Below are 988,666 nucleotides of genomic sequence, written 5' to 3' on the forward strand. Positions count from 1 at the left end.
GTCCTCCACCTCCATCTGCTTTTGGTCATAGGGGCCCCAGTTTTATAGTACTACGTAGGCCCCATAAATACTATGGACAGCCCTGATTATTAGTAACTAGAAAAAAACCAATCAGTTTGTTTATTTAACAGATCTCATGATCCAACCTAATGAGCGGATCTGTTGAACAAGGCTACAGCTACACTTACCACAGTGTGCAGAGTACAGATACTGCAGACACAGCTCGCCTGGGCAACAGTGCAAACGAGGAGAAAGATGGAGGCAATTTGAGTAGAGTGCCCTAACTCCTGAACTTCCCATGGTATGTACCCCACGTGGTATATCTGCGTGCCAGAGCAGTACCCCCCACTTCTACTCTACTAGGCCATGCCTACACTGCTGGCGGTTTTGGCAGAATATATGTAACTTACGCTCTCATGTCCATATCTTCTGCTGATCCTTTTTGAGGAAGAGGTTTTGCTGCTAAAAAAAGCCTCGTGTAGATGGGGTCATTTGTTGGGGAAAAAACCCTTTTTTGCAAGATTTATTCCTCAAAAAATTAGGTTTATAGGATCTTAGGAAAAAAAACCCTTTTTCACAACAAATGACCCCGTCTACATGGGCCTTTTAGCGGTAAAACCACTTCTGCAAAAAGGCTCTGCAGAAGATTTGCAAATGAGAGCATGATTTGCATATTTTCTGCCAGAAAAACCCAGCAGTGTAGACATAGCCCTATTGGCTTGCTGGCTCCCTGTTTCCCCACCATACGGAAAGGCTCCAGCAGTGAGGAAAGGCTCTGATCCAAAGAGGCAACAGGCAAAGCCTCCAGCAGCACCCTTTTGCCAGAGTCTTCCCCTACTGCCTCTCCCCACCAGAACCTTTCCTCGCTCATGCTGGTGCCTTTCACTGCAGTGTATAGCGCCTGCACTTTACATATCAACATAGCCATGGTCATAGACAATGTATGTTTATTCAGTAGATGTTAGAGTAGAATGGTGCTACAAGAGATTTTTCCCAGAGGCACCCAGAAAGTTCACTAAGGTTAGAAGTCAAATCACAAAGGGCACGTCTACACTGCCAGGCAAAAGACAAATTAAGATACACAGCTTCAGCTACATCAATTGTGTAGCTGAAGTCGAAATAGCTTCACTTGGCTCCTGGAGCTATTTACGCTGCAGGAAGTCAAAGGGAGAATATTTTTCCTTCAACTTCCTTACTCCTTGTGAAATGAGTTACAGGAGTCAGAGTAAGAAGTCCTCCATCTCTACATTATTTCAAAATAACATCAGTTACTCCGAAATAATGCTGCTCTTTCATTCAGATGAAATAAGTCTAGTAGTTGTACATCTATCTATCTATCTATCTATCTATCTATCTATCTATCTATCTATCTATCTATCTATCTATCTACTAAATGCTTGTGATGACTTTTTCTTCTTTCAGACTTTTAGCTGTGTATGTTGTTCTGAAAGGTTCAGGTGGCCCAGGGTGCACTGAATATAGCAGGAAAGCCAACTGTATAAGCAAAAAAGAATGTAACAGGAAAGTGGAAAGACTACCAAAGACCGAGGACTCACAGCTTTTTACATTTGTTGATTCTTTTGATCCCTATAGGTAGCTTAACCCATCAACTATTTATATGGATAAAAGAAGACAAGCCTACCATGCTCGTGTTTCTATCTTCTCACAAGTGAAAATATTCCAAAGATATTCACTAATGACATAGTCGAAATGAAAGGATGAGATAAGCAGGACATAGTGATTGTCCTTGAACACTAGCCATGAGATTTTGCATGTAAGCTGTCTGTTGTGCCTTATGTTACACCCACCTGGGTTATTGTCTTTTCTGTCCTAAATTCTTTCAGGCTTGGTTCCATCTTGTTTAAAATAAATCAGGAAAAATGAGCAGTGTTAGAGTATTCTACTTAGTATTGTGAAGTACAGAGCAGAAAGTGAGATAAAATTGAACATGACTAAGGATCTGTATTGGCTAAATACATTTGATTTTTTCATAAATACAGGAAAGTATTTTGGCTTGTATACCAGGCACAGACCAGATAGTTTTCCCTCTAGCAGTTGTAACATTTTTTTAAATGCTCTTTAACATTCTTAATAGGAAAATTTTCAGTAAAGCAGCACTCTTGGTCTTCTCAAAACTATAGTAAAATAAATAAAAAGTCATTTAATGGTGATTCTTACCATCTGTTATCACAGTAGGTAAATGGCTCATCAACATTAAGGAGCTAATGAAAATCCAAGTGAGGGTGATACATGATGTGAAAAGTTCACCTTTTGACTTTCTACAGTATAACCTGGTATCATAAAATCTTGAGACATTCTTATCTCCCTACATATTTTAAATTAACAAGAATTGTTTCAGCTTCTGCACTTTATTGTTTATCTTTATGTTTCATTTATACTGAGCCAGAAAACCATTTGATCTCATGCTTAACTTTAACATAAACTTGAGATTTAAGCACAAGTCCTTGGGACTTTAATAAATGTTTGAAGATCAGCCTATGATTTAGCATCTTGTTGAATTGCCAAGTGGAGGTAAGATGGTGAATATGAACTATAAGGAAGCTACAAAATAGCTGTCTGGGCAGGATTATGGCAGCATGAGCTATCCACAACTTCTGTGCCACAACATGAACATCTGGTTATCATAGCTTCCAAAAAGACCCTGCTCATGGCTGGCAGAATAACTTGAAGCTACACTCATTTGACAGAAATGCCAATAGAAGTCAGGAGTGCAAATTGGCTACCATTTAAAAGCAAATTCTTCCCCCCCGGGAAACAGCAAACTGTGGAAATAGGTCCAGCAGCATGAGGCAAGTTTATATATTTTACAAGTGGAAAGAGTAGAAGCAACTGGAGAGAATTAGTCAATAAACTGCTTTTTAGCAGGCAACAAAACAAATCAGTTGTAACAACAAAAGTGAGGTTCAAGATAAAGGTGGTTTTTTGTAAGCCTAGATCTAGAGCCCTTTTTGTGTGAGTAACTATCACTAAAGTCATTGAGAGTCCTGTGTTCAAGCACAACACAATCAAGCCAATCCCTTTGAATAATATCACTCTTCATGAATTCATTGCCAAAGTCATATATGTAAGCGGGGGAATGGTCCCGCTATTGTGGGGAACTTTCCTGGCTTCTATACCACCCCGGTGAAATGGACCAGCGAAAGGATCTGAGTCCCCACTCCCACTTCCTTTACCCCACGGCTTCCTGATCCTGAGGGCTCCCCCTCCACTGTCCTGAGTAGCAGAGTCCTCAAAACCCCAGCAAGGCTGGGCCCAGGTTTCCTGGGGCTTAATCCCCGACCCTGTAGTCACCAGGGGCAGGAGTTAGGGTGTCCCCACTCCGAGGTGCTCTCTTTACACTGCAGGCCTTCTTGGCCCAGTGATCACTTCATAAGGTTCAAAGCAAATACAATTTATTAAACATCAACTGATTAAAGAGAAAAGAATAAGAAAAAATGAGAATGGTTAAATGAGAACACACAGCCCTGCTCTGTAGCACAGGGACATCAAAACAGCAGTCTGCAGAGTGTAAGGACAGTCCACAGTCTCTTCCTTATAGGCCCCTTAGAGGGCCAGGGGGCTGCAGGCAGGGCACGCTTGCTCTGGCAGTGACCACACAGCCTCAAGCTCTAAGTGGCAAGACCCCTCTCCCCACACTTTGCAGGTCCCAGCTGCTCACCACATCCAGCTGCAGAGTGTGTTGCTTGGCCAGTCTCCAGCTCCTTGCGTTGCTTCTCTGTCCCTTTTGGCTCTCTGAGCACTGCCAGTCTGCTGCTCAACACATGGTCTGCATTCCTTGAGCTGTGTGTCTGGCTCTGCTGCTGAAAAAACTGTCCCTCCACACAGCTTGCACTCCTTGGGCTGTCTGTGTCTGGCTCTGTTGCTGCAGGACTCCTTCTGCACACAGCTTGCACTGCTCTTAGCTGTCTCTCAGCTCTCTCCTTGCTCAGAGAGACCCTGAACAATCCCAGCTCACAGGGAGGACAGGTCCTGGCCTCTTGCTTTTCTCACTGGCCTGTTCAACTTGGCTGCTTTCCATTGTCTCTGGGGTCTGTCAGTCTCATGGACCCTTCCCCTTTTGATACTGGGAGTTGGCAAACCAAAAAACTCCCACAGAGTTCTAGTAAGGGGCTAACAGTCCCCTTACATATGGTTATGACATCCAGAGACCTGTGTGACATTTTCTGCTTCAGCCCTGTGGCCATGAACCTGGAGCTGTCAGCCAGTTGGAGTGCTGGAGCTCTCTGTTGGCAGGGCCCTGTGGTAGGGACTCCCTCAACCGCTGTGAGTGGTTGTGGGCCCTGCAGATTCCAGGGACCTCCAAGGCCCCAGAGCTCTAAGCCACAGCAGAGCCCACACAGGTCCAAGCTAACATGGGTGTTCTCTGAGCTCCCAGCTGCCACAGATGGCAGGTAGCCCCCTTGGAGCTCCCAGCTGTGATGGGCAGCTCCCTGCCCCCTCTGCTTGCACCTGTGGGCAACTCCCAAATGCCAGTCATGGAGCTCCAAGCCTCCATGGGCGGTGGGGACCCACAGCTCTAAGCCTCGTTCCTCATTTTGTTAGGGTTATTTTCAATAAAATCATGAATTTTCTTTTATTATCCATGACTGGTTAGTGACTTTTACTAAAAATTACCATGACTTCTCTTAGCCTTTGTCATAAGGAAGCATGTTTTAAAGTTGATTTGGTTTCTCTTTTAGGGCATATCAACACTCGGAAACTATTTCAAAATAACTAAATTTGAAATAACTCTTGAAATAACAAAATAAGTCCAAGACAGGCTCCATTATCATGTATGCACTACCTTGACTTAGTGCCCCAGGAAGCAGTGGGGAGTAATTACTTCAAATTACTCTGGGGAGTAGTTATTTCAAAATAGCGGCATTGAATCATCCACACTATCACTGTTTCAAAGTATTTGTTTCAAAATAAGCTTTATTCTTTGAGGAAAGCAGGAGTACAGATTTTGAAATAACCAGCCTGTTCTTTCAAAATAATGGGCTTGGTAGTATGGACACTCTGCTTATTATTTTGAAATAAGGGGGGTTATTTCAAAATAACTCCCTAGTGTAGACTAGGGCTTAATGACCACTCAGGGCATACTATTTGGCTATGTCTACAATATAGGGATTTTGTGCAAAACAGCCGTTTTTGCACAAAAATCTGCAGAGCATCCACACTTCAAGCGCGTTTTTGTGCAAGAAAATCTACAGTCAATCAACAGAACAGAGGGCGTTTTGTGGTATAGGTGTACCTCCTCCTATAAGGCATAACTGCTTTTTGCGCAAGAGTTCTTGCACAAAAAGGTGTGTGTGGACACTCAATGGGGATTTCTTGTGCAAAAAGAGCCTAGCACAAAAAGTACGGGTGTGGACGCGCTTTTGTGCAAGAAGTTTTTATGGAAGATCTCTTCCATAAAAAGCTTCTTGTGCAAAAGCCCTGCAGTGTAGACAAAGCCCAACTCTATATCTCTGGTGCCAGAAACAAAAATAAACTTTTTATCTTTTTTCTCTCTCTAAAATTGCTTGGCATTTTTTGCATGGTCTCTCTTCTGATGCTCCAGAGCATCTGTCCCAGATCTAAAAATCAAAGAATGCTCACAGCAGGTCTACACTTTAGATACTGCAGTGGTATAGCTGTACCAGTGCTATTGTGCCACAGTAGTACTTCAGTGATGACTCCCCTATGCCAACAGGAGAGCTTCTGTTGCCAGTGTCTCTGCAAGCTATGTCAACGAGAGAAGCTCTACTGCCAGCATAGCACTGTTTGCCCTGGTGGCTAGGCCTGGTGGTATAACAGTGTCTTTCAGTAGTGTGGATTTTTTTTATACTCCTGAGTGACATCAATATACCCATGTGAGTTTATAATACAGCCCTGGCTTAAATTTTCTTGTAAAATGAACAAATTCAACATGTTCTTTCCAAATTGTGAACACAAGCAGAACAGCCTCGTGTTGCTTCATGAAACATGGAAGAGAAATTGGCTGGACACATGCAGTAAAACTAGTGAAATATCACTAAGGAAGGCCTGGCCCTGCACTGAGAGCTGCAGTTCCCAATTCTTGGGTTTCCAGGCATCCTGGTTTTGAATAGAATACCCAGTCAAAAAGGGACCGTGGTGGCTCGAGTCAGCATGGTGGACTGGGACATTAAATGTCCAGTCAGTGGTGCCTTGGTTCCATGTGGCTCCACAAAGAGGCCAGTATCTCCCTGAAGTCCCTAGAGGCAGGTGTGGTCAGAGAGGCCCGGTGCATTGCCCCCCACCCCAAAGTGACAGTGGAGTTGTGGGGCAGTGCCTGAGGGCAAGGACAGCACGTAGAGCTGCCTGGACCCTCTGTGTAGGGGCTGGACATGCTGGCCACTTCTGGGAGTCACTTGAAGTAATCACTGCAGGCTGAAGCCCATATCCCAAACCCTTCCAACACCTTGCCCCAAGTCGGAACCCCGCCTGCACCCCACATCTCCTTCCATCCTGTAATTCTCTGCCAGATTGGAGACCCTTTTCACACCCTAACTCCCTCCTTGAGGTTGCATCCCATCCCTCTTCCCCATCCCTTAGCTAACTCCTACACCCCACCCCCCTTTCCCAGGTCAGAGTCCTCTCCCACACACACATTCCCTCTCACAGCCTGCATACTCTCCCATACTCTTCATCCATGGCCCCTCCACAGAGCTTGCATCCCCAACATAAGCAAAGGTGGTGAAGAGCAAGCAACAGAGGGAAAGGGTATGAAGTGGGGGGCATGGCCTTGAAGAAAGGGTAGGACCTCTGGGAAGGGGTGGGGCAGACAGCAGGGGACAGGACTAAGGTTTTCAGTTTTCTGCAATCAGAATGTTGGCAAACCTATCGAACTACTGAACATGTACAGAGCCCCATTGAAATTGGGGCTTCATGCATTTGCAGAGGTCTGTCATAGTTCTCCATGGAGAATGGTGGTCTAAGTCAATACAACCTGTTCTCAATGGATGGCTGAAATTCACTTGGATTAAACCATGGTGGTGTTATTGAGATTAAGGAACATGTTCATGAAAATTGAATGCTGTGCAATATAGCTCATCTTCTGTTCAGGAGTTAACTTATTATTAAAAAATGGCTATAAATAGTTTGCTCATCTCCACTTACCACCTTAAAAACATAGGTCATTCTTAGAAACACTAACTACCATATTATTGCATTGGTCCGCATAGGTTCCTTGCCTTGTGATTGTCACCTGAGAGTCTTTCTTCTGAGGAATGTTACAGTACCTGCTCCTCAGGCAGCAAAAATTCTTTGTTCAAGTTTCAGCATGCCTCTTTAAGCGGTTGTACTTACTGGGCATGCTGAAACTATAACAAAGCTGATAAAGCAACTGTAGGGGGTTTCTCCTTTCAAAAAGACAATGCAAAATTGGCGACATTGACTCAACAAAATCCTGCAGTTTGTGACTTGCAACCTCCTCTCTCTATCTTGGTGTTATATATTAGAAGTCCACTGCAGAATATAAAGCTCTAATAAAATTATTTTTAAACAGGACAATATGCCCACATAAATAACTGATACATCTGGAAAACAGCAATAAAATTGCTCAACAACCACTCTTTAATTACATTGCCTTCCCCTCAAAAATTAAACATTTCTCAATGCATGAAATAATTTCAAAATTAGATCAAAACCATAACTACATCCAGGACAAGAGATTATCAGAGGTAAAGATCCAAAACAGCAAAGTTGCTGCATGCTGGCAATAATAATTATTTTATTGATTAATAAATCAATAATTATTTCACTGAAAAGTGACATGTTCCAGTCCTGCTAATCTGAGATGCCAAAAGGAGATAATAGTAAATCTTTCAGTGAAATGGATCCAGTATTTTTTACCACTTTGATATGCCAAAAGGGTGAAAATGGGGTCAGCTGTATCAGACTTCTGACATAGTCTGGTGCATGTGACATTCTAGTATGGTGCTTTGGTGGTGATTTAAAGAGTCAGGGGACTCCATCTACTGCTACAGTAGAGACAGCAGTGGCTGAGGAAGAATCTGGGGACCCCAGCTCTTTTTGTCCCTGCCTCCTCTCCTCCCATCGGTGGCTTGAATGTGTGATAGGTACTTTATGGAGAATATTGGCTTCAGTGAGAGTTTAGAGCTCTGAGCACCTCTTTGACGCTTGCAGTATTTCTCAGGTTTGGGCGCGCGCACGTGTGTGTGTGTGTGTGTGTGTGTGTGTGTGTGTGTGTGTGTGTGTTAATCCATTTGTGACCCTGAGGTGAAAAGCTGCTATTTAAATTCAAATTGTAATCATTACTGATGTAGGTGCTGTACAAATCCTTAGCTATTACAGCTGCATACATGTCAGTTTTTTCTCTTCTTCAAGCAAAATAAAAATCAGCTTGACTCTTCATTTCAGTCATGTTGCATTTAGCAGTGGAATTTCTCAGTTTCCTTTGTTTTCATTATAAATAAAAATTGAAATCTGGTACAAATCAATTGTCTTGAGGAATGTTTGCTGGTAAATGAAGAAAGTTATATTTCATATTGCAACAATATGAAATATAGAATCTTAATGTTCTGATAGTTTACCCAGAAAGGTTAGACTAGATTAAACATATCTAGTGTTGAATAACTGTTAACCCAATAGGGATTTTTTTATATTATATTACAATTATATTTCAAAGTTAATATTGAAATAGTCTTCCAATAATGTTCTTGACAGATGTTATGGGACACGTCTGTAATTTTTCTCATGGTCATACAGGCTATGTCTAGAGTACAGACATACTTCCACTTCCAGGGAACGCGTCTACTCTTCTGCAAAAAAAAGCGGAAGAGTAGACACATTCTTTTGGAAGCCGTGTCTTCCTCCTTCCATGAGGAAGAAGGGCTCTTCCAAAAGAGGAGGTTTTTCCAAAATTTGGCCCAGTATAGATGGGCCAAATTTCAGAAACACTTCTTCTGACAAAACTATCGGAAAAAGGTATGCAAATTGTGGAGCACAAGTTGCATACCTTTTTCTGATAAAACATTGTAGTTTAGACATAGCCATACTGAAAGATATTATTATGTATGTATTTGTTTGTTTTATCCTACCAGCTAGGTACATATCACATGCATCATTCCAACACTGATATTCATTTTTCTGAATGACTATGTGTTTATAATTCTGCGAGAGTAGGCGGTATGCAAGATCAAGTATCAAATAATAACATTTTATGATAACAAACAATATAACTGTAGAGATGCCAATATATTTTATCATAATACACTTCTTCCAACCACTGATAGCAGAAATCCTGGTTCCACTGAAGTCAATGGGAGATTTGCCATTGCCTTCACTACGGTTAGGATTTTACCCAGTGTCTTTGGCCAAAATAGGTCAGTAGCCATCTTCTATTTTATCTCGATTTTTACTCTTTACCATTGTCCTAATTAAATACTGGAATAAATCCAAGTATGTACCAAAAATGATGGAGCTGTAATTTGCTCATATTATATAACATTCTGAAGCAGGATGTGGCCAAAAATTTTAGGATATTTGCAACATAATGTTTGATCTAAGAATTTATCCCTCTAAACAGTAAATGTCCATATTTTGGTTGGGTGGGACTTACAAATTCTAATAGCAAGGATATTGGATTAGAATTGCTGTAACAGTAGAAACGGGCTCACCTTGTAAATGCAATGTTCTCTCACAGATATCAAAAAGGAGTAAAAAAAGAGAATAGTATAGTTTACACAGACAGAAACCTAGAAAGGTGAATGGCCAGATCCTTCAGAGTCATGTGACTACATCACCTCAGGATTCTGGTCAGAATGCGAGTGGAACCAATTCTGAATCAGCCCAGTTCAAGGGTATCCTCTGATGTAGTTTGGGCTAAAGGTACCATGTAGATGCACCCTACTTTTCAGCTGCATGCTTCTAAGCTGTAACTAAGGATCTGGGTTAAAGAATCTAGGTAGGTGATACATTATGGATCCATTCCCACAAGATTTCGTTCAGCTAAATTCCCATAATTGCTAGAAAAGCCTGTTAGACAAGTTTGTGAGGTAATATCTTTTACTGGGCCAGCTTCCGTTAGTGTGAGAGAGAAGTTTTCTGGGACCTCAAGAAGTGCTCTGGACACCTTGAAAATGTGTCTGTCTCACCAACAGAAGTTGGCCCATTAAGAGATTTAGCTACCCACCTCGTCTCTCTGATATTCTGGGACTGACATCAACAATGCATAGAATAACCTGTCTCAGCCCCCGTGTTTTCTGTTTATTTGATCACTTTTCTGATTTTTTCCTACTTTACAATTCCACAGTCAAAGTAATTTAATTGAATGAATTATATTTTTCTTTAACCTTCTTGATAGTGCTAGCAATATTTTAAATTGTTTATTATATAGACCTGAAACAATGCAATTGATTTGCATCAATGTTACAATAAAATTAATCCAAAGCAGAAGATAAATAAAGCTTTTCTGTTTGCTATACTGTATATTGTTCAAGGTTCTATACATATTTGGGTGTGTGTCTGCTTTTGAATAAGTTTTTGCTTTCAATCATGTTTGAGTTGTTATTATAAAGACAAAGAAATCTCTATACATACACAATATACATGATTCTTTGCCAACCCGGCATTTAAGTAATGTATTTTCAAGTAGTTCATTATTTGCCCTGGCAATGATTCTCCTTTTGATGCTATTCCATTGCTTGTTGAACTTATCTTCTTTTTGGCAGCTAACATAATTCACTCAAACAGCAAAATGGCTACTCTGGCTTTGAAGTGTAGAAGGGCTAAGAAGAGGGCCTGCATTTAATCATAATTCACTGACTTTTCCAATTGCTGTTAATAATTATTCCATACCTGACTACAGTATAAAAGAATACTGTACCAGTATTTAAATATTCCACAATTTCTACCCACCATTATCTATCTTAAGGTTTTGTGTTTCCACTTATCACTATGTCTTCTACATAAACTCAGTAACACTAGCAAAATCCTTAATGGATTTCATGCTTCTCTCACAAAGTTTAATGAACTGTGGCTGTATAGAGAAACCATGGTTGTCAACAGGGATTGAACTTAGGACCTTCAGGGCCAAGAAAACACAAGGCCATACCATTTGAGCCAAAGAAACAATTTTACTAGCTGTAATGTGAGCAAGTCACAGGACAAACTACTAGTATGGGGGTACAGGATTACTTTCCATTTGAGAAAGAGTATTATGTAAGCATCTACACATGATTAGAAAGGGACAGGGCCTGCAAAGTTCAGCTATAAGGGTATGTCTACACTACCCCCCTAGTTCGAACTAGGGGGGGTAATGTAGTCATACGGAGTTGTAAATGAAGTTGTAAATGTGGAACGAGGTGTACAGCTAGTTCGGATTAGGAAGCCTAATCCGAACTAGCTAGTCCGTGCCGCGTGTAGACGCGCGGCACGGGGTCCGACCTAGCCGGCATTTAAAAATGGCGCCGGCCGGCTTTATGCAAATGAAGCCCAGGAAATTCAAATCCCGGGCTTCATTTGCAACTCTGTATGACTACATTACCCCCCCTAGTTCGAACTAGGGGGGTAGTGTAGACATACCCTAACTCTGCAGTCAGACAACCCAGCTCTTCTAAACTTTTGAACGTGTTCAGATTTTGTGATCAGATTGGTGGATTTGAATTGCAGGGTTTAGCAGAGAGCGTCTCTTTTTTTTTTTATTTACATTGTGTTATTTTGTTATTTGGAAAGGGTGAAACATAATTCAGAAAGCAATATTACTTAGATACTGTATTGTGCTATGGTTCCTTCTGTTGATGAATAGAAATCTTTTGCCTAAAAAATTGCATTTGTGAGTCTTTGTCTAAAACTCCTTAATGTTTTCAACTGTGAGGTGGTTTGTTGAAAAAAAAAAGTTTTTGTTTCTTACATTTTCTGTAAATTCACATAAAGTGTATTAAATTGGAGAGGCTGCACTGCTATTAGTACATAGCAAACAGTTTAATCCCTGCGTTAAGTGCAAAACTCACCTTAATTTTAACTACAGAGTCACAACTAGCTCCTCCATACAAACAATAAGAGAGCATCGTGCGATCTGCCTTTTGATCTGCGCTTTGGTCTGCATTAACTCCATGATATGTGCTTTCCTGCCATACCTCGCAAGCCTTAATGGGTTCTGCAACAGTAATATTTCACCTCTAGGGTATTATTCATAATGAAATTATAGTACAGTAGTCTTAAAACAAAGACACATGAACATTTAATGAACTGTACTTAGTACATTTAAGAAATGCTAATGCAACAATATGATTAGGATTTTACAAGTATAAAAGTCAAGATATTCAGAATGATGGTTCCTATAGCAATTGTAACAGCCCTGGAATGCATATATAGCACTTCAGAATTATTGAATGTGATGTTAGCTTTAATATACACAGACAATGTGGAGATGGGAAGTATAATTTAGAATTTGAAGTCTATTGTCTTGGTAATCCTCACCCATAATGTGGCCTTAACAGGTTGTTTGTGTTTTTTTTCTTTCAAGGGGGAAAAAATATTTAAAATGCACATTTGAATGTGTGCTTATTTGTTTCCTTTCCTGGCTCTAGAGTTGCGTTTGGTCAGTCAAGTACTAAACAGTTGTAGTAACTACTACAGATTTTGCACAGGATTTCGGAGGACCACTTGTGGAGGCTATTTTGGAACTAGGAGAGGTTTTGAGACTTCAGTCATTTTTTCATCTTTTTTTTAATTTAAAAAACCCTATCCATTTACCAGAAACAGGTGAGGTAAGACTAATTGGTATCTTTTTTGGCACTGTTGATAAGTTTTTTGCTAAGCAGATCTTTAACTAATTGTCATGCATATAGAAGTGGAACCTTGGCTTCCATATGGTTCTCTTTTTCTGACTGTGGCAACACAAAGTATATGTCTAGACTACATAGTTCCGTCGACGGAGCCATGTAAACTAGTTTACCCGCCATAGTCAATGAAGCAGGGATTTAAATAATCCCCGCTTCGTTAAAATAAAAATGGCCGCTGCGCTGTGCCGACGATCAGCTGATCTGGCACTGCGCGGCAGTCTAGATGCGACACGGTTGACAAGGGAAGCCTTTGTCGACTGCTCCGGTATACCTCGTAAGTGGCTTGCTTTGTCGACAGAACTGGATGTAGTCTAGATGCTCTTTGTTTACAGAAGACTGTAGTCTAGATGTACCCTTAGGCAACCAAGGATTCTCTCTAGTTCACTAGTGTGTCACACACTAATGGTTCACCTGGATTCTGCTAGCACTCACTAAAAGTTCCCTAGCATGTTCTTATCTATACTTTCAAAAAATGAGTCACTGTTTTGCAAGCAATAATGGAGCCATCTAGTGACAATAGCTAAAGGTTTTGTTAAATTTTCTATTGAAGGAATATTCTTTTGGCAAATACATGATCACCCTAGTTGAAAATTAGCATTTAAGGTTTAGCTGTTAGGAAATTTCAGACAAACAAACTGAACAGCTGTATGATAAAATGTCTGATATTAGGACAGTCACATTTATCAACCGAAGTTGAAGAATGCTTTCTGTGATCTTAATATAGAACATACTATATCATATGTCAGTTTTACAAGGTTTGTTTGCAGATTATACATGTACTCTAAACCACAAAAACAAAGAAATGGAAAATAAAATTAAGGTGTCTAACATTACATACTGTCTCTCTTCCATCCAAGGGCATCTCACATCACTAGTACAACCAGCGTGTCTGACAGATAATACTCTAACACAGGGGTTCTCAAACTTTGTGATACTGTGACCCCCCTCTAAGTTGCTCACAACCCCCCGGGGGTCAGAACCCATAGTTTGAGAAATGTGGCACTAACACAATGACTCTTCCTCAGTAGTAATACCCACTCCAAATTACTACCACCACCAACAGACCAGATATCTCCCCTAGTATCCCTTTTAGTACAATGCTGGAAAATCAAACTCAACCATCCTGACAGGAAGATCTGCTGTCTTAGGCTGTGAAATAATCTCCCAAAGGAAGAGTCAAGAGTCCACTCTGTTTGTGGGAGAGGTCATTTAAAATAAAATTATTCTGTTGGAATTAATCCTTCTCTGTCAGGGGAGCAGAGGGTTTGTGGCTTAACAGGATCTTTTAGTATCTAATTCATAAGATTCTTTATGTAAACTTTCAATACTTTAAAAAAAGTACCAGCCCACCAGAAAAGAGTCATTGGTTTATGCTAACATAATTCAGTAATATTGTATAATGATTTAAATATAGCTCCTTTGTAAACAAAATGTCTTCTGTTCCTGGCATCACAATTAATAGAAATTCCAAAAACCTACAGGATGTCCACTGGCAGAATGTTTGTTACAGACATTTCAGTTAGGGTTGAGAAGGTTTAGATGTATTAAACCATAACTTTGGCTGTTCAGTGAAACTTTGGCAAATACATAGAATTGACTTACACAGATGAACTCTATTCAGTTTTATTTAGGTTTGCATACTGTTGTTGTCACCATAGCATCTGAGCACCTTCCACTAGTGACTTAAACAACATGATTAACTGGAGGTTTTGTGATGGCTCTTTGTACCTGGCTTGTTCTACAGTCTCAGAGCAGCCCCAGAGAAACCTCTTTCCCCTGAAGAAGATGAGCTTTGCCCTTGTGATAAAAAGTTCCATTCTGTCTGATGAATGGAGTCTTTAGCTACTACCATTTAGTGCTTGTCATGGTGATTCTTGAAGAAAAGGAGAAAGACCTTGAACTTGACTCAATGTTCTCTGGGAAGACAGTGTAAACAGTAGAGGACAGGCTTAATTCATGCTGTTGAAGATATGCACTGTGTCACTCAGCTGTAACTGACATTTTCTAAGTGTGTGCTTTATGTGCTGTGTGCTTTATGTTCAGGTTATATTTATATCATATCCATTGTGATGCAAACAGAATTACTGTTTTCTGGCCAGCCCTACTAATCTCCTTATTCCATTGCTACTTTCTATGGAACATAAGTTGCTAAAGTCATGCAAGCATTTCTGAGCTTTTATCCTATAAAACTCATTTCACCAAAAATGAAATATGATTCTAAATTGATTTGACAGTATCCACTTACTGTAGGCATGCTCTTATGAGTTTCTGTGCCCAGTACATATTTAAGTGGGAGATGGTTTCTAATGTATGTCAGAGGCTAATGTGAAATATTAGCATTTTTAGTATACAGTAGTGTAAAGATAGAAATAAATAGCACATCACTAAGTACTGTAATAATTTAAATATACTGTAAAGAATTCATGATTTGGGCATTGACTATTTTCACTATACAATGTACAGTCTATGTATTACTTTATATAATGCATGTGTTTCATTTAAAATGTATACGATTTCAGTACTTGTGTTCCAGAACACAAATTATATCCCCAACAGCACTTCATAAATTTGGGAACTAGAAATTGTTACACAAACCCAGATGCTTTTTGGGAAAATATAAGAACTCCGTTAACAAAACCCATTCCCACAGAAGAGGGAATTCTCTACTGATATAAAGCCTTTAGACTTCAATAAGAGGGGCAGGTGCTAATTGAAAATTGGTGAACCAAAACTCACTCCCTGAATGCTCCATGCCTAGGACTGCCAACTTTCTGTTTACATAAAACTGAACATCCCAGCCCCTTCCCTGAGGCCCTGCCCATGTGCCACCCTCATCTCTTGGGATCATTCATGTGCACTTCCTCCTCCCTCCTCATTGCTTATTCTCTCCCACCATCACTCACTTTGACCTGGCTGGGGCAGGAGGTTAGGGTATGAAAGAGGGTGAGGGCTTTGACTGTGGGTGCAGACTCTGGGGTGGAGCCAGGGATATAGGGTTTGGGGTGGAGGTGAGAGTTCTGGGCTACGGTACAAGTAGAGGGGATTCAGGGTCTGGAAGGGAGTTGGGTTCAGGAGGGAATTTCAGGATGGTGTGGAGCAGGGGTGGCAACCAAAACCTGAGAAGGAGCCAGAATTTATCAATGCACATTGACAAAGAGCCACAGTTATAAGTCACCACCCCTGCTCATCTACCCACCACCACTCTTAGCACACCCTGCCCACTGGCAGCCCCACTGATCAGTGCCTCCTTCTCCTTTCCTCCTGCTCACTGTGGTAAGCTCTTTCTCAGTGGGACACACCAGAGGGGGAAGCATGGGTGTGACAGGCTCAGTGGAGAGGGTAGGAAGTGGCAGGATCCTAGAGGGAAAGGGTGGAGGGGGACAGAGCTGGGGGTTGAACAGTGAGCACCCTCCGGCCTAGTGGAAAGTTGGCACCTGTAGCTCCAGCCCTGGATTCAGTACTTATTCAAGGAGCTGCATATTAACTTCTGAAGAGCCTCATGTGGCTCTGGAGCCACAGGTTGGCCACCCCTGGTGTGGAGGGTTGAGGTGCAAGAAGAGGTGTGGGATCACAGTGGCACTTTCCATGGCTCCCAGGAAGCAGCTGCCAGGTCTCTGCAGCCCCTAAGCAAATGTGTGGCCAGGAATGGGCCACACATTTCCTTTGCACCCACAGGAGCTGCCCACACTGTTCCTATTGGATGCAGTTCCTGGCCAATAGGAACTTGGGAGCCAGCACTCAGGGTTGTGCATGGAGACTTCCTGTATTTAGGGGCTTCAGGGACCTTGTAGCTACTTCCAGAAATGGTGCAGAGCCATGGCATATAGAGAACTTGCCTTAGCTCCGGACCCCCATTGTACTATGGACTGAAGGCCTGACAATCCTACCCAGGCCTCTCTCCTATCCAGAGTTTATCTTTAGGAGGGAATGTGATCCAATGTATGTGTTCAAAGACAAAGGACCTAGTGAGACTGCATATGCAAATAGGCAGGGGTGGTAGAATTTCGGGGGAAATCTCAGTGCTAAAAACAAGTATGCTGCACCTTCTTCTTACAAACAATAGCAGAAAGTGGTTTAAGGTTAAGTCAGATTAAAATTCTTATAAGAGAGAAGGTCTTGGGGGTTGGCTTGCAGAACCAGAGACAGCTCAGAGAGAGAGAGAGAGAGCTGTTTAGGACATTATCTCTAGAAGGAGAAGCCCTGGAGGCACCACTCTTCTACTGAGTGGGGAAACAGATTCAGAGAATGGACTGGTCTCTGAGATACTCTATAGTGGGCACCACGATGGGCCTCTGTTAGAGGTGTATTCTGGAAAGGGTTTGTGATTGCATAAGGAGTATGTCTCAGACACAGGGCTGAGTAGCTGCAAGGCTTTTAATGCTGAGGCAGTGCAGGAACCTGCACTCGGCCAAACAGGGTGACTTGCGTGAAGTGAGTGCTAAGCTGGTTATAGGCCTGAATAAGATAAAGGCATTTGTCAAATATGGGCTTGTGTACAGAGAAGTAAATAATTTTGGAGAAGACAAAAGATGGTTAAAGAAGAGGACTAGAGAGGCTTCAAAGAGAGGAAAGGAGAAGAAAGTGTTTACTGGAGTAGAAAAATGCATGATGGAAAATGGGTGAGGCAGCAAAACTTAGCAGTAAAGGCCTAAAAACTCAAATAATTGGGTAGCGCAAGTAGACCTAGAAAGATATTGACTGGTCTTGGGAATTAGAGAATCCCTCAGTTAGAGGTCAGAGGTCAAGAATATATTTCCAAGAGACAAACATAGAATCATAGAATCATAGAATCATAGGACTGGAAGGGACCTCAAGAGGTCATCGAGTCCAGCCCCCCGCCCTCAAGGCAGGACCAAGCTCCACCTACAACATCCCCTGGGAGCTATTCAGCCAAACAAAGTTTGCAACTGTGGCTAGGTCTAAACTGCATCCCTCTGTTGACAGAGGGAAGCAGATTAGGCACATCAAAATTGCTAATGAAGCAGGGATTTAAATATCCCATGCTTCATTAGCATACACATGGCTGCTGCTTTTTTTCGACAAGGAGCTTTTTAAAAAAAAAGTGGCAGTCTAGACGCGGATCTGTTGAAAAATAAACCCTTTTTCAAAAGATCCTGTAAACCTCATTTTTTGAGGCATGCAGAATCTTTCGAAAAAGGATTTATTTTTCGACAGATCTGTATCTAGACTGCCGCTTTTTTTCAAAAAATCTCCATGTTGTAAAAAAGCAGTGGTCATGTTTATGCTAATGAAGCATGGGATATTTAAATCCCCACTTCATTAGCAATTTCAACGTGCCTAATCTACATCTCTCTGTTGAGAGCGAGGTGTAGTCTAGACACACCCTGTGTGTGGTTTTTATATATCACAAAAGATACCAACAAACATGAAAGGGGCTTTAACCAAAATCAACTTCTGAACTTTAAACACTCTCAGAATCTGGGAAAGTTTAAATCAGGATCCAGGTCTACATTTTGTAATCACAGTTTTACCTCCACATAAGACTGATCCTAATACATCTGAGTCTGGAAATGTTTGAATATGAAGCTGAACTTTAGTGTGTGCCACTCTGTAAAATCTCCTTATTTTATTATATTCTTGGTTATATTTTGCTGAAAGAACTAGTAGCCCCTATTACTTAGAAGGAAACGTGCTCACACATATTTAGTCAAGGGGTTGCACAAAAGTGTGCAAATTCCCCAACTCTTGCCCCTCTCCCCAAAAACCATGAGAATAAATTAAAAATAAAAATACTCAAATAATTCAAAACTAGCTATGATGTGAAGTTATGATATTTGGATCCTGATTCAGACTTCTGCAGGATTTGATGTAGAGAGGAGACTGTATCCATATGGCAGAGGGCATATTCAGAAGGTTTTTTTTCAAATGCAGTTCTAGACAAAGGTTTGAGGAGGAAGGGATCTTAATATTGCTGAGCATTTCTCCCATCCTTGGAAAGATGGATGGTTTCCAAAATAGGAATCCTACAGGAAATACTGTTTGAATAATATGATGATTAAAGAATAGTCCCTTTCAAGTAGCTGGCATATTCTCATTTATTCCTTCTTAAAGCGGACATGATTACTATAGTAGAGGTCAAATTGTACATGCAGAAAACATGTGGATATGAAGAGGAGTATGACTCGAAAAAGTTTCAGTTGACAGTTTGGCATTAGAATTGTTTCTCTTAGATAGACAGTGTCCAAGAGTAAAATATTTAAAAGTCCCCAAGTCCTATTTTTAAAAGATTCATCAGCACTTAAGCTCCTAAATCATTTAGGCACTAAACTTTTGCATCTCATATTTTATGTGGGTTGATGGGGAAGGAGACAGTAAACTCATCTTCCCACAGCTGTGGACTTTACACTTTTCTGATGGTCAGAACTGCTCTTAGCTTGAGTACAATATCCGTGGCACCTACTAAAAGGGTGGCACAGTCCGGGGGAAGCCCTGAGAGCCATTTGGTCTACGTGAAGCCTCCTGGAGTTTCCATAGATATAGTGTGACTAAGTACCACCCTCAGCTGGAGGGTTTCCCTTGAACACAAAAATAAGCCATATCTGATTATTTGACAAATTAAAAACATGAAAAAATGCATATGATTAAACAATGGTAGCTACTTGTGGTGGTGGTGTGTGTATATTAAAGACACAACATCTCTGTCTAAAATTACTTTATTAAGGTGGCAAAAGTTGGAAATGCCAGAAAAAAGATTTCCAGAACAACCTTAATTTGAGCCCCTTGCATATGTATATGTATTATGATACCGTTTTTAATTATTTGATCGCATACCGTTTTTCCATAGGACTCCTGTTTCATTAACTGCTTCAGACTGTATGTCTGAACTGCATTTTTTCTGAGGCTTATAAATTGATCAAATTTGTCTGGATATTCACAGGAAGCAGGAAAAGGACACCTCCCTGACACAAAAGCCACTCTCTTGCTAAATTTCAAATACTTGCTCCAAAGTATGAGGCACTACAGATTTAAAGAAAAATCAACAAGAACTTTTTTTAACATGGGCAGAAACCATATTTTTCTCCAGCCTCAGTCTCAGAAATGGTTTAAATCATCCAAAAAAATTAAAATATCAGCTTGAGGCAGACACTGGGCATGGAAAACTTCAACCCAAATGGTTAGAGTTTGGCAAAGTTATAAGCAACTGAGAACAGTGTCTTATTATGAGATGCTGGGCAGCCTTAATAGGCAGTGCTACCAGCATATCTATACATATGCTGAAGATATAATTTGGTGGTGTGCTCCCCTCGAAGCTGCCTTTAAGTTAATTAATTTATGCCATTTCAGCACAGTCCACATCTGACATTCTTGGTAGAATTCTACTTCATATACTTCTTTTTCACCTGCCTTCCGAAACCACACTAACTTTACTGCCAGAACTTATGGCCACACACAAGAGTTGAGATTTATAGCTACAAGAAGTTGATGCCAAAATCTGGAATGTATTTTTCCACAAGCAACAGTGCTTTGGTATGTGATGAGCTTCCTGTCTGGTCTCGCTGCTTTGGCCATCTTGGAATGCATGAGAGGTTACTGTAGGAGGGCTTTGTTCATGAGCAGTCTTCTCCCCTGCTGCCATTTTCCTTTTACTTGCTTTGGAATCTGAGAAACTTGTTCCATTTTGGATGCTGTATTAGCAAGCTGGGCTTACACAATTACTATGAAAAGCTATTTTTGCTCCTGGAAAACATATCGTTCATCCATCGTGTCAATGCACTTACTGTGTATGTAAGTACACTGGTTGTGAAACTGTGTGTAACATAATGCTTGCTTCATTTACATACTGAACAATCTCATGCTTTTTATATCACAACTTCATCAGCCACCTTATTAGAGAACAGATTCCTCCCCATAGAATTTACAGTTGTGAGCTTGAGTGTCCATTGCAGGGCAGAGCACTGGTGTAGGACGCAAGAGACAGGTTAAATTTACAGATCTCCCGCTAGATTCTTGGGGAAACTTGTGAATTCATTTCATAGCCCTGTGCCTCAATTACTCCACCTTTAAAATTGCTATTATGAGGTTTTTCCTGATATCTACAAATGAAAACTACTATATAAGAGCTAGATTATTATTATCATTATTATTATATATTATCTATGTTCTCCATCTGATAACTTTTTTATTATTATTATTAAGTTACCACATTATTACAAGGATCAACTTAGACAATTTTTTTGGAGCTTTGAATTTAAATGTAAAAATTTGAAAATGCTCTGGATACTTTCCTTTAGCTCAGTGGTAGAGGACTGTGTTTCAAGTGCTGATGAATACAAGAGACCCTCCAAGGCAAAATCACTTTTTAATATTGCAAGCTGTCTGCAGAAATAGAATCTAGGACTATCCGCATTAAAAGCACATGACTCTACCACATTTTTTGACTGGATACTACATGTACATACTTTATAATATTTGAGTATGGCTATCCCTTTAGCTTGCAACAATGCACGGCTTTTATTCATATAAGTGACCCAAGAGAAGAAAGCTTATTATTTATTCTTACTTTTTCTTTTATTTGTATTATAGTGATGTCTCCAACCAAAATTAGGGCTCCATTGCGTTAGGTCAAGGGTTCTCAAACTTTTTTTATTTATTTTATTTTATTGCTGGGACCTCTCTGAGAAAAGTCTATCACAAATCTTCATACTATGCCTCCCTTACTTCTGCACTACTGATGGTGGCAACACTGCCTTCAGAGCTGGGCATCCAGCCATCAGCCTCTATTCTTAACCCCCCCACACTATAGTCTTGCGACCTCCCCCACTTTGGGTCATGTCCCCTAGTTTGAGAAACACAGTGCTATCTGTGAAAACACTTAGTAAAACATCATCCCTGACCTGAAGAATTTATAATATAAATAGACTAGTTTAAGGATTGGGATGGAAGAAGTATTATGGTCCCCCTTATACAGATAGACTAAGAGACATGCTTGAGATCCCCACAAGAAATTTGGTGCAAAATCAAATAATGGAGTCCTGAGACCTAGTCTAGTTCTTTAACCACAAAACATCAATGTTACATTGGCGCGTCTGAGTGCCAGTTGGGCCTGAAACAACAACAAAAATTGGAGAACAGGAAGAAGCCTGCAAAATTATTTTCATTCCTGTTGGATCTAGAAGGAACCAAAGTCTTATGGAAGATCCTGATTTCCTAACCAATGTTGCAGATTCAGGATATTTGGCTGGTTCACATAAGCATCCAGGTTTTGATGTAAAGTGCAAGCCTTTGGAAGTCTGCCTGTTTGCCATCACTATTCATTACTATTAACATGGTGGTATTGCAGACAACATTTGGGGCAATGTTTTTTGAAGAGACTATAATTAGACCTAATAAACTAACTTGTGGACAGGGGAAAAAATGTCAGCAATGCATCAGCATCTTTCATTAAAGCAGCTGTTCTCCTTTAGTATGATCGCTGTGGCTTTTAGATTGCTACTCCCACCTGTCTTGTGTTTTTTGATTTGTGGCAAGCTGAGCTTTCTAAATCACCCATCAGAATGCGGCATGGCAGAGATGGTGCAGAAACTGGGATGTTTTAAAATCTATCATGACACCAGCACAATCATTTATAAATCTCCTTCTCTTTTAAACACAACTCCAGCGGCTTGGATTAAAAAAGGGCAGGTCAGTGAGGGTTGACTGTTGTTTTCTGTAATATGTATCTATGAGCTTTGAGTTTCAAAAGTTTTTTTTAATCATCAAAATATAACAAGCCTCCTTTTGATGGAAGCAAGTTTATAACTGCAATAGCTATTATTCTTTCCTCACAAAAGGTTTAGTGCCTCTCAGTAAAAACACAGCAGCCAGGTCCTGCTTGTGCACAATAAAATAAAATAAAATAAAATAAAATGCATTAAATTTCATACTGGTAAAATCTCAGGGCCACTTTCCACTGGACAGGGTGCTAGGGTTGTATGAAACTGTAGCAGCACAATAGAAAGAACCCACTCAGAAGCACTATGTATTGGTGGTTTCAAAAGGTGCCTCATGCTACCTGTAAAGCCTGCCATCTATCTTAAGTCATGTCCCCTTCGGATTTGTTTATGTCAGTGTGTCCAAAAGCAGAACTTGCTCCAATATTAATTAGAGTATCTCTCCACTTTCAAGGCTTTTCACAGCTTATCCTTACCTTACTTATCACGTCTCATAGACTATCATAATCTCAACTCCTTCGTCTCATCAGCCTTCACCTCTCACTTGTTAATTTTTCAGACATCACCTTCATTCTTTTTCTTTTCCGCCTTTCAGGGTTGGGGGATATTCCCCATAAACTTCTCCAAAACTATCTCATTATCCTCTTTCAAAACCCTCCTTAAAAGTACTCCTTTGCCAGAGTGCTTACAGAAAACTTGACAATGGTTAGGCTGCTGGCATTCTGATATTACTGCAGATCATATAGTCTCCTTGCCTCCTTGTGCTCCCTCCATCCATCTGCCAGCACCCACCACTTGTATCGTTTCTTAAACTTAAATTTCAAACTCTTTGGGGCAGGGATAGTCTTTTTTTTGTTTTGTGTTTTATAGCGCCATGTGCAACAGGGGCCTGATCCAAGATGAGCTTCTTTGTCACAGTACTAATATAAAGAAATATCCAGTCTCATCAGGCAGCGGGTGCACTCTCAAATTCATCTTGCTCTATATATACTTTAGGGATGCCAAAAAAAATATATAAAAAATCCATCCCTCCCCAACTTAGCAATATGTGATGGCGTACCTAACTTAATAGGAAACCACTTACGGGCATATAATTCATTGTTCTATTCAATGTGGAGCTCTTGGAAGATATATTCTGAAATATAAATACCTTTTCCTTTCTTTTGCAGGTTATATTTATGTGGTTGGAATGGGGACTGTAAATTCATCACAGCTTCCACCAGAAGAATTCCACATCAGTTCCCTATTTATAGGTAGATATTAAAGTTAAAATTGCATCCTTTAATACAAAGAAAAATGCTGCTAGTGTATCCTTTATTTTAAAATGATTGTAAACAGAAGATCTAGGTCCCAATGGATTCTGCGATTTAGAAAAAAACCCAGTACGTTTTATTAACATTTTAAGTATTTGTAGTTCTTTGCATATAGAATACAATCATTCTTTTACAAAACCTTCTTACTGTGTTTAATTGGAATCAGTTGAGACAACATAAATCTCGTATTACAAGGCAGTTATAAGAACCTCTATTAGGTTATAATCCTTTTTTTTTCAAATGACTCATGGCAATGGCTGCCCACGCTCCAGGAATTAAATATTAATCTTTAATTAAAAATTATGTCAATGTGATGAAACCATCAGGAAATATGTCTGACCAAAACAATTCTAGTTGTTGCTTCTACTTATATAAGTCTCGGCTTGACAAAGCCCTGGCCGGGTTGATTTAGTTGGAATTGGTCCTGCCTAGAGCAGGGGGCTGGACTTGATGACCTTCTGAGGTCTCTTACAGTTCTATGATTCTATGATATGCCATACTGATATTTCTAGAGTATATTTAAAAAAAAACAGTTGAAATAGTGCCTGAGAAATATGGAGTTGAGTTTCTTTGAGAAACACAGCTTCTGATTTTGGGAATCTTGAATTCTGGGTGACCAGTTTAAGGCATTTAGGTCTTGATTTTCAGAGATGTCGAAGGTACAGCACACACAATTTGAGATAAAGGCTTTTATAATTTTCAACTATATATACTTCTATAGTGAAGTTGCATATTTCCCCACATGTCAACAGAGTGGTCCCAATTCAGTGTAAATATGGAGTAAAGGTCAGTGATACAGGACATTCAAATGATGGGTTGAGATAATTATTACTATCTGTGGGTGGATACTGTATCTATTAATGAATATCATTCTGTCACAATGTACTGTGAGCAGGATTTTCAAGAACACCTGATTTGTGCTCTTAAGCCATTTAGGCACTTCAGAAAACTACCGTGAGACTTTAAAATACCTTGTTGGGGCACACATCAAAATTTAGAATCCTGTTAGAATATGGTTTAGTAAGGTTACAAAGTGTCTGTTTTTTGACTGAAATGCCGGGTCAAAAAGGAGCCCTTGTGGTCAGCACAACTGACTGGGCTGTTAAGTCTGGTTGTCAATGCAGTGGGACTAAGGTAGCCTCCGAGACACAATAGCATTGTCCCTACTCTGGCTCCTATGTGTGTGGGAAACCAGGGGGTTTATTTCAGAAGGCTGAGAAAGCTACTGGGGGGAAGATGTTATAGATGAATTTTAACTAATAGGGCAGAACTGGTTGAAAATTTGAAAGTGGAAGGCAGCTTGGTTGAAAGTGGTCATGAAATCATAGAATTCATGGTTCTAAGGAATGATAGAAGGGAGAACAGCAAAATAAAGGCAATGGATTTCAGGAAGGCAGATTTTAGTCTTCTCAGAGAGCTGGTAGGTAAGGTCCCATGGGAAACAACTGAAGAGAGTTGGCTGTTTTTCAAAGGAACATTATGAAAGGCCCAAAAGCAAACTATAACACTGCACAGGAAAGATAGAAAGTATAGTAAAGCCAAGGTGGTCTCTAACCAGGAGATCTTACATGATCTAAAAATCAAGAAGGAATTGTATAAAATGTGGAAAATAGGTCAAATTACTAAGGATGAATATAAGCAAGCCACACAAGTATGCAGGGGCAAGATTAAAAAAGACGAAGGCACAAAGTGAGCTCAATCTAGCTAGAGACATAAAAAGTAATAAGAAGACATTACACAGATATATTAGAAGCAAGAAGAAGACTGAGGATACGGTAGGCCAACTGCTCAGTGAAGAGGGAGAAACAATAACAGGAAACTTGGAAATGACAGAGGTACTTAACGACAAGTTAAAAATTACTTAGAAAAGTTAGATGTCTTCAAGTCACCAGGGTCTTATAAAATGTATCCTAAAATGTTCAAGGAGCTGATAGAGGAGGTATCTGAGCCTTTAGCTCTCATCTTTGAAAAGTCATGGAAGTCGGGACAGATCCCAGAAGATGGGAAAAGGGGAAATATAGTTCCAATCTATAAAAAGAGAAATAAGAACAACCCAGGAAAGCACAGACAAGTCAGTTTAACTTCTGTGCTAAGGAATATAATGGAGCAAGTAATTAAGGAATTCATCTGGAAATATCTGGAATTTAATAAGGTGATAGGTTACAGCCAGCATGGATTTATAAAGAACAAATCATGTCAAACGTATCCAATATCTTTCTTTGATAGAATAACAAGCCTTGTGGATAAGGGAGAAGCAATAGATGTCGTATATCTAAATATTAGTAAAGCATATGATACAGTATCACGTGACATTCTTATCAATAAACTAGGGAAATACAACCTAGATGGGCTACTATAAGGTGGGCGCATAACTGGCAGGATAACCATTCTCAGAGAGTAGTTTTAACAGTTCACAATCAGGCTTGAAGGGCATAACGAGTGGGATTCCACATGGGTTTGTTTTGGGACTGGTTCTGTTCAATATCTTCATCAACAATTCAGATGATACCAAACTGGGAGGCATTGCAAATGATTTGGAGAATAGGGTCATAATTCAAAATGATCTGGACAAACTAGAGAGATGGTCTGAGGTAAATAGGATGAAGTTTAATAAGAACACACGCGAAGTACTCCACTTCTGAAGGAGCAATCAGTTTCACACATACAGAATGGGAAGTGTCTGTCTAGGAAGGAGTACTGCAGAAAGGGATCTTGGGGTCATAGTGGACCACAAGCTAAATATCAGTCAACAGTGTGACACTGTTGCAAAAAAAGCAAACATGATTCTGGGATGCATTAACAGGAGTGTTGTAAGCAAGACACAAGAAGTCATTCTTCTGCTCTACTCTGCACTGATTAGACCTCAGTTGGAGTACCGTGTTCCGTTCTGGGCACCACATTTCAAGGAAGAGGTGGAGAAATTGGAGACAGTCCAGAGACAAGCAAGAAAAATGATTAAAGGCCCAGAAAGCATGAGTTATGAGGGAGGACTGAAAGAATTGGGCTTGTTTAATTTAGAAAAGAGAAGACTAAGAGGGGACATGATAGTATTCAAGTACCAAAAAGTGTGTTACAGGGAGGAGGGAGAAAAATTGTCCTCCTTGGCCTCTGAGGATAGGACAAGAAGCAATGGTCTTAAATTGCAGGAAGGGAGGTTTAGGTTGGACATTAGGGCTGTGTCTAGACTACATGCCTCTGTCGGCAGAGGCATGTAGATTAGACAGATCAGCAAAGGCAAATGAAGCCGCGATTTAAATGATCGTGGCTTCATTTACATTTACATGGCTGCCACGCTGAGCCGACAAACAGCTGATCAGCTGTTTGTCGGCTCGCCGCTAGTCTGGACGTTCCCCCTGTCGACATCAAAGCCCTTTGTCGGCAGCCCCGGTAAACCTCATTCCACGAGGAATAACGGGGCTGCCGACAAAGGGCTTTGATGTTGACAGGGGGAACGTCCAGACTAGCGGCGAGCCGACAAACAGCTGATCAGCTGTTTGTCGGCTCAGCGCGGCAGCCATGTAAATGTAAATGAAGCCGCGATCATTTAAATCGCGGCTTCATTTACCTTTGCTGAACAAACAAATCTACATACCTCTGCCGACAGAGGCATGTAGTTTAGACGTACCCTAGGAAAAACTTCCTAACTGTCAGGATGGTTAAACACTGGAATAAATTGCCTAGATAGGTATGGAATCATCATCACTGGAGATATTTAAGAGCAGGTTGGAGAGACATCTATCGGGGTGATGTAGACGTTGCTTGGTTAGGGAACTGGACTTGATGATCTCTCAAGGTTCCTTCCTGTTCAAATATTCTATCATTCTAAGATCCTACAAATACAGTATTTATGGCACATGCATTATATTCCATGAGCTTTACATGAGTGTATAAACTTTATATTCAGTGACAAATCCCTCTAAAATCAGTTCACATTTGTTTTCAGTACACACTTGTGCTCTTACCACTGTAACAGATTATATGGGGTTTGATTGCAGTTTGTATGTTTTGCAGTCAGCAAAAAATACAATGTATTTCAATGTGTAAAAGAAGAGACTGAAATGCCTTCAATTACATCTGCATGACCCGGTGACTCATTCTCTATTTTAGGAATAGTCCCAATTCCCAATTGTGATAATTAAGCTTTCAACTCAGAATTATGCAAATGCCCAACAAATGCCGGAAGTTCTTAAGGTGCTGAGCTATGCATCCAGTAATATGATGACAGTCAAACCATAAATACAAGGGGACAACCTCTGCTTTCTCTTAGAATGGTGTAAGCCAAGAGCAGATGCATTGGATTTACTTGGTAGACTATATGGATTTGCAGAGAAGTGCATATATAAGCAGTTGGAGTTCTATTCTACTTTGATCTGAGCATACATGGACTGTGGGTCTAATCCTGTTCCATTAAAGTTACAGGGAGTTTTGCAATTAACTCCAGTGAGATTAGAACTGAGTCATACTTAAAGTCTAATTCTTTGCTGCCTTGCACCATGCAAAGTAACTTGTACTAGTGCAAACAGACTGAAAAATGCTATTATTCTATCTGACTCAGTAGCATTTTACTCCCATTCTGCATTGATAGAAATTCATGCACAAGATGCAAAGCAGTGAAGAACCAGGTTCATAAAATCCTCTTCCTCTATTTTGCCTTTATGGGCAACATGGATGGCAGCATGTATAACTCAGCATGTGCTTTCTCCCCGGGGTTAGCTTTTCCTGAGGGTTACCTATTTTTTTCTAGCTCCCTCAGCCTCTGAAAGAGTGACTCCAACCCCCGTATGCTCCCACAGTAGAGCTCATTAGATACCTGATCTAGATACTCAGTGACTCATCAGTGATCACTTTGCGCCACTGTGGAGTTGGAAGGATGCTTAGTGAGTTGCTGATTAGCAAGGCTGACTCTTAGGAATTGCAGGGGAGAATCGTACCCTACAGTTAAAAAGAACCTGAATACTGAAGGTATGTGGTATTTTTTACCTTGTTTCATTGGAGAGATGCCTTGAAAATGTAAATTGATACAAAAAATGTAAGCTATTATAGGGTTAAAGGCAATATTTGGCTAGGTTCTCCTTCTGAAGCAGGAAATGTGGCAGAGAGCTATAAAGAGACATGTTCACATTTTTTGGAAAAATAATCTATAAAGGAATGGATTGAGGTTATAGGAATCATCTTAGCGCTATCCCTTAAATCCATATGTTGGCCTACATGTAGAACAGAGTTTCCCAATTTCATTTGGCCAAGGAACCCTTTTCAGCTTCTTAGAATTTAAAGGAACCCCTAGGTTTGTCAAGGAAAAGAAAAAAAAGGGGGGGAAGAGACCCACCAACTCATGAAAATCCCCACAAATGTTCCCCTCCTCTCCATCAGTTGCTATCCCCACCCCTTATACACTCTCACTAGGTTGAGACAGGAGGTGTGGGGTGGGAATGAGGGATTTGGGTGTCGGAAGGGGTGAGAAGTACAAGCTCTGGGAGGGAATTTGGATGCAGGAGAAGGGGATGTTGGCTCGGGGAGGGGGCTCCAGGCTCGGGAGTGCTGGGTTCAGGTGGAAGGTTGGGGTGCTGAGCAAGCCATGGGCTTGTGGATGTGAGGATGCTGGAGTTTGGGCTGGATATGTGAGGGACTCAGAGCAAGAAGGTTGTGAGTATGACGGGCTCAGGACACAGATTTGTGATGTGTGGATGGTGCAGGAGTGTGGTGGCAGTAGACTGAGGATGTGAGGATGCGGAGTTTGGGGATGTAAGAGGCTCAGGACAGGGGGTTCCAGTGTATGATAGGCTCAGATTTGGGGTCAGGTGGTGCAGGAGTGTTATGATGCTGCAGTGAGATGGGGGTTTGGCCCCAATTAGGGGCTTGTTGACCAGGCTTCATTTTTAAATAAAATATTATTTCAAACTCAAAGTTTTAGCATTGTCTCTATTTATGAGATGGCTGAGGAACCTGTTTTGAGTCAAGGGTCACTGACCCACAGAAAAGTCTGTTGGGGCCACACAAGTGAGATGCAAAAAAAACCCAACAACCCTCCAAAGACCCCCAGGCCTCACTAATGTGGTCCCAAATGTGCTGGTGGGAGCAAGGGACAGAGTGAAAGTGGGTGCTGGGGCTAGGGAGAGGGTGCTGCTGGGTGGAAGGATGCTGGCTCAGATGGCTGGGTACTGGGGCAAGGTGCTGGAGCAGGCAGGTGGCAGGGTGCTAGGGTCAGGGACATGGTCCTGCTGGGCACTAGGGTGACTTGCAGAGTGCTGGGACAAAGACGAGGGTGCTGCTGGGTGCTAGCGTGGATAGCAGGGTGCTGGGGCCGGGGCCAGGGACAGAGTGGTGCTGAGTCCTGGGGTGTGAGGCAGGGTGCTCGGGCCAGAGACAGGGTGGTGCCGAGTCCTGGGGTGTGAGGCAGGGTGTTGGAGCCAGGGACAGGGTGGTGCTAGGTGCTAGGGTGGATGGCAGGGCTGCCAAGGAGCGGGATAGGGATGGGGTGCAGGATCTGGGAGGGAGGTTGGAGGCGGAAGGGGGCAAGGTCTGGGTGGTAGGTAGGGTGCAAAAGCAGTCTGGATGTAGGGTATCTGGCCAGCGGGAGGAAGCAGGAGCAGATTGGGGGGTAGGGTGTCTTGCAAGGAGGGGATTTGGGTAGGAGTTTGGACCTCTCTGAACTGGCACCTTCTGGACTTGACTGGTCCCAGATGTGGGATTTTTGGACCAGGGGAGGTCATTTCAGGGCTCCTGGTTCCCCTCCCCAGGCTTCTTTGCACCTCTATCCCCTACAACCCAACTGATCTGCCCACCCCTGCTGGTTCCCTGCACCTCCCCCAAAACCATCCCCCACAATTCAAGGGAGTGCAGCACCAGTTCCCTGCAGCCCCTCACAGCCCAGCTGAGCTGCCCATCTGTTCCGTATGCCTTCCCCCATTCACCTCAGCCCAGCTGAGCCCTACACTGGTTCCCTACATGCCTCCCCCACAGGACTGCTGAGCCCTGTTTCCCTGCACCTCCCCCAAGCCCCGCAGAACTGCTGAGCGAAGCACCGATTCCTTGCCCCTCCCTCCCCTTGAGTCTAGCCCTGGCACCTCCTTCCTCCTGCAGCCAAACTGAGCTCTGAGCTACACACGCACACACCAGCTCCCCAGACCTCCCCACTCTGCAACCTAGCTGAGCTCAATTTCCCTGCACCTTACCCCAAATCATGCAGACCTGCTGAGCCAGCACTGATTCCCTGCCCCTGCCTCCCTCCCTCCCTCTCCTTGGCTATGTCTACACTGGCGCGATCTTGTGCCAAAGCAGCCGCTCTTGCGCAAAAACTTGCTTCCTGTCTACACTGGCCGTGTGTTCTTGCGCAAGTATGCTGACATTCTCATGTATGAAATCAGGGCTTCTTGTGCAAGAACTATGATGCTCCTGCTCAGGAATAAGCCCTTTTGTGCAACTGTTCTTGCGCAAGAGGCCAGTGTAGACAGGCAACATGAATTTCTTGCGCAAGAAAGCCCTATGGCTAAAATGGCCATCAGCACTTTCTTGAGCAAGAGAGCGTCCACACTGCCATAGATGCTCTTGTGCAAAAGCACAGCTCGCACATGTCAGTGTGGACGTGTTCTTGCACAAGAACTCTTGCGCAAGATGTTCTTACGCAAGAAACCGCCAGTGTAGACATAGCCTAAGAGTTTCCTCGCATGAGCAAAATGAATTTTGTGTTGTGCACCAGTACTGAGTTCATATGGCTTGTTTGGATGTGCCACTGTGGCACCCAAATTATTAATAAATATTTTTAAACCTTTATCTTTTCTCTCTGCTGCCATGTCTCCGCCCCTCACTCCATCAGCTTCCCTGCCTGCTGCCTCCCAACTCCTCACCCTTCTCTGCTGTCCTGACTCCTGCCCTTCTCACGGCTCTCAGCCCTCCTGTGACCTGTCCCCCCTCCACCAGCCCTTCTCTCCTCCCTGTGCCCACTCCTCCAGTAGCCCCACTCTGATCATGTGAGCTACCCCTCCTCATCCCCTCTTCTAACACCTCCTTCTACACACCTGCTCTACGTCTCTCCTCTGGTGGTGGTCCCTCCCCTGCAGGTATCTGCCCTTCTGCTTCACCACTAGAATCCCCTGGCACTTGCACATTCTCTTACTCCTGCACCCTCCTGTTGCCTCCCCCTTCCCTCACTGCCCCTACCTCCCTTGCCCTCTTTTTCCCTGATGCCCACCCCCTCACCACCCTCTACTCCCATTCCCCTCATGCCCCTGTGGCCTCACACATGACTTGCTCCATTCCCACCTTCCTCATGCCCACCCCTTCTTTCAAGCCTTCTCCCAGCACCTCCCCATCCCCCTCTAGCTCCCAATGCCCTTACCCTCTCCCCTCCCAGCATCACCCTGTTCCCCTCCCACTGACACCTCCCCTCCTGCCTTTTTCCTCATTGTCTGAACTTGGCCCCCTGGCATTTGTCTCTCCTCTTCCCCCTCTCCTCTCCCCGTCCACACAAGCCGCTTCCTCTCCCAGCCCTTCCCCTTCTTCTACCTTCTGCCTTCCACTTTGTGGGGCTGGAATCTGCACTCCGTCCCCGGACTCTGAACCCGCAACTCAGCCATACGGTGCAACGCAGTGCTCAACAGTTTTAAAATCCCGGGCCGTGATGTTATGTCACGTCCGGGCATCTCCCCGCCTACTGGTTTGAGCACACCAGCAAGGGGGATCTCAGTAAAGGTTGCACACGGACGGGGACGGGGGAGAGATGCTCTGGGACCATAGTGGGAGGATGCGTAGGGGGGCCGGGGCCGCTCCAGTTCCAAATATTGGTGGAGCATGGGCACCATGAGCCCATACAACTTGCTGCCTATGGCTCTGCTGGCTAGCCAGCTCTCTCTCTTTCAGAGGGGGCGGGGGAGTGCCAGCTCCTCACAGAACCCCTAGTTTTGCACCAAATGGGAAACACTGATGTAGAAGCATGAGCATAGTGGACAAAAGTGAGGTGGGAGGTAGGGAAGCATCAGGAAAAAAAATCCTCATCTCTGCTTATTAACATTCATAGCCCTCCCAGAGGCTGGGAATGAATTAGCTAGATCTCCATTAGGTTGCTACACTGATATTTGCATCCATTATTGCAGCAACAATTATAGCAGGGTGAGTTTCCATCCCTAATTGTGGGGAGAGTGGTTTGTTACATTCGTTGGAACATACTCCTGCCTATGCCCATTCTCCAGGGGTATGTCTACACTACCCCGCTAGTTCGAACTAGCGGGGTAATGTATGCATACCGCACTTGCTAATGAAGCCCGGGATTTGAATTTCCCGGGCTTCATTAGCATAAGCGGGGAGCCGCCATTTTTAAATCCCCGCTGCTTCGAACCCCGTGTAGCGCGGCTACACGGGGCTCGAACTAGGTAGTTCGGACTAGGGTCCTATTCCGAACTACCGTTACGCCTCGTAATGGTAGTTCGGAATAGGCACCCTAGTCCGAACTACCTAGTTCGAGCCCCGTGTAGCCGCGCTACACGGGGTTCGAAGCAGCGGGGATTTAAAAATGGCGGCTCCCCGCTTATGCTAATGAAGCCCGGGAAATTCAAATCCCGGGCTTCATTAGCAAGTGCGGTATGCATACATTACCCTCCTAGTTCAAACTAGGAGGGTAGTGTAGACATACCCCAGAGGAGTAGAAACCAGTCCTGTGGTATAATATTCAGCCACATGCCCTTTGATCTACTCGTATGCCAGGACACTAACAAATATAGGCTCCAGTCTTGCTCGGAGTTCTGTTTGGACCCTTCTTTACTTCATTGGGATTCTATGGGAATGCAGAGGTCTGGCCTGTACAAAGAAAATTCCAGGATCAAGGTTATAGGCTGATGAGAGAAGATAAATAACTTTTTCCTGTTAGAGAGACTGCACATAACTTCTTTTGATGCCACAAAAACTAAACTCCAGGCAAACCAATTCTAAACGTCACCTCTTCCTTTTAATTACAAAGCCAAAGATTGAACTGTGCTGAGCAATATGTAAAAATAGACTGTGATGTTGACAAGATATCATTATCCGATGCCTTGCAACTAATTCATTTGTTTTAAAAGGAATTGCCTGGAACAAACTGATGTTAATTGCATAGCAGGTTACATTTACTTTGCACAAGAGCATCAGATGGAACTGTGTTCCCTGAAACTTCTTTACGAGTGACTCTCAGACTCTCAGGCACCTATTAGTTGTCCTTATTCAGCAAAATCCTTCCAGTTCCATCAACTGAGTCTTATTTTATTGCAAATTTTCTACAGTCCCCTGCTATAGAAAGTAAATTTATTGGAGCATTTACAAAGGAAAAGCTATTAAGCACGTCAAAATCTTAAGACATATTAAAGGTATAATAACATCTTACATTTTTAAGTAGCATCCTCCTTCTCCAAGGATGAAAGTGCTTTACAAATGTAGAATCCCACTGGTTTCTGTACAATTTGGCTCTTAAATGGATGCACAAAATGTGTGAGAGGCAGTCAGGTAGATTTAAGGCTACTCTTCTGGGATAGGATGGGAAAATTCCTGCCAAATCTACCACTTCATGGAACTTCTTCTTGAACCTATAGTGACAGTATAATTCCTTTCCATATCATGTCTGCCAAAATGTATCTCCCTTTTCAGGAATGTGGGGACGTTCTAATCACAGGGTTGAAAAACATTATGGACACAATATGGAAAAGAAGGAAAAAGTTTCACCTATTGAATCCCCAAATACAGGCTTGAATATCTGCAATTTTTTCTAATACAGTATATAATTTCAAATGATCAGACTCATATTTTTTTTTACTGTTGAATGCATCATTGGAGTGATTTTTATATCTAATATTTCCACTTCCTTTATATAGATACTGATAACAGAAAGATGGGTTTGTCCACCTTTCAGATTATCACCTTTAAGTGTGTTATTGAGGAAAATACTTTAGACACATAATTGCTTTTCTGTCTCTTATTTAGTGGCTTATTATTTATGTAGCAAAAGTACCAGAATTTAAATTCTTGTAAAACCTAGCTGGCTTCTGAAATTAATGATCAAATCAATGCTTGTTCAGTTCAAATGATTGGATGTCAATAAGTAGCTCTCTCAATATCTAGTGATCTGAATATAATAATAATAATAATAATTAATAATAAATAACACTGGGCTCAAATATACAACTTTTCATCCATAGACATCAAATTGCCATACAAAAGAATTCAGTACTGTATTATCCTCATTTTACAGATGGGGAAACTGAGGCACAGAGAATCGAAGTGACTAGCCCATGGTCACTCTGTTAGTATTAGAGTTGTGAATAGAAGCCAGATCCCCTGAGTTCAATATTGTATTCACTAGTCCCTATTGCCTCTTAAAACAGTATCTTCCAGTAAGGCATATAGCCTACTATAAATTATTATTTGTATCATGGCAGTGCCCAGGAGACTCAACCATAGCCAACACCCAATTGCACTGGAAACTGTACAAATTCAGAACAGAATAATATGGAATACTGAAACTTGAAAATACCGAAAAAACAGATGCATATTTGTAACATACTTTTAGCTTACTTGTTTATTGATTAAAATGACATTCCATATATGTAATTTTTCCCCTAGCAGAGCCCAAAGATGTATTCTCTAAAGAGAACCTCACACATTTAATATTTGCAGTGCATATTTCTATATATCATTGTACAACTATTTTGAGTGCAAACCTCAGGCTACAATGTTAAAAGCATTGTACTGTACTGTAAACTATGTATGTATTTGTGCTTCATTTGTTTAATATGAATACAGTCTAGCTTCTACAGGTTGTACCTCCCAAAACAGGTACTCTCTGGTCCGTCAACATCCGTCATCTGGCAGGACCACCAGCTGCTTCTTGGAGCGCAGAGGCCAGGGACAGAGCCCCACCGTAATTCCCTGAGCATGGGGCTGGGCCATCAAGGCAGCCCCCAGGAGTGTGGGGCTGGAGTCAAGCCCCTCAGCAGCACAGGGCTACAGCCCCAGAGCAGCCCATTGGAGCACAGGGCCGGTGTTGGAGCCCTGCAGCAGGACTCAGAGCCTCTGCTGCCCAGGGAGCCAACAGCAGCTGGGCAAGCAGCCCAGCAAGGTTGGGTTTGTGGGGGAAAGTGAGGCAGGGTACCTGCTGGGGCAGCTTTGGGGGCCAGTAGCAGGAGACCTCCCATGGTCTGGCAAATTCTCTTCTTTGAGATCAGTCAGGTCCTGACAGTGCCAAACCAATGAGGTCCAACCTATGTTAAAAACAATCTCTCCACTGTTTAATTGAGAAATGAATCAGGCCCTATTTTCCTGCAGTACCAGAAGAAACTAGCCCTGCTAATTTTACCTTCTTTTTGATAGCATACTAGCTCAGTCTTTTAATCTTAGCTGTGTAATTTTCAAACAATTGCCTGTCATATTGACAATATTGTGTCATTGGTTCCTTGTACTTCCTGATCTATTTATATTCTTCTTACACTTACGTTGTAAGGTTTTAAGGCTTGGGAATTTCTCTTTCATCATTATTTGTACAGTGCCTAGCACAGTGGGGTCATGATCCATGACTAGGGTTCTTACGAACTAAAATCCTGATCCTAAACAGTATTTAGGCACTTAATTCCCTTTGAATTCAGTGGACACTATGGCCATATCTACATTGCTAAGTTTGAATTTACTAAGAATTTACTAAGTTTGACTTCTGGGCACCCTCTTTTACAAATTCAAAATCTCATGTCCTCACTAAGGGGAGGAATTGAATGTAATCTGAGGCAGGCTCCATTAATGTGGACACGCTACCTCAGACTCACAGCCCCAGGAAGCACTCTGGGGATTTGTGGGAGGCCTGCCGGAGGCCAATTACCTTGAATTCGTGGCACCGGAGCATCCATACTAACATTATTTCAGACTTACAAGTTCAGGAATAGTGTTATTCCTCATGAAAAGCAGGACTACAGAGTTTGAATTCCACAGCCCCTTCTTCCAGAATGACGGGCTTGTTAGTGTGGACGTATCTCTTAGAAAATCGACCTTGGGAGGTGAATTTTGGACTAAGGTCCTACTGTAGGCTATGCCTAGAAAATGAAATACGTTGTCGCTCTGGGATTATGGTAATATAAATAATAAGAACTTGTTGGTTTTTGTGATGGATAGGAGGAGCACTGGCCAGCATCTGGTGACTAAGGGGTTAAACTCAGGTAGCTAGCAAGGGTTTTGGCAGGGAGGCAGAAAAAGCAATGGGGACACAGTGCTGAAATGTTAATGGGATTTAGATACTTGGTCTGCTCTTCCATTGTGAATTCTAAGAAAGACTGGAGGGAGCAGATGCAGTAATCAGAATTACCATGCTTATAAGCAATATTGGACATGAAGTGAACAGATCAGCCCGGATCATGAAAAAAAAAGTATATTTAGTTTTAAGCAGGGTATTTTTCTTTGTTTTGGTTGTTTAGTTAAACTTCTCTGTGTGAACCTATGCCTTCTCTCCTCCATTCACTATCTAAAGGGTACGTCTACACTGCAACACTATTTTGAAAAAACTAGTGCTACACAGCAGACAGTTATTTTGAAGTAGTGTCAAAATACTGTCAAGCTGGAAGACTTTTTACTCCAACTCCTGTAACCCTCATTGTACAAGAAATAAGGGAAGTTGAAGGAAGAGTGCTCTATTTCAAAGTAAATGCTCTGTAGACACTCTCTATTTTTTTGAAATAAGGCACACAATTGATGTAGATCAATTTGCGTAGGTTATTTTAAATTAAGCCCTGCAGTGTAGATGCACCCTTAATAAAAGATGTTCTCTGTGTTTTCATTTGTTTCACTCAGTTTCTCTAAAACACCTAGCAACTAAGTGTGCTTTAGCAAGTATATATTTTTGTTTTGTTAATAAAATCATCCTTTTTAAGGCAGTGATTCAAGTCTTGTGTCCTGGAAAGAAACAGGAGGTCTATCTGTAATGTGTATTCATGCCTCAGACTCAGAGGTCAGCTACCAGAGACTGCAGTTTTTGTTCTGTTTTTTTCAAGCTCTCTTGTGGTAAAGGAGCTTGAAGGTACCCTTCTGGAAGAAGTCCAAGTGCTTCCTTCCTGGGTTCAAGAAGAAAGGGGTGTTTCTTTTATTTCACTTGGTGGTGCCAGCTACCCCTGCAAAAAGTCAGCAAATCTGTGACTCTAGGGAGTTTTTGTAAGTGGAGCCAATAGAGACAAGGTATTTAAGGTCTCTTGCAGGCCCCATCTTCAGAGGCCAGAGTGGGGAACAGCCCTGACAGTTTCTATTTCATTTCTTCTTACCTTACATATGAGGATTTCATTTATTTCAGGATTTATTTCCCAATTGACTTCTTATTCCTCTTTATTAATTCCAGTATAATAAAGTTCATGAGAAACTCATATTTCACTTTCTATTCATTTTTCTAGTGGTGGTTGTTCTAGTGGGTGATTAAGAATTGGACTGAGAGTCAAAAGACCAGTTTTCAGTTCTATGGAAAACTTCCTCTTTGAATCAAGCCATTTAATCTTTCTGTGCCTCAGATCCCCATCTATAAAGAGGAGATATTAGTATTACATGACTTGTTTCTCTAGATGGTAAACTCTTAGGGTGTGTCTACATTGAATCGTTATTTCAGTATAACTAGTGTTATTTTGAAATAACAATGCGAGCGTCTACAGAGCCATTCCGTTATTTCAAATTAATTTTAAAATAGCAGACGGCTTATTCCAAAATCTGTAAACCTCATTCTATGAAGAATAATGACTATTCCAAAATAGCTATTTCAAAATAAGACGTGTGTAGATGCTCCACTGCTGCTATTTTAAAATAGTCCCTCACAAGGGCCATTCTAAGTTATTCCTACCCAGTGCCTCCTGGGCCTCTAAATCGAGATAGTACATCTACATTAGGGAAGTCTTCCTTAGACTAATTTTGAGGCTTCCCTGCAGTGTAGATGTGCTATTTCAAAATAAGCTTTTTAGGATTAACTATTCCAGAATAGCTTATTTCAAAATAAGCATTCAGTGTAGACATACCCTTAGTGGCAGAGACTGCCTTTTACTATATATTAGTAAAGTGATTATCACAACTGGTGTCTCTTGGTTCTTCTATACTACCAGTAAAATTTCCTCTAGGAGCCACCATAATACCAATATGGTAACTAATACTAAAAGTTATAATTTGATAGTAATATGAGGCTCAGTAGGAGTAAATGATGAAATGATAATGATAAACCGTGATCATGCTTACATTAGTCAATTCCGTACAAGACTCTAATACAGAAGTCTATGATAATTTTGCCTAATGATTTGGTCCAGTAATAATGGCTAGTATTTGTAGAGTACTGCATATGTCTAAAAAGCAAAGCATTAACTAACTTATCCCTGTAGCAATCTTTCAAAGTGGACAATATTATTCCTTGCATTTACATAAAGAGAAAACTGAAGCAGAGAAGTTATGATTTTTTTTTCTCCCAAGGCCACACAGCAAATAAATCAATGGCAAAGCCAGGATTAGCACTGAGGATTTCCTGACTTCAAGAACTCTGCTCAGTTCCTCAGGACATGCTGCCACTTAATTAACAAATATGAAATATATGTCCTCAGGAGGTTAACTTTTCCATTTAGTGTATTTTCTCTATGTTTAAAAATATGTGTTACTAACATCATCCACTTTGTTCCCCTTCCCCTATTATGCTAGCAGACTTACAGTAATGTTAATGGCATAGCTGAAGTTGAAGTACCTTAACTTGACTTTTGGTGCTGTCCACACCACAGGAAATCAGAGAAAGAACACTCTTCCTTTGACTTCCACTACTCCTCATGGAAGCAGGACTACCAGCATCAACTACAGTTCCCCTCTCAGTTCGAATTAGCTGTCATAACTAGACCCACTAATTTGAACCCTGGAAGATCGACAGTGACAGATTTGATCTCTGTAGTATAGACATACATTAACACTTTTGAATGATCACAGCTGTGGTTTTTGGTGCTATCTCAGTTGATCCATTCTCCATGTTGATTATCCCCTTCCCTTTGCCTGATTGCCATAGAGCCTGGACTTTTTTTTTTGACCTTGTTAATTTCTCTTCATGTCTTCTGTAGCCCTCAGAATTTTATGTAACTCCTATTCCCTTTTAAATCCCCTTTTTGCCTTCTTATTACTATTTATATTATGGTATCACCCTATGGAATTGTGCTATATTCTGTATCTACACACGTAGGCTGTTCCTGCTCTCAAATACTTACAAGCTAAGAAACGGGTTTTAATTTTAAAAAACACACAGTTGCTTTTTTACATCTTTCTGTCATTCATGCCCCCTTAATACCTACCCATTTTTTTTTGTATTTTCAGCAGATTAGTAATTTGTAGTGTGAATTAGTATAATTGTGCTGTAATACTATAACAGCAGTCCTTTAGACGTATATATGGTGTTCTTGACAATCTTGTTTAATTGGTGCTCAGATCCTTTTGGGCAGGGGGCTGGGAGTGTGGGAGGTGCAGGAGTCAGGGCAGGGGCTTGGGAATATGGGGTACTCAGGGCACAGAGCTGGGGGTGTGTAGCAGTGAAGATTGGGGTGAGGAGAGGCTCAGGGCAGGGGGCTGTGAGTGCAGGAGTCAGGGCAGGAGATGGGGGCTCATGGCCAGGGGTTGGGATGTGTGTGGGGCTCAGCAGAGAGCAGAGAGGGTGGGGGCAGGAGTCAGGCAGAATTTTGGGTGGGGGGGCTCAGGGCAAGAAGTGGGCTGTGGGCATGCAGGAGTCAGGGTTGGGATGAGGGGCTCAGAGCAGGGGATAGGGAGTGCAGGAGTCAGGGCAGGGTTGGGAGCTCTGAACAAGGGGAGATACCAGAAGTCAGAGCAGGGCATTTGGGGGACTCCAGGCAAGGGGTGGGGAGTTCAGAAGTAATTGAAGGATATTGGGTGTGAAGGGGACTACGGTCAGGGGTAGGGATATGGGAGATTCAGGAGTCATGGCAGGGGATTGGGTGTGGGGAGGGAGCTCAGGGCAGGGTGCAGGAGGTGTACAAGTCAGAACAGGGGATTGGAAGGTATGGGAGGCTTAAGAGAAGGGGTGGGAGGATGCAGAGAGTAGGGGTAGCTGATGGCTGCTCCCTGGAGCTGGTGCAGGGTAATGGGAGCCATACTGTCCATCCTGACAGCTGCCACTATCCAAGGGTGGGGTGCTTGCTGCTCCCCTTTTGGTCATTCTGGGGTATAACTGTCCCCACACTTGTGGCCCTCTGTGGTCATTCTGGAGTATAACTATCCCTGGTAGCAGAGATCCCTTTCTGTTGATGAGTAACAATCCATTTCCAAGCACATCCCATTGTCCTGGCACAAACAGGTCCTGATCTTGCTTTACGTTATGATAAGAGGAAGCTGCATACAAAATTTGATGAGCCTATCTCTTACCATTTAGGAGACTCAGAGATGGATGCACATACAGACAAATATAGAGACAGACACACACAAAAACTTTCACAAATATACAGTAGACAATCTACAACAGGGTTTCCCAACCTATGGATCGGGACCCAAATATGGGTCACCATTACATTTCAAAAGGGTTGCCAAGTGTCTCCACAGGTGGCTCTGCCCCCACACCTCCCCCCATTTTTGAATTGCCTTGGGTCACCAAGTCTTCCTGAATTGTCAAAATGGGTCCCCATCTAGAAAAGTTTGGGAACCGCTGGTCTAAAACCTTGTACTTGTTTTCTTTCTAACTATGTCTAAATTGTACGTTGAGTTAATTTATGGTATAACCTCCTTCCCATCTTTCATTTGAATACTACTCCCTGGCAGGCTTGTATATGGTGGTTAAATATTTACTTGCAAATACTCCATATATTTGCTTAGAAAGAGCTGTGTAGTCAGTTGTGACTGCTGGCGAGACACTGTTCTTAGCCTTTGGAGATAAAAGCACAAGCACAGGTACTGGCCTTTAGACGGATTAGCTTGTTGGGGCTATTAGTGTGAGGCTGGGAGCTGTGCAGCCTTAAAACCCCGGTTGGGAGGGAAACAAATGTGGGTCCCTACCCTACAGAGGTAATGGTTGGGAACTGGAATGCTTAAGTGGGTGCTTTTGAGAGCCTAGAGAGGGAAAAATAGATGCAGTTATCTTGAAACTGTGGCAATCTGGCAGCTACATGGCTGAGATCTAGGTCACTGGGTAATTACCAGTAAAGTACTAATAACAGTAAAAACACGTATTTTAGAAGGAAAAAAAGAGAGAGAGGAGTACGAATTAGGAACCATGGAGAAATCTTCATGTTGGGGAGTCTTCATAATTGTACAGAATTTCTACAGTAGCATACAGAAGAGCTTTGACTGAGGATAAGAAATGCAGTGGCCACTGTCAAATTGACATCCTGAGGGCTGTTTAGTAGCACTCTTTTGGGTAGGTCTGGTTAATCTGGACTCCTTTTCCCCATTTATGGTTACTTTGATCATCATCAGACATGTATGTTGTTGATCTCCTTGGAACTTCTGACTGTGTGATTTCTGTTGGATCTTGTATTTGGTTGGATTCCACTTGGTCTCCAGTCAAGATCTGTGTGGTCTTGAGAGTTCTTTGTGACCTGTTACCTACTGTTTTGGCCCTTGTCCATCCCGAGTGCTTTAAAGTTAGTAATGAAGCTGTGATGACATACTCAGGCATTACTAACTGCTAACTCAGCAAAGGTAAGATAATGGCTACTGTTAAGTATGCGGAGATTCCTACCGTCCTCAGAAAATCATCTCCTATTATTGGTGTATTTGCAAGGCTAAAATCATTTCTTTTTGGAGAGTATAGTTAGATAGCTATTCAATTAAACTTATGTTTGGACACCAGTAACATCATAGAAAGATTCCAGCTTCCCTCAAATTTAGATCATGCTTTTAAGGGTCACATGAATATACCCTATAGATTTCAGTTTGGAGTCACCTGTTACTTTGGTCATTTTCTCAGTCTCTGGCAAATAATGAATACGATGGGCCCCTCACCAGCTTCTGAGATGACAGAGTACTTCTCTGAGGGTGTGTCTAGACTACAGGGTTTTGTCGACAGAAGTGGACTTTTGTCGACAAAACTATACCTGCATCCACACTGCCTTTGAGTTATGTCTACATAACGTCGACAAAACTCAGCAGTTTTGTTGATGTATGTATACCTCATTCTACGAGGAATAACGCCTTTTGTTGACAGAGTTCTGTCGATAGAAGGCATTATTGCATCTATACTGTCCTTTGCGTCCACACTGTCATGTCGACAAAGTGGCTTGCTTTGTCGACAGAACTGGATGCAGTCTAGACGCTCTTTGTCGACAGAAGCTTTGTCAACAATATCTGTCGACAAAACTTCTGTTGACAAAACCCTGTAGTCTAGACATACCCTGAGTGAGGGATTCTATAAGTGTGTCTGAAACTGACCAGATTCTAGTCATAGCCAGAAAACAGTAGTCCATTAGTGGTGATGGTTAATTGTGTATCACTACTGACAGGTTTGATATTGTATCCCTTTGGCATCTCTACTGTCTCCCACTGTTCAGTGTACATACAAGGTCACTTGGGCTGTGTCGAGACTACAACTCTCTGTCGACAGAGAGATGTAGATTAGGCACGTCAAAATTGCTAATAAAGCAGGAATTTAAATATCCCATGCTTCATTAGTATAAACATTGCTGCCACTTATTTCTTAAACAGAGCTTTTTCAAAAAAACCAGCAGTCTAGACATGGATCTGTCAAAAATAAACTCTTTTTCGACAGATCCTGTAAACCTCATTTTTTGAGGAATACAGGATCTGTTGGAAAAGGGTTTATTTTTGATAGATTAGCATCTAGACTGCTGTTTTTTTCGAAAAAGTTCCATTCTGAAAAAAAGTGGCGGCTATGTTTATGCTAATGAAGCGTGGGATATTTAAATCCCTGCTTCATTAGCAATTTCGACGTGCCTAATCTACATCTCTCTATCGACAGAGACGTGTAGTCTAGACACAGCCTTGGTGAGATCATTTCTAAATGTAGGGTAGAGTAGAGCTCTGAAAGTTAAGTCTGTGTCCTCAGTGGTGAGAGGTATCTGCAAGTCTGGGAACAGAAAAGCCTATCTGTCTCACAGAGTTCATGTCTGGAGAGGCCCATGCTTCCTTCTGATCCTTAGCTGGGATTTATTTAGAGACACTAAACAATCAGACTGAGGACGCTGTGAGAACAGTTTACCTGCTCCTCCCCAGGGGGCCTCTTTGCGATATAATGCAATGTACCAATTTGTGTGTATTGTTTTCTATTTTACAATATGCATGCAGTTCTTTTTCTCAGTCTTTGTTGCCCTTATGTTTCCTGAGTATGTGTCTCAGTTTCTGCATAAATGTTACTCCTTCAGGCTGTAAACCTGCTGTCTGAGAATTCAAAATTGAGTCAAGCTGAGATGAAGGTTACTGTAGGTGATGTAAATATGTTGGACTTGGCAATACAATATTACCCTTTCATTTTCCATAAATGTGTGGGATTTTAAGCATGGAGTCTGGCAGAAAGTATGCAGTGTTCACAACTAACAAATCAGGCTTGAATTGAGTCTTAATAATTCATGTGGGTACAAGTAGATGCCTGTAAGCGAGATGAAATGATTTAGTTTAATGACTCTACAACTCATGTACTAGACGACTTTAAGACTCATGTTTCTAACCACTGAAATTTAAAGTAACAGATGCTTCAGTAATGGAAAGGCTTATAAATTAAACTAAGTCTTATGGTTGAATGCCGTCAGTGTTCTAGAAATATACCTAGTCCTAGAAATATTCACTCAGATATTCTCTTTTATAGTTATTAGTTTTCCTTTACTAAACCAAAACTAAGAGTCAAAAAGTAAAATAAGTTCTATGAAATTTTAAAATATTCTTAAATATTTAATGTAATAATATAATGTAGTGAATTTTTTACACACAAGTTATTGGACTCAATGCAAAAGTAGAATCATTTGGCTTGTATTTTACACAAAGTCATAATTGATACAATGGATTCTTTTGGCTTGGAATTCTATGAATATGCGTCTCCTCTTAGACCATATACTGTACATAATAAATCAAATGTTAAAGGTTGGAATATTTCAGCGAAGAATGACAACAACTTTCTAAAAAGAAAAGTGGATGGGATGAATAAAATACAAAAAGTAAAGACAACAAAAGGAAAACAAACAAACTAAACGATAAGCAGGGATAAGGAGTTTTCTGTCTGTTGCATTTCAGATGAGCATAAAAGCTGAAATACCAGAACATGGCAGGAGACAGATCTCAATCTCACCCCAAGGTACTTTAACAACCATAACAGTGTAGCTCTTTGCAAACATCTCTCTGTTCCTTAATGCACTTCCTCATCAGCTTAACCCCCATGTGATTCTGGTCACTTCAAAGCAAAGCAGTTTTCTGGCCAGCAAAAGAAGCGAGATACTAAAACTATATACACCATTGGTGGGCAACCTGCTGCCCAAGGGCCGCACGTGGCTCATTGGGATGTGTGGTTCACAAGATACTTCGTTTATTGTTGCCCATGTACAGGGTTGCCAGATAATATATATTTTTTTTCCTACTGGTATTACAAAAGTGACACTTTCCTAAAGAAAGGACATGCAAAGTGAGATGCATGGTGATTGTTGTGAGAGCCAAGTGTTCCTTCTGCATCCAGTCAAAGTGCTGCTATGGATCAATTGGCACACCCCGCAAATTCTAGGTACACAAGCACAATTAGCAAAACTACCCTATGCCAGGAGACCATCTTGGTTATGACAATCTTGTGGCCCACTGAGATAAAGGAAGGTTTCTCATGTGGCCCACTCACTAGCCTAGGTTGTCCATCCCTGATATAGAACGATTCAATCTGATGCATCTCCCAGACACACTGCCAGTTGCCTGTTTTTGTTGTCCTATACATCTCTGATGACTTTTCTGTGTGGCGATTGTGCTCCCTTTTAACTCTCATTAAATATTGCCTGGCAAGCTAATTGTGTATCACAGGTAAGATAAAGGTAGCGAGACTTTCCTTCAGGAATAAAAAGGGTAAGTGCTGTAGGAGGCATGTTATAATGATGACAGGCACAGCATATCTTATCCAAAGATCTCATAGCACTCAGAGGCTTTTACAAACTACTCTTCAGAACATTGCTGAAATATAGGCACCTCTTAGGATGATGGCAGATGATGGAGGATGCCAGATATGGAAGTGTAAATCAAGATTATGTGAGAGATCAGGACAGGAAGTGAGGAATATTTGAATCAATGGATGCTACGTGAGAAATGTAGGGCATGCAGAAAGGAATAAACCTAGTGGAATTTAGTCATGATACAGGGAATAAAGTTCTTACGAGAAATGTCATTAAGTCAGAACCACAACTGTATATCTCATCTTAATGATAACTCCCTCATGAATGCACTAGATCCTACAATAATACATTATATTAACTTTTTTATTATGAAATATAACCTGTTTCTTTGAAGGAAACTATGGCTGAATTTCTGGTCATTACTCTTTATGAATGTGACTAGGATTTTACTCCACCTATATGGATTTGGGACAAATGTTTGTTTGTTTGTTTAGTTTTTCATTTTTGTTTTGGTAATGTCCTCAGGAGCACTGAGGCAGATCTCATCATTTTCCATGGTTGCTGAGGTGAATCCATGTAGCCTCCTATAATATACAGTATTTAAAAAGGTGATGAATGAGACTCTTATTCTGTTTAAACAGGATTCTTAATTCTGAAATAGCTGTTATAACATAACATCATAAAGTTTCTTGTTGAGTCATTTTCTATAAAATACAAAATGGGTTTTATACAACTGTTTTTTTCCTTGAGTGCTTAGGGAAAATTCTTGACACAAAGCTTTCATTGGCAATCACCATCTGTCTTTGTGTGGCTGGCAGGTGCTAATTGGCAAAAGTGAAGAGAGCCTGGAATAAACACATAATTCAATATAGCCAGTGCTGTTCAGCTGCAAAAAGAAAGTTCTTTGAACTTTTACTGGCTGTTCATCAAATTAAGCTTTTCAGGGCAACAAATGCTGAGCTTTGTAGCAGTGTTAAGAGTACAATATTTGTAGCATGGAGTTTTGACAAAGTGTGCTGGCTTAGTTTCCTGATAGTTTTTATTGCAAAAGAAATTAATTTAATCAGTGGTACTGTTTAAACTGTTTAATGTAGCTTTTGTTTTAACACTTACTATTTCATGGGAACTGCTTTGGTCCCTAAGACTTAGAAATAGTGTTTTTGATTTAGGACAGTGAGGCAAAAGTGTACTGTGTATGCTTTTTACAAGGCTCTAATTTCACTGAGGGTTTCTTTGATGTCATAAAGTATATGACTAAGTAAATTCACTATTTAAAAGCTTGAAGCTGAAATCACAATGCTGTTGTTGTGTATGTATTTTTGGCTGAATGGCCAAATTCTGGTGGCTTTACCTTCGTTGAATAGCATCTTACTGTCTCATAATCTTCATGTAGTCCAACTCAGTTTAATAATGACAGAAACATACCCGTGTGGTTTTCAGCCTATAGTAAACATTTTAAAGATGTTTAAACATTAAGGTGCTATTTTGTTTTGTTTTTTTAAACAGACTCTAATTTTTCATTTGTACTGAGGGCATGGCCATAGTATTTAGATGGTATAGCTAATGCACTGTTCCTGCAAATCATATAGATATAGATCTTATCTACAGTCATGATCATCTAATGTGAGAGATGTCAAGGCCCGTCTACACTGCATGGAAGATCTATGCTGCTGTGGTTGATCTTCCACAGTTCGATTTAGCGGGTCTAGTATAGAGCCGCTAGATCAAATTAAAAGGGCACCCCCATTGACCTTGTTACTTCTACACCTCATGAGGAGTAAGGAAAGCTAATGGGAGTGTGTGGACAGGAATTTAAGATACGTCAACTCCAGCTAAGTAATTTACGTAGCTTGAGTTGAGTGTCTTTCTCCGACCTTCCCATGTAGTGTAGACCAGGGTTCACTGACCTGCAGAAAAAATTGCCTTTATTTATGTTGAGTTTTTGAAAAAAAAGTTGCATTTTTACCACTCAAATAACATGACTATACTTAATTTATATTGCCAGTGTGTTTTCTTATACAGAAACTTTTCTTGTATTAGTTGAAAATCTGAGGCAGGAATTTATAATAAAACTGTGAGGCCCATTGCTAGAATGTTAGTTAGAGCTTCCCTTCTTGTTTCTGAAAAACTAAGAGTTCAACTGCACCAGCCAGAAAAGGCATAAGGTCTTTCCTGCTTTTGCCCCAGCATGAGGCCGTGCACAGTGACAGTGCTTATATAATCGTTACCATCTAGGCTGACACAATGGATTTGAAACAGGGATCTTTATATCCAAAAATATGAGATAAATCTAAAGCTATGATAATACAGGCTCTGTAGATAGACTGTAATAGATATGTATATGGAAGCCATTACTCTGCAATAAGAGAGGGAGACCCTTTACATGCCTACTCATTAAAGTGTATGAAAATTGGTGTTGCATGGCATGCCAAAGATGACAGAACAGAGCCCTTTAAATGTAATCTGTGAAATTTCTTGCTGTATCTCTGTGAAATGCTTATGAGAAAGAACATCTGTTATTTCTTCTCCAAGCATGTCTCTTCTCAACTTCTTTGGATGAATACATTGAATCAATCCAATTGTTTGATAGCAATTGAGGGAGAAGTTTAATCAAATGGCTTTTAAGGTAGGAACAATCATGGATTAACACTGACAAGCAAGAATCATTGCCTAAAAACATGAAGGGAGGCAAGATTATGTAGAAACAAAGGGGCGAGTTCTTTGTCTGATATAATGTAGCATTTCAGCCCCAGATCAAAGGCTTACATTTTGTAATAGTTTTAGAGAACATAAATGAACAGGAGTTTGTAGAGATCTTGGCTATCTACTCTCCCTTCATTGAGAGTATTTTCTCTTTGCGGACTCAGTAAATATCATCACGCGTCAAGAACTTTGCCATATTACTAATGAATTCTGAGTTCTATTAGACAAGAATAACTAGTATGCCTGCCCCAATCAGTAATATACATTTTAAGCTCTAAGTTGAATCTGAGGGACCTGAAAACTTACATTATTTGTAGATGATCTGGATGTTCTTGGCTGTCTGCTAGCACAAGTAGTTTGGGTATAAATATCATATTGAAATATGGACAGCTATTTAATCAATAGTTTGGCCTTGGTCTGTAAGCAGTACATCAAAATTCTACAAATGTCTATGAAGAAAAGGTAGTTTATCTATATCTATATCTATATCTATGTCTATGTCTATGTCTATATCTATATCTATATCTATCTGAAATATAAATTATTTCAGGATGGAAACAGGGCACCTAAATAAAAATAAATAAATAAATAAATAAATAAAACTGCTTTATCTGCTATATTACGGTTCTGCTAGAACCTCTGCTCAGGACTAATGAATCTAATGATGCTGAACAGTTTTTTAAAAGGGGGGGGGGACTCTATGAAAAGTGTGAAATGTCACCTGTCACCACAATTAATAGGGAATGAACTATTGGTTCTCAGTAGCAGCAGCGCAGGTAACACTGGAATTTGTTTAACATTTGGTTTACCTAGTCCTAAAAATAAATAAGTCTTGAAACATTCTCTGTGCAATGTGATCCATGCTTATTGTTTAGGTCCTGAAGAGTGCTCTTATTTTTAACAGTTCAGTGATTATCACAGACATTTAAGCCAGCAGATTTAGTGGTGACTGAGGATTTGTGTTCTGAAATGATTTGCCTTAGTATATTGGTCCAGAGCAGACATGTGCCTAGGATGTGTACTCAAATCAGTGATTTTTCCTTATGACTTGGTCTATTTCATGTTGCTGGTAGTAACCTTGAAATGAAAGAATGGCTTTGTTGAGTTGCACAATCCCTATGGAAGCTAAGCTTTTAAGAAGGGTGGCTGTTATGAAAATAAGATTTTGTTAGTACGTGATGGGCATATTAAAGGGAACTGTTATAATTCCAGATTTGTTTGAGGTCTGTTACCATAAGGGTCTCATTTTGTTCCTGGTCACCATCTACAAGAAAGAGTCAACCTGTTCTGTAGTGCCTTCACAACTGTCTGTGGGTAGGTCACATAATTCAGCATAGGATGCTTGCCAAGTGCATCCACATTTTTTTGAGAATTAACTATAGCAATGACAACAGGCATCTGCTAAGTCAATTCCCATCCATACAAACACTGGGAACTTTAGAGGCTGTGGATACTGTGCAACATCTGTGGAAAATGTCTGTAAATTGACCTCATCTAGTGACGATTATGAAACATAGTAGCAAGTCTGAACTGGTTGGATTATCTTCTTCTATTATCATGAAGACACACATTTTGCATGCTCAAAAAGACCAGAATAGAGGGTGGCTGATCAACTTATATGGCTAATGTTTTATTTCCAATTTGGAAAATATGGAGATGCAGCTGAAAGAAGAAACAAAACTTGTTGTACTGTGCTGTCCAAATACCCTTTTTACATGCCTATGATTCATAGATTTTAAGACCAGAAGGGACCATCTACTCTGATTTCCTGTGTAACACAAAATACAGAATTTTATCCAACTACTCCTGTATTAAACTTGTGTTTCACTAAAGCACATCTTGGGGAAAACAACTTGTCCTCATTTGAAGATTTCAAGGGTTTGAACATCTCTTGGATGTTGATTCTGATGATTAATCATCCTCATTGTTAAAAACGTGAGTTTCATTTCAAATTGGAATCTGACTTCAGCTTACAGCTACTGGTTCTTGTTGTACTTTTTGCTGGGTGATTAAAGGGACCCTTAGCATTTGGTATTTTCTACCATTACAGATAATGTCTAGCATTTCTGGGCATTTAATTGGAAACAACCAAGATGCCCTTTTAGGCTACATATACACTGCAGTGCTATTTCGGGATACTGGAGGTTCTGTTTTCAAAGACTACAGTCCTATTACAGAAGTAAGGGTGAAAGTTAATTTTTTTATTCCAAAGAAATCCTTGTTTTCATTATAAAAAGTACACTATTAGAGGTGGCAATCATTTACGTGTGGGCGTGTCATTGATTTCAGGGGAACTAATTACCACATTTCACCTATTGTATATTCATTATAATTTATTCTCATCCCCATTCATACAGAGTTTTAAATGTGGGGAAATTTATAAGTAAATAACATGCAATGTGACGTTGATAAATTATAATAATTATGTATGCAGCCCTGGTGTGTATTTAATTTATTTATTTTTTAATATTTTGTTTCTGAATATTCCATTACTTTTACATCAGTGTAAAACTCACCAAACCAAATAGATTTATAGTGAAGGCTGGATTACACCCAGTTCTGTATAGACGAAAAGAAGAAAAAAGAGGGGGGAAGAGTCTTGCCTCCTGTGAGTATCAAATTGCTGGTTCTGATCTATTAGCAAGAGAACTCTGCAAGGCTAGCAAAGTGGAATTAGCCTTACTGAAGTAGGAGGAGAGGGGTGGTTGTCCTACCTCCCCTTCTTACCAGTTTGTAGAGCTGGCCTCACATTCAGGAGATCTGATAGCATCTTTGGCAAATAGTTACACAGAAGCCATGCTCCATAGAGCACCAGCAAGTATTGTGCCTCCACACCACCACCTAAGGCAAAGCCATTAAACACTTGACTCTTAAGATCACATATGCACCTCTGGACCCTATTCAGATGCCAGTCTGGATGACTGAGTTGTTGTCTCCATATAGATGCCCAAGAGGAGGGCAGGTGCATGGAGTCAAGGCAAAAGGCTAATGGAGTCTGCACAATTGCCAAAGATCCATGTGGCCCTCACTGTGCGGGTTTGAACCTGGGACCTCTGGAGCCTCTACAGCTTGAGCTATAAAGCCAGCAGTCTCTCAGCTTATGCTGTAGAGCTCCCTTGTTCTTATCTCTCACTGTAATTGATCTAAGTGCCACTACATGGGACAATGAACCACACTAGATGTGTGGGTTACACTTGCACCTTCCTGCACTTTCTCATTAGGACTGGTCTGATAAATGGTAGGAACCCCTCTCTGAGGAAAGCCTTATGCAGAGGGGTCGTACTGCTGTCCCCTCTCGGTGAGACTTTGTATCCAACACCAATCAGTGGTCTGAGTCCACAGTTACACAGAGGGCAAATGCAAGGAACAGAACTCAAGTTTCCTGAGTCCCAATCCAATGTAATCCTGTTAATGGTTCACCATGGGCTATCCAGTTAAGTCTAGGATAAATTGCACACACTTTGTATCATTGCAGGTGCAATAAAAAACAATACAACAGAAAACCCTTGAAGATCAACAGCACTGATAGATTTAGAAACATGCAGATTTCCTCCTGTAACATCTGTTTTAAATTACATGGAAACATTCTTCATTCTAGAATATCACTGTCGTTTTACCACCTCTTGCAAAAATAACACATTATAATTTTATGGTTCACTTAAAAATGCTACTATTCAACTTCTTTTTATGCTTTCATGTGGTAAAAGCATACTATGCATTTTCCTAATCCATAACATCTGAGTCCCTTAAATGGCATGTGATGTCTTCTATGTAAAAGAAGACTTATGTCTAATGTTTTTATATGGCGTTGTTAAGGTAATGTTAAAGAACACCTTAGTTTTTTGCAGCAACATAAATGAGGCCAAATATCTGTGAATTAAGCCTACCTTGAGACTGTTAGATCTACAGCACTGTTGTGTGTCTGAACCATGCCCTGACATCACAAGTATCATTAACCAATCAGTACTTGGAAAGGAATAATTAGTTTGATTAACTGGAAAGGATTCTCAAATTACCAATGGGATTAGTCAGGTGATTAAAATTAAACATGCTTGTAAGTGATGGCATGATGATTGTCGATCTAGTAGGTATTTACATACCACTCCCAACACCTCAATATTTGAGCATCTCACAATCATATCCTTCATATGCCTCTCTGACGTAGAGGAGTATTATCCTTATGTCATAAATGCAGAATCTGAGGTCCACAATGAAGAAACCTGGAACTGAATCTATATCTTCTGAATCATACTCTAGGGCAGGGCTACTCAATAGAAGGACTGCGGGCCGCATGCGGCCCGCAGCCCGTTTGTTTGCAGCCCATGTGAGGTTTGGGTTTACCTTTGAACATGGCCTCCACTGGGAACATGCTCCACAACGGCAAATCAATATAATGGTCTTCTGTTGATATAGAACATAAGAACGGCCGTACTGGGTCAGACCAAAGGTCCATCTAGCCCAGTATCCTGTCTGCCGACAGTGGCCAGCACCAGGTGCCCCAGAGAGGGTGGACCGAAGACAATGATCAAGCGATTTGTCTCCTGCCATCCCTCTCCAGCCTATGACAAACAGAGGCCAATGACACCATTTTATCTCCTGGCTAATAGCCTTTTATGGACCTAACCTCCATGAAATTATCTAGCTTCTCTTTAAACTCTATTATAGTCCTAGCCTTCACAGCCTCCTCTGGCAAGGAGTTCCACAGGTTGACTACATGCTGTGTGAAGAAGAACTTTCTTTTATTAGTTTCAAACCTGCTACCCACATGTGTTTTAGTAGTTAAATTCCTGGACTGTCATTGTTCATTGAAAGTGCTGTCATATGAGTGAAAATTGGGTAAATATTGCATTTTATTAATATCAGCAGAACAGACTTAAATGGGGCCTGCGTGTTGCGTAGTCTTGCCTCAATCTTTGAATCCATGCCCATCAGTGTGAAAAAAGCTATTTGCATATATTTGCATGTATATGCAACAACACTTAAGTTGTGGCCCTCCGCATTTGGTGGGAATATCATTGTGGCCCCCGGGGCTTCCAAAATTGAGTAGCCCTGGTCTAGTGTTTGACCTGTAAGATCATCCCTCCATCCCCAGACATCTGCATCTTTGTTCCACATGTTTCATTTGACATTTTGCTGTCATTGTGGTGGCTCATTGTAGGGTAAACTGAGGCAGTCCATGGTTTCTTGCTGAGAACTGACAACTCAAATCCTAAATCATTAGGCCAGGCCTGGGAAGCACACAGACAGCAATTAACTTGGCCCTGGTTGTCCTGGCAACTACATTCCAAAGGTTCCTCACTCTGATAAGGCCTGGCTGGTATCAGCCAGCCTGCGCAGTTTTTCTTACTGTCTCCTGTGATTTCAGATCAATCAGCTTGGATCCCAAGGACTGTGCCAACACAAGGAAGGTGTCATCTCACAGTAGCCATCACAATTTCAGAAAAACAAGTTAACATCAACATGTCCATTTTGGGGCTTCCATCCTGTTATGTTGGCTCATTTAGCTTGTTAGGAATAACTACCTGTATTATTGATAACATGTTTAATTGGCAATGAGCGGAGATACTGTGTAACCTTTATATTTCATTGGCTTATGTGCTTATCTCATTTCCACTGCTAGACCCATCAAATCACTTCCCCTCCGTCCATCTGCTATCTATATAATCTAATGTATGTTTTGGTTAAGTCAGTGCTCACCAGGTTAACTCCTGATGGGTACCCCACCAGCTGTGTGAACCAATAAATCCTCTGCTTGTTTTCACCTGCACCCAGTGTGTCCGGAAATTATTCTCTACACTCATCAGTAGGCAGCAAGTGGTGTGAGTACATATTGGAATAGTCTGGAGGAGCAGGGGACAGGTGGGCAGCCAGCAGCTGGAGAGAAGCAGTGGTTTCCCCTTCAAAGCACTGCTTCTCTCTAACTGCTGGCTGCATGACCATCCCCTGCTCCTCATGAGTCTTCTGGCCATCACTTGTGCTGCTTGCCACCAACAGTGCCTCTTGCCTTCTCCTCATCGATGCTGCAGGAGAAGTTTTGTTTGCATGTGCGGATGTTCATAAGTTGGACGTTTGTAACTCAGGGAGTGCCTGTATCCTTAAATCAAACACTAATAAATCCTCAAGCAGCTTTTAAAAAAAATTCTATTTCTAGATGTCAATCATTGGTATAGCTGGAAACAGTTTATTCACCATTTGTGTGCATAGTGGCATTGATGTTCACTAAGGTTTTCTAATAAAAAATGCATCTTCCCAAGCCTAAATATGTGGAACAGAGAGATCTTCATCACAAGACTAACCTCTAAGGCTGCATCTAGACTGCTTTCTTCTTCCGAAAGGGGAAATGCAAATGAGGAAAAAGGAAATGCAAATGAAGTGCTGATTAGCATGTTCACATGCTTCATTTGCATATCTTCTTCTGATTGCTTTTTCAAAACAGGTTTTTTCGAAAAAAATAAACAGTCTAGAAGCGATTCTTTCGAAAAAACTGTTTTTGAAAGAACGCAGTAAACCTCATTTTTAGAGGAAAAAGGGTTCCTTTAAAAAAGGGTGTTTTTTTCGAAAGAACCACATCTAGATTGCTTTTTTTTTTTAAAAAAAAAAACTCTTTCGAAAAAGCAATCGGAAGAGAATATGCAAAGGAAGTATGCAAACATGCTAATCAGCACTTCATTTGCATTTCCATTTTTCTCATTTGCATTTCCCCTTTCGGAATTGGAAAGCCATCTAGATGCAGCCTAAAAGTATCAGTGGAAGAAATCAGTTTGGTAAATTTAACATAGTCAGCAATTTTTCAAAAAATTAATACGTGAAGGAAAGGCAGGTGTGACTACTTAATTTTATTTGTAGGAAAACCTTTTAAAAGTACGTTTTAACCCAGCCAAGATATTCACTGTGGAAAATCACTGGCTCTTGAGCTGGAAAAAAATTATCTTCAGTAAGACATAATTCCTCCCAATCAAGCCATAGCTATTTAAGCACTAAAGACTACTAATGTAGTAAAGGCCGCTGGTCAGCTGTTGGTGTTATTTGTGTATACATTTCTAAATGCTTATAGGAGCATCAGATTCACTGTAAACCAAGGGTGGGCAAACTACAACCCATGGGCTGCAACCTCGAGTTACCACAGGAAGCAGGGTCAGAGACACTTGCCCCACCACACACTGTGGCTCCACCTTGTTAACGGAAGATGCTGCCATGCCCCCCACCCTGGCTCCTACATGTAGGAACAGCCAGGAGGTGTCATATATTTCCCGTGCTCCAAGTGTCAGCTCTGCAGCTCCCATTGGCTGGGAATCATGAACAATGGGAACAGTGGGGGTAGCGCCTGTGGATGAGGCAGCATGCAGATCTGCCTGGCCATGCCTCCACTGCCTCCAGGACCTGCTTGAGGTAAATGCTTCATGCCCTGATCCCTCTCCCACCATTGGAACCCCATGGTAAATCCTGCTAAATCCCATACTAGGGATGTTAAATATCGAATAATTGACTAATCGAATAGTCGATGCATTTTGCATCGACTATTCAATTAGTTGATAAGGCACCTCCACTTTTGAAGTGGAGCACAGCCTTAGGGCTGTTGCTACATTTCAAAGGTGAAAGCACTGCGCGGAGCCCAGGGGACCAGGGGGAGCCCAGCGTCAGGCTGCATGCGGTGTTTGAAAGCGGCAGCGCAGTATGGAGCCTACGCCAGAGTGAGTGAGGGGTCCCTAGCTGATCCCGGGCTCCTCACGGTGCTGACGCTTTGAAGTACCCTCTTTTCTTCCCTCTCCTTGCTGCCTCTTTCTGATAGAGGCAGCAAGGAGAGGGGAGGGACTAGTTGACTACCCTGTAGACCAGTGGTCCCCAACCTTTTGAGGTTGTCGGGCGCCAGGGGGCGTGGCCGTTCGCCAGCCGGGCACCAAGGGGCGGGGACAATTGCGTGCCCGGGGACGGCCCCCCCCATAACCGCATGCCCGGGGGTGGGGCCCCCCCATAGCCATGCGCCCAGGGCCGGTGCCCCCTCCAAGGGTTGCGCGCCCGGGGCCGGCGCCCCCACCCTCAAGCGTCGCGTGCCCGGGGCCAGCGCTCCACCCGCCAAGCGCACCATGTTGGGGACCACGGCTGTAGACTATCCAATAAGCATTAGCTTATCGGATAGTCAACCAGTCATTCACATCCCTATCCCATACCTCTATTTCTGGCCCTACCACGGAGCTCTCACCCACAGGCAGAGCATTTACCCCATTCCACATTCCAACCTCCTACCCCAACCTCCGTACTCCTAGGCATTATTTCTGGCCCTACTCCAGAGCTCATATCCCCAATTGCCTCCCCCCCCCCCCGCTTTCCACACTGAAGCCCTCAATTTCATGAGCTTTCATGGCTCTCTATACAGTTGTTTCCATACTGACATGGGGCCTTCAGGCCAAAACATTTTCCCACCCCACCATTAACTACATCTCTCGTCTTGCAAGGATGTTCCCAAAATGTCAGTGAATATGACAAGAAATATTCATCTTTCAAAAAGGCCATCCATTCTGCTGAGCACTTTTGTTAAATAGTCTGAGTGCAGGATAGAGCCAAAAACTCATGAGTCCTAATGAATATTGGAACATAGAAATTCTCATACAATAACATACTAATGGTCCACTGAGTGGATCCAATCAGGGAACATAAACAGTACCAAGATGTGACATAAATGACTTCTCAAGTCTCTTGAATACTGAATACTTGCACCACAACAAGCAGTCTGCAGATAAGCTATCAATTAAAATTTGTTCTCAAGAAATAATTAAACATTTTTAGTTGTACATACACTAGTAAAAATTTCAGTCTGTTTATGGACAATTTGTGAGAAGGAATAATGTGATAGACTGGAATAATAATCTGTTAAATGTGAAATGCCTGGTCAGGAAAGAAAGATTGTTTCTTAGATTTCAGTGATTAGAACTCAGGACTTTGGCCTTGATCCAGGAAAACTCTTAAGCATTCCTGTATTTAAAACTAAACACTTGAAGTCAGTGGGATTACTTGCATGCTTAAAGATAAGCATGTTCTCAAGTGTTTTGCTGGGTCAGACTGTTGGTATATACAAAGGAAAAGTATTGTAATTCAGTTGCTGTTTATAGGCTATGTTATGTTTTTTAATATTTGTAAAGCCACATACAACTCTATGTCTAACTAAGGCATTTTATCTAGCCTGGAAAATAATCTGTAACGAATACATAGATTGAATATATTCTGAATTATTATCAGTATTTTAATGGTGAATAAAATTCACTGTAGCTGAAGTGAGCTCTCTGGGACAAATTATGTGCCAGTATAAATTGGAGAGTCAAGATAGGTCAAATAATATCTTTATTGGACTAACTTTTACTGGTACCAGAATCAATTCCCTCATATTTCCCAGATCTGAAGGACAGCTCTGTGTAAGCTCAAAGCTTGTCTCTCTCAAACTAGAAGTTGGTCCAATAAGAGATGTTACCTCACCCAACTTTTTTTTTAATATTCTGAGAGCAACACAGCTATATTAATATTGCATTCATGTTATTAATTGGCACAGCTCTGCTAATTTCAAGGCAGCTGTATCAGTTTACTTCAGCAGAGAACATGGCCCATTGCCTTTTGTTTCTGTATTATGTAGTAATTAAGTATTTTGGGGAAGGGATAGCTCAGTGGTTTGGGCATTAGCTTGCTAAACCTGGGTTGGTGAGCTCAGTCCTTGAGGGGACCATTTAGAGATCTGGGGCAAATCTGTTGGGGATGGTACTTGGTCAGTCCTCCTGTGAGGGCAGGGGACTGGACTTGATGACCTCTGGAAGTCCATTCTAGCTCTATGAGGGTATGTCTACACTACCACCCTAGTTCAAACTAGGGTGGTTAATGTAGTCAAGCGAAGTTGCAAATGAAGCCCGGGATTTAAATATCCTGGGCTTCATTTGCATCTTGCCGGGCGCCACCATTTTTAAATCCCCGGTAGTTCGGACTCCGTGCCCGTGGCTACACGTTCCACGAAGAGTAACGGTAGTTCGAATTAGAAAGCCTCCATATATGTTTTGTTTTATAAAATATGAGGGAAAACAAAACCAAAGGTATGAGAATAGCTAAGACTACTAATCTGCTATACAGCAACCAAAACATGAAGGTATGGATATTTTTGAACCTGCCAAATGCATTAACATCTAGTGAACATTTTCATTATAATTCTTTTATAGGGTTGCCAGATACTTTCACAAAAAATCCCGTACATGGCAGAGGAAAAAAAAAACATGCTCCCCGCTCCCCGCACCAGACGTGGCAGGGAAAGAACATCTCTGCTGGCCTTTCGTCTGAGAAAAAACAGAAAATACCAGACATTTTACGTGTCTGGTATTTTCTGGGTTTTTTTACCAGACAGGAACCACAAATACTGGACTGTTCAGGTGAAAACTGGACACCTGGCAACCCTATTCTTTTAAACTTTTATCATAACCACTGTTAGGGTAGTTACACTGAATATTAAAGTGTAGTTTGAAGCAAAACCACATAACTTGATGTAGTGTAAATCAGGTTTTCCTTAGGCAACCATAATTTGTGCATCCCTCTGGTTTTGCATACTTTAATGTTACTATTTAAGTCAATACACATGTGCTTTCTGTTAGCATGGGGAAACTGTAGCAGACTAAACTGTGGACTGGGCTGCTTTTGGGGAGAGTCATGCCCTCCTTTGGTGTTGGAGGAAGATGGTCACTTATACAAAAACAATACATGATTCAGAGAATCCCTGCAAAGAAGTGTGGTTTTCAGTGGCTGCTCACACAGAACACAATCTCCTATATAAAGAGTGTTGTATTTGTCTAATTGATCAAACTTTTAATTGCTGATTTCCCCATTAAACACATGGTGGTTTTGTTCAATTCAAAATAGACATGAGTCAGAACCACAAATGTTACAGGATCATGGAAGTTATAAAGTCTTTTCCTATTTCACACAGTACATGTGTCTTCCAGAGCAGGATTGTCTATTTATAAATGATGGGGCTTCCACCGCATCCCTGGAGAGACTATTCCACATCCTAATGCATCTCACTGCCAAGAGGTTTTTTTTCCACAACAGTCAGCCTAAATATTATTTTTCTTGGTTTTATTTTGTTACTCCAAATTTTATCTCCAAGTATTACATTGAAATCAGCTCACTCTCTTGTGGGTTTCAGATCTGCATAGATGGTTAATGCCTCTACTCTTAGCCTTAGATTCTACAAGTTACTCTGTGTGGGCACAGGAGTCCAAATGGACTGAAGTAACTTTCAGGATGTGGCCCACAGTCTTATTAGCAAATCTGCACGTACTTTTAGATCCCAATTTCAAAGGAGTTTTCAGTCAGGTGTTTGATTTTTTTCATGATAGGGAAGACTAGCTGCAAAAATCAGATTTGGATTCAAGGCTGGATTCCAAATACAACATCCAAGGGTTTGAATTTAAAAAGAAATCTATGGCTACATCTAGACTGGCATGATTTTCCACAAATGCTTTTAACGGAAAAGTTTTTCTGTTAAAGGCATTTGCGGAAAAGAGCATCTAGATTGGCACGGATGCTTTTCTGCAAAAGCACTTTTTGAGGAAAAGCGTCCGTGCCAATCTAGATGCGGTTTTGCGCAAGAAAGCCCCGATCGCCATTTTCGCCATCGGGGCTTTTTTGCGCAAAACAGTTTTTAGCTGTCTACATTGGCCCTCTTGCGCAAAAACATTTCCGGAAAAGGGCTTTTGCCTGAACGGGAACGTCAAAGCATTTGCGCAAGAAGCACTGATTTCGGACAGTAGAATATCAGTGCTTTTGCACAAAATCAAGTGGCCAGTGTAGACAGCTGGCAAGTTTTTGCGCAAAAGCATTGGCTTTTGCGGAAAAACTTGCCAGTCTAGACGCAGCCTATTAGTATAGAAAAGTAACATTTTTATTGACATTTGGTCTATTTCTCACATAAACTGAGACGTTTTCTCTTCCACAAAGTCCTGCTAAAGGTATATTATGTTACCAGTGACAAAGTCCTCTAATTTTTACCAGGACATAAATTTATCATCGTACTGTTTTAAAAAATGAAAACAATTATACATAGCACTTACATGGTTCACTTCATCCAAAGAATCAAAAAGAAGCAAAACTTTATTATACAAAGTTTAGCTATGGAGAAACAGTGGTACAATACATGTAGATTTGGGACAGAACTTTCAAAAGCTGATATAGGATGCTTTGTGTCTTGTGTGCACAGTTTACGAGCCTTAAGCACATACTTTTCAGAGGTGCTGAGAACCTCATGTTCTTAATTGACTTTAATTGAGCTATATGGTCAGTACCACTGAAAACAGGCGTCCAACTACATGTATCTCAATCTTCCCACTGAAAAATTAAGGCATCCAAAATGAGTCAACACTTTGGGGATAAATATCACAGCAAGTGAAGCAAAGAAAAATGAAATCTAAGTCTCTTGTCTCCCATTTGAGCTGCTATCAATTAAGCAATTAATTATTCCCACAAATCTCTGAACACATCCATGTATAGAACAGCTGCACCAGCTAAAACAATAGGATTAAATATCTGTAAATAAATTACACCTGAAAGTGCTACTGAACTTTGGCATTACCGAGCTGTAAAACTGGATTCCTTAAGTCTAATGACCATTATCTCTGAGGTTATTACTGGAACGCTGTGAAATGACTGGAGAGATGAAAATATCAGAGAGACGTAGGTACCTGAGTAGATGCAGCTATGGGAAAATGCAATACCCATCCATCCTTACTAATGATATGTGTGGTCTCAGCAGGGAGGAAACATATTTCTTTGGGATAAAAGTGTTCAAATATCTAGCACTAAAACAGGACTGCCACTCCAATTGCATCTCCACAGAGTCGTAATTTAAAGGATTACCTTAATACTTTCTGATGCCTTGTCATCCATCTTGATAAATACAAAGCTGCTGAATCTTCCCTAATGAGAGTGCATTAGAATCACAGAATTTTCAGTTGGTCCCATCTGATTGCTGGTGTCCCAAAGAAATCTAATGTGTAAAATAATGGCAATGAGTGCCTCCATTATACTTCCAGGACAGATGGTAAAAATTATCATTCATTGTTCATGGTGTAAGGAAAACCCAAATTCCGAGTGTAAATCTGGAATGTTCTTGTTTCAAGTAGTACATGATAAAGAGCAGTGATGAGGTGTTCTATTTAAAACAAATAATTTGCCTGTGCTAAGGAGGACATGATGGGTTTTTAAAGGTGTTTTAATTCAGAGAAAAATGTGGCCTGGAAATTCTGGGTTTGATGGTAGAGCAATGGCATGGTTAAGACTGGGATTTCAGAAGAGCTTACAGAATTTTAGTGCCTAATTCCCTTAAGGTTCTGTATCCTCATGTACTCCCTGAAACTGCTATAGGACTTGGCTATATAGATTTGCAGCCAGCACTGGCCAGCCACCAGTGTAACTGCTGAGGCGAGGCCACGGGAGGGCCTGAGTGGGCCCTGACCTATCCATCCATTTAGTATCCAGGCCTACCCAAATCAGGGCTGGAGCCCCCTGAATCCATAGCCTGGCTGCACTGCTCTCCTGCTGGAGCCACGTGCTGCTGCCCTCTCAGATCCCAGTGCTATCCCCATGGAAGATGTGTGTCATGGAGGGAGGTCTGGGTGGAGGTAGCACTGGGTCTGGAAACTGGGGCAGCCATGCACAGCACCAGCAAGAGAGCAATGCAGCCAAGCTGCCTGCTGAGCAGTAAGATGAGGTGAGGGGAAGCAAATCCACAGTTTTTCTGCCCCTCGTACCAGGGCCCTGGATCCCTTGTCCCCCTCCCCTTCCTGCCCCTTTATCCAGGACATTGAATCTCTTTAGCCCCGCTCCTCTTCCTGCCCCCTTCTCCAGGGCTTCAGATCCCTCCTGCTCTCCCACCCCTTTCTGCCCCTCCCAAAGCACCTGATTCCCCTTGCCTCCTCCCCACGACACTGCCTGCCTCACTTCCCACTATCCTGCTTCCCCCATCATTGCTCACCTACCTGAAAGCTGGGTCCATCCACTTGCCATGTCTTAATTACACCAGTGGTAGCTGTACTAATATAAATCCTCTAGTATGAATATGTAAAATTCACCCATGCTTAAAGAAAGGATTGGTTGCACTGGTGCAAATCACAGCATCAGTGCTGGTGCAGTTGCACTAGAAATTGTTCACTTACGGCTTTAAATGGGGGCAAACCCAGAGTGCAAGGCAAGGATTAAGGTCTGATGCCATCAACTTGTTGCAGGGGAACATGGAATCTGTTACCTGACCATAAAAATGGAACTGATTTTCAATTGGATTGTGTTAGAGCGCATAGGCAGTTTTAAAGCCTCCAATTCATTTGTAGTTAAACCAGCTTATTTATACCGGCTTTTTTTATTTCACCTTTAGTATGATGATCCAAATGAAATATGTCCTGAGGTTTCAAAGAGAATATGTGTCAGTTAAGGTTGTATGTGTCTAAACAACCAACGTTAATTTTGTTAATAGGTATCTCTGACACCCAAATGATTGCATTTCGTGTGTAGAGAAAGACTAATAACCAGAATGAAAAGAATAAACGTACATTTAAGGAAAATAACATTATTACATATAACCAATTATTTCCTAAATACAGTGCCATTGAAGAACCAAGGAACAATCAACTGGCAATAAAATCATTAGATAGTTTAAAGGGACATCCACATATCAATTTGATTGCTCATTTGGGCCAAAAAAAAGCATCATTAGCTTTGACTGGGTTTTTAATGTATATTCCTCCTACTAAGTTACCGGTAATAGGAAATAGCTGGTACACATAAACACTTACCACTGAACTTTTAACCACCCTGCTATTATTTCCTGTCCTGTGATCAGAAGAAAAATATGACACTTCATTTTTTTTGATCTTCAACAGATAAGTTACTGTTGTTATTTTTCTATTTAGAGACCATAGAATGTTTGCTAACAACAATCAAAAATCATCAAACCCTATATTCCACTAGAAAAATCAGTAATTTGATTTTTGTCAAGACCATACAATTCCTGTGACCCATGTATTAATCATGAGACAGGCACATACAGCTGATTTCAGGAAAAAAGATGTTCTGATTTGCCTTTTTTTTTTTTGACTGTGAGTGATTACAATGTTCATGAAAACAACAGTATTTGAAGGAGATTCATTTATTTTATATTGTTCCCTCCCCAAAAGGCGTACAAAAATAAGCGGTCTATCTCAAGAATATTAGGTGGCTTATTGACATTCACCTGCAATTAATTTTAGAAATAACATTACTGCAAACAGCAAATTACAATAAATTCCAATACCTACCTATCAAAACCCAGGTTTATTTGGAATTAAACAGAGCATAATTTCATTGATGCTGTTTTTAATTCATAGCACTGGCTGTCAATGCAATTTTGTGGTAAGCTTAAAGTATAATCAAACTCTTTTGTTTATTTCCCCTTGACTTAATGAGATCCTAAATCACAGAGAGAATGCAAGCATTAGGGTCTGACTTCAGCAGACAAAAATCAAAGACCTGCTGCACCACCGTTTAGCTGATGTCCAGATGAAAAGCACTATACATGAGCTAGGTATTGATCTTCTGTTGTTCCTCTGTATTGACAGCCTCTGAGAACACTGTTTCACCATCAGTTAACACATCATCATAGGGGTCGATGGGGTTATCCAAGTGGATCTGTGCCTTTCTTTCTGAGACATCCCAGAGGGTAGTATTGGGCAATTGCTTACCTGCTATGAAGGCTCTGTCATGTGCACGTTCTATCTTGCCAACCCTATTGTTTAGCGCATATGTGTGGGCTGGTATAGGGTCAGTGAGGAATTTTGGGTTGTGGTACTTGCAGTATGTTAATGAAATACAGATTTATGTTGCTACTTCTTCTGACCCTACCAATGAAGTGGAGCCATTTACCAGTGCTTAACAGAGGATGAGGAATGTGTATGAATGCTAACTGGCTGAAATAAGAGATATAATAAAAATAAAATAGATACATTTCCCTTTTATTTAATTTGCCTGTTGTAGATATTTCTTTATAATAATATCAAAAAGCTGAAATTGAAGAAATAACATCAGCACCGGAGGGATATGAATTTATTCATATACACCAGCTGATAATCTGATCCAGTAAATATAAAAGTGGTGTGCTTTTTATTCTCATAGTATCATATAAGAAAGAGAAAGAGGATTCCCACGAAAGTAAAGTGTTGCATGTTCAAAATGGGATTAGGAGCAGAACTCCCGCCTGGTTTTTAAAATCTGTTAAAGCCATACTTGGACCACCCTCATTTAAATGCTCTAAACACTTCACTTTGTTTTATTGTTAGAACATTTAGAATTTGTTACTGTTGCTGGTAGCTGAGAGTCTACTTATTTATATCAAGCCATGTTTACTTTTCACAGTACACAGTGCACTTAAATCAGTTTGTATAATATGTTGGAAGTGTCTTGTTAGGAATGTTTAGATTTACACGCTTGGTTATTTCATTGGAGTTACTCTGGATTTACAATTGTGCAAATGAGATCAGAACCTGGCTACAGTATTTAACTATGCAATGCACAATATAATTCAAAGTTCAATATATTGAGTTTTAAATTATAACTACAGAAATATTACTCAGCCATTATGTAACAATTTGTTGAGCTTTCTTTTCTTGTAGACTTACTAAAGAAAATGTGCATTCTTGTTTTTAGGATAGTGGTAGAGATGTAGCCGTGTTAGTCTGGGGTAGCTGAAGCAAAATGCAGGACAATGTAGCACTTTAAAGACTAACAAGATGGTTTATTAGATGATGAGCTTTCGTGGGCCAGACCCACTTCCTCAGATCAAATAATGGAAGAAAACAGTCACAACCATATATACCAAAGGATACAATTTAAAAAAATGAACACACATGAAAAGGACAAATCACAGTACAGAACAGAAGGGGGATGTGGGGGGGGGGGGGGAGGAAGGTGAATGCAAGTGAACACCACTTGTCATCACCTACAACCCCCAACTTAAACCTGTCCAACACATTATCAATAAACTACAGCCTATATTGGAACAGGATACCATACTCAAAGAGGCTCTGGGAGACAGACCCATAGTCTCCTATAGACAACCACCTAACCTCAAGATGATTCTTACCAACCACCACAGGACATACCACACTAATACCAACCCTGGTACCTTCCCTTGCAACAAACCCCGTTGCCAGCTTTGTCCACATATTCATTCTGCTGATACCATTATTGGACCTAACCAAGTGAGTTATAAGATCAAGAACACATATTCCTGCGCATCCAGAAATATAATCTATGCTATCATGTGCCGAAAGTGTCCGTCTGCTATGTACATTGGACAAACATCTCAGACACTTTGCCAAAGGATTAATGCCCACAAAACAGATATCAGACAAGATCACAAAGAGAAAACAGTTTCTTGTCATTTCAACCAGAAAGGACACAGTCTCAATGACCTGCTAACCTGCATCCTACTTCAGAAGACATTCAAATCTGCACTTGAAAGGGAATCCTCTGAACTGGCATTCATGCTAAAATTCGACACCCTCCGCACCGGACTTAACAAAGCCCCCAACTATCTTACACATTACAAAGATAGCTTCCCCATTTATCACCTCTAATACTATTAACTCACAGACATTTCCCCTTCCCCACCTCTAATATCATTAACTCACTGGCATTCACCTTCCTTCCCCCCCCCCCCACATCCCCCTTCTGTTCTGTACTGTGATTTGTCCTTTTCATGTGTGTTCATTTTTTTAAATTGTATCCTTTGGTATATATGGTTGTGACTGTTTTCTTCCATTATTTGATCTGAGGAAGTGGGTCTGGCCCACGAAAGCTCATCATCTAATAAACCATCTTGTTAGTCTTTAAAGTGCTACATTGTCCTGCATTTTGCTTGTTTTTAGGAGGATGTTATCTCAGAACTGTTCTGCCATCTGGAGTATATACCTTATGTATTTTATTACATGAGTTTAAATCCAGAGCAAATCCTCTGAAGACAATGGCGGTTACTTTGGATTTATATCCACTGAATGCAGTGTTTGTCCCTGTGTTCTTAAAGAATCTGCATTTTCCAAACATGAAATTACTTTTTCCCCTGCCAGTATCTACTCTACTGGGAAAAGGTTTCTAAGATTCATTCAGAATTAACAGAGATGAACCATTGCATTTGGTATAATAACCAAAAATATAAGAGCTAAATTCCCTTGGTTATAGATAGTAGGCTTTCAGGGTTACAGTACGACTGGTATATCCATTGTACACTTCACAGATTGTACAAGCCAGGTACTCACACTCATCTGAGATTAATTCCTAATGTTGAATGTTTATACAGTTTTTCTTCTAGCCAAAGAGCTCAGAACAATTTACAAACATGTCTTACCACACCTCTGTGGCATAGATATGCCCATTCACCGGAGGGGACACAGATTCACAAGGAGATTATCTGTCTTGCCTCTGGTGGCCAGACTTCCAGACCTGTAGCTTTCCCCCATGACTCTCATTGCACTTTCTGTGCTCTCAAGTTTGTAAGAGAAAAACAGATTCAGTGCGACCCAGACCTTCCTTCACTAAGATAGCAAAAAGCCTGGAAAAAGATGCAAAATAGGAATTCTTCTCCACAACTCTACCAATCCCCTTGGACTCTCTACAAATTAATCAATCACCACATATGAATGTGATTATTCCTGTTCTTGTGGTCCATCAGTCCCTCTTCTACTCCATGCATCCCCCACTCCAATCCCTCAGTTATCCACTTTTTTGCCACTGTTCCTCACCTAAAGGCTAAGCTTTTCTCCTCAGCAGTAGCTACCACTTCTGATGCTAAGGAGATTAAGGCTGTGATTCCTTCACTTGCTCGGGGCCCAATCTTCTGAAAGCTCCCCCTTCCTGACACATTCCATATCTCCCCTGAGTATCTCGTGCAGTTCTGCTATAGAGTTGCCAAGTGTCCAATTTTCAACCAGAACTTCTGGTCAAAAAGGGCAATTAGTGGCTCTAGTTAGCTTTGGCAGGGCTGGCAGGCTCTCTGTCCTGCTCTGGGTGGCTCCTGGAAGCAGCAGCATGTTTATCCATTTGCAAGACACAGAGGTGTCCAGGGAGGCTTTGCATACTGTCCCTGCCCTGAGTGCTGGCTCCGTAGCTCCCATTGGCTGGGAACTGTAGCCTGTGGGAGCTGCAGAGGGTAATGTCTCTTCCGGAAGGCAGCACACACTACCGGGCCACCCCTAACCCTAAGACCTGAGGGACATGTCACTGCTTCCAGGGAGCCCCTGAGGTAAGAACGACCTGGAGCCTGCACCCCACACTTCAGCCACTTGCCCCAGTTCAGAATCCCCTCCTGCACCCAAACACTCTCCTGGTTCTCACACCCAAACCCCCTCCTAAGCCCCCTCTCACATCCAAAACACCCTTTTTGGAGACTGCACCCTGCACTCTCTCCCACACCCATGCCCCAGCCTTCAGCCCCTTCCTACACCCTCAGCCCAGAGCCCATCCCCCCTCCCACACTCAACCTCCCTAACTCAGCTTGGAGCCCTCTCCCATGCTCTCAACTCCTCAGCTCCACTCCCCCGCTCCTGCATTCCAAATCCCTCACCCAACTGAAGCTCTCACCCCCTCTCAAACCCCACACCACTGCCTCAGCCTGGAGCCCCCTCCTACACTCAAAACTCCTCCTTTATGGCCCCACCCTAGAGCCCATACCCTCAGCCAGTGCCCTCACCTCCTCCCATAACTCAAATCCCTTTGGTGAAAATTGGTGACTGAGAGTGGGGGAGTGACAGAGGGAAGAAAGGATGGAGTGAGTGAGGGGTGGGGCTCTGGAGAAGGGATGGAGCAGAGGATGGGGGTTCAGAGAAGGGATGCATCAAGTGTGTTCAGTTTTGTGCAAGTAGAAAGTTGGCAACTCTACTTAAAGAGAGTAATAGGAAGGGAAGGTGGGTCAAGGCCTCAAGGAATCAAAGAGTCTCATTTCCAACCAAAGAGTCTCATCTTGTAGCCAAAAGGTGAAAATTAGGCTGGGCAGGTCTTGTTGATTCTATCTGAACCAAAACTCTGATCCTTACTTGCCATTTTATGTTTAGTGTTACATGCTGTAGGTACAGAAATACAATACTAACAGTTTGGGGTGGCAAGAGAGTTGCCACTTCCTCGGTACACAGCTTATCTTTACACAAATGTGCATCTCTCTCCATTTGGAGCAGAATTTGGCCCATAGTTTTTAGCCAGGTACCGAAGTTTCCTAAAGTATACATAATTACGTGCATTAAGTTTTGTCTGTGTGGGTTGAACCTAATGCAGCACGCTAGAGATCTGACCAGTGCCAAACCAGATAATTTGCTAAACCACATGAGATCAATATTATCTAGCTACGTTATTAACATTTCCACTGATTACTGGGCTCCTAGAAAGCATTTACGAATAAATTAGAGCTAAATAACAGCACAGAACACTGAGAGCCTGTAAACAAACTTTGAGACCATGGGAAACTTGGCCACACCTATGACGAGCAGACATCCAGCTATCTAAAATCATGCTGGACTGCAGATGTTGCCAGACCAGAGAGTGCCAGACTAGAGAGAGTCAATCTGTAATGGACTCCTGAGGCCCAAGTGTTTCAGAGGTGCTGAGCAGGTGCAGTAATTCAAACGATATAAGGATCTGAAGAACAGAACAGAATATTGGAAGACAATTTGGAGATTTTGAGGCTCATACTATGTGGATTTGTTTTTCATATACTGTAGTACACTTGCATTCAGAACTTTGCCACCTACATGGGGATCCTCAAAAGCCTCAGAGAAAAAACGCTGTTTTGATCATCCCAAATTTGCAGTGTTCCAATTTTAGGCTTAACTTTATACATGAGAGAAAAACAAATCCTCTAGTATTTTAAACTCCGTCAAAAATATTCTTTTATTTAGAAAATAAGCACATGCAGTTACTACAAGTGCATAGAATCTCAGACAAAACTCATTGATATTAACTGGAATCTCTCCATTAATCTTAATACACTTAATACACCAGCTTTTTCGTTAAAATTTACAGCACATTGACTGAGCCTTGTAATATTTCTGTGAGGTAGGTCTTTTAATACCCATCTTGCAAATGGTAAACTCATGCACACTGAGGTCAGTGTTCTGCTCTAAGGCACACTCTAGGCACACTCCCTCATAAATGTATTCCAGATGTAAATGAACACATTTTAGTTATCAAAGCTTTGTTTTTGAAACAGGTATCTTTTCTAATTATAGACTGTGAACATTTTCTCTGTTTTCTCAGTTACAGTTTAAAAGATGGTGGATGGGCATTTTAAGATCTGATATTGCTTTATCATAACATCGGAACAATACATTCCCTTTGTTTATACATCTCATGTACGTGTCTGATCATGCCAACACTTATTTGCATAAGCAGTTTTACTCACCTGTTTAAATATCTTTGGGATCAGATCCACAGATCATATGAAAAGGAAATATAATGGAAGGACTTTTCAATACAGAAATTGTAATTCAAAGGGTAATTGAACTCATCAAAGTATCTTTCAGATAATATGAATAAAAAATAAATTAAATAAAACAATAAGGCAGTAAAACCTGGTATTTATATATGTTCTAGTCTATGCCATAACATGCTGTTTAATTAGGATAAATGATAATACCTTTAAACACTTAATTATAGGGTTAATCCTGCTCTTTAACTGTTCTGGAAACAACAACTAAAATGACTTTCTAAAACATATTTTCCAAAGGGAAGGGAAGAGGGAATCCTGGACCCTATTCTGGTGCCTGAGAATGTGAGATCATTCAGCAACTGGAAGGATTAGTGCACAGCACAGGATCCAAAACACTTTGCAGAAGCGGCAAGTATTGCATATTGCCTCAACCCTTGCTGAACTTTCCCAGTAAATACAGCATGCTGACAGCCTGGCATCCCTGCTGGGTGGATCCTACAACTCCAGGAGGGAATGGCACTTCTTGTTTTTAATTAGCAAAGGTGAAAGGTGAATTAAAACTAGCTGCTTGGCAAGTCGGAGCAAGGGGCTGAGTTCTGAAGAGCACCAAGGAGGAGCCCCCCCTAGACCCCCCTCCCCGAATGAATTGCCGAGCAGGAGGGACTGAAAATACAGCTTCTTCCTGAATTCACTGGCAGAGTTACTGAAGAGAGCTCAAGACACAACACTGCAGGGTAACGTCTTGGAATGTCCTCTCAGTTTATAAACAATTGTGTCAGGGAGAGAATATTTTTACATGACATTTGCACAGCCTGACAAATGACAATGTGGGGCTGTGTGCTGTTCTGAGGAGAACTGAATTTCCCACAGAGATCCCCACAAACTGAACAGAAAAAGAGCAAGCTGCACTGGAAAAGTCAAAAGTGGAACTTGAAGCTTTTCAAAAACAACAACAAAGTGAATAAGCACAAGAATTTGATCTTGGGCAGCATGGCATCTACTAAGGACCTTTTAATCCTGGCATTATATGGCTTGTTACTAGAGTTACGGACCGGATGTCATGCAACAGATACCAGGCAGCCAAGGTTACGTTTGTCACATAAAGGTAGGTCAGTATGTCAGCTAAGATTTTTGTGACAAATTCAATCTTGCTGTAATTCCACCACTTCAGTGGAATTACTACGCCATGGGTGAATTTGGACCCATTGCAGAATGAATTATTCCTATTCAGAAATATATGAATGTTTTTTTTCCTTTGATTAATAAAAGATGATAATTGTAGGTAGCAAGATTTGTTGTAAAGCATTTCTACTGATTCATGCTGGCTACTGCAATAGACTTTTACACCTGAGATTGCATTAAACAAGCTAGCTAGTCATTCTGTCATTATTCTCCATATTCTGTAAAGATAGTTTTCTTAACAAGGATGAAATGCAATACTATCACCGAATAATTTATGATATGCCGTCTTCCACTAGGTAAGTCCTAAACATTTAAATGTCTGTTTTATACATTTTGCTGTGGGTTCAATTTACATTGTGTATATTGTGGGGGGAGACTGAATGCCCATACAGCTTGATGAATCATCTTCTAAACTAGCGCATGTCATCACACTATAATTAAAATGACAAACTGCCAATATACGTCTGCTTCCAGTTTGACTTAATTGCCCAAAGAAAAATGCTGTTTTACTATGTAAAGGAGTATGCATATAACACTCTAAACTCTTGCTTTTAGTTGCAGTTTACCTGAAGTTTTAACCCCTTCTCCTTAACTCCAAATATAATCCTCTGGGTCAAATTATGCCCTCATTTGCACCTGAGGAATAGAGTCACACAGGTTTAAATTTGTTCCCAGGTTAAACACTTGTGCAATTCCATGCAAGTGTAGTTCTCAGAAGCAGCATACACAGATGACATAACTAGAAAATATGCAGCAGATTGTTGTTGCAGAAGAAGTTAAAAGGATAAAGCGTGCAACATATTCCCTTGGTCTGTCACTTAGAAATGTTTTTATATTACCTCTTGCACAAAGATTAAAAGAGAGCAACTCTCTGCTTTGCTGACCTAATAAGAACTGGGATGTGGAAGAGGAGAAAGAGAAATACTGTACTTACTAGATAAAATTACTATAGTTATTAAAACAGATCACCAAGCTTTATCAGTCTGAAATATGTTATAATAGCTATTTAAAAACATGTATTAGCATCAGACTATGAGTGCACATTTTACAGTGTCTAAACTACCATGAGACTAAACAGGATTTTATTGTCTTTTACATTGCAAGCTGAATTACCAGTTATGGGAGAAAGAAAGAAAAATCTGAATAGGATAATTGGTTTGAATGGCTTGCTAGAAGGCTAATAGACATGGGTTCTGCTTTTATAGACCCATGGAACACTGTTTAGTGGAAGAGAGTCTTGCTTAAGGAGTTATTTGTAATTGAACCAGTGACTACCATCAATGAATGAAATTAATTGATCCTAGTTTTACACAGGAAACCGTATTTTTTTTTTACATATGATTTTCAAAATATAGTAGCAACTATTGAGAAGCGTTGATTTTATCCTTTTTTATGGATGCAACCTATTCTAGTGTCAATTTCTTGTTAGGTGTAATCAGAAAAACTGTAAGTATGGCTATTATAGATATTACTTGATGGTGGATGGGATGGGGAAGAGGAAAAAGGCCACATGAATGAGATAAATAGTTCTACTGTTGTGCTAATACAGGGCTTAGTTGCCATTTTTGGCAAGCTCCCTATGACGACTCTGTAGCTATTGAATATTTACACTCTCAGTGAGGCAACTTGTTTTTCCACTGGTTAGAATCAGTGTGCATTTTTCAGTGTTTGCTGCTTTCATTTTCAGGGAGCTAATAATTTGTTTATAACACCTCCTAATTCCGTAATGCTTTTATATAGATACAAATGCCAGTTTCTTACTCAAGGCCAAATTTTGACCCCACTGAAGCCATTTGTGACTGATTCCAATGAATTTATTGTGAAGAAGATTTGGCCCTAATTTATTGATTTTGCTTTCTGATATGAGCGCACTTATCACCACCCTATACTGTGTCTTGTATTATAAGCTATCGCCTTTGCTGTGTATACATATTGTGACTGATTTTACAAGTTACATTGTGCATATTTAAAGTCAAAGGTTAGAAGTGGCATACCTGTTTTCATCCTGGGAACAGCTGTTGTAATTCTCCCAGCCAAAAAAATGTAGCATTCAAGAGCAATACAATGACTAAATACCCATGCTCTGTTCACTAACCAAATATGAATAGCCGCGGGGGTCTCCCATCTTAATTGTTAAGTTACAGAGGTCTGTTGCTCTGGGTACCAAACAGGGAATAGGGTCATTCTAAAGAATCTATAACTAGTCCTCTTTACAAAGTTAACCTTTGCTTTGGAGTCAGTTGCCATGTTCAGATAGATGACAAAATTCATATGGGTAGTTACAGTACGTGCTAGCCTTAAAATCTGAGCAGAAACAAATTTATAACAGATACCGATTTATGGCACTGAATTTGATATTGACATTCCCCCTGTTCTTACAGTATACAGTAGTGACTAATCAGGATTTGGGGGACTATATGATAGACAGTAAAACTGAGTAATATGGCCAAGAGTCAAACACTTTTAACTCATCTGTTTAAAACGATCTAAAAAATTCCCACAAGCTAAAAATTAAGAAAGGAGTTTAACTTCTTAATATCTAGTTTAATTTTAAAAATGTCTTATTAGAAATAGCTATGAGGCAGGAGATCCTTAATCTACAGAGCAGGTAAGGACTTGTCAATGGCAGTGCAAACTTTTCATACCCCTGAGCAATAATATCAAGTTCCTGATGCAGCAGGGTCACCTTAATGGATGAGAATAGCAGTCACTACGCTAAGAAAGGGACAGATTTTGTACACCTTACTTGTGTATAAGCACCTACTCACATAATTAGCTTTAGTAGCAATTCATGAGCAGCAGTACATTCCTGAGCCTAATGAAAACTGTATTGGTGATTTTTAGGAAAGGATGTCTGTCTGTAAGAAACTGGGGCTACTATTTGTTTACCCAAATCCTATTGTCGCTCCCACTAAAGGCAATGAGAGTTTCACCACTGACTTAAGTGGGACCTAGTGAGCTCATCAGCCATGGGACAGTTGAACTTGCAGCTTTCTTTACTAATTGTCTGAACCAATTTGAACCAGTGATAACATAACATATGTTCTCTATTTCATTATGATTTCCCCAAGCCATCCATTCACCTTTCAATTATCAGGAGATTAATACCAGGATTTAGAAAAATTATGTTGTTGCCTATGTTTTATTAACGCTACAGTCTTGCTTAAAGGTCAGTGTCCAATGATAAACAATAAATATTATTACATCAAACTATTGATTCGTGCTGATTTGTAGAGTTATAAATGTATTACTGCTGTGTTCACTATTACAGCATTAATTGCATTTCTACATCATTATATTACATGTTGACAGCTACATTTACAATTATATAAAAATCATTAGCTCATTTTATGTACAATACAGACTCTGCCTAATGAAGTGTTTATGGATGCCAAGTTTCAGCTAATAGTCTTTATAGGCTAATGGTAAAATTCTTTCCCAGTATCTCACAGTTAGTATGCTCAGCACTAGGAAACACATAATTAAGGCAGAATAAACAGACACTGTATGTTAAACAGAAACTATTTACATTATAGGTTGAAGAAGGACTGGTTTGCAGAGGACAGTAGGTCCTATATTTAAAATCTAGCACAGTTGTGATAACAGGATCTGTATCTAAAGCTTACATAAATATGTTTGATACAAGTACAAATTCAATTTACAATTTAAATTCAATTTAAACTGTGCTTTGTGGTAGGGAATTTTTTGTATTGGGCAAAGAGAAAAAGTACAGAAGTCCACTAATGTTTATTAGTCAAAGTAAACCTTTGCATTAAAAAGAGGGTTTAGTATAATAATGTGTCTGACTTTGACTTTAGTGTATGAATCCATCCAATCACTTATTTTCATTTGCTAACATAAGAAATCACAGTAATTAGAGATGAGCAGTGAAAAAAAGATATTATCTCATTAGTCATTTTCCCTGGAAATGTATGTTTCCTCCTTACATTATTAACATATTGTCCAGTTGGGTATACGTACCGAGTGATGAATCTTTCATCTTTTCCCTCCAGAAACTGTTTGACAACCCCTGCATCTCTAATGGGACACTTTGCTGATGTTCAAATTTTCTCACAGTTTCATATTGTTGTATCTGTTCATATCACTTAACTCCTCTCAGATATTTGTATTTATGTTGTTCCTTTGCCGCTCTTTAGACAAGCCACACAGCTTTACTATTTAAATCTTTCCTCATTATTACACTCTCAATCCCCTGATCTCTTTCTTGCTTTTCTCTAAGTTCATCCATTGTCTGTTTTTTACCCTTCTCATAAATCTTATCTGTACGGCTACGTCTAGACTGGCCCCTTCTTCGGAAGAGGCATGCTAATTTCGAACTTTGGAATAGGGAAATCCGCGGGGGATTTAAATAAACATGGCCTCCGCTTTTTTCCGGCTTGGGGAAAAGCCGGAAAAGAACGTCCAGACTGGCGCGATCCTCCGGAATAAAGTCCTATTCCGGAGGATCTCTTATTCCTACTTCAAATAGGGCTTTATTCCGGAGGATCGCGCCAGTCTGGATGCTCTTTTCCGGCTTTTCCCCAAGCCGGAAAAAAAGCGGCGGCCATGTTTATTTAAATCCCGCGGGGGATATTTAAATCCCCCACGGATTTCCCTATTCCAAAGTTTGAAATTAGCATGCCTCTTCTGAAGAAGGGGCCAGTCTAGACGTAGGTATATGTGAAGATAATGGCATCCTTCTCCACAGCTCATCTTCTTTTTCTAATTTCTATTTTTTTCCTATTTATGTTCCCAATTGTCCGTGCAGTTTAGTGAAGTTGTAGCCCAGCACAAGAAAATTGGACTAAAAAAAAAGTTGCCAATTCTCCCAGACTGAACACCGTTTTCGCAAATGGCATCTTGTCCATCCTGTTGAAAGAGTTGGCAATCCTAAACTCTTCTGGAAGGATAAACAGTTTTAAATAAAGATAGGAGAGACTGAAAGCAAGAATGTCATCCCTATGTGGATGTGAATTTTAATGTATATGATTAATTGCTGATTTTTAGATCTGTTTAATTATCATTGAGGGCTGTTGCAATTTGTTAACAAATTTTGTTCCTTGTTATACTGAGGCAACCTTGCGACTGCCACTGTTTTCAATTATAACTTTCTAGGGGACCTAATCTTTTCATATTGTTTTTCTAATGTGATCAAATTCTTAACTTTAACATTGCACCAAGCTAGCACAATTAAAACTACTCATTTCAAATCTCGTTGGTTATTTTTGTGGATATTTTTTTGAATTATCATAGAGTCTAGGAACCCCATTCATGGATCAAGACACTGATGCTTGCTGCTGCACAAACACAGGCCAAAAAGATAGCTTCTGCCTCAAAGAATAGCATGCCTCTTTTTATTAGAGATTCACTTGAAAACAACAATCCAGATTTCTGAGAATGGAGTTGCAAGCATTTACCAAATTAGTCTGATGAATAGGTTGCTCATAAACTGTTAAGCTGTGTCTACACTGGCATGAATTTCCGGAACTGCTTAAAATGGAATCCTATTCCGTTTTCAGTTTTTCCGGAAAAGGAGTGTCTACATTGGCAGGCTGCTTTTCCAGAAAAGCCCTTTTTCCAGAAAAGCGTCTGTGGCCAATGTAGACGCGCTTTTCTGGAAAAGAACCCCGATCGCCATTTTCGCGATCGGGGCTTTTTTCCGGAAAATACTACTGGGCTGTCTACACTGGCCCTTTTCTGGAACAGTGTTCCGGAATAAGGACTTATGCCCAAGCAGGAGCAGAATAGTTTTTCTGGAATAGCGGCAGATTTTGTACAGTAGAGCGTTGTTGCTTTTCCGGAAATTCAAGGGCCAGTGTAGACATCTCGCAGCTTATTCCGGAAAAGCGGCTGATTTTCCGGAATAAGTGGCCCAGTGTAGACACAGCCCCCATGTTGTCTCTTTGCTATTCATGTTGTATGTATGCGAACATGTGAATCACGTCATACTGGTTCTGGTTCCTGAATGGATGGATGCAACTCTTCAGTTGTAGAATAATTAATACAGCATCACGAACAACACATTCCCGGTAGGGAATTGTTAGATACATAAACATTTAAGTATGATTCTAAGTATGCCAATTGCTTTATGAATGCACAGCAGTCAGCTCAATATTTCAAATAAATGATTGTATGGCCACATGAATCCTAACCGACCGAGTTTGATTCATAAAAATATTTGCAATATTTCCTATTCAAACAGCTGTCATGCTAACAGACTTTTTTCTTACAGTCTGCTATGGATGCCTATTCTCTCCTTAATTTCACAGAAAATGGAAATTACTTAGAGCACTCAAGGACAGAATTACCTATTCAGACTATGGACTACACAGGAGCTATATCTGGATGAGGATCTGTTTCTTTAGGTGTGCATCTATGCATCATCCAGAGACACAAATACAATGTGAATTGGTATACATTAGGGTTTTTTTGTAATGGATTCTTCACCACACATGCAATATGTAGGGCACTGCAATTCCAAGTGTTTGGGAAATTAAGCTGTATATTATGGCTATGAAATGTGGCTTTGACTAAGGACTAATAACCAAAATTATTGGTGTTTAGAAAAATTAACCTGAAAATTAACCTGCTCTCTTTCTCTTTACCCGAATTCTTGAGGCTAGATAGAACTCAATGTCAGCAGATTTTACAGATAGAAATGGGGAGGGAAAGGACAGAAAGAGATATTAGTACTTTTGTCTTGGTTTCATTTCTTTTTTCCCTTCTCTCTCTTTTTTTCTTGTCTCCCTACTGATCAGACAACTGATTCCTTACAGTTGAAACTATGGCAAGTTTTAGGCTTTTCCAACTGAGCCTAAAGGGCCTTGTTCACCAGCTCTGGAATTTCTGGCAAAAAACTTACCAGTTCCTCTCATAATTGCATCTTATTAGCAAAGGCTTTTGTGCGTTTTGTTGCAGTAAAATTCTAAAAGGACACACTGTCTCTATTGGCATTTGTCTTGAAGCAGACAGCTTGCAGTGTAACCAATTGGCTTGTTGATTTTTGTTTTAGGGAACTGGGTGTCATCTGAAGTTTTTAATCAGTTATCTAGCTGCTTTCAAAGAGCCATCACCATCTGTTATAAACTTTTTTAAACACATTGCATGAATTATTATTCCAATGGAAATGAAAGCTGTATTACAGTTAAATACATGCAGGATTAATATTATTTATGTGATTTACAGTAGACTGTGCAAGGTCACGTATCAGTTTCAAGCCTTGTGAGAAACTTTTGGGTCAATAAATATTGTAAAACTGTGCAATGGGAATACTAAATATTATTAAAGCTGGTGTACTGGCTTTCTTCATGTAGTGAGTCAAAGATGATGAAACCACAAAGTGCTTCCATCATTAATTAGGAAATATTCATTTAAAAAAACTCCACACATATCCTATAAGAAAAAAAGATGTAAATCTTTATTTTACAGCTGAAAGCCTTCTAACCTGAATATATTACTCTTAATGTTGTGTTTATTAGAAAATCTGTTCTGCACTTGAAATATCCAGTTAAGGATCCAAGATGGCAACATGAAAGAAAATGTTGAGGAAGAAAGCTGGTAAAAAAATTATGCTGCCATGGAAAAACACTAATTACATTACAAGCTTGATTTCAGTTTGAAGCTTCTGTAAAAAGAAATAAACAGCTTTGGAGAAAAAGAATCTGGTTTGTTTTAAAGAAATGGAAATTTAAGTTACCAGAATAAATATTTGAGTTTGGGGAATTGAGTAGATTTTCTATATAAGTCAACTTATTACAATATTTCCTTTTTTTGAAAATGAATAATACACTCAATGTAGAGTTTGTGACAGAAATGTTAGCAGCCCATCCTGTCCATACCTTTGGCAATTAATACTGCATAATGCCTTTCTCTTTCCTCCCGGCACCCTAGCCTCTCGTTTCAATCTGCCTTGGTGTTACCTCCTCCACCATGAGAATTTGTAAGTTACGAGCAGTTCACCTTGTTAACCAACTCAGTTGTGGGATTACATAATTGATCTTTTCTCCCTCAGGATCTTCTGAAGTTAAAATAAAACTCTAAAGTAAATTATATTTCACAATAATGGATCTCTGTAGTACTCACAGTGAATTTTTCCATTACAGAAAGAAATGGCACAGAACTATACCACCAGATGTTTGTTTTCCAGGAAAATTGTTAATGATTTTTGTTACCATCATCAAATATCATCTGAACAAATGTACTTGACATAAAATTGATCATTTCTTGTAATGGTCTTAGTTAAGAAAGGAGAAAAGCAGCTCTCTCTTTGTGCTCTTCAGGAATCCTCCTGCCCTAAGATCCTTTGCTACTAAATTCTTAACAGGTTATTTAAATTACACCATATCAGTATGGCATGTGGGTATAATGCTTTACCTCACTACACAGAGTGAGCAAATCTCCTCAACATGCTTCACCCATCCTGATGTTTCTTTTACTGTATGTACAGTCTTCCAGAGATTTGTGGGGACTTTTTTTTAATAATGGGTTATTTACAGGTCCTCACAATATGATTATATGTGGAAAGTCTGTTTACAATTCCTGTACAGGTATACGCAGGTGGTCTGTAACATCAGATGTGACAACTTTGAATTCCTTGCAAACCTCTTCTAGAGCTAGCATAATGCACTCCCTATGAATAGGAGCCAATAGCTGTAAAGTTTGGATGGTCTGTACAGCTAAAAGAGAAATCTAAATAGACTGAAAACTTTAATTCATCCTTAAATTACTTTTTATTAGTTTCAGGTGAAAATAGATAGGTACTTGTTGGAGATATAGTTAATCCACCTCACTGCCTATCTGAACAGGTACAACACAGAACATGTTTTGCTACCTCTTAAGTCAATTAGGACTCTGATCCAAAGCCCATTTAAAATCAATAGGTGTCTTTGTGTAAACTTTAATGGATTTTGGATTAGGCCTGTAGTGCCGTGGAGCTGTTTTTCAAACTGAAATGTCAGTCACTGTGTAGGAATGTCACTAGCTTGTTTCCCATATGTTTTGGAACTGCCATGCAAAACTGTCAGTGGGAAACAAAATCTTACACAGTACTGTATTATCAAAAAACCTTGTATTCGGATACTAAAGTTGTTTGCAAGTTACCTCCCAAGAACTGCATGATTAGCACATGTGACTACCATTGGTGATTGGGTAGATTGCATGGATCTCCAGTATCAAGGAAAATATTCAAGACATCTATCACAGGCTACACAGGTATTTGGGAAACCACTTTCAAAGCTTCTAGAGGATGAGATAAAGCCTGAATCAGCCTATTAACCATTAAACATGGACAGAACACTGGATTATCCTAAGTGCCAAAAAGCCTATTTTTCACAGGCACGTTATGCTAGTACAGTTTTAAACTCACATTGTAAGTATATTTTGTTAATATTCACACCAAAAACCTAATTATGAGTTGCATGCTTTCAGCCAGGGGACTTGAAATGGTATCATATGACTTATGTGACCAATTGTAAATCAGCGTAATTGGAATTATTAGACTAAGTATTGAATAGCAAAACATGGAGTAAAAGCAAGTTCAGAAAATTGAAATATTCAAGAAAATCATGATCTGTCAGCAGATAATGGGGCATACGTAGTGAAATAAAGTATTCTATGAGACTTCTTCACTCCACTATCATAATGTGTTGATTATATGCCAGTATCCTGAGAAGGGCAATATGTGGCTCTTTTTGGACTCTGATCTGATTGCAGATGTTAAGAAAAAAATATATAAAGTATATTCTTATGAAATTATATTTCTGACATTTCAATTTAATCAGCACTGAAATGTTTCAGTTTTCAGGCAGTATTCTCCCTCAGTGAAGCATCTGAGTCCTATCTTTTGCCTCCGTTTCTGTATCCAGAAACAGACTATTTACTAGCAGATTTAGGAGGGGCATAATTAGAACTCTCTGGTATGCTAATGATTTTTTTGGCAAGCTGCTAACATAACAGTTCTCTGAGCCAAATAATTAGTATGTAGAAGAAAGTCATATAAGTGTAGGAAGACTGGGAAGACTTAGGATTCTATATGAATCAACTCTATATTTACCTATTTTGTCTTTATTTTTATCTAAAGAACTATTGACTTCAAACACTGAAGGGATTTAAGCTTCCCTAAGAAGTTGAATAATAGGCTTCTTACAGGTGCTAAATTTGTTTTATATGGGAGGTGGTTGAAGAGATATAGCTTGTAGCCTGTAACATGCAACAGATTTTTTTAATAGGCATAATAAAAAAAAGTGAGAGCAACTGTAAACATATTTGACTTCTTGATGTGCAATAAATGCCACAGGAAGATTGACCATTTTGTACTCTGATCTTGTAAAGCATGTGTTTTCAGGGTCAGAGAGTAAGGCACAGGCATGATGATCCCTGAATGACCCATGCATTTCTTAATATTCTTAAAATTCAAACACTAGCATAAGCGAAGTTGTTAAATAGAATTTTTATTTTGCCAAAACCCCATTAATGGTCCTCACAAAGCACCAGGGGTTTTTATGAAGGATTCCATATGGTACTATAAAGGCCCTTTTTATGATGCACTCTTTGGTTAAACTTAACTACAGAAAGGCCATAAGAACTACATTTCTCCATGCTCCCCATGTGTCTATATCATGTGAAAGGCAGACATAACAGAAAATGCTTCTTAGATTTTAGAGTGTTTAAAGTCTGTGGATAGCAGCTGATAGACTTGTGATTTATTATTTTATTATGGAGTTTTTTAAACATATCCTTTACTTTTCTAGCACTGGAAAAGGCTCTGTGAACTAAATTGGAATATCTGTTTTCAGTGTTGCCAAAATGCAGCAAATAATAACAAAAGAAGCACTGGGGTTATTGCTGGAAGGTACATAGTGGGGTAAAACATATCAGCTGTAAGATCATGCCTTTCTGTTCTTAGGAGTGTAGGATATGCTTGGTTAATAAACATATTTCCCTGAAAGCACATCTGAGGCCTAATGAGAATTTGAAAGTAATAACTGATAGTCTTGCAAGCTCATAGGCTACATCTACACTGGCATGAATTTCCGAAAATGCTTTTAACGGAAAACTTTTCCATTAAAAGCATTTTCGGAAAAGTGCATCTAGATTGTCAGGATGCTTTTCTGCAAAAGCACTTTTTGCGGAAAAGCGTCCGTGGCCAATCTAGACGTGCTTTTCCGCAAAAAAGCCCCGATGGCCATTTTCGCGATTGGGGCTTTTTGCAGAAAACAGTACTATGCTGTCTACACTGGCCCTTTTGGGCAAAAGTCTTTCGGAAAAAGACTTTTGCCCGAACGGGAGCAGCATAGTTTTTCCGGAAAAGCACTGATGATTTTACATGAGATCGTCAGTGCTTTTCTGGAAATTCAAGTGGCCAGTGTAGCCAGCTGGCAAGTTTTTCTGGAAAAGCTGCTGATTTTCTGGAAAAACTTGCCAGTCTAGACACAATAGAGTATAACAAGAATTTTATAATGATGTAAAAATACTGTGTAAATTAGATCAGTTGAGGGATAATGGGCCAATTGGCATATATTGGTGTCCCACAATGATGACTGGGTATGTTGCAGGATCCAACAGGAATACCAAAAGTTTATCTGAAGACATTATGTCTCAGCATATTTTGTGTCCAGGGTGGCATAAACACAACTATGAAGTAACATAGAGAAATTAGATATTAAGCTTATAATGAAAGTTTGGAGTTTGTTTACCAAGTAAGTAATAAATTATACTGATGACCGTAGTCCCACTATGGCTTGGTTGAGGTGTTTTGATGGGGCATGTGACTTTTTAGTTTACAGAATGATGGCAAGTTCCTACAGACTCACAACCACATCAATGGTTAAACTGCTTTTGCATAGCCACACTATACACCCTATGTCAGTGGTGTGCAGCCTCACCAGGGGTATTAGCACTAATTTAATGGTCAGAGTGGGGCATTGTATGATGGCTTCTAAAAGGCAGCAAAAGTTGATGTAAGCAATTCAGTGGCTATACTGATTCTTTGTCTGCCTAACTCTATCAACTTAAGTGCTATGTCCGTCATGGAGGTAGAGTTATTAAGTTGGTATATTGGATAGTTTTATTGGTGGGAGCTGCTTTTAGTGTGTAGCCACTTACAGAATGAGGTTGAGGTAAGTTGCCTTCTGTTGCCCTAACTTGCTAGTATAGACCAGGGCTTCGATTCTCATATGCACTTTGTCCCAGAAGTTTTGTTTTTATTAGAATATAAGGTCTGGTGTCACCAGACATTGTGATTTGGATGAGAGAGATTAGTTGTTGCCATGTTCAGAAGAGGTTCCGTAGTTGTGATTGTAAGTTCATTACAACAACATGGGATAACAACCTGTTTCTTTTTGCATCTTGGAATTTTGCAATTGCTTCACTGGAGATCAGACTTGTACCTCTCTGTTTTACTTATTTTCTCTGCATTGAAAAAGATACTGAATTTAGTAACGAGAGTGTGGTAGTTGGTGAGCACTGAGTTTTGTCTCAACATTGTTGATTGAATGCCTCTTCTACACAACTGTTTAAATCCTAATCTGAACACCTCTCTGCTTTGCTTTTAAAGAGCAACCCCTTATAGTAATGTGTATGCATGGTGGAGTGGAGGGTGAACACCAGAGAACTAACAGTCCCTGAAGTTGGGATACCACTGTAACACTGCTGAGTTCTAAACAAATTACTTGCATCAAGGTATTATTTGCAAGGAGTGAAATCCTGGCCTTGTTGAAATCAGTGGGAGATTCGCCACTGATTTCAATAGGGGCAGGATTTCACTGACAACGTTTTCCCATATGCAGACATAACTGGATATTTGGGAAATCTAAGTTTGATTCCTGGCTAAACAGAAAACTTCCAGTATGACTGGTATTTTCACAGGGGCAGCTTACTTAATTTTGATACTAAGTGATTAATTATGTACTTAAATGGTAAGGAAGATATCTGTGTATTTAACTAGTATCATTTATGAATATGCAGCAGTATAAACATTATCAAACATGTGCAACCCCAAGATGTCAGTATCTGCCTCCTGCTTATCATGCTTACTGAAGGACTCGCTGAATATGGAACTTGTAGTATTTCTGATCTTCATTTTACAGCCACTAAAATCCATGAAAATGTTACAAGGACGCTTTGAATCTTAGGCTTACATTCAGAGACAAAATCCTCCAATGATCTCAGTGGGATTAAGAGTGAGAGTGGGCTCCTTTTGGGCCAATATGACTTCATTCTTATCCAATCTCTAACACTCTTCCCAGCTCCACCCATGGGAATGTCCATTTGGGTGCTAATCAGGCCTATGGTAAAGCAAGGCCTATTTAGTAGGGTACAATTGGATGCATGGCCTGCCTAGCCACTGCTAGAATTTGAACAAATATGTTCAGTACCTCTATGCTATTGTATACCTTCTTCAATGTACTGGTGGATTGATCCAATCCTGCTTGTACAGGTGAGGCAGTGGAACAGGGACCTGGGAGTTGGGGTGGTCCAGTGGTTAGGATGCTAGCCTGGGACTTGAGACCTCATTCATTTCTTTATTGTGCTAAAGACTTCCTGTGTATGACAGTGGGCAAGTTACTCAGGCCAGGTTTACACTCAAAAGTGAACCCATCTCCATTGCTCAGTCATGTGAAAAATCTACACTCCCCGATCAAGGCTGTTAAGATGACCAGGCTCCCAGTACATGCAGCACCAGGGTGATGGAATAATTGTTCTGTGGACCTAGTTAGTGTCTCTCAGGAAGCTGGATTAACTACACTGATGGACAAAACCCTCCCGCCAGTGTAGTAAGTGTGTGCACTGAAGTGGTATGGCAGCGTAGCTGTGGCTATAATGTTTCAAGTATAGACTAGCTCTCAGAGCTTTCCTACTTCCCAGGAGGCATTCTGAGGTTACGTACATTTAAAAATTGTGAGGTGGAAGCTATTGATATATCTTAGGAAGTTTGTCAGGAATTGATTTGGTGTTCCATTCTCAGCTCTGCTACAAACTAGCTATTAAAATTCACTCAAAATTATTTCCTTGGGCCAAGTCTACACTAAAAAGTTAGGTTGACCCACATCCCTGACTGAGTGATGTAGTTAAACTGATCTCTCCAAAGTAGACTTGCGCTAGGTCAATGGGAAAATTATTCTGTTGACCCTAGCTACAGCCTCTTGGCGAAGTGGCTTCCTTCCTAAGCCCCATTTTAAGTGTAGAAACATAAATTGCTTAGTTTATTAATTTGTAAAATAGGTCTGACATCTCATAGGGATCTCTTGAAGCTTAAACATATCAATTGCTTTGACCTCCTTGGCTGAAAAATGCCATGTTAAGGGTAAAGTGTTGTTATTAATACCTCTAGACTCTTCTCTGGGATGTTAGCTGTTTCAGAAAGCCATGGGAGAATCCTGTAACACATTCACATCTTTCAGCCAAGGATGTCAAAGCAATTTAAAAATTTAAACATGAAGGTACTGCCTAAAGTCACCCTGAATCAATGAGGCACAGCAAATGGAACAAATAGGCATCAAGAGAAATTAACAAGGCACCTATAGGGAACAGTGATTTAAAATTAAATAAATAAGATCCGAGCTTCCTTTGGCTCACAAAAGAACCAATCCACCTTTATTTTTGGCAGGTATTCATCCTCTCCAGTCCTGTTCTCCTTGCTTCTCCCCTATGCACTGTGAGTGAAACTTACTCTGGTGAATATATTTTATCTAACTTCTAACTGCTGTGGTAGGAGCCAGATGGATGATCTGTCATTGGTGCTCTCACAGTGTTTTCACCTCTGCCCAAGTTCCCATGTAAATCACAAACCATTTCATGGTTTCTGTTACACAGGTAGGATATAATGCAGCAGACATACATAGTGAATCCAGTTTATCACTGACTAATATGTATTAGGATGAAGAAAATTTCTTATGTATTAGTTTTAAGCATAATGTCTATTTTGTGAAAACCAAAAATGAATCTCCATGGATATTTTTTTTGTATCATTACATTAATGTAATGGTCACAGACAATACAGAAAATGACTAAAACCCTGCAGAGAGGGATTTTCTCGAGCAAACAGATTTTTCCTAGTAGACATTTGCTTTTTTCAGATGGTCTGAAATTATGTTGCCAGCCTTCCCCACAGCATTTTGGCACTTTCCATGCCAATCATGGAGATATACATTGAAGAAGGGACCCAAGGAATAAAGAAGGGCATCCAGATGGACCAGTGAAGTAGAAAGCAAGTGTTAAGAAAAAAGGGAATTTGAAAGGGGAGATTATATGTGATCTGGGCCAATGATGAAAAAGATCTCGCTAGAACACATGCATTAGAGGCTGTCAATTTCGGAGGAACAAAGGTAGCTAAACTATTTGACATGAGGCTTAGTAAGAAGATGATCTTACAGGTTGGACCTCCCTGGTCTGGCACCCTCAGATCATAAGCGGTCCAGGACTAGCAACTTTTCCAGACCAGAGGAGGTCAATGCTCCCCTGTTGGCCCTGCTCCTGGGTTCCTCTCCGGACTGTGAGGCTCCGCCTCCCCACCCTGCTGCAAACCTGGCCTGGCCACCCTGGAACTTAGGCTTCCTGCCTTTCTGCCAGCTGAAGCTGCCTAGCCACTGCCAGCCCCTCTGCTGCTGGGGGTTCCCAGCTGTGGCTAGGGCCGTCTGGCCACCTGATTGGGGCTCCAAAGCTGCCACTAGCTTCACTGCCTCTGGGGCTTCCCAGACAGGGCTGGAGTTCCCTGACCACTGCTGGGGCTTACCAGGCAGGGTTCACCAGGATTAGGTTCTCCAGCTGCTGCCAGCCCAGCTGGGGCTTCCCAGGCCCTATGGGACTCCTGACTGACTCCTGCTGCTGGACCACAAACATTCCCGGACTAGAGAGTTTGAGGTTTGAGAGGTTCAACCTGCAGAGCCAAACCTAAACCAAAACCATGATAGTGGTATCAGTCAAACTTAATCAAGAAGTGTAGTAATTTGAACCAATGCATAACAGCAGCTGATGAACCAAGGACAAGGAGCAAGAACAAAATGTCTTTTCTTGGGATTACCACTATAGTCTAATTTCACTTGGGCCATGTCTAGACTACGGAGTTTTTTCAGGGTACCAGAGCTATATGAGTAAAAGGGAAAGCTGAAGTATGTTTGTTAGGAACCATGGGTTGTCATACTTTTGAAGCTCCCCCTTTAAATATTGAGTTTCTTCTCTTTTCTGCATTACTGCAACCCATACCCCATGCCAAACATTCTATTTTTAAATGACCTTGGATATTTCAGGTCCATTTATTAAATGTGCTATACCACATTGTAAAGTTGTATAGCTGAATGAAGGTTAAAATGAACAAACTAATTTCAATTTCAGCACAGAATTGGTAGCAATATCACATTTTGTGACCTAATTACTTATGGGATTAATCAGAAGAACATAAGAATGGACATACTGTGACAAACCAAAGGTCCATCTAGCCCACAATCCTGTCTTACAACAATGGCCAATGCCAGATGACCTGTAGGAAGTAAATAGAACAGGGAATCTTCAAGCAATCCCTCTCCTACCACCCATTCCCAGCCTCTGACACAATTCCTACCCATCCTGGCTAATAGACATTGATGGACCTAACCTTCATGAATTTATCTAGCTCTTTTTTGAGCCCTGTTAACGTTCTGGTCTTCACAACATCCTCTAGCAAGGAATTCCACAGGTTTACTGTGCGCTGTGTGAAGAAAAGCTTCTTTTTTTTTTAAACCTGCTACCTATTAATGTCATTTGGTGACATCTAGTTATTATGGAAACAAGTAAATAACTTTTCCTTATTCACTTTTTCCATGCCAGTCGTAATTTTATAGACCTCTATCATATCCCCCCTTAGTCTCCTCTTTTGTAAGTTGAAAAGTCCCAGTCTTTTTAATCTCTCTTTATATGGGACCCGTTCCAAACTCCTAATAATTTTTGTTCCCCTTTTCTGAAACTTTTCCAGTGCCAATATATATATATTTTTGAGATAAGGTGACCACATCTGTATGCATTATTCAAGGTGTGGGCATTCCATGGGTTTCTATAGAGGCAATAAGATGTTCTCTATCCCTTTTTTAAATGATTTCTAACATTGTTTGCTTTTTGGACTGTCACTGAACATTGAGTGGATGTTTTCAGAGAACTATCCATAATGATTCCAAAATAAATCTCTTGTGTAGTTATAGATAAATAAGTCCCCATCATATTACATGTATAGTTGGGATTATTTTTTCAATGTGCATTACTTTACATTTATCAACATTAAATTTCATTTGCCATTTTTTGTTGCCCAGTCACTTAGTTTGGTGAGATCTTTTTGAAGCTCTTCACAGTCTGATTTATATTATCTATCTGGAGCAGTTTAATATCATCTGCAAATTTTGCCACTTCACTATTTACCCCTTTCTCCAGATTATTTATAAATAGGTTTAATAGGATTGGTCCCAGTACGGACCCTTGGGGGACACTACTAGTTACCTCTCTCCACTCTGAAAAATGACCATTTATTCCTACCCGTTGTTTCCTGTCTTTTAACCAGTTATCAATCCACCAGAGAACCTTCTGTATCCCATGACCACTTACTATATTTAAGAGCCTTTGGGTGAGGGACCTTGTCAAAAGCTTTCTGGAAATCTAAGTACACCGTATCCACTGAATCCCCCTTCTCCACATATTTGTTGACCCCCCTCAAAGAACTCTAGATTAGTAAGACTGTTGTTAGACTTACCAGTCTGTAACTGCCAGGATCATCTCTAAAGTCTTTTTAAATATTGGTGTTACATTAGCTATCTTCCAGTCATTAGGTAGAGAAGCTGATTTATATGATAGGTTATAAAACACAGTTAATAGTTCCGCAATTTCACATTTGAGTTCTTTCAGGACTCTTGGTTGAATGCCATCTGGTCCCACAGACTAAACTTGTGAAGTTTATCCATTTGTTCCAAAACCTTCTCTAATGACACCTCAATCTGGGACAATTCCTCATATTTGTCACATAAAAAGCATTAAAAGCGTTTTTTCTATTACTTTTTCTTTTTTTTCCCTTTTTTTTTGGCTCGCTGCTCTTCAAACTCCTTTTTGGCTTTTCTTATTGTATTTTTACACTTAATTTGACAGAATTTATGTTACTTTCTATTATCCTCACTAGGATTTAACTTCCAGTTTTTTAATGATGCCTTTTTATCTCTCGGTGTTTCTTTTACTTGGTTGCTAAGCCATGGTGGAACTTTTTTGTTTTTTCTACTTTATTTTTTAATTTGGGGTATACATGTAAGTTGGACCTCTATTATGGTGTCTTTGAAAAGTTTTCATGCAGCTTGCAGAGATTTTTCTTTTGTTGCTGTACTTTTTAATTTCTGTGTAACTAACTGTCTCATTTTTGTGTCGTTCCTCTTTCTGAAATTTAATGCCACAGTGTTTGGCTGCTGAGGTGTTTTTTTTCCCACCACAGGGATGTTAAATTTTATTACATTCTTGTCATTATTTCCAAGCGGTCCAGTTATATTTACCTCTTGAACCAGATACTGTGCTCCACTTAGGACTAAATCAAGAATTGCCTCTCCCCTTGTGGGTTCCAGAACCAGCTGCTCCAAGAAGCAGTCATTTAAGGTATCAAGAAATTTTATCTCTGCATCCTGTCCTGAGGTGACGTGTACCCAGTCAATATGGGGATAGCTGAAATCCCCCACTGTTGTTGAGTTCTTTATTTTGATAGCCTCTGTAATATCCCTTAGCATTTCACAGTCACTATCAGTATCATGGTCATGTGGTCAATAATAAATCCCTGCTTCTATAGTCTTCTTATTGGAGCTTAGAATTACTACCCTCAAAAATTCTATGGAACATTTTGGTTCATTTAAGTTTTTTACTTCATTTGATTATACATTTTCTTTTACATTTAGTACCACTCCCACACCAACATGACCTGTTCTGTCCTTCCGGTATATTTTGTACTCTGGTATGACTGTGTCCCATTGATTATCCTCATTCCCCTAAGTTTTAGTGATGCCTATTATATCATCCTCCTTTAATGCGAGACACTCTAGTTCACCCATTGTATTATTTAGACTTCTAGTGTTCATGTATAAACACTTTAAAAATGTGTTACTATTTATCTGTCTGCCATTTCTTGATGTGTTAGACTTTTTCATTTGATTGTTTCTCATCTGATCTTACCCATACTTTATCATCTTTCATCCACTCCTCTTTACTAGAACATAGCAAATCTTTATTAATAGACCCTCCTCTAAGGGATGTCTCCATCCAATCCATGTGCTCCTCCACACCCATCAGCTTTCTCCAAGCCCTTAGTTTAAAATCTGCTCTACAATCTTTTTAATGTTAAGTGCCAGCAATCTGGTTCCATTTTGGGTTAGGTGGAGCCCATCCTTACTATGTTGGCTCCTACTTTCCCAAAAGTTTCCCCAGTTCCTAATAAATCTAAACCCCTCCTCTCTACACCATTGTCTCATGCACACATTGAGACTCTGAAGTTCTGCCTACCTACCTGGCCCTGCATATGGAACCGGAAGCATTTCAGAGAATGCTACCATAGAGGTCCTGGATTTCAATCTCTTTCCTAGCAACCTAAATTTGGCCCCCAGAAGCTCTCTCCTACTCTTCCCTATGTCATTGCTACCTATGTGTATCATAACCACCAGCTTCTCCACAGCATTACACATAAGTCTATCTAGATGTCTCGAGATATCCACAACCTTTGCACCAGGCAGGCAAGTCACTATACAGTTCTCCTGGTCATCACAAACCCAGTGTGACACTATTGCATTTCAACCATTATAAAGCAATATATTTTAGTTAGAATAAAACATTAAAAACACAATTACATGAAGGTCAAATTTACAGAGAGCAGAGTCATGAACTGACCTGACCCATCAACCAAACACCTAATTTGGAATCAGAAATATGCAGTCAGGCAGCAGCAGAGATAGGGTTGCTTTATTTTTAAAGCATATTCAACAGTATGATGTTAAAATTAAACTATAAGAAAGGGAAAGTTTTTAAAAAAGATTTGAGAAGGTAATGAAACTGTTTCTGTGCTTGTTTCATTTAAATAAAGCTGGTAAAAAGCAACATTTTTTTTGTCACAGCAAAGTTTCAAAGCTGCATTAAGTCAATGTTCAATTGTGAACTTTTGAAAGAACAGCCGTAATGTTTTGTTGAGTTACAAACATTTCAGAGCTATGAACAACCACCATTCCTGAGGCTTTCATAACTCTGAGATTTTACTGTAAAATTGTTCATTATTAGAATAGCTGTTAAATCATTTTCTTCTTACTCTTTATGGCTAAAAAAGTCTTCCATGGGTCACTAAAATCTAACTGGAGAAGCAAGTCACACTCAATTGACATTGATGTCAAATTTTTCAGCCTTAGCTGATCCATACTTGACCTGAATCAATGTTTGAGTAGGACCAATTTTGTAAATAAGCCTTTGCCACCAGCATTAGTTACTGACAGTGTCCAAAAAAATCATAATGCATACTTCACTATCAGTTGTCATAAAAGTTGAAACAAGTTATATGGAAATTTCTTATTCTCCTCTCTTTTCGGCAGTCTAAATTGGGCCAGTTCATCTGCAGAATCCTCCTGTAAATTCACAGGAATTTCTTTTGTAGTTTAGCAGCAGAGGCGAATATATTGCACGCAGACAGTCTATTAAAATTAGTAAAAAAACCCTCAAACTGGTCACAAACTTCATATATGTTTCATTGCCCGGGCAAGTCTCGTCACTGGAGTGAGTATGCTGAAGACATACTAGGTTGACAGGAGCACTCTCCCATTCATATAGTTACTCCATCACCACGAGAGGCTGAAGCTATGTTGTCAGGAAAGCATCACCTGCTGATATTGCATGGTGCCAGCATTTAAGTCGATGTAATTTTCGTTGTTCAGGGATGACTTTTTCACACCCTTGAGTGAGGTAAGTTACATTGGCTTAAAAGGCAGTGCAGACCAGCCCTATGTTGCAGCTCTGTGGTAAATTTTTCATTCATAATGTTGGAAACCTCATTTCAAAATTTATCTTGCCCTGCCAACCTGTAAGGTCCGCTCCTCAGATTCACTGTACTACATTTTCTTTCTGCTTTAGGCATTTTTACTCTTACATTATTGAGAAACTCATATTTTTTATTACTTTAGCTGCTGTTTTACAGCTGTCAAATTGTTCCTGTAGGTCTACCACAAATTCCTTCAGCAAGCCCACCAGTTTTACAAGCAGTAATGAGTCTAGCTCAGCAGCCAGAAGAACATTACCTGTTGACTGAAATACCAGTACAAATGTGTTCCAAGAGTTGTGAAAAAAAGCAGCTTTGGGCTTGTTCATTTTACTTTTGCCAAGATTGAGCATCACTGTGCGTGCTCGGTTTGTTTTAAAACATCAGCTAGCCTTTTCAGCAAATCCTGGTTTTTACCATAATTAAGACAAAATGCTTTTGTAGCCTGGCTTTTGGAAGACTATTTAGGACCTGTCAATCCTTCAGTGTTTTAGCTCATTATTGTCACTTGGATTTAAACCTGCTGTAACTACATGCCAGAAATGGGCTGTTTCATAGATTCCAAAGCCAGATGTGACCATAGTGATCAACTGGTCTGACCTCCTGTATAAAAGAGGCCTTAGAACTTCCCCAGAATTTTTTGTAGGGTATATCTTAAAAAAAATACAATCTTGACTTCAAAATTGTCAGTCATGGCAAATCAACCATGACTCTTGGTCAGATGTTCCCATGGAGCAGAAATTAAAAAGAGATTGACGACCAGCCCCCCCCCCCCCCCAAAAAAAAAAAGTATTTGTCTTCCCTAAGAAGTTTATCCGACAAGTGCCAACTAAACTGAGAGCATGACTCATACACAGAATCCAATACTACCAGATGAATCTCCTGAATTCATACTTAGAAACCTCTATATGTCCCAGACATGTTACGGGTATTATCCTAACATTGACCTCTCCTGTTAGATATGTCAATGTTCATCGCCTGTAAAAGTGTACAAATGGAAGGGAAAAGCAGTTCACCAGTGACTCATAGGCAGAAATTTCAGAAATTGCTCTGGAATCTGCCTGCTTTGTGCAATGGTGCTAACAGACTTGCTGGGTCCATTGGAAAGGCAAGGAATCATCTGGATCCAAAACCTGGAAGTGGAGGGAACCTTGGATGGAAGGGGCAAGGCTAGAGCTAGCCTCCCACAGGCAGCCGTCATCGCTACCTAGAAGGTGCTGCGCTTTCCCTGGGCAGCCCTCAGTGCCGCCAGAGCACACTGCACAGGGCTCCAACAGTAATTTAAAGCAGTAGAAGTGTCCAGGAATCCCCAGGCCCCAGGGCAGGTACCCCCTTTGCCACCCTGTCAGTGGGCCTGGCCTTGTGATATGTAGTGCACAGTGAATGTAAGCTGATCAACATAAAATGTGTGTGGAGTGGAATCTAATATGGAAAATGTACTTCCCTATATGCAACTGACTGATTGTTTCAAAAGTACTTTTTAATCCCAATACATATATCAGTTCTCTGCAACGCTCATTTTTTTTAAAAATAAATTGTTTTAATGCATAGGTGGGAGGGATAGCTCAGTGGTTTGCACATTGGCCTGCTAAACCCAGGGTTGAGAGTTCAATTCCTGTGGAGGCCATTTGGGGGAAAAATTTGTCAGGGATGGGTACTTGGTCCTGCTGTGAAGGCAGGGGACTGGACTTGATGATCTTTCAAGGTCCCTTCTAGTTCTAGGAGATAGGCAATCTCCATTAATTATTGTGTGTAACTTAAGAGGGAAGAGAAGACTAACACACAGCCAAAGAAATGTATTGAGCTTCAAAGGACTCTCTTAAAACAATACACTGAGTCTGAACTTCTGAAATTGTGCTTTGAGGAGAAACCCATTGCTTGGCTTTTTACCTATTCACAGTTTCTACAGATCAGACACACGGCAGGATAAAAGAGGGACTCTCAGGGTATGTCTAATACTGCAGAGTTTTTCCAGGAAAAGGGTAGTTTTTCTGGAAAAACTACACTTATACCCACACTGCAATTGTGTTCTTTCAACAGAAATTTGAAATAATGCAGGGGGTTTTCCAACAGTGGTAAACTTCTTTCTATGAGGAAGAAGCCTTTTCCCAAAAGACCTCTTTCGGAAAAAGGCGTGTGTGGATGGGAAAGAGGGTTTTTTTTTTTTTAAAGAAGAGGCCTCCAGGAAAAAGCACAGGTGCCCTGTTGGCAACTCCATCCACAGCAATCAGAACTTAAATGCGAGATAGTGTTTAATGAATGGGGACACTATCTTTTGAAATAGTACATTGCTTTTTCATTGTGCTTTTGCTGTGTAGATGCTTTCTTTTGAAAGATGTTTTTCTGGAAGATCTCTTCCAGAAAAGCTTCTTCTGAAAGAAACCTGCAGTCTAGACATAGCTTCAGATTCATGGGCATGTTTGTTCTGAGGTAACATCTGCTATGACCTTGTAACCACAGAAAAGCTCATTTGTGAGGTTTGAAGGACTGATCCCCTGCCAGAGCCCAGGTTAATGTCAGGTGATGGTCTCTAATAAAATTACTGACATATGTGTAGATTCTTGTATTGTCTTATTGGGTTTTCTGTGTAATGTTTTTATCTTAAAAATAAATAAGCTTGCTTAGAAAGAGCTGAGTGACAACTTCACTTAGTAGGTATGTTGTTTATAGCCACTGAGGAGAAGGTAAAGCAGGTCTGATGTCTGACTTGCTGGGTAATTGTCAATGTGGTCTGGGAATGGTACAGACTGGGAAAAAACTCAATCAGAAGAAATAAAGATGCAATTCTCCTCATAAGACAGATGAAGACTGGGGAGCCAGAAGCCTGATAGTTGGTGCCTTTGTTTGTCCACAAGGCAAGAACACAAGTGTAGTTGTCCTAAATTCTGACAGTTATATTACTATATACTACTAGATGCTTGTTTAATTTAAACTTCACTGGAAGCCATTTAACTGAACAAGAAAAATTTAGCAGATGAGAGTTTGAGGTACAAGAAGATTATATCTCTACCTTTGAAAATCTAAATTAATCCCTGACTTGTTAAAATATCTTGATTTTAAGTAGAGGGAATTATATTTTTAAGTACATATTGTTATCTTTGGGAGAAAATGGTGTGTTGATTTTTAACACGCCAAATTGTTGCACCTCTCTCATGCTTCTATTTTTGGGGGGGGTCTGGTTGAAGACAAGCTTCCATCTCTCTCTCTCTCTTCCTTTTCAAACAAAGAACTACTTAAGAAAGACCTCTTATTTCAAATGGTCTCAATTGGATCTATTCTCTGTTCTATCTAAATTTGGTATAGACAATATCCAGATTTAGGCTACACGCTGAATTGCTTCCATATAAGCCAGTGCTGAGCAAGTTAGACTAGTGTGTGGCCCTCTTTCATCTTAGAGGGCATCAAGATTGTTGTAAGCAAGACAGTTTCCTGCGATAGGGTGCACCTAGAATTTGTGAGGTGTGTTGACTGAACCATTGCAGTGCTTTGATTGGATGCAGAGGGAGCACACGGCTCTCACAGTCAGCACACACATCACTTCACATGCTCTTGCTTTAAGTGCATGTAGCTAAGTCAACACTGGGAATTAAGTCTGTTCAGTTAGATCACTCATGTGGATTTTTCACACAGCTGAGCAACAAAGTTGGACTGACCTAATTTTTAGTGTAGATGTGGCTTTAGGCCTCCTTCTCCACTTTACCTTGTTGATATAATCATTGATCTCCATGACAATGTTTTAGTTGCTCAGTACATTAGAAATCTAGTTTTAGGCAGCAAGTTTTTAACAATGTTAACATTTGTGTTCATGAAAAATGTTGGATATTGACTGTGCTGAAGACTGAAGGTCTTTATTCATCTACACTATAGGGATAATGTGTTATGGAAAGTCTTACATCATTATACCTCAATCCTGACTTAGAAGGACCTCTAGTGTTGACAAGATTTATCATTCTATTTAACTTATAAATCCTTTGTCTACCTGCATTATCTATCAACATGGTTACTGAAGTATTGTCAATTCTAAAAGTTTGTCCTTAGGCACTAAGCCATCAGATCGTAGCAACTACTTATCAATACATAAGGGCTGTGTCTAGACTGGCAAGTTTTTCCGCAAAAGCACTTGCTTTTGCGGAAAAACTTGCCAGCTGTCTACACAGGCCACTTAAATTTCCGCAAGATCTCCTGTAAGAAATCAGTGCTTCTTGCGGAAATACTGTGCTGCTCCCTTTCGGGCAAAAGTCCTTTTGCACAAAAGGGCCAGTGTAGACAGCTCAGATTTGTTTTGCGCAAAAAAGCCCCGATCGCGAAAATGGAGATCGGGGCTTTCTTGCGCAAAAGCGCGTCTAGGTTGGCATGGACGCTTTTCCGCAAAAAGTGCTTTTGCAGAAAAGCGTCCGTGCCAATCTAGATGCTCTTTTCTGCAAATGCTTTTAACAGAAAACTTTTCCGTTAAAAGCATTTGCAGAAAATCATGCCAGTCTAGACAGAGCCAAGTGGTCCAGCTTAAAAACAGAAGTGACCTAAATGGGAAAGACATTCTAGTCCACTACCATTCTCTTGAATAATCAAGTCCAATAAGAAAGTATATTCTGAAATAGAGGAAAAGTTGATCTTTCAGTCTGGTTTTATATCTGCTTTCAGTCTCAATGAGAATCAGCTTTGTTTTCTCTCAACTCCTTTACCGTCTAGAACATTTAGTTAAAGAATATCCAGCTGCACAAGTTGGGTGGTAATTCTGTGATGTCAATAAATGTCTACTGGAGTCTAGGTTAACCCCACTAAACTTATGACCTAAGACAATTAGGGACTTTCAACCTGCAAAAGGTCTGTGGATGAACATATGCGGGTTAATTTGACACTATAAAATGTCAGTGGTCTTTGATTTATTGTCTATAGTATTCTGCACACAATAGCAGATAATTTTTTCCCCTATGAAAACTATGAATGACATCATAACACATAGAACTATAACTAAGCCATGGCCACAGAATAAGTGCTGGCTGAGCTAGACCTCTCTTTTTCCAGAGCAAAGCATTACTTAAAATAATATCTTCCATGTTAGCCACATTAACTCTTGAGCCCAAAGTAATAAAAATGACAGATAGCATATGACTATATGGAATACGCTCTGAGTTGTTAAGTAATGTGCATAATGCAGTTGGGTATAAATATCTGCTGAATAATGCATAGTGCTCCCTATATCTTCAGGATTTGCTTCAAGAAGATTAACTCATTGTTAAGCTGCAGATTGGTACCAGGTAACTTCAGAAGAACAGATTACACTGAAAATACAGTCATTTCCATATTATTATTTATAATATTTCCATATTATAAACATTATAATATTTGAGCATTTTATTAATTATTTATCTTTTGCTTTGACTTTTGCTAAATAGGGTTGGCCCAGGTTAGTATCTTGAAGGGAGACATTGAGAGGAAATTCAAAGTGTTGCAGAAGGTGGAAAAGATGATTTAGTGTCTGCACCCCTGGTCTTCTCGTTATCATGGCTAGAACAATGGCCTGTGTTTTATCAATTTTCTCTCTTTCCAACCTCTGATCATCTTGTTATTTTTGCTTCCAAATTATTTTCTTTCTCCCTCTCTTACTTTTTGAGCTGCCTTGATGTAGATTTATTTAATTGGGAGAGGATTTATGACTGTATCACAGATAATTGGAAGAAGAACGTACATAAAATGGAGAGGGTACACAGAATAGCTGGGACAATGATTAAAAGACTGGAAAACAAGCCTTATAATGATGGACACAAAGAGCTTGATCTAGTTAGGTTAACAAAAATAAGATTAACTGGTGACAGTCTATAAGCATGCACATGGGGAGCAAAAAAATAATAATGAGTCTTCAATCAAGTGCAGAAAGGCATAACAAAATCTAGTAGCTGGAAATTGATGCTAGAGAAATTCAGCCTGGAAACACATCTTCAACTGTGAGAGTAAATGACAATTGGAATAACTTAGGAAGGGTTGTGGTAGATTCTTCATCACTGACCATTTTTAAATCAAGATTGTATGCTTTTCTACAATATATGCTGTAGGAATTGGGGGATATTCTATGGCCCATATTATACAGATGATCAGGCTTGGTGATTACAAAGGTTTTCTCTGGCCTTAGAATGTATGAAAAAGTTTTCAGCCCCAGGTTAGGGGGGCTTACTAGATCGGGGACTCATACTTTGGGTAGCTGCTTGTAAAGATAAGATACTAACGGTCACAAGATGCTTTGTTTACCTGAGCATCTATAGGCATGGCCGCCACAGCTCCCAGTGGCTGTGATTTGTCATTCCTGGCCAATGGGAGCTGCAGGAAGTGGTGGCCTAGCCCACCATGCTTCTCACTATTCCATTGGCTGGAAATGGTGTACCTTGGCCACTGGGAACTACAAGCAGCCATGCATGTGGACTGTCAGGTAAACAAACCATCTCATTGTCAGCAAGCCATGATGCATAGTTTGAAAACTTCGTTCCTAGATCATTTGTGTTCATTAAAGATCCCTTTTCCCAAGAGAAAAACATGCCTTTCGAGTGCTCTAGCTAAGTTCCACTTTGAGTATTTGCATTTAGCTCATTTAAGTTCTGCTCACTGACTGTAGATTAAAGTGTTCATTATTTTTGTCTTAAGCTCTTAAGTAGTGTTGATACACAGATAGACAATTATCATTTACCCCAAAGGTGAATACTGTACTGTAGTATGTTGAAAAGTGTGATAAACATGTAATATTTCACTTTTTCTGAGTACCTTTGCTTAATTAAAAAAATATATTTTTATTTTTTCCAAATGCAACAAGTATACCTAAATATCAGATTTAACATAATACACAAAATAAATGAAGAGCATTAGCATAAAGTGAGAGGAGAGGAACAAGTCTATATTAGGGTTTATATTAATCATAGACCTCTAAAAAGACCACTCAATTTGCTTTGAATTTTTCAGGCATTCCCTTCTTCTTTGGAATGCCAGTCATTCATTAGCTCTGAGGTTAGTCTGGCCAGGTATCAATGTTTGGTGGGAATTTACTTTTCCACTTTTGAAAAATTAGTTTTTTAGCACAACCAAAGCTGCACACTGGAACCATGCTGTTTTGTTACCAGGTAACCTCCTGTTGTCAGGAATATATCCAAGAATGAAACTTAAGGAGGAGAGCTCCAACATAGCATCCAATATCATATTGGCCCTTTGATCTATCACATACCAGAAATTCTTGATACAGAGGCACTCCTAAAAATTATGAGCTAGTATAGCACCAGAAGTTACATTTCCAATAGTGATCTACATTTGAGGCCCATTACTATTAACTTATGTGGGAACAAATATATTTAAAAAATATGTCTTTTGTTGACTAGGTCTATAGTTGTTTCTTAATGTTTGTACAATTATAGGCATTTGGGTGGGAGACAGTTATGTATCCAAATCCCTATTTTAAGCACTGATTGTATCATTCATCTTGGGCAAAGTTTTTGGGCATGAAAACCACAAAAGGATATTGCTGGTCAAGTAATTTCAGAATGTTTACTCAAAATAATAAAAGTTCTGGAACTCCCAATGCATTCAATACATTTATATGTAAATTCTTTAACTGGAGATATTGCCATGCTCCAGATCAGGACAAAGCAAATTGTACTTGATGACCTACAATTAGTTTAAATGTATCTCATTGTCAATTAACTGTAACAGTCATGATTTCCCCTCTTTATCTAATCTCTGCATCAAACTTTAGCCACCAATTTTAAGGATAGGATTGTTCCATAGGACCACCTCCACATGGAAAAATGGATTGAAGCAGAATTTTCTAGCCAAGTTTGACCAAGCTTGCTCTCCCAACCATTATTGTGGCATTTCTGGAGCTATTCAGTCTATAATAGTTTGGTCCTACAGTATGTGAAAAGAAGAGAGGGTAAATTAATTCTTTTTCTACCTTCACTCAAGATGGGATTGATGTAGGCATATCTAGCCATAAGGATGCCTGACTTAACAAAAAGGAAATATATTTTTTCAAGTTGTGAAAAGAAAATCCACTCCCCACCCCAGAGACAAAGGGATATGTAATTTATTCAGAGCCAAACTACTTTTCTTACTTGCCCCCTGAAAGAACATTCTGAAATATTGATTTTCATAAAATAAGTGTTGAATAGAAATACGGACACTCCCTCAAGACATGCAACATTTTGGGAATAACCTTCATTTTCAGTATATTAATTTTACTCACAAACTGAGTCTTAACTCTCTCTGGGTATGTCTACACTACCCTCCTAATTCGAACTAGGATGGTAATGTAGGCATACCGCACTTGCAAATGAAGCCTGGGATTTGAATTTCCCGGGCTTCATTTGCATAAACCGGGCGCCGCCATTTTTAAGTCCCGGCTAGTTTGAACCCCGTGCCACGCGGCACGGAGTAGCTAGTTCGAATTAGGCTTCTAATCCAAACTAGCTGTACTCCTCGTGGAATGAGGAGTACAGCTAGTTCGGATTAGGAAGCCTAATCTGAACTAGCTACTCTGTGCTGCGTGTAGCCGCACGGCACGGGGTTCAAACTAGCCGGGATTTAAAAATGGCAGCGCCCCGCTTATGCAAATGAAGCCCGGGAAATTCAAATCCTGGGCTTCATTTGCAAGTGCGGTATGCCTACATTACCCCGCTAGTTCGAACTAGTGGGGTAGTGTAGACATACTCTCCATCTCCCCAAATCGTTAGCCATTTGGGAAATAATTGGTTTCATATCTATTTTATGGATATCTTGGATGCTATTGGGAATCTCTGTTCCTAAATATTTAATATAAGATGATTGCTTTGGGGTAGAAGCAATTATGGGCAAATTTTTAATTCATAAGATTTCTGACTTACCCCCAATACAGTTTATGTCCTGGGAAGTGTTCAAATTTATTAACAGTGATTAGAAAGTTAGGAATGCCAGAGGTAAAACTATGTTTACATTCATCTTACATGTTTGTATATCAGTGCCCTTCACTTCAGAATTAAAGCAGCAGAAACTCAGATCTATCCATTCTTTATTCAATTTGAGCTTCATATTATGTTAGATGTTTCTCCTGGAGCATGGCAATGTTAACATTCTCTTTTAAAGAGTGTGTGTGCATGTGCGCCTGTTTTAATAGGGTTATTATATTTAAACTTGTTATATTCCATGGCACATTCAAATATTGCAGGCATTGTTGTTAAAATATACTGAATAAAATATAAACTTGTTTTGTGAATAAATGAGAAATTGCAATTTTTCCTCATCAGCAAACAGTTTGTGCATAGTTAAGGGACAAAAGTTATATAATCCAGGGGTAAGTGGTTATTTCCCTGTTCATATTCTATATGAATGTGAAGGAAATTCCTGGTATTGGATAACACTGGAAGAGAAGCAGAAAGAGGAATTAAATAAATAAAAAAACAAAACAGAAAAGATAGTGGAGCTATAAATACACAGTGATACCATGCAAAGAATAAGAAGAATCTGTTTAAAACCAGAGTCAGGTAAGACCGTGAGCTGGATCCAACCTGCCAAATCTTTTAATCCGGCCCACGGCCCCCTCCTTCATCTGGGAGCAGGGCCTGTCACTGCATTGCAGTGAGGGAGGAGGCTTTGTGCGTTGCTGTGCCCCCAACAAATTCTTTCCACTCATATTGGCCACAAACTGTCCAATCGAAGCTGAGAGATTTTACTGGGGGTGCAGAGAGTGACATAGAGCAGTGCAGTTTAGGGATGCTGGTAGGCAGGGAAGCCTGCCTGAGAGTGCTGCTGAGAGAAGCGCTTTCTTCCTCCCAGAAACCTGTATCCCCTCCTACATCCTTCCCTCAGGCCAGAATCCTCTCCTGAACCTGTAGCTCCTCCTGTACCCTGCACCCCAATCTCCTGCCCCAGGTCTCAACCCTCGCCTTCACCCAAACTCCCTCTGAGACCCACACTTTGTCCTGCACCCCTAGTCCTCTACCCCAAGCTCCCTTTTGCACCCTGCCTCCATGCCAAATCCAGCACCCCCTCCATAGAAAAATGCCCCCCATCAAAAATTATTGCCCACCCTGGTTTAAACTGTCCAGAAATACACACTTGACACCCAGGAAGACCAGGTAAACATAAGAGATCCTTGTGGTCCCTAGGATTCCAAACATTACAACTATAGAAATCACCTATTTCCTGCAAAGCCTTGATAATCTATCACTTAAAATTATCAGGGTCTTTTCTTTCCTGGTCTTGCTTGCAGCTATGGGACTCTGTAGTGAAGCTTATCATTTGGGTCTAGTAGCCATCAGTGTGCACTAACCAGCCTACAGTTAGGTGGTGAGAGCTGTCTATTTTAGGGAGAAGTCTTTGCTTCTATCCATTATCATTCAGACTCTTCAGAAAAAAATTACAATTATTTTGTAACCTTTCAGAAGGAGTATTTTATGTTTGCATCTAACTTCTCAGTGTGTAGGCTAGGAACATAACAGTCACAGTGGTGCATGAGATGATCCCTGTATATTGTTTGTATGAGTTTTTCAAGTGTTCAATTGTCATATGGATGAAAGGCACTAAATCAGCATAAAAACATTTGCATTTGATTTTACAAATCCCCTATATAATGATACACCGCTCAGGTGCATGTGTGACCGCTGGCTTTAATACATTTTTCTTCCCCCAACACTGAATCTAATTCAAAAACTGCTGTGAAGAAGGAAGGGAAGAAAGGAATGCATGTCAACTTTCCAGATATGCAAATCTAAAATATTTAGGCGCACATCATCTTTATGAATGTATCTCTCATTTATCCATGCATGTACAGTACTCTGAACACCCTAAGGCTGGTCTACACTACCAGGTTATTTCGAAATAAGTTATTTTGAAATGAAATAAGGAGTTACACCATCAGGAGTTATTTCGAAATAAGATGCCCGTTATTTCAAAATAACAGGCTTGGTAGTGTGGAAATTCACCTTGCTATTTCAAAATAACTCCCCCATATACACATGCCCATAGATAGATAGCTGTCACAAAAACAGGGCTTTTTTCACTTGAGTGTTAGTGTAGCCACCTGCAGGTGAATTTGAACCTGGGACATCTGGAACTAAGTGTAGGAGCCATTACAGCTTGAGCTTATAAAGTCAGGTGTGTCTCTGCTTATGCTATAGATCTCACTCAGCGTGCATCTAGACAGCACCCATCTCAGAATAAGCTGCGCAATTTGTGCTATGCAAATTGCGTAGTTTATTCCGAGTCTCAGTTGAAAGAGCTTATTTTGAAATTTGGCACTGTCTACACAGCTCCAAATTTCAAAATAAGGCACTATTCCGACAAATCCCTTAACCCTCATGGAATGAGGGTGACAGGGATGCTGGAAGAGTGTGCCTGCTATTTTGGAAAATAGTGAGTGCTTTTAAAGATGCGGCATTGCTATTTTAGGGTACTTCCAGTGTCCCAAAAGAGCAACGCAGTCTAGATGTACCCTCATTCTTATCTCTCATTGTTAGTGGTCTAAGTGCCACTATATGAGATAGTGAATCACACCCACTAGATGTGAGGATTATACTAATACTTTCTGGAACTAGACCAATCTTTGCCCTTTGCTGCTTATGTTCATACTGTAAGGTCAAGTCTGGTTCCTACAAACATTTCACTTGTTTCATTTAACATTTTGCAGCCACATTCTGATTAAAGCTTAAGTTTAGCTGGTACTGACATAAGCCTAACTTAGGGCTGTTGGTCAAAGACATATTTTGACTGATAAATAAAATGTTTCCAGAAATGAACTCAGGTAAATGAATAAAGAATTCAGATTTCCTCAGATTCTCTTCACTCTTTTAGGTAATATTTACATGGCAATCCTGGAAGCCTTCACAGAATATTTATTGCTGTTGTTTAATTAACTTTAATTGACTTTTGAAGTTCTGATAGCTTTGATGTCAGATTTATATTGTGCATATATTGTGTGTCAATGAGATTTTCTTATGGAATTTTTCAATAAGAAAAATTGTGAGAAATCCAGATGAATGAATGGAAAGCAGCTTAAGCTAGACTGTGGTTAGTATAAACAGGTATTGTTTTATTAAAGCCTGTTAAGCAGAGGAGCCAACAGACTTGCCAGGTCCTGGCCAAGCTGTGGAGGTTGTGGGCGGTTCTGTGCTCCCAGAAGGGGTGGCTGAGGACAGCGAACCTTCTGTGCCAGGCTCCTGCACCCCTAACCAGCCCTGAGAGCTGCCTGGATAGTGCCTCACCATGTTCTGGCAGCAATTTAAAGGGCCCAGGGCTCTGGCTGCTGCCAGTCCTTGGTAGTGACACTGGCATTCAGGAGCCCTGGATCCTTTTGAGTTGCCAGGTCCTTAAGCAACTGCCTCCTTTACATTCCCCCTTGTCGGCGGGCCTGCTATTAAGTCATGATCAGTTAGTGCACAAATGTTCAAATTATTCTAAAGATTATGAGAGTTGATAGCAACTGCATCTGAACCATCATGGGTCCAGATATTGTTGGGGTTGGTGTCCTTACAGAGAGTTTTATAATTTGACATTATCTCTGTAATAATGACAAGCCTTGCATCTGAAAACCTCTAAATGTTGGGCCTTTAAAAATCCAGATTTGAATTTAGAACAGAATTTGCAGATTGGTCCCATCTCTGCTCTTGAGTCAGCAAAATTGTAAAGGGAAATCAAATCAAAACAGCATTTCCAATTAATATTTTGGCACATCATATATTTCAGCTAAAGGAGATCTGGTTTTTGCAGAACCCATAAGGGCAGAACCTCCCAGAAAAAGACAGCAGAGGGGAAAAAATGTTAGCCAAATGATTTATTTTATTGCTTTAGTGGCCACTCAAGTTAGCTGTCCCAAGCACAATTCTGCCTGATCCCTGGGCTTCTTATATGGGGGGTCTGACCATGCTGTTGTCCATGCTGCAGCAGACACCCTGATGTTTTTAGTGCTAGCTGGAACAGAGTAGCATAGATATGTCTAAATGCTTCAGCGGGATGGTCGAGTTAATCTGTAACAGGAAAAATGTTAAAAAACAACAAGTGGTCTAATAGCACCTTAAAGACTAATAAAACATGTAGATGGAAACATAAGTTTTTGTGGGCACAGCCTACTTCTTCAGATGACAGCAAGTGGGTTGTGCCCACGAAAACTCATGATACCATCTACATATTTTGTTGTTTTTTATAGATAAGTCTATGAGCTGACATCACAGACTGGGGCTGTAGAGCTATCCAATTGCAATATGGATGTTTGTATTTGTACTAGAGCCTACACTATGGGACCCTCTTCCCTCATGGGCTCCCAGAATCTGGTCTCCAACCTGAGCCTGAATGTCTACTCTGCAGTTTTATAGCCTCAAAGTCTGAGACCTATAGGCCTGTGTCAGTTGACACTGGCTTGTCCAATATATTTTCCATCTACTATTGGCATTAACATCTCTATTAAACAGTGATTTAATCTCAGCATATGCTGTATTATATCCCATCATGCATGTCTTCTTGTCTTGATGTTTTGTAATATAGCCCTGAATGCTGTGGCATAACTTGAAGATCACTCAGGTTTCAAACCAAACTTTATTCCAGGGGACTTACCGGTCTGCCGGCTAAGTTTTTCTTCCACAGGCCCTCATCACGGCCTCACCTCTTTCTCTTTCTGGCTCCACTTCTAAGGTTCTTAAAGGAGATGGGCCTCAGAAGCAGCTGTTCCCAAATACTATATTTTCCCTTTCCAACTTCTTTCATTTTTACAGCCATACAATAACAAATTATACTATTCAAGCCTTTTGGATTCCAGTAATTCCTTTAGATGTTACACCACAAAGTCCTCCAGGCAATGATGGCCTCAGGAGCATGAAAGTCTATTTGTCACTTTTAGGACAGCAGAGGCAGAGGCAAGGTTAGAAGTGAAATCAGAGCCACTGTTTGAACAAGCAAAATCTGTGTTGGAGCAGGCCTTACCTCTCTAGCTGCTGAGGGTGCAGTGGAAATTTCCACATCTACTTCACCTGTGATGGGCTCCTGCACTTGGACTAAATTATTGATGTACCAATGTGACCCATCATACAATTCATATGTTACTACTCCTAGATGCGGTATAGCCTACAGTGGAAATGATGCTGTGACTCAAATTTGGATCCACTCCATGACATGAATACCTGTACCCATAGTTCCACCTCCACCTAGCTCTCTGTTTGTCATCAGTATAAGCATTCAGTATGCCTGATACTTCTGTACATGGTTGTGAACCTGTTGAAGACCTATATTTCTGTGATCTTCATAAAAGGCATATATGTCTTATGATACGCAAAATTTGTATTCCAGCATCAGCAAAGCCAGGTGTGACACGTACTTCTCTGGTGAACTGCCAAGTAATGATGTGGTACTGAGTGAAGAGCTTACTAAACAGGAAAAAACCCTAGGACAAAGCCTGAAGTCTGTTTTTCAGTGTGAGATTAAATCTCTCTACATCCCCATTAGCCTGAGGGCGGTATCTTGAAGTACAGCAGTCCAAATCCCTTTATCTGCTAGGAATTGGGTAAAACAAGTAGAAACAAACTGCAGACCATTATCAGTAATTATTGTGTGTGGATAACCCCACCAAGAGAACCATTCCTTTAGCTGATCACAGATAACTTGTACTGTTATTAAGCTGCTAGCTGCTACTTGAGGCCATTTGGAGAAAAAGGTCATAGGCTATGAACAGCAACTGCTGAGGAGCAGGGGTTAAATGTCCACATATTGGCTGTGTGAACTGCCATGGCCTGACAGCAGCAGGGTAGGTATCATGGGTATGCTAGTTGGCTTATCAGATTTATCACTAAGGAAACATGATTTACAAGTTCTGGTCCACTCTTCTATATGACTATCAATTCCTGGCAACCATGCGCCTCTGCTTCATACACACCCCACTCCAAGGTGATCTTTGTGGATGGTGGACTGCACCTCTGGGCTCATGGATTCTAGTTCTACCACCTGAGAGCCCTGAAATAGACCATGAACACCCTATAGTGACAATTCATGTCTCACATGAAAATCAGCCCCCAAATAGTATGGAACAGGTTTTGGCCAACCCTGAGGGTTGACAGCAGGGCTTGACTCAAAATAAGCTATTCAAATTGAGCTATATGAACTGTGTAGCTTACTTTGAAATAGCTTATTTCAAAATTGGGAACGTCTACACAACACTTATTTTGAAATAGAGCACTCTTCCTCTGATTTCCCTTACTTCTTGAACAATGAAGGTTACAGGAGTCAGAGTAGGAAGTCCTCCAGCTTGACAGTATTTTGACATTATTTCGAAATGACTGCCTGCTGTGTAGACACAGGCTAAATTATTTCAAAATAATAATAGTTATTTTGAAATAATGTTGCTGTGTAGACATACCCCTTGAAAAAGAACTTCTTGTATCACTATATCCTGGGGCACTGCTTCTAACAAAGATGTGGCAGTAGCAAGCGATAAGGAAGTCAAGGTACTTTTATCCTCTTTCTGTGGGTTTGTCAAATAAATCCTAGTCAGTGTACTCAGCAGTGTACCCTGTAAGCTGAGAGCTTGGTTGGCTACCCAGGAGATATTCAAATGCCGCCTACTTGACTAGCAGAGTGATAACAATGCCCACAGCCAACAGCATGGGTGCGTCTAGACTGACAAGATTTTGCGCAAAAGCACCTGCTTTTGCACAAAATCTTCCCGCCTGTCTACACTGGCCGCGAGTATTTGCGCAAGAACACTGACTTTGTACTGTACAAAATCAGTGGTTCTTGTGCAAATACTCCGATGCTCCCGCTCAGGGAGAAGCCCTCTTGCGCAAGTATTCTTGTGCAAGAGGGCCAGTGTAGACAGCCAAGTTAATTTCTTGCGCAAGAAAGCCCTATGGCTAAAATGACCATCAGAGCTTTCTTGCGCAAGAGAGCGTCTACACTGGCACGGATGCTTTTGCGCAAAAGCAAATCTTTTGCGCAAAGGCACATGCCAGTATAGATGCTCTCTTGCGCAAATACTTTTAACGGAAATTTTTTTCCGTTTAAAGTATTTGCGCAAAATCATGCCAGTCTAGATGCAGCCCATGTGTTTCTATGATGGTGCACATGTCTCTCTGTGCACAACAAAATTTATTCCACACACAGAGATGGAAAAAAATTATAGGGAACATTGGTAATCAGCCACCAGATTGAGTTTACTCAGATAGTACTGTACTGAGAAGTTGTAGTGGTGTAGGCAGTCAGCCTATCTGTGAATATGAAGGGGTCAGTGCCCTGACCTGATGTTCATTAACAGTGTGGTTAACTCCTTGTAGTGAATGAGTAGCATGAAATTACGGCTGTATAATACCTTTCCTATGCTGATAGGCATGCTAGGGCTACCTAATGCTCTGCTGATTACTTCTGCCCAGCTGAGGCGCGAGCTTGGGAGGCAACTAACATTAGCTGTTCCATTCCATGGTGGATCTGTGAGATAACAGCATCCAAGGCTGGCTTGAGCCATTCCTGCACCCCGGTCAACGGGCACATGACGCATATGCGGCTCTGCCCCCGGGTGCAGGGCGCATTCGTGGCCCTGCCCCCAGGCGTGCTGCGCACCTTACAGCTGCAATTGGGTGCACAGTGCCTGATTGCAGCTCTAAGGGGCGCCGTACGGCCCCCGGCCCCAGGCACGTGGCGCCTGATGGCAGCTCTAAGGGGCGCCATGCAGCCACGCGCACGACACCCCTTACAGCTGCCATCAGGCGTCCCCCATAAATTGGTGCCCTGGGCAGCTGCCTGGCTAACCCTCCCCTTAATCTGGCCCTGACAGCATCAACGGACTACAGTTGAGGCATCACATGTGACAAAGTTAGGGGTTTGTCAGTGTGCCAATGTGGTAGCTGATGTAATACATTGTTTGAGCTAGCATGCTGGCTGTGAACACTCCAAAACCTGTTGTAGATTTCTTTTTTTCCTAAATATTCTTATAGTAATAGAAAAAATTATTATTTCAAATGGGAAGAATATCCATAAAAGCTTTCTAGTCTGGCCTCATTTTGGTTGGAAATACATAAATGGCATAATGTAAGCTAAGCAGACTTTGTATATATAACATACAATTAATAGACAACTTCACCTAGCAACCACAAGCATTTCAACTTCATCACTTTTCTACCAACAATCGTGCAATTACATATGTACTCACCTTTATGCATGTGAATAGTCCCATTTTACTCAGTTTATGTGTTTACATTTAAAAATATGTATATAGGCTTGACTCCACCACCACTTAGGCTACGTTTAGACTACATAGCTCTGTCTACGGAGCCATGTAAAATAGTTTATTCGGAATAGTCAAAGAAGCGGGGATTTAAATAATCCCCGCTTTATTAAAATAAAAATGGCCACCGTGCTGTGCCGACGATCAGCTGATCCGGCACAGCGCAGCAGTCTAGACGCGGTGCGGTCAACAAGGGAAGCCTTTGTCGACCACTCTGGTATGCCTCGTGAAACCTCGTTAAATCCCCGCTGCTTTGACTATGTCGAATAAACTATTTTACATGGCTCCATCGATGGAGCTAATCTAGACGTAGTCTAGACGTAGCCTTAGATTGTGGCAAGGTCGGGTATAAATCTGTCCCACCATGCTGTAAGACCAACATGTGGACCCTTCTGTTGCACCCCAAATGTTCCTGGGCTTTCAAAGCAGGGTAGATCATAGTGTTCTACAGAATTTTTATTCTCAGCATCAGGGTCCACAGAGACACTTACTGCATGGCACAATGTGGGGTAGATCTACACTCCAGCTTGACATGAACCGAGTACTTGTGAAGACAATCCATAAGTCCTTGCAAAATGTAGTAATGAGACATATAGATATGATGTGATGTTTTCTGTAGGACTACTGATATATTTCAAGTTACATGTATGAATTTCTGCAGGATTAGAACCAAAGTTTTCCCATTGTGTAAGTCCCAACTTCAACTATGCAATTAGTAACCATTATAATTCAATTATTTAGGTTATTATTTTATTAATGTCCTGTATTATCTATCAGGGTATGTCTACACTACCCCGCTAGTTCGAACTAGCGGGGTAATGTAGGCATACCGCAATTGCAAATGAAGCCCAGGATTTGAATTTCCCGGGCTTCATTTGCATAAGCGGGGCGCCGCCATTTTTAAATCCCCGCTCGTTCGAACCCCGTGCCGCGCGGCTACACGCGGCACGAACTAGGTAGTTCGAACGAGGCTTCCTAGTTCGAACTACCGTTACTCCTCGTGGAATGAGGAGTAACGGTAGTTCGAACTAGGAAGCCTAGTTCGAACTACCTAGTTCGTGCCGCGTGTAGCCGCGCGGCACGCGGTTCGAACGAGCGGGGATTTAAAAATGGCGGCGCCCAGCTTATGCAAATGAAGCCCGGGAAATTCAAATCCCGGGCTTCATTTGCAATTGCGGTAAGCCTATATTACCCCGCTAGTTCGAACTAGCAGGGTAGTGTAGACATACCCTCATTTAATTAAACTAGCTTATTTTATGTCTAAATATTTAATTAATAGTTAACCTACAGCATGCAGTAAGAAAGGGAGCAGAGAGAATGGAATATCTTTACAAGTGTCTCTTATAAAATCAGAAAAGGCACTAATAGCTTTCCTAACTCCACCAAAGGAACAGATTCATCAAATTTAGATACAGTATGTTGATTTCACTAGTGTATCAACGTATACATATGCCGCACATTTTTTCCTTAAATGTTGATTATTGTCTCTTTTGTGCTGTAATCCATACTTTGACCAAACCCCTCCAAATTTCAGCAGACAATCTTGTTACTTAAAGAAGGCTTTTTAATCATTTTAATAGCACTTGATGCTCCCAAAGCCTGTTGCTTTAATCCTCTGGGAGTGTCCAGAAAATGGATGGACTGCTGTAATATTAAGGCTAACAAATCTTCGTTTGAATAGCCTTTGTAGTTTACCATGACAGGAAGACTCATTAACCACTTTGTACTCCCCCCTCAGTAAATCTAGACTTTCAAAAGATGGTGTAACCTACACTGCCACCCAACCAGCAGGTTTCATGTTTTCAATTTTTGCATCAAGGCTTCATCTCTGAGTTGCCTGCAGAACACTGAAGATTTGCACATCCTGTAACAATTGTTGTTCACTGAGGGGTAATTGAATAGCTGGAATTCCCAGTGCTTCAGCTTACAAGGGAACAGTACTGTGCGGTACACACCGGTTTCCTGGCCTATTAATTAAATGAAGGATTGTGTTCTTTATTTCATTATAGGCTCATAAGAGAACTTTCATTTATTCCATATGTCAAAAGATCATTTGTCAGCATCTCTGGGACAAGCATAATAATAGATCAACCTGTATGTAAGAGAGTGAGTCTGTGACCAATTCATTTGCAATGATAGGCAGTTTGAATTGGAAAAGATGCTTGGGTAAAAAATAAGTTAACAAAACAAGGATACCTGTTCCCCCTCTTTCCTACTCATATTCTCTATGGGTACATCTACACTGCATGCTTATTTTGAAATAAGCTATTCCAGAAGAAATACTCCAAAATAGTTTATTTCAAAATAGCATGTCTACACCACAGGGAAGCCTCAAAATTAGTTCTAGGCAAGCTTCCCTGATATGGACATGCTACCTCAGTTTAGAGCCCCAGAAGGCACTGGAGAGTAACAAATTTGAATGGCCCTGGGGAGGAGCTATTTCAAAATAGCAGCAGCAGAGCATCCACACTACAGTTATTCTGAAATAAGTATTTCGGAATAGTGTTATTCTTCATGGAATGAGGTTTACAGAAGTTAGAATAAGCCATCCATTATTTTGAAATAACACTGCTGTGTAGACTCACCCTAAATGATTAAAGATTTATCCACAGTTCAACAGTCAATTGATAAGAGAGAGAGACTGACTCTGTAGTCTACGTGTTAGGGGAACCCAATTGAGATGTGGGGAACCCAAAGTCTAGTCCCCTTGCTCCAGTCACTGTCATTATTTCTCAACAGTGAAAGAGCTTTACTGGGGAAGATGTGAGTGATTAGAGCACTCTCCTTAGAGATAGAAGACCTCTGTTCAAATCTTTTCTCTCCTCAGCCTGTGCTCTTATTTTTAGCACATTAGCTAAAGCAAAGCTATGTATATATTTTTCAGCACATTAGCTGAAGCAAAGCTATGAAAGCTAGTATGGTTATTTCTACCAAAGCTGGAAATTCCAGTTGCAATGTACAGATTTCCTGATGTATGCCAACTGACACTCAGGATCTCTAAAGCTGCTGCTTCCATACTTTTTCTATGCAAAATTTCTTTGCATCTGTGTAGCTAAGCTTCTAGGCTAGGCCCATTTTGAACTGGCATAAATTATGGGCATTAGGGATTTGTATGAGTATGGCTACAAAAATATGAATTAGATTGTTCCAAAGTTTCATAATCTAGACAATTCCCAAATAGTTTAATTAAAACAGGTCTTCAGTACATAGTCATCTGTGAAGTAGCATGGTATATATTTTTCTCTTCAAAAGAAAATGTAGAGCTAAAAAAAAATGCCGGATTGACACCCTGGAAGAGTCTATTTAACTTCTGAGTGGGAATAAGAAGATCACTTTACAGGAAGTCAAGTTTCTCCATGCTATTATGCCACTCTTGTCATAAACCTTATGGTAGTGGTTAACTATAGCTTCATCAAGATTTAATCTTTCTCCTGTCTGACGAGGTTGACAAGGTACTAATTAGATGATAATTATTTTGCAGTAGCAGTCCAAGGCAGCAATCAGGGCTCCATTGTCTAAGGTGATGTAGACATATGGGCTGCGTCTAGACTGGCATGATTTTTTGGAAATACTTTTAACGGAAAAGTTTTTCCATTAAAAGTATTTCCGCAAAAGAGTGTCTAGATTGGCACGGATGCTTTTGCACAAAAAGTGCTTTTGTGCAAAAGCATCCGTGCCTAGTATAGACGCGCTTTTGCACAAGAAAGCTCCGATGACCATTTTACCCATCGGGCTTTCTTGAGCAAAAAATTAAGGTGCCTGTCTACACTGGCAAGTATTCTTGCGCAAGAGGGCTTATCCCTGAGCAGGACCGTCAAAGTATTTGCGCAAGAAGCACTGAATTCTTACATTAGAACGTCAGTGCTCTTGCGCAAATTCAAGCTGCCAGTGTAGACAGCTGGCAAGTTTTTGCGCAAAAGCGGCTGCTTTTGTGCAAAATCTTGCCAGTCTAGATGCACCCATGGAGTCAAAGGAGTTCTTGTCCCAAACAGCTAACAATTCACAGTGGTTTTATTTGGGATGCAGATGCTGGTTCTTCAGTCTAAGGCTGATCTACGTGATTGGCTCAATCCAGAAACACTATCCAAGAGTGAAAAATCTAGACCCCTGAGCAGTGTAGTTATGTGGACCTAAGGCCCCACATAGATAGTATTTCCATAAGCCTCGCTATTCTCTCTCAAGGAGCTGGATTACTTATTCTGTGGGGAAAATCTCTCCGTCAGCCTACATAGCCTCTATACTGAAGCTGTACAGCCCCATAGGTACAGTGGTGCAGTTGTTCTGCTGTAGTATTTCAAGTGTGGGGAAGCCCTCAGATGGTACTAATGTTACCAACTCATTTTACGTAGGGCAGTAATATGGGTCAGAGATATTTAAAGAGAAGGGATTTTGTCATGATAATGTAATATGATATCTTACATATTATAGGTCAATACTATAAAGAAGCAAAACAGCCCTTATTTTTGTGAGACATAGACTGAATGGAAATTTTATCCTCTAGGTACTTTTAGAAACATGAAAAACATTGAGCAGTCCTGTGGCACCTCAGAGATGAACAAATATATGATATCATGAGCTTTCATGGGTAAAACCCACTATTTGTTAGTTTCTAAGGTGCCACAGGACTGCTCATTGTTTTTAAAGTTACAGATTAACACAGCTACCCCACTGAGACATTTTAGATACATGGGTATTTAGATGTTCATATATGCAGCTAAGTTTGACATAAGGGAGGTCACTGTATTCTACTGAAATAAGTACTCTTTGGGAACCCTAAGATACATAGGACAGAATGATGTCATAAGTCCATCTAATGGGTTTGGCTAATTATGTGATATATGGCATAGAATTTGCCTTCTCTACTGCAGTAATGCAACAACCTAGCAGGCCTCTGCTTATAAAACATACCAGTTTACATGAGTGTTATTGGCCAACAATTAGGCCACATATTAAATATTAATGTTTACAAGGACAGCTGCTTGACTCAAGAGTTAGTCAATAGGAGACTGAGCTTTTAATTTTCAGCTGCTAATTTGGTTATAGGTAATTGTGAAAGTCAATGAAAGCTGGTGTAAATCCTCAACTTTGACTGAAGCCTGTGAACCTATACTCATTTCTACCATCTTCAAATCCAAACTAAGGAATCTATGGAATTGGTACTAGGCATATGTAAAAAATTGGTTAAAAATGTAACCATATAAATGTTAAAAATCCTAGTGGTTACACAGTTACACATGCTGAAGGCTCTACAGGATAAATCTTATATCTAAGCTCATATATAAAATTTATACTGCAGATCTTGCAGCGTAGCCAGCTCCCTGAGAGTGGAGCTGGCAATCGTGAACAGGTACATGCTGAGAGCTGGTTTATAAGCACTGGCTACCAGTCCTGCTTCCTGGGAGTTGGTTTTCACCACAGGCTCTGCAGTATAACTTTGCCAACTCCCCGAGAGCAAGAGTTGGCATGTAACCCTAATGGAAACTGATATTCTAATGCTTGTTGGTTAATTGTTTAAACAGTTACACTTTTAAATCGCTAATTGGTACAATTTCATTGTTAGAAGATACCTGTGTTATAAAGAAAGTTCTGAAATCCTCTCATTAATATTTTCAAATCAAATATTAAAGTTTGGTTTGTTTGAATTTGAGCAAATGAATGCAGAACTTTAGCATATTTTTGGTCACCACTGCCTCCATGAATCAGAAGAAAAAAAATCTCATAGGAAGTTTTATATTGCTTAACCGCAGCATATTTTCCATCCTCTGGGGAAAAATAATTTTGGTTGAAAGGGATGCTGTGTTATGTATAACCTAAAGTTTTCTCTCATTTTAATAGACTTTTCTAAAATACTAAATGCTGGATGTGGAAAATTTTAAACACTAACTAAATTACCTCACATTGCTTTCATTAAATGCTACCTTTAAGCATTAGGGGGAAAAAGAAGCAGAGATAAAGTGGCACATAGTTTCAACATTGTCCTTCAGTTTTAAAAAAAAGATAATTTAAAAGTATAAACTCTTTCTAAGAAATTAAATAAATATAGATACCCAGTGACTTCATATTTTCAGAAATAGTCATTATTCTGCGATTTAAATAAATAGTTATCAATTTGATATTTTGGGCACATATGAAGAATCTTCATACAATCACCTTTCAGAAAAATACCAGTATGGCTTGATATGCATAGAGCAACTAAACATTTTTATCATCCTTTGAAAATATGTCTTAATTTACATCCTGCACATATGGGCACTTAAGTGCAATATGAGTGTTTAAATACCTCTGTATAAATCCATGGTACATCCACATCTTGAATATTTTGTGCAGATGTGGTCACCTCATCTTAAAAAACGTATCTTGGCATTGGAAAAAGTTCAGAAAAGTGCAACAAAAATGAATAGGAGTATGGAACAGCTGCATATAAGGAAAGACTAATAAAAATGGGACTTTTGAGCTTGGAACAGAGATAATTAAGGGTGGATAATACAGAGGTCTATAAAATCAGGACTGGTGAGGAAAAAGAAAATAAAGAAAAGATATGTACTTCTTCCCATAACACAATAACCAGGGATCACCAAATTAAATTAAAAGATAGTAGGTTTAAAATAAAAGGAAGTACTTCACACAACACAGTCAATCTTTGGAATTCCTTGCCAGAGGATGTTGTGGAGTCCAAAATTATAAAAATATTCAAAAAAGAGCTAGATAAATTTATAGAGAATAGGTCCAGGATGGGGAGGAATGGTGTCCCTAGCCCTTGTTTGTCAGAAACTGGGAATGAGCAACAATGTATGGATTACTTGATGATTTCCTGTTCTGTTGATTGGTCACTGTCAGCAGACGGTTACTGGGCTAGATGGACCTTTGTCCGACCCATTATGGCCATTCTTATGTTCTTATGTAAAATATAGACAGAAGGCTAATGTGATTGTGAAATGTCTGGAATCCCATAGACATATCAGTGAATATATATATGCACTGCATACAACTAAATTGTTCATGCTTTAGGAAACTTGCATGTTTTTAAATGCTATTTTGTAATAACTGAATGTATACTAATTAGAACCAGTTGGGAATCACATGTCAAAATTATTTTTTGATAGAGAATGCAGTTTCTACAAAATCAAAATTATCCATGCATGCACAAAAAAGTCATTTAATGAGTACATTAAGAGGTATCTTTGGGTGATCAAGGCAAAAATACACCACAAAGAGTACAAAGAAAATATATTTAAATAATCACAAGTTGGCAAAGCACAAATGAGGAGTTTTTTTACAAAGGCCTCATTCATCTATATGTGCATATCTAAGCACAACATTTTCATTATGGTCTCTATTCACATTAGGTTACTTGCAAGAAGCTTTTACTGTGTCTGTCCTCACATATAGGAGAAACAAAAAACAGGATTATGTAAGACTAACAAGATGGTTTATTAGGTGATGAGCTTTCGTGGGCCAGACCCACTTCCTCCGATCAAAAATTTGATTTGTCCTTTTCATATGTGTTCATTTTTTATTGTATCCTTTGGTATATATGGTTGAGACAATTTTCTTCCTCTATTTGATCTGAGGAAGTGGGTCTGGCCCACGAAAGCTCATCACCTAATAAACCATCTTGTTAGTCTTTAAAGTGCTACATAGTCCTGTTTTTTGTTTCACTATCTTATGCACCAGTGTACACCTGTTTTGCTCTCTGTTTTTGCTGGGCTCAGATTGTCCTGCCCTTCTGGGTGAGCCCAGCATGCTGTGATTGGAGGAGCAGGGAGCAAGACAGAGGGTGGTGGACAGACTGCAGGAATGTGGAATCGTTCTCCAGGGAGCCAGAGAGAAGACTGGACCTGAAAGCGGACCACAAAGAGGTAAGGCCCACATTCAGAGCCTTCACTAACCATCACCCCTTTGAGAGCCAGCAGGTCCTGTTCCTGTAGAAATTTTTTTAAGAACGAGAAAGACTTATTATTTGGACTGGGGGGAAGATACTGAGGGGACCTACTGGTAGGACATATCTGAAGAGAGTGTAATTTGACTTACTACAAGGAGCACCCTGCTGGTGTTGCTTCCCACCAAGTTGGGCTGAAACCCTGTGGAACAAAGACTCAAAATCAAGATTGTGACTACCACATTGTTTGGTAAAGTACTGAGCAAATGTATAATAAATAATTGTTTTAAAATATTCTGACATATATCCTTTAAACCAAATTTTGATGTCATTTGCACCAATGTAAATGTAGAGATACTTCATTAAACTCAGTGGTGTTACTCTGGACATACGGTGCTGTCAGTAGTATTACTCTGGATTTATACATGTGTAACAGAGATCAAAATCTGGTACATTAATTTAAAATTAGAGCAAATCATGTCTAATAGCTGACATGCTTGGTCCACAAGTTACAGGAAACATACAGATGATATCAAATCATTAGGTAGGCAAACCATATATTTTGAAACAAAATAGGTCATTTTGTTTTCGGTCTTGGGGCCAAAATCTATAAGGCTTTTATTAAAATTCCTTTTTTATTTGATTAAAAAGTGACTAAGAGCACCATACTCAATCAAGGGCAAATTTCCCCTTAGATTTCTTTGGCAACCAACGAACATAATCTAGCATTAGATACGTCTAACCATGGTTAGGATTGGTTGGCTATTAAGAACCTAGTGTATTGGTATTTCCTGGATCATCCTTAATTCTGAGAATTTGACTGGCTACTTTTCAGTACTTTTCAGAGCTGGACTGATATAGAAGCAATGCGTACAAGTTATTCATTCTCTTGCAGTCTTAGTTGCACTGTACCGCTGATAACATCAGTAAAAGCTGTTTGTTCTCCTGGTGTTCATGGCCAACTCTCATTTGCATTAATAGGTAGCACTTACTTTTATGACTTATTTTATTTTTCCAGTACCCTAGGGCTGTCTCTCACCCTGGTTTTAAGATTTGGGCAGGAGTCTGGGCCTGATGATCTCCTAAGGTCTCTTCCAGACCTATGATTCTATGATTCTAGATGTAGCCTCCCAATTTAATGGGTGCACTCTGCTAAACCAGCAAGGGTGAACCAACTACTCTTCATCCCAGCACTTTAACCCTAATCCCAGCAAGGGGGATGGAAAACCACTCTCACCCAACAGTGTAACTCTAGCCCCAGCAGGTTAGGCCTGGTTTCTTGCTTTATATATTGCAGCCTGGCATGTTGGGTTACAATACCATCCTCTTTCATGGAGGGGCAGAAAGGCCAGACCCAAGTGGGGAGCCAGGCCCAACTCTATGAAACAGGAGTTGCGACTGTAGTGTGAATGAGGGGCTGGCTTGCTTTTCAAACAGTCTCCCCTCCACTGGAGCTGAAGTTATGGAAGCTTGCTTTTGGACCCTTGATTTCATGAGGTCTGTGGTACAGCTGAATCCATGAACTCATGCAAAATCTACCATAGTGAGTGAATGAACGTGCATGTCTGTTCAAATGAAAGAAAAATAAAACAGATTAAACTTATTCTGCAGAGGGAAAGAAAGATTCCATCTGCATAATGTCCATTTTTGCTTGTTTGTTTCATCTGCTTTTTTTCTTATTCAGATCTTAGACAGATATGTAAACAGCAGTATCCACTCCATCACTTGGGGAAAAGAGAATTTGATCTGCATGTTGACTTAGTCCTAAACTTTCCCTGAGGTTTTGTAATCACAACCTAAGGCCCTTAACAATATGTTAACAGGCTTGGTGAGCTGTGCATTTACCTCGAGGGCCAGCCTTAAGACATATGCAAAGTGTTGAACTGCACAAGACCTCAGACTTTTAGGTTCTCCTTTTTGTCCAGAACTCCTTACTCCCTTGCTTACTTTCCCAAGCCACCAAACCTCCAGGTGTTGTCTGGGTCCCTCCCAATTTGCAGGATTCTAGAGCCTGAGCTCCATCCCAAGCCCTATGTGTACACTGCAGAGAAACACTCCCTTCTCCTGTGTCTGAGTCAGTTAGCATGGGCCAGCTGCAGAATTTTATTGGCAGTGTAGACATATCCTATGGGGTTTAAAGGGTGACTACATTAGGGCTCACACATCTCACTTTGGGGTCAACTCAGTGCTCAACCATGTGAAAATCAGGCCAATAATTTATCTTCCCCAATATGGACTGCCAATTTTTGGAAGTCTTAGCCTAAACAATTAGATGAGAATGAGGTTGTTCTTAAGCATTGATTACTGCATGGTGTTCATTAGGGAAAGACCAGTATTAAATTAAAACCAGCACACTCTATGCATGGCTTACTGCAACTCCTTCTGTTACCTTCCCTTGCATAAACATGTAATTTCCGAGGGGGTTTCTTAGATGATATGTATACGGTATGTTTGATTGTTATGAGTTCTAAGCTGAGAGTTTCCTGGCAGTTAATGAACATCAGAGTTTAAAGTCTCAGAGGGGTAGCCGTGTTAATCTGTATCTGTAAAAATGAGTAGTCCTATGGCAAGTTAGAAATATATTAGATCATGAGCTTTCATGAATAAAACCCACTTCATCAGATGAATTGCTCTGCTGAGCTTTTCATTGGGCCCTCAACTTCTCTAGATGACCATTGGCTCCAAAGAAGGGCATTACCAAGAGGTAATCAGTGCTGAATTCTTCATCAGGGAAGAGTTAGGACCACTAGGTTGAATATGAGAAGCAAGGTTCAAGATAGACAATGATCAAAATGGGTGAAAAGACAAAAAGGGCAGGAAATTAAATACATTCATACATTTAGCAGCACCTACAAAACATAGGTTGCTGAATCGAGCACACCCATTTTGTGGATTGTCCTGATTGGGAAATATGTATGGTAGCTAACAGATCTTCCCTCTAATCTTTTCCATCCATGTATGAAATAAATTTTATGTGCAATGAAACATGTGTGAATGTACTCCTCCACTAGAAATTTAAAAAAGCTAGCTGTGGGCATTCTGCTAATCAGCTGAGCAGCATTTGAGTCCCTCCTGAGTGGCCACACAAGCATGCAGTTTGAAGGGATCACTGTAGCTAACCTAATAGGATTAGTACTGGTGCTGACTTTTAGTTTTCTCCAGGGGGTCTGCACCTTGAGGCCCCATCCACACTCTGCCCCTTCTCCTGAGCCCACTCCTTATTCCACCACTTTCTGCACCTGCTTCAACTCCTCCCCTGAGGTCCCTACTGGCCCAACCACTCCTTGCTGATTTCCACCCTCCTCCAAGCCCCTCCCTCTGGCTGCCCAATAGCTGATCAGTGGCATAGAAGAACAGCTGTGGCTTGTGGGTGCTTGAGCCCCAGAGCTCCCATGGAGTTGTTGCCTATTATTAGAAATATTAATTATTTAGATTATCCTGATGCCTGCTAGCCCAGTCATGAAGCAAGACTCCATAGTGTCAGGCGCTGTACAAATATGGAACAAGAAGATGATGTGTTCCCAATGAGTTTACAGACTAAGTATAAGGTCAGAGATAACAGATAGAGACAGACGAAAAGCCTGTGTCAAAGATACTGCCCAAGTTAATTAAAATAGCCATAAAACACACAACAGTCTTTAGTGTTAAGAATTTTTAAAGGTTAAAATAGGCTCTGTTCTTCAATCCATTTTATTTATTTCACAAGTAAAAATTTATTTATGCTGGAACGCAGTTAAAAATATAAAACAATCCTGGAGGAGGTAAAAATTCAGTTGAGACTGTTTTCAAGCCCTTTAGCTCCTCTCTGGAAGGAAATGATCTTATTAAAAAGCAAATTGGGGGTAAAAGATTTAAAGGTTGAAGGGAGCAGTAATGTTTGCTGAGGTAACAAGGTGCTTTTCATAATGGAAATGTAGTTGTAGTATGACAAGTGAAGATATAAAGAGAAAGAATACGATTATAAATAATGAATAAGTCTTTGAGCAGGAGTCAAAAATTGGGAAGTCACTTCAAAGTTCTCAGGAATGACAAAGATGCTTCTGGCTTGAGGATTGTTGTATCCCCATTTCAGAATGTGTTATAGATATAGAAGTAGGTTACATCAACTTGTTTTATCTTCAAGTGACATGATGCTTTTGGGTGGGTGGGCAGGCATCAATTGAGATTGATTGTGAATGCATTAAAGAGCAAGATACCAGATAGCAAAGATTTGGCAAAATCATCAATCTCTGTGGTCTGCTTTTCCTCCTGGATGTAACGTTTTGGTTGTATCATGCTGGAAGATTTATTATTTTTAGAGAAGGCTGCCTGATTTTAGACTTTAACTTCTGAACAATAATGCTTTGCACTTAAGACATTTACTTTTCTTCTGAGTCTTTCAGAGCACTTTGCATGCCCTTCCACTTATTCATGAGAGATGATACCATTTTAATGATGGGCATAATGAGGCGCAATAAAATAAAAGCCTCAACATGTCATCTGTTTTTGAAAGCCTTGTGTTTTTGGGTGCCCAAGTCAAGAACATGGGGACTATTTTTTTTTTCCAGAGGCACTTACTGCCCATTGCTGGAGTTAACAGCTGCAAAATATTTCTGAAGAATCAGGCCTTATGTGTTTCAAGTTTGACATTCACAAATTAGAAAGTTTTAAAGTTATTAAGACTTACCTAAATCATGGATAGACTTGTGACTCACACCCAGAAATCTTGCCTCACAGTCCTCATCTCTTAGGCTATGTCTATACTATGGAGTTTTTCCAGGATACTGGAGGTATCCCGGAAAAACTCTGCCACATCCAGGGAATGAATCTGCTCTTCTGAAATTTTTTTCGGAAGAGCAGACACGCACTTTCGGAAGCCCTGTATTCCTCATTTTATGAGGAATAAGGGCTCTTATGAAAGAGGAGGTTTTTCAAACATTTGGCCCCATGTAGATGGAACAAATGTTGGAAAAGCCTCTTCCAAAAAAAGAATCAGAAAAAGGTATGCAAATTGCAGTTTGCAATTTGCGTGCCTTTTTCTGAAAAAAAAAACCACACCAGCAATGTACACATAGCCTTTCTTGCCAAAGCACTTTAGCAGAAGCCCTGTACTTGGCCTGTCCTAAAAGCTCCTGTGCCAGAACAAATGTTTCCCCTGTGGAGTCATCTATGCTCCAGTGACTCTGGAACATCCTTAGCTATGCTTAGACGTTTCTTATTATAGAATTTTTCACTAACAGAACTTGTAAATTCATTGAGCCACAGCTTATTTTCACTTTCCAGAGCTCAGAAATTCTGCCAATGAATGTGTCCTTAACAAACTCATTTCAAATATTGAACAGAAAGGCAGTGTCTACACGGGCCACATAACCTGAAATAGCTATGGAAATGAGAGAAGTCAGAATAGGGAAATGCGCGGGGGATTTAAATATCCCCCGTGGGATTTAAATAAACATGGCCGCCGCTTTTTTCCGGCTTGGGGAAAAGCCAGAAAAGAGCATCCAGACTGGCGCGATCCTCCGGAATAAAGCCCTATTCCGGAGGATCGCGCCAGTCTGGACGCTCTTTTCCGGCTTTTCCCCAAGCTGGAAAAAAGCAGCGGCCATGTTTATTTAAATCCCACAGGGGATATTTAAATCTCCCGCGCATTTCCCTATTCTGACTTCTCTCATTTTCATAGCTATTACGGGTTATGTGGCCAGTGTAGACACAGCCAAACAGTTTAGTGTGCCGGTGGCTTGTGCCAATATTTATGGTTTTAAAACTATTCAACTGATATTCCTCAGTTTTATTTTGATCCATAAATCTCAATGTAACATACAAAAATAAATAAAAGTATCTTTTGAAGTTTATCACATCAGATTTTTTTTTTTTAGTATGAAATTGCTGGTTGGAACAAGTGGAGAAAATATATCCCGCCTTCAACTTCCCATCCCATCAGTTTAGTGCAAACTTTCAAAAACAATTCACAGTTGGGGTGAGATCAAATGGAGAAAATGTAATTCAAAAAACAAATCCAGCAAAGCTATTAGGCACATAGTACAAGAGATTAGGCTGGCAGTTAACTTTAATGAGGGCACATGCACACTATAATAAATTGCAGATTAATTTCCACTTTTAAAAACTTTTCCTCTACCTCTTGACAAGACAGATTAGCAATACCGGCTTTTATTTTGCCTCCAATAATTAGGGGCCCAATTCTTAAAGGTATTTTGGTGCCTGAAGATACACATAGCTACCTAGTAGGATATCAAAAAGCATCTAGATGCCCAACTACCATTCAGATCAGTCAGTCAATGTCAATATGTGAACTCAACGACCAATAGACACTTAGGCACTTGTGATAATCCCAGCAGGCAACTCTCTGCATCTTTAGATGCCTAAATACCTTTAAAGGTCTTGTTCAAAGTCCTTGACTTCAAGTCAATAGCAGTATAAGGTCAAAGTTTCAGAAATGGCTATTGATTTTTTTGTGCCTCAGATGGTGGGTGTTTATCCAGAAACTGACATGTTCAAAAGTATTAGTCAGACTTAAAAAATCTCAACAATAATTTGTTCAAATGTAAAGGAGTATTTTCAGTGGCATTGCCTTTACTGAAATGTAGTGAGGAGCTAGAAAAGCTGCACAGAGTAAGCTAAGGACTTGACTATTCTACAGAGTTTTGTCAGCAAAAGTCACTTTCTGATGGCAAAACAGTAGAGGTGTACACACAAAACTCTTCAGTTTTGACAAATAAAACAGCCTTGATGAGAGACATAAGGTTTTCTGTGGAAAAGTTAAAGTGACAAAGCATCAGTATAGATGCTGTTGATCATTATACTGCCAGAACTGGCCCTCCCCGCATCTTCAGTATCCCACACTGCCCATTGTGACCACTCTGCTTATTGTTTTGAACTTGTCTGCCCTGCAGTGAAGTTCTCACAGCAGAGTATGCGGCTCTCCCCTGGGAAAAAAAGACAAATCAGTAACATGGAATGCTGCTATCTCTGGCTTTATGAACATAGAGGCAGGAATGGGTAGAAATGTATGTGCGTGTGTGTGTGTGTGTGTGTGTGTGCGTGTGTACACATGAGACAGACAGAGACTACTATGCTTTTTAGAGCAAGTGAAAGTGAGGCTGATGTTGGGAGTGTCCCTCTCCCTTCTGGTGGCATTTTGAACTTACAAACAGCATGCCAATACACTCACTTCCCCCACCACACTGTCTCTCCCATACCCTCACAGCATACACACTGACTCTGTTTCTCCCCACCCCACACATACACAAACACAAACACCCTGTTATATGCACAAACACCCTGTTATAAGTGATTAACAATCGACTTGGAATGATGGGAAAAAACACTTAAAAACACAGAAATGTGGCTTGTTTTAGGATCACGACTTCAGGTTGGTTTTAAAGTAGCTTGTTGTAACTTGTGGGTTGTTAGGTTGTTTTGTCCTTGTTTTTGTTTTGTTTTTGTTTTTGATTGGCTCCCTGCTTGCCTCTGGGCCCTCTCAATCAGAAACTTTGATAGGTGATTGGCATTTGACTGCTGGTCTTCTCCCTGTGTGCCTCCTTATGTATGATGGTGACCTGTAGGTGGGAGGTCAAGTGACATGCATATGGACTCACTGTGTGGGTTGCAGAACAGCTGGGCAGGATGGTGTGAGCAAAGAGGAAGGGCCAAGGAAAGGGAATGAGTTCAGGTATGCCCATGGTCCCAGACTGCAAGCCAGGGGTCCAGTCACATTAAGGATTGGCTTGTTTTAGCCTTGTTTCAAAAATTGGAGCGTTTCTTATTGTGAAAGCTGGGGGGCAATTATTTACAGCATGAAAGTTGGCAACACTCCTTCTGAAATCACCCTGTGGCCAGTTTCACAGTGGGATAGCTACCCACAATGCACTGCTCTCTGTGTTGATTCAAGTGCTGCATAACTTCGACATAACTTTTGGCATCAAAACAATGCAGTCTAGACATAGTCTAAGGCGTAGCAAACATTTAACACACCTCAGCTGAAAAGTGTTTAACTTCCTTTAATCTGTGTTTTTTCTTTGCTTTCTGTATAAGTCTTTGTTTAAATCCTGATCAAGAGCCTCATTGCTTAAATGTATATTAGGAACCTGTCAGACAAACAAGAACATTTACAAATTGTGCAAGTCACTCCCATGGGCCTCAATAAATAAATAAAACTACATTTGTAATGAAAAGAGGAAATAACAAATCCAGGGGAAGTAATTAATTGCCTGCTAATTGATTCAAATCAGAGATTCACGCTTCATAGGGTCAGTTTTAATTGCTTTGAAAACACATCAACTCTCAGAGGCCTTTTAGAAAAATAAATGTTTGCTTTTACTGGCAAGAGAGAAAATTCAGTACTATATAGATAGCGGTGTAATGAAAGGTCAGGATTTTTTTTAATGATTCAGTTTTTCTTTTATCTTTATTTCCACTGGCACATAACAGACCCTGCAAGTTCTATTGCCAGTAGCTAATTATTCTCATTTATTTATATAATTCAGTAATATTTTTCTTCTTGATGTTCATTGAAAACTTAGAATTTCCCCATGGTTCTTTAAATAGGGTTTCATCTAAAATAAGTAGGTTCTAGCTTGGGCTACATCTCCACACAGGGGAGTAAGAATCCTAATGAGACTCTTGGTGCCACTTCCGCACTTGCTGGCTGGAGGAGCTGAGCTGGCATATGGGTGGGTTAGTAATTTGTTTCTGGTGTAGGCTGTTTGGTAAATTATTTCCTCACCCTGGGAGCAAGTAGGGAGGGACAGTGACTCAGATGTCTCTGAGTCAATGTTTCTTTGGGCTGTTCCTGGAGTGGTGCAGTTTACCATCATCTCCTGCTCAAGGGTGCATCCAAAGGCATAATCTGTTCTGACTAAAAATAAACAATGAAAACATTTTTGGTTGAAAAATGTTGGTTTGCAGAGAGTGACTTAAAAATGGACTTTGTCCTCAGGGTTGTTTTTTCTCTCTCTCTATTTCTCTTTTTCAACTGCAGTCCACTGGCATAAATCAAGAGTAACTCTGTGGAAGTCACCAGGGTAGCTCTGACCCAGAATTTGGTCCACTTCTTCCATTACATTTATATTATGCTGTGGGAATTCAAAATGCTGTGCATCTCACAGTACAAAGTACGTATGTTGTACGCCTCACTGTACAAACAGATAAATGTGGTCCTTTTTATGAGGGGATACAGTCTAAATCAGGGGTGAGGAACCTCAGACCCAGGGGCCAGATGTGGCCCCTGACTTGCTTTGATCCAGCCATGGAGACTTATGCCCCGCCTCCCCAGTACTGGAGAACCTGCATTGGCATTCCAGCCTCCCCACTATCCCACAATAGGGCTGGAGCACACAAAATCTATTAGCCTGAGCCTCCCTAGGTTCTGGTGTGCAAGGAGTATATGAGGAGTGTTTTTCTCATTCACTTTCAGGGTCCACACCTGTTTTGTTTTTTTTTTGGGGGGGGGGTTGCTTCTCACTTGGCCCCCGACTGATTTTTCTGTGGGTCAGTGGCCCCGACCCAAAAGAGGTTCCCCACCTCTGATCTAAATGATATACCAATATAAAATGAGATAAATCAAAATGGGTGCATACATTTACTACAAAGTATAACATGGTACTGGGGGGTAAGGGTGGGAAGGAAAGAAGCCTGAAGGGAGTACCTTTCTGTAGTGTTTCAGTGTACGTTATTAGATCAACCTTTTAAGAATACCAAATCAAATATGCCGATATTTATTGTATTCTTTTCCTTTCTCAGTTAATAAAATACATTTGGATAATATTTCTCTCTGAAAATACTCATGGGTGGGACCTATAATTTTCTATATAGACCCTGAATTGCAAAAGCATTTGAGCACATCATAAAGTCCATCGCTGCTCAGGAGAGCGCTTAAGTATGTGTCCAGATACTATTCTAAATAGAAATATGTATGAATTAAAATCTTTGATTTTAATTAATGTATTCTAACCTTACAGTCTGCCCTTACTATGGTGTGTAGGGATCACATCCCAGGAGTAAGCAGAGAAAAAATATGATGTTATGTCAGAATTCCTCCCCTGATTCACCCTTGCTCTGGTAGAGGCGTAAATTGTTTCACCCCATTCTTGCAGGCCTGGTCAGCTATTCTAGCCAACATGGTGGGGGAAAGGTAGGTGAATAGACCTGGCTCTCTTCCCCACAGCTAGTAAGAATCTGAGCAGGGTGAAGTAAAAGCTATAATTCTCCAGCCATTGAGCATTAATCTGGATAAACCCATGCAAAGCTCCTTCAAACTTTTATTATCTTATGTCTTTTCCACTAAACATTGAGACTCTGGTAAGGAGGAAAACCCACAAAATCAATTAATTGCTACCATCCAGAAATTGATGATAATCCTGTGCCTGCTGATGTCAAATGGAACTTTACTAGTAATGGTTTAGCCCTTGGTCCAAGGTATGCTTTGTTACTTAGCATCTAGTAAAGGAGAAGCAAGTAGCTTAATTTCAATCTCATATTTTTATGACAAACTTTTGTGCAGACTAAAGTGTGTGTGTGCGCAAATAAAATAAAATGAACCAAAAAAACACATCCCCAGATGCCCTAGATTTGGTATATTTAGCTCTAATAGCTTTTAAACATCATTCTTCCATAGCACACTTTCAATAATTGCTCATGTGCAGAATGCATGCTGTGTACGGCATGTAGCACATCATCATACTCCTTATTCACACAGCCTCAGGGACTTTTCCACCAATGGAGCAGTACATAGCAAGTGTTACACTTTCAGCAGACTCTTGTTTCTTGTGAGCTCTTTTCAGCGCAGTTGCTCCTTTTTAAAATAAAGGTAGTTTAATTGTTGGAATGTCGGTACCAAAACAGATAAGTAATTATGGCAGTAAAGTTTTCAACTAGAGAAAATGATTCAGGAACCAGAGTCAAAAATAGAGCAGGGCAAATAATTGAATTGATTTTCTTTTTTGGTTCAGAGACTGTGTCACAAAATAAATAAATAAATAAATAAATCAGTTAGAACCAAATATGACTTTTTTCCAAATTTTTGGTGACCATATATAAATTCACTTCATTTACTCCAGGTTGGCCCCCCGAAAACCGGGACTCCCTCATCCAGAAACATCCGTGGTTCCTGGATTAGGCAGTCTTGGCTGGAAGCCCCAGTGGCAGCAGGAAGGCCGGGGACATGGCAGTCGTGGCAGCCACAGTAGCGGGCTAAGGCTGGAGACGCAGCAGCTGCAGCAGCCAGGGCCAGGGTCAGGCATCGGGGCAGTCTGGGCTGCCAGGGTCGCAGCAGCATGGCAGCCTGGTGGAAAAGCGGCAGCTGAGGCTGGCAGCAGGGACAGAAAGTGGTCTGAGGAGCTGGTAGCAAGGGACCTTCTCTGGTCTGGCAAATTCCCTCATTCAGGATTGGGGTCAGGTCCCGAGTGTGCTGGACCAGAAAGGTCCAACCTGTATTTCCAAATGTATGGGCTCATTACACAATTTAATGTTACAAAAGTAGTAACAAAGAAGTATCATTATCCCTGTTTTACCTATGGATGTACAACAAATTAGATGAATTCTTCAAGCACATGTTGTGAACTGGAATGTAGTGGGAGCGGGTAAGAGAAATAGTAATAATGCAGTAGATTTCCTAGGTCCCAGATCTGTGCCTTAATCTCTCTTACTCTCACATATACACAAACCTGTATAGATATTTAGATAGAAAGATAATTGTGTGTGTGAAATATTGCAGATTAAAATACAGATTATCATTTCCTAGCATCTTCTCAGTTTTGTGCATGGCTATCAGCGATGTCAAAATCCAGCTTTCCTGAAGTACTAGATGATCCTTTGAGTCTATGGTTTAAGTATAAAAATTGTTCCAGTCACTCAGGGCTTTTCATCTTATATGAAATTGTTTCAAGTATTGCTGCCACCATTTAGTCTCATCATTTCTTGTTTACTTGAGCAAAATTTCCTGGGCCCAATTCTCAGCTGTATGTCTTCTTAAAGTGGAATTGTATTTATATTACACTTTATTGCTCTTTGCACTGTTTGGTATGGGTTGGCATTATTGCAAATGAGGAGTACAGGCCATAAGACAAAGGGCAGCAGGCCTGGTCTATGCTACAAAATGAGATTGATGTAAATTTCTTTGTGGTGACCTGTCTGCTCACATATCTACACTTAAGTTTGTCTCTGGCTGACCTAAGCATCCCGTAACAGTGACAAAGTAAAGCCACCTCTCTGAATGGCACAGAGCCATAATGGAGCTACTGACGTCAATAAAGAGTGAGTGAAGACAATGCATGATCTGTGTCCACCCTGAGTCCTCTAACAGCTGATCCACAAAGTTCCATTCCCTCCAACAATGACTGTTTTGGTCACTAATTTAAATTCCATTGCCTGGGGGTCACAGAAGGTGGCCATGCTGGCTCCACATAGTAGACACGCTTCTGTTGGAATAAACTGGAAGTGCTGTATCTCTTGGGCCAGTGGAGAGAAGAGGCTATGCAAGCATGGCTATGACGCAGTCATAGAAATATGGATATATATGAACAGATTACATTGGAGATGCAGGCAGGGATACCTTAAGGCCAGAGAGCACAACAATAAATTCAGTGGTGTGCCACCGGCCTGCCACTTCTATAAGTGACAGCATATCATATACATCGGTGATCCAACCAGCACCTTGAAGAAGTGGATACCCCCAAGAAGTTTGAGACAGACCCCTACCATGAAGGGCAAAGGAGGAGAAGAGACACTCCAGCCATACTGCAAGAAAGGACCTGTTTGAAAGTCCTCCATATCCTATCCTGTCCTGCCAGGCAGTATGGATAAAGAGGAGGGAAATTTGTGAAAGCAGGTATGCATGCATTTTTCCTTGCAATCTTTTCATTTAATCTGTATCAATGTTCATTGTTTTTCTTCTATGGGAAGAGGTGGAGGTACAAAACACAGAGGTGAGGTTTTCCAGAGCTTTTTCATTCTCCTGTTGGGTTAGGTGGGGGGCCATGCAGAGCACTCTGTTCATAGAGGTATTCTACAGTCTGCTTCCAAAGGCTATGTCTAGACTGCAGGCTTCTTTCGGAAGAAGCTTTTCTGAAAGACTTCTTCTGGAAAAACTTCTTCCGAAATAGCGTGTCTACAGTGCCAAAGCACATCAAAAAAGTGATCTGGACACTCGCATTTCATCTATGATTACTATGGATGGAGTGGCCACCAAGGGCACCTGGCCTTTTTCCTCTTTCCTCTTCTTTTGAAAAATCTCCTTTTTCTCTGTCCACACATTCCTTTTTGCAAAAGAGCTTTTTTGCAAAAAGGCTTCTTCCTCATAGAATGAGGATTACCAATGCCAGAAAAAGCCCTCTGTTCTTTTGATTTTCTTTCGGAAGAACATAATTGCAGTGTGGATGTTCCTCAAGTTTTGTCAAAAAAAAAGCCGTTTTTTGGACAAAACTCTGTAATGTAGACATACCCATAGCTTTCAATGTAAAAATGCAGTGTTAAAGGCAAGTGAGGCAGGCATTATAATGCAACACCCAGTTAATGTCTTTGTTCAAGCCCAAGGAGACAGTGTCAGATCTGCAGATGAATACCAATTCTACACACTCTCTCTTTCTCTCTTTAATTGATTGGTTGAAATTACTTTGTAGAAGAATAGCTACTTTTAAACCCATGACTGAGTGCCCAGGCTGGTTAAAATGCTCCCCCTTTAGGTTTATGTGTGTTGCTACTCTATGATAAGTTCTGGTGGCACCATTTCAGTAAACTGCCTAGAGGCTGAAAGGCCTGGATGGCAGTAATAGCTATGTTCTCAGTATTTTTGTGTCCCTTGGGATGAGATATCAGCTAAAGCCACCATCATCTGTGGAAAATAGTGTCCAAAACATACTCATGGAAAAGGTAACAAAATTGTATAGCTACATGTCACAGACTATCCCTACGCTGTCCATCTGTAGAGCTATACTAGGCAGAAGCGGAAGCGGAAGTCTCAATAAGTCTCTCTCTGTGAGGATTAAGAAAGGGACTTGTGAAACTTATCTTTCCTCCTCCACTATGACTGTAAATTCAGTGGTTATCAGCAATGTCTGGTGTAATGCCCCCTCCTACAGCTCATGCTAGGAGGCAGCAAGGAATCCCACAGCTTCACATACACATATATTTGAGAAGCACGGTTTATCTATGTATACCACAACAGACTACATTTGTACACTCAAATGGACATAAATGATCCTTCCTAATTTAAAACTTGTACCCTATTATGTTGCTTTTTTTAATAACATATCCTATGGTTTTGTTTAACGAAGTCTGTGGGTGTTTTTGCACACTGATTTTCTGTACTGTTTTTCCCCATTCAATAAAGTTTGGTCTTGGAGCAGCAAATTATCTTTTTTTTTTCACAACTACTGTAGTGTTTGGCTCATAAACTAGCCCTTGTGTCAGCCCTTGTGTCTGGATGCCTCTAGTCAGCAGAGGTCCACTGCTTTCTCCACCCTGGCATCAGCTTTTCTTCTTTTGTCTCACAGATATTAGTCAGAACATGACAGGTATGACCAGTGAGGTATTTTTCTCACTGAGGTCTAGTCCAGTGAGCACTGCCAACATCCTTTCAAAACACACTGAACAGCTAGCTATTCTGCACATGCTGACCTAGTAGGTGAATATTTCTTTGGTGTTGTTCATGTGCCCCATGGGTTCATAAGCCAGTGAACAGAGGGTAGGCTTGATTCCCCCTGAATTACTATTGTGCAAATCTGTCTGTTATTTCCTGCATGTTGCCATAGTCCTGCAGGATATGAATAATGGCCCTATTCATTTGCATGACAAAAGCTTCCACCATGGATTTTCCAACTCCAAAATGATTTCCCACTGACCTGTGGCAATCCAGAATTGCAACAGTCCAAAGTGTGATCACCAATTGCATCTCTACTGTCAATGCAGTTATAATTCTCATGTCCATGAGCTGTAGAGCTGGGACGAGTTTGACACACAGATCCAGGAAAGCTGCCTTTCGCATCTGAATGCTCTGCAGCCATGGCCCATCATCCCAAACCTGCATTATGATGCAATTACATTAGTTGGTGCTTGTTTCTCAGGTCCAGAAGCAGCAGTCCACCATCTGCAGCTGCTCCATAAATTCCACCAACAACTTTTAATTGTTTTTTCATTGTGTCCCTCAGCAAACTGTTCTTGAAGAAATTATCATGCCCCTTATTGCTGTGCTACTTCCAGAGAATCTGCAAATACTGGCAAGTCATGCATAATATATTTCTGAAGTTCAAAATAACAATGCCTATCTCTGCAGATTCCATGCTTCTGTCAGAGCTGGCAGACCCTGAAAGTGCCGGGCAATTGTGTGAGTTGAAATTTTTAAAAAAGGTGCATTTTGGATGGAGAAAGTTGCATACTGGGAACTTGGGGGAGTCATTTTTATCCCACAGCATATTGCAAAAATTTCCTCACCAGCATTGCATAAGATGGTGGCATGTAGTACACCGGTATAATTATTTGTGGTACACCACACTTAACATCAACAAAAGCACCCCTAGTAAATATGTGCAGCACTGAGACCAGCATCCAAGTATGTGCTCATCTGAACAACATACAGTCTTTCTTGGCTGTATGCTGACATAACTTCTGACAGTCACAGTCTGTAGTATAGACATTGCTCTACTAAGCTGCTGCACAGTGTCTCCATCTGATCCTCGTCTTATTACAAGAAAATTTGCATTGAATGAAAAAGTACTGCAACCTAACAGCACATGCTAATAGATTTCCTAGTGCAGTGCTGCAAGCTATTAAAGATTTCAAAAACCTTTCCTGCTAGGAATTTTAATTATATCAGCCAGGGTCATTCATGTTGAGAGTTTTAAATCACGGGCACAAACTTTAGATCTTGGTGAATGAGGCAAGAGGTTATGGTGTGAAACTTTATCCCCATTGTAAATTTCATATGCTGCTGATTATAAGCTTGCAAACAGAGCTCTCATTTCTTCTTGCTAAACAGCTTTATAAAGAGTTATATTTGAGTGAAATAAGAATAGATGACAGGGACAAATTGCCATGAAATATGTGCAAGTCTAGTTCTAAGTGTCTACTTTGAAATTTAAGAAGGTATTAGTGAGATGTTAATAGTAATATTCATTAAAAATGTTTGTTTCTTCGTTAGCCAATACTGAGTATAGGTATAGGCTATTTCCCAATTCTGCTGCCATTGAAGTGAATAACATTCCTCCTGTTGAATGAACTGGGAATAAGATAAGTCCCCTTTTCAACTTTTCTTATTATTTCCCTCTGCTTTTTACACAGCTGACTTGAGGTGACACGTGTGGGCTCTTGCTTCCTCAATTTACACTCTGTGCAATATCATATAGGGATGTAAATCAGAGAAGAATTTGATTCACTGTATTTAGATATGAGTTCTGACACCTTAGATGATAATCTCTAAAAGGACATTGTGATATGTTATTTACATTTTCTGATTATTAATTTAATAATACTTTTTTTAAGCGTATATATTCCCAAACTTCATTTGGCTATATACCCTTCATATATTTAATACATCCCAGAACATATTCAGTCAAACTCTGCTTGGTACATGGTATCTGAGGAGTGTCTCTGTTGAAATATAGCACTCTGAGAACACTCTACATGCACACAAAGAATTAATGTGTTCCAGACTTCTAATATCACCTTTTCATAGAACACTTGTGTGTTTCACTGAGAATGCATTCTATTCATCTGTAAAATATCTAATTGCATTATGCCCATCATTGTGCTTGAGTGAACAAGGTTGCCTCTCTTTAATTCCTTATATTATCTTTCCAAAATATTAGCATTTAGCAATTCATCTTTTAGCCACCAATAATCTGGAAAACTAAGGCATAGAAAGATGAAATGGATGGAAGGCCAAGGTAGACAAATTCAGACTGGAAACAGGTGCAGATTTTTACTATTGGAGCTAATTAATATTTGGAACAGATAACCAAGAGAAATGGAAAAATCTCCAATAAGTCTTTTAATCAAGGTTAGATAGCATTTTAGGTCATATATACTCTACCTCATTAGGAATAACCTTTATACTAGAAATACTGGGTAAAATTCTACAGTCGGGAATATGCAACAGGTCAGACAAGAGGATCATAATGGTCCCTGCTAGCCTTAATATCTGTGGTTTAATTCATGACCAATTTAAGTCAGTTGCAAAACTCCCACTGATTTAAATAGAGACAAGATTTCATTTTTGAATCTACTAACACATTTTCTAGTCATATTAGAGGGAAACATGGAAAACACTTTTGGTACATTTATTTTAGGTCTCTTATAAGTATTGGTTTCAAAATGAGTACAAGGTCTGAATATATTGGTATAGAATTTATTGGCTGGTTTTGTACTGCGGCAATAATAACTTATTATCCCAACAGATTGCAAAGTGCTTTAAAAACTGATAATGAAAATGTATCATTTCATTCAGCACTGAAATAATGCTGCTCCTGTTTTTTTTCTACTAGTTTTGTATATTGCTGGTTTTGTTGTATGTCGAGGCTTGTGTGCGAAGAATAATTGGAAAGTGGATCATTGCCTGGATGTTGAAAAAAAAATAATTTCCACCCATAAAATACAAGAAGTATTTTATTAGCCATTTTAAAAATGAATGGTAAGAATCGCTATCATATGAAAATCTTCCACTATAAACAGTGGAGCTCATCTGCAACAATTATGAAACACGTCACAAAAGTCTAGCATTATGTGTAAATTACGTGTAATATTCTACTTTTGCCTTCTATTGCCTTTTGGCAATACATTCTATACATTCTATAGCTGAATTTCTGTTTAAGTCCACAAGGGATGGTGACTTGTGTTTCCTAGTTTAAAGGAAAAATCATAACTTCAGTGAAAACTCAATGGAGCTGAAATATCTGCAAGCATCTTTCTTGTATTTTCTTCTTCTAATCCTGTGAAGTAGCCGTTATATTCCTAGCATAAAAGCAATCATGCAACTGAGATGATGTAATACTAGTATGGAAGATATTATGCCAATGCCTGTATTAAATTTCTAAGTCTGTGTAAACTAGATAATGAAAGTGCTGAGCTATCATGCTTTCCAGTAAGTATTCTATTTCTAGTTACCTAAGGTGCTAATGAATTAAATGTTCAGTGATAATTATTGAATTTTGAATGCCTTACTGTTTGGGTGCCCAACATGAGTCATCTCAAGGGTAGCCTGATTTTTTGAGGGCCAAAATTCACAATTTCAAGTCTTCACAAACTGGGCATCCATAATCACTAGATATTTTTCAGAACGGTAAGCCATCAGGGCTAATATTTGGCAAAATATTGAATATATAAACAAATTTCACAATTGCAATATATTTAGGGATACTCTGAAGATGAGGGGTTCATTTTACTGATCCTGAATAGAATAGTTGTGGGTGAATATGATACTGTGTCAAAGACCTGAACACAACAACTATAACTATCTTCAGAAATAATTCTTCATTCATCTCTAAGGAAAAGGACTAGATGATCTAATAAGTCTTTTATCTCTAATCTTAATGAATATGTGTTTATGGGGACAAAGCTAGTAGCAGACTTCAAGTCTATAAACAAGTAATCACTCTGGGTCCCTAAAAATAGTTATGTAGACATTCAGGTGCAGGCTCTGAGATGCCCAAGGAAGAGGGTGTGTTTCAAAGCCCAAGCTTCAGCATGAGCCTCTGCACAGCTGTTTTTAGTGCCACAGAGTGAGCGTTGTGAGCCTGAGTGTGTAAACCCAGGCTCAGAAACTTACTGCTGTAGTGTTTCTGGTCTGGTCTATACTACAGAGTTAGGTCAATGTGAGGTAACTATCTACTCTGAAATATAGCTCCCACCAATGTAACTCACACACGATACCAAGTTCCATGAGAGACGTAGGGCTTAGATTGATGGCAGCTAGGTTGACGCAGTGTCGGTGTGCAGACACTGTATTACTTACATCGCCTGTTGCTGCCTTTCAGAAGCTGTCCCGCAATGCCCCACACTGACAGATGAATCAATGTAATCGCTCCTGATAGGGCATACACTACCAACACAAAGAACATAGTGTAGAAGGACAACCAAAGTGATTTCATTATTTTGATGGCAGTACGTTGATGGAACTTATGTCAGTTTAATTTTGTAGTGTAGCCCTGCCCTCTGACTTAGATCACAGAGACAGCATAAATCTAAATATCTCATCTGTAACATAAATCCACACTGAACTTTAACTATCTGTGCTTTTCACGCCTCATCAAAACCCCAGCTCTACCAAAGAAATCTATTTGAATCTCTCCATTGACTCCAGTGGAGTTGCAATACTCATTGTTATCAGTAACAGCTACAGTGACCAGATCTTGATCCTCATAACTTCAGGGGGACAAAGGTTTGGTCCCTGTAACTTTATTCTGCATGCAAGTATCGTGTACATTTTCAGCTTCTTCCAAAAAATGAAGTATTGTGTGTTATGTGGTTATGATCCCTAATTTTTCCTGTCTTAAAACATTTCAGTATTTCTAAGAGGTGTAATTCTTTTTCTTTTCAAGACACATGAAAAGGGATAATGTTAGCATTTTGCAGTTAATTCAATTACTTTGCACTTGTGAAAATGTTGACAGGATTTCCTATCCCTGCAAAAACAGTCCTGATTATTAGTTATGATTGGCAGTCCAGACGTAATGGCTGAACTGCAACTAAAATTAAACCATCTTATCATGACTTGCTACAATATCCTTTATGACAAACCATTCAGTAAAACATTTAAACCATTATTCCAGTGAATTGATTTTCAACAGCAATTAAAGGCCAATTTGTTAAATAATAGTCTCAGTCAAAGCAGTGACTGGTGAGTATTTGTTGCAGTTATAGAGAGCAAAAGATATAGTATTTGTCACCCTAAACCACAGTAGTTCTTAAGTATGATGGATCAAATTCTTGTTTCATTTACCTCCTTATATTGATTCACAGTAGTCAAAGAACTTGGCTCTACATATTTAAAATAGTTAAAAAATAACGAAAGAAGAGAGACACTTTACTGGAAACGGGATCTTTGCCTGCAAGAGGAATACTATACTTTTTCACTCACAAAAAACAGGATGTATTTTATTAATCATATTTAAAGCAAACCATACGAATTTTGTAATAATATAACAGGAAAGGCTTTGACTTTGAAAAGCTGAACATGTTTTTGACAGCCAGTAATATGCCTAAGAAAAGAGATGGCATTACAATATGATGATGAGTGTATAGATCGCATAGGAGAGAGAGGGAGAAGGAATTATGGTAATAGGTCCAGCATGTATATGATTAATCCTGGTGAGGGTTTTTTTCAGACAGCTAGATGAATCTTGGCTGGAAATCCATAATGCAGAGACGATGACCAGGGTGCTAAAGATGTATCTGAGACTTACAGAGGACAAAAACTGTAGATCAGTATGAAGTCTAATAGGAATCTGAAGGTACTAATCAGGCTGGGCACACCTAATGCTGCTGTCAAGACTGTGAGCAAAGAGATTCCTTTTAATTCTCTTTGCTTTATTTGTACATTTTCATTATGCTAGAGAAATGTCTAGCCAAGTCTCATAGCAGTTTGAAAGCCAATAAAGGGACTCTCTTATCTAAGGAAATGGTTATGTTTGAATGAGTAGCTGATGGAAAATGTTCTGACAGACTTTAGGCTTCTTTTTTTTATACAACAGAACAGCATATAGCCATTTTACTTGAACTAGCGGACAGGGCATGTACACAAGGTCCATGATGGGTGTGTACTACCACACTGCACTGTCTTCTTAACTCCTATTAATACCCACATGAGTTGTATACCAGTCAGCTTGGGTAGGCTAGCTTGTACACTGCTTTTGCATAGGGTAGAAATATCATTTGACTGAATTCAGCATAAGCTCCCCTGGATGGGTTGTCAGAAGAGGTTTATAGGGCCATGTATGCATTACATTGAAACTCTTGGCTGGAGAAGATCAGTTCATCATCGTGAGGGAACAAGAAGAGATGGCTGCCTACCCCTAAAGAAGAAAAAGGTGAGGGATGAGGTTTCAAGTCAGCATCCTTTGTGGCCTTCAGGAAAAGTTAATGGGTAGTGAGGATGGGAGGTATCTTTTGGTCTCCGGAAGAAGGAGCAGATTATGTGATAAACATTAGAAACCAACAATCAGTCTTGTTTTTTCATAATAAACAAGCAAAATACTGTAGTTCCCATTGAAATTTGAGTACCCAAACGTCTGCACTGGTGTGCCATTAGAGAAGGCATAATATATATGGTTATTCTCAGCATGCTCCTGAAATCACGCTCCTCTAAGGTTATTTTAATCAGGGGGGCCCATAGACTTGGTGGGCCCCTGGGCAATGTGTGTGTGTGGGGGGGTAGCTCCACAATACTGGAAGAGACAGGACTGGGGACAAACAGCCCTCAGAGCAGCCCTGAGCACACCACACCATAACCTCTCCTCCCTACTCCCCAGGAAGCCCTGAGAGCCACCCAGGCCACACCGTGTGGCACTCCAGCAATGTTTTAAAGGGTCCAGGGCTCCAGTCATGCAGTAGTGGTGGCAGCAGCAGTGGCTGGGAACCCCAAACCCAGGCCTGGGGACAACTGTCCTCTTTGCCTTCCCCGCACCTCCCAGGGGAAGGCCTGATTTTAATAGAACTTCATTATTTCCAAATAGAAGCAAATAAAGAGAATTTAACATTGGCTAGTAGAAATTTTGAAAAGGAGTATGTTCACATGGAATTTAAACCATCTTCAGTACAATATTCTTTTTATTCCATGGACATTTCCAGTAAGATTCTGTTACAATTAAACTTTGTACTCCAACATACCAAATAAGCAATTTTTCTTAGTTGTGTGACTTCTGGGTAGATAAATACATTTAAAATAGATAACATTTGCTAAATTACATTAGGAGATATGGGAAATTTTAGATCTCTTTCAGAGAATTCTTTCCTTAATCATAGTTCAGCTAGCCACACATGGTCTTGTTGGTGTGCTAAAGTTTTTAATATGGCACTTGTTGCATAACTCACATTTTTCTACACAAATTCAATTGAGAGTAGCAAAGAATTGATGTATATTCAACATAACTGCTTCTGTCATTTTAGTACCTGCAAATCTGGAAGCCAAAGAAAGCAAATATTGTTATAAACTCTCCTTTTCTATGTCTCTATTTAATTTAATTTGGGCATATAATTTCCCGCCCTGTAGCCATCTGCTTTTTATTACAGTAATACCTACCTTTCCTACATGTGTAGGCAGTTTCAAAGATGAATAGGCACCATCTATTAATAAAGAGGAATTATCTCACTCTGCAGTTCAGAACAGATACAGAAGAATTGGAATCAAAAGGAAAGACTATTTATTTAATTATTTATTTCACCAAAAAGGAATTCTTCCAGTTAGGAATGGTGATTCCACTGATATGTTTTCTGGATGAGTGCACATTTTTATTGAGCTGTTACTTAATCCATCAAAGGCGTTGATTATATCTTTTAATAACTTGACCAGTCAAGAAAAAGATTGATTTAATGTCATGTCAGTTTTAGTACAAAGCAGGCATTTTAAATCAGAGATGCATGACAGGAAGGAAAGAAATTGCCTTAGGGAGGAGAAAAAAGTATTATAATATTTCAATGAAATACTTCTTTGCCACTGGTGCAGCTACTCCAGGGAGGATGTGTCTGTTAAAATCATTCACAATTGTAAAGCCTTCCAAGAAAGACGTAGAGAATCTGCTCATCTAAGCTAGTCATTTCATGTAACAATGTTTAGATATCATTTTAACTCTTGGAATGATGTAGTTTATTCAGCGTTGCTCAGAGTTGATGCATCTCAGTAAAATGTCATGTTTTGACACTTCCCTTTCATAAAAGTAAGGAAAAATAAATGTACACTTCTTTATCCCTCTCATCCAAGGATTTCAAAAGCACTTGACTATCAACTGATTAAGCATTATAGTAGCGAATGTGTGCTAGAGAAGCAATAAATGGGGATAACTTCACCACTACCACTTGATTCACTGCAAAAACAGGTATATTTTTACACTATGAAAGCTAACTCAAGATAGCCCTCTTATTGTAAAATCCAAGTAGAGAAAAGGCACATATGGGTTTTACCTTCATTTAGTTAGCTGAGATCAGCACTCTTTCTCCACCTGGAGTTGACCTAAATACTCTAAATTGAGTTGAAAATCATATGTACCTCTGCCCAATATGATTTTTCATTGTGCTAGTTATCTCATGTAGGAACACATCTATTTTTTTCAGGGAAGAAAAAAAGCACGCAACATCTTGTCTACATGCAATATTTGTACCATGATAATTATATTGATTTACTGATAAAAGCACCTTTATACTCCTAAAACTGCATTCACGCTAGGGAATTACACCACTTTAACAACAATGGATATAACTATTGTGATATAAAATCTGTATGTAGACTAATCCTAAGGCAATACTCTTAAGGATAGGATGCAGCCCTTGCTTCGACATTATTTTATGTAAAAATTTTAAAATGGGAAATATGTTAATGTGTCTAATTGAATTTGGGAGGGGAAATTTAGGGAGATAGACTATAGTCAGGAGTCTGTATCAGCTTTTTTTGATCTAACCAGGAAGATCTACCCTCCTTTTGGAGATCTTCTCTACTCTTATTAATATAAGATAGCTGTTCAGTGGGTGCCAGCCCCATCCTTCCCACAGGCCTTCTGGAGAGTACTCCATGGTTACAGAACATAGGCTGGGAGAGGCTGGAAGATTGGGCCAAGTAGTTGACAAGCCAAGGGGATACATATTGTTTCCCAACCATCCAAAACTTATGCCACTCTTTGGCCATAAAAATGCCCCACTTATCCTGATAGTTCCAGGACAGGTGCAGACAGCTGGAATTCCTAATAACATTACTCGAATCATAATATGTGGGGTGGGGAGCATTAAAAGCCAGTGGTGGTGCACAGAGGGAATCTATTGGATAATGAGATCTTTTTTTCTGGCCACTAATGCAAGCTCTAGTAGGGTTACTGGAGCACTATACAGGTTTCATTGTAGTAAATGTAAAATCATATCTGTTTTATTGGGACACTGCTGAGAGATCCTGTTTGATTACAGGAGTGACTGGAAGCTGATGTTTTCATTTTCTGTGTACTACTTAAGTGGGCTTTCAAGAAACTGATATTAAAGAGGTCATGGCATTGTTGATTGCAAATATTTTTGTTTAAGATTCTACATGTAGTAATTTTCTTCTTCCAATACAGGTTTCACTAATTTAAAATGTACCCAGGTATATGTGGTCCAACTGTGTAGAATGTAAGATAATAATCTGGACACATTTCCTTGTCAGTTTTACCATGGCCTTAGTAATATGACTTACTTTGTGAAATCCATGAGGTGTTCTGGCTGAAATTGAATGTCTCTCAGAACAATTTTTTTTAAAATTTCTATAGCTTTGTAGTCTTTAGGATGCTCTGTCATAATTCAGTCCATATGCAGACGCCCTCAGACCAAGTTAGATGAGGGGCAAAATTAAAACTATGTAATGCCCTTGATTTAGCTGTGAAGCTCCCATTGATAGCAACAGAATTCCAGCTTTCAGAATGGTGAAATAGCATGGCTGTGACATTTCTGGGGCAAAATTTCTCCTGGTAATTGTTAAAGCAACAGAATTTTCTCTTATTTATGATGGTAGTATCTGAGAAGCCAAAGTTGATCTGAAGAGGCAGTAAAGATTTTAGATTTAAGATTACTATGCAAGGTTACAGGAAAGCATTCAAACTTTCTCCTGCTCTCACTTGCTTAATTTAGCAACACCTGAATAACTAGATGTTTCCACAAATTCCCTTGTGTTGATGGAAAGCTATCTAACTTCAGGCTAGCAAACGTTCTGACAAGCATTAAATATATCCTTCCAGACTACCCTCTGGAAAACAAAAGTCCAATTTGATAATGGTTTACAGTTACAATAAGACCTAGAAGTATTTGAAACAATGCCAGGATGTTTTAGAAAATTAAAATTATGAATCTCCAGGGCTCTGAGTTAAGAAAGTGAAGTGTTGAAGGAGAAAAATTCAGACAATTGAATACTATCAAGCATCAGAGACCAAGTCAAGATTTATTTGCAAATGGCTATCTGTCTTCCAGTGATCCAACTTGAAGTCATTTTGTAAACAGCCTGGCCAGTAAGTATGAAGTGACAAGAGTCAGAATCCCATTAATAAATATTCAGTGCCTGTAAAATTCTTATTCAGACAACACAGATTCCTACTTGAAAACAGGGCAAATAGATTTTGGTATAGAAAGAAACTCCTTGCAGCATCCACGTCCCTCATTTCAATCCTGAGGCGTTAATTGTCAGAGCCTAACATAGCTGCACTGGAGAGTAAGGCAGAATGAGCCCCTGTTACTGCCCTTCTTAGGCCAGATCTACACTAGATCTGGAAGGTCGGCTTACGATATGCAGCTTCAGCTACATACAATACATAGCTGGAGTCTGCTTACCTTAAAGCCAAGGTTGGTGGTGTCCATGCAGTAGGAGACTGCTTCTCTTACTCCTCGCAACTGTGAGGAGTACAGCGCCAGCTGCAGCTACCCTCAGCATTTGATTACAGGTCTATATTAGACCCACTAAATCAAATGCCAGAACATCAATCTCTGGCACAGCAAGTGAAGATGTACCCTTAGATTGTCATTTAAACTGTGAGGAGAGCAGAGGCTGACAAATCTATGAGCAATGTGTGGGAAAGGAGCAGAGAGATGTAGAGAATGGTAAAAGCCCTGGCATAGCCCCTCTCTCTCTCAGAGATAATAGCTGGCTGCATGCCCTGGGAGTGAAAACTGATTCATTCAAAGAGGTAAATTAAATCAAATCCTATCCGGTATAAGGATATGGAACAGAGTGGGAGGGTGTCTCTCTACATCACTGCTTGTTCTCTACTAGTCTACTCCAGTCCTAACTTAATAAGGACAGATGGTAAAGTTACAATAGAGAGCAATAGTGAATAATAATATCAAGCTCTCTATAAAACACATCTGTAGCTCTTGAAGTATGTAACAAAATAAGTCATTATTACTGTCCCCATTTTACATCTGGGTAAACTAAGGCACAGAGCAAGGATAAGACTTACTCAACATCACCCAGCAGGCTAATGGGGGGCCAGGAATAGAACCAGTTTTGAGTCTTTGTCCAATGCTTTTAATGGGGGGGGGGGGGCAGGAAGAAGTGGAGAACTAAACCAGGATGGAAATGAGAGAGAAAATCTAAAATTGCATCCCCAAAGGCCTGTTTCTTGCACCACAATTTTCTGGAGTATTGCAAATCTCTCCCAGACTTCCAGATCTTTTAATCTACTATGACTTGATAATCCATCAAACCTAAACTACCTCTTTATGATGACATGAAAGCAAAAGAATATTCTGATAGACAGGAACTGTGCTAAGTATTGTAACAATCTTACTGAAAGGGTCTGGAAGCCTACTACTCAGTGCACGTCTTGTAGCATCAATAGCTAACACTGCAGAGCACTTATGCTTTGATCAACTGAAAATGCAACCTTAACCCTGGAAGGTTATAGATGATGTTACAATTTTATCTGGTTTTGTTAACCTGAAATTCTTTATCTCTGTCAAGTTTTTAAGGTAGAAGTGAGTCAGAAAGCCTTTTTCTGTTATTTGAGATTAAGAAACACAATGGAAATTCAGTTAGAGGGCTAGGAAGGGTGTGTCTACACTGATTTAGCTACATGCCACAATGATAAGAAGGCTGCATGTATACTGAGGTGTTTCACCTGGCAGTGAAAGGTTCATGTAGAGGGGAGGCAAGAGGGAAAGGCTGTGGCAGCTGGCCACAGATTTAGCCAAAGAAAAACCAAGGTACTCTGTTAACAGACAGGCTATGTCTACATTACAGAGTTTTTTTTTTCAGAAAAGTCAATTTTTCTGAAAAAACCCTTCACTTACATCCACACTACAATTGCATTCTTTCAAAGGAAAAATCAAAAGAACAGAGGGGGTTTTCTGACATTGGTAAACCTCTTTCTATGAGGAAGTCTTTTTCCAAAAGAGCTCTTTCGGAAAAAGGAGTGTGTGGACAGGGAAGAGAGAGTTCTTTTGAAAGAAGAGGAAAGAGGAAAAAGCACAGGTGCCCTGGTGGCCACTTGGTCCATAGTAATCACAGCCTAAATGCATGTTAGTGCCCATTCGGTGTGGACGCTGTCTTTCGAAAAAACAGATTGCTTTTTCGATAAGCTTTGGGAGTGTGTATGCTCTCTTTCAGAAGAAGTTTTTTTCAGACAATCTCTTCCGGAAAAGTTTCTTCCGAAAGAAGCCTGTAGTCTAGATGTATCCAGAGTCAAAATCACTAGATGTTTATATGTTCGCTTGCATTTGGGGATGATAAATGATGCACGAATGGGTGGTGAATGGACTGTGAACTGCATATATATTAGAAGCTGATGAGCTTAGTACCCTTAGAGCTATAAGTGGATTAGAGGATTCCCTTAATCAGCAAGATGCTGGAAACAGTCATATGGGTTGCTTGGGAACACTAAAGTATTACAGAATTCCTTATTAGACATAAGACTTGAACCCTAATGGCTGGTTCTGATACTAACTTATTTTGTGACCTGAGGCAAGTCTTTGAGGGCCATACACTTAGGAACCTCAAGATGTACATAAGTGCCTAGTGAGATTTTCAGAATCACCTGACACCTCATTGCCATTGACTTTACTGGTGATTCACTCTACTGAAAATCTCACAGAGCATGTCTCTTCATCTTATGGTACCTAATAACCTATAAAGATACCGGCCACTATTGTCTTTCAGCTTACTTTGCTCTAATTCTTAAGTGGGGACAATGACCTTTACATATCCACTAAAGAGGTTATGAGGGCCTGTTAAGTGATGGTTGTGAAGTGCAACATGTGTACAAAAGTACTATGAAAATTGGTCTGTTGGGAGTAGAATTCAGGCCACATGGGTACCTATTGCTTTATTAGCACTACTCAACTATCACTGCACCACCATCCACCAACATCGTTTGCAGATGCACATCTTTCTACAAAAGCGACTTTATGAATTTTTCTTTGTTGAAAATAAATAGGATTTTAGGGAAAACAAATTTGATGGGAAACAAAATGACGAAATGCTTTGCAATATTTGTGTGTCTGTTAAAAGTCTTGCAGCTTTTTCACCAAACTCTAATGCAAGGGATGGAGGAGACATTCTATGCCTGCTAGTGGCTCAAAGGTAAAAAAAAAAGCATGCATCTAACAGTGCAAATTTTGCTTGTGATTTCTTTGGCACTCAGTGAGGGTTTGAAAAGTACTTTTCCTGCAATTAGTAGAAATAATAGGGGTGCTTATAATCTCCTTTGGCCCATGACCAAGCAGTTTTATATTGATTGTCATATAAATTAGAAAGTTAAGTACAAGAGCTTTAATTTTTTAACTAAATTAAGTGAGTGTAGCTGTTAACACAACAAATGGAGCATCGAATTATTAGTTAGCTTGTAATTAGCAATTGGCAAACCTTAGGTTTCGAGCTTTCTGAAGATAAACAATCAGCTGTTCAGTTATTTGGATCCTTCTTGGTTGTTTCAGCAGTTACAGAGACACTTGAATGGAGTAGTAGGGACTCGGCTATTCTTTCAGCTTTATGGATGGTTTCCTCCAGGCCAGGATTAAGGCAAACTGGGGGAGATGGCAGAAGAAATGTTAATTCTTGCTACTCATATTTGTACCTATTTTTGTGGTTAAGTAGAAGTTTTCTGTCTTCAAGACTTTGGCACCAGCATGTTTTACGCAAACCGCAATTCGTGTATCTTTTTTCCACTTTTCTTTCAAATGAGGCTTTTCCGAAATTTGGTGCCTCTACACAATGCCAAATCTCGGAAAAACCTTCTCTTTCGAAACATAACTTCTTCCTCATACAATGACGTGGAAGAAGAATGCGTCTGCTTTTCTGATTTTTTTTTTTTTTGAAAAGGACGTGTTCCTTGGATTCAGCATTGCTTTTCCGGGATACCGTATCCCGGAAAAGCACGGTAGTCGAGATGTAGCCACAGTGTGAGATAGTTTGTAAAAAAATCAATGTAACTTTGGGGCTTCATATCAAAAGATATGATCTAAGATCATAACATGTAGGTCATTGCATACAATTATGGATACCACATAAATAGATAATTATTGATAGGAGCTCAAAGGAAAAGAACAAAAATAAGCAGGGTGCTGGGGACTGAACTGCGGCTTGATCATGCAAATTACTGAAGGCAGACAAGAAAAAGGATTCCAATTTCTACACCACACCTCCTTTTCTTTCAAAAATTGAAATTGCTGCAAGATCTTGTAATTCAAAAAACTAGCTCTAATCCAGTAAATTATATAAACCTGTGTTTAAGGGTATGTCTAAATGCTGTCAAAAGAGGGATGTAAATTAGGCAAATTGAAAGTGCAAATGAAGTGGGGATTTAAATATCCTGTGCTTCATTTGCATAATTGCATCACAGCGGTCTTTCGAAAAATGGTATTTCGAAAGTGAAACCACTGTCTGGAAGTGGTTTAAAAAAAAAACCTTTTAGAAAGATCCTGTACTCCTCAAAAAAATGATACCTATATATTTCATTTGGTGATGCCTAGTTCCTAGTTCTACTTTTCCCCTCATAGTGGTTTGTAAAAGCCTGATCCACAGACATTTCAAAATGATTGTCTTTCCATTGATGTCAGTGGTTTCTTTTATATAGACCTTTATAAATAAGCCAACAATGAGAAGTAGCCAAAAGTCTCTCCCTTCTGTTAGAAGGGAGAACCAATAGCCTCATATTTCCAGCATTTTTAGGAATAGGAAGGATGCTCACCTATCTGGCAGCATCCTAATATTGGAAACAGGTTCTGTTTTGTTTGATTGTCTGTGTCAGACGGCGACAAAATGTAAAGGGGCCATGTGGTCTGAAATGCCCCTGAGGTTAGCAATAAAGGAGACTTCGTAAATTTTTGTTTCAGTGTGAGACAGAAAGTTCACCCAGTATTTCCTTTTCCCTCCCAGATAAGTTGTCCCCTCTCTGCCACAGCCCACACTGTGGAGTCATAAGAGCCTGAGATCTGTAGTAATTCTCATGTCATATGATGAGACTTTTGTCATGGATTTCAGAGAGGTCACAGATTCCGCTTCACCCCCATGTCCTGGGACAAGGAGGCCAAATCTGTTAGCTGTCACAGGTGGCATGAGCTCTGTATCTTACAGGGGCCCTGGAGCTCTGAGTCACTGGCCCCAAAGCTCTGAGCAACCATAAGTGTTCTCCAGAACTCTGAGCTACTGCATGCAGGAGGCGTCAAAGCTCTGAGCCGCCGTGTGTAGTGGGGGCACCAGAACTGTGAGTCTGTCCCACCCATCAGCCTCTTCCCCAGAAGTCCCCCTCTCTCATTGTTATTTTTAATACAAATTACAGGTCACGGGCTTCCATGAAATTTGTTTATTGCCCACAACCTGTACCTGAGTTTAAAATAAAATAATTCTGACAAATCTTAATCTTAGTCATAAACAAAGAAGTATCTCTTCAGCTGAGGAATAAACAGCAGGAGTGTGAACTGTGAGGAAACAAAAAGCCTATTTTCATACAAATGTCTTCAGTAATGAAAAAAGGAAGAAAATAAAACAGGACATATGGGAGATAGCAGCAGAGATTGCTCTAAATAGACCATTTTTCAAAGTCATGTATGTAGGATCAGTGGGTCTTGAAACTGTAACAGAATGAGCATACCACTATGATATGATCAAAATGAAATAGAGTAGTGTTCCTGCTGTTATGTCACATTTTCATGTAAATAATGGTTAGTCATAAACAGTAGGGAGCCCGTTTATATGTTTATCTAGGCTGTGAGCTGTGTTTTAATACATGCTATTGAGCAGAGGCGTTAGATCCTTTGTTTATTTTTCTTTGTATTTTCATATTTAGTATCCTTAACCCCTAGAGATATTTTCCTAGCGTCTGACTGATTTTAAATGTAACAGGTTCCTTAGGAAATTCTTTTTTTGAATTGACTGCATTTTTCCTTTCTAACTCATGGAATCATATTTATGTGGTCTCTAGGGGAAGGAATAATATGCTCTAGAAGAATATGTGCTATACTTTAAGACACGATGTATTTCATATTCCCTCATTCTGTACACTTGGAACAGGTTTGGAAATTAATACAAAGAAAAGTCTCTGAAGAAGACAAATGGTGGATGGTAGACTGCCACAGAGCTATGTGATTTCCATTTGAAGTGTACAATTACTGTACTGAATTTCACGTTGACCATTTTCTTAAAAAAACAGTTTTCAAAGATATTAAATAAATTAGAATAACATCAATTCAAAATATCTGCAAATCTCACTAATATACAAAGCTAAGTTTTGCTATACAAAGTAATTTCTGTTACAAGATAGGTCTACTGGAACATGTGCAGACCTTTTTAATTATAGGCCACTAATAAATGTATTTAATGTTATAGTGTACTAAAGCAAGTACCGAGAGCACTATAGAGTATGTCTACACTGCTCACTTCTTTTAGCAGCTTGTAAAATATGTACTCGGATAGGCCCCAAAGCACTCGGATAGGCCCCAGAGTTTAAGGAGTTTAAGTAGTATTATAGAAAGTGAGGTATAGTTTAGGTTACTGAAGTACAGACATGTCTGAAGGGTATGAGTATGTATCCAGTACATAGCCTGAATGTCTCTCTACTTGTGCCTGTCTTACTATACTGCTATTTTTCACCATAAAGTGTCCTGTCTCTACCAGCAACCAGAGCCATTCCCGACCACAGGAAAAGACTCTGGAAGTATGAAAAGACTGTGGGTATGGGGGGGAAGGGAAGGCAACATGGAAGAGTTCTGTCAGGTACTGCCACCCCACTTCTGGAGCCATTCATTGACCGATTTAGCTGAACACCACAGCATGGAACAAACTTGCTATAACTCCAATTGCAGCATGTAACTACACATACAGTACACACTGCCAAAAGGGGTATGTGCTATAGACACAGCAAGAGGACAAAGGATAATAGAGCAATTCAATTAAAATCCCATCAATACATTACATCTTTAAAATTCACAAGTGATTTTGAATTTTGAACATGCAAAGAAGGAAAATCCTATACAATGCTACTGAAAAGCATGGCAGAAAATGAGACCTCTTTTTGTGTGTGTGTGTGTGTTTGTCTGAGAATGAATTTGGATAGAGTGGATCTTGTTGATTTAATCAACAATGTAAATCATAATTTGGATCAGAAATCAAGAAATCCTGAATGAAATAATTGATTTTAATCTTGTTTTGCATTCGTACTTCTCAGTTATTTTCCTAAAGAGATGTTGATTCTCATTGTTGGTTACCATTAAAGCATATTGATTTTCACCCCAAAAACAAAAGGTGTGAATTAAAAGACTAATTTTTTGTAGCAAATCTCTCTGAGTACATCCACACAGCAGGGCTAAAGTTGAATTAAGCTACACAACTTCATCAACGTCAATTCTGTAGCTGAAGTCGAAATAGCTTAATTTGGCTTTTGTCACTGTCTACACAGCAGGACGTCAAAGGAAGAACACTCTTGCTTCAACTTCCCTTACTCCTCGTGAAATGAGGGTTACAGGAGTCAGATTAAGTAATCCTCCAGTTTGCCATTATTTTGAAATAGGGTATGTCTACACTACCACCCTAGTTCAAACTAGGGTGGTAATGTAGGCAACCGGAGTTGCAAATGAAGCCCGGGATTTGAATTTCCCGGGCTTCATTTGCATCTCGCCGGGCGCCACCATTTTTAAATGTCCGCTAGTGCGGACTCCGTGCCGCGCGGCTACACGTGGCACAGACTAGGTAGTTCGGACTAGGCTTCCTATTCACAAGGAGCAACGGTAGTTTGGACTAGGAAGCCTAGTCCGAACTACCTAGTCCAGCGCCCAGTGAGATGCAAATGAAGCCCAGGAAATTCAAATCCCAGGCTTCATTTGAAACTCCGGTTGCCTACATTAACAACCTAGTTCGAACCAGGGTGGTAGTGTAGACATACCCTAAGACTGTCACACAGGATTGTGATGTGTCATTAGTAAAGACTTTACGTATCAGTAGGATTCTTCAGAACTATAATTCTTGGGGGAGGGGAGGAGTGAGGGTATATTAACTTTACACATATGTAATCCTCTAGGGCCAGAGTAATTTACAGTGCAGTTACTTGACAGCAATAACTCTCCTGGCTTAACATAATGTGAAAAGGTAGCAGTATGTAGCCAGTGGTGAGCAATCAAAGTTTGCATGGCCCATGGGGACTGCTTTTGCACAGGTTGGAACTCCCTGGTCTGGCACCCTCAGGTGAGGGATTTTGCAGGACCAGGGGAGGTCATTTTTGGACTCCAGCCACTGGCCCCCCGATCCCAGCCAACTCCCCATCTCCTGCTGTCTGCACTGCCCTGCCGACCCGGTGGGAAGCCATCTCTGCCATGACTCTGCCAAGCAGCCTGGTGCTGGGACTCCAGGCAGCTGCATGTACTGTGCCAGGGCTCACTGGGCAGCCCCACATGCTGCTGGGGCTCCTCAGGCAGTTACACACTGGATCTCCCAGCCCCACTGGGCAGCCCCGCCATCAGTGCCTTGCAGGCAGTCAATAGCAATCCTTACTGCTGGCCCTCCACTGGGACTCTCTGGTCTGGTAGCATCCATGCCGGACCGTGGATGTTGCTGGACCAGAGAATACCAGTTAAGGGTTTCAACCTGTACTACTATGTGTAGACAGAGCTAAAATACATAGAAGTCTACTACAGAACTGAGCCCCACAGATTAATGCATACCTCATTCTCTAGTCCTGAGGGCAGGAGGGAATCTGCAACAAAATGTATGGTAAATGGAATAGCTACGAGCCACTACGGAAGAGAACTAAAATGTTTGAACATGTTGTTGGAGGAAAACGTCAACACCACAGTGCTGCATACGTGGGATTAGAAGATGACAAGGTGTCTGTAAGGATGGAATGAGTTAATTCATGCCCCTTGCAGCCTGAGATGAAGCCCATTTGCAGGTGGGCCCCTGTATTGCTTAGGAATCCCTTGAAGCATATGTCATCCTCTACAGAAGTGTGGATGTCTGCCAATAATAAGTAATTGCTGCTCAGAGCAGTAATTATTTAGGCTTTTGGACTAGTAAGATACATGTCTCATACATTTTAGTCCCGTTCTTCTCTTATTCTTCCTGCATTCAGGTAGGCCCCATCACCACAGGAACATATAAATTATCAAGTTCTTATCTTTTGAACATCTTCTTGGTGAGAATATTTTTGTGCTGCAAAATAGTCTGACGCCCACCAAAAGTCACTCATGGCTTGTGCTCAAGATTTCATGGCAGATTTTCAGTAAATTGCTATGCTTTACAACACACAGGATATGGGCCCTGTGTGTGTATGTAGTGGAAGCATTAGAAGAAATACATAAATTCTGAATTGCCCTGTGAATCCATAGACGCTACTGCCATATAATTAAATGTTGCTACAGGCAACTTTTCAGACAATTTCTGCTTGTTGCTATTTTAACAATAAACAAAATTCAGATTTTTTTTCTTTTTACATCTTTTTTGTTCTTTATCTCTCTTTTTTCCCTTTAAATTCCCATAAGAATATAAGAATGGCCATACTGGGTCAGACTAAAGATCTATCTGGCCCACTATCCTGTCTTCCAATAGTGGCCAATGCCAGGTGCCCTGGAAGGAGTGAACAGAATAGGTAATCATCAAGTGATCTCTCTCCTGTCATTCATTTCTAGCCTCTGACAAACAGAGGCTAGGGACACCATTCCTATCCATCCTGGCTTGCAATCATTGATGGACTAATCCTCCATGAATTTATCTAATTAGTTTTTGAATCCTGTTAAAGTCCTGCTCTTCACAACATGCCCTGGCAAGGATTTCCACAGGTTGACTCTGCACTGCATGATGAAATACTTCTTTTTGTTTGTTTTAAACCTGCTACCTATTCATTTCATTTGGTGACCCCTAGTTCTTATGTATGGGAAAAAGTAAATAACTTTTTTTTATTCACTGTCTCCATACCTGTCATGATTTTATAGACCTCTATTATATCTCTGCTTAGTCTCCTCTTTTCTAAGCTGATAAGTCAAGTCTTTTTAATCTCTCTTCATATGTCACCTGTTTCAAACCTTGTTGCTCTTTTCTGAACTTTTTCCAGTTCCAAGGTATCTTTTTTGAAATGAGGTGACCACATCTAAATGCAGTATTCAAGATGTAGGTGTGCCATGGTTTTATTCAGAGGCAGTAAGATGTTCTCTGTCTTATTCTCTATCCCTTTTTAAATGATTCACAGGACTCTATTTCCTTTTTTGACTGCTGCTGCACATTGAGTGGATGTTTTCAGAGAACTATCCACAATGACTCCAAGACCTCTCTCACAATAAAGTCAGTGAAATCTGGGAGTTGTCAGCATCTCTGAAAATGGGGCACTTAATTAGGTACAAATTAATTGGAGCATGTTGTTCAAGGGCCACTATCAACATTATTAGTAACTAAATCATTGTCTACGCATTTATACAAGTAATGAAGTAGAGCTAATTCAGAGTCTGTATACAATAGAGACAGAGATGTTAGAATTTCCAGCATGAGAAATACCAGGCAGTCCCCGGGTTACATGGATCCGACTTACGTCGGATCCCTATTTACGAACGGGGTGAGGGAACCCTGCACTAGCTGCGCCCCCCTCCCCAGCAGACTGCCGAGACGCGCCGCGGCGGTCCTGCCACCCGCGTCCTCCGTGGCAAGAAAAGCTGCTCCGCGTCTCCCTGGTCTGCTTGGGTGGGTGCAGCTAGTGTGCCCCCCCCCCAGCAGACCAGGCTTTTCTCGCTGCGGAGGGTGTGGGCGGTGGGACCGCAGTGACACGCCACGGTCCTGCTGCCCCCGTCCTCCACGGCAAGAAAAGCCTGGTCTGCTGGGGGGGGGGGGAGGCGCAGCTAGCTGAATCAGGACGCCTGGGGTAGAGCAGCTGGGGCGCTGCCAGGTTGGTCCCCACAGCGCTGAGGTGCGGCGCTGCGGGGACCAACCTGGCAGCGCCCCAGCTGCTCTGCCCCAGGCATTCCCAAGTCAGCCACTGCTGAAACTGACCAGCAGCTGACTACAGGAAGCCTGAGGCAGAGCTGCTCTGCCCTGGGCTTCCTGGAATCAGCCACTGATCAGTTTCAGCAACGGCAGACTTGGGATCACCTGGGGTAAAGCAGCTGGGGTGCTGCCGGGTTGGTCCCGCCGCGCCAAGGGTCGGCACTACCAGACCAACCCAGCAGCATTCCAGCTGCTCTGCCCCAGGCATGTCCGATTCAGCTGCTGCTGGTCAGTTTACATACAAATTCAACTTAAGATCCAACCTACAGTCCCTATCTTGTACGTAACCCGGGGACTGCCTGTACCAACACTCGCTCTGACTGAACTAGGTTTGGTTCTAGGACCGGTTTTGTTCAATATCTTTATTAATGACCTGGATGAGGGGATAGATTGCACCCTCAGCAAGTTTGCAGATGACACTAAGCTGGGGGGAGAGGTAGATACGCTTAAGGGCAGAGATAGGATCCAGGGTGACTTAGACAAATTGGAGGATTGGGCCACTAGAAATCTCATGAGATTCAACAAAGACAAGTGTAGAGTCCTGCACTTGGGACGGAAGAATCCCAAGCATAGTTACAGGCTGGGAACCAACCAGTTAAGTTGCAGTTCTGCAGAAAAGGACCTGGGGGTTACAGTGGATGAGAAGCTAGATATGAGTCAACAGTGTGCCCTTGTAGCCAAGAAGGCTAATGGCATATTAGGATGCATTAAGAGGAGCATTGCCAGCAGATCCAGAGATGTCATTATTCCCCTTTATTTGGCTTTGGTGAGTCCACATCTGGAGTATTGTGTCCAGTTCTGGGCCCCCCACTACAAAAAGGATGCGGAAGCATTGGAGAGGGTCCAGCGGAGGGCAACCAAAATGATTAGGGGGCTGGAGCATATGACCTACGAGGAGAGGCTGAGGGACTTGGGTCTGTTTAGTCTGGAGAAGCGAAGAGTGAGGGGGGATTTGATAGCAGCCTTCAACTTCCTGAAGGGAGGTTCCAAAGAGGATGGAGAGAGGCTGTTCTCAGTAGTGACAGATGACAGAACAAGGAGCAATGGTCTCAAGTTATGGTGGGAGAGGTCCAGGTTCGATATTAGGAAAAACTATTTTACTAGAAGGGTAGTGAAGCATTGGAATGGGTTACCTAGGGAAGTAGTGGAGTCTCCATCCCTAGAGGTATTTAAGTCTCGGCTTGACAAAGCCCTGGCCGGATTGATATAGATGGGATTGGTCCTGCCTAGAGCGGGGGGCTGGACTTGACAACCTTCTGGGGTCTCTTCCAGTTCTATGATTCTATGATAAGGGGATGGTTGGATGAAATAACATGATCTTGGTAACTAATTGACCATTCATTATCAGTTGGAAATAGGTCAATGGAGGGATGATAGGAGTTGCTATAGGGAACTTTCTGGGAGTCTGGCTGGTGAGTCTTGCCCACATGCAATACAAAAAATACAATACAATTGGGGTTCTTTGTATTTGATTTCTGTCATTTAAACCTTTTGATTTCCCTTGTCTCAAATTTTTCAAGTTTTTGTGTGCAGTTAGGAGGGACAGAATATTACTTTTTTAAAGAAAGCTCACATTCTAATAGTAGATCACGCCACAAACTCAGGCTTGAGAGAATCACAGAAAAAAATAGTCTCCGTGTTAATTTTAATGGACATAACTTGTTGGAAGCTAAAGTTTCCATTCCCTAGGAAAATCCAAAATTTCAGGGAAAAACATAATTTTGAATTAGGAGAAACTGAATTAGAACCATCCAAATATTTCTTTCCAATTGTGTTTAAATAGTTAATTTTTGCGCTAATTTTGCTCTTACCCTGAACACTTATTTCGGAATAAGCTATTCCGGAAGAAATACTCTGAAATAGCTTATTGTGAAGTATTGCATCTACATTACAGAGAAAGCTCAAAATTAGTCTGAGGCAGGCTCCCCTAATGTGTGCTTCCTTGATTTAGAACCCCAGGAAGCACTAGGGAGTAATTACTTTGAATGGCTCTGAGGAGGAGCTATTTCAAAATAGCAACAGTGAAGCATCCAAACTACAGCTATTTTGAAATAGCTTTTTCAGAATAGGTGTTATTCCTCATGGAATGAAGTTTACAGAAGACAGAATAAGCCATACATTATTTTGAAATGACAGAATTGCTGTGTAGACACTCGCATTATTTTAGAATAACATCAGTTACTCTGAAATAATGCTGCTGTGTAGACAAATAATGCTGCTGTGTAGAAATATATAGTATCTATCAGATACTATATATTTTATAGAGTATGTGCATCTGTCTGTTTTTGTCTGTCCATCCACCTGTGAATTCATATGTTCAAGAACTCCTCCTAAATGACAAGAACTAGGATCACCAAATTTGATATGCAGTCTCATCTTAACATAACTTAAAGCAAGATCAGGAGTTGGTTGCATCAGGACAATCCGCTTTGCATGGAATTTGATTATTTTGAATCTACTTTGTTTTCTACAAAATGTGAACAAAGATGACACACTTTTCACAACTTTCCTGCTATTGTATTGCATGGTACTTTATTTCCAGCATAAATATTATTTATAATAAAAAAGTAACCCAATCACAATTTATTCAAATTTCATATCAATAATCTTATCAGAATAATAGTAATAAAAAGTAATACTATGTGATAAAAATTGCCACAGTGACAAACGTTTTTTGTTAATGCCACATTTAAATTTAATGATGTATATAGGCAAGGTATTGTTCCTAATTTATAATAAAACATTATAAAGTCTACTGTAAGAGAACTTCCACTTAACAAGGAAGACAAAAAGCAGACATTTTCTTTCTGTTAACTCTGTATAACATATCTTATAAATATACAGTAATAAAGTCTCATGGAAGACACTGATCCTTTCTTTACATTAAGAAGACTGAATGAAAGAAAATTTTATAAGCCTCTTGGCCTGGTTATTTTTCACTCAAAGGGTATATCAATTACTCCACACAACAGCAACATTCCAAGCATTAAATTAAATTATGGACATGTGAAGCAAGCACAGTTTACATCTGTGCAAGATTTAAAACTGAGGCACATCTGATGATTTCTCTAGTTCTAGTAGAAATAGTACTGCAGAAATAATGCTCTTTGAACTCTCAATTTTAAAATACTTTATTCTTTCAAGCCATAGAAGATTAGGGGTAGAAGTGACCTCTGGAGGTCATCTAGTCCAGCCCTCTGCTCAAGCAAGAACGGCCCTGCCTGAATGCCCATTTGCCTTGTTCCTATTTGATTTTTTTTAATGTGACACGTAAAAACAACAGCCTTGATTTCCTCAAATATTTTTTTTTCCTTTTTTAAATTGCTCTGATTTGGATAGTGTTATTCCTTTAAGGTTTTATTCTGCTATGGTATCCATGTGGGCAAAGTTCTGTGCTTGTATGGAACACATTGAGTTCAGTGGTGTTTAACACAAGTCCAGGTTTGCCTATGTAGATGTTTTTGTAGGTTTGAGGCCTTGGAACAGATATAATGTGGCCTAATTCTCCAATTGCTGATTTAACATATGATTCTCTTTATATGCTCTGCAATTAAAAGAAAAGAAAAAAATGCTTTAGCACACTCATAATTCCCATTTTGGTCATGCCAAATTGGGTAAGATTGGATTATGCATAAACAATATTTTAATTTATTACAAAATTGTTTGATTAGCTCTAATGGCTTCATCAGATGCTGGAATAGCTTTTGGCATTGTATCCTCTGGTTCCTGAAGCTGGAGAGCACTTTATGTAATTTGTGCTTCAAAGATCATAAAAACATAACAAAATTGACAGTGAATCAGGGGTTAGGTTCTCAGCTGGTACAAATCAGTGTAACTGCCTTAGTGCCAATAGAGCCATGACAATTCACACCAGATCAGGATCTGGTCCTTTTTTTTTTTAATTTAGCAGATTACACAGAGGTGCAATTTATGCTATATACTGCAGCCATACAATCTTCATGCCACCATCCTCAGCAAATATGATCTCATCCCTACAAAAGGGGAAGTAGAACTGTATGAAAAATTAAAAATGAATCACAGCCACCAGGCAGACAAACTGACCTGTTTTTCTGGACTTGGCATAGAACCTAAAACATGATCATGTATCTTCCCCCACACCCCTAAAGACCCATCAAGATTCAAGGAAATACAGGCAAAGGTTCAAGAGTACCTGGTGTAATGGATTATTTTGCATCAGAAATGAAATCTTACAAAATGTGTGGCTTGAGGGTGAAATTCAGTGATTACTGTGTTTCACCTGGAGTGGTGGGAGATGGATGAGAATGACTCCACAAGAATCACCCTTAAAGAAAATACTCACAAGAGCCCTTGTGTGGTAAAGCTTTTGAGTTCTTTACAGCACTAATCTGGAGATATGATCCTCTTATTTTTTGAATGCTACTTAAAGTCTTTAAACAAACCCACTCTGACATCAGAATGTAAAAAGGGAGATAAAGTAAATATTTAACAAAAAAGAGATTCCTTGCGTGTCTTTGCTGAAACTCGCTTGACATAGAGGATGGGTATTTCAAGAGGCACAATTTGCTTTAAAGGGCTCTTGCTTATATTGCAGTATGTGGATTTATAAATGCTTGTCACTGGAATGTGAAATAGCAGAGGAGGAAGGGTGGGAAATGGCATAATGGCAGGTAGAATTACTTGAAACTTTAGCTGCATTGATAATTTCAAAGCACTATCCAAAACTCTATGTGCTATAATCCGAGACAACAAATCAATCCACAACATTGCTGCCCCGCAGTAAGCCACCTCCTGAACAATATGAACCTGCCAAAAATATATATACAAAAAAAACCCTACCCAATCCTCTCAAAGGACATCTCTTTTCACATTCCCCTAACCATCCTCAAAAGTATAGGATAGAAGCAATTTAGCAACTTGTCCAAGATGTTGACATATTTTGGCTATATGGAGATATTTTGCAAATGTCAAAATATTAGATGTTGCAAGATAGTTGCATTATTGATGCAGAAGAAACTAATATCTGTAATTGAATCAATTAATATATCCCTACCTGCTGCCAGAGAAGAGCAAGAGAGATGGATATAACTGGCTCTTTTTCTTTCTAGAGAGATGTTCAGATAGTAATGAAGGCCATGTAAGAACAAGATGTTAATTGCCAAGGATGGAGTGAAAAGGTAACTATCAGATAGAGAAGAGATGGCACACTTGTGCAGCACAATAGGTAGTTATTCATGGTAACACCTACACTGCGGCTGACGTCACACAGAAAATGTGACAACTTTTTAAAATGACCTTTTTTCCCGCAACATAGAGCCACTGGGGCTGCTTTTCTGGCAAAACTCAGCTCTGGTGTGTTTAGAGTCAATCGAACAGAAGCTACTTTCCCCAGATTGAAATTTGTCCCATGATCCTTTGAAAGACTGGACCCTTTTTGCTGGTCCTATATTTATATTCTCGTTAATTTGCTTTTTGTTTTTGATAATGTTGTTTGAGGTGGCAAGTTGCCCTGTTCATAAAACAGAATATTATTGTAAAATAGCTCATATTGGTAGTTATAATATGCATAACAAATTACAATATTAATCTACATATTCTGTGGGCTCCACAGTGTTTTCCTCAGAACTCTGTTAGAACTGCCTTGGGAAATGGACAGTGTGTAGTTTGTAGATATCACTCTGGTCTCATCATTGTTTGACATGAAGGAGATAAGTCCAGCCAGTGATGCAAAATCAATACCCTAAATGCCACTTTCAGATAACCATATTAGAGAACACAAGTAACACAAGCGGCACACTGATCGAATTATCACCCCTGTCCCCGAAAACTAAACATAATAAATGAGCATACCCCCCCCAAACAGGCAAATCTGGCAATGCCAATTAGCTACAATTGTATAGACCTTATAGTCCTTAGGTGACAAGTAATAGCAGTCATGTGGCTGATGACTGCACCTAGATTGTTAAACCATTTTACCAGAGCAGAAGGTAACTCTTTTGCTTTAGAAAAGTATGTTGAACTTCCCCAATCCTGACACTACCTTACCAGCACTCATTCATATATCAAGTAGGGGGTGGGGGGAATGGACTCGCCCCATCAAAGGGAGATGAAACACTGATAGCAGCATGAATTCTGCCACCTCTTATAATTCTTAGCAGTTAAAACAAATTTTACCTGCCTCCCGCAGAAGAACATACCCAGGCAAATCATCTTATGGAAGTCAGCAACAGTTTACACACCAGTGTGAATAGTAGTTGCACAAATAGGACCAAATGCATTGGGAAAATTATTTAAAGTCAAAGACATTTAGCCTGTGTTTTTACTGTTTTTTATTCACCTCCCTAGTGAAATTATTTCAAGCTCCTTTCACACTATACTTCATTCTGCAGAATATTACCAGCAACCCCATGCCCAAAAACATAACAATGTTCCCAACTCCTAACATCTTAAATAAAGGGAAAATCTCCCCTAACAAATGGCAGAACTACTTGAATGTAACATTGTCATCTAAAATATTAATGGAGTACAACATAAACAATTAAATAGCTTTCTGTTAAATAATGCATGTGTATGAACTGTTCATCCCCAAGTTAAGGATTCTTACTTGTGACAGTTTAGATAAATATATTATTCAATGTCAAGCTAATTCATACAATACATGAAGTATATTTTACATCTGTTTCATAACATAAGAGATGAATAATTGCATCTCACAGTATAAAATACCGGAGCAATATTTATCATGAATTATAAACTTAATAGACCCTCATATCATCCAGTGGTTATAAATCTGTGCAAAATATGAGTTTCAGTTTACCTCTTATGTCAAATGTTGCTAGATCAGTGTATAACTGCATTTGGCAAATATAAGCTTAAAACAATTAACTCTAATTTCACTGTGGAACTGTTTTCTATTCACCCTGAAGCTAGTGAGGAGATACTCAAGCACTTTGCAGTTTTAGTGAGCATACTTGACAGGAATCATACACTATCCAATTTATAATAATGAGGAAAAAAAACCCACTAGTTTTTACAAGTTATTTTTCCATAGTGTGTTCCATTTTTCTCATTCTTAGCATAATATTACTTTTAACAAGACATGCATATTAGCTAAATGTATAGTGGTGACACCTCAAAAGTTGATTCTGGCTTTAGGGATAATTAAGCTTTCAGATATATTCCCTGTTTCTACCATAGGAGAATAATACTAGAAATAATAATCTCTAGCGCTGTAAAGGATGTTTTTAATTTACTGACAGTATATTAAGTTGGGAGTGTTTACTTAAAAGCAAGATCAAAGAGCAACAAGCTGGTCTTGTTGTTAAGACTCTGAACAGGGACTCAGCACAGGAGGGTTCCAATTTCCTGCCCTTCCATAGGTTTACAGAATGACCTTGGGCAAGTTACTTTTGGCCTAATCCATAGCCCATTGAAGATAATGGAAAGACTCCATTAACTTCAGAGAGCTTTGCATAAGACCCCTTTTCTCTCTAGCTTCGTCTACACTGTAGGGTTTTTGCAGAAGAAGCCAAAACACGTCCACACCTCAAAGCGCATCGCAAAAGTGATGTGCTTTTGCACAAGAGAGCATCCACACTGCATGGACACTCTTGCACAAGAAAGCTCTCAGAGCACCTGTGCTTTTTCCGATAGGGATTTCTTTCACAAAACTCCCTCTGGAGCATCCACACCTGCCTTTTTCCACAAGAGCTATAGCGCAAAAAGGAATTATTCCTCGTGGAGAGAGGAATCCTCTACCAGCAAAAGCCCTCTGTTCTGTTGATTTTCTTGCTTGAGGTGTGGACGATCTGCCGGGTTTTGCGCAAAAACCTTGTAGTGTAGATGTAGTCTCTGTGTTTCACTGTCCCAGCTATATAATGGAGATAACACTTCTTTTTGCCCACTTTTTTCCCCATCTCCTCTCTTCAGATTGTAAACTCTCCAAGACAGGGATTGTCCCTTGTTATAATTGTGCAGCACCTTGAAGATGGAATGTGACCAGACCTTAATTTAGGGCCTCTAAGCATTACTACAATATAAAATATAATAATAAAGTTGCAATGCTGCTGCTCTGTTCCTGTAGCCACTGTGGGTTGTAAAACAGAAGCCCTTAAGAAAAATGATTATTTTAAAGGCCACCCAGGTACATATTTTATGCTCTACCTAGCATAAAATCATCTGTAACAACAGAGGGCACTGACACAATAATATCATTGCAATTCTGCTCTTAACATAAAACACAAATATTTTAAAACAATGATTTCTTTGTATACAGACGCAGCGAAGATTGAAGTGTGAAGGAACACTGAAAGTGCACTTTTAATTTTATATACAGATTATAAAATTAAACAGGATAGGGTAATTCTGAAACTGTGTTTCTCTTACTTTCTTTCTGGTTGCTACTAGGTGGGATGAGGGCATACAAATATGTAGTATTAATTTAGAAAGGCTCTCCATTTCTACTCCAGACATTTCATTTTATTCGTCTTGGGGCAAGGGTGAATTCATAAGAACACAAATTCAAGTGAAATGCAATTGGACTTGTACTGTTAAATGTCTTAGATGTTTTAGAAAATTCTTACCCCACATTTATTACACTGAAGACTAGTGGTGGAAACCTAGATTATTTCAAACATATGCCCAGTTTGGAACAAACCTTTAAAAATTGTGTAAGGGAGCCCAAACTGTTTTTAACTGGAGCTGACCTTTCAGCAAGTAAAGCATGGGTAGGTATACTTTGGACATATTGTAGCTTTTGTTCCCTGCTTTTCCATGCATACCAGAAGTAGAAGAACAGAAAATGTGTAAATAAAAATGTGTGTAATCATTTGTGAAGGCTTTAGGGAACCTGTATAGTGCTTTATATAATTCATAATTGTTATATGGCCACTAATAGCTGCCTAATGTTGACATACCTTTTCCAGTTAGTTTAGCTAACATTAACTTTGTCACGATCTGCAGTGTCAAAGTCAAATAGCAGAAGTATTTTAAAAGTCTCCGTTGTCTTGACTCTAATATTTGCATAGTATTATCGACATATAGAAAGGTTTCAAGGTTATCCCTAGTTATTCACAAAAAAGTTTTGCCCACTTTTCTCTCTCTCAAGATTTTTAACTTTTGTAGTACTTTGCAGATAATTAGGTACATGTGAGGAAAATCTGGGAAAACAAATCAGAGAAGAAAGAGTTTCTTAAGGAAAGTTTTTGTTGTATAATGCTTTTCTTATGATTTAAAAAGACCTTTATGATTACAAACATGTATCACGCAAAGGGGTTTACATTTAGCTTGTATTTAAATGTACATTGGTATAGATTCATCCTTTTAAAAATGTATGATGTAAGCGTCTTCATCTGCCTTTATTCAACAAAGAAAACTATCTAATTAAATTGAACCTAAAAACAGGCCTTGATGTATGTATTTCTTGTGCATTCAGATTCCCATTAAAAGCCATAGGGGGTTCTGGACATTTCAGGAAGGCAGGATCAAGACAGAAAGTGTAGCCAAAGAGATAAAAACATGGCACCAAACTAGAGTTGGTGAAAATCAGTCTCACTCCATTGAAGTCAATTATTTGCAACAGCTATGATTTTAGCCTATTTCATAGTACTCTAAACTGGATCATCTGAACATGATTATTTTGTTGAATTTGGAAGAGCAGATGCCAGGGGAATCAAAATATTGATGGCACATGGTGCCGGTTATTTACTTTATATTTATAGATATTATGTCCACTAAAACACTTAGCCTTATTCTAGGGTCTGTGGCATCGAACTTTTTTTTAATCTCACCTATAGAATATTATATTGGACATTGCATCTGCCACGGATAATTGATTTGGCACAGAAGCTAAGCTGAAAATCTCTTTTCGTCTTTCATTTCTTTACTTCTCAGTTTGCCCACTTTTTTTGCTTTCCTCACAATGCCTCTTTTCTCTTCCCTTCTGTTTTTTATCATGTTGATGGTTCCAGATATCATTGCTTATGCTGTCAATCACATGCCATCCCGTCCAAGAGTGTATGCCCCCATGAAAATCACTTGGGATAGATTATTTTTATCCATCCTTTCAAAGGAAATTCAATTTAACAGTAGTTTTGACGAGTATAAAACACTGACTTATTTGGCATCTTTATTTTAAATGAAAGCACCAGATATTCTTCCTGTCAAAACATTGGATTTCTCCATAGGAAGAATTCTACAACTGCTAGACTGGTAATAAGCATGTAGTGAGAAGTGCACCTTAATAAATCAAGACCTCAAGAGGCCGATCTGTCTGTGTTTGATCAGAAAAGTGCTGTACTTATTTGAACCATATGTAGCTTCTAAAACAGAGAGATATTTATAAATCTTCTCTTTCAACTGTTAAACTATTACAAAATTAAATATAATTAAAGACATTTTAACTTATTTTTATTAGATTCACTCAATTAAAATGGTGCCATAAAATTTTATAATTTTTTTTAAAAAAGGCTTTGCTTGATAGAATAATGTTCTACAGGACTATTTCAGATGGTTCTCCACCACAGTGGAACAATAAAATACAAAGATTTTCACTTTATATTTGCATTTAAACTCCTTTTTACGAATAACCCTGAGGAATTAATGGTATGGCGATCCCTACTCTGCATAGGAAAAACTTCTATTACTACTACTATGGACAGGCATACACTAAAGGGGAAGGTCATATCAAGATATGCAACTCCAGCAATGTTAATTACATAGCTGGAATCACTTATCTTGATTTGAGTTTCCTAGCCATCCCCACTGTGGGAGGCCAAAAGGAGCAAAAGCAGGAGCAGGAGTTCCGGCTGCCAACAGGAGCAATCTCTGAATTCGATTTACCAGGTCTTTATTATATTCACTAAATCAAACTCCAGAAGAGTGATTGCAGCAGTGTCAATCTTCCCTGGAGAGAAAACATGGACTAAATAATAATAAATGCCTAGATCATATGTAATGTTGATCATTTATACATCTGAAAGTGCTTCACAAAATAGGTAACTGTCATTAACTGTTGAAGTCAGTGAGGAATTTTCCTGAGTAAGGAGAGAAAAACCCATGTGGAAAAGCATGTCTGCCTAGGCAAGGAAGTGACAGTTTGCTCTGGACTGTTCTTTGAGAATGCACCCAAGTCATAGCCTGGCATGAGAGATCACAGGGACACTCAGGTTTGGTCCAATGGCCCCTACTCCATAGCAGAGGAGTGACCAGACCAAACATGAGGAGCCTGTGACCCCACACACCAAGTGGCATTGTTGGGAACAGGGCCCAGTCCCATGGGACAGGAGCTGAGTTACTACTGTGTGGTGGGTGCAGTACAGGATCACTCGCTAAACACACATGTGGAGGGTTGGGGGGAATGCCATTTCCAGATTTCACTGCTGGTCCCCCAAAAACTTTGTGCAATTCTGCTGAATAGGAGACCAAAGTCCTATTGAAGTTAAGGATTGCTCCCAAGAGAACATCTGGATCTTGGACTAGGACCAAATACCCTGAATCAGTATCTCTGCTGGTGTACGGTAAATGATTGTATTCAGATTTACACCAGCTAAGAGTCTGCCCATATTCTCCTTCAATACTTAAATATTTCATTCCACAGCCATATGTTTAAAATACAACGATAACCAACATGGGGATTGGTTGGAGGCGGGAAGAGGTACATGTTTTGTGAGAAGAGGTACTTTGTGCAGTCCCAAAATATCTTTGGAGGATATATTCCTGGATGATCAATGTAGATGTTGTAGTTATAGAGTGTTGGTTTGATCGCTTGCCAGCATTTACACTGAAATTAGTCCACACTGAAATTAGTCCAAAAATGGAGTGAGATATTGTGGACTAATAATCTGTCACTGCACAGGAAACATCCAGCTAATTGGAAGAAAGCATGGAATCACTACAGGAATCTTGATTTTAAAACCACACTAACAAAGAGGTAAAGCTGGCTGGCCAATCCGATGCTGGCTTTGAATGCCAATAGCATGTTCTGGGGGGAAAAAATCACACTTTAAAAACAATCTATTGATTCGAATTGTGAAGATTCCCTCCCTATTTTATTTTAAGAAATAGAACCTCTCCTATTCCTCCAGTCTGGAGGACACACAGGAGTCACGGATAAAGATTATTATTATTATTATTGTTATATCTGATTCTTTTCCACTGTCCGTTGATTCATGGGTCAGTTCCAAAGCCCACTGAAGTCAATGGAAAGACTCCATTGTCTGTCTGTCAGAAGGCAGGAATGAACTGTAAGTTATAGTGGTTTAATACCAATGTGAACAATGTCAGAAACAGCATTCAAATGCCTGAGAGGCAGTTCTGTGGCATGTAGGAAGACAGGCTGATGTTCCAAAGAGATTACAGTCTGCAAGCAGGTAATGACTGTGTCACAAGGTAGCAGCATTTGATGTGATTGCATGAAAGGTGCACACATCTTCGTGGCATAAAGGCCAGTAGTATAGGGATTCTTTGGGTACTGATGTACAGGGAACATGTGGGGCAACTGAGGACATGGAGTTAGAGCTGTAATACAAGGTGTGGAGAGACTTCTCTGCCTCTTCACTGCATGAGGATGAGGATTCCTCCCCCTGGATAGTTCACAAGCATTCAGCCTAAAGAACTGCTAGCTGGGCATAGGATTTTAGCCTAATTTAAAACAAGCAGTGAGTTCTGGAAAACAAAATATGAAATTGCAGGGCTAGCTTTAGAGCTGGTGAGTTCAATGGACATGCAGCGATTTACACAAGCACTGGTCTTATGGTCAAACTGTTGCATATAAAATGTGGTTTATCTTGTTACACTGTGCACAACTGACATTTTTCTTTCTCTGAAATTACCAAGATCTGGGGGTGGGGGGATAATTCTGGCCCCACTGTAATCAGCAGCAACACTCCCAATTCTGTGGACCACCATTTCTCCCATGATTATTTTTTTTGTTTGATCTTACACCTTTTCATCTGCTTATCTATCCACCTCCTCAGTTAGGGACCCAATTTACAAGTTTTTGCATTTTCACAAACATTGACAATGTCAGATTGGAACATGGGATTTCCTTCCAAGTTGTACAAATAGTTTGACAAAACATACTTTTGCTTCTGATTTTCTCTGTTTTTTTAAGATCATGGCATGTCTCTTTACCTCACTTACACCAGTTCTGCACCACTGTACCTCAGTTTACTTCAGTAAATTATTCCTGATTTGCAATAGAACCAAAGAGATCAGAATCAGATATATGCCTTTTCATTATGTGGATTTCAAAAGAACATATCTGATCTTTTTTTCCCCGTCATCATAGTTTTATTATTCTAAAGATGTCAATATAGTCACACAAGATAATCTCACTTTAACACTGAATAGAATGAATAGGAACATGGGTGCTCATCAAAAATTTATTACAAATGTGTTATACTGTCCCTTATTTAAAATATGCATTACTTCAACATCTTTATCATCCATTGAAAAAACAAATACTGAAAATGCTTTCATCTGGCTTGAAAAGAATCCGTTAGCCCCATTTTTTCCGTTAAGTTTTCATCATCATAGTGAATTGATGTTAAGTAACAAAATAGCAATATTTAATTTCTTTTAGAAAAAGACTGAAATATAACTGAAGACTAGAAAATATTTCTTGGACCATCATCTATATTAGACTAAATTATAAAACCTTTGTGTGCTAAAGCCCATTTAATGGTTCTATGTTTTTATTTTTAATGGGACATATACTTTAGAGTAAAGCTATGAAGGGGGGACTTTATTCCACAGTTCTGTGTCGGCATACACTTTGTTCCTCTAGGAGTATATGTAATAGTCATTCTATATAGAATGGGCTTGCAAGTAATGTTTTATATTTTCATTGCATAAGACAAAGAAAAAATAGATCAGTGAAAGTGTCACCAGCTGAATATGATCTAGGATAACTAAGGAACACAAATTAAACACTTAGAAGAAAAAAGGTGAAAGAACATTTTTTAAGCATGAACAGTTACTTAATAAAATCAGGACACATTCTAATAAGTTTAATGATGTAATTGCATCTTGTGTTTTTAAAGGCTTTTGAATTCTATTGAATATTTGCAAACAACCAAATTGCCAGCAATCTGTTACATGAATAGGATCACTCCAGCAATAATTTTGTCCAATATTATAAAAAGTTAAGGAAAGAAGTCTGTACTCCATAAGGCACTTAGGCCATCCAAAAGTACAATAATCACATTATTTAATTTCAGAAATTTTTATGAAGCACAGTTTGTACAGACAAATAAAGACAGATCAGTATTTAGAGTTGTGGGTGTTTGTAGGATTATTTTTCCCTATGATGTTTGCTGTACTCTGACTGGAAGCTTCATGTTCAAATCCACAAATCCCAAAGAAGTGTCTAGAAGAAAGTTGATTCCACCAAGGGAAGGATAATCCATGGACACTAACGATCTATCCCTTTTGACTGGACAAATAGTCTCCAAAGAGAGATTCTTAGCCAGGATCAGTTGCTGTTGAAAAGAAGAGATTGAGTCATGTGTCTCCTTTTAGTCTATACACATTGTAGGTTCACAAGTATCTGAGGTTACAACTAATGTAGTGACCGTTTCTACCAGTAACGTTCAATGTTGTAACTCTATGATAACCAAGAAGAGTTACATATTGTGAATGGTCACAGTTGACTGAGTTCTTTTAGTTTGTTACTATCCTTTCCTTATTGGTCATAATAGAGCTAGAGAAAATTCTAGCTACATTGAAGTCATAGACAAAACACACAGAGACATCAATCAGGCCAGGATTTCAATCCTCCTCCCCCAGGTTCAGTAAAAGGTAACTGAAAGGTGAAGTATCTTCTCAAATTTACATATTACCTGACCATTAACTTCTGAGTCGCATTCATGAATAGGAAGAGTTAAATCCTGGATGCCAAGAAAGTGAGCTTATATTATCCCAGTTACGGAGTGTATCTGAAAAGGACATATCTTGTAGCACTTAGGAAATTGTTTTCTGTTTATTACTCTATCAAATTCCTGAGGAGTCTGGTGGCCATATTGTGGATTAAAATGGCTGCATATTATAATATAACTCTGCACTTCACTCTCTGACAATGATTTACTTCTATTTTCCCTTTTTTCATGTTAGCTGAAAATTTAAGCATCACAGACTAAAAAATATATAGGTTCATTTTATCTGTGGAAAAATAGTGATAACTTTCAGCGGGAACTTCATAAGTGATTTCTTTTTTCTCTGTGTGTGATTCATTCTGCCTTTTTTAGTACATTGGTTGAGGTGACAGTGTAGGGGTTGGGGAAGAAAATGACCAAACTTTTCCTCCTTTGATATGCTTTTTAGGCAACAGGATAGCTATTCTGAGTCCAATAAATACCATTGTGCTGCCGCTTCAAGTGTTCATCTGCAGTGTTTGAAAGCAGGATCTCTTTGAAGATTATGGATAGGTCAGGGAGGCAGAATGACATTAGTAGCATACTAACTCATGGTCAGTGGCCAAGATTCTGTATTTCCCAGAAAGAAAAAACTGTGCCTCCTGTTATCAATTTTATATGGAATATTGCCAGTTAAGGGTCTCAACCTTGTCAGACTGATCCAAGCACTTGTAAGCTGATATTTTTATTTTGGTGATGGATTACTATTTATGGTTGCTGTGTATAATCATCTACTCTGAAGTCCTGGTGGTTTCAGGATGAAGGGCAGGAATGCTGGCTGATTTTACTGTTACCATCCAATTGAGAAGAATGACATGTCCAGCAAAACTAGCTGACTTTTATTGGCTTGAGGACTAGATGCACTTTATTATTAAAACCACTCATAGTTGCTGCCCTAAAATTTGAAGGGTGTCTTATGAGTCTTATCCAGAAGGAATTTTTGATTCATCCTATAATCATTTGTGTTGCAAGTCTCTCTCTCACTCACTTGCTCGCTCCCCTTTTCATATGTTTCTTTTTGGCAGGAGGAGTAAGCAAATTTTGGAATTCACTTGTGCAGCAGGTAGCAAAAATTTAAATGAATAAATATGTGTTGGTGTTTTGCCAGGTTCCTGCCAAAGCTGGCTAGCTATATTATTTGTAGTCTATAGCTAAACTAATAGTTAAACAAATAAAATGTCCTTCAGATTCTCTGCTCACATTACATGGCCATCACAGCTTACATTATAGAATCTATTACATTATTGTTTAAGACACATGGGCAACCCTAAGTGCTACCTCTAGTTATGAAGCAGGGCTGAGAGCATCACCTTGCATACTCATCTTGTTCAGCATGTCAGAATCATTTGTCAATGTCTCACATCTGGAAAGCATCTTCACCAGAAGAATGTGCTGCAGAGTTAAGTAATGAGGGAGGTAAGATTGTATTTCTACAAAAATTTCAAGAAGGGACTGAAGATTTTTTGGGAAGGGAAAAGAAGTGAGCCCTAGACTTGTGGGGTTGTGATATAATGCTATACAAAGCAATGAACCTGTGTAGTTTTGTCACCCTCCTTTACAAAGTACAGACTGGAACAAGGAATGAGCAGTTTTTATGGTTAACAACAGAAGCCTTCTTAGAGGATCTGCACTGGGAGGATTGAGTATAATACCAATTATTAGGTTGAAGTGGCAGTTGGCTGTGCACTTAAAAAAAGACCACCTTTAAGAAGCATTCTGTATTTAGAACATCAAGCATATTTTGCTGAAAGAAAAAAAAAAGCGTTTTCATTTAAAAATTGTGGAATGCCATAATCAAATACTTTCCAAATTCATTCTTCTAATGGGTGGAAATATTTGTTCTAGCACAATCCCTGGAAATGTGGAAGAATAAACACTATTTGGGAAATGAGCAGTAAAACAAAGCCGAAATTAACCATAGGGTATACAGCCTGGAATGGCTCACAAAAAAAGATGAGAAGGAGGCCCAGCACCATATCTATCATTTATCATTATCTTCCCATAGAAGAGAGCATAATCGGAATCAGTTAATAGAAGTGTGTTTGTTATAAGAAGGAACTTGGCAAGCGAGATTGAGTTGAATATCTGCCAATGTGTTTCTGGATGGCAAAGGATAGACGCACAGAATTGGACAGGGCATGGAAACAATGAGCAGGGAATTGGCACATTTTGTTCAGTTTCAGATACTGTAGGCCTTTTATGAAATATATTCTAAGAGCCTATAGTTGTTCTAAGCCTTTGGTTGGTAGGTGAACTGACAGAGTTAATTTAGGAATGTGCAAATATTGAAACAATCATTTCTTTGTCTGCCCTGAGGAAGCAGCGAACTACTGTTCCTTCAGTAATGATGCATTTATATGATACTTTTGATCTAAAGCTGTCAATGAGCTAATGACACTGCCTGAAATAGCTAAACAGCATTCTACTAATCTTAGCGCGAGGAAAGCTGAGACACATTGAGGTTCTGACTCGCCTAAGGGTGGGATTGGAAGCTAACAGGCTTTATTTCCAGTCCTCTGTATTAAACAATAGAGTCTCTTGAAACTGTCTTTCCCCTCCAAATGGGGTATCTTTTAAATTTCTATAGACCTGTGTGAGGTACAGGTTATGGGGAGAAGGGAAGCAGTTTTACTCTGGCATCTGTGCTGTCTGATCAAGGGTAGTGGGCTCCTCTCAGAACCTCACATGGTATGTACCTGTAGTAGCTTCTGTGAAAACAACAGAAGGATCCTAATTGAATTCTCATATTGAGCAGATCCAGCCACCAAGTGGGAGGCTCTGCTGATTGCCTAAGGATTTCTTGTGCTGAGCTACCAGTGTGTGGTCCATCTTATAACCTTATAGATGAAATTCTTGCTGTCATTGACACTCCTGAAGTACCTATTGACTTCACACAAGTTTCCTCCAGCATGTTTCACAAATATTTTGCACCTCACCTTTTTTATTTTTGGAGTCCATCCATTATTTCTTTAGGGCTGTTTTCATTCATGAGAGTGGGATCTGGAAGGGTATACATGTCTTCTGGACGTCCACAATAGACACATTTAGACATTGGGAACAAATTTAAATTAAAAAAGTTACACCAGGGGTGAATTTGGCCCCAGAGGTCCTAATCTTTACATATGGATGCCTATAAATATGGATGTCTATGAAGCAGTCTCAGCCTCCCTCCCACCCAAGAGGTCAACTGACCATGGGACAGAAACTGAAAATCTCTAGTTGTCTTTGTGAAGGTAGACATACAGGATGCTGGATGTGTCTTGCTCTTGTTGATTTCAGTTGCAAAATCCCCGTTGAATGCAATGAAGAATGAATTGGACCTTCAGTAGGAAAAAACAAACAAACAAGAAATGACTCATAATAGACTTACTTGTCATTGTGGGTTCAACAGACATGCAGCATTGTGCAGGTTGGGAGTAAAGGCTGGAAGAATTTATCCACCAGAGTCTGATTTTGTGCCAAATGACTTTCCATTGATTCATGCCCCTTTTGTCATCTGTAGTTTATGTTCTAAAGGGTTGTTTCCCTTTTCTGAAATGCTGAAGAGTATTTTTTTTTCTGTCTCATGAGTGAGCACAAATTTTGCAATGTAAAAACACACTTCCAGGTCTTCAGGAAATTGGGAGAGATCTGAAATTTTCCCCAGGTTTTCTGAGACTCTTTCTTATTAGGAGTTTACAAGATTAAGAATATCACAATGTCCCAAAAAAGCTTTTACCTTTTTCCATACAAAAACATGAAAACAAGGTTTTGAAACTATCCTGTTGGTATTTATTATGCCCACTGATTGTATTTCAGAGCTCTGGGATTTAAACAGGACATCAGTCTTTCATAGCCCATCTGGATACCTTGGTCTTCACACAATGCTACTAGATGAATACCAAGAGCGACTGTTTGTGGGAGGAAGGAACCTTGTGTATTCCCTCAGCTTGGACCAAGTCAGCGAGAACTACAGAGAGGTGAAGTAACATAAAATAGCATATGCCATGTGATTCTGCATGTCAATAACTTTCAAGGGCGGGGGGTTTTGGGATGGCTCAAGTGATAGGAAATGGGATAGAGGATGTTTTCATATTTAAAGGAACACCAACTTAAAAATGAAATTTCTCTTAATTTTTTAATGAAATTAATATCCAAGATAATTTGAATGGAAAGAGATTGGTGGAAATAAATATTTCTCACTCTGTTTCAGCTTGTTTATTTCATGCATTTGACAGCATTTGGTTTACAGTTGATATAACTATTTCCCTCACGTGGTTATCTTTTCCCTCTTTCTTGTGTGTATCTTTCCCACAGCAACAGGGAAAGGGAAAGCATTTAAAAAACCACAAAAGTACATAAATTATCAGGGTATTTGTGACAACTTACTTCCAACTGACTGCCCGCGGCTACACGCGGCAGTCAGAAGTTAATCAGAATGAAGTCCTTTGTTCGTATTGACTGTTACTCTTCCTGCAATGAGGTGTAGCCGCGGGCAGTCAGTTCAAACTAAGGGGATTTAAAAATGGCACCCATCTGGGAACATGCAAATGAAGCCCAGGATATTTAAATCCCGGGCTTCATTTGCAAGTTCGAATGCCAACATTAGCCACCCTAGTTTGAACTAGGGGGCTAGTGTAGAAATACCCTCAGGGACCTGAAAGAATATTAATTCATGTCTACTGCCTACATTTCAAATTGCCCCTGTCCTTTTAAGTCACTGGCTCAAAACCAATCCAAGTGAGAAGTGGCTGAATGTTAATATCATTTGTTCAATGGTATATGGGAGAAAACATGGTGGTCTCTATTGGAAAGGTTTGCAAGTTACAAAATCATTGCTGATAGTAACACTGGCATTCTACATGGAGAAGCCTGCCAATGAACGGGTCTGGAGACTTACTCCTTTCTGCACCCTGAGGCTCAGACTGGAAGAACATTGACAGAGTAGTGTAAGGACAAGTCTCCAGTCCCTACCTCACTCAGTTGGTCTGTGGATATAAGATTTTTGCCATTTTCACTACCATCAAATTATCTTCAAAATAAATAAATAAAACCCATTAGGAAAATATCTTTAACTTATTTCCATAGTATACTGTCCCATAAGCAGTCAACAGCTGATGATAATACTCAAGAGGCTGTGTATTATCTTGAATGTTGGGATTCCACAAAGCACAGATCCTGACTCTTCCACTGTAAGACAGGCATTAATTATCCTTTTATTTGGTAGAAATTCCTTAAATCCTGTGACGAAAGTAGGTTCAAGGTTCTAATTCCAGTGACTTTAAAAGAAAGTTCAGCCATTTACTCTCCACCCTCTGTCGAGAGGCCTGTGCGCAGAGTATATCAACTTAGTAGCAACTTTTTAAATGATATGTGAAGGATCAAAAATTGAAATAAGTGGAGCCTGACTGAATTTGGAAACACGGTTTCACTGGGCTTGGCCTCTCAGAAATCAATTTTCATGAGCTCTTTGGATTCTCCTCTTGCTTATCCTAGCAGGTGTTGCAAAAATCCAGTCCGAAATAGAATCGAGAGCAGTGAGCAGAGTAGAGAAACTTTGACTAAGTCCAAAAATTTTATCAGCAAAAATATAGACGGAAAGCATTTCATTAGACCTTTTCATATTTGAAATGTAGGCTGTCTACATGGCACATTTATTTCAAAATAAACTATTCTGGAAGAAATACTCCTAAATAGCTTATTTCAAAATAGCATGTCTACACTACACGGAAGCCTCATAATTAGCCCCAGGAGCCTCTAGGGAGTAATTACTTTTGAATGGTCCTGGAGAGGAGCTATTTTGAAATAGCAGCAGTGGAGTATCTACAATACTGCTATTCTGAACTAACTATTTCAGAATAGTCATTATTTCTCATGGAATGAGGTTTACAGAAGTCAAAATAAGCCGTCCATTATTTTGGATTAATTTCAAAATAAGAGAATTGCTGTGTAGACACTCACATTGTTTTTTTGGAATAATACCTATTGTTTTGAAATAATGCTGCTGTGTAGACACACCCTTAGAGTGAAGTTTGCATGTTCTGTTTCATGCATTTCTACAAAGGGATATCATCAAGCTGTAATTAATGGTACATTAATTAACCATTTGAACTTTTCTTTCATATTGCAAACACTCATTGAGTTAATCTGAGACACGGTTATAAACCAGAGTATAATTACTATTCCAAACTGATACCATGAGGGGAAAAAGAGGAAACACAAATGTATGTATTTCAGTTCTACCTTCAGTAACAGAGACACATTTCCAGAAGCAGCACAGAGGTGTTGTAAAGCTAGTAATTAAGGATCACATTTCATAAATATCCTTTTGCCTTTGGTAGCCTTACAAATTTGTGGAAGAACTTTGTTACAGTGCTCCCCATGTCTCCACATCTTGGAATATAAAGAGAGTTTTTATTGCCTCTGACCTTAAATCTGAGACATGGGATTATGTAGACATAGTTTAAAACGCAAAACAAAAACCCTTTTCATTACAGATGTATCCCATCTGTCAGAAAATAATAAAGAATTCCATAGAATATTCAGCTATGATGAGACCATTAGGAGCTCCTTTGAGAAAATCAATAAAATATTGGGTGGATGTAAATTTAATTTTGTGTTTGTTTACTGCCAAAATAATCCAGCAAATCTAAAATAACTCAGTTGATGGAGAATTTGAGGTATGTACTCTGCATTTGAAAGACATCTATTTTGTTTGAGTTTGAATTCGTCACACCACCAAATTTCAAACAAAAGGCTGCAGTACAGAGCACTTTTGTATTGGTAGATGATTATGTATGAATTTCTGTTTCTTATATCATTAAAAATATCTTCATTTATTGTCCTGGGCATCTTTTACATCAGGAGTGGGAAACCTCCAGCCAATAGGATAGACAAGATTCACCAAGGTTAGCCTCTGGTGGGCCACCAGATGCTTTGTTTACCCAAGCATCCACAGCTATGGCCACTCACAGCTCTTAAGTGTCAGTGATTCAACATTCCCAACCAATGGGAGCTGCAGGAAGTGATGAAGGCTGGGCCACCACTTCCTTCCGCTCCTATTGGCCAGGAACAACAAACAGCAGCCACTGGGAGCTGCAAGTAGCCGTGCCAGTGAACGCTCAGGTAAACAAAAAGTGTCTGGTGGCTTTCCAAGGACTAATCCTGTCAAACTGCATCCAGCTGGCATGCCACAGGTTATCCCCACCCCTGTTTTACAGCATTTAAAGAATCAATACAATTAAAATCAATGGCAAGCTCTCAGGAAGCAGTCCTGTGACTAAAGTATAAGAGACCTTGATTCTGCCCCAGCAAACTGTAGACTTCCCATGTGACCTTAGGCAAGTCATTTAATCTCTCTGTACTTCAATTCTCCATCTATAAAATAGGGATGATACTTCCTTTCTCCCATCCTTTCTCTGTTTTACCTATTTGGATTAGAAACTCACTGTAACTGGTGTTTCTCTTCTAATGGGTATGTGCAATAGCTAGCATAAAGAGGCCTTGGTTTCAGGAGTGAGTTCTACTTACAGATCACACACTATAGTTTTCTCACTTATAAACTTGTAAAAATGGTTTTTGTATTCTACAGACATAATCTGGAATACTAAAGATTGCAGTGGTGCTACTGTAGTGTGCTGGACCTGGTTGGGAGAATGTTGTGGTATTCTGTGGGGTGGGGAGGAAGAGAATGTGAGTGGGGGGAGGTTGGACGCAATGATCTGAGAAGTGGGAAAGTTCATGTCAATAAGTTCACAGGACTAATTAGTAAACCAATACATAGATTCGGATGCCTCTCTATACCTTCTGAGGCCTTCCGCATATGACCCTAAGGCCATGTCTACACAAGGAAAGTATTTCGGAATTACTAAATTTGACTTAATAACTCTTGATTTAAAAAATTTGAACTAGAGTGTCCACACTATGGGGAAGACTTGAAATTAGTCCGAGGCAGGCTCAATTAATGTGGATGTGCTATCTCGGACTTAGAAGCCCAGAAATCACTGGGGAGTAATTAGTTCAAATTACTCTGGGGAGTAATTATTTTGAAATAGTGGCACCAGAGTGTCCACACTACTGTTATTTTGAAGCAACAATTTCTGAATTAGCATTACTCCTGATGAAGAGCAGGAATACAGATTTAAAATAATGGGCTTGGTAGTATGGGCAGCCTGCTTATAAATTCAACTTCGGGGGGGGGGGGAGGGAGGAAGGGATTATTTTGAAAAAAGTCCTAGTGTAGACCAGGGCTAACTGACCTTAAACTGCATGAATCTTTCCCCAAACTGACCTAACCTAGAAATACAACCTTCCCTTTTGGAAGAAGTGAGGGAGATATTCTGAGGCACTAAGTTTGGTTTCAACTCTAATTAAAAATATTCCCTCTGCTTGAACTTGCTCAGAATCATTCCTTTAGTTACATCAGGTGTGAATTTAGCCCAGCTATCCATGAAACTTTACCATTCCAAGTACTTATTCCTATATTTAAAGTAGGCTTTTCCTACCTTTTCAGCTCACTTTTAGTAGACAGAATCATGCACCTAGGGCTCCTTAGAGATGAAAAATAATGTGCTAGAAGTAAAACATTACTGAAGATGCAATGTACAAATATGCTTCAGATGGTGACTCATAGTAGTGAAGGTTTATTGACTAATTCTGTCCAAACAAAAGGTCAAGCATGAAGCCCAATAAAGTGTGTGTTAGTATAATGTTATTCCAGCTTAGATGCTCTGGAGAAAATTCCCAAATACAGCTATTGCCAGCATGCCAAGTGATTTCTATCCTGGCATAGACCCAATTCAGAGTTAAGGCTGCCATCATCGTATATAAAGTTAAAAATGTTAACACCCAGAAAAATAACATGCACAGGGATAAAGGCTACTATTTCCAACCAATTAGTTTCTGGCTTAGCATGCAGTGCAAATGCAACCTCCATTAGCAATATTAAATAAAATAATTCAACATGTGCATAGGAATATACAATGTTAAAATTATTCCTATTTGTTGTATCTACTTATGATCATTCTAACAATGCCTAGAATCTGGCTCTCCTACATTCCAGGTGAGTGCCCTAAACGTTGGGTATAGAATCAGTCTCTCGTTTGCCAGACAACTATTTAATATTCCATATCCTGATAGTTAGGACACTCACCAGGTAGGCTAGAGAACCTGCATTGAAATCACAGCTGTAAGTCAGGCAGAGCAGGAATTGAATTGATCACCAACACCAATATTTAAAAAGGACTCTAGAGGCAATCCGGGCAGTTATAGACTGGTAAGTCTAACTTCTGTACCGGGCAAATTAGTCGAAACAATAGTAAAGAATAAAGTTGTGAAGCATGTAGAAGAACATAATTTGTTGGACAAAAGTCAACATGGTTTCTGTAAAGGGAAATCCTGTCTTACTAATCTAGTAGGCTGTGTCTACACTGGCACCCTTTTCCGTAAAAGGGATGCTAATGAGACACTTTGGAATTGCAAATTCTGCGGGGGATTTAAATATCCCCCACAGCATTTGCATGAACATGGCTGCTGCTTTTTTCCAGCTTGGGGTTTTGCCGGAGAAAAGCGCCAGTCTAGACGGGATCTTGCGAAAAATAAGCCCTTTTCCGCAAGATCCCTTATTCCTACTTTCAATAAGGGATCTTCCGGAAAAGGGCTTATTTTCCGCAAGATCCTGTCTAGTCTAGCGCTTTTCTCCGGCAAAACCCCGAGCCGGAAAAAAGCGGCAGCCATGTTCATGCAAATGCTGTGGGGGATATTTAAATCCCCCGCGGAATTTGCAATTCCGACTGGTCTCATTAGCATCCCTTTTCCGGAAAGGGGTGCCAATGTAGACACAGCCTTAGAATTCTTTGAAGGGGTTAACAAACATGTGGACAAGGGGGATCCAGTAGATATAATATACTTAGATTTTCAGAAAGCCTTTGACAAGGTCCTTCACCAAAGGCTCTTGTATAAATTACATGACCATGGGATAAGAGGTAAGGTCCTTTCTTGGACTGAGAACTGGTTAAAAGACAGGAAACAAAGGGTAGGAATAAATGGCAAATTTTCAGAATGGAGAGGGGTAACTAGTGGTGTCCCCCAAGGGTCAGTCCTGGGACCAGTTCTGTTCAACTTATTCATAAATGATCTGGAGAAAGGGGTAAGCAGTGAGGTGGTAAAGTTTGCAGATGATACCAAACTGTTTAGGATAGTCAAGACTGAAGCAGACTGTGAGGGACTCCAAGAAGATCTCACCAAACTGAGTGATTGGGCAACAAAATGGCAAATGAAATGTAATGTGGATAAGTGTAAAGTAATGCACATCAGGAAAAATAACCCCAACTATACATACAGTATGATGGGGGCTAATTTGGCTACGACAAACCAGGAAAGAGATCTTGGAGTTATTGTGGACAGTTCTCTGAAAACTTCCACACAGTGTGCAGCAGCGGTCAAAACGGCAAATAGGATGCTAGGAATTATTAAGAAAGGGATAGAAAATAAGACCCAGAATATCTTACTGCCCCTGTATAAAACTATGGTATGCCCACATCTTGAATACTGTGTACAGATGTGGTCTCCTCACTTCAAAAAAGATATTTTGGCCTTGGAAAGGGTTCAGAAAAGGGCAACTAAAATGATTATGGGTTTGGAACAGGTCCCATATGAGGAGCGGTTAAAGAGACTGGGACTTTTCAGTTTAGAAAAGAGGAGACTGAGGTGGGATATGATAGAGGTATATAAAGTCATGAGTGGTGTGTAGAGGGCGGATAAAGAAAAGTTATTTATTAGTTCCCTAATTGGAAGAACTAGAGGACACCAAAAGGAAATTGATGGGTAGCAGGTTTAAAACTAATAAAAGAAAGTTCTTTTTCACACAGCGTGTAGTCAATCTGTGGAACTTCTTGCCAGAGGAGGCTGTGAAGGCTAGGACTATAATAGAGTTTAAAGAGAAGCTAGATAATTTCAAGGAGGTTAGGTCCATAAAAGGCTATTAGCCAGGGTATAAAATGGTGTCCTTGACCTCTGTCTGTTAGAGGCTGGAAAGGGATGGCAGGAGACAAGTTGCTTGATCATTGTCTTCGGTCCACCCTCTCTGGGGCACCTGGTGCTGGCCACTGTTGGCAGACAGGATACTGGGCTAGATGGACCTTTGGTCTGACCCAGTACGGCTGTTCTTATGTTCTTATCTACATCCTAGGTGAAAGTGAATGATCTTTGGGTTTAAGAATGCTACCTCGTTTGGCTTTGTTTTGTTTAAAAATACCTCCTCCCTTGGGTCCTACATTCTAGATAGGCTCGGGAATGTCTATTTGAGGGATCCAATCAGGAGTTAATTCTGATTAAATGTGGGTATCAGAATTTCTGCAGCTTTGCACATTCCTGTCAGCAGATATTGGAAGTTTTGCTGGTGGAAACTGAGGTATCTTAGAAGTTCCTGAGAAGGGATTCTTAGGGCTTATCTTTTGGATGTAGGTATTTAAAGTGACAGGACTATATCCACAAAGGAATTTAGGCATCTAATGGTATGTCTACACTAGCCACCCTAGTTCAGACTAGGGTGGCTAATGAAGTCATTCGAACTTGCAAATGAAGCCCGGGATTTAAATATCCCAGGCTTCATTTGCATGTTCCTGGGTGCCGCCATTTTTAAATGCCCGGTAGTTCGAACTACCTGCAATGAGGAGTAATAGTTGTTCAAATTAGGAGCTTTATTTCAAACTACCTAGCCCATGCCGCATTTAGCCGCGGACAGATAGTTCGAACTATCGGGCATTTAAAAATGGCGGCGCCTGGGAACATGCATATGAAGCCCAAAATATTTAAATCCCAGGCTTCATTTTCAAGTTTGAATGACTACATTAGCCACCCTAGTCCAAACTAGGGTGGCTAGTGTAGACATACCCTAAGTTACAAAACATTAATTTAAAAGATTTTGCAGATAAAATAATCTCTGAGTGGAATATTGACAAACCTTAATGTTAACAAGCTTCAAAGGGGTAACTGAGTTAGTCTATAACAGGAAAAAAATTAAAAAACTACAAATAGTCTAGTAGCACCTTAAAGACTAACAAAACATGTAGATGATATCATGAGCTTTCGTGGGTGCAACACACTTCTTCAGATGACTGGAGTATTAGAATTCCAGATCCAAGAATAAATAAGGGAAAAGGCGGAAGTGGGGGGAGGAGGAAAAAAAAAGAAAGTGAGTAGATTGTTCAAGTAGTTACAAGAGGCTGATAAGAACAATTGGTACCTCCATTGTTTGTTTGGTTGGTTAAGTCATTAGGATGTGGAAGGTAGTATGCGAGCCAGCCGACGTCCCTGCTCATACCATTTGCATAAGAATTAAACTTGTAAGTGAAGTTAAGTTCCAATCCTTCCCTGTATAACTGGGTTGTGGAATTGGCCTGGAACAACATGGTAACTCGGAGATACATTAATGAGTATCTAGGCATATTAAAGTGTTCTCCAACAGGTTTTTGTGTATTGCCTTTTCGGATATTTGATTTGTGTCCATTACTCTTTCCCGTAGAAACTATCCAGTTTGGCCAATATACATTGCAGTGGAGCACTGTTGGCATTTGATGACATTGATCACATTAGTGGATGTGCAGTTAAATGAGCCTCTGATTTGGTGGCTGATGTGGTTGCGTCCAGTCATGAAATCGGTTGTGTAGATGTGTGGGCTTAATGTTAACAGTCACTTCCCACTCATCTTTTTTTTATTATCGGTGAATTTCCAAGCAGAAATCTTATTTTTCTTGAGCTGGAAAGTGGTATCACCCTAAGTGGAGACTTTTTTTTTCAGTTCTTGGAGTGCCTAGAGGTTAAATCATCAGGCTAATCCACCCTATTAATTTTTTCTCGTATTTTTTCATCAATACATAGTAGAATGAAACAAAATTCCATAACATAGGTTGGCTGAAAAGCCACTTGTGATATTTGGCCTTGCTGACAATAAGTGACACTAAATAGCTCATTGTGCCTCCAGTGAGATTAATAGCTACATTTTCATATACTTAAGTGGGAGCAAATTGGTGTTCAGTGGGAAAGTGTTTAAAATATTTATATATTAAGTGGGTACAGTTGTATTCAATTAATACAAAATGCTTTGGCAAATAGATTTTCCTTCAATTCGGAGGACAAATATTGAATTTCTTTCACTATCTGATGGAGAAAACCACCAGTTCTACTGCAGGAGAAATTAAATGTGTAGTCAGGAACTTTTTGGCAAAAATTGGAGTATTTAGCTTAATAACTGTTTTGAAAATTGGAATACTAGAAAACACTATAAAATATTACTGTATAGATTGTAGCAACCAAAACTGTACATTCAAAGGGGTGAATCTTTTAACTGACCTTGTTTGGGTCGGGGGCCACTAACTCACTGAAAAATCAATCAAGGCCCTCACGCAAGTGAGAAATGGGGGGACTGGAGCACCATTATAGGCTCCCCAGTGCTGGAGCAGGGACCCTGAACCCTGGGGGGCCACAACCAGGCAGGCCAGGGGCCGCATCTGGCCCTTAGGTTCCTCACCCATGTTTTAACCCAATCCAACAGGGAAAAACTGGAATGTCTGTGAATTAAACACATAAATATCCCCACCTGAGTGATCTTTTGGTGTTTCAGATACATTGGCCCAGTACACCACTGCAGACAGAAGAATGCACAATTAAAGGAAGAGATGCTGTAAGTATAATTATTTGCAAATTAATTACCTTTTAATTAGAGATAAGGTTGAAGCAAAAACTTGGATTCAAGCATTGTTCAATTTTTGAGCGTTCAAAATCCAGATTCATTTCTGAATTCTGAATTTTGCAGTGTGAATCTACAGCATGACTATTGTTAGTACATCCACTTACTTGTTTTAATATATTTCAAGACCAAACGGTAACTTAGCAATGAACACACTGACTCCCACCATCACACATGGGTTTTCTTTGAAGGTTTCACACCTGATAATGGCCATGCCTACCATATCTTAGCTTATGAGATGTGACAGGACTGACAACAGAGTGAAAGCCATTTGCTAACAGATATTGGTCAGTTCCATTTCTTGAGGATATCAAAACTTTCTTATTCTCACAAAACCATTCCAATCAAATCACACCATTTTCCTATCACAAGAATCCATTCCTTACTTTCTGTCCCACAAGCAGAAACACTCAGACAATTCCATATTAACATCTGTCTTGAGTACTACAACCTCTTAATTTTAGGCATCTCTGATGCAGATTGAATCTCTCTAGTCTTGCACTCTCTGCTCTGGCAACATCCGGGGTCTGGAGTTATTTTAGTTAGTTGGATGTCCACTTATTTCTGGGTGTGGCCAAGTTTTCTACAGTCCTGTAAAATTTGTTTACAGACAGCAGTCCTGGTTTTCACTGTTCTGTACTGTTACTTAGCTCTAATTTATGCTTAGATATTTTCTAAATGCCCAATAAGTAGTGGAAGTGTTGGTAATGCTGCTAGACAATATTGATCTCCTGTGGTTCAGCAAATTCTCTGGTTTGGCACTTGTCAGGTCCCAGGGTGCCAGATTAGAGAGGTTCAACCTATACCAACATGTCCATTGCCACTCCATGCACAATGTCTCTGCTAAAATTATCTCCCTCATCTCATTTGCTATTCTTAACATGTTATTTCTAGCCTTCACTTCAGGTTCTGGACAGGCTTGAACAACAGTGTTATCTCCTATCACATCTGCCCTCTTCACCTACTGTTGGTTGCCTGTAATGCCAGTTTAGATGGCCTACTGATTTTTCTTTTTCCATGTCTATCTTTCTGCCTTTGTGCATATTGTCACATGCATGGAATGTCTTCCTATCTTAGGTCACTAGGCTGTAGTCTCTCTTGTTTTGTAATCTCTCTTGAAGGCTACTTTTTACAGTATATCGGCAAGAAGCAAGTTAAATTAATAGAAATATATAAAATACATATTAAGTTCTTCCACCCCTGTAGCCAGCTATCCCCATGCCTGTTGGACTTTAACTGGGATCAGTGCAAGGATGCTGGACCTCATGTCACTATAGAGTAGCCATTTGGCACCATTGACTGGAATTTCTTTAGGGCAGGAATTATTTTTATTTTTATACATTATTAAGTTTATTGTCAGCACTTAATAAATGCACTCGGGGCAGATGACAATTTTGCGGGGCACAGGGCAGCACAATTTTGTGCCCCCCTCCTCCTTTGACACAGCACATGTGCGGGGCTTCTTGAAGCGTGGGCCCGGGGCAGCCGCCCCGCTCGCCCTGCCCTATATCCGCCCCTGAATGCACTTGCCACTGAGATAGTTAACACTGAAGAAAGTCAGAGATACTTTTGAGTTGTGAAAATAAATCAAATAGTCAAGTGCAAACACAGCCACAACAAATAATATCAGTACCATGTAGGAAGCTATAAAATATCAATGGTCAGCTCTAACATGAAAAACATAGTGCTCATCCACCTTGAGAGTCTGGACACATCATTTGGAGAAATGAACAATCAAGCTACCTCACTAAGGGTATGTCTACACTACCCTCCTAGTTCGAACTAGCGGGGTAATGTAGGCATACCGCACTTGCAAATGAAGCCCGGGATTTGAATTTCCCGGGCTTCATTTGCATAAGCGGGGAGCCGCCATTTTGAAAACCCCGCAGGTTCGAACCCCGTGCAGCGCGGCTACACGGGGCATGAACTAGGTAGTTCGAACTAGGCTTCCTAGTTCGAACTACCGTTACTCCTCATTTCACGAGGATAGTACTGGATTCAAAGCTCCATTTCCCTTCTCCATCTCCCAATGCTTTTGTAGATTACAGATGCTGATACAGTAAACTTCCGATAATCCGGCACCTTTAGGACCCAGGGGATGCCGGATTATCAGATATGCCGGACTATCAGAAGGGGGGGCTATGAGGGGTCTGGAGTGGGATGGGAGGGGATGCCACCCCAGACCCCTCATAGCCCCCCCTTATGATAGTCCAGCTCTGCCCCAGGCGTCCCTGATTCAGCTGCTGCTGGTCAGTTTCAGCAGCAGCTGAATCGGGGATGCCTGCAATAGAGCAGCTGGGGTGCTGCCGGGTTGGTCCCGCAGCGCGGAGGGGCGGCGCTACGGCACCAACCCAGCAGCACTCCAGCTGCTCTTGGGGACGCCTGGGACAGAGCAGCTGGAGTGCTGCCGGGTTGGTCCCGCAGTGCCAAAGGACGGCGCATCGGGACCAACCCGGCAGGACCCCAGCTGCTCTGCTCCAGGGGTCCCCGATTCAGCCGCTGCTGAAACAGATCAGCGGCTGGTTCCAGGAAGCCCGGGGCAGAGCTGCTCTGCCCTGGGCTTCCTGGAATCAGCCGCTGATCTGTTTCAGCAGTGGCTGACTTGGGGACCCCTGGGGCAGAGCAGCTGGGGTCCTGCTGGGTTGGTCCCGCAGCACCGAGGGGCGGTGCTACGAGACCAACCCCGCAGCACCCCAGCTGCTCTGCCCCAGGCGTCCGGATTCAGCCGCTGCTGAAACTGACCAGCAGAGTCAGTTTCAGCAGCAGCTGAATCCCGACTCCTGGGGCAAAGCAGCTGGGGTGCTGCCGGTTGGTCCCGCAGCGCCGCCCCTAGGCACTGCGGGACCAACCCAGCAGCACCCCAGCTGCTCTGCCCCAGGGGTCCCCAAGTCAGCCGGTGCTGAAACAGATCAGCGGCCGATTCCAGGAAGCTCCAGGGCAGAACAGCTCTGCCCCGGGCTTCCTGGAACCAGCCGCTGATCTGTTTCAGCATTGGCTGAATCGGGGATCCCTGGGGCAGAGCAGGTGGGGTCCTGCCGGGTTGGTCCCGCAGCCCCGAGGGGCAGCGCTACGAGACCAACCCAGCAGCACCCCAGTTGCTCTGCTGCCGGCTTCCCCGATTCAGCTGCTGGTCAGTTTCAGCAGCAGCTGAATGGGGGAAGCCTGTCCAGCTGCCCCAGCACTTCCGGGTTCCTGATGGTGCCAGACCATCAGGAGTCCCGGAGCATTGTATGCCAGACTAATGGAGTTTTACTGTATTTTGTCTCCAGGTACAGTGTGACAAGTTCCTAGTAAAGTTAAATCCTCATTCTCTTAAAAAATAGACTATAATATTTCAAACTCCTCCTAAGTTTACAAAAATATTACTAACAATGTCAGAAGCCATTACCGTGGAAGACTGCAATGTTTTTCCTCACAGGAATCTATGATTGATTATGAAATGCTCTATCATGAGTATTGCCAATCCCCTCTCCCCCAAAAAAACCCAGTCAAAATGAATGAGCCTGTCCTCTCCAAAATCATGGGATTGACTTAAAATTCCATATTTTTTTTTTAAAAAGTAAGTCATGGGTCTTTTTGTATGAATGGTGGTGTTTGAGTCTTTAGCATTCAGTTTCTAGGTGTTCTTTGCAAACATGAGAGCTAGAAACTTACAGGGTTTTTTTAATGAAAGCTTAAGATTCTAACCTAATTACATTACTCAAGGATCAGTGACTTTAAGGGTAAGACTAAACTGCAGCTTGGCACATGCCTTCCAGCCCAGACAGACAGGCATAAGCTAGCATGCTAAAAAAGCAATGTGGACATTGTGGGATGACCAAATGAGTACAAGCCCACCCGACCTCTGGGATTCATACACAAGTGGCTAGCGATGCCACTGTCTGTGTCACAATGTCCTTAATTCTCTTTTTTAGCCTGAGCAGTGCTAGTGCATATCTCTTTATCTGGGCTGCCTGGTGTCATGGGTAGAGTGTGGAGGTCTGGCAGCTCTGATCTTGGAGCTGTGTGCTGGAGTTGGTTCCCAAAGAATTTTCTTTTGGAGCCCCATTTTTATAGTGAAACTAGAGCCCTGCTAGCTATACTTAACCAATTATTTTATTACAATTTTACTAACCAGTTTTAATATACTGTAACAAATATCAAACCAACTATATCCCACCTTAATAGACTTACACCTAGAAAATTAAGTATACAGCCAACAGAAACAATTAAAAAATCAGACAGATTATACAGTCAAACAACAGGGAAGTGGGGACCACAATGACAGATCAATAAAGGAATGATGATTTCACAACCCCAACAGAATGCTATCAAATTAAATGTTCTTTAAACATGTTAAAATCTTCGTATTTATCTGGATATTGGGTCACATGAAGTCAGGGTCTCCTTCATAAAAGCCTGATATTACTCTATTTTAATGGAATTCAGATGAAAAGTGAGATGAGGAAGTGACTTCCTTAGCTAATGGCTCCTGATCTTTCATTCTGATTGCAAACAAAGGCCATAAACTTTGTGACTTCCAATATGGCTACCGAAAAATGCCTGATATGTACACTTATACCTTGGATCACAGGAATAGATAATGCTAGTAATTGGAGGGAATTCTTAGAACTAAAATACTGGTTTGTTCAATTTTCAACAGCTGAAGATGCTCAACTATCAACTTCTAATGTGATCACAGAGCCTAGATTGGGACAGAACAGACTCAAAACACATTTTACATTTTATCCTCATTATTTCGTAACCAGTTCAAATGATCACATTATTCTATTGCTTATTTTTGACCTTCACTAAGCCCCCTTCTTTGCCATCATTTTGTTTTGTTTCTAATATAATATTCTGCCCTGGAAAAATGTTCTGAAAAATACTTTTGGCCCTTTGCCTTTCACTACCTCTGCTTTTAGTCTTTGCTGCCATTATTTTCACTTTCCGTAAATGAAGCATATTTCACATGATTTGATGTGTAAAAAGTTTTAATAACCATCTCATTAGTTAGGTATTCAAAACTTTGCTTTGCCACCTCTTACACTATAACACTACAGGCCCCTTCTACAAGCTCTTAAGAGGTTATCAGTTCATCGCATAGCAATAAAACTTTAAGTATTGAAGTCATAAACACTACTGCGAAAAGTTTGTAAGAGACTAAGTGGGGCTAAGTAATTGAATTAGGAGACCTCCATCTCGACAACATGTGCATAGCCTTTAACATTTTTGACTTGGCTCAAGTCAAATTAAAACAATTGGTTTAAATCTTGTGTGCCGACTGTCCTGTGGTAGGGGGAATTTAGTTCCCCTCTGCATTGTTATCAGTCAGACTTCCTTTACAGGTAAGAACTATATTCTGGGGCAGCAGTTCTCCAACTGTGGGTTGTGACCCCAAAATAGGTCATAACACCATTTTAATGAGGCTGTCAGGGCTGGCTTAGACTTTTTGAGACCCAGGGTTGAAGCCTAAGCCCACTACTCAGGACCAAAGCCAAAGCTGGAGGGCTGTAGCCCTGGGCAACAGGGCTCAGTTTACTTGGGGCATTTGCACCGCCACTTGGGGTGGTGGGGCTAAGGCTTTATCTTGGGCCCTGCTGGCAGGGAAGCTCAGTTCTGGTGGGCTCTGTCTTCAGTTTCTCTTCCTGGGTCTGTGTAGTAATTTTTGCTGTCAGAATGGGATTGCAGTGCAGTGAAGTTTGAGAACATCTGCTTTGCAGCTTGAACCTCACAAATCCAGGATACTCTCACCCAGCAACACTGTGATCCGGCAAGACCATGAATGTTCCTGGATGAGAGAATTCCAGGGCAGGAGAGCCAGTAGCTGGGAGCCCAGTGTAACCCTACAAGTCTTCTGGCAGCGGGGCTGCAGCAAGCTAGGCAGTATGTGATTGGGACTATCTGCCACCCTGCATGGGTTCAGGACCACAGCAGCCCAAAAGGGGAAGCCTGTCCGGGCCACATCAGTGGGGCAGTGGGGTTGCAGCAGTGGTAGTGGTAGTGGTAGTGGTGGTGGCAGCATGATTGGGGCTTCCTGCTGCCTGGCAGCAGGGCTGGGGCTGTGGCCGCAGCAGCCTGGGAGGGAAAGCCAGCCACAACAGCCTGGCAGAATCAGTGCAGCTATGGCCATGTGCCACCTGGCAGTGGGATTGGGGCTTTGGCAGCCCGATCAGGCGACATGTCTTTCAGCAGTGGGTCTGGAGCTGCCAGGCCGGCTGGCAGCAGAGCCAGGGTTGGGGTTGGCCCACAGACAGTCCAGTTGGGCTGAAGGAATCAGCAGAGGGGAGGGGCAGCAGGCTGTGGGGCTGGTGTCAGGGGATCTTCCATTGTATGAAAAATTCCCTCATCAGGGGATTGGTTAGGTCCTGAGGATGCTGTACAAGAGAGGTCCAACCTGTACAACAACAACTCCAGCTCCTTAACATAGTAGAGTATCAGATGAGTAAAACATCTACAGATGTATTAAATTATCTGCTGAGTATGTTAAAGATAACCTTGTATTTAATTATTCTGTGTATTCCAATTTGTTTTAATGCTATGTGCTAATCTTCCCCACCCATATATATTATTGTTATAGACAAGGTTGTTAGCACCTCCAATGATTAAGATTATCCAACACTTCCCATTATAAGACCCTGTTTTCTGTTTCTGATAACGTTGCTAACATTTAACCATTTTGGATGAAATTTTGCATGAAATTTTGCCTCATGATGAATTTTTAAACGCCATTTCAATCAAAATGATCTAGCCATGTCTGAGAACAAGGCCAGAGAGAATATATTGTTCTGTGCAGTTTAAAAATTCTGGTTACTCTTTCTTGGAAAAGCTATGACACTCCCATTCTTTGGAGCAGGTATTTGAAATTTGGCAGGGGCTGGCTTTTGTTTCAGGCAAAGGCTTTTGTTTATCCCCATGAAAATCCCCTCAAATTTGGGCATGTACTAAAGCCTTTGAAAACTTTAGTTCTCACACTATGAGTAGAGACTTCTTAGATCTAGATCTCAGCAGCTAAATTGTCTGATGAATCAGTCTTCTCTGAGCAGGATTTTCCCCATATTTTCAGCTCTGGACTGCTGTAGGTCATGTCTTGCCTGTGTCTGTCCACCACAATTGAGAGTAGGGAACCTGTGTCTCCACTTCTTTCAAGTGGAGGGCTAGCCAGTGTGGAGGAGGGAAGCAATCTGGTTTGATTGCTGAGGGGATAAGAACCAGACCTGCATTCCGTGTGTGGCCCATGTTTTATTTACTGCATACTATTCAAACCCTTCTCTGGAGACAGACTATAAAATGTGTGTGTGAGATCTTTAACCCCACTCCTGCATGAACATTACAAATAAGGTGTGATATGTTTATGGGGAAGCACATATAGCAAAGTTTATTTTTTTTAATTTGCAGGATCTGCCTTTTCCTCCCAGCCCATAGGCAAATTCTGGTCTCTGCTGCATCAATATAAATACAGAGCAAACACCGTAGTCAGTTGAATGACTCTGAAATTACACAGATGTAAATAAGCATAAATTTTGGACAACATATATCAAGGGAAGGAAGGATGAGCTTCATTGTGAGACCCTGAAAATAAGCAGAGCTAAATTCTATTCCATGGGGTCTGCAGATTAATCCTGTCACATTGGGCAGGTCACTTAATCTCCCTGTTTTCTGTAAAAAAAAAAGGGGGGGGGGGTTTCCTATCTCACAGAGATTCATTCATGGTTGTGATTTGTACTCAAGTACTGCACTGATAAGAGCTATAGAACCATAGGAGTATAGGGCTGGAAGGGACTTCAAGAGGTCTTGTCATCCACATGCTGCCTCCTCTCTCCCCCGTGCATAGGAAGGATTAAGTATACCTAGACTATCCACATAAGGGCTTAGATGAGGGAAGCAGAGAGATTCCCATGGCTCAGAGGAAGTGGGGTTTTCATTTACCTTAATGCTGAGTTTCTCTTTTTCTTTTAAAAATAGGATGAATGTGCGAATTATATCCGTGTCCTCCACCGGTACAACAGAACACACCTCCTGGCTTGTGGTACAGGAGCTTTTGATCCCCTCTGCACTTTTATCAGAGTCGGACATCAGTCAGAGGTAAGAAATATATACTAGAGGAAGGACTACTGTTCTCTGTAGCAACCTCCTCTTCTGGTTATGTATAAGTATACATATTAAAGCACAGTGGCACATTAAGGTTGTTCAAATGGAGGGATAGCAGGTCACATAGCAGTTTGTGCAAAAGAACTGATGTCCCCTATACCATGCCTCACTCAAAGACCACTCACGATTGCAGTTCTGGCACTTTCAAAAATGCAAGAACTGGTCTCTAATAATGGCTCTGTAGATATCCCACCCCTTATTGAAGAAGTCCTGCAGAATTCTAAGTCTTATAGAATTTTATAGGAGTTATAACCTTGCTATAGGTTTCTTTTTTAAATCATCCAACTGAATTAGAGAATGATCTTTCTATAGGGTAGCTTAAAAAAAACAGGTAAAAAATTCTGTGTTGTATCTGATCAGGCTTGCAAGAATTATTATCAAATCATATTGATTTCTATAGAACCCTGTTAAATTGTATAGGATCCTTCCATAAAAGTGAGTGCTGGGACTGAGACTTAACAGGTTACAGAGGGGAGCACACATTGATTTCTGTGGGACTGCTCATATACGTCAAGTGAGCAGGATTTGGTCACCAGATGTCACTGTTATTAAGCAGTTACCAAGCAGTAATTAAGCAGTTATAAAAGAACCATTTCATTAAGTAATTGTGGCCAAATGCCTCAGTGACTAAGTGTCTTACTGATGTCAAAAATGAGCAATGGATTGTTGAGACATTTCCAGCCTTATATAATGATGTAAATAGTTAGCCTAACTGAAAACATATTTTGGAAAATTACTCATAAAATTGGACATAACTGTCATCTTGGAATTTGTTTTTAGCTGAATTATGTAGCACTTTTGAGATAAAGGTGTATCAAAGTTTGCATCCTAACTCTTTTCTCCCCAGGCATCTATAAACTGAATAATAATAGGCTTTTTGATGTGATGGGAAATGCAAGCTCTAATCCCAAGATTGATATAATTTTTTTGTTTCTTTGATCAAACACAGCTGGAGCACTTAAGCATCTTAATTCCTTTTGTAAGATTTCATCTTTCGGCGGACTGCTGTGGTTGTATTCTATGCTTGTTTCCAGCCCTTGCTACCACACTGAAGGAAGTAGCATTGATTCTGATCTCTGTTACGCTAGTGTATCTACAAGGAGTTCAGTGGAGCTACTCACTGTTTACACAGGTGCGAGTGGGAGCATAGTCAGGCCTAGTGGGATGACAGAGTATGTCAGTCAATGCAGAGTTCGCTCTTACGTCTATAATGTCAACATAATTCTCATGCAAGAACAAGAGTTCCTTGCAGTCTGCATGAATCTAGAACCCTGCAATTTTGAGTGGTTTAACTCAGAGTTAAAGTGAGTTTAAGGAGTTTACCAGGATGGATAACAATCCATTTTATGTAGTATTTAGCAGCTGAACTGAGAGCAGATTGACCTCAATGGGCTTTGAATTTGTAACCTGCATCTACATGTGACCAGGGTCCCTTTTTGACTGAATGTTCTGGTTTAAAACCTGGAAACCGTTGCTCCAGCTCCCCCTTGCTGCTGTGAAAAGCTTGCCCAGTACATGCAAGCTCCATGAGGGGGCTCAGAAGTGGGGTGCAGAAGGGATGGGAGGGATGCTATGTCTCAGTGGTATTTACCTCAGGTGGTTCCTAGAAGTAGCAGATAAGTCCTTGTATATCCTATGGGGAAAGGTGAGCAGGAGGTTCTGTGCACTGCCCTCATCACAGGCATCACCCCTGCATGTCAATTTGGCCACAGTTCCCAGCCAATGGAAGCAGGGGAGCTGGTGCTCAGGGTGGGGGCAACACCTGGAGCTTCCTGGCCACAATTGCACTTAGGGGCCACAGGGATTTACCTGGTGCTTTAAATGGAGCCAGCCTTAGCCCTGCTGCACACCTGACCAGACTTTTAATGGCCGAGACAGAAATTTTGATCAGAGCCACCAGGGTCCCTTTTTGATTGAATGTTCTGGTTTAAAACTAGATACCTGAAAATTGTTGCTCCAGCTCCCCCTTGCTGCCGTGCAAAGCTTGCCCAGTACATGGAGCAAAGCTGCCAGGTGGAAGATGGCTCCCAGCTGCCGCAATGCTGGGGGTCATTCCTTCCCCTAGCCATGCTGAACTGGGAGCTCTGTGACTCACCCTCCTTTCAGGGCAACTACTCCATTCCCTGTCTCTTGCTCCTGGACTCTCCTTTCCTCCTTGGGGCTGCATATGTGAGGCGGTGTGAATACCTGAAGAGCTCTGATTAGAGAGCTGGTAGACAATTCCCCTGTGCTTCTGGCTGCCAGTTCTGCTGGGACTGGAGAAAGAGTTTCATGGGCTGCTGGAGAGCGAATGGGGCTGCTACAAGGACCATAAATGACTGTGAGTCTGAACTCCAGGCTCAGGAGCAGGAACAATCTGAACACATGGCCCCTTTAAGCTGGCCCTTGACAACTGGCCAGATCCCATAGGTATGAAGGGCCCTTAACAATGACTGAGGGACTGATGCTGGTACCCTTTGTTGTTGATCAAGGTGACTGATGCTGATCAAGTTGAATGTTTGTTACTGATAACAATGTTGGAGGAATTTCTAGCTGAATTACTGCCTTCTCAGAGGCTATTATAGGAGTCTCTACTCCAAGGCTAGGGTGGGAGTTTGGAACATACTACCAGAAAAGGAAGTCCTCAAAATACTTGAAATGGTCAAATTTAATTTAGCATCTTTATTGCATATACTGAGCCACAGAGATCAAACTTAGCTATTAATATTCTTTTACCCAGCAGGGAGAGAAAAGCTGAGAAATGAAGTTACAAGTGCTTTAAAAAAAATCCAAGTGCTGTCCAATCATTTCAGGATGTTTGCCAAAGTGACTCAAGATCTGCTATAAACAATCAGTGTTTATATTTTAAAATTGTAACCATAATTCCAAAAAAAAAATACTGAATGTTTTCTGGGGTTGGATTTAAATAAACTGAAAAGGCGCTGCTGTTTCCTAATGTCACTATTGGGTGGATTGGGGTTCACTTCACTGCCCTTCTTCTAGTACCTAAGAACAGCTTCCATAGCAAAGCATATGAAGACCTAGAATTCAGCCAGTGTGGATTGCACATGGTCAACTTCGCCACACTCAAGTCTAAAAAGAAAAAAAGAAATTAACTTAGTTCTTAAATTACAACTTCATAAAATCTTATGATAAATAACAAATTTCTATAACATAACATGCCTAACTGCATGAGTGATAAACCATCTTGTTAGTCTTTAAAGTGCTACATTGTCCTGCATTTTGCTTTAACTGCATGAGGGCAGAGGCTGTACAAAAGGCCATGTAGTTGTGAGGCTTGAGAGAAGTTGAGCCACAGAAGCAGGAAGCAGGTTGTTTCCCCTCTAACTCTGAAGCATTTTGCATCAGGGTTTTTAAATCTGTATACTTAATGAGTGTTGGTTACTAATTAGTTAGCTGACTAGCTAATTACGAGTGTTCTCACCGGAGGAGGCGGATGAAGGCTGTATGGATTCCAGCAGAAGATTTCTACCAGCCAGAGGAGGAAAGATGTAATGCTTTGGACTCAGCAGATTGATCAACAAAATCTATACAAAGACTGTAAATGAGACTCAACCTAAGTTTTTAGAACTCTTCAGTTGGAACTGGAAAGAAAGAAGGAAATTAAATAGGTAAACTAAGTAGGTTAGTTCCCACAGAAGCAACAGTGAGGTTGTGGAGTGCTAACAACAATGAAACAGACAAAATGCATTCCTATCTCCCACCTTTATCCCTCCCCATCTTCTCTATACAATTGAATCCCCAGAGTTATAAATGCCTTGGGAATGGAAGTTGTTCATAACTCTGAGATGTTTGAAACCCTGAACAAAACATTGTGGTTGTTCTTTCAAAAGTTTACAACTTAACATTGTGTTAATAATCTTTGAAACGTTACAATTTAGCTTAACAATTCTGTTTCCCTTCTATTTTTAGTAGTTTATGTTTAACAAGTACTGTATTATATTTGCTTTTTGTTTTTGTGTTGTTTCTGTTGCTTCCTGATTGTGTAATTCTGGTTCCAAATGAGGTGTGCAATTGGCTGGTCATTTCTTTACTCTGAGGTTCTATTATAGATCACTTAAAAAGCTGTCTTGCTGTTAGGCAAGTGGGTTATACTAGAAAATTGAAATTAGCCTTTCTAATTGTTTTAAACAAAAATTGAGGGATATATTTACATTGGTGTAAGAAATATTATGCCTATTCCAGATATTTTTCACAAAATGTTACTCTTGTTTTGAAAGTTTGTTTTTAGTTAGAAATGTGACTACAAAAATAACATCCATATTTATTCTCTCTCAATTACTCAATATCACATTTTCTGTTTACCAGGCAGAAACAGATTATTTTTTTCTAACACCTTACTTTGCAGTCTCAATTTAGGAACTGCAACATCAAGCTGTTTTTCTGTGTCATACATTAGCACAAATTATTAAGATTTTTTTCAGTCAAAATTTAGCTGGTGGTTTTGTTCATGATGACTGAGGCAGTGAGAATTCACCACACATTAACTCAATGGTGGGAACAAAAGCAAAATGTGGGGGTGTTTTTGTTTAATCTTTAAGCAGTTGGCTCATATAAATCTAAAGAGCAGAACTAGAGCCAACCCTATAAAATGTATTCCCAGAAATTGATGGGACTACTCACCTGCATAAGATTTTGTTGAATCAAGTCTGTGTTAAGAAGGCATTACTTTGACATAGTCAGTGTTCTGACAAGAAACACAAAACAAGGAACTATTTTCAAGGACAATGATACCTGAAGACAATGATAGTTACGGGTTCTAAACACCTTAGGAGTTAAGGCCCTAAAAGAGTATGAACGCTGCTATATGAATTACAGTCATTTGTCTTCTAACACAGAACAAGAAATGTCATTGGAAAGTGGAAAATGTCATTCTAAAGCCATTCCTGTGTCTACATTGGCAAGATTTTGCACAAAAGCAGCTGCTTTTGCGCAAAATCTTGCCGCCTGTCTACACTGGCCGTGAGTATTTGCACAAGAACACTGATGTTCTACTGTATGAAATCAGTGCTTCTTGTGCAAATACTCTGACGCTCCTGCTCAGGGATAAGTCCTCTTGCGCAAGTGTTCTTGCACAAGAGGCCAGTGTAGACAGGCAACATCAATCTCTTGTGCAAGAAAGCCCAATGGCTAAAATGTCCATCAGAGCTTTCTTGCACAAGAGTGCATCTACACTGGCACGAATGCTTTTGCGCAAAAGCAAATCTTTTGCGCAAAGGCACATGCCTGTATAGACGCTCTCTTGCGCAAATACTTTTAACAGAAAAACTCTTCCGTTAAAAGCATTTGCGCAAAATCATGCCAGTGTTGATGCAGCCATTGTGTTTACCTCTTACTCATTTCTTCTCTTACAAGCCTTTTCCCACTCCTTCCGCATAGCACTTCCCGCTACAAATGCAAAGAACCAGTGACCATCTCCTTAGAAGCTCTGTTTAGGAAAAAAAAAAAGCAATCAGCTGATAAATCAGCTTGGTTAGCTTAAACACAAAAGGGAAGCTTACAAGAAGTGGAAACTTGGACCAATGACCAGAGAGGAGTATAAATATATTGCTTGAGAATGCAGGGGAGTAATCAGGAAGGTGAAAGTGCAATTGGAATTGCAGCTAGCAAGGGACATGAAGGGTAACAAGAAAGGTTTCTTTAGGCATGTTAGCAAGAAGAGGACAATCAGGGAGCGTGTGGGGCCCTTACTGGATGAGGGAGGTAACCTAGTGGCAGACGTGGGAAAAGCTGAAGTACTCAATGCTTTTTTTGCCTCTGTCTTCACAGAGAAGGTCAGCTTCCAGACTACTACACTAGACAATGCAGTATGGGAAGGAGGTGGGCAGACCTCAGTGGGGAAAGAACAGGTTAAGACCTATTTCGAAAAGCTAGACATACACAAATCCATGGGTCCAGATTTAATGCATCTGAAGGTAATGAGGGAGTTGGCAGATATCATTGCAGAGCCTTTGGCCCTTATCTCTGAAAACTCACAGAGATCAAGAGAGGTTCCAGATGACTGGAAAATGTAGTGCCCATCTTTAAAAAAGGGAAGAAGGACAATCCAGATACAATCCACACCTCAGTCCCTGGAAAAATCATGGTGGGGATTCTCAAGGAATCAATTTTGAAGCACTTGGAAGAGGGGAAAGTGATCAGTAATAGTCAACATGGATTCATGAAGGGCAAGTTATGCCTGCCCTACCTGTTTAGCTTCTACGATGAGATAACTGGCTCTGTGAACATGGGGAAATCGGTGGATGTGTTATACCTTGATATTAGAAAAGCTTTTGATATGGTCTCCCATAATATTCTTGCCATCAAGTTAAGGAAGCCCCAGGAATAAGGTGGGGACTAAATTGTGGCTCTGAACATCACAGTTTGGACCCAGCATACCTATTTCCTCTTTGGAGTTGTGTTCTGCATCAGTCTGGTACCTGGAAAAGCTTTATTTCCTCCTCCACATCTGCTTACCTGTGTTGGAGAAAGAATAGCAGACCTGGCAAATGATCTCCCCATTGCATAGGGTCTGGCAAAGCAAATAGCAGGGAGGCTTGGTGACTTTGTTCACCTTTCAGCTGGCTCAGACCTAGGCTCTTGATTAAGCCTACTGGCTGAATTGTTTTCTCTGTATTTTTTGTTTGTTTGTTTTGTTATTAAGTAAACTTGTATGAAACCAGGATCTTTGTTTCTTGAAAACAATTATATATTAATTCTGTTTATTTCCTACTGTTGTGTCTTCCACACACATGCCCTCAACCACCTGTCACATCACTACAGCAGAATAAGCTATAGTCAATTGCACTCCCCAAACTCAGCTTCTCAACATCATTTGCATAAAGCTTAAGCTACGTGTAGGGATTTGAAAAATTCTTTTGTTCATGAATATTTGCACACTCTTTGAGGGAAAAAATTACATAGACATTCAACAGGAATTTCTGATCTATTACAGCATTTAATACAATGATTATAAGCAACTGAAGCATCCAAGAACAATAAACCAGTTGGATACATTTTGGAATGTAACATTGAACTGAAACTGTATCATCTCCCTTTGCACTGAGTAATTACAGAGAATGTTGGTCATAACATCATTTTTCAAAGCTCCATTTAAATTGCATTCAGTAAAGGATTCAGCATTTCTTTATAATAGGCAGTTATGGTCAGTGATTGTTGTTATACTGCCTGTAGACACTTTACCTCTGCTATCTATTTTTCCTGCTCAGATGCAGAGGCTATTAGGAGACATACTACAATTAGAACCGAAACAGCTTTCTTCCTGGGGAGCTAAGATAAAACCCTTTATTAATTGCCCTTGTAAGCAAGACTGTATTGTACTGTGCTACTCTTCATAGCTGAACAAGGAAAAGGGAGGTAGATAGCAATAAATGACAACAAGGACTGAGGGTATGTCTACACAGCAAAGTTATTTCGAAATAATAGCCCTTGTTTCGAAATAACTTTACTAGTGTCTACACAGCCAAAAAGCTATTTCAAAATTAATTCAAAATAGTGGAGTGCTTATTTCAAATTTGGTAAACCTCATTCCACGAGGAATAGCACCAAATTTGAAATAGCTATTTCAAAATTAGTGCTGTCTAGACACACATGTCAAAATGGGGGCCTCCAGCCTTCTCAGGGTGCTCTGGTGGACACTTCAGCCTCAGCCAAAAACACTCCACTCCCTCCCCATCTCCCTTAAAGGGGTTGATTCTGGCCATAGTGCCTGTGCCAGCTCCAAGCCTGCCAGCCCATAGCCAGCAGTCACTGCCCCTGACCCAGTGGCCCCAAAACATGAGCCAGCAAGCCACTGGCAGTCAGCCCTTCACTGCTCCCCAGGAGCAGTCTGCCAGCCCCCAGGAGCCTGCCAGGGCCCGGAGAAGGCAGGCACCTTCCTGGTCCATGGTGGAGATCATGGACCTTATTCAGGTTTGGGGGGGATGCCCCCAACATCCATGATCTCCGCACTAGATGGAGGAATGCAGCCGTCTATGGAAGGATAGCTTCCAGCCTGGCCACCAAAGGCCACATGTGAACCCAGGAGCAGGTCTGCATGAAAATCAAGATGGTCCGGTGAGACCCCCCAATCCTGAGCTCTGAGCTTCCCCTTCCCCTTCTTGCCCTTGCTTCCCCCTTCCAGCTCCCTCCTCCCAGGTTTCCCCCTCCGACTTCTCTTCTCCCTTCTCCCCAGTATCACCAGAGTTTCATCCCTTCCCCCCCCATACAGTTTTGTTAACTAAAGAGTTTGTGTTCATGAAAATACATGTATTTTATTTGACATCAGAAAGGGGGGTTAAGGAAGGGTAAGTGGAAGGATGTGAGGGAAGAATGAGGCACAAGCCCCCAGTGGGGCAGACCAGGGAGTCTCTTAGTGCTCCTCAGGGTGGAAGCTCTCCCACAGGGCCTCCTGGATACTGACAGCCCCCCGATGGACCTCCCGGATGGCAGCCTGCAGAAAGTGCAGCCAGGCTCACAGCAACATGTCCACGAGAAGCACCAGAGTGCCCAGGGGCAGCTCTGGCTCCATGTTGCAGAGTGCTGTGATGTCCTGAGTGAGGGCAACCAGAGCACACAGAGACAAAATGCTTTGCTGTCCCTCATCGAAGTAGGCAAGCAAGCAAGGAAAGCTGAGAACTGGCTGTCTGGGGTAGGGGGAGGTCTCCTTTAAGCACAGGCATCAGATAGCCTCAGGCAGCAGCCACACAAAGTCCTGACCTGATGCTCTGCCAGACCTGGTTCCGGCCAGCCTTAAATGCGATTTAGCATCCACTCAGTGTGGACACGCGATTTCGAAATAGCAAAATGCTATTTTGAAATGCATTTTGTGTGTGGATGTGTTATTTCAAAATATCTTATTTTGAATTAACGATTTTGAAATAAGATATTTTGAAATAACACTCTAGTGTAGATAAACCCTCAGTTAATGTGTCACTAGACTACACCACATTTACATGATGTCAGATTTTTTTCCAAAAATGTTTTGGCCCTTGAATTCTTAAATAAATATCTAGTTATGGGGGGAAAGAACATTCTATAAAGTTGCCGATACTTTGCTTTAAATATGTTGACATTTTAATTTTTTTAAAAAAAATTGTGGTTTGAGACACATCTGATAAAAAACTCCTCAAGGGAGATTAGGATCTAGCAGAACTCATGTATCTCATTTGGTTGGAAGCATATGATAATTTATTGTGTTATTGGTGGCATCAGAGAGAATAAGAACAAATAGTGATGAAGCAGAATTATTCATGTCTGGATAATGCGGGGACAGGCGGATGATATAATGATAGATTAGATTGTTCATAAAGCATTATATGGAATTATCAGTAGAAAGTGTGCTCAGGGCCAGCACAGGAACCCTGCATGACTTTTGACCCCAGTTAAATTCTCAGCACCATATCCTCAATAGTCTCATCAAAGTCAATGGTGTTGTGACAATTTACACCAGCCAAGCTTTTGACCCTCAGAATAAGATCTAAATGAATACACATGCTGCTCTGATACCTCACTACTGACAGTACCCATGGCAAGAAGGCCTTGGCTTTTGATACAAACTTCACAATTCTGTATTGAAATGATGCAGATTGGAGCCTCATCCCTTGATAATATGTACAGGAGAGAAGCTTCAGACACAGATCTCATATCACAATCACAGTTCACCCAAAGCTCTCCGAGGGTATGTCTACACTGCATCCCTAGTTCGAACTAGGGATGCAAATGGAGACAATCGAAGTAGTTAATGAAGCGGGGATTTAAATATCCCGCGCTCTATTAACATGATCTCGCCGGCACGCTAGTTCAAATCACAGCGGATTCGAACCAGGAAGTGCGTGCCGGGATGCGTTAGTTCGGACTAAAGCCCTTAGTCCGAACTAATGTTACTCCTCAAAAAATGAGGTACATTATTTGTACCAAAACCTCCTGATTTTATTCAGGGCACATTTGTGTCTTTCCTACTTCATCTTATACTGATAAAAATTAGCAAAATTCTGCCTCTGCAGCAAAATTCTGAATGTTTACCCAAAGATAAATTCATAATTTTCCCAATAAAAATCAGCTGCATTCTGTGGAGCTTTGAATTCAGAAGCAATTTTCCATATACAAAAATATCAGTAATTGAATTGTCCAACTTGAAAAACTGTAAATGGGTCTACTTTTCAGAGGATGTCTTTTCATCACTTTTTGATAATTGAGACCCTTTAAGTTTCTCAGTCTGGACATCCAAAACTTTAGGCACTATAGAAAATCTTGGTAATAACTTATAATAAATCATAGAATCATAGAATAATAGGACTGGAAGGGACCTCAAGAGGTCATCGAGTCCAGCCCCCCACCCTCAAGGCAGGACCAAGCTCCACCTACACCATCCCTGACAGATGTCTATCTAACCTGTTCTTAAATATCTCCAGAGAGGGAGATTCCACCACCTCCCTTGGCAATTTATTCCAATATTTGACCACCCTGACAGTTAGGAATTTTTTCCTAATGTCCAATCTAAACCTCCCCTGCTGCACTTTAAGCCCATTACTCCTTGTCCTGTCCTCAGAAACCAAGAGGAACAAATTTTCTCCTTCCTCCTTGTGACACCCTTTTAGATATTTGAAAACCGCTATCATGTCCTCCCTTAATCTTCTTATAAAAGTATAAAAAGTAATAATTGCAAGATGCTTTGGATGCTTAGGAGGAAATCTGTGGTGATGTAATGCATCTGTTCTAATGTTTCTTTCTTTAAAGTTTTGACAATTTTATAAAAATAGTACACCATGATACTGCTATGTTGGTTTTAATACAAAGTAATTATCTTCAAACACATAGAAACATATTAGTTAATAGACACCATTTATTCGATTTTGCCTCTAGCTTGGGTTATACCATCAAAGTCAAACCAACTGCATTTATTTCTAAATCAAATTAATTATAAATTCAATAACCAGCCATATTCCCAACTCAAAGATGAAATGCATAATAGATGAATGTAGTGATCTAATGATAATACTGGTTTAATTGACAGTGCTTTATAATTTCAGGCTCCTTAGTAAAGCTGGTACCAGCAATTACCTTTCCAAAAACATAGAATTACATTCATTAATAGGAACATACAGCCCTGGGTATGTCTAGACTACAGGTATTTTTTTTTAAGTGGACTTTTTTTGAAAAAGCTTCCCCTGTGTCTAGACTGCTGCCGTGTTCTTTCAAAATTAAATCAAAAGAATGCGGCAGTTTTTTTAACCGTGGTAAACCTCATTTTATGAGGAAGAACGCCTTTTTTTGAAAGAGCACTTACAAAAAAAAGGCACTCTTGAATGCAAACAGGGCTTTTTCGAAAGAGAGCATCCAGACTGTCTGGGTGCTCTCTTTTGAAAAAGTGGTTTGCTTTTTCAAAAGAAGTGGTTGCAGTCTAGACACTCTTTTCGAAAAAGGCTTTTTCGAAAGATTCTTTCAAAAAAGCCTCTTTCAACAGAGCCTTGTAGTCTAGACATAGCCTCTTTCCCCCATCTTTAGAATACTTTATTCCTTTGGCTCTGATGCATGTTGGTTTTCCCAAATATAAACATTTAGGCAAATTGCCTTAAAAATATCCTCTTGGATTAGTAAAAGAAAAGATGGAATACTAAATCACTGATCCCTTTCAAGAGATACAATAGATAAAATGATGTCTACAAAGGAAGATCCTACTAGCTGTCTTCCAACAAATATTCCACAAAATAAGAAAGATGATTATTTCTGACTTTGTTAAATGCTTCTGAATGCCAAAAGGGCCACACAAATCAAATAAGCAGCTACACTGCTTCTTTTGGTGCAAAAACCCCTTGCACAAAAAGAATAGTCAGAAAATATGCTAATGATGTCATGACTCATACTAATGAGTCCCTCATTAGCATATTTTCTGCCACAAAAACTTGCAGTGTGAACAAAGCCTGCAGCTATGTCTACGCTACAGGGTTTTTGAGCAAAAACCCATGGAGCACCCACACCTCAAGTGCGTTTTTGCACAAGAAAATTTACAGTAAAACTGCAGAACAGAGGGCTTTTTGCAGTATCAGTATACCTCTTTCTAGAAGGAATAACTCCTGTTTGTGCAAGAGTTCTTGCACAAAAAGGTGTGTGTGGACACTCAACTGGGGTTTCTTGTGCAAAAAGAACCTATCAGGAAAAGCACAGGTGCTCTGATGGCCATTCTGTGAATGGCAATCAGAACTTTCTTGCGCAAGAGTGTCAATGAAGCGTGCATGCACTTTTTTGCAAGACATTTTTGTGGAAGATTTCTTCCACAAAAAGCTTCTTGCGCAAAAACCCTGCAGTGTAGACAAAGCCTGAGTAAACAGAAAACCTCAATTTTAAATGCCTCCTATAAAAGAGACCCCCATACAGTAAGCTATGGAACTTCAGATATCAACCTCAGAGGACTGAAAGGCTAAGTCCTTCCTTCCAGGATATGAACTGTGGTTCTAGTGAGTTTACTTTTAGGTACTTCAGATCTGATGCATAGATTACTAAGCTATTAGCCTCAAGGGACTCTCCCTGTCAGAATTATAGAGAAGAAAGAACAATTCCAAAGCATGAATCTTCTGGGCTTGTTGGAAGGAATGAGCATTACAAATGTGGAAAGACTTAGCAGTGGGTCAGTGAAGTCATGCAGAAGTCTGTCGGAATTTGGTTTTGCCCACTTGTTGCTCTATATTTCACCTGATGTTTTCATTGGATTACTTCCTCTGCCCCTTTCTTTTTTCCTTTTTTTTCAACATTTTCTCCTAAGTAGATCATGAACACAGTACCATTCAACCATGTACTCTGCTTTTGAGCCAACATAGTTAGCATGGTTTCAGAATTAATCCAAAAGACTTCACCTACTCCCTCATGAATGAACTGAATTGATGAGAGAGCTGTGAAAACAGATTTAAACATATCTGTTTTAATGTTAAATGGATTGTGTTTGCATTCCTGATCAGTAGTTCACATTATTGTCATCATCCTTCAACCTGATCTGTTTGTTGGTTTTTTAAAAGTATAGAAGTGTATAAATATTTATTTTTATTACTCAGATATCATTTTGGCATATCATTTTTCAATCTAAACAAACATAGCTCTGCTCAGTTATTTCTTCTGCATACCTTTTTCCTATTACTTCATCTCCACTATCAATATGCAGGGATTAAGGAGCTAAAACATCTGGTTTCACTGATCAAACAGAAGTGGGTGGTGGTCAGCCCTTCACTAGATAGAATGTGTGACAAATTCTTACCCTGGAAATATTTGCTCAGAGATATCACATCCCTCATTGCCTGGATAACTAGCCAGCCAGTCACAGAGCCTCACTTAAGCCTCTGTTTATTAAGCAAATTCAGTTATGGAATCAAATCTGCATCCCTAAATACTATGAAATTGTTTATTTTCTCTAATCTTTCCCATTTATAGTTGACGTGAACCCAGTCATTATATTTATGGATGTTTTAATCTGATGTCATAAATTCATGTATGTAAATTGATGCCAGGTAAGCCTCATCATCATGCATTGTTCAAATGCCACCACATTCTAAGTTTAAAGTTAATCAAGCTACTTAAGTGAGGAGTATGAATTGACTGGCCATATGTACTTTAGGTTTGCCCTTTGCATGATTAAAGATAGGGTGTCGATAAAGAACAAATCAATACGGGGAAACAATGACATTATGTCAAAAAGTAAGGAGGATTCCACCCATGATGTAATTTGATATCAAATACTATACAAAACGCGAGTTTATAATATGTTCGGCTGTATTCTGCCACCATTACTTAGGGTGAATAGTGCCATTCTCTGAGAGGAATAGTAATAGAGATGTAGCCATGTTAGTCTGGTCTAGCTGAAACAAAAGACAGGATTAAGCAGCACTTTAAAGACTAACAAGATGGTTTACTAGGTGATGAGCTTTCGTGGGCCAGACCCACTTCCTCAGATCAAATACACATTAAAAAGATAGCTTCCCCAATTATCACCTCTAATCATTAGCTCACGGACATTAACCTCCACCCCCAAGCTCCCTCTGTTCTGAAATTTGATTTGTCATTTTTATATGTGTTCACTTTTTTGGATTGTATCCCTTTGGTATATATGGTCATGCCAATTTTCTTCCACTATTTGATCTGAGGAAGTGGATCTGTCCCACGAAAGCTCATCACCTAATAAACCATCTTGTTAGTCTTTAAAGTGCTGCATAATCCTGTCTTTTGTTTCTCTGAGAGGACTGCCATATGAGTCAATGAGATTGGTTGTGGAATAAAGTTGCTACACAACAGGGATAAGAGTGGCAGTACCTCAGCTCTGATAATTAAAAACAGCAAGCACTGTTAATTTTAGGTGATCAATTTTTGCAATTTTATAAAGTAACCTCTTTGTTTCTCCCACTGAAAATGTCAGTGTTTAGGGGCATGAATTTTTAATTCTGCTCTTATTCAGCAGCCATGGGTTTGAAAAATAGACTAGAACAAAATTAATTGTGGGCACTGGATCATTACTTTTCATTTCATATACACACTTCCTTCCCTCCCTCCCTGCCAAACACTACCATTGTGGCTTGTTACCTTTCTCCAGATATAGCACCTGCTTCAGATGCAGTCCTCAGTAACCAGAACAAGAGAGTTGGGGCTCTGAGATTGTCATCGTCTGTTTCCGTCTCACTCAAAATGGGATTTTATTTCATGGAAATGGTTCATGCTATCAGAGGGCATCATCCTGGGAGCTTTATGATTGGCTTCAATGGAAGCAGGAATGCATCATATCCCAGTGAGGTTTGATCTCAGTCACTTACATTGACATTTTCTCTTACGTAGAGGACACCCACAAGGCCCACGTAAGCATTAAAGTGGTGCAGGTGGGTCTTATGCTGGACCTCCACACCGGATGAATTTTCACCTTAACACTTATTTCCAATAATGCCTATAGTCACGGTGTCCTGGTTATTGATCTATTTTGATAGCCCTCTTCTGCTTCAGCTGGTACCACTACTTTTTCTATGTACTCAAGTTATGTTTCCTGTATTTCTTTTGCTGGTGATTATTTTCTATTATTATTCTCTAAGGAGAATAATATTATTTGTTTTTATTCTTCTCTTTGGGCACATCTACACAGCAGGGCTAAAAGCCGAAATAAGCTATGCAACTTGAGGTATGTCAGTTGCATACCTTAAGTCGAAATAGCTTATTTTGGCCTTTGGCGCTGACTACACAGCAGTAAGTCTGAGAAAGAGGACTCTTCCTTCAACTTCCCTTACACCTCGTAAAATTAGAGTTATAGAACTCGGAGTAAGAAATCTTCCAGCTCAACATTATTTTGACATTATGTTGAAATAATGGCTTGCTGTGTAGACTCGGACTATGTTATTTTGGAATAACTGGCATCAGTTATTCCGAAATAACACTGCTGTGTAGACGTACCCGACGGAGGCTTCTCTAGCTTAATGAGTGAAGTAGTTTCTGCAGCCTCCATGTATCTCATTAGATCTACTCTGCATCCTTTCTCCAGACCTCCCCACTTCTAGGTGCCTTCTGTATGCTTCTGCAACTACAAAAACAGCCCTCAGGTGTCTGGGTCCTACTCTAGGGATCAGAAGAGCACTCCCCCCTCAAATTCTTCCCCTCCTTGTGTAACCACTGATTACTATGTATTTAGCTTTCCCCCTAAAAGCCTGATCCACAGAAGGCACGAGTCTGTTACTACTAGGGAACCTGGCTCTGTAGCTCTAGCCATAAAGACCATTTAGCTTTGTAGGTTTCTGTTATTAGCTAATATGGTGTCCATCACATTTGTGCTCTTTAAGTGCACAATTTCAATTACAAGGGGCCCTCCACACTATTGCTCCCTGCAGAGGATATGTTCAAATATTGGCCACACCTGTGTTCCTCCTAGAAGTCTGGACTGGAGCCACCATTGTCTAATGAAGGGTTTGAAATCCCCAGATCATCTCTGCACTCTCTCTGTGTGCAATTGTTACTATTGCCATAGTTTTCCTTGTGGAATAAATCATGGAATCCTATTTCTAGCTATGTTAGGGCTCTCATTTTGACAGAAGTGACAAATTTCTAATCCTTTGGAAAAACCAACCAACAGCCTGACCCAGCTCCCGATTTCAAACATGCTTTTCCATTGGTGCCCAATATGTCTTCACAATTTAAAATAAATGGACATGAAAATTGCACCTCAGTTTTCAAAGAGAATTTTAATGTCTATTATATTCAATGCACTTTCATCCCAGAGCACTGTCCCGGAATTGCAAAGAGGATTGAAAACAGATCTCAGAAACAATTACTACTCCAAAAACAATCTTCATCATGCTGGACAAGGGAGGAACAGAAAATATCAGCTGGCTTTATGTGGACTTTGCTTCTTATTTTGAATTTATAACTAGTCTGAGAAAATAAAGTTGTGTGAACAGGGAAGGTAGAATTTTCCAAAGTGCTCAGCATTGGCCAACTTTGCAGCCAGTGATGTGCATGGTAAATCTCCCATCAATTTCAGAGAGAGTAGAGCTTGGCCAGCATTTAGCTCTTTTGAATCAGAATGGCTACGTCTACACTGGCCCCTTTTCCGGAAGGGGCATGTAAATTTCACTAGTCGTCGTAGGGAAATCCGCGGGGGATTTAAATATCCCCCGCGGCATTTAAATAAAAATGTCCGCCGCTTTTTTCCGGCTTTTAAAAAAGCCGGAAAAGAGCGTCTAGACTGGCCCCGATCCTCCGGAAAAAGTGCCCTTTTCCGGAGGCTCTTATTCTTACTTCAAAGTACTTCAAAGTAAGAATAAGAGCCTCCGGAAAAGGGCACTTTTTCCGGAGAATCGGGGCCAGTCTAGACGCTCTTTTCCGGCTTTTTTAAAAGCCGGAAAAAAGCGGCGGACATTTTTATTTAAATGCCGCGGGGGATATTTAAATCCCCCGCGGATTTCCCTACGATGACTAGTGAAATTTACATGCCCCTTCCGGAAAAGGGGCCAGTGTAGACGTAGCCAATATGTTTACAGCTAATATTCTTTGAGCATTTTCTATAGAAGGCCACATTTTAGAAGGAATGCTCTTATTAAGATACCAAGAAATAATTAACAGCAGTTCAGAGAGTCGTTCAAGTCATAATTAGCACTTAGTTGGTGCACAGTCCTTTGCATAGGGATTAACTTCACCAGAAGACTGTTACCACAGGTTTTCCCTTAAATCTGAAGTATTAAAGTAGATGCTGGAAAGCAGAAAAAGAAGGCACCCAAGAGCTTAAACAAGAATGAGAGAGAGAGCACTTGACTAGAAGCAGAGGAAGAGTTCTCTGCTGCATTACAGAGGCATGCCCACCTTAACAGAATGATTTCCTTATATTGTGGAAGGGAAATAATGTGGAACTAATAAGTCAGGGCTACAGTGCTGTATGTCCTATGACCTTATTGTCTCCCAAGGTTCTTTCTTGCAGACTGGAGGGCTACAAGAGAACACTACAGCAGATGGAAGTGTCTTGCTTTAATTTAAATGGAAAACTCACATTATTACCTATGATTGGCTGATAGGGTAGCAGCAAAAATAATTTTACATTTCAGATCTTGCCATTCCATTGACACCTGGACAAATCAACCAGCTGGATATTTTTCCCTTTCAATAAGCCGATGATACAATTTGAAATTCAAACATTTCTGTAACTAAAACTATTAAAGCTTTCCTTGTATGCAGGTGTACATAAGGTTGCTCACCACCATGCTGTCTGAGAACCTCCATTGCTTGCTACACATTAGATTATTGTTTTGCTCATGTGAGTAGTAATTGTGCAAGCCTCAATGACTGTGTCCAGACTCAAGGGTTTTTTCGAAAAAAGTAGCCTTTTTTTGAAAAAACTTCACCTGTGTCTAGACTACAGCCGCGTTCTTTCAAAATTAAATCGAAAGAACGCGGCTTTTCTTTCGACGGCAGTAAACCTCATTGCACAAGGAAGAACGCCTTTTTCGACGGAGATCCGTCGAAAATAAGTGTGTGTGGATGCGGGGAGGTGATTTTTTCGAAAATAATGGCCTCCAGGAAGAAGCCCTGGTGGACAATCTGGGGCATGCCTTGCATGTCTCTGGTTCCTGTCTGCAGCCATTTGTTAAAGGGACAGGCACCCTCACAGCCACTTGTGGAAGCAAAGCAGCCAGAGCACACGGCTGGTTAAGTGCAGCATGTCCCAGCCCAAGACCCTCCTGGCCCTTCTAGAGACCCTTCTGGGGACCCAACCAGGGGCTCCAAACGTCGGGCACCATCATGGTCTGGGCCAGAGCTCAAGACCCTTCTCGAGCTCTGGGGAGAGGAGGAGGCCTTACAAGCCCTAAAAAGCAGGTGGCGAAATGCGGACATTTATGGCCACATGGCAGAGGCCCTGGCCCAGAAAGGACACTACCCCCGCACTCAGGACAAGGTGCGCTCCAAAGTTAAGGAGCTGCCACAAGGATATGTGAAGGCCAGGGAGGATAGCTCCCGTTCTGGGGCAGCCCCCCACTCCTGCCCCTATTGTACTGAGCTGGACCAGATCCTGGGTGGTGGTGAAGCACGCACACCACGGCGTCTCGTGCAGTCAGGCTTGGCGGACCCTGTGGTGGACGCGCCAGAGCAGGACCCAGAGCAGTCTGGAGACGGGGACATGGTGCCATAGGAGGACAGTGAAGAGACGGTGACCGTCCCCCTGGAGGCTGTCACACAGACCCCAGAGGACTCCTAGATGTCATCTGACGCCGGAGATGAAGCAGCAGGTGAGTGCAGTGAGTTTGTGTAATACCCGGGAGAGGAGGGGGGGAGGTGGGTGCACAGTGGGTGATGCACAAGGGAAACCTGTAATGCTCAGGCTGATGCCCAGGTCACACACGGTGTTACCTTCAGAATGTCTGATTCCCGTGTCTCAAGGAGAGGGCATGCCCTTTTGGACAGCTGTTGCACACATGACTGATTGTGACAGAAATGTAGCCGTGTTACTCTGATCTGAGGAAGTGGGTCTGGAACCATCCCCTAATAAACTATCCTGTTAGTATTTTATGTGCTACATAGTCCAGTTTTTTATGATTGATTGTGTCTTCCTCTTTTCCTCCACAGCCGGACCAGCCGTGCAAGAGAGCCGCAGTACCCCAGCCCCACCTCCATCTCGGGGACATGGGAGCCGCAGACACAGGCGTATGTATGTGGACATCCTGAGACAGCATGTGGAGGCCGTGCAGGAGCTCAACTCCATCCTGAGAGAGAGGGCGGAGGCAGAGGATCGGTGGCATGACCGGCTGATGGAGGAGCTGGTCCAGCAGCGCATGTCCCTGTGTGCCACTCTCAGGGAGGTCTGCAGCTTGCCTGCTCCTGTGCCTGGTCCTGCTCCTCCACCACCAAACCCCCCTCCACAGCAGCATCCCTTTCTCCCCTTGGACCTCCCTCTTCCCTAGCCCCCTCCCCCAGTTCCCAAGCCCCTCTCTCCCTCTGGCCCTCCTCTCCCCTAGGCCTCCCAGTCCCAAGAGCACCTACCCGCTGTTATCCAGCCAACCGACAGGCCCACCACACGATCCCGTGGCCATGGTGGACCCTGAACACGAGGGCCAAGCAGGAGACTGAGATCAGGCAAGCACCGTGCAACCTGATCCCCTTCCCCCCTCCAGGTGTCAAGTCCCCTTCCCCCCTCCAGGTTTCAAGCACCCCCATCACCCCAGTTAAATGACAAAGAACGTGTTAAACAAAATGTTTATTGTACATAGTTTAGCATGAAAGTATATTTTCTACATCAAAAATAAACAAAAGCTTTTTTATGTTTGCAACAGTTATACTATTTTCCAGTGAGTGATATTTAAAAAAATAAAACAGAACTTATTCTTTTGAGACAAACCTTGGTGTTTATTATTTCTCCAAACAGGGTCAGGAGATGGGTTGTGGAGGGAAGCTTCTATTGGGCCAGGGCCCAGTCCCCAGGCAGAAGCCCCTCAGTAGAGTCAGTGGCCTCCAATTGAGAATTGCTCCCGTAGGGCCTCCCGTATGCCAACAGCAGACCGGTGAGCCTGGCGGATAGCAGCTGTCCGGGGCTGGGCAAAGTGCCTCTCCTGACCATCAGCACCTGTACCCCACTCTGGTAGGAAGGCCTCCCCTTTCCTCTCCACCAGGTTATGGAGAACGCAACACGCGGCCACCACCTCAGGGATGTTGCGCTCCCCCATGTCTAGCCATGTGAGCAAGCACCGGAATCTCCCTTTTAAACGTCCGAACGCACATTCCACCTGATTGCGAGCCCAGTTAAGGTGAGCATTAAACTGCTCCTTGCTCGCATCCAGGTGGCCGGTATAGGGCTTCATCAGCCACGGCATCAGGGGGTAGGTGGCATCAGCCACTATGCACACCGGCATGTGCACATCCCCAACCACAAAGTCGTGATGCGGGAAAAATGTTCCTGCCTGAAGCCTCCGGTAGAGGTACGAGTTCCTGAAGATGCGGGCATCATGTGCCCGCTCTGACCACCCAACACAAATGTCAGAAAACTGGCCACGATGGTCGACCAGGGCCTGGAGGACCATAGAAAAGTAGCCATTTCTGTTAATGAATTGGGCTGCTCGATGGGGCGGTGCACTGATTGGAATGTGTGTCCCATCAAGCGCTCCTCCACAATTCGGGAAGCCAAGGGCAGCAAAGCTGGCCATGACGCTGTCCAGATATGCTAGACAGACGAGCCTGTTCAGCAGCTCTGAATTGATGGCCCTCACCACCTGCAGAAAGAGACAGACAACAAAATGTTAGAAGGGGTGCCTTATCTCTTAGGAGGAGAACCCACCACCCACCTTCCCTCTCAAACACCCCGGGAATTCCCTCCTCAGAACTCCCCCCCAACAATTCAGGGTGAGTGAAGGAACTCCCTCCCACTCACACTCCACTTTGCCCTTCCTGACAGTCTCCCTTCTCCCCACCCCAAACTGTGACTGTCCCCAGACTTACCTCCATCAGGATGGATCCAACAGTAGACCTGCCCACTCCAAATTGGTGTCCCACGGAGCGGTAGCTGTCGGGGGTTGCCAGCTTCCAGAGGGCAATGGCGACCCTCTTTTCCACGGGGATAGCAGGCCGCAGGTGGGTGTCTTGCTGTTGCAGAGTAGGGGCGAGCCAGGTACACAGCTCCTAGAAAATGGTCTTTCGCATCCAGAAGTTGCGTAGCCACTCTTGGTCATCCCAGAGCTCCATAACGAGCCGGTCCCACCAGTCAGAGCTGGTGTCAAGCCTCCAAAAACGCCTGTCCACAAAGAAGTTTGGAGGCAAGGGCAGTGGGGCTGCATGACGGACGATCCCTTCGTACCTCTGGTCTGGGTCCAGATGGGGAAGTAGCCTCATGACTGTGTCATGCAGATGCAGCAACACTTGCAGTATGATGGCGTGGGGCCATCGCCTGCCCAGGGGCAGCTCTGGCTCCATGCCGAAAAAAATGGGTCTAAAACAGAAAAACCTCCAAACAAAAAACCTGCTGGGGTGTCCCAGGAAGCTGAGCACTCCAAACCAGCACTGCAATGCCTTGCTTACCTCCTAGATGGACAGCAAAGGCAGCTGCAGAAGCAGAGCAATGCGTGTTCAGGGGCTTCCCTTTAACCACGCGTCTCTGCAAAGGGCAGGCAGCAGCACCCGGAAGGAAATGCTGCCCCCATGCCCTGGCAGAAGCGGTTCCGGGTGGCTTTTAATTTCGAAAGAGCGTCCAGCAGTCAGGACGCTCTTTTTCGAAAAAGCGGATCGATTTTCCGATCTGCGTATTGTAGTCTAGATGCGCTTTTTCGACAGATACTTTCGAAAAAGCCTCTTTCGAAAGAGGCTTGCAGTCTAGACATAGCCAATGGGAGTGAGTGAAATTATACACATGCTTAAGTGCCTTCAGGGTAAGAAACTGTATGAGCTCTCTCTGGGCCTATTTTTCTTTTAACATCAGCTCATTCTCTATTGGTCTCAGCTTAACCATCATAAATGGTTAGGTTCTTTGGTTTTCTAATGAAGGGCAGTGACAATGAACCCTGATTTTAACATTTTAACTCATTGTACAGATTTATTCATTTGTTTTTAATGATCTATACAAAAAGGATACTTATCCAGTATTCTGGTATAGTACAATAGTTGTATATATGGAAACTGTTTAATCTAAAGTGTTATGCACATTGCCGTAGGCTAGATGATTTGAAGTGTCTTTTCAGACTTGATCCTGTGTGTTTTCAACTTTCAGTTCTGGTACCCAAAGTATAAATTTCTCTGTCCCCGCGTCTAGTACAGTATATCTCTTTTCCCAGGTGCTTTCTTGATGAGGTGGAATGTACAGCTTAAGAAAGGTCACAGAGTTGTAGGTTCATTTCAGAGCTTTGTATTTGAATTTAAACACCGACTCCACGTGATGCTGATATACAGATGGGCTCTGTAAGTTTTCAGGGTCTTTTTTAGAAAATGTGGGAGTCAAAGTTCACTTATTACACCCATCCTGGATGAATTCACTGCATATAGTGTATTTAACATCTCTATATATTAGGATGAAGGGTTAAAAAAAGCAGGTAGAAAATTTTGTAACATAAAGGGTGCATATTTGCAAGAAGGACAATTTAGGGATCAGCATGGCATGTGGGTGCTGATGGTGCACTAACAATTTTGTCAACCCCAAGATAAAATAAAAAGAAAACACAGAAGAGATGGGTTCCATCAAAAACAAACTCCATCTGCTGTGGTTACCAGTTTTGATTGGATCTCACTTGCTTCTAATTTTTCCTGTCAGTCTATTTGCAACAAGGAAAGGTCTTTCCAGTTGCCATGTATGATAAAGTAAAAATTATATATGTCAGCAGAAGTTCCTTGGTGCTTTAGGTCACGCTGTTTTTGTAACATCCCAGCCTCTTCAAGGTGCAACTGTCATCTCATATAAATCTGAGTATTATTCACATATGCATCCATTCAGAGACAGATATGCCTACTTTCTATATAAATTATTTAAAAGTATAATGTCTCTCTGTCAACACAAAATTATATTCTCTCCATGGAAATTGCTCTAAAATTACTTTATATATATTAATTACATGTGAATATATTAAAATATTAATTTAAATATAATATAAATTGAAAATTCATATAAAGAGGGATTTCAACCTTTATATTTATCCTCACTGTTCAGTGAATGAACCCATCATTCCCTGTGCAATCTCCAGTCTTTGTGTGAAATAAGAAGACCGGTGGAAGGACAAGTGTAGAGTCCTGCACTTGGGATAGAAGAATCCCAAGTATTGTTACAGGCTGGGGATGGACTAGCTAAAAAAAGGACCTGGGGATTACAGTCGATGAGAAGCTAGATATGAGTCAACAGTGTGCTCTTGTAGCCAAGAAGGTGAATGGCACATTAGGTTGCATTAGGAGGAGCATTGCCAGCCGACCTAGAGAAGTGATTATTCCCCTTTATTTGGCTCTGGTGAGTCCACATCTGGAGTATTGTGTCCAGTTCTGGGACCCCCACTATAAAAAGGATGTGGATGCATTGAAGAGGATCCAGTGGAGGGCAACCAAAATAATTAGGGGGCTGGAGCACATGACCTATGAGGAGAGGTTGAGGGATTTAGGTTTATTTAGTCTGCAAAAGAGAAGACTGAGGGGGGATTTGATAGCAGCCTTCAACTTCCTGAAGGGAGGTTCCAGAGAGGATGGAGAGAGGCTGCTCTCAGTAGTGATAGATGGCAGATCAAGGAGCAAAGGTCTCAAGTTACAGTGGAGGAGGTCTAGGTTGGATATTAGGAAAAACTATTTCATTAGGCCTGTGGTGAAGTACTGGAATGAGTTACCTAGGGAGGTGGTGGAATCTCCATTCCTAGACATTTTTAAGTCTCGGCTTGACAAAGCCCTGGCTGGGTTGATTTAGTTAGGATTGGTCCCGCCATGGGCGGGGGGCTGGACTTGATGACATCCTGAGGTCTTTTCCAGCCCTAGGATTCTATGAAATAACAGCCAACAATCATGTTATTAAGTTAGTATGGTAGTGCATACTTACAAGAGGGGCATTTGGCATTTCCTGACTTGTAAGTGCTTATCTTTGCAATGTCAGTGTTCTTTTAACACACTTTCTAATGTTTTATCTTGTTTTTTGTTTAAAGATAAATTTTAGAGAAAAAGGAATCCAATATGTGAAACTGCTTGCTCCATGTTAGTTTAGCATTTTTCTCATGTGAGTAGTAAGGGTGTGTCTAAACTACACCCCTCTGCTGACAGAGGGATGTAGAATAGGCACATCGCTATTGCAGATAAAGTGGGGATTTAAATATCCTGCGCTTCATTTGAATAGAAATAGCCGCCGCTTTTCGCCAACGTGGCAATTTGCCGCCAAAAAGCAGTATTCTAGACGGGGATCGGTCAACAAAGAAAGCCTTTTCCAACTGATTCCATAAACCTCGTTGCATGAGGCATAAGGGATCGGTAGGAAAAGGCTTTCCTTGTCGACCGATCCCCGTCTAGACTGCCGCTTTTTGGCAGCAAAGTGCCGCATCGGCAAAAAGCTGTGGCCATTTCTATTCAAATGAAGCGTGGGATATTTAAATCCCTGCTTCATTTGCAATAGCGATGTGCCTAATCTACATCCCTCTGTCGGCAGAGGGGTGTAGTTTAGACACACCCTAATTGTGCAGAGGAGTGGGTGAAATTATGCAGCCTAAAATGCTGTGTCCTGCATAGTGGGCCCAATACAAGTTCCATTGCATTGGAAGAATCCCTATTGACTTCAGTGCAAGATGAACTGGTGCACACCTTATGCCATGAATCAAGGAATTTTGCAAGAGCGTTCTCCAGTCAATACAAACTGTAAAGACAAATAAGACCATAAAGAGAATATAAGGGGTAGGAGCTTGCTTCCCAGCATTCACAGGCAGAAATGAGCTAGCTCTCTTTGAGCTAGTAAGCAAAAAATAGCAGGAGGGCCTTTTGGCCCTAACTTTTAGTTAGTTTAGCTCCACCCCAAGAACCCACTTCCCTGCTCCAGCCCTTTCCCTGAGGTCCCACCCTCTCTCCCCTCTTCCTGTCACTGCTCTAACCTCTTCCCTGAGTTCAATGATGCCTGCAACTCTCCACCCTCCACCTGCCTCCAATGGTGGTGCCACTGAAGAGCAGATTGGTTCTCAGGTGCTGTCGAATACGTTGCTGCTTGAGTGCCAGAGCACCTACAGAATTGGTGGCTATGGCATAGCTACTACAACACAGCCAGTCTCCTAAATATAAACCTGCCTGGCTCCCGGATACCTACTCAGGTGGCTCGCCGGAACTGCTGCCAGTGCCGCAATGCCTGCACTGTTATTTTTAGTGCACTAGCTCTGTACAGAATGATATCTGAGGCCAAAAGCCTTCTACATTTTGACCTTGAGCAAAGTGTAAATGAAGATCTTTCCATTGATGTCAGTGAGCTTTGGATCAATTGTGTATGAAGGTCTTAGAGAAAGAAGCAGCATGAGAGTCATTTGAGGAGTTAAGCAGAAGACACTGCTTTCTCCAGGCCATCATAGAATACAATTTCCCATGATTTACCTGGTTACTCAAACAGAAAATTATCAAGCCTGCTTAAGCAGTGTGTCAGCTTTCACCATCATCCCATCCATTGCTTGTTCCCTCACAGAGTTTCTACATGCTTTTTTACAATCAAATATGTGAATGTCTCTCACCTCAGCATCCCTAGTTCAGCATTTTTGAACTTCAACTGATTTTGCAACTGAAAATGATTTGAATATTTTTAACACTACAGTACTTTTTAAATATGTCCCCCAATATGTAAACTTTAATACAAGGAAGCCTGTGGACCCAAAAGTCCCTTGTATATGATTTCATTTACTAATTAAAGACAATTAAAAGTTGTGATCACTCATGCTAGAAGTGAACTGTGCCCATTCTGTCAGATTGAATATGAACTGGTTTAGCGAGTTTCAAGAACCATAGATGCAGATTTCTCCTTCCAGTCTTAAGAAGCCTTATTTAAAAGTATAACTTGCCCCAAGGATGAATTACTGATCTGCAATCCACATTATCTTGAGGTTTTTTGAAGACAGAGGCATAATTTCCTGTAAGTTACTAACTTGTTAAGTGACTTCAGCTGTACTCTTTTATACACATTTATAGATATATTTTAAACTAGAAGTGCTAAAATCTGTATCTTTCCCAGTCTGTCTCATGGCTCAAACTCTTTTTCAAATGAACGTCAGCCCCTTTCCTATTCCTTTTCATGAACATTTTGCAGGTCCTGTATTATATGGGAGTGCAGAATACACTACCCCAAATTTTCCTGATAATTACCAGTTATTCATTTTAGTCCCAGACTCATTCACAGTGGAATCAATAAGGGTACATCTAAACTACATGGCTCCGTTAACGGAGCCATGTAGATTTGTTGTTTTGTCAAAGTCAAATGAAGCCGCGATTTAAATGAGCTTAAGCTTCATTTAAATTTACATGGCTGCCGCGCTGAACCGATCAGCTGTTTGTCCGCTCAGTGCGCTAGTCTGGACGCTCCCCTGCCGACATCAAAGCCCTTTGTCGGCAGCCCCGTTATTCCTCGTGGGATGAGGTTTACCGGGGCTGCCGACAAAGGGCTTTGATGTCGGCAGGGGAGCTTCCAGACTAGCGCGCTGAGTGGACAAACAGCTGATCAGCTGTTTGTCGGCTCAGCGCGGCAGCCATGTAAATGTAAATGAAGCCGCGATCATTTAAATCACGGCTTCATTTGCCTTTGCCTATGTGTCTAATCTACATGCCTCTGCCGACAGAGTCTCTCCATTGACTTCTGTGAGAAAGGAGTTGGGTCATTTTTCTGTATCTGCAAGGAGTCCACATAGCGGTATCTGTGGGAGTGGCGTAAGTGGAGGTTGCTATACTTTTTATTTACATGGAAAACACGTGTGGAGTCTTAAAACTGAAAAACAAGCAAACAAGGAAAGTCAAATTATTTTGCCTCATAGATATACTTTCATAGGGACATCCATAGCCCTTTTAATAAGCCAGTGATTAAAGCTGAACGTGTTATATAATGTGCTTTCCTGAAAGGGACTGGACTTAAGTATATGCTTTACATTAAGCACAACCTGAGATTCTTTGTTGAATCAGAACAAAGGGCAAGTGAAAAAGCAAAACTCTATTTTGCAATTTAATGTAGCCATTCAATTATAATAGTTCTGATTTTCCTTTTCTTACTTTATTATTTTATAATTTACATTATTTTTTATTCTCTAACATTATTAATTCCTATGGATTTAGTTAAGGATAAAATGGCTGCAGTTCTTGAGTATATTTTTTTAAATATGATCATTTTCATAATATCTGAGTATGTTTGGGGTTTCTTTAGTCATGCTTGAAATTTTAGATCTCTGGTTTTTTTCCAGCCCTGCTTAGATGTAAGTCACTCCACCCACCCATCTGTGTTGTTGCATGACTTTTACCTAGCCACTGGAAAATGCCTGTAAAGTAAATGACAAAGTTGAATAGCTATGCAATATCCTGTAGTGTGTGAGATTTCTTCTGATATTCTCAAAAAGATTGCTGTGTTTCTCACACACACAGCAAGATGGGCTAGAATTATAATATTAGTCCTTGATGTTATTAATGCATCACACTTATTTAAATTGGCATCCAGTGGAAGCTGACACATAGTCATCTTCAATGACTAACCTCCACTGATTGAAATCCTATATTTGTTTATTTGTTGTGCTGTCCCAAAAGGCTAAGGTGGAAAAAAGTTGAAAACCTTTTTCCCTTGAAAAAAGTTACCGTTTACATTTTGCAGACCCTTTTCGTGATGAGTTTGTGCATCTGCTAGTATTTATGAGGTATATGTCCTGCTTTCTATCAAAACTAGTAAGGCCCACTGAAAAATGTCTCCACATTATGTTGAAATACAATTTTTGTCTCCTTGACTGATAGTGATGTCTTATAAATTTAAACCATATTGCTTAGTCAAAAATTCCAGCTGTTAAAACACAGATAATGACAGGACAATATAAATGCTGCCTACCATTCTCACTGCAGTTAAACTTGTACACTGCACATTCCATGAACCAGAAAAGAGGTGGGTTTTGGCTTACAGATTGTATCATCATGGCTCACTGAGCCTGTTTATCTTGGTGTTAGCTCTTTTTTTTATTGGTTGACTGTGATGATAATAAGAACCCAGTGAACTAAGTTGTCTTGTGTGCAAAAACAGCTACACTATCCATAAAGTTCACTGTACTCTCTTGAAACCTTCAGACAGGTAGCTGAGCTAGTCTGTAACTTAAAACTTAAAAAACAACAAATAGTCTAGTAGCACTTAAAGACTAATAAAACATGTAGATGGTATCGTGCGCTTTCATGGGCAACTGTCATCTGAAGAAGTAGGCTGTGCCCATGAAAGCGCATGATACCATCTACATGTTTTGTTAGTCTTCAAGATGCTACTAAACTATTTGTTATTTAAGTTTTTCTCTTAAAACTATTAACTGATTTTAAGTAAAAGGGCCTATAATGTGCACCATGTGGATTATGAGCTTATTTCTATAATGAGATCCGTGCAGGCACTATTTGCATAGGTTTCATTGGTGAATACAGGCCTAAGTGACTCTAGAAAGTGCAAGGAAAAATGAATGGTTTCTGTTTTCAGTGTTTTGCGTGAACCTATTTTGTTGGTTTGGGTCACATGAGTTTCACATTGAGGCTTGGGTTTAAACAAGTCCAGGGAAGCAGCAAATGAAATGTAGCCGAAACCACTGAGTTTGTCTTGTTTCACTTTGAAATAATAATTTGTCTCAGGTTCATTCAGAATCCCTCCAAAATTGCTACAAGTGTCATAAACCCAATTTTTTAAAGAAAGTAACTCAAATTTAAGGTTTGCAAGGTGAATTTTTCCCAATGGAAACTGTAAATGTTCTAATAGATTATCTAAACAAACAAATGGACTAACATAGCAGATATATCACTCTTTATTAATTTCTTTTGGCTGCTTGAAAAATGACATAAAAGATTATTAATGGCTACCTATTTTAAGAATAATTTCTATAGGATCCTTCTACATTTCTATAGGACAAAACTTGAGTATGCTGCCCCATCCTCATAGGTGTAGGCTGACAGATTTGGTGTGGATGCCCCTCTTTCAATGGAAGAACAGCCGAGTCAAATTTAAGTGAAAGGCAGTATGCCCTGAACAATATGGCAACACCACTCCAATTTGGGCCAGTTGTCCTTCCATCAAGCAGCTACTTTAGGCAACTGCCCAAAAATCTACTGCCCTTAGTGAACTGCCTAGTTGATCAATACTTAGTAACCCCTGTCTAGACGATGTTGCCGTAAGACTAGCTGGTTTGGGATTACTTATGAAATTTCTCAAATCCCTAATGATAGAGCAATGGCCTATATTATATCCTTGCCTGACATAAGATTTTTCTCTGCTAAGTTTTACTATCCCAAGTTGATCAGAAGCTATTACTTTTTAATGGCCTTTACCTAAGAAAAATTTAAGTAAGAATGACAGTTTATAGTTTGTAAATAGGGCCATGGAAACACACAGGCTACATCTACACTACATGCTTCTTGAGCAAGAAGCCTTTTGTGCAAGAGTTTTTGCACAAAAACTTCTTGCACAAGAGCACGTCCACACCTCAAAGCACATCGTAAAAGCAATGTGGTTTTGCGCAAGTGAGCGTCCACACTGCATGGATGCTCTTGTGCAAGAAAGCTCTGATGGCCATTCATAGAATGGCCATCAGAGCACATGTGCTTTTTCCCATAGGGGTTTCTTGTGCAAGAAACCCCCCTGGAGCATCCACATCCTTCTTGTGCGATAGCTGTAGTGCTAAAAGCAGTTATGCCTCAGAAAAGGAGGTTTATCTAGGGCAGAAAAAGCTCTCTGTTCTGCCATTTAAATTCTCATTTAATTGCACAAGAGCTCATTTAAGGTGTGGATGCTCCGCAGGTTTTTGCATAAAAACAGCTGGTTTTGCACAAAAACCTTGTAGTGTAGACATAGCCACACTCTCTCCATTCTGCCTATGTTGCAGTTCTGTGTGCAAATAATGGCAGAACAGGAGTTATGACCCCTACCACATCAGTTGCAGAAAACAGTAGTGCTACGCAAATAGCATAAGCCTCATTTCTACAACTGTTAGTGTGAAATGTGTGTTCATTTGCTTCAACTCTGGCTTCTTTCGGAACACACTTTTCTGGAAGAGATCTTCCAAAAAAACTTCTTCCGAAAGAGCATCTACACAACAAAAGCACATTAAAAAGCTATCTGCTTTTTTGAAAGATAGCATCCACACTTAATGGATGCTATCTCACATTTAAGCTGTGATTACTCTGGATGGAGTGGCCTCGAGAACACCACTGCTTTTTCCTCTTTCCTCTTGTTTCGAAAGAACTCCGTCTTCCCTGTCTTTTTCCAAAAGAGCTCTTTCAGAAAAAAGCATCTTCCTAGAAGAAAGAGGATTACCAATGTTGGAAATCCCCCTCTGTTCTTTCGATTTTTTTCAAAAGAATGTGATTGCAGTGTGGACATAAATGAATTTTTTTTGGGAAAACAGCCGTTTTTCAATAAACTCTGTAGTGTAGACATACCCTCTGTGTCCAATCTTATTTTTCTGTTCACCTTATTTAGAGTACATCTACACATAATTCACTTCAACACTACAAGCAGTTATTTTGATGTAATGTCAAAATAATGTTGAGATGGAGGACTTTTTACTCCTGTAACCCTCATTTCACGGGAAGTAAGGGAAGTTGAAGGAAGAATGTTCTTCCTTCAACTTCCTGCTGTGTAGACAGAACCAAAAGCTGAACAAAGCTATTCTGAATTAAGCTACACAGTTGATATGGCTGAAGTTGTGTAGCTTATTTTGGCTTTAGCCCTGCCATGTAAAGGTGCCCTTTCTGAATAATGTTCCTTTTATCAGTTTCAAATTTACAGTAGTTGCTTCCAGCGAATATCCCACTGGTTTGTTTTTTTTTCATGCTAGGGTAACTGGACAGCACAAATATTAGGAAATCCTGTATAATTTTTGAACTCACAAGTTATTTCTAATTACTTTTTGCCTTCCTCTTTAAACATTTTTCACATTCTTTAGTAATAGAAATGTAGCCGTGTTAGTCTGGTGTAGCTGAAGCAAAAGGCAGAACTATGTAGCACTTTAAAGACTAACAAGATGGTTTATTAGATGATGAGCTTTCGTGGGCCAGACCCACTTCCTCAGATCAAATAGTGAAAGAAAATAGTCACAACCATATATACCAAAGGATACAATTAAAAAAAATGAAAACATATGAAAAGGACAAATCACATTTCAGAACAAAAGAGGGATGCAGCGGGGGTGGGGGGGGGGAAGGAAGGTAAACTCACAGACATTTACCTCCCGCCCCCCCCCCCCCCCGAATTCCCCTTCTGTTCTGAAATGTGATTTGTCCTTTTCATATGTGTTCATTTTTTTTAATTGTATCCTTTGGTATATATGGCTGTGACTATTTTCTTCCACTACTTGATCTGAGGAAGTGGGTCTGGCCCACGAAAGCTCATCATCTAATAAACCATCTTGTTAGTCTTTAAAGTGCTACATAGTCCTGCATTTTGCTTCACATTCTTTGTTTTTTATATTACTGATTTACTGACAAATACTTCAGATGGAAGATATGATATTTTCACTACTACCTTTATTCTTACTAGCTGGTTAGGATAAAGATAATAGAAAGTAGTCACATTCTCTAAAGAAGAATTTCCTTTGCATCACATTTTTAGATAGTAATAACTCTCTAGTGCATTTGTCATGGTTTTCAGTAGTATTTTTCCCCTTCATTTAGTTCTCTTTATTGTTTTTGTCTACTGTAGACCCAAAACATCTTGATTTTTTTTAACCCAAAGTAGTGTGTGATGTTTACGAAATTTGGAAAGAAATTTAGCTTTCTACAAAAATCTTATTCCCTAGTGGTTTTAAATATTGACCAGCAGCAAGATGGAATAACCAGAGCTGCAGATGAGGTACTAAAGTCTCCCTCTGTCATTTCTTCACATCTCCTTCCTGTGTTTTCCTCGTTTTTTCTATGTTAACAATGGACTATCAATATTATAAATGTATTAGCAGCATTACTGTAAGCTAAGGAGTTCTCACTCCCCATGTTGCACATGCACATCTCTACTCAAATAACTTTTTAGCATATCCAAGTGTAGAAGGAATAAGATGCACACGAAAATGGAAGAACTTGCACTGTGCAGCAACTATAATTACAGCTTCAAAGAGCCAATGTGTCTGGAGATTTGGAAAAACAACACTCTTCAAAACTGGTGACAGAGCAAGCAGCAGGAAAGAGGGAATAAAGAGGTGCCAAGTTACCATTCACTTCAAACCACATCCAGCAGCAAGAGGACATTTCAAAACAGCACCAGGAAGGAACCAACAAGAGCTCATGTTTCAAAGCAGAAATGCTAGTCTTTCACTTCCCTCCAAGTATCAGTGGTGTGTGTGTGGAGTGGGGTAATTAAATGGTGTATAGGTTTTTGCTCAGTCTCTTATGTATCTAAAACATACCAGTTAAGAAAGCAAGCACTCATCAATAGTTATATTAAAACAAAGTTTGTTTCAAGGACTCCAGCTTCACTAGTTTACTAATCATTAGATGAATTAATGTATTTAAAGTGTCCCTAAATGGGCATCCCTAAATGTAATTTCTCCCCACAGATGAATACATATAGTTGTATGGAAGACCGTCCATGGTCAGACTCAATGGTCAAGGGCCTACGCTCTCACTGGAGAAACTGAGTCAATGCCAAGTGTGCATGTGGTACAGGTAAAACATAGCCAGGATCTACTTGCAGTGTTAGACTCTGGCACAGTTAAGAAAGCTATGGGCCACCACTACACTGGGATCAGTGAAACTGAGGCACAGCTGGATGTTATGGAGCCAAAAACTATTGGGAGCAGCAAGACATCGGTACAGCTAGGAAAATAGCGGTGGGCCAGTAATCTGCTGAGAGCAGGACAAACTGTTAGGAACAGGAGCTTCAGGGGTAGCCGAGTTAGTCTGTTACAGAAAAAACAAATGGTCTCGTAGCACTTTACAGACTAACGAAACATGTAGATGGTATCATGAGCTTTTGTGGGCACAGCACACTTCTTCATATGACCGGAGTTACGAGTTCGGAATATGAAAATAAATAGGAGAGGGAAGAGAAAGAAAAAAGGGAAGGGGAGTGGAGACAGAGAATCATTAAGTATCTGGAGAATGGGTGCTTAAACCTAAGCACATAAAAATCAGTCAATAGATTCCTAAAACAGGAAGGATACCACTTAGGGAGCTGCTAGCACCTTCAGTGGTTAAGTAGGTAGAGTCCCCACCAGCCCATATCACGACTGAGTCCATTAGCATGAATTGAATTTGTGGATTCCAGGGCTTCTCTGTGTATTTGGCTTGTAGCTGGTTTGTGATAAGCCAGCTACTTGCAGGTCTGTCAGACTGTTATTAGGCAAGCTGAAATGCTCACTGACAGGCTTCTGTATATTCCCTTTACATATATCCAATTTGTGTCCATTGATTCTTTCCCGCAGAGACCATCCCATTTGTCCAATATATATAGCACTGTGGCACTGCTGGCATTTGATGGCATAGATCAAATTACTGGATGTACAGTCAAATGATCCTTTGATTTTGTGACTTATGTTGTTTGCTCCAGTGATGAATTCGTCAGTATAGATATGTGGGCAGAGTTGGCATCCTTTTTGGTTGCAGGGCTGGGTTCCTGGAGGTTTATGATGTGGTTGTGTGGCATGGTTATCAGAAATAATATGTTTCTGGTTAGCGGGTTGGAACAGGGAAGACTCGGAGATCTGGTTTCACACCTTCAGGGGTAACAGAACCAGATAAATGTGAATCAACTACTTGGTTATGTATGTATGTTAATCTATGGATTCAGGGGGACTTTGAACTGAAACCTGCAGAGTAGCCAGAGGCTAATCCTACTGCATCAATGTTAGGAGAAGTGTGATACAGAGGCCCATTGAAGGTTTACTATTCTGTGTCAGCAACTTTTGTCACACCTGACATACTCACCAAAACTAATGTACTCTTGTCAGAATCTGTGTCTACAGGTTGTCCTGTAAGGCATATTTGCTTGTCTGACCAGGCTGGTCTTCAGGCTGGAACAATAAAGGTATCATTTACAAGTCAGTTAAACAAAGCTATCAAGTTAGCAAGAGGGAGAGAAAACAGCACCCCAGGAGAAGGGAGAAAAATACATGTTGAAGATTTACTGGACTAAAAGGAAAGGAGCAAAAATCTCTAACTTTTCCTTCTCCTGAGGAGTCAAAGATGCCCAATTCCTTGACCTATATGTGTTGGTTCCTGCTTAAATATCCAGTCAGCCATGGTGAGAAAAAGTGTATGATAAGAAAAATAATTGTACGAAAGATTGTGTTTTGTTAAGTTTTGGTGGAGGGTTTTAAGTGGGGGGTTTGTATGATTCAGTTAAGTTAATGAGCAGCTGTGGATTGTCTCTTTAAAGCAGCAGGGGACTAATTTTTGTGAGTTCAGTTAAGAGGACTGGACTCTGAAGAGGCATTGGGAGTACCAAAAACTCCAGAGCATTTGGGTTCACTGGTTGGTATCTGTACAGTAAAACTTGAATGACAAAATTTTGAAAAGTTTGTTGACAAAGCAGACAGGATGCTATGTCAAGGAACTGACAAAGCAGACAGGATGCTATGTCAAGGAACTCGACAGCAGCATCGCTGTCGAGTTGTTGAAACAGAGATGGGTAATAGTGATTAACATTTCCAGGGCTACGTCTAGATTGCATCCCTTTTTCGTAAAAGGGATGCAAATTAGACGTATCGCAATTGCTAATAAAGCGGAGATTTAAATCTCCCCCACTTCATTAGCATAAAAATGGCTGCCGCTTTTTTTCGGCACGGAGCATTGCCGGAAAAAAGCACCAGTCTTGACGTGGATCTTTCGGAAAAGGCTTTATTTTCTGAAAAATCCACATCTAGACTGGTGCTTTTTTCTTGCAAAGCTCCGTGCCGAAAAAAAGCAGCAGCCATTTTTATGCTAATGAAGTGGGGGAGATTTAAATCCCCGCTTCATTAGCAATTGCGATACGTCTAATTTGCATCCCTTTTACGAAAAAGGGATGCAATCTAGACGTAGCCCAGGTGTCTTCAGCAGTGGTCACACTGGTGTATTAGGAACTGAGGGTACGTCTAGACTACAGGCTTTTGTCGACAGAAGTTTTGTCGACAGATACTGTCGACAAAACTTCTGTCGACAAAGAGCGTCTACACTACATTCAGTTCTGTCAACAAAGCAAGCTGCTTTGTTGACATAGTAGTGTAGACGCAAAGGACAGTTTACATGCAATAACACCTTCTGTCGACAGAAACTCTGTCGACAGAAGGCGTTATGCCTCATAAAATGAGGTTTACCAGCGTCGACAAAACTGCTGAGTTCTGTCGACGTTATGTCAACAGAACTCAGCGGTAGTGTAGACACAGGTATAGTTTTGTCGAAAAAAGTCCACTTTTGTCGACAAAACTCTGTAGTCTAGACACACCCTGACTGACTCAACTTTTAAGTATTCTTAAGTGGACTGGTTTGTAATTTTTCCCACATCTATATAAATCTAAGTTGATGGGGGATGTTCAGTGGTTAGTTTTTCCCCAATATAATATATGAGAACTGCTGGAAAAGAAGAAATGTTAGGGGTCTTGGTTGACTTCAGAGAATCAATTCCTTCTATTGCAAAAACGTCAACCTACTAGCTGTTGTCTGCAGCTTAAACATCATTTGAAGGACATATTTAATCAAGAGGCATCGGGACTACCAGAAACTCCAGTGTTGTTGTTGTGAAGAGAGTTCCATATGTTTGCCAGATCAGCTGTAGGCTTTCCTGGTCCAAATGACTCTCCTTAATATTGTAGGCTTGGAACAAAGATTTGTATATAAACCTTCACCCTATCCAATGGGGAAATTCCTTGCCATACATTAAAAACTCTTATTGTTGAGCTATGATTAATTCTGATCCAGCAAAAAATTATATTTAATTTGCACTGGTCTCCACATAGGTTACAGTGCTTGGGTTTTCCCATACAGACTGCTTCTGGAAATGTGGGTTTCCTGGAGCCATACTGTCTCATGTGTTTTGGGACAGTCCCAAGATCCAGTCCTTTACACTAGAAATAGGAGAATAAATATGATGATCCATATAGAAATTATTTTCCAGAACTGTGCTTTGGGATACATCCCAACATCTTGGAAACTCTCCAGCTCATGGAAAGCTTGGTTCTATAGAGCAGTGTTTGTAGCAAAATGGTTTATATTGCTTCGATAGACGAGCAACTGCTTTCAGGGATAGAAGCTTGGCAGAGAGAGATGGCTGGCAGTCAACTACAGAGTAACATTTTGGAGAACACAGGCTTTAGACAAATTTATAAGGGTTTAGTCTAACTTTGTTCAGGCCTTGAGTGGATGGGAACTAAAACATCACTCTCATTATCTTTCCTCTCCTCACCCACCACTCTGTTTCATGTCCTTCTATTCTTTTATCTTGGTATCCCTTTTTAAAGTCTGTACATCTTTAGCTCCCTTTTTTGTGTGGTTGTATTCTGCCCAAGATTTGGAATCCATGGATACCACCAACCTAAAACTGTGATCACCTCTCTGATAAGTAACTCTGTGAGATAGAACAGGCATTGCTGAAATATATGGTATCATACATGTTAATAATGCAAACTCTTAATTCTTTTGCTTTGTTTATTTTGGCAATGCAAATGTTATCACCCCCTCCTTATTTTTGGAGGGGAACTGTTTAATAATGTGCACATTAAAAAAAAAAAGCTTCCAATGAACTCACTAATCACATACCCAGTAAAATAGACAGAGGTCAACCTGATACTCACATATTTATGTGCAATTTGTTGAAAATTCAGACAAAATACACTTCCTTCCCCCCTCCCAAAAAAAACCAGAACACCTGTCTAATTATTTTAAACATTAACATTTGATAGACATTCATAGTTTGTTAGATATGTATAATCAGAAATTTCACACAATTTAATAAAATTACCAGAAAGATGCTCACTCTGATAAAGATAACATCCTGTTTAACAGAGTTGATGATTAGATTACTATTTAATGTTTCTTTAACAAAAAGCTCATTATTTTAATGAACATTGCGTTGGCTCTGATAGTTCCATGGTAAGGATTCATAAACCTGTAAGAACTTCATAAATAACTTAATAGTTTAAGAAATATTCTTCCCACCTGACATTTTAGTTAAATAAAGCTGTTTTGGAAACCCAGCAAAATATAGGTGATAAAAGAAGGAACATTGCAGTAGCAAGAGTTCAGGTTAGGCTTTATATAAAGAAAGTTAAATTAGCTTGCTCATCTTCTTCCAACACTAATTTTGGAGTGCATCCACAGTATAAATCATATGCTCTGAATGTTTTAATTAAATAAAAGATTCATTCCTAAAAGTTTTTAGCACATAAAAGACACTTAGAGCCAGAAAGCTTCTATACACTACATATATTGTTCCATCTTATCAAGAGAGGACAAAAACTTTTCTTTTCAAGTTAGTCATTGAATATTTAGGTAATTTATGAAGAGATAGGGAAACTTTCCCTCGCTACCCATAAAAATAAATAACTAATTCTATTACTTTCATACTTCAGTAAATAATAAAGAGTAGAGGGTATGCAAATATGTTCTGTGGAAAGCAAAGACTCTTTATAACACTTTTATTAGTGAACAATGATAATATTATTTTTCTTACACAGGAAAAGAATCAATTCAGTTCCTAGACATCAAATAAGTTAAGGGTTTTTTTTTTAGTTTAAGGTCCTATTTATAATGTTTTCTTTTTCTTTCTTTAAAGGATCATCTATTTCACCTGGACTGGAACAAATTTGAGAGAGGACGAGGCAGGTGCCCTTTTGACCCCAGCTCCTCCTTCATCTCTACTTTAATTGGTAATGAACTTTATGTCTCAATCTTCAAGGTGCTGTCAAACTGTCTGTCTTAGTATCTTTCATCAGCTCTGCAAGGTATTGTCAGTATTTCCTTACAGCCATAACTTGTAATGGTGGTACCCACATTAATATTACATTCCAGACAGTGTAAATATGAGCAAGTGTATCTCAGATGAGCAAGCAGATGTAGTATTATATGTGCCTTTATACAAAGATAATTGACTACTACTTAATATTAATGGCAACAACAGTTTTCCTTTCCTTGATAGCAAAACAATATATTCAGTTCAAAATATTTACACAAATGAAACATGCATCCAACAATGCCAGTTTGCAAGATGAGCTACAAAACTTAATTTTGATAAAAGAAATCCGAGTGAGAAAAATGCTGTTAGGTCAAATGGTTTCTATAAGTGAGGACTTTTGTTGTCATCGCAACCTATGACATTTCTTAAAATGCCAAGTGTCCAGGGTTTGCAATTGACTTGTAAGCCAAACAAGGATGCTTACAGGGAGAAGAGTGTATTTCAGCAATAGACTATAGCCCCAATCTTACAAAATAATTCATAGTGATAGAAATGTAGCCGTGTTAGTCTGGGGTAGTTGAAGCAAAATGCAGGACAATGTAGCACTTTAAAGACTAACAAGATGGTTTATTAGATGATGAGCTTTCGTGGGCCAGACCCACTTCCTCAGATCAAATAGTGGAAGAAAGTAGTCACAACCATATATACCAAAGGATACAATTTAAAAAAAAATGAACAAATATGAAAAGGACAAATCACATTGCAGAACAGAAGGGGGATGCGGGGGGGTGGGAAGGGGGAGGAAGGAAGGTAAGTGTCTGTGAATTGCTGATATTAAAGGTAGGGAGAGTGGGATGTTTGTGAGTTAATGGTATTACAGGTGATAATTGGGGAAACTGTCTTGGTAATGGGTGAGAAAGTTCAAAGACTTGTTAAGTCCTTGTTGGTAAGTGTCGAATTTTAACATGAATGACAGTTCAGAGGATTCCCTTTCAAGTGCAGATGTAAAAGGTCTTTGTAGCAGAATGCAGGTGGCTAAGTCATTTCTTTATGGCTGACCTAGAACAACGTTTCCTCAACTCCCGTCCCCTTTCACCCCTCCTCTACCTACGGTACATCGATGACATCTTTATGATCTGGACACATGGCCAAGAAACACTGGAGATATTCCACAGAGATTTCAACAACCTACACCCCACCATCAACCTCAGCCTGGACCATTCTACACGAGAGATCCACTTCCTGGACACCACCGTACAAATCAACAATGGAAAATTAGACACCACTCTCTACAGAAAACCCACTGACTCATACAGTTACCTACATGCATCCAGCTCCCATCCAGAACACACCACACGATCCATCGTCTATAGCCAAGCCCTTCGATACAACCGCATCTGCTCTAACCCCACTGACAGAGACCAGAAGCTTCAGGATCTCTACCAAGCATTTATAAATCTCAACTACCCACCCAGAGAAACAAAAAAGCAAATTGAAAGAGCCAGACGAATACCTAGAAACCATCTACTTCAAGACAGACCCAAGAAAACCAACAATAGAACACCACTTGTCATCACCTACAACCCCCAACTTAAACCTGTCCAACACATTATCAATAAACTACAGCCTATATTGGAACAGGATACCATACTCAAAAAGGCTCTGGGAGACAGACCCATAGTCTCCTATAGACAACCACCTAACCTCAAGATGATTCTTACCAACCACCACAGGACATACCACACTAATACCAACCCTGGTACCTTCCCTTGCAACAAACCCCGTTGCCAGCTTTGTCCACATATTCATTCTGCTGATACCATTATTGGACCTAACCAAGTGAGTTATAAGATCAAGAACACATATTCCTGCGCATCCAGAAATATAATCTACGCTATCATGTGCCGAAAGTGTCCGTCTGCTATGTACATTGGACAAACATCTCAGACACTTCACCAAAGGATTAATGCCCACAAAACAGATATCAGACAAGATCACAAAGAGAAAACAGTTTCTTGCCACTTTAACCAGAAAGGACACTCTCTAAATGACTTAGCCACCTGCATTCTGCTACAAAGACCTTTTACATCTGCACTTGAAAGGGAATCCTCTGAACTGTCATTCATGTTAAAATTCGACACTTACCAACAAGGACTTAACAAGTCTTTGAACTTTCTCACCCATTACCAAGACAGTTTCCCCAATTATCACCTGTAATACCATTAACTCACAAACATCCCACTCTCCCTACCTTTAATATCAGCAATTCACAGACACTTACCTTCCTTCCTCCCCCTTCCCACCCCCCCGCATCCCCCTTCTGTTCTGCAATGTGATTTGTCCTTTTCATATTTGTTCATTTTTTTTAAATTGTATCCTTTGGTATATATGGTTGTGACTACTTTCTTCCACTATTTGATCTGAGGAAGTGGGTCTGGCCCACGAAAGCTCATCATCTAATAAACCATCTTGTTAGTCTTTAAAGTGCTACATTGTCCTGCATTTTGCTTCAAAATAATTCATGTGGACACATCGCCAGGCCACCACAGAACAACACTGAGTTCTGCCCAAGAAGATCTCATTGCAGGATCAAGACATTTGAAACTACAATACAATGCAATCCAATACATATTTATTTTATAATCTGGTGGTGTTGGACAAAGTGTAGGATATCATAGCTTGCCAACTTTATAATACAAAGATGTTAGACTAGTAGGGGACAGTAGATAAGGAGAGGTGTTGATCAGAGTACAAGCAGTCCCCGGGTTACGTACAAGATAGGGACTGTAGGTTTGTTCTTAAGTTGAATCTGTATGTAAGTCGGAACTGGCGTCAGCCGCTGCTGAAACTGATCAGTTTCAACCGCGGCTGAATCTGGATGCCAGTTCTGACTTACATACATATTCAACTTAAGAAACCCAGGCGTCCCCAAGTCAGCTGCTGCTGAAACTGATCAGCGGCTGATTCCAGGAAGCCTGGGGAAGAGCAACTCTGCCTCGGGCTTCCTGTAGTCAGCCGCTGGTCAGTTTCAGCAGCGGCTGACTTGGGGATGCCTGGGGCAGAGCAGCTCGGGTGCTGCTGGGTTGCTCCAGTAGCGCAGCTCCTCGGCGCTACTAGAGCAACCCAGCAGCACCCCAGCTGCTCTGCCCCAGGCGTCCTGATTCAGCCGCTGCTGAAACTGACCAGCAGCGGCTGAATCAGGACGCCTGGGGCAGAGCAGCTAGGGTGCTGCCGGGTTGGTCCGGAGCGGCGCTGCGGGACCAACCCGGCAACCCCCAGCTGCTCTATCCCAGGGGTAGGCAAGAAAACCCTGGTCTGCTGGGGGGGGCACTAGCTGCACCCCCCCCCCCAGCAGACCAGGGGGACAGGAGCAAAGCCGCTGAGCACGCCCGCAGCGGGACAGCCCGGGCGCACTTGGGCTGTCCCGCTGCGGGCTGTCCCGCTGCGGGCGTGCTCCGTGGCTTTGCTCCTATTCCCCTGTCTGCTGGGGGGGTCCAGCAAAGCCGCTGGACCCCCCCTGCAGACCAGGGACACCAGAGCAAAGCCGCCCAGGAGCCACCCGTGAGCTCCGGGGCGAGAAAAGCCCCCTTCGTAAGTGCGGATCCGCCGTAAGTCGGGGACTGCCTGTAATAGGTACAAGAAACAGGCCAGCAACTAGTGGTTCTGAGAAATGCAAATGTGATTATTTTTGAGGGTTTTTTTAAGGGATAGTCAGTGAGAGAGACATAGATCACTTGATGATTACCTGTTCTGTTCATTCCCTTTGGGGCACGTGCAATTGGCCACTCTTGGAAGATAGGACCCAGTATGACCATTCTTATGTTATTGTCTGAAATTGGAATTGAGTTGTGTTCTGAGTGAATATACCTAGCCATTAGGTACTTGTACTTCAGACCTTGACATTAAGGAATTTCATGTCTGGATCTCAGAAAAAGCAGTTTGGGGTATGTCTACATAGCGTTTTAAAACCCATGCATCTCAGAGTTAGGATCTACATGCACTCAGGCTCAGCCTGGAGCTTAGGTTCTGAAACGGCAACTCAAAGAACCTTGAGCATAGTGAAGTATCTGGAGAACAATGAGAAGCATAGAAACAAGAATTGTAGCCATTAATAAATAACCATTTTTGTGGATGACACCAAAGCAGCATAAGTGAAAGGATGAACTACTGGCTCTCTCCAAGCATAACAAATGAAGGCTAATCATTGGATCAGGTAAGGCAACAGGAAGATCAGTAATATAATAGAAAACAGGCAAAGACTGAGGCAGACTAAGAAGACTTTAGCCATTTAGCTGTACACGGATCATGCAGCCATAAAAGGAGATAAGAAATTAAGAAAATAGTATGAGTGAGGGTGTAGCCCCAAGTTGGTGAATAATGCATTTGTATTCTGGCACCTGGCTTTGACAAAACGTATGTCAAATAGACTTGTGCACCTGTAAGCCATGATCAAGGGATTCTGGTTTACTCCTTCTTGCTTAGCCTGTTTAATATTGGACTTGGCAGCTCACTAGACAAGCAAGCATGTGCTTGAAGAACAAACTGCCTAGCACTGGCAGGCAAGATTGCAAACTCGGGGAGCTGGCGGGGGAGGGGGGGGTTGGAGGAAAGGGGAGAGAAGGGGTGTTATTCATCCCAGATGAAGAACAAATATATTTGTTTTGTATCAAGAGAAAAGAAGTTGTAAAGAGAGAAACAAGAACATTTGTCAAAATTCCTAAATGATTTAGATGCCTCGTTAAAAGTCACAGGGAGTTAGGCTCTTAAATGACTAGGGCCTAGGCTTCCCAGCTGGTTTCAACAAAAATACCAGACATACTTGACATTATATCACAATCTACATTACATCTTATTTAGAAAATACCAGACATTTATATTTTCTCATATTTTCTCAATTTGTTTCCCAAACACAAAGCTCAAATACTGGACTGTCTAATTCAAAACTGGACATCTGGCAACCCTACTAGGGCCCGTATCCTCAATGGTGTTTAGGAATCAAACTCCTTTTGATTTCAATGGAAGTTAGGCAGCTAACATTGTGATGAAGATGGTCCTAAGTCACTTATAAAAGTGTGACTTAGGTTCTTTTAATCAGTTTCCTAAGGGCCTTTAATAAATCGTCAGTTTAGCCCAATTACTATTACATTTCTTTTGAAGGATTTGAAGTCTGTTTCCAACTTTATAAACTAGGGTTTTCCTGCAACTACCAAATCCTCCATTCTTTTGAGGCCTCCCTCTAAGGATACAGCTCGACTGCGGGAGGCGGGAGGAGGGGAAGGGGGGGGCGCAGAGGGATACCAGAAGTATCCTCAAAAACTCTGCTGCATCCAGGCAATGCATTTGCTCTTCCACTTTTTTTTTGCGAAAGAGCAAACACGCTCTTTCGGAAGCCCCATATTCCACATTGTACGAGGAAGAAGAGGGCATCCGAAAGAGGGTTTTTGTTTTCAACATTTGGCCCAGTCCAACAAAAGAATTGGAAAAAGGTACTCAAAATGCAGAGCGCATTTTGCATACGTTTTTCTGCCATAATCTTGTAGTCTAGCCGTGCCCTAAATTTCATGTTACTCCCGTTCTTGTTTAATTTATTATCTTCTTTCTGATTATAATTTGATTTTAATCAGGGATCCAGCATCCTTTCCACTAAGGTGAACAAAATGACTTTTAACAGTGGCATGATTGGTTTATTTGTTTGTTTGTTTGAATTTACCTGGGCTATTACATAAATAAACAAAGCTACTCTTATAAAGCCAGAGGGACTGTTACCAGAATGGATTTTCCTAGACAAAAAATAGACATTAAAACCGGGTATAAATTTGTAAGAGCTTACTAATAAAATATTAAATATATCAGAAGTTATAGACTTGAAGTGTTTTATTCACTGCTGTGGTCTTACACAATTAGCCTATGTGATTTATTACAGAGCTGCTTTTGACTATTGAAAGCATATACAATTATAAGGATATCTTTGTTTTGTTTTTTAGAAAATAGGTCCAAACAATAGGTCCAATTTATTACAAGGTAAATTTTGTGTGTAACTTATCTAAACATTTACATTTTATGCAACAGCTCTGTAGTTGAACATATATTCTGTTTCCTTATGCTGACAAATTATGACAAGTTTGATATAATTGTTTTTACTGATATTTTACCATCAGGTCAAACGGCCTATCATAAAACTAATTAAATCATAGGATATTCCATTTTAAAACCAACTCAGAAACTATCATTGTGTTGAACTGAGCTTTTAAATTGAAGTGTGAAAATAAACACAATTTTCTTCTGATCAAAGTAAAACTATTTAAATCTGATTTTAATCATACATACTGAAAATGACCTTCCAGATTCAAACAATTCTAAACTTTAATCACAGATAAAAGTGATTCCTCTATTTTGTTGCTGGGAGCTATTTCTGGGCTGAGTATTTCCACAGAGATATTTGAGCATTTTACTCCCATTAATTGTAATGGGCATTTCAATGGGAATCAGATACCTAAATACTTGAAATCAATGGGAATTCAGTGTGTAAGTTTCATTGAGGATCTAGGCCTGAATTACACCGGTGTAGAGCGTGGGACCCACCCCCCCCCCAGCACTGGGGAGCCCACTCTGGCACTCCAGCCCCCCTGCTGCTTCACTGCAGGGGCTGGAGCACACATAATCTACTAGGCTGGGCAGCCTGGCTCTGGTGTGCAAGGGGAATGTGGGGAGTATCTTTCTCCTTTGTTGAGGGCCACTTGTGTTCAGCCCCTGACATATGTCTGTGGGTCAGTGGCCCCCAACTCCCCCAAAAAATTCCCCACTTATGCTTTAAACCTTGGGTTACTGTTAGGAAAATTGTCATGGGATATGGCCATGTGTTTTCAGTCACATCAAAGATGACATCTTCATCAAGACATGTCCCCACTATTAATAACTGTGAGGATGCCTGTTGTTTTTTTTTAATGAAGGAGAGGGAGAGTGGGTTCCTGAAATCTAATAACGTTTCTTGCTCAGTCTTAGAAGAAGAAAAGGACTTTGTGTTTCTTGACCATTGCCACTTCAAGGAAAATTAGTTCTGCATTTTCCTCTGCTCTGCACATTTTTGCTTTTCACACTTTTTGGGTTAAAAATAAAATCCTGTTGTTATAGCTTGTCAGACAGAGCTCTAGTTACATTCCTGGACTGTAGAAATCATCATTTAATTTGTTATTCCTAATTAAAAGCACTCCAGAGCAAAGCCTGGCTTGAGCTTTAAAAGATAAAAACCAGAAGATAGCATTAGACTGATTAGATAGTGTACTATGCATGTGTCTTCACCAAAGATTTTAAATTACACTTTCTCAGCTGGGACCACCTCAAAATCAGGTTAAGATATTTGTTACACAGTCTACTAAACTAGAGTCTGTATGCTGTCAACTCCTTATTCTGCTAATTAAAAACAGATAAATGTGAATATTTTAGAAAGACAGGCAAGAACATTCCTTATATCCCAATGCACTCTACAACATTCTACAAGTATTTATGTTAATTTTGTGTACAGATTGCTTTGGTGCATCCTAAAAAGTTTACAGTAATGGGCTCTAATATTTATATAACTTTAAAGAAATGAGACTCTCATTGTTGAAGTTTAAACAATCTTTATGCTATATCCAGTGCTTTTGTTGTATTAATAAAAAAAAAAAAAAAAAAAAAAAAAGGTGCCGGTACTCCAAGGGAAAAATTGTTGAGATCTGACTGGAGGTGCTGGTACTGCGTCTGGAGGTGCCGGTACTGTGTACCAGGCAGTACCATAACAAAAAAAGCACTGGCTATATCTATTTGTTCCTTATTAATTTACATTCATACAGAAGGGACCAATTTTGGCTTTACCCTGCCTTCCTCCAGCATCTAAAATTCCCAAGAATTGTGAGTGCACGAAGAATGCAAAATTCAGCCGTTTTTTTTTTTTTTCAAATACCAGAATTTGTTTTTCCATATATGTAAAGCCCTTCTGCCAGCTGGAGCCAGCAGCAGTCAGGGCAAGATTAAATATTTAAGGTTTCCGCTCCATCCATTCAACACAGAACAGGCTTCAGCCGCAACCCAGTAATCTGGGAAATTCACACACCACCCCTGGGCACCTCTGGGAGGCAATGCTTCCCCAGTCACAAGCACAGAGTCTGAATGCAAAAAAAGAAACGTTTAATAACAAGGAAGGAAGTAATTTGGGAAACAGCAAAAAGTTCATAAACATTAGCCATGAGTAAAAGTCCCACCCTAAGTAGGTTGAGGAGTGGCCTTTTCTACACAGGTTCTTAAGTCCAGCAACCAAATGTCCCCTTCAAATGCCAAAACCTTCTCTGCACTCCACTCTCAGTTACTGATCTTGGTCAGCGCTGACCCAAAGTTCAGAAGTGCATCCATAGATTTCATTTCCCATGCAAGGTGAGGGAGGTAAAGAGACATCTTACTCACTCCACTGGTCACTTGCCATCAACCTGATCCCTTCTCTTCACTGCCACTATGTTGTACCTATCCCCCGCCTGCCATGCCTCTCCACTACGACCCTGCTGGCCTCTCATCACAGCTCCTCACTACCACCCTGGTCACCATCCACTGCCATCTGCCTCTTGGTTGTGACTTCTGCCCATCAGTGTCAAATGCTTTAATTTCCCAGTGATTTCACTCCTACCAAGCAATATAGAAGAAACACAGCTCTACCACAATTAACATAAGAAAAGAGGCTCTTAATGATGCCTGTTTGACTCTGTTCTTTAAACAGTGTAGGAGGGAAGAAGGGGGGAAAGAGGACAAACCAGTCCAAGCAAGGGATGGTATGTAGCTTGTGATTTTGGTTATTAAAAAATTGGATCCAAGATAAAACAGCATGGCACAGATACAAAGGCAGAAACAGAAACTCTACTGCAAACAAAGGCACAAAATAAAACAGAATGCCTTTGCAAATGTAAAACAAGTAAGAAATGCAAACGCAAACAATACTCCAGTTCCAAGCCACAAAACACAAGTGCAACATCTCTCAGTTGCCCACGTAAATCCTCTCCCCTTCCCTTACAGCAACACACCCAGGGTATGTCTACACTACAGCGTTAATTTGAGTTAACTTAATTCAAAATAGTTAATTTGAATTAAGCTAATTCGAATTAATGCATCTACAGAAAAACCTATTTTGAAATAGTATTTTCCTATTTCGAAATCGCATGTCCACACTGAGTGGATCCTGAACCGAAGTTAAGGCTGGCCGGAAACAGTCTTAAAATCATGCAGGCTTGGAGCTTGCACGGGCACTGTGGCCAGGGTCTATCCCTTTATGGCTCTGGGGCTGGGGGAGAGGATAGTTTTCCTGGTTAGGCCCAGAGTGCCCACAAGGGCTCCCTGGGAAGGGCTGGAGGCCCCCTATTTCAAATTAAGTGTCTACACAGCACTTAATTCGAAATAGCTATTTTGAATTTGGCATTACTCCTCGTAGAATGAGGTTTGCCAAATTCAAATTAAGCACTCCGCTATTTCGAATCAATTCAGAAATAGTGGTTTGTATGTATAGACTCTATTAAAGTTAACTCAGAATAACGGCTGTTATTTCAAATTAACTTTGCAGCATAGACATACCCCCAGAGTCCCAGCTAGCTGTAAGAGAAAAATTCCTGCTTACATATATGAAACTCTTAATTAAAAATCATTGCACCATTGGAGCAACTTAGTCTGTGGATTCTCCATCACTTGCAATTTTTAAATCAACCTTGGATTTTTTTTCTAAAAGATATGCTCTGGTTTAAATAGTAGTTAATTCAGCAGATCCAGGGAACTCAGACTGGTATGATCACAAAGATTCTTCTGGCCTTATAATCTATGAATGTATGAGCTCCTCAGATCTTGAAATACTTTCCTTGTGGAATCAGCGATCACAGCCCACTAGATCAAATTCCAGTTACTTATCCCTTATTTTCCTCTCTTCTTACTATCAGATCAATAGTTTGGGCTATGAGACAAGCAAATTGACAAGAAGAGAAAGAGAGATGTGGTTAAGCTGTTCCCTACTTTACATAATTCACTTGCTTTCAAAAACACTATGTTTGTGCACATTTATGAAAAGACAGTGGACTGAGCACTGACCTGGAAGTCAGAAGTTCTATTTTGAGTTCTGTCTTGATTTAGAGGCAACTATGAACAAGTAACTGTCCTTCAGTTTGAAATGGGATGCCTGATGATGATTTCCTTCTTTGTAAAATTCTTTGAGAGCTACAGAAGAAAAACTCTCTATAGGCCTTACCAAAACACAATGCGAAGTCTGTCAACGACTTCAGTGGCCTTTACATCAAGTGCTAAAAAGCTAAATGTTGTCATTAACCAAGATAGAAAGCAAAATTAGGAAAAAATCATAAGAAACTTATAAGTTAAGATTACAGAAGGTACAGCTATCCTGTATGTCCTGTATCTTTTATTATATGAATCCTATAACATAAATAGGGACTATATTAATCTTCCTTAATTACCAAGTCTTGTGGATAAGGGAGAAGCGGTGGATGTGGTATACCTAGACTTTAGTAAGGCGTTTGATACGGTCTCGCATGATATTCTTATCAATAAACTAGGTAAATACAACTTAGATGGGGCTACTATAAGGTGGATGCATAACTGGCTGGATAACCGTACTCAGAGAGTAGTTATTAATGGTTCACAATCCTGCTGGAAAGGCATGACAAGTGGGGTTGCGCAGGAGTCTGTTTTGGGACTGGCTCTGTTCAATATCTTCATCAACGATTTACATATTGGTATAGAAAGTACGCTTTATTAAGTTTGCAGATGATACCAAGCTGGGAGGGATTGTGACTAATCGGGAGGATAAGGTCATAATTCAAAATGACCTGGACAAATTGGAGAAATGGTCTGAGATAAATAGAAAGAAGTTTAATAAAGACAAATGCAAAGTGCTCCACTTGGGAAGGAACAATCAGTTTCACACATACAGAATGGGAAGCGACGGTCTGGGAAGGAGTATGGCATAAAGGGATCTAGGGATTATAGTGGACCACAAGTTAAATATGAGTCAGCAGTATGATGCTGTTGCAAAGAAAGCAAACATGATTTTGGGATGTATTAACAGCTGTGTTGTGAGCAAGACATGAGAAATCATTCTTCCGCTCTACTCTGTGCTGGTTAGGCCTCAATTGGAGTATTGTGTCCAGTTCTGGGCACCGCATTTCAAGAAAGATGTGAAAAAATTGGAGAGGGTCCAGAGAAGAGCAACGAGAATGATTAAAGGTCCAGAGAACATGACCTATGAGGGAAGGCTGAAGGAATTGGGTTTGTTTAGTTTGGAAAAGAGAAGATTGAGGGGGGACATGATAGCAGTTTTCAGATATCTAAAAGGGTGTCACAAGGAGGAAGGAGAAAACTTGTTCATCTTGGCCTCTGAGGATAGAACAAGAAGCAATGGGCTTAAACTGCAGCAAGGGAGGTTTAGGTTGGACATTAGGAAAAAGTTCCTAACTGTCAGGGTGGTCAAAAACTGGAATAAATTGCCCAGGGAGGTTGTGGAATCCCCATCTCTGGATATATTTAAGAGCAGGTTAGATAAATGTCTATCAGAGATGGTCTAGACAGTATTTGGTCCTGCTATGAGGGCAGGGGACTGGACTCGATGACCTCTCGAGGTCCCTTCCAGTCCTAGTATTCTATTATTCTATGATTCTTAACTGAAAAAGAATAAGTGTATTGCCTAGTATAATTGTAAAAAGACAGCAGAGATTAACAACTTTGGAAATGTATTAGCATTTTCAAACATTTGTGATTCAGTCTATCTATATAACTTTAAAGTTGCATTTGGGTAAATTTTTTGTTTGTTTTTGGAGGCTCAGATTTTTAAGAAAATGAAAAAATAGAATTGTGCTTCCACTGAACCTTTGACATTTACATTTTTTTGAGTTTAATGGGCCATGGTAGGGATGCTGTAACCTATTCAATAAAATCTGCCAAACTGATTTCAGTGGAAATTTTAGATATGTAAAGGCTTCAGCTTGGATCCTTTTTTTGTTGTTGTTGTTCTGGAGAAGGCAGGCTGTGTTTAAGTAATGAAACCTCTCTCTCATTCTTTCTCTCTCTCTCTCTTTCTCTCTGTCTCTCTCTCAACAGAAATCCTATTTCAAGCAGCGATTTTATCCCACTAAGGGAAAAGTGCAAGTTTGACTTGGTACCACACACATTTCTGATTAACAAACTAGAACTATAGAAAACTGACATGTCACAATGAAATCAATTAAAGGCTGAATCTGCTAAGGAGTGTCAAAATATAATTGGAAATCATTAAGCAGATGTGTTTCTAGTGGGATACTGCATGGATTTGTTCTTAGCCGTACGCTATTTAATACTTATATCTATGACCTGATCCTAGAAGAAAAAAAAAACTAATCACCGATTAAGTTATAGGCAACTTAAAAATTGGGAGATTGGTAAATAATGAAGAGGATGAGTCATTGGTACTGAGAGAGCTGGATCACTTGGCAAGCTGGGTGCAATAAAACAAGAAGGGTATGTCTACACTACAACACTAATTCGAACTAACTTAATTCAAATTAGTTAATTCGAACTAAGCTAATTCGAATTAGTGCATCTAGACCTAAAAACTAATTCAAATTAGCATTTTGCTAATTCAAACTAGCATGTCCACATTGAGTGGACCCTGAACCGAAGTCAAGGATGGCCGGAACCAGTGCCGGCAGGGCATCAGGTTAGGACTTAGAGCGTGGAGTTGCTGCCTCAGGCTTGCCGAGGGCTGTGCTTAAAGGGACCCAACCCCCACTCCGGACAGACAGTTCTCAGGGTTCCCCACTTGCTTGTCTAACTCGATGACGAATGGCAAAGCAGTCCTGTCTTGGAGTGCCCTGAGTGCCCTCACTCGGTACATCACAGCACTCGGCCATCAGTCTGGCTGCACTTGTTGCAGGCTGCCATCCCGGAGGGGAGAGGGGTTAGTCGGGGGCTGTCAGGATCCAGGAGGTCCTGCAGGAGAGCTTCCACCCCGAGGAGCCCACAGAGCCACCCCAGTCCTTCCCATCGGTGACTCGTGCCCCATTCCTCCCTTACCTCCTTCCACTTACCCCTCCCTAGCCCCCCTTCCTGATGTAAAAAATAAAGGACACGTGTGTTCAAAAATACAAACTCTTTATTTAACAAAACTCGGTGGGAGGGGGGATTAACCTCTGGCGAGACTGGGAAAAGGAGGTGGGAGAGGGGAAGAGAGAGGGTGGAAGAGGGGAGGGAAAACCTGGGAGGAGGGAGCTGGAAGGGCGAAGCCATGGGAAGAAGGAGGAGGGGAAGTATAAAACTATGGTATGCCATATCTTCAGTACTGTGTACAGATGTGGTCTTCTGAACTCAAAAAAGATATTTTGGCCTTGGAAAGGGTTCAGAAAAGGGCAACTACAATGATTAGGGGTTTGGAACAGGTCCCATATGAAGAGAGGCTAAAGAGATTGGGACTTTTCAGCTTAGAAAAGAGGAGACTGATGGGGGATATGACAGAGGTCTATAAAAGCATGAGTGGTGTTGAGAGGGTGAATAAAGAAAAGTTCTTCATTAGTTCCTATAATAGAAGGACTAGAGGACACCAAATGAAATGAATGGACAGCAAGTTTAAAACTAATAAGCGAAAGTTCTTCACACGGCACATAGTCAACTTGTGGAACTCCTTGCCACAGGAGGCTGTGAAGGCTAGAACTATAACAGAGTTTAAAGAGAAGTTAGATAAATTCACGGACGTTGGGTCCATGGAGTGCTATTAGCCAGGGGGTAGGAACGGTGTCCCTGGCCTCTATTTGTGGAAGGCTGGAGCTGGATGGCATGAGACAAATCGCTTGGTCATTGTCTTTGGTCCATCCCCTCTGGGGTACCTGGTGCTGGCCGCTGTCAGCAGACAGGCTAATGGGCTAGATTGGTCTGACCCAGTATGGCCATTCTTATGTTCTAAGCTCAGGGTCAGGGGTCTCACCGGACCAACTTGATTTTCATGCAGACCTGCTCCTGGGTTCGCATGTGGCCTTTGGTGGCCAGGCTGGCAGCTATCCTGCCCTAGACGGCTGCATTCCTGTGGCAGTACAGAGGTCGTGGACGTTGGAGGCCTCCCCCCAAACCTCGATGAGGTCCACGATCTCCGCACTAGACCAGGCAGGCACCCACCTCTTGCAGCCCCGAGCAGGCTCCTGGGAGCTGCCAGCCTGGTCCTTGGAAGAGGAGGAGGGCTGGGTGGCAGCGGGTGGCTGGCTCATGCCATGCCAAGTGCAGGGTCTGCTGGCTGGGTGCTGGTAGGCTTGAACTGGCACGAGCACTGTAGCCAGACTATGCTCCTTTAAGGGCTTCGGGGCTGGGAGGGGGGCAGAAGAGTTTCCCTGGCTTGGCCCAGAGTGGCCACCAGGGCAAGCTGGGGAGGGCTAGCCTCCCACTAGTTCGAATTAAGTGGCTACACAGCCCTTAATTCGAACTGCTTAATTCAAACTAGGCGTTAGTCCTCGTAGAATGAGGTTTACCTAGTTCGAATTAAGCGCTCCACTACTTTGAATTACATTCAAACTAGCCATTTGTATGTATAGACACTATTAAAGTTAATTCGAACTAATGGCTGTTAGTTCGAATTAACTTTGTAGTGTAGACATACCCGAAGTGTTTTAATATGGCTACATAGATGCATGTAGGAAATATGAACTTAGGCCATACTTATAGGACGGGGGGCTCTCTGCTGGGAAGCAGAGACTCTGAAAAAGGTGTAGGCAGCATAGTGGATAATCATCTGAACATGAGCTCCCAGTGCAGCACTGTAGCCAAAAGCACTAATGGAATCCTAGGGTACATAAACAGGGGAATCTTGACTAGGAACTAGAGAGATTATTTTACCTGCATATTGGCCCTGGTGCAATCACTGCTGAGTCCTGCCCACAATTCAAGAAGGATGTTTATCAACTGGAGAGGGTTCAGAGAACAGCCACGGATATTACAGGGATAAAACTAGGAGCTCAACCTATTTAGTCTATAAGTAGCTGCATGAGGAACAAATATTTCATAGTCTGCCCTTCAGTCTAACAAAAAAACAGTATAACGTGAGTCAGTGTCTGGAAGTGGAAGCAAGACAAATTGAGATAGGACATTTTTAATAGAGAGGGAAATTAATATTGGAATAATTTAACAAATTTATCAGCTTTTCATCACTGATAGATTTATATCACGACCGGAAGTTTTTCTAAAAGACATGATCTGGAAATTGTTTTGGGGAAGTCATACAAGAGGTCAGACCAGATTATGATAACCATCTCTTCTGGCCTTGGAATCTATGAGTCTAAATCCAATAGAGACTTTTCAATTGATTTCACATGCAAGGTGCTGCGGTGTTGGGTGGCAGTATAAAACCCTGAGGTAGAGCTAGGAGAGCACTTCACTCACATGCACTGTAAATAGCTGAATCTTCACAGCAGAGGAATAAAAAAAGTAGAAATTTACACCACAATTTTCAAACTTGGAGATCTCAGGTCCATACCTAAATCGGTTTTCTGAGCATTGTTTGTACATATGAAAATGTGGCCATTTATTTTGATGCCATAACACGATTTTTAAGGCTGAATCCAAAGTCTGTTGAAGTCAGTGAGACAGGAGAGAAAACAAAAAATCCCTAACTACCAAAAAGACAAAACATTTGCAGAATCAAGTTAAAGTTCTTGTGCTGAGACCACTCCTGCTATGGTGACCATATTATAATTTTATTGCTTCTTTGTACGTCCCCTTTCATCAATTGTCTTATACTTAGATCGGGGTGGGGAACCTAAGGCCCAAGAGCTGGATGTGGCCCCTGGGTTGCCTGTGTAAGCGGGGGAATGGTCCCGCTATTGTGGGGAACTTTCCTGGCTTCTATACCACCCCAGTGAAATGGACCAGCGAAAGGATCTGAGTCCCCGCTCCCACTTCCTTTACCCCACGGCTCCCCTGGTCCTGAGGGCTCCCCCTCCACTCTCCTGAGTAGCAGAGTCCTCAAAACCCCAACAAGGCTGGGCCCAGGTTTCCTGGGGCTTATTCCCTGACCTTGTAGTCACTAGGGGCAGGAGTTAGGGTGTCCCCACTCCGAGGTGCTCTCTTCACACTGCAGGCTTTCTTGGCCCAGTGATCATTTCATAAGGTTCAAAGCAAATACAATTTATTAAACATCAACTGATTAAAGAGAAAAGAATAAGAAAAAATGAGAATGGTTAAATGAGAACACACAGCCCTGCTCTGTAGCACAGGGACATCAAAACAGCAGTCTGCAGAGTGTAAGGACAGTCCACAGTCTCTTCCTTATAGTCCCCTTAGAGGCCCTGGATGTGCTGCAGGGGAGGAGGGGGGGGCTGCAGGCTGGACATGCCTGCTCTGGCAGTGACCACACAGCCTCAAGCTCTAAGTGGCCAGACCCCTCTCCCAGTCTGGCCTGCTGGGCCTCTTGGCTGGTGATATCTCCCTGCCCAGAGCCTCTCCCCACATTTTGCTGGTCGCAGCTGCTCACCACACCCAGCTGCAGGCTGTGCTGCTTTGCCAGTCTCCAGCTCCTTGCGTTGCTTCTCTGTCCCTTTTGGCTCTCTGAGCACTGCCAGTCTGCTGCTCAACACAGGGTCTGCACTCCTTGGGCTGTGTGTGCCTGGCTCTGTTGCTGCAGGACTTCTCCTCACAGCTTGCTCCTCTTAGCAGTCTCTCAGCTCTCTCCTTGCTCAGAGAGACCCAGAACAATGCCAGCTCACAGGGAGGATGGGGCCTGGCCTCTCACTTTCCTCACTGGCCTGTCCAACCTGTCAATCAGGCCGAGCTGGAGTGTTGGCTGCTTTCCATTGTCTCTGGGGTCTGTCAGTCTCAGGGCCCTGATTTCTCATGGACCCCCTTTTGACACTGGGAGCTGGCGAACCAAAAACAGAGTTTTAGTAAGGGGCTAACAGTCCTCTTACACCTGGATCTGGCGCCTGAGGCTTAGGGCCTCCTTCAGCATTAGGTAACTCACATTGGCACTCCAGCTGCCCTCCCCTCCCTCACCCCCACCCCCTCCAGAGCCTTCCCACAGCCTCTGGCACCAAGCTGATTTTTCTGCGGGTCAGCGGTTCTCAACCCCAAAAGGGTTTTCCACCCTTGACTTAGATGGTTAATTTTTTAGGCCAGTGAATTAGATGGTTAATTTTTTAGGCCAGTGACTATACAGGCAGTCCCCGGGTTACGTACAAGATAGGGACTATAGATTTGTTCTTAAGTTGAATTTGTATGTAAGTCGGAACTGGCTCCAGATTCAGCTGCTGCCACTGAAACTGACCAGGGGCTGACTACAGGAAGCCGGAGGCAGAGTTGCTCAGCAAACTCAGAGTTGCTCAGAGTTGCTCAGCAAAGCCACTGGACCCCCCCCCAGCAGACCAGGGGGACAGGAGCAAAGCCGCCCAGGCAGCGGGAGTCCCGCTGCCTGGGTGGCTTTGCTCCAGGGCAAACGGCTCCAGGAGGCGGCTTTGCTCGGGTGTCCCTGGTCTGCTGGGGGGGGGGGGGGTCCAGCGGCTTTGCTGGACCCCCCCCCCAGCAGACCAGGAAGACAGGGAGAAGCTTTTCTCGCCCCGGAGGACACATAAGTCGGATCCGCATAAGTCGGGGACTGCCTGTATATGATTTCTGTCTGTGTACAGCACCAAGCAGAATGGGGGGTTGGTCCATTTTTACTGCAATACAAATAATTAAATAGTAAAAATAAGTACAGTAAATGGTCATTTACACCAGTCTTGCAGCTACTGGCATTTCCCATATTTTGACTGTCTTGCTCATCAGCTTGTGCAAAGGAGAATAGTGTCATGTCTTGACTTATAAATTTTCAGAGTTTTATTGCTATAAAGCAGTCTGTAATTTGTCGAACAGAATTTTTGAATGATGGATTTATACCTTGTGTTCATTAATCAATATTGCAAAGAATGTTGTGAATTTTATTCAGACATTGGCAAGCTCTCTTGTCTGAGCACCTCTGAGATGCTGGTGTATGTGTGTGTGTTGTTGCTGTTGTTGTTGTAGTATTTAATTTCATTTGCTAATATGTTACATGGTGCTGACTCAGTGTATGTTATAAGGCAATATCATGAGGAGAAGCTTAGGGGGAAAGTTCCCTAGTTCTGAATCAACAAAGATCCCTGAACCAGCCCCAGCTGCCAAACTTCTGAAATTTTTTCAGAATCATTATTTCTTATGGTACCATTAAGTTCTCATATAACTCTTAACAGAAACAAAATCCCCATCTGTAAGGAGATGTGCAAGGAAAATTTGTGCTTTCATTAAAGTCCATAAGCATTAGCAAATGTTATTGATCAGTCAGGTTTATTTTCATTAGGGAGCGAGAAATGGTGTTACTGAAATCTCCACACAGATTAGTTTGGAACTGGAAATAATTTACTTCCGTCCATTTCTATAGTTTGTGCCAGCTGTTTTATTGTCTAATGTCAGGCTGCCATCTAGTGGTCATAGCAAGCTACCTTTAAATGGAATCTAACCAAAAACTAGTGTAATCTCAGATTCATAAGTGGTGAATTCAGACAACCTACAACAGGCATTTTATGCAACTTGAGCATTTCCATATGCACTATCTACATCTCATCTGTAATAGCAAATGATCGGAAAGGATATCAAACAGTAAAGTCCAGTGCAGTGCTTCATGACTAATCCCTAGAGGCACCATTCAGCCATAACTTCTCTTGACTGGTCACTTCATATATATATAGATGCTATGTGACTCCCCAAAGCCATGTTTTATGGACAGTTGAAAATGTGAGCACATATGCTAGCAGGCCAATGAAAATGATAAAATGACACTCTCAAAGTCCACCTAAAAGATAGCCAACTTGACACAAATGCAAGAGATGCTGATGGTGCTGCTTGTGGTAGATCAGGATTGTGTCAGACATGTTGGTCTGAGGATAAAACCATTAAAAAGAGCTGAACTGAAAAAGTCAAAAAGAAGCGTGAGCAAAGAAAGCAGGCTGTGTTAAAAACTTGTGGCCAGTCTGCCTGATGTGCAGATGCATCTGTGAATCCCTCATTGTTTTTCCTTTGCGTAAGAAAATGTACTGAAACAACTTAGATCTCTAATGTTGACTATGACTATTATTTATTTATTAAGAGGTGGATATTGCCTTTGTGTAAAATTCTGAATTTAAATTTATGTTTGTATATGAGTTTTTTTAGAAAAAGACAATGTGCTTCATTTTAACACAGTTTTTAAATAGAAATATATGGGCTATAAACAGAAGGGGATGGTCTACTCATTCCTGCAGCACCCATTACCAGGAATGATGAACCAAGGGAACTTCTGGGCTCCTTGCCTGCAGATGCTCACCTAAACAAACTGTCTGGCAGCCTACCAGGTGCTAACTCTGACAAACCGCATGCAGTCAGCATGCCAGAGGTTCCCCACCCCTGCTCTAAATGGAAAAGATACTCAGTGGTGGGAGAAACATTACTATCTTCATTGCATAACAGAGGAACTGAGGCAGAGGCAATGTAGAGTGAATGCCAAAGATCACACCTGAAGGCTGTGGAATTAAATCCAGATCTCCCCATATCAGTCCAGTGTCATGATTGCAAGAAGATTATTCTTTTTATTGAGCATGATAAAATTATCACAGAAATCACTTCATTAAGGCACGAATGAGGCCCTAGCCCCATTAAGTGTTGGCACCTTATGAGGAGTACAAATTGTTTTTGGAAAGTAAATCATACCTTATAAAAAGTATTACCTATTCTCTCTTATTATTTATCACTTGTATTGCCAGACTTCCTCTAAGGTCCAGTCTCAGACCAGGTCCCCAATGTGTTAGGTGCTGTACAAACACAAAAACATAGTTCCTATCTCAACTACCTTACATGGTTCCTATTCCATATTTATTGTAGCTTAAGAGTTCTGTGTAGTGAGGAAGGGTGAATCTGGTGGGACCTTTGATTTTTCAGATCTTACGAATGGATGTATTGGACACACAGTATTAACATAAACACAGCATGGAAACTTTCTCCTTTAAATTAAAGCCATCGGGTCTTTTTCATCCTAGTGCTGTTTCAGTTTTCAACAAAATGTTTTGTTTTTCACAAAAGAGAATCCTGCACTATGTTGGAGAAAGCAAAATTCCTCACTACCTTCCAAAAGCTAGGCTGGCTTCCAGCAGGCTGCTAACACCACAGTCTTGTCCAATGTGTTAACTACAACTTTCCTACTTCTAGCAATTATGGGCTTTGGGATAAAATTTGTGCCACAGACCAGCATCCATTAAACATTCCCATGGGTTGGCTTCTTTCCTAATGTGCTCAGTTCATACACAACCTCACATATTCAATGGCTGACTCAATCTCTTGGCTAAAGTCATAGAAAATATTAACAAGTTGCATCTTCATGGACTTTTTTTGTCACCATCACTTCCAGAATAACTACTAAATACAGTATTGTCCTAACTTATTTAATAATATATCTGGTCTGCAGGGGGTGAACTGTTTTCTGGGCTCTACAACGACTATTGGGGGAGAGATGCTGCCATCTTGCGTACTATGGGTCGTATGCCACATATTCGAACTGAACCTGATGATGAGCGTCTTCTGAAAGGTACAGGAAGTGAAAGGATGCAGACCCCTTCCTCTTCATAAAGTTAGGAAATCTTTGGAGAGCGTTGTTCATTAAAAATGGGAACAACAACATCATGAGCCACCTTGGATCCGCCATGGAATGATAGAGAAGATTCTGGTCAGCAAAAAGTCCTCACAAGGGTTTGAAGGGTTGTAACAAAACAATGAACAACGTGATTCCACAATTGGGACGTTACCTATGAAGAGTGCATGCTTAGGGAGGCTAGAGGTTCTAATTCAATGCATCAACAGAGAAGCCTCCACTTAAGCCCAAGAGAAGATAGATAACAGCCCTGTTGCTTACCTTTGTCAGTGGGCCTCAGCCCTGGGGAACAAAGAGCAGGCTGATGCAAGAAATTGTAATTTAGAGTTATTTGCATCAATGCAAGTGAATTTAACTCATTGGCTCAGATTGTAGATTGGAGGTATCTCAAAAAAGTGTTGATTTTTTTCAGATGCTAATCCCACTGAAATCAATGGGAGCTCTGCCATTGACTTAGTTGGGATTTCAACCTAGATAAAAGGCCACCAAAGCACTTAAATACATAGTTAACTTTGAACATGTGTTTCAATCTCGACTCCATTGAGTCTAAATTCATGCTTGAGTAGTTTGCTGAATCAGGGAGTTGGGTTCTACAGTGGTAAGTACTATGTACATGGTGACAGAGATCATTAAAAAGGTAGATAGATGTACTTGATATATAGGCAAAGTTGATCTTATCTTTAAGAGCTGTTCTCTGTTTAAAGTTAGATTTCAGGGTGGTGGGGTTACAGTTTTATTTTCTAATTTCCTCTGTTTTTACACTGTGATTTTGAAAGGGGGAACTATTTTAAAATGTATATTTAATGTATTTATATTTTATTGAAGCAGAGTAAAATCCCCAACTTAGTCCCTAATGACATCTTAAAACGTCATTATGGCTTCAATATCAGAGCAGGAGTCCATGAAATATTTATATTAAAAAGCATCCTATAATGATATCTTGTCAAGTACTAGGCTTCTTAAAAGGTCATGCCAATGGAATAAATGCTATTTCTGCTTTTGAAGAAAGCTGTAAATGCTTTCCCAGAATGACTTGAGACGATAAGGACTCACTCAGTACTCTGCCCAGGTTTGTTTTAAAGGTTCACAGCATGGGCAAACCCATATTTCAACTTAATACGGAAAGCCCTAGCAAGGAAAGTTTCATGTGGTTACCGTTTCCTAACAAAGGTGCTCCCAGTTCCTTCTAGCTACAGGCACACCTCTGTTAGCTGGACAGAGCTGGTCCTGTATCTCACTGAGTAAACAGCACTTTATCTGAAGCCAATGTTGGTATTCCTGTGTTTTATACATGGCCAGAGATTGCTACATAAACTCAATGCCAAGTTTCAGCCTAATTTAAACTAAAATGTTAAAGCCCCCAGAGAACATGATGGGGGAAAGAGATCTTTTCCTTGAACGTATACAAAACAGTTTTGATATGTGAATTGGAGCTACAAAAATATTTTGGAAGCTAATGTTTTCCACATGTTCTGTAGATACTCACCCAAATAAAATAGGTTTCTACTTTATTTCCTCCCCCCAAATGGTAGCTCTTTCCCTGGAAAATCTTTGCTTCCTTCATTATATTTTCCTGTTGTCCATTAGAATGGTTAATTGTGGGTTTTTTAAAAAATATTTATGTTGTTTTAATAAACATGAGAGCCAACTCCTTTCTTTTTTTATTCCTTTTTAAAGAACCAAAGTTTGTTGGCTCGTACATGATTCCCGACAATGAAGACCGGGACGATAACAAAGTGTATTTCTTCTTTACTGAAAAAGCATTAGAGGCAGAGACAGGCGCTCATGCCATTTATGCCAGAGTTGGACGAGTGTGTGCGGTGAGATTCTTTTGTCCTGATCCTCTAGTAGAACAACATACAGTGTGCTCACTTTGTTCATTCATTCTTCCACCTTCAAATGTATCATCAGTTAGAATTTGCGGGGTGGAGAGGAAGGAAGGGTGTCAGATGGATCTGAGCAAAAATCCCACATCTAACCATCCTCCAATTTGGGGAAATTTAAAATCTTAACCCATATTTGTGCAAGAAACTCAACCTCCACATCCAAAATCTGATAAACTCTGGAGTGAGGAGGTTCAAAATGTGGACATGGATCCAAGTTTTGTGGTTTTTAAGCCCATCTCTAGTTCTTTTTCAAATAAGCGACACAGCTTGGTAATAATAATACTGATACTTAGCACTCCTTGTTCACGCACCAGTTCCCCAGACACATTCTCTCTCTTGCATCAGAACTGTGCCTGGAACCAGGGATGGAGGATTAATAACTGGCTGGGGAAGTGGGGGTTTTGGCTCCCACCCCAAAGCCACTTACTCCAGCTGCCAGGGCATTCTAAGTAACTCCTTGCTTAATGGCCCCTACATTCATTGGAGGTTATGGGAGCTTAGCCACATGCTCTTCCTTCTCTCAGCACATCTCTTCATGACTCCAGTGTGCATCAGGGGTTGGAGGAAAAATATTCACAGGGCTCCCATACTCTGTGCCCACAAGGGAGTGCTCCATGGATTGCAGCTCATTTGCAGCCAGTTTCTAGCCTCTTTGCATGACTATTGAAAATTATCCAGATTGCAACAGATCCTGTCTGACATGTGCTAAGAGGCTTTCAGACATGAATTAATCCGCGCAATAATGTTATGAGCTAGGAAGCAGCGTAAGCCCCATTTCACAGATGAGGAAAATGATGAAAAGAGGTGAAAGGATTTGCCAGGGTCACCCAGCAAGTAAGAAAGGGCACATCTAGACAGCAGAGTTATTTTGGGAAACCGTAGGTATCCCGAAACAGCTACCCCATGTCTTTTAAACGCACCCATTATTTCAAGGTATTTTTCTAAAAATAGCACGTTATTTCAAAACACAATTGAAATAAGATATTTAATTTGCATAGAGCAAATTGTGTATCTTATTTTGAGTTTGGGTGCTATGAAGAAACACCCTAACAGAGCTAGGAATAGACTGCAGATTTCTCAGCTTTCAATCTGCCTTTGGAGGCAGTCATATTCATTCTTCCTAACTAAAGGAAGACTCATCAATATACAGAGAGTAGCATACAAACAGACCAACATGCAAAACTGCTGTATTAGCAGGATATACAGGATGTTACACAGTCTCCAGCAGAAATTTTTGGGGACACTCCTGATATCAGTCGTGGGATATGTCTGCTGGGCACTGTGTGCACTAATCCTGTTCCATACACAGAGTTAGAGTTTCTGTTTCCAAGTCTGTTGATCCAGCACTGCACTCAGTTCATATAAATATATAAAGGTAGCCAAAATATTTGGCCTATGGTGCTAACAAATGTAGAAATAAGTATTAAGGATTTACAAGACCTGGGGAGCTAAAGCTAGCTTCAGCCTTAGCATTTAATTAAAAATTCTTACAAACTCACAGCTTCTAATAAGAAATTGGATCTGTTTCTACAGTTGTATTAGAGATATACACAAAGTAATGCCACAAATGGAATAATAGAAATGTGGTTTGAAATTGTATGCTTCAGACATTTCAAATTATGATGAGAATGCAACTCAGAGTATTGTTCTTCTAGACACATTCCTCTAAATTACATTTATTATTTGTTTTTCTCTTCACATAGAATGATATGGGAGGACAGCGAATGTTGGTGAATAAATGGAGCACCTTCCTCAAAACCAGACTGATCTGCTCTGTGCCAGGAATGAATGGAATTGATACACATTTTGATGAATTAGGTTAATATTAATATATATAGATATGGATACAATTGATTTATAGAGAAGTCTATCTTCCATTTCACTTTTATTTATTCATATCATGTTTATAAAAGTTGTGTGAAATTCAGTAGTAAGTATTGAAAAGTAACTTTATGCCATTTACAAGCATTCAACTCTCTCTCCCATAGGACTGGGAAAAGTAAGTGAGCTATAAATAACATTGTATTTTCATTTTACAGAGGATGTGTTTTTGCTACAAACTCGGGATAACAAAAATCCAGTGATATTTGGACTCTTTAACACTACAAGGTAACCATCTAGGGAAGATGATAATAATAGAGGTATATTTGACCAGTGTATTACAGCCGGTCCCCGAGTTGCAAACGGTCGACTTATGACCGTTCGCAGTTATGACCGAAACAGTTGTAAATGGCGGACCCCGAGTTAAAAACACGATCTGCGCTTATGAACAGCACAGTCGCATGTAACCCTATGGGGTCCGACTTATGAACAAACCGCGTTATGACCAATTACTTGGTCCGTAACCAGTTCGTAAGTTGGAGAGAGGCTGTATTAAGGAAGATGTCAGTTGTGTGCTAAATATACAATTGATAGACATGTGTGCAACTCATCAACATAATATTATGCTGTGCATGCCCTTTCTCTTCCCCCTCAAAAATGCAACTTTATAAAGTGAAATTGTTTATAAAGTGAAATACATAACTTCATTTAAAACCTAAACTCAACAGATGGACTGATTGACTTTAGGTATTGGTGTTTCATTCTCATGGGTACTGATACACCAAGAACTCACAGAAGTGAGCAGGAAAAAAGCAATGAGCAGAAGGATGATGTGGCACTTAGGGGGTGAGAGACTTGAGTTCAGTTGCTTGCTCTTTTATGGATTTCTTGTGTGACCCTGGGCAAGCTGCTGACCTCCGTGATTTAGCTATGTATCTCTCAAATAGAGATCATAGCTCTTCCCAACCTTAAAGGGGAAGATTGGGAAATAAAACACATTAAAATTGTAAAGCATTCAGAAACTCTGGTAATGACTGAGGCCATGTTAGTGCCTGAGATAAGGTAATCAGTCCCATTAAACTTAATAGGACTAATCATAAGTTTAAACTTGGACATATTTTTAAAATGCCTTACTGAATCTAGACATTATGAGTACTCATTAAAAATGCATTCACAGTGTACTACATGTATGTAATAAGTTCTGTTAGCATGATCAATTCAACCATTAAGCTGCAGCTACAAACTTTGCTTTAACATCTTTGTTTTTATTTTATAGCAATATTTTTAGAGGATATGCCATATGTGTATACCATATTGCTAGCATCCGAGCAGCCTTCAATGGACCTTATGCTCATAAAGAAGGACCTGAATACCACTGGTCTCTGTATGAAGGAAAAGTACCGTATCCCAGGCCTGGCTCGGTAGGTACAAGAAAAAACATTTGTTGTTGTTGTTATGCTGACAGTCTAATTCAAGTTGGGAAGCAAAAAAAGTAAACAGGTCATTATGGGCAAATATAATAATGTCCAGAATTGTGATGAATATTTGGTATCAATATGACACTACTGAAAACAGATGTAATGACTCCAGGAATAAGCTATTAATGCTATATATTTTATTCAAAGTAAATCGGGGTATGTCTACACTACAGCACTAATTCGAACTAACTTAATTCTAATTAGTTAATTTGAACTAAACTAATTCGAATTAGTGCATCTAGACCTAAAAACCCAGAGCTGCCAGCCTGGTCCCGGGAAGAGGCGGAGGGCTGGGTGGCAGCGGGTGGCAGGCTCGTGCCGTGCCAGGTACAGGGTCTGATGGCTGGGTGCTGGCAGGCTTGCACCTGGCATAGGCACTGTAGCCAGACCGTGGCCCTTTAAGGGCTCTGGGGCCGGGAGGGGGCAGAAGAGTTTCCCTGGCTTGGCCCAGAGTGGCCACCAGGGCAAGCTGGGAAGGGCTAGCCTCCAACTAGTTTGAATTAAGTGGCTACACAGCCCTTTATTCGAACTACTTAATTCGAACTAGGTGTTAGTCCTCGTAGAATGAGGTTTACCTAGTTCGAATTAAGCACTCCGCTAGTTCGAATTAAGTTTGAACTAGCGGTTTGCCTGTGTAGCGCCTATTAAAGTTAATTTGAACTAACGACTGTTAGTTCAAATTAACTTTGTAGTGTAGACATACCCTCAGTGAGAGTTAGATCCCTAGGGGCTCAAAGAAATTTGTATTAGAGTCTAGTTACCACCTTATCACTCTGTCTACAAAGATTGCATGCTTTGGGGCATTTGTAGGGCAAAAAATAAATTAAATTGGTAATTGATTTTTTTTTTTGCAATATCTCCAATGTTTGTTGGGTTTAGTAGTCTGGGAATAGCATAAAACAGGGCTTTCTGAAGGTATTTCACTACCTTTTTTATGATCCCTGCCAGAACAAGGACATGCAATGGAACAGGGAAATGTCAGAGTTAAAAAATAATATAAACATAGGATGGCAAAAGACTTTGCTATGGTATCTAATTTAGTGCTCTGCACTGAAGCAGATCTAAGTATTTTTTAGACAATCCTTGAGAGTTATTTCTCTAATTTGTTCTTGAAAACATCCAATGATAGAGATTCTTGTATGTCCCAAATAATTTGTTCCAGTGCTTAGCTACCCTAACAATTAAGATTTTTTTTTTGTAATGTGGAACCTAACTCTCTCTTGCTGCAATTTAAGCCCATCTCTTGAAAAGTGTTATCCTTTCCCTCTCAGTCTGCACTTCTTCAGATTAAACAAACCCAGTTGTTTCAATCCTTCCTTACAGGCCATGTTTTCTAGACCTTTAATCATTTCTATTGCTCTCCTCTACTTTCTCCTTTTTTGTCCACATCTCTCCTGAAGCATGGTACTCAGAACTGGACACAGTACGCCAACTGAGACCTGAGTGAAACAGAAGAATTAGTTCTTGTATCTTGCTTAAAACCCACATGCTAATACATCCCAGTATGATGTCTTCTTTTTTTACAGCAATTTGACTCTGTTGACTCATATGTCCACTATAATCCTCAAATCCCTTTCCACAATTCTTCTTCCTCAGCAGTCATTTCTGTTTTTGTATTTGTACAACTTATTCTTTCCTATGTGTACTCTGCATTTGCCCTTATTGAATTTCATCCTATTTAATTCAGAACATTTCTCTAGTTTGTCAAGATAATTTTGAATTCTAGTCTTGTTTTTCAAACCACTTGCAACCTGTCCTGGCTTGGTACCATCCACGCTTGATCATTGTCTTCGGTCCACCTTCTCTGGGGCACCTGGTGCTGGCTACTGTTGGCAGACTGGCTACTGGGCCAGATGGACCTTTGTTCTGACCCAGTATGGCTGTTCTTATGTTCTTAAGGTTACATAAGGACATACCAAAAAGGGCCCTGCCTCTGGTTCTATTCAATATTTCTTAAAAGATTTGGACACTGGCAAAGATAGTACACTTAGTAAATGTGTGGATGGTACCATTACTCGTAGTTACAGCCTTTCTAATCTCCCTCAGCATTTCAATGTCAGTATCGCTGTCCTGGTCAGGTGGTCGATAATATATCCCTCCTGCTACTTTCTTATTGTTGGATCATGGAATTACTATCCATAGCGATTCTATTGAACATGTTGATTCATTTAATATTTTTATTTCATTTGATTCTACATTATCTTTCACATATGGTGCCACTCTGCCACCCACCCGGCCTATCCTTCCAATATATTTTATATCCCGGTATGATTGTGTCCCACAGATTTTCTTCATTCCACCAGGTTTAAGTGATGCCTATTATGTCAGTCTCCTCCTTTAATACGAGGTACTGGTATATATGGTTGTAACTATTTTCTTCCACTATTTGATCTGAGGAAGTGGGTCTGGCCCACGAAAGCTCATCATCTAATAAAACATCTTGTTAGTCTTTAAAGTGCCACGTAGTCCTGTATTTTGTTCCAACTATCTATGGATATGTCTACACTACCCTCCTAGTTCGAAGTAGGAGGGTAATGTAGGCATACTGCATTTGCAAATGAAGCCCGGGATTTTCCCGGGCTTCATTTGCATAAACTGGGCGCCGCCATTTTTAAATCCCTGCTTGTTCGAACCCCGTGCCGCGCGGCTACACGCGGCACGAACTAGGTAGTTCGGACAAGGTTTCCTAGGTTACTCCTCATTCCACTAGGAAGCCTAGTCCGAACTGCCTAGTTCGTGCCGCGTGTAGCCGCGCGGCACGGGGTTCAAACGAGCAGGGATTTAAAAATGGCGGCGCCCAGTTTATGCAAATGAAGCCCGGGAAATTCAAATCCCGGGCTTCATTTGCAAGTGCGGTATGCCTACATTACCCCGCTAGTTCGAACTAGCGGGGTAGTGTAGACATACCCTTTGTTTCTAATGATCGAATCACCCACTATTAACACCTGCCTCTTCCTAACAACTGGCATTCCCTCCCCCTCAGAGGTATCCTCAGAGGTATCCTCAGTGCGAGAGGATACCACAGCATCCTCTGGAAGGAGGGTCCCAACCTTGGGTGGCTAGACTTCACTGCCCTTCTCCAATGTCTAAAGAAATCCCCACTTCCATAGCAATACTGAAGACCCAGAGTTCAATCTGTAAGGAATTTCAGCAAAGATTGGCCAGTGTCAGCCTCCCTACATTCAAGTTCCAAAAGAAACTAAAAGAATGAATTTAATTAAATAACTTCATAGAAACAAATAATCTAATTCTTACAGCAGAACACAGCTATTTTATAACCCACAAATAATATCTATAATTACAATAAACATAAGTAAAAAGAAAACTAAAAGTGAAATTTGAACAGTTCAGTCCACACAAACACAGTAAGAAAAGACTAAGAGGTCCCAAGAGCTTAGATTTGGTTCACCAAAGTCTCAGTTTGTGCCTTTGATATCAAATCTGCACCATATGCTGAGTCTGAAGTCTCTCTCCATTTGCTTGTAGAGAATCTTCAGTTGGAGTCCAGGCAGACTCTTCCTCTGCAATGGTCACTGCTAGGCAGCCAGCTCACTGATTAACTAGTTAGTTAGCTCACAAGTGAACAGACTTAAAGAAACCCTGCTGCAAAGTGCTGCAGAGTGAGGAACAGCAGCCAGTTCTCTGCTCCGGGCTTAGCTTCTTCCGGCTCACACAGGTCTTAGAAAAGCATCTGCCCTGCCTGCTTTCTCATGAAGTCTGACCCCAAACTATTGGACCCAACTCCAGAAGCTTCTGGGTGGAGTGCTGAATGTGCCCAGCAACAGTAATAATCAACTCAGTCCTCCCTGCCTCCACAGGGGTCTCTTAAAGAAATACCTCCCAATTAAGTGCATGGGTTACATTTCCATCTTGACAGTGAAACACTGATCATTACTCTATTTAGTTTTCCAACCAGTTGAGCACCCATTTTACAAAAGAATTATCTAAACTATATAAAATATTAAACCAAGAAAAGTTCATTTACTGCTTTGAACCTTACTTCAAAGTTTTCATTCAATTTGATGCATGTTTTGCACAAAGGATTAAGAGATTCTTAATTCCAGTAATCTCAGTCAATCCTCAGATTAGAAATAAGATGCAATTTTTTTAACAGTGAGGCTAACTAATCAGCGGAGCAATTTACCTTGGGATGTGATAGATTCTTTATCAATTGACAGCTTTAAATCAGGATTGGATGTCTTTCCAGAAGATATTCTCTAGCTCAACCATAATTTATTTTTTATGCAGGGATTATTAGGGAAAATCTCACTGTCTTTCTTATACAGAAGGTCAAACCAGACAACCACAATGGTCCCTTCTGGCCTCAATATGTGTAAAAGACGACAGAGCCTGGTCATTGGCAGGAGGGACTGAATCTGCAACTGTATGGGCTAAAGCCATGTGCTTCTGCAGCATGATCTAAAAGTCAACTGACTCTTAGCTGAGGCTGTCGAGGAGACTTCACTCTCCCCTGTCAGTGGTCTCAGTACCTCTGGGTTACATAATTCCCAAAGCTGAGGAAGTTTCTAAGGCAGGGATGGGCAATAAAAAAGGTAAATTGCCAGCGTTAATCCCTGGCGGGCCGCTGCCACTATGTCTACCTGTGCCTCTGCGGGTGTTGGATGATTGCAGCTCTTGTTGGCCTCGGATCATCATTCGTAGTCAATGGAAGCAGTGGGGAGTGGCACAGACTGGGACACTGCTTTCCACCGGTCACACTGGCCACAAGTGGCGATCCACGGGCAACGAGAGTTGCGATTGTATAAATCCTGCAGAGGTGCAGACAAACATAGAGGGTTAGGCCCGCCAGGTATTAACTCTGCAGACTGGATCCGGCCTTTTAGGCTATTCCTCAATGTCTAAGTCATGTTTAGTGACCCACACTACCCCTTTGGAGTCTTTGTGTACATGCCATTTCCCTCTGATTATTCCTTAACTCAGTAGTTGATGAGTTTCTTCATCCCTTTCCTGTAGGGCTTGTTCCCTAGCTGCCCAAATGGGTAGTCATGTTACTACTGTTCTGCACACCCAGTCTGAATCAGTAAATATTGCCAGAGTGCCTTCCTGACACTCCTCCTGTAATACCTTTAGCACTGCCACCACTTCTGTAGCTTGGCTTTAGTGTGGGCCTTACAGGCAGGTAACAGGCTGGAATATGCCCACCCCTATTTTAAGACCTCTCAGCAGTTTATCCCAGATGAGTCTCCGCTTGTAAAGCTGATAGCCCTGCCCTTTGAGAGTAGGGTTTGAACCTGTGACCTTAGGGGCTAAAGCCATGTGTCTCTAGAGCATGAGCTAAAGTTAATAGCTAATGCTATAGAGCACAGTTTACTCCCCCTTATCAGAGGGTCTCACTGCCACTGGGTTACATATGTATGACACTGCAGATGGATGGATAGATTTGTTTTGAACCAGTTTCCACTTCCTATCCTTTGTTCTGAGCATTCCATTTCCAATTCCATTTTTTAAAAGATTTTCCAAGTTTACAAACATGGCAAAAGGAAATAAAGATTTTTGTACAGATTTACAAAGAATGGGGCTGCAATAAGGATATAAGTGTGCTTTTTTCTCAGCTTTGCTGTGACTTTTCCCAGAAGTTGATCTTAGTCCCAATGCACCTTAAGTGAAAAGGAAATGTGGGTCATACTCTGCAGATACAACAGAGCTGGTCTTTCCCCCACAGCTTATTCTGCCAATATACAGGAGTTGGTATCCGCACAGTTGTTAGTGCCTGGCATATAAATTTGGATTTGGAGTATTACTAGATTTCTTGCATAGAAAACGGTGAAGTATTTCTATGATGACACTTCTTCACAGGCATAAACCTGCACCCCAGACTGTTTGTCTCTCATTTTTCATGTCTCTAAGGTTCCCATCATCAAGGGATCTAAACACCATTATTCACACATGCCATGTGGGTTTTTAAAAAGGTTCTCAGCACATTCACATTCTATGGATCTTAGCCGTACCAGAGGGTGCACAGTATTTTCCAAGAGGCAGTCAGAACCTCACACGATGAGGCCCAAAGTCACAACACCCTGATTCATCTCTCACTTCTTCTGATGTAAATAAGGAGTAACTCTGTTGAAGTCAATGGATATGAATCATGTAAAGCTGATGTGAATGAGAGGAGAATCAGACCTGAGGTTTTTTCCTTCTTCCTATATGAATCCTTCCCCACAATTGTTTCTGTATAGCTAATTAGCTGTACAAAGAATTATTGTGTGCTGCAAGTTTGTTATGTTCAATGAGCCTTTTCCCTAAAATGTCAGCTTCATGCAGATTTTTGGCTGTGTGATGCCATTAGCATATGTAACATGTTTAGCTAAAACACACATGCTGGTTTGAATTTTCACCTGTTTATCTTCTAATTGGCTATGGATTTACTCTCCTGAGTTTACCAGTGGAATAAACAGTTTTCTGGTTCATTATTCATCGTGTTGCTTTCACTTTGATATCTTAATCAATATTAGTCTTTATGATGAACACAATCATATGTATACATAAACCTGGTGAACAGACCATTTATCACAGAAATGAGAGGTAGAAAGACCAGTTACCTTATCTATTCCTTACAAAAGCAGCTTCATTACTACAGTATAATCTCAAATTCACCATCCTGGTCTCATTTAAAATGACTATTGGCTTTTGCGGATTCTTTTGGGATAGGAGTTACAAGCCAAGATATAATAAAAAGGGTTATCCAATGAAATTATATGAGAGTTGAACATTGTCAACGAGACTTATACCACCTTGATGTTCCAGACTTTTTGTTCATTTGTTGATGTGAGGACAAGCTATAGCTATTGGTATGAGTCAGTATAAAAAGTCTGGCAAGTGAAACTTAGTTTTCAGTCAGGAGGTGGAAGGACATAGAGGTAATCAGCTCCCATTTTAATACTTTCTGTGAGACTATTATGCCACTTATCATATTTGACAAAATAAGATGAAGTGAGGATACTCCATAAACAGATGGCAGAATGAAACAAAAGACAGGACTATGTAGCACTTTAAAGACTAAGAAGGTGGTTTATTAGGTGATGAGCTTTCGTGGGCCAGACCCACTTCCTCAGATCAATTTGTGGAAGAAAAATTGGCACGACCATATATACCAAAGTGATACAATCAAAAAAATTTGAACACATATAAAATTGACAATCAGATTTTAGAACAGAGGGGGAATGAGGGGGAAAGATTAGTGCCTGTGAGGTAATGACATTAGGGGTGATAATTGAGGAAGCTATCTTTGTAATGGGTGAAATAATTAGCATCTTTGTTAAGACCCATACGTAAAGTGTCAAATTTAAGCATGAATGACAGTTCTGAGGCTTCTCTTTGAAGTTAAAATCTCAAAAATACATATTCCTGTTCATCCAGGAATATAATTTATGCCATCATGTGCCTAAAGTGTCTGTCTGCTATGTATATTGGACAAACTTCTCAGACACTTCGTCAAAGAATGCACATAAAACAGACATCAGGCTCTCTCACAGAGAGAAAACTGTTGCTTGCTATTTTAACCAGACTGACCATTCTCTCAATGACCTTAAAACATGAATATTGCTTCAAAGAGACTTTAACTCCAGACTTCAAAGAGAAGCCTCTGAACTGTCATTCATGCTTAAATTTGACACTTTACATATGGGTCTTAACAAAGATGCTAATTATCTCACCCATTACAAAGATAGCTTCCCCAATTATCACCCCACTGTCATTACCTCACAGACACTAATCTTCCCCCTTCATTCGCCCCCTGTTCTAAAATCTGATTTGTCAATTTTATGTGTTCACATTTTTTTGATTGTATCACTTTGGTATATATGGTCATGCCAATTTTCTTCCACAAATTGGTCTGAGGAAGTGGGTCTGGCCCATGAAATCTCATCACCTAATAAACCATCTTGTTAGTCTTTAAAGTGCTGCATAGTCCTGTCTTTGGTTTCAGCTAGACCAGACTAACATGGCTACATCTCTATCACTATTCTAGATGGCAGAATGGTTATTTTACAAAGACTAGATTATTCTGAACTATTCTGAAAGGTCCATATCTTGAAGTCTATACATTCCATTTTCAGACAGCAAACCCCTCATATCCCAAGGACAGACTGAGTGAAATGGAATGAGGATTTCTACATTAGTTCCTACATTTCTCTTAGGAAATCATTTAAAGCAAATCTGAAGCTCTGTTTTTTCTTATTTTGAAGCAAGTCTTTAGCACTGAGCCATTATATTGAACTCCATGGTTAGAAGGATAAAATGCTATACTCCATCCTCAGTTACATGGGACTTGAATTCAGCCCAGGTGATGAGGAGATAGGCAAAGGAGCTATGTGCATCCAAATTGATGCCCATGCCATGCCCCTATTCTTGGCAATGTTATTCCAGTAGCACCTAGCAGCCCCACTCAAGATCAGGACCACATTGTGCCCCATCATTCACCAAAGATAGGTTGCCAGTTTGAAAATTCAGTGCCACCTGTCTCAATCTCTAGCAAGTTTCAGAAGGGAAGCTATGTTAGTCTGATTCAGCAAAAACAAAGAGTAATCCTGTGGCACCTTACAGACTAACAAATTTATTTGGGCATCAGCATGGGCAGTTGGTGAAAGTAGAGCTGGGGGAGGCAAGCCCCACCCCAAGCCCCACCCCTTCTACTGAGGTCCTACCCCTTCCCTTTACCCTCATAGGGAGGCAGAGTAGTACAATGAGTGCCCCCCCAGCCACGGGGAGGGGAGGGGAGGGGAGGGCAGTGGGCAGGTTCACACTCACCCCAGCCTCCCCATCCCCAGGGCACAGGGGAGAAAGGAGGTGCATGGTGTGGACACAGACTCGGAGCACCAGTAGTGCGAGAACTGGGGGCAGCAACACTCCTCCCCAAGAATGCCTACAGCAGGCATTCTGGGGGCGGAATGTGGGAGGGGCCATGCCAGGTGGTTTGGGAAGGCAAAACCTTCCTCTGCCTATGCTACCAGATGCCCATGGACATCAGCTTTCATAGGCTGGAGCCCACTTCAACTGATGCATGACAAAGAGCTTAAGGTGATCCAACTATATATTCAATATATGTCTATCACTGGCAATCTTATTGCACCACCAAAGCTTTTGGTACCCATGAGATTGTTGGATATGTAGCAGTGTTTCTTGGTACACAAATGTCAGGATTTGTGGGTCTTCCATTCTAACAATATGCCTATTTTAAGATAGTGGCCAAACTAGTGCTAAGGGGTTTGGCTTTGAATATCCTAATTTCTAATCATCCTTTGCCACTTGATATGGAGCATCAGACAAAGATGATGACTCAATAATATCAATCCAGTGTTCTTCAGCCTTCCTCAGTTCCCTTGTTTCACTACCATACAGTGAAGCTGATATAACTGTGGTTCCATATAGCCTCACCTTTCCAGCAAGCTTGATGTCACAAAATCCCCACAGAGGAGGAAAGGCCTGAAACATGCCAACAATTGCTGTTATATGAATTTCCACATTTTTGAGCCATCACCAGCACAGCCTATGACTCTGTCCACATATTGGACAATTGCCCCCTGCTCAGTGTCCCATCTAAACAGGAGAATACCAAAATGGATATGATGTGGAGGCTGCAGGGACTTAGTTTTATCTGGATGAATAACCAGAGCAATGTGTGGCTCAGATAGCTATGCTAGCTTTATGCTAGCTGAAGACTCAGCCTTCCTTAACTGCTCATTTAGGGCAGCTTTATGGTCATTTAGGATACGGCTAAACTACAGTTTACGTATCATTTAGGATACGGCTAAACTAAAGTTTTTGTCGGAAAAAGGTATGCAAAATGTTCTCTGCATTTTGCGTACCTTTTTCTGATTCTTTTGTTGGAAGAGGCTTTGCCAACATTTTGCCCATGTAGACTGGGCCAAATGGAAAAAAACCTCTCTTTCGGAAGCCCCCTTCTTCCTCATAGAATGAAGAATACAGGGACTTCTGAAAGAGCACATTTGCTCTTCCACAAAAAAAAAAGCGGAAGAGCAAACATGTTCCCTGGACGCGGCAGAGTTTTTTCGGGATACCTCTAATAGGGCTAGCCGTATCCTATTAATGTTGATTCAGCAGCAAAAAGGGACCTTGTGTGGGTTAGGCACTGGCTCTCTGAGGTTGGGTGTAGGGACCAGAGTCCTAGGATTGAGTTGGTCTGTTGGTGGTGTTGATTGCAATAATCCCAGTGCCTTCCCCATCTTTAGTTAATTCTGAGAGCAACAGTGGCAAAAATAATCTTCCTAGCTTGGTTCCCCCTGTGAATTAATTTCTGTCAATGTTGGATAAGACTAGGCAGGGTAGATAAAGACAGGGAGAAGAACAGTTTTAAATCCCACAAACCCAGATCTCACATATCTGATAGAGCTAGATTGGTGTTGGAAGACGCTACAGTCTGTTAGTCTGTAATGTCTGCTGGAAGTATTGCTTTGGTCGCACGTGTAATCAAGCTACTAGTCTGTTGTCTCATCTACTGTGTTTATACTGTGGTGCTTCTGAAAACAATGCCAGCTTCCTCATAAATTGTTTTGATGGGCTTTGGAAGCAGCTGCATTTACAGATTCCTTTCTAGAGGGCTTTATTGTTTTTAATTTAAAAATAAAACCTGAAATGATTATTTTTATCAAATCTCTCTTGAGTTGGAACTTTGCAACGGAACTTGGCATGCTGATTCACTCAATATGCTGTGCGGTCCAGGGAAAGCAGAGGTTCAGCTGGTCTGAAAACCCCAAACCCTTTCCCTTTATTATAAACAGCTGGTGAAACTCCGTTGCTAGGCTGATTAGACAATTACTTCAAAGTCAACACTGAGCAAAGACTTTCATGGAGCCAACTACTGAAAGTGGAAACAAACATCTCCCCCTTTGACAAGTGCAGGAGCTTGTTATTGTCAATTATAGTTGGCTGCAAGTTTAAAATGACTGTTTCCAGTAAACATTAAGAGGATTTTATTTCGTTTTATTGATTGAAAATCCAATTTAAATAGGGAGCTGGCTACTGTGGCTTTGCTTGAAATCTTTCTTAAAACCACACTGTCATATGGAGATTGAGAGGAAGTGAATGTTACTGAAATATTTCCAGCTTTCTTATAAATGGTTTCAATTAGTGATCATCAGGCAAATTTGAAATGAAGAATCTATGTTAAGTTGGGGGACATTATCCTAGTCTTGACAAACTATTTAAAATTAACTTTTATAGATAATGCCACAGTTTAACCCTATAAGTAAATTTAACCCAAACAGTACATTATTTCAATCGCTGATCTATTTTGTATCTGCTTTGCAAAATGATCAAGGCAAACATTGGTAGTTCAGGTTAACCTGTGATACATAATACTGTCATTATGAGGTAGAAATGAGCATTAAGTGTAATACCATGAAGCACCTTGAGATAAAAATGTGGGGGTTTGGGGATTCATTTTTAAATGTCCTTAATTTCCTATTATGGTACATTTTGCAATCAGAGGAAATTAAACTATAGATTGATACCAAATGTTATTGGTTTTTTTACGTGGCTGGCTGTATTGAGTAGTAAACATCTTTCTCCCTACTTTCTTATGATTAATGAAAAATGCCAAGAGCCATTGTGAAAACATTCTCAATAAAAACTTGAGGGGGAAAGAGGCACTACAATTTTTTGTGAAAAAATAAGGATGTTGATAATATACGTCTTTTAACCAGAAATGTGCCATTTTTCCAATGAAAAAATAGGTATGCCCAAGCACTTATAGACTGCCCAGGACTAGCATGAATTCATCCTGGGTACGTCTAGACTGCAGAGCTTTTCAGGGATACCCCCCAGAAAACGCATCCAGGGAACGCGTCCACTTTTCTGAAAATTGTCGGAAAAGCGGACACGTTTTGTTGGCATCCCTGTAAACTGTTTTACGAGGAAGAAGGGATGTTCCAAAAGAGGGTTTTTTCCAAAATTTGGTCCCATGTAGACAGGCCATGTCAGAAAAGCCTCTTTCATTAGAAAAGCAGAAAAAGATACACAAATTGCGCTTCACAATTTGCATATCTTTTTCTGACTTTTAATTGTAGTGTAGACACAGCCTCAGTAGCAACAGCAATGAAAGCATTTCAGCACAATCAATAGAAGCCCTGTGTGGATCCTGGGTATATATTCAGATCACTAGTCTGTTCTGAGCCTCACATTGTATTGTTTTCAATGCTGTTGTCATCCATGCTAGCTGGATTCAAGCTTGCCCAAGTAGGCTAGCTTGTGCCCAGCTTTTGTTTTGCAGATGTATCCTATGTCTAACAACATAATCTGTATTGCTAATGTGTGAGAGAGAATGAGTTAATTTATTTCTGCAATATGTTACAAGAGGACTTCACAATGGTTTAAAAAGTCTCTTTATGTAACTGTATGTCAACAGTGTGCCCTTGTAACCAAGTAGGCTAATGGCATATTGGGGTATATTAGTAGGAGTATTGCTAGCAGATCTATGGAAGAAATTACTCTCCTTTTTTGGCACTGGTGAGGCCACATCTTGGGTATTGCATCCAATTCTGGGGCCCCTATTACAGAAAGGGTATGAACGTACTGGAGAGAGTCCAGCAGAGAGCAACAAAAATTGTTAGGGGGCTGAAGCACATGACTTATGAGGAGAGGCTGAGGGATTTGATCTTATTTAGTCTACAGAAGAGAAGAGAAAAGGGGGATTTGATAGCAGCCTTCAACTACTTGAAGGGGGATCTCTTCCAGCCCTATGTTCTAAGTATACATACACATTTGTGGTCGAATTGAAGCTCTTACTGTATCTAAAATAAAAACCTGCCCTCGGTATGCATTTGGGACCAAAGCAGAATGCCTTTTCCTTCATAAAATACAGGACTATGTAGCACTTTAAAGACTAACAAGATGGTTTATTAGATGATGAGCTTTCGTGGGCCAGACCCACTTCCTCAGATCAAGATTTTGATCTGAGGAAGTGGGTCTGGCCCACGAAAGCTCATCATCTAATAAACCATCTTGTTAGTCTTTAAAGTGCTACATAGTCCTGTATTTTGTTTCAGCTACACCAGACTAACACGGCTACATCTCTATCACTTTTCCTTCATAAGAACTTAATAAACTTTTGTTGACTTCAACCAGGGTTCTATATGAGCAAAACCTAAGCCCTTTTGCAGATCCTCTCATTACTAGTCACCCACTGCTCTACTGCTTGGGTTTGCCCTTGAGCAGTTCCATCTTCATTCATGCCCTCTTTTTTTCCTACTCCCTTAAGCGCTTCCTTGCCTTCCTCCTGTTGGGAGCTGGGGATAGTCATCATTCTTTAGAATGAGGTGTATTCCATGTATCATCAATGCCAGTATTTAAAAAAAATCCATGTGTATAACCAGCTGATCACATGTTTTTCAGTGCGCCAGCAAAGTGAATGGCGGTCTGTTCAGCACCACCAAAGACTATCCCGACGAAGCTGTGCGTTTTGCAAGGAGCCACCCACTGATGTATCAGCCCATCAAACCTGTTCACAAAAGACCAATACTTGTGAAAACTGATGGCAGGTACAAACTAAACCAAATAGCAGTGGACCGAGTGGAAGCTGGAGATGGGCAATATGATGTCTTGTTTATTGGCACAGGTAAATATAAAAGATGGCATATTATCTTTTTTCCTCCCAATTTCAACAAACCTATGACACCTCTCTAAAATTAAGCTATTTTTGTTTGATAGGCATCAAAATGAGACCATAATCCTAATAAAGAAGCATATTCCTTATTCCTGTAGCCCATTTTTATCCATAGAGAATCAAATACAAGGAGAGATTATAAATCCCTATTTCACCACTGGGACATCTGAATCAGTGATATATACAAAGTCATAGAGCAGATTGGTAACAGAAAAAAAATAAGGAGGGTTTTTATGAACCAGAGCTTAAAATAGAGCTCCTACAAAGGAACCTGATTTTTCAAAAGTGTTGAGTGCACAGTAACTCCCACTGATTACAATTTAGTGCCACACCTGAGACCCAGATTTTCAAAAAAGTCAGTACAAGCTGCTGGCTTTATTACTGGCTCTGAGGACCACAAGTCTAAGTGGTTGGTATTAAATAGAAACAGACATTTTTTTTAGACCTACACTGTGATGCAACACCAAGAATTTGACATTGGAAGAAGGGGTTGCCCATCATGAAATTCAAAAATAAGCTGTCAAAAGTTTGAGAGTTTTGCCAAGTTCTCGGAAAATGTTCTTAATACAGTGAGATTTTTAAAAATAAATTTTTAGTACCCATAAAGCAACTTTGGAAAAGGTCAGATATGTCACAAGCTTACATATTTCTAAGTCTGGGCAGGCACACAGAATAGCAACATCCTTTAATGCCTGACAGTGCTTTGGAATATAAGAAAATGTAAGAAAGGCATGGAAACAGTCTTGAATTGTTGCAATATCGAACTTGTCTGGAAATGATTAAAAGATTCATACCTCTAAATTTTATCATAGCAACTGGGATTACTTGACACACGCACTGGTAGCCAGTTTGCCAAAAAAAGCATTTAGTGCAGGCTATCTTTTAACTCATGAAACTTAGATGGAAACCACATTTCTCTGTTCAAAGGAAACAAAAGAAGTTTACTTGTGGAATAGCAGGCTTGCTTTAAATTATTGCTGTTTTCTAAACTTTTAAATTTTGGTTCCAATATGTGGTGAAATTAATCACATGCCATGTTCCTTGTCATGTATGCTTCTATACCGGATTTCATAATGTTAGCTGTATATTTTTACACTGTATAAATAGTAAAACTTGCTTGGTTGGAAAAGTAAATAGGTCCTTGATCAAGCAAAGCAAATCTGTAGCCAGCAGAGCCACTTGCTATAGATTAAATACATGCTTAAATGCTCTCCTGGACTGGTGCCTAACTGCTGCTTATTTCTCTCATTATAATTTGTACTTAGGCTACAAGACATTCCAGCATTGCGATCTTGGGTCCAGCAGCTTTGAGCCCAGTCTTTACACAGACAAAAATTCAGGGGTATCCTTGGCATTATTTTACAGGAATGGCTCAATCTTCCATTATCTGGATCCAACACCTGTAGTGTTCATGTGATCATACTCTGAATGGAGTAGTTTGAACGGCTTATCAAAGAGGAAGTTGAAATGTGAGGGCTAACGTTCTCCAACATGCCTGTCAGCAGGATTCTCAAAGGGACATAGTTATAAAAATCTGAGCTCCAGATTGTAATTTCTTTAAACTGTTCATTTAAAAAACTAGATGACTTTATACATTTTTTTTCTTTAAGGAGAGGCATTGGTGCTCACTTGAATGGTTCCTTTTTATGTCCATCTCTTTTCTTTCTCCCTGAACTATTTTTCCCCCTGGTGCCTCACTGGTTAATTTTTTTTTCCTTCTGTAAATCAGGGATTAGTGACAATAACAGGAGATAGGAAGCAACAATTGCCACCGCTGATGACAAACTTGCAGCCCCAGGAATATAAGGGATCTTTAATAATAAGCAGCAGATGAAAATGAAGCAGAGGGAGAGCAACAGTTATTCCAGTGTGTTAATTTATTGTAACAGAACTTCAGTGAAAAGCAATATTGTCTAATGGATTGACCATGGAACTGAGAGATAGGGCAACTTCAAGTAACTTAACCCTTAAAGATCCCAGGTCCAGATCCTCAAAGATATTTAGGCACTTAATTCCCAATGAAGTCTATGGGAGTTGGGTACCTGACTGCCTTTGACGATTTGGACTTCCATTTCCTGATTTGATGTTATATGTATTTTTGTGTACAAGATTCAGAACTAAGGCGGATAATGAAAGAATGTGTAAAATGCAGTACATTTAAAAGCTTGTTAGTTTTTATTCAATATCAGTTTAAAGAAGTTATTTTGATTTTCGTCAACTGACAAATTAATATTACCACCAGTTACAACTTCAAGGGTGTTTTCTATTTGCTTCCAGATAATGGTATTGTGCTGAAAGTTATTACAATTTACAACCAGGAGAAAGAATCAATGGAAGAGGTGATTCTTGAAGAGATGCAGGTATTCAAGGTATGATGTCCTGTGTAAGAAACATATACTGAATTGTCATAAATCTACTCATAATTAAAACACCTATTGTATATCAATGAGTGAAAATACAATATCTTTGTGCACTGAAAACCTGTGATGAGATTCTAGATTTCTCACAGGAAATCTTCATCACAAACAGATATATATTTGAACTAGAGTTGCACACTGAATACAGAAGGAGCTGAAACAAGTCAGGAATTTCACTCTATGGTTTAAATCACAGAAATATGGAGTTGCAACATAGTTCTCGAGAAGTAATTTAGCCCAGCCTCTCATGCAAAGACACGCCCAAGTAAAACTAGAAGAACCCCAAGAAATATCTGTCCAACTTGTTCTTTATTGATGGGATTCCAGTCTCCCTTGATTCCTCTTCCAGCCCTTATAGTCAGAGAGGTTATTTCCCCCCTAATGTCTAACCTAAATTTCCCTTGCTACAAATTAAGTCCCTTGCTTCTTCTCCTACCTTCAGTGAACCTGGAGAACAATAGATCAAGGCCTCTTTATAAAAGCACTTAATATATTTGAAGATTATCATCAGATTCTCTTTCAGTCTTCTTTTCTCAAGACTAAAGATACACAGGATACCTTTCCTTATAGGTCAGATTTTCTAAATCTCTTATAATTTTTATTGTTCTTTTTGGAACTCTCTCCTGTTTGTCCATATCTTTCTTACACTGAGATGCCTGAAACTGGACACCATACTCCATCTTAGGCATCATCAAAGCAAAGCAGAGAAGGCAATTACCTCCTGTGTCTTATATTTGATACTTGTATTAAAATACCCCAGGATCATATTAGCATTTTCTGCAGCTGCATCACATTATTGGCTCATTCAGTGTGTGATCTGTGATAGCCCCCAGATCTTTCTGTGCTTTACTACTGCTTAGCCAGATATTACTCATTTTGTATTCGTGCTTTTGAAGTGCAGTACTTTCAACTTGTCTTTACTGAATTTTGTCAACTCTACACATTGTCAAGGTCATTTGGAATTCTAATCCAGCCCTCCAAAATACTTGCAACACCTATCAGCTTGGTGCCATATACAAAATTTATAAGCACACTCTCTGTTCCATTATCCAAACTATTAAGGACGTAGGACAGACCCCTGTGTGACCCCAATAGAGAAGTTCTTCCATTTTGACAGAAAACTATTTAAGCAAGATTTCCCAATAAGTTCTGTTGTTAATTCTAAAACACATTTCCCTAATTTGCTTTTGAGAATGTCTGGTGTTCAAACAAAACCTGCGAGAATTCATGCTAACTTATAAGTAGAAGACTAACTACTTGATTTTTTTTTCTTCTCCAAAATAATCAGTTAAGCATCTAAATGGGTTAAACTGCAAGCACACGACTGCACCCAATTTGTTGGAGATTTAGTGACGATCCAGCTAAAAACCAGGGTCCAGAATAAGGATTCAGTATATGGTGTGAGCCAAATCTCGAGACCCTGTTTAGAAAATTTCTTATTACACCCAATAAGAATTTTTCCTGAATACAAATAACAGCTTTGGTATGTGGTAGGGATGTTAGATATTGAGTAATTGAATAGTTATGTAACCTCATAAATTCTTATCAATTACATGACTATTTGATAGTCTCCGGTGACAGGACTGGCAGCCAGTGTCTCTGGCCGCACTGTCAGGCAGTCCCCTGCCACTCTATATAGGTGCCTCTGTATCAGAGACAGCAGTGCAACGTGCCAGGCAGGAGCCAGTCCACAATGGAAGCCAGTTTAAAAACCAGCTACCCATGCAGACCGGCTGCCTGCCACCCCACACTGCTGCCTCTGTCTGCAGGAGTCCCAGTTCCCCATGGACAGAGGCTGCTGCAGGGGGAGGGAGTGGGGTAGGCTGCTGTAACATCCCCACGGACAAAGGCTGGTCCAGCAGCAGCCCCTATCTGCAGGGGGGTCCGAGCTCCCCATGGACAGAGACTGCTCCATGGGTTGCTGAGCAGCCTCTCCTCCCCTCCCCCGCTCCACTGCTGCCTCTGATAGAGGCAGCAGCATGGGGGTGGGACAGGCAGCACTGCACAGGTTTTCCACAATTGAAAAAATTGCTGCATTCTTTCGATTTACTGTCAACAGAACGTGGCAGCAGTCTAGACACAAGTAAAGATTTTTTGAAAAAAGGTCACTTTTTTTGAAAAATCCCTGCAGTCTAGACATACCCTTAGAGAAAATGAGGGTACTTCATATGGTTTAGAGAGGAGAGCCACATACCAGAAAGAAATACTAATACCTTTTCAATTAACTGTACAGTTTTCGTAAACAAGTCATTTCTTTTGATTTCCATGTAGGACAAGGACCAATCTCTTTTTCTTTTTCAGGTGCCAGATCCTATTATTTTTATGGAAATATCTTCAAAGAGGGCAAGTATTTTCTTGTGTTTAAAATAGCCTCTTTATAAATGAAATGTGGCAAAGATCTAAACTGTATAGTACCATATATAAAGAGATCAGCTCAAGTACTATTTTATAATGTGTTAATAGAAACTCATAGTTAATTATGCTCTGCTTTTTTATGGAAGATTTAGATGTCTTATTGCTGTTGAAATCTGTGGGATTCACATTATCATCCATTTCAAAGAAATGAATATCAACCTAATTGATGAGTTGATGGCATAGGAATCACAGCAGGGAAGAGCTTGAGGGAGACTGGGCCGCTGTTGCTGACAAATGTAAAATGATTGAGTAAGCGAGCATGGAGATTTCAATGTAAGGGTCCTTGTACCCCCACTTTCATATTCAGTGACTTCAGAGAGTGCTGGGCATGATTTAATTCCCAGTTTTGGGGTGTCCACCTAAGAGAGTTTGACTCAAGTAGTTTCCTTGTTGCTCAAAGCTCTTTCTCTCAGAGAGAGCAAAAGACCCAATCTCGGAATCTTCATGTTAGTCCAAGCTAGCCCCAGATCTTCATTTTAACAGTGGATTGCTGAATCTACCTCAAAGGGCTGGTGTCAGCTTCGTCTACTGCAGGAATCCTAAAGTGAGTCCAGGGATTTCTGGGTCAGAAGGGACTGAGTACTACAACGTCTTAGGGGAGACCCCTCTCTCACTGATAAACAGAAATCTGGTGGGTCTGAATTGTATCAGGCCAACCCTTCTGCCCATGGGGCCACTGAATGTGGAGTAAAGGCAGTACAAAGGAGGCTCTCCATGCCCAGAAATCTGCATGCTTCTGTAGCCAGTCATTTTACACTGATCAGCAACAGATTTTTCCTTAATCTCTGTTTCCCTCAAGTTATTCCCTGCTGCAATTATTGTGCCAGCAATTCATGACTCAGACTCAGACAGATCTTTCACTTGCTTTGATAATATGTGCCCCACACATCATAATGAAAACCTGAATGTTTCACAATGAACCAGAGTGTGATTAACTAGGAGTTTACAAATATCATAAACTGTTAGATGATCTCTCTCTGTGTGTCTCTATGGTATACACTTCTCTGCATTTTACATTTTTGTCACATTGCATACATTCAGATGTATATATATATATGTCGTGCTTATATATTATATATATATATATAAACAATGCCTACAGCTGCCCAGTGCACCCCAGTAAAACCCCGTGTTCACTTGCTTATAGTTCTGCCAAACTTTAACTGCTTAGGCTGAAATTTTCTATGCCAGGGTGTTTGCCTCAGGATGACTTCAGAGTTTCAGCAAAATGATTTTGCCACTTCTGAGTGTGAAATAAGTGGGGGTGGGAATGCGGGGCATTTTAAATTGGTTTAAAATTCTTTTTTAAGAAGCTTTTTTATCTTCATGTTTTAGAGTAGGGCCTTGGAATTGAGCAGAAACCACTGACACATCAGGGATATGCCTTTTGTAGATCCCTTGAAAAACAGGACCTTTAAAATCAGTGTCAGTTCATACAATCTGAGTGGCGACTTGTCAGAATTTGACATTCTCTGAAAATTTCACAGCACTGAGAATGATCCAGCCTCATACATCTCCTGCATGCTGCCACATTGCATGGTCATTGCACAGAGCAAGAGAACATGCTCCACCAATGCTGCTGGAGCTGAGTAGGTGTTTCCCTGATATTGCTCCTCCCAGCATCTATGATCTACTGCCATGCTGGGCACCGCAACTTAGAACAGGAAGATTATTTGTGAGTGTATGTGTGTTCACAATGCTACTCTCTACACTCACCTTGTTGACACCTCTCAGCAAGAAGAAGGAAGCAGCTTGACTTGAGTGCTGAGAGATGAAGTGCAAGGGGAGAGAAGGATGAGGGGTTGCGGTACAGTGACCAGATAGAAAGTGTGAAAAATCAAAACAGGGATAAGGGGCAATAGGTGTTTATATAAGAAAAATCCCCAAATATCAGGGCTATCACAATAAACGCTGGACATCTGTTCACCCTAGTTGCAGGGAGGGGAAATAGGAGCCTATGTGCAGACAGGTGCAGAGGGAAGGAGTAAATTAGGAGCATGAGGCAAAAAGGTTAAGAGCTGGGCCTGGGATAAGAGCAAAGGAGTGGGATTAAGGTAGGGGCTTAGACCAGAGAAGGGAGTGAGGCAAGAGGAAGTGGAGGCAGGACCAAGGGGGGAAAGAAAATATAAGAACAGAGAAGGGGGAAATGGAGCAGAGTGGGGAGACAGGGACAGAAACTGAAGAAGAAGAAGTGGGTAGAAACTGAGTGAGGCAAGTATAGTGAGGAGAGAGACAGAAAGCTTTATAACCATTAGTATACTCTTTCCTAAAGAGTCCAGAATTGAGGCCAGGAACCCTGACTCCCAGAATTCCTCTGTTGTCCCTCAAAAACTGTGAAACGTCTGGCAAAGTTTGTCTCATCCCCATCTTGTGGTGGTCCAAAAGATAACAGTGTATATCTGCTGCCAGTTTTTTGATAAGCTCAAATAGCTGAGTTTTGTGCTAGGAATCTATAGATCCTTGTCCTCCTGATAACCCACAAAGGGATTATTATGGCTCCTGTTTTTCACTTTGCTTCATTAAATGCTTACAAATATTACACCCAGAAAAAACTACATTAAAACAATGTTAATGTTCCAAAGTCAACTACTCAAAAGTTATGAAATGTCAGGACTAAGTTTACCTGTGCAATCTCAATTATTCCCTTTTGTGCAAATACATTATATGCTTCCTTTAATTATATGACCGTATACTATTTTCTCCACCTGCATCCTGTCTCATATGGTGCACAAGATAGATCTCCGAGGGGATAGAAGGGAATTAAGCTTGCATGAGCAACTGTAAAGCTGGCATTTTTCAAGTGGCAAATGACCTTGTCTTTTTCGACAAGGTGCTCTGTCATAATAGTGTGTGCTCTGTCCATAACAGTGTGTGCTACATTTTCTACAGCAACAACTGTATGTTGGATCTGAGTCTGCCGTAGCACAAGTGAAGTTCCATCAGTGTGACATGTATGGCACAGCCTGTGCTGACTGCTGCCTAGCAAGAGATCCTTACTGTGCTTGGGATGGGATAGCCTGCTCTAGATACTATCCCACAGGAATGCATGCAAAGAGGTGAGAACTATATTTTGCGGCAAAATCCTCTTTGCGTAATAATTATCTAAGTAGTTTCTACTGCAACAGAAATGGTTTCATTTCTCTCCCTAGTATAAATAACTGAACAATAATACACTTTAGCTAATGATTTATCAACCCAGCCTTAGGGAATACTGAAGGAAATAAATGAACATGCTGACATGACAGATGTTAAGTGCACACACTTCTTAGGAACTAGACACACTGAATGTTAAACAGTGTTAAACAAATGTCTGACGTTCCCAATGCCACAGCTTGAAGTTAGCACTTCATTCTCTATTCTGTGTAATGATTTATTTGGATTGTATTAGATGATGAACTATATAATGCAATAGCCTATAAAAAGAAAGAAAGAAAATATATTAACATCCTAATACCATTGTAAGACCTATTCAAACAGCGCCTAACTCTCTATCAATATGTAGTAATGGTTATTAAATAAGTCAGCAAAAGTGCATATTATGTATGGTACAGTCCTTTCCATGATTTACTTTTCATTGCTACTCCTGCAAAGATGTGGCCATATTTATTAGAACTGCAACATGGACATTTCCAGCAAGGTTACATTGAATTAATGCAAAGATGTCTTCCTTTTGTTCTGAGATGCTGCTGAAAGACAGTGATGATAGTTACTCTGGATGCAGTTCAGAATCTCTCCAAAGCTACCAATGCTCTCTTTAAAAAAACAGGTCTATAGTGATTTCTTCATCCACCATACCTCATGCTTGTCTTCCTGGGATTCTGGAAACTTAGTAGTCTCATTGCTCTCTGTAGCTAGACAAAATGAATGCTTCTACGGGCTTTGACAAAGCAATGGGAAGATAATTTGGTAACACAGTCTTTTGGAAAGAAAGCCTCACAGAAGCCACACATGAGCAAAACAGCCAAAAATTCAGCTAATGAAAGAACATTAAAGAGCATTATACATTGCAAGATCCAAGTTGAGCAAAGAACAAATTCTGTGGCATTTCTACACATTGGATCAGATCCTTCTTGCCTAACTGCTGGAAGCAGTTCCAGTGGAGTAAGTGGAGACCACTCACTTGCCTAAAATGAGAAGAATCTGGCTCAGATTGACACAGTCCTGGGAAGTACTGATGGAAAAGATACATCATCCATTATATTTTGGGAAAGTGAGCATTATTCACCACAGAATAAGCAGGAATTGGATGATCATAAATATAAATTAGACACTTGTGTAATGTTGTAAATTCCCTGAAGATTCCTGATGTATCTATTTAACTAGGAATTGTGTGACGCCCATAGCCTCATGCTGCTTTGCCAACAAGATTCTGGAGCGTCTGTCCATAGGGAGAAGTGAGTAGTGTAATCTACGTCCATCTTCTCCTTAACTTCTCTGCTATAGCAAAGTAGGCTTTGTGATGTCCCCTATTAACTGGACTTGAGACCACAAACTTACTTCACACAGGGGAAGTCGCTGAACAGACAGTAACAACTCTGGGTCACTCTCCATCTGGTTCAGGGTGGAGCGATTGTGCCTGCTGAAAAAAGTAGGTCTCTGTAGAGAGTATGGAGCTTCCCCCCCCCCCCCCCCACATACACACAAACACACATCCTCTACTGCTGCCACCACTACTACAACCTTCAAATGCTTCTGGGTAAGACACAGGTCTGTCATGGTTGCCTGCATTCTGGACTCATGCAGAGGTATTGACCAGCTCAGCACTCAGCACCAATGTGTGTCTGAATTAGGACTGGCCATGTGTCTGTACCCCAGCTTCCCAATGGCTTGTGGCTGGAGGGCTGCCTTAGGGCATAACCAAAGGCACAGCACAACCTAGTAAATTCTCATGTCCTAACATGTCTGGAAGGGACTGAGTGTTTCCAACAGTCCCCATGACATCACGCTCTCTCCACCATTTTCACGCAGCACTCTCTTGCCTTGGTTTGGTCTTGATACTTGCCTAGCAGAACCATGTCTGGGTATCTAATTCCACCCCTCCTTTGGATCAGCTGCTGCCTCCTTTAAAACCTAATGAGAAGTATGGTGTGAAATGAGTTGAGATGAACATGAAAAGAAAACCTGCAGACTTGTCCCTATTGTTAAGTGTGTTGCTGAAGAAATGTTGTTACTGCTGCCAGGTTGTTACGGCTGCTCCGTGCTTCTGTTCTTGAAGCTCTGGTGTTATCAGCACTAGCAGAGAGTTCAGCCTACTAAGTCAGCAGACCTCAGTATATTATAAAAAATGGAAGATCACAGGCACTGTTTAGTAACAAAGGCATTTGGCCAGCTTTATTGTCCGTGAGACTTATCGCTAGCATCTCATAGGAACTAAAAGCACACTAACATATGAGTGCCCAGTGACAAGGAATGGCTGCCAGCAGCAGGAATTTATTTTTTTAGGACACACAAAGGGTTAATGTGAGGTGCCCTGTCAGTTATAGACTGAGACAAACAACTTATTTACCACCTTATGTGTTTCATGACATCTGCATGCTACCTCCCCTTGTACCTTGCTCCAGATGTCTCAGGCAAAATATTGCTACTCATCACTTCTGTCAAACCCTCTTATTTTGTATTAAGTCAGGATGGACCTGTGTTAATCATGTGTGAAATGTGTTCACACTCATACCATATCTGTTACTTCTTAGGAGTGCCTGTGTTGTAGCAATGCTAGCAGTACCCTTGCCAAATTCACATACCAGATAGTGAATTTGTACGCCTCTGCTTTAGTACTTTGGTTCAGAGGATGGCCTGAGTTTGCTGACTCTGGATCAGGACACAGGTCTAATACTAGGCTCAGTACTCCACACTCTTTGGGTATGTCTACACTACAAAGTTAATTTGAACTAACGGACGTTAGTTTGAATTAACTTTAATAGGCGCTACACTAGCGCTCCACTAGTTCGAATTTAAATCGAACTAGCGGAGCGCTTAGTTCGAACAAGGAAAACCTCATTTTATGAGGATTAAGCCTAGTTCGAACTAGCTAGTTCGAATTAAGGGGTGTGTAGCCCCTTAATTCGAACTAGTGGGAGGCTAGCCCTCCCCAGGTTTCCCTGGTGGCCACTCTGGCCAACACCAGGGAATCTATTGCCCCCCTCCCGGCCCCGGACCCCTTAAAGGGGCACGGGCTGGCTACGGTGCCTGTGCCAGGTGCAACCCTGCCAGCACCCAGCCAGCAGACCCTGCACCTGGCACGGATCGAGCCACCCACCCGATGCCCCCCAGCTCTCCCCCTCTTCCCGGGACCAGGCTGGCAGCTCCCGGGAGCTTGCCCGGGACCGCAAGAGGCGGGCACCTGCCTGGGCTAGTGCAGACATCGTGGACCTTGTCCACGATCTCCGCACTAGGCACAGGAAAGTGGCCATCTAGGGCAGGAAAGCTGCCAGCCTGGCCACCCAGGAGCAGGTGTGCAAGAGAATCAAGGGGGTCCACTGAGACCCCCAGCCCTGAGCTTACAATGGCCCTCCTGGGTCAGACCAAAGGTCCATCTAGCCCAGTAGCCTGTCTGCCGACAGTGGCCAACCCTAGGGACCCTGGAGGGGATGGACCGGAGACAGTGACCAAGCCATTTGTCTCGTGCCATCCTTCTCCAGCCTTCCACAAACCTTGGGCAGGGACACCACTCCTACCTCCTGGCTAATACCACTCCATGGACCCAACCTCCATGACTTGATCTCACTTCCCTTTACACTCTGTTCTAGTTCTAGCCTTCACAGCCTCCTGCAGCAAGGAGTTCCACAGGTTGACTCTTTGCTTTGTGAAGAACAACTTTCTGTTACTAGTTTGAAGCCTGCTACCCATTCCTTTCCTTTGGTGTCCTCTAGTCCTTCTTTATGGGATCTAATGAAGAACTTTTCTGTATGCACCCTCTCCACCCAACTCCTGCTTTTAGAGACCTCTATCCTGTCCCCCCGCCATCTCCTCTTTTCTAAGCTGAAAAGTCCCAGTCTCTTTAGCCTCTCTTCATATGGGACCTGTTCCCAGACCCTGATCATTTTAGTTGCCCTCCCCTCTCCCAGCCTCTCTCTTCCCCTCTCCCACCTCCTTTTCCCAGTCTCCCCCAGTTTTGTTCAATAAAGACAGATTCCATTTTGGAAGACACGTTATCTTTATTTTGTACATCAAGAAGAGGGGCTAGGGAAGGGTAAGTGGAAGGAGGTGAGGGAGGAATGGAGCACGAGCCCCCGATGGGGAGGACTGGGCTGGCTCTGCGGGCTTCTGGGGGTGGAAGCTCTCCTGCAGCCCCCCAATTGCCCCCTCTCCCCAGATGGCAGCCTGCGGCAAGTGCAGCCGGGCTGATGGCTGAGTGGTGTGATGTGCCCAGTGTGGGTACTCCGGGCACTCCAAGCCAGGACTGCTTTGCAAGCGGGGCACCCCTGAGAACTGTCTGTCCGGGGTGGGGGTAGGGACCCTTTAAGCACAGCCCTCGGCTAGCCTGAGACAGCATCTCCACGCTCTAAGTCCTCCTCTGATGCCCTGCCGGCACTGCTTCTGGCCATCCTTAAGCCTGGTTCAGAGTCCACTTAATGTGGACATGCTAGTTCGAATTAGCAAAACGCTAATTCAAACTAGTTTTTTAGTCTGGATCCGTTAGTTCGAATTAGCTTAGTTCGAATTAACTAATTCGAATTAAATTAGTTCGAATTAACGTTGTAGTGTAGACATACCCTCTCTTTCTCTCACCTGCACTATATGTGCAGAATGTAGAGAGGGAAGCACCACATATGTTCACTCAGAGCACTCTTTGACAACGAGGTAGTTTAGTTTTGAAAGCCTATTTTTTCATTCTTAAGTAAGTGAAAGGCCTGGATAATTAATTAAATATGAGATTTAACTCGAGACACCAAAAAGGACAGCCAGCATTCCCAAATGAAGCATTGTACATTGTCATGGCTTTTAGCTGCAAAATGTCCACATCCCCAGAATTCTACAGGGGGCCGAAGGAGACGACATTGCTTTCAAGTTCTGTGCTGTGTTCATGAAGCAGCAGGGAGTTTCGGGTGTTGATGAAATGCATTTATTGTACCACAGCAATATAATGTCTGAAGCCAGATTGAATGGTTTACCCAAGAAATCCCTAACCTCAGTGGGTGAAATTCTTTGCCAAGTCTCTCAGCAGGCAATGGGGATTAAGGTGGCTTTAACCCATCTTTATGCCTTACCAATCTGGGGCAGCTCCAAGGACTGGAGAGGCCCCTAGAATAACTTAGATGTCTCGGAGGGCCTGTCTAAATTGTAGCAGCCACCCAGGCTGCCCTCTAAACTGCATCACTGACTGGGATGTCTGCTCCCTGCATGCTGTGACCTAGCTCTCAGTGCACTCCTTCTGTCCCTTCTCCCCTCCTCCAGAATGTCCCTTATGCCTAGGGTTGCAAGAGAACCCTTGACAGGTAGTCTTACAGTAGTCTTCTACAGTATCTGCATGGGAGAGAATACTTCCCAGCTGGAAGCAGGACTTTCAGGGCCTCTTTACGCTACTTCAGACATTTTACCTAGTGCAAAGGGGCTATAATGCAGATAAGTCTCTCACTCTGTACATTTCCGTGTCTCTTCAATATACTTCCCCCTCCACTGACCTTTCTGGTTAGATACATGCCATATCTCCAAGATGCCACTTTGGCACATTCACATCTGCTCAAACCTTTGACAAAGAAATCACAAATTTTATGGTTCTTTCAAAAAAAAAAAAAAAAAAAAGGCCCCAACCAAACCCTTTTTTGAAAGATCCTGTACTTCTCAATTTTTGAGGAGTACAGGATCTTTCGAAAAAGAGGTTTTTTTTTCTCAAAAGAACCACATCTAGACAGCAGTTTTACTTTCAAAATACCCATTTTTGAAAGAACACGCGGCCACCATTATGCACATGAAGCATGGGAAATTCAAATCCCGACTTCATTTGCAATTTCAATATGTCTAATTTACATCCCTCTTTCGAAAGATATAGTCTAGACATGCCCTTAGTACATAGTTGTTTTTGGGCACATATATAAGTCAATGGCTGTGGGAAATACTTAAGCATGAGAAACTATAAGTATGTGTTTATTCCCACTGAAGTCCTAAAATGGGATTAAACATATGTTTCAATTTAAATTGATATTTAAGTGGTTTGTAAGAACCTAAGTGCTAACCCAAAAGTCAACATGATATTAAATACTAGAATGGGTGAACATGAGTACCTGGTACTAAATAAGAATATTGATAAAGAGAAACTTCATGGAATGAGAAAAATCAATGGGGTGCAGTAATACAAATATATATCAGAAGAACAGAACAGGTCATACATAGTGTCAGGGAAGTGGCACTATATGTGAAAGAAAGCATAGACTCAAATTAAGTAAAAATCTTGAGCCGGGTCTACACTACAGGGGGAGGTCAAATTAAGATATGCAACTCCAGCTACATTAATTATATAGCTGAATTTGACATACCTTAATTAGAATTTCCACAAAATCTCCATGGTGGGAGACTTCCCTTATTCCTCACAAGGAGCAGGAGCACTGGTACCAACAAGGGTGCCCTCAGAGTTTGATTTAACAGGTCTTTACTAGACCCACTCAATTGAACTCCAGAAGGTCAATTCCAGTAGTGTCAATATTCCGTGTAGTGAAATTATGGCCTTAAATGAACCAAAGATTACCACAAAATCTCTATGGATATAAATATCATGCTTCAATAATAATATAGAAGTAGAAATATACTACAAACCCTGATGATGATGGTGCTAGTAATTATGTGATGGTCAGGGAAATTAAAGAGGCATAGAAATGTTAAAAAGCCTCAGTAATAATGAGGGATTTCAGCTAGCCCCATATTCACTTCATTCATGCAAAACTGTTGCTTACAATATGTTATCCAGATCATCGTGTGGTAAATGGATAGTGTATTATATATGGAATGTTGAATGACTATGACTCAGCTGGAAAGAACAGGATAGGGCAAGCCACCTTCGGTGCCTCAGTTTTCCCTTTGGTCAAATGGGAATGATAATACCAGTTATGTAGAAGCACTGGGAGGATGCTAAAGTAACGTTTGTAGACGGTTTTAAGTTCTTCAGATGAGAGAAGTTATATGAGAGCTAAGAATAAAGAAAAAACACTCTGCACTGATTCTAAACTGTGAAAGACTTCAAAACGAAAACCAAAACATTTCTGTTAAATAATGTGTTTGTGTGTGTCTATGTAAAAGTTCAAACAACCTTGCAGTCAGTAACTGCAACCACGTAAGAATTTGCCTGTCTCTGAGAATGTTCAGTTACTGTAGGAGTTACTATAGCAGCTTTTACCACAGTTCCTCAGGTGCTGTGGGATACAGGGCATAGTTACAGGAAGAGAATCTTTACAAGATACAGCAGCTTTCATGCTGTTCCAGATTTTGTCAGGGACCAGAATGGTGAACAAAAAGCAAGTTTATAGCTGTCTCTGGTCTCCTTTCTTCTAAACCAGCACCTAATTGGTCTACAGAATCTGGTTTCAGTGTCTCTGAATTCAGACAAACGTACATACCTGAGACTTTCCTTTAGGCACGCCCAACTTCTACAGAAAATCTCTTTCTTCAGGCATATGAGAACATTCAGTTTAAGTGGACAAAAACAATAGGAATCTATCAACTCCATGCAATGGTAGTGTTGGCCAGTGTTTCAGGAGTAAGATCTAGTGCCCTGGATTTCGAATAGTCAACAAGTTAAATGTATTTCTGAAAACAATTTCATTTTTTCCCCCAGACGTTTCCGAAGACAAGATGTTCGACATGGAAATGCAGCTCAGCAGTGCTTTGGCCAGCAGTTCATTGGTAAACCACATACAGTACAACAGAACACTAGTGAATGCCTAGAGTAAATGGCACAGATTTTACGTGTGAGGCTGATTGTTACTGCAGTTACACAGTTTTTATGCTGATGTAACTCTACCTATTTCAGTGGAATTACTTCTGATTTACACCACTGAGATTAGAAGCACACTGTAAGGACCAAGACTACAGTGCAGGAAAACTTCACTGCTCAAGACAGTGCTTAACCATGTATGCCCTAATGGAATTCATTAGAATTAGGAGCATGCTTAATCAATGTCCTAAATAGGATTGGACTTGCGTGAATGCCTAAGTGTTCTTCTGACCCATAGCCCAAATCCTGCAAAGTGCTGACTGCCCTCACATTCCACGAGTATTGTATGAAATATAAAAGTTAAGATAGATAGTAGCTGCCAAGAGACACTGAGATCCTCCAAGATCAGATCTAATAAATCTAAAGAAAAAGAATCAAAGATAAGGGGTTTCTCTGTAACAGATGTTTCTCCAGATATATTTTGCTGAAATTGTAATTTTTTGAAGGATGGATTAGACTATGAAAGGGAAATATTTCAGGATGAAATATTTGTTAAATTTGCCCTGGAACATTTCATACCATCCATTTTCAGCAAGATACCATAATATGTTCCTTGGAGAACTCTACTGGAAAAATATACAGAGCATCTATGGCCCACTGTGACAAAACTGAATGCAATGAAGATTGTAGATATGATTGCAAACTGCACTGAGAACCTCACAAAAGAGCACAGCAAATTTAAAATGAGAGAAATCATAATGGTTATTAATCCCCAGGCGTTTGGGCCAGAAACTGATCATGAACTGGTGTCAGGAAAATAGTCTGTCTACTCTCCACCCTTCTTATTGTTCTAGAAGAAAACGATTTAGAAAGACTAGCCTGTTCCATTATAGAATCTCCTTTGTCTGTTTCATTATGAATTTTGCCATATATAGCAGCCTCTCAAATTGAAATGAAATTTTTACTAACATTTGGGTGGCAAAGATATAAACTTATTCTTTCTGTGCATATGTACAGAGCTTTTCTGTGCATATGTGCAGAGCTCTTTACTACTGTACCTTAGGGCTGGAGCCTGTGAGAGCCTGAGGTGAGGTATGAATTCTTGACTCTTTTGAAAGAGAGGGAGCAGAGGACGTGCCACAGTTCATGAGTTTAGGCCATTAGTAGGTATCAAATTTCAATCCCTACCTGGAAAGCTATGGGTCAAATTCCATTTGAAATGTGAATATCGAAGGAGTCCTTAAAAAGCCTAAAGGAAACATTCATATATTAAAAGGGTGGTATTTATTTTAGTTACACAACTGGCAAATAAGTAAGAATCTTACTTTACTTCACAGGAGAAGCCCTGGGGAAGACTGAAGAACGGCTGGTGTATGGAATAGAGTACAACAGCACTCTTCTGGAATGTACCCCTAGAACTTTACAAGCTAAAGTGATCTGGTTTGTACAGCGAGCCCATGAAGCCAGAAAGGAGGAGGTAATTTTCCATGTAATTATAGAATAGCATTTTTATTGAAAGTGGCTGCCGTATTAGGAATCAGATAGGAAAATGAGCCTTTGGTGAGATAGTGGGTACCAATTGATACAAAAAACAGGACTATGTAGCTCTTTAAAGACTAACAAGATGGTTTATTAGGTGATGAGCTTTCGTGGGCCAGACCCACTTCCTCAGATCAAATAGTGGAAGAAAATTGGCACAACCATATATACCAAATTGATGTAATTTGTATGGACCAATACAAACCATATATACCAATTAATGTAATTTGTATGGAGCAATAGTGGGCAACCTGCAGCTAGGATTCTATGTGTGGCTCACGAGACATTTTGTTTATCATTGCCCAAGTGTAGGGTTGCCAGATTCTGCTGGATTCAACTGGCATAGTTTTTTCCTGCCAGTGGGTATGTCTACACTACCAACCTAGTTCGAACTAGGGTGGTAATGTAGGCAACCGGAGTTGCAAATGAAGCCCGGGATTCGAATTTCCCGGGCTTCATTTGCATAAAGCCAGGTGCCGCCATTTTTAAATGTCCGCTAGTGCGGACTCCGTGCCGCGCGGCTACACGCGGCATGGACTAGGTAGTTCGGACTAGGCTTCCTAGTCCGAACTACCCTTACTCCTCGAGGAGAAACGAGGAGTAATGGTAGTTCGGACTAGGAAGCCTAGTCTGAACTACCTAGTCTGTGCCACATGTAGCACACATTAAAGTAAAGGCAAGCGACGTGACGTGCATGCTGATTGCACACAACACTGACAGTGAGAGATGTGTGCTCCCTCTGCAACTAATCAAAGCACTGCAATGGTTCAGCTGGTGCACACTGCTAATTCTAGGCATGGAAATGCAGTTTGCAAAACTACCATATTCCGGAAAACCATCTTAGTTATGACAATCTTATGGCCCACTAACACGAAGGAGAGCCATTATGCAGCCCACTCACTAGCCTAGGTTGCCCATTGCTGGTATAGAATCATAGATTTTAAAGTCAACTGTAAACATTATGATTATCTAGGCTGACTTCCTACAGAAACAGACTGTGAAATTTTAGTCAATAATTCCTGTACCAATCCCAATATTGAAAGGTCATAAGAAAATATATGTTTTAGAAGTACACCGTTTTCTTTTAAAACTTTAAAGCAATAGAGAATCAACCACATGCCTTGGCAAATTATTCCAACAATTAATATCTATCACTGTTAAAAATATACCTTACTTCCTGTTTGAATGTATCTGGTTTCAACTTCTAACTACAGATTGCACCTCCCAAAACTGGAATTCTCTGGTCCAGCAATATCCCTGGTCCGGCAGGGCCACGGATGTTCCTTGATCAGAAAACCCTGGTAGCCTAATGGCAAGAGGGCAATCCAGGAGGGGCCAGGCAAAAGCAACAGGTAGGGCCTAAGGCTGGCAGCAGACCCCAGCTGCCCAGAGTAGTGGGGCTGGAGCCAGCAGTAGCCCCTGGCAACTCCCAACAGCCTGTGGCAGGGTAGGTCAGGGTAGCCCCTGGCAGTGCAGGATCAGGCCAGCAACAGCCCAGGGCAGTGAAGGACTGGGGCCAGAGCCTTGGCTAGCCTGTGGAAATGGGGCCAAAGGCTGCGGGCTGCCATGGGGCAGATGCTTGCACTCTGGAGTGTTGCTGGTGGCAGCCTCAGCTAAACACAGCAGTGCAGGACCAGAGCCCCGGATAGCCCGTGGAAGCTTGGCCAGAGCCTGCAGATTGCCCTGGAGCTGGGACCAGAGCCCAAGCCCTCGGCAGTCCCTGGCAGCCTGATCAGGGACAGAGCCAGCCCCTGGCAGCCTGCGGCAGCGTGCGTTGATGAAGTCTGGCAGGCAGTCCGGAAGGGGCAGCAGCAGCGGGGCCAGCAACCCAGCAGGCAGCCCAGCAGGGGCTGGAGGTAGTCCCTTTGTTTCTCCCCTCCCCACAGCTGTCAGGGTCAGCAGCTGGGGGCTGTGGCAAGGAATCTTCACTTGTCCAGCAAATACCCTGGTTTGCGAGGTGCTGGAAAAGAGATGTCCAACCTGTATTAGTTCTTGTATTCTTTTGTACACTACAGGTTGAACCTCTCTAGTCTGGTACTCTTGGGATTTGACTGGTGCTGAACCAGAAAATTTGCCAAACTGCAGGTGATCAATATTATTGTGATCAATATCTAGAGTATTACCAATACTTCTACTGATTATTGGGCTCCTAGAAGACATTTAGGTGTAAATTAGATCTAAATAATATCATAGAATGCCAAACGTCAGGACTGGTGGCAGTAAATAAACTTTGTGGGACCACAGGAAACTTGGGCATATCTGTGATAAGTGGTCATGTAGCACTTTAAAGACTAACAAAATAGTCTATTAGGTGATAAGCTTTCATGGGGCAGACCCACTTCTTTAGATCATATTCTGAAAATGAAATGGTGTGACCATTATATAGCAGAGGGATACTATGAAGAAGTAAACAAATCAGCTACATAAAATAGAAGGTAGGGGCAAAGGGATGAGGAAGAGACAAGGAAGGAGGAAATTGCTTATTGTAAGAGTCAGTTAAGTGGCTAATACAAATATCAAAAGGTGGGGAGGCTGTCTTTGTAATGTGTAAGGTAATTATCATCAGATGTTTCCAGACCAGAGAATCCCAGATTTGGGAGGTTCAACCTCTACTGCAATCTTGTACTGACTGTGACTTCATTGATCATACAGTGTATCATTGGCTTGTTTCTCAGGTGAAGACAGATGACAGAACAGTCAAAATGGATCTTGGCCTCTTATTCTTAAGGCTACACAGGCTGGATGCAGGGACCTATTTTTGTCAGACTGTGGAACACAGCATTGTTCATACAGTCCGAAAAATCACCTTGGAGGTGGTAGAGGAAGAGCGTGTTGATGAAATGTTCAACAAAGACTATGAGGAGGACGTACCACACAAAATGCCATGCCCAGTGCAGAGCAGCATTCCTCAGGGATCCAGGCCATGGTACAAGGAATTTCTGCAGCTAATAGGGTACAGCAATTTCCAGAGGGTTGAGGAGTACTGCGAAAAGGTATGGTGCACGGATAAGAGGAGGAAAAAGCTGAAAATGTCCCCATCCAAATGGAAGTATGCCAACCCACAGGAGAAGAAGGCACGCATCAGGCCTGAGCATTATCGCCTTCCCAGGAATGTAGCTGACTCTTGATGGACAAAATCCATCCATACTTTGTGGGAGAATATTTTTTGGACCCAAGGAATAGGGAGAAATCAGTCTTGGATATGGTAACAGACACAGGTTTCTCTCACCCTCTCTCTCTATATATATATATTAAATAATGGGACTGAAAACAGAAGTGTTCTGTTAAGTTACAGCTTATAATCATGACGATTGTTTAGAGGTAATTTTTTTAACAAATCTGTTTCACTAGTTCTTTCTAAATAGGTCATTGCATTCACTTTTCCATTTGAAAAATATGACAATCATACTTTGAGTGCTTTAGTCAATTTCCCATATGCACCATGCTTCCACTGTATATTCCGGCATGTTAAGGGAATATTAAAGTAAATTCAGATAGCAAAATAAGGACAAGCAGAAAAAAAGGTGATGTATAATTTCTGTTAGTTTCACAAATGCATTGCTTCTAAAACAGCACGTTGCAAGATCTTAGCTTTCATGTGTGGCCTTTTTTGTCTGTATTCTTAACAGCCACAAGTTGCGGTATACCCTTATCTCTAAAGATATTGAAGGGGAATCTTATTTACTTCCCATTGCTGCTTGTCTTTACCAGTATTTTATGATGCACAGTGTACTACTATCCCAGCTAAATAGTATTTCCTTGTAACTTGATATAAGTCAAATGCATGCAGAGAACAAAAAAACAGAATTAAGTTCTTCAGTATAACTTTCTGTAAGACATTGGAGTAATAGTTTGATGAGAATATAAATCGTGGCTATGAAAATGGACAGTTAGCTCAGTATACATTTCAGAGGGGTAGCAGTGTTAGTCTGTAACTGGAAATTTGTAGGTATACAATTTATAAGAATGCCCTCTTGTGGCAGAAGAGAGCATTTCTTTATATAAGTGTACATTTTCTCCAGAAATTTACATACTTGAGTGTTATCTATATTCTGCTGATTTGCAGCCTCTTTTCAGCATGCAGTTCCACAGTCTTTCTAATGCATGTACTGAAATTTCAAACACAGGGTTAGAAATCACTTGTACTGTGGAAAAGATCTTAAAATAAGCAACATTTTAAGGCATTCAATGTAATATGCTTTTGATATAGTAAGCACTTGTGAAAGAGTCTGGTATTGAAAACAACTTGTATTCTATAGTTGCATGATCTGATCCAGGGAAATATTTACCTGATATGGAAATTTTTCACAGCACAAATATTTTTGCTGAACTTGGGAATACTAAAGATGTGTTTTTATATATATATATATATATATATATATATGAACACAGCTTTAATTTTAAGTTTAATTTGAATATTTTTCCAAAAAGCATAAACACATTTTAGCATGAAAAGTCACATGAGAAATCTGATGTGAACATATGAATCGACACTATAAAATTTGAAACTAAAAGCCACAGTTGTGATATAAAAATACAAATCATAAATAGTATAGTTGGAAAAACTGTCTGAATGTGAGTTCTACAGGATCATTTCCCATCAGAGATGTGTTCTAGTGTGTGAATGACTCCACCTTTAGATAAATCAACTGCTTCAGTCAGAACATAATAAGTAACCTAGACTATAAAATTGGTCTGTCTCTCAATTTTGAGGTAACCAATGGCATATTTCAGGGAAGTTCCAGTTAACACATTCAGGGCATGTCTACATAGTAAGGCTAAAGCCTAAATAAGATACGCAACTTGAGCTACATCAATTGCATAGCTTAAGTCGATATAGCTTATTTCAGCTTTTGGCACTCTCTACTCAGTAGGAAGTCCAAGTTAGAACACTCTTCCTCTGACTTCCCTTACTCCTCGGAAAATGAGGGTTACAGTAGACGGAGTAAGAAGTCCTCTAGTTTCATATTATTTTAACATTACGTCAGAATAACTGCTGTGTAGACATAGCCTGATATATAATTCTCATTCTACTTTCAACTCCTAATCCAGAAATAGTCTCTGGGATTCATGCTCTGGGGCACAGATATTTGTTATTAACCTAGCAATTCTCTTATTAACCTAACACTGGAGTGGAGGTCATTGCTGTGCACTTCAGTGTCTCTAAGGGTGCATCTACACAGCACAACTTAACTCGAAATAAGCTATGCAAATTGAGCTACGCCAGTTGCATAACTTATTTCAAAATAGCTTATTTCAAAATTGGAAGCATCTACACAGCACTTATTTTGAAATAGAGCACTCTTCCTCTGACTTCCCTTTACTCCCCATACAATGAGGGTTACAGGAGTCAGAGTAAGAAGTCCTCCAGCTTGAAAGTATTTCGAAGTTATTTCAAAATAATTGCCAGCTCTGTAGACACGGGATAAGTTATTTTGAAATAATGTTGCTGTGTAGACATACCCTGACACTCTGTATGTGGAACAAACAAAACAGTGTGTCCAAAAAAAGGCTGTTGCTGGGATCAGAGTTTAAAGTGAGCTCCACTAGGATCTTATCTCTTCAAAAGCATCATTTGCTGAGAGCAGAGTGTCTTGGTATTCAGAGGGGTACCGTGTGCAATTTGCTAGTGAACAGAAATGAAAGGAGATGCAGGATTTCATGTTATATCAGTCACACAGATAGACAAACCTCTCTAGCTTCTAGTTATTCTAAGCTGGCTGCACTTTTATCTGAGGGTTTGCATAGCTTTTAGTCAGAGGGGCAGGCACAGCGATCCAGTGGCAAAGGTAATGAGGAGATTAGAGCTCTCTGTTCCCTTGACCAGGAGAAGCAGAGTGCATTATGGAAAGAACATAGACAGGCACTTTGGAGAAGAAACATCTTGTACAGATTGGACATCTCTTACCTGGCACCCTTGGGACCTGACTAGTCCCAAACCAGGGAATTTGCCGGACCAGAGAAGGTTCCCTGCCACAGCCCATAGCCGCCGTCTCTGCCAGCTCCGGAGAGGGGGAGGGAAGGGGAGAGAGATGGGGAGCTAACTCCAGTCCCTGCCATGCTGCCTGTGTTGTTGCTTTCCCTGCCTCTGATGGACTGCAAAGTAGGTAAGTCAGCATAGGGAATTCCGCGGGGGATTTAAATATCCCCCGCGGATTTAAATAAACATGTCCGCCGCTTTTTTTCTGGCTTGGGGAAAAGCCGGAAAAAAAGCGTCTAGACTGGCGCGATCCTCTGGAATAAAGCCCTTTTCCGGAGGAGCTCTTATTCCTACTTTCAAGTATTTTGTATGCGCCAGTCTAGACGCATTTTTTCCGGCTTGGGGAAAAGCCGGAAAAAAAGCATCTAGACTGGCGTGATCCTCCGGAATAAAGCCCTTTTCCGGAGGAGCTCTTATTCCTACTTTCAAGTAGGAATAAGAGCTCCTCCGGAAAAGGGGTTTATTCCGGAGGATCGCGCCAGTCTAGACGCTTTTTTTCCGGCTTTTCCCCAAGCCGGAAAAAAAGCAGCGGACATGTTTATTTAAATCCGCGGGGGATATTTAAATCCCCCGCGGAATTCCCTATGCTGACTTACCTGCTTTGCATCCCTTTTCCGGAATTTGGGGCCAGTCTAGACGTAGCCATAGTGTTTGTGGCTATTTGAGGGTTGGTGTTACCTTTTTAATTAATTTATTGTCAAGCAGTTCAGTGCTAATGACTCGTGACAGATGGAAACCCATGTAGCAACAGAAGTAACCCATCCTCTGTCAGTCTGAGGGAACTAACACTGGTCTGTGTATATGTAATCCTCTGAAATTATAAATAGAAATCAGGTGATCCACAAAACAGAATGTCTGATTCAAAACAATATATTTTTGAGAGTTTCCTTTCCCAATGTTATTTAAATGTGGAGAATTATCATAAACTCTTGGCTTGTTCAGGGCCAGTTTGAGGCCTTTTAAACCTTCATAATTAATAATGACCATAACACTCCTAAAACTGGTGTTAAAAACAAGATCTCCTTTAACATTATGATGACAACTGCGGAAGAAGTGCAAGCATGACAATAATGTATGAATAATGTATTAGAGTCAGATATGTATTTTTCTGCACTGAGGTGCTTTTATAGTAGGCAATATTATTTAAAATGCTCCTTTATGTATATACGGGGTGGTGTTGTTTCTTTTCATTATGGAGTCAATGTATTTTGTATGTGCATGAAGTGGCCTAATTATATAATGAAGTACAGTATTTGGGTGATCTGTATGGCCTCTTGTTGTTTATTTTGGAGCACAAGGTGCAATATTGACTATCATTGAGTATTTTATTTCCTAACAACGCCTGGTGTGGACTGCACATATCTGAAGGCAGAATTTCTTGACAAAAGACTGGCAGATTATACCCTATAGCATGAGTTAGCAGATAAGGAACTGGAGGGCTAGTTTACACTAGAATTGCTGCTATGGTGCAGTTGTACCAATGGAGCTGTGCCACTGCAATGCTGCTAATGCAGATACTCTCTGCTGACTGGAGAGAGCTCTCCCATAAGCATAATTACTCAACCTCCCTGAGCAGCAGTAGCTACAGTAAATTGGTAGGAGAGTGTCTCCCGCTGACATTGACATAGCGCTGTCCACACTGGCACTTAGGTCACTGTAATTTACATCCGTTGTGGGACTCTGTGGCTTTTACACCTGAGTAAATTAAGTTGTACGGAAGTAAGCACCAGTGTATTCAAGCCCTGAGGATTCAGTACATCAGGGCTCTGACACTGATCTACTGTGTTACCTGGACAGCTCACCTCACAGCTCACCTCACAGCCCTGTGTTGTCAATTTAGCCCCTAGTCCAGTAATTTGTTGCAAGAGGCATTTAGAATCTCTTTAGACAAGAGCCAGGGATAGCACTATACCTACCTTTGCCTCTGCAGGTACAAGCAATTTCAGATCCCATTAGCCATGAATCACTGTTCACGGCCAATGGGCACTGCGGGAAGTGGCATAAACCGGGACACAGCTTCCCACAGCTCCCATTGGCCAGGAATAGTGATCTGCGGCCAGTGGGATCAGCAATCACCTTACCTGCAGAGGTGTGGGTAAATATAGCAGTAGTAGCCTGCCAGAGGCTAAATCTGGCAAACTGCTGCCACTTTGTCCACCTCTGACCTAGCATGTTGTGGCCGTCCTCAGCGCTTCTAGGCACTACTCTAATACAAATAATAATTACTATTATTGCTGCAAAACTTTTTTTGGTATGGGACGTCTGTCATGTGTACTTCAACATGGGCCTTAAGACTCTGCCTAGCCTTCTGTAACAAAGAAATGTCTTTTATGTAGCCCAAATTTGTGAAAGAAACAATATGCAAACACACACAAATGCACTGTCCTTCATTTGTTTGAACAGATGAGTCAATTATCATATTTTGAAATGAGATACAGATTATCTTCCAGCATAACTGATATACTGGTAGAGTGACATTATTATCAATAATATTAATAATATTATTTTGGAGAATAAAATCAATTTTCTGTCCTTGAAAAAGTAGTGAACCTGTTTCCTCTGGGAAAATATTCATTAGTATTTTCATTTTACCTAGGGGCAATGAAGTTGGTTATTTATGCCACCTCATGTCTCTAGGTTCAGAAGTTACACATGCTCCTGAAAGCTGCACTGTCCAGATAAGAAGGCTGTAATTGAGCTTTTTTACATTTGTGACCTAGCAAGGTGTTTGTTATTCCCATCAGCCCTGCAAATCCCTTTTAGTTCACCAAACTGCTGTTTTCTTTTGAGACTTTAAAGAGCCAGAAGGAGGTTTCCTGTTCATTTACCTTGAGTAGTTGGTACAAATCATGCCATGACTGGCAAGTCTTGTTTTTTAAGTGTTTTTTCCCCTTTACAGTATTATTCAGGTAAAGTACTTTATTAATCTTGCAAAACTGGAACAGCTGACAGGATCATGATGCATCAAATACAATTACTACTTGCTATGTTTATTTAAAACAGTGTTTCTCAGTGACTCAGTCTCCAATCCTTCTACTAGACTCCTTCCCCCACCCCACATACAAACCCTGGTGTCCCACACAGATCACAGTGGCAGTCTGTGACCTGCAAAGACAAGACTGCCCCTCCAGGCCAGTGCAGCCTGTATTACCATTGCTGAGATTGCAAAACACTGTCTGCTATACAAGAGTTGACAGAACATTAACCTTCTGTTTCTGTGTGATCAGAAGTCTCTGAAATCAATGAGGGTATGTCTACACTACCCTCCTAGTTTGAACTAGGAGGGTAATGTAGGCATACCGCACTTGCAAATGAAGCCCGGGATTTGAATTTCCCGGGCTTCATTTGCATAAGCGGGGAGCCGCCATTTTTAAATCCCCACTGGTTCGAACCCCATGCAGTGTGGCTACACGGGGCTCGAACTAGGTAGTTTGGACTAGGGTGCCTATTCCGAACTACCGGTAAACCTCGTTTCACGAGGAGTAACGGTAGTTCGGAATAGGAACCTAGTCCGAACTACATAGTTCGTGCCCCGTGTAGCCGTGCTGCACGGGGTTCGAACCAGCGGGGATTTAAAAATGGCGGCTCCCCGCTTATGCAAATGAAGCCCGGGAAATTCAAATCCTGGGCTTCATTTGCAAGTGCGGTATGCCTACATTATCCCACTAGTTCGAACTAGCGGGGTAGTGTAGACATACCCTGAGGGTGTTCACGGGTGCAGGAGGCAGCCAACATGAACCCATTGGGACCTTAAAGCCCGGTGTTTGAAAGCAGGGCTCCTTTTTACCTACAGGGAGCCCTGCTTATTTCAATGGAGAGTTTTGCATAGTAGCAAAGGTAACCTGTTTGGAGTAGCTTTTGAGATTAGGGTGAATATTAATAAGGTATTTAGGCAAATATTCCTATTTCCAGCACTCAGCAAGTTATGGCAAAACAAAACATTCCTTTCACTACAAAGTCTGGTGGCTTCAAATGGAGACTTTGCACCCATTGATAGCATTGTTGAACATATTTCAAATACTGCAAATGAACAAGGGCTGTATTTGCTAACTGTTATATTTAATTTCTTTCCATTTATATATACCCAGTGCATCCAACAAAATGGCCTCAGAGTTATTCCTTGTGGCTGTAGACTAAGAAAACTCTCCATTAATTCATATTCTGAATTTTTTCTTCACACCTGAAAGTACAACAAATTCCTCCTCAAACCCGTTTTTAACAATGAGAGCTCAATTCCACCTGGAAACTTACTGTAATCAATATGGGAAATGTCGCATTAATTGTATTTTGGGGCAGATGAGAGTTTTAAGGGGCCTAGGGCAGCACAATTTTGCAGGGCCCCCCCTTTGGAGAAAAAATAGAAAAAAGCGTCAAATGCGCAGATTGAAGGCTATTTTCATATAAATGTGAATTGGGTAAATTTGATAGAAACTTAATTTAGTTGGATAATTTTCATTTTAATGATATTGTAATTCATTCTTAAACAAAATTCTGCATTTATAATTACAAATTTTCATTTGTATTTAATTATATTGTAATTTTGGCTGAAACAGACTAGCCAGGCTGCCATTTTGACCCTCATACCTTGTGATCCTAGGTGGGCTTGGACAAGCATCCGCCCCTGGAGCAGGGAAGGAAACCCTTGCTAGAGCACAGCTAACCTGAGAGGGGCTCTCGGCAGGCCTGCCCCAGAACAGGCCCTCTCTCCAGGTTGCCCATTAGCCCAGCGAGGTTAGAGTGCGGCGGAGGAATACCATCCGCCTGCCTTTTTTGGGGGCAAAGTAGGGCCGGGAGAAGTGGAGTTGGGAGAAGTTTGCCCGTCGGAGCAGAGGGGAAAGGGCCGCCGTAAGGGGGTCTCGCTCAGCAGGCTCAGCCCTGGCCGGGCTATGTCAGTGCTGCGTGGCTGCAGCCGCTTGGCTGCTGGCTGCCTGCTGCTGGGGCTATGAGGGCTGAGCGTAGATGCTGCGGTAAGTGCCACTGGCCACCCCCCCATCTCCCGGGGCTCTGCTCCAGGCACCGGGGGCTCCTTCCCCCCTCAGCGGTGTCTCGTATTTATAACCCGGGTTACCCAAAACCGCCGGGATGGGCGCTTTGGGGAGCTTTCGGCTGCTTAAAAATAGGCGCGTTGCTGCTCCTTGGCCCCCTGCCCTCCTGGCCATGGTGATGAGCTACATCGCAACACCCCCTCCAGCGCTCGCCGCTCTCCGAAAGGCGCAACGCGCAGGGCAGTGGCGGGGCGCGACAGAGCGAACTGAGGAGGGGTGATATCCCTGCATTCGGGTGTCTTCAGGTGGCCTGATTGTATGTGTGTGTATAAGGGAGCAGGTCATTCTAGATCCCAGGGCTAGCTGTGATGAGCCACACGCAGGCAGGCGATGTGTTTTCTCTCGTGGTCCACATGAGACTCCTTGCTCCCCTCGTGCTCTCTTGTGAGTTGAACTGGCAACTTGGGAGGGGAGCCTGAAGTTGCAAGAGAGAAAGAGGTGGCTGACTACAGAGGACTGTGTCTGCGCTTCAGCTTTGCTCTTAACCTAGCACAAACATGGCGGGAGGCTAGTTCCCCAGGGAAGTGGGTGAGAGATGTGATCTAATCTAAAAACACCGGTGCTGGCACGGAGCCTATTGAAGCGTGGGGTCCAGGGCAGCCGCCCCGCTCGCCCTACCCTATATTCGCCACTGATTGTATTTAATAATCTAATGAAGTGGATGCTATATTTATAGAGTGCCTGGAATGGGATATATCAAAAAACCAGGGTTAACATGTATTTGGGCTCAATTGGCCCTGCTTTTCTGCACCAGAAAGAGATGATAGATTTGGAGGGAGGAGCTTAAAAGGGAGAAACCCAGCTCAGTTGTTGGCAGACTAGTAAGGTGAACTATCCTGTCCTGAGCTCCTAGAGAAAATGTTGGCTAAAGTATGGTCAAAAAGAGACTTTGATGGCTCCAGTCGGCATCATGGACTGGGCCATTAGAAGTCCAATTTGTGGCATGGGGAGGGCAGGGCTAAGGCAGGGTCCCTTCCTGTCCTGGGTATGTGCAGCTTCTACATGCAGGGCCATTCTGCATGCTGTCTTCACCCTGAGTGCCAATTCATCAGCTCTCATTGCCTGGTAACTGTGACCAATAGGACCTGCAGGGTGGCAGCTGTGGGTGTAAAAGCAGTTTGCCGAGGCGCTCTGTCTGACAATGGGCCTAACAACTGCTGGGACTTGGTGGCCGCTTGCTGGGAGCTGCAGTAAGCACTGCTGGGACCCCACATCCTGAAACCCCTGCTTCTTATGCCATAGCCAGGGGCCCCCTCTAGCACCTCAAACTCCTAATTGTCAGCTCCACTCCATAGTCCCCATCCCTCTCGCATGCCAAACTCCTTGGCCCTAGCTCAGATCCCCTCCTGCACCAACCCCCACATCCCAGTCCCTACCCAGAGTCCACCACTTCCTTAGCTAGAGCCCTCAGCCCTTCCTCCATCCCAACTGCTTACCTATCCCAGAGTCCTCTTTTGTTCCTACCCTAAGTCTTGCCCCCCATCCCAAAGCTCATACCCCCCAACTTCTGCCTCAGCCCTCAGCCCCCACACCCGTGCACTTCTTGAACCCCAGTGATTCCAGCAGGGAGGACCTGCTGCAGATCCACTTGTGATGGGTCTGTACCTTCACACTAGCCAGTGAGCCTAGAGGTACCCACAGCTTTACAGAAGTCCTGAGGGAAGACAGCTTGACTCCATTCCTGGAATGGTTTGTATTTGTTTATGGAAAACCCTGGGGCAGAGCAGAGTCTCTTAAGATTAGATTGATGTACACTGCTGAAACACCAGAGTATTTCAGAGCAGAGACTCATGTGAGTTACAGAGCCAGTCCAGGGTGAGGTATGCCACCAGTGCCCTAACACTGTGGTGTACACATACTACTTGCCATACACCTATCCACTCATTAGATCGTAACTTTCCGTTCATTTTCTAGGTGCATCTACCTGATTTTCATAACCTCCATGGCTACTGTTTAACTGTTTCACTCCACTCTTATGATTCTTATGTTGCAAAAAAAGCAAATATGATTCTGGGATGCATTAACAGGTGTGTTGTGAGCAAGACACGAGAAGTCATTCTTCCACTCTACTTTGCGCTGATTAGGCCTCAGTTGGAGTATTGTGTCTAGTTCTGGGCACCGCATTTCAAGAAAGATGTGGAGAAATTGGAGAGGGTCCAGAAGAGCAACAAGAATGATTAAAGGTCTAGAGAAGATGAACTATGAAGGAAGACTGAAAGAATTAGGTTTGTTTAGTTTAGAAAAGAGAAGATTGAGGGGGGACATGATAGCCGTTTTCAGGTATTTAAAAGGGTGTCATAAGGAGGAGGGAGAAAACTTGTTCATCTTGGCCTCTGAGGATAGAACAAGAAGCAATGGGCTTAAATTGCAGCAAGAGAGGTTTAGGTTGGACATTAGGAAAAACTTACTAACTGTCAGGGTAGTTAAACACTGGAATAAATTTCCCAGGGAGGTTGTGGAATCCCCATCTCTGGAGGTATTTAAGAATAGGTTAGATAAATGTCTATCAGGGATGGTACAGACGGTTTTTGGTCCTGCCATAGGGGCAGGGGACTGGACTCGATGACCTCTCGAGGTCCCTTCCAGTCCTAGTATTCTATGATTCTATGATTCTGGCTGTGAATCCATATGAATGGCCATACTGAGTTAGACCAAAGATCCATCAAGCCTAGTATCTTATGTTCCGACAGGGGCCAAAACCAGATGCCCCAGTGGGAGTGAACAGACACAGGTAATATTCAAATGATCTCTCTCTTGTCATCCATTTCCAGCCCATGACAAAGAGAGTCTCGGGGTACCATTCCTACCCAATAAGTATTGATGGACCTAACCTCCATAAATGTATCTAATTTGAACGCTGTTAAAGTCCTGGTCTTCACAACATCCTTGTGCTTGCATCCATCCATGTGCTGGTGTGGAACACGAAGCCACAACCCACTTACCCCTGAGCTATCAGGGGAATCTCCTGTGACCAGTCACTAATTAAAGAGATAGGAAATTGTGTGTGTTAGAAGGAGAGTGTTCTACATGAAATACATAACTGTGGAAGATCATCTCTTTAAAAGAGGGCAGCAGCCAAAATGTAAAAAATGCCTTGGGCATTTTGAGGACATGCTTGGCTTTGCCAGTGCCGGAGGAAGATTTTTAATATGCAAATTATTATTGTGGTGATTTTCATGGTGGCTAAGGGAGTTAGGTTGATTTAGGTACCTAATGCCCTTCAGCATCTTTGAAAATCCCAGCCTATGTGACTTTTAGAAAGCTAAACTGTAATTTCACAGTTATCCAAAGAATTTCTCTCTTCCTGTCTTTTTTATTTTTAAGATCTGGGAGTTGCATTTTCTTGCTTCATCTAAAAAGCAAACAGGTCCCGCCTCTGAAATAATTTTAATACATTGATTGTAAAGTGCCATTTACAATCATTTCCTATAAAGCACAGGTTTCACTGTTGCAGAGGGAAGAGAGAGTGAGTGTTCATTAATGAATATCTGTACTTGGACTGTTCTGTTTGGAGAGCTTGCTGCTGAGAGACGGGGAAATAAAGTGGAGCCCATTATATCACTTGGCCAGCAGATGGCTTATACATTTTTGCAGTTCAGCGCCTACCTCGTTTTGGGATCCCAGAGGATGGTCTGCCTCTGTAGCAAATGCCCTCACCTCAAATACCTCTCCCCACAGGCCACCCCCATAAGAGCTTACTCACTTATCCAGCCAAAAAACAAGTGTGCGAATTCCCTTCTCTGTGCTATACCTACAGATAACAGCTACTTTGTGCACTAGCTAAAACTGCACTCTTATAATCAAGGCAGTGAAGTCTGCTCAGATTACAGACAATAAACAGGCTTCAGGTCTGATTAGTGACAGACTTAGTATCTGGCAGTAAAGGATGGAATGGAGGGGTTTTCTTGTGGTGCATGAGGGACTATCACCTCATTAGAAAAAGTGTGGCAAGTGAGCCAGGGCCTTCTCCATTTGGACTTCAAAAAGAGCAGGGTTAGGCACCATGCCTCTGTTTTCACTGGAGACATAAACTCCTGCTGCTTTCAAGCTGAGAGCTGGCTGGCTGCCCACATGCATGTACTGGGGACACACAATAACAGTCAGTGGTGTGGATCGTAGCATGGTGAGCAATGGAAGGCTGATCTCTGAGCCATTTACTGTTTTCTGGCATCTCGCCTGACTGCTGTAAAAACTGAAACAAATCCTCTTTATGCTCATGTGCTTATAATAAGAGGTAAAGGTCTCACTACCTATTACAGCCAGTATTTAGAGAGGAGAACATACCAGGTGTGCACATCTCCATTTCCAGCCCAAGTAATGGGATGCCCATAAGTTAATAATGCTGTATACCCTTCTGTAGTGTGTGTGGGGGGAGGAGGGGAGAGAGAGAGAGGGATCCATGAAATAGAAGATTTTCCAGCTCTTACATAGGAGTATGCCTGTGGGATAGAGCTATCACAGTGCTGAGTTCTTCACCATAGAGAGGTTCTTCACCACATTTTGACACACTGGCCTTGGTGCATAAGAACATTATAGGATGAGAGGACTTAGCGTGGCTGTCAAGGCTGGAGCAGGATTTGATCCATACTGAATGCCTTAATATTACAAAGTAAGTTATTGTTCCCTATATGCTCTCTAAAGCTGTGCCCAGCCTTGTCTCCTTATGTTTGTTCATGGCACACACAGTATCTCTCAGTGACTGAAAATAAGGATGTCAATATGTGGTTTATCTTGTAGACATGGATCTACTGAAAGCACCAAACTTATTGCACATGGATTACTGAATAGCTGGCAACTGGCATTTCCACTTATTGGTCTTTTCTGATCTGGGCTAGGTTTGAAATAGCAATGTAGGTGTACCCTGACCATTCTCATATCCTTCATCCATCAGTTGCCCCCAAAACATATTTGAACAACAAAGCTTTGTATCTTTAGAATCCTAGGGGTGGAAGAGACCTCAGGAGGTCATCGAGTCCAGCCCCCTGCCCAAAGCAGGACCAACCCTAACTAAATCATCCAGCCAGGGATTTATCAAGCTCAGACGTAATAACTTCTAGGGATGGAGATTCCACCACTTCCCTATTTAACCCATTCCAGTGCTTTACCATCCTCCTAGTAAAACAGTTTTTTTCCTAATATCCAACCTAGAACTCCCCCACTGCAACTTGAGACAATTGCTCCCCGTTCTGTCACTTATCACTACTAAGAACAGTCTCTCTCCATCCTCTTTGGAACCCCCCTTCACTTAGTTAAAGTCTGTTATCAGATTGCTCCTTCCCCATCTCTTCTGTACACTGAATAAGCCCCAAGTCCCCAGCCTCTCCTTGCAGGTCATGTGCTCCAGCCCCCTAATCATTTTGTTGCCCTCCACTGGACTTTCTCCAATACATCCAAATCCTTTCTGTAAATGGAGGCGCAGAATTGGACACAATATTCCAGATGTGGCTTCACCAGTGCCAAATAAAGGAGAATAATCACATCTGTAGATCATCTGGATCTTTGTCCCATCTGAAAGAAGTAGCTAAAAGGACATGCTAAGTTATACTAAATCCTTCCTCAGCTCAGGGATATAGAATTAAACATAGCTTGAGGTACCTTTGGTGCTATATTTCTATGATTTTAGGGTAGTCTCTGTTCTTTGACATCCAAGTTAAGATACAATGGGGATCAGCACCTTCTGCCAATGTGTGCTGTTGTTTGGTCATTTATTTCTACAGTGACTTAATATTGGAATTGGGCATTTTTTGTCATTTAACTGTGGGCTGGAAGAAATAGGACATAAAATTTTGCTTGGTGACTTTGAATGATGGTGCTAAGCTTTTATAAGTGGATCTATAAACAAATTATTTCTCAAAAGTTAATGAAAATAATCGTGCCCCGAAGGAGCTCCACCACAATTAGTCAGCAAAGGCTGAGTCATGAACGACACAGTCTTGTTTGCCCTTTCTTGGGGGCTCTTTGAAGAGTTGCTGCTGGGTTGTTAGTTTTAACATGGATTCCTGTAACTCCAAAAGTTACTATAACAAACCTCATTCTAGGCCTGAGCAGTGCCACAAGGAAATCTGATAGCCCTAATTATTACACTATCATCCTCCAGGACAAGCACCTTTGACACTCCAGTTATCAGAGCCCCTGAGACATCTAATGCTTGGTGACTTTGCTCAAGAATAACACTCCCATGTAAGGGTGAAGTAAATTAGAGGAACAGTTCTGGAATACATGTTGTTTAACATGAAATGTAATTCAGAGTAAGTTCACTCAACAGCATTTAGTATAATGTAAATGGCTACTACAATTATATCAGTTCTGATAAATTAACCACAGTTGACCCTTTGATCTGGATTAACTAGAATGGAACACCGACGCCAATACTAAAAGTTCTTTTTAAACAGACAGCTGAGATCTAAGTGTTCTATGCTTATGTGTTTCATTTTTCTGCTTCAGTGAGATTGTTAGACCTTTCTGCTAACACATATTATGGCAGGTAAATTAACAACTGTCTGAGTTTTCTATGCCATAGTGTTACCCTCAGTCTCCTCCCATTACTAGATTCTGAATGGCCATTGTAAATATATAGCCCACTGTCCAGTGTGTATTACAGGCTATTTTTCTAGTGTGTGATCCACAGAGCTTATAAATCTATAACTATCAACTCTGATGATACTGACTCAGGCTTTTAGTACCAGAGATCCTGAATTCAATCCCTAGTGACAGTCCATAATGGTGATTTCTACAAATGCACTTTTGAATGGACCAATTATGTGCCAATTACATGGTCTCAGAGGGAACAGCATTATGCAGGGCTTAAAATAGCTTCTATGACCCCTAATGGCTGCCTTCTAGAACTTACATAACCGTGTTCCCTTTAGGTTCATAGTCTTCACAATGTCTTTCTATAGTAACAACGTGTAGCACTTAATTATACCATCAGACAAATCTCTAATTTGGATGCTAATGAAATCCTGGCTCCATGGAAGTCAATGTCACAGGTCCCATTGGCTTTAAAAAAAATAGGATTTTACCCTACGTGTTTCTGATGTTTTTATTTTGGTAGTGGTTGTTTTTTTCATGTTTCCCTCCCTCCCTGGAATTTTAGCATGCCAAAATGTCTTACTATCCTAATGAAGTGTTTTTAGTAGTTGCAGAATTCCTGGATTCCCTTCATTTCTAGCATAAAGTTAGTTATTTGAAGGGGTTGTGTTGAATAAATAACATTAAGGGGGAACCACACATACAAAGGCACTATGTGAAACAGACTGGGGACTTTGCTTCTTAGCAAGCCTACTAACTCTTTCTTCAGATCAGGAGTTAAGCACTAGCAACCTGAAACAATCCTTTAATACATGACAGAGCTTAATATTCTTAAGAGACATATCTGCCTTTGATTGGATTAAGCAGCAAGATGGCTGAAAATATACTTTTATACAAACTCAACCTGTGAACCAAATTCCAGTTAAGCTGCTGTTGTGAATTAACAAGGTGAAATCATAGATCCTTTTTAAAATACACATAAGAGATTATATTAATTCGCCATTTTGTATTTAACTGTATTTCTGGGCAAAGAATGGGGTTCCTTTAGGCCTCTCTTGAAAATACTGAGGATAAGAATGCAAAAATCCCCATATGTGGGGAAGAATTCATTTACTTCCTAGGTTTCATTTTTATACGAATTTGTAATTCTGTTGGGTATTCATGATCTAGCATTGCAGAAGAATTCATGCTGCTCACTGAATGAGCACCATATGTCCTACCTGCTTATGGTAACTAATAAATGTCTTGTTTTGTATGTGTGATATTGGGTACACATTGTAGACAATGTGACAGGGTCTTAACACCTACTGCAGCAAGATGTGGGAATCTTGGAGCAGCATGAGCCTAGAACTAAATCCCTCCCCCACTTTTTTTCCCCCCTTTGAAAATACATCTATTGCAAGTCTTTCCCTTTCCAAAACTCTCCACATTGGGTTTTAGCAACCAACCACATTTTGATTTCATATGTACTAGCTACTTTGTCAAGCCAGATGATCTGGGCACGACTCTCCACTGCTTTGCAATCAGGTGTTTCTGTGCACAGGTGTAATATGCTATCAGTACAGAATGGCAGTGGGTTACATCCACTTTCCAGATCTAAATGACTTCATGTGGTGCAAGAAAGCGGGGAATCCATACCCCTTCTGTCCCTATATTTAGGACCAGTATTACATCAATAGTGTTAGGCACTGTACTAAGCAAGTCCTATGATACCTCAGGCACAGTCTACTAATATGTATTATTTATGTAATGGAATGGGAATATCCAGCAGTTGGTTGGGTTGGACTGGACTGGGAGGTCTATCTGGTACATGTACAGAATGGTACTGGCCTCACTAGGGAAAAGAAGAAAAGTGTTGACATCTGGGGAAATGGGCCAAGAAGCTAGTCTGCTATTTAATTTATATAATATTTAAGCCTTATTTGTACTATCAGAGTGGTGCAAAGGGGCTTTAGTAAGTAATCTAATTCAGGGGTCCCAAACTCACTTTACCCTTGGGGTCAGTGCCAGTCCTCAGCTCTTCCTAGTGGGCCACTGCCAGTAGACACCCTCCTCTAGCAGGGCTCTGGGGGGCAGGGGTCTCTATGCATTTCCACTAGCATGTTCTCCTGGCACCACCTGCCTCCACTGGGGGGTTAAAACCCCATTGACAGCCTCTGCCACCACCACCAATAGTGCAGCAGGGCTAGAATGGCTTCCTGCTGCTAGCTCCATGCCACAGACAGTTCATCCCTGTGGCCCAAGGGAAGTGTGTGCAGAGCCGTACTGTCCATAGGCATAAGCTGTGAAACTATTAACTTGTTTTGTGAAACTGACTAAGTATCAATGATGTCAACTCTCCTGATATGATCACAAACCTCCTGATAACGGGGTCTTTTTTCTTTCCTGCAATGAGACTTGTGCGCCTCTTGAGAAATGGGCTTAGAGTTCGAAAGGCTGGACAGGGGAGCATTTCTATACATATTAGCCTCACATTAAAGTGTAAGGAGCAGTTCAGGCAAGGAGGACTGGACCAATTTGTATAGTGAGAGTGTTGAAAGAGGGTGCAGTAGGTCATGATGCATTCAAATTTAACTTACCTGCCCCTCTGAATCTACGGAGAGCTGGACATATTTTTTTTATTTCAGAAGGCAGAAAAAACTACTAGGAGAGAGGCTATTCTATATTTGCTTTTGACAAATAGGGAGGAACTGGCTGAGAATTTGAAAGTGGAAAGCAGCTTAGATGAGACTGATCACGAAATGATAGAGTTCATGATTCTAAGAAATGACAGGAGGGAAAACAGTGCAATAAAGAATGGATTTCAAGAAGGCAGCCTTGAGCAAACACAGGTAGGTAAGATACCACATGAAGCAATCTAAGGGGAAAAACAATTCAAGGGAGTTGGCAGTTTTTCAAAGAGATGTTAAGATCACAAGAGCAAACTAACCCACCCTGTAGAAACTCAAGAGTACTACAAAAAGTGAAAACTAGGTCAAATTACAAAGGATGAATATAAACAAATAACACAAGTATATAGGGATACATTTAAAAAGGTCAAGGCTCAAATGAGATTGAGATAGCTGCAGACAAAAGGGGTAACAAGCTTACATTCTACAAATACATTAGAAGCAATATCAAGACTAAGGATGGGTCAGACTATTACTGTATGTGGAAATGGCAGAAGTGTTGAAAGATTTTTGTTGTCAGTTTTCACCAAAAAGTTTTGTGGAAATTGAATGTCGAACATAATGAATGCTAGTGAAAATGCTAGTGGCTAAAATAGGGAAAAAACAAGTTAAAAGTTACATAGACAAGTTAGCTGTTGTCAACAAACTAGGACCTGATGAAATATATCAGGGTATGTCTACACTACAGCGCTAATTCGAACTAACGCGTCTAACTAAGCTAATTCGAACTAACGCGTCTAGAACTAAAAACTAGTTCGAATTAGCATTTTGCTAATTTGAACTAGCGCGTCCACACTGATTGGACGCAGGGGGGCATTTAAGGGCGGCTGAAACCGGTTCTGGCAGGGCATCAGGTCAGTAGTTGCTTTGTGTGGCTGCTATCTGAGGCTATCTGAGGCTCGTGCTTAAAGGGACCCGCCCGGACAGCCGGTTCTCAGCTTTTCCTGCTTCCTTGCCAACCTCGCCGAGAGACAGCAAAGCGTTGGTCTCTGTGCCCGTCTGTGTCGGTGCTTCCCTTCGGGGGGGCCGCCGCAGGTGGCAACATGGAGCCACAGCTCGCCCTGCACCTTCTGGTGCATTTTCTGGACTTGCTGCTGCAAGCCTGCCACCAATGGCTCGAGGCTGCCTGGCACCTCCTGGTGCACGTCAGCCCCCTGTCTCTCCACCTGGCCGCCCTGGGGGCCGTGGAGGAGCCGCGGCGGCGCCCCGGCACCGGCGTGCCCCACCACGTCTGGCGTCTGGACACCAGCAGCGACTGGTGGGACCGCATCGTCCTGGAGCGCTGGGAGGACCGACAGTGGACCCAGAACTTCAGGATGAGGAGGGACACCTTCCTGGAGCTCTGCGAGTGGCTCGCCCCTGCCCTGCGCAGAAGGGACACTTGCATGAGGCCCACCATCCCCCTCCAGAAGCGGGTGGCCATCGCTCTCTGGAAGCTCTCCACGCTGGACAGCTACCGATCCGTCGGGAACCAGTTCGGCGTGGGGAGATCCACCGTCGGAGCGGTGCTCATGCAGGTATGGCACTCGTCGGCCACCGAGCCGGGGAGGAGGAGGGCTGCGAGGAGGGGATGGGCTGCCCCAGGGACAAAGGGGGGGCGGGAGGAGGCAAAAGCGCCCCGCACCGGAGGGGTCAGTCTGTCCCAGCCGTAATACACGCCGCCAGGGGGGTTCCTTCCGGGAGTGGGGCGCGGGGCACTGCCAGGGCACGAACGCTCCCAGCCACCCGGGCGCCCCACTGATTGGCGCTTTGCTGTGTCTCTCTCCGCAGGTGGTCAAGGCTATCAACCGGGTGCTGCTCCGCAGGGTGGTCTGCCTTGCCGACCCGGACGCCGTCATCCGGGGGTTCGGCGCCCTCGGCTTCCCCAACTGCGGGGGGGCCATCGACGGGACGCACATCCCCATCCGTGCCCCAGAACACCAGGCGTCCCGGTACGTCAACCGCAAGGGATACTTCTCCATCCTCCTGCAGGCCGTGTGTGACCACCGGGGACAGTTCACGGACATTAATGTGGGCTGGTCCGGCAAAGCACACGACGCCCAGGTGTACCGCAACTCCTCCGTGTGCCAGCGGCTGCAGGCCGGGACCTTCTTCCCCGACCACCACATCAGGGTCTGGGAGGTGGACATGCCCGTGTGCCTGGTGGGGGATGCCGCTTACCCACTGCAGCCGTGGCTGATGAAACCCTTCACGGGGCACCTCAATCCCTCCCGCCAGGCCTTCAATGCCAGGCAGACCAGGGCCCGCATCGTGATGGAGGGGGCCTTCGGGCGACTGAAAGCCCGCTTTCGATGCCTCCTCACCCGTCTGGACCTGGCCGAGCACAACATCCCTCCCGTGGTGGCAGCATGTTGTGAGCTCCACAATTTGTGTGAGCGAAAAGGGGAGGCTTTCCTGCCAGCCTGGATGGCTGAGGCTGACCGCATGGCTGGATACTACGGTCAGCCCCACACCGTCACCATCCGGGAAGCCCTGCGGGAGACATTCCAGGTGGAGGAGGAGGACTGACCTCTCCCTTGCATGCCCCACTGGGGCCTTCTTCCACCCTACCCCCCTTCCCCTTTACCCTCCCTACCTACTGTCAAATAAAGGCACCTGTTTTTCAAACAAAAATGTATGTTTATTTCACATAACTGGGGTGGGGGAAGGGAGTAATGAGGGTGGGAGAGGGGAGGGGGAAACCTGGGGCGAGGGACCTGGAAGGGGAGGGAAGGGAGGAAGGGAAAGGAAAGCTCAGGGGTGGGAGTCCGGCTGCCTCTCCCGTCTCGCCACACTGCGGGTCCGGGGGCATCAGTGGGAAATGGTTGTGGGGGGGGGGGGGCAAGAGGGACGGGGGTGTGTGCAGGAGCGGGAGCAGGAGGGGGAGCGGGGGGAGCAGGGGGAGCAGCAGGGGGAGCAGGAGCAGGAGGAATTGGGAAGCAGTCGAGCAGGCTCTGGAGGTGGCCTCGCAGGGCACGGCCCTGCTCCTCCAGGGCCTCCAGACTCCTCCGGCGCAGCCTCAGGTCCTCCTGGACCCAGTGGTCCTGGGTGCGGAGCTGGTGATCCATGAACCGGAGGTGCCGCCTCTGGTAGTCCTCCTCATTCCTGGCTCTCCTGCTTGCCCAGGCACGGGCAGCTGCTGCAGGCGGTGTGGTGCGCCCTGCAGGCCCAGGTGCTGCGGCTGTGGTGCAACAAGACCAGCGGTCAATTACCCCAGGGGCCCAGGTGTGTGAAACCCAGCTCCCCTCTGCAAGGCCAGGGCCCCTGCAGGATCCCCAGCTGCTGCTCCGTGGTGGGCAAGGCCCAGGCGCACGGTCCCGGGGCTCTCTCTCGCTCCAGCCCCCCGTACACATAAGGGGAGCACGATGGTACTCACAGGTGGATGCCTCCCTGGCCTCGGACGACACAGGCGAGCGGCTGTGTGGGGTGCCTCGGGGGTTCCGGGTCCTGGGCAGGCTGCCGGCAGGCTCCTGGCTCTCGGAGCCCTCCTCCTCCGTTTCCTGGAGCGGTCCCTCTGCCCCGGGGTCTATCACATCCCGGGGGGCAGGGACGGCATGAGCCCCCAGGAGGCGGTCCAGGGCGTGGAAGTGGGGGCAGGCCTCCGGGTCGGCCCCTGGCTGGCAGGCCCGGGAGTAGGACTGCCGCAGGTCTTTAATCTTGCAGCGCACCTGCTCCCGTCTGCGCTGGTGGCCCCTGGCGGCCAGGCTGGCAGCCATGCGGCCGTAGACTGCCGTGTTCCTGTGGTTAGTGCGGAGATCGTGGACATTGGAGGCTTCCCCCCAAACCTCGATGAGGTCCACGATCTCCGCACTTGACCAAGCGGGCGCCCGCCTCTTGCGTCCCTGGGCAGGCTCCTGGGAGCCGCCAGACTGGTCCTGGGGAGCAGTGGAGGGCTGGGTGTCCTCGGGTGGCTGGCTCATGGTGTGGCAGGTGCAGGGTCTGCTGGCACGGGTGCTGGCAGCCTTGCAACTGGCACAAACTGTGTAGCCAGCCCGTGGCCCTTTAAGGGCTCCGGGGCTGGGAGGGGGGCAATAGAGTTTCCCTGGTGTTGGCCAGAGTGGCCACCAGGGCAAGCTGGGAAGGGCTAGCCTCCCACTAGTTCAAATTAAGGGTCTACACAGCCCTTAATTCGAACTAGCTAGTTCGAACTAGGCTTAATCCTCGTAAAATGAGGTTTACCTAGTTCGAACTAAGCGCTCCGTTAGTTCGAATTAAGTTCGAACTAATGGAGCGCTAGTGTAGCGCCTAGGAAAGTTAGTTCGAACTAACGTCTGTTAGTTCGAACTAACTTTGTAGTGTAGACATACCCTCAGAGAGGTGATTAAGAAAAAGCAGAAAGCATATAAGGAGTGGAAAATGGGAGGGATCAGTAAAGAAAGCTACCTTATTGAGGTTAGAGCATGTAGGGACAAAGTGAAAAAGGCTAAAAGTCAGGTAGAGTTGGACCTTGCAAAGGGAATTAAAACCAACAGTAAAAGCTTTTATAGCCATATAAATAGGAAAAAAATAAAAAAAGAAGAAGCAGGACTGCTAATTACTAAGGATGGAGTGGAGGTTAAGGATAATCTAGGAATAGCCCAATATTTGAACAAATACTTTGCTTTAGTTTTTAATAAGGCTAATGAAGAGCTTAGGGATAATGGTAACATAACAAATGGGACTTAGGATATGGAGGTAGATATTACCATATCCGAGGTAAAAGCCAAACTTGAACAGCTTAATGGGAGTAAATCGGGGGGCCCAGATAATCTTCATCCAAGAATATTAAAGGAACTGGCACATGAACTTGCAAGTCCATTAGCACAAATTTTTAATAAATCTCTAAACTCAGGGGTTGTACCATTTGACTGGAGAATTGCTAATATAGTTCCGATTTTTAAGGAAGAGGAAAAAAATGACCTGGGTAACTATAGGCCTGTTAGTTTGACATCTGTAGTATTTAAGATCCTGGAAAAAATTTTGAAGGAGAAAGTAGTTAGAGACAATTGGGACAAATTACAATATGGTTTTACAAAAGGTAGATTGTGCCAAACCAACCTGATCTCCTTTTTTGAGAAAGTAACAGATTTTTTAGATAAAGGAAATGCAGTGGATCTAATCTACCTCAACTTTAGTAAGGCATTGGATAGACTACCACATGGGGAATTATTGGTTAAATTGGAAATGATAGGGATTAATATGAAAGTTGAGAGGTGGATAAGCAACTGGTTAAAAGGGAGACTTCAGCGGGTCATATGGAAAGGTGAACTGTCAGGTTGGAGGAAGGTTACTAGCGGAGTTCCTCAGGGATCAGTTTTGGGGCCAATTTTATTTAATCTTTTTATTGCTGATCTTGGCACCAAAAGTGGAAGTGTCCTAATAAAATTTGCGGATGACACAAAGTTGGGAGCTATTGCCAATTCAGAAAAGGATCGGGATATCATACAGGAAGATCTGGATGATCTTGTAAATTGGAGTGATAGCAATAGGATGAAATTTAATAGTGAGAAGTGTAAGGTTATGCATTTAGGGATTAATAACAAGAATTTTAGTTATAAGCTGGGGACACATCAGTTGGAAGTAACGGAGGAGGAGAAGGACCTCGGAGTCCTGGTTGATTATAGAATGACTATGAGCCACCATTGTGACATGGCCATGAAAAAGGCAAATACGATCCTGGGATGTATTAGGCGAGGTATTTCCAGTAGGGATAAGGAGGTGTTAGTGCCATTATACAAGGCACTGGTGAGACCCCATTTGGAATACTGTGTGCAGTTCTGGTCTCCCATGTTTAAGAAGGATGAATTCAAACTGAAACAGGTACAAAGAAGGGCCACTAGGATGATCCGAGGAATGGAAAACCTGTCTTATGAAAGTAGACTCAAGGAGCGTGGCTTGTTTACCTTAACCAAAAGAAGGCTGAGGGGGGACATGATTGCACTTTTTAAATACCAGGGAGGGAGAGGAATTATTTAAGCTTAATACCAATGTGGATACAAGAACAAATGGATATAAGCTGGCTAGTAGGAAGTTTAGACTTGAAATTAGACGAAGGTTTCTAACCATTAGAGGAGTGAGGTTCTGGAACGGCCTTCCAAGGGAAGTAGTGGGGGCAAAAGATCTATCTGGCTTCAAGATTAAACTAGATGGGTTTATGAAGGGGATAGTTTGATGAGATAACATGATCTTGGTAACTAATTGACCATTCATTATCAGTGGGAAATAGCTCACTGGAGGGATGTTAGGAGTTACTAGAGAACTTTCTGGGTGTCTGGCTGATGAGTCTTGCCCACATGCTCAGGGTTTAGTTGATCACCATATTTGGGGTCGGGAAGGAATTTTCCTCCAGGGTAGATTGGCAGAGGCCCTGGAGGTTTTTCGCCTTCCTCTGTAGCATGGGGTACAGATCACAACTAGAGGATTCTCTGCATCTTGGGGTCTTCAAAGTATTTGAAGGCTTCAATATCTGAGATATAGGTGAGAGGATTATTCTGGGAGGGGTGGGTGAGATTCTGTGGCCTGCACTGTGCAGGGGCTCAGACTAGATGATCATAATAGTTCCTTCTGACCTTAAAGTCTATGAGTCTATGAGTAAGTGTCACTGTCAGAAGTAGAGAGAATGGGATCTGTGATACTGAGGTGACACTAGAACAGTGAGACATGCTCACAATCAGAGTATGGTTACAGATGGAGGGTGCAATTTTATTAAACTACTGCAGGTTGGACCTCCCTGATCTGGCTCTCTTGTGACCTGACCAGTCCCAGATGAGGGATTTTACTGGACCAACGGAGGTAAATTCTGGACCCTTTGCTGCCGCCCTGCCTGGCCTGCTGGCCTTCAGGCCGGCTCCTCAAGGCTGGCTGGCCCTGATGCCCCCGCGGCTCTGGTATTTGTAGGGCAGCTGCACACGCCACGCTGGGGCTTCAGGTCCTGCAGGACAGCCGTGCTGGGGATCTGGGACCCACAGGGCTGCCTCATGCTGTGGCTCCCTGCCCCACCAAGCTATCAGGGCTCTCAGCCCTACCGGGCAGCCAAACACTTGTCTCCCATTCCTGCTGGGCTCCCATTCCTCCATCAGCTCACTGAGAGCAGCCCACTGTCCTGCCTGCCCTGCAGGGATCCTTCCTGCTGGCCTTCTACCGGGACTCTCTGGTCCTGCAACACCCATGCTAGACCATGACCAGAAAATCCTGGTGAAGAGAGTTTCAATCTCTAGAAGATTTATCCAGCAATTCTTCATTTTTCTTCATTTAAATCACGTGTGGGAAACCTCAAGTCCAGGGTCCAGATGTAGCCCCCGCCTTGCCTGGATCTGGCCCCCAAGGCTTAGCATTGGAGAGCCCGCGCTGGTACTCCAGAGCTGGAGCACACAAAATCTACTAGCCTGGCCCTTCCGAGGCTCTGGTGCACAAGGAGAATGTGTGGAGGGCCTTTCTCCTTCTCAGTCAGGGTCTTCACACATGAGTGTGGCCCCAGACTGATTTTTCTGTGGGCCAGCAGCCCCTGATCCAAAAAAGGTTCTCCACCCCTGATTTAAATCATTGCTCTGGGGTGTGCTGGGGATGAAGGGCTCAGTATGCAGGCTGCCCTGGGGATGGAGAATTACCCCAGCCCTCTCTCACTGTAGCATCTTAGGGACAGGTGAGAGGTTCCTCTCGGTGGCCACTGCAGCTCCAGAGAGCAGAGCCAAGAGAGGGGTGCATGTTCCCTGGCTGGAGCAGGTCCTGGTTCATCTGCCCCCTGCATACCACACCCCGAGTGAGGAATGCAGTAAATTGTGCACTTTCCTGTCACTCCCTGATGAAGCGGAACAGCTGTAATGTTTCTGTATGAACCGGGGGCAGCAAGGGCAGCTGGGGGGTGGGCGGCTTGGGGGATGAGGCAGTCCACATGTCTTGTGATTCTGTTTCTTTCCTGTCTGGTTTTATGAGAAACAATCCCATTCCAGGCACACCCTATTTTTCTGGCACAACCAAACCCTTGCTTTAAACTATGATAAGAGAAGCTGTACGCTGAATTTGGTGGTCCTAGCTCTTACTATTTAGTAGTTCCTGAATAAAAAGACAGAAATATACACAGGCAGACCCTCTCAATATATAGTAAATTAACTAATACAAAACCACACTCTGAGCTATCCAGAAGGGCTGGCCGAGTACAGAATTCAGCTGAGTTTTAACAGACCTGGGATGTACAAACCTGGGAACAGGACTGAAGGCAATACCCCCTGAATATCCCAGGGCTCTACAAGGAAACTAAGGACCCAGTGCATTCTCCTCTTCCATGCTGGAGGGAAGGAAGCAAACCTTACAGAAGCAAGAAGGTAAGAAGAAACTCAGATGGTGTGTGGCCAGCAATGCCTCTTGTACCAGAGCATAAGTATGTGGCTCCAGAGGGTGCTAGAGCCTGCTGGACAGATACCACTAAGAGAAAAAAGTCTCTGGCAGTGGCACACAGTGTGCACACATCGAACATGGAATGGACTCAAAGGTGAACTTGCCTCTTCAAAAAAGCCTTTATATCGAAAGAAGGACACTCAGGTCACTGGACACACTTTCTAGCTATAAGCCTCTACTAAAACAACAATTACAAAAACTAAAAAGGGGAATCAACAAGATGAAATTCAGGAAAGAGAAGTGCAAAGCTACACAATGGGAGGTTCCTGGCTAGATTACAGTACTGCTGAAGGGGGTCTGAGGGTTACAGTGGATCACAAATTGAAAGTGAACCAGCTATGTGTTGTACACTGATCCTTCCTGTTAGCACAAGATTCTCTCACATACCTGTATAGTGATTGCCCATATCTTTTGAAATTGAAATGCCCTTACACTGCCATGAATTAAAAAATAAATAAAAAAGTTAATTTGGTAATACCTTTCTGGTGGTTAAGGCAGTTGAAGGCTTCCCTAGAGAACTTGGTAGGAAGCAAACTTTTCTTAACTAGTCAGTAATCACATGTTTCTCATTTTCTGGGTTCCTGACTTGAGACTCTGGGTTCTAATGGGCTGGAAAAATGAATGTTCACAGCTGCCACTGAAATCAACAGGAACTGTGCTTTGAACATATGATATGCCATAGACTGTTAAATATTTTAGGCATCGTAAATTGGGCAACCAAATTTAGTTAACATTCCTGACCATAATCTCTTTGTACTTCAGTTCCCCATCTGTAAATTGGGGATAACAACACACCCTCATTTACTGGGGATTGAATAGTATGCAATAAAAAAGGTCTTGACCCATACACTGAAGAGAAGGGAACATCAAAATATTGAATTATTGCTCATTAGACAAGCATCATCCATTCTGTGCACTGAATGAGGTGGGGTCCTGCAGAAAAAATAGTAAAATAATTAAAGACAGTATTAGGAGCATATTTACAAGGCATCCTTTATTCTGGAATTTACTTGCTTTTGAGTGCCTAACCTTGCAATCCTGCTAATGGTTTTAATATAGATTATGTGTATTTTTATATGATTTATTCCAAGACCCTCTCTGCCGACATGAACAGAGGTGCCATCTTTCAGAGACAGGTAAAACAGCAGCTTTTTCTACTCGTGCCTTTCAGAAGCTTTCCCATCAGAAGTGTGTAAAGATCTTGACCACTTGTAATACCAATAGGTCAGGTCACTTTGTACAGATGTAGATGACTACACAAGCTGAAAGACAGTGGGGAAGCAAGCCTTAAAGGTCAAATACATCATGGGGTAAATAGCTGCAGTTAGTGTGAAGTCAGTGGAATTATAAAGGGACTGGATTTAGCTCCAAATGTTAATTATGTACTTTAACAGAGTGGTGTACATTCAACTGCAAAAATGTGAGTTTTATCCACATCTTGTAGAGCATCTGTATGCACAGAAACAAAAACACATTCAACTTGTACGATTTAAATAATCACGGCTTCATTTAAAGTTAAATGGCTGCCGCGCTGAGCCGACAAACAGCGGATCAGTTGTTTGTCGGCTCAGTGCGCTAGTCTGGATGCTCCCGTGCCGACCTGAAAGCCCTTTATCAACCTCCCGGTTATGCCTCATAGGATGAGGTTTACCGGGGAGGTCAATAAAGGGCTTTCATGTCGGCAGGGGAGCATCTAGAATAGCGCGCTGAGCCGACAAACAGCTGATCAGCTGTTTGTCAGCTCAAAGCGGCAGCCATTTAAATTTAAATGAAGCCGCAATTATTTAAATCGTGGCTTCATTTCCCTTTGCTGAACAAACAAATCTACATGGCTCCGTCGATGGAGCCATGAAGTTTAGACGTACCCTTATAGCTGTGTTGGCCCTGAGATATGAAAGAAGCAAAGTATGTGAGGTAATAGAATTGCGGGGAAAGTAACTTGAGAGCCATGAAATGGTATTTTGTCATAGTTTATGATGTCCTTATCTGAATGATTTCATTACACATAGTGATTTTGCAGGAGACTTTTGTCTTTTCATGCCTGCTTCCATCTGCACTGAAAGTTTGATAAACCTTAAAAAAAAGTAACTTCATGCACACAAACTGCTGATCATTTAGCATAGATAATTATATAAAAATAGTGCTAATTATAATGCCACAGAATATTTTTATATTTATAATCAGCAGGTGCTAAGATATTTGTGTGTTTGAATTGTTGCATTTGTAGATGTAGAAAATGAGTATGGTGCTACATTTTAATTAATCATTAATCATGTTCAGGCCCCTGCCTGCTCTCTAAAAAGGAACTGGAAATCCAGCTTAACCTGCTGTTTGTGAATTCCCATTGCACAGAGAGGATCATGGGTGGCATGCTGATAGTTCCTTTTCTAGATCCTAATTTAGAGTTTGTGGGTAAGAAAAAAATAGGTGTGGCCTATTTGTGAATTCCCATTTCACTGAGAGAATGGCATGCTGACAAGATCTAGAAAAGGAATGGATTTAAATTTTGTGTGTAAGAAAAAAAATAGTTGTGAGCTATGACGTATCTGCACTTCAGAACTTCCTAATTTCTGGAATAGCTCCTGAGGGCTCAAGCGTGGCATACAAAAATAAGAGCAGAGTTTGTTGTAACTTATAGTGGAAACCTGGCCAGACTCCAGAATTCGAAGGCCACAAGTGTTTAAATCTGCCTTTTGTTTTTGATGGGGTTTGCTAAGATGATTGTTTTTGAGCTTTTAAGATGTTTTCATGTAATGGCGTACACCATCCTTTGTAGCTGCATCATCTTTTGGTTTCAGCTGGCAAAACCAGAACTTTCCTATGCTGTAAATGTTAAACAAACAGAAATCTTAGATGTGTCAGTCTATTGCCTTCATTCTGTCATTATACTGAACTCATCCTCATGATGCCAGAGTGAATAAGAGCATTTCAATTTAAGAAGAAATGTGTTTTACCTTCATTTAAATTGAGAGTGGGGTTTTGATTTAAATTTCTTTGTTTTTCTTTATGGGTTTTCGTGTATCTCTGCAGTGTATTTTAGCAGATCTCTTTTGTTGTTATTTTTATTTCCTATAGTAGCCAGTCAATCACTGACTCTACCTAGAGAAGCAGTAACTACTTATGAATATCCAAAACATAACCTGGAACTCTTTCACATGACTACAAGATAGAGTAAATAGAATGTCTGGATGCCTTTAATAAGGTCTGAGGACAAGTACAGATATCAAGGAATCCTATCAAATGGGCCATGGTCATAGAAGAAATGTAAATGGGCATCCATTCAGAAAAGTGAACTATATAAAAAATATATGAGCACTAGAATAAATGGTCCCGTATACAAAAGAAGAATTCAAATAATAAAATCAAATGAAAAATCAAAATAAATATACTAATATTTCTTCTCCTTTATTGTGCTCACTTTTTAAATGGTTATCAGATGAAGTAAATTCAACCACAGCAATAAAAGAAACACCTGTATTGCACAACCTTGTTGTCTATCGGTCAGAGAAAAAAAAAGAGAAGCGTTCATAAATTCATAAAGTTTAAGGCCAGAGAGGCCCATAAGGCAGGAGCACATAAAATCTATTAGGCTTGGCCCCCCCTTAGGCTCTGGTGTGTGAAGAGAATCATAGAATCATAGAACACTAGAACTGGAAGGGATCTCGAGAGGTCATCGAGTCCAGTCCCCTGCCCTCATGGCAGGACCCAGTACTATTTAGACCATCCCTGATAGACGTCTGTCTAACTTGCTCTTGAATATCTCCGGAGATGGAGATTCCACCACCTCCCTGGGCAACTTATTCCAGTGTTTCACCACCCTGACAGTTAGGAAGTTTTTCCTAATGTTCAACCTAAACCTCCCTTGCTGCAGTTTAAGCCCATTGCTTCTTGTTCTATCCTCAGAGGCCAAGGAGAACAATTTTTCTCCCTCTACCTTGTGACACCCTTTTAGATACAGGCAGTCCCCGGGTTACGTACAAGATAGGGACTGTAGGTTTGTTCTTAAGTTGAATCTGTATGGGTATGTCTACACTACCCTCCTATTTCGAAATAGGAGGGTAATGTAGGCATACCGCACTTGCAAATGAAGCCCGGGATTTGAATTTCCCGGGCTTCATTTGCATAAACTGGGCACCGCCATTTTTAAATCCCGGCTGGTTCGAACCCCGTGCCGCGTGGCTACACGCGGCATGAACTAGGTAGTTCGAACTAGGCTTCGTGGAATGAGGAGTAACGGTAGTTCGAACTAGGAAGCCTAGTTCGAACTACCTAGTTCGTACCGCGTGTAGCCGTGCGGCACGGGGTTCGAACCAGCCGGGATTTAAAAATGGCGGCGCCCGGCTTATGCAAATGAAGCCCGGGAAATTCAAATCCCGGGCTTCATTTGCAATTGCAGTATGCCTACATTACCCCGCTAGTTCGAACTAGCGGGGTAGTGTAGACATACCCTATGTAAGAACTGGCGTCCAGATTCAGCCTCTGCTGAAACTGACCAGCGGCTGACTACAGGAAGCCGGAGACAGTATTGCTCTGCCCGGGGCTTACTGGAATCAGCTGCTGATCAGTTTCAACAGGCTGAATCTGGACGCCAGTTCTTACATACAGATTCAACTTAATAACCCCAGGCCTCCCCAAGTCAGCTGCTGCTGAAACTGATCAGCGGCTGATTCCAGGAAGCCCGGGGCAGAGCAACTCTGCCTCGGGCTTCCTGTAGTCAGCGCTGGTCAGTTTCAGCAGCGGCTGACTTGGGGATGCCTGGGGCAGAGCAGCTGGGGTGCTGCTGGGTTGCTCCAGTAGCGCCGCTCCTCGAAACTGACCAGCAGCGGTCATCTGATTTTGCGGAAAAACTTGCCAGCTGTCTACATTGGCTGCTTGAATTTTCGGAAAAGCACTGACGATCTCATGTAAGATCGTCAGTGATTTTCCGGAAATACTATGCTGCTCGCGTTTGGGCAAAAGTCTTTTTCCGAAAAACTTTTGTGCAAAAGGGCCAGTGTAAACAGCACAGTAGTGTTTTCCACAAGAAAGCCCCGATCGCGAAAATGGCGATCGGGGCTTTTTTGCGGAAAACCGTGTCTAGATTGGACACAGACGCTTTTCTGCAAAAAGTGTTTTTGCGGAAAAGCATCCTGCTAATCTAGACGCGCTTTTTCAAAAATGCTTTTAACGGAAAACTTTTCCGTTAAAAGCATTTTCGGAAAATCATGCCAGTGTAGACGTAGCCTGAGTGTGAGACTGATTGTTCCTTCCTAAGTGGAGAGAGGAGTATCTTGCTCCTTCTCAGTCAGAGTGCCAGGGGCCACATCACTGAGGGTGTGGAGTTTTATTATTTTTTTACTTCACTTGTGCGTGGCCCCTGACTGATTTTTCTGTGGGTCAGTGGCCCCTAATCTCAAAAATGTTCCCCACCCCCTGTCCTAGGGTAAGTCCACTCTAAAGCTGAAGGTGTAATTTCCAGCTTGAGTGATATTCCTGTGCAAGTATGTGCGTATAGTCTTGGTTGGGATCATACTTGAGACAGCTAGCTCCTTCCCACCACTCGCACGGTCACTCCTACATTTCTGTTTATAATGTGGTCACCAATCAGACCCAGTGCAAATTTGTCTACCTAAACTGGCAATTATCTCTCCAGATCCAATGTAGACATACTCTAAGCCCTTGTTAGAGTCCCATCTTGATCATCTCTGGGGGAGAATGTGCTGGAGTTCAGACTAGCATGGCTGTTGGTGTGCTTTTTATTATAGAAGTAAAGAGAAAAGAAATGCAGTTCATGTTGGAGGGGATTTTAGTGGTAGCCCACACTAATGCACAATCAGGGTAACAAAGTAAGCGCAAATGAATTTTCAATTGATTCTTCACGTCTATAGCTCCTCCTCACAAAAAATGAGTGTGCTGGTCTTAGAGAAGGGCATGAAGTACAATGTACAATCTTCCATTTTCATTCTACTCCTTTAACTATCATGAGACTTTTCACATATTTTTAGCCTCATTCTACCCTTCATAATATTGACACAATTGGAAGGTTTTCTATGTTTTTCTGTTCATGGGCACATGCTTGCAGTGCAAAAGGATTAATATTACAGCACTCTCAGCTCCCGGTACAGTCTCTCTTAGAGAAACAGTAAAATAGAAAAATATACCAGCCATGTAAACAGTCTGTGACAATTCACTGTAGTGGAGAAAGGTGCTAAAATACAAGAAGCAGCACACAAGTGTCCATTTTTGGGGAAAGGAGTGATGGCAAGAACTGGAGGGAATAAACACTGAATACTCTTTTTTTGCAACAGCCCTAAGCTTTCCCATTCTCACAGTCTCCTTCACTCACAGTCAGAAGATAAATGATGGGGCAGGGCAGAAACTGAACACATCAAGAGATTTTTTTTTCTCTTGTAACATAACAGCCCATTAGACAGAGTCTTGTTGCCTATGGTAACAGGAAAACTGCAATCCAGCTGTATGACTATGTATTTTAGGTTTATCTATTTCTTTCTAAATTATAAATAAAAACAGCAGCAAAAGAGAGGTAATTAAGGTTATGCATTGGTTGGTACTGTAATTAGATGGAGATTTGGTAACAGAACAGATTTGTTAAGAGAGTACTATAAAATCTATTAGTTACACAGATAGTATTTGCTTTCAGAATTTAATTCATCTAATTGTATTTACAACAATATCCTGGAGGGCAGTCTCTCTCTCCATTGCCAGACAGCTTGGAAGAAGGAGTGTGAGCTTCTTTACACTGTTTGTTAGAGGTGGAAGTTCTTTTTGGCTTTGTTTGCATATGCAAAATATATTGTGCATGTTTTTGCCTGAATATGAAAAATATGTTCACTTTCACATTTTAGAGTACTTGCAGGCTTACCCAGCATTGCATGGGTCCTTCTGGACAGCGGGCTGGCAGTGTGGTGGGTGCAGAACTCAGGGTAGGGCCTTGGAGATGTGTGGTCTAGGGGCGGAGTGGGAAGGGGGTGAGAGTGAAGGTTGGGGTATGAAGCACAACCAGCAGGGGCCTTTTCTCTCCTCCAGTCCCTTCCTTAGTCACCAGGGTCCTGTTTTCTCTTCTCCCACCCTTCTTGGTGGCCAGGGGCCTGTTTTCTTTTTTTCCCTCCTACTCCTGCTTCCCAGCGCTCTGGCCAAGGGCTGGGAGGGGGCAAAGGGTTTGGGGTTGAGGAGCTACTTACTGGTGTGAAGCAAGCAAGATGGCAGAACTCTAGCAACTCCCTTGTTGGTGCAACTGCCCCCAATGGACACTCTCATATCACATCTCCCTGTATAGAAGCCCTCTCTTTGCAAGTTATAGAAAACTGCCATTTTCCTGGGGCTTCTGATTGTCCCGGCCAACCAAACCCTGACCTTGCCTTAAGCTGTGATAAGAGGAAGTGGCATGCCAAGTTTGGTGGCCCAAAACAGACACACAGGCAGACATACTCATCTAATCTAATCTAATCTAATCTAATCTAATCTAATCTATCTGTCTTTATATTAGAGTCACCTAGCATTGCTCAAGTCCTTAACACAATGTTTGTTTGTTTGTTTGTTTGTTTGAAAATAAAAATGTTCATGTTTCATTTAAATTATTGCTCTGGATTGGAGCTGGGGACGAGCGGGTCAGTATTTAGGCTGTCCTGGGGAAAGAGAACTATCCCAGCCCTCTCTTACTACTATAGCTTGGAGCCAGGTGAGGGGTTCCTCTTCATGGTTGCTGCAGTGGAACAGGCACAGCTAAGGAAGGGGTGCAAGTCTATTGGCTGGGCAGGTCCAGGTTCATCTGCCCCCTGTGCTACCCAGCCAAAGTGAAGAATGCCCCATACAAATATAAATTGAAGGGGGGGAGCTTCAGCTCCCCCTGACCTCCCTTCAGGGCAGCTGTGGGTATGAGGCTCAGGGCTGAGCCAGTCTCGGATGGGGGGCACACACAGCCAGCCCCTTTTTCCTGCCTGGCGATTGTCTCTTTTCTTTATGGTTTTATGAGAAGCAACCCCATTCCAGATGTAACACACTCCTAGTGGGTGAGCTTCAACAGCCCATGCAGTGGCACTTAGACCACTTACAATTAGAGCTAAAAGAAAGTGAGCTGGGTGGCCTAAGCTGAGACCCAGCTGGCTCTATAGCTGAAGCTCCTACACTGAGATGCCAGGTTTGAATCTTCCTGCAGGTGGTTACACAGGCACACCCCATTTTCCTGGCAAAAAGCTCTTATCTTTCTCTAAGCTACAATAAGAGGGAGCTATATGCTGAATGTGGTGGTCCTAGTTCTTACCATTTAGGAGGAGTTCTAGAACAGACAGACAGCCTCTCTCAAATATATAGTAGATGGAAGCTTGTGTACACACCCAAGCTTGGGCAGTGACTCCCCTGCACTAACCTTACATGGTCTAACTGTCCACATACACTCTGATGACATTTCTGAAAGCTTTGGTATAGCACTTTGCTCTATTCATCTTTGAAACACAACTACTTCAGAGCCCATTAACAAACTGCTAACTTGCATCAGTAGGGTACACACAGACTGGCTACGGCTACACTGGCATGATTTTCCGGAAATGCTTTTAACGGAAAAGTTTTCCGTTAAAAGCATTTTCGGAAAAGCTTGTCTAGATTGGCAGGGTGCTTTTCTGGAAAAGCACTTTTTCCAGAAAAGCGTCAGTGGCCAATCTAGATGTGCTTTTCCGCAAAAAAACCCCGATTGTCATTTTCGCAATCGGGGCTTTTTGCGGAAAACACTACTGTGCTGTCTACACTGGCCCTTTTCCGGAACAGTTTTCTGGAAAAAGACTTTTACCTGAACGGGAGCAGCATAGTTTTTTCCAGAAAAGCACTGATGATTTTACAGTAGATCGTCAGTGCTTTTCCAGAAATTCAAGTGGCCACTGTAGACAGCTGGCAAGTTTTTCCGGAAAAGCAGATGATTTTCCGGAAAAACCTTGCCAGTGCAGACACAGCCACTGTGTCTAGAATGGCAATTTTTCCACAAAATCACGTGCTTTTGCAGAAAAACTTGCCAGCTGTCTACACTGGCCACTTGAATTTCCGGAAAAGCACTGACGATCTCATATAAGATCGTCAGTTCATTTCCAGAAATACTATGCTGCTCCCGTTCAGGCAAAAGTCTTTTTCCGAAAGACTTTTGTGCAAAAGGGCCAGTGTAGACAGCACAGTACTGTTTTCCGCAAAAAAGCCCCAATCGCGAAAATGGCGATCGGGGCTTTTTTGCGGAAAAGCGCATCTAGACTTGCCACGGACGCTTTTCTGCAAAAAGTGCTTTTGCGGAAAAGCATCCTGCCAATCTAGACGTGCTTTTCCGAAAATGCTTTTAACGGAAAACTTTTCCGTTAAAAGCATTTTCGGAAAATCATGCCAGTGTAGACGTAGCCACAGAGAGCTAGACAATGGTAGGCTAGTGCATGTTAGATTCACACATGTCACAAACACGGATATGGGTGGTTGTGCCTAGTGGTCAGAGCAGTGGCATCAGGAACCAGGAGTTGGAGCCTAGTGGGAAAAGCCATAGTCAGAAACCAGGGGTCAGTACCAGAGTCAAGAACCAGGCCAAGAAGCAGGGCTAGAGCAAACCAGGAAAAAGACAGTCGCAGGCGGCTGCTGGCATAATCATTTCACTTGTTTCTGGGCTTATGAACATGCCTGTTGGTTCCCCTCAGCCAGTCAGAGGGATTGGCCAGTCAACCAGTTCTTCTGCTCACCTGTGTTCACTAGACTGCCTGGAGTTTGAGCTAGCTAGTCCCAGACTCAGCTGCATAGGTACCTACTCTGTGGGTGCTCTAGGGTGTGAGTGCTCCGTTAAAAGCATTTGCGGAAAAGAGTGTCTAGATTGGCATGGACGCTTTTCCGCAAAAGCACTTTTTTTGCACAAAACAAATCTGAGCTCTCTACTCTGGCCTTTTTGCGCAAAAGGACTTTTGCCCGAACGGGAGCAGCAAAGTATTTCCGCAAGAAGCACTGATTTCAGACAGTAGGCTGTGTCTACACTGCACCCCTTTTCCGGAAAAGGGATGCAGATTAGACACATCGTTATTGCAAATGAAGCGGGGATTTAAATATCCCCCGCTTCATTTGTATAAACATGGTTTCCGCTTTTTCCGGCTCGGGGCTTTGCCAGGAAAAAGCGCCAGTCTAGACAGGAATCTTTCGGAAAATAAAGCCTTTTCCGAAAGATCCCTTATTCCTGATTTTAAGAGGAATAAGGGGTCTTTTGGAAAAGGCTTTATTTTCAGAAAGATCCCCGTCTAGACTGGCGTTTTTTTCCAGCAAAGCCCCGAGCCAGAAAAAAGCGGCAGCCATGTTTATACAAATGAAGCGGGGGATATTTAAATCCCTGCTTCATTTGCAATAACGATGTGTCTAATCTGCATCCCTTTTCCGGAAAAGGGGTGCAGTGTAGACACAGCCTAGGAAGTCAGTGTTCTTGTGGAAATTCAAGCAGCCAGTGTAGACAGCTGGCAAGTTTTGCGGAAAAACTTGCCAGTCTAGACACAGCCAAGGTGGGAAGATGGAGCTCTAGGCTTTTATTCTTCCTCTTACTGCATCTGGTATGGACCGGGAGTATAAGGAGTGCACCCAGGACACTTTACTCTGTGTTCCTTGTTCTCCTTTTTTTGTTCCTGTGCTCCCACCCTTATTTCTTTCTTGATCTTTTTTTTTTAACCATAACCAAATACAGACAATATTGTCTGAAAAGTAACTAAGAGAAAATATTGTGTTGACTCAGGGATAATATGAAATTTCATCTGGAATTGGGGATATTTTGTAATCATCTGACTGGCTCCAGTGTTTGTTCTGGCTGAGGTAGAAGGCTGGACTTCACTGTGTAGAATAAGTATGATGATATAATTTAAAAAAAATCCTCTATAACGTTTTATTTATATATAATTTATATGGATGATAGATTAAGGCTCAAATTGAGATATACTGATCTGAACAGAGAGAGAGTGCAATAATTCTCAAGTCATGGGGGAGTTAGATATATTTATTTACAAGAAGCTCAACATCATTTTAATACACAGTCAAAGACCTAAAAACTCTTGGTTAGTTTGCACTGTGAATCTATTCACAGCTCTGTGAGTAATTTGTAGCAACAAAGTATTTGAATTTTAGTTATTTTCTATTCATGAATAAACCACTATTTTGAATTTAGTCATTTTTCTGAATGATTTAGTGAATAAATTCTGTCTGTAGAATTTTATTTGGGAGAAGTTCATTGTAAGCATTTCACATTCATAGTGCATATACAGATTAAATTGCAGTATTGCTAACTCTCAAAGTATTTGGTGTTTTTCTTAAAGTCCCAGCTCTCAGATGATGTATGTAAACAGGGGCTGAACTGCTGCTTGCTATCAGCCAGCTAAAAGGAGGGGTGGGTGTGCCCACTACAATTGTTTAGATCTGCAAGGCAATTAACTGTTAACTATTGATATGTATGTAAATACAGTTTAGGAGAGAATACGAGGTGTTGGTATGTAAATCCCATTCAGCCAGGGCTGATGGAGGGTCAGTGTTGGAATGGAATGTGGAGAATTGTAAATAATTTGGGACTGTTGTGGGGGTCACTAATCATGCTACCCCTAAATGTGGGAACTGTAAAACATGCCACCAGTGCTTTCAGGAGAGACACCACCATCATGGTAAGAGGCCTCAGAGGAACAAGCCTTCCCCCTTCCAGAGTTGAGTGAACTAAGCTGGGGGGGAAGAGTTAAAGGGTTTGAGTCAGCCTGCTTCACACCTGCTAGGTGTGAGCTATAAGACTGGCCCAACCTGCCCCTTTGTTTTAAGGGCAGACCTAAACTAGGAGTCTTTTCTTTTGCTAGTCCAGTGGAAGCTGGATTCCTTTGCCAGTCTAGCTGGTAGCTAAAGAGTTGAAATTACTGGTTTGGCTGAGAGCCAGACCCATTGCAGCCAGTGGAGTGGCAGTGACCAGCAGAGTGGCTGGTGGGAATCACTGGCTGGTGGCATAATGTGGCTGGTAGGGGTAGCAGCAGGCAAGGACCGGTGACCAGCGGCGTGGGGCAGAGCGGTGGCAGGTGAGGAATGATGACCAGCGGTGTGGCATGGTGACCAGTGGTGTGGCGCGGTGTCAGGTGAGGAGTGGCGACCAGCGACGGCAGCAGGCGAGGAGTGGCGGCAGGCAACCAGCGGAGCGTCCAGTGGCGTGGGACAAGACAGCTGGTGCAGCATGACGGAGTGTCGTAAGGTGCCTCCTATCTATTCCCCCACCCCCATTTCTACCCAGGTTGGGAGGTGAAACCCTGCGAGTGAACTTTGGGACTCTGGGTGGCACGGACCAGGGGACAGAGACTTTTGGGGTGTTGGACTCTTTGGACTTCAGGTGATTTTTGGCTGGGGCGGGGCTTAGCTCATGGTTGGATTATGAATTCTGTTTGTGGTGTTTCCCCCAAGTTAATGCCATGTGACTTCTTTCTCTGTTTCATTAAGGCTGTGTCTACACTGGCATGAATTTCTGGAACTGCTTAAAATGGAATACTATTCCGTTTTCAGTTTTTCCGGAAAAGGAGCGTCTATATTGGCAGGCTGCTTTTCCGGAAAAGCCCTTTTTCCGGAAAAGCATCTGTGGCCAATGTAGACGCGCTTTTCCGGAAAAGAGCCCCGATTGCCATTTTCGCGATCGGGGCTTTTTTCTGGAAAAGTCTACTGGGCTGTCTACACTGGCCCTTTTCCAGAACAGTGTTCCGGAATAAGGACTTATGCCCGAGCGGGAGCAGAATATTTTTTCCAGAATAGCGGCTGATTTTGTACAGTTGAGCGTTGTGGCTTTTCCGGAAATTCAAGGGCCAGTGTAGACAGCTCGCAGCTTATTCCAGAAAAGTGGCTGATTTTCCGGAATAAGTGGCCCAGTGTAGACACAGCCTAAATGTTTCTTTCCTACACTCAGACTCAGTGCTTACAAGTGAGGAAGCATTGCCTCTCAGAGGCACCTAGGGGTGTGTGAATTTCCCAGATTACTGGGTGGGGGCTCGAGCCGGTTCTGAGATGGACCCCAAGATATTGAACCCAGCCCTGTTTACTGCCAGACCTACCCGGCAGAAGGGTTACATGTATAATTACGTGTAGCACCTGGTTACCTTCTTTAAAGCCAATCTCCTTACAGGTTTGGATGGATGGGTCTGGGTTCTTCTGGATCCCGCCACCCATTCAATTTTATTCTTTCTGATTGATTTATTTGGCGGTGCCTCGCCCCCCCCCCCTCACTCCTTCCTGGCAGGGTCACCAGGGCAGCTTGGGAGGAAAATTCTAGCCCAGGGTAATCCCCACGTATTTGCCAGATAGTTGGAGACTCCCAGAAAATAGCACAAACACATACACTATAATAAACACAATTATATTAAACAGGAGACAAATATAACAGAACAGGGTAAAACACTATTTTTAGGGTCACCGGTGCCCAGCAACTGTAAGATCAGTGTCCCGTTGATACGCGTACTTTGTTGGGGTCCTTGATGACTGTTGACCACAAAATCCTTCTCTGCAGAGGTTTAGCAGTGGAGCTGACTAGGTCCAGTACAGCCCAAAGGACTCACAAATGGGAGAAGGCAGTAAATTCCTCCACAGGTTTAATGTGCTTCAGGTAATAAAATCCCCAAATTCCCTGACTTACTAACTAAAAATTGGTGCACTCACACACTCCATGAATGAGCCTCAGGTTGAGAGATGACTCAGTCACTGCAGAGGGGCTGGTCTCTTCTAGCAGGGATCCTCTTCAGCCAGGAATCAGGCTGCTTCGGTCCCAGAATTTCCCCTCACCACGAAGGGGTGCAGGGCTCAAGGTGCAGGCCACACAACTGCACCAAAATTCAACTATAACCTCCTAGCCCAGCGTTCAGACTCACACAGCAGCCCTGAACTTGCTGCTAGAGCCGAGCTGACCATGCTGTGACTCCTCTCACCAAGGGAGCTGGAGAGCCAACTTCACCCGGCTGGGGAAGCCTCCCAGCAAACTCCACAAACTGGGAATCAACAGTGGAGACATAAAACCCAGCTGAGGGATCCTGCCTTCAGGTCCCTAGAGGCTAGTCCTCAGAACACTGCATGCAGGCCTGGGGCTCACTGGCTCCCACACAGCCAGTCCTCCCCTTGCCCTGCTGGCTCCAGACTCCCCCAACAATGGTCTCTCCTTCCCCCTGGGTGGGGCATCTCACTCCCTATGGGTTGCTGGGCAGACTCTGGCCCTGGTAGGGAGGGGGAGCCAAGGCAAACTCAGAGTGCCTCTCCCTGAGCTGCCAGCAGACAAGGCCCCGGGAATCTAAGTAATCTCCTTGGGGGTTACACATGTAACTCCTAGCTTTTTTTATTTTTAAAGAAAATTTCTGGCCCTTAGGCTTCAGAGAAACTTGAAATCTGACCCATAAGACTCAAACAATGGGGCATGTAAAATTACTCTGTTTTTAAACTCTTCATGCTTTGGGATGGGACTTGACTAATGATTTTTCAATCACTGTGAATAGTGTAGGGGGAAATGGAAAGTGAAATTAGCTAGTAACTGATGAGACTGTTCTAAACTGAGGGAATGCCAAAAGTAAATAGCATAAATAGAAAATTAAAGCCCCAAATGCTGTAATTAGTTTTATATTTACAGTCTTGTAAATCAGTGGTTATCTGGTTATCTGGTTTATATCCACAGATATCTGCATCTGCCGACTGTTTTTGTGATCATGGGTGGATGCAGGTTCAAATGTTAAATCTGAAGCTCTGTGGATATCTCCTTTATCTACAGACATTTTGCAGATCATGGATCAGATACAAATTGTGTGTTCACTCAGGACTCTGTCTCTATGGAGAGACTCTTGTGTCCCAGAAAGTTCCATTGACTTCATTGGATTTTGGCACCCAAACATGCATCCGCTTTCAGAATCAGTATTTACTGCATCCCCTCACCCTCAAAAAATCTGTTTTGACATTTTGAGGAGTTTAAAATAATGTACATGAAGAAATATACATAGCAAAAAGTTATTTGGTAGAGGGGGAGGAGGTCCTCAACCTGATATTCTCTTCACAAATCCATTATTTTTAATGGTGATGAAACCACTACATGTTTCATGTCACTGCGGATAATCATCCAAACTTCATAGCATATCTAGATGATCCACGCTGGTTTGGTCTTGAATTCAGATAGAATGTCTGCTTTAACAAGGTCACCTATCATTTCTAGTACTGTCTGATTTTTATTTGACTAAAAATACTGAAGAACCAGACTCTTGCAGCTTTTCAGTATTTCCACCTGTCATGCTGTTTGTAGTGACTCACAACTGTGAGTGCTGACCTTGGGGCTCACTATCAAAGAACAAGGTCACCTCCTCCCCCCAAACTGCTGGTATGCTCCATGAATCATTTTACCAGTCTCACTGTATAGTCACAGACATTTCTTTTAGGCTCTCCAGCCTATCTTGCTATCCAGACAAACTGGATTTACTGGTAATGGTCACATAAACCCCAAATCACACCACATCAGGTTGTTCCCAGTCCCAAAGGACTAGCCACTTACCCTAGATCAATTGGTGTGCAAGCTCTTACACCAAACACAGTGCTGGAAGCCAATTCTGTAGTAAACAAACTATAAGTTTGTTAGCTAAGAAAAAGAAATGTGCGATTGAGAGGTTAAAGCAGATAAAATATTTTAATGGTTCAGTCACAGTTCATAGTTCCAAGTGATGGCAGTGATGTAATAAACTGCTGGTATCTCAATGCCTTTGAGCAGGCTACCTGGAATACTCCTGGGCTGTGACTAGACTGCATCCCTTTTCCGTAAAAGGGATGCAAATTAGACACATTGCAATTGCAAATGAAGTGGGGATTTAAATCCCCCCACTTCATTTGCATAAACATGGCTGCCGCTTTTTTCCGGCTCAGAGCTTTGCTGGAATAAGGGATCTTATTTCACTTGTTTTGAAATTAGCATTTTCTGTTAAGATCCCTAAGTGTTTTATTAGCATTTCATAAGATTTCTTTGATGGAAAATTTGGCTACAGGAGAATACACAATGTGAATGTTTGCTTTTGCATTATACAGATAAGTGAGAACACAAGTTCATTAGTTTTCATGAAGTTAAACATCCAATACACTTCTATGTTGGATAACTACTTTGATCTAACCTAATAGGAAATAAAATGGCCTGTGGCTCTGGTCTAACATGAAAAAATGGCAGCATGATCTGATCAGACAGCATCGCTCCACCCATTATCCTGGCTGGAATTGCAGTGGTACCTGAATAACTTTTCCTTTTAAAATTAAATAAACTTTACATTTTTGAAAATCAAAGTCAGTGCAACTGAATATTCAGGCTGGTGTATATTTTATCTAAATCTGTTAGTATATTGCTACATATTAAACAAATAACAACCTCAGCTACATCTCAAACAAATAACATCAGCTTTTACAGAAGAGTTTTCCTGTTCAAAGCCTTTTGAAGATTAATTGCTAAATAATTAATCTTCACAGTTCTTAGTTGACTTTAACTGGTGATATGAATGCACAGCACTTTTTAAATTAGTGTCTATTTTTAATAATTGGGACCTAAATGACTCGTCCATTGGTAGTCGGAACCAAAAATGGATTTCAGGAATTTCTGGTTTCTTTGCTCAGATTTTCATATTATGCTGGTCTCTGTTACTGATCCAAATAATATGTGGTGCCTTTCAGTTTAAAACTAAGGGTGAATTTTGCTTTCACGCTGCTAAATCCAGATTTATTCCATGAACTTCAGTAGAGTGAGTTCATTTACACTGGTATATTTAGGCAAATCCACTCCTTATATAAGTAAGGCCACATTTATACAAGAGCAGAATTTAAATGTATAATGTTAATGATAAAGATTCATTTCAAATACTACTCACTAGAGCTGATCAAAAGGTTCCAAAATGTGCAACTGAAAACTGAATATGCTTAGGCTGTTTGCACCTCTTTTGTGTACTCTTTGCACATGGATTCCATAGATCAGCAGGAATTTGTGTTCCATGCAGATAGTGACAGGACAAAATCCTTACACATCAACAGTCAGAGTCTTTCTGAGGGTTGCAGACACAGCAACTGGACTAGAGCCACTCTGGACAAGCAATAAACAAAAAGCTCTTATCAGCTCTTATCAGACACAGCTGCTGGACTGATATGCTGTATGTTAAAATGACAAGGCTTCCTCTGTGTTGAGGGCAAGCAATGAAGGTTGAAATGGAACCACATATTATATAAAGTAATAAACGGATTTTCAGAAGGTTGAAAAGAACAGATAAATTAGGGAGAAGGGAGACAACCAATCACCCTGACCATTCAATATGAAAAACCATCAGGGAAAAACAATTCTCTACAATCAGTGTTTCTTTCTCTGGTACTTCTCTCTAATCATCACAATATATTTTGATTCAGTTATCAACATGGCTTTGACCTAAGAAGGTCATTGTTCATATGAGTGACAGGACATTAGCATCGATGTTGGACAGCAATTAGTGCAGATGACAGTCAGGAATGACCAGGCAAACCCTGCAAAATGAAGACCAGATGCAGATCTAATCTTGATTTATTATAATGCTTGGATGATGCGCAGAACCTGTCATCTAGAGGTAGACAGTTAGCAGTCTGATGGGAAGTGACTGGTGCATTTAATTTGAGTGATGAATTAGAACACTATATTTCAGTCTTCAAATGGAGTCCTCTGCAGTGAGATGAATGGACTTAGCTAAAGTTAGTGCTATCTATTCTAGTTAAATACCCTTTTATCCATCTTGGGTGTTCATGTTTTAATATTTCTAAGTGTTCCTTTCTCAGGGTTCTTTGGTACAAACTGTGCATATTCCTTTTTAAAGAGAAAGCTATAAATAGGGAAATGTGCATGTTTAGCTTGGCCTACTCAAATTGTATTATACTGTTCTGATGCTGTATCCCCTCACTTAGTAAATCCAACCCAATGTTTGAATCACAATATGTCTGACCCAGACCTCACTGGAGTCAGTAGAAGTCTTTCCATAGATCTTAGTGAGCTTTGAGCTGACCAAGATGCATTTGCTTGAATGTGCCTACCTCTGAACTGCTGGCGGAGCTTTCCTAATGTGGATGAGGTGCTGGCATTAGTGTGTGCTTTTTATCTACAGCACATAGAGCTACACTAATGGCTGGAACTCCTTCAGACAACTGTGCATCAAGCAGGCAGCCCATTCAATAAAAACAGCTCAAGTGCAGACCAGAGAACAAAGTACTCTCTCTATTTCAGTTCAGCCAAGGTTTCTGTCTGTTCTGTGGTTTGTTGGGTTATTTTTCTGACTCACAAGTTGGTGCCAAAATGTCCTGATATAGGTTTCCAATGCAGAACTATTTAGAATCACTCGATGACATAAAAGATTTTCAAGCATTACTGTATCAGCTGTGCAAAGCTGTACACTGTAAACCAAATGCATAACATTGCACCCCAATAAAATATAATGGGCTGGTTTCCTTTTAAAAGTAAGGTTTTTTTTGTGCTGTCAATCAGTTAATCTTTTTTTTTTCTTTACTCACCCTACTTTACTACTTCTCTCGGATTTTAAAGAGTTTTTTATGTTGGTAGCTCTGTATGTATATTTGTGATTGAAAAAACTGTTAAGCAGAAATCATTTTATTTTAAAATGCCCTCATTACTTACAAATAAATGTTGAGGAAAAAAGAGGCAATTTTTCTTGGGTGTGTTGCAAATCCAGAAATTGCATTTGAAATTTGAATGCGAAAACCTGTTACAAAGGGAGACAGCTGAACTGGAATCATTTGCAAATTGAACTCTCTCAACTTAGCACTGAATAAGGATCTCAACTGGTTAATATATTACAAAGGAAGTTTTCCCCTTTCTGAATATCCACATCTCCACACTAAATGTCATACCACACTTCCATTCTGTCTTGATTAGCTTCATTAACACAAGCAACTTCCCCTTTATATATATATATATATATATGCTCCTGCTTCTGTAACTTTCACTACAATTCATCTGATGAAGTGGGTTTTACCCATGACAGCTTATGCCCTAATAAATCTGTTAGGGTATGTCTACACTACAGCGCTAATTCGAACGAACTTAGTTTGAATTAGTTAATTCGAACTAAGCTAATTCGAACTAACGCGTCTAGAACTAAAAACTAGTTCGAATTAGTGTTTTGCTAATTCGAACTAGCAAGTCCACATTGAGTGGACCCTGAACAGGGCTTAAGGATGGCCGGAAGCAGTGCCGGCAGGGCATCAGAGGAGGACTTAGAGCGTGGAGATGCTGTCTCAGGCTAGCCGAGGGCTGCGCTTAAAGGGTCCCGACCCCCACCCCGGACAGACAGTTCTAAGGGGTGCCCCGCTTGCAAAGCAGTCCTGGCTTGGATTGCCCGGAGTACCCACACTGGGCACATCACACCACTCGGCCATCAGCCCGGCTGCACTTGCCGCAGGCTGCCATCTGGGGAGAAGGGGCAATCGGGGGGCTGCAGGAGAGCTTCCACCCCCAGAAGCCCGCAGAGCCAGCCCAGTCCTCCCCATCGGGGGCTCGTACCCCATTCCTCCCTCACCTCCTTCCACTTACCCTTCCCTAGCCCCCCTTCTTATTGATGTACAAAATAAAGATAACGTTTCTTCCAACATTGACTCTGTCTTTATTGAACAAAACTGGGGGAGACTGGGAAAAGGAGGTGGGAGAGGGGAAGAGAAAGTCTGGGAGAGGGGAGGGCAACTAACATGATCAGGGGTTGGGAACAGGTCCCAACTGCCTCTCTCGCCTTGCCCAAAGGCCAGGCCTGGCTTCAGCAATTCTACCTTGCAAAATGGCAGCAGGCTTTGCAGACAGCAAATTTCTAGAGAAAAGTCCACAGTAAATCCAAAACAAAATAAGAAGTTACATACTGTAATTACTCATGCCACTACAGGTTTTACCCTTTTTCAAAAGACATTCTCACCACTTCTGCCATGCTTGTTTTCTGTTTTTTTTTTTTTTTTTTGAGAAATTCTGTATGGTCAGGCCTGTACACAGGAGAGTGGGGATGCAAAGGGTGTGAACCCATCCCCTCATGGTCCTCCATGCAAGTGAGAGGCTGGGACAGCGTGTTGCCCTAGCCTCCCTCCACTGTGCTCCAGCTGACCGGTGGAAGGCTGAGGCTGATTTTCCCCCTGCCGCGAGTGAGACCAGAGGAGGGGCTGGGCTGCGGGGATGGGGCAGTCACCAGCACCTTCCACAGCTTGCACCCTCACAGAAATTCGTGTTGCTAGTGCTCTCAGTCTCAGGCTTTAGACTGTGAGAAGGCAAACGAAGTGTGAATGCAAGACTTGTGTTCCTGCAGGCCAACTTTAAGGGACAGAGATGACCTTGAATATTTTGGTGGGATATGCAATTAAGACTGCAGAATATAGGAGGCATATGCTGCTGAGGTTAGTCTGCAAGTAAGTCATGTAAAGTGTTTGAGAAGGATGCCAGCTAGGCGAGCCAGAAACAGTTCATCAAGAAACTTGAACACATGTATTTATAGCTTCCTGATTAGCACATGTCAAAATAAAGATAATGGGTACTAAGGGGTGGTGCCCCCTGCTCGCTACACTCACCAGACCCCCTCCCTGGGAACAGGCAGCAGCACTGGCTTCCCCTTCTCCCCTAGCCACCAGGGAGGGACAGGCCAAAGCATGGCAATCCTGGTCTGGCCCAGCCCTCTTCCCTCCTGCTGAAGTAACCCTCCTCCACCCCGAGGCCAGGCCAACTCCAGTTCCCGTTCCCCCCAGCTGGTGGGGGTTGGACCAGGCTGAGACTGGCCCGGATTACTCCCTCTGGCTGCTGAGGGGTTGAGCCAAAGCTGGGCTGGGCCCAGCTCTGCTCCCAGCTGCCAAGGAGGGCCCAGGGTTGAGGCTACCCTGGCCCTGGCTCTCTCCACCACCAACTGCTGGTGAGAGTCTGAGGCCACTCCAGACTTTCCTTCCCCCCTCCAGAGGCTGAAAGTGCCCAGGCCCTTGCCCCTTCCCCCCTGCCCATGTTTCTTTGCAGGGTCCCCCCCCCCCGCCAACCTGAGGGTATGTCTACACTACCCCGCTACTTCGAACTAGCGGGGTAATGTATGCATACCGAACTTGCTAATGAAGCCCGGGATTTGAATTTCCCGGACTTCATTAGCATAAAGCCGGTGCCGCCATTTTTAAAAGCCGGCTAGTGTGAACCCCGTGCCGCGCGGCTACACGCGGCACGGGCTAGATAGTTCGAACTACGTAGCCATTCCGAACTATCTGTACTCCTCGTTCCTCGTTCCACGAGGAGTACAGATAGTTCGGAATGGCTACGTAGTCAAACTATCTAGCCCGTGCCGCGTGTAGCCGCGCGGCACGGGGTTCGCACTAGCCGGCTTTTAAAAATGGCGGCGCCGGCTTTATGCTAATGAAGCCCGGGAAATTCAAATCCCGGGCTTCATTAGCAAGTTCGGTATGCATACATTACCCCGCTAGTTCGAACTAGCGGGGTAGTGTAGACATACCCTGACTGCCAGGGAGGAAGGCTGAGGCCTGACCACGCCTTCAGCTGCAAGGGTGAAGGCCTCATGGCTACCGACCCCTTCCTAGAACACCAGGGAAGCCGTGAGGCTGCCACCCCACACCCTGGAGCTCTGGGGAAACCAGGGAAGTCGTGTGGCTACTGCCACACCTCCTGGAACTCTGAGGTGGCTGCCACCCACCCCAGCACCAAGGAATTTGGGGCTCTGAGCATCGGTGGAGGGGGACAGGGAGGGAGAAGGCCGGTGACTGAAGGGGAGAGGGGCTACATCACACGGAGTGATGTGATGTGATGTCACTCTGTTATCCCATAGGAAAAAAAAATTATATATAGGAAGATGATACCACAGTTAGGCCAAACCACCCTTTTGGCATATTAGGCTGTAAAACAAATGCTTAGTTTAGACACTTCAGGTAGATGAGGGAATTCCATGAAACACAGAAGGAACTGCCACTAATGCAGATTTATATGTGCTTTTGATCTTCCCATAGCCTTTGTGCTGGCTGCCTGTGAAGTCCTTCCTGTGACCTGCTCTGAGACAGTCTTCTCAGTATATTTTGTTTCAAAGGTGAATGCAAAGAATGACCTAGTCTAGGGACGTATAAGTCTTGCTTCTTCATAATCACAGTCCTGAGACTGGGAGCAGTAGCAAAATAGCATATTTTTCTTTTATTAAATAGAAAAAGGGTGAGTGTAAAAGAAATGAATAGGATTGGTTGTCCTGCTAGGTCAAGATGTTTGAAGGAAGAGGTATCTCTCTAGCAGTTTTCTCAGAATTCATGTATAATTGTGCAAGACCAGTACTATCTATAGATTCTAATAAAGCAGTTATATCCTTCCAGTTATTAGCACACCAAATAAAAAGCAACCTACAAGTGGAAAATACATCTCTTTGGCATTCATTTTATTATGCTGCACAAACTTGTTTGATCCCTTTATATTTTGCCTACTTACATTTTCAATCCTACGTAGCCTGAACAGTGCCAGGTGCAGAATCTGGGTTCCACTGTTACTTGAGCATTATTCTGGTAATCAAAGTAGAACTATAAATAATCAAGCCCATGAGTTTATATTCAGAAATATTTATCTCTTTTGTTCCTATCATTGCACCAGTCAAAATTTATTGGTGGGTAGGTGGAATATATGGACAAAATATCTTAGTTTTCACAATTTATACTTAAAATAAACACAATCAGCTTGATTCAAGAAAAATTATACCTTCTGAATTTCATTACATGCTGTCGAAAGAATTTCCACTTTACAGATTAATGTCACTCAAACAAAGTAAAGTTTACATAATCTTGTTGGAAAAGAGTTGAGATGCACAAAAAAGTGAGTATTGCAAAGCTAAAGCTGAAATAGGAATTTTTCTAATAGTTCTGATCGTAACTTTGTGTTTGTACTATTATGAAATAGTTTTACAGTTAGAATTGTAAGATGTTCCCTAAATAGTTAATGATTTTGCTTCTGTTGATACTTTGAGACAGTCCCTTGAGGGCAGACTGGTTGTGCTTCTTTTTTCTTGTCTATATAATTTAGCCCTGTGTGATACAGTGAAATTCTGTAGACTGTTCTGGATGCTCAGAAATAGTCTGAGATGAAGCCGAGGTATGTGTAGTTAACTTTTTACAGTATTACTTATGCAAAGTGTAATCCCCCCCTCCCTCCCCAACCAAACAATGGAGATTTTTAACTGGCCTTGCATATTTTTTCTTTCTGAGCTATTTGTTTCAACTCTGCAAGCTTTTCTTCATTGTATGAAGACTAGAAACATTTTTAAAGGACTCTTATCTTGACTCCAGGTGCTGGGTGTTTAAGAAATATTACATCTCTAGTGATAAAACTGCAAGAGTTGGCAACAGTGTCTTAAGTGACTTTAAAAGATTCTATGTCTACATGGTTATGCACAAATTGCAGTGAAGTTGGCAGAGGTGGGAAAAATCCAGAATGAGTAAAACGTGCATATTTTCCCTTGAGAAACTCGCCAATGGGGATTATTTCTCCCATCTCTCTTGCACCGCAAATATTAACCATGCAGCTTTTGAGGCTTCAAGAAAAACAGGCACATCTTACCAAGACAACATAAATGTATCATCATAAATCTATGACAACCTAGGACATCGTTGTGGCAGCCATAGGTGCCAACACTGTGGGTGCTCCAGGGCTGTAGCACCCATGGGAAAAATGATGAGAGCTTAGCACCCACTAATAGCTTCCCCACCAGCTCCTTCCCTGCAGTGCCTCCTGCCCAGTGGCAACCCTGCTGGTCAGTGTCTCTGCCCTCCCCTCCCATCTGGCATGGATCAGCTGTTCTGTGGTGCACAAGAGGTGCTGGGGAGGAGTGAGGGCAGGGCACACTCAGGGGAGGGGGAGAATAGAGTGGGAAGAGTCAGGATGGTTGTGTAGCAGAGGGTGGGTGGGAAGAGGAAGGGTGGAGTGGAGCCTTAGGGAAAGGAGTGGATTGGGGAGGGGCAAAGCCAGGGGCACCCCTCCTAGCACATTAGAAATTCAAGGTATGTGAGGGCAGCAAGGAAAGAATTCAGATCCTCCTGTTCAAAAAGCCTGACAAATATGCTAATGAAGAGTCTCATTTAGCTCTCTTGCAAAGTAAGGACTATACCACCATTCACATTGCATGTCTTCATCCAATGAAATTGGTTTAAACAAATTATACATAGGAAATAATTGTTAGGTTAATTGGTCAATTACTGTCAGTGACAAGTTGTTTTCTTTGGTATATCTTCCTATCCTGTCTAGTTCAGTAACATGGCTTCACCATATTTGTTTATTTTCCTGGTCACAGTTTTCCTAGTGTACAAGCAAGTAATTGTGGTAACCAACTACTTTGATCAGTCTTAATCTTAAAACCAACAATAGAACACCACTTGTCATCACCTACAACCCCCAACTTAAACCTGTCCAACACATTATCAATAAACTACAGCCTATATTGGAACAGGATACCATACTCAAAGAGGCTCTGGGAGACAGACCCATAGTCTCCTATAGACAACCACCTAACCTCAAGATGATTCTTACCAACCACCACAGGACATACCACACTAATACCAACCCTGGTACCTTCCCTTGCAACAAACCCCGTTGCCAGCTTTGTCCACATATTCATTCTGCTGATACGAGGAGTAACGGTAGTTCGGAATAGGACCCTAGTCCGAACTACCTAGTTCGAGCCCCGTGTAGCCGCGCTACACGGGGTTCGAAGCAGCGGGGATTTAAAAATGGCGGCTCCCCGCTTATGCTAATGAAGCCCGGGAAATTCAAATCCCGGGCTTCATTAGCAAGTGCGGTATGCATACATTACCCCGCTAGTTCGAGCGGGGTAGTGTAGACATACCCCAAGTGAGTTATAAGATCAAGAACATATTCCTGCGCATCCAGAAATATAATCTATGCTATCATGTGCCGAAAGTGTCCGTCTGCTATGTACATTGGACAAACATCTCAGACACTTCGCCAAAGGATTAATGCCCACAAAACAGATATCAGACAAGATCACAAAGAGAAAACAGTTTCTTGCCACTTTAACCAGAAAGGACACTCTCTAAATGACTTAGCCACCTGCATTCTGCTACAAAGACCTTTTACATCTGCACTTGAAAGGGAATCCTCTGAACTATCATTCATGTTAAAATTCGACACTTGCCAACGAGGACTTAACAAGACTTTGAACTTTCTCACCCATTACCAAGACAGTTTCCCCAATTATCACCTGTAATACCATTAACTCACAAACATATCAGCAATTCACAGACACTTACCTTCCTTCCTCCCCCTTCCCACCCCCCCGCATCCCCCTTCTGTTCTGCAATGTGATTTGTCCTTTTCATATTTGTTCATTTTTTTTAATTGTATTCTTTGGTATATATGGTTGTGACTACTTTCTTCCACTATTTGATCTGAGGAAGTGGGTCTGGCCCACGAAAGCTCATCATCTAATAAACCATCTTGTTAGTCTTTAAAGTGCTACATTGTCCTGCATTTTTCTTAATCTTACGGCATTTCTGAATTTCCCCTTTCTCACCAAATGAATGCATGGAAATTTTGTTCTATGCAGAGAGGCTATCTTGAAGTAGGTGTCCTTGCAGGGATATTTTCTCATCAAGAATCTGCTTGGACAACTATTTTTTCTCTTGCACCTTTTCTCACATCTCTACTATCCCCAGTGTACTCTTCTCTCTTGTTTTCATGCTATGTTCCTGGGTTCATGTGACTCATGGATGTAGGCAAGAGTTACACCAACAGTGACTCAGGAGCAGCATGGGGACGTTTTTAAAATCTCCAAAAGTTAGGCGGCTGTGTGGGATAATGACAAAGAAAACTGATGCTTTTTTCATGTTGTCAGAGCTCAGGAAATCGTAACTCCACCTGACACGGAAAGGTTTCTGTGTAAATTGTTCATGATTGCATTTTAATTTAGCCACTGGCTGTAAGATGGGGGCTGAAGCAGGAGTGTGAGTGTGGTACCAGTGATCTGACATGGACAGCTGGATTATTTCTGGTGCCATCCATTTCCAGCAGAGAAATCACTCAAGCTGGCCGTGCCAAGTGGTCAAAAGAATTTCTTACTGGTTGTATTTCACAGTTAATATGAGGCTTTATTTATTTGATGTCATGTATTAGAATCACCTAGCAAGTCACTAAAGAACCATGGCTTTAACCACTAGCTTTACTGTGACTTTGGGCAAGTCAGTTCACACCATCATCCTTTCTTTCATGTCAGTGGCAGAACTGTCCTTTAACTTGGTTGCTTGATTTAATATGTGAGTATGGAGTCACTGGTGTTCTGTGATACACAGCAGTGAGACTGGAAGTTCTGGTGGGTCCTTTTGGCTTTAAAATCTATGTATCTGTGCAGCACCTTGCATAAATGGGGCCTTGACTTCATTTGCAGCCTTTAATCATTATTCTAATATAAATCATTAGAAGACTGACTTGACATTACAAAGATCCAGGGCAAGTCCAGGGCAGCAGGGACCCTTCTGGATGCCTGAGGTCTTCTCCCCGGGACCAGCCCAGGGTGACTGGGCTTGCAACCTGACCACAGGATTCTCCCCAGGGCTGGGTAGTCTGCCTGCTGACCTCATCCTGAGTTTGGCCCTGGGCAGTAATGGGGGACTGTGCAGGCTGCCGGCTTCTCCCTGGGCTAACAGGAGCCATGCAGGCCACCCACCAGCTTCTCCCCAGTACTGGCCCAGGGTTGGGGGGGAGCACCATGCAGGCTGCCTGCCAGCTACTCCCCAGGGTCGGACTGGCCAGAGTAGTGGGGGCCAGATGGCACAGTGGGCAGCTGCTCCCCAGGGCAGCCTGGGGTAGCAGGGGCTGAGATGTTGGATAAAGGCTATTTGCTGGTGCACTTGCTGCCCCCATCATCATTCATCAAGTATAATTGTCCCGCTGCTTCCCCTGTGGCGATTTGTGAATCTAACTGTCCCTCCCTTTCTGTTTGATGAAAAATAATCACATTTCACGCACATCCCATTATCCTGGCAGAACCAAATCCTGACCTTACTTTAAGTTATTACCTGAAATCGATCTCATGAGGGGAAGGATCCTTTTTGGTTACAATCAGTATACCATAGTGCCACTTTTTACCTCTTTTGCCTTGTCATTGTATTGGGGGTCTTTTTAGTATAGCTGGTCTATCTTCATGTTTATCTGCATTTTGCACCTACAGTCCCTGGTCAGTCTTCTGTTGAGAGGGGACACAAACTTAATCCCGATGACAGATGTGGATAAGACGACAAATCTCTTGACTGGTCCCTGATCAACATAATTCCAGTCAATAATACTGGAAACTCAAGCTTGATACTTCATTCACTATCTTTAGTAGAGATTAAAATAAACTCCTTGCTTTCTCTAACAGACCTATCCTTGTGCTACTGCCATTATTGATTCCATTTTAGTCAATTGTTTTTCACTCCACTAAAACTGTATTTACCCAGTGTTAACATGCATAATTAAGGCTTTTTTCTCTTTTACTAAGAATGGCAATTTTTTTCATATTTTGGCATTTATTTACTGATCACAGTCATATATGTGACACACTAATATTTGACTCCATCATTACTATTGGTATCAGACATAAAAGCACATTTATTTTTGTATGATTTTTGAGCAACAAAATGATTAGGGGGCTGGAGAACAAGACCTACGGGGAGAGGCTGAGGAACTTGGGTTTGTTTAGTCTGAAGAAGAGAATAAGGGGGGATTTGATAGCAGCCTTTAACTACTTGAAGAGGGATTCGAAAGAAGATGGAGGCTGTTCTCAGTAGTGACAGATAGCAGGAGGAGCAATGGTCTCAAGTTGCAGTGAGAGAGGGATTGGTTGAATATTAGGAAAAACTATTTCACTAAGAGGGTGGTGAAGCATTGAAATGGGTTACCTAAAGAGGTGGTGGAATCTCCATGCCTAAATGTTTTTAAGTCCCCATTTGCCAAAGCTCTGGCTGGGACGATTTAATTGGGGTTGGTCTTCATGACCTCCTGAGGTCTCTTCCAACCCTCTGATTCTAAGTTATTTTACAGATATAATTAAAATACAATCTGAAAATAAGAGACTTATCTGCACAGTGACTAAAGATATGTATTTAGCCAATGGCCTTTTTTTTAACTGGCTCTGCTAAAATGAGTGCAAGCTGAATTTATATTCTGGGAGGACACTATTATTTTGCCATTTTAAGTAATGAATGACAAAGCACAAAATGGTAATAAAAGTAATAATGATAATTACTCCCACCAGAACAGCTTAGGCATTTTAGATCATGCTACTCAAAGAATTAAATTTAAGTATAACAGAGAAATAAAAGTGTGTAATTCACAGACTAGTCAAAAACCCCATGTAGCAATACTGTAATCTTTAACAAACGTTGAAAGAATAAAATCATAGAGAATATATGTGCATTGTGTGTTTTTTCCAAGAAGTAGCAAGAAATAAAAACAACACTAATAAAAGTGTGTGTGTGTGTGAGAGAGAGAGAGAGAGAGAGAGAGAGAGAGAGAGAGAGGCTTTGTCCAGACTGCAGGCTTCTTTTGGAAGAAGCTTTTCCAGAGGAGCTCTTCTGGAAAAGCTTCTTCCGAAAGAGAGTGACCACACTGAAAAAGTGCATTGAAAAAGCTATCTGCTTTTTCAAAAGATAGCATACACACGGAATGGATGCTATCTCGCATTTAAGTTGTGATTGCTATGGAGGGAGTGGCCACCAGTACACCTGTGTTTTTTCCTCTTTCCTCCTCTTTTGAAAGAACTTCCTCTTCCCCGTCCACACATGTTTTTGCAAAAGAGCTCTTTCTGAAAAAGTCATCTTCCTCGTAGAATGAGAATTACCAATGTTGGAAAAACCCATCTGTTCTTTCAATTTTCTTTTGGAAGAACACAATTGCAGTGTGAATGCAATTGCAGTGTGGACGTAATTGAAGTTTTTTCAGAAAAAAAAACTCTGTAGTGTAGACACACCCCGAGAGGGAGGGGGAAGGGGACGGAGAAAAAATTAGGGGGAGTGTCTGCAAGATTCTGTCCCTGAGTGAGTGTGTCTTTTTAAGCCAAGTACTGAGGAGCCTGAATACTTGCTCAGTACAACAGCAGTTGCAATTCTCATTTCTGAGCAGAGACACCAGCACAGACTCCCTGCCCTCACAACCCAGCTCAACAGAGACCTGGGCATAGCCACTTTTATGATCAGGCAAGCTCACCTGAAGCACATCTATACTCTCAGAAGGCTGATCTTCTGGCATTCGATTTAGCAGGTTTAGAATATACCCCTAAATCGAACACTAAGGGCAGCTCCTGCCAGCATCCGGTACTCCTATTTTTAAAAGGAGTAAGGGAGAGTGATGGGAGCATTTGCTCCCATTGGCCTCCTGCAGTGTGGAGGCCTCCAAGGCTCAGCTTAAGGAAAACAGACTCCAGTTACACATTTTGCATAGCTGGAGTTGCGTACCTTAAGCCAACTTTCCTGGTCTAGTGAAGACCAAGCCCTGGTGCACCACCCAGGGCTGACCTTAGAGAATGTGGGGTCCGGGAAAACACCGCCTCCACTCCACGCCCCAGTCATGCTCCACTCTATTGCCCAAACTCCTGTCCCCGTCTCTCCCTAGCAACACTGGGAGTCAGAGTGTAGCAAATCGAGACTGGTTGCACTGCTGCCAGGCTGCCAGGCCCCCCACTGCTCAGGCCCTGTTTCCCCCTGAGGTGGAGGGGAGCACAATGGGGCTGAAAGCTCTGCCGCTGGCCTCTGTACCACTCAGACCCTGAATCCCCCCACAAAGTACAGGGCCTGAGGCAATTGCTTTGAAATGTAGGGAACAGCTCTGGTTCCACTAGCCATGGATCTGCTTCCCAAAAGAGAGGAGACTGACACAGTGATGGCAGCTGGAGAGTGGCAGTGTCTGGATGGACACCCAGCTCCAGGAGGGGTGGATATATTAGGGATGTCAACCCTCCTGGACTGTCCAGGGGTCTCATGGTATTGGCTTACCTCTCTAGATGACTATTAAAGGCAATCCAGGAGATTTTAATAGGCTAAACTCTGGTTTGTGGTGCAGTGGGGTAAAGGTAGGTTCCCTAAGTGCCTGGCTCTGTGCAGGTCCTGGACATGACTGGCAGGTTTGGACTTCCAGGGAGGTCAGTGATGCCTGGAGCCCTCACCCCTTCCCCCACCCCAAGCTCACTCCTGGAACCCTTGACCCCTGCCTGAATCCTCTGCCCCAGCCCTCAGGCCCCTCCCACATCCAAATTCCCTACCAGAGCCAACACCCTCCTTGCACTGAAAATCCCTCCTGGTTCCCACACCGTTCCATACCCTAGCTTGGAGCCCCCCTCATACTCTGAACCTCTCAGTTCCAATCTGGAGCCCCCTCTTATAGCCCAAGCTCCTCATCTCCAGCCTTTGCACTCCAAACATCTTGGTCCCCTCCTGCACTCCAAGCTCTCCGGCTCCAGGCCCACCACAGAGTGCACACCCCAGCTGGAGCCCTCACCTCCTCCAGTCCTTCCATCCTAACCCAGCGAAGATGAACAAGTGAACAAGGGTGGGTGGGAGGTAGGAGGTGGAGTCCATGCAGCCTCAGAGAAGAGAGTGGGGCAGGGCCTTGGGATGTGGGAATGGGAGGGGGGCAAGAGTATTTGTTTTTCTGCAGTTAGAAAGTTGGTGACCTATCATTCTGTGATCCAAGTGCAAATGTTTTTATTAAAGATGCTAAAATCTCCCTCTGGCTCTTATTTCTAGGGTGCTAATCACCACAGCCTCTATCTGAAGTGTTTGGATATGTTGGCCTACATTTCTAAAATGACTAATAAGTCTGGGTGATTCTGAATTCAAAAAGCACCCACTTTTTACAGATCAGGTCCATTTTGAAGTATATCAAATTGATCACCCCCAAATTGAGTCTTCTAAAATTAGTAAGGGCTTTCAACTGCCTTCCTTCTCCTCTTCCCCATTTTCTGCAGTTTTGGAAGCTTTTACTATCCAGCCACAAATTTGCCGTTCTCTAGTGTTAGACCCTGAGGTGTCTCGTCCTGTCCTAGTTTCTAATCCACACTTCCACTTTCCTTTGTTCACATTTCATTACTGTCTATAGTAATCACAGTTACCATATCTGACTTACATAACATCAATTTACATTTTGTATAAGTACTATCATACAAAAGATGAAAATGTCCTGAAAGCCGATCAAAGCTCACTCTTACATTGAAAAACTAACCATACAAAAATTATTTGCATATTACAGAGTCTCAGGCAAACCCACAAACACAAAGAAAAAATTCAGAGTTGACATTTTCCATCTGTTATTAAATCACTGAGAAGCAATGCAAGGTGACTTAAGGTCAGCATTTCCAACTGAATACTAACTTTACTGGCTGGCATGTGTGGACTTAGAAGACTGTCAGTTAAAGCAGTGAGTCTATTTACACAACTTTGTATATATATACAGTTGAAAAGCTGTCGTTGTGCCAGTGTACTGCTTCAGGGTAGAGGTTGAGTATGATAATGGGAGGGGTTCTTCCATTAGTGTAAGTAATCCACCTCCCCAAGAGGCTGTTGACTGAGGAGTTAGGTCAGCATAGCTGTATCTGTGAAGGGAATGGATATTTCATACCTTGAGAGACATAGCAATATTGATTTAAGTTGCTAGTGTAGACCATTTCTTAGAGTTTCAAGTTAAATGTATTTTTGCCAGACTTTGTTGTTATGGCCACTCAGCCTATCAGTTACATTAGCTTAGACACATCACACTTCCATAGTTTTTTTTTAAAGCATAAACAGTATGCTTGGCACTATTCATTATACCAAAGACTGAGTCCTTGTTCAGATAGCTTGTGATTAGCAAAACAGACACATTCACAACGACATGGAGGGGTGACTTAAATGATTTTGTTTTGGAATTGTTCTGAATTGTGAACTCCTTTCTTCTTGGCAAGGTGAAATAAGTGGTTGTAATTGTAGGGGGCATTAGACTTCCTTAGTCTCAGTGGGACAGATTTGGAAAGTGAAGTGTAAGAGAGGGACATATTACATTTTGGTGAGTTGGTGAAAGTCTAAAGAAGACTAATGAGGGTTTCAAGGTCGGTATAATAGGCATGCTGAGGGAACTGGAGAAAGGGGTATGTCATACTGATGTAGACTCCTTTAGACACTTGTAAAGCTGACCTTTAATTGACCTTTTTATCTTATGATAAAAGAATAAGGTAAAGAACAAATGTTTGTAGCCTTGATCTAAGAGGTTTCATACTGGCATTTAATTAAGTCGTTAATTGATTAACTCAGTACAAACGTTTAAAGTAGGTATAATCAAACTGATCTCTGAATTTGGCTTCTTGGGGTTTGAAAGAAAGTTAAGTTGCATCAATTTCCTTTTGATTTTATCCCTCCCTTATGGGTGAATTGAAGCGGGGTAACTGTTTGTAACAGAGATTACTTCTTGTCAACATGAAGAATGAAATACAGTAAAACTCCAATAGTCCAGCATCCAATTGTATGGCACTCCTGACAGTCTGGCATCAAAATGGCTAGAGCCTAGTGAGTGAGCTTTGGCAAAAAACGAGTTACAAGGCAACAGCGGCAGCTGAACTGAGCGAAAAGGGTAAAAAAGGGTTAAAAAAATGAAAACATCACAGTATACTGTGTACAGTATGTACAATAAAAATGGTTAAGAACACTTTATATACAGCATATAATGTATACAGTATATATATAACCATCTTATTGTACCTCCTGATAGTCCGGCATATCCGATAATCCTGCACCACCTAGGTCCCAAAGGTTCCAGATTATCAGAAGTCTACTGTATATGCCAATAAGTGTGAAGCATTCCAAAGGACAGGTAGACCAATGAGGAAAATTCCAGAGCTTTTTCCTAAAGTGCAATTCTCAATTTAGGAATGTTTTACGTCAATTAGAAGGCGCTGAATATTAACATGTGGGCTACGTCTACATTGGCCCCTTTTCCGAAAGGGGCATGCTAATTTTACATGTCGTAATAGGGAAATCCGCGGGGGATTTAAATATCCCCCGCGGCATTTAAATAAAAATGTCCGCCGCTTTTTTCCGGCTTTTAGAAAAGCCGGAAAAGAGCGCCTACACTGGCCCCGATCCTCCGGAAAAAAGCCCTTTTCCGGAGGATCTCTTATTCCTACTTTGAAGTGTAGGATTTCCCTATTACGACCTGTAAAATTAGCATGCCCCTTTCGGAAAAGGGGCCAATGTAGACGTAGCCGTGGAGATTAGGAAACATGATCAAAGGAAGAAGAGAAATTAAGATAAAAGCAAAAGAAATTAATAGTATTCTCTCCTTGGTGTATTGGGCTTAGTTTTCTGGATTGCTCCTCTCACTGTTTCATCCCTGCATTACAGATAACTTCTGTTCTGTGCCTGGGTTCAATTGCATTGGCAGGAAACAGAAGACTTGCGTCTGTTCTCTGTATTTTACATGGATTTTCCAGTATTGTAATAAGAAAGCCTCTTGGCCTGAGATTAAAACTGAGTATCTGACTGTTTTGTTTCTGATAGAGAAGGGACCAAAGAACAACTGTAGAGCATCCAGTATCAGAGGGCAACTGTAGAGCAACCAGTTAGTCTGGCTCTGAAAAAGAGACAAGGAGTCCTGTGGCACCTTATAGACTAACAGATGTATTGGAGCATAAGCTTTTATAGGCAAAGACCCACTTCATCAGATGCATGTAGTGGAAATTTCAAGAGGCAGGTATAAATATGCAGGCCAGAATAAGGCTAGAGATAATGAGGTTAATTTAGTCAAGGAAGGTGAGGCCCACTTCTAACAGCATATGTGGAGGTGTGAACACCAAGAGAAGAGAAACTGCTTTTGTACTTGGCTACCCATTCACAGTCTTTGTTTAATCCTAAACTGATGGTGTCAAATTTGCAGATGAACTGTAGCTCAGCAGTTTCTCTTTGAAGTCTGGTCTTGAAGTTTTTTGGCTGCAGGATGGCTGTCTTTAAATCTGCTACCGTGTGTCCAGGGAGATTGAAGTTTTCTCCTATTGGTTTCTGTATATTGCCATTCCTAATATCTGATTGTGTCCATTTATTCTTTTACGTAGGGACTTCAGTTTGGCCAATGTATGTAGCAGAGGGGCGTATATTATATTGATAGATGTGCAGGTGAATGAACCAGTGATGGTGTGGCTGATCTGCTTAGGTCCTGTGATGGTGTCGCTGGTGTAGATATGAGGGCAGAGTTGGCACTGATGTTTGTTGCACGGATTGGTTCCTAAATTAGAGTTATTGTGGTGCGGTGTATAGTTGCTGATGAGAATTTGGTTCAGGTTGGCGGGTTATCTGTGGGCGAGGACTGGCCTGCCTCCCAAGGCCTGTGAAAGTGAGGGATCATTGTCCAGGATGGGTTGTAGATCTCTGATGATGCGTTGGAGAGGTTTTAGCTAAAGACTGTAGGTGATGGCCAGTGGTGTTCTGTTGGTTTCTTTCTTGGGCTTAGAGCATCCAGGCACTCGGCAGTTTTTAAAAACTAGATGGGGTTCATCTACAACTTCTGGCTATTTCAAAGTTCAATTCATGTTGCCTCTGATCTGGAAGCTGCTGTACTCTTGGATCTGGTCTACATTAGGGAATTATTTCAAATCTCCCCTCGCCCCCTCATTTTGAAATAAAAGTGGAGTGTCTATGCTACCAATTTGAAAATCCATTCTTTCAAAATAATGGACTGGTTATTTCAAAATCTGTATTCCTGCTTTCCTTGGGGAATAACGCTTATTTCAAAATTGTTATTTTGAAATAGCATTAGTGTGGATGCTGTGGTGCTGCTAATTCAAAACAATTGGCCTCCAGGGACCTCGTATAGCTGTACTTCTGACCATTCTGGCATGATTTGGTGATAGTCCTACAATCACTAATTTGTGCGCCTAACTTTAAGAGCATGATTACAATAGTATAATTCTTGTGTCCAAAATTCAGTATGTACAGGATATTTTCAGGGCCTAAGAATAATATATGTGTATAAGGCAACTACGTGACTTTCAAATGTTAGGTAAGTTCTGCTGGGCTACCGAATTATTTCTAATGAACACAAAGCTGACAACAAGCTTCATTCGACTGTAGTAGATGTTTCAGTTTTTCAGACAGTTGGGATTTTATTGTCATCTCCTTCTGTGAGTCCCACCATCACCATGACTTCTCAGGCAAATGAACAATTGTGCAGATAGACAGCTCATGACAGACATGTCCTCATTGGAACCTAATCCTTTGTCTGTATAATGTGAGTTTTGTAGTAACGTTCCTTAAATTCACAGTCTGATTCATGAAGCCTCAGGAAGAGACTTCGAAATGTTATTAAAAGCTTGGACATACAAGGTATAATATTGTTTCATCATCATATTTCATCTTTCTGTCGAGTCAATAGAAAATGCCAAACCTGTTTGCAATATTCCTCGAGCTATGGCTGTACAGCAACTATGGTTGGATCAATTTACCTAAACAAAAATCCAATTAGTTTGTTCTAGAACAGGAAAAATGTGTATCTGAAAGGTTTATAACAAACAAATTGTTTTTAAACATGTTTTAATTTTAATAATATACCTGCTAAATGTGTGGGAAGGGTATCTTTTGTAGCAATTACACAAACAGTCTATTTGTTCCCAGTTCTGTATCTAATATTAATTATAATAGTATGAATTCACAGAGTGGGATATGAATAAATATTGACATATCTGGCTATGTGCCAGGGTAGGCAGCATCTAAACAAAAATGGGCACAATTACAAACAGATAACCCAGCATTTGACATTTTAGTATAGAAAATGAATCAATTTTAAGATGACTTGAACTACCAGTAAGCAGTGCACTACTGCATATGATGAAAAATTAGTTCTCTCCAAAAGAATAGGACTCTTGTGATTTTTATCCAGTAGATGCTACATCCACTTCTTCGTGCTTGATTATAACTTGTCACAAAGTACTAGATAAAATCTGTATAAGCATTTTCATTTTGTGGAAATTAAACAGCTTTTTAATGAATCATGGTCAAATGTCATGGGGGATTTCAAAAAAATTAAGTACACCTGTATGAAGATTATTCATTTTTGCATTTAGGATTTACGTATCCTATATTGGCACAAAATACCTATTTGCACTACTTTGCAGAGTATAGTATACACAATATCCCTTGATTATGGAACTGGGGAAAATATAGCAGCTACATTATTTCTTGGCAGCTGACAAAGAAACAAGTCTAATTTGGGCATCAAGAGGTCAATGCCAAGAACACAGGCTAATTTTCTTAAGTGTGGAGATTGCACTCCCATTGAAATTTCTACTCAAATGAGAATATTTGTATCTGTATAGTTCAAGAACTAGGGTGGGAGTCATATGACTGATGGTAACAAAAGTCATAGAATTCAGCAAATGAATTTGCCTAGGAAACTATTTGGTCTGTGGAACTCTTCTGGTTTTCTGCACAGAGGTGATTGGTCATTACTGAATGGCTCCTTCTCCTCCTCCTGGTTTGTAGTTGATAAGCTGCATTAAAGAAGTTAACATACATTAAATATTTTGGTAATTACTTTTCAGCATAAACAATTGCTACAGGGTTGTTACTGGAAGATACGGGAGTGGAGGGTATATACATGAATGTTATGTGGAAGCAGGAAAAGGAAAAAGGGAATTTGTGTGCAGCCATCTCTTATTTGTTAGCAATAAGGCAAGACTCAGGCTAACCCTGAGGCCTTGCAATGCGAGAACGAGAATTGCAAGAGACGCTTTCTTCGCCTCGCTCTAAAAGATTAGGATGGAATGCTGATTCCAGTGGGAACCCTGAGATAAAGTAGGATCTCAAGGGAATTGTGTGGGCAGACAGATTATTTCTGGCCATGGTTGTATGTAACAGGAAGGTGTATATATTGCCCTTTATACTGTTTGTATTTGAAGATCTGCTTAGGAAGGGCTACTCCCCCTGCCCTCACTCCGGACTGGCCGCAGTCTTCCCTTGCAATTGCTTGAAAAATAAACTGTCTCTGACTTGTTGCTTACTAAACACAGAGTGAAGACTTTGTTTTCTTCCACAGTTACCAAGAAGGGAGATGCTTTGATAAGTGAGTCGTCTTGACCGCAGACCCAGACTTGTGCAGACTTTTCCAACACAACACAGAATCATGAAAATATAGGGCAAGAAGACATTTGAAGTGGTCATCCAGTCCGCTCCCCTGCACTGAGGTAGGACCAAGTAAGTCTGTCCAACATGTTCTTAAAAACTTCCAATGACTGGGATTTTGTAACTTCCCTAGGTAACCAGTTTCAGTGCTTAACTATATTGATAATCAGAAGACATTTCCTAATAGCTAACCTGATTCTCCCTTACTTCAGACTAAGTTGATTTCTTCTTATCCTACACTCAGTTGCCATGAAAAACAATAACAACTATTTACATTTTTGAAGATTATTTTATGTTCCTCGCCTCAGCCTTCTCTTCCCTAGATTATGTTGTGTTTTCTAAACCTTTTAATATTTGTTCAAATTTTTGAAGTTTGATTCCTAAACCTGGACATAATACACCAGACGCAGTCTTGTCTTAGTGTCACATAAAGTGAAACGGTTACCTGCAGTGTCTTACATAGAACACTTCCGTTAATACATGACAGAATGAGTCCTGGAGTTTAAGGCCTGAAGAGACCCTCATGTTAATCTACTCTGTCACTTGCCTTTTGTGCTGCAACATCACTTTGTTGATTCATTATGTTTGCCATCCATTGTAATCCCTAGATCTTTTTCAGCAGTACTACCGCCTCGCTAGTTTTCCACATTTTGTAGCTGAATATTTGATTTTCCATTCTAAATGTAGTCTTACATTAGTTTTTATTCGATTTAATCTCTTTGATTTTTAACCATCATTCAATGTTAATGAAAATTATAGCATAATACTGGACCCAAGATAAACTCCCTACAAAACCATCTACTTGATATGTCTTCTCATTTTGACAATAAACTGTTGGTTATTATCTTTGAATATGCTCTTTCAACTAGTTTGGCACAGCAATTTCATGTAGACCATATTTCCTCAATTTGATTATGAGAAGGTAATTTGGGAAAGCGTCAAACCCCTTCGTTAAATTAAGATATATTACACTTACTCCTCCCATTTCCTCTCTCCCAATTTTAGCTTATTGTACATGATTAAATAGGTGCCATTCAAATAATTCACTGTCTCATTATATTTCCCACTATTATTTGTTTTTTTGTTGTTTTTTTTTGGTTTTCCTAAACGTCAGTGGAACTGATGCCTATGAAGAAATATCACTAGGTATTATAAGCAACTGCAACCTCCAATGAGGCTCTAATCCAAAGTCCGGTGAATTTGATGTCAGTCTTTTCTTTGATTTCAGTGGACTCTGGATCAAGACATAATTGCATGCAAATTTGCACATCATAATGCACCAGGCAAATGACTACCATCTGTTATCATTATACATGTGTCCAGTTGCGGGTGGCACATTTACAGAAAGAAAAACCAGAAATGCATTTAGCTAACCTATTCATTATATATTTATATATATATATATAAATATATATATATATATAATAAAAATCCTATATTAGAAACGTTAATTAGGTTGCAAAGCACACAACATTTAGGAAATGTTTGATTTGTTTTCTTTCTCTTGTGAATACACATTGTGATTCTGTTTTTAATTCCATGATCACATGTTATTTTTTCCCCCAGGATCCTTTACTTATATTTGCTTTTGTAACGTGTGGCTCAAGGTTTGCCTCTTGAACTGGATCTTCACCTTCTAACAAGTTTGGATGGTGTTTGCATCCAGGGTTTTGCTTGAGCACAATTTGCAGAGGGGAATCCATAGTTATGTTCATATTAGATTTCAGGAGTGTTCAGAGCTGAGGTTTGTAGTTTGCATCTCTGTTGCTCACATCTCATGGTTTTATTAAAGGTGGCTTCCTTTCCCCACATTGCTGCTGGTATATGAAGATCACATACTTTTACTCCCTGTAGGCTGTAAGTGGAAGCAAGAAATACTTTCTGCTTCTTACATGTAGGAAGTAGGCAATAACATTCAATATAACACTAGCACCATTCGGTATTTCATCCAGTTAGAAGTAAACAGTGCAAAAGTGGCCTTTTGCATGGAATTACTTGATTATATTTTTGGAAAAAAAAACCACCCTAAAATAGCCTTCTTACTTTTGTGCCACTCCAACAACTCCCAGTGGAAGTGCAGAAAAAGATCAGCTCTAAATAGTGAAAAGCATCTAAAAGTGCATCTTAAGAAATGCTTAGGAAACAGTTTTAGTTAAAAAATTATAGGTTATTTATACAAGTTCAACAGCATGTTACTCTACCCTGTTGCCTCTTTTCAAGCACCGTTTCTAAGTGTCCATGTCTGGTTTTGGCACAGGAGCTGTTACTTTTTCAAGATTTCTGATGACCTGCTTGGAACAGTTATCAAAATTCACCCTTGTAGGTGAACTAAGACAGAGCCAGTGATGGCAGTGATTTCAAGGAACTGGGTGGGTTCGGGGTATGTTATTGAAGAGATTTGCCTTTGAGCTCCTTCACTGAGATGTGAGGAGTCATTGGGCCCTGCTCTCCCATCCACAGCCAGATGCAGTTCTCAGCCAGCAGATAGAACAGAAGGTTTAGTAGTTCCCAGGGATACAGCATAGCACAAGAACCAGAAGCAGCCAGTGCAATCCATCTTGCGGAAAGGGGGGCCCAGAGCCAGAGCACCTTTCCTGTATCCTAAGCCAGCCAAGAATAACTCACAACCTTAGCAACTGGACCGAGCCTTACAGACAGCCCCACCTCCTCCTTTGTCTAGGTTCCTGGGTAAAAAGTGTCACCTGTTTGCACCCCCTTCCCAGACTCGTGATACAGAGTGCCTGGAAAATTGTGAATGTGCTGGCCTGGGCGGCCTCCCTTCAATGAGACACATACCCAAAATTGCCATCCCCATCCAGGCACCAGTGCAATGTCAGGGAAACTGAGGTGCACACACACAGAGTTACTAGAGAACAGTACCGGACAGTAGAAATCACATGCAATATAACAGAAAGAACGGAGCGAACACAGTCTTCCACTTCATAACAGTTCTATGTTTACTGAGACAAAGTTTGCATTATTAGAGCTGGTCACAGAAACAAAGGGCTGACAGTAATAGTGGGAGGGAACTGCAAAATTTTGATTGTTGGCATTTAAAAATGCGTTTCTTTTTCTGATTAATTTTAGAGTATTTCAACTTGCTCTTGTTGGCAATGATATAGGTCGACAGTTCTCAAACAGTCCCATGTGGTTGATTACTTCTTGAAATGGAGATTTTTTTTCTTGACCAGTTTCCCATCTGTAACTGTCTTGGTTATGTGAAAACATAGCTAAATCAGGGTATGTCTACACTATCCTCCTAGTTCGAACTAGGAGGGTAATGTAGGCATACCACACTTGCAAATGAAGCCCGGGATTTGAATTTCCCGGGCTTCATTTGCATAAGCGGGGAGCCGCCATTTTTAAAACCCCGCTGGTTCAAACCCGGTGCAGCGCGGCTACACGGGGCACGAACTAGGTAGGAAGCCTAGTTCGAACTACCTAGTTCATGCCCCATGTAGCCGCGCTGCACGGGGTTCGAACCAGCGGGGTTTTAAAAATGGCGGCTCCCCGCTTATGCAAATGAAGTCCGGGAAATTCAAATCCCGGGCTTCATTTGCAAGTGCGGTATGCCTACATTACCCCGCTAGTTCGAACTAGCGGGGTAGTGTAGACATACTCTCAGTGTTTTGAAAATAAATGTTCTTTACTCTAATGACATAAGCTGCTTAGTAACATTCCCTTGTACTGTTTGTTCCGTTCATCTTGGTGCTGTTTGTCTCCATGCTGTTCAAACGAGAAAATGTATAAAATGGATCTTGAACAGCCAGCATTGAAACCTGGATTTGAGTTACAGCAGTACATCTTAGACCTTAGTCCATCCCATACTTTTCAGCACATTGAGCTGCCATGTGGCCTAAGTCCACCTATTTCAAATACGATTTCTCTATGTTGTTGATAATAATACACTTCCAAGTCATCCTAGATCTACCCTCTTTTTTATTGGATTTTCTGGCTTTCACTTGAGAGCCATAATTTGTAGTCAAGTATCAGAGGGGTAGCTGTGTTAGTCTGGCTCTGCAAAAGCGACAAGGAGTCCTGTGGCACCTTATAGTCTAACAGATGTATTGGAGCATAAGCTTTCGTGGGCAAAGACCCACTTTGTCAGATGCATGTCGAATTAGTAATCAGTTATGATCCACTCATACAGATGCCCTAGCCATTGATATCTTCTCTTACAAATTATTTGTGATAGAGATAATCACAATAGCTCGCTTCTGACTTCATTACTCATTTTTCTTTCCTCATGGCTCACTCCTAATATTCTCCACAAGCTCTTATGATGAAACACATCTAATGTCTGAGCAGCCGTTTTCTTCAGTTGCCAGGTTTACTGCCGTAGGTTGCTATGGCTACAACGATGGCTGAGTAAACGCTTAATTTTTTATGGAAGGATACAGTATTAAGTTTCCAAATGTTCCTAAGTTTACCGGAGGCTGGTTCACTTAGCTGATCCTTATTCTTATATCCTTGGTGTCATCTTTGGCTTATTGTACTTCCAAATATTTGAATCTTTAACTTAATTTACACATGCTTGAAGTCCTTCAGCATTTTCATGTAGAAGAGCGATATCGATAGCGAAATCTAGATTGAATAATCTTGAATGAGTCCACCTTCAACCATATTGATTATTTTTACATCACACGAGGCCATTGATTATAATCCATGATGAGCAAGAACAAGAATAAATACAGGATGCACCTTTGCCTTATAATTGTCTTAATTTCAAATGACATAGTTACTCCTCAGTGTACCTGTATTTGTGTATCTGTGCTGAGATTTTTACACAGAGATGTTTATAACTAAAAAATATTCTTTCCCTTAAAATCTATTGACATTGCCTACCTTTATATGTAAAAACTGTCCTGATAAATTCAATACAGTAAGGAAGTGAATCTGGATCATTTGCCTTTTTAGTCAAGCCTAAAATGGGAAACAAGGTGGGATGTCTGAGTGGGTTGGCAAAAGACAGATGGCTTTGCAATCTAATGCTTTTATTGCAATATAGCAAGCTGACTTCTCAACTTTGTTCACTGAAGCTAGATATTCTCCTGCCCATCCTACAAAATGATAAACAATATCTCCATTAATGTCATTCTTGGAAAATCATGCTTTACCTTTGCAGGTCCAGTTGTTATTACTGTTGTAAAAAACTTAAGCTCAAGCACTCCATTGATACACATGTTTGTAAAGTGGTGGTGTAGCAGTGTTGGGCCCAGTGTTGAGGAGAGAAAGAGAGGGTATGTCTACACTACCCCCCTAGTTCAAACTAGGGGGGTAATGTATGCATACCGAACTTGCTAATGAAGCCCGGGATTTGAATTTCCCGGGCTTCATTAGCATAAAGCCGGCGCCGCCATTTTTAAAAGCCAGCTAGCGCGAACCCCGTGCCGCGCGGCTACACGCGGCACGGACTAGATAGTTCGGATTAGGCTTCTAATCCGAACTATCTGTACGCCTCGTGGAACGTGGTGTACAGATAGTTCGGATTAGGATGCCTAATCCAAACTATCTAGTCCGTGCCGCGTGTAGCCGCGCGGCACGGGGTTCGCACTAGCCGGCTTTTAAAAATGGCGGCGCCGGCTTTATGCTAATGAAGCCCGGGAAATTCAAATCCCAGGCTTCATTAGCAAGTTCGGTATGCATACATTACCCCCCTAGTTCGAACTAGGGGGGTAGTGTAGACATACCCAGAGTGAGGTAATATATTTTATTAGAACAACATCTGTTGATGAAAAAGACAAGCTTTCAAGCTCCAGGAAGCTCTTCTTCAGGTTGTGATGGGGGGGAAGATGCAGGAAACCACAGACTGAATGTTCTAGTTTTTATCTATCATTCCATACCAGATATCATCCAACAATTACACCCCATAGTTGATGGGGACCACCTCCTGAAATAAATCTTTCCTGAGACTTCTCTTGTGGCCTACAAACAGCCTTCTAACCTCTCCAAGCTCATCATCAGAAGAAAGCTCCCAGACACTAGGGTACCAACTCAAAGTAACACTAGCCCCTGCCAAAACCACAGATGGAAAAACCTGCAGCGATATCTCCACTATGCCTCACAATACACCTTTCAAAATCTATTGGTCCTATACATACCAAGGAAGGAGTACTGTAGAACAGGATCTGGGAGTCATAATGAACCACAAGGTAAATGTGAGTCAAAGGTGTAGTACAGTTGCACAAAAAGGCTACGTCTACACTGGCCCCTTTTCCGGAAGGGGCATGTAAATTTCACTAGTCGTCGTAGGGAAATCCGCGGGGGATTTAAATATCCCCCGCGGCATTTAAATAAAAATGTCCGCCGCTTTTTTCCGGCTTTTAAAAAAGCCGGAAAAGAGCGTCTAGACTGGCCCCGATCCTCCGGGAAAAGTGCCCTTTTCCGGAGGCTCTTATTCTTCAAAGTAAGAATTTACATGCCCCTTCCGGAAAAGGGGCCAGTGTAGACGTAGCCCTGGAGTACAAAAAAGCTTGTTACAAAATTGTCCTCCTTAACCTATGATGACAGGTCAAGAGGCAATGGGCTTAAATTTCAGCAAGGGAGATTGAGGCTGGACATTAGACAAAGCTTCTTCACTGTCAAAGTAGCTAAGCACTACAATTAATTGCCTAGGGATGTTGTGGAAATCTCCCTCATTGGAGATCTATAAGAGCAAGTTAGACAAACACCTTTCAGGGATGGCCTAGATCACCTGTTTTCTAACATGGGTCGCGGGCCTGTCAGCAATTTACCCTGACAACAGACACTTGAATAAACAAAGCATCACGAGGCTGCCAGCAGCTTACCTGGATGGACCCACAACCCAAATTTGGAAATCGGCTATCTAGATAATGTTTAGTCTTGCCTTCAGTGCAAGGGACTGGACTAGATGACCTTGTGAAGTTACTTCTAGTCCTGTGATTCTGTCCCAACATATACATCAAATTCCCAATAACTATGGGTAAAATTAGTACTCTTTCACACCCTGGGTAAATATGTTTTACAAAAGAAACACTTCATATCAGACCTCTCAGTTCTTCTCTCCAAAGAAATCTGCACCACAACTTCAAAAGATGGATCTGGGAGGTCAAATTCGTAACTCTGATAAATACCAAATCTCGTGGCATTGATAGAGACATCGTTTTTATGTTTTATTTCATCAATTTGTAACCCACTTTTTGTTCAGTGGCTGCAGGAGTGTTAACTGCCCACTTCATTCTGAATGGTTTCTTGTAGTATGTGTTAACTCCTCATGTTTACCAATCTCTTCCCCCCTTCCTTTAGATCAGGGTTCAGCAACCTTTTCAAACCAAAGAGCCAAACTACATTCAGAACAAATGGTTCACAAAGAACCAGTACAAGAATGCCCATTTGCATGACTGAAAATATACAACTTAATATTATTCATAATCTACATGATGATTAATAATAGAATCATAGAATACTAGGACTGGAAGGGACCTCGAGAGGTCATCGAGTCCAGTCTCCTGCCCTCATGGCAGGACCCAGTACTGTCAACACCATCCCTGATAGACATTTATCTAACCTACTCTTAAATATCTCCAGAGATGGAGATTCCACAACCTCCCTGGGCAATTTATTCCAGTGTTTGACTACCCGGACAGTTAGGAACTTTTTCGTAATGTCCAACCTAAACCCCACATGCATGCCCATTGCTTCTTGTTCTAGCCTCAGAGGCCAAGATGAACACGTTTTCTCCCTCCTCCTTATGACAGCCTTTTAGAGATCTGAAAACTGTTACTGCTACTCACAGACTTTATTTAATGGGACTTCTGCTGCTGCATCTTTTCACACATTTCTTTGACATATTTACATCATAACTGGTAAAATTCAGATTCATGATGAATTCAAGCTACGTGAGTAATTATGCATTTTTAAAAGGTTGATTTTTTTCCATTATAATTTAGAAAGTTGCATATATTTTTAGAATTACAAAAGAGCCATATTTGGTTCTATACTTAGCCATATTTGGCTCGAGAGCCATAGGTTGCAGACCCCTGCTTTAGATGGAACATTCTGATTATCTTACCCAGACCCAAAGAAGAGATCTGTGAAGCTCCAAAGCTTTTCTTTTTCTCCAGAGAAGCTGATCCAATGAAAGATATTACCTCACCTGCCTTGTGTCTTTCATATGCTTAAAGTTATGCATGTGTTTAGGTGTTTTGCTTGATGAAGGCCAGATTACTCAGTACCTCCTTGTGGTATCAAATCCTCAAGTTACCAAAGGCCTTAGCAAGAAATTGCAAGATAACATCTATGCTCTCTCAGACATTGCCACTTTTTTCAGCTTCCCTTGTCTGGGTAAATTTTTCAAGCAGGAAATGTCCAGGGCTTTGGCAGAGCAGATAATCTACTGCTCAGAGTCCTGACTGGTTCTTCCCCTACACATAGACATGAGAAGTAAGCCATACACATAGACATGAGAAGTAAGTGTGCGGAAGGTGCTGTAGCACCACCAGGTTTTTGTGTTCCCCGACTCCATGCTCCTGCCACGTCTGGAGGACCTGTGGCTGGGGGCTCTGACTGCTGGGCTTGCCACTGCCTGGAGACTCCAATGCTGGCCTCAGGTCCTGATCAGTTTCAGACCTAGGGGCTCAGCTGCCAGCCCAGTCTCCACTTGGCTTCTGGCCTCAGAGGCTTCACTGCTGCCACCAAGGTTCCTTCTGGCCCTGCACACCAGGTCCTGGCCACTGGCTCGCGGTGCTGCCAACTCCAGGATCCCAACTGCTAGCTTGGGGTACTGACCACCAACCCAGAATGCGGGATCTGGGCTGTTAGTCCTGGCTCTAGGGAATGTTGAGGAACATGGACAGAGGTAACGGGGGTGTAGCTGAGCATCTTCACTTACAAAATTGTTCTATTGCCACTGCCCACAGCTGTTGGATTCCACTCACTATGGCCCCAGTTCTCAGCCTGGAGTAGGGAGATCAAGGCTGTTTCTCGACTCTGGTATGTTGAGTGCAGAAGGTGCAGGCCCACAAGAGACTTTAAAAATACCTTGCCTCTATAGGCTTCTGCTTAAAAACTCCACAAGGTCATAGATTTCCCGAGTATGTTGCCACCAACCACATGCAAAAAAACTTTTTACAAACCCAGGAAGACTCAGGAGATTCTTCCTGAAGAGTATCCCACACTCTTTATCCTCCCTCAGGAGAGATCTTGAAAACAAACTATACTTTCTAATACCTGACCTCTCAGTCTCAGGCATGTGCGCACAGACCCTCCTGCCTTGTAGGTCACAGGAATCAGAGTATAGTCTAAAAAAGGTGATTATATTAACAAAACAAAACTAAAAAAGGCATATTTGGGAAAGCATACTTGGTTCCCAAGTGTTACAGAACTACTGAAAAAAACATTAAAACACAGAAAATTCCTTCTTTGGGATTCAGCTTCAGTTACAGTACATGGGGGAAGGTAGCACAAGGTCTCAGCATAGAGTTCACAAACCAGAAATTTAAAAAAAAAAAACGATTGCATCTAACTACACATTCCCTGTCTACTTACCTTTGTTATTCCAAGATTTTTAGACATGAATATTGCTGGAAATTCCATGTCTAGCTCCCAAGATTTACTTTATCTCTTTTCCCAGCCCTTGCTTTTAAAACACACGAAGAAGTACAGAAGGCACATCACTGCTTTCAATTCAAATCTCACACTTTGTTCTCATTGGCTCTCCTAGCTCCCTGCCAATACTTCCTAGATACTCACCTATCTCGCTCCGGAGTATGCATTTACCACTTACCAAAGAAAGTGTGGAGTGTAGAACTGGTCTTAGTCTTGTTTAGAATAGATCAAATTATTTGATGAGGAAAAAAATAATTATTAGATATAGTTCCTGTTAGTGAATTCTGTGAACAAATTACATGTGTATTATTTACATTACCATAGTGCATTGGAGCCTTAGTCTTGATCTTTATTCACAATTGTTGGAATAATTTTTGTGGATAAGTTTCACCCTAGGTAATTGTTCATAAGCTATCAGTAGTTAGCATTGCTGCATATGTTTGCTATTTGTTATTCAAGCTGTGTGACTGGCCATCAGTCACATTGTGGTGTTCTATTTCTCTGATTAGAAGACATAAGCTAAAAACAGTCAGATACCCTGTTTGGGATCACAAAAACATTAGCCTAAATAGAATGAATGCCATTAACTACATCCACCCTGAATTTAATGTTTCATCACATAATGAATTTCTTCTCCTTGGTTTGCTGCTCTTTTCTCGATTTGCTTGTAGTGGACATTCTTCTAAACCAGCATTGCTCATATGAATATTCATGACAAGATTGCCCATGTTTACAACCTTATGTGCTGATATAAATGTGAGTCAGAATTCCCAAAGAAATATGCATATGTCCTGCCCCGCAACCACCACTATTCACCCACCTCTAGTCATGATTAACGGCCACTGGTAAGCAGCACTGTTTAAAAGAACGGATGCAGCTCTCTCTTTGCATTATAGCTCAGATAATGTTATAAATATCTTGTTTTCTTAAGCACTAGATTCATGCAATTAAAGTGAAATCCTTTCTTCTCTGCCACACAAAATATTCTCCAACTATCTTTATCTCTTATTTATGTATTTATTACAAATACCTGATTTTAAGTGACCCTTGGAACTATCATTTTAATACATCACTATTTTGCCACTATACTTTTCTGTCTGTTGAAAACTCTTTTTAAGGCAAATGTATGCTGTTACTATTTAAATAGGATAAATATTACACAGTAGGTTTGGGGATTAAACATAACCTCTACTCCACTTTCCTTGGAGCTTATTATCTCATTCCTGAAAAGCTGGCTCCCACTAAATAGCATTAATATGAAGTCTGTATTTAGCCCATGGTCTCCTTTTTAAAAAAAATAGTACATAAATCCAGGCTGATTGTTCTCATCTTAACCTGACAATCCTGGCTAGAAATTCCTCTTGAATGGCTGAGGAAGCCTGACATAAATCATCTTACAGAAAACTTGTTATTCATTCTTTACAGTTTTCTCTATAAAGGAGACTGCAGAACCTGCATCTTATCACAATTGCATGAATGTGTGTGGTTTTAAAAACTGGAGGGCTTTGCTGATTTTTATTTTACACTGCACAAATTACAGTATTCACCAAAAAGTCCAGTTCCCTCAGCACTCGTGACTCCTATTGAACATGACATCTTTCAGAAATGGACTATGCTGGTTGTACATAGAGTTGTAGAAATGAGAGAAAGATTCACTGCTGAGAAAATGTGGGCTTCCACCGTGCTCACCAGCAGAGGGAGGCAGAACAAGGTGCCAGTCTGTCAGCACTGAGCTGGATAAAAGCACATACAATAATGCATCCTTCCTGCCCCTTTTCTTCTTCCTGCCATCAGGATGCATGAAGCCAGTATACCACATTCTGTCTGTGGTAGGCTGCTGGTTTCTTTGTGCCGCTCTCCCTTCTGAAGGCATTCCCTCTCTGCTTTAGAATTGAGTGGAGGCAGCAGAGAAAGTAGGGAAGACATAGGTGCCTAGCGTAGGGCATGCACTTTCACTAGTTCTTCAGAAAGTGGGGAAGTGATTCAGAATGGGAAGAGGAGCTCATTTTGGGGAGTTAGTGGATGCTGGGTTGAAAGAGGGGAATGAAGGAGAACTGGAGCCAAAGGGGATTGTGTGTCATAGTGGGCTTATAATTAAAGGGCTGGTTATGTAAAATCATTTACTGTTTAAAAATGAGTGATTTTTCAAAGTTAAAGTTAAAAACCATTAATTCTGCAATCAACTGGCTGTGTATATAGATTACTGTCTTCTACTGGATAGACTAAGAACTGCTGGACTGTGTGTCATGGGTCCTATTGTGCTAGAAGTTAAGCTAGTCACTGTTAGTTCAGCCAGCTCCCGTCCTTCTGGAGTCAAAGATCTGAGTTCTGTCTCCAGTTTTGGGTGTGCAGCATAGTAGCAAATGTGCAGTCTTAGGTGGCCCTGGGTTTGTGACCTTATCAGAAGGAATAGAAAGTATGCTTATTAAGTTTGCAGATGATACCAAGCTGGGAGGGGTTACGACTGCTCTTGAGGATAAGGTCATAATTCAAAATGATCTGGACAAATTGGAGAAATGGTCTGAGGTAAACAGGATGAAGTTTAATAAAGACAAATGTAAAGTGCTCCACTTAGGAAGGAACAATCAGTTTCACACATACAGAATGAGAAGTGACTGTCTAGGAAGGAGTATGGCAGAAAGGGATCTAGGGGTTATAGTGGACCATAAGCTGAATATGAGTCAGCAGTGTGATGTGTTGCAAAAAAAGCAAACATGTTTCTGGGATGCATTAACAGGTGTGTTCTGAGCAAGACACGAGAAGTCATTCTTCCACTCTACTCTGCGCTGGTTAGGCCTCAGTTGGAATATTGTGTCCAATTCTGGCCACCGCATTTCAGGAAAGATGTGGAGAAACTGGAGAGGGTCCACAGAAGAGCAACGAGAATGATTAAAGGTCTAGAGAAGATGACCTATGAAGGAAGGCTGAAAGAATTGGGTTTGTTTAGTTTAGAAAAGGGAAGACTGAGGGGGGACATGATAGCTGTTTTCAGGTATCTAAAAGGGTGTCATAAGGAGGAGGGAGAAAACTTGTTTGTCTTGACCTCTGAGGATAGAACAAGAAGCAATGGGCTTAAACTGCAGCAAGGGAGGTTTAGGTTGGACATTACGACAAAGTTCCTAACTGTCAGGGTGGTTAAACACTGGAATAAATTGCCCAGGGAGGTTGTGGAATCTCCATCTCTGGAGATATTTAAGAGTAGGTTAGATAAATGTATATCAGGAATGGTTTAGACCAGGGGTCTCCAAACTTTTCAGCCCGAGGGCCGCATTAACTATCAAACAGCAGTTCGGGGGCCGACTACACACTTGAGGTCCAAATAAAAAACAATCAAAACATGGATGTTGTTTTTAATTATTTATTTAATATTATTTTATTCAGTTATTATTTAATAACACATTGATACACTACACATGAACACCTGTATTAGTGTGAATGGTGAAATTGTTTCCTGGATGCCAAAATAGCAGACATTTCTGGCTTTAGATTTGTTGTCCCTAACATCAACAGTGACCTGAGATTATCATCGGACAAGTTTGTTCTCAAATTGTTCTTCACGTATTTCATTCTTGAAAATGTTTGTTCACACAGGTATGTTGTTCCAAAGATTGAAAGGTACCTTGATGCAAAAGTTTTGACATTAGGAAAGTCTTCCTTGGGCAAAAACTGGTAAAAACCCACCAGTCCTATTTTGAACTTGTCCCTAAGGAGGTCATTTGCTTGCAACTCAATGACTTCCAGCTGCAGTTCATCTGGGCAACTGGCCACATCTGCTTCAAATGGGTTTTGAAACAATCTCACTTCTTCTGCCTTTGAATCCAAAAAGGTCTCCACGGGCCGGATGAGAAGGCCTCGCGGGCCGCATCCGGCCCCCGGGCCGTGGTTTGGAGACCCCTGGTTTAGACAGTATTTGGTCCTGTTATGGGGGTAGGAGCCTGGACTAGATGACCTCTCAAGGTCCCTTCCAGTCCGAGTATTCTATGATTCTATGAATGTTGCTAGTCATGACTGACGGGAATGCATAAACCAGCTTTGTGAATAAAGCTGTAGTGTTTAAGAACTGTAGTGCAGGCTAATACAGAAAATTGGGCAGTATATATCGCTATTACTGTATTAAAATGATGGGCCAGTATATCTGAATTTCCTTTTCCAATTTCCATTATTCCATTGAAAAAACAAATGTAATAATGGTTGAATTTAAGAATTTAAAAAAAATTTGTTAACAAAGTTATGTTATTTGTAGTTCTGTATCATTCAAAATCCAAAGCAGCCGAGGGTCCAGTGTGCTAGGTGCTGTATAAAAACATAAAAAGAGAGAGACACCCCTTGTCCCAAAGAGCTTTAAAAAAACCCAGAGTGTGGATATTGACCAATACATGCTGGGCTAAATATATATATATATATATATATAATTAATCACATTATATATATTAATATTTATTAAGCACACAATACCAACACATACACCAATATATATAATTGGTTTCAGGACCTAAATTGCTTGTCTTTTTATAAGTCTGTCCACCATTAAGTGTCTGTGAAACTCTGCAAAACTCACATTAATTTTGCCATTAAAAATAGCAAACTTGTCAAATGTAAAAAAAATAAATAATGTTTGACCATGTTACAAGATTAAGTACCTTCACGAACTAGTACTGGAATACTAGTGTGAAAAGCAAAGTTAAGTAAGACACAGAACAATAAGCTAAAAAATTGGTACAAACTGATGAGTTGTATTTTAGTGACATATGCAAAGTTTTATAACTTTAAACCCATCCTGTAAATATTCCTAGCTTAAAACCTACAAAGAAAGAGTGCTTTCAAAAGTGAATTTAATGTGCTGCATGAGATGGCTTCTCAGAAACTGATACTATATTGAAACATTTTTCAGTAATATACTACTATTGACTTTTAGCAATAAAACTGATTAATATTGGTTATTTGGTCTCGGGTATATTTCATAATGAACCAAAGTGTGGTCAAACAGTTGATTATACAATTTATCAATGGGGGAATGAAATATAACATATATGAAAACCAGTCAGTTTTCTCATTTGTATAATTTTGTGCAGTTTTTTCTTTTTCTTTTTTATGTTTAACCTAATCTCACTTTTAAAATAACCCTACTTTTCCCTATGTATTAATTTGTTCATCCTTAGACTTTTTCTACTTTGGGGTGACACCTATTAAGGTACTTTTATAGTTAATAAATTAATGACTGATTAATACAGGTTTTAAGCATGTTACTGACATCAGTAATATAGTTATAAATCATTGATGCAAGCAACCTACTGAATTGTGTTGGACACTAATTGATTAACCATTTATTGAAATATTTATGATAATTCATTAACCCTCCATTAGCACTACATAAAATTTTACTGTGACTTGTGATTTGTTTTGTTTGATAGTTCACACATCCTGCCTGCTTTAGTATTTAATCATAGTCTCCAGATAATAATTATTTTAATCCAGGCTGTAACTGGAATCTTTTCACTTTCTAAAATGTTATTTAAACCCATTCCTATATATCATTCTGTCATAAATCTAATGAACAGCAGGTGGACAACAGAAGTTTGCAGCATGTGGCTGTGGTGTGATGCTTGATAGAATGTAACTAGTGTGGTTGGAAGTGCAGATTTGCAGGGCACTATTAAGTATAGGAAGGTGTTTGGCCCAGCCTTGAGTTTCCCACAGGGACTTAACAGTCATTTTTCAGTGTGATTTGTGCAAGGCTTTCTTGTGAGATGCTTCTCAAAATGTACAGGGAGTGATACATATTTTTAGAGTTCTGCTTAATGTGCTAGGAAGCTCATCTTGGGTTCTGTTCCCTAGTGCACTGTTGATTTGTTTTATAGCTTTTGTACAAATCAATTTACCACTCAGTAAAATGGGGATCTGACACTTTGGGATCTATGGGTCAAAAGCAAAATCTAAATGAGGAGTATTATTTATTTACTAGTAAACTGTTTTTTTGGTTTCCTGCTGGCAGTGACTGACTGAAAAAAAAAGTCATTTATGCCATTCATTCAATGGCAGCTCGGTTTTAAAACCTTGTAAACCAGTACCAATTAGCATTGTGAATTAATTTTAATTTCTTAAAGAAATAAGAATTTCAGTACAAAGACTGTCTATCCCTCTGTGCTTGGACAGTACCTACCACAATGAGACACTCCTAGGGTATGTCTACACTACCCTCCTAGTTCGAACTAGGAGGGTAATGTAGGCATACCGCACTTGCAAATGAAGCCCGGGATTTGAAGCCTCGTGGAACGAGGTGTACCGGTAGTTCGGAATAGGAAGCCTAGTCCGAACTACCTAGTTCGAGACCCGTGTAGCCGCGCTGCACGGGGTTCGAACCAGCAGGGTTTTAAAAATGGCGGCTCCCCGCTTATGCAAATGAAGCCCGGGAAATTCAAATCCCGGGCTTCATTTGCAAGTGCGGTATGCCTACATTACCCTCCTAGTTCGAACTAGGAGGGTAGTGTAGACATACCCTCAGTTACTCTTTAGGCATAATTGTAATAAACATGATTAACAAGTGTTTAGAAGAAATGTTTCATCATTTATTATTTTATTACACATTTTATAATAATAGTCCTATATTAACACAAAGATGACACGTATGGTCCCAAGATACTCAGAGATAGGTAAGTAATGTAGCTTTTCCTAAATATTACTACATTAAACTGCAAAATCTAATTATCCATTTTTGGATGCATATCACCTCATCAACACTTATAGATGCAATTAAGCCATTAGAACCTTGCAAGAAAATCATGGGCAGTTAGGAATAGCAGTTGGCTCATGTTAGATCAAGACAGAATACTTTCATATATCCTGTAAACACTTTGAGGGCCACATCACTGTCAGAACACAAGTTGGCTTACTCATTATCCCAAACAAGAACATATGTCTGAGAGGAGAGGAGATGCACATCCTCCAAGAAGTGACTTAGAACAAGAGAACTACTCCTAGTAGAGTCATAGTCTTTTAAATGCTCTTAAATTCATTCTTCAGTGGGACTTGGGTGATCTCCAAACAGTGCTTGTGGGTTGAAGATAGCAAATGTTATTTTCAGCTCATTCATCTTTCACTTATCTTCTCCACTCTGAAAAAGAAGAAAAGCGTGGGTTCAGTACAACATCTGAATGTGCAGGTGCCATGTCTGGGGATGCTGACGGCAGTTCCTTCCATACTCACTAGATGGTGCTGTGTACAGGTCTATAATTGGCAGTCTTAAGAGATGCATCCCCAGCAGAACTCAAGAGGTACCTTTTCAATTTCAGTTTCCCCCAGGGGATATTGAAAGGATGGGTTCACCAGTCCTATTTAATAAATTATGTGCCCCCTTCAGGACAAATAGTCAACATATGTCTCACCGATCAATTTTGATTAATGAAAAAACTTTTCACCCCACTAATTGGGTTTGTCTACTCATTTCATTATTCTGTCTCTTCCCTTACTGTCTTACTTTTATATTCTGTCTCATGCTGTTTTAGTCTCTTCTCATTCCACTTCACTGCCAATAGCATGTCTTTCTTGTCCATTTCAACTGTAAGAACTTGGAGCAGGACCCCTCTCTTACTGCATGTTTGAACAATGTCTACCACAATGGAGCTCTAAATGTAAATAAATAACAGTTCCCTTAAAAGTGATCTGTCTGTGGATCCCCTAAAGCAGATTGATGCTTTGTAGCAAATACAGCATACCCTGTATATGCCTCAGTCTATGCAAACAGTTTTTGGCATGTTGTATTGGATGGATCTTCAAAGGAAACTAGATTTCTCTATATAAACAACCACACAAAACAACCGCACAAAATAATAGTAATAACAGTGTAATAACTGTTGCTTTACACAGATAACTGCATAGCTTGGTTTGTGTGATTTGACAGCGTTGCAGCACAACGTGAATGGATCACAGTCTCTAGTGTTGTTCTCCCTTTCACCAATCTTATTAATAACATGATTGTCTTTATACATGTGGTTGGTTAGAATTTTAGCCTCCTTAATAAAAGAAAAATGAGTTAAAAGACAGGAAAATAGAAAATCAGATACAATAAAGACAGAGGAGACTAAGAACAGAAGGCAGGAAAGAGAGCCATTAACATGAATCCAGGCGATCCCATTTTTCCTGATTGTAGTATAATTTGTATGAGATGCTTGATTGTAGCCAGTTTCCATTAGTGATCTGTTTTCTTTCTGCTTGAACAGCCTCTTCTTTCTGAAATTTGGCATGGGCTAAAATCCTAGGTCTGAATTCCTGCAGACTTTAGTAAAATTCAGGTTTGAATCTCTGAGCTTTGCAGACCAACTCTACTGATTTCAGGGTGTTAGGTTCCCTTCTTTGGAAAGGATTAAATATCAAGACTTCATCATGTTGTCACAGCTCCCTAAATCTCCTTTGTCTAGTGACAGATTTTAGTGTCCCCTGGCCAAATATATAGTTTGTAATAGTGATGGGCTGCAAGGTTGACCTGCTCTGCATTGCTTAAAAACTCCATTTCTGAAACAGCACGAGAAGTTCACATCTTTCTTCATCTCTAGTTATTTTCCTGTGGTGTTTAAAGCACCCCAGATTTTCAGAGAACTATATCTGTCCCTAAGATAACAAAAAGCTGTACTTGTTGATATTTGGATGATTGCAGTTTGACATCACTTACACATAGCCAATCTGCTAACTGCGGCAGTCTGATTTTTTTCTGCCCTAGGTCCCATCTGACTTTGGGGATAGCAAACCACAGCCCTGCTCTTGGTTTAGTAGCAGCCATTTTGCTTCCCTCTTAGTAAACCACAAGCTTAGCTCAAGCTTCATTCTTACTCTATATAATGAAATGTGGTGAAATGTGGCAATTCTGAGCTCATTGGCAGACACTGAAAATTCACTAGTGGAAGGTGCTGCATAGTGGTTCCATATCAGACAATGAGTATTCAGGAGGGATCAGGATTTACTGCTGTGGCATCTGGACAGATCTCTGGCTCTGTCGATGATGATAACCAGAAGACTGCTTGTGTGTGTGCTCGATGATATGGGCCTAATAACCACCACAGACCACAAGAGAGCCTCCCAAAGACCACAAATCGGATAAGGATCAAAGGTGACCAGCCAGGTTTATTGTTAAGTGAAGTACAGTAATGTTGTCAGTAGACTCTACCGAATCACTACACACATGTACTTACAACAGTGGCCTCAGCTCAACTAGTGGGAATCTTCCACTGCCCCCTGGCTAGACAAAGATTGTCCCCCCAAGACACCACTTTATATACAGAGTACAAACAAATTACACATCACTGCTGATGTGTCAGGTTATCACACTTTGATAATCCTCATACCATCCGTTGCCCTATACCTTGTAATTTGATTAGATCATCTCTATCCATCATGCTGTTATTTTAGACCCTTTCTTGAACCTGGGTTGGTGTCTGTGAGAGTAGATACCAAGGTCTTTTTTAATGAGCTGGTGGTACCAAGTGCTTTCAATCTATGACCAGTATCAGTTACTGTTCTATACCTGAGCCTATTACCAATTAGTGTTTTGCACTCTCATCCCTGTTCATGCCAAGTTCTGTGAGCAGGGGCCTGCCTCTTGCTCACAACTTAGCTTGCTTTCTGATAGCCATGTTTTGTCCATTGTTAGCTAGGCCTTAGTCCTCAAACGAGGCCTGTGCTATATGGGCTTTTGTTTTAGGCCTTCATCTTACTACAGCCTCCAAATCTGCATTTGTCTGACCACTGTGTGTGGGGAAAGAAAGGGCCCCTGGCGGCTGGGGGAGGTGAGGGGAGTGGGCTAGAAGAGAGAAAAGATTGCTGGTGACAGGAGGTGCCTGGGGGAAAAGCAAAGGTGAAAAGCCTGCCCTGAGCCCCTTCTTACCTCCAACCCTCATTCACCCCCTCCACCTACAGCTTTCTGCACTGCCTCCCTCCATCCCCAAGGCCCTGCCCTGAATCCTGCATCCCAGACCTCCAGCTCTCTGCCCTGAAGGACCTGGGCAATGCTGGGTAAATCTTCCAGTACTCTGTCTGTCTGTCTGTCTCACACACACACACACACACACATCTTCCAGTACTCTGTCTGTCTGTCTGTCTCTCACACACACACACACACACACATCTTCCAGTACTCTGTCTGTCTGTCTGTCTGTCTCTCACACACACACACATACACCTTCCAGTACTCTGTCTGTCTCTCTCTCTCTCACACACACACATACCTTCCAGTACTCTGTCTGTCTCTCTCTCTCTCTCTCTCACACACACACACACACCTTCCAGTACTCTCTCTCTCTCTCACACACACACACACACACCTTCCAGTACTCTGTCTGTCTCTCCCTCTCTCACACACACACACAGCTTCCAGTATTCTGTCATTCTGTCTGTCTCTCTCTCTCTCTCACACACACACACAGAGTATTCATTCAATTGGCAGATTTGGAGGCATGCTGATTGTCTGGTGTAGAACTCAATATGTGCCAATGAGTCCAGAATTGTCTCTGTAGATATATACAGACACACATACAAGTATTACTTTATTTATCTCTAAAATACAGCCATAGCCATCTATTCTGTAATAATGCATTTTATATTCATGCTGTCTGGACCAAAACTACCACTGTTTCTTACACTACACATTGACATTGTTTCTATTACTGATCTTTCCTTCACATTGGATAGATAAACAGATGAACACTGAATCAAGGGTAGAACTATAAATCTGTAAGGTACTGTAAAAATCTATAGCACATTTCTGGCTGCTTCCTCAACTGATTAAATTGGGGTAGTCCCATTGATTTTCATGGAGCTATGCCCATTTATGCTGTTGAGATCATTCCTTTTATCATTCTTCTTATTATTATTATTGTAACTATCTGACTTACATATTGCACTGCATTCACCTATTATGGTTTAGTTTAGGTTTGTATCTTCTGGCAATATAGAACCTCTCTTCCCCTCCATAGTATTTTAATTAAAAATGAACTAAACCATGTTTTGGGGCAAAATGAAAATAAGAGATTATAAATAGCTCAGAAAAACACCTTAGAAAACAATGTGTTATTTTTCAGGATCTATAATTGTAAATGATAAAACTGTTCAAATAAAGTGATAATTAAATGTATAGTGAGGTGGAAATTCCCCGTGGAAACATAAAACCTGAAATACTTTTGTATTTAAAACTACTATGAAACTAATTTAAAAGGGAAGGGGAATAATGTTTAAATGAATACTGAGCAAAATATTTTCTGCTGAGAGTGTAAACCAAACCTAGGGATGGTTTGTGTACATTACAAATGAAATTATTCTGGGGTGTATCTGCCTTAGTTTTATATGCTGTTCATCCCCATAGCCTCCAGGTGCTTTGCAGACAAATGAAATGGCAATAGTGAAGTCCTCAGTAGACTGCATGAAGTCTCTGGCACATCAACTTTTTGGGGATGAACCCTGTGCTGGGGTTGAATTATTTATTTTTGGTTGGTATTGTCTTAGTAGTAAAAGGAATGTGAATTTTGTGTGTGTCCTTCCTATGATGGATTTTTTTTTCTAATGCAGTGTCAAACTGAGATTGCCTTACTCTGGGTACAGTGTACTTCAGCAACAAAAATGCTTTAAAGTCATGGGGTTAAACATGTATTTATAGTAACATCTCAGTCCTGACCCTTTTAGGTTAGTGAGAGTGATCCAGAACTCTACTTGGACTCTGAGGGCTGGCCTTGAATTATACTATGCAAGCAGGCAGCAAAGCTTGCCTGAACCTCAGAATGGAGTATGATGTGGCGGTGGCGACAATGACTGGCCCTCTGGATAATGATGAAAGGATGAGGTAGTCATGCTCCAATGTTTAACTGAGTAAAATCATAGATATACTGGACATAGAGGTGTCCTTAGTTGATGGCTCCGAAAGGGAGATTTGCTCCCATGATAAATGAGAACAAGCGGGCATAGACCCACTCCCATTCGTCAGATAGCTCTTTAAAAGGTAAATGTTCAGGATTCCAATCCTTCTTCACTTTTTCCTACTCCAGCCCACCTACTGCAGACCCTAAGGTTAGGCCAACACTGCAATATTAAATCGGAAAAAGAAACACAATTTGCAGCATGCAAATTGCGTTTCTTTTTATGATTTACTTTCATAAAAGAGGCTCTTTTGAAATTTGGCACATCTACAAGGCACCAAATATTGAAAGAAAATGCTCTTTCAACACATCCCTTATTACTTGTAGAACAAGGTTTACAGGGATGGCAAAAGAGCGCATCTGCTTTTTTGAAATTTTTTTTGGAAAAGCGGATATGTTCCTTGGACATGGCGTTGCTTTTCTGGGATACCTCTGGTTTCCCAAAAAAGCAATGCAGTCTAGACATAGCCTAAATGTTTTACCGTAACTTTGTGTTCTAAGCCTGTGCAAAGGGGGGAGTCAGAATCTGTGGAGAGCTTCTTGGGGAACAGGAATTTCATGAAATCATATAACTAGAGAATTAGAAACAAGTATCACTTAGTCTAACCCTGTAACCCTCTGCGACTTGTTGTCTCTAAAACATCCAAGACAGATGGCTACTCCCAGCCTCTTTTTGAAAACCTCGACTGAAGAAGTTTCCATGACTTCCCTAAGTAGCCTGTTCCATTATCCTACTGTTCTTAAATTTACAAAGTTTTTTTTTCTCCTGAGACTTAATCTAAATCTGCTCTGTTGTAGCTTGGACCCATTGCCTCTTATTCTGCCCTCTTTGCGTACGTCTAGATTACATCCCTTTTCTCCAAAAAAGCGATGTAAATTAGACACTTCAAAATGGCAAATGATGCCGGGATTTAAATTTCCTACGCTTCATTTGCATAATGGCGGCCATGGTTTTTATTTTGAAAAGGGGCTTTTCGAAAGAAAAATGGCTATTTAGCTGGGGAACATTCAAAAATAAAACCATTTTTCGAAAGATCCCATACTCCTCATTTTCTTTCCATTTTCTCTATCTTTTCTATACATTGGAGAACAAAATTAGATATTCTACTCCAGTTAAGGTCTAACCAGTGCTGAATAGAGCAGTACTATATCCTTCCATCATGTGCATGCTCTGCTTCTATTAATGCAATCCACAACAGAATTACATTGAGATTTGTGTACATAGGGCACCTGCTCCAACTGCATCTGCTCAGAGTCTTTCACACATGTTTTCCACTGCATGCCAGATAGGTACCTTATTAAAATCACTAATTTTGGTAATAGAAAATGTCAGTCGCAGATTTTTTGATCTACTTGAAGTCTGTCAGATTTATTTTCAAAAACTTTGTAGTAAGAGCAAGTCAGTTCTGATGAATACAACATTAAATATTATGGAACACTTGATGCAACCCTTCTCTGTCTCACATTTTCTTCATCAGTATTTCTAAGATGACTTTATATTTTAAATATACTCTTAAGCCTTCATAAAGTAATCACTTCTGACTACTACATATTTAAATTCACTGAAACAAAGATATTATTTTAAATGAATCAGTCAGAACCGTTTAGCGTGTTCATAACAAAGTTCATTGCTATTAGAAAAAGGGAACACTAATTTATCCTGTGTAATTTGCATAACAAGATATGTTTATGTAATTTCACTATAGGTTGAACCTCTCTAGTGTGGCACCCTTGGGCTCCAACTGGTTCCAAAGAAAATTTACCAAACCATGGGAAGTTAATATTATCTAGCAGTATTACCAACACTTACTGCTTACTGGGCTCCTAGAAAACATTTAGGAGTAAATTAGAGCTAAATAACAGCACAGAACACTGAGAGCCAGGGCTGGTGGCTGTAAATTGAGAAACTTGGCCTCACCTATGGTAAGTGGACATCTAGCTAACTAAAATCATGCTGGACATGGATGTTGCTGGACTGGAGAATGCCAGACTAGAAAGTTCAACATATATATATGATGATTTTATATATATATAAAATTGTTAAAAATACATTTTCAAAGATTTTAAGCATAACAAAGGATTTTATATCTTAGTAAGGTACCTATTTGGGGGAAGGAGTCTCTTAAAACTAGTTCCCCAAATAGTCAGAAGTAAAAGAGAAACTCATTTGTCCAGGTTTCTGGAAGAAAAGAAATGTTGTCCCTTTAAGGGCTCTCTTCAACAGAGGGAGGGTGAAAGGAGAGTAAGGATGGATAGAAAGGACAGGAAGACTTTGGAAGCAAGTTTTTGAACGATAGTAATTACAATTAAAATGTGAATTTTAGATAAGGGCTGTCTGTTGAAGAATGTATTAAAAATCTCTCTGAAGATATAAGCACTTCAAGCTAAAACTGAATGCTCAGATTGCGCATCTAAATATCTATGCAAGGATTTTTAGAGATGTGATTTTTATAATCTTCGGCCACAAAACGATGAAATATTTAAAGTAAATTTTAAACTAAGGTCCTGCACAACTGTTTTTGTAAGAAAATTCAGGATTGGCATATGCCTGTTAAATGGTTTAATGGCTCTTTCACAGGGTCAGTGTTATGCTACTCCATCTGGCAAGCTGGAATGCTTTTCACTTTTAAGTTAACAGATCCACTGGAGAGGCAAAATCATCAGTCTGCAAGAGCCTGGAGGAGCCATCCAAATAAGGGGTAGGAAGAGAGTCAGGTTGAACACGAAGACCCAGGGGAAGCATTGCCTCTTATACCTGCTGCCCATGCTAGCAATAATTAAAGATTGCATGATTATTTATTTAGTTATTAGCATTTACATTGGGGTAGCTTCTAGAGCAGTGGTTTTCAAACTTTTTTCTCATGACACAGTTGAAGAAGATTGTTGGTGCCCATGTTCCAAATAATTATACTTTTTACTGGGGTATAGGCTTCAGGATGGGGCCAGGAATGAAGAGTTTGGGGTGTGGGAAGATGACAGGGGTGAAGGGTCTTCCCTCTGTCACCCTCTGTCTGGGGGTGACAGCTCCTATTAACTGGGAGCAAGCCAATGGGAGGGCAGAGTACTTGGGGAGGGAGCAGTGCATGGCCCCCACCTAGGAGCTGGAGCTGCTGCTAGCCACTTCCAGGGTGCATTGCAGTCTACGGTGTCAGGACAGGTAGGAAGCCTGCCTTAGCACCCTCCCTGGTGATCTGGTCACCCTACAGCAGTAGGTCTCAAACTTTTTGGCACACGATCCACCCCGCTCAGTGCGAACCTTTCTGCAGCCCACTAGCCAACCACCTATGATGACAAAATGGGTTCAGGAGGGACTAGGGGTACTAGATCTGGGTGGGAATTAGGGTGCAGGAGCAGATTTGGGCGCGGGTCTGGATGAGAGAGAGATGGGGGGCTCACCTGGCTATGTGCCCCCCACTGCTCCAAGGACCCATCTCCCCCCCCCCACTGTTCCCATTGACCAGGATTCCAGCCAACAGGAATAGTGGGGAAAGCCTCCTGGTGAATGGTTTCTTGTAGTGCTGTTCCTCCAGCCAGGGGAGAGGTGGAGCAGCAGCACACACAGCCACTTCCTCTCCTCACAAGCCAGTTTTGGCCTGTAGGGCCTAGGGCTCCTTCTTCCCCTGAAGCTGATGCTGGCAGTCCAACCTTGCGGGGAAGCAGGGCTGGATCACCAGCCCAAGTTCCCTGCTGGGGGAAGATTGCTGAACCCTGAGGCTGCAGCTCACCTACAAGATGGTCACAGACCATTAGTGGTACATGGACAATAGTTTGAAAACCACTGCCCTACAGCAAGGCAACCCAGTGCCTGACATTCCATAAACCAATATGGCATCACGACTTGTCATCTCAAAAACACTGTTCTAGAGGCTCCAGGGAAGCACCCAGGTCTCCTTTGGCTAGACTCTTAAGACACACAATAAAAAGACAGTACCGTAAAGAGAGGTCTAAGTAATTGCATAGTGGCTTTCATGACAAAGCAATTCAAAGTTGCACAAAGCATTTAATAATATTCTCTGTATCTTTCACACTTACACACATCAGTTCATCCCCTGCTAAAATGTATTTACTCCCTGGAATGGAAAACAGCATCTATTAATATCATGCAGCAGTTTAGAATGCAAAGTGAATTCTGTATACTGTTGAAACGGCAGGGGGATTTAGGCATGAGGAATGTTATAGGCATACTGCATAAGCTTTGCAGGAATGTATCCCTGTAAATGCCTTCTCCTGAAGCCCACTATCTGGATAACATCAATTAAAAAATAGAAACACGCACTTCAGAATGAAAAAAATTAGCCTCATGTGCTTTTTAGCGATGTCTAACCAAAGTCTGATATTTCTGCAGTCAGTTACATATCCAAGCATAACCATCATTCAAAGGCATTGCAGAATCCTCTAATTTCAGTGCTTAAATCCCTCATTAATTACAAGCAGGGCATGCATATAGCAATGGTACAGCAACCACTGATGAAATAGGTTACCATCAATTCTCCATTTTGTGCAATACAAAACATAATGTACATTAACACAGGAAAGCAGTGTTACAATAAAACCTGTGTACCCAGAGGGTAGTGCCATAAAATCAACACTCAATATCTGTAAATTATATACAGTCTATCAACTTCAAGCATAGTGTGCTACACATAATAAAAATCAGTCTGAGTTCAGAGGATTTGGCTAGCTAGTAAGGAAGCTTTATTTGAGTGCAATGTGACCCTCAAGCTGCTTATTCCAACTGGCAAAGGGATTACAAGAAAATCTTGATTCTGGTGTATACATTCTGGTTCACCAAAGCATGTAATTTGAAATCTTAAATGAAAGATGGGGCCATATTGGTCATACATATTATTGTAAAACATATGTGTAGATGTGTAAATCATGCTTTTCAACCTTTTTCCATTTTTGGACTCCTACAAATTTTCAAATGGAGGTGCACATCTGTTTGGAAATCTTAGAGAGAGTCTGAAGACACCCTCTCGGAAGGGGTGTCCATGGACAAGAGGTTGAAAACCACTGTTCTGTGTTAACAAAAAATCTTTGCAGATCCCTTTGATGTAGTCTGTGGATCTCCAAGGGTCTACAGACTACATGTTCAGAAGCATTGTTGTGAGGGATTGTTTGTGTAAAAACATTGAAAATATATTCTTAGATTCCATATCAAAGTATGAGTCATCAACAGAGGCGAAGAACCAGATTTTCTGTAACACAAAGTTGTGAAAACAAGATCTCGACCAACTTTGGTTGAAAAACTACAGAGCACTCTGGGAGCAAGATAAACTTCTTTAGACAGAAGCTTAGTCTGTTGGTTAACTTTAGTCTCTAGAAAGCATGTTATGAATGTGTTTAGTATGTTGTTGCCACTTGTTTCTGATATACTTACTCATCACTTCAATATTTGGTGATAGACTTATCTGCATTTTCACTGTAAATATATCTAAGTGCTGTGATGTTAAACAACATGCTGAGCCTGAGCTGAAATCATACTAGCTGTTTTGTAGTCACTTTCCCTGAGGAAGGGAGGCAGGAAGGGGAAATATGTTAAGAAATAGGAAGTTGAGAATAGAACTCAAGTCTCCAGAGTCCCAGACAAGTCTCTGCTTGGGCAAAGCTTCTGCTCCAAACCTTCCAGTTACAAATATGTGATCACTAGTTTAGAAAGCATAATTATAGTGCAGATACACCATAATGGGAATGTAACTATAGTTTACTGGCAGTCAGTATTATAAAGCAAAATAACTAGCACTAGTTGTGTCTAAGGACTAATTTTTAGTTGTTTTCGACTATTTTACTTTTCCAGCCAACTGTGTTATTGGTGTAATTTTGCACTAAAAGGCCAACTTCTGTTCTCTTACAATTCTGTAAACGTAGAGTAATTACAAAATAAGGATTGAAGCAGAAGGCTTTTTAAGAAATGACCCATACCGATTTGAGTTTTATACTTGTGCGTATTTTTTTTCATTTGATAAATATTTCCATTTTGTCTTCATTATAAATATATAATGTGTTCATCACCCTGTTGATGTGCATGTCATTTTAGACACCTTGTCTTTCTATTTGCCTGCTTTATGGTAATGCACACTCCATGTCAATTGCTATATCCTGTGACTTTAATTTATTTGGCTCTGATTTACCCAGTCGTCTCTCAGAATAACTGTTGTTTTTTCATGGAAATGGGAGTGCTTTATTACTTGACTTTCTTTGCTCCTGAGCTATTATTATCCCAAAGCATTTTTTCCTCATTGATATAAAATTCTGTACAAGTTCTTATAATTAATAAACCTTTGGAGATTTTCTTGTAGATCTCATTATAAAAATTCTGTCTAGACATAACTGAATTATTTAAAGAATATGGAACTAGGTTAAATTCAGGTGAAAACAAAACTACATTCAAGGTGGTCTGTGGGGAAAGCAGGTATTACTTGGGCAATAGGAATGTAACCTTCTCTACAATACCCAATGTGCACCATCCCTGAACTACAGCTACCATTTTGAAGGTCATTCATTCACTATCATTCGTTCAGTTCTGGTCTTCTCTTCTGAGGCTAATAAGAAGGATACCATATGACGTCTTTTGTATAATAAAAAAAAGCTCTGTCACTTATGCCTTTGCACAGCCATCAAATGCTAAACCATTAATCTGAGCTAGATTTGAACTGGTAGCCTAACACTGAAAGGCAATTGCCAATCTCCTGAACAATCCAGTCTTCTGTAATTTGCCTTTAAACATTGTTTAGGTTCTGACAGAAAAGTTAATTAACTGTTGGAGCAGATTGGCAAGGTATGTGGCAAATTCTCCACTCTCTGTAGTCTATAAATCAAGGCTGGATATCTTTCTAAAATATACTCTCTAGTTCAGTCAGATATTGTTGAGATAGATACAGGAATAACTGAGTGAAAATCTGGTGCCTGTGTTAACCAAGAGTTCAGTTAAGATTATTACAATGGTTCTTTTTGGCCTTTAACGCTATGACTCTTCCAAAGTTTCAGGTCAAATGCAGGCAACGTTAGATAAATAGGATGACATAATGAATACACAGGGAATCCTCAGACTTATGATAAAATCTGTTCCTAAATACTGTGCTGTAAATCAAAATATAACTTGGAACTGCAATCCTGTTCACTGTGGGACTGAGCATCATAAAGTTGAAAACAATGCCATAAATTGAATCAGGCTGTCAGTTAATAAACATGGCAAGTGCTGTTCATCTTAAGCTGAACATCATAAAGTCGAAAACTATCTGTATACTACACAACTCATGCTTATGGAAATGCATACATTTATTTTAAAAATAAAATAGGACAATTTAATATAAAGCATAAGATATTACAAGGAAGGGTCTTTGTAAATGGCAAGATTTCTCAGAAACTTTCAGCATCAGTGTAACTCTTATTTCATTAAAGTAATCAGAAAAATTCCTGTCAAACTTAAACGGGAGGAGAGTAAGGCCAATGTAAACATAAAAAAATCCAGTAGGTTATCGTTAGGGCCCTATCACATGCACAGCCATGAAAAGCCCATCACAGACCATGTAATCTGGTTACCCCTATGAAATCTGGTCTTTTTTGTGAGCCTCTATACAGTACAGATTTCACTAGGGAGACCAGCATTTCTCAAATTGGGGATTCTGACCCAAAAGGGATTTGCAGAGGGTTGCAAAGCTATTTTGGGGGGTCTTGTGGTATTGGCATCTTTACTTCTGCTCTCCCTTTGGAACTGGGTTACCAGAGAATAGCAGCTGTTAACTGGGCACCAACCTCTGAAGGCAGTGCCTGCCTGCAGCAGCACCAAAGTAATGATGGCCATACCATCTCACCCTTACTTCTGCACTGCTGCCTTTGGAGCTCTTCAGCCAGAGAGCTGTTGACTGTTGACTGAGGGCTCAGCTCTGAAGCCAGCAGCTCAGAATTAGGGGTGGTAATACTCTACAAAGCCATCTTTACTTCTGAGCTGCTGCTGGTGGCGGCAGCTCTACCTTCACAACTGGGTTCCTGGCCACCAGTTGCTGCTCTCTGCTATAAAGGCAGTGCCGCTGCCAACTGCAATGCAGAAATTAGAGTAGCAGTACTGCAATCCCACTCAGCACAACAACCTTTTGACCCTCCTCATTTCTTTTTTTCCCTTTTGGGGTCACAGCCCTGGCAATTACAACTCTGTGAAATTTCAGATTTAAATATCTGAAATACTGAAATTTACAGGCAGTCCCCGGGTTACATGGATCCGACTTACATCGGATCCCTACTTACAAATGGGGTGAGGCAACCCCGGACTAGCTGCTTTTCCCCCTAGCAGACCAGGGAGACGCGAAGCTGGCGCCCCACCCAGCAGACTAGGGAGATGCGGAGCGGCTTTTCTCAGCAGACACCTCAGCTTGAGAATAAAGGACTGAGGGAAGTGAGGTGTGGGAGAATAAAACTGAGCTGTGGAGAAATGTTTGGCTAGAGTTTCCCCTACAATATGTACCAGTTCCGACTTACATACAAATTCAACTTAAGAACAAACCTACAGTCCCTATCTTGTACGTAACCCGGGGACTGCCTGTATTAATTAAAAATTCTATGGTCATGGAATTGACCAAAAGGGACCGTGAATTGGGTAGGACCCTAGTTATTGTATAAGCATTCTGAACCATTGTTTGCTATTGTAGGGTTACTAAGGATTCTGGCATCAATTTTTTATTTCCTTAAATAAAATAGTACTGAAATATTTTGAAAAACAAATAACACAATCAATTTGCAGATGAATTACTTGGACTGTGCAAACAGGTTTAAAAAAGCAATTAAAACAATTTTCTTAGCCCACCATATTCGGCTTTGAGTCTTCCTTTTGGCTCCCAGTTGTCTGCTTCAGCAATCAGAAATTTAAGTAATCATTTCCAAAGGCCTTCACAATTTACCTCATTCTGCCTAGTCATCATATTATCTTATTGCAGGGTCAGCTTCCCAACCTCACTGTGACTCAGTGAAGCCAGGCTCCATTGTCTGTTTCTTCTATTCATATTGTCATGTCTTCTATCATCCTATTCAATGCCGGTAGGAAAACCTATTTTTCAAAATTCACAAAGCCATCACATTACCAACCTTCAAAATCCTCTTTAAAAGCAATTTGTACTGTGATCACTGCAGACAACTGACATCTAATAACAGCTGATAGACATACAGGGACTCTTGACTGCTGCTACCAGCTGAATTACTAAGTCCATAAATTGCACACCCAGCTGGTTTATACATAAAGATCCCGTTGTTGTACTGCCACCTCCTCTTCCTCCTGCTTTCTTGTTTGTCTCATCCACCTATGAAATTGTAAGATCCTTGGGACAGTGACTGTCATTTACCATATGCCTGTGTTAGGCATTGTTCCATGTGCTCCTGACCTGATTTATTTGGGTACCTAAGCAATTTATTGTAAATCCAGTAGGTGCCTATCTGCATCTGAATACACTTGTCACTCTGCCCTACGCCTATAGGTGCTGCCATAATATAAGTATTTTAATAACACCCATTTGTTTGTTATGACTCCATGCTATTTGAGCCTATTTGTTTCATGTATAATTGATCCTTTCTAATCCAGTAAATTTGGGAAACAGGCTATGCTGGATTAAGGAAGTCTTGTGGACCATTGAGAGTGCTGAGGAATGATATGGGAGGGAGGGATGGTGCATGAGGGTACTGGAGTTGGGACACTTACCTGGTACCCCGCTCCTGGGGACACGCATGGTTCTGCACTCCCTGCCACTCCCAAGCATCACATCCCGCTGCTGTGGTCTCCTGGGAAGCACTTCGCTGCACTGCTGTTCCCCCAGCTGGAGGGGGGAGAGGGAGCAGCAGTGTACAGAACTACTTCCCTTCCCACTGCGAGGGGCCATACCACAGGTTCTCCCGGATTAGGGAAATCTGGAATATGGAGGTTCAAGTTTATAATAGATGGTGTGATAGTGTCAGTTATAGCAGCAGTTGTCACAGTGTGCCTATTGTAAACCTGTTTAAAATCTACCATAACTTTCTGAAATATTTCCTATAAGGCTAAAATTTTACCAGGGTTGAAGGTGAATTTGCTTGGCCAATTTGATTAGCCATTTTTGAATGAGAGGATTGTGAAACTATAGTTGGAGATACTCCCTCATTCTCTAGGTAAGTCCTTTGTATATAAAAATTACCATATGGATTTTATTTCTGTACCTTACAGAGGGTAGGACACAGCAGGAAAAGACACTAGTTTGTGTGTCTTTAAAAAATTTGCATGAAGTTCTAGCCTATTGTTTGAGAGAGAAAGTGAACATGGAACTAGAATGCATTGCACTACATAAGAACTGAATGAGGAATGAACACTTTTTCATCTCATTATTTAGTTCCAAAGATGATTTTTGTTTTTTCTGTTTAATAGAATTAAATGATTGTCCCATTGAGTCTGTTTTCTCGAGTCTGATCTAAACCAAGATGAAGTGTCTGGCCTGTGTGCTGTTATCCATGCCTTCATTCACAAAGCCAAAAAATTGTGAGAGTCTGATAACATATGAGAGCAGTATAAATTAATCCAAGATGTATTCTGTTCTTCCACTCAGATGGAAATATAAACCCTGGGCAAACAGATGGCTGAGGACTTCTCTGACAGATTAAATGCTCTGAGGTATTAAACGCTTCAATCTTAACATTTCTCAAACTGTAATTTAACATGCTACTTAGAGCCAGTTTTTGTAAACACTAAAGTGTAAAGGGACAGAAGCCAAAACATTGTGGTGTTGTATTAAAGTCCAAATTATTAATATTTCAAATGGAAACTATTTACCCTGAAAAATGGTTTTACATGTAGTTAGTTTTTACACCTGCTATTTACTAAATTGCCTGATAAAACATGTTGCCTGTTTCTTGGCAGCTATCAAAAGGAAATGGCTCACTAGGGTGATGTAGTTCCTTTTAAAATTAGGTATGTACACAAGTATTGGGGTAGATTGAGAAGTGTAATTATATGCCATAGAAATGAATGTATAAAATGTTTATTCTCCATACAAGGTGAGGTGTCTGACTCCCATGAATAGTGACATGGAGATTTTTCCACACATCTTAGGTTAATAGACATAAATGACGATGGATACTTCAAATGGAATATATTTGCCTTTCTCTGGATCTTGCCATCTCTCAGGGTTTGAGTTGTATCACAGGTGACCTGTGGGACAAAAATGTGATTTACTGCTATAGGTACATATGGCTTCCATTACTGAGAGTCTCGTAATCATACATGCGGATTCCAGAAAAAAAGAATTAGTATGTGTTTAGCACCCACAGTCAACCAACTATCCTCTACAACTTCTTCTCCAAGGGTTGTCTATACGTAGACATGGGGTTTGGGGCAACACCCCTCAGTTCCCTGAGTGTGGGGCCCAGGGCAACTCCCCTCCTGGTCCTATTAATGGTATGGATTTAGTTTATAGGATATTCCTTTGTTCTGAAACCTCTGTTTGGTATATCAGACTATATTTTTCCTAGTTGAATGAAAAAGGCAAAAGCAGGACATATGCAGAAGCCCTTACTCTCTTGTTTCTTTGTAGCCCTGTCCTCTGGCAAGAGAGGAAGTCAGAGCCAGCCATGAAGCCTGGACCACTGTGGGAAGCCCTGGGCCCTCCATTTGGCTAGGGCAGAGGTCTTGGGTTCCCTATAGCAGCCCCTGGCCTGATCACAGCCTCCAAGAAAGCACCCACAAGGGAAATGGAGGGTCTGGGACTTCAGGGTTCTCCATAGTATCTCAGGTTCCAGGTCTTCCCACTTCCCAGGTCTGGCTTCCTGCTTTGCTGGAGGGAGGCTCTGAGGGGAAGAGAAGAAGCAGGGGCCACATGGAGGAGGGACCTGAGGCCCATCTTGCCCCACACCAGGAGAAGACTGGCATTGCCTTGATCTTCAACGCTGCCTGGGAGTCATTCACTTCAGGACCAGACCTTAAATGCTACAATTTGGGACTGGCCTCTCCAGTGCCAGCTTGAGACATTCTTGCATCCTGGGCAGTGGGCGCACGGTGCATCCACGGCCCCTGCCCCCCAAGCTTTAAGCTGCAATCAGGCGCCACGTGGCTTCCGCTCCCAAGCTTTAAGGGGCGCCATGCGCCCAGGGGCGGGGGCCATGCAGTGCCTGATTGTAGCTGTAAGGAGTGCCACGCACCCGAGGGCAGAGGCCACGCGGTGCCCCTTACAGCTGCAATCAGGCGCCCCCCCCATAGGTTGGCACCCCAGGCAGCTGCCCAGATAGCCCCCCCCCCCTTAATCCGGCCCTGGTCCTATCCAATTTGGGTCAGGTGCTCACCCCACGCTTCCTAGTGTAAACTAGGAAGAATAATGCTTTTGTAAACCGAGTTTGGGGACCTGGTTTAAAACATCCCATAGGCAATGTTTACACAGCAGTGTTATTTCGGAATAACTGACATTATTCCAAAATAACATCGTCAGCATCTACACTACAAGTTGTTATTTTGACATAACGTCAAAATAATGTCGAGCTGGAGGTCTTCTTACTCCAACTCATGTAACCCTCATTTTATGAGGAGTAAGGGAAGTTGGAGGAAGAGTGCTCTTTCTCAGACTTCCTGCTGTGTAGACTTCAACAAAAGCCAAAATAAGCTACAGCCGGTCCCCGAGTTGCGAACGTTCGACATACGACCGTTCGCATTTATGACCAAAACTGTTGTAAATGGCAGATCCCAAGTTACAAATGCGATCTGTGCTTACGAACAGTGCGGTTGCGTGTAACTCTATGGGGTCTGACTTACGAACAAACCAAGTTACGATCAATTGCTTGGTCTGTAACCGCTTTGTAAGTTGGGGAGAGGCTGTATTTTGACTTAAGCTACTAAGCTGATATAGCTCAAGTTGCATAGCTGATTTTGGCTTTAGCCCAGTTTTGTAGACATACTCTTAGGGTGTTGTCAGCCGACGGTCAGGGCAATGTGTGTGTGTGTGTTTCCGAGAAAAGGTTTAACGTCCGTGTCTTTACTGCTAGGACCGGGGTCCCATCGCAGAGGGTGGCCAGCAGGCCAACAGACGCCCCGTTATATAGGAAGAGCTTATTACACCTTAGATTTTAACTGCTAGAACACAAAGTTCCTTCGCAGCGGGCAGCCTGGGAAAGGCTGGAAAGGTGCCCCAACGGATCTTGTCACCTGGGAGTGACACAGATCCAAACGCCCAAGCTCTCCCTATGTCTGTCCCTTTATGACCGGCTGAAGTTCTTTTAAATTGTGCTTGGTTCTGTTACAGCAACTGAAGGAGTCAGGTTAAAGCTTAAACAGTTACAGGGTTATTAAAAGACTTATAAAAGCATAAGGTTACAATGGCTATTGCTCTATTTCTTAAATGCTAACAAATACAGATTTTAAAAATGGTTACAAAGAAAATAAAGATAGAAAATAGAAATAATGGTACCAAGTGACAGCTTAATCTTTAAAGAGCTCTAAGTCTATGTATATATATACTTAAGCAAAGGACCACATCCAGGTACAATTTTTACCCCTTTCTGTGCCTCTCGACTCTAGCTTGTCAGGCCAGGGCCGGTCTCTCAATTCCTAGGAAAGACGAATACGAGGTGGGCGTCCCCTTGGAACCTCGGGAGATCAAACACCTAACCCGACCAGCAGATAGATGGTAGATTGACACTCAGAGAAAATGCGCTGCTGGACCTATCTTTATACCCCTGGGGGCCCGTATTCTCTTTCTTATCTAAGATGCCGAATTGTACTGGTCCATTTTGTGGCGCCAGTTCTTACAAGCAAGTTTCAAGTTAATTTACACTTGCAAGAGAGATAACTAAATTGTGAATACTAGACATTTTTTTACTGGGCGAGAGATTCCTCCCCCCGCGGATGGATGTGTGTTCGTATCAATATGGGTTTGAGTCAAGGGCACTCCTTGGCAGCCTCTTGATCAGCAATTGGCATATCTCTGTTTACAGCCATTCACGGTCACACAGCCTGGGCCTTCTGCTCTGTGTGCCCTGTATGCTCCAGGCAAGCAAAAATGGATGTTACAAGGGGGGTTCCTGTCTGGCTACAGGTATGTCTAGACTGGCAAGATTTTGCGCAAAAGCAGTCACTTTTGCACAAAAACTTTCCAGCTGTCTACACTGGCTGCTTGAATTTGCGCAAGAGCACTGACTTTGTAATGTACAAAATCAGTGCTTCTTGTGTAAATACTTTCACGCTCCCACTCGGGAAAAAGCCCTCTTGTGCACGAATACTTGCGCAAGAGGGCCAGTGTAGACAGGGAAGAAGTGTTTTGCGCAAAAAAGCCCCGATGGCTAAAATGGCGATTGGGGCTTTCTTGCACAAAATCGTGTCTAGACTGGCCACGGATGCTTTTGCGCAAAAGCAGTTTTTGCGCAAAAGCATCCCTGCCATTCTAGACGCGCTTTTGCGGAAATACTTTTAACGGAAAAACTTTTCCGTTAAAAGTATTTCTGCAAAATCATGCCAGTCTAGATGCAGCCTTAGTGTCTAGTGTAGGCACAATTTAGCTTTTTAAAAATTATATTAATGGGCTGTGTGTGGGGAAGAGCCTAGCTTATGTTTCAATAGCAGAGGAGTGCAATAATTGTTCTGTGGCCAATAATTCTAAAACTGGATCTGTCATCCTTTTTCCTGCTTTGCTCTGCCCTTCCACTAAAATCCTTTTTCCCTAAGAAATTTACCATGATCCACAACTTCTTTATCATCTGCTACCTCTGCTTAAGACCATAGGTTATAACGCGGCTGCGGCTTCAGTCCGGGAGCCTGTGGTCTGCTGGGGACCGTCCCCAGCAGACCACAGGCACCCAGACTGAAGCGGCAGCAGCGGCGGGGTCCCTCGCCTCTGAGGCTTTGCCAGAGCAAAGCCTCATAGGCGCGGCACTCCTCTGCCGCTGCGGCTCTGCTCCCCGTGTCCCTGGTCTGCTGGGGGGGGGGGGCGCAGCTAGTGTGCTCCCCCCCCGGCAGACCAGGCTTTTGTTTTGGACTCTGGGGCAGAGCATCTGGGGTGCTGCCGATTGGTCCTGCAGCGCCCGCTCTGGGCACTGCTGGACCAACCCGGCAGCACCCCAGCTGCTCTGCCCCAGGTCCTGATTCAGCCGCTGCTGGTCAGTTTCAGCAGTGGCTGAATCAGGACGCCTGGGGCAGAGCAGATGGGGTGCTGCTGGGTTGGTCCAGTAGCACCGAGGAGGGCGCTACTGGAGCAACCCAGCAGCACCCCAGCTGCTCTGCCCCAGGCATCCCCAAGTCAGCTTCTGCTGAAACTGACCAGCGCTGACTACAGGAAGCCCCAGGCAGAGTTGCTCTGCCCCGGGCTTCCTGGAATCAGCTGCTGATCAGTTTCAGCAGCAGCTGACTTGGGGATGCCTGGGGTTCTTAAGTTGATTCTGTATGTAAGTCAGAACTGGCGGTCAGTTTCAGCAGTGTCTGAATCTGGACGCCAGTTCCGACTTACATACAGATTCAACTTAAGAACAAACCTACAGTCCCTATCTTGTACGTAACCCGGGGACTGCCTGTAATAAGGGCATTTTAAAGCTAATGTTGATCAGTGAGAGAGGCATTGCTGTACTTCTCCAGCCCAGAGTCTGACACAGATGATTCTTTATTTAAAAAGAAATCGTATCCTAAGTACTACTAGATTTGCTTGGAGCAAGAGACATACCATGCTCAATTTAAAAAAAGAAGACTTAGTGTCACGAGAACTTAACACTTTCCTTCCTTCAGAGATGTGCTGCCTTGTGAAAAGGCAAGAAAGAAAGGAGCAGAAATGAAGGCCTTTAAAGATCAACGGGAAAGTATTTGATTTTGTTTTCACTGGTGGAATGTCTTTCCAGTCATTTATTTTTTCCCTCTTATACAAAATAATATTCCTTGTCCATTACTGGCATTTTATTCTATTTGGTCACTTATGTTGCTGCTTTGTCAGGAAGGAAATCTTTGTGATTTTTAGTTATTCAGTGTCGTTCTGATAACTTCAGCATTTTTAGTCATTCAATATAATATATATATTATTGATTATAATGAACAGTACAAGACTTAACCCAGCGTTGCTCAGGCCCTTCAGGGCAGGGGGCTGAGGATGTGAGGTGCTGTGAGAGTGAGGGCTGGGGGTGAGAAGGGGCTCAGGGCAGGCCGTCCCATCTGGTGGGGGCTTCTCTACCCCCTCCTTCCCCCTGTGGCTGGCAGGTCCTTCTTTCCCCTCCCAGCTACCCCAGCTAGTGGGGGGGGGGGGTTCTTTCTCCCCCCCACTCCCGTAGCTGGCAGGGGTCTTCCCCCTTCCTCACCAGTGCTACAGCCAAGGGCAGGGAGGTTACTTACCTGGTCTGGTAGCTGGCAAGTTGGTGAGCCCCAGCTGGCCACTCCATTGGTGGCATGACTTCCCCCACTAGCCATTCTGCATATAGCTCTCCCCTGCGCTTGCTGCCCCCAGTGTTCACTCATGGAGTCTTGTGCGTCCTGTCTGTGCCCAGTCCTATTCCTGGCATTGCCCTTTTCGTGGCATAACCAAGCCCTGCCCTTGCTTTAGGATAAGATAAGAGGACACTGCATACTAAATTTGGTTGTCCTAGCTTTTACTGTTTAGGAGGAGGAGTTGAACAAACAGACTCACAGGCAGATAGATAGATGCACATTTCTAAAACATATAGATAGATCTAGGCACACATTTAAAATTGTCAATAATACTGCAGGACAGTAATTAAAATCTTATCCAAAACTGAAGTTCTATCATCCCAAACAGGAAAAGAGGTAGTGAGTCCAGGAAGTGCACTAGAGACCTCATTATTACTAAGAGGGGTTAGATTCCGCACTTAAAACTAAGTAAGTGGTTTGATTTTTTTAAGGAGTACTGAACAGCTGGAGCTCCCATTAACTTTAATTGCAATTGATTCTCTGAACATCAGGCCACTTTATATTTGTACCTAAATATGTGTGTAGGTATCAAACTAGGAGTATTAAAAATGATGACCTTAGAGAGTGATTGATGCTAAGTTAGGAGGTAATTGGCCTGATGAGATTACTCCTGATGTAAATGAGATCAGAATCTAGCCCATTCAGTGCGGCATTCCTTAACATAACAGAAAATCATTTCCTAAATGCAAAAGTGTTGTGTTAACACAGGGTGGGGGGGAGAGAATTCTATTTTGGACCTTATTAACTTATAAAGCAGAACTAATCGCATAACTAAACATTAACAGTAGCTTAGGTACAAGTGAACATGACTAGATCAAATTTATAATGTGCAAGCAGAATAAAGTCCAGACCATAACTGATATGTTTGATATGCACAAAGCTGAAACACAAGTATTCATATCAGCTAGAAGGAAAAATTCCATAAAAATTTTGAATGAAAATTGGGAATGATTTAACAATATCTTATGCCCCAAAGCCACAATCCCACAATTAAAAAAGAAGTATGTATCAGTTAGAGGGAGGAACAAGAGTGGCTATAAAAATAACAATAAATGAAAATGGAAGAAAGGAAAAGTTGATAGCAAAATATAAACCAGGAATTAAGAATTGTAGAAAATTCATAAGTGAATCCAAGGAACACAAGGAGAAATCTATGACCAGCAAAGGAAAGCACAATAAGAAGGTTTTTAAAAAATGGAACAAAAAGAATTCTGATAATGCTATTGGTCCTTTATTGGACAGAAATGCAGGAAACTTGGCTACGTCAATGATAAATGGACATCCAGCCAATGGAAATCATTCTGGACCACAAATATTGCTGGACCAGAGAGAGCTGGACTAGAGAGGTTCAACCTGTAATATCTCTGAAGGCTTTTGTAGCAACTAAATCTAGGTATTTTTAAATCAGCAGGACCAGATAACTTGCATTCCAAAAAGCTGGGTGAAGAATTCAGTGGACCATTAATGTTGATTTTTTTCAATAAAAGTCCGTGTGTTCAAATAGTTCCAAAAAACTGAAAGAAAAATAATGTCAAAGTGACTGATGCGGGACAAAATGAATAAAGAACTAAAGGAGGACAGTGTAAAATTAACACATGTTTATCGAAAATAAATCCTGACAAACAAACTTGATATCTTTTTATGATTAAAGCTTGGTTGATAAATGTTATAATGTCAATGTAATCTACTTAGAGTTCCTAAAGCATTTGACTTGGTGTCACAGGATGTTCTGATTAAAATATTAGAACAATTTAATATTAACATGGCACACATTACATGAATAAAATACTGGCAAATAGATAAGGTGTCAGAATGTAAGGCTGCATCTACACTGCACCGTCATTTCGAGATAACTAGCGTTATTTCAAAATAACAATGCAAGGCTTCCCTGTAGTGTAGACATGCAATTTTGGAATAACTGTTCAAGAATAGCTTATTTTTAAATAAGTGGGAAGTGTAGACGTGCCCTAACTGTAAGCAGGGAATTGTCATCCTGTGAGGTTCTGCAGTCAGTGGTTTATGACCATACACAATTTAACATAGGTTGGACCTCTGTGGTCTGGCACCCTTGGGACCTGAGATTTCCCAAACAAGGGAGTTTCCCAGAGCAGGGGAAGTCAATTTTGTTCCTCCACTAATGGAATCCAGGTTCCCTTCAGGTCCATCAGGGCTCCCCTCCTGGCCACTTGGTTCCACTGCTAGATGGGGCCACCTGGATCCCTGCCCCCGGGCCACTGGCCTGGATCCACTAGCATCCTGAGCCACTGAGCTCCATGTCCCTGGGCACTGGACAGGCCCTCCTGGCCACCAGCCGGGCTCTGCTGCTGGCACTGGCCACCAGCCTGGCTCCATTGCCAGCTCCAGCCACCACCCCAGGCCACCAGACTCCCTGCTCCCGGCCAACTTGTGGCTTTCGGCAACCTGGTTCCCTGCCCCCAGCCACCAAACTCTCTGCCCCCTGGCCAGCTTGCCACTCCCGACCACCAGGCTTCACTGCCAGCCTAGCCACCAGGCTCCATTCCCTGGCCTAGCTCTACTGCCAGCCCCAGCTGCTGGGCTTTCTGCTGTCAGGTCGCCAGCCAGGCTCCCCTCCTGGCCATCAATCGAGCTCTACTGCCAGCCCTGCCTGTGGGCTCAGCTACGTTGCCAGCTACACTGTGCCCACTGGTGCTCCCAGTCACTGGGTTTCTGCCTCTGAGCCCCCAGCCCTGGCTACCAGACTCCACTGCTGGCCCCAGCTGACAGGCTCCCCCCCCCCGCTAGCTGGGCTCCATCATGGACTCCCTGGCCACCAGGTTCTCTGCACCCAGGCTGCTGGCTTCATAGCTGCTGGGGTTCTCTGGTGTGTGCAGGGGTTTTCGGGTCCAGCAACATCTGTGGTCCTACCCATTGCTGGATGTTGCTGGACCAGAGATTTCTGGACCGGAAAGATTCAACCTTTATTTTCATCAATGACCTGAAAGGAAAGAAAAAATAATTATGAGTGATGAAGTTGACAGATGACACAAATTGTGGGAGTGGTAAATATGAAGAGGACAAGTCAATTTTATTCAGAACAGTTTGTATTGCTGGGAACAAGGAAACAATTAGTGTTTTAATACTGTACACTAGATTTAATTGTAGACATCTGGGAATTAGGAACACGGGTCATTTTTACAAGATGGGTGGGATTCTATCCTGGAAAACCCTGAGTCTGAAAAATATTCCGGGGTGTTGGTGGGTAATTAACTAAACATGAGCTAAGGTGCTAATGTGAACTTGTTGTTATACTTTTGCATTTGGCATTAGTACTACTACTCCTGGAATATAATGTCCAGTACTGGTGTTGGTAATTCAGAAAGGATTTTGATTAATTGGTGAGAGTGTAGAGGAGAGCCATAAGAATCACTAGAGGATTAGAATACATGACTTAGGGATAGATTCAAGCAGCTCAATCTATTTAGCTAAAGAATGAGTCACTTTAGGATTTACTTTGTTACAGTTGAAAAAAATAAATAAATAATAGGCTTTTAATCTAGTAGAAAAGATATAAGAGGATATAATGGCTGAAAGGTGGAAAACAAGGTTTACAGTTTTAACAGGGTAATTAACCAACTATCCCCCTCCCCCATGAATGCCAGAAGCGTGTACTTTACTTCATATTTTAAGAAAAACATAAAAATTTGCTTTAAACATTACCAGTGATGGAGATTTCATCACCACCTTTAGTAAACTGAAGGGTTAATCAAATGTGTTGGTTATTCAAGCTTTTTTTACCGAACGCAAAAATATTTAAGAAATAAAATAACCTTACTTAACACTACACCTTTCATCACTGTTACTGTACCCAGTACTGTAATTTACTGCTTCTCCACTGCCTCAGGGTCATCGATATCAATAACTTCTGCTGTTGATGGTGCTGAGCCAGTGGCACACTCTGCAGAAGCTATTTGAAGCATCTTGCAGATGTCTGCCTGCCTGCAAGTCAGTTGCCTTTTCTTGAGGAAATTGTTGTGGATAATGTGCAGCCGCATGACTTTCTGAGTAGAATGAGAAGATCACAGTTCGGCAAATTTAACCAAAGTTTCCAGACACTGTGCAGCAGTAGCCAAGAGTTTCTTCATTAGGGTCGTCTTCTTCTGAATTTATTTCATCTGCAGTACAGGTACTTTTCTCCAGATGGACAACCATTTCTATAATTTCATTCAGGGATTTTGTGACATCTAGATTGGGGGTGGGGAATCTTTTTTGGGTCAGGGCCGCTGACCCCTAGGCTAGTAGATTTTGTGGGCTCCAACCCCATAGAGGGATGTGTGAGGGCTGGAGTGTCAGCACAGGCTCCCCAATGCTGGGGGACAGAGGCCCAAGCCTCAAGGATCAGATCCAGGCAAGCCGGGGGCCGCAGGTTCCCCACCCCGATCTAGCTCATGATCAATGTTTAACCACTCTTTAGCTTAATTACACTTCAGTTTAGTGATTAGGGTGTGAGGTTGCCATTTTGAAGGACATCAAGTATTTCCTGTAATGTTCTCCTTTTTGGTCTTACCTTGAAATTCTTCTTCATCAGAGGACTCCTCCACATATATCGCTTCCACCCACAATTTTCTCCATGTTGTCTTTAAAGTTGTAGGTGTAGGAGAAAAAAAGAGCCTAAAGCATGGACCTGGTGCTTGAATCAAAGCAAGCAAGAGTAATACTAGGAGTAATAGACAGGCGTGTCAAAAGCAGATATTAGCCTGCAAGTCAGTGTCTCTTGACACTAGAACTGCTAGCACTGATAAAAGCATGTGAAGTACGTAAATACATTCTATCAAGACAGTACAGGGCCACCCAGCTGAGTACACGATGAAATAGTTGGAAACAACAAGAGTGTAAACATAACAATGGGCAGTGAAAGCTTTGGAGGAAACTACAAGGGGAGGTAGCAAACGTGTCATTAGTGCGTACGATGATATGTATGGTGTGTATCATAGATTGTTCAATTCTGTCTATAAATATTGGGGTAATTTGACTTAATTCTTTGGCTGGCCTAGGGGATGATATTGAAATCCATACTATCAAATGAGCCGTGTCCATTGTTTTGGGTACAAATACGTAGGGACCCAAAGCCATCTGGCTACTGGTACCTATTAACAGGGCTTGACAAATCAGTGTATCTATTCACCCGGGGCGAGTAGATTCCAGCCGGTCACCCTGTTCACCGACGGCACGCACATGCGCAATGTGGGTCTGGCGCAAGCGTGTTGCAGAACTGGTGAGTGGATTTCGCTGTGGTTTTTCATCCCCTGCCTATATATGTTCTTCATTCAACAATAAACCTGACTTGGGCGCTTCGTATCTTATCCGAATCTTTCATCTTTGGGGGCTCTCGTGGAGTCTATTATGCTAGCTATCTGTGCAGAGCTGGCATATATACTGAGGGAGTGTATGAAAACGCATGCAGCCAAATGTGCATCATCACTGACAGAGCAGAAGACCTGACAGGACGCCAAACCAGTGAATCTTGCATTTATTGTATCGCTGTCCTGAACTACTACATTGGTGACCTCGACTGCTGATCTGGTAAGAAAGCCAGCTGTCCACTGTAGGAATCATGATCTAACATGGCAGAAAAACATGAGTTAGGGAACCATCTTTTTCTTCCCTGAAAATCCCCACAGAGTTTGATAAAGCATGGACCCACTGGATTGCCAGTAAAGGGGGTCCATTTGAATTTTAAAAAGTGGGGGAATGGACTGGCATTTGTAAAGCAATGGTAGAAACTGAAGCTCTAAAAAAATAGTAATAAAAGTAAAAGAGCTAAAACTTTGCAAATATCTATGGAAGTAAAATGGCTTAAACAGCTTTCCACTATACTAGCTTCCCAAATAAATTAAAAAAGAAATAGAGGAAGCAACACAGGCCGTTGAGCACTGGAAAGCTGCTCTGCTGGCAGGGCAACAGGCCGTCCTGGCATATAATTTGTTCAAACAAGCAAGGGTGCCATTTCAGGCGTGTGGGGCGAGGGCAGCAGCCGGGTACTCCAGGATGCAGCTTCCTTTTCATCCTGTTCCCCAGACGCCAAGGGAGTGAGGGGAAAGTAAGTGCATTCCATGCATTCCTCTCACACCTAGCCGGTGAGCTTCCTTCACCAGCCAGGTCTGAGAGGCATGCACAGAATGCAAGTACTTTCCCCTCACTCCCTTAGCGTCCAGGGAATGGGATGAAAAATAAGTCGTGTCCCAGAGCGCACGGCTGCTGCCCCCTCTACATGCCCAAAATGGCGCCCTTGAAAACAAGTAAAGCAAGAAAATAAGAAATTAGAAAAAGTGGTTAAAAAACATTTTTTTTAAAGTGCACCATCCCCTGTAGTTAAACAACAGACTGCTACCACTTTCACAGTGCCTGAAAAAGGGAAACAAACATGTAAAAAAGTGGCCCTGGCAAATTTAAAAGATGAGACAGGGTCCACTGCACTGCATTGCAGCCACAATTGTATGAGGGTCAAGGCCAAAGAAATGAAGTTTAGCATCTTCGTTTGTCCCTTGTATAGTGTCTTAAGAGTACAAGACAAATAAGAGTAAATAAATTAAAAAAAAAAAAAAAACAGAGGAAGCAACACAGGGGGCTCGTCTACACTGGCCCCTTTTCCGGAAGGGGCATGGTAATTTTTGAGATCGTAGTAGGGAAATCCGTGGGGGATTTAAATATCCCCCGCGGCATTTAAATAAAAATGTCCGCCGCTTTTTTCCGGCTTTTAGAAAAGCCGGAAAAGAGCGTCTACACTGGCCAGATCCTCCGGAAAAAATCCAGATCCCCCGCGGATTTCCCTATTACGATCTCAAAAATTACCATGCCCCTTCCGGAAAAGGGGCCAGTGTAGACGTAGCCAGGTTGTTGAGCACTTGGAAGCTGCTCTGCAGATTTTTAACAGTTTTTTCCAGTTTCTTATTTTCCTGCTTTACTTATTTAAAATACTTTACAAATGGCTGTTTAAATATTGTGTTATATTAAGCCTTTTATTTAGAAATTTTATTTTTGAAGTTTGGGAGGGTGTGTGAATTTTTAAAACATATTTTAATTTAATTATATTTTTGGGGCTTGGATGAATTAAAAGTATTATGCATATAAGCAGACTCCATTTTGTATTTGCTTTTAGATTTTAATACTGTGCATACATAGTTTTTTAAATTTAGGCTTACCCTTTTATTTTTAGGTTTGGTTTGTTTATTTATGTATGTATTTATTTTATTTATTTTTGGAGAATTCTGTGATCTTTGGGGGCTCTTGTGAATTCTATTATGCTATCTATCTGCACAGAGCTGGCATAATATACTGAGGGAGCATATAAAAATACACACAGCCAAATGTGTATCATCACTGACAGAGCAGGAGACCTGCCAGGATGCCACACCAGTGAATCCTGAATTTACTGTATCACTGTCCTGAACTACTACAGTAGGCTTGACAGCAGGCCAGGCATGTTTCATTGGAGACTGCAACCTTGATGCTTGGATTGTTCCTTTGAAGTTGATGAGCTTCCTCATAAAATCTGCTCTGTAGATGACTTTTAGGCTTTGAATAGTGCCCTGATCCATTGGCTGAAGGCATCTGCAGGCAAGAAGATAGTGAACATATTGCCGGACATAAGCTGTACTTCAGAATAATGAGCTCAAAAGTTATCTAAAACCAGAATAACCTTTGTGTCTTCTCGCAATCCACGGATGTGTCTACACAGCACCTTTACCTCGAAATAAGCTATGCAATTTGCACTACACAAATTGCGTAGCTTATTTTGAGGTAATTTTGAAGTAAAGCATCTAAAACATCCCTTAACCCTCATGCAATGAGGTTTACAGGGACATCAGAATATCAAAATATAACGGGCTTGCTCTTAAGATGCAGAATAACTATTTTGGGATACTGAAGGTATCCCAAAATAGCTCTATAGTGCGGATGTAGCCCAAGTTCTTTCTCTTGGTCTTTTACAAAAAGAACAAAGATATGGTGGAACCAATACAAAAATATTTCCTTGTTCATCAACATATTACCCTGAGCCTTTTACTCCATTGGCAGATGGATAATACAGTACCCTTGAATGTTATTGGCCGCTTAATTTTTGATACCATTAGCAACTTGATTTTTTTTTATGTGCTAGCAGCATTTGTGCACACATGCAAAGTGATGTGGTCCTTGTTCCTTTTGATTCCAGGTGCACCAACCTCATCTGCGCCAGCAAGGGTTGAAGATGGCAAACAATGCCAAAAGAATCCCATTTCATCAGCATTATAGATGATCTCTGGTGTTATGCCATGCTCCCCAATCAACCTCTTAAAATGTACAATATCTTTCTGTGGCCTCATGATCAGCAGACTTTTTCTCTCCAGAGACATCAAGCCTTTTGATAACATGTCACATGTTAAAGAATGCCAGTCAACTATCAGAAAAAATGCAAGTCTCGATCATTTCCATCCGCCGATGAAAGTCCTTGGATTTTTTTGATCAACATTGGGCCAGAAATTAAAGCTCTCTCAGAATGCTTTAAAGAAAACAATTCATAGAGCACATTGTCTAGTTGCTCCAATTTTGATTTATTCAAAATATGGCATTTCTCAATTGCTTTGCTTGTCTCCTCATTTGACACAAATTTCTTCAGATCTGCCTTCTGCACCCTAATATCGTAGATCAATGAGCCAATGCTAAACTTATGCATCCATTGGCGTCTCTTTTCTCCTCTTTCAAGGTGCTTAATTTGGTCCAACTTCCTGGTTATCATCAGGACAACATGTCGTCTTTTCTGTTCTTTTCCTGTTGATGGTGTATTGTTTGCTATAGCTGCAGGATGGGTTGGACCCAATGATGGTACTGTATTATGCTCTGAGGCATGACAAGAACTGTCTTTACTGCCGCAAGTTTACCAATGCAACTTCCGCAAGCCCCAGCAAATGACGCTGGATGGCTATGAGAATTTTTCCTGTTAACTGAAGGAGGAATTGTATTGCTGTCTATGACAGATCCTAGTTAACCACGTTTTCTGGATAATAAAGTGCCGGATAACAAGGCTAGTACTGTAGTTCAAAAGGAACTGTTCTGGGGAAATTTTCTTTACTGAATTATACGGGAGGTTACACTAGATCAGGGGTAAGGAACCTTTTTTGAATCTGGGGCCACTAAACCATAGAAAAATAATTTGCAGTCAGGGGCTGCAGAGAGGCAGCAGTGGGGCTGGAGCATCAGCACGGGTTCCCCAATGCTGAGGGAGTCCCTAAACCTCGGGGTCCAGATCCAGGCAACACAGAGGCCTCATCCGGCTCCCAGACCTTATGTTCTCCTCCCCTGCACTAGATGATCAGTGGTTCCTTCTGACCTTGGAATCTATAAAAGTATGGTATTTTCACATAACAAATAACATAACACAGGGGTGGGGGGGAATAGGCATTCCTGAAAACATGAGGTGTACAGGGTTCTTTCAAAAAAGGATTTTGTTTTCAAAAGAACTGTGTCTAGACTGCTTTTTTTCAAGAAAACTCTTCCGAAAATGGGATTGGAAGAAGATATGCAAATTTGCGGCGGATTTGCATATCTTCTTTTGAAAGCCGTGGGCAGTCTAGACGTGCCCAGAGTGGAGAGGAGGGGGGTTGTTTTGCCTCTTTTTCTGTCATAAACCTTTTTTATTTTGACCCATGGATTTGTGTTACCTGCAAGAAGAGATCTTATCAATGTATACACAATTATTTATAACAAGTCTGAGTCATGTTAGTGTTTGCAGGGATTGAGAGGGTTTTGGATAAAAGAAAAATGTCACCTCTAGCAATATTTTGATTATTATTATCCTGGAAACTTTTTTTCCACTGTTTATCCATAGCAAGTGCAGTCTTGTCACCCAGACTCTTGACATTGTGTTCCATTTTACAGCCCATTCAATCTTTTGTCTTTCTGCTAGGGTATTTTTTTCTAATGTGATTATTCATCACTAGCAGCATTTCAAAAAGTTATTTCTTTTTCTGCAGTAATTTACCTCCTCAGTCATCTAGTGCCAAGCCAGCAGCTGCTACTTTCTGACCGCCCAGCTCTTAAGGATGTGCCATCACCAGCATCAGCACAGAAGTATGGTATGTCACTCTTACCCATCCATTGTTTTTGATGGCAGTACTACCTTCAAAGATATCCCAACAGAAAGCAGTGATGTTGAGCTTCCTTTCCTTTCTGTCCCAATTGAGATTTTAAACTCTGACATGTAGGTCATAATGAACCATAGCAACAACAGATCATTAATCTTACTTAACAGTGGATATTCTTTCAAAACATGTATCAAACCTGTGCCAAATTTAATGACTTGTGGTGTACTTTCTTCGAGTGTGCTGTCAAAAGTGAGTTGCAGCAGCTTTTTCTTCTTCGGGCATCAAGTTTAGCTCCATTATTGATTCAGGATTTTTGAAAGCTAAAGGATCTTTCACCCAAAGCTTTTCCTTCAAATTTTAAAACTGATCTGTAGCAACTAAAAGGGTCAGGCAAAGCAGCAAGATGTAACTTTGTGACACCTCCCATTTCATTCACTTTTTCTTCACTGATGCTTTTCCCCTCAATGTGTCAGAACAGTGTTGGGAAAACGTAGCTTGGATGATTACTTTTCAGTTGTGCTTACACAGCGCTAATGAGTTTTGGAATGCTTGTATCTGTTCACTGTGTCGAAACAAATCAGTGTCTCTTCTTTGTAACTTCAAATTCAGTTTGTTTAAAATTGAGAAAATGTCACCTAGATATGACAAATTTATTAACCATCATCTTCAAACAAATTTTCCAAATTAGACTGTTTCTTGCCAGAAAAATGTGAATCTCATTCCTGAATTCATACACCCTAGTAAGAATCCTGCTCCATTACAATCACAGTACTTCACTGTGGAATGATTATGCTCCACTTCAAAAAGCATGCTGTTCAATGAGCTTCCTTTAATGATATTAATAATTTTTATTCCTTCCTTCAGTTCTGTCATAAGATCAGGGTAAATGATTTCACATCCAAGAGTTTCATGGTGAGTGAAACAGTGATTCCAAACAACATAATTACTGGTAGCCTGAGATATTTTTTCACACCTCCGCTATTTCTACCTCTCATATTTGCTACACCAACACCTACAATTCCTTTGTAATTAGATCAGTCTAATTTGTGTTTTCCAATACACAGTGCTTAAATTATCTGTGCTCCTGTTGTATTTATTTGTTAACTCAAACAGCCATAAATATCCTACATAACTTAACAGTGTTGCATAATTTGAACTGTCAGTACTCTTGTCAAATTGATAGCAAAATCCCCAACTGACTGTAACCACATAAAAGCTAGTCTTCCAAACGCTCTGTAATGTCATATATTCACCAAGATATTGTGTTATACAGAGGGATTTTTACACACACACACACAAAGGTAAACTGAAGGAAGTAATGAAAAGTATTAATTTTGTTAAAGGTAAACAAGCCTTATCCTAAAAAAGATGATTGCTTTAGAATCATAAAAAGCAGTTCAGAAACCATCATCAAATGTATCTACATCTGAAAATGAAAAGACAAATGTAAGTGCATCACCTGCAACAGAAAGTTCTAGTTGACAGACTTCGGCAATATCAACCTCTACTTGACAACTTATTAAAGAGAAAACCAAACTATGGATGAGGCAGTGTAGAGGTAATCTTCTCAATTTTTCAGTAGATATCATGTTGAAAATTGTATGTACTGTATATAGAGATACCTGAAGGATGTTTTCAACAATTGTATGGCCATTTTCTCTTTACCACTTGATTTTCAATGAAATCATTGTTGTGCCTTATTTGAAGTATTTGATTGATGAAGAACTCATGCTGAAAACTAATTCCCATTGCTTCCTTTGAAAATATTTAAAAAGTCTTATCAACAAGGTCCCCATGTTTTGTTTGTAGATGTCTTTTTTAACTTTGATGGTTTTAAACTCATGTTTACAAGCACATGGCTGCAAATAACACATTGCAGCTCTGGATCTTGGCTTGCATTAGCACGACTGATAAAAGCATCACTATACTGCATCATCCATAGTTTGGTTTTCTATTTAGTAAGTTGTCGAGTAGAGGTTGACATTGCCGAAGTCTGTCAACTAGAACTTTCTGTTGCAGGTGATGTGCTTACATTTGTCTCTTCATTTTCAGATGTAGATACATTTGATGATAGTTTCTAAATTGCTTTTTATGATTATAAAACAATCATCTTTTTTAGGATAAGGCTTGTTGATTAAGCCTCAGGCAAGCAGTCTCATTTGATGATTACATTCAAAACAGCTATGCTGTGTACACATGTAGGCTGTGTCTACACTGGGCCACTTATTCCAGAAAATCAGCCGCTTTTCCGGAATAAGCTGCGAGCTGTCTACACTGGCACTTGAATTTCCGGAAAAGCAACGATGCTCTACTGTACAAAATCAGCCGCTATTCCAGAACAACTATTCTGCTCCCGCTTGGGCATAAGTCCTTATTCCGGAACACTGTTCCGGAAAAGGGCCAGTGTAGACAGGGGCAATCGGGGCTCTTTTCCGGAAAAGCGCGTCTACATTGGCCACAGACGCTTTTCCGGAAAAAGGGCTTTTCCGGAAAAGCAGCCTGCCAATGTAGACGCTCCTTTTCCGGAAAAATTGAAAACGGAATAGTATTCCGTTTTAAGCAGTTCCGGAAATTCATGCCAGTGTAGACACAGCCGTAGTGTTTAACAAACTCCCTGTAAACAAATAGTCTTACCAGAAATAAATAAAACAGACAATATTTTAATGATTGTGATGTTATTTTAAAACTCAAATAAAGGACATTCTAAAAGATCATGACATTTTAAATTTGCAAGAGACCCAGTTCCTTATATTCCTCAATCTAGTACCTGATCACCACCCATATTTGGAAAACCAGTGCACTTGCACCTGCACTTAACATAAGATGGCATTAAATGGTAGTAACTCAGAGCCTGGTATAGTTTTGAACTCGTGACACAGAGTTGATAATATCTAACACATATGTAATTCCTTAAGCCACCCAGTACCTGCTACCATCATTCTTTTTGACAAAATATGTCACATTAACAAGTTTTTTTTCAGATGTTATAGTTCCAGAGACACATACTGCATTTGCATACATTATGCCTGATGAATTTGATGTGTTGCTTGTAAATTTCTATTTTTGCTGGTAGCTGCATCTCCTCTTCTTCATCATGATTCCTAATGAATGGTATTCAGCTCTTCATCTCCAGAAATTATGAAGTCTGTGTCAACATTCTCAGTGCATAAAAGGTTCAAAGGTGCTTCAATTCATGCCAGATGCATCAGTGAGTCATTACCAAAGCTGGAGAAATGTTTGGGAGTTTAACAAGATATTCTTTCTTCTTGCTGGAAACATCTTTACACAAAGGAATTTTTCTGTTAAGAGCTATCACTGATCACAGTTCTTCAGTACACAGAATCAACACTAGCTGAACAGGCAGTTTATAAATCAAGGCAATTTGCCTTTACTATCTGCATCAATATTGTAATTTTGGAAAGTCAGATTTCTTTGGGAACTTTAAATAGGATGCTTTTAAGAAAAACTTTCTGGAGCAAAATACTTAATGTTTTATTAGCTGAAAAGTCTATTTTTGGGACAAGGAAACTGCAAACTCAGAAATCAATTTTAATGTATATTATTCCTTTAACCAATCCATTCTCTTATTTTCCTTTTAGATTAATAAACCTTTAGTTTTCAGTTACTAAAGGATTGTCTGCAGATGTGATTTTTGGGGTAAAACCTGAATTATATATTGACCGGGCGAAGTGACTAATCCTTTGGGATTAGAAGAATTTTATATATGATGCATCTGGTTTTCAGTAACCTCTCCTCATAAAGACTGAATATCTGAGTCATGTTAGAGGCTGAATTGCCTAAGAAGATTGTATTTTGGCTTCTTGTTAACCAATGTGATGATCAAGGAGGTCACTTTTGTTACTAGGTGAACTCTAATGTTATAGTAGCCACCCTTTTGGGTGGTGACTTCCCTAGTTTTCATCTGTCTGTCCTTAATTTGACATTCACTGCTGTGACCAAGACCAGGCACCACAATGATATAAGAAGAGAGGACAATGATAATCCAGAAGATAAGCACAAAAAGAACATAAGATAAAGAAAATTAAGCATGCACACACATATAAATATGGGATAAAGAGACCTATCCAAAACTGGTGAAACTGCACACAAAAAAGATCATCAAAATAGTAGATATGATACACTCATAATAGTTTCATTTTCTCTCTAGTCTTATTTATCTGATACAATACGTACATAAGAGTTTCACATTGATTTTGTAAGAGCTGGATGACTAATTTGCCCTTGTGTCCTTCAACATTTTCCATGTATCTTCATCAAATGATGTTTAGAAGACCAATTTCTAGGATAACTCTTAGTATGTTAAGCTCATTTTCACACACCTGTGCATGACTTAGCATATAGATGTCTGTGTAGATACATATATGAGGAAGTTATTTTCTCACAGTAAACTTCTGGCTTCAGTCATTTGTCTGGAAAATTCTGCCTATTTAGAGCTTGGATTGATGTTAAAGGAACAAAATATATATATATAAATTTTGTAATTCACTTAGACCCATGAACAAGTGCAACATTTGATTTTTCTTTGGCATCTAATGCATTGTATACAGCTGAGCTTTCAAAAGCAGGTTCAAGAGGTCCCAAGGATTTCAGACTGAGGCATAAATCAATATGCTTAGTATAATTTAGCTAAACTACTGCCACCACTTTAAGGTTCAAATCCCTTTGTCAGTGCCTTGACAAATCACCACACAGATGATTCATTGTGGAAGGAATGGCGGAACCCAAATGAGAAGGCAATTATATTCTGTTTCAGTTCTTTGTCCTCCGCCCCTTGAAGCAAATGCAAAACATTTATTTAATGTAATAAGAACAGGTGTGCAGTGTTCTAGGTTAAATAAGAAAAAAGAAACCAAATCAGACAAATGTCAGTCCTACTTACATTTGAGACCAGAATCATACATTAAATCCTAGGTCAATCTTGAGGTTGATCTTGCCTTCATCTTTACTCAGAGAAAACTTCCTTTATATTTGGTCCAAAGTAAGTAGTGGAAAACTGATATGAAATGTAAATGAGATTTCCAAAATGTACCTAAGATTGTATGCTACTTACATGCTATGGTTGGCCATGGGATTTTGCCTTTTAATGTGGTAATTTGTGTGGAGCAAATTTCTAAAAAAAAGTACAATTCCTTGTAAACAGTCATCATTTGCTTCTTTAGTAAGTTGGAATATGGAAAAACATAAAAGTAAAGTTTCCAGTTTTCATTTTATTATTACTTGCTTTTGGAAGTTCTCAAAGCCTGAATCAGTATCCTGACCTTACTGAGCCAGGACAAATTCTATGTTACTATGTATGATCAGTGGACAATGTTCATATATTTAGGACTCCATCTTCCCATCAAGCCGTCATTGATCTCCTGATAATGGTAAGGGCATATTTGCATAAAGAACAAGGGTAGGACCTATGCTTACTTTTTTGTAACTAAACTGTTAGGGTATGTATATACTAGCCCCCTAGTTCGAACTAGGGAGGCTAATGTAGGCATTCGAAGTTGCAAATGAAACCCGGGATTTAAATATCCAGGGCTTCGTTTGCCTCTTCCCGGGCGCCGCCATTTTTAAATATCCCTTAGTCCGAACTCCGTGCCCGCGGCTACACGCAGCACGGAGTAAGTAGTTCAAATTAGGATCTCTAATTCGAACTACTGGTAAATCTCATTCCATGAGAAGTAACGGTAGTTTGAATTAGAGATCCTAATTCGAACTACCTACTCCGTGCCACGTGTAGCCGTGGGCACGGAGTTCGGACTAAGGGACATTTAAAAATGGCGGCGCCCGGGAAGATGCAAATGAAGCCCAGGATATTTAAATCCCGGGCTTCATTTGCAACTTCGAATGCCTACATTAGCCTTCCTAGTTCGAACTAGGGGGATAGTGTAGACATACCCTTAGTTATAACTTTTGATTACTCATTCAGTTCCTTATCACATCCAGTGTCTTTTGGACCAACAATGTTTCTCTTTCTCTTTCCTGTATATCTCTCTTGTTCTGTTTCTCTGATATGTGGTTGCCTCATCACAAAAAATATATTTTGGTAACAAAAATTATTAGGGATATGGAACAGCTGACATATGAGGAAAGATGAATAAGACTAGAACTATTCAGCTGGAAAAGAGACAACTAAATGACAGACGTCTATACAATTATGCCTGGTAAGGAAAAAGCAAATAAAGAAGAGATATTTACATGTTCCCATAACATAAAAACTAAGGGTCACCAAATGAAATTAATAGGCAGTGGCAGATATAGGGCAGGTTGAGCGGGGCGGCTGCTCGTGCCCCGTGCTTCAATAGGCCCTGCGCATGCGCTACTTCCTGTCGGCTGTGGCCATGGTGTATGTGTGAAATTGTGCTGCCCCGAGCCCCGCACTTCAACAGGCCCCATGCCCTGGGCCTCGCAAAACTCTCATCCACCCCTGTTAATATATTTAACACAAGCAAAAGGAAGTTCTTCTTCACACAGTGCACAATCAACTGTGGAACTCCCTGCCAAAGGATGTTGTGAATTCCAAGACTATACTGGGGTTAAAAAAAGAGCTAGATATATTCCTAGCCTCTGTTTACCAGAAGGAATAGGCAAGAAGGAATGGATGACTTGATGATAACCTGTTTTTTTTTTTCTTTCCCTCTGGGGCACTTGGCATTGGTCACTGTCAGAAGACTGAATACTGGACTAGATGCACCTTATTTCTGACCCAATATGTCCGTTCTTATATTCTGCAACTTCCCTGTCTCTGTCTCCCTTCTGTATTTCCTTCTGCATTTCGTCTCATGCAGCAACTCCTAATTTACAGCCATTACAGCTATACTTCCACCCTTTCCCTATTCTAACCACTGAAATGATCAATGTTGAAATATAACTTCATAAAATTGTTATGCTTGTGAGTTACACTCCAATAAGATTAATTATGGAGGGGCATTAACATGTCTTTAAGTTCCTCCCAGATTCAGGAAGACATCACCACATCCTTTTACACTTCAATCAGTTTTGAATAGGTGTTTTTTGTGACCCTGGGAGCTTAAAGCACATCCTGAATATCTAATGCTGTCTACCAAAAGAGATAAGTGGGATAGATTTATCCTATGAGCCAAGGTTTGACATTAAGCTAGGTCCTGTATAAATACATGCAAAAGAACCAATTCTTAGTGCACTTGAAGTTAGTGGTCAAGCTGCATGGATCCTGTTGCAGGCCTGGGGCTTAATTTATTATAAAGACTCTCCAGATCTGCTTCAGTTAGTAGTAAAGGCCAACACCAACAAGAAAATAAAAAGGGAAGCATCAAAGCAACTGAATAATGGTGGAGCTTCACTTTAATGTAGACACCAAAGTGCATATGCCATTTTGGAGAGTAATAAGATATGAACTGATCATTAAACAGTATTTGCTAGTTGTTTCTCTCTTATGAACTGTTCTTTTACTGTAGCATAATCTGATTTTCTTAATTGTTTCTTTTCATTTTATACCATTTCACTGTACTATCATAGTTTCTGTAAAAAGAGTAATTAAAAATAGTGGTGAAACCTTGATAGTTGAGCAGATACCCTAGAAAACTGCCTTCCCTGAAAGCTGACATTTAATAGTGACGTGAATACAAGAATACAATAAAGCCTCAAATAGTAAATGTAGCAATCAATTGCACATTGGTTTTGTTCAGAAGATTCTGAGCAGCTACAGGGGCTCCATCACTTTAGCTGTACCGTTCATTTTGGTTAGCTCTCTTGCACGTCTTACTCTGCGCAAACAGTTCTTCTCTCTGACTGCTAACTCAGCCATAACTCTGATCCCATAAATGTCACATTAATTTTGACGCTATATTGAAAAATATTCCCAAATATCATAATAATGATTCTGCAGTTGCAGTCAACATCTCTGTGCCATTTACTTAGGGAAAAAACAAGGATACTTTATCTCAGGGTTCCATCCATTGTTCTCTTCTGCAATTTAAGGCTGTGTATCTTAGGGAATTTGTATGTACTATGCGCAGAGACCTATCCTTGGGTGGTGTGAATCTACATTGGCTTTGGCTCTGAGAAACACTGTGCTTCAGACAACATCTCCCAGACTTCCTAGGGATGCCAGGTGCTGCCCCAGGTGCAGAAGTTAGTGCAACATAAAATGTTCTCCATTGTCAACCAGCTAGCCAGCTCTTCTGGGCCAGCATAGTGGGGTATGCATGTAGGTAACTAAGTGCAAATGTGGCCATTAATTTGAAAAAAGACTAAACAAAAAATCTCAGAAGAGTATCTGTGTTAGTCTGTAACTGAAAAAAAACACATAAATAGTGAATGGTCCTGCACTACCTTAGAGACTAACAAAAATATAGATAGTATTATGAGCTTTCGTGGGCACAACCCACTTCAGATGAATGGAGTAAGGTGTCCGGGGTACCCTTGCTCCATTCATCTGAAGAAGTGAGTTGTGCCCATGAAAGCTCATGATACCAACCACATTTCTGGTAGATTCTAAGGTGCTGCAGGACCATTCATTGCTCACATTTTTTAAACAAATATGTGAAGCTAAGTCATGCTATTCTGCAGAATACAGGAAGGAGCAAATCAATCCTGAAGCCCTTGAATAAGAACAAGTCCCTTTGACTTCAGAGAGTTATGTTGGGAACACGAGAGAGGCACAAAATGCTTATCTGATGCCAGGCCCGCTGACAAGGAGGGCAAATGGGGCAACTTCCCTGGGGCTTGGTGATTCTAAAGGATCTAGGACTCCAAGCCACTGCCGCTGCTACCACAGGCTGTAATTTCAAAGAAGAGAAAAAGAAAAATGGCTCTGTAAAAAAAGTAAATAATAAAAAAAATTGTGAACTTACAAAAACTGAGGTTCTTTTTAAATTTTATTAAATAAGTTGAATTTTACTTAATCATCTAAATTTTGGATTGAAGATTTTAATTGGTTCTTACTCTGGATTTGGTGGTGGTGCTGTAATAGCCTGCCTATTATCCCCACCTCCAAGGTATAAGTTTCCAGAGCTATTAAGCATTAAAGGACATGGATATAACATTCAAAGAAAGGAATTGTTATAGGCAGTATAATTTTCCAAAACAAAGTGTATTTTTATAAATCCCCCAGGGTATGTCTACACTACAGAGTTAGTTCGAACTAACAGAGGTTAGTTCGAACTAACTTTGATAGGCGCTACACTAGCGCTCCACTAGTTCGAACTTAATTCGAACTAGCGGAGCGCTTAGTTCAAACTAGGTAAACCTCATTTTACGAGGATTAAGCCTAGTTCGAACTAGCTAGTTTGAATTAAGGGCTGTGTAGACCCTTAATTCAAACTAGTGGGAGGCTAGCCCTCCCCAGGTTTCCCTGGTGGCCACTCTGGCCAACACCAGGGAAACTCTATGCCCCCCTCCTGGCCCCGGACCCCTTAAAGGGGCACGGGCTGGCTACGGTGCCCGTGCCAGGTGCAAGCCTGCCAGCACCCAGCCAGCAGACCCTTCACCTGGCATGGATCGAGCCAGCCACCCGATGCCCCCCAGCCCTCCCCCTCTTCCCGGGACCAGGCTGGCGGCTCCCGGGAGCTTGCCTGGGACCGCAAGAGGCGGGCACCCGCCTGGGCTAGTGCGGACATCGTGGACCTTGTCCACGATCTCCGCACTACGCACAGGAAAGTGGCCGTCTAGGGCAGGAGAGCTGCCAGCCTGGCCACCCAGGAACAGATGTGTATGAAAATCAAGGGGGTCCAGTGAGACCCCCGACCCTGAGCCCTGAGCTTACAATGGCCGTCCTGTGTCAGATCAAAGGTCCATCTAGCCCAGTAGCCTGTCTGCCGACAGCGGCCAACCCTAGGGACCCTGGAGGGAATGGACCAAAGACAGTGACCAAGCCATTTGTCTCGTGCCATCCCTCTCCAGCCTTCCACAAACCTTGGGCAGGGACACCACTCCTACCCCCTGGCTAATACCATTCCATGGACCCAACCTCCATGACTTGATCTCACTTCCCTTTAAACTCTGTTCCAGTTCTAGCCTTCAGAGCCTTCTGCAGCAAGGAGTTCCACAGGTTGACTCTTTGCTTTGTGAAGAAGAACTTTCTGTTACTAGTTTGAAGCCTGCTACCCATTCCTTTCCTTTGGTGTCCTCTAGTCCTTCTTTATAGGAACTAATGAAGAACTTTTCTGTATGCACCCTCTCCACCCAACTCCTGCTTTTAGAGACCTCTATCCTGTCCCCTCTCCGTCTCCTCTTTTCTAAGCTGAGAAATCCCAGTCTCTTTAGCCTCTCTTCATATGGGACCTGTTCCCAACCCCTGATCATTGTAGTTGCCCTCCCCTCTCCCAGCCTCTCTCTTCCCCTCTCCCACCTCCTTTTCCCAGTCTCCCCCAGTTTTGTTCAATAAAGACAGATTCCATTTTTGACCACAATTGTCCTTTATTTTGTACATCAAGAAAAGGGGCTAGGGAAGGGTAAGTGGAAGGAGGTGAGGGAGGAATGGGGTATGAGCCCCCAATGGGGAGGACTGGGCTGGCTCTGCGGGCTTCTGGGGGTGGAAGCTCTCCTGCAGCCCCCCAATTGCCCCCTCTCCCCAGATGGCAGCCTGCGGCAAGTGCAGCCGGGCTGATTGCCGAGTGCTGTGATGTGCCCAGTGTGGGCACTCGGGGCACTCCAAGCCAGGACTGGTTTTCAAGCGGGGCACCCCTGAGAACTGTCTGTCCGGGGTGGGGGTCGGGTCCCTTTAAGCGCAGCCCTCAGCTAGCCTGAGACAGCATCTCCACGCTCTAAGTCCTCCTCTGATGCCCTGCCGGCACTGCTTCCGGCCATCCTTAACCCCTGTTCAGGGTCCACTTAATGTGGACATGCTAGTTCGAATTAGCAAAACGCTAATTCGAACTAGTTTTTAGTTTTAGACACGTTAGTTCGAATTAGCTTAGTTTGAATTAACTAATTCGAACTAAGTTAGTTCGAACTAACTCTGTAGTGTAGACGTACCCCCATATAGTACCCTGCATTCTGAAACAAACCATACAATGTACTACAATGGCATATAGTTCCAATGGTTCTGAGCAAAGCAATGTGTTACAAGTGGCCAGTGTGCAATAAGTTGCTGACAGCAGATAAGTTTGTGTGAACACACACATTTCAGACATACACATATTAAGTAATTATGCTAAATATGACTAGACTAAAATCATATTAAAAGCTGGCAAGCTTTAGAAATGAATTGGTATCCTTTTAAAATCACTGCTGCTGCTTTGTAAATCTTTAATCGCTCTGGCTGTTTAGCTCATTGATAGTCAGTTTTGCTCCACTTCAGTTTTCAGTTTTGTAGCTTTTCTTTGGCTTTCCTTGCTGGCTCGCAATTCTTCAGTCTTTTCCAGATTGAATCTATGTCTGTCTCTTTTTGCCACTCAGACTTTGCTTCTGAAACTACCCACTGGCAACGGATCTTTTAAGCTGCATTGTGGCTCTTTCCTTATATATCTTTCTATTCTTAGAGGCAAAATTGACAGCTCTGACATTTGAAACAATTTATTACTGGTATGAGTGGGCTACTCAGTTAACTTATCTTGCTGTCATGTCGTATTGCACATGCTCACTAGCCATTTATCCTGCACATGCTCACTGTTGTCATTTACTTCAGAGCTGTGATTCTGTCAGTCCTTCACCCCCACCCCCAAAACATGCTTGGATCATTACCAGGGCACCATTTTAGAAATTCTGGTCTTGCTACTGAGCATGCATAAGGTCCTCAGATTAATCTCAGAGTGCTTATTCAGAATAAAGATCAAGCAAGGAAAGTGAAGACTGGAGAATTCCTCTGGTAATAAGCTAAGTATCTCATCACCAGTTCTATTTCCAAATTACTATATTATAACTGGGTGTGCATTTGTAATATAGCCTTCCCTTTCTGTGATTGCTACCAAAAACAAGTATCTATATTTGAAAGACATTACTAATAAATATTAACTAAAACAATCAAATTATTATCCTTTTACAAATATTGCTTTATTCATTTAAAAATCAAAAGCCATAGCATAAGAGGAACACTAAAGACCCACCAGCAAACAACCATTTGCTGTACTGATATTTACTCTCCATACTATATGCCTTTGCAGCTATCGTTGTTTTCTGAATTCTTACATTCAAGTAACAAACATCTAGTAGCCTCAGGCTTAGTTAGTAACTGAGCCCATAAGATCACTGAGAGAAGTTCTACTTCATTTTGACCTGTTTGAAGCAATAGTGGGCCAATAAATAGGGTGGCAGCCAATTGATGTGGTGGGAGCTATAAAACGTTGGTTCTGTTTCTGGCTCTGCAACTGAGCTTGTGTAGCAAGTCATTTCACTTTTGCATTTCACTTCTATCTGTCTCAATTAGTTATCTTTGTAATGTCTTTGAGGCAAAGACCATTCTGTTTGAACAGTACCTAGCATCATGGACCTCTAATATCGTTGCAGGCCTTTACTATAATGTACATAATGAAGAACAGTAATCTGAAGCTGCATGTTTATCTACCAAAAATTAAGTGCCTTTTCTTTCCTGCTGCTTCCCCAAATTCAGTAGGCATTACATAGGGGTTCAGATACCATATTAGACCTTTTGTCTATTCGGTCTAGTTTCCTATTGTTTGGTATTTTCATTTACTCTGTTTCAAAAGAAGGCAAAGCCCACAATAATACAGTTGGGCCAATAAATCCATAAAATACATAAAATAAATAAAGTGAGCCAACTAGATCCATAGTTAGGCACCTGTCTAATAATGGCCCACTTTTCAGACATGCTGATCACCTGTTACTATCCAAAAAGTTAATCATTTTAACATCTTCTCATATACTATCCTTAGAAGCAAACTAGGAAAATGTGATCTAGTTAAAATGATAGTAAGATGGGTGCACAATTGTTTTGAAAGACCATAGTCAAAGAGTAGTTATCAGTAGTTCACTGTCAAACTGGAAAGACATATCTAGTGGAGTAACACAGGGTTCGGCCGGAATCTGGTATTATTCAATATCTTTATTAACTGTTTGGATAAAGGAGTGGATAAAAGATTATGCTTATAAACTTGCGGGACAACACCATGGTATGAGGTTGGGGTGGGGGGATGGGTTATAAACACTTTGGAAGATAGGATTAGTATTCATTAAACGTTGATGAATCAGAGAATTGGTATGAAACCAACAAAATGAAATTCAGTAACTGCAAGTGTGAAGTACTACACTTAGTACACTCCTCCACAAAAAAGTGACTAATTGGCTACACTGTAATACCTCTGAAAGGGATCTGGAGGTTATAATGAATTGCAAACTGAATGATTAAAGAACGTGATGCATAAGCCAAAAAGGGCTAATGTACTGAGATGGGATAACAGGAGTATCATCTGTAACACAAGGGTGGTAATTGTCTCACTTTACTTGGAGCTGATTGTACTCTGTCCGATTCTGAATGTCTCACTTTTGAAGAAATGAAAATCTGACCTATAGGAAAGGTTTAAAACACCAGGCATGTTAAATCTTGAGAAAAGAAGACTATAGAGTAGGTTGATAATCTGAAAGTGTGTTGAGAGCTGCTGTAAAGAAGATGGTGAAGGTGCACTGGAAGTAAGACCAGAAGTAATAGACTTAATCTGCTGCCATGGTGATATAGATTAGATCAGTGGTTGGCAACCTGTGGCCTGAATGTCACACATGGCCCACAAGAAATTTTGCTTACCAGTGCCCACTCACAAGATTGCCAGATTAGGCTGGTTTTCATCTGCATAGGGTGTTTTTCTACCAGTATTAAAAAAGCGATACTAACTTAAATCAAGGGTATATGAAGTGAGGTGCATGAGATTGCATACAAGAGCCATGTGTTTCCTCGACTTCCAATCTAAGTGCTGCTATGGTTCAATCTGCACACTCCACAAATTCTAGGCATACAAGCTAAATTAGCAAAACTATCCTATCCAGGGATACTGTCTTGGTGATGATAATCTTGCGTCCCACTGAGATGAAAGGGGGCTATTCACATTGCCAATTCATTAGCCTAGGTTGCCCCTCACTGAGTTAGGGTATGTCTACACTACCCTCCTATTTCGAAATAGGAGGGTAATGTAGGCATACCGCAATTGCAAATGAAGCCCGGGATTTGAATTTCCCGGGCTTCATTTGCATAAGCGGGGCACCGCCATTTTTAAATCCCTGCTGGTTCGAACCCTGTGCCGCACGGCTACATGCGGCACGAACTAGGTAGTTCGAACTAGGCTTCCTAGTTCGAACTGCCGTTACTCCTCATTCCATGAGGCACGCGGCATGGGGTTCGAACCAGCCGGGATTTAAAAATGGCGGTGCCCGGCTTATGCAAATGAAGCCCGGGAAATTCAAATCCCGGGCTTCATTTGCAATTGCGGTATGCCTACATTACCCTCCTATTCGAAATAGGAGGGTAGTGTAGACATACCCTGAGATACTAGGAAGGGCTTATAAACTTGGAATAGGCTTCCAAAGGAAGTGGTTGAATCTTCATCAGTGGGAGTATTTCAGAACAGGATGGACAAGGGATAGTCTAGGTTTACTTGGCCCTACCTCAGTGTAGCAGCCTGGACTTGGCCTCTAGAGGTCCTTTTCTTGTCTGCATTTCCAGGCATAAAATATTGCATGTCCAATATAGTATTTGATGCTCTGATATTTGTGTCTGAGACTTGCTAGAGCTGACAGAATGCATGTGAAGAAGTGTTTAATTGTTGTTTTCTTTTTCTATCATGTTTATAGGATGCATCTCTGCTTCACTCTTCAGAAGGTGTGCTGCTAAAAAGTATATCCAAAGAATAAATGAAATCCAAGTCCCTTTTTACCTACAAGTTTCATTCAGAGTTCACCATAGCTCCCACTCTTTCATCTCTACAAGTCTATAGCCCATTAATTTTTTTAATACTGTCTGGACTTCTTGCCACATTATTCTTTAAGTAATTCATAGTATCTTGGTATCAATTTCTCAGGACCCATGGAAATTAGAATCCCTTTCAATTTTGAGGCAATAATAGTTTAAAAGCTTTTTGTTTCCCTTCATTCGTAAAATTATTATTAAAGAAAAAATACATGTTGAAATTATTCCCAAACCAGTCAGAATTTAGTTTTTGTGGTTCAGAACTCATTTTGGCAGTCCTAGATATGACTGTACCTAAAATTAGGGTTGCCACCTTCATGGCTCAGAAAACCTAGCCACTGCATCTCTGTACCAGCCTAATACACCTTGTCTCCTTTCAAACATTCCCTCCTTCACTATTCTGATCCTCTACTTCCCCTCTCAAGTGCACCTTTACCAGCCTGGCCCTTGAACAGCTATACACACTTCCTCCCGGGAGCTTTAGCCCCCCCACAAGGTCCTCTCTTCTACTGTCTCCGCCTCCCGCCCCCCCCAGAGTATCTCCTTCCCTCACTCTGCTCCTCACTCCCTAGGCCCTCTTGCTGCTATGATTTGGGTCCATGGATCCCACTGCCCAGTTCCCAGTGCTGAGGGGAGCAAGAACCCCAGGCACAACAGTTTCAGCACATTGAGGGCCTAGTACACAGAGCAAGACACACAGGTTCACAACCACAGTGCTCTCAGCCTTGGGACCTGCACGTGGGTACATAGAAGGCTGTTATATAGACATCAGTGTTAATGCTATGTGTGAGAGGAACTTATAAGTGTCAGGGAGGAGGCAAAGCAGTAAAACTTCCCAGGCGAGTTAAATAAACAGGTAGGTGGCAACCCAACCTAACATGGATATTGTAAATATCATCTATATAGGGGTATGTCTACACTACCACCCTAGTTCGATCTAGGGTGGTTAATGTAGGCAACCGAAGTTGCAAATGAAGCCCGGGATTTGAATTTCCCGGGCTTCATTTGCATCTTGCCGGGCGCCGCCATTTTTAAATGTCCGCTAGTTCGGACTCCGTGCCCGTGGCTACACGTGGCACGGGCTAGGTAGTTCGGATTAGGCTTCCTAATTGAGGAGTAATGGTAGTTCGGAATAGGAAGCCTAGTCTGTGCCGCGTGTAGCCGCGGGCAGGGAGTCCGAACTAGCGGACATTTAAAAATGACGGCGCCCGGCAAGATGCAAATGAAGCCCGGGAAATTCAAATCCCGGGCTTCATTTGCAACTTCTGTTGCCTACATTAACCACCCTAGTTCGAACTAGGGTGGTAGTGTAGACATATCCCAGTAGCCCAATGTCTGTGACCCTGTAATGCTGAAACGCTGGCTGTTCCCTCTGGGCGACGCTGTTGCCTCCCGCTGTGGTGCTAGGCTGACTTCTGCACTGCTCATCCGGACCGCTGTGTGGGAGGAAGCAGCGCAAGTGACTGTTTGGGGTCTGTGCTCCCCATGCAGCATGGGGGTGCTGCATGGGGAGTGTGGGGTCCAAACAGCCCCTTGCGCTGCTTGCTCCCACGCGGCAGCCCGGCTCAGCAGCGCAGAAGTCAGCTGAGCGCCACGGCGGGAGACAACAGCGCCGCCCAGAGGAAACAGCCAGGGGGTGGGGCCTGGACGAGTGTGCATCCCCAACGGAGACAGAGAGCGGAGAGACAATGAGAGGCAGGAGGGGGAGAAGAGAAAGAGAGAGATGGAGAGAGAGGCAGAAGGCGGAGGAGAGCTGAGAGAGAGAGGGGGAAGGCAGTAGGAGGAGGAGAGAGAGAGAGACGGAGCGAGAGACTGGAGGCTCAGGAGAGAAGACTGACGTGGAGGAAAGACCTGAAAATCCCATCTTATGACAAGCAAATTGGCTAGTTATAGATAAAAGCCAAATACATTAAACCGGAATGTACTTCATCAAAAGACTTAAAATCAATTAATAATAATACCCTTTATTTTCATATAGGGCTGCCAACCCTTCAGGATTGACCTGGAGTCTCCCAGAATAGGTAGGCATCAATCTCCTGGTGACTCCAGAAAGCAATTCTGGAGATTGTAATAGGATATTTTTTAAGAAAGTGACACTATGTCATGTTGCGGGTAGGTGGGGGGGAATCTCCTGGAATAGCTTCAGAGTTGGCAACTCTATTTTCATGCAAGGAAAATGCTCCAGTCTTAATCTAATGGCTAGAGTGGGAATAATTCCTTCTGATTTGTACATAATGCTGAAAACTGAAAGTTAAGAGACCTGGTTTTGTAACAGGCCTTATTCCTTATTCTGCACAATGACTGTGCGCCCAGAAAAATACACATGTTGCGTGAACTGTCTGTACTGATACACACTTTATTGCCTGCAATTTTTGTGGCACTCTTCAATCTACAAGGTAGTCATGATTCATCATGATTCATCCTGATGTGTAAAAGGGAAGTCAAATCCCCCGGAGCTATTGATTCCCCTATGAGGGGCACGTACAATATACATACATTGCTAATGCTTAGATATATTTGCTATTTGTATAGGAGTAAGACATGACAAAGGTCAAGGCCTGTCACAGGTAATAACTTATAATAAGGAGACGAGGGGAGGTGAAACCAGTCTTCTGTTAAGTAGAGATATGGATAGATTCCACATCCTTTAAACTTGTGACCGGCTCAAGCAGGAAAGGGAAAAGGGAAGTATGGCTTGCCCATTGTTCAGCAAGAGTGAATGAATGTAATACAGCTGTAACCGCAAAGTCAGCAAGTAGGCACTGTATTTAACCTCGTTTGGAAAATTAACCTGACCTATAGGAATGCTAAACGTCAAAAATGAAGTAACCTATCATGTTAAGGCACCTAAACCAGGAAGGATGTTAACCCTATAAAAACCCCTGCATATGAGATGTTGGGGGTCGGCTCTGATTTGAACATTGAGTTCCTTAGCCTACCGTGGTTGCAACCAATAAACTTGAGTTGGACCCAGCCTGAAAGTGTGACTCTCTTCTTGGGGTAAATCAGACTAGCCTCCAAGGGGACGAAACCTTGCAATTTATGCAACAAATTGGCACCCCAGATGGGACATCCCTTGGACTACTCCGGAGTCGGACGACAAGATTCGCCGTAGGTGACCGTGAAGTGCGCACCGGACTGTTTGAGTCCGTCACGGCACCGAAAGCGTGAGTCGGGACATCCGGAAAGTTAAAGGAGTCTCTATTGAATGAGTCAACTAGGCTGTAAGGTCCGAAGAGAAGGCGCCGGGGCAGAGACAGAGTGAGTATACCGATAATTCCCTGTGTTTTGGGTAGTGTTGGTAATTCGAGAACTGTCCTTCGAGGACAGTAGGAACTTCGAATAAACACGGTGTATCCGGTAGGAAAACACGTATAGGGTAGGCGGGTCGCACCCGAATGGTAAAAGCCTCTGTAAGCCCCAGAAGGAACACCATGAACCCGTGGGTTGTGTGGGGAAGTTATGAGGAGTTAGGAAAACTCCAGTGGATTGCTTTTGTTTTTAGTAGGAGTACTCTTGTTCTTTGTTTTAAATGATTTGTTGGAAACCTAAATTGTGAAACCACAGGTTTGTGTGTAAGCATAACTGTCGCTGACCAGGTCTGAGACTTAAGCTGACTCCAGCCGCCCCAAGAATCCTGCAAGGGGAAACCCGATGACCAGGATTTCTTGATTGCAAGGGGGGTCAGCCGAACCTCGTGACCCAGCGAGTCTCCAAGCCCCCTGTTTGTCTATATTTGTTGCTGTCTAATAGGCCCGTCTTAAGTGTCACGGCTCCACAAGGGCACACCGGTGTCTCTAGTGAGGCAGCCAAGCGCTGGACCCTCTCTGAGTTCGGACGCTAAAAGCTGGTGTGGTGTCATTCCATCGACACACGGAGCCGCGATAAAAGCTTGTTGACTGTGTGTGTGTGTGTGTGCGCGCAATATATATAAATAGATAGATATGGGTTCGGGAAGTTCCCGGATAGAAAACTCCGCAACCCCATTGGGGATGCATGTTACAGAATTTTAGTAATTTTAAAAGTGACTATAGAGTAAAAATGGCAAAAGATGAGTTAATTAAATTTTGTCAACTTGAGTGGCCTACTTTTGGTGTCGGATGGCCAGATACGGGCTCCTTTGATGTAAACCTGGTATCCCTAACACATAGCGTTGTGACGCGGGACGGACAGTGGGATCACTTCCCATATATTGATTGTTGGTTATTCCACGTCCAGATCGACCAAAATGGATATTAAAATGTAGTATGGGTGTGTGTAAGGTCATGGCTGAAAAGGCAAAGACCTTGGGAGGTAAAAGCCCTGAAATACTGGCTCCCTCTAGTGATGAGGAATTTGAGTCCTATGGAAAAAAGAGGAAACCCCCTTCTTCTTCAGGAGGGTCTGGCCCTATTAGAGAGAATGAGAATTGTTCCTCTCCTGCCACTTCAGGAGGAAACAGTAACTCTGAAATCATAAGTGAACTTACATCTGAAAAGTTACCCCCCCCCCTTATCAGACTCCTGCTGGTCCTGGATTCACTACAGCCCCCCCTGCAGAGGCTGAAGTGAGGGGGGCTGAGCCAACAGGGTGGACTACTCAATTCGGGCAAAAAAATACTTCTTGTGAAAAGGCCCATCAGATCCGGGATCATCATACCATCAGTACCCCCTTAGAGAAGTAATAGAGGAGGGAAGATAAGAGAGCGCAGAAGCAGATGGCAGTGCTGGCTGCAGCACTCTCCAGCAACCAGAGGCCGGACCATAAGGGGCCCCCTCAGAAAGGAAAGGGATGGGTAGCAGTTGATGAATGTGTGCACTGATGGGAAAAAGGACATTGGAAGAGAGACTGCCCAAAAATTGAAGGCAAAGGGGAAGAAAAGACAACCGGAGAACCGCCAGATGCGGGCAGAATCCTCCGGAGAAGAATCTAGTTGAAGGGGACGGGAATCTAAGGCCACCACCCTACGAGCTAAAGCTCGAAAGGATCCCATGGTAAAAATAAGGGTGGGTGGCAGGGACTATGAGGCTCTGGTGGATATTGGAGCCACGTTCTCTATGATCCCCATAAAACCCCCTTCAGCTAAAGAAAGTGGAAAGCATGTGACGATAGAAGGAATTGAGGGAAAGAGAAGCAGGCTACCCGTATGTAGACCCCTCCTCACGAAGATTAGAAAAAAAAAATTATGCTAGAGCATGCCTTTGTTGTTTCATCTGCATGCCCAGTTGCCCTGCTAGGGTGAGATATGCTAATTAAGCTGCAAGCTAAAATTTTCTTCCGTAGTGATCAGAATGTAGTGCAGCTGCCGGTGAAACAGGGCTCAAATTACCAGATGGCTCTCTGTGCAGCTGAGATGCTGTTAGAGACAAAAGGGACTGAGGTCTTAGAAGGAGTCAATCCATGTGTATGGGCAGATGAGACCCCTGCCCGAGCAAAGTTTGTGACTCCAGTAAGAATTCCTCTCATTGAAGGAAAAGGCTCTGTGGGTGTAAAGCCATATCCCCTGAGAGAGAAAAAAAGAGCCACCTGGATAGGCTTAAAGCCATTAATCGAACAATTCAAAAGATATGGCTAGGTAGTAGAAAGTTCCTCTCCCTTCAACACCCCTATTTTAGGGATGCCAAAACTGGATAGCGTCTCTTATAGACTCGTGCAAGACTTACGGGCAATAAATAAGAAAGTTCTTGTAGACCATCCTATGGTCCCCAACCCACACACTATCTTAACACAAATTCCAGCAGACACAACAGTGTTTACGGTATTAGACTTGAAAGATGCTTTCTTTTCTATACCTTTACACAAAAATAGTTGGAAATTATTTGCTTTTGAATGGGAAGACCCGGACACCCATCACAAAACCCAGCTGTTGTGGACTGTGTTGCCCCAGGGTTTTGTGTCATCCCCCCATATTTTTGGGACGACATTGCAAAAAGACTTAGAAGACTGGAGGGGGCAGCACCCTGAGGTAGCTCTCCTCCAGTATATTGATGATTTGTTGATTACCAGTCCTGATATGCAAAAGGGAAAAAGGGCAACGGAGCCCCTGTTGAATGCCCTAGGGAAGAAGGGATATAAAGTTTCACAAGAGAAGGCCCAAATATGCACCTTCCTAAGCTTTGAGATTGAAAAGGGAATGCGGGCTTTGAGCAAGGATCGAATCCAAGCAACTTCAGGAAATTCTCGAGCCCTTCTTAGCAAATAGATAATGACAGCCTCTACGGCTAGAAACGCAGGCAACCCAAAGATGTTTCACAACATATGAGTGGGGGGCCACATCCAGAGGAAAAAACATAACAAACAGTTAAAACCTTTCCCTCACACGCTGTTATAATTGGCTTGAGGGCGTGGGGGAAGGTAACTTAAAAGCCAGCCAGATGTCAACCAGTAGAAATTGAATGTGAAGATGTAATCACTAAAAACTAAATCTGCCCTAACAAGGAGACACATTCTGCAACATAAATCTCCTTACAGAACATGAGCAAGTGATTCACCCCAGAGCCAGCAGCATAACTCAACTGCTGCAGCCTGGATTTTATGAAAATCATATACTGAAAAGAATTAGGAAGTGTGGGGGCTAATTAGAAAGCCCACTCTCCTTACCAAATTAATGCTAGACAAATCTGTGTAATTAAGAAAAGCAATTTAGCAGGATCAAGACAGATCATAAGAGGAAAAAAAAAGAGCCCGGTCTGCAATACAAGAGGGAAACTGAACCATGCCACTGTTGGGGAGGGCTAGCAACTCTAAGGTAATTCAAGGGAGTGGAAGGTCACGAGTACCGATGAAGCGCTCTTGTTCTCAGAAAGTTGCAGCTCACTCGCACATGAAAATGGTAAGGAACTAGCTGTAACCTGTTCCCCTTGCAGATCTTAGGCAGTATTTTAAGTTATAATAGGCCACCCCGATGGGGGGGGAGAAATGTTTTCTTGTCTTTCAGATCATCAGAAAGCGCTGGCGCCAGTTGAAGAAAAACAACAACAAAATGCCATGGTTCTGTGTCATGACATGTGTTTGTGTTCTGTCCAAGTTTGTCTTGTGTGTCTTAATTGTAATACGTATTGCAAATGTTGTGAATAGAAAATTGTTTAGGCTAGGAGAATGTTAACAATGTCTCCACAGGTGAACAAAAAGAACTGGAAGGAAGCAAGGAGTACATTACGTGAACAGAAGGATGGGAGACAGTACTAGCTCCTTCCCACCAGACTAGTTTTGTTTTAATGGCCATTGCTAACTTGCCCTCATTTGGATATCATCAACCAGGACTTTAAGGACAAAATGGAGCCTCCCAGTTGTGCACCATGCCCTGAACAGGCCCCTGTTCCAGAACCAGGACAACTGTCACTGATCCTTACCTTGATGATGTTCCACACTGGTACAGACCAGCTGTGTGCTAGACTGGTTAATCAAATTAGCAAATGCCTGATTAGGCAATGACAAGGCTTAGCAGATACCATCGCAGATTGGTTTGAGCCTGGTAACCCTATCAGCAACACTTATGTCATAGCCCAGAAATTGTATGAGAATCCAGACTTGTAAATGCAGTAATATCCAGTGCCCGTAAAGGCCTACACACCAGCCAAGCTAATCAATTGATCCTAAATAGTTTGAAGAATCTGTCCAGCTCTGTAGACCTAACCTGATGTTTGGACCAGGAGCTAATTGGATTGGAAGTAAAATAAAGAAATTAGAAGGCCAGTATTGAAGAATAAGGTAAGCTTTAGCCACTACCACTTAGTTCTTATGGTGGTGAGTCCCCAATCTCCCCTGTGCCTACCCATGGGAGTAGGGAAAGAGAGAATCCATGAGGACCCAAAGGCCCACCTGGACAGGGCATAGTACAACCATTTGTTTTTGGTCCCTCTGAGGATTCCTCACTCAGATCAGATCAGAATGGTAACCTCCCTGCTTGTACCAAAGCAAGGGCATATAGATAGAATAGAAGGCATTGCTTATTCTGAAGGTGTGGGAGCCTCCCTATACCCAGGGATTGTTGTACCCACTTTGATAAGGAAATTTTATGTACCTGCCCATTTAACATCATGACGAATCTGCCTAGGCTTGATGTGGTTGTCATAGAAAAACAAATGAACATCGAGCTGGTCCAAATGAACGGTACCTACTGGTGTTTGACTACCCAGACAGATCACTCCATCCTGCCCCTCTGTATATCCGTCTGTGTGCATAACGGTCCCTCATCAAGCGGCCTAACCGTCAATAGAATGTGGCTCTATCGCACTTTGGTAGTGGAGATAACTACACATGAGATGCTGAGTGGCACGGCGGAAGTAAGTACCAAGAGGAGGGTTTACTGGCCCTGCAGGCAAAGATCAAGAAGTTGGTGGCCAATGATATATTGGGGCTAGCCGTCTGAGGTACACACAGATAGGGAAACACCGTGGACCATGCCAAACACCTATCTCCGCAGCACTCAACCAGGCAGTAGAGGTCAAACCTATAATCATGGGCAGTGTCAGTAAGGCGACGAAATATCTTGGGGATGGATTTGAATAGTGTTTGCCAAATTATGTAGAGAGTTTAAATGTTAACATTTATAATAATGATAGTGCTGTACCAGCACTTCCAGAGTAAATTAAAATCCCTTAAATTGTTGTATTTAACCTAGTAGATTAAGAAGAACCCCAAAGTCAAGAGAAAAGAACTATAGGAGTAAACTGAGGCAGTCCATGGTATCTTGCTAAGGACTGACAAACTCAAATAATTAAGTCAGCCTGAGAAGCGTATGCTACAGCAGTAACTGCGACCCTGGTTCCCCTGGCAACCACATGCCAAAAAGGCCTCACTTTGATAAGGCCGGTATCAAGCAACCGCGTGGGATTGTTTTTATGGTTTGCTTTATTCCTAGGAAATAACCTTGGTTCCAAAAGAGCTAGCTGGCTTTTGGCTCAGAGAATAAAGACTCTTATGTCCATCAGCGCTGTGAAGTGCCAAGAACTGACTGTTAGCCAATGCTTCCCATTGCAAAATGATCCTACCCCGACTGCTGATAAGCCTCTCTCTTCTGGTCCTGCTTTCCCACCTGTTGGACACCAGAAGAATCGAAATATTACAGGGTGATGTGCTAGTAACCTCTCCCCTGCATGATGCTGAACCACGACTGTTTCAAAGAAAAAGAGGAAAACTCTTGTTGTGCTATGTTGGTACACATTCCTGTTTAGTTTTGTTTTGTTGTGATTATATTATGCTTAATGCCCTGTTTTATACCTTGTATAATTGCCTTTATATGTCGCACTGTATTGACTACTGTCAACCGTGAAATGCTTGTACATTACCAAAGATTAGCCAAAGAAGAAACTGATGAGGTATAAGAAAGAGAAAGCCTCTTGAGGGGGGAATTGATGTGTAAAAGGGAAGTCAAATCCCCCGGAGCTATTGATTCCCCTATGAGGGGCACGTACAATATACATACATTGCTAATGCTTAGATATATTTGCTATTTGTATAGGAGTAAGACATGACAAAGGTCAAGGCCTGTCACAGGTAATAACTTATAATAAGGAGACGAGGGGAGGTGAAACCAGTCTTCTGTTAAGTAGAGATATGGATAGATTCCACATCCTTTAAACTTGTGACCGGCTCAAGCAGGAAAGGGAAAAGGGAAGTATGGCTTGCCCATTGTTCAGCAAGAGTGAATGAATGTAATACAGCTGTAACCGCAAAGTCAGCAAGTAGGCACTGTATTTAACCTCGTTTGGAAAATTAACCTGACCTATAGGAATGCTAAACGTCAAAAATGAAGTAACCTATCATGTTAAGGCACCTAAACCAGGAAGGATGTTAACCCTATAAAAACCCCTGCATATGAGATGTTGGGGGTCGGCTCTGATTTGAACATTGAGTTCCTTAGCCTACCGTGGTTGCAACCAATAAACTTGAGTTGGACCCAGCCTGAAAGTGTGACTCTCTTCTTGGGGTAAATCAGACTAGCCTCCAAGGGGACGAAACCTTGCAATTTATGCAACAATCCTGTCTGATTAAGTACCTTACTGCAGAGGGTGTGTCTTTTCAAACTTTTATCTTAAACTTTGTTCCACAACATGTTTTCTTGCTATTCCTTTCTTCTATTTAAGTGACCATGAAGAGGTTAAGTGGGATATTCAGAGTGAAAGTCTTATACTCCATCCTTCCCTTACTTCCAATTTAGTATGTGGGAGCTTTTATTCTCCTAGGGTATGTCTACACTACCACCCTAGTTCGAACTAGGGTGGTTAATGTAGGCAATCGAAGTTGCAAATGAAGCCCGGGATTTAAATATCCCGGGCTTCATTTGCATCTTGCAGGGTGCCGCCATTTTTAAAACCCCGTTAGTTCGGACTCCGTGCCCGCAGCTACACGCGGCACAGAGTAGGTAGTTCGAATTACGCTTTCTAATTCGAACTACCGTTACACCTCGTTCCACTTCCTTAATAGGACCAGATTTTAATAGGTTCCACGAGGAGTAATGGTAGTTCGAATTAGCCTAATTCGAATTACCTACTCCGTGCCGCGTGTAGCCGCGGGCACAGAGTACGAACTACCGGGGCTTTAAAAATGGCAGCGCCCGGCAAGATGCAAATGAAGCCCGGGATATTTAAATCCTGGGCTTCATTTGCAACTTCGATTGCCTACATTAACCACCCTAGTTCGAACTAGGGTGGTAGTGTAGACATACCCCTCTTGTGATGTAATTAAATAAAGTAGAAAGTTCCTAGCCTACAAATGTGTGAGCAGACTTATTATTGTTGCATTGAGCAAGATCTAAGAATGATTAAAGGTTTAGAGAACATGACCTATGAAGCCAGGCTTCATGAACTGGGCTTGTTTAGTTTGGAAAAAAGAAGATTAAGGGGGGACATGATAGCAATTTTCAAATATCTAAAAGGGTGTCACAAGGAGGAAGGAGAAAATTTGTTCCTCTTGGTTTCTGAGGACAGGACAAGGAGTAATGGGCTTAAAGTGCAGCAGGGGAGGTTTAGATTGGATATTAGGAAAAAATTCCTAACTGTCAGGGTGGTCAAATATTGGAATAAATTGCCAAGGGAGGTGGTGGAATCTCCCTCTCTGGAGATATTTAAGAACAGGTTAGATAGACATCTGTCAGGGATGGTGTAGACAGAGCTTGGTCCTGCCTTGAGGGCGGGGGGCTGGACTCGATGACCTCTTGAGGTCCCTTCCAGTCCTATTATTCTATGATTCTATGATCTATAGAAAAACCATATTTGCTGTTTGTCTCAGTGCTTCCTCTGATGCAACAGCCATAGTAAAAAGCACAGAGGTAAAATCTGGCCCTGTTAAGGAAGGGGGAATTTTGCCATTGACTTCAGCTGGGCCAGGATTTAACCCCAGGATTGTAAAACATGAATCAAAAGTTTGTAAAAGTTTACATAATGGTTCCCCCTCTACAGCCTCCTGATTCCTTGTGATACCTTATGATTGTTTGATTAATTGAAGTCTTTCTACTAACTTTGGTTAAAACTGAGGTCCTTCCCATCCCTCACTGCTTGAACAATGAAAGGTTCTTTTTTAGAAAAAGGTTCAATGGACATAGACTGCTGTGTAGCAGTCTTTCTTTTCTGAACTCCAGCTGTCTAGCCTCTCTCATGTTTCAGTTTCCAGATGGAAGCCAAACCTGTTTTGTAAATAACAAATGTAAACTTCCCCACCCCTCTAATTTGTTTGTAATTGAGGGATCCAACTCAGCAGGTTCTGCCATATGTGGCCATGTTCTACCTCTTGGGGTAATTGATGTTTTACTGTTGTTTGATATTTCCTAAAGGATATCACTCAGCAAGAAACTATCTAGGATTAAACCTTTGGCACAAAATAAGAATATTGCTTCACACACAAAAATTCCATGTCTTTGTCAGTGACATAGTACCTAGCCAGTCCATTACAAATACAGTATCAATCTGAAGATTCTATTATTCCATTCTCTTTTCAGGTTTCTTACCAACTCCAATAAATCAAGGATTTACTTATATGAATAACTGACATCCTCTAGTGAATACTTATGTCAGTTTCACATAAAAGGTTAGCTATTTCAGCTGTGTAATTATTTTCTCAACACACAGGTGTGTAAAGCTTCTGAAGCGAAATGTCAGATTGTATAGTTCTGAAGAAGTGCTGAGTAACTGCACCCAGACTGATTGTGATGAACTACTGATACAAGAATTGCATCTAAAGTACCTTCCAAAGTAGTAAGCCTAGAGTTAAAAATTCAGTGTGAGCCAAAGCAGTTTGAGAAACAGATCTTATCCCTAATTAGAGCTGGTCAAAACTTGCAAATAATATTCACTGTGAATTAAGCCCCTTTCCTGGTTCATGAATTATTTGTGAGCCAATCCCTCTTTGCAAACTGCTCTGCAGCCACAATTATTGCAAGTATATTTGTTACCAGCAGTTGTTAGTAGGTAGCTTACTTTAATCTGGTAATTAATGTAAATTGCATTAGCAAAGAGTTCAGTTACGTGATTTGATTTCAGTTACTGTGTGCTATTTCTTATTAGTTTTCAGTTCTTTCTCACCTAAATCAAAGAGGGTAAAATCCTGGTCCCAAAGAAGTCAGTGGGAAACCTTCCATTTACTTCATTGAGACAAGGATTTCGCTCATGTTCAGTCTGTTCGTATTGGCTTTGTCAAGCCTTAGGCTCATTTTTAAATACATATATACATTGCAGAGTGCCCCAAAAATCAGTTCTAGGGAGAATTTTGTTCAACGTTTTTATTAATGACTTGTATGAAGGGATAAATTGCACCCTCAGCAAGTTTGTGGGTGACAGTAAACTAGGAGGAGAGGTAGAGACATTGGAGGGCAGGAATAGGTTCCAGAGTGACCTAGACAAATTGGAGGATTGGGCCAAAAGAAATCTGATGAGGTTTAACAAGGACAATTGCAGAGTCCTGCACTTGGGACAGAAAACTTCCAAGCATTATTACAGACTGGGGTCCAACTGGCTAAGTAGCATTTCAGCAGAAAAGGACCTGGGGATTACAGTAGGTGAGAAGCTGGATATGAGTCAACAGTGTGTCCTTGTAACCAAGAAGGCTAGTGGCATATTAGGGTGCATTAGGGGGAGCATTGCCAGCAGATCTAGAGAAGTGATTATTCCCCTTTATTCGGCTCCAGTGAGGCCACTTCTGGAGTATTGTGTCTAATTCTGAACCCCTCTATATGTGGATGCATTGGAGAGGGTCCAGCAGAGAGCAACCAAAATGATTAGGGGGCTGGAGCACATGATCTACAAGGAAAGGCTGAGGGATTTGGGCTTATTTAGTCTGCAGAAGAGAGAGAGGGGGGATTTGATATCGGACTTCAACTTCCTGAAGGGAGGTTCCAAAGAGGATGGAGAGAACCTGTTCTCAGTAGTGACGGATGGCAGAACAAGGGGCAATGATCTCAAGTTGCAGTGGGGGAGGTCTAGGGTGGATATTAGGAAAAACTATTTCACTAGGAGGGTGGTGAAGTACTGGAATGGGTTACGTAGAGAGGTGGTGAAATCTCCATCCCTAGAAGTTTTTAAGTCCTGGCTTGATAAAGCTCTGGCTGGAATGATTTAGTTAGGGCTGGTCCTGTTTTGTTGGGCAGGAAGCTAGACTCGATGACCTCCTGAGTCTCTTCCAGCCCTAGCATTCTATGTTTCTATGAGGGCCCAGTTTGCTTAAGGAAGAAATATATGAATATTCTGACTGCGGAGTTACTGGTTTAAGTCTGGCCCAAGGATGGCAGTGACCAAAAGTCATCTTCCATCTTTTTGCTGGGCTATGTGAAATGTGTTTGTATCCCATGCAGGATCTCATTTACCAAATCTATCATTATGGTCAGAGCTGTCCCATCCACAGGAGAAATTGGGGAAGCTGTCCAGAGTCACATGCTTTGGGAGGCCCCACAGAAACCTTCCCAACTATTCTATGGATGGGAGAGACCCGACGGATTATAGGGGCCTGGCATGGGGTGACAGAAGGGATTACTACTCCCACACTTGCTACACAGGTCTGGGGAGCCAGAGCAGTCCAGCAACTGCACTCTAATGGCTAGTTGAGCTTGGCTCCTCCACAGCGACTGGAAGTGGAGTTCCTCAGCCCCAGAGTGCTCCACTTACTGCTGCTGCAGAGAAGTTGGGCACAGCAGGCTGGGAGGGTGGTGTGGCAGGGCAGAGCAGGCTGCTGAGCTGCTCCAGCTCCCACCACTTGCATGGCGATTTGGATGGGGGGCCACTCCTGCTGCCACCATGCCATGCCTCCCCATAATCTCCTGGGCCACATTGCTTAGGAAAACGGGCAAGGAGGTGGAGCGGGGGTGAGGCTTGGGAAAGGGGTGGAGCAGGGGCAGGATTGTGGCAGGGGGGTGCCCTGGACCGCAGCCTCTATGCCTGGGGCACTGGTGAGGTGTTTCCCCAGACCCCACATCCCCCTGAGGAAGACTTGGACTCCTGAATCAGCAGTTCTCAGTTTCCTAGCTGGTAGGTAGCCATGTGAGGCTGTGTCTAGACTACATGGCTCCATCGACGGAGCCATGTAGATTAGGGTTATAGGCAAAGGGAAATGAAGCGGCGATTTAAATAATCGCTGCTTCATTTAAATTTACATGGCTGCCGCGCTGAGCCGACAAACAGCTGATCAGCTGTTTGTCGGCTCAGCGCGCTAGTCTGGATGCTCCCCTGCCGACATCAAAGCCCTTTGTCAGCAGCCCCGTTATTCCTCGTGGGATGACGTTTACCGGGGCTACCAACAAATGGCTTTGATGTCGGCAGGGGAGCGTCCAGACTAGCGCGCTGAGCCGACAAACAGCTGATCAGCTGTTTGTCGGCTCAGCGCGGCAGCCATGTAAATTTAAATGAAGCGGCGATTATTTAAATCGCTGCTTCATTTCCCTTTGCCCAATAAACAAATCTACATAGCTCCGTCGACGGAGCCATGTAGTGTAGACGTACCCTTACAGATTTTTCCTCCATCACTGTAACCGGTGTCTGCATTGTTAGTCTCTGGTGAGTGATAGAGAACCTGCTGAACCTTTCAAGAGAGGACATCACATTCCTCTACTTTACCTTAAAAAATTCTCCAACTATGCACAATCATTTCCACATTCAACATCAAACACTATATAATCTAACTCAGGGGTTTTAAACTTGGATCACAGACCCACCAGAGAGAGCCCCGGATGGGCCTGTGAGTCCTAGGTTCACTCTAAGGGTGTATCTAGACTACATGGCTCCGTTGACGGAGCCGTGTAAAGTAGTTTATTCAACATAGTCAATGAAGCTTACAGAAGTAGTCAACAAAGGCTTCCCTTGTCGACCGATCTGCGTCTAGACTGCCTCACTGTGCCAAATCAACTGATTGTTGGCACAGAGCGGTGGCCATTTTTATTTTAATGAAGCGGGGATTATTTAAATCCCCGCATCACTGACTATGTCGAGTAAACTACTTTACATGGCTCCGTCAACGGAGCTATATAGTTTAGACACACCCTAAAGCACCACAGCCGCAGGATGCCCATCAGCTGTGGTTTGCCATTTGCAGACAAAGGAGAGCTGCAGGAAGTGGCATCCTCACGGGAACTGATGGACTCACAACTATCTGCTTTGGTCATTTTATTGTTCTGGCTCCAAAATTGCAACTAACAGGAAAGTGAGGCTATGCACTGAGGAGAGGGGAGAATACAGAGCCCCTTGAATATTTAACATTGACAGATCTTGATGTAGTGATGTGATAGGTCAGATTCATTTACTGGAAACAAATTTTATGTATCTTTTTTGTTTGTTTGTTTGTTTGTTTGTTTGTTTGTTTGTTTGTTTGTTTCTCAACCAGAACAAAATCTGGACCTCGTTGATTTAGTAAACTTTCAGGTAAACTCTGGGAGTTAAAAAGTGCAGCATGCTTCTTTTCACAAGGATAAAATGCTGTGACAAATCATCCTGAGAGAAATAATACAGCAGGGCAGAATCCAATAACATGGGCAAGTGATTCAAGGATGGATATATTCCAAGATGGGTGGGTGTTTACCTCATTTAGTCACATTCAGTATGTATATCCTGCCTTACTGCTCAAAGAACTTCACAATGAGTATAACATAGATGCTATGCCTATATTCTTCTGTACACTAAACTCATAAAGTGCATCAATTATGTCAGAATTGACTTCCTTAAAAGAAGAGATACCCCATGCAAAATGTAAATATATGATTGGAAATAATCTTCCCCTAGATAATGAAAATCTTTATAGAACTATTTTTCTGTACTCTAAAGTAGTAGATAAATAGTTTGTTATGGTTGGAACATAGCTTTAAAAAATCTCCTTTGTAAAGATGAAAAAACTCCTATTGTTTCTGGTAGTTCATACTTATGAAATTCCTGCTTCTTCTTAATGTTCATTTCATCTTATGCCTTTAAGACCACAGAGATTAATTTAGCTAAATGGATATGACCTTTCAAAGAGGTTTTAAAAGAAAGATTATGTCTCATTTTAGAATAACCTTCATTTTTCAGTGCTTCCCGCGGACTTCATTTTCTCTGTCTAGAGCACTATAACATTTTTCAAGTTATTGTGCCTGGATTCTTGCAGAAGTAAGAGCACATTAAGGCTGTGTCCAGACTCAGGGGTTTTTTCGAAAAAACTTCACCTGCGTCTAGACTGCAGCCGCGTTCTTTCGAAATTAAATCGAAAGAATGCGGCTTTTCTTTCGACGGTGGTAAACCTAATTCCACGAGGAAGAACACCTTCTTTCGAAAGTGCTCTTTTGAAAGAAGGCGTTCTTGAAAGCAAACAGGCTTTTTAGAAAGAGAGCATCCAGACTCACTGGGTGCTTTCTTTCGAAAAAGCGGCTTGCTTTTTCGAAATTCCGCGTGCAGTCTAGACGCTCTCTTTCGAAAGAGGCTTGCAGTCTAGACATAGCCTAGGTGACTATCTATATCATTACCTAACTATCACCAATTCCTGTGCCAGTATATTGCATTCAGCAATTACACTTTAATTTGATGAAGGGTATTGAAATACTGTGAAACTGTGTATAGAGAAATGAGAACAAAAATTGTATCAATACAGACATGCTTCAAGACAGTGTCTGAGATCCACACTGCTGTTTTCTTCAGAATGTAGATTCATTTTCTCTACACTTTCCCTTAATGCTTCTCTCTTTTGTACTAAGGAACTGAACACAGTGTTCTAGAGAGTGACCCTACTGCCCTAGAATTTGAATTGCTTTTTCTGTCATTTGGAACTATAAGCCAATTAACTGCGCTGAGTTTGGAAATGGCTAAGTCTCTGTGTGTAGAGGTAGTAATATGTTTTCTGGAACAGTGCTGGCATTCATTTTTTTTTATAACAAGTTAATCTTTCTCTGTTTGGGGTGAACAAACCCTTTGACGCCTTGCAGAATGATTTTAGAGTAACATGGGAAAAACATGCAATATACAGATCTTCCCCTGCTTGGTCCATTAGTGTGATAATTTCCCATTGATCTACTTAAAATGTTCAGGAAAGATTATTGACTGTGACAGCCAGCAACAAAAGGATTTGCACAAAGCAAGGACAGGAAATACATTATTTGCCACTACTGGACAGATATACTCATATTTATGTCCAGGAAATTGGAAAGCAGAAGAGAGGAGAAAATCCTTTTGCCAAACTCAATAATCACATAGTAGGAGAGAAGCATTTGAAGGAACAGCATTTGTACCAACTGCCTAAGCACTCATCTCAGTCTGACTCTGTTCATATTTTTGGAAACCTCTAGTTCAATGGTGCACAATCTTTTTTGATCTGTGACCCCCATGCCGTGGGGGCCACCAACTGCTGGGCTCAGCCCCTGGCCAGCTGGATCTAAGTGCCGCGACCCCCTCCTTCCCAGGAAGACATCTGCGACCCCCTTTGGGGTCGCGACCCACAGGTTGCGCACCACTGCTCTAGTTCATACATGATATGTGTTAAGGCAGTGAAGAAGCCCCATGATTCATCAATCCGTGGATGTAAAAATAAAGTCCCAGCTCCAACTCTGAGGGGTGCAAATAGAAATGAGATGAATACTCGTTTCCAGCTGTGCAACTCCGTTGGCTTCAGTAGGGTTGCACAGCTGTAAGTAAGGGCAAAAGTTGATCTAGATCTGGATATCTCGCTGAGCATCTCCTGCGAGTTGTTAAGCATCCTGAATTCTCACGGGAGCGAAGGGTGTGGAGCAACTATCAGGCTCTGGGCCTTGATGCCTTTTTGAGGTGATAGAATTTTTTTTTTCTTACCTGGAACTGTTTGACACTGATTCTGTAATTTATTGTAATTACTGATGTAAGCAGAGACTGAACCACTTCTTCTAATACAGCAAGCTGAAAAGGGGAAGGAGTCCTGGGTATGGTTATTCTCACTCAGGCTACATCTACACTGCACAGTTATTTTGGAATGAACTATTCCAGAATAGTGATAGAGATGCAGCTGTGTTAGTCTGGTCTAGATGAAACAAAAGACAGAACTATGTAGCACTTTAAAGACTAACAAGATGGTTTAATAGGTGATGAGCTTTTGTGGGTCAGATCCACTTCCTCAGATCAATTTGTGGAAGAAAATATATATATAGTCACGCCAAGCTCATCACCTAATAAACCATCTTGTTAGTCTTTAAAGTGATATAGTTCTATTATTCCGGAATAATTATTCTCAAATAATTTATTCCAAAATAGCACGTTTACACTGCAGGGAAGCCTCAAAATTAGTCTGAGGCAGGTTTCCCTAATGTAGACGTGCTATCTTGACTTAGAGCCCCAGGAAGAATAACTGAGAATGGGCCTAGTGAGGGGTTTTTTTGAAATAGCAGAAGTGGAGTGTCTACATATGCCTTATTTCAAAATAGCTATTTTGGAATTGGCGTTATTCTTCATAGAATGAGGTTCATAGATTTAGGAATAAGCCGTCTGCTAATTTCAAATTATTTCAAAATAATGGAATGGCTGTGTAGACATTTGCGTAGTTATTTTGGATTAACGGCCATTATACCAAAATAACTTTGCTGTGTAGACATACCATCAGTAGTTTAGCCCTGCAAAGTATTCAGTTGTTGATATATAAATACTGCTCATGCTGGAATGGGAAAGAAATCCTGGGTGTGGTTATGTAAATGTAGTTCAGTCAGTGCTACAGGCCTGATGCATGTTCAGTTGTTAGAATGGAATTTTGCCTATTTTAACTAATTTGGCTGTTGTGGGGTCACAAACCATGTTAAGCTTAAATGTGGGAATGGTAAAATATGACCACCAGTGCTTGCAGGGGAGACACTGTCATTGTAAAGTCTCAGATGGACAAGACTTCCTCTTCCAGACTTAAGTGGATTGAATTGGGAGGAAGGAGCTTGAACCAGCAGGCTACATGACCCCTGGGCGTGAGCTGTAAGACTGGTTTAACCTGTCTCTCTTCCCCCCCTCTCCCACTGCCCGTTCTAAGGATAGACCTAAAACAGACTCCATAAGGAGTCCCTTTATTATTTTGAAATGTTATTCCAGTGGAAGCTGGAATCTTTTGGCCAGCTATGTGGTGGGCCAAGAGCTGAAATCACTGAGAAGCTGACAGATATGAAATCACTAGGTTTGTCCCAGAGCCAGATCCATTGCAGAAGCAGCAACAGGCAGCCAGTAGGGCATCTGGCAGGAGCAAGGGGCCATCAGGGAGGCTGGCAGGAGTGGCTGGCAGGTGGCCAGTAGGAGCAGTGGTAGGCAGTCAGCAGGGCAGCTGGCAGGAGCAGCTGGCAGTTGGCCGGTAGGAGCAGCAGCAAGCGGCCAGTGGGGCAGCTGGTGGGAGCAGGCGGCCGGCGTGTTGGCTGGCAGGAGCGGCCGGCAGGTGGCCAGTAGGAGCAGCAGCAGGCAGCCAGCGGGGCAGCTACTGAGAGCGGCCAGTGGGAGGCCAGTAGGAGCAGCAGCAGGAGGCCAGTGGGGGCAGCTGGCTGGAGCAAGTGGCCAACAGAAGCAGCACATAGGTGGCATTGCCACATGCTCAGTGAGTGGCAACATCAGGGTGATATGTCTGGGTCTGCACTGACAGGACAAAGCTTTAAGTGGGGTGTTTGAAGTGGGGTTGGTCTAAAGACCTTTAAGCGAAAAAGTCTGCCCTGCAGACTCTGGGGATAGTACCTTGCTTACAGGTTTCATTCATGTTATGGGTTTCATTTGTTTGTGTGATCCTGGGGTTGATGCTAGTTTACTGTTATTAAACAGACTGTTTCTATCTCTGACTCAGTGCTTACGAGAAGAGAAGAATTGCCTCTAAAGGCACCCAGGGGGTAGGTTGGAATTTTCCAAGTTTACTGGTTGGGGCTCAAGACAGTTTTAGTCACCTTGTTCAAAGAACCTCCCTAGATATTGAACCCAGAACTTCTGGCTGCCGACTGCTACTGGCAAAAAGGTTACACTATGATTGCTGTCATAGGCATGTGCAGAGGGTGTGCCAGGTTTGTCCAGGAACACCCTAATGTCTAAAAAAAAGTGGCTTTGTGTTTTAATTTAATCGCATGATACGCTCTTTTAGTTTTAAAGTATGGATTGTTGTATTATGCAATAAACGCCAAATTGCGTAATATAGATGTTGTAGAAATGGATAGAAAGCCCATGTTTGCTCACAGCATGTCCTTTATGATTGAGTATTCAATAAATGTTCGCCTTTAAAAAAAATAAAAAATTAAATTCCCTGGGTGCACACCCTAATGAAATGTGCTGCGCACGCCAATAATTCCTATATTGGGAACTCCATGAACACCAAGATAGCTGCATGAAACAGCTGACTAAATGTTCTCATATTACTTTGATAATGCCTGGCCTGAGAATTGTACCACTGATTTCAGTGGGCACTGAGTCAGGCCTGAGATGAATAGGCTGTCTCTGCTGTAGTAGATAAATGCTAAAGTCAGATGTGCCCACGCAATGTATCTTTTAAAATGATGTCAGTCCAATTAGCATGTAAGAAGCTCACCGCTTTTACTTGAGCTGTCAGTATCTTTAGTAAATCGTCTTATGTTACTACAGATCCCCTTGCTACATATTCCCTTTTTCATAGTTCACTGGATGCCTTCTTAAAGGTAGGAGGTAGTGCATGTATATATACAAACAATCTACACATTCTGGAGCACTGGAAGCTCCCTAGAAGCACCCTCAGTCCTCCACTCCCACAATGCCCCACCCAGACTCAACCGCCACTCTGTTCCCAAGTCTTGCCCCACTACATCTCTTCTTGTGCTCATTCTGCCTTTTTCCCTGAGGCCCATCCCTTGCGCGATCTCTTCTTGCTCCTACTGTTCCCCTGAGCCTTTGCCCACCATTCACTTTGTTCCTTCTTCCTTCCCCCCACCACTTGCCCTTAAGGCAGGAGAAAAGTAGGGGGTCTAAAAAAAATGATGGGGTCATGGTCCCCTCTCCTCCTGTTCCAGCAACCCTGCACCCATTCATATGCCTGTATACAATCTGGTACCTTTCTTATTTGGAAACTTATTGCACTGCATGTCATACATGTTAAAATAAAGAACTAATTACAGATGGCTATTTAAAAATAGAGTAAGGGAAACTTTTAATAGTGTCATAATATTTGCCAATTAAATATATACACTGAGACAGATAACCATGATGTAGGAAGAGAAGATTCATACAGCTGAGACTATAGCACTTTGTTTGCCATCAGACATCAACCATTGAGACTTTGTCTACTGTAGTGGGGGCATGAAGGATACATATTGCTGCATGCTGCAGTGAAAGTCAGTCTTTCTTTTGCAGGCCACACATGTATGTCTTACACATACCCTAGACATAGAAAATAAAGCAAGGGAAAGGGCTACATGGAGTTACTGGATTGAATACTTTTCTAGTGGAAGTAAATGACAGAACTACACTTGATGTTAGTAATACCAGGATCTCATCCATTATCTAATCTGTATAGTCATACATTTAAAAGACAGTATACAACACAACAGTGAATGTAAAGTGCCTATCTCAATGAGCTTTTAGATACCATATAACTGATAAATTATTTAGTAGTAGAACATCTATAACACAGCTGAGTATTTCCCTTCTATTCAGTAGACAGTGTTCCCTCTAAGATTTTCCATCCATGAGCGGAGTGAGTTTTGTCTCGTGCAGCAATATTGAGGTCATGTGTGCTTGTTCGGATGTGTGCCACCATTGCACCTACCAGTTACTAATATCATATATATATATATATATATATATATATATATATATATATATATATATATATATATAATAGAAGAAAGAATACTAATGTAGCCCTTTCCCAGTCATGAAGGGTATGTCTAGACTACATGCCCCATTCCATGAGGCATAAGGGAGCAGTTGACAAAGGCTTCCCCTGTCAGCTGATCCACATCTTGACTTGTGCGCTGTGCCAGCACAGCGCGGCGGACATTTTTATTTTAATGAAGCCAGAGATATTTAAATCCCTTCTTCATTGACTATGTCGGGTAGCCTATTTTACATGCCTCTTTTGGCAGAGGCATGTAGTCTAGACATACCCAAAGAATAAAAAGAGCTATTAAATCAGCACTTTCACCCAAGCATTCTTATTATTAAGGCTGACCCTAATTCTGTATCATACCATCAGTTACAGATAAGGTAAAAAGACATCATCCCCCACCCTCACTATTGTACCTGCAAAGTTTGAACAATAAGCTGTTTGTCTTTAAAGACCAGTGCTGCGCTGCTACACAACACCAGTAATAAATTATGTCCCCTGACTCCTCCACCTAAAATCCACTGCCAGAGGGTGTGTCAATTGCTTTTGGAAGCCACCCATCAACCACCACACCCTACCCCTCGGGCATTCAGCCCACAGCCTGCATGCCCCCACCTTGTGTACCTGAACTCCCTCCCAGAACCTGCACCTCACACCAGCCTGGTGAAAATGAGTGAGGATGCGGAAGAGCAAGAATGAAGTTGGAGGGGGATGGAGTGGGTGGAGGCCTCAGAGAATGGGTGGGACAGGGGAGTGGCCTCAGGGAAGGGGCAGGGCGAGGGTCTTTGGATTTGCCCAATTAGACAGTTGGCAACTCTACCAGGTGAGCATGAGGAAGCCCTGTCTGTGCCAGAAAAGTGTGCCCAACACCGCAGCTGGTAGCTTGCTGGGCACCAGCCAGCCTACCCAAGTATCAAGAGGCCTACCTCTATACTTGTGTGGCTTGTGTTTATGTGTGTGGTGGCTCTTAGACTGTCCTGGGTCCAGAATTGCTGTCAGCAGGCCTCCCTGTGATTGGCACACATAATGGGGATACCAGAGTTCATTAGACACCTTTTTTTTTTTTACACTCAGATTTCCTCCACTTCAGCTGGACTTTTGGACAGAGCACAGGGCAGACTTACATACTCTCTGAGGGTATGTCTACACTACAGCACTAATTCGAACTAACTTAATTCGAATTAGTTAATTCGAACTAAGCTAATTCGAACTAGTGCATCTAGACTTAAAAACTAGTTCAAATTAGCGTTTTGCTAATTCGAACTAGCATGTCCACACTGAATGGACCCTGAACTGAGGTTAAGGATGGCCGGAAGCAGTGCCGGCAGGGCATCAGATTGGGACTTAGAGCGTGGAGCTCCTGTCTCAGGATAGCCGAGGGCTGTGCTTAAAGGGTCCCGACCCCCACCCCGGACAGACAGTTCTCAGGGGTTCCCCACTTGCAAAGCAGTCCTGGCTTGGAGTGCCCTGAGTTCCCACAGTCAGCACATCACAGCACTCGGCCATCAGCCCAGCTGCACTTGCCGCAGGCTGCCATCCGGAGGGGGGGTCAATCGAGGGGCTTCAGGAGAGCTTCCACCCCGAGGAGCCCGCAGAGCCAGCCCAGTCCTCCCCATCGGGGGCTTGTACCCCATTCCTCCCTCACCTCCTTCCACTTATCCCTCCCTAGGACCCCTTCCTGATGTACAACATAAAGGACACGTGTGTTCAAAAATAGAAACTCTCTTTATTGAACAAAACTGGGGGAGACTGGGAAAAGGAGGTGGGAGAGGGGAAGAGAGAGGGTGGGAGAGGGGAGGGCAACTAAAATGATCAGGGGTTTGGAACAGGTCCCATATGAAGAGAGGCTAAAGAGACTGGGACTTAGCTTAGAAAAGAGGAGACTGAGGGGGGATATGATAGAGATCTAGAAAAGCATGAGTGGTGTGAAGAGGGTGCATAAAGAAAAGTTCTTCATTAGTTCCCATAATAGAAGGACTAGAGGACACCAAATGAAATGATTGTTCAGAAAGTTCTTCTTCACAAAGCAAATAGTCAACCTGTGGAACTCCGTGCTGCAGGAGGCTGTGAAGGCTAGAACTAGAACAGAGTTTAAAGAGAAGTTAGATAAAGTCATGGAGGTTGGGTCCATGGAGTGCCAGGGGGTAGGAATGGTGTCCCTGGCCTCTGTTTGTGGAAGGCTGGAGATGGATGGCACGAGACAAATGGCTTGGTCATTGTTTTGGTCCATCCCCTCCAGGGTCCCTAGTGTTGGCCGCTGTCGGCAGACAGGCTACTGGGCTAGATGGACCTTTGGTCTGACCCAGTACGGCCATTCTAAGCTCAGGGCTCAGGGTCGGGGGTCTCAGTGGACCACCCTGATTTTCATACACACCTGCTCGTGGGTGGCCAGGCTGGCAGCTATCCTGCCCTAGACGGCCACTGGATGAGGTCCACAATCTCTGCACTAGACCAGGCGGGCGCCCGCCTCTTGCGGACCTGGGCAGGCTCCTGGGAGACGCCAGCCTGGTCCCGGGAAGAGGCGGAGGGCTGTGTGACAGTGGGTGGCTGGCTCGAGCCTGCCAGGTGTAGGGTCTGCTGGCTGGGTGCTGGCAGGCTTGCACCTGGCACGGGCACCGTAGCCAGCCTGTGCCCCTTTAAGGGCTCCGGGGCCAGGAGGGGGGCAGAAGAGTTTCCCTGGTGGTGCCTAGTTCGAATTAAGCGCACCGCTAGTTCGAAGTAAGTTCGAACTAGCGGTTCGCATGTGTAGCGCCTATCAAAGTTAATTTAAACTAACGTCTGTTAGTTCGAATTAACTTTGTAGTGTAGACATACCCTGAGGGATTATGCAGCATCAAGCCAAAGTCCTTTGTCTTAAAACCCTGAATTCAAGGCTCATTAATGTTAGCAGAGGGCAACAGCACACAACTACCTCATGGCAAAGTTCACATGGAAATATGTGGCGTCGGCCACGGCTAGGGCCGCCAGAACAGCCACCACCCGCCATGCGGCTCCACCCCCAGCTGAAGCAGCAGAAGCTAGGATCAGGGCTTTGTTGTGGCTGTCCTGCTGCTTCTGGGCTGGGGCAGTTGCCTGCCTTGCAGCTCCGCCCCAAGCAGTTGAGCAGCCACTGCACAGCTCTGCTGAGGAGGTGGACAGGAGGCAAATTCTTGGTGCACACCCGCTGGTAGACTGAGTGTTGCACAAGCTTTCTTGCTGATTCATACTAATGTTAATAATTAGATTTTGTTGAACTATGATTGCTTTTAACATGGGAAAATTTTACTACTTTTTAAAAAATTGATAAATTTTCATCTAATTGTGTTGAATTTGATATTTTGAGTAACTTGTTTGCAAAATCAAAATTTGAAAAATGACAGCCTGCTCTGTTAACACAATTTGCAAGGAGAAGACACACTTTAAATGGAAGGGCCAAGCTAGTAGCAAGGATGGCATTTTGAAGCAAAATTGTCCATCAGTTTTGCAAAGTCATAAAGTATTTACAGCCTGATGGAGAGAGCCTTCTGGAAAATAAATATATATGGTGTTAGAAAACCTGTCTTTCCATCAATTATGTGGAACTAGAACAAAAGAAATGCCACTGTTATTGTGAAGCCTGCAAAACGGGATTTGTGTTCCCTCGTCTCGATCTTCCACAGAAGTAATACATTTCCAGAAGCAATGATTAAGTATAAAACAATAGTACATTTCTGGCTAGAAGCTCCCTGCTTTTCCTGTGGGAGCCATGCATAATACAGCTCTGTAGGCTTCAGCTAGGATGGATCTTTTATTAATAAAACACAAGACTAGGAAAAGGAAGTTTAAGAATGTCTGAGGTAGGTCTAGAGAAGAGGGGCTGAGGCAGCAGCTGCTGCAATAGACTCAATTTGAAAAGGAAGGCTAAGCAGCCAGTGGCCCATGAGAAACTGAAAGAGGCTTTACTTTGAATGGAAGGTTCTAAACATAAGAGGAATTCAGAGGCAGTAATATTGGAATTACCATACTAGCTCATTTGTGGTGCATCTAATCTAATGATCTGTTTATGAAAATAGCCCAGTAATAACTGATTCATAGTGAAGGTGCGGTTATGGGGGACCATGCACATAAGGGCAGTTTTTCTCTTACTGTCCATTAATTAGTGGGTGACTTATGCCAAGAGAGTAGTAGAGCATGTACTCCTTCCAAAATGTTTGTTTATTATTACTGTAATTAATAGTATAACACAAGATGATTCTCAAAGAGAAGAAAAAAAGATATAAAAATGGGGAAAAGATGCCCAAGAGCATCGCTCCCTTAATTTCTACATATAGCATCAAAGACACCTACATGACAGCAAAAATAACACTGAAAAGTTTCCAGCCAGTAAAACTGGTAAGAGAATGTGGTGTTAGAAACTTTGCTTTGAATTCACTTAGCTTGTTATGTGGGATATTAGATATGTTTTACCTTTTATTTACTTTGTAACCACTTTCAACTTTCATGCCTCCTCATTACAAACAAACATTTACAATCTTTGTTTTGTAATTAATAAACTTGCTTTATTGTTTTATGTAAACCTGGGAGAGTGAAGGAGGGAGAGAGAGAGTGAGAGAGTGAGAGATTGAAGTGTCTGGGAAACTCTTTTTGAGATAACAAGGTTTGTGCCTATAATTTTCTATTAATGAAATGATTAATTTTATATGAACTGGAATTTATTGTTCAGGAGAGTGCTGGAAAATACTAGATGCACATTTCTGTGAAAATCGGGGACTGCGAAATTTACTAGTGTTAACCTGTAATATAATTCATGAGTAGTTTGCTTTAGTACTCATAAAGTATGGCTGGGAGGAGTTTACATGCTTGAGGGCATGTGAGATCATACCAGGAATGGTTTCCGTGACAGCAAAGTGGTATAAAAGGCACTCCATGAAGGTGAATTGATGGCACACAGGTGTCCATCAATCCAAATTGTACTCAGGGTAATATCACAGAGATTTAATGCATATCATATCAAAGTGAAGATAAATGAAAGGATTTTATTTTTCTATTAAATTAAGGTTGCTGGAAGACAGGCTAAAATTTTGATGCTAATTTATGGAACAAGTTTGAAAGTTACAGTGTTGAGGCTAAGCATGTGATGGTGTTTGTTTACTCGGGTGTCTATATTAGGCCAATAGAATAGGTACCAATCATTCTCTATTTATATAATGTGCTACATATATTTACCATGAAATTATAAATTTATATGCTTTTTTGGACATTATCAGGGAGCGGGAACTTTCATAGAATCATAGAAACATAGAATCCTAGGGCTGGAAGAGACCTCAGGAGGTAATTGAGTCTAGCCCCCGACCCAAATCAGGACCAATCACAACTAAATTATCCCAGCCAGGGCTTTGACAAGCTGAGACTGTTAGAAACCTCTGGGGATGGAAATTCCACAACCTCCCTAGGTGAAATAGTTTTTCCTAATATCCAACACTGTAACTTGAAACCACTGCTCCTTGTTCTGCCATACATCATTACTGAGAACAGCCTCTCTCCATCCTCTTTGGAACCTCCCTTCAGGAAGTTGAAAGCTGCTATCAAATCCCCCCTCACTCTTCTGTTCTGCAGACTAAATAATCCCAAATCCCTCAGCCTCTCCTAATAAGTCATGTGCTCCAACCCCCTAATCATTTTGGTTGCCCTCCGCTGGATCCTCTCCAATGCATCCACATCCTTCCTGTGGAGGGGGGTGGGGTTGGGAGAATTGGATGCAGTACTCCAGATGTGGCCTCACCAGTGCTGAATAAAGGGAAATAATAACTTCTCTAGATCTGCTGGCAATGCTCCCCCTAATGCACCCTAATATGCCATTAGCCTTCTTGGCTACAAGGGCACACTGTTGACTCATATCCCGCTTCTCATCCACTGTAATCCCCAAGTCCTTTTCTGCTGAACTGCTACTTAGCTAGTTGGTCCCCAGCCTGTAACAATGCTTTGGATTTTTCTGTTCCAAGTGCAGGACTCTGAACTTGTTCTTGTTAAACCTTATCAGATTTCTTTTGGCCCAATCCTCTCCAATTTGTCTAGGTCACTCCGGACCCTATCCCTGCCCTCCAATGTATCTACCTCTCCCCCAGCTTAGTGTCATCTGCAAACTTGCTGAGGGCGCAATCCATGCCCTCATCCAAGTCATTAATAAAGATAGGCCTATGCAGCACTTTAAAGACTAACAAGATGGTTTATTAGGTGATGAGTTTTCATGAGTCAGACCCACTTCCTTAGATAAATATCTGGCCCACGAAAGCTCATCACCTAATAAACCATCTTGTTAGTCTTTAAAGTGCTGCATAGTCCTGTCTTTTTTTTCAGCTAGACCAGACTAACACGGCTACATCTCTATCACTATTAATAAAGATGTTGAACAAATTCAGCCCTAGAACCGATGCTTGGAGCACGCCACTTGAAACTGACTGCCAGCCGGACATGTAGACTTTCATCACTACCCATTGGGCCCAACAATCCAGCCAGCTTTCTATCCACCTTACAGTCCATTTATCCAATCCATACTTCTTTAACTTGCTGGTAAGAATATTGTGAGACACTGTATCAAAAGCTTCAATAAAGTCAAGTTATATTACATCCACTGACTTCCCCATGTCCACAGAGCAAGTTTCCTCATCATAGAAGCCACGCAGATTGGTCAGACATGACTTCCCTTGGTGAATCCATGTTGACTATTCCTGATCACTTTCCCCTCTTCTAAGTGCTTCAAAATGGATTCCTTGAGGATCCCCTCCATGATTTTTTCTGGGGACTGACCTAAGGCTGACTGGTCTGTAGTTCCCTGGATTGTCCTTCTTCCCCTTTTTTAAAGATGGGAACTACATTTGCCTTTTTCCAAACATCCAGGACCTCTCCCAGTCTCCACGAGTTTTCAAAGATAAGGCCCAAAGCTCTGCATTGCCATTTGCCAACTCCTTCAGTACCCTCGGATGCATTAAATCTGGACCAATGAAGTTGTGTATGTCTAGCTTCTCTAAATAGTTCTTAACCTGTTATTTCTCTACGACGGGCTGCTTTCCATACTGCATTGTCTAGTGCAGTTCAGCTACATTAGTTATGTATTCTACTTGAGCTTGAAAAGATGGTATCCACTGTGTCTGTTATCTCAGTAAGATGGGTGGCTGCTTCTATTACGTGAATGTGATGAAACTTAGATCATTCTCGAAACAAAAAATACTGACATTAGTAAAGAAGCTTCTTGGTCTGAAAAGGGAAAATGCTTCAGTGTGCATTTTTCTGTGTGTTCTTGCAATCAAAGGGTACGTCTACACAAAAATGAGGAGTAATGTTAGTTCGGACTAAGGGCTTTAATCTGAACTAACGCGTCCCGGCGCGAACTTCCTGGTTCGAATCAGTTGTGATTTGAACTAGCGTGCCAGCAAGATCATGTTAATGAAGTGCGGGATATTTAAATCCCTGCTTCATTAACTACTTCGGTTGTCTCCATTTGCATCCCTAGTCCGAACTAGGGATGCAGTGTAGACGTACCCAAAGAGCTTCAGTCATGTAAATGTACTGTCACTGCTATTGCAGTCAGGAGATAGAAAGACCTAAGGCAAACTGCCTATACTCTGCAAATTGTGACAGTAAACATGATAGCTTACCAAAACCAATTTGAGCATGCCAAGATGACTGCCCTTTCACTTGAGCTACAGTATTAATCCAAAACCTGAAGCCAGGAAAATACATAGAAAAAGACTCTTAGAAGTCTGTAAAAATTGCAGGAGAACTGGGAAAAATGATTTCCAAGTTACCATTTCCAACATAAAATTAGATATAACAAATTGGGATTGAAAAGTGTGGTCCAAAGATCCAGCTTTCTGACTCAAACAATGTTGATTATACCACTATGTTGACCTGTATCCAGCAGCTATGAATCACCTATCCAGTATAATAATGACCTTTCCATGACATTTCCCAAACAATTGCTCTGCTTCTGAAGAGTGTTGAGACATGGCATTGCTAAGAAACCCAGAGGGAAAGATTTGGCAGCTTGTTGAAAACATTGCCTTTCCTCCCAGTCTTTCAGATGTGTGCCCAGCCTACCTCTGACCATAGCAAGTGCTGAAAGATCATTGTCAACATTTAAAATGATAAAATGCTATCTTCATGCTGCAAGATTAGAAAGTGTCTCATCTGAATCCTAATCCACTGTTTTAATCACAGCACCACCTTACTCTGCATATGTTAGGTGCCATCAGTGTTGAAAGTAACTACAAAATTCTTATGAGTACTGTCCTATTGCAACCCGGGTCCCTGCCAACTCTTTAAATAGCTCCCTGCTGGATTTTGCCGCAGCTCAGCCAGCTCTTGCCAGTGCTGCACACCAGAGAGCACTCGCTTATTTTCACTGCTGGTTGCCACGCTGTCTGGACTGGCTCACAATCATAAGTGCCTACCTCAGGGCAGACTGTCAGAAAACAAGGGCAGAGACCCTAAGCTGGTGGTATGCTCTACAATTAAATTTCACCCACCCAGTAACAAATGTAAACTCCTGGATCACTATAACAAACTTACCGTTGAGTCAGAGTCCCCTGAGGCTTTCCAGTCTATCTTGTCATCCAGACAAACTGGATTTAGAGATAAAAAGTCATTGACATAAAAAATCTCACAATATCCTGGTTGCTCCCACTCTGAGGAGAGCAGTTACTTACCTAAAATCGATTTGTACCTTATATATCACAGCAAAGATAATACATATAGCCAACCTTGTAATAAACTAAGTAAAGGCTTATTAATGACAAAAAATAAATAAGAGTTATTTACAGGTTAACAGGAGTAAACACATATACACTGTGACTCATAGATCCTAAAAGCACAGAATTGTAGTATTCTATGCTGGGGTGTTGTGTGTGTGTTGGGGGGGGAGGGGAGGATGGAGGGAGGGGAATAAGGGGAACTGTTCTTCCCAAGTGAGTTCACAAGTTCAGAGCAGGCATTTTTAAAATGACAGAAAACCCTTATATTTTATTTTGTAGCATTGATTACACTCATTACAAGAAAGATTAATGCAGATAGCAACTTACACGTATTTCACAGAGCCTGAACACTCACTACAGTCTTATAAGATAATACAAATTTTAAATAATACTAACATAGAGATGAACTGATTTGGTTTCCAGCTATGAGTTTGTCAGTTTTTAACTAACACCAATGGCCTAGGTCAGAGCTAGTAGATGGTTACAGGAATGGTTACATTTTTTGTTTGTTTATCTGCCTCTTAATTTATCTTATTTTGGATATGGGTTTGGCACTCATCAGAGGGCACTTCAAAGATCTGTATCTCACTCCAAGGCTTTGCTTTGGGCCCCATTCAAAAATCATGATGCCCATTATGACTTTGCAAGAGGAGGTTAAATGTGAGTCACTAAAATAAAAGCAGAGATGTTAAATTCTGTTCTACTGAAAACACAGGATAACTTCAATGCTTCAAAAATGGACAGAGCAAAATAAACATAGAAACAAAGTATTAGTAAGGCTATAAAGAAGTGTTACTGATAATGGGAAGGAGGGAAAGGGGACAGAGTTAGAGGGAGAATTTGAGATCCTAACTTTTAAAATGTGTAAGATCCTTTTAATATGACAGTGAAGTCTATATATATAGAGAGAGAGAGAGAGAGGATCATATGATCCTCAATAGATGTACATAGGCCTGGCTTTGCTCAAGTTAATGGAGTGATGTCGATTTACATCATTTGAAGATTTGTCCTTAGATTTAATTCCTTTGTTTGCTTTCTATGCAACAAAACTCCCAGGATAATTAGTGACCTATTAAAATGCCTCCCTCCTAAGTGAATTTCAAAATGTGCAGATATCAGCACCCATAATAGGGAAAATTATTGTGACACGTTATTTTGCTCATTGCCAAATACAATTTGCAAACTCACTTCAAAAAGTGTCACTGCCTATGTATGGAGCAGGCAAGAGAGGGGACAAAAATTGTGTATGAATAATTTTTTGACCAATTCTTAGAAAAACATTAGTTTAAATGAAACTTTGAAGCCTTTTCCCTGTACACTTTATTTCACTTGAGTGGTGACAGTAAGCCATGACAGGAAAGTGGTAAGTGCTGGCAGCCATCCAGAAACATGCTTGTGTGTATCAGGGTAGGTCATGTGCTTAAGTTTTTTGAATCTGGGTCAAGTACGGTCTTAATCTCTATGTGTATGCCTGTGTGTGCATATATGTATATTAAGTATATTGCTGATGCTTTTCCAGATTAAACTAAAATGGATTTTGAGAGCGTTAGATAATAAAACAACCAAGGAAGCCATCAAAGTGAATAAATCTACAGTGCACTCTTGCACTAAAAGTAATTGCTTGCTTTTGTAAAATGCAGCTTGAATTGCATGAACCTTACATAAGAGGGTTATATTATAAAGCACTGTGTGGATTCAATAGTTTTTTCTTGATACTTTAAATTGGGATCACTAATGTCACAATCCCTATTCAGTATTAAGAGTTACACAAAGCACTCAGTTGTTCCAAGGAGGATATGAAGAGATTAGAGAGACCAATATATCTCAGACTAACCTCTTTGCACTGGACATTCACAGCAAGACAGACACTTCTTATTCTTCCTACTGCTCCTCAGAACAGGTAGCTACTATGACAAAACCATCAAGATTGCAAGGATAGCTGTAATCTAAGGTATGCATTTCTGTTTTATTAGTCACAATTTTATATGTTGTTGGACCTTTTCTGTTTGAAGTTACAAATGCAGGCATAATGTATTAGAAATATTAAATCTCAGTAGTCCAATAGTTCTGAAATAACAGCATTTTGGCTCCAGAGGTTCTTCCAATCTGTAGTAAGAAGCAGACCCACCAATGGGGGCCCAAAGAGGACATTTGCCCTGGGGCCTGGTGATTCAAAGGGGCCCAAGGCTCCCGGTAGCCACTGCTCCTACTGTTGCAGCGGCTGTGGCCGGAGCCCTGGGCACTTAAAATCTCTGCCATCATGCAGCACTGGTTGCTCCATGCAGCTCTAAGGTCTGGGTGAGAGAAGGGAGCACCAACGAGCTCTAGGCAGCTCTGAAGGATGGCTCCCCCCAGCCCCTTCCCATCCATCTGAGGCCCTACCCCTTCTGGCAGCACAGAGCCAGCCCCTCCCCCACACACATTGCTGTAGAAGCTGTCAGCCCTCTTAGGAATTAGAACTATTAAAATGTTTTTTCACCAAATAACACACTGAAAATAATGTACGTTTAGCAAAAGCATGTTCCTTGGAAACTTAAACAATGATAGGAAGAGTATCAGGCATCTAGGATGTTGCAATAAAGATTATAAGTATTTTGGATCCTTTTCTTTTCTGTAACAATATGTAATTCACCTAATGTAAGCATGAGTGGATGTACTACATTTTCTTTCTCGATAGATGGTGAATTATAAACTAAGTTAATAGTAACAGGTAATAGTAATTGATAAATTACTAAATTGCAGCAAGGGAGGTTTAGGTTGGACATCAGGAAAAACTTCCTAACTGTCAGGGTGGTTAAACACTGGAATAAATTGCCTAGGATGGTTGTGGAATCTCCATTACTGGAGATATTTCAGACCAGGTTAGTCAGGGAAGATCTAGACAGTGTTTGGTCTTGCTGTAAGGGCAGGGGACTGGACTCAAAGACATCTCGAGATCCCTTCCATTTCTAGTATTTTATGATTATATAATGAAATATTTCATTTATATACCATTTTGAATTAGTCCTATCCAAATCACTAGTTAATAAATGGATACCCTCATCTGTCTGATACCCAAAGACAAGTATCTGAGTAGCTAGTATGCGAGGAATTTAACTGCATGATGAGTTTCTGGGATCGCTTCCAGTTTTGCCTTACTAGTCGTAAATAGGATCCCCTGTGGGGCTGCACCTGCAGATTCTGTGCCCTGCCCTCAGAGAGGTCAGCAGCTCTGTGGCAAATTGGAGAACATCAGGCCTGCATGGATACCTGCCCACATATACACCGAGATGACATACAGTTTTGCACTTTGTGGAGACTGGTTCAGGGTAGCTTTGCTATGTGCAGAAACAATGCTTTCTGGTTAAGGAAACTTTAGGGGAACGGGTTGTTTTGGATGTCCAACCAGAGACCCCTGTAATGGGCTTGATTTTGAGAATGCTTATCACCCACTTTTTGGTACCCAAAGCACCTAAAAAATACTAAATACTTTTCAAAATCTTATCACCCTTGTCAGGAGAGGTAATAATTCTAGTGTGCTTGGTGGGACCATGAGTGGCATGCAATGTGGTATGCAAGTGGATCAGTGAAGATCTCAGAAGGCAGATCAGCAAACAGCACAATTTTATAGTGCCAATATGGTGCCGTTGGGAGATTTTTTTTAAGCTGCTCTTTAAAAACAAAACAAAACAAAAAAAGCCAAGTTTATCTATTGTATTCAGCTCTGTGAGGGGTGGGAAGTACATCATGTGTCATTGCTTGAAATTTATTTATTAAACTGATATAAAAACATCGCTGGCGACTTCAAAATGGCTAGAAAATAAGCACTACTGTTAGCCTTGGCTATGTCAATTAAATAACAAGGTTCTTCTGTAAACTAAAAATTGTTCAGAGTTCATACGTCACACTTCAAATCTTAAGCTACTTACAATATTTTATTTAATTATTTTATAGGAAGGATTTTCTAAGGCGCAAATGGGAGCTAGGCAGTGAAATTTGGGAACTGACTGGCCTTTCTGCCTTCGAAAATTCTCCTCAATTGCAAATGACCCATTGGCTTCAGTCTGGGTAAAAGTTGGTACCATTTTGTTCCAGGGGATTATTACCAAGGTTTCCATTGCCATTTTTGATTCTCAGTGTTGTCTGCTCCAGTCTGGTCTGAATTTTGCTTGTTTCAGTTGCCTGGTAGAGATTTGGAAATGGTAACTGCTTAATAAACTGGGGATGTGTTTGGTTTAGTCTTATGTGCTAACTAGCAGCACAGTGCAAAGATGTGAGAAAGACATCAGGGGTTTAGTGTTCTAGATTAGAAAAGGTGTCTTTGGAAGGAGATTAACAGACATAGTCACTAATAAATCTGATATCATTGGTGCATGTCTCTATTATCTCCAGTTTAGATTATTGTGATACTCAGATATCCAGAATATGACCATTGACTATAGTTTATAGGAAACTCTGTAGTTACATTGCTGACTAATACCACCCTAGAGAGTTGTCTGCAATTTTTCACACACAAAATGAAACGTGGTGAGATTTGCCTTCGCACTGGGAAGAAAGATAGTTCTCTAACAGTTCTGTCCAATGGTATTTTTTTTCCTGTAGGCAAAGAGAAAAACAGTATCACAATGGAGGAGAGGGCAGAATAGAGGGCCTAAGGGAAACTATTTCTTGATATTGCATATTTTATCAATCTCGGTATTAAACTCAAGACCAATGCTGCAACTCACAATAATGAAGAACTTGTAAATGGAGGGAAAGATTATGGTTGTACAGGGAGGAACAATAGAGAACACATTGTCTTCTAGCATCTGATTTTGGCCTTACTTTTGTGCTAAGGTTTGAAAAGTAATGTATAAATTTAATCTGGCCTATCCATTTATTAACAAAAAATAGTCAAAGAAGCAGGGACTAAATCGTTTTAGGGTGAAACTTGAAAATGAAATCAGATACTACACTGGTGGATATAGCATGAAAATAACAATGAGTTTTCTGTGAAACTTTTGATTGGACTCACAGCTCTTCTATTTGAAGTCCCAGGTGAAATACTTGGCTATTGTTGGATCTTTTTATTGTATCAGCACTTGAAGCTATATCAGTCAGTCTTATTTTTTGCCTTAGATTTTACAATCTAAAAGCCAGGTAGAGAAAGGGAAATGTAGAAAATGGATAAAGGAAGCAAAAGGACAAAAAGAGAAATCTCTGGCCAGCAAAGTAAAGGACAATAGGGAGTTTTAAAATGTATTAAGAACAGGGGGGCAAAAAACCCTTGGAAATGGTATTAGTCATTTACTAGATTGAAATGGCAGAATTATGAGTAATAATGCAGAGAAGACAGACATATTTAAACTATTTATATTTGGTATTTTGGGAGAAACCGATGATGTAGGGTCATCATGTGGTGATAACACACTTTGCATCACACTAATGGCTTGTGTTTAGCATCTTTTAGAAACACTCAAGTCAGACATTTTTAAGTCAGCATGTCTGGATATCTAGCATAATACCACTCTATTCAACACTGGCTAGGCCTAGTTAAAGTACAAATTGAAACTTCATAATCTGGACTTCTATGATCTGGCAACAGCCCTGGCCCAACATCCTCAGGTGATCCTGTAAGAGCACTCATGGGATTAGCCTTGAGGTTGGGGCCAGGAGCATTTTGCCAAACTATGAAGCTGAGATGGAGTATCAGGGGCAGCAGAGCTGCCAGGAGGAACACAAAGCCCACGGTCTCTGGATGCAGATGAGAGGTGGGGGGAAGCGGAGCATGACTTCAAGAGGGGAGCACAGAGCCCCTGGGCCATATTGAGAGTGCTGGGATGGGGGAGCACAGAGCTGCAGGGAGGAGCACAGGACCCTCAAAGTGTTGATTTGACTAGATTTTAAAAATTTCCTCATCAGAAAATCCAGTGCTGCTGGGGGGAGTGCGGAGCCCCGGGTGGAATGTGGAGCCCCAGGTGGAATGAAGGTGCGGAGCCATGGCCAGAATTTAGAGCCCCCGGTGGCAGTGGAGCTGCTTGGCAAAGTGCCGAGCCCCCCTGGCATCAGCAAAATTGCTAGGGGGAGCACAAAGCCCCAGGTGGCAGCAGGACACTGGGGGGAGCACGGAGCCTCCAGGAATTAGCGGAGCTCTGGACAGCAGCAGAGCCACTGGGGAGAAAGAGGCACTCCTGGAGACCAGCAGGAGCACAAAGCCCTGGACATCAGTGAGCCATTGGGGAGAGAGTGGAGCCTCCACCAGAGAGAGAGAGTAGAGCTCCAGACAACAGTGGAGTCCTGGGCCATTTTAGGGAGAGTGGAGCTCAGAGCTGCAGATTTGACCTCCCCTGGTCTGGCAAATTTTCTGGTCTGGAACCAGTCAGGTCTTGAGAGTGCTGTACCAGGGAGGTACAGCCTGTACTATGTCCCATTCTAGTTATGAATGTATAGAAAGGATGTACCGAAACTGGAAAGCAGCAAAGATGATCCAGAGAAAAACAACAAATATGATCAAAAGTATGGAAAGCAAGCCATACGAGGAAAGGCTGAAGGGACTGGGTATGTATAGTTTGGAAAAGAGGAGATTAAAGAGGGATATAATAGTGGTTTTCAGATACTTTAAAATCTGATATAAGAATAATGTAGAAGAATTTTTATCTTTTGACACAGAGGACAGGGCAAAAGGCAATGGGTTTAAACTACAGCATGGCAGATTTAGATTAAATCTCAGGAAATGTTTCCTAACTAAGAAGAGGACAATGGAACTGGCTGCCTTGGGAGTTTATGGGACCTTCTTAGCTGGAGATGTTGAAAAGAAGAACCATTTGTCTTGGATGGTTTAGACAAAACAAATCCTACATTATGGCAGGGGAATAGACTAGATCACTGTTGCAGACTTTTTTAATCCTATAATTTTATGATTCTGTAATTCTATACACGGTTTTTTAGTGTAACATAGCTCATTGGACTGTGGTGAGAATTCTGTCTTTGTCATGTTGGGAATGAACCCCAAGTCTTACAATGAAATGTAAAGGATGCACACTAAAATGGAAGAAAAAGGTTGATGGACCCAAGCAGGTGAGTTGTATGTGGAACTGGAATAGTTCACAGTGTCTGTTGTGGAAACTTTTGGTGGCCTATGTGAACATAAATCAGCAAGTTTAGCAGTTTTTTTCTGTCCTAGCTATTGAAGTGCAGTCTGAGTGTGAGTGTATGTGTAGTTAAAGAACTGCAATGCATATTCAATAAATTCTCTGGTTAAAATCCTTCCATGTTTAAATAAATGGGAATTATACTGAGTCCAGAAAATACCAGGATACAGTGGGTGACACCTAATTAATAGTAATGTATTGCACGAAAGTTCATGATGTTACTTTACATACATTTCCCAGAAATTCTTTTTCTGGGGAGGAGACTGTATGATACACAAACACATTGCTACATCAGTTAGATGAGACTACTGTATAACGAATCATCTGGGCAAGGTGCTGATGATGATACAGACAGAGAGATTGAGATCGCAGATAGACGAACATCTAGCAGATGAGCAAGCGGGATTCAGGAAAGATAGAAGTACCATACAGCAGATATTGGCATTAAGATTGATAGCGGAGAAAGCTCGGTGAACGAACAAGAACATCTACAACTGTTTGTTGATTTTCAGAAGGCATTTGACAGTATAGATCAAAAAGTGACTTGGGCGATGTTGGAGTCATACAGAGTGGATAGCAGACTGATATGGTTGTTGAAGGATATCAACAATAATGCGGAGGCAGCAGTGAGAACATGCAGAGAGTTGGGAAGTTGGTTTAGAATGAGTAAGATATGAGACAAGGAGATCTGATATTGCCAAGTATCTTCATCACACACCTAGAGAGACTGATGGACAAGATCAAGGAAGAAATAGAAGGGATATCAGTGCACGGGATGAGAATTAACAACTTGAGGTTCGCGAATGATATAGTTATCGAGGAAGATGAAGAGAAGTTAGCGAGAATGGTGCAGCTACCAAATGAGGAAGGGAAGAGGGATGGACTGTTTATGAATATCGATACAATGAAGACAATGGTATTTGGAGATAAGGAAATAGGAAGGAAGATCAGTGTAGGATCGAACTAGAGAATGTAGAGAAGTTTGCATATTTGGGGAGCAACATGATGTATGATCTAGATTGTAAGAAGGAAATAGCAACTAGAATAGCAAAAGCAAGAGCAAGTTTGAAGGTAATGGATAGGATCTGGAAAAGTAAAGCGATTAGCTTAGGAACGAAGCTGAGCATCTTGAAAACATGTATATTTAGCAGCATGTTGTACGGATGTGAGACATGGGTGATAACGAAAGATTCGAAGAGAAGGATATTGGTAATTGAGAGGAGTTGTTATAGAAAGATGCTGAGAATAGGATGGAAGCAAAAGGTCACCAACGAGGAATTATTTAGGAAGATACCGCCGAAAGGCAACCTACTGCAGAAGGTTATACAGCGGAAGCATCAGCTATTTGAGCATATCTGCAGAATGAATGATGAGCAAAAAGCCAAGACCTTGATATTCAGCATAAAGGATGGTTCGAATTGGAGAGGCAGACCCACAGAGAATGAATAGATGATATAAGTAGATTGGGGTGTGTCTAGACTACATGCCTCCGTCGACGGAGGCATGTAGATTAGCCAGATCGGCAGAGGGAAATGAAGCCGCGATTAAAATAATCGCGGCTTCATTTAAATTTAAATGGCTGCCCCGCTCTGCCGATCAGCTGTTTGTCGGCAGATCGGGGCAGTCTGGACGCGACGCGCCGACAAAGAAGCCTTTCTTGATCGGCACAGGTAAACCTGGTTTCACGAGGCATACCTGTGCCGATCAAGAAAGGCTTTTTTGTCGGCGCGGCGCGTCCAGACTGCCCCGATCTGCCGACAAACAGCTGATCGGCAGAGCGGGGCAGCCATTTAAATTTAAATGAAGCCGCGATTATTTTAATCACGGCTTCATTTCCCTCTGCCGATCTGGCTAATCTACATGCCTCCGTCGACGGAGGCATGTAGTTTAGACGTACCCTTGGTGTGGAGCTAGTCTACAGAAACTATGCCACTCCGCATTGGACAGGGAGGGAGGAATCAGACACCAATGGGCGCTGAGCCCATGGTTATTGATGATAATGAACTACATACAGCACTTGTGATTCAATATTGTTTAGTAGACTGTCACCATATTTTAAATATACTACGATTAGATACTGTACATGATAATAAAAGAAAAGAGAAAGCAAAATGCATTTTTATTATTTGGAACAGGGGATTGAAAGTCAAGGCTCCTGGGTTCTAGTCAAGTTAACATGTTGCTGTGTGCCCTGGACAATAATAGCAATAGGCTCTGATTTGGGAAAGTGTTTAAGCACAAGGATGGGCTTAAGCAGACTTTCTAAATAAAGATTTCCTGACCAAAGACCATCATCTGTGCTTGTTACAGTATCACATAAGCAGAGAATCAACCCTCACGAAGCTAGGATCCAAATTATTTAGGGCTTTATTGAGCAAAATGACTACCTTAAATTTCACCAACAAATCAATTGGCAGCCAGTGCAGAACTAATGTAGTGTGGTTACTATGTGCCGTATCCACAATGCACTACTTAACAAGTGGACATCTATGGTAATTTCCAAATAGCTAGCCCTTGGAGAGAACAGTGTGGGGCTGTGTGACTTCTCAACCACTGAGGTAGATAGATTATTTTTCTATGTGCGTGGGGGAAGCAATCATTTTCGCCAAAAGCTCTGTACAGAGCATTATTACATGCAGTTATCCTATTGTATGTAATAATAATTAATTAATACATGATATAATATAAATAAGATTTGTTATTAAAATAACACTTGCTCAGTCAAGACAGAGACCATGTTGTTCTATGTGCTTAATTTTTGTATAGAGGGTAAAGGTTGATTTGTGTTAAACATATGTAGAAATGACAAATTGGAGGAAGAAAAATTATCCCCATTGTTCAAATGGGAAAATGGAACACAGAAACAACTAGGACCATATTTTCCAAAAGAGCTTAGGACCCATGATGGAGATAACATTTTTCAAAAGCTCCATTCCAGTTAGCAATGTACAAATGTGACTAGATTTTCAAGGGTGCCACTTGGTTGCTTATGGCCAGGTTTTTAAAAGTGCTCTCCACCACTCCATGCACTGAACACTTCCCAAAATCTTGTCATTTACTTGAAGGGACTTGGGCAGTCTTGAATATCTGGCCTTGTTAGAGGGGACTTGGAATAATATGAAAATTCAACTATAACACACAGATCTCCTAAATGCCAGTTCTGTGCCATAACCACAAGACCTATCCTCCTGTTTCTTCTATTTACATTATGGCTGTGTCTACACTGCACCCCTTTCCGGAAAAGGGATGCAGATGAGACAAGTCAGAATTGCAGATGAAGCGGGGGATTTAAATATCCCCCGCTTCATTTGTATAAACATGGCTGCCGCTTTTTTCCGGCTCGGGGCTTTGCCGGAGAAAAGCACCAGTCTAGATGGGGATCTTTCGGAAAATAAAGCCTTTTCCGAAAGATCCCTTATTCCTGATTTGAAGAGGAATAAGGGATCTGTCGGAAAAGGCTTTATTTTCTGAAAGATCCCATCTAGACTGACGCTTTTCTCTGGCAAAGCCCCGAGCCGGAAAAAAGCGGCAGCCATGTTTATACAAATGAAGCGGGGGATATTTAAATCCCCCGCTGCATTTGCAATTCCGACTTGTTTCATCTGCATCCCTTTTCCGGAAAAGGGGTGCAGTGTAGACACAGCCCATATGCTTCTAATTGGGGAGATTTTATGTTCTCATTTCTCTGTAAAGCACCTACTACATTCTGAATGCTGAAGGTGATTTTTAAAAGCACCCAATGGGAAAATAGAAGAGCTGAAATTCCCCCATGTAAACAATAATAATCCCTAGAGAGACATTCCTTGGTTCTCGAGGTTCCCCTCCCCCCCCCCACACACACACACTGAGGCAAACTTCTGTTGATTTAGTGTTAAAAAGGGGAACTTAGAATTTGGCCTGTTTGTTTGTTGTGATGTATCAGACTTGGCCCTCTAAAATGGTAACAGATATTCCAACCCTCCTGTCAGCTTGTTCTGAACTGATTGCTGTTGCTGCTGTTTAGCTGGAATCTCAACTGTGATTGCTTAGCAGAGAAGCCAATTGTCAGAGAACACTCAGTAATGATGGCAGAAGCAGTCCCTGGATTGTACCAAGTTGAGACAATTGGATAAGTTTAGCAATAGGAGAACAGGGAGTTTATTACATACAAGTATTTCCATTGACAGAGGCTCAGAATGGATGTTGGAAGATAAGCAATTTTGCACCCTGAGTGGAAGAATACAAAAAGACAATAAGGGTGTCCATACTGTGGACAGGTACATTGTTACTGCTGTACTGTAGGCAACTGACAAGCTATTGGGATGGGATTGTTGGAAATTTGACTCGCATAGCCTCTATAGCTGTGGGGGAAAAAACCAATGACTTAGCTCAAAAGAGTGTGATGATGTGAATAGGACTGTGGTAAATTCACTACTCTCTTGATTATCTCTACATGGTGCTTATGTAGCTGGATCTGGCCAAAGAAAACTGTATCAGCACTCTGCTTGAATGTATATTAATTGGCACAGATATTCGAGGGTCTTATTTTCACTGTGCTAAGTTATCAACCCATTTCACCTAAATTTGGGTAGAATAGAACTTTGCAGGAACCTCCAGACAGAGGAGCAATGGCTTAGCATCCCTGCAGCTTCTCAGCCCGTGCTCACAAAGGGCTAGAAGGTGCATATTATGCACAGCTCTGATAATGCATAACTGCTTTGCCCCAGGAGGAATAACCTGGGGCATGGTATTTCATAGTAGGGAGGTTGTAACTCCACAAGTTGCAACTTACTCCCATCACATGGTTTCCTAGTATATAGGTAGGCGGTAACCACAGCTCGTTCTGCTTCTGAAGGGCACTTTTTGTTTAACCCCTATGCTCTCCTTGACATCCACAGCTGAGATTTGAGTATCCCTAACACTGGACTCTCATTCATGGGAGGAATTCTAATTCCCTTATACTGTCCTGTGAGCCTGTTTTAGAGCAAGCAATAAGTTAGCCAAAATAGGAGTGTATGTTCATTTGAACTCATTTAACTGACAAGCAAGTATATGACTATGGTTTGGGCATTCACCACGTTCTTTCCAATGACTTCGGTACATAAGTGACTTATCCGTGGATGCACATGCAAGCCTTGGTATATAAGTGCATGGGAGCTTCAATGTATATTATAGCCCCAATTTATGTGTCAGGTTTAAAAGTGTCTCTTCCTAAGGTGTTATCTATTATTTTTTCAGATGATTGAATCATCATTATTTTATTTTATCCATTAGAAATTTCATGAATTAATAACTTTGGAAAGACTCTGTTCAGTTTGCTTTGGCTTATATAGGGTTTGACATTTTTCCAGTTCCAGGCTAACATATAAATGTGTGCAAGTCATTGTTCCTTTAGAAGCACTCAAGATGTTGAAGCTTGTAGTGGGTTTTTTTCTAAATTTTTCCATGCCATCTTTCCATATCTCCAGATAGATAACTAAAAAATTAACAGGTTTGATACAGCATGATCCATTTTATTTTGTGGGGTCCAGTGAATTGCTCACAAAACAGGGAGGGAGTCGTATTTACTTGTGTGAATTAAAACACTTGGAACATTTGGGCAATTGATTTATCCTTCCTATTTCGTATTTTTCCAATTTGGAAAATAATGGGACAATAACACAAACCAACTTCTATAAAGCACTTTGGCTGCTTCTCGACTGGCAAGTTTTTCTGTAAAAGCAGCTGCTTTTACGGAAAAACTTGCCAGCTGTCTTCACTGGCCGCTTGAATTTCCGCAAGAACACTGACGATCTCATGTAAGATTGTCAGTGTTCTTGCGGAAATAGTATGCTGCTCCCATTTGGGCAAAAGCCATCTTGCGCAAATACTTTTGTGCAAGAGGGACAGTGTAGACAACACTGTATTGTTTTGCGCAAAAATCCCCGATGGCAAAAATGGCGATGGGGCTTTTTTGCGAAAAACCGCGTCTAGATTGGCCACGGATGCTTTTCCGCAAAAAGTGTTTTTGCGGAAAAGCGTCCGTGCCAATCTAGATGCTCTTTTCCACAAATGCCTTTAACGGAAAAGTTTTTCCGTTAAAAGCATTTGCGGAAAATCATGCCAGTCTAGACGTAGCCTTTGAGCTGTGGCTGGAAAATACTCCCACATGTTGCTCCCAAGGAAAATTTTGCAACATGTTACAAGAAACAACTCAGATGGACATAGATTATTTTAGCTGCACCTTTCAGACTCCAGATTCTCTGCATAGATGGTGACCATCAACCTTTCAGCTTCAGTGCCTCCTGAAAAAAGTACCATCATGTGAATAGCTTGATCATCCACTTGCTGAGATTTGGAACTGTTTGGATCATACAAGTTTATACTAGGGAAATGAAGGATACTCTGCAAAGCAATGTCAGGCACTTATTTTTTCACTTTTCATGGACTCAGTCTTGCAGATTTACCTGAGTGACAACTGCTTAATTGCATCAGATGCTAATACACAACTTTTAGAGTAAATGGTTCTGTAAAGACTTCCTCCAGGTTCAGATGTTCCAGGCTAACACAGATGTCTGCAAATCATTGTTTCTTTAGAAGCAGTCAAAATGTTGGAGTTTGTAGTCTTTTTCTTTCTAAATTTTTCTATGCCATCTTTCCATATTTCCAGACAGATAACACTAAAATGGTGTGACAAAGGAAGAATCAGAATTGTAGGAGGATGTAATGTGCACGCTGGTTGTTTGAGAAACAAAATATAGGGAGGCAACATGCCTTAGAACATGGAACCAAAGCCAGAAATTCCTGGATTTTCACCTGGATACTGACACTTACTGAATGGCATTGGGGAATGCCACTTAATTTTTTGCCACAATTACTGTACTTATAAAATGGGGGGTACAAATGCTGATAAATCCATTGTGACATTTAATTAGGGATTGGTACAGCATTTTGAAGATTCAAATAATGTGAATGCTAAGTAGGAAGTAATCTGGATGTTCTTTTAACTTCATATCTTTCATCTTAGCCTTCACTTCTGGTGCCAGCTTCCAAGTGTCCAACTGACTAACATACTGACACTTCTTCTCCTTTGCTTTTTATCTTTGCATATAGCCAGGCTTATTACCAAGCCATGAGAGTGCTGTTTTTTTCTCTTCACCACGTGTCCTGGTTTTGCTATGCTCTCCTGCTCCCCCCTCCTTTTTTTGTGATGATCTTAATGTTATCCCTTCCCACTCTGCCCAGCAATATGATATAGTTCTTTAATTAAAATTAGCAGGTTATTTTTATATTAATAGGCCTCTATAATAGTAGTAAATGAATTAATTTTGAATATCAATTTTAGTGCTCAGGATATTATCTTTATTCATAACTAACCTTTAGATAGTACTTTGGGAAGAGGGGATAGGACATTTCCCTGGGGAGCATAGGGTGGTGGATACAAGTCCTGGCCTCAGCAGTTCAAGTCCCACCCCACCCTAGGAGTGACCAGACAACTAACACAGGCTGCCCCAGGGGGATGAAGCTGGCTTCTGCATTAGGATGGCAGGATAAGGGATGACCTGAAGGTAGGGAGATGGGGTGCAATGGGGATCTTGGGGTCATCAATCTATTGAGCTGAGGATGGGTTGGATCCCATCCCCCTCCAACCACCCTTGGGAGCAGTCAAACAGCCAATATGGTTTCCCTGGGGAATGGAGCTGGCTCCTGCATTAGGAAGGCAGGATAAGGGAGCTGGTAACTTGTTTTTATTTTTCTGGTTGTAAATAGCCATACACACTTAGGGAACCATATAAACAAATAATAATATATTGTATTATTTTTTTAAATTCTAGTTTTTTCTGTAGCTGGTAAAGGTACCAATTAGCATTCAACCATGATGGAGTTTTTCAAGCTGTGGCTATGTGTCCAGTAGAGATTTAATCAAACACTCATTCATGTCAGTGACAAGGCTCCTTTTGCTTTTGACAAGAGTTGTATTTAGCTGAGGACCACCCACTTGTTTCATATCAGCCACTGAGTAACAATGATGGAAATGATAACTTCTTTCTGATAAAAAAGCTGATTCGTTTAATAGCTGTTCTATATTTGCAACAACAGAGTGCTGTGCCTCATTACCTTGTGATATTGTTAGCAACAGCAAAATCAGTAGCATAAGAAGCAGTTGGAGCAAAAAAAAGATGTGGTGAAAATTATGGGACAAAGTATAGGAGAAAGCAGACATACCATGGGACTTCTAGGACAGATTTCTGTTCACAAGGAAAGTTAGGTCAGGCACATGAGGCCTCTACTGGTGTCACCAGGTAACCCAGTACAACCTACCATGGGTCGAGTGTTTGGCAGCTAATCCAAAAACCCCACCATTTAGACTGAAAAAAAACCCCAACCCTATATCCATAAAGGCACTGCTGCCTTGCAGTTAGCTAGTTCTCAGTTAACAAACCATAGGGGAGGAACTGCTGAATTAACCTTCAGTGGAGAAAATGTTAGGCTGTTGACAGCAACTTAGCTTTGCCCTCCTTTTCCTTTCCTGCAGATGTATGATCTTCTGAATATGTCGGTCTTCAAGTCTTCAGGGTTAGGACCATCAGGAGCGCAGGCTTTGGTCCTAAAGCAAGCTTCTGCCTCCTTATATTTTTTTTCTGCCTAAGTGTACACACTGAACTTTCAGGTACAATGGTTGTTCTCTTCAATCTTTGTTTGTTAGAAAGGGTGGACGATGTGCATTAATGTATCACTCTAGAGGTCAATCACCATAGAAAGTCCACCATTATTGACCAAGAGTTGGAGATTTTTAATATTGATGTAGCCACTATCTCTGAATCAGACTAACTGGCACGCAGTCTTTAAATGTGATGGATGCATTACACTTTTTTCTGGCATGCATATAGTAAGCAAGACCACTGTGAACACAGGATGGGTTTCCCAATCAAAAGCTCATTAGCACATATGGTTAAATATCCAACTGCAATATCAGAATATATTATTAATAAAATATAGCACAAGAGGCTTTGCTAACATTATCAGTATATATGGCCTAAAATTTGTTCTGTCTCTGAAGAGAAGGACTTTGTCAGCAACTTAACCATGTTGTTGGTAAGATACCACTGGGTATATGACTGAGTTTACTGGAAGGCGGCAAGCTAGAATTACCTCAGATTACTAGATCTGGCCATTATGCATAGGCCACCATGGAGAAAGAAAACTGAATGACAATGGAGAAAGATTGTTGGAGTTCTGCACTCATCAATGAGTGTATGTCTACACTACAGCACTAATTCGAACTAACTTAATTCGAATTAGTTAATTCAAACTAAGCTAATTTGAACTACTGCATCTAGACCTAAAAACTAATTCTAATTAGCGTTTTGCTAATTCGAACTAACATGCCCACACTGAGAGGACCCTGAACCGAAGTTAAGGCTGGCTGGAAGCAGTGCCAGCAGGGCATCAGGTTAGGACTTAGAGTATGGAGCTGCTGCCTCAGGCTATATGAGGGATGTGCTTAAAGGGACTCGACCCCCGACAGACAGTTCTCAGGGTTCCCCGCTTGCTTGTCTACCTCGATGAGGGACAGCAAAGCAGTCCTGTCTTGGAGTGCTCTGAGTGCCCACACTCGGCACATAACAGCACTCGGCCATCAGCCCAGCTGCACTTGCTGCAGGCTGCCATCCGGGGAGGTCATTCGGGGGGCTCTCAGGATCCAGGAGGCCTGCAGGAGAGCTTCCACCCCGAGGAGCCCACAGAGCCACCCCAGTCCTCCCCATCGGGGGCTTGTGCCCCATTCCTCCCTCACCTCCTTCCACTTACCCCTCCTTAGCCCCCCTTCCTGATGTATAAAATAAAGGATACGTGTGTTCAAAAATAGAAACTCTCTTTATTTAACAAAACTAGGAGAGGGGGGATTAACCTCTGGGGAGACTGGGGAAAGGAGGTGGGAGAGGGGAAGAGAGAGGGTGGGAGAGGGGAGGGGGAAACCCGGGAGGAGGGAGCTGGAAGGGGGAAGCCCGGGGAAGAAGGAGGAGGGGAAGTATAAATCTATGGTACGCCATATCTTCAGTATTGTGTACAGATGTGGTCTCCTTACCTCAAAAAAGATATTTTGGTATTGGAAAGCGTTCAGAAAAGGGCAACTAAAATGATTAGTGGTTTGTAACAGGGGCCATATGAAGAGAGGCTAAAGAGACTGGCACTTTTCAGCTTAGAAAAGAGGAGTCTGAGGGGGGATATGATAGAGGTCTATAAAAGCATGAGTGGTGTGGAGAGGAAGCATAAAGAAAATTTCTTCATTAGTTCCCATAATATAAGGACTAGAGGACACCAAATGAAATGAATGGGTAGCAGGCTTTAAATTAAGAAAAGAAAGTTCTTCTTCACAAAGCAAATAGACAACCTGTGGAACTCCTTGCCACAGGAGGCTGTGAAGGCTAGAACTAGAACAGAGTTTAAAGAGAAGTTAGATGAAGTCATGGAGGTTGGGTACATGGAGTGCCATTAGCCAGGGGGTAGGAATGGTGTCCCTGCCCTCTGTTTGTGGAAGACTGGAGATGGATGGCACGAGACAAATGGCTTGGTCATTGTCTTTGGTCCACCCCCTCCAGGGTAGTTGATGTTGGCTGCTGTCAGCAGACAGGCTACTGGGCTAGCTGGACTCAGGGCTCAGGGTCAGGGGTCTCACCGGACCAACTTGATTTTCATGCAAACTTGCTCCTGGGTTCATATGTGGCCTTCGGTGGCCAGACTGGCAGTTATCCTGCCCTAGACGGCCACTTTCCTGTGCCTAGTGCGGTGATTGTGGATGTTGGAGGCCTCCCCCCAAACCTGGATGAGGTCCACGATCTCTGCATTAGACCACGTGGGCGCCCACGTCTTACGGCCCCGGGCAGGCTCCTGGGAGCTGCCATCCTGGTCCTGGGAAGAGGTGGAGGCCTGGGTGGCAGCGCGTGGCTGACTCGTGCTGTGCCAGGTGCAGGGTCTGCTGGCTGGGTGCTGGCAGGCTTGCACCTGGCACGGGCACCGTAGCTAGACCGTGGCCCTTTAAGGGCTCCGGGGCTGGGAGGGGGGCAGAAGAGTTTCCCTGGCTTGGCCCAGAGTAGCTACCAGGGTAGGCTGGAAAGGGCTAGCCTCCAACTAGTTTGAATTAAGTGGCTACACAGCCCTTAATTCAAACTACTTAATTCGAACTAGGCGTTAGTCTTCGTAGAATGAGGTTTACCTAGTTCGAATTAAGTGCTCCGCTACTTCGAATTAAGTTCAAACTAGCGGCTTGTATGTGTAGCACCTATGAAAGTTAATTCAAACTAATGGCTGTTAGTTCGAATTAACTTTGTAGTGTAGACATACCCTAACTGTGCATTATCAACATCTATTTCCAAGGCAGTCACTGCCAAAAGGTTTAGTGGAGACATGTGAGATCTGGTAACAACTGGATTTAATTGTAACCTATTAATCCCTCTATGAGATGTTCTCCATATTAGCAGTTTTCAGATTATAGACTGTAACACAAACTATGTAACTGTATGCTGCCAAGTAAGACTTCCTCTATGGAAATTCCATTGTATAAAAAAAAAAGTTGCCCTCACATTAACCACACAAAAGACCAAGGAAACAGAAAACTTTTGAAGAAGACAATGATTATAATATAAGGTGTGTCAGCTGCACCTGAAGTTTAATAGCTAGAAGCTGTGCACAAGTTCAATTATCTAGGATCAGAGGTACCAGATTACCTTTCTATATGATGAACTTAATTCTTGAGCTAGAAATTCAGTGACTGTATTTGGCTAATTGCCCAAATGTGTGTGGATAACAGGTAATTGACATTGAACAACAAGATAGAGGTATACCAGATATAATTTGAGCATGTTGATGTATGGTGGCAAGACCTGGATTATCTACAGGAATGAGAGAAGGCTAAATATCTTCCACATATATTGTCTCTGTCATATTCTAAACATCAATGGTGCATCTACACAGCAGGGCTAAACTTGAAATAAGCTAGGCAAATTGAGCAATATCAATTGTGTAGTTTATTTCAACATAGCTAATTTCAAAATTGGGAGCATCTACACAGTACTTAGGGTTACAGGAATCGGAGTAAGAAGTCCTTCAGCTTGACCAAATTTCAACATTATTTCAAATAACTGCCTGCTGTGTAGATGCAGACTAAGTTATTTTGAAATAACATTTTATTTTGAAATAATGTTGCTGTCTAGATGCGCCCCAAGTGAAAGACAAAGGTCCGGACACCAATGTATTTAAGAAGGAGTAATTACCCTGTTCAATCACTGTTCTCAGACACAGAAGTGTCCATTGGGCTTATCTGTACCAGGAGGAAGATGGATATATTCCACAGGATCTCCTACAGAGAGTACTTGTGGATGTCCTAAGGCCACTGGAACAATCTAGGCTCAGATTTAAGAACATTTACAAAAATGACTTGAAAACTTTCAACATCAACACCACAAGCTGGGAAGGTGTGTCTAGTAACAGGTTGCACTGGAGAGCTGTGCTGCATAAGTGAGTCGAAGTCCGTGAAAAGAGGTTGTTGAGAGAGAAGACAGTGAAGAGTATGAAAGGAAAATACAGCAGGCCTCAGGGGCTAGTTGTGTGTTGGCTTCATCCTCTGGTCCTGAACTTTTACCCCTACATTATCCACTTCAAGGACTGTTGCACTGGACTTCCTAGCCATTTGTGATGCTGCATTATAACACACACTAAGGCTATATCTACACTCGTGGCTTCTTGCGCAAGTAGTATGCAAATGAGGCTAAGTGTGGAATATCGTTGAGCCTCATTTGCATACCTAATAAGCCACCATTTTTTTCAGAAGAGGCTCTTGTGCAAGAAGGAGCATCTACACTGCCCCTTCTTGTGCAAGAAAAACCCTCTTGCACAATGCCGTTACACCTATTACTTTTCAGGAAGAATGGAATTGCACAAGAGGGTTTTCTTCCGCAAGAAGGGGCAATGTAGATGCTCCTTCTTGCGCAAGAGCCTCTTCTGAAAAAAATGGTGGCTCATTAGGTATGCAAGTGAGGCTCGGTGATATTCCACGCTTAGCCTCATTTGCATATTACTCGTGCAAGAAGCTGCGAATATAGACATAGCCTAAGGGTATGTCTACACTTGCAGCCTATTTCGGAATAGGGCTGCAAATATAGGCATTCGGAATTGCAAATCAAGACCAGGATTTAAATATCCCGCGCTTGATTTGCATCTTCCTGGCCGGGAGCCATTTTTAAAATTTACAAGCCCAGAATAACCGCCCGTGTCTAGACGCGGCAGTGAAACGGATGTTCGAAATAAAGCCCTATTTTGAACTACCTGTTATTCCTCCTGCAATTAAGTTTAACAGGTAGTTTGAAATAGGGCTTTATTTCAAATGCCTGTTTCACTGCCGCGTGTAGACGCGGGCAATTATTCCGGGCTTGTCAATTAAAAAAAAATGGCGTCCGGCCGGGAAGATGCAAATCAAGTGCGGGATATTTAAATCCTGGGCTTGATTTGCAATTTTGAATGCCTACATTTGCAGCCCTATTCCGAAATAGGCTGCAAGTGTAGATATCCCCTAACTGAACTGCTTTGGTGCTTACACCATCTTATAGGATGGATAGCTGCTATTCATAAGTGAAGGGACGTGTCACAAAATTTTGAAGAAAGTCAGTTTCCACAAACATGTCTGTAATTGTTTTAAGATTCACGAATACATAGTGTGAAATCATGGCCCCACTGAAGTCAGCAGCAAAACTCTCATTGGATTCAATGGGGCAAGAAGGTATTTCACTCTCTCCTATCAGTTATATTTGCTTTTGTATGCAACCATGCATGGATTCACACCCCTCATTCAGACAGCCCCACAGCATCAGAGATAGACCGGCAACTCTTGCGCTTGTGGACCACCTTTCCTCTTCCCTTTGATGGTCTTTTCTCTGCTTCATGTGATGTTTTGCACTGAGCTATTTTTAAAGTGCAATGTTCAAACCGTCTGCTTTGGAGATGAAATTTGAAAGCTAGATTCTACCTTTTGAGGGTGTCCAGACCCTAAAATGTCATAAGGCTGATCAACCGTAACTGACCCATTGCATCAAGATAAGGCAAAATAAACCCATACTCTAATTCATCATGCAAAAGCGCCATGCTAATCTAGAGCCAGCAGCTGCATCCATCCAATTTTTGGCCTTTGCCCTCCAAAGTCTTCAGAGAAAGAGAGTAGACTGAACTAGATTCTGATGTAATCCAACATAAAGCTCTGTAAAAAAACCAAAAAACTGGGGTGCTGTAGGGCCTAGGTGTATAAGGTACAGTTAGACTGCAAAATTTGATCCCTTGCTCAATTTTGGCTGAGGTGTGTCAAAACCCACAGGGTGGCTCTGAGATTTTGAGTTGCTGCTGCTCTCGGTTACTGGACCCATGTTTATGATGGGATGTTATGAACCAGAACCATTGAACCAAACTGTAAATCCTGTACAAGATGGAAATCACTTCAAGCCAGTGGGTGCCCAACACCTCCAGCAGTGCCAATTCCAGCACTGGTGTAACTCCAGGTCTATGGCTTGGGATGTATTTGGAGCAGCTACACTTGTCTGTCTAGGGCTCTGTGTGTGTCTGTCCGTGTGTTTTGGCCGGGGGAGTCTTAGGAGCCCCAAACTGGTCGGAGGCAGCTTCTCTTCGCGGCGCTCGTGTCTGCTAAGGAGCTGGGAGGGTCTCGCTTTTGGGGGGAGGGTGCCCTGGGATCGGGGGACTCCGCGTCTCCTTTAAGCGCCCGTCGGAGGAGGGGGCCGCCGCTGTGTGCGCGGGGAGGGAGGAAGCCACCTGCCCTGTGCTGGGAGCATGCGCTCCGCCGGAGGAGGAGCGACATTGGCAGCGCTCGGCGGGCATCGCTCGGCTGCCTGCTCTCTCTGTCTCCCCGGCAGCGGCCGAAGCCAGCGCCCCAGAGCCATGGAGGCAGCGGCGGGCGCTGCCGAGGACTAGCCGCCCGACTCCCCAACGTGAACGAGGCCGGGGCCGGAGCCGCCCACCAGCCCATCCCGCCTCGCCTGCGCCTGGAGCTCGCCTGTGAGGAGCCAGCCCTCCAGCCATGGGCAACGAAGCGAGCCTGGAAGGAGGAGACGCTCTGGCCGGGCTCCCCGAAGGGCTGGCGGCTGCGGCAGCGGCCGGGGATGGCGGAGGGCGAGGGCTGGCCGCCGGCGTGGAGGCGGATCTGAGCCAGCTGAGCGAGGAGGAGAGGAGACAGATCGCCGCTGTCATGTCAAGGGCGCAGGGGCTGCCCAAAGGAAACCTCCCCGGCACCACCGGCGCGGAGCCGCCTCCCCTGCACAGGCATGCACAGCCATCTCCCTTCCCCGCCGGCCCACGTCCCTGCCCGCCCGGTGGGGGGCTGCCGGGTGCATTGCAGGCGGCTGGGGAGGGAGCGTGAGTACGGACCCTGGGATGCAGCGTCTGCTCTCCCTAGTCACCAATAACCCTCCTCCGGGCTAGGGGGCTGCTTCCCCTGCCCCTTCCCGGGCCGGACCCAAGGGCTGGGTCGCTTCGGTGTCAAGGGAGCGGGAGGGCGGCAGACGCAACAATTGTGGTGCTTTTTTCTGCATGGAGGTGCTGGCTGGGGGTGCCCCTCTCCCAAGCTAGAATAGCAGCCGGCAGCGCTTTGCCCACGCCGAGGCGTTCTGTGGCGGCTGCTACTGGAGCGATGGAGTCTCGCTGAATCTTCCCAAACTCCAGGGCATTATTGTATTGGAGGGTCTTTAATCCGCCTCTGCAAGTAACAGTGGATTAGTTTAGATAGTCAAGGACCAAAGGATCTGTGTTTTCCCCGTGTGCTTTCCCCTTATGTCTTCTCTTATTCTGTGTTTTAAATCTTCGGGGGCAGACGACTAGTACTTCTGTAGCTTGTGTGGTGCTGTCTGCTCCTACTAATGCAGCTAAAACAGTTCACTTCTTTATTCTCCCTCGAACCCCTAATGTATTGCTTGCCCAAAGAGGGAATTTGTGTGCTGGTAAAAGTATTGTTAACTCACATGATGATCATGGGAAGATAGAGGATTCCCTTTTCCTTGTCCAGGGTCCTGAAAGTGCCCGTTTCTCAATCCAGGTACGGCTAGTTTGCAGTTTACACTTTCCAGGGGCTAGATGTGTTGTTTGTCTTGAAGTAGGATTCAAAAAGGAACCTCCTTTAATTACCTGTTTCACTGGTTCTTGGGGCCTATTGACCTCACCCGAGATAAATGCCAATTCATTTTATATAATGTCAGGCATATATAAGTGAATGCTAGAGAACACACTCACACAAAGAAGGATTGGACCAAATCCACCCTACAGGGACTCTACAGAGGTCAGTGGAATTACACCTAAAATGACTGTGTCCATTTTTCTTGAAACTGAGGTTTCATTGTGTATCTCTGACATGTTTGTTCAGAATGGACAAATAATGAAAGTTTGTGAAGGACAGAATTTTATAGCCAATAGCCCCTAGCTCCCACTGAAAACAGTGGTGCATAATTAAGCTCAAAATCCCTATTTATGTAGCAGTTTGTGATATCACAAAACCAGGCAGGTTTTAAAAGTTTATTGTTTTCAGGTTAATCTACCAGTTTGGAGGAAGATGTCTGCATGCTTATTGGTATTACCAAGTATCCATTCTTGCTCGGTGGCTTTACTCGCTCTTTGCTGTTGCTGGCAGGATTTGTGGGGAAGGAGACTGCCTTTTGAGGGCCCTAATCCAAAGTTCATGGGTCTCAGTAGGAGTCCTTCAATTGACTTCCATAGCCTTTAGACCAGTCACACAATGACTTTGACATAAACAACTGGCTAGCTTGGTGGTGCTGAAATTCCTTAAATTCAAACTTTTTTTTTCTTTTGGGAGGCTGTTGCTTTGAAGAGTAACCCTACACGAGCAAATACATTTGTGATAGGAAAGATCTTTTAAATCATCTACTCTGTCTGCTTGCCAGTGCAGGGTTGTTCCCAATACTACATTCATAGCCTGCATATTCTAATTTCATTTTAGTATGATTCAAATAGTGACACCAAAGTTCAAGCTCGGAATCTGTGTAGTATGATGTTATGGTGCCCTTACTGCACTGCCTTTCAGGGTTTTTTTTTATATTAATGAATTTTGTTTTCAGTGTAGAGTGGTAGCCATCATATCCGAAGTGTTATACAGTATATCTGAAATTCTGAGCTACCATTGCTATTTCCTATTCTAAATATAACAGGAAATTGATATTCTATATACCATTGTGTGACACATCTCGACAACTACTGACTTTTTAATAGCAAGCAATATAAGTAATAAGATACAGAGTTGCCCCTTCACCTGTATAAAATTAGCACCATAGTTATATATATTTTTAGAGGGCTAGTGCTTTCAAGTCTTTGGAAATGCAGCAGCTGGTCTGATATAAGAGCAAGTAAATCATATTATGACACTTTAACCCTTTAATTATAAGCTCCAATACTTTTCCCTAAAAATCTGAGAGCTTTAAATGAACCACCTATATAAAACTGACCTGATTTTTCAGTGGTGTTGAACAACTGTAGCACCTATTAGCTTCAGTGGGAGATTTGGGTGCTCAGCACCTCTGAAGGTAATGAGACAACTTTCAGTTAGTAGACTGTACAATAACTGAATCGCATAGAGCCACATCCTCAGCTCATGGAAATCAGTTTAGCTCTCTAGAAAGTCAGTGGCACAATGCCAGTTTGTTTACACTAGTGGAAGATTAGTTCCATACTGTAAGAACTCATTAGATGACTAGGACACTTTCTAGTAAAGCCCCTTCATTTTCAGGTAAATTTTAAATGATTAAATAGATTAGCAACTGTCTGTCACTGCTGAAAGAAAATGATCTTGTATTTTGAGAATAAGTGTTGTGAAAGTAGCCTATCCTGAGCACTAATGCTTCCTATGTACTGTATTTATTCTTCCAGAATAGAGTCTTTTATTAGTACAAAAATGTACTGTATCTAGGAAAGTAAACACTTCCCAGCAGGAAATATCTGTTTTCATATATATGTATTTTCTGTAAATATGAAGGATCATTTAATTAGCATTCAATATTAATACTTTATTTTGGCTTTAAAAGAATTTATTTTAGTGGATGGTGTAAACAGTCTCATTTAATCAAGAAAGTTTTCAAGCTATTCAGGACCCGAACCAAAACATGATGATATGAAAGTTCAATTGATTTTCATGGGCTTTGAATCAAGCCTTAATAATGATAGAACTGAAATTGAGTGCTTGGTTGAATCAGGGCCTAAATGAGAAAGAGAGAGAAAATAATTAAGGTATTGGGATTCAAAGAAAGGACTTCCCCCCAAGAACTCAAAAACAGCTTCCCTTTTAAAATTATGGAGTCCTCTCCATTTAAAAATGTTTGGCAACAGGAAATTCCCTGCTAGAAAAAAAATGAAAATTAAGTACTGTATTATACATGAGTATCAAAAACTATAAAAGCAGTGAATCACTACAATGAATGGTGGTTCTTAAAATTGCATTGTCACATGGATGTAGAACAGATTAGAAAAACTGTACTCCCACATTCCTCTGCCCAAAACTAAAGGACTAAATCTAGTTTTATTATTGCAAAGATAAAAGGCTTCAATACATTTGTCCTCTAAGCCATTTTCCTCCACAGTTTAGGTACAGTATGTTTCCTTGTTCATTCATTTATGAGGAACAGCAAAACAAACATGGTCTCCACTGTAAACATGAAGCCCGGTAACATCAAGCAGTAATTGTTCAATTCAAGTTTTTTGTTTTTATTATTAATTCAACAAAACAGTAATAATCTGGGTAACAAGATATTGGTATACTAAAAACTGAGTAGGGCATTGGAAATTGGTGCCAATTTTGTCATGATATTCCTTTTTCTAAGGGATACATATTCACAGATAATATTGGCAGAGACTGACTGCTTCTTTCATGAGTATTTTTAAAAGTTCACAATTAATTAGACCTGGAAAGTCATCATTAGTTGATTTTTCATCTTAATTTCTATTGGCTTCATGCATGAGGAATTGCAATTAACCTCATAGTTCCTGACATGAACTTAAAATTCTGTTTCTCAAAGCATTGGTATTCACTATTCTCAGTTACACTACGGTTAGGCTGTTTGATCATGCCTCCATTTTTTCTCTGAGTCTTGCTGTTTTGAACCTAAGTTTTCAAACTTCTAAAACAGTTACAAGCAGTCATTCCAGAACCATACGCAGCCTTTACTAGTACAATAGCTGATAAATTCTCAGGCAAGCATACACTATATAATATAATAATAACATAATAATTACACCTTTCGATTCATCCAATATGTACCTCACAGTGGCATGGAACTAAAAACAGATAGGCTTGCCTGGCAGCTAGAAAGCTTTGTAGTAAATATGCAAACATTTTATGGACTCAGTTCATGGTTGGACCATACTGGGCATAACTTTATTATTTGTAAGGGCCCAATTCAATACTCATTGAAGTCAATAAAACAATTCTTCAATGGGTTATGTATTCATGTAATAAATCTCCCAGGAATCCATGTATCTAACCTGGGGGAAGAGGGAGGAGGGAATAAAAGTGTAGCATTGAAAGAATCCTGATAGGTAGAGCTAACACGATGATAATAAAAGTCTTGAAAGTTGCCATACTTTAGCAAAAAAGCTTCAAAAACAAACTTCAGTGTGAAACTGCCGAGTTGGAATTCATATTCAAACTTATCACTCTCAGACTGGTTCTGAGTAGAGACTGGCTAGCTCATTACCAATATAATTTCCTCTATTTTTGGTATTCATACCTTCTCATCAGCTATTGGGAATGAGCCATATTCATTATGATTAAATGGCCTCATTAGCACTGGTTCTCCATATAGCAACACAGCCATTTTTGCATAAGTATATATACCTGCACAACTGACATTTCCATTTCATGCACCTGACACAGTAGGTTCCAGGCGATGAAAGCTTAGGCCCAGATAAATTTTGCTAGCCTTTAAGGTGCCACGGGTCTCCTCATTGTTTTTCCTGAAACAGACTAACATGGCTACCCCTCTGAAACTAGCCATCCATGGGAGTTTTTATTCCTCACAACTTTGTTTTGGATAACTGCAATTAACTTTTTTAAAAAAGCAAGTAAGGATTGATGTGAAATTGTGAGTTGCTAGAATCTTAAGAATAAAAAATGGCTATGATATAGCTTTTCTTAGGGTAGTTCATCAGGGATTTATGAAAGCTCAAATAATTCACCAATTAAAGTAGTGTGTTTATGGTAACATGAGCTGTTTGAAATCCGGTTTAGCATGTTACTACTATTTATAACTGACAGTGTTCTGTCAAACTTAATAAAAAATTAAGTACTGCAAGTTTGTTTTTATTGTAGTCATGGATCTCAGATTATATAATAGATTCACCATAATGAGTGACTGCCTGTTTTTCATGACTGTATATAAGGAAATAACATATTTGAAAATGTTGGATTATATTTAATTTGAGATATGACAATTAATCGTATACCTGCAACATAATGGTGGCACAGGGGAAAATATATCCTCTAGCAAAGACTCAATGATAGCACAAAACTGAACATCATGACACACCCTTTAACTTAGCTACGAGAGGACTGAATAGAATATCTTCCCCTCCAGGTACAAAACAATAGAGCAACAATTAAAACACCATACTGCACTTATTTTCTTTACTTGGCTTCTTTTTTTTCTAGCTTGGCATTCTATTATAAAATAAAGGAAAATAAGACTAGGCAGAAGGAAAAACCCCAGCAGAATAAGACAGATAGCATTTTGTTGTCAGATAAAATTTGTTTTTTGAGGTAGGGGGAGGGATAATTTAAGTGCTATTAATCATGAAGCAAAAGCATTATTCTGTTAGGTAGTCTGTGCTTCATCCACATGAAGAGATGTTTTTCTTGTATTATTCATGAATGCCAGTGTAAATACTATAATAAAAGACACCTCGACTTCTTGATCTACTAGGATTTTAGGTTCAGAGCACTGATGCATACTCAGTTGTAAATACACCACTACAAGTAGGCTTAAATAGCCAAAGCACAATTATGTCAACATTTTGTATCATTAGTATTTCTCCTGAATGGCCATTCTTTGACCTGCTAATCATGGAACACCTCTCTCTTTTTCTGTTCTTTTTGTGTCCATGTTTGAAGTATATACCCCAAAAGATACTGTGAAGAGTTAGCCATCTAGGTATAGAGGAAATGGAAAATCACAGATTAATTTTGAAGCACTTCAGACTTTTGAAAGAAAATGCACCTGAGTAATTTTACTCATATGAGTAGTCCTACTGAGGAATATTTCAATGCAATAAGCAGTTGCAGATGCAGGAGCCCAAATGTTTAACTTTCTTACCTTATTTTTATTTACATTTAAAATAATTATTACAAAAAGTTCAATAATTGCAACTAATTTATAGTTAATTTCTTACTTTTTTCATTTTACCATATTTTTCTCTCCACAGACATCCTGAGTTTGATACCAATCACTATGCAAGACAGCCAGGTAAGCCTCCATCCAGTTTAAGCAAAAGCAGAACAGTAGATGTGTTGAAGACAGAACAACGATCTCCTGGAAGGAGCCCTTCTTCCACTAGTCTACGAGAATCTAAATCCAGGACTGATTTTAAAGAAGATCAGAAGCCAAGTATGATGCCTAGCTTCCTCTCTGAGGCCAATCCATTAAGTGCAGTCACTTCAGTTGTAAACAAGTTCAATCCTTTTGATTTGATATCGGACTCAGATGCAGCCAAGGAAGATGACAATAGGAAACAAAAAGCAGTTCAGAAAGACCAGGGAAAGCCTGAGGAGCAAAAAGGACAAGCAAAGCATCCAACTCAGCAACAATCTCCAAAGCCAACAAGTCAGCAAAAAGAGCCCATCAAACCTGTACCCCAGCAAACAGGGCCTTCCAAACTGCCACCCCAACAGCAGCAGGTTGGGGCAGCTAAACAAGCTCAGAAACCAGGGCCTGGTCAGCCAGTAGGCCCTCCCTCAGAACAAGCCAAGCAACCATCTCAACAACGAGGGGCACAGAGAACTCAGCCCCAGCAATCTGAACCCACAAAGCAGGTACCTCACCAACAGAGTCCTGCAAAACCTTCACCACAGCAACCAGGTCCTACCAAAACATTACCCCAGCTACCAGATGTTGCTAGAATGCCATCCCAGGCACCAGCTTCCACAAAGCCATCAGCACAGCCCCCAGGCCCTACAAAACAACTATCTCAGCAACCAGGACAGCAAGCAGGTCCTGCAAAGCCATCCCCTCAACAAGCTGGACCTAGTAAACAACCCTCTCAGCAGCCTGGTCCTGTAAAGTCATCTCCTCAGCAAATGGGGCCGGTTAAACAACCAACTCAGCAGCTAGGGCCTGGAAAGCCATCCCCTCAGCAAGTAGGAGCTGGTAAACAGCCATCCCAGCAGCCAGGGCCTGCAAAACCATCTCCTCAGCCAGCAGGGCCTGCAAAGCTACCATCACAGCAACCAGGACCTACAAAACCATCAGGCCAGCAACCAGGGCCTGGTAAGCCTTCACAGAAACAAATAATTACAGCTGCACACGGTGAATCAGCCCCAAAGAAAACTTTCTGTCCTCTTTGCACTAGCACTGAACTGCTGCTGCATACTCCAGAACAGGCCAATTACAATACTTGCACACAGTGTCAAACCGTGGTCTGCAGCCAGTGTGGCTTTAATCCCAATCCACATATAACAGAGGTGAGTGGCATCTAACACTGATTTTCATGCTAAGCCTAAAACTGAATTAAAATTCACTATGGCTAAATTCAGAAGCTTTTATGGTTTGTGGTAGATCACACAGGCCCATTATAGCAAGTTAAGAGGAGAAGGTCGGGTTGTTTAAGCGAACAATTCACATCTCTTTTGGAGGAAAATGACAGTTCTGTGTTTATACTTAGTCTAATACCATAGGGTCCTGGTTTCTGATAGGGGCTCATAATAGGGATGTAAAACCCCAATTAATCAATTAACTGGTTAAATGGTAGGCTACTCTAATGCTTAAACAGTTAACTGACTAAGTGAGATTCTAGATTGTAGACTGCTTGTGCCTGACTGGAGCAGCCACCATCCTGTGGAGCTCCCACTCCTACCCTTACTCAGAGCTATCTCCCAGCCCCAGCTGTTGGATCTGGTTCCTGGCCCCAGCTGCACAGGCATCTGGGGCCAAGTGGGGCTTCTCCTGGGGAATTGGTTCCCGTCCACATCCCCAGCTCATAAACATGACTACAATAGAAACAATAAGTAAGATGAAATGGAATATGAAACTTTTTTTTAACAAAGTATTACTTTTTTTTGGATTTAAATGCTCCCCTGCTGTATTTGTAACCCACATGCCATAGTCTTGTGCTCATATAGGTGAATCAGAAAGATGAACTGATCTAGCAATGACTAAGCAATGAAAGTGACACTGACTAGCTTGTTTGCTGAGTGAGGTGTAAAAGTAAACAAGCAGTCCAGATGGTACAAAATAAATAAGACATTTAAAAGTTCTTTCTATTTTAATATCTGGAACATTTAATCTAACAAATGTGGACATTTGTGTTTGAAATAGATATAGGTTCAGAGCTTCAGGTGGTCTAGATTGGCAGAGTTTTGGAGCTACATAGGTGTATATCACTTAAAAATCTGGCTGGTGAATTGTAATTTGATGGGTTTCAACTTTTTTTCAACAAAGTAGACCATTCCTTAAAATTGAGAGATCTTTCTGTTCATTATCTCCACTCCCAACCCTGATCTCCACCTTTGTAACTGTAATAATAGGTCCATAAAAATAATATAACTATATTGTGTTTTTAAATGAACTTTTTAATTTGATGTGTGGATTAGCTCAGTTAGTTACCTCTATACTACATTTGTGCTGTTTACATCCTCTCCATGGGAATTCACATTCATATCTGGAGCCTTCTTGTTGTTTTGAAACCCCCACTACTCTAATTTACCTAAGATGCTTGCATTTTGGGTTTGTATGTTTTCAATGTCTGTGTTTGTGGCATTACCCACATATTTGAGCGCAGTAGAACTGGTACACCAAGAAAGAAAAACACAATAAATCAGTCATGAAGCAACCAGAAAGAGGTCTGGTTTTCTCTCTCTCTCTCTCTCCCTCTGTTTTAGTTTAAATGGTTAGGATAGCTAATGGAAAGAAGCCTGAGCTGGGCAATAACTAATGCTTGAAAATGAATTTTGAGAAAGTCACCAGTTGTGCTTAGCTTTGGTATGGTATATTGATAATTGATACATCTCATTGACAGGCATATACCATTTTTGGATGGTTCCTGGTGACAAATGACCTGTCTGCTTCTGGCAAACTTGATTTATTTATTGTTTTGCAGGTTTTTAATAAATAAATGAAATTTAAAAGGTTTGTTGTAGCTGTCCAGTAGTAACTCTCTGCTCCTCTGGATACAATGAGTTCAGACTCATTTGAGTCCATTCCTAGGATATCAAAAGTTGCACTGGAGTTGATGCTTGTAAATTCTAAGATTAGGGGAGGAGTGAATTGTGTTTTACTGTCTGTGGGTTCTGGAATAAATTGCAGGACACGATAAAGTGGTATGACCAGAGAATATTGCTGCTGGAGAATGTTACATGTGACTTTTTATGCAGGAGTGTTCTTTAATGAGAGTTAAAGGGAAACATTGGTACACTGAACTCTGCTGTGACTCCCATGTCCTGAATCTGGCTAGCTCAGTGGCACTTAGTGCTGGATCAAATTACAGGAAAATAATTGGATGATTATCTAGGCTTGGAATAATTGATCTCAAGAGAACAGTCCAGAAACGGTGTTTAGAAACAAAAATCATTAAGCAACCATAGGAAATATTATAGTATTATCATAATACTATAATAGAAAATAGTATTATCATAGTGATGTGACATGCAGTGTTGTAGCCTTGTTGGTCCAAGAATTTTAGAAAGATGAAGTGGGTGAAGAAATATTTTTATTGGCCCAAATTCATCTTTTAATTGGCCACTTCCCCTTGAATGGTCACTTGAAATATGTGTTAGCTACTTATAGCCAAATACAAGCTGAAAAAGTTTGTTGAGCAGGATACCCTGAACAAGTTTCCAAGACACGAAGAAGAGCTCTATGTAAGGTCAAAAGTTAATTTCTCTCACCAACAGAAGTTGATCAAATAAAATATATTACTTTACCCACCTTGTCTCTGTAGTAGCGATGTTAGTTATATTCAAAGATGAAGTTCTTATAACCTTTAGGCTAGGTATACACTATACCTTTTTCCATTTTTTTCAAAGAAGTTTTTCTACACTGGGCCAAATTTTGGAAGATCCCTTATTCCTCATAGAATGAGGAAGACAAGGCTTCCGAAAGGGCATGTTTGCTCTTCCACAAAAGGAAGTGGAAGAGCAAACGTGTTTTCTGGATGCAGCAGAGTTTTTTTGTGATACCTCTTGTATCCCGGAAACCCCCCGCAGAATTTTTCCTGTTTGTGCAGTGGTTTGAATTGATAAAATTTCTGTGGCCCATTTTGTATTCAGTTATTGAAGCATGGTTCAAAGTTTCTTTCTTTCTTTCTTTCTTTCTTTCTTTCTTTCTTTCTTTCTTTCTTTCTTTCTTTCTTTCTTTCTTTCTTTCTTTCTTTCTTTCTTTCTTTCTTTCTTTCTTTCTTTCTTTCTTTCTTTCTTTCTTTCTTCAAAACTTATGTTTAAAATATCAGATTTCCTTGGAAATAGTCAAGAGCCTTTATTGTATTTGAACCAAACTGGTTTAGAGAGAGCTGTAAGTATTTGAAAAAATCTTTGATTTTCCACTAACTCTTTAAGTTAGGCACTATGCCTGGGTATGAAATTCAATACATTGAGACAATAAATACAGCTGCCTTTAAGACCATCTGATTGCATACATATGTAAAAGAAAATTTGAATTTCATACCATACTTTGAAATAAACATGGGTAAGGCACTTATTTCACAGTGCAATCATTTCAATAAATGAAGGAGCAGTGCTTCTAATCTAGTCAACTGCTAGCTCTATGTTGATGACTCCCATATTTACTTCTCCCCTTCTTCTCAGCCTCTAATATCCAATCTCACTGAAATCTCATTCTGGATGTTCTGTGACACTCTTCAAAGGAACAGAACAAAAACTGAATTCCTGATCTTTTCTCTCTGAGCTCTTCTCTCCTTTTTTAAGCTCAAGATTACCTTCTTATCCCCTTTTTCATCTAATGCCCTGACTGTTGCCAAATCTTGATGCTTCTTTCTATACAACATCTTATACATTCTTTTCACAAGCGATGAGGAGTCCTGTGGCACCTTATAGACAAACAAATTTATTGGAGCCTAAGCTTACATGGGCAAAGACCAACTTTGTCAAATGCATGTAGTGGAAATTCCAGAAGCAGGGGCAGGTATTCTTTTCACTATCGTGCTTGAAAGCAATACTTTATTCTTCCATTATCTGTCACTTTGACTACTGCAAAATCTTTTCCCCTGGTTTGTCCTTATTCCTCTCCAGTCCATCCAAAATGCTGCTAAAATAATCTTCCCTTTTCACCACAGTGATCACAACATTTACCTTTTGAAATCACTTCACTGAATTTTTCTCATCTGCTGCTGAACATTTAAGTTTCTAATAAAATACAGGACTATGTAGCTACACCAGACTAACACGGCTTCATTTCTATCACTAAGTTTCTAATGTTCCCTTTCAGTTTTCCTTGCCTAAACTCTCATTTCCTCATCCTCATTCTTTCATATCAATATTCCTACTATATTGCTCTGTAGCCCATTTTATATCATTCCTTCATGTCTATATGCTTTCCATTTATTCCCCTTATGTTTGGAAATCTCTCTTTTTCAGGCACAGTCTCTGTCCACAAAAAAGACAATTCTAAATGAAAAAATAAATAGATAAACCTAGAGTAGAGAGAAGAGCTGCAGCATGTAACAGAGGATCTTCATTGTTTAGTTCCATGATTATTCCTGTGTAAAGTACTATAACTGCCTTCTGCAGGAATCTTTTCACCTTCCTCTGCAGCATCAGATGCTGGGCGATATCTGTGATGGGATATTGAACCACTAGTTCGCTCCAGCATGGCAATTCCTACACACATATTACCAGTTGGCAGATTTCTTACAGGCATCATAATAGAATTGGCTCTTGAAGAGCAGGGTTGAATAAGGACAGGATAGTGGCCATGCAGACTAACTTCAGAAGTGCACGCTTGCATCAGGACAGCACAGAAGAAAGTACAAAGTAACACCAGACAGTCACCCTCATCATTTAAAACCCTAGTTAAAATTCATGTTCTATATGAAGCCTAGCCACTCTAATTCATTATAACCCAGACCCAAAAGTGATAACTGTACTGCTAGATTAGATCATTTGCACCATGTCACTGAAATAACTTACACTGCAAATGTCTTTGGATAAGGTATTATCTGTCTTCTGTTTTGTGCAGCATATTCCAGACTGAAAGCACACCATAAATAGAATGTGTCTGGCAACATATGTCTCTCTAATCTGTCTAGGTATTTATACTCCATTCATCACTGTGCTATATGAGAGCCTAGCAATATTTACATAAGGTAAAAAAAATCTCAATACAGTTGATGTTTTGTCCCCCATTCTCTTTTCATATACACACACGAATATGTATATGTTTTGTTATGTAATCATTTTGGGTTTTTTTTTTCCTTCATTTTATTTTCATACTTACATTTTCTGTTTTAACAGCCAACAACATAGGTCATGAATCAAGACTGAACATAGGGCCTCCAGACCTTTAAGCATATGAGTAGTCCGATTGACACGGGCAAAGAAGGTGGTGAGAATACTCTTAAACTCTTGCTTTGCTGGAACCACAGTCAAAAAGCAGGAACATCTCTACTTGGTCTCCTTTAGCTAGTAGAGTGTCACCAAAGAAGATGCATAACACATGCTCAGCCATGAATTGTACTGAGATAATGCACCTGTTTGTTCATTACATTAAATGTCTATAAAGAGTCAGATTCACTCAAGTTCAAAAGCTCTTAATGTTATATATATCCTGGTTCTATTTTGCAGATCTCCTCAGTAGGTTTCTCTTTGATACCACATGCCATTAGAGATCTTACTGCTTTCAAAAAATTCATTCTACCTTTATCTCAGTCCTTCTCTTCTGACATTCAGATAACTCATTGAACACTTTTAGTGATGTAAAGTAGTTACTCTTTCCTTCTATTTCCCTGTTACCATCTACTTCCATTTTATTACCATGTTGGAATGTTCTTTATTATCAATAATAATTATATACCAATACTTGTCATTATATATTTTATTATGCTCTGTCTTTGTGGAGGAGATGTTTTCATAGAATCATAGAATCATAGAATACTAGGACTGGAAGGCACCTCGAGAGGTCATCAAGTCCAGTCCCCTGCCCTCATGGCAAGACCAAATACTGTCTAGACCATCTCTGATAGACATTTATCTAACCTACTCTTAAATATCTCCAGAGATGGAGATTCCACAATCTCCCTGGGCAATGTATTCCAGTTTTTGACCACCCTGACAGTTAGGAACTTTTTCCTAATGTCCAACCTAAACCTCCCTTGCTGCAGTTTAAGCCCATTGCTTCTTGTTCTATCCTCAGAGGCCAAGGTGAACAAGTTTTCTCCCTCCTCCTTATGACACCCTTTTAGTTTTGGTAAGATTCATGTTAAATGCATATTATTAAGCATTTAAATAGAGAAACTGAGGAAACTCATTTATGATTTCCACTGCAATTATAACTCAACATCTTTCTATATTTATGTTAAGAAGATTGTTAAAAATTATATACAATAGTTCAAAATACTGTTTTTAGTATCTTGGGAGTATCTTGTTACTAAGAAGCACGTAAGAGCATAGAATAAAGGTCTGAAATGGAACCTTTTTGGTCATGTAATCCAATTCCCTGCTATCATAGGGAACCTCATTATATAGTCCCATTCATTAATTTATCAAGCTACATCCTGATAAATATATTGCATACCTGGGGGAACCCTCATTATGACTTTTGTGAATTTGAATTCCCAGACATAATGTTGCATTAAAGGTGCACAATGTTGTGTAAACCTAATACAGTATTGAGTCTTTTAATTATTTTCTTTTCGAAAAATGCTAAAAGAGACAGACTTTTATTGAATTTAAACATTATCTATAATGCATACAGTTCAAAAATTGCAGCATTGTGCTAGTGTACAAGAACTAGAAAGTGGCATGGGCTAGAAACTCTCTGTAAATAAAGATACAGCTACAAACCTAGATTCCATGTCTAGACTTTATTATAGCAGTAGAAAAAGCTGTGATGCAGCAATTCCTCTATAAAACTTTCATCTTGAAGAGTATTTATTACTGATTACAACATGAAGAACATGATGCAAAATAAAAAAGTGGAAGGTGTTTAAATCCTTCCATAAACTATTGTAAGTATGAGATGCGGACAGAATAAAAGTTTTAAAAAAAATCAGATCAAGATTATTTATGTATGTACTACTTTTATTTATTAGTATCTAAATATATCAGATTCAACTCTTAATATGATTGGAGTTCTACTGTTACTAAATTACACTTTACACATTGCTATGTACTGAAATAATGTGGGATTTTGGATCAAATTAATCTCTACTGTAACTCCTTTAAGTCTACTTTGCTATAAGAAAGATCCATTTAAAGTAGAATAAAATGTATATTTTTACACTAAGTAGAATTTGTTGGAAGAATTGATGAGCTCCTCATATGAAAATGCTAAGTATGTACACAATATTATTATTCCATTCTGAATCATGCCCATTTAAGAACCCAATACATTTTCCATTATTCTTTATCAGGGGAAAACTGAATGCCTATGTTAGCACTCTTTAATTCAGGGTATCATAGGAAGATTGAATGCCTACTTTACTACTCTTATCATTTTAAAAGTATTGTTATCCTGTGGCTTCAAGTGTCTTTAATGCAAGAAAAAAAATCAACAACAAAACTAAGAGGTGAACGATTCTCAGTGTACGGCAAGAAACCTCTGAACTTCCAACACCTAAATTGACCATTTTAAGTAGAAAATACTCTAACAGGCTTTTAAGCAAGTTAGCACTAGCCCAGAAACCTCTCTTGTCCAGTTTTTAACACAAGTAAATTATACATTAATCTGCATAGCTAAGATGTCAACTACAGTGAGCCATCTGCACCGGTATTACTGTTGCCCAGCAACTGTAATTTACTACTGCATCAGGTCATGTGATTTGGGATGCCGTTTTCTGGGTAATCACTGGGCAGGAAGTGTGGATGATTTTGTCTTTGAACAGACGGGATAATCTGTTGTCAAATCCCAGTGAGATTCACTTGGTTGAATGCTTTTTACAGAACAGATAATATATACTGGTTAACTATTTGTTGGCTGTTGCTTTGCATCTCTTATTAATCATTCATATTTTGGCAATAAATTAAATCTTGAAACAGTAATGAAACCAGTCATAATGTAGCATGAAAAATTGTGGGCTGTAATGTTTTTTTTACACATAGCATAAAACATATATGCTGTTTTGAAAATTTGCTTTCATAGTCCCTCAAAAATGGAGTTGAAAAAATAAAGGTATCAAATGATTATGTTAATTATTTTGTTATATAAGAACTTTTATATAAGTACTATGATAGTAATCCCATTTTTTTCTGAAAACCCTACCGTTGTTAATTACAGTAGCATTTTGTGGTATTTTTTATGTTTGTGATAAGTGAAGGAGTTAAAATGAATTTCTGTACATTAATGCATTTTAATTTTTTAAAATTACTTTAGTTTTAATTAAAATATTTAAAATATCCATATTAAAATGCTACAGTATTCGTTGGTGATTGCATTAGCATTATTATGTAAGATGTACCGAGAGTACCAAATGATCATTCCTGCAGTTTGGGGCTGATTATTTGGGAGACATTCTGTAGTCTGCCGACTACCTGAGAAGAACATAACACCCCACTTATTTGGATGACCTGATTCAATATTTTGGGTTGATCTTATTTGTCTATTTTTGATATGTGTTGTTGAAAGGAATCACATTGAGTTGCGGAGTTTTTAAGGCCAGAAGGAAGAATTAGATCACCTACTCTCACCTTCTGCACACTACAGATCATTCAACATCTCCCAACACCCACACAGTAAGCTCAATACCCAGAATTAGACCAAAGCATTCTAGCCCTCAGGAGACTCAACTATGTGTGCCACAGGCAAAGTACAGGAAGGATCAAGGTGCACCAAGACTACTATGATGGCAAGGAATGAATTAAGTGAGAGATACCCAGAAAGAATGTATTTTTGTTCAGTGCTAAATGATTCTCGGATGAGACATTTAGACCCTTTCTATGCTGATGAGACCTCGAAACATTGGTTGTAATTATTGTCCAGAATTCTTCACACATACAGAATGGGAAGCGACTGTCTAGGAAGAAGTATGACAGAAAGGGATCTAGGGGTTATAGTAGACCACAAGCTGAATATGAGATAGCAGTGTGATACTGTTGCAAAAAAAGCAAACATGATTCTGGGATGCATTAACAGGTGTGTTGTGAGCAAGACACGAGAAGTCATTCTTCCGCTCTACTCTCCGCTAGTTAGGCCTCAGTTGGAGTATTGTGTCCAGTTCTGGGCTCCACATTTCAAGAAGGAGGTGGAGAAATTGGAAAGGGTCCAGAGAAGAGCAGCAAGAATGATTAAAGGTCTAGACCTATGAAGGAAGGCTGAAAGAACTGGGTTTGTTTAGTTTAGAAAAGAGAAGATTGAGGGGGGACATGATAGCAGTTTTCAGGTATCTAAAAGGATATCATAAGAAGGAGGGAGAAAACTTGTTCATCTTGGCCTCTGAGGATAGAACAAGAAGCATTGGGCTTAAACTGCAGCAAGGGAAGTTTAGGTTGGACATTAGGAAAAAGTTCCTAACTGTCAGGGTAGTCAAAACCTGGAATAAATTGCCCAGAGAGGTTGTGGAATCTCTATCTCTGGAGATATTTAAGAGCAGGTTAGATAAATGTCTATCAGGGATGGTCTAGACAGTATTTGGTCCTGCTATGAGGGCAGGGGACTGGACTCGATGACCTCTCAAGGTCCCTTCCAGTCCTAGTATTCTATGATTCTGTAGAGAAATGCTAAATGACAAGCATATCTTCAAAGAGCATAAGAATGGCTGTCCTGGGTCAAACAAATGGTTCACTTATCCTGTCTTCTGACAGTGACCAGTACCAGACCTTCTGAGAGAAGGAACAAAAGGGGTCAATTTTGAGTCATCCAGTCCCTTTCATCCAGTCCCAGCTTGTGGCAGTTGGAGGATTAGGAACAACCAAAGGACAGCATTGTATGCCTGAAAATCTTGGTTAATAGCCATTCATGGACCTATCTAATTCTCTTTTGAACCTAATTATACTTTTGGGCTTCAGAACATCCCATGGAAATGAGTTCTATTCATTGATTGCATTGCATGAAGTAGTACTTCCTTCTGTTTGCCTGAATCCTTGTGCCTATTAATTTTATTGCATGATCCTTGGTTCTTGTATTAAGTGGAGGGCTAAATAACATTTTCCTATTCCCTTTCTTTACACCTTTCATGATTTTATAGATCTCTATCATACCCTTTGCTGTCTCCTTTCTAAGGTGAATAGTCCCAGTCTTTTTAATCTCTCATGTGGAAGCTGTTCCGTGTTCCTAATCAGTTTTGTTGCCTTTCTCTGTACCTTTTACAGTTCTACTATATAATTTTTTTGAGATGAGGCAAGGAGAGCTGCATGCAGTAATCAAAGTGTGTACATACCATGATTATGTCCAAGTGTCCCAGTCCGGGGGGCGGTAATGCTCCATTAAATGCTCACTCAGGCACACAGAGACCTCATCATCGTGAGCTAGTGGATGGCAGTCCTGACTCTATTCCAACTGTGTTCCCTTCACCCCAGGTCCTTATCAACTCTGTATCAAGTTATTTGCCAATACAGCTAGCCCTTTGGCCCTGGCTTGGATTAACAGTTCTCAATTTTTGCATCTGAAGTTCACAGAGGGTAGGAGGACCAGGGCCCTCCCCCACTTCAGGTCCCAACCCAGGACCCTAAGAGCCTCTGCTTGGTTGGTGGGGACATGCCACACAACTCACTAACCCACGGGTTCCAGCAAGGCCCTCAACACAGCCCACTTTCTACCCTCAGCTCTCATCCTCTCTAGGCTGGTGTAGGTGGTTGCCCTCTGGAACATGGGCAAGCAATTTGTATCTGGCTCCCCTCCTGAACCCCATGGGCCGGCCAACACTGGCAAGTCTCCTGCTCTGGGAGGGGTAGGTCTCCACCAAGCCTGCACCTGCTCCAGCTCCAGGGACCCTGTCCCCCCATCAAACTCTCCCCCCTTATCTCTGCCAGCACGGACTTTTGAAACCTGGTGCTCTGCTGCCAGAACATCCATGCAGGCACAGTCTTCCCAGCCGGCACGCCGCCCCCACACGCTTCTGTGTATGTGCCAGTAGTGGCTTGGGAACAGCTCTGGCACTGCCACAGGGGAGTCGCTTCATGGGCCCATAGCATCTCCGCTCCCCTCCCCCTAGTTCAGGGTTGGGGGGTGCTGATCCTCAGGGTCCCGACACCCCATCACACCAAGCATCAGATGCAGAATCTGATTTAACATATATGTTACATTTCAGAGTTTAGAATGTCCTTTCATTCCCATTGTATTTTGGGCTGTAGTGCAACCTACTCTTCTGTCCACTCCAGGATTCTGTAACTTAGATTCTTATATGTTTTGCTGTTTTAACTGTATAATTGATACTGCATAGAATTCTTGCTGATTGAATTGAAAGGGACTAACATTATGAAGGGGCCTAAAATCAAATTCAGAATCCTGTGTCAGGCTCCTATAGGAGGCCTTGGGAGCCATACACGTTTGTTCCCAAGTGGGGAACTGAATTCATGGTCATGCTTTGGTGCAGAGTTGTGTGTTTTAAATACATTGAACCTGATTCTCATTTACACTGAGGCTCCTTTACACTTCTCCAGAAGTGTGAAAAGTTCATAAAGCTTTACACTGTTCTGAAAATATATAGAATCTTTGTTTTATATACACTTTAAGGCTCCTGTACACTGCCAGGAGATTTAATGTAAATGATAATTAGTTTAATTATCTTAAAATGTAGCTTTGCTCCATTTTTATTGTGTCTCAGTGAATATCAAATGTGCACAATTTGAAATTTACTGAAGAGCTTTTTTCCTCTTGCAGCCATACTGGAAGTTTAGAATCACACAGGATTATCCACAGTAATTAAAAGCCTGGAGTTCAGCTAAAACTTTCTGTGCCACCTGTTCAAAATGACTTCTTTAAATGAGTTTGCATTTAAAGGATAACAATTCTATTGATCATACACAAGAAAGAGTAGAATCCAGATCATCCTAATATGTGTTGTCTGTGTAGGGCTAAGAAAAGTTACATATGAAAGCAATAAATATGTATTTTTGTCACTGGAGTCCATATTTATGACTCTGAATGGACAGAGAAAGAAGAGCTGTCCAATAAGATGGTACAGGATTTTCTTTCATGGTCACTGTTCATAGATGTTATTGCTAGAAAACAGAAAATAAACTTTCTTTTGGAACTCCTGTTTTTAACTAGTACAGTTATTAGAAAACTCTTATTATTTCTCTGAATATAAGGCTAATTTGTCTGTGAAATATATTTGAGTGTTTGCTTTTCTCTCTCTCTTTATATATATATAGAAAAGTTTTTCCTACTGCACGACAGAATGACCTCAGGTTCTCTCTCCACAAAAGCAGCCAGAGATGGGGGTGCTGGCGAGTGCAGCAAGCAGGGGCTTTTCACGGACAGGGAGTGGGGGATTGTCGAGCATAGGAAACAGGGGGCGATCCAGTAGTTATTTTGAAATGACATAATATTCACATCACAGAGCTAGGAGATAAGGATATTGGTTTCCATATCACAATACTGAATTTGTATCAAATGTTACTAGGGAAATACACAGCATGAAATCTGTTAAATTTTAACAGGGGTGAGGGGCAAAAGAGAGGGGGAAAAAACCCTTTCTATTCTGTGACAAAAATTCATAGAAATTGTATTAGATGTTTGGAAGTGCATGAAGGATTCTCATCAAATTAAGGATACTGAATTATCGAAAGTAAGTACAAGAATAATCTTATGCTACTGTCCTTATGCCCATGAGGTTTCAGTACAGGTTATGCCAATGCTTCTTTCTTTATAAGAATCTGTTTTCATTGATTTTAGAAAAACTCTGTTTGGGATGAACTTGGTGTAAAAAGCTTTGGCTTGGAAGATTTTTTTTAAAAATTTTAAATGGTTGTGAAGCAGAGAAAAGGTTGTTGTTTTTTCCTGTGGAGGGGAGGTAGAGGTAACTGTAGTTACCATTAGGGTTTAGGTTTGGCATTAGGAAAAACTTCCTAACTGTCAGGGTGGTTAAACACTGGAATAAATTGCCTGTGGAGGTTGTGCAATTTCCATCACTGGAGATATTTAAGAGCAGATTGGATAGACATCTATCAGAGATGATCTAGATGGTGCTTGGTTCTGCCATGAGGTCAGGGGACAGGATTTAGTAATCCCTTGAGGTCCCTTTCAGTTCTAATATTCTATGAATCTATGTTCAGTTTCCTTATAGATGTGTGCAGCTATCTTGGATTTCTGTGGAAACCTCTCTCTGAGGTTTTGGATACTTATTCTATACCTTTTATTAGTCCTTTAAAAAAAATGCCAATTTTTCTCACATTTATATTGCCATGTATGATACATAGAATCTGTATATATTAAACATTCTGGAGCCTGGTTGATGCTGGCTGGTTGGAGGGAGACATTAAGGGCTGTATAAAGGTTATCTTTACTTTCTCCTGGTCTTTCTATACTCTGAGCATTGCTGGTCCTGCCTTCCAGGTTAGAGTCACCCCAGGAAGTGTCAGATGGTCCCAAATGGCTAAAATTTCAGCCACAAGATTAATACGATATTGAGGTGGTCTAGCAATGTCCTGGGGTTTTGTTTTGTGTTTTTGTTATACTGTCAGGATGGAGGAAGAGGTGGAGCATAGGATCCTCTTCTGCCCCCAATGAATCCACTGGGATGATTGTTCCTGGGTCAATTACACTAGCTCTAGTGCCTGTTTACATAAGATCAGTGGTGAGGCCACTGAAGATTAGGTCTGTTTTGGGCTCTAGTCACAAATAAATATAATGTAAAGTTTGAGATTTGAGTGAGGACATTGTTGTCCATGACACATTGATCTGACTGCTCACTCTTTCTCCTTTTGTGATGATGATCTTTGAATAGAGGGGGAAATGGAGAATGGGGTGTGCACCCTCCAACCAGGCAAATTTTACATTGTCTGTAAAAATATAGAAGAGCAGCATTTGATACTACCCAAGCCTACTGAAGTCAGCAGCAAATTCTTTGATGGCAGCAGACAGATGATCAGGCCCATACTTCAGTGTGTTTTAGTTGATAATAGCATCATTTTGCATAGTTTATTTTACAGCTTCTACAGTTAAACTCAGAACTGGAGTGTGCATGTATTTTAAGATAAAATGTAGTGGTTACAATGGCTTTTGTGTTTGGGCACTTCATTCCTCCCCCTGAAATGCCTGGGAGGAATTTATGGCTGAAACAGAGAGTATGTCTACACTGCAGGCTGGATCAATGAGCAGCGATCGCTCCGCCAGCGGTCGATTTATCACGTATCTCCCAGTGAGTCTGGTACTCCACCAGAACAAAAAGTACAGGGGGGAGTTGATGGGGGAACATCTACTTTTGACTCTCCTTAGTGAATACACCACAGCACGTGCATCTAAATACTTTGACTTGAGCTACGCTATTCACATAGCTGAGGTTGCATAACTTAGATCACTTTCTCACGGTAATGTATGCCAGACCAAAGGAATTTTAAAAAGAAATAAAACCTCTGTTTTTCTTTCTTAATTTCTGTTGTCGGGTTTATCCATTAACTTTACTTTAAAAGTTTTGTTTTGATTAAGAAAGGAGAAGATGAAAATCCAGGCTATTGAGGCAGTTAACACTGTTGGTGCTCAAGTTCTAATATATTGCAAACTGCAGTACATAGTAAACTCAAATTTATCTATTTAGACTCTGATTGGACACTATAATCTGGTAGGTTTTACCCAGGTGCTGTATTTACCATTCATCATATCATATGGTGAGGAAAGCATTTGACAAAATTAAAAGGCCATCATTAATTTAAGTGCCTTTATTGGTGGTAAGAGAGACGAGGTAGGTGAGATAATATCTTTTATTGGATCAACTTCTGTTGGAGAGAGAGACAAGCTTTCAAACCTGCATACACTTCTTCTTCAGGTCTAAGAAATTAACTCATTGTCATTTGTAAACACAAAGTGGAACAAATTGTTTTCCATAAATATTAATACATATTTCAATGGACTATACAAGGTTAAGTGGTCTATTAACATGCCCCCTTCCCCTCCAGTCATAAGGAGGAAATGAAGAGGACAGGAAGAAGAAACAACTGGATGAGGTTGAAATGGTGAAAGAGAAAATAGGGAAAAATAGTAAAGCCTTTTTTCCCATTGAGGTTACTTTAATTATGCACCATTTAAGCCATCAAAATAGGACTTATTAGCCTTGGCCTGTGTACAGAAGTAAATTTAATTATTTGTTGTCAGTTAGCTGAAATGAAACTGGCCTGTCTTAGTTTTGCTTTTAGTCAGTTACACTTTTTGGTTTCCAAGAGCTTATATTTGAGTTACAAACAGGGCAGAGGAGTGTTTAAACCGGACCAAAACCCATCTTCATTGAAAATGAAAGATAGAAGACTGTCAGAATGCTAACATTCATATTAATATAGTTTTGGTTACTGTTAAACCTACATCTGGGATCGTTTTCCATAGCTTATGTATGTTGTATCTAAGGGTACGTCTACACTACATGCCTCTGTCGGCAGAGGCATGTAGATTTCTTTATTCAGCAAAGGTAAATGAAGCCGCAATTTAAATGATCGCGGCTTCATTTACATTTACATGGCTGCCGCGCTGAGCCGACAAACAGCTGATCAGCTGTTTGTCGGCTCGCCACTAGTTTGGACGTTCCCCCTGTCGACATCAAAGCCCTTTGTCAGCAGCCCCGGTAAACCTCATTCCACGAGGAATAACGGGGCTGCCGACAAAGGGCTTTGATGTCGACAGGGGGAACGTCCAGACTAGCGGCGAGCCGACAAACAGCTGATCAGCTGTTTGTTGGCTCAGCGCGGCAGCCATGTAAATGTAAATGAAGCCACGATCATTTAAATTGCAGCTTCATTTACCTTTGCCTACAACCCTAATCTACATGCCTCTGCCGACAGAGGCATGTAGTCTAGACACAGCCTAAGTGATGTTCTAAGATATTGTGTATAAATGTTAAAAGCTTTTTTCTGATCATGATTGAAAATGTATTGTGGGTAAGTACAGAGGGAAATGGAATAATTAAAAAGCAGTCTGGGTCAATTTAGTTTTCATTTCCATTGGTGCAACTTCCAGGGGTGAGAGAGTATGGAGAAACGGGAGACAATACTGTAGTGAGCAGCAGCATCTCCCTTGCTTGCAGTCATTGCCTTGAAGGAGATCATGCCAAACTGAGTGGCTCTCTCTCCATTTTTCTCCCCTTTTCCCCCAACATTTTATTTTATTTTCCTCCCCCCACTTTTCCATTGGTAGCATGGAAAAAATGAGGATTGGCATGTGGCACAGATTCATCTAGCTTCATCTTCCTCTGACCTGACATGTTTTCTGAAATCTTCTGGTGCCCCAACCACAATTGTGTAAATGATCTTCGGGGGAAATAATGCTGTAGTTGTTCTGCTCTCTTCTCTTAAAATAGTTATGGAGGCATTTAGCTGAGAGCAACAATGGTCCAGTGGTTAGGCTTTGGGCTAGTTATCTTGTCTGTTTTCGAGTAGTAAAATAGCATTTCTTTCCCTCACAAGACTGTTGTGAGGATAAAAACATTGCAAATTATGAGGTTCTTGGATACTACAGTAAAAGAGGCGTAGAGGTACAGAAAATAGATGAACTATTTCCTTTATTCCTCCCCTTTGTGCTGAATAATGAATAGTACAATGGGGCTTATGATAATTACTCTTGGCTCTTCTAAGCCTAATAACAATGTGATTACAGGAACACCTTATTATGTGTCATGTAGTGCCCTTATTTTGTAAGCAGAGCTGCACATTCATTTCTTAGGAGACTTGCACTCAGAAGCTGATCATATGAAATGATTCTACACCTCTATTGTTAAATGAATATATGTATATTGTGCACCACTGTGACTTTTTTCCCCATTTATATAAAGCATAACCAAAATTACAAACTAAGCCAGAGACCTGATAGTTGCAGAGTTAAGAATAATAATGCATTTGCTTCTGTTCTAATCATTATAATTATGGCCTTCTATTGAAAGCATTAATTTGCTAAACTATTTTTGAATATTATTATGTTGTTAATTATTAATATTTTATTTCTTTAAAAAAATCATTATTGCCGGTGAATTAAAGCTGGCAAATCAGTGCTGCCCCCATGAATTTCCATGGTGTCTGAAATGCAGAGTTGTTCTGGTAGGCTGGAGTGCAGGAATCAGAAGTGAAATGAAAAATTCTGTTGCATTTTTTAATTTTAAAGTAATCCTTAGGAGCATTATATTCCCCTTTTTGATGACCTTTTATCTGAACTTTTAATTCTAGCCAAAAGTATATTTACTAATATTAGCATTGCTTTACCCTAATGTTAATAATTTTTTTTAAAAAATCTTCTTTTCTGCAGGTTAAAGAATGGCTCTGTTTAAACTGCCAGATGCAAAGAGCATTAGGTGGTGATTTAGCTCCAGTCCATGGTCCTGTGCCACAGCCTTCTCCACCCAAACAGAAAACAACTTTTCCATCTTCAGCAACCAAACCGCCCTCCCATCCCCAGCAGCCTACTCAAAAGAAAGATACTGCTCAAAGACCTGATCCTTCCCAGTCCTCAGAACCTAAAAAAACCCCACATCTGACAAAGCAACCATCCATGCCTGACTCTCCCCCTGTGAAAACAAAGCAACCGCCCATTGAACCCGTTATCCCGCAGATCTCCCAGAAAATTGAACCCACTCCAAAATTTGACCAGGTCAAGCCAACATTGGTTGAAGATAAGCAAAAGAAGCCTACCACTGACAGTGCACCTACCTCTTCAGCATCTGGACTGAAACAGGATTCACAAGGTCCCAAAGTTCCATCAACTCAACAGAAAACAATGGAACCCCAGAGATCAGAATCTGCCAAGCTATTGCAGGACACCCATCTGGCTGGGGAGAAAGCTATCCTGCCAGAGTCCAAAACCTTACCACAAGTGTCACAGAAAAAGTCAGAGCCTAAATTTGTTTCTCAGCCTGGATCAGACACTAAAGGTCCCAAACTTGTAGAGCCAGCACCAATGAAGGAAGACCCTAAAAAAACACAAACAAAAATAACTCCAAAACCTGATGCCAAGCAGATTCCAAAAGGACAACAAGGAGCTGTAGGCCCCAAGACTACCCCAGTGCAACTGACACCACAGCCTCAACATCCGCCAAGAGCTCAAGAACAACCAAGGCGTTTCAGTTTAAATCTGGGAAGTATCACAGATACCCCTAAACCGCAGCCTACAACTCCACAAGAAACAGTTACTGGGAAACTTTTTGGATTTGGTGCTTCAATCTTTAGCCAGGCTTCAAATTTAATCTCCACATCCAGCCAACCAGCAGCTCCATCCTCAGGCCCTCTACTGGGGCCTGCTACTAAGCAGCCCCCTCCACCATCTCAGGTACCACACAAAGAAGCCGGTCAGGCTCAACCACCTCCAAAAGCAGCACCTGTGAAAAAAGAAGCCAAGCTTCCTGTGGTAGAAAAATCAGACACACCCAAGGCAGAGCACATTGTAACCAGTAAAGGATCTGAATTAGAAAAGAAAGCTATTGCAGCTAAAGACGGCAAGCCTCAAATTACTGAATCTAAAAAAATTGCTGGGCCACCTGATCTGGAAAAAACTACCCTGCCTAAATCAACGTGTCCGCTTTGTAAAATTGGACTAAACATTGGTTCGAAGGATCCGCCCAACTTTAATACATGTACAGAATGCAAGAATACTGTGTGCAATCTCTGTGGATTTAACCCGATGCCACACATAGTTGAGGTAGGAAGTGACATTTATATTTACTCTATATACATTAGTGACTGTTTCTCTAGATTGTGAATGTCAAAGCACAATTTTTAGTTAACAAGTTGTGCTGTACACTTCTATTGTTTCATTTGAGAGCTTGTATTTTTTAATTAAATATTTCTGAAATTTGGAGGGTAATCAAAAGATACTTCAGATGAATTTCTTTTATTTTAAATGTGGCTACTATAGGAGCTCTCCTAGCTTTTGAGGAAAAGGCAAGCTAATAATAATGATGATTAATGAATCCTTTTAAATTAGTAGTATTATATCATGGCAGATTATTATACTCCTACTTTAGAGCTCACCCGGGGGAAAAAGTTCCTTTTTATGTTGGTTGGTATAGCAACATTAGCATAGTTTATTTCCCTCTTCCTCTACCTTTGATCAGTGAGCACTATTGAATGAAGGGCTTTATTAATTGTTAGTCCCTTTTCCCCAGCAGAATCTTTTAACTTCTCCCTAAATCTTTTAGGCAACGTTGTACCTATATCCTCAGGTCCCATTAATTCTATTCTGACTCTTAACTGTATGTGGCTCATTTTGATGTGTCCAAATCAAATCCTGAAGTTCATGGGATATGTGTGTGCAAAGTGGGGCAGGATTTAAAGAGGAAAAGATCAGAAAGCCAATTAACTGGTAAAAGAGCTGAAGTTTAAATGGGGCATTTTATTGTAAAAATACAACAATATTGGTGGTTTCTTTCTTGTGAATATGCAGTAGAATGGTTCCATGAAAGACGTTTATTGGAACAGGATCAGCTTAACTTTTGTAACTATGATACTTTCCAAAAGATGACATTTTATCATTTTATGTATTTATTGTTCTTTCTTGCAATGGATTTTTAAAAAGGGGGAAAGGGGCAAGAAACAGTATGTCAACTTATAAGAGAGGCAAAAAAATGGCATACTTTTCTCATTGTGTAAGCAAGACCTTACTCAGACCACCAGCAAATTACATGCAGGTAATTCAAGTGTGTAATTCAATCTAATTAGTATCTGAGAAAAGAAACTGTTAGTTAACGGTGTTTGGTATCCAAGTAAATGAACTAGAAATGGCTATCTGTCTTAGATCTGTGTCACAACACTGCCATAGCTGACGTAGAAGCATAGAAGGAAGAGTGAAAAGAAAAGAGCATTCATTATTTGTTGTTGTTATCATTTGGATCTCTTCCTAGCCATCACACTCATAGGCTGTGTCCAGACTCCATGCCTCCGTCGACGGAGGCATGTAGATTAGCCAGCTCGGAAGAGGGAAATGAAGCCGCGATTAAAATAATCGCGGCTTCATTTAAATTTAAATGGCTGCCCCGATCTGCTGATCAGCTGTTTGTCGGCAGATCGGGAGAGTCTGGACGCGATGCCCCGACAAAGAAGCCTTTCTTCATCGACACAGGTAAACCTGGTTTCACGAGGCTTACCTGTGTCGATGAAGAAAGGCTTCTTTGTCGGGGCATCGCGTCCAGACTCTCCCGATCTGCCGACAAACAGCTGATCGGCAGATCGGGGCAGCCATTTAAATTTAAATGAAGCCGCGATTATTTTAATCGCGGCTTCATTTCCCTCTTCCGAGCTGGCTGATCTACATGCCTCCGTCGACGGAGGCATGGAGTCTGGACACAGCCATAGGGTTTTTCACACTCATAGGGTTACGTCAGATCCCCTCTCCCTACTAAAAAACAAAAAAAATGCAAACAAATAAAACCAAAATCCAAACCAAACAACAAATCCTCATGTTTTTTGTTTCTGTCTTCTGAATTTTTCACTATTTAGGGCAGAAATACTGCATCTCCACAAAGTGAGGTTACTTGGGTTTTACACTTAGGAAGAGATTTTTCAAAAGTGATGAAGTGAATCAAATGTCCCAGGATTTTTAATGGCCTGTATTCCATCATCACTTTTGAAAGCCCTACATTTAGCTGTTAAATAAATACATTCACAAAAATGTCAGCCCTTTCTGCGACTTCCTTCTGGTTCCACATGCCTTTTCCTTATACCTCATCTGGGAAAATGAAATGCTATGTCCTTTTCCCCTTCCTTATCACTGTCCAGCCTTCCTTCCTGGGTTTTTCCTGTCAGCCTCCCAGTATTCCTCTTACCCTTGTTTCCCTTTCTATTACCACTAAGACTTATCCCCACATACTCTTACCTTCAGTTATTGGGCAACAAAATGGCAAATGAAATTTAATGTTGATAAATGTAAACTAATGTACATTGGAAAAAATAATCCCAACAGTATGATGGGGACTAATTTAGCTACAACTACTCAAGAGAGTGATCCTGGAGTCGTTGTGGATAGTTCTCTGAAAATATCCACGCAATGTGAAGCGGCAGTCAAAAATGCAAACAGAATATTCAGAATTATTAAAAAAGGGATAGAAAATAAGACAGAGAATATCTTATTGCTTCTATATAAAATCATCGTATACCCACATCTTGAATGCTACGTACAGATGTGGTCACCTCATCTCAAAAAAGAGACATTGACATTTTAAAAGGTTTAGAGAAGGGTAACAAAAATGATTAGGGGTTTGGGAATGATTCCCATATGAAGAACTTTTCAGCTTAGAAAAGAAGAGACTAAGGGGGGATATGATAGAGGTCTATAAGGTCATGACTGGTATGGAAAAAATGAATAAGGAAAATTATTTACTTTTCCCCATAATATAAGAACTAGAGGTCACCAAATGAAATGAAAGGTTTTTCAAACAAAAGGTTTTTCTTCACACAGCTCACAGTCAACCTGTGGAACTCCTTGTTGTGAAGACTAGCACTTTAACAGAGTTCAAAAAAAGAACTAGATACATTCATGGCTATTAGCCAGGATGGGTAGGAATGGTGTCCTTAGCTTCTGTTTGTTTGGAAATGGATGATAGGAGAGAGATCATGCAACAATTACCTGTTGTGTTCACTCCTTCTGAGGCATCTGCCATTGTCCACTGTTGGCAGACAGGATACTGGGCTAGATGGACCTTTGGTCTGACTCAGTATGGTCGTTCTTATGTTCAAAGTCTCCCTGGGTATGTCTACACTACAGAGTTAGTTCCACTAACGGACGTTAGTTCGAACTAACTTTGATAGGCGCTACACTAGCGCTCCGCTAGTTCGAACTTAATTCGAACTAGTGGAGCGCTTAGTTCGAACTAGGTAATCCTCATTTTACGAGGATTAAGCCTAGTTCGAACTAGCTAGTTCGAATTAAGGGCTGTGTAGCCCCTTAATTCAAACTAGTGGGAGGCTAGCCCTCCCCAGGTTTCCCTGGTGGCCACTCTGGCCAACACCAGGGAAACTCTTGCCCCCCTCCCGGCCCCGGACCTCTTAAAGGGGCACGGGCTGGCTACGGTGCCCGTGCCAGGTGCAAGCCTGCCAGCACCCAGCTAGCAGCATGGCTCGAGCCAGCCACCCGATGCCCCCCAGCCCTCCCCCTCTTCCCGGGACCAGGCTGGCGGCTCCCGGGAGCTTGCCCGGGACCGCAAGAGGCGGGCACCCGCCTGGGCTAGTGCAGACATCATGGACTTCGTCCATGATCTCCGCACTAGGCACAGGAAAGTGGCCGTCTGGGGCAGGATAGCTGCCAGCCTGGCCACCCAGGAGCAGGTGTGCATGAAAATCAAGGGGGTCCAGTGAGACCCCCGGCCCTGAGCTTACAATGGCCGTCCTGGGTCAGACCAAAGGTCCATCTAGCCCAGTAGCCTGTCTGCCGACAGTGGCCAACCCTAGGGACCCTGGAGGGGATGGTCCGAAGACAGTGACCAAGCCATTTGTCTCGTGCCATCCCTCTCCAGCCTTCCACAAACCTTGGGCAGGGACACCACTCCTACCCCCTAGCTAATACCACTCCATGGACCCAACCTCCATGACTTCCCTTTAAACTCTGTTCTAGTTCTAGCCTTCACAGCCTCCTGCAGCAAGGAGTTCCACAGGTTGACTCTTTGCTTTGTGAAGAACAACTTTCTGTTATTAGTTAGAAGCCTGCTACCCATTCCTTTCCTTTGGTGTCCTCTAGTCCTTCTTTATGGGAACTAATGAAGAACTTTTCTGTATGCACCCTCTCCACCCAACTCCTGCTTTTAGAGACCTCTATCCTGTCCCCCCTCCGTCTCCTCTTTTCTAAGCTGAAAAGTCCCAGTCTCTTTAGCCTCTCTTCATATGGGACCTGTTCCCAACCCCTGATCATTGTAGTTGCCCTCCCCTCTCCCAGCCTCTCTCTTCCCCTCTCCCACCTCCTTTTCCCAGTCTCCCCCAGTTTTGTTCAATAAAGACAGATTCCATTTTTGAACACAATTGTCCTTTATTTTGTACATCAAGAAAAGGGGCTAGGGAAGGGTAAGTGGAAGGAGGTGAGGGAGGAATGGGGTACCAGCCCCCGATGGGGAGGACTGGGCTGGCTCTGCGGGCTTCTGGGGGTGGAAGCTCTCCTGCAGCCCCCCAATTGCTCCCTTTCCCCAGATGGCAGCCTGCAGCAAGTGCAGCCGGGCTGATGGCTGAGTGGTGTGATGTGCTCAGTGTGGGTAGTCCGGGCAATCCAAGCCAGGACTGCTTTGCAAGCGGGGCACCCCTGAGAACTGTCTGTCCGGGATGGGGGTCGGGACCCTTTAAGCGCAGCTCTCGGCTAGCCTGAGACAGCATCTCCACGCTCTAAGTCCTCCTCTGATGCCCTGCCGGCACTGCTTCCGGCCATCCTTAAGCCCGGTTCAGGGTCCACTTAATGTGGACATGCTAGTTCGAATTAGCAAAACGCTAATTCGAACTAGTTTTTAGTTCTAGATGCGTAAATTTGAATTAGCTTAGTTCGAATTAACTAATTCGAACTAAGATAGTTCGAATTAGCGCTGTAGTGCAGACATACCCCCTCTCTTTTCTTGGTTTCCTACCTGTTTGAATCTTTCTTCCTCCCTCTCACAGTATCCATCATCTCACATTCTAATTTCCTTCCCTTATAATCTATCTGCATCCATATCTCTCCTTCCCACCTAGTTTGTTTTCTTCCTCCCCACATTCTGTTCTCTGTTGTCCTTCCTTAACCACAAACATACATACCTGCCATTCCTGTGTTAGCCCCAGTCCCTTTTCTGTTACCCATAATATGTGGTTTTCATCTTACTTGCTTCTTTCCTCCACTTCCCTCCCTCATTTAGCAAGCACTCTAGCTAAATGTCTTAATCTCCTCCCTGGCCATATATTTTAGAAAGGATTCAGGCTTTATGCCCACTGAGAAAAATGAGAAGTGGTAATCTTTATTACTAAGGGCAAAAACTCACGAAATAATCAAGACATAAAACCAGTTGGCAGTCATGAAAATTGCAAGTATAACCTCTTCTTTCCTCTCTGAGCTATTCGGGAGCAGGCAATATTCACCTGTGTGCCTGGGAGCTTGATGTTGTTGATGTTAAATGAGATCCTGAATATCCCAGGAGTGATGTTGGATACGTGGGAATCCATTCTCCATAACTCTCCTGCAGTCCCGTTACTCCTAAAGGAGTTTAAAACTGGTGGTGCCTTCACCTGTCTTGCCCTTGTTCAAATTTAAAGGTATGCCTTGGGAACTTCTAGGAATAAACCTATTATTATTATTATTGCTATTGTTAATAATAACAACAATAACAACCCATCACATGGATCTAACCCAAAATACCAATTATAAATAATATATATTCAATGTACTTAAAATAGAGTTAACACACCTTTACTTAACAACTTCAACAGGGCATAGCACACTAAGATTATATTCCATTAATAATTAATTTAAATCCACATATACTATGCGAAATATAGCATACAGTAATAAATGAAACTTATTTGCACTGCCACTATTTATATCACCCAAAGGTCTCTGAATCCATTGAAAACAATCCCTGTACGGATGAGTTCCAGTGAACCTACAGGGTAAGACTCACAGCTGTTGTAAATGGACAAAGTTCTATTGCTAGCTATGTAGCTGCATGGATTTTCACATATTGAGAATACAGCCCAGATTACCTTTTTATAAAAAAGAAACAATTGCTCTTTTTTTTCTGATTTGTTGATTTAGCAGTCAAATATGTATTTACCTACAGGGTAATTTATCTGTGAAGTAAACAACGAAGAACAATTAAACAAATGCCACTTGATAGATTTCAGAGACTCGCAGGGGAACATAAACCTGGTGCATTAGCACAGATCTGAGCCAGTGTTTTTATCCTACCATTTATACAATGGGGAGGAGTATTGTTTACCAATTGTTTAATTAGCTTTCCTATGGGTTTCCAGCTCAGGTAGTTGGAAGCAGTTCTATATTTAGTAACAGAATACGGGAAAATTGCAACTGTAAAAGCTCAGAAATGAATGTTGGCAACGACCATTTTGTGCATTTAAAGCTCAGAGTAGATTTTTGAGAGAATATTGAATAGAATCAGAGCTGGACAACTAATGTAATTGTTTAATATGCTAGGGGCCCGTGTGGTGGGGGGATGGCAGGAGGGAGGCATTGTGCTGTGAAATAGCATAGCAATCAACTACAAAGAGGATTTTCAAAAAAGAAAGGTTAGTTAAAAACATCCAGACAGAAAAGCAAGGAAATTAAAATAATAGAATCAGCATGGATGCTCTATAAATATAACATCTTAATATAATCACATAGCTTTTGAACAGAAAAGGAAGCAAAATGATATATGTGGTGTGCAGATAATGTTACCATATGCAGTATATGTAATCTAATGGAAATGCCACCGGAACAACAGACCTAGAGTTCTTTAATCTATTGAGAGCTGCAAAATTATCCACAGATATTGAAAGGAAAAAAAAGTTCCATCTGTGAATGAATATATTAGTGACATGATAAGAAGAATATTTTTGGAATGGAAATTAAATTGGGGAAATCTGGAGGGGGAAATGGATGTAATATCAAAAACCTGTAAAGGAACTATAATTCTAAGAAAGGGATGTGTTCATGAAGACATAGTTTTCATATGACAATCTTAAATAGGGGAAAGGAATATTTATTTTTAGGCTTATTTGATGGAGATGCCTTCTATATAAAATTCTACAGCTTGACTTTACTGTTAATATTTTTGCTGTCTTGGGCCCCCACTAGTATTTACTAGACTTAATTAACATTAACACATAAATGATATTCATCCCCAATATAAACCAGTAGTGAAGGATGTGGGGAAAGTGATTACTGTACATTGTGAAGTTCTTCCTCAGGCAAAAATGATGGTATCATAAAAGTCAAGCGCATAACAGGATTCAAAGGTCAGCCAAATTAGACAAAATATAAAAACAGTGCTTTTTTGCAATGGATATAAACCTTCATGCTTTAAGACTTAAATAACCTTCAGACTTTGGGAAGTAGCAGGACATGATCCATGATCCTATAACTGCTTACTGCACGATCTCTTGTACCATTCTGTGAAGCAGTTGGCACTAGCTACTGTCAGGGAAGTGATACAGGTATAGATGCACCCAGCCTGATCTAACCCACTATGGCAATTCCTATTGTCCATGTCCCCAATGACGACTGAGGGAAAATGGAGCATCAGCATCAGCTAGTGACCCATTGTGTTTAAATGGTTCAGGAGTTTATTCAAGTACAAACATTAAGCTTTAAAATGAATGGAAACCCAGCCCAGTTGAAATGAGTCCTGTAATTAAGTATCCAAATGTGGCAGGAGTTCTTTGGAACCCTTTAAAGTAATGAACCATTCAAGATCATAGTAAAAATGTCCAAAAAGATGTGGTCTGTCTGAGATGATATCCATTATTTCTATTTTTAATTTAGTAACAATTGTGCACTGCACTCTCTGCCCTTAAGAGAAAGTATGGACTGTTCTGCTAGATTAACTTCTATTAGAGCTTTATAAACATAGTTGTTGTATTGTGTTCAGGATTTGTTTATATAATAAACCTTTAAAAAACAACAAACCTAGAATACAATTGAGAAAAATCTGTTGATTGGAATTCATAAAGATGAATACCAACCATCTCTTACAGCTGAGGAGTTTATCTATTTTCAGCAGCAATATTGTTTGCCTTTGACATTTAAAACCTTTCTCTAAACTCTAGTTATAAAAAAGGTGCATGCTAGGAATTTTTTGTTTCATAGCAGTACCTTTAATATGCAAAGTGGACAGGATAATACAATGTATAGGAATTTACCACGGTTCATAGAAGTTGTATCTATTAATTGATAACAACCACTGTAATCAAGAGTAATGTAAAATTCCTTTAACAAAAGTCTGTACCTTGCATTTGTGCCGGACAGAAAATAACCAATCAAACAGTATGCAGAATTAATGAAAAAAGTGTTTCTCCCTTATAATCAGAAAATGAAATTAATTTTACACCAGTTCAAGAATTACACATTTTGCAGTGACCTTTGATTCCACTTGTGTAGTTTGTCAGAAATACTTGTGAGCAATTACTGTTTGTCCACATTTTATAAAACCTATATACCACTGAAATAAATAATTCATAGATTCTAAGGCCAGAAAGAACAACTGTGAACATCTTGTCTGACTTCCTGTATAACACAAGCCATAAAACTTCCCTAAAATAATTCCAACACATTTATTAGGAAAACCATCCGATCTTGATGGTCTAGACATAGCCTTTCTGTGCTAGACTGAAAAAGGTACTTATGGACTGTAATCAAGTCACCCCTTAACCTTTTCTTGGTAGGAGGAATGGATTGAGCTGTTTGAAGGCTTTCTCTATAAGTAGGGCCCTACCAAATTTCATAATCTGTTACAGTCAACTTCATGGTCATAGGATTTGAAAACTGGTAAATTTCATGTTCTCAGATGTTTAAACCTGAAATTTCACAGTGTTATAACCGTGGGGATCCCTGTCCAAAAGGGAAATGTGGGGAATACACCAACCTGTTGTAGGAGAGCCATGGGATAACCACTCTCACTTATGTGCTAGCTTCAGAGTGGGACACGGAGGCCTGCAACTTCAGAGGTTTCTGCAGCTACAGAACGTTCCAGGAGGTGGAGATGGATCTGATCTATTCCCTTTGCCACATCCAACTGTTCAGGGTATGGACGTGTCCTGTCCTTTCATAGCCCAGCTAGAGCTAAGAGCGCTCTTTGCTGGGGGTCTCCTAGGAGAAAGTAGACCTCACACTTCACAGCAAGGGCTTATTTCATGGTCTGTGACACATTTTTCATAGCCATGAAATGTTTTCTAATCCTATAATCATTCTAGCAGCTCTTCTCTGAATCATTTTCAATTTCTCACATCTTTCTTGACTTGTGCACACCAAAATTGGACAGAGTATTCCAAAAGTGATCACAACATTGTCAAGTACAGAGTATTTAAAATAAGCATATTTACTCCTATTTGAGATTCCCCTGTATATGCCTCTCAGGATCACATTATCTCTTTCAGTGTTGCACTGAAAACTCACATTCAGCTGATTGTCCACAGTGATGCCAAATCTTTTCTCAGATCACCGCTTTCCAAGATAGAGTCCCCCAACCTGTATCTATGGCCTACATTCTTTGTTCCTAGATGTTTATCATTATATTTAACCATATTAAAAAAATACTGTTTGTCTGAACCCATCTTACCTAGTGATTCAGATCACTCTGTATCAGCAGCTGTAAAAATCAGTTAATTATTCACTCCCCTTTTTATCATCTCCAAACTATATCAGTGATAACTGTATGTTTTCTTCCTAGTCATTAATACAAATTTTAAATATAGCCTAGTGACAATAACTGAACCCTGCAAGATCCCAGTAGAAACATATCCATTTAATGTGATTTACCATTTCATTTACATTTTGAGACCTGTCATTTAGCTAACTTTTAATCCATTTAATTTGTGCCATGTTAATTTTATATCCTTCTTGTTTTTAATCAAAACATCATGCAGTACCAAGACAGATGACTTACAGCAGTCTAAGTATATTGTGTCAACACTATACCTTTATCAACCAAACTTGTAATCTCATCAAAAAAAGATATCAAGTTACTTGACAGAATCTGTTTTCCATAAACTCCTGTTGATCACTTTAATTCTTCATTAATTGAGTCCCATATCAGCTGCTACATTATTTGCTCAGGATTGATGTCAGGCCTATAATTGCCAAAATTATTATTTTTTTCTCTTTTAAAATATTGGCACAATAGCTTTCTTTCAGTCACCTGAAACTTCCCTAGTGTCCCAATCCTCGCTGAAAATCAACATTAATGGTCCAATGAGCAACTCAGCCAAACCTTTTAAAATTCTTGAATGCAAGTAATCCAGATCTTCTGATTTAAAAAATTCTAACTTTAGTAGCTGCTGTTTAACATCCTCCTGAGAGACTAGGAGAATGGAAAGAGTCTTACCATATGATGTGACTATATCATCTTTATTTTCCAAAATACAGAACAGAAATATTGTATCCTTTTGCTTCCATTATAAGTGTCTACAATTTGGAGTCTCTAGTTTATATTTATTATCATGAATGTCCATTTTCTTCCATTTTTGTATAGCTTTTAATTTTTATGGCTGCCTTTACTTCTCTAAATCAGGATTTTTTTAAAACAAATATTGCTTTCCCCCTCGATTGTGGCATTTCAGGTATCTAGTAAAATATTCTTATTGTTCCAATTATCATTCACATTTTTATGATTAAATTCTTCTTCCCAGCTGATTGGGCTCCCAGTTGTTTTTTGCTTTCTGAAAATAGCCTTTTGAAACCATCTAGTAGTTGCACATTATCAATGTGATCGAGCGATGATCACTTTTATCTAACTTATCATTCATTTTTTTTCTCTGATCAGTTCCTCTCTCTGTTAAGATGTGGTCTAAAAGAGAAGTCCCTTTTGATTCATGCAATAACTTTTGAATTAGGGAATTGTCATCTATAAGATTTAAAAATTCCAAGCATGTTTTAATATTGACAGTCTGAAACCTCCTGCATTGACTTTCAAATTGAAGTCCCTCATAATCACACAGTTCTTTTACCCTACCTACACTTTGTAAATAAAGTGCATAAGGAGTCATTGATCTTGATCTCTAGTGTGACTTGGTTTCTAGAAGACATCAGTTAATACTCCCATCTTGTGCTTTATCTGTTAGAACATTGATGCCTAATGTGGGATGCTCCTGTAGATGACAAAGTTAAAAACTTAATTTTTCAAATGCACCAGGCGTCCCAGTTTCAGAAGTGGCATAGACACTTAGGGCTAAATTCACAAAGGGGACTTAGGAATTGCAAAGCTGAGTATGGAATTCATTACACTATGGCTACACTGCCATAGTTTTTTGAGGAAGCGAATATGCAAATCATGCACTCATTTGCATATCTTCTTCCGATTCTTTTTGCTGAAGAGGTATTGCCACTAAAAAGCCCTGTGTAGATGGGGCCATTTGTTGGAAAAAAAACCTTTTTCGCAAGATCCCTTTTTCCTCGTAAATCGTGGTTTACAGGATCTTACAAAAAAGGTTTTTTTCCCAACAAATGGCCCCATGTACACAAGGCTTTTTAGCGGCAAAACCTCTTCTGCAAAATAAATCGGCAGAACATATGCAAATGAGAGCATGATTTGCATATATTCTGCCGCAAAAAAACGGCAGTGTAGACATAGCCTCAGGCTGCGTTTACACTGCAGGCTTCTTGCAGAAGAGAGCATCCAGACTGCATGGATTCTCTCTTGAAAGAAAGCTTGCTATTCACATCAGGGCCAACTTATCTATTAGGCACAGTAGGCACAGTGCCTAAGGCCCATGATACTTTTAGGGGCCCACAAAAATGTTTTAATTTCTTTTAAAATCAGAAGAAAAAAATGAACTTTTAAGGTCGAAGAAAATGTTTTAATTTTTTTCTCACATCAGAAAAAAATGAAACTTTCAGGGCCCACGAAAATCTATTAAATTTTGCCTAAAACAGAAACAAAATAAAATGCTGAAGTATTTAAAGTTATATCAAAAATAATTTTTAATATTTTTTTATGGAGGAAGGGGCCCACGAAGGCAAAAGTGCCTAGGGCCCACGAAAGTCATAATGCAGTCCTGATTCACAGAATAGCCACCAGAGCATCGGTGTTTTTTTCAATTGGCTCTTTTTACGCAAAAAAACACTGTTCTCTCTCCACACACCTTTTTGTGCAAGAACTCTTGTGCAAAAATGAGTTATTCCTTGTAGAAAGAGGAATACCTACACCACAAAAACCCCTCTGTTCTTTTGATTTACTGTAAATTTACTTGCATAAAAATGCAGGTAGTGTAGACGTAGCCCCAGGCACCTAAGAATGGTATTTAGAAATGCCAGCACACTGAGGAGCAAGCTGCCTAAGCTAGCCAATCACAAATTCTGTTGAGGGCGGTGAGTTGTAAGGCCCACCCCTCAAACAGAGTTAGAGGAGCCTACCCCCCAGATTTCTGTGGAATTGGGCAGGAAAGATAGATGGAGAAATGCCTAGTTTAAGTATCCTGCTGAGACTTGGGTAAGAGAGAGGCTTCCTGCATCTGCATGAGTCATCACTGCTCATGTCCGGCAGCAGAATCTTAGGGAACTTTTGCTCCTCTGGAGTTAGGTGACATATGAGTGTGTGGTTTTGGGAGTGCAAGTAACCCCTAGAAATTGGACTTAGGTCCCTATAGCATGTTATGCACATAAATTTCTTTGTGAATCTGGCCCTTAGGTCACTATATCCCATTGATTTTTAGTGAAACTTAGACTTCTAAGGGTTAGATTTGCACAGCTATTTGGGAGTTTAAAGATGCACATAGTCACTAAGTAGGACTTTCAAAAGCACCTAAGAGAATTAGGAACTTAGGTCCTGTTGCAATCATTGGGATTTAGATATTTAACCCTCTTAGGCACCCTTCAAAATCCCACCAGATGTTATCGTTTACAATCTGGCCTCAAGTGCCTAAGGGTATGTCTACACTACCACCGTAGTTCGAACTAGGGTGGTAATGTAGGCAACTGGAGTTGCAAATGAAGCCCGTGATTTGAAATTTCCCGGGCTTCATTTGCATATTGCTGGGCACCGCCATTTTTAAATGTCCGCTAGTTCGGACTCCCTGCCCGCAGCTACACGCGGCACGGACTAGGTAGTTCGGATTAGGCTTCCTATTCCGAACTACCGTTACTCCTCGTTCTGGAATGAGGAGTAATGGTAGTTCGGAATAGGAAGTCTAATCCAAACACCTAGTCCTTGCCGCGTGTAGCTGCGGGGCACGGAGTCCGCACTAGTGGTAGTGTAGACATACCCTTAGGCACTTGACTTTTAGTTGGAGCTGGGCACTAGAACTGGATGCGGATTTTTTGATGAAGTATATTTTCAGCAAAAAATGTGATTACTCAAACCTAAAATTGTGGGACAGGGTCATTTTCAAAGAATTTCCCAATGAAAAAATATTGGAGAAAAACTTTTTGAAATTGTTTTGTTTCATCATTTTCAAGATGAAAAGTTTCATTTTTTCAGAAAAATTATCCTGGTGAAATGTTTTGATTGACCCAAACAGAATTTGTCAGTGAAAATTAAAAGAATTTAGAATTTTTGTCCCAGTTCAAAACAAGAAAAAAATTGAAATATTGAAAATTCTCATGGGACAGGATACTGTTTCACGTATAGCTCTTTTAAACACTTCATAGCTCTTTGTGTCTTTGAAAATTTCTCTCATAGTACTGAAGTAAAAATATCTTAATATTTATATTTTGTCTGATTGATAGATGCACACTATATTACTGAAATTTAGCCTTCAACCAGCACAAAGTTGAGAGAGAAAATTTGACCTAGGAGAATGGGGGTGGGAAGAATAAAATGTGCAGGAAAGTGGGGGTGTTTTACATGCATTCAGGAAAAAAACATAACTTTGGATGTCAGTATTTCATAAATAAACATCTCTATGCTCCACACAATAAGCTGTATTGTACTCCACTTCCTATTTCAGAAATCAGCATTGTGAGAATCTTGAAGCAGTCATTCCAGAAAGTCTAATGATATGTCTACACTAAAGCTGGGAAGTGGCATTCCCAGGTGTACACAGCTAGTACACTAAAAAAGCAGTGTTGTATTACAGTACAGGTGGTGGTTTATGCTAGACATCCAATCATAGACCCCAAGGGTTCAGCAGGATTGGACTCAGGTGGCTAGCTTGAGCTTCTAGCTGTGCCACAACATCCGTACTGCAATTTTGGCAAATTAGCTCAAGAAAAAAGAGTTCCATTTTTCTGTCTACCTGTGCTGGAAATCACACCTCACAGCTGCAATGTAGACATACTCTTAATAGTGTAAACCATTTTGCCCTCCAGTACCCAGAACTGCAGGGATGACTAAATATTGTAGATACAAACAGTGAGGTTGAGAAGTAAAGCTACACATGGCCAGATGGCTTTCATTAGTGCTGTAATGATTGTTGTTAGTATGAACTCCGAAGAGATGACTACTGCAGTAGTACATTTCATATATGAACTGCTCCATCTAGTTAGCAATTCTACTTACTCAGAATAGGATACACTGAATTCTTCATCTGTAGCTCTTTTCTATTTCTCAGTACCTTTCAAGATGAAAAGCTCTTGATAGTCGTAATTGGCATAAGGCTTTGAATGTTGATCTTGCAGTCTAGTTTTCACTCTGCTGTTTGGACATCTAACAGTCCATAGACTAGAGCAGTGTTTCTGAAAGTGTACTGAGGAAACACTTTCAGAAACACTGGACTATAGCATTAGTGAGGCTCAAGATGAAGTCTGAAACCTGAAGTAGATAATCTGAAGAATTACTAATTTAGCTTTAAAACAGGTGATTTTTCTCCGTTTTATTTCATCAGGAATTTGCATCGTGCTGTCATTATTTTCTAAAGTCTTAGCTTAGTTTAGTTGTATCTACGTTTGACATTACTCAGTGAACTTTTTATATTAACATTTCAAGGTATTTTTTTTCTCTGCTGTATTTATTTTGTTACAGGATCTCTCCTCAAATGATTGCATAAGTTTATTTCATGTTGTCTTAGGCACTTTGAAAACTGGGCTAGGCTTGATGCACGGTGATGATCAAAAGAGAAAAGCCTGTATGTGTCTTATTTTTTCTAAATGACTTCTGATTTTGGGAGCCCCAATTTTGGGGTGTCTGAATTAAGATACTTTTTATTTTTCAAAGGGTCTGGGTACCTTTAAACATCCAACCGTGTCAATAATAATATACATGCACAGTGCCAGGCTATCTTTCTCACATAACCAGAAAAATAAATAGTACAAAATCTTTTCCAGTACCACAGGACTGAGAGAAGATTTGGTTACTTCTGGTCTTATCATAGACACATCATGGAGTGTCTTATAGATGTTGTAACCTCCCCATAAGCAAAATGAACAGCTTGCACTGTTTCTGGGAAGAAGTACAGAGGACATGAATGGGGCATAGATTAAATCAAGCTATTCCAGGACTTTGCTGCAAAAATTGATTGTTGATGAGGTTTTGTTTTCTACTTAATTGAAAGGAATTAAAGATTTTGGCATAAATTGCTATGGAAAAAGTGACTAATGATTTTTGATGTCTCCATTTTTAGCTACACAGCTTGACATAATTTAAACTCCCAAACCTGAAAAATAATTATTTTAAAGTAATTGTTGTAACTGAGTTGGTCCCAACAAGGTGGGTGGGGAAATATCTTTTGTTGGACTAACTTTTATTGATCTTTTTCCAAGACCGGACGAAGATCTCTGTGCAAGCTCAAAGGCTTCTCTCCCCCATCAACAATGGAAGTTGGTCCAATAAAAGATATTCAGAGACTTGCAAATCTGCAGATACAAATTTTGTATCTAGAGCCCTGCAAATTTGAGGTCATTTTTGCAGATGTGAACATAGATTCCAATTTTATATCCATAAAGGGCTCTAAAGATATCTCATTCACCTTGTCTTTCTGATGAACCTGTTTATGATTGTCAAGTCTGGACATCCAAAATCATTGCTCATATTGAAATTGTGGGCCTTTTTGTGCATTACGGAAAAGGTTGACCAGCTCTATCAAGTCCTGGTAGTTTCTTTGCAAGCTTCTGCTAACACATTTTGGTGCTGACCTATAGCATATTGCTGTTCCAATCTTGAGTCACATTTAAGCATAGCATATTTATATTATTCTGTGTAGTGGAGTTTTAGATTGCTATTTGGCCAGCATACTTGTGACTCAATTGCAATTTAACCCAGCTACATACAGAGGCCGAGCCCTGGCATTTATCTTTTATATCATCTATTTCCACAGGGGTCTTCTAAAAAAAATGTAACTTCTCATACAAGTGGAAATCATGTTTAATGTTTTGCTTTAGAATGAAACAATAACTAATACTGTTTTCCCAGATTTGTATGAAAAGTATTCAGGGTTTCTTTGGGTCCACCAAATGCCAGGTCTTTGCAGCACTTTTTATTCATGGTAATTTCTGTTGAAATAAATGGAAGTTATTTATTTTATAATGTAGAGGTCCCAGTCAATGTCTCATTGTTTTATGTGTAAAGCAGTGGCTGTTGGCCAGGTGCCTAGTTCTAAAATCAGTATCCCACCAACATTGGGGCAATACCATACCACACTACCCTTAGCACAGAATAAGGGTAGCAGTAGCACAACCCTACGATATCCGTGTAGCCTCCCCCCCCCAATCCTTTTTATCCCTACAACTACAAAACCATGAAATTTCAGATTTAAATATTTGAAATTGTGATGTTTATGACTTTGAAATCCTGTGAGCATGAAATTGACCAAAATGGACCATGAGTTTGGTAGGCCCCTACTTATGAGAGAGTTTATTTAAATGTATAATATTCTGCAAATATATCTCTACATCTCACCGCTTAAAAAATTATATATATACACACACACCTCAATCTGGCCTGTATATGTCCTGATATATATATTTATAATATAATTATACATACACACACATTGGTTTTTTAAAAGGTAAAATGTAGAGATATGTTTGTAGAAGATTATAAATTGTATGTGTGTGTGTGTGTGTGTGTGTGTGTGTGTATATATATATATATATAATTTATAAAATACTTTATATATATATATATATATATATATATAATTTATAAAATAATTTATAAAACACTCACAGGGTCACCCTAGTTCGAACTAGGGTGGTTAATGTAGGCATCCGAAGTTGCAAATGAAGCCCGGGATTTAAATATCCTGGGCTTCATTTGCATCTTGCCGGGTGCTGCCATTTTTAAATGCCCGTTAGTGCGGACTCCGTGCCCGCGGCTACATGCGGCACGGAGTAGGTAGTTCGGATTAGGTTCTCTATTCCGAGCTACCGTTAGTCCTCGTGGAGTGTTTAGCCAGCCTTTGCTAATCTTCCATAGCTGGCTCTCCATACAGTTTCCAAACCCGATGTGACTCTCAGCCAAAGAGTTCAACAATGCCTGCTATGCATGATGTTTTTATGGTTAATGCTAGTAGTGCACCTCCCCTTCACTGGTATATTTTTTCCACAATAACCAGATACTGTTGTGATGGGGTGAGGTCACAGGTGACCCTGGAGTGCTGACAGGGCCACTTCCTCTTGTCTTCCTGCTTTCTGGGGGTATGTCTACACAGCAGTATTATTTCGGAATAGTATCCATTGTTCTTAAATAACCATGTGAGCATCTACACAGCGGCTTATTTCAGCATTTCTAAACCTCATTCAACGAGGAACAATGCCTCTTCCGATATAGTTATTTTGGAATAGCAGTAGTGTGGATGCTCCACTGCTGCTATTTTGAAATAACTCCTCGCCCAGGCCATTCAGAGTACAGTAAAACTCCAATAGTCCGGCATCCAATAGTCCAGCACTCCTGATAGTCTGGCATCAAAATGGCAAGAGCCTAGTGAGTGAGCTTCAGCAAAAAAAGAGTCACAAGGTAACAGCGGCAGCAGCTGAACTGAGCAAAAAGGGTAAAAGAGGCTTAAAAAAACTAAAACGTTACAGTATACTGTATACAGTATGTACAATAAAAAGGGTTAAGAACACTTTATGTACAGTATATAATGTATACAGTATATATATATAACCTGCTTATAGTACCTCCTGATAGTCCAGCATATTTGATAATCCGGCACCACCTAAATCCCATAGGTTCCGGATTATCGGAAGTCTACTGTAATTACTCCCCAGGACTTCCTGGGGCTCTAAATCAAAGTAGTACATCCACATTATGGGAGCCTGCCTCAGACTAATTTCCAGGCTTCCTGTAGTGTAGACATGCTATTTCAAACTAAGTTATTTGGAGTATTTCTTCTGGAATAATTTATTCCAAAAAAATCGTGCAGTGTAGCTGTAGCCTGGGGTTTCTCACTACTATGTCCACCAGGCCAGCTCCCTGGTCTCCCCCAGCCAAGGTACAGGGCTGAGATCATTCTGCCCCCCCACCCCCTGCAGTACAGACACTAAAACTCTCCAGGTCTCAGGAAAATGCAGTTTTGGGCCCATGTTCCTGGGATGCCACTCCCCAGATGGGATCAGAACCCCAAATGAATTATTTAGGTAAGCCCCCTTTAACAATGAAAAGAGGATGTACACACTGATTACTCCCCCAGGTAACAATTATTTACACAGGGCTTGATAGTAAATAAAAGTGATTTTATTAAGTACAAGCAGTGGGATTTAAGAGATTGTAAATGAAAACAGGCAGAGAAAAGTATATTATAAACTTAAACTAACAGAAAATGCACAGCTAATTCTAATGCTAAAACCTCAGTACAACTCACCTAAATCTGTTCTTGTTCCAGATAAACCTTCAAAGCCAGGGAACTCTCCTTGTCCTTGGGAGAACTCTCCTTGGAACTCTCCTTTTACTTATCCTCCTGGGTGCACCATGCCAGCTAAACACAAAGAAAATCCTAGCTTCCTACTGTTTTATAGATACCACCTTTCCATGGACAATTACTTGGTCAGCCCTTACCAGTTGGCTTTAAGTGCTGTCTACATAGCAGGAAGAACACTCTTCCTTTGACTTCCCTTACTTCTTGTGAAATGAGGGTTACAGGAGTCGGAGTAAGAAGTCTTCCAGCTCAACAATATTTCGAATTGAAAGCTTGTAGCGTAGATACACTCCTCAATCTAGGCCCCTCTCTCAATACTGTAGAATTGTGCTATTTAGGTAAGAGCTCTTTCGGAAAAAGGCTTTTTCCTCATAGAAAGAAGTATATCAATGTCGGAAAAACCCCTCTGTTCTTTTGATTTTTGTTATTGAAAGAACGTGATTGCAGTGTGGACGTAAGTGAAGTTTTTTCGAAAATATGGCTGTTTGCCGAAAAAAATCTTTGTAATGTAGAGGAAAAAAGACAGCAAGCAAATGGTTTGGTAGCACTTTATAGACTAACAAAACATGTAGATGGTATCATGAGCTTTCGTGGGCACAGCCCACTTCTTCAGATGACAGGGGTTATGATTAGAGTATAAGGAAATTCGAAATAAAAAGTAGTAGTAACTGAATGGTATCCTTCCTGCCTTATCCATCCACTGACTTTGATTTTTATCTACTCAGGTTTAGTACCCTTTCTCCTGATACTTTATGCATAACGGTAAGGGGGTGGGTGACAGAACATCTTCCCCCCCCCCTTCCCCTTCTACTATTTATTTCGAGTTTTCTTATCCTCTAATCATAACTCCGGTCATCTGAACAAGTGGGCTGTGCCCACGAAAGCTCATGATATCATCTACATGTTTTGTTAGTCTATAAAGTGCTACCAGACCATTTGCTTGCTGTTTTTTTTCTGTAACAGACTAATTTGGCTACCCCCTGAAGCTCCTGAATACCCATAGAGAGATACTGATAGCTAAAAACAATCTTTCTACTGGTACACTTTTCCAGTTTTGTCACATCTTTAAGTGTGTTTTTCATGTGCTATTTACATTCAGATAAAAATTCTTGCCTGTTGTTGACAGATCTATTCTGCTGTTGCTTTCCTTTTTGTTTCTCTCTCTTTGACCTTTTTGTGAAGTGTGGCATATTAAGACACTCTGGAATGAAATGCATTTCTGCATTTTGTACAAAAGCAAAATCGACACAAGCCTTTTTCCTGCTCCTGTGCATCATTTTCTCTTCTCCTATTTGCAGCCATACCATAGCAATTATTCTCATTGCTTATTTTCCACTTCATAGGAAAGTTAAATGTGTGAACATTTCACTTTATTTAATTATGGAAAACTAAGATCCATTTTTTAAAACTTACTAGAAATGAAATTAGACAAGTGGAAAAGAGAAGGTGCTGATGTGAAGCTGATGATTTGCAGGTTACTATAATAAAAAAAGTAATAAAACCAGTTGTTAACATAAGTATATTTCTGTTCAATTATATTCTGTTCATACATTGAACTAAAAGAGAGTATGCCATACCTGAAGTGAGCCTTCCAGCCCAGCCCAATACATGGAGTAATTTCTAGACAATCATTGACATTTGAGGACTCTGGGTATGTCTACACTACCCCGCTAGTTCGAACTAGCGGGGTAATGTATGCATACCGAACGTGCAAATGAATCCCGGGATTTGAATTTCCCGGGCTTCATTTGCATAAGCCGGCCGGCGCCATTTTTAAATGACGGCTTGTTCGAACCCCGTGCCGCGCGGCCACGCGCGGCACGGGCTAGATAGTTCGAACTAGCAAGCCATTCCGAACTATCTGTACACCTCGTGTAGACATACCCTCTGATATTTGTGTAATAATCTGTTTATGTAGCTTCCATCACTATAGTATTAAAGTTTCTACAGGATCAAAGCAAAAACTTGAATTTCAAGTTTGCAGGTCTGCATCTCACAGCATCATCTTGAAAGACTGGCCACAGTGCCAAGCTACATTATACAGATATGAAATTTCCCAAAGCTTATCAGATTAGCCAGTATGAGATTTTAGGCATCTGTACTGGGTCTGAGTGACTTGCTGAATCTGGACTGTTGCTGTGACTTCTCAGGCTTTTATGTACATTTTGTAATCCTCATGTTTTATTTTCATTGCATTGTTTATTGTTTATTCATTTTAATTTTTGTTTTGTTGTTCTCTTCTTTTGCTGATTTGTCCATTAAAGAGCTCCATGGGCCTGATGACAGGCATTCAGATACTGCAGCCTTGAGGGCCATATATGTACCTAGATAAATAGATCTATAGTTCAGTAAAGTCAATGGATATATCTCCATTGACTTCATTGGGCTTTGGATCAGGCCATATATCTGGAGATACAGTGTAATATAATTTTTAAGTGGGGGAAATTTATTTGAAACAATTTGTGTAAACATTCTACACAATATAATGTATGAGCTACAAGTAAGGACAGCATATCAATTGGGAGATGGTTTTTTAAAAATATGACAAATTGCGTTAAAATTCTTAGTGGAAAAATAATTTGGAAAATATGAAGAATTTTCTTGATTGCAGATGTTTCTCCCATGCTTATTTCTTAAGTAGTATTTTAGTAAACAAATATTCTCACTGAAATTGAATAGTAAGTTGCTACTAAAAGTAAATATGCCATCCAAACAGAAAATAGGAGCACCTTTCTAGTGCCTCAGCTACCAAAGTCAATGGCTCGCCCTTATTTGCAGGGCAGTGCGGTCCAATGGCCAGAGTCAGTAAATTCACTCCTATTCATAGGGCAGTCTGGCCTCATGGTCCAACTCATTAAGTTCATTCTGGTTCATGGGGCTGTGTAGATAGCTCCCTGGTAAGGGACAGGGGCTGGGGGAAAGGGGTTACATCCCTCGGCAGGGTGTCCAGGCCATCCCTCTCCTGGACCCAGTCCAGGGCCCTGTTAGAGGCTATAGTTCTAGCCACTGAGTCACTGGGGAAAAGCTTTGACTGAAACATGCTGACTCCCTTGCTTTGGCTCACTCACTGGAATGCTGTCTCCTTCCTCTGGATACTTCCTGCTGTGGTTGCCTCAGCTCTAGTGTGGATCTCCATCTCCCTTCTCTGGTCTGGAGTTTGTCTGCTCTTGTCTGAGTCCAGATCCTGTGAAGCCTCTGGGAGCAGAAGGCCTTCAACCTGGGTTGCAGTGCTTTGGCAGCTGGGTTGCCACTGCTGCTTGGAATGGGTGATGCACATGTTCTCCCTCCTGCCACCAGCCCCAACTGAGTTGAGCTGCTTTCTTTTATCTCTGTGCAGCTGGAGTTCTCTCAGTAAGGCAGAAGGAGTAAGGCTTTCTCATCCCTCAGAGCTGGGTTAACGCTCTCCCTCCAAGTGTGGGGTGAATGTGCCCTGTCACCTCTCCTTGGGTATGTGTACACTACCACCCTAGTTCGAACTAGGGTGGTAATGTAGGCATACCGCACTTGCAAATGAAGCCCGGGATTTGAATTTCCCGGGCTTCATTTGCATAAGCCGGCCGGCGCCATTTTTAAATGCTGGCTTGTTCGAACCCCGTGCCGCGTGGCTACACGCGGCACGGGCTAGATAGTTCGAACTAACGGGGTAGTGTAGACATAACCCTTTATAGTTCCTACTGAAAAAAATTCCTACTGATTTTAGTGGACTCTGAATATGAATAAAAGTGGCCTAAACTCTAAAAACCCTTTGAAACTTAGTTTAAAGTATTTACCATATGACTACCATGATATATTTTTAAAGTGAAGTTTGGCACTTTAGGATATATCTCAAGGATATATCTCAAGTAATGTTAGTCTAGTTACTCACATATGTAATCCACAGAAATATTCTGCTAGAATCCTTACGGGAAAACTTGTAATACAGTAAAATCTGTCAAGTATCAGAGGGGTAGCCGTGTTAGTCTGAATCTGCAAAAGCGACGAGGAGTCCTGTGGCACCTTATAGACTAACTGAAGTGTAGGAGCATAAGCTTTCGTGGGCAAAGACCCACTTCATCAGATGCATGCATCTGACGAAGTGGGTCTTTGCCCACGAAAGCTTATGCTCCTACACTTCAGTTAGTCTATAAGGTGCCACAGGACTCCTCGTCGCTTTTAGTAAAATCTGTGTTATCCAGCATGCTCGGGGATTATGGCATTCCGGTTATCTAAAAATTCCGGTTATCTGAGGGTCCCCATCAGCCTAGAAAAAACCAATGGACAATAATAGTACAACTCAAGTTTTTAATATTGGTAGTTTTGTAGTGTGAGGCAGTCGGTCTCACATTTCTATTTTGAGTTAAAGATGATTAGTACTTCTTAAATAAAAAATAAGCCAATCATGGTAAACCAAGCCATGCCTGTACGCCTGAAGATGTGACAGTATTGTGGCTCAGGGAAATGCTGATTAACAAAGTTTTCTGGTTAACAGAGTGCCGGATAACAAAGGTTTCACTGTACATGAGAATTTTCAAAATAGCTTACACTTGGAGAGGGCTAACAACTCCATCTTGCAAATATTCATAGGAGCAATCTTTATTCTTGTGAGCAATCAGTGGAGCTGCTTGTATACTAGATTCCTCTATCCAAAATTATGTCACTCTGAGAAGCATTTTTTTCTGGGAGTGGCCCAAAGGGTGTGAGCGGGGCTAATCACTAAGTAGGTGGTAATCATTATAATTTATAAGCATGACAAAATGTGGTTCTGTCTAAAGTACCAGCATGAGTAAGATTCTGTAGGATAGTGAACAATGCTAGACAGTCCCTTAAAATAATATCTTAATGCACTGCTATATTCCTACATACAACTATTTAATGCATATGGAGCAAACTCTTGAAAATATATCAAGTTAAAATACAGAGATTTTATTCACATAGGCATAATTAGGAAAAATATACAATGCCAAAAAATATTTTGGATGACTGCTTAATATTGTTTTGATCATCTCTCAAACCTGAACTGCAATTGAATGTATTTTTGGCTCATGTTGGAAAGATGTCACAGCAAGTTTCATATAAGCAAAGGCATTTATTATTAGAAAATGGCATATTTATGTAGCTGCCAATATTATGGCAAGGAGAAGTATTTAAATTTGAGAAATGGTTGAGAGGGTTGGCACTGAGTATGCAGTGGAAATGAATACTGTGCTGAAGATCCAAAATTGGAGGGAACCCCAGAACTACTGGAGTTCAAGAGATCACTCAGGGCATGTCAGTACACAGCAAGCCTGCTATTTCAAAATAAAATTGAAATAGCGGGCATCTTGTTCCAGATTCTGTCACTCTCGTTCTACAAGGAATAACACCTATTCCGAGAGAGCTATTTCGGAGTAGGATGGGCGTCAAGGGTTATTGTGAAATAAGTGGCCTCCAGGAAATCCTACAGGTGCCCTGCTGGCTGCTCTGTCCACACTCATCAGAACTCTATAGCTTCCCTTCCCCTGCAGCCCTTAAGGCTGCAGGCAGAAGGGAAAGGGCTTATGGCATGAAGCAGGCCCTGCTCACATTGTGCCACATAGCAGGACCCAGCACAGACTTTCCTGCTGCCATAGCTGAGCCCACTGCTCCAGCTGAATCCCCCACAGCTGCCTGCACTGCCTCAGGCAGGTCCCAGGACCCTGCCTGAAGCTGAAAGAGGAAGGCTCCATCATGTCTCATGCAGAGATCCTGGATCTCCTTGAGATTTGGGGTGAGGTGGAAATACAGTGAGATCTCTGCACCAGACACAGGAATGTGGCCATTTATAACTGAATGGCCAAAAGCCTGGGCCACATGTGCACCTAGGAATAGGTGCGCATGAAGGTCAGAGAACTGTGCCAGGTCTACACGAAGGACAGGGAGTGTAGCTCCTGCTCAGGGGCGGCACTGCAGACCTGCCCCTACTACAAACATCTCCATCGCATCCTAGGAGGGGCGACAGTTCCATCCGCCCCCCTCATTGTGGCCTCTGAGCTGGAGACATCTGTTGTTACCCTCCTGGGGGGGCAGAGCCAGTGCAGAGAAGGAGAAGGAGGAGGAGCCAGATGAGGCCAGCACCAGCTCCATGCTTGCAAGCCAGGACGTCATGCTTGTCCTGCAGCTAGCACCCCCCTCCCAGGATGTCCTTCGGGCATCATCCAAAACTGGGGAAGGCCCCTCAGGTGAGTGTCTTTACTTTCCCTAGACATGAATGGGTGGAGGTGGCAGGTGGGGAGGGGCTGCTGCATGCTCCTTGCTCAGCCTCACTTCTGGAAAGAGATAGCAGGTCTCATGTGGGTGTTCCATTGCTGGAGGGCAGGAGTGAACCACTCAAAGGTGTCCTTCTGTATATGGAAATTCTGGAACCACTACTGGTTGTCCCAATTCTTCAGGACAATCCGGTCTCACCAGTTGGAGCTGGTGTCCAGTCACCAGAAGCAGCAGTGCATGATGTACAGTGGAGACTGGATGGGGTCAAGCTACATTAGCAGAGCCTGGAGAGAGGTGAAGAATTGCCCCACAGGGAGCTGTGGGTTCTGTTCCTGCAGGGCTGGGAAGGCAGCCCACGGAAACTGCAGCAGGAGGTGCAAAAAACGTAGGAGCCATCGACTGCTGGGAGGCAGGTCTGGCTCCTTGGCTAGAGCGTTGAGGTGTTCACAAGGGTAACCACAGCAGGCAAAGGAAAGGCTTTGCTGTCCCTCAGGGAGGTAGGCAAAGGAGAAGAGCCTGAGATAATTCTGTATAGGGGCCCCTTGAAACTCAAGCCTCAGATAGTCTAAGGTAGCAGTTCCAGAAAGAGAGTGTTGTCCTGATGTCCTGCCTGACGTGCTTCCGGGTGGCTTTAAATGCAATTGAGCATCCAATGAGTCTGGACACTCTATTTTGAAATAGCTCAGCACTATTTCAATTGGCATTTGAAATAGCTGATTCTGAAATAAGTATGCAGCGTAGACATGCCCTGAGATTGCAAGACATTTTGTTGGAAAGGTGATGACTGTTGTTTATTTTATTTTAGTGCCTGTTCTTACAAGAGGTTGAGAACTGCTACCTCTCAGTGGTTTCCGTGGTAACTGAAGGTGCCCAGAATCATGGATGATAGTGAGTAGGATGACTAGCAGTTGATCCAGATAGGCAGTTATGAGCCTGGTTAGGGTCATTTTCTATAAGGAATGTAAAGAGACAATGGGAAAATAAGTTTGTTCTTGAATGGAGAAACCTTCTCTTAGAACCACAACTGGTGAATACTTCTGTAATGCCTTTGGATCGGGCTCAGGGTGAAGTAAGAACCTATATGCAGATGCACAGGGTCCAAAAGGGGGGAGAAAAGCATCGTGCAAACTTTGCTAGCATAAGACAGACGAGTGTGGCAAGTTTGGTCAAATAAGATGGAATAAGAATTTCCCATTTTGAGGCAAAGAAGCATGTCGTGTCAGAAGCACCTCTGCCCCTCTTCTGTCTGAGGGTGCCCCCTCAGGTGTCAGACCACATGCTTTTAGCTTTCCTGCAGTAGAATTCCACAATTCTCCAGTTCTTAAGGTATGTCTGCTCTTGAAGCGGAGATGCAGTTCCCAATTTGAGGAGATATACTTGCACTCATGCTAATCAAGCTAGCATGTTAAAAATAGAGTGGTTCCGTGGTGGGACAGGCTACATCCAAGGCTACAGGCACATATTTGGGGCGACATGCACCACTTTCTCTATACTGCATTTTTTGGCAAGCTAGCTCAAGCAGAGATTGTGCAAATATATGTCCTAATGCCAGGAAGCACACACACACCAGCTCCAACAGTAGACATACTAATAGACTGAGCTAGGGCTCAGGTACCCAGGGTATCAACTATGATTATTTGGCAGGTCCCTGCAGTTCTTCCCTTTGGTATCGTGATCAGTGGCATTCAATATCAAAACAGCTTTCTTCAGACCAAAATATCATTTGGTTTGCATAGAGCAGGGGAGGGTAAATGAGCAAACTGTTTTCAAGCATATGTCTCTGACCTAAAAGCTTATCATCCCTAATGTTGGCGTAGGCAGGCCTAACTTCTTCACATGCGCTTAATGGTGTATGTCTTAGCCTATATTCCCCCAAACAACTCCTCTGAATTAGTTGTCTCTCTTGAGAGAGAAACCCCTTTAAAATTGCCAGCGTTCCTTTTTTCTTCTTTATTCTCAGGCTTTGGCCCTTCTGACTAGAACTAGTTTTGCAGGTTTTCTTGGAGGAGGTAAAAATTGTCAAAGCTAATGGTTTGGGCATTGTCTCATAACAAGTGTTTACTGAAGGGGAGCCTATCTTGAGCCATTCTTTAGCTTCTGTTTGCTTTACATTAAAGTTCTCTGTAAAGATAAAAATACGGTCATACAGTAAAATATTTAAATACATCAGGTAAATATGCAATATTAACAAATTATTACAAAGCAACTCCAGTTCTGTCATGAGCAAAACCAGATATCTGAGGAGAAACACAGGAATTGTATTCTCTGATTAGTTGTCCATGTGGTCTGGTATCCCATCTCCAACAGTGGTCAATGCCATGTGCTTCCATAGAAAGTGCTTTGTAACTCATCACAGACAATTATGAAGTAGTGTATCCATAAAGGAAATTTCTTTCTCACTCTGGTTTGCATATGTCGGAAAAGTTTATACATATATCCTGTCAAATACAATTATAAATCCTTTAGGATATGTCTACACAGAAGCGATATTTTGGAATAACATTAGTTATTCCGAAATAACATAGTGTGTGTCTACACCTCAAGTCTTTATTTTGAAATATAATGTCAAGCTGGAGGACTTCTTACTCTGATTCATGGTAACCCTCATTTCATGAGGAGTAAGGAAAGTCAAAGGAAGACAGTTCTTCCTTCGACTTCCTGCTGTGTAGACATCGCCAAAAGCCAAATTAAGCTATTTCAACCTAAACCACACAATTGACGTAGCCAAAGTTGCATAGCTTAATTTCACATTAGCCCTGCTGTGTAGAAGTACCCTTCGTTTTTTTATTGTAACTTAGTCCATGGCAACTTGAACATATATAGAGAGTCTGGATGAGAAGACAGGAGAAAGGTATTATGTGTAGTGACACAAGATCATGAAAGTAAAGCAAAACCCAAGTTCACCACTCTTGCTTAAGGAGAGGGCTGCACAGAACATTAAATTGTGAATAACCTACATGCTAAACTGGTTGACATCTTATTCAAAGGTTTCACAATTAATGCAGTTCCTAAGTAAGATGCATCATATTTCAAGATCCGATTATTTCAGCAGTTTACAGTAACAGGGCTTAGTAAAGTATTGTGGTTTCTTGGCTATCATTCTTAGAAATCTAACACTTTTCTGATACCTTTCTTCCAATTTAAAGAAAATCAGTTTACATAAAGGTACTGTTAGGTGACAGTTTTTGTTAAGGACATAATAAGGCAAGTGGATATGCAGCTGAAACAGAATGAAGAGTTTTGAAGTCTACACTAACTCAAAAATCAAGCTCACATTTGTTCTTTAAATGCACAATCAACTGGACATTTATTTGATGATACAAAATTTATTTACAGAAGAACTTAAAATAAACACTGGAAACTCCAGGAAAGTTATTTTCTGGATGTGCTTAATGTAATATATGGAATCATAGAAATGCAGGTCTGGAAATGACCTTATGCTATTTTCTAATCCATTCCACTGTGCAGTATATACCTGACCATTCCTGACAGGCAGGCCAGCTGAAGGGTAGAACAAAGGGGGCAATTGTCCCAGGCCCGAGACCTGGGCCCTTTAAATTGCTGCTCTAACACTGTGCCAGACTGCAGCATTGTGTACTCCGAGTAGCGCTGAGGTCTGTAGAGGGGTGTGCTATGTGTCTCTGGTAGTGCTGAGGTACAACTGCCGTCAGCCCCATCCCTTCTACCTTTGGCTTCACCCCTTCCAGAAGCATGGAGCCGGGTCTCCCCATCCCCACATACACACGTTCCCCAGGGGCCCATGGAGGCTGTTGGCTTCTCTGCTGACAGGTCTCTGTCTATCCTATTCTTAAAAATCCTCCAAAGACAGGGATTCTACAGCCAGCCTGTCCCAGTGCTTATCTATCCTTTTAATTAGAAAGTTTTTCTTAATATCTACTCTGAATCAGCCTTGATGCAAACTAAGCCAAACACCATTTGCCCTAATCATAGTGGAAGTGGAGAACAACCTCTTACATGTCCGAAGGCCATTACATCTCCCCTCAGCCTTCTCTCTTGAGACTAAACATTTCTAGTGATAGAGATGTAGCCGTGTTAGTCTGGGGTAGCTGAAGCAAAATGCAGGACAATGTAGCACTTTAAAGACTAACAAGATGGTTTATTAGATGATGAGCTTTCGTGGGCCAGACCCACTTCCTCAGATCAAATAGTGGAAGAAAGTAGTCACAACCATATATACCAAAGGATACAATTAAAAAAAATACTTTGGTATATATGGTTGTGACTACTTTCTTCCACTATTTGATCTGAGGAAGTGGGTCTGGCCCACGAAAGCTCATCATCTAATAAACCATCTTGTTAGTCTTTCAAGTGCTACATTGTCCTGCATTTTGCTTAAACATTTCTAGTTCTTTCAACCTTTTCTCATAGACCATGTTTTTTTAAACATCTTATAATTAGTTTTGTTGCTCTCTACTGAACTCACTCCAGTTTGCTCACATCTCCTTTAACATATGATGTCCAAAGTTGGACACAAGAGAGGCCTTATCAGTGGTGAGTACAGAAGAACAACTATCTCCCCTGTCTTAAATATGACAGTCCTGTAAATGCATAAACATCTACAGCTTTAACTTTGGTAATTACAGCAGCCTTTGATTTTAAGTTTACATTGTTCTCATTCAGTGACTCTGAAACAAGAGAGGAGGCTCCCACTGTCTCCCATCTAGTGTATCAGGAAGATTACTCAATTGGTGGAAAGTTTCATTTGCTGGTTGCCATAAATATAGATTGCTAAATGAGTCCCATCAACAGTGTCAAACTATGTACAGTGAAAAAGCCGGTATTCTGTTTGTGAATCAAAGAGATTTTGCTCAGACAGGTCATTGAATTGATAAGTGGCTGAAGATGTTTCTTTGCTGCTTACTCTGTTCTATTCCAAGAAAAGTGAAATTACCTGATACTTTGCATTCACAGTTGTGTATTGAATTGGTAATTGGCAAACCTCCATTTATTTAATCTGTAAAAGTACATTGAACATCTGTAGCACATTCTGTTCACTATCTAGCATAAAGGAAACAATAAACACATAGATGAAAACAATGCAAGATGGCAAAGGAGTAGAGAGACTGATTGTGTTAATTGGAGTATATAGCAGGGGCTATTTCAGTACATTTCATTTAGTTTCTTTCTTTGAACAGATGAGTTAAAAGTAATAAGGGTTTAAATATATATATATATATTGCATCCTGAACTGGTTCACAGCACACAATGAAATATGTAATATTGTTAATATAAATAATGTTAAAAACCAGGCTGTAAATAATAATAAGTTCCACAAAGTTCGTGTATTTCGGTCAGAGAGTCTTTTTGGACCATTATTAAAAGGGCAGAAGGGAATTGTGCATCATGTAATGGGCTGAACCAGATTTCAGTTTATGGCTCTGCCAGACTTTTTATATGACTTTGGGCCAAAAACACTTTATTTCTCTACTTCAGTTTACCATCTTTACAGTGGAAATAATAATTCTTTTTTCTCCCATTCTTTGTCTGTTTTGTACAATTAGTTTGTTACTAGATAAGGAGGTGTTAGTGCCATTATACAAGGCACTGGTGAGACCCCATTTGGAGTACTGTGTACAGTTCTGGTCTCCCATGTTTAAGAAGGATGAATTCAAACTGGAACAGGTACAAAGAAGGGCCACTAGGATGATCCGAGGAATGGAAAACCTGTCTTATGAAAAGAGACTCAAGGAGCTTGGCTTATTTACCTTAACCAAAAGAAGGCTGAGGGGGACATTATTGCACTCTTTAAATATATTAGAGGGATAAATACCAGGGAGGGAGAGGAATTATTTAAGCTTAATACCAATGTGGACACAAGAACAAATGGATATAAGCTGGCTAGTAGGAAGCTTAGACTTGAGATTAGATGAAGGTTTCTAACCATTAAAAGAGTGAGGTTCTGGAACGGCCTTCCAAGGGAAGTAGTGGGGGCAAAAGATCTATCTAGCTTCAAGATTAAACTAGATGGGTTTATGAAGGGGATGGTTTGATGAGATAACATGATCTTGGTAACTAATTGACCATTCATTATTAGAGGGAAATAGGTCAATAGAGGGATGATAGGAGTTACTATAGAGAACTTTCTGGGTGTCTGGCTGGTGAGTCTTGCCCACATGCTCAGGGTTTAGCTGGAGTCGGGAAGGAATTTTCCTCCAGGGTAGATTGGCAGACGCCCTGGAGGTTTTTTGCCTTCCTTTGTAGCATGGGGTACACATCACAGCTGGAGGATTCTCTGCATCTTGGGATCTTCAAAGTATTTGAAGGCTTCAATATCTGAGATATAGGTGAGAGGATTATTCTAGGAGGGGTGGGTGAGATTCTGTGGCCTGCACTGTGCAGGGGATCAGACTAGATGATCATAATGTTCCCTTCTGACCTTAAAGTCTATGAGTCTATGAGATAATAGGAACCTGAGGGCTACGTCTAGATGGGCATGATTTTCCGCAAAAGCTTTTAACGGAAACGTTTTTCTGTTAAAAGCATTTGTGGAAAAGAGCGTCTAGATTGGCACAGACGCTTTTGCGCAAAAGCACTTTTTGCGGAAAAGCATCCATGCCAATCTTGACGCGGTTTTGCACAAGAAAACCCCGATCGCCATTTTCACCATCGGGGCTTTTTTGTGCAAAATGATTCTCAGCTGTCTACACTGGCCCTCTTGCGCTAAAGCATTTGAGCAAGAGGGCTTTTTCCCGAATGGGAGAGTCATTGTATTTGCAGAAGAACACTGAAAATCTTACATTAGATCATCAGTGTTCTTGCACAAATTCAAAGCAGCCAGTGTAGACAGCTGGCAAGTTTTTCCATTAAAAGCATTTGTGGAATCTTGGCCAGTCTAGATACAGCCGAGATGTGTATTAATAAACGTGTGTTCAGATACACACATATGATTTTTCCTATTTAACGTTTGGTTTTCACTGCTGTACCCATTAGTTTCAACTTTTTTTTTTTTTGTGAAGTGTAAGCATAGGTTGTACTACTTGTGATGGAACATTAAAATTTAGATAGAATCCATTTCAGTTCCCCAGAGCTCAGCAAGCTATTGCCACTCAGTCAAACTTCCTTGAATATTAATGCAATTGTCCATGTAAGTATTATGATGATGTCTTGTTTTTCTGCGTGGAACTACTTGACACTATTATAGCTGTCACATTTGATAAAAGTACCCTCCGCAACTTTATTATATGTAGAAATTGTCAGATTTAGCATATCTTCACATCATGTGGTAACATTGTCAGACCCGCTGATAGGAGACTGGGGGAAGCAAAGGAGCAGTTGTACCGAGCAGTGATTCCAAGAGGCCGAAGCTCTCAGCTGCTACCATGGCTACTGCAGTAGCAATGTCAGGCAGAGTTCTGGGCCATGTCTGGGCGGCACTGAAAGCTGGCAACTTCTAGCCCCTCCTCTTCCCTCGATGCCCTGTCCATTTTTGAGCCTCCTCACACCTTGCCTGGGGCCCCACAGAAGCTGTTGGCTCTCCTGGTCATTGTTTATCTGAGACCACATTGGTTTCCCAGACAAGGAGTTTGTCCTTCAAGCTGTAAAAAAATTAGTCAATGTGTTTATTACTCTTGGCAATATGTATTATAGTGTTAATAATCTCTAATTGAAATTTCTGTCAAATGATCTGGGGTTGCCTGAGAAATGCATTACTACGCCTTACTGCCTCAAGTGACTATTTATTTGCATCTGTTCTTTCATTACCGCTAACCAAAGCTGACACTGTATAATGGGAATATCTCAGGTTTAACTGGACTAGCAAACAGACTGAGATATATTGTCATCTAGTGCTCTAAATACACAATTATCCCAATAATTAGAGTAGAGACATGATGATTTTGAACTGTGAATTAATTTTATTTGTCAGCTGTGACAAATTTATGAATTAACTATTTCTTACCTAAAACCAATATGTAGGAAATCAGTGGGGATTTAATTACTATTTATAGTATGAGGATAATTTAATGTACCTAGTTAGTCATAACATATAATTACAACTGTGGTGAAGATGTGCTGTTCCCGTCTGGATCAAGTTTAGGCTATGGTTTGGTTTCAAGAATTGAATCAAGTATTAGAAATCAGGTTTCAGAATATGAATTGGAGATAAGAGTCAGAGGCATTATATCTTGTATGTAGACTACTTTCAATGCTAAATCCAGGTGGTGATCTCTAAAATAGATCAGCTATTCCTGTGAGATTTCCCAGGTGGAAGTTACTACTCAAATGCAAATTATTATTTATAATACACTTGTTTTGGTGTCCACATTTCAAAAATATTGAATATTGGAAAGGGATCAGAAAAGTCATAATAATTCAAGGTGTGGAAAACATTATTTTTATTGAGAGACTTAGAAAGTTGAATGTACTTAGAGGTTAAAAGATTCCTTGAACAAGGTTTACAAGTACCTTCATGGGGAACAGAGCTTTCATCTAGTGGAAAAGGCCGTAATGATTCCAGTGTTTGGAAGATGAAGCTAGACACATTCTTGGCCATAACATATCTCTCCTTTTCAGCATTGTCCTGCATATAGAAATACAGAGAAATTTTAATGTCCCCAAGAGATTCTGACAAGAAATAAGAAGCATATTTTTTAACAGTGAGGATAATTAACAACTGGAACAACAAGGTTTTGGTAGATTCTCAATCACTTGAAGATGAGCTGAGAAGCAGATAAAACAATATTAACTTTGCAAAACAAAATCAGAATTTCTGCAACTAGTCAAAAACATTTCAACAGCATGTCCACTACTTATTCAAAGAATGAAGAAACCAAAAGCAATAAAACAATATAGGAAACAGAATTGGCAGCCAGCGAAGAGAATTAAAAAAACAAAGACTAAAAGTTGTCAGTTTCCACTTAGTCCCTTTGTAGATTTCATTGGGATATGAGGGTGTCTCTTGCTCAAAATATCACAAGTGTGTAACAAAGACAGTACATATAACTGCCAATAAAAACGAGTAGTTCTGTGGCACCTTAGGGCATGTCTACACTAGGAAATTATTTCAAAATAACTTATTTCAAAATAATAACTCAAGAAATAACCATTTCAAAATAGCAAGTCCATACTACAGGAAAGCATCAAAACTCGTTAGTCTGAGACAGGCTCCCTTAATGTGGACATGCTACTTCAACTTAAAGCCTCAGGAAGCACCGGGAAGTAATTAATCTGAATGACTCTGCGGAGTAACTTAAAAAACAAAAACTGGTCTGGGAGCACTTTATAGACTAACAAAACAGATAGATGGTATCATGAGCTTTTGCAGGCATAGCCCACTTCTTCAAAACTCCAGTCATCTGAAGAAGTGTGCTGTGCCCACAAAAGCTCATGATACCATCTACATGTTTTGTTAGTCTATAAAGTGCTACCAGACCAGTTTTTGTTTTTTAAGTTTATCCTGTACAGACTAACTCGGCTACCTCCTGAAGCTTCTGTGGAGTAGTTATTTCAAAATAGCAGCAGCGGAGCATCCACAGTACTGCTCTTTCAAAATAACTATTTTGAAATAAATGTTATTCCTCATGGGAAGCAGGAGTTACTATTTCAAAATAACAAGCTCATTATTTCAAAAGAATAGGCTTGATAGTGAGGATGCTCCACCTGTTGATTTGAAATAAGGAGAGTTATTTTGAAATATTTCCTTAATGTTTGTAGACCAGAGCTTATGTGCAACAGGACAACTCATTTTTAAAGTTACAGACTAACATAGCTAGCCCTCTGAAACTTTATAACTGCCAATACTTAAGATCAGGTAAAAGGAACCACTATTAGAAATGTGCTTCAAGTCACTGGACCTGAGCATAGCTGAATCTTGGGAAAGTTCAGCTACAGATCTGTATCTAAACTTTGTGTCTCATTTCTGTTCTTTAGCAAGAGATATGGAGAAAAATATGTATTCTGTCCTATGGTTCTCTTGTTACAGAGATTTCTGCTTTCAGAGATGGTCTGTAAAATCATTACATGCTATAGAAAGAGGTGGTATTTAGGTTTAGTACTTTTTTTTTTAGTTCAGTAAATGGACTACAACTGAATGAAAATATGTGTGTCCTAGGAGTGTGTTTTCATTAATAATCAGCTACAATTGGGCACCTTCTCTAATCTACTTTTCAGAGTTTTAATTATATTAATGTTTAGAGGTGAATTGAGGTTTTTGATAATTATATACTGACTTTAAAGCTTGCTCTCAGTTTGCTTTTGGCCCCCAATTTATTTATCTGAATAAAGAGATTTTACTCTGGGACCAAAAGTCAAAGAAAAGAAATTTGGAGCTTTGGCTTTGGGATCTAGCAAATCTGATGCCAGTCATGCTTGATGAATCCTCTGCTGCCTGCTTATGGCCTCCCAGGGGCCCGAGACCCCTGGTAGAGAGACACTATTATAAAATAAAGATCTCCTCACCTTAATTATCCCAGTTTTGCAACAGCATAACTCCATTATAGATCTTATACCTTATAGTCACGCTCAACAGCTGTTAGTTCTCCACTTTCAATACATACTATCATCTTTTACCATAATTTCTATTGTACTGCATTCAGGAAAACAGAAGGATTTAGACGAATTTCACAGATGTTACAAGCTACACATTTTTTGGTATATCCCTAATCTTTTAAATATCTGAAGGATGTCAACTCCTGCATTGCTCACTTTAAGCAGCTGATGATAAAAATTTGAATGAATTATTCTGCTTAAGCATTTTAATGTAGCAAGCTTCATCTTTTTGCCATCTCCCTAAACCATGTGTAGTTGTTAACACAAACACCTTATAAATAGAGCTTCCAATGCTCTTCCCTGGTTTCTGTATAGTTATTTTAGCATACTGTCAAAAACTCTCACATCTTTCAAAATTTGATAATGCATCAATTCCTTTTCTCACTGAATTTGTCATGCTGTCAATCTCTGTATCTCTGTGAACCAGTGCCAGGTTGGGTTTTTCTTTTGGGGGACATTGGTAGATTTCGTATAGCACTGCATGCACTTAGAACTGAAAAGCAGCAAAGACTTAGGAAACATAATTTCTCTTGCACCATTCTATTTATGATTATTAATAAGTAACAGATGGACTAATTCTCCACCTGTTCATTGTAGCATCCAGCTGTTTGAATGATAATTATAAGTTATCAACAGGGGAATACTCACAGATACATTCAAAAGTGTAAAATCGATTAACGTTTGGACCAAAGAAATAGTCATGCAAAACAATTTTTTTTTTGTCTCTGGAAGGAAGACAAGACATCAGGATTGTTGTTATGCAACACATCTGGGAACTATCTAGCAATGACTTTGTCCAGTGAAGGTCATCTGTCCTAGAGTGATCTGTTCTGCATGGTAGAGAGCTGCCGTCATCATCCCACCCTGTTAACCTTGTCGCAGTTCTACTGCTGAAACCTCACTACCAGGCCCACCAATGTAGAAGCGGGGGGGGGGGGGGGCAAAAAGGGCAATTGCCCCAGGGCCTGTCAATTCAAAAGGGTACAGCAGTTGTGATGGCAGCCAGAACCCTGGCCACTCGAATCACCAGAATGGCAGGCAGTGCTCTCTAGGTGGCTTTGAGAGGAGAGCTTTGTGGAACATTTAGAAAGACATCTTTCTGAACTTTCAGTTTAATAAGCTTGTCATTGTTGGTCTTCAAATTATGCAAAGGGTGTGAGGCAACTGTACTGGCCATCACTTTTGGTTGGTGGTATTTTACTCAGTCAGCAATAGCAAGCTTATGGAGTGCCTGAGGATTATGACTGAAATGAACCCAAAACTCTCCATTGTCTGGTTGCATCTGTTCATCAGTGACTCTAGTGGGTTTTTTTTAATGTATCTGGATCATTGCTCTGTCATTCTTTTTGAAGAATGCTTCTGTCTCTAGCTACTAGCAAGGAACGTAAATCTTTCTGCAGCAGTGCAGAATGTTTAGTGACCTCTCTAAGAATGTGAACAAAGCAGTCATAATTTTGTTGGATCAATTTGATATGGTATATCCTGCCTTCAGCTTCTGTGGTTTATCCAAACAAACTGTGAAATTGTCAACTATATGGTGCTTGGAGAAACATTGTTGGAAGGCAATATATGAGCAAAACATATCTTCCAAAAAGAAGAAGGGCCATATATAGATGATGTTTTATTTATTGCACTCTTTGAAGTGTATGGGACCTCATTTTCAGATGTTTTGTCCACCTGCAGCTTCCTGTGACTTTAGTTGGAATTGTGGGTATTCCACAGTTCTGCAAATCAAATTAATAAAATGTGCTTACGTGTTCCCTATTAAAACGTGAGAATAAGTATTTATTCCATGACATGACACGAGAAAATAATCTGAAATTTTCAGATACCAGTGTTTTGTAACTCTTGGTAAAGGCTGACTTTAACATTGGACTTGAGGGTGAAGATTTCTTTTTTACATGCATTAATGCAGTATAGTTCACAACACATAGGAAAGTAGTATCATATCAATTCTATATTCATATTTTCTGATTATTATCTCATGCAAGGCACGTGTCTCTTATCTATAAAACACTGTGCATGGAGTATTATGGTAATAATTTTAGAGATGCATAAATTATAGTACATAGATCCTGAGTGACATTTTCAAGGTTAGTAATTGACTTAGCATCTGAAATGCAAGAAGAAACATCCCCTTTCCTCTGTATAATGTAATGGAAATGTATTTTAGTCTTGTGAAACTGTTTTTTCAATTAACTCAATCGGGTGTGTCAAGTTAACTACAACTTTATTGTATTTTACTTTTCTGTGGGTACATCTACACTTGCTCCCTAGTTCGAGCTAGGGATGCAAATATAGCCGACCGAAATTGCTAATGAAGCGGGGATTTAAATAACCCACGCTTCATTAGCAAAATCTCACCCACGCGTTATTCCACTCAACAGGTGATTCGAACCAGGAAGTGCGCTCCTGGACTCGTTAGTTCGAATCAAACCCCTTGATTCGAACTAACGTTACTCTTCATTCCAAAAAATGAGGAGTAACGTTAGCTCGAATCAAGGGATTTGATTCGAACTAATGCGTCCAGGAGCGCACTTCCTGGTTCAAATCAGCTGTTGAGCGGAAAAACGCACGGGCGAGATTATGCTAATGAAGTGCGGGTTATTTAAACCCCCGCTTCATTATCAATTTCGGTCGGCTACATTTGCATCCCTAGCTTGAACTAGGGAACAAGTGTAGACGTACCCTATGTCTGTAAAGTCAGGTTGTAGGTATTTCATCAAGTTTATCCCTTCATAATAGAAAATAATCTGCCTTATATTTCCTCAGGCAGTGCATTGGCAGAGAAAGCTTCCCATTAGATGTGGTAATCCCTGTATTACAGCAACTGTCCAAAATTCAGATATTGCCTGAGTAATAGTGCCTTCCCAGTGATCATAGATATGAATTCTCAGGAAGTCATTCACTACCGACATTAACTTCAGACAAAGTTGTAATGCAGATTGATTTCTGAGTTTGAAACATGGATCTGGGTGATGTGTGTGTGTGGGGGAGGGGTGAAGTTCTTTATTTAAAATGGTCAATATATATATATATGTAGAATGGGCTAAAAGCTGTGGAAGGAAAGTCAGAAGGCACAATATTCTGCTGTATCCATGAGGTGTTTGAGATGGGCAATGCTATAACTAATAAAATATGAAGAAAAGAGCTTGTCATATATATATATATATAATATGTTACCCAGGGTTCTTTCAACCCAAGCCTCACTGCCACATTACTCTCTGCGAGATGTTGGTCAGGAAACAACTCAAGGGAGATACGGCTTTCCAACTGATAGATGAATGGTACAAACAGGACAACATAACACTGCTTTCACTTAAAGCTAAACTTTACTTAATCTCAAGTACTTATACATGTCTGCAACAGATTAGTAAAACACTCTCACCTTTGATAATTACTGAAGTTGAGCGTGGCTCTCGAGTGACACTGGGCAGGCTTCCGATGGCCACTCTTCCATCTGCCGGGAGGGACTGAAGATGTATCCAGATGTAGAGACCACGAATGGTCCCTGAAGAGTCCTCAAAGTATCCCCTAAGTGTCCAACTATCCCAAACTTTCTTTTCCTATTTATCCATTAGTATTACAACAACATATCACTCAAAAATGTGTTAGGCAAACACTTTTTAAAGGTTAGGCAAGAAGTTTTCTTCTGATCATCCGTGTAGCCAGATGTGTTTTTTCAGAGTCTGTATGTCTGGGGGCCCTGATAAATGTATGTCTTAAGGCATCTAGACAAGCTTCCTGTTTTTCTAAATGTATAGCTCAGTGATTTCAGCAGAGATCTGGCCCTCAGGAAGGATAAGGGGTCAAACGGCCCTCTTTATGGCACTCAAGCCCTCTTCTCCCCCCTCCCAGACTTGGTCATGCTGAGGCTGCTCTCTAGGCTAATTTTTTGACCTGTCAGATAGGTTGCTAAAGGTTAAACAATAAGCAGTAGTGGTGCAGGCACTTTATTGGATTTACCGAAATCTTCCCGTATAAACACTGTGGCTGTGTCTACACTGGCATCCCTTCCGGAAAAGGGATGCTAATGTAGCACTTTGGAATAGGCAAATCTGCGGGGGATTTAAATATTGAAAGTAGGAATAAGAGATCCTCCGGAAAAGGCTTTATTTTCCGGAGAATCATGTATAGACTGGCGCTTTTCTCCGGCTTTTCCCCAAGCCAGAAAAAAGCGGCAGCCATGTTAATGCAAATGCCGCGGGGGATATTTAAATCCCCCGCGGATTTGCCTATTCCAAAGTCTACAGTAGCATCCCTTTTCTGGAAGGGATGCCAGTGTAGACGTAGCCATATTGTTTGGGGTTCTATTGGTTAATTTTTATGGTGTCAGAGCACACCTCCAATGTAGTGGAAATTAGTTATTGGAAAGTATTGGAAAAGATCTGGCAAAGTGATTTCAATTTTTATCAATGTCAGTGAGAATTCATAATGTCCAGCATTTCACAGGTGGGTTCTTTAACCCAGAAGTTAAAGTCTACTAAGTCTTGCCCTATAATGTGATGAGAGTCTCCTGTAAGTTACCCAGTATTTTAACTGCAGTTGGCCTTGGTTTATACTAGAACATTATTTCGAAATAATCCCACCCCGAGGGTTGAATTTATAAGCAGAGTGTCCACACTACCAACCCCATTATTTTGAAATACTGGCCGTGGAATTTGAACTCTGTACTCCTACTTTTCATTAGGAGTAGCACTAATTCCAAAATTGTTATTTTGAAATAGCAGTAGTGTGGACGGTCTGACTAATTTGAGCTAACTACTCCCCAGTGCCCTAAGTCCAAGGTAGCACATCCACATTAATGGAGCCTGCATTAGACTAATTTTGATGCTTCCCCATAGTGAGGACATGCTAGTTAGAATATGTTAAATTGGGAGTTCATAAGTCAAATTTAGTACTTTCAAATTAGTTTCCTAGTGTAGACATGACCTTGGAGGTTTTGGGGCCTCACTGCACCAAGCATAATCTTTTTACCCTATGCTCCTGAATCAAAAACCATACTCCAAGTTTCTTCCAGATCAGCAATCATATTTTCAGCTGCTCCTTCTTTCTCTGTCTTTCTCTCCTGCATCCCAACCTTGTCCTTCTTGTCTTTTTTCAGTGTCTTAATTCTTGATATCTCCCCCCATTCCCCTCCCTGCAACAATATTCAACAAAAGCTCCTGAGTGGGTTCACATATTCCATTTGTTTTAGGTTGACCTTATGCTTAGTTACATTAATTGAAGAGTGAATTACGCCTGTCAGTCTTACTCATGTAAGTTTTCACCAGCACTTAATAACTAGCTGCCTCTACTTTTTGCATTATAACAAAAAAAAACACTTTGTAATATTATTGCAATTAAATTAAGATGCCAGCAACTCAAAGCTGTCTGCTGTAGCATGTTATCTTACTCCCAGTGACAGCACTAGAGACAATCATTATTTCAAAATGATGTTTGATGGTCACACTTGTTTCTTCAACTGTCCCTTGGCTCTCTTTTTCTGCTTGGTTTAGAGGACTGTCATTAGAATGGTTTCCTCTAGTGCATTCTCTCAAAGGAAGTATTATTCTCTCAAAGTATAGTGTTATTTGAACACATATTTTTGCCTTTAGTAGTCTATGGATCTGTAAGCATGTCTGTGCTTTTTTTCTTCAGTGTCGTTCCAAGTTTGAATTCTTAATAAGCTGAGGTGTACAGCCTATACCCAAAGTGGCTGTACGCATATACATTTACGGATTAAATTTACCGTATATTTCAGGCCTGTATGCGGAAGTGGGGGGTGCGAAGGATGCAAACGCACCCCATATGGTCCCTCATGGGGCCAATTCTTGCTGGCCAGGGGAAGGCTGGAGCAGCACGTTGCCTGAGTCTCTCTCCCCTGTCTCCAGCTGGCCAGGGGATGGTAGGGGCTGATTCCCCAATACCCCTTCCTCCCGTAGCGCAGTGTGGAGAATTGTACAGTGTTTTATGAAATATAGCTAATTGTAGTGTAAGAATTAATGTTAAACAACAATAACTCTGTCTGGCACTCTTCTCTGGTTAGCATCAAACAGACTGCTTATGGCTGTATCTAATGTCAAGACAGAAAGAGATCAGAAGAATCCTTGTGATTCAGCATGGTCACACTGTTGCTTTTAGAAATAGTTAGAATATAAATGTGATCTAAAGCAGTGTTTCTCAACCTTTTTTTTTATAAAGTACCCCTTTTTCATAAAAAAAAAAAAGTATCTACAGTTTTCAGATACACATGGCGGGGGAGGGAGGGTTCGTACCATTGCAGCACATTTGTTCAAACAACTTAATCATAGCCAGGCAGGCGATTAAATTTGTGGGTGTAAAAAGTACAAAAATAATAAAATGCTGTAAAACTTAGAACAAAAAATTAAATTTTCTCCAAATTTCAGTTGTGTTGACATACCTCTCCCGCCCCCCCCCCCCCAGACTTCTTTCAAGTACCCCTAAGGGTATAGTGTTGATGTATATAATAGCATTATATTTGCGGGTATTATGCCACTTTCTAGACAATTCTTTCTACATGCTAACTTTTGTTTTAATTGATTCACTCTGCACATGGATGGGGAGGGGGGAGTTCACTGGTCTGCAGTGATACTGAAGCTCTTTCCTGGGTGCCTGAAATTAATTTAGAAGCTAATAAGCTAATAGTGTGTACTTTGTCTACAGTGTGTTATCTTGTGGGCTATGATTTTCATCACTTTATTGTGGTTTAAAGTAAAAGGTTCGGAAATGTGGCTAACCCCAGGGAGGCGCAGAAACAGGCAAACTATTACTAAATATCTTTTAAACTTTTATTAAAGGGCTTCTACGTATAAATTATGATTTTATTCATTTCTTACATACGTAGGCACCAAATAATTATTAGAATGACCAATAAGCAAAATGCAATACAGTAAAGAAACTTTCTCTAAATCCTAATAGTTGTTAACAAGGGACTAGGGATTAGTAACAGTTACATTTACGTCAGTCTTACTTATAAGACTAATCATTTATCTAAAACTCTTAACACTACTACTTAACAATACCTCTAAACAATTTCAGATAACAATACTTACATTTAACAGACACACAAACTACAACAACAACAACATATTTGGTATTCGTTATGTTTGGTATACATTACGCTCTACAGGAACTCGTTTGGTTCGGTGAGCGGGAGGTGGCCCTCGGGTCATCAGTCCTCGGACCTGGCTCATATTCTGCCATCCAATGTTTATTCGGGATTCCTCAATTTGATACAGGAGAGGAAGCTGTTTTATAGAAAAAGCTTTTGCGTGCTTTTTGTGATAGGCTAGCAGACGCTGTCTGTTAAGTGACAGGAGTAAGGGGGTGAGATGGTTTCTCGTTTTTTCTTTTCTGCCTTATCGGGCATGGCACAGTCAGCACAACCAGCACAAACTTTACATGAACTTTTCAGGTCTGGTTTTGGTTCCTGTTTGTCACTGATCTTTAAGTTACATAGTGTAAGGTTTTTCATCAAGGGGTAGTTGACCTTTTGCTTGGATGGCAATACGCATGAGAGGCCTGACTAGCAAAGAGCCTGCTTTCACATTTATATTCTCCATTCAATTATTTTTAATAGACCCTTCTGAGGTTACTTGAAGTCTAGATTTGACTACAAAAGAAGAAGCTAGAGGTGTTTAGTGTAGTAAAGAAAAGTACCTGAACCCCTGATAATCTCTATTTTGTATATACGATCGTTAACAAAATGAAGGCATTAGTGAGCAACTACAACATCACAAAATATTATTTGAAATCTAGCAGGTGTTTTCTTTTAAACTTTTTGGCAGTTGGAATGTGGATATTTTAAAAAAAGATCATTACAATCCAGAAGGAATTCTCCATCTGATTATAGCAATTTTAAACACATAAATTTTAGGCCTTGTCTGTTACTTGTATTTAACATTTATGACTTGACAATTAATAACATAAGTTTGGCATTTCTAAATTGAGTGATGTATTAAACTATCAACTGTGGATGATTGATTATTGAGCAGTGTAACATCTATCAGTTAAAAGAAGGACAGAATACTTGTGAATATACTGCAAGAAACAGTGTTTTATTAGCTGGAAGATAACCAACATGTCATAATGAAATTTTTCCCCTTCCCTGAATTCTATGAGTCTGTGAACCATACAATGGAAAGTAGAAATTTTCCCATGAATGAGCTAAATGGAAACATATTTTACACCCACTCATTTGAAAATTTCTTCAGCTAGATCAAATCAATCATGCAAAAGTAACATATTATGGAAGGGAAATGACATAAAGGTTGAACCTCTCTATTCTGGCACCCTCAGGATCTGCCCGGTGCTAAACCAGAAAATTTACCGAACTACAGGAGGTCATATTGTCTAACATCTTTACCAACACTTCCACTGTTTACTCGGCTCTGAGAAGACAGTTATGGATACATCAGAGCTAAATAACAGCATACGACACTGAGAGCCACTACTGGTGGCTGTAAACAAGCTGTATGGGACCATGGGGAAAGGAGACAGGATTTAGATGGAAGCACCTGAAGTTCTATAAGTAATGTAATAGTTCAGTAAAGCATAGAAATTATGACCACATACTATGGTTAGACTTAGATATAACATATCGTTGGGTATCTTTTTTAAAGTGTTCAGTGTTTCCAATACTGTATTATGCCACGACTGGCATTTTTAAATGTGTTAATCTCCTATTGGAACTTTGTCCTAATCTTTCATCTTTTTATAATATTAACTTTAGAGATACGAGCTTTACATTTCATTCTGAACAGAGTTATTTTCATCACTGTTTGCTGAGATATGTGGTATTAGATAAAGATTAGGTAACAAGTGGTATTCCATTGAAGAGCAGTATGACATCTCAGGTTTTAAAGATCTGGCATTTTTCCATATGTTGTTGAGAAAGGAAACCCTGAATCTATTGGCTATCCATGTATATGATACTGTTATTGTTCAGCCAACAGTATCATTGTTGTTCATTTCTGTTACATGTGAAATGTGGTAGTGATCATTTAACTTGCAGAAGTGAACTGATTTCAGATGCCTGGAATGCAGCTCCCTCCAAGTTCCAGTTCCAAAGAGGATCAAGTAAAATCTGTTATACATGTTTGAATAGGTAATTTTGGAATTTTAATGGCTTATACTGATGGCCATTCAAAGATTAAGCTCTATTGATAGTTACTACACAGAGTTGTCTGAGATCATGCAGTTAATTTTCTAAACATATTTCTTATGCTGTATGACAATGGTGGTGATTGTGACGGGGTGCGGTCACAGACGACCCCTCACAGTGCCTCCCAAGATGCAGACATGGTCACTGTCACTCGCCTTCCCGGTCTCTGGGGTTCCTCATCGCCTGGTCCTCCTAGGCCAGCTCTGCTGGTCTCCCCCGGCCAAGGCCCTGAGCTGAAGTCCCTACATCCACTGAGAAGCAGTACAGACACTGAACCACTTCAGGTCCAAGAAGAGTGCAGTTTAGGGCCCAGCCTCCTGCGATAGCATTCCACAGATGGGATCAAACCCCAAAGAATTAGGTAAGCCACCTTTAACAGTGAAAGGTGGGTTACCCTCCCCACCCCCCATCCCAGGTAAAAATTACTGATACTGGGTTTGATAGAAAATAAAACATGATTTAATTAAGTAAAACAGTAGGATTTAAGTAGTAATAAGTGAGAACAGGCAGAGCAAAGTAGGTTACAAATCAAAAGAAACAAAAATGCTTGGCTAATTCTACACAGAAACCTCAGTACAAACTCTTCAAACTCACCCTAAACCTTATTTTCCAGCTGCCCCTCCAAACCAGGGCTGTCTCCCCCACCTTTGGGTCTTCGGCTCTTTTCCTTCAGGTGCAGCCCAGCCAAAAGACCAGGTCCTCTGTTTCTATTCTTTTTGTTAAGGAGTTGAGGCCACTCCCTACCAAGCTATGCTCAGACTTAAGGACAAAAGTTTGTTTAACAGTGACTCATCAAGAAGTTGCAGGTAATACCCTCCATTTCTCCCATTTACACATATGAAACCCGCAAAGTATTCCCCATTCCATGTGTCTAATTTTATACACACACGTGATACATACAACAGAGTAAGATAAACAGAACCAGCGGATCATGACATGAAGATTGATGTTAATTTTTATTTATTTTAAAGGATAGGCCAGATGAGAGCACTGGCCCATATCTGCTGTGTTATGCTTTGGGTCCATGATTGGGATCCAAGTCCAGGAGCTGAGGTTAGGGCTAGGCTGAAGTGGAATTGGGAGCAGAGCAAATTTGAGTAGAGCTCCTTTGCTGCCCCTATGAGGGATGTCCAAAACCCCACTGGGCCCTGTAATTGTTCCTTCACACTCCCCTACGGGCCTGTTCTAGACCATGGTACAGTGCTTAATAGTGGAGAAAAATCCTTTCCTGAATCCTTTCAAATCACATTAAGCCCTGAAGCATGGCATTTGATGACCTGTACAGTATATTGCGTAACTATAAATTATTCGTCCTAAAACTATTCAGTTCTATCATAAATCTATCTAGATCCATCTATTTGGTTGCCTATGACACCACAGTAGAACACTTAGTACTTTACTGGCAGTGATTTTTATTTTCCAAATGAGCAGTGTTGTTTTAAGAAGCCACATGTTTAATGAGCTTAAGACTGTGGGGTTTGGGTTTTTTTGGATACCAGAGGTATTCTGAAAAAACTCTGCCACATCCAGGGAATGCGTTTGCTCATCCGCTTTTTTGGGGGAAGAGCAAGCACACTCTTTCAAAAGCCCCTGTATTCCTTGTTCTACGAGGAAGAAAGGGGCTTTCAAAAGATGTTTTTTTTTCTGACATTTGGCCCAGTCTAGATGGACCAAATGTTGGAAAAGCCTCTTCCAACAAAAGAATTAAAAAAAAATTCTAAATGCATAGTGCATTTTGCATACCTTTTTCTGACAAAAACTTGTAATCTAGCCGTACTCTCAGAGAATGGCATAATAAGGACCAATGACTGGAAGCTGAGGCAAAAAAAAAAAATCAATTTAGAAATAAGGACCACTTTTTAACAGTGAGGTGATTAATGACTCAAATCAACTATGCATGAAAGTGTTATATTCTCTATATCTCAAAATCTTCAGATCAAAACTGGAATGTTTTCTGGGGACATGTTTTAGTCAAACACATATAATTGCTCTCAGTATAAGGGCAACAAGCTAGCACTATGAGGCAGTCAGATATGAATGATCAAACAGATCCTACCAGCCTTAAAATCACAAGCTACGTAGATTCCAGTCCACTCTATGAAGCCGCATGAATACAAAATGCTTTGGGGGAAATGAGTCTAGACTAGTAAACTGTCTGCAGTGACATGTTATGACCAAAATAATACCCCTGGCTCGCATGAAGATAGCCAAGCACCCACCATGACAGCTTCATAGTACCAGACAAATGCCAGCTCAATTCAGATTGCACAATTTACCAGTATTCCTGTGCTGCTTCTTGGTAAATCAGCAGCCAATTAGGCCCATTTAAAAGCTGCATAAGCTATAGACGTACATGAACTCAAATGAAAGAAACTAACTGGATCTTCATTTTTAACTGTGCAGAGGAATGCACTTTCCTAAATTAAAATGCTAAAGAGATTATCTAATTTCACTGGCACTGAGTACGTTGAAGAGGAGAAAAAGATCCCGATCAGCACCCTTCCTACATATTTGGATACTCTCATTAGTAGGTTACTGTTAAAGACATTGCCCTTTCATTAAAGTTCATTTCCTTTTATAATTTTACAGCCACTCCCCGACTTATGAACACACTCACTTTCGACCATCCGTACTTATGACCAACCTCCCATTAACCCAATTCTAATATTTTCAAATTGAGAACCATGTACGTCAAGTTTTTCAAACAGCGCGGGCAGCACGTTTAAGGGTATTTCCGACTTACGACCAAATCGAGTTACGATCAAGTGTTTGGAATGTAACCCGTTCGTAAGTCAGGGACTGCCCGTATATCTTTCTGATATTTGCTTTTTTGCACGTAACCCTAGGCTCAATAATAGAGCAAGAATGCAGATTTTCAGCTTGAATTTGTCTTAGGCACAAGATTTAAAAAGTGAAGGCTTGTTTGTTGACATTATAGTTGACAGAATATCTTGTGAACTGCTATGCAGTGTTGTAGCTGTGTCAGTTTCAGGATATTAAAGAGACAAGGTGATGAGCTTACACAGAGATCTTCTTCAGGTCTGGGAAACACTGTGACTATCTGCCCTGCAATTGGACAATCCCTTGTCCCAAGCCCTACAAGTCTGAGTTAGCTGGCATGAGCCAGCTGCGGGTCTTTGTTTGTCATACCCTGAGTAAATTTCCTAGACCCGAAGATTTCTTTAAATAATTTACAGATTTATTTGAAGCAAGAGATCATTTGCTCAGGGTCACTTTTTATTTCTTTTCACAATGAATGATAAAATGCTTTATAGAAAACAAAATTCAGACTATTTGGAGATGGGCCTGGCTTTTGGAACCTGAAACACATAAATGACTTTCAGGATGGCTGGTCAAAATATCCCCATTAGTACAGCAGTTTCATACCTATACATACTGAGTCAGAGTGATACTTCATTGCACTTTGTGTAATGCATTTTTTGTCTAATTTTCATAGCTACACAGGTGTATCTAGTCTATAGGGTTTTTTCGAAAAAAGTAGCCTTGTTTCGAATAAAAACCTTCACCTACATCTTGACTGCACCCGAATTCTTTCAAAAGTAAATTGAAAGAATGCGGCAGTTTTTTTGATAGCTGTAAACGTAATTTTACAAGGAATAATGCCTTTTTTCAAAAGTACTCTTTTGAAAAAAGGCGCTATTACATGCAAACTGTGCTTTTTGAAAGAGAGCATCTAGACTCTTTCAAAAAGTGTCTTGCTTTTTCGAAAAATCTGCTTGTAGTCTAGATGCTCCCTTTCAAAAGAGGCTTTTTAGAAAGATTCTTTCAAAAAAGCCTCTTTGGAAAGACGCTTGTAGTCTAGATGTAGCCTGTACAGATTATAATAATTTAACGACCAGTCTGAAATAAAACCTACTTTCTTACCGGGAACCTCACATTAAAAATCAGATGCTTTACCAACTGACACATTCCCTCTGGGAACGTGTAAGGCACATTACATGTCCCTGTTGTACTTTGTACTATTTCATAAATATGTTGCAGTATGAATTTTTGAAATATTAACATCTTATATGAAGTATTCTCTGTGCCCTTCCCCTTCATCTTTTCACTTGTATAATACTTTCAGCACTCTTAAAAAAATTCCTTATTGACTGTCCTACATATGAAAGGTCTTTCATTACCCACAGTATAAGCATGGCATTACCTACAAAAGTGTATGCATCCTTACAACACCTTGACAATATGCCTTAATCTCAAACTATAGGGATAAGAGGTATGTTCACTTTCCATGCCCATTTAATTCCTGGTCTCTGTTATAATGTGACTGTTATAATGGTGATTTTGAGACTTGGACATTTGTTCATAAAGAACTGGATTGCAACTGATAAGTCATTTCTTATTTCCCACCAACAGCTATCAGGTTATAAAAAAAACCTCACAAATTCAGTAGTGAGCCCATAGGCAGTGTTAGTTGACGTACCTTCTCATTATGCTTATTTCCATAATTTCCCTTGGACTGTATTACTTAGACTTAGGGTAACTCACGTCTTTACACATCACCTCTGATCTCGGGACACTTGAGGCTAACTGGGTCTATGCTGGTGAAATGCAGATATCATACATCTGAAAGAAAGAAGTGTAGAAGGAAAAGCAATTAATATGAGAATGTAAGTAAGTACTAATTAATGTCTGTCACTCCTTATTCTAACCTGTGCTGCTTATAGCTTTTTTCCTCACCCCCTTGGCATGCACTGAAAATAAGCCAATTTAGATCTAATTACACCCACTTACCAATATGTGACTTACAAATCATATCTACATTTGTCCATCAGACACTACTTATCCTAGAATATGTTCTAAAGGAGCTTACCAGTCATAGTAAATGAAGATTGCCTGCTGAAGACTAGTGTCATTGCTAGGATACAGAGTTAGAAATGGGATTGGTTATTGGCTAAATATAATAATATCACTGGCACTTAGGTGCTAGCTAAATGAGCATCAGAAAAGGTCACTTTCAAAGCAGATAATTGACAAGACATTTCAGGAAAATATATGGCTCAATCTTTGATTCTTGAGAGCACAGGCAGCAGGAAGTAGCTGGATAGCTACCCTAAAAGAACAGCTGATGACTGCCCATTGTAGAGGAATCTGCAGGTGGCATAAAGCCAGTGTATTGAAGCATTTGCCACCCACTCCGTCCCTTTGTGTTGGAGCTAGAGGGAGGTGGGTTGGGCCAAAGTGTAAGATGGTCATCCCAAAGCTCAGATAGTGTACAAGTTTTTTTTATTTTCTATAATACAGAATACTTATTTCCAGAACACTTATTAACATCTATGTACTGATTTGCTAGCTTCATCAATAATATCATCATAGTCTGAGGATCACTATTTGTTCCTGAAATGTAGCCACCAATTCAGAAGAAGAAGCACAAAGTATTATTTTGTGCGTCCTGTACAACCCCATCTGTCCTTTATTTTATACTGAAAGTGAAGGAAACAATATTAACATTATAGTATCATAAATTAGATATCCAGTAGGTGATATTTTGATGCTATAATACAGAATAACTTCTTCATGCTGTGTTTGAATTTCTGATTTTTCCAAAATTCAAAACATAGGTCTTTTTTTATTAAATAAAAGGAAAATGTGAATGCTTTATTTAAATAATTGTGTTTTTAAAAAATAAGCGTTATTTTTATGAAGTTAATTTTTGGTTTTGGATTTCTTAAAAAAGAGATTGTTAAAATTTTCCATTTAATTTGTTTAGTAATTTTTTAAAATGGGAATTCCATCAAGTATGTCATTTTTCTTCATCCCTATAAATGATTATTATTCTCTAAAAAAAGGCGCTATAATCAATTTGGTTTAAAACAAATCTTCTAGTTTTCAAACCTAAAGCATTGATTAGCTGTGCCAAAACTTGAGTTGCTTTGGTAATTCTGTCTCTTTTCTGTTTGGTTTTATGAGATGCAATCCCATTCCAGGCACATCCTGTTTTCCTGGCACAACCAAACCATTACCTTGCTTTAAGTTATGTTAGGAGGAAGCTGAATACCAAATTTGGTGGTCCTAGCTATTACCGTTTAAGAGGAATGCAACAGACAAACAACAAACTTTCTAAAATATATAAAGATTCAGCCTTCTTGTTATCTTTTTATGCTGGATTACTTTAGACAATTAAATAGCACAGTCCAATTTACACTTTCAGATTCTCATACATACATACTTACATACAATGTTCCAATGTTTTGGGGAAGGTCTCAAAGACCCTTGACTCCCAAGGATTTCCCCAGTTCCAGAGCTTCCCAGGGGCAGGGGGAGAGAGGTGTCTGTCTCTCTTCACAATAGCCTTGCACCTCCAAGCTCTACATCACTGCCCCTCACACCTACTCACTGTAGCTACACCCCTCTGTGTAGTCCTGTACTAATGAGGAGTGGGCCTCTTATACAGTAATGCAGGCACTCACGTTAGAGAGAACAGAGTGTCTTATAAGAGCCCTTCTGGGAAATAAAGAGGCGAGGAATAAAGGATTTGAGTTTAGGGTACAGATGTCAACATAAACAGCTATTAGATGAAGATGGAGTTAGTGCCTTTGACTGACTTCTAGCTACTAGTAAAGTTTTACTTATATTAGATTGGCAGGGTTGTCTTAAATGTATAAATGAAAAGAGGGCAGGGGATGCTTATCTATAAATTTGGATGGCTTAGATCCTCATTTGGCATAAGTCCACTGATTTTGCTGGAGCAATGCCAGCTTATACCAACCAAAGAAGTGGTTCTCAGGTTTCAAATACTATAATCATCCATGCTGCAGCCGTCACTGATTTGTTCTGGTTACTTACCTGCGTATGACTGCAGTTTCTTATTGGTGTAATGGACTACTAGGAAGGGAATGCAGCAAGTATTGTTGCCTGTTGGAGAAAAGATATGAAGCCAACCAAATTGAACTGGAGTGGCAAATATAAGTGTGGAGCACTAGAGCAATTATATATGGTATATTACTCACTGACTGAAGTGAGGATTATGGAATAGAAGGGTATTTTTCACCATGGAATGAAAATTGGCTGAAGGGCAGTAATCAGAATGGAAGAGTAAAATGAGCCCTTTCTCGCTATAGGTAACAGAGTTGCCTCTTGCTGTAAGTGCGTCTCCTTGCAGCTAGATCTTGGATCGTAGGTCTCACTGCATTGGGAATTTCTTGCTGCTGGATTACTTGCTCTGAAATAATTTCTTTTCTAGTAACTTGGCCCTCTGGCCACATCATCATTTAGTCCACCCCTTCTCATGTTATGGGTCCATCAGGACCACTGTTCAAATGCCATCTCCAGTCTGTATTTAATTCCAGTTTGGACTCTCTGACAGTGGCCGGTAGGAGAACCAGGCCTATCTGCAATACTGAGTTCTAGCCTGGGACCCTATAACCATGTAGGTTTGTTTAATTCCAGTCCCTCTTGCTATTTCCTGTCTCTTCTTCCTACCCAGCCTGTCCATCTACTTATCTGTTTTTGGATTTACTTTATCTCTCCTAGGTTCTTGCCAGACTCCTCACAACAAGCAGGATAACATGATTCTGTCCCTGGAGTTCCTCCTCATTCCTGTTAGTTTTCCTCCTTTCAAGGAGTGACTGCAGACTACTTCCCTTTTCCTCTCTCAGTTTCTTAGCAGTATAGTGTTGCCCCAGCCCTTCCCTGAATGGGCTTCACTGCCAATTAAACCTGTTCCACATTTGGTTACATGACCCCAGGTGATCTGACCAGACTCTCAGATCATTGTTAACTCTATCACGACTTGTGTGCAGGGCATCCCCCATTACAATATGAAATTATCCGTATTCAAGCATTATCTCGCACTTCCTTCATCCTTATGAATGATCGTGCTGACAGATCAATTTTGCCAGAGAGATACAATATGATAAATTGGGAGTGCCTTAAGGTAGGTCCACCTCATCAAGAGAATGTTGAATTGTAGAGAGACTGAAGTAGAACTGGGTTAACCCAAGTGGCCTAGCAGCCCTGGCTCCCAGGGAAGTGTGGCTTAATGGTCAGGGTCTGTGCAGCAACCCTTTGCGGAGAGTCTGTGGCCTGATAGTCCGAGTCATTAGGGGAGCAGTATAGTCTAATGGCTGGGGCCAATAGGACTACTCTCTGTGGCAAGGCAGTGTGGCTACTGATTGTCAGAGGGTGGGGCTGCCACCCAGAGTTAACAGTGGCTGCGGTAGCAGGACCTTGGGCCCTCCTTATTCTTTGAGGCCCGAGCCCAGGGCCCTGTTTGGGGGATGGGTCTCTACCACTATCTCAACAGGGATCCTTCCAAAACATACTAAGTCAAAGCCATGTATCTCAACTAGATCAGGACTTGGTTTCTCTTGGCTTCTTCCTACTTGTTCTTCCGTGACTGGTAGTCTTGGGTCTCATCTGTCTTTGGTGTCAGGGTGCTGGGGATCCATTGGAGCCACAGCACATATGTTCTGTACTGCCTGGAGCACTGGCAGTTATTCCACAGGAGCCTGCAACTCATTTCTGCTCCCTCCAGTGGTCAGTCCAGACTATGCTGGGCTGCTCCCTTTTACATTCTGGTTCCAGCTGGAGCATGCCTTGAAGGGAACAGAAGTTGTGACCTCCTTGGCCCAGAGTGTAATTAACCCCTGCAGAACCAAGACAGGATTGGTACAGCCCATCACAGAAAAGCTCAACAAATAATGAGAGAACATTATTTGTCACTTGCTCATTTACTGGAACTAAGTGGATTAACCATCTGATCCTGCAGCCTCTGAAGTAAATGCTGACTCTCCGATTTATTCCTAAGAAGGTAGAATCAGAGTTGTGTTCTGGGAATACTGCAAATACAAATAAAACAGCAGTTAGCTTACTTTTATTTATCTGTGTCTTTCCAAATGGTTTATTCTGCCTTATTAAAATATTTAGCTCTAGTGTTTTTAGCAAGCAAATCCAGATTCAACAACTTCATTACTTACTACACATGAAATTGACACGAGGTACTATGGACCACTGACACTCCCAGAAACATTATGTGGCTCCAGTGATACAGAGAACCATTTATGAACTCCCAGTACAGGGCTGAATTTCATCCTGTGTGAGTGATAATGTTAGCTGAAGTGCCCTGATGAGACTAATAAATTGCCTATATTCCAGTTTCCTAGAAACTGCATTCTAACAGAAATGAACATTGACATGGTTGTTGTCTCAGAATTATTAATCTACTTTTATATAAAATACATGGCCTACCGAGAATGAAGAAAAGATATAAAGAAAAAATGTGTACCATATAGAAATTATCATGACCTTTTTCAATTGACTACAGAAACATGTTTATGTAAGGAATATATAACATATCATTATGTAGAGAGTTAGCAAAATAATTTCCTGAAACACAGTGACATGACAGACGATGGTGGTAATGATTTTTATCAAAACAACAGAGTGATTCGGCAATAGCTGCCTTTTACTATTAGAACTTAATGAAACCAAAACTGATTAAAAAATGAAATGTAAAAATCTACATTTTTGAGTTTATAAAGAGCTGATCTTGTCAGACCTGTCAATGAGAGGGAGTAGGAATGTGGATGGGGAGTAAGTAAAATTACAAAATTATTCAAGCTGGTTTTAAAAGCAAATAAAAAAAAAACCCTACTGAAAATATTTATAGAAAATGTTCCTTAGTTTTTCCTATTTTATTGCCTATTTAATTATTATAACCGTTTTAATTGAAACATTCCAACCATCTTTGCAGATGGTTGAAAACCAAAAACAATGTGCTCAAGCTTTTTTGTGGGCGGAGGAGGGACGAGTCATAAATTTAATTTTGGGGTTAAATATGACATATTTTGGGGTTAAATATTTGGGGTTAAATATTATCAAAGTTGATGAGCTCTAAAAATTAGTGCATACATATATAATAGCAGACAAATGCACATGATTTTACAAAATGTTACCAAAGGCATTCATATTGGTTTGGTGATCAGCGCTGTCATATGGGTTGAGCCCTCCATGAAAAGAACGTTAAATTGCTGCCAGTTATGTGTATTGACAAATGTTGATTTTTAATGCAATTCATTGTATCAAGTTTTGCATTGTGTCTAGGGGAACTGTATTGTATGGTTTTGTTATTAAGATTTGTCTTCATATTATCTGTTGCAAGATTGAGTGGAAAAGTCAGGGAATTATTTAATGAAGTAAGACAAGAAGTCTTAAACTATGTGTTGTTGACAGATTACGTGTTTATGATTATTCAAGGTCACTCCTGAATCTTACAGTTATGTTTAGATAGTTTAAAATATATAATAATTGCACTTTTGTAGTACATGCTCATAAGCTAATGGGTTTTGTAAAAAAATGGGTTGTGGGAGCAAACGCACATAAGAATTTTGAAAAATGCTTAATTTGATAATTTTCAAAAATTTTTAGACCTTGTTGACCATGTTTGACTCACTGTCTGTGATAGAGAATCTGACTCAGTCCTACACACCGCAGAATTATAGATCCATATTCCCAAAATAGGTTTTGAGAAGGGCATAAACTCCAGGTAAGAATAATCACGATTCTACCAATCTAAAATACGAGAACTGTTTAAAGGTGGGATTGGGGGAAGCCTCACTTCTGTTAGAAAAGCTTATGGAAACCAGAATAGAAAAACTCACACTCTGAAGAAAAACAAGTGGTGATGTCATTTGTGTGATACACCAAGACACATGAAACCAGAGTGTCCAAATGTAAAAAATACTCAAGAAATGCTAATACAGTTAACCTATATACATAGGCAAATCTCACAGAGCCCAGTACTGCTGCCCTGTGTACAAATGCTCTTTATGTTGTCTCTAAAGGTCTTGGCCTTAAAACTCATATTAGAACTATGGGAATAATCATATAGGCTACTTCTGCACTGGCATGATTTTCCGGAAATGCTTTTAACAGAAAAGTTTTCCGTTAAAAGCATTTTCGGAAAAGTGCGTCTAGATTGGCAGGACGCTTTTTCGCAAAAGCACTTTTAGCAGAAAAGCATCCGTGGCCAATCTAGACGCGCTTTTCTGCAAAAAAGCCCCGATCGCCATTTTCACGATTGGGGCTTTTTTGCGGAAAACAAATCTCTGCTGTTTACACTGGCCCTTTTGCGCAAAAGTTTTTCAGAAAAAGACTTTTGCCCGAACGGGAGCAGCATAGTAATTCCGCAAAAGCACTGACAATCTTACACGAGATTGTCAGTACTTTTGCGGAAATTCAAGCGGCCAGTGTAGACAGCTGGCAAGTTTTTCCGCAAAATCATCTGATTTTGTGGAAAAACTTGCCAGTCTAGACACAGCCATAGAGTTTATTAGTTGCACAGGCATTAATAAAGTAAGGTGTGTGGCATGGAGGAACACCATAGCCTGCATGAATTTGGTTAAAACCAGGTCTTGTGAGGGAGGAAAGTTAATTTCCAGGTGAAAATGTAACTGTTGTACCCATATCTGAATATTCTGTAAAAGTGCCTTTAGCTAAAAAACATGTTAAATGGAAGGGATTTGATGGCACAATGATTGAGAGAGTAAAAATACAATTCCTTCAGATGTTTTAATTGAGAGTGATATTTTTTTTTCAGTCAGTGTAGTGTCTTAAAGCAGTCACAGGAAAGAAATGGTTCTGAGTCTGTCTATTAAGGGCAATGAATTGCCTATGGAGTACTTTCTCCAAATTTCTGTCTGTGAATTAATTTTCTGAAAGTGTGTCTTAGGTCTCAGAAGTTAATCTGGAATTAGATCAAGCACAGAGAGAACTCATTGGTTAGGAAAACGTTTCTCTAGATTTCTAGAGCATATTAAAGTTGATGGTCAGTCTGAAGCCCTAATTGAGGGAGATAAGGGTAGGGTTTTTTTGTTTGTTGTGTTTGTTTTTGATGGGTGATGTATTGTTGGCAAGTAAAGCTTGTGAAAGTGATGTGCGTAAAGCAGCTATGTATAATGTGGAGAATAGCAGTTTATCTGTTAGGAGTGGCAACTTGATGGTAAAGAAAGCTGTCCCAATTTCCAGCTATGTGTTTGAAATCAGCCCTGGGCGTTAGGACAAAGGAAAGGATGTATCCAATTGTTTGTCTGTTTTGAATAGCAGCAGCCTGTTGAGGAAAAGTTGATTTCCAGTTCTTTCTGAAGCAGACAGAGTGCTTCACAGCTTATGCTACGTGAAAACTCACCAGTTGTCCCAGAGTTGGTTCTAGATACAACTAATGCTTAGGATGGGAATGTTCCTAAGTTTTTGTCTGTTAGGGAAAATGACTTTGTCATTAAGATGCATCCAACTGGTGTGATGACGAGATCCCAAAGACCAGGCAGTGCTGGTGCTTCTATTTTGCTTGTTGCCAGTGTGTGGCTGAGTAAGGTATAACAACTCTGTCTAATCAGGTTGATATCCTAGCCACGGCACAAGAAATATGTGCAAGTGATTTGACTATGTTGCCCACTATTCCCCTCATGCAGATGACTTGCCGACACCGCTGGGAAGCTCTCACCTAGTGTTGGTGCCATGACCAAACTGATGTGTTGCAGATATGAAAAACTGTAACATGTGCATGATGTTTTAGAAAAAACCCTTGAACAATTCACAGGTGCTATATGAGAACACACTTAATATTAAAAGACTTTGTGATACTGATATTTCAATGTTAATGCCTTGAACCAGTGTTGGAACTTTTCACGGGAGAAAAGAAATTACAGATCATGTGCTATATGGAAAGGAAAACTGAGGCACATAATCATATTGCTGTAATGGCTATGTGCCAAGATTCCTACACTATGGAGAATGTGACTATCTAAATGGACTTGATGTTAATTGGGTTCCGGACATTTGCAAGAGCTTTTGTGTGTGTATCCATATATCTATAAACTATTTTCTTTAGCTCTTGCAAGATCACATAAGACATAGAGAAATCAGGCTGCAAGAGCAGATCCAATCACTATCTAGCCAAGTTTTACCTTGAGTTTATATGGGCATTCAGTGTTATCATTGCTCCCATAATGAACTTTGCAATGAAAAAGCCTTTTTTGACCAAATGTGATTTTGTCAATCATATAGAACCAAGAATGGAAAGTTCCTGAGAGGAATTCAGCCATGTTTAGGAATTCTACTTCCTGCACCAATTTTGCATTGGAGGGCTCTGGGGCCTTTTCCTTATGAGACAAATGAAAGTGGAAAAAAAATGGAAGTGAATGCATCTGGGGAAAAATGGAAGGAGGGGAGGAAGAGGGATAATTGTTGTAACAAAGCCAATTGAAACCTGGGATGATGATGAATGGCAAACTACAAATGAATTTGTCTTGTTATATGGCAGCAGGAAAAGGAAAATGTGTATACATAGACTCATAGGGCGTATCTAGACTATGCTAGACTTTCGAAAGAGGATATGCAAATTCCGCAGGAATTTATATATGTTCTTTCAAGTTCACTTTCAAAAGTGGAACTTTCAAAAATGAAAGTAATTAAGACGTGGTTTTGTCGGTGCACCCTCCCGTTTGTCAACAAAGTTGCTTTTCCTTAAAAAATGAGGTTTACACAGATTGTCAACAAACAGGAGGGTTCGTCAACAAAACCGCATCTTAATTACTTTCACTTTCGAAAGTGAGCTTGAAAGAAGATATGCAAATTCCTGAAGAATTTGCATATCCTCTTTCAAAAGTCTAGCGTAGTCTAGATATACCCAAAATGGTGTAGGAAGGTGAGTCCCCTTGTATAAATCCTAGTGGGACACCAACTGAAGTACTGAGAATATTTACAGAAATCTCATTCCCCCCAAATGGAGATATTCTTCTCTGAACTCTCTGTAAATTGACAAAATCTGAGACAGATATAGGGACTACTCTTATGTTTATGTACATTTTAGGGTTGTGATTATTACAAGGGGAGAAAAAATATTTAACGGTGATTTAACCAGGTATAAGACAAGAAAAATTCATCATGGCTATTAGGAATGATAGCTGTGTGACTTTGGAGGAGTCTCCCAAGGTAAATCACATTGATAAACATGTTAAGATTAGATTTGACAAAACATGGTGGTGGGGGTAGGACCTCACTGTCTAAATGATTTTAGCTGTGTTTTTCCAGCACCGACTTCAAAACACTGTCTCCTTTGGCCTGAATAAAGGCTTGAACTGATTTGCATATTGTAAAGTGAGCTGACTACATAGCAGGAAGTCTGAGGAAGAGCACACTTCCTCTGGCTTCCCATACTCCTTGTAAAATGTCAAAATAACTTCTTGTAGTATAGATGCTGATTATGTTATTTCGGAATAACGTCCGTTACCCCAAAATAACACTGCTGTGTAGACATATCCTAAGGTGCCACAGGATTACTTGGTTTTTTAAATGAAAGACTAACATAGCTATCCCTCTGAGACATAGGAAAATGTTATTTTCTGTCTTGAAGTATGAGCCTGATATTTTTTAATGTTTATTACCATTGTTTTAGAATAAATCTCTCAAAACATTTCAAAGATGAATAATTTTTCTTTTATTATAAGAGTACCAACTTTTAAAAAGAAACGAATGCATTTTGGCGTCCTCTTCTCCACTGATCAAATTGCTAGATGGCTTTTAAGTACTGATGCCTTTCACACGTGGGCTGTATTCCCTCATTCAAACTACTAAAATCCACAGATATATTTTTAAAAAAAACCTAACACACTTTTTTGCTGTCTCTCTCAGACTTTCTCTCTCAAACAATACTCCACTGAAATACTTTTTTCAGGATACATAATTTTGGGGTTTCCTCAGCACAAACTACAATGTAAACATGAAACACTTCTTGTTTTAAAGATAGCTAATTACCGGTCTAGGGAACTTAATATATTATACAGCATCCTTTCAGAAAAGAATCAGCTGTTTTTCTGAAGCTGTCTTCTGCTGACCCAGATATGGAATCTGTTTATTAGATACTCATGGGAAACATCATCATACATGATGATGATGTTTTCTTCAGTGATTAGAGCTTGCAACCTGAAGGATAATTTTGGACCAGGCTTAGGTAGATGGTTTCAAATTCAGCATGTTTGGACCAACTTTGTACTTTGTTTTTTTAAATTAGGTCATGTTCAGGCCATTACCTTTCCCACATTGTTGTGCCTGGGGAAAATGATGTACCAAATTTCGCCTCGGATATCCATATGGATAATTTTCCATAGAAGATAGATAATCCTGTTGATAGGCTAATGAGTTACAGTTGCCTTCTGTCCAGGAATATTGAAGGCTCCAAAATGTTCTCTGCTCTTATGTCTTTCTAGCAGATCCTTTCCATGTGTACATGTCCTGTAGCATTAGGGTGATCAACTGCAGTATACAGAGACTTGAAATCTTGTCACTATGGAGGGAAATAACTGCTCTCCTCATCCTCAATATCATCTGCAAATTCTTACCTAGTGCACTGTTCTGGGCAGTGTTGCTACCCCAAAACCAGATTAAGGGTACCCCCAGAATAGCTCACTTACTAACCAATTGGTTTTCCTAAGGTTTGGGTCTTCAGGATGGCTAAGGAAATACCTGAAGGTATCTGAAGGATGTAACCTTCTGATAAGTGATTGACAGTAACAGAATACTTTCTAAAACAAAGCATCTCTTTATTGGTATAAATAAGAATTCATAATAGCATATTAATCTCAAGATGAAGTGTAATCATCCCTTAAAGTTGAAGAACACCCCTACTCCAGTAACATACAGCTGAGATGATTCTAAGCAATTGCACCCTGTCACACATGGCCAGTCACCTGCCGCTGACAGCAATACTTAAACACTTTAAATTTTATTCTTTCTTTAATCAGCACACATACATACATCTTTATTAGTTCACACGTGTACATACAAACACTATACCATGCTATACTATGTTTTAATATTAACTGACGAGCTTGCTCTATCTGCTGTCTCTTTCTGGTGCTGCTATGCCTGTTTGATTCTTTGTCTTTTTTCACTGCTTCTTCTTACTGCACTCTCACCTGCTCTGTTCTACTTTCCTCAGCTCGTACTCCTTCAGCTGTTCTGCTCCTCAGCTGTTTATGTCTGTCTGATATAGTGATCTGTCAGAACCATCTAGATCTTTAGACTCTACTCACTTTCTACCTTTCCATTGGGCTTCTGCCAGTTCTGGTTTTTTTCTTTCAACCATAATCACTAACAATTATCTGTCAGTCATTGTTTACCATTGTTGTGATTTTTCTCCTACTTTTGAAGTACCATGTGATCTGTGGCTTCCTACCATGATTATTTCAGTGTTATGATTTGTCTACCACTGTGACCTTTAGCCTACACATTTTGTGGCTATACAACCCTTAGTCTACTTTTCTACTGCAGATGCTCAGAAATATCATATGTATTTCCACTGACTCTTGTTTATTCAAAATGGATGCCAAGAATACAAAATGGAGTCTGGGGAATTTCTCTGATACCAGTGGATTGTTGGACTAATGTACACTATGCAGTGATCATGAGGAATGAGAGTGGCTGAAGAAATAATCTTTCCTAACAAAATCTTTTCATTTTCCTCATCTAACATTCTCTGCCTTAACTCCTGTCAGTCAAACTTTCCTCCACCCCCATTCATCTTTAAGTTACTGTATTACAGATTCATAGATTTTTTTTTTCAGGACAGAATGAATCATGATAACCTAGGGTGCATCTACAGCTAGGAGCGTGCTTTCCAGTGTGTGTAGATTAATACACATTAGCTTCTGCTTCATCTAGTGAGCAAAAAATAAACATAGTTCAGGGAGCACGGGTAGAAGCCACCTGACTGCAAGTCTTCCCAGAACCTTTAGGACCATATTCAAGCTGTTAGTCTGAGCTTCTGCCCATGCTACAGCTGACTACAAAGCTATTTTTAGTGTGTGAGATTCATCATGTCCATTTACTCATGCTGAGAAGCATGTTTCCAGCAGAAGTGTAGATGTACCCTTTATCAGGCCTCTTGTACAGCACAGGCCAAAAGCCTCATCTAGTAATTTCTGCCATGATTGGAAGATTAAAGCTCCATAATGTATAAGTGTATGCAATGAAGTAAGTAATCAACAATAAAAACAAATTCCCAAAACATACAATTAATGTTTCTGCAAGAATGTAATAGAATAGTATAAACTTTTGATCTAGAATAGGGTGGGGGGGGGGGGGGGAGGTGGAGGACACAGCAGCAGTGCACAACTGAAGAGAAAGCCATGGGAACGTAACTTTACCCCTCATGGAATTCTACCCCACCACATATACACCACCCTATGACAAAAATTCAAACCAGAAGAGTCCAATCTAAAAGTTAATCAAGACAGCACATAAAATACTGTTAAAGATGTATTAAACCACAATGACTCATGTTCACTGAACAGGCCCTTTAACAAAATTCTGGATTAAAACCAAATTAAATTAATTCAACAACAAAAAAAGTAAAAACCTCAAAACTCCAAAATGCTATGCAGTCTACCTACAAACTGATTTAATTTACTGTCAGCAAGAAATGGATGGGAATAGGGGGAAAACACCATTTCAAAATGTATTCATCAAACAGTGGAACAACAGAATAAACTGTCTTTTAGATTAGTAACCTCCCCAACCCGCTAATTAATACATAACAATAAAACCACATAAATGCCACCCACCCATCAACCAGCAAACTTTAACAACACCCACTTTACTGCTGTTGGGAGTGTCTGATTCCACCAACAGCGGGCACCAGTTGACACAGAAATGTTACCCTGCCCACATATGTTTTAAGCTGTTTTTTTAACTTTTGAAAAGAATCAAACTTATTTAAAATAACTCATTGGATTTTTTTTTCAACATTTAACTGACTCATATAAAGCAGGTGCAGTTATACGAGAAATATTGTCATGCGTTTAAGAAAGATCTAGATGCTAAATGGTAACTCTTAATTTGAAAACATTAGGCACACTTTCCGCTTATATAATATGTGTGTGTATGTGAGTGTATTTGTATATCCTGTATATTTATCATCAAGATAAATTGAACAGAGCAACAATAATTGAGATAGAAAAACAGCAGAGGAAACCTTAAATTGGAGAGGTTACAATTTCAGAGGCAAAACATCAACCCATACTAACATACATCAGTCTGTATACTAAATGTTGCCACCCCGATGTTCTTTATTTGTTCAGCCTCGGTGCATTCCTTACAATGAATCCTTCCACAGTGCCCCGCTTTTCCCTTGTACAGAATTTAAAGTTCTCATCCTCATCTTTGAAACCCTGCACTCCATCATGCATTTTCACTGTACCATCAGATTGAACTCTGCACCTGGCTATCTGCCAGTGATGCCAGTCTGATGCCATATTTGTTTCCTTTATCTTTTCCTGTGTCTTTTCTCAGTATGTTCCTTTTGCGCAAACTATCTTTGCAGTCCCAATGTGCTAAGCCCTCCATCCTTTCAGCATCCAAAGCTTACCTTGCATCTTACTTTGTCTGTTTAATGGGTATTTTTTCCATTTAAAAGATCCTTGTCCACTCTTAATTACTGTTTTTAGAGTCCTTATCTCTTCATCAGACATGTTTTCATTAGATTAAAAAACAAACAAAACCATATTAAAAATGTGAAGGTTGCAAAGCCTGAGCTCTGAACAAAGCTAGGACATGTCAGAATTAGAGTTGCCAAATTTGGCCCCCTTTTGTGTACGCATTTTAATAGTTTAATTACATATTGTGCTCTTTTTTCCTCTGCTATATTTAGTTCACAGAATGAATGGAGCTCACTAAATGGGTAGTTATTTAGTCCTAGGTGTTGAGGGTCCTCCTATGTGTTCTTTATGTAATGGATTTATTAGATGCTTTAGGATTTCTTTAAGGCAGTTATAATATCAAATTAATACTTAAATAAGCAATTTTTATGGGGAAAAGTATAGAAACGACTCAGCATATGAAAGCAAGCCACATCATAGGTTTAGGTCAGGATCTCTAATAGAATTGCATTCTAGGTATGTTTCTTGTGACTCTTTTGTGGTGAAGTATGACCTTTCTTTGCCCTAGAGGTGACTTGTGACTCTAATACAATAACCGCTGACATATTGCTTGAACTGAGTAGCCCTGCCGCAGAACACTGCTACAGATGAGAAGAGGATGCTCCTTACATACAGTGAAGCATGTCAGAGAAGGGGACAAAAGGGATACTTAAAATAAATACAATACATGAATATTAACAAGCAGCAAATAAAACTAGAGAGAAGTGAGGAACCCTTTTAGGACAGAGGCATTCCCAGCTTTTCTGATATGGCTATTTCTGATCTCCTATGTATGCTTACTGAGGGATTGACTGGCACCTTTGCAATCTATCCAAGTAAAGGGTAGCAGATGGCTGTGCTGCCTCACAACCTGAGCAAGGAGTTATAGTTTGGTTGCTGCTTCCATCTTGCTTCCAAAATGCACCAACGGTTTCCTGGTAAAAATTAGTTTTCTTCTCCAATGGTAACTCAACTCTGCTGTCTGGCTTACTGAGGGGGAAGAGCCCCTCTCCTAGTGTGGAGTGGTAGGAGGAGAAGCAGATTTGGGGAAGGGTTTGACCCCTGCAATGTGAACTGGGATGTGAATAATTCAGGCAGAGAAGCACCTTATACTTTCTTACTCCTTTGTTGGATTTGCAGGCTAGCTCACAACTGAGCACATCACATTTTGTAAAATTAGGCACTGCTTAGGCATTTACAATTCATATTTTTCATTCTTCTAGTCAGTTATTGTCTTCCAAGTACTTCTCACCGCTAAGGCCAAAATACTTTGCAAATATAATTGGCGCAGGACATGGTACATGCAACTCCTTCTGGAAGGGATGAAATATCTTGAATATATGTGCTGTCAATGGCAAGGCAAACTTCTGCTTTTGAAAGGAAAGTAAAAAGGAATTGGTTAATAGAAATCAAAGGGGATAAAACACTTTATTTAAATACAGCAGTAGCCTCAGAGTTGAGGTGTAGGAATCACTATTGCCAAGGGAAGGGGAGGGAGATATGGAAGGCACTTTTGCCAAGGCAGAGGGATTGGGAAATAGGAAGGACAGGCCCAATGAGGAGAAAAGGTGGGTCCTCCCCATGGGGGGTTAGACACAGCTATCAAAGAAAGAGGCCATTACTGCTATTTGGGTGTGTCTAGACTACAGGGTTTTTTCAGAAAAAAGTGGCCTTTTTTCAAAAAAAAATTCACCTGCATCTAGACTGCAGCCGTGTTCTTTCGAAAGTAAATCAAAGGAATGTGGCAGTTTTTTCAACTGCGGAAAACCTTGTTTTACGAGGAAGAACGCCTTTTTTCAAAAGTGCTCTTTCGAAAAAAGGTGCTATGTAATGCCAACTGTGCTTTTTCAAAAGAGAGCATCCAGACTGCCTGGGTACTTGCTTTTTTGGAAGTACTTGCAGCTTGCTTTTTTGGAAGTACTGATTGTAGTTTAGACGTTCTTTTTTGAAAGAGGCTTTTTCGAAAGTATCTTTCAAAAAAGCCTCTTTCTAAAGAGTCTTGCAGTCTAGATGTAGCCCATGGGAAAAGGTTTAGGGTTTGGTTCCATGGCTTTCAGCAGCTCCACTAGACAGATTTTTTTCCAGAACCCCTGCTCCTGCCCTATCCTTATCTTTTATTCTACTACCCATATAAGCAGTGTGCAATGTACTGAGCAACTTCCTTCATAAAATGCATCTGCCTTTACACATATCACTGAAATATAACAGAATTTGGCTGCACATCTTTAATGTGTGATTTTACCACTATTTTTTCCCTGAGAGATTTAGCAATTTAAGAACAGCTGGCACCATAGGTAACTTGTAGCATCCTAGGTCTAAAGCTATTTAGATTGAGGCCACACTGTAGTAAACATAATCTGTTAAATGTGGTTGAAGGAAAACAATAGCGTAAACATATGTTTTAATTATTTCCTGGTGCTTAGTTCTAAAGAAGCAAGTGGTGCATCTTTCTGTAAGGTGGACTTTACTACTGCAAAAATACCTAGTATCATCATGGGCAATGTTCCCTATAAACTATGCATTTGGATGGCCATTCAGGAGAGAGATAAATGCCACCCTGGTGATTAGCAGAGTGCCCACAGCAAGGATTTTTGTTTCAATTGGTGGTGCACATTCACACATACCTTGGTGAACATAAAATTATTCTGCACGTGAATGGAAAATAATCTGTACATGAATGGAAGATTAGAGATAACATTGATCATGGGCCAGATTTCCAAATGTGCCTCAGTGAGGCCTCTTGGCAAAGAATGCCTGAATCCCTTCTAAATATACACATACACTCATACAAATCTGTGTGCTGCCACATGAGTCAAAGCCATTTATTTTCCATTTATATATGCTAGTGATTGTGCACTGAATGCTGATATGTCTATGAGTTATCACCATTTTGACAAATGGATTACAAGTTTCAACTGATTTATAAATCTGGTCAATTGCCCTTAAATTGGGACTCTGGATTTAGGACGAGAGTTGGGCTATATGAGCGGGGTGGGTGAGGGGACTTAGTGATGGTATGAGGGGTTGGGGCATGGGAATAGGTTTGGGGTGCAGACTCTGGGGAGGCACTCACCTTAGGCAACTCCCAGGAAGCTGTGACAACTCCCTCTGCCTCCTACATGAATGCATGAACAGGCAATTCTGTGCATTGCCCCTGCCTGTAGGAACTATACCCACAGTTCCTGTTGGTTGTGGTTCTTGGCCAATGGGAGTTGTGGAACCAGTGTTTGGGGAGGGAGCAGTACAAGTGCACAGAGCCTCAGTGGCTGCCCCTATCTTTAGGAGCCAGAGGGAGACGCTGACTTTTTCTCAGGGGCTGCTCAGTGCTGGGCAGGCACCCTGCTTACTCCACTATGGACGGTCAACTGGACTCGTAACGCCTTGTTCAGTAGTGCGGACTCAAGCCTGGGGTCCCTTTGCTCAGATGTAGATGATTACAAGAGGTGCAAGGCAGTGGAGAAGCAGGCCCCATAGAATTTCACTCTCATTAACTCTTTATTTTATCCCTTTTCTTCCATTTTACAAATTTTCATCATGTCCTAATGAGAAAAATGGCTGTTGCTGCCGATTAGTGGGAATCCTGCTCTACAGCCTATGTGCTGGAAAAGAGAAGGTGCAGGCCCCAACCCTGAAAACACTTTGGCATAGCAATGATTTAACCATGTCTGTATTTTCAAAGTGATCACATGTTTAAAATTAAATAGGTGCATAAGTGTTTGCAAGATGAGGATTTTAGAGCCTGCCTTGTTTTTAAGTTTATGGTCTATGGCCTTTGCACCAAGACCTAGAGAATAAACTTGGCACAATGGGTTCCACAACATGATGGAATCCACTGGGCAGCTTCAGTGCTACAGTAGCCCATTATGGTTGATACAATCCACCTCCCTTCTTCAGAGATTTTGGAAGGAGAATTACCTGTTTAAGCTCTCCTTAGCCTTCTTTAGAACAAGGGAGAGGTATCTGTTCCACTCATTATGTGACCTCTTACACTCATGGGAGTGAAGGACTCTGTCCATATGGAAGACTCAACTAAAATCAATGACATAGCAACAGCAGCACTATCACATAAGCTTTGAACTCATGGAGGAGTATTCTGTATAACTAATTCAGCCGTGTTAAGTGACCTCTCTGCCCACATTGGTGAACTGAAATCTTGAAAATTTAGGATTTTGCAAGATAAGGAGTGGCGCCTTTTTTGACAGGACACTGCCATTTGCACTCACATGCCAAATATTTATGACTGAATTTTACTAAATGCTTGATATCAAATGGCTGTTCAAATTCTGTACTAATGTGTTGCTATGTAAGTTCTGATCTTAAAAAGCCACATTATGGTAAATGGGATAATTGTTGCCAGATTTCTGTGAATACCTAAATGCTTGCTTAAACTCTGCCTGCATGCTTCTGCAAATTCTGCATAATATATGTGATGTTTTTTGTCTTGCTTTCCACAGAGGTCAGAGACCTATTTCTGGGCTGTTTTGATTTTGTTTGTTTGCTTTACAGAGTTTTTTCCCTTATCTTTTAAATCAGCAGGTTAAGCCTAAAAAGTTGTCATTTTAAACAAGAGGGGTTTGGCTTGCTTGGTAAACAGGGGACACAATCAAACAATGTATGTTTTGATATGGTTAAATATAAATGTATACATCTAGAAAGAAAGAATGTAGACCCCCTTACAGGATGGGGTAATCCAGTTAGGGAAGAAGTGACCTTAAAAAAGATGTGGGGCCATATTGGGTAATCAAATGAACATGAGTTCCCAGTATGACACTGTGACCTAAAGACCTAATGCAATCCTGGGATGCATAAACAGGAGAACCTCAAGTATGGATAAAGATATTATTTTACCTCTATATTTGGCACTGGCGTAATTGTCTGTCCAGGTCTGGTGCCCATCATGAAAGAAGGATGTTGAAAAATTGGAGAGAGTTCAGAGAAGAGCCACAAGAATGATTAAAGGATTAGGAAACATGCCTTATAGAGATCAATCAATGTATCTAAACAATGAGCGGGTTAAGGGAATTGCTTAATTAAAATCTATTATTTTCTAAGTGATGACCAAATATTTAATAATTGGGTCCTCATTCTAACCAAGAAAGTTATAATGCAATTCAATTGCTGGAAGTTCAAGCTTGATAAATAAGTCTCCCAGAAATGTTTTAACAGTGAGAGTAATTAACTATTGGAACAGTTTACTAAGGATTCTGGTGGATTCTTTATTGCTGACCATTTTTAATTCAAGATTGGATTTTTTTTCTGAAAAAGTCTGGTCTAGGAATTATTTGGGGGGAAGTTCTTTGGTCTGTGTTTGGACATATGAAATATAGCAAATGAGTGCATAAAATAGGAGTTGTCTATAAATGAGCAAAAAGTGCGTGTACGTTGAAATAAATAAATACATCTATTCCCCGTGTATTTTTTTATTAAATCCAATACAAACTTGAAAAATTCTCCTAACGCTATCAGGACCATATTAGCCAATGGAACACCCTACAATTCTCTCCCAATGTATTTATTCATGTCACAGAATTTTGCATGGCTGAACTAATAGTTTGCATGTGCCAAATGAGTTAGAAAGGCTCTCTGTGCTGTTATCAGTTCATTTAGGGTGCATTTATACTGCAAGGCTTAACTTGAAATAAGCTATGCAAATTGAACTACGTCGATTGTGTATCTTATTTTGAAATAAGCTATTTCGAAATAGGAAGCATCTACAGAGCACTTATTTCAAAATAGAGCACTCTTCCTCTCACTTCCCTAACTCCTCATACAATGAGGGTTACAAGAGCTGGAATAAGAAGTCCTCCAACTTGACAGTATTTTGACACTATTTCAAAATAACTGCCTGCTGTATAGACGCAGACTAAGTTATTTTGGAATAGCGCTAGTTATTTCAAAATAATGTTGCAGTGTAGACGTACCTTCAGACATGCAGACCTTTTCCCATTTCTGTTTGCACTTGTTCATATTAGATTTATGAAAACATTTCCATTTATTTGGTTTTGCTGTTGTAACTAACCACATTCCCTTTTATGTACATCAGTCAAAAATTACCTCTTGTTATTTCCATACAACCAGAAAAAAGCTACAAAATCTCAGTTTTGAGATGCCACTGATTCTTTCCTTTGGAGTAATTATTTTGTTGCAAAGGAGCTTGGTAATGCACTAAAAAGTAAATGTTTTTAACCAGAGATAGTAGTCTGAGCAAAATGTTGGTGAACTTCATCTTGCTCTGTACCTGTAATTCAATGCAATACATTATATTATCATCAGACTCTGAAAACTTATTAAAACATATTCCAAGTGATCAATGGATTTACCATTCATAAACGAATGCCTCCATCACTCATTGCATTCCTTCTTTGTTCCTGCAGAATGAAGAAAGTTATAAAGCATCTTGTCAGTTTATTTTCTTTGTTTCTTCAAACACGGGATTGACTGTTCCATAAGAAATTAGAAAAGTGGGCACTAGGCAGCAGCGAGCTGAATTTGCTTGACAGAAATACAAATAGCCACATCATTTTAATTTGGAAGAACAGTCAACCATGGCCAGTCCGTGTGTTCAAAATATTTCTGTAGAAAGATTTATCATTTTACAAATTATGCAAAATTGACTCAGCAGCAGAAGTGCATTTCATAAAAGTATAAACCAAACACATGGTTTCAGATTCATTACAGGGGTTGAAGGAAGCAAGCACACATTTGCTTCAATCCAACCTGTAAATGGTGCCAGTAAATTATTTTATGTGTGTGTGTGTTTGGTCAAGCTTTTGCAAGGGTACACAATATGTATGGAAATTCACTTTGCAATTTTCTTAAAGGAAGATTCTTAGGGCTGATTTTATCAGAAAGGACTTGCATTTTGATTGTTGACATAGAAAATAATCATCAGTCTTCCTAATTTTAGCAAATTAAATTAGAGAGCTGCTAGGGTAAAGGAAATTTGGATAGGTGAATGACCTGTACCTGTCCACACCATGTCAATTACTATCCTGCTGTTAATTTTATAAAAGGTGATTGTTCAGAGTCAGAAATTATAGAGCGTGCATGATAACACTGCTCAGAAGCTGGAAATGGTACTCACTGGGGTTTTTAATAATCAGCTGGCTGCCCAGCTGCATTCTCCTTTGTTCTTAAGCAACAATATTGTATGAGAGTTCTTTAACTGTAGTAAATATTCTGCTATTAGTATGAAGGGGAAGATCTAGTCTGTATCTTGTGAAACAAAATGTAATATTACGAGACAAACAGAAAATATAGGCAAGGTTGCGGCTTCTTAGTTATGAAGCAAAGTATAGACCTCTGAGAACAGTTATCTGTATCTGGAGGCCATGTTTTATTTCGTCTGCAACCTAGGCAGGTGTTGCCAAAGAGCAACAATTCCATTTTGTGACAACTTTTGAGATTTCAAAATTTTGTTTCCATTCCTCATTGGAATGAAAACAAAACCTTTGGAATATTTTAATGGAGCATAATTCAGCAGTGTCAAAATGTCCATTCAAAAAGGTTTTCAGTGCCTCTTTTCCTTTTTCTCTGGAATTCAGTTGAGTCTACCCAAAGTATCAGAAAACTTCCCCGTGAAGACTACATCAAAATAGATTTGTCTTTGCAAACTATTTTAGGCTTTAATTAAACTGCCTATTCTGAGGTGGAAAATGTTCTATCAAATGTTCCATCCTGCTCTACTAAATAGATGGAGAAAATAGCAGAAGAAAATACTGGAATTTAAAGTTTACTAGCACATTTACTAGCCTGTTTTTACAGCTATTGCATAGTGCAGTCAGTTAGTATCTCTTCCAGGTAGTTGTGTGTCATTCAGGTGAACAGGTAGTTTCTGTTACTGTTATTCATAATATAATAGGAAGAACAGATCATAACAGAAATGTTCTGTATTATCTTTTGCACCTTGTTTCTTAAATTTGAGAAAAACATGTCAATATTGTGTTACATGATTTGCTTAGTTAGAAAGAGGAGATGAGAAAAATATCAAAATTTAATTAGTCTTCCGAAATAGTTATAATATTAGAGATTCCTGAGGTTTCAAGGAAAACATCTTGTTAGGGGGTGTCACACTACAATGTTTTCTTTGCAATATCAAATTCTGTATCTAGAAAGCAACCATATGTTTGTAGCAAACTTTATTGTCTTTTGCATGAATATGGTTGAGATATGGGATAAAGTATAACTTACATTGATCTGATTTGGGAGTGAAAGAGAGCAAAAAATGTGCTGTCTCTTTTAAAATAACTACCAAATTTTCCTCCCCCTCTCCTAATACATCTCTGTGCTTCTCAATGTGGTTGTTTACTAAGGGAATGCAACTAAAGATGACTTGTAAACAGTACATCTTGATGTGCCTGCTATACCTTCAGTCTTCCGCTATTGCGCTTAGTTTGTTGAATGTGCACTTGGTGGCAATTTTAGCATTTCATTTCCCTAACTATGGGAAATCAGTATTTTTTAACTCCATGGTAATGAGCTTCTTGAAAGGTATCACTCAACTCCCCGCTTCCAGTTAAAGATGGGTTCTTTATGGGAACTTACTACTGTCTTACCAGCTCTTATAGGACCTCTGTTTGAACCTCTGGCAACATCTTTTCCCCTTTTGTACCCCCAAATTGCTTTACTTCTGGCAAAGAGTGTGCAATTTTCCCCCTTGTCAGCAGAGCCTTATTACATACAATATTTGAAAGACCAAATAACCTTGGCTCACACTCTAAGTTGTTGTTTTTTATCTTAATTGCTTTCTGAGTTTCCTTTAGACTAAGTTACAGATCTTGTAGTGTTTTCCCCTAAGCCATATTCAACCCCAGATGAGCAGCATCTTCACTCATTGGACATCAGGTGATGTTTAGGGTATTTTTCCTAACTAGCACTGAACCTTTCCATTCTTCATTTAGTCCTGTGGTTCTCAACTGGTGGTCCATGGCCCCCTGGTGGTCCATAATGACTTTTTTGGTGGTCCACAGGAACATTTTCCAAAGTCACACAGTGTGACTACCATAGAGAAATATTGGGCCAGTGTGACCGGGAGTTACCCAAATCTGTCAGCACACACAGTCTCAAAAAGGAGGTCGTCCACAAAATTTTTTTGATTGGCCTGGTGGTCCGTGGACTGAAACGAGTTGAGAACCACTGATCTAGTCTGTTTCAAACACAGGCCAAATTAAGGGACACGTAGATCATCTCCAGGTGAATAACTCCTATATCTTGATAGCATATGAACTGTCAAGAGTGCAAAGGGTGTGAGCTCTTTCTAAGTGGTGTTCCTATATCGGCTGTTTGGAGAGCTGCTAGTTGGTGCCTGTCTATATATATTTATAAACTACTGCTCCATTTCTACTGCATCCAGATCAGATATAAACTTTGGGAAAGCAAACCTGCTCTTCTTATTAAAATAGACTCAGAGCCCCACTTTCTGCATATGCTGCTTGAGGGTCTCTGCGTGGAATGCACTGCAGCATGTGCTCAAAGAAAAAAATGGTTACTTGCAATTGTTGTTATTCAAGACTAGTGCAGACTGTATTCCACATTTAACTCTCAGTCCATTCTGCACTGGAGTTTGTACTTTTTTATTTTCAGTGCAAAGGAACTGAGGGGGAGAGGGCCAGGGTGATGCTGTCATTCATTTGTGTAATAAATAAAAAGATATGTTATCCTGAAAAAATAGGACTTCTACAGAAATTGGGCACGCAGGCTGTCAATCCAGATTTCAAGGTATCTTCTTGGATGAACCATTCATGTACAACACACAGATGTGTTCATAAATCAGTGTCAGGATCTGCATGCTCAGTGTTGCTTGTTTTCTGATTTGCAAGCATCTGTGGAACCATATGGGGTTCCTGTTTATGCGCTATCTCCAGATTTTGACTATTTTATTCAAACTCTGCAGTGATTTAAATAACAGCCCACTTTACAGCAATCAGGAGGCCCTGTGATAATTCTTACTAAATTCAAGCACAGAAGAGTGTCAGCATCTGACAAACTTCAAAATGAGGAAGATCGGAATTTTGAAGTTTTTCTGTAGTGGCTTTAGTTTGAGAATTTTGTCTTTCTTCACTGATTGTAAATACTGTAGTTTCTGAAAAACATCTCGGTTTAAAAAAAATCAGAGCAACAATCTAAGAAAATGTGTCAGTGTTGTGTCTTTCAACTATTTTGTTTATTCAGTGGAAAACTTCCATAGAGGATACTCTGCTTTCAACAACAGGGAATCATTATTTGATTAGCTTATGAGAACTGTGAACGCAATGTATTGCATACTGTACAATGCTGTTACTATTTTACTGCATTCTTGTTTTTGGGAGTCCTGAAGCAAAATCAACAAGAATCATCTCAACAAACAAAATTTCTTTGAAGCTTAAAAAAACCATATTTGTAATTAAAATATTTTATTAAGAAAATAATTAAAAGAACCACTGAATCCATATTTAAACAGTTTTGTTTTTGCTTCAGGTAGAACTGCTTTTAAGTGACAATTACAGAAACAACAAGTAGTCCTGTGGCACCTTAGTTGTGCTGCAGGACAATTCATTGTTTTTTTAAAGTTTTTTCTTAGAGACTAAGAAAGTTATAGGATCATGAGCATTTGTGGGTAAAATCCACTTCCACAAATGAGTTGGAGTGGAAATACTGAATCCAAGACATTTGTAAGAGCAAAAACAGTTACCTTTCAATTGTAGGAATCTAGTTAATTAAGCTAATTAAGTAGTCTGGATGTGTTCCATTCAGAGCCATTGATGTGAAATATGAATGATAAGGGCATAAGAAATTGCCTTTGTAGTGTGTTAACCAGTTAATATCTTTATTCAAACCCAGGGAGACAGTATCAAACATGCAAATGAACTCGAGTTCAGCAGTCTTTCTCTGTAATTGAGCTTCATTAACCAGGGTAACAGTTTTTGCTGTTATATATATCTTGGATTCTGTATTTCCTCACCAACTCATCTGATGGAATAGTTTTACCCATGAAAGCTCATGGTCCTATATCTTTGTAAGTATCTTAGGTGCCACAGTACTACTCATTGCTTTTAAAGTTACAGACTGACACAGCTTCTCCTCTGAGACTTATTCATTATAGCCATTTTTATGAATATATATATATGTGTTCATTAAAATTAATACAGGTGTCAAAGAAATGTCTATGTGCTGTTTCCAGTTAATTCTGTACATCTATTCCATTCATATTATCCAGCACTTTGCCTCAATATGATTGGAAAGGTTTGTATGAGATGGTTACAGTCTGCTTGAAGGTATAAATTGTGTTTCATGCCCATAAAGCTGGAGCAGTCTGGTGATGCATCTTAAAAAGCAGATGCTATATAATAGGTTTGTTCTGCCTTCTGCCTGATCACTGTTTCTAAACCGGAAAAAATGCAATGTCACATCATAAACTTGAAGGGAATGATCATCTAATCTGATTTCCTGCATAATACTGGCCATAGAACTTCACCCAACAATTTCTCTATCAATCCCGAAATATCAAATAGCATAATAAAATTTTCAATATAGTTGTAATACAGATCTGGTTGCATTATTTTATAATTCACCGTGGCTGTTTTATCTCTATCCTGATTCTCTCTCCCTGCACCTTCAGATGAATGAAGAGAACCAGGTCTGGCTCAAGTCCATTCTGGGCTCTGCTTTATGGACTGGAAGACTCAAGCTTCAGTGTTTGACTTGCTCCCCACCACCTTCCCCAAATTCCTGGGCTATGCAAACTGCAGGGGGTTCAGCTCCACAGGAGGAGGTCTTGTATGAATTAGCATTTGGGTGCTTGGAGGAAATTCAGAGTCATAAATGGAAGTTTCTCCTGAAATAGGAAAGATGAGGCAGCCTTGATTGTGTCCCTCCCAGAATAATGATAAAGGAAATATTATCTGATTTCATTATGGGATTCAGGTTGTCATTCCTCCAACATGCTGATTGAGAGCTCTGGAGTGCTAGGGCATAAACAGTAAACAGCACAGCGTAATTTTAATTTTACCCTGGCTGGATGGAATGCTGATTATTTCTGGTTCCCCTATGGCAACACTGCCTGAAAAGAACCTTTAAGATTTAACTGAAGCCTTGTCTACACTGAGAGATAAGATCAAATGTATTAAGGCCAATTTTCTAACGCCCGATTTTGTAAATAATTCAACATAGTTTGACACAGTGTGTTCCCAGTATGGTGGTTACCACATATATATTGAGAGCAATGAACCTGTGGGTAGATATCCCAGTTTCTGCTGCCCCTTTGCATACTGGGTTATGCTCCCAGTGCCCTCTGCATGTGGTACTGGATACATGTCATTGGCATCCCATAATGGGCTCATCTCCTTCATCACTCCCTGCTTGAAAGCAATGGCAAACAGTCTTTTTGCAACCTTCTCCCCCCCACTCCAGTTATCTATGCAGATGCCATAGCAGGGTAAGCATGCAACCCAACATGGAACTCCTTTCAGCAGCAAACCATCATGTGCCTTATGCTGGAGTACGCCCAGAGCATGACCAGGGCTCACTGGAATGAGGAAGAATCTTGGGAGGCCAGGAACATACTCTTCTGTGAAGCAGTTGAGTTGAGCAACCAGCAAAGGTTGCCAGCATTCAATCCTAGTGACATAGTGGAATGTTGATTCTGGATCCATGAGACTAGCACAGACTGGTTGGGACGTATAATGTGCAGCTATGAGATGATCAACAGTGGCTGCAAAACTTTTGCATGCATAAGGCTGCTTTCATGGAAGTTTGGAATAAGGCAGGCCTCCCCAGAAACCTTGTGAGAAGAATGAAAGAGTTCCTCCATGCAAACTTTATGGAGATATGCGGAGAGGATTCCCGTTCCGTCTCCAGACACGTTAACAAGCTGTTTTGGGGAGCCTCCACTGTTTAGGCAGAGTGATCGCCACAAATCAGACCCAATTGCCTTAACCCACTTGCAACATGATACAAAAATGTGAATTCATCAGAAGTGTCCTCCCTGGCATTAAGGTCCAGAAACGAGATGTCCTGGGAGGAGGCGATTATCTCCAAAGTTATAATAAGATCCTGGCTATCAGTGAGATCGGATACCCTGCTTGCCTGCTGAACATTCTCCTCTTCCTTTTCTTTCCTCATCCACACTGTCTGAGGATGCCTAAGAATGTCTTGGGAGGGATCAATGGACTATCTTGGGAAACTGGTCCGGTCCTCCCCTAGAATCCCATGCAGCTGCTCTTAAAAGCAGCATGTTTGTAGTGCCAACCCATGCCATCTGTTTGCCTCCTTCGTATTTTGATATGCCTGCCTCAGCTCCTTATTTTTCATGTGGCACTGTTGGATGTCCCCGGTGTATCCTTTCTCCATTGTGCCCTTTGCGATCTTGGCGTGGATATAATCAATTCTTTTGCTGATTCATAGTTCTGTGAGAACAGATTCCTTTCTTCACAAACAAAGAGGTCTAGGAGGCATTGCAGGTCACATGTGTTGGTGAGGTGTATTGTCTGTTCTGAGCTCTGCTCACCCAACTGGGCACACGGGACCTGAAATTCAAATTTTCCTGTGGCTTTTCCTGTGCACCTGGAGAGCAGCAGAGTTGAAAGTTCTGGCCAGAGCAGTCACAGCAGAGCACTGTGGGGCACCTCCCAGATGAAAGAATGTCAACTTTCACAGTGCTGCATCTGTACTACCCTAAAGTTGACCATGCAGTCGAATTTATCGTTACTCCTCATGAAAAGCAGGAATACCAAAATTGACTGTAATGGTCCTTAAAGTCCATGGAACAGACTTGATGGTGTCAACTCATTGTTTAGAAGATCTACCTAATGTGGTTAAGTTTGACTTAAATTCCCAGCGTAAACAAGCCTTAACAAGGGTACAGGGTATATCTTTACCCATGAAAGGGATTGCTATAGCAGAATATATTTCAAATTACAAAGATTTCCATATTAAAAAAGTTTTCCTTTGAGGGGAAAAACCTTTGTTACTAGAAAGAGTCTTATGACAAATCCTCATAGTTCAGTACTCTTGAAATGCTTAACCCAACTGATTTAGATAATTTCTGATTTAGAGCCTCTAGCTTCAATAGCAATGTGTTATGAAGAATAGTTACTGTGCATGTTGACTGGACTATGTGCAGGCTTAAAAGATTCAAAGGTATCCCTGAAGAGAGTTGAGTTGCCACAGGGTGACACCCAAATCTTGAAATACGTATAGTGATGCCAGCTTTCTCAAACAGATGGACAAGATGCTGTTGCCGGAAATAGAGTCTGGTCTATCTGGTTGGGAAAGTTGACAACCTTAATATCTGTATTAATTAGCACTCACTCCACTTCCATTCAGTTTGACTGACTTCAATATACATTTTGACAAAGAATTCATTTTGCCCTCCTGGAGGACACACCATTGCTTTTTCATCACTGTTTTATGCTACATTCAACAGTGGCAAAACATTTGTAATATGTGGATAAGCAATGGAAAGAGTGTTCTTTTTCTGTGGGGAGTGGATATGCTTAAAAAGAACAGAAACATCAACTGAATGGCCTTCATAAATTTGGGGACAAGCATTAAGTTTGAAATGATCGCTGTATTTTCTTTAGCTGAAAAGCGTCCTCAATTAAATGACATATTAATATGGACATAAATAGTGCAGTGGAGCCCTTTAAAATGAGTTTCAGTGAGGAATGGTGCTAGAGAAACCACAGTTCACTCAGCTATAAAAATAAATCTTTTCCGTTATTACAGCTATTAGTGGGCAATTACTGTCTGGCCATTGAAGCACTCACTGCAAAAGTATATCAATCAGAAGTACAAATGGAGGGCACGTTCAATCCCTAGGACCAGGTTTCAGTTGTGCCAAATAATCAGGCTGCTTGATCATTGTTCATGACTTGGTAGGAGAATACAATGTATTTTTATCCTCTACCATCAATAATATAGGCATTATGTATCTCTGTGGAAGTCAGTGGAGAACTGCCAGTTTCTATCAGATGAGGTTCTGGCCATGGGTTTGTAAGAGCTTTCACATCCTCACACAGCACTCATGACAAGATGACCTGTCTCTCCTAATTCAAGGAGACATCTAAAGCACTGTGCTGACTCTGTTCAGTTACATCACAAGGAAATTTTGGAGTTTTACATTGTGTCTAGGTAAAATGCAGAAGAGAGTTCTCCATCATTGCACTGTATCTGTATTCCCCTGTAGGGTCCACTCCAAGAATTCCCAGTCAGGTCTCTGATCAGAGATCCTTGTCTCACTGCATTCTGGCCAGGAGGGTTAAAGAGGCACAACTTCTTGCCTTTACTGTGTTATCCCCAAGAAGCCAGTCTGCCTAAAGGGCAGCTCGTGTGCTTTGCTTTCTAAGAACAGTGTAATGCCAGCAGGTAAAAGATACCACCCAGCTCTTTATTAAGTAAGCACATTTATTCTTTAGGTAAAAGCATTATGGAGTAAACAGGTACAAACAATAAACACTACTCATCAGGCTTATATACAGTTCCTGGCCTACAGTGTTACAGAAACAATTCACATATTTAACACAGTTATGGATCTCAAAGGTATTGCATGTGGTTGCAACATCACATATTTCATCACACCCATTCAAGGCAGAATGGATCAGCAGAACTCTTCTGTCCTCTTGATAAAAAACCTGGGTTTTTCATGGTGTAATGACAGTTTGTTACTTTTTTCTATTAGATTGTTTGTCAGTATCCACCTTGCTTAATGGCCAAACTGAGAACTTGGATGGAGAAAATATATATTCACTGAGAATGGTGCATCAAGGTTCAGGCTGCAAACTGTCAGATTCTTCTTGACTGACAAGGTCCAATAGAGGATAGGAAGGGTACTAGGTTCATTAATTAAGAAACAATTGTTTGGTTCTGTGATGGGGCATCTGCCCCAGCCTGGCCCTTTAAGGGTTAAAACCAGCCCTGTGAGAGGGCTGGAATACTGGAGCCAGCAGCTGTAGCTGGTAGGAGCCAATTTAGCACCTAGCTGAAGGCAGTATAAATGCAGGCTCCTGGAGGAAAGGACTAAGAGACACTCTTGCTCTGACTGGGGAGCAGCAGGGACCAAGGGAAGTCTAGAGGCGTCCTGATTTAGAGCAGGGCTGGGGAAGCTCTGGCCAGGCAAGTTCCCAGGCTGAAGGGCCTGAAGCAAGGCCTCAGAGTACTAAGGCTGTGGGGAGGCAGCCAGGATAGGCAAAAGCAGCAGGTCCACACCCCTTTCCCAGTGATGAGTGGCCATTTCAGACTGCAGTTTGTGGCTAGATGAAGACTGGCAGTGGATCACTGAGGCAAGGTGGGCATATGAGGATTGGGGGTCTCCAGAGGGGGAGGACTCCGGAGTGTGGGGGCACTGCGGTAGGGCAGTACCCAGGTTGGAGGGTGCCATGGTCTAGGAGAGATGTGGGCCCTGACTTAGGGTGGTGGCGAATAACAGTAATAGTGGGTGAGACACCAGCCAGAAGGAGGTGCTCCAGCACCAAAAATGCTAATTCCCTGAGTGACCAGCTGGAGGCGCACTTGGTGGTGAGTCCAGCCTGTTACACTCACCTGCTCATTTCCCCTCTACTTTTGCTGGGAAAAGGGAACCAGGTTTGATTAAAGAAACTATTGAATCTCACAGTGAAGTCCTTCAGTTCGGGCTCCTGAAATGCTGCCACACCCACCCACAACTCAATGTTCATTTATTGACTTAATCTTGGCAATTATTGTTGTGTCTCAAACCTCCTTGTTGGGGTGGTAGGTGGGGAGTATGTTATTATGGTGAGAGTACTTTGGCGGTGCGTAGAATGCTCAGTTTTCTGAATCTTCTTGCGCCTTCAGTATTAGTATGTGCAAGAAGACTCTTGTCTTTTTCTCACCCTGGTCCCCTGCTGGCAAACCTTGTCAGGTCTTCAGTGTACTGGCCCTCAAGCCAAATCACAAAGTCTAAATGAACCCCTTCTATGGTATTAAAGAGACTAATAAATAAATAGTGTGTTTTGCCCTTGCTAAGGTTTTCAGCCCCAGCTCTGGGCTATCCCTTGAGGCACTATGGCCAGAAAAGAGCATCCTTCCATTCCTCTCTTCCTGGCTAGAAAACTCACCTGCTGATTCTCTGACTAGATGCTTCTGTGAAGCCTCCTATGTGGGGCCAAAGGGCCTGCCTTTGCTGCTCCTTTCCTGCCACTTTGCTGCTTCCTGAGGGGTGGGGGCAGGGGATGTAGTCCCACCACAGGCCTCCCATAAGGAGCTGCAAAGGCCAGGAACCTCCCATCACAGCAAGGTAAAGACACAGCACTGACTATGCAAATGATCTTTTTTTTCTTGATAAGCAAATATCAGATGCTGATATTGATTCTTTTTCAAATTCAGTTGCCAATTATACCTCTGTTGATAAGGTGGTGTTTACACACTGGAAGATCCTAACAATGGTAATAGATGAGCTGTTGAGTGTCTCTTTCTTTCTTGACAGAAAGCAGAGATGAGCAAACCCCAAGTGCTGCCTCACTTAGACTATGTCTACAGTACCAGGATCTATCGGAAAAAGGTATGCAAAATGTGCTCCACAATTTGTGTACCTTTTTCCAATCATTTTTTCGTAAGAGGCTTTTCTGAAATGTGGCCCATCTTCCTTGTGAGAGGAGGAACACAGGGCTGCTGAAAGAGTGCGTCTGCTCTTCCACACAAAAAAAGCGGAAGAGCAGATGCGTTCCCTAGATGCGGTACAGTATCCCAGAAAACCCCGTAGTATAGACATAGCCTCAGGCTCCTGCAGACTTCTCATCCATCACCCTTCTTGTTTTATATTGTATGAAACTCTGCGGTCAGATAATGGGGGTTGTGGTGCCTTCATAATATACTTGACACCCAGTTCTAATGAAACTGGGGCAACACAATAAAGCAAATAGCCCTATGTATGGCTGAAACTGGGAATTGGAAAAGATTTTTCTGGCTGAGATTCTAACCAGATAAAGTGGAGTTAATACTGATAGGCTGGGAGATTATACCCTATAAATGAGGAAATTTGCTCACTAGCTTGTATCCATGTTTGCAATGTAGACACTACCATTGTGGTTCATGCCTTAATAATTTTAGATTTATTACTGCAGCATGCTCTACCCGGGGCTACACCTTGTATCTTCTATGCAAACTCCCTAACTACTGTGTATTTCAGTCTGTGTTTTGTGTGGACTTCCAGTTACTTCTCAAGAGCTCTGTAAGGTGCTGGTCTTGACCTTTATAAGCGCTAAATGGGTTAAATCCTATTTACTTTAGAAATCTCTCCTACCTCACTCGAGACAAGAGCAGCTGCAATTACATCATTTAACTAAATGTGAAATTTCACATTCTTGCTTGGTAAATAACAGATGTTTGATTCACTGGCAATTCTGAAAAATTGTGTAGGGTCAAACTGAAAATGCAATTTTCCAATATTTTTAGTGAACCAAAAATTGAAAAGTTTTTCATTCGCCCTTAAATAAAATATTAAATTCAATATATTTTTAGAATTCTTTAAAAGGGGTTTTGATCAAAACATTTCAGCAGAATCAATATGAATGTATGAAATAGCTTCAGTGTTGACATATCTGCATTTTTCACAGAGTTTTTGTCAATTCCCTCTCCCCCCCCCCAAAAAAAAAGTCCAATGCTAGTTCGCATCCCACTTTCTTTCAGTGTTCTTCAGTATGTTGCTTCTTGTGGCATGCTGCAAAGCTTCTCTGCTTTCCTAGATATTACTTGGGTTGGTTGGTGTCAGCTGAAATGGTCAGGGCAGTGTGTGCATGTGTGTTACACCCAAGTCTTCAACTGCTGAGACGCAAAGTCTCATTGCAGTGGGCAGCCTAGGAGGCTGGAGGGCGCCCCGAAAAATAGTTTGACGTCTGTGACTTTACTGCTAGGACCGGGGTCCCGTCGCAGAGGGCAGCCAACAGGCTCTCAGACGCCTCGAGTTTATAGGAAGAGCTTATTACACCTCAGATTTTAGCTGCTGGGATACAGAAATCCCTTCGCAGCGGGCAGCCTGGGGAGGCTGAGAGGTGCCCCAACGGATCTGTCACCTGGGAGTGACACAATCCAAAACGCCCAAGCTCTTCCTATACCTGTCCCTTTTGACTGGCTGAAGTTCTTTTGTTTGTGTTCGGTTCGGGTACAGCAGCACGGGTTCAAGTCAGAAGCTTGATACGCACTGGCTTATTTATAGGAGAAAGAAAGAGAAAATAAAATAAAGAAACTTGGTTCAGTATATATATATTTATAAGTGAATGAGGGGACCCCACTTATTCCCAAAGTTTATAGCTAGATGCTTACCAAAGGCAGTTTACAATAGAAATGAAGCAGTTTGCCTTAAGAAACTATAATAAAGTAACTAAACTTATAACAGAGTAACTATTAAAGTGTACACATAAAGAAGACACACTGCAGGTACAATTCTCACCCCTGCGTTCCACACTTGGCGTGGCCAGCGTCTTTCTCTCAATCCCTCGGGAAGAAGTAGGGCGAGGTTGGGCGTCCCACGGATCTCGGGAGACAATCAATACCTGCCAGCAGGTGTAGGTGATTGGAGCTCAAATGGTGTGGGCTACTAAACCCCTCTTTAAACCCCTTGGGTCACGTAGGCTTCTTCCTGGTCTTAAGTGGCTAATTAGGAAAAATGGCTTTGAATGCCAAGTTTCCCACGAAGGGTGCAAGCGTAATTCACACCTGGGAAAATGCAGACAATAGGCACCTCTGGTATGTGATGGGCGAAGATTCCTCTCCTGGGACAGTGCAGGCGTGTCAATTACTGATACTAGCCATCACGGCGACGGGAGGTCTCCCAGTCGTTAGCTAGCCCATTTGCTGTCTGGTTTCTGTTTATGGTAGAGTCAGGGACAGGCATCAAAGATGCGTTCCCAGGGCATCAAAGGCTGACTGCCTTTCTCTTGCTCTCTGGGGGAGGAGGGAAACAAAATGGGGTTCATGTCTGGCTACAGTTGGTTAGACTGATCTGTGGAATAGATTGAGAAGGAGAAATCCATTTTAATATGGGATTATTTTTATTTTCATAGACTCAAAGAATACTAGGACTGGAAGGGACCTCGAGAGGTCATTGAGTCCAGTCCCCTGCCCTCATGGCAGGACCAAATACTGTCTAGACCAGTGGTCCCCAACCTTTTTGGGTGGTGGGCGCCGCACGGGGCTACTGGGCCACCCGGGGGCGGGATCTGGGCCACCTGGGGGCGGGGCCACCCGGGGGAGGTGCTGCACATAGGCCACGCACCCAGGGGTGGGGCCAGGGCCGGCTCTAGGTGTTTTGCTGCCCCAAGCAAAACATTTTTTTGGTTGTCCCCCAGGACAGGCACTGAGGAGGAAAGCGCCCCTTTCACTTTGACTCCCACCACACTCTCCGGGCAAACCCAGCCTACGTCCTTTCTCCCCTCCATACACAGCCCTGTCCACCCACATCCCGACTCTCCCCCCCACCCCATGCACTCACGGAACCCAATTTCCACCTTCTCTTCCCTCCCAGGCAAACCCGACCCCTCAGTGACTGGACCCAGTCCACCCCTCTTCTCTCCCCCACCTGATCCACTCTGTACCCTCTTCCCTCCCAGCCAAACCCGATCCCGACCAGACCCAATTTGCTCCCCTCTCCCACCTTCCCCCACTGATCAAATTCCGTCTCCTTTCCCTCTCCCCACCAAATCCTTGTGTTCCCTCCACACAGCATGTGCGGAAATGTCGGAGCACTCTGGGGGAGAGGTGAAAGTGTCACGGGTCCCCCTACTTCCCTTTCTCTGCAGTTGTACACACCTTTCCCCGATGTGAAGCGGGGCGCCACAGGCACCCCTCCCCTACAAGAGGAGAGAGAGGAGCCGCCAGGCCAGGGCTTGCCCTGAGCCGCTGCAAGGGATTCTGCAGCCAGCAGCTGCCGGGGGTGCTGCGGAAGTGCGGAGGGGCCGACGTGGTAGTGCAGCTGGCTGGCAGCCCTGGACAAACACCTGGGAGCAGGAGCGAGGCAGAGCACTGGGTGGGGCACTGCCTGCGCCAGGGTCCAAGCTCCTCATGGAGCAGGCGGAGGGTCTCCCGAGCTCTCCTGGTGCCGATTAGACAAGAGGCTGGAGGAAAGGGGATAGTTGGGAGGAGGGGCTGAAATCAACAAGCGGCACGGCGCGGCAGCAGTGCGAGTGGGGCAGTGCTAGGTGGGCGCACATACATGCCCCGGCAGGCGCCATGGCACCCGCAGGCACCATGTTGGGGACCATTGGTCTAGACCATCCCTGATAGACATTTTTCTAACCTACTGTTAAATATCTCCAGAGATAGAGATTCCACATCCTCCCTGGGCAATTTATTCCAGTGTTTGACTACCCTGACAGTTAGGAACTTTTTCCTAATGTCCAACCTAAACCTCCCTTGCTGCTGTTTAAGCCTATTGCTTCTTGGTCTATTCTCAGAGGCCAAGATAAACACGTTTTCTCCCTCCTCCTTATGACAGCCTTTTAGATACCTGAAAACTGCAATTATGTTCCCCCTCAATCTTCTCTTTTCCAAACTAAACAAATCCAATTCTTTCAGCCTTCCTTCATAGGTCATGTTCTCTAGACCTTTAATCATTCTTGTTGCTCTTCTCTGGACCCTCTCCAATTTCTCCACATCCTTCTTGAAATGCGGTGCCCAGAACTGGACACAATACTCCAACAGAGACCTAACTAGTGAAGAGTAGAGCGGAAGAATGACTTCTCGTGTCTTGCTCACAACACACCTGTTAATGCATCCCAGAGTCATGTTTGCTTTTTTTGCCACAGCATCACACTGCTGACTCATATTCAGCATGTGGTCTAATATAATCCCTAGATCCCTTTCTGCCGTACTCCTTCCTAGACACTCGCTTCCCATTCTGTATGTGTGAAACTGATTGTTCCTTCCTAAGTGGAGCGCTTTGCATTTGTCTTTATTAAACTTCATCCTGTTTACCTCAGACCATTTATTCAATTTGTCCAGATGATTTTGAATTATGACCCTATCCTTCAGATTAGTCGTAACCCCTCCCAGCTTGGTATCATCTGCAACTTAATAAGCGTACTTTCTATGCCAATATCTAAATCGTTGATGAAGATATTGAACAGAGCTGGTCCCAAAACAGACCTCTTCAGTACCCCACTTGTTATACCTTTCCAGAAGAATTGTGAACCATTAATAACTACTCTCTGACTATGGTTATCCAGCCAGTTATGCCACCTTATAGTAGCCGCATCTAAATTGTATTTGCCTAGTTTATTGATAAGAATATCATGTGAGACCGTATCAAACGCCTTACTAAAGTGTAGGTATACCATATCCACCATTTCTCCTTTATCCACAAGACTCATTATCCTATCAAAGAAAGCTATCAGATAGGTTTGATATGATTTGTTCTTTACAAATCCATGCTGGCTGTTCCCTATCATCTTGCCACCTTCCAAGTGTTTACAGATGATTTCCTTAATTACTTGCTCCATTATCTTTCCTTGCACAGAAGTTAAACTAAATGGTCTGTAGTTTCCTGGATTGTTCTTATTTTCCTTTTTATAGATGGGCACTATATTTGCCCTTTTCCAGTCTTCTGGAATCTCTCCTGTCTCCCATGATTTTCCAAAGATGATAGCTAGAGGCTCAGATACCTCCTCTATCAGTTCCTTGAGTATTCTAGGATGTATTTCATCAGGCCCTGGTGACTTGCAGGCATCTAACTTTTCTAGGTGATTTTTAACTTGTTCTTTTTAATTTTATCTTCTAAACCTACCCCCTTCTCACTAGCATTCACTATGTTAGGCATTCCTACAGACTTCTCGGTAAAGACCGAAACAAAGAAGTCATTAAGCATGTCTCTCATTTCCAAGTTTCCTGTTACTGTTTCTCCCTCCTCACTGACCAGTGGGCCTACCCTGTCTTTGGTCTTCCTCTTGCTTCTAGTGTAAAGTCTTCTTGTTTCCCTTTATTCCCATAGCTAGTTTGAACTCATTTTGTGCCTTTGCCTTTCTAATCGTGCCTCTGCATTCCTGTGTTGTTTGCCTATATTCATCCTTTGTAATTTGTCCTACTTTCCATTTTTTATATGACTCCTTTTTATTTTTAGATCATGCAAGATCTCATGGTTAAGCCAAGGCGGTCTTTTGCCATATTTTCTATCTTTCCGACGCAGCAGAATAGCTTCCTTTTGGGCCCTTAATTATGACCCTTTGAAAAACTGCCAACTCTCCTCAGCTGTTTTTCCCCTCGGTCTTGATTCCCATGGGACCTTATCTATCAGCTCTCTGAGCTTATGAAAATCCACCTTCCTGAAATCCATTGTCTCTGTTTTGCTGTTCTACCTTCTACCCTTCTTTAGGATTGTGAACTCTATGATTTCATGATCACTTTCACCCAAGCTGCCTTCCACTTTCAAATTCTCAACCAGTTCCTCCCTATTTGTTAGGATCAAATCTAGAGCACCTTCCCCCCGGTTTTATTTATCTTTTAATTCTTTTGAGGCACTTAGGGACAGATTCTCTTCCATCACCAGAGTTAATAGAATTACTCGTGATTTACACAGTCTTAGCCAGTCTAAAACATGTTCAGAGAATAAATTGCTGATTAACCTACAGATGCATGGTGTGCTGCTTCAATACCTTCCTGTCAGAAAAGGCTAATGATACATATATCATCTAAGAAGAAACTAATGGTCTGGGGAAGTGTGTATCCTCCAGTTCAAGACTAGACATGAGGAGAGCAGGCAAATAGTTTGACTGTTGCAGGTCTGGAAGATGGCCTGCTGGCTACCCTAAGAAGGCTAGAAATGGGAGACTAAAGACCTCCCCTCCCCTGAAGACACTAGATAACATAGTAGTTGAAGGAAGCCTATTTTTCAGGTTTTAGCTGCTGTAGTAACAAAACTACTAAGAGAAAAACTGTGTTTATGTTTAATTAATGTTTTGCTCAGATCTAGATTGCAGGCCCTTTGGCTCCGAATCATCAGTTAGGTCTCCCAGAGTAGTAAATTGTCTAGGCACGCTCTTTGACTTTTAAATACTAATTTCGTGAACAGTATCAGCCAGGTGGGCACCAGGCCCAGTATAGAGCGGCTAATTGTCTGTCACACCGATTTGAAAATCAAGTCTCTGTCAATATTGGTGCATTAGGATTGTGGCAGCCTAGCAACCTGCCTTAGTCTGATAAGTGAGCAAGTTTGTTTATCAAATGCTAATAAAAAGATTATTTCCTAGCCTGGTTGGTGGTCAAAGGGCCCTCCTGCCCGTGCCTAGCACAGTTGCCAGGCTCTATGTGGTATGCACTTTCCTCTGAATACAAGGACTATAGGGGGAGTGCTTCTTTCAGTGTGACTGATGGATATTGGAGCTTCCTTAAGTGTTGCATAATGACAGCTCTCACTGGAGCTCCTGGTACATTGTGCTTGCCTCAAGCAAAAGCCTCTGTGAGCACCTCTGGAGGAGCTGTGCCTTGGAAGTATTCTCAGTGTGGGACTGTGCCTTAATAGCACAATAGTGATCAGTGAAGAGTATATTGCTGAAAAGTCTTCATGATGGTCATCAAGTGGGTCTTTGGCCTGCAGAAAACCACAGACCAGATCAAAGAGGAAGGGCATGCTAATCACTCTTTCTGAGGAGAAATGGAAAGAGCAATTAAATGCCTTTTTATTTTATGATAGTTGGAAACAGTAAAAGCCACTGCCCAAGGGACAGTGGGACATATGGCACTAGCTAGAAGCTAAAGTATGTGGCTGAAAGAATTTCATTAGGACTGATTGTAAACACAAGGTCTCTGATGTTGATTCATTGCAGCAGTGTGTATACACAGGTGTAAAGGGCAGCAAGAAATAAAAAGACAGCAGAAAGTCAGAGAATAACTGATGAGTATGGTCCCCTGGCACAGATTATTTTCAGCACAGTACTTATTAAAGTGAGATTTGCATTTCTGAGCAATGTAAGGAAGGAAATGGATTGCTAATTGTTTGCTGCTTCTGTATTCAGGGAAACAGGAATTGCTGTACTTTCTTTGTAAATAATCAGGACTACACCAAAGAAATCCCTGCCTTATATCACCAATTTCTCCTCCTAACTGAAAGCAAATAAGACCCTGAATATTGGCTAATCACTCAGAGCAACACTAGGAATATACCTTAGCATTTTTTTCTCTGTTTTCGTTCCTCTCTTTTCTGTTTGCTTCTGACAGCATGGGGAGAATTTTCAGACTAATTCAAGAAGATTCATTTAGTTGTTCTTCGTTTTCCTCTCTTTCTCTCTCTTTAGATAGCATTTTCAAGTTGCTATAATTATAGTACTAGGTAAAATGTGCCTTCACTATAATTTATCATGCCTCTAGTGCTTTTTTTTACAGTGATAGATCAAATTTTGCCTGGATTTATATCCTGTGTAATAGGGCTACAACTAAGTTAGAGCCAAATTTACCTCTAAATTGTGACAAGAGTCTAAAGTTCACCAATTTAGGCTTAGAACTAGACTCATAGAACCAAGGAAGAAACAAGCTTCAATTAGGCAAGATAATACTGAAACTCTGCAAATCACCTTTTCTTCATAGGAAAGATTTTCTGTCCATTTGGGCTAGCAGGCCTGTTGCTCATGCTGAACGTTGGGTCTTTTTAGTCTTATTCTTGCAATATGAAGAATTACAATTTTAACACAACTTAGAGCAATAGCAGGCGTTCCTCAAGTACAGCTCATGAGACATATGCTGTGTTGGACTAGATATTGGTGCTGATGCAAGCACTTTCAAGATCACAGCAGTAAGATTAGCTTGGTAATATATACTCTGGAGAGAGAGTGAGAGAAGTAGAAAATTAATCCACCAAAGAATGGCTCACACCATCTGTACAGTCGTATTTTGCATTAGTTTCTAAGAGTGGGGTTGTTTGACTCTTGGAAAATATTGATTTTCCTTAATTAGGCTGTGAAGAGTTTTCCCCCACTAATAGAGCTGCTATTTTGCTTCAGAGGATTCATACAGACCTTTTTCCTTTAAAATTGAGCATGAAGTTTCATAAGCCTTATGCCTGATTTCACAAGCCACCTGCTGTGAGCAGAATTCCCACTAATATTATAGGAGCTCTGTCTATAAAGGCCTTGTAGAATCTAGCTCCCATGAGTTATGCTTTGAGTGTGAAAAACTCAATAAACACCAAACATTCAGGCTTCACAAGATTTGCCATTGAATGTATTGCATGATTTTGATTTGAAATCATGAATCAACGCAAAAATGGGCCCAAGATAGTTCAGCAATTTTCATGAACCATTTGTCAAAACTGAAACTGAGTTTAAAGTTTTCAATGAAACCCCAAACTAGGTGAGTTTCCTGTGGGCTTGGCTGGCATAAAGATAATTTTGAGCACCTTGATGATTATTCTTGCCTTATCTCTAGACCTGAAAAAGAACACACAAACAAAAAAGATAAATAGTACTAGAAGTTGTGGAAGTGTTCCTTTTCTTTCCTTGCACTTTCGATTAGAGATGCCTTAATGGTAGTTTCTTTCAAATAAATAAATTTATTTTCTTGAGACAGAGACCTGAACTGCCAGCTTGCTGGCACATTTTACCACGCACACATAAGGATGAGAACACTGAACTCCTCTGGAATAAAATGGACTTAGAGTAGGCCACTTAAATAGTCAACAAGTAGCTAATAAATTTAGGAAGTGAAGAGAAAACCTGTATGACTGTACAACAAATGGGGCTTTGATGGAGAAGGATATGTTTTTGTTGTTATAGCACAAGGGGGTACAACTGCAAGTGAACATGGAAATAGACTTGCTGGAAGAGTCACACACCAGGAGAATATTGAAAGCCAGCTACCCGTTGCTAAGCTTCTGTTCTGTCTTGTGCATAGCTACTGAGTTTAGTACTTTGGTTGTGCTTTATAAATGAACTGCAGCTGTTTTTCTTCTCGTTAAGTTATTGACAATATTAAAAATTTTCTACATGTGTAGATATTCAGTTATATTTATTCCCGCATGTGTAGTTATTCAGTTACTTAGATTTGGCCTGCCCAAGTTAATCTGTCCCATCACTCCTTGGGAGGCTGATCTTACAGAACTCTATTAGAATGTTTGTTGGTTAAGTGTCTTTCACCAGAGGGACGCAATATGCTGTTAGATCAGAAAAAGGCTTAGTACAGAAAAAATGCTTGTTTTTTTTTAAGTATTATCACAGAGCCTTTAGTGTTTTTCAGAAGATACTTTAAATAAAGAATTTTAAATTTTAAAACTACTTGTTTCATTTCAGTATCTTTTGGTTTATGTGCAATATACTCCTGATGCTACTACAGTTTGAACTTCTCTAGTCCAGCACCCTTGGGACCTGACTGGTGCCAAATCTGAGAAGTTACTGAACTACAGGAGGTCGATATTATCTAGCAATATTACCATTAAGAGCATGGTTCTTAGAAGACATTTAGAAGCAAATTAGAACTAAATAGCATTCAGAACACTGAAAGCCAGGACTGGGGGCAGTAAACAAACTTCATAGGAATGCAGGAAATTTGGCCCCATTCATGATAAGTGGACATCCATCTAACTAAAATCATGCCAGACCACAGATGCTGCCAGATCAGAGAGTGCCAGACTAGAGAGGTTCAACCTCTAGTAGAGCAGCTGAACACTCGAATTAATGTGTTACTGATAGGTGTCCATGTGTGGAATAATGGAAGTGTTCATACTTTGTATTATAGGTCTTCACTTTACAATGGTATAGGCTAGTGCATCAACTTGGAAATTGGAATTGACTTTTTCAGAACCAACAGTTGTCAGATTTCCAGTTCTGTCTGATAAAAAGTTGATACACTTGCTCATTCCCAGAATTTATCCTGCTTGGAAATCAGCCTTTGTTCTTAATTAGGGCAGCTGCTAGATTAAGCTACAATATAAATAATTTGCAATTCATTCCTTCCAGTCTTCCAATCTAGACATTTATGTATTTCCCATACAGATACATAATTGAAGACAAATATAGTCTTATTTATAGACAAATATTTATTTATTAATTTTATTTATTTAAAATATTTTAACCCCATCTCTCTATTTAAAATATTCGAGGTGGCTTACACAATTTTTTAAAACACAATACAAATATATATATAAAATTAAAATACAAGACACCAGAGGGACATAAAACCTGCTAAGATATCTTGAAAGGAGGAACACACACACACAGTCTCAAACACCAACAAAAGCACGAGTACAAAGGGTGGCTTTAGCCTGATGCCGAAACAATGCTTATATTAGCGCCATGTGAAAATCCCAAAGAGAATTCCACAGCCTGGGAACAAAGCTGAGATAGCCCTGTTCCATGTAGATGTTAATCTTATATCTATAAGTGGGGAACACTGAGCAGAGCCTCCTCAGCATACCTCAATCCCGAGCAGGTTCATATGGGAGAAGATGGTCCTTCAGATACCCCAGACTCAACCCATTTAGGGCTTTATAGGTCAAAACCAAGACCTTAGATTGTGCCCGGAAACATACCGGAATCCAGTGCAGCTGCCGGAGCACTAGCATAATGTGCTCTGTATAACGAGTATTAATTCAAACTCGAGCAGCCGCTTTCTGGACTAGTTGAAGTTTCCGAAGGCTCTTCAGAGGCAGCCCCACATAAAGCACATTACAGTAATCCAGTTGGGATACAACAAGAGCATGGATCACTGTGGCCAAGTCCTGCTTGCTCAGGAAGGGTTACAGCTGGCAGATCAGCCGAAGCTGCCCAAAAGCACTCCTGACCAAAGAAATCTGGTTCTCAAATGTTAAAGAAGGGTCCAGGAGGACTCCCAAGCTGCGTATGTGCTCTTTCAGGGGGAGCGTAACCTCATCTAGAACAGGTACTATGCCACATTCCTGAACAGATGGCCTTCTGATCCACAGGACTTTGGTCTTATCTGGATTCAACTTCATCTTGTTTGACTTCATCCGGTCCATCACCACCTCTAGACACCGGTTTAAATCTGTCACCTCCACACCTGGTTCAGATGTCACAGAGAAATAGAGTGGCATATTGAGGGCACCATCCTCCAAAACTCTTTACCACCTCTCCCAATGGCTTCATGTAGATGTTAAACAGGATAAGGGACAAGATGGAACCTTGTAAGTCCCCATAGCACAATCACCATGGGGTCGAATAGCAGCCCCCTAGCTCCACCTTCTGAAAGCATCCCGATAGGTAAGACTGCAGAACAGAGCCTCCAATACCCAACTCTGCCATGTGTTCCAGAGGGATACCATGGTCGATGGTATCAAAATCCACTGAGAGGTTCAAGAGGTTCAACATGGATGCACTTCCCCTGTCTATCTCCCAGCGTAGGTCATCTACCAGGGTGACCAAGGCAGTTTCAGTTCCTAAAGCCAGACTGAAACGTATCTAAATAATCTGTTTCTCCCAAGAAAGCTTGGAGTTGCAACGCCACCCACCCACTCGCATACCTTGCCCAAGAAGGGAATATTAGCAACCAGATGATAGTTATTCAAATCATGTGGGTCCAGGGAAGGCTTCATAAATAACGGTTTTATCACTGCCTCTTTCAAGGTGGCGGGAACCATTCCAGATCTAAAAGATGCATTAATAATCCCCTGAACAACCAGTCATCCCTTCCTGGCTAGATTTAATAAGCCATGAAGGGCAGGGGTCGAGTGAGCATGTGGTCAGTCACACTTCTCCAAGCACCTTGATCATATGTTCGGTCTGCAATGGCCGAAACTGTTCCAAAGAAAAATGACTGGGTCGTGTGCTCAACACATTCCGTACCCACTTACATAGCAGCCAGAGTCCAAATCCGACCAAATGTGAGCAATCTTATCTGCAAAGTGCTTTGCAAACAGAGCACAGCAGAGAGCCAAGAGCTCCTCTGTTTCATCATGAGTGCCAGACTGTAACAGGCCCCGCACCACTCGAAACAGTTCCGCTGGATGGCATTGTGCGACTGTGGTAACTTATCCCAAAAAGTAACAGTGACATTACTACTAACAAAACACATGGTACTGTATGGTAAAGTAAGCAAATGCACATTTTAAAGTTCCTGTTTTAAGTGTCTAAGGAAACAAAAGAGAAGTAGGTACAGTCTGGAGCTGGATACTATGAAGTTTGTGCCCATCATGTAGTTCCTTATATTCTCTCCCACGTGATTAATAGAGGCACACAGATTGTTGGTTCAAAGAACTCTGGGCCTTGGGTTCCTCTGGCAAGAGAACAAGTGAATACATGATAGTTACCAGCAGAAATTGGCTCAAGGAGAAACTGTCTGAAAACTATTAAGTTGAGAAGCTTAGTTATCTGCGGATCTAATTCTTCAGGGAGTTCCTCTAGGATCTGAGCTTAGTATAGGATGAAGTGGAAAATATTCACTAGAATGGTACAAAGCCAGATAATTCAAAGGTAAAACTCAACACATTTGACCTGGGTAGGTGCCAGGCTCAGAATGGTGATGTTTAGTCTGTAGTAAATGTCACAGCAGGAATAAATGGAAGTATGGTGTGGCATTCAAGTGAGAGGTTACCATGCGTTCAGCATTTGGCACTGGCTCAAACTCAGCTGTAGTGTAGCTCAATTGACATCAGTGGATTTACAATAGAAAGAATTTGACCCATTGACCCTTAACATTGTATAACATAATTCTGGTGTTTAATTCTTCTGTCTGATGGTTTTGGAAATTCAAAACATCCAGCCATACTATCCCCTTTTTGTTTATTTTATAATGGGAAATAAAAGCCTTTTGTTGGCATGGGTTATATGTAGCTCAGTAAACATTCTGATTGTCTTCTGTGAAGTGTGCCATTGGATTTCCAGAAGAGAGGTGCTGTTTGATGAAACAGTGGGTTGCAGACAGATAGAAAGCAGAGATGCTGGGCTCCCTCATGGAGAATGGGTGGCTGTTCTTTTTTAGTTTGTTGTTCTCCATATATGAATTATGTACGGAAAACCCCCACAACTTTGCCCTCGTAGTCTTTGCTTAGTTTACAGATAGATAAATGGAGGCAATGAAAGATTACATGACTTCTTCAAGTTCAGCTGCAAAAGATATCAAACAATGAATTCGTTCCAGAGATGGGAAAGAGAATCCTTTAATCTACACTCTCAATTTTCTGTGCTATTCAACTGAAAGACCCCTCCAAGACAGTGTAGAGAAGAAGTTGAATATATTCAGATTATAAGAGTGTAAATGGCGTTATGGGGATTGCCACTGCATTTTTGACATGTGTGTTCTATGTGACACACTTTCCTCACAAAAGCCTTTACTCTGTTTCTTTTGCACCACTGTACAGGAACCTTTGCCTGTTGCTTAGATTTTATAGATTAAGAAAATATTTTAGTTGCATTTCCTTGTTACCAAGTAGTGAAATACTGCATGCATGGAAAGAATTATGTAGCATTTCTATTACTTACACAAGAGTCACACAACTCCTCCCAGGTGCCTCCAGTGTAAGTGACTCATTTGAGAGCTCTATAATATGTGAGAAACCCATAACTCACTTCTGTCCACAGAAGTTTTTTATATAACATGAAGGATGAAGAAATTGTTTTTGAAGATAGTGATTTTTCTCAGTCATCTGGGCTTGTACAGTAGAATAGACCAATTGTATATAATTTGCTGCATAATGAATGCTGACTTTTATAAAACAGATGCAGAGAGAAACTATGTGCAAGTGGCATTTTTTGCATTTAACCAGCTTGTTGAAGGTGATTTGCATTCATCCCCGAGCTCATCAATATTACATGTTCAGATAGTTTGGAACAGGACCAAATCCTGCTCTTGTGTCTGAGTCATCAGTTCTGAGTAGATGTTCACAAACTATAATATTTCATTAACCCAGATTAACTCAGAGCAAAAAGATTTATTTAAATGTGTAACTTCCCCAAGATAATAATATAAGAGGAAAGATGAGGCATATATTAGGTAACCTACTAGGTTCTTTCCATTTCTAATGTTTTTGATCTTCAGTTTATCCTTGTCTATATTATTTCTTAAATAAACTGTATATGAATTTTGGGATTTCATATAGTTATTCTGTGGAGTCTATTCATGGAAAGGAAATATCTGAAAGATGCAAAGTGGAAACCAGCTAATTGGATTTTGGTAAGTGTTTGGATAGTGTCTCACCAATTTATACTCTCAACATCAATTGAATATGATTTGGATATTTTCATGGGCTGAATGACTGAGATAGGTTTGTGAAAAAAACACTTAGCTGATAAAATCTGATGTTGACAAATGAAATGGTAATGCACATTGGTGGGAGTAATAAGGAATACTCATACACATTGTTGGATTCTAAATTAACTGTAACTCAAGCAAAAGACCTGGATATGATTGTGGAAAGCTCAGTGAAAATATTTGCTCAATGTGCAAACAAAAGGAAGGAATGTATAAAGAATGGAACTGAAATGAATAGTAAGACTATTATGTAAATCAGTGACATGGCATCATCTGGAGCATTGTGGGGGTTTGCAGTTGCCCTATCTAAATAGAGTTATTTGGAAAATAGAAGGCTTTTCCGAGATGGTGATGAAAATGATTAGATGCATAAAATATTTCCATTATACGACAAGTTAAAAAATTGGGATGTCTTAGCCTAGAGGAGAAAGCTAGATTCACCTGTATTTATCCTTTCCCATTATACAAGAATAAGGGGATATTAAATGAAATTGAAAGATGAAAAATAAATTTGGTACTAAGCAATATGTTTTACACAATATATTAACCTGTGAATCTCATTCCAACAATATGTTATTGAAGGCACAATCTTAGTGAGTTTGAACATTGATATATTGTCGTTGATAATGATAACATCTACAAGTTGGTTCAGTGTAACTACTACGGAACTATTCCTATGGGTCGTTCTCCATAATCTTTACTACTGCTTTTCTTGTACCTTCCTCTAATGCAGTTTGTCCTGATCATTGTCATAGACTGGATACCATTGATCTGATCTGCTGTGGCAATTTTTGTGTTCCTAAGGGTGTGTCTATACAGCAAAGTTATTTTGGAATAACTGCTCTTATTCTGAAATAACTATGCGAGCATCTACACAGCAATTCTGTTATTTCAAAATAATTTTGAAATAATGGATGGCTTATTCTGACTTCTGTAAACCTCATTCTACAAAGAATAACACTTATTCCAAAATAGCTATTTCAAAATAAGGCATGTGTATATGCTCCCCTTCAGCTATTTCAAAATAGCCCCTCATCAGGGCCATCCTAAGTTATTCCTCCTGGGGCTCTAAATCAAGATAGTACATCCACATTAAGGAAGCCTGCCTCAGACTAATGTTGAGGCTTCCCTTCAATATAGATGTGCTATTTCAAAATAAGCTATTTCAGAATAACTATTCCGAAATAGATTATTCAGAAATAACTGCAGTGTAGATGTAGCCTAAAAGATCTAATGTTTGGCATAAAAATGGAAACACTCAAAATCAATGGCCATGTTTGAAACTATTGGTGTATAAGTACAGGTGGTAAAGTTATAGGATTTTATCAAGCAAGTTAATACAATGTTTGATCAATAGAGGTTGGAATATTGCACAATGATATGGAAATATTAATAATGTCCATGAGATAAATATATATTTGTATACAACTAATTTCAGCTTTGCCATTAGAAGATTTTTTTAAATAAATGCTGTGATGGATCTGATTCCTACAATTTAAATCACTACTGCTTTGATGGACTTTTTAAAAACCATAGCTGTTGTCAATTACATTTGTCTGCAGTAAAGGATAATATGAATCCATATCAATAAAACCCAAATGGTAGAGTGATTGAGTTAAAATCACTTCTGTTTCTTCGCAGTAGTATCTGTCCAATGGTAATTATTAGTCTTATTTAGTACAGATAAAGGAAAATGTTGGCTTCTCCTATATTGCTGTTCCATCAGCTAGTGAAATGATATTTATCAAGATAAGTACAACCTGATAACATCCTTAAGAAAAAAAAGTAGAAACTTCCTTTTTTTCAGTACGGATAAAAGTAAATGGATGCCTGATAGAGGGATTTTGGTCATTTATTTTATCCAATGAGCTGCAAGAATAAAAAACTAAATACATTGACTTCTCCTGCTCCTTCTAGAGCTAGAGCAGGCATGTCCAAAGTCCAGCCCGCGGGCCAATTGCGGCCCGTGTTCCGGTTTAATACGGCCCCACAGGTAATTTGGCAATATCTATCATTTATGGCCCCCAACAAATCAATATGTATTGAGATGAATACATTGTAAAATCTCAGTTAATGTCGGTTGGTCTAAATCAGTTATAAATATATTTGGACACAACATGTATACTTGGTGTTATGTTCCTGTTCATATTTTTTTAACTTAAAAGTTGACAGACAACCTTTATTACCAATAATATGTAATGTACTTTACAATGTTCCTGACATATTTCAGCTTCCTGGATTTTTTTTTCATCTGGCCTTCAGATATGAAAGGCAGAGTGATTTAACACCTGTGTAGATTTGTCATCCATGTGACAAATGAAAAGTATGCTGTTTGCAATAAACTTTGCATAAAATAGTTAATTTGCATTTAATTTTAATGGTTCAAAGAATGTCAGGCAAAATGGTCGGCCCTCACGCATGTTCACTTCATCAAATCTGGCCCTCTTTGAAAAAAGTTTGGACACCCCTGAGCTAGAGCCCAACTTGGAGACTTGTTCTGTCAAGTCTTTGATTTCTTTGTGAGAAGCTTTGTTGAGCTACCCAGAAACAGAGCTAGGAAAGACTATAGGGACTGTAACACTGCACAAAGTGAAATTGTTCTTGCTTTTTTTTTTTTTTTTTTCTCACAAAGTCTTCAGGTTGATTTCAAAACATAAATATAAAATCATTAAAATGCTTGAGGGAGAGAACATAAAAAAAATGTTTATAGCCATTAGCTAAATCATTACTCTTTTATTCTGGAAGTTTTACAGTGCAGAGACTTTGTTTCTTATCTTTGTGTAACGCACGCACCTACTCAGTGTGATCCACTGTCCCATGTAGTGGCACTTAGACCACTTACAGAGAGAATGAATGAGTTTTCTCTACAGCTTTAGCAGAGAGTCACCTCTTTTTTAGTTCAGGTTGTAGCAGCTCATGCACTAAGTTTCAGAGGTACCAGGTCAGTTCCACCTATCGATATTATATTTGCTTTATTATGGTACGTCTAGACTACCGCATTTTGTCAACGGAAGTTTTGTCGGCAGATACTGTCGACAAAACTTCCGTTGACAAAGGGCGTCCAGACACATTGAGTTCTGTCGACAAAGCAAGCTGCTTTGTCGACAGAACTCCGTAGTCTGGACGCAATGTTACAGGCAATAACACCTTCTGTCGACAGAGTTCTGTTGACAGAAGGTGTTATGCCTCGTAAAATGAGGTATACCAGCGTCGACAAAACTGCTGAGTTCTGTCGACATTATGTCGACAGAACTCAGCGGTAGTGTAGACGCTGGTATAGTTTTGTCGACAAAAGTCCACTTTTGTCGACAAAACTAGGTAGTCTAGACACACACTTACTTGTGAAGTGCCATATGTACAGTTAGAGCCTCCCAAAAACCCTAAGTTTAAATGGGTGAGAGTTCATAACAATAAGGTAAATACAGTAGATTACAGGTAAGTTGTAATATCCACCAAACCCAAGCAATTCAAGGGGAACATTAAACTTAGAAGAAAATCAGGTATGGTAAAATATGGAAATAATCCGTTAAGTAACCTCACTAATGTAATCTTCCCCGTAATGAAGCCATGCAGTGTTTTGCTTGTGATCACCAAGCAAACTGATTTTATGTGTCTTCAAAAATCAATTATGATCTAACTTGTATGGTTATATTCTTCACTGTCATTCTACAGAGGACAGCCTTCACGTTCTTTCATATACCCTGAAGAGTAGCCTTAAAACCTGGGAAGAGACAAAGCCATGCCTCTATTGCTCCAAATATAAAGACTTTCCTTGATAATATCTAGTTGATTTATTAGTGCAATCAAAGTAAATTTTAAAGGTTGTGTGTCATTGGCTCTGCAGAGTCCTGTGATCAAAACAAACCTGAGACAATACATTTGATAAGTAAGAAATCATCATATTTGCTGTTATTGTGCTGAGACTCCATGGAAAAATATCATAAAGCATGCATGTGATATACAATAATTTGTTACTGAAGTTAAATATCTGGGTCTGATCTCAAGAGGTGGAGAAAATATTCACCTCTGGTTTTATGCAGTGAGAGGTGTTAAACTAGGCACCTCGATTTAGGGTCAAGTATATGATGATTTTGTTTTACCTGCCAAAATAACGAGTCAGTGTAAGTGGTCCTAACTGTTTTAACTAAGATATTTTTGAGTGTGTTGGACTAAAAAATAATAGTATTTTATTATCCTATTATAACTGAAAAACAGCCAAGCATATTTTATGATATTTTAAGGGGGATGGGGAAAGTGAAAAAAATGTAATGGTAAAACAGATGCAGTACGGTACACATATCACAACAGCCGGTGACCTCCATATTCCAAAGAAGTTGTCAAGGCTGTTCCCCACTCAAGCAAGACAAATGCAGAAGTTGGGAGCCTGCAAGAGCACTCCAAAACCTTGCCTCTGTAGGTTCTGGTATCAAAACTCCCCCCCAAAAAATGCTAATACACAGATTTGGGGGAATCTGCTGCCACCATCAACTGCTTTGAACCCCCAAATGGGGTGGACACTTGAAAATGACCCCAGGGGCACCTCCAAACTTTTTTTCCCCAAGAGAGCTTGAAAAAAGAAAAGAAAAAAAGACGCTGCAGTCTGTGATAGTTGACCCCTCATTCAGGCATGCAGATATACACAGACAGGACTTCCAGGACACGAAAATCAACCAATACTGGCTAATCAGAAAAAAGAACAAGCTTTTATTATCAAAACAAAACTACAGTTGCAAGCATAGTAAAGCGACTAGGTGGAAAGAGCCACCAGTTGATATAGATACTTAGGGAAAGCCCTTGGGCTAAATCTTAGTTACAAAAGAAAAAACACAATTAACAGTCCAGACATTATTTCCAAATCCCCAAACAAGGAAAACAACAAATCCTGATGGACTAGCAACACTTTTCCCTACTTACACCTTGTAAGAAGTCCGTTCTTGGAGAGAGAAGTGTCTCCCATCTCCTTCAGTACTTGGAAAAAACTGCTCTGTCTCTCAAAGAACAGAGAGAGAAAACCCTTCTCTTCCAGTTTGAAATTCCTACCTGCATTGTTATTGCCTGACCATCCAATAACTGGCTAGGTATAGGAGACATTAGTTAACCCCTTAGTCATCGGGTGCTGGTCAGAGGGTGACAGAGGTCCACATGGGAAGGCCTTTAGATATGTTTCTTGTCCCACTGAAACACTTCTCCTATGCAAATTTTAATCCTTGAAATGGGAGTGTGAATCCTTGATCAAATAATGAAAAATCTGGCAGACTCTAAAGTATATGGTATGGGGTTATCATATGCCATGAGGCTTTTCACAGAAAATTCTATTTTAAAAGGAAATTGCAGTAGTATTGATTATTTTCCTCTTTCAGTGTGACATATTACCTTTGCTATTCCACATTAAGTGGCTGAAAATTCCTCTGGGTCTAATGGTAGTAAGAATCAAGTTACTAAATCTTTTTATAGCTGAATTGTCTCAACAGTACTTGCTCTGAGGAGTTCACAGGTGGCCTTTGAACATTTATTATAAGGATCAGAATCTGGTGGTGGCATATATGTAGATGGTGAGTGTCTTTAGAGATTGGCAGGAACTTAAGGATTTTAAGCAACGGCATTATCTTGTGAACAGGATTTCTTGCTTGGATATGCTTCCTATACTTAGCCCTGGTCTACACTAGGGAGTTATTTTGAAATAATAAGCAGAGCATCTATAATACCAACCCCGTTATTTTGAAATAATGGGCTGGTTATTTCAAAATAATAACTCTTGCTTTCCATGATTAATAATGCTTATTTTGAAAAAGTTATTTCGAAATAGCAGTAAAGCTGTTGCTATTTTGAAATATCTATTCTCCAGGGTAATTCAAATTAATTACTCCCAAGTGTTTCCTGGAGCCTGCCTCAGACTAATTTCAGGGCTTCCCCATAGTGTGGATATGCTATTTCAAAATTATTATTTAGGGAGTTATAATTTCAAAATAAGCTATTTCAAAATAATTTCCTAGTGTAGACATGCCCATAGTGTCTTAAATGTTTAGGGTTCATGAAAAACTCCCCAGATTCTAAACTACCTTTCTCTCTGAAAAAAAGTGTCTAACTCTATGAGACTATTGTTAGAGCCCTTTTCATGTCCTTATCTGTATTTGCAAAACTGAGCCAGGGATATCTGCATCCGTGGATATAAATCAAATATCAGCATATTTGCAGGGCTCTAGATACAAAATTTGTGTTTGTATTCACATCAGCATCTGTAAAAATGAGCCATGAATATCCACATCCATATCGGCACCAGCGAATATAAAGTGGATATCTGCAGATATGCTGGGGTCTAAGTATTGTGGCTAGTTGTATTGCTGTTTGGCTCAGTTTTATCAACATTTCCTTCATGCTTCTATATGCAAGTCTTGTTGGTTCATTTTTTGTCACCCACATTTTTATTTTTAACTTGCTTCCCCCCCCCCACACTCCTCCAATGTGTTACAAAGCCAAGGTCTCCTGAGGATTACTATATTGTATTGGTCATTAGCGTGTTTTCTTTCGCCATCTTCATAGTGTTTGCACCAGAAGTAGTGCCACTGAAATTGCTATAAGCATTGTATCTGAGAGCAGATGTTTGCTGGAACAACCTTAGATATATTCTCTAGTCTTTTATAGCCATGCTAAAATCAACATATTTCTACTGGATTGTGTCCTTCTGTCAACATCCATCCACTATTTTTTTTCTTGATCTTAATAAGATTAGGGAAACCAGGTTACCTACTTCTTTCAGTCATTGACCCATTCTAGTCCTTTTTAAGAAAAAAATCAAAGAAACAGTACTTAATTTGTTCCAGGGCTTGCCAGGCTTCATCTATGCCTACGCTTAGTATCTTATAGCTCCAGCACCTTTGGGCTTGCTGTGTGAATCATTAAAGTAAAAAAAAAGTATTTGACACCCTTCTGCCTGCACATCATTGATTGCAAATTAACCAGTGACAAAAGCAAATAAGAACAAAATAATGGAGTGAATCCTCTCCTCCTTTCTGTGTATACCCTCTTGCTTAATCTTATTGGAATTCCTTTTCACTTGTACATAGAGGGAGAGTACCTTCCACGTTATCTAATAATTGCTGAGTTAAGTACACATCCAGTGCTTTGAGTTACAGGAAATATGCCTTGGACATAAGATAAAAGATCACACACAGTTTTAATAAGTACTGTATCTGCTACGAAGTAAAATGTGTAACATAGTTATATTTTACTTTGGCTCTTGGCCATTCTGAAAAGCTTGTTGCAATAGATTCCTGCCTATGGTGATTGAAATGGCTATAATCCACAAAAAGAATGCTTGCTAAGAAAGAATCAGCACTGATGCAATAATAACCTAATGTCATAGAATCATAGAGCTGGAAGAGACCTCAGGAGGTCACCAAGTCCAGCCCCCTGCCCAAAGCAGGACTAATCCCAACTAAATCAACTCAGCCAGGGCTTTGTCAAGCCAGGATTTAAAAACCACCGCCTTAGGCAACCCATTCCAGTACTTCACCACCCTCCTAGTGAAATAGTTTTTCCAATATCCAACCTAGACCTTCCCCAGTGTAACTGGAGACCATTGCTACTTGACCTGCCACCCATCACTACTGAAAACAGCCTTTCTCCATCCTCTTTGAAACCTTCCTTCAGGAAGTTGAAGGCTGCTAGTAAATCCCCCCTCACTCTTCTCTTCTGCAAATTAAACAAACCCAAATCCCTCAGCCTCTCCTCATAGGTCATGTGCTCCAGCCCCCTAATAATTTTGGTTGCCCTCCGCTGGACCCTCTCCACATCCTTTCTGTAGTGGGGGGGGAGGGCAGAACTGGATGCAGTACTCCAGATGTGGCCTCACCAGAGCCGAATAAAGGGGAATAATCACTTCTCTAGATCTGCCAGAATGAGGAAGCACAGGACAAGAACTGCTGTTTTGTGCCGATAATAATGAAAGCACATTATCACAGCAACTAAGATCAATACTGCATGACAAATCCTATGTCCCATCATTTCCATTTTCCCTCATATTATTCCTATAAATCAAGTGTTAATGCATGTGAAAATAAAAATTTGATCCCAGTCACTTGATGAGTTATAGTTGTATAGAGTGTATTAAGCTATTGGGGGAGGGCATTGATTTTGCAAAACTCTCCACACAATTAATCATCTGGTTTGAGTTCTGGATTTTTTTCTTGCAACTTCTTTCCACCAAAGGTTACTCAATTGACAAAATATTCATACTAAAGGAAATATGTTCTATGGAATAGTATTTTAACAAGCCCTATCCTACCAATTATCTTGCAGTCCTTGTTCTGCAATTGTTTCAGATTCCTATAGGGGACCCAGTTACTTCAGTAGCACAAGGCTAAGAAGACCTAAAGTTCTGCCCTGTGAGCCCTTTTTGCAAGGGACCTTCCTTGTTCATATTAGTGGTCTGTAAACATTAGAGGTGTGTCTAGACTACATCCCTCTTTCGACAGAGGGATGTAAATTAGACACTTTGAGATTGCAAATTAAGCTGGGATTTGAATTTACTGCACTTCATTTCCATATTTGCATCATGGCGCTCTTTCAAAAAAGCGCTATTTCGAAAGTGAAACCACAGTCTAGAAGCAGTTCTTTTGAAAATAGAAGCCTTTTTCAAAAGATGCGCTAAACCTTAGTCTAGACTGCGGTTTTCCTATTTCGAAAGTGAAATAGTGCTTTTTCAAAAGAGCACCATGCCGTGAATATGCAAATGAAGCGTGGGAAATTCAAATCCCAACTTCATTTGCAATTTTGAAATGTTTAATTTACATCCCTCTGTTGAAAGAGGGATGTAGTCTAGACACACTCTTAGTGTACAGTACTTCATTGTCGTTACATTTTTCCTCTCTTCCTCTGTTCCTGGAAAAATCCCCTGATTATTTTGGAAGACTCTTCCTGATTTTCTTTTGATGGACAGAATGATTATAAAATATATTTGACTGATCACCTTGACCAGTTTGCTAATTGATAGCTAAGAAATGCTGCTATTTATAATATCTACACTGTACTTTGCTGTAGAGTACTTAATATAGTTTTACAAGTTTGCCAGGATGAGTTTTGTTTTATTGTTTTTCTCATTAGTGTAGAATGGAAATAACGAAGTATTTACTGTTCTCTGTGTAAAACAGAAGAGGTATACCAGCAGTGGGCCATAACCAGCTCATAGGCTAGATCTGATTCACCAGGGTTAGTTACTGTCACTTTATTTACCTGTGCCTCTGAAGGTACAGTTGTTTGAAGCTCCTGTTTGCCGTAGATCCCCGTTCCCAAACAATGGAAGCTCCAGGAAGTGAAGCAGCTGGGACACCACTTCCTGCAGTCCCCATTGTCCGGGAGCAGCAATTCATGGAGAATGGGAGCTTTAAGTGTCCATGCCTGTGGAGGCACAGGTAAATAAAGTGCTAGCGGCTCCCGGGGGCTCACCCTGGCAAATGGTGTCTGGGTTATTTCCCTCTCCTGAGCTATACAAATAACTTACTTTCAGAAGCTTCAGGGGGTAGCCGAGTTAGTCTGTATGGGTATGTCTACATTACCCTCCTATTTCAAAATAGGAGGGTAATGTAGGCATACCGCAATTGCAAATGAAGCCCGGGATTTGAATTTCCCGGGCTTCATTTGCATAAGTGGGGCGCTGCCATTTTTAAATCCCCGCTCGTTCGAACCCCGTGCCGCGCGGCTACACGCGGCATGAACTAGGTAGTTCGAACTAGGCTTCCTAGTTCGAACTACCGTTACTCCTTATTCCACGAGGAGTAATGGTAGTTCGAACTAGGAAGCCTAGTTTGAACTACCTAGTTCGTGCCGCGTGTAGCTGCGCGGCACGGGGTTCGAATGAGCGGGGATTTAAAAATGGTGGCGCCCCGCTTATGCAAATGAAGCCCGGGAAATTCAAATCCCGGGCTTCATTTGCAATTGCGGTATGCCTACCTTACCCTGCTAGTTCGAACTAGCGGGGTAGTGTAGACATACCCCCCAGGATAAACTTAAAAAGCAACGCATGATCTGATAGCACTTTATAGACTAACAAAACATGTAGTCGGTATCATGATACTTCCCCCCAATAGCTACTAACATGTTTTGTTAGTCTATAAAGTGCTACCTGATCATTTGTTGTTCTTTAGGTTTAACTTATTTTCATTTCACTTCAAAGTTTTTCATGCCTTTCTGGGGCCAGGTTCTATTTTCACTAATACTGTTGTGAATGAAGAGTATTACTCTCTACTGAAGTTAACAGCGTAAAATGTGTAAGGAGGAAAAGATCCAGGCTCCAGCAAGCTATGTTCAATAGAAATAGCTGAGCGTGGAGGAGGCAGACAGGAAATGGCTCCACCAGAGCTAAAATATTTAAAGAAAAATGTCAGGCAGGCCAAAGAGAAAATGCATACTCATTTTAACAAGGTGTCAAAAAGTTAATAAGAATGGGGCAAGGTGCAGGAACAAACTGACCATAGATAAAGGGAATAAGAAAAATGAGCAAGATTACAGTACGAGGGAGAAATGTAGCAGATGGAGCTTGCAGGTAGTGACAAGAAAGAAACAATGGGGGAAACAACAATTGAAAGATCAAAGGTAGGTGCAAAAAGAAGCTAAGAGAATATCTAGATGGAAAGCTTAAAAAAGATAGGATGTTTCTGTTTTTTTCTCAAGTCCATGCACTTTAAAGCACTGGGCACATGCAGCTCCTTGGTAGCAATGGAGTTGAAGATTCTCAATACCTCTCAGAATCACTCCAGGAAAGCTTAATATTGTTCATAGAAAACTGGAATGGTGTGAGAGAGAATGCGTCCACATCCTTTTTGTAATGGGGGGCCCAGAACTGGACACAATACTCCAGATGTGGCCTCACCAGAGCTGAATAAAGGGGAATAATCACATCTCTGGATCTGCTGGCAATGCTCCTCTTAATGCAACCTAATATGTCATTAGCCTTCTTGGCTACAAGGGCACACTGTTGACTCATATCCAGCTTCTCATCCACTGTAATGCCCAGGTCCGTTATTACCCGTTGGGCCTGCCTTCTAGCCAGCTTTCTATCCATCTTACCGTCCATTTATCCAATCCACATTCCCTTAACTTGCTGGCAAGAACATTGTGGGAGACCGTACATATCAAAAGCCTTGCTAAAGTCAAGGTATATCACATCCACTGACTTTCCCATGTCCACAGAACCAGTTACTTCATAGAGGGGAAAAGCCACCTGAAAATGGCCTAACTATACACAATACACAGGACGCATTCCCTGCCACTAAGCACATTTTAAAAGTTCATATTTGTATTTAGGTAGTTTTTTCAGGTCAGGTCAGCAAGTTCATAATGAATCTAGTAGGTGGCTTGCCTCCCCTGAGTGACGATGCTGCTGAATCGAAAAAATGAATGTGCTAAATTGACACATCATTTTGTGGATAAATTCTGCCTTTTCTTTTGAGCTGTTTTACAATTCTCTGCCACAACTGCTGATTCCTGGGAAGATTTTTTTCAGGCCAATCTGCCACATCCAGATAGTTGACATAGATATAATTGATTGTGTGTGTTCACATTTCTCAGGTCAGATGTAGGTTTTCACAGGCAGTTTGTAGTAAACATGATGACAACTTTCCAAAGGAGTTGAAAGCTTTTCAAATAAAAGTTGAAGAATGCTTCAGTGCCTCACCAAATCAGGCATACTCTCACTCATTACTTATATATGCCTCAGTCATTCACTTATTGAAGTCTATGACAGTTTTACTGCTGATTTAAAATCTTTCCCATAGTCTGTTAAGGTCAGTGGAGTCTTTCTATTTACTTCAATATTTTTTTGGATCAAAACCTTAAATGTGTATAAATTTTGGTCCCAAACTATCAAGAAGAAGTTGTAAGCACTTTATAGCTATAAACAGAGACGAAGCATCTGCCTTGCCAAAAAAATAAAAAATAAATAAAAGAGAGAGTATAAGATTTGATCGTGCACATATATGGATTAACTTTATTCACATAATTACAGGGCTGTCCTTACCTATACACAGAATATGCAGTGGTGTAGAGTGCCAGAGAATTTGGGGCACGACTGGGTCTTAATGTCCACTCACCCACCACTTCCTAGCCCTGGTTCTGTGGAACTTTAAAACGTGAAACTTAAAAATCAACCTAAAAGTGAAAAAGCCTGCCAAACCTATTAGCAGAACACTGAACCTGCGTTCAGTCATTTGCCAATCCTAGGTATATACTGTCCATTTCTGAATTTACTGTGTTAGTCTACAGGACCTTACTTTAAATTTTGTTTTAAAATATTTCATTAGCAAGTTACTGAAAATTATTAAATCACATCTCTAAAAAAATTGTCTCCCTCTCGGCTGCCTTTGGGAATAAGGACACCCATGTAATGGTACTATGTAAGGCCCCATAAATTCTAAGGAAGACCCAGCAAAACTAATGTAACTGAAATCAATAGCGCTATTTAAAATGGGTAAAGTCAGAGGTTCTCAAGCTGGGGAGGGAGGTGGACCCCTTCTGGGCGTATGTGGAATGTGCTTTCAGAATGTGAGATGGTTTGGGGGGGAAATCTTACTGCACGTATTGTACCCACAGCAATGAATAACTAGCAACGCTGATTCCTCCAGACATATCAGGTCCTCAGATGGCACTGTGCATTTGATTCAAGATGGTGCTGTGCATTTTGATGTATTTCTGTTAAGCTTGCATAGTATTATAGAAAGTCGTTGCCATCTATATGTTAATCTTAGGTAACACTCAGCGTGCACAGTTTTACTTCTACTCTTATTACAGTGGATCATTGGTGCTGTTTGAATCAGGGCCTTACTTTTTAAATATTTAGTGAGAGTTGCATGTTGATTTTTATACGAATTTGTAATTGTGTGGAAAGGAGGCATAAACTACTGCAGACACAAGGAGGGGAGCATAATGAGATAAATTAGATACTGAAATCTAATGGCATGTTCTGTCAATTTCTGTTGGGTTTTAGTGAATTAAACTTGTGCGTTTGTCAGATTTTACAATTGTTACAATTAGCAGGAAAAATATCTCAAGACATGGATTTCCTTACATGGATTTCTTTAAGGGAGTCCAAAGTAAGGGAATATTAATTATTTTAAAAGGTGATTTTTTTCAGTGCATGATGCATTATATTAAATGAAGCACTTGCCAGTGGTTTTTACAATGATTATTTATTTTTAAAAAACCTAATATGAGGGGTGTCCAAAACTGGTTTGATGACTTTACTTTACTGGTGTAATTTTCCATGTTAAATTGAAAAGTTTTATCATTTTGACACCAGGTTTAAAAAAATCTATTCTCCTTTAAAGCAATGGAAATAAAATTCCAATTAACGATAATATCAAGCTCAGTCCTTACATAACTGCATAAGGATGTGTTTAGTGCTCTGTGGAGATTGTGAGCCAAATTCTCTGCTGGCGTTAATGGAACTGTGCCAGTTTCTATTAGAAGAGACATTGTTGTTTTGCTTATACAGACTTCTACAGCACCAGTTATACAATTACATAGCAGATAAGAAATTATAAAGACTCATTTTTAAGTGTCATTTGGGCTATTCACATCTTCATTGCAGGAAGTAAAACATTACAAAAGCCAACATGGTTCTGTGCAAACTGTATTAAATCCTAGCTATAGGTGAATGTTTCTTGTGGTCTAGTCATATTTCTGATATGTGCTGATTACACTTCATCTTACTGTACTTTACTGTATCAGCTACTGGACCTGCATGTCTTTATCCTTACATTCCCTTATATGTAGGAACCCTCCATCTCCTTTCTGATCCTTTCTCCATTCTATTCTTTCCTAATAATTCACTTATTTGGCCATCTCTACCCTAGAAAGCTATCCAGATGGTATTTCTTCCAGCATACATCTGCCCGTGTTGCAAGTTTTGATGGTGTAGCACATTCCCGGAGAGGGAGGTTATCATCAGCAACATGTTGCAGTGTGGGTAATAATCGAATCATAGGGTTGGAAGAGAACTCAGGATGTCATTGAGTCCAGACTCCTGCTAAAAGCAGGACCAACCCCAACTAAATCATCCCAGCCAGGGCTTTGTTAAGCCAGGATTTAAAAACCTATAGGGATGGAGATTCCACCACCTCCCTAGGTAACCCATTCCATTCCTTCACCAGCCTCCTAGTGGAATAGTTTTTCCTAATATACAACCTAGACCTCCCCCACTATAACTCGAGACCATTGCTCCTCATTCTGTCATCTGTCACCACTGGGATCAGCCTCTCTCCTTCATCTTTGGAATCTTTCTTCAGGTAGCTCTGAAGGCTGCAATTAAATCCCCCCCCCCTCACTTTTTCCTTCTGTAGACTAAATAAACCCAAATCCCGCAGTGTCTCCTCATAAGTAATGTGCTCCAACTCCCTAATAATTTTTGTTGCCCTCCACTGGACTTTCTCCAATGTGCCTACATCCTTTCTTTAATACGGGGCTCAGAAATGGATGGAATTGGCCACACCAATGCTGAATAAAGGGGAATAATCACTTTCCTAGATCTGGTGGCAGTTTTCTTACTAATGTGCCCTAATATTCCATTAACCTTCCTGGCTACAGGGGCACACTGTTGACTCATATCCAGCTTCTCATCCATTGTAATTACGAAGTTCTTTTCTGCAGAATTGCTGCTCAGTCATTTTGTCTGCAGCCTGTAGCAGTGCTCGGGTTTCTTCCGTCCCAACTGCATGGCTCTGTATCCCTGAGTCTTTGGGCCAATGTTTGGTATACTACTATGTAGAAAAGTTTCCCGTGCATTATGAGATAACAACACTTCTCTCAGGGAATTGTGGGAGCTTGGAGTCAAGTCTCTTTGTTCCAGCATCTAGCCTGTAATTTTCTTTTTCTGTTATTTCTTTGAATTCCCACAGTTCTTCCACTGCAGCCCCTCTCAAGCCGGCTTTAATTTTCTTTGCCTTTTTGCTGACAGAAACATGGATACTAAACTGGTCAGTGGAGTTCCTTGCCTGGTTTAGACACAGGGTGACTGAGTCTTCTACTTGTCAATTTTTCAGCAATTATGATGGTGGCTGCTCATGCAGCAGTGAAAATGGAAAAAGCTGTGCAGCACGAATAATGTAGACCATGAATGAAAAGTCACTAGGTGCTGCAGACATTTACTGGGCCCATGCAACAAATACAGAACTGTGGGATTGGATCACGATGAAAATCAGCAATGGCTGCACAACTTTCAGAATAGAAGGTGTCATTCCTGGACTCTGAACTGCTCCAGCCCTTCCTCTTAGGGCACATCTAGACTACGTTTTTTTTCCAAAAGGAGATATGCAAATTTGACACTAATTTGCATATCTTCTGCTGATTGCTTTTTTGAAAGCAGGTTTTTCAAAAGTGAAAGTAGTCTGGACATGTTTTTGGGGGGAGAAAAAACCCTTTTTCGAAAAAAAATGCTCTTCCTAAAAAAAGGAGGTTTATGCAGTTTTTCGAAAAATGTTTTTTTTCCAAAAAACCCGCATCCAGACTACTTTCAATTTCAAAAAACCCACTTTCGAAAAAGCAATCAGAAGAAGATATGCAAATTATCACCACATTTGCATATCTCCTTTTGAAAAAAATCCCACGTAGCCTAGATATGCCCTTAGAGACTGCAGAATGAGAGCTGTTTTGACAGTGAAGAAATATATGGCAATGGACCTATGGAAACGTAAAGCCTCTAGTTGCTATTGGTTGGTGAACATCAGTTTTGTGCTGAAAAGTCTATGGTGGGAGTGATCATCATCTACTTGTGCAAGGCCATTGTGTCCTGCCACACAGGATTGCGACTTTGGCAAATGTGCAAGAAATAATATAGGGAATCAGAAGAATGGGCTTCTTAAAACTCTGGCAAGATGATAAAAGGGATGATTCCTACTCCTTACTAACACGCTGCTTCTGAGTACACACACACAGAAAGGGTACTGTGGTATAGTGTAAATCCCACACCAGCATTTACAGGGTTAGGAGGGGCTAAAGAGTTATAATGAGAGGGGCCACCACAGGTGTTGGCAGAGGCTGCCAGACTGGTAAAAATTCTGTTATGCCATACCCAGATGTTTAGGAACAGAGAACTTTTTTTGCCAGCTGCAACCTGTCACATTTTTCCTGGCCTGGCCTGGCCTGTTCATGATGGTGGAATTGCAATGCCAGTAGTATTTCTGGGGACCTATCCTTCCCTTTGCCACATATAGGGCTCCTGAACAGCAATGGGAAAACATTTAACTGTTGTTTGAGCTTCGTATGCAGGGTGACCATGGAGTGTGCATTTGGCAACTTAAAAAGATGTGGGAAATGTCACAAGACAAAGCTACATCTCAGTGAGACAAAAATATTACAACTGTTATTTTTGCATGCTGTGTTTCATCTGGTACTTATAAAGCCAAGGAGGAATTGTGAGGACTCGTGATTTTGAACTACCCTAGACTAGGTCAGTTACCAGGGCACATCAAGGTGCTAAGGAAGGCTTTAAAAACACAGTCTGACATTGTGACAGTCAGGGGTGTGCCGCTTTTTGTAATTGTGTCCTGAATCACAAAGAATGCTTGGCCTGCATGTGAATTTTACATGAGTTGTTGACAATTTATACTACTCAAGCAAGGAGCTGTTGATCTGAGGATTTCATATCTGATTGACAACACAAAGTATATAAATAATGTGTTTTTCACGACACTGTTATATATTCTGCAATAAATAACAGTCTTCTAAAAACTAGGGATATAAGTGGTTCACCAGTTAACTGGTGCGCTAGAATAGCCCCTCACCCACCATGGGCAAGTGGCCATTCCAGCCCTGTGGGGCCCACTGTGTGGGAGAGAGGGTGCCCCATCCCAGCCATAGCAGCCCCCATCTGCAGTGGACCTGGTGTGACGCTCTGCAGGTAGTGAGCCCGGCCCGGCCCGGCCCAGCATACTGTGGGCAGGGGTACTCAACATGGCCCAGAGCAGCTCCCAGGCATGGCAGAGGGGAGGGCCACCGCCATCCATCCACAGTGGGTGAGGGGTCTGTGTCAGCCCAGCTATACCAAAACAACCCTCCCTCCCCCTATTTAATCGGTTAACTGATTTAACATAATGTTTAACCCGCTGATTAATCAGGATTTTATATTCCAACTATAAATAATTTTTAAACTGCTACAAAATGCAAGGTGCCAAACACTCCTGAGCGATTCACAGATTAGTGTAGAAGTAATTGTAGCCATTCTTTTAATTGGGGCTTGTGGAAAGAATATATCAAGAAGATATTTTGGCACTAAGGTGAATTTGTTTGAGGGAGAGAACTAAGAAAGAATTGTCCATGCAGTACAAGGGCTGCTGGAGTATAAATCTTTGGAGTGTAAGCCTCCATAATGTTTTGTGGCATCTGAGTTTCTTGTCTGAGGAGCTAAATAATGTTTGGTGAACTTTCTTATGCTCATCTAGGTCCATCTAGTTCTTCTCAAGCACGTGTTCCCTCCAGTCCCAAATATTTTCCCATGAATATCTTCACGCTTATATGAAATGTGTTAGCTGCCCTACTGCTTGCTTTTCACAGACAACTTCAGATAGTAATCATTCTTCCTGGTAGCAAGTGTTAGCAGGATTGTAACCTTAGGCTTGGATCATGCAATGATTTATGCATGTGCTTAACTTTGAAAGCAAGGAATTTATGTAAGGTACATTTTCAAGTCAAGGCCTTAAACTGTAAGCTTTTCAGAGTAGGAGTTCATTTTGGGTACGTCTAAACTACATGGCTCCATTAACGGAGCCATGTAGATTTGTTGTTTTGGCAAAGGCAAATGAAGCCACGATTTAAATGATCGCGGCTTCATTTAAATTTACATGGCTGCTGCGCTGAGCCGACAAACAGCTGATCAGCTGTTTGTCCGCTCAGCGCGCTAGTCTGGACGCTCCCCTGCCAACATCAAAGCCCTTTGTCGGCAGCCCTGGTAAACCTCATCCCACGAGGAATAACGGGGCTGCCAACAAAGGGCTTTGATGTCGGCAGGGGAATGTTCAGACTAGCGCGCTGAGTGGACAAACAGCTGATCAGCTGTTTGTCGGCTCAGCGCTGCAGCCATGTAAATTTAAATCAAGCCGTGATCATTTAAATCGCGGCTTCATTTGCCTTTGCCTATGTGTCTAATCTACATGCCTCTGACGACAGAGGCATGTAGTCTAGACACAGCCTTTGTGTCTTGTGCAGTACTGACTACAATAAAAGCTCTGTTACTCAGCACTCCATTAACATGAAAGCTCAATTAACCATCATTTCTGAATCTCCAAATACAAATCTTCAAACTGGGACTAGTGTACTGTCCAGCAGATTATGCAACTGCATATTCTGCACTCTGCTTTTTATGCAAAAGAAGGAGAAATTAAGAAAACTGAAATCAAAGATTTATTCAGAAAAGCAGCTTCCAGAGTATATCAGAGGGTCATTACACATTCAACCCAATCTTCTACACCTTCTACGTCTAAAATGATAATTGATGTTGACAGTGATGACCCTCAGGTACTGCAAGGTTCTGAAGTACCTTCTGAATAATCAAAGAAAGACTAAATTATGTTCCATATAGTTTTAATTTTGTGTGTGTCATGCACTGTTTATAGTGTTATGTAGTGTCATAAAATAACCTGTTGCATAGAAAACTTTAACAGTATACACCTAAGTATCCCCAGAAACCAGCCACTTCATGCTGCAGTACTGTTACTGGATTGGTGAGTATCTGTATACTATTTTATACTGTATTCATTTTATTGTATTCTAATTCTCTGAAAATTAATATTCAATTGGTAAAGTATAACTCCTATGTATTCCTGTGTATGATGTGGAGGTTTAAGCATAAAATGAAAGTTGTACCTTTTGATTTTTCTTGGCTCTTTAAGATTCATCACCCTAGGGTAGACTAGCTGCTATTCTTAGAAATCCTATTTGGTGTAGACTAGAATTATTGATGAATATACTGACTTTAACATTGTGAATGAAAGGAAGTTTGTTGCCTTGTGGGTGAAACTTCAGGCGAAGTATATAACCAACATCAAAGAGAACATGTAGATTGATTTTTGTGTAACAAGGCCATAGACTAAAACCTCTACAGTGTTGCTCTGAAATGCTATGCAGAACATAAGAAGGGGTTAGAAAAATACTGACACCTAGAAATACTGTTGTTTCATTAGTCAAGATTGTTGTGCCTGTGACAGAATAGGTATATTCTTATTTCCAGGTGCTAAATAGGAGTTATTAATTGCCCATATGCTGATTAAAAGAGTGAGGCTATGTCTACACTCCCAGCTTCTTGCGCGAATAATATGCAAATGAGGCTAAGTGTGGAATATCGCTGAGCCTCATTTGCATACCTAATGAGCCACCATTTTTTTCAGAAGAGGCTCTAGCGCAAGAAGGAGCATCTACACTGCCCCTTCTTGCGCAAGAAAAACCCTCTTGCGCAATGCTGTTCTTCCTCTCAAGTAATAGGTGTAACTGCATTGTGGAAGAGGGTTTTTCTTGCGCAAGAAGGGGAAGTGTAGACGCTCCTTCTTGCGCAAGAGCCTCTTCTGAAAAAAATGGTGGCTCATTAGGTATGCAAATGAGGCTCAGCGATATTCCATGCAGGTGCAGCAGCAGGGTATGGCCCCGGTGCCATTCTCCTGCAGTCCCGCGGCTCAAGGGGGTTCAGCCCACGACTCCTCTCGCCTCCTGGCGGTTCAGGCCACTACACCGACTCAGCACTTTGTCAGCAAAAAGAGGCAGTCTACAGAAGGATCTGTCGAGAAAGAAAGCCTTTTTTGACCGTTCCCTTATGCCTCCTGCAAGGAGGGGTTTACAGGATCTGTCGACAAAAGCTTTCTTTCTCAATAGATCCCTCTAGACTAGTGGTCCCCAACACAGTGACCGTGGGCACCATGGTGCCTGCTGGGGCATTTATGTGCACTTGCCGAGTGACCAGGGCAAGCCCAAGTCATTCTTGCGCCCCGAGCCCCAGGTGCGTGGAGCATGCGCGGCCCCTGCCCCGGGCGCGCGACGCATGCGCAGTGCCAGCCCTAGGCATGTGGTGCATGCGCAGCCTCACCCCCGGTGCACGGTGCGGGCACGGCCCTGCCTCCGGACATTTGGCGCGTGAGCGGCCCCGCCCCCGGGCACCCAGCAGCCCCAAAAGTTTGGGGACCGCTGCTCTAGGCTGCCTCTTTTTGCCGACAAAATGCTAAGTCGGAAAAAATGGTGGCCATTTTTATATAAATTAAGTGCGGGATATTTAAACCCCCGCTTAATTTGTAATGTCAGCCTGCCTAATCTGCATCCCTCTGCCGACAGAGGGATGCAGTCTAAACATACCCATACATCATAAGATGCTTCCAGTAACCACATCCCAGTTTGGCTTGTTTACAAGGACCTCAAAAATAAGTGTCTTTGACATGTTCTTCAACTTTCTCCTTTGCTCTGGAAAAACATGAGCCTTTGGCAGTTTGCTGTTATGCTCTAAGGCTACATCTAGACTAGCATGATTTTGTGGAAATACTTTTAACAGAAAAGTTTTTCCGTTAAAAGTATTTCCGCAAAAGCACGTCTAGATTGGCAAGGATGCTTTTGTGCAAAAGCATCCGTGGCCAGTCTCGACGTGATTTTGCGCAAGAAAGCCCCAATCGCCATTTAAGCCATCGGGGCTTTTTTGTGCAAAACCATTCTTCCCTGTCTACACTGGCCCTCTTGAGCAAATATTCTTGTGCAAGAGGGCTTTTTCCCGAGCGGGTGTGTGAAAATATTTGCGCGAGAAGCATGGATTTTGTACATTACAAAGTCAGTGTTCTTGCGCAAATTCAAGCGGACAGTGTAGACAGCTGGCAAGTTTTTGCGCAAAAGCAAATCTTGCCAGTCTAGATGCACCCTAAGGCTGCGTCTAGACTGGCCAGTTCTTCCGGAAAATCAGCCGCTTTTCCAGAAAAACTTGCCAGCTGTCTACACTGGCCGCTTGAATTTACGCAAAAGCACTGACTTCCTACTGTAAGAAATCAGTGCTTTTTTGGAAATACTATGCTGCTCCCGTTTGGGCAAAAGTCCCTTTTGCGCAAAACTTTTGCACAAAAAGGCCAGTGTAGACAGCTCAGATTTGTTTTCCGCAAAAAAGCCCCAATCGCGAAAATGGCAATCGGGGCTTTTTTTTTGCGGAAAAGCATCCGTGCTAATCTAAACGCTCTGTTCTGAAAATACTTTTAACGGAAAACTTTTCTGTTAAAAGCATTTCTGGAAAATCATGCCAGTCTAGACGTAGCCTAAGTATTTTCATTGTTTTAGCAGCTTTAATTCTGAAGAAAAGTTTATTTCAGTTGACTTTTGTGCTGTTCAGTAAGGCATCATTAATTAATCTGACCCTGGATTGCACTTTGCTGTGCTTTGCCTGTGCAACCAATTGATTTATAACAAGCATGCTCATTTCCAGCTTTAGAAATCATATCCCATTTCTCTTTTCATTTAGTTTTGTCTGTTACAGTGCTCTCTGCTTCTTTTTTCCTTCTGTTCTAAATTATCCCGGAGTGTGTGCTGCTGAAAGAATACTGTAATTATACCTGCTCCTTTTATTACAATTAAGGGACTCTATATATTATTATGTTTAGGTTTCCGCATAAATCAAGAAAAAAACATGGAACAAAGTGGGTTTTGAAAGTGGACAAAAATGATGACAAAATGAATTTGTATGTGTTATGATGTTGACACTTTTTTAACTGCTTTTGCTTTCAAAACAGATATATGGGTAGGGCCCCAATTGCTCCAGCTAATAGTCGAGCATATTTTAGTGGTCCTATTAAGGGAGGAAAGCCATGTTCAAGGTTTTTTCTCACCCTTCCATTTCTACTTTCTTTGTACTGTGTTGTCTGTGAAGTATTCTGCTTTTTCTTGATGTGCTGACCTTTTGTTTTATGTGGCTCAAAGAGCCCTTTTTCTGCTCATATCAGAAGAACAATCTGAAGATTGCCCATGGTGAGAATTACATTTGGACATACACAATCTTGGAAATACATGTGAAAATAAAGTTTCTCTGTGCATATGCAAAACTTTCTATGTCTTTATGGCTGATGGAGGTCCTCTGCAGTCATGATCTGAATGCACTCTATAAAGAAACCAAAAGTTGTTACATTTAAAAACATAAAGTTTAAGCTCTTCTTATGATTTTCTGGGGCCTCACTCATTTTTCAGTGTTTGAGATTTGCATTAATACACAGGATCCAAATATAATTTTTCTGGCCCCAGTACAATCTTGTAATATAGGGCACCCTCGCACACACATACCACCACAGGTGCTAATGGCATATAAAAAGGGTGTGACTGTCATATATCCCTTGTATATGGTCCGCTATGGACTGCTACTAGCAGGTTAGGCTTCTGTACTAGATACAAATTGGTTACAGAGTTTCCTTCCCAGATAGCTACATCAGATATGTTCACTATAAGGTCTTTAATGCATTGTCAGGAATGGCTTTTTGTGAGCTTAAGTAAGATATGTTACACATGGCACCACAAAATGTTTGAACAATATAATACAATGTTGCATTCCCTTATGTATCTCCCTTTGAGTTGTACATTTCTATTGTTGACAAAATGTACACAGTCATGTTATCTTTAAAGTGAAGTATGGATCAGTCTGTTAAATGTCTCCAAATCATACTGGTTTTCTAATTACACAACCCAAACTTGTAACAACTTCACAATTTTGCTAGCTGGTTCAGGATACCCCCTGGATAGTCAAGGCTGCGTCAGATTATTTCAGCTTTGAAAAGAGAATGTTGAGGAGATCCTCTGATCTTTATTAATTTTTTTTCCCTGTCTGTAAGCTTTGGTGGTGTTTTCCATTTGTTTTTTTTCCCCTCTGGCATTGGTTTACTGCTTTTGCTTTTGACACCATGTCATGTATTCCTTGTGCAAAGCAGGGGGAATGGAAAGAGACAGGGCCCTGCTTTTTCTCATTGCATTGCTTTTGCTGAATTTGGTTCTGGCCTCAGGTCTTGCACCAGTCCCATGCTCCAGGCTCTCTCTTTCTGCCACAGTAGGTTGCATGGCTGCAGTACACGGGTCAGGATTCTATACCAGATATAGATTGGCCATTGCACTTCCTTAGCAGAGAGATACACTATTACGAACCCAAATACGAACCCAAAGAGATACAAAATCATGAGTTGAAACCCCCAAAATCATTACAGTTTTTTTTAAATATTATGTTGTGTTTTTAAGTGAATCTTTTGGTTTTTGACCGCCCCCTTCCTATCCTCAGAGTACATACATGTGGCAGTTGGAGTTGCTCGCTCTCCTGCATGTACTGGATAAGGTGATTTTGTCCCGTCACAGGAGCTTTTAGCCCCACATCTGCCCATCTCTTGTCCAGCAATGAATCCTGTCCTCCAGTGCCCCACCATTTCTGTCCCCACACAATTCCCCTCAGTTCACCCTCCCCCTCAGTTCAGTGTCCAGCCCCCAACATGCCACTCCATCAACTCCCACCACCCTCAGTTCACCCTCTCCAGAACTCACTTCTTCTGGTCAGAACCCACCATCAATACAGCCCCCTCTCATTTCAGTCCCTCTGCAGTCTCCAGGTCATAGTTTGTCCCTCCCAGCCTCCCCTTTGCTCCTCTTACGGTAATTCTTCCTTCCCATGCCTGTGGTGGGGTCCCATTTACCACTGTCAGGGTAAACTGCAAGAGCCCATAGGGTAGCCTGGAGGTGAAAAAACATCCTGAAAATTGTTTGTTCTCACAGAAGATCATGAATGAGCTTTAATTTTACTTAGAAGCCACATCACTTGTAATAAATTCATGAGATATGGCATCGCTGCAGATATACCAGATGTGTTCACTCTAAGAGCTTTAATGCACTGTCAGAAATGGCTGTTGAGAGGTTATCTGAACAACGGAATGCAGTATAAAGCAACATAATGCACTTTATACACTGGGTTGTTTGATAGTTGATGTAGGTGTCCTAGGTGCAGGCCTGGTTGAGTGAATCCTTTGGGTCCGTGTAGCTTCCTTCCTAGCTGATTTCTTCCTCTTGGGTAATTGTGGTGATCTGTTGCCAAGTTCTGCCCCATCTGAATACTATCAGGAACTGGCCTCAGGTTCACTGCTGCTCCCTAAAGGTGCATCTACACAGCACTGTAACTTGAAATGAGATACGCAATTTGAGCTACGCAAATTGTGTAACTTATTTCAATGCTGTTTCAAAATAGCTTATTTTGTTATTTGGCACTGTCTACACAGTGCCAAATTTCAAAATAAAGCGCTATTCTGAAATATTCTTTACTCCTTGTAGAATGAGGTTTACAGGAACGTCGGAATAACAAGCCTGAAATAACGGGCTTGCTGTGTAGATGCAGGATAGCTATTTCAGGTTACTCTAGCATTGTGATGTAGACATACCCTAAGGTACCATGTTGTCTTCTTTTTGCCCCAACAACTGGCATTAGTAACTGTAGTCCACCCCTTCCTTCCTTTTCCTATGTTGCTTTTCAGCCAGAATCTTCTGAGATAAATTAATCTTGCGTATATATTGTGTCATACTTATGTTCAGCAACACCACTTCACTGACACTGTATAATCTGTTAGTGAAAAAGGGGGGATGGAAACAAATTACATTTGCTTACACAGACTTCTGTAGAAATTAAATAGCAAATGATGTAGAGAGGGATCATGTAATTAAGATTTTATTTTATTTACAAATTATACTATAGTGTATCTGCTCAGTTAAGCATCTACAACTGACAAAATAAATGAAGTACATTTTGTGATATAGTCCTTTTAGTGACTTTATTATTCTCTGATTTTCAAAATTTAAAGTCCTTCACAACAGGTTTCACATATATTAATGGCTGAATTCTAACATATTGGAGAGCTGTTTATTTATTATTCTTTCTTATATGTAGGCTTTTCTGTGGTGTGGTATCTGAGAGGCTTGCAAATATTATTAAATTTAGCATCATAGTGCATCTACACGTCATCTTTGATATATATATATATATATATATATATATATAAAAAATTTGGGAATCCTGAGTACAGAGAGATTAAGACTCCGATCCTGCAAAGACTTAAATGTGCCTGGGGGATAGGGGAGGGCAGAGAACATTGCTCCTGTTGAAGTCAATGACTCAAATGCCCATTGACTTCAGTTGGGCTAGGATTTTATCCTATTAATAAGCCCATGGAGGCCTTTGTCACTTGCTTGAGGTAACATAGGAAGTTTGTGGCCAAATCTGTAGAATCCAGATACAGTAAAACTCCACTAGTCCGGCATCCAATGCTCCGGCACTCCTGATGGTCCGGCACCATCAGGAACCCGGAAGTGCTGGGGCAGCTGGACAGTTGGAGCTGCTCTGCGCCCAGCTTCCCCGATTCAGCCGCTGCTGAAACTGACCAGCAGCTGAATCGGGGAAGCTGGGGGCAGAGCAGCTGAGGTGCTGCCGGGTTGGTCCTGCAGCATCAAGGGGCGGCGCTAGGGGACCAACCCAGCAGCCCCCCAGCTGCTCTGCCCCAGGTGTCCCCGAGTCAGCCGCTGCTGAAAATGATCAGCAGCTGACTCCAGGAAGCCTGGGTTAAAGCTGCCCCGGGCTTCCCGGAATCAGCCACTGGTCAGTTTCAGCAGCGGCTGAATAGGGGCGTCTGGGGCAGAGCAGCTGTGGTGCAGCTGGGTTGGTCCCCTAGCGCCGCCCCTCGGTGCTGCGGGACCAACCCGACAGCACCCCAGCTGCTCTGTCCCTGGTGCCCGTATTCAGCCGCTGCTTGCTGTGTAGATGCAGCATAGCTACGGGACCAACCCGGCAGCACCCCAGCTGCTCTGCTGTAGATGTCCCCGATTCAGCCACTGCTGAAACTGACCAGCAGTGGCTGAATTGGGGACGCCTGGGGCAGCGCCGGACTATTGGAAGGGGGGGCTATGAGGAGTCTGAGTTGGCATCCCCTCCACCCCACCGCCCTCATAGCCCCCCATTCTGATAGTCCAGCATATCTGATAATCCGGCACCCCCTGGGTCCTAAAGGTGCCGGATTATCAGAAGTTTACTGTATTATGGTTTGAGGTCCCGTTTCTTAACCATAAGACTACCTTTCTTGTTTGATTTTCTTTAAATCTCTATATATGAATACACTGTTCTATTAATAACTTTAAATGTAGCATTTATTATAGTCAGGCCTACAAGCATAGTCATGAACCATGACCACTGTAGGCTAGGGGCTGTACAAAAATACAGCCTCTGCTTCAAAGAGCTTACTATCCAAACATAGTCAGTCTTGCTCACAGATTCGGAGTGAAGAGGATTGTTTAGCTGTGCAGCAGTAAAAATGTAAAGAACTGTCTCTTGAATTTATGGATGTTCATAACATACATGCAGTTTCCACTGATATCAGTTTTGAATCTCAATTGGAGCGTGTCACAAACTTTATAAGTCAGTTTTACTGTTGAAAACTAGGCCACTTACTTCAATCAAAGTGATTTTCCTTTATTCACTACTGTTGTGATTTAGATAGAAGTCTGCAAATGCTTTGTGTTCTCCTCTTCATGTTTCCAGGAAACAGAAAATGTTGAGTTAAAGAGAAAAACGTGCTTAGTAGAGAGAGATGTGGGTTATTTGAAAAAATGTGTTTATATTACAGTACTGTATTCCCCTTTGAACATTAATTACAGGGAAGTGGAAGTTATTTTATTAAATCACAGATTCTTGGCATGGAACCAGTCAGTTCCCTTAAGATGTTTTATTTTTGCACTAGTAGGCTGTTTGTCATGCTCCTGTGTATTACCTGCATATAGTGTACTAGGAACAAGTAAGCTGCTTTATATGTGACTAGTACATGTGATTTTAGGGTGCATTCCTGCAACCACCGATGTCAGCAAACTGTAGAGGTTGTGCCAAATTGCTGCATTTGCTAAAATTAATTAATAGAGAGTATTTGGGTCAATCACATAATTTAAAACAGAAACAGGACTGGTGCACATTTGTGACAAATTCTTCTTTAAGTTTTGGCTTTTGTTTATTGTAAGAAAGAACAAGGGACAATTTTCCTGTTGGTACCTGCATTCTGTCAGTCATGGGTACCCAATTTAATATTCTTTTGCATTAGCAGTTCCACAGTTGGATTCTGTGGTTTAATCACAATAAATTTACACTCTGTGTAAATCAGATCTCTCTTACTTCCTACAGCTGATGGAGTGTCCAGATGTCTGGAGATCTCAAAAGATAACCACACAGGAAAAAATACCGTAGGGAAAGCATGCACTGCTGTTTTATGTTATATGCAATTCTAATCCAATGTAGCTTCCAGCTTTTCTTTGTCCCTCAGCCATCACTAACGCTTTATTCAACCCTTATATATTAGACTTCTCTGTGTTAAAGCAACAGTGGACTGAACTGAAATCTTTATGGAAACGGTTTATACAAGATGTACTACTATATATTTCAGGTATGTGCATCTTTCTGTCCATCTGTCTGTGAATCTGTTTTTTCAAGAACTCCTCCTAAATGGTAGGAGGTAGGACCACCAAATTTGTCAGCTTCTTCTTATCATAACTTAAAGCAAAATCAGGTTTCAGTTGTGCCAGGACGGTGGGATGTGCCTGGAATATTATTGTGTCTCATAAAATGGAAAGAGAGGGGTCTGACCATAGTGGGGCAGCAAGGGGCCAGAGAATGGGACTATGGATATTAAAAGGCGGGTAATTAACTAATCTCGTACATAATTAGTCAATAAGAAAAGGGTTCTGTCCTGGCTCTTGCTGATCCAGGAGCTACCCCTGCTGAGGTCTGCAGTTTAAATGAAGTAGGAGCCGAGAGCACAGGCACCCCAGCTCTGCATTTAAACTGCAGAGCGGTAGTGGGGGCAGTTCCCGGGCCAGAGCAAGCTGGCACTGAGTCAGACTTCCCCAGTCACAGCTGGCACCAGGTTCATAAACCCCTCTCCGCTGCCAGCCAGGGCTGCCACATACACAGGCTGCTCTAGCAGCAGCCTCTGCTTGTGGCCAGGGGCTGCTCCGTGGAATGTGGAGCAGCCTGGGCTCTCAATGAGCTGCTTTGTGTCAGTCTCCCCTGTCCCCCCCCATCTCACTGCTGCTTCCGATGGAGGCAGCAGTGCTGGGGAAGGGGAGAGGCAGGTGACACCGTGGAGACAGTGCTGGGGAGAAACGGCCCTAGCAAACTGGAAGAGGAGACGGTCTTATTGAACCAAGAATCCATCATTATTATTCGTGTCATGAGGCTGTTTGAATCTTGCCACAACTTACTATTAGACAAATAACTTGTAGTATGCATGCAAATTGATTACAGGTTTAGAGAAGTAAGTGGAGGAAATGTGTTTGTTAAAAAAAAAAAAACGATTTTCATGGAATCAATTTTGTAGGTTTCTGTTTCACGATTGTGAACACAGTCTTAAACAATAGAGGAGGAAAGTCTTTTTTAATTTTTATTTCTCCCACCATGAAATCAAATCTAATATTATTGTTACAGTGGAAATGTTGAGTTGGTCTTAGGTAATGGGAATGAATGAAAATTATTGCTGCTGTTGTATCCAGTGCAGTTATCTGTAAGGTTTACAATAAGAGTTTTAGCTATAGTGTGTTTTGTGAACCCATGGTAGTTTGAGGAGGAAGATATTCTAGTTATTCAGGTCCTACCAGGTTGGTGATTTTCTAGATATGGGCCAGAGCATCACAGAATACAATAAAGAGGTTTTCACTGTCATAGTCCCAACTCACAATGTGAGAAGTGGGTACTGCCAAAGAAACACAAGAATCATTTTCACTTCTCATATTTTTTTAAACATATCCTAATTGCTGTTAATGTTTGGACTTCTGAATCAACATTTTTTTTCGGTATAAGAGATGGGTTCAGATCTCTCTTAGGGTATTTCTAAGTGCTTGGGGACCTGAAACATTTAGCATCAGCTTTCATCTTCAAAATGTCTCACTTCCTAATACAGTATGTTCCTCACTCACTTAGCTATGAACACTTGCACCAGAAGCTGAGTTATATTTTACATTTGAACACACAAAAATGTTCTGTGCTTTTGATGCACATTAAAATTTAGGAACATGGGAATTATATCATCTAAATTGATAAAGATGGAAAAAGAACAAAAAATAGAGTTACAGGTAAGCGAAGTCAACATTTTTCTAGAGTTCTGCTGATAGGAATTAGCATGATCAGTCAGCTGATGGTGTTTCTGGGGAAAGGTTGGCGCCTCTGTATATCAGATTGGGAAATAAGAAGTCAGTTTGCTCATTGCAGAAAAACAGTCAAGAGGTAAACCAATTTTACAGTGGTGTAAATTGATGACTTTAGTTCGTTCTGATTAATACAGGAGACTACAAGAGAATGTCATAGGTAGTAATAATAATTTTATTAGCTTATTAAACTCTTGGAAACTTAATGTCTTGTTGAGAGAAATTCTTAGTTTAAGCCCAGTTGATGTAGTCAATAAATGTTTGCTATCCCATGCATCTTCTCAAGTGCTGGGTACAGGCCCCACACCTACCAACACTAATGAACAAATATACAATTATGAATTCTGTCTTTGAACTCAGAGCAACTACTTACATATGAAAAATGATTCAAGTATGTAAAAGTTTGCAGGAAGGAGTCCTTATTTCATAACCTAGTCACCATTCTCACATCTGCTATTTGTTTTCAGTATTCTAGCATCATGTTTGTTACCATATTTAAGCCATTTATTGGATAAACATGAGTTTTACATCCTGCTGCCCATCAGCTCCTCTCCAGTGAAGCCATTAATCCTGAAACTGTGGTGCGCAATACTTCTGTTCACAACAGTCTGTGAAGTCATAAATGTTGGATTATATAGGAGATAACTTAAGGTGCTTCTTGATTACGATGTAATAACCATATAATGGCTATATAAAATCTGAGGCCAAAGGCCATAGTGTTTATTAACTTAGGATTGCTCTTACTGACTTATCGGGAACTGCCAAGAGTATGCTGTTATTTATTTGCTAGTAATTTGATTCCCCCACATTACATTATTTTAAAGCTCCCAAGGCAATAGCATTTTCATAAAGTTGTATTTAAAACTACTTGTGAGTTAACATTTTTGCTGAAAAGAGAGATGAGAGAGGTGAGACAGCCAGGATGGATGTAAAGCACTGCTCAGAGATTCATTCCTGCTGAAATATTAAAAGCACTGTGCTTTTCCCTCTCTGAGCCAGTTAGCAGTGCCTCGGAGCTGCATATTTCAGCTGAAAATAAATTATTGTTTTTGAAGGTTTCAGGGGTGATTTTAGGGAAGCAGCAAGAGCTTTACATTTAAATGAGATATGAGCTAAGGAAGCAGTGTTGGGATCTGAAATAGTTTAGGGCTAAAGATTAGGCTCTGGGAACAGATGGAAGTTTGAATCTTTCAGCCTGTAGTCTCATAAGTGGCTCTCATGGGATTTTAGCCAGGGTTCAGGGTTTGATAGGGTTGACTGCCCTAGTCGAATTGTTGCCATTTTGGATGGTGGGAGTTATACAGGGCAATAGTTCTCATGAAATTTCACTTATGTGAGCCACAGTCACTGAAGAATGGCCGTTGTCCCTAGGGAATTCAGCCATGTCCAAACCAAAAAAACAAGTTTAGGAAACAAAATGGAAGCCAAAGTAACAGGATTCACTTGGGATTGGATTAGAAATTCCAGCCTTGCCTGATCTCCCTGTCTCACTGCCCCTTCTGCCCCAGTAACAAGCTCCAGTGGCTATGGGACCAGGCAGTAGGGGTGTGTTGGCCGGAGAGCCTCAGGGAACACCAGCAGCAGCGGGGCCGGCGTCGTCCAAGTGGGGCTGGCAGTGTCTGGGCAGCCCAGCAGGGGAATTTGAGGGAACTCTGGCAGCAGCGAGTAGGGCCGCAAGGTGGGAGCTCTAGCCTTGGGAGCCTCAGGGAGAAGAACCAGGGAGTGGGACAGCCAGCAGGGGAACATTGACCTCCCCTGGTCTGGCAACCTCCCTCTTTCGGGACTGCTCAGGTCCCCAGGGTGATTGGCCAGGGAGGTCCAACTTGTAGTAAGGTTATTTGGCTAATCAGGTAGTCGATACAATAAGGGGGCTGCTTTGCAGAGCTGTAGAATGGCGAGCTCCCAGAGCTGGTGCAAGCCCTGAGCAGTCCTGGCTTGCACCAGCTCTGGATCACTGCAGCTCTGCATTTTAAATGCAGTAAGAGCCGTCCAGCAACTACATTTTTCATTATTGCTTCTGATACTACAGATATTATTCAATCATGTTGCTGGTAGAATTGTCACTGACTCCATGGGTGACAATTAAATCCTTAGGAAATGAAAATGGCCGGAACTGATTGGGATTGGTCACATAGAAGTACGCTATAGAGCAGTGGTGGGCAAGATACGGCATATGGGCCTGATATGGCCTGCCAAGCATTTTGATCTGGCCCATGGCTTGCCCCGCCAGGACCCTGCAACGGGCTCTCCGCCTGCTGCAGTCTTAGGCTGCTCAAAACAGCTGGCTTCTTGCTCTGGTGCTGTGTGCCTCTTGCAAGGGCAGGAGAAGTGGGAGGAGAGGTGGGAAAGACTTTGCACACTGCTCCCAGCCCCCAACCCAATCATTGTAGTTCACATTGGCCGGAAACTGGCCAATGGGAGTTGCAATTACTGAACTGGAGGTGGGAGCACTGTGCAAAGTCTCTCCGCTGTGCATAGCACAGAGAGGCACGTGGAGGGAGCAGGCAGCTATTTGCCTCGGAGTCCCACTGACCTGCTGGCCTAGAGCCACCTAGGTAAGCGCCTCCCAGCCAAAGCGTGAATCTAGCACCCCCTTCCTGCTCACCATCCCCTTCAGACCCAGATCACCAATCAAACCCTCTGCACCCCACCTCCTTCAGGTCACAACTCCCTCCCAGATGTTGTACCTCCTCCTTCATCCCTCCCCCGTATCAGAATCCTCTCCTACACTCATATCCCCTCCTGGACCCTGCACCCCAGTCTCTTGCCCCAGGTCATAACACCCTCCTTCACCAAAACTCCCTCTCAGATTTCACATCCTCTCCTACACCTATTCAGTATACAGGACCTGCACTGGTATCTCCCACCTGCTGGATGAGTGCACTAGCCACCAGCTATAGGGTTATTCTGTCTCTCTTTCAGCTGATGACTATTCAAGTGTTTTATACAAAGTGAAACAGCTTCAGTAGGATAGACTGAGAGAGACCTGCCTCAGAATAGCCTAAAGGCCAATGGTTAGGGTGTTCCCTTAAGAGACAGGCGATTGAATAGTGAAATGGTGGCTTCGCATCCTGACTCACTCACATTTCCCATGTCATATGGGTGAGTTGCTGTAACCAGTGGACTACAATTTTTAAGGGGGAACTCCTCCTCCAGCTATTTTATAAACAGCACCAATGTCCTTTTGTGACTCTAGCCTGAGAAAGGAATTTTGAATAATAATATTTGGTGAATTCGTGTCAAATTTGTGAGTAGTTTTGAGTCAACAGAAATTGCATTTTTTACTGAATAAACTATCCATCCCACTTTACCCGTGAGAATGGAAACGAGCATTTTTGGATCTAGACTCAGCACAGTACATCTGGAGATATGCCTGAGCCATAAAGCTCTGACTGAAATCTGGATCATGTGTCCCACCATTCTTATGTAAGTAATCTATAATCTTGGTTTGGGGTCTAAAGTTGGTGTCTTACACGAGAGAACAGTATGATCAGGTGCAAGAAAGCAGGGCTGCAGAAAATTCAGAAATGTTTTATATGTCGTAGAGCAGAAGGGGATAAAAAATGCACCGTTTGTTGGTGTCTAGGATGTAGCTTTCAAATTCAAGCCAGCAGTACCAACTCCAAAATTATTTAAACAGCACTAGTGCAATATCCTTGACTTTTTTGTCAAGTTCAGATGGAGGACTTGGTTTCCATAACCAGTCCTGGTTTCTCACATAGCTGTCAAACACAGAATTCTTTGTTGTCTCTCAGTAACTATGCTTTCAGATAATCAAAGGATTGTGATAGAAGGTAGCAAATGTGGGACTTGGAGCTTGTTAAAAAGGGTTGACTGAGGAAAAGTAAGTTGATCACTCAGGGTTTTGACAGATGTGGTAGGAAAACTAAATTGGTACAGTAACCTTTTTAAAAAGATTACTACAATTTTTCATTTTAAAATCAGTTTCAAGTATATGTGTTAGTCTCTCCCATGCCACAACCTGAGAATAGTTTCCATTAGCTATCCTTTGGCAGAGAAGAGAGATGTAAGATATATTACCAAAAGAACATAACTTTCCATTTGCTGGACAAATGCTACCTGTCTTTAAGACTGAAATTCACTGGTGTATAAGCTTCCTTTAGATATGTTTTCACCTCATCATTCTTGGAAGCTCCCAGGTTTGATCTGTGCTCTCTCTAAATGTGTTTGATATTATATAATTTGAAATGCTTCTACAGTCATTTCAAAGTAGCTGCTGCCTCCCATAAGCTGAAAATCAATAGCAACCTGATTATATAATGATTCCAAACTATGACTAGTTGAAGCTAAAAGAAAATGGGGAAAGGAACAAATGAAAATTCGTTAAGAGGAAAAGGATATGTTGAAAAGGCTGCCTTCTGCCCCTATACCAAATAACTGGAATTGCTCCATTTTTCTCTTGGGAAAGATGTCTGCTCAGCAAAATACTGATTTAGAACCACAAGGCAGCATTGATAGTTAATATCACCTGTTCATTGTTTCTGTGTTATGACTGCTGAGGACGATATTTAATTTCCTTTTGTTTCATTTTCATCTCATTTCCTGACAGCCTAGTAAAATTATGTTCTCTGTCTTTGATTAATTAGCTACTATTTGTAAAGCTCTTTGAGGATGAGCAGTGCTGTTTAATGGGTTCTGAGTGTAATTGTTATACAAGCATTGTGAAAAATCTTACTGTTTTATTGCCACATTAGAAGTCTTTTTGTTACAATTAGAGATCATGTTCTAATTATAGCACTGTTAATGTGCTATTTTTATGGACAGATGCAAATGTCAGTTGGGTTCAAGTAAAAATATTATGAATTCTACTGGCTCCTGTAGTTTTCCTAATAGTTTTGAACTTAATTTGGATTCCTTAGTTGGACAGAGTTGATGTTGGCAGCAGAAGGAAATTTGTCAAGAAGCTGGATAGAATAGCAATTCAGTCTGTTTCCACATACCTTCCTACTCTTAGGGGGCTCAGGTATTTAATCTGCTTCAGAGCCCTTAGTTTTAGTTTTCTTGCTTGAAGATCCTTTGGTGGGGTGCCATACTCACTGCTGGATCATGTCCCCTCCTGGCAACTCTGGTGATTAGCTTGGTCAGGCAGACATTTCCAGAGCTTACACATCCAGGTTACCTCTAAGCTGTGCAGCAGCATGATCCTAAACTGCTTAATGAGCCATGCCCAGGGGTTCAGGGCTGCTGGGCACAGAGCTGCCTGGCTAAGGGCAGGGCACTTCTCCCTCAGAGACAGCAGCAGCAGCTTGTTCTCAGCAGGGCAGTTCATTAAGCTACTGTGGGGCCGTGCTGCCAAGCAGCTTAGAGGGAACCATCAGTTTCTCCTCTGAAGCCCTTTTCTAGCTCTAGGAACGGCAGTGTCCTTTTCCTGACACAGCTCTCTTGTGGTTTTCTCTTCCAAGTGGAGAGGGACAAAAGGTGTCTTAAGCACTTCACTGCCTCACTGTGTCATTCCCACAGTGGCTATCAAGAGACTTTGGACCCACCCTGCACTCCGGATTCATGCTCAGGGACCCTCTATACAACAGAGAACACCTTGCCTGCACCTTGCTGCTGTTTCCCTGAGTTGCTTCCATAGCTTCTGGCCTTCCTCTGGGGTTAGGACTGCTATGAGAAATGTTTGTCTTCTTTCCCATTGGAATTAACCCCTTGAAAATTCTGTAACAAAATAACAATCGGACAGAATGCAGACATAGAATATTAATAAACTATTAGAAGTATCATTCAAGTTCTTCACAATAATGTATTAGAAATGTGAGAATTTTACAATAGAAAATGGAAGCAATTAGCTTCTCTGTCTCGATGGCTGTGTCTAGACTGGCAAGTTTTTCCGCAAAATCAGGTGATTTTGCGGAAAAACTTGCCAGCTGTCTACACTGGCCGCTTGAATTTCCGCAAGAACACTGACGATCTCATGTAAGATCATCAGTGTTCTTGCGGAAATACAGTGCTGCTCCCGTTCAGGCAAAAGCCCGCTTGCGCAAATCATTTGCGCAAGAGGGCCAGTGTAAACAGCACAGTCCTGTTTTCTGCAAAAAAGCCCCGATCGCGAAAATGGCGATCAGGGCTTTTTTTGCAGAAAACCTCATCTGGATTGGCCACGGACGCTTTTCTGCAAAAAGTGCTTTTGCGGAAAAGCATCCTGCCAATCTTGACGTGCTTTTCCGAAAATGCTTTTAATGGAAAACTTTTCTGTTAAAAGCATTTTCGGAAAATCATGCCAATGTAGACATAGCCCATGAGTTTACTCAGGGGAGCAGACAGCCTTGCTGGGCCTCTGGACAAGGTGGGGAGGGGACCTTGCTTTATGCTCCCAGAAGGGGCGGAGCCTCAGGCAGAAGGAGCGGAGTTGGGGCAGCCAGCCCTCTGTGCAGTCTGGACCATAGCATATCCTCTGAGCCCTCAGTGCTGCCAGCCCTTGTGCTGCCCTTTAAATCACTCTGGTGGTGATTTAAAGGGCATGGGTCTCTGGGCCCTTTTGAATTGCTGGGCCCTGCGACAGTTGCCTGTATTTGCACCCCCTGTCAGTGGGCCTGTGTGTGTACACATGCACCTCATATGTACAGGTGTTCAAGAAATAATGATAAATTAAATCATTTGGTCAAAAAAGTGACGCCTTAAAAGCTGTAGTTCCTGTTCCATGTGTCTTGCTGATAAGATTAGTGGTTTGTTAAGTTTTATATATAGCAGAAGGGATGTAAAGCCATGTGTTTGATAAATAAGCTGTCTGCAACCCAGTCATAATAAACCTCTGAACAAGAGTCTATACACACATCACCTTGCCTGGTTATGCCATTTATTCTCTATATATGCGTTTCTTGTAAAATTCATTTCTCTTTCTACTCACAAAATGCAACAGATGGTCACAGAGGGGAAAAGTGGAGTGCTTATACACACATCTGTTGTTACAGGTCATTTGTGCGATCAACACTTGTTTTAGGAAAAGGCAGAAAGCAAAATTATTAGGGAATAGAAAAAGAACAAGCAGACTGTATAGGTTAAATCCTAAGGTCTACTCACAGGATTCCACCTAAGCCTTCTATTGGTGTGCAGTTTGTGTAGTGGGAGAACATTGTGTAAATGTTTTCCCCTTACCTATGGTATGGTACATGAGGGAGAGGGGGCAAAGCAGTTACAGCCCTTCGGCAAAATGCAGTGACTTCATTCCTACATGATTGGGAATGAACAGTGTTCCAAGTGAGCTGACGGAAGGCTAGGCCTTTGCTACCTCTGTCCACCAACTGGCAGGGAGTAATCAATGCTTGGGTTTCAGAGAAAAAATAAACTCCACTGATGACTTCAGATAACACACAACATAAAAACAAAACATCAAACAGATGCAGTTGTCTTCTTCCATGTTGTAATTTTTGTATTTGTCTTGAAGTACCTATTTCAGTAACTCACAGGATAGTACCCAATAAAAAACACAGGGGCAACTGTATCTTATAGTACCCTATTGATGTAGTGTTGTTTTAAAATTTGGTTGATTTTATGAGTTTGATTTTCCATACCCTTTCAGTTGTCTGAGAGAGATTTTTCTTGTGCCTTTATTTTAGTGTTTGTTAATTAATTTGTAACTATTTTCTATAATAAATATTTTGAATCTTATATGTTATATTCTTCATAGAAGACCCAATTTTATTTACTGTTTTGCCTCTTACCATATTCAAGCAATTAGTTCCATTTTCTCCTAAGACTGGGGTTTGCCATTTTTTACTGGTCCTTATTTTCATTAAGGAATGCTTATATATGAAATCCACTCCATTTATTTGCTTCTGGGAATTCATGCCCCATTTCTGAGAAGCCAAATTTCTCAGCTGGCTCACTCATGGGAAAAAGACTTGTTACTTTTGAGTCTCACTCCATCACGTGTCAGCTGTAGTCAGTCAGGAGTCCTACTCCTGATGAGTTCTTGACAGGTCTCTGGCTCCGTCGATGATTATAACCAGAAAGCTGCTTGCGTGTGTGTTCAGTGATGTGTGCTGTGTTGACTTGTGCAATTAGTTAACACAGCTGACTTCAAGAGAACTCCCAAAGACCACAAATCAGATAAGGATTGAAGGTGCCCAGCTAGGTTTATTGTTAAGCGAAGTACAATGATAGTTGTCAGAAGAGTCTACCGATATACTCCGCATATGTATTCACAATCAATGGGAAACCCAGGGCTGGCCTGAGCCATTCATGCACCCGGGCCCCAGGAGCATTTTTCTGTTGTAGTCTGTTTTCCTCAATGATCATTTTCTTTGTGAAGATATGACATTCTGAAGTAGTGTACGTAAAAAAAATTACTGAATAGATTTGCCCATATTGTTGTCACATTTTTCTAGTGCTTCTTCCTTTAAATTTCCCAGTTTTGACTATTATTTAGAACCAAATGTGGATTTCTCTTGAGGTCATCAGCTAATTCACATTAAGCTCAATGAGATCAAGATTTGGGGCAAAATTTTCAAAGACCCCTTTTCAAAAGCTACTCAGATCCTTCAGAGCCTGTTTCATTGAGGACCAGATCTCAAAGGTATTGAGATGCCTGATTCTCTTTGAGGGCAATGGCAAGTAGATGCCTAAATTCATTTGAGGATCTGGACTATAGTTCCCAACTTTCTAATTGCACAAAACTGAACTTCCTGTCCTGCCCTCATACCTGCTGAGTGCTGTCCCAGGGCCTGGTGATTCAACAGGGCCCAGGGTGCCCAGTAGCCACTGCCACTACGCAGGCAGCTGCATGGTGTCCCAGACCCTTTAACTTGCTCTGGAGCTCTGGGCACTGATGAATCATTGGGCCCTGGGGAAGTTTCTTCTTTAGCAGCCCCACATCAGCAGATGGCTGAGGGCTGGCAGGGAGGCTAGCTATACTCAAGACCACTCTTTCTACCCAAGGCTCTACCCCCTTCTAGGAACATGGAGCTGACCCCCTCTCACCTTGCCCAGGGCCTGGCAATTCTGTTGACCCCATGCCTCCCATTCTCAAAGGCCCTGTCCCCCACCAGTTCCATTCCCTCTCCCTCCATCGCTTGCTGTCCCTGATCCTCACTCATTTCATCAGTCTGGGGTCTGGGGTCTGGGACTGGGATGCAGGGTCTGGGGTGGGGCTGAGGATGAAAGGTTTGGGGTATAGAAAAGAGCTGTGGATTGGATCTGGAAGTTGGAGTGCTGAGAGTTGAGGGCTCCATCGGGAGCAGTGAGGAGTCAGGTGGGGTGGGAGCCTACCTCAGCCCAGACCCCTGCTGTATCACTGACTAGACTTTTAACAACCTCCTTGATGGTTTCAGCTGAGGCTGTCAGGGTTTCTTTTTTTACCAGGGTTTCTGGTTGAAAACTGGATGCCTAGAAACCCTAATCTGGGCCAAAGTGCCTAAATGACTTTGAAAATGAGACTTAGGCTCATAAATCACTTAGGTGTTCTTGAAAGTTTTATTTGTAGCCTTAATATTTGTCTCAAAGACCAGATAGAGTGTAGTAACTCATCTGGACTTTGTTGATAACATCTGATATTTTCATACTGACATGTGAGCAATTTATTATCTGCTTTTTTCTAACCAATAAAGATTTACTAATTTAATCTGTTCTCACAGATCACATCTCTTAGCCTGGCAAGCTTTTCAGCCAATCACTTCATTTCCACTGTATCATTTCAAACAGAGAGAGAGAGAAAGATTTGGTTTTTGATAAGGTAACCAATACTCTCACTGGTGTCTGGCCAGGGAATTGCAAACTTACCTACATCACCTTGTATGATATTTATTTTTGATAGATAATGAATTTTTATATGAAAATATTTGTTTTCCTTCTGTTTAAACCTTGCTTTGTCATATTTTCACCCTTACCATTTACGGAGAGCATCTTGCTGCTACTGTAAACAGGTCAAATGCTGAGAAGAGCAAAACAGTAGGTGCTGAAGTATGTAGAGAGGCAGGAGATCAACTTGGTTGCAGTAATTGTGAGGGCACCTGGGGTATTGATGCAGTTTCAATTACAGAAACTACGTATCTGAGACTTTTGTCCCATTTGACCACTGGTTTTGACTTGGTTCATTATGTAGACTGAATCTGGTTTTGTAATTCTTATGCTGTTCACAGTACTGAATATCTCCAATGAAAATGAGTATTTTTACTCTCCAGCTCGTGAGTGCTGAATACTATCCAATTGTCTATTCATTTAATACTTCACAATATTTCTACTTCACTCTGAGATTCGGTTTCCTGTTTAATGCCACAATTAATCTGTTGCTTTCTCCTTGGTTTAATAGTACTGGAGGAAAAAATGTTTCAGATTTATATTGGACTTTGTAAAGCCTCTTCCCTGTATGCTCAGTGCTCTTTATTTGTTTGAAGAGAGAGATTTAAATTTAATACATGTAAAAACATTCTCAAAATTATGCTCTGATTAAAAGGCAAAGGGGGCTCATTCTTTCAACAGCTGATTTTTCTATCTTAGCCTAGTTAGAATTCCATTTAGCTTTTCTATGGACTTGAAAGCAGACAGCACTGCTTAGCATTGCTTAAAATTGCACCTTCTTATGGCAGCATGCTACCTGTTGCTGCAGTTACTGATGATTAAATTGTGTTGGCATTTAAAAAGCCTAGTATTCCAGTGGCTTTCATGTTTTCAGAAAATATAAGGTACCCAAAAAGTGACAAAAGTGAATGTTGCTGTAGTACAGTGAATCCCAACCATTCTGGCCATCTGTGTCTCTTTACCAGACTGCTACCTCAACTGCACCAACTAGTGTCCACTGTCTCTCCTGAACTCTGTGCATAGAGAAACTCTACTTTTTCAGTTGCATTACTAGGGTTTGGGAGTAGCCTTCACTCTGTTGTAGATTAGAGTGCACAAAACATTTTGGCATGTGAGTGGTCATTGTCCCACAGAGACTTATGATCAGAGCTTGTTATTAAGGCCTTGTTTTTGCTGGGCTGCTCCATAAGTGTGCAAAAATGATTAAGGGATGCATTGTAATGGCAACATACAAAAACATGTAGGGGAACACTTCAGTCTCCCTGGACACACAATTGCAGATCTAAAGGTAGCCATCCTGCAGCAAAAAAACTTCAGGACCAGACTTCAAATAGAAACTTATGAGCTACAGTTCATCTTCAAGTTTGACATGATGAACTCAGGATTAAACAAAGACTGTGAATGGCTAGCTAACTACAAAAAGCAGATTCTCCTCTCTTGGAATTCACACCTCCAGATCAGCTACTAGAAGTGGGCCTCATCCTCCCTGATTGGATCCACCTCGTCATCTCCAGCCTGATTCTGGCCTGCATATTTATACCTGCCTCTGGAAATTTCCACTACATGTATCTGATGAAGTGGGTCTTTGCCCACGAAAGCTTATGCTCCAACACTTCAGTTAGTCTATAAGGTGCCACAGGACTCCTCACCGCTACCCTGTTCTCCCTGATGCCCTTCATGCACCTTCTGGACTTCAAAATGGGGCAGTAAAGCCATACCCTGCCTGACTGCTCAAGGTGATTGCCAATGCAGTAGCTTTCAACACAATGGGAAAAACTCTCCCTGGCTTGATGCACCTTTGCAGCAACCCTAACATGGTGCTGTAACTTAAAGGCATGATTAAGCCTGAAATAAGTTATGGGAAACTTCAGGTGCTTACTCATGCAGTTGGTTGGGAATAACTGATATACAGTTTATGCAATGAAGCATTCAACTCAGTGAGGTTTTTTTAGCTGAGGATAACTAGCAGGAGGGCAGTAGAAAGAAGCAAATGAGTTCTTTCTAGGTTGCTTCTGTCCCAGATAGTTAGTGATGCCTGATAATTACTTTAAAATGTCACACAGCATTAAATGTCATTTTAAAATACAGTTACAACTGTTCCATCTTCGATATCCAAGGTGCTTGCTACAAAAAATGAACTGATAGGTGAAAAAGAATAGACATAACCAAACATTTTTGTTTATCGTTTTGGAAGCAATCTTTTGATTGCAGTAGGAGTTTGTGAAGCTACCGAGGAACCATGAGATTTTTTTCTCACTTAATTTTTTTTTGGACATTAAATATTTAATAGTATAACAGGCAGTTGTAAACCTGGACATAAATCAGCCTGCATGTATCATTAGGTAAGCTCCTTCATATTTTACATTATCTGAAACTGATGTGCAATGTAATAAAAGTAATGAATTACTGAACATTGCAAAGTTTTTATATTAGGTGCAAATAATTCAAAGCTATGGTACAAGAATGATTCTGAGAACATGTTGTGCTGAAAAGCTATTTCATGTGCCTGGGTATTTATGCTACCTGTATACTGGAATTCTCAAGGGACTCAGGCTTCCCATAAAGGAAGGGTGGGGGTGAAACTAATACAAGTTTTATTCAGAGCAATGATCAAGTATATTATAGATGAGATACAAAGTGAAACTCAGATAATTAAAATAGAATTGAAAAAATAGAAGTTTGGGAAAAAACCTAGCACGTCATCTAGTCCATATCCCTAAACACTTAGGGTATGTCTACACTACCCCGCTAGTTCGAACTAGCGGGGTAATGTAGGCATACAGCACATGCAAATGAAGCCCAGGATTTGAATTTCCCGGGCTTCATTTGCATAAGCGGGGAGCCGCCATTTTTATAACCCCGCTGGTTCGAACCCCGTGCAGCACGGCTATACAGGGCACAAACTAGGTAGTTCGAACTAGGCTTCCTAGTTTGAACTACCGTTACTCCTTGCTTCATTTGCAAGTGCGGTATGCTTACATTACCCCGCTAGTTCAAACTAGCGGGGTAGTGTAGACATACCCTTTGTGCTTCACCAGTCTTATTTTAAATGTCACAAAAAATGGGGCTGAAATTGTTCTCTGGTGTCATTTTGCACAAAGCTTACCATTAGAACTGATTGAACAATTCAGTTATTGCTTTTTCTCAGTCCTGGCTTCTCACCTGTCAATAATGAACAATTAGTGAAGTATAAGAGTAGCCAGATGTGTTATTTTTGTCATATCTGAATGAAAATATCTATATTTAGAGAGAATCTCCTTTTCCCCCCATCTCATTTATTTATCAATCAGTTTTGATACAGTTTGAAACTGAGTCTTTTTTTTTTCTTTTTTGGAGGCCCCTCATAGTTCAAGGCCCTAAGCTGTCCCTTAGTTATCTTATACCTTAATTTGGCAGAGAGTACTTTACACACTGCAGTAATGTAGACTTAGCCTATAACCCCTGAAGTCTCAAGGTGAGTAGAGGAAGAGTATGGTGGAATGCTAAATCAATGTTAGCAATATTCCGCTGTGAACAGTGGAAGGAGGTGTGCTACCTTGATTTATATTCCCTAGATTTGGCTAGACTTGCCTCTGATTTTGTCTTTAGTGTTATATTTGTTTGGAGATTTAATAAAATGGCAAAATATGTAATTACATATCAGCTGGCATATCTCCCAGAATCTCAGACTTTTGTCATTTTCTTAATAGTAAGAATTGGTCACCTGATTAGCAGTTGTTTTATTTTAAACGAGGACTAAAACAAAATAATGTAAATTATTCATTCTCGAGTTGCTCCAATATGAAAATAAATTGTCTTATCAGATTGCTGAAGAGGTCATTTTCCTAGCAATGTTCATCATTAAGGAAAGTAAAATAGTGACATATTGCAAGAATTAAACAAAGATAAATCTATGTTGGATTCTCTAATATATCAGTTGTACTCACTGCACACAGTGAGTACCATTACAACTCTTTATGTACTTGAAAACTGTTATAATGTCCCCTCTCAATCTTCTCTTTTCATATGATCCCTCTCAGATAATATTTTTAGAGCTTTAATCATTTTTATTGTTCTTCTCTGGACTTTTTTTCCCAATTTGTACCCATCTTTCATGAAACATTATGCCCAGAACCTGGACAATACTCCAGCTGGGGCCTAATCAATGTGAAATAAAGCAGAACTACTTCTTGTGTCTTATTTACAACACTCATGCTAATACCTTCCAAAATGATGTTTGCTTTTTTGCAACTGTGTTACACTGTTCACTCATATTTAGCTTATGGTCTGTTATGAGCCCTACATCCCTTTCTGCAGTCCTCCTTCCTAGAACGTCATTTCCCATTTTGTATGTGTGCAGTGGATTGTTCCTTCATAAAAGGAGTAATTTGCTTTGTCTTTATTGAATTTCATTCTGTTTACTTCAGAGCATTTTTCCATTTTGTCCACATCATTTTGAATTATAATCCTATCCCTCAAACCACTTGCAACTCCCCCCCAGCTCGGTATCATCTGCAAACTTTGTAAGTGTGCTCTCTATGCCATTATCTAAATCATTGATGAAGATATTAAACAGAACCTGTCTCAGCACTGATCTGTGTGGCAACCCTCCAATTATGCCCTTTCAGTATTACTATGGACCGTTGATAACATAGTGTGTAATGTTCGATTTTCAGTAGTGCCTGCTGTACAGTATCTTGATGCAGTAGCTGGTGCACTTCCATATTGAAACACTAACCTCACTTCAGTAGCACTTTAAAGACTAACAAGATGGTTTATTAGATGATGAGCTTTCGTGGGCCAGACCCACTTCCTCAGATCAAATAGTGGAAGAAAATAGTCACAACCATATATACCAAAGGATACAATTAAAAAAATGAACACATATGAAAAGGACAAATCACATTTCAGAACAGAAGAGTGATGCAGGGGTGGGGGGAAGGAAGGATGGTAAGTGTCTGTGAATTGATGATATTAGAGGTGGGGAGAGTGGGATGTTTGTGAGTTAATGGTATTAGAGGTGATAATTGGGGAAGCTATCACCTCTAATACCATTAACTCACAAACATCCCACTCTCCCCACCTCTAATATCATCAATTCACAGACACTTACCTTCCTTCTTTCCCGCCCCCACCCCGCATCCTCCTTCTGTTCTGAAATGTGATTTGTCCTTTTCATATGTGTTCATTTTTTTAATTGTATCCTTTGGTATATATGGTTGTGACTATTTTCTTCCACTATTTGATCTGAGGAAGTGGGTCTGGCCCACGAAAGCTCATCATCTAATAAACCAACTTGTTAGTCTTTAAAGTGCTACATTGTCCTGCATTTTGCTTCAGCTACCCCAGACTAACACGGCTACATTTCTATCACTACTCACTTCAGTAGTAATCTTTATCATGTTGTCAGGGTGGATATCATTCTATTTGCAAATTCTAAGCAAAATGTTTCTTTCTATAGAAGGCAATCATAGATGGGAGCTATGAATGTGTATGATACCTGCGTTGAAGTCATGCATTTAATCCCCATTGAGATATTTGGCCACAGTTTCTTTGGAAAAAAAAATAATGCTCCAAACCCTGGTTAAAAGCATGTGAGCAATTCTCTTGCAAAGTGAGACCTGATTTTGATTTAAACTGTGATCTAAACCCAACTGGTTTGTGTGCTCATAGCTCCATTGATGCTTTCTGACACTACAGAATTAAAAAGAAAACTGGAATGGATTTATGCAATTGTTTCAAACAGTTGAACTGGTGAGTGGATCTACTGAAGACTAAAATAATTAGTCATCTCGAGTATTTTAGTGGAGGAGAAAGAGTACTTATAAGCATTGTGTTTCAATGCTAATACTATACAGCCAATACTAATATCTGGCTTGATCCAACTAATGTGTATTTACTTGTTGTTGCACTAGAACTCGCTGTGGAAGGACCAAAGGGCCGCTTGCTCCCCGGCCGGAGCCCGGCGGGAGCGCCGCTCAACTGGGAGCGGCGCAGCGTGCCACGCAGGGAGGGGATGGGGGCGTGGGGGCGGGGCTGGCCGGAAGGAAAATCGGAAAGCAGATCGGGGGGGGGGGGGGATTGGGGGTTGTGGGTCTTTAGGGGATGGTGGGGGGGGGCAGGGGGAGGAGCAGGGGGGGGGAGGGGTGTCCAGGGGGCCGTGGGGCTGGCCGAACCGCCAGGGAGGGAGGGGAAGGGGGCGGGGCACTGACGTACACAGCCAGGGGGCGTGGCCATGTACGTCAGTGTTACAGATGAACAGACACTGGGCTACTATATATATGATATGTTCTCTTAGACAGTCTGGTCCCAATCAGGAGCTACAGCATGGGAACAAGTGCTGACTTCCTCTGGGCCCTGAAGATGGTTACCACCCACTCCCCACACCACCTTTCCTCATCCTGTTCCACCCCCTCCTCCAAGGGCACCTCACCCCCTGCTTCTCCTCCTCCTTTGAAGTGGCTCCCACATGCCATGGAACAGCTAATCACAGCAGCTGGGAAGCACTGGGAGAGAAAGAAGTTAAGTGGGGGTGCTTGTTGACTGGAGCTGCTGGGATGGAGAGTGAGCTGGCTGCCAGTGGGTACTAAGCACCCATTAATTTTTTTTTCTGTGCGTGCTCCAGCCTTGGTGCACCCAGGGAGTCAGCAGCTATAGCCATGGGCGACCTCTCTTATTTTTTTTCTTTCTCCCTTTCTTTCAGCAATGCTTCTACTGCCCACTTATCTGATTACCATGCAGGGGAGGTCATTCGGTTTAGTGACTAGTATGAAATTTGTTTTTGTCTTCTAATTGTTGAGCATAAGAAACGGGAATGATTAGAGGGCCTGATTCTGCTCTTCCTTGCACTGATGTAAATCAAGAGTAGGTTGGAGTTAACGGAGTTACATGGATGTAAAATCGGTGTGAGAACAGAACTAGGCCCAGAACAGACATACTGCCAGTCTCTGAAATAGGTGTCTGGGGAGGGCACAAGGAGTTTACTTTCTTCCCCATATTATGCTGAACAAACATTTTCTTCTGTGTTTAAGGATCCATGGGGAGGAGACACAACATTTAGCTTGGCCTTAATGCATGTGCTATAATGACTATATGCATGGCAGCTGAATGGAAACAATACTCACAAGAAGAAAATGTTATGCGATCCCAGCAGAAGTGTTTTCCACACATCTGCCTGTGGGATTGTGGTGTCGTAGTATTGTCTACTAGAAAAGCAACTGGGGACTGGGAAGACTGACGACTGTATATATATTAGACTAATTTGGTCTTGTGGACAGTGCTGCATTGCCTTCTGATACACACAGAAAGTGCTATTTAAAAACAATCCATGCTGCACAACTGAACACTCATATCCCATCCGGTATGTTAGTGGCCCATCTACCTTCTTTGCGGGAGAGCACCAAAACCAACTTACAATGTTCTGTAACTGGAACATTACATCCTGATGCTTAACATCATTATGTTTTATCTTGATGCCTGAGGAGGATTAAGAGCCCTAGCTAATGTAACCACGTACCTTATTAATACAATTATCTAATCTTCTCTTGAATCTCAGTTAACTAGTGAGCTGAATCTCTACTAGTGAATTTTAAATTTCATTTCTTTGAAAGTAACAAAGAGGGCCCCAACTTGTCTGAATTCTGATGGTCATTCTAGTATCGTCTATTGAAGTTCTTACACCATGATCTTCATGATAGTGTCTACATGCCTCTGTTTTAATTACTGCTAACCTATTTCCTCCTACTGTTTTAATCTCTAAATACTCTTGCTTACAATATTTGTGTAATACTTTTAAAGGTATTTTGTGTGCGTGTTCATTTCCTGAGCCATATGACAGAGAGTGAAAATTTAAAATCTGCTCAGTTATCATATAGAAAAATATCGAGCTTTACATGTTAATTTTATGTGTTCACATGTAGTCTGACTGTTCAGTTGATCAAAATGTCCACAGCAGTTTTCTTAAGAGAAACTTTCAGGGTATTTTTGTAGTGTTTCCTCTGACCAACATGGGATCTCTGACCATGGAGGAGCTGAGAGTAGAGAACTTGTTTTAGGAGGCTAGAGACCTGCATCCACACACAATGTCTACCTCTGCACACTGTCTGTCCTGCGTTCCCTTTAGGCCAGAAGCAGCAGCAGGGACAGGAGTTGTCCCAGAGGGATTGGAACTGTTTCCCTCACCCAGAAGCTAGGTACAGAGTGTTTTCTGTGAGTCTCATGGTCTGAGGAAGGCAGTGGTTTACAGACTTGTGCAGCCTCAAGAGGCCCTGGGACACCCACTGAGGGAAGAAGTATGTGGAGGGGGGAGAGCTAAAGTTGGGAAGTAAATTTGAGGATGCCCTTGTTCCCTTGGTTCCTCCATGCCTCCCCCCTCTCTAATCCACAGGAAGATGGATGGTAGCTACCCTGCCTCCCTCTATCTGATAGAGCCGAAAGGCCAGGGCATGTCTGCCTTGCTCCACCCAGAACTCCCCTGCCTCCCATGCTCTGTGAAGGAATGGTGAAAGAGATGTGGTGGGACATTGATCAGCACATGGCTGTCTCCACCTAGCACTTCTAAGCCAAGCACCTGGACCAAACCCAAACTGGGAGCCCCGCCTTGATTGTTAAAGCTTTGCTTGTAAATGTCCACCTCACTGATACTACAGCAAAGGCAGGCCATTTGTACATCACCCAGAGGATCAGCATGAAGTTGTTCATGCATAGTATTCTCCTCAGCCAGTGCAACTGATAAAACTTATTCAAATAATATACTGAGTATAGTATTATTGGTTGGATTAAACCTCACTGAAGCTGGTGTGTGTCACTGTTACCCTTCCTTTAAGAGTATAAATGGCTAAGCTAATCCATGAAAGGACAGCAATTTCCAAAAGCAAATGTGCATGTCACCACTAATGATCACTCTATTTTTTTCCACCCATATGAAGAATAATTTTTGTTATATGCACCAAGACATATACAGATGTACACTACTAATAGAAACACATGCTGCTGGTTGTGGGCACTCTGCTAATCAGCTGGGCAGCATTTGAATCTCTCTTGGGTAGCTGCACAAGCACTCAGCTTACAGGGAACACTGGGTCACCACCCAAAGAAAGGTACATGCAAGGCTGCTCTGGAATTTGAAAAATGGGGACGAAGGTCTGTGCAGATGGAAATTGGTTTGCATAAAGGTGATATGAGTGAAGATGAGAAGAGTAGAGTGGCACACAGAGAAGTATCACAGAACCCAAGAGAGAAGGCAACAAGGAAGCACCGGCAACAACGAAAAACGAGGTAGAGACGTTGGAGGGTAGGGATAGGGTCCAGAGTGACCTATAGAAATTGGTGGATTGGCCCAAAAGAAATCTGATGAGGTTCAACAAGGACAAGTGCAGAGTCCTACACTTGGGACTGAAGAATCCCAAGCATTGCTACAGGCTGGGGACCAACTGGCTAAGCAGCAGTTCAGCAGAAAAAGACCTGGGGATTACAGTGGATGAGAAGCTGGATATGAGTCAACAGTGTGCCCTTCTAGCCAAGAAGGAGAATGGCATATTAGGGCGCATTAGGAGAAGCACTGCCAGCAGATCCAGAGAAGTGATGATTACCCTTTATTAAGCACTGGTGAGGCCACAACTGGAGTATTGCATCCAGTGCTACCCTCCCACGCCCCGTAAGGATGTGGCCCCTTTGGAGAGGATCCAGTGGGGGCGGATTGGAGCACATGACCTAAGAAGAGGCTGAGGAATTTAGTCTGCAGAAGAGAAGAGTGAGGGGGGATTTGACAGCAACCTTCAATTTTCTGAAGGGAGAGTCCAAAGAAGATGGAGAGAGGCTGTTCTCAGTAGTGACGAATGGCAGAACAAGGAGCAATGGTCTCAAGTTACAGTGAGGAAGGTCTAGGTTTGATATTAGGAAAAACTGTTTCACTAGGAGGGTGGTGAAGCACTGGAATGGGTTACCTAGAGAGGTGGTGGAATCTCTGTACCTAGAGGTTTTTATGTCCCAGCTTGACAAAGCTCTGGCTGGATTGATTGAGCTGGAGTTGGTCCTGCTTTGGGCAGGGGGCTGGACTTTATGACCTTCTGATGTTTCTTCCAGCTCTAGGATTCTAGGATTCACTGAGTGCATGGTCCTGGAATAGCTGAAGGAGAGAACTTTTGGGTCAGATGCTGGTTAAAAAGGTTCTGGGCTATGAGCAAGGAAACTTCCTCTTAGGGTTTGGGTTCCTGTGCTCAGAGCAACAGAGCTTTACACATGCTTTGTAAATGGACAAGATTGTAACAAAGGTGTCTGACTTAAACATTAGTTTCTCCTTTTAATGAGAAAAACCTACAAGCCCCCCAAATTTTTGGCTAGCAGCTGTGGCCAAAAAGAACTAAAAATATACATAGCAGTTCAGTAAATGTAAAGTATTTCTTTATAACAGGCTAAGTACTGGGACTTAGTGGGGGTTTCTCAAGAGCTTTCAGTGTGCTACTGGAGGTGAGGAGCTTTCTTCTAATTCAAAGTGGGGCAATTGTAAAGATGTGAAATATTGCAAATATTTGGTGTTTGCTCAAACCTGTCTTGTAACAAAAAACAGTAGGCTTGTTATACAGGTTGAACCTCTGTTAACCAGGACTCCCTAGTCCAGAAACATTGATGTTCCAGCACAGTGGATCCCAAATTTTTTTATATTGCAGACAGGCAAACCCATTCACAAACTTTTGGCCAACCGGCAACATTTTATATACATATTTGCATATTCATGATCTCCATATTCATTATGGAGATAATGAATATGCAAATATGTACATACATCTTACCAGTCCACCAAAAGCTCCGGCCCTCAGAGACACAACAAACTGCTCGCATCAGTTCTGGCAGTCGTGGCGGGTGACTGCAACAGCTGAAGCTAGCTGTACCTTGTGGCTATGGGGGCCAGGACTGGAGTGCAAGCCCTAATCCCTAGAGCCCTCAACCCCTCCTCTACCCCCTAGTGCTAGCCACTGATTCCAGAGTTCCCTGCACCCAATCCCCCAAGCCAGCCTCTTGCCCTCAGAGCCCCCCAGTGCCAACCCCCCATCCCAAATACCTATTACAAGCTCCTGCCCCTTAGAAGCTCCCACCACCAGACTCCCCAGTGCCAGACTCCTGTATCCAGAGTCCCATTGCACTCAACCCCTCTAGAACCCCTCCAGGCCAGCCCCCAATTCCCAATATTAACCTCATCCCCAGAGCCTCCCAGTGTCAGCCTTTCTCCCATAGCTCCTCCACTACTAGTGCCACCCCTAACCCCCCCCCCCCAGTGCCAGCTCCCTACCCTGGATGCCCCCAAGTGCCAGCCCCCCACTCTTAGAGCCCCCCCATCCCTTAGAGCTCCCCAGTACTAGCCCTGCCCCTAGAGCCCCCTGTATTAGCTTTGCCCCCCAGAACTCCCCCAATGCCAGCCCTTCACCTCTTAGAAACCACCAACCTTAGAGCCTCTCAGCACTAGCCTTCCCTCCAAAGCCCCCAGGGCCTGCCCCAGTCCCCTCACCTAGCTTTGCATTGCCTCCCAGCCACCAGCTGAGCTCTGCTGCCCTGGTCATGACTGCTCTAAGGTATTCCTGAGCTAGTAGCAGCAGAAGCTCTATTTTTAATATGTATGTTCAAATGCTAATTGAGGCAACAGCTGAATTAACATTGGCACATTGTTTTGGCCATAGGCTTGTACGTTTAGGATCGGCAGCCACCTGGGTTGTTCTTGGCGAGGTCTCTTAATTCATAGCAAAAACACTGGATGGTAGTACATGCTCCCTTTGCTATCTACATTTTTACCCATCTGGTCAAATGACGTTATTCCCACTTACAAATTGGTCAGACCGTCTCAGTAGACACTGGTGCCAAGTGCATGTGGGTTTAGATGGACATGTCCAAAAGTCAATGCTGTTTCTTCTGCAGGAAATCTCTGCTCTGAAACAGCAGAGCCACGTTGTTGATACATGTTTCTTACTTGATGACATCTGTTAATAGCAGATGTGCCAAAAAAAAAACCTACTTGTGCATATTACAAATGGAGTCAACTGTTGCTTGCGCATGCTGGCAAGACAAGCAACGCTGCCTTATCACTGTGCTGAAACTGCAAAAGAATACATTATTTTCAGGACAAAAACTCCTTTTCTGTAGTTGTTTTAAAACCAGTTGTATAGTGGAGAAAGACTGCCACCTGTGAACAACATCAGTGCCAAACCAATCACTTACCACCCAGTTAAAAAAACATGTCTTTACTTCCTGTGAAATTTGCTGTTGCTTGATAAGTGAAGAACAGAATATGATGCAGTTTCATAGACAATGGGGTAAAGATCTGAGTGGAATCATCTTTGAGTGAATTGATATTCACCAAGGGGATTTAAATCATGATGTAAATCACCAAATGGAAAGGCTCGAATTTAAATTGATTTCAATCAACTTTTCTGTTTATATTTCAGTTGTTTTATAAACAAAAGGTACATTCTCATTGGTTGATATAGCCATTAAAAAGTTGATGTACAACTAAATATAGCTTTCACATTAGATTTGGTACATAGTTTTTGCTATCTGTAAGTGTGTACATTTATTTAAGCAATTATATTGCTTAATATTTTCACATTCTTATTAAATATACACTTTAGTATGTTAGTATAAATGATTGCTTATTTACAACACAATTTATCTTATTGCTTATGATGTGTCAAGCTCTATAAGGATGGACATTGGAATTTAATATAGACACACAGAACAGCATATAACATTTACTTTAATTAAAGAAAATAACCATAAATGTTTTGGATACATAAACTTGTCTTAACAAAACATGGTTTATGTTTATGACTAAATGATTTATTAAAGGAGCAGAGGGCTTAACTATGGTGAGTGAATTAAAGTGATTATTTCAGGTACCCTGGAACAATTTCAAATATGCCTATGTGAAAGTGACTGGAAATTAAATTCCTCCTTGTCCGAGTCTATTGAAAATTAACATTCTCCTAAATTAGAGGCCCTATTCCAAACTTTTAAAACTAGTCAATCTCATCTTCACCTCCGTGTTTTTATTCATAGACAAAAATCAGGTATTTGTTGTTCTTGTCTAACTCAGAATTGATTAGTTTATTTTGAGTGAATTAGTTGAAGTGAAGGCAGTATTCTTTCTGCTCCTGAACAGGAGACTACTGCTGTCAAAAGCTGGCTTAGCACTTCATCAGACTCTGTTTTCAGGTGTTTAGCTAGTGACTTCCACCAATTCAGTGGTGTGACTTTCTTAAGGATTCAGACAGGATGTTTTAAACTTTAAAACATCCTGTCTGAATCCTTTGCTTCCAGCCCATGTCTTTTTTAGCAGTTAGGCATCTACACAGATACTTTGCCTTGAGAATATGGGCAAAAAAATAAAGTGTAGTAAGTTTTTGATCCATCTGCTTCTTTATTGCCTGCAACTTAATGTTTTTTCTTCACTGTTTCTTCCAAGTTCTTTGGAAGTTCTTTCCAAATGCCAACAGCATTAACAGTACAGCAGCAATCTTTCTGAAGTTTATCCAAAGCTATTTTAATAGGTTTTAATGTATTCAGCAAATCTATATTTCTCTTTAGTCCCATATTGACTACTTTGACTGTGATAGTGTCATCTATTTTGTCACAATTTTTTTCACAAATTACTATCAGAATAGGTAGTTCTTAATAAATAGCTCAAAACAGTCAGTGATGGAATTCCATCGTGTAGGTTGGGGAGAATTAGTTTGGATCGTATTGATATTTTGGTAAAGCTGAAATAAAGTGATTGGTTTGGAATTTTTTGCAATTTCAACAACTTTTATTCCTGGTACAATACTTAAGTCTTTGCATAAAAAGATATATCAAATGAGCACTGAATCCATATTTAATAACAGTTTCCATACTTGCTTCTAGATTTCTTCTAGTCTTTACTAAATGTGCTGCATTGTCTGTAAGGGCATGTCTAGACTACATCCCTCTTTCAAATACAGACTGATCATAATGATTGAACCATGTGAATGAAATATTTGTTGTAAAAAAGACAGAAGCGAGAATTTGTTGCATAAATGAACCAAGAAATCTTTACATCTAAGGAGCCTTGCAGTAATTTGCTCTTCCTGACTTCAAACTCACAAAAAGTTTTCTTTATGATGAAGAAGAATCATATATGTCTATCTATCTGGGTACGTCTAGACTACAGGCTTTTGTCGACAGAAGTTTTGTCGACAGATACTGTCGACAAAACTTCTGTCGACAAAGAGCTGTCTAGACTACATTCAGTTCTGTCGACAAAGCAGCTTGCTTTGTCGACAAAACCCTGTAGTCTAGACACAACCCTAGGTGCAATAACACCTTCTGTTGACAGAAGGTTATGCCTCGTAAAATGCCTCGTTATGCCTCGTAAAATGAGGTTTACCAGCGTCGACAAAACTGCTGAGTTCTGTCGACGTTATGTCGACAGAACTCAGCAGTAGCGTCGACGCAGGTATAGTTTTGTCGACAAAAGTCCACTTTTGTCCACAAAACCCTGTAGTCTAGACACACCCTATGTCTATAGATAGACAGATAAATAAAAATATAAGGTAATTTATTATCTAAGATATGTTTAGTTGAAGGGCTGCTGCTGCTAGATACTGGAGGGGAGGGATAGCTCACTGGTTTGCGCATTAGCCTGCTAAACCCAGGGTTATGCGGTCAATGCTTGCAGAGGCCATTTGGGGGAAAAAAATCATCAGGGATGGCACTTGGTTCTGCTGTGAAGGCAGGGGACTGGACTCAATGACCTTTCAAGGTCCTTCCAGTTCTAGGAGATTGGTAATCTCCTTTAATTTAAGATGGATGTTCATAAACCCTTATGTCTAAACTGGACTATGAAACAAAATTACAGAAAAGTCATTTTCATTCACTGTGTATTATTCAGTACATGACTTTTACACAATGAGATAGTTAATGAAAGTTTACTCTGCCTACAATTATTTGTACCACTGGTTAAATTATATAAATTTATTGTAAATCCAGATTTATTGGGAACATCATGAGTGAATCATAAAGATTATCTAAATCTTTTAAAATTCTTATTTCTAGCAGCATACCAAACAATATAAAATGTTTCAAATATTAATATTTATAAATGCCTAATCAAACCTGATTTTTAAACAGGAAACTGAGTGAAGATATTTGATTATATAGAGAATAAAAATTATTTTGGATGTCCAGCAGTAACAGTAAAAATCTAATTAGTAAGTATTCCTACAATAATCTGACATACCAATTGTATTTGATTACAAACACTATGAAATTAATAAGTAACCCATCCAAAACACAATTTTATGATCATAATGAAAAGTTATTTACTAGCTTGGCAAGACACTGAGGGACAAGCTCAAAAATGGTGCTAAAATAATTATATGACTCACTGAATCCAGTTTGTTGAAATATGTCCACACCAACTTGAAAGTCATTCCCTTCTGAGGAACATTTTTCATGTTGCTTCATTCTGACAACCAACCTTGCACTTTTGTTCATCTCAGCTACTTGGTGCATGGTTTTACATTTGCCAGGTGTTTCTTTTTTAACCAGCAGTACAGAAATTTTGTGAAAATCGTCCCAAATAGAATATTTTTAATAATCTGCCACCATGTTCTTCTATGTTGAAATGAACATTAGAGGCTGTATTCTGAAGAATGCTGTCCTATCTTCTCACAGTGTCCTGCTTTGACTCCAGTGTTGCTCCTTTCTGGTTGCGCACACTGGGTATGTTTACACTACAGAATGTATCGGAAAAGAGCTCTTTCGGAGAAAGGCATGTGTGGACGGGGAAGAGGGAGTTCTTTCGAAAGAAGAGAAAAGAGGAAAAAGCACAGGTGCCCTGGTGGCCACTCCATCCATAGTAATCACAACTTAAATGTGAGATAGTGTCCATTTGGTGGGGACGCTATCTTTTGAACAATTCAATTGCTTTTTTGATGCTCTTTGGCAGTCTGGACGGTCTTTTTTGGAAGAAGTTTTTTCTGGTAGAACTCTTCCGAAAAAGCTTCTTCCAAAAAAAGCCTGCAGTCTAGACATAGCATCTGTTTCTTCTCCCTTCTTACATAACTCCCCACTTCACCAATATCTATAGAAAAAGAGCTAACAACAATCTGAGACTTCTATATCTATAGAAAAACTAATAACAATCTGAGATTTCTGCCCATGTAGCCTACATGTCTCTTACACAGCCGTATTCTGTTTCTTTGGAGAGGGAGGGAGACACTTGAGAAATTAATGTATTTATGTTTGTTATCTCTCTGTTTACACATGCAAAGAGATAGAGCTAGACCATTTAATTGCCATGTTGAGAACCATCCAGAATCAAGGGCTGGTAGTTACTGAGCCAAACAGTGTTTTTTCCATGAGCTGGAGAGTCAGCTTCCGCAGTAGGTGAAATCAGAAATATTTATAATTTGCTAACTGAGCTAATCAGAGTTCAGTTCGGGAGTAGCTGTAACACAGGAGTATGAGACCACTGATGTGGGCTCAGTGGATGATCCTGATGAGCTCCATTATGGTTTCTCCTGGGGTCAGAGCCCAGTTCCAATCTGTGTTCACTTTGCCTGTATCTATTACCAATAGATCAAGCCCCTAATACAGTCTGCAACCTGGTATGCCATATTTCTAAAGCCTGACTTTAAAAGTTAGATATTTTTCTGTTGGTTTTGTTGCTTGTATAGAAAAATGTCCTTTAGTGAAAAGGTTTTGATAGATGCTCAGTCATTAATTCAATATATTTTTGTTTCAATGTTTTAAGTTGTTATAATAAATTTAGGCCTTAACATATTTTGTATTAAATTCAGTTTCACTTTAAATATGTTTACTTTTTTTTAAAGAGAAACTTATTATAGTTGAAATAACAACATTTAAAAAAAAACCCTATTTTTTTTAATCCATTCTTGAATTATTCCAATATTTACATAGTGCAAGCTGGGATTAAAGCACAAAAGATAGGCAGTTTCACTCTTTTTCATTGTCAGTACTTGGCCAGAATGTATCACAGTAATTTAGCACACTACATGCAGCTCTTGTCAAAAGACAGTGTCAATATGTGTATCTGTAAATTCTCTTTGCTTTAAAACACACTTATTTTGGAAAGAAAGTCATCTTAATCAGTGGTCATGCACTGATTGCTACAATGCAACTTCCATGAACATGCATATATCAGTGTTTCTCAAAGTGGTCCATGGACTCACTCTGAGAAAGCTGCTACTGGGCTGCTCTGGTTTGTTTATTTATCAGCTTTGCAGCCATGGAGCCTAGTGGCTCCCATTGGCTGAGGTTCACCATTTGCAGCCAGGGGGAGCTACGGGAAGCAACGTGACCCGGGCCAATGGTGAACTGCAGCCAATGGGAGCCACGAGGCTCCATGGGTAGGAGCTGGTAAGGAAACAAATCAGAGCAGCCCAGTATCAGCTTTCTCAGAGAGGGTTGGCGGACCACTTTGAGAAACACTGACATGTATGTATGTGTGTGTCTCTCTCTCTCTCTAAATATATATACAATATGCATGTATGCACTCCTATAACAGGGAATATATTGTAGGGATACTCTCATTCATCATTATGGAAACTTCTTTTGGGGTACGTCTACATAGCACACTTATTTCAAAATCAGCTATTTCTGAATTTTTTTCTGAACTAGCTTATTTTGAAATAGCGATTTCAAAATGCGTCAGGGGGTAGCCGAGTTAGTCTGTAAGAGGAAAAACACAGAAAACCAACAAATAGTCTGGTAGCACTTTAAAGAATAACAAAACACATAGATCAGTGGTTCCCAAACTTTTCAGCATCACATCCCCCTTCTTGATTTTTGAAAAAAACCGTTACGCCCCCCCGCCAAAAAAAAAAAGCAGCAAAACTTGTTGAGAAAAAAAAAGGAACTGAGCAGGGCAGCAAAACTTGATGGGCGGGAGAGGCTGGATCTCCTTGCGCCCCCTCTGGAATTTCTTCACGCCCCCCCCACGGGGGCATGCCCCCCAGTTTGGGAACCCATGATGTAGATGGTATCATGAGCTTTCATGGATAGAACCTACTTCTTCAGATGACTGGAGTGTTGGAAGTCCAGATCCAAGGATAAATAAGGGAAGGACAGGGAAGGGGGAGGAGGAGAAGGGGAAAAAATTGAAGGGGAGGAAGAAAAAAAGACTGTGAGTATATAAGCTTCAGAGAAATACCCTAGTGAGTCTGTAACAGGAAAAACTTTAAAAACAACAGTCTAGTAGCATCTTAAAGACTCAGTAGTTATAAGAGGCTGATAAGAACCATTAGTTAGCACTTGGAAAGGAAGATGACCAAAACCAGATTCTAAACAGACATTGAACAGTGAAGGTGCTAATGGTTCTCGATGTCTGTTTAGAACCTGGTGTTGGTCATCTTCCTTTCCAAGTGCAAACTAATGGTTCTTATCAGCCTCTTATAACTACTCAGTCTTTAAGATGCTACTAGATTGTTGTTTTTTAAGTTTGTTAGTCTTTAAAGTGGTACCAGACTATTTGTTTTATTTCAAAATGGGCATTATTCCTTGCGGAAGAAAGAGGTTTATAGATTTTGAAATAAGATGTTCAGTACTTCAGAATTATTTCAAAATAACGGAATGGCTGTGTAGATGCTCACATTGTTATTTCAAAATAACAGCTGTCAGGTTTTCAGGCACTATGCTGGTTCTAACAGACATTACCAATATCTGTAATTCAAGCATCATTGGTGCAAAATTAACTATTTTTACTCCATCACTTTGACTGCATTAGAGTTAAACTGCAGATGTCATTGGGGAGGATTATAGTTAAATCTATGAAGGAATGTTTGTTGATTTGACAGCTTAACAGCTGTGCTACTATTTGGTTATACATTTATCACAAAATAATGGTGTCTACATAATTTTATCTGCTGGTACATTTAGTCTTTTATTTACTCCTCCCCCCCAAAAAATACGTCTTCTTTCCTTAAAATGTTTAATTTGAAAAAGATTCACTTATTTTAAAACTAGCAGATATACTCTGCATTGCTCAAGTTCTTTGGGGTAGGGGCCTGGAGATGTGGGGGATGCAGGAGTCAGGGCAGGAGCTTGGAGATGTATGTGTGTTGGGGGGGGAGTCAGGACAGGAAACTGGAGATGTGAGGGATGCAGGTATCAGGGTTGGAGGGTGAGGAAGGGCTCAGAGCAGGGGGTAGGGGTAGAGGAATGGGTGCATGGTAGGGAGTGCAGCAGTCATGGCAGGGAGTTGGAAGGTATGGGAGGGCTTAGGGAACAGAGGTGTTCAAGGCAGAGGTGAGAGCAGCCAGCAGCTGCTCCCCAGGGCCAGCTCAGAGCCCCTGGATTCTCTCTGAAGCCAGGCCAAGGCGGGGGTGGGGGGGAGGTGGGGGCATGCTGCCCAGCCACCAACTGCTCCCTGCTGCTGGGGTGCTTGCTGTCCCTCTGTGGTCATTCGGGTGTATAACTGTTCCTGCTCTCACACCCCTTTCTTTCCATTTGATGAGAAACAATCACATTCCAAACACATCCCATTGTTCTGACACAACCAAAGCCTTCTCTTGCTTTAAGTTATGATTAGAAGAAGCTGCATACCAAGTGTGGTGGTTCCATCTCTTACCGTTTAGGAGTGCTTGAACAAAAGGACTCACATATAGATGGACAGACACACACACAGACACACAAACTCTCTCAAATATATAATAGATATACCTGTATTTAGGAGTGTTTCTTTCTTTCTATCACTTGTGATATTTCTAACAGGTTTTTTTTACTGTGTGTCTTTCTCATCTTAAACTAGTAGCAATGAAAGAATTGCATCTAACGATTAGTGAGTGAAAAGTGACTAGCATGTGTCCTGCTGTGTTTTTATATGTCACTTTTTTGTTGTTGTATCATTTGTAAGTCCCTTCCAATTTCTATGTCTCTGTTCACCCTATTGTAAAATGAATAGATTAATACCTATTTATTATTTGGAGTATTATTATTTGGAGTATTATGTGCTTCATTTAATGTTTTCAAAAATCTGTGATGTTACTGGATGAGATAAGCTAGAAATGTGAAGTAACATTTAATATTTTAGGCTCATGGTGTTATTAGGATCAGTGCTGACACTCCAAAAGTTGTAAATATTATTATTTACTACAGAGAAATTTTCCCTCAGTCAGAAGATGCACATAGCTGGAGCTGAATTATTGTACATAATCAGAAAAAAATTCCATCCACACTGCAGCATTTTGCCTGCTAATCTTTCCAAATGCCACAAAGGGTTACTCTGTCTATACTCTGTCTATCCAGTTGGGTGACAGTTTCAATCAGTGTTATGCAGTCATGCCTTTGCACATTGACTGTCACTGCAGACAGGTGGGATTAATGTGAGTCCTTTCATAACTATTATCTAGAATTGGAAATTCCTAGTGTACTTATCTCTTGCTCTCTGTCTTTTTCTGTGTGACTTAGTGAAGACTTTATCTTTAATGGAAATGTTACCAAACTAAATAAGCTGCTTAAATAAACATCAAATAAGTTGGCTTAATAGAAGTGAGTTAATTTTTTTCTGAATATTGCCTGAAAAGGAAAGTGAGATTGTCGTGGAATCATTATAAAACTATTCCATAAGAACACATCATTTCTGACTAAAGAGATAACTGCATTTTTTTAGAGAAAGTCGGATGCCTCCCAACACTGAGATAAATGAAGGTCATCTCTAGTGTGATCTATTCATTCACCTTTGAACATGAGGGGGGTCCTAACATTTCAGATAGGGTCGCGGACCAAAATACTGTCTTGGAAGTTGGATTATGAATGTTTTAGAGGCAGGACAATATTTTTCCCCAGTGTTTGTACAGTACCTAGCATAAGGGGGTTCCTGTCTATGACTGAGGCCTGAAAGTGCTACTGAAAATACTACTACTACTACTACTACTACTACAGTAAAACCTGTGTTATCCGGAACGCTTGGGGATTAGGGCATTCCAGTTATCTAAAAATTCCGGTTATCTGAAGGTTCCATCAACGTAGGAAAAACCAATAGACAATAAGACTACGTCTACATTGGCATGATCTTGGGCAAATACTATTTAATGCAACAGTTCTTGCATTAAAGTATTTGTGCAAGAGAGCGTCTACACTGGCATATGCCTTTGTGCAAGAGATGTGCTTTTGCACAAGAGCATCCGTGCCAGTGTAGACGCTCTCTTGCGCAAGAAAGCTCTGGTGGCCATTTTAGCCATTGGGCTTTCTTGTGCAAGAAATTAACGTTGCCTGTCTACACTGACCTCTTGCGCAAGAACAGTTGCGCAAGAGGGCTTATTCCTGAGCAGGAGCATCATAGTTCTTGTGCAAGAAGCACTGATTTCACACATTAGAATGTCAGTGTTCTTGCGCAAGAACTCCCCACCAGTGTAGACAGGCAGCATGTTTTTACACAAAAGCAGCCGCTTTGGCACAAGATCGCACCAATGTAGACACAGCCTAATGGTAAAACTCAAGTTTTTAATATTGGTAGTTTTGTAGTGTGAGGCAGTTGGTCTCACATTTCTATTTTGAGTTAAAGATGATTAGTACGTCTTATATAAAAAATTGTTAAGCCAATCATGGTAAACCAAGCCAGGCCTGTACGCCTGAAGATGTGACAGTATTGTGGCTGAGGGCAATGCCGGTTAACAAAGTTTTCTGGTTAACAGAGTGCCGGATAACAAAGGTTTCACTGTACTATATATCTTCATAACCCACTGATATGATTTCAATGCGTAGTTTCCCTCCCCGGGTTGCAGAGAGCACTGCTATTTACAACTTACTGGTGAAAATTTTTTTACCCATTTGAATAGCTCTCATTAGAATCCTAGAAATTAAGCCTGCATCTCTTCTCCTTTGCCCAGTTAACATTCTGCATATATTCTTAGTTGGTTTATGAGGTAGATTTTAAACAACTCAAGTGACAGTGCATCCATAAATTGACTCAAGGTTTGTCTATGTGAAAGAATCTGGAAAGTGAAGATGAATCAACTGAAAGTGTGTGTATAATGTGCAGAAACTGAAGTGACTCAAACTCCCATGAGGATGTTCTCATTAAGGAATAAAGTGTCCTCTGTGCACTGTAGTGTAATCCTTCTCCAACGTAAAACTAATCCAAGGAGGATTAAACTAGAATAAACTAGGGCCATGCTAGTCCTGAATGAATGTTTCCTCAGGGGGATTTAACTTGCTTAATTTAGGCATATTGGCTTCACAGCTGTAGTTGATTTATCTTAACTTTCCTCAGTGTCCTGGTGTTGCCAATCCCTCATTTAGAAAGGTAGCATAAAAACAAGCCCCATTTAGAAACATATCCTAAAGAAAAGTTAGCCACATACAATGCAGATCATGAAAGACTTAGTAGTGAAAAATGTCTCTATTAAATCCATTTGTCTTCCCTGACCTTAGTTCAGTAGCAAGAAAAAAAGAAAAGAAAATTACTCTTTCAACGTTTGTTAAAATACAGCCACAATTTGAATTCTGTATTTCAGAGGGCAGCTGTAGTCAGGCCAATGGAGAGGGGAAGAGGGATTCTATATCTGCACGAGGATTATAATTTGGGGTGCAATGCCCCCACATTTGCCCACACACAGGATAAGCCCATGATTAAAAACATAATGCATGTGGCTGAAGTGGACACTGACACAATTTGTCAGCTATATCCCATAAGGCTAAGAAAAGGCAAAGACTTTGCACTTGTCTGAAAGATTACAAGGGAGGTGATAAACATTAAGATCTCCTATGAACTCATTTGATTCTTTGGGCCATTGCTTATTGAAGCTAAGTGTTCTGTTCCCATTAATTACTTGTAAATTATGTTTTACAACTTTTTTTTTCATAGAGCTGTGGTTTTCAAACTGGGGTATGTGTTCCCCTAGGGAAACAAGCTCTCATTGGGATACATGAGAAAAATCCTATGGCAGACAACACATCATGTTATGCCTTAAAGACCTTTTTTTTCTGTTTTCATACATGTATTATGACTCTATTTCAGATTGGGGTTGGCTATGTTATTTGAAAAGCTTGAACACTGTGAAAACCACTGGCATAGAAAAATCCAATACAGGCAGTCCCCGACTTACGCGGATCCGACTTATGTCGGATCCGCAGTTACGAACGCGGCTTTTCTCGCCACGGAGGACACGGACTGCGGGACCTCACGGTCCCGCCGCCCGTGTACTCCGGGGCGAGAAAATCTGCTCCGCGTCTCCCTGCAGACCAGGAAGACGCGGAGCAAAGCCTCGGGGGAAGCCAGCGGTGGGACAGCGCCAGCAGACCAGGGAGATGGGGAGCAAAGCCTCGGAGCACGCCAGCAGTGGGACAGCGCGGCGCACCTGGACTCTCCCACTGCCCGCGTGCTCTGCGACTTTGCTCCGTGTCTCCCAGGTCAGCAGACCAGGGAGACGGAGCAAAGCCGTGGAGGACTTGGGCGTCCCCACCCCCGTCTCCCTGGTCTGCTGGGGGGGGGGGGGTGCAGCTAGTGTTCCCCCCCCCCCCAGCAGACCAGGCTTTACTTGCCTACCCCTGGGGTAGAGCAGCTGGGGACTGCCGGGTTGGTCCCGCAGCGCTGCTCCGGACCAACCCGGCAGCACCCCAGCTGCTCTGCCCCAGGAGTCCTGATTTGGCCGCTGCTGGTCAGTTTCAGCAGTGGCTGAATCAGGACACCTGAGGCAGAGCAGCTGGGGTGCTGCTGGGTTGCTCCAGTAGCACCGAGGAGCCGCGCTACTGGAGCAACCCAGCAGCACCCCAGCTGCTCTGCCCCAGGCATCCCCAAGTCAGCCGCTGCTGAAACTGACCAGCGGCTGACTACAGGAAGCCCGAGGCAGAGTTGCTCTGCCCCAGGCTTCCTGGAATCAGCCGCTGATCAGTTTCAGCAGCAGCTGACTTGGGGACGCCTGGGTTTCTCAAGTTGAATCTGTATGTAAGCCAGAACTGGCGTCTAGATTCAGCCGCGGTTGAAACTGATCAGTTTCAGCAGCGGCTGATGCCAGTTCCGACTTACATACAGATTCAACTTAAGAACAAACCTACAGTCCCTATCTTGTACGTAACCCGGGGACTGCCTGTACATATAATCAGAGAGATGCTGTGCAGTTTGGACACCAATAACCATATTTTCAAAGGGGCTTCCATTCCTGTGCAGGTTTGCTTATATACCCCGTATATACATTTTTTGGGTATAAAATATACATCTGCTTGACTAATTTAGGCTTGGTTGTACATGGGGTTTGCAAATGCATATGATCACTCACATTCACAAAAGAGTTGGAAAAAATATGTCTGAATGATTTTGTGTGCATGATTCTATATAGACATTTTTTTGGTCACATTTCAAATTTTGGAATAAATAGAAGGGAGTTGCCAAATAGGCTTAATGTGGATAATTTTTGGCATAGTTTATTAACATATTTCGAAGCTAAGTTCTAGAGGTTTATATTTAGTTGTAGTTAAGGATGATGTAGTAAGCAGATAACTAACTATCTCAGTATTAAATTGCCTTTTGACTATACCTGCAGTATCACCTGTCAGACAAATCCTGATTTTATTCTCACTGTAAAGCAGAAATAATTTTGATATGGAATATTTTGATCACATTGTTCTTCTGAACATAATCACACTTCAGTGAGCCTACATTCATTTGACAAACCGTCTTGGCCTAACTGAGCATAAAACTGGGAGCAAAAAACTGACTCTGGCTGTGATTTGAGCAAAACATTTAGTTTAGGATCTTCAAATATGCCCAGGGTCATTAATCATCCAAATCCAATTGAAACAGGAGGGATTTGGACATTTATGCTACTTTGAAAATCCCAGTCTTAAAACCTGTGCCTCAGTTTTCCCCACCTGTTAAATGATAATGCTCACCTCTTTCTAAAGCCAATCAAATCTTTAGGTAAAAGGTGCTATATATATAACTTGTACCTGACATTTGTAATCCAAATATATGAATTACTTATATGAAAAGGTCCACAATTATGCCCTCATTGTGTGAAATCTGTTAGGGTATGTCTACACTACCCCGCTAGTTCGAACTAGCGGGGTAATGTATGCATACCGCACTTGCTAATGAAGCCCGGGATTTGAATTTCCCGGGCTTCATTAGCATAAGCGGGGAGCCACCATTTTTAAATCCCCGCTGCTTCGAACCCCGTGCAGCGCGGCTACACGTGTCTCGAACTAGGTAGTGCGGACTAGGGTGCCTATTCCGAACTACCGGTACACCTCGTTTCAGCTGTAAAGTCCAGCAGTAACAGCCTGTCCCACACAGGTTTGCTAGCACTTCCTGGGTTTATTCCGCTCTGCATACAGCTTCTCTGCAGTTCCTGGCTAGGTGTGGCCAGGCAATGTTTCCCTAAGGAACCAATGCACTTCCTGGTTTGGAAGCCTTCACCTTATCTAGGTAGGAATGGCCGGTGGAAAAGGGATACTGGTAGCTCTGGTCAGCACTGCTGACTGATCTGTTAGAAGTGCGGTTGGCAGCACAGCAGGAAGCTTGAGCTAAGACAAGCTCTCCTTCCCTCCCTTCCCAAACTCTAACCCCGTGCCCCAGCACAGAGACCTCTCCTGCACTTTGAACCACTTATTTCTGACCCCACCTGGAGTCCACACCCCCACCAAGAGCCCTCAAAACCCACAAGCCCCAATGCTCTGACCCACACTGGTGAAAGTGAGTGAGGATGGGGGTAAGTGTGATGGAGGGATAGAGTGAGTTAGAGGGTGGGGCTTTGGAGAACGGGCAAAGTGTGGCCTCAGGACAAGGGTGGGATAGGGGACAGGGCAAGGATGTTCAGTTTTGTGTGATTAGAAAGTTGGCAACCCTATGCCTGACATCTGAGGTGGTGCACTCTGAGGGTGTGTCTACACAGCAAAGCTATTTCAGAATAACGGCCATTATTCTGAAATAACTATGCAAGCATCTACACGGCAATTCCATTATTTTGAAATTATTTCAAAATAATGGACGGCTTATTCCGACTTCTGTAAACCTCATTCTACGAAGAATAACGCCTATTTTAAAACAACTATTTCAAAATATGGCATGTGTAGATGCTTCACTTCTGCTATTTTGAAATAGCCCCTCACCAGGGCCATTCTAAGTTATTCCTCCTGGGGCTCTAAATTGAGATAGCACATCTACATTAGGGAAGCCTGCCTCAGACTAATGTTGAGGTTTCCCTGCAGTATAGCCGTCCTATTTCAAAATAAACTATTTCAGAATAACTATTCCAGAAGAGGAGCTTCAGGGGGTAGCCAAACTAGTCTGTTACAGAAAAAAACAACAAATGGTCTGGTAGCACTTTATAGACTAACAAAACATGTAGATAGTATCATGAGCTTTCATGGGCACAGCCCACTTATTCAGATGTGTTTGAGTTTGGGATGTGAACACCCAAAATAAATGGGAGAGGGGAAGGAGGGGAAAGAATAACAGAGGGGGGTGAGAGACAGAGCATCAATAAGGGTGTGTCTAGACTACAGAGTTTTGTCGACAAAAGTGGACTTTTGTCGACAAAACTATACCTGGGTCTACACTACCGCTGAGTTCTGTTGACATAACGTCGACAGAACTCAGCAGTTTTGTCGACGCTGGTAAACCTCATTTTATGAGGCATAACGCCTTCTGTCGACAGAGTTCTGTCGACAGAAGGTGTTATTGCATGTAAACTGTCCTTGCGTCTACACTGCCATGTCGACAAAGCAGCTTGCTTTGTCGACAGAACTAAATGTAGTGTAGACGCTCTTTGTCGACAGAAGCTTTGTTGACAGTATCTGTCGACAAAACTTCTGTCGATAAAACCCTGTAGTCTAGACGTACCCTAAGTATCTGGAGAATGGGTACTTAAACCTAAGAAGATAAAAATCAAAGACAAATAGCTTATTCCAAAATAACTGTGAAGTGTAGACATAGCCTGAGGGTGCTCTACACTGCACCTAGAGCTCAAAATAAGCTATGCAACTCAAGTGATGCAAATTGCGTAGCTTATTTTGAGTTAATTTCAAAACAAAGTGCTATTCTGAAATGTCCCTTAACCCTCATGGTATGAGGTTTACAGGGATGTCGGAATAGCAAGCCTGTTATATTTCAAGCAGAGGTTTTCTGTTCTTGCATGTATTTCTGTTTGATGCTTGTTCAACAGATTTTGGCCATAGACTACAAACAAGCAATGGATTAATACAGCTCTGGTGTACAATAAAGTCTTGATTTAGTCTGATTCCAAGAAAAACCAGAAGTTGGCCTTTATGTCAGTTGTTTTCAATGGAAATGGAAGGTAGTCAGGGCATCTCTGAAAGAGCTCAGCATGCCTCTGGATCAGGTCCTAATTGGCATCCTAAAAAATCTGAGTAACTTTTACTTGAAGAAAAAAATAGATGTATATGCAAAGTAAACATATCATTTTAAGTGAGGTAGCTCACTGATGGAATTGCAGACTATTGATGAAGTTATTTTTTGAAGCATTGCAGAGGCTTGACTTAAGCTGTTCTTCCCAAATCCAGAATATATTAATAGCAACAGGAACCTTAGATAATAGCCTGTAAAACACTGGTTGGCATGAATTAGTTATGTGTAAATGCAAGACTTGGGAAACAATAGCATTGGTTATTTGGTATTCTAATAGGCAGACATATTTCATAGAGGAATTAAAACTTTCTACATAAACACTGAGTTCTATAGCATAAATAAAATGATACTTGGAAACTTGTTCACTGGCATTGTCTAGAGCTGTTCAGGTTTGTTACGATTTCTGTCTACACTGTAAATGGCATAAAATATCTTCTTACAGAAAAGCCTTTCTCATGCTATGTTGTATCATTCATAACTATATGAGCATTGGTGCAGCAATTACATAAAAAAGGTTAAGGCGGTATATCTGTGCGATAGATAGATAGATAGATAGATAGATAGATAGATAGATAGATAGATAGATAGATAGATAGATAGATAGATAGATAGATAGATAGATAGATAGATAGAGTTCACATATTCTTCCCATTGTAGATGTGAGCCTGTAACATTTGGTTCTTTTCTGTTTATCTGTGTATCTTTAAAAAAATTCTGTGAAACTGACTATAATACACCTGAATTGAACCCCAGAGAAATAAAGTATTCTGTATAGCCAGAAAATTAGTACAGCATGGCCATCCATAGTGCAATCTTCACTATTCTTCCTCACTAGTATCCCTCCACACTGTTCTTGAGGAGCTGTGTTTAGAGATAAAAGGGTAGTTCATTCTCTGGCCAAATACTCTGCTGTGTAAATCTGTGTAACTCTCTTGACTTCAGAGGATTCATGGCTGTTCATGCCAACTTTCTCCAGGGATTTTTTAGTTTATTTAGTAAAGAATCAAATGAATTTTTGTTGCATTAATTAGGAACTTGGATTTTTTCAAAGCAAGTCCAGGTAGACAGGTGAGGAAATCTTTATTTCTATGCTTATATATACCCTGCAATGTTCACCGTCATTAGATTTCTATTCTATGCAATTTGAAAACTGCGTTTAATGAGAAAGCTACAGTTCTAGTTTATCAGCTACCAGAAACTGCGTATGTAGTAGGGCAAAGCATCCTAGAGTAGTCTGAGAAGGTGAATCAGCCATTTATCTTACTCTGTCTGTCAAGCATTGTTCAGAGGTACAGTGGTAAATTGAAATGTAAATAGTTTGAAATTTGCTTTTGTCCTCATACATATGTTTTCCATGGAACAGTATAATTTTGTTTCACATATATCATTGCTCATTGTTTTGGGTATTAAACTGAATGGAAACATTGTGTTTTGCATCAGTTTGACAATAAACTATGCTTGGCTGACCTGCCACGGTTCCTAAAGGAAGATATAAGTCAAGTTATCAGATCCTATGGGCAGAGCTTCCTGGCTGGACTGCATCTTCTTTGATGCACTTGTTCATTTGACTCCTAGGATGCACTGTGATGGTTCAGCCAGATGGCAAACCATGGTGCATCATGGGAGATACAGTGCCTCCAGGGAATTCAGTTACAGAGGAGAATGGAATCATGAAGCACCTAAATTACAACTTCTGATGGTTTGGAGGGAGTGAGGGGACAAAACAGATTTCACACGTAAGTGACCCAAAATGAAACATTTCAGTTCAGTTGAAAAAACTGATATATTTTGACTTGGGTTGATCCCCCCCAAAACCAAAATCTTTCTTTTTTTTAATAACCCCACCAGAGAATTTAAAAAAAATCAGCAAAATTAAAAATATACAATGGGAAATTTAGATTTTGCCAAAATTGCATTGTTTGTAGAAACAAATACATATCATTAGAAATTTTCCTAACCAGCTCTAATATTAGCTAACATCCAGGTGAGGAGGTTTCTTCAGAGTATAACAGAATCTCTAATAAGTGTGTTAACAAATTTGTAAATTAAATCTAACTGCATAATAGATACTAATGTTGGGAACAGTGAATCCTTCAGTTATTTTATACCCTGAAGCATGAATTCTATTTGCCTTTAATTTAGCACTTGTATTTACAGGTTGTATTAGTTATGAAATTATACAACCTCTTTAAAATCCATATAGTTTTTAAAAATTGATTGTGGCTCTCTTGATTTGATAATGGCCTAAAGGGGAAACCTCCAGATTTATTATAATCTGTGGAACATATTCTTCATCTAAATCACACTGGCGTTAATTTGGAGAGAATTCAGTTACAGTTAGTGGATAAACTCAGGATTTGCACTGGAACAACTGTGGTCAAAATGTGACTGTATTTGTGTGCATGTTTTTTATAGGATGCATAATGTAGTACCCTAATGATCATGGTATGTCTTTGAGTTTCTAGGAAAAACAGCGAGGAATAGCAAAATAAAGCCAGTGTCCATTTTAGTACTATACACATTATTTGATTTTTCTTATGACAGCATTTCACAAACATCTCCAATCAGGATTACAGTCCTGTCATGCTACATGCTTTATAAAAAAAAAAAAAGTAGACTATGAAGATGGGTAGGAAGTTTTAATAAAAAATTCTAGTTTTTAAAACTGAAACTGTTCCAGAAGCATGTTCATTTTTGAGTTTCCTGACTCAAAAGCTAACAAAAAAGTTATGAAATTGTTGAAACATTTAATTTCAATATTTCCAAAAAGAAATTTTTCATTTTCTGGTTTAAATTGACTTTTTGTTTTGAAATTTAAGCTAAATAGACTGGGGGAGGGGGAGAGAAGATTAAAACATCTTAAAAATGAAATATCTTAGAAATATTGAAATGAAACATTTTGATTGATATAAAATGAAAAAACCTTGTTGTTCACAAGTATTTTTGAGATTTTGACTTTTCTATTTTGAGAAAAATGCCATAGAATGGGAAAAACATTCCCTGCCTAGCTATAGTAGAAAGAGCTGTTGCCCCAATAAGTGTGTGTGTGTGTTTGTGTATGTAAAATAATTTATATTTTATATATAATTATTTGTTTTATTTGTTTTGTACTCTGTATTATTGAGCCTGTCCCCCTCTCCCAGTTCCAAGTTCTTTAATAGTCGTTTGGTCTACTGTGGTCTCATAGAAGTAAAGCTTCATTAATTTTAAAGATTAGAATGCCATGCCTTAAGTAGCACTTCCTGAATTACATTAACATAAATTAAACTAGTTTTCAAAATAAACAAAGTATTTTAGCATGCATTAGGCTTTGTTCTTGTTGCCATTCATTTGGCTTAAGCGTGCAATCACTTGCTAATATATATAGTGTTTTCTATAGTTAGTAAGTTCCACTGAGACTTTTGCAAGATCTGGCACTTATTCAAGTAAGATCATTTTTGTCCTAGTGAATAGGAGGAGAAGTGAGAAATAAAGGTAAGAAGTTTCATGTTTGCCCAAACTTTCTTTAGTTGCTTTTCCCCTCTGATTTTTTATAGTCTTCCTACAGAAGGTTGGCTATTTCTCACACCAAGCTATCAACCATTTCAAATGTTATTCTGTTACTGAGTATCACCCTTTGGGGACTCAACAAATCTAATTGATTTTCACTGTTAATTTCTCTAAACAGGTAGCAGTTATTGACCTTTCTGCAATTTAAATAATCTAAGAGATCATAAATCCTGCATAGGGACCAGCTTCATTACTTTATAGTATCTTAAGTGAATCTTAATTGTATGTGGCCTCTTAAGAATGATCTTGAACTGACAAATTTCAAATCCCAATGATTCATTGAATAACAGGTCAGATGCTTTTTTTATTATGGGAGACAGATAAGCTCATGATGTCTATCATTACAAATTGGCATTCTTTCCACTTCTGATTGCTGATATGAAGGAAAAAAGTTAATAGTAGTTGACAACAACGACACCCACCACTGTGGTGTTTGTGCTCGAGATTAACTTTGTAAATATTCGGTAGGGTAAAGGATAGTGATTTTCCTGAAGTAAAAGTTCCTCGTTCAAGATTCAATATTTGTTTACAACTAGAGATTTGTTTGCAAGCATATTATTCTTCCCAAAGCAATTGGGTAGGATTGCCAATTTTATAATCTTTTAAAAACCAACAGATAGTCCTGTAGCACCTGAGATACTAACATAACAGTCATAGCTAACAGGTCATGGAGACTTTGTACATGGAAACCAGATTATTTACTTCATACAATTCTTTTGAGGCAAAAATTCTTAGCCAAACCACAGATGGCTACTGGTCTTCCCTTGATATACTTGTCTTTTGATACAGTAGATAAAGCTGGATTTATTCTGTGCAAAGAGGACGGGAAGTACAAAGACTCAGGGAGGAGAGCAGAAGTTGGGGGTGGGGCTGGAGTAAGGGAAATGTTTTAGAATAAAAAAGCCACTTCTGCAGAAACATGGTAGAAAACACAGTAAAGAGCCTGGGTCTGAGAGGATGAATAGAAAGGATTCAGAAAGATAAATGCTATTTACTCCCATCTCACCTTTTATTGTATTATGTCCTCTATTTTGTTCTGTATTAAAAACACATAGATCAGCCCCATCTGTACTAACATTTGATATTAGAGAGAAAAGTTGGATATGGTAATATCTTTTATTGGACCAACTTCGGTTGGAGAAAGAAACAAAAAGACATTCTAGAGATGTACACAGCTACTACACTACATCTGATATGTTGTATAAATCCATGGCATGCCCACATCTTGAATACTGCATGCAGATGTGGGTTTTCCATCTCAAAACCAGTTATATTGGAACTGGATAAGGTACAGAAAAGGGCAACAAAAATGACTATGGATATGGAATGGCTTCCATATGAGCAGGGGACTTGACAAGATTGCTGGGTACTTAGGCTATGGGGGGAGCAGCTCCATGCTTCCAGAAGGGGTGGGGCCATCAGCAGAAGGGACAGAGCTGGCCTCTGGAGTGCTCTGCTAATGCTCCAGCAGCGATTCTACAGTGCTCGGGGCTCCAACCACCATCACTGCTGCAGTGGTGACCAGGAGCCCTGGACTCTTTAGAATTTCCCGGAACTGGAGCAGTCGGTCCATTTGCCCCCTCTCTTCCCAATAGCAGCCTGCATATGAGGAGAGATTAATAAGACTAGGACTTTTTACCTTGGAAAACAGACGACTAAGGAGGAACATGATTCAGGTCTATAAAATCATAACTGGTGTGAAGAAAGTAAATAAGAAAGTGTCATTTACTCCTTCCTATAGCACAAGAACTAAGGAAGTATTTATTCACATAATGCATAGTAAAGCTATGGAACTCGTTGCCAGAGGATGTTGTGAAAGCCAAGACTATAACAGGGTTCAAAAAAGAGGTAGATGCATTCATAGAAGATAGGTCCATCAATGGCTATTAGCCAAAATGTGCAATGATGATGTCCCTCACCTCTGTTGGTCAGAGGCTGGGATTGGGCAACAGGATGGATCACTTGATGATTATCTGTACTGTTTATTCTTTCTAGTGCACCTGGCATTGGGCACTGTCAGAAAACAAGATATTGGGCTAGATGGACTTTTCATCTGACCTAGTATGGTCATTATTATGTTCTTATGACCTTTACCCATAAGACTCATTTCTATCTATGCCCCTTGAAAGCTTTTTAGTTCCCTTTTAAAAATGCAAATGTAAATTTAAGTCATACACTAAATCATATAGTGCATATCTATCTATCTATCTATCTATCTATCTATCTATCTATCTATCTATCTATCTATCTATCTATCTATCTATCTATCTATCTATCATGTATGAAGTGATAATCAGATAAGAAATGCTGGAGTAACTGATACTTCTGACAGTGATTGACAAGAATAAAAATTACAAAATTATAAAGCATTCTTGTCACCGATTGTAAGGAGAATAGAAAATGGCACAGATTTAATTCATTACAGTGACAATTGTAAGGCATTCATAAGGCATTAATGAGCACAGAAGACAGCATAAAATACATCAATTCTATGAGCTTCCTAAAATGCAGTCTCACTGTTATCCTCAGATGCCATTTTCCAGGTTCTCTAGATTGGCATCATTTAACACAGTACAGTGAATTTCCTGCATCTCCACTCAGCCATCCCCTGGTGCCTCATTATTCATATGCTCATGTTTTAATAATTCAACCTGATAATTTGTTTACAAGAAAGTGTATTTTTTTTGGAAAACACTTTATAGAATCCATAGAAAAATACAGTGTAGTATGACAAGGCACGTTACAGAGACTATAGACTAGGGGTGCTCAATAGGTGGACCAGTGGCCTACACACCACGAGATGCTTAACAGACCCAGAAATCTTTTTATTTGCTTCTTATGACTTACTGTTATTTTTAAAAATTATTTTCCCTGGAGTTTTGAACTTCACTATACCTTGATCATGAACTTTGGATCTTGACAAAAAAATATTTGATTATCCCTGCGTAGATCAAATTGAAGCACTCTGCAAAATACCATCTTGGGGAAAGGGTTCTGGATGACTGTAACTGGCATACTGAACCATCTGCACATTTCTGTGTAGCAAATGAAAGACAAAGATCTCAGTGTATAATAAATGTCTGATATTTAGAAGTTCTGAAAGTACTTTCCAAGACAAACCATCAGGTATTTGATAACTTTTAAAGTGCCAGGCCAATGTGTCTGAGTTTACTGATTTTTCCAGTAATTGAATATAAATTTCGCTTTTATTTTCTGATGGATTAGAAGAAAGAAAAAAACTATTCAATGCACACATAGTCCTTTGGTTGAAGTGGATTCAATTTTCTAACATTAATACAGATTTATTTTAAGATGAAGATTTTACATATATATTTTAAAACATAAATTTTCAGCCTCTTGTTTTGTCCGATATTCTTGTTTTGTAATATATTTCACAATGCCATGCTTATCAAATCTGTCAAGCAAACATGCAACTTCTTTTGGCTTTCATCAGGTTTCAAAGAGGAAGCTCTCAAAGCAGATTAGCCAGTTCTACAGATGAGTACTTTTCTTAAACTATATTATTGACGTAGTTACTGCTGACATGTTATATAAAACAAATTGCTTCTTGATGCATAAAGGCTTAGCAGACAGAGCAGCATCTTTTTAAAAAATCAGCATTTCTCTCAACAAGCTCTGGTAGGATGATTTTAAAAGGCTACGTTTTCAAGACTAGAGAACAGCCAGTTGAGTATTTTAGTGGTATGTTAGGTTTCGTCATAGTCAATTTCTTGTTATGCCCATTAGTGTCTGTTTTGAGCACTGGAGGATTGCCCTCATTCTGGCAAATCTTAGATTAATTATCTCACCTGGGTCTTATACACTAAAATGTTTCTTCCTGAACTGTGGTAAATTTTATATGTTGATTTTTCTACTAAGAATTTTGGGTACTGTGGATCAGCAATTCATGCCTGTTAGGCCATATCACTGGTTTCAGTTGGCAAATCTGGTTACTGAAAAGGGATGTGCAGACACTGTAGCAGATTGCAGTTCATTTATGTATTTGGTAAAGATTTAGCCAGTGTCACTTATGTTACAAAATATTTAGTATGGATGGTAGATTTGGGCTGGATTTGCTATCCTCATTATCAGCCTCTTTAATGAATTTGCCATCTTTAAACAATAATTGAAATTGATAGCAATAGTCTACTGTAAAGTGCTGAGCAAAGATTTGTTAAAATAACAATTAATAGTTACAAGTCTCAGAGGGGTATCCATGTTAATCTATATTTATAAAAACAATGAGGAGTCCTATGGCACCTTAAAGACATCAGCTATGTCTAGACTGCCCCCTCTTGTGCAAAAAAATATGCAAATGAGTCAAAGCATGGAATATCACTGCACCTCATTTGCATAATTAATGAGGCTCCGTTTTTGCACAAGAGGAAAAAAAAACCTTTTGTGCAAGAGCCATTGTTCCTGAAAAAAAGAGGAGAGTTAGCCTAGTTAACACTGGCCCTACACCTGATAACTAACTCCCTTCTTTTGATTTTATATAGATATAGATATAGATATAGATATAGATATAGATATAGATATAGATATAGATATAGATATAGATATAGATATAGATATAGATATCCCTGCCACTATGGTTATTGTAAGGGAATCATTGCAGAAAAAAAAATTATTCTTCAGTAAATGGTAGTGTAACAGCAGTACTGCATTCAGATTCTTTCAATTCCAGATTTTTCAGGCACATGTTCAAACTGCTTTCCAGTACAAACATCTATTTGCCCATGGAAGCTGCTTCATTTCTGCCCTTGAACACAGATGTGAACTTTCCACTCCATTGCTTAGAGATGTCTTTTCCAAGACAGCCACATAAATGATCCATTTATAGGCATATGTATGTTAATCTTAGTATTGAAAGTTTGGGAATTGATTATACAGACTCTAGTATGAAGATGATGATTCTTGTTAGGTTTTGGAATTAATTTTTAATCCTTCTTTCCTCATATCTGCAATTATCTTCATATTATTCTGTTTTGAAATTTCTCTGTCTGCCACTTTCAAAAAAAGGCATCTGCCGTCTGTGGTTATTGATTTAACATTTTTAGCAGCTGTTGGTTGATATATTTATTGATTTCTTATGCAAGTTGGTGCTTATTTCAGAATCAAATAATTTTGATAACAAAATACTTTATTTATTTTAAATTAATCATGGCAGTGAATTTTAACATGCTTATTATTTATATTATGATAGCACTTACAGACCCCAGCTTGTATCATTCTGGTAGGAATGTACCTATCTTGAATACTTTACAATCTAAATGAGCATAACAGAAAAAAAGAAGATAGAAGAAATTATTCTTATGCCTATTTCATTGATGGGGATCTGAGACAGAGAAATTAGCTAAAATATCCAACATCACACAGGAAATCTGAGGCAGAGCTAGGAACTGAATCCATTCTCTTGTGTTTCATTGAGTGCTTTAACTACAAAGCCAGCCTTTTTAATTTACTTATAGAAACTCTTCTGTTTATCATTTCCCCTTGAGTCTCGATGATTAACAAAAAATAATTGTAATAAGAAACAGAGAAGTCCTGTTATTCTATTCCATTCTGGGTTGTCTAGTTCATTCTACAGCTTCATAGAAGTCCACCTTTTTTATTTAAGGTTCACCATTTTATTATTTTCTCATGTTTTGTCCAGTTCTATTTCAAATAACCTAAGAAGAAATAACCACATCTTGAATTGAGAAAATGGTGATGTGGGCCTTTAAAATTTAAGATCAAAAGGCATGCTATAAAAATAAAATTCCAGAGTATTTCATGTTATGAAGATGATAGGGGGTGTGGTCATAATAATACAATAGATGTGGCAAGAGATAAAGGATCAGAACTTCAGCTAATGTTACTGATGATCTCTAGTGATTGTGCTTGAGGTAAGTTGATTTAGATCAGCTGCAGAATTATTTCTGCAAAAGCGTAGTTTGACAAAAATAATGTATCTCTAAAGCTTTTTTTTTCTGTTCCCCTCTCACTGAATATACACATCTTTTTCTTTCTTCTTTATTCCACAATTGAAATATTTTATCAGCTCTTCCCAAGACTTGCAATACGGAGAACAAAGAATGGCAGGTGCAATCCTTCCATGAATAAGAAGTAAAAAATTGAATAGAAGTAGGGCCTGATTGTACACTGTTTTTAGTAGTGGTGAGAATGTTATTGAAATACTGTGTCTAGTACTGGTGTCCACAATTAAAAACGGTGTTGGCAATTGGAAGAGGTTCAAATAAGAGCTACAAGAATAATTTGTGATTTGATATTTGTCAATGTTAGAGACCCTAAAACAGTCTCTATAGTTTAGCAAAGAAGGTTAAGTATAGATTTAGTGGGAGGGTGTCTAAACTACAGTTTGTTTGTTTTTTTAAAGTGGCCTTTTTTTGAAAAACTTCCCCTGTGTCTAAACTGCTGCCGTGTTCTTTTCAAAGTAAATTGAAAGAATGTGGCAGTTTTTTTGACCGCGGAAAACATTGTTTTACAAGGAATAACATCTTTTTTTGAAAGTGTTCTTTCAAAAAAAGGTGGTATGTAATGCAAACTCTGCTTTTTTGAAAGAGAGCATCCAGACTGCCTGGGTGCTCTCTTTCAAAAAAGTGACTCGCTTTTTTTGAAAAATCTGCGTGTAGTCTAGACACTCTTATTCAAAAGTGGCTTTTTCAAAAGTATCTTTTGAAAAACCCTCTTTTGAAAGAGGCTTGTAGTCTAGACATACCCTAAAAGTCCATAAGTACCTTCAAAGAGAGAAGATTTCTGATAGCTGGCAGTTCTTCACCTAGCAGACAGAGGCATAAAAAGATCCAAGAGATTGGATTTAAAGCTAGACAAATTCAGGCTAGAAATACAATTCAGTACTTTACAGTGGCAATAACTAACAATTTGGAGCAACTGACCTCAGGATAGGATATATTCTTCTTCTCCTGAGGTGTTTATATCAATTTTATGTGTCTCTTGAAAAGATCTGCTCTATCTCAGCCACAAATATTGGGTTGGATGCAGGAACCGCTACATGAAATTCAGTGGTCGTTACAATGCAGCAGATAAAACTAAATTATCATAATTATCCTTTCTGGCTTAACCACTATTGACCTCCCATTGTTTGGCAAAATTCGGCATCAGTCTGGTCCCAACTGCGTCAGACTAGAGAGGTTCAACCAGTACTTCTCTCTCTCAACTGGAAATATTTTGTCTCATGCAGCCTAGAATCATAGAATCATAGAATACTAGGACTGGAAGGGAGGGGTGTTTCGGATTGTTTTTGTGTTCACCGGACTAATCGGATTTTGGTGAGAAAGTAGATAAAACAGAGTCAGTAGTGGCCATGGCCCAAGTAGTAGAGAACACAAGGAGGATGATTGGATGTGTTAGCTGTGGTATGTACATGATTTTGGAGGGGGTACCTGAAAGGAGTTTTGTTTGCATGAAGTGCCTGATAGAGCTGATAGAAGAAAAGACCCGAGGACTGGAGATGCACGTGGAAACTCTGATCGAGCTTAGAAGGGGGTTTGAGCAGATGATGGAGCAAAGGCATGACGTGGCTGAAGGGGAAAGCTTAGATATGCAGATGGAAGCAGGATCAAGGGTCTCAGAGGGGGGACTGCTGGGCGAAGAAAATGGACAATGGAAGCATGTGACTAAAAGAACCAGGCAGAGGAAAAGATGGGTCAGTGAAGGAAAAATAGAGCTCAAGAACAGGTATGTGGAGCTGGAGAATGAAGAAGGGGTACAGCAGGTAGATAATGAAGATGGAAGGGTAAGGAAGAAGAGAAGAGTGGCTAGTCCCATAAATAAAGGGGAAGAGTTAATGGAGACAAAACCAATAATGAGCATTAGGAGGATACAGGATGGGTTAAAGAGGATTACAAGGGAAAACAGGAATGGCAAAGACTTGCAGCCAGAGGAAGTAAGAGATAGACCAGAGAATTGTACTGTCACTAGGAAAAGGCAGGTCTACGTGATTGGGGACTCTTTATTGAGAAGAATAGATAGGCCTGTAACCAGAGCTGATCCAGAGAATAGAAGGGTGTGCTGTCTGCCAGGTGCTAAGATACAAGATGTGGAACTGAGGTTGAAGAGGATTATTAAGGGAGCAGGAAGGAATCCATTGATCATCCTTCATATAGGAACAAATGATACGGCTAGATTCTCGCTGGAACGAATTAAGGGAGACTATGCTAGGCTGGGGAGGATGCTCAAGGAAATTGAGGCTCAGGTGATCTTTAGTGGGATTCTGCCTGTTCCTAGAGAAGGGCAACTAAGATGTGACAGGTTTATGATTATCAATAGATGGCTTAGGCAGTGGTGCTATAAGGAGGGCTTTGGGATGTATGGTCACTGGGAGGCATTTATGGATAGAGGACTGTTCTCTCGGGATGGACTTCACCTAAGTAGGGAGGGAAATAGACTTCTAGGATGGAGACTGGCTCAATTGATTAAGAGAGCTTTAAACTAGGAATTTGGGGGAGACAGTTGGGAGATGTCCAGGTAATCTCTATGCCAGATTTTAACACTGAGGGGGAGGAAAACGAAGTAAGAAAGGATATAGCTGGGGGTAGGAGAATGTACATGAGGAAGGGTAGGGTGGATACTAGTCTAATAGGTCATATTGGAGGTACAACATCCATGCCAAATTGGGTAAAGAATGTGAGTGAGGCCAAACATCAAAAATTAAGATGTTTGTACACCAATGCGAGGAGCCTAGGTAACAAAATGGAGGAACTAGAGCTATTGGTCTAGGAAGTGAAACCAGATATTATAGGAATAACAGAAACATGGGGAATACTAGGCACGACTGGAGTACAGGTATTGAAGGGTATGTGCTGTTTAGGAAAGACAGAAATAAGGGTAAAGGTGGTGGAGTCGCATTGTATATCAAAGATGAGGTAGATTGTAAAAGTGATGGAATGGAGAAGACAGAGTCTGTTTGGGCAAAAATCACATTGGGAAAGAAAACTATCAGATCCTCCCCTGGGATAGTGCTTGGGGTGTGTTACAGACCACCAGGATCCAATTTGGATATGGATAGAGACCTCTTTAATGTTTTTAACGAAGTAAATACTCATGGAAACTGCGTAATCATGGGAGATTTCAACTTTCCAGATATAGACTGGAGAACAAGTGCTAGTAATAATAATAGGGCTCAGATTTTCCTAGATGTGATAGCTGATGAATTCCTTCATCAAGTAGTTGCTGAACCAACAAGGGGGGATGCTATTTTAGATTTGGTTTTGGTGAGTAGCGAGGACCTCATAGATGAAATGGTTGTAGGAGACAACCTTGGCTCGAGTGATCATGAGCTAATTCAGTTCAAATTAAATGGAAGGATAAACAAAAATAAATCTGAGACTAGGGTTTTTGATTTCAAAAAGGCTAACTTTAATAAATTAAGGAAATTAGTTAGGGAAGTTGATTGGACTAAAGAAATTATGACTCTTGAGCTGGAGGAGGCCTGGAATTATTTTAAGTTAAAGTTGCAGAAGCTGTCAGAAGCCTGTATCCCAAGAAAAGGGAAAAAAATTATAGGCAGGTGTGTTAGACCAGGCTGGATGAGCAAGCATCTCAGAGAGGTGATTAAGAAAAAGCAGAAAGTATATAAGGAGTGGAAAATGGGAGTGATCAGTAAAGTAAGCTACCTTATTGAGGTTAGAGCATGTATTGACAAAGTGAGAAAGGCTAAAAGTCAGGTAGAGTTGGACCTTGCAAAGGGAATTAAAACCAATAGTAAAAGGTTTTATAGCCATATAAATAGGAAAAAACAAAATAAGAAGAAATAGGACCGCTGATTACTAAGGATGGAGTAGAGGTTAAGGATAATCTAGGAATGGCCCAATATCTAAACAAATACTTTGCATCAGTCTTTAATGAGGCTAATGAAGAGCTTAGGGATAATGGTAACATAACAAATGGGACTTAGGATAGATATTACCATATCCGAGGTAAAAGCCAAACTTGAACAGCTTAATGGGAGTAAATCGGGGGCCCCAGATAATCTTCATCTAAGAATATTAAAGGAACTAGCACATGAAATTGCAAGTCCATTAGCAAAAGTTTTTAATAAATCTCTAAACTCAGGGGTTGTACCATTTGACTGGAGAATTACTTATATAGTTCCTATTTTTAAGAAAGGGGAAAAAAGCGATCCGGGTAACTATAGGCCTGTTAGTTTGACATCTGTAGTATGCAAGATCTTGAAAAAATTTTTGAAGGGAAAGTAGTTAGAGACATTGAGGCTAATGGCAATTGGGACAAATTACATCATGGTTTTACAAAAGGTAGGTCATGCCAAACCAACCTGATCTCCTTTTTTGAGAAAGTAACAGATTTTTTAGATAAAGGAAATGCAGTGGATCTAATCTACCTCAACTTTAGTAAGGCATTGGATAGAGTACCACATGGGGAATTATTGGTTAAACTGGGAAATATAGGGATTAACATGAAAGTTGAGAGGTGGATAAGCAACTGGTTAAAGGGGAGACTACAGCGGGTCATATTGAAAGGTGAACTGTCAGGTTGGAGGAAGGTTACTAGCGGAGTTCCTCAGGGATCAGTTTTGGGGCCAATTTTATTTAATCTTTTTATCGCTGTCCTTGGCACCAAAAGTGGAAGTGTTCTGATAAAATTTTTGGATAACACAAAGTTGGGAGGTATTGCCAATTCAGAAAAGGATCGGGATATCATACAGGAAGATCTGGATGATCTTGTAAATTGGAGTGATAGCAATAGGATGAAATTTAATAATGAGAAGGGTAGGGTTATGTATTTAGGGATTAATAACAAGAATTTTAGTTATAAGCTGGGGACATATCAGTTGGAAGTAGCGGAGGAGGAGAAGGACCTCGGAGTCCTGGTTGATTATAGGATGACTGTGAACCGCCATTGTAACATGGCCGTGAAAAAGGCTAATACGGTCTTGGGATGTATTAGGTGAGGTATTTCCAGTAGGGATAAGGAGGTGTTAGTGCCATTATACAAGGCACTGGTGAGACCCCATTTGGAATACTGTGTGCAGTTCTGGTCTCCCATGTTTAAAAAGGATGAATTCAAACTGGAACAGGTACAAAGAAGGATGATCCGAGGAATGAAAAACCTGTCTTATGAAAGGAGACTCAAGGAGCTTGGCTTGTTTACCTTAAACAAAAGAAGGCTGAGGGGGGACATGATTGCACTCTTTAAATATATTAGAGGGATAAATACCAGGGAGGGAGAGGAATTATTTAAGCTTAATACCAATGTGGACACAAGAACAAATGGATATAAGCTGGCTAGTAGGAAGTTTAGACTTGAGATTAGACGAAGGTTTCTAACCATTAGAGGAGTGAGGTTCTGGAACGGCCTTCCAAGTGAAGCAGTGGGGGCAAAAGATCTATCTGGCTTCAAGATTAAACTAGATGGGTTTATGAAGGGGATGGTTTGATGAGATAACATGATCTTGGTAACTAATTGACCATTCATTATCAGTGGTAAATAGGTCAATGGAGGGATGATAGGAGTTACTATAGAGAACTTTCTGGGTGTCTGTCTGGTGAGTCATGCCCACGTGCTCAGGGTTTAGCTGATTGCCATATTTGGGGTCGGGAAGGAATTTTCCTCCAGGGTAGATTGGCAGAGGCCCTGGAGGTTTTTCGCCTTTCTCTGTAGCATGGGGTACAGATCACAGCTGGAGGATTCTCTGCATCTTGGGGTCTTCAAAGTATTTGAAGGCTTCAATATCTGAGATATAGGTGAGAGGATTATTCTAGGAGGGAGTGGGTGATATTCAGTGGCCTGCACTGTGCAGGGGGCCAGACTAGATGATCATAATGTTCCCTTCTGACCTTAAAGTCTATGAGTCTGTGAGGTCATCGAGTCCAGTCCCCTGCCCTCATGGCAGGACCAAATATTGTCTAGAACATCCCTGATAGACATTTATCTAACCTATTCTTAAATATCTCCAGAGGTGGAGATTCCACAACCTCCCTGGGCAATTTATTTCAGTGTTTGACTTCCCTGACAGTTAGGAAGTTTTTCCTACTGTCCAACCTAAACCTTCCTTGCTGCACTTTAAGCCCATTGCTTCTTGTTCTATCCTCAGAGGCCAAGATGAACAAGTTTTCTCCCTCCTCCTTATGACACCCTTTTAGATATCTGAAAACTGCTATCATGTCCCCCCTCAATCTTCTCTTTTCTAAGCTAAACAAATCTAATTCCTTAAGCCTTCCCCCATAGGTCATATTCTCTAGACCTTTAATCATTCTCATTGCTCTTCTCTGGATCCTCTCCAATTTCTCCACATCTTTCTTCAAATGCGGTGCCCAGAATTGAAAACGATACTCCAATTGAGGCCTAACCAGTGCAGAGTAGAGCAGAAGAATGACTTCTCGTGTTTTGCTCACAACACACCTGTTAATGCATTCCAGAATCGTGTTTGCTTTCTTTGCAATGGCATCACCCTGTTGACTCATATTCAGCTTGTGGTCCACTATAATCCCTAGATCCCTTTCTGCCATACTCCTTCCCAGACAGTCGCTTCCCATTCTGTATGTATGAAACTGATTGTTCCTTCCTAAGTGGAGCACTTTGCATTTGTCTTTATTAAACTTCATCTATTTACCTCAGACCATTTCTCGAATTTGTCCAGGTCATTTTGAATTATGACCCCATCCTGCAGATTAGTCGCAACCCCTCCCAGCTTGGTATCATCTGCAAACTTAATAAGCGTACTTTCTATGCCAATATCTAAATCGTTGATGAAGATATTGAACAAAGCTGGTCCCAAAACAGACCCCTGCGGAACCCCACTTGTTATGCCTTTCCAGCAGTATTGTGAACCATTAATAAGTACTCTCTGAGTACAATTATCCACCCAGTTATGCACCCATCTTATAGTAGCCCCATCTAAATTGTATTTATCTAGTTTATTGATAAGAATATCATGTGAGACCGTATCAAACGGCTTACTAAAGTCTAGGTAAACCACATCCACCGCTTCTCCCTTATCCACAAGACTCATTATCCTGTTAAAGAAAGCTATCAGATTGGTTTGACACGATTTGTTCTTTACAAATCCATGCTGGCTGTTCTCTATCACCTTGCCACTTTCCAAGTGTTTACAGATGATTTCCGTAATTACTTGCTCCATTATTTTCCCTGGCACAGAAGTTAAACTAACTGGTCTGTAGTTTCCTGGGTTGTTCTTATTTCCCTAGGATTGCATTAGCTTTTTTCGCAACCATATTACATTGGTAACTTATGGTCATCATGTGATCAATCAATATACCTGAGTCTTTCTCTTCTCATGTCACTTGCAATTGATAAGTCTCCAGCTTATAGCAAAGTTTCTTGTTATTAGTCCTTCAGTGCACGACTTTGCATTATTACATTTCATTCCATTTCCACTACTTTAGTTTGCAAGGTTGTCCAGATGTTCTTGCATGGTGTTCTGGTTGTCTTCTGCATTCACGATACCTCCTGATTTTGTGTCACCCACAAATTTTATTAGCACTTCTCACTTTTTTGTCAAGGTCATTAATAAAAAGGCTTTAGAAACCACGATTCCCAAGGAACTCCACTAATAACCTCTCTCCAACCCGACAGTCACCTGTCAGTATGAGCCATTGCAGTCTTCTCTTTAACCTGCTCCATTCAATTTCAGAACTCATATTCATCCCCATCTTCTCTGATTTTACTAACAACTTCTTCGATAGAATTGTATAAAATGCCTTAGAGAAATGCCAGTGTATTAGATTTACTGCATTTCTTTTGTCTAAAAAATCAATTATCTTCTCAAAGTCATAGATCAAAGTGATCTGGCACAATCTTGCTTTTATAATGTCATGTTCTACTTTATCCCAATTTCCATTTACCTCTATATCCTTAACTAGTTTCTCTTTAAAAATTTGTTCTCAACTTCTGCATCCAATGAAGGTCAAACTAACAGGCCTGCATTTTCTCAGATCACATATTTTCCCTTTCTTCAAAATAGATTCTATATTAGCAGTTCTCAGGCCATAGGGTACAAACCCGCAAGTTAACAGAGTTATTAAAAATCCTTGCTACGCGGCTTGCAATTATTCTTGGATAGAAATTATCTGGGGTCCTGTATTTTGTCCCTTTAACCTGTTTGAGTTTGACTTCTGGCTTGATGCAATTATTCCTACTTCAATATCCTCATTTCCATTAGTCACCTTGTCACTAACCCTAATCTTTGCATTACTCATATAAAAAACTGAGGTCCTGTAAAGTTTGTTTACAGCCGCTAGTCCTGGCTCTCAGTGTTCTGTGCTGTTATTTAGCTCTAAATTACCTCTCACTGTCTTCTAAGCAGTGGAAGTGTTGATAATGCTTCTAGACAATATTGATCACACATGGTTTAGCAAATTCTCTGGTTTGGCATCAGTCTATAGTTCAACCTGTACTACAAGTGAGGTCTGAATCAGATCCTTCATTTATAGCGTTGACTTTAATAAGCATAGTTGAAGGTTTCACGTGCATCTCCATGGGCTCGTCTACACTGGCCCCTTTTCCGGAAGGGGCATGTAAATTTCAGCAGTCGTCGTAGGGAAATCCGCGGGGGATTTAAATATCCCCCGCGGCATTTAAATAAAAATGTCCGCCGCTTTTTTCCGGCTTTTAAAAAAGCCGGAAAAGAGCGTCTAGACTGGCCCCGATCCTCCGGAAAAAGTGCCCTTTTCCGGAGGCTCTTATTCTTACTTCAAAGTCTAAGTAAGAATAAGAGCCTCCGGAAAAGGGCACTTTTTCCGGAGGATCGGGGCCAGTCTAGACGCTCTTTTCCGGCTTTTGTAAAAGCCGGAAAAAAGCGGCGGACATTTTTATTTAAATGCCGCGGGGGATATTTAAATCCCCCGCGGATTTCCCTACGACGACTGCTGAAATTTACATGCCCCTTCCGGAAAAGGGGCCAGTGTAGACGTAGCCCACGGGTTTAGGCAATTACTTCACAGTTTGCATGCTTATACTCATGATACCTGCTGAAAATCAACTCATAGTATTGCATATGATTGTCAAAATCTATAAGATTTATTTTCACATTAGATGTTGTCAGCCGACGTTCAGGGCATTGAGTGGTGTGTGTGTGTGTGTGTGTATACTATACACCCGAGACTTCAACTGCTGAGACCGGGGTCCCTTGCAGTGGGCAATCTGGAAGAGGTTGACGGGCACCCCACCCAATAAGTGTGCAGGATGAGCTTATTACACTTCAGATTTTAGCTGCTAGAATCTGTGATTCCTTCGCAGCGGGCAGCCTGGGGGAGGCTGAGAAGTGCCCCAATGGATTTTGCCACCTGGGTGTGACACAAATCCAAACGCCCAAGCTCTTCCTATACTGTCCCAATGACCGGCTGAAGTTCTTTTAAATTGTGCCTGGTTCTGTTACAGCAACTGAAGGAGTCAGGTTAAATAAAGCTTAAACATTTACAGGTTTATTGAGGAAGCTTATAAATCATATGGTTGCAATGGCTATTCTTCTATTTCTTAACTGCTGACAAAAATATATGTATATATATAGAAAAAACGGTTACAAAGAAGAATAAAGATAGGAAATAGAAAGATAATGGTACCAAATGACAGCTTAATCTTTAAAGAGCTCTATTCTATGCATGCACTATAACAAAAGGACACATACAGGTACAATTTTTACCCCCTTCTGCGTCACTCGGTCCCAGAATGTCAGGCCAGGATCGGTCCCTCAATTCCTCGGAAAGATGAAAATACGAGGTGGGCGTCCCCGTGGAAGCTCAGGAGGTCAAACACCTAACCCGACCAGCAGGTAGAGGGCAGATTGACACTCAGAAGTGAGTGCGCTGCTGTACCCACTTATATACCCATTGGGTCACGTATTTCTCTTTCTTATCTGTAATGCCAAATGGTGCTGGTCTGTCTTTTGTGACACCAGTTCTTACAAGGAAGTTGTGAACTTAATTTACACTTGTAAGAGAGAGTTGAGAGGATTGTATTGGAAATACTGGGCATTCTTTTCTCAGTGGGAAATTCCTCTCCCAGGGACTGTGTGTGTGTTCGAATCAACATGGGTGCCAGCCGGGCACTTCTTGCAGCCTCGAGCTCAGTTCATTTCCTTAATCATTACTCAGAGTCAGAGAAACTCGCATATCCTGATCTCGCATCAAAGCAGATCAAAGCTTAATGGCTATGCTGATTTTCTTATTGTTCCTTCTCTGCCCTGTATACAGACATCTCAGAGGGCAAGCAAGATTGTTTGAGATGGGGGGGCTATCTGGCTACAGATGTCAAGAAAACATTTGCTTTTAGCCAAGCTGCAGCATTACAGCATGGTCTTCCTTTAAGCAGATAACAAGCACATTTCCACAAGAGAAACTGAGAAGGAATTTCAATTAATGTTGGCGTGAAGATTTCATAAGAAAAAAATTCATTTTACTCTATTCATATAAATGTCTCAGTCATATAGATTGCTAAATTATAGCAGCATCTAATAATGTCATCTTGGTTTGTTCATATCACAGAAATGCTGAGATAAAAATGCAGCTCTGGGGCCAGATTTTGTTCCTGGACTGACATAAACAGCTCCCATTGATTTAATCTGAGAAAAAAGATGAATATTCCAATATAAAGCACAGGCATTTGGTGTAAGTACATGCCCAACAATTATTTATGCATGTGTTGACCCACCGAGTCCTTGTACAATATATAGCATGGTCCCAGTAAGGTGGGACTCCACAGCATTCCCAAAGCTTTAAATGCTCTGTTGGGTCTTAAACAAGTTGCTTGTGCTGCAATACAAACAAGAGATTTAATAGATATTTCAATCCTCTGCCAAAGCAACTCATTTTGGGACCAGGTTTGACACCCTTACTCCTTTGAAGTAGCACCTCACTGTCTAAGTGTGTCCAAGTGAATACACAAGGGCTGTGTCTAGACTGGCCAGTTTTTCCGGAAAATCAGCCACTTTTCCGGAAAAACTTGCCAGCTGTCTACACTGGCCACTTGAATTTCTGCAAAAGCACTGACAATCTCATGTAAGATTATCAGTGTTCTTGAGGAAATACTATGCTGCTCCCATTCGGGCAAAAGTCCTTTTGTGCAAAACTTTTGTGCAAAAGGGCCAGTGTAGACAGCTCAGATTTGTTTTCTGCAAAAAAGCCCCGATCGCGAAAATGCGGATCGGTGCTTTTTTGCGGAAAAGCGCGTCTAGATTGGTACGGACGCTTTTCCACAAAAAGTGCTTTTGCAGAAAAGCGTCCGTGCCAATCTAGACGCTCTGTTCCGAAAATGCTTTTAACGGAAAGCATTTCCAGAAAACTATGCCAGTCTAGACGTAGCCAAGGATTACTCATGCATGGGTTCCATTCAGTATGAGTAAGTGACACCAAAACTGGGCTCTTAAGTAGTTTTAGCGCTGATTCCAATTTACACAATACATAGGATTGAGATTAACAACATGTCAATTTGAAGATAATCAGTCTAGTTGGAATGTTTCATTGGTGCAAAAACTGTGATATTCTGGAATTGGTATATGTCATAGTCATCTTTATAATTTGAGAAGGGATTGCCCAAGGAAAATGGGTTTGGGTTTTGTAAAGATGTTCAGATATAGCTTCACATTAATTTGATCTACCAAGTCTCAAATAAAAAAGTTGTGGTTGTGATCTACCATTAAATTTCAGATTTTGAGCTATGACAAGAATCTCTTAATTGTTATGGTCCCTGGATTATTAAAAGCAGACTCCATGTTGAGCTGTAGAGCTTTACAATTGCACTCTAGTTTGAGAACTTTATTAATTATTATTAATACTTATTATTACTTTATTTGCATTATTATAAGGCCAAGAAGACCTACTTATGGATCAGGACCTCACTGTGGTAGGGGCTGTACAAACACAGAGCAAAAAATTGTCCTTGCCTTGAAGAGTTTAAACATGATATAATATGGATATAGATAAATGATGATAGAATACATAATGGTCATCATAATAGGCAGTGGTCTCAGTCCAGTAGTAGTTTAAGTGTGTTCAAGAGGTCAGAGAGACATGCTGAAGGTTTAATTTGGACAGAATGAGGTAGGTGTAGAGTACGGAGGTATCTCTAGTGATAGAGATGTAGCCGTGTTAGTCTGGGGTAGCTGAAGCAAAATACAGGACAATGTAGCACTTTAAAGACTAACAAGACGGTATCTCTGTGAGCCATCAGCAGGTGAGAATACTCATGATAAGTTGTAGAGATAGAAGAGAAGGTGTATCAGTGGCTGAGACTTGCAGAAAGCTGTGGGATGTAAGGAGATGCATCCTGAAGTGGAGGTGCTGAAGGACTGATCAGAGAGGAAGGAAGAGAACCAGGAGAGGAAAGAATCACAGAGTCAGGAGAAGTAAATAGTAAAGATGCTTAGGACTGTTACTATCAAAGCACTGCTCTGGCCCATGGTTATTCTGTACTGAGGTTCTCACTAATCCCGGCCATAAAAACAACTATTCTTTTAAAACTGTTTGTTATAATATAAAATAAATCTGGGAGGTGTCTGACTATGAAACATCCACAGAATTGCAAGTGACTCGTTGGAAAAAAGATTAAGGCAGCTGACTATTTCTTGGCATTAGTGTAGTTTTTGCAGTTGGAAGTAATTCACTGTACAATTATGACCTAAGAAACGAACACAACCTATGATATACTTGTTCTATATGACCTAAATTATACCATTAACCAGAAAAATACTAGCAAAGCAAGTAAAAAATAATGCAAATGGAGGGCATATACTGTACTGCTATTTCATTAACCTAGTTTTGCATGTTCATTTGTCACAGATGCAAGCACTGCAAATGCAAATTGTTTCAGTCAGCTAATTAGAAAACTGTTTGAAAAAAGCTAGGAAGAATAATACCATGGCAACAACTCATCAAGTGACCATGTGGCTGTCAGATATATATGATTTTTAGCAGGTTTAATATCTTTTAAATCTGGAAGTAAAGACTGAATGGTGACCTTTTTACTAAGCCAGTCAAGTGATATAACAAGACCATTTTCAGAATCTACTGAGAAGGATTTTACAGGCTGAAAGACCTAACTTGGTATTCAGGATATCAGTCTGATAAAGTTCAAGAACATTGAAACCTGAACATCTGATTTTTTACATATTCTACGGGCATATTCTACAGTATGATCTTCTTGCTATATTAAATATGACGCAAACTCTGCCCCCCTGCATTATCACATTTGAGGATAACACTAATTTTAATGATAATTTTTCTATTGTGTGATAATTTTTCATGTGTCTCCTGTTGTTTTCTGTTTTTCTTTAAAGACTCAGCTCCAGCAGTCATTCAATTAAGTGATTATCTTAGCCTTTCTTAAGTGTCTACTGCTCCTCATTCCAAAGAAAAAGATTGAAAATGTGAGCCCTGAAGACTAATATATATATATATATATATATATATATATATATATATATATATATATATATATATATATATTGCAGGCAAATGAAAAATGAAAAGAGCCACAGCTGGGTTTTTCTTTTTTTTTTAAATCATGATTTGTAAGTAAAGTTCATGAATTTTGACTGGAGTTGGCCATATTGGTTGTGTTAATAGTGGCAGAGTAGGAAACTGAGATGAGTGTTGGGAAAGGAACCAGAAGAGGAAAGAAGAAAGGTCATTAGTATTGAAGGTGGCTGACAGGTCAAAGATGAGGTCACACAATGCACAGTTATCTTGCCAGAGGATATTGCAAAGGCCAGGACTTTAGCGGGGTTCAAAAATAAGCTAGATACATTCATGCCGGATAGGTCCATGAATGACTATTAGCTAGGATGGATAGGAATGGTGTCCCTAGCCTGTGTTTGTCAGAAGCTGGGAATGGGCGACAGGGGATGAATCACTTGATGATTACCTAATTTGTTCATTCCTTCTGAGGCACCTAGCATCAGCCACTGTCAGAAGACCAGATACTGGGCTAGATGGACCTTTGATCTCCCCCAATATGGCCATTCTTATGGCTCTAGTATCGCTTTAGTTTCATTAACCATTGTGTTTTGTGTATTAGATAAAGGAAATGCATGTCTGCTGTAGCTTCAGGGCTGCAGTAGTGACTGCATCTTCTCAGATACTGGAGAATGATTCCTTACTGATGGTTGAGTTCAGGAACAGGATTCAGCTGCAGAGAGCAGTTTAACAACTAAGAGAGGATTACTATCTCAGAGTTAGTCTGGATTTGCAAAATCAATGAGGAGTCCTGTGGCACCTTAGATTTATTAAGAAAAAAGATTTTTTTGGTAAAATAAAGTAGTTTTTACCCATGAACGTTATGTCCCAATAATCTGTTAGTCTCTAAGGCTATGTCTAGACTGGAAGCCTCCTTCGAAAGAGAGCGTCTAGACTGCACGTTGAACTTTTGAAAAAGCGGCTTGCTTTTTCAAAAGAAAGCATCCAGTGAATCTGGATGCTCTCTTTCGAAGAACCCCTATTTACATTGAAGAACGCCTTCTTTCGAAAGAGGAACTTTCGAAAGAAGGCGTTCTTCCTCGTGAAATGAGGTTTACCGCCATAGAAAGACAAGCCGCGTTCTTTCAATTTAATTTCGAAAGAACGCGGCTTGAGTCTGGACGCAGGTGAGGTTTTATCGAAAAAAGGCTACTTTTTTCGAAAAAACCCCTGAGTCTGGACACAGCCTATGGATATGTCTACACTACAAAGTTAATTTGAACAAAAGGACGTTAGTTCGAATTAACTTTGATAGGCGCTACGCAAGCGCTACGCTAGTTCGAACTTAATTCAAACTAGCGGAGCGCTTAGTTCGAACTAGGTAAACCTCATTCTACGAGGACTAAGCCTAGTTCGAACTTACTAGTTCAAATTAAGGGGTGTGTAGCCCCTTAATTCGAACTAGTGGGAGGCTAGCCCGCCCCAGCTTTCCCTGGTGGCCACTCTGGCCAACACCAGGGAAACTCGTATGCCCCCCTGCCGGCCCCGGACCCCTTAAAGGGGCACGGGCTGGCTATGATGCCCGTGCCAGGTGCAAGCCTGCCAGCACCCAGCCAGCAGACCCTGCACCTGGCACGGATCGAGCCAGCCACCCGACACCCCCCAGCCCTCCCCCTCTTCCCGGGACCAGGCTGGCGGCTCCCGGGAGCTTGCACGGGACCGCAAGAGGCGGGCACCCACCTAGTCTAGTGCGGACATTGTGGACCTTGTCCACGACCTCCGCACTACGCACAGGAAAGTGGCCGTCTAGGGCAGGATAGCTGCCAGCCTGGCCACCCAGGTGCAGGTGTGCATGAAAATCAAGGTGGTCCACTGAGACCCCCGACCCTGAGCCCTGAGCTTACAATGGCCATACTGGGTCAGAACAAAGGTCCATCTAGCCCAGTAGCCTGTCTGCCGACAGCGGCCAACCCTAGGGACCCTGAAGGGGATGGACCAAAGACAGTGACCAAGCCATTTGTCTTGTGCCATCCCTCTGCAGCCTTCCACAAACTTCGGGCAGGGACACCACTCCTACCCCCTGGCTAATAGCACTCCATGGACCCAACCTCCATCACTTTATCTCACTTCTCTTTAAACTCTGTTCTAGTCCTAGCCTTCACAGACTCCTGCAGCAAGGAGTTCCACAAGTTGACTCTTTGCTTTGTGAAAAAGAACTTTCTGTTACTAGTTTGAAGCCTGCTACCCATTCCTTTCCTTTGGTGTCCTCTAATCCTTCTATTATGGGAACTAATGAAGAACTTTTCTGTATGCACCCGCTCCACCCAACTCCTGCTTTATAGACCTCTATCATATCCCCCCTCCATCTCCTCTTTTCTAAGCTGAAAAGTCCCAGTCTGTTTAGCCTCTCTTCATATGGGACCTGTTCCAAACCCCTCATCATTGTAGTTGCCCTCCCCTCTCCCACCCTCTCTCTTCCTCTCTCCCACCTCCTTTTCCCAGTCTCCCCGAGTTTTGTTCAATAAAGAGAGATTCTATTTTTGAACACAATTGTCCTTTATTTTGTACATCAGGAAGGGGGCCTAGGATGGGGTAAGTGGAAGGAGGTACAAGCCCCTGATGGGGAGGACTGGGCTGGCTCTATGGGCTTCTGGGGGGTGGAAGCTCTCCTGCAGCCCCCCAATTGTCCTCTCTCCCTACACGTCAGCCTGCGGCAAGTGCAGCCGGTCTGATGGCCGAGTGCTGTGATGTGCCCATTTTGGGTACTCCGGGCAATCCAAGCCAGGACTGCTTTGCAAGCGGGGTACCCCTGAGAATTGTCTGTCCGGGGTGGGGGTCGGGTCCCTTTAAGCACAGCCCTTGGCTAGCCTGAAACAGCAGCTCCACGCTCTAACGCCTCATCTGATGCCCTGCCGGCACTGCTTCCGGCCATCCTTAACCCTGGTTCAGGGTCCACTCTGTGTGGACATGCTAGTTCGAATGAACAAAACGTTAATTAGAACTAGTTTTTTAGTCTGGATGCGTTAGTTCGAATTAGCTTAGTTCGAATTAACTACTTCGAACTAAGTTAGTTCGAATTAGCACTGTAGTGTAGACATACCCTCCGGTGCCACAGGACTACTCACTGTTTTTTAAGAGGAATATCCTTAGTCAAAAGCTCAAATACTGTGCCACTCAAGCCCTCATGATTGGAAACATTAAAATAATTAAAACAGGTAGACAAATACTATAACCATTGTTAATAATATATCATCAGTCAGAAACTGTAACATTTGAATGTGAAGGTAAATCATAGAATCATTGAATACTAGGACTGGAAGGGGCCTGAAGAGGTCATCAAGTCCAGTCTCCTGCCCTCATGCCAGGACCATCTCTGATAGACATTTATCTAACCTACTCTTAAATATCTCCAGAAATGGAGATTACACAACCTCCCTGGGCAATTTATTCCCATGTTTAACATCCCAGACAGTTAGGAACTTCTTCCTAATGTCCAACCTAAACCTCCCTTGCTGCAGTTAAAGCCCATTGATTCTTGTTCTATCCTCAGAGGCCAAGATGAACAAGTTTTCTCTCTCCTCCTTATGATATCCCTTTAGAAACTGCTATCATGTCCCCCCTCAATCTTCTCTTTTCCAAACTAAACAAACCCAGTTCTTTCAGCCTACCCTCATAGGTCATGTTTTCTAGACCTTTAATCATTCTCGTTGCTCTTCTCTGGACCCTCTCCAATGTCTCCATACCTTTTTTGAAATGCAGTGCCCAGAACTGGACACAATACTCCAACTGAGGCCTAACCAGTGCAGAGTAGAGCGGAAGAATGAATTCTCGTGTCTTGCTCACAACATACCTGTTAACACACTCTTCGCCGCTTTTGCAGATTCAGACTAACATGGCTACCCTTCTGATACTTGACACCTGTTAATGCATCCCAAATCATGTTTGCTTTTTTTGCAACAGCATCACAATGTGTACACGCGCGCACACACACACACACACACAAACACACGCACACACGCACCTCAAAATACTCTCCTGCTGCCAAGATTTTTATGAAATGAGTGGGCTATCAAATAAACCATGTATTTATTTCATTAGCCCTTATAGTGGTTGGGAAATTAGAAGATATTTTTTTAATAGAGCCATACATTGTTTTAACTGTATCCTCACTAGAAAGTTGTCTGTTGAAAGGCTCCCCCCAGTGTGCTGCCAAATGATTTACTTTTATTTCCCTCATTACATCTTATACCCCACAGTTTTACTAAGGGTACATCTACATGGCAACATTATTTTGAAATAACTAGCGTTATTTCAAAATAACTGAGTCTGCGTCTACATAGCAGGAAGTTATTTCAAAATAATATTGAAATACTGTCAAGCTGGAGGACTTCTTACTCCAACTCCTGTAACCCTCATTGTACGAGGAGTAAGGGAAGTCGGAGAAAGAGTGCTCTATTTCAAAATAAGTGCTGTGTAGAAAAAGCTATTTCAAAATAAGCTAAGCAATTGACATAGCTCAATTTGTGTAGCTTATTTTGAGTTAAGCCCTGCTGTGCAGACACATCCCAATATACAATCTGAATACAGATGTTTGGTGTTCAGTATTATTAATACCAGTAATTAATAATTTCATACTGCAATAGTATCCAAGGCCTAAGTCAAGATCAGGCATCACAAAATACATACTAAGAGTGGATCCCTGCCTTAAGGAATTTGTAGTCTAAGAATTCTCCTACTGACAGCAAAAATATGCTTCTTTTGGTGTGTTTTTTAAAAATCCAGCTGCTAGAGTCATGTGATTAAGTGATCATTAGCTGGCCACAAGATGCATTGGTTTACCTGCACCTCTTGGTACGGATGATCACAGCTCCTGTTGGTCATGGATCACCATTACCAACCAATGGGAGCTATAGGGAGTAGTGTTCTTGATCACATTGCTTCTCACAGCTCCTATTGGCCTGGAATGTCAATCTGCAGCCAACAAGAGCTGTGATTATCTGCACAGGCACAGGTGTAAACAAAGTGTCTAGCAGCCAGCTAATGTCTTGCCCTTACAAACTGTGACCCAGAGTTTGAAAACTCCAGGACTGTATATAGTGCTTGATTCAAAGACCACTGAAATCAATGTGATTGTATTCCGTATTCCCATTGACTTAACTAGGCTTTGGGTCAGGTCCTTAACACACTATACTCAGCTGTGCTGTGTCTTTCCCTTCACCAGAGTCAGTTCTATCACAGTGGCAGATAGGTAGTCATATGAGGCAGCAAAACATGCCATAGCTATTTCTGTGAGCGAATGAGTGCTTATGGGGGAAGCAATTTGCTGCTTTATGTAAGAGAGTAGGATCCCTAGAGCCAGCCCTGCCATACCAGACTGGGACAGTTTTCATCTGTTAAAACAATGTAAGCTTAAGTTCTGAACCTATCATTTCCAGCTGAAACTATTTGAAAATGAAAAGCCTGCATTTTAGGATGGATCATTTAAACAAAGAGCACTGAAGTTAGAGAGCGGATAAAAGCAAATCACATACATTCATTGCATGAAAAGAAAAGCAAGCAGATTTTATATTTGTAGCAGATTTTTATAGCAATAAAATATTTTATAGAGCATCTGAGAATTCATTCCTTTTTAAGCTAAAATAAAGGGCTAAATACTTCTCATGCATTATGAATATTTTTGTCTTCTTGCAATGAATGTGTGTTGGTTATATAAGAAGTTAGCTTGTCTTTGCAACTCTGTTCATTTTATCTTATGTTTTAATGTGATTTGAAGCAGTGATTTTTTTCAGTGGTGCTCCTATGATTTCTCTTTATTGCTCCTTTCATAATACTACCTTTTTTTTTTCTGGCAGGAACAAGTAACATATATTCCAAACATTCCAAGGAAACTTGCTAGGTAGGTCACTAGGTAAACTACAGACATATGTAGTCTGGAATGAACTGGTCCACCAGTAAATTCCATGTAAAAATTCTAGTATAGTCATACCCTTGGCATTTAAAACTAGATTTGATAAAAAAAAATCACTATACAAAATCTAATAAAATCCTACACTGGCAGATTAATTGACCTGATCAACATTTTCCACTTTAACTTCTCTGATACCATGATATATTAATAGATGAGCATAGGAACTGCAGTATTTAAGCTCTTGCATGTCTTGAAAAACAGACAATACATTAGTATTGAATGATTAGACGTGCCCTTTTTGTGGAGGTATTTGTACATAAGAAAGCAGACTAGGTATAACAGCTGTTTTTATCCATCAAGCAGGACTGAGTTGTCAGGATTCTTAAGGAAGCCAGAGGAATTATCCATTGAAGGCTGCTGAAGGAAGATGATGTCCATTTCCCAAGTCATAATAAATGTGGGTTGACAGGGAAACCAAAAAGATAGCCCCAGGGAAAAGCTTGTATTCAGGGCATGAGGTTAACTGAGGAAAAGACAAGGCTAAAACTGAGGCATATGACTTTATAGTACAGAATCTGATTTTACGGTTTCTGACAGAATCAAGATCTGACATAAAAGGATTTATAAACTTCATTGTGATGAGGTACACATGTGGTTCTGAAAATGCTGTTCATGCTTCAGAGGTAAATTAAAAGGAGGGTTTAGAAAAGGAATGCTACCCCTGCATATTCATTAGAGAATCCCAAGATGCAAGAACTAATCCTGCAATGCAAACTTAACCAGAGAGTACAAGGGAAAGGATGAGAATTCTTTAACCCATACTTACAAGAGCAGTTCAATTTGCTGTAGTGGAATAACTTACAAGACTCATGAATACAGGTCTAGGTCCTGTACCTTTTTTTTCCTGAAGACAATTTTTTTAAAAATAGCAATTTATCTCATCAGGTTACTTAATTTTTTTTCTTATGTGTTTGACAAAATGAGGCAGAAAATGTGGACAGTCCCTGTCTTGGAGAGGTTATAATCTAAGCAAAAGAGACACAGAATAGACATCATGCACAGGGAAGCCCAGAGGAGTGAATGACTAGGTTGTTTTGTATTCTGATTTTGAATATAATAGAAACATTTTTGAAATTCTTGACTCATTTCACGTGGGCAGTGTACAAGAAGTGAGGCTTAATGAAGGATTGATGTGAAGAGAGAATAGTGGCTTGATGATTCAGAATTGGGAAGATATATCAGCCCATGATGATGGTTGGAGGGGGAGCAGATAAGAGGGACTGGCGTAACTTGCAAAACAAGGAGTGGAAATGACATAAAATATTAACTCTGAGATATAGATTGGGTTGGAATTTTGCAGGGATTAGTCTATAGGAATATCTTTGGTAAACATGAGTGAAAACATTGAAAAACAGGTGGTATGGGGAATAATTGATTAAACATTTTGTTTTGGCATTCAGTCTCTTCAGTTTAATTCAAAATATAAGGGTGTGACCATTGTGCTTATTTTCAGGTATACATTTGCAACTCCCAGGATTTTTTACTGGCCCACCATGGAAAAATAGGCCAATGAGATTCTTAGTATTAAAAAACCTGCTACTTTTTATTAAAAATCCATACATGTTTACTTCAGTAATATTACCTCCATTTAATATATGGGGCAATATGCTCATAAAGGATATAAGAGTATGCTGTTCATAGAACTCAATGAACTCTTGGATGAATTACCACAAAATCACTGTGTATTTGCTTTATGGGGTTTTTTTAATGAAAATTTTAAGAGTTATTTGTGCCAAATCAATACAATTAGGGCTAGATTCTGATAGCCATATTCATGTTTAAGTATTACCATACTTTGTAAGTAGTCCCAGTGAAACAAATGAATTACTCAAAGAATAAAGTGCTACTTATTGTGGCAAAAGCAATCTGGCCTGTATCTCTCCAGTATTACCACTCAGCCATTTTAAATTAAAATCTATCTCATTTCATCAAATTATTTTGGAAGACAGAACCTTTACAAAACTCAAGAGAAAGAAAAAACATCAATGATAGTGAGGGAGACTGTTCTCCATTTGCTATAGGTTTTTCATACTTTAGCAGTATGTGTTATATTTAGTTACTTGTAAAACCATGATAGTATTAATGGTCAAGTGGTTATTTTTGCATTGGTTTTATGCCCACATTTATTTCTGGCTCTGCTACTTTCATTTAGGATTATAAAAATCAATGCACAGTTTGTTTAGTGTTTCTAATATTGATGCTACAATTTTTGCAGCATGAAATAACTAGACTGGACAGAGTCTGTATGAAACAAATAGTGAAAATATTTTCAAGAAAATTCGTTTGCAGGGCTGTTCTTACCCATACACAGAATATGCAGCTGCATAGGGCACTTGAATATTTGGGGCATGTTGCGTCTTAATGTCCACTCACCTGCCAGTTCTGATCCTTGCTCCATGGCTCTGTTTCCTCTGGAGAGGACCTAGTTAACTTAAAAGTGAAAAAAACCTGCCAGACATATTAGCAGAACACTGAACCTGAGAAATGAAGCTTTGAACTGGTGATGAAGCCCTTTAACAGGCATTTACCAAACTGAGGTATATCTTGTCAGTTTGTGAAATTACTGTTAGTCTACAGGATCTTCATTAAAATTTGCTTTGAAATATTTCATTAATGTATTCCTGAAAATTATATTCTCACATCTCTAAAAAAAAAAAAATCCCCTTCTTGGATGCCATCAGGAATAGGGGCACCAGTTCAATTGTATTGTATAGGGCTCCATAAATCCTAAGGAGAGTCCTGCTTCATGTGTTCTTCACAAATAAAGGATCTTCTTCATTCTTTAGTGATAGAAATGTAGCCGTGTTAGTCTGGGGTAGTTGAAGCAAAATGCAGGACAATGTAGCACTTTAAAGACTAACAAGATGGTTTATTAGATGATGAGCTTTCGTGGGCTGGCCCACAAAAGCTCATCATCTAATAAACCATCTTGTTAGTCTTTAAAGTGCTACATTGTCCTGCATTTTTCTTCATTCTTTGTAACTAATGCCTCCCAAAGAGAGAACAAGGATCAGGGTGTTGAGTCTAGCAGAGAAAGGCATAACATTATCCAATGGCTGGAAGTTGAAACTAAAGAAACTCAGACTGGAAATATGGTGCAAACTTTTCAGAGTGAAATTTTTTAACCAATGGAACAAATTTTCAAGGGCTGTAGTGTATTCTCCATCACTGAGTACTTTTTAGTGTAGAGTGGATGTTTTTTCTAAAAGCTATGCTCTAGGAAGTTTTCTGGCCTGTGTTGTACAGAAGTGCTGACTGAATGGTCAAAAAGGTCCCTTCTGATCTTCGAAGCTGGAAATCTTCTTTTTCCCCCATGTAAATATGAAGATTTAAGATCATGAGCACCAGAAAACTGTGATATAAATTGGCCATTTATTGAAGGATAAAATTTAATTCAGAACTAATTGTTATTTGAGAGAGGAGCACTGAGCTTTAGTGGCTTTAGACTGGGAAAAGAGTTTATTTTAAAAAAAAGAGCTTAGGAGCATGGTTCAAAGCCTGTTGTGGTCTGTGAGAGTCTTTCCATACTCTTAAAGGGATTTTGGATTAGGCTCTTCATTTTCTTCAATTGGGACTGTACTTAAAAGCCAACTTCCTTGACTTGGCTGATTCAGGGAGGGCATTTAAGTATTTGTCCTACTTCAGAACAATGCTCACGACCAGATTCTGAACTCATTGTTAACATAGGGCAGTGGTTCCCAGCCTTTTTCATAACAGGGACTAACAAACCTATTCACAAACTTTTGACAGATTGGTAATATTTTATTTGCATATTCATTATGTAAATGATGAATATGCAAATATGTGAATAAAATGGTCTGCCAAAAGCTCAGCCGCCCAGAACCCCCCAGTGCCAGCCCTAACCCCTAGAGCCACCTACCCCACTACTAACCCTCAGCCACTGACTCCAGAGTCCCCTACACCCAAGCTCAGTGTTCCCAGTGCCAGCTTCCAGCCATCACAGCCCTCTAGTGCCAACCGCCATCCCAAATGCCTCAGAGCTAGCCCCTTGCTCCTTAGAGCCTCCCATGATACTTTCCCAGCCTCCTGTTTCCAGAGCCCCTCTGCACTCAACCCCCCAGTGTCTTCCCCAGTGCCAGTCACCAATATTAGCTCCATCCCCAGAGCCCCCCAGTGCCAGCTCTGGCCTCAAAACCTCTCCCACTAGTAGCTCAGCATCCAGAACACCCCAGCACTAGCCCCACCCCTAGAGCCCCCAGTGACTTCCCCGCCCTCCTCACGTAGCCCTGTGCTGCTGCCTGCATCACAGCAGCTCTGGGAACTGGGGCACACTGCGCAGCACTTCCCTCCCACCATGGCTGTTGAGAGAGTGGTCTCCTTCGGCCATGGAAGAGCACTTCCCTGCCCTGCTGCACAGGAAAGCCTCTTCTGAGGCTGGGAAGAGACCCTGCCCCTGCCAGGCACTGGTTAGTTGAGAGGAGGGGCAGGACACGCCTCTCCCAACAGCCTCAGCGAGAGTGGTGTACCCCGGCCCTCACAGTCACTACAGCCTGGCAGCAGGCCACCGTCTGGTGGTTGGGAACCTCAGACATAGAGTAACCCCACTAAGGTGATTTTTTTTGTGGGAGTCAGTATGACAGGGAGTCTGCCTCGCACTGGCCCTTTAAGGGTTAAAGTCAGCCCTGGGAGAAGGCTGGGAGAGTGGAGTTGGCAGCTGAGGCAGATACAGTCAATTAGGACCCAGCTGGGGCTGTATAAATAAGGGCTCCTGGAGGGGAGCAGGAGGGACATGTCTGCCATGGAAGTTGGAGTCTTTCTGAGACAGAGCAGTGCTGGGAAGTTCCAGCCTGACTTCACTCCCAGGCTGTAGGACCTGAGCTAAGGCCGGAGGGTACGCGGGCTGTAGACAGTGCAGGGCTGGGGAAAGTCAGGGGGAGCTCTGGCCTGACCTCACTCCCAGGCTTCAGTACCTGAGGCAAGGCCTGAGTGTACTAGGGCTGCAAGAAAACTTCCTGGATAGAAAAAGGCAACAGGTCCACATCCCTTTGCCAATGAGGAGTGGCATTTTGGACAGCAGTTTCCCCATGAGGTAAGGGGCTAGATAATGATTGGCAGTGAGTCACTGAGGCTAGGTGGGTATAGGTGGCTTGAGGATTCCCTGGGAACGTAGCAGCCCAGAGGGCAGGGAACTGACCTAGGACAGTCTGAGGATGAAAGGGCATTTGGCCAGGAAGGGGGTACTCCTGGGCAGAAGAGCTAATTCCCAGAATGGCCAACTGGACGCACCTTGGGGGTGAGTGCTTGCCCCATGACAGTCAGCAAAACAGGCTGAATGAAAAAGTTGATAATCTTCCCCAGAGCTCAGTCCTGCAAGGCACAAGTCCATGGATGGTCAAGGGCATAGGTCTTTCAGAATTAAACACAACATTGTAGTGTGAGATGAGGAAGATACAAATTCTGTAAAAATTAGGACTGTATTAAGCTCAGGCATATGCAACAAAAAGCTTGGTAGCTGAGGCCCAAACTTAAAAAGGAATTTAGGTACCAAAACAGGAAGATAAGCACTTAGTGGTATTTACAAAGTACCTAGTCTGTCTGTGGGCTTTAGAAACTGCCATTAGGTACCCATCTCTGTCTTTGGGTGGATCAATTGCTTTGTAAACCTGGCCCTGGACACCTTGCAGAACTAGATGCACATTTTTCTTTTTTCTTTACAGATCAGTAACATAATCCCTTCTGATTCTGACTCTACCTCTATGATTCTATATTAGCCTTTTTTTTGCAAGAATACATCTATTCAAAAATTATCTAAAGCATGTCCTTGATCTAGACATTAGAGTTTGTGTTCTTCAGCCACAGTTTTATAATATATTATTATCATCAGTGTTATTTCTTAAACAAAAAAACTAAAGGTTTTTATAATTTACAGCATAATGATTCTGGTCCAGTAATGGGGCTCATTAGCCAAGTTTAAAATAAAGCTTCCCAGCTAACCCCTTCTCCAGAGGTTTCTGGGGGTTTTATACTGTTTACTATGTGTCAGGTTCCCATTGGAAACCTGCTGCAACTGTAGCCAAGCTCTGCTGGAAGCAATCTGGCTCTTCTGTAGCCAGGCAACCACCAACAAGAGTTTATACACAGGTGCCCATTGTCCTTTATTCTAGTTTTCTGGGAAAGGCGAATGAGACACAGAATGTAGAAATTATTTATCAAACAACTGCGGGTGGGGGAGAGAGGGAAAAGGAGGGTGAAGGGATGAAGATGACCTGCCTTTCATTCATATCCTATTGTCTCGCTTACACTTTTATCACACAAAACTAGAACATCCACAATAGGAAAAAAAAAAAGTCTAAGGGGAAAAACAAATCAAGCAAAGCAGTCCCTTAAACAAACAGACCACCTTGTTAGAATGATGAACAAATATCAAGGAAGGTATTGTCTTAATGGGTATAAGAGCTTTTGATACATTTTCGATTTTGGACATATATGGGCAAGCTTTCTACAAAAGGACAGCAATATTCTGGATGAATGATAACATTTTCAAGTGTATGTAGCCCTCTTGTTACCTTGGGCACGTTAAATTATTGCATGTTACATTGTGTGTGGTTTAGAGGAATGTGGTAAGTGTTCAATCAAGAGCTAACTATTGGAACCTGGAAAACAATTGTGTATGATGTGCATAGGATTTGAATAGCAAAGGCTGTATCAGGCCTGCTGATACGGGGGGTGGGGGGAAAGGGCAATTGCCCCAGGACCAAGTTATTCAAAAGTGTCGTGGGCTCCTAGCCTCTGCTGCCACTACCACAGGAGCAGGGAAGGATGGAGCCCCAGGCCCTTTAAATAACCGCTGGAGTGCCATGCTCTGCACTCTGGGTAGCCCTGAAGGCTCACTGGTGGGGGAGGGTCTATGGTATGGCCCACTCTGGGTGGTGCTGAAGGATTTCTGCTCCAGCTCTGACCCTACTGTTAGAGACCTCACCCCTTCCATAACCCTGGAGCTGTCTCTCCTGCCTTGCCCAGGGCCCAGCAAGTCTGTCGATCCCCCCCTCCCCCGACTATAATGAAAATAACAGCCAAAAGCATAATATGATTTTACTTTCAAAAATACTTATTTTATTAATTTAATATTGTTTGTTATGTTATAGGTACAAGAATGGCTGTGCCTAAACTGTCAGACACAAAGAGCAATATCAGGACAACTTGGGGATATGGGCAAAATGCCACCTCCCATGTCAGCCCCTTCACAGTCAATATCCAAACCATCTGTTGTTCCTCGGAGCCAGCCTATGCCTCCTGAGTCAGACCGCCCTCAGAAAACTGCAGCACCACCTACCCAAGTAGTGGAAAAATCAAAAGAAGAACCAGGAATTCAGAGGAAAGTTCCAAAGCTTCAACAGGGGAAATTGGCAAAGACACTTTCAGCTGATAAAATCCAGCAGGGGATTCAGAAGGAAGATCCACAACGTCAACAAGGGAAATTGGCAAAGACGCTTTCAGCTGATAAAATTCAGCAGGGGATTCAGAAGGAAGATCCAAAACTTCAACAGGGGAAATTGGCAAAGACACTTTCGGCTGATAAAATCCAGCAAGGAATTCAGAAGGAATCTCCAAAATTTCAACAGGGGAAATTAGCAAAGAAACCCTCTGCTGATAAAATTAATCCAGAAATACAGAAGGAGGAACCAAAACATCAGCTGGGGAAACTAGCAAAGACAACGTCAGTGGATAAAATTCCTCCAGAAATAAATTCAGATTTAAAGCAACCTGTAATTAAATTGGAAGAAGACAAAAAAGGGATATTCTCACGAGAGAAGCCATCCCTCCAAGAGGACAAAAAAGAGGATGTCAGAGTTGAGAGTAAAGGACAAGGTATCAAAGAAAAGTTAGAAGCCAAAGTACCTCCTGAAGAACTGCAGGTTAGGAAACAAGAGGAGGTGAGGAAGGAGGATTTGAGAACTGGGATGCCACAAATGGTATCCAAACCTGAAAAAATTCAGAAAGAAGAAACCCTAACTCAAGTTGCCCCTATGACACAATCTGATCATGTGGAATCAGAGAAAGAAAAAACAGTAAGCTTTTTATTTCTTTTCCTTTTCCTCAAGTAGATAATATAGGCCCCAGATTCCGCAAACCCTTGACTATGTAAGTAGTCTTTATTCTAAAAAGCCGTTGCAATGACATGGGATGATTCTTACTAGTAAACCCTGTCAGTTTGGAACAGGGCGCATAATGCCCTTGTCTGGTATTTCATTTGGGTTTGCATAGTTTTCAATCTCTGCATTTGAGAACTGAAACTAAAACAAAATTGTTTTTTTGAAGTCAGAGTCAAACCTTTCTCTTTTTTTAATGGCTGTTCTAGATACCTTTAGTATTTTATTCAGTGATAATCATTGAAGCCGATATACATATTCCATAGGTCTCAAACCCAGGAGGAACCAAGCTGCATCAGTGTTTCACTCTGTTAATGACTGTTTTCACTGATCGCTCTTGATTTTTTTTTTTTTTTTTTTTGCTATAGAGATTTTTAGTTTGAGGCAGTGACCAATTTAAATTATAAAATAGCTACGTTTCTTAGTTTGGAAATGGTAGGAGAATGCACTAATTTTATGGACCTTAATCCTCTTTTAGGATCTGCTAATACAGATTTTTATGTCCATGTGAGCATTGGCTCACCAAAGGCAAATGGGATTTGCATGATACAGGGATCTGCAATACTAAATCCCAGTTCAGGCTTTATGATATGTTTTATAGTAAATTGACATACATAATTCACATTACTCATCCATTCATAACCACATTATTTTGTATAACTTATTTCCTTTTCTCATGGAAAATTACATGTTTTCAAGTAGAAGTTATATACAGACTTTCCATTCACATAATTAAATAAATGTTAGCATGTACAGATATACCTCACTGCACTGTACATTTGTTGTATGAAGAGTAATTGTTAAGCCATTCATCAACCAAATGTGGCTAAAGAAATGATTTATACATATTTTTGGAATGTGAAAAATTGTGCTCCCTCTAATTAACCTTAAACTAATGATTGGTCATTCATTACATAAATATCAGAGTGGGTAAGGAGAATTTTTTTTTCACATCTGTCAGGCACAATATAAAGATTTCAAATAGCGCTGGCCTATATTTCAACAACAATACCCACCAACATATTTTTGAGAAGTGAGATTGTTTATTTTGGAAATATAGCTGTAGTGCCTTTTTGGAGCTCCAATGTAGGTGCTTCATGCTCTTCTGTAAGACAAGATAATTGTGGCATGGGAGATGAGAAGATACATTTTAAAAATGGGAGCCAAACCTTTAGGAAGGATGGGATTGTAAGGAAATGGAGCTGCAGTTCTCATGTGTCATAGTGGCAGAATATCCAAAACAGCACATTTTAATTTTTGGCTGAAAATTTTCATTGAGGGCATTTGAGTTTTCCACAGACAAGAGATACTTAAAAACCCAAATTTCTGTCAAACATTTTTGATGGACAATTTTCAATGAGCCCTATTTTCAGAGCTATAGTTTCCTTTTTGTATTATGAAAAGGCTAAAAAAATGCTGTATAACATCCAAGGCACTGTTCTGGACTGTTCTGAGATTCCAAAGTTCTGGCTTCTAGCTCTCATACCATCTCATACTCTAATCATGGTATTTCACCTGATTTCTTGCATACAAAACTTGCTTACTTTATTCTTGTGATAGTACCACTGAATACTTATTACAATCAAGGAGAGTACTGGAGTGAATAAGATTTCTCCTTCTGTACCTCACTTTACTGATCTGAAAATGAATATGATGATAAGCACATATTTTATATTACCAGAATGAAGCTTTGAAGTTTATTTAGCAATTTATGTGCAGGTGTGAATACCAATATATTTATTATTACTATTAAAATCAGAACTCTTTGAAACATAAATTAATGAAGAATACCAATTTTTAAATGCCAGGGTTACATTAATTGTTCTTCCTTTCTGTATTTCTTTGGTCACTAGGGAAATCCTTAGTTTTTACCTATGTGAAAATAAATTGCACATTTATTAGTTTGTTTCCTTAAAATAATTTTGATTATTTATTGAACACCGAAATGTTTTCTTTGATGTACCACAAATGGCGGGAGATACTGTCTTGCCCCAGGACTCTTGTAATCTAAGTAAAATAGAATATAACAATGTGAGTTGAATATATATTTACACCTCTTGATTTGGTACAAATCAATCTCCAGTCAGTGCAGAATATTTTTAAATGAATTCTGGAGAGGAATAGTTTAAGGATTTCTGTAAGAAGTATTTTTAAGTGGGTATTTGAGTGAAATAGTAATACATTTTAACTCATACAATTGCTATATGTAGTTTTCTATGTCTATGAAAACAATTAATTCTCACAGCATTCCCATGAGATAGATCAATATTAGTATTCCTATTTAACAGAGAGGGAAGTTAAGACATACAGTGCAGCTGAGGTGCATGGTTGCACCCTGTGTAGACATAGCCACGCTAGCTGTTATCTAGCTCGTCTGAGTTCCATTAATGAAGTCATAATAGCAGGAACATCAGCACAGTCTGTACAAGCCTACCTGGAATCCCAGGCACTTACACAGGTGACTAGTCTATGCTGGTGCCTGTACAGCCACTGCTTCACTGCTTTTGGTACATGTGCTAGCTAGATTAAAGCTATGTTGGATTTTTCTACATGGGCTATGACCACACATCCTCTGATTGCAACCTATATATACCTATACAGAGGTTAAGGGCCTCATGTCAAGTGGCAATGCTTCACTGGGCCATCGATCTGATTCTGAAGGATTTGCCCAAAGCCACTGAGTAAGTAATTAGATGCAAGATTAGACTTCATTAGTTTTTGGCTCCTATTCTTGTGTTCTGTCCACTTGACAACACTGTGCCTGCTTGCAGCTGTGGCCCGTCAATACAGGCAAACTAGGCGGTCGCCTAGGGTGCCAAGATAAATGGCCGTTGAGGGCTTTGGAGGCAGGAGCGCCGATCGTGCGTTTCACCTACGGAGCCAGTTGCCGGCAGCTCGTCTAGGGCCGCTCCTGCCTGCTTGAATAATTTGGTTTTAGGTTTTGTCAGTTAATTATTATGCCCATTAAGTATAATCTGTCAAAACATATTCTAAATTACTCTATCAATACTTGGAGGAGAAAAAATGAGGGGCTTTTCTGTAGCACCTGGACATATGCAGAAAGTAGAACTGATCATCATAATTTTTTAGTAAGTTGATTAATTTGTCTTAGCCAAAAGTATTTACACAAGATCTTTCAAAAAAACTCCATTAAAAATGTCAGCCCTCTTCACCAGCTGTGGTAAGGGAGAAGATTAGGTAAATTCAAAGGGATCAAAGCCTTTTGCTCCAGCATTTTAGACTCATAAATGACACCTTTAATATCAAAGAATCATCTATTGGTTTGTAACATTTGATGTGTTCCAGCAAATATACAGTTGCTAAAATGTGTGTTTTTCATTGGTTAAAATCTTATATAAGCTCTGATCTTTCCAGTAATTCATTGTTTCTTAATTAGAGTTGATTCAGAAAAAAACTTTAAGCAGAATATTTTGCCCTGGAGAATTCATTTGTTAAAAATTTAAATAATTTATAAAAAAGCATCAACTTTGCCAAAAATTCATGTGATTGAAAGTTCCAACAATATTAAAACATTTTATTTTGAAGTCATCATAAGAAAATGTTAAACTAATTTCCTTTCAAAATGACTTTATGATTTTTTATTTTGTACTATATTATGGGTTATAACATTTAACAATTGGAAAAAATGTTTCTACAAACCTAAAACTACTTCTTTAAAAAAAAACTCAGAGAATTTTTGGGGTTTAATTCCTAATCAGAACAAAAACAGATTTATAAATCTTTAAACCTTAGCAAAACAGTTTCTATTCTCTGCATAGTTCTCTTCTTAATCCCTGTAAGAATGTCTCTGAAAATTTGCATAGCATACTTTTTAAACTTTCATTTTCTTTTGAACAGTATTCTAATTTAATCTAAATAATTTGACACCTGTAAGCAATTTAGCCCCTAAACATTTTAATATTAATCTCACTACTCAGTAATATTATTTCTACCATGTCAGTGAATATTATAAAGAGATACCTTAAGCAACGTTGTCAGAATCTGAATGATGGATAACTATGTAATAATAAAGGGGACTGAAGAGAAAAAAAAAAAAAAAAACCTCTGGCAGGAAATAGTTAATTAACACCCAATTCCTATAAAATGCTGCTCAAAGGAAGATAATATCACCACCCTCATTTTGTAGATTGGGTAACAGATGCACCATTTCTAAGTAAAGAGAGGTAAAGTGACCCGTAAAGACTGTCCAGCAGGAGCATAGAAGAGCCAGGACTAGAAGAACCCGGGTCCTCTAAGTCTTGCCACTGAAGCAGCCAGTTGGCCATAATGCTTCTACAGTTGTAGTGATTTAGAGCTGTAAAAAGAGGGTTTTATTGCTGTAATATAGGTGCCTTCTACAATCTGACAAGTTAAAAAAAAATTCATAGGAATAGAAATGAAAAATACAAATGTAGCCTCTCTAGCAGGCCAGCCCAACTTCATGCAAAAATAATCTTGTCCTATGCCAATAGAAAGACAATACCATTGACTTAGGTGGGAATTGGAGCAGGATTTAAACTGGCAAGTTTATGGAAAGAAGTCTCTATAGGTTTTCCAGAATCCCTCTAGTTTTGACAGTGAAGAAGTTATATGTTTCCCATCAACTTCAGTCACCAAATGTTCGTTGACAGTGATAACAATAATTTCATCATCCTCATGTGCACTGTATTTTCCTTCAAACATCATCATTCATCTGAAAAGTTGTTCTTCCACAATTATAATTTTCTTGAAAGAACTGAGGCATACAGTGATACATCATAGGTAAATTAAATGTATGTTGCCTTGTATATATGATTATATTTGCATGATGGTATCACTAGACCCGCAACTATACACATGTGTCTAAGTTATAAAACAAATTCTTGTAAATTTTGCTTGTCTTGTAGTGAATTTAAAATAAAATCTGATTAGATATATTTTTATAGCTAAAACAACTTCAGTAATTCAAAACAAATTTTGTTCTCCAGTCGTACAATGTGGCACGCCAATACACAATGCAGGACCACATTACAGACTGCACAATTCCACGAGCAGAACTCCCACTGTAGCAAGGGCATCTCTGTACAGAGAATGGAGTAAGGACTAGAGACTAAGGCCACGTCTTTACTTGCCACACCAGAAATTGATCTTCTGGTGTTTGATTTTGTGGGTCTAGTTAAAATCTAACTAGCTAAATGCAAAGCTGAGGGCAGCTCCAGTTGGTGCCACTAGTCCTCACAGGTGTGAGGTGTAAGGGAGGCTGACAGGAACATTTGCTCTCCCTCGGGAAAAGAGAAAGAAAACAGGCAATCCAGTTTTTTGTGGGATTTATTTTGTTTGTTTTTAGTTAAACTTCAGTGAAGACCTTTATATGAAGGCTAAGTGAGATGCTGCGATTAAGAGGCTATTGATATCCAGGATAGTTTTCTCTGATCAATGGTGTCCTGAATCATACCAATTTCCCAATTTTCACTGAACAAATCATGTCAGCAGTGCAATAGGCTAATTCTCAATAGCATATGTCAGGGCTATCACCAGAATTGTCAAAAGAAGTGAGTACTTCTCATGGCACATGCCTTAGAAAATACAGTGGCATCGTTTCTGATATGAAATATTTGGACACATGTTATTTGGTTAAAAGAGATATCATATATTCAAAGATTAATACCTAACTTTGTCACATACACAATAAAACATTCCTGTGTAGCAGTGATTGATATCAATGTATTGAAATGAGAGGGGTAGCCATGTTCATCTGTATCTGCAAAAACAATAATGAATCCTATGGCATCTTAGGCTACGTCTAGACTGCATCCCTCAGTCGACAGAGGGATGCAAATCAAGCACATCAAAATTGCTAATGAAGCAGGGATTTAAATACCCCATGCCTCATTAGCATAAACATGGCCACCACTTTTTTCCAAAACGGAGTTTTTTCGAAAAAAAATGGCAGTCTAGACGCGGATCTGTTGCAAATAAAGCCTTTTTCAACAGATCCTGTATTTCTCAAAAAATGAGATTTACAGGATCTGTTGAAAAAGACTTTATTTTCGACCAATCCATGTCTAGACTGCTGTTTTTTGAAAAAAACTCCATTTAAAAAAAAACGGCAACCATGTTTATGCTAATGAGGCGCAGGATATTTAAATCCCTGCTTCATTAGCAATTTCAATGTGCCTAATTTATATCTCTCTGTTGACAGAGAGGTATAGTCTAGACACACACTCTGGCTACGTCTAGACTGCATCCCTGTGTCGACAGACAGATATAGATTAGGCACATCGAAATTGCTAATGAAGCAGGGATTTAAATATCCTGTGCCTCATTAGCATAAACATGGCCACCACTTTTTTTCCTAAATGGAGCTTTCAGAAAAAATCCCAGCAGCCTAGATGTGGATCTATCAAAAATAAAGCCTTTTTTGACAGATCCTGTAAACCTCATTTTTTGAGGAATACAGGATCTGTCAAAAAAGGCTTTATTTTTGACAGAGCTGCATCTAAACTGCCTTTTTTCAAAAAGCTCCGTTTCGAAAAAAAGTGACATCCATGTTTATGCTAATGAGGTCCGGGATATTTAAATCCCTGCTTCATTAGCAATTTCAATGTGCTTGATTTGCATCCCTCTGTCGACAGAGGGCTGCAGTCTAGATGTAGCCTTAGAGACTATCAGCTTTATAAGGGCATAAGTTTTCATGGGTAAAACCCACTTCATCAGATGAATTGGAGTGGAAATTACACAGGTATACCCCTGCGTCTAATTGCTATACCAATTCATCTGATGAAGTGGGTTTTACCCATGAAAACTTATGCCCTTATAAAGCTGTTAGTCTCTAAGGTGCCACAGGATTCCTCAATGTATTAATATAACATTAATCAATATACAATACGAATCATGCAGTTGGTGGTAAGGTGCTTTGACTATAAATCTTAATAATTTAAGAAATCTCACCCTGATTAATCATGAAAATTATAATAACTGAGGATAAGAAATATTTCTCTGCAAGCTTTTTTAAAAAATAGTATTGCAAATAAAACTCTGTATAAATAAAAAGACCTAAAAGTATGGAATCCTAGGGCTAGAAGAGACCTTGGGAGGTCATCAAGTCCAGCCCCCTGCCCAAAGCTTAATTATTTACTGAAGGCATAAACCTGCATAACAAACTTGTCACAGTACGGGAGTCAGGAGACTTTTAGAGGATGGTTTTCAAGTTGCCAGAGGAGGCACCGACACTGGTCACTGATAAATGGGACATGTTCTCAGCTGGGAGGCAGGATAGGTGCCTGTCATTGAGGGGAGGATGAGATATTTTATTAACTGAATGAGAGAGGTGGCTTTGGGGCCCTTGTCTCTGGGGGTATGTCTACACTACCACCCTAGTTCGAACTAGGGTGGTAATGTAGGCATACCGCACTTGCAAATGAAGCCCGGGATTTGAATTTCCCGGGCTTCATTTGCATAAGCCGGCCGGCGCCATTTTTAAATGCCGGTTCGTTCGAACCCCGTGCCGCGCGGCTACACGCGGCACAGGCTAGATAGTGCGGACTAGCAAGCCATTCCGCACTACCATTCCACATTCCACGAGGCGTACAGATAGTGCGGAATAGCTTGCTAGTTCGCACTATCTAGCCCGTGCCGCGTGTAGCCGCGCGGCACGGGGTTCGAACGAGCCGGCATTTAAAAATGGCGCCGGCCGGCTTATGCAAATGAAGCCCGGGAAATTCAAATCCCGGGCTTCATTTGCAAGTGCGGTATGCCTACATTACCACCCTAGTTCGAACTAGGGTGGTAGTGTAGAGATACCCTAGGAGACATAGGAATTTTGGTAGTTGGGAGAGCATTTAGCAGTTGAGACTTATTCAGAAACAGGGGGATCCTTGGGATGGAGGTACTTTGCCACAAGGGATGTATGTATGTTTTTGTCACCTTTAAAGAAGGCTACAAGCCCCCGGTCACGTATGGAAGGTTCTGGAATTTGGAAGGCTAGTTAAGGACATATAACTAGCAATAAAGAAGGCTATTACAACTGGGAAGTTTGGGTTGTTGTTGGTTTTCAGTTGGCTGATATTCCTGCTTTTATCCTTATGACACAACTTTCTAGCAGCAGCATCTGCCTACATCTCCAAGGAACTTAGAGACCTTCTGCTTCTGAACCTAAGCACTGGGAAAGTTCCTCCCAGTTGAATTTTTGCATACTCAGGAGTAGGCTCTCGAGTGTTCCAGATACCATGCACTCATTTCAGTATTTCATGTATTCTGTTGCATACTAGAGAGAGAGTAGTACTGGGAGACAGAAACCAAAGGCCAATCACCCTGGCTACTGAGGTTATTTTTAGGGAAGGGAGATTAAATTTGGGAAAGAAGGGAGTAGAAGCCAGAAATGTTGCAGGCTGACAAACAGGAATCCATGTTCTAGTATATCTTGAATCATAAAATCATAGAATTCTAGAATTGGAAAGGACCTCGAGAGATCATCAAGTCCAGTCCCCTGCCGTCATGGCAGGACCAAGCACCATCTAGCTCATCCCTGATAGATGTCCATTCAACCTGTTCTTAAATATCTTCATTGTTAGAGATTCCATAACCTCCCTAGGCAATTTATGCCAGTGTTTAATTATCTGCAACTATTTAGCTTTGCATCCGAGGTGATAAAAAAAAATCTTTAAACTAAATCCATCATGCATTGATCATCTACCACTATGCAACAGACTATAATTAGAAAGTGTTCTGACAGAGGACTACAGTGTTTGTTTATGTTTAAAAATAAAGACCAACCATAAGCTTTTAACATGATGAATCAGTTGCATACGTGAACTGTCATGCAAAGCATAATTAGATTACATTGAAAAAACCTCATAATTCAAGGATCTCTTTTTAGATGTTTAAACCGCTTTGTGTATCAAAATTAGTGTTTCATTAATTTATGGTTTAATCTTCTGGTTTAAAATACTTCTTATCACAATATTTCATTGGGAATGTTAACCCTTCTTTGAGAAAAAGCCTTATATGTAACAGCCTGGTGACATTAAGAATTGATATATATATACATATTTATTTTCTAGGAGAAGGAGATTGACAAATCAGAAACATCAATCTCTCAGCAACAGAGAAGTCCACAAGGTCTGAGTGACACTGGGTATTCTTCTGATGGGATATCAAGTTCACTTGGTGAAATTCCAAGTCTTATCCACAGTGATGAAAAAGATTTACTCAAGGAACTGTCTAAAAAAGATACTTTTTCACAAGAAGGCAGTCCTTCAAGCCCCTCAGATCTTGCAAAGTTGGAAAGTACAGTTTTGTCAATTTTGGAAGCCCAGGCCAGTACCTTTGCTGAGGAGGAGTCTGGGAAGACCAAAGATCTTTATGGTATATATGGTGAACAGACAAAGGATCAGCATAGAACAAAGCCTTTGCCAATGACTCCAGAACCTTATAGTTCAGATGAGGAAGATCTGGAAGACATTCAAGAAGAAGATGAAGATGGTCTTGAAGAAGATGGAAAACCAAGTGTTACAACTCAGAAAGACTATAAGGAAAAGGTGGATGCAGTAGACGATACATCAACAAGAAGGCAACGCTATGATTCTGTAGAAGACAGCAGCGAGAGTGAAAACTCACCTGTGCCAAGGAGAAAAAGACGAACTAGTGTCAGTTCCTCAAGCAGCGATGAGTACAAACGAGAAGACAGTCTTGGATCAGGTGATGATGAAGACTTCATTCGAAAACAGATCATAGAGATGAGTGCTGATGAAGATGCCTCTGGTTCTGAAGATGACGAATTCATTAGGAACCAGCTTAAAGAAATCAGTATAATTGAAAGCCAAAAGAAGGAAGAAGTGAAAGTCAAAGCTAAAGGGACAGCTGGAAAACATAGGAGGATGATGCGGAAAAGTATCACAAGCTATGATGAGGATACTGGAAGACGTCATTCATGGCACGATGATGATGATGATGATGACGAAACTTTTGATGAAAGCCCAGAACCTAAATTTAGGGAAACCAAAAGTCAGGATAGTGAAGAACTCACTGTAACTGGAGGAGGAGGAGGTCTTCGACGTTTCAAAACAATAGAACTCAACAGCACAATAACAAATACATATTCTGAGGCAGCTGAACCACAGAAGGTTAGCTTATATTTTGATGAAGAGCCAGAGCTAGAGATGGAGAGTCTTACAGATTCACCGGAAGACAGATCCCGAGGTGAAGGGTCTTCTAGTTTGCATGCCTCCAGTTTCACTCCCGGTACGTCTCCCACATCTGTGTCATCTCTCGATGAAGATAGTGACAGCAGTCCTAGTCACAAAAAAATGGGAGGAGAAAGCAAACAACAACGCAAAGCCAGACACCGGTCACATGGTCCTCTTCTACCCACCATTGAAGATTCTTCAGAAGAAGAAGAGCTAAGGGAGGAGGAAGAGCTGCTAAAGGAACAAGAGAAACAACGTGAATTAGAACAGCAGCAAAGAAAGAGTTCTAGCAAAAAATCTAAGAAAGACAAAGATGAGCTACGAGCACAGAGAAGACGGGAACATCCAAAGACTCCACCAAGTAATCTTTCTCCTATTGAAGATGCATCTCCAACGGAAGAATTACGACAGGCAGCAGAAATGGAAGAGCTGCATCGATCTTCCTGTTCTGAATATTCACCAAGTATTGAGTCAGATCCTGAAGGATTTGAAATCAGCCCCGAAAAAATAATAGAAGTGCAAAAGGTTTATAAGTTGCCTACAGCTGTCTCTTTATATTCTCCAACAGATGAACAACCTGTTGGGGTCCTAAAAGAAGAAAGTAGTCAAAAAACATTGAAAAGTGCTGAAGAGGTTTATGAGGAAATGATGTACAAATCCCATAAATCCAAACTATTTCAAAATCCAAATGAAAAAGAAGTGTTTGAAAAAGAATCTTTATATGGTGGGATGTTAATAGAGGATTATATTTATGAATCTTTAGTAGAGGACACATATAATGGAAGTATTGATGCTAATCTTGTAATGAGACAAGATGAAAGTAAAGAATTCATTCAGCAGAGAGGGAGAGAGAGAAAAATAAAACCTTCTGATCAGATTTATGAAGAAGCTATGCAGAAAATTGTAGATCAACGGAAAGACTATTACAGTATACAGCCTTTGCATTCAATTGTGCCTCAAGAAGACATTGTGTCTAGTTCTTACATTATACCAGAAAGTCATGAGATAGTTGTATTGGACAGTGTTGTAACTTCCACTACTGAGCAAAAGCAGCTGTTAGATGCAGATGCTGCTTATGAGGAGCTTATGAAACGACAAAGAATACAACTAACACCAGGCTCCAGTCCAACTCAGCCAACATCTGATTTAACTCCTGCACCAGATAAAAACATATTTGTAGTTGGAGACAAAGTGGATGGTGCATCTTTAGCATCAAGTGATGTTATGACCGTTTCAGAGACAGCGTTAGTCAGCAGCACAGTGCATTCTATTCCAGATGTTAAAATAACTCAGCACTTTACTACAGAAGAAATAGAAGATGAATACCTAACAGATTATGCCAGAGAAGTTCAGGAAATAATTTCTCATGAAACATCAATGTTGACCTACATTGAGGCATCAGAAAGTGCAACATCAGTTTTACCTTATGATACATCTTCCCTTACATCATCTACATCTTCAGTTTGTACCACTGATAGCTCTTCACCTGTTACTGGAATAGATAGCACAACTATGGGTTATGTAGACATAGCAGATGCTGTAGGTAAATTAGTGCATTCTGAAGATATCTGTGCTGTAGCTCAAGCTCCCTTAAGTTTCACAGCAGAACTTTCTGAAATAAGCTCACCTTATGAACTTGTTACTGTGCCCCTTAAAAAGACAGATGTATCCACAGATATGGCAAGTGTGGATCATAGTGTAATTTCTTTGCCTGGAGATGCACCTTCAGTAGTGACAACAATGGCTATAAAACCGAAGCAATATACTTCTGAGTCCAATATCTTTGAGTCACCCAAACCTGAAAAAGACACCACCAGAAAAATTAAAAGTACAGCTGATACTGATATTGCTAAGGCACTTTCTGAAGATGTACACAAAGGATTTGAGTTTGAGATGACAATAACTAATTTGGCTGAGGCTGCATCTGATCAACTTCCTGTGTGTATTACATCAAAGTCATCCCCATTCACATCCTCTGTATCTACTACCTATGTTACAACTAAGACTAGCACTGTATCTGTATTACCATCTATTGCTTCTTCAGTTCCCACTGTAACATCCAAAGTATTCTCATTTTTTAGAAGTTCTTCTTTGGATTCTTCTGCTCAACCTTCTCCACCACCACCGCCACCCCCTCCTCCACCACCACCTCCGCCACCTCCACCTCCCCTACCATTACCTCCACCTACTCCACCTAAACCAGCTATCTATCCCAAAAAGAAGCCACAGGATAAGACTCCAGCGGCAACTTCTGAAGTGGTACCTTCTGTTACTAGTGTTGTAGCCGTAGAGGCTATAGATATGTTAAAAAACAATTTTGTATCTACTCCAAAAATATACACCCCAACACCACCTCCTGTGCCACCTAAGCCATCCTTAATTCCAGCAGGGCTTGTGTTCAGTCACAGGCCTGCTGAAGTAACGAAGCCTCCAATTGCTCCTAAGCCAGCAGTTCCTCAGCACCCAATAGCTGCTCATCATAAGCCAGCAGAAAAACAGCCAAAACCAACAGGTTTGTCACTGAAAAGCATGACTTTGAATTTGGTCTCTTCAGCAGAGTGCAAGTTGCCATCCCCATCATCCCCTTTGTCTCCACACTCCAACAAATCTTCACCAAGGTTGACCAAACCCTCGCAGGAGACCTATGTTGTTATCACATTGCCATCTGAACCTGGAACTCCCACAGACTCTATAACTAGTCAAGCTATTACCAGTTGGCCTTTAGGTTCGCCCTGGAAGGAACAGCTTCCCCAAAATATGCAACCTCTGTTTACTCCATCTATGAAAGCTTTGGAGATTCAAAGTATGGCAGATCACAGCATGTATATTTCAGGTGCTTTGCAGGCTCTTTCCACCATTCCTGTCACGGCACAATCAACGTTTGAAACAGTCCCTAGCTCAGTAACACAGTTAATAACAACAGAAGTGACCAAGACCACAGTGTCTGTGGTTAAAAGCTCAATTCCCTCTGTTGGTTTAGGTAGTGTCTCCATTACTATACCTCCAGAACCAACATATATAGGTGAGCAACCCAGGGGTACAGAGAATGGAAGATTCCATCTGTTTGGTGATGTTATTGACCTTCGTACTTTAACTAAAATGGATATTGAAATGACAGACAGCTGTATGGATCTGTCTGCAGCTCCGACGGATGTGAGAAGGCAAACTGTGGCAAGTGATGTAAGTGGGCGGCCAGTAAGTGCTGTCCAACCAGCTATCATAAATCTTAGCACTGTGTCAGCAGCAGAACCTTCTCTAGCACTAGTCACAGAAACAGTAACAATAATGGCCTGCACAGCTACTGTAAATTACACATCAAGTACAGAGAGCCTTGTAGATCTCGGACATGCAATGACAACACCACTGCAGCTGACTACGTCAAAACATTTTGATCCTGCATACAGAGTAATAGGCAGCCAGGCAGTCTCTGCAGGTAGAGATGAAGTGCCAATAAACTTATCTCTGGGTACTTCAACACAGGCAGTGTCATGGGCTACTGCAATGCCTGTTACTGTTCCTCCTGTTGGCGTGACAAATGGTTGGACTGATGTTTCAACATCCCAAGAGCTAACAGAGAGTGGTGCAGTTGATCTTAGCACCACGAAATCCCACAGAACCATGGTGGCGGTGGATGAAGTTACTTCAGGAGTTGTCACCAGCGTCATAGAAGAAGAAAAGCCTGTTGATCTGACTGCAGGGAGAAGAGCTGTTTGCTGTGATGTGGTTTATAAATTACCATTTGGCAGTAGTTGTACAGCACAGCAGCCGCCAACCACACTGCCTGAAGATCGGTTTGGTTACAGAGATGACCATTATCAGTATGATCGCTCAGGGCCCTATGGGTATAGAGGATTTGGAGGTATGAAACCATCTATGTCTGACACTAATTTATCGGAAGCTGGCCTTTTTGCCTACAAAAGCAAGAATAGCTTTGATTATCGAATTGGGGCAACAGATGCAGCAGTAGATCTGACTTCCGGAAGAGTCAGTACAGGTCAGTATGACACAGCAACAGACCTTTCTTTAAAATATAATTGTGGTGTTCCTCATCTCATATCAGGATAATTTTTTTAAAATTTTTTTCCTCCTTCTGTTGTTATGTTTTCTGTTGGACAATGTGACAAATTATTTTGGATCCCACCTTTATTTTATTTCTTCATTTTACAATGTGGTTTTGCACAGGGGTCCTGCATGTGCCTGCATGTTCAGCAATGCTTTTTTCTTCACGTCTAAACTAGATCATTAACCTGAAGATTTGCATGCAGTTCCCTACCCCTGTTTAATTCATCAAGATGGGATGGCTTTCAGAATCCACAAAGCAGCATAATTTTGGGGGACTGGACTATAACTCTTGCCCTATAATTTCAGGTGAGGTAATGGATTACTCAAGCAAGAGCACTGGTCCTTATCCAGAGACTCGGCAAGTGATTTCAGGCATCGGGATTAGTGCACCACAGTATTCCCAAGCCAGGATAATACCTTCTCTGGGATCCCAGTATGGTGTTGGAAGTGTGTTACGATCATCTAATGGTGTTGTTTATTCCTCGGTTGCAACTCCAATCCCAGCCACATTTGCCATAACCACACAGCCTGGTTCTATTTTCAGTACAACTGTCAGAGATTTATCTGCTCTCCAAACAATTGACTCAGTGCCCTCATTATCAACCTTGCAACAGAATCAGCCACTTCCAAGATCATACAGTTTCTTGACAACAGTGGCAGCTGAAAAAGACAATGCAATTACTGGCATTGATATTGACACGGTGTTGCAACCTAGCACTATAGAAACGGTTACCACTGAGACAGCTAACCTGATGCCTGTTTTAACAACAGCCTCTGAAGCTTTTACAGATGTAATTGAAGATGAAGTCGCCCTTCTTATTGCTCCTGAAGAAGACAAACAGCAGCAGCTTGAATTACAACGTGAACTGCTTGAGCTTGAGAAACTTAAGCAGCAGCGCTTTGCAGAGGAACTAGAATGGGAACGTCAGGAAATCCAAAGGTTTAGAGAACAAGAAAAGCTTATGGTCCAAAAGAAACTGGAGGAGTTGCAATCCATGAAGCACCATCTCTTATTTCAGCAAGAAGAGGAACGACAAGCTCAGTTCATGATGAGACAGGAAACTTTAGCCCAGCAGCAACTACAGCTTGAGCAATTTCAGCAACTTCAACAGCAGCTTCATCAGCAGCTGGAGGAGCAAAAAATTCGCCAGATATATCAGTATAATTATGACCCTTCTGGAACTGTTTCTCCACAAACAAGCACAGACCAAGTGCTCTTGGAAGGGCAGTACACTGCTGCAGAAAATGGCCAGTTTTGGACTAGTGATGACCCAACCACCACAACTTCCACTGTGCTGGGCATTGAAATTCCACAAAGCCAAACCTGGTACCCAGTTCAGTCAGATGGTATTACCCAATATATATCTAGGCCTGGTATGCTAAACTCTGTTTCAGAAATGTCTCTTAAGGACATCGATGTGAGAGAGGAGAAACAACTGAAAAAGAGGAGCTCCATGCCAAAATTGCGTGGTCAGTATGATGAGCTTGAAGAGACCCTGGGAGAAGAGCCCCGGAGTTTTAAAAAAATAGTGGACAGTGGAGTACAAACTGATGATGAAGATGGTGCAGACAGAAGTTACACAAGCAGGAGAAGGAGAACTAAGAAGAGTGTTGACACAAGCGTTCAGACGGATGATGAAGATCAGGATGAATGGGATATTTCTAACAGATCAAGAAGGAAGTCTCGTGTTGGGAAATATAACGAGGGTACCACTGAGGTAGACAAGGCTAAGCCATTTTCCAAAGTGTCCAGTATTGCAGTTCAGACAGTGGCAGAGATTTCTGTACAGACAGAACCAGTAGGGACAATAAGAACACCTTCAATAAGGGCTAGGCTGGATGCTAAGGTTGAAATCATTAAGCATATTTCAGCTCCAGAAAAGACATACAAAGGAGAAAGTTTGGGATGTCAAACAGAAACAGACTCAGATACGCAGAGTCCCCAGTACTTAACAGCTACATCTCCACAGAAAGATAAAAAGCGTCCAACACCACTAGAAATAGGCTACTCATCCCATCTTCGTGCAGATTCCACACTACAGGTAGTCCCTTCCCCTCCTAAATCTCCCAAAGTTCTATATTCACCCATTTCACCTGTCTCACCAAGCAAAGTTATAGAGTCTGCCTTTGTACCCTATGAAAAATCCATTACTGATGACATCGGCCCTCCAAAGATGCTGCATGCTGATACTGCCAAGGTTCCTCCACTGAGCCCAAAGTCTGCAAAGAGCATGCAGCGCTCTATGTCGGATCCTAAGCCCTTGAGTCCAACAGCAGAAGACACTTCCAGACCTCAGTTTCAATACACTGAGGGATTTGTGGTAAGAATTTTGTGTTCTTTTTTTCTGTAGCATGAAAACTGGTAGGTTGACTTTCAATGCATAATGAGGGATTAGGTATTCATTCACAGGATCTGTTCACAAAATAATGTTTATATACCATGCTGGAAAAGTACCATGATAAATCCTAAGTGGATTGCAGTAATTATTTTGATTGTTTAATTTGAAAATAAAGATACCCATGGTATCACCTAAAACTAGCAGGGTGCTTACAATTTTAGATGCTAAGATTACTACTAACACTTTTTCAGTTAACTACATTCATATTCATTCTAATAAGGATCCATTTGTCCTCATCAAGTTCCTATGCTATAGTATGGAATGCAACTGCATTAAGGTGTTGAATGCACATGCTTTCCAAGATACCAAAACCCCAGATTTACTTCTGGCTGGTTGAACTCTCTTCCTTGTCTCCACTAGAAACAGGAAGGAGTACGTATCCCTGATGTTCTCAATTAAGTAAAGATTCTCTTTCTTCTCTCAATTTGTACTTGTTTGACTACTCCCCATTCCTGGAAGTCTCATTTCTCAGCTATGATTTTTATGGATAAGGAGAAGTAGGTGGGACTGACCCATATGTTCAGTACTGCTTCCTCTTCACCATGGAGGTCAATTTGCAATAACAAGAGACATGCAGACCTCCAAAAAATAAGTGTATGATTTGTGGAGTGTTCCCTGAGAAATTACACCTTCTTAGAAATGAAAATCAAACCTTCACTGCCTTTATTTTCTGAGAAGGAGGAGAGATTCATCATTTAGTATATTCTTGATTGTCCTGTCCCATTTGTGTGTGTGTGTTCCTTTTGTTCATCTGCATATGCTGTTTAGTTGTGACCAGAGAGAGTCCTCTCTCTGGTTTGTCTATTAATGTTATGTGTTTTTCTTCGGTGTTTAGTTGTGTGTGAATGGATATTGTATCAGGAGGCATGAGAGTTTCTCTCCTGCCTCTGTGATTGCATGTGTGCCATATGTTTTCCAGTTTCAGGCTATCCACTCCCATCCTCTAAGGCCCAGATTGTGCATGAGTCCTGCATCAACATAGAATCATAGAAATATAGGACTGGAAAAGATTCTGTCAGGGCATTTAGTCCAGTCTCCTGCCCAGAAGCAGGACTAATTATAAAATAGGTAACCCCGACAGGTGTTCATCTAATCTGTTCTTAAAAACTTCCAATGACAGCAAATGCACAACTTCGCTAGGTAATTTGGTCCAGTTATTAACTACCATAAAGTTAGCAAGTTTTGCCTGATGTATAATCTAAATCTCCCTTGCTACAATTTAAGACCATTTCTTCTTATCCTGTCTTCAGTAGTTGAGGAGGACAAATTATCACTTGTTTACATACTTGAAGATTATTATTATATCTCTCCTTCTCCAGACTAAACAAACCCATTTTTTTCAATCTTTTCTCATAGGTCATATTTTCTAAATGTTTAATCACTTGTGTTGCTCTCCTGTACATTGTCTCCAATTTGTCAACATCTTTCCCAAATTGTGGCACCCAGAAGTGAAAGTCTCAACTCCTGTTGAGGCTTTATAAATGCTGAGTAGAGTGCAATCCTTACTTCTCATGGCTTGCTTATAATATTCCTGCTAATTCATCCCTGAAAGAAGTTTGCCTTTTTTGCAAGTGTTACTTTGTTGACTCATATTTCATTTGTGATCCACTATAGTCCCCAGATCCTTTTCTGCAGTACTCCTTCCTAGATAGTGATTTCCCATTTTATATTTGTGCAATTGGTTATTCCTTTTAAGTGTACTATTTTGCATTTGCCCTGATTGAATTGTTTCCTGTTTATTTCAGACCATTTCTCCAGTTTAAGATCATTTTGAATTTTAATCCTGTCCTTCCAAAGCACTTGAAGCCCCTCCCAGCTTGGTATCAGCTGCAGACTTTATAAATGTACTCTCTACACCATTATCCAAATCATTCATGAAGATATTGAATAGAACTGCACTCAGGATAGATTCTGCAGGACCCAGTAATATGCCTTTCCAGCTTGATTGTGGATCACTAATAAATGTCTAAGTACATTTTTATAACCAGTTATGCACTTACCTAATAATAGGCTCATCCAGGCTATATTTCTCTATTTTATTTATGAGAAGGTCATGTTAGACAGTATCAACAAATCTGACTTAAAATGAGGTATATCACATCGGCTTAAATCACATCCATGTTGACTTTTACTTACCACCTTATTTTCTTCTAGGTGCTTAAAAATTGATTGTCTGATGATTTGTTCTATTATCTTTCCGGGTGCCAAGGTTGCACTGACAGGTCTATAACTCTCTGGGTTGTCCTCATCTCCCCCTTTTTTTATTGCTAGGTACTATATTTGCACTTTTCTAGTTCTCTTGGGTCTCTCATGCCATCCATTAGTTCTCAGAGATAATCACTAATGTCTCAGAGCTCTTTTCAGCCAGGTTCTTAAGTATTCTAGGATATATTTCATCACATGCTGCCCACTTGAAAAATCTAAACTGTCTAAGCAATTCTAAACTTGTTCTTTTCCTATTTTAGCCTGAGAACCTACCCCCTTTACACTAATATTTATTATGTTGTGGTCAAATCACTGCTAACTTTTGAAACCTGTGAAACCTAAAACAAAGAAAGAATTTAACACTTCAGCCATTGCTGCATTTTCTATTATCTTTTCCCAACTGAGTAATGGACCTATCCTGTCACAATCTTCCTCTTGCTTCCAGTGTTCCTTCTAAACTGTGGGGCAGCACAGCTTCACAGGTGATTAATCAGCCCCGCCCAGTCAGTCAGCTCAGTACATGGAGCCCTGAGCCTCTGACCTCTTGCATCTGATGTATTTGTAAAATGTTTTTATGTTACCCTTTGTGATGGTAGGTAGTTTAATCTCATTTTTGCCTTCACCTTCCTAATTTTGTGTCTATGTGCTTGGGTTGTTTTTTGTTTTTATATTCATCCTTCATCATTTAACGTAATTTTCACTTTTTGTATGGCTGGTGGTTGGTGGTGGTGGTGGTCATTCCAGGTCATGGAAGGTTTCCTGGTTAAGCCAGGATGGTTGTTTACCATTACCATGTTTCCATGCAGGAGTGCAGAGGCCATTCACAATAAAGACTCCTTAAAGGCAATGGCTAGATTAAGCTCATAGGGTATGTCTACACTGTACAGTTATTTTGGAATACCTATAGTATCCCTAAATAGCTACCCCATGTCTTCACAAGCCACCTGTTATTTCAAAATAACGGGTGTGCTATTTTGGCATCCTGGTAACCCTCGTTCCACAACTGTTAAGGGATGTCTCAAAATAGCACTTTATTTCGAAATCGATTTGAAATAAGATACGCAATTTGAATAGCTCAAATTGCGTATCTTATTTCAAGTTTAGGATGCTGTGTAGGTGCACCCATAGGGAAGACAGGGAATTATCATGGAGCATGAGAACGAGGCTCATTTATTTCTATAAATAGAAACATTTGACATTGATTTACTAATCTGTATAAAGAGGACTATGTGTGTAATCTGAGTAATGTAGTTTGCCTCTAAAGACCTTAAGTGATAAAGCTTGAAAATATACAGTGTGAATTAAGGGATATGGAGTATGTTATTTTTAATTAATATTAATCCTGTTTATTACTCTACAGCCTATAGGCCAACTGAGAATGGCGCTCCATTATTCTCTAGGCAGTATTACTTACACACATGTAGTAATAGATGGACCTTGCCCCACATACCTTGCAGTCTAAATAGAGCAGGCATACACAGGGTGGGAGTTGGATAGGACACAGCAGCAGAGTGAAAAAGGTAAGGATGGCAAACATTACGTTAGTTCCATAATGTTTTTTGTTTGTTTGTTTTATTTTGTTACTTAATTCCTGTGTCATGTTATGCCAACGTATCATGTCCTGCAACAGTTGGATTTAAGTAATTCACCACTTCAGATTTATCCTAATTCAGGGGTGAAAACCTCTGGTGTGCTGCTGGTTGTTGTTCACCAGATGGGTCACTAGACACTTCATTTACCTGAGAGTCCACAGGCACAGTTGCTCGAAGCTGTTAGTGGTCACAGTTCGCTGTTCAAAGCCAATGGGAGTTGTGAGCAGCTATACCTGTGGACACTCAGATAAACGACGTGTCTGATGCCAGGGCTAATCCTGATCAACAGCAGAGTTTGGAGAGAGTGGAGTGTCAGAGGGGCAGCCACCATGCACACTGAGATGAGGTTTGCTTTTCTTTGCATTCCACTGATAATAAGGGAGTGAGGGGAAAGTATTTGGATTCCATGATTTTCACCTCTGCCCCCGCCCTTCACCAGCCAAGAGTGAGAGGAATGCATAGAATCCAAGTATTTTCCCCTCGCTCCCTTATCAGGGGAATGGGAAGAAAAGCAAGCCACATCCTGGTGCGCATGGCTGCGGCCCTCCTTGCCCTCTCAAAACTTCGCCCTTGATCCTGATGAACTGCAGGCAGCTTCCAGGCAGGAGGTTCCACATCCTTGCATGAATTTGAACATGGAAGCTGACATATTTTGCTTGTAGCAGAAATTTTTTGAGGCAGGAACTGTCTTTTCTGTGTTTGTACAGCACCTAGTGCAGTGGGTTCCTCATCCATGACACGGGCTTTTAGGTGCTGCAATAATACAAACACCACCACCACCACTGATAATAATAATAAAATAATATTAATAATGATAATTAATATAGGCAAAAGAGTGTATTGTGTGAGGGATACCCTTTAGGGAATGTCCTTATTTAAAGCAGAATGGAGAAGAGAGTCAGACTCATCTCTCTAAGCACCTTAGTTCAAAGTATTTAGGTGCACAATAAAATTTGATCTGAGTCTTGATATGCAGACTGATGGAAGGGAAATAGAGCTAAATGCAAAATCAGGAGATGATGAATTAGAAGTGATCTTTCATTGCATTCTGCAAGGTATGTGTGTGTGTATATGTGCATGTCTGACCATGAGTGGAGCGGGGGGGCCGATGTACTTTCTTGCTGGGGTCCTGGGCAAGAGAAGAGGGGGGCGTTCTGTGCTCCCAGAAAGGGTGGGGTTGGGGCTGGGGCAGCCAGCCCTCAGCGCCACCCAGAGTGCAGCATACCATAAACCCCCTACCCTGCAGCCCTCAGTGCCACTAGGGTGCACCGTGCAAAGCTTCGGCCACTGCAGCTGCCGTAGTAGCAGCAGTGGAGGCTGAGAGTCCTGGGCCCTTTTGAATCTCCAGGCCACAGAACAGTTACCAGAACCTATCCCATCTGATCCTGTAATAGGCCCATAATGTCTGGCTGAGCTACTGAAGTCCAAACCCACAAGTGATCCATGTGCCATGCTACAGAAGAAAGCAGGAAAAAAAACCCTCAGGGTCTTTTTGCCAATCTTCCTGCCTGACTCCAAATATGATGATCAGTTAAACCCTAAACATGTGGGCAAGACCCACCAGCCAGATACACGGGAAAGAATTTTCTGCAGTAATTCAAAGGGCTCCTCATGTAGTGTCTCATCATTGGCAGTTGGAAATATTTTCTACTAGCAGCCACACATTGACTATCTGCTATTGTAGACAGTCTTAGCAAACCATGCCTGCCCTAAACTTATCAAGCTCAAGTCTTGAAATGAGTTAGGTTTTGCCCCTACCGCTCCCCTTGGAAAACTGTTCTAGAACTTCACTCCTCTGGTGGTTAGAAACCTTTGTCTAAATTCAACCTTTGTCTAAACTTGTTGATGGCCAGTTTATAACCATTTGTTCTTGGGTCCACACTGGTGCTTAACTTAAATAACTACTCTCATTGATCGATTTTAAGGTCAGAAGGGAACACCACTATCATTAATATGACCTTCTGCATAACAGAAGTCGTAGAAATTAACAAAGTGATTTTTGCATCATTTCTGTAACTGTTCCTATTGCAATGCAGACTAAAACAGTGTATTTGCAGCCCAAGGAACTGATTGTGGTCTCTTCACTCCTTTGAAATAATATATTTGGCCCTAAAGAAAAGGGACTACATTTACTTGAAATGCTGTGTTATGATATAAGTATTCTTATCACACTTGTATGATATAACATAATGTTGCCTGAAGCAGAAAAGAACACATGCCAAAAAATGCACAGAGACAACAGATGTTGAACTCCTGGATGGAATGTCCACCCAGACTGCTAATTTGGAGTGTTGTCAGCAGCTGGCTTCTGAGGGGAAAGGGAGCAGGGTCAGAGTGGGGAACAGAGAACTACACTGTGATCACAAAAGGATGCACTGTAGGGCTCTTACAAGATTAGGCTTTCCCTAGAAGAGTAAGAAGTAGGGGGGACAGTGGAACCTACTATTATGTTTGTTATGTTTCCTCTCGTTAAGTAAAAGTTTAGTAGGTTTTTGTTTTTCCAACTCAAGAATTGCAGGGTTTTTAAATGGAGCTAGAAAAAGCATCCAGGATCAACTGGTCAGTGTCATCACAGAAGTTGTGCATTTAAACTTCAGCATTCTAAATACATTCTATTAGTCTATTTATTAGAAGAGATAATAGAGTTACATTAACATTTACTACAGTTTTCCATCTGATACAAAATATGACATCACTACATTTGTAGTGGGAATTTTATTTCAGTCTGTATACTGCAGCAACAAAGATGATGGAATCAGGCCCTACTCCAAAGGTCTTTCTCTTTTCCAAAGCGGGTAAAAGTAACAAGTGTTTGTACCAGTTGCAAAAAGATTGGGGGAGAGGGTTCTATGATTTTTAAAAGAATGCAAGTTTGGTCAAACCCAAATCATCACAGCTATAATCAGTGGAAATGGAAGTAAATTAGGGTATGTCTACACTACCCCGCTAGTTTGAACTAGCGGGGTAATGTAGGCATACCGCACTTGCAAATGAAACCCGGGATTTGAATTTCCCGGGCTTCATTTGCATAAGCCGGGCGCCGCCATTTTTAAATCTCGGCTGGTTCGAACCCCGTGCCGCGCGGCTACACGCAGCACGAACTAGGTAGTTCGGACTAGGCTTCCTAGTTCGAACTACCGTTACTCCTCGTGGAATGAGGAGTAACGGTAGTTCGAACTAGGAAGCCTAGTTCGAACTACCTAGTTCGTGCCGCGTGTAGCCGCGCGGCACGGGGTTCGAACCAGCCGGGATTTAAAAATGGCGGCGCCCGGCTTATGCAAATGAAGCCCGGGAAATTCAAATCCCGGGTTTCATTTGCAAGTGCGGTATGCCTACATTACCCTCCTAGTTCGAATTAGGAGGGTAGTGTAGACATACCCTTTCAGAGATAAACTGTATTCAACTGACATCCAGATTCCAATCCATGTGGATGGAATTTGTTCTTTCAGTTTACAGATTTTTTTTCCTTTTTCCATATTTTGAAATTTCCTCTTGACCTTATTTCAAAAGGTTGAGAGAGCTATTGAGGGAAGCTGTTCTAGATTTAATTTTAACTGATAGGGAGGGACTGGTTGAAAATTTGAAAGTGGAAGGCAGCTTTTAGAGACCTCTATCCTGTCCTCCCTCCGCCTCCTCTTTTCTAAGCTGAAAAGTCCCACCCAGTCTCTTTAGCCTCTCTTCATATGGGACCTGTTCCCAACCGCCTGATCATTTTAGTTGCCCTCCCCTCTCCCAGCCTCTCTCTTCCCCTCTCCCACCTCCTTTTCCCAGTCTCCCCCAGTTTTGTTCAATACAGACAGATTCCATTTTGGAAGACACGTTATCTTTATTTTGTACATCAAGAAGAGGGGCTCGGGAAGGGTAAGTGGAAGGAGGTGAGGGAGGAATGCGGCACGAGCCCCTGATGGGGAGGACTGGGCTGGCTCTGCGGGCTTCTGGGGGTGAAAGCTCTCCTGCAGCCCCCCAATTGTCCCCTCTCCCCAGATGGCAGCCTGCGGCAAGTGCAGCCGGGCTGATGGCCAAGTGCTGTGATGTGCCCAGTGTGGGCACTCAGGACACTCCAAGCCAGGACTGCTTTGCAAGCGGGGCACCCCTGAGAACTGTCTGTCCGGGGTGGGGGTCGGGTCCCTTTAAGCACAGCCCTCGGCTAGCCTGAGACAGCATCTCCACGCTCTAAGTCTTCCTCTGATGCCCTGCCGGCAGTGCTTCCGGCCATCCTTAACCCCGCTTCAGGGTCCACTTAATGTGGACGCGCTAGTTCGAATTAGCAAAACGCTAATTCAAACTAGTTTTTAGTTCTAGATGCGTTAGTTCGAATTAGCTTAGTTCGAATTAACTAATTTGAACTAAGTTAGTTCGAATTAGCGCTATAGTGTAGACATATCCATAGTGAATGCTAGTGGGAAGGGGGTAGGTTTAGAAGATAAAATAAAAAAGAACAAGTTAAAAAACACTTAGAAAAGTTAGATGTCTTCAAGTCACCAGGGCCTGATGAAATGCATCCTAGAATATTCAAGAGCTGATAGAAAAGGTATCTGAGCCTTTAGCTATCATCGTTGAAAAGTCATGGAAGTTGGGAGAGATTCCAGAAGATTGGAAAAGGGCAAAAATACTGCCCATCTCGAAAAAGGGAAATAAGTACAACTCAGGAAACTATAGACCAGTCAGTTTAACTTCTGTGCCAGGGAAGATAATGGAAGAAATAATTAAGGAATTCATCTGCAAACATCTGGAAGACAATAATGTGATAGGTAACATCCAGCATGGAGTTGTAAAGAACAAATCATTTCAAACCAATCTGTACGCTTATTAAGTTTTCAGATGATACCAAGCTGGGAGAGGTTGCAAGTGCTTTGGAGGATAGGGTCATAATTCAAAATTATCTGGACAAACTGGAGAAATGGTCTGAGGTAAATAGGATAAAGTTTAATAAGGACAAATGCAAAGTACTCCACTTAGGAAGAAACAATCAATTTCATATATACAGAATGGGAAGCAACTATCTAGGAAAGAGTACTGCTGAAAGGGATTTAGGGATCATAGTGGATGACAAATTAAACATGAATCAACAATGTGACACTGTTGTAAAGTAAAGACAGTAAGATTCTGGGGTGCATCAACAGCAGTGTTGTGAGTAAGACATGAGAAGTAATTCTTCTGCTATTCTCTGCACTGATTAGGCCTTAATTGGAGTATTGTGTCCAGTTCTGGGCATCACATTTCAAAAGAAATTGGAGAGAGTCCTGAGAAGAGCAACAAAAATGATTAAAGGTCTAAAAAATATAATGGCTGTGTCTAGACTGCATCCCTTTTTCGTAAAAGGGATGCAAATTAGACATATCGCAATTGCAAATGAAGCGGGGATTTAAATCCCCCCCACTTCATTAGCATAAAAATGGCTGCTGGTTTTTTCCGGCTCAAAGCTTTGCCGGAAAAAAGCGCCAGTCTAGACACAGATCTTTCGGAAAATAAAGCCTTTTCCGAAAGATCCCTTATCCCTCTTAAAATGAGGCAGGACTGAGCATCTTAAAATGAAGACTGAAAGAACTGGGCTTGTTTAGTTTAGAAAAGAGAAGACTGAGAGCGGACATAATAGCAGTTTTCAAGTACCTAAAAGTGTGTTACAAGGAGGAGGGAGAAAAAAATGTTCTCCTTGGTCTCCAATGATAGGAGAAGAAGGAATGAGATTAAACTGCAGCAAGGGAGGTTTAGGTTGGACATTAGGAAAAACTTCCTAATTTGTCAGGCTGGTTAAACCCTAGAATAAATTGCCTAGGGAGGTTGTGGAATCTCCATCACTGAAGATATTTAAGAGCAGGTTGTAGTCATCTGTCAGAGATGATCAAGATGATGCTCAGTCCTGCCTGAGGGCAGGGGACCTGATTTGATGACCTCTTCAGGTCCATTCCAGTTCTTAGTTTTCTATGTTTCTATGACCTTTGTTACCATGATATTATAACACAGGGATTCTCAAATTTCATTGCACTATGACCCCCTTCTGATAACAGTAATTACTACATGACCCCAGGAGGTGGGGACAAACCCTGAGCCCATCTAAGCCTCTCAAGTTGGGGTAGAGCAGGAGTCAAGGCCCAAGGGTTTCAGTCCTAACCTGAGCTCCCTTCCTCTGCCCATCCCCCCCACCAAGGACTGAAACTGTTGGACTTCAGTTTTGGCCCCAGATGGTGGAACTTGAGCTTTGGCCTTTTGCCTCAGCAAGTCTAACACCATCTCTGGAACCCATTAAAATAGGGTCATGATCTATTTTGGGATCCCAACCCAGTTTAAAAACTGCTGATATTGTATAATTCTTTCTCATTTGCAGCAATAACATTCTTGTTTATGGATCTGGTAAGTGTCAACCATAGGTAACAATCACAAGAGTGCATACTCTGGTGTATACTGTAGGCAGCACAGGTAGTACCACCTACATATAAGGTTGCTGGACACTTCCTGCAATAATATCCTGTTTTAAGTTCCTTAAACTTGTGAGACATAACCCTTTCGGTTGACCTTTTCCATGATGGGTGTTTGCTTTAGGTTAAGGACACAGGAGCAGAAGACTCTGATTAAGGGTGTGACTGCTTACTGCCTCTCAAGCCCATGTCAGAGACAGAGATTGCTCTATGGCATCCTGCCTCTGAACCGTGACTTCTTAGAGGGCCCTTGATGAGATGGGATGGTCACAAAGTACTTCAAATAGTTCTCCTCCCTGAGGATCGATCTGTCAGTCTCCCCTACTTCTTGAGCAGGGTCTCAACCAAGCCTGCCTCTGTGGAGAGTTTTTTTTCCTTCTTCCTGTCAGGTAGGTGTAGGAAGCCTGAGAGTCTCAGTTCCACTCAACCAGCTACTCTCATGTGAAAACTCCTGCAGCTGCATGCTGCCTTTTACTCTGGGATTACCTTAGTTAGGAACTATTTAGAAAAGCTAAACGTACACAAATCCATGGGTCCAGACTTAATGCATCCGAGGGTGCTGAGGGAGTTGGCAACTGTCATTGAGGAGCCTTTGGCTATTATTTTTGAAAAGTCGTGGAGATCGGGAGAAATCCCGGATGACTGGAAAAAGGCAAATGTAGTGCCCATCTTCAAAAAAGGGAAGAAGGACAGTCCAGGGAACTATAGGCCGGTCAGTCTTACCTCGGTTCCTGGAAAAATCATGGAAGGGATCCTTAAGGAATCCATTTTGAGACACTTGGATGAGAGGAAAGTGATTAGGAATAGTCAGCATGGATTCACAAAGGGCAAGTCGTGCCTGACCAATCTGATTAGCTTCTATGATGAGGTAACTGGCTTGGTGGACATGGGAAAGTCAGTGGATGTTATATACCTTGACTTTTTAGCAAGGCTTTTGATACGGTCTCCCACAATATCCTTGCCAGCAAGTTAAGGGAATGTGGATTGGATAAATGGACGGTAAGATGGATAGAAAGATGGCTAGAAGGCCGGGCCCAGCGGGTAGTGATCAACGGCTCGATGTCAGGATGGTGGTCGGTTTCTAGTGGAGTACCCAAGGTTCGGTTCTAGGACCGGTTTTGTTCAATATCTTTATTAATGACCTGGATGAGGGGATGGAGTGCACCCTCAGCAAGTTTGCGGATGACACTAAGCTGGGGGAGAGGTAGATATGCTGGAGGGCAGAGATAGGGTCCAGAATGACTTAGACAAATTGGAGGATTGGGCCGCAAGAAATCTGATGAGGTTCAACAAGGACAAATGTAGAGTCCTGCGCTTGGGACGGAAGAATCCCAAGCATAGTTACAAGCTGGGGACCAACCAGATAAGTAGTAGTTCTGCAGAAAAGGACCTGGGGGTTACAGTGGATGAGAAGCTGGGTATGAGTCAACAGTGTGCCCTTGTAGCCAAGAAGGCTAATGGCATATTAGGTTGCATTAAGAGGAGCATTGCCAGCAGATCAAGAGATGTCATTATTCCTCTTTATTCGGCGTTGGTAAGGCCACATCTGGAGTATTGTGTCCAGTTCTGGGCCCCCCACTACAAAAAAGATGCAGACGCATTGGAGAGGGTCCAGCGGGCAACCAAAATGATTAGGGGGCTGGAGCTTATGACTTATGAGGAGAGGCTGAGGGAGTTGGGTCTGTTTAGTCTGCAGAAGCGAAGAGTGAGGGGGGATTTGATAGCAGCCTTCAACTTCCTGAAGGGAGGTTCCAAAGAGGATGGAGAAAGGCTGTTCTCAGTAGTGACAGATGGCAGAACAAGGAGCATTGGTCTCAAGTTGTGGTGGGAGAGGTCCAGGTTGGATATTAGGAAAAACTATTTCACTAGGAGGGTGGTGAAGCACTGGAATGGGTTACCTAGGGAAGTAGTGGAGTCTCCATCCCTAGAGGTGTTTAAGTCTCGGCTTGACAAAGCCCTGGCCGGGTTGATTTAGATGGGATTGGTCCTGCCTAGAGCAGGGGCTGGACTTGATGACCTTCTGAAATCTCTTCCAGTTTTATGATTCTATGATAAGGGGATGGGTTGATGAGAGAATATGATCTTGGTAACTAATTGATCATTCATTTTCAGTGGGAAATATGTCAATGGAGGGATGATAGGAGTTACTATAGAGAATTTCTGGGTGTCTGGCTGGTGAGTCTTGCCCACATGCTCAGGGTTTAGCTGATCGCCATATTTGGGGTCGGGAAGGAATTTTCCTCCAGGGTAGATTGGCAGAGACCCTGGAGGTTTTTCGCCTTCCTCTGTAGCATGGGGTGCAGATCACAGCTGGAGGACTCTCTGCATCTTGGGACCTTCAAAGTATTTGAAGGCTTCAATATCGGAGATATAGGTGAGAGGATTATTCTAAGAGGGGTGGGTGAGATTCTGTGGCCTGCACTGTGCAGGGGGTCAGACTAGATGATCATAATGGTCCCTTCTGACCTTAAAGTCTATGAATCTATGAATCTACCTGATTCCCCTTATGTAGGGCAGGGCTCACCCCTCATATAATCAGGATTGTCTTAACCCTCAGCTGGCCAACCCACAGGGAAGCTGCCCTTGTACATGCTATATAGCCATCAGAGAACTTAACCTATTATTCCTAGGCCTTCATCATATGTTTTCTAGAAAATAGCTATGAAACACACTGGCAAAAAATTGTCTCCATCCCCTCTCTATTGGCACATCCACACTGTGTTGCTAATTAGTTTAAGTGGAAGAGTCTGCATGGTGTATGATCCCAATCCTGCTGATAAACCATATGGGAGGCCAATATGGTTCTGCATTTTGAGATTTTTAACATTTTAAATTAAAATAAAAAATGGATAAGTATACTAAAAATTCCTACCTTAATTCAACACCTTGTGCATGCATACTATGATATAGTGTTAAATGATCACATATAATCTTTTACATAGGACTTCTACCTCACTCACTGCACAGGATGGACTCTGTTTTGAGGATGAACTAGGATTGTGAAGTGAATGAGGCTGAAATCTTTCAGGACCCTTTATCTGTGGTAGAAGTTGGAAGGTATGTACTCAATGAGACTGGGAACTAACACAATGGTCTCATAGGTAAGGAAGCCAAAATCTGCCCTGGATAATTGGATAATTATCCCTTCCACTGCCACAGAGGCTACGTCTAGACTGCAAGCCTCTTTCGAAAGAGGTTTTTCTGAAAGATAATTTTGAAAAAGCCACTTTAGAAAAAAAGTATCTAGACTATGACCAGCACTTTTGAAAAAGCAAGCCGCTTTTTTGAAAGAGAGCACCCAGGCAGTCTGGATGCTCTCCTTCGAAAAAGCACAGTTTGCATTATGGAGCACCTTTTTTCGAAAGAGCTCTTTCAAAAAAAGGCATTCTTCCTTGTAAAACAAGATTTTCTGTAGTAAAAAGCCCGCCACATTCTTTTGATTTACTTTTGAAAGACCGCAGCAGCAGTCTAGACGCAGGGAAGTTTTTTCAAAAAAAGGCCACTTTTTTCAAAAAAAACACTGTAGTCTAGACACACCCAGAGTTCCTACTTGGTGCTGGGCAAGTCACATAAATTAAAAATGTCACTGGTATCCACTTGTGCCTCTTTTTTCTCAGTACCCAGCCTGAGACAATTGGGGTCTGATTTGCCGATGTGCCGAGCCTTCACAATTGCAAATGAGGTAAATGGGAGATGTTCATTGAACACATAAAGTGAAACAAAACGCTAAACCCTCTGGAAAATCAGGGCCTAGATTTCTGACATTGGACAAATGAGTTGACATTTTTGGCAATTTTATCTTAAATGCTTTACCTTCATTCCCCATGAGTAAAATGAATAAATGATCATCTCACCTCTTGGGGGTATTGTGAAGATAAATTCATTAATCTTTATAAAGAATTATGCTAGTGTGCTGTGAGTGCAATAGAAAAGCTCAGGAGGAAATTAATAATTCTGCATGCATTATAGGGGTGGCACAGAATAAATAATACATGGGATGATACATTGAATGATGAGGACAAAAAGAAATACCCAGTAGCTCTGACCACCATTCAATCTATGTACTGAATGAGGTAGGAGTACTGTGGAAAATACAGTATGTGATCATGTAATTAAAGATATACAGGTTGTACCTCCCTCATTTGGCCCCTGACTGCTCCCAAACCAGGAAATTTGCTGGACCAGAGGAAGTCAATGCTGGTCCATCTGTGACTAACAGCTGCAGGGCTCCTCTGGGCCAGCATTGACTGAGTGGAGAGGCTCTTTGGGGAAGAGGCAGGATAACTGCAGAGCACCATAGCTGGGGCCAAGGACTTCAGTCCTGTGGGAATGCACTGAGTCCTATGGCCACCAGACAGCACTTACCACGGGGCTGCACTCCTAGCCCTCAGTTGTGAGGCTCTGCAGCCAACCTGCCTCTTCCCCCTTGACCCTACTCCTCCCTCACTCTCCTTCAGCTTGAACATTGCAAATAAGCTATTTGCAGAAGCTCTGGGAGGACAGGGGAGGAGTTTCTGTGCATGGGACGTCACTTTTCCCCATGAGAGCTCCAGGCTGGAAGCATCCAGGGGCATGACAGATCACAGATATTACCGAACAACGGAAGTCTGAAGTATTGAGGTCCAACCTGAACAGTAATGCATATACACAAGGGGGCAAACTAAAGTTGCACAGGCACCTTTCCTTGGGTATTTTCTAACTTGAGTGCTAGACTTTGTAACTTAATTTACTTTTAATGTAAATATATAGGATTTTACTTATGTGTCTAAAGACACTCTGAAATATGAATTGATTGCAAATGAGAAAATTGGCAATATTTTTTTTATATCAATGAATTACCAGAAAAAATAAATAGAAGCCAAAATTTAGATTGTGTAACCTGAAGGTACAGAGTCCACCTTAATTAAGCAAAACCTGAGGTTTAACTTTTAATTCAAACTGAGGGGTTTATCTCGGAATCACGCTTCTCTGCCACGTGGAGACATGGGAAGTTATTCCGGGCTAGTCAGTTTCCAAAATAGCGTCTGCCTGGGAACATCCTAATGAAGTGCGGGATATTTAAATCCTGCGCTTCATTTGCAATTTCGGTTGCCCTCATTAGCCTCCCTCGTTCGAACTAGGGGGCTAGTGTAGACGTACCCTTAGTAACTCCAAAGTATCCCTAAGACTTTTAATGATTTAAAATTATCTATATTGACTAATCACTATACAGAATTAAATATGCATATATATTATTCATATTTCTAATTTTAATATTCAAAACCTATGCAAAATTACTGTGAAATTTAGAGCATTTTTGTGGATTATTATGGATACATTTTTTACCAGTTTCAACCCAGACCTAAACTATAGTTGTTATTCCCAGATGTATAAATGTCTATAGACGTAGGGATAGAAAAAGTCTTTAACAGTGGATTCTGAGATGACATTCCCAGAAATATAGCTTTCTTGAGGTGGTGTTTTAGGCAATAATATCTCAATATGATAACCACTCCCGATATATGAACAGCCTTTTGTATGTGTGCAGTTTCTGTAGGCAGAATTTGGGCCAAAGTCTTTGTATATCTCACAGGCACAAATCCATTAAGTTCAGTGGAATTTCTCCTATTTACATAAATATACTTCGATGTGCTGGCTCTAATAGGATTATACGAGCATATATTTGATCTATTTTGCATTTCCACATATTTATGGTATGCAAGTACCTCATTTTACACAGATATAGCTTTGTTTATATTTATAAATTACACTGATGAATTCAATCCATTCAGTATTTGTATTACTGTCTTTTCTTTGAATAGTATGTTGTATTGTCTTCTGTAACTGCCTGAGATATTAAATGTCATAATTTACATAACTATCATTGATGTATAACTAATAACTCCAAATCTGTCTTTTCTGATAAGGAGGTTCCCAATTAATGAAAGGGGAAGAAAACAACAAAGAACAACACATTCTGCTGCAATGTTGTGAAAGAAACCAACATTCAGCTGATTGTAGCATGTTCTCCCAAAGGAAATGGTGGAAGTCTCTTTAACGGAAACTTGTAAACTTAACTGGACAAACTTGTAGGCAATATTAATTAAGAGTCCTAAGCTAGTAGATTAGGGGTGGGCAATAATTTTTGATGGGTGGTGGGGCCATTCCACGATTTTAGAAAGTGGTTGAGGGCCGCACTCTTCCATGATATTAATAGAGGAGATGCGGGGTCTGGACTGGAGGTTGCAGAAGGGTTCTTGGGGTAAGGTATTGGGGTGTGGGAGGGAGAATGGAATCTGGGAGGGAGTTTGGGGGCAGGGGACTGAAGTGCAGGGGTTTGTGATACGACCTAGATTAGGAGGGGATTGTGATCTGGGGCAGGAGATTGGGGTGCCAGTTCAGGGAGCGGGTATGGGTGCAAGGGGGGGCAGAGGATTTAGGTATGTTGATTACCGGGGCAGAGTGTTGGGGAATGGAGGCGCTGGGATGCCAGAAGCAGGTTTTGGCCTAGATACTTATCAACCAGCAGCCAAAACAGCCTGCCTGCCTGCACAGCTAATGCTTACAGTGTTTAAACTTTCAGGAGGTAGCCGAGTGAGTTGTACAGGAAAAAACAACAAATAATCTGTTAGCACTTTATAGACTAACTATCTATTGTTAGTCTATAAAGTGCTACCAGACCATTTAGTGTTTAAAGTGTTTCCCAGCTAGCGAGCCTGCCTGCCCGGCCATATGCTTGTGTCAATAACTGGGTCAAGGAGAAGGAGCATGGTTCTTGGATACCTGTTATTCAAACAGGCAACTCCCATTGGCCAGTTTCTGACCAGAAACCAACCAGTGGGATTGTGCTGGGGGCGGGGAAAGCTTCTGAAGCTTTCCCTCTCCCCTCCATTTTTGAACCAGAAACGGGGACCAGCAGCCACATTTCTGAGCAGCGTGCACACAGCTGTGGGGCAAGCAGGGTGTCTGCCTGGGGCCAGATGTGGCCCGTGGGCTGTGTTTTGGCCAGGCCTGTAATAGAGTGAAGGCTAGCTGGTTGTACAGGTCTTTTTATATTTTATTTTATTTTATTTTATTTACTCTGCAATCCTGATTAAAGCTTAATGGAGATTGGGAAGTAGTTCTGTTTGGAAAAGTGCCTTTATGAAAGTGTTTTTGTGAGATTTACTCTTTTTGATGGTTTCTAGGTAAGAGAATTCAGTTTACAAATAAAATTATGGTTTTTTTTCAACCCCTGAACTACCAGCCCATCAAACATCACTATCAATGATAAAGGTTCTATAGGCTAAATTATAACTTAATTTGCATTTTAATAAACAATTCTATTGATGCATGCACGGGAAGGAATAGAATCCAGGTCATTCTCTCTTTGCAGTGTTAATTCTGCAGCATAGCCAGAAATAAAAAAGCAGTTCAGTTTATTTTTATCAATAAAGTAGGAACGTATCATGTTTGAGTGTGCACAAAAGGACCAGTCAGATGGGAAAGGAGATGCTGTTTTAATACAGTCTGTTACCAGAGTATAAACCTATTTTGAGCCTGATTTTGAAACACATTTGTTACATCCTGAGAAGTGCTAAACACACTCAATTCTTGTAGAAATCAATGGAAATTTCTGGCACATATTAGGGAGTCATAGAGCACTCTGTAAAACTGAGCCTTGTGTGCTGAAATATGGCTATTTGTGAAGTGATCTCCTAGGCAGGGTTAGCACAGGGTGAGAGCTTTTACAGGAAAGTCAGAGTTTTTGCAGGCAGTTAAGTTTATCTTAATGCTTTCAAACCAAAATGGCTGACAAGTAAGAATGAGCTGGGGGTCTTTTTTTGGGGGGGGGAAGAAAAATCGTGTTTCTTGAGATTGGAAAAGAGCAGCTAACAAAATAATTTCTAACATTTCTGAGGAATGCTTGGAAAAAAACTAAATAGACCCTTCAATATGTGAGGACCCTTTGTTTTCAGTGAAGTCACTATGAGTTGAGGGCACACTGCAGTTCAGACATTTAATCCTCCCTCAAGCAAAAAGTCCGCTAATTTAGACTTCAAGATGCCAAGGCCTATCACTCATATTTTTTCAGGAAACCATTCTATTATCTCTGTATCTATCTATTTAGAAAATAGGTATGAAAACTTGAGCAACTCAAGTGTAGATCCATCTACAGCCCCCTTCCTCTTCATCTTTCATTCAGATTAATCCCAGGTCAGTAGTAATCAAAAGAACAAGAATGGGGAATCCTGTGCTAACCTTAAAGATTAAGGAGCCATAGGACTTCTCCTTTTTGCAGATACAGACTCACATAGCTATCACTGTTTGACAAAAGAAGAAGGTTCTAGATGGACTAGTCCAGACAATAGTACTGTATATAGTTAACGGGAAGATTGCAGTCTTTGTTCTATGTAACTTACCTTTAAGCATAGATGGAACGGCCTACCTGCTATTTTGACTTTTACTTTATATGCAAAATGGTTCTGCGTGCGTATTTATTTGTTCTTCCTTCCTTCCTTCCTTCCTTCCTTCCTTTTTTTCTTTCTTTCTTAACCTGAAACAAAAGTAATCTAGATTGAAACAATAAATTTTTCTCTTTGAATTTGGGAGATTTTAACAACAACCTCAATTGGGTTTTAGACTATAGTGTAAAGGAACAAATGGGTGGCAGTACTTTAAGCTATTAAACCATTTGTTTTATCCAAGGCAAGTGACTGAGCTTCAGTGGTGAGCAAAGTGATACTCGTGTACTTTACAATTAGTGAATTGCTGTATATTCAAGTTTTAGGTACAAACCTGCTCAATGGTGGCATGTAAGATGCAATAAAAGTAACCCGGATGATTTATCTCAAAATAATCCCTAAAGCACTATTTTCTCAATTCTTTCTTCTTGTTCAAAGTGGGGGAGAGGTTAGTAATTTGCTGCTATCCTGTGCCCTTTGCATTGACTCCCCTGTGTAAAACAGAGATCAAAGATTCTGCCTGCACCATGCTTTTTCCCCATCTGCTCTAATTGGGTTAAACAGGCTTGCAAAATCCAGCCAAGATTCAAGTAACCCTACAGGGATATAAAGAGAGCTTTTTGTCTCCCTCAATTCTTTGCATGAACATTTAAGTCCTTAGGCTCCTGTGTCACTAAGACACTCTTGAAATGTTTACCCCGATTCTGAATCTCTTCCAAAGTCTGTAAACTTTTGTTTAAATGTAAGCTTATGGGTTATGATAATTTATACAAAATGTAGACTTTGCTACTGCATAGTTCTGGTCCAAAGCAGACAAAGTGAAACACAAGTGCTTCTGAATAAAAAATATAATGTATGTGAACTGCATGGCATGCTGGCAGCTTGGGAAGCATTTTTGATCCACTTAAAATGATGGAGTGATTTAATTGAATTATACCAAATGAGAATCCATTGTAGTAGTTCTAAAACCAGACTTTGCACTATAGAATGATAATTATTTTCCTCCTAACATTTTCATTTGGCATTTCTTTTCACTCAGTCTTTTCCTAATGAGGCATTTAAAGGCTCTCTGAGTCCAGTCATTAGAGCAAAGGCCAAAAATTATGGACTTCTTGGGAGACCTTGAGCAAATTCCTTTATCTATTTTTGTTTTAATCAAACCCAGCTATAAAACTGGGCACAGAAACTCACTGAAAACTAGACACTGGCTCTGAGCTTAGATTTCCTAAGTAAATAAGTTATAAAAACAACACTGAAAGAGCCATCTCATATATAAATTATATATTTTAGAGAGCATAAAAATTTCTCAATTTGACCACAGAAAAGCTCATTTTACGAGGAATAACACATTTTTCAAAAGTGCTCTTTCAAAAAAAGGCATTATTGAATGCAAACCGTGCTTTTTCGAAAGAGAGCATCTAGGCTGCCCGGGTGCTCTCTTTCAAAAAAGTGGCTCTCTTTTTCAAAAATACTGATTGTTGTCTAGTCAATCTCTTTCAAAAGAGAATTGTAATCTAGATGTAGCCTCTGTGACTCAAATGAGACATTCTATTTCCATCTGTCAGATTTTTCAAGGAGAAGGAGGTATGCAACATTTGATGAATTTATTCTATAAATACTTTATAAAAAGTGTTTAACTGGGTCCATCTGAGGCGCCTATTACATTTATAGGATGTTTGCAATGGAACAGAAAGTTGATGGTCCTGCCACTATGTCCTGAAAGACTGGACATTCTTTTCCTATGTTATGATTTTGTAGAGCAGATTCACTGCAGACACATGAACATGCTTTAATAAACGTAATACAAGAAAAGAGAGTGCCAAAAATTAGGCCTTTACATTCAAATTTGGTGCCTAATCAAGTGACTTGATTTTTCACTAATTTTTTGCAGCTAATTTCAAGGAGAAAAAAATAGTGCAAAAAATTTAAAGACGTGGGACTCCAGTTTCTCCCAACAGTTTTTTTAAGTGAATACATTGCTGGGAGGTGGATAACACAGTGCAGAAAAACCAATTTACAGAACAAGGAAAGCATAGGCAGCACTAAATCAGACATCCTCAGACTGACCTTGTCAATGTATGAAAAGCCTGACCTGGAGAGACCACTTTTAAGTCTAAGCCCATTTAATCTTTGTCATCTCTGCACAAGTTGTCAAAATCATTTCAACTAGTGACCATTTTAGTGGCACAGATAGTTCTCTGACAACTAGAAGAGAGCACAGGTAAAATTTTCAAAAGTGCTAATATGACACAGAAGCTTAAGTTTCATTTTCACTATGGATTTAGGAACTTATAAACCAAAGTGTGAATGAAAGTCACTCTGTGGTATCTTGAGTTGTATGACATTTAGGAACCATGATTAGGAAAATATGTTAGGAAAATTGAAGATTCAAGTATGTAAAATTTGGTTCACTATCTTCCTTAACCACATTTTCTATCACGTTTTATAATTCAACATTTCTGATGTACAGGCAGTCCCCGAGTTACGCGGATCCGACTTACGTCGGATCCGCAGTTACGAACAGGGCACTTCCTCTCCCTGGTCTCGAGCAGACCAGGGAGAGGAAGCAAAGCGGCGGTGGAACGCGCGGCCAGCTGACAGCCCAGACGCGTCTGGGCTGTCAGCTGGCCGCGGGCTCCGCTCTGCTCGCCCCTCCCCCCCCGTCTGCAGACCAGGGGGAGGGGGAGCAGAGCGGAGCACAGCAGAGCGGCGGAACGCACGGCCAGCTAACAGCCCAGACGCGTCTGGGCTGTCAGCTGGCCGCGCGTTCTGCCGCTCTGCTCTGCTCCGCTCCGCTCCGCTCTGCTCTGCTCCCCCTCCCCCTGGTCTGCAGACCAGGGGGAGGGGGAGCAGAGCGGAGCACGCGGCCAGCTGACAGCCCAGATGCGTCTGGGCTGTCAGCTGGCCGCGCGTTCTGCCGCTCTGCTCTGCTCCGCTCTGCTCCTCCTCCCCCTGGTCTGCAAACCATGGGGGGGCGGGGAAAGCAGAGTGGATCACGCGGCCAGCTGACAGCCCAGACGCGTCTGGGCTGTCAGCTGGCTGCGCGTTCCGCCGCTCTGCTCTACTCTGCTCCCCCTCCCCCTGGTCTGCAGACCTGGGGGACGGGGAGCAAAGCAGAGCAAAGCAGAGCAAAGCCGCGGAGCCCGAGGGCAGCAGGATAGCCACGGCGCGTCTGGGCTGTCCCGCTGCCCCCGTGCTCCGCGGCTTTGCTCCGGACGCCTGTGGTACAGCAGCTGGGGCGCTGCCGGTTGGTCCCGTAGCGCCGCTCTGGGTGCCACTGGACCAACCCAGCAGCACCCCAGCTGCTCTGCCCCAGGTGTCCCCTAGTCAGCAGCTGCTGAAAATGACCAGTGGCTGACTACAGGAAGCCCCTGCCCCGGGCTTCCTGCCCCGGGCTTCCTGGAATCAGCCGCTGATCAGTTTCAGCAGCAGCTGACTTGGGGATGCCTGGGGTTCTTAAGTTGAATCTGTATGTAAGTCAGAACTGGCGTCCAGATTCAGCCACTGTTGAAACTGATCAGTTTCAGCAGCGGCTGAATCTGGACGCCAGTTCCGACTTACATACAGATTCAACTTAAGAACAAACCTACAGTCCCTATCTTGTACGTAACCCGGGGACTGCCTGTATTTAAATGAAATAGTAACAGTGTAAGATGTGGAAATTGTTTTGTAATTGGCAGTTAAATTTGAGTCTGAAATGATGTGGGATGCCCTTCATTAGAGATACTGGTATTTCCCAAGTTTATCACTTATACTCCTTTGATATTATTGCAAGCAGAATTTAAACAGCATGGATTTCTAGGATGGAACGTGCCTGTGTTTGTTGTTTGTTTCATGATATATATGTGCAAAGAGAAGTTTTTGGCTGAGGGAAAGAGTCAGTGATGTCTGAAGATATGTGTTTAGGCAGAGAAAATACTTGATTTGTTAGTGATTGTAATGTAAAAGTTGAGTGGTATCATTGATTCCTCCAGTTCCTGCAGACTCTTTGAACATAGCTTGGATGAGTGAAAGATAGCCCAGGTCTAAGTCTCACTGTTATTTCCATCTCTCTGATCTCTTGGTACAAAAAAATAGATTTCTAACTTGCTGAAGAAAAATGTGTTCTCAGATCTTCATCCAGTAGTCATAATAGCTGCATCTCTTTCAATTTCTATACAAGAGCCTAATGAATAATCCAGGGTGTACTTCACAACCATGTGTGAGAGGATTTTTCTCCCCGCTATCTGCATAATACTGTTGCTTCTTTAACCCCCTCTCTTCCTCCTGGGTTACTCAGGAGAAGGTCATACTTACCTGGGAGTCTGGGGGCCTGATACCTTTAACATAAAAGGAGATCCTGAGTTCCTCAATGGTGATGTTGTATAGTTGGGGATTCCCTATACGCCCAATGGCTGCAATCCCATGCTCCTAAAAGAGTATACAGGCAGTCCCCGGGTTACGTGGATCTGACTTACGTCGGATCCCTACTTACAAATGGGGTGAGGAACCCCGAACTAGCTACCCCCCCCAGAAGACCTCCGAGACGCGCTATGGCGGTCCCGCCGCCCGCGTCCTCTGCAGCGAGAAAAGCCACTCCACGTCTCCCTGGTCTGCTGGGGGGGGGGGGCGCAACTAGTGCGCCCCCCAGCAGACCAGGCTTTTCTCGCCGCGGAGGACGTGGGCGGCAGGACCGCCGAGACGCGCCGTGGTCCCACCGCCTGCGTCCTCTGTGGCGAGAAAAGCCGCTCCACGTCTCCCTGGTCTGCTGGGGGGGGGGGGCGCAGCTAGTGCGCCTCCCCCCCCCCCCAGCAGACCAGGCTTTTCTCGCCGACACCTGGGGTAGAGCAGCTGGAGGGCTGCCGGGTTGGTTCCACAGCGCCAAGGTGTGGCGCTACTGGACCAACCCAGCAGCACCCCAGCTGCTCTGCCCCAGATGTCCCCAAGTCAGCCGCTGCCGAAACTGATCAGCGGCTCATTCCAGGAAGCCCGGGGCAGAGCAGCTCTGCCTCAGGCTTCCTGTAGTCAGCCGCTGGTCAGTTTCAGCAGCGGCTGACTTGGGAACACCTGGGGCAGAGCAGCTGGGGTGCTGCCGGGTTGGTCCAGTAGCGCCCCAGGCGTGTCCGATTCAGCTGCTGCTGGTCAGTTTCAACAGTGGCTGAATCTGGACGCCAGTTCCGACTTACATACAAATATAGTCCCTATCTTTTACGTAACCCGGGTACTGCCTGTACAATGGCTGTGCCTCCATCTGGTTGGCCCTGTACTCACTTAATGTTGTGCCTTGGAAGCCTCCAGGAATAAAATTTTTCCAGTAACAATCTGGATCTAACTCCAAAACAACAAATAATAAATAATATGCATCTAATTACATAAGAATTAACACATCTTTACTTAACAACTTAAAGAAACAGGGTTTAACAGACTAAAAGTGAATAAAATCAATGAACAAAGTACACAGAAATAAAGGGAACTTATTTAAATGGCATTTACACTGCCACCATTTCTCCCATCCTAGAGTGAGCACTCCGCTGAATTCAGAGTCTCAGACTCTTGCTTGCGTGGGCATGCTTGAAAGTCTGCAGCTGGAGTGGAGACAGCACTGTGCAGGTTGTGTGTGTCAGTCCAAGCTAAGCAACCAGTCCAGGCAAGGCAATCCAGTAGCTCTGGTTCACTGGGTAGATCACTCTCCCTCTCTTTGGACACAGAGTTCTGTCCCAGGAAGTACTTTCCCAAACAGCCACAAGTACTCACACTACCCTCTATGCAGGTTTATGCAGGCCCTTCTCAGCCACAGGCACAGCCAAAGTCTCTCCCCTCAAGGGACAATCACACCAACAGCCCCTGAAGCAGGCTTAGCTTCCAGCAGCAGCTCCTGGCCTGGAAAAGGCTCTACACCAGCAATCTGTCTCCTCTCTCCAAAAAATGGAGTCCACCACAACCCTCTCCCTCCTTGCCTGGAAGAGAGCACGAGTTTTTCCCAAGGGCTCATGGGAGCTGTAGTCTCTAGGGCTAGATTGCAGCACAAAGGATTTTGCCAGTAAAAGTCAAAGGCTCTTATAGTTAGGGGACTACAATTCCATGAAATCTACGGCTGCGTCTAGACTGGAATGATTTCGCGCAAATACTTTTAATGGAAAAGTTTTTCTTTAAAAGTATTTGTGCAAGAGAGCATCTATACTGACATGTGCCTTTGCGCAAAAGATTTGCTTTTGCGCAAAAGCATCCGTGCCAGTGTAGACGCTCTCTTGCGGAAGAAAGCTCCGATGGCCATTTTAGCCATCGGGTTTTCTTGCACAAGAAATTAATGTGGCTATCTACACTGGCCCTCCTGCGCAAGAATACTTGCACAAGAGGGCTTATCCCTGAGTGGGAGTGTCGGAGTATTTGCGCAAGAAGCACTGATTTTGTACATTATAAAGTCAGTGTTCTTGCACAAATACTCGCGGCCAGTGTAGACAGGCGGCAAGATTTTGCGCAAAAGTGGCTTCTTTTGTGCAAAATCATGCCAATCTAGATGCAGCCTACAAAAATAAACATTGTAGTCCCTCAAGTATCATCCATCCCAGTTCTAGCACACTTGCCATTTGGTGTTGTTTGTAAGATTTGGTAAATTTTAGCACTTGTCCTTTTCAAATATTAATTAATTAATCTTACCCTGCGGTGAGATTGATTAGTAAAGTAGTAGTATGGCCACTTTTACAAATGGGGATGCTCAGAGAGAAAGGTTAAGTAACTTGACCAAACCCACAGTGCTAAAACCAGATGAAGACATAGTCTGTTCTTGATCTCAATCTGTGTTGTCTAGAGCAGTGGTTATCTAAGTGCGGTCTATGGACCACTAGTGGTCTGTGACTGCCTCCTAGGTAGTCCATGGCTTGAGCTCAGGCCCACTCTCTTCCCCCATGCAGTAGGGAGCCCATGCTGCTGCTTGAGCCTCGCAGTTGCCACGCAGCAGGAGGCTGGAACACCAGCTCCAGCTTCCCACTCAGATAGCATGCAGGGGTGGGAGGATGCATGATTGCAGCATGGTGTAGGGGCCGGAGTGGCTTGGCGAGCAGAGAAGGAGGCATGGAGCTGAGTGCGAGGCCCTGCACAGAGATGTTACGGATGGCCAAGGAGGCCTTTCATGGCTGCAGCTTCAAGCTGGTGGCCAAGATCTACTACTTGCCATTGGCCGAGCGGCTGTGCCAGAGGGATGCATTGGCCAATGCTGGTCACATGGCTGAGGCCTTGGAGGTCTATAGTGCCACCTTCCAGCTGGCCCACCTGTGGCCTGAGGAGCTGCGGGAGCTGGCTGAGAGCCTGGCACTCAGTCTGAGTGAGAAGGCACTGCGCCTGCCACCCTGGCCTGCTAGCATCCCCAAAGGGTTGGATGAGGAGCTGGGCAACCCCGCCTGCTGCCGTCCGCCAGTGCTGCTCGGCTGCCTGCTATGCCGGCAGTTGCTGTGTGAGCTGGTGACACTGCACTGTGGCCACATCTGCTGCCGGTGCTGCGCCAAGCCCAGTGACTGGCTGCTGCCAACGGCCCTGCTGCATTGCCACTGATGTACCCAGCTCCAACAGCCCCCAAATCAACATGGTTCTGGGCAACCTGCTGGAGAAGTTGCTGAAAGGGGAGAGCCAGGCTGCATGATAGCAGTTTTCAGATATCTAAAAGGGTGTCATAAGGAGGAGGGAGAAAACTTGTTCATCTTGGCCTCGGGTTAGAACAAGAAGCAATGGGCTTAAACTGCAGCAAGGGAGGTTTAGGTTGGACATTAGGAAAAAGTTCCTAACTTTCAGGGTGGTTAAACACTGGAATAAATTGCCCAGTGAGATTGTGGAATCTCGATCTCTGGAGATATTTAAGAGTAGGTTAGATAAATGTCTATCAGGGATGGTCTAGATGGTACTGGGTCCTGCCATGAGGGCAGGGGACTGGACTCGACCTCTCGAGGTCCCTTCCAGTCCTAGTATTTTATGATTCTATGGCAAGTGCGAGGCTCGAACAGCAGCGCAGGCTCCCCGCTGCATGGGGAATGGGGGGAGGACTGAGCTCCCTACCCCACTGAGGGAATGGCAGTGCTGTCCAGAAGCTTTTCCTGCTGCTCCCAATGTCCCACCACTAGGAGCACTGGGGGCAGTTCTTGGGAGCAATGGGGGTGCGAAGTCAGGTAAGCGCCTGGACCTTCCGCACCCCAGTCCCCCTCACTAACCCTATGATCCCCTGCCAAGACTCTTCACACCCAGCTTGCTCCTGCACCCTCCCTTGCTCCTTCACCTCCCCCCTGGCCAGACACCCTTCTTCCTGGCCAGACACCCTACCCCCAATCTGCTCCTGCACCCTTCCTCCTGGCCAGACTCTACACCATCAGTTGCTCCTGCACCATCCCCCCAGCCAGACACCGTACTCTCTGCCTGCTTCTGCACTCTAAGTCCCGCCCTGATCCTGCACCCCCATCACTATCCCACTGATTGGCAGCTCTGTCCTATATGCTGAATCTTCATTTTTGTCCCCACCCCAGAACCTAAAGGGGTCCACAAAATCCAGTAACTCCAGAACCCCAGAAAAGTAAACTTAGGTTTTTTTGCTTCTCACTTGTGTTGTCCCCAACTGATTTTTCTGTGTGTCAGTGGCCCCTGACCCAAAAAAGGTTCCCCACACATAAATAAAGAAAACATTTATGGTACCTTTTGTGTTGGACATAAATTAATATTTTACTTTATTTAAAATGAAGTTTAATAAACTAACATGAGAAAGTTAAAATGCTTAATCTGTTTAATAACTTAAATTAAACCAGTCTCCCTAGCTGCAGCACTAGCAAAATGGCCCAGGCATAATTATGTAATTAATGGTGAGTTTCTATTAGCAACAGTTAGTCCACAGAAAAGTTTACATTGAGCCAGGTGATCCATGGGCCAAAAAGTTTGGGAACCACTGTTCTAGAGCATGCCTCTTTTTATGCTGTAGAGCTGCCGCTTATATTCAGAAGTCTTCATTGGCAGTAGTAGAGAGGAGCTGAGTCAGTCATCTGGAGGAAATCTTGAAGCAACAGTGACAGCTGTTGTGGCACTGCTTCCCACCATTTAGGAAATGATTGGGGGTAATCCCAAAAATTATGAGCACTCAGCATGTGGGTGGCTGGAGATGAGGAGAGAGATTTTCAATAAAAAGAAAATGATAAAACTCTCAGTTCTAGTGAACAGCTTACTTTGGGAAAAGGGAAGTTGTGTTTTTAATGACTTTTCCTTCCTGTGTTTAGATTTCCCAAAATAAGCAAACACTGTATATACCAATACAGTGCTGAGGAGCCATCTTTCCAATAGGACACAGTGATTCTTCATGCTAAAATATGAAATACTGAACCTTAAAATAATGATGGACAGAAAAGCTATTTTAAATCCACTCTAGAGATTCGAACCGGTACGTTAGAGAAAATGTCATCCTTGTCATGGGTGGATAATTATATATGATTTTACAGGCAGACAGATAAAAAACAGTTAAATTAACATATTTGAAAACTCTCTTGAACAGTGGTTTTCAAATGTTGGATCATGACCCAATACTGGGTTGCAGAATGTCAGGCAATGTGTCAACTTACCACAGGGGTGACCAGGTGACCAGCAGAAGTGCTAGGGCAGGCTTCCTGCATGTCTTGGAGAGGAAACAAAAGTTAAAAAAAAAAAAAAAGTGACTCCAATACAAAGATGATGGGTGTAAGATAAAGTTTTTATTGGTATAACCTACACAAATTAGTATAATCACTTTAGAAGTACTGCCACAGGTCCAAGGTAACTGAACTTTATATCCCCTCTTCACAGTCTGTTCTAGGAGTACCTAATCAGGTCTCAGGCCTCCAGCTATACCTGGGCAGGACCTGTGTCCCACTCCTTTCTGATCAGTGTTTTAACCCTGTAATGCAAGGTTAAACTTCAAAAGCCAGATGTTGGGATTTTGCATTCCCTAGTGATTCCAGATTCTCAGGAACTCCCCTCTCTCTTCCACTGCCACCAACCCCCCACCAGTGACCACCTCTCACCAGTGAGTCAGGAATACTCAATGCACATCACCTGTGTTGATACGAAGTGCTGAGGATATTCTATACCTGGGCCATCTCAATATAATGGCCTTTTTGAGGTTTTCAGGTAAAACACAATAAGGTCCCCAAATTTATTGCACATGGTTGCAATGTCTGTCCCAAACTCATCACACTTAGGAATGTCCAGAAAACAAGAATTCTGGTTTACAAAATATTTTGCAGTTTGTAATTTTGTTTTCATTCAGATCCCTGCTCAGAATCAGCCAGTTCAAGGACTTAGTCTTAGGCTCTCCCACATTCCAAGATAGTGCCCCACCCACTGGGCTGTTCTGGGGTGAATCTTTCTCATGCTCTGGTTTGACCTGAAATTCCATTCCATGAGTGAGCAGCCAACAAGCAGTGAACAAGTGAGCAACCAGTGAGTGAGCATGTGAAAGAACAGCCAACAAGCCCACTATATATCATGCACAGTGGCTCATAGAATATTCAGGAAAGGGTAGTTTTCCTAACTGCACTTGCATGCCTAGAACATGCAGGGTGTGCCGATTAACCTGTAGCAGTGCTTTGATTAGATGCAGAGGGAGCATACGGCTCTTACAGTGTTGTATGCAATTGTAACCCACACACCTACTGGGTGTGGATCACTATCCTATGTAGTGGCACTTAGACCACTCACAGAGGGTGTGTCTAGACTACATGCCTCCGTCAACGGAGGCATGTAGATTAGCCAGATCGGCAGAGGGAAATGAAGCCGCGATTAAAATAATCGCGGCTTCATTTAAATTTAAATGGCTGCCCCGCTCTGCCAATCAGCTGTTTGTCGGCAGATCGGGGCAGTCTGGACGCGCCGCGCCGACAAAGAAGCCTTTCTTGATCGGCACAGGTATGCCTCGTGAAACCAGGTTTACCTGTGCCGATCAAGAAAGGCTTCTTTGTAGGCGCGTCGCGTCCAGACTGCCCCGATCTGCCGACAAACAGCTGATCGGCAGAGCGGGGCAGCCATTTAAATTTAAATGAAGCCGCGATTATTTTAATCACGGCTTCATTTCCCTCTGCCGATCTGTGTAATCTACATGCCTCCATCGACGGAGGCATGTAGTTTAGACGTACCCAGAGAGAAAGAATGAGTTTGCTCTACAGCCTTAGCTGATAGCTAGCTGGCTTTTAGCTCAAGCTGTAGAGGCTCGTGTACTAAGGTCTAGAGATCCAAGATGTGGTTCTGCCCATTGCTGTTACATAATCAGCATACCCTTCACTTCCTGTGTCCTTGCTTTATATCTGTGTCAATTTTGTAATGCCGGTAGGAAAAGCACTATGCAGACAGAAGCCAGCAGAATCTGGTAACCCTGTGCAAGGGCAACAGTAAACAAAATGTCTCTGCAGCCACACACACAATCCTAATGGATCACATGAGGCCCTTTGGCTGCAGATTGCGCGCCACTAAGGTAAAGCATTAAGTCCCCAGTTCAGTGAAGCACTTTAATGTACTTACATGCCATTGACTTCACACATTTGCTCTAATCACCTGAGTGTACATTTATATCTTTGATTTGAATATTTCCATGCATGGAATTCTGCCTTGCTATTGTAAATTTTCAGATGCTTTTCTTTTATCAGATATCACTTGATCCCTCAACTAAGCGGATGAAACTTACACTTCTTTATACCCATTACTATGGGGCAGCTTGTGTGAATCATTAATAAACAATGCAAAAATTGTCTTCCTCCTCTGACCCTTATAAAATAGTGAAATTAAGAGACTGACACATCTGTTGAAATGGTTGTAGGAAGGTGTCCCATTTGAGAAGATCTGGTGTTGACCTAAAAATGAATGGTGAAGATGGAGGTGAAAAAGGAGCAAATGCAGGAGAAGAAATGATAGGTTGGGAAGTAAATAGAAAAGGAAGGAAATTAACACATCCTTTCTGTTTTCATCTCATTACAGTTCTCATTATTTCCACAGTCATTTTCATTAGATTCCTGTTAGATATTCTGCCTATCACAACCTTTCCCTGGTTATTCTGTTTAACCTTTCTCACTCACGTTTGTGTGTGTGTGTGTGTGTGTGTGTGTGTGTGTGTTTCCCGTGCCTCTTCCATGTATATTTTCATTATCTTTTCTCTCCTGACTTTCTTCTCTGTTTTCATCCAGTCTCTTTTCATCCTCTCTATTCTCACCTGTCCTTATCACCTTTAAATATTTCCACTAGTTTTAAATCGCTAGTTTTCAATCATTCACATTCATACTGCTGTTCTTAAAGATTCTTACACCACCTGCGCCAAGCTGCAGCCTTTCCAGTCAGGGACGGACAGGGGAAAGGGTCATGTCAGCAGTTCAGGGGGAGCATTCAATTAACCTCAGCAGGAGCATCTCCAGAAAGATGACATTAAACCTGATGAAAACTTGAAAGAGGCAAAAGGAGATGAGCCTTGAAGCTTTTGGTGTCCTTACTTGGCATAACAAGAGCTAGAGAAATGGCATGCTGCCTATGAATAGTCTGCCTTAGGATCTTTGCCAACACTGGTTGCTAAGTATTTTAAGACGTATAGATCTTTGAAACTTCTTTTCAAATTTATTTCAGGGAACTGGTGGAATAACCATCAACTTGATGTACTTCAAGCTAGCTGGCAAATATACTGTAGGGAATTCTGTTTTAAAGCCTTAAGCCATCCATTAGGCAACTCGTCTAAAACTCATTGTTAATGGCCATCTTTCCATTTATTTCAATGTGTTTTGGAATAGGCCCTAACGGGATGTTAGAAAGAAATGTCCCTTATGAGATGGTTATTCCACAATTGTCCACCACAGAGTGTTTTTCTCTGATGCATTGTGTTCTGACCACTATCAAAGGCAGAATTCACTATCAAAGACTGACAGTCTCGTCCAGTAATGAAGTTCTTCTGTAATAAGGTTTATTCTGAGTTCAGCTGTAAGAGCAGTTTCCATTTCTGAATTGTTTTTAAAACAAGTGAAATATTTTTTTCAAAGGCTAGATCATAGTCGCTTTGTAATAATTAGAACTTCAGTTACAAATGACTATCTGGCAAATATTCATGACAGAGCTTTTTAATTATTATTCATTTAAAATAAGTAGAATTGACACAAAAAGTACAGTGCATGTGTCAGAATATCATTTGTCTATTTAAAAGGACACAAATAATGTCACAAAAAGCAGTACCACAAATAATGGACCAACAGAGAGTCAGTCATTGTCAGTGCCAGTAATTTCCATGGTGTTTAGCCCATTTACTTCAGAAGGGAATTTGCCCCAGTATGTGCAATGCATCTGAACAGGCCCCCCGACAAGGGGTTCAAAGAGGGGCAACTGCCCCAGGGCCCAGCGATTGAAAAGGGCCTGGGGCCCCCAGCCACTGCCACGACTATTTTGGCAGGGGCTGGAGCTCTGAGCCCTTTCAGTCGCTGCCATATCTCTGCCCCTTCCTCCTGAGGCCCTGCCTTTTCCAGGAGCACAGAGCTGACAACCCACCCACACAACTTACCCAGGGGCCCAGCAAGTCTGTCAACCCCCCTGCAACTAAATGTCCCATATCAAAGTGTAGAGATGATAATACCATCAGTTCAGACTACATGAGGCTCTATGCGCTTTCAGGAAAATCCTCCTGATTCTGTTTTTGTTGGTCTCTCAGTAATTATTTTGAACAACTATCTTATCCATTCGGCTGTACAGTGCTATTCAGAGAACAATACATTATGAGGCACAGAATGGAACAAAAAGGATCTCTTGTTCACAAAGTATAGCATGTTGAAATAAAGCATGCACTGAATTCACTATGCTTGACAACTGGTAATTATTTAATGGAGGGAAAATGTGTTTGGACACTTTAAAATATAGGGACATGTCTGATTCTTCACCCAAAAACTTTAGGCAAAACTTGGGGAGGTTTCCACTGAAATGTGCAATATCAGGGTGGCAAACTACTTAAATAATTACTTCTAAACACACTACACAGTATTTTGAAAGGAATATAATGGAATTATAGTTGAGTACGACATTGAAATTTTCATGGGTTGAGCTTGCTTTGGAAAAGAAGTGGAGAGCTGAGCAAGAAGTGACTAGCATGGGAAATTTTCAGTGCTTCTTAGTTTACTTTGATTCCAAAATACAGCAAGAATAGCCTGAAGAGCAATTCCTTTTTGTTTTCTGACTTGGCCAAGAAAGCCCAGAAGTACAGCTACATTGAATATAGGAATTGCCACGCTAGATCAGACCCAAGATCCATCTAGTTCTTATCCTACCTCCAACGAAACTTCAGAAGAAGATGTCAGAACAACACTGTAGGCAGATGTGAGGTAATCGCACACCCCCTTCACACAGAGGCTGTGTCTAGACTGCATCCCTTTTCCGTAAAAGGGCTGCAAATTAGACATATCACAATTGCAAATGAAGCGGGGATTTAAATCCCCCTCGCTTCATTTGCATAAACATGGCTGCCACTTTTTTCCAGCTTGGAGCTTTGCCGGAAAAAAGCGCCACTCTAGACGCGGATCTTTCGGAAAATAAAGCCTTTTCCGAAAGATCCCTTATTCCGTATTTTAGGAGGAATAAGGGATCTTTCGGAAAAGGCTTTATTTTCCAATGCATGGTTTCTCCGTAGAAAAGTAATGTTACTGCAGTTTTTGCAATTTCATATCTGTAGTCCTTTCAAATTCCTGGATGAATACCATCTGGTCCAAGTGATTTATTACTGTTGAATTTGTCAATTTATTTTAAAACCTACTTCACTGACTCTTCAGTCTGTTATCGTTCCTTAGACCTGTCACATAAAAAGAATGTCTTCAGTGTGGAATCCTCACTCATATCCTCTGCAAGTGAAGGCCAATGCTAAAAATTCATGTAGTTTGTCCAAAATGGCCTTGTCTTCCTTGAGTGTCCTAGGGATGTGAAGGACTAGTCGCTTCTCCTTCCCTCTTGCTTCCCCAGGCTGCACGCTGTGTTTCAAAGCAGCAGCGCCACGTGGAGCCCGGGATCAGCGGGGGACTCCGCCATTGGCCCCAGGTTCCATGCGGTGTGGCTGCTTTGAAACACAATGGGTATCCCAGCATCAGGCTTCTTACAGTGTTTCAAAGTGGCAGTGCCATGTGGAGCCCAGGATCATCTGGGGACTCCCCAGCTAATCATGGGGTTCTTTGCAGTGCTGCCACTTGGAAACACTGCAGGGGAATCCAGCTTCAGGCTTCACACAGTGTTTCAAAGCAGCTGCACTGCGTGGAACCTAAGCTAATCCTAAGCTCCATGTGGTGCTTTCTCCTTTGTAGTGTACATTTCAAAGGCAGAATCTCCCTATTGACTAATCCAATAGTCAATTCAAAATACAACAACTATTCGATTAGTGAAATAAGTCACTATTTAACAGTCTTAGTTGGTACTTGAGGCATCCAGTTGCCCTACTTATTGGTGGGCTTCCTGCTACTGCTGATCTTGTTTTGATATTATTTGCGGGGCCTTTGCTAAAGTGCTTTTCAGATGTTTTTGTCTTACCTAATTATACTTTTACACTGGACTTGCCAGAGCTTTGGCTGCTTTCTGTTTCCTCAGTAGAATTTCATTTTCAATTTTTAAAGGATGCTTTTTTAAAAATTCTCACCATCTCTTTTACTGTGCTGGCTAGTTATGGTTGCATTTTTTGTACTCTTACTGTTTTGGGTTGTTTTGTTTGTTTTTATTTGGAATCTTCATTTGAGTCTCTGTTGTGCTGCTTTTAAAAAGTCCTCATGCAGCTTACAGGCATTTCACTGTGACTATTCCTTTTCATTTCCATTTGGTAGCTAAATACTGTCATGGGTTTCTCTGAGCCCTCCCCCAAGAATGTTAAATTTCATTATATTATGGTCACTGTTTTTGAGTGGTTCTTCTACACTCACCTTAGATCTTGTCCTCCATGTGGGACTAAACCAATAATTGTGTCTTCCGTTTTGGGTTCCAAAAGAAGCAGGCATAACTGGTGTCTAGAAACTTTGTCTCTGCATCCCATCCTGAGGTGACTTGTACCCAGACAATATGGTGATAGTTCAAATCCTTCATTGTTACTGAATTTTCTGTTTTTAGAGCCTCTCTAATTTCCCTGAGCATTTCACAGTCATCACCATCCTGCTCAGGTGGTTGCTAATATACTCTACTATACTCTTATTATTCAAGCATGGATCTCTATCCTTTAGAGATTCAAGACAAGAGACAAAAGAAATCAAGAGATGTAGAAAGAGAGGGGAACACAAGTAAACAATGATACAGTATTGTTCAGCATCATGGGCTGTGGTCTCAACACAGCAACAGTCTAACTATTGTCAATATTTTGTGAGCATCAAAGCAAAAAGCATGTTGAGGAGGTGAATTACAAGGTAGCTTTGGGAACGGTGGGTTGTGGAATCCTCAGCATTTGAAGTTTTTAAGAACAGGTTGACGAAACGTGTCAGAGAGGATTTGGATTTACTAGGTCCTGTCTCCATGCAGGGGACTGGACTTGATGACTTCCTGAAGCTTCTTCCAGCCCCGTTTTTATTATTCTTTATTTACGGGGAGAAGCATAGAAGAAAGCACAATGTTGTTTCTTTGAAAATTGAACAAGTGGGTAATGGAGGCCGGCAACATGGGCTGACAGGAGGCAAACATCAACAGCTCGATAGCGAATGAAAGCTGCTTGGGAGGGTGCAGATTGATTGTGAACTTGCTTCTGTCTCAGACAAGCATAAAGTCATGCATGTGACTGCAGAGTGTAAGTGTAAAATATGTCCTATTTCATGATTAAATCTCTGGAAAATGCTACATGTGTTCCATTGATTAATACTACATCATTTAAAAGGTAACCTTACTATTTTATCTTTTCGCCTTCGTTCTGTGCTGGTGTCTCATGCTGTGCCCTACATTTTTGGACTTGGCAGAATGACAATGACAGCTAAGCTGTGATCCCTACTATGTACTTTAAATAGCATGCTCCATCTGCAGTTTGAAAATGCTCTGTAGTTTGTAAATATTTCTCCCTAAACAAAACCTGAAAGTTATTGTAATGTTCTATGCCATTTTGTTTGAAAATAGGATATAAACATGGTTTGAGAAGCCAAATATAATTAATAATGAATCCCAGTGAATTTACTTAAGCAGTGCATTATTAACTTTACAGGCAGTCCCCGGGTTACGTACAAGATAGGGACTGTAGGTTTGTTCTTAAGTTGAATCTGTATGTAAGTCAGAACTGGCGTCCAGATTCAGCCGCTGCTGAAACTGATCAGTTTCAACAGCGGCTGAATCTGGACGCCAGTTCTGACTTACATACAGATTCAACTTAAGAACCCCAGGCATCCCCAAGTCAGCTGCTGCTGAAACTGATCAGCGGCTGATTCCAGGAAGCCCGGGGCAGGGGCTTCCTGTAGTCAGCCACTGGTCAGTTTCAGCAGCAGCTGACTTGGGGACACCTGGGGCAGAGCAGCTGGGGTGCTGCTGAGTTGGTCCAGTAGCGCCGCCGCTCCTCGACGCTACTGGACCAACCCAGCAGCACCCAAGCTGCTCTGCCCCAGGCGTCCTGATTCAGCCGCTGCTGAAACTGACCAGCAGTGGCTGAATCAGGACGCCTGGGGCAGAGCAGCTGGGGTGCTGCCTGGTTGGTCCAGTAGCGCCCAGAGCGGCGCTACGGGACCAACTGGCAGCACCCCAGCTGCTGTACCACAGGTGTCCGGAGCAAAGCCGTGGAGCACGGGGGCAGCGGGACAGCCCAGACGCGCCATGGCTGTCCTGCTGCCCTCGGGCTCCGTGGCTTTGCTCTGCTTTGCCCCCCCCCCCGTCCCCCTGGTCTGCAGACCAGGGAGACGGGGGGCAAAGCAGAGCCAAGCCGCGGAGCGCGCGGCCAGCTGACAGCCCAGATGCGTCTGGGCTGTCAGCTGACCGCGCGCTCCGCGGCTTGGCTCTGCTTTGCTCTGCTTTGCCCCCCCCATCCCCCTGGTCTGCAGACCAGGGGGACGGGGGGGGGGGCAAAGCAGAGCCAAGTCGCGGAGCACGCGGGGGGGGGGGGCAAAGCAGAGCAAAGCAGAGCCAAGCCGCAGAGCCAAGCCGCGGAGCGCGCGGTCAGCTGACAGCTGGCCGCCTGCTCCGCAGCTTGGCTCTGCTTTGCCCCCCCCCCCGGTCTGCAGACCAGGGGGGGGGCATAGCAGAGCCAAGCCGCGGAGCATGTGGGCAGCGGACAGCCCTGTCCGCTGCCCGCGTGTTCCACCGCTTTGCTTCCTCTCCCTGGTCTGCTGGAGACCAGGGAGAGGAAGGGCCCCGTTCGTAACTGCGGATCCGACATAAGTCGGATCCGCGTAACTCGGGGACTGCCTGTATTCTTACCTTTCTGATTAACTGTATTTAATTAAATATTGAACAATTGGTGGTCTAAAGATTAATGGACTGGCCCAGTAAGGGTATGTCTACACTACCACCCTAGTTCGAACTAGGGTGGTTAATGTAGGCAACCGAAGTTGCAAATGAAGCCCGGGATTTGAATTTCCCGGGCTTCATTTGCATCTTGCCGGGCGCCGCCATTTTTAAATGTCCACTAGTTCGGACTCCGAGCCCGCGGCTACACGTGGCGCGGACTAGGTAGTTCAGATTAGGTTTCCTATTCCGAACTACCATTACTGCTCGTTGAACAAGGTGTACCGGTAGTTCGGAATAGGAAGCCTAATCCGAACTACCTAGTCCGTGTCGCGTGTAGCCGCGGGCTCGGAGTCCGAACTAGCGGACATTTAAAAATGTCGGCGCCCGGCAAGATGCACATGAAGCCCAGGAAATTCAAATCCCGGGCTTCATTTGCAACTTCGGTTGCCTACATAAACCACCCTCATTCGAATTAGGGTGGTAGTATAGACATACCCTTAATTAGTCTACACTGCAAGTTTTTGCAGTGAGTTGCAATGTCATTAGAATATTTTTCTGCTGATTCTTTTTGTGCAAGGGGTTTTTGCACAAAAAGAAGCAGTGTAGCCGCTTCCATTTTGCACAAATCCCACCATTTGCGCAAGATCCTTATGCTGTCCCATAAAAAAAGGGGGGAAGGGTTGTGCAAAATGGAAGCGGCAGAAAATATGGTAATGACATCACAACTCATGCCAGTGAGTCCCTCATTAACATATTTTCTGCTGCAAAAAATTGCAGTGTAGACAGATACCCGCACTTTAGGAACCATGATTTTCAAACCCTCTGCATGGTCTGATGTCAACTCCAAATTTGGTGGCCTCCAGCATGCTAAGGTGCAAGAAAGTATATCTTCTGTTGCTTGTCAATGAATGTTCCAGTTCATTATTTTACCAGTAGTAATTATGTTGGAGGTGGGGGATTTAAATTAGAAATAAGGCATAGGTCATCTAAAAGGCTTAGACTGGGCTGAATAATCTTATAACCGGGACGAACTCTTTAAAAAGTACTGAAAAAAGAAAAGCAAGAAACTACATATTTTGGATTAATCTATTGAAGAGAAACAAAAACAAACAAACAAACTCCTTGGTCTCAATGAGTTAAAATAAAAATCTTTTGCTTACCTAGCAATGTACCATGTGTTTTAGATTTGTGTGAGATATGTTATGTCATTTTCTCTTGAAGTTCTGTGTGCGAAGCTGATAATTGTTCTGTAGGTTTTGAAATATTACAGATGCAGAGTGATTAATTTGTTTAATGAAGAAAGACTTTTTAATGATAATCTTCAGTGGTACAAGTGGGCTGGGCTGGGCTGGTCCGGTACACTGTACCACCAAGTCATTTTTAGCCCCTCCACTGGCTGCTGTGTCTTTGTGTACAGGGATGAGGCCTGGATTGGGATAAGGATCTGGATGTGCTACAGCAGCCGGAGGAGCTGCTAGCATTCTGGCCTTTCTGCACTATCCCTATCAGCAGGGAAAGGAGCAGAACTTCCACACACACACACCAGACTTGTACACGGAGATGCAGCAGCTCCATGAAGGGGCAGAGAGTGGGCCTGGGAGTTCTGCACCTTTCCCTGTTAGGGCAACAGGAAGAGGCAACGGGAGGGGCAACAGGAAGTGCTAGTAGCTCCTCTGACTGTCATACACCCCCTAGCTCCTTTACCAGGTAATGTGGGATGACAATAAGAGGGGAGGGAAAGAGCATGGAGGTCCCAGGATTGGGGTGGTACAGAGTCACATGAGGGTATCATGTGGGAAAGTCTCATAGCCCTCCCTTACCAGGTATGCCCCCCCAACCTGCAAGAACTTTTGTTTACTTGTACCAGTGGTAATATGTAGTCTGGCCTGATGTCAGCAACCAAAGTGGTGAATGAGAAAGGTCTGAGAACATTTGAAGAGCCTTAGAGTACATCTACACAGCAGGGCTAAAGTCGGATTAAGCTGTGCAACTTCAGCTATGTCAATTGCATAGCTTAAGTTGAAATACCTTAATTTGGCTTTTGGCGCTGTCTACACAGCAGGAAGTCAAAGGAAGAACACTCTTCCTTCAACTTCCCTTAGTCCTCATACAATGAGGGTTACCATGAGTTGGAGTAAGAAGTCCTTCAGTTTGTGCTTATGGGGGAGTGGCACTATATGTGAAATAAAATATATAATCAAATAAAGTAAAAATCTTAAATGAGCCAAAATGGATAGTAATTCCATGCTCCAATAATAAAAATATAGCAATGGGGATATATTATTGACCACCTGATCAGGACAGTGATAATGACTATGAAATGCTAAGGGAGAATAGGGAGGCTATCAAAATAAAAAACCTCAGTAATAGCGGGGGATATTAATTATCCCCACATTGACTGGGTATACGTCACCTCAAGACGAGATGCAGAGGTAAAATTTTTTGAAACTTTAAATGACTACTTTTTGGAGCAGTTGCTTCTGGAACTCACAAGGGGAGAAGCAATTCTTGATTTAGTCCTAAGTGGAGTGTAGGATCTGGTCCAAATATAACTGGACCGCTTGGAAATAGTGGCCATAATAAATAAAATGTAACATCCCTGTGGCGGGAAAAACACCTCAGCAGCCCAACACTGTGGCATTTAATTTTAGAAAGGGGAACTGCACACAAATGAGGAAGTTAGTTAAACAGAAATTAAAAGGTGCAGTAACAAAAATAAAATTCCTGCAAGCTGCATGAAAACTTTTCAAAGACACCATAATAGAGGCCCAAATTAAATGTATACCCCAAATTAAAAAACACAGTAAGAGAACCAAAAAAAAAAGTGCCACCAAGGCTTAATAACCAAGTAAAAGACACAGTGACAAATAAAAAAGACATCTTTTGAAAGGAAGTTAAATTCTAGTGAAGATATAAGAAAGGAGCATAAACTCTGTCAAATTACGTGTAAAAATATAATAAGAAAAGCCAAAAAGGAGTTTGAAGAACAGCTAGCCAAAAACTCAAAAAGTAATAGCAACATATTTTTAAGTACATCAGAAGTGGGAAGCCTGCTAAACAACCAGTGGGGCCCTTGGGTAATCGAGATGCTAAAGGAGTACTCAAAGACTTATTGTCAAAGTCATTGCAGAGAAACTAAATTAATTCTTTGCTTCAGTCTTCATGGCTGAGAATATTAGGGAGATTCCCAAATCTGAGCCGTTCTTTTTAGGTGACGAATCCGAGGAATTGTCCGAGATTGAGGTGTCATTAGAGGAGGTTTTGGAACAAATTGATAAACTTAACAGTAACAAGTTGCCAGAACCAGATGGCATTTCACAAATAACTCAAATGTGAAATTGCAGAACTTATAACTGTGGTTTGTAACCTATCCTTTAAATCAGTTTCTGTACCCAATGACTGGAAATTAGTTAATGTGATACCAATATTTAAAAAGGGCTCTAGAGATAATCCTGGCAATTACAGACAGGTAAGTCTAACGTCAATGCCTGTCAAATTAAGTTGAAATTATAGTAAAGAATAAAATTGTCAGACACATAGATGAACATAATTAGTTGGGGAAAAGTTAACATGGTTTCTTTAAAGGGAAATCATGCCTTATGAATCTATTAGAGTTCTTTGCGGGGGTCAACAAACATGTGGACAAGAGGGAGCCAGTGGATATAGTATACTTAGATTTCCAGAAAGACTTTGACAAATTCCCTCACCAAAGGCTCTTAAGTAAAGTAAGTTATCATGGGGAAAGAGGGAAAGTCTTGTCATGGTCTGATAACTGGTTAAAAGACAGGAAACAAAGGGTAGAAATAAATGGTAAGTGGAGAGAGGTAACTAGTGGGGTCCCCCAAGCATCTGTCCTGAGACCAATCCTATTCAATTTATTTATAAATGACCTGGAGAAAGATGCAAACAGTTAGGTGGCAAAATTTGCAAATGAGTCTAAACTGCTCAAGATAGTTAAGACCAAAGCAGACTGTGAAGAGCTTTAAAAAAATCTCACCAAACTAAGTGGTTGGGCAACAAAAAGGCAAATGAAATTGAATGTTGATAAATGTAAAGTAATGCACATTGGAAAAAACAATCCTAACTATACATACAATATGATGGGTACTAATTTAGCCACAATTCTGCCATGGAGCCTCTAGGGGTAGACAGTGGTATTTGGAGATAAGGAAATAGGAAGGAAGATTTGTGTAGATGGGATTGAACTAGAGAAAGTAGAGAAGTTCACATATTTGGGGAGCAACATGATGTATGATCTAGACTGTAAGAAGAAAATAGCGCCTAGAATAGCAAAAGCAAGAGCAAGTTTGAAGGCAATGGATAAGATCTGGAAAAGTAAAGTGATTAGCTTAGGAACAAAGCTGAGCATCTTCAGAATGTGTGTATGTAGCAACATGTTGTACGGATGTGAGATATGGGTGATAATGAAAGATTCGAAGAGAAGGATATTGGCATTCGAGAGGAGTTGTTATAAAAAAATCCTGAGAATAGGATGGATGCAGAAGGTTATAGAATGGAAGTTACAGCTATCAGGGCATATCTCCAGAATGAACGAGCGAAAAGTTAAGACCCTGGTATTCAGCATAATGGATGGTCTGAATAGGAGAGGCAGACCCCACAGAGAATGGATAGATGATATAATAGATTGGTATGGAGCTAGTCTACAGAAACTAAGTCACTCAGCGCTGGACAGGGAAAAATGGAAGGAAATAGTGAGGGAGGCATCAGACACCAACAGGAGTTGAGGCCATGGTTGTTGTTGATGATGATGATGAATTTAGCCTCAACTACTTGAGAGAGATCGTGGAGTCATTGTGGATTGTTCTCTGAAAACATCCATTCAGTGTGCAGTAGCAGTCAAAACAGCAAATAGAATGTTAGGAGTAATTAAAAGAGGGATAGAGAATAAGACAGAGAATATCTTATTGCTTCTATATAAAACCATGGTACGCCCACATCTTAAATACTGTGTATAGATGTGGTCGCCTCATCTCAAAAAAGAAGTATTGGCATTTGTAAAAGTTCAGAGAAGGGCAACAAAAATGATTACGGGGTGTAGAACAGGTCCCATATGAATAGAGCTTAAAAAGACTTGGACTTTTCATCTTAGAAAAGAGGAGACTAAGGGGGATATGATAGAGGTCTATAAGGTCATGACTGGTGTGGAAAAAGTGAATAAGGAAAAGTTATTTACTTGTTCTCATAATGTAGGGGTTATCAAATGAAATGAACAGGTAGCAGGTTTAAAACAAAAAAAGAAAGTTTTTCTTCAGAAATTGCTCAGTTAAGCTCAGTCAAGCTCAGTCAACCAAAGGATGTTGTGAAGACTAGGACTTTAACAGGGTTCAAAACAGAGCTAGATAAATTCATGGAGGTTAGGTCCATCAATGGCTATTAGCCAGGATGGATAGGAATGGTGTCCTTAGCCTCTGTTTTTCTGGAAATGGATGACAGGAGAGGGATCACACAATGATTGCCTGTTCTGTTCCCTCCCTCTGGGTCATACTGGGTTAGATTGACCTTTGGTCTGACGCAGTATAGCTGTTCTTATATTCTTATGGCATTATTTCAAAATAAAGGCTTGTAGTATGTTCAAAATAACATCAGTTATTCTATGATAATACTACCGTGTAGACGTACCCTTAGAGTGTTGTAAATGTTATGGAAGGAGGACATTTGTATATAGGATATGGCATGGAGGTATAATTAGGAATTAATAGGAGAAATTTAAATACAAGGCAAAATACAGTATCAGTGAAAAATCTTCAGTCATAGAATGAAGAATATGTGTCTGGATTAACAAACTCTTGAAAACTTTGCTTGAGATAGCATGCTAAAAATAGCATTGTGAGCACTGTGTCACGTCACCATTTATCCACCTGAGTGTTAGGATTGTGAAACACTTGTGGCCAGTTATTATTATTATATTTACATTGATTGGAGATAGAGTCCGAGGGAACTGTCATGACTGGGCATTCACTGATCCTTGCTTTTCATTAATTAGCATTATTATTATTATTATTATCACCCCTGTTATTTATTATTGCTTTATTTATACTGGGATTGGGCCCTGCTCTGCTAGTTGCTGAACTAACACACACAAAACACTGTGGCTGTGTCTACACTGCACCCCTTTTCTGGGAAAGGGATGCAGATGAGACAAGTCGGAATTGCAAATGAAGCGGGGATTTAAATTTTCCCCGCTTCATTTGTATAAACACGGCTGCCGCTTTTTTCCGGCTTGGGGCTTTGCCGGAAAAAAGTGCCAGTCTAGACGGGGATCTTTTGGAAAATAAAGCCTTTTCCGAAAGGTCCCTATTCCTCTTAAAATCAGGGAAGTAGTGGGGGCAAAAGATTAAACTAGATGGGTTTATGAAGGGGATGGTTTGATGAGATAACATGATCTTGGTAACTAATTGACTATTCATTATCAGAGGTAAATAGGTCAATGGAGGGATGATAGGAGTTACTATAGGGAACTTTCTGGGTATCTGGCTGGTGAGTCTTGCCCACATGCTCAGGGTTTAGCTGATCGCCATATTTGGGGTCGGGAAGGAATTTTCCTCCAGGGTAGATTGGCAGAGGCCCTGGAGGTTTTTCCCCTTCCTCTGTAGCATGGGGTACATATCACAGCTGGAGGATTCTCTGCATCTTGGGGGCTTCAAAATATTTGAAGGCTTCAATATCTGAGATATAGGTGAGAGGATTATTCTAGGAGGGGGTGGGTGAGATTCTGTGGCCTGCACTGTACAGGGGGTCAGACTAGATGATCATAATGATCCCTTCTGATCTTAAAGTCTGTGAGTTTAAAGGTCACTCTGACCTTGTCAGCGAATATTTTTTTCTGCATCTGACAAGCATGTTTTCTTTTCCGTACATTACTGAATTTATTATGACCACTACAACCCCCTCTCTGTATGAAATCTTTATTAGTATTTATTATTTGTATTACAGTGTAGCACCTAGGAACCCTGATCAAGACCTCTGTGGAAGGTGGACTAGACCCTGAGGCCTCTTGCTGGAGGAATTTTGGTCCTGCCACACACAACCTCAGAAAATGCAATGGAGAGGTCCTCCAAGCAGGCTCCATTGGCTGCTTTTCCTGCAGCCAGTCAGAACTCAGAAAGCCAGTATAAAGAAAGTTTCTGAGCCAGAGCCAGTTAGTTCCTCTTAGAAACTCAAGGGCTACATCTACACTGGCATGATTTTCCGAAAATGCTTTTACGGAAAACTTTTCCGTTAAAAGCATTTTCGGAAAAGTGCATCTAGATTGGCAGGACGCTTTTCCAGAAAAGCACTTTTTCCGGAAAAGTGTCCGTGGCCAATCTAGACGCGCTTTTCCGCAAAAAAACTCCAATTGCCATTTTCGCGATCGGGGCTTTTTTGCGGAAAACACTACCGTGCTGTCTACACTGGTCCTTTTCCGGAACAGTTTTCTGGAAAAAGACTTTTGCCTGAATAGGAGCAGCATAGTTTTTCTGGAAAAGCACTGATGATTTTACATTAGATCGTCAGTGCTTTTGCGGAAATTCAAGCGGCCAGTGTAGACAGCTGGCAAGTTTTTCCGGAAAAGCGGCTGTTTTTCCGGAATAACTTGCCAGTGTAGACACAGCCAAGGTGTATAGAATGGTGAACTGGCTGACTGAGAGAGCAGCAGTACCATGGACAGATCAGTGCGGAGAGCTTATTGCAGGCTGGACTAGGTTGGGACATTGAGACAAAGCCTCTGGTAAGGACAAAAACGCGGCCTCCAGGAAGGAAGCACTGGGGGCACCACTCTATTCCAGGGTGGGAGCAGACTGAGGGATGCTGGAGAGGGCAGTGAGAAAGGCTCTGCTACATGTGTACCCCAGGAGTGGTTTGTTTCCTTTGGGTTACAGAAGACCCTCCATAAACAGAGAATGCAGGCACACACAGTCAGCTAGGGTCCATACATGAGTGGTGAGTGGGACCCCGTTACAGCCGCATTGTGCTAAGCCCTGCACAAATATGTAACAAAGAAACATAGTTCCTACTCTGGTGAAATCATAATCTATATGCCAGACAGGATGCAATAGATTCAAGTTGCAGGCAAACTGGGTGGAAATAGCTCGGGGAGATGAGGCAGTTGTGAAGCAAATGCAGTTTAACACACTACTTGCCTAATCCATGCCAACTGGAAGCAATTTGTAGGTATCACAATGTAGGCTTTAAGAAGGGATTTAATAGAGCATAAGGCTTTATAAAGTTTGGTAGGGAGATTTTCCCCTACCTGGGGAAAGCAGTATGGAATACAGTTTAGAGGTTATAGAAGGAAGATTCTTGTCAATTCTGTGTCCATATCTCTAAAAGCACAATCATAATTGATACTAAATGTCAATCTTTTGACAGTTTCAGCTGAGGCAAAGTAATGAACACTTATCTGAGATTGAACAGGACAGCTTTCTCTCCAGTTTAGGGTCAAACCACTCTGGCAAGGTAATGTTAAGGAATCTTGTACTATGTGTGCATGTAATGCTGTCATTCTAGAGCGGCAGTAATAGCCACTCCACAGGCTGTACGTGGTTCATCAGGTTTAGGCCCCACTGGGCTGCCAGTGCTATATTTACCTGTGTCTCCACAGGTATGGCTATGTGAATCTCCCATTTGCCACGGATCACCATTCCCGGCCAGTGGGAGCTGCGGGAAGAGGCATAGACTGGCATAGCCACTTTCCACAGTTCCCATTGGCTGTGAACGGTGATGCATGGCCAACAGGAGCATCAAGCACTGTACCAACGTACACACAGATAAATAACCCTGGTGAGCTGCATCTGGCTTATTGCATACTCCTGTTCTAGAGCTTTGCATGAGTACAAAGCATGCTTATTTTTGTTAAAAACAATTTTACAATAATTATAGTAATAATATACAGATCATCACTTAGGTAGTGCTGATACTATCTAGCTGCTTTAAAAGTTAAAGTCTTGGCTAGTTTTAGTTATGTGGGAGAAAATGCACAATAATACCATACATTGGGCCTCTGTGGGGTACACCCTGTATAGAAAATATTGAAAGCTGTGTACAGATTTTTTTCAGTTTGTGTGACTGCTTTTGGACATACACAGTTTTCACCAGTAGGAATGCAAATTGCTATAGTATGCAAAGCTGTAATTCCAATATTTTTATTCCCTTCAAATGGGAGTAAAACCTATATTGTCTTTATTCTGGCAATATTCTCATTAAGCTAAGCTGCTTTGACACCCATTGAGACTGTGAGGGTTTTTTTTGTTTGTTTGTTTGATTTTGTTTGTATTTTTAACAGAGTTTATCTGGATTTACTCTGGTGAATATTAGGAGACTGTGGCCCACTGTCTGCAAAGAAAGTGTTGTCAGGGTAAGGGCTGCCATGTGTCAGGGTGTGCGCTCCCCACCGTGCCTCAGTGACCCACTGCCTGTCTTCATCTAGCCCATCTCGGGCAAGCTACAGTCTGTACGGGGCTGCTCATCACCAGCACAGGGTGTATATCTGCTGCCCTGCTTACCTGGGCTGCGTTGCTACCACCCTCCAAGCCCCGGGCCTTGCCGCAGGCCTCCAGCCAGGGAGTGCCTTAGCTGGCACTCTCCTAGCCCTGCCTGGCTGCCCCAATACAGCCCTCTCTCCTGGGAGCCTCCTGCTTCCTCTGCTGCCAGCTCTTCACTGTTCTCCCCCAAAGCAAACTGTGCTTCTTTATATATCCCCCAGCTGGGCTCTCATTAGCCCTGACAGCCTCCGCTGGGTCTTTGCTTCCAGCCCCTGCTTCGGACCTGAGTTTTGCCCTTAAAGGGCTATTGCAGAGCAGGTGCCCCGTCACACCATGGAACATAAACAGTTTCAAGAGATCCAATTTCAAGAGATCCAAAATCATAAGTTTTAACCATATATGAGGGAGGCAGTCTACAAAACATATTGCCCATCCTGGTCATGAGGCAGCAACCAGACAGGCTGTGATGACCCCATAGCCTTGTGGATAGGGGGAAGCAGTAGATGTGGTATATATAGACCTTAGTAGGGCATTAGATACAGTCTCACATAATATTCTCTTTAACAAACTAGGGAACTACAGCCTAGATGAAGCTACTATGAGGTGGTGGAAAATTGGTTGGATAACAGTTCCCAGGGATTAGTCATCAAAGATTCACTGTCATGCAGGAAGGGCATAATGAGTGGGGTCCCACAGGGATCAGTTCTAGGAATGGTTCTGTTCAATATCTTCATTAATGATTTAGCTAATTGCATAGAGAGTACACTTATAATGTTTGTGGATGATACCAAGCTGGGAGAGATTGCAAGTGCTTTGGAGGATAGAGTTATAATCCAAAATGATCTGGACAAACTGGAGAAATGGTTTGAGATAAATAGATGAAGTTTAATAAGGACAAATGCAAAATACTCTACTTTGGATGGAACAATCAGTTGCACACATACAAAATGGGAAATGACTACCTAAGAAGTCATTGTGAAAAGGGATCTAAGGGTCATAGTGGACCACAAGCTAAATATGAGTCAACAGTATGATACTAATGCAAAAAAAGCAATCATCATTCTGGAATGTATTAAAAGGAGTATAGTAAGCAAGACACAAGAAGTAAATCTTCCATTCTACAGTGCACTGATTAGGTCTAAGCTGGAGTACTGTGTCCAGTTCTTTGTGCCACATTTTAGGAAAGAAGTGGATAAATTGGAGAAAGTCCAAAGAAGAGCAACAAAAATGATTAATGGACTAGAAAACAAGATCTATGAGGGAAGACTGAAAGAACTATGTTTGTTTAGTCTGAAAAAGAGAAGACTGAACGGGAGGCATGGTAACAACTTTCAAGTACCTAAAAAGTTGCAACAAGGAAGAGGGTGAAAAATTGTTCTCATTGGCCTCTGATGATAGGGCAAGAAGCAGTGGGCTTAAATTGCATCAAGGGAGTTTAGGCTGGATATTAGAAAAAACTGCCCAGACTATCTGGAATACATTGCCTAGGGATGTTGTGGAATCTTTGACAATGTAGATGTTTAAAAGCAGGTTAGGCAAACACCTATCAGGGATGGTTCATATAGTGTTTGGTCCTGCTATGAGTGCAGGGATTGGACTAGATAACCTCTTGAGTTTCCTTCCAGTTCTATGATACTATGACTTTTGTGAACTCCATGACAGACTTGCAACCTTATTTATATTTTATAAATATTTGTGTATTTACACAATACGCTAATTATGTTGCTTGCTTGTTTGGTCACATCTTAGTATTTCCTTTCTTTCATTGGGACTTCGTCCAACGTAAACTGTATTTAAGTGAATTCTTACCCCATTCCCCACATCTATTAGTCTGAGTGTGTTTGTGGTTTGTAGAGGCAATGAAAAGTATTGAGGCTATTTGAATAGAATGTGTGATATGTCCCTCATATGTCACACAATACAGGAGAAATCAAAATCCTTTTACATCAAATTTTGACGTTTCTCGCCCGATCATAAGGAGCATAGATTCTGATAATGATTTACTCTGTTTTGGGGGCCTGAGATTTTTCCACCTGGACTATACTTTTTTTTGCAATGTTTGACTGTAATGAAAAAATTACCTTACTCTTTTGGTACAGAAGTTCTGATGCTGACAGAGTCCTCAGTTCTGACTGTCTGACCCTTTCTTTGGGCTTGGCAGATGTCTATTGTGTTGTCTGAATCATTCTGCAGGAGGATTATTTCCCCATTGTACTATAAACACAGTACATGAACAATATAAAATGATTGAATAGAACATCTCTCATTCAAACTGTATCTCAGACAACTCCGAGGTGCTAAATAATGTAATTGCCAAGTTAAATAATAAATAATAGCAGAGGCAGAGAAAAATGAGGAATAGGGGAGAAAATACTTGTTTTCAAATGTGAGATGGAAAGAGTTGGACTGAGAAAGAAAGGAAAACTGCCCAAGTGGGAGACGAGTCTAAAGCTGCAGAAAAGAAAGCTTTCACAAATACGGTAGTAGGAATGCATAGAAAGGATGCTAATGCTCAATGAACAGAGCGAGCAGAGCAAATGAATAAACATAGATATTGATCTCTGGGAAGAATAAGCCAGATAGTTCTTTGGAATAAGGAATATTTTAGTGAAGAACTTTCATTGTAAATATTTCCTATGCTGATGTCTATCTCCAATTAAATGTTTGCACCTGGGTTTTTTTCTCACACACAATATTAGGGATCAGAGTTTTAAAACATTGAGCCTCTTTCTTCTCTCATCTTGGTTTTACATCTATATAACTACTAATTGATAGACTCATGATTTACACAGGTATAAGAGGGTATGTCTACACTACAGCACTAATTCGAACTAACTTAATTCGAATTAGTTAATTCGAACTAAGCTAATTCGAACTAGTGCATCTAGACCTAAAAACTAGTTCGAATTAGCATTTTGCTAATTCGAACTAGCATGTCCACATTGAGTGGACATTGAACCGAGGTTAAGGATGGCCGGAATCAGTGCCGGCAGGGCATCAGATTAGGACTTAGAGCGTAGAGCTGCTGTCTCAGGCTAGCCGAGGGCTGTGCTTAAAGGGACCTGACCCCCACCCCGGAGAGACAGTTCTCAGGGGTTCCCCGCTCACTTGTCTAACTCGATGAGGGACAGCAAAGCAGTCCTGGCTTGGAGTGCCCTGAATGCCCACACTCGGCACATCACAGCACTCAGCCATCAGCCCGGCTGCACTTGCCGCAGGCTGCCATTCGGGGGGGTGGGGTCAATTGGGGGGCTGCAGGAGAGCTTCCACCCCGAGGAGCCTTCCTCACCATCGGGGGCTCGTCTCCCATTCCTCCCTCACCTCCTTCCACTTACCCCTCCCTAGCCCCCCTTCCTGATGTACAAAATAAAGGATGTGTGTGTTAAAAAATAGAAACTCTCTTTATTTAACAAAACTGGGGGAGACTGGGAAAAGGAGAGTGGGAGAGGGAGGGCAACTAAAATGATCAGGGTTTTGGAACAGGTCCCATATGAAGAGAGGCTAAAGAGACTGGGACTTCTCAGCTTAGAAAAGAGGAGACTGAGGGGGGATATTATAGAGGTCTATAAAAGCACGAGTGGTGTGGAGAGGGTGCATAAAGAAAAGTTCTTCATTAGTTCCCATAATAGAAGGACTAGAGGACACCAAATGAAATGAATGGGTAGCAGGCTTCAAACTAATAACAGCAAGTTGTTCTTCACAAAGCAAATAGTCAACCTGTGGAACTCCTTGCTGCAGGAGTCTGTGAAGGCTAGAACTATAACAGAGTTTAAAGAGAAGTTAGATAAATTCATGGAGGCTGGGTCCATGGAGTGGTATTAGCCAGGGGATAGAAATGGTGCCCCTGGACTCTGTTTTGGAAGGCTGGAGATGGATGGCACTAGACAAATAGCTTGGTCATTGTCTTCGGTCCATCCACTCCGTGGTAGCTGATGTTGGCCACTGTCGGCAGACAGGCTACTGGGCTAGATGGACCTTTGGTCTGACCCAGTACGGCCGTTCTAAGCTCAGGGCTCAGGGTCGGGGGTCTCACTGGACCACCTTGATTTTCATGCAAACCTGCTCCTGGGTGGCCAGGCTGGCAGCTATCCTGCCCTAGATGGCCACTTTCCTGTGCCTAGTTCAGAGGTCGTGAATGAGGTCCACGATCTCCGCACTAGACCAGGCGGGCGCCCGCCTCTTACGACCCTGGGCAGGCTCCTGGGAGCCGCCAGCCTGGTTCCGGGAACAGGCGGAGGGCTGGGTGGCAGCGGGTGGCTGGTTTGTGACATGCCAGGTGCAGGGTCTGCTGGCTGGGTGCTGGCAGGCTTGCACCTGGCACGGGCACCGTAGCCAGACCATGCCCCTTTAAGGGCTCCGGGGCCGGGAGGGGGGCAGAAGAGTTTCCCTGGTGGTACCCAGAGTGACCACCAGGGAAAGCTGGGGAGGGCTAGCCTCCCACTAGTTCGAATTAAGTGGCTACACAGCCCTTAATTTGAACTACTTAATTCGAACTAGGCGTTAGTCCTCGTAGAATGAGGTTTACCTTATTCGAATTAAGCACTCCGCTAGTTCGAATTAAGTTCGAACTAGCGGTTTGCCTGTGTAGCGCCTATCAAAGTTAATTTGAACTAAAGTCTGTTAGTTCGAATTAACTTTGTAGTGTAGACATACCCAGAGAGAGGAAAAATCAGGCCCTGGCCCCTACTTGTGCACATACACTGAATTGTAAATCCCATTTGCAATGGGCTCTTAAATGGGTTTGTTTCACATGAAAATCAGAAAGTTTCATACACAAGGATAGTGTACATAAACTACCTGTAAATAATAACCTACACCAAATTGTGCATGCATAAATTAAAGCCAGGGCGAGACCGCCCTCCCCCCCTTTTGAAAGGCCATATTCTTTTCTAGATTACCTTTTGAAGGTGTATAGAAATGTGCCTCTCCCCCTCCTCCCAAAATATCAAAGGAAGTATGTGACCCTACAGGTATTTAACTCAAAAGAAGTCAATGTCTTATGTCACTTCAACAGAGAGGAAGTGCACTGTATTGGCCCCCTTTGCATTTGAAGTGAAACGAGCAATTTTGAGCAATTTCACAGAGGAAATGAAGAGATTAATGGAACGGAAAGTACAGAACTGTGCAACTGCAGAACGTTTAACTGTGTGATTGACATGAATGAAAGCAAAAAATATAATAACAACAGCCTCAGAAAATGTTTATTGTTTTTTTAGATTCTAGGGGACTGTTTAAAAAAAAAAAAACAATGAACAAAAGTTCAGACAGATTTGAACACCAAAGAGAAATTAATCTCTGCAGGGCTTCCCGGAAAATGAAGAACTATGAGAGGAATCAGAGTGACTGGCATCTCAATGCCGCTGTCTAGTGATGTAGAAACTAGTTTTCTGCCTGACTGCCCAGACCCCAGAGCAAACTTCTGGCAGAGAAGAAACAGACAAGACATGCATTAAAAAAAGCTCTGAGATACCACTAATGAAATAGTGGGTTTCCTTCAACAGCAGAGACCAAATTCAACTCCTCTAACCTATGTAGGTAGTTCCATTGTTAGCATGTGTGCACAGTGTTTAGTATTCTGCTCTTGGTACTAACTAAGAGGATGGGTTTGTTTTTTTCTAAATCCCTGTTTTTTTCTTTTTTTCTTTTCTTGTGTATTTCATCGTATTCCCCTCTCTCTTTTGGCTTCACAGCAGGGAGCCCAAACCTATAGGGTGGTTTTATTATTCTTATTAGTCTTGTTTATTACTGTGAAACCTAAGGACCAACCAAGAATGGGAGCTCCATTGTGCAAGGCACTATACAACACAGAGTAATAGATGGCCTTGCCCGGAAGAATTTACAATCTAAATAGGCCAATAGACACAGTGGGGGCAAGGGGCAGAACACACAAGTAGAGTGAACCCATGTGATGGCAGCAAACATGATGTTCCACAATTCTGCGGGAGTGGGTTTAGTTAGGAGAGGAGCTGGTACATGGCAAGACAAAGGAAGTAGGGGTGAGGGATGGGAAAAGAGAGTAAGAGGTCAGGTACAGGGTGAAGCTGAGATGAAGAGACACTGATGTGTGGAGAAGGAGAGAATTGGAGCAAACAGCCAGTCAGCACAGAATAGAGAAAGTCCAGTCCAGACTGCAGAAAATCTTTGAATGCCCCTGCTTCAGCTGCTTCTGTGATTGATCCCACTGGCTGGTTTCTTTCTGCACTTTTCTCACAAGGCACATAGTGGAGGGAAGGTGAGGCATGATTTTCCAAGAGATCTGGGGTCTCCCCTTTATATTTCTGAGTCTGGAGAAGGACAGCTGAAGAAAGGACAGCTGAAGGATTTCTTCCCCAGTGTAGCAATCACTGCTTTGGCTGCTGCTAGCCACTGCAGACGCTGGCTGGTATGTCTCTATAGTTTTACACTAAGACCACATGGTGGATGGCTGAAAAGGCATCACCATATTGCCCCAACATTGGGGGGGGGGGGTGAGGGAGTGGATTCTCCTGCACTGTTCTGGGTCTAGGGGTCCTGGAAGAAGATATGGCCTGGGCTGGGCCCTATTTTACACCCTCTGCCCACCACTATCTGCATACGCCATGTCTAGGCATAATATGGCCTGCAGGCCAGATCCGGCCCACTAAGTCACCGGATCAAGCTCGCGGACATTGTGGGGAGTCCCATGCAGGCTCTCTGCTTGCCTCACTCCACCCACACGCCGCTCAGAAACTTGGCTGTGAGATTGTTTTTCTTTAAAAACTGAGTCCAGAAAGGAGGGGAAAGCTTTAGGAGCTGTTCCTGCCCCCATCACAATCCCATTGGCTGATTTCTGGCAAGATGGGAGCTTCCTGTTTCAATAACAGGCAGCCATGAAGCACAAGGGGCTCCAGGGCACAGGGTACAGCATGGGTGGAGGCGAGGATAGGGGCAGGCAGGGAGGCTGATTCAGGAACTGCTGCTGGCTGGTAAGTCTCCTGGCAGAGCCTACCTTTGGCATCCCAGTCCCTCCATTCCCCAATCCTCTGCCCCCTACTCCTGCCCCTACTCCACATACCCAAATCTTCTGGCCCCCTCCTGTACCCCCTCCTGTACTCAGCTGCTTTTGCGGAAAAACTTGCCAGCTGTCTACACTGGCCGCTTGAATTTCCGCAAGAACACTGACGATCTCATGTAAGATTGTCAGTGTTCTTGCGGAAATGCTATGCTGCTCCCATTCGGACAAATGCCCTCTTGCGCAAATGCTTTTGCGCAAGAGTGCTAGTGTAGACAACGCATTATTATTTTGTGCAAAAAAGCCCCGATGGCGAAAATGGCGATCAGGGCTTTCTTGCACAAAACTGCATCTAGATTGACACGGACACTTTTCCGCAAAAAGTGCTTTTGCGGAAAAGCGTCCGTGCCAATCTAGACGCTCTTTTCTTCAAATGCTTTTAACGGAAAAACTTTTCCATTAAAAGCATTTGCAGAAAATCATGCCAGTCTAGACGTAGCCGTGGTGTTTCTCTGAATCCTCTGCAACTGAGCAGCATCCTTCTTATCCAGAACTGGATACGGTATTCCAGCGGTGGCTGCACCAGTGCCAAAGACAGAAGTAATATAACTTCCGTATTCCTACTCGAGATTTCTCTGTACAAGCATACAAGGATCATGTTAACCCTTTTGGCAACAGTATCATATTGGGAGCTTATGTTCACCCAATTAGCCACCATGATACCCAACTCTCTCTTCAGAGTCACTGCTTCCTAGGATTATTTATCATTATTAGTTGTTTATTATTTGGGAAGTTCAGAAGAAAGAGTAACGTGAAGGTCTGTGGGGGATTTGTTTTGTTTTTGTTAGTTGCTTGATTTTTTTTTTTTTTACTGTGGACTAAAAAAAAATCAGCCTTTGGTGGAAACGGGAAAGAGAAGATTGGCAAATTGGTAAATCAAGGTGGAGAAGCTTTCCACATACGGGAGTGAGCAGGGGAATAAGAGTGGGATAATGAGATGAAGCGAACATCAAGAGTAGAACAGAAGGAGCCAACACAATAAGAAATGAGAGCAAAAATGCAGGCCATACGATTTATATATAATCTAAAAAGGGAAGACAATACATTTTGGCTGTGTCTACACTGGCCACATAACCCGTAATAGCTATGGAAATGAGAGAAGTCAGAATAGGGAAATGCGCGGGGGATTTAAATATCCACTGCGGGATTTAAATAAACATGGCCGCCGCTTTTTTCCGGCTTGGGGAAAAGCCGGAAAAGAGCATCCAGACTGGCGCGATCCTCCGGAATAAAGCCTTGCAAGTAGGAATAAGAGATCCTCCGGAATAGGGCTTTATTCCGGAGGATCACGCCAGTCTGAATGCTCTTTTCCAGCTTTTCTCCTGTGGGATTCATGTACGTTGGTCTAAGATTAGTGGTAGGATTTAGTGTGTGGGTGCTGGGTGGCCCATGATATAGAGGAGGTCAGGCTTGATAATCTAATGGTCATTTTGGCCTAAATCTCTATTACTTTAGTTGCTAGTAAACATGATCTATTCTAATGTTGCTCTCATCACTGGAGTGCTAGGGTAGGGAACCTTTTTTGGGTCTGGGGCTGCTGACCCACAGAAAAATCAGTCAGGGGTCACACACAAATGAGAAGCCAAAAAAAACCCCAAAAAACCCTCACCGATGTGGCCCTTGATTGAGGAGAAAGACACTCCCCACATTCCCCTTGCACACCAGCACCTAGGCGGGTTCTAGGCTAGTAGATTTTGTGTGCTCCAGCCCCACAGGAGGAGGAAGAGAGTGGGACTGGAGCACCAGCAAAGGATCCCCAATGTTGGAGGAGAGCCCTTAGCCTTAGGGGCTGCATACAGTCCCTGGGCTTTAGGTTCCCCATCTATGCTATAATGTCTGTGCACTTTTCAACAGAATATTAAGCAATACAACTAACATCTGTCACATTTGGTCTTTCATCCACTCCCCAGGGGGGCAGTTGTGTGTTCAGTGGAGTGTTGTGTTAGGTTTGTTTTTCTTTGTTTCTTTTTGGGAGTTATGTACATATTTCTCTGTATTTATATTACAAAAGGGAAATCTAAGAAATGCACTCCACCTTTGGCATGTAAGGGGGGCAGGGAGGGTAGTTTCTCCTTCACAGACAGGTTTTATCCTTATTGTAGAAAAATACTTTGTGCCACAAGGGTGGAATTATCAATCACATTCCTCATGCCCAAGTTTTAAGTTCTTTTAGACATCCTGGGGCCCAGGTCATTGAATGCCATGAAAACAAGGATTCAGACCTTGAACTGAACTCAATAACAAAAATGGTGAGGGTAGGGTATACAAGGACATTTAAATAGTTTCCATTTTCCATCATCAAGGTAACTTCATTTTTATGGTGACTGGAGTGATTGTTCTACATGTAAGCATAAGGCCTCATTGTGTGGTCTTTAACAAAGCAAAGCTTATGTGGGGCTATTAGGGAAATAGAATGTGTCTAGACTACAAGGTTTTTTCGAAAAAAGTGGCCTTTTTTCGAAAAAAACTTCCCCTGCGTCTAGACTGCTGCCGTGTTCTTTTGAAATACATCGTTTTACGAGGAATAACACCTTTTTTTGAAAGTGCTCTTTTGAAAAAAGGCATTATTGAACGTGAACTCTGCTTTTCAAAAGAGAGCTTCCAGACTGCTTGGGTGCTCTCTTTTGAAAAAGCGGCTCACTTTTTCGAAATTATTGGCTGTAGTCAAGACGTTCTCTTTCAAAAGAGGCTTGTAGTCTAGACATACTCATAGAGTAAAAATTCCAATGCACCTAAGTGCCTAAAGTTCCACCCTTTACTTTAGAGTACTGGAACAAGAAACAGAGCAAATGATTACTCCTTCCTGAGGTCTTATTTAGATATAAACTATTCTCTAATTGGACCAGTGTTTAAATACCACAGTTTGGACCTTAGGCCAAAGTCATTAATTAGGGTGGAAGAGAGGAGCAAGAGGATGAAATGAAGAACATAAAAAATTAGGTGAAATATAAGGAAAATCTTCATAGATTTTTAAGGCCAAAAGGGACCGTTATCATTATCTGTTCTGTCTCCATCACAGCCTTTAGCCATGGAAATTCCCCCACTGATTCCTGGCTGAGGAATAGACTTCCAAGAAAAGAAGTGGAAGCCCTTCCCCTGGGACATACTAAAACTGGACTGGACACTGCTCTAGAACATGTACTATAGAAACAAAACTGTCTTGGCAGGGAGGTGGACTAGATGGTCTAATAGGTCCTTTCAGTTTCCAATTTCTATGGTTTACATACATTTCCTTTTTTGTGCACAAATTTGCATAAAACACAAAAAATTATTTGTCACTACTGTGTGATACACTCAGTCACTTCATTAGAACTTCTCTGGGCCACAGCTAGAAACTCCCACTGCTATTACCCAAACTCTACAATATTGCTCACATCATTGATCATTCTCCCCATCCAAATGTAAACTGGACACAAAAATAACTAAGCTCGCTGTGCCTGCCCCACACATAGAGAAAATGATATGTAAGCTAAAAATAAAGAGATTAACACACATGTATGGGAACGTGAGACTGATCAGTTCTTTGTAGTGGGGGTCCTATCCCATGACATGCGGAGAATTCATCACATTGGAGATGCTTAGTTCTTCTGAGCATACATTGGTTCTGCACATTAGTGACGGGTATGTAGTGAAAAGGAAGCTGTGTTAATGCTGCAGTGTGTAGCAACACATACCAGTGAAAGGCTATGGTGGAGGACGAACAGGAGGGAAAGGCATCTCCTAGCTGATGGACCCTTTCCCCCACCATAGCCTTTCCCCACTTGCAAAGTCATTATAATCCTCCATAGGGTGAGCTGGCAGAACATTTGTCAGCTGCCTCCCCCATGCTAGAGTCTTTCCTCTTGCCTCTCTGTGCCAGAGCCTGTCCCCTTGCCTCTCCATGCCAGAGCCTGTCCTCACTTCCAGAGTCTCTTCTTTGCAAGGAGTAAGGCTTCAGCATTGGAGAGGGTGGAGGACATTGCATCGATGGGGAAACACTGCCATTGCAAGGTGAGAACCTTGTGGATACATAAATGGGTCCATGCCAATGGGCTTCAGGCGGGTGTTCATTCATCTAAGCTAGGCCTTACCATCTATACCATTTTTTACTCTTATGCTTTCTGGGCTACATGTCCCCATAAGAAGTGTGCAGTATAGATAGGATATGCAAGATCAGGCCCTTAATTTGTTTTTGTTTTCTAAATCTTCATTCATTGTGTGTGGTGTGTGAAATGAAAACAAGGCGCATTTGTTAATCAAATGTGGTATAAACTCATGTAGAGGTTTACTCACCAGCATTGCCAACATCATAGCATAATTATTCTTCAAAGTATCTTATACCTTTAATGAGTTTGCATTTAATGTCTCTTTCCCAATATCAGTCACTGGCTTGTGATTGCTATTTCAGGTTGGGAGGAGGAGGAAGGAAACATAGCTAGAGGCTGAATTTACAGTATAAATTAACAGCCAGCTAGACCTATTGTAGATGATTAATTTGTCTTTGATTATAACTGTGCATTGAGTAAGAGAAAATTACTTTCTTTGATTTGCTTGTTCAGTATGGGTTTGGAAAATGGCCACTGGAATTTGAAATCAAAACTACATATATTGAAATGCAAAGCGTGCAAAATTTGATGGAATTTAAATGATGAGGAGAAGCTTTAAATAGCACTTCAGAAGGCAGTGAAAGTTTGTTAAAAGACCCAAGACAAATGACTTTTGGTTGATTATTGTGACATGATAAGATTAGTGTTAACAGGGGGCCAGTAAAGAAGGTTGTCAGCACATCTGGGTTTTTCTTAAGCCCCTTAAACTATCTGTTGACAGATTACAGTTGTAATAAATATCTCCAGTGGTAATTAAAATTAATCTTACTGTCTTCTTCTATGATTGAAGTAACATTTACTTCAGCAAAAAGTTAATTTTAAATTAACAGTTGCTAGAGTGCTACACTTTTGTTGCACATACAGAAGTCGGTATCTAGTTGACATATAATATTCTTCTTCAGTTCCTTCTTCAGCTGCTTTGTAGGATATACAAGCAATTTAAATAGTTTTCATGTTCCATCGTCAAGGTGACTGCATTTTTATGGTGACTGTAGTGGTTTTTCTACATATAAGCATAAGGCCACATCCTGTGGTCTTTAACAAAGCAAAGCTTTTGTGGGGCTATTAGGGAGATAGAGTAAAAATTCCAGTGCACCTAAGTGACTCAATAGCTACATATTTTCAAACTGCCTACTTCACTTGAAAGTGACTTGGGAACTTATGCAAAATTTACCAAGAGTTCACACCTTCTATTTTCATAGATCCTTCTAGGACTTCTCTTTGTTTCGTGTCTTGCTCCTGCTTTCCTAGCTTTGGAACTAAAATAGTTCCCCTGTGTAAGGGGACTGAAGGCAGCCAAGCAGGTGTTGCTCATATCTTGTGCAGAACAAAGCTCTGCCCAGCAGGGGTTTCTTCACAGCTGTGGGTGAGGCAGGCTGTGGTGATGGGGACAGAGTACCAGTGACTCTCCAGAGGATCAGTCACAGCTTCTCCAGTTCTCCAGTGAGACATGCTGGTTCTATAAACAGCTGCTGCAGCCACTTACTTTCAGTATGAGTTATGGATGCTTAGCGTGGGATCAGGAGCTGGCCCAGTGACGTTATGAGAGGGAGCACATTCATATGGATGTGTGTATATAGGTACTGAATGTGTATGAGAGTATGTAGCTATATGAATATAAGATAAAATAGCAAATCAAAAACTCAGTGGGACAGAAGGAAAGCTAACAGAATAATTCTGAACCTTAGTCTACAAAAGAAAAAGTAGTAGGCCGGTGTGCAATGTAAGGAACAAGTGGCAATTATTTGGTGCTTGCCCTGTTTTGAATTATGTCTTCTCTGAACTGGCTCTGAATGTGTCATTGTATGCCTTTTTCTGTTGCCTACTTTGAAACAATGCTAAAAAGGGTTCTTACTAGCCTGCAGTTTAATAAAATTCATGTTTCCAGAATAGTGACTCAGTTTTGTTTGTTTCATTGTAGGCTAAAGGTTCTTCAGCTATAACATCAGGTACCCAGAAGAAGGTAAAGAGAACTTTACCCAACCCACCTCCAGAAGATGTTACCACAGGGACTCAGTCTGCATTCGCTACTGTGGGGTCAGTTTCACGCAGAAGGATCTGTAGAACCAACACCATGGCCAGAGCTAAAATTCTCCAAGATATAGACAGGGAATTGGATCTGGTAGAACGAGAGTCAGCCAAGCTTAGGAAGAAGCAAGCAGAGCTAGATGAGGAAGAAAAAGAAATAGATGCCAAACTGCGGTACTTGGAAATGGGCATCAATAGGCGGAAAGAAGCCTTGTTAAAGGAAAGAGAAAAGAGAGAGCGTGCCTATCTCCAAGGAGTAGCCGAGGAACGTGATTACATGTCAGATAGTGAAGTTAATAATACCAGGCCTACTAGACTAGAAGCCCAGCATGGCTTGGAAAGACCACGAACTGCACCACAGACAGAATTTAATCAATTTATTCCACCGCAGACCCAGCCAGAAACTCAGTTTGCTCCCCCTACAAGCCCTTATACACAATATCAATATTCTTCTCCTCCTCTTCCTACCCAAGCACCAACACAATATACCCAACAGTCACATTACCAACAACAACAGACTTTATATCATCAACAGGTTTCACCCTATCAAACCCAGTCAGCCTTCCAGCCTGTGGCTACCATGTCCTTTACTCCTCAAACGCAGCCTCCACTAACCCAACAGTCATCATATCAGCTCCCATCTCAAATGATGGTGCTACAGCAAAAGCCAAGGCAAACATTATATTTGGAGCCTAAGATAACAACAAACTATGATGTGATTCGAAATCAGCCTCTCATGATAGCACCTGTTTCCACGGATAGTACTTATGCAGTTTCCCATCTTGGCAGCAAATATAATACCTTGGATTTAAGGATAGGGCTGGATGAAAGAAGCAGCATAGCTAGCAGTCCCATATCAAGCATATCTGCAGATTCATTCTATGCAGACATAGACCATCACCACACACCACGAAATTATGTGTTGATCGATGACATAGGAGAGCTTTCAAAGGGAACAGCGGCACTGAGTTCTGCTTTTAGCCTTCACGAGAAAGACCTGACAAAAACCGATCGGCTTCTTCGAACCACCGAAGCCCGGAGGGCACAGGAAGTGACGGACTTCCTAGCACCACTGCAGACTTCTTCTCGATTACATACTTATGTAAAAGCTGATGAAGATCCAATGGAAGATCCATATGAGCTGAAGCTTCTAAAACATCAGATCAAGCAGGAATTCCGCAGGGGTGCAGAAAGCCTTGATCACCTTGCTGGCCTTTCTCAGTATTACCATGCAGATAGCAGCTACAGGCATTTCCCCAAATCTGAGAAATACAGCATAAGTAGGCTCACACTTGAGAAACAGGCGGCCAAGCAGCTCCCAGCAGCCCTCCTCTACCAGAAGCAGTCAAAGCACAAGAAAGCTTTGATAGACCCGAAACTGTCAAAGTTTTCACCTATCCAGGAAAGCCGAGACCTCGAGCCTGATTATTCTAGTTATCTGACCTCCAGTACTTCATCACTTGGGGGCATTACCTCCAGGGCAAGGCTTCTTCAGGATGATATCACTTTTGGCCTTCGAAAAAATATCACAGACCAACAGAAATTTATGGGACCATCACTGACATCATCCCTTGGAGCCAACCTTGGGACAACAGTAGGACCAACCATGAGATCCACATTGCAAGATGAAACTGATAAATCCTATAGTAGTGGCAGTAGATCAAGGCCCTCATCCAGACCCTCTTCCATCTATGGACTTGATTTATCATTAAAAAGAGATTCCTCTAGCTCTTCTTTAAGACTGAAAGCCCAAGAGTCTGAACCATTAGATATTTCTTTTAGTCATGCAGCTCCCTCTGGAAGAACTAAACCTACAAGTCTACCTATTAGCCAAAGCAGGGGAAGAATCCCAATAGTAGCACAGAACTCAGAGGAAGAGAGCCCTTTAAGTCCTGTTGGTCAGCCAATGGGAATGGCAAGAGCTTCAGCTGGACCCCTGCCACCAATATCTGCAGATACTCGGGAGCAGTTTGGATCAAGCCATTCACTACCTGAGGTCCAGCAGCACATGAGGGAAGAGTCACGGACTCGTGGGTATGATCGGGATATAGCCTTCATCATGGATGACTTTCAGCATGCCATGTCAGACAGTGAAGGTAAACTAGGCATCAGACTGCTATATTACTCTCACAGCACAAATCCTCATTTCTATGCATGCGTCTGATATTTCACATCTTACAAGGACCTGCTCTTCTTTTTCTTCCTTTGTGCATCTTTTCTGTATCGCTTTTTTTATTTTGTTTTGTTTGTTTTATTCTAAAAGCAGATTTGGGATGGTGCTTGGATATATATATAATAGTGTGCTGAAGTCATTTGTTGTTGATTTGGTTTCCTTTTGGTTTGCTTGTGCATTTTCCTTTTTATTTGCTGGTGTCTACTTTTATAAAGGCATTATATAAATAGAATAATATGTATTATAAAGTGTACTCCATACTCTTCAATCCTTACATGGGGCTTCATTCTCTGAATTCTGAGTGCTGATTTTTTTTTACCGTTTTCTTGAAAAATTGATGATGCGGTCTCCAAATCTTTAAAAACAAAAGAAACTAGTAAGAAAAAAACTGGATGCATAAAATTTCATTTTGGGTTTCAAGATTCAGTAACTCCAATTTCTGAAGCATATAGAGTTATAGTTGCACCTTATAAGCAAGAGTACTGTGTGCTAAAAGTCAGTATTGTGTATTAGAACCGTGAAGAGCTTAATGTGATAGCAAATGAACACCCTAAGAATGGTCTGTTAAAATATATTTGTCATATGGACTTCAGTGCATTCAGAATTGTGATTATATAAGAAAATTTATTGTTCAGATGGCACAAGGTAGCCTCATTCATCAATAAATTTCCACTTATGGGTTATCCAGCTTAACTGATTCATGTGGACCCCATATAAGACCTCTGCCGGAGAAGTACAAGAGCTCATCTAATTTAGGTTCATGAACAGGAATCTTTTTGATGTATTATAAATGGTATAATTAAAAAGTGTTTCATTTAAATACGTACAGCAGAATGTTAAGCTGGTGTTAAATACTAAATACCTACAAATTATCCATTCACTTGGTTTGTCTCTAGTCAAATTGAAAACCTTTTCAAAGTGTTTAAAAATCATAGTCATTCTGAAAGAAAAGGAAATGCACGTTTCATCTGCTTTTCATTGTATGTGCTCTGTTAACTTTTCTTGTGTGTATTTACTGCAAAATAAAAAACAAAATTTTGCATGCACTATATTGTTTGTAAGTGAAAATAATTACCACAAATGAATTATTTGCATGATTATGAAGTAGGGATGATTGCTTCTTCTTGTACTTACACATAATCCAAATTTATTATTTTGAAAAAAAAATTGCTCCCTTTCTTCATAAGCTGTATCACTTTGAAATCCAAAGGGGAAGTCTTGGTTTGGAAGATAAATAACATTTGCTTTCCCTTCATTTGATCTCACGCTATTATAAATTGATAAACTGCAAATCATTGTCCTGTAAGTTTTTCTGCATTTTGGGGTCTGACCTTGAAGCTTTTTTCATGATTAAGGGCCTTATTCTGCACAGTGCTCTGTTCCTTTGTACTGTGCTGAGTGCCCTCAACTCCACGTGAAAGAAGATGAAGACAATCAGTCCATCACGGAATGAGATCTGCATACTGGAGAATAAGGCTGTATGGGACCACAGCACTTTCCAATGAAGTCAGTTGGAGCTAAAATGAGTGGCATTGGATGCCAAATCTATCTAAAAAGTCAGTCTTTCCTCTATTGTTCTGTAGTACAAAAACAGATCATGGATAAAACCACAGTAGTTTGTAATACTGCTATGCCTGTACCATTAAATTATTTGTTTGAGATTCTTAGGATGTAGGAGTTGGTTTTGATCTGGTTCTGAATCTGGGACTAACTCAGTTCACAGCTTGTTCATTATTAGGTTGACTACATGTCCCTGAGAACTCTTGCTGCCCCCCCCCCCTTTTTCTGATCTTAGACTGAAAGCCCTGTCATTTTTACAAGTGACTTTTCTTTGTCTCATTTCTCATAATGCCTTGCAGATTGGTCAACGCTGGGAGCTATTAGTCAATGGAGCTGGAGCTTTATTATTAAAAAGAAATCAGGCTCATTCAGTGCATGTGCACCTCCAGGTTCACACTCCCTCCCCCCCAATCAGCCTGACATATGGCGACACTCAGCTTCTCCTCTCCTCCCATTCTGGAGGCTGTCCAATGAGCCCTGTTGCTTAAGTCCTTGAGTCAACTTTCTTGGCCCATAGAATCAAAGTTATAAGGTAGCTAGGAAGGAACAGAAGCAATGTTTTAGCAGAAAAAAAGGACTAGTAGGCTTCTATTTAATTCTCATCCTCCCATGGCTCACAAAATCCAGTCCTGGAACAACCATTCTCTCCTCCTATGACTGGTGCCCAGGATTTTCACATTCAAGATCTGCTCACCTCACCCTGGAGACCATCACAAACCAGTCTTGTTAAAACAGTTGGTCCTCTACCATTCCTTTTTTGGAAGAGACCTTCTAGCTTATGGGAGTTTGATGCTCCAGGATCTGTTGCCTTCTAGAATCATAGGTAGCCATTAGACTTCGTGTGCAGCTTGTGTGTTATTTCTGCACAGAGAGGGAATGGTCACAGGCAGAAGTATTGATTTTTGTATTTTTGAGTACGTGATGTTGCACTGAGTTTGAAGATGTTCCCAAGCAGATGTACCATCCCAGTCCCACAACCCTCAAAGTCAGTGGTAAGGATCTTCTCTTTGGCAGGTCATTCTCTCTATGAAAGAAATGTGTTAGAAGCTGAAGTAACAGAAGGAGGAGGAGGAGTTCTGAGTGTAATTTGTACCAAGGAGAGAATGCATAAAGAAGAGCATGGGAGAAAGAACAAAGAGGGAATTGAGGAGGGCAGCATGTGTACAGGTTTGGCACCAAGAACCATAACAGGAGAAGGTCAAGGCAAAGATGCTGGTAATGATAGAGTTGTTTAAGGTCGACAATGGTGGTAAGCTTTATATGGGACTTGAGATGATGCTAGTAAAGGAATGGGCAGAGACTCTGATTGTACGGGGAGAAAATAGGAGTAAGTCTGTGTGATATTAGCTCCAAATCAGGGGCATTACTATGGATGAGCCTGAGTTAGTCATGGTTCACCTGCTTCATCCAGACCTACTCCAATCGGGGTCAGAGTCCCCCAAATCCACAGCCTGGTCCTATCACTCTCCTGCAAGTGCTATATGCTATTGCCCCATGGGTGGGAGCCTCATGGGAAAAGGTCTGGGTGGGGCCAACACTGGGTCCAGAAACTGGGACAGCTATGCACAGCATTGGCAAGAGATAAATGCAGCAGGGCTGCCTGCTGAGCAGAAAGAGAAGGTGGGGGGAGGCAAGTCCCTCATTCCTCTTGCCCCCCTCTCTCCAGGTCCCTAGATCATAGAATCATAGAACACTAGAACAGGAAGGAACCTCCAGAGGTCATTGAGTCCAATCCCCTCCCCCCCCCCCCCCCCGCCCTTATGGCAGGAGCAAGCACTGGCAGACCAGGGTTACTGCACTGCATGTTCTGGTGTATGTAAATTAACAATGAAATTAGTGCCCTCAGGGGGAGCTCTTAAGGGCACAGCATTATTGTGGAATGAAGTGCTTCTCCCAGTGAGTGCCCCTGGGGCAGGGAGTCAGTGTTTTGTTTACAATCAGGGGCCAGCTGAGTAAGATCAGAAAAGTATCCTGATGACAGTTTCAAGTCTATTATCTGTAGTAGGATACCAACCTTTAGAGCCCCAGGCAGGTGCAGTATAAATTCATGGAGTCTTTTGCCTTAATAAGATGTTTTCAAAAGTTAAAAGAGCTGCTAAAAAGTGATATAAATATCTAGATTTTTCTACAGTTGTTTCAAGTGTTATATTCAAGAGTTAGTAATAACAAAGCATGGCTATACATTAGAATGTTAAACCTGATCAGTGTCCTGTAAAGTGACTTGACACATAATGTGTGATCATGTTAGTATTAGAGCTGCGTGGGTCTAATATTTATTTAATTTTCATCCTTTACATTTGTAAGAATTAGAATTAGAAATTATCTGACAGGAACATTGTATATAAACTATTATCTGCAAAGAAAACCAAGAGCTTTCAGGTGCCCAAGTTGCCTCTGAAATCATGGTTAAAGATGTTCCTTACTTCCAAAATCTGAAATGACGCCCTGTTCATGTGGCCCCTTCTGTTGCTCACTTCTAGTTTGCTAGTGCACTTTGATTTACTCCATTTTGCTATTGCATACTCAGTTCGGAGTCCACACTGCCCACTCATGTGCAACAAATTAATGCACAGTAAATTTACACCCAGGTTACTGCACACTTAACCCTTGCCTACATGTAGAACTTAGATTTAAATACCAGTTGGTTTCAGAACTGTGCAGTATAGACATACTCTAACATTTCACCTAAATAAGCCCAGAGTGTGGTGTTTTGAACAGTTACTTTATAGTATTACAACATATCTTCTGAGGGAAATCAGTTCCAATATAAAAGATCTGAATTTGTATTTTTTTTAAATCTGTCTCTTTGTATGGATATGGTTTCAAATAGTTCAGTTAGTCCTAAAGTCAGTTACACTTTTCTTTTTTTAGACAAAAAAAACCCCTACCATTTCTTCTGTGAGAGGCAATTTTTTCAGTACAAGTAACGTAGAATAGTGATTGTAAAGTATCTTTGCTCCCTAAAAAGAGAAAGGTCCAATTGAGTTTCTCTTAGTCTTATGGAATGCCTATACAATAGAAAGTAGCAGATAGGAGTGGAAATGCAGATTCTGAGCCTGGACCATTTGTATGAATAACTTACATAAATATATTGTAAAATAATTGTATTTAACGTATTGTAATAAATCATAAATCCCATTAAAATAATGGGTATATAAAGTAGGACTCCAAACTTAATACATAGGGATCTAAATCAATGTCATAACGTTCAAAAGTGCAAAGCACCCACAACTGCTGTCATTGAAATCACTTTGAAAACTCAGGTTACTTATTTAAATGCCTACCTATGAATTTAGAAGTCCAATTTTAGACTTCCCCCCCAAAAAATTCTTGGTCTTCTATTAGCTAAAACTGCATTATGTGATCAAATTATTTCCTCTTCTATAATGTGTTGAAAATTCCCATCATAACGTTCAAAAAAATGTGAATAGTTCCTTCATGCTGTATAGCTCATGAACTATCTGTTACATAAACGTAGGTGTAAATATATATTCTTGTGTCCTGAAGCAACTGCTGTCCTTTAAAGACTGCAGGGAAGTTTCAAAATTTGTTAGTGCAATTGCAAATGTTTAGATCAAATACAATTAATTGACAGAGTAACCAAAAATGTACGTTCTGACTGCCATAAAATCTTTGATTTCATCTTTATTGGCCCAAGACTGCCGGGTATTGATTATTTCACATAGATTACTAAATATGTATGAAAATATTCAGGCCCCAATCATGCAAATATTGTTTAATTTTATTAACATGAGTAGTCCCTTATAGTTACTTCTGAGAATATAAATCCTAATCCATCCCTTCTAAGAGGAATTTTTACCCCTTTAAATATGAGGCTACTAGTGTGAATTCTGTGGTGAATTATGGAAGCCTAGTACTTCCAAAAGTCTGAGATGAGCACTGAGCCTTTACCATGCCCCACTAGTTTAGAGCATCTGATGTTTCCTGAAACTGATTTAACTGATTTTCCCCATTGAGGATATAGGACTGCTGCTTAGTGACTGCGCATGCCGGGGGATGTGGTCCTGAAGGTTCAGAGTTTGCTTAGCTGGACGCATACTAACATGCTTTTTAACATATAGGCTACAAAATGCTGAGTCTCTATAGATGCCTCCATGTTGCCACAGCTGTTCTTTCTAAGTCCATCAGGAATCTCCTTTTTTGTTTTTCAATCCACTAACAGAAAGTATCCTGGGAATGGAAAACACTGGAGAAATTAAAGCAGTTACTAGTCATTTAGGATTTTTTTTTTGACGGCACAGTGGTATTAATGAGATCACTCTTATGTTAGGCCTGACCATGCAGTTAATAATGTGGGGGAGGAACTGGTTTACCATCATAGGTCCCTATTTACTTCAATAGGACCTTATACATGTGCAGTCGTCAGTCTGTGAGTCCTCTGTTTCAGGATCAGGACCATTCTTATACAGGGGAGGGTATGCTCTCAAGGTTCTAAGTAAAATTCCAAACTCAGATCTACCACACAACAGCATGCAAAATTCAAACAAAAAATCGCAAGGCTTTCCTTGCATGAACAAAATCATGACAGTTTTGTCAGAAAACCTTGATCCATTAAGCCTGTGTCTAGGCTACAAAGTTGTATCGGAAAAAGATACGCAAACTGTGAACCACAATTTGTGTATCTTTTTCCACTTTTCTTCTGAAAGAGGCTTTTCTGACAATTGGCCCATCTACACTAGGTCAAATGTCGGGGAAAAAACCTCTTTTGGAACATCTCTTCTTCCCTGTAGAATGAGGTTTACAGGGATGCCAAAAAACCGCATCTGCTTTTCTGAAATTTTTTCTAAAAAGCAGACACATTCCTTGAATGCGGCAGAGCTTCCTCTGGTATCCCAGAAAAACTCTGCAGTCTAGACATACCCAAAGTCTTCATATGAAATTCCACAAGCACACTGGTTTTCTGAAAGGAGATATCCAGCAAAGCTTATTTTAACTGTGAGAGAGAGATACTCTATTTAAGGATTTCCCCTGATTAGATGATGATACAGATTGTGGTATTCAGAATTAATATATTGGATCAGAACAGGCCTTTATTTTTTAAGCATAAAATCTGATCTGGAGTTTCATTATGAGCTGAGTTATAAAGCAGACTGATAAATGCAATCATTCAGTCATTTGCCACAAATCTGTGAACTGCAGGATATTTCCATAATAGCTGATAATGGACCATTAGAAGTAGTTAATCACTATCTGGACAAAAATCAACATTTGATAATATTTCATTTTATGGTATCCATGCATATCTACTGGATAAATAATGTCAAACAGTTTAACAATAGGAAGCTGTGCACATAGTGGATAAAAATAGACCTCTTAATATTTGTGCCAAAATAAAGATTTGTCCTAAAAACCTTATTGGCATCAATATTTCAACATGTGTTTACATTATTTTTAACATTACATACAATGTACATTAAAGATCTATTTATATATAGGTAACTATTTTTCATTTGTGTTTGGGAAACACAAATTTGTAACTTTCTGTTATACTAAAATGTTACAGTATTGGGTTTGTTTTGCAAACTTCTGTTAAGTCATTCAGGTCATATTAGAAATAGAAAAAATACACAATGTTTTGCATTTTTAATTTTCTTTTGTGGCATTGAACAACTGTATTTATTCTTGTTACTATAGTGACAGGCAAACTTGTTTTAGTTTTATAATTTCCTGGTGATTTTGCTAAAAATTAATATATTTTTCTATTGCATAATTTATAATAATTATTATAACATTAAATTTACATGTTCCATGGGATTCTAATTAGCTACAGTTTATCTTGTTTTATATTGACACATATCCATGTACAAGAAAATCTGCAAATTCTATCATTTAAATTGTATTTAACTTGTAAGTCCTGATTTCACACTGGTACAAATCAGAAGGAACTGGACAAATCAATCATGATAGCTCATTTGACTTCAATGAAGCAATACTTGTTTACACTATAAAACCTGACTGGCATTCTCTGTACAAGAAACGCCCATAATGTACAAATATGTACAGCAAGACACGGCGAATGGAATTTAAAATGAGAATTTTTGCAGCCTTTCTCCACCATGTTTCAACCTGAGTTGTTTTTCTTCAATCTGCATTTTGGAATGAACAATGATTTAGTTAAGCAGACTCCATTTTCACAGAACAATTCACAGAGGCTCTCTAAAGAAACGTGAATATATAATGCAGAAATCCTTTGAGGAAAGCTCTCTGAAGCAGTCACTCCTATAATGACTGTTTCGTGAAAGTTCAGCTACATAACAGGTCTGGTACATACTAGAAAATTAAATTGGTTTAACTATGTTGGTCAGGGGTGTGAAAAATTCCTGTGTAGACAGAACTAGGTTGATCAGAAAATCCTTCTTTTGACCTCGCCTCTCTGTGAGGTGGATTATCTACTCCAACGGGAGAACCCCTCTTGTTGTCTTAGGTAGTGTCTACACTGAAGCACTTCAGTGGGGCAGCATAGCATTTTAAGTGCCAGCAAACCCTCAAAAATATATGATGTCTGCAGTGTATTTTTAAGCACCCAGACAGAGGAAATGGTCAATATTTGTTTGTTTGTTTTCTAATGTTAAATATTCATAGTTCTCACACCGATGAGATCTCATTCTTGTCTCTTCTGCCACTTCCTACTTAATTATACTTGAGTTTGTCTTCAGTTTTGCCTGTAAGTTTGCTTGAGCTGCATGGCCAATTAATAACTATTGTGCATGTTTTCTGTGTGCGCCAAACTGTTGCCCTTCTCCCAACACCGGTCAGAACATTTGACATGTCCTTGATTTTCAAAGCCTATCACCTTCGCCGTGAAGAGACAGATTGGTTTGACAAGCCCAGGGAGTCTCGTTTGGAGAATGGACATGGCCTTGACAGAAAACTGCAAGAGAAGTTATCCCACTCCAGACCACCAAGTCAACATCAAGATCAAGTAAGATGTGTCTATAGTTTTGTGGATATTCTGTAGAAATCTTGTTAAGTCATACTGTTTTGTAAAATGTGGACCACTAGATTTATCAAAATCCAGCTGTATTTTAAGCATCTTAGGGGAACAGAACCAGTCATTAGTAGTTCATGGTGGCTTGAAAGAGTATTATTTATTATCCCTATTCTTTAGGATTAGTTTTATCCTTAAATAGTTTTTGGGTGGAATTAACCTGCTCACCTGGAATTACATAGGCAGAGGATATTCCCATGCAAAATGATTCAGTCTAGTCTAATTTTACATTATTGACTTTAATCCAACATGGTTCAAGACTCTGTTTTTTACTGTTTTTAGGGATAGGGCTGGATTTACTTTGAGGTGGTGTCAAGTTACACCAGCATAATCCCTATATGATGAATCACTGAACAAATAAATGGGAATTACACCCATGAAATAAGTAAGAATTTGGTCTGCTCATTATCCTGAGATATAACAAAACACATTGTTGAAAGTGTTTTAAACATACTCACTTTGGGGACTAGTTCACCAAACTTCAGCATTACTGAAGTTTAAACATGGCATCATGCTACTTTATCATACACGTTTATTCATATTCTGTCCTGGCTTTAATGCAAATGGTGCAAATTAAAACATAATTATGAACAAAATATCATATTAGCTAATATGCCACTGTTAAATCATTAGATACTATTTTTTGAGGAGTAACGTTACTTCAAATCATGGGGTTTGATTCAAACTAATGCATCTCGGAGTGCACTTCCTGGCTCAAGTCAGCTGGTGAGTGGAATAGCACGCAGGCGAGATTATGCTAATCAAGTGCGGGATATTTAAATCCCCGCTTCATTAGCAATTTCGGTCAGCTATATTTGCATCCCTAGTTCGAACTAGGGAGCAAGTGTAGACGTACCCTATCTCTCTCTCTCTCTCGTAGAATTCTTTCTGTCCAGGACAAGAGTTAACATTGTATTATATTCTCCTTCATAGGCAAGGGTGGAAGATGTGCCCTGTGTATAAAATTCCTATAGTTTTTATAATCTTCAGTGGTCCCATAACCACTGTTGTTAACTGCAACAGTGGACAGGTCTCATAAAGTCTGAGTCTAAGGCCAGAAGGGACCATAATGATTATTTAGTTTACCCCCTGAACATCACAGGCTGCAGAATTTCACCTGTTCACACCAGTAGTAGGCTCATAACCTCTGTCTGCATTACTAAAGTCTTTACATCTTGATTTAAATTACTTCAAATTACTGAAAATTATTTACTTGAGTTCAAACCAGTATAGCAGTCCACTTCCCACACTGCAGAGGAGAGTGAAAACAAAACCAGAGTCTCTGCCAATTTGATGTGGGAAAACTTCTGTCCCAATCCCAGATATAGTCATCAGTTAGATGCCAAGCATATGGGTAAGACCCTCCAAACAAACGCCTGGAAAATAATTCTCTGAAGTAACTCTTAGTCTTCCCCATTTACTGTCCCATCTTCAGTTGTTGGAGATATTAGCCAACAAAAGGTTTGGATGGGCCATATGCCATTATAGACACACTCATCATACCATCTCTTCTATAAACCTATTTTTGGATTTTCATCTTATATAAAACACAGGATATTAGAGCTTGTAAAAAGGCCAAAACTTTATTTAGGAAATTTTTGGTAGAAAATACTCTTTTGTGAAACAAACATGTTTGGTCAAAATGTTGTGTTTTCAGTTTTTAATGAAGGGTGAAATTTTCTGCTAAAATTTTTGATGAAAATGAGATTTTTGTTTTTGTCAAAATTTTCTGTGGCGTTCTGCCCCTTTTCTCCCCCTCAAAATTTTAACCAGCTATATAAAGCAACTTCATCAGCATGTGGTGACTTAACCAGAGATTAAAAGGAAGGTTAATTATTGAGTGGAGGTCTACAGGGTTTGATCCTTGGTCCGGTTGTGTTCAGTATCTACCTCAATGATTTAGAAAAATGGCATAGCGAGTACTCTTATAACATTTGGGACATCAAGCTGGGAGGGGTTACACATGTTTTGAAGTTTAAAATTAAAATTCAAAATCATCTAGAAAATCTGGAGAAATGGTCTAAAATGAATAAGATGAAAGTCAATAAGGACAAAAGCAAACATCATTCCGTGATGCATTAGTAAAAGAATTGTAAGCAAAAGAGGAAAAGTAATTCTTCTGCTGTACTCTGTGCTGATAAGGCTTCAACTGAAGTACTGTGTCCAGTTCTCAATGCCATATTCCTGGAACAATGTAGTCAAATTGGAGAAAGTCCAGAGGAGAACAGCAAAAATTATTGAAGATCTAGAAAAGATGGCCTGTGTTTAAAAAAAAGGGGGGGGTTAAGTCTGTAGAAGACCGAGAGGAACCTGGTAACAATTTTCAATACATAAAAAGTTGTTACAAGGAGGAGGATCAAACATTTTCTCTTTAACTTCTGAGGTTAGGACAAGAAGGAAATTAAATTATGGCAAGCGAGGTTTTGGCTATACATTAGGGGGAAAAATTGTTGTCAGGCTAGTTAATCACTGGAATAAATTGCCTGGGAACATTGTGGAATCTATGTAATTGGAGGTTTTCAAGAACAGGTTAGACAAACACTTGTTAGGGGTGGTCTAGTTATTACTTAGGCCTGCCTTAAGTACAGGGGTGGATACAAATGTGTACCCATGGATGCAAATATCCATGGATAGATATCCGTATCCATTGGTCCGTGTGGCTTTATTCCTGGGAGATGCTGTGGCCAAAGAACAGGAGCATGGTGCTACCACCTTCAGGAGCCAGCACCCTATGCCACCCATAGCATTTCCTGTGAGCAGAGCCCTGTGGATCAGTGGCTACCGATTTCTATCTGCAGATATCCACATCCACAGTAGACATTAGTATCCAAAGGGGGCTCCACTATTGAGGCCCTTTCCACTCCTACACTTGGATGATGCAATAGGGAAATCTAGCTCCCCTTCCTCGGCAAACATGCCAGGGGAGTTCTATACCCTCTCCCTGATTTAGAGGAGGAAAGCTCTCCCGCTGCTCTCTGCAGGGGGGGCAAGGAAGCACCCCACAAATAGTGGAAGTAGAGGGACAGGATGTGGGGAATAAGTGAAGGCACTGAGACTTGGCTCCAATTTGTGAGGAAAGTTCCTAGAGGTTCTTACCTGTTCCCAGTCTATTCTAAGCCCTCTGAATCCAGCTTCCTAGACGCATTCCTACTTCCACAATATACTCCAGATCACGTGAGTGCTACTGTCATCCCTGCGACCCCAGTGCCTATCCTGGGCATTTGCAGATTTACTTGAGGCAGAGCCCCCAGAATATTTGCATTGAAAGGACACTAGCCTCCCCCAACTCCTGGTTCCATAATCCTTGGCACTCTCTCCTTATAGGCTAGTGTTTGGAAAGAGTTCCTCCTTCTGTTTCAATCTCCTTTACCCATTATCCCCTGCTGAGACATTGATGCAGAGGGGAATCTCCTATTGCCTCTTCAACCCTCTGCATCTTGTAGCACATGGAGTGGTGCTTGGAGAACTACCATCTTAGACATCTTCTGCAAGCATTCACAAAAGTACAACCTCATTGGTCAAATAGCCATGGGAAGAAAAAAAGGAATAAACATGTAACCAGAGCTGAAGTGAATTCAGTTTTAAACTGGTGTGAATGTCTGTGGAACTCTTTTTATAATAAATGCCAGCTAGGCTTATTTATTTGCTTTGGTTAGCTTTGGTTGTCATTTCGCTCTTTGATCAATTTAAATTCAAGCTAACATATTCAGCAATGGACAGTGACTTCAGCTGCCTAATTTGTGGCCTTTTTTAAAACCTGATTTTCAGAAAGACCTGAGTACCTTTCTCTAAAATCTGGTCCTTTAAAGATTTCTCACTGATCTCAAATGGGCAGCATCAATATTTGCAGAAACTATGATATGCTTGTACCCAAGTCAATGAGCAAGACATTTCTGGCTTCATTCATCCAATACAAATTGTCATTCTCTTCTTTCTCCCTTTAAAAAATGCAAATATTTTATAATCTCACCTATTATACTAAAATACTGTAAGTGTCCTGCTTCCTGTGTACGAGTGACTTTTAGTGCATGGAATTATATAACTAGCAGATAACAGAGATTCTCCTTTAGCATAGCCCACTATTTTGGAGCAAGCCTTTTGTGCAGCCTTGTGTCAATCAGTTACCATGGATTTGTTATGATATGGCATAATGGATTAATCTGATACTATTCCAGCAACATTACAGTGAATCAGTTTCCACAGCAACATTCTTAGTGTTACTTAACATTCTTAAATGTAATGAAATCACTGTGCATCTTAGGATCATGACAGTTAGCGTCTCCCAGTACAGAAATCTGGTTGGCTTACCTGCCAATGGCAAAAGTACTGTTTAAATCCACAGAGTATTTGACTGACAGCATCACCTTGACTTCTCTCATTGACCCCTTGCCACATCCCCAGTCCCACTCTCCATTGAGACTCTGCCAGTAGACTAGAAATTTCAGCCAAACATCAGGTCCAAGCTCCTCTTACTGTTGTTTTTCATACAAATTTATGTAGCTCCAGAAAGTGTGACAAGGCCCCATCAGGCAGCTGTTCTTAAAGTAATGATATTGGATAAAGCCCTGATCTAGAGCCAGTTGAAGTCAAAAGAAATTCTCTCATTGACTTCAATGGGCTTTGGATACATGATGGCTTTTAGGACATAGATAATTTAGAAAATCATGTGGGCAAGAGAAATCATGAAGATTGCAAGGGTAGGAAAAGGAGGAAGTAGAAACAACAGGGAAATATGGGAAGGGAATATAGTCACAGCATATAAAAGAACTATTATCCTGAACAAAAGATATTCTTTCCTATATTTGTTGTTAGTTGTCTCTCTGTGTCTGTTTTAATTATTAGGTTGCCAAAGTTGGCATTGATAACACTCGCACTGCTTATGGGTGCATAACAAGGCAAATGCAATGAATCTGCAGAAGCAATTTGAAGAGGGAAGTTACTTTGTGCCCTAGAAGAGGGAAAACCATCTAAAGAGTGTGTGGGCAGGAAGGAGAATGAGGGGAGTAAAGGAGCAGGCACCCTGTAAATCCACAGGATAATTACTGGGAGAAGGAAAAACAGGAGAAAAGAGTAGGTAAAAGCGGAGCATTTGAGAATACAACTTTCCCATTCTAGAATTGGCCTTTGTAAACCCAAAATGAAGCCCAAATGAACAATGGAAGTTAGTGCCATTATGTTTTCTGTCAGTGAGTCTTTCCTCATCTACAAAGGCTAATGTAGGAAAAAGAATGATGCAGTCAGATTTTCATTTTGGGGACACATGCAAATATAAACAGGCAAACACTGGTTTTCCTCATGGCATTTTGCATTTCACTCCTGCTTGAATAACAATATAAGAATGGTAATACTGCATCAGACCAATGGTCCTTTTAGCACCGTATGCTGTCTTCTAACAGTGCTTGGTACCAGATACCTCTGAGGGAAGGAAGAAAGCACAGCAGGTATCATGTGATCCATCCCCTCTCTTCCATTCCCCTTCTGGTAGTTAGATGTTTAGGAATACCCTGAGCATAGGATTGCATCCCTACCCATCTTGACTAATAGCCATTGATGGACCTAGTCTCTGTGAACTTCTAATTTTTTTTTTTTTTTGCATAGTTTTGGCATTCACATCTCCTGGCAACAAGTTTCACAGGCTGACTGCTTTTTGTGAAGTACTTTCCGTGTAATTATTTTTAATCTGCTGATTCTTAATTTCATTTTGTGAGCCATGGTTCTTGCGGTATTTGAAGGGGCAATAACATTTCCTATTCACTTACTCCATACCATTTATGATTTCAGACCTACATCATATTTACCATCTGTCATTTTTTAGACCAGTCCCAGTCTTTTTACTTCTTCCTTGTATAGAAGCTTTTCTATATCCGTTCTCATTCTGTTGCCCTTTTCTTTACCTTTTCCAATTTTTTTTAGATGGGGCCACCAGAACTGCATGAAGTATTCAAAATTTTGAATATGTGAACATGCCATGGATTCGTGGCATTGTGATTTTTTTTGTCTTTTTTCTAATGGTTCCTAACAGTGCTACACTTTGAGTAGATGTTTCCAGAGAGTCTTCCAAGATTACCTTGGTTTCTTTGAGTGGTAACAGCTAATTTAGACTCCACCATTTTGTGTTTAGTTGTATGCAATATACAGAACATCTGAGGTGTTTGAATTCAGTTAAAGGTTAGAGTGATATTTTAGGCAAATTACTGTATCTGAGCGGATCCACCATTTCTCGCACAGATATTTACTGAAAGCACTTAAGGTGATAAATATGTTAAATGCATGAGAGAAAGTCATGATAAACCAGTTATTTAAGCACTCAAAGCCACAGAAGAAGGGGGTCAGTGCTCTGTAGTATCATGCAGGAGACATTTTAGTTGTTGACCTCCCATTCCCATGTGATAGCAGCACTTCAAAGGCCATTAGTTCATCTCCCTGTGGAATATCTGTTGTATGTTGCTGCAAGGGTCCAATCTAGCTCCCTTAGAAAACAATGAAATAGACATATTAATTGAAATGACAGGTGTATCTAATGTCTTGGAGCAGCATTGCTGGGCTCAAAGATGTCGAGCCCTCTTCATCTGAATGAATGGTTGCTCCGACATGGGCCTCATGGGTAAAGGGATTACGATACTGGTGACAGCAAATCTTGGGATCCATTAGACTCACAAAATAGTCAATGCTTTTTCCATAATGATAGCTGCTGCTTAATTTTAGGTGCCAGAAGGTTTAATTTTTTATTTTTATTTTATTTTATTTTATTGTTAATTGCCCTTGAATTTCTTTCTTTTTAAATTCCCTGGAAATCTGATGTCAAATTTTTCATGGTTAATTTTACCATCTAATCATCAACCCACCATAAGATGAATCATTAGCAACCACTTCATCATAGGTCAAGATATTTCCTTTATGTAATTTGGTACATGATCACTGATCTTTTCCATCACTCAGCTGTATTGTATATGTGAAAGATGGAAGATACATAATATTTGACAGGTTGACATTTCCTCGCTGATGACTACTTAGTGATATTTTTTACCCTTATGTGGGCTGCTCTCATTAATGGGATTGGAGTCTTGTCTTGCTGGAGTTCTTTCCAGTTCTGCCTTGGTAAAACTTGCACGTCAGGCAGCTACTCTTAAAGTTGCAATAGCTGTTGAAGACCTTTTCCAAGGTCGAAGTCAAAGAAGGCACACAGCTGTTTGCATGCAGAACCAATGGCTGATCTTCTGTAGTTTTTTTTATATAGTGGCTTCTGCCATATACAACCCCTGAATCTCCAGTCAGAGACTTTACAGAGGGGAAAAGAGAGTAAAGCAATGTAGATAGGGCCAGTGTTAACAAATTGATTAAAGTCCCACTTAGATGCTTTTACAGGGTTAATCAAAACCCTAAGGCACAGTAGAACTTCAGGGTGACCACCACCAGAGTTATGAACTGACCTCATTTGGAACTGGAAGTATGTTATCAAGTAGCAGCAGAGACAAAAAAGACACTCCTCCCTCCCAAAAAAGCAACTACAGACCTGTATTAAATGTAAACTACTAAAAAACAAAGGGAAAGTTTAAAGAAGAGTTGACAAGTTAAGGAAACAGTTACCGTTCATGTCACATTTAAATGAAGGTGGTTAGAAGCCTTGTTTTTTCTACATGACAAGTTTCAAAGCAGTATTAAGTCAATGTTCAGTTGTCAACTTTAGAAGAACAACCATCATATTCTTTCTGTTCAAAGTTACAAACGCGTCAAAGTTACGACCAACCTTCGTTCCCAGATGTTCATGGTAAGTACTCTGGGGAGAGGTGTTCTAGAAAAGGCATGCCTCCTGTGCTGCTTCTCCTACATCTGACCCGTGCGATGAACAGGCAGATGGGATCTTTAGTTTGCTAGTGGCCTGACTCTGCACACATGACTCAGACAGAACTTCTATTGAAGACAGTGGTTCTTATCAGAGGAGAAGGACCAATGCATAATCAACAGAGGCTGGTCAAAACTCCAGCCTTATGTTCATTGAGCATGGAGGCAATATAAGCTTAAAGCCACTGACCTTCTGGAAGTGGATGGAGCAAAATGGTCCCATTGTGCATTATGCAATAGAGATAGCAGTGTTGGCACAATTGCATCATTTCCACAGTGAGCTCCTACCTCTGTACCAACCAAAGAAGACCATTAGCTTAGGGGTGTTAGTCAGACTTTGGGAATCAGCAGAAGGATCTGGCCCAAACTTTCAAGAAGAGGTTTGAAGTTGTGATGTCATAAAAATGAGGTCTTCAAAGCTTTACAGGACTCATCCAAAGCCCACTGTTTCAATGGAAAGAAAGGGCATCTCACAGCAGGAGAGAAACTCCTATTGACTGTCCCATCCTCTATGCACTGCATAATCTCCTGATGCTTGTGTCACTTACTGAACCTAATTTTCATACAGAGAAATGCCTGGGCAGGAAAAATCACTGTAGGTAAAAAAAGGGTCATAATTAAAACGACTTCCCAGGCAATTTGAAAGAACCCCAGCAAATTTACCCACTGTTTCCAGGTGTTTAACAACATAAAGATGATTCTCTCTTCAGAGAGAATTGAGCTGACTAATAGCATGAAATGTATGACCAGGGCCATGGTATCTGGAGTCAACACTTCAGTCTCATGTAACTTTTCATTTAACTCACTGGGTTCCAAACTACAGGGTCCTGCAGAGTAATGTGCTGAAAAATGTTACCCCTGAGTCCAATGGCTGCTTAAAATATGAGCGTTGCGCATCACAGTGCACACTGTAAGGGTGAAATTAACCCTTTGGAGGGCAGTGCAGTGTCAGCCTTGAACTGGGAGAATTTTGAGTGCACCTCCTTGAATGCTGTGGAAAGATCTTTGTCTCTGCAGCAGATCACAAGCACACAAAATCTATCTTGGTCCATTGACTCCAATAGCCCATCTGACTGCAGGGAGGGGCTACTGTTCAGCCTTGCCGCCTAATTCTAGATTTGGAGGGTGCAGATTTCCTCCACTCATGCACTCTGTTCATTCAAATGAAATGTTCTGCTCTCCTCTCTCATTGACCCAATTTACACTGGCATGTGGAATCACACCTTGTTCATGCTGCAGTAACTGAGAGGCAAATCAGATCTGAAGCCCCAGCATTGTGCAGGTGGGATGGAGTTCATCCTAAATGAATGATCAGGAACAGAATGTGTGAAGAAATGGAAATCTTACAATAGTTGTGTTCTGCACTCTGTGCTTGACACAGATTAATATGCTTTATATAAATGCACATAAGCAACAGATTGATAAAACAATACCCCTGATTATCAGAGATGACATAACCATTCCCACTAGCATTACCTATATTCAACACGTTTGGCCATTTATTTTTCTGTCTCTTTCCCTTCAGCTCTGACACATAACAGTTCTGCAGATAACAGTCTAATATCATCTTCAGTTTGAGCATTCTGTTTTCCACCAACAATAAAGGAGAATGTGAAGAACTGGATGCCATTAAACTCTGTCACTTTTATTGATAGTGTATTTATTATGAAGATTTACACTGATCATAAGAGTCTGGAAGTGGCTGTACTGAGAGCAACAGACTAATGCAAGTGCTGGTCTCATTTCTCTGATATACTTGTTGGTGAAACATACAACAGGATGGTGTATTTTTTTGGATTATTATATATTCAGACAAAAAAATAAAATAAATTGTACATTGCAATGTATAGGCCAGATAAATTGACATAACTCAGTTGATAAAAATGGAGCTAAGCTGGTTTACTCTAACTAAAGATCTGGCCATTGTGCTTTAGCACTTCTTTGACTATTATTTTACCTTAACTTTTAAAATATTCCAGAAGATAGACACTTCTAAAATCATCCACTGCAGCTTTAGTTAGCCAGCTTCTGTAAGGTTTCAAATATATTACTTTGATAATAATTTTACTTGCTGTATTTTGCTAATAATGTTAATTGAAACCATGATTCTGGTCTCTTGTGTTTATTAAGATCACATGGCACTTTGAGCAACTGTAGCCATGTTAGATCCCAATGTCTTGGCAAAATTCCGATTTAAGTCGATTCTGCATACGTCACTTTCAGTTAGTTTTGGCACATGTGATGCTCACGTGCACTGTTAAACCCGGGGGGCTCCTGCTTAATTAGCTTGTTTTTTACATAGCTGGTTTTACAGCTGATTCATGAGGCAAAACAGGTCAAAGTAACTTGTGCAAGACCATTCCCACTGACATCAAGGGTAATTTTGTTACTGACATCAATGGAATCTGTAACTCAATTTTGTAGAGGCAGCATAGTCTAAACTAGGATAGGAGGTAGGATCTAATTTTCTTACCAGCCTCTTCTATTGACCTGCTGTGTGAATTTAGTTCACCTTTGACCTTGTATGTGTTGTGTATTTAGATTTTAAACCCCTTGGGGGCAAAGCTTATGCTGGTAAAGTATCTAGTACAATGGTAGCCCATTCTCTGTTGAAGCCTCTACATACTGCCTTAATCAACATAAGAACATAAGAATGACCATACTGAGTCAGACCAAAGGTCCATCTAGCCCAGTATCCTGTCCTCCGACAGTGGCCAATACCTGACAACCCAGAGGGAGGGATCACAACAGGTAATCCTCACATGATCCCTCCCCTGTCACCCACCTCCAGAGAATCAAAGGCTAGAGACACCATTCCTACCCATCCTGGCTAATAGCCATTGATGGACCTAACCTCCATGAATCTAGCTCTTTTTTGAACCCTGTTAAAATTCTAGCCTTCACCACATCCTCTGGCAAGGAGTTCCACAGATTAACTTTGTGCTGTGTGAAGAAAAACTTCCTTTTGTTTGTTTTAAACCTGCTGCCTATTAACTTCATTTGGTCACCCCTAGTTCTTTTATTGTGGGAATAAGTACATAACTTTTCCTTATCCACTTTTTCCATACCAGTCATTATTTTATAGACCTCTATCATATCCCCCCTTAGTCTCCTCTTTTCTAAGCTGAAAAAGTCCAAGTCTTTTAAATCTCTCTTCATATGGGACCCATTCCAAACCCCTAATCATTTTTGTTGCCCTTTTCTGAACCTTTTCCAATGCCAATATATCAAGGACCTTTCTAGCATAGACATTGATTCTGTAGATGCTCCAAGGCTGGAGCACCCATGGAGAAAAATTCAGGGCTGTAGTGCATCCACTAGCACCAAATTCCCTCCTCTCTGTAGCCCCTCTTACCCATTGTTGGCCCTGCAAACCTACTCCTTCCCCTCCCTCACAGCACTTCCAGAGTGCCACAAATAGCTGATTCATGGCGCTTAAGCTCCAGCAGGGAGGGAGGAAGGGAGGAAAATGAGCTGAGGGGGGGGCACTTTGTGAGGAGGAGGTGGGGAAGAGTCTGAGCGGGGGTAAAGTGGGAAGTGGGAAGAGGCAGGGTAGAGACCTGGGGGAAAAGGTGAAGTGGGGGATGTGACCTGGAGTGGAGGGAAGGAGTCGAGAATCCCCCAGAAAGTTGAGACTTTGGCACCTATGCTTTCTATAACTCGTTCGTTTATGCCATACCAAAGTTTCCCTTTCCAGTCTGTGAAAAAGACTCACATTTAAAATGTCTTCTAGTTTAAATGATTCTACTCACATGAGAAACATTTTTTATACTTAATATGCGGAATTCTAACAGAACCAACAGTATCCTCAACACAGTAGACATATCCACAGAAGATGGATATAATAGATGAACAAATATGAAAATAGAATAGTAATTTAATCTCAGAAATCTTCAGAAGAAATCAAAATGAAATCCAATTGCATGCCGTACACAATTGGAATTTAATCATAATCGCTTACTGAAGCAAGACAAAAGAGAATTGTTTGTCTTAACCAGCAAATTAAATCAGAAGCAGTGAGGTCCAATGGAGAAGTTACCAATAATTTATTATTATTAAATAAACTACTGAAAGTGCTTTCTTGCTTGCATGCTGGCCCATCGTGATATGATCATCTGTTTTTAAAAGTCTTGTCTAACGGAAGAATATGTGAGCTCATCAGGAAATCCATTGCAAACATGTGTAAATTTGAGATGCAGTGGCAATATATTTTCCTAACTTTATCTTTTACACTTAAGCTCACAAGGTAGTGATTTAAGTTCCACATGTGCAGTTGGTGATCACAAGGAAAAAAAGGCAGGGAGACTGTGGATTCTGTTCTAACGCTGAAAGATAAAAGGGGGGGACAAGTTGCACTAAAAGTGTCAGAAGCATAGTCATCATGAATCAGTTTTTTCACATGGACTGTTCTAGCCTGGAGATAAAAAAAGCAACTGTAACTCTCCGGTCAATGTACGTTTCCCCTCCCTCCCAGTGCCCAGTCCACAGAGGTTATGGATCTGTCACAGCTGGTAGTTTGAGAACATAGCACTGTGGCACAAGCTGTCGAGACTCGTACTTTCATCTCTGGAGATTCCGGGGCTGTGAGCCAAAATGGCAGCAGTCACACATCTGCATATAAATGATATTCCTAAAAGATTTGGGCTGGGATTTTCAAAAGAACTTTAAAGCTTGACAGTCAATGCGGGTTGGGCATCATCTTTGAAAACATCAGCTTTAAAGACTAAACTTATGTGATTAAAGGAGTCTGAGATCAGACAAGAGAGAAAATAAAATAAGTGTTTATAGATGAGTTTGAAGAAGAGCAAGAGCCCTTTCCAGACTATATAACTTGTGCTTCATTTATTGGTCTATGGTGAGGGTGAAGGGTATATATCAATGACTATGACGTAGAGAGATTCATTCAGAATGTTTATTTTTGGTCAGACCAAAGCAACAGCTCATGGACCTTTATACATATATCCACATTTACATCTTAGGCCACTGGCATCTTAGGGTATGTCTACACAGCAAAGTTATTTCAAAATAACTTTACTAGTGTCTACAAAGCCAAACGGCTATTTCAAAATTAATTTGAAATAGTGGAGCGCTTATTTCGAATTTGGTAAACCTAATTCCATGAGGAACAACGCCAAATTCGAAATAGCTATTTCAAAATAAGTGCTGCGTAGACTCTTATACCGAAATAGGGAGCCTCCAGCCTTCCCAAGGTGCCCTGGTGGCCACTCCAGTCTCAACCAAGAACACTCCTCTCTTCCCCCCTTCCCGGAGCTCTTAAAGGGATTGACCCTGGGCACAGTGCCTGTGCCAGCTCCAAGCCTGCCAGCCCAGAGCCAGCAGTCACTGCCTCTCACCCAGTGGCCCCAAAACATGAGCCAGCAAGCCACTGGCAGCCAGCCCTCCATCACTCCCCAGGAGCAGTCTGCCAGCTCCCATGAGCCTGCCAGGTCCCGGAGAAGGCGGGTGTCTTCCTGGTCCAGGGTGGAGATCATGAACCTTATTCAGGTTTGTGGGGGGATGCCCTCAACGTCCATGATCCCTGCACTAGACAGAGGAACGCGGCCATCTATGGCAGGATAGCTGCCAGCCTGGCCACCAAAGGCCACATGCGAACCCAGGAGCAGGTTTGCATGAAAATCAAGTTGGTCCGGCGAGACCCCCAACCCTGAGCCCTGAGCTTCCCCTCCACCTTCTTCCCCTTCCTTCCCCCTTCCAGCTCCCTCCTCCAAGGTTTCCCCCTCCCCTCTCCCACCCTCTCTTCTCCCCTCTCCCACTTCCTTTCCCCAGTCTCACCAGAGTTTCATTCACCCCCCCCCAGTTTTGTTAAATAGAGTTTGTATTCATGAAAATACATGTATTTTATTTGACATCAGGAAGGGAGTTAGGGAGGGGTAAGTGGAAGGACGTGAAGGAGGAATGAGGCACAAGCCCCCAGTGGGGCAGGCCAGGGAGGCTCTTAGTGCTCCTCAGGGTGGACGCTCTCCCTCAGGGTCTCCTGGATACTGACAGCCCCTGGATGGACCTCCCGGATGGCAGCCTGCAGAAAGTGCAGCCAGGCTCGCAGCACCGCATCCATGAGAAGCACCAGGGGCAGCTCTGGCTCCATGTTGCAGAGTGCTGTAGTCAAATGATCAACAGTCATGTTGCTTTATGTCTCCCATTGGGAATGTGATAAAACAAAGTGGACTATTTCAGATTCTTAGGAAATTAAACCAAACCTAAAGCCAGCCTTAATATGACTCCATCAATAAGAAAGTAATGCTAAAATATCCAAGAGCTTGTTAACAAATGTCCCAATTTGTGGATTAAAACTCAGGGAAATGTTTAGATAATGATGAGATATGATTGTCAAATATCCTTAATTCAGATACATGGTTCATGGGAGCATTGCTTGTATGACTGGCTTTTTAAAGTTATTATTTAAATTGACATTTTTTACATTTTTTATGACATGCATGTTTTATGTTCCTCAGATAAATGGGAAACCTCTTCAGTACATTTTCCCTCATGCAAGACTCAAACTGCTGAGAGACCCAAAGGATCACACAGTGTCAGGTAAAAATAAAAAAAAATAAAACTCAAACAAAATTGCACCTGGTTGTACTAGAATGCTTATTAAGTAGCATGTACATGGTTTGATTTGCTAATGATGGTTGTTCAGTCCTATGAGCCAAGAAATGTACTACTCATTTTAAATGTTTTTAGTGATAACAGAAAACTGTGACATAGAAAAAGGACCACAGGACTGTTAAAAATAGATAAATTACTGCAAACAATTTTATACTGAAAATATATAAGCAACTTGGCTATGTCAGTGAAAGATATCAGGGGGTTTTATTTGTTATTTTATATGTCTGTCATGTTTATATGACAAACTTGTATAGAATATAATAGAGAAAAAGACATCAGGGCTGTGTCTACATTGGCAAGATTTTGCGCAAAAGCAGCCACTTTTGCGCAAAATCTTGCCGCCTGTCTACACTGGCTGCAAGTATTTGTGCAAGAACACTGACTTTGTAATGTACAAAATCAGTGGCTCTTGTACAAATACTCTGACGCTCCCGCTCAGGAATAAGCCCTCTTGCGCAAGTATTCTTGCACAAGAGGGCCAGTGTAGACAGCAACGTTAATTTCTTGCGCAAGAAAGCCCGATGGCTAAAATGGCCATTGGAACTTTCTTCTGCAAGAGAGTGTCTACACTGGCCCAGATGCTTTTGCGCAAAAGCAAATCTTTTGCACAAAGGCACATGCCAGTATAGATGCTCTCTTGCACAAATACTTTTAACGGAAAAACTTTTCATTTAAAGGTATTTGCGCAAAATTATGCCAGTGTAGACACAGCCTAAGGGTCTAAAGAAATTGAATAGGCTGTGTTGAAATTCAAACCTGAAGAATTTGATAAAGAATTCTGCTTTTTTTTTAGAGTTTCTGGAGTTACCCTAGATAAGTTGTGTAATTCTGTATTAAATTATATGATAGTTAAAATGCCTATATAAAAATAATTACTTTCTAATTATATTTTACAGAAACTTTTCTCCCTCGTCAGTGTGTGTGTGTGTGTGTGTGTGTGTGTGTGTGTGTGTGTGTGTGTGTGTGTGTGTGTGTGTATGTAGAAAGAGATGTGTCTCTGTGTGTAGAGAAGGAGACCAGCTGAGAGCGGCTATGTGTTATTTTGTATGCTATTGCATGCTCTGTAATCAGAATCAGTGCTATACTATAATTCTTCTGTCAGAGTGTAAAAACACTGTATATTTCAAGATCTAATAGGTGCTAGGTCAGTTTGTTGTTTTTCAGTTTTGTATTTTTTTTAATAAGACACTGTATTGATTAGGAATTAAGTGTTTTTCATTGGAGATGTATGCTATTTATATTCTGCCAGAGGTATAATTTAGCTTTGTGGTTTTGTTGCAGAACAATCAGACTTGCTCTTAACTACTATCAAAAAATCTAATAGCATATGTCAAAATCCACTTCTGTCTGGAAATAATTACTTGTTGCTAAGCATTGGTTTCCTTCCAGCATTTAATGGAAAGTAGCACCATGCTTTGTGCATTGCTATATATTTCTTTACCAGCATTTTTGGTTGAAAAATCTCGATTATTTTCTCACCTCCTTCCCCAGTCTTTTCAGTATGTAAATAAGTTGGCCACTCCAATGTACCCCTTGGTAACAGGGGTGCCTCTGCACTGTCCTGATTTGTATCTGTCCTTTTTCAGGCCCCTTTAATCAGAGACTACACATTTTCTCTTTCAATCAACACTGTTATTCATAGAATCATAGAATTATAGTCTGTGTCTACATTGGCACCCCTTTCCGGAAAAGGGATGCTAATGAGACACTTCGGAATTGCAAATGCCGCGGGGGATTTAAATATCCCCCGCGGCATTTGCATGAACATGGCTGCCGCTTTTTTCCGGCTCGGGATTTTGCAGGAGAAAAGCGCCAGTCTAGACGGGATCTTGCGGAAAATAAACCCTTTTCCGGAAGATCCCTTATTGCTACTTGAAAGTATTTATTCCAGTGCTTAACCACTGACAGTTAGGAACTTTTTCCTAATGTCCAACCTAAACCTCCCTTGCTGCAGTTTAAGCCCATTGCTTCTTGTACTATCCTCAGAGGCCAGGAAGAACAAGTTTTCTCCCTTCCCCTTGTGACATCCTTTTAGATTCCTGAAAACTACTATCATGTTCCCTCTCAGTTTTCTCTTTTCCAAGCTAAACAAGCCTAATTATTTCAGTTTTCTTTCATAGGTCATGTTCTCTAGACCTTCAGTCATTCTTGTTGCTCTTCTCTGGACCTTCTCCAATTTCTCCACATCTCAGACCATTTCTCCAATTTGTCCAGATCATTTTAAATTATGACCCTATCCTCCAAAGCAGTTGCAACCCCGCTCAGCTTGCTATAATCTGCAAATTTAACGAGCATACTCTGTATGCTGATATCTAAATAGTTGATGAAGATATTGAACAGAACCAGTCCCAAAACAAACCCCTTTGGAACCCCACTTGTTATACCTTCCCAACAGAATTGTGAACCTGGGCCTGGCTATATTCAAACAAATTACAGTGAAGGCTTTTTTACCCGGCACACTGATAACCAGAAAACTTTGTTAACCAGCCTGTCCCCAGCCAAAATACTGCCACTTCTTCAAGTGCATGCTCCTGAATTCTGCCTGTCCAGCTTGTCCTTGCAGGGATTCTGACAATCAGCATTGCCAGCTGACACCATCAGCAGGTGCCTCCCTCCCCCTCAGCCTGCCTCAAGCTTCCAGGAGCCAGATCTGCTGGTAGGGGCCAGGGGTGAGAAATAAGCTTTGTTATCCAGCAGATTCAGTTAACTGACAGGCCCCATTCCCTGTGAGTGACAGATAACAAAGCTTTCACTGTAATTCAAAAAGCGAATGTAAAAGTCCATCCCAGAGCCCTCTTTTGGTTCTTAGTACATGCCCCACTCTGGGCTTTGCCTTGTCTCTGCCTTGTTCAGAGCTGACTCTCTTACAAATATCCCACAGTCTCTAATGAGGCTCTCTCGGGGCTCTTATGAGGAACCAGAAGCTTCAGGTTCTCTCCCTGCACCTGAATATTTTGCTGAGGAGTTCAAGTCTCCTGCCTCTTTCGCTCCCATGGCTTTCTCACAGGGGCTACGTCTAGACTGGCATGATTTTCCGGAAATGCTTTTAACGGAAAAGTTTTCCGTTAAAAGCATTTTCAGAAAAGAGCGTCTAGATTGGCACAGACGTTTTTCTGCAAAAGCACTTTTTGTGGAAAAGCATCCATGGCCAATCTAGACACGCTTTTGCGCAAAAAAGCCCCGATCACCATTTTTGTGACAAACGGGAGCAGCATAGTATTTCCGCAAAAAGCACTGATTTCTTACAGTAGGAAGTCAGTGCTTTTGCGGAAATTCAAGCGGCCAGTGTAGACAGCTGGCAAGTTTTTCCGGAAAAGCGGCTGATTTTCCAGAAAAACTGGCCAGTCTAGACACAGCCAAGATGTTATAGCAGTTTTCTCTCTGTGTACTTCCGTGGCATTAATTGCTACAGAACAAATATAGCACCCACTGATTAACCGAAATTATGTAGTGCTCCCTTTATCCTAGACTCTAAAATTTAAAAGGATAGTTCATATCCAGTGTACAGTCTGGGGCTCCTGGCATAAACTGGGGTTACTTGCAGTCTTCCTGGGGATTTCTTGCCCAGCAGGGGAATGCATAATAGTGAAATCCAAGCTGTTCACTTCCTGCAGAACAGGTGAAACTAGTTACCTCATGGTTTTATTTTACAGAGGGCTCGATTCTCTTCCCACTGTTGTGTGCTCTTATTTACACTTCTTCTCAGGAACCCTCCACTTTACTCATAACTATGGCAGCGTTTCACACTAAGGGCACATCTACACTACAGCGTTATTTTGAAATAACTCATATTATTTCAAAGTAACAAGATGAGTGCCCACACAGCAAGCTCGTTATTTTGTAATTAGTTTGAAATAATAGGCTTCTTATTCCAGAATAATAAACCCACATTTCATGAGGAATAATGCCTATTTTGAAATTGCTATTGCTAATCCTTGGGGCCATTCAGAGTCCTTGGTGCTTCCTGGGGCTCTAAATTGAGGTAGTGCATCCACATTAGGTGAGCCTGCCTCAGATTAATTTTGAGTCTTCCCTGTAGTGTGGCCGTGTTATTTCTAAATAGTTATTTCAGGATTTATTTTATTTATTTTATTATTTCAAAATAACGTATTTCAAAATATCTTAGTAGTGTAGACATACCCTAAGTGTGCTCAAAAGTAAATCATCACACAGGGTGAGAAGCAATGGAAAATCAAGCCCTGTATTTTTAATTCCCCTTCACCTCCTCATACTCTCAGGCTACATCGTAAAAGGGATGCAAATTAGACGTATCGCAATTGCTAATGAAGCAGGGATTTAAATCTCCCCTGCTTCATTAACATAAAAATGGCTGCCGCTTTTTTTCGGCACGGAGCTTTGCCGGAAAAAAGTGCCAGTTTAGACACGGATATTTCGGAAAATAAAGCCTTTTCCGAAAGATCCCTTATCCCTCTTAAAATAAGGGATAAAGGATCTTTCGGAAAAGGCTTTATTTTCCAAAAGATCCGCATCTAGACGGGCGCTTTTCTCCATGCCAAAAAAAAGTGGCAGCCATTTTTATGCTAATGAAGCGGGGGAGATTTAAATTCCCACTTCATTAGCAATTGCGATACGTCTAATTTGCATCCCTTTTACAAAAAAGACATCCAATCTAGACGTAGCCTCAGTATATAGGGTTATTTTTCTCAGGCTTCTTCAGCCACTGTGATAATGTGCTATCTAGGGTGCTGTTGCTGTTCACAAAATAAATCACCATGAAACAAGGTACAACTCGTCTATGGGAATCACCAGTCTCCAATTTAAAATTATTTGTGTACATGAACTCATGGGCTCCTAAGTAGTGAGTTAGCACAAGCAGACAGAGTCCCTGCAATGGCAACACAGGCATGAGTTCAGTAACAACAGAGCAACATGAATGTATTACAGGAAGAGAATTCAGAGGTATCTCCCCAGGTGCCTACAGGTACCAGGAGAGAGACTCCCAAATTCTCTACTTTTTCTCAACTCTGAGTGGAATGAATTTTATTATGTGCAATAATGTGGAGGTGATGTGCGACATGAAGGCTGTGTGTGACATCACCTTCATAGTGGTGTATGTAGCCAAATTCATGTAGTGGGCGTGGGGCCAAAGATTATGAGAGGGGTCTCAGACTTGAGGCAGAGGTTTGGCGTGCAGAAGTAACAAGGCTCTGGGTTGCGGTGAAGGCTCTGGGGTGGAGCTGGGGGTGAGGGGCTCAGGGCTGGGACAGATGGTTGGTTGCAAGGGTTCTGGGAATGAGGGCTTCAAGTTGTGGGATGGATCCAAGCGATTCAAAATACAGGAGAGGGCTGCAGGTTAAGGCAGAGGGGTGGGGTGCAGGAGGGATGAGAGCCCTGGTGTGGGTTGTCATGGCTCCTTCCCCACTCTGGCATGATAAATGCAGAAGTGGGGGCCAGCAAGTGTACCCCAAAGCCTTATCTACCAGGCTTTGGTATAAAACTTCCCCCAAGATCTTAAAAACCTAGATCTTGGGAATAAAACTTCCGCTGCCACCACCCAAATGTTGCTAAAGAAACCAGGGAAAAGACCATTTGGGAAATCTTCCCCCTAAAACAAAAATCAGGGCACACCATTAACCACTGCCAGGTTAATAAAAGAAAAGAAAGAACTTTTATTATTACAACAATATTCTGGTTGCAAGTATAATGACTAGAGAGGAAGGTAACAAAATATACTCATGGAGAAACTCCATGGGCCTAGAACTTAGTTACAAAGAAAAGCCAAAACATCTTTTAAGCAGTGCCAGACATCAGATCCCATACCCAATCCATAACACAATAAAACCTAACAAAACTACCTAAACTTTACCCTACTTACAGAAAATGAAGAATGATGTCTTGGAGAGAGAGAGAGACATGCTTGTCCCTCTCTGTAGCTGCAGAGAGCTCTCAGAGAGACAAAAGGAGAAAGGAAAAAAAACCCAAATTCCTTTGTCCCAGTTTGAAAAGTCCCACCTACATTCCTATTGGTCACTCCACCTGGTTAGGTGTAGTTAACCCCTTAATCCCCAGGCTGCTGGCTAAACCTCATAATCATGACATGGGTCTCAGGATGAGGGATCTTGGATGTAAGAAGGGACCAGAGCTGGACGTACATGACAGTTTACAGGCTCTGGACTGTTTGGCTGTGAGTTGGGGAACACAAAGACTTAGCTTAGGCCCCAAAACTGGGGCCAGATTTTCAGAACAGCTCAGCATGTTAGATGAATGCTTGATGCATTTTGGAAAATCTGTCCATCAATGCCACATTGGGAGCTGCTGGTTCCTAAGGCCCCTTTATGTAGAAGGATTTCTGTCTTTGAGTAACAGCTAGTGGAAAGTGGAGCATAATGTGATAGAAACCAGAGAAAAGGGGAGAGCAGTGACTCTTGTATATATTCCCACCTATCCCCCAGAGATGTCTGGGGCATTGCAACTCCACAAGGTTTGGAATAGAAGGGCATGGAGCCAGAGAGCATGCTGACTTGTTACATTTTTAAGTGGAAACTTACTTTCTATTGCCTGGAAAAGAAGATATCCTCCCCCTCCCAGTACTCCTGTGATTTCTGTCTCCCATACACATTGGGCTCGTCTACACTGGCCCCTTTTCCGGAAGGGGCATGTAAATTTCACCAGTCGTCGTAGGGAAATCCGCGGGGGATTTAAATATCCCCCGCGGCATTTAAATAAAAAAAAAAAAGCGGCAGACATTTTTATTTAAATGCCGCGGAGGATATTTAAATCCCCCGTGGATTTCCCTACGACGACTGGTGAAATTTACATGCCCCTTCCGGAAAAGGGGCCAGTGTAGACGTAGCCATTCAGTTGTAAATACAAAGGGATTATGGCCAGCCAAGGGCAGGACAGATGCTGTTGGAGAGAAGTTAGGCAGAAAATATTTGAAGACTTGGGATTGGCATATTTCATTCCTCACCTATCTTTGAGGTAAAGGGAATTGTGGGGCCCCTTTGCATCCCAGGTTTCCCTCACCCTGCTCTTCTGAGGAAGCAAACTGGTAAAAATGCTGAAAAATTAAGCATTCAGAGTTTTCTGCTGGGTTTTTATGGTCTTCAGCGGTCTCTCCCTGGACTCACATTCTCCAGCTTGTATCTGCCACTATAGAAGTGGTCAACCCATACCAGTAAGCTACATGTGATCATCCAAACAGTGAATGAAGCTGATTTTCTAACAGCAGGGACAGAGGGAATCTTAGAAATATTTTATACCATGCCAGGTCATTTAAAATAGTGATAATTAATGCATCTCTTCACAATCCCACCACAACAGGGATGGCACAGCAGTCAGATAACTGGATGATTCCCTACATAACATGGTGTCTTCATTTACAAAAAACAAAAACAAAGCAGAGGTCTCAGAATATTCAGCCCATCAGATTTAGTGATCCGATAAATTTGTAAGCTATTTGGTACAGAGACCTTCAGTTATTACATGTTTGTACAGTGCTTAACACAACAGTGTTGTGAACTTGTTGAATCTAATAGAGGCTATAAATGTTAAATATTAATAGTCTCAGATCCTCTTAAATCCTTTTCAGACAGTCTGGAGTGACACTGCATACTGAGCATATGGCCTTCTTTAAAGTGACAGTGAAGAATACAAAAGTCACATGAATTCCAGAGTTGAGAGCCTGTTGGGTCTATAGTTTAGGCTGGGTCACTCAAAATTTTCCCACAGATTTTGGCAGGAGACTGAGGTTCTGAAGGCAGGGGCATTCTACCTGTATTCCAGGTGTGCAGTACTGTATGTGTTGTCCAACTGGAGGGCCATGGATGGGATCCAACCCCTGGGATGATTCTGCCAGGCCCCTATGAAGGATACCATTTTGTAGAACAAAATGGCATCCTCCATCGAACCATGACCTTGTACACGCATGCAAGTCTACTCCTGTACCAAGGATGCCATGTGCAAGTGGTAAAGGCGTACAGGGGAATTATCAAATGTCATACTAAAACTGCCACAGCATGTCATTGGCTGAAGAAATGAAGAACTGGGCCCCTGATGATCAATTAGTTTTCAGTCCTATGAGAGGCTACTAAGATAGGAGCCTGACTGCTCTGTGGGAAAACTGAATGGGTCTTTCTTAAAGCTCCCCCGTCCCCCTTTTTTGTCTGTATCACTTACCATCCCCTACAGATCTCAGCTCAGCTCTGTACGACAGGAAGATTTGCAGTACAAACTGTCCTCAACACATTTGCCAAAACAAATAGCCTGGTACTGCTAGGGCTGAATGACTTGCTGAAAGGTTTTGACTCCAAAGATTTGTTAATAGTTTGCAATACATGAGGAAGGAATTGGCATCACTATGCAACTCAGATGCCAAAGCAATGATGGCAGTGATCAGAGAATGATAATGTAGCAGCATTTAATGATCCAGAGAAACACTGCTTGTTTTCACTCTAAAACTCCTTCTCTCTTCTGAGGCCTTGGGCACAGCCAGCAAGAGAGTTTTTTAGCATGGCAGCATTTACCTTTCCAGGGTTTAAAATGGAATGGTTACAGCTGGAGTAAAAGAGGGCAAGGGTGGCTACCTGAGGGTATGTCTACACTGGCCCCCTAGTTCAAACTACAGAGGCAAATGAAGCATACTGAAGTTGCTAATGAAGTGCAGGATTTAAATATCCCGTGCTTGATTAGCATATTTGTGACCGGTCGCCATTTTAAAATGCCAGTAGCCCAAATTAATTTCTGTGAGGTAGTAGAAATGCAGTCCTATTTCTGACTTTCTTGAGCTTCTGACTGTTTTCAAACTCTAAAATTCTTGAGAGGTAATATGTACACAGCCCACCCATGTACTCTTGCCACCTTAACTTCACTTCAGCTAAGGCTCTTCTGTGGAAATTTCCTTAGCTTTTAAAAAATACAGTCAAATGATCTGCTGGAGAGAATTTGTTTTACTGCAAAGATGAAGAGATCCATGAGAATGGAGGGCAAGCTGACCGTAGGAAGTTCTTCTTAGGTGGTATCTCTATTATTGTAGGTTTGCAGTCATAGTAGCCCAGTCTGCATGATCATCTGCTAATCTCATTGTCAAGGAATAGTCCTTTTTATTCAGCCAGGATACCACCTCCATTATTTTCTTTTCTCATGTTCTTCTACATAACTGTCCCTGGAACAGGAATCACTCACTAAAGCACTCCAAATGAAGTTCAAGATGGGGAAAATCAAGCCTGAGGTCTAAAGTTGGACATGCAGAAACTGAGATGCCCCAAATCAATGGCCACTTCTGAAAAGTATTGTTATTTATTATGTGTACTGTAGTAGCAATAACCATGAGACCATGAAAAGCAGAATATACATTCACAAACACACACACACACATACTCATGCCAGTCTTGCTGATGTTTTTATGGTTACCAATCTGTACTCACATCCATCTAATGGCTACTTAGGATGTGTCTAGACTACAGGTTTTTTTCAAAAAATCTTCCCCTGCATCTAGACTGCTTCCGCATTCTTTCGAAAGCAAATCGAAAGAATGCGGCAATTTTTTTCAACCGCAGAAAGCCTCGTTTTACGAAGAAGAATGCCTTTTTTCAAAAGTGCTCTTTCGAAAAAAGGTGCTATGTAATGCAAACTGTGCTTTTTTGAAAGAGAGCATCCAGACTGCCTGGGTGCTCTCTTTTGAAAAAGCTGCTTGCTTTTTCGAAACTACTGGTTGTAGTTTAAATGCTTTTTTCGAATGAGGCTTTTTCAAAAGTATCTTTAGAAATAGCCTCTTTCGAAAGAGGCTTGCAGTCTAAACGTAGCCTTAGGTTGTTCCAAAGTGGAAGAGCTGCCGTGCCCAGGCTTTGCAGGGCAGAATCCAAAGTTCCTTAACAAAACACCCAATCTTTTTAGTCATTCTTTGCCATTCAGATCTAAAGATCTCTCTGTGTCATGCTGCTATCAGTTATCACTGTATGAATGTTTAATTTAATGTTATTTCCATTATCATTCTTCATTAGCATTTCAGATGACTCTCTCTGGGTATGTCTACACTGCCACCCTAGTTCGAACTAGGGTGGCTAATGTAGGCATTCGAACTTGCAAATGAAGCCCGGGATTAAAATATCCCGGGCTTTATCTGCATATTCCCAGGCACCGCCATTTTTAAATGCCAAGTAGTTCAAACTCCCTGCCCGTGGCTACACACGGCACAGGCTAGGTAGTTCAAATTAAAGCTCCTAATTTGAACTACCGTTAGTCCTCATTGCAGGTGGTACCATGCAGATCTGTGCCTGTTCGGGAAGGCAGCTCACAGGACTGGGCCCCATGCTGCTCCTGTGCCCTGGCAACAGTGTGTGGTGGGGGGCAGCAGAACACGGTAGGGACAGCACATCATGGTCCATCAAGCAGCTGCTACTGCGGCACAATGACTTCTCCAAATGGCACATCGGGCTGGGGACAAAGAGAAACAGGAGATGCTGCGAGCAATGGGGCTGACAGTAAGTCCCTGCCTGATGTGCTCTGCCCATCGCTTCCTCGGCCCCCTAAGCCAGTGCTCCCAGGTCTTCAAGCAGCCTGGCCTCCCTCGTGCATGCCCCCTGTGCCGCCCGCTCACCTGCTCCACCTCACTGACGCATCCTCCCATCTGTGCTGCCCATCAGCCTGCTGCATCACAGCCGTGAGGCGGGGCTCAGTTAGTGTGGATGACAAGCAGGACCTTATAGCAAATACTACAATAAAACCTTGTCCTAAGCTAAAAGAAATGATCAAAAGAAGTTATAGTCTCTTCCTGCCTCAACATCAAGGTATGCACTTATCATCTTACCCGATGCAAATCTATCAAGAATAAGAGTCATGCCCTTCTGCTAAACATGAAACAGAAATGCAGAGAACTTATAAGCAAAATATTAGCCTATTAATTATTTTAACGAATATCTAACATTTATATAGACTACAAAAGACTGTTTAAAAGCAGTGAACAATAACTAGGTATTATTATACAACATTTGGAAAGTATATACATAGGTTTTTCTAGAGGTGATATAGATTGAGAAGTCTAATGAAAAAGCCAGGAGATTAAGATAATCAAAACAAAATAATGACTGACATGTTGGGCTCTTTTGCTCATCCTAAAAAATATCATTTTGCTACTTACTAGAAGTCCAGCTGGGTGGTGGCTGGGGAGGCAATTACAAGTGGGTTTAATACAGGTCATTTTTCCAGAAAGAACTGGAATTTTTGTCCTTTTTTTTCTACTTCTCTGTGTAGAAAAACAATATGACACAGTTATTTGGCTATAAATAGAAAAGAGTACAGTATTTAAATGAACCAAACTGTGTGGGGAAATAATTGAGTTTCTTCCTTGCCACAAAAATTGTACATTAGGGGCTCATTTTGCCAAACAGCAAACTGAATAGCAAATTAGCATTTTTTTCTTATGCAGCAGTCTGATTATTACAAGAGCTGCTCAGTTTGTGTGAGAGAGAAATCAAGCAAATGCATTATAAAGGAATATCAGCCCCATGAGATATTATTCTGACTCAGTTAAAGAAAAGCCTTTGTCAACACTTTCTTTACACTATGGAAAAGTTCTTAATAATCTTCAAACACATTATGATATGCCAGACATAATATGGATGGAATAGACAATGCAGATGACTGAGAAATTGTCTCCAGTTCAAAACCAGCTTAGGTTAATAATGACTAAAAGGGTTCATCTACACAGCAGCGTTATTTTGAAATAACACCCGTTATTCTGAAATTACTATGTGAGCATCTACACAGCTAGTCTTATTTCGGCATTTGTAAACCTCACTCCACCAGGAATAACACCTCTTCTGAAATAGCCATTTCATAATAGCATTAGTGTGGATGCTCCAATGCTGCTATTTCTGAAATAGCTCCTCTCCAGTCTATTCAAAGTAACTACTCTCCAGTGCTTCCTGGGGCTCTAAATTGAAGTAGCATGTCCACATTAGAGGAGCCTGCATCAGACTAATTTCCAGGTTTCCCTGTAGACATGCTATTTCAATATAAGCTATTTGGGAGAATTTCTTCCGGAATAGCTTATTCTGAAATAATCGTGCAGAGCAGATGTAGCCTAAGTCTTACCACCCTTGATCAATAATGGCTGGATGCTGGTATGTGTGAAATGAATTCTCAGTACAGTTCTGTGGACAGATTTTCGTGTCACAGGATCGCTGCACCACCACAAACCTAACCAGCATTTCAGAAATGTGTATGGGAAACAAGCTGTCAAATCACCATATAATTCTTCCAGTGGGATAGCCTGAGGTTAATTTGCAGTGCTGCTGCATATGTGGGAACTGTTCTGCAAAGAAGTAACACACTTCTATATCTGGGGCTGTCAGTGCAGCAACTTTCCCAAGCAATTATGTAATAAATTATTCAAAGCTGATTAAATCTGCCTTGGGGTTTCCTGCACCCTAGCTTCTGTCTAATATTCAGTTCATTTTCTAATGTTTTTCACAGAACTGAGAGTCATAATGTAGTTCCCCATAATATTGACCACTCCCACTGACCAATCGATGGAGAGGAAAGGAAGTGTATGGAATTTCCAACATATTCTTCCATGGACAAGTATACTTCCCATTATGGAAAAAACAGGAGTTTTAACTTCCAAGTCCTATAGATTCCCAAGGTTTTCCTGTGTCATGAGAAACTAACCAGTGGCACAGGGGCAAGCATGCCAAGTCTTTATGTCTCTGCACTGCACTATATAGAGAGGATACACAGCAAATTTAATACAACCCTGAGCATTATCAACTACCTTACACATTCTTCCTAATATTGATGTGGTATGATGCACATCCCCAGGCTTGCCACATTCCCATGAGTGGATTCCCAAGTCTGGTGGCTGGAGGGTGGTATGCATTCTGCGTGGTCTAAGGAGATAGGGCAATCCATTCACAAAAGCCCCTCTGTGCATGAGGGTTAAAAGGTGTGCTCTGGTTCACAGTTTATTAGACAAAGCTGATTAGCTGAATAGAAAAAAATGGTGCATAGTTAGGAATGAAATTATGGGCTGAAATTTCAGGTCCATACTCAGTACATTCTCAGCAAAGCCCCACTGAGTTTACAAGTCAGAATTCTGCCTGAGAAATGGCTGAATGAAAACTGAGGGAGGCTCTTAGAATTTGGCACAATATGCAGCAAGATTTTATAAATTATATGGCAGTTCTTTACTATTCAGTAGAGCTTTGACTAAGATGCACTGTATTGGAGAATCACCAAATATGCCAGATATAATCACGTAGGGGATGATAGAAAACATTAGATATGCCTTGATATACCAAAAAGCTTTCTGTTATGTACATCTTTTTTGTAATCTTGGCTTTCACACACAACTCCCAGAAAGCACCATTAAAAACTATTAAACCTTTTTCTCCCACATGGGAACTATATTGTAAGAAAGCTTGACTTAAACTTCTGTAACATTAAATGTGTAATAAAACTAGAATTTTATAGTAAAGTCATGAATAATTGGTAGACATGTTGGACAAGTAGATTAATCTCTATCTTCAAGAGTAGGTATGTCTTGCCTAAGAATCCTAAAAGATCTATGGTGCTTGATTACTCTTTTAGTCATGGAGTCTCTGACACGGTCTCTGGTACTTTTCCACATTAGGTTGGAAAGCAGTTTTGCAAAATAGACAGAGGAACTTGAACAAATAAAGATATGCTTTTATTAGCTCATTTGATGGCACCTAAACTGTATTTAGTTTTAAGGTGTAAATTTAAATATTTTTTGTGATGTGCTTAAAACTGCTTTAGAAGCTGCATATAGTGTATATTTTAAATGTGGCTGTGAGATTTTAGGGCTGTAGGGTGAGATATTCCCCCTTAACAAAGCAAGAGAAGAAGAAGAGAAGGAAACAGACCAAGCAGAGAAAAGTGAAAATGAGTGGAGAAGGGTGCAGATTAATTGTTACAGGTTGTACTAATGGCAACACATAGGAGATTAGGACCAAATGTGCTTGGAGCAGGCACTAAGGCTGTGTCCAGACTCAGGGGTTTTTTCGGGAAAAGTAGCCTTTTTCCGAAAAAACTTCACCTGCGTCTAGACTGCAGCCGCATTCTTTCGAAATTAAATCGAAAGAACGCGGCTTTTCTTTCGACGGCAGTAAACCTCATTTCACGAGGAAGAACGCCTTCTTTCGAAAGTGCTTCTTTCGAAAGAAGGCGTTCTTGAATGTAAATAGGGCTTCTTCGAAAGAGAGCATCCAGACTCACTGGGTGCTTTCTTTCGAAAAAGCAGCTTGCTCTTTCGAAAGTTCCACGTGCAGTCTAGACGCTCTCTTTCGAAAGAGGCTCTTTTGAAAGTATCTTTCGAAAGAGCCTCTTTCGAAAGAGCCTCTTTTGAAAGAAGCCTGCGGTCTAGACATAGCCTAAGAGTGTTTTACATAGATAGACATTAATTTTAGGAGCTTACTTTTAGATATTAAGGCTTGAAAATGTTGTCTGTAGATATGCACTGAACTATTAACAACCTCTAGGCTCTATGACAAAGGCCAGATTTGGTTATATCATGCACACAATAGCAAGGGGTGGAGCAAAGGTACCCTGACATAATGGGAGCACTAGGAGACAATATGTCTCCAGGGCTCCTTGCTTGCACTGAGATGGTAGAGAAATTCATGGCATGTCTTCCTGCAATGCAGCCATACCCTACTCAGTACAGCCAGTCAGCGCTAGCATGTAGTTGGACTTAGCCAGGGTTCCATCTTTTCTCTACCTCTTCCTACACATTCTCTGTTCAGTTTCACCATGGGGGAGGTATCTTCAGCACTGCCCTAGAACTTCCCCAAACATCATAGCTGAGACTCAAGATCCCATAGGAAACGAAGAGGGGCAGGTCTTTAACTCCCTTCTCCTCAGTAGGGCTATGTTAAACCTGGGAATATTCTAACCCCTAATGCGTGGGTTTTTAAAGGTCATATAGGCCATATCAATGTCTCTTAGGGTACATCTACACAGCAACATTATTTCAAAATAAATAGCATTATTTCGAAACAACTTAGTCTGCGACTACACAGCAGGCAGTTTTTTTGAAAAAATGTCGAAATACTGTCAAGCTGGAGGACTTTTTACACTGACTTCTGTAACCCTCATAGTAAGGGAAATTAGAGGAAGAGGGCTCTATTTCAAAATAAGTGCTGTGTAGATGCTCCCAATTTCAAAATAAGCTATTTTGATTTAAGCTATGCAATTGACATAGCTCAATTTGCATAGCTCATTTCGAGTTAAGCCCTACTGTGTAGATGCATCCTTAGATAGACAGGCCCCAAACCTTTTAGGGATTCACAGGTCAAACCCACAACACTAAACTTTACTTGGAAATCTGTTATCGACCAATGAAATTATCTACGCCAAGTGTAATGTGCACCTTGAAAAAAAGCAACACATCTTAATAAGCCAACTGCTAAATTCTAAACTGTGATAGTTTTTTAATAATTTCGAATGCATAGCCCCATTAGAAGTCATCTATGATCCTTCCAAGTGCTAGTCAAATTAGCAAGGGCCATAGCTGCAGCTGGTGTGGGTTTCTAAGTAATATCTTCATCCTCATGGAGCTAATTTATTTTATGAAAAAATTTCAAACTAATTCTCCCGATAACAAGCTTGAAAATCACATGTACCAATCTCAGCTCTCTGGTGTTGGTTTTGAAAGCCACATTAGCTATATTGAAAATAAGTAAATAAACAAAAATTACATATTGATTGTTTTTATTACATTTGCAGCACCTAAATTGATTTATTTTTCCCCTTGTATGATCTGTCCGTATATTATCCTGGCCTGTTGTCTACAGGTTCTCATGATGTCACCATCATGTTGTTTTTAATCACCTTTTTGACATCAAATGCAGAAAGCTAGAAAGATTATTTGCCAGGGAAAAGGAGTCCAAACACTATAGCAGAGAAGTTATAATTTTCCCTGTGGGTGTTCACTTTGTTCAATTCAGAAAGGTGCCCTGGGTCATGATGTCAAGTCTCTTTAGCATATAATGAGTTACCGAGATCCTGCCTAAACTGCTGTGCACGCATCTTATGAAAATCAGGGCCTTTCTCAAACTTGATACCCAAGGTCTCTAATTGCATTGAAAATTTTTATGTAATTATCTTTATGTAATTAGCCTGAGGTCAGAGAAAAACTGATCCTATATGGATGCCTACCTACTACCAAAAAAGTGTAGGTTACTCCACATACATACCCCTTGTTTCCAACATTTTGCCTACACCCGTTATGTGTTCACTGAGAATCTATTGTGCATATGAATTGCTTCTTGCTTGTCATTGCACACCTAATTAGACAGACAAATTATTTTATTTTTAGAAAATTTAGCCCAGAGAAAATATTTGCTTGAGTTAACAGTTGACCAATGTTTGCACACAGCTTCTGCATCAAAGAACCTGCCATTCATGAATTTGTAAGACAGTTATAGCTAAAATATAGGGATTTCCTTTCCCATACCCACTAGTCAGGTAATGCTCACACTAGTCACATTAGGATTGGTACTGCTTTTAGCAGGGGGTTGGACTCGATGACCTCCTGAAATCTCTTCCAGTCATGATTCTATGATTCAGGCACATCTTGAAATGCTGTTTGCTTCTTCTATGAGAACAAGTCTTTCAGGAGTGTACTGGCAATCAAAATAGGCCCGGGAAATGGGTTGAGAATGGCTCTCCCCATGACATCACCCCTGCGTGCCCCTCAAGCCCCGTCCCCTGCATCATGTCCGGCACGTAGCGCAGGCGGCAGGTCGGGCTCTATGTGCCGCATACAGTGCGGACATAGAGCCGCTCGAAGTGAGGGGCAACGGTGTGTGGACACAATGGCCCACTGGATGACAGCCCACTGGGAAATTCCTGGTATCCCTCCAGGCCAGTCTACCCCTGAAGTCTTTCTCTCACAAACACACACATATATACTGTATTGAAGTACTGTAGTATTTCTCTGCTGAAATGCATCTAGCTTTAATTTATGTAACGAGTTAGTGATATTTATTTGTAAGAGAAAGTGATATTACCATTTAGTCATTAAAATACTTCCAGTAACTCTAGACTGCTAATTTTCTAATGGATGTACTGGAGCTGTGTGTTTCTCTATGAAGTACTAAAGAGATTATATGATTTCATGTACATCCTTGCACACAGTACAATGTTGAACTCATTTTTGTTTCTGATAGGCACAATGAAACCCATAAAATGATACTGAAAGCTTTTTCTGTTCCTTGAAATGAGACTTCTACAGTCAAACAAAGCTGATATTAGTTTGCTCAAAAGAGAGGAAAGCTCTATAAAATTTTCATTGCACTGGATTTTTGAAAGGAAAAAGAAAAGTAATCTCTTGATTTGATTGATTGATTGATTGATTGATTTAGCAGCAGTACAACTGCCTCAGCTTCTGTTGATTAGTTACTGGGCCTAGCCTGCAAATATTGCTGGCACAAAGTAAGAATAAACAATTGCAAGATTCTTCAGTAATTGTTGCAAGCACTGAATTATTGCTGCATGTGCTACTGCTCTGGATCATTATTGTTGAATGTAACAGATTTAATGAAGTATACAGATGTTTATACAGGTTACTGGGTATGGTCATACTCCAGTTTTTCTTCTAGGTTTGACCATCAACGTTCTGGAACAAAATCACCCCTCATGGGTGGCAGGCTGGTTTGACTTCTGTCTGAAACATCCCCTCAGGCTTGATTCATTCATCTTTTCCAAATTCTATAAAGTAGCTTCTTAGGCCTCCACAGTCCTCTCACCAGGATTGAGGCAAGCCTTTCCCTTTGTATGATCACACACAAATCTTTTTCACCTAGATTACAGAAGTTCACCTCATTGAGCCCTTGCTTGGAGAGACCTTAACATCCTCTGCTCTTTCCCTTCAAGTCTCCCAGGGGTGTCACCTTGCTCTCTCTTTGCACTGGGTGACTAGACCTGCCTTCTGAATCCTGTTTCTTCCTTCCCAACTGGCCTTACTCTAACCCACAGGTAAGAGTTTGGTTTGGACCCCTCTTAAAAGTCCAGCCACCTTCTGACAAGGTGCAAAGTTTCTGATCATGCCATGAAGCCTATGGAAAATTCTGATCATCTGAAGAAGTGGGCTGTGCCCACAAAAGCTCATGCTACCTTCTACATGTTTTGTTAGTCTTTAAAGTGCTACCAGACTATTTGTTGTTTAGAAAAGTAAGAGACAGTTTGAAGAACTCATGGCACAGGGCCAATGTGAAAACAAAATGCATTTTTCTTTGAGTAGTGTCTGAGTGTGGAAAAGCCTGGTCCTTGATAGGATAAATTCATAAATTTTAAGCCAGGAAAGGTCACGTTAGCATCTAATCTGTTCTACATGACATAGCTAAAATGTCACCTTTGAAATCGATGGAGGTAACGAGCCTAGCTCCTTTAGAAGTTTTGTTCCTTTATCTGTTTCACAAGTGGTGTAAATGAGGGGGCAGAAAGAGAGTGGCAATTTATTTCCCCAATGACATGAATTTTTGGTATCAACCATACATTGTGGGCATCTCTTTACTGTACAGAGCCACAGTTTGACCTAGTTTGGTGTGAGTGGGAATATACGTGATCAGGACTAGTATAATATTTTACAAATCACAACAGAGATGCAAGAGTAAAGTATATAGCTTTCCATAACAGTATTTTTAAAGAGTCTATTCTCAACTTCAGATATGAATATGGGGGAAAAATGATAGCTCATTATTACTAGTCAATCCTACGAATTTTGTATTTTTCCATAGCTTTGAATTCATGCTAAAAAAAATCTTTCCTTTATTAGAATTCTATAATCCTTTCTCAGACTTTTGTATCTTTGTTTTCAGAAAGAAGTAGTTGCTTATAATCCAAAACTATAGCTGTCTATGTATTGAACCATGCTACAAATTCATTTTCACATGATACATTTCTTTAGAGTTGAGCATCAATTTCTGTCCTTCTGTGAATGTTTTGCTGAGGGTGATAAATTTTAAAGCTTGGTTAAGATTAGATAGCAGGAGAGTTTCACAGCCATGGGAGATCAGTAAAAAAAAAGTTGCAATTAATTAGCAGTCCTTCCAGCTTTGAAGCATCTTTAAAACGATTGCATCTAAATGCATAAAATTCCCTTTGAAGAGATGTTTTCTCAAAGACAGTTGACAGTTGAAAAAAATCCATAGCCAAAGGTAAATAAGGTGCCCTCTCTCATTCAAAATACAATAATTCAATCTCTGATGACTAACTGGATCTCTGCCTTAGAAAAAAAAGAAACTTGGAGTTTATAAATCAGAAAACAAAACAAAAATTGAAAGATGAATATCCAGGTGTATCAAAAGAGCTTGAAAGATGGAAATTAAAACTCAAAGATTTAAAAGAAGAAATAAAAGACCTAGGGGAGAACAAAAATCTGAGAAACTATATTATGGATGATATTTTAAGTTACTTACACTCAGAATAATAACTTGGGCAATGTCATTCCAGACAGAAGTAATGAGTTCAGTATCTTCCATAGTCAGAGGATACAAAACAAGTTTGAATGTCTGTTTTTCCAAAAATTCAGAGTGAAAATTTAACTCCTGTATTTAAGATTTAAAGCCAAGAAATCAGAATTTTCCAAGTTAGTTCAATTAGTTTAAACCACATGCCCTAAAACCCTCCAAGTCAGCCTATTTTCCCCCAATTCTTAATTTAATGTTACATATGTGCGCACACATGGGAAAGAGACAAAAATGTTGGCTACTCTGAGGGCATGTCTACCTACACTACAGCGCTATTTTGAATTAACTTAATTCGAAATAGTTAATTCAAATTAAGTAATTCGAAATAACACATCTTCACAGAAAAACTATTTTGAAATAGCATTTTGCTATTTCGAAATACCACTTCCACACTGAGTGGACCCTGAACCAAAGTTAAGGCTCGCCGGAACCAGTGCCAGCAGGGCATCAGGTTAGGACTTAGGGTGTGGGGCTGCTGCCTGAGGCTAACTGAGCTACGTGCTTAAAGGGACCCTACCCACACCCCAGACAGACAGTTCTCAGGGTTCCCCGCTTACTTGTCTACCTCGATCAGGGACAGCAAAGCAGTCCTGTCTTGGAGTGCCCTGAGTGCCCAAACTCGGGAAACCACAGCACTCGGCCACATGGAGCCAAAACTGCCCCTGAGCCCACCGGTGCCTCTCATGGGGTTGTGGCCATCAGGCCGCCTGCACTTGCTGCAGGCTGCCATCCGGGGGTTCACTGGGGGGGCTGTCAGGATCCAGGAGGCCCTGAGGGAGAGCTTCCATCCCAAGGAACCTCAGAGCCTCCCCGATCCTCCCCACCAGGGGCTCATGCCACATTCCTCCCCCATGTCCTTCCACGTACCCCTCTCCAGCCCCCCTTCCTGATGTCAAGTAAAAGACACGTATGTTCAAAAATAGAAACTGGGTTTATTGAACAAAACTGGGGGGGGGGGAATGAAACTCTGGGGAGACTGGGAAAAGGAGGTGGGAGAGGTGAAGAGAGAGGGTGGGAGAGAGGAGGGGGAAACCTGGGAGGATGGAGCTAGAATAGGGAAGCAAGGGGAAGAATGTGCAGGGGAAGCTCAGGGTTGGTGGTCTCGCCAGACCAACTTGACTTTCATGCTAACCTGCTCCTGGGTTCGCGTGTGGCCTTTGGTGGCCAGGCTGGCAGCTATCCTGTTATAGATGGCCACGTTCCTACATGTAGTGCGGAGATCATGGTCGTTGGAGGCATCCCCCCTAAACCTGAATAAGGTCCATGATCTCCAAAACATATGACATGGGGTCAAGTTGGCCACCATTTTTATTAACAGTACAAATATTTGATGCAGCCATACTCTGAGCCCTTTCAATTCCTGCTGAAGACATTCAGAAGCTGAGAATGCACAGTACTTTGCAGGAGTTTTCAGCCACTAGCGTAGATGGGCCTCATTTTAACCAAATCAGCTTAGCTTGGGAGGAGGATTCTTGCCAGACCAATATTCATTTGTAATCCACATCAGTGCAGGACCCATATACATTAATCCTCTGTTGCTAGCCCAAAGCTCAACTGTGTGTTTTGAACATTCATATAGGGGCTTGCTCTCTCCATAATTAGTATGAATGGAAGGATCGTGTGCTCCTGATGCCAGTGGGCCTAACCCCATTTCACACAAACATACTGCATGTGCACACTGAGTGTGTGGGCCACCTGAATCAGGTGCTTAGCTGAATCATGGTTTATTGGCAAGGAGCAAGGACAATCTGGATACAACCAGTCAAAAAATGAAACACACAAGTTGCCTTGTTAGTAAATGATTGCACAGGGTCTCAGAGAAAAGCATAGTCCCAATCAATATATAGCCAAACTGAGATGGAAAAAATTGAGTAGGAATCTCTTTGCTGGCCCTAAAGGCAGTCAGACCAGGAGACCAATCCAGAATTAGCAATGAGATAGCAAGAAGTGGAAAAGCCTTTTCATGTCTGGCATGACAAAGCCTATGCATGAATACATCTTGAAGGCAGTGGGCTATACGATTTACCACATGCATAGGGTCATGGGCAGGAACACAGGTGCTTCAGGACAGACCCACTTCCAAGAGGTTGGAGCCAGTGGTTCCAGTTATCTCTCTTGCTATGACAAAACCTGACTGCTCACAGGACTAGGAGCAGTCTCACGATACATAAGAAAGGATATGTCTTGGCAATGACTTTGAGCTATGGCTTTTACATAGTTGATGGCTCTAATCGCTCAGCAGGGGCTGAATTATTAATTCATAAATTGAAAGTTAATGACTTTAGCAGTTATAACAAGGATAGAAAAATTAGTCTTTATGCTCCTAGATAAAAGTCTGAATCATCTCATTTATAATTTTGTTTCTTCAAAGGCAAATTTTATGAGTATCATAGTGGAAATATTTTTTAAATATAGAGAGTACAGGCAGTCCCCGGGTTACGTACAAGATAGGGACTGTAGGTTTGTTCTTAAGTTGAATCTGTATGTAAGTCGGAACTGGCATCAGCCACTGCTAAAACTGATCAGTTTCAACCGCGGCTGAATCTGGATGCCAGTTCTGACTTACATACAGATTCAACTTAAGAACCCCAGGTGTCCCCAAGTCAGCTGCTGCTGAAACTGATCAGCAGCTGATTCCAGGAAGCCCGGGGCAGAGCAACTCTGCCTCGGGCTTCCTGTAGTCAGCCGCTGGTCAGTTTCAGCAGCGGCTAACTTGGGGATGCCTGGGGCAGAGCAGCTCGGGTGCTGCTGGGTTAGTCCAGTAGCGCGGCCGCTCCTCGGCACTACTGGACCAACCCAGCAGCTCCCCAGCTGCTCTGCCCTAGGCGTCCTGATTCAGCCGCTGCTGAAACTGATCAGCAGTGGCTGAATCAGGACTCCTGGGGCAGAGTAGCTGGGGTGATGCCGGGTTGGTCCAGTAGCGCCAAGGAGCGGTGCTGTGGGACTAACCGGCAGCGCCCCTCCTGCTCTACCACAGGCCCCGGGCTTTGCTCCACATCTCCCTGGTCTGCTGAGGGGGGCACTAGCTGCGTCCCCCCCAGCAGACCAGAGAGACGCGGAGCAAAGCGGCGGAGGACCCGGGCCGGACCCACTGCGCTTCCAGATCAGCTGGAAGCGCCGCGGTCCGGCCCGGGTCCTGCGCCGCTTTGCTCAGCATCTCCCTGCTCTGCAGACCCGGGAGACGCTGAGCAAAGCGGCGCAGGACCCGGGGCCAGACCCGCGGCCGCTTCCAGATCAACTGGAAGCGCCGGGGGTCCGGCCCCGGGTCCTGCGCAGCTTTGTTCAGCGTCTCTCTGGTCTACAGACCAGAGAGATGCTGAGCAAAGCGGTGCAGGACCCGGGGCCGGACCCGCGGTGCTTCCAGATCAGCTGGAAGTGCCGGGAGTCCGGTCCTGGGTCCTGCACGGCTTTGTTCAGCGTCTCCCTGGTCTGCTGGTTCCCGCAGCAGACCAGGGAGACGGGGAGCAGCTTTTCTCGCCCCGGAGGAGGCGAGCGGCGGGACCAGGCGTCCCACCGCTCCAGTCCTCCGGAGCGAGAAAAATCCCCGTTCGTATCTGCGGATCCGCCGTTAAGTCGGATCCGCGTAACTCGGGGACTGCCTGTACTGGAAAATTTGGTATGAATGATTTAATTTATGTATTTTTAAATTTTTACTGTTAAGATCATTATCGGCTTTCTAAAAATGATTTGGTGATTGTTTCCTGCTTATTAAAAATAATCAAATTCTATTCCACGGTGTTCAACTTAATAACTTTTAAGAAGTGAGCAAGTATTAGTTTAACATTAGATGAAGAGATTCGTCAATCTACTTGACAATATCTAATTTTATCTGAATTAAGTATTAAGTATTGAAATGTGTACTTAGTCAGAAAATGCAGATTCATTAAAACTGAAACAAATAGGTAAAAAAAAGTGAACATCCCAATCTGAAAAAGAAGAAAACATGGTCAAATATCAAGTCTTGATATTTTTTAAAATAAAAGTTTAATATAATAATTTGTAATAGTTTGAAATACCATTTTGTTTCAAAATTCAAATGAATTTACCTTTTTTAAAAAAAGTTCACAAGTGAAGCATTTTTAAATAATTAAGATGTCTTTCAAGTAATCCATTAAGTTTTTTAAAATTTTTGTGTGTGTATATGTGTGTGGAGAATTTGACTTTATATTATGATTTGGGACAAGAAAAATGTTCAAAATCTTAAAAACTGTCATTTCTCAGGAAATCCACTTCTAAGATAATTCTGCTTAAAACTAAAGGATATTGAGGTAAAAGCAACTATGTAAGAAAACTAAGAGTGTCTTCCAAAGACTGAATATATTTGCAGTTCACAGTTCTCACTCTTTGTCTCTTTTCCAGCTCCAACAAGATCTGCTATCATGCGTTCCTCTAAATGATTTATATTTGTTTAGATATGTGATAAAGCTAAGTGCAGCCAGAGTACACCTGCATTTTCTGTATCAAATGAGGATGGATGTAAATATATCTGCCCTCCTAATCAACAATTTTGCAATACCGTGTGGCTATTAGAAATACACAGGGTAGGTTTTAGTGTTATATTTTTAGTGTTATGGGAGAGGTTGGGGTGTAGCTTCAGATATACAACAATTACATCTGGGGACTTTTCCATACTGCTCTAACATTTCCTAAACTACAAGAGGTGACTAAACCATATTGTTATGGCAAGGGTATCCAGTGAGGCAGGAGACATCCATGCACATGGCTTCAACTTCTGTGGAGCTAGAGGTGGCTTCTCTGTGTATCTCCAACATCTAGGGAGTTGGGAGACTTCTTTTGTCAATTAAGCAGGCCCTCGTTCTCTTTCTACTGGAGGAATTCTTTATTGGAAAAGGCAGAATGGTTTTGATCTCTATGCTGAAGTTCAGAAGCTGTTGTAGGTGTTTGGCTGGTCAGTTGGTTGGTTAGTTTTAACGTAACCTGCGATGTCCTCACTTCTCTTCAGATAAATATCCAATCTGTCTCAGCCCACATTGAGTTGTTTCTTTCTTTTGATCACAGGCAATGGACTGGGAATTCGAATTGTTGGTGGAAAAGAAATCCCAGGGAACTATGGAGAAATTGGAGCCTATATTGCCAAGATCCTGCCCGGGGGCAGTGCAGAGCAAACGGGGAAGTTGATGGAAGGTAAGTTAAAGGTGTCATCAAAAACTGGCACTGAAGGAACATTCTGAAGGGTGGGAGTCATCAGGGAGTCAATTACAGCTCCCCAATCCTAAGCCAAGACCTCTCTCTAATGAGACTTAAAGAAACATTTGAGCATGTTCAATAATCATGCCCCGTTGAAAGGTCTTTTAATGGCTCCTACGCCAATTGAGAATTTATATGACAGAGAGGAGTTGACGCAACCCCATCTACTGCTAAGCATCCTGTGCATTATATATTAATGTTGTTTCAGGAGTTCAGAACAGTATTTGCAAATATTTGTTTGAATTTTGTGTTTTATGTGACCAGGTTCTTTCCTCTATTGCTCTCTTTATGAGCATTCCAACAAATGGGCTTTTCTTACAAACACTTGAGGAATGGTTATTGAGTTAACCCAATTCATTGTTGTATCTGTTGGTTTTTAAATGCTTGTTAATTTCTTTCTCAATAATATTTTATAGGCAGTAAATAAGGAAAAGGTTCTCTTTTCAAATTAAAATTAAAGGTTAATGAGGAAATTGCTCAGCATTCTCTTTGTTTATGCTAAGGGCCTATTTCTGCCATTGATATATTGCATTTGGCCCCATTGCATTCAGTGGCTTAGTAATGGAAGAAGGTACATATCTACTGATCAGACTACTGGCTGGAAAAAAAATTACATTAATATGAAGTAGGAACCTCTTTGTTCATGTCCTCAACATCCATACAGAGGACTTACAGTGCAACACTTTGGGTGTGTGCTGCTGTTCAGAGCCTTGTAGTCTAAACTGTGCAGCTGAGTAGACAAGCCCTAAATCTGGATTCATGTTTTCCCACGTATATTTAAACTTTCCACCCATAAAAATTGGTCTTGATATGACTGAAGTGTGTATTTCCTTAACTAAATAGCTTATATAGCAATCCAGAGAAAGAGTAGGAAGCAGCAATGCTATATTGATGACAATATGTCATGTTTTGGGAATTAGGAAGGGCACTTAATGACTGAAAATCCACTGACTCTGCTGAGCAGAAAACTAGCCTTCTAGGCTCTCCTGCTGTGAACAGCTTTTGAAATAGAATTCTAAAATAGCTTCTCACACACCATTCACTGCTCTATTCAGCAGTGTTGTTTGAATATACTATGTCCATCAGTCTCAAACCAAGTGACTGGTCATCTGGACTCCTCTGTCATTACCATTGTGCGTCATTGCTATGGTTAGATGAACAAGTCAATGAAATAGTTATCTCTTCTTTTCCTTTTCCTTCTGAGTCCTCTGAACAGCCACATTTTAAGTGGATCTTCATAGCCCATTTCTGAACCGAGTTATACCAGCATAACTCTGAAATAACTCCCCCAGAATCAATGGATTTACCCTGAAGTTGTTTCACTATAACTGAGAACAGAATGCAGGCCCTGGAATAGCACTGAATGCAGTTTCATTGCTGCTCTGTAATCTATTCTCAAACAGGGTCAAAATTAGCATTCTAGTAAGGTATGCCCACCCACACAATATGCTTTCCATTCATCATAACTTGCTAGAAATAAATCATTCTCAGTCTTATCACTACTGCCAAGTGACTTTTTATATTATTTTAAAAGGTTATTGCTCGTCTGACAAGAATATGTCCCTCTGCTTTTTGTATTTCTTGATCAAAATGCTGATTTTGTTTTCTGAACTTCTAAATCTGCTAATATATATTTGATTTGTAGTAAGGTCTGTGGGCCACTGTCTACTGTCTAGTAGAATGGTGTGGATCTCGAGTTAATCCAACAAAGTTCTTGGTGTTGATGCCTGACAGTAGAACTCAGCCTTGTATATTTTTCAGTCTTTTTGCCACTTCACATATGAGAAGGCAGGTTTATATCTTACACATATGGCTATTTGTAAATGGTAATGCTCTTTGATCAGCAAACTGTTTGTGTAGCAATCATGATTCACTTTGATGCTGTAATGATTCGTGGCTGCCTATTATTACACATACTCCATAGTCATCAATTAATCATATAGAAATGTCATCAGGAAAAAAAGTCATGACTCACCAGACTTTCCAAGAATTTGACCTCCACTGATTACAAAAAAGTAATATTTCTATTAGCTCTTGTAAGTACTGGAACAGGTCTGAAATTCCCTCCAGTGGAAGAAAGTGATGAATATATGGACAGGTCAGTATATTACAATGCATCTTGCTTATATGTTCTTTTTGGATCCGTTAATGATATTAGAGGTATCTTCAATAGTGATTAGGAAATGCCACTCTTTCTGGGTTCTCTCATCTTGACTTGCTCCAGGAGTTCAAAAATAGCTCTGATTCATCTTTCTTCGGGGTCACATAAACTGGAAGTGGAAAGCTGATTCCACTGGGCTATCAATTAAAGGTAGTAGTCACAGTTTGATAGACGTGTCTGATCTCCCTTGCATGTTACTAGAGACATTTCTATAATCTTCCTGTTATTTCTGAATATTTATTGAATGTTATAATTATATAAAAGAGAACAAAATGACAACTCACAAAATTTACAATAAAAATTGTAATTTGTGTGTGTCAACAAAAAAGTTTACCGAAATTGCAAAGTCAAGCTTTCAGAAGTTAGGAAATGCCAGATCAAATTTTGCCTATGCAGGTCTCATGCATATGTATTTTGCTACAGTCTTTAATTACTCAATTCCGTACTATTTTTTTCCCCAGGAAGCCTAATTTCACTCAGTGCACATAATGGACAGTGTTCAGTTAATTAATTCAATATTTTGTTTTATCCTCATTATGCAGTGTGTGACCTTAGGCTTTGTTTACTATGACCTATTCAAACCTTGCAATGGAGAAAGAATTATTAATGTCCTCATGGGCTTTTCTGTGGTGTTTATCACTCTAGTGTCTGAGAGTGCCATGAACATTAATTTATTTGTTTTTGGAACACCTCCTGTTTGTGATAGAATGTCATTATCTCCATTTTTCAGACCGGGGACTGAGGCACACAGATTTACATCAACTGTGTTTCCTAATTGTGCGTGTCCAATTTGAGACACTGAGGAATTTTTCAGAGTCCTTAGCATTTTATAACACTTCATATTTTCAAATAACCATTCTCATTGACCTCAGGGGCAGCTGTGAGTTCTGAGCACTTTTGTAAATCACACTGGATGATCTCAGGTCAGGTACCCAGAAAATGAGGAACACACAAATAGTTGCTACCTCTGAAAAATCATATTTAGTGAATTTCCCAGCATCGTATGTCACACTCGGTAAAAGTGTCACAGATGGAACCCAGTTTTCAAGGGCAGCATTAAACTGCCTTAACCATGAAATCATCCTTTTTCATCCTGCAAATGCTGCCTCCTTCACAGTACCCCTTCCCCTTTCCACATCTGATGAAGCAGGGTTCCTATGGGCAAAAGCCCCCTTCACTGCACAACCTTAATTCATCTCCAGAGCAGGTTCATTCTGTGTACTGAATGATGCATGGGACCTGTAGAAAAATATCAGATCATGTAATTAAAGACTGTATTATAATTCAGAAGCAAAAGGTTGTGCAAGTAACTTTAATTCTGGTATTTCCTAACTAGTGATCTGTTAATGATCTTAGAGATTAAAAAGACTTGAACTTTTCAGTTTAGAAAAGAGGAGACTAAGAGAGGATATGATAGAGGTCTATAAAATCATGACTGTCATGGAAAAAGTAAATAAGGAAAAATATTTACTTATTCCCTCAATATAAGAACTAGGAGTCACCAAATGAAATTAATAGGCTGCAGGTTTTAAAACAAACAAAGGGAAGTTTTTCTTCACTCAGCTCACAGTCATTGTGTGGAACTCCTTGCCAGAGGATGTGGTGAAGGCTAGAACTTTAACAGGGTTCAAAAAAGAGCTAGATAGATTCATGGAGATTAGGTCCATCAATGGCTATTAGCCGGGATGGGTTGGAATGGTGTCCCCAGCCTTTGTTTATCTGGAAATGGGTGACAGAGGAGGGATAACGTGAGGATTACCTGTTGTGTTCCCTCCTTCTGGGACATCTGGTATTGGCCAATGTCAGCAGACAGGATACTGGGCTAGATGGGCCATTGGTCTGACCCATTATGACCTTTCTTAAGTTCTTATATTCATTTTTCCCATGTGTGTGTGTAATTTGCTAGGGTTTTAAAAAAGCAAACTAACTCCTGCCCCAGAAATTCCATCATATAGTATTATGTTGACAACCATATGGGTCGTGAGCAGCGTTCTCTCTAAGATTTTCCAACAATGAGTGGAGTGAATTTTGGCTGTGCACCAATGTTGAGGTCATGTGTGCTGGTTTGGATGTGGGCCACAGTGGCACCTAATTTATTAACACACACATTTTCCCACACTGGAGCAGAAATCCTCCCCTCCCCTGCCATGCAGACAATCCCTCATGCATCTCCGTCCCCCCTTGGGCATGCGGCAGGTCCCATTCCTGGCCTCTGGAGCAAACCCTGCACCCTTGGCCATGTGTCAGGTCCCATTCCCGTCCTCCAGAACAGACCACACACCCCCAGCAATGCGGCATGTCCTGTTCCCAGCCACCAGAGCAGACCCTGCTCCTTGGCCATTCAATATGTACCATTCCCAGCCGCTGGACCAGACACTCCCCTGTCATGTGGCAGGTCCTGTTCCCGGCCCCAGCTGCCAGAACAGGCCCTACCCTCCGCCAACTACTGGAGGAGGCCTTCACCCACTCCCCCACGATGTGGCTGAAGCCGGTCCTGCCTCTCTCCTCCCTTTCAACATTAAAAGGAGGCAGCTTTCTCTTCCATGGTTCCTAGGCCTAGTAAGGGGGTAAGGAGCATTCGAAGTACACAAGAGAATCTCTCTGCTGTCTGTTCCATTGCTCAGTCCTAGCCTGCAATGGCCCAGAGCTGCAACTGCAGGGAAACTCCTGCTTAGCCCCTGACCGGAACATGGCCAGTGAAGACAGAATCTTCTGGGAATTTAGCTACAAAGCTCTAGAAACCCTCTACTGAGCACAGGCAAACAATTTTTTCAAAGTCTAATACCTTAATCAGATTTGGATGCATTTGGCTGAATGGCAAAAGACACATTCCCAGTACAGTGCCCTCATCCCTCCCTCCACATCCACTTCTTGCCAAATGTCAAGTTGTTTCTCCAAAGCACAATAGCACTAGGGATGCTTAAGGTCACTGCAGTTTTTAATATGTATTTCCCTAGTTTGGTTCTTGGAAATGGCCAAGCCATTTTAAATGAAAATTTTCTAAAGAATTCAGCATGAGGAGGACACTCTGCATGGAGATTTTCTGCTGAAATGGTTACAGTATGGCAAAGTTATAATTGACTGAAAACAAGATGCCATAAGGTCAAGTAATAGTCAAGTAATCTTAGTGTTAGATTATGTCACCAGTCCCCTCCTCCCTTGAAAATATACAAGTAGTCTTTGCAGTCACAACACTGACTACATCTAAATCCTGGCAAAATTTTAAACTAACTAAAAAGGAATTAATAAAATCTAAAATAAAAATCAAACAGAAAATCACCCACTTCAAGTAGAGTTTCGACCCTAAAGAAGAAGTGCCAGATAATCTATTATGCTTGTTAGGAACTGCTTTATTGTTAATTATTTTACATGGAAAGTGATTGGATACTGTGGTGATGGGCAGCCATATAAAACAGATCAATATACATATACATACATAATTCATAAATTACATCTAAGTTATGCACATACACATACTAAACATGCAAGCATGTTTTGGATGTGCGAGTGTATAGTGGAATGCAATGTTTGTAGCCTTTAAAGCACTATCTCCTTTTAAATGGAAAAATAAGAAAACAAAATGTAGTAAGGTGGGGAAAATGATTAACAATGTGAAGAAAAATGAATCCAAACTTCCATTAGTTATGCTTACAAATAGGGTGTAAATGTGTCACCCTATTAGTAAGCATAACATGGATGGATACTAATGTCCTTATTCATGATAAATATTTGCTGCAGCATTTTAATATATTAACCATATTCTACGAATTCTGTTTTGGTGCAGCTCCACTGAAATCATGAATGTTGTACCTTATTAAGATTTAATAATAGTAATCAGACCAGGAATCTCTAGTCCTTTTTACAGTGGAGTTGAATTTGGCCCACTGACAGCATAGCAAAAAAAAAAAAAAAAAAAAAAGACACGTGCATGCAAAAATAAAAAATCCATATTTCTGACTAGGAAGATGGCAAACAATGTGCTGTAACAGGAAACAGGATATTTGCAGTGCATGGTATTAGAACAACAGTAGAGTGCAATCGTATTGCTGACCAAATTCAGGACAGTGAGGTCACAATAATTATATCTTTCTACGTAGCCCAAGGAAGGCACAAAAAAGAAGATGAGAGTTTTATTCTTCCAACAAACTAAATATATATTTAACCTTGCCTTGCATATCTCTGCTTAAATGCATTGAATGAAGGTTCATAGCATACTATTGGTGAGAATCCGTTTTCATCTACTCTTCTTTGGGCTATGGGCTTCCCATGAGTATCACAGGGAGGAGAGCAGGAGATGGTATCAGTGTTAGGAGCTGTTATGCCTCCAGAAGGCAAAACAGACCCAAATCTACACTGTTTTTGCAGCCACTTTATGTTTGTTCTGCTGGAATAAAGTAGTATAAAAGACAATTGTCTCTTAAAGAGGATTCTCATGTAGTGTATAGCCAGTACTCTAGCCTTCCATCTCACCAATCGCAAGTCTTATCATAGAGGGCCTATTAGAGGTGTTCCTGATGAAATGGGCATAGGTATTGGAAGTGAGGCTCTCGAAAACTAGAGCATAAAGCCACTCCCTCCCCGCTTCCTTCTCCTCCCCACCCCAATTCCTGAATCACATGATGAGCTTAATTCGTTGATTTGGTCCAATGTTTCCTGAGCACTGGTGTAAAACACACTCTAGAGAAGGTCCTGGTGCATATTTGAATAGCTATAGAAAACTGCAGATGAAAGGCACAGGTGGCTGCATCACAGTAAAATAAGAAGAGGTTTCCCGATTCCCAGCATCCAGAATCCTGAATAAACAGGCCTCTCATGTCACTTTGATTATTATACTCCTGCCACAAAGCTGGAGATATAAATGAGCTGGATGTTGAATATCACAGTAACATAAAAGAAGCATACTTCTGCAGACAAATTTGAATTCTGGGTCTAGACAAATGTTTAAGTCATTTCTTATTTGATCTGAACCAGTTCGTTCAATGTGTTGTTCAAGTGGTTTAATATATGGCCATAAAAGAAGATAATAATTAACTTCATTCTGGTCTCTGAGCATTAGTCCTCGTGAGTCATAATGCTGCCTGTGCTCATTCATGTGTAAAGAGGGAGAGCTGGCTCTCAAAAATGTCCCTGGGCTGCAGGCATAGGTTTATCGGTCCAAGCAGAAGCTGATTTTATTAAAGGAAGTCCATAGCAGTTCTATAGTTGTGTTGAAAGCCTTTCACTAAAACCCTTTGAATATGACTTAATCCTAAAGTGCCCAAAACAGCCCCCAACTATCAGCTATAAATTCTCACTTAGGCAGTTGTGCAACTCTATTACATATTGGATTCACCTCTTAAACTATTATTCTGACCTTTTCCTCTTCCAAACAAAGCATGATTATTAGCGGCACATGTGAGATGCTGCATTGGTTTTATTTTCAATTAATTGCCTCAATGAACATCTGAAAGTACAGTTGTGCCCTAAAAAGTGACATGGTGAAAAGGGCATTTCCTGACTCCGCAAATCTTTTTTGTGTGTATGAGTCTTATCTGCTGATTTCAGAAGATAGCTATATATGTTTATTGCTTCCCACTGGTTATCAGTTCATAACTGATACAACTAGCTGAGAGTGAGTTTTTATTCTGTTCTTTCTTGAGTGTGAATTGTTAGCACGGTACCAATCAATCTCACCTATCCCTCCTAACTGAAGGCATCAGGGGAGCACAGCTATACATAAGGGACTAATTTGGTCTGCAGAACCTTTGTTACTCAGGATGGTGCCTGAGGAGGGAAGAACTCAGCTTGACTTTCAGATTCCATGCTGAGCATATAGAGAGAGTAGTTAGGAAAAAATCTTTGATTTACAAACTGCACACCTTTAATGTTTAAATCATTGAGAAGCAATACCTGTGTGAGCACCCACAATCTTTTTGCTAGTCTTTCTTTAGGATAGTTAAAAAAAAATCTTTTCCTGCCTCACAAAGAAAGAGCACAGAATTTATTTAGAGTTATTGTTAAATACATGACAAATTGATCTATCTGGGTTTTTAAGGGAACTGAGTTCATAAAATATATTTATTATTGATTGGTCTGTCTAGGGTAGTATGAATTCCTAATTACAGTTCCCATACGTTATAAAGTAGCCATAATCGTAAGAGAATAATCAGGAGGCTAGAAACTGATGTCTAGCTCTCCTGGTTCCAGCCCAACCTGCCATGTACCAACTCTCCATGCAACCAAGCTCTTGAGCTAAGTTTGTTCGTCAGCTCTATAATAATGTGAAAAAGAGGATTCCATTACTCACTCTAATCTGATTCATGCAATGTATGGTGAACTTTCGTTATCTGAGCTTGCCCTCAGACAATATAAACCAGTCTTATTAAAAGGCTCCTTTTTATACAGAATGGAGCGATATATGGATATATATTGATAAGGATTCTCATCCCTTAGGCTGTTTGGTAGATCCCATCATAGTCTATGGGAGCCACATGTATAGCATCCAAATATATGAAATCCTGGTACAATTAGCGTCAACATTTCCTAGCACCCAAAACCTCTCTTTAATCATTTCTAGCATAATGGGCCAATCCATATAATCTGAAATGTTTAAAGCAATTAAACCTGCCTCTATGATTATTAACAAATTGATCAAACCAGTAAATGATTTAGAAGGAAACCAATAATGGTGTTGTCAGCCGACGGTCAGGGCAGTGTGTGTGTGTATGCTTCCAAGAAAAGGTTTAACGTCCGTGTCTTTACTGCTAGGACCGGGGTCCCGTCGCAGAGGGTGGCCAGCAGGCCAACAGACGCCCCGTTATATAGGAAGAGCTTATTACACCTTAGATTTTAACTGCTAGAACACAAAGTTCCTTCGCAGCGGGCAGCCTGGGAAAGGCTGGAAAGGTGCCCCAACGGATCTTGTCACCTGGGAGTGACACAGATCCAAACGCCCAAGCTCTCCCTATGTCTGTCCCTTTATGACCGGCTGAAGTTCTTTTAAATTGTGCTTGGTTCTGTTACAGCAACTGAAGGAGTCAGGTTAAAGCTTAAACAGTTACAGGTTTATTAAAAGTCTTATAAAAGCATATGGTTACAATGGCTATTGCTCTATTTCTTAAATGCTAACAAATACAGATTTTAAAAATGGTTACAAAGAAAATAAAGATAGAAAATAGAAATAATGGTACCAAGTGACAGCTTAATCTTTAAAGAGCTCTAAGTCTATGTATATATATACTTAAGCAAAGGACCACATCCAGGTACAATTTTTACCCCTTTCTGTGCCTCTCGACTCCAGCGTGTCAGGCCAGGGCCGGTCTCTCAATTCCTAGGAAAGACGAATACAAGGTGGGCGTCCCCTTGGAACCTCGGGAGATCAAACACCTAACCCGACCAGCAGATAGATGGTAGATTGACACTCAGAGAAAATGCGCTGCTGGACCCATCTATATACCCCTGGGGGCCCGTATCCTCTTTCTTATCTAAGATGCCGAATTGTACTGGTCCGTTTTGTGGCGCCAGTTCTTACAAGCAAGTTTCAAGTTAATTTACACTTGCAAGAGAGATAACTAAATTGTGAATACTAGACATTTTTTTACTGGGCGAGAGATTCCTCCCCCCGTGGATGGATGTATGTTCGTATCAATATGGGTTTGAGTCAAGGGCACTCCTTGGCAGCCTCTTGGTCAGCAATTGGCGTATCTCTGTTTACAGCCATTCACGGTCACACAGCCTGGGCCTTCTGCTCTGTGTGCCCTGGATGCTCCAGGCAAGCAAAAAATGGATGTTACAAGGGGGGTTTCTGTCTGGCTACAGGTGTTCATACTCAAATTCCTTCCCAGAAAGTTGACATCAACATATGTACAACTACAGCAATTAAGCACATTCCTTTCTTATTGTGACACTTAATGAGGGAAGATAGAAAACAATTGAAGTGAGCAACTAGAGATTTAAAACAACATTTTTACCTCTACCAAATAAACAGCTGCTCTGAATTTAAAAAAAAAAATCCAGGATAAGAATGCCAAGTGCCAGCCTCATAGCTGGATTAATATATTTTAGCTCAATCTAATTGTAATCGGCATGGAACCCCAGGCCTTTTCTGTCTGAAATCAATAATTGATCTAAGCGAGCATGTAATACATGGCAGAAGGCATTTTACACTTTAGGCAATTGTAAGGGCCTTTTATACTTTAAAGGCGGTGGGGGTGCATTAAAGTTCTAATTGAAAGGGTGTCCTACAGAGGGTGTTTTCAAACTTTGGATCCTGGCTTGTATGGGTTAGCTGCTAGCTGGCCATAAGATGCTTTGTCTGCTTGAGTATCCACAGGTACAGCCACTGGTAGCTCCCAGTGGCTGTGATTCACTGTTCCTGGTCAATGGGAATTGCAGGAAGTGGTAGCCCAACCCACCCCACTTCCTGTAGCTCCCATTGGCTGTGAATGGCATACCATGGCTACTGGGAGCTGCTAGGGGCCATGCCCATACATGGTCAGATAAAAGTGTCTTGCAGCTGGCTAGCAGCTTACCTTTACAAGCTGTGACCCAAAGATTGAAAACCCTTGAGTGAACACTTGTTGTTTTAATATTGGTAGTACCTCAATACTTCTCAGAGACAGTAATCCCGATAGATTTATAACGGTAAAAAATATTATGCATTTCTGCCTAACAAATAGCATGTATCCACTTTATTCCAATAGTTCTTGATTCGTGAAGAAGTCTGGCATTATGGCATTCAAGTATAAAATATCATATCTTTTTCCTATGGAGGTACTTCTTATTTTATCATCTTTATAGTTTTCTTTTTGCCATCATGTTTCACACCATCGGTTAGTAGGCTGTCGGTTTCTCACCCTTACGCCTCCAATGAGAGTTACTGATATGGCAAACTGCTGCAAGACATGTTGAAACAATTTGCAAAATGCATAATATGGTGTGAAATTTCTGAAGTTCAATACAAAGGACCTCACATTTGGAGTGTTTAATTTGCTTGGGTTAAAGAAAGAACTTGGCTTAAATGCACTCTGGCAATTTGTTTTATTAATCTAATTTTCTTATAATAATACATTTCTCATAGACTAATAAAAGGCACAGCCAACCTGCTGTCTCAGTGGTTGTGTAGCAGGAGGCCTCATTTACTGTTTGACACCATATCTTGTTATTACAAGGCATTTTCAAAAATATGTTTATGCAAAAGAAGCCCTAGCATTTGAAATATGTTTGCTTTTTCTTTTATAGGTTTATGAAAATCAAAATCAAAGACTGTGACTTTTCAGCTAAGAAAAGAGATGACTCAGAGGGGATTTAATAGAGGTTTATAAATCATGAATGGTATGGAACTTGTTGCCAGAGATGTTGTGAAGGCCAAAAGTATAACTTGGTTCAAAAATAATTAGTTAAGTCTGTGGAGGAAGTGAATAAGGAAAATGTATTTACTTGTTCCCATAACATAATAACTATGGGTCATCAAATGAAATTAATATGTAGAAGGTTTAAAATAAAAAAAGGGAAGTTTTTCCTCGTACAGCACACAGTCAACCTGTGGAACTCCTTGCCAGAGGATCTTGTGTAGACCAGGACTTTAACAGAGTTCAAAAAATAACTAGATACACTCATGGAGGTTAGGTCCATTAATACTTATTAGCCATGATGGGTAGGAATAGTGTCCCTAGCCTCTGTTTGTCAGAGGCTGAAAATGAATAACAGGAGAGGGCTCACTTGATAATTACCTATAGTATTCACTCCTTCTGGGACATATAGCATTGGCCACTGTTGGAAGACAGGATAGTGGTCAAGATGGAACTTTGGTCTTACCCAGCATGGCCGTTCTTATGTTCTTATGAGGACAGGCCTATCAAGGGCTATTAGTCAAGATGACCTTGGATGCAACCCCATGCTCTGAGTGTCCCTAAACCTCTGATTGCCAGAAGCTGGGACTTACCACTCGATTATTGTTCTGTTCCGTTACTTCCCTCTGAAGCCTCAGGCATTGCCCACTGCCAGAAAGCAGGCTACAATAGAACCTCAGAGTTACAAACATCTCAGGAATAGAGGTTGTTCATAAGTCTGAAATGTTCAAAACTCTGTACAAAGCTTTATGGTTGTTCTTTCAAAAGTTTAAAATGGCACATTGACTTAATACAGCTTTGAAACTTTACTATGCAGAAGAAAAATGCTACTTTTAACCATCTTAATTTGAACATAACAAGCACAGAAACAGTTTCTTTATCTTGTCAATTTTATAAACTGTATTTTGAGTAGTTTACAAGTCACTCAATACTGTAGTGTGGGGGGCATGAAAAAAGGCATGTTCAGCAAGAAATAGTGAGTCTTTTAGGAGGCATAGAAATCAATAGTCCCTTTGTACATGGGTAGCCCTATGGTTGTAATCACTTGAATATTTTCCAAATTCCTGTAATCTCTTGACATAAAATGGTGGTAAGTATCATTGCTTGGGAAACATACTCATTAAAAGACACAAGAGTACTGAAAGCAGCCAGAGAGTTTATTTAAAGATTATGTAGATTCATCAAAGACTGGCCATGTGTAACAGTGCTTTACTGAGGAAATGGTATGAAGATTGGATGGAAGACTGTGGTATATATATTTTACCAAAACTTACAGAAGCTTTTCTTACATTTCACTCACAAAAGTCTTATCTAATTTTAAAAGGTCAAAAAGAGTAGTATGTGGGCTGAGACGCTTGCACAATAAAGGATTGACATGATGATGAAAGACAAAGGGTGAGATCCTTGACTTCATGGCTTTGTATGCAGATTTATCTCACTGTTCTCTGTGTATTTCTAAGTCATATGAGGAACAGGAAGGAGCATGGCTGGAATACACTCTGCTCTACTAAACTGGGCCGGTGGAATTGACCACAGCAGGCAAACATTGGAACAGCTGGGAGACTGGTGAGGGCAAATTGATCCCAGAAAGGTGGTGGAAAGCAATAATAACCACCTGTGGAGGGTGTGTCTGCTGCTTGCTGGAATCTACTTGTAATGGAGAATTAGATTTGTAGCATTATCATCCCAAGAGCAGTGACAGTTATATTTATCAACATTGACCAATCATCTACGTATATAGCAAGTTTGTTTATTTCTTCATTACGACATAATATGCTGAACAGAAAGCCATGAAATTAACCTTTAAAATGACACAGTAAAAGGAAATGACTCACTGAAGATGATATTAATCAGTACATAGCATCTAGCTTGCTCAATCATGTTGTAGAGTGGGTGAAAATGAGTCAGTCCAATAGCTTCATATCATTCATATATTTGCTGAGCCTTCTGTTAAGTGGGAATAAGGATCTAACTATAGGAAAAGTCCATGTCACGCTTACTGATGATATTGTCTGATTCTGCATCTCTAGGGACTGACAGGTACTAGGAGCTAGGCTGGAATAGCTGTGAAAAGGCAGATTGCAAGAATGAAAAGGATCTGTGGTCTCTGCAAATCACTCAGGGAGGCACTTTCATGATTAGTGATAATAGGACAGTTGTTTAGTGTGAACAGTTTTGTTTTTAGACACTATAAAAGGAAGAAAAGAGGATTTTTCTCCTCTTTAATTTAATCTCTGATTCTTGCAAGCACTCTGCTAGCTCTACAGTAGTGATGACTCTAGCTTTGGTATTGCTGAAGCTGTGTGATCAGTTACAAAGTAGAGGACCCCTCCAATTATAATAGAAATACATGCCAGAACTTAGCTCCACTGAGATTGCCAAATCCCACCCCAATGGGCTATGCAGAGGGGTAAATTGCTTTGCAAATCCTGAGTGCTTCTGACCTGCCTCACAGCTGAGCACCAAGTGAAGTAAAACACTATTATCCTACTTCACATTCATGCACACAGGAAACTTTCTCAAACAGCATAGATTAGCTTTGCCCAAGAACCCACCCATCAACAGCTCACCTGCACTTCCAGAATTCAGTACTGATCAAGAAGTTCTGGACACTTTGACCTAAGACATGTGACTCAAGACATGCCACTCCTAGCTTAGGAAAGAGAATTCTGCCACTCCTGATCAAAACAACCAACCTCTCATTCAGAAAGACTCTTCCTTTAAACACACAATAGTCTGTTCTACATTGAAGAAATCTCCCTGCATACATCAGTCCTAATCAATGTCACCGGGTGTCAAACCTGTAATTCCTGAGCAGCACATAGAGAAGCTAGCCAAAGGCCAACCACAAGCTCATCTAATTGAAGACAGTATTCTAGACCCAAAACAATCTGGGTTTAGGCCAGGACATGGAATGGGAACAGTTTTGGTGGTACTGAGGAGTGATCTCCACTTCTCAGTGGGTAGAAAACAGACATTCATTCTCATCCTTCTGGCATTTGACACTCTTGACCATGAGAGAAGAAGTAGGAGTCCAGGGTAATGTACTCAAATGGTATGCGCCCTTCTGAAGGGACACACCCAAAGCATTGTGATGGGAAAATGCATGTATTTTATAACATTACAAATATTAAAATCATGCCTAAGGTTACCTTGCTATCACTGCACCTCTTGATATGGGTATCCCCAACACTCAGTTGTCTTGCTGATCTTTTTCACACCTATATGCAACCACTAGGTGAACTGAGCAGATGACATGAATTCAAGTGCTAAGCTATGCAGATAAGACATAGCTCTACCCTACCTGTTCTTCACCACATACAACCACACCATTACCATCAAAATGGCCCTGACCTTGTTGAAAGGTCTAGCTCATAGATGAAAAACAGTTGCCTGAAACTACACCGGAGCAACCCGGAGGTGAGGCTGGTGGGCAGAGGGAAAAACTTTAGTAATTTGCAGCCACAGTGCTGTCGCCTTTAACTGAAGGTTCACATGCACAATTGGTCAGTTCTGTCTGTAGTCTTGGAGTATTCTTGAATTCCTCACTGATGCCTTCTGTTAGTGGCCCTACATAATACTTTTAACAATCTCCAGCTGGCTAGCAGACTCTATCTCATCTTGGTGGACAATGACATGGCCTCAGATATTCATGTTTTCATCACCTCTCAGTCTACCACAATGAGATGTATGTGGGGTGCAGCCTTTAGCACTTAGGAAACTCCAACCAGGATAAAACAGGGCACTGTGTCTCCTGAACAGTACAAACTACCATGAGCAAACCACAGGTGTCCTCTGCTCTCTATACTAGCTTCCCACTGAATTTCAAATCAAGTTTATGATTTGGTCCTTATCTTTGAAGTACAGTATACCATGGCCTGTCCCAAGGACACCTAAAAGGGTTTTTTTATGCTCCAAGAGGAAGACTGTGGTTGACAACTTTGCTTCTTTGGCATAGTTGGATTCTGAAGAATTAAAGCTTGGAAGGCAGAACCTTCTCTGGATTAGTCAAAGACTATAACAAATCTCGCTACTTTCTGCTCCGAGTGCAAGCACATCTCATTGACCTTCCCTTCTGTTGCATAAACATGCAGCAACAGGTATATGTAAGAACAAGAAGCAAAACCAACAATAACCCTACTAAAACAAGGCCCTCTACTCCACAAGCTTCTCCTCTGGGAATAAACAACATGTTACAGATGAATAATTATATTCTTGCATGCACTATTAGAAAGTGCTCAACTGCTATGATGAATACAATACAATACAATACAATAGAAAAGAAAAGAAAAGAAAAGAAAAGAAAAGAAAAGAAAAGAAAAGAAAAGAAAAGAGAAAATGATTCACACTATTCTTAGGGAGAGAGAAGTCTCTAAAAGGAAGTACTATGGAAACACTCAGATACCACAGGAATGGATGCAGTTCAAAAATGCAAACAAAGGTGCAGATACAATAGATGGACAGATCTGATGGAAAGAGACAATGGATAGAACAAACAGACAGAAAATACAGGTATTCAGGCACTGAAGTATATCTACCTCTAGCTACATGCATGCATAAGAATGATATCTCTTGACCTGGTACCATTCAATGCCATTTCTAGAAGTGCTATCTCTGAATGGTGATAATTTGAGAAAGAACCTTGTAGCACCAGCAGATCTAGCTATACAATTCCCTCAGCTATTTGTATTTTAACACACGTAAAAATTGTTGGTGACATCTAGTGGAGAAAAATAGTAGACTAAAATGCATATTAAATTCAATATGTATGTACAGCAGAACCCCACTTATCTAATCTAATTAGAACTGGGGCCAGATTGGATAATCAAAAATTCAGATAACCTGGAGACTGGGAATGTGAGAGGCTGCAGAACCACTGACCCACCACAGAAGAGAATGCCTACTTATGAATCCGTGTCTGCTGGTTAATTGGTTAGTATGGAGAGCTGGATAATGGAGAATTAGAAAAATGGGTTTCTACAGTACTTGTTTAAGGAACCTAAGGGCATGTTATCCTATTTGTTTCAAGTATTTTAAATGAAATATTTCTAAATGATTATACTTAATTACAGTATATGGTAAAGAATTGTAGTTTCAATTATATTTCAAGATTTACTACTAAAATAATCCCCTCCGGCATTAAGAATGGAAGAGCTCATGCAGTGTTCCCTCTAAACTGCAGGGCAGCACAGCTTCACAGGTGATTAATCAGTCCCACCCAATCAGAAGCTCAGGGATCCTTGCAGGGAGCTTACTGATTGGGTGGGGCTGATTAATCACCTGTGAAACTGTGTGCCCCAATAGTTTGGAACACTAGTTACATGTTAGGAACATTGGGAGAGGATGAAATGATCTCTCAATATAATGGCTTGAATTTAACAGGTCCAATTATACGTAACTGGGCCCGGCTGCTTTTCATTGTTTGCAAATTATGCTTAACCAGACACCATTTCAAATTGAGACAGGTCCAGTCTCCACTAGGGATATCTATCAGATAGAGGCAGCAAGAGGGCAGGATGAGGGGGGTCCTGGGCTCCATGTGGGCTCCGCTGCGGCATTTCAAAAAGGCAGCACTGCATAGCTGATCCCAGGCTTAGAGTGGTGCTGCCCCTTTGAAATACCGCCATGGAATTTCAAAGCGGCAGCACCGCATGGAGCCTGGGGTCAACTGGGGAGTCCCCAGTTGATCCCGGGCTCTAAGCCACTTTGAAATGCTGCACGGAGCCCAAGGTCAGGCTCTGAGTGGCATTTCAAAGCAGCAGTGTAGCTTGGAGCCTGGGATCAGCTGGGAACTCTTGTGCATTTCAAAGTGGGAGCACAGAATGTAGCCTGGGGCCAGCACGGGACTCTGAGTCCAGCTAACACCTGGTTCAATGTGGGCACTTCCTCTTTGAAATGCAGAAGAGCCCTCACTGGGGCTCTTGTATATTTCAAAGGAGGATCACGGGAATGCCTATCAACTAGTCAAGTAGTCGATGGAAGTTCCATCAACTATTCAACTAGTTAATTAATTGCTAGTTAACATCCCGAGTCCACACAAGCAAGAGCTCAGTGTTGAATTTTTCCTAGAATAACTGTAGCATCAAAATTCCTAGTGGAGACACTGCTGATATCATCAAAAGAAAGCTTTTGCCAGCATGACTTGCACCAGTTCCCTGAATGACATGGACAATACCAAAAAAAGGACTTTTCCCCCAGTATAACTGCATTTACACTAACTGGATACATCTAGACTACATCCCTTTTTTGGAAAAGGGATGTAAATTAGACGTATCACAATTGCTAATGAAGTGGGGATTTAAATCTCCCGCGCTTCATTAGCATAAAAATGGCTGCCGCTTTTTTTCAGCATGGAGCTTTGCCGGAGAAAAGCGCCAGTCTAGACGCTGATCTTTCGAAAAATAAAGCCTTTTCTGAAAGATCCCTTATCCCTTATTTCAAGATCCTTATTTCAAAAGGGATACGGGATCTTTCGGAAAAGGCTTTATTTTTTGAAAGATCAGCGTCTAGACTGGCGCTTTTCTCTGGCAAAGCTCCGTGCCAAAAAAAGCGGCAGCCATTATTATGCTAATGAAGTGTGGGAGATTTAAATCCCCGCTTCATTAGCAATTGTGATACGTCTAATTTACATCCTTTCCTGAAAAAGGGATGTAGTCTAGACGCAACCACTCTGTTTGCAGAAGTTAAAATGTTGTAAAGGATCACACCCCTAACCTTAATTATTATCGAGATAAAAATTTCCTAGTGTAGACTGGCCTTATACTAAGTACTAGACATTGCCTTCAGTAGGATAGGCATTCAAGCAGGCAGCTAAAACAGAGTCAGCACATACTCCCTGTCTGTGAGTCTGGTGATGAATTCAGTGTGAGCAGGATCAAGCTTTTGATAATGATTGTTAGGCTTTAAGAAACACATGCAAACTACTGGCTTTTTAAAAATTATATGAGTGTAAATGAAGAAAGAATCCATTAAAACCTGTGTTTATAATTCTTCAGCATATAGCATAGGTCCAACTTTCTTTTTTTTTCCCCAGAAGAGATGAGTTTTGGGTTGTATTTGGTAGTGGTGCTCAGGAACTGTGGAGATTGTGTTTATGGGATTACGTAATTTCTGCTATGTTTATGTTGTCAATGAGTTATTTGAATAAACTGGGAGAATTGACTGGTCTGTTCAGTTACTGTATTTTTAAAACATTGTCAAATGAACCCACGCATCTACTAGCTCTTTATTTTTAGAGGTAATTATTTTGATGATAGATAATTTAGCAGTTTCTATGAATTACCAAAACTCTTTCTTGCTTCAGAGAATATAAAGTCATTTGCACTTTTATTCCTTTATTATCTACTCTATATTTTTGAAAGTTTATATTCTCTGTTGGTATTTTTCTTTTACTGTTGTCCTATGGCCCCCTTCATTAACATTTTGTGTCTCATTTTATTAACTATTTGCAACACCAGAAAAATTATTATAGAATTGTAGAATACTAGAAATGGAAGGGACCTCGAGAAGTCATCCAGTCCAGTCCCCTGCCATCATGGCCAGACCAAGCACCATCTTGATCATCCCTGATAGATGTCTATCCAACCTGCTCTTAAATATCTCTACTGATGGAGATTCTACAACCTCCATAGGCAATTTATTCCAGTATTTAACCACCCTGCCTGGAAGTTTTTCCTAATGTCCAACCTAAACCTCCCTTGCTGCAATTTAAGCCCACTGCTTCTTGGGCTTATCCTATCATTAAAGGCCAAGGAAAACAATTTTTCTCCCTCCTCCTTGTAACACACTTTTAGAGACTTGAAAACAGCTATTATGTCTCCTCTCAATCTTTTCTTTTTCAAACGAAAGAAGCCCAATTCTTTCAGTCTTCACTCATAGCTCATGTTTTCTAGACCTTTAGTCATTTTTGTTGCTCTTTTCTGGGCCTTCTCTAATTTCTCCAGATCGTTCTTGAAATGTGTTGCCCAGAACTGAAAACAATGCTCCAACTGAGGCCTAATCAGTGCAGAGTAAAGCGAAATAATGACTTCTCGTGTCTTGCTCATGACACTTCTGTTAATGCATCCCAGAATCATGTTTGCTTTTTTTACAATAGTGTCAGACTGTTGATTCATATTTCGCTTATGGTCCACTATGACCCCTAGATTCCTTTCTATAGTATTTCTTTCTAGACAGTCACTTCCCATACTGTATGTATGAAGCTGATTGTTCCTTGCTAAGTGGAGTATTTTGCATTTGTCCTTATTAAACTTCATCCTATTTACCTCAGACCATTTCTCCAGATTATCCAGATCATTTTGAATTATGACCCTATGCTCCAAGCACTTGCAATCCCTCCCAGCTTGGTATCACCTGCAAACTTAGTAGGCGTACTCTCTATGCCACTATCTAAATTGTTGATGAACATATTGAACAGAACTGGTGCCAAAACAGACCTCTGTGGAACCCCAATTGTTATGCCCTTCCAGCATGACTCTGGGCCATAAATAGTTACACTCTGAAAATGGTTATCCAGCTAGTTTATCACCCCCTCATACAGTAGCCCCATCTAAGTTGTATTTCCCTCGTTTATTGATAGGAATGCCATGCAAGACCATACCAACTGCTTTACCAAAGTGTAGGTATACCACATCCACTGCTTCTCCCTTATCCACAAGACTTGTTATCTTGTCAAAGAAAGTTATCAGATTGGTTTGACATGATCTGTTCTCTACAAATCCATGCTGGCTGTTACCTATCACGTTACTATCTTTCAGATGTTTGCAGATGAATTTCTTCATTATATGCTCCATCATCATCCATGGCACAGAAATTAAACTGACTGGTCTGTAGTTTCCTGGTTTGTTGTTATCTCCCTTTTCATAGATGGGCACTATATTTGCTCTTTTCCAGTATTCTGGTATGTCTCCCGACTTCCATGATGTTTCAAAGATGATAAGGGCTCAGATACCTCCTCTCTCAGCTCCTTGACTATTCTAGGATGCATTTAATCAGGTCCTGGTGACTTGCAGACATCTAGCTTTTCTAAGTAATGTTCAGTCCATTGCCATTAATGTTTTTGTTTCTTACATTTTCTCTAGAGGATAGAAAATGTATAATTCTCATTTTAGTTAAATGCAATTTGATACCCTAGCTGCTTTTAAATGAAAATGGATTAGTTAGTGGTTTTATGTAAGTAGTGACTTATTTCACTTTTTATAGACTTTGACTTTTTCATCTGTCCTGAATAGAGTCTCTGAACTGTGCTAAATTATGCAATAGCTTTGTGATGTGTTCAAATGTCCCCAGGGATCTGATTGAGAGAAGACCAGTCTGGTTTCTCCTTGTGACCCAAAACTCACATGTGAACTTGAATCTACAAAGGTGAAATATTGGTCCAGTGATTTCCAGTTTGGGAGCCTAAATATTAACCATCAAAATCCATCTGAGGCACTCTAGTAAATTGACTGATTTTCAGAGGAACTAAGTACATGTAACACGTAATGAAATCAATGAAAGCTGCAGATCTTCTGAAATGCAGGCCATAGTATACGTGACTATGTGTGGACTTGGCATCAAACAATAAGCTCCACGTTTGAAAATGTAGGCGGTGTCTTTGAACCTGATCTGTTGTCCATTATGTCAGTAGTACATTTTCAACTGAATTCTGCAGGCACCAAAGCAGTCCTTTAAATCAGACTTGTTCCTCCTTTTCCACGGCAGCATTAACAAAAGAACTCTTATAGGGTCTTCTCATTCTCAGTGTAACTGCAGAAACCTTCTACTCTACACTTTAGGCTCTTAGGAGTTATAGTTCCGAAGCTATGTGTATCAGATAGACAGTGTGCAGATGCCATTATACCCTTGTTTTATATCTGTCTCCTTTCTGGTTTATATAGAGTCAATACAATACGTTGTTGTAAGGCATCATCTAGAAACACAGGGACTTGCTGATAAGAGATGATTTGTTTTGGTGAAGATAAAAGGAAGAAATAGAAGTTGCTGCTAATTAGCATGCATGCCAAAGCTCGCATGAATTCATCCCTACTTTTATGCATCAAGAAAAATAATATAACATGGATTGCCAAAGACAGCAAGTAACAGAATGAATTAAGTGTGGTTGATCATTCTGGCATGCTTATCCTTAGTTCCAATGTACTGCCTAATGTTTCTTATTCTGTTTTTAAAAAAAGCAAAATAACATTACATTTATCATTTAAATATCCTCCAAGTACCAGCAGCTGCTACTGTATTAAAATGATTATTACAATGCTGCTCTGAGAACATTCATACTAATGCCTAAAAGGTGAATCTGGTCTAATGTGAATATTGGGATGTAAACATTTGAATTTAAATTTGATACAATGGGACAACAACAACAAAAGAGCGAGAAGTTCAATATAGAGTTGAAAACAATGGAGTTACCATTTTCGTTCTTGAACATTTGCTCCATCCCCACTCCTGTTTGTTTTGTCCACCTGTCAATGGGACTGGTCTACACTACAACAAAAGTTCAACTTAAGATACACAACTCCAGCTACGTTAATTAAGTAGCTGGAATCAACGTATCTTATATCACAGTCCATACATTGTGGGAGGTCATGAGGCGCAAGAACACTGTTACCAACGGGAGTGCCCTCTGAATTCAATTTAGCAGTTCTTCACTAGACTCGCTAAATCGAACTCCTCAAGATCAATGGCAACAGTGTCGATCTTCACTGTAGTATAGAGATGTCCATTGTATCTGACATGAAGATGATACACTCTCTGGAGCAAGGCTAGTTTATTTTCTTAACTGTTTGTACAGTGCCTAGCCCAAAGCGACCCTGATCCTTGACTTAGGTTTCTAGGTGCTATCATAATATTAATAATAATAGGGCATGATTTTTAAATTGCAGTTACTGACAGTATACATGCAAATCAGGTAGGTGCACACAGTGTGGATTGTTACAATCACATGTGTGTGCTTGGTTTATAGGTACACCTGTAGTAATTGCACACCCAGATTGGAATTATATATTTCTGCAGAGAATGAACCAGTCATAGACCTAATTCTGAATTATTTACTCATGTGATTATATCTTACCTATGCAGATAGCCGCATTGTATTAAATTGCATGCTTTGCAAGAAAATGTACTTTTTTGCTTGAGCAAGGATTACAGCATCAGATTTGTATAAATATTGTTTCATATAATTTTGACTAACATAGCATGCGATGTGTACAAAAGTATATATGAAAGGTGTAAATATCAGAGCAGGGGAATTACATTTGAAAGGTGATACGTACAAGCAGAAAAACGAGTAACGGAAAGAAATTTTGAAAAAAGAAAAGTTAGGCTGAATATCATGAATATCATGCAGGCGGTAATTGAAGTGGAGCATTGTGGGCGTGACAGACAGCTAAAGCCCATCAGCTCTGGGGCTGACAGCCTTAGCAGGCAACCCCGCATGGAACTCCCATTTGGCACCTCCCCCCTCACTGCTAACAGTCCCAACACTAACAGTACAATCAGTGCTGGGAGCTCTCTCTGTCCCACTGCTGACACCCATGCCGTCAGTGTAGTGCGTGGGGGACCCTAACTGTGAGCCTGCGCCTAGCCGACCACTTGAGCTGTCAGTGCTGGGATGCACACAAAGCTGACAGACAAGAGAAAATGAGACATTGTACATAATGCAGGGCCTACACAGGAATTGCATCATCCTAACAGCATTGGCAGAAGTGCTATGCCTCTCATGGAGTTATGATGTTACTGTAGTGGGGGACTTACTTTGGCAGAAGTAGCATTCTAGGATAGACAATGGGTTGATGCACATTTCAACCTAACTCTGTAGTGTAGCCCAGGCCTTAGTAACATAAGCTTGTCTCACTTTTAGCCCTTACTGATGAAGTGCCTCACTAAGTTGCAAAGGGCTGTGGGGCTAAATTGCTAACATTCAGCCATCACTTGAGATACCTTATGACAACTGACCAATCCACCTTTCCTCCCTGAAGTTAGACAAAGTACTGTTATTAGTGCATTACTAGTTGCAGGCAATTCCTGCTTTCCCATTCATAGACTCTCAAATGGAGGCAAAGTCTGATGGGAGCCACTCTTTTTCAACTTGTGGAAAAATGGGAGCAATTTTTTTCATTTAAGCCTCTCCCTCCCCATACACATGCCTCCTATTTTAGGGTTAGAATTTTTAGAATTTCAAACTTTGGTGAAAAAAATCCTCAAAATGTCAACAACCCTGGGATTCAAGACAATATTTGTTTATCTGGAAGTCTAAGATAGTAAGTGTATTGATCTGTCCTGCTCACCCTATGCTCCTCCATGCTAATACAGGACATTTGGTGCATCTGAACTGTTTATACTATCTTTTTCAACTTTGTCAGCCGAACCCATCAGAGCTAAGTGAATGAATGTTCATGGAACTCAAATAACTCTAAGAGACTGCTGTTACTAACGTCTTTTGAGTTTTCACATATTGGAAATCCATGGGAGTGCGTGCAGCTCTATGCAAAATGACATTATTCACAAGGGTTCAAGTTAATATTTTGCCCACTTTTCTGTTATTTTAGTAAATGTCATGGACAAGTTGTAGGCAACAAACAAAATCCATGGGAGCTCATGACCTGTCTGTGACTTTACAGCGGTTCAGCAGGCGATGAATAATAGCTGAAGCCCCATGAGGGGAATGACAGCAAAACCATGAGGTGAGTACTGGGAGGCAAAGCCCAGCGTCCAGGCAAAGTGCACAGCCCTGACTGCTGCCACTGACTGCTGAAGCCAAAAAAGTCATGGCAGTTCAATAAAGTCATAGCGAATAGTATAGTGACCTCTGTAACTAAATTGTGTTCTCACCACATTGCACATTTGTTAGACTAGAAAACACAGTTACCTCTGAATTTGCTGAATAAGGGTATATCTACACTAGCCCCCTAGTTTGAACGAGGGAGGCTAATGTAGGCATTCAAAGTTGCAAATGAAGCCCAGGATTTAAATATCCCGGGCTTTATTTGCATGTTCCCGTCCAGTTCCCATTTTTAAATGCCACTAGTCCGGACTAACTGTCCACATCTACACTCATTCCAGGAGGAGTAACAGGTAATTCAAACTAAGGACTTAGTTCGAATTACCATTTAACTGCCACGTGAAGATGCGGGCAGTTAGTCTGGATCAGTGGCATTTAAAAATGGCGACCGGGTGGGAACATGCAAACAAAGCCTGGGATATTTAAATCCCGGGCTTCATTTGCAAGTTCGAATGCCTACATTAGCCTCCTTAGTTTGAACTAGGGGGCTAGTGTAGACATATCCTAAAGGATTAGAAACCATCCCTTGCAATGAGAAACTCAAGGAGCTCACTCTGTACATATGTACATAAGAAAGGCCATACTATGTCAGACCAAAGTTCATCTCACCCACTATCCCGTCTTCCAATGCCAGACACCCCAAAAGAAGTGAACAGAAACATGTAATCATCAAGTGATCCCTCTCCTGTTATCCATTTCTAGCCCCTGACAAACATAGGCTAGGGATACCATTCCTACCCATTCTGGCTAATAAGTATTGATGGACCTAACCTCCATGAATTTATCTAGTTCTTTTTTAAACCCTGTTAAAGTCCTGGTCTTCACGACATCCTCTAACAAGGAGTTCCACAGATTGGCTGTGCCCTACATGAAGAAAAACTTCCTTTTGTTATATTTTGTTTTGTTTTGTTTTAAACGTCCTATCTATTAATTTCATCTGGTGACCCCTTAGTTCTTATGTTATGGGAACAAATATTCTGTACACGTTTATAAAGGGAAGGGGAAGGGGAACTATCTACATAGGGAATAAATACTTTATACTGGGCTCCTCAGTCTAACAAAGAAAAGGCATGACGTGATCCAATGGCTGGAAGCTAGATATATTCAGATTGGAAATAGGGTGTGAGGGTAATTAATTCTGGGACCTGAGACCATGGCAGATTCTTCATTTCTGGCAGTTCTTAAATCAACACTGAATGTTTTTCTAAAAGATGTGTTGTAAGAATTATTTTAGGGAAATGGTATGGCTTTTATTATATACAAGGTCAGTCTAGATGATCACAATGGTGACTTCAGGCCTTGAAGTCTTCTTATCTATGAGATGCAATATACAAACTTTCTGCTGAAATGGGGTTTGGTAGGGACCTTATACAAGGACCAGAGCTATTGTGGCTTGAGAATCAGGGAGCTGTAACAGGCTTTGTGTTGGATCCCGCTGTCTTCTGCAGTGAGTGAATCCTAGCACAGGAGAAAATGAAGCTCTCACTGTCTCAACCACCAATTTCTGGCCCTGACTGCTTCCACTTCTATAGAACGCCCATTGTGTCTCTCTATATATAAAAAAGATTTTCCTTCTGGGCAACAGAATGATGTCATCATGCTCTCACACTTTCTGGCTGTGAAAACAAAAGCAGACAGAGAGAGGGGGCAAGGGTAGCCCGCTAGTAATTAAGAAATAATTTTAATGGGTTTTGTATATCAGGGGAAGCAGACTAGAAAATCTTTGATTTGTAGGTATCTCATAACAGACATTTTATTCATGGTTTTCTCTCTAAGCCAATGCATTTTAATTTGAATGATGAGATCTATTTATTGTCATATACAGGGCTTGACAAACAGTGGCGAAATCTACTCACCAGCCCCGCACTGAGCATGCATATTACCCACATTGCGCATGCGCACGCCACCGGTGAATGGGGCAATCAGCTGAAATGTACTCACCACAGGCGAATAGATTCAGTGATGTGCTGAGCCGTGGTCACATATATAAAACTCCACAATAGCTTAAACCTATACATATATATATATATATATATATATATGTATAGGTTTAAGCTATTGTGGAGTTTTATACAGGCCTTGTATAGTATATATTATCTAGTAATTTGTATACATATTGTAAAATATATAAAGCATATATTATCTAGACTCAGGAAGGCTACAAACTAAACAACTGAGGGCCAGATCCTTGTATCAGAATCATAAACTTCCACAAAAGCTCTATGCCTGCATCTCTTATCATATCCCCTTCTGCTGCTTTAAAAAAAAAAAAAAAACTTTTACAGATATCATGGGAGCAAATTCTTCTCTCAGCTGCAATTACTGGAAGTTGAAATCAATGAGAATTGCATCTGTGTAAATGAAACCAGATTTGCACCTTAAGAATGAAAATGGAAAACAAAATTAAAACTTGAACTCTGAAAGCCCACAAAGTGTAAAAACTGATATAACCTACTCAAATTCATCTTTGCAGAATCATCTGCCCCTGAAGTCAATGGTGTTATGCCTGGGATAAATTTAGTGTTATGTATCTGTATTTCATCATGGGGAGTATACAGGAGGCAAATTCCCACCCCTTTTTTGCACATCTGTGGAAATGGTAATCTTGAGCTCAGATGATTCTGCCAGTTCACCACACACTTGCTAGTAAACAAGAAATCTTTTACTTTTGGCACAAGAATGATGTACCAGTTTCTAGTGGGGATTTTGTCTATGAGTGCATCCTAGTTTTATAATGTTTGGATTTTCAATTAAATTAGAGTACTCAAGAGAGAGCTTATTCCTCCAGAGTTTTGAGACATACATATCTGATTTTTCAAATGGCATTCCAAGAAACCAAGCAAATACTCTCCAGATTTGTCTTTGTGTGAACAGTGTGTTAATTTTTTGTTTTGTTTTTGAGGAAAGAATAGAAATGTGTGGCTTATATTGATATGGTTATATGCACAAGCAGAAGTTTTAATCATCATCCAGATAAAAAAATGCCTGCAAAATATAAAATAACACTGCAAAATAGTCAGAAAGCTCCATAGGGCCAGCAACGCCTGAGCTGTGGCCAGTTAACACACAGCCTGGCTCAGGAGGGAAGGTGTAAAGTTGGCCTTTAAGATCCACTAATCCTGGGCCAATTGTTTGCCAGTTACACGCAAGGTCTAATTTAGAAAAGACTGAAGTACTTAAGTCTGGTCAGAGGCACAACATCTGCCAAATGCCCTAAGCAGGGCCAGATTAAGAGGGGGGGGGCTAGCCGGGCAGCTGCCCGGGGCACCAACCTATGGGGGCGTCTGATTGAAGTGGTAAGGGGCGCCGCGCACCCGGGGTCAGGGCCGCGCATGCACCACGCGCCCAGGGCCAGGCTGCACGTGCGCCATGCACCTGCTGCCTGGGGCGCAATTATGTCTCGATCCGGCACTGGCCCTAAGCAACCAGATCTTAAGGAAGTACCAGCCATTCCCCCTTTCTCCAGCTGTGCCCACCATAGTGATAGCTGTCAGTGCTGCAGGAGCTACTATAATGTCTCTGAACCATCAGAGGATTCCCCTTTGATTAAATTGGCCCTCCATTGTCTGGTTGTTCCACCTCTAGGGCTGCCGTGAAAAATGATCAAGTTGCAGTGTTAGATCTACTGCTGGCACCCTACCATGCTGAACAGATTGTCCATTTTTAACAACCATGAGCACTGTCGTATTAATTATTATAATAATGGAAAACGTTCAACCTGGGTAGGAGTGATGAATGGCAGAGGAAGTGAAGGTGTCTACTGCCAATAATGAGTTTTTGTGTGATTCATGCCTCGCAGCAGAGGGAAGCACATTAACACATGGACTTTTGTCAGCCTATTTTTAACCATCAGGAAATTTTAGAAATACAGAAAAATAACTAGAGAAAATAGATCCTAAAGTAATCTAGAGCTGAATGGCAAATACTGGCAGTTAATGGTGTTTTTCAGCATTCAGAGTGATACAAGTTTATCTTTAACTTATATAGCACTTCCTGAGTTTCTCAAAGTACCTTTTAAAAAGGTTAATCCTTATAGCATGCCCACAGGGTCAGTAATTCCGTATATTCTGATGTTTTTAAAAATTATTTATAACTCTCAAGGAGATGGTGGACACCAAAAATTCAACATTTTCCTATTTGAGTACATATGCTAATTCTAGCACTTTGAGTAGCAGATTCCGCAGTATCATCATGGATGCAGAATGGCAGTGGTTGACGTAATAATGGTGTCCACTGTGTTGTACATTAATGTTAAATACAAGAGACGATCAACCACTGTCAAACCTGTCTTCTCAGCTTTCATTTCCTGTAGATAATGCAGTCTTGTTTATGACTGACACTCAGGAACATAAAACCCTTTCATGACACACAATTTATAATTCCCTACCAATTTTCACATCTAATGGTCCAACCCGTTCATGTCTGAAAAAAAGCAATATAAAAGGGGCACAATGAGAGAAAAATAAGTAACAATGGAGGGATATTATGATACATGTTGTATCTGCCAATTGATGGCCAGATGATCAAACTAGGGTCCTGTTGCCTCTACTATCTGAACCCAAATGGAACCTCCCTATGAGCAGAACTGGCATTAGGGATAGCAAACAGGGTAATTGGCCGGGATCCCACACCATAGTGGGCCCCAGTGAAGCTAAGTTAAAGGGGGCAAGACTGGGACTTCAGCTTCAGATATCGGTAGTAAGGTTCAGGTTTCAGTCCCGGAGAACAGCTCAGGCTTCAGCAGGCCCAAGGGCCCACTCCTTAGTTTCTGCCCTATACCCCAGCAAGTCTATCACTAGCCCAGCATATGAACAAGAATATAGGAACTGATTTGCAAGGTGTTCTTTCATATTTACGATTAGGACAGTACCAATGCAGAAGAATTCAGCTACCCTGTCTTTCCTTATACCCCAGACTCTGGACTGACAGATATATTTATTGAGAGCATTTCTCACTGTCATATCTGAGTGCTTGACATACATTAATGGATTTAGCATTGTGAGGCAGAGAAGAAAACAGAACTACAAAGAAAGATCACCCAGAAATCACTGTGGTAGAACTTGGTATGGAGTGCAGAATCCCAGTGCAGTGTCTGACCAACAAGACCATCCTTTCTCCTGGGCTATGTCTAGACTGCAAGCGTCTTTCAAAAGAGGCTTTTTTGAAAGATACTTTTGAAAAAGTCTCTTTCGAAAAAGAGCGTGTAGACTACAAAGTGCTACATTGTCCTGCATTTTGCTAGACTACAACTAGTACTTTTGAAAAAGCAAGCAGCTTTTTTGAAAGAGAGCACCCAGGCAGTCTGGATGCTCTCATTTGAAAAAGCACAGTTTGCATTAAATTGCACCTTTTTTCGAAAGAGTACTTTCAAAAAAAGGTGTTATTCCTGGTAAAACGAGGTTTTCCACGGTCGAAAAAACTTCTGTGTTCTTTCGATTTAGTCTCTAAAGAACGCAACAGCAGTCTAGACACAGGGGAAGTTTTTTCAAAAAAACCCTGTAGTCTAGACACACCCCTGGTGACTATCTAGTATTGCTCCAGGGTGTTTTTCCTCTGTCTCTATTGAGCCTCACCAACATTATGGGTTGTTTTTTTGATACAGTCCAGAATAAGGAATTTAATTGGTTACAGAAAATACAGTTTCACAACATTTTTGTGGGTTAATTAAAAAAAAACACATAACAAAAGGATAATTTCTGATTAGCATTTGTGTTTGTATTCACGCTGAACATCAGTAGGGAGCCATGTTTTGGTCTTCCCAGTAGTGTTGAAGCAGAGACAATATTGGCCTATGGAAGATGGCATAAGATTGAACTGGCTGGCAATGCCAGTGTACTCCTTGTTGTTGCAACCTGGGTCCTTTCCCCAATGTCTGGTTGGTGTACAAGGCCTATAAGTTTGCAATGCCTGGTGATTAGGGGACTTATTCCTTTTGCACTAGCAGTAGCGGATCATGTTCTTAGTGTGGAAGATTCCAGGTTCCAATTCTCCTAACAGCATAATAAGGATTGTATCCTACACTGAAACTAGGAATTAGTCCCCTTTCTACACTGGCACTGTAGTGGAGCCTCTGCCAGATGAGGAAGTTGCAGTGATAGAAAAGAAAGTGTAACTTCCCCTCCAAGAGAGAATCCACCAACACAACCAAAAAATGAGTGATGCTAGCAAGGGAGGAGATATGCTAAGATGACCAGCATAGTTGCCAGTTCTTTCTCCATAGTGGAACTACCCTTAAATCCTGACCATAACTTAAAAGCTGCTCACTCTTTCTGTCAAATTAGGTTTCACCTGCGGGCAAAATTCCAGAAGACTTGGGGAGGTGTAATTTAAACCCTCTGAATATCTGGCCTCCTTGTGGTCTGTATTTTTTTTCCACTGATGTGACCTTGCTTGGAATACTGTGCTCAGTTCTGGTGATCACAATTTAACAAGGATGTTGATAAATTGGAAAGGGTTCAGCAAAGAACCACAAGGCTGATTAAAAAATCAGAAAACATGCTATACTTAATCTCACGGAGCTCAATTCATTTAGCTGCATAAAGAGGAAGTTATGGGGTGATAGTTTATAAGTACCTATGTAGGGCACAAATATTTAATAAAGGAAACTTCAGTCTAGCACAGAAAGTTGTCACATGGCTGGAAGTTGAAGCTGGAAAAATTCAGACTTGAAATAAAACAGTCAGAGTAATTAACCACCAGAACAATTTACCAACATTTATGGTAGATTCTCAATCATTGACACTTTTGAAATCAAAATCAGAAGTTTTTCTAAAAGATCGGGTCAAGGAATTATTTGGGAATGTTATGTGGGAGGTCAGACTACATGATCATAAAGGGCCTTTCTGATCTTATAATATGAATCTGTGAATCTGGAATTTATTCCCCACTCTGTCATTGGATTGCTAGGTGTGACACTGGGCAAATTACTTCACCCTTCGGTGCCTCAGTTTTCCTACCCATACAACAGGTATGACTGTGCTGACCTTTGAAATGTGCTTTGCAATCTATGAAGGAAAAGTGTTATATAAGAGCAAGGTTTATCTATCCCAGTGCCCATCTGAGACACACTCCAGAGCAGGTTAGCTTCATAATGTTCACCCTGGTGCCCAAAGATTTGAATGGAAGAAAAAGAGGCACCTTGTGTTCACATGGTGCTGAAAATAGGAACTGCTGAGGGGAAAGTCCTTGCTGGGTTTGCTTTTGAGACTTTGAAATACAGAGGATTAAATGATATTTTCACATCTATTTTCTGTGCCATTTTAAAATATAATTAAGGTTGTTGCATAATGATCGCATTTCAAAGCAAATTAGACATTTGATATTAAAACCTAATTTAAATAGAAAAATATATCTCTGGCTGCAGTTAATGTTTCAAACACCTTGGATATAAAAGTAGCAGTAGTTGTTTAGCTTAGTTCTAGATCAAAGCTGTTTTGAGATGGTCTGCTGAGGTTTGTTATTAAAAAAAAAAGTAGTCAAAGCCAGATCTTTGTTGACATGGATTTAATATTGGAGTCATAGCCCAGAAGAGAGAAGTCTATGGTGATTAAGAAAATAGACATATGTACTGATCTGATGAGCCTCACAGATTTGAGCAGGCTTTAGATCAATGCAAATTTCCCTATAATGTATTTACTTGTCCCTTGAGCCTATGAACTGTGGGTGATGTTCTCACTTTTTAGGGGTTTTGAGAAAAAACATTGACTCGGGCAAAAACTGTGGCTGATTACTGACTGTGGTTGAAGAGTCATTTTATTCTTATCAGTAGCATTATTATTTTTTCTTTCGTTTACAAGACTGCATTGGTTCAAAAGGATATTCGACATTACCAGTTTCTCAAGGGAAAAGGACAATAGTTAGAAAACAATTAAGACAGTAGAAATAGGTCAGATATGTGTTTTCTTAGCTAAAAACATTCTTCTAAGTCACTGAGTCATATCTTGGTCTCATTGAAATTGATAGCAAAATTCTCATTGACTAAAATTAGACCAGGTTTGCCACACCTAAAGGTGTTTGGGATACTGATATTTTGATAGACACATGCCTACTACAAGGTACGTCAGCCATATGAGGGTCTAATTCATGGCTGGGCAAGATGCAGCCTGGGGTCTGATCAGTTCTCCTAACTCTGTGATCCGGCCTGCGGACCGCATTTGGCTGCTTTCTATTAATATTCCGCTGCCCATGCCACCGAATTACGAGGCAGAGGCTCAGGCAGCAGGATCCTATTTCAATGGCTCCCAGCTCCCAGCTATGGTACTCCCCCAGCGGGGGCCAGAGCCATGTGCCCTTTAAATAGCTGCAGCAATGCCAGACAGCTTGGGGCAACAAGATGCAAGCCATTTAAATGGCTGCTATTTAAAGAGCTCCCAGCGCCCAGCCCTGCAGCTACCATGTTGCTTGGGAGTTGCCTGGTGTTACTGTGGCTATTTAAAGGGCTCCCAGTCAGGGCTTTACCCCACCAGGGGCTGGAACCACAACCCCTTTAAAGAGTTGCAGGAACCCTGGACAGCTGAAAGGCAAGGAGGTAGTGGTAGGGCCCAGAGTGGCAAGGCCGTAGCTGTGTTTTTAATTTTCAAGCCTTATTCCAGACAGCTCTGGGGAGATGCTAATCCCCAGCCTTGTCCCCTCCATCCCAGACCCCACCCCTTCTGGGGGCAGAGAGGAGGGTGCCTGTGGCAAAGTACCAAAATTAATTAAGTGCCCCCCTCTCCTCCGTGAAAATTATTGCCCACGCCTGGTGTAATTGATTTTCTTGAGTTACAGTACTCCTCTGGTTCTCTGAGCTGGAACAACTTGCTGACTCATTTTCTGCTGAAAAGCACTTGGTCTCAGATCACATACATGGTGGCTGTGTCTACACTGGCATGAATTTCCGGAACTGCTTAAAATGGAATACTATTCCGTTTTCAGTTTTTCCAGAAAAGGAGCGTCTACATTGGCAGGCTGCTTTTCCAGAAAAGCCCTTTTCCCAGAAAAGCGTCTGTGGCCAATGTAGACGCGCTTATCCGGAAAAGAGCCCCGATCGCCATTTTTGCAATCGGGGCTTTTTTCCGGAAAAGACTACTGGGCTGTCTACACTGGCCCTTTTCCGGAACAGTGTTCCGGAATAAGGACTTATGCCCGAGTGGAAGCAGAATAGTTTTTCCGGAATAGCGGCTGATTTTGTACAGTAGAGCGTCGTTGCTTTTCCGGAAATTCAAGGGCCAGTGTAGACAGCTCGCAGCTTATTCCGGAAAAGCGGCTGATTTTCCGGAATAAGTGGCCCAGTGTAGACACAGCCGGTGTTTTTTTCAGCATGCTAGGCAGATGTCATATATTAGTAAACTTCAAGTATCATAACAGGACAGCACCAATCTCTTTGTTGTTATATGGAAGTGCTGGTTTTAGTTCTTCGTACTGTATTTAATTAATCAATATATATCACAGCAGGGCACCCCATTTTCCTTTGTGTTCTTCCCTTCAAAAACTAGTCAGAGGCTAGTCAGAGGCTAGCAAGTCCATGGAAATAGCACTAGCCTCCTCCTGTCCAGAAATCCCATAACCCAATGTGAATATTGTGGTGTACACACACCATAGTAAATCAGGAGCTGCTATACTCACTCCAATTAGAATTACTCCCGATGTACTCCACGGTAAGTGAGATAAGAATCAGACACTGTAAATTTACATCCTAAACAGCAAAACAATTAGTTAAGATACTTCAGAAGCCAGATAGTCCTCTTGAACAATGATTTGCTATGAAAGAGGGGTTAATTTTAAAGAAATTAAAAATCTAGTTTGGTAAGTCTATTAACATATGCTTCATTCTGTTAAGAGCATCTTTTCATATTTGTTCCTCATATTTGTTTCTATTTTCATTGCTGAGACACTAAATTACACTAAAAATTCTTGCTGACAAAAGGCATGAGGAAATACTCGTTTCCATATTTTAGTGGTATCCTGGGGAAATGTGGTATAATGTAATGGGGTAGCCTATATCTTTTCTCACTCTTTCAGGACGGTATAATTTCATTCCTTCTTCTCCACAGGCAATTAACATTATAGTTTACATAATGTTTTCCTTTGGTTATGAATTTGACACGGTGTTTTACTTAATTATTTCCTCCCATTTGTTGTATGCAACAGCACAGAATTCTCAAAATAACCACAAGACCCATGTGAAGACTCAGTTTTATCTGTGTAAGTGGTATCAAGCCAAACGATTGTGGTTTTCTTGCTGTGAAACTGCTGTGGTTTTAAGATTTTTACTCATTGATTTTGGTGTGATATTAAGTCTTCTGGAACTTGATCTGTTAACAACCTTTTCCTTTCCATAGTTGAAGGGCTAGATTTTGAATGCCTTACAATGGTGAGAAGTTGATCTCATTGAGGTTACCCATGTAAATGACTACTCGCCAGTGCCAAAACACAGTTCACAATCTGGCCCTACTGGAACTCTGAGCTCTGAACTCCCGTGTTTCACTCAGTGGTGTGTTTAATGTACACATGCTGACCCAAAAGAGCTTACTGTAGTCAAATTAGCTTATGGTCTCCAAATAATTAATTTGGGAGGGGGGCTTGATCCTGAATAATACTTACTATTATGAATTGAATGGGCCAACCCATGGCGTTACACTCGTTTTTGCAAGATCAAGCTTTATGACAACTAGAACAGACTCAAACCAACTCAGAATAATGCACACGTTTAAGACAGCGTTAGGCAAGGCTGATCACCACAGTCTTAGATTTCCTCCACCTCAGTGAGTGAGTTACTTATCTTCCCCCTATACATACACATTATCACTCTCTGCTGGTGAAAGGTGAGCGAGCAGTTTTCGTGCTTGAACTTGTACATTTCCAAGACAGTTGATCAAGGCTGAATTCTGACATTTTGAGCTAGACCTTCATTTGGTGTAAATCGACCTAACTTCACTGATATGGTCCTCTTTTATTATTTTATGACAGAATACAACCAATGACCCAGCATTTACATATCTCTCCCACAAAATTAGGCTGTTCTTGTCACACTTCTAACTATAGACACCCAGTAGCAGGTGTTTGCCATTAAGCTGGGACTCTCACTTGATCTTTCACGGATGTTAGTTCACCAGGAAATGTGTGATACATAGAATGAGGACTTCATTCTGACACTGGCCAGTACGCATACATTTTGATGTTCTGAAAATCTTTCACTATCACGCAATCCAGACAAAGCATTTTAGGCAGTGAGCATGAAGAGTCAGAAGGGCATTCAGCTGCTAACTTAGCCATACAGGTAAGCTGATGGCATCATAACAGTCATTAATCTTATCAGTGTGCAGTGAAAGTGGTTTTGTAATGTAATGTGTCAAACATCATTTAAAGCAGAGTTTCTTGCTGTCGTGTCAAATCATGCCCTTTAAGTTATCTGAGTATCTGATGTCCAGTTAAAGACTGGTTCACATAGTGAAGTTTCACCCCATTCTGTTTTGCTGTCCTAGGAATGCAGGTGTTGGAATGGAATGGCATCCCCTTGACAGCAAGAACGTATGAAGAAGTCCAGAGTATCATCAGTCAACAGAGTGGGGAAGCAGAAATATGTGTAAGACTGTGAGTTTTTCCCCATCTTTCTGTTTCCATTTTTTTGGCTTTTCATGGCTTTTTTTGATTTATAATTGTTAAGGTGGAACCTTTGCTAGCCTGGAGGATTTGTACATGTATAAAGAACTAGAAGAAGGTCAGTGTGAGTTTTGGAGGCTTATTTGTTTTATAATGAATCATTAAAAATACAACAAATGAATGAAGTAAAACAGATTTTAACTAATTATGTTTTTATCAATAATGATATCTCCCTTTCCAGGACAAATTCTCCTCTCATTAGACAGGTACAATCCCACTGAATTAATTGGGGTTTGCCAGTGTAAGGAGATAAGAATTTATTCTTCCCATGACTTCTGTTGAAACATGTTACATTAGGACGCAAGCTGTAACTTATCTAAACATCATGAGAAATGTATGTATTTCAATATAATCTTACATTCAATCCATTAAAGATTTCACCTTAAAAGAATCATTTTTCTCGGCACATTGACTTTAACGGCATTGCAAAATTGTATCAGCTAAGAAGGGGCCATGCTTGGGAGCTGCTTTCTGTCATTAATCACGTTTCATTTATCTACTTAATAAAATAACGAGGGTATAAGGAAAGAGTTGCTTTTGTCTCAGGCTTCTCATTGCTTTCTTTAGGGACCTCAACATGCTCTCAGATTCTGAGAATCCCCAGCATTTGGAACTGCATGACCCAGTAAAGGCTGGTAGGTGAAAGCAGATTGCTTTCAAATGTATGGACTGGATGGCCATAAGCACCACAGCTGCAATTTATGAATTATATAGGCAAAGCTTTGTTTGCAGTAACACATGAAACGTCTGGTATGTGACGTTAGCTCCTAAATTGCTTAAAACCAAATCTTCCCTACTCTGATTAGCTTATGAAGTCTTCCATTCCAGACTTTGGAGTCTCTTTCGTGCTCATAATCTTTCTTAGTCCTTTTCTTTTTGCATGAATTTGCTCAGCAATGACTTGAATTTATTATTCAGTTATTTAAACAAAAGATTTTGGATTAACTGTTGTCAAACCAAACTAAGGGTTCTTAACAAACCTGTAAGAGTTCTAGAAGCCATAGACATGGGGCCAGATCCTCAGGTGGTGTAAATCATCTGTGAGGATCTGACCAATCATCTCTAACCTTATTGTAACAAAAGTAAACTTTCTTTCCTGGCCAAAGAAGATTCTTCCTAGAGAGTTTATGAGATAACTGGGGTCAGATGACTTGGTGCTGAGTGGAAGGAGAAGGAGACCTGTTGTTTCCATATTCTTTTTGCACTGAAATTTGGAATCAGATCTTCCACTAGTGGAAATAAAAGCAGGCTTTTTGACATTTTAGATGTATTTATTTAGTGTGTTGAGCCACTGCTGGAACATCCGGAGGACTGAATGGTTTTGCAATTATCAATGTAAAGCTCTTGTATACTTTAATCCAGTAGACAAGGCGAAGTCCCCAGGGGTCGATCCTAAGCAGCTGGCAGCAGAGCTTCAAAAGGTTTCCCTACAGCAGTCCCCTTTGGTTGCTTCCTCAGCAGTGGAGAAGGGATCTCACATCCATTCTGGCACTCCCTCTGCCACCTCCAGTGCTGTTCCCAGCCCTGGCCAGCCTGGTTCACCCTCAGTGAGCAAAAAACGGCACAGCAGCAAGGTAAGATGCTTCCACTTGTGTTATGATCCTCAGTTGTCCAGTGAGTAAAACGTGGTCACAAGAAGTGAGTAATTAGCTACCTACATGACCTCTATATTGTAGGAACATACATATAAATGCATTCACCATGGACCTCAGGATGGAGATGAATATTAGGGTTCCTATTTTATAGGAGGGGAACTGAGGCACAAAGTTGATGTGCCCTACACAAGATCTCACAGGAAGTCTGTGACAGACCCAGGAATTGGATCAAGATATCTTTAGTTCAATTTGAGGGTTTTAGCAAATACATTGTCCTGGTCATCCTTTCTCTGGTCCTTCATGTGTGTACTGTCTACTGGGAGGTGAAATACTGGCTTTGGTGACACCAATACTCCCATAAACCTCATTGAGAATGTGTACATTGCAGTTAAAAACCTGGGATTGGCTCATGTTAGCTATCTCAGGATCACAGGCTGTTTAACTTCAGGAGAGATGTTTGGGCTCAGAATGGGACCTGTGCACTAGGATCCTGCAAGAAGGGTCAGGTTCAGCCAGAGCCTAAATTTCTACACTGCGGTAAACTGCCCCTTAGCCTGAACCCTCCAAGCCCGAGTTATCTGACAGGCACCAGACACAGGTATCTCACTGCAGTGTAAACATATGGGGCCAGGATTTCACTCAGGAAAAAAAAATAGGGGGAGACTATGTATGTAGCACATAGTGCACAGCCAAATACCGCAGTGTTATAAAGAATAAATAATGACAATGGTAGTACTACTTTGATTGCCAGAAAAAGAGTTAATAATGGTGTTAATATTAAGCTCTATCCTTCTCACTTTTCCATTCCCATAAATTAGTTATTAACTGTACCCTCAGATATTCTTTATCAAATATTATCCATTTCTCAGTTGAACTGCTTTATGCTTGGGCTACCAACCATATATTCAAAAGTCATTCACAATATTTTTCAGTATTGAGAAGATGGGGGGAAAGACTATAAAGTTATATATTACTTTTTTACATTCTCATCAAAAGATTTGTTGCCTGCAATGGAAATCAATGTTGCAAAGATCTCACTTTTTGTGCAATTTGTAAGAAATAGCACTCCAATCTTATCTAAAGGAAGCTATTAGGTTAGGGTGTGTCTACACAGCACAGTTATTTCAAAATAACTAATGTTATTTCAAAATAACAATGTGAGCATCTACACAGCAATTCCGTTATTTTGAAATAAATTAAAAATAACAGATGGCTTATTCCGTCTTCTCCACAAGGAATAATGCCTATTCCAAAATAGCTATTTTGAAATAGCAATAGTGTGGACACTACACTGCTGCTATTTTGAAATAGCTCCTCCCCAGGGCCATTCAAACTAATTACTCCCCAGTGCCTCCTGGGGCTGTAAATCAAGGTAGCACATCCACATCAGGGAAGCCTTGAGCTAATTTTGAGGCTTCCCTCTAGTGTAGAGGTGGTATATTGAAATAAGCTATTTTGGAGTATTTCTTCCGGAATAGTTTATTTCAAAATAAATAGTGTAGACGTATGCTTAATGAAAAGCTGAACATTAAGGATACTTCCAAATGTGACAGCAATGCATTTCCTCTCTACTTAATTATCTATATCTATATTTAGATATCTGAGTAGGATTTTATCAGGTCTCCCATTATTTATTTGTTTGTTTAGTTATTTGTGCTGTAGAAGCACCTAGGAGCACCAGACATGAGCCAGGGCGTCATTGTGCTAGATGCTGGACACAGAAAAAAACATGGTCCCTGCCCCCAAAAGCTTACTAAGTAAATTATTATAGTTCTAAGTACCTTCTGTGAGAGGTAAACACAAGAATCTCTGTGTCTTAACCTGCTGGACCAGAAGGAACAAACTCAGATTTCTAATTAGGGTTTTTAAAAGGTTGCTGTGGGAAATCCACCTTGTTGAGATAGGTTATGTCTTTAATGATAATTCTTTCTGTTTTACATGGCAGTGAGTTCCACAGCCTTGGTCCAGATCCTGAGAAAATTGTGTGTCTTGTAGACAAGAGCCTTCCTCTGTTTCTAAGCCACTTTAGTTTGGGTGCAAATTACTGGCCTTATGGAAGAGGAATACATATAGTAGGAGGTCAAACTTTAACTTAGGGAAAACTAACCAGAAATCCCAAAGATGGCTTAAATATAAATTAGTGCATACCGATGAGTTACATATTTAACACAATGTTTCATAGAGGCAAAACAATCCAACGCGAGTTACTGTTTTATAAATGTACTTAAAAATAAGTAAAATAGATGTTGGCATTCAAATTAAGAAGATTAACTAATTAAAAACCTCTCTTTTTCTGTAAATTATATGAAAAGTATATACTTCCAATATGATAATCATTCATATCACTGACAAGTCATGACTTCTGGATCTTGATCTACAGAACAAGTTCATAACTGTACTGAGTTTTGTAAGATCACAGTATTATAGCTCATGCAATTTGTAGCTCTCTTCTTGCTTTACGATATTGGCAATCAGACTACAACTTTGATCCATCGCATTTGCAAAAGTTTCACGCTGGCCTAAATGTTTCAAAGTATCTAGGTCTTCCTTTTAGTATCAGATAAAATCTTCTCCTTAAAAGTTTGTATAGCAAATTTGATGTACTTCAAAAATGATGTAGGAGACTCTTTGATATCCTGTAATGCTGATTCCATTTACTACTTTGTCCCATTACCATAGAGAGTGATAGAGCATAACATCAGAGCCTGGCATTACAAGAGCTCCCCATCACAATAATGACACTTTTCCCTAGCAAGTGTGACAGCATTACAAAGCACCAGCTCTTCTATGGAAAAAGAAATGTAACAAAAGACATTCAACAGTGATGCAGAGAAGGGAATGAACATTTTGAGCCATGAATGGGTTACAAATTGTCCAAGTCTATTTCTTTTCTAAACTGATGCACGATCATGTTGCAGTTCAGATTACATGCTGGATACTAAGCATCTGGTCATAAATGTCCTTCAGGAACAATTTACTTTTCCTCTTGAAGAAGAATAGGCTGCCTTTCCAAGTCCTTATGGTTCCCAACTCCCTCTGCAGCAGCAATGAATTGCTTTTCCTTTCGCCAAATTAATCTCTAATAATGCCCTGATTCAGCAAGATACTTAATCGTGTTCTTAACTTTAAGCATGTGGTCAGTCCCACAGAGTGACATTACAATCAACTGACTTCAAAACACCCTACTTGAATATTTAAATTGAAGTGTGTACTGAAGTATGTTGCTGAATTCAGGCATAAAGATTCAATAACGATAATTGCAAAAGGCTGTAAAACTGTTAAAGTTTCACAGAGGAATTTACAATATTCCTTACAGTGTGTGTGTATTTTTTAGATACACACTGTGGAGCCCCAGTGACGACTTTGTTTAAAAGTTGTAAATAGCTCAGATTAGACAAACACCTATTAGAAATGATTTAGTTATTATTTAGTTCTTCTTTGAATGCAGGGGAATGGACTAAGCTTTCAAAGATGGTGCTACTATTTCACTCCCTTTGAATTCTAAGAGACCTGCCTGATGAGGCATTATGAGTTTAGTTTTGGAGAACCTTCACTGGATTCCACATAACCCCTGATTTCAGCCTGAAGTTTATCAGATGACAGATGGTATTTCCTAATAGAAGAGAAATTTTCCTTTTACCCAATGTTTGTAATGAATCAGCTGTGGCATTTCTGAGTTTCTACATTTTGAAATATAAAGCTACATCCATGCTAGAATATATTTTATCTGTCTTTCAGCAGCAGTATAGTCCAGTTAACCAATGATATCAGTCTTGTCAGCAGTAGTGTAGACATACCGCAGCCTTTTTAAGCACCATCTCCTGAAACCCTGCCCTGAATTATCAACGAGTAACATTCATCCCTTTGCTGAGGGTTAGGACAAGGCCTGTAAACAGACAGAAGCTGTGACTGGATGACAGAGGATGGATCTTTGGATAATTACTCTGTTCTACTTATTCCTTCTGAACCATCTAGCACTGGATGCTGTTGGAGACAGGATACTGCAATAGATGGACTATTGGTCTGCCCAGTATGGCTGTTCTTTTATGTTCTTATAAACCATTTAACCCTCACTGTAAAGGTTTAAATGGGGATTAAATGATGCATAGGCCGGGAATTAAGAAATGAATTTTACTCAGTAGTGTCTCTGAGTATTTTCTTCGAAGAATGAATGTTAGGAGTTGTTTGCTATCAATATTTGTAACTTGGACAATTCATTTGGGACTGGGTCAATTTATAAACTCACAGTTTCTGGTATAGCTTAGTAGCTGTTAGCTGATTTGCTCAGATTAAAGGAGTTTGTAAGGTCCTAATTAGCAATGATCAAAGATTTTTCATATAATTTTTTTTTTTTTGCCAAAAAGTGCATTTTGGAGAAAAAAATCAAAGTTTTTCTCTGGAATTTTTCCCTGAAATTTTTCTCTTGATTTTCCATTGGGAAAAAAGATCTAAATGAAATGTTTCAGGAAAGTTTGACCTGAATCAGAGTACTTCAGTTTGTTGAGCTGACCTGAAACATTTTGTATTGAGTCAGTTCAACATTAAACTGTGTCTGTGTTTGTTGCTGCGGTGCCCCATGGAAACTGTAGAGGCTTGGTGTCTCATTCTCTCTTACCAGTTAGGCTCTTGGTTGGCTACATTTCCCATGATATACTCCTGCTTCCCTCTATCTGAGCTGTGTGAGACATTGTGCAAGTTCCATCACTGCAGTACATCATGGGTGTTGTAGTGTGTGCACGGGGGAAATGTCAGGAGGAATCTGATAAGAAAAGCTAGTTTCTGACAATTGGGCCAAACTTGCACATACCTCTGTTGAGGAGCACAGATAGGTAAGAGAACTAATACTCCTTTTGTATTTTTTGTGGCCTTGTGGAAGGGACAGAGCACAATATCACGGATGCAAAATGGTCCACTTAAAAATGTATTCATCTCTGTGTGTCCTGGGTGTACCCACATGGTGAGCTGGTCCAAATCTGCTTCTTGGACCATCTTCTGCCAGCTATTAGATCTTACTCAGAAGTTGTGATGCCTTTGGCCTCCTCTATTGCCCTTCAATCACTTCTCTGAGGGTGCGGCTACACTACACCCTTAGCTCAAAATAAGCTATGCAATTTGAGCTACACAAATTGCATAGCTTATTTCAAATTAATTTCAAAATAGCTTATTTCAAAATAGCACCAAATTTCAAAATAGAGTGCTATTCCGAAATGTCCCTTAATCCTTATGGAACGAAGTTTACAGGGATATCGGAATAGCATTCCTATTATTTTGCGACCTATTTTGCAATAATGGGCACACTGACAAGACATGGAAATGCCACTCTGAGAGACCGGAAGTATTCTGAAATAGTGCTGCTGTCTAAGATGCACCTTGAAGGAAGTTAGCGCAACAAGGAGCATCAGTATCTCCCATGCATATTTCTGCTAGGCATCTACTGTTTTTTGTGCGGTCCGTGCCTTAAAGAACATAGGCTCCCAATCCTATTCTCTGCTGTCCACATGAATCATGACATGTATCTACATGTACTCTCCCACTTCTTCATGTTATGTCTGCGTCCTACCCATCTTTCAGCCCTTTTGTTCCCTTGTGCTAATGTACACAGAATTCTGCATCATTAGGTACTATGGCCATGGATTAAATTCACTGAAAGCAAATTCAAGGCCAATGCACATTGAAAGGAAAACTCCATAATAGTTTGTACTCATTCATAGATTCTGAAATAGCTGCAACAATGAAAGATAAAGATCTCAAAGTCAAGATAGACAGTGTAACAAGAAAGATGGCTTAATATGCACTGGCAGTCCAAAGAGCAAGTGGGGGTACGTCTACACTAGCCCCCTAGATCGATCTAGGGAGGCTAATGAGGGCGACCGGAATTGCAAATCAAGCCTGGGATTTAAATATCCCGCGCTTGATTTGCATGTTCCCAGCCAGTCGCCATTTTAGAAATTGACTAGCCCAAAGTAACTGCCTGCATCTACACGCGGCAGTGAAGCGGGATTCCGATTTAAAGCCCTAACTCGAATTAGCTGGTATTCCTCCTGCAATGAGGTTTACCAGCTAATTCAAATTAGGGGCTTTAAATTAGAATCCCATTTCACTGCTGCGTGTAGACGCGGGCAGTTACTTCAGGTGAGTCAATTTCTAAAATGGCGATCGGCCGGGAACATGCAAATCAAGCGCAGGATATTTAAATCCCGGGCTTGATTTGCAATTCCAGTCACCCTCGTTAGCCTCCCTAGGTCAATCTAGGGGGCTAGTGTAGACATACCCTAAGAGATTAGGCTGCATTAAGAACACAGAAAATGATATGGAAAATATGATTAGGTCTTTATATGAATTGAGGGTTTGTCATCATTAGCTTGAATATTTTTATTTACTGTTAGTAACCTCATCTCAAAAACAGCACTGCAGAAAAAAGAAAGGCTAAACAGGACTATGGAAGCAACTAGTGACAAGGAGATTATTCAAAAAAGACCAGCACTCATTTTAGTGGTGGTGTAAAAAAATGCAATCCTGCAAAAGTCAGTGGAGTTAGGTCTACTTATGACATCAGCAAATTTTGCCCTTAGACTGTTTAGCATGTAAAGAAGATGAATAAGAGGAGAGATTAAATCATAGGAGTATAACATTAAAATAGTTGAGAAGCCTGCTTATTGTAATCATATATATAGTAGCCCAATGTCTGTGACTCTGTAATGCTGAAATGCTGGCTGTTCCCTCTGGGCAGTGCTATTGCCTCCCTGGCTGTTCCCTCTGGACGGTGCTGTTGCCTCCCTGGCTGTTCCCTCTGGACGGTGCTGTTGCCTGAGTCACATCCTTCACCTCACGCCATGGATCTCAGCTGACTTCTGCAATGCTCAGTCGGGTCGCCACGGGGGAGCTCGGTGCAAGCAGCTGTTAAGGCGCCGCGGTCCCCATGTAGCACCCTCGTGTTGCATGGGGAGTGCTGGGTCCAAACGGCCACTTGCACTGCTTGCTCCCCCACAGCAGCCCGGCTGAGTGGCACAGAAGTCAGCCGAGTGCCACGGTGGGTGGGGAAGGGAGTGGGGCGGTGACGTACACAGCCAGAGGGCAGGGCGAGGATGAGCATGCATCCCTGACAGAGACAGAGGAGAGTAGAGAGAGAGTGAGAGGCAGGAGGGGGAGAAGAGAAAGGGAGAGATGGAGAGAGAGGGAGAAGGCAGAGGAGAGCTGAGAGAGAGGGGGAGGCAGTAGGAGGAGGAGAGAGAAAGACATGGAGCGAGAGACCAGAGGCTCAGGAGAGAAGACCGAAGTGGAGGAGAGACCTGAAAATCCCGTCTTATGATGGGTTAATTGGCTAGTAATAATAATAAATACCTACCTAGCTATCAGAGCCCTTTACAAAAGAAACATCATTATCCACATTTTACAGATTGGGAAATCAAGGTACAGCTAGGTTAAAGTGTGTTTCCTAAGGTCATCCAAGAAGCCAGTGAGAGATGTGAGGCTAGCACTGAGGTCTCCAGAATCCTAATTAACAGTCTTATTTAACTAGACTCCTAATAAAAGAGCAAACCCAATGAAATGTGTAGACAATGAACTCAAATTGGATAAGAGGAATTTGTTATGTAATGTAAAATTAATGTTATAATTTTTCTCCAGGGCAGTGAGTCCCATCGTGTTATAAGATTCTAAAAAGAGCTAGACACATACCAGATGCATGACAGCCATCTCTGCTGCTGCACTTGCCGTAGGAGAAAAATTGCTAGGGTCACCAATTCTTAATACTCGCATAATGCATAACCATCTGGGGCAGGAAGATGTGTTTTCCCATGGCACTTATTCATGTGACATTAATGTGGTGAGAAAGATTGGGGTGTTCCTTCAAATACTCTACAAGCCATTGTCAAAGAAGAATTTCTACGTTCCTATTAGAGAGTGTCCTTAACTACAACATTTGGATGCAGAGGTTGTGGGTTGGGTTCCTCTCCAGTTCTTGCAGAATTTTCTGCTGTTGATGAGATACAACATATTGGGCCAATTTGGGTCTATCCCTTGTGCAGAAGTCGGGGAAGAGCACAAAGAGGCTGCTCCTTCATCTCCACCCTATTTGAGTCATCCTCAGTGAGGTCCAGGCACAGTTGCAGCCCTTGTTGGAGCTAGGCATAATGTTTCAACATAATGTTGAAATAATGTCGAACTGGAGGACTTTTTACTCTGACTCCTGCAGCCTTCATTTCACAAGAAGTAAGGGAAGTCAGAGGAAGAGTGCTCTAACTCAGACTTCCTGCTGTGTACACAGCGCCAAAAGCTGAAATAAGCTATTTCGACTTAAGTTACGCAATTGACATAGCTCAAGTTGCATAGCTTATTTCAGCTTTATCCCTGCTGTGTAGATGTGCCCAAAGAGACTAGGGAACTGCTCTCATTTAGTGCACCCAGGAGGAAAGGAAACTGCTTTATCTTAGGCATGAGTTAACCTATGCATAACCCCTACTCTTGGTTCTACCTTAAACTGTTGCTTTTCAGTGGCTTCTTTGAGGGCTTCGGTAGCTGTGAGATGTATTTTACTTGACCTTAAGACAGCAAAAGGTGTTATAGTGACCTGCAATTTCTGACAGTTGGCAGGTCACATCTGCAAGTTAGGAGAAGGTCACTTTTCTGAGCATTTGTTTACTAGTTGTTGTTGTAGTGTAGACATGCTTTTAATCTCTGTGCTCCAGTTCCCTCTCTGTAAAATGAGGAGGATGTTACTTTCTTTTTCTCCTGAGACTGTTTCTTGCTTAGGGTTTGTAAAATACCTATCATAAAGATTTCAGATGAGGTCACTATGTGTCAATAAAAATACCTCAATTACTTAATGCCAGCTGGAGTCCAAAGAAAAGTGGCTTTCTGAGGTAAATGGCAGATAGAGCAGTATTAACAGAGCTTTGTAAAAATGTTCACCATGAAAGACTCATGTTTAATCAATGTCTCTCTCTCTCTGTGTTTGTTTTAACCTGGTAGCCCGCTGAAGTGGCAAAGTCTGCATCCCATCTGATCACTGGAGAAATTCAGGTAAACACATACAGAATTTATTGCTGCTGTGTTTAAGGTTAGAATGAGTTTTTGGAAGGGAACCTGTGCTGTGTGATTTGATTTGATTCTGAGATGATTGGACCCCTTGAAATGTCACTAAAGCCAATGGCATTATGTGGGGTTTAATCAGTGCTAGATTTGGATCTCTGACTTTATTATCAGTGTGTGCAATACAACATCAGTTCAACAGTAGTGTAGGAATTACTACTCATCTCAAAAAGACTAAAAAGTGAATTGAACTTGATTCCAGTCTGTGATCCCTGGACACTCACTGTGATTCACATCAGCAGATCCGACGCTAAATACGTATGTAAGCAAAGTTGTGAATTTTCAAAGATGCAGCTCAATTTTTTCCATGTAGTGCTGAGTTGCTGGATATGTCTGATTTGAAATGACCTCTGTGGAGGTTTAAAAATAAAAAGATCATGAAAGTCTGGAAATGAAAGTGGGGTAGATCCCCACCAGTGAGTAAGGGTATGCCTACATTACCCTCCTAGCTCGAACTAGGAGGGTAATGTAGACATACCCTAAGCTTCTAACCTCATGGCTGGAAGGCCCTTCTGTGGCTGCTAAGGAGCTTGGGAAAGCAGCTGGTAGAACCTCTGAAATTCTCCTCTATTTATATTTGCCCTCTCTGTCCACTTGCTATGGTCCTTTGTAGAGCCAAGTGTCTGTGGTTTAAAGCGAGACAGCCTAGGGAAATAGCTGGCTCTTTTGTAAACTGTTAGCAGATATTGTATAAAAACCTGATAGTTTCTAGGAGATGGGCCAGCTATACCATGGGGACAGAGAAGAGAAAAGGACAGCACCACCAGACACATGGAGTTTCAGGGGAATATTGAACTACTTCGTAAGCAAAGGAAAACAATAATCTTCAAATATTTTAATGCCATCTCTAGCTTCAAATCAACTATGACAAGCACCTTGGTAATCTTATCATCCACATTCTTCAAGCAAGAAACCTGGCCCCACGAGACAACAATGGCTATTCTGACCCTTTCGTTAAAGTCTATCTACTTCCAGGGAGAGGGTAAGTGGTGAGGTCATTTTAGGTGGAATTCTGTTGCTTTCCATTTGCCTTCGATGCGAGTCCTGAATAACACAACTCAGATTGATGTTTCAGAAATTCCATTTAGTTTCAAACATCACTGAGAATCTCTTTATTTATTTTTTGAAGAAGACTTATCAAATAAAGGGCCCTCCTATTTCCTGTGAAATCGAGGCGAGTTTTGTGACAGATTTCAGTGGTATCTGAAGCAGGTCTGTATTTAATCTTTACTTTAAATTTTTAGGGAACAAAAGTACAAAATATGTTAAATAACATTGCAGTCTGATAAAGACCATCAGATCCATGGAGTTCATAGTTCCTATTAGGAATCTGTCTTTAACTCAGTAGTACAACCCTGCAAAATCCAAGGATATCTACAGTATATCTGCAGGTACCCTGGCTCATTTTTACAGATACGGATTTTGTATCTAGAACCTTGTAGATTTGCAGCTATCCAAGGGTATGTCTACACTACCCCACTAGTTCGAACTAGCGAGGTAATGTAGGCATACCGCACTTGCAAATGAAGCCCGGGATTTGAATTTCCCGGGCTCCATTTGCATAAGCGGGAGCCGCCATTTTTAAAACCCCGCTGGTTGGAACCCCGTGCAGCGCGGCTACACGGGGCACGAACTAGGTAGTTCGAACTAGGCTTCCTAGTTCGAACTACCGTTACTCCTCATTTCACGAGGAGTAACGGTAGTTCGAACTAGGAAGCCTAGTCCGAACTACCTAGTTCGTGCCCCGTGTAGCCGTGCTGCACGGGGTTCCAACCAGCGGGGTTTTAAAAATGGCGGCTCCCCGCTTATGCAAATGAAGCCCGGGAAATTCAAATCCCGGGCTTCATTTGCAAGTGCGGTATGCCTACATTACCCTCCTAGTTTGAACTAGCGGGGTAGTGTAGACGTACCCCAATTTATATCTGCATCCGTGGATGTTGCTACAGGTATCCACGGCTCATTTTTGTGGATACAAATGCCAAAGCGGATACAGATTTTATACCATGCAAGGATATACTCAGTAGCTCTGCCTGGGTTTTTTCTTTTCTTTTCTGTTTCGTGTGTTTGGGAGACTGTAATGAAAATCATTGGAAGGTGAGCTTAGGGAGCAATTTCATTTTTAGCTCACTTTTTTTAGTTTTTGTGAATTTAAGGCTAAGATTTGCTATGTTAATTCCACTATAATAATCTATGACTGAAACAGAAAACATCTTTTTCCTGGGAGCATATGAGAGTTAAAATATTTGATAGGTTGAAATATGGGTACCCCCACCAAATTGTTTATGTAGTGCTTTATATTTTTTTCACAGATCATAATGACTACTTTGAACAATTAGTATAATTGCAAAGCTATGATCTTTCAAAAGCCTACTACAGGTTGAAACTCTTTTAACCAGGGTTCTTTGGTCCAGCAACATTCATGGCCCATCAGGATCAGAGAGTCCTGGTGCAGGGCCAATGGCGCGTATCCCTGTGGGACTAGCAGAGCAGTGGGCTGCTCGCAGTGAGCTGATGGCAGGCCCATCCAGTGCATGGTAGCAGGTCTGCCCAGTGGGGTTGGGAGACATGTGCGTGGCTGCCCAGCAGATCCTGGAGCCCCAGTGCAGAAATGACCTCCCCTGCTATGGCAAAGTCCGTCATCTGGGGCCAGTCAGATCCCGAGAGTGCCAGATCAGGGAGGTCCAACATGTACTGAGTGATAGACTGTAATAAATCTGGTTTTAGATTCTAATCTTGAAAGCATTTACACATGTGCATAGCAAACAGTCCCACTGGCTGAATTAGTGGCACTGATTAGTATAAAATTAAACACATGCATAAGAGCTTGCAGGAGCAGTATCTCATTTTGCAGTGGCACAATTTGCAGGAACCTAGGTGTGAGCAATCCATCTAATGACTAGAATCAGGTTCTTAGCCAAAGATCAGAGCCAAGTCCCATTCCAAGCCAAGAGGCCAGTGCCAGAGTCTGTGGTGCCAAACCAAGCGTCAGAGTCTGGAGTCAAGGCAGAGATCGGAGCCCTAGTCAGCATCAGGTTAGGGCATAGGATCACAGACCTGGAGCAAGGCAAGAAAACAGGAAATGGGAACAGATGTGGGTCTAGGTAAAGTAGAGCATGAACAGATGAGAAGGGAAGATTCAGCAACTAAGCAGGGTCTAGAGGAACAGCCAACCAAGTATTCACCTAGCTGCATAGGTCAGTTCCTGTGCCCCTTTCTGGTTTAGATAGTGCATGCCAGCCAAACAGTAAGGCTGGATGTCTCCCCCAGTCAGGAGTTTGTGGGTGGGGTCCTAGGTGAGCTAGATCTTCACTAACCCCCTTCTCCATTGGTTCACGTGAGCTGCCAATGCCTTGCAACACACAGGGATGGGTTGGAGGCTGTAATCCTTCATACAATCATGTATGTGAATAATCCCACTGGCCCTAACAGAGCTTTAGGCCTCCAGCACATTAGTTAAAACCATATGTCTGAGCTTTGTGCTTAGAAGATGGTGAAAACTGTCGGAGTGTGCATAGAGATGTTAAGTTGCAGTTAATTAGCTAATAAAGTAGTCAATGGAATTTCCATCGACTACTTGATTAGTGGATTAGGAAGGACTCTCTCTACCTCCACTGTGGCTTGGCATTTTAAATGTAGTAGGAGCTGGGAGCACAGGCAGCCTGTCTCCTACTACAGGCAGTCCCCGGGTTACGTACAAGATAGGGACTGTAGGTTTGTTCTTAAGTTGAATCTGTATGTAAGTCAGAACTGGCGTCCAGATTCAGCCACTGCTGAAACTGACCAGCGGCTGACTACAGGAAGCCCGAGGCAGAGTTGCTCTGCCCAGGGCTTCCTGGAATCAGACTCTGATCAGTTTCAACAGGCTGAATCTGGACGCCAGTTCCGACTTACATACAGATTCAACTTAAGAACCCCAGGTATCCCCAAGTCAGCTGCTGCTGAAACTGATCAGCGGCTGATTCCAGGAAGCCCGGGGCAGAGCAACTCCTCGGCGCTACTGGACCAACCCGGCAGCACCCCAGCTGCTCTGCCCCAGGCATCCTGATTCACCCGCTGCTGAAACTGACCAGCAGCGGCTGAATCAGGATGCTTGGGGCAGAGCAGCTGGGGTGCTGCCGGGTTGGTCCAGTAGCGCCCAGAGCGGCGCTGCGGGACCAACCGGCAGCGCCCCAGCTGCTCTACCACAGGTGTCCGGAGAAAAGCCTGGACTGCTGGGGGGGGGGGCGTACTAGCTGCGCCCCCCCCAGCAGACCAGGGAGACACAGGTGGGGGACCGAGATGCACCACCGCGGTCCCGCCACCCGGGTCCTCCGCGGCTTTGCTCTGCGTCTCCCTGGTCTGCTGGTCTGCTGGAGACCAGCAGACCAGGGAGACGGGGAGCAAAGCCCCGGAGCACGTCGGCAGCGGGACAGCGGAGGTGCGTCTGGGCTGTCCGCTGCCCGCGTGCTCTGCGGCTTTGCTCCTGGTGTCCCTGGTCTGCTGGAGACAGTCCCCAGCAGACCAGGGACACCGGGAGCAAAGCCGCAATGATGGTGGAGTCCCGTGCCTCCCCAGCTTTGCCAGAGCAAAGCCTCAGAGGCGCGGGACCCCTCCACCTCCCCGGCTTTGCTCCAGGTGTCCCTGGTCTGCTGGAGACGGTCCCCAGCAGACCAGAGGCACCAGGAGCAGCTTTTCTCGCCCCGGAGGTCGAGGTGGTGGGACCACTGCGCTCTGGGCGGTCCCGCTGCCTGCGAGCTCCGGGGCGAGAAAGCCCCGTTCGTAAGTGCGGATCCGACATAAGTCAGATCCACGTAACTCAGGGACTGCCTGTACATTTAAAATGCAGAGCTTCAGCGGGGGTAGCTCCCAAGCCTAGCTTACACCTGCCCCAGGACCTCAGCAGGTCTGTCTCCCCTGCCCCTCCTCACCCTGCACCATAGAGACGGTGCTGGGGGGACACCAGCTTTTAAGTCGGCTCCCCTCCAACACCAGCTCCTGCTTCCCCCTCTTTTCTGCCTCTGACACAGGTGGGGGGGAAGAGAATAGTTGAACAGTGACTTGACTACCCAATGAGCCTGAGCTTACCTGGTAGTTGACTACTCGAGTAGTCGCTTATATCCCTTCTTGTGCCTATTGTCACATGAGAAGTTGTTAGGGAAAGGGAGTATTATGGATATGATTTTGTAGAAATAAGACTTTTTGTTAGATACGGGTCCAACCTTCAAAGTTCTAACCTGAATTCAAAACGAGTTCCAAACAGTAACCTAGTTCTGGGGCGTTTATATTTTCATTAAGCAACGAGGAGTCCTGTGGCACCTTATAGACTAACTGAAGTGTAGGAGCATAAGCTTTCGTGGGCAAAGACCCACTTCGTCAGATGCAGGATTTTTTTCGTCACTTTTGCAGATTCAGACTAACACGGCTACCCCTCTGATATATTTTCATTGTGGTTCGGAACCTCTTCTACTTCAGACTATGATTAATGTTATCATTCACAATGGGGCATATTGCTTTGGGGATTCTTTGTACATACTACTGACAATTAAAGTGGAAAGATGCTGAGAGAGTACATTACTTTTATCTGAATACCAATGCATTCACTGATTGCTAATAAGTCTCTTTCCTTTTGATGTAGTTCAATACACATCAAAATATGTATTCTTGTTAATGTCTATTTCCTGTGATTCTGAAACTAGAAACTGCTCATGTATTATTCACATGTTCTCTTTCGTTTCTGTCTATTCCCATTTTCTCTCATGCTGCTTCTTCTATTTTCCTATCTGTATTTATTACACTGTCTCCTCACTGGGTCCATGCAGACAAGTCATGGTTGTCCAGAATGCAAGGTACAGTGACTTATCTTTCAAAGTTATTCTTTAAAGCATGCATGCATCAAGCTGTGATTATCTTATGCATGTACCAGTAGATTTTCCTTGAGTACTGATGACCTATAAATCCAGTAAACAAAATTGACTTTGTTGTTCACTATCTAATAACTCTGATTTCAAGGAGAGAAAGACATTTTGGGGGAAAAATTGGTGGGGTTTCTTGATGCAGTAACATTTTAGGATCAAACTCTGACATCCTTAATTAAAACTTACACTGAAGTCAATGGAAATTTTGTTCAATCAAGTACTGTGTAAATTGGCCCTTACTCTTTGATGTTTGTCATTAACTGTGAACTTGTCTCATAATTTTCAGCAGAATTTACTGCTCTGAGACAGAGAGCCTGATATTATTTGGAAATGACCCAATCCTAAATGTCTTTAGAACTATTGTACACCTTATACAAAACTTTGCATTGAAACACATTGCATTGTAGATTATTATACTAGGTGGATTTTTAGTTTTCTGGCAAAAGTCCATATTTAAATAGCAGTCTGAAATTTGCAGAATTAAAAAGATAGTTGTTAGAGTTACCAGTGCTGGGTTTTGGACTACCAGTATAAAACAGATTAAATGCCAAAATTCTTATGTCAAATACACCAGTGTCAACCCAAAGCAGAGTTGCCGAAGAACCAGATTTTCTGTTTTGTTGGAAATTCCATGATTTTGAATTTTTTTCTATTTCAAAATGGAATGAACACAAAATAAACATGAAATTTTCCTATGAAACCAAATAACAAAATAGAATTCATTTCAGGTCAATTAAGAATTTCATGTGAATAAAATATAAACATTTAATTGACATTTTGACTTTATCGACTTTTTTTTTAAATCGTGGAAAAATAATTAATTTTGTTTTGAAAAGTCATTTTTAAATTAAAAATCAAAATACTGCAGGCAGTGCCACCTCCCCCTTCCCTAGCCTGGCTGTCCTGTGGTTCCATCCCCAGACTTGCCCATGCATACACCTGCTCTGGCAGCTCAAGCCCACCAGCTTGCTGCACTCAGATGGTGACCACCCCCTAAACGCTGACATTGGAGGCATCACAAGGACTTCTTGGGAATTACTGTAGATTTACATTGGTTTTGAGGAGCCCAGCCTCTGGTTTCTGGCCTCTGCCAGCTCCAATAATGCTGGCAGTCCATGAAGCACCATATCAACCCTGCGGTAGGAGAACTGATCTAGGACTAGGAGGGTTTTCTTTGGCACATGCCAGATTGTCTCCAAATGGGAATTCCCTGAGTAGGGGACTGGAAATTCCATGATGTTCCCATGTGTGATGATCATCTCATGTCCATGGATGGGCATATTGGAGGGGACGATATCCAATTGCCCGCCCACTTTCAAACAACAAAAATCCCTCCCCTGACACCAGTACATCCCCTGAGTGCCAGAGACCAAGTCCCAGTGCCTCTGCACTGTCTTCCAGCTCCTGTGTTCCACACTGTCCCTGCCCCCACCACACTCCCTCTCACCTTCAGGTCGGAGGGAAATGGCTTCCAACTTGTGCAAGTAGGGCGTGAGTGACTTAATTTTTACAAGTCAGCACTAAGCTGATCAGAAAAAGAGATTCACAGCTGAAGTGTGTGAGGACAGAGAGATGCTCACCCCAGTCCTGCCCCTTCTCAGCATACCCTATCTCCAGATGTCTGGAGACAGCTTGAGAAAGGCATTGGGAAGGGCTTAGGGTCAGGGGGATATGTGTGTGGGGGGAGGGGGAGGGGACATGATGCCACTCAGTTTGTCTGGTTTTAAGTGTGCCAAGGAATAGGATTTGTCATCAGGACCTTTCTGTTTCTGAGAGAGGTTTAACATGTGGTGGATGTTTTTACCGTCTTTGCTAAGAATGCAGAGTAATAAGACTTTAGAGTGATTTTCTTTTTAACATTCACTCATTCCCCCAGAATCCCATCCATATCTCTGCAATTGATGCATGAAAAAAATAAAAAGAGAAAGAGAAAATGATATCATTTTTCAAAAGATATCATTATCCTCTGAGGTTGTCAGATCCAATCACATTATAGATAGCTTCAGCTTTCCTCTCTTAAGAGGAAGAAGGAAGATATTCTGCTTTACAAACCACAGTGCCCTGCACATTTCTGAGTAAACTGGAGGATAGCAGTATCTCATGTTTCGAAAGTAAATGAATGGAATTGTGTGGAGTGACCTACGTCTAGACTACATGCCTCTATCGCCAGAGACATGTAGATTAGGCTACCAGACATAGGAAAATGAAGCGGCGATTTAAATAATCGCCGCTTCATTTAAATTTACATGGCTGCCGCGCTGAGCTGACAGCTGATCAGCTGTTTGTCAGCTCAGCGCGGCAGCCATGTAAATTTAAATGAAGCGGCGATTATTTAAATCGCCGCTTCATTTTCCTATGTCTGGTAGCCTAATCTACATGCCTCTGACGACAGAGGCATGTAGTCTAGACGTACCCTCAGTGTAGGATGCAGAAGAATTGCAAGTCACTGTCTTTGTACAGTATCACTCAGAATTGAGGGTATAAGCAAAAAGAGACCGAAGAGAGATTTCATGTCCCTGTCACCATGATCACAGATTCCTCTTTGGCTGTGTCCAGACTCAGGGTTTTTTTCGAAAAAAAGTAGCCTTTTTTTCGAAAAAACTTCACCTGCTTCTAGACTACAGCCGTGTTCTTTCGAAATTAAATCGAAAGAACACGGCTTTTCTTTCGATGGTGGTAAACCTCATTTCATGAGGAAGAACGCCTTTTTTCGAAAGTGCTATTTTGAAAAAAGGCGTTCTTGAATGCCAACAGGGCTTTTTAGAAAGAGAGCATCCAGACTCACTCGCTGCTTTCTTTTGAAAAAGCAGCTTGCTTTTTCGAATGTTCCGCTTGCAGTCTAGATGCTCTTTTTCGAAAGAGGCTTTTTCGAAAGTATCTTTTGAAAAAGCCTCTTTCGAAAGAGGCTTGCAGTCTAGACATAGCCTTTATTACTAAGCAGATGTTAGATGTGCTGTATATTTCTCAATGACTGCGATATAATGTAGCGTGAGAGAGAGGGGAATGTGGGCCTTTGAGCTTCTCTGAAAAATATTTATAGAGTAAAACATATGTAAATATAGACTAAAGCTTTTTTGTCAGAAAATGGTAAGTATTTTCTGTGGAAAAAAATTAGAAAGAACATTTCCAACACATTTTGTAGAATTGATTTCAGGGGGATTACTTGAATAGTACAAAGTACTATTTGACATGAGTAAGAGTATCAGACTATACCACTGTGTCCAAAGCTGCAATTATGCAAGTACTCAAAATGAGGCAATCTGCATTGGTTTTTACTTCATTAGAACCATAAGGAGAGGGGAATGGTATTTACCAAAAAAACAGCTGAGAAGTATAACTTTTACATATTCAAAATGGTCTTACAAACAGGGAAGAGCAATCAAACATAAGCTAGTCTTCAAGTCTTTGATTGTTCCATGTTTAAATGTAGGTAACTTGCATTTTATCAGAAAAGTTCTGCACTTCAAATCTATTTGGGTTCTTGAATTCTGTAAGCATTTTCTTATGTAAAACTGTGACATCTTTTCCATTAAATTGTATATTAAATAAAAATTGGTATGTGAGTGCATATAGCATCAGGGTTTGCAATGACCAGGAAATCTATAATGTCTGAAAGGAGAGTGCTCCCACTTTCTCCACATCCAGGAAATGCGGTGTATAATTGAGTATATTTCTGCTTCTTTTCTTTTTAATGTAGCTAATTCAGCCAAACTTCTTATACTTGCCTATTGATAAAAGCAAGCTTGATGTACTTTTATGCTTGGTCTTCCTACAGTTAGAGGCAAAGCTAGAGAATAGGATCAATATGAAATTAGTGTTTCTATCATTAACAGTATTTCAGCATACCATGGCTTTCATTTAATGGTCTTATGAGATGAGACTCCTGTTATTAAAGAACACAAAATAAAAATAAAATGGATTAAGCCTACCTAAATGTGCAAGCAGAAAGATGTTCCTTGGGAAAGAAATGCATTATCACTTACAGTTGTAATTAGAGCCCTGCTCTAAAGAGGCAGGAGGTATTTATAACTACAATAAAAACAAGCTGGTGTTTCCTGATGCTGGAGGTTGAACACTTTGCTTATAGTCAGGCTGAGCTTTTAGAAGGCTCATTAGATGAGGTTTGTGAAGACAGCAACATGAAAGCACAGTACAGCAAGTTGGGCAATGCAGTTAGAAAAAGTAGTTCTCATTGTGCTTTTATAGCCCTGAGTTGTTGAGGTTTTTTTCTTTCTATTTCCGTGAAATGTTTTCTGCACAAAGATGGAAGGAAACAAAAGAAGACTAATGTAATGTTCCCTTCCTTTGTTCGAATTCAGTGCTGAGTACAAGCGGAGGACGAAATATGTGCAGAAAAGTTTGAATCCCGAGTGGAATCAGACGGTCATTTATAAAAATATCTCCATGGAGCAGGTGCGTGACTATTAGCACTGTCCACTGTGATTTTCTTTTCTATTATTTGTATGGCCAGTGACTGTCATCAAATTGAAGGGAAGCTTGAATAATTTCCTTGCCTCTGATGGAGTTCACTCCTCCTACAGATACAGTTGAGCCTCCCTGACAGAGATTTACTTCTCCATTTAACTCATATAAATAGTTCCCTGTAGGTTTTTGTTTGTTTTTTTTTACTTTGGAATGCACCATATTCCATCTACTATATGTTGTTTAAAAAAGGATTTGGAGGTAAATACCTTTGATCCCTCTATGACTTCTAAATGCACACATACATCATTTAAAATCATACAAGGTGAGCACTACTATGCTCAATATCAATATCAATATACTTAGCATATTTTTCAGGGATACAGTTTATGTAAGCTAAGCAAGCACATTTATCACCCATGTGTTTGCATACTGCATGGTGTTGTCTTTGTCTCACTGTCAGGAGTGGCTCATGACTGAGTGCCAGCCTAAGGGCATACTGTGAACAAGCAGCAACCTGTTTGTACATTCTATAATGAGATTTCATCTGTCCAGTAACTAGTTGATCTCCTTAAGTTCTATACCAGTCTTACCATGGAGTCATAGAAAGTGCACCCAGGCAAGCTGAACTTTAGGATGGATCAATGCTCTACTCCAAAAAGCACAGCAACGTTCAGGTTAGTCTCAGTCTCAAAGGGTCAGTCGGGGGCGATTGCTGAAGAGAGATAAGGTGGGCATAGAGCATGTGACTGCCCTCTCCCATGTGACTCTTCCCCATGCTATCCTTAGCCCAGGGGAGAACAAGGAGAACAACCCCTATGTAATGTATCAGGTCAGTCTGGGCACCGCAGAGAGGATCTTTTCAGGGTGAATTGCTCAAAACTACAGCTACTTACAGCCCAAGGTTGCGGTTCTCCTTTAGTTACCAAACCAGTCAAACAGAGCACTTCAGCTACCAGTCTGGCCAGCAGGAAGCCTCAGACTTTGCCTTTGCCAGAATCATACCCAAACCTTGTACAGGTGAGAAGTTATAAACCTAATCTCACCAACTCCAGACAGGTTCTTTCAGTCCCAAAGGATCAGCCACAGTTCTAAGTCAATTTCTACCTCAGATCTTACCCACAAGAGCATTCTGTGCCATTCCTTTAGAATCTAAAATCTAAAAGCTTATTAATAAAAGAAAAGTTTGAGACTGAGATTAAGGAAAATACATTACATGCATCAATTACCAAGTTCTTGATGCAGGTTCTTAGCAAAGATGTTACATCGTACTAGCTTACCAGTCTCTGGTGTACATCCAATGTCAGGATGGGTCAGCAAATCCTTCCTGGCCCTCTATTTCTAGAAAAGGTGCTTCTGGAATCAGGAGCAGGATTGAAGACAAGATGGAGTCACCCTGATGTCACTTTTATATTCCTGGTGCCTCCCAAACTGGAGCTGGTCACCTGATCAAGTGGCCTGTCTCTGTCTTTCATGCAAGTAGCCATGATAGACCTGCTGGTTTGCAGGTTTCCAGACACTGTCCTCAGGTGTATATTGGCAACCCTGAGAGCCATTGTTCATGCATCTTGCTCATTAGCATAGCTATTCACTAGATAACCATCCCTCACAATAGGTGGCCGAGAGCCATTGCTCCCTCCCAGACAGAGACAATTAAACACAAGTATAGAGCCCATATTCATAACTTTAGATACAAAATTATACATGTACATGAGGGCTACGTCTACACTGGCCCCTTTTCCGGAAGGGGCATGTAAATTTCATGAGTCGTAGTAGGGAAATGCGCGGGGGATTTAAATATCCCCCGCGGCATTTAAATAAAAATGTCCGCCGCTTTTTTCTGGCTTTTAAAAAAGCCGGAAAAGAGCGTCTACACTGGCCCCGATCCTCCGGAAAAAGTACTTCTTTGAAGTAGGAATAAGATCCTCCGGAAAAGGGCACTTTTTCCGGAGGATCGGGGCCAGTGTAGACGCTCTTTTCCGGCTTTTTTAAAAGCCGGAAAAAAGCGGCGGACATTTTTATTTAAATGCCGCGGGGGATATTTAAATCCCCCGCGCATTTCCCTACTACGATAGCTGAAATTAACATGTCCCTTCCGGAAAAGGGGCCAGTGTAGACGTAGCCGAGTAGTATACCTAGAATCAGCATAGCATGTGCTTTCATTCGACACCTCACATGGCCCACTTTGTACAGAATCCGGAGTAAACACACACTAGTGGGTTCAACAGTGACCTACCTGCTCATATTACAATTCAATAACATGACACCCTCTGCCTTAGCAGCCCCCCAGGCCACAGCCTCCAACAGCCGGTGTTGCTGGCTCAGGGCATCTCCAACCCCAAGCACCTCCCCAACAACACCGCTTTTCATGCTTTCATTAAGATTTAGTCACAGGTATTTTTAGCACAGACAGGTCAAGACCATAAGTTTTTGTTCATTGCCTATGACCAGTTCATGACTTTTACTGTAAATACCTGGGAGTAAATTGATGTTTTACTGCTAAGATCATGGACTCAAATCTAGTTCAGATATGGCTTCCAGGGTTTGTATAAACCCTGTGTTATGGTGTCACATCTTAGGGGTTTGTACACATGGCAATCCAAGCTAATCCAAAAGTTCAAAGTGAAATTCAGCCAAACCCACTATCTGTTTTCACAGGGAAGGGAAGGGAGATGAAAGGGTAAGTATGCTATGGCTACAACATAGCCCCTAAACCTCTCAGATCTCTCACTAAGGAGATTGTCAATATTAGCAAACTTTCCAAACCACCTTGGCTGATTTTCATGTTTAAAATGATTTGGTGTTGAGTTCTGCTGTGAACATATCACACAAGGTTTAGTTATCAGGGACTGAACATCAGATTTTAAATGAGTGGATGATCTCAGCCAGCGTCTGCTAGATATTATCTCAGCCACTCTCACCACATCCCCAACTAGCAAAATAACGGTCTAAAGTTTGAAAAAACTTAAAAAATAATGAATAGTCTTCCAGCACGTTAGAGGCTAACAAAAATGTAGATGGTATCATGAGCTTCCATGGGCATAATCCACTTCTTATCTTCTGAAGTGGGTTGTGCCCATGAAAGCTCATGATACCATCTAAATTTTTGCTAGTTTCTATGGTTCTGCAAAACTATTTCTCACACCATAAAATATCTGTCTGTTCCCACAAAAAATTCAATCAGATCCATACTTTCTCCCCTCCTAGATCCATCTATCCTTCCTTATCTCCCAGCACATTCATAATTTGTAATGAAGAGGTACTCTTTAGAGCACCTCTCTGCATATGTTCAGAATATCTTTGCTTATACTTTGCCTCTAAAGGGCATTCACAAATGATATGCTAAGCCAGAGCTACTCAACTTTTGAAGCCCTGGGGGCCACAATAATATTCAGCACAACTTAAGTATGGTTGCATGTACATGCAAATATATATGCAAATATATACAAATAGCTTCTTTCACACTGACAGGCTTGAATACAAAGATTAAGCCTTAAGCCGCAGCACCAGATCCAATCATGGCCAGTGTAAGCCACTCAGCACCTCTCAGGCTCTGCCTACAAGGCTAAATAGCCAGCACTTCCCACAATGCCCCAGTGTTCCTGGCACCTTTTCCCTGGGGGCTAAAAATGCCAACACCTTCTACCCACCTGTTCCAGCAAGCCAGTCTGCTTGCATCTTTCAATGCTCACCCTACCTGGGAGATGCCTCGCCATTGTGGCGTGTGTTCCCAGTGGAGGCCATGTTCAAAGGATCCCACCCACAGGCCATGTGTTGAGCCCCATGTAACCCAAACCGTACCTTGGGCTGCAAACAAACGGGCTGTGAGCCGCATGCACCCCACGGGCCACGTACTGAGTAGCCCTGTGCTAAGCTTTCCAAGCCATCTTGCCTCTTTATACAGTCTTTTCTTCAACTTTCTGTTTAAATTTTCACAGGATTTTTAACAAAAGGTGTGTTCTATATTGCCTGAGTGGGTAGGATATAAAAAAGAGAGAACATAATTTCACTTAGTTATGGAATTTTTTTAAAATCTTTGCTTTAAAATCCTTTTATTTTCGTCCTGTTTAGTAAGTATATTATGTATCTCCCGATCCCCCCAGCAAATATATAAAAATCTCCTTGTTGGGTTTTAGGATAAGATGAGTTTAACATAATTTTCAAAGAAACAGGCCCGGCATAATTGTTCATTTTACTGAGATTGAATGAGACCAGAAAATATAAGGTCACTACAACAATAATAAATCCACTGTTTAACGTGAAGCTCTTCTACATGACTAAGAATATCTGAGTCAAGCCGAGCAGCACTGGAGAATTTTGAAGAGATGAATTCTGTCTGATTTGAGAGAATATTCTGTTACATGCCCTTTGGCCCAACTGGTCATCCAGTATTTGAGGCCTGGATGAGTTGCTTCTGTTCAGAGAAGAAATTGATAATATTCTACACATGTTTCTCTGTTGTAATTGTGTTTGTTGACAAAGTATGTTCACAACGGCCCATTTACTTGAACATAGCAGAAACAAACAGGAGGCTCACAAGTTATAAGCTTTGTCCCTCTAAAGCACACAGCTGCAGTCAGTCAATCAATCAATCAATCCCCTCACCTTTGTGTTTCTCACCAGCCCAGGGAAACTTCTCAAACCACACCGATACCACAACTGCATTACCACTTACTTTGTTATAACTTTTGTAATTCAGGGGTCTGAATAAGCCCCCTCCCCTGAGCAACATAAGTTACACTCTCCTAAACACTGATGTGAACAGCGCTGTATCTCCCGATCCCCCCAGAGTGCTTCTCCTGCCATCACAGCTACCCTTTTTCACAAACATGAATTTATTATGGTGATGGAAGAACATCAGCTTAGAGCATCTTCTCCAGACATAGTGCTTCACTGATATAACACTTCTAGAGAAGACTAGCCCTGAGACAACATAGGGGCTAAAGGTCCTGCAGATTGTAGGAGTACTGTAAAGTAATATTTAAATTCTGCACTCCAACTCACCACAGCCACATACAAATCACCTTGCTTGAGAACAGAAGTTCACCTCTAGGTAGTCACTCTCAGCTTTTGTAAAGTCATAGTATGGGCCTTGTGTTGCCCAGTCTGTCAGGTTTTCAAAGGAACTTCTGAGAGTCCCAGCAGCACCTTGTACATGCACATCCATCGTGACAGCAAATGCCAGCTTTGCCGAGAATTAATTTTCTGAAATCAAGGCTGATGTGGGAATAAAAAATGACCTGGCTGTCATATTGAAAAAGAGTGCAGGCACATAATAACAAATAGAAGCTATTCAATGAATGCAACAGGAGGTTTATGATGGCAATTGGGATTAATCATCTTTTGATCTAAACTACAGCTGAAGAAGAAAACACTAGAAGTGACTGTCTGGGATTATGATCGATTCTCCTCCAATGACTTTCTGGGTGAAGTGAGTATCTAATTTCCTCTCTTCCCTAAACCTGCCTCCCCGTCTTGGGAGACACTCAAGTAAATGTATGTTGATAATCACAGCCTATTTTGTTTGGTGGGTGTGGGAGCAATAGAAAGATTCTTTTCTTTAGGCTTAGCTTCTTGGCCATAACTATACTATTGCAGATTTCCTTCATTCACCCACATAGGGCACCAAATTTTTCCTTCTCTTTGTATAGCACAGTGGGGCTAAAGTTGTGCACTTAGGCTTGTTTAAATCATCATTGTGAATAGTTGCAGTGATTTAGATCAATGCTTCTGAGGAAAGGGGTGGTTATAGCTTCAGAAGTAACTTGATGAGGAATCCAGCTCTGGCTAATAGAGACTGTCTTCACCTCAGCATACTAGGTATGGACTGAGGAGTTTTCTATCATGTAGTGAGAAGAGTGGAAGTGCATATGAATAAAGGACCAAATTCTGCCTCTGGGCCACGATTTGGCAAGACCAATAAGTCCATGCTTAACTGTAAGCACAGGAGCTGTCCCACTGAAGTAACTTCCTCAATCAGGGCCTCTATTGCAACTGCAATGAAGTCGATAGCATTTCACAGGTGTAACTAAAAGCACAATCTTGTCTAGTTCATTCATCATGACATGGTAACTAATGCTGAACCAGGTCAGCAATGATGAAAAGCATATGTAATATATGGAGTGACCAGCAAAAAACATGATATTAAATCAGTAATTAAAACTTATTGCCATAGAGGATTACAATTAGAAACAATTACCCAGAAAAAATCAATTACTAACATTACCATTTGTATCAAGTGATACTGATATGAAAAAAATACCTTACCCTGCATTTAAGTTACAGACTACAACATATCCAATGACGTATTATTCAGTTTAGCACCAGATATGCTTTAATATTACCATTGTATCAGACAAGCCATGTCACCCCTTAAGTAATCTCTAGAACAAATATATGGATGAGTTTAAAAAGCAATTACATGATTACTTACATCCTACCTACCACATCACATTGTTCAGCATATTGTTCAGCATATTTATTAGACCCCCCCCCAAAATGTATGACTTGAGAGAGCATTTACGTCATTATTATTTATGACCTTTAGATAAATTGGTGTTCTAATGATTGCTTCTCGGGCATAATTAAAGAATTTGACTTGAAATATGAGCACCATCTGAAAGTTAAATTTAAGTTGCAGCTTCATTTTTATTTAAACTTGAGTGCATTTCCTAGTGGGGAAGGCAAACTAGCGTAAGTGAGTGCAAACAAGTATTATTTCCAGCCCATTGGTTACGGGCTATCAAGGGTTAACTCAGAAGGACTCCTAACCAGTGACAATAGATGTGTTGCATCCAAAAATACAATTTGTCAGTGACTGATGTCACTGAAGACACCATTGATGAAAGCTTTCCTTTCCTCTGAGAAAAAGGCTGACTTGAGGAGACTTCCACAGGCACTAGATTGACAGGTATTTCTCCAATTCATTGGACTGCTGAATCAGTCTATATTTTTTTCCCTAATCAGATGACAACATCTTAGGTCTAATTTGCACCCTTCTGCCAGCATTAAAGAAGATTCCCTTATTATTACTTGTATGAGTTTATTGGTAGCCTTTGAGGATTACAACCTCTTGGGGCATCTGTTTTAATTACCTACACCTTTTGCTTCTTGTCCAGCTGGCTTGCTGATAAGTATCCAAGTGTTTGGTCTATGGGACAGTCACAGTGACTTCATCCTGACAGCAGGTACCAAGACCTGTTCCACATAGAATATTGGTCTGCACATAGATCAGTCTCATTCTTACATTCTTGTTCTTTGGTGTTCCCACCACTTCCAAGGGAGAACAAACTCATTATTCACCCTAATTTCCAGGATGCTACTTTCTGCTAAATTCCTTTTTAACTATCCTAAGCTATTCATCTCTACTTACTGTTTTTTTCTGTGTGGGCTCTTTGGAGTTATCTCACACTGACTGGCCTCTTTGGTAAGCTAGTAGTGTCCTGCTAACAGGGCAGCAATCAATGACAAATTCCCCAAATTTTATTCTGCATGCACCATCTTCAGTGTCTCTTGGTTAGAGTTACTCCAGTCCTTACCAGGCCCACTGATGAGGGAGGGAGGGCAAAGGGAATAACTACTCTAGGGCCTGATGATTCAAAAGAGCTCCAAGCCAATGCTACTGTGGAAGTGGCCGGAGCAGTGGACCCTTTAAATTGCCACTGGAGCATGGCATGGGATGCTCCAGGTAGCACGGAGGGCTGGCAGGGTAAGTGGGGAGGGAGGAATATTGTTTCTAGTTCTGGTGTGCACAATTCAAGAAGGATGTTGATAAATTGGAAAGGGTGCCTTGTGGGATAGACGGTTGGAAGTCAGTCTCTTTAGATTAACAAAGTTAAACACATTAAGGTGTCTTCTAATTGCAATTTAAAAGTACCTACACGGGGAACAAATATTCTCCATCACTGATCATTTTAAAATGAAGTGAGAATTATTATTTTTTTCAAATGCAATGCTCTAGGAATTATTCTGGGGAAGTTCTGTGGCCTATTATACAAATGCTCAGACTGTATGATCCAATGGCCCCTTCTAGCCTTGGAATCTCTGAATACTTAAAATGGCTCCTTTAAGATGACTGTCACTCCTGCTATTACAGTATGTCTAAAACTTTTACACCCACGGCCTCTTTTTTGTTCCCAAATATTAAAAGTTTTTTTTCCTGCTGTAGCACATAAGCAGTTCTACTAGGTCTTTAAGAGAGGGCCTAGAGGATTATTAATTTCACTGGCAACTCTTTCTTTGCATCTCATAGGTCGGTGGAAGTTGTGTCCAACTTATTTTATGCTTTCCTCCATGCACTAAATCTCTTCACAAGGATCTCAGATTCCTAGGGGCAGAAGATGTTTGTAATCAACTGCTTATTCTACCTCCTTTGCACTGGCTGAGGCTTACAGAGAATCCTCTCTTTCTGGACAAATCTTTCTGAAGACTTCCAAGATTCCTACCAGGAATGCTAGTAGCCCCTCATCTTCCCCTGATAGGTTTTACATTACATGACTGTTAATTTTATTATGAAATACTTTTGACTTACACCACATCAATGAGATCAGATTCAGTCCTCTTTGTGTCTCCCATTGTATCTTAATCAGTCACACGGTATGTCATTGTGTAGGTATTGATTGAGCTATCCGGCACCTCTCAGTTTGACAACACCCCACGGTGGTATCCTCTGAAGGAGCAGACTGAAAGTATTGACCATGGGAAATCTCATTCTGGGCAGAGCAACCAGCAATCACCAAAGACATCTGTCATCAAGAGCAGAAGTCACGGAATCTTCCCTGACCCATCCAAGGGTAAGAGCTATGGAAAATGTCCCTAACAAGTCATCAAAAATCTGTTCTAAGAGAACCTTTTGTGCTTTTCAATATCCTGTGGAACACAGTGGCTAGCATATGTTTTCTACATACTTTTATTAAAAGCTATATTCAGCCTCATTGTGATTTAAGTGGAGTTATGACTCCTTATACCAAAGCTGAATTTGGCCTTTCCAGTTCCCTGCAGTTTACAAACAATCTACTATATATTTGAGAGAGTCTGTCTGTCTGTCTATTTGTTTGTATGTTTGTACAAGAACACTTTCTAAACGGTAAGAGCTAGGACCACTGCATTTGGTATACAGCTTCCTCTTATCATAACTTAAAATGCCTGGAGTGGGATTGCTTCTCATAAAACCATACAGAAAAGAGATAGAATCACCAAGCAGGTGAAAGGGTCTGACTAGGAGTGCCTCAAACCCTGTGTGGAACTGCCCCAAGTCTCCCATTCCTTAGGAGCCTTTTAGGAAGGATCGGGAAGTGTTGAAACTGCCCTCCTCCTCCCAAATCTATATAGGGGCATTGTTGGGTGTTCCCCTTCATCAGTGAGTGAGGAGAAAGTGCACAGTTTGCTGCATTCCTCACTCTGGCTGGGGAGTGCAACGAGCAGATGAGCTGTGCCTTTTGCTCTTGCTTTCTGTTTTTAAAAAATACAGTCATTTAAATAAGCACATACATTTCCCTTTTATTAAAAAAAAAAACCCTGAGCAATGCTGGGTAAATGTGCTAGTATCTTATAAAGTGAGATCCTATTTGTTATATATAGGTATTAGAGATCCCACAGTACTTCTACTGTGTCAATGTCCTAGGCCAAAATCCAACACGTACTCCAGTTTGAATTGTGCTCTCTTTTCATGTTCAATTATTATTTTTTGGCACTGTGTTTTAAGCATTTATGCTAATAGTTAAGCTGTTGCCTTCTGACATTGTCAAGCTGATATTTTTATGAAGAATTATAATTAGTATAAGTTAATTTCACATTCATTACGGAGCTGATTCAAATCTGGCTTACATTGTTGTAAATTAGGAGTAACTCCATTGAAATCACTGGAGATAGTGGAATTCAGTGGAGTTACACGGCTCTGTGTAAATGAAGAACCAGGCTCAGTGTCTCCAAAACTGATAGTCAGTGTGTATCATTCTTCAGAATATTTCTTTCAGACTAAATATAGCTATTTCCTAATATCTCAGTTGGCAAACATTGTGTATATGCAACATATGTCGTACCAGAGCAATAAAGTGATATAAATGGACACCATCTCATCAAGTGGTACAAATAGAGGCCAGATAACAGCAGCGAAGTAACAGGATACATTCTGGTAATAACACACAAGCTGTCCTGCTTCTTCTTGATACGATGTTGCTTTGATGACAATTCTGTAAAGCACTGTATATTTGCAAGCATAAATATGTCTTATGTCTATATCAGAGGTTTCTGTGGATATAACTGTATAAGAGCTATGATCAACCAAGGCTAGTGGTGGGCCACATAAATGGCCTCCTTCATCTCAGTGGGCCTCATGATTGTAGTAATGAAGATAGTCTCCTGAGACAGGGTAGTTTTGCTAAATGCCCCTGTGTACTTAGAATTTGTGGGGTGTGCCAACTGAACCATAGCAACACTTTGATTGAATGCAGAGAGAGCATTGTGTGCAAGTAGCATGCACCTTACTTCATGTGTCCTTCCTTCATGTGTGCATCACTTTAGTAGTGCTGCGAGGAAAAAACCCTACACAGTTTGAAACCAGTGGAATCTGGCAACCCTGTGCATGGGCCATGGTAAACAAAATGTTGCATGGGCCATACATATAACCCTGATGGGCCATATCCAGCCTGCGGGTTGCAGTTTGCCCACCACTGGGCTAGATTGTGACTTAGCTTGCACATCATTACAGGGGAATCCTAAAATTGCTTGGCCCATCTTGGACTGGACACTTAGGCATAAATGATGCTGCTTTTCAGCATCCTCCTTGTAGCACAAGTGGGTGAGGAGGAACAGAAAATTTGCTAAGCCTTGGATCCATCCACTGGTTCACCAGCAAGCAAAACAGGGTCGACATGGGAAGTGTCAGAAATTGCTGGTAGTATAAATCACTAGCAAACTATACCTTGGACCACAGCACAACAAAAGAGCAGGGAGGAAATTGTGCCTCATTGTGCCAGACACAGTGCCCAGCAGGCTACTGCTGGAGAGATGCACGTCAGGGCAGTGCCTCCAAACAGAATTTACCCAAGAGAGAGAGAAATAGTATTTCATAGAAATAACACTCATGTTTATTCATTTCCCCATCAGACATGCAGATGCCCACCATTGAGAAATCTCACAGCAGTCCAGGGAGCTCTAAATCTTCTTCTGAAGGACACCTGCGCTCTCATGGTCCATCGCGCAGCCAAAGCAAAACCAGCGTTACTCAAACCCACCTTGAAGATGCTGGGGCAGCCATCGCTGCAGCTGAAGCAGCTGTCCAACAGCTTCGCCTCCAACCAAGTAAAAGACGCAAATAAATTCCTCAGCATGGCAGCTTAATGTTCATCTGTTGCCTTTTCCCTGCTGTCCTTCCCGCTCTGCTTTCTGTTTGGTTCTGTTCTTGGCACACTGTGTTCACTCTGTTCAATGTCTTTCTGTGTGTGCGTGTGTGTGAGTGTGTGTGTGTATGTGTGTGTGTGAACACATAAAAATACAATATACTCCTTCTATTTAGAAGTCTTTTTTTTTCATTTATATAGACAGCAATAAAACTGGCTGTTTCTCCATCACTTCCTCCATTCATGGCCCATGATATTCCTGAGGTTTGCATGACTCACGGAGTTATCCATTGTGTGATGTTGTTTCAGTGTTGCTAAATATCTCAACCATGGAAATAATCAAACCCTCAGATAGGTGGCTGCCAGCTTTCAAAGAATCACATCCACCATGCTTAGAGAGAGCACATTAATGGTGTGATATTAACCTCAGAAAAGAAGCAGGGCATCTACACGTCAGGCAATGCAATATAGGTTGTACAGGATTTCAGGTTGAAAAATAAGTTCTTACTTAGCATCACTCAATTTTCTACATGTGAAGCATAGTGGCTGCTAAGTAACCTTCCATTCATTTGAAAGGCTTCTTAAAGGCAGCCTACTGCCTACAATGTTTCAGATAAATTAGCATGAGTGAACAGTAGGTTGAAAATAAATACACCAGACTTAACAAGAAATTTAGGTACTGAATAGTATTAATAATCTTATCACTCCATGCTCCTTGGGCTTTTCTAAGTCAATTGCTGTAGCAGTGGATTCAATTTCATTAGCCGCTTTATGCCACAGATTGATTTGAGGGCTAGAGACGGATTTGTCTGGCAGCTAGAAATAGATTCACACATGACAAACCCTCCATTGAAAACTGTAGCACTACAGAGTACAATTCAGACCTGCATCTTATTACTGGTTGAGGATTTAGTTTCTGCAAATAAAAACCTTCCAGCCGTGGACTCGCTGTGTTTGTCTTCAGGGTTTGTTGATGTTCCATAAACTCATTGTAGTATAAAGCACAAAGGGGGAAAATATTTCCCTAGTCCCACCATCATTAATTAAGAAACAGCCAGTTTTAATACCCTCTAGTGCTGTGCATGTGGTGTCTCTTTGGTGTTTGAAAACACTACTTATTTAAGTGCAGAACAAAACACTTCTGTTTGCATGAATAACATTTAAGCTGGTTCCATCTGAGGATACATACTCTGGGTTTCCATTTCACCCACACTGCCACAGCAGCACATAAAAGCGGTCAGTCTAATCATGCCAGGAAGCAGCACAGACACAGCATAGCAGGAGTCCTCCCAATTCAAAGAACTCAGTCTGACAATCTGCCTCCACCAGCCAATGACAACAAAGACCAAAGCCAACTAGCCCTCAGAAAAGTGATGTCTGATGGACCAGTCAAGCCCGAAGGAGGTGAGCAGAAAGACATGGCTAAGAAACCAACCAAAACCAAAATGCTTCTTGCCATGTCTACTGATTCATTGTAGAGTGTATTTATTTACCCTCTATAAAATGCTGTTAATGTCAATGCGAACCAAGACCTTTACTTGATCTTACCATAAGTGTGCAAGTCCTTTATGAAGCAATGTGCTAAGTAACATGATACAACAGTGATTGGTGCACTTCTATTCTGCTGGGAGACCTGCTCTTCTGTTGAAAATGGATTAACTGTTCACATTACCTAATTAAATGCATGCTTTTAACCTGGTCTGCTTAAGCATGCTTTAACAGTTCTTGTGTTTTGACAAAATACTAACTGCACACTTCAGCTGCTGGATTTCCAGCTAGGATATGGAGCCTTCTCCCTTCTCATTCTCAATGTTGTTGTAACTGCATATGTGTTCAATGGAGTTTTGCAAACTACCAATGAGAAGGAAAGGTGTAAAAGAATACCTTCTAGCAATATTTAAAATAATTGTTATGGGCAATTGTGCTATTACACCTAAATGCTAGGTTTGCCATCATCCACCTACCTACCACTGCCTCCCAATAAGAACTTCATCTGATTCAAATCAGCCAGGTCAAATCAGCCAGGACCACTTTACTGATTTATATCTGTTGTGGAATTGGCTCAGATAATTCTGCTTGAGTCCTAAATGACATTGTGTGTAAGCTAAATTAGATAGGTAGGACAGCTTTATTTTATCTTCATTGCAGAAGATAAGAAAACAAAAAAAAATATTTTATTTATAGTCTCCCATTTATTACCCTGTTGTTATTATCTCAATTTTTTGTTGTCTCCCTAAAATGGAAAGGGAGAATTGAAAAATTAATTGTATTAATACTAATAGCAAGCAAAACCCAACTATGAAGTTTCATCCAAAAAATGAAATGCTTATATGGAGCATAAGAACATATTTAGTAGCACTGTGCAAAGAATGAAGATTTGTGGAAGGTTGAGATTTTGAAAATTGTTTTCATTACAATTTGGAAGAATACCGGAACATTTCAAAATTCTCTGGATAAGTAAAGTCCCCAACACTTTTTGTTTGTGGTTGTTTAGGGCTATTTGGACTTAAATTCTATATTATATATTCTACTGAAAAGTGTAAATGAAAAGTCATTTTGATATGAAAAATCAACCCCCCTTTTTCCTAAAATATTCAAACAGGATACTGTAGCTTTGTCTGAACTTTTTTTGTCTTAACTGCAGTGAGTTAAGTTGCAGAATCTCATGAGTTTTAACTTGGTTTTTTTATTCACAATTAGCATTGTGTATAATTTATTCAACAAATTTTGCATCATTTTCCTGTTCTGCAGATTATTCCCCATTCCCAAGTGTGTTTGATCAAAAATTATTTGACAGTTGCTGTTTGGTAAATCACTCATGGAAAATCATTTTGAATATTTGATTTTCAAGATGTTTTGACTGACCTTTTACCAGGCTCTAGAATGTGAATAACTTATATAGCAAAAACCAAATGAAGCGTAAAAATGTACACAAAATAAATTACTTTGTAGGACTTGATATAAATAACCTTTTCAAAGTACAGAATATGTTTTTCTTGGTCCAAAGAACAACCCATACATACTCAGTCTCGATGACTTTTACTTTAGCAGAAGTGACAAAGCAAGAAAGAACAATAGCAAAGTCTCCATGACAAGATAGAACATCATATAAGCTTTACATGAGAGATGCTGCATTAGTTCTGCTACACAAAAATAGCAGCAGCTCAATCAGACAGTAGTCTCCTATGAAGTTAGAAGTGCAAAACACAGAAAATAAAATCACAATGGTTACCTAACTTCATATGTGATTCAAGATGGTCTCTTCTCAGTGCACACACTGTTGTACAAGGAGCTCAAACAGAACTAAGCACTGAACACTGTTCAGTGATGGCCTCTCCATGTATTTCACTTCTTTACATAATTCAGCTGCTGCCAAAGGTCTTGTACAACTGCAAAAAAGATGATTAGATTTGTCCTGAAAATGCAACATGCTTCATCTTGATTTTGTCATCGCATAAAAATGTTGTATAGTTAGCAGATTGATCAGCATCAAAGATGGAGAGGAGGAAGTTTTGTAGGCTCAGGAAGACAGTTGTGTGTGTTTCAAATGTTCATGCATTGCATGAAAGTAAAATTTGCATAAGCTGAGTAGAAGCTTCAAGCCAGAAACTTCATAATATAGCCAGCTATGTATTGTCTTTGTGCTTCCAGAAAGACACTTCTGTACATCCTATAGTAGAATGGTCCATTAGTTTACTTGTTCTTATGAAAAAATAGCACACTTGTGGAATTTATTGTTGAAAGGGCAATATGGACATGAAGTGAGATAAGAATGATTTTAACTGAGATTTCCTTCTTGCTTATGCTCAATTTCTTTGGCCTGTCACAAATGAGATACTGCTGAAAAAAAAAGTTTAGAGATAAAACAAGGTAGGAGTACTGAGTTCTAAGCAGATATGTATGTTAGAGATTGAACCTTTCTAGAGAGCACCCTTGAGATCTGACCAGTTCTGAAACAGATAATTTTCCAGACCATGGGAGGTCAATATTGTCTAGCAGCATTACCAACACTTCCACTGCTTACTGGGTTGTTAGAGGACATTTAGGGGTAAATTGGAGCTAAATAACAGCACAGAACACTGAGAGCTAGGACTGGTGGCTATAAACAAACTTGATGAGACCACGGGAAGTTTGGCCACACCCATGAAAAGTAGACATCCAGCTAACTAAAAACACTCCAGACAATGGATGTTTGCAGATCAGAGAGTTCTGGACTAGAGAGGTTCAACCTGTATTACATTGTGAACTTGGTAAGTCAGCACAGTATAATTGTGAGCTATTTACTCAGAAGAAATGGAATATTCTAAAGTTCCTCTCAGTAGCTGTTATTTCATGGGCCTTGGCCAATTTGGAATGGATAATGCAACCAATTTCCTGGACACTGCATATTGCTTGGGCTGCATAGGAGTGGGTTGAGATTTAAATATCAGTTTATTCAAGCTCTCGTCATTTAGAGAAGCATTAAATGCTTGTCACAGGCACCACTAGGTTTTCATTTCTTGCCATAGTTTGGGATGACTCCTTCACAGTGTAAATAATTTACTGCCTAATGAAGCTACTTTATGCCAAGCTTCCCTGGGCTCCTAATTTCTGGATAAATTGAATGAACTTTCTTATTGCAACAGGCAACTGGTTTCCCAGAATCACTCTGTCATTATCAAAACAAGAACAGTTTGTCCCATTCTCAGCAGATGGAAATCATTTTCAGCTGCCTTTTGGTTCCAGGCTGAATACTGGCACCTTTTGCTGTTATGAGGCATCTTATTTTTTCTCCACCATTTTAAAATGACATGTAATTTCAGGAAATTGCTCAGAGTTTTAGTCCAATAACTCCTATTTCAAAAGACTGTTAGCCAGTGGCCTGTGCCCATGGATCATATATACTAGAACTAGATTGCTAAGATTGCTTTGTTGACTAAAGAAACAAGGTTGCAGCACTTTTGGTAGGACGCTGTCCTGCCAATATTACTCACATTGTGTGGTACCACATGTTGAGAGATCCCACTGAATTTTCACAAACTCATAAACAAAAACATTTAGTCAAATAAAAAATGATGTAAAAATTATTGGCAGATATGAGGGGCATACCCAGTGAGTAAGTACTGTCCATAGTAAGGAAGGATAGCAGAATGGGATTCTTAGGGCTAACCAATGATATAACCCCTGTGGTATATTGATCCATGTTTGTTATGTGCCTAACCCTCCATACTCAGTTAATGACGGATGTAAGTGGTACAACTACATAGCTTGTAGTAATACATACCTTTTAGGTCTGGCAGTCCCTGGTTCTATCTTTGGTGTTGGCCAAGATGATTGCATTTTGGGTTGAGACTACCTAGAGCTTTGTTACTGCAGAAGGACTACCAGCTGGTCTTCTCCCACACCTCTGGTTACATTGGAGAAAACAGCACACTCCACCACTTTGATCCCCTAGTTGGCACATTTAGGATGAGAGGCAGAACCATGGCTCCACTTAATTTCCACCCACTTTTTCTACAGTTGGTAGAACCACCAGGTCCCCCAAAGATCTAAACCTTGTGATGTACCTTGGATTTGGATACATTGCACTTCTTTTGAAGAGGCAGGGCTTTATTAACAGAATTCTTTGGAACATTGTCCTTACCATTCTGTTTGATGGTCTTTTCTCAAAGGTAATTAGCTGAACCCAAAATTAGTTGAGAGAAGAAATGAGCAGGAAGCAGTTGCAGTCCAAAACCAGAAAGGAATTTCAGGAATATTGAGCCGATTATTTATGTTCCTGAAGTCTCTCTGAGGGTTATGCATTGCAGTTTTCCAGAAGTTCTAAAGCAAGTCCAGGAGCCACTGTAAACAGGCCTACCCCTTGAATGAGAAATGAAATACTAAGATGGTTGTGCTCCACTGAGCAACTTTTCGGCGATAGTGTTTTACTCTTATCTCAAATAGTCATCAGCAAACCTCAAAGATTTAAAGAGTCATCCTGGGTATATAAGAACATAAGGACAGCCAAAGCAGGTCGGATCAGTGGTCCATCTAGTCCAGTATCTGCTCTGCACACCATGGTCAGTGTCAGGTATGTCAAAAGGAATTAACAGAATAGGCAATCCTCAAGTGACCTGTCAATGATTATTTGCTTCAAGCTTCTGGCGGTCAGAAGGTAGGGACATTCAGCACATGGGGTTGTATCCTTCACCATCTCATCTAATAGCATCTGTGAACTTACTTCTATTTTGAGCCCCAGTATAGTTTTGATCTTCACAAAATCCACTGGTAATGAGTTCCACAGATTGACTCTGTGTTTTATGAAGAAGTACTTCCTTTTGTTTAAAATCTCCTGCCTATTAATTTCATTGGATTATAGCAGTTCTTGTGTTAGGTAAGGCTACATCTACACTGCAGCTCTGGGTACAGTGTAGATGCATCCTATAGGATAACATTTCCTTAATGATTTTCCCCACACCATTGATAATTTAATACACCTCTTTTATATCCCCCTTTGTCATCTCTTTTTCCAAGTTGAATGGTCCCAGTTTTATTAATCTCTTTTCACATGGAAACTATTCTAGATCCTTAATAATTTTGATGTTCTTCTCTGTATCTTTTCCAATTCTAATATCTTTTTTTGAAATGGGGACCACACAACAGTAAGCAATATTCTTTTTTGTCCTACCTAATTATACTTTAAAAGCAGATCTTCCAGATTGTGTGCTTCTTTCTGTTTTTCACAGTAGGTTTTAACTTCCAAATTTTAAAGAATCCCCCTTTGCCTCTATTTGCTTCTTTTGCTTTCTTATTAGCCATGGTGGCTTTTTTTTTCTGGTCTTCTTACATTTGTTATGGTGTTTTTAAAATGTTTCCATGCAATTTATAGGCATTTCATTTGTGTGGCTATATTTTTAATATCTGTTTTAGCTAGTTGCCTCAGTTTTGTGTAGTTCCCATCTCTGAGTTAAATGCTATTATGCTGACTTGTTTGGTATGTCCCTACACCTTCTCCCTCCCTCCCCCCGGGCACCATTTTGGGAGAGCAGGGAGGCATCAGCCTTGCATTCAGGGACACAGCTTGCTTTTCTTCCCATTCCCCTGACTCTCAAAGAGCAAGGGAAAAGTACTTAAATTCTGTGAATAATGCCTCTGACTCCTCCCTTCACCACCCAGAAGTGAAAGGCATGCTCTGAATCCAAGTACTTTCCACTTGCTTCCCAATTGTCAGGGGAATGGGAAGAAAAGAAGGCCTCATCCCAGTACGCACAGCTGATGCTCCCCCACTCTCCCTAAATGGCACCCGTGTGTCTCCCCCATGACACACACACACACACACACACACACACATACCCTAAGTGTAGATAATTATACAAGATGCCCATATATCTGTCTTTATTCTGTTAATCTGGGTTGAAAATCTAGCAAGAATTATTTATCTCATGAGTTTTCTAGTATTTACAGCTTGTATTGCAACTAGTACAGTTTTTCTGGTAGCATTTTGGTCCTTCTGATTCTGGTCCTGTCCATCCAAGTAAAAAAAGGAATAACTATTGGGATAGGGGAAAAGATACTATCTACAATTTAGAACTCAGAAGAAGGTTCTCTTTGAGATAGTGGCTATTTTATCTGAACCAGTTGCCCACACATTTAATCTCAAGTTTCCCTCTTTAAACAAACTGCTCGTTCTGTCTCGATGAATGGCTGGGAAGTCTGGCAGTGCTTAGTAGCTTCCACTACATTATTGATTGATTGGACAGCTCATGGCTGTAGGTGCTGTGTGAATTATCTCCCTTATGCTTAGCTTGAAAAAAAACACATGCATTTCTTTTCTGTAGTCTCAAACCCCCTTTCACTGCAAGATTTAGTAGTAGAATTTGGCTCCTCTACCTTCCCCATGGATTTTAAAATGACATTATCCCTTTAAAATGACATTTGAGGCCAGACACTCATATTTCTCCAGTTATAGAATCTAATTCTCGTCCTGGCTCCATAATTATGAGTTTTTAAAAAAATCTACTCCCCTATGTGGAGATGACTAGAATTGTGTTAAATTTTTGTTGTTGTTTTTAATTTGGAGAAGTGCAGAATTTTCTTTCTTTCTTTATTTTAAATCTTGCAATTGTTTTCTAAAATAGGATATAAAGATTGCCGCAGGAATGCCTTGTTTCTGATAGGGATGTCTTCACATAGATCCGTTAATGGCATTGAATGCAAAAGAGATATAGGTTGCATTTGTACGTCTAATCCTTTTTCGTGGAGAACTAGGTAGTGTATTTAGGCATGTAAATATTTGCCTCCCTCCTGGGCTGGTATCAACTTCGCTCACTTTCTTAATCATAATTATGTGGATAAAGCATTGAGAGCAGCAGATTTAGAGGAAAGAAAAACATTTCAACCTAGAAGGCAATCAATAGCTCTTCCAATCCCATTCATGCAAACTTCATTAGAAGCCTTTCCATTTAAAACCAAATTTGGATATTTTCATTATATAGACTTAAATGAAAAACAAACAAACTGATAGCAGTTCTGGTGCCATTAATCTCATGACTGATATCAGTTACTGGTGCCATTAGACCCACCAGGCTAGTGTTAAAATATTATCTTATAGTTGGCAGTTGCATATTTATTGAATTATTATCAACCACTGCAACTCAACGTTAGTAGAGAACAAGATGTTAAGTTAACAAAAGGAGCTTGCTATTAACCGCCTGATCAGAATGAACACCAGAATGAATGGTTAATAGCAGAAATCTGAACTACTACCAAGGAGGAGACTAATTTTACACCCTTTAATCCTCACTCCCTACTTTGTCCACTCCATACAGTCAGATGATTTTTCCAGTGTTCCATAAGGCTGTTGGCAAAGTCTTGATTTCACTTAGACTACTGTTTCTACCTAGAGCTAAAAGCTAAGTAACATTTTCTTGCCCTGTCCTCACAAGAGTTTATAATGTTATAGGAATATAGGACAGACCTGGAAAAGATCTTTTGGGACATCAATTCCACTACCCTGTTTTTGCAGGCAACCCATCATGTATTCATGAGCTCACACATGAGCATAGCCAGTAGAGAAGGTTGAAAGTTTCCCTTAAACTGTTTTTCAATGGACAACTGGATTTTTGATTAAATGAAAATGTTCACAAAGTACGTCTACATTGCAGTGCTATTTCGGTTACTGAAGTATTCCAAAATAGCTATCCCTCAGCTTCACAGCAAGCCCGTTATTTTGAGCTCGCTATTCCAACGTCCCTGTAAACCTCATTCGATGAGGAGTAAGGGTCGTTTCAGAGTAGCGAGTTATTTTAAAATTTGGCACTATTTTGAAATAGAATCGCTCAAATTGCATATCTTACTTTGAGTTATGGTGCAGTGTAGATGCACCCAAAAAGTGTCTGCTTTCTGTGGAAAAAAATGAATATTTTGTTGAATAATTGAATGTTTATGGAAGTTCGAATTTGGTTTTTTTTTCCCCAATTAAAAGTCAAAAATATGTTGTGGGGAAAACAGAAGGCAAACAGATCTATTCTATAGCACTAGGTCCCAACGTGGCAGCAGTGGCAGACTAATTCCCTTTGTGGATCAGACACAAATGAATAACCCATATTGAATGTTGAAGCCTTCAGAACTTGAGTGCTCCATGTATAATACTCAATTCTAGTAATAGAGTTGATGGGAAAGGAAATTAACGTGAAAAATGTAAAATAGGGGAGAGTGAAGAATAGAAATTTAAAATACTAAATGCAAAATGCATTCTCAAAGGACATTTTATTCCCAATGAGCACCAAGAAGGAAGCTTGGTGTTCCTAAAAAATAGAACTCTTAACAACTTCAAAATGTAAGTAAAGGCCTAGGAGATAAATTCAGCTATTGAGAACAAATAGTCTTATAACAACATTTACGCATTTCAAAAAGGAAAAAACAAAAAGCACAGTTACAAAATGGGAAAAAACTGGCTTAGGAGGTATTACTGCTGAAAAGGTTCTGCAGGGTTATAATGGATTATAAATTTATAAACTGAATAGGAACCAACAATGTGATGCTGTTGCAAAAACCCTAATATCATTCTGGAATGTATTAACAGTAATGCTGTACATAAGACAGGGGAGTTAACTGGCTCCCTCTACTTGCTGTTAGCAAGACCTCAACTGGACTATTGTGTTCAGTTTGGGATGCCACCCTTTAGGACAGATGTAGAGAAGTTGGACAGTGTTTAGAGGAGAGCTACACAAATTACAAAAGAAAATCGGACCTGTGAAGAAAAAATTAATAAAAAAGGGACACATTTAGACTTGGATAAAGACAACTGTGGTGGAAGGAGGGATTACTGATAATATTCATGTACATTAAGGCTACGTCTACACTGGCACCCTTTTCCGGAAATGCTTAAAACGGAACAATTTTCCGTTATAGGTATTTCCAGAAAAAGCGCGTCTACATTGGCAGGATGCTTTTCCAGAAAAGCACTTTTTCCGGAAAAGCGTCTGTGGCCAATGTAGATGCGCTTTTCCGCAAAAAAGCCCCGATCGTCATTTTCACGATCAGGGCTTTTTTGCGGAAGAGACTACTGTGCTGTCTACACTGGCCCTTTTCCGGAACAGTTTTTCTGGAAAAGGACTTTTGCCCGAACGGGAGCAGCATAGTTTTTCCGGAAAAACAATGATGATTTTACATTAGATCGTCATTGCTTTTCCGGAAAAGCAAGCGGCCAGTGTAGACAGCTGGCAAGTTATTCCGGAAAAGCGGCTGCTTTTCCAGAGTAAGTGGCCAGTGTAGACACAGCCTAAGGCATTTATAAAGAAGATAATGAGCAATGGTTCTTCATGTCCACTAAAGGCAGGGTAAGAAGTAATGGGATTAATCTACATCAAGGGAGATTTAAGCAAGACATTAGGAAAACCTCTAGAACTATATAATTAAGCACTGGAATAAACTTCCAAGGGAGGTTGTGTAATGCCTGTCACTTGAAGAAGACCAAATTAGAAAAATACCTATCAGAATGGTCTATGAATATACTTGATCCTCCTTCAGTACAAAGGATGGACTAGATGACCTTTTTAGATCTCCTCCTGTGCTACATTTGTATGGTTATAATGTTAGGTGAAATCTTGTTTGGAATGCTGTACTCAATTCTATATTCCTACTACTACCCATAAGGATACAGAGGCAGTGGAGGAGGGGCTCAGGAACTAGTCTTTACAGAATAAACAAGGTAACCAGGAGCGATGTCATTCCCCTCTGTTTTAACCATGAACAAGCTGAGGTGTTCAATAAGGACCCTAACTTGCAGGTATCTCCATAATGAAGGAGCAGCAACACCATCACACTTCATAACCACCGCTTTGGTCTTTTATCGTTTTTGTGGGGTCAGGGATGTTTAGATGTGATGGCATGAGGAGTAACCAAGCCTATGTGACACCATCCTATGGCACACCTGTGTGGAAACAACCACTGGGATTAGTGCAGATCCTGCAAACAGTCTAAAAAATTAGATTAAGGGTAGCTTTGGCTCAGGCATGAGCAAGGAGGAATCCACACTGCCAGAAGTAGGAGGCCATGAGATTTCTACAATCCCCTTCTCCTCGTCCTCCTAGACACATCTCTGGAAATACAGATTTTGGGTGGGCCTTCTACTCCTATGCTATCCAATGATGATCTAGCTCACTGCCCACTTGAGTTGTCAGGAATACCAAACTGGCAGAGTTCCTAGTGTAATGTCATTTATCTATTAGGCTCTTCTTTTGCAGAGTATTTGCACAGCTACATCTATTTCTCTGGAAAAACAGAGACTTTGATTGGTGCCTCACTGACACAGGCATGATTTGAAAAGTTAACTGCTAATCATCTCTTCAGAATAATTTAAGTGCTAAGTGTTATGAAATACAGCTCAGAATCAATGGGTTCTTAAAGAAACCTAGACAGTATTCAAATGGAGGGACTGAGGGACTGAAAATAGCTGATGATAGTAGAGTTTTTAAAAGTTACTTGATGGCTGAATTCATTATGGAAGATTCATTATGAGTAAGGTTCCCTTTAAGATGTGCAGTAACACCCCCCCACACACACACACACAGCTGCTTAATAAGCCCCGCCCAGCCAGGAGCTCAGGGCTCTGAGCACAGAGCTGCCTGGCTGGGGGACGGGCACTTCTCCCTCAGCTATAGCAGGAGCTTCCTCTTGAGGACAGAACAGCAAGTACATCCAGTGGGGCTCATTAAGCATCTGCAGGGCTGTGCTACCATGCACTTTAGATGGAACCTGGATTATGGGATTAGATATTCATGGTTAGGACAGACCAGTGACTCACAGTGCACTATTTCCTTTTATCCTTATTTTCCACTGTCAGCTATTCACCCATTTTCAAAGGATATAACTTTGCGTCACATTGCAAGGCAGTTTGCAGAAGGCTTCACCAGAAATAACACACACCAAGTCAAACATAAATATCAGGAATTTGGATGGGATAGTAACTGCATTCTGGGCCATATTTGAAATTATTTGTTTTAGATTTTTGGCAAATTTCATGTTTAAATATAATCCCTTTGAAGTCTTTGTCTTCACACTTCAAGGCTGACCAAGATAACAGCAAAACTTTATGTTTACACCCTGGCCACATCTAAATAGCAGTGATAAAGCCAACATAAGCTATGCCACTTCACCTACATCAATTGCATAGCTTAAGTCAAAATAGCTTATTTTGGCTTTTGGCGCTGTCTATATAGCAGGAAGTTTGAGGAAAAGCATTCTTCCTCCGACTTCCCTTACTCCTCATAAAATGAGGGTTACAGGAGTCAGATTAAGAAGTCCTCCAGCTCAAAATAATTGCATGTAGTGTAGACGCAAACTGTGTTGTTTTGAAATAACATCAGTTATTCCAAAATAACACTCCTGTGTAGATGTACCCAAAGTGAGAGCTTTTAGCACATATGTCTCTCTCCTCAGCATTATATTTGTTCTATTAAAATAAGTGTAAAGTGTCATCCATAGCTATCTTTTCTAGAAAAAATCACTATATTTATTTTTCCTGGGCAATTGTGTTATTCAGTGTGTGAACAGATATTGTTCATTGTTCTTCTATTAAGTGTAGTGTCACAATGTGGTCTGTGTATATTTCTCAACTTGCTGCCAAATGCAGGGCAATTAATTCATTTGACATGTCAAATTAATAAACCAAAATAAATCCTCTAAAGTAAAAATAATTTCTTTAGAGCAGACCAAATGAAATTAGTCTGGGAAATAGCAATTTGGTAAATTGGTGCTAAACCTCTAAGGGCTGTGCTTAACAACTCAAGGCATACAATATGGTTACAAAAGATATTAAGAAGCAGTTGAGAAATGCAATGGTATGATGTTTGAAGATGAGGTTGTTTCTGTTCACAATTTATGTGAACAGGTTGTATATTGGTGATATTTCCTTTTGGCTTCCCTGCACTGTATCAAAAGTCATCAAATGCAATGAAGGAATGTTTCATTCAGAACAACAGGAAGGTCCATTGGTATTCTCATCATAGAACTATCCTACTCACTTTGTCAAATGAATAGGAAGTAAAGTAGAATTTAAAAATGTTTGCAGCATGTAATTGTGATCAATAGCACATTCTTAGCACTGTTCATATTTGTGTCTTACATGCTTCTTTGTAACCTGTTATTCCTGCTCTATACAGCAAGGCCTACCAACCACCGCCCAGCAGAAAGCTCTGTCTCCACTGGCTCCTCAGCCAGTAGTTTTGGCAGTGGATATAGCATGGATAGTGAAGGAAGCAGCAGCACCACAGGGGAGAACAATCTGTTTCCCATTCCAAGAATGTAAGGTTTTTTCCTTAATACACTCTCTTCTCCTGATGTACTATGTACAGCATGTTAAGGCCTCAGAGTTCCTGATCTGTCATTTCATCCCAAGACTCGTGTTATGCAATATAACAAGCTAATAGCATTTAACTAGATAGGACTCTCATCAGAGTCTGTAATTGCATTTTCCACTGTACACAATTACAAATGTTGAATCCCACTCCACCTCTGACTCTGCAGCACAAATGAATTGTTCTAATCCAGTAGCAATCTCCTCTTTATCCTGTTTCATGTACATTAGTAGAATGGGCTTGAGACACAAAGTGCTGAGGGAGAACAGAACTTTTGCCACATTTGAGGATGTTCAATTTGGGTTTTTATTTTCATCCCATTCTAGACATAGGGACTAACAGCAAAATTCAGATCTAGATCTGAATCCAAAGCTCTCAAAGTTTAGGAATTTGAATGTAGATATTTGGTTCAGCCCCATGTCTGCATTATCATAGCAGTTTGAGGAAGATTTCTACATCAAGTCCTTTCTCTTGACAATACAGGATTTCTCCACAGTCTAACAACTTTCACTATTAAGACGTTTATCCTGATTTTAGAACACTAAGCTTTATCATTGTTAATCTTATCGATTGCATCTAGTTATGCTCCTCGTATCATGCCAGATAATTCCTCTCCCACTTCTCATGTTATGCAGAGGGGAGTACAAAACTTGGGGCAGTCTGAGACCTAACTGCTAGCCAGTGTTAGGGTATGTCTACACTACCCCGCTAGTTCGAACTAGCGGGGTAATGTATGCATACCGCACTTGCTAATGAAGACCGGGATTTGAATTTCCCGGGCTTCATTAGCATAAGCGGGGAGCCGCCATTTTTAAATCCCCGCTGCTTCGAACCCCGTGTAGCGCGGCTACACGGGGCTCGAACTAGGTAGTTCGGACTAGGGTGCCTATTCCGAACTACCGGTACACCTCGTTTCACGAGGAGTACCGGTAGTTCGGAATAGGACCCTAGTCCGAACTACCTAGTTCGAGCCCCGTGTAGCCGCGCTACACGGGGTTCGAAGCAGCGGGGATTTAAAAATGGCGGCTCCCCGCTTATGCTAATGAAGCCCGGGAAATTCAAATCCCGGGCTTCATTAGCAAGTGCGGTATGCATACATTACCCCGCTAGTTCGAACTAGCGGGGTAGTGTAGACATACCCTTAGAGAGGAATGTGGATGCTGAGGACCTCACTTCTATAAAGAAACTCTGATTTCCTCCAGCTGTGACTTTGACTCATGTTTCTAAGGCTTTGTCTACACTGAGAAGGTATGGTGACAAAAGGGCTGTCAACATGCAAAGGTCACCAAAAGTGAAATATAGTCAAACCAGTTTTTCTGCCCCCCATTGTCGACATTTCATGGACCCATTACTAGCATCCTGTCCACAGATAAGAACAAAGTAATGTGGGAAGGCAGAGCTGATTCCTGTACTTCTTGTGATTCCCTGGTAGCTCTGTGAGCTCTTCGTGCTGAGGAATGTCAAAGCAGCACGGCAGTCTCTCCAGCTCTCCCCCTGTAGCAGCAGTCCGCCTACTGCTGTCTTTCTAGTTCAGGGCAGAACAGAAGAATTCCAATGATTTGTTCTTTGTTCCCCAAATGGAGCAGCTCAATCAGCTGTCAGATACTTCCCAGAGCTTTGAAAGGGGAGGGGTGCATGCTTGCAGGACAGCAGAAATCACAAAACATTGAGCCCAGCATCAGGGCAGGCATTGTAGGATACTAGCAAAAGCCAGTTCTCTCCATAAAACAAACAACAGAGTCCACACTGGCTTTGCCAACAATAAAGGGAGAGGAAAACTCAAAAGTCTCTTGCAGGGCTGGAAGGTTTTTATCTCCAGAACTGGGCATTGTTGCATTGTAGTGTGTATGCTCTCACTGTTTTGTCAACAAAAGGCAACATTTTGGTGATAAAATGTTCCAATGTAGACAAGGCCTAAGTTAGATCCACACTTTGGCCTGTGGCAGTACTCTCAGCCCAATGTTGTGCTGGAACTGCACTGTCTAATGAACTTTTTCATGTCAATCTTCCTTTCCTACATGCCTTTTCCTAACACACTATGGTTGGTTCTTGCTCTGCAATCCTGAAATCTGATCCGCGAAAGATTGGAGCAAATATTCTAAGGGTTCTTGAATTTATAAAAGAAATAAAACCAATTTGTCCTGTATAGTTTGTGACATTCCAAAGTGCATGTCCCTTGTTGCAATGCAGTGTAATAGCAAATGACTGTAACCTATTAGATGCTAAAAAGAAAAAGAGCTATCAATCTTATTTTTAAGTTTTCCCTTCAGCAACTGGCAGGGGCGGAGGGAAGGAAGAATTAGCTCAGGCTATAAAGTTCCATCTGATTAATTTTTTATTGAATCTTTCATTCACTCTTGCTGCAGATTAAGACAAATTGTACTTCAGGGGAGCAAAAATTAGTTTTAATTGTATTTTACAACCCATATGCATAATTAGTTTATAATGGTTCCTGAAGATAAAATACAATGTCATGGTGTGCCAGGAAAGCCTGAGTTTTAAACCACTCTTATTTCATGCTGCTGGCCACTTAAATATCTAGCTGAGAAAAAAAAATAAACGGTGATACTATGGGGATTATTTGATGAGTTAGCTAACCAGAAGCATGTCATTGTAGATGTTAGATATTGTTACAAGTGTCAAGGGAAAATAATAAATAAATGACAATAGAAGAAAGCACTTTATAAAGTGACTTCATTTGGTGGGGTCTTTTCTTTTTTGTGTGTGTTTATCTCTCATCAAAATGCCAGAACTTGTATGAAATGTCAGAAAACTGCCAATATCCCCCATACCAAACTGTGCTCCAGAATGAGGGCCAGATTCTTCATTGCCCAGTGCATTGTGCAGATTTTTCTATCAATGTAAAGTGAGTGTAAAATGCTACTAAACTGGAATGGGAAATGATTAAAGAAATTGCATAGAACCTGAACCTGAGTACTCATAATCCCTACAGTGTATTTGCCATGCTCCATAATTAAGTTCACCCTTTTTTTTAAAAAAAAAAAAACCCACCTTTGCTAGGCAATTAAACTGAAATAAAAAAAGTTTAGTATTTTTTTTCCATCAGATTTTTTTTTATTTTATCACAGAGATGGACAATTTAAGTTGCAACTAAAGTGTGTAACTTAAGAGCCTCATTCACAGGTAGTGTTGGTCAACACATCTCCATTTGACTGCAGTGTTATGGAACAATGCCAGTTTACTCCAGTTGATGATCTGGCGCTAAATCTCTATCATGGTACATAGTATAGTCTTCCAATTGTAACCTAGAAGTGTCAGTTCAAACTTGCAAAATTTATTTTGTGGAGGATGGTAATCATGCCTCAAAGTTTGTTTGTAGAGAAGTGGAGTATGTTGAAATAAACAAGACAAGGCCAGACACTAACCTCTGTCACACCTATGTAATATTGATAACAACCAGGCCCATATATAAACCAAATGAACAGAGGAAAGAACTCTACTTATGAATCAAAGGAATTTTAATCACACCGGGTAGCTGTCAAGATCAGACATAACAGATGTGATTAGTGCTAGTGTCTCAATGATGAGTTGTTTCTCATACCCAGAGAGTATCAAGGAATCTTCCCAACCTGAACTGTAGTGTCACAACAGTTATTAGAGTGATTGTGCAAATATTTGTCTTACCTTACAAATCATAGCAATCGTATACCCTTTATGGTCTAAGAGGATTGACTCATGAATGATGTGACCAAGAATTTAGAGAGACAAGGTGGGAGGTTTTTTTTTCCTTTTGTTTTGTGTTTTTTACTGGACCAATTTCTGTTAGTGAGAGAGACAGGCTGTTATATTTACACAGAGCTCTTCTGCAAATCTTGGAAATATGCTAAGAGTCCCACAGCTAAATACAAGGTGAAAGAGATTGTTCCACATAAGTAGTTATAAAGTCTCAGAGGGGTAGCTATGTTAACTTTAAAAACGACAAATAGACCTGAGCCACCTTTGAGACTAACAAATAAAATAAAGAAATATATATATATATATAGTATCATGAGGTTTCGTGGGCAAAACCCATTTCATCAGATGATGAGCTAGAGCAGAAATAACAGAAACCAGGTTATTTATAACAAAGGCATCCTGTAGGACCAATGCTAACCCACTTAATTAGCCTTATTGGCACCAGTTCAACTTTGACAGACGCCTTTTTTTTCCTCTGTTATAAATAACTTCTCCACATTAGAGGACCTTGATTTTGTTGATGACCTTGTGCTGCTCTCCCATACGCATCGTCATATGCAAGAGAAGACAACTCGATTCTGCACCTTCGGGAAACAGGTCAGACTAAAGCACCCTAAGGCACCAGCATCAGTTAAGATCGATGTCCACTACCTACCTATCACAGAGAGCTTTACAAACTTGGGTAGTATTATCAGGCAAGATGGAGGCATCAGAAGCAATATCTAGAACAGACTCAGTAAAGCCAGAAATATCTTCATGAGTCTGAATGCTCTATGGAAGTCATCACAGTACAGCATCCATACTAAACTGAAGTTTTATCAGAGCTGTATTTTATCAACACTGTTATATGGATCAGAATGCTGGCAGATGACAGAGTATGACCTCGATAAATTGTCTACTTTTCACACCAGAAGTCTTTGGAGGATCCTCCGTATTTTTTGGCCAAGAATAATTTCAAATTAGGACCTGCTTGAGTGGTGCAAACAAGATGACATGGCTACCATCATTATGAAAAGATGTTGGAGATGGATTGGGCACCTGCTCAGGAAAGATGGAAGCTCCATCACAAAGACTGCTGTGCACTGGACCCCTGAAGGGAAGCAGAAATGAGGATGACCCAAGGCAATGTGGCGCTGGACCACTGAAGTAGAAATGAAGAGCATGAATTACAGTTGGGGCACTATTGAAAGGCTGGCCAGAGACAGACAGAAGTGGAGGATCTTTGTTGCTGACCTATATGCCAGCGGGCATGAAGGGAGATGATGATAAATAACTTGGTTTCTGTAGTTTCTACTTCAACTCATCATCTGATGAAGTGGGGTTTGCCCATGCAAGTTCATGGTACTATATATTTTTGTTAGTCTGTAAGGTACTATAAGTAGTTATAACATCTATGTTAAAGGACCATAAAGATGAAGAGGCCCATTAACACCTGGCCGGTTACAGTGTTACAGGGGAAAAAGCTGCAGGAGCAGGGATTTGTGTGTTATTAATACTGTAATAAACCATAAATCCAGTCTCTGTATTCAAGCCATGATTTTTAGTGTCTAGGATTTTAGGTTTCCCTACAGGCTTCCTTTCAGGACGAGGACTCGGAGATCAGATATTAAGTGATCATTTTGTGAAGAGTGTTCACACATAGGAGATGTTGTTTTGTCTTATATTTTTGAGAATGTCCTGATTGCCTGATTTCACCTACAATGTTGCTGTTGGGGCCTTTTCCCCTCTTTTCTTCCCTATGACTGGAGAGGTGTTAATGGGCTACTTCACCTTGAATGATCCCTTGAAAAAATGTATTAACTACTCATGCTAAACAATCTGTTCAAGCCTGTATTTAGCTGTGAGGCTCAGTGCATTTCCCAGTCCTGAAGAAGAGCTTTGTGTAAACTTGAAAGCTTCTTTCTCTCGCCAACAGAAATTGCTCCAATAAAAAACATTACCTCACCCATCTTGTCTCCCTAATATCCTTCGACCAATGTGGGTGCAATGGCCAAGAGCTGTGATATATTAGAATACATGGACTAATGCTTATAATCTGGCCCTGTGTTATTTATTTCACCTTTCCCATAGCAGACTATAGAGAGAGGAGGAACAAGCTATCCAAAGATGTGATTACAAGTTTGTGCAAAAGATCGACAAGCAGACAGATAGCATTTCTGAAATGACTTTTCCAGTTTACAATGGGAGACCAACACTTCTGCATATCTAATCACATTTCTGCAAAGTTATTGCCCTTTCCGTTATGTACGAAAAAAATGTTCCGTGCCTTCGAGGGAAATCAGGATGGGATTGTTTCTTCTCTTTTTGGACAGTTCTAATCAGCTGTTTGAGGATTTCTTTGTGCTTTGGTGTCTTGTGTTCAAGGCTTCACTGACGGCTACAAAACTGCTTTTTTCAACAGAGGGAAGATGAGCCAGAATGGACAAGAATCAGTAAAGCAGTCAGGAGTGGGGTTAACCGATGCAGAAGGTAAAATCAAATACAAACAACATTACAATGCATTGCCTGACCATTTATCCAAACAAATCATTGTTATTTCAACTTTTTGCTTTATGAAGTATTAGCTGAATCTGTGTCAGTAGTACAGCAGGAGTGGGCAATAAGCAGCCTGTGAGCCAGATGCAGTTTGCCAGGGTTAGCCCCTAGTAGGCCACCGGCACTTTATTTACCAGCATATCTGCAGGTACGGCTGCTTGCCATTCCCATTGTTCTCAGCCAATGGGAGGTGTGAGAAGTGGTGTCGTGCCCCATGCTGCTTCCCGTAGCTTCCATTGGCTGGAAATGGCTATCTGCAGCCACTAGGAGCTGCAAGTGACTGTACCGGTGGACGTGCAGGTAAATAAAGCATTGGCAGCCTGATAAGCACTAACCCTGCTGTGCTGCCTCCCGCTTATTGCCCTCCACCCCACATTAGAGTCTTAAACTCCAACTTTTCAGGCCCTTGCTACACCCTAGCAAAGTCAAAGGGCTTTTGTGTAAATGAGAATCAGACCTTGTCTGTTTATTTAAGGTCATAAAATGCCGCATTGCAATGAATAACAATTTCCATCCAGCAGTTTCATACCACTGGAGTAAAAACAAATGCTTTATGTAGTCTGTGGAAGTGATTCTATGCCTCCTCTGAATTCAATAGAAGGACCTCAATGGACAGTGAATCAGGATCTTAGTACATTTCAGATTACTCTTTTCATATAGGAAACAGCTTGGGGAAGTTCTTGGGTATTTTTTTTTAATTTAAATCAATGAGGAAAGTGACTGTTCATGACAGTGAGGACAATGTGCCTGTCAGTGACCTGTGAGGTTCTCCAAACAGCGGTCCCAAAGTTGCTAAGGCCATAAGTATAACACCCATCCCCTTGTCATTGCTGCATGGGCATCTTTTCAGCAGATACCGACAGTAATCTCTAAAGTGTCTCATGCTTTTTTGATGTGTGCTAACAAATGAACTATCAAAGAACAAAGACTCATAGAATCATAGGGTTGGAAGAGACCTCAGGAGGTCATCAAGTCCACCCCCCTGCCCAAAGCAGGACCAATCCCAACTAAATCAAAGCCAGGGCTTTGTCAACCCAGGACTTAAAAACCTCTAGGGATGGAGATTCCACCACCTCCATAGGGAACCCATTCCAGTACTTCAGCACCCTCCTAGTAAAATAGTTTTTCCTAATATCCAAAAGTGTTGGTGGGAATTAGCATGATATATTCAATGTCCACAAAAGTGGAGGGATTCAAATTAGAGCTGTTTGGGGAAATGAGACTTTTTTTCCTGTAATCATGTTTTTGGTGAAGAATCAAAATCATAAATATTTCTTCCAAAAACATATATTGCAGTTTTGAAATGCCACAACAGTGCTTTATAGGAACTGTACTTTAGATGTCTCATGGTCCTATTCTCCTCTGCAGGCCAGGTTTTCTGTTCAGACTACATCTCCAATACACCAGTATCTCCCTTCAGGGTGAGAAGAGAAGTTGCATACATCATGACAGTCATAGTGAATCATGGGATATGAAGGGTGCATCTACACAGCAGCGTTATTTTGGAATACCAGCCTTTATTCCAAAATAACAATGTGAGTGTCTACACAGTAATTCTGTTGTTCTGAAATAAGTTTGAAATATTCCGACTTCTGTAAACCTTATTCAATGAGGAATAATGCCTATTTCAAAATAGCTATTTCAGAATAGCAGTAGTGTGGATGTTCCACTGCTGCTATTTCGAAATAGCTCCTCTCCAGGGCCATTCAGACTAATTACTCCCCCAATGCCTCCTGGCCCTCTAAATTAAGGTAGCATGTCCACATTAGGGAAACCTGCCCTGGACTAATTTTGAGGCTTCGCTGTAGTGTAGATGTCCTATTTTGAAAAAATCTAATTTGGAGTATTTCTTCCAGAATAGCTTATTTAGAAATAAGCATGCAGTGTAGACATACCCGAAGTCTAGTTGGGAAGTTTGGTCTATGTAGGAAAGGAGGAGCAGAAAGATTTTGTGAAAAAAATTAAGTGAAAAAAAACCCCAATTTTTATCATAAACACCAAAATCTGGAATGTTCATGGAGACAGTTTGGGCTCGTCTACATTGGCCCCTTTTCCGGAAGGGGCATGGTAATTTTTGAAATCGCAATAGGGAAATGCGCAGGGGATTTAAATATCCCCCGCGGCATTTAAATAAAAATGTCCGCCGCTTTTTTCCGGCTTTTAGAAAAGCCGGAAAAGAGCGTCTACACTGGCCCCGATCCTCCGGAAAAAAAGCCCTTTTCCGGAGGATCTTATTCCTACTTCAAAGGTACATTTCAGATTACTCCGGAGGATCTTATTCCTACTCAAAGGTACATTTCCTATTCAAAGTAGGAATAAGATCCTCCGGAAAAGGACTTTTTTTCCGGAGGATTGGGGCCAGTGTAGACGCTCTTTTCCGGCTTTTCTAAAAGCCGGAAAAAAGCGGCGGACATTTTTATTTAAATGCCCGGGGGGATATTTAAATCCCCCGTGCATTTCCCTATTGCGTTTTTAAAAATTACCATGCCCCTTCCGGAAAAGGGGCCAATGTAGACGTAGCCTTTGTGTTTGAGTGTTATGCCTATTTTTATTCTCTAAACAATATTTTTAAAAGTGGTTATATTAATCTGATAGTAACTGGTATTGCTAGTCAAGCTATTCTGTCAAGAGACTTCCATTCGAAAGATGTTTGTTTGCCCTTGAGACATTGCACCTTTCCATTTTTTTAATTTCTGCATTGTTGGTTTTTAGTCATCCTGTGCACTGTTCACTTTGCGTGAGTGATTAAAACACAGAATCTCACTCTCCTCACACTTACACTCGACTAAAGTTATGTCTACACTACGGACACACTGGTGCTTTTGTTTATGAAACTTTTTGTCAGGCTGGACCAAAAACTGTTTTGCTGATAAAAGTGCTAGTGTAGATTGAGCCTCAGTATAGTAACTCCATTGAAGCCAATAAGAGTTACATAGTTGTGAAAATCAGGCCCTAATTTGGTGTTGGGTCCAAACTGATGAGTTCTCATTACTTGTACTCAAAGTAGGTCAGCTCCAAAGGCAGCTATATAAAATCTGACATGTCACATTTAAATATCTTTAAACAAATGTAGGGATTTAGACAGAGAAAAGTGGGCTCAAGTTTCGACAAGATAGCCAGGAAATCCCTTCTCCCTTTCCTCACCCGACAAGTTTCAAGACACAAATGGGATGCAGAGTATTTCAAAAAAATACAGAGAAAAGAGGATTAGGTTTTGCAAGGCTCCACTCCAACTATGCACAATCTTTGGACATCATTAAGATACGCAAATACGTGATCATTTACAAATCTGTACTTAGATATCTAAATGACCAAAATTAAAGGTGTACTTATTGCAAAGAAAAAGACAAAAAAAAAAGAGAAGAAAGGAAATAATAAGATTAAAATGTGATCCTTAATGTCAGTTACAGGAGGAGGGTTTTACTATTTTAATAATTATGATTCCCTGAATTATACTTAAGGTAAGTTTGATTTATTTTACCTTAATGGAATTAGTGAGCTCAATAAATCGGAGAATATAGAGCAGGAATCAGATTGATGGTAAAGCTATGTATATTTGGGATCACCTGAGTTGTTCTATCCTTCATAGTGAATTCACAGTCTATATTTATGTACAATAACAAATGCCTTGAAACAAACCTTCAGGTCTTTACCTTTAGAATGGTTGAAATCTAGATCCAGATTTTGATCCAAATTTTGTAGCTTAGATCTGTTTCTAATATCCAATAATACCAATGTTCAGAAGCAGTGCTTAATTTGTGCCAGCATTTTCCAGGGCTGAAGCCGAGCACTTCTAGACTTAGTTACTCATAGCTTCAGCACCTCTGGGCTTGGCAGTTTGTAGCCCCAGTACCTCTGGGCTTGACACATCAGTTATGAAAATAAAAATAATTGCTAGAGCCCTGGAACCCCTTTCATTACAAATTAGGCACTGCTCAGAAGGAAAAAAAATATTTAAAATAGACTAAGTTGTCATCATTCATAAATGTCTCTGTTCATCTTCCTCTCTCTGTTCAAATTTTATCCAATCAAATATTAGGAAAGAAACCCAGGATTTTCATAAAATTGTCTATGGAAGTTTTGCATAATGGGTGATGTGTATTTTAATAGGTGTGCGTATTAAAATAACGGTCGTAGGTGATAATGCACTTTCTTGAATTTTTACTGGTGTCTGCATAGAAAACAGTTTGATATTTGATATAGGAGATGTAGACTTTAAAGAGGAATACCAAAACCTTAGGGAGCCAGGTGTTAAAAAGCTGATTGAGCAACACACTGAATAAATTTTATTATCTCTTTGGGAATTCTCCTAAAGTAAAGAGGCAAAAGGAATATTCTGATGGCACTGTATCAAACTCAGTGGAGTAGATTCTATGCTACTCTAACTGAGGCTACATCTAGACTGCAAGCTTCTTTCAGAAGAAGCTTTTCTGGAAGAGATTGTCCAGAAAAACATTATTTGAAAGAGAACGTCTACACAGCAAAAGCGCAACGAAAAAATGATGTGCTTTTTCGAAAGATAGTGTCCACATACATTGGATGCTATCTTGCATTTCAGTTCTGATTACTGTGCATGGAGCGGCCACCAGGGCACCCGTGCTTTTTCCTTGAGGATTCTTCTTTCGAAAAAACACTGTCATCCGTGTCCACACACGCCTTTTTCCTAAAAAGCTTTTTTGGAAAAAGGCTTCTTCCTCGTAGAAAGAGGTTTACCACTGTTGGAAAAGTCCCTCTGTTCTTTTGACTTTCTACCAAAAGAACTCAATAGCAATGTGGATGTAAGTGTAGTTTTTTCAGAAAAACGACCGCTTTTCCCTAAAAACTCTGCAGTGTAGACATACCCTGAGAGATATCCTGAGATATCTGCTGTACTTCATGGTGGTCTGAGCTGTGCTGTTGATGGGCTGTGCAGCATTTCAGAATCCTGAGTACTATGACTGGAGCTTCAGCAAACCTATTTATTATGTCTGAGGCTGAAAATTCCACACACCTCTTAGCTTCTCATTGTCCTGGTATTTATTTACAGAGGCAACACAAGAGTTTCATAACCATGCCAATGGTTATTCTTATTTTGAAAACTGTTATCTCCCCTGGGAGTTTGGAAATAGCCTGAATAGTGTAAATATTGATTTGTTCATTATAAGGAGAGGAAAGTGAGAGGGAGACTGCATAACGCTCCTTACTAACAAGAATGATCCCCAATTATACCATGTATCTTGAATTAAGATTTTATTTTAACAGAACTTTTATCTATTAGTTGCTATAACTGTGTCCCAGCTCCATAGATCAGTCTTGTAGCACATTGATGGTCAACAGGCTCAGCTAGTGGGACACCAAGGGTACGTCTAGACTACAGGGTTTTGTTGACAGAAGTTTTGTCGACAGATACTGTCGACAAAGCTTCTGTCGACAAAGAGCGTCTAGACTACATTCAGTTCTGTCGACAAAGCAAGCTGCTTTGTCGACAAAACCCTGTAGTCTAGACACAACCCTACATACAATAACACCTTTTGTTGACAGAACTCTGTCGACAGAAGGTGTTATGCCTCGTAAAATGAGGTTTACCAGCGTCGACAAAACTGCTGAGTTCTGTCGACATTATGTCGACAGAACTCAGCGGTAGTGTAGACGCAGGTATAATTTTGTCGACAAAAGTCCACTTTTGTCGACAAAACTCTGTAGTCTAGACACACCCCAAAAGAGAAGTATTCATCAGAAAGCTCACTGACTGATTATTTTGTGACAGCTGATACCTGCAGTTTCTAAAATTTGCCTCTTATTAATTGAGTTTGTAAAGCCCATCTCTGTGTGGAACTCCTTTTGATGGTAATGACAGAGAGGTCAATATTTCTGAAGAAAGGTAAAGGACAGAGAGTTTAAGCTATAGTGTGAATACCATAGTTTTGAACATAAGCATTGAAGTTTTGTATAATTTCTCCATAGCCATTTCCAGGTAGTATTCCCAACTCCTATGCTATTAGTTTCAGCTATTATGAATTTGAATGATAATATGATAGCATCTGCGCTCTTTTCTGCCTTCCAAATGTCTCAAAAATCATAGGTATGCCAAACCATTGCTAATGCATAGTTGTTGTTTTTTTGAAAATCAGTCTACTCTTGCAAGTATTTTTCTTTAATCAATAGAAGCTTATAGTTACGATCCATGTGACCAGTGATTTGACCATAATGGATATTGATCCAACACTTTAAAGGGAAAATGAGCCAATCTGAAATGTTACCAACACTATCTACAGCTGTGATGGAACAGATATTTTTAGTTTCTACATTCATCTCCAGGAGTGCAATGAAAGAGAAAATTGCCAAAACCTCTTAAGATCTTTCTTCAAGAGCCTTATGAGTCAAGAGACAGTGTTCTTTTTCATAGTAGCAGGCTACATACTTATGGGCTTATTGTGCCGTCCTTGCTTACACTGAGTCAATGGGACTATTCGTGCATCCAAGCACTACTCAGAATGAGTAAAAGGGACAGAATTTGGTGATTAATCAGAAAGATCTATAGGTATAGGGCGTCCCCACTATGCCACCCCAAGATACGTACATTCCACACTAAAGTCATTGGTGCTTGTAGTAACTGATGCATTATAAGTCCTCCCATTCCGTGTTTTTAAGTCACACAAAAAAAATTGCACAAATGGAAGTCAGTCATGGGGAAAAAATTCCCAGCTTTAAGTTGTTTCACTATAAGTCCAAGTTTTTTGGAACATATCTTGGACTTATATTGAGGATGGCCTGCACTGCCAGTTTTCTGCATTAAAAATTTTAAACAAGCTGCTATACCTAGAATTTTTCAGCCTTCAATTTTTTTAAAACTACCGTTTGATATAAAAACACTATGGCTGTGTTTACATTGGCACCCCTTTCCGGAAAAGGGATGCTAATGTAGCACTCTGGAATAGGCAAATCCACAGGGGATTTAAATATCCCCCGCGGCATTTGCATTAACATGGCTGCCACTTTTTTCCGGCTTGGAGATAAGCCGGAGAAAAGCGCCAGTCTAGACATGATTCTCCGGAAAATAAAGCCTTTTCCGGAGGATCTCTTATTCCTACTTGAAAGCATCCTACTTGAAAGTAGGAATAAGAGATCCTCTGGAAAAGGCTTTATTTTCCAGAGAATCACGTCTAGACTGGCGCTTTTCTCCGGCTTATCTCCAAGCCGGAAAAAAGCAGCAGCCATGTTAATGCAAATGCCGCGGGGGATATTTAAATCCCCCGCGGATTTGCCTATTCCAAAGTCTACATTAGCATCCTTTTTCCAGAAGGGATGCCAGTGTAGACACAGCCTATGAGATTTTGTGCTATCAAGTCCTAACTCCCATCTCCCATCTAGGACTCCCAATAGCATAAGATTAATCAATGCCAGAAATATTTAAAGGGGAAAATATCAGCAAGGATGATCTCTGACAATAAAAAATTGCTTCGCTGCTGAGAGAAAGTGGCATGAGGAATAGAAAATAAGCAGGGAAAGTACAGGACTAGAATCCAGGAAGTCTAAGATTCACTATTGAATGTCATTTTAAAGTTATGTGGACTTGAGCCAGTTCCTTATCCGCTAAGGTTGACCAAATAGTTCCAGTATAAACTCATAGGAAATAAACTGTGGCCCATTGCCTGAAACAATGGATACCATTCCTGCTGAAATATTTAATTGTTTTCATTGAGCTGGTAATTGAAATAGTGTACAATAGTTTGTTTAGTTCCTAAAGTTTGAATATTAGTTTACCACAGTGAGATTAGTTTGTGTGGTTTGCAGTGAAAAAAATCCAGTCCCACTTTGCTTTGAAGTCTCTTGAGAAGACTATAAATTAATTGTCTCTGCTGCTTGCCTGGTATTGCCCCACATGATCATCAAGTCTCTGGTGTCCTTGGTCATGTTGAGTGAATATACAGTGTTGTTTACAGAATCACTCTGATGTATTCCTAAGTTTCTGTTCACAGTGATCCAGTTATTCTGATTCTACTGCCTTTATATTGGATGCTATATTAGACTCTCAGCTCATTTTGATAGTTTTAGTATTCTTAGAACTCAGCAAGTGAGGCTTCTCCTTTGGTGTCTGGCCAACCTGACAGAATGACAGATGTGAGCATTTGTAAATCTTGGCCTTTATAGTAGATTGCTCTTTTTTCTGTCTTGTGCAATAATTTTAGTTTCTTATTTCATGTAGCTACCGCAACTGCCTCACTTCTAACACCTTGTTTTAAAGTCAAGCATTAAAACAAGAGACACACAAGACAATATAACATTCAACATTTATTCCTTCCTCCTTATATACTCTGCTCTCTCAACAAGAACTTCCTGAATGTAGAGTTCTAAGGCCAAGTCTGCACTACAGATAAGATTGAAGCAGCTGCATTCGATCTTCCAGGGTTCAAATTAATAGGTCTAATTAATTTACAGGTCTAGTTAACAGGTTTAGTTAAGACACACTAATTTGAACTGAGAGGGTGCTCCCATCGATGCCCGTAATCCTGCTTCTACAAGGAGTAAGAGAAGTTGAAGGGAGTGTATGCTCCCTTTGACTTCCTGCAGTATGGCTGGGCAGAATCGGAGTTAAGATGCTTTGACTTAAGCTATGCAGTTAACATAGCTGAAATTGTGTATCTTAATTCACACATCCCCTAGTGTAGGCCAGGGCTAAATATCTATACTTCATCATGCTACATCTCCTACTATTGTGAAGCTTATTTATTTATTTATTTCCACCAAATGGAATTTATACTTAAGATGAATTTGTACCTGAAGGCTGAGAACATAGATATGATTCTGAACTCTATTAGAAAGAGATATAGAGGAAAAGCCAAAGTACCTAGGAAAAGAAGTCCTCATAGCTACTTTCAGAGGACCCCGATTGTACAGCCCTTGTTCATAATGGTTGTTATGTACTCATAGTAAGTCAATGGAATTACTTGTGTTAGTAAGTGCTTGTCAACATGAGTAAATGATGCCCAGTGCAAACCAGAGGGTAAACTCCTTAATTTATCCCTAAAGCCCATTTTTCCTCAGAGCCTATTTCAAAGAGTCACACGTTTCAAGTAAAAGGTAGATTAGTTTAACTCTGGGACTATGCTCTGAATGACACCAAACTGAGTGTAGGAAAGAACGGGGAAGTAGGAAATAACATGAAAAAGGGAAAATTGCCTATTAGACATTTACACGGATAACTGTGAATCTTAATTAACAGACTACTGCCAAAGCTACTGTGAGGGAGTGTTTTATTTATCATTCATAATAATGTAAATTATTGTAGTCTTTTCCCAAGTTTTGATTACATGTTCCCTTTTTCCTCTAATAAAGTTGTCCTTATTTCATAGACAAATTCAATATCTGTGAGTGGGGAAGTATTGCCTATTAAGGGTTCCCACTGAAGGTATTTAGTAATTCAAAAAATTCAGGAGGGGGAGGCCTCGAGCTGGGGTTGTCTGTTAGTGTTGGCATCCTAACTTTTTGAACCCAGCCCTTGTACCTTCCAACAGCACCAGGTTAGAAGGGTTACATTACTAATCTTCTAATAACAAACTTTCTTCCTCAGAAGAAATTATCATGATCATAGTAGGCAAACTGCTTAGAGTATGACAAGGCGTAGTTTAGATTATCAAATGTGCTGCAAAGTATCAAAAAAGTTTAAATAAGCAATAAAGTAGTTAGAAATGACAAGACAATTATGAAGTACAGGCAGTCCCCGAGTTACGCGGATCCGACTTACGTGGGATCCGCAGTTACGAACAGGGCTTTCCTCACCCCGGAGGACGCGGGCGGCGGGACTGCCCAGATGCGCCGCAGTCCCGCCGTCTGCGTCCTCTGGGGCGAGAAAAGCTGCTCCGCGTCTCCCTGGTCTGCTTGGGGGGGGAGGGGCAGCAGACCAGGGAGATGCGGAGCAAAGCCTCCGAGGACGCAGGCAGTGGGACTGCCCAGACGCGCCACAGTCCCGCTGCCCGCGTCCTCTGCGGCTTTGCTCCGCGTACCCCTGGTCTGCTGGGGGGGACTCCCCCAGCAGACCAGGGAGATGCGGAGCAAAGCCACTGAGGACGCGGGCAGCGGGACAGCCCAGACGCGCCGTGGTCCCGCAGCCCGCGTCCTTGGAGGCTTTGCTCCATGTCTCCCTGGTCTGCTGCCCCTCCTCCCCCCAGCAGACCAGGGAGATGCGGAGCAAAGCCACTGAGGACGCGGGCAGCGGGACAGCCCAGACGCGCCGTGGTCCCGCAGCCCACGTCCTTGGAGGCTTTGCTCCATGTCTCCCTGGTCTGCTGCCCCTCCTCCCCCCAGCAGACCAGGGAGATGCGGAGCAAAGCTGCGGAGGATGCGGGCGGGACTGCAGCGTATCTCGGCAGTCCCGCCGCCGGCGTCTCCCTGGTCTGCTGGAGGGGGTGCAGCTTGTTCTCTTCAAAGTAGGAATAAGATCCTCCAGAAAAGGGCTTTTTTTCCGGAGGATCGGGGCCAGTGTAGACGCTCTTTTCCGGCTTTTCTAAAAGCCGGAAAAAAGCGGCGGACATTTTTATTTAAATGCCGCGGGGGATATTTAAATCCCCTGCGCATTTCCCTATTGCGATTTCAAAAATTAGCATGCCCCTTCTGGAAAAGGAGCCAATGTAGACGAGCCCAAAGGGTTTTAGGAACCCTCAATAACTCATGAACAATGTTATTTATCATCATGTGCTTATTTGCATTTTATTGGGGCAAGTACCACCTTTCCAAAATATGTGCAGTACAAGAGAAATGGACAGTGGGCTAGCTTCTCCCCTCATTCCACTGTGAACCAGAACTAACTCCACCTCAGTCAGTGGAGTTATATAAGCTGAAAACTGTCATGAGAGGAAAATCTAGCCTGTAGGAATTAACAAAAGAGACATCCTTGGATGGCATGACCAACTCAGTACTATTCACATAAAGTAACATCGGAGAAACCAGGAAAATCAAGTTAAAAACAATTGGCCAGTTGAGCAACTGTGTAGCTACAAATAATGCTACAAGGTGAGAGATCTGGGTTATGAACAACCAGGAGATCAGACTCCATAGCATTTGCTATTTTATTTAATGTAACAGTATTGTTTCTTGCCTCCTCTGTGATCTCTCATTCCCTAGGTTCTCACCGGTTTGTGGGTTACAGAACTTCTACATGCTGCACTTAAATAAGCAAGGTTCCGTTAGCTTCTGACAGTTGTTTATATACATTGAAGAAACCCTCTGCAGTACATTCCCTTTGGAATTCTGATCTTCCGTTCAAGAGAGATCTCTGTGATATACCCAGTACTGTGTAATTTCTCACCCCTGGGCTGATTTCAATTCTGCCATCACTAGTTCTCTTAGAATTCCCCTGAGAACGAAATAATGGGCAAGATTTATTAACAATTTGAACGGACAATTTGTATAGTGCACCGTGTTAGCAGCAGAAGCAAAGCCAACAATTTACATTTGATTGAAGTAGCTGTAACCTCATAAACTTAGATTTGAGTTAAGGTCTCAATCTTGATTAACTAACATCCCAGGCCAATCCTCTGGGCTGAGTCATGTCATGTTCAGAATGTTCAGTCTCCTGGGATTAGATTGGCTCCAAGAGATCTATTTCCATCTCGTGTTCCCAGTGCTATCAGCAGTTCCCTGGTGTTGTGTGTAAGAGTTAAAAAAAATGTTTTAAACAAGGAGAAGAGAAGGGTTAAGATGAACTGGTACAAGCTGGGAGAGGGGACTTTCCATTAATCAAGAATGCCTTTTAGTCCCATGGGCTTTTGTAGCCTGTAGAGCAGGGGTGGGCAAAAGCCTCTCAGAGGGCCAGATCTGGCTTGCCTAGGGCTTTGATCCAGCCTATAAGACAGTACCAGTCTCCCCCTCCCCCATGTGTGTGTGCCATGGGGAAAGGAGCTCAGCCCCCTCTACCTCCCATGCAGCTGCTGGAGAGGAGGCAGCACTGGGGCTGAGGCTCCTCAACAGCACCTTAGCCACATGGCTTGCGGCCAGCCCCAGGCCATGTGGCCGTGGTAACTGCCTGGCTGTGGCAGTGGCACCTCCAGTCTCTGGGGCTGGCCCTGGGCTGCTGTGCCACCAGGATGGCCTGTGGCTGTGGTTCCTCAGGGCTGGCCCAGGAAACACGTGGGTATGGCAGCAATGTTTCTTGACTCCGGGGCCAGCTGTGGCCAGGGCAGTTGCGTCTCCTGCATCTGTGGCAGCGAGGCCATGGCAGCAGTGCTTCTGGGACTGGTCCCAGGCTGTGTGGCCATGGTAACAGTGCCTCTGGCCCCGGGCTGTGCAGCCACGCCAACGGCACCTCTGGGGATCACCCACAGCTGTGTGGCTGCAGCAGCGGTGCTGCTGGCCTCCAGGGCCAGCCCTGGACTGTGTGGACAGCCATTGCTTCAAGGGGACACAAATCCAGGTATGGTTGCCCTTAATCCCCAGACACCCTCCCCATCCCAATCCCATCACTTCCCTCCCCCCAAGACCCGGCACCCCCAGCTTGCTCCAACACCCTTCCTTGTTCTTGCATCCTCTCTCCTGGCCACACACTGTACCTGCCCTTGTTCCTGCTCCCTCCACCTGGCCAGACACCCTACTCCCAGCCTGATTCTGCATCCCAGCTCCTGCACCCCTATCCTACATGCCTATCCTACATGCTGGCGGCCCTATCTCACACACTGTACCCCTCATTTTTGTCCTTTCCCCAGAGTCTAAGGAGGTCCATAAAATCTACTAACTCCAGAACCCCATAAAAGTAAATCTGGTCTATGGCAAGCCATGTACCACAGTCCCCTCCCACTTCTCTTCCCACGAGGCTGTGGCACCAGAGTAGTGAGATGTCTCAGTTGAGGCCATGTTGAGGGATGTGCTCCCCTCAGGTGGGCTCCCATGGTCAAAGTCCCCCGTGGGTCCACTTATCTGTGTCCATACAGCCCAATGGCCTGAGTCCAAGTCTCAGTTGTCCTTTACCAGGATGTATATGGCCCACCCATCAGAATCCCAAATACTAGTCCCCTCTATAGGGGTTAATACGGCCTTGGGGCTTAGTCCTTATAGCATTCCCTTCTGTAGGGGTAAATACGGCTCAACAGCCTGAGTCCTTATAACCCTCCTCTCTACGGCTCAATCTAATTCTTGTTCAGCTGCTTCTCTGGATCTGGAGCTCTCTCTGTGGGTCCTTCCCCTTCTACAGTCCTCTCCAAGTGAGCTGCCTCAGGGCTTTTTATACTCAGGCCTGCCTGTGAGTATGCCCAGCAGGGCCGTGGGGGACGGGATCTCTCAGCCAGCTGGGCCCAGTCCACAGTCTGTTCTCCAGTGCAGGGCTGAGACACCCCGTCACAGGCCACATCAGCATTGGGAGGGTTTGGAGTTTTTTGGCTTCTGACTTGCGTGGTTCCCAACTGATTTTTTTGTGTGTGTCAGTGACCCCTGACCCAAAAAGGGTTCCCCACCTAAAGAAAACATTGAAATCTTTTGTGTTGGACATAATATTTGACTTCATTTAAAATGAAGTTTGATAAACTAATACGAGAAAGTTAAAATGCGTAATCTGTTTCATAATTTAAAATAAACCATTCTTAATAGCTGCAACTGGTTTAGAAAATAAAGTCACCGTACCCAGCAGACAGTTCTTATCCCTGCCAACTTCTCCCTGAGGCCCCCCCCCATTTGCCCGAGGCCTGTGGCAACTTCCATAATTGGTGAAGTGGCCCCCCTTTCAAAATTATTGCCCACCCCTGCTGTAGAGTAAATTTCAGTCTTGTGACTGCCAGGCAGTGGGTTTCCCAAACTCTTCAGCCAAATTAGATCTTATCCCTGGGACTTGTGTATTACTGGTTTGACATAGAAGAGGGAGCAAATCCCATAGTTCTTCATCAAAACTTCCAGTGACCTTTCATTTGTGCTAATTCACAAGAGCTGCTCCAGAATATCTGCAAATATACAATGATGGAAAGTTGTAAGAGGGTAGGCTGTAGTAGTGATTTCAGAGGGAGTTTCGCATAAGTATGAAGTGAAGGATTTGGCCATTCAGTCTTTCAGAGTTGTAAATGTAATCTGTTCAACCACCCTAATAATCCCCTTTTCATAATAAGTGCCTGATTTGGATCTCACACTGGTTTCATACTGGTATCAATCCATTAATTTAAGAACATAGAGAATGCTACACCAGATCAACTACATGGCGGATCTAATCCAGTATGTTGTCTCCAACAGTAGCTTGAACAAGAGGAAGCAGCAAGAAAAGCTGAAGCAGTCAGCTATGGGATAATCTTCCACTTGAGAATTCTCCTAAATAGAATAATTGAAATGCAGTGCTGGAAGGGACTCTGTAGGTCACCTAGTCCGGTCCCATGCACTGAAACAGGGTTAAGTATTATCTGCCCCCCCCTTCCCCCATACGTGTTTATTTGTCTAACTCAGGGGTGAGAAATAATTTTAGAAGGGAGGCCACATCACAAATTTTTGAAGTGGTTCCAGGCTGCCCCAGAAGGGTGGGGCCTACTGCAGAAAGGGCGGGGTCAGGACACTTCCCATGCTCCCCTGCCCACAGACCCTGATTGAACAGCTGGCGGTTCACTGTAAGTGCTGAACCCTCCTATATAACAGTGTTTTATGTACTTAAATATGTTGTATCTACCTCCCCTTCACTCTTATCCAGACAAAACATACTTGTTTTTTTTTTCAATTTTTCTTCATAGATCATGTTTGTTAGATCTTTCATCAGTTTTTTGGCTCTCCTCTGGACATTCTCCAGTTTGTCCACATCTTTCCTGAAGTGTTGTGTCCAGTTCTTAGAGATCAGTTTACATAATGAAGCATGAGCATTTATATTTCCTCCAAAAAGCCCCCAAATCTTTTATGAGTATTTGCAGTTATAATTCTTAGTAAGTTTATAATTTTCCACTACCCCTTTGCATCCTTCAAAGTTCTTGGACTCAATAATATCCTGTGGCAATGAGTTCCATTGTTGAATTATGTGAATTTTAGTGGAGCTAATCCTGATTAACCAGTCTGAGATCAGAAATAGGTCTTATATAGTTAGCGTTCCAACAGCTATTTCATGCTCTGTTGCATGCTCACTATATTAATATTTTGTGTGTTATTTGGTTATCTGTGACAATATACTCACTGCTATACAAGATACTAAAAAAGACTGTTCCTGTCTGAAAGAGGTAATATGATAGACATTATAGAGTGTTAATATAAATTTGTCAGAAAGTAACTTTGTAGCACATTTCTTTTAGCTGAAAAAAATGCTAATCTGATTCAGTGTGTAGTTCTAAAACAACTGATATACTCATCAGTAAATGTAATTACCACTTGAGGTGTTAAGTTCTATAATTATTTTATTCAAATAAGAACCACAAGATAGTGTCAATCTATTTTTGTCAGGAAAAACTTGACTTGGACAAGCCAAAACCAATATTTAGTGAAAACGTGTATTTTGGAAGGAAATTAGGACAACACTTTACTTTCTGCTATATAAATTACAACTCTATGGAAGTCCATGTACATGCATCTGTGTAGCAGGGAACAAATTTTATCTTATCAGTGATGAAAATGATAGTTGGTCAGAAACCCAAATTAGGGATCAAAACCATATTTAAAGATCAATTTCATATTAAGAGCATGAAAATACAGTATGAATACTAATCCAAATTCTGCTTTCATTATACTTATATAACCCTATTGCTTTACCCGATATAACTCAGGATCTTGCCTTTAATTTCCAAAAAAAAACCCACAAAAAACCCCTCACAATGAATGGTCCTTTAGCACCTTAGGGTATGTCTAGACTACATGCCTCTGTCACCAGAGGCATGAAAATTGGACTACCTGACATGGTCAATGAAGCCGGGATTTAAATATCCCCGGTTTCATTAAAATAAAAATGGCCACCGTGCTGTGCCGGCTCAGCTGATTGTCCACACAGCGCGCTAGTCAAGACGCGGATCGGTCGACAAGGGACTTTGTCCGCTCCTGTAAACCTCATTTCACAAGACATAAGGGAGCAGTCGACAAAGGCTTCCCTTGTAGACCAGTCTGCGTCTTGACTCACGCGCTGTGCCGACGATCAGCTGAGCTGGCACAGCACGGTAGCCATTTTTATTTTAATGAAGCCGGGGATATTTAAATCCCATCTTCATTGACTATGTCAGGTAGTCTAATTTGCATGCCTCTGTCATCAGAGGCATGTAGTCTAGACATACCCTTAGAGACTAACAAAAAACGTAGATAGTTTTTTTGGGGCACAATGCACTTCTTCAGATGAATGGAGCAACAGGTCCAGAGTTATAAATAAATAACAGAAAAAGGAGATGAGGAGGGAAAGAGAAGGGAAAAAACAGACAATTAGAGGGGATGGGAAGGGAAAGAGAGGGGGAAAAAGTAAATTAAAGTGTGTATGCTAAATGAGGCTAATAGAATAAGTGCCTTATACTTAACTTTTGATGTCATTAGGGTGTTGAATGTAGTGGCCCACCCAGGTCAGCTCTTTGTTCAGACCTTGATTAAAGGTGTCAAATCTGTGGATGAAGGAAATTTCCAACAGATGAAGTTAAAATGACAGGTACAGGGGTGAAATGGCAAAGCTGGGAAGAATTATCTCAAGTTGTCGAGGGAATCATAAAGATGGATGTGGTGGGGCATAGAAACCCCATATCAGCCAGGATAAAGTCAATGAAGTGCTGTGGGTTCTATCACTTGTGCACTAGGTGTCAGACTTAGAGAAAAGAGTTCAAAGGGGAGAGCCTAGCTCAGAAGGGAGTTCTCATGCTGTGAGAGAAGCCTGGCTGGGGCCAAGAATCAATTAGAGACTGTTGTCTGCCAGAGCCTCTCTCAAGGTCCCTTCCAGTTCTAGTGTTCTATGATTCTATGATTATTTATGATGCCATGCAGGAGAGCCAACAACCTCCGTGGGCCCATGGGTAAGTTGTGGGGAGCCAGCTCTGAGGTCCCGGAAGGTGCAGGGCTTGGTCAGAAGGGGTAGGGTCAGTAGCAGCTGGCACTCCACATTGCACAGAGTGTGCCATGGCTCCCACTACCGCTAGCCCTCATTGCCACGTGGAACACACTGCATGGCATTCAGGCAGTAATTTAAAGGGCCTGGGGCTTTGGCTGCTGCCACTTCCCTTTGAATCACCAGGCCAGGGTGCAACTGCTCCCTTTGCCCCCTGTTGGCAGAGTGCCATGTTGTAGGTTGCCAACGGTCTAATCGCACAAACACAAACACCCTTTCCCTGCCCATCATCTTCCCTTTCCCCAAGACGATGCCCCGTCTCGCTTTGGCAAAGTCCTACGTTTCATGAGTTGTTTTTTGATACACTGTTCTAAGTACATTAAAACTCCAATAGTCCGGCATCCAATTGTATGGCTCTCCTGATAGTCCGGCATCAAAATGGCAAGAGCCTAGTGAGTGAGCTTTGGCAAAAAATGAGTCACAAAGCAACAGCGGCAGCAGCTGAACCAAGCGAAAGGGGTAAAAAAGGGTTAAAAAAACTGAACACATCACAGTATACTGTATACAGTATGTACAATAAAAAGGGTTAAGAACACTTTATATACAGTATATAATGTATACAGTATATATATGTATAACCATCTTATAGTATCTCCTGATAGTCCGGCATATCCAATAATCCGGCGCCACTGAGGTCCCAAAGGTTCCGGATTATCGGAAGTCTACTGTAGATATTGGTCTCCACTTGCAGAAACTTTAAGGGAACAAATGAGCTCACGTGCTGTGAAAGTTCATATTAATCTTCGAAGATGAACTGTTCTTGGATTCTCTCTTTTTTGTGCCTATGTCTCATGAAAACAGTTGTTTTTTCAAGACATATAAAAGCATACATCATTAAGGCTGATCAGATGAAATGCTCTGCTGTAGTTACCATGGGACAGTGGAGCGAAATCTCCATTACAATGCATGTTTGCTGTGGAAAAGGCAGCATGTGTTCACTTATTACAGTATATATTGCATTAACAGGCATTATCTAGCTATGATACTTAAGTAGCCTCCACTACTGTAGTAACTGAGTGCTTCACTCTTCAAAGTATTATCCTCACAACGTCTCTGTAAGGGAAGCACTGTTAACCCCATTTTACAGACAGGCAGCTTAGCCAAACTGACACAGGACATCTGAGGAGAACTCAAGTCCTAGACACGTAGTCTGCTTACAGGAGCATCTTTTCTTCTCTGGGGCTGTCTCTACACTGCAAGTTTTTGTGTCAGAAAATATGCTAATGAGGGACTCATTAGCATGAGTGTGATGTCATTAGCATATTTTCCACCCATTCTTTTTGCGCAAGGGGTTTTTGCATAAAAAGAAGCAGTGTAGCCGCTTCCATTTTGCGCAAAAAAAACCTTTTGCATAAGATCCTTATGCCCCTCCCAGACAGGGTTTTTTTGAGCAAAACAGAAGCAGTTATCCTGCTTCTTTTTGCATTAAAACCCCTTGCGCAAAAAAATGCAGCAGAAAATATGCTAATGACATTGCAACTCATGCTAATGAGTCTCTCATTAGCATATTTTCTGATGCAAAAACTTGCAGAGTAGACAAAGCTTCATGGGGTATCTGCCGTAGGGCAATGGCCTGTTGAATGGGAGCATAAATTGGTAGTGTCAGTAGTAGGAATGAATACCAGATTGGATCCCTTCCTTAATTTTGAGGGGCTATGTCTAGACTGCAGGCTTCTTTTGGAAGAAGCTTTTCCAGAAGAGATCTTCTAAAAAAATTCTTCTGAAAGAGAGCGTCCACACTGCAAAAGCACATTGAAAACGCGATCTGCTTTTTCGAAAGATAGTGTCCACACTGAATGGACTCAGTCTCACATTTCAGCTGTGATTATTATGGATGGAATGGCCACCAGGGCACCTGTGCTTTTTCCTCTTTCCTCTTCTTTCAAAAGAACTCCCTGTTTCCCAAAGAGCTCTTTCAGAAAAAGGTTTCTTCATAGAATGAGGATTACCAATGTCCGAAAAACCCCTCTGTTCTTTCAATTTTCTTTCAGAAGAACGCGATTGCAGTGTGGACATAACTGAAGGGGTTTTTTTTGAAAAATGGCCATTTTTCTGAAAAAATCTCTATAGTGTAGACATACCCAGGAAAATCTAAATTTCCCTTCTTAACTATGTTAGTCAGACTGTGGGACTCCTTCTCCAGCTTGGGAACCCCTGGCTTTACTGTAGGTTTGTACAAATACCTCAGAATTTGAGCCCAAAGTCCATTGCACAGGCTGTCTTATAATTGCTATAGTCCATGAGAAGAAGTATCTTATGTTGCTTTTCTGGTGCCAGGCTAAAAACAATGTGGCACAGAATTGCCACCTTCATTTTTTCATAAGCTCATCAGGGTTAACATCTCATCACATCCTACTCGCCCTAACACTCATGCACAATATTTGAAGTCCTCTGGGGAATCATGACCAAAGCTAGTGGCTATCTAAGAAATAAACAAACATGACTAACCATTGTCAATAAAGATATATTCATTTGCTTCCCCCTGACCCTGGCAGCATAACTCACCAGTGAATAAACAGGGCTTGCTTTTCATGCAGTCCCACTCACTTGTTGATTGTACCACCACTATTGTATTTAAAGCTCTTTCCCTAAGGCAGCCTTTTTTCTATTGTTGACAATAAAATGGATGGTCTCTGAAAGGAGCCTTTTGTGCCACTGTTTGGCTACAAACAATGGGGGTGGAGGAGGAGGGGGGATAATGCAAGGACTGCAAAGGAGATTTAATAGCCTTTCGACCTCTCTAGAAGATTGAAGCTAAAAATGTACAATCCAAGCCTAAAGCAGTAACAGAAAAATATTCTGCTTGTGCTGGTTCTGTCAGTTGGAGACAATGCATATTTCCTGCCACGTAATCACATTTTTATAGGAGTTCATCTCATATGATGTGGTGCTTATTCAGTCCTAAACAGAGTTTGTTTAAGGCTTTAGAACTAACCAGTGAGGCCTATCCTCCCACCCCTCTCGCTCTGTGTTCTCCCATATGGATACCTCTATAACAACATCAATATAGTGTCTTTAGACATCATCATCTTGGGCATAATCTTGGAAGGTATTGCTAGTCAAGCAAGGTAAAAGGGCAACTTAGGATCTACCCTGCCCCTTCCTCAAAGTCCTGCCCCACTCACTCCATCCCTCTCTCTCCATCACTTGTTCTTCTCCACCCTCACTCACTGGCTGGGGAAGGGGTTGGTGTTCAGGAGGGTGTGTGGGCTCTGGGCTGGGAGTAAGGGGTTTGGATGTAAGAGGGAGTGAGGGGTGGAAGCTCTGAGAGGGAGTTTGAGTGCAGGAGGGGCTCTGGGCTGGGCAGAGTGTTGAGTTGCAGGAGAGGACACAGGATGCTGTCACTGAGAGGAGGAAGGAGCATGGGAGGGGATGGGAGGTACTTGCTCTGAGAGAAGAGTCTGGTCAGGGACAGGAGGTATAGGGTGCAGGAGGGAGTATGGGGTGCTGACTCTAGGAGGGAACATTTCCCATTTCCCGCTGATGGGCACCACCAGTAGAAGCATAAAAAATCAGGATATGATACATATTTTTTAAAAGTTACCATATGGATAATTACTCCAGTCGGGATAGGTTAGGCATTCTAGAGCTCACTACTCAAGGAATTACATTTAAACATAAGAGAAATAAGAATTAAAATGTAATGCATGCCTCAGACAACACCCTTAAAATCGCATACTTTGAAAGAATAAAATTACCGAGAATGTATGTGTAATGCAGGAAGTACAGAGTTGTAACAACACTACGAGTATGTGCTGGGAGATGAGTGTGAAAGAGACTGTGTGTAACCCAGATATTGTGTGTGCATGTGAGAAAGAGAGAGACTGTGAGCTGGCTGCTAGGGTGATCTCAGAAGCAAAGCATTGCCTCTGGCACTCACCATTCAGAGCAGACCTCAGACCACAGTAATAATTGGAAAAAAACAGCCATTAACCATGTAACCGATTGAAATTCAATCAGTTACACAGTTAAATGCTCTATGGGCTGCCAGACCCACGGACTCCCAGCAGTTGTCGGACCCATGGGTTCTCTGCAGTTGCCAGCCCCATGGGCTCCCAGAATCAGCTGTTGGCAGTGTCCAGGAGTTTAACCAGTAAGGTTAACTGATAAGCTAATGGTTATCAGTTAACCTGTTAACCAGTTAAACTCTTCTATCCCTGTCCTGACCCAGGCAGGAAGGGGAGAGGGGAGGAAGAGGAGAGAGAGATGTCTGCTGAGGAAATCTCAGAAAGAGTGCACTGTCTCTTTAAGAAATACAGACAAACTCACATTCCTCAAGTGCTCCAAGTCCAAGCCAGTCAGGTTGGCCTTCCTCTTCCCTGCTCTGCGGAGATGGGGTAAAAGGACTGGGAAACACACTGACATCAGTGCCCCCTCCCCCTCCCTGCTGTGCTCAGCTAGCCACTCAGGAGCAGCTGCAAGAGGAAGCAATGTGGCTGGGAGTGGGCAGGGAGGGGAGCAGGACACCTGAACACATGCTGCTGGTTGTGAAGCTCTGCTTATCAGCAAGCCTGTCTTCCTGTAAGAGATCAGGGTCCCCTGGGAGAGTCTCCAGGATCGAGCACTCGATGGCGATAGATGGGTTGGTGACCACCAACACGCCGAGAGGTGGCACAGTGCAGTGACTGAGCTCCCTCATAATCAGATGGGGTGTTACGGGAGGCATGCTGTTTTGCTGGAGGTGCAGTCTTGTAGGTGAGATTTAAAACAAGGTCCTGTCCATGCCCAAATCTGGTTATTAAACATCCCATAGAACTTTTCCTAATTGTGTCTTGGCCAGATTCCCATTCAGGTAATTACATTCTGCTACCTAAAATTTCCAGCAGCATTTTCAAATCAATATGGTACCTCTCTCTCTCTCTCTCTCTCTCTTTTTTTCTGTGCCTGTGTACAGCACTCAGCACTTAAAACCCATCTGGCCTGTCTCATCACAGGCTTTATACATGAGGTATTGTAGAAAATGTCTGTGTGCTGAGGAGACCATCTACTGGACACTGTTCTTTGCTAGAACAGAAGGAGGATGGTTTTGTGGGCAAAATAGTGACCAGATGGACAAAAGAGATGGGCTTAATTCCAACGCTGCTGCAAGTTTTTTCTGTGACTGTAGAGCAATATTCAGTGATCTCTATGGTGAATATTCTCAGCACTTGTAGCCCAGTAAGTGGTTTTTACAGCTAAATCATATGTATATATTTGCTTAATATGCCTTGCAGCATTACCCAAAAGAGAGACAGAATTTTGCAGCAAGTGACCCCTCCTTCAGTGAAATGAAAGGTGTTTCACACACACAGCTGAAAAGCCTTGTACAGCATATGTGCCCTGCAGTTAAAAACCGGAAGCTGGCCCATGCCCGATGATTGGATATCAGAGCTTGGGCTGCAAGACTGTTTCACTGCACTATAGACATCCAGGCTCTGGACTGCAGCTCTGACTCTAGGACCCTGCAGGGTGGGATCATCCCACAGCTTGGGCAGCAACCTGAGGTGGAACATCTACACAGCCATGGAACAGCCCATTAGCCAATGCCCCCCACAAGTCCTAGTCAGTGTCTACATGTTCCGGCTCATGTTGCAGTCCAAGCTCAGGGACCCCCCCACACACACACACACACACCTCGCAGGATCCTAGATTCCTGTCAATACTGCAGTTAAGCCCAAATTAGTCCATGAGCCCAAGTCAGCTGCAGATTAGACAAACCCATAGTTCAGTGGTTCTCAAATGTTTTGGCCTGCGAACCTTTCTGTGGACCATCAGGAAACTACCCCTGATGACAAGATGGGTGCAGGAGAGGGTAGGAGTATGGGGTCTGGCTGGGAGGTTGGGAGCAGGAGCAGGCTGAATTAGGGGGTCTAGATGGGAGGTAGGGTTAAGGAGCAAGCTGGGGATGGGGGTCTGGTCAGGAGGTTGAGTGTAGGAATGGGATGGGGGTGGGGATGGAGGATCAGAAAGGGAGGGTGGAGGAACAGGTTGGAGTGGGGGGTCTGAATGGGAGTTAGAGTGCAGGAACAGGCTGAGAGTATGTGGTCTCAGTGTGAGGGGGATACATGATGGGAATGGGGGTGCTGGTTTGGGCACAAAGGGCATGTGGGGGGCCTTTCCTCCCAGGCACTGCCCCTGCTGCTCCCATTGGCCATGATTCCTGCCAATGGGAGGAGTGGAGAAAGTCTCTGGGTGAGCTGTTTCCTGCACTACTATCCACCTAGTCGGGGGCAGGGGGAGCAGCGGCATTCAGAGCTGCTTCCTTACCTTCCCAGTTGGATCCAGCTTATGAGGCACAGGGCTCTCCCTCCCCCCAAACCACACACACATGCCCATGGCCTATCTGCAGGATGGTTGTGGACCACTGGAGAATCACTTTGAGAACCACTGCCGTAGTGTGTCCTATCTGCCTGGTGCTCTAAAACAGTGAAGAAAAATGCAGCCTATTGCCCTCAGTGGAACTGATAGCCTTGTCTACAGCTCAGGTTGCCTGACACTTTCTATTATAAGACCTTGCTTTGTGGGGGAAAAAACAGGATCTGATCTTGTAATTAATTATAATGACTATCCCCAAGGGAGGCAAAGTAAGGTTGCATGGGCACTCTTAATTCTGGCATTTCCTAATGTAGGACAGAAGGGGGTTATTGTAATTAATGTTACATATCACAGAAGAACTCACGTTATGGATCAGCAGTGTAATTCTTCAATTGATTTCTAGATTCCTAGGCCAGGTGTGTTGGCTAATATTGGGAGTACAGGTGCACAGGATCCTGCATTTATTTATGATCTTACAAGGCACTGAGCCAAGCCTGGGCAAAATATCCCCCGCAGGCTGGATGTGGCCCACCAAGCCCCCAGATCCAGACTGTGGACACAGTGAGGAACCTCAGGCAGACTCCCTGCCTGCCCCTTACATGCTGCTGAGAAAAATCTGCTTTGGGGCTCTGTTTGAACAGCTGTGAACCTGGGGAAAGGAGGAAAGACTTCACGCACCGCTCCCATCCCCAACACAATCCCATGGGGCCTGAAAGCACCCTTCTCCACCCTCCTTAGGCTCGTAGCTGTTCAAACACCACATAGCCCTTTAACCAGTGTGGGGGCAGGGCAGATAGGGAATGTGCTGAGAAGGCTACTGGCCGGGAGTCAAGCAGGTAAGTCTCCCATCCAGAGCCTGCCCTCTGACCCTCCCCCGCTCCCCTCCACACACACACATAATCTACACTCTCTTCACCATATCCCCTCCCAGATCTTGCACCTCAATTGCCTGCTGCAGGTCACAATCCAAATCCCTGCATCCCTTCCCCCATCCCAGTTCCCTGCCGCAAGTCACAACCTCCTCCTGCCTTAGGTCACAGTTCAAACCCCTCCACTCCCTCCTACACTCTAGTCTCCTCCCCGGATTACAACCTCCTCTTGCCCAAGATCACAACCCAAATCTCTGCACCCCAGTCCCCTAATCCATGTTACAACTACCTCCTTCATCCAAACTGCCTCTCAGACCCCACACCTCTCCTGCACCCCAACCTCTTACTGCACGCTCCCTTCTGCACCCAACCCCCATCTCAGACCCCACACCTCCTCCATTAATATGGAAAAGTGAATCCCTTGACCACTTTCCAAATGCTTGGAGTGGCCTCCCATCAAAAATTATTGCTCGCCCCTGCAGTGGGCACCCCAGTCCAACAAAGCACTTGAGCATGTAACTAACTCTAAATGTGAGTCATCCCATTGGTTTCACATCCTTACAGTTGTCTTTGCTAGCTCAGGCCCAGAATGCTGAGTGCCTTGCAGGATCCAGCCTGTAATGAGTGCTTTTGGATGTTTACCCACTTGCTCCTGCTTACTAGGTGGAAGTAAGCCTAAAGCATTATGATGCTCATCATTAGCTTCTTGGACACATAATTTTTATCCCACTTCCCGCTCCTCTTTTGTTGTCTTGAGGATTCAGGCATCAATATGCAGGGCACTTGAAAGTTAGTGCCAAACACTGTAGCACCATCACTTAATCTTACTTCTGCCAAGACTTAAAAGTGACAAATGTGTTGAGGAACATTTCACTTACTACTGCACCCCTTGTAAGCAGTTTCAGATTGAAGGCCATAATCTTGCAGATCTAAGGGTATGTCTGCACTTGCACCCTAGTTCGAACTAGGGATGCAAATGCAGGCATTTGAAATTGCTAATGAAGCGGGGATTTAAATATCCTGCGCTTCATTAGCATTATCTCGCCAGCACGCTAGTTCGAATCATAGCTGATTCAAACCAGGAAATGCATGCCGGGACGCGGTCCTTCGAACCAAAGCCCTTGGTTTGAACTAACTTTATTCCTCAAAAAATGAGGAGTAACGTTAGTTCAAACCAAGGGTTTTGGTTCAAACTACCGTGTCCCGGCATGCACTTCCTGGTTCGAATCAGCTGTGATTCTAACTAGCACACCGGCAAGATAATTCTAATGAAGCGCAGGATATTTAAATCCCCGCTTCATTAGCAATTTCGAATGCCTGCATTTGCATCCCTAGTTCAAACTAGGGTGCAAGTGTAGACATACCCTAAGTGATGTCCTTGATTGCCATCATCTGTATTTTGATTTTTCCATAGGTGAAAGGTGTATAAAACAATTATCAAGCTCAGAACATCCTGCTGATTTCACACAGTGAAGATATACAATGTTACAGCTAGAAATGGGCCAAAATATTGGGAAAAGTTTATAAGAAAAAGGGCAGTTTTGATCAATCTGAAACCATTCATGAGTTTCATCTAAATTCACAAAATAGTTTTATCCATCTCTAGCTGTAACATTGTGTATCTGTTGCAGCCAACCAGTGAAATTCCAGCTAATATGCCACATCTTGGAATAGGCTGGAGTCCTTAAATTTTAATCACATAAATACAAAAACACAAATATTTATCTACCCTTCTTAGTCCTCCATATCCATGCAAGTTTGTATAAAAGGTTAAATGATCAGGAGGCAGATTCTCATTTTTCTTTGGGAGCCTTAAAGCGAAACTCTGCAGTTTCATTGTGGGACAAAGGGGTCATGATGTACATGAGATTTCAGTCATTGAAGTTTATTGGTAACTTATCCAAATAACTGTGAGTCTGCAAAACTGGGCTGGAAATCTGACAAGAATGCATTTCTGGGAATATTTCAGACATTTCCTTCATTCGAAATAGCATTAAAATAACTTTTGTTCTAGAATTTTAACCAAAAAAAGTTTATAATCTGTTCTAGATAAAGGTAGTAGTGGACTTGGGATAGTAGCCCCCTTTTTCCAAACCACTTTGCTTATGCTTATGTTTAAGACAAGATTCCTAAATAACCTGTGTCCAAGCTGGTTGGGTATAAACCTGTAAAGAATCTCAGAACTATTACAATGAGAAGTCCTGTGGCACCTTATAGATGAACAGATTTATTGGAGCATAAGCTTTCGTAGGCAAAGGTCCACTTCATCAGATACATGAAGTGGGTCTTTGCCCATGAAAGCTTATGCTCCAATAAATCTGTTTGTCTATAAGGTGCCACAGGACTTCTCGTTGTTTATGAAAATTCAGACTAACACGACAACCCCTCTGATACTTTGAACTATTACAAAGACTTTTAAGTGTACTGCTGACTAAGCTAGAAACTATTTCCTTAAGTCCACTGTGAAATGAATTAGATGTTCAGTGTAGCTATTAGAACATTAATGGGGCAATGTATTCCATAGATGAAAAATAATGATCTTGCTACGTGGCAGATGGGTGTCAGAGTGCAAATGACACACTCTCAATCAAAAGCCCAGATTAAAAAGTGAAGGCTTCAGACAGAAGGTTAACAACTTTGGAATAATTTTTACAAAGGTCAGTATATGAAATGAAGAATGAACCAGGGATGCAGGGAAAGGAGCTAAAATGCATAGTGATGCCTCTACTATAATTTATATGAAGGATAAACGCCCACACTACTTTCTAAGGTCAAGTGTGCATTTGCTGGTCAGAAACCAATTTTATAATGATCGAAAATGTCACTGGCACTTTCATTCAGTGTTAACCAAAAATTATGATTTCTGGCTGTGTGTGGCCATAATAAAAATTAAGAGGACACATTCAAAGACTTTGGTGATCTCAGACATTCCTGTTTCCATCTGCTATCTGATTTCAGCAAAGAAATGCTCTGATGGGTCATGGGGTTCAAGTATTGTACCTTTTCTTTGCCATGTGACATACGAGTTGCTAAGCATCTCTTATACAAGGTGCTATATGTTTTTCACTTCTAGGGTATGTCTGCACTGCAGAGGGAGATCAAAGCTGCCGCTGTCAATCTTTCAGGGTTCGAATTAGCGATCAAGTTAAGACCACTAATTCTAAGTGAGAGGGGCACTCTGGTTGATGCCGGTAACCCTGATTTCATGTGGAGTAAGGCAAGTCAAAGGAAGAGTGTTCTTTCAACTTCCTGCAGCGTAGACAGTGCCAAAAGCTGATTTAAGCTACTTCATCTTCAGCTACACAATTAATGTAGCTGAAGTTGCATATCTTAATTTGACTTTGTCCCATAATGTAGATGTACCCTTAGAGACAAAAAAGGGCAAGTTAAATGTTCAGCATCCTGAAGCAGGCATACACTAGCTCACAGGATTGGATCCATAGGGTGCAGATGAAAGTATGTACTGTATTCTCAGGCTTAAAGCGTTTGCTAAGATGCAGCAGCAACATAAATTATTGTCCAGATGGTTCATGTCTATTTCTAGCAGTATTAAGTCTCATAAACTGAGCCAGATTGGAAGTGGCATTTCTTTGTGGAATCTTGGAGGCACACAACTTAGGCCACCTGTTTGTTGGCTTTCTACAGCACTTATGCTTATAGTGTCTAAGGACCAAATTATTACAGATATGTAGTTGCCTGAAAGTGCAGATAGGTGCTTCTCTATGCACCTTTAGATGCCTAAAAACCTTTAAAAATAGACCAAAGTGCTTCTAGGTGGGAGAATTTTTTGCTCTTGTCTTCCATCTTTGGGTGAAAAGTTTCTGCTTGGAGATGATTGTATTTTCATTGTGCCAATTCCAGTGGAAAATTCTTTGTCAAACAGAATGGTCTTGCAACATGTCCTCAAAGAGGTCAGACTCTTATTTTACACTTTTCTCCTGGCTGTTCATCTTTTTAAGAATTTTTTGCCATTGGAAAGACCACCTTCATTTATGTTTTAAACCAAAACATTATAGAACAGATCTAAGGACAACTCATGTCAAATGGGCAATGCTATCTGCCCATGCATTTTTAACTTGGTATTCCATTTACTAACAACCATATTATTATATTGTCACGAAAGTCAACACTGCTAAAAAAGAGAGCTGTGTTAGCAGAAGTCATTGTTGCAGAGACAATAGGTTTTCAATATGCATGAGATGTGACAGACATAAAACAACATTAAAATTTTATGTTAGAAATACATTTTGAAAGTCCTTTTCAGAGTAATTAATTTGTAATAAAAATAATTGAAATAGTTGAGGCTACTGTAAAACAGAAGGATTGGGAAATACATTTAGAATAAAATATTCACCATTTAATTACAAAGAACATAGCATTTTTCTTTCTTTAGGTATTTATTCTTATCTGAGTGTTTTTGTTCACTTTCTCTGTGTTCATTGGGCAGAAAAGTCCAAATATAGGTAAAGCTGTAACTGATTGGCCTACACTTGATATTGTTGTTTGATGTTCTTCAGATTGTTTTAATTTGTTTTATTTGAATACAGACGGCCGTCTGGCTGTGAAGTTCAGCAGGACCATCTAGTACTATGCTAACACTTTTTTAAAAATTACAATGTAGCTTGCCCTGAACACCAGTAAACTATTGATATTATAGAGTATGGTTTAGAAGTTGCAATGATTTTGAACACTAGCCTTAAGGAGTACAGAAAACAGGCTCTCAGCTCCTTTTGAAAATGAGACTGAAGGTCCGTCAGTGAGAGCAGAAGGATGTTGCACTGTGCCTATCTACAGTCCCTCTTCGGGCTTAGAGAGAGAAAGAAGGAAAGCAGAAGCCCTATGATCCTGGCTGCAAGGGAAGTTTTTATCCAGAAGAAAGGTGGATAAGGAAGCCTGAGGGAAGAGGGTAGGAAGCAGCCCAGGGATATAGCAACAAGTTTTGTGATGAAGCAGATGTTGGCTTCTGATTATAGTGGTTCCCAGGTTAGATCCCAGAACAGTGCATGAGCCTACATTTTCCCACCACCCACTGAGTGAGTGATACAATCTGGCCAGAAGACTGCCTGAGACAGTTTATCCAGTAAGACTTTGACACTCCAGACAGGGAAAAACTACAGTGTCCTGGCCAGAAAGTCAAGCCACAAAGAGAGAGCATTGTAATTCTTACAGAGGAAATATTGCAACCCCTGTAGTGTGAAAGGGGACACACAGAATGAGTGAGAGACATAAGAACGCATGAGTCTGGGAGGAGCCATTCCTCAGAGACAACCTGAAGGCAGTTTCCCAGTGGGAAGCAGAGAATCTCAAAATAGTCCCTTCAGGAGTCTTTGTGATTGTTCTGTTGAAGGTGACGATATAGAACAGAGGTTCTGATGCTTCTGGGAATGGTAGTGATCCTTATTACAGTTTGGAAATGGTAATGTTCCTTAATACAGTTTGGTAGATTTCGTCAATACTTTGGAAATTTGTTTGTGTGATGGGAAAGAAGAAAGGATTCCAGCCCTTAGGGTATGTCTGGTGACAGAGGGATGTAGTCTAGACATACCCCCAAATGTTCAAGAATAATGAGACTAGCTTAAAAATCATGAGCTAAAATTTTATTTTTGTCTGATTTCTGTGTTCTCTAGAATATACTTAGTTCACAAGTTCATACTTCTCAAAAATAAAAACTTACTTTTGCTAATGAAACCCTCCAGGACAAGGGCTTTAAATAAAATAGCAAATATCACAGGCTTATGAATAAATCACAAAGTTGGCCACATTAGATAGCACTGAAGGATTCCAAGGACTTGGTGAAGTCTTGTGATTTTGTGACAAGGGATTTACAGCTCTGCACAGCACTATTCCCTGAAGAGAGCCTTAACTTCTAAGTCATCCCATGGTTACTGCTGAGCAGCTGCATGGGGACCCAGATTGTTGGATTGAGGGTCACTTACTCAGCAGATGGGGCTAAGAAATGTATTAAGGCAAAACACTCAGAGTAGTGCTCAGTTACTCATGAGCACAAAGCTGTCAGGATGATCTCATCACAGTTGACTCTAACATGGGATAATACAGCTCCAGCCTTTGTCAAACAAATTGATTTGTTACTTTTCTTATACATTTAGGCTACGTCTAGACTGGAACGATTTTCCGCAAATGCTTTTAACGGAAAAGTTTTCCGTTAAAAGCATTTGCGGAAAAGAGCGTCTAGATTGGCACGGACGCTTTTCCACAAAAGCACTTTTTGCGGAAAAGCGTCCGTGCCAATCTAGACACGCTTTTGCGCAAAAAAGCCCCGATCGCCATTTTTGCAATCTGGGCTTTTTTGCGCAAAACAAATCTGAGCTGTCTATACTGGCCCTTTTGTGCAAAAGCTTTGCGCAAAAGGGACTTTTGCCCAAACGGGAGCAGCATAGTATTTCCACAAGGAGCACTGATTTCTTACATGAGATCGTCAGTGTTCTTGCGGAAATTCAAGCGGCCAGTGTAGACAGCTGGCAAGTTTTTCCGCAAAAGCAGCTGATTTTGCGGAAAAACTTGCCAGTCTAGAAGCAGCCGTATAGTAATACTAACTCTTCTTCCCTATCAGTACAGGCTTAGTGTTATTTCGAATTGGCCTCTTCTGGCTTTTTTTTTTTTTAGTACTTTATCTTTTCTTGCTCTCACAAACCTGAGAGTTTACTCTGCAGTTTCTCACACATGTGCAACACTAAATATGATTCCTCTGCAGTTTCTTAAATATGTACACAGTTCTACTTATGCATATGCTGTAAAATGTTATCGGAACAGGCGCCTGAAAGCTACAGAAATCCTAAATATGCATTTGCTCCCAACAGAGTCAATAATATCACAGCTCTTATTAGGCCTATGCTGCCAAAGGGCAGTGAAGGACTTTTAGATCATTTGCAGAAGCTAGAACTGTCCTTGCAGAAGGTCTTTGCCACCATTCCACCTATTGGATCTGGATTCAAATAATGAAAAGTCCTCTGCCCCTCTAAAATTCATCATTTCCAAATCTGTCGTCCGTGAAGAATTTTTCTCTGTTTGTGCTCCCCTCCTACAATTTCTTTCCTGTATCAAGTGGTCTTGTTTATAGTAACATGGTCCTTTTTATCTATCTGCAGTCTGCAACATTAGGCCTGATTCTCATGTCACACATGTGTCCATGGATACAACTCCATTCATTTCAACAGAGTCACTCCAGATTTATAGCCATGAAAGTGAGGTCAGAACTACATGGCACCAGTGGTAACAAAAATAACAGTGCTAGCAAATGTCGAATGAGAGACAAAATGTAAATCATGTGTTCATCAAAAGTACAAATTTGAAAACATAGGGTATGTCTACACTACCCCCCTAGTTCGAACTAGCGGGGGTAATGTAGTCATCCGCAGTTGCAAATGAAGCCCGGGATTTGAATTTCCCGGGCTTCATTTGTATGAAGCCGGCCGGCGCCATTTTTAAATGCCGGCTAGTTCGAACCCCGTGCCGCGCGGCTACACGTGGCATGGAGTAGCTAGTTCGGATTAGGCTTCTAATCCGAACTAGCTGTACTCCTCGTGGAAGCCTAATCCGAACTAGCTACTCCGTGCCACGTGTAGCCGCGCGGCACGGGGTTCGAACTAGCCGGCATTTAAAAATGGTGCCGGCCAGCTTCATGCAAATGAAGCCCGGGAAATTCAAATCCCGGGCTTCATTTGCAACTGCGGATGACTACATTACCCCTGCTAGTTCGAACTAGCAGGGTAGTGTAGACATACCCATAGAGACTTCAGACAGAAGGGTAACTACCCAAATGTTTTTTACAAAGCGCTATATAGAAAATGAAGAATAAATGAGATTGTGGGCAGGAGCTGAAATGTACTCTAATCCATCTTTATCAAGCACATCCCCAACAACTGTGAATAACCTCTCCTTTCTATCACCACAAAGAATGGGCACTACTGTATTCTTATTGGCACTCCGTTCAGTTTCATCTCTTCACAGAAAAATATTGAAGTAATAGATTTACTGTTTGGGATGAGTTAGTACTATATTCATTTTGATGAATGGGGCATGAGCATCTGTCTCAGTACTATAAGCCAAATTATGCTCTCATGCTGGTGCACCACGGAAGTAAATGCGTGTGTCACAAGACCCATAGCCAGGCACAATATGACTCCGGCAACACTCGAAGGTATACTTGGATTTCTTGAAGCGTATTATTCTATTCTAATATAAAGAGTTTTGCTAGACTTCTCCATAGCTATTACGGCTCTCAAGATTGTCCTTAGATTTATGGGGCCTTAGGCATTACTATTAAGCTGGTGTCTATGCATGATAGCAGCTCAGGGGGAGGGGGTGATTTTTTAGGGTTGTGATTTTATAATCTTTAGCAACATACTAATGAAATATTTTAAAAGCAAGTTTTAAACTTAGGTCCTGTAGAGTAACATAGTAAATTCAGCATCTGACAGTATATACCTGTTAAATGACTTTATTACCACTTGAATTGCTGTCTCGCAGGTTTACTGTTCTGCTAATAGGTCTGGTATGCTTATTCACTTTTAAGTAAACTAGATTCTCTCAGGAAGAAAACTCACCAGCCTGCAGCAGCCACAGAACAGGGATAGGAAGAGGCAGGTGGGTGGACATTATACACCATTGGTGCCCCAAATTTTCTGGTGCCCTACACAGCTGTGTATTCTGTGTATGGGTGAGAATGGCTGTGAATGCTCTTACCAGTACATTAAGTTGGCTATTCTGAAGATCAGAGCTTCATGTTCTTACTTCTACACACTATTATTTATTATTTACTTGTTTGTAGTACAGTCGTGCCTAGGAGCTCTATCCAAGGATCTGTGTGTTAGGTGCTATACGAACACAGAAGCTCACACTGAAGTCTGTGGGACTACTTGTAAAGTTCTATACATACCTGTTAATTTAATGACATGATTTGTTTTCCACCTGACGGATCCATGCAACAGCAACTGCTCCAGTGCCTTGCACTATGTCGTACATATCCCAGAAGGGAGCTCCAGAGGTGCACCAGCCTGACTTTAAGCAAGCCACCTCCATTTTATTGAGTAGACTGGCACTACAACTGAGATCTTAGGGTTGTATTCTGTCCTTAGATGATAAGCCTCTTGGCATTGAAAGTAGTGTGGGAAACAGGGATGTCAAATCTTGTTTCATTAGTTAACCAGTTAAAATTATGTTTAGTTAAATGATTAAATGGGGGTGAGTAGGGGGCACTCCAGCCCAGCCCTCTGCCTGCTGTGGGCAGGGGGCTGCTCCAGCAGGCTGGAGTGCTTCTGCCTGTCACATGCCAGGCCAGGCCCCCTGAGGAAGGGGGCTGCTCTGACCAGGCTGGAGTGCCCCCCCGGCTCCTGCAACAGGCCCCACAGGGCTGAAATGCTCCCTGCCTGTGGTGGGCAGGTGCTGCTCCATCCCCCGCTGGTTAATCATAACTGCTAAGTATCACCCAGTTAACCTTCTCACCAGTTAACCATCCATATCCCTAGCGGTAAGGTGCAGCCTCTATCTTAAAACTTCATTGTATGACTCATCAGTGATTATAAAGAAATGAAACTGCCTAGTGTGCATTTGTGTAAAGCATTGCATTCACTTATGTATGCTTATAGAAACATGAATGCATCCTTTTCTCTTCCCCTCACCCTTCCACCACAAAAACCTGTTTACAGCTACACATGTAAATGTGTGCATGGTATATTTGTATCGTCTTTCAAAATGACTGCAACAACTCAACAACACGGGAAATGAAACAACCTGTTCCTCTTCAAACTACAAGCAATGTTGTGCAGTGTTCTTTGTGGAATGCCTGCACAGTCAAGCCTTATTCAGCTGCACTGAAATGAAAGCATATCAGAGATGGTACATATACAAATATGCATATACTTTAAGCAAATTGCTGAAATGCATAGAAACAGTAGGATGAGTTTTAGGACGGAGGGAGAGCATCTAAAATCCTACTTTCCTTTGTCTTTAAATGGCTATGTCAGGAAAACTCAGTGTCATTTAACAGTTTTATTTGTGAAGATTTTCAAAGGTGGATACTTAAAGTTGGACTCATAAATAAATAGCCTGCCTTTAAATGCTGTAGTCCCAGCAGCTCCCACTGAAGTCAGCCTTTTTCGATATCAGGCCATTTATCGAGTTACCTCAATAAGGATTTAGAGGGCTATCTTTAATCATTCCTTTTTTAAGACCCTTTTTTTTTTTGGCTCAGTTCATCCATGCCCATGATTGGAGACAAATAGAATTTGATCATGTAATGCTGTTGTCACTTTAAAATCATCTCTCTGCTGAAGCAAGAAGGGGGGAAGACTTCAGCGTTGTCATTCTCTTTGCAAATGTTATTACAATAGACCTGATTCTATTTTTGTGGACAGGCAGGGCTGGCTGTGGTTATGTAAGTACCTCTTGTCTTTTTCTCATGGTGCTCCCCCAAGTGGATAAAGTGAGAAATTACTTACACTTGGATTTCTCTCTAATGGCAGTAGTGATCACAGGAATTGATCTTTCAATCTAATGTTAAGGCAATTTGTTTGGTTTCCTTCATTGCTCCCATCCCCGCTGTGACTGATAACGCTTATGTTGCTCTCATCCTATCACAGTGCATTCCACATTACATCAATTTAGGTTTTCAGCTGTGTGGTTTTTTGTTTTATTTTGTTTTATATTTCCATCTCCAGAATATTCTTTAAGTGATCAGCTCAGTCTGTTTTGATCCATGAGTTGGGGGATGAAGAAACCTATTTGCCAGATCTCTTTCCTAACATTTATTATCTAGTGATTTTTCTACTTTTGTTTAAATGTCTAAAGCAATGGCCTTTGTATTACTTTCCTTGGCAGACCATCCCAATATATACGATCTATTTTCTATCGTAGACTTAAGTGGTCTAAGATCACTGAACGTAATAAGTCTTGGCATCGACTTCAGTCTTCTTAGGTTCAGGTCCATTGTGCTGTCTTCATACTATAATATAATCCAGACAGATATTAATTTAATTCATTTTTCAGGTTTCCAGTAGTTAAATCAGAATGGGTAGATCCCTGGGAGTTCCATAGTTGCTATGAGCCAAGTGGGTAACCAGATTTGCTATAAGGTGATCACAAAATTCATATTATTCACTTGTTCACTGAGATCAAAGGATCCTGCATTATTCTGGCTAAGACAGCAAAATCTAACTCAGGATGGGGCATGACAACCAGAATTGCAGTTACAGTTATGGATAAACTTACAATGAAGGAGAAAAGAAATGAGAAATATGTTTGGTTGGAAAAAAGAGGAAAACAGATTTTGAAATGATCACAAACTGAACAAGAAGCTATGCCGTTTACAGCTGTAGTCTTCCTATTTTTGGAGGAGTAAGAAACATTTTGTATACTCTCCTTTATAGAACAGAATGTAAAAAGAGCTTAGGGTATGTCTATACTACAAAGTTAGTTCGAACTAACAGACGTTAGTTCAAACTAACTTTCATAGGCACTACACTAGCGCTCCATTAGTTGGAATTTAATTCGAACTAACGGAGTGCTTAGTTCGAACTAGGTAATCCTCATTCCACGAGGATTAAGCCTAGTTCGAATTAGCTAGTTCGAATTAAGGGCTGTGTAGCCCCTTAATTCGAACTAGTGAGAGGCTAGCCCTCCCCAGGTTTCCCTGGTGGCCACTCTGGCCAACAAAAGGGAAACTCTACTGCCGCCCTCCCGGCCCCGGACCCCTTAAAGGGTCACGGGCTGGCTACGGTGCCCGTGCCAGGTGCAAGCCTGCCAGCACCCAGCCAGAAGACCCTACACCTGGCACGGATCGAGCCACCCACCTGATGCCCCCCATTCCTCCCCCTCTTCCCGGGACCAGGCTGGCGGCTCCCGGGAGCTTGCCCGGGACCGCAAGAGGCGGGCACCCGCCTGGGCTAGTGCGGACATCGTGGACCTTGTCCACGATCTCCGCACTAGGCACAGGAAAGTGGCCGGCTTGGGCAGGATAGCTGCCAGCCTGGCCACCCAGGAGCAGGTGTGCAAGAGAATCAAGGTTGTCCACTGAGACCCCCGACCCTGAGCCCTGTGCTTACAATGGCCGTCCTGGGGCAGACCAAAGGTCCATCTAGCCCAGTAGCCTGTCTGCCGACAGCGGCCAACCCTAGGGACCCTGGAGGGGATGGACCGAGCCATTTGTCTCATGCCATCCCTCTCCAGCCTTCCACAAACCTTGGGCAGGGACACCACTCCTACCCCCTGGCTAATAGCACTCCATGGACCCAACCTCCATGACTTGATCTCACTTCCCTTTAAACTCTGTTCCAGTTCTAGCCTTCACAGCCTCCTGCAGCAAGGAGTTCCACAGGTTGACTCTTTGCTTTGTGAAGAACAACTTTCTGTTACTACTTTGAAGCCTGCTACCCATTCCTTTCATTTGGTGTCCTCTAGTCCTTCTTTATGGGAACTAATGAAGAACTTTTCTGTATGCACCCTCTCCACCCAACTCCTGCTTTTAGAGACCTCTATCCTGTCCCCCCTCCATCTCCTCTTTTCTAAGCTGAAAAGTCCCAGTCTCTTTAGCCTCTCTTCATATGGGACCTGTTCCCAACCCCTGATCATTTTAGTTGCCCTCCCCTCTCCCAGCCTCTCTCTTCCCCTCTCCCACCTCCTTTTCCCAGTCTCCCCCAGTTTTGTTCAATAAAGACAGATTCCATTTTGGAAGACACATTATCTTTATTTTGTACATCAAGAAGAGGGGCTAGGGAAGGGTAAGTGGAAGGAGGTGAGGGAGGAATGGGGCACGAGCCCCCGATGGGGAGGACTGGGCTGGCTCTGCGGGCTTCTGGGGGTGGAAGCTCTCCTGCAGCCCCCCAATTGCCCCCTCTCCCCAGATGGCAGCCTGCGGCAAGTGCAGCTGGGCTGATGGCTGAGTGCTGTGATGTGCCCAGTGTGGGCACTCAGGGCAATCCAAGCCAGGACTGCTTTGCAAGCGGAGCACCCCTGAGAACTGTCTGTCCGGGGTGGGTGTCGGGACCCTTTAAGCACAGCCCTCGGCTAGCCTGAGACAGCATCTCCACGCTCTAAGTCCTCCTCTGATGCCCTGCCGGCACTGCTTCCGGCCATCCTTAACCCTGGTTCAGGGTCCACTTAATGTGGACACGCTAGCTCTCTCCTGTCAGCTCAGAGTCTCTGCACTAGCAGCTGTAAGTCTAAATTTTGGCAATCACAACCAGAGTGACATACCTTATACTGACATAAACTCTATTGTGTACATAACATTAGTAAAGTTGCAATAGAATGGGACCATCTGTGATGGGGCAGACAAGACCCTGAGCCCAGAAAAGGTTATAGAAAATTCTTCTGGGAGGACTCCAGAGATGACAGAAGAAACTGGCCAATCAGAGGCCCGGGAAGCCTACAGAGTGTGTGTCTACACAGCAAAATTATTCCGAAATAACTATGCAAGTATCTACACAGCAATTCCATTATTTTGAAATAATTTCAAAATAATGGATGGCTTATTCTGACTTCCGTAAACATCATTCTATGAAGAATAATGCCTATTCCAAAATAGCTATTTCAAAATAAGACACGTGTAGACGCTCCACTTCTGCTATTTCAAAATAGCCCTTCACCAGGGACATTCTTAGTTATTCCTCCTGGGCCTATGTTGAGATAGCACGTCTACATTAGGGAAGCCTGACTTGGACTAGTTTTGAGGCTTCTCTGCAGTGTAGTTGTACTATTTTGAAATAAGGTATTTTGGAATAACTATTCCAGAATAGCTTATTCCAAAATAGCTGTGCAGTGTAGCCAAAGGGTATGTCTAGACTACATGGCTCCATCGACAGAGCCATGTAAACTAGTTTACCCGGCATAGGCAAAGAAGTGGAGATTTAAATAATCCCCACTTCATTAAAATAAACATGGCTGCCGCACAGTGCCGATGATCAGCTGATCCGGCACAGCGCAGCAGTCTAGACGTGGATCTGTCGGCTGGGGAAGCCTTTGCCGACCGATCCTGTAAACCTCATTTCACAAGGCATAAGGGATCGGCTTCCCCAGCAGACAGATCCATGTCTAGACTGCCGCACTTTGCTGGATCCGCTGATCATCGGCACAGCGCGGAAGCCATGTTTTTAATGAAGCGGGGATTATTTAAATCAATTCATTGACTATGTCGGATAAACTAGTTTACATGGCTCCGTCGACAAAGCCATGTAGTCTAGACATACCCAAAAGGTGCTGCAAACATCAGCAGCAGTTAAGTTGCTGTGGAGAGAAGACCAGCATTAACTCGCTGGCTGAGGAAGTGACAGCACAATGGACAGCTCCCAGTGGCAAGCTGCTGGGACACTGTGGCCTGGAAGATAAAGCCAACACTTTCTATAGCCCTTTTACCCTCTTCCATCTCCCAGAACCTCCTTTTGGGTCTAGACCCCCATGGTTAGAATTCTGTGAAATTTCAAATTAAAATATCAGAAACCGTAACATTTATGATGTTTTAAAATCCAATGATGATAAAATTTACCAAAATAGAATATGAATTTGGTAGGGCCCTGCTGATGATATAATAAAAAATATTGCTGACCACTATTATCTTTCTCTGTCCTTGTTCTCCCTGTCTGTCTGTATCTGATGTCTCTGTTCTTGCATTTAATAGTACCAAAGAGTTTACAATCTAGTTTGTTCTAAGTTATACAGTACTTAACACTGTAGAGTCTTGGTCCATTACAGGGACTCTTAGGCACTGTCAAAGTGCAAAGAAATAATTACAGTATTAATGAAGGTGCAACATCAGTGAGCTTTTAGAAAACCTCAACAATGATCTATGAAAACAAGAAGATACTACATAGCAGGAGTGGGGCAGAAGTCAATGCATCTGTATATGAGAGAGAAGGAAATTTGATCTCCTATAAAGGTTTAAAGCAAAATGCTTTCAATATAGCTTCGGAGTTGCAAAGGATGAATTGAGATTAATGTAAAAATGGCAACAAGTTTCACACTAGAGAGGCCAGCCAGAGCAAAGCTGCAAATAAAAGTACGGTGATAGAGTTGCAAAGGATACAGGGTTATCAGAGTACAGATGCCAGAAATGAGGCATTGGATGAATCTGCATTGAGTAGATTGTGGGACAGTTGGGGTATATCTACACTACACCCTCAGCTGCAAAAAAGGAGTACGGGATCTTTTGAAACAGGGGCATTTCTGTCAAAAATGCCCCATCTAAACTGCCGGGGGGGTTTCGAAAAGCCCCGTTTCGAAAAAAAAGCAGCAGCTGCCATTATGAAAATAAAGCGTGGGATACTTAAATCCTGGCTTCATTTGTACTTTTGATACGCTTAATTTGACGTAGGCAAACCACATTCCACGAGGACTAATGCCTAGTTCAAATTAAGCAGTTCGAATTAAGGGCGGTGTGGCCACTTAATTCGAACGAGTGGGAGGCTAGCCCTCCCCAGCTTTCCCTGGTGGCCACTCTGGGCACCACCAGGGAAACTCTTCTGTCCCCCTCCCGGCCCCGGAGCCCTTAAAGGGGCACGGGCTGGCTACGGTGCCCGTGCCAGGCGCAAGCTTGCCAGCACCCAGCCAACAGACCCTGCACCTGGCACGGTACGAACCAGCCACCCGCTGCCACCCAGCCCTCTGCCTCTTCCCGGGACCAGGCTGGCGGCTCCCGGGAGCCTGCCCGGGTCCGCAAGAGGCAGGTGCCCGCCTGGTCTAGTGTGGAGATCGTGGACCTCATCCACGACCTCTGCACTAGGCACAGGAAAGTGGCCATCTAGGGCAGGGTAGCTCCCAGCCTGGCCACCCAGGAGCAGGTTTGCATGAATATCAAGGTGGTCCACTGAGACCCCCGACCCTGAGCCCTGAGCTTAGAACGGCCATACTGGGTCAGACCAAAGGTCCATCTAGCCCTGTAGCCTGTCTGCCGACAGCGGACAACACTAGGTACCCTGGTGGGGATGGACCGAAGACAATGACCAAGCCATTTGTCTCGTGCCATCCATCTCCAGCCTTCCACAAACAGAGGCCAAGGACACCATTTCTACCCCCTGGCTAATACCACTCCATGGACCCAACCTCCATGACTTGATCTCACTTCTCTTTAAACTCTGTTCTAGTTCTAGCCTTCACAGCCTCCTGCAGCAAGGATTTCCACAGGTTGACTATTTGCTTTGTGAAGAAGAACTTTCTATTGTTAGTTTGAAGCCTGCTACCTATTCATTTCATTTGGTGTCCTCTAGTCATTCTATTATGGGAACTAATGAAGAACTTTTCTTTATGCACCCTCTCCACACCACTCATGTTTTTATAGACCTCTATCATATCCCCCCTCCATTTCTATTTTTGAACACACGTGTCCTTTATTTTGTACATGAGGAAGGGGCGTTAGGGGGCTGAATGGAAGGAGGTGAGGGAGGAATGGGGCACGAGCCCCCGATGGGGAGGACTGGGGTGGCTCTGTGCGCTCCTCGGGGTGGAAGCTCTCCTGCAGCTCGCCGAGTGCCCCCCCCCCCGATGGCAGCCTGCGGCAAGTGCAGCCGGGCTGATGGCCGAGTGCTGTGATGTGCTGAGTGTGGGCACTCAGGGCACTCCAAGACAGGACTGCTTTGCAAGCGGGGAACCCCTGAGAACAGTCTGTCCGGGGTGGGGTTCGGGTCCCTTTAAGCACAGCCCTCGGCTAGCCTGAGGCAGCAGCTCCATGCTCTAAGTCCTAATCTGATGCCCTGCCGGCACTGCTTCTGGCCATCCTTAACCCCGGTTCAGGGTCCACTTAATGTGGACGCGCTAGTTCGAATTAGCAAAACGCTAATTCAAACTAGTTTTTAGTTCTAGATGCGTTAGTTCGAATTAGCTTCGTTCGAATTAACTAATTTGAATTAAGTTAGTTCGAATTAGTGCTGTAGTGTAGACATACCCATATATAGTAGCCCAGTGTCTGTGAGTCTGTAACGCTGAAATTCTGGCTGTTCCCTCTGGGGGGTGCTGTTGCCTGAAATGCTGGCTGTTCCCTCTGTGCATCCCGTGCTGCATGGGGAGTGCGGGGCCCAAACGGCCGCTTGCGCCACTTGCTCCCCTGTGGCGGCTCGGCTGAGCGGCGCAGATGTCAGCCAAGCACCACGGCAGGAAGCGGTGACGTGTGGCATGACAGTGGCTCCAGGCTCTGCCCCCTGGCCATGAACGTCACCGCTCCGCCCCCTTTCGCCTCCCACCGTAGCACTCAGCTGACTAATGCACTGCTCAGCGAGGCCGCAGTGTGGGAGCAATTGACACAAGTGTCTGTTTGGGCTCTGCACTCCGCATGCAGCACAGGGAATGCTGAGGCAGGAGGGGGAGGAGCAGTTCCCCAAGTGAGAGGTAGGAGGGGGAGGAGAAGAGAAAGAGAGAGACAGAGAGTAAGGCGGGAGGCGGAGGAGAGCTGAGAGGGGGAGGGGAAGGCAATAGGAGGAGGAGGGAGAGAGAGAGAGAGACAGAGCAAGAGACCGGAGGCTCAGGAGAGAAGACCAACATGGAGGAGAGACCTGAAAATCCTGTCTTATGACGGGCTATTTGGCTAGTTTTTACATAATAGCTCTGCCACTGGCTCATGTCACCATGACAGTGTGAAATGTATTATGAACATGAACCACAGCAAATAACTGAAACATAGGCACTGACATCCCCTTTAGCTGGTGGCTGCTGGACACCCCCCGGTCTGCTTCAAGCCCCTCCCCCACTCCTTTCCTTTCCTCAGGCTCCACCCCTGCCTCGTCTCTTCACACCCCTGCTCTGCCTCCTCTCCTGAATGTGCCTCATCCCTGCTCCTCCCCTTCCCAGAGCTTTCTGAATTCCATGAATCATCTGTTGGCAGTGGTCCAGAAGCACTGGGAGGGCAGGGGAAGAGTTGGCCGGTGGGGTCACCAGCAGGTGAGAGGCACTGTGGGAGGGAGGTAGAGGGGTAGCTTGGTTGCTGGTGGGTGCTGTAGCCCCAGAGCACCTATAGAATTGGCACCTATGAACTGTAATGATATTTTTTTAATGAAAAAATAAATGTTGATCCAATTTCTACAGTTTGTACTCAGGAACGCTCTCTGTTATCTGGTCATTTTGCCTGTGTAAGGACTGCAGGACTTTTGTCATATGATTTAAATTATAGACTCATATAATTTTGGAAATGCCCGTTGACACCATGATGGACAAGGTAATATTACTCAACTGAAATTTCAGTAATACATAGTTGACATAGACAACTTGGTTCATCTTCAGACTGATTCCTCATGATGGGCCATTGTGGCACAGCTTTTGGAGCAAGAAGGAGGGATGATGTCAGAGTCCTCCAGAGACAAAGAAGTCAGGCAGCAGAGGCTACACAACTGCTGCTGCGTCCTTTGGTGGAGAGAAGCTTATAATCTCCCCCCCTCCTCAACCCGCCATGTGAGACCAGTTAGTGCCACTGGTCAGTGCATGGTGGAGGAGGACACAGGGTTGGCATCGGCTCCTCTCTCCACCCTCTTTGGGTCATCATGCAGCCCCATGGGGGCACAAGGACAATAATTTTGCTGCTCCTCACAATATGCAAAGGATAGAGAAGTACCTTTTGTCTCTGTGTATCTGATACTATATAACAAATCCAAGCAGCAACTTCAGTAGGTAGGTAAGTATTATCTTCATGTTCAAGGTGAGGTAAAGAGCTAAATAGGCTTGTCCAAGTTCACAGAGAGTCCATTTTGGGCCAGAATCTGTAGGCTGGTTTCAGGAGTTCTGGGTACTTATTAATGCATCCAGACGTGAATACCTTTTTGCAGTGTTAATGCCATAATGTTACCGATTCTACCTCCTTTCTACGTACTGTGAAGGAAGACAATTGGATTTTCTTACTCTAATTTAGCTGAACCAAAGAGCATGCCAGGTTAAGCGATACAAATGCTTAACTGCACCCACGGATGCTTAGTCCCAGAAGACATCCTGTCTCATTATATTGTGCTAGAAGTCATTATAACTGTTCCATGTCAACATCACTAGATATCTGTGCAACAAAAGTAAAAGAAACATCAGAAAAGAAATACCAATATTCCATCAATTAATATGGTGCAGCTCCCAGCAACTCATTAATTCAATCCCATAGGGTATCAAAACAGATAAAGAACTAAAGAAATGGAATTGGACTCCAACAAAGGAAGTCTTTATTTCTGTTTTTATGCCTTTAATGACACTGTGATAATTAGCAGACATCTCTTCATCTTATGCTGTATATTGCAGGATTATGGAAATTATGTGGAGTGCCATTTATTATTTCAGGATGAGAGATGTAACATTTAGAGTAAAAAAATAACAAGTCTTCAGTGCACACGTCAAATAGTTTTAGGACCAATTAGGAGACAAGGAATTACCCTGATTAACTTAATAAGGAACATTCATCCAAAATAGATTGTGTGTTCCAGAGGCCTTTCCAAGTAAAATCTATAAGGCGTCCCTTGCTATTTACCCTCTGTGCCTTCGCCTGTGTGTACATTTCCATGTACGGTAACCTGGTCTTGAGTTTGTCATTCTGAATATTACTTAAGAAGATAAATTTGGCCCATTCCTCTGTGAGCATGGAAAGGTTCATTGTATTGGAACAATGCAATTTGTTGGCAGGATTCAAGAGGTATATATTCTTTCTGCCATGCAGACACCATCTCCTTGCCCATTCTCAGTGGGAGAATCTGGGAGGGGGCAGAAGCAGGCAGGTAAATAATCCACTCACCAACACATACAGTGTGGGACAGGGAGCCTTGTAGTCAGACAGGCAGCAGCCACAAAGAAAACTCTATTGCCTGGAAGGGGACCCCTCATTCCTTCTACCTACATTTCCAGCGCCCTGCAGAATTACTTGGCTTGGATGATGGGGAGAGGATTTGGGTTGTAAATATCATAGAAGATTAGGGTTGGAAAAGTCCTCAGGAGGTCATCTAGTCCAACCGCCTGCTCAGAGCAGGACCAACCCCAGCTAAATCATTCCAGCCAGGGCATTGTCAAATCTGGCTAATTCAAGAGGCCAATCCTTTTGGACAGTGGGCAGGAAGAGGTATTTTGTGATTCTACCTCTTATTTTAAGGAACATTTCCTGTCTACCTTGGAAGCAGTGTCTGTCTTGTAAGCTTATATAGCCCCTCTGAGGATTGGGGAAGGTTTGTCATTTTGCTTCTTTTCCATCAGGATACTTCTATCTATTGTTCTAGTTGTATTTATTATTTTCCTTATGGTAGTACCTAGGAGCCTCCATCATGGACCATTGTGCTTGTTGCTGTACAAACACTGAACAAATGTAGTCTCTGCCCTAACGAGATTACAAATTTTGTGCAGTCTCACTAGCTTTGGTCACGTAGGCCATAAAAAAAAGAAGAATGACAAGAGCTGAGTTAATAACTGATCTTTTGGGTCAATGGCAGTTACAAAAATGTTCAAAATTATTCTGTTCTAAATGAACTAAAAGTTCTTTAGAATTGTCTGTGACTTATAAAAGTCCATTTCAGAATGGGAAGTCAATTGAGCCTCCCACATTCCTGCTAAAAGCCCTAATGACTGGCAAAATGGACAGGGGGATGGGTCTAGTGGCATCATCTCCTGCCCCTCTGGCCATTCTGCGGATGGCCAAAAACATTTGTGTCAATTGGCAAATATCTGCAGGTCAACTGAAACAGCATTTCAGTGACTAAATTATTTTTCTGAACAATTTTATCCCAAAGACTGTCACCGTTCCCACAGTCAGTGGTTTCACTACTGAAATTGTGCCTCAGTAACATTCAGACCTTCCTAGGATAAGCTCTGGCTGGTAGTGGGGATTTGATTAAAAATAAATTAAAACAAAGGGTGAAGTCCATGCCTTATGAATACAAGCTTAACCTTCAAAAGAGGCTGTAGCTGTGTGTCCTGGTTCTATTAATAATTAACTTCAACAACACTGCAAAATGACATTGCAAATGTTACCAATTCTGTGAAGCTTAGACCAAGCCCCATGATTTTTAAATGCAGTAATTTGGTACAATAAGGTCACATACATGAATTAATAAATACACTTGCTAACCAGCCAATTCCCCAGAAATATGGAGGCTCGTAGTTATATATGTATAGCTGGCACCAGAGCAAATCAAGTTTATAAAACACCTCAGGCTCTAAAGGTTACCATTTAACAAAATACTTTTCAGCAAATTATTTAATCAATTAGTTCTTAATTGCTAACGGATGCTTAATAAGTCCGATGGCCTAATAATAAGCAGCAATTATCCTGTCTTATAGAAACTCATTAAATACATAATCATAGCTATATTTTTAAAAGAATCTAATTACATGGTTCCTGCTAACACTGTTATAAAGTGATTGTAATTCAACTAGATGTACCCATCACCCTATTCTTGCACCTGAGTAAATATGTTTTCAACAACTTGGTATGGTTTAAATAATGTACAAAAGGAGTCTTATTGCAGGAGAAGATGAGTGCACAAGGTTTGGATTTATTCTAGATAGCTCATCAATGTCTGATCAGCTGTTCAATGAAGCTCTAATCCTTTATTGTATTGAGCACCTTGAACTCCAAGAATAGCCACAAAGATGCAGGAGAATAAATCTTAAACCATCTCAAAATAGGCAAAGCCCTGTAGGGATGTTAGATAGCATGTAATTGAATAGTTGTGTAACCACATGGATTTTTAGCGACTACACAACTATTTTATAGTCCCCAAAGGCAGGGCTAGCAGCCAGTGTGCTCCAACCCCACTCCCAGGGAGCCCCTTGCAACCCCAAACTGTTGCCTCTCTATCAAAGGCAGCAGCATGGGGTGCCAGGTGGAAGCTGGTCCATAAGGGGAGCAGTTGAAAAACTGGCTTCTCACACAGACCGGCTCTCTCCTGCTGCCCTGTGTTGCTATTGCTGCCTCTGATACAGTGGCAGCAGCCCCTGTTGATGGGAGGTCTGAGTTTCCCACAGACAGAGGCTGCTCCGGCTTCCTACGGAGCAGTCCCTGTCCGTGGGAAGTTCAGACCCCGCCCCTCCTCCCCCATCAGCAGGGCTGCTGCGCAGAGCAGTCTCTGTCAGAGGTTAGCCCAAGCTGCTGCAGACAGAGGCTGTTTAATGGCAGCTTCCACTGCCCTCCCCTCATGCTGCTGCCTCTGATAAAGGCAGCAGCATGGGGTGGGAGGGGGGACAGCACTGTGGAGCTGGTGCCAGGAATCTGGCTTTTAAGCACTAGCTCCCCTAGCACCAGCTCCTGCCTGCCACCCTCCACATCTGTAAGAGGGAGAAAGGGTGGGCACGCGGATCGGTGGACCCAACATGTGTGGAGAGCCTAAGCCAGCTCCCTGGGCAAATTGGCTCCCACCTGCTCCCCTCACCCTCTGTGCTGCTGCCTCTCTGTCAGAGGCAGTGGCGTGGGGGAATGGGACAGGCAAATCTGCTTGTGGCAAGCTGGCTTAAAAGATGGATCTCCCCAGGCACCAGCTCATGCCTTCCCCACCTTGCTGCCTCTGTTACAGAGGTAGCTAGTGTGGGAATGCATGTAGTCAACAGGGTTCACCGATAAGCCCAGGCTTATCAGTTAATTGTGTGCTTGTCTGCATGTCGACATCCCTAAACCAAGCCAGTTTTTCAAGAAGTGCTCAGTCTTCACCAACTATGAACGCTCCCAAACAGGTCTAGACAGTTATATGCTGACTCCCCGATCACTGTAGCTCTGCTTTAAATGGGCTTGTATTCCAAGAACCAAAACCCCAGACCAAACGAAGGCACGGAACATTTCTATATCCCATTCAGAATGATTCTGCCAGGGCAAAGGGATAGAATGGAGAGAGGAAACCACAGAGTTGGAAGGAAGTGGGATAAATTCTGAGTCTTTAAAACCAGTTCTGGTTCTTTAAAGCAACCATGTGTTTCTCTCCTGTGTTTCTGTCCTGACGCAAGGGCCCAAGAAGTCCCTCAAAGAGTCAGGTTACACATCTTCAATTTCACACTGTGCGAGATGTGGAAATCAGTTCGGACGTACAGGAGGGCTATCATGTTTCAAGTATCTGCCTCAAGGAAATATGTTTTCCTCATGTAGATGTTACATCAGAAGCATAGTGTGTGAGGATACATACTGAACTACCATAAAATACTAGCTATTGAGTCACTGACAAACGACATCATAAAATGGGGTTGGAATTTCCAAACACATTGTACAATATTGTTTCAGAGGAATAGATGTGTTACTCTGTATTTCCAAAAAACAACAAGGACACCTGTGGCACCTTAAAGACTACCATATATTTGGGCATAAGCTTTTGTGGGTCAAAACCACTTCATCAGATGATGCATTCAGTGGTTTTGACCTATGGAAGTTTATGCCCTAATACAGTGGACCCCAACCTTCTGGGGCTGCCGGGCGCCTGGGGGGGGGGGGCACTCATGCGCCGGGCACGCAGGGGTGGGGCCACACACACGCCGGGCACCTGGGGCCGGGCCCGCGCACGTGGCCGGGGCCACATGCCCCTGGGGGCGGGGCCGCGCATGCACCTGGGGATGGGGCCGCACACACGCTGTGTGCCCAGTGTCGATGCCACCCATGCGCTGCACTCCTGGGGCCGGCGCCGCTCCTGTGCCGCACACCCAGGAGCCTGCATCACCCATGCGCTGCATTCCTGGGTCTGGCGCCGCTCCTGCACTGCGTGCCCAGGGGCGGTGACGCCCATATGCCACATGCCCGGGGCTGGCACAGCCCATGCACTGCACGCCGGGGGGCGGGGCCACCCATGTGCTGTGCGCCTGGGGCTGGCGCCGCCCCTGTGCCATGTACCCAGGGCCAGCGCCACACCTGTGCCACGTACCCAGGGGCCAGCACCATCCATGCGCTGTGTGCCTGGTGCCGGCACAGCCCTTGCACTGTGCACCTGGGGGCGGAGCTGCCCATTTGCTGTGTGCCCGGTGCCAGTGCCACCCATGCGCAGCACTCCTGGGGCTGGCGCCGCTCCTGTGCCACACGCCCAGGAGCCAGCAGTGCCCATATGCTGCGCGCCTGGGGCCGGCATCACTCCTGTGTCACGTGCTCAGGGGCGGGGATGCTCATATGCCACGCGCCTGGGGTTGGCACAGCCCATGTACCGTGCACCCGGGGGCAGGGCCGCCCATGTGCCACACGCCCAGAGGCTGGCACCACCCATGCACCACATGCCCAGGGGTGGGGCTGGCCCCGATCACTCGGTGGGCGCACAGAAATGGCCCGGCGGGCACCATGGCACCCACGGGCACCATGTTGGGGACCACTAATATCTGTTAGTCTTTAAGGTAACACAGGACTCCTCATTGTAACATATTGTAAGTCTCTTTCTCTCTCTTTCTTTAGTCCTCCAATTCCCTTGTAGTATTTCTTTCTCCATGTTGGCTTATTTATTGTTATATTGAAAAGACATGTAAGTGAAACCAACGAAAAAAAGAAGCAAACTCCGCCAGGAAAGATGTTGCCTCAACAAATGTTGCAAATGAGCGTAAAAGGGTCGGGGATGGAGGAGGCAATAAAATAAACAGCTTGCCAAATGTTCTAGGAAAGGCTGGTGGTTAAGTAATGATTGCCTGAAACTAATCATAGGTTTCTGCTACAACTGTTTATTCTGGCTTCATGTAGTTAATTATTCTGGTACTGAATGCAAAAAGCATTGACCAAAGCCCTGGCATCCGCACATAGATTTGCCGCTATAGCTTTGAGAGGTGTGCTGCCTTTGGAAATGCTGTTGCTAGTCTAAATACAGAGCAAGATACAGCTCTACCTCCACGTCTATTTCCTAGACTTTCAGCACTTGGGGGGCCAAGCCCGTAATGTGATGAGTTTTGCAAGTTCTCACTGGATGCTCAGCACTTAGCAGGATAATGACCTTACCATTTTAGCAACTTCACTGAGGTTCAATGGCACATCAGATAGAACAGACCTATGGGTAATGTTAATAACATACTGCACCAACCTCTTCACAGTCTGGCTCTTACAAAACCATTTCCGCTGCAGTCACAGGTCCTGGGCATATTCCACTTCACTCTGGTTTATGTTTTGAGGGGATGGAGGCAGAGCTCTGCCTATCCTCCACCCTACCCAGTGGCATTGGTACTAATTTTGGGGTGGGGATGCTGAGCTGTACCCCTCCTTTAGGCCTGTTGAGATCTGGTTGCCAACTTTTCCAAACCAAAAAACTTAACTCCATTGATGCAAATGGCTTCCAGTCTATCCAGTCCAGGAGAGCAGGCAACCACAGAAGGGTCAGCTGCAGAGTCCTGGGCCAGGGAGGCCACCAAAGCCTGCAGCAGCAGGATCCAAGGGGGCAAGCAAAGCATATGGGGGAGGGACGTGTGGCTGGAGGAGCTGGCAGTGGGACTGGCTTCCAGATGCAAATGAGCTGGGTTCAAAACATGGGGGTGCAATAGCACCCTCACACCGCTGCTTTCTATATATATAACCTCATCTCACCCTGAGCATCTAATGGGGAAAATACCTGTTCTGTGGGCCTGTCACTCTGCCTAGTCCATATGCAGGCTGCACAAAGATTGAGGAAGACTCTTTTCTTCTGCCTCCATTGCCCTCTCTTAGGGCACACTCACATAATGGCTAGGAAAAACATGGTCCTTGTCACATCTCATCTGAAGGGAATGTAATTGCATTGCTCCACATACTGACATACAGTAGTCCTGTCCAGAGAGCTATTAGGGAATTCATGACAGTTCCAAATAAAATGTATAAATGTTTATTGGATTAATTTGATTTGTATACATCTTTATTGCACATCAGATAATATCTCTAATTTTTGTCTGGCATAAATTTAGTAACCTGACCTAAAATTTTCAGTAGAATTTTAGAGACATAGGAACTTACTTTCAATGATATTTACATTTCCTTTCAATGATATTTCACCAGATTGGGCCAGATTTTCAAAGGTATTTAGGCATCTAAAATGCTGATATGCACACAGTGTAATTTTTACTGCATTAAGGAGCCCAATGCCCAGGTGAGTTAGGCAACTCCCTGCTTTTGGAAATCCCATTAGAAAACTATCTGTATTTTAGCTACCTCAGTGCCTTTGAAAATCTGGCCCAAAATGACTGTCACTTTTGAAAATGGAATGTAGGCTCCTAAATCACTTTAGAAAATCTTCCCTCTTCAGCATTGTTTCTGGAATCAAATAAGTTTGGATGCCTATGATTATATGTTCTACTGTTGACTGCATATGTCTGCTCCATTTGCTGATCTAGTCATTTTGCTATACTTTTACCATTTGTTACAATTAGATGCTGTACAAAAGCAATCACCTTCCTCAGTAGGGTGCTAAGAATCCTCCCTCCCCCATTTCCTTCCACTCTAATAGGTTTTGGTTTTCTTCTTTCTAGGTAAAACTCAAGTGATGGGTGAAATCAAGATTGCACTGAAAAAGGAAATGAAGACTGATGGAGAACAGCTAATAGTTGAAATCCTTCAATGCAGAAATATCACCTACAAGTTTAAATCTCCAGATCACTTACCAGGTACCAGTGACAAGCAGCAGCATGATACAGTAATGAACATCAAGCAGGAGATTGAGTCACATATTCAATGGCTCTATTACCATAGGGAAATCAGTTCATTTGTTAAGCAAAACGGCATATTTTGTAGCGTTGATAAAAAAAAATGATTTTTCTTCAATTTTTTAATTTTTTTTGTTGAATTCATGGTGTTTCATTTTATTATTTCATGAAAAATGAATATTTTTCACTTTTGTGTTTTCACAAAATACAGACATTTCTGGTGGAAATGTCAGATTTGACAAAATTCATCGTAAAAAAATGTTTCGGAAGAATAATTCCTACCAGCAATAATATTTTGATAGTGCCATAAAGATATCAAGACTCATTTTGATCAGTGACACTAGTCTAAATCTAGAGTAACTCTCTTGCTTCAGTGAAGTGACTCCAGTTTTATTCGGGTGTAAATAAGAGTGAGAGATGGCTCCAAGGTATACAGCAGTGTATTTTGTCTCATTACATCTCATCCATTGAAATCAGTAGTGACAATGACACTTCAAGAGCATGCGTATCACAGGTTGAATCATTTTTCCACAGATCTGTATGTGAAGTTGTATGTTGTCAACATCTCTACCCAAAAGAGAGTAATTAAGAAGAAAACCAGAGTGTGCAGGCATGACCGAGAGCCTTCATTTAATGAGACGTTTAGATTTAGTTTGAGTCCTGCTGGGCATTCTCTTCAGGTAATTCTGCATCATATTGCCACATAATTTTATGTGTCTTCCATGCTGTGCTCTGGGAATTTGAGATCAATCTCCCATTCCAAGTGACTTGGCTAACAGGTTACTGAAAAAATAAGATTGCAAAGGAAATAGCACAGTTATCTCCCCTCTGTTGCTTTTTTTCAGTAGGTTGAATCCAGTGTACCTAATGCCATATCTTTAGGGGCAGGATCGTCTTATAGGTCAATCACAAGATAGAGAGTCAGATGATTTGGGTATTATTCACAGTTATACCTCTGACTCATGCAAGTTGCATAGTCTCTATTTTCCCATTTCCAAAGCGGGGGGGGGGGGAGGGGGCTGATGATATTTACTCAGGTCTGCATTGAACGTTGAGATTTTCAGATGCAAAATGCTACTTAATTGCCAGGTATTATTTTCATTTATTAGAAATAATGTACCGAAGCTCAGATATAGATGTGAAGCATAACGCATTGGCACCAGCTTGTTTAATTTACACCCAGGCACCCATCAGAGCTTGTGTGGAGCTACATCAGGTAGCATGGTCCCTCTCCCTGCTGCTAAGCATGCCAGTGGGACTGCACACATTCCACCTGCTCCCATTGGTACATTCTGCTTTGCTCACTGTGTCCAGCTAGTACCCAGTGCTGGTGCAAAGGCAGGGCACAGCATACATCTCTTCTTAGTTTTCATTACTCTGTTAACCCTAATGCTATTCTGGAAACTCCCCTTCTAAAAATAACAACAATGTCACTTTATTAAAGGCAGAATGATGGCACCAACTACTATTATTATAGTTGCCCAACATGGAGTTCCTTATACCTGCCAAACTTTGACCATTTGGGCTTCAGGTTGTCTGCTTCTGGCTGAAATGGTTTGACAAATGTCAGGCCACACAGCTGAGCTCTTTCCAAGAAAGAAGCTACACAAAATGTACTGTTTTCCCTGTATTAAAAAGTGTCTGATGTCCTTTCCTTTGAAAAGAGCTAGCACCACTCTGCTGTACAGCAGGGTCTTGAAATTTGGCAAGGGGATAGCTTTTCAGTCAGGATGTATATTTTGCCTTTCCCATTTTGATCCTGCAGAGAAGGAAATAGGCACCACGAGAGCTAATAGAAACACAGCTCGCTGATGTGTGGTCACTTTTTTGGCCTGGCTGCAAATCACAAACCAACACAAAAGTGAGGCTTTGCACTGGGGAGGGGAGAATGCTCAAATATTTAGGGACAGACCATCAAATCTTAAATCTGGCGTTTGAAAAACTGAAGCTTGCACATGATCTGTAGAGGCAGGTTGTTTTGTTTTGTTTGTTTCCAATTTTGAGCAGCTAAAATCACCAAATATTCTGTATGCTCTAGGCATGGTCCTGCTCCAGGCTGAGCATCACTTCCCTTGCAGTTGCATCTCAGGGCTGCAGTGGGTAATACTAGGGCCTAGGACTGGGTCTGAGTCAGAGCACTGGAACTGAAAACAGGGAAACTGCCATTCCTGTGCTCTAAATACCCCTCCTGCTTGGCCCAGGCAGTGTGGAGACAGAAGCTGCTTGATTTGAAGTTGGAGAGGCGATAAAAGCACAGCCTTCAGGGATGGATGGAGCAGTAAATGGGAGGCAAGGGTAGAGTGCAGTGTTCCCTATAAGCTGTTCACTTGATGGCCACTCAAGAAAGATTCAAATGTCTCCTGGCTGAATAGCAAAGCACCTGCAGCAAGGTTGCTTGTTTCTGCTGGTGGTGCACATTCACACATGCCTTGGTGCATGTCACACATTTTATTCTGCACATGAATGAAAAAATATGCACATAGTTGGAAAAGATTAGAGGGAACACTGGTAATGTGGGACTAGCTGCTGCTAGAAGGGGAGAGGAAAATGGGATAGGCAATCTTAATTCTGGCATTTCCTGATTTTTGAGAGCTTAATTTTGCAACTTCCTTCATGTTGTTTTGACATAGTTTTCCTGTGTAAACTATAAAATGCATAACAGGCATTAATGAAGGTAGCCTCTCCACTCTCCTATGAAGTATTATTATGCCTATTTAACATATGAGGTAAATGGAGATGAAGTGCCAAATGCAGACAACTAGATGTCTCAAACTGAGTTCTCGACATAATAGGCCTATGTAAAAAATGTGGGAGATTGTGTATTGGTGCCAGACCTGAAGATAGAATGCAGGACTGATGAATTCCATTCATCTGTTCTAGACAGCAGGTCACAGGATAAGGAATTGAAACAGGGGAGAAGCTCTGTGTTCACCAGGGATGCAAATGAGTAGTCGAGCATACGATTAACTGATAAGCCCAGGCTTATCGGTTAATCTTCTCAACTACTCACAGAGGGTGTGTCTACACTACAGCACTAATTTGAACTAACTTAATTCAAATTAGTTAATTTGAACTAAGCTAATTTGAAATAGTGCATCTAGACCAAAAAACTAGTTCGAATTAGCATTTTGCTAATTCGAACTAGCATGTCCACATTGAGTGGACCCTGAACCGGGGTTAAGGATGGCCGGAAGCAGTGCCGGACTTAGAGCGTGGAGCTGCAGTCTCAGGCTAGCTGAGGGCTGTGCTTAAAGGGGCCCAACTCCCACCCCGGAAAAACAGTTCTCAGGGGTTCCCCGCTTGCAAAGCAGTCCTGTCTTGGAGTGCCCTGAGTGCCCACACTCGGCACATCACAGCACTCGGCCATCAGCCCGGCTGCACTTGCCGCAGGCTACCATCTGGGTGCGGGGGGTCAATCGGGGGGCTGCAGGACAGGTTCAACCCTGAGGAGCCCGCAGAGCCACCCTAGTCCTCCCCATCGGGGGCTCATACCCCATTCCTCCCTCACCTCCTTCCACTTACCCCTCCCTAGCCCCTCTTCCTGATGTACAAAATAAAGGATACGTGTGTTCAAAAATAGAAACTCTCTTTATTGAACAAAACTGGGGGAGACTGGGAAAAGGAGGTGGGAGAGGGGAGGGCAACTAAAATGATCAGGGGTTTGGAACATATGAAGAGAGACTAAAGAGACTGGGACTTCTCAGCTTAGAAAAGAGGAGACAGAGAGGGGATATGATAGAGGTCTATAAAAGCATGAGTGGTGTGGAGAGGGTGCATAAAGAAAAGTTCTTCATTAGTTCCCATAATAGAAGGACTAGAGGACACCAAATGAAATGAATGGGTAGCAGGCTTCAAACTAACAGAAAGTTCTTCTTCACAAAGCAAATAATCAACCTGTGGAACTCCTTGCTGCAGGAGGCTGTGAAGGCTCGAACTAGAACAGAGTTTAAAGAGAAGTTAGATAAAGTCATGGAGGTTGGGTCCATGGAGTGGTATTAGCCAGGGGGTAGAAATGGTGTCCCTGGCCTCTGTTTGTGGAAGGCTGGAGATGGATGGCACAAGACAAATGGCTTGGTCATTGTTTTGGTCCATCCCCTCCAGGATCCCTAGCGTTGGCCACTGTCGGCAGACAGGCTACTGGGCTAGATGGACCTTTGGTCTGACCCAGTACGGCCATTCTAAGCTCCGGGCTCAGGGTCATGGGTCTCACTGGACCACCCTGATTTTCATGCAGACCTGCTCCTGGGTGGCCAGGCTGGCAGCTCTCCTGCTCTAGCCGGCCATTTTCCTGTGCCTAGTGCGGACGTCGTGGATGAGGTCCACGATCTCTGCACTAGACCAGGTGGGCACCCGCCTCTTGCAGACCCGGGCAGGCTCCTGGGAGCCGCCAGCCTGGTCCCGGGAAGAGGCAGAGGGCTGGGTGGCAGAGGGTGGATGGTTCGTGCCGTGCCAGGTGCAGGGTCTGCTGGCTGGGTGCTGGCAGGCTTGCACCTGGCACGGTCAATGTAGCCAGCCCTTTCCCCTTTAAGGGCTCCGGGGCCAGGAGGAGGGCAGATGAGTTTCCCTGGTGGTGCCTAGAGTGGCCACCAGGGAAAGCTGGGGAGGGCTAGCCTCCCACTAGTTCGAATTAAGTGGTCACACCGCCCTTAATTCAAACTGCTTAATTCGAACTAGGCGTTAGTCCTCGTGGAATGAGGTTTGCCTAGGTCGAATTAAGCGTATCAAAAGTACAAATGAAGCCAGGATTTAAGTATCCCACGCTTTATTTTCATAATGGCAGCTGCTGCTTTTTTTTCAAAACGGGGCTTTTCGAAACCCCCCCGGCAGTTTAGATGGGGCATTTTTGACAGAAATGCCCCTGTTTCAAAAGATCCCGTACTCCTTTTTTGCAGCTGAGGGTGTAGTATAGACGGAGGGCTGGGTGGCAGCGGGTGGCTGGTTCGTGCCATGCCAGGTGCAGGGTCTGCTGGCTGGGTGCTGGCAGGCTTGCACCTGGCACGGGCAAGGGCTCCGGGGCCGGGAGGAGGGCAGATGAGTTTCCCTGGTGGTGCCTAGAGTGGCCACCAGGGAAAGCTGGGGAGGGCTAGCCTCCCACTAGTTCGAATTAAGTGGCCACACTGCCCTTAATTCGAACTGCTTAATTTGAACTAGGCGTTAGTCCTCGTAGAATGATGTTTACCTAGTTCGAATTAAGCGCTCCGCTAGTTCGAATTAAGTTCGAACTAGTGGTTTGTATGTGTAGCGCCTATCAAAGTTAATTCGAACTAACGTCTGTTAGTTCGAATTAACTTTGTAGTGTAGACATACCCAGAGAGAGCAGCGGGAGGAGGAAATGCATCAGGAGACAGGAGTAGGTGCTGGGAGAGCTGGCTTAAAAGCTGGCTCCCCCCAGCACCTGTTCCATGTTGCCGCCTGCTCCCTCTCATGCAGAGGGGGTGCAGGGGACCGCCTGAAAAGAAGCCTCTGCCAGTGGTGGCCTCAGGCTTGTTGCAGGCAGATGCCGCTTCACAGGAGTCCAAGCTCCTCACAGATAGAGGCTGCTCCGCATCCCACTGGGACCACCACCACCACCACCCTGTCCGCCATGGACAGGGGCTGGTCCACAAGGGAAGCTGGTTTTTAAACTGGCTCCCCTCATGGACTGGCTTCCGCCTGGCACCCCGCGCTGCTGCCTCTGAACAGAGGCATCTATTCGGGCTGGCAGGACACTCCCCCGGAGTGGGGCCCAAGCATACTGGCTGTTGGCCCCGCCCCTGGGGACTATAGAATAGTTGAGTAACCGATAAGAATTCATGAGCTTACTCGGCTATTCTCTTACCCACTATCTAACATCCCTAGTGTTCACTGCACTTCTTCTCAAATGGGGAAAAATCCTTATGTATTAGACTCTGGCTACGTCTATACTACAATCCTCTTCCGCAAGAGGAAATGCAAATGGAGCGCTCATTGTATATGTCATGCTCTCATTTGTATTTCCTCCTTGAGACCCCTTTGTGCAAGAGGATTTTGCGCAAAAAAGTGCTATGTAGACAACTCTTTTTGTGCAAAAAACCCCTTTTGCGCAAGAGATGTTCTTCCTTGTTTCCTTGCAATAACCTCTTGTGCAAAGGGATTTGGGGAGGAAATGCAAATGAGAGCATGGCATATGCAAATGAGCACTCCATTTGCATTTCCTCTTGCGGAAGAGGATAGTAGTATAGACGTAGCCTATGAGTGGATGTTTACTTCCTGTTCTGCAGATGGAAACTTAGATGTCAACAAGTCTGACTATTCTTTGCCAGCAGAGGGTATGTGCAATTAAGTTAATAAGAAAATTTTAACCATATTTTTTCTTCCCAGATTCTGCTGGTCTCCAATGGAGGGAAGTTCATGAAAAAGACACTGATTGGTGAAGCTTATATCTGGCTTGACAAAGTGGATCTAAGGAAAAGAATAGTAAACTGGCACAAACTGATGGTCAGCTCCACACAAACACATTAAGCAGACATGTCTGCTTAGGGCACTAAACCTTGCAGCATCTGCTGTAAATGGCATTACTCCAAGACTATAGTTTGATATTGTGTTTAGGTAGGCTTTCAGAATACAAAATAGAGAAGATTGGGCTCTGGGCTAAATAGCACACTTAAATGAGGGCTAGTACACTGGTTTTGCTGTGAAAAACAGCAACAAAAAAAACTGAGCCCAGAACTAAAAGCGAGGAAGTTTGGAAAGAAGATTGATATGAGGGCTTCTGGACATTGGACTCTTTGTGGCTGTCAGGAAACTAACTCCGAAAGAAATAATGAAGGCTTGAAGGCAGCTGTTAATGCAGAATTGGCTGCAGTCAGAGATAGTGTGTCTGAAAGAACAAGCAGGGTTTCTGTAACCAGAAGGAGATCATTTTATGCAATGGATGACTGGTTTTTCAAATCTCACTTATTAGAAGTGTAAAAGTTGTTCCTCTGCACTTTAGAATATCTGATAATTTGTTGTTGTGAGATTATGCCACAGGACACAGAGTGCAGGCTGTTTGTAGTGATGGGTACATTATTTTACATGATTTTTTTTCTTTATGCAAAGAATATATACTATAGAGAATCAGATCAAACTGATTTCATTTTGTTTTCATGTGTAAACAATGGATATAGGTCTCTGTCCTGGAACATAAAAATTAAAAGCACATCCATGGGCTATATTTAAATGTTTTTGGAGGCTGGTTCAAAAGAAAGGATCAAATGGAAATTGCACTAAATCAGGATGGGGGGAGGGACAGAATGTTTTCTGTGTTAATGAAACTGCAGTTCAATCTTCCATTTTGGGTGGGGTTTGTCTCTTTAAGTACTGAGATCAATGTTATAATTTTAACTATTCCATTTTTGTCTCCAACCATCTGCCTTTAACCGGAGTCCGTTAGACCATTTAAAGGTAGCAAATGTTTAAAATACCACAGTGTATGCTCCAGAATCATAGACTCATTGTGTTACTGCTACCCTGCGATTTGTGGGATTCTGGATCAACATCATCATCAGCGACACACACTACAAGAAGGAATAATAAGATGTTTACCATCTGGGGATTGCAACATTAATGAGGGTCAAGAATTTCCTTCTAAAAACTCAGGTGAATGACTGAAAATAGTCCATTCAAAAGTGGCTTGTCAGTTATGAAAGATGTAATTAAAGGAAGGTCACTGGCAACACTAACTTAAAGTTGTGTCAGAGCTTCCGAGCTAAGCATTCTATTTTCAGGAGTTTATAATACAGCAGTGACAATTTCCTTTGGACTGAAACTGTGCATAGGGGATTTTAAACTGGGCATATTTTTCTTCTACCCAGATAAAAAGGAAAAGGAAAGTGCTTTCATCATTCTTAAAATTTTAGAACTATTTAAAATAAATTGACATGAGATAAACTCCTTACCACTAAAAAAATGGCTTACTTCATAGCTAAGTGATTTAGCAGGGGATTACCCAGAAATATCTCTTTTTTTATTAAAAAGAAAGTGACCAAATTAAAAATACTGGCAAGTGTTTACTGTTTTTGCCCAATAGGCACTTTTCATACGCCATTTTAAGTACCCATGTTGTTTTCCACTAGGGATAGCACACCTCAAGATGACTTACTTGGTAAAATCAAATTATTCCTTGGGTTAAATTTTATATTCCTTAAGTGAAATAGGAATTGATGAGAAACCAGATTGACTCTGAAAGAGGTATTTCAGTTGTTTATGACACTTTTCTACATAATTGTTTTCCATTTATTTATTCAATATTAAAAATAACACCATGGGAAACGAATGCAATATAGAGCAACAACAACAAAAAAATTAAGGATGCACAAACCAAAGAAAGACAAAGTTAAGGCTTTGGTGTACCACATTTTTGCTTGCAACACAATGTATTACTACCACAATGCCATAAATTACCATAAAGACACAACATCATTGTCAATAGAAGTGTGGCTTGTGCTTTGGCTTTTAATTTCTTGCTTTTGTATAACCCAACTCTGAACTTACGTAATCACAGTCCATTGTAATCACAGCCTAAATATTGAAATTTTATATGGAGAATAAGATTCTTCAAAACCAAAATCCCCAGCCAAACCAAAAATCCATACATGGGATTTAAAAAAAAATCTTTTGAGTAAATGTTGTTCCTTTGTTGGGTTATTTTAAATTCCTGATGGCTACAGTAAGTCCTTCCTTTTCTAAAATGTCCAATTTCAATTACTGTATGAAGTAAAAGCAGTGAGATGTGCAATTTTGTGCAAACTACTGGTAATTTTGTTCTTGCTAAGATTTATTATGAAGACAGCAGGTCATGCTGATGGTTGCCATGGAGATTTCCAGCAGGCGCTAGCACTAACTGGATAGCTTACTAGGAAGCCTATAATCATTATTCTTAATTGACCAAAGTGCTCAGGCATGCTTTGCTCTTACATGCACTCACAAATGTTTCTGATACTTTTATGATTCAGAATTGTTTGTTTGGGTGTGGCTGGAGCTGTCCAGAAAAGCCACAGTTGCTTTGGAATTAGCCCTCAGAAATGGGTTTAATTCATACATCTTTGTATACTAAAATCCAACTGTGATGTGTCTGTTGGAATCCCACCCCGAAATACAAAGGGTAGTGGCTATCAGGAAAATTGGTCTCTATTACAAATGGTTTGACCAGAAGTAGAAGGGAAAGGACTCTTTTAATGTCATGTTATCCATTGCAAAGAGTTAGTGACAGAGATGGATCCACACACTTTCCCTTTTGTGAGACGCCATCAATTCAGAGGTTGCAAGATTCTTCCAAAGTGTGCCAAGTTCCTTTAAAAAAAATCAGATTTCTAGGTTGCACTGGAATCATTCTATGCAACACTGTTTCATGTTTGAATGCATTTTTCTTTTTCGGGTGAATGAAGTCAGCAAAAACCCTTCTTGTGACATTTAAAAAAAAATAAAACTCCAAACAAGGACTATTAGTACTTTTTACTTTTTTATATATATATTGCGACATATTCTTTTCCCTTTCCCCCATTTTGTGTTTCTTCTAGTGGCTGAAAGTGTTTAGAGGTGGCTACAGATTTTATCATCTCTGAATGATAATTAGTGAATTCACACATTTCTTTGAAGATGTATATTGTAACTAGGCAATGGTGAAGGCATTTTAGTATGTTTTATTCATACGTCTGCTGAATCAACAGAGATTGAAGCTGCTTCTTTGTTCAAGGCCTTGTACAGTGGAAACAAGCTGAATTATGAGAAAAAGCACAGTGTATGTGTTTACAAATAACAGGGATTTCTAATGTGGTCAATTACTACTATGTATATGGTCAGCAGGAAACCATTTTCTTGTTTTCCTGGCTCAAACTAGACATGAGAGTTTCTATGATGAATGTTGAGCTAGTACCGTATCATTACACTTTAAAGGGATAGTATCCAGGGGAAATATGAATGCTCCATCTTTATTATCACCCTCATTTTTTACATCAGCTGTCAGTGGAAGTAATAAGGACATGATCCACGTCTGTTGAAGTCAATGGCAATCTTTCCATTCACTTCAGAGTGGCTTGGATCAAGACCTAGGAATTGGTAGAGTTAATTTTCTGGACATTTATATAGGTGTTCCAATGGTTATATTGTGGGGGGTATTGTAGCTGGTAACCAGCTGATATTGATTCTTACTCTAAGAATGATGATTATGATGACTGCTGGAGAAGAAGCTAGTGTGCCCAATAGAGCAGATTTAATTAGCATTTAGTTTCATGGAGATATCATAAAGATGTTAATAGTATTTTTTTAATCTTATTATTTGAATCATAACTGACAATATTTTTAAGTACTTTATTTTCATGGCTACAGTGTCTGTATCCCAGATTCCACTAAGTATCTATCTTGATATGTAAATACATATATGTATAAGAGAAAAAATTGCATCTGTGTGACTGAAACTTGAAGTAGTAATGAAACAGAGAGGTAGTTCAGTTTATGTATACACCTACATCACATTTGGGTCCCAGTCCTGCATTCCTGGTTGCACCGGGGCTGAAGGACTGAACTGTCTTTTTGAATTACTAGTTGCCTTTAGTAAGAAAGTAGAAAAAATAAAGAAAAGCCGGATACTCTCTCTTTAAATCATAAGATGCATTTTGATGTTTTCTGTATGTTCTGGTTTATTCTTTTTTTAAAAGAAGATTAATTAATAATATACTGATGAGCTCAAAATTATAATATATTATATATATATATATCCATAACTCAGACTAGGTAATTTGAGAGAAAGCAGTTTTCTTAATTTGTTATTTTGTAAATAAGTATACATTTTTGTATGACAAATCAAGTTTGAATTATGAAGTCCATCTGGCATCCAAGCATGTGAATGTGAGCATTATTTGACTGTACCTTGTATAGTTGTTCAGTGACGTGCTCAGGTGCTCAGCAATAGCTGACTAGCGTGTGTGCTGTCATGCTGGCAGACTATGTGTACAGTATACCCAATGTTTAAAAAAATCTACCAAAATACTCTAAAAAAACAAACAACACAAGAGTAGTTCTTGGGAAAATGTAATGTTTCTGCAATGAATGTTGCATGCATTAATGGTGGTTTGTTATTTTTTTTTTGTTTTATTTTGCTTCCGAATTCTCTCAGAAAAACAAAACAAACTTGTTCTAAAAGTTGTATAAATTGAGACAAAAGCAGTATGAGAACTGTAAAAAGAAAATGCTTGTAAATTTGTCTCCGTTTCCACTTTATGTATAAATCCATGTTACGGTTTTGTGATTGTATACAGGATGTATCTTGAGAACTTATGCAAATTGTGCTGTATAAAGGCTGTTACTGCAGTCTAACTAATAAATATTGAAAATATCTGCGTTGGTTTCTTTTCAACTATTCCCATATTGACTGGGTACATGTCACCTCAGGGCGAGATACAGAGACAAAATTTCTTGATACCTTAAAAGACTGCTACTTGGAGCAGCTGGTACAGGAACCCACAAGGGGAGAAGCAATTCTCGATTTAGTCCTGAGTTGCACGCAGAATCTGGTCTATGAGGTAACTATAAAAGGATCACTTGGAAATAGTGACCATAATATAATAACATTTAACATTCCTGTGGTGGGAAGAACACCTCAGCAGCTCAACACTGTGGCATTTAATTTCAAAAAGGGGAACTATGCAAAAACGAGGAGGTTAGTTGAACAGAAATTAAAAGGTACAGTGACTAAAGTAAAATCCCTGCAAGCTGCATGGATGCTTTTCAAAGACACCATAATAGAGGCCCAACTTAAATGTATACCCCAAATTAAAAAACATAGTAGAAGAACTAAAAAAGAGCCACCGTGGCTTAACAACCATGTAAAAGAAGCAGTGAGAGATAAAAAGACATCTTTTAAAAAGTGGAAGTCAAATCCTAGTGAGGTAAATAGAAAGGAGCATAAACACTGCCATATTAAATGTAAAAATGTAATAAGAAAAGCCAAAAAGGAGTTTGAAGAACAGCTAGCCAAAAACTCAAAAGGTAATAACAAAAAGTTTTTTAAGTACAATGTCGTCCTGTCCACTTTTAGGAATCTATCACCCATGAAAGCTCTCAGAACTCACTGAGACAATATTCCCCCCTTCCAATGGGACACCGCCCAGCTCCCATGAAACGAGGGGGAACTGGCCCCTCTTTTGGTACCCTCTTCACTAGACCATCCTGCCACCCCACACCAAGCCTGTATTAATTTGCTTCTTAATATTTATCAAGCTAATTTTCATAAATTATTAAAATGATTTCATTTTTTACAGCTCTCGAGTCTGTTTGGAAATAAAGAATTAGAGGCAGCAGGATTTAATAATTCCCATGATCAAATTCATTATGAGAACATGAAAAAATCCATTAAGCTGAGGATTTCCTGGCTTCACAGAGGATTTTGAAAACAAAATTGGCTGCTAATCCTACCAGTAAGGTCTGTAATAACCATTCCCACTCCGCATCAGAAAGTGACACATTACACTGTTAATACATAAAGATGTTAAATCCTGATCCAAATGTGAAATGAACACAAATTATCTGCTGCAAAGGAAAATCAAGATGATATGAATTATGAAACAGAAAAAGAACAAATCAGCAAGAACTGTGTGGAATACAGAATTCCTTTTCCAAGGGCATGTCTACATTGTGGATTTATTTCAAAATAATTCCCTTTATTTCAAAATCACAAGGTGAGAGTCCATACCACCAAGCCTGTTATTTCAAAATAATGGGCTTTTTTCCAAAATAATAACTCCTGCTTATGGAAAGGAATAATCTTATTTCAAAATTACAAATTCTTATGTTCTTATGTTCTTAACCTGGTAGTGTAGTAATAGCCCAAGACACATGAATTGTTCAGATGCTTTTTACAGAGAAGTTTTTGAAACTGCTGTTTCCAGACCTGTTTTGAGACAACTGCATCCATGAATTTCAACGTATAAGTGAACTGAAATCCTTATGGCTTTAATCTGTGATGATGTCCATAAACTGTAGTGTTGTAGTAGCCATGCTGGCCCCAGGATTTGTCAGAGGCATGGTAGGTGAGGTCTTATTGTTTATGGAACCAAATTCTGGTAGATGAGACTGAGAAAGAGCTAATAAAGCGAATAATGAGAAGACATGGCCTGGTAAGGAACAGAACTGGCTGCAACCCTAGCAAAATTCCAAGAAAAGGACTGACAATTCAGCCTGTTAAATTTTCAAGAGCTATCAAAGCACAAGAAAGTTTGTCATAATCTTTAGCAAGCATTTTTCATCCATTTTCATGTGGGGACAAGGTGGATAAGCAGAGCAGGTGGCTTCCTCAAATTTCATTGTATATTACACAGCACCAAAGACAGCTCAGCGCTCCTGCTTCTCAATATTTCCCCCATCAATCAGGCCATGCCTTGTAGAAGAAATGTAGGCACATAGGACACTTTACTAAATTACACTTTGGTGCCTAGGAAATGTGGGCACCCACAGGAATAGGGTTGCCAGATGGTTTCAACAAAAACACACTTGACATTACATTACAATCGACATTACATCTTATTTAGAAAATACTGGACATTTTTATTTTCTCAATTTGTTTCCTGAACAGGAAGCTCAAATACTGGACTGTCCAGTTCAAAACCAGACAACCTGGCAACCCTGCACAGTAGTATGTGGCAACTGAATGGGGGCTTTGAGGATCTAGGACCAGGAATACCATGAAGCCCGCAAAATAGTTACAAATCGAGGCATAGGTGGAAATGGACTTTGCCAAAGAGGAGCAAGCTAACAGGACTCAATTCCCCTACTCCACATCAACTTCTTACATAGAGAGAAGGGGTTTGGAGTGGGGGCCTGAATATAGCTCCAGGGTGGTGAGTGGATATGTACCAGACCCATTGGCTAAAATCCAAATCCCAAACTGAAGGAGAGGCCTAATGTCCTTAGTGGGCCATGGGATAAGTCCCACCCTTCTTCTCTGCATTTCCTTTTGGCTAGCTGAGGCAGATGCCTACACAGTGTGCTGGCTTTTGTGAATCCCATGCTTTGGCAATTCCCTCTCCCCTGGTATTGTACAGGGAGCCTGGGTGCCTAACATGGGCCTGCAGATTCCAGTGGCCAGTAGGGTGCCTAAAATTCAAGCATTGCCACACTGAGCCCATGAGCTTGTCTGCAAAGAGCAGCTATGTGCACTGAAAGGATGTGAGTTCTAAAGTGCACCAAAGTATGTGACACTGACTGGCCCTTGGATAGCTGACTGGCACACACTAGGGCTATGTCTACACTAGCAGCTTCTTGCGCAAGAACAGCCATTCTTGCACAAAAACTTGCCTGTTGTCTACACTGCACAAGTGTTCTTGCACAAGTAAATTTACAGTATAGCATTGTAAAACAGGGCTTATTCCGGAAGAGTGATTCCTCTTCCCACGAGGAATAAGCCCTCTTGCGCAAGAGCTCTTCCTCAAGAGGGCAGTGTAGACAGGCAACAGGAATTTCTTGCTCAAGAAGCCCCTATCATTAAAATGGCCATCAGAGACTTCTTGCACAAGAGAGCGTCCACACTGCCATGGATGCTCTTGCACTAAAGCACATCTCTTGCGCAAAAGCACATGGCAGTGTGGATGTGCTCTTGTGGAAGATTGTTTGCACAAGAACTCTTCCACAAAAGAGTTCTTGTGCAAGAAGCTGCCAATGTAGATGTAGCCTAGAAGTACCCTGATATACCGTGGTACTGCTTTAAAACCAGTATTTCATCAACATGCATCACTTGAAGGTACTTCTAGTGTTAGTCAATTAGCATGCCCTGCATTGCTTTGCATTAGAAATCACTCCCGCCCCTCACTGCACATGGTTACAATATGTAGGCAAGCCCCCAGTCCCTTTTGTGTTTTCTCCAATAGAAAGCCAATGGAAATGCTTGTATTTCTGTCCTCCAGGAGTGCTAAAGTAGATATTGGTTGTGGTTTAGATTTACTGGGGGGATACCAGCATCTGGTCCACACTCTGCAGTGGTGGGAGATGATAGCGGAGAGCCACATTATGAGTGTTCTGCAGGTTATCTTTGAACTTTGGGCACCTGTTATGTTATGGCACATGAGGCTCACTTCACAACTACAGTTTCTAGGTTTAAAACAAATAACTCTGATTATGGACAATTCTGTAACAAGAAAATAGCAAATCTACAGGGTCTCAATAAGGGGTAAGCAAAACATGGCCTGCAGGCAAGATTCGGCCCACCAAACATTTTCCTTCAGTCTTCCTCTGTGGGCCAGAGCTGGAGGAAAGCATATAATGGTCTGCTTCCACAAGATAACAGCTGTTGCCAGCAAATATATCTCTGCGGGCCCCTGAAGGGGAAGGGGGGACATCAAATCTCCAGGCACTGCACCCGTCCCCCACACCACCCTCACAGCTCCAATGGCTCATTTCATCTGGATGTCATTAACAAGTTTCACTACCTTGGCTCTATTGTTAGCAGTGATGTAGGTCTGGATTGACAAAGGAACCAGGAACTTTGGTCTTTTGCAAGCCAAAGCCTGGAACAATAACAATTACCAACTAAAGTGAAAATCCATATTTATGAGACACGTGTTTGATCAACTCTTCCATATGGCTCGGAAACATGGACAATGTATGTTAAATATACCCAAAGACTAAACAGCTTTCATATCAGTTGCTTGTATAAAATTCTTCAAATAAGATGGCAAGGCAGGGTGAGAAAAGCAGACGTGTTAAATCATGCTGGTATGCCATTCATGGGAGCATGGATTAGTAAAGAAAGTCTCAAGTGGCTTGGAAATGTCAATTGAATGCTGGATTATAAGATATTGAAGTGTGAGCTCTACTCTGATGCTCTCAAAGGGTCTAAGAAGAGAGAGCAGACCGCTGCAAGGCTTTCAGGTTGCCTGCAAGGATGACTTAGTATCCTTTGGAATCTCTGTGGATGCCTGTTAAAGGAATGCAGAATCTGACTCTGGTTGGCTGGAGTCAGCTTGTAGACAGAAAGAGGCACTGTGAGGTACGTTGGATCAAACTTTGTGATTACTGGCGTTAGAGAAGGAAAGAATCTGCTTCAGGGCATTGCTAGTGTGTGGATTGGTCCTACCTGGGAACAAGACTCGTGCATCAGACTCAGCAGCCATAAAAAAAATCGTAGATGCATACACCATGAGGTGTAAGACAGCAACAGTATCATTGATCTAGCAGCCACATCTAGAGAAATTCTCCTTGGGGACTGAGAGGAAGCAAGGTATTTGGCTATGTTGTCTAAAAACGCCATTCTGGCATTGCATGCTGCCAATATGTTCGCTGCCTTATTTCTGTGTCTGTTCATACATACAAATGCACCCTGGTGGGACTTTCTATGGTTCACATATGTGTCACTGATATTACTGTCCTGGTCTTTCTCTGGATGGCTGGCTCTGCAGCATATATTGCATTAAGTTGCATGGTTGACTATAGTGACCAGAAACCCTGAAGTGCTTGAATCAGTGATGTCTGTAGTCTGAGTAATGACCCTATCCCCAGTAAGAGCACACAGCAATAGTTACCTGTCTGGGAACTGGGACTGCTTGGCTCCTGAGAGTCGCAGGTGGCTACGTCCTCTTGCAGGGTACCACAGAGGTGGTCTGTAGTGTCCGGATTCAAGTTGTAGTACCATATGCAGGCCCATCTGAGACCCCTGTGAAAATGCAGTGATGTTTCCTTGCAGAGGGCAAGATTTGGCCTCTGCGGCCACAGGAAGTACTACAGCTCTACAATGCTATTGGTCACTATTAATACAGCCTATTCTTCAGCCTTCCCAGCAGATGACCTCTTCTACCCACAGGCATCCCAGCCCACTCCTTAGACATGCCCCAACCCTCCCTCTCCAGATCTGGTCCTCCCTGCCCACCCCAGCTGGCTACCCCAGCTATCCCTTACCTTCACCCCTGAATTAGACCTACTACTAGCACCCTGCATGGCTAACCCATCCCCTACTTGTAAGGCTTGATGGGATTTCAACCCAGACCTAGAGGGCTCCCAGGTAACCACCATCCTCTCGCTGCCACCTGGCAACAGCTGTATCCTGTTTGCTTCTTGTGACCCACAATCAGCAGAGACTGAACACTACAGGAAGTTCCACCTTGAGTGATCTGAATGACAGTGGTCTTAGTGATCCCTGATTAGCTCCTTGGTCCTATAGAAGCTCATGGGAGGTACTAGAATGTGTCCAAGATATAATGTGGATTCCCCAGTAGCTACCATGATTGTCCTGCTTCTGAACTGTTGGTTCGGGTTTGGATGCTTACTGTCAACTGGTACCCAGGCAGAACCCCAGCAAGGACCCTCCTGACCCATGACATTAATCTTTAGCCTGATTTCTGACTCTGTCTCTCTAATCCTCATCTTGATTCCCAATTCTGAGCCTGGCTTGACTCTTGGTTTGATTCTTTGGATTCTTGCTCCTGATACAGACTCTGACATGCTGGTATTAGGAGGAATACCAGCTAATTCGAGTTAGGGGCTTTAAATTGGAAGCCCATTTCACTGCTGCATGTAGACGCGGGAAGTTACTTCGGGCTAGTCAATTTCTAAAATGGCGACCGGGCGGGAACACGCAAATCAAGCGTGGGTTATTTAAATCCCACGCTTGATTTGCAATTCCAGTCACCCTCATTAGCCTCCCTAGATCGATCTAGGGGGCTAGTGTAGACGTACCCTTACATTCCTTTGTCAGTCTAGCCCATAGCCTTATTGCAATTTATTTTATTTACATCATTACTTGCTGGTCTTTGAACAGAAATGGTCAGAGTACATAAATATTCTCTTAAATTCAGACCCAGACAGTAACACTGCCTAAAGACTTCCAGTTTTATCAGCTCTCTTTACTTTTATAGTGTGTCCAATGATATTTGGTGATTTCATTACAACTCTAGCACTTCAAGGCAAGAATTTCAGCTATAATTTTTTAAAAGAAAATTTTAGCTTTCTTGCTTTGAAGAATCATAGAATACTAGGACTGGAAGGGACCTCAAGAGGTCATCGAGTCCAGTCCCCTGCCCTCATGGCAGGACCAAATACTGACTAGACCATCCCTGATAGACATTTATCTAACCTACTCTTAAAATCTCCACAGATGGAGATTCCACAACCTCCCTGGGCAATTTATTCCAGTGTTTGACTACTCTGACAGTTAGGAACTTTTTCCTAATGTCCAACCTAAATCTCCCTTGCTGCAGTTTAAGCCCATTGCTTCTTGTTCTATCCTCAGAGGCCAAGAAGAACAAGTTTTCTCCCTCCTGCTTATGACACCCTTTTAGATACCTGAAAACTGCAATCATGTTCCCCCTCAATCTTTTCTTTTCTAAGTTAAACAAATCCAATTCTTTCAGCCTTCTTTCATAGGTCATGTTCTCTAGACCTTTAATCATTCTTGTTGCTTTTCTCTAGACCCTCTCCAATTTCTCCATATCTTTCTTGAAATGCGGTGCCCAGAACTGCAACTGAGGCCTAACCAGTGCAGAGTAGAGCGGAAGAATGACTTCTCGTGTCTTGCTCACAACACACTTGTTAATGCATCCCAGAATCATGTTTGCTTTTTTTGCCACAGCATCACACTGCTGACTCATATTCAGCTTGTGGTCCACTATAACCCCTAGATCCCTTTCTGCCGTACTCCTTCCGAGACAGTCACTTCCCATTCTGTATGTGTGAAACTGATTGTTCCTTCCTAAGTGGTGCGCTTTGCATTTGTCTTTATTAAACTTCATCTTGTTTACCTCAGACCATTTCTCCAATTTGTTCAGATCATTTTGAATTATGACCCTATCCTCCAAAGCAGTTGCAACCCCTACCAGCTTGGTATCATCTGAAAACTTAATAAGCGTACTTTCAATGCCAATATCTAAGTCGTTGATGAAGAAGAACCTGAAAACCTGAATTTACTGTATCCTGGAAACACCAAAGATAGCTGACAAATGAAAACAACCCTAAATACTTAATCCCCCCCCCCCAATTTTGTGGGGCTTGACTCATGATTTTTAAACAGTTCGGGCTGACAAAAATGGAATCAACTTTAGATAGAGGAGCAAACTTTCCTGCTGACTACAACAGCTGTCCCCAAAAGTAGCTTCATTCCCAGGCCTGCTTACAGGGGCAGCAAAGAGGGCAACTGCCTTGGGCCCCAGCCATTCAAAAGGGCCGGGGGCTTCTAGCTGCCATGCTCCAGATGGTGCTGAAAGCTGAAGGCTGAGGTGGGCACAGCATGTTCTGGGTGGCACTGATGGCTGGCTGCTCCTGGCTCATCCCTTCTACCCAAGGCCTCGCCTCTCCCAAGAATACAGAGCTGGCCCCCAACACCACCTTGCCAGGTGCAACATTTCTTCAAGACCGAACAGTGCTCCAACCCCCAGAAAAATGCAGTTGCTTAAAATGATGCCACACAGCCATCTGCTGGTTTTGGCTCTTACAATAACCTATACTCACTCAGCCTTGACCTCTGCTGAAACAGAACTGTGTTTCCTAGGCCTCAGAACCAGAAAAGTGCTGAGAGTCCTGCTTGGACATGATCCTACTAGAGTTAATGGAAAGACTCCCATGGATAATGGATAATCTCATCTGGCAGGGGATGCAAAAATAAACATTTGGCCATTTTTACAGGGACACCTTCTATGCCACCTGCATCCCGATGGCCTGAGGAACTTGCTCTCCCTGCCCTAGCCCCAGAAAAATTATCTCCCTGCCCTAGCCCCCCCCCCCCCCTCTACACACGCCCCTGACCTCCGGTAAAGGTCTGTGTTGTGGAGCAAGCATTCTTTCCTCACTCCTACTAAGGTGCAGAGTGGCATGAAACTGAATGGCATGCCTTGAGCCATTACAAAGACTATTAATGGGGATGAAATTAATTTTCGCAGCCCCTGCTGAACTTCTGTTCATAACATCCATGACTCCCCATGGTGAATATATATTTGGGCCATATTAAAGCTACATCCCTACACAGAAATGCTCTTGGGCTACGTCTAGACTGGCATGATTTTCCACAAATGCTTTTAACTGAAAAGTTTTCTGTTAAAAGAATTTGCAGAAAAGAGCGTCTAGATTGGCACGGACGCTTTTCCGCAAAAGCACTTTTTGCATAAAAGCGTCCGTGCCAATCTAGATGTGCTTTTATGCAAAAAAGCCCCAATCGCCATTTTCGCGTTTGGGGCTTTTATGCACAAAACAAATCTGAACTGTCTACAGTGGCCCTTTTGCACAAAATGCTTTTGCACAAAAGGACTTTTGCCCAAATGGGAGCAGCATAGTATTTCCGCAAGAAGCACTGATTTCTTACATGAGATCGTCAGTGTTCTTGAGGAAATTCAAGCGGCCAGTGTAGACAGCTGGCATAGCCTCTAAGTAATAAAATAAAGCTCTCCCAGATATGCTTTAATCACCACGATCTCTTCAGTTAACTCGCACAGCTGCTGTCAACACGTGACTTGATAACAGAACTGAGAGAAAATATTCAAAAAATATCATCAGAAGTGCTAATGAGGGAGGGCTCTGATGATGTTCTGAAACTTGGCACTGGAAAGAATAAAATACATATGAAAACCAAGTTCTTGGCATTGAGCTACCTTGAACAATTTTAAAGGGCAAACCTGCTCTCATACAATCCCAATGTGGAGAAGGAAGAGGCACTCAAGGGAAGTCTTCCATCTCAGTGGGAAAAAGTAATCAGCACTTGGGAATTAAAAAAAGAAAAGAGAAAGCATGAAGGGGTGAGAAAGGTTAATTGACACTTTCAATTAAAAACATTAAATATCACCTCCAGGATGCTTGTGCTAAGTGTGAAAATCATATGGCAGTTTTTCTTGTTGGTGTGGAATTTTAATAAATGCTCCTGCACTCATGAATTTATACATTTCAGCAACATTAAGCAGCATCAGTCCTCTCCCCCTTCCCCCCGTAGCTCTTGACCTCATTTTCAATAAAGAGAAGGCAAAGGTAGCATCAAAACTCAATCTAATCAGTCATTACAAATCCTCAAGTGACTTCAGACCTCTTTTCAATTATACACTATTCTAATTGACATTTTATTGGCTGATATATGATGTATGCTTATAGATATATTATCCTAGGGTAGTCTACACAGCAGGGCTAAAGCCAAAATATGCTACACAACTTGAGCTATGTCAATTGTGTAGCTTAAATTGAAATAGCTTACTTTGGCTTTTGACACTGTCTGCACAGCAGGAAGTCTGAGTTAGCAGACTCTTCATCCGACTTCCCTTACTCCTTATAAAATGAGTGTTACAGGAGTCAGAGTAAAAAGTCCTCCAGCTCAACATTATTTCAACATTATGTTAAAATAACTGCTTGTAGTGTAGATGCGGACTATGTTATTTCGGAAACAGCACTTCTGGGTAGACATAGTCTTCAAGAGAAATATGGCCCAGTATAGAATTCTACATAAAAGTTACTGTAAATTAAGTTGCATGATATTTAACTATAAGTATTATTTTTCTTTTGCAATAGTTCAGACATAAGTCTTAATATATCACAATAATCTGATCCATCTTTTTATATACAATTTATAAAGGCTTCTATATTTTCAAATGGAGGAGATAATGGGGAAAAAATCAAATGCCCAGCCTACTGCACATTATTTTAAAACCGTGGGATTTTTATCTATAGTACAACAGAGCATAGCAACATATTCAATGCTACCCAGTTTATCGTGCCTATACTTAGTTCTAGTAGAAGATAAAAAGCATAGTTCTGTACCATGTGCATTGCTGACTAATCAAATGTGTGCATCTCACAGTGGTCTGTATTATGCCATGGATCACCTTATTAACCACACTTCAGGGTGAGTTGTGTACATCCACCACAATAATACAAATAAGTGGGCAGAGAGCTACTGACAGCATAACAGTCCTAGGGCCAAACTGCATCCTCAGTTACATCTTCGATGGTGTTTCAATAGCACAGCTGAGGATAGACTGTTTCATTTTGCTTCTCTAAATCTTCAGAGCAAGTGTGGGAATTTCATCTGCTCATGTTGAGCATGTCATTGAGGCATTGTCACTAAGACAAACATAACAAACTAGATTCCTTGGCCATTTCTGGCCCTATTGTGCCACTCTGGCAATGTAAAGAGATTGGAAAGTCACCAGCTCTCCCTAGGTAAGATTCTCAGGGGCTGTGTCTAGACTGCACCCCTTTTGCGGAAAAGGGATGCAAATTAGACAGTGCAATTGCAAATGAAGCAGGGATTTAAATCTCCCCCGCTTCATTTGCATGAACATGGCTGCCGCTTTTTTCCGGCTCGGGGCTTTGCCGGCAAAAAGCGCCAGTCTAGACGGGGATCTTTCGGAAAATAAAGCCTTTTCCGAAAGATCCCTTATTCCTGATTTTAAAAGGAGGAAGCCTAGTTTGAACTACCTAGTTCGTGCCCAGGGTAGCCGCGCGGCACAGGGTTCGAACGAGCGGGTATTTAAAAATGGCGGCTCCCCGCTTATGCAAATGAAGCCCGGGAAATTCAAATCCCGGGCTTCATTTGCAAGTGCGGTATGCCTACATTACCCCGCTAGTTCGAACTAGCGAGGTAGTGTAGACATACCCTGAGGGAGTGGGGAGTCCTGGAAAAGAAGGATCCTAGGGAAAGAGGGGTTGGGGACGTTGGGAGGTGGAGTGGAAGTGCGGGTTAAGCACCATCCCTGAGAAGAGCGGGGTTGTGCCATCCTGCCCTCACACAGTCCTGCTGCTGGGGTTGGGGACATATAGGGGATGTTTCCTGGGGTGTTTAGGGAAGGGAAGGGAAGGGAAGGGAAGGGAAGGGGGTCAGGCACCTCCTAAGGGCTGAGGCACTCCCTTTCATTCTGTTTGTTTTGTGTGTTTGTCTCCTTCTGCAAGTGGTGGGGGCCATCAACTCAATCCTGCTGCAGAGGGTCATCTGCCTGGGAGACCTGGACCCGATTGTGGCCAGATTTGCTGCCATGGGGTTCCCGAACTGCGCTGCAGCCATAGATGGGCTCCACATACCAATCCGCGCACCATAGCATCATGCAGCCCAGTATATTAATAGGAAAGGCTACTTCTCGATGGTGCTGCAGGCCCTCGTCGAGTACTGTGGACAGTTCACGGACATTTTTGTCGGGTGGTCGGGCAGGGCACAAGATGCTCATGTGTTTCAGAACTCTAGCATGTGTGGAAAGCTGGAGGTGGGCACATTCTTCACCTGCCATGAACTAGCACTTGGGGACTTGCAGATGCCATTGTGCGTTGTGGGGGATGTGGCTTATTCCCTGATGCCATGGCTTATGAAGCCTTGTACGGGGCACCTGGACCCCATCAGGGACCAATTTAAAGCCCTTGACAACCAGGCCAGGATCCAGGTTGATTGCACCTGCCTTCTGACCCACCTCGATGTGGGAGAACACAACATCCCCGAGGTGGTTGAGGCATGTTGTGTCCTCCACAACATTGTGTTGAGGGGGCATGGGCATTGCCTGAGAAAAGAGTAGAGCCATTGCATGGGGGACAGAGGGAGGGGAAATGGGTATAGCAGGGGGCAGGAGGGTGGTAGGCAGGAGGAGCAACAGCAGGTGGATGTGCCATCATTTCGTTCATGGCGCCACACGTGCTATCACACTGCTGTATGAGCTGGTCCCAGGCATGGTTCTGCCACTCAGTGGCCTCACGGAACTTCTGCACCAGGGTGTGCTGCATGTCACACAAGATGCTGACATGCTGGCGCATGAGGTCTTCCAGGCGCATGAGGTCCCCCAGGTGGTGTGGCTCACCCCTCAGTCCCCACTGGTCCAGCAATGGAGAACACAGAGGGAGAGGTGGTCAGTCATCCATGCAGACACTGCCCCTGAAGCTGTACCCTCCTCTGTGAGCAGTAACCAAGAGTTCTCGGGCCAGAGGAGAGGGTTGGCCCAGGAGCAAGGCCATGTGTGGTCTGCACAGCAGGCCTTGCCTCCCAGTGCCCCTCAGGTTCCCAGGGGATCATGTTGCCTGCTACGCCCCCCACCCCTGGCCAACGGACAAGCAGGCAAGGGAAGTGCCCGGCCACAGTGAGATCTGATGGGTGGCAGAGGAGCCAGGAGCAGCCTGGTCCTCCCTGGAGTTCACACACACACACCTGCAGCTCACAGGTGGTGCTTCACACATAAAGGCATGTCCATGTGCTGTGTGGGGCACACCTTGGGGTGTCTGGGGTCATGCCTGTGCCCTTGTGGCTAGTGTGCTTTCAGCCTTTGCAGGTGCTGGGACTTGTGAGTGGCCTTCTCTGAGCCTGGCAGCAGGATCCCACCTGTTCTCAGGGGCTGCTTGCTGAGTCCGCATGCCGCACACTAACGCTGCACGTGGTTCCAGATGCATGGACTGCAGCACGATGTTCAGCCCGAGCATCCCAAGTGACATTCATACTCCAGCCCCTGTGCACCCACCTCCCCTGCCCTGAGTGTGTGACAAACTGACAGCACTCGCCTGAAGGTCCCTCCCCGGCATCAGACATCCTGAGAGACATCCTGGCTGACAGGCACCGCATCCAGGGACAAAGTGATGGTGTCCATCTCCGCCTCCTCCTCCTGCTGGCCCTGGACCCCCTCCTCCTCCTCCACCATGACCTCCAGCCAGGTGATGACAGGGGTCTCGAAGCTGGAGTCCATGACGATGGGTGGGGAAAATATTTCCCCACCTCCCCAGGATCTGGTGGAGCTCCTGGTAATAGGGGCAGGTGTGGGGTCCTGCAACTGAGTGTGAGCAGCACTCTCTGGCCCTAATGTATCCCTGGCAGAGCTCCTTAACCTTACTCCAGACCTGTTCCAAAGACCACGTGCTCAAAGATGTCTGCATTGCGGCACTTGGAGTGGAGATCCTGCAATGTCTGCTCCTCACCCCACAGCTCGAGGAGGGACAGGATTTCTGCTCCAGACCAGGAGGGTACCCGCCTCTTGGTCCCCCTGGGTGGGTCCTGGTACCCTTGGGGGGCTGCTACCCATTAGGGCCAGTGGATCGTGGGGGTCTTGTGGCTCTAACATGGGTGGCAAAGCCTATGGCAGGGAAAGCTGCATGGTCAGGGTGCTGCTCTCAAGCCAGCTTCTTGCTACAAGGCTTGTCCAGTGTGCCTGCAGCTTTCAGAGCTGGCAGGAGACAGGAACTATAGAATTGTGATTAGTATGGTTGCAGGGTCCACAAGGACACCTGTGTTATTTCCTGCAGGCCTCTTCTTTTGAAAGAAAACCCTCCTACCTGTCCACACACACCTTTTTCTGAAAGAGCTCTTTGGAAAAGGCTTCTTGCTCATAGAAAGAGGATTACCAACACGGGAAAAAAACTTCTGTTCTTTCATTTTACTTTTGAAAGAACATGATTGCAGTGTGAACGTAACTCAGGTTTTGTCAGAAAAATGGCCGTTTTCCCGCCATAACTCTGTAGTGAAGACATACCCTATGCTGTTTGATAATTATGTTGCAAGCAGCACAAAGTTATTGGGAACAATCATCTTAGTAGGATGGTTCTGCATCTTCCATTATTAATTGAGGCAGATAGAACCAAAAATGTACTCCTGCCATAAACCACCAACTTTAATAGAATTATTCCAGCACAAGAATTTGGCCAATAATGCTTAATAAATAAATATTCAATTAGGAGTCAGATTTGTGAAGAAAAAAGTTAAAAGACTTTATTAAATGCACAAGCATTCAGCTTAATCCAAGTCTGCTCAGGCTTCTGGAGCATCTTTTCCCCAGGCCATATGCTCAGAGATTTAAATACATACATACTTCCATTTGGTCCTTATTTTATTATATTTGCATAAAAAACTTAAAAAATAACAAATAGTCTTGCAACATTTTAGGGTATGTTTAGACTGCATCCCTCTGTCGGCAGAGGGATGCAGATTAGGCAGGTTGACATTGCAAATGAAGCAGGGATTTAAATATCCCATGCTTAATTTGCATAAAATGGCCACCGTTTTTGCTGACTCATCACTTTGTTGGCAAAAAGCGACAGTCTAGAGGGGGGATCTGTCAAGGAAGAAAGCCTTTTTCAACAGATCCTGTAAACCTCCTTGCAGGAGGCATAAGGAATCTGTCAAAAAAGTCTTTCTTTCTCGACAGATCACCTCTTAAAATGCCACTTTTTAACGGACAAAGTGCTGAGTCGGCAAAAATGGTGACCATTTTTATGCAAATTAAGATCTGGATATTTAAATCCCTGCTTCATTTGCAATGTCGACCTGTGTAATCTACATCCCTCTGCCGACAGAGGGATGCAGTCTAGATATAACCTTAGAGACTAACAAAAAATGTCCATGGTATCATGAGCTTTTGTGAGAACAACCCACTTCTTCAGATGAACAGAGTTAAAGGGTTCAGGGTTCAAATAAATAGAGAAATAGAGGGGATGGGGTGAGAAAGAGAAGGAAAAAATGAGGACAAATATTGTCAATTAGAGTATCCATGCTAAATGAGGCTAATAGAGTGGGCTGTAAGTACATGATACTTAGAAAGCTCATGATACCATCTACATTTTCGTTAATCTCTAAATTTCTGCAGGACTAGTCTTTGTTTTTTGTTTTTTTAGTTAGGATATGTCTACACTACACCCCTAGTTCGAACTAGGGGGGTAGTGTAGACATACCCTTACAGACTAACACAGCTACCCCTCTGAAACTTTTGATAAATTTGCATAGCTATTCTATACGAGCATTCAGATAGCCTTACAAGGCATAAAAATCACTTTCATTCCTAGGATGAGCTTTGTAAAAAGTGCCTGAGACTCAGAAAGACAAGCTTTTGAAAATCCTCCCCTAAGCCATTTTTGTTAAAGTTGAAATTGAGTTAACAGAAAATGAGAAGTCAAGTTTTTCAGTTGTCATGAACTTGGTGAAAATTCAGAAGTTGCTGATTTCACATTGTGCTAAGCAGAAAGCCAATATTAGTAACTTTTAAAAGGGGAATTTTATTTGCATAAAAGTCATGAATTATTTCAAAGAGACCCCAGGGTTCTGAATTTTTAATATTACATTTTAATGATCGTGTTGGATTTACAGTACATGTTCAATAAAACTTGGAAGCCCTCCTTCATTCAAACTTCAAAAGAATGCAAAGGGATGCTGACTAGGTGATCATCTACAGAGCTGACAAAAAGGAAGTGTTGTAACCTCCTAAAGGGAAAAAAACCCACAGAACCTGTCTAAATCCAGAGATTAAACTCTTACAGATGAAGACAAAAAGAATAAATTATATGGTTATAATTATGAGTGGAGATACCAAAAAAATAAATGTGAAGCTTCTACAATATTAACATAGCAAAAGAAGCATTAATATGCATTATATGGAAATGCCACTTTGCACAAACACCATAGTCACCATTTCTTTATTTAGAAAGTGCAGTTACAGTTGAAAAGAAAAAAATTGAGATGAAAAGTGGCCTTTTTCTCTTAAGAAATTGTTATAAATTTCTTTCTGAAATTTCAATTTACAAAAAAACCCAATTTTTTTTCTTTTTTTCCTCAACTGAAAATTTTTGGGACAATTTTTCAAATGAAAAATTCAATTTATGAAAACCAAAGACAAAACATTTCAATTTTTGGCATTATCTTGTAAAAAATGGAAGAGTCTGTAAAATTTTCCAAAAAATATCAAAAGTTTTCATTTCTTTTGAAAGTTTTGGAGGAAATATTGACTAATACTTTCCCAATTAACTCTAATGAAAACAACAAGAACAGCACAGTAACCCAGCTGAAGTCATTTGGAACTCCTACCTTAAATTATCAAACACAATTAACCCAAAAGTTATCATTTATTCATAATTATTACACAGTGATATATGAGACATTACGGTATTACTGCTACTTAGACCAGGTATCTCAGGCTATTTCTACACCTGCAGCCTATTTTGTAATAGGGATGCAAATGCAGGCATTCGGAATTGCAAATCAAGCCCGGGATTTTAAATATCCCACGCTTGATTTGCATCTTCCCCACAGGGCGCCATTTTTGAAATTTACAACCTCGGAATAACTGCCCGCATCTACACACGTCAGTGAAATGGGCTTTCAAAATAAAGCCCTATTTCAAACTACCTGTCATTCCTCTTGCAATGAGGTTTAACAGGTAGTTCGAAATAGGGCTTTATTTCAAATGCCCGTTTCACTGCCGCTTGTAGACACGGGCAGTTATTCCGGGCTTGTAAGTTTCAAAAATGGCGCCTAGACGGGAAGATGCAAATCAAGCGCAGGATATTTAAATCCCGGGCTTGATTTGTAATTCCAAATGCCTACATTTGCATCCCTATTCCGAAATAGGCTGCAAGTGTAGACATACCCTCTGATACCACTGAGAGGTGAATACTCAATAGTTCACCTCTCTTCATGTAGATCCTACCGCATCTGCTCTAATCCCACTGACAGAGACCAGAAGCTTCAGGATCTCTACCAAGCATTTATAAACCTCAACTACCCACCCAGAGAAATAAAAAAGCAAATTGAAAGAGCCAGACGAATACCTAGAAACCATCTACTTCAAGACAGACCCAAGAAAACCAACAATAGAACACCACTTGTCATCACCTACAACCCCCAACTTAAACCTGTCCAACACATTATCAATAAACTACAGCCTATATTGGAACAGGATACCATACTCAAAGAGGCTCTGGGAGACAGACCCATAGTCTCCTATAGACAACCACCTAACCTCAAGATGATTCTTACCAACCACCACAGGACATACCACACTAATACCAACCCTGGTACCTTCCCTTGCAACAAACCCCACTGCCAGCTTTGTCTACATATTCATTCTTCTGATACCATTATTGGACCTAACCAAGTGAGTTATAAGATCAAGAACACATATTCCTGCGCATCCAGAAATATAATCTATGCTATCATGTGCCGAAAGTGTCCGTCTGCTATGTACATTGGACAAACATCTCAGACACTTCGCCAAAGGATTAATGCCCACAAAACAGATATCAGACAAGATCACAAAGAGAAAACAGTTTCTTGTCATTTCAACCAGAAAGGACACAGTCTTAATGACCTGCTAACCTGCATCCTACTTCAGAAGACATTCAAATCTGCACTTGAAAGGGAATCCTCTGAACTGGCATTCATGCTAAAATTCGACACCCTCCACACCGGACTTAATAAAGACCCCAACTATCTTACACATTACAAAGATAGCTTCCCCAATTATCACCTCTAATACTATTAACTCACAGACATTTCCCCTTCCCCACCTCTAATATCATTAACTCACTGGCATTCACCTTCCTTCCCCCCCCCCCCCACATCCCCCTTCAGTTCTGTAATGTGATTTGTCCTTTTCATGTGTGTTCATTTTTTTTAAATTGTATCCTTTGGTATATATGGTTGTGACTGTTTTCTTCCATTATTTGATCTGAGGAAGTGGGTCTGGCCCACGAAAGCTCATCATCTAATAAACCATCTTGTTAGTCTTTAAAGTTCTACATTGTCCTGCATTCTGCTTCAGACTGTATTAAGAAACAACAAATGGTCTGGTAGCACTTATAGACTAACAAAACATGTAGATGGTATCATGAGCTTTTGTGGGCACAGCCCACTTCTTCAGATGACCGGAGTTTTTGAAGCTCATGATACCATCTACATGTTTTGTTAGTCCATAAAGTGCTACCAGACCATTTGTTGTTTTTTAAGTTTATCCTGTACATACTAACTTGGCTACCCCCTGAAGTTTCTGTATTAAGAAAGAATGTGCTAAGAATGTGATGTTACCCACACCCAACCACTTGGGCCTCAGCAAATTCAAAGAGAAACCTGGTTAAAAAATACTTTCAGTGAATGCTGATGATCTAGCTCAAAGATTTATTTTTCACCAGACCTGCAATTTCACCTGACAAAATTTGAAATGAATGGAACACATCTCTCCCCATCTACTGGATGCTGACGGGAATGCAGCTCAGAAATAAAAGACTTGAGAAACCAAGTGCCAGGAGAAATGGCTGCTGAAAGTCAATAGGAAACATGAGCACCATTCCTCCTCATTCCCACTTTTTCAACACAGTTTTGAGCCTCACATTTTAGTCAAGTGAGATACTTGGTGAATTTCATTTCAATTGCTGACTGAAACAGCAGCCCGAGTGTCACTCTTGTTTTCTGTCAGAACTTTTGAAACTCAATCAGATGGGTAATTAGTGAAGGGGAAGGATCACACACTTCAGAGCCTCTGTAGGTGAAGCTCATTGCTCACAGCAGGGCTCCTTGAATTTCTTCCTGCCACTGAGGATGAGCAGGTATCTGATTTTCATCTGGCATTCCTGGTTGAAAAAGATCCTGGTGGCTCTGGTCAACCATTGACTCTCTGGCTTGTTGTGGCACTGTACAGTAGGGCTGCCAGGCTCCCTGCTAGCCTGCATGCTATGCAAGTCCTGGGAAACAGCTGGCATGTTTCCCCTACAGCTCCTATGCATAGAGGCAGGCAGGAGCCTCTGGATACTACCCCTCCCCTCCCCCCCACACACATACCTCAAACACTGACCATGCTGCTGTCATTCTTAGGGACATTCTGCTCTTCCAGGAGCTCGTTTGAGGAAAGCATCACCTAGAACCTGCACCCCAAACCTCTCCTGACCCCAAGTCCCTCCCTCTTGCCCTCTGAACCTCTCTATCCTAGCCCAGATTACCCTGCTGCACCCCAAATCCCTCATCTCCAGCCCCACCCCAAAGCCCATACCAGAGGCCAGAGCCTCACACCCTGTACTCCAATCCCCTTGTCCAGCCTGGTGAAAATGAGCAAATGAGTGAGGGTGGGAAGAGCAAGTGACAGAGGGAGGGGGGATGGAGCGAACAGGCATGGGGTCTCAGAGGAGGAGCGGGGGATGTGGCATGGCAAGGGTGTTCAGTTTTGTGCAAGTAGAAAGTTGGCAACTCTAGTGCCACTCCACAAGCCCTCTCTTGTCACTCTTCATTTCAGGAACTCCCTGCAACTCCCTGTAGTATCCCTTCCTTCCTTCCTGGAGCTTTGTGTGGTCCTTCCATTTCCCTCTCCATCCACACCAAGGTCCTATATCCCCCCTCCCCCAATGTTAGGGGCTCTGTGTGCACCACCATTCCTCTCTTTCTACCCTTCTCTAGGGTAACAACAGGATGATAAGTGTGAAAAATCAGGCCTGGGGGTGAGGATAATAGGAAAGTACATAGACAACACAAAGACCCCAGAAATCAGGACATCTGGTCAACCTTTCTGCCTGCCCAATATCACAGGAGCCTAAATCATGGGCGACAAGTATCCTAGGCAGGAGAAGGCACTGCTTTCCCAAACTTCCTCAACTGGCCCCACCCGTGCTCCACCTGAGTCCCCAGTTTCACTCCCTCAGCCTGCTATTGTAAGGCCAGAGTCTGGGGTGGGCAAGTTGGGGGCCTTTCTGGCGCTAGGGCCTCTCTGGCCATCCAGTGCTCGGGCTGACACTGCATGGCTGCAGGGAAGGCCTTGCTGGTCAGGGGTGCAGGTGGCACAGCCCCAGCCCTGTAATGTACCTGCTGGCTGGCTCTCCGTAGCTCTGGGGCTGGGACAGGCTGGGGTTGCTACCTTGGGATAGGGAGGGAGCAAGGGCCAGCAGCCACATTACAGCAGTCAGGGGGAGCTGATCAGGGGCCAGCAGGCCACAATGGGGGGAGCATGGGCTCTGGCAGGTGGCGCTGGGAGGTACTTGCCTCCCCTAGCTATGGGGGCACCCACCGCCCATGGCCTAAATATATCAATTTTGAAACCTAAATTAAAGCTTCTATTATTGAAAATCTTTACCATTATAGGTATTACTTATTATTTGTATTTGAGACATACCCTGGAACCTCAGTCATTGCCCGGTGCCCCCAGTGCTAGACACAGAAAAAAGAGATGCTGTTTTCCCCAAAAGACTGACAAATGCTATGGAAGAAAATTGAGCGGGAGTTGGAGAACACGCACCAAGTGTAAGAAGTGACCAATTGTCAATAATACCTAAGGCCATTCACTACAATGACAAGAAGCTCTGGAACAGCCAAGCTGCTTAATATGCCTTTATTTAGATATCCCAGTCTGCAGACTGAGCAAAATCATCTACTGATTTATACACACACTGAGAACATCTTAGAATCATCTGTACAGAGGCAGTATTAATATACTAAAATATTCGTGAAGGCCTAATTATGGAAGAGGCTTTTAGCATTTTGATGAGATGAGAGTTTTCCCATTACGTCATGTAACAAACGATACCATGAAGTAAGAGGTCAGCAGATACACGACTGGTTAACAACACTGCTTCATCCACAGACTCACCTAACTCAGGTTAATGCTACCACATTTGCATTTAGACACAACAGCAATCCTGTCTCTAGCCATAAATAACTTCCTCTTCCAGGAGTTGTGTTTTCATGCGGAGTTCACTCATTGGCTATGCTCCCATTTGAATCACACAGAGTTATTAGTACAAGCAGGATATATTCCAGAAGCCCAGAAATGAGAGAGTGATTGGACTGAATACAAGTAGGTCATGCAGTTGCTCCTGAAGGGTTATTTGCAACAGAATCTTACAATGTACAGTTCTAAATGACCAAACGTGTGGGGCTTCAGCTACTTCCCTTGTGAGAATACAATTTAATAGGTTTCATCACCTGGTCATTTATCCTGCTATTCAGTCATTTTAATTTGCCTAATTGTCTCATGTATTCAATATTTTTAAACAAAAAAATTGCAAACCCAGGTACTCAAAAACTGGGGAAAGCTTGCCTGTGCAACCTTACTTTGGTCCCCTTGGTGCATTTTGATACAGTGTTTAATGACACAAAATTTTCCATAGTTTGACAACGTT

At 41.4% G+C, this 988,666-nt stretch overlaps 2 protein-coding genes across 2 annotated transcripts; both read left to right on the plus strand.

The window, feature by feature from the left end:
* The first annotated feature begins 70,302 nt into the window (after nt 1-70,302).
* On the plus strand, nt 70,303-290,887 carry SEMA3E (semaphorin 3E). The gene is made up of 17 exons (XM_025181682.3): nt 70,303-71,092; nt 172,039-172,199; nt 181,841-181,900; nt 189,911-190,030; nt 227,925-228,018; nt 248,515-248,634; nt 250,375-250,517; nt 252,287-252,401; nt 252,623-252,692; nt 253,681-253,825; nt 267,251-267,473; nt 269,799-269,890; nt 272,240-272,281; nt 275,243-275,409; nt 283,119-283,186; nt 284,555-284,694; nt 287,432-290,887. The coding sequence occupies exons 1-17, from the start codon at nt 70,978-70,980 to the stop codon at nt 287,882-287,884; spliced, it is 2,328 nt and encodes a 775-aa protein (XP_025037467.2). The 5' UTR covers nt 70,303-70,977; the 3' UTR covers nt 287,885-290,887.
* A 175,126-nt stretch (nt 290,888-466,013) lies between these two features.
* On the plus strand, nt 466,014-967,184 carry PCLO (piccolo presynaptic cytomatrix protein). Its single transcript, XM_089778439.1, has 26 exons — nt 466,014-466,514; nt 472,665-473,919; nt 491,003-492,388; nt 689,812-690,735; nt 699,858-704,976; nt 705,351-707,365; nt 766,964-769,166; nt 777,610-777,746; nt 792,128-792,209; nt 816,755-816,880; nt 852,671-852,779; nt 853,416-853,483; nt 854,211-854,422; nt 863,414-863,464; nt 864,385-864,515; nt 869,332-869,358; nt 873,747-873,840; nt 879,209-879,280; nt 882,461-882,641; nt 884,956-885,150; nt 886,410-886,592; nt 898,814-898,955; nt 905,106-905,173; nt 955,718-955,852; nt 956,426-956,571; nt 962,231-967,184. The coding sequence occupies exons 1-26, from the start codon at nt 466,273-466,275 to the stop codon at nt 962,369-962,371; spliced, it is 15,444 nt and encodes a 5,147-aa protein (XP_089634565.1). The 5' UTR covers nt 466,014-466,272; the 3' UTR covers nt 962,372-967,184.
* The last annotated feature ends 21,482 nt before the right edge of the window (nt 967,185-988,666 follow it).

This window comes from Pelodiscus sinensis, chromosome 1 (assembly GCF_052426305.1).
Source record: "Pelodiscus sinensis isolate ZL-2025 chromosome 1, ASM5242630v1, whole genome shotgun sequence".
Lineage (NCBI taxonomy): Eukaryota > Metazoa > Chordata > Testudines > Trionychidae > Pelodiscus > Pelodiscus sinensis.

What these genes read in the sequence shown, in the direction of transcription:
- SEMA3E (XM_025181682.3), top strand. Translation starts at nt 70,978, where the DNA reads ATGGCATCTACTAAGGACCTTTTAATCCTGGCATTATATGGCTTGTTA. An exon ending in GTTACGTTTGTCACATAAAG is followed by an intron (nt 71,093 to 172,038) that starts GTAGGTCAGTAT and finishes ATTGTATTTCAG; the next exon opens with AGCTCTGGGATTTAAACAGG. An exon ending in CAATTAAAGGAAGAGATGCT is followed by an intron (nt 181,901 to 189,910) that starts GTAAGTATAATT and finishes TTTTAAAAATAG; the next exon opens with GATGAATGTGCGAATTATAT.
- PCLO (XM_089778439.1), top strand. Translation starts at nt 466,273, where the DNA reads ATGGGCAACGAAGCGAGCCTGGAAGGAGGAGACGCTCTGGCCGGGCTC. An exon ending in CCAATCCACATATAACAGAG is followed by an intron (nt 473,920 to 491,002) that starts GTGAGTGGCATC and finishes TCTTTTCTGCAG; the next exon opens with GTTAAAGAATGGCTCTGTTT. An exon ending in ATCTCCAGATCACTTACCAG is followed by an intron (nt 955,853 to 956,425) that starts GTACCAGTGACA and finishes ATTTTTCCACAG; the next exon opens with ATCTGTATGTGAAGTTGTAT.